General features: G+C 42.3%; 1 protein-coding gene, 1 non-coding gene and 3 pseudogenes across 2 annotated transcripts; 2 read left to right on the top strand and 3 right to left on the bottom strand.

The window, feature by feature from the left end:
• Nucleotides 1–26,899: 26,899 nt before the first annotated feature.
• On the top strand, nucleotides 26,900–654,035 carry LOC145415636 (O-glucosyltransferase rumi homolog). The gene is made up of 8 exons (XM_080284857.1): nucleotides 26,900–27,032; nucleotides 119,733–119,898; nucleotides 229,816–229,912; nucleotides 338,303–338,407; nucleotides 363,265–363,434; nucleotides 406,451–406,559; nucleotides 471,477–471,709; nucleotides 653,840–654,035. The coding sequence occupies exons 1-8, from the start codon at nucleotides 26,900–26,902 to the stop codon at nucleotides 654,033–654,035; spliced, it is 1,209 nt and encodes a 402-aa protein (XP_080140983.1).
• LOC145415802 (5S ribosomal RNA) lies at nucleotides 99,601–99,718 on the bottom strand (annotated as a pseudogene).
• LOC145415841 (5S ribosomal RNA) lies at nucleotides 197,045–197,163 on the top strand. Its single transcript, XR_013900147.1, has one exon. It is a non-coding gene; the product is annotated as a 5S ribosomal RNA (ribosomal RNA).
• Nucleotides 231,814–231,932, bottom strand: LOC145415783 (5S ribosomal RNA; annotated as a pseudogene).
• An 18,930-nt stretch (nucleotides 654,036–672,965) lies between the features above and the next one.
• Nucleotides 672,966–673,085, bottom strand: LOC145415797 (5S ribosomal RNA; annotated as a pseudogene).
• Nucleotides 673,086–864,407: the final 191,322 nt, after the last annotated feature.

Below are 864,407 nucleotides of genomic sequence, written 5' to 3' on the forward strand. Positions count from 1 at the left end.
TATATATATATATATATATGTCTATCTATCTATCTATCTATTCCCAGACGCCTCAATCCCGTTTGGGGTGGCCACAAACAAATCGCCTCCAAGTCGCTCTGTCTGCCGCCATTTCACTGCCCTGCTCCCAACTCACATCCCCCTCTCTCATATACCTCTCCACCCCAACCCTCCATCGCATCCTCGGCCTCCCCCTCCCTCTTCCCCCCTCCACCTCACTCACCTACACTCTCTTCGTCAGTCTTTCACCCTCCATCCTCTCCACATGGCCAAACCACCTCAGTGTGTTCCTCATAACGCTTCCTATCACATCCACATCAACACCACAACGCTTCTTTATATCCTCATTCGTCAGCCTGTCTCTCCACGTGACTCCACAGGCTCCTCTTAAATAACTCATTTCCATTGCTCTCACTCTTGACTTGTGTCCTTCCAACAATGTCCAAGCTTCACTTCCGTACGTTAGAGTTGGTATCACAATACTGTCTTGTAGTAACTTTTTCACCTCCATGCTCACTTCCCTGTTTCTTATCACTACTTTCAAAGAACCAGCAACCTTTCTTCCCTGCTGTACCCTTTCAAGCACTTCACCCTCCAAACCTCCATTCTTACTCATCACACTACGCAAGTACTTAAACGTACTCACATTTTCCAATTCCTCACCATCCAACCTCGCTGTACATTCACTAACTTCACCTCTCTCAAAGACCATCACTTTACTCTTACCTACATTCACCTTTAGATTCCGTTTCTTACACACTCTCTTAAACTCATCCACCAAGCCTTGCAGCTCCCCTTCATCTTCACTCAACAACACAGTATCATCTGCAAACAACAGTACAGGGAGTTTCCTAACACTATCCTCTCTCACCAGGGCCACTCGAACATCCACTACCCTACCTTGTACCTCTTTTATTACCCCATCCATGTACAGATTGAACAACCATGGAGACATGACACATCCCTGTTTCAAACCAACTTTCAAAGAGAAAAATTCACTTAGTTCACCATCCACACACACTGCAGCCTTCGCACCATTGTATATACTCCTCACAGCATTCAACAACTTCCCATCTACTCCATATATTCTTAACACTTTCCACTATCCTTGTCTATCCACCCTGTCATATGCTTTCTCCAAATCCATGAAAGCCGCATACAACTTCATTCCCTTCTCTAGAAACGTTTCCACTAAAGATCAAAGAATGAATATCTGATCTACACAACCTCTTCCCTTCCTAAAGCCTCCCTGTTCTTCTCCAACTAATTTCTCTGTTCTTTCTCTAACTCTGTCTATAAGTATCCTACCATACACTTTTCCTATTATACTAAGAAGACAAATGACCCTATGATTACCACACACTTCTTTTTCCCCTTTTTCTTTGTACAAGGGAATAATTATACCTGACTTCCAATCCTCCGGGACTCTACCTTCCTCCCAGGCCAATCTGCACATCTTCCACATCCCATATACTACTATCTCTCCCCCATGCTTCAGCATTTCACCACACCCTCCATCAATTCCTGGGGCTTTCCCTAATTTAACTTTCTTCATTGCTTCCACAACTTCTATCCTACTGATTTCTTCCTGTCTTCTCACCTCCCTCCTTCTCCCAGCCATTCCCCAGCCACTTATACTCACATTACTTCCATCCTCTACGTTCAACAATTCCTTAAAGTGTTCTCTGCATCTGCTCACTTTTTCTACCTTCTCCACTAGTAATCTACCATTTTTATCTTTCACTCCCCTGCTAACTTCACTTCCACCCTGTCTTACTCTTTTCACCTCTTTCCAGAACATTTTCTTACAGTCCCTCCACTTTACACTCAAATTCCTTCCAAATTCCTCATCCACTCTCTTCTTACTCTCTCTTACTAATCTTTTCACCTCTCTCTTTCTCTCCACATATAACTCTCTCTTCCGCCCCTCAACTTCTTCCATGCCCCTATTTCTCATCCATTCATTGTATTCTTTCTTCTTTTGTGCCACAGCCTGTTTCACCTCTTCAGTCCACCACGCTGTTCCTTGCACCCACCTCCGTCTTCTCTTCCTTCCACACACCACATCACATGCTGCACATATTTCTTCTGTAAATATCTTACACACCTTCCACGTCTCCCATCTGCTCCAATTCATATTTGCCCAATCGTTCCTCCACTTCTCTCTTATACTCTCCTGCCTTTTCTCATCCTCTTTTAACCTTTCCACTCTCCTTTTGCAACTACTCCTTCCTCTCGTCTTTCCCTTCTTCTATTCCTCCATCTTACTTGCATTCCTAATTCTGGCCACCACCAAGTAATGGTCCAGAAAGTCCACTTCCAACCTCTATACACTCTTGCATCCTTTACAAATCTTCGCATCCTTTCATCCACACACACATAATCAATCATTGCCTTCCTTTCATTCAGTTCACCACCCACCCTTCTCAACCCACTCTGTAGCATGTATACCTGTATGGATCATTTTATGCCTGAAGTGGGTATTGGCTATCTACCAACCCCCTACCCAGCACAAATGTCCACTAACGCACTCCCATTCTCATCTATCTCAGCAGGCACACCCCACTCACCAACTATTCCATCCACCTTCACATTCCCAACTTTACCATTCATATCACCAATCAAAAACACTCTCTCATTCCTTCCAAATTTTTCCATGCACACTTCTACATTTGTCAAGAACTTTTCTCTCACTCTTCTAGCATACACACACACAATCGCCCACATTTGTATTCCAACTTTCAACTTTACCCACACAATCCTTGATCCAAGTGATCCATACTGTCTTATGCTCCTCTTCCATCTTTTACTCACAACTATACATACTCCTTTCTTTGCCCTCTCATTCTCACCTACTCCTGCACATATACCCCAACCATACTCCCATTCTCCCACACTTTCTCTTCTCCATTTTGTTTCAGTTATTCCACATACATCCACACTCGCACCCTCAAGCACCTGGACCATCTCTCTCTCTTTCACCTCATCATTCGCTCCCCTTACATTCCAAGTTCCAATTACCATGTCCTTTGTCCGGTCCTTGGTCTTCATCGTTTGGTCAGTCCTTGTCCGAGGCTTATTGTTTGTTTTTTTAGTTACAGTAGTTGTTTTCCGGGGAGGGGCACTAACCCTCCGCCAACCCTTTTAGTCGCCTATATATATATATATATATATATATATATATATATATATATATATATATATATACGTTATATATATATATATATATATATACGTTATATATATATATATATATATATATATACTTTATATATATATACAAGTAATCACTCTAATATCCGGACGCCCAATAACCCTTGAACATCCCCACTAACCAGACACCTTATCGTCACTGGGATCAAAACATTCCCAAAATGGTCCGAAAAACCAAAAAAATTGGAAAAAAAATCGATTTTTTGCCGTCCGTAATTTGAACTTGCCGCGCGCGCCGCGTGAGCGCATTGTTTTGGTTCGTCATTCCTCCGACGTCCGATAGAGCGCCGCTGCATCACTCCCCCACTTCCCGCCTGTCTCTCCACCGCGACAAGACCCTACGACTCTTCGTCATGGCTGCCCACGTGCTTTCGCTTTTGTTGTGGTGGCGTTCTTGCTGAAAGGCCTCAGGCTTCTCTCTGCCGTACTCTGTGTTTGTGTGATGTTGGCCCCGCCTCCGGAGAAAAGGAAAGAGAGTGGTGTTGACTCTGGAGAAGAAAGCGGGAGATATTGGAGAAAGGTTGATGCGGGTTGGTCTTCCTCTACGCATTCTCCGCGAGGTTTCAACCTGGCCCGGTCGACTTTGTTTGATATCAAGCGTTCACCCCGAGAACAAGCTCATGCAGTACCACGGCTGACTTCTCGTCGAGAAGCAAACGCCAACGTGGAGAGGAGAGGTTATGTTTTACTCCCAAGTATGCAGAGATCGACAGCTCCACGTTGATTTGGTATCGACAACAACGTGCAGCTGGTGTGATGAGTACGGTGGAACGGAGCTGAAAGGCTGCTGCTGAGAAGTTTGCAAGGCTTCCACGACGCCCTAGACTTCAAGCGCATCCGAGGGTTGGCTCTTCGGACGTTCAAGGTTGCGGACATGGCCTTACTAACGCGTAAAGCTTACATGGCGAAGCATTGGACGCTAACGAGGATGGAGTGGACAGAGTTTCGGCACAAGGTGAAAGGCTTGATCGACAGGGAGGGCCTCACTCTCGGTCAAGTCTATAACGGCTGACGAAACCTTGGCCTATTCTATCAGCTCGGTGCCAAGCGAACACTCTCGCCGATGAGAGCGGAGAAAGCGTGTACCTGGCACGCCATAGCTTTCTAAGGAACGGATATCTGCTTTGTGTTGTGCCAATGCTAACGGCATGCACCGGCTTAAGCCCGTTATTGTTAGGCCGTGCAAAGCAGCCTCGGTGCCTTCGTGGGAGTGATGGATGTCCTTCCTGTCGTATGGTACCATTCTTTGAAAGCTATGGTTCACAGCTGTGATTTTCAAAGACTGGTTTCACCATCACTTCGTCAAGGAGGTCATACATTACCAGAACCCAGAAGACACACTGGGAAATTCCTACGCGACCAGGTAAAGGCTCTCCTTCTCCTCGACAATGCACCTGCCCACCCGTTGCAACAAGGACTTGGTTTGCTGAGAATGGCCGTATTAGGTGCATGTTTCTGCCCACCTAATACGACTGCTCTCATTCAACCAATGGACCAAGGAGTGATCGTGGCTTAACAAAGCGCCTGCTACCGTCGGAGAGTTCCTGGACGAGGTGATGGTGGTTCTCGAGGACGAGGACGAGCGCAGGGAAGGACGTGACACTCAGGAGAGCAAGCGGACTTTGGAAAACCTTCGCCGCTACAACATCAAGTCCTGCGGCTGTACAACTGGGCTAGTGCATGGAAGGAAGTCCCTGTGAAAACTCTTGAAAATGGTTGGTCTCGTCTGCTTCTCGGAACAGATGTGGAGTACGATTTCTTAGGGTTTGACGTGGATGACTTCCATGCACGGCTACGTACGCACGGCGACGATGTTGATGTGGACGATGTTCGTGAGTGGTTGGACGACGACGAGGGCGATCCTGGGTATCAGACGTTGTCTGATATCGAGATCGCGTCTTCGGTTGCTGGTGTCAGTCCCGAACTTGAAGATTCCGACGACGAAGGCGATGATGATGCAGACTCCGCCCAGCAGGACACTACTCCAGCCATCCCCAAGCTGAGCGCACTCCGGGAACATCTAGAGTTCGTCCTAGACTACCTGGAACACCCGGACTGCGACAGGGAGATGGGGCCCTTGGGACTCGTGGAGGAAGTGCGTGCTTTCCGGCAGCGCATCATCAATCGCCAGAATCGTCGGTCCTTGCGTCAGTCAACGATTGACAGTTTTTTCAGGCCCGTGACCCCCGCTGTGCCAAGCCCTGGTTCCACTCCGTTGCCTCCCCAAGACAGGCCCTCATGCTCCGAGCCACAGCCCAGCACATCAGCTACAGTGGAGTCACCGCTCGACGTGAGTTTGCGGCTGTCTTCAGAGTCTTCTGTAGTCGGTACGCCATCACCACTACCCACGGTTGGTGGGGTGGGACGCCTGCCAGTGATACTCTCGGGCTCTGACAGTGAATAAACAGCAAGAACTTCTCCACTAGACCACACGGGAATTTTGAGTGTTGTGCAGTGAAAAAAACGGTGTGTTGTGTTAAGGTTTTCAAGTTGGGAGAAAAGACTAAGTAGAAAAGAAATTTAACGTAACTAACCTTCTTTGTTTTGGCTTTGGAAACTTAAAAAAACTTGGGAAAAGTTAATGTGCAACACTTAAATTTAATGGAACATTATTTGGACTAAAGTGAACACTGTGAAAAGAACGGACTTCTGTGTGTTAGTGACTAAGTTCAGTGCAAGACTTCAGGAAGAGTGTAGTGCAAGTGCTTCAGGAAATCGTTCTTACTGTCAGAGTCCGAGAGGAGGCGGTTATTCATCGAGGTGGCCAGGGACTTGCTGTAAGTAGCCAAAATGTTTCATGTTGTACTATTTTCCATACTATATTTACCAGAATGTTTCATATTGTATTTTTTCCCATACTATACTTACCAGAAAGTGTCATACTGTACTTCTTTCCATACTAAACTTACCTCATGCATGTGCAGTAGGAATGTGTTTTTCAGAGTTCGGTTAGGTTCGGTTAGGTTAGGTTCGGTTAGAGTCCATAAGTACCAGAATGTTTATTAATGTATGAACATACTTCTAAACCCACATTTTATGTGTCTATTGCATTTATTTCAGTCATTTATGTGCCTTATTGGTGTGATTTGGGTGTTAAATAGGTGCTATGCATGTCCGGAGGGAGTTGTATAGGTGTTTCTCTGTGTTAGGGTCCGTAAGTACAAGTCCATAAGCTGGGGCCCAATATCCGGACAAAACCAATATCCGAACCTAACGATGGCTCTATTGATCCGGATATTGGAGTGATTACTGTATTATATATATATTATTTATATATTATATTATATATACAGTATATATATATATATATATATATATATATATATATATACTTTATATATATATATTATTTATATATTATATTATATATATATATATATATATATATATATATATATATATATATATATATATATATATATACAGGGTGTTCCAGAAATATGTGCCGAAAATCAGGTTATGTATTCCTGACACATAATTGAATGTAAATTACTAAATGACCATATTGTCAATTCTCAATAGTTTTCGAGTTACAGCACCTCAGAGGTATGCCAGGAATGTGTTTAAATCCAGGGATTGTACAAAATGTCTTAGACAGATGTGAAATTACTTAACGACCATAAAGTAATAAGGCACACAGCAAAGTTGACAAGTTTGTCAGGAATGTGCCGAAAGCTGTAGAGTGTACAGTATGTGATAGGCTGTACATAAGTTAATAATAAGAATCGTAATGATACGTTCGTGTGTGCAGTATCAGATAGTGTTATCACTCTTTACGTGGTAACATGCCATAAACGACAAAGGTGTTGTTGGGTGGTTGAGTGGGGATGGTTTATGAAGAAGGAAGGGAGGCGGTGGCGAAGCAGCAAGGTGATGTCGAGGGGTAGTGGAAGGACGGGTGTTCACTCACCCACCAACACCCATCTACCAGAGATCGAGAGCTGAACGTGTGGATCAATCAGTTTTAGAGAACCACGCGCAAGCAGACATGGAGCAATACTGCAATGGTGACTAAGCAGATATGCACCTGACACTGGGTGAAGCTAGGGGTAATGCTGCGGCAGCAGTACGGCTGTACAGGGAACGTTATCCGAACCGCAGAGTGCCACACTGCCGTACATTTCTCGCAGTTGATCGTCGTATTCGTGAGACTGGTACCGTTCGTCAACGTGCAATTCCGGGTGACGGAGGACGACCACGGGACATTCACATGGACAACATGAAGGACCGGATACTACAAATGATTGAGGATGATCCTGAAATAAGTACTCGACAGATTGCTCATGCTCTGCAGCTGCCAGTGGTGACAGTATGGCGGACTCTACATCAACATCATCTACATCCATACCACCATCAGAAAGTACAAGTTTTAACTGATGTGGACTATCTTCCAAGGATGCAGTTTTGCCAGTGACTGTTAAGGAGGCATGCTGAAAACTGTCAATTTCCAGCACTTGTGCTATTTACTGATGAGGCAACATTCGGGAGAGATGGCACCATTAATTTACATAACCGGCATACTTGGTCTGGTGACAACCCACATGTAATGGCTCGACTAGATCATCGGGTACGATTTAAAATCAATGTATGGACAGGCATCATTGGTGACTATCTGATTGGTCCATACCTTCTTCCCCAGCGGCTGAATGGTGCAACATACAGACGTTTTCTTGAGGACACACTACCACCGCTGCTGGAGGATGTGCCCATTGGAATACGGAGAAGGATGTGGTTTCAGGATGATGGTGCTCCGGCCCATTATTGGCATATTACAAGGGATTACTTAAATTATGTGTTTCCTGGACGATGGATTGGGCGAGGCGGCCCAGTGTCATGGCCACCTCGGTCTCCTGACATCACTCCCCTGGACTTCTACCTGTGGGGACACATTAAAAGCGAAGTGTACGCTACAGACGTTTCAAACCGTGAGGAATTGAGGCACCGTGTGGAGGACAGCGCGGCACGTGTACGAAACAATCCTGGGGTCTTCGAACATGTGCGTCAGTCACTTCTGCGACGGGCTGCAGCGTGTATCGAGCAAGGAGGGCGGAATTTTGAACATTTACTGTAAATGTTATTGTCATACTGGAAATACTGTTTTATTTTGTTAATACATCACGTTGTCCTTGGTAAATGTTTCATTTACAAGCAATTCTCGGAGTCAAAAACATTCAAGCAGACCTGTTAGGTGCTGTAACTCGAAAACTATTGAGATTTGCTAATATGGTCATTTAGTAATTTACATTCAGTTATGTGTCAGGAATACATCCCCTGATTTTCGGCACATATTTCTGGAACACCCTGTATATATTACATGTGTAAGTTATTGCCTGGAGTTTTTGTGTCCTGCCTCTCTCGTATTTGTCCTAAGCCCCGGTCTCGAAAGAGAACCCCGCTACACGTTAGGTGTTTGAGGAAAGGGAAGTCGGTCCTAAAACATCTAGCATTACACTGGTGGACAGTGGTGGTTCTTGACCCGGGCATACGAGAGAGGTAGTCAGGAAATACTGGAAAAATGGCAAGTAGACCACACGTGCAATTACCGAAGTTCGACCCCGGACAGTATGATGTACACACATATCTGGCGATCATCAAGCCTTTACTAGATATTGGTTTTGAAAATGATCAACAAAATATCGCAGTCATGCCCCCACTGCTGGGCAAAGCGGCGGCTAATATAGCACCAATAGTCATTCCAGAGCTCACCTGGAAGAATTTCACGAATTTCGTGATACAGGCCATCACCCCATCACTAGGGAAAGTTGTGGCACTATCCCAACTGGATAGTTTGATGTTTGATGGAAATCTAGATGATACCCTAATTCAGGCAGACGCCTGGTCACTGCTGCCTACCCGGAGGCAGATGAGGAAACCCTGGAACAACATACTTTTAACACTCTCATGAGAGTGCTCCCCAGCGTTGTAAAAGAACACTTCACGATCCATGACCCGACTGTAAACATGGATAGAGACATCCATCTAATATGGCGCCTCCTGACCTCCCGCCCTACACCCCAGCAGATCAATGTGGTGAAAAAGTTTCCCACTGAAATTCCGGCTCCCCCAGTCAAGCCACGTCCACCCATGCCTCACACCAGCTCCACCCCAGCGTCGAGCCCATCCATGGCACACCCCACACACCGGCGCCCCACCCACAGGAAAAACCCCAACCTGATCTTAGTGAATCCCTGGGAATTCATGGCCTGTAGCTACAGGTGCCCAGTGCATGATATCAGGGACCAGTTGAAGGCTGCGCGGCGCAAGAATACTACCCCAGACCCACGCAAAGTTTCCTCTCTGGAGGACGAGGCCACAGAAGACGAACTGGCACCTGTAGAGGAGACCGATCCTAGGGAACAGGAGCTGGAGCAAGAGGAAGGAGGGCCTAGACTGCTGGATTTTTAGGCCCGCCCCCTCACCATCCCACGGTGGCAGGGACCATTACCCCCAAGTATCGTCCCCCAGTGTACCACAAGATGAAACTGAACAGGGTAAAAGCCAGACTTCTGGTCGATATGGGAGCGGCCAGATCCTGCCTTTACAGCCACTACTTCTCCCGCCACAGATCGACCTTTGGCCCGCTTCGCCCCACAGCCACTCACCTTGTGGACACGGGGGATGGCCCCCTGCCCATCCGTGGGGAGACACAGGCCTTAAGAGTCGACACCAACCAGTGTCAACCCAGCACCAGTTTATAATTTTCGACTCTTCCTGCTGGAATTACGATGGGTACCTAGGACTGGACCTGTCACAGAAGCTAGGGGCCACCATAGATTGCCGCTACAGACAGCTCCAGTTCTGTGCCCCACCCAACCCTCCCCGGGCCGTCTGCACCTGCACGCCACAGCCCCAACCGGAAGACTCGCCCCCTCCCTCCTTCCTCCCCCCCTCCCCTTCCCCCACCCATGCCCCCCCCGCCACCTGTCCCTCATTCCTCGCCACCGTTTCCACCGCCATTACCATCCCCCCTCATCACGAGACCTGGGTGCCCCTCTGTCTTATTCTCCCTCCTCCTGCCGCCGGGAGCCCTCTTGGCCTGCCTTTTGCCTCTGACTTTCCTCCCCCCGCATCGCACGGCAGTCCGAATCGCGAACCTCACCCCTTCACCCCTCACCCTCCCAAAAGGGCTCGTAATTGGAGAGATGGAAAAAGCCGAGCCCTGTGCCCCTTCCCTCTCCCATTTCCCCGCCCCCCAACCACCCATCCCTGACCATCTCTCCGCCCATCAGTCAGACACCCTATGCTGCCTTCCAGATTTCCAGGACCTGTTCGTGGCAGGACCAGCAGACATCGGACATACCACATACCTGTCACACGAAATTCATATGACAGGCCCACCGATTCGACGACCATCCCGACAAAAAAAAACTACACAGCGGGAAGAGGAGGACCGCCAGGTACAAGAGATGATAGAAGCAGGAGTCATTTTCCCCTCCACCAGCCCATGATCCTCCCCTGTCGTCCTCATGAAAAAGAAGGACGGCATGATGTATTCTGCATCGACTACTGCCACCTTAACGAGGTAACTATCAAAGACGCCACTCCATTCCCACGAATAGACGATTCCCTGGACTCCCTGTATGGAGCATCCTGGTTCTCTACCTTGGACCTCCAGTCGGGGTATTGGTAAGTCCCCATGCGGCAGGAAGACCGAGGCAACACTGCCTTCTCGACGAGCAGTGGCAAACATTACGAGTTCAGTGTCCTGCCATTCTGTCTCTGCAACGCCCCCGCCACCTTCTTCAGGTTAATGGAATCTGTCCTCAGTGGCCTCACGTTGGAAATATGCTTCGCATACTTAGATGACATTATCGTCTTCAGCCAAACCTGGGCTGACAGCCTGCAGTGCCTCCGCCGGGTCTTTACCAGAATCTGACAGGCAGGCCTCAAACTCCGGCCCTCCAAGTGCGTCCTGGCTGCCGGACCATCTCGTTCCTGGGACATGTCATCTCCCAGGTAGGAATCTCTCCCGACCCTGACAAACTCCGCTCCATTGCGGACATACCACCACCATAGGACGTCCACGGCATCCAAGCCTTCCTAGGCTTGACATCTTACTATCGCCATTTCGTGAAGGGGTTTGCCCACATCGCCAAACCTCTCCATGACCTGACCTGAAAGAGGGAACCGTTCCTCTGGACGGACGAGGGACGAGCTGTTTTTCAGCAGCTAAAAGACAAACTCGTTTCCACCCCTATCATGGCTTTTCCCGATTATGCCCTCCCCTTCTGCCTCTACACCGACGTCTCCCTCTTTCCCATAGGCACTGTGTTGGCACAAGTCCAGGAAGGCCACGAGCACATCATCACCTGCACCAGCCGTACCCTGAATCAGGTGGAGAAAAACTATGCCGCCATCAAGCGAGAATGCTTGGGCATAATATGGGCTCTCGAACACTTCCAGGCATACCTTTCTGGGACCCAAGTCACCATCCATATGGACCACCAGTCCCTTCAGTGGTTAAGACAGTCCGACACCCACAATGCCCAACTCCTCAGATGGCGTGAAACCCTGGAGGAGTTCAGTTATGAAATCTACAGACCCGGCAAGCTCCATACCAATGCGGACGCCCTCTCCCAGCTCCCCATCCATGCAGCTCAGCCAGAAACAGACCTCCTCCAGCAGTGGCACCGCAAGGAGTGACCCTCTTGGATGCCTCCCCACCTGTTCTCCAAACCCCCTCCTGAAGGAGTTGGCCTGTAGCCACTCCGGCCTTCGTCAGACAGCCGGTAGCCGTTCCGAAGGTGTTTCCCCTGAGTCGGCCTGTAGCCGCTCCACCCCCCTTCTGCAGGAATCTGCCTGTAGCTGCTACCACCTTCATCAGATGGCTGGTAGCCACTCTGAAAGTGTCCCCCTTGAGTCAGCCTGTAGCTGCTCTCCACCCCTCCTGAAGGAGTCAGCCTGTAGCCACTCCCGCCTTCATCAGACGGCCAGTAGCCACTCCAAAGGTGTTTCCCCTGAGTTGGCCTGTAGCCGCTCCACACCTCTCCTGCAGGAGTCAGCCTGTAACCGCTCCCGCCTTCGTCAGACGGCCGGTAGCCGCTCCGAATGTGTTGCCCCTGAGTCGGCCTGTAGCCGCTCCCGCCTTCATCAGACGGCCAGTAGCCACTCCGAAGGTGCCCCTGGGTTTCTATACACCCTCTCAGGCCACGGCCAGTAGCCGGGACTTGGTGCCTTGTGGTCATGCCCCCGGGAAGCCACAGCCAGTAGTTGGGCCCCACGGCCAGAAGTGGCAGAGAGCTGCCCCGCCGCCCCAGCATGAGACAAGTTCCCCAAACCCCAACACAGAGGGCATAGGGGAGTACTGGAGAGGCCTTATAGCTTCCCCCGGCCTCTGCTCCCTACAACTGGCCTTAGAGGAGACCCACCTGATGGACTCCGACGCAGACCGGTGCTGCAGCCACTCCCCGTCGGCGCTGCCCAGCTCTGGAGGCTGCAGCCCTCTGAAACCCCAGGCCCTCCCCACAAGGTCCGAGCAGGAACTCCCTAGGCCTCTATGACGGAGGACCTCCACCTCCGTCAGAAGCCTGGAAGAGAGATTCATGCAGTTGTTTGGCCCTAGTCCTGAGGGCCACACTCCTGTCCCCAGCCCGGACAGTATGGGCCCCTTCGCCATCTGCAGCCCCGGATGTGAGAAGACGCCCCTGCGCGTGATCCCATGCCCCCTTGGTATGGCATCCCCTAATGGTGCCCCGGCCCCGGCAGAAGTAAGGCCGGGTTGTCTCTCCGCTGCACCCACCGCCCAGTGACCCATAGGACAGTGACTGCCAATATTGTAGTGAAACAGTGACGAGGCAAAGCAGTGAATTAATAGTAATAGACCCAAGTGTTTTTAAGCAGAATTGGAAGAATAATGGTCTAACAGTGACAAGGCAGAACAGTGAACCGTTATTCACGAACCTAAGTGCTAGTGACAAAGACTGACACAGTGTAACCATTATACAACAATAAGAGAAACACCCAAGCCGTGGAGTTTGTAGCAATAATGAGCCAAAAGTCCCTTGCAACTAGAAAATAATAAAGTGAATACGCTACCAGTAAACTCCGCCTTATACTACCATAATCACAATGAGACCCCAGTGCCTTACACCCTCACCTAGTGAGCATCATCTCTAACCTCTCCACGCGCTTAGAGACTTTGGACTATACTAATCCACAATACTCCACCTTGAGTGTTATTTCACTTTATGCTCAAATAGTATCCTGCAAGATACTAATTACATTATCTAGGTATAAGTGTTTATAATCGACCAGAATACTGTGTTTGTAACATCTGCTGTTTCCCTTGTCTGACTGAGTAATACACGTGTAAGATTATTGCCTGGAGTTTTTGTGTCCTGCCTCTCTCTTATTTGTCCTAAGCCCCGGTCTCGAAAGAGAACCCCGCTACACGTTAGGTGTTTGAGGAACGGGAAGTCGAGCCTAAAACACCTAGCATTGCAATAATATTATAACGTTTATCATCATATAGATTCATGCACACCTAATTATCTTAAATCCTGTCAAAGTTTTGTTTTATTTAACTGTTAATAAAAAAAAAACAGGATTCAGAGCAAAAACTTACCAAAGTTAGCTCGACAATTTGCACTGACAGACATACGTTGTATAAATATTGCTTTAATATGCAGATACATTTATCTGCACTGAAAATCAAAATTTAGGCAAAACAGGTCTGCCATGACGTGTTGATGATCTAAAGAGAAAATACAGGCTAACTATAGCCGCCGTGCACGACTCTGAGGTTGCCATTATCGTACCCTGGCAATCTACCATTCAAATGTGCGTCCGATTTCGTGTCATACATGATTTATTTTATTATGCACGAACATATTATACACAAATAGTATTATACACGAACATGTTATACACGAGTCTCGTGCGTCTCATAAGTATTATACACGAAACCAGATGCACTTTTGAATGGTAGGTTGCCAGGGCACGATAATAGCAGCCTCAGAGTCACGTGCCGTGACTATATCAAGTTTTCTCTCTGAATCCTGATTTTTTATGATGATCAAATTAAGCACATTTTCTTGACCGGGTTTCAGGTAACTAGGTGTGTATGAACCTATGTTGTGGAGGTAAAAAAATGTATAATTAAAATACACACCTCCGCCGCCGCCAGACCAACCACCCCGCCACCCCCCACCCCACTGCCGACTCACAGCCCCACCACCACCCCAGGAGGACACCACGGCAGGCCAGGTCAGGGTGAGACTGACCCAGAGCGAGAAGGGCGCCGGGGCGCCCCTACCTTGAGTCCCTTTTCCACGTAGCCGACCCAACAACAACCACGCAGGAAGAAGAGACAACCCTGCAAACAGAGCAGCCTTCACCAGGTTCGGGGTGGGACTGCTTCAGAAACAGTCCCAAACAACACCGCGGTAACGGCCATCGTATGTCCTGGGGAGGGACTGGCCACCGTATGCCCCTCAGTTGTTTCCCCCTGTAACACCGCCACAATGGCCACCGTATGTGTGGGGAAAGGAGCTGCCATCGTACGCCCTTCAGTTACAGACCTATCTGGAGACAGCCTTGGAGCGTCAGCTATTGAGCGCGCACCGACTGGCAAAGGATGGAGAAGTAGACCCACGACAACAGCCATTGTACGTGTCAGGGAGGGAGCGGCCACTGTACACCCCTCATCCACTTCCTCCTCCTCCTACGGGAGTAACACTGCAGTAACGGCCATCGTACATACCGGGAAAGAAGCAGCCACCGTACGCCCTTCAGTTACTTCCCATCAGGCAGGCAAAGCCGGGGTAACGGCCATCATACGTACCAGGGAGGGAGCAGCCACTGTACTCCCCTCATCTGCCTCTTCCTCCTTTGGGAGCGGCACCGCCACAGTGGCCATCGTACGTGTGGGGGAAGAAGCGGCCACCATACCCACTTCAGCTGCTGCCCTTAGGAACTGCGGAACCGCCACAACGGCCACCGTACGTGTGGGGGAAGAAGTGGCCACCGTACGCCCTTCATCCATAGTTCCTAGGGTTCTCCTGGAGGGGAAACTCCCTTGCGTGGCCGGCTCACTACCTCTCGGCTGCATGGGACGCCCTTCTCTCCCTCCAGGTGTGGTTCCCCAGAAGTGCTGCCATTCCAGGAGTGGTGGCGAGGTCCTGTCCCAGTCCTGCAGCCGACCCCTGGATGACACCGGCCCCTGACGGACACATGGCAGAAGAGGTGACGCAGCTCACTCCTGACAGCGCACTGCCCTGCAGGCAGCCGCAGCACCCGGACCTCCAGGGCCAGTCAGATTGCCCCAGAGCAGGGCCACCTGGGCCCCACTCCCCCATGGCCCTCCGCCCGGAGTAAGAGGCGGCAGGCCCGGCTCCTAGAGTTATTTGGCCCCAGCCCCGAAGGCCACCTACCAGGTCGAGGCCTCCAGACAGGAGGGCCTCCCTGCACCCCACCGACGAGGTCCCAGCACGAGGGCCACCTATCAGGTCGAGGCCTGCAGACGAGAGGGCCTCCCTGCACCCCCCTGTCGAAGCAGGCCTGGGCAACGACACCCCTGTGGGTGGTCCACTGCCTCCTGCCGGAGGGCTCCCCAGTAGGGCCCCCTCCCACGCCCAGCCATCACCTCTGTTAGCCCAGGAACTAGAGGCCTAGTGGCGACTTCAAAGCATCTCATACATCGCGCATAAGTGCAGACCCCAGAGACAGGTTGAAAGTGACAGTGAAACAGTGAGGGAAATAGTATAAAGTGACACACTATATAAGTGAACACCAAGGCAGAAAGTAAGGGTCAGTGAACATGCACAATAAGATCACTGGATGTAAAAAAACTTTGTGTCGATACTAGTGGTGCATAGAAACAGAAAACCAGTGAATTAGTGTCGCCGCAGCTACGTGACAATCCCTGGTGCCGTGACTCGCGCTATAACAAGTGTATAGAAATATTAGCCAACCTGACCCTTTATTCCACCCATACATAATACATCCAGTCCAGAACATTAAATGACAATTATGCACTGATTATTATACCGATGTCTTGTTCTTTAACTATCAACATCTGTGTACAGTATATATGAATTCTGCCCTTGACATACTTGTGTATTTATGTACATTTTGTGTTGGAAAACCAACTCTGTTTTCCTGTCTATTCTATATCCAGTGTCTCTCTGTTCTTATATTGTAAGGTGTGTTGAACTAATACAATAGATGTGCTAAGGTATACTGCCGAGTTTTTATGCCCTGTTCCTTTGTGGGTGCTAAAATGCCCGCCGTGCCCGCTGCCGGACCTCCCACCCCACTCCGGGCCGCCACCACACCACAACCCCAGGAGGACACAACGGTGGGGTTAGTGATCCCGATCAAGAGGGTCACCAGGACATCACGATCCTGGGCCCTTGTTCCCCGCAATTGCCCCAACCCCAGGTGATCAGGGAAAGGCAACTACATTGCGGGCGGAGCAATGGTCGTCAGAATAGGGGTGGGACTGAACAAGATTCAGTCCCAGGTAACACCGTATTGACAGCTTTGTTACACCCTCTAGGGCAGGAGGCCCAAGGCTACGGCCTAACAAAGTGTACAAAGGGTAAGGCGACCCAAGGCTCCGGCCTTAGTACACCAGAAAGAGAGAGTTGCCCCAGTGCATCCCTTTCTTGCTGTTCTCCCCTTCAAGAGCAACACCGCGCCAATGGTCTTTATACGTGGCGGGGAAGGAGCGGCCTTGTACGCCCTTCAGTTGTTTCTGATTGGACGGATCAGCTTCCGGCTACGGCCAGAGTATGGACCAGGGTAAAGAGCCCCTGCTACCATACGTGTAGCTCTTCCCTATTACGGGAGCAACACCACGCCGACGGTCTTTATATGTGGTGGGGAAGGAGCGGCCTTGTACGCCCTTCAGTTGCTCTCAGTAAAATGGGTAGGCACTCGACTCCGGCCGGGGCACGTACCAGGGTAGAGAAGCCCCTGAAGGTAGTTTCAGTTCGTATTGGAGAGAGTGTGGCCTCTGTGCCCCTCACTCCGGCTTGTCCCCTACTACGGGAGCAACACCGCGCCGACGGTCTTTATACGTGGCGGGGAAGGAGTGGCCTTGTACTCCCTTCAGTTGTTCCTCGTACACCAGGCAAGTTCACGGCTACAGCCAACGTACGTACCAGGGTAAGGCGACCCAAGGCTCCGGCCTCAGGACGTGCTAGAGAGGACACGAGTGACATGAGTCCTTCTCCAGCCTCTTTCCCTTGTGGAAGCCCTTCGTCACCACCCAGGAATATAGCCCCGGAGGAGACACTAGAGTGGTGGCAAGGCCCAATATCGGACTTACCGCCCACGCCCTGGAGTTCCTTGTTCCTGCCCGAGTCCCGAAAGAGAAGCTGCCATAGCCCAGTCCCGACGGCGCCTCTCCCCCTTGGCGCCCGCAGTCCCAGGACACCCAGGCCAGACTCTCCAGCTCCTGACGAAGGCAATCCTGGCTCCCTCACTCCACGGAGCCAAAGACGACAGGCCCGACTACTCCGGCTGTTCGGTCCCAGTCCTGAGGGCCACCTATCAGGTCGAGGCCCCCAGACGAGAGGGCCTCCCTGCACCACACCGACGCGGCCCCAACATGAGGGCCGCCTATCAGGTCGAGGCCCCCAGACGGGAGAGCCTCCCTGCACCCCACCTACGAGTGTGACCCAGAGTGAACGTTACCCAGGAAATATGGGAAAATAGTGACTCTCCCCCCTGTGTCAAGAACAACTCGGGAAAAAGAACAGTGAGCAGTGACTAAGTGAAGAACAGTGTAGTTGATAATAGTCCACAAGAACTCAGTGTTGGCAGGGCAGAGAATGAACTCTATTGTAATTATCCAAGTCCCCCCATATAAGAGAACTTTCTGTGAACAACTAAGGTAAGGGTGCACGGGCCCATCAAAAGCCCGAGCGTGAGTGTCGCCGTGACAAGGTGACTGTGGCAAGTGTCGCTATCCGCACCCTACCTTATTTATAGTAATATTTTCCCTATAGACTCCCAATCTTGTTTATTCCCTTTGTGAACCATTCCATATATATCCTGCCTTAAAGTGACACATAAATGATACCATATATAATTCAGGATCTCCCTGTATGAACATTGTAGTGTGTGCTGAGTGTAACTCTATTTTGTGGTGTTGAAAATTAACTCTGTGTCTCTGTTCCCCTGTATCTCAAATATCACCCTGCGTTGTATTGTTACGGTTAGAATTAAGGTAATAGATGTGTTAAGGTATACTGCCTGGTTTTTATGTCCTGTTCCTTTGTTGGTGCTTTACTTCCGGTCTAGAAAGAGGACCCCGCTTCAGTCGCTAGTGTTTTAACGGCGAGAAGTCGCCTTAAAAACACAAGCATAACACTGGTGGCAAGCGGTGGTTCTGGATCCGAGTAAAAGCACGGAGGAACGATAAAAAGGAAACTTGCACAATGGCAGCCAAACCGCACATCCAATTACCGACATTCAACCCGGACCAATGTGACATAGAAGTATATTTAGATATGGTCAAACCCGTAGACGTAGGGTTCGACTCAGACAGAGAAAAAATTGCAGTCACATTGCCTAACCTGGGAAAAATAATTGCCACTGTTGCACCAAAAATCGTCCCAGAACTGTCATGGGATCAATTCTCACAAATAGTGAGACAAGCTTTCACGCCATCAATAGGCAGAGTTGTCGCCCTCTCTCAACTCGACGCCCTCACCTACGACGGGAACCTGGACGACACATTTGTCCAGGCTCGGCACCTCGTCAGCGCCACTTACCCCAAGGCACCTACAAATGCCCGAGATATACATACATTTAATGCCCTGCTGAGGATTCTCCCTAGCACAGTCAGGGAGCACTTCTCAATCTATGATCCCTCAGTGGACATGGAAAACGACCTGCAACTCGTCAGACGTCTCCTCGCAGCCCGTCCCATACCACAACCACTCCACGCGGTTACAAGATTCCCGACGAACCTCAACCCTCCACCCAAACCTAAGCTGCTGCCTCACCAGCCAACTACAGAGCCAACTCCTACTGTGCCCAGGGCTTACCCGCAGAAAAAACGCCCCAACCCTAAGGAACAAGGCAATCTCATTACTATTAATCCTTGGGAGTTCACGGCCTGCAGTCGCACCTGCCCCCTGCACGACATAAGAGAACAGCTAAAGGCTAGCAGGCACAGAAACTTTCACCAAGGGTGCAAGAAAGTCTCCTCCCTAGACGACAACGCCCCGGAAGACGACGCACCGCCAACACTACCCGGGAATGGACGATGACGACCACGATGACCCCACTCCTCAGCAGATGGATTTTTAGGCCCGCCCCCGCACCTCCTCACAGTGGCGGGGGCCACCTCACATAGCTACAGACCCCCAGTCTACAACAAGATTTGGCTGAATGGGGTCAAGGCACGATTACTGGTAGATACGGGAGCAGCCAGATCGTGCCTCTAATCCCACGTCTACTCCTGCCACACCTCTGCATTTGGCCCCCTTCTCCCCACATCAGCCAACCTCGTCGATGTGGGGGATGGCCCCCTGCCTATCCATGGGAAACAGAGGCCCTGCAAACCAACACCCACCAACGAGTATCCACTAACCACCCATTCATCATATTCGACTCGACATGCGATCAATATGATGGATATCTTGGGCTGGACCTTCTCCAAAAACTCCACGCCACCATTGACTGCCATCAGCGCCGCCTCCACTTCAGTCCAGCCTGCCCCAACCAAGCATCAATCAACGAGAAAAAAAATCTCATCGAAGAAAAAGCAAGAACACCACCCTCCCCTCACCATGCAAAATCACACAACCCCCAAACACTCACCAGCCCCAACTCACCTGTACATCTGACCCCAACCCAACCTCACGCAACGCCTCACTTCATCCCCCTCCATCACCAACCCCCACTACACATCATCTGGACCCCTCCCCATCTTTTCCTGCCACTATCGCCTCCTCAGTCACCATTTCACCCCACCATGAAGCTTGGGTAAAACTGAACAGACCTTCAGGTACCTCCGTCCTCTTCTCACCATCCATCCCCACCGGACCACTCTCCTCCTGTTTAGTATCCCCCACCTTCCTTCCCCCACATGCCCATGATATAGTATCGCCAACCTCGCCACAACCCCACTAACCCTACCACGAGGACTCATCATCGGCGACACGGAAGAAGCAGAACCATGCCAAGCACCACCCCCGACCATCCCACTCTCCCCGACCTACCATCACACCCATCCCCTTCCCAAACCAACAGCCTCCGACAACTCCTCCTGGACTTTCAGGACCTGTTCTCCTCCGGCCCAAGCGACCTTGGCCACACTACCTATCTCAGCCATGAGATACACACGACCAGACCTCCAATTCGCCAACCATCACGACGAAAAAATCCAACACAACGGGCAGAAGAAAACCGGCATGTCTAGGACATGCTTGATGCTGGCGTTATCTCCAACTCCACTAGCCCATGGTCCTCACCTGTTGTACTCGTGCGGAAGAAAGATGGGACTATGCGCTTTTGCGTAGACTACCACAGAGTCAACGACGTCACTATCAAAGACGCTACGCCCCTACCCAGAATCGACGACTTGCTTGACTCCCTACATGGGTCAATCTGGTTCTCGACCCTAGACCTGCAATCGGGTTATTGGCAAGTCCCTGTACACCCTGACAACAAACACAAAACCGCCTTCTCAAGATCAAACGGGAAGCTTTATGAATTCAATGTTCTTCCCTTCAGACTCTGCAACGCCCCTGCCACATTCTTCCGCCTGATGGAGTCAGTTCTCAGCGGACTAACCTGGGAGACTTGTTTGGCGTACCTGGACGACGTCATCATTTTCAGTCATACCTGGGCCGACCACCTCCACCGCCTCAAACAAGTGTTCCACCGTATACGCCAGGCAAGACTAAAACTGAAACCAACAAAGTGCGTTTTGGCCGAGAGATCAGTCTCTTTCCTTGGACATCTAATTAACGCTGAAGGCATCTCCCCGGACCCAGAAAAACTACATGCAATCGCCGACATTCCCCTTCCTCGTGACGTGCACGAAACTAGAGCCTTCCTAGGCCTAACATCATACTATAGGCGGTTTGTCAAAGGATTTGCAGATATCACCAAACCCCTACACGACCTAACAAAAAAAGGCGAGCCGAAACCCCTACACGACCTAACAAAAAAAGGCGAGCCGAAACCCCTACACAACCTAACAAAAAAAAGGCGAGCCGTTCGTATGGACCGAACCAAGAAAAACTGCATTCACCACCCTCAAGTCCAAGTTAACCTCTGCCCCAGTAGTCGCTTTCCCAGATTACAACCTCCCATTCTGCCTGTATACCGACGTATCACTCATCGCCATAGGGGCTGTCTTTGCACAAGTACAAGATGGCCGTGAACATATCATCGCCTGTGCTAGCCACACCCTAAATCCTGCAGAAAGAAACTACGCGGCCACCAAACGCAAGTGCCTGGGAATCATCTGGTCCCTCGATTACTTCTGCTCCTACATCTCAGGCACCCATGTGATAGTCATTATGGACCACCAATCCCTGCAATGGTTACGTCAGTCAAACACCACCAACGCACAACTCATACGATGGCGAGAAACACTCGAGGAGTATGATTTCTAGATCTCATACCGACCAGGCAAACTCCACACAAACGCCGACGCCCTGTCCCGTCTACCAATCAATGCAATCTCGACAGAGCCAGACCTAGTCCAAATGTGGCACAACAAACAATGCCCTACCTGGATCCCACCGAACACATTCGCTAAACTCCACCCACATGGCGAACACCTGTTCGATCCAGACGGACACATCGTACTAAGCCCCACCACTGCCCACGACACCATGCTCCACCTCCACGCCCATAACGGCATCCACCTGGGAACTAAAAAACTCCTACAAGTCTTTACCGACATGTACTGGACACCTAACCCATCCACCATCGCCAAGAACATTATACAATCCTGCCGAGCCTGTGCTTTAGGAAAGGACATCACCCATACACCTGGCCCTTCAGGAAAATTAACAGTGCAGAAACCGTGGCAATTACTTTCCTTAGACGTCGTCGGCCCCCTCACACCCAAAGCAGGGTACAAATACATAATCACATTCGTGGATGTGTATTCAAAGTTTATCATCGCATGCCCCGCCAAAGATCACAGTGCAGTATCACTTGCCGATGCCCTCACCCGCCATGTCTTCCCATATTTTGGTATTCCCCAAGCACTGCACTCAGATAATGCCCCAGAATTTACTGGAAAGGTCTGGGAAGAACTGGCGAACATATTTGGATACCACGTCTCCCACTCATCCCCCTACTGGCCCCAAGGTAACAGCATCTGCAAGAGGAGCCATCGCTCCCTCATGAACCAGGTCCGCACACGCGGTGGCTGAATGGGGGAGGCGGTGGCTGAATCGGTAGAGAGGTGGCTTGCAGTCCTAATGGACCCAGGATCGAATCCCGGCTGGGGCAGGGAACAGTTTAAGGATTTGAATTTCCTAAAAAGCAGACTTTCCTGATCTACCAGATGACCCGCCGACATGTTGTAAAAGTACCCCCGCTAATACCAGTACACCAGTCCTGCATGGGACAGCCCTAGCATGTATTCAATATGGACGGTGGGTGTTAGCGCCGAAGTGGTGACATGTGGAGGTGTAGGAGGACTACTGGGCCTTGGGATAGGCCACTGCCCCCAAGAAATAGGCCCTGAGCCTTTGCCCAGAGTCGGACACGTAAAAAAAAAAAAAAAAAAAAAAAAAAAAACAGGGAATGAAGACTGGCCTGCCCACGTCAAGATTATCCAATGGGGCTTAAACACATGCCCACAAGATGGGATAACTCCACATGAAAGAGTTTTTGGGGAATCGCCACTACTCCTGCCACTCCGCCACCACCTACAGCCATCCACCCCACCCTCCACTACCGACCATCTCCACCACCTCAAACGCCGCCTCCACCACCTACACTCTCAACAAGACCTGGTGCCCGACACGACCCACTCCATCCCATACAAACCTGGTCAGTCTGTAGTCGTTGCACACCTGCCTGCCCCCTCCAAAACCTCCCCCTGATTTAATGGACCCTTCAAAATTGTTTGAGTACCCAACCCACACCAAATCATTATAGATCAACAGGGACAACACCGCACATACAGAAATCGCCACGTGCGACCCTTCCACCCACCCACCACTGACCACCCATGCGCCCGGCCAACCTGCACCCCTTCCCGCACACCTGTCCATCCCGACCTTTCTCAGAATTACCCCCCAGACTCCTACTCCTTCTCACCCCCTCCCTCCACCTCATCAACAACCAGCCCACCCCCCAACACCCCACCACTGCCGGCCAAGACTGCCACCCCTTCACAACTCACCTCCCTAACACCTGTCCACCCACCACCTCCCGACCCACACCGCCCCTACCGCCCACATCACCACCACCGCCCAAAGCCACCACCTCCGCAGACCTCACCACTCACCACCCCACCACCTCCATACCCACCACCCTCCTCCCCCGACCATTCTCATTATACGCGCCACACCGCACCCCCACCCGCCTCCCTCCCTAACAGCTGCACGCCCTCACCACCACCACGTGCACAACCACCATCGCCACCCACACCCACCATCACTACCACCACCACCAGATCAGGACGCCTCTCATGCCCACCCTTGAGGTACACCCCAACACCTCCGCCCATCACACGCTCATCCCAACACCCACCACCACCACATACCCCCCCCGCCCCAAACACCTCCCTCATAACCCTCCCCCTCCACCAAGCACGATGGAATCTTCCCAAGTCCCAATTCCCCAAAGGACAACGCTCCTCCCACCGAACCATCCCCCATAAAACCACCAATCTCCCGTCACTTTCCAGCATTCAGCTTTCATCTCTCCACCAGGCACCATTCCCTGAGATGAAGGTGACAAGAGTACACTGGCTACCCCACGACCGTCCACATACCAGATTCCGGGACACCCACCACCTGCTCCGACTCCTACGCTGGACTGACCATCTGTCCTCCCTCCGGCTCACTCTCAACCCCCATCAGGAGCCCAACACCTTCACCACCCACTGGGTCAGCCTCACCCAACACCTCACCCTGGCCCACCAGACATCCACCTCCACCATCTACCACCTCCAGTCATGGAGTCGTGACTTCTACAATGCGGAGGGTGGTAAAATGCCCGCCATGCCCGCTGCCGGACCTCCCACCTCACCACCCCCCACCCCACCACCGGGCTGCCACCGCACCACCACCCCAGGAGGACACAACGGTGGGGTTAGTGATCCCGATCAAGAGGGTCACCAGGACATCACGATCCTGGGCCCTTGTTCCCCGAAATTGCCCCAACCCCAGGTGACCAGGGAAAGGCAGCTACATTGCCGGCGGAGCAATGGTCGTCAGAATAGGGGTGAGACTGAACAAGATTCAGTCCCAGGTAACACCGTATTGACGGCTTTGTTACACCCTCTAGGGCAGGAGGCCCAAGGCTACGGCCTAACAAAGTGTACAAAGGGTAAGGCGACCCAAGGCTCCGGCCTTAGTACACCAGAAAGAGAGAGTTGCCCCAGTGCATCCCTGTCTTGCTGTTCTCCCCTTCAGGAGCAACACCGCACCGACGGTCTTTATGCGTGGCGGGGAAGGAGCGGCCTTGTACGCCCTTCAGTTGTTTCTGATCGGACAGATCAGCTTCCGGCTATGGCCAGAGTACGGACCAGGGTAAAGAGTCCCTGCTACCGTACATGTAGCTCTTCCCTATTACGGGAGCAACACCGCGCCGACGGTCTTTATACGTGGCGGGGAAGGAGCGGCCTTGTACGCCCTTCAGTTGCTCTCAGTAAAACGGGTAGGCACTCGGCTCCGGCCGGGGCACGTACCAGGGTAGAGAAGCCCCTGAAGGTAGTTTCAGTTCGTACTGGAGAGAGTGTGGCCTCTGTGCCCCTCACTCTGGCTTGTCCCCTACTACGGGAGCAACACCGCGCCGACGGTCTTTATACGTGGCGGGGAAGGAGCGGCCTTGTACGCCGGGCAAGTTCACGGCTACAGCCAACGAACATACCACGGTAAGGCGACCCAAGGCTCCGGCCTCAGGATGTCCTAGAGAGGACACGAGTGATGTGAGTCCTTCTCCAGCCTCTTCCCTTGTGGAAGCCCTTCGTCACCACCCGGGAATATAGCCCCGGAGGAGACACTAGAGTGGTGGCAAGGCCCGATATCGGACTTACCGCCCACGCCCGGGAGTTCTTTGTTCTTGCCCGAGTCCCGAAAGAGAAGCTGCCGCAGCCCAGTCCTGACGGCGCCTCTCCCCCTTGGTGCCCGCAGTTCCAGGACACCCAGGCCAGTCTCTCCAGCTCCTGACGAAGGCGATCCTGGCTCCCTCACTCCACGGAGCCAAAGACGACAGGCCCGACTACTCCGGCTGTTTGGTCCCAGTCCCGAGGGCCACCTATCAGGTCGAGGACCCCAGACGAGAGGGCCTCCCTGCGCCACACCGACGCGGCCCCAACACGAGGGCCGCCTATCAGGTCGAGGCCCCCAGACGGGAGAGCCTCCCTGCACCCCACCTACGAGTGTGACCCAGAGTGAACGTTACCCAGGAAATATGGGAAAATAGTGACTCTCCCCCCTGTGTCAAGAACAAGTCGGGAAAAAGAACAGTGAACAGTGACTAAGTGAAGAACAGTGTAGTTGATAATAGTCCACAAGAACTCAGTGTTGGCAGGGCAGAGAATGAACTCTATTGTAATTATCCAAGTCCCCCCCATATAAGAGAACTTTCTGTGAACAGCTAAGGTAACGGTGCGCGGGCCCGTCAAAATCCCGAGTGTGAGTGTCGCCGTGACAAGGTGACTGTGGCAAGTGTCGCTATCCGCACCCTACCTTATTTATAGTAATATTTTCCCTATAGACTCCCAATCTTGTTTATTCCCTTTGTGAACCATTCTATGTATATCCTGCCTTAAAGTGACACATAAACAATACCATATATAATTCAGGATCTCCCTGTATGAACATTGTAGTGTGTGCAGAGTGTAACTCTATTTTGTGGTGCTGAATAGTAAATCTGTGTCTCTGTTCCCCTGTATCTCAAATATCACTCTGCGTTGTATTGTTATGGTTAGAATTAAAATGTAATAGATGTGTTAAGGTATACTGCCTGGTTTTTATGTCCTGTTCCTTTGTTGGTGCTTTACTTCCGGTCTAGAAAGAGGTCCCCGCTTCAGTTGCTAGTGTTTTTACGACGAGAAGTCACCTTAAAAAAACCAGCATAACAGGTGCTTTACTTCCTGTCCGGAAAGAAGACCCTGCTCAGTCGCGGGCGTTTTTAGGACGAGAGGTCGAAATAAAAACACCCCACATAACAATAATATTTTCCCATTAAGAGTGCTGATTTGGTGCCGATGCGGTAAATAACTGCCGATTCAGTATTTCGTCGCACCGTCAGTTATAGTGACTCATGAATAATTATATTCGGGAGTATTTTTTCTTTGATTCTTTTCGTTTTGAGAGAGACGGAGTATAGGTTTTTATTTCAATTTTTTTTTCTTCTTGAGAGAACACGTTAAAAACGCCAGTGGGCCTTGTGCAAATAGGCTAAATCGTTTAGCCCAAATGATGTGAGTGACAGCTGACACATGTAAACAAACAATAGTGCCCGCGAACTTTGCGAAGAAAGCAAATAATTTTCTCAAACTTTTGTGTCTCACAAATAATCTAGAATGAAGTTGAATCTGCCAGTAGTTCTTATATACCTTCAAATTAATTTCAATTATGGGATTTTTGAAGGAACATGCGGTGTTGACAACTTTAGTTACGAGGAACCTGGCGAAAGGACCAACAAATATTCAAAAGGTAGGTTGTGGTATGTGTGAGAGCCGGGTAAATTTTTACTTTTGTACAACAACTAAATTTAGGGACTGATAAACATACGGCATAGGTTAAGCAGCAGGTATTCAATATGATTTGTTTTCTCCATCCACAAGTTGTTTTGGTAATTCTTTACCAAAGGGGCTCGGCAATTCCACCCATATTATAACAGACTTACTATTTCGAGGTGGTAAATATTTCCTTTATTGCCGTTTCCTATTTTTGGTGTTTTTAGTAAATTTTTAGAAGTAACCAACTTTTTTTATTTTTTTTTTTCCAATGCAAAATAGTGTTTTAATTAATTTTGACCTTCAGTTTGTGGGAAAAATTCCTCTTTTGGAAAATTTTGAGTAAGATTTCCAAAAGTGGGTTTATCCCCCCAAATTAAGATCAAAATTAATTAAAAACACACTATTTTGCATTATACTAACCTAACCTAAACCAACCTAACCTAGCCTAAACTAGGGCCTAACCTAACCTAACCTGACCTGACCTACCTTTAAGGTCAGAAACAGTGAATTTGCACTGGATCTTTCCTTATTTTTCCGACTTCCACAGCCCGCAGTACCACTGATGTCTGTCTCCCTGATATTTGCAGGGCAAATTACACTCTTTGCATTGTACTTCACTTGGCAAAACCTTGTGTTTTCGTAGTAGTTCAGTAGATGCTTCGTTATTACTGTGGTAGTCCTTGATAATCTGTGCTACACCCGATAAAAGGTTGGAACTTGAGAACATGTTCCTTACCACCAGAAGCCATGACTATGACTTTCAAGTCTTGAGCATCCCTGCATCGTCAATAAATACTTTAAGGTGATTGGCTAGTTTGACTTCTGACTGTTATGACTGCTGTGATTGGCTGGTTTCAAAATTCCCTGTTGCTTGGGAACACCTGATTGGCTACTTTTAAAACTCACATAGATACGAAAGTACACTCGAGTCTAGCCGACATAGACCGAGTGTACATGCCTGCACCAGCCAATATGGCGTGACATTCATCCTCTACTAAGTGATAGCCAAACCTAAGCCACTACCTGACTGCCGTAAACTGGGGTGACTGGACGATTTTGAGTTTTTTTTTTCAACCTTCTGCAAAATATTTGGGACAAAATACAGATGTTAAGCATTACATATGTGCCTGAGACAGTAACCTCTCAGTACCTATCAGCACGAAAACCTCAGTATCTCCATTATTTTGGAAAAAAATAATTTATAGGTGTCCGAAGTCACCCAAAAGTAGGGTGACTTTGGACAGCCCTGGGGTGACTTTGGACATCCCTTTAAAATACAATGAAACAGGCTTCCAGTAGCTCAGTTGCATTTCCAGACAAGTCTGGGGGGACTTTGGACACCTTAGGAGTTTTTAAAAAAGTGCTGCAAAAAATACAAAAAAATACAGAGCAACCGATTTGAGTATTTTGATATACCGGTATCTGTTGGTGTTTTCAAAGAAAAGATTCACTGACAATATTAATAAGAAATTTACAAGCTGATGGCCTCCTTTTAAGTATTGTATTAAAGAAGAAACATCAAACTATACATCAGAATTTAGTTTTTATGGTAATCTTCACTCAACAGTGCAGGGGAATTTTGTAAAATGACTGAAAAAAATAGACATTTTCTTAACTTACATAGGATGTCACTTTCAAGACTACAGTAATCCCTCTACTATCCGATGTAATAGAGCCAAAGGCATGTCCGGGAAGTGGGGCCCTGGCTCCTGGAGTGGTACTTAAGGACCCTAACCCAGCCTAACTTTGAAAGCCACCTAAATAACTTCCTACCAGACATGCATAGCACCTGTTTAAACCTATTTAACACCCTATTTGCACCAATAATGGACATAAAGCATGAAATAAATGAAGAGGAACCAAAGAATGAGGAATTAGAAGTGACAGTACTTCAGCCAGGGTACTTACAGCACGTTTGTGCCCGCCTTTTCTAAGGTTTTGGCAGTGGTGAAAATGCTCTTGAAGCACGTACAGTAATCCAGTGTCGTGCTGCACTTAATTCATTGCAGTGTGAGTTATAATTGTTTAACACTGCACATTTTTCTTAACTGCACCATGCCAGTTTCAACCACCTGTTTGCACTCCACAGTTAATCCTCTGCACTCTAAATTCTAATTTCTTAACACTGTAAATTCCCGTGTGGTCTAGTGGTGAGGTATTGCAGTTTATTCACTGTTTATTCACAAAAAATGAGCACGTGTGGCTTCCATTGCGATAAGCATCTACTTGCGATCTAAGTTAGGCAGTAACTGTTGGAGTGTTGGTGACAGGGAAACAGTTCCCAGATCGCATTGGCCACATTACCAAACTCCTCAGATTTCATTACCAAATTCGTGAAGCTAGCATTTATTCTTCACTAATTATACATTATACAAGTGGAAATACATGTAATTACTGTTCGTATAATTAACAGCATGTTGATTATTTTCACACAATGTAGGTTAGCAGATTAATCAGAGAGAGCAAACAATCCGCCATCTCCATCTTGTGTATCCTCATACATGTGAAAAATCCATTTGGTAATGCATTATTTTGATTCATTACCAAACGAATTTCTCATTATCAAATTGGGCCACATTTGGTAATGAAAAATACCAAATGGCAACCCAGACAGGGGAGGGGGGAGGAGGGAGGAAGGAAGGGATGAAAGGTCCGTGGTGTAACAGCAGTTCGGCGCTGCGTGGCAATTTCAAATTATGGGTGGGAAAAAATTCGGATTTTGGGGGGATTTTTTTTTTTTTTTGGCCGTTTTTGGGTTCCGAAGGTCCAGGCCCACAATGTCCAGTAAGTGGGGTGACCGGAAAGTGGGCGTCCGGAAAGTACAGGGATTACTGTATTGGGATTACAAGCCTGTCTGCTAGTTTAAGGCACCACTGTGAGCTTGATTATAAAGAGAACACATCATAATGTACCAGGAACTTTAGTTTGAAGAAAAAAGATGGACAATAGTGGTTTGGCAAAAAAAAAAAAAAATTTGAGACAGAATATTTAAAGATTATATCAAAAGTTAAATAATATCTCTTCTCCGCTTAAACTAATTAAACTAAACTAAATAGATCGTCGGTCCAGGGCGAGATGGGGCACAGGCCTGTGTTAGAGGGTACAGGGCATTGCGGTTCCCAGGCTGCTGCTTCCGCCCAATAGAGAGGGGCCCGAACCTGGGAGTAGCGCCCCAGGAGGCTGCCCTATCAGTGGGTGTATAATGGTGGGATAGTTGCAGTGCCAAGGCGCGTTTGGAGGGTGTCCCTGCAGCTGTCCTGGCAGGGTGCCCTGAGGCCACTACCACAGCCGCTGGTAAGCTGGTGGGCTAAGGGTCCCAGATCCATTGCCTGGACCTGGGACTGTGCAGTGAGTTGGGCCTGTGGTATGTCTATCCCTCTTTATTAATACGGAATATGACAAAACACAACAAAATAAGTTTCAAAGCAAGCCTGAGGACAGTAAATCACCCAGGGGGATGAAGGTGGGTTCATGGAATGTGGGAAGTTTGAGGGGAAGAGCGGGAGAAGTCATTAAGGCATTCAGTAGGAGGTGGGTGGATGTGGCGTGTTTGCAGGAAGTCTGTTACAAGGGTGGATCAGCCAGAAAGATTGTTGGGAAGGACTGTTGCTATAAGTTATTGTGGCAAGGGGGTACAGACGGATATGGAGGTGTTGGTGTGATGGTTGCGGAGAAATGGGTGGAATATGTTATGAATGTTATGAGAGTAAGCGATAGGATATTAGTAGTGAAAATTCTGTTCGATAGAAGGATAGCTGTGATTATGTCGGCATATGCTCCACAGGCAGGATTGGATGAAGCAGAGAAAGATAGATTTTGGGATGATTTAATACATGTAGTGGGTGGTATGCGGGATGATGAGATAGTGGTTTTGGGAGGGGAATTAAATGGTCATGTAGGTGAAGCACCACAAGGTTATGAAGGAGTGCATGGGGGATGTGCATATGGTCTAAGGAATGCAGAAGGGGAAAGGATACTCGAGTTTGGGGAGGCAACGGACATGATTGTGTGCAACACATATTTTAGGAAAAGAGACAGTAGGTTAATTTCGTATGAGTCTGGCGGAAATAGCGGTCAGATACATTATTTCCTGGTTAGGAGGGCTGATAGGAGGTTAATGAGGGATATTAAAGTTATAGGAAGTGAGGAGTGTGTGCAGCAGCACAAACTACTGATTTGTGATATGATACTTAAAGAATGAGTGATGAAAAAGAGGACTTATGTGCCTAGGAGGAAAATATGGAAGCTGAAAAACCAGGTAGTAAGGGATGCCTTCTATAGCGAGTTGAGGAGAGTGGTGGCTGAACAGGGAGCTGTGGACAGAGGTGTTAATGAACAGTACAGAGCCCTCAAGAACAGTCTCTTAAGAGTTACTGATGTAACATGCGGTTGGACAAGAGGACCACCAAGACATAAAGTAACCTGGTGGTGGGATGAGGGTGTAGAAGCTGCAGTTAAGGAGAAAAGAAGTCTTTTCCGGGAATGGGAGGAGGGTGGTAGCAAAGAGGAATATTTGGCTGCCAAGCGTAGGGCTAGAAGAGAGGTATACAGGGCAAAGTCTGAGTCACAGAGACTATTACTTGATAACCTAAATCATTGGGAAAGGAAAAATATGATATTTAGGGTGGCAGGTCAGGAGAAGAGGGATAATTGGGATATTATAGGTGAGCAGTGTGTGAAGAATGATGAAGGAAGGGTAGTGGTGAACAGTGAGGATATTAAAGATGCATGGAGAGAGCATTATAACCAGTTGTTGAATGAGGAGTTTGACTGGGACAGAGAAGGTTTGGAGCCAGCAGATCCAGTGTCTGGCCCTTGGCCTTTGATTGATGCTGCTACTGTGAATTAGGCAATAGGCAGGATGAGGGTGGGGAAGGCAGCAGGTGTGTCTGGGTTGACTGCCGAAATGTTGAAGGCCTCAGGCAATATAGGGGTGAAGTTAGTCACTGACCTGATAAATAGGATTATTTATGAATGTGTTGTCCCAGATGATTGGCTGAAGAGTGTAATTGTAAATGTGTACAAAGGGACGGGTGATGCCCTGGAAAGAGGAAATTATAGAGGTATGAAGCTTTTAGATCAGATAATGAAGTTAATAGAGAGAGTTTTAGAAAGTATGATTAGAGAAAGAGTGAATATTGATGAGATGCAGTTTGGGTTTATGCCAGGTAGGGGGACCACTGATGCCATAGTCATTGTTCGACAGCTTCAGGAATAATATATTGGTAGGAGAAGGGATCTTTATTTTGTTTTTGTTGATTTGGAAAAGGCCTTTGACAGAGTCCCTAGAGAAGTGGTGAAGTGGGCATTGAGAAAGCTTGGTTTGGAGGAGTGGCTGGTTAGGGTGGTTATGGCTATGTATGTGGGTGCTCACACCCAGGTAAGAGTGAATGGAGATTTGAGTGATGGGTTTTCCGTGAATGTTGGTGTGCATCAGGGGTCAGTTTTGAGTCCCAAGTTGTTTATAATGGTACTTGAAGCCCTTTCACGTGACTTTAGAAACGGACTCCCGTGGGAGTTGTTGTATGCTGTGGTGTTGATTGCAGAGAACGAGAGGGACGCGGAGGAAAGGTTTAGGAAGTGGAGAGATGGTATGGGGCACTAGGGCTTAACCTGCGCTGTCCCAGCTACGTGAATTAACGTGGCAACATTGGAAGGTCCCTAATTTGCACAATTTTCAATTTTCACGAGTGATTTCGCGATTGATTTTTGGCACGTATACACGGGACACCTTCCTCTATTCCTCTACAAGATGCCAAGCAGGAACAATGCCTTACCCCGCATAACCTCACCCCCCCCCTGCACGCCATTGTCTCAGCAATTCACCTGTTACCAGTGACCTGGCCAATAAAGACATTCAGGGCCAGAGTGATTCCCCAATCGATGACAATGTGGAGGACAAAGTTTACATAGCATTAGAGGAAGAAACAGTCAGAAATGATGATTAGGTAATGTGGGAAAAAAAAGGTCATGAATGGTGATGAGTTAGTGAGTGAAACAATGCTTATAATGCCTATATTACTGTTTGAAAACCAATATATTCTTTTACTACATATAAATTTGTACCAAGTAAATAAATAAATACTGTTTATGAGTGGATAAAATAGTTACCCTCCCATAGAACTCGTTTTCTTTGGTGCCAGCCTGTTAGAAAACCCAGTCAGGTAAGGAAGTACTCGTACCTAAATCGGGTATTTTAAACCTCAGGTGAGCGATTTCTCTATGAATTTTCGATGTTTCTCACCAAAAGCGGATGTTTGAGCCAAAAAAAAAAAAAAAGGTCCAAAAACGTCGGAATGGGGTGGGTTAAGGGTAAATGTAGATAAAACAAAAGTGATGATATCTAGGGTTGGTGGTGGTACCGTCAAAGACGAGGGAGAGTGGCCTTGTGCAGTTTGCCACAAGGGCGTGGGAAGTAATTCCATCTTGTGCAGTGTTTGTGATAAATGGGTGCATAAGAGATGTAGTGGTATCAGTGGTAGACTGCGAGATAATGCTGATTTTATGTGTATGGCGTGTCGGGGAGAGCAGATGGAGATTGTCAGACGTGAAAGAATTGAACTTGCTGGTGAATCGCTTGAGTGTGTGGAAGAGTTTTGTTATTTGGGAGACATGTTGTGTGCTGGAGGTGGGGCTGAAGCTAGCTCTGTGGCTAGGGTGAGAAGTGGTTGGAAGAAGTTCAGGGAGCTGTTGCCTCTCCTGACATTAAGAGGAATCTCCCTACGTGCTAAGGGGTCTTTGTATGTACCGTAGCATGTGTTAGGAGTGTAATGCTGTATGGCAGTGAGACGTGGGCAGTGAAGGAGGTAGATATTCGCCGGCTCAGACGTACAGAAATGACAATGATTAGGTGGATGTGTTGTGCGTCCCTGCGTCCAAGGTCTGGGGGGGCTGGGTTCACGATGGAAGAGTTGAGAGGTAGGATAGGACTGGAGTGTATTGGTGTTGTGATGAGGAGAGGTAGATTGAGATGGTTTGGACATGTGGAGAGGATGGGGGATGATAATTGGGTGAGGAAGGTGAGAAGTGTTAAAATTGGGGGTGGGGTTATGAGGGGTAGACCGAGAAAGACACGGGACAAGGTCATGAAGTGTGACCTCAGGGTTAAGGGACTGAACAGGGAGGCTGCAATGGATCGTGCATCATGGAGAGCCGCCATTAGGTGACCAGGGCCGACGCATGCAAGCATGTTGGAACCTTTAAAAAAAAAAAGAAAAATCTACTCAGACTAGAAGAATAAAAAGAATATACTGTATCTTTGTCTCAGACTATAAAAATGAAAATAATACTGTACACCTGGCATTCTAGGAGATCATGGTGATTTAGTGTGGCCATGAATTAACATCAAGGTCAAAAATCATATGTTCTCATTTGTCCATGGGTGGTTCCTGTAAGTACTGGTACCTACAATATCTGACCCATCTATGACTCGCATTTCATCACCTGGGATGTTAGAATTGACAGATATGTTTTTTGTACCTTTGACATGTTTTAAGAACTGAACTTTCAGTGTTGGCACAGCATCTGTGACTCTGGCTGCAAAATATCTTTTCTTTCTTTTCTCATTTGAGATTTGAACAATTACCCATTCATGTAGCTTTGGAATATGCTGCACATCTGTCTCTTCTGTCTCACCAGTACTTGCTCCTGTCATTCCAGCTGCTACTGTTTCTTCAGCTTGTACCCGTTATCTTGACTTTGTGTCTTCTCTTGGCCTTACCTCAGCTGAATCCTCTTCTGGTGGACTCACTGCACATTTTATCAATTCATCTCCTCTTACATCTATAACAGGGATCTCTGCTGCATTTATCATGTCATCTTTTGTCATGTGTGTAACAGACCCTGGTGAAATGAGTGACACTGACTCTGGACAAGTTCCATGTGATGTTGAAGGTCTTGCCTCTACAATGCTACCAGTACTATTCTCATGTGTCTCTATTGTGCAAACATCTGAATCTGTACTAGGCCTACTTGTGGTTTCAGTATCTGTCCGTTGTCTTAGTCGCTTAGCATTCACACTCTTGCCTGCAGGAACATTTAACTTCCTCTTCCTGGAGCGTGATTCCTTCTGTCCATACCTCAATTCTGAAAGAACAGAGACTAAAGGCCGGGTCACATGACCTGAATCACGGCCGGTTTTTTTGCCGATTTGTGGGGAAAAAATGCCAATTTTCTGCATTTCTCCCGGAAAGTTGTTCACACGTATGGGGACTGCAGAGGCAGGAATGCGACAACAGTGTTTACAAAGATGGACCACCGTACTTGTAGTAGGTGTGCAGCTCTTGCACTTTTCTAGCTTCAAGATTAGCAGTCATGGCCGCGATTTAGCTCCTGTGAATAGTAAAATACACACCTCCGCCAGGAGTAAGAGGCGGCAGGCCCGGCTCCTGGAGTTGTTTGGCCTCAGCCTTGAGGGCCATCTACCAGGTCGAGGCCCCCAGACAGGAGGGCCTCCCTGCACCCCACCGACGAGGCCCCAGCACAAGGGCCACCCATCAGGTCGAGGCCCCCAGACAGGAGGGCCTCCCTTCACCCCACCGACGAGGCCCCAGCACAAGGGCCACCCATCAGGTCGAGGTCCCCAGACAGGAGGGCCTCCCTGCACCCCTCTGTCAAAGCAGGCCCGGGCGACGCCGCCCCTGCTGGCGGTTCACTGTCTCCTACAGGAGGGCTCCCCTGTCGGGCCCCCTCCCACGCCTGGGCGCCACCTCTGTTAGCCCAGGAACTAGGGGCATAGTGACAACCTCAACGCATCTCGCGCATCGCGTATAAGTGCAGACCCCAGAGACGGGCAAAGAAAGGACAGTGAAACAGTGAGAGAAACAACATAAAGTGACCCGGACACAGACGCAGAAACCCAGGAACTACTTATATTCCACAAACTCCTCAGGATCCTCCCCGGTTTCATTAACCCGCGGCGTCCCATCGACGTTCTTTAACGTCCACACGTTTTGTCACTGCCAATCCCGTCGATATACATAAACGCGAATCAATTGCAAGGTCCCTAATTTGCACAATTTTCAATTTTTGCGAGTGATTTTTGGTACGTATACACGTGACACCTTCCTCTACAAGATGCCAGGCAGGGACAATGCCTTACCCAGCATGACCTCCTCCCTCCCCCTGCATGCCATTGTCTCAGCAATTCACCTGTTATCAGTGACCTGGCCAGTAAAGCCATGTCATGCCACAGTACGAAATTCAGGGCCAGAGTGATTCTCCAATCAGTGACAATGTGGAGGACAAACTTTACATAGCATTAGAGGAAGAAACAGTCAGAAATGATGATCAGGAAATGTGGCAAAAAAAGGTCGGGTATGGTGATGAGTTAGTGAGTGAAACAATGCTTATAATGCCTATATTACTGCTTGAAAACCAATATACTCTCATACTACATATAAATTCATACCAAGTGAATAAATAAATACTGTTTGTGAGTGGTGTGAAATAGTTATCCTCCCATAGAACTCGTTTTCTTTGGTGCCAGCCTGTTAGAAAACCCAATAAGGTACTGCTACCTGGATCGAGTATTTTAAACCTCAGGTGAGCGATTTGTCTATGAATTTTCGATGTTTCTCACCAAAAGCGGAGGTTTGAGCCAAAAAAAAAAAAAATTCCAAAAATGGTCGGGACTGGGGGGAGTCAGTGGTGGAAAAGTGGTCGAGATGAGGCGGGTTAAAGAACATTTTATAATACATGAACCGACGGGAGACCTGGATAAACAGATCAGTTTAATGAGGCGCCTTCCAGCTGTCCACTCCACCCCTTAACGAATCGGCGAAATTAATCATTTTCCCACGAGCCTCATTGCTGTCAACCCGTGGGAATTTTCTACTTGCTGCTACGAATATCCAATCCATAACATCCGTGAGCAGCTAAAAGCTGCCCAGTGCAGCAAAACGACACAAAGGCGCCTACAAGCCTACACACCACACGCCGATTGCCCCGAGCCTCAGGGAAGGAAACTACCACGAAGAGGGCACAGAAGGCGTCCCCCCCATTGCCCCCGCATCCCACCGTAATGATGGGGGCCACCTCACATCTCCCCCTGTCATGTTTCCTATTCCTCTCCTCTATCTCTTCTGTTTTACCTTCCCCTTTTCCTAACCTTCCCACCTCACACACCACTTTCTCCACTACTATCGTCTCCTCCCCCTTCCTATCCCCCCTCAACACAAAGCCTGCCACCCCCTTCACAGGCCTCTTAGAACCCTTACCTCATCTTCCCCTAACCTACTTCCTAAAACCACCTCCTCCTGTCTACATCCTTCCACCTACCACCCCGCATCACCCACCACCATCACTTCCCCACCACTCATCTTCCCCGCCAATACGGCCAAATCATTCGCCTTCCCTATCACACCCTCCTCCTCCTCACCCTCACCCACCTCTCTTTTCACGCCCACCCCACCCTCAGCCTCACCATACCCACGGACCCCCTCCCCCACTTCACCTTCACCTGACCCACCACCACCTTCCTCTGATTCTGATCCTTCACCAGCCTCACCTCCGCCTGCAACTCCTACGTCCACCCCACCTCCTCCAACCCACCAGCCTCAATCACCGCCCACTACGCCCACCACCAACACCACACCACACCACTCTCAACCACCACCCATGGCGCCCACCACCCACCCCACACCCCATCACCAGACGGAAACCGCACCCAAGACCACCGCACCATCACAACCACCCCCACACCCCTCCCACACCCCTCCACGCACCACCCCACCCACCACACTACCTACTGACCCACCACGTGCACCCACTCCACCTGCCAACCGCACCACCCACACATCCACTCCTGGCCACCCCTTACCCACTTACCATTCTCACTACACACGACACCCCACACCCACCCACAACCGTCCCCAACCACAACAGAACACCCACACCACCATGTGCCTCCCCACCACCACCAACACCCACCCTCACCACCACTACCACCAGATCAGGACACCTCTCATGCCCACCATCTAGATACACCCCTACACCAACCCCTACCCCCCCTACTACCTCACATTCCCCAACACATACCACCCATATCCCCAACACTACCCCCATCATACTCCCCCTCCATCAAGCAAGGTGGAAAGTTCCCAATTCCCAATAGGACAACCCTCCTCCCACCAAATCCTCCCGCATAAAAAGCCCAAGCCCTCATCCCTCGCCAGCATACAGCCTCTACGTCTGCACCAAGCACCACCACCAGAGATAAGAATCGACCGGATACTTTGGCGCCCCCACGACGGCCCACCCGTCAGACTACGGGGAACCCAACAGCTCCTCCGTATCCTGCACCACACCACACAACTTTCGTTGCTCTGGCTCACCCTCAACCCCCACCAGGAACCAAACACCACAACTTACCACTGGACCACCCTCCTCCAGCACATCAAACCGGCCCACCGGAAGTCCACCACCAGCACATACCACCTCCAGTCATGGGGCCGTGACTTCTCAACCGTGGAAGGTGGTAAAATACACACCTCCGCTTCCGCCGGACCAACCACCCTGCCACCCCCAACCCCACTGCCGACTTGCAGCCCCACCACCATCCCAGGAGGACACCACGGCAGGCCCGGTCAGGGTGAGACTGACCCAGAGCGAGAAGGGTGCCGGGACACCCCTACCTTGAGTCCCTCTTCCGCGCAGCCGACCCAACTACAACCACACAGGAAGAAGAGACGATCCTGCAAGCGGAGCAGCCTTCATCAGGTTCGGGGTGGGACTGCTCCAAAAACAGTCCCAAACAACACCGCGGTAACGGCCATCGTACGTACTCGGGAGGGAGCGGCCATCGTCCCCTTGTAACACCGCCACAACGGCCATCGTACGTGTGGGGGAAGGAGCGGCCATCGTACGCCTTTCAGTTACAGACCCATCTGGAGACGGCCTCGGAGCGTCAGCTATTGAGTGCGCTCCGACTGACAAAGGAAGGAGAAGTGGAACTGCGAACATGGCCACCGTACGTGTCGGGGAGGGAGCGGCCATCATACGCCCCTCATCCACTTCCTCCTCCTCCTACAGGAGTAACACCGCAGTAACAGCCATCGTACGTACCGGGGAAGGCGCGGCCATCGTACGCCCTTCAGTTACTTCCCGTCGGGCAGGCAGAGCAGCAGTAACGGCCATCGTACGTACCGTGGAGGGAGCGGCCATCGTACGCCCCTCATCTGCCTCTTCCTCCTTCAGGAGCAGCACCGCCACAAAGGCCATCGTACATGTGGGGGAAGGAGCGGCCATCGTACTCCCTTCAGCTGCTGCCCTTAGGAACTGTGGAACCGCCACAACGTTCATCGTACGTGTGGGGGAAGGAGCAGCCATCATACGCCCTTCATCCGTAGTTCCTAGGGCTTTCCCGGAGGGGAAGGTCCTTTGCGCGGCCAGCCCCCTACCTCTCGGCTGCGTGGGACGCCCTTCTCTCTCTCCCTCCAGGTGTGGTTCCCCGGAGGTGCTGCTGTTCCCGGAGTGGTGGCGTGTTCCTGTCTCAGTCCTGCAGCCGACTACTAGACGACACCAGCCCCTGACGGATGCCCGGAAGAAGAGGTGCCACAGCTCACTCCTGACGGCGCCTCACTCTGTAGGCGACCGCAGCACCCGGACTCCCAGGGCCAGTCAGCAGGGCCGCCTGGGCCCCACTCCCCCACGGCCCTCCGCCAGGTGTAAGAGGCGGCAGGCCTGGCTCCTGGAGTTGTTTGGCCGAGCCCCGAGGGCCACCTACCAGGTTGTGGCCCCCAGACAGGAGGGCCTCCCTGCACCCCACCGACGAGGCCCCAGCACGAGAGCCACCCATCAGGTTGAAGCCCCCAGACAAGAGGGCCTCTCTTCACCCCACCGACGAGGCCCCAGCACGAGGGCCACCCATCAGGTCGAGGTCCCCAGACAGGAGGGCCTCCCTGCACCTGTCTGTCAAAGCAGGCCCGGGCAACAATGCCCCTGAGGGCAGTTCACTGTCTCCTACAGGAGGGCTCCCCAGTCGGGCCCCCTCCCACGCCTGGGCGCCACCTCTGTTAGCCCAGGAACTAGGGGCATAGTGACAACCTCAACGCATCTCGCGCGTCGCGTATAAGTGCAGACCCCAGAGACAGGCAAAGAAAGGACAGTGAAACAGTGAGAGAAACGACATAAAGTGACACACTATATCAGTGAACGCTAAGGCAGAAAATAAGGGTCAAGGAACACACATAATAAGATAACTGGATGTAAAGAAACTTTGTGTGAATATTAGTGGCGCGAAGAAGGAGAAAACTAGTGAAGTAGTGTCACCGCAGCTAAGTGACAATTCCTGGTGCCTCGACTCGCTCTATAACAAACGTATAGAAATATTAGCCAACCTGACCCTGTATTCCACCCATATATAGCACATCCGGTCCAGAACATTAACCCTTCTGTGAGGCAATTCGGAATCCGCAGACATGCCCCGGGAGGCAAAAGTTTCGGGAAATTTGACATGTCATATTTTTATGATTTATGTGTTTGGGATGATGGATAATGATGAAATATCAATAGAAATAATAAAATAAATATATTTTACCTACCCATTACTGAAGGTACAGCCGATGAATGCAGTATGGGTAATCCATGAGGTTGCCGCAGAAGGTAAACAAACAACTTTTTTCTATCTGGTGTTTTCACTTATAGCTTGAACAGAACATTCTTTCCTTATTAGAAAAACTTATTTCTTGCTTCTGTGTACAATTATTTTCAAAACAGAACTTGTTTCCATATTCAAAAAATTGTAATTTCAACTTCTGAACTTTACTTATGCTACCAGTAATTAGAACAGAACTTATTTCCTCTCATTCAACAAAACTTTTCTTCTTGTTCTTATATTTTGAACAGAACATTCTTTTCTTATTAGAAAAATTTATTTCTTGCTTCTGTGTACAATTATTTTCAAAACAGAACTTGTTTCCATATTCAGAAAACTAATTTCAACTTCTGAATTTTACCTGTGCTTCCACTAATCAGAACAGAACTTATTTCCTCTCATTCAGCAAAACTTTTCTTCTTGTTATCCATTACTTCTGTTTGGCTAGAACTTTGCAAGTGTGTGGTAGTCATGCCAACACTAAAAACATAGTGCGACACCACATTCTTTACACCATGTGCTCACTCGGTTGTTCTTCCGCGGCTTTCTCACAGAATGAAGGCAGACATGACATGATCTCTGTCCAGTCTTTCGGCTATGTGTTGGAGGCAGTTTTTGTAGATAGTGCCTATTGGCGAATCCCGATGCTATAAGTCTGTCAGCAGCTAGTTCAGAGTGGCGTCCAGGATGGTCTTTGTTCAGTGTGCCATACTTGGTGAGCAGTTGTCTCACCACCTCCAGAACAAAGTGCCTCAGTGACTTCTTCTTTTGGGTTTCTGCCTTGTACATATGGTAGGCATTCAGCATTGACAAATCAACCATATGAAAAAATAACTTCTTGTACCATTTTACGGTACGTCTGATACACTCTACAGTACCTATTTGGGCATCCGACTTGTCAACAAGTCTCATATTTTTTGTGTAATCAGTTACTGATGTGCTGCGTCTGGTTATAAGTGAAAGGTGCGTAGTCTGGGTCTGTGGGGAACAGTCTCTTACATCGGATAATACATCGGTTGCCACGATGGGGGTTTAGATGGCTGACCTGTGAAAAGTGATTGATGAGAGTGTTTGCTTGTTGTTTGTTTGAGGGTATGGTGTCTGTTGTGATGGCAGTGTGTGATTGTGTGGTGTTGCTGTTGGAAAGTGTGATGCTGTTTAGTGTTTTGTAGAGTTTGCTGATGTTTGTTTTGTGGTCAAGTGTTTGGAGGTAATTTTTCCAGTTTAGTGTTTGCTGTTCTTTTGTTTTATTGTTTTTTTGAGTGTTGAGTTCTTTTATATGTTGTACGGTGTCTTGTGTATGGGGTGTTGGGGAGTGTCGCAGTGTGTCCCGTTGTCTGATGAGGCCTTGAATTTCTGGTGTGAAGTTGGGGTTGTCTCTCTTTCTGTTGCCTCTAGGGATGTGTCTTTTGTCTGCATTTTGTATAATTGTATTGAAAGTGTGCACAGCAGTGTTGATGTTTGTGATGGGTGTATTGTTTAGTGTTACGAAATGTTGTTCTGTTTCAGTTACAAAGGCCTCCCAGTTGGCTCTCTTATAATGTATGTGTGTTTGTGGCCAGCTGGGGTGATTCTGGTTTTGGTAGTGATGATGATTGGGAGGTGATCAGAACCTAGGGTTTTGACCACTCTTCGGGATGTAGTGGGGACAAGGTTTGGGGAGCAGAAGGTGATGTCTGGGGATGATGGGAGGAAGAGTGCTTGGTGTGGGATATGGGTATGTTGGTCTAGATTGTTTAGTATATAAAGATGATCTGTCTGGGATTGTAGTACCAGCCCTCTGTCTGTGTCAGGGTTGTTGACAGGTTGTTCAGGTTTGAGCAATAGGCTATGTCACCGTATTGTTCTGTATTGAAAATAACCTAGTATGATTTTTTTTTTTTTTTTTTTTTTTTTTTTTTCTTAATGCAAGAAAAAAGGAACCAAAGCCCAGGAGCCCACAAACCGTTCCTTCCAAGAAAAAAACAAAAACAATACAAAAGAGAGCCAAATTCAAGATCTGTTCATTTTGAGATGCCTGGACACACTGCATTTGAAAGACTGGAGATCATCGAAAGTAGGAAATACATACAAAGGGAGACAGTTCCAGAGTTGACCTGTTGCATAAATGAAGGACTGGGAGTAACAGTTAACTCTTGCATTAGGGGGTTCGACAGAAAAAGGATGAGAGTTTGTTGCTAGATGGGTGCTACGCTCCCGTCGTAGAGGTGGAAGGATGCAAGCAGACAGTTCAGAGGAGTAGCGACCATTGAAGTAGCGATAGAAAAGAGATAAAGATGCAACCAAAGAGACAGAGGTCGAAGGGAGCCAGTAAGAGGAGGTGAGTTAAAAAGACGAAAAGCCTTTGACAGTTTGACTCCACGCTATTGAGAAGAGCTGTATGTGAGGAGCCTCCCCACACACAGGAGTTGTACTGTACACAGGGGTGAATAAAACCCATGTATAAAGCCAACAACTGTGCAGGGGTAAAGAAGGTACAGAGTCGGCTTAGCACACCTAATCTCTTGGAAGCAGATTTTACAAGAGATTTAATATGATCTTTCCAAGATAAATCCCGAGTGAATGAAACCCCAAGCATGTTCAAGGGTGATGCAGGATTGAGCTGGATGTTATAAAACATTAGTGGGTACTCCTATGGAAGATTGTGTCCGGTTGATAGGTGTAAAAGCTGAGTTTTTGATGCATTGAAAACAACAAGATTATTTTTACCCTAGTCAGAGGTAAGAGCCAAGTCAGACATTTAGGTGTGCTATAGCCTCATCCCTTGTTTGTTGAAGTAACTGCTGAGATGGATGTTGCTGGAACTGAATGGAAAGGTGAAGGGTGGAATCATCAGCATACGAGTGGATAGGGTTAGTTGTACAGCTTAGAAGGTCATTGATGAATGAAAGGAAGAGAGTCGGTGATAGGACAGAGCCCTGAGGAACACCACTGTTGATAGATCTAGGAGAAGAATGATGGCCATCTGCAACAGCAGCTATAGAACGACCAGAAAGGAAGCTATAGATGAAGGCAAAGATAGAAGGATAGAAACCGTAAGAGGGCAGTTTGGAAATTAAAGATTTATGGCAGACTCGATCGAAAGCCCTTTACATGTTAAGTGCGATGGCAAAGCTTTCACCAAAGTCCTGAAAGGAGGATGACCAGGAGTCTGAAAGGTAGGTGAGAAGATCGCCAGTGTTGCATCCCTGACGGAACCCATACTGACGATCAGAAAGAAGGTTGTGATAGGAAAGATGCTTTAAAATTTTTCTGTTAAGAATTGACTCGAAAACTTTTGAGACACAGGATGTTAAAGCAATTGGACGATAGTTAGAGGGTTGGGAGTGGTCACCTTTCTTTGGGACTGGCTGAATGAGAGCAAACTTCCAGCAAGAAGGAAAGGTACAAGTTGACAGACAAAGGTGAAAGAGTTCACCTAGGCAGGGTGTAAGCACAGAAGCACAGTTTTTGAGGATGACGGCAGGGACTCCATCAGGCCCATATTCTTTTTAGTATTAAGGCCTGTGATGGCAGAAAATGCATCAGCTGAAGAAATTATAATGTCAGCCATGATGAAGTCAGAGGGGGGAAATGATGGAGGAACAGCACTGGAATCATCTAAGGTGGAATTGGAGGAGCAAGTCTGAGCGAAGAGATCTGCTTTATCAGTAGAAGAAATAGCTACAGAGCCATCAGAATAGAAAAGAGGAGGGAAGGATGATGAGGTAAAGTTGTTAGAAAGGTGTTTGGCAAGGTGCCAGAAGGAGCGGGAAGAATTTGATTTTGAGAGTTGAGAGCATTTAGTACGGATGAAATTATTTTTAGCAGAGCGAAGAACAAACTTACCATGATTCCAGGCAGAAACATAAACAAGATGTGATTCAGGGGTGGATTGGGTCTGGTACCTTTTAAAGGCCCTCTTCTTCTTGTGGACAGCATTATAACAAGTGTGATTAAACCAAGGCTTTCTTGCATTAGTCAAAGGATATGAGAAGGGAATGTATGCTTCCGTGCCCGAGAGAATAACCTCTGTAACGCGTAAAGCACACTCAGATGGCTTCCAGCCATGGAAGCAATAATCATTCTACTGAAAAATCAAAGAAGTACTGGCTGAGGGCCTCCCAGTCCACAGCTCGAAAGTGCCACAGTCAATGTTTCTTTGGAGGGTATACAGGCTGTATCAGAGCAATAGGACAGGTCAAGGTAATAAGGTTCTGATCAGAAGAGCCTAATGGAGAGGAAAGATTAACAGTGTAAGCAGAAGGATTAGTTGTAAGCAAGAGGTCAAGTATGTTGAAGCTCTTTCCAAGGCGGTCAGGGATACAGATAGGGTGCTGTACAAGCTGCTCTGTGTCATTAAGGATAGAAAAGATGTAGGCTTCTTCAGGTGGATCAGTGAATGGAGAGGAGAGCCAAAGGTGGCGATGAACATTGAAATCTCCTAGAATGGAGATTTCAAAGAAGGGAGAAATGAATAGAATGTGTTCCATTGTAGAAGTAAGATAGTCAAAGAATTTTTGATAGTCAATAGAATTAGGAGATAAGTAAACAGCGCAGATATATTGAGTCAGAGAATGACAGGAAAAGCCAAAGCCAGAGAGTAGAGAATTCAGAAGAATCATGTTCAGGAACATGAGAGCAAGATAAGTCATTCCTTACATATACACAACAGCTGCCTTTGGGTTTGAAGTGAGTGTAGGGAAAGTAGGCAGAAACAGGAAAGGGTTCGCTTTCAGTTGCCTCAGACAGCTGAGTCTCTGTCAGGAAGAGAAGGTGAAGTTTAGAGGAGGAGAGGTGGTGTTTGACAGAGAGAAAGTTAGAGGAAAGGCCGCGAATGTTGCAGAAATGAAGAGGAAGTGAGTCAGTGGTTCCATGCATCTTAATGAGTCGTCACCGGGAGAGGGGCGGATTGTGGGGGCATTTATGTTCCCCCCCACCCCCCCTGGGGATTCCAAGGCCTGATTAAATAATGCCATGCTGTATTTGTTTTTTAATTTTGGAAAAGGAAGTGAAGTGTGTACTGTGCATGTAGTTTGGTGTTGACAGTTAGAGAAACTTGTACTGGAGAGCATGCTGGCCTACTCTCTGTGTTACTGAAACACTGAAAAAGTTCAGCAAAGGGAGATGGTCAGGAACTAGTCCCGAGGACTGATGAAATGGGAGCTCCAGCTCTCCCTGTCATCAGCTTTCCACATACCTTGGGAGTACTGGTGCTACAGTCTACTCCTCTGATAGATCTGTAGTATCCAGTTACTATAGTCTGTGATGAATTAGGCATGGTGTGATTTCAAACATTTTTTTTTTTCTGTAGTCTGGTGTACATGATGATGTACCTACAGCTACTGCAAATTGACTTAAGACCTTCTCCCACAGTGTATTGAAAAACACAGAAATCATAGTATATCACAATGATCATTCATGAAATGCTATTCATTAATATGAAATCATGTTTCCCTTGTTTTTCAGGACCATTTGGATGCATTTTGGCATGGAATCACTTAGATCTCTAGAGTAATCTAAGGACATTTCTTTGCACCAAACATTTGTCAGTTCAGTCTTGAGGTTGTCCATATTGGGTGTCTTCTTCTTTGCCATGATTTTCTTCATCTTTGCCCAGCAGTTTTCTATCGGATTTAGATCCGGACTGTTGCCAGTCCAGTCAAGGACCTCAATCCAATTATCCTGAAGCCATTTTGTCACCTTTCTTGACTTGTGACATGGAGCTGATTCGTGCATGAAAAAGTCGCACCCATGAATAGCAAAAAAGTTTAACAAATGATCTTTCAGAACTTGCATATACCGACCACCATTCATCATCAGGTTCTTAGGAAGAAAATAGAGGCCTCCCCATCCCATTTCACCTGAGAAGCACCCCCATACCATTACTGATTGTGGGTGCTTAACAGTCGGCACCGTGTAAGTAGGGTCATATCAACTATGGGAGACAGGGCAACGAACCTTGGCAGAACGCACCTGGAACACTTGAAATGTGCTTTCATTGGAAAACATAACTTATCTCCACCCATCCAATGTCTAGTGTGTGTACTTCTTGGCAAACTGAATGCACTGCTTCTTCATGTGGTCAGTGAGAAGTGGTTTCTTGGCTGCGGTGCAGCTTGGCAAACCCAGCTCCTTCTGCAAGTGGTGTTGGATAGTTCAAATTGAGATGTCTTGTAACAGCTGGGGATGCTTTCTCTTCAATTCTGCTGCTGTCAGTCGAGTGTTCTTAATTACGTCCCTCTTCAGAAGCCTATCTGTACCTCTGGAAGTCATCCTCTTCTTTTCACTGCCATGCATGTGCTCTGGTACGACATCAGCTGGCAGGCCGCGCTCTGCAGCAAGGATCTTCATGATGGTTGACTTTATGTGTCCAGTATGTTCACAAATCGTGTTGATAGTGACAGTATCCAGCCTTCATGCAATGATATGGATCTTCTCATCCTTTGTGCAATACTTTCCAGGCATGACAACTCGACTGTAGGAAAATAACAGGGCAAACAGTAATGCACACGAGAAAAGAGGGAGGTGCAAGTTCGGAGCGACGGGAACATATACTCCCACTCTCGCCTCTGGGCAAGCACTGACGTGTTGTTTCACCACCTCCCGCCAACACCAGAGGAGTTGCCAGTTACCTCTTTGCCCAAAAAATTCATGGTAGAGGTGGAAACACAAAGCAAAGACAGACAACACTCCCATAGCATTTCTGTGTGTAGGTCCTACGTCAATTTGCGGTGGGTGTACCTCAGGATTGATTCAGAGACTTAAAGGTGTATGGAAATGCATTTTGAATATGAGGAGACTCCAGCAGTGAATGAGTAAAATATGATTTTTATACCGGTAAGAAATATAGACAACTTACCTCTCACACTTCTTTGTGGTGGACTCCCAAGTTTATAATTTCAGAAACCAGCCATCTCATCAGATCTGGTACAGTACAGTACTCTTTATTTTGAGAGAATTAAACTACCAGTACCTTCTTGATACTCTTTTATTTGTTTTTCTTGACCTTTGTGATCATACTCTTCATTTCATCTTTACATAGGCATAGAGGTGGTAGTTTTTAGCTATGAGAATGGCAGTCACACATCTTTATGTACTATTGCATTATTTTGATGACTGTGTGTGTTAGGATTAGGTTAAGTTAGATTAGGGCGAGTTGAGTTAGGTTTAGGTTAGGGTAAAATAGATTAGGGTAAGTAATGTTAGGATAAATTAGGTAAGGTTAGGTTTTGATAAATTCAGTCAGGTTAAGTTTTAAATATTTAGGCAAGGTAAAGGGTAAGTTAGGTTATTAAGGGTAGGCTTGGAAATTAGACCAGGTAATATAGGGTATTTTTGGTTAAGTTTGGATATATCAGCACTTGTGAGGTTAGTGCTGAAATGGAATTCCATTATGGCAGCATCCATCTGTCTTTGGTGCTGTTGTGATTTTAAACAAAGTCTACTTTTTAAGTACAATTCAACATGGCACCTCTAAATTTAGGAAGTACCGGTACTGTAATAAGAAACATCAAAGCTTGAAAATACCCAGGGGATAAAAAAAATAACATGAAGGGCTGTGGTTAAGAAAAAGCTGAAGAAAACTGCAAATAATGTGGTCCCATGTCTCCTTAACCTCCAAACGCCAGGTGAATTTCACTGCCACCAGCTTCTCAGTACGGGCAATTTTTCCAAAATGTCTTGTTTTCAAATCTTAATATCTCAGAAAATATGGCAGTTAGAGAAAAAAATACAAAAACATACTACTCACCAATTCTTCTTGTGAGTGAAAGCATCCCCAGGTCTGTAGGTGGTCCCGTTGATGAGTAGGGATTTAAAGAAGACAGGGTACTTGCGACGCATGAGTCGAGATGTGTCCGACCTTTTGCATGCGGTCCAGACTTCGGGCTCAGCTGCCACACTCTGGCTGGCGTTTGTAACATTGACTTCCTGAGGGAGAGTGGTGCATTTGTAATGCTGCCCAACCTCTCACCATGGAATTTTCTATTTTTAGTAATGAATCTCCCCCCTTTTCCTTACTCGCAGGTATGGTTATGAGTCATCACCCAGTATATATGGCTCACATACAGGTACTGTATATGGTTTTCTGGCCGTAACAGCGTTTCACTTTGCCCAGTTTGTGTGTGGGAGAAGGTGAAGGTCGCAATACAGGTCTCCCTCACTTTACGATCGGTATGTGTTCCTAGAAGGGCAATTGTATACCGAAATATCGTATAGCGAACTTAAGGTTTAATGGGAAAAATAGGGATGTGTTCCTGGACTTGTATATAAGAAACCCAATACCCATACAAGTGATCTAATATGCAATAATAATGATCCTGTATGTATTGTAGTGCATCTGAATCACATATGAATGTACATTTGCAAACATAAAGACATGAAATAGTATAAATGACATGAAATATGGTACAGTATGAAGAACAGGAAAAATAGTAATATCCTGGGCACTGATGCACACAGATGCATGGAGGTTGTAAGCTGAACCAGCGTGCGGGTGAGACTGGACAGTGACATGGATTTGGGACAATATGCCGTCAGGTCAATTCGTCGTCGCAAATATAACAAGATAATTCACTGTCATTAATGAAGACAGCTATGGATGACGCTAGAATATAATTCAAAGGCAACTACAGTGAGGAAGAAACAGGTTAATTGTTGACTAAAGGTGCAACTAATAAATATACAAAGCCTACACTACTGAACATAGACTTTGATGGATCCCCCTGAAATATGGCTATTAAAGTATTGATTAATTAATAATAAGTATACTTATAGAATGATGGGGAATCATCCAGGGTGTGAATTGTCCTGACGGGGAATCATCGAGGGCGAATTGTCTGATGGCGAATTGTCTCGGAACCAGTGATTCTTGGTTGGCAGAAGCACAGGAAACCCTGTGCATGGTATGGGTATGCCACACAACTCTCAGGTGATCTGCCTGTGAGCACGAGATTTCTCCACATTACCAATCGTAAATGCGGGGGAGCTCAGTTGTAAAACGAACAATTGGTACTGAAGAAGAACGATCGTAAATGCAAAATATCGTAAAACGAAACATCGTACAATGAGGGAGACCTGTACTTACCCATTTTTCCTTCGCTGTCTTACAGCTTAGCGCTTTGGAAACACTGAGAGGAAATTTCCTTCTTTCCATTTCACCATATCCTCAGCTGGCATGCAGTAGTGTAATGAATACCTTATTTTAAACGATGAGGTAGATATTTGTACTATTTGTTATCCTTTTTGGCACATTTTCTTGGCATGGGGCTAATGCTTTTCTCACTAATTATGTGCTTATTCTACTGGCACTTCATATCACATGTACAGAGCATACCATTTATTTTGCACAATAAAATAAAGGCAAGAAATAAACCTGAGTACTGTACTACAACAAAAAGCAGTTTTCTTCAGGTGCGCATAAGGTTTTCTTTCGTAAGTGGTAGGGTAACTAGATATATTTACAACCACTTAACAACTTTGACATGCAATTATGACAAAAAAACACACACACACACACACAAACAAACACAACATTTTCTTGTCTTTGTCTGCTATTTAACACATGCTCCCACACACCTGTACTTAGAATTCATGTTCATGATGGTATACAAAGAAGCACTCTAGGCAAAATGCAATCTTGCACTCATGACACTGAAAGGCCGTTTCCTTGCGTGCAATGGGCTGACGTTTTGTCATTGAACACACATGACAACAACTGTGCGTCACTCGCCCTGCAGGTGTTCGGCTTAGATTGATGAGATAACGTCTTCCCAGGTACTGTGCGCTGGCCAACCTATCAGTCGGTGGCACCTGGTGCACTTGCCCACTTTCACTTGCAGCCTCAACAGTTCAATAGTTTTCAAGGAGCTGCCCTGCCAGTTCTATCTAATACTCACACAAGCAAAGACTCTTACCCACAACCTTCTTGTAAAGGATGAAACTGTTGAGAATACTGATATCTAAACGCTTCAGGAATGCCGTTTTATTCCATCTGCAAGACTTCTGAAGGCAATCAATCTCTCTAATCTGCATGTCAGATTTATCTACAAGCCACATATTGATACTGCAATCATTGACAACGTCTGGCTTCATCAATGGTTGTGTTGTCTTGTAGTCTGTTTTGCCAGTGCCCTGCATAACCCCACAGTGAACTGTCGTAAGCATATTCACCTTTTGCTTGTTGTACCAGTGAATGGCTGTGAGGAGACGAGAGCGAGTACCTCTCACTTCCCTTCTCCACAGATCCAGGAATGCCCAAGCTTAATAAGGTAGGGTGAGAACCATGAGCAGGTGACAGGTAAAACAACAGAAAAATGGCAAAGAGATTTAATGAACTTCTCTCACCAATAATAAGGGCAAAAACCCAGTATTTACAAAACACAAAAGCACACGCAATAACAACAGCCAGCCAGAGTGGAGAGAGTGGAAGTAGTGCTTGCTTCAAGTCATGGGAGCTCTCTGTCGTCTTGTCCCAGATCAGGCAACAGATAGTCTCTGTTGAAACGTTGAGACATGCTCGAAGATGTGGAATGGGCGATGAAACCAACTGGAGAAGGTGTCGAACTGATCTCGAGGGTGGCAGGTGTTTCAAGTGAAGCAGTACATGAATACAGTGGAGTTTTCCCCCTTACACGGCTTCCCCCACCAAGAGTCTACTCCCGGTAGACTGAGATGGGAATCTCCGCTTGGAACCAGGATGAAATGGAAACATTTGAAAAAATGAGTTCAATGTTTACAAACATCTGCCTTGGGTAAAAGTCCCTACTCAGTTTTAAAAACAGTTAACATCCATCAGTTTCCTTCCATGTCCATTATTTGCAGACTGTTAAGAACTAAGCATTAAAATCGGCAAAATTCTTGTCAATTTTTTTTTTTTTTTTTATAAAATAAAAATTTGACAAGAATTTTGCCGATTTTAATGCTTAGTTCTTAACAGTCTGCAAATCTACAGTACAAAATTACAGTGAATATTGAACCCACAAAAATCAACTGACTAAGCAAGATACGTAAGTCATCCGAGATTGGTTTTACAGCAGTCTAGACTCTACTAAGGAGATTGGCACCAATGTTGTCAGCCCCAGCTATATGGACTGAGCGGAACTTGTATGCCTGCAGACTAAGAACCCAACGCAGGAGCCTGTCATTTTTTCCTTTGAATGTCTGGAGGTAGATGAGGGGCTTATGATCTACCTCGAAGATGAACTCTCGTCCTCGAAGGTAGTAATCAAATCTCAGGATACCAAAAACCACTGCTAGGCACTCACATTCAATGGTGGAATATCTGATCTCTCGTGGAAGAAGTTTTCGACTTGCATACGCAGTGGGATGAGGACAGCCAAGATGATACTGAAGCAGGACCACCCCTAGACCTCGGTTGGATGCGTCAGTCCGGAGAACAAAGGTGAGACTGGCGTCTGGGAGCTGCAGTACCGGGCTGGAGGACAACACAAACTTTAGGTGGATAAAACAGTTTTCCAAGTCACCTGTCCAGGGCAGAGGCTCTCTAACTGTCTTCTTTAGCAAGTCCATATGGAGTGCAGTAAAATTAGCAGCCTAAGGAATAAACACCTTGTAAAAATTCACCTTAACAGGGAATCCATGTAAAAGCTTCTTTGTTGGTGGAGGAGGTATGTGGCACAAAGCCTCCACCTTGCTGGGCTGAGGTTGTAGATGGTCTCCACCGAGAATTAATCCTAGGTACTAGATGGTCGGGAACCCGTAGTGGCACTTTGAGCTCTTGAGGGTAAGTCCATGGGTCCTAATCTTGTCGAACACAGCTTTAAGGGTGGAACAGTGCTGGGTCCATTCTGAGGAATAGACAAGGATATTATCAAAGTAAAAAGAAACATTAGGGAGGCCTGCGAGAACAATGCTCATAAGCTGGATGTAGGTAGCGCATGCGGTGACGAGCCCAAAAGGGAGACGGCAGAACTCCATGAGACCAAGGTGTGTGGGGAAGGCTGTTAAAGGCTTGGCCCTGTCAGATAAGGGGACTTGATAATATGCCTTGCACAAGTCTAGTTTTGAGAAGAATTTGGCCCCAGAGAATTTGTACAAGTCTTCTTCAGTATTACAACAGGGCTCTGTATGGAAAACAGTGACTGCATTTAGTTGACGATAGTCGATGGCCATGCGGTAAGAGCTGTCAGGCTTACGTACCATTACAACTGGGGAGCAGTGTTGCGATGATGACTGTCTGATGATGTCTTGTTCAAAAAGTCTATTGACTTCCTCTTCAAAGAAAGGCTTGAGATGGATGGGGACCGGGTAGACTTTTGTTTGAATTCTACTGGTAGTAGTGAGGATGATGTCATGCTCGATGGTAGATGTGCATCCAGGAACTTCAGAAAAAATGTCATCATATTCATGGATAGGCTTAAGTAAGGTAGCCCGTTGTTCTGCATCTAGGTTGGGATTGATCTGGGGCTTCAAATCTTCTCCATTGACCTTGCCATCGGGTGTCAGTGGGAGTCTTGAATACTCGTCCTCTGGATCCTCTGTGCAAGCAAGTTCATCCCCGTTCGGCGTTTCCTCATCCTCAGGAGAGACTTCATCGAGCAGTTCAGCGAAATTGACCTGGGAATGACGAAAGTAGTGTTTAAGTAAATTAGCATGATACAACTTTGGACCTCTGGGACATTCAGTGAGATAATCAACCTTACCTCTCTTTTCTAATACCTTGTAAGGACCTTTCCTGGCGACTAGGAGTTTGCTAGTGTCACTGGGCAGTAAAACAAGCACCTCATCACCAGGGTGGAACTGACGGTCTTAGGACCTCACATCAAAGTATGCCCTGTATCGGGAAGTGTGTACCTCTGCGTTCTGAGCAGTAATCTTCGCTGTTTCAGCCAACTTATCCTGCAGCTCTATTAAGTATCTAAAAGAGGACCAATCGTCATCCTGGAGATGGCGATCTTCCAATAGGTCCCGAAGTACTGACAGTGGTCCTCTGATTGCTCTTCCATACAGCAGTTCGAAGGCAGAGAATCCAGTCCTGTCACTGGGGATTTCCCTGAGGGCAAATATGGTGGAAATTAGATAGCGGTGCCACTCACGAGGCTTTTCAGTGCACAACTTGTGTATGGACGCTTTCAGGGGGCCATGTAGCCTCTCAACACGGCTGTTCGCACTGGGGCGGAAAGGAGTAATAAAAGATGGCTTGACACCCAGGAGCAATTGTGCCATAAGTTGGGAAGTAAATTGCATACCTTGGTCTGATAATATCTCCCTTGGAATTCCAACCTGGGAGAAGATGGAGAGTAGAGCTTCTGCCACAGAGATTGAGTCAACATCTTTAACCCCTTCTTTACCGACCCCTCCCCCAAATGTAAACATTACGTTTACCCCCCATACCGACCTGATAGCTCCCCCTCCCATAGTGTGAGGGGTAGTGTATATTTTTTGCCATGTCAAAACTATTCACTCTTTTTTATTTGTTTGTATACTGATGATCACATAAACCCAGCATGATGTTGGTAATAAAAAAAATATTATTAAATAAATCATTATGGTATATAAGTTTACATATCTTATGCTAAAGTACTGTTACCCAGGTAACTACTGTACAAACTGGCTTGAAAAAAATGTCCTGCACAGATGGATGGCTTATTGACGTACCTTGTAAGCTAATCATGAAGTATGTGGACACATGTGATGGTGATGGCGACCTTGACCCACTTGTTGCTGAGAGTGCAGCGTCACTAAGCTCCCTACTATTTTCCTCCTCCTTCCTCACTCACATCAACTTCGCTATCATTTTCAGGATCACAGTCATCTATTGACACATCAGACACTGCTGCATCATCATCTCATTCATTCATTCATTGCCAGACACCATGTATCCCACACAGGGTGGCCAAGGGCTTAGAGTTAATTGTTTTACAGGGAGGGGCACTAATCCTCCACCAACCCCACATGACACGTAGGGATGCCAACAGCATCTGGTGTTCCCAGGCGGTCACCCATCCAAGTACTAACCAGACCCAACGTTGCTTCTGATGCATCTAAATAAGTATCCTCATGAGGAATAAACTCGTCACTATCGGAATTTGCCAGAGATGCCATGAGAGAAAAATATCCTGTACACCCCCTCTCGTGGTCAAGTGCGTGGTAACTAACTCTCTCAGGCAGGCCAAGGGGTGTAAATTTTGCCATATGTCAGCAGAAAATATAGTACGATATCTGTAGTAGAAATTATAAATAAAATAATGATTGGTCTAAAAGAGGTTACATCACAGATGAGTGAGCAAGCCATTGGTGCCACCGCAACTCAGTCATGATGTATCTTATGATGTCAGAATTCGTCAGAACTTCGTCACAGTCTTTGTCGTCAAAACACAGAGCTGTTGCTAACACGAGGTCCTCAGAAACAGCCTTACCGGGCTACCCTGAGGCCCATAAGCTGCCATTCATTAGAGGGTGTACCAGCGTACAACAGTAGCAGTTCCGGTGTCTCACGGGTGTTTACTGGCGATGTACGGGGGTACATCAAAACACATTTTCTGTAAAGAAGGGGTTAAGGGGAGCAGCTTCCGGAAATCCGGTGGCATAGTCAATGAGGGTGAGGATGTATCGGTTCCCTTCTGATGAGGGAGGCGATAGAGGTCCGACCAGGTCGATGGCTACCCTGGAAATGGTTCGGTTATTATAGGGGGAGGCTGTAGAGGCACAGGTCTAACTCTGCCCTTTGATGACATTCTTTGACATACATTGCAAGACCTGCAAAAATCCCGAATGTCCACGCCCATACCTGGCCAGAAGAATTTTTCAGCTATTTTCATGCAGGTCTTTCTTTGTGAAGAATGACCAGCCAAAGGATTTTCATGCCCAGCAGACAAAATAACAGGCTGGCAATCTTTAGGGACAACAAAGGAGAGTTTACCTACCTTCTCAGGGTGCTTGGACGAGATACACTTGTGGTATAGTAGGCCATTAGACTGAAGATACTGAAATGACGACCCATCCTTGGATCTCTCCGCTTCGCTGGAGTTGTCCTTGTCCCAAAGTCCAGCTAGAGTGAGGCAAGATTCTTGCAGACTACCAAATTCTTCTGTAGTTATGGTTAGAGGCTGAATTTCTGGCAGTATCAGTGGATGGACTCGCTTCACTCTACCACTTCGAGTCTGGACCATGTTGACTTGGTTCTAGACAGAACAGGGTTCCTGTGCAGGGGTGGATTGGCTATGCCTTTACACAGTGGCAGATGGGTGTGTTTATCTTGGCTTGATGTTCTACCAGAGGTGGAGTTTGAAAGAACAGTAGGATCATCAGGTAAAGGATTGTTAGGATTACGTGCCCTAGGAATGTTACCTATAAGTATGCTAGAGCACTTCATGGGAGCTCTTACCTCGTTGACCCATCCCTCGCAGTACGGGCAGCGGGTGTAACAGTGAACAACGGGGAACTCGCTAACCCTCCCCAGGAAGTCTTCTACTTGCACCTTGGGACACGAGGAAACGTAGGCGTCGGGAACTGCCTCTTCTGACACTATGACTGTGTTGCAGCCAGTGTCCCTGATGATGGTCGAGGTCCAAGAGCCGTTAATAGTGCCTGTAACAGAAAAATCCAAAGGGGTACGGTCATTCATGCAAAATCCTACCTTGTGTTTTGATTGATCTACTACTTCATCCTTAACCCGCCCCATCCCGACGTTTTCTGGGCAGTGGTACGCCCCAGTCCCGACATTTTTGGACCTTTTTCTTTTTTTCTTTTTTTTTTTTTTTTTTGCTCAAACATCTGCTTTTGGTGAGGAACATCGAAAATTCATAGAGAAATCGCTTACCTGAGGTTTAAAATACTCGATCTAGGTATGAGTACCTCCTTACCTGACTGGGTTTTCTAACAGGCTGGCACCAAAGAAAACGAGTTCTATGGGAGGGTAACTATTTTATCCACTCATAAACAGTATTTATTTATTTACTTGGTACGAATTTATATGTAGTACAAGAGTATATTGGTTTTCAAGCAGTAATATAGGCATTATAAGTATTGTTTCACTCACTAACTCATCACCATTCATGACCTTTTTTTCCCACATTACCTGATCATCATTTCTGACTGTTTCTTCCTCTAATGCTATGTAAACTTTGTCCTCCTCATTGTCATCGATTGGGGAATCACTCTGGCCCTGAATGTCTTTATTGGCCAGGTCACTGGTAACAGGTGAATTGCCGAGACGATGGCGTGCAGGGGGGTGGGGAGGTTATGCGGTGTAAGGCATTGTTCCTGCTTGGCATCTTGTAGAGGAATAGAGGAAGGTGTCCCGTGTATACGTGCCAAAAATCACTCACGAAATCACTCGCGAAAATTGAAAATTGTGCAAATTAGGGACCTTGCAATGTTGCCGCGTTAATTCACTGCACATCATGTGAGGATGTGAATTCACGTCTCCGGGACGCGGCGGGTTAAAAGCACGAGGGTTCTTTGGACAGCGAGCCTTAAGATGGCCTTCTTCCCCACAGTTGTAATACTTTAACCGAGAAGTGTTCTTTGCAGTGGAATGGAAGGAGATGGTTGTGGCTTGTGAAAGTTTGGGACTAGCACCCATGAGCTTCTTGTGTGAGGCAGAAGACTTTCCTGAGGAACTGGTGGAGATTTGCTTCAGGTAAGCATTGTGTGCAGATGCCCAAGCATCGTCCTTCTCCACTGCTGTCTTGAGGTCTGAGACCTGTTGCTCTTTGATGAAAAGGCAGATGTCTGGGAGAAGGGAGGCCAGAAATTGATCTAGAACCATAAAATCATGAAGGTCTTTGAATGTGGGGGGAACCTTGCAGGCTTCCAGCCAGGATTCGAAAAGCTGTTGTAGGCGGTTCGTGAACTGCCGATAATTCTCTCTGACTTTGATCTTGTTGTTCCTGAAGTCCAGTCGGTATCGTTCAGGCATTTTATCAAAGCCAGCCAGCAGTGCCTTCTATCTATCTATCTATCTATAGCCCGACGCCCTAGTCCCGCAAAGGGTGGCCGCAGACAAAACGCCTCCAAGTCACTCTGTCACCCACCATTTGACTCCCCTCCCCCCAACTCACCCCCCCCTCCCTCATATACCTCTCAACTCTTCTTGAGGAGAGAAAAGTCACTTATGGTGTTAGTGTCAAAAGTGGAATATAATTCAGCAGCATCCCCAGTTAATGAGCTCCCCAACCTAATAGCAAGAGAAATCTTCATCCACTTTCAGTGGTCGAGCTATTCTGTCAAACGTAGTCAGATAGGAGGCAATGTCCTCACTTTCATTGTAGACAGGGAGGCTAGGTCATTTCACAAATTGGCCTGGCTGCTGTTGTTGAGAGTTTGTCGACTGTTTGGTCAACCCAAGTTTTGCCAGCTCAAACTGCCGCTCCTTCTCCCTCTCTTCGCGCTCTCGTTCCTTCTCCTTCTCTTCACACTCTCGTTCCTTCTTCTTTTCACGCTCTTGTTCCTTCTTCTCTTCACGCTCTCGTTCCTTCTCCTTCTCTTCACGCCCTCATTCCTTCTCCTCTTCACGCTCTCGTTCCTTCTCCTTCTCTTCACGCTCTTGTTCCTTCTCCTTCTCTTCACGCTCTTTGGCTCTTTCATCTCTCTCAAATGCTTGCTGTGTAAGGACAAATTGGTACATATCACTCCCTTCTAACCCAAGACTTTCAGCCTGAACCCTGAGTTCTTCGATGGTAGAAAACTTATACATTGTGACGATACAAAGTACTACCCATTAAATACAAAAACCCACACAAAAGACACACACACAAAGAAACGATACCTTAAAAAAAAAAACAAGTGCAACAAACACAAAAGAACACCTAAACAGTACCCGTCCTGACAACGGAGGGACCTGACGTCCCAACACACTTGGCTGGCTAAAGTGGTAACAGACACGGTCACTAGCCGGAAGATTACCTTCGCGGCTACTTGCTCAACCAGAACAAGGGTGGTTAAAAGGATTAACCTGCACTTAACCATGAAAGAAGATTAGAAGGTTCTTAACCTGCACCTAATCTATACTCAAACCACAGTTAACACTGTCGTGAGCACTCCACTCCCGCACCTCACACTAGTGAGTACGGTAGCAGCACAAAACTTTGAACAACTTGTGCACTCACTGCACCTTACCTGTCCACCACCAAACTCATGGCACACTACACTGCTGGGAATCCTGGTGAGGTCGCCACTTGTGAGGATGACGAGAGTGAGTACCTCTCACATCCCTTCTCCACAGATCCAGGAATGCCCAGGCTAAATAAGGTAGGGTGAGAGAACCATGAGCAGGTGACAGGTAAAACAACCAATAATAAGGGCAAAAACCTGGTATTTACAAAACATAAAAGCACACGCAGTAACAACAGCCAGCCAGAGTGGAGAGAATGGAAGCAGTGCTCGCTTCAAGTCGTGGGAGCTCTCAGCCGTCTTGTCCCGGATCAGACAACAGATAGTCTCTCTTGAAACGTTGAGACTGGCTCGAAGATGTGGAATGGGTGACGAAACACCAACTGGAGAAGGTTTTCATTTTTAAAGGCTCCAACATGCTTGCATGTAAGGTGTCGAACTGATCTCGAGGGCGGCAGGTGTCTCAAGTGAAGCAGTACATGAATACAGTGGAGTTTTCCCCCTTACAATGGGCAATGTGTTACCACATTTCCGGGTTAACATGGCACCTAGCTTAGTCTTTTCTGAGAATGATGGAAAATTCTGTCTTCAGGCACGAACAGTACCACAGGAACCAGTCCCATGTTGTAGAAAATACTGCATCAGTGCCAGAGAAATGTAGTAGTTGTCGGTGTACAGGATGTGGTTTTTGTGGAAGTACCTGTTCATAAGTACATCTACACAGCAGCAGAAAACCCATGGGGATCATCACTGGGTATATCCACATCTGTAGCTGAGTACTGTAGAGTATCCCATCTAGCACATATCTAGTTATCAGTCACATAAGACAAAGAAATTTAGGCCAAAGCAATGTCATTTGAAAGGCACATACTGAATAAATGCTATACAGCCCCAGAATAAAACAAGTGACTCGTCAATAACCACTTTCTGAAACGGTCGGAAAAGCCTGATACAGTATATGACTCCTTCAGCCTGGTAAGAAATGGCCTGATCTTTCACAACCTGTGTAAGAGCTGGGCCATAGTTCCTGTTGAAGTGTAGGAGCTTGAGAATGGCCAAGTACCTGTCCTGGGCCTTATGCTTACCAAAGACAGCTGTGTGTAAGGTTTTGTCCACAGACCAATAATTGTGAATGACATGCTTCTTTACATGTGCCATTATCATCGTCGGTGCGAGCCATACATACATTTACCCCATCTCCACTACCTTCCATTCTTTCATTTTTATACTCTGGGACAGGGACACCTCAAGCCAGCAAACAGATATAGCCTGGTGAAAGTTTATCTCCTCCACCAGGTACTGCATAATTGTGGTTATAAATGTATCTTGGAAAAAGGACAGGATGGTTGGTTCTCCTGCCCCCAGGTGCTGCCTCTGAACACCTACCCCATTCACATCAAAGCCAGGTAGGGTAGGCTGAAAGCCTTCACTTTCCTCCCACACAAAAGTGTTAAGCCTGCTGATGCCAGGGCTGTTATGCTGTGATTTGGCAGGAATAAGGTGCCTCTTGGCATCACACCCACGATCACGTGCATGGCCACGGGCTGGGGGGGGAAGGAGAGGTGGAGGTAGAGGTGGGGGAGGATGCAGGTAATAACACACCTGTAGCAGGGTCTCTCTGCGGTGATGCAGGCTTGCAGTGTTTCCTTGCAGGTGCCAATGACCTCGTTACCCTCATACATGAAGGGCCAGGTTGTAGGGAAATGGCCCTTGAGGTGCTAGGTTGTGGTGATGAAGGTCGTGATAGGGAGGGAAGGCGACCTTCTTGCTCGGAGCATGGTGGAGAGATGCAGCAGCAGCGTTTATGTACTATGTGACTGTCATGGTCACCACCATCTTCTTCACTTTCCACAATTTCTTGCGCATCCTTCTCATCTCTTGTTACAAAAGTGTCACTCTCATATGCCTCCCCAGCCTCCTGAAGCACTTTTAGGTCCATACCCAATGTGTCTGAGAGAGCAGGGATAGGAGCACATGACACCTTGCTCTCAGCATGAGAACTTCCGCCATTTTCAGGGGAAGTTTCACCACTTTCGGCAAGAGTAGACACAGTATCCTCCAGTTCACGCCCTGTAACACTGTCACTAAGCCCTTTCCTTGCATCCTTTGGCAGGAGTTTGGCTGGAGTGGAAGATGCAAGGGGACTGTGGGCGGCAGGGACGGAATCAGACAAGGAGGATCCTGAAGATATTGTACTATGCCCGGGCAGGGCACGGGAGAGACTGAGTCATGTTCCAGTTCGGAGACGGGAGTATGCCAACACCTTTTGGTGATGAGGTAAATTGGTGGCTGCTTCAAACAATGGCGCGAAATCAAGTGCGGCTATAGCTGTCACCTGGCGTACCTGATCCACAAACTTTGTGTTGGATATAATTGTCATCCGGTGCCTAGGGGTTAAAGACTAGTAAAAGTTGATGTTGTATTTTAGCAAACGGATCCAGTTTTTCCAAGTTTCCCATTGAAATCATTCTTACACAGGTTAATTGTTAGTTTTCATGGATTACCATAGATACTGGGCATTTTAAAAATGTTACCCCAGAAAGATGTAAATATGAATTTACAACATGTGTTAGGTAAGTACAGTAGCTATACCCTCATAATTTGGGCAGGATATATCCAAGTACCTGTGGGAATGTGCCGTCCATGTGAATTGTTGTCAACGTGAATGTCTATCTATCTGTCTATAGCCCGACGCCCTAATCCCGCAAAGGGTGGCCACAGACAAAACGCCTCCAAGTCACTCTGTCACCCACCATTTGACTCCCCTCCCCCCAACTCACCCCCCCCTCCCTCATATACCTCTCAACTCCATCCCTCCACCTCATCCTCAGTCTACCCCTCCCTCTCCCTCCCTCCACCTCACCTACATACACCCTCTTAGTCAGTCTTTCATTCTCCATTCTCTCCACATGTCCAAACCACCTCAGTGTATTTCTCGTAATCTTTTCAACCACATCCACATCTACCCCACAATGTTCCTTCACTTCTTCATTCGTCAACCTGTCCCTCCACGTCACTCCACATGCTCCTCTCAAGTAACTCATTTCCACTGCTCTCACTCTTGACTTGTTCCCCTCTTGCAAGGTCCACGTCTCGCTTCCATACGTCAGGGTAGGGATCACAATACCATCAAGCAGTGACTTCTTAACTTCCATACTCACCTCCCTATTTCTCATCACTGCTTTCAGTGTACCAGCAACCTTTCTTCCCTGCTGTACCCTTTCACGTACTTCATCCCCCAGAGTTCCATCCTTACTCATCACACTACCCAAGTACTTGAATGCACTCACATTCTCCATATCCTCACCAACGTGAATGTATATTTATAAACTTAACATCATTTAGTATAGAAACTGATACCAGGACTATGTCCAGTGTGTAAAAATGACAAAAGTTTTATGTTTATCACAGACTGTTCATAGTACTGTACAGTATGACCAGTTTGGGGCCATTATGCACCATTTTATAGTCACAGTGATATACAGTAACTTGAATTCATGGGAAACTTAAGTAAAAAACTGTGATATTTATTTAGCCTCTATCTTACATTTTTGAAAGATAACATAAGAAGGGGTAAGAAAAGTATGGCTGTGTCAAATAGGTGGCAGGTAGCTGCTGTATATCAGTTTGTTCAGTCTATCTATCTATCTATTGCCAGACGCCTCAATCCCGTTTGGGGTGGCCACAAACAAATCGCCTCCAAGTCGCCCTGTCCACCGCCATTTCACTCCCCTGCTCCCAGCTCACACACCCCTCTCTCATATACCTCTCCACCCCATCCCTCCATCTCATCCTCGGCCTCCCCCTCCCTCTTTCCCCCTCCACCTCACTCACATACACTCTCTTCGTCAGTCTTTCACCCTCCATCCTCTCCACATGGCCAAACCACCTCGGTGTGTTCCTCATAACGCTTCCTATCACATCCACATCAACACCACAACGCTCCTTTATATCCTCATTCGTCAGCCTGTCTCTCCATGTGACTCCACAGGCTCCTCTTAAATAACTCATTTCCACTGCTTTCACTCTTGACTTGTGTCCTTCCAACAACGTCCAAGCTTCACTTCCGTACATTAGAGTTGGTATCACAATACTGTCATGTAGTAACTTTTTCACTTCCATGCTCACTTCCCTGTTTCTTATCACTGCTTTCAAGGAACCAGCAACCTTTCTTCCCTGCTGTACCCTTTCAAGCACTTCACCCTCCAAACCTCCATCCTTACTCATCACACTACCCAAGTACTTAAATGTACTCACATTTTCCAATTCCTCACCATCCAACCTCGCTGTGCATTCATTAACTTCACCTCTCTCAAAGACCATCACTTTACTCTTCCCTACATCCACCTTTAGATTCCGTTTCTTACACACTCTCTCAAACTCATCCACCAAGCCTTGCAGCTCCCCTTCGTCTTCACTCAACAACACAGTATCATTTGCAAACAACAGTACAGGGAGTTTCCAAACACTATCCTCTCTCACCATGGCCGCTTCAACATCCACTACCCTACCTTGTACCTCTTTTATTACCCCATCCATGTACAGATTGAACAACCATGGAGACATGACACATCCCTGTTTCAACCCAACCTTCAAAGAGAGAAATTCACTTAGTTCACCATCCACACGCACTGCAGCCTTCGCACCATCGTACATACTCTTCACAGCATTCAACAACTTTCCATCTACTCCATATATTCTTAACACTTTCCACAGTCCTTGTCTATCCACCCTGTCATATGCTTTCTCCAAATCCATGAAATCCGCATACAACTTCTTTCCCTTCTCTAGAAACTTTTCCACTAAAGATCTGAGAATGAATATCTGATCTACACAACCTCTTCCCTTCCTAAAGCCTCCCTGTTCTTCTCCAACTAAGTTCTCTGTTCTTTCTCTAACTCTGTCAATAAGTATCCTACCATACACTTTTCCTATTATACTAAGAAGACAAATGCCCGTATGATTACCACACACTTCTTTTTCCCCTTTTCCTTTGTACAAGGGAATAATTATACCTGACTTCCAATCCTCCGGGACTCTACCTTCCTCCCAGGCCAATCTGCACATCTTCCACATCCATTCTACTACTATCTCTCCCCCATGCTTCAGCATTTCACCACACCCTCCATCAATTCCTGGGGCTTTCCCTGATTTAACTTTCTTCATTGCTTCCACAACTTCTATCCTACTGATTTCTTCCTGTCTTCTCACCTCCCTCCTTCTCCCAGCCATTCCCCAGCCACTTATACTCGCATTACTTCCATCCTTTACGTTCAACAATTCCTTAAAGTGTTCTCTCCATCTGCTCACTTTTTCTCCCTTCTCCACTAGTAATCTACCATTTTTATCTTTCACTCCCCTGCTAACTTCACTTCCACCCTGTCTTACTCTTTTCACCTCTCTCCAGAACATTTTCTTACAGTCCCTCCACTTTACACTCAAATATCTTCCAAATTCCTCATCCACTCTCTTCTTACTCTCTCTTACTAATCTTTTCACCTCTTTCTTTCTTTCTACATATAACTCTCTCTTCCACCTCTCAACATCTTCCACACCCCTATTTCTCATCCATTCATTGTATGCTTTCTTCTTTTGTGCCACAGCCTGTTTCACCTCTTCAGTCCACCACACTGTTCCTTGCACCCACCTCCGTCTTCTCTTCCTTCCACACACCACATCACATGCTGCACATATTTCTTCTGTAAATATTCTACACACACCTTCCACGTCTCCCATCTGCTTCAATTCATATTTGCCCAATTGTTCCTCCACTTCTCTCTTATACTCTGCCTTTTTCTCATCATCTTGTAACCTTTCCACTCTCCTTGCAACTACTCCTTCCTCTCTTCTTTCTCGTTTGTTCAGTAAAAAGTTTAAATAAAATAAAGATAAAAGCTGTACAGTAGGTACCCACAGTATGCAAGTTCAGAGTACCTGTTCCTCATTGTGCGCGAGGACCTATTTTTTTCTGAATTTTAGTGTATTTTTTAATAGTACACAAATTGAACTCGTTGTAGGTGAGATGGCAGCAAAGTGACCCAAATCTGGGATTACCCCAAGTACGCGACATTACCACCCCAAGAAGCGATAACAGTTGCCTACGCTTCGTCCATCTTGTGACATCGATGATACGCACTCATCACATGATACCCAAATGGAGAGTGAAGATTTGTCCATGTTGGAGATCAGCTGGGTACTGTGTGCCATTGATAAATTCAAGGAAGAATTCAAGGACATCAAATGCTCTCAGTTGCGAGTGGAGGAGGCGATGACATCACTGGACAGAACCTTCCGCTTCTACACAGACAAGCACAATCAGAAAGTAAACAGACGGAAGCAAACCCTCATCACCTGTTACCTGCTGCTTGAAGAAAGTGAGGAATCACTCCCTTCAACATCAGAAGAGCCATATCCTGAGGAGGATCAAGAGGATGATGCAGTGTTTGAGGTGTCAGAAATAGACTTTGAAGGGTTTATGAATGAAGTGAATGCATTAGCTAGTGAAAGTGTCAAAAGTGCCGGTGACAAGAGTGGTGAGGAAGGTGGTGTGTCGGGTGGTGTGGTGGGTGATGCAGGAGATGCACGCTAGGTGCCTCATCCTGCCTCGGATCCCCTTGTTACCTCTATCAAACCTGATGTCCTCTTGGATTAAGGTAAGCAGCGATATTCTTGTTGCTTTAGTTAAGCCATATCCTTGTTGGTTTAGTAAAGCCATAATTTTGTTGGTTTACTTTAACTTAGATAATATGTCTTAGTTTCCCTATACAGTACAATACTTAGGTCTGAAAGGAGTCTCAAGGGTCGCCCATGTAGGGGGGTGCTGCCCATATGTAATTTTTCCCATAAGTTTATATATTCTGAGTACACGAATTCCTAGTACGCGACGTCCTCTGCCGCCCATATACTTGCGTATTGTGGATACCTACTGTACCTGAGTTACTTCCAACAATAATGCTTGAAAGACCAAAGAGAATAGATTGTTGCATCTCTCTGTCTGTCTGTCTGTCTCTCAGTCTGTCTGTCTGTCTGTCTGTCTGTCTCTCTTTCTCTCTCTCTCTCTTTCTCTCTCTTTCTCTCTCTCTCTGGTAGGAAACCCAGACATTCATGATTGGTAATATCTGGTCCAAGGACAGGAGTTTCACCTTGAAAACTTCTGCAGGAGTAGCAGGAAATTCAGGAGCTTTCCAGGTACTGGAACAGTGAGAATTGCCAGAGAAATAGACATAATCTGCATAAAGGAAATGGGGTCTACAGTACTGTGATTGCCCAGGTTAATGGCAATGACCTCTTTCTCAGAAACAGGGTTTTTGCTACAAAGTTTATAGTTAATGCCATGACCGACTGGTGAGATAAAGCTCTAGACAGACCGAGGAATGATAATTGGCATTTCACCAAGGGAGTATGCTGGTAATTATGCCATTAACCCGAGGCGTCCCGTCGACGTATGGGTACGTTGCAACATTTTGCATTTGCCAGTCCCGTCGACGTACTGATACGTCACGCAGTTGCAAGGTTCATAATTTGCACAATTTTCAATTTTCGCTTGTGATTTTTCGTACGTATACACGGGACACCTTCCTCTATTCCTCTATGAGATGCCAAGCAGGGACAGTGCCTTACAACGCATAACCTCCCCCCCCCCCCGCACGCCATTGTCTCGGCAATTCACCTGTTACCAGTGACCTGGCCAATAAAGACATTCAGGGCCAGAGTGATTCCCCAATCGATGACAATGTGGAGGACAAAGTTTACATAGCATTAGAGGAAGAAACAGTCAGAAATGATGATCAGGTAATGTGGCAAAAAAAGGTCAGTTATGGTGATGAGTTAGTGAGTGAAACAATGCTTATAATGCCTATATTACTGTTTGAAAACTAATATACTCTCGTACTACATATAAATTCATACCAAGTAAATAAATAAATACCGTTTATGAGTTGTGTGAAATAGTTACCCTCCCATAGAACTCGTTTTCTTTGGTGCCAGCCTGTTAGAAAACCCAGTCAGATAAGGAGGTACTGCTACCTGGATCGAGTATTTTAAACCTCAGGTGAGCGATTTCTCAATGAATTTTTGATGTTTCCCACCAAAAGCGGAGGTTTTAGCCAAAAAAAAAAAAAAAAATGAAAATACCTCAGGGTTGGGGGGTGTCGGAGGTGCGAAATAGCTCGGGATGTGACGGGTTAATAAAATAGGAGGCATAAATACCAGGTTAGCTGACGTGCATCCAGCGAGGGGTGAAACTTTTTTACCCATTGGATGAGTTCTGTGGGCGATAGAAATTTTACCTTCATGATGGTGTATTGTATACAGTATGTCAGTGATGGGGAAGGCTCATTTTGATGACTTCTTCAGTCAGCATGTCTTTACTGTAGCTTATTAAGATGAAGCCATGATGTGCTGGCATCCAGTAGAGACAACAGAGACATCAACAGATTTCTCTAAAGTCAAAGAAACAGCTTGAAAAGATGGAGTTCCATTCTTGAGAAGTACCGGAGGTTTTCCAACACAGATGTAAGATCCCTCAAGTGAGAGAGAGGTGGTTCTCTCTCACAGGAGGACTCTGCCTTGATGGAGGACTCTGTCTCACTGCAGCTGGCAGACTTTGAACCCCAGAACAGTAGTCGTGTCCATCATATTTAGGAACACACAGGAGCTGAATTCTTCCTCTAATGGCAAGCAAGAATCTGACCCAAGAGAAAAAAACTTACCACCAGATACATCAGTGCCTCCAGGAAATCAGGACAGTTAAGGGGCTCCAGGATAGTTTCTTAGTGCCTGGTCAGTTGGAAAGAATTTGCCTGAACTCGTAGCATTCATGGCTACAGAACATTTTGATGTAGCAGTTGCAGTTGTGAATTCATAGAGATAGTTGAGAGAGCTGAGATTACTAGTTACATAATGTTTTGTAAAGACTGTACTACATGAGAAGGGGGTGGGATTTTGATGTGCTGGTACCTGTTACGTCAGTGACAAATCCTGTCAGGTGTAATATTAGGTTAGACCATGAAGAGTTAGGTGTGAACTTTCATATAGCCAACACTGCATATAACTTAGTTCTTGTATCAATGCCTTCATGTCAGTTTGCTGACAAGGATGAAGATATATACAGATGTACCTCAATATCCAGTGAGTATGTGGGTATGCATACCTATGACAGTCTTTGGATATTGTTCTTGTCAGATTTCAGAGCAATTTTCCTTTAGGTTTCTTAACAAACAGTGAAGATGCATTCCATCCCCCACCCAGAATTCCCAGATATGTTTAGTAAACTACCAACAAAGAATATAAAATACAACTCTTAATGTTCAGGAAGGGAAGAGGTTGTGTAGATCAGATATACTATATATTCATCCCAAGTTGTTTAGTGGAAAGTTTCTAGAAAAGGGAAAGAAGTTGTATGCTGCCTTCATGGATTTAATGAAAGCATATAACAGAGTGGACAGACAAGGAATGTGGAAAATATTAAAAATATATAGCTAGATTAACCCTCTACGGTACAGTCACGCGAATCATGTGCCATGTGGTTTCGTAGGAAGAAGCACAGTCATGCGAATCGCATTCCTAAGCACACAAAAATTCGCCAAAAATTAAGTTTTTGGCCGATTTGCGTCAAAATTTTGGTGCGTTCTAGCGGGTGCGTGTCTGTCCCGAGGTAAGGCATTGGCAACACTGTGACTGCTCTGATGAGACAATGCGTAGCAGAAATACCTCAGTATCTCATGACTAGCCAGGCTGCTGGGTTGCACAGCTGTCAGTCATCCCTTTAAACCCGCCATTTTCCCCCCTCCCACCCGAGGCAGAAGCCATTATTGAAATATTGTGATTGTACAGAGTTTTTGACTATGATGTGAAGTGATTGTGTCCATAGAACATAGATATGTTGTTTGTAAAGCATTGGGACCCGTTATCAGCCATTAAGCCTACAGGCAGGAATCTGGTTTGTTATAACAGGGTTTCCACTCTCTTTCACTCTGCCCGTAAATGATGAGTATTTTACCTTTTTATAGGGAAGCCAATACTTATATTTGTGAAACATATAGTGCCTGGATTAGTGAAATAACTGACCTACCATGGCAGGCATTATGTACGCCATAGAGATATACAACAGTCGCTGAGGAAACAGGCAGTCACGTACGCCATAGAGTTGGGAAGGGAATAATAGAGGAGGTTGGGATGGAATCATGTGATAGGTTTTTATATTGCGTCTGGTTTAGTGTGAAAGATACAGTATGTATAAAGTAGAGCAGCGAGTGTTCACCGAGAAATATTGCATGCATTGACTGACAGCTCAAACCTAACGCAAGTATCAGAGACAACAAATACGCCACACAGTCACAGACTTCAGTGAAAAGGTATTGGTCCAATCTCAGACAGTGCTATATTGCGTTGGTTTAGGGTGAAACGTACGTATAAAATAGTGCAGCAAGTGTTCACCAAGAAATATTGCATGCATTGACTGACTTAGTGAAAACATAGCGCAAGTATCAGAGAAAAGAAATATGCCACAGCCACATATATATACATATGTCGTGCAGTGACTCTTTGTGGAGAAATCTATTGTGTGCATCGCATGTGTTTTAGGCAAACGTATCGCAACGAGAGAAGAATATATGCCACACACACACACACACACACACACACACACTCACTACATAACTCCTTATCTTCCAGCAATCCTTCAAGCTCCTGCCAGCATCTCAACACCTCTGGAGGAAGTGAGTTATCTGTATTTTGTAGATATGTATATTGACCTATTTCTGTAGTTTTATATTTTTTTTTACACAAATAAGCATTTTTTTTTTTACCTACACACATATGAGATGGAAGAAAGTTCAGCTTTGGTATCAGTACCTAGCAAAAAGACTATGGTCATGTCGAGTTTCTGAGAGCACTATCAAAAACCTTATGATATTTTCTATGTGTATACTTTGAGTAAAAAAAGAAAATAATAAAACCTAACGAGTGAAAATATGTAGGTGTGGGTGAGGCAGGGAAAGAATGTTTTTATCTCGCCTGCTGGCGAGGCGAAGTGCTTTATGTTTGTCGTCCAATTACTCCAAAACTATTGTACCTGTCGATTTCCCGTAAGAACCATGATAAAGATCAGTGAATTCTACAAATATTCAGGACATAATAATATAATATCTCTGATGAAAAGGTGGGAATATAACCCCTAGGCACCAACCAGGCATGGGTAGACCTAACCACATCCCAGAACCGGGTTATTTTTAGGAAAATCAATTTTCCCCAAAATATATCACTTTTCATTACAAATCAATCACAAATGACAAAAAACACATAAAAAGCATGTACCTACTCTCTGTTGGCGATTTGGAGGTGGTGATGTGGTGTGAGGGAGCAGGTGCATAGTAGCTGGGCTGAGCACATTCAAGGTCGCAGTGGTGTGTTGGCGGTGGTTGTGGAGGGAGGAGGGATTATATCTCGCGCCAGAATAAGTGTTTCATGTATCTTTGTTTTTCTTACTAATTCACAATGCTGTATGAACACAATATTACAATTAAAATAGCAAAAAACACAAGAAAGTAACTAATAAAGATCGGGTTATTTTATGTTTTCCCATCCATCCATCCATAGCCCGACGCCCTAATCCCACAAAGGGTGGCCGCAGACAAAACGCCTCCAAGTCACTCTGTCACCCACCATTTGACTACCCTCCCCCCAACTCACCCCCCCTCCCTCATATACCTCTCAGCTCCATCCCTCCACCTCATCCTCGGTCTACTCCTCCCTCTCCCTCCCTCCACCTCACCTACATACACCCTCGTAGTCAGTCTTTCGTTCTCCATTTTCTCCACATGTCCAAACCACATCAGTGTATTTCTCCTAATCTTCTCAACCACATCCACATCCACCCCACAAAGTTTCTTCACTTCTTCATTTGTCAACCTGTCCCTCCATGTCACTCGACATGCTCCTCTCAAGTAACTCACTTCCACTGCTCTCACTCTTGACTTGTTCCCCTCTTGCAAGGTCCACGCCTCTCTTCCATACGTCAGGGTCGGAATCACAATACTATCATGCAGTGACTTCTTAACTTCCATACTCACCTCCCTATTTCTTATCACTGATTTCAGTGAACCAACAACCTTCCTTCCTTGATGTACCCTTTCCCGCACTTCATCCCCCAAAGTTCCATCCTTACTCATCACACTACCCAAGTACTTGAATGCACTCACACTGTCCATATCCTCACCATCCAACCTCACTGTACATTCTGTGACTTCATTCCTCTCAAACACCATAACTTTACTTTTGTTTACATTAACTTTCAGATTCCTCCTCCTACACACTGTCCCAAATTCATTCACCAAACCTTGCAACTCCCATTCATCTTCACTCAACAATACTGTATCATCAGCAAACAGCAACACTGGAATCTTCCAAATCTCACCCTCATTCATTAGAGCCACCCCAACATCCACTGCCCTACCCTTCACCTCCTTTACAACCCCATCCATGTATATATTAACACTTTGACCGCTTATCGGGCCATCGATGTACCGAGCAGAAGTTTCCCCCTCAGCGTATTGGTACATCCTTGGCCCGAATGTCCCTTTTTAAAAACTTTTGAAAACGTGAGTATATAATCAATATTTATTTCCATTTGCATTTATTAAAGCTACAGATGTGCTGCAATGGTATTATTTAATACAAAAATACTTATACATAGGTAAGTTATTGATTAATAATCAGGTAAAAATTTATTTGTTTTTCGTTCATCATTTTTTATACAAAATCAGTTTTCACACAATACAGTTAGCTCAAATGCATTATAGTCAATATCATAGAAAGGCAGGTATCAAATATAACACCTGTGAATGCATTTCTTGTATAAAAAGTAAAAAAATCAACACTCGGTTGTAGAAAAATTGTGATAATATTTCATAAAATAAAACATAGTTCCAAGATGCACATGAAGCCTTGTAACAATTTATAAACAAAGTAAATGAATTACATAATGTAACAGTAAGTAACTGTAAAGGAAAATATTGCTAAATTAAAAAAAAAAAATCTGTAAAAATTTTAAACCTTATGATAAATGAAGGTGATATAAAACATACAAAAATAATTAACTGTTACATTATATGACTCGTAATTTGCAAAACTGAATATCCAAATATCTAATTTTTGCCCTGTATTATATAACCTATTAGTATGAAGCTACATACTTTTCATTGAAACATGAAATACAAAGGTCGGGTTGTCCATCACGCCCAACACAGAAGGTTGATACTCTCCTTGCCTTATTGGATGCCACCTTGTATCCTTCTCCAAGTGATATCTTTTTGTAACATCCTCTGCATCTTTTTCTGGTGTTCTTTTTTGGTCCATCCGCCTCCTGAAGAGTGTGCTTTGTTCTTGTGCCTGATATAGTGGAGGTTCTTCTCCCTGATTTGATGTTTTCATGAGGAATGTTTTTGGTTAGAGACAGCACTAGTGACTCGGTGAAGCTTCTTAGACATATTGTCTTTCCTGAGGAGTAGTATTTATTGTAAAGAATTTGAGTATTAGTTACTGATATCCCAGCTACCATTTCCAGAGCTAGCTTTCTGTACCACTTTTTTGATTGCCGTAGTGACGAGTAGTAAGAATTTAGTTGGTCAGCAACATCAACACCTTTCTTTGCTTTGTTGTACTCAAGGACACTTTCCGGTTTTACGATGTCTTCCCCTTTCTTATTTTTCTTTCCACTTGGAACTTCATCTTTGCTATGTTCAGGCACTGTCGACAGTGTAAAAACATCTCTCTTGTCTTTCCACTTGTAAAATTTTACACCTTGCCTGTTTTCTGCTGCCTTCACTTCTCCTTTCTTCAAGTTTGTTTTTACTATTTCTTTGCACAAATATTTCCTGTACGATCTAACAGTTCCACATATGTAAGTTTTTTTGGTCAGGGTCGCTGAGGTTTAATAATTGTCAGTATAGATGGTACATCCCATACCTAACATATTTTCACATAATTTTACCACAAGTCCCCAGGGGGGGGGGACCATAAATGCCCCCGCCATCTGCCCCTCTCCCGGTGACGACTCGAGGTGCCTGGAACCACTGTCTGACTCTCTTCTTCTTCATTTCTGCAACATTCGCGGCCTTTCATCTAACTTTCGCTCTGTTGAGCACCACCTCTCCTCCTCTAAACCTCATCTTCTTTTTGTGACGGAGACTCAACTGTCTGAGGCAACCGACAGCAAACCCTTTTCTGTATCCTCCTACTTTCTCTATACTCATTTCAAAGCCAAAGGTGGCTGTTGTGTATACATACGCAACGACTTATCTTGCTCTCGTGTTCCTGAACTTGATTCTTCTGAATTCTCCACACTCTGGCTTCGGCTTTCCTGTCATTCTCTTACTAAATATATCTGTGCTGTTTACTTATCCCCTAATTCTACTGACTATCAAAAATTCTTCGACTGTCTCACTTCTACGATGGAACACATTCTGTCCATTTCTCCTTTCTCTGAAATCTCCATTCTTGGAGATTTCAATGTTCACCACCACCTTTGGCTCTCCTCTCCTTTCACGGATCCACCTGGTGAACAAGCCTACATCTTTTCTATCCTTAATGACCTAGAGCAGCTTGTACAGCACCCTACCCGTATCCCTGACCGCCTTGGAGAGAGCTCCAACATACTTGACCTCTTCCTCACAACTAATCCTTCTGCTTACTCTGTTAATCTTTTCTCTCCGTTGGGCTCCTCCGATCACAACCTTATTACCTTAACCTGTCCTATCACTCCGGTCACGGCTGTGGACCCTCCAGGGAAACGTCGTCTGTGGCATTTTGGAGCCGTGAACTGGGAGGCCCTCAGGCAGTACTTCTTTGATTTTCCCTGGAATGATTATTGCTTCCATGGCCGTGAGCCATCTGAGTGTGCCTTGCGCATTACGGAGGTTATTCACTCGGGCATGGAAGCATACATTCCCTTCTCATATCCTTTGACTAACGCAAGAAAGCCTTGGTTTAATAACGCTTGTTCTAATGCTGTCCGCAACAAGGAGAAGGCCTACAAAAGGTACCGGAGCCAACCCACCCCTGAATCACATCATCTTTACGTTTCTGCCCGGAATCGTGCTAAGTCTGTTCTTCGCTCTACTAAAAATAATTTCATCCATACTAAATGCTCTCAACTCTCCAACTCGAATTCTTCCCGCTCCTTCTGGCACCTTGCCAAAAATCTTTCTAACAACTTTACCTCATCATCCTTCCCTCCTCTTTCTACTCTGATGGTTCTGTAGCTATTTCTTCTACTGATAAAGCAGATCTCTTCGCACAGACTTTCTCCTCCAATTCCACCTTAGACGATTCCGGTGCTGTTCCTCCATCACTTCTCCCCTCTGACTTCCTCATGGCTGACATTAAAATTTCTTCAGTTGATGTATTTTCTGCCATCACTGGCCTCAGTACTAACAAGGCATATGGGCCTGATGGGGTCCCTCCTGTTGTTCTCAAGAACTGTGCTTCTGTGCTTACACCTTGCCTAGGCAAACTCTTTCGCCTTTGTCTGTCAACTTGTACCTTTCCTTCTTGCTGGAAGTTTGCTCTCATTCAGCCAGTCCCAAAGAAGGGTGACCACTCCCAACCCTCCAACTATCGTCCAATTGCTTTAACGTCCTGTATTTCAAAAGTTTTAGAGTCAATTCTTAATAGAAAAATTTTAAGGCATCTTTCCTATCACAACCTTCTTTCCGATCGTCAGTATGGGTTCCGTCAGGGACGCTCCACTGGCGATCTTCTCCTACCTTTCAGACTCCTGGTCATCCTCCTTTCGGGACTTTGGAGAAAGCTTTGACATTGCACTTGACATCTCAAAGGCTTTCGATCAAGTCTGGCATAAATCTTTAATTTCCAAACTGCCCTCCCTACGGTTTCTATCCTTCTATCTGTGCCTTCATCGCTAGCTTCCTTTCTGGTGGTTCTATAGCCGCTGTTGTAGACGGCCATCGTTCTTCTCCCTAGATCTATCAACAGTGGTGTTCCTCAGGGCTCTGTCCTATCACCAACTCTCTTCCTTTTATTCATCAATGATCTTCTAAGCTGTACATCTAACCCTATCCACTCATACGCTGATGACTCCACCCTTCACCTTTCCATTCGGTTCCACTTACGCCCATCTCAACAGTTACTTCAAGAAACAAGGGATGAGGCTATGGCACACCTAATGTCTGACTTGGCTCGTATCGCTGACTGGGGTAAAAATAATATGGTTGTCTTTAATGCATCTAAGACTCAGTTCTTACACCTATCAACCCGACAAAATCTTCCACAGGTATACCCATTAATGTTTAATAATATTCAGCTTAATCCTGCATCATCCTTGAACATGCTTGGGGTTTAATTTACTCAGGACTTATCTTGGAAAGACCATATTACATCTCTTGTAAAATCTGCTTCCAAGAGATTGGGTGTGCTAAGCCGACTCCGCTCTTTCTTTACCCCTGCACAATTGTTGACTCTATACAGAGGTTTTATCCGCCCCTGTGTGGAGTACAACTCTCATGTGTGGGGAGGCTCCCCACATACAGCTCTTCTCAATAGGGTGGAGTCAAAGGCTTTTCGTCTCATTAACTCTCCTCCTCTTACTGACTCTCTTCAACCTCTGTCTCTTCGCCGCACTGTTGCATCTTTATCTCTTTTCTATCGCTACTTTAATGGTCACTGCTCCTCTGAACTGTCTGCTTGCATTCCTCCACCTCTGACGGCAGGGCGTAGCACCCGTCTGGCAGCAAACTCTCATCCCTTTTCTGTCCAGCTCTCTAATGCAAGAGTTAACCGTTACTCCCAGTCTTTCATTTATGCAACTGGTCAGCTCTGGAACTGTCTCCCTCTATCTGTATTTCCTGCTGCCTATGATCTCCAGTCTTTCAAACGCAGTGTGTCCAGGCATCTCCAAATGATCGGATCTTGAATTTGGCTCTCTGTTGTATTTTGTTTTTCTCTTGGAGGGAACTGTTACTGCGGGCCATGGCCTTTGGTTCCTTCTTCCTCGCATAAAAAAAAAAAAAAAAAAAAAAAAAAAAAAGTTGCATTTAGGCCAGGAATCGAAAACTCTTCCCTTCGTGAACCTCCATATTCCATGTGTATCCTTCAGGTGTGCAAGCCTTGTATAACTTCATTCCATATTTGTTAGCTTTGCCTGGAATATACTGTCTGATACCTAATCTTCCTCTAAAAGGTACCATACTCTCATCTACAACAAGTTTGGAGCCTGGTTTGTTCACAGCTTGAAAATTGTCAGTCAGTAGCTCAATCAGTGGTCTGACCTTGTACAATTTGTCTTGAGAATTTTCATGAGCTGTATTGTCTACAGAATGTAGAAATCTATAGAGAAGCTCAAACCTTTCCCTTGACATAAGCTTTGGTACAAAGGGATCATCATACAAATTACTTTTAGACCAGTACAGCTGGATTTCAAGCTTCACAACTAATCCCATGTAAATGATTATGCCAAGGAACTTCTTTATCTCTTCTCTATTGGTGGGTTTCCATAAAACTAGTCTTGATCTACGTGTTACTGGTCCTTCCTCAATTTCTTGTTGTGCATACCTATTTGTTTCACGAACACTCATATCAATGATTTTATCAGATACAGACAAAGCATATATATCAATTGGCTGCACACCAGTTTCATTATCTACATTATTTACATTAATGGTCATTTCTTCCTTCCCAGTAAAGGCATGCATGCGAGGTTTTGGAGATACAGACCCCCACTCAGATGCAGATGGGGTTTCATTATCAGCATTACTTCCTGTGTTTGAAGCATCTCTTTCTGGCTCTTCACCTTCATCAACTTGCTCTTCATCTTCAGATTCATTGCTTTCGTTTGTTACGTCATCCTCTAGTTCATCTGAATTGGCAAGAAAATCTGAATCATCTGATGAAGTTGATGACAATCCATAAAAGTTGACCGTGTCCATTTCTGGTGGAAAAAAAGGGTAAAAAACCATTATAATAATGTTACACATAGAAATCAACATAACTGACAGAGAGAGAGAGAGAGAGAGAGAGAGAGAGAGAGAGAGAGAGAGAGAGATGTGCAACTTATTGAAATATAAGAAATATTTTATAGGTACTAACAGGTATATACATTAGAAAATACACATTTTTCTAAAGTAATGAAATGGTACATCAATGCACCAATTCGCAGAGCAACAAGATATCATCAGTAGGTTGCGTATTGGTACCCAGATGCACCGAGGCAACCTCGGTACATCGATGCGCCAATACGTGAGGGGAGAAAAATATATTAGTGGTCCGCGATTCGGTATACATATGTACCACGACTTTTACTGCTCTAACCAATGCACCACCCTCTAAGAGTGAATCATACCTCCTCTCGCTCCGAAAGTCCAACGGACACTGGCAGGGGAGTGAAGTGAAGTTGACGCTGGGAGAGCGAGAGTGCAGGGTTGCCAAATGCGGCGAACGTGTTAAACAGCCATGGAGACATCACACAACCCTGTTTCAGTCCCACATTGAGATCAAAGAACTCACTAAGCTCACCATCCACTCGCACCGTAGCCCTAGCTCCTTCGTACGTACTCTTCACAGCATTCAACAATTTCCCATCCACTCCATATATTCTTAATACCTTCCACATACCTTGCCTGTCTATTCTGTCATAAGCTTTCTCCAAGTCCATGAAGGTAGCATACACTTTCTTTCCCTTCTTGAGATACTTCTCCACTAAACATCTTAAAACAAAAATCTGATCTATACACCCTTTTCCCTTCCTAAATCCCCCTTGTTCTTCTCCAACTAGCTCCTCTGTCATATGCCTAACCCTATCATTGAGTATTCTTCCATATATTTTACCAGTCACACTAAGAAGGCAAATGCCCCTATGGTTACCACATACTTCTCTCTCCCCTTTTCCTTTATATAAAGGAACAATTATACCTGATTTCCAGTCCTCTGGAACGCTTCCCTCTGTTTTCCATGATACTTATTTTTTACCAACTTACGTCTGTTTAGGTATTCACAGTTATTTACACTATTTACACATTATTTCACTGTTTTTAGTACTTCTTGACAATGTGATACACCCAAAAGGCTGGCTATGGTCAGTACAAGTGTTTTCAATCTCCCATACACTCTTCCTCACACGCTTCATGGCCCCCTAGTAGCCCTCCCCACCACCCCATCCCACCCCACCCCTACCCAGAACCAGTATCAGCTGGTTCCAAGGCCACAGTCTCCCTATGCCGGCCTCCCACCACCCTTCACCACAGCCCTCCTCCCTGCTGGGGTGCCTTCCCACCTCACCCCAACCACACCCCCGCCTCCTCCCCCAGCCAGCCAGCAGGACCCCGCGCACCAGCTATGCCGGGACAATACTCTGAGTCCATATGGCATGCTATGAAGTTCAAACATGCCCGCGAAAAATTAAAATGTCATATGACGTGGACCGTAGGCCTCTACCAACTCGTCATATGACGTGGAACGGCGCCTAGGGGAAATTGATTATTGTGCGCGCATCACGAAAGTGACTCACGGCCGTGAGTACCCAGTCGTTTTTGGCAATTTACTCGAAAACTATGAGGCGTATTGAAACCAGCGGGTGCTCATGAGTAAGCTCGTGAAATTCTGCATAATATTATGCAGTGAAAACATAAGGTGTCAGCAAGTGGGTTGGTGGAGGGTTAGTGCCCCTCCCCGTAAAACAAATAACTCAGAGTCAAATGGCCACCCCTTATGGGATTGTGGTGTCAGGCAATAGATAGAATAGATAGATAGATAGAAAATTATAAGATGTGCGAGAAAAGTTCTTTTTAACCCCTTAACCCCTACACTGCGGGCATGTTTACCAATGTTTTGCGTGTGCCGCGGGGTTATTCGGGCTCCAACAGACTCTCAAAAAATATTTGCCAAAAATCAGTTATTAGTTCTAGAATATTAAAATTACATATGCTTATGGCACATACCTTCAGCTTTCTCCTGGAATGTTTGTTGAGCCTTCGTCGGTTACCGTAGGACTTGTGGAGACCTCTGAAGTTGGGTAACAAAGTCTCCACTTTACACTTCCCGACAACCCATAATATGATTACCACAGCCAGATATTAACACTATAAACACTACTCTATGATTTTCAAGTAGTTTGGGATCCTTACTCCAAAAAAAAAAAACTGTGAAAGCAATGAAAATTACGAGCGCGTCTGACCATTGCACTTGCGCTAATTCGCTCTTGGTACTCTGTCATTTATTATTCATAAAACCCCTCACACTTTATATTTCTATTACTATATAACACATATATATCTACAGTCTTTATCCATAAGTTTCCTTCAGTAGTATTAGTTTATTGTCACTGTAGGGATTCAATTTCTTTCAGTAAAATACGTAGCATTCACTTTCTCGTCCTGTATACTAGCATTGAGAATGAATGTCACTTTCAATTTCGCTGTCATAACTCATAGTATTCAGACATGCTAGAGTGAAACTTTCACTCTCATTACTCCTAGGGTATATACTCGTATTCTTATAATACTACTCATTTACATTTCTATTTACGTTCTCTATTTTATTTACGTTATTTACATTTCTATTTTATTTACACTGTGTTATGCACTGTCACTTGAAGTAACTTATAAAACTATTTTCCACTATTCACGTATATTTACATTCATTACTTTCACTTGCTGTTTACACATTATTTACACATTATTTACAATTCCACTTGCACTGTTTTACTCAATAGAAAGATCGTAGTCACTCTTTTATCAATTGTCAGCCCTTTATCTCTTTCCACACGAGGTTTAGTAGGGGGTAAAGTCACAGGGCCCTTTGCATGGGGGTGAAAAGTTCCTGAAGTTAGCAAGAGCGAACAGACGTACCCCCACACTGGAAGATGAGAGTGAACTGATAAGGGTGGGCTGGGGTGGTGGCCTACGTAGGGAAATCAGTACTGCCAACGTTTAGCCTCTTGACACAGCTAATTTATTGCAGTGAAATGATTGGCAGGAAATCTAGACAATACATTATAAATTAGGTAGTTCCAGGTGAATGTAAATATCACTTAGGCTTCTCCCTTCCCTCCTTATATGTATATTTATTACGAAAATAGATTATACGGCATATTTCAAGGGGAAATAAACAGCGAAAATTAGCGAACGAGTGCACGTGAGGTGTTGTCAGGTGATAATTAGCCAATTCCAGGTGTATGGCACTCTCACTTACCTTATTTCTTTCTTGTATATATTATTTGGTATAAGAATAGGGCATTGGGCTTATTTCAATGGATGAAGTCAGTGAAAAATTCCAGGGAAGATTTACTTAGCGTAGCACGGCCAGGCAGGCGAGAGGATAGGGTAATGGAGGGAGGGTAGGAAGGGTAGTCAAGAACGGGGAAAAATGGCTAAATTGTCAACAATGGATGGGAGTACAGATGAGATTAGGAGTGCTGACTAGTGTTGGACATTGGCAGTACAGGTAACTCGCACGGAACACGATCTCACGGAACGCGCTCGCAATTATACACGGTAAGGGCTGGGATACATATAAGACAACATAAGATTAAAAAACCATTATGAAAACTACAAATTAACGCAGGAGAGGCCTTTGAAAGATCAAATCCTCGAACGTCACCGCAGCGCGCGGTTTGTTTTGATTACGTGACGATCTAGGCGGGAAATTATTCAGTGAGTGAGACATTCCCGAGTACAGTAGCACAGTATTTGTAAGTTAAATATTTACAGTACTGTACTGTTCTGGTAAGTTTATGTGCAACTTAAAGTACTATTAAATAACGTTAAAGCAAGAAATAAAGTCTTATAACCAGTTTACCTGATAGGCGTCAGAATATTGCCTTTTTTATTTGTTTGTTTTTTCCACAGTGCTGTTCAGTATTTGTAAGTTAAATATTTACTGTTCTCATATGTACTGTACTTGTAAGCACTTAAATAAAGTTAAATCATTAAATAAAGCCTTGTAACCAGATAACCCGAATTATATGATTACCCATGATCGGCGTCGGAATATTGCCTTTTTTTGTTTGTTCGTTAAACTCTTACTGTACTGCTTTTCTACAGTACTGTATTTGTAAGTTAAATATTTACTGTTCTGGTATGTACTTGTAAGCAATTAAAGCATTAAATAAAGCCTTGTAACCAGTTAACCTGATTTATATGATTACCCATGATCGGCGTCGGAATATTGCCTTTTTTTTGTTTGTTCGTTAAAGACTTATAATAAGAGAAAAATACATTTTTGTCTTGGTATCTTTACCTATTTGCTCAGGTTTGCTGTAATGGTTTGCAACTTGTAGAAAACTGTGAAAACTTTCAGGAAGTGAATGAAAATCTGGGACATGACCTTGACTTCACCGTCTCATGTATCATCTGTCAGTTCACCACCAGCTATCGTGATGAGTGGATGTACGATTTTTTCACTCATGGCCATGCCTAACCACACATAGTTACACCCATTATCTCGACCCAGACAGAAAATACAACCTTTTTCCTCCCTTGCAAAACACAAACAACCACCCTGTTTACAAGACAGCAATATATATTGCGAAAATAACAAGGTAAAATGATAAAGATGAACGTAAAATGATTGAGAAAGATGAACATGTTATGACGGAAGAAATACGTTTTCCCTGTCTGTAAACGTATTTATTTCTGCTGTGTATCTGTATTCGTAATAATTAGACTTATTGTTAGTTCTGAAACTGCATTACGATTCTGTTTTTAGCCATTCTCGTGGTGTGGGAGCTGGAAGTTGTGACACAACTTCCTTATTGCTAATCGGACTGACCCTCCACTTTATTCTCCCTTGGCAGAGTCTAGCCTTGGAGGACGTGCAGTTTTCTCATTTAGGACTGAAAATTCAACTCTTTCGCTCCCTTTTCCAAGCATGGGCACAACGATAACGTAAAAAATAACTCGAAACTACTATAAACATATATCAAAAAGGTGAAAATGTATTCATAACATTTTTTTTTTTTTCCAGCCATTCCTAACATATTATGTACTGAAATCATTCGATATCACAGTACTGCATTTCTAAGTTAAATATGTACTGTTCTGGTATGTACTTGTAAGTTAAAGCACTGGTACCAGTTAACCTGATTTATATGATTACCTATGATCGGCGTCGGAATGTTTCCTTGTGTTTACGTACAGTATTTGTGTGTTGAAGTTTTGCTCAGGAGTACTGTATTTGTGAGTTATAACATTAAATAAACCTTCTAACCACTTAAAGTGCTTTCTAGTGACAGATAACAGCAAAACAACACATTTGGGGGGTCTAGGGAGCAAAATACGGAGTAGTTTAAATATACGCGATTTCGCACCTAACACGGCACAGTAGGAACGAAACCCTCGTGTTCCGTGCGAGTTACCTGTACTGATAGATGATACAAGCCCCCACTTGGAAGCCCGGGTGAATTCAAAATAACACAGAATCACAAAAGCGACGCCCCGCGGTATGATCCCTTGCTCCCAAGCGTCACGAAAGTGATGCCCCTCGGTTAAGGGGTTAACTGCGGGGCGTCACTTTCGTGATGCTCGGGTGCAATGGATCATACCGCGGGGCGTCACTTTTGTGATTCTGTGTTATTTTGAATTCTCCCGGGCTTACAAGTGGTGGCTTGTATCATCTATCAGTACTGCCAATGTCCAACACTAGTCAGCACTCCAAGTCTCATCTGTACTCCCATCCATTGTTGACAATTTAGCCATTTTTCTCCGTTCCTGACTCCCCTCCCTACCGCCCCTCCATTACCCTGTCCTCTCACCTCCCCGGCCACGCTGCGCTAAAGCAAATTTCCCCCCTGAATTTATCCACTGATTTCATCCATTGAAACAAGCCCTATGCCCTATTCTTATACAAAATAATATATACCAAAAAGAAATAAGGTAAGTGATAGTGCTATACACCTTGATTTGGCTAATTATCACCTGACAACACCTCACATGCACTCATTCGCTAATTTCCCACGGAAGTTTCCCCTTTTGAAATATGCCGTATAATCTATTCTCGTAATAAAAATATATATAAGAAAGGAAGGGAGAAGCCTAAGTGACATTTACATTCACCTGGAACTACCTACTTTTTTCTGTATTTTCGAGATTTCCTACTAATCATTTTTTAGCATGTACTGCTACTGTCCACCAATAGTCAGCACTCCTAATCTCATCTGTACTCCCATCCAGTGTTGACAATTTAGCCATTTTCCCCCATTCTTGACTTTCCTCCCTACCTCCCCTCCAGTACCCTCTCACCCCTCCCTACCTCACCTCCTTTACCCTTTCCTATTGCCTGCCCTGCCGCGCTGCGCTAAAGCAAATCTCCCCCGGATTTTTCCACTGATTTCATCCATTGAAATAAGCCCTATGCCCTATACTTATACAGAATAATATATACCAAAAAGAAATAAGGTAAGTGATAGTGGTATACACCTGGAATTGGTTAATTATCACCTGACAACACCTCACATGCACTCATTCGCTAAATTCCCATGGTAATTTCCCCTTTGAATTATGCCTTGTAATCTATTTCCGTGATAAAAATATATATAAGAAAGGAAGAGAGAAGCCTAAGTGACATTTATATTCACCTGGAACTACCTATTTCTTTATGTATTGCCGAGATTTCCTACCAATAATTTCTTAGCGTGTAAGTTAGCGGCTGTCAGCCCCATTGTCACTGTCAACCCTTGCCTTCTCAGATAAGCCGTGTCATTCAGTTCCTTGTCCTCCTCTGTGGTCAAAGCATGTCGCACTCGCGCCCCAGGCCCTAAACACGTGACAGTACACGGGGAGACAGCAAGTGCAGACCACATGGTGGCTGCAACCTTCCCTTTGCAACTTAACATCAGGAGGGAGGTTACTCAGGTGCTTAATTTTGATGAAACCGTCCTGTTTTGGAAGTGGATCTTGAGGAAGACCTACATTAGCCAGGAAGAATGGCATGCACCTGGCTTCAGGGATGCCAAGGACCGTCTCACCTTCCTCTTTGGTGCCAGTGCAGAGAGGGACCTGAAGGTGGAGCTGCATCTCCTTTGTCACTGGGAGAACCCCTGAGCACTGGTAGGGTTCATAAAGGATGACTCTGGGGTTATTTGGAGAAGCAACCCCAGGGTCTGGCTGACATCTACACTGTACAGGTCTTTACATGGTAGGGTGCCTGTCCTCCCCCTCTGTGGGACTGTGCCAGCAGAAACGACCTCATAAATTATTTCCTGCTCCTAGTTGACAACACCTCGAGCCACCCAAAGTGCATGGAAGACTGGGTTGACAGTATCAAGGTGATGCACCTGTCCCTCAATGCATCATTGCTGCAGCCCATGGACCAGGGGGTCATCGCAACATTTAAAGTACTGTAAATAGCCTGTACCACACCATGGCGTAGATGGTGAGAGCAAGTGACGTTGGGGCGAGCGTTGCGGTGCAACACTTTTGGAAGAAATATGAACCATGCCATCGACAACATCAAAGTGCTGTGGAAGGAGGTGCAGCAGAGCACACTATACACTGTGTGGTGTAAGATGTGATCTAAGTGTGTGTGTTCCTTCACTGGGTTCCTGGCGATGGAAAGTATTCATTGAGACATCTTCGACCTCTCACACAAGGCTTGCTTCAAAGATGTGGATGAAGAGGATGTGCAAGATGTCCTGGACAGCCACGCTGAGCGGCTGTCCACATAGGATCTCACTGAGCTCAGGGAACAAGTGGCGGAGACACAGGAGGGTGGTGAGGATGACGGTGAGGATGGGTACCTTCATGCTTTGTATATAAACACTTTGAAGGAGTTCCATACGGTTATGGACAACCGCATAGTGTTCATCAAGGACAAGGACCCGAATCCAGTGAGGAGTGACACATCAGTGCGTGAAATTGAGCAACACCTGAGGGTGTACAGGATGCTGCTGTTATATAAGAAAAAGGCAGCATGCCAGACCACCATCACCTCCTTCTCCCCAGCAAGAAGCACTGAAAAAGAGCCGATGTCATCAATGAGTGGTCTTCAAAAGGAAGGTCTTGCATCACCTGCCTCTGTCATTCTCACGTCTTCATCGCCATCTGACACACCTGCATGCCACTTCATCACACTCACCCTCACTCACACCCTCACACTCTTCCTTGCCTGGACCCCCACACTCTTCCTTCACCCATACCCCCACACTCTCCCTCACCAGCACCACCCACTCTCCGTTGCCCTCACCAAACCACTCTCCCACAGTCTCACCGCATCACTTACCCTTGTCATCACCACATCACTCTCCCCATTTCTTTTCATATCCTCCTGAGGACCTGGAATGATCATCTAGGCCCTCCTATTGCCTTCTCGCTGTGGGGGGGACCATTGGTGATGACTCAGAAAGGCAATGGACAGACTTCAAGTGGGTTGCAGATTTTTATTTGGGGGGGTCATTTTAAGTTTTATGGTCGAGGTCACCCTCCCTAATGTCATTGGACCTATGTTATATTGACTTCATTATGCGATAATTTGTTATACAGTAGGTCTTCACTTGATGTAACCCTGTCGCATAACAAGGCTGCACTGTAGAGAAGAAATGGAAAATGTGAGTGCATTTAAGTACATGTCCAGGTGTGATGAGTAAGGATGGAAGTTTGGAGGATGTTGTGCTTGAAAGGGTACTGAAAGGAAGAAAGGCAGCTGGTTCATTGAAAGCAGTGATAAAGAATAGGGAAGTGAGCATGGAAGTAAAAAAGTCGCTGCATAACAGTATTGTGATCCCCACTTTAACATATGGAAGTGAAGCTTAGACCTTGTTGGAAGGACACAAGTCAAGTGAGTGCTGTGGAAATGAGTTATTTGAAAGGGGCATGCGAAGTTACATGGAGAGACAGACTGACAAATGAGAAAATGAAGGAGCATTATGGTGTGGAAGTGGCTGTGATAGGAAGCATTAGGGGAAGTACATTGGGGTGGTTTGGCCATATGGAGAGGATGGAGAGTGAGAAAATACTGAGGAGAGTGTATGTAAGTGAGGTGGGGGGGGAGACCAAGGATAAGGTGGAGGGATGTTGTAGAGAGGTATATGAGAGAGGGAGGTGTAAGTTGGGGAATGGGCAGCGAAATGGCAGGGGACAGGACAACATGGAGGCAATTTGTTTGTGGCCACCCCTTATGGGATTAAGGCATTTGGCTATTTATAGATAGATAGATTGATTGATAGATGTTCATATCAAGAACAATGAGTGTCTAAAGAGTTTATTTATTCTAAACGTGTGCTGCCTATATGCTCATACAGTAACCAGTTTATGCAGTTGTTTGTTGCAAACCAGTACACAACCAGTCCCGAGTACAGGGATTCGTGTTTTCCATTATAAAGCTTCGCACTAACAGATCACTTCTTTATCTGTCTCTCTTCCCTCCTCCTCTCTCTATTTTTCTCCCATTTTTCTTCTTCCATTTCTCTCTGATCCTGATCCCTTTCCTCCTCCTGCTACTTCTGTCTCTCGCTTTTATTCATTTTTGAGTCATATCCAAAGGCTATAAAAGAATATAGTGAAAGATAACTTAGTAAAAGAGGAAATACACAAGAAAATTATGTCCTTCACCCTCATAAAATTTGCTGAGATAGTTTATACAGGCCCACGCAGGCTTTTTTGGCCAGCTGTCAGAAGGGTTACTTAGTCTCTCTCCTCTCTCTCTCTCTCTCTCTCTCTCTCTCTCTCTCTCTCTCTCTCTCTCTCTCTCATTTTTGAGTCACATCCAGAGGTTATTAAAGAAAATAAGAGATAATTCAGTAAAAGAGTAATTACACAATGGTTACTATAGTTTCTCTCTCGCTCTCTCTCTCTCTTTCAAAGTATTGGAAGCACAGGTGAAATGAAATTTGTGTGTAAATGTGGTCCCACTTTAAACTTTTCAAAAGATTAAAGATGATGATAATGTGAACAGGGAATGTACAGTGAGGCTGGATGAGGAGGAAATGGAAAATGTGAATGCTTTTAAGTACTTGGGTAGTGTGATGAGTAAAGATGGAAGTTTAGAGGGTGAAGTGCTTGAAAGGGTACAACAGGGAAGAAAGGTTGCTGGTTCCTTGAAGGCAGTGATAAGAAACAGGGAAGTGACCATGGAAGTGAAAAAACTACTACATGACAGTATTATAATTATATATACAAGTGGAAATACATGAAATCACTCTCCTTATAATAACAGAATGTTGATTACTTTCACACTATGTTGGCTAGCAGATTAATCAGAGAGAGCAGACAATCCACCTTCTCCATCCTGTGTATCATCATACATATGAAAAATCTGATTCATTACCAAACGAATTTTTCATTACAAAATTGGCCCACATTTGGTAATGAAAAATACCAAATGGCAACCCTGACAGGGGAGGGGGGAGGAAGGAAGGGGTGAAGGGTCCGTGGTGTAACAGCTGTTCGATGCCGCGCGGCAATTTCAAATTATGGGTGGGAAAAAATTCGGATTTTGGGGGGGGAGTTTTTTTCATTATTTGGTCATTTTTGGGTTCCGAAGGTCCAGGCCCACAATGTCCGGTAAGTGGGGTGTCCGGAAAGTGGGCGTCCGGAAAGTACAGGGATTACTGTGTATATCTATGTGTATATATATATATATATATACAGTACCCTCGCGTCCAGCACGCATTAGTCCAGCAAGATTCGAGTCCAGCACGGTGAGCAATTAATTAGTATTATTTAATACGATTTAATTACTGCAACACGAGTGTGTTAGCATAACACGCACAGAGCTCCGAGAAGTGGGCCAAATCCGCAGAATTCACTCTAGCACGATCACCCCCGGTCCAACATGGCCATACTGGACATTTCCATGATGATGATAGCCAGTGAAAAACTTCTGATCAAGTAGCCTTCCCCGCCCGCTATCGTGACGTGATCATGATGCCGCCCAATTAAAAACGCTTCTGGTGTCACGTGATGTTTTGTTTACATTTCTCCCGCCACAGAGCCACTCAATCGCATAATTGCATTGGAAGGTGCTTTTTTCTTGCTGCATTTTCTGCCCTTGCTACTGCATTTTACCCTGCTCACGATGCCTAGGAAGCCTTCTGAGAACCCCAAGAAGCATCGGCACCTCCCTCAGGCCACCAAGCTAGAAAGCATCGAGAGGAAGAAGAAAGGGGAGAGGAAAGTTGACATTGCCAAGGCCTACGATATGAATGAAGCCAACGTGATCATAATAAAAAACCTAAGACAAGATCCTGGGAGCCGAAGGCTATCACACGGCACTTCATACCAGGTTTGCCGAGGATACAATGGTAAATCGGAACGGTAACGTGGTAAAATTGCCGATGATACCACGGACATTTGGAATTCATCTGGATGGATTCCTGCCGAGGATACGATGGGGAAAATAGTGTGACCAAAACCCACGACTCGACCAAGAATGTATCGTACTACAGCATTGAACATTTAGCCTGACACTGAATACATATTAATATTTTAGAATAAATATCAATCGTTTTGAAACCCTTTTCATCAGCGTGCGTACCAGTTTATAAACAAAGTTGCTTCTCCTCATTCTCTACCGAGTCAGCAACAGCGATCACTTTCCACAGTCACGAGACGGGGCTCTGGCAGCAGTGTGAGAAGCATGCACTTTGCCGAGGATTAATGGACGAAGATAGTGATTCTGAGTGTGATTTCGAAGGATTTATGAGGGAGGTTTGATTTCGAAGGATTTTTGAGGGAGGTGGAGGAGGAGCAACAGCCATTACCCGCTAGTGATGCCAGCAGCCATCCTCCGGGGACCCAGTAGGACTACATTGTCACGAATCAATTCGCGACATTTCCCTTTTGTGAGAAACCACGAACTATTAGTGGAAAACTCACTGTGTATCGCTCAGCTAACCGTTTCTCCCTCCATTTCGGAGTATACTTTTCAAAACATTCGTCACTTTCAAAAGTGACCGATTTAATGCACGTCACTAAGTGCTCTACTGAGCGATACAATTGTTTCTTTATCGTTCGCCTCTGCTTCCCTCAACCGTTAGCCACGCCTTCTCCCGGTGGCTTGTGCATCCTGCCTATACATTATTTGAATTCAGTCTAGTTGCTGTGACGGAGAGAGGTCCTGTGCCAGCAGTGTGAGAGGTCAGCCAGTACCCAAACTCCACTTCACAGTTCTTCAGTACTCCCATCCTTAGTTCAGCTTCGGGTGATACGCAGCATTCATCGACTATAGTATTTCCTTTTTGTATTTTGTAGCCTTAAGAGTTTAGTTAAGGTGTTTTTCCTAGGCGTAAGAATTTAGCTTGTGTGTGAGTGAGTGAGTGCGTCTCATTTAATTTGATTTGAATTGTAACGTTAAATTTATTTTTTGTAATTAATAAATTTAACAGTTCCTTTCTTGAGCTTAATGTAAAGTAAAATCTTGTTTCATTTCTCCATAATTAAGCTCATTTTCCATATAGCTCCTAGCTTGCATAAACGTTTGCTTTCATAACTGGTACTTAGACCAGTCTTGTTGTATTAACTTAAAATCCGTTGTGCCAGGAGTTAATGCATCAGCAAGAACCTGATGTTATTATTATTAGTATTAGTTATTTATTGTCAGGGGTGATGTAACTTTCTCCAGAGGCTAACAGTACAGTAATTCAGCAATTGTGAGTAATTAGTCTCTGCTGTGTACTGTTGAGAAAGTTTATAAATTCTCGTTCTTGAGAATCTTAGCAAGTCAGCGTAAAGTAATCGTTGCTTGATGTAGCAAGACAATCATTGTCTCTGCTCTTCAATATTATTGAATATTATTATCAAATTAAATAATATTTAAGCATTTATTTCAAAATTACCGCGATATTATAAAAACCCCGTGACATACATACAGCCTTGGATACCACCTTCCATTCCCAGCAAGCCAACCAACACTATCCTAAAAGGTTATTTATCATTCATAGCACAGTACCATTTATTATAATTACAATAGTACCAATGTATGTATAGGTATATGGTAGGTATATAGGGTGACTTTTCCGAGGGTTGCTGACATAATTCATTTTTCCCCATAAGCTCTGTTGTTAGTCCAACACGTTTTTGGTCCAACACATGACCCGTGCATGACAATATTACCGTGCTGGACGCGAGGGTACTGTATGTATATATATATATATATATATATATATATACAGTAGGCTTGCACAGTGCGTGTCATTGCAGTGCGCGATTCACCTTGTGCACGAGTGACCAAAAATCATAACCAAAAACCCTTCAATGTGCGAGTTTACCACATAGAATGCGAGGCAGAGGGAAGGAGTGGCTCAAAAATGCCATTTTCTACTAGTGCCGACCACCCCTCACACAATGCGTCACGTGTTGTCATGTTGATGCGTGATGGAAGGCAGGACTGAGCTGTGTATGTCAAACATTAGCAAGATCCTTGCTGCCGTGGATAAGCTCAAAGAAGAGGTGAAGGAACAGGAAGTGAGCAACCTAAGAACGGAGGAACCTCTGGTTGGTATCAACAAACTCTTCCGTTTCTACACAGACAGGCACAGGGAAGAAATAAACAGGAGAAGACAGACGCTCATAACAAGCTACACACAGCGGGCTCAAGTTGGTGAAATTGCGGAACCATCGACATCGTCTGCTCCTGTTCCTGTTGAGGATGAAGAGGATGCAATGTCAGAAGTGTCAGCATTGGACTTTGAAGGGTTTATAGCCGAAGTGAGTGACTTTGATGCTCCTGGGGATGGTGCTCAAGAGAAGTCTGTGGAGGGAAGTGTTGCTGCGGTGGGGAGTGCGTCACTGTAAGTGTTGCCGTGCCTTGGAACCCCTGTTAATTAAGGTCATCAGGCCTGTTGTCTACTGTTGTTTAGGTGACTACCCATATTTTGTTATTGTAGCTATAGCTTTAGTACAATGTCTGAAATATATGACCTTTCTATGTCTCTAAGGGCCAAAAAATGTCCAGGTATGAGGGGGTACCGCCCATATGTAATTATTCCCATAAGATTATGTATTCCTAGTACGCGAATTCCCAGTGTACGAGCTCGTGCACCGCCCGATCTCTCGTGCATTGTGTGAGCCCACTATATATATATATATATATATATATATACACACACACAGCAATCCCTGTAATATTCGGATGCCCAATAAATGGACACCCCAATGTCCGAACGTCTTGGGCCCGGGCCTTCGGAACCCCAAAAAAAGCCCCCCTCCCAACAAAAAAAAAAAAATTTGACTTTTTTCACCCGTAATTTGAACTTGGCACGTGGCGACGACCAGCTGTATTTTACCGCGTACTTCCGCCGGCATCCGCCAGGGTGACACTGCCTCCTCTCCATTTCCCACATACTCATTGTCGTGAGTGCACGCTCGTCACTATGGCTGCCCACATGTTCGCTTTTGTGGTGGTGCCCTGCCTTCTGCATGCCCTGTTGTTCCTGTGTTGCCTCTTACTCATGCGTGTTATGATTGCCCCACCGCCCGAGATGGGGAAGCGAGTGGTTCTGACTCTGGAGAAGAAGAGGGAGATATTGGAGAAGGTGGATGTGGGATGGTCGACGTCTTGCATCCTCCGAGAATTCAACCAGACCCACTCTACCTTGTTTGATACCAAGAAATCCCGGGACAAACTCACTCAGTACGTGGCTGACTTCGCATCAAAGACAAAATGCACTATGTAGAGGAAGGTTATGTACACTCCCAGGTTTGCAGAAATTGATTGCTTCATGCTGATTTGGTATCGACGACAACGTGCTGCTGGTGTGTTGGTGCATGGTATGGAGTTGAAGGCTGCCACCGAGTCACCCCAGACATCAAGGCATCCGAGGGTTGGGTCATCGTTTTCAAGTTACACCATGGACTTACCAACCATAAGGCCCACGGCAAAGCTCTGGATGCCAACAAGGAGGGAATAGAGGAGTTTCTGCAGAAGGTGAAGGGCTTGATCGATAGGGAGGGCCTCACTCTCTGTCAAGTCCACAACGCTGATGAAACTGGTCTATTCTATCGCTCACTTCCAACGAACACTCTAGCACAGGGGACGGAGAAGCGTGTACCTGGCTGCAAGCTCTCAAAGCAACAGATATCTGCTTTGTGTTGCGCCAGTGCTAACAGCGTGCACCAGCCCAAGCCCGTTACTTTGGCCGTGCAAAGCAGCCTCGGTGCCTTCGCGGGGTGATGGATATCCTTCCTGTCGAGTGGTACCATATTGTGAAGCCTTGGTTTACAGCCAAGATCTTCAAAGACTGGTTTCACCAGCACTTCACCAAGGAGGTCATCCATTACCAGACAAACACACTGGAAATCTCGCCCGACCAGGTAAAGGCCCTCCTGCTTCTGGACAATGCACCTATGCATCCGTCTGACAAGGAGTCGGTGGCTGAGAAGGGCCGCATTAGGTGCTTGTTTTTACCTCCTAACACGACTGCTGTCATCCAACCAATGGACCAAGAAGTGATCGTGGTAATGAAGAGGCTGTACCGTCGGAAGTTCCTGGACGAGGTGATGGCTGTTCTCATTGACAAGGACAAGCGCAGGGAGAGAGGGGACACGCGAGGCCAGCAGACTGTGCAAAACCTTCGCCGCTGCAACATCAAGTCAGCCATCTACAACTGGGCCAGTGCACTGAGGGAAGTCTCTGTCAAGACTCTGGAAAGTGGTTGATCTCGTCTGCTTCTCGGAGTCAGTGTGGTGCTCGACTTTCTAAGTTTTGACACTTATAACTTCCATGCACGTCCTCGTGCGGCTGGTGATGATGTTGATGTGGACAAAGTGCGTGAGTGGCTGGATGACAACGAGGGCGATCCTGGGTATCAGATCATGTCTGATATCGAGATCGCATTTTCAGTTGCCGGTACAAGTACCGAGCTTGAAGATTCCAATGAGGACAGCAAGGATGATGAGGACTCCTCTCAGCGCGCCAATACTCCAGCCATTGCCAAGCTGAGCTCACTCCGGGAGCATGTCGAGTTCGTCCTGACCACCAAGAACACCCGGACTGCAACAGGGAGATGGGGCCCCTGGGACTTTTGCAGGAAGTGCGTGCTTTTAGGCAGCACATCATCAATCGCCAGAATCGCCGTTCCTCATATCAATCAACCACTGACTTTTCTTCAGGTCTGTGACCCTCGCCATGCCCAGCCCTGGCTCCACACCACTTCCTCCCCAAGACAGGCCTTCCATCCCTGAGCCAAAGCCCAGCACATCAACCACGGTGGAGTCGCCACTGGACGTGAGTTTGTGGCTATCTTCAGAGTCGTCTGTAGTGGGTAGTCCATCACCACATCCCAGCAATGCGCCATTCAGCCGCCTGCAACACGTACTTTCGGACTTTGACAGTGAATAAACAACAAAAACTCACCACTAGACCACATGGGAATTTACAGTATTGTGCATTGTAAAGAACATAATGTATAGTGTTGAGAAATTAGAATTCAAAGTGCAAAGGGTTAAGTGCAAAGTGCTGCTGTACAATGGAGAGTTTCAAGTGCAGCGCAAGTGAGCAAAGAATGGGCAGTGTTAAGAAATTAGAATTCAGAGTGCAAAGGCTTAAGTGCATAGTGCAAGAGTGGTGGGATTCAAGTGCAGCGTAAGTGAGAAAAGAATGTGCAGTGTTAAGAAATTAGAGTTCAGAGTGCAAAGGATTAAGTACAGTGCAACACTGGATTAATGTAGGTGCTTTAGGTGCACCTTCTTACTGTCAGAGTCTGAGAGGAGGCGAGTTATTCATTGTGACGGTCACTGACGTGTTGTAAGCACCCTGGATACTGCTAAATATTTTCGATACTCACCTCTAAATCCTCATTCTCTGGTTCCTTTTCATTTATTTCATCCTTTCTGTCCCTTATTTGTGTGAATAGGGTCTTAAATAGGTGCTATGCATGTCTGGTAGGGAGTTATGTAGGTGGTTTTCTGAGTTAGACTGGGTTAGGGTCCGTAAGTATCAGTCCAGGAAGCATTTTCCCAGTATCCGGACAAACCCACTTTCCAGACATGCCTTTGGCTCTATTACATCAGTTATTGGAGGGATCACTATACTGTATCTATATATATATATATATATGTGTGTGTGTGTATATATTCTGTATATATATATATATATATATATATATATATATATATACTGTATATATATAAGTAATCCCTGTACTATACAGACGCCCACTTTCCGGACATCCCCACTTACCGGACATTGTGGGCCTGGACCTTCGGAACCCAAAAATGGGCAAAAAAAGAAAAAATCCCCCCAAAATCTGAATTTTTTCCCACCTGTAATTTGAAATTGCCGTGCGGCGCTGAACAGCTGTTACACCACGGACCCTCACCCCTTCCTTTCTCCCCCCTCTTCCCTCCCCTGTCAGGTTGCTATTGGGTATTTTTCGTTACCAAATGTGGGCCAATTTGGTCATGAAATATTCGTTTGGTAATGAATCAGAGTAATGCATTACCAAACGGATTTTTCACATTATGAGGATATACAGGATGGAGATGGTGGATTGTTTACTCTCTCTGATTAATTTGCTAACATACATAGCGTGAAAATAACCAACATGCTGTTAATTATACGAAGAGTGATTACATGTATTTCCACTTGTATGTATAATTAGTGAAGAATAAATGTTAGCTTTACGAATTTGGTAATGAAAAGTTAAATTTGGTAATGAAAATTGAGGAGTTTGGTAATGTGGTCATTGTGATCTGGCAACTCTGTTTCCCCCTCACCAACACCCAAACAGTTATTGCCTAACTTCGATCGCGGATGTAGCATATCGTAATGGGAGCCACACGTCCACATTTTTTTGTGAATAAACAGTGAATAAACTGCAATACCTCGCCACTAGACCACATGGGAATTTACAATGTTGTGCAGTGTTAAGAAATTAAAATTTAGAGTGCAAAGGATTAGCTGTGGAGTGCAAATGGCAGTTGAAACTGGGCTGGTGCAATTAACAATGTGCAGTGTTAAACAGTTATAACTCACAGTGCAAACAATTACTGTAAGTGCAGCACAACACTGGATTACTGTACGTGCTTCAAGAGCATTTTCACCACTGCCAAAACCTTACAAAAGGCGGCCACAAATGTGCTGTAATTACCCTGGTTGTGGTACAGTCACTTCTAATTCCTTATTCTTTGGTTCCTTTTCATGTATTTCAAGTTTTATGTCCATTATTGGTGTGAATAGGGTCTTAAATAGGTTTAAATATGTGCTATGCATGTCCGGTAGGGAGTTATTTAGGTGGCTTTCAAAATTAGGCTGGGTTAGGGTCCATAAGTACCAGTCCAGGAGCCAGGGACTTGTAGTAAGTACCCAGAATGTTTCATATTGTACTGTATTTTCCATACTTACCTCTAAAACCTCATTTCACTCTTTTATGTCCCTTATTGGTGTGAATAGGGTCTTAGGTGCTATACATGTGCAGTAGGGAGGTGTTTTTCTGAGTTAGGCTAGGTTAAGGTCCATAACTACCAGTCCAGGGGCCAGAGACTTGTTGTAAGTGCCCAGAATGTTAAATATTATATAAACTCACCTCTAAAACCTCATTCTCTGGTTCTTTTACATTTATTTTAGTCTTTTATGTCCCTTATTGGTGTGATTTGGGTCTTAAATAGGTGCTATGCATGTCCAGAGGGAGTTGTATAGGTGTTCTTCTGAGTTAGGGTCCATAAGTACAAGTCCAAGAGACTGGGGCCCACTTTCCGGATGTGCCTTTGGCTCTATTACATCGGATAGTGGAGGGGTAGGGACGGTGGGTGTTGGCTGTTCGATCGCCTGGTCGCTCACTGGCTGCGACTCCTGCTGCTAAAGGGGGAGAAATTTGCATGGTGGAATGATGAGGTGAAACGAGCTGTGGAACAAAAGAAGAAGGCATATAGTGAATGGTTAGCGAGTAGAGGTAGGGGAGAAGATGAGAGAGAGAAGAGAGAGGTATATGTGAGCAGAAGGGAGGTGAAGAGACTGGTGAAGGAGAGTAAGAAGAAAGTGGATGAAGAGTTTGGGAGGAATCTGAGTGTGAAATGGAGGGAGAGTAAGAAATTGTTTTGGAAGGAGGTAAAGAAAGTAAGGCAGTGTGAAAGGGGAAATAGTAGGGGAGTGAAAGATAGGAATAATAGATTGTTGGTGGAGAAGAGAGAGAAATTGAGGAGATGGAAGGAGCACTTTGAGGTTTTGTTGAATGTAGAGAGTGACAGCAGTGCAAGTATAAGTGGCTGGGGAATGGCTGGAAGAAGGAGAGATGAGGGGAGGGAGAAAGAGATCAGTAGGATGGAAGTAGTGGAAGCAATGAAGAAGATTAAGTTGGGGAAGGCCCCAGGAATTGATGGAGTGTGTGGTGAAATGCTGAGGTATGGAGGTGAGATTGTTGTGGAGTGGATATGGAAGTTGTGTAGATTGGCTTGGGTAGAGGGAAGGGTTCCAGAGGACTGGAAATCAGGTATAATTGTTCCTTTATATAAAGGAAAAGGGGAGAGAGAAGTATGTGGTAACCATAGGGGTATTTGCCTTCTTAGTGTGACTGGTAAAATATATGGTAGAATACTCATTGATAGGGTTAAGCATATGACAGAGCAGCTAGTTGGAGAAGAACAAGGGGGATTTAGGAATGGAAAAAGGTGTGTAGATCAGATATTTGTTCTAAGATGTTTAGTGGAGAAGTATCTAGAGAAGGGAAAAAAAGTGTATGCTGCCTTCATGGACTTGGAAAAAGCTTATGACAGAATAGATAGGCAAGGTATGTGGAAGGTATTAAGAATATATGGAGTGGAGGGGAAATTGTTGAATTCTGTGAAGAGTATGTACGAAGGAGCTAGGGCTACGGTGCGAGTGGATGGTGAGCTGAGTGAATTTTTTTATCTCAATGTGGGACTGAAACAGGGTTGTGTGATGTCTCCATGGCTGTTTAATATATATATGGATGGGGTTGTAAAGGAGGTGCAGGGTAGGGCAGTGGATGTGGGGGTGGCTCTAATGAATGAGGGTGAGATTTGGAAGCTTCCGGTGTTGCTGTTTGCTGATGATACAGTATTGTTGAGTGAAGATGAATGGGAGTTGCAAGGTTTGGTGAATGAATTTGGCACAGTGTGTAGGACGAGGAAGCTGAAAGTTAATGTAAACAAAAGTAAAGTTATGGTGTTTGAGAGGATTGAAGTCACAGAATGTACAGTGAGGTTGGATGCTGAGGATATGGAGAGTGTGAGTGCATTCAAGTACTTGGGTAGTGTGATGAGTAAGGATGGAACTTTGGGGGATGAAGTGCGTGAAAGGGTACAGCAGGGAAGGAAGATTGTTGGTTCACTGAAATCAGTGATGAGAAATAGGGAGGTGAGTATGGAAGTTAAGAAGTCACTGCACGATAGTATTGTGATCCCTACTCTGATGTATGGAAGCGAGGCGTGGACCTTGCAAGAGGGGAACAAATCAAGAGTGAGAGCAGTGGAAATGAGTTACTTGAGAGGAGCATGTGGAGTGACATGGAGGGACAGGTTGACAAATGAAGAAGTGAAGGATCGTTGTGGGGTGGATGTGGTTGAGAAGATTAGGAGAAATACGCTGAGGTTGTTTGGACGTGTGGAGATAATGGAGAATGAACGACTGACTAAGAGGGTGTATATAGGTGAGGTGGAGGGAGGGAGAGGGGGGGATAGACCGAGGATGAAGTGGAGGGACGGAGTTGAGAGGTATATGAGGGAGATGGGGGTGAGTTCGGGGGATGGTAGTCAAATGGTGGGTGACAGAGTGACTTGGAGGCGTTTTGTCTGCAGCCACCCTTTGCGGGATTAGGGCATCGGGCTATATGTATATATATATATATATATTAATATACTGTATGTACATATCATCATCATCATCATCAGCCGTTTGAGTATCCACTGCAGGACCGGCCTATCCCGACTGAAGTCGGGACGTTACAGCCAATGTATCTCTACCAAGTGGCTTAGGCTGTCTAGTAGAGATTGTATGTAGGGTGAGAAGTGCTTGTTAGTGTAATTGTAGTGTTGGAGTGGCGTTGGATGTGTGTGTAGTCTGTGAACCAAGTGTAATCGGCCCGCGCAAGCTGACTGTAAGTAAGCGACACTTGTTCAACCACAGCACCCCTGGTGTCCGCCAATGCAGTACGTGGCCAGGTGAACACTCCCAAAGTTTATTACCCTGGCAGGGCGCGAACCCTGGTTCACCCTTTTACGAAACGCACACTGTACCAATGTACCACAGAGGCTATATATATATATATATATATATATATATATATACAGTGCTCGTCAGAAGTATGGGGCGCCCTGCGTCCCTCCTGAGAAACAAACCTTTCAACATTGAAAAAACATATAAATAATGCATTTTATTTACCTTTAGTGCTTCGTAGGGTAGCCTTTATGTTTCTTCACGGACCTGAGACATCTTGGAAATGAAAGGACGAGGCTCCTGAGGTGCTGGAGGGGTATTTTGTCCCAGGAGTCACGAATGGCGGCTTCCAGCTTAGGCAGAGAGCTCACGTCCTTCCCTTGGAGACTCTTCTTTACGAGGTACCAGAGGTTTTCAATCGGGTTGAGGTCTGGGCTATTTCCTGGCCAGTCTGTCATGAATGATACCTCGCAGTCACGAAGTCAATTGGTGACCGGTTTGGCCTTGTGAGCAGGTGCACTGTCCTGCTGAAACACTCGTGCACCTGTTAGCTCGAAGGAGTCTGGTAAATGATCACACAGAAGCTCCAGGTAAACATCCTGATTCACTCTGAGGTTCTTGGGAAGTACAACAAGCTTCCCCAAACCCTTCCCTGAGAAACAACCCCATACCATGAGTGAATCAGGATGTTTAACTGTGCTTTCTACATACCGTGGGTCAAGTGGGTCATTACCTTTGCATGCTCCTCTGTTACAGGTAACACTAAATGTTGCCTCATCAGACCACAACACTGACAACCGTTGCTCCTCACCCCAATTTAGATATTTAATAGCAAAGGCAAGCCTACGAATTCTCTGGCTGCTAGAGAGAAGAGGCTTTTTCACAGGCCTGTGACTTGTGTAACCAAGCTCATGCACCCTACGAGACACTGTTCTCACTGACACCTCACCAAACACTTCTGGGTTGCTCTCCTTAATTTTCCTTGCACTCACACAAGGATTAAACTCCACTGCACGTTTTAAAACATTAACAGACCTTGGGGAAGTTTTCCTAGGCCTACCAGACCTCGGTTTCTTTGTGGGAACTTCGCCACTGTTTTCCTCCCAAAACCGCGCACACCAACGACGCACTGTCGATCGTGCCACACCAACTAATTCACTGATTTCCTTTGTGTGGTGGCCTGCCTCCTTTAGAGCAATGATCTGGGATATGATTTCACTCGATAGTTCACGGGTAGGTGCCATAACAAAGTTTTGAAGGCCAAAACACTGCGGGACACTCGGTAAAAAATGGCGCAATTTGAGAGGGACACTGGCGGAGTTCCTCTCTCAGGCAGCCCGTGGGCGACTGAGGCGGGAACCAACCAGCGCGTCAGAAGGCCTCAGGCTACCGTGACGTCATGCTCGGAGCTCAAACTTATGGCTCAATTCTTACCCCCAAAAATGGGTGATTCTTTTTGGGCCATAAGTATTGCGCGCCCGGCGGACAACGCTGAATACTTCTGACGAGCACTGTATACTGTATCTATATCTATATCTATATCTATCTATCTATCTATCTATCTATATATATGTATATATATATATATATATATATATATATATATATATATACAGTATATATATTTTATATATACAGTATAGTTTATATATATATATATATATATATATATATATTATCTGTCTATCTGTCTATCTATCTATCTATATACACTCATTCATTCATTCATTCATTGCCAGACGCCATGTATCCCAAACGGGGTGGTCAAGGGCTTAGAGTTAATTGTTTTACAGGGAGGGGCACTAATCCTCCACCAACCCCACTTGACACGTAGGGATGCCAACAGCATCTGGTGTTCCCAGGCGGTCACCCATCCAAGTACTAACCAGACCCAACGTTGCTTAACTTCGATGATCGGACGGGAAGCGGTGTACTCAACGTGGCATACACTCAATCCTCATATATCGTGGCAATGTGGGTGTGGACCACTGCCGTGATTTACAAATTCCGTGGTTTAAAAATAATAACTTATGTGAAAAATGAATTTGGGTCTGGACTTTGGCCAACCACCCCCCACAGCACCCTACCTACACCTGTCTAGGCACCATCAAACACAAACATACAAATTTAGGAATATTCAGTGCATGTATTTAATAGAAATAAGCAATGTTAAGGGATCTCACCTTAATCCTATGACGATATTTCTTAAGTGAATGGAATAGGGTGGTGTTGGGAAGAACTTAGAACCTCTCAGCATGAGGTGGGGGTGCTCCCTCATGTTGTTCTCCCTTCTCCAATTCCTCTGCCTCCCTCAGAAGGCCCTCAAAGTCTGCCTCAGAGATGACAGATGCTACGTCATCCACGTCCTCAGTGTGTGAAGGGCCAGGCTGTGGTTCAGGCTCAGCTTCTGCCCTTACCTGGGCAAAATAGTGGGTGATGAGTTCCTGATGTTTCTCATTATCTCTGCGACACCATGTTGCTTAGAGCGCATCATCGGGGGTTCGGAAGGGGCCATGGAAGGTAGGAGGCGGGGGGGAAGGTGCACAAAAAAAGGTAGGTAGCTTTCGTACTCCATGGCAATGGTCTGTAGTGTGCGGACTGGCGGGAAGAACAGCAACAACTTGGCGGCATTAGTATGCACACCTGCCACCAGGGATGCGTGGTGATTGGTTGATGGGTCGCGATTTTCAATTTGAATGCCGTGGTTTACGATGCTCCTCGGAAAAGGCCCACCTGGGTGCCTAGGTCCGCGATTTTCGTGACTTAACAGTGATTTAAGGGTGCCGGCAGTCTGACAGCCACTTAGCTGTGATTTATGAACACGAGGATTGACTGTACAGGTAAGCCCTTAATTCACGTGAACTTTTTTCACGCGATTTCGGTCATCCACGAATTTTTTATACAATAATTAAATCATAAAATTATAGTATTCAAATAAATACTTTTAATATACAAGAGAAATAAATAAAATATAAAAATGCCTACCTGCTGCCCGTGTGCATACATATATGTATGTATGTGTGTGTGTGTGTTTGTGTGTGTGTGTGGGAGGTCGGTCTACCACGCACCACACAGTCAGTTTGAATCCGATGGTCGAACCATGCGTGACTCGCGAATTGTTATTTGTGGCTTATTTTTCTGCCTTCCAGTGATTGCTTGCCTTGTCTGCCAACATGGGGCCTAAGCGTAGTGCTAGTGATGCATGCGGTAACACACCAAACTGGACTAGTAAAGTGATGTTGCTGACAGAGAAAATTAAAGTGTTGGACAAACTTAAGGGAGGAATGTCGGTGACAATTCTCTGTCAGGACGATTCCCTGTCATTTATTTACATACCAGTTTATTTAGCAAGTAGAGTACACTAGTGTTTTACTTATATGAGTTATAAAATCCCCCAGAAAATTAGTTACTAAAGTATTAATTAATCAATAATAAGTATATTTATAAAATGACAAGAAATCATCCATGTTTTGATGGTGAATTGACTTTGTGGTGAATTGTCTTGGAACTGTGTGTTTGGGGTGAGTCAACTGCTCTTATAATAAAGAAGGCAGAACATAGCATGCGGGAGGCAGTGAGGGCTAGTGCACCAGACTGTGCTGAAGTGTCTCCACCTACTCCTGTGAACTGGCTCGGAACCTTATGTTTGGGGTGAATGAGTCAACTGTTTGGACAATAAAGAAGGCAGAATGTAGCATATGGGAGGCAGTGAGGGCTTGTGCACCAGACTGTTGAAGTGTCTCCACCTACACCTGTGCTTGTCAGGTTTCAGTGTTAAATTTCTTACATTTTTGTTGTTTTTCATACTTTATGCTAGTTTATAAGGTGTATGTAGTGCATAAACAGTATTAATCAGATGTAATATACTTAGTAGACATGCGTAATTATGTGCACACAAGGGCAGAACATATACGCAAATTTACCACATACGTGAAGGGTCTGGGAACGTAACCCTCGTGTGAATTAAGGGCTTACCTGTATATATATATATATATACAGTATAAATATATATATACAGTATATATATATATATATATATATATATATATATATATGTATAGGGAGCCTCTGTGGTACAGTCACGCGTACTAATTTCTGCTCAGGGGTTACCCCTTCCTTCCCCCCTCTACCCTGGACAGAGGGAAGGGGGGAATCGCGAACAAGTCTACCCCGCCTTCTGCCCCCAACTCCCCCACCCTCCACCTCCAGCTGCCAGTTACTGATTAGACGCAAATTTTCTCATGTCCTGTAAGCATGACTAAACTGTCGTCGCACACGCTTTCAGCAGCCAAGATTTGGACTATATTTTTAGAATAAATTATTACCGTATTGAACTGCATTCTCAGATTGAAAATATTCACCATCATTGTAATCCAGTGTCGTCCGCTGCACAATTCTGGGTTCCAGTGCTTTCTTTCTCTCTCTCTCTCTCTCTCTCTCTCTCTCTGTGAATTTACTTTTCCCACTCACTCCTTCTTTTTAAATTTATATAACTTTCTCTTTGCTTCTCTCCCCCTCTCCCCCTTCTCTCTCGTTCTTTGTCTTAAGTCTTCCCCGCCTCGCACCCCTCCCCTCCCCCCACCTTAGGCCTGATCAGCAGTCAGTTATACCATCACCGCTCCTTCGTATATCGTGTGCAGGCAACATTTTTCACACACACTTAGGTCAGATGTATGGAAAGCTAATTTTTTTTTATATATATACTGTAATTGTATTTCTCATTATGTGCCAAGTTCAAATAGAGAACACCAGACCAATATTTGTAATTTTTATTAGAGTGACCGTTCCACTTTAAACAGCTGGGTAGCTGGGCTTATAAACTGCACACACACACACACACACACACACACACACACACACACACACACACACACACACACACACACACGACTTAAATTTTGCACTGACAGCGTGGCGACTACAAATATAGTCATTCTAACAACTGGATCTGCTGGCTCCAAACCTTCCCTGTCCCAGTCAAACTCCTCATTCAATAACCTCATTCAATAACCGGTTATTGAATGAGGAGTTTGACTGGGACAGGGAAGGTTTGGAGCCAGCAGATCCAGTTGTTAGAATGACTATATTTGTAGTCGCCACGCTGTCAGTGCAAAATTTAAGTCGTGTGTGTGTGTGTGTGTGTGTGTGTGCAGTTTATAAGCCCAGCTACCCAGCTATGTGAAGTGGAACGGTCACTCTAATAAAAATTACGAATATTGGTCTGGTGTTCTCTATTTGAACTTGCCACATAATGAGAAATACAATTATATATAAGAAAAAAATTAGCTTTCCATACATCTGACCTAAGTGTGTGTGATAAATGTTGCCTGCACACGATATACGAAGGAGCGGTGACGGTATAACTGACTGCTGATCAGGCCTAAGGTGGGGGGAGGGGAGGGGTGAGAGGCGGGAAAGACTTAAGACAAAGAACGAGAGAGAAGGGGGAGAGAAGCAAAGAGAAAGTTATATAAATTTAAAAAGAAAGAGTGAGTGGGAAAAGTAAATTCAGAGAGAGAGAGATAGACAGACAGCTGGGGGAAGTGAAAAGGTAAGCACTGGATCCCAAAATTGTGCAGCAGATGACACTGGATTACAATGATGGTGAATATTTTCAATTTGAGACTGCAGTTCAATACGGTAATAATTTATTTTAAAAATATAGTCCAAATCTTGGCCGTTGAAAGCGTGTGCGATGACAGTTTAGTCATGTTTACAGGACATGAGAAAATTTGCGTCTAATCAGTAACTGGCAGCTGGAGGTTGAGGGTGGGGGAGTTGGGGGCAGAAGGCGGGGTAGACTTGTTCGCGATTCCCCCCAGGGTAGAGGGGGGAAGGAAGGGGTAACCCCTGAGCAGAAATTAGTACGCGTGACAGTACAGTGGTAGAGTGTGCGTTTCACACGCTGGTGGACGAGGGTTCGCCTCCCGCTGGGGTTGTAAAAACTTTGGGAATCGTTCACCGAGCCACTTGCCACTTTGACGGACATAAGGGGTGCTGTGGTTGAACCAGTGTCGCATACTAGTATGCTTGTACCCAGTCAGCTTAAGGCGGGCCGATTACACTTGGTTCACTGACTACACACACATCCAAAGCCACTACAACACTACAATAACACATACAAGCACTTCTCACCCTACATACAGTCTCTACCAGACAGCCTAAGCCACTGGGTAGAGATACATTGGCTGTATCGTCCCTGCTTCGGTAGGAATACGCCGGTCCTGCAGTGGACCTCAACAGCTGATGATGATGATGATATATGTATTACATATACAGTAATCCCTCCAATATCCAACGTAATAGAGCCAAAGGCATGTCCGGATAGTGATCCTGTCCGGATATTGGGCCCCAGCCTCCTGGACTTGTACTTATGGACCCTAACTCAGAAAAACACCTATAACTCCCTCTGGACATGCATTGCACCTATTTAAGACCCAAATCACACCAATAGGGGTCATAAAAGACTTAAATAAATGCAAAAGAACCATAAAATAAGGTTTTAGAGGTGAGTTTATACAATATTAAACATTCTGGGTACTTACAAGTCCCTGGCTCCTGGACTGGTTTGAACTGCCAGTTTGCAGTCCACAGTTAATCCTCTGCACTCTATATTCTAATTTCTTAACACTGCACAACACTGTAAAATCCCGTGTGTTCTAGTGGCGAGGTATTGCAGTTTATTCACTGTTTATTCACAAAAAACAAGCACCTGTGGCTTGCACTGCTATAAGCATCTGCTCTCGATTGGAGTTTGGCTGTGACTGTTGATGATGTCGGGGTAACAGAGTTGCCAGATCACAATGGCCACATTACCAATCTCCTCAACTTTCATTACCAAATTTAACTTTTCATTACCAAATTCGTAAAGCTAGCATTTATTCTTCACTAATTATATAAACAAGTAGAAATACATGTAATCACTCTTCTTATAATTAACACCATGTTGATTATTTTCACGCTATGTAGGGTAGCAGATTAATCAGAGAGAGCAAACAATCCACCATCTCCATCCTGTGTATCCTTATACATGTGAAAAATTCATTTGGTAATGCATTATTCTGATTCATTACCAAATGAATTTTTCATTACCAAATTGGCCCACACTTAGTAATGAAAAATACCAAATGGCAACCCTGACAGGGGAGGGGGGAGGGAGAGGAAGAAAGGGGTGAAGGGACCATGGTGTAACAGCTGTTCGGTGCCACGCGGCAATTTCAATTTACAGGAGGGAAAAAAGTCAGATTTTTTTCGAATTTTTTGCGGTTTTTGGCCCATTTTGGGATTATTGGATCCCGGGACGATTATGTCCGGTTAGTGGGGATGTTCGGATATTGGGCGTTCGGATATTAGAGGGATTACTTATACATACATATATATATATATATATATATATACAGTAATCCCTCCAAAATCCAATGTAATAGAGCCAAAAGCACGTCCGGAAAGTGGGTTTTGTCCGGATGCTGGGAAAATGCCTCCTGGACAGGTACGTTTTTTATTTATTTTTTTTTTATACGAGCAAAAAGGAACCAAAGGCCATGAGCCCGCAATAACAGTTCCCTCCAAGAGAAAAACAAAATACAATACAGAGCCAAATTCAAGATCCGATCATTTCGAGATGCCTGGACACACTGCGTTTGAAAGACTGGAGATCATAGGCAGCAGAAAATACAGACAGAGGGAGACAGTTCTAGAGTTGACCTGTTGCATAAATGAAGGACTGGGAGTAATGGTTAACTCTTCCATTAGAGAGCTGGACAGAAAAGGGATGAGAGTTTGCTGCTAGACCGGTTTTACGCACCCGTCGTAGAGGTGGAGGAATGCATGCAAACAGTTCAGAGGAGCAGTGACCATGGAAGTAGTGATAGAAAAGAGATAAAGATGGAACAGTGCAGTGAAGAGACAGAGGTTGAAGGGAGTCAGGTGGATGGCAAGCTGGTGATAGGGAGAGCTGGAGCTCCCGTTTCACCAGCCCTCAGGACTTGATCCTGACCATCCCCCTTTGCTGAACATTTTCAGTGCTTTCATTTACACAGAGAGTAGGCCAGCATACTCTCTTAATACCTCTACCTTCAACTGTCTACACTACACTGCATGTACATAAGGCATCACACCTCTATTCCACTCTCTTAGCAATGGCCGCTGCAATTTTACTTTCAAAAGAGGTGGTACCTCGGATTGCCACCACCGGCAAGGTAGGGCTGGTGACACAGGGTCCTCCCGGTCACCATCAAGCGACTGTGCCAGCAGCGACTAGTGCGATTTCAGGCCATGCTCGTCAGCAGAGAAATGAAAATGCAGCCTTATTCTTCACCAACATCCGTGGGCTTAATACCAACTTAAATTCAGTCCATTTTCTCCTACAGTCCATATCCCCTCTGGCCTTATTCCTCACAGAACCACAAATCTCACCGTCTACTGAAATATCCCCATATTGTTTTCTTGGTTACAATCTCCTCACAAACTTCCGTAATAAGGGTGACACCTGTTGTTATATCAAATCCCATTATGCAGTTGACACCATTTTAAACTTCACTTCACGCAGTTTTGATTACTTACTGTATAAACTAAACTATCAAAATATCACCAAATATATCTGTGTAGTTTATCGCTCCCCCAGTGCTTCTTCTGAACCCAGTGTATTTGATTCCATTTCCACACAGTTGAGTAACCTTAATCTTGCCCGTAACACCGAAATTACCATCTTGGGTGATTTTAACATACATAATGTTGATTGGTTATTGCACTCTACCAGGACTGACGATGCTGGTCTAGAGTGCGAGCTGTTTGCAGAATCGTTTAATCTCATGCAACTGGTAAAGCAACCAACCAGAATACCAGATAACCTGACCATAATGCCCATCTTTTGGATCAGTTCCTGACAAATAATCCAGATCAGTACAGGATAGAGGTATTGTCTCCATTTGGATCCTCTGACCACAATCTCATCAAAGCCTCATTACTTAACCCCCCAAAACCTCCCCATTCTGAACCTGTCAGGGTGACCTGATGGCACTTTGATACGGAAAACTGGGACAAATTTAGAAATTATCTTGCTGACATTCCATGGCAGACTTTCTTCTCTAGCGATGTCAATTCTACCCAGTCCCTCATTTGCGATTTAATACTAACTGGTGTGGATTTATTCATACCAAGTCAACAATTCACCAAAAGATCGAACTCTCCAAAATGGTTTGATAGCAACTGTGCCAGAGCAACAGCCCAAAAGTCTTCAGCATATAACTATTACTTGAAATCAAAAACATCTGAATCACTCTCTCAGTTTAAAATTGCTAGAAACCATGCAAAAGCTGTAATAAATCTTGCTAAATCAAACTTCCTTCAAAACCAAGCATCAAAACTACTTAACAACCCTAATGACAATAGAATATTCTGGTCAACTCTCAGTTCTTTCAATAATAACTTTAACAAGTCATCATCCATTCCCCCACTAAAATCTCCAGATGGCAACATTACTAATGACCTGCATGGGAAAGCAGATATCTTTGCCAGTACATTTGCCAGAAATTCTACCTTAGAGGAAGCCAGCCAGAATGTTCCAGCACTAGAACTTGCCTCTCCCGACATTGTTCCACTTAAGATACAGACAACGTATGTGAAATCCATCCTAGACAATTTACCTACCAACAAAGCTCCAGGCCCAGATGGAATTCCGCCAATTGTTTTGAAAAAGTGTTCCCCAGAACTTGCCTCTGTTCTTGCAAAATTATTCAGACTATGCATACGTACTTCTTCATTTCCTAATTCGTGGAAAGAAGCCAATGTCCACCCAATTCCAAAGAAAGGAAGTTCCTCTGACCCCTCTGATTACAGACCAATAGCTGTCACATCTTCTCTTGGTAAGGTGTTTGAAACTGTAATTAATAAGCACTTAGTTAAACATCTTGAATCCAACAACTTAATTAGTGATAGACAATATGGTTTTTGCCAAGAAAGATCCACCATTGACATACTCAATCTCCTAACTCATACCAGCCGTCAATCAGTTGATCTACATGGTGAAACTCATGCAGTAGCACTGGATATTTCTAAAGCTTTCGACAGAGTGTGGCACCGTTCCCTGTTGTCCAAACTCCCTTGCTATGGACTAAACTCTTTTGTTCCTTTGATTTCCTCATATCTCAGGAATAGAAAAATAAGAGTAAAAGTAGATGATGTATATTCCACTTTCCACTCAGTTAACGCCGACGTGCTGCAGGGATCAGTTCTGGCACCAACCCTGTTCCTCGTTCATATTAATGATCTCTCATCTGTCACTCACAATCCTATCCATTCATATGCAGATGACTCAACACTTCATGTTCATTCACACTCAGACATTCATTTGCAAAGTCCGATATCTCTAACTCTCACTTCAGTACAGCCATCTCTTTAAATCAAGACTTATCCACGATCAGTGAATGGGGACAAAACAACCTGTTCTCATTTAATGCTAGTAAAACTAAATATATACAATTTACTTATAGGCAGGTATTGCCAGAATCATATGTTACCTTCAGTGCTACAAATATTCCCATTTCCAAAAGTATTGAAATTCTCAGTTTCCCGCTTAACAATGCCCTCAGCTGGACCTCTCATGTCAGATCACTTGCTAAAACTGCCTCAGAGAAACTTGGATTATTGTACAGAGTCCGTAACTTCTTCACTGATGAGCAGTTAGTTATCATTTATAAGAGTCATGTGCGCTCTCAGCTTGAATACTGCTCACTCTTGTGGAGTGGATGTGGAGAGGTTGCATTAAAACAAGTAGACAAAATTCAGAACAAGGCTGTTAGAATTATTAATAACCCTGCTATTACTAATAAACTACCTCCCCTACAAGTAAGAAGGAATGTTGCCTGCCTTGCATTATTTTACAGATATTTCTACAGCAAATGCTCAGTCGAAGTTGCGGCCATGGTGCCACCTCTCCATGCCTTCCCTCGTGCTACACGGGCAGCTGGCAGCGCTCATGACTGGAATGTCAATCAGCCATACTGCAGAACTTCTGCCTATCAGAATTCTTTCATTCCTTGAACTGCATCTCTCTGGAACTCGCTTCCCCAGAGTTGTTTCCCTCCAGACTTCAACCTGTTGCTGTTCAAGTCTAACTGTTACAGATATTTTATGAACAGCGAACACCAGTAACCTGGTGCATGGATTTTTTTTTTTTTTTATTCATTTGTTTTTCCTTCCTCTGTTCTGTTATTTAAAAAAAAAAAAAAAAAAAAAAAAAAAAGTGGAAGAGAGTTAATGACACGAAAAGCCTTTGACTCCACCCTATTGAGAAGAGCTATATATGGGGAGCCTCCCCAAACATGAGAGTTGTACTCCACACAGGGGCAGATAAAACCCCTGTATAGAGTCAACAATTGTGCGGGGGTAAAGAAAGAATGGAGTCAGCTTAGCACACCTAATCTCTTGGAAGCAGATTTTACAAGAGATGTAATATGATCTTTCCAAGATAAGTCCCGAGTAAATGAAACCCCAAGCATGTTCAAGGATGATGCAGGATTAAGCTGAATATTATTACACATTAGGGGATATACCTGTGGAAGATTTTGTCGGGTTGATAGGTGTAAGAACTGAGTCTTAGATGCATTAAAAACAACCAGATCATTTTTACCCGAGTCAGAGATATGAGCCAAGTCAGACATTAGGTGTGCCATAGCCTCATCCCTTGTTTGTTGAAGTAACTGCTGAGATGGGCATTGCGGGAACCCAATGGAAAGGTGAAGGGTGCAATCATCAGCGTATGAGTGGATAGGGTTAGATGTACAGCTTAGAAGGTCATTGATGAATAAAAGGAAGAGAGTTGGTGATAGGACAGAGCCCTGAGGAACACCACTGTTGATAGATCTAGGAGAAGAACGATGTCCGTCTACAACAGCGGCTATAGAATGACCAGAAAGGAAGCTATCGATGAAGGCTCTGATAGAAGGATAGAAACCGTAAGAGGGCAGTTTGGAAATTAATGATTTATGCCAGACTCGATCAAAAGCCTTTGAGATGTCAAGTGCAATGGCAAAGCTTTCGCCAAAGTCCCGAAAGGAGGATGACCAGGAGTCTGAAAGGTAGGTGAGAAGATCGCCTGTGGAGCGTCCCTGACGGAACCCATACTGACGATCAGAAAGAAGGTTGCGATAGGAAAGATGCCTTAAAATTTTTCTATTGAGAATTGACTCGAAAACTTTTGAAATACAGGACGTTAAAGCAATTGGACGATAGTTGAAGGGTTGAGAATGGTCACCCTTCTTTGGGACTGGCTGAATGAGAGCAAACTTCCAGCAAGAAGAAAAGGTACAAGTTGACAGACTAAGGTGAAAGAATTTGCCTAGGCAGGGTGTAAGCACTGAAGCACAGCTCTTGAGAACAACAGGAGGGACTCCATCAGGCCCATATGCCTTGTTAGTACTGAGGCCAGTGATGGCAGAAAATACATGAGCTGAAGAAATTTTAATGCCAGCCATGAGGAAGTCAGAGGGGGGAAATGATGGAGGAACAGCACCGGAATCGTCTAAGGTGGAATTGGAGGAGAAAGTCTGTGCGAAGAGATCTGCTTTATCAGTAGAAGAAATAGCTACAGAACCATCAGAGTAGAAAAGAGGAGGGAAGGATGATGAGGTAAAGTTGTTAGAAAGATTTTTGGCAAGGTGCCAGAAGGAGTGAGAAGAATTCAAGTTGGAGAGTTGAGAGCATTTAGTACGGATAAAATAATTTTTAGCAGAGCGAAGAACAGACTTAGCACGATTCCGGGCAGAAACTTAAAGATGATGTGATTCAGGGGTGGGTTGGCTCCGGTACCTTTTGTAGGCCCTTTCCTTGTTGCAGACAGCATTAGAACAAGCGTGATTAAACCAAGGCTTTGTTGTGTTAGACAAAGGATACGAGAAAGGAATGTATGCTTCCGTGCCCGAGAGAACAACCTCTGTAATGCGCAAGGCACACTCAGATGGCTTCCGGCCATGGAAGCAATGATCATCCCAGGGAAAATCAAAGACATATTGCCTCTTGGCCTCCTTATCGGCAGCTCCAAAATGCCACAGACGACGTTTCCTTGGAGGGTCCACAGGCCGTACCGGAGTGACAGGACAGGTTAAGGTGATAAGGTTGTGATCAGAGGAGCCCATTGGAGAGAAAAGATTATCAGTGTAAGCAGAAGGATTAGTTGTAAGGATGAGGTCAAATATGTTGGATCTCTCTCCAAGGCGGTCTGGGATACGGGTAGGGTGCTGTACAAGCTGCTCTAGGTCATTAAGGATAGAAAGGATGTAGGCTTGTTCACCAGGTGGATCAGTGAAAGGAGAGGAGAGCCAAAGGTGGTGGTGAACATTGAAATCCCCTAAAATGGAGATTTCAGAGAAAGGAGAAATGGATAGAATGTGTTCCATCATAGAAGTAAGATAGTCGAAGAATTTTTGATAGTCAATTGAATTAGGGGAAAAGTAAACAGCACAGATATATTTAGTCAGAGAATGACAGGAAAGCCGAAGCCATGTGTAGAGAATTCAGAAGAATCAAGTTCAGGAACATGAGAGCAAGATATTTATTGTGTATATATATACAATAGCCACCGTTGACTTTGAAATGAGTATAGAGAAAGTAGGAGGATACAGAGAAGGGTTTGCTGTCAGTTGCCTCAGACAGCTGAGTCTCAGTTAGAAAGAGAAAGTGAGGTATAGAGGAGAGGTGGTGCTCAACAGAGCAAAAGTTAGAGGAAAGGCCTCGAATGTTGCAGAATTGAAGAAGAAGTGAGTCAGACAGTGGTTCCAGGCAGCTCAAGTCGTCACCTGGAGAGGGGCGGAAGGTGGGGGCATTTATGGTACCCCTCCCTGGGGACTACGAGGCTGAGTGTTGAAACGCCATGATTTTTTTGAAATTTGGAAATGGAAGTGTAGTGTGTACTGTATTTACCTATTTGTAGTATACAGGAATTGAGCAATGCTCGTGTTGTCCTGTCTCCACATCCACATTTATCTAGTCTACCTTTACACACACAAATGTTTTTCTCCTGCACCACCTTTTCATCTAAGTCGTTCCAAATACTTATGTATTTACCTAATATACCTAATTGTGATATACACGATATGTGCTATGCTCGTGGGTTCCCGTCGCTGTTTCTCAGTAAGTCAAATTTAGCTTTAAACTCATTTAAGTTCTTAGACTGGACGATCTCTTTGTCCAGGCTATTCCACAAGTCTATACTTCTGTAAGGAAAGCTATATTTCTTGATATCCTTCAAGCAGCTTGACTTTTTCAATTTCATTCCGTGTCCTCTTGTTGCTCTCTTATCCCATAAAAACAGATCTTCTCTGTCAATTTTATCTACTCCCACCATTGTCCTGAACACTGCAATCATGTCTCCCCTCATTCTCCTTTCCTCTAAGGAAGGCAAATCCAACTTTTCCAGCCTCTCTCTGTATGACAGATCTGCAAGACTGGGGAAAATTCTGGTTGCTGTTCTTTGTATTCTCTCAATCTTGTTTATATCTTTCCTTTTGTGTGGGGACCACACTACCGCTGCATTTTCTAACCTGGGGTGGATCATGGCCACTATCAATTTTTTCATCCTCTCCCCATCCATATAATGAAATGCTACTCTCATGTTAGTCTAGAGTTTATACGTCTCTCTATCCTGTTAATATGTTTTTCAGGTGACAAACTATCTCGGACCAGCACTCCCAAATCTTTCTCTTCTCTCATTTTTGTGATTAATTCATTACCCAACAATTAATTCAGTGATGGCCTCCTGGTACTTTTACTCATTTCCAATATTTTACATTTCTTTACATTAAATTTCATTTCCCATGTCCGGCTCCAATCACGTATCCTATCCAGATCCTCCTGCAGCATTTTACAATCCTCCTGAATCTCTACCTTCCTCAAGATCTTTACATCATCAGCAAGCAGACTTGAATAACTGTTCACTCCATCTACCATATTATTTACGTAAAATTTACGTAAATCAGGAACATTACTGGTGCCAACCCCGAGCCTTGAGGGACTGCACTTGTTACTTCCCTCCATCCAGACATCCTATCCTTTATTACTGTCCTAATTTGTAAAAGTCTCTCATCCATTCCAGGAGTTTCCCCTTCAGTCCTCCTATATATTCTAGTTTCCTCATTAGTCTCCTCTGAGGTACCTTGTCAAAGGCCTTCTCAAAGTACACACAATTCACCCAACCATCTCTCTCCTGTACCACGTCAATCGTTCTTGAGTAAAAGCTCAACAAGTTGGAAACACATGACCTTCCACTTCTGAATCCAAACTGACATTCAGCCAAAATATTCATCTCTTCTAGATATTTTATTCATCTGTCTTTCAGGATTCTCTCACACAATTTTGCGACCATGCTGGTTAGAGACTTTTGTCTATAATTCAGGGGTTCTTCTCTGTTTCCTCCCTTATAAATTGGTGCAATATTTGCCCTCTTCCATTCTTGTGGCACTTTCCCCTCTTCCAGAGAACACACGATTAGACTGTGAATTTTATCTTCCAGTTGTTCTCTGCATTCCGTCAGTACCCAGTTTGAAATTCCATCAGGTCCGGGGGCTTTCCTTACATCTTGAGTTTCCAGTAATTTATACACTTCCTGTACCTCCACTTTTATATCTTTTATCATCGTTATATTTCTAATCACTCTCTCCCTTTCCACAAACTCTTTTTCTTGAGTGAAAACCGATTGGAAAAATTTGTTCATTATTTCAGCTTGCATTGCTTCATCTGTATAGACCTCTCCTTTTACTTTCAGTTTGGTGATTCATTCCTTTTGTTTCAGTTTGCCATTAACAAATCTATAAAACAGTTTGGGTTCATCCTTGCATTTGTCTATTATACCTTTTTCAAAATTCCTTTCTTCCTCTCTACGTATTCTTGTGTATTCATTTCTAGTTCTTTTATATTCTTCCTTTGTTCTCTTGTTACCTCTCTTTCTCCAGTTGTTGCACACCTTATCTCTCTCTTTTTTTGCCATCATACACCTTCTATTAAACCACTCCTTTTTCCTGTTTTTTTTCCCTCTTACTCTTGGTACAAATTTTTCCACTCCCAAATTATAGAGGTCTAGAAAGATATTCCACTTCCTCTGTATCTCTCTTGTTTCTCTGAATTTTCTCCAATCCGCATTTTCAAAAAATTTTCTCAATCCTGTAAAATTTGCTTTCCCAAAGTTGTATCTTCCCTGTCTATGAAGCTTGTCTCTTGGCTCGACGTTCCTTATTATCATCTGGAACTCAGTGACCACATGATCACTTTTCTCTATAGGACAGAGATATTTCAATGATTCTATTACATCGGGTTCTTTGGTAAACAATAAATCTAACCTTGCTGGTGTGTCCTCACCTCGGAACCGTGTCTCTTCTTTGACCCATTGCGCCATCACATTATTCATTATTGTGTTTAATAATATAGTGCCCCATGAATCCTCGCTGCCTCCTGAGTCCCATTCCTCCCAGTTCACCTCTTTACAGTTAAAGTCACCCACCAAAATTATATTGTTGCTTTTCTCAATTATTTTTTGTAAATAACTAGCCATATCTGACAACATCTCCTGGTATTCGTCATCCTTCCATGCTCTTGTCTTAGGGGGAACATACACTACCGCCGTATCTCTCTTGACATTCTCTCTAGTTTCTGATTTCATATATATCACTTCAGCCCTGCCTTCTCTCATTTCTACGGTATCTACATTTATGTCGTTCTTCACTGCTATCATCACTCCTCCTCCCGTTTTTTCTTTTCTGTCTCTTCTCCACAGTGTGTATTTACCATCTCCCAAATGAACATCAATATCTTCTCTTAATTTGGTCTTTACAAAGCACATGACATCAGGTTCAGGTTCTTTCAAGAAATCGTTAAATTCAAGCCTTGCCAATATTAAACCATGAACATTAGTGTATACCACCTTCAAATTATTTTTGATGTTTTTGATACCCTCTTCTCTCCTTCTCTCCATCGGTACCACTTCCTCAATTTCTGATCTTTCATAGCCATCCCCCTTAGTTTCCTTCACTTCTATTTCCTTACATACCACTTCCTTATTTTCATATCCATCACTCCAAAAAAAAGTATTACATTCTTCCTCTGTCCTCTTATCATTTTTTTCCTTTACTTGTTCCTTCAATGATTTTAAAACTTCTCTTTCTTCGTCATTCAGATCTTTTCTTATTATAATATTTTCCATCCCTGCCTCTTTGCTTAATTTCCAGGTCACTTTAAATATATCATTTACTACACTTTCTGATGACAGCTTAACTGTCATTGGTCTTGTTTCCCCTTTCTTATAAGGCCCTATCCTCCTTACTTCCTCAATTTCTTTTACCCACTTGTCTCCTTCGGGACCAGTCTTGCTTAATATTCCTCTCACCAGGTTCGTGTCCCTCTCGAGTCTCACGGATCTAACCTTTTCTTCCTCCTTCCTGTTTCCAAATATTACTACACATCTGTTCCTTTCTACAGTTTCTCTCACTATTTTCTCTTTTTTCTTCACTATTTTCACTTCATTTTCTTCCATTTTTTTCTTGTTCATTTCCCTTTCTTCCTGGGTGATTTCTCTTAAGCTGACCACTTCTTTCTGTTCTTCTTCTACGTGTGCCCACTTTGCCTTATGCTCTTCTAATACATTACTCACCTTCTCCGTTTTATTAGTACTCTCTTCTAGTTTTCTCCTCAATTCGATATTTTCACGCTTCAAATTTCTGATCTCCTCATTCGCCGTCTCATTGGACTGGATCAGACTCTGTATAGTAATCTCCGTATTTTCAGACATGTCCTTTAACAGTAGATTCTCCACTTTCTTTTCAATTTCACTGATCCTCATAATCAGTGTTTTAACCAGATCCATGATATTAGTATTTCTATCATATCCTTGAAATTCAAGTCCCTGAATGTTTACATTATCGGCCATGTTTGAGGTTGGTTACAGCACCAAAAACAGCTGTTACCGAAAATAATACAAACATTCATGTATACTCTTGCCAATAAATCTTTACATTTTTGTTAGTCTATATTAACTTACAGTATTTTAAACTTAAAACAAGACCATAGGAGACAGGACAAACATATTTCCTGAAAACTACTTAAGATTTGCAACAGTGGCTGGGCCTGGGCCTGGGAGCAGTCAAGAGATGTCCGTTCACTGTGGCTGTTTGGTGTAGATAGTTAGAGAAATTTGTATTGGAGAGCATGCTGGCCTGCTGTCTGTGTAACTGAGACACTGAAAAAGTTCAGCAAAGGGGGATGGTCAGGAACTAGTCCTGAGGGCTGATGAAACGGGAGCTCCAGCACTCCCTGTCATCAGCTTTCCATTCACCTCGCGAGTACTGCCCTGCTCGGCTGGTGCTACAGTCTGCTCCTACTAACCCAGCTTGACTTATAAAACCACCTACATAACTCCCCACTGGATATGCATAGCATCTATTTAAGACCTGTTTACACAAATAAGGGACAGAAAGCATGAGATAAGTGAAAAGGAACCAGAGAATAGGGAATTAGAAGTGTGCATGGAAAGTATTTGGCAGTGTACAGGGTACTTACAACATATCCGTGGCCGTTTATTAACCCGCCTCCTCTAAGGCTCTGGCGGTGATGAAAATGCTCTTGAAGCACATACAGTAATCCAGTGTTGTGCTGCACTTAATCCTTTGCATTGTGAATTTTAATTGTTTAACACTGCACATTCTGTTCCTATTTGTGCCTCGGCAGTTGCAGCCACCAGTTTGCACTCTTCACTTAATCCTTTGCATTCTGAATTCTAATTTCTTAACACTGCACAACACTGTAAATTCCTATGTGGTCTGGTGACTAGGTATTGCAGTTTATTCTCTGTTTATTCACAAAAATGAGCTCGTGTGGCAGCTATTCCAACAAGCGTCTAGTCTGGACAGTAGTTAGGCAGTAACTGGGAAGGGGTGGAAGCAGGGGGCTGGTGTACTACGTGCGAAAACACTGCTGGTCGGCGCCACACACCAAGTTCAAAATACGGATGAAAAAAGACATTAGGGTGTCTGGTTATTGGACGTCCGGATATTACAGGGATTACTATATACATGTATGTATACTCATGGGAAAGCTTTTAGGATAGAGGATCGAGGCAGATAGTAACATAATATCCAACTCGATGCCAAATGTTGAGCCGATGGTGGGTACTATGCAATTTGTGGCATTTTGCATTATTTGGTGTAGGGGTTGGCTGAATTATGCCTGATAATTGAGAGTTTACTGAACTACATCCACCTTCACTTTCCCAACTTTCCAATCATATTTCCAGTGAAAAACACTGTCTTACCTCTCTTAAACCTTTCCTTGCCTGCTTTCACATTTGCCCAGAACTTCTTTCACTCTGCTGCCACTGTTATCCACTGACACATATACACACACAGTTGCCCACACTTGTATTCCTACTTTGAGTCTTAACCACACAGCCTTTGTACCAGTTGATCCATACTTCCTTATATTCTCCTTCCATCTCTTGCACATAACAGTACACACACCCTCCCCTGCCTTCTCATTCTCACCTACTCCCGCACATATACCCAATCCATACTCCTATTCTCTTGTACTCTTACCTCTCGGTTTAGTGTCATTCAATCCACATATGTCCAATTTTGCATCCTCAAGCATCTAGACAATCTGTCTCTCTTTCACCTAATCATTTGCATCCATCACATTCCATGCTGAAATCTACACCATGTAATTTGTAAGGTCCTTGGTTGCCATGTGTTGGTCACTCCTGGTCCAAGGCATTTGTCTTTTTTGTTAGTTGTTTTCCGGGGAGGGACACAAACCCTCTGCCAACCCACTTGTTGACATGTAGGAAGCACATATCGGTTGGTTATAAGGTTACCACCAAGCATATTAACCCTATCAGGTTTCGGGGCTGGGCACATTGTGTCTGTGCTAGAGTCAGCCACTCTCAAGCTTACCCACACCTTTGCGGCGCAATATTTTTCTTTGATCCCTCTGTGTAAATACAGTTTTCATGATGGAATGTTGGTTATGGTGTCATTTTAAAGCTGGAAAGTTGTACTTTTTCGTGGTTTGTTAAATAAAGGGAACAAAGAAAATAAAATGTCAAATGACGAGTTGAAGTTAGGCGAAAACCAAAAATTTTATACCTTGCCGTAGAAAAATATTCGTAAAGAAAAATAATAATAAAGATATGTAAATCTGTCATAAACCATGCAAAACTACAATAAATTACCTTTACAATGGTATATAGATTATGGTAATTTTTGCATTTTATTGCACGGTAAAGCGAAAGGAAAGAGATACACAATTTTATTTTAGTCTCGGCTGCATATTCACTTTGCAATCTTTTTCTTTAATCGGTCAGTGTAAATACACTTTTATGATAGGATGCTGGTTGTGGTGTTATTTTGAAGCTGAATAGTTGTACTTTATTGTAGTATGTTCAAAAAAGGAAAACAAAGAATATAAACAGTCAAAGTGATGAGTTGAAGTTAGGCAAAAACCAAAAACTTTATACCTTGCTGTAAAAAAATATTCACCAAGAATAAAGTGACAAAGAAACAGAGCCATGAGTCAGACCAGCTGTGAAGCACCCACCACACATGGAGCAACCATTTCGTTACGTCAGGCTCGAGTTTCTTTGTTATGACTTTTAAATGTGATTTATGATGAATATTTTACAAAAGTTTCTTAAAATGACGATTAAAAGTGTCATCGGAATCTCTGAGGTTGGATTTGAAATGATGATCAAAATCGTCATCAGAATCTCAAAGAGTTAATTGATTTCTTGGCTTATAGGAAATCATTTGGCTCATCACTCTGTGTAGAGTCACTCTGGAGTTAAGTATCACTACACTGAGTGAGTGGATGATGGGTGCCACTTGGTATGATGTTAGCAAGGAGGCTATTCTGCACGGGTGGCAGAAGCTGCTACCTCATTTTTATTCTGCTATGTCATCAAAACTGATTGTAGATGTGCTGCACCAGGCAGCAGAGGTGGCCCAGCAAGTCCTGGGGAGGGTTTTGCTCCCATTGGTCATGATAACATCTTTCACTTTTTTGATGCTGCTCCTAAAATGACAATCGAAGACCTCATCAAAGAGTTGGAGGAGGAGGAGTGCCAGGCACCTGAGACCACACAGCAGGCATCAGCAACTGCCACACCATATCATGTTGAGAGGCCCAAAAGGCATCAGAAGAACAGGTGTTGAAAATCGGTGATTGGCTGAAGGACGTCCTAACGATGGTGGTGCCCTGCACATACAGTATAAACCCCAGAGAAATTGAACGCATCATGCAGGAGGAGAGGAGGCAACTTGTGAAGAAAGTTAATGAGTCTCCCAAACCCTCATCACTGCCTAACTTGCCCCAGCAATAGCTGTAATGCCTGCACCACCATCTCAGTCTCTCCAGCCAAGCACCTCAGCAGCACCTGATTCCCCATAACCTGCCACTGACAGTGACTGGGTAAGTGACTTTTGGGGGTTCCCTGCCTGGTCACAGCTCTAAAATGATTGGAGACACTGCTTATTTCTCGTATTATGTCCCCTCAGCCTCAGATAACCTTTTCCTCAACACCCAGACATCATTTGACCCCTGTCTTGGTAAGTGATCACAACTTATTTACCACTTTGTACACTAATTAACCTTTTTTTTATGCCCACTGATGTTCCTGGAGGTTTTATGTTGACATCAGTGAATGTTAGAAGTGGTTAGGAGGGAGTAAAAAATTTTCAAAGGGGTCAGAGGGGAACTTTGGGCAATCTCAACATGCCAATCACCCATATGACATGGGTTTCAATGGCGCGATTTGTGTGTTTCAATTTGCATGGTAAAATTCCTAGATACATAAGCCACGCAAATTGAGGGTCTACCTCTACAGTTGGAAATTTGCAGTCTTTATTCATAGGAAATGCTGAGATTTAGCAAAACTGACTGTCTTCCTTAATTGCCATCATGTAGTCAATAGACTTTAATTTTAGTCTTCTTTTTTAGAGGCCAACAAATGGGGACCATATTTGTCGAAGATAGAGGAGGCAGTGGAGTCATATAAACCATGCCAGCCAGATAAGTGTTCCTGCCACTATCCACTGATAAAGAAGGACCTGGCACCATTTCAAGATGGCATCAGTGAGCAGGCTGTCATAGCTGCACGAGGGAGGCAAGTGTGAATGATGTCTTATTTGTTTTATTCATGCTACTGTGAAATTATTTTGTTCATATGATCTTGAGGTGATTTCTTTCTTGCTACCTCCAAGCAGTTTTGCTCAAATTAGGAGAGATGTTTTGAGGTGGATGCATTAGATGTGACCCTCTTTAACCCCTGTACTTTGGGCTGTGGGTTGAATGACACATCTCTTACTCTGGGAAGGCTGGGATTAACAAACTTTTCAAAAATTAATTTCTAGCCAAATATAGTCATTCATTCATTATCCAATCCTATGTCGCCCCACAGAGGAGCGTAGGAACCCAGGGCTAGGCAAGTTCGTCCTGACATTTAAGATGAGAGTGACCAGCCTCACTCATCCCTGTGTGGCACTATGTGAGCAGTAAACCCCAACCACCCCTTGGCTCAATCTTATTGCAGCACTTTAATTGCCCACTAAACCACCAGGTGCCATTATTTGGTTATATGGTTACCACCCAGCGTAGTAAATGGTTTCCTGATGTACAGGAAACCGTTCGGCTTGTCATTCAGTGTAGAGTCACCCTTAGGCAGAAGGAAGATGAAAGAAAGGAGGAAAGACAGACAGAAGAGGGAGTGTAAAGTCACCCGTAGGCAGGATAACGAGGAAAGAATGAAGGAAAGAAAGACGGAAGAGGAAGGAAAGAAGACAGGAAAGGGCAGACACCTAAAGCAGCACTACATCGAGTGCGTGGATGATGATCACCCATAATATAATAAAACGAAAGTTAATGAAAGCCATATACAGTAAGGCTGGGATATAATGTGAGATAGACTCCAAGAATGTCCGCGAAGTATAATTTCACTTTATTGTATATAGTTACCGTACAGTACATGTATCAAAAATTCAGTGGAGAAAGTAGGGTTACATTCAATGAGGCCAGAGAAATTAAGATCAGGTTCTGAATGAGCCCTGAGAATGTAGGATTATGTTCTGTCTGAGGCTAATAGATGTTATTAACCCCTAGGATATGAAATTCAATTGACCGAACTTCCTTGAAAACCTGTATATGGAGCCGATTTCTCAACTCTTATGGAAGTAAAAAGTTTTACACCCAAGGTTCAGAGCTTAAATTTACACACCTTATGCCATGACCCAGAGCATTTTAGACCAACTGGTTCATGAGATATAGCCCGTCAAAGTTGAAAAAAGTTACCCTTCCAGGTGGGGCAACTCCAGTTTTCTATGCTCCCCCACCCCATTCCTCCTTCATTCCTCTCCTCCCATGACCATCCCCACCCACTTCCAGCACCCCCCCTCTCATCCTCCCCTCCCCCCTTACCCTAACCCCCCTTCCTCCTACATCCACCCTTCAGAATTTTCCAGCTCTTTTTTTTTTTTTTTCCCAAACAACAGCATGCACAATAATTATGTTGGTGTTTCTCACTTACTCCCAACACCCTTCCTCCCCAACACTTCTTCCGTCCTCACCTTCCCTCCTCCCATCCCCTTCTCTCATAGCTGTGTAGCTGTCAAAAAAAAAAAAAAAAAAAAAAAAAAAAAGCGTGCAAAATCTTTTTCTTAATGTTACTCACACACTCCACCGTCCCCTTCCCCTCCCTTCAGAGCTGTCAAATCAAGTAGCTATAAGAATTTCAAGGGGAAAAAAAAGCTAGAGATATCCTTCCTCCTCCCCTGCCCCCCTTCAGAATTTTCCAGCTCATTTTTCTTTTTTCAAACAATAGCATGCAAAATAATAATGTCAGTGTTTCTCATTCAATCCCAACACGCTTCCCCCCTCAACACTTCTCCCTTCCCCACCTTCTCTCCCATTGTCCCCTTCCCTCATAGCTGTGTAGCTGTCAAAACAAAAAAGCATACATGAAAAAACATACATTCTATGTTTCATGCATCAGTGTCTGCGGTTACTATCTATCTATCTATCTATAGCCCGACGCCCTAATCCCGCAAAGGGTGGCCGCAGACAAAACGCCTCCAAGTCACTCTGTCACCCACCATTTGACTCCCCTCCCCCCAACTCACCCCCCCCTCCCTCATATACCTCTCAACTCCATCCCTCCACCTCATCCCTCAGTCTACCCCTCCCTCTCTCCTCCTCCACCTCACCTACATACACCCTCTTAGTCAGTCTTTCATTCTCCATCCTCTCCACATGTCCAAACCACCTCAGTGTATTTCTCCTAATCTTTTCAACCACATCCACATCTACCCCACAACGTTCCTTCACTTCTTCATTCGTCAACCTGTCCCTCCATGTCACTCCACATGCTCCTCTCAAGTAACTCATTTCCACTGCTCTCACTCTTGACTTGTTCCCCTCTTGCAAGGTCCACGCCTCGCTTCCATACGTCAGGGTAGGGATCACAATACCATCATGCAGTGACTTCTTAACTTCCATACTCACCTCCCTATTTCTCATCACTGCTTTCAGTGTGCCAACAACCTTCCTTCCCTGCTGTACCCTTTCACGTACTGCATCCCCCAAAGTTCCATCCTTACTCATCACACTACCCAAGTACTTGAATGCACTCACATTCTCCATATCCTCACCATCCAACCTCACTGCACACTCTGTGACTTCATTCCTCTCAAACACCATAACTTTACTTTTGTTTACATTAACTTTCAGCTTCCTCCTCCTACACACTGTCCCAAATTCATTCACCAAACCTTGCAACTCTCATTCATCTTCACTCAACAATACTGTATCATCAGCAAACAGCAACACCGGAAGCTTCCAAATCTCACCCTCATTCATTAGGGCCACCCCCACATCCACTGCCCTACCTTGTACCTCCTTTACGACCCCATCCATATATATATTAAACAGCCATGGAGACATTACACACCCCTGTTTCAGTCCCACATTGAGATCAAAGAACTCACTCAACTCACCATCCACTCGCACCGTAGCCCTAGCTCCCTCGCATATTCTTCACAGCACTCAACAATTTCCCCTCCACTCCATATATTCTTAGTACCTTCCACATACCTTTCCTATCTATTCTGTCATAAGCTTTCTCCAAGTCCATGAAGGCAGCGTACACTTTCCTTCCCTTCTCTAGATACTTCTCCACTAAACATCTTAGAACAAATATCTGATCTACACACCCTTTTCCCTTCCTAAATCCCCTTGTTCTTCTCCAACTAGCTCCTCTGTCATATGCCTAACCCTATCAATGAGTATTCTACCATATATTTTACCAGTCACACTAAGAAGGCAAATACCCCTATGGTTACCACATACTTCTCTCCCCCTTTTCCTTTGTACAGAGGAACAATTATACCTGATTTCCAGTCCTCTGGAACCCTTCCCTCTTCCCAAGCCAATCTACACAACTTCCATATCTACTCCACAACAATCTCACCCCCATACCTAAGCATTTCACCACACACTCCATCAATTCCTGGGGCCTTTCCCAGCTTAATCTTCTTCATCGCTTCCACTACTTCCGACCTACTGATCTCTTCCTCCCTCCTCTCATCTCTTCTTCTCCCAGCCATTCCCCAACCACTTATACTCACACTGCTCTCACTCTCTACATTCAACAAATCCTCAAAGTGCTCCTTCCATCTCCTCAATTTCTCTCTCTTCTCCACCAACAATCTGTTATTCCTATCTTTCACTCCCCTACTATTTCCCCTTTCACACTGCCTTACTTTCTTGACCGCCTTCCAAAACAATTTCTTACTCTCCCTCCATTTCACACTCAGATTCCTCCCAAACTCTTCATCCACTTTCTTCTTACTCTCCTTCACCAGTCTCTTAACGTCCCTTCTCCTGCTCACATATACCTCTCTTCTCTCTCTCATCTTCTCCCCTACCTCTACTCGCCAACCATTCACCACATGCCTTCTTCTTTTGTTCCACAGCTCGTTTCACCTCATCATTCCACCATGCTGTCCCTTGCACACCCTTGCATCTCCTCCTCACTCCACAAACCGCCTCACACGCTGCGCTTATCTCTTCCGTGAATATCTTACATACGTCTTCCACCCCTTCCATCTGCTCTAGCTCATACCTTCCCAATCTTTCTTCCACTATGCTCTTATACTCTGTCCTCTTCTCACTATCTTGCAATTTCTCCACTCTTCTCACAGGAGCCTGCTTCTTCCTGTCTTCCCTTCGCCTCCTCAACCACTTTCTTTGCAGCTCTACCTTGGCCATCACTAAGTGATGGTCCGAGACTCCATTCCCCCACCCTCTCCACACCCTTGCATCCAACACTTGTCTTCTCATTCGCTCATCCACACACACGTAGTCTATCATTGCCTTTCGTTCAACAAGTTCACCATCCATCCTCCTCATTACTCTCCATGTATACCGGTGGATCATCCTTATGAAAGTAGGTGTTGGCTAGTGCCAACCCCTTACCAGCACAGATGTCCACCAAAGCACTACCATTCCCATCTACTTCCGCTGGCACACCCCACTGACCAACCACTCCATCCACTCGTACATTCCCGACTTTGCCATTCATGTCTCCAATCAACAGCACTCTCTCGCTCCTCTCAAACTTGTCCATACATGCTTCTACTCGCCCAAAACTCATCTTTCACTCTTGCCACTCGATCCTCTGTTGGAGCATACACACATACAATCGCCCATGCTTGTATACCTACTTTCATCCTCACCCATACAATCCTTGCACCCACTGTTCCATACTCTCTTATATTCTCCTTCCACTTCTTGCTTATCATCAGACATACTCCCTCTCTTGCCTTCTCATTCTCACTGACTCCCGCACATATACCTACACCGTATTCCCATTCTCTCATCCTTTCACCTTGCCATTTAGTTTCAGTCAATCCACATATATCCACTTTTGCATCCTCAAGCACCTGGACAATCTCTCTCTCTTTCACTTCATCATTCACTCCTCTCACATTCCACGTTCCTACTCTCAGAATGTCCTTTGTCCGTTCCTTAGTCGTCAACGTATGGTCCGTCCGGGTCCGAGGCGCTTTATTTGCTTTTTTAGTTAGTTCTTTTTATGGGGTGGGGCACTAACCCACCACCAACCCTTTTAGTCGCCTCGTACGACAAGCAGGGATACTGGGGGAGTATTCTTGAAACCCCCCTACCCCTACCCCCAGGGGGAGGGGGAGGTAAGCAGATGGCATATTACATGGGATGGGGGGTGGGGGTTGGGTGGGGAGAGGCCTGGAGGGGTGGTATGGGGGTATAGAGGTGGGAGACAGACACCACAAAACAAAGAGGACAGGTAGAGACGGAGTACAGAGTGTGGAGGGTGGGTAGGGGGGATATAACCCTCCCGAGGGAGACAGGGAGGGGGGGAAAGAGGGGGAACCATGGTGGCGTGATGGAGGATGGTGGGGGAGGAGGAGGGAGGGAGCAGGAGGCGGTCAGTGGCGAGGGAGGGGGAGAGGGAACAAAGGTATTGGGGTAGAGGAAGGTGGCGAGAGGGCAGTGAGGGAATCACCCCCCCCCCCACCATGGGTAGGGGCCTGGATCCTCCCTCCTCCCTACTCAGGACATAGTTCTCATTGGTTTGCATTGATATACGTCACCATCTGGCCGAAGCCTAGCTTCCGCAGTTTTTTACAAAGGTTCCTCTGTCAATCACATTCGGCAACTAGCGTAATCCTGAAAAAGGATTGATCGATCCTGTTAGTACTGTAGTGGTTAAGGTTATCTAAAAATCCACCTGTCTATCTATCTATTGCCAGACGCCTCAATCCCATTTGGGGTGGCCACAAACAAATCGCCTCCACGTCGCCCTCTCCCCCTCCAGTCTTTCACCCTCCATCCTCTCCACATGACCAAACCACCTCAGTGTATTCCTCCTAACGCTTCCTATCACATCCACATCCACACCACAACGCTTCCTTATATCCTCATTTGTCAGCCTGTCTCTCCATTTGACTCCACAGGCTCCTCTTAAATAACTCATTTCCACTGCTGTCACTCTTGACTTGTGTCCTTCCAACAACGTCCAAGCTTCACTTCCATATGTTAGAGCTGGTATCACAATACTGTGATGCAGTAACTTTTTCACTTCCATGCTCACTTCCCTGCTTCTTATCACTGCTTTCAAGGAGCCAGCAACTTTTCTTCCCTGCTGTACCCTTTCAAGTACTTCACCCTCCAAACCTCCATCCTTACTCATCACACTACCCAAGTACTTAAATGTACTCACATTTTCCAATTCCTCACCATCCAACCTCACTATACATTCACTGACTTCACCTCTCTCAAAGACCATCACTTTACTCTTCCCTACATTCACCTTTAGATTCCTTTTCTTACACACTCTCCCAAACTCATCCACCAAGCCTTGCAGCTCCCCTTCATCTTCACTCAACAACAGAGTATCATCTGCAGACAACAGTACAGGGAGTTTCCAAACACTACCCTCTCTCACCAGGGCCACTCCAACATCCACTACCCTACCTTGTACCTCTTTTATTACCCTATCCATGTACAGATTGAACAACCATGGAGACATGACACATCCCTGTTTCAACCCAACCTTCAAAGAGAAAAATTCACTCAGTGCAGCCTTAGCACCATCATACATACTCTTCACAATATTCAACAACTTCCCACCTACTCCATATATTCTTAATACTTTCCACAATCCTTGTCTATCCACCCTGTCTTATGCTTTCTGCAAATCCATGAAAGCCGCAGACAACTTCTTTCCCTTCTCTAGAAACTTTTTCATTAAAGATCTAAGAATGAATATCTGATCTACACAACCTCTTCCCTTCCTAAAGCCTCCCTGTTCTTCTCCAACTTATTCCTCTGTTCTTTCTCAAACTGTCAATAAGTATCCTACCATACACTTTTCCTATTATACTAAGAAGACAAATGCCCCTATGATTACCACACACTTTTTTTCCCCTTTTCCTTTGTACAAGGGAATAATTATACCTGACTTCCAATCCTCCGGGACTCTACCTTCCTCCCAGGCCAATCTGCACATCTTCCACATCCATTCTACTACTATCTCTCCCCCATGCTTCAGGATTTCATCACACACTCCTTCAATTCCTGGGGCATTCCCCAATTTAACTTTCTTCATTGCTTTCACAACTTCTATCCTACAGATTTCTTCCTGTCTTCTCACCTCCCTCCTTCTTCCAGTCATTCCCCAGTCACTTATACTCGCATTACTTCCATCCTCTATGTTGAACAATTCCTTAAAGTGTTCTCTCCATCTGCTTACTTTTTCTTCCTTCTCCACTAGTAATCTACCATTTTTATCATTCACTCCCCTGCTAACTTCACTTCCACCCTGTCTTACTCTCTTCACCTCTTTCCAGAAAACTTTCTTTCAGTCCCTCCACTTTACACTCAAATTCCTTCCAAATTCCTCATCCACTCTCTTCTTACTCTCTTACTACTCTTTTCACCTTCTTTCTTCCTTTCTACATATAACTCTCTCTTCCGTCTCTCAACTTCTTCCACGCCCCTAGTTCTCATCCATTCATTGTATGCTTTCTTCTTTTGTGCCACAGCCTGTCTCACCTCTTCATTCCACCATGCTGTTCCTTGCACCCCCCTCCAATTTCTCTTCATCCCACACACCGCATCACATGCTGCACATGTTTCTTCAGTGAATATCCTGCACACACCTTCCACGTCCCCCATCTGCTCCAATTCATACTTGGCCAATCGTTCCTCGACTTCTCTCTTATATTCTAAAAATGCTATTTTATAATAAAGTTTAGTACTTTTATTAACCTAAGGACTAACTGACCAAACAAGAGTCGGGAATAATTGAATTAACAGCTGACCCAGTGGGAATGCATGAGTAAACAGCTGAAGCAGCAGTTTTTTTTTTTTCTTTCCTATTTTAATCAAGGAAGATGGAACAGAAGGTCAGGAGCATGCAGATCGTTCCTTCCAAGAAAAAACAATATCATGATAAACCATTCATCCATCCATCATCCAATCCTACATTGCTCCATGAGGAGCATAGGAGCCCGAGGCTAGGCAGTTGGTTTCGACATTTAAGGTGAGTGACCAGCCTCACTCATCCCTGAATGGCATTACATGAGCAATCAACTCCAACCATCCCATGGATATAAACCTTCACCGGCTCAGTCCAACTGGAGAGCAATAAATACCCACTAAACCACCAGGTGCCAAAGTTTTGTTATATGATTACCACCCAGCGTAGTAAATGGTTTCTTGGCGTACAGGAAACCATTTGGCTTGTCACTCAGTGTAGAGTCACCCACAGGCAGAAGGAAAAGGAAAGAATGAAGGAGATCTATTTATCTATCTATCTATAGCCCGACGCCCTAATCCCGCAAAGGGTGGCCGCAGACAAAACGCCTCCAAGTCACTCTGTCACCCACCATTTGACTACCCTCCCCCCAACTCACCCCCCCCTCCCTCATATACCTCTCAACTCCATCCCTCCACCTCATCCTCGGTCTACCCCTCCCTCCACCTCACCTACATACACCCTCTTTGTCAGTCTTTCATTCCCCATTCTCTCCACATGTCCAAACCACCTCAGTGTATTTCTCCTAATCTTCTCAACCACATCCACATCTACCCCACAACGTTCCTTCACTTCTTCATTCATCAACCTGTCCCTCCACGTCACTCCACATGCTCCTCTCAAGTAACTCATACCCACTGCTCTCACTCTTGACTTGTTCCCATCTTGCAAGGTCCACACCTCGCTTCCATACGTCAGGGTAGGGATCACAATACCATCATGCAGTGACTTCTTAACTTCCATACTCACCTCCCTATTTCTCATCACCGCTTTCAGTGTACCAACAACCTTCCTTCCCTGCTGTACCCTTTCACGTACTTCATCCCCCAAAGTTCCATCCTTACTCATCACACTACCCAAGTACTTGAATGCACTCACATTCTCCATATCCTCACCATCCAACCTCACTGCACAATCTGTGACTTCATTCCCCTCAAACACCATAACTTTACTTTTGTTTACATTAACTTTCAGCTTCCTCCTCCTACACACTGTCCCAAATTCATTCACCAAACCTTGCAACTCTCATTCATCTTCACTCAACAATACTGTATCATCAGCAAACAGCAACACCGGAAGCTTCCAAATCTCACCCTCATTCATTAGGGCCAGCCCCACATCCACTGCCCTACCTTGCATCTCCTTTACAACCCCATCCATATATATATTAAACAGCCATGGAGACATCACACACCTCTGTTTCAGTCCCACATTGAGATCAAAGAACTCAGCTCACCATCCACTCGCACCGTAGCCCTAGCTCCCTCGTACATATTCTTCACAGCACTCAACAATTTCCCCTCCACTCCATATATTCTTAATACCTTCCACATACCTTGCCTATCTATTCTGTCATAAGCTTTCTCCAAGTCCATGAAGGCAGCATACACTTTCCTTCCCTTCTCTAGATACTTCTCCACTAAACATCTTAGAACAAATATCTGATCTACACACCCTTTTCCCTTCCTAAATCCCCCTTGTTCTTCTCCAACTAGCTCCTCTGTCATATGCCTAATCCTGTCATTGAGTATTCTGCCATATATTTTACCAGTCACACTAAGAAGGCAAATACCCCTATGGTTACCACATACTTCTCTCTCCCCTTTTCCTTTGTACAAAGGAACAATTATACCTGATTTCCAGTCCTCTGGAACCCTTCCCTCTTCCCAAGCCAATCTACACAACTTCCATATCCACTCCACAACAATCTCATCCCCACACCTCAGCATTTCACCACACACTCCATCAATTCCTGGGGCCTTTCTCAACTTAATCTTCTTCATCGCTTCCACTACTTCCGCTCTACTGATCTCTTCCTCCCTCCTTTCATCTCTTCTTCTCCCAGCCATTCCCCAACCACTTATACTCACACTGCTCTCACTCTCTACATTCAACAAATCCTCAAAGTGCTCCTTCCATCTCCTCAATTTCTCTCTCTTCTCCACCAGCAATCTATTATTCCTATCTTTCACTCCCCTATTATTTCCCCTTTCACACTGCCTTACTTTCTTTACCTCCTTCCAAAACAATTTCTTACTCTCCTTCCATTTCACACTCAGATTCCTTGCAAACTCTTCATCCACTTTCTTCTTACTCTCCTTCACCAGTCTCTTAACCTCCCTTCTCCTTCTCACATATACCTCTCTCCTCTCTCTCTCATCTTCTCCCCTACCTCTACTCGCCAACCATTCACCATATGCCTTCTTCTTTTGTTCCACAGCTCGTTTCACCTCATCATTCCACCATGCTGTCCCTTGCACACCCTTGCATCTCCTCTTCACTCCACAAACCTCCTCATTCGCTGCGCCTATCTCTTCTGTGAATATGTTACATACATCTTCCACCCCTTCCATCTGCTCTAGCTCATACCTTCCCAATCTTTCTTCCACTATGCTCTTATACTCTGTCATTTTCTCACTATCTTGGAATTTCTCCACTCTTTTCACAGGAGCTGCTTCCTCCTGTCTTCCCCTTCGCCTCCTCAACCACTTTCTTTGCATCTTTACCTTGGCCATCACTAAGTGATGGTCCGAGACTCCATTCCCCCACCCTCTCCACACTCTTGCATCCAACACTTGTCTTCTCATTCGCTCATCCACACACACGTAGTCTATCATTGCCTTTCGTTCAACAAGTTCACCATCCATCCTCCTCATTACTCTCCATGTATACCGGTGGATCATCTTATGACGAAAGTAGGTGTTGGCTATTGCCAACCCCTTACAAGCACAGATGTCCACCAAAGCACTACCATTCCCATCTACTTCAGCTGGCACACCCCACTGACCAACCACTTCATCCACTCGTAGATTCCCAACTTTGCCATTCATGTCTCCAATCAACAGCACTCTCTCGCTCCTCTCAAACTTGTCCATACGTGCTTCTACTCTCGCCCAAAACTCATCTTTCACTCTTGCCACTCAATCCTCTGTTGGAGCATACACACATACAATTGCCCATGCTTCTTACCTACTTTCATCCTCACCCATACAATCCTTGCACCCACTGTTCCATACTCTCTTATATTCTCCTTCCACTTCTTGTTTATCATCAGACATACTCCCTCTCTTGCCCTCGCATTCTTACTGACTCCTGCACATATATCTACACCATATTCCCATTCTCTTACCCTTTCACCTTCCCATTTAGTTTCAGTCAATCCACATATATCCACTTTTGCATCCTCAAGCACCTGAAGGAGATAAAGACAGAAAAGGGAGTGTAAAGTCACCCGTAGGCAGAGGGACAAGGAAAGAAAAACAGAAGAGGATGGAAGGAAAGAAGGATGGAAGAGAGGAAAGGGAAGACACCCGAGAACAGCACTACATCGAGTGAGTGGATGGTGAGCGCCCCGACCTACCACAATCATGATAAACAGAGCCAAATTCAAGATCCGCTCATCTCGAGATGCCTGGACATGCTGAGTTTGAAAGACTGAAGATCATATGCAGTAGGAAATACAGACAGAGGGATACAGTTCCAGAGTTGACCTGTTGCATACATGAAGGACAGGGAATAGTGGTTAACTCTTGCTTTAGAAAGTTGGACAAAAATGGGATGAGAGTTTGTTCCTAGACATGTGCGACGCACCCTCTGTTGTGGTGGAGGGATGCAAGCAGACAGTTTAAAGGAGCAGTGACCATTGAAGTAACAGTAAAAGAAGAGAAAAAGATGCAATAGTGTAGTGAAGAGATAGGTTGAAGGGAATGAAGAAAAAGAGGAGAATTAATGTGATGAAAAGCCTTTGACCCCATCTCGTTGAGAAGAGCTGTACGGTATATGGGGAGCCTCCCCACACAGTTGTACTCTACATGTTTCGTTCATTTTGTTTCATTTTTGAAGGCTCCAACATGCTTGCATGCTTCAGCCTTGGTCACCTAGTGATGGCTCTCCATGCATCTCAGTTTCTGGTAGCTTCCCTATTTAGTCCCTTATCCCTGAGGTCACACTCAGTGTCCTCGTCCCAGGTCTTTTTCGGTCTACCTCTTGCTACCTTACGTTCGATTGTTTGTTCGTTTGTTTCGTTTTTGAAGGCTCCAGCGTGCTTGTATGCATCAGCCTTGGTCATCTAATGACGGCGCCCCATGCTGGTCAATCTCTGGCAGTTTTCCTTTTCAGTCCCTTATCACTGAGGTCACACTCAATGATCTCGTTCCAGACCTTGTTCGGCCTACCTCTCGTAGCCCTACCCCTAGCATTCACATGTCTCACTTTCTGTACCTAATTATCATTCCCCTTTCTCTCCACATGCCCAAACCATCTCAGTGTACCTCTTCTCATCACAACACCAATACACTCCAATCCCATCCTACCTCTCAACTCATCCATCGTAAACCTAGCCCCCCCAGGCCTCACACTCAGGGACACACTGCACATCCACCTAAGCACCGTCATATCTGCACAGTTGAGCCTGTGAATATCCTCTTCCTTTACTGCATAGGTCTCAGTACCATACAACATTGCACTCCTAATTCATGCAGCATACAAAGATCCCTTAGCACCGAGGATGAGTCCTCTCAGTGTCAGGAGAGGCAACAGCTCCCTGAACTTCTTCCATCCACTCCTCACTCTAGCCACAGAGGTAGTTCCAGTCCCACCTCCAGCACATAACGTGTCTCCCAAATACCAAAGCTCTCCCACTCACTCAAGAGATTCACCAGCAAGTTCAATCCTTTCATGCCTGACAATCTCCACTTGCTCTCTCCAACACATCGCACACATGAAATCTTCATTATCTCGCAGTCTGCCTCTAGTACCACTACGTCTCTTATGCACCCACTCATCACAGACACCACATCGTTTTCATTTTCATTTTCGTTTTTAAAGGCTCCAACATGCTTGCATGTGTCGGCCTTGGTCACCTAATGGCGGCTCTCCACGTTGCACGATCCATTGCAGCCTCCCTCTTCAGTCCCTTAACCCTAAGGTCACACTTAATGACCTCGTCCCATGTCTTTCTTCGTCTACCCCTCATGACCCCACCCCCGATATTAACACTTCTCACCTTCCTCACCCAATTATCATCCCCCATCCTCTCCACATGTCCAAACCACCTCAATCTACCTCTCCTCATCACAACACCAATACACTCCAGTCCCATCCTACCTCTCAACTCTTCCATTGTAAACCCAGCCCCTCCAGGCCTTGGACGCAGGGACGCACTGCACATCCACCTAATCATTGTCATTTCTGTATGTCTGAGCCGGCGAATATCTTCCTCCTTCACTGCCCACGTCTCACTGCCACACAGCATTACACTTCTAACACATGCTGCATACAAAGACCCCTTAGCACGTAGGGAGAGCCCTCTCAGTGTCTGGAGAGGCAAGAGCTCCCTGAACTTCTTCCAACCACTTCTCACCCTAGCCACAGAGCTAGCTCCAGCCCCACCTCCAGCACACAACATGTCTCCCAAATAACAAAACTCTTCCACACACTCAAGAGATTCACCAGCAAGTTCAATCCTTTCACGTCTGACAATCTCCACCTGCTCACCCTTGCACGCCATACACATAAAATCAGCATTATCTCGCAGTCTACCTCTGATACCACATCTCTTATGCACCCATTTATCACACACACACCGCACAAGATGGAATTACTTCCCACGCCCTTGTGGCTAACTGCACATGGCCATTCTCCCTCGTCTTGGACAGTACTTCCACCAACCCTAGATATCATCACTTTTGTTTTATCTGCATTTACCCTTAAACCCTTTTGCCCCATACCATCTCTCCACTTCCTAAACCTTTTCTCCGCCTCCCTTTCATTCTCTGCAATCAACACCAAATCATCAGCATACAACAACTCCCACGGGAGTCCGTTTCTAAAGTCACGTGAAAGGGCTTCAAGTACCATGATAAACAACATGGGACTCAAGACTGACCCCTGATGCACACCAACATTCACGGAAAACTCATCACTCAAAGCTCCATTCACTCTCACCTGGGTGTGAGCACCCACATACATCGCCATAACCACCCTAACGAGCCACTCCTCCAAGCCAGGCTTTCTCATTGCCCACTTCACCACCTCTCTAGGGACTCTGTCAAAGGCCTTTTCCAAATCAACAAAAACAAAATAAAGATCCCTTCTCCTACCAATATATTTTTCCTGAAGCTGTCGAACAATGAATATGGCATCAGTGGTCCCCCTACACAAGATGGAATTTCTTCCTATGCCCTTGTGGCTTATCACACATGGCCACTCTCCCTTTTCTTTGACAGCACTGTCACTGGCCCTAGATGCCATCACTTTTATTTTATTTGCATTTACTTCTAAGCCCTTGTCCAGGGCTCATGTTTAGCGAGCCACAGCTCGCAAATGCAAGTATTTTTTCCCTTCGGCAAACAAATTTTACGTGCAAGTCGCCTTTTGGTGAGGAGAAAATAAATCCACTTTGGCAAGGAGTAAATTTCAAAATAAATCTCACTTAAATGAGCAAAACATGTTGTGATCGTTTATTAAGTCTTTCCTTGTTGCCATTGTGAATGTTTAAACCCTCATTATATGATTCTAATTATCACAATGTGTAAATAAATATATTTATTGCTCGTAAAATATTTCGGCTCGTAGTCAGTTTGGCTACAAAAAATTTATTTGGCTCGTAAATCTGAAACCTTAGGAGCCAAATGGCTCGCAACCATCAGCAGTTAGCAAGAGCCCTGTTGTACCCCATACCATCTCTCCACATCTTAAATCATTCCTCTGCCTCCCTTTCATCCTATGCAGTCATCACCAAATCATTAGCATATCATATCTTCCACGATAGTCCATTTCTTATTCCACGTGAGAGGGCTACAAGTACAATGATAAACAACAAGGGGCTCAAAACTGACGCCTGGTGCACACCAACATTCACGGAAAACTCATCACTCAAATCTCCATTCTCCTTTACCTGGGTGTGAGCACCCACATACATGGCGATAACCACCCTAACCTGCCATTCCTCGATCCCAACCTGTCTCGTTGCCCACATCACCACCTTTTGAGGGACTCTCAAAGGCCTTTTCCAAATCAACAGAAAGAAAGTACAGTTCCCTTTTCTTCCCAATATATTTTTCCTGAAGCTGTCGAACAATGAATGTGGCATGAATGGTCCCTTTGCCTGTTATAAACCCAAACAGCATCTCAACAGTACTCACTCTTTCTCAAATCGTACCTTCTAGAACTCTATCCATTACCTTCATTATCTGGTCTGAAAGGTTTATGCCTCATAATTTCCTCTTTCCAGGGCATCACCCTTCCCCTTGTACACATTTACAATTACACTCTTCAGTCAGTCATCTGGGACAACACACTCATATATAATTGTATTAATCAGGTCAGTGACTAACCTCACTTCTATATCTCCTGAGGCTTTCAACATTTCAGCAGTCAACCCAGACACACCTGCTACCTTCCCTACCTGCATCCCGCCTGTTGCATTGCTCACAGTACCAGTGTCTATCAAAGGCCAAGGGCCAAACACTGGATCTTCAGGCTCCAAACCCTCCCTGTCACAGTCAAACTCCTCATTCAACATCTGGCTATACTGCTGTCTCCATGTGTCTTTAATATCCCCACTCTTCACCAGTACCCTTCCCTCATCATTCTTCACACACTGCATACCTGTGATATGCTTATTCTCCCTCTTCATCTGGTTTGCCACCTTGAATATCATATTCTTCCCATCCACATGATTTAGGTTATCGAGTAAAAGTCTCTGTGACTCAGACTTTGCCCTGTAAACCTAATTTCTAGCCCTATGCTTGGCGACCAAGTATTCCTCTCTGTTATCACCCGTCTTCCATTCCTGGAAAAGCCTTCTTTCTCCTTAACTGCAGCTTCTACACTCTTATCCCAACCACCAGGTTACTTTATGTCTTGGTGGGCCTCTTATCCACCCACAAACTGAATCACTTACTCTCAAAAGGTTGCTCCTGAGGGCTCAGTACTGTTCATTAACACTTCTTTTAACATCTCCCTGTTCAGTCACCACTCTCCCCATTTCCCTATAGAAGGTATCCCTTGCTGCTTGGTTTTTCAGCTTCCATATAGTGCACTCAATAGTTTCACACCAAAGTGGTACCACAATTGCTTCACGGAACTAAAACTTGCGAATCTCGTGTACATACTTTACATGTAGTAAGTGCTAATTGCTTTGGAGGTCAGTCACCTCATTCACTCTTCGCTACCCATTAATGACACAATACCCCTTCTATAGATTACATGCAGTTAATCAGACATAAAATATATTACTGAATCTTAATATTTACAGTACTAAAGAGTTTATTAACATTGACACATATGCTGAACTGCTCGATGAGGCTTGAAGATGAGTCCCAAGGCTGGAAATGGTGGTTAGTTACCACCTGCCCCCTCACTGCTCCCTGCCTCCACTGTTGAGTCCCCCACACCACCACTTCCCATTGCCTCAACATCAAAGCCCTCAAAAGCCAATGGGATCTCATCAGGCTCACCAGTGTTGTGAACAAATGACCGAGATGCTTATGTGTGCGATCACTTGCCACTGGGGCTCGCAAAACTCTTGGTAAAATTAAGAGTCTCCTTGCAGAGGAACATTCCTTTGCATCCCAAAACTGCTATTCACTAGAGTATATTTCGCGAAACTAGTGAGTGCACTGTATATTCCTCCTAGGTGCATAAGTCCTCTTTTTCATCACCTGTTCCTTAAGCATCATGTCACATATTAGTAACTTGTGTTGCTGCACACACTCCTCGCTCCCTATAACTTTAACATCCCTCACTAACTTCCTGTCAGCCCTCATGATTAGGAAATACAGTAGGTTCGCACAGTGCACGTCATCACAGTGCGCGATTCGCATTGTGCGCGAGTGACCAAAAATCATAACCAAAAACCCTTGAATGTGCGAGTTTACCGCACAGAATGTGAGGCAGAGGCAAGGAATGGCTCAAAAATGCCATTTTCTATTAGTGCACGACCACCCCTCACACAGCGCGTCACATGTCGTCATGTTGATTCGTGATGGAAGGCAGGACTGAGCTGTGTATGTCAAACATTAGCAAGATCCTTGCTGCCGTGGATAAGCTCAAGGAAGAGGTGAAGGAACAGGAAGTGAGCAACCTAAGAACGGAGGAACTTCTGGTTGGTATCGACAAACTCTTCCGTTTCTACACAGACAGGCACAGGGAAGAAATAAACAGTAGAAGACAGACGCTCATAACAAGCTACACACAGCGGGTTCAAGTTGGTGAAATTGCGGAACCATCGACATCGTCTGCTCCTGTTCCTGTTGAGGATGAAGAGGATGCAATGTCAGAAGTGTCAGCATTGGACTTTGAAGGGTTTATGGCAGAAGTGAGTGACTTTGATGCTCCTGGGGAAGGTGATCAAGAGGAGTCTGCGGAGGGAAGTGTCGGTGCGGTGGGGAGTGCGGTGCTGTAACTGTTGCTGCGCCTCGGAACCCCTGTTATTTAAGGTCATCAGGCCTGTTGTCTACTGTTGTTAAGGTGACTACCCATATTTTTGTTATTGTAGCTATAGCTTTAGTACAGTGTCTGAAAAATATGATCTTTATTATGTCTCTAAGGACCAAAAAATGTCCAGGTATGAGGGGGTACCGCCCATATGTAATTATTCCCATAAGATTATGTATTCCCAGTACGCGAATTCCCAGTGCGCGAGGTCGTGGACTGCCCAGTGTCTCACGCTCTGTGCGAGCCTACTGTAGTCCATCAGGCTGCCATTTCCCTTTGACTCATATGTAATCAACATACTCTCTCTTTTCGTAAAATGTGCATTGCACACAATCTTGTTCATTACCCACAACATTAACACTTCTGAGTCAGGGTATAGACTTTAGCACCAGTCGAGCAGGGCAGTACTTACAAGGTAGATGGAAAGCTGATGACATGGAGAGCTGGAGCTACCGTTTCATCAGCCCTCAGGACCATCCCCCTTTGCTGAATTTTTTCAGTGTTTCAGTAACACAGAAAGTAGGCCAGCATACTCTTCAGTACAGGCTTTAACTGTCAGCACCAAACTACATGCACATTACATGCTACAGAAAATGAGAGAAGATCAGAAGAGGAGAAGAGGAAATTTTTTTACAAAGTAATAGGATTGCAGGTATGAAAGTGGTACACAAACAGGATGGAAGAAAAAGGAGGAAGGTAGTAGAACCATGTAATGACAAGTATATAAACAAGATGATAAAGTTGATGTACTCAAATGTGGATGGAATGGTATCTAAATTACTAGAGATGAATGATTATGTCAGAGAAAATGAACCACAAATAATATGCCTAACTGAAACAAAATTAACACCAAGGATATCCAATGACATACCAAACTTTGAGGAATACAGTATATGGAGAAGAGACAGAAATTTAAAAAAAGGAGGAGGAATGATAATATTAACTAAGAAAAATCTAAAAGTCAAGGAAATAAAACTAGATATACCATCACAAGTAGAACTGATTGCAGTAGAGATCGACACATCTGAAGGTAAAGTAATTGTAGCCAATTTGTACATGCCACCCAGATCAAACACATGGGAAAGAGACGAATATGAGGACCTGGCAGAGAGTACAATTCAGAGTATAAGGTCATTGCTACATAAAATGGAAGAGAAATTGGAAAGAATTATACTAACTGGGGACTTCAATACAAATATAAATTGTAATACTCTAGATATAAATAGCCAAGAAAGCTGTTGGGACCAAAAGCTCCTGGATCTGGTACAAGAGTTTTTCTTAACGGAACATGTGAGGGAAACCACCAGAAAAAGAGGACTTGATGTACCTTCAGTGCTAGATCTAATATTTACTGGGCAAGAAAATGATATTGACAGTTTAATATATCACCCTCCACTTGGCAAAAGCGATCATGCAGTACTAAATTATAACTTCAGGATAGCATATGACAGCAATGACAGTTACAAAAAGAGCCTAAACTATAAAAAGGGAAATGATCAAGACCTAAAGAAGTATTTCTTAGAAGTTGATTGGGAAAATGAGCTTAGAGGACAAGATTTAAATGCTGTATATAAAATATTTTGTGAATTTTATGAAATAGGAGTCCAGAAGTACATCCCACAGCACAAAGAAGCAGATAAGAAAATACAGAAATGGTTCAATACAGAATGTAAAAAATCAAAAGAAAGAAGAGATTTGTTGTGGAATAGATACAGAAGACACAATAGTGAAAGGGCGTATAATAATTACAAACAGGCAAGAAACGACTATACAAGAATAAGGAGGGAAGCCCAAAAACAGTTTGAGGAGGATATAATAAAAAAAAGTAGTGATCAACCAAAGCCGTTTTACAGCTATATCAGAAGCAAAACCAAAGTAAAAGATATAATACAATCCATTACGGACGAGGGAATCACTTATACACAAGAGAAAGATATTTGTGAAGCACTAAATAAGAATTTCCAATTAGTTTTTACAGAAGAAAAAAATTTTGAGAGGGACTATGTGGAACACGCATATCCACACATACTACCAGATATACAAATAGCAGAAAAAGTAATACAGGAGGAGTTAAGTAGATTAGACAGAGGAAAAGCAAGTGGTCCTGATGAAATTTCATGTTGGGTATTACGAGAATGTGCAAAGGAGTTAAGGAAACCATTATTTATAATTTTCAAGAAATCCTTGAGTCAAGGTAAACTACCTGATATTTGGAAAAAAGCAAATATTGTCCCCTTATTCAAGAAAGGAAATAGACAAAATCCACTCAACTACCGACCAGTATCACTGACCAGTGTTGTAAGCAAGGTATTAGAAAAACTTATAAGAAAAGCTTGGGTAAATCATCTAGAAGAACACAGTATGATAACAGAAAGACAGTTTGGTTTCAGAAAAGGAAAATCATGTGTTACTAATCTGTTGAGCTACTATGACAGAGTAACAAACACAATACAGGAAAGGGAAGGATGGGTGGACAGTATCTATTTAGATTTCAAGAAAGTTTTTGACACAGTACCACACCAAAGACTTTTATGGAAACTGTACCATCAAGGAGGAATTCGAGGCAAACTGTTTTGTTGGATGAAAGACTTTCTCATAAAAAGAGAAATGAGGACAGTACTAAGAGGAAACTACTCATCATGGAAAGAAGTGACTAGTGGAGTACCACAGGGTTCAGTGCTGGCACCAATCATGTTTTTAGTGTATATAAATGATATAAACAGTAACACTGGAATGAGAGCTATCTGAATATGTTTGCAGATGATGCAAAAATACAAAGGAGAATTACTAACACAGACTCTTGTAAAGAGCTACAAGAAGAATTAAATAAACTTCATGAATGGAGTAGTACATGGCAAATGGAATTCAATGTGGACAAGTGTCATGTAATCAAGTTTGGTAAAAGTGGAAAAAGACCTGATTGGGATTATAAGTTAGGAAATAAAACCCTATACACATCAGAAAGAGAGAAAGACCTAGGTGTGATTATCAATAATAGACTATCTCCGGCTGACCACATCAGCGAGAAGGTACGGAACATGTATACACTGCTTACAAATATGAGAATAGCATTCACATACATAAATGAAGACATGCTAAGAAGGATAATAACATCATTCATTAGACCAACCCTGGAATATGCATCAGTAGTCTGGAGTCCTCATCTCAAAAAGCATATAGACAAGATTGAAAAAGTTCAAAGGGCCGCTACGAGATGGATATGAAGAAAGACTAAATAAACTGAATCTGCCAACTTTACAGGAGAGAAGGAAAAGAGGTTACATGATAATGCTATATAAGTGCATATCAGGGAAGGAGAAAATAGACATAAATGATTACGTAACATATGGAGAAGCATCAGCAAGAGGACACTGCAAAAAACTGCCTAAGAAGAGAGGTGATAAAGACGTAAGGAAATTCAGTTTCCCAAACAGAGCAATTGATCAATGGAATGCACTACCGAATGAAATAGTGTGTGCCAAAACAATTCACAAATTTAAGGGTATGTACGATAAATATGGTTTAAGACACGGGACAGTACAAGCTTGACTCATTCCTGTAAAGATACAATTAGGTAAAAAAAAAAAATAAAAAAAAAAAAAAATAAAGGCATCATTGTACCAATCCTTAGTGTCCCCGGGGAGGGGTTGGACCATAAGTGCCCCCACCATCCACCCCTCTCCCAGTGATGACTCAACGAGGTGCCTGGAACCACTGTCTGACTCGCTTCTTCTTCATTTCTGCAACAATCGTGGCCTTTCCTCTAACTTTTTCCCTGCTGAGCACCACCTCTCTTCCTCTAAACCTCACCTCATAACTAAGACTTAGAAGTCTGAGGCAACTGATAGCACAGCCTTCTCTGTATCCTCCTACTTTCTCTATATTCATTTCAAAACAAAAGGTGACTGTTGTGTATATATATGTAATGACTTATCTTGCTTTCGTGTTCCTGAACTTGATTCTTCTGAATTCTCAACTCTCTGGCTTCGGCTTTCCCATCATTCTGTGACTAAATGTCTTATACTAATCCTGTAATTCTACTGACTATGAAAAATTCTTCGACTATCTTTCATCTACGATGGAACACATCCTATCCGTTTCTTCTTTGTGTGAAATGTCCATTCTAGGAGATTTCAATGTTCACCACCACCTTTGGCTCTCCACTCCTTTCACTGATCCACCTGGTAAAGAAGCCTACATCTTTTTTATCCTTAAAGACCTAGTGTAACTTGTGCAGCACCTTACCTGTATCCCTGACCATCTTGGACAGAGTTCCAACATAATTGACCTCCATACAACTAATCCTTCTGCTTACGCTGTTAATCTTTCCTCTTCATTGGACTCCTCTGATCACAGTCTTATTACCTTAACCTGTCCTGTCACTCCAGTACAACCTGTGGACCCTCCAAAGAAAAGTCGGTTGTGGCACTTTGGAGCTGCTGATTGGGAGGCCCTCAGGCAATACATCTTTGATTTTCCCTGGAATGATTATTGCTTCCATGGCCAGGAGCCACCTGAGTGTGACTTGCGCATTACAAAAGATATTATCTTGGGCATGGAAGCATACATTACTTTCTCATATCCTTTGACTAATGCAAAAAAAGCCTTGGTTTAATCTCTCTGGTTCTAATACTGTCGACAACAAGGAGATGGCCTATAAAAGGTACCAGAGCCAACCCACCCCTGAGTCACATCTTTTTTTATGTTTCTGCCCGGAATCGTGCTAAGTCTGTTTTTCGCTCTACTAAAAATAATTTCATCCCTACTAAATGCTCTCAGCTGTCTAACTTGAATTCTTCCAAGTCCTGGGCCCTTGCCAAAAACCTTACTGACAACTTTATCTCATCATCCTTCCCTCCTCTTTTCTACTCTGATGGCTCTGTAGCTATTTCTTCTACTGATAAAGCAGATCTCTTCACTCAGGCTTTGTACTCCAATTCCACCTTAGACAATTCCAGTGCTTTTCCTTCATCACTTCTCCCCCCTCCGACTTCTTCATGACTGACATTAAATATTTCGTCAGCTGACGTATTTTCTGTCACTGGCCTCAGTACCAACAAGGCATATGGGCTTGATGGGGTCCCTCCTGTTGTTCTCAAGAACTGTGCTTCTGTACTTACACCCTGCCAAGGTAAACTCCTTTTCCTTTGTTTATAAACTTGTACCTTTCCTTCTTGCTGGAAGTTTGCTCTCATTCATCCTTTCCCAAAGAAGGGTGACCTTTCCTAACCCCGTAACTATCACTCAGTTTTTTAAACATCCTTTGTCTCAGAAGTTTCCAAGTCCATTCTTACCAGAAAAATTTAAAAACATCTTTCCTGTCACAACCTTCTTTCTGATCGTCAGTATGGGTTCTGTTATGGACGCTTCACTTGCGATCTTGTCACCTACCTTTCTGACTATTGGCCAACCTTCTTTCGGGATTTTGGCGAAAGCTTTGTCATTGTGCTTGACATATCAAAGGCTATCGGTTGAATCTACCATAAATTTTTAATTTTCAAACTGCCCTCTTACGGTTTCTATCCATCTATGTGTGCCTTCATCTATAGCTTCCTCACTTTTCTGGTCGTTCTATAGCTGCTGTTCTAGACGGCCACTGTTCTTTTCCCAGATCTATCAACAGTAGTGTTCCTCAGGGCTCTGTCTTATCTCCAGCTCTCTTCCTTTTATTCATCAGTGACCTAAACTGTACATCTAACCCTATCCACTCATACGCTGATGATTGCACCCTCCACCCTTCCATTTGGTTCTCGCAGTGTCCGTATTCACAGTTACTTCAACAAACAAGGGATGAGGCTATGGCACACCTAATGTCTGACTTGGCTTGTAACTCTGACTGGGATAAAAGTGATCTTGTTGTTTTTAATGCATCAAAGACAGTTCTTACGTCTATCAACTTGACAAAGTCTTCCACAGGAGTACCCACTAATGTTTGATAATATCCAGCTCAATCCTGCATCATCCTTAAACATATTTGGGGTTTCATTCTCTCAGGATTCATCATGGGAAGATCATATTATATCTGATGTAAAATCTGCTTAAGAGGGTTTAGGTGTGCTAAGCTGACTCCATACTTTCTTTACCCCTGCACAGATGTTTACTTTGTACACGGGTTTTATTCGCCTCTATGTAGAGTACAACTGTTGTCTGTGGGGAGGCCCCCCCACATACAGCTTTTCTCAATGGGGTGGAGTCATAGGCTTTTTGAGCCAGAGCAGATGGAAGGGGTGGAAGACGTATGTATGATATTCACGGAAGAGATAGGCGCAGCGTGTGGGGCGGTTTGTGGAGTGAGGAGGAGATGCAAGGACAGCATAGTAGAATGATGAGGTGAAACGAGCTGTGGAACAAAAGAAGAAGTCAAATAGTGAATGGTTAGCGAGTAGAGGTAGGGGAGAAGATGAGGGAGAGAAGAGAGAGGTATATGTGAGAAGGAGAAGGGAGGTTAAGAGACTGGTGAAGGAGAGTAAGAAGAAAGTGGAAGAAGAGTTTAGGAGGAATCTGAGTGTGAAATGGAGGGAGAGTAAGAAATTGTTTTGGAAGGAGGTAAAGAAAGTAAGGCAGTGTGAAAGGGGAAATAGTAGGGGAGTGAAAGATAGGAATAATAGATTGTTGGTGGAGAAGAGAGAGAAATTGAGGAGATGGAAGGATCACTTTGAGGATTTGTTGAATGTAGAGAGTGAGAGCAGTGCGAGTATAAGTGGTTGGGGAATGGCTGGGAGAAGAAGAGATGAGAAGAGGGAGAAAGATATCAGTAGGGCGGAAGTAGTGGAAGCGATGAAGAAGATTAAGTTGGGAAAGACCCCAGGAATTGATGGAGTGTGTGGTGAAATGCTGAGGTGTGGGGGTGAGATTGTTGTGGAGTGGATATGGAAGTTGTGTAGATTGGCTTGGGAAGAGGGAAGGGTTCCAGAGGACTGGAAATCAGGTATAATTGTTCCTTTATGTAAAGGAAAAGGGGAGAGAGAAGTATGTGGTAACCATAGGGGTATTTGCCTTCTTAGTGTGACTGGTAAAATATATGGTAGAATACTCATTGATAGGGTTAGGCATATGACAGAGGAGCTAGTTGGAGAAGAACAAGGGGGATTTTGGAAGGGAAAAGGGTGTGTAGATCAGATATTTGTCCTAAGATGTTTAGTGGAGAAGTATCTACTGTAGAGAAGGGAAGGAAAGTGTATGCTGCCTTCATGGACTTGGAGAAAGCTTATGACAGAATAGATAGGCAAGGTATGTGGAAGGTATTAAGAATATATGGAGTGGAGGGGAAATTGTTGAGTGCTGTGGAGAGTATGTAAGAAGGAGCTAGGGCTACGGTGCGAGTGGATGGTGAGCTAAGTGAGTTCTTTGATCTCAATGTGGGACTGAAACAGGGTTGTGTGATGTCTCCATGGCTATTTAATATATACATGGATGGGGTTGTAAAGGAGGTGCAAGGTAGGGCAGTGGATGTGGGGGTGGTTCTAATGAATGAGAGTGAGATTTGGAAGCTTCCGGTGTTGCTGTTTGCTGATGATACAGTATTGTTGAGTGAAGATGAATGGGAGTTGCAAAGTTTGGTGAATGAATTTGGGACAGTGTGTAGGAGGAGGAATCTGAAAGTTTATGTAAACAAAAGTAAAGTTATGGTGTTTGAGAGGAATGAAGTCACAGAGTGTGCAGTGAGGTTAGATGGTGAGTATATGGAGAATGTGAGTGCATTCAAGTACTTGGGTAGTGTGATGAGTAAGGATGGAACTTTGGGGGATGAAGTACGTGAAAGGGTACAGCAGGGAAGGAAGGTTGTTGGTACACTGAAAGCAGTGATGAGAAATAGGGAGGTGAGCATGGAAGTTAAGAAGTCACTGCATGATAGTATTGTGATCCCTACCCTGACGTATGGAAGTGAGGCTTGGACCTTGCAAGAAGTGAACAAGTCAAGAGTGAGAGCAGTGGAAATGAGTTACTTGAGAGGAGCACGTGGAGTGACGTGGAGGGACAGGTTGACGAATGAAGAAGTGAAGGAACATTGTGGGGTGGATGTGGATGTTGTTGAGAAGATTAGGAGAAATACACTGAGGTGGTTTGGACGTGGAGAGAATGGAGAATGAAAGACTGACTAAGAGGGTGTATGTAGGTGAGGTGGAGAGAGGGAGAGGGAGAGGTAGACCGAGGATGAGGTGGAGGGATGGAGTTGAGAGGTATATGAGGGAGGGGGGGGGTGAGTTGCGGGGAGGGTAGTCAAATGGTGGGTGACAGAGTGACTTGGAGGCATTTTGTCTGTGGCCACCCTTTGCGGGATTAGGGCGTCGGGCTATAGATAGATAGATAGATAGAACTCTCCTCCTCCTAATGGCTCCCTTCAGCCTGTCTCTTCACCACACTGTTGCATCTTTATTCCTTCTCTATCACTGCTTCAGTGGTCACTGCTCTGAGTTGTCTGCTTGCATCCCTCCAATTCTCTGAGAGGTGCGTAGCACCCACCTAACAACAAACTCTCATCCCTTTTCTGTCCAACTCTTTAATGCAAGAGTTAAATGTTACTCCCAGTCCTCATATATGCAACAGGTCAAGTCTGGAACTGTCTCTCTCTGTGTTTCCTAATTCATATGATCTCCAGTCTTTCAAACGCAGTGTGCTCAGGCATCTCAAAAAGAATGAATCTTGAATTTTGCTCTCTGTTGTATTGTTTTTGTTTTTTCTTGGAAGGAACAGTTTGTGGGCTCCTAGCCTTTGCTTTGTCCTTTCTTGATTTATATATATTTACAGTATATATGTATTATATATATATATATATATATATATATATATATATATATATATCTGTCCATCTGTCTATCTATCTGTCTGTTGCCAGACGCCTTAATCTCGTACGGGGTGGCCACAAACAAATCACCTCCACGTCGCCCTGTCCCTTGCCATGTCACTGCCCTACTCGCAACCCACACCCCCCTCTCTCATATACCTCTTCACTCCATCCCTCCATCTCATCCTCGGCGTCCCCTTCCATCTCCCCCCCTCCACCTCACTCACACTCTCCTCATCAGTCTCTCACCCCCCATCCTCTCCACATACTGTATATATATATATATATATATATATATATATATATGTACTGTACTTTGATTGCATAATGCGTAGTTGTTTAATGACAAACTTGGAAAAAGAGAAAGTTGCACAAGTATGGGCAACAGCCAAATAGACTGGTCTCCAATGCACTGGTATCGGTATCGGTAGTAGTATCAGTATCGGTCCAGTTTTATGGTATCAGCATCAGTCAAAATTTTGGTATCAGCACATCTCTAATACAAAGATGGATATATATATATATATATATATATATATATATATAAAATCTATACCTATATATCTATCTATATCTATATCTATCTATCTATCTATCTATCTATATATATATATATATATATATATATATATATATATATATATATATATATATACTGTAATATGATACCAAATAATTGGATATTACCAATAATTTTTTTGCATCCCAGTAAAACATCCAAATTTTATTTAACAAAATAACTTCCAGTGAGTGGTATGCTATGCACTAAATTTCTATTAAGTATCGGTAGTACGGTATTGGCAGAATATCAGCCGATACCAATTCCAATATTGATACTCAAAAAATGGGCTGATACCACCGATACCGATACATTGGTACATCTCTACTACCTATCTATCTGTCTATCTATCTATCTATCTGTCTATCTATATATATTTATATACAGTAATCCCTCCAACCTCTGATGTAATACAGCCAAAGGCATGTCCGGAAACTGGGTTTGTCCGGATACTGGGAAAATGCTTCCTGGACTGGTACTTATGGACCCTAACCCAGCCTAACTTAGAAAATCACCTACATAACTTCCCACCAGGCATGCATAGTACCTATTTAAGTCCGTGTTCACACAAATAAAGGATATAAAGCTTGAAATAAATGAAAAGGAACCAGAGAATGAGGATTTAGAGGTGAGTATGGAAAATATTTAGCAGTATCCAGGGTACTTACAACACGTCCATGGCCGGCATGATGAATAACTCGCCTCCGCTCAGATTCTGACAGGAATAAGGTGCACCTGAAGCACTTACAGTAATCCAGTGTTGCACTGCACTTAATCCTTTGCACTCTGAATTCTAATTTCCTAACATTGCGCATTTTTTTCTTAGTTGGGCTGGTCTTGATACTCACCACTGTTACACTCGGCACTTAAGCCTTTACGCTCTGAATTCTAATTTCTTAACACTGCTTATTCTTTTCTTACTTGCTCTTGTACTTGAAGCTCTCCACTGTACAGTAGCACTCTGCACTTAATCCTTTGCATTCTGAATTCTAATCTCTCAACACTGTACATTATGTTCATTTACACTGCACAACACTGTATATTCCCATGTGGTCTAGTGGCGAGTTTTTGCTGTTTATTCACTGTCAGAGTCCGAAAGTAGGTGTTGCAGATGGCCGAAGGGTGTGTCACTGGGACGTGGTGATGGACTACCCACTGCGGACGACTCTGAAGATAGCTGCAAACTCACGTCCAGTGGCGACTCCACTGTGGTTGATGTGCTGAGCTGTGGCTTGGAGATGGAAGGCCTGTCTTGGGGGAGGCAGTGGTGTGGAGCCAGGGCTGGGCATGGTGGGGGTCACAGACATGAAGAAATTGTCAGTAGTTGATTGATATGAGGAATGGCAATTCTGGCGATTGATGATGTGCTGTCTAAAAACGCGCACTTCCTGCACAAGTCTCAGGGGCCCCATCTCTCTGTCGCAATCCGGGTGTTCTAGGTAGTCAAGAACAAACTCCACGTGCTCCCAGAGTGTGCTCAGCTTGGGAATGGCCTGAATAGTGGCGCGCTGAGAGGAGTCTGCATCATCGTCACTGTCCTTGTTGGAATCTTCAAGCTGGGTACTTGTACCGGCAACTGAAAATGCAATCTCGATATCAGACATGATCTGATAACCAGGATCGCCCTCATCGTCATCCAGCCACTCATGCTCTTCTTCCACATCAACATCGTCGCCAGCCGCACGAAGACTTGCATAGAAGTCATCTGCGTCAAAACCTAGGAAGTGGTGCAACACATCAGCTCCGAGAAGCAGATGAGACCAACCACTTTCCAGAGTCTTGACAGAGACTTCCCTCAGTGCACTGGCTCAGTTGTAGATTGCTGACTTGATGTCGTAGCGGCAAAGTCCGCTGGCCTCGCATGTCCTCTCCCTCCCTGCGCTCATCCTCATCCTCAAGAACAGCCATCACCTCGTCCAGGAACTTCCGACGGTACAGCCTCTTTGTTGCCACGATCACTTCTTGGTCCATTGGTTGGATGAGAACAGTCATATTAGGTGGTAAAAACAAGCATCTAATGCTGCCATTCTCAGTCACCAACTCCTTGTTGGACGAATGAGCAGGTGCATTGTCCAGAAGAAGGAGGGCCTTTACCAGGTCGTGCAGGATTCCCAGTGTGTTTGTCTGGTAATGGAAGACCTCCTTGATGAAGTGCTGGTGAAACCAGTCTTTGAAGATCTGGGCTGTAAACGAAGCCTTCCCAGCATGGTACCACATGACAGGAAGGACATCCATCACCCCACGAAGGCGTGGGGGCTGCCTTGCATGGCCAACAATAACCCGCTTGAGCTGCTGCATGCCGTTAGCATTGGTGTAACACAAAGCAGATATCTGTTGCTTTGAGAGCTTGCGGCCAGGTACATGCTTCTCTGTCTCCTCTGCTAGAGTGTTCATTGGCAGTGAGCGATAGAATAGACCAGTTTTGTCAGCGTTGTAGACTTGACCGAGAGTGAGGCCGTCCCTGTTGATCGAGGGGGAGGCGGTGGCTCGATCGGTAGAGAGGTAGCCTGCAGTCCTACCGGACCCAGGTTCAAATCCCCGCTGGGGCAGAGAACAGTTTATGGATTTGAATTTCATTAAAGCAGACTTTACCGATCTACCAGAAGACCCACCGACGTGTCGTAAAAATACCCCCACTAATACCAATACACCAGTCCTGTATGAGACAGCCCTAGCATATATTCAATATGGACAATGGGTGTTAGTGCCGAAGTGGTGACATATGGAGGTGTATAGTATGTTGGAGGACTACTGGGCCTTGGGAACAGGCTGTGAAGCCTATGGCCAGAGTTGGACACTTAAAAAAAAAAAAAAAAAAAAAAAAAAAAAATGTCCTTCACCTTCCACCGAAACTCTTTTGCTCCCTCCTCGTTGGCGTCCAGAGCTTTGCCATGGGTGTTATGGATAGTAAATCCATGGCGTAACTTGAAAGCGAAGAGCCAACCCTTGGATATCTTGAAGTCTGGGGTGTCGTATAACCTTGCGAACATCTCTGCGGCGGTCTTCAACTCCATACCATGCACCAGCACACCAGCAGCACGTTGTTGTTGGTACCAAGTCAGCGTAGAGCAGTAGAGCAGTCGATTTCTGCAAATCTAGGAGTATACATAACCTTCCTGTCCATGTTGCACTTGGTCTTTGATGCGAAGTCAGCTGTGTACTGGGTGAGTTTGTCCCGGGATTTCTTGATATCAAACAAGGTAGAATGGGACTGGTTGAATTCTCAGAGGATGTGAGATGTCGACCATCCTGCATCCACCTTCTCCAATATCTCCCTCTTCTTCTCCAGAGTCAGAACTACTCGTTTCCTCATCTTGGGCGGTGGGGCCATCATCACACACACAGGTAAGAGGCAGCAGAGGAACAACAGGGCCTGCAGGAGGTAGAGCACCACCACAAAAGCGAATATGTGGGCAGCCATGGTGAGGAGCATGCACTCACGATGATGGGTAGGCAAGAAATGGGGAGGAGGCAGCGTTGCCATGCCAGACATCAGTGGAACTACGCAGCAAAACAGCTGGTCGGCGCCACACGCCAAGTTCAAATTACGGGTGAAAAAATGTCTGATTTTTTTTACCTTTTTTACATTCTTTTGTTCATTTTTGGGTTCCAAAAGCCCAGGCCCAAAATATCCGGACACTGGGGTGTCTGGTTACTGGGCATCCGGATATTAAAGGGATTACTTATCTATCTGTCTATCTATCTATCTATCTATCTATATATACAGGTATATATATATATATATATATATATATATATATATATCTATAAGTCATCCCTGTACTTTCCGGACGCCCACTTTCCGGACTCCCCACTTACCGGACATTGTGGGCCTGGACCTTCGGAACCCAAAAATGGCCAAAAAAAGAAAAAAATCCCGCCATAATCATAATTTTTTCCCACCCGTAATTTGAAATTGCTGCGCCGTGCCAAACAGCTGTTTCACCACGGCCCCTTCACCGCCTCCCTCCTCCCCCCCTCCCCCCTTCCCAGTCATGGTTGCCATTTGGTATTTTTCATGACCAAATGTGGCCCACTTTGGTACTGAAAAGTTCGTTTGGTAGTGAATCAACATAATCCATTACCAAACAGATTTTTCACATGTATGAAGATATAGAGAATGGAGATGGTGGACTGTCTGCTTTCTTTGATTAATCTGCAAGCATACATAGCACAAAAATAAACATGCTGCTGATTATAAGGAGAGTAATTATTTCCATTTGTACATATAAGAGAAGGGAAGGAAAGTGTATGCGCCTTCATGGACTTGGAGAAAGCTTATGACAGAATAGATAGGCAAGGTATGTGGAAGGTATTAAGAATATATGGAGTGGAGGGGAAATTGTTGAGTGCTGTGAAGAGTATGTGCGAGGGAGCTAGGGCTACGGGGCGAGTGGATGGTGAGCTGAGTGAGTTCTTTGATCTCAATGTAGGACTGAAACAGGGTTGTGTGATGTCTCCATGGCTATTTAATATATACATGGATGGGGTTGTAAAGGAGGTGCAAGGTAGGGCAGTGGATGTGGGGCTGGCCCTAATGAATGAGGATGAGATTTGGAAGCTTCCGGTGTTGCTGTTTACTGATGATACAGTATTGTTGAGTGAAGATGAATGGGAGTTGCAAGGTTTGGTGAATGAATTTGGGACAGTGTGTAAGAGGAGGAATCTGAGAGTTAATGAAAACAAAAGTAAAGTTATGGTGTTTGAGAGGAATGAAGTCACAGAGTGTGCAGTGAGGTTGGATGGTGAGGATATGGAGAATGTGAGTGCATTCAAGTACTTGGGTAGTGTGATGAGTAAGGATGGAACTTTGGGGGATGAAGTGCATGAAAGGGTACAGCAGGGAAGGAAGGTTGTTGGTACACTGAAAGCAGTGATGAGAAATAGGGAGGTGAGTATGGAAGTTAAGAAGTCACTGCATGATAGTATTGTGATCCCTACCCTGACGTATGGAAGCGAGACGTGGACCTTGCAAAAGGGGAACAAGTCAAGAGTGAGAGCAGTGGAAATGAGCTACTTGAGAGGAGCATGTGGAGTGACGTGGAGGGACAGGTTGACGAATGAAGAAGTGAAAGAACGTTGTGGGGTGGATGTGGATGTGGTTGAGAAGATTAGGAGAAATACACTGAGGTGGTTTGGACATGTGGAGAGAATGGAGAATGAAAGACTGACTAAGAAGGTGTATGTAGGTGAGGTGGAGGGAGGGAGAGGGAGGGGTAGACCGAGGATGAGGTGGAGGGATGGAGTTGAGAGGTATATGAGGGAGGGGGGGGTGCATTGGGGGGAGGGTAGTCAAATGGTGGGTGACAGAGCGACTTGGAGGCGTTTTGTCTGCGGCCACCCATTGCGGGATTAGGACGTCGGGCTGTAGATAGATAGATGGACATATAATTAGTGAAGAATAAATGCTTCCTTTTAAGAATTTGGTAATGAAAAGATAAATTTGGTAATGAAAATTGAGGAGTTTGGTACTGTGGCTGAGTTCAGATCTGGCAACCCTGTCCTCAGCTACTGCCTAACCTTCGTTCAGGGAAGATGTCCATCACAGTGGATGCTACACGTACTTGTTTTTTATGAATAAACAGTGAATAAACTGCAATACCTCGCCACTAGACCACATGGGAATTTACGGTGTTGTTCAGTGTTAAGAAATTAGAATTTAGAGTGCAAAGGATTAAGTGTGGAGTGAGTGTGGAGTGCAAAGTGGCAGTTGAAACTGGCATGGTGCAATTAAGAAGAATTTTGCAGTGTTAAACAATTATAACTCACAGTGCAAAGAATTAAGTGTAGCACAACACTGGATTACTATACGTGCTTCAAGAGCATTTTCAGAACTACCAGAGCCTTAGAGAGTTAGAGGAGGCGGCCACAGACTTGCTGTAAGTACAGTACCCTGTACACTGCTAGGTCTAAGTATTTTCCATACTAACTTCTAATTCCTCATTCTCTGGTTCCTTTTCATTTATTTCATGCTTTATGTCCATTATTGGTGTGAATAAGGTCTTAAATAGGTTTAAATAAGTGCTATGCATGTCCGGTAGGGAATTATTTAGGTGGCTTTCAAAGTTAGGCTGGGTTAAGGTCATAAGTACCAGTCCAGCAGGCAGAGGCCCTCTTTCCGGACGGGACCACTTTCCAGACATGCCTTTGGCTCTATTACATCGGATAGTAGAGGGATTACTATACAGTATATATATATATATATATATATATATATATATATATATATATATATATATATATATATATATATATTTATATATGTATATATATATATATATATATATATATATATATATATATATATTTATATATGTATATATATATAAATATATATATATGTATATATATATATATATAATATATATATGTGTATATACAGGTAACTCGCACGGAACACGATCTCACGGAACGCGCTCGCAATTATACACGGTAAGGGCTGGGATACATATAAGACAACGTAAGATTAAAAAACCATTATGAAAACTACAAATTAACGCAGGAGAGGCCTTTGAAAGATCAAATCCTCGAACGTCACCACAGCGTGCGGTTTGTTTTGATTACGTGACGATCTAGGCGGGAAATTATTCAGTGAGTGAGACATTCCCGAGTACAGTAGCACAGTATTTGTAAGTTAAATATTTACAGTACTGTACTGTTCTGGTAAGTTTATGTGCAACTTAAAGTACTATTAAATAACGTTACAGCAAGAAATAAAGTCTTATAACCAGTTTACCTGATAGGCGTCAGAATATTGCCTTTTTTATTTGTTCGTTTTTTCCACAGTACTGTACAGTATTTGTTAGTTAAATATTTGCTGTTCTCGTATGTACTGTACTTGTAAGCACTTAAATAAAGTTAAATCATTAAATAAAGCCTTGTAACCAATTAACCCGAATTATATGAATACCCATGATCGGCGTCGGAATATTGCTTTTTGTTTGTTCGTTAAACTCACTGTACTGCTTTTCTACAGTACTGTATTTGTAAGTTAAATATTTACTGTTCTGGTATGTACTTGTAAGCAATTAAAGCATTAAATATAGCCTTGTAACCAGTTAACCTGATTTATATGGTTACCCATGATCGGCATTGGAATATTGCCTTTTTTGTTTGTTCGTTAAAGACTTATAATAAGAGAAAAATAAATTTTTGTCTTGGTGTCTTTACCTATTTGCTCAGGTTTGCTGTAATGGTTTGGATCATTTGATGCAATGCAACTTGTAGAAAACTGTGAAAACTTTCGGGAAGTGAACGAAAATCTGGGACATGAGACAGACCTTGACTTCACCCTCTCATGTATCATCTGTCAGTCAGTTCACCACCTGCTATCGTGATGAGTGGATGTAAGATTTTTTCGCTCGTGGCCATGCCTAACCACACATAGTTACACCCATTATCTCGACCCAGACAGAAAATACAACCTTTTTCCTCCCTTGCAAAACACAAACAACCACCCTGTTTACGAGACAGCAATATATATTGCGAAAATAACAAAGTAAAATGACAAAGATGAATGTAAAAGGATAGAGAAAGACGAACATGTTATGATGGAAGAAGTACGTTTTCCCCGTCTGTAAACGTATTTATTTCTGCTTTGTATCTGTATTCGTAATAATTAGACTTACTGTTAGTTCTGAAACTGCATTACGATTCTATTTTTTAGCCATTCTCGTGGTGTGGAAGCTGGAAGTTGTGATACAACTTCCTTATTGCCAATCGGACTGACCCTCCACTTTATTCTCCCGTGGCAGAGTCTAGCCTTGGAGGACGTGCAGTTTTCTCATTTAGGACTGAAAATTCAACTCTTTCGCCCCCTTTTCCAAGCATGGGCACAACAATAACGTAAAAAATAACTCGAAACTACCATAAACATATATCAAAAAGGTGAAAATGTATTCATAACATTTATTTTTTTCCAGCCATTCCTAACAGATTATGTACTGAAATCATTCGATATCACAGTACTGCATTTCTAAGTTAAATATGTACTGTTCTGGTATGTACTTGTAAGTTAAAGCACTGGTACCAGTTAACCTGATTTATATGATTACCTATGATCGGCGTCGGAATGTTTCCTTGTGTTTACGTACAGTATTTGTGTTGAAGTTTTGCTCTGGAGTACTGTATTTGAGTTATAACATTAAATAAACCTTCTAACCACTTAAAGTGCTTTCTAGTGATTACCAGTGACAGATAACAGCAAAACAACACATTTGGGGGGTCTAGGGAGCAAAATATGGAGTAGTTTTAATATACGCGATTTCGCACCTAACACGGCACGGTAGGAACGAAACCCACGTGTTCCGTGCGAGTTACCTGTATATATATATATATATATATATATATATATATATATATATCTGTCTGTCTGTCTCTCTCTCTCTCTCTTTCTCTCTCTCTCTCTCTCTACAGTAATGAGCGATTGGTGAAAAAGATAATTAGATCTGATGTGAGAGGTGTAAGGCTGAGAGGAAGACCACGAATAGGATGGATGGACAGTGTGAAGAGAGTGCTGGATGTGAGAGGGATGTCTGTTGAGCATGGAAGAGTGGCTGTGCATGACAGAAATAAATGGAGAGAAATTGTGAATGAAAAAGTGTTGACGCAGCCCTGAGGGGATATTCTCCCGCATTTGGTCTGATCAGCTATTTCAGGTCAGGTGTGGGTAAGGGGATGAGTCTGTTATGATGTGGCAGGGGTAAACCAGCTCTGCTGTCAGGCCCTGCTGCGGATGTCACTGCATTGCGCAGTTGACCCTTGTGTGGTGTGGTGCAGTGAGGATCTGTCCGTTCTCCCCTTTGGGGCTAAGATGCGAATGAATGTGTTTGAATGGATGAGTAAATGGGGAGTGTGTTGTCCTGTCTTGGCTACCTCCCTTTCCTTGGGGGAAGCAGCCTAGGTATATATACTGTATGTATATATAAAATGAGCGATTGGTGAAAAAGATAACTAGATCTGATGTGAGAGGTGTAAGGCTGAGAGGAAGACCACGAATAGGATGGATGGACAGTATGAAGAGAGCGCTGGATGTGAGGATGTATGTCGAGCAAGGAAGAGTGGCTGTGCGTGACAGAAATAAATGGAGAGAAATTGTGAATGAATAATTGATGACGCAGCCCTGAGGGGATATTCTCCCGCATTTGGTCTGATCAGCTATTTCAGGTCAGGTGCGGGTAAGGGGATGAGTCTGTTATGATGTGGCAGGGGTAAACCAGCTCTGCTGTCAGGCCCTGCTGCGGATGTCACTGATTGCATTGCGCAGTTGACCCTTGTGCGGTGTGGTGCGGTGAGGATCTGTCCGTTCTCCCCTTTGGGGCTAAGATGCGAATGAATGTGTTTGAATGGATGAATAAATGGGGAGTGTGTTGTCCTGTCTCGGCTACCTCCCTTTCTTTGGGGGAAGCAGCCTAGATAGATAGATATATATATATATATACAGTCAACCCTTGGCTGTCACGAGTAATTGGTACCCTAGGCAACCCGCCATAGCCAAAATCGCGATAGCCATACTTAAGAACTAATGGGAAAAATTCTAATTGGTTCCCTGACCTCCAACTTTACCCCAACCTTACCCTATTTTCACATCTCCTTCACTAAAATACCTGGGATTACAAACCAATGCTGCAAATTAACAACAGTACAGTACATAAAGGTTATAAATAAAACAGAATTAACTGTAATAAGCCATTTTACTTAACATTTTTGGAGAGGATGAGGGGCATGGGTGGGTTGAAGGGGTTCCGAGGCTGGGGTGGAGTATTACTGGCCACCCCTCCGACGTTCTATCTCGTCTAGAAATTGATCAGCTTCATCAGGAGTCTGGAAGGGACCCTGAGCATAAGGCAGGTTCTTCCTCTTCCTCACTTGCCGTCCTGGGTTAGCCGCGTTACGTGCACCAATGGTAGGAGGGTTGGATGGGGTATTGGTGGCCATTGTGGTTGAACAATAGGTCTTCACGGCTATAGCTGCTGTCGACTGGTAACGCTGACTCTCTCTGAACCTTGGCGGGAAATAGTGATGTAAGACTCGCGACTCAATCGTTCAAATCGAACGATTCCTTTCGCTGAATCAGGTGTATCGAGTCATTGTTTTCATTAACTCGTTCACTTAGTTTATATTCTAACATTATATTTCGGTTGAGACTCGAGAGTGGTATGTGCACTGCTCATATCACTGCCTGGTATGAGGACACACCACCACTCATACCACACCATCACTGGCTGTTCACTGACCAAGTGACCAGACCTTCAGCTCGTGGCAGGCTGCGGGTTTCAGCCTCGAGTTATGGACACGAGTGTCACGAGTGACTTATAACTTTAGAACTCGACTGACTCAGGCCGCTCCGGGCAAATGTGGCGGGGCCCGACCCGACTCACCACTCATGAGTTTGAAATACCCGGTCGCGGTATAAGTATTGCTCAGTGTTCACACCACTGCTTGGTATGAACAGTAGTGTGAGCACACATCACCACTCATAGCACAGGACCACTTGCAGGCAGCTTGTTCCAGCCTCGATTATTGAGTGTGAACAAGATTTCTTAGAACTCGAATTACATGACTCAGGCCACTCCGGACAGATGCGGTGGGGCCTGGCCAAGGCCCGGCTCACCGAGTCACTGGTGACTCTCGAATTGGGAAGGATTTTAAATAACAGGTCGCTGTGTTTTTCATTTCTGTTTTATTCTAGCAATAAAATAATAAATTATTAAGCAATCTAAATGTTTTTCTTTATCCTGCTAATAATTTAAAGCTATTTACATCACCTCAGAATGGCTTAACGTTTTTTAACGTTGTTTTACTGCAATCCTCTCAGTGCCTCACTTGCTGCAGCCAGGCTACTGACTTTGTCAATCGAGTGACTCAAGTACCCGATTCTCTTCGGTGAGTGACTCAGAAAAACTCGAGTCACCAAAGTGAATCGAGTTTTCCATCTCTAGCGGGAAGGATGGGTAGCTGTAACCATGTCTTGGGCCAATCAGCGCTCGGGTAGCCTGTGACGTCGCGCCAATCACGGCGCGAGTATACGCATGGGCGGAGCCCACGCGATTTGAATGTTTCTGGCCGACCATCGTCCGCGATAGCAGTATTTGAGGTCGCGATAAAGGTAATCGTGTTGCATTTCACCTGTCCGTGATAGCCATGAAACGCGATAGCAAAACCCGTGATAGCCAAGGGTTGACTGTACATATATATATATATATATATATATATATATCCCCCATCCTCTTTACATGCCCAAACCATCTCAATCTACCCTTCCTCATCACAACACCATCACACTCCAGTCCCATCCTTCTTCTCAGTTCTTCCATCATAAACCTAGCTCCCCATGCCTCACACTGAGGGATGCACTGCACATACACTTAATCATTGCCATTTTTTTTTTTTTTTTATGCTAATAAGAAGGAACCAAAGGCCAGGAGCCTGCAAACAGTTCCTTCAAAGAAAAAAAATAAACTACAAAAATGAGCCAAATTCAAGATCTGTTTATTTCGAGATGCCTGATCACACTGCGTTTGAAAGATTGGAGATCATAAGAAGTAGGAAATACAGACAGAGGGAGACAGTTCCAGAGTTGACTCGTTGCATAAATGAAGGACTGGGAGTAACGGTTAACTCTTGCATTAGAGAGTTGGACAGAAAAGGGATGAGAGTTTATTGCTAGACAGGTGTTACGCGCCTGTCGTAGAGGTGGAGGGATGCAAGCAGAAAGTTCAGAGGAGCAGTGACCATGGAAGTAGCGATAGAAAAGAGATATAGATGGAACAGTGCGGCGAAGAGACAAAGGTTGAAGAGAGCCAGTAAGAGGAGGAGAGTTAATGAGACGAAAAGCCTTTGACTCCACCTTATTGAGAAGAGTTGTATGTGGGGAGCCTCCCTACACATGAGAGTTATACTCTACACAGGGGCAAATAAAACCCGTGTACAAAGTCAACAACTGTGCATGGATAAAGAAGGTATGGAGTCGGCTTAGCACACCTAAACCGTTGGAAGCTGATTTTACAAGAGATGTAATATGATCTTTCCAAGATTAATCCCTAGTGAATGAAACCCCAAGCATGTTCAAGGGTGATGCAGGGTTGAGCTGGATATTATTAAGCATTAGTGGGTACTCCTGTGGAAGATTCTGTCGGGTTGATAGGTGTAAAATCTGAGTCTTTGATTCATTAAAAACAACAAGATTATTTTTACCCAAGTCAGAGAGACAAATCAAGTCAGACATTAGGTGTACTATAGCCTCATCCCTTGTTTGCTGAATTATATGCTGGGATGGACATTACGGGAACCAAATGGAAAGGTGAAGGGTGGAATCATCAGCGTACGAGTGGATAGGGTTAGATGTACAGCTTAGAAGATCTATCTATCTATTACCAGACGCCTCAATCCCGTTTGGGGTGGCCACAAACAAATCGCCTCCAAGTCGCCCTGTCCCCCGCCATTTCACTCCCCTGCTCCCAACTCACACCCCCCTCTCTCATGCACCTCTCCACCCCATCTCTCCATCTCATCCTCGGCCTCCCCCTCCCTCTTTCCCCCTCCACCTCACTCACATACACTCTCTTCGTCAGTCTTTCACCCTCCATCCTCTCCACATGGCCAGACCACCTCAGTGTGTTCCTCATAACACTTCCTATCACATCCACATCAACACCACAATGCTCCTTTATATCCTCATTCGTCAGCCTGTCTCTCCATGTGACTCCACAGGCTCCTCTTAAATAACTCATTTCCACAGCTCTCACTCTTGACTTGTGTCCTTCCAACAACGTCCAAGCTTCACTTCCGTACGTCAGAGTTGGTATCACAATACTGTCATGTAGTAACTTTTTCACTTCCATGCTCACTTCCCTGTTTCTTATCACTGCTTTCAAAGAACCAGCAACCTTTCTTCCCTGCTGTACCCTTGCAAGCACTTCACCCTCCAAACCTCCATCCTTACTCATCACACTACCCAAGTACTTAAACGTACTCACATTTTCCAATTCCTCACCATCCAACCTCGCTGTACATTCACTGACTTCACCTCTCTCAAAGACCATCACTTTACTCTTCCCTACATTCACCTTTAGATTCCGTTTCTTACACACTCTCTCAAACTCATCCACCAAGCCTTGCAGCTCCCCTTCGTCTTCACTCAACAACACAGTATCATCTGCAAACAATAGTACAGGGAGTTTCCAAACACTATCCTCTCTCACCAGGGCCACTCCAACATCCACTACCCTACCTTGTACCTCTTTTATTACCCCATCCATGTACAGATTGAACAACCATGGAGACATGACACATCCCTGTTTCAACCCAACTTTCAAAGAGAAAAATTCACTTTGTTCACCATCCACACGCACTGCAGCCTTAGCACCTTCGTACATACTCTTCACAGCATTCATCAACTTCCCATCTACTCCATATATTCTTAACACTTTCCACAATCCTTGTCTATCCACCCTGTCATATGCTTTCTCCAAATCCATGAAAGCCGCATACAACTTCTTTCCCTTCTCTAGAAACTTTTCCACTAAAGATCTGAGAATGAATATCTGATCTACACAACCCTCTTCCCTTCCTAAAGCCTCCCTGTTCTTCTCCAACTAATTTCTCTGTTCTTTCTCTAACTCTGTCAATAAGTATCCTACCATACACTTTTCCTATTATACTAAGAAGACAAATGCCCCTATGATTACCACACACTTCTTTTTCCCCTTTTCCTTTGTACAAGGGAATAATTATACAGTACCTGACTTCCAATCCTCCGGGACTCTACCTTCCTCCCAGGCCAATCTGCACGTCTTCCACATCCATTCTACTACTATCTCTCCCCCATGCTTCAGCATTTCACCACACACTCCATCAATTCCTGGGGCTTTCCCTGATTTAACTTTCTTCATTGCTTCCACAACTTCTATCCTACTGATTTCTTCCTGTCCTCTCACCTCCCTCCTTCTCCCAGTCATTCCCCAGCCACTTATACTCGCATTACTTCCATCCTCCATGTTCTACAATTCCTTAAAGTGTTCTCTTCATCTGCTCACTTTTTCTCCCTTCTCCACTAGTAATCTACTATTTTTATCTTTCACTCCCCTGCTAACTTCACTTCCACCCTGTCTTACTCTTTTCACCTCTTTCCAGAACATTTTCTTACAGTCCCTCCACTTTACACTCAAATTCCTTTCAAATTCCTTATCCACTCTCATCTTACTCTCTCTTACTAATCTTTTCACCTCTCTCTTTCTTTCTGCATATAACACTCTCTTTTGCCTCTCAACTTCTTCCACGCCCCTATTTCTCATCCATTCATTGTATGCTTTCTTCTTTTGTGCCACAGCCCGTTTCACCTCTTCAGTCCACCACGCTGTTCCTTGCAACCCCCTCCGTCTTCTCTTCCTTCCACATACCACATCACATGCTGCACATATTTCTTCTGTAAATATTCTACACACACCTTCCACGTCCCCCATCTGCTCCAATTCATATTTGCCCAATCGTTCCTCCACTTCTCTCTTATACTCTGCCTTTTTCTCATCCTCTTGTAACCTTTCGACTCTCCTTGCAACTACTCCTTCCTTTCGTCTTTCCCTTCTTCTATTCCTCCATCTTACTTGAATCCTAATTCTGGCCACCACCAAGTAGTGGTCAGAAAGTCCACTCCCCCAACCTTTTATAAACTCTTGCATCCAATATACATCTTTGCATCCTTTCATCCACACACACATAATCAATCATTGCCTTCCTTTCACTCAGTTCACCACCCACCCTTCTCATCACTCGCCATGTATACCTGTGGATCATTTTATGCCTGAAGAGGGTATTGGCTATCACCAACCCCCTCCCAGCACAAATGTCCACTAACGCACTCCCATTCTCATCTACCTCAGCAGGCACACCCCACTCACCAACTATTCCATCCACCTTCACATTCCCAACTTTACCATTCATATCACCAATCAAAAACACTCTCTCATTCCTTCCAAACTTTTCCATGCACACTTCTACATTTGTCCAGAACTCTTCTCTCACTCTTCTAGCACGATCTTGCGTTGGCGCATACACACACACAATCGCCCACATTTGTATTCCAACTTTCAACTTTACCCACACAATCCTTGATCCAACTGATCCATACTGTCTTATGCTCCTCTTCCATCTTTTACTCACAACTATACATACTCCTTCCTTTGCCCTCTCATTCTCACCTACTCCTGCACATATACCCCATCCATACTCCCATTCTCTCACACTTTCTCCTCTCCATTTTGTTTCATTTATTCCACATACATCCACTTTCGCATCCTCAAGCACCTGGACAATCTCTCTCTTTCACCTCATCATTTGCTCCCCTTACATTCCAAGTTCCAATTGGAATGTCCTTTGTCCGGTCCTTGGTTGTCAACGTTTGGTCAGTCCTTGTTTGAGGCTTCTTGTTTGTTTTTTTAGTTAGTTGTTTTCCGGGGAGGGGCACTAACCCTCCGCCAACCCTTTTAGTTGCCTTTTATGACAAGCAGGGATACTGGGGGAGTATTCTTGAAAAACCCCCCTACCCCCAGGGGGTCTTAGAAGATCATTGATGAATAAAAGGACGAAAGTTGGTGATAGGACAGAGCTCTGAGGAACACCACTGTCGATATATCTAGGAGAAGAACGATGGCCGTCTACAACAGTGGCTATAGAACGACCAGAAAGGAAGCTACAGATAGAAGGATAGAAACCGTAAGAGGACAGTTTGGAAATTAAAGATTTATGCCAGACTTGATTGAAAGCCTTTGAGATGTCAAGTGCGATGGCAAAGCTTCGCCAAAGTCCCAAAAGAAGGATGACCAGGAGTCTGAAAGGTAGGCGAGAAGATCACCAGTGGAGCGTCCCTGACGGAACCCATACTGATGGTCAGAAAGAAGGTTGTGGTAGGAAAGATGTTTTAAATTTTTTTTTCTGTTAAGAATTGACTCGAAAACTTTTGAGACACAGGATGTTAAAGCAATTGGACGATAGTTAGAGGGTTGGGAACGGTCACCCTTCTTTGGAATTGGCAGAATGAGAGGAAACTTCCAGCAAGAAGGAAAGGTACAAGTTGAAAGACAAAGGCGAAAGAGTTTACCTAGGCAAGGTGTAAGCACAGAAGCACAGTTCTTGAGGACAACAGGAGGGACTCCATCAGGCCTGCATTTCTTGTTAGTATTGAGGCCAGTGATGGCAGAAAATACATCAGCTGAAGAAATTTTAATGTCAGCCATGAGGAAGTCAGAGGGGGGAAGTGATGGAGGAACAGCACCGGAATCATCTTAAGGTGGAATTGGAGGAGAAAGTGTGAGCAAAGAGATCTGCTTTATCAGTAGAAGAAATAGCTACAGAACCATCAGGGTAGAAAAGAGGAGGGGAGGATGATGAGGTAAAGTTGTTAGAACAGTTTTTGGCAAGGTGCCAGAAGGAGCGGGAAGAATTCGAGTTGGAGAGAGAACATTTGGTACAGATGAATGTATTTTTAGCAGAGTGAAGAACGGACTTAGTATGCTTCTGGGCAGAAACATAAAAAAGATACGATTCAGGGGTGGGTTGGCTCTGGTACCTTTTATAGGCCCTCTCCTTGTTGTGGACAGCACTAGAACAAGTGTGATTAAACCAAGGTTTTCTTGCATTAGTCAAAGGATATGAGAAAGGAATGTGTGCTTCCATGCCCGAGAGAATAACCTCCGTAATGCGCAAGACACACTCAGATGGCTCTCGGCCACGCAAGCAATAATCATTCCATGGAATATCAAAGAAGTACTGCCTGAGGGCCTCCTAATCCTCAGTGCCAAAGTGCCACAGTCAATATTTCTTTGGAGGGTCCGCAGGCCGTACCATAATGATAGGACAGGTTGAGGTAATATTGTTGTGATCAGAGGAGCCCAACGGAGAGGAAAGATTAACAGCTTAAGGAGAAGAATTAGTTGTAAGGAAGAGGTCAAGTATGTTGGAGCTCTCTCCAAGGCAGTCAGGGATATGGGTAGGGTGCTGTACAAGCTGCTCTAGGTCATTAGGGATAGAAAAGATTAAGACTTGTTCACCATGTGGATCAGTGAAAGGATAGGAGAGCCAACGGTGGTGATGAACATTGAAATCTCCTGGAATGGAGATTTCAAAGAAAGGAGAAATGGATAGAATGTGTTCCATCATGGAAGTGAGATTGTCAAAGAATTTTTGATAGTAGAAATAGGAGATACAGTAAAAGTCCAATATTTCGGCATCCAATTCCCCGGCAAATCTGACATTTCGGCAGTTTTGAGAAATTGTCCCATTTACGAAAATCTCCGATCGTTTGGCAGATTCTCCGATTTTTTTCGTCAGTCTTGAAATTCTCCATGAGGCTCGCCAGCTAGCTACCCGCCTTTACCCGCCTTAGTGAGTGAGATAGTGAAAGTGATGGAACGAGTCTACCACTGCCATGAAGCTCAGAGGCTAGCTCTTTCTCCTATAGCATAAAGAGAGGACAAACATGTAGTGAGTCTAGCATGGGAAAGAGAATCTGTTTCGCCATTCTTCCACCATTCTTCCGAGTTGTTACCGTGCTGCTGCCGACTTCTCTTGATTCTTCTGTGTGCTTTGTGAACTTCGTACCGAAATACCTCTGAAATTACTATTCGAGTGTGCTGTAAGCACCGTAACATCAGACAGGAGCTTTGTAACACCTGAGTGGACCAGCCGTGTGTTGTGAACAGTATAAACAACTGCGTGCTTTGAAAATGGCCTCCACGTGTGGAAAGTTAACTGGTGTTAGCAAGAAGCGTACACATAAGATGTGGACTTCTTCCAGCAGTAGCAGACTCCAATCAACCCCTTCTATTGTACATATGTAAATAAGGAACCTACTATAAGTTTAGGTAAGTTCATGTGAACTTGTAGGCCTACTGTACCATTACATTTATATACAGTACACCCTCATTATCGACGGGGGTTAGGTACTTAAGATGCCCGTTGATGCCTAAAACCGTCGATACCGATTTTCGTCTGGTCAGGTACCCTTTATTTATATATTTTAGTATCCCTTCAATCACTCGTATGTAATATGCAGTTTAGTTTTAGTGTTTCTTAGAAATAAATTAGTTAGGCAATTGAAAAACTGAATATCATAATAAAACTACTTATATTAAGTAAAGAATTATGGAAAAAATAGCATAATCTCTGATGTTGATGCATAGTGGTCGTACACTGGACCTCAACTTGTAATGGCTGCTGTATCATCACTTCTCTCCACTTACACCTCACTCCATCTAAATATAAAAGGCGAAACCAGCAGTTGTAGCCATCCATATGTTTACATAACCGAGTGTGTAAAAAAAAAAAAAACGAAAGCAGCAGTGGTGGTCATTCATACGTCTAATAACTGAGAGTGTGAGGCAAGTGTTACGTTAGATCAGCTGTTCGCACCGATCTTCACAACACACGCCGGTGCTGCTAGCTCATACCAGAGAGACCACGCTCTCCTATTTACTTTCATTCTCAAGAGCTTCCTTTCATTCTTGATATTCCATTTCTCCCAGACCTAAATTTTCACGACTGTATGGCAGTTTATGCTATCAAAGATGAATCTTAGCCTAGCTTTCGCTAGGATCTTCTTTTAGGAAAATTCAACTCTCCTTATGCTCGTATATTTCATATTTAATCTCTGCCTAACTTTTGCAAGAATATCCTTTATTGACAGAAAATCCAACTCGTCTTTAACATTATAACAAATGATACAGGAGCATGGGTTTTATCATATGTCCTTCTGAATTACCACACAACAGCACAGACACACGATCTTTTGCTGCTTTAAAGCCTGGCGCACTTTTCTCCTCCTTCGAAATGTACGTTCTTTTAGGCATTTTCTTCCACCACAGGCGTGTTTCGTCCGCATTAAACACTTGTTCATGCCTGTACCCTTTCTCCCTTATAAGTTCAGCAAAGTCACGTGGGTACGATTCTCCTGCTATCTGATCTGCTGAAGCTGCTACACCAGTCATCCTAATGTTATGTAGGCCATACCTTTTCTTAAAATTCTCGAACCAGCCCTTGCTGGCTGCAAATTTCTTTTGCCTAGAAGCACCAACATTACTAGGCCTATCACCATCGTCATTACTTTCATCACCATCATCACTATTTTCACCTGCCTCACTTTCATCACCATTATCTTCACCAACACCACTGCTTTCACCAGCAAACCGAAGCGTAGAGTTGTTTTGCTTTGTTTCTGATGAACTGGGAGTCTAGCGGCACGTGTCGACGGTTTAAGTCCTCAATCCAAATATTCAGTGCCTTTTCCACCTTCACCAAGGCATCATCTCTCACATGCATCGTTACTTTAGCCGATCCTGGTGTGCACGAAGCCAGAGCATCTTTAATGTCTTTTTCTCTCCATTTTATGCCACGAACACTGGACTCATTCATGCCATACTCGCGACCAACCGCTGCATAGCTCATTCCACTTCTAAGTTTTTGTAATATTTCGTTCTTTACTTCCAAGGTAAGTACTTTCCTTGCTCTCTTAGCTGCCTTATTTCCAGTTGGAGTGTTACAAGGGCGCTGAGCCTTGATGATCTAGCACGATAGATGTGGCCGAACATGATATGAGAACAACAGACAAACGTGTACTGATGCTGTTGTTTGTTGGGTCGGCGGGAACATGCCGTGAGCAGCCAGAGACACCTGGCAGGATGGCGCGCAAACTTGCTAGGAGGTGCCAATACAATTCTTTATTTTTTTATTTTTTTAATAATAATAATTTAACTCCCAGGAGACAAAAAAAACGTCGATAATCAAATCCGTCAATAAAAAAAACGTCGATAATGAGGGTGTACTGTACAGTATGTTCACTAATTTCTTTATTTTTCATATTCATGTATAGTACTGTATTCATTACAGTATTGTACAGTATCAAACAGTATACAGTACTCTCTCCAAACACATTTGTAATGATATGAGTAATGATGATAGTGTTCACCGAAACATATAAGGTACTGAGTGGGTAGGGTTTTCGATAATTCGGCAATTTTGATATTTCGGCACTTGCCTGGTCCCATAGATGCCGAAAAATCGGACTTCTACTGTAAGTAAACAGTGCAGATATATTTAGTCAGAGAATGACAAGAGCCGAAGCCAGAGAGTACAGAATTCAGAAGAATCATGTTCAGGAACACAAGAGCAAGATAAGTTGTTGCGTACATATACGTAACAGCCACCTTTTGCATTGAAATGAGTATAGAGAAAGTAGGAGGATACAGAAAAGGGTTTGCTGTCATTTGCCTCAGACAGCCTGCCAGTATCCTCTTCCTTTACTGCCCAGGTCTCACTATGATACAGGTTTATGTTCATAACACATGCTGCATACAAAGATCTTTTTGCACAGAGGGAGAGCCCTCTCAGTGTCAGAAGAGGCAACAACTCCCTGAACTTCTTCCAACCACTCTTCACTCTAGCCACAGGGGTAGCTCCAGCCCCACCTCCAGCACATAACATGTCTCCCAAATAACAAAACTCCTCCACACACTCAAGAGACTCACCAGCAAGTCTAATCCTTTCATGCCTGGCAATCTCCTCATGCTCTCCCCGCCACACCACGCACATGAAATATGCGTTATCTTGCAGTTTACCTCTAATACCATTTCATACTGGTATGTTATGCACCCACTTATCACAAACACTGCAGAATATGGATTTACTTCTCATGCCCTTGTGGCAGGTTGCACATGGCCACTGTCCCTTTTCTTTGATAGTACTGCCCCAAGCCCTAAGTACAATCACTTTTGTTTTATCTGCATTTGGTCTTAACCCTTTCCCATGAAGGGAGGAACTCAAATTCTGGCTGTGCGCGTAACTCTTACTTGAGAGCTTTCAGAGCAGTTGTGTAGAGACATTTTACTTCTAATACTCATAGGAAAGTTACTGTTCATCATAGAAAGGCCACTTTGGTCTCATTTTGAAGATGAAGAGTTTTGTTCTGTCATACATTGTCCAAAAAGACAATATATGCAAAATAAAATGCAAAACAAAGTAGAAGTTAGCCGACATGCTAAAGTTTTACACTGTCATTTAAAAAATATTTTGCCAAAAAAAAAACTATTCGAGAAGTAATAATATTTTTTGCTTCAATATGTAGCAGAGTAAATTTCCTTTCCAGTAATGCATTATTTGTTGTAATTTCATAAAAATAACGCCGCATATACACACGAGAAAACAGAACATAAGTGTTCGGCGGGAGGTCAAGAGGTGTACATCCTATCTGTGAGGAACCTCACACCACGCTGAGCCTAGCAAACCAAGTGAGTACGCACGCACTAGCTGTGGCAGGCTTAGCTCTGCCCACTTTAGCCCGTCATCCAACAAAAATGACGACTCCCTAAATATTTCCTTAGAGATTACATCTGATGACGGGCAGAGTCGTCATTCTGACGTCAGAGGTTGACAAACGCATGACAACCCAGGTCGTCATTGGTAAGTCTAAGGGTTCATGTCTTGTGCTCCTTACCATTTCCTAAATCTTTCCACTGCCTTCCTTTCATTCTCTGCAATCAACACCAAATCATCAGCATTAAACAACTCCCACAGGAATCCATTTCTGAAATCACATGAGAGGGCTTGAAGTACCTTAATAAACAACAAGGGGCTCAATACTGGCCCCTGATGCACACCAACATTCACAGAGAACTCCTCACTCAAAACTCCATTCACCCTTACCCAGGTGCAAGCACCCACATACATGGCCATAACCACTCTAGCCAGCCACCCCACTATCCCAAGAGGGGTGGAGGGCAAATATAATCTGTGTATAAAGTCAACAATTGTGCAAGGGTAAAAAATGCATGGGGTCTGCTTAGCACATTTAATTTCTTGGAAACAGATTTTGCAAGAGAGGTAGCTAATATGATCTTTCCAAGATAAATCATGGGAGATTGAAACCCCAAGCATGTTTAAAGGTGATGCAGGGCTGATAGATATTTTAAAAATTAGAGGATACTCCTCCGGAAGACTTTGTTGGGTTGAAAGATTTAAGAACTGAGTTTTGATACACTAATAACAGCTAACTATCTTCACCAAACTACATGCACAGTACACACTACACTTCCTTTTCAAAAATCAATAAAAATGGCGTCTATTAATCAAGCCTCGGAGTCCCCAGGGGGGGGGACCATAAATGCCCCCGCCATCTGCCCCTCTCCCGGTGACGACTCGAGGTGCCTGGAACCACTGTCTGACTCTCTTCTTCTTCATTTCTGCAACATTCGCGGCCTTTCATCTAACTTTCGCTCTGTTGAGCACCACCTCTCCTCCTCTAAACCTCACCTTCTTTTTCTGACGGAGACTCAGCTGTCTGAGGCAACCGACAGCAAACCCTTTTCTGTATCCTCCTACTTTCTCTATACTCATTTCAAAGCCAAAGGTGGCTGTTGTGTATACATACGCAACGACTTATCTTGCTCTCGTGTTCCTGAACTTGATTCTTCTGAATTCTCCACACTCTGGCTTCGGCTTTCCTGTCATTCTCTGACTAAATATATCTGTGCTGTTTACTTATCCCGAATTCTACTGACTATCAAAAATTCTTTGACTATCTTACTTCTACGATGGAACACATTCTGTCCATTTCTCCTTTCTCTGAAATCTCCATTCTTGGAGATTTCAATGTTCACCACCACCTTTGGCTCTCCTCTCCTTTCACGGATCCACCTGGTGAACAAGCCTACATCTTTTCTATCCTTAATGACCTAGAGCAGCTTGTACAGCACCCTACCCGTATCCCTGACCGCCTTGGAGAGAGCTCCAACATACTTGACCTCTTCCTCACAACTAATCCTTCTGCTTACTCTGTTAATCTTTTCTCTCCGTTGGGCTCCTCCGATCACAACCTTATTACCTTAACCTGTCCTATCACTCCGGTGCACGGCCTGTGGACCCTCCAGGGAAACGCTCGTCTGTGGCACTTTGGAGCCGCGAACTGGGAGGCCCTCAGGCAGTACTTCTTTGATTTTCCCTGGAATGATTATTGCTTCCATGGCCGGGAGCCATCTGAGTGTGCCTCGCGCATTACGGAGGTTATTCTCTCGGGCATGGAAGCATACATTCCTTTCTCATATCCTTTGACTAACGCAAGAAAGCCTTGGTTTAATCACGCTTGTTCTAATGCTGTCCGCAACAAGGAGAGGGCCTACAAATGGTACCGGAGCCAACCCACACCTGAATCACATCATCTTTACGTTTCTGCCCGGAATCGTGCTAAGTCTGTTCTTCGCTCTACTAAAAATAATTTCATCCATACTAAATGCTCTCAACTCTCCAACTCGAATTCTTCCCGCTCCTTCTGGCACCTTGCCAAAAATCTTTCTAACAACTTTACCTCATCATCCTTCCCTCCTCTTTTCTACTCTGATGGTTCTGTAGCTATTTCTTCTACTGATAAAGCAGATCTCTTCGCACAGACTTTCTCCTCCAATTCCACCTTAGACGATTCCGGTGCTGTTCCTCCTTCACTTCTCCCCTCTGACTTCCTCATGGCTGACATTAAAATTTCTTCAGTTGATGTATTTTCTGCCATCACTGGCCTCAGTACTAACAAGGCATATGGGCCTGATGGGGTCCCTCCTGTTGTTCTCAAGAACTGTGCTTCTGTGCTTACACCCTGCCTAGGCAAACTCTTTCGCCTTTGTCTGTCAACTTGTACCTTTCCTTCTTGCTGGAAGTTTGCTCTCATTCAGCCAGTCCCAAAGAAGGGTGACCACTCCCAACCCTCCAACTATCGTCCAATTGCTTTAACGTCCTGTATTTCAAAAGTTTTCGAGTCAATTCTTAATAGAAAAATTTTAAGGCATCTTTCCTATCACAACCTTCTTTCCGATCGTCAGTATGGGTTCCGTCAGGGACGCTCCACTGGCGATCTTCTCACCTACCTTTCAGACTCCTGGTCATCCTCCTTTCGGGACTTTGGCGAAAGCTTTGCCATTGCACTTGACATCTCAAAGGCTTTCGATCGAGTCTGGCATAAATCTTTAATTTCCAAACTGCCCTCCTACGGTTTCTATCCTTCTATCTGTGCCTTCATCGCTAGCTTCCTTTCTGGTCGTTCTATAGCCGCTGTTGTAGACGGCCATCGTTCTTCTCCTAGATCTATCAACAGTGGTGTTCCTCAGGGCTCTGTCCTATCACCAACTCTCTTCCTTTTATTCATCAATGATCTTCTAAGCTGTACATCTAACCCTATCCACTCATACGCTGATGACTCCACCCTTCACCTTTCCATTCGGTTCCCGCAACGCCCATCTCAACAGTTACTTCAAGAAACAAGGGATGAGGCTATGGCACACCTAATGTCTGACTTGGCTCGTATCGCTGACTGGGGTAAAAATAATATGGTTGTCTTTAATGCATCTAAGACTCAGTTCTTACACCTATCAACCCGACAAAATCTTCCACAGGTATACCCATTAATGTTTAATAATATTCAGCTTAATCCTGCATCATCCTTGAACATGCTTGGGGTTTCATTTACTCGGGACTTATCTTGGAAAGATCATATTACATCTCTTGTAAAATCTGCTTCTAAGAGATTGGGTGTGCTAAGCCGACTCCGCTCTTTCTTTACCCCTGCACAATTGTTGACTCTATACAGAGGTTTTATCCGCCCCTGTGTGGAGTACAACTCTCATGTGTGGGGAGGCTCCCCACATACAGCTCTTCTCAATAGGGTGGAGTCAAAGGCTTTTCGTCTCATTAACTCTCCTCCTCTTACTGACTCCCTTCAACCTCTGTCTCTTCGCCGCACTGTTGCATCTTTATCTCTTTTCTATCGCTACTTTAATGGTCACTGCTCCTCTGAACTGTCTGCTTGCATTCCTCCACCTCTACGACGGGCGCGTAGCACCCGTCTGGCAGCAAACTCTCATCCCTTTTCTGTCCAACTCTCTAATGCAAGAGTTAACCGTTACTCCCAGTCTTTCATTTATGCAACAGGTCAACTCTGGAACTGTCTCCCTCTGTCTGTATTTCCTGCTGCCTATGATCTCCAGTCTTTCAAACGCAGTGTGTCCAGGCATCTCAAAATGATCGGATCTTGAATTTGGCTCTCTATTGTATTTTGTTTTTCTCTTGGAGGGAACTGTTACTGCGGGCCATGGCCTTTGGTTCCTTCTTCCTCGCATAAAAAAAAAAAAAAAAAAAAAAAAAAGCTTACTTTTACCCCACTCAGAGATATGAGCCTAGTCAGACATTAGGTGTGCCATAGCTTCATCCCTCGTGTGTTGAAGTAACTGCGGAGATGAAAGCTACAGGAAGCAAATGGAAAGGTGAAGGGTGGTGTCATCAGTGTATGAGTGGACTGGGTTTAATGTACAGCTTAGAAGGTCATTGATGAAAAAAAGAAAGAGAGTTGGTGATAGGACAGAGCCCTGAGGAACACCACTATTGATAGCTCAGTGAGAAGAGTGGTGGCCATCTACAAAAGCAGCAATAGAAAAGCCAGAGAGGAAGCTAGAGATGAAGGCACAGATGGAAGGATAGAAACCATAAGAGGGCAATTTGGAAATTGAAGATTTTTGCCAGCCTCTATCGAAAGCCTTTGACATGTAAGGTTCGATGGGAAAGCTTTTGCCAAAGTCCCAGAAGGAGGATGTACCCTGTGTGCTCAGTTTCTTTTGCTGAGTTTGTAACAGTCATTCATCATCATTGTCAGGAATGTTAAAGATGGTTTTGGTGACTCTGGTGTCATGTCTGGTATTGAGAGTCCTGAGGCATTGGAGGTTTGGGTCCTGGAGGCTGTAGTGCTGGACCCTGAGACTCTGAAGCCTGGCTGAGGCTACTGATCCTACCAGACACAATGGAGGTCTCTGACTATGCAGAGCCTCTTGGAAGCAGATGAGGGCACAGGCTTGAAAAGTTGGAAGAACTTAGGCTGGATCAGTTTTGGCTGCTTTTGCTGCATTATCTCCAGCTTGATGAGCTGCATGACATCATAATGGTGAACCAGAGTTTCTTCACCTTTGTGATTTTCAGGATTTTGTCTGCAGTGTCAATGCCTGCAACCAAGACGGTTCAGTTGCCTCCGCCTCCTTCTCTTTTTCTCCCTTCTTTGTTGATGTTTGTCTTCCTCTAGTTCTGCCAGTCTCCTCTTCCATCTGTTGATGGTACCCTAGCACACCAGCATCCTCATCCACTCTTGCATCTCCTCCTCAGCAGGATTCCTCTGACCTGCAGGTGCTAACATTTCAGCCATCCTTGGTGGCTCAAACCCCTCATAATCATGCAGTGGTGCTGGAGTCTAGAGGGTTCTGAGGAGTTTGCACCACTTGTTCTTGAGCATGGCAAGTGGCACTTTCTTCCATGCATGTGTCCAGCTGTGGATTGTGTCCATTATGGTGTATTTCTGGAAATTGTGCAGGGATTTTGTTCCTCTGGTGTCATCATAACCATACTTGTCCATCCCGTCCTCAGTCACAGTGAGGCACTGTTGCAGGTAGAGTTTCCTGTAGTGCCTCTTGGCACTCTCTGTGACTCCCTGATCCATGAGCTGGATAAAGGCAGTTGTGTTAGCTAACAGAGTTTGCCAGAGGAAGGTTGGGGTAGTGCATTTTCCAACAATTGCACTGACTTCATATCATTAGGGACTGACGCCATACCATGTTTTGGTGCTGTGTCATGGAGGGGTAAAAGCTGTGGGGAAACCAGTCATTAATGATATTTTTGGTGAACCAGGCGGACTTGTTCCCATAGAACTCCACAGGAAGCTTGGCCATGATGTCCTTGAGTGACCTTGGTCATTTGCTCTTACCTGCTATGATTGGCTGTAGGTGTTGAGAGCCATGATCATTGACACAGGCCAGAATGGAGAGATGCTGCTTTATTGTTGTATGTCCTGGAGTGTTGCCATTCGAAGCCTCGGTGCTTAGAGGAAGAGCACTCCAAAAGAGCCCAGTCTCATCTGCATCGTAGATTTGAAACTCATATATGCCCTCCTGCTCTATCAGCATCTGAAGATGCTAAACAAACAGCTCCACAGCATTAACATCAGTGATGAGCATTTCTTCAGTTATGGCCTATTTAACAATGCCATGGTGCTTCCTGAACCTCCTCATCAAGTCATCACTACATATGCAATTTTCAACTCCAGGGTGTGTAGTAAGCCTCTGTGCTGCATGTTGGATATCCAAGTCATGCACATGGATACCCTCAGTTCGCTTCTGCGTGTACCACTTATCCAGCTTCTCGTTGGGTAGCTTCCTGGTCCTGAACACATCCTTCCCTTTCCTTCTGCTTTCTATTTTCTTCATTACCTCCTTTCCCTCTCCCCCCGTTAGCCTTCAGGATGTCGTACAGAGTTGACTTCGTTTGGTCTTAATTGCGCATGAGGTCAGCCCTGCTCATGCCTTTCTTATGGGACTCAGTCACATCCATCTTCTCTGCAGTGGTAACAGTCCTTCTCTTTGTTTTGATAGAAGAGGAGATGTTGGGGGATTCCTTACTAGAAGCCAATTTTCACTATCTATCTATCTATCTATTCCCAGACACCTCAGTCCTGTTCGGGGTGGCCACAAACAAATCGCTTCCATGTCGCCCTCTTCCCCGCCATTTCACTCCCCTGCTCCCAACTCACACACCCCTCTCTCATATACCTCTCCACCCCATCTCTCCATCTCATCCTCGGCCTACCCCTCCCTCTCTCCCCCTCCACCTCACTCACATACACTCTCCTTGTCAGTCTTTCACCCTCCATCCTCTCCACATGGCCAAACCACCTCAGTGTATTCCTCCTAATGCATCCTATCACATCTACATCTACACAACAACTCTCCTTTATATCTTCACTTGTCAGCTTGTCTCTCCATGTGACTCCACAGGCTCCTCGTAAATAACTCATTTCCACTGCTCTCACTCTTGCCTTGTGTCCCTCTAACAACGTCCAAGCTTCACTTCCATATGTTAGAGTTGGTATCACAATACTGTCATGTAGTAACTTTTTCACTTCCATGCTCACTTCCCTGTTTCTTATCACTGCTTTCAAGGAACCAGCAACCTTTCTTCCTTGTTGTACTCTTTCAAGCACTTCACCCTCCAAACCTCCATCCTTACTCATCACACTACCCAAGTACTGAAACGTAGTCACATTTTCCAATTCCTCACCATCCAACCTCACTGTACATTCACTGACTTCACCTATCTCAAAGACCATCACTTTACTCTTCCCTACATTCACCTTTAGATTCCATTTCTTACATTCTCTCCCAAACTCATCCACCAAGCCTTGCAGCTCCCCTTCATCTTCACTCAACAACAGAGTATCATCCGCAAACAACTGTACAGGGAGTTTCCAAACACTATCCTCTCTCACCAGGGCCACTCCAACATCCACTACTCTACCTTGTACCTCTTTTATTACCCCATCCATGTACAGATTGAACAACCATGGAGACATAACACATCCCTGTTTCAACCCAACCTTGAAAGAGAAAAATTCACTCAGTTCACCATCCACACGCACTGCAGCCTTAGCACCATCATACACACTCTTCACAGCATTCAACAACTTCCCATCTACTCCATATATTCTTAATACTCTCCACAATCCTTGTCTATCCACTCTGTCATATGCTTTCTCCAAGTCCATGAAAGCTGCATACAACTTCTTTCTCTTCTCAAGAAACTTTTTCACTAAAGATCTAAGAATGAATATCTGATCTACACAACCTCTTCCCTTCGTAAAGTCTCCCTGTTCTTCTCCAACTAATTCCTCTGTTCTTTCTCTAACTCTGTCAATGAGTATCCTACCATACACTTTTCCTATTATACTGAGAAGACAAATGCCCCTATGATTACCACACACTTCTTTTTCCCCTTTCCCTTTGTAAAAGGGAATAATTAAACCTGACTTCCAATCCTTTGGGACTCTACCTTCCTCCCAGGCCAATCTGCACATCTTCCACATCCATTCTACTACTATCTCTTCCCCATGCTTCAGCATTTCACCACACACTTCATCAATTTCTCTGGCTTTCCCCAATTTGACTTTCTTCATTGCTTCCACAACTTCTATCCTACTGATTTCTTCATGTCTTCTCACCGCCCTCCTTCTCCCAGCCATTCCCCAGCCACGTATACTCACATTAGTTCCATCCTCTATGTTCAACAATTCCTTAAATTGTTCTCTCCATCTGCTCACTTTTTCTCCCTTCTTCACTAGTAATGTATCATTTTCATCTTTCACTCCCCTGCTAACTTCGATTCCACCCTGTCGTACTCTCTTCACCTTCTTCCAGAACATTTTCTTACAGTCCCTCCACTTTACCCTCAAATTCCTTCCAAATTTCTCATCCACTCTCTTCTTACTCTCTCTTACTAGTCTTTTCACCTCTCTTCCTTTCTACATATAACTCTCTCTTCCGCCTCTGAACTTCTTCCACGCCCCTATTTCTCATCCATTCATTGTATGCTTTGTTCTTTTTTGTCACAGCCTGTCTCACCTCTTCAGTCCACCATGCTCTTCCTTGCATCCCCCTCCGTCTTCTCTTCATCCCGCACACCACAGCACATGCTGCACATATTTCTTCTGTGAATATCCTGTACACACCTTCCACGTCCCCCATCTGCTCCAATTCATATTTGGCGAATCGTTCCTCCACTTCTCTCTTATATTCTACCTTTTTTTCATCCTCTTGTAACCTTTCCACTCTCTTTGCAAATACTCCTTTTTCCCGTCCTTCCCTTCTTCTGTTTCTCCAATTTATTTGGATCTTGATTCTGGCCACCACCAAGTAGTGGTCAGAGAATCCACTCCCCCAACCTCTGTAAGCTCTTGCATCCATTACACATCGTCACATCCTTTCATCGACACACACATAATCAATCATTGCCTTCCTTCCATTCAGTTGACCACCCACCCTTCTCATCACTCGCCATGTATACCTGTGGATCATTTTGTGCCTGAAGAGGGTATTGGTTATCACCAACCCTCTCCCAGCACAAATGTCCACTAATGCACTGCCATTCTCATCTATCTCAGGAGGCACACCCCACTCACCAACTATTCCATCCACCTTCACATTCCCTACTGTACCATTCATATCACCGATCAAAAACACTCTCATTCCTTCCGAACTTTTCCATGCAAACTTCCACTTTTGTCCAGAACTCTTCTCTCACTCTGCTTGCACAGTCTTGCGTTGGCGCATACACGCACACAATTGCTCACATTTGTATTCCAACTTTCAATCTTACCCACACAATCCTTGACCCAACTGATCCATGCTCTCTTATGTTCTTCTTCCATATTTTACTGACAACTATACATACTCCTTCTTTTGCCCTGTCATTCTCACCTACTCCTGCACATATACCCCATCCATCCTCCCATTCTCTCACACTCTCACTCATCAACTTCGCATCCTCAAGCACTTGGACAATCTCTCTCTCTTTCACCTCATTATTCGCTCCCCTTACTTTCCATGTTGCGATTACCATGTCCTTTGTCTGGTCCTTGGTCGTGATCTTTTGATGAGTCCTTGTCCGAGGCTTCTTGTTCATCTTTTTAGTTAGTTATTTTCCGGGGTGGGGCACTAATCCTCCGCCAATCACATTGGGGAAAATACTTGGCAATTCGAGAAGCATGAGACATGCATGAGACATGCATGCTTATCTGCACCACTAGAGGTCCTTCTTATAAAATCAAATCAAATGACAACTTGCTTCTTCTTAACCCCAGAACAATGCAGAAAAATGGATGGTACAGTCCCGTGAAACACCCTAACATCAGACATTTTTTGTTTTAATGAATAATTCTGTGTAAAATGGTGCAATTTTATCCGTTTTGGTATCACGTGGTAGCCAGGGACAGTACCTACTGAATGCATATAATAAAAAAAATTAGCCCCGCTAAACTCGTGTGTGTGTGTGTGTGTGTGTGTGTGTGTTTTTTTTTTTTTTTTTTTTTTTTTTTTTTAAGCATCTGAAGTTAAGAACAAATTTCTTAACTTTGGACAACCCTTCCAAACTTTGGACATCCATGTATTTGCCCTTTAAACTTGAGAATGGTTAATAGAACCTATCTCTGGACATACTGTCCAAACCTCAGACACTTTAGAAGTTTTTAAAATATGTAAAAAAAAAATATTGGGCACTCGTGACCCAAGTTATACATATATAGAGAGAAATATCCAAAAATGTCTTTTTTGAGCTCATAAATTGAGATCACATTAAGTTGCATCATATCACATTGTAGTGAGGTATTCTGGCCATAAATATAACTAAGCACTATTAAAAAACTTTTTCAGATGGAAAAAATATAAAAATGCATTGCATATACCCCAAACTGGAAGAGGAACTGGCCTCTTATTCCTAAACAAAACTTCACATAATTATCAAGTAGCTACCTCACTAACTCAATAAATGCATACTGAAATAACATAATATAATGTTAAACACATCTTACTGGTTCTAATGACAACCACACACCCACTAAAACGCACACAGATCAACAGACCCACGCAAACACAGGTATATGTTATGAAGGCACCATGGAAAGTATTAATGAGCTATACACTTTGGTCTTATACACACATTAGTGTGTATTAGTGTGAACATGGAATGTAAGAGGAGCGAATGATGAGGTGAAAGAGAGAGAGATTGTTCAGGTGCTTGAGGGTGTGAAAGTGGATGTATGTGGAATAACTGAAACAAAATGGAGAAGAGAAAGTGTGAGAGAATGAGAGTATGGATGGGGTATATGTGCAGGAGTAGGTGAGAATGAGAGGGCAAAGGAAGGAGTATGTATAGTTGTGAGTAAAAGATGGAAGAAGAGCATAAGACAGTATGGATCAGTTGGGTCAAGAATTGTGTGGGTAAAGTTGAAAGTTGGAATACAAATGTGGGCGATTGTGTGTGTGTATGCGCCAACGCAAGATCGTGCTAGAAGAGTGAGAGAAGAGTTCTGGACAAATGTAGAAGTGTGCATGGAAAAGTTTGGAAGGAATGAGAGAGTGTTTTTGATTGGTGATATGAATGGTAAAGTTGGGAATGTGAAGGTGGATGGAATAGTTGGTGAGTGGGGTGTGCCTGCTGAGATAGATGAGGATGGGAGTGCGTTAGTGGACATTTGTGCTGGGAGGGGGTTGGTGATAGCCAATACCCTCTTCAGGCATAAAATGATCCACAGGTATACATGGCGAGTGATGAGAAGAGTGGGTGGTGAACTGAATGAAAGGAAGGCAATGATTGATTATGTGTGTGTGGATGAAAGGATGCGAAGATGTGTAATGGATGCAAGAGCTTATAGAGGTTGTGGGAGTGGACTTTCTGACCACTACTTGGTGGTGGCCAGAATTAGGATTCAAGTAAGATGGAGGAATAGAAGAAGGGAAAGACGAGAGGAAGGAGTAGTTGCAAGGAGAGTGGAAAGGTTACAAGAAGATGAGAAAAAGGCAGAGTATAAGAGAGAAGTGGAGGAACGATTGGGCAAATATGAATTGGAGCAGATGGGAGACGTGGAAGGTGTGTGTAGGATATTTACAGAAGAAATATGTGCAGCATGTGATGTAGTGTGTGGAAGGAAGAGAAGACGGAGGGGGGTGCAAGGTACAGCGTGGTGGACTGAAGAGGTGAGACAGGCTGTGGCACAAAAGAAGAAAGCATACAATGAATGGATGAGATATAGGGACGTGGAAGAAGTTGAGAGGTAAAAGAGAGAGTTATATGTAGAAAGAAAGAGAGAAGTGAAAAGATTAGTAAGAGAGAGTAAGAAGAGAGTGGATGAGGAATTTGAAAGAAATTTGAGTGTAAAGTGGAGGGACTGTAAGAAAATGTTCTGGAAAGAGGTGAAAAGAGTAAGACAGGGTGGAAGTGAAGTTAGCAGGGGAGTGAAAGATAAAAATGGTAGATTACGAGTGGAGAAGGGGAAAAAAGTGAGCAGATGGAGAGAACACTTTAAGGAATTGTTGAACATAGAGGATGGAAGTAATGCAAGTATAAGTGGCTGGGGAATGGCTGGGAGAAGGAGGGAGGTGAGAAGATAGAAAGAAATCAGTAGGATAGAAGTTGTGAAAGCAATGAAGAAAGTTAAATCGGGGAAAGCCGCAGGAATTGATGGAGTGTGTGGTGAAATTGCTGAAGCTTGGGGGAGAGATAGTAGTAGAATGGATGTGGAAGATGTGCAGATTGCCCTGGGAGGAAGGTAGAGTCCCGGAGGATTGGAAGTCAGGTATAATTATTCCCCTGTACAAAGGAAAAGGGGAAAAAGAAGTGTGTGGTAATCATAGGGGGATTTGTCTTCTTAGTATAATAGGAAAAGTGTATGGTAGGATGCTTATTGACAGAGTTAGAGAAAGAACAGAGAAATTAGTTGGAGAAGAACAGGGAGGCTTTAGGAAGGGAAGAGGTTGTGTAGATCAGATATTCTTAGATCTTTAGTGGAAAAGTTTCTAGAGAAGGGAAAGAAGTTGTATGCGGCTTTCATGGATTTGGAGAAAGCATATGACAGGGTGGATAGACAAGGATTCTGGAAAGTGTTAAGAATATATGGAGTAGATGGGAAGTTGTTGAATGCTGTGAAGAGTATGTACAATGGTGCGAAGGCTGTAGTGCGCATGGATGGTGAACTAAGTGAATTTTTCTCTTTGAAAGTTGGTTTGAAACAGGGATGTTTCATGTCTCCATGGTTGATCAATCTGTACATGGATGGGGTAATAAAAGAGGTACAAGGTAGGGTAGTTGATGTTGGAGTGGCCCTGGTGAGAGAGGATAGTGTTTGGAAACTCCCTGTACTGTTGTTTGCAGATGATACTGTGTTGTTGAGTGAAGACAAAGGGGAGCTGGAAGGCTTGGTGGATGAGTTTGGGAGAGTGTGTAAGGAACAGAATCTAAAGGTGAATGTAGGGAAGAGTAAAGTGATGGTCTTTGAGAGAGGTGAAGTCTGTGAATGTACTGTGAGGTTGGATGGTGAGGAATTGAAAAATGTGACTTCGTTTCAGTACTTGGGTAGTGTGATGAGTAAGGATGGAGGTTTGGAGGGTGAAGTGCTTGAAAGGGTACGGCAGGGAAGAAAGGTTGCTGGTTCTTTGAAAGCAGTGATAAGAAACAGGGAAGTGAGCATGGAAGTGAAAAAGTTACTACATGACAGTATTGTGATACCAACTCTAATGTATGGAAGTGAAGCTTGGATGTTGTTGGAAGGACTCAAGTCAAGAGTGAGAGCAGTGGAAATGAGTTATTTAAGAGGAGCCTGTGGCGTCACATGGGGAGACAGGCTGATGAATGAGGATATAAAGGAGCGTTGTGATGTGGATGTGGATGTGATAGGAAGCATTATGAGGAACACACTGAGGTGGTTTGGCCATGTGGAGAGGATTGAGAGTGAAAGACTGACGAAGAGAGTGTATGTGAGTGAGGTGGAGGGGGGAAGAGGGAGGGGGAGGCCGAGGATGAGATGGAGGGATGGAGTGGAGAGGTATATGAGAGAGGGGGGTGTGAGTTGGGAGCAGGGCAATGAAATGGCGGGGGACAGGGTGACTTGGAGGCGATTTGTTTGTGGCCACTCCAAACGGGATTGAGGCGTCTGGCAATAGATAGATAGTAACACACACACACACACACACACACACACACACACACACACACACACACGGCCAGTGGCATTACCTAAATAGTATCTTTGTATGTGTCAAGCTCAGTACCAGGTTAGACTAAATGATTGTTCATTATAAAAAAAAAAAATAATAATAAGTTTAAACAAGACTTGTAAAAACAGGAAATAGAACCAAGACGAAAGAATACGCAGAGTCATCTCTGAGGTTTGTTTAGACTACAACAAGACGGAGATTGTAAGTATATGCTTTGCACTTTAAGTATTGCAAAATGGATGCATACTTCAGTAAAACAAATTTGGAAAAGAAAAGGGATAAAGGTAAAAAGCAAAATGATGATTTCTACCAAGAACTGGTTGAAGTAGAGACCCACAATAGACTGGTTGAACGTGTAAACAAACTAGAAATGGCTTTCAAAAATGAAATTGATGAAATAAAGAAGCAGATGCACTTGCAAAAGGAAGAAATAGAAAAACTAGAAAGGGAGGCCAATAAGAAAGACATAACCATCAGTGAACTAACCGTGGAATTGAGTACACTTAGGAAGAAAATGAGTGAAATGGCAAGTACAGTAGTCAATCACGAGAGTGTTATGGAAGAGTTGAAAAATGACACAGAGACAATTAGGCAAGTTAGCAGTCTTATTGACCAGAGCAGTGTTATTTAGGAGAAGATAACACAAGTAAATGAAACTGTGCAAAGCTACAAAAATGATGTAGAAACCACGTATGCTGAAATGGTGAAAGTAAAGAAAGACTTAGAAACAAGGGTGGAGGAAAAGCGCATTAAAAAGGAGGTGAAAAGAATAATCCAAAACAATCCAAAGTTAGTCAGAGATTCAGTAGAGATAAACAAATCAATAGTAATCACTGGTATAGAAGAGGATGAAGTTAAAAACAAGATCACAAGAGACAAAAAGGAGATGGCAAATGTAATGAGCTTACTGAAAGAAGTATCAGAGGAAATCTGTAGTAAAGACATAGAGGAACATAAAAGGTTAGGAAATACGAGAAAAGCAAGACAATACCTCTAAAGGTGACTTTCCAGAGTGTAAACACTGTGGAAGAGATACTAAAAAATGCAAAGAATCTTAAGGAAAAAGAGGAGTTCAAAAATGTATGGATAAAAAGATGCCTAACACAAGAGGAACTGGAATTACTGAAAGAGAAAAGGGAGGAAGCAAAAACAAAAAATGAGGGAAGATCAGAAGAGGAGAAGAAGAAATTTTTTTACAAAGTAATAGGATTGCAGGTACGAAAATGGTACACAAACAGGATGGAAGAAAAAGGAGGAAGGTAGTAGAACCATGTCATGACAAGTATATAAACAAGATGATAAAGTTGATGTACTCAAATGTGGATGGAATGGTATCTAAATTACTAGAGATGAATGATTATGTCAGAGAAAATGAACCACAAATAATATGCCTAACTGAAACAAAATTAATACCAAGGATATCAAATGACATACTAAACTTAGAGGAATACAATATATGGAGAAGAGACAGATATTTAAAAAAAGGAGGAGGAATTATAATATTAACTAAGAATAATCTAAAAGTCAAGGAAGTAAAACTAGATATACCATCACAAGTAGAACTGATTGTAGTAGAGATCGACACATCTGAAGGTAAAGTAATTGTAGCCAATTTGTACATGCCACCCAGATCAAACACATGGGAAAGAGATGAATATGAGGACCTGGCAGAGAGTACAATTCAGAGTGTAAGATCATTGCTACGTAAAATGGAAGAGAAATCAGAAAGAATTATACTAACTGGGGACTTCAATACAAATATAAATTGGAATACTCTAGATATAAATAGCCAAGAAAGCTGTTGGGACCAAAAGCTCCTGGATCTGGTACAAGAGTTTTTCTTAACGCAACATGTGAGGGAAACCACCAGAAAAAGAGGACTTGATGTACCTTCAGTGCTAGATCTAATATTTACAAGGCAAGAAAATGATATTGACAGTTTAATATATCACCCTACACTCGGCAAAAGCGATCATGCAGTACTAAATTATAACTTCAGGATAGCATATGACATAGTAAACAGCAATGATAGTTACAAATGAGCCTAAACTATAAAAAGGGAAATGATCAAGACCTAAAGAAGTATTTCTTAGAAGTTGATTGGGAAAATGAGCTTAGAGGACAAGATTTAAATGCTGTATATAAAAATTTTTGTGAATTTTATGAAATAGGAGTCCAGAAGTACATCCCACAGCTCAAAGAAGCAGATAAGAAAATACAGAAATGGTTCAATACAGAATGTAAAAAATCAAAAGAAAGAAGAGATTTGATGTGGAATAGATACAGAAGACACAATAGTGAAAGGGCGTATAATAATTATAAACAGGCAAGAAACGTCTATACAAGAATAAGGAGGGAAGCCCAAAAACAGTTTGAGGAGGATATAATAAATAAAAGTAGTGATCAACCAAAGCTGTTTTACAGCTATATCAGAAGCAAAACTAAAGTAAAAGATATAATACAATCCATTACGGACGAGGGAATCACTTATACACAAGAGAAAGATATTTGTGAAGCACTAAATAAGAATTTCCAATTAGTTTTTACAGAAGAAAAAAATTTTGAGAAGGACTATGTGGAACACGCATGTCCACACATACTACCAGATATACAAATAGCAGAAAAAGTAATACAGGAGGAGTTAAGTAGATTAGACAGAGGAAAAGCAAGTGGTCCTGATGAAATTTTATGTTGGGTATTACGAAAATGTGCAAAGGAGTTATGTAAACCATTATTTTTAATTTTCAAGAAACCCTTGAGTCAAGGTAAACTACCTGATATTTGGAAAAAAGCAAATATTGTCCCCTTATTCAAGAAAGGAAATAGACAAAATCCACTCAACTACCGACCAGTATCACTGACCAGTGTTGTAAGCAAGGTATTAGAAAAACTTATAAGAAAATCTTGGGTAAATCATCTAGAAGAACACAGTATGATAACAGAAAGACAGTTTGGTTTCAGATAAGGAAAATCATGTGTTACTAATCTGTTGAGCTACTATGACAGAGTAACAAACACAATACAGGAAAGGGAAGGATGGGTGGACAGTATCTATTTAGATTTCAAGAAAGCTTTTGACACAGTACCACACCAGAGACTTTTATGGAAACTGTACCATCAAGGAGGAATTCGAGGCAAACTGTTTTGTTGGATGCAAGACTTTCTCATAAAAAGAGAAATGAGGACAGTACTAAGAGGAAACTACTCATCATGGAAAGAAGTGACTAGTGGAGTACCACAGGGTTTAGTGCTGGCACCAATCATGTTTTTAGTGTATATAAATGATATAAACAGTAACACTGGAAATGAGAGCTATCTGAATATGTTTGCAGATGATGCAAAAATATAAAGGAGAATTACTAACACAGACTCTTGTAAAGAGCTACAAGAAGAATTAAATAAACTTCATGAATGGAGTAGTACATGGCAAATGGAATTCAATGTGGACAAGTGTCATGTAGTCAAGTTTGGTAAAAGTGGAAACAGACCTGATTGAGATTATAAGTTAGGAAATAAAACCCTATACACATCAGAAAGAGAGAAAGACCTAGGTGTGATTATCAATAACAGACTATCTCCGGCTGACCACATCAGCGAGAAGGTACGGAACATGTATACACTGCTTGCAAATATGAGAATAGCATTCTATCTATCTATCTATAGCCCGACGCCCTAATCCCACAAAGGGTGGCTGCAGACAAAACGCCTCCAAGTCACTCTGTCACCCACCATTTGACTACCCTCCCCCCAACTCACCCCCCCCTCCCTCATAGACCTCTCAACTCCATCCCTCCACCTCATTCTTGGTCTTCCTCTCCCTCTCCCTCCTCCCACCTCACCCACATACACCCTCTTAGTCAGTCTTTCATTCTCCATTCTCTCCACATGTCCAAACCACCTCAGTGTATTTCTCCTAATCTTTTCAACCACATCCACATCTACCCCACAGTGTTCCTTCACTTCTTCATTCGTCAACCTGTTCCTCCACGTCACTCCACATGCTCCTCTCAAGTAACTCATTTCCACTGCTCTCACTCTTGACTTGTTCCCCTTTTGCAAGGTCCACGTCTCGCTTCCATACGTCAGGGTAGGGATCACAATACTATCATGCAGTGACTTCTTAACTTCCATACTCACCTCCCTATTTCTCATCACTGCTCTCAGTGTACCAACAACCTTCCTTCCGTGCTGTACCGTTTCACGCACTTCATCCCCCAAAGTTCCATCCTTACTCATCACACTACCCAAGTACTGTACTTGAATGCACTCACATTCTCCATATCGTCACCATCCAACCTCACTGCACACTCTGTGACTTCATTCCTCTCAAACACCATAACTTTACTTTTGTTTACATTAACTTTCAGATTCCTCCTCCTACACACTGTCCCAAATTAATTCACCAAACCTTGCAACTCCCATTCATCTTCACTCAACAGCACTGTATCATCAGCAAACAGCATTCACATACATAAATGAAGACATGCTAAGAAGGATAATAACATCATTCATTAGACCAACCCTGGAATATGCATCAGTAGTCTGGAGTCCTCATCTCAAAAGGCACATAGACAAGATTGAAAAAGTTCAAAAGGCTGCTACAAGATGGATACCAAGCTTAAGGGACCTAAGCTACGAAGAAAGACTAAATAAACTGAATCTACCAACACTACAGGAGAGAAGGAAAAGAGGTGACATGATAATGCTATATAAATGCATATCAGGAAAGGAGAAAATAGACATAAATGATTACTTAACATATGGAGAAGGATCAGCAAGAGGACACTGCAAAAAACTGCATAAGAAGAGAGGTGATAAAGACATAAGGAAATTCAGTTTCCCAAACAGAGCAATTGATCAATGGAATGCACTACCGAATGAAATAGTGTGTGCGAAAACAATTCACAAATTTTAGGATATGTACGATAAATATGGTTTAAGACACGGGACATTACGAGCTTGACTTATTCCTGTAAAGATACAATTAGGTAACAGTTAGGTAAGGTAAGAACACAAACACACACACACACGTATAGTCTATATTTTTCCTGTAATTTGTCTGTCGAATGTTAGGAATTTATTCTGTAAAATAAAGAAATACAGTATTCATTAAAATAGTCATAGCAAGATTATGCTTGTATATGTTCTAAAGTAGTTTACTGCCCAGTACTTATAACACTTTTCCATGTATAATCTTATTAATCACGTTTTTACAGTTGAAACTGTTTTTTCTGTGTGAACAGAGTTTTGCAGGGTTAAAAAATGCCGATTCTTTTTCCGTTTGATTCATAAATTTTTTTCTCCCTCACACATTCAAGCTAGTTTGATAGGACTTCTACATAATAATCTTTGAAGATTACCCTACCTACCCATATCATTATTTTTGGCAAGTATCGCACTCTGTTAAGATAAACTTGAATTATTACATTTTTTCGCAAAATATCCTAAGTTTGGGTGCAGTCCGAAGTTATGGTGTTTTACGGTATTAGATTTTGATAATTAATTGATGAGTATATTTGTTAAGATGGTAAGGATTCCCTTTACAGTACTAGGGATGGTCATGGTACAGTAGATGTTTGCAATGGACTGGAAGCTAAACTAAGTGCCAAAACCAGCTAATTACAGTACTTTTTAACTGTTTCTGGGACCTGTTTGGAGATAGGAAATCTTAAATGTGTAACAGGGTCTAAACAACATGTATCTCAGCTTGAACTTCGACATCTCTGTACTATGGCAGAGTTTCCTGCTTGAGAGTGATGATTGTGTGGCAAGTAACCAAGCTTGCAGCCACACCTTGATATAGTAACCTTTCAACTAACGCGAGTTAAAATAAAAAACGTGTTTTCGTTTTACCACGAGCAAATATTTAAGTAGATATGGTGACGACTCAAGGTGCCTGGAACCACGGTCTGACTCTCTTCTTCTTCATTTCTGCAACATTCGCGGCCTTTCCTCTAACTTTCGCTCTGTTGAGCACCACCTCTCCTCCTCTAAACCTCACCTTCTTTTTCTAACGGAGACTCAGCTGTCTGAGGCAACCGACAGCAAACCCTTTTCTGTATCCTCCTACTTTCTCTATACTCATTTCAAAGCCAAAGGTGGCTGTTGTGTATATATACGCAACGACTTATCTTGCTCTCGTGTTCCTGAACTTGATTCTTCTGAATTCTCCACACTCTGGCTTCGGCTTTCCTGTCATTCTCTGACTAAATATATCTGTGCTGTTTACTTATCCCCTAATTCTACTGACTATCAAAAATTCTTCGACTATCTTACTTCTACGATGGAACACATTCTATCCATTTCTCCTTTCTCTGAAATCTCCATTCTTGGAGATTTCAATGTTCACCACCACCTTTGGCTCTCCTCACCTTTCACGGATCCACCTGGTGAACAAGCCTACATCTTTTCTATCCTTAATGACCTAGAGCAGCTTGTACAGCACCCTACCCGTATCCCTGACCGCCTTGGAGAGAGCTCCAACATACTTGACCTCTTCCTCACAACTAATCCTTCTGCTTACTCTGTTAATCTTTTCTCTCCGTTGGGCTCCTCGAATCACAACCTTATTACATTAACCTGTCCTATCACTCCGGTACGGCCTGTGGACCCTCCAGGGAAACGTCATCTGTGGCATTTTGGAGCCGCGGACTGGGAGGCCCTCAGGCAGTACTTCTTTGATTTTCCCTGGAATGATTATTGCTTCCATGGCCGTGAGCCATCTGAGTGTGCCTTGCGCATTACGGAGGTTATTCTCTCGGGCATGGAAGCATACATTCCTTTCTCATATCCTTTGACTAATGCAAGAAAGCCTTGGTTTAATCACGCTTGTTCTAATGCTGTCCGCAACAAGGAGAGGGCCTACAAAAGGTACCGGAGCCAACCCACCCCTGAATCACATCATCTTTACGTTTCTGCCTGGAATCGTGCTAAGTCTGTTCTTCGCACTACTAAAAATAATTTCATCCTTACTAAATGCTCTCAACTCTCCAACTCGAATTCTTCCCGCTCCTTCTGGCATCTTGCCAAAAATCTTTCTAACAACTTTACCTCATCATCCTTCCCTCCTCTTTTCTACTCTGATGGTTCTGTAGCTATTTCTTCTACTGATAAAGCAGATCTCTTCGCACAGACTTTCTCCTCCAATTCTACCTTAGACGATTCCGGTGCTGTTCCTCCATCACTTCCCCCCTCTGACTTCCTCATGGCTGACATTAAAATTTCTTCAGTTGATGTATTTTCTGCCATCACTGGCCTCAGTACTAACAAGGCATATGGGCCTGATGGGGTCCCTCCTGTTGTTCTCAAGAACTGTGCTTCTGTGCTTACACCCTGCCTATGCAAACTCTTTCGCCTTTGTCTGTCTACTTGTACCTTTCCTTCTTGCTGGAAGTTTGCTCTCATTCAGCCTGTCCCAAAGAAGGGTGACCACTCCCAACCCTCCAACTATCGTCCAATTGCTTTAACGTCCTGTATTTCAAAAGTTTTCGGGTCAATTCTTAATAGAAAAATTTTAAGGCATCTTTCCTATCACAACCTTCTTTCCGATCGTCAGTATGGGTTCCGTCAGGGACGCTCCACTGGCGATCTTCTCACCTACCTTTCAGACTCCTGGTCATCCTCCTTTCGGGACTTTGGCGAAAGCTTTGCCATTGCACTTGACATCTCAAAGGTTTTCGATCGAGTCTGGCATAAATCTTTAATTTCCAAACTGCCCTCCTACGGTTTCTATCCTTCTATCTGTGCCTTCATCGCTAGCTTCCTTTCTGGTCGTTCTATAGCCGCTGTTGTAGACGGCCATCGTTCTTCTCCTAGATCTATCAACAGTGGTGTTCCTCAGGGCTCTGTCCTATCACCAACTCTCTTCCTTTTATTCATCAATGATCTTCTAAGCTGTACATCTAACCCTATCCACTCATACGCTGATGACTCCACCCTTCACCTTTCCATTCGGTTCCCGCAACGCCCATCTCAACAGTTACTTCAACAAGCAAGGGATGAGGCTGTGGCACACCTAATGTCTGACTTGGCTCGTATCTCTGACTGGGGTAAAAATAATATGGTTGTTTTTAATGCATCTAAGACTCAGTTCTTACACCTTTCAACCCAACAAAATCTTCCACAGGTGTACCCACTAATGTTTAATAGTATTCAGCTTAATCCTGCATCATCCCTGAACATGCTTGAGGTTTCATTTACTCGGGACTTATCTTGGAAAGATCATATTACATCTCTTGTAAAATCTGCTTCCAAGAGTTTGGGTGTGCTAAGCCGACTCCGCTCTTTCTTTACCCCTGCGCAATTGTTGACTCTATACAGGGGTTTTATCCGCCCCTGTGTGGAGTACAACTCTCATGTGTGGGGAGGCTCCCCACATACAGCTCTTCTCAATAGGGTGGAGTCAAAGGCTTTTCGTCTCATTAACTCTCCTCCTCTTACTGACTCCCCTCAACCTCTGTCTCTTCGCCGCACTGTTGCATCTTTATCTCTTTTCTATCGCTACTTTAATGGTCACTGCTCCTCTGAACTGTCTGCTTGCATTCCTCCACCTCTACGACGGGCGCGTAGCACCCGTCTGGCAGCAAACTCTCATCCTTTTTCTGTCCAACTCTCTAATGCAAGAGTTAACCGTTACTCCCAGTCCTTCATTTATGCAACAGGTCAGCTCTGGAGCTGTCTCCCTCTGTCTGTATATCCTGCTGCCTATGATCTCCAGTCTTTCAAACACAGTGTGTCCAGGCATCTCAAAATGATCGGATCTTGAATTTGGCTCTCTATTGTATTTCGTTTTTCTCTTGGAGGGAACTGTTACTGCGGGCTCATGGCCTTTGGTTCCTTCTTCCTCGCATTAAAAAAAAAAAAAAAAAAAAAAAACTATCAAGGGTTTCTTGATTTAATGCGACTTTACATGTACGTGATGGTTTCAAATTAGCCACGCGCGCCTTGGACAGTCCCGTGCTGATAGACCGTGTGTGGCAGTTTATGCATAAATACAATTTTTTATTTGCCTGTTGCTTAAACTGGTTTTATTCGAACTATAATATTCGAAAATGAAGTTTGGCCCCATCTTGAGCAATTTGGCTCATTTTCTGACAAATATGGCCAGGAAAGTGATGGTAGATCAAAATTGTTACAAGTTGATGCTGCAGAACAGAAAGAAGAAAACCACTCAGATCAAGGTAGAGCAGTTCATTATGAAGAAGACAGAAAACTTAAAGGAGTTATCTTCATCACCAGTAGCACGGGAGTCAGAGGAAGAGGAAGGACAGGAGAGCGAGGAGGGACAACAAATTTAGGGTGGGGAGCGATGGGACGTGGGGGAGCAGGGTGAGGAGGGACAGCAGCAGACAACGAGTGATGCATAGATGAAGTGAGGCTGTGTATTGTTATTGTTTGTGACCTACTTACCGTAATGAAAATTTTGCTTTTACTGTAGTGTTCTTATGACCTACTAATGCATTAATAATGTTGAGGAACTTTCACGATGCCATGAATGAAGCTGAATTGAAAGAAAATCCACGTAAAAAACAAAAACATTATGTATTTGGGGAGAAGTAAACAATGCTTCGGCCCAATTAGGGCTCAAATGTTATTTCTCCCTAAATATACTGTTTTTGTTTTTTACATGGATTTTCTTTCAAATTAATATTGTTGCTTTAAAGTTTAGAGTAGCATAACTCCCCAAATGGGTAGACTTTCCCAGAGTCCAGGAACGTAACCCCCAATATTACCATTGTTTTTTATGGGAAAATTATGTTTAAATAATGCGTTTTTAACTAACGTGACCTCTCCAGGAACCTAATCCTCCCGTTATTTGAGAGGTTACTGCACTAAAACTTCCCAGGGTCAGTAATAGCCAAGCATCTGCTGCCTACTGCTTACAGAAATCCTCTGTAATCTGTGTGAAATCATTTAGAGGTAGCAAGAATAAGCACATGCAGGTACAACGTCAATTTTCTGGCACCCTTTTTTCTGGAGCCTTCCTGGATGAACCGTGTTGCCAGACTAACTAAGGCTCCCTCCGCATAATAATTTATCATGGACCAATGAAGGTAATATATAATAGTTCAGCAACACACCTCTTACCCACTATCCTTCAGTGCTATCACACTTGTGTTATATTTCAAGTTCTTTGTAGAACAACTTTATCAGATAGGTATATGTGAAGCTACGGAATGATTTTTTTTTTTTTTCTCCCCCTCTTCCACCCCCAGATGAAGCCAGGATATTATGGCCTTCAGTGATAGTGAATGGAAACGTGGCCCATTGAACTGGGCAAACTTTGGCTGTCTGGATGTTACTTCTGCTTTCCCTGCCCTAGGGTGGGAAAGGAAGTCCAGATGATGATGAGTATGTAGAACAGCTGAGCCTGGTGTGTTATCAGGCTGTCTGACAAGTCCACTTCATGCAGTGTTATTGAAACCATTCCATCATCACTTGATCATGCTTAGTACGCTTACCATCTTTCATAGTTTTTCTAATGTTCATTACTTCTTCAAATCAGTCTACACAGAATTTCAGTATTTTTTCCCTTTGTTTTTTTGGGAGATATGTTATGTGCTGGAGGTGGAGCTGGAGCTAACTCTGTGTACTCTGGAGTGAGGAGTGGTTGGAAGAAGTTCAGGGAGCTGTTACCTCTTCAGACAATGAGAGATCTTTGTATGCAGCTTGTGTTAGGAGTGTAATGCTGTATGGGACTGAGACCTGGGCAGTAAAGGAGGAGGATATTAATAGGCTCAAACATACAGAAATGACAATGATTAGGTGGATGTGCAGTGCATCCTTGGCTGCAAGTCCTGGGGAGTTCAGGTTTATGATGAAAGAGTTGAGAGAAAGGATGGGACTGAAGTGTATTGGTGTTGTGATGAGGGGGTGTCGATTGAGATGGTTTGGGCATTTAGAGAAGATTGGGGTTGACTGTTGGGTGCAGATAATGGGAAGTGTAAACTTTGAGGTTAGGGTTGCAAGAGGCAGAGTGAAAAAGACCTGGGACGAGGTCATAGAGTGTGACCTCGGGGATAAGGGAATGAATAGGAAGGCTGCCAGAGACTGAGCAGCATCGAGAGTTGCTTTTAGGTGACCAAGGCCGTCGCATGCAGGCATGTTGGAACCTTTATGAGCGAAATGAAAGAAGTTGACGAGTCAGTGCAACATGTCACGCAACTTCTGTGCAGAACACAGTGCTCCAGTTGTTTTCAACAGGTCTACCTTATCCTACTTAATTGTTTTTGTTTTTAGCATAATAAAAATGTCTTACTGCATTGAATTCCCCAAATAGCTGTTAATACACAGTTGTGACTACACAGGTAGGTGAAAATATTTATTTACTTGAAGATCAGGGTTTGTGATTTTTTTTTTTTTAATAATAAAAGAAAAAATCACTGATTTTTTATTTATTCAGTATATTTGATTTTTTATTTATTTGATTTTTCTGTTTATTATATAGCTAATATTTCAAAAGCAGTATACTGAATACTGTTAACTTCATGTCCTGTCTGTCCACTTACGGTTCAGGCTGAAAGCCACTGCCCAGAATCCAGATACATACATGTTTACTACATTACTGGTTAAGGCTGAGTTGCCAGTGGTAATCAGGACAGTATATTCCAAAGGTGATTATATTACCAAACAGAAAAATCTTAAGCTGATATTATCATGACATGGCCTTCGTGACCAAGCATAGCCTACCTAGTCTTATGGCTCTGGTTTTTGATTTATGGCTCATCATTTCAGATGTTCAAATAATTTCATTACTTAGTTACACAAATGTAAAAATATTTTTTCAGTCATACAGTGTAGCAATTTCTAATGGCACCATTCTCCAATATCTGCTAACATAATGCTTAAGTATCTGAATAAATGAATGCCAACACAAAGTTATACATAACTTTTATAAACCTTCAATTTTATTTTTGCTAACTTTTAGATTAAAAAAAAAAAAAAAAAAAAATCCATGACTTTTTTTTTTTTTTTTAGCAAAAAAATCAATGATTTAATCACATGATTAAATCAATTTGATTTAGTCAATGCCAACCCTGTAATGAAGATACAGGCAGCCAGTGTAGTAAGTCACCGGGTATCTACCTATTGGTTACTATGGTAACGGCATGCCTTGTGGCAACAGGTGTCCACACGCAGTCTACCCTGAAATGTCATAATGCCTTACGCAGTCCACACAAACTCGTAAATGCACCCATAAACTGTTCCAGTAGATAACAGTGATGGAAGTAACCTTTTGATTTGACTCCATAATCCATTACGGGATTAAGGCGTCTGGCAGTAGGTAGATAGATAGATAGTAAGAATAAATTGAAGTGGTGATATAGTAATTAAGGGTAGAAGTAGCCAAAAGAATGAAATTTGTTAAATATCATATTCACAAGAACAGAAATTGATGATTAGATGTGATTGTGAGAATTTTTTATTCAAGGCACAGTACATTAATAACAGTGCTGGCTTACAAAGTTAGAAGAAATATGAGAGAATAGAGTTTTCTGGTTCACAATTGAGAGCAGTAGAATCAGTGTGAACATTGCTGATCCAGTCCCTGCAGTGTTTTTAAGGGTTATTTTTTGGGTATGAGTTTAAACTTGTGGACCGTAAACCAGTTTCTGTTTATTCCCATTTATTGTTTTACAGTACAGTATTTGGTTATTGAGGGGTTTCATCATTACGATAGTCTGATGATCAAGGATGTTTGGCTGTATTGAAAGAGACTGGTGTTTATGCATGACACCACCACTGACACTTGCATCTTTCTTAGAAGCCATAGCTAGAGTTAACTGAGCAAACTGAGAAAAGAATTAGACAAAATACAGACATTGCCACCAAGACCTGCTGTGGGAGTAATCCAAGTAATCATGCACTACACTCAGTATTATCTGTGGCCTCCCAGTTAGTTAGTCTGGCAGGCATGTGAATTTCAGGTGCCCTTCCATAATTTTTTCTGGTTTAAGAGAGGTACTGGACCATCTGATGCTGGAAAATTGATGTTGTACCTGTACAAGAAACCACCATACTGGAAGGGTTTGCCTCTTCCCCATTACGATTCCTTTTCTTTTGTTCCAGTTCCAGCCAGACAGTTTTGTTTGTTTTAGGAGATTCGTCCTGGACAAGATAGCTATAATAAGATTGGCTAATCCCTTCACTGTGATGATGTGATAGTTTTGTTTTTTCACAGAACTCTCTGGCTGCTTTATTTGAGCTTGGTAGGAGCAGACTGTTGTACCAGTCAACCAGAACAGTACTCCCAAGGTGGTCGGAAAGCTGGTGACAGGGAGAGCTGGAGCTCTTGTTTCATCAGCCCTTGGGACTACTGTAGTTCCTGACCATTCCCCTTTGCTGTACTTTTTCAGTGTTTCATTAACAGAGAGTAGGCCAGCATACTCTCCAATACAAGCTTTTCTAACTGTCAGCACCAAACTACATGCATATCACACACTAAACTCCCTATTCAAAATTAACCAAAAATGGCGTCTTTTAACCAAACCTCAGACCCCCCAGGGGGGAGGATCATAAGTGCCCCCACCATCCGCCCCTTTCCCGGTGACAACCCGTTGAGATGTCTGGAACCAGTGTCTGACTCATTTCTTCATTTCTGCAACATCTGCTGCCTTTCTTTTAAGTTTCTCTCTGTTGAGCACCACCTCTACACCTCACCTTCTCTTCCTAATTGAGACTCAGCTGTCTGAGGCAACTGATAACAAACCCTTCTGTGTATCCTCCTACTTTGTTTATACTCATTTCAAAGCCAAATATGTCTGTTGCGCGTATGTATACACTGACTTATCTTGCTCTTGTGTTCCTTAACTTGATTCTTTTGAATTTTCTACTCTCTGGCTTTAGCTCTCCTGTCATTCTCTTACTAAATACATCTGTTCTATTTACTTTCCCCTAACCCTCTCGCGCACAATAAGTTTTCAATACGTTTTGATTCCACGCACAGAACGAAAATCTCGCTCAGGCTGGCACCGCTCGCGCGGCAAGGAAAATAGTTCAATGGTCCATTTTACCCTCGGAAAGTGCTTATATTGTTATAAATTGCTTCCCATTATCTTCGTTGATGTATGTACTATCAGGTAAGAAAAAAAAACATAAAACAGATGAATAAATGTACAGAAATGAAGCCTGAATAAACCTTATTTACATGAAAACTAGCTTCTGATACTTCCCAACATTGCCATGAAAAATTTTTCCCTTGATGCACAGCTGCAAAGGACATGTCTATATGCAGAATTTCATGATCTTTCATCTGTGAAAATTTGAAGTTGATACCTCCAATAGTTTTCGAGTAAATCGAAAAAAACTATGAAAATCTCCTAAAAACATCTGATTTATTTATTATTTCATATATTGTTAGTGACACTGTAACAAACAGAAATGTAAATTCTATCCAGTTTTGTAGCCCAAAGGTTAAGGAAGCCTTATTGTTATGGAGAAAATGAATTTTGAAAAGCTACTATGGGTTGCGCGCTGTGACAGCTCGTACGCTCTGGCCCGTAGGCTGAGTATGTTTGTCTTTCGTAACTTTTCCCCATTTATTTTCACACATATGTTACTTTGCTTTACAAAAGTATGCATAGGATATCATCAGCTTGATCAAGTTTTTTTCAGATTTTTGATGCTACCTATACTTTATGAGTAAAATGACAGAGAATAGCAATGAAATGCACCACATTTTCCCTCTGAGAAATATATAGTAAACACACAATTTATACCTTACAATACAATAGTATAAAAACTAGACAAATAAGCTGGTTACTCACATCCTCTAGCAGAGTTGTAGTGTTTCTTGAGAGGAGATGAAGTTGCAGAGAGCAGGACAGGTACGATCACAACCTGAGTATGAGTGTGAGTATTTGTGATGTGTGAGTGTGTGTGTGTGTGTGTGTGTGTGTGTGTGTGTGTGTGTGTGTGTGTGTGTGTGAGTGAGTGTGTGTATAATTCACCGGGTCGGTCAGGATCACTTGATGGTTGTGATTGCCAGCTTTTACCCTCCCGGAAGGGAGCTGAGAGCTCATATAGTCCGATCTAAGGGCAAGGCTGTGACCTTCACACACGCACACACCCGTCCCCTTGCTCAAGGGGGACAGTAACCACCCACTTCATCAGTGAAACTTTTCGCAACCTGAGCGAGGCGCGAACTCCCGTCCACCAGTTGGCAAGCGGGAACGTTACCACTGCACCAGCGAGTGGTGTGTGTGTGTGTGTGTGTGTGTGTGTGTGTGTGTGTGTGTGTGTGTGTGTTTGCGATGTGATTTACTGCTGTATGCTTTCATCAGTATGATACTGATGAAAGCACACTCCTGTGCAGAGTGGCACATCGCAAACAGGACATATATAGCTGGTGTCCCTCCTCCTCTTGTTGAAATAGCACAACACATACCGCAGCCTTTTCCTGTCGGGGATTCTCTCCAGGGTGTGGTGCAGAGTGGATTCCAAGCATGTTCTATCGTTGATATATCGATGGCACTTGGACGGCGGTGCTCCTCCATCTCCTCGCCTCCGTACTCCTGCTGGAGGTGCAGGGCTGGCCAAGTAACTCCTGACGGGCCACCTACAGTGGGAGGTGGATCGGTCATGGCTGTAATCGTTTTTGTTTTCGTTTTCGTTTTTAAAGACTCCAACATGCTTACATGTGTCGGCCTTGGTCACCTAATGGTGGCTCTCCACGCTGCACGATCCATTGCAGCTTCCCTGTTCAGACCCTTAACCCTGAGGTCACACTTAATGACCTCATCCCATGTCTTTCTCGGTCTACCCCTCGTAACCCCACCCCCAATATTAACACTTCTCACCTTCGGCCATACCACGTTGAGTACACCGCTTCCCGTCCGATCAGCGAAGTTAAGCAACGTTGGGTCTGGTTAGTACTTGGATGGGTGACCGCCTGGGAACACCAGATGCTGTTGGCATCCCTACGTGTCAAGTGGGGTTGGTGGAGATTAGTGCCCCTCCCTGTAAAACAAGTAACTCTAAGCCCTTGGCTACCCTGTTTGGGATACATGGCGTCTGGCAATGAATGAATGAATGAACCTTCCTCACCCAATTATCATCCCCCATCCTCTCCACATGTCCAAACCATCTCAATCTACCTCTCCTCATCACAACACCAATACACTCCAGTCCCATCCTACCTCTCAACTCTTCCATCGTAAACCCAGCCCCTCCAGGCCATGGACGCAGGGATGCACTGCACATCCACCTAATCATTGTCATTTCTCTATGTCTGAGCCAGCGAATATCTTCCTCCTTCACTGCCCAGGTCTCACTACCATACAGCATTACACTCCTAACACATGCTGCATACAAAGACCCCTTAGCACGTAGGGAGAGTCCTCTCAATGTCAGGAGAGGCAACAGCTCCCTGAACTTCTTCCAACCACTTCTCACCCTAGCCACAGAGCTAGCTCTAGCCCCACCTCCAGCACACAACATGTCTCCCAAATAACAAAACTCTTCCACACACTCAAGAGATTCACCAGCAAGTTCATTCCTTTCACAGCTGACAATCTCCACCTTCTCACCCCGACACGCCGTACACATAAAATCAGCATTATCTTGCAGTCTACCTCTGATACTACTACATCTCTTATGCACCCATTTATCACAAACACTACACAAGATGGAATTACCTCCCACGCCCTTGTGGCAAACTGCACAAGGCCACTCTCCCTTGTCTTTGACAGTACTGCCACCAACCCTAGATATCATCACTTTTGTTTTATCTGCATTTACCCTTAAACCCTTGTGCCCCATACCATCTCTCCACTTCCTAAACCTTTCCTCTGCCTCCCTTTTGTTCTCTGCAATCAACACCAAATCATCAGCATGCAACAACTCCCACGGGAGTCCGTTTCTAAAGTCACGTGAAAGGGCTTCAAGTACCATGATAAACAACATGGGACTCAAGACTGACCCCTGATGCACACCAACATTCACGGAAAACTCATCACTCAAATCTCCATTCACTCTTACCTGGGTGTGAGCACCCACATACATAGCCAAAACCACCCTAACCAGCCACTCCTCCAAGCCAAGCTTTCTCATTACCCACTTCACCACCTCTCTAGGGACTCTGTCAAAGGCCTTTTCCAAATCAACAAAAACAAAATAAAGATCCCTTCTCCTACCAATATATTTTTCCTGAAGCTGTCGAACAATGAATATAGCATCAGTGGTCCCCCTACCTGGCATAAACCCAAACTGCATCTCATCGATATTCACTCTTTCTCTAATCATACCTTCTAAAACTCTCTCCATTACCTTCATTATCTGATCTAAAAGCTTTATACCTCTATAATTTCCTCTTTCCAGGGCATCACCCTTCCCTTTATACACATTAACAATTACACTCTTCAGCCAATCATCTGGGACAACACACTCATAAATGATCCTATTAATCAGGTCAGTGACTAAACTCACCCCTATATCGCCTGAGGCCTTCAACATTTCGGCAGTCAACCCAGACACACCTGCTGCCTTCCCCACCCTCATCCTGCCTATTGCCTCACTCACAGTAGCAGTATCACTCAAAGGCCAAGGGCCAGACACTGGATCTGCTGGCTCCAAACCCTCCCTGTCCCAGTCAAACTCCTCATTCAACAACCGGTTATAATGCTCTCTCCATGCATCTTCAGTATCCTCACTGTTCACCACTACCCTTCCTTCATCATTCTTCACACACTGCTCACCTATAATATCCCAATTATCCCTCTTCACTTGACCTGCCACCCTAAATATATTTTTCCTTTCCCCATGATTTAGGTTATCAAGTAATAGTCTCTGTGACTCAGACTTTGCCCTGTATACCTCTCTTCTTGCCCTACGCTTGGCAGCCAAATATTCTTCTTTGCTACCACCCTTCTTCCATTCCCGGAAAAGCCTTCTTTTCTCCTTAACTGCAGCTTCTACACTCTCATCCCACCACCAAGTTACTTTATGTCGTGATGGTCCTCTTGTCCAACCGCATGTTATATCAATAACTCACAAGAAATTGTTCTTGAGGGCTCTGTACTGTTCATTAACGCCTCTTTCTACAGCTCCCTGTTCAGCCACCACTCTCCTCAACTCGCTATAGAAGGCATCCCTTACTACTTGGTTTTTGAGCTTCCATATTTTCCTCCTAGGTACATAAGTCCTCTTCTTCATCACTTGTTCTTTAAGTACTATATCACAAATCAATAGTTTGTACTGCTGCACACACTCCTCACTTCCTATAACTTTAACATCCCTCACTAACCTCCTATCAGCCCTCCTAACCAGAAAATAATCTATCTGACTGCTATTTCCGCCAGACTCATATGTAATTAACCTACTGTCTCTTTTCCTAAAATATGTGTTGCACACAATAATGTCCGTTGCCTCCCCAAACTCGAGTATCCTTTCCCCTTCTGCATTCCTTAGACCATACGCACATCCCCCATGCACTCCTTCATAACCTTGTGCTGCTTCACCTACATGACCATTTAAGTCGCCTCCCAAAATCACTATCTCATCATCCTGCATACCACCCACTACACATATTAAATCATCCCAAAATCGATCTTTCTCTGCCTCATCCAATCCTGCCTGTGGAGCATATGCCGATATAATCGCAGCTATCTTTGTACCCAACAGAATTTTCACTACCAGTATCCTATCGCTTACTCTCAAAGCATTCATAACATATTCCACCCATTTCTCCACAACCATCACACCAACACCTCCATATCCGTCTTTCCCTCCCTGCCAAAACAACTTATAGCAACAGTCCTTCCCAACAATCTTTCTGGCTGATCCACCCCTGTACCGGACTTCCTGCAAACACGCCACATCCACCCACCTCCTACTGAATGCCTCAACGACTTCCCCCGCACTTCCCCTCAAACTTCCCACATTCCATGAACCCACCCTCATCCCCATGGGTGATTTACTGTCCTCAGGCTTACTTTGAAACTTATTTTGTTGTGTCATCTTCAGTACTAATAAAGGGGGGCAGACACAGCACAGGTCCCACTCACTGCTCAGTCACAGGTCCAGGCAATGGATCTGGGACCCCTAGCCCACCAGCTTACCAGTGGCTGTGGTAGTGGGCTCGGGGCACCCTGCCAGGACAGCTGCAGGGACACCCTCCAAGCGCGCCTTGGCACTGCAACTATCCCGGCATTATACACCCACTGATAGGGCAGCCTCCTGGGGCGCTACTCCCAGGTTCGGGCCCCTCTCTATTGGGCGGAAGTGGCAGCTTGGGAACCACAATGCCCTGTACCCTCTAGCACAGGCCCAAGCCCCATGTCGCCCTGGACCCACAATCTATGCCGGCGGAACCCCTGCCACGCCTGCCCCCAGAAGTCCGCCACTAGGTACAGTAGCGGGGGCAAAGTTTTCTTGCTGCATGCCCTTTCTGGCGCCAACCCCTGTAACGTAGTGGGATACGTTGTGTGAAATGTAAAGTGCATATGGTGTAGTGCATAGATAGTTAGAGGAAATGTTTGAGAGAGTATGCTGGTCTACTCTCCATGTTACTGTCACACTGAAAGGTCAGCAAAGGGGGATGGTTAGATAGCTAGTGAAACAGGAGCTCCAGCGCTCCCTATCACCAGCATTCCCATTCCCCTCGGGAGTACTACCCTGTTTGGCCCGTGCTACTCCTGACGGGCCAGCTGCTGCAGGAGGAGGAGCGATTGTTGCAGGACGAGGAGCGAGTGTTGCAGGAGGTGGAGCGGAGGCTGCAGTTGATGTTATGGTTGCTGCAGGTACAGGTGGTCGTTGGTGCAAGGGAAGGCCTGGGGCATGCTGAAGGACATGACCCGATGCCGGTCACTCCTCCTCCCAGAATGTTAGGAGTTTGTGACGTATGTGCTCCTGGAATTCCAGGAGAGTCATAGGCCTCCAGATGTTCATGTTGTAGAGGGTGTAGGTACTGAACAGGGCCATGTGAATGAAATAAAAGGTCATTTTCTTTGTCCACTTGACCGTCCTCTATTGGGTGGGGTAGTATTGGATCACCTGATCGAAATGATCCACCTCACCCATGTGCCTGTTATAGTCCTCCACCATGATGGGCTTGTTCATGGTTTTCAGAACATTGTTGAATCTCCCATCTGGACCCTTGACCTTCCCATGCACCTGGTTAGGGATGGTGGTGTCGCTGTGGAAGGTGGACACCATACTTACGATATGTTTGTCCTTCCACAACAACACCATTACATTGCCCTTGTGTCTAGCTTCCACTCGATTATCAGGAAGGGGTTTAGCACTGCTGATGTCCTGCAGCTCCTGCGGTGCTCCCTTTGCCAGTTGTACTGTGCCACACACATACACTCCCTCTGCAAAGAGGCATTCACACAGTGATACAGAGTTGTAATAATTGTCCATATACAACTTGTATCCTTTGCCCTTCAAAGGTTCAATGAGGCCCCACACTGTGTTCTCTAGAGACTTCTTCTCCCCTGTGTGTACTTCTAAATTCCAAATGTAACCACTCCTTGCCTCAGCCAAGATGTATAGTTTTATGGCATACTTTTGGGGTTTCATAGGGTTATATACACGGAAGGAGAGCCTCCCCTTCCAACCCAGAGATCCCTCATCCAGGCTAAGATGTTCACCCGGGATGTAAACCTCCTTGAACCTCTTAAGGAGATACTCCATCACTGTGCGAATCCTTATCAGCCGGTCCTGATTGCCCTAGAGTATGGCGAAACTATTGAAAACATGAAAGTGCTTCATGATGGCCCTGAAGCGCTTTCCACTCATAGCTTGCTGAAGTATGGGGTAATTGTGAACCTCTGATGAACGCCAATAGTGTCTTATGGTTGGCAGTTCACAAATCCCCATAAGAAAGTACAATCCTCTTCGTTGCAGAGATACCAAACATCTAGTGCAGTCCCCAGACATGTGGCATACTTGTCTCGACTGTCAGGTAAGTGACTATCTATCTCTGTCTATCTATTGCTAGACGCCTTAACCCCGTACAGGATGGTCACAAAGAAATCGCCTCCACGTCACCCTGTCCCCCGCCATTTCACTGTCCTGCTCCCAACTCACACCCCTCTCTCATATACCTCTCCACTCCATCCCTCCATCTCATCCTCAGCCTCCCCCTCCCTTTCCCCCCCTCCACCTCACTCACATACACTCTCCTCATCAGTCTCTCACCCTCCATCCTCTCCACATGGCCAAACCACCTCGGTGTGTTCCTCCTAAGTCTTCCTATCACATCCTCATCCACACTGCAACACTCTTTTTTATCCATATTTATCAGTCTGTCTCTCCATGTGACTCTACAGGCTCCTCTTAACGCCTTAACCACGGGGATGTTGGAAGTGTGCCGTGCGCGTCCCGTGGGGATAATCGCACTCCAACTGACTTTTTAAAAATATTTGCCAAAAATCAGTTATTAGTCCTACAATATTCTAATTGTATAAGCATATGGCACATACCTTCAGCTTTCTCCTGGGATGTTTGTTGAGCCTTCGTTGACTACCGTAGGACTTCTGGAGACTTCTGAAGTTGGGTAACGAAGTCTCCACTTTACTCTTCCCAATGCCCCATAATATGGTTACCACTGCCTGATATTTTAAATACAAACACTATTATATGAATTCAAGTAGTTTGGAATCCATTTTCCAAAAAAAAAAAACTGTGAAATCAATGTAAATCACGAGCGCATACGAGCTTTCCACCCACGCTCGTTCCCCGATGGTATTCTGAGGCGTAGCTGTCATTTATTATTCATAAACACACTCACACTTTATATTCCTAGTACTTTATTACACTTATTTATATATACAGTATTTATCCATAAGTTTCTTTCAGTACTAGTAGTTTATTTTCACTCCAGGCATTCACTTTCTCGTTCAGTAAACTAGCATAGAGAGTGAAGTTTTCACTTTCACTTTCATTACTCCAAGTATTTATACATGCTAGAGCAAAGCTTTCACTTTCACTTTCAATACTGCAAGTATTTATACTCGTATTCTTATATTACTAACTACAGTATTTACATTTCTATTTACATTATTTTATTTACATTATTTACATTTTATTTTATTTACACTATGTTATGCACTGTCACTTGCAGTAACTTATAAAACTATTCTCCACTGTTCACTTATATTTACATTCATTGTTTTCACTTGCTATTTACACATTATTTACATTTCCACTTGCACTGTTTTAGAGTCACCAGAAAGATCGTAGTCACTGTCCATCATTATCATTGATAAATTAGCCAGTTCACGTTCCACAGCAGAGTCACCTAGCCCTTTACCCCTTCCCACACGAGGTTTAGTAGGGGTAGAGGTCAAAGGGCCCTTTGCAGGGGGCTAAGGACAGGCGCGAATCGGATGTGGTTTCACCTTGAAAGACGACAGTAAACTGAATGATGTGGCAATGTCAGCATGATGACTGCTGCTAATTAATATACTATGAAATGATTGGCAGGAAATCTAGACTATACATAATACATTAGGTAGTTCCAGGTGAATGTAAATATCACTTAGGCTTCTCCCTTCCTTTCTTATATATATTTTTGTTACGAGAATAGGTCATACGGCATATTTCAAGGGTAAATAAACAGGGAAAATTAGCAAATGAGTGCACGTGGGGTGTTGCCAGGTGATAATTAGCCCATTCCAGACATATGGCAGTATCAATGACCTTTTCTCTTTCTCTTGATATATTATTATTTATAAGAATAGGGCATAGGGCACATTTCGATGGATAAAATGAGTGGAAAAATCTGTCCAGGATTTGTGTAGTGCAGCGCAGCTGGGCAGGTGGGAGGAGAGGGTAATGGAGGGGAGTCACGGACAGAGGGAAAAATGGCTAAATTGTCAACAGTGGATGGGAGTGCAGATGACATTAGCAGAACCGAGTATAGTTAGTACTGATAGATGATACTAGCCACCACTTGAAAGCCCGAGCGAATTCAAAATAACACAATCACAAAAGTATGATCCCTTGCTCCCGAGCGTCACGAAAGTGACACTCTGTGGTTAAGGGTTTAAATAACTCATATCCACTGCTTTCAATCTTGACTTGTGTCCTTCCAATAACGTCTAAGCTTCACTTCCATACGTCAGAGTTGGTATCACAATACTGTCATGTAGTAACTTTTTCACTTCCATGCTCACTTCCCTGTTTCTTATCACTGCATTCAAGGAACCAGCAACCTTTCTTCCTTGTTGTATCCTTTCAAGCACTTCACCCTCCAAACTTCCATCCTTACTCATTGCACTCCCGAAGTACTTAAACGTACTCACATTTTACATTTCCTCACCATCCAACCTTACTGTACATTCACTGACTTCACCTTTCTCAAAGGCCATCACATTACTCTTCCCTGCATTCACCTTTAGATTCTTTTTCTTACACATTCTCCCAGACACATCCACCAAGCCATGCAACTCCCTTCATCTACATGTAACAACACAGTATCATCTGCAAAGAACAGTACAGGGAGTTTCCAGACACTACCCTCTCTCACTGGGGCCACTCCAGCATCCACTGCCCTACATTGTATCTTTTTTATTACCCCATCCATGTACAGATTGAACAACTATGGAGACATGACATATCCCTGTTTCAACCCAACCTTCAAAGAGAAAAATTCACTCAGTTCACCATCCACACGCACTGCAGCCTTAGCACCATCATACATACTCTTCACAGCATTCAACAACTTCCCATCTACTCCATATATTCTTAATACTTTCCACAATCCTTGTCTATCCACCTTGTCTTATGCTTTCTCCAAATCCATGAAGGCCACATACAACTTCTTTCTCTTCTCTAGAAATTTTTCCACTAAAGATCAAAGAATGAATATCTGATCTACACAACCTCTTCCCTTCCTAAAGCCTCCCTGTTCTTCTACTAATTCCTCTGTTTAAAAAAAGTTGGAAGTATTGGAGTGGTGTGGTTGGTGTTGCCATCTCAAACCTGGGGTTTCAATGAAGGGGCCAGCACTGGGTATAAATGACCTAGAACTCCAAGCTTCCTCCTAACAGTCACCACCTGGGGAAATGCTTGGCTGTATGTGTGTGTGGCACACACAACCCCGGGACAGACGACTACCTCTTGGCTGCCCATCACTACCTCGCCTAGGCCCACACCGCCCTCGTCTTGGTGGTGTGGAGGGAGATGGTGATGATGATTGTGTTGATGATAGATGGGTGGATGAAGGTTCAGGTGATCCTGGTGATGGAGATGGTTGTTGTGATGGTTATGAAGAAGATGGTTGTGGTGAAGACGGTTGTGGAGGAGATGGTTATGGTGTTGCTGCTGATGCTGATGATGATGATAATGCTTGCTTATATTCAGGGGGAGTGAAGTTTGAAGGGGACAGTGACTTTCCTGATTGAGCTGGGGAATATGATATGGAAATATCTTGGATGGGTGGTGAGATGCGGGCAGGTTGAAGTGTGGTGAGAGTGTAGGGTGACTGTGGTGGGGGGAAAGAGGTCAGTGTTTGTGGTGGGGGAGTGGATGATAAGTGGCGATAATGCGGCTCAGTCTCCAGGGTCGGGATGCTTTCAGCGGTGGCAGGCCTGACACCAGTGGTGGCAAGAGTGGTGGCAGTGAAGGCAGTGGTGTCAGGGGGGTGGGATAGGAATGGTGGCAGGGATGGTGGTGGTCTCTGGGAAGGTGATAGATGTCATCTGAGTGATGGCAGTAAGAGTGGTAGTAGCACCAGTCATGGCAGTGGTGCAAGGACCAGTGGTGGGAGTGGTGAAAGGAATTGTGGTAGTGATGGTGCTACTACCACTCTCTACAGTGGTTATCACAGCAGCCTTGACCGCGGGTTTGCCCTTATCACCCGTAGGGTCATATTTCACCCTCGCTCTCCTGCTCCTCACTCTCTTCTCAGCATGTTCACTTTCCTCTTCACTTTCGCTGTTTTCTTCACTCTCACTTCCACTGAATAAGTATTTCATATATTCTTCCTCCAACAGGCCCTTGCAAGACATTTTTCTGATTCAAAAATGTAAGAACAGCAAGGAAACAGTAGAGTCGGTTTGAAATTTTAACATCTGGCTTTCTCTGAAAATATATGAGAAACACTTATAAACATTCTTCACAAGCACACTTCACTATATGCAACACAATATCACTATACACATGTAAGGTATGGATGGTGCAGTAGTAGCCAAACGCAGGTTTAAATGGCCAGCCTCGTGCTCACACACCCTCCCAGCCTGACTGACGGGACAATACTGAGCTAAATATAGGCCGCTTACCCTTCCGATAAGCTCCTGGCTGTTGCCATACATTTCCCCTGGACCTGGCAACCCTTAGCTTTGACTCAACCAAATTTGATGCAAATCCATCCACGGGAAAAGTATCTACGACGATTTATAGGGAAGTTGCGTCATGTTGCGTCATCTGTTACTCATCAGATTACAGGGATTATGACTCGCATTGCATTATCTTGCGCGAGGGGACTAATTCTACTGACTATGAAAAATTATTCAACTGTCTAACTTCTACGACAGAACACATCATATCCATTTCTCCTTTCTCTGAAATCTCCATTGTAGGAAATTCAGTGTTCACCACCGCCTTTGGCTCTCCTCTCCTTTCACTGATTCACCTGGTGAACAAGCCTACATCTCTTCTGTCCTTTACCTGTGGATTGCGCAATTACCTTTTTTTGTCGTGCCCCATGGTGTGCAAAAAATGAATATATATATATATATATTTTTTTGTGTATTATAAACTTGAAGATAAACATCCAGGGGATCATCTGGTGAAATAAAATAATCTCTCTCTCCCCATCTTTGCGTAGGGCCATGCGTAAGTTTACATAGCGGAGTTTAAAAAAAAAGTGGATTGTGCAATTGCCATTTATTTTATCCCACCCCGTGCAAAAAATGAAGAAAAAAGCTTTTTTTGTTTTGTTTTTGTTTATTATAACCTTGAAGATAAACATCCAGGGGATCATCTGGTGAAAAAAAAATTATATATCTCTCTCTGTCTTTGTGTAAGGCCATGAGTAAGTTTGTGTAGGGGTGGAGTAGTTAGCAGTGATGCACAGCTAGCACAGCCTGAGCTCTGGCTCTCAACGCAGTGCTACCCAGCCTGAGCTCTGGCTCACAATCCATGGGTTAATGACCTAGAGCAGCTTCTACAGCACCCTACCTGTATCCCTGACTGCCTTGTAGATAGTTCCAACATACTTGACCTCTTCCTTACAACTAATCCTCCTGCTTACACTGTAAATCTTTTCTCTCTGTTGGGCTCCTCCAGTCACAATCTTATTTCCTTAACCTGTCCTATTTTTACAGTAAGACCTGTGGACCCTCCAAAGAAACGTCAGTCGTGGCACTTTGGAGCTGCTGACTGGGAGGCCCTCAGGCAGTACTTCTTTGATTTTCCAGGAATGATAATTACTTCCATGGCTGAGAGCCATCTGAGTGTGCCATGCACATTACGGAGGTTATTCTCTTGGGCATGGAAGCACACATTCCTCTCTCATATCCTTTGCCTAATGCAAAAAAACCTTCGTTTAATCATGCATGTGCTAATATTGTCCATAGCAAGGAGAAGGCCTACAAAAGGTACCAGTGCCAACCCACCCCTGAATCTCATTTTTTTGTTTTGTTTTGTTTCTGCCCGGAATCATGCTAAGTTTGTTCTTCGCTCTGCTAAAAGTAATTTAATCTGTACAAAATGCTCAGAACTCTCCAACTCAAATTCTTCCCACTCCTGGCATTTTGCCAAAAACCTTTCTGAGAACTTTACCTCATCATCCTTCCCTCCTCTTTTCCACTCTAATGGCTCTGTAGCTATTTCTTCTACTGATAAAGCAGAACTTTTTGCTCAGACTTTCTCCTTCAATTCCACCTTAGACGATTCCGGTGCTGTTCCTACATTTCTTCCCCCATCTGACTTCCCCAGGGCCGACATTAAAATTTCTTCAATTGAAGTATTTTCTGCTATCACATTCCTCAGTACTAACAGGGCATATGAGCCTGATGGGGTCCCTACTTTTGTCCTCAAGAACTGTGCTTCTTTGCATACACCCTGCCTAGATAAACTCTTTTGTTTTTGTGTATCAACTTGCACCTCTTCTTCATGCTAGAAGTTAGCTCTCAGTCAGCCTGTCCCAAAGATGGGTGATCATTCCCAGCCCTATAACCATCACCCAATTGCTTTAACATCCTGTATTTCAAAAGTTTTTGCATCTATTCTTAACATAATTTTAAAGCATCATTCCTATTACAGGTATAACTCGATATACGATACCCCTAGATGCGATACCCCGGCTTAACGATGGGGGTAGAAATACCACCATACCCTGCCTAACAATGGCCAAACCCCGATTTAACAGTGGGTTTTGATTTTTTTTTACCAATTTTGATAATATTTTAGACTAAAATTATGTGTTTAGGTTGATTTGTAAACTGTTTTTAGGTTTAGATTAATGTGTTTTTAGCCATAGGAAGGGTGAACATTGTAATTTTGGGGTACAGTTTACTAAGCTTGATTTTTTTTCCACACTTATTGTATATTTCATGATTTTCAGATTTTATTTGTCGGTTTTAGTGATTTATTTACAGGTGTTAGGCTTTGGTTAGCTTCTTAACAGCTGTTAGGCCATTTAGATTGGCTTTAAACAGGTTTTTTGGCTCATTTGGGTGGGTTTTGGACTTGGTTGAGTGGAAAACCTAGGGCTGAAAAATGCATCCCATTACTTTACCTGTTAAATCTACCCCGATAAACAATACCCCATCTAACGATGGGTTTTTACCTAACCAACTGCATCATTAAACCAGGGTATACCTGTACAACCTTGTTTCTGATTGTTAGTATGGGTTCTGCCAGGGATGCTGTGCAGGTGATATTCTCACCTACCATTCAGACTCCTGGTCATCCTCCTTTCGGAACTTTGGCGAAAGCTTTGCTGTTGCACTTGACATCTCAGAGGGTTTTGATCAAGTCTGGCATAAATCTTTAATTTCTAAACTGCCCTCTTACAGTTTTTATTCTTCTATCTTTGTCTTCACCTCAAGCTTTCTTTCTGGTCATTCTGTAGCTGCTGTTGTAGACAGCCATTGTTCTTCTCCTAGAGCAATCAATAGTGGTGTTCCTCAGGACTCTGTCCTATCACCATCTCTCTTCCTTTTATTTATTGATGACCTTCTAAGCTGTACATCTAACCCTATCCAGTCATACGCTGATGACGCCACCCTTCACCTTTCCATTCGCTTCCCACAGCGTCCATCTCAGCAGTGGCTTCAGCAAACAAGGGATGAGGCACACCTAATGTCCAACTTGGCTCATATCTCTGATTGGTGAAAAAATAATCTTGTTTTTAATGCATCAAAAACTGGTCTTTCATCTATCAACCAAAACAAAATCTTCCACAGGAGTACCCTCTAATTTTTAACAATATCCAGCTCAATCCTGCATCATCATTAAACATATATGGGGTTTCATTTTCTTGGGACATATCTTGGAAAGAACATATTACCTCCCTTGTAAAATCTGCTTCCAAGAGATTGGGTGTGCTAAGCCGACTCCGTACCTTCTTTACCCCTGCACAGTTGTTGACTTGATACACAGGTTTTATTCGCCCCTGCATAGAGTACAACTCTCATGTGTGGGAAGGCTCCCCACACACAGCTCTTCTCAACAGGGCGGAGTCAACGGCATTTCGTCTCATTAACTGTCGTCTTCATACCGGTTTCCTTCAATCTCTGTCCCTTTGCCACACTGTTGCATCTATATCTCTTTTCTGTTGCTGCTTCAATGGTCACTGCTTCTCTGAACTTTCAGCTTGCATCCCTCCATCACTACAACGGGCACTTAGCACCCATCTACCAATAAACTCTCATCCCTTTTCTGTCCACCTTTTCAATGAGAAAGTTAACCGCTACTCTCAGTCCTTCATGTATGCAACAGGTCAACTCTGGAACTTTCTCTCTCTCTCTGTTTTTTGTGTTACCTACTGTCTCCAGTCTTTTAAACGCACTGTGTCCAGGCATCTTGAAATGAGTGGAACATGAATTTGGATGTCTGTTATCTTGTTTTTGTTTTTTCCTGGAAGAAGCAATGTGCAGGCCCCTGGCCTTTGGTTCCTTCTTCCTTCCATTAAAAAAAATATAGTTATACTGATGGTGTTAATGAAAGCTATATCTAATGCTTCAGTTTGATGTTTATCCTAAGTTGAATCAAATCATGTGGAGATAGGAAGAACAAATTTTTAAAAATGTTACAGTGATGGGAATAATTCATTTGATGAAAGTTGCTGATGGTGAGTATTTGGTAAACCATCTGTCTGTGTATAGCTAAATGCCATAATCCCATAATGAGTGGCCATTCGTCATTGAGTTGGTTATTGTAATGGGGAGGGCCACTAACCCTCAAATAACCCAAATATTGATACGTAGGGAACACGCATGGGTTGGTTATATGGTTACCAACCAGCCTTGTAAATGGTTCCCTGGTGTACAGAAAACAATCTGGCTTGTCACTCATTGTAAAGCCACCTAAAAAGGAAAGAAGAGTAAAAAAAAGCAAGAGGAAAGATGGGAGAAATAGGACGAAAAAAGTCTGTCTATCTATCTATTGCCAGATGCCTTAATCCCTTATACGGGATGACCACAAACAAATCGCCTCCACGTCACCCTGTCCCCCGCCATTTCAGTGCCCTGCTCCCAACTCACACAACCCTCTCTCATATACCTCTCCACTCCATCCCTTTATCTCATCCTTGGCCTTTCCCTCCCTCGCTCCCCCTCTACCTCACTCACATACACTCTCCTCATCAGTCTCTCATTCTCCATCCCCTCCACATGGCCAAACCACGTCAATGTGTTTCTCCTAACTCTTCCTATCACAGGCACATCCACACCACAACATGCCTTCACATCCTCATTTGTCAGCCTGTCTCTCCATGTGACTCCACAGGCTCCTCTCAAATAACTCATTTCCACTGCTGTCACTCTTGACTTGTGTCCCTCCAACAACGTCCAAGCTTCACTTCCATATGTTAGAGTTGATATCACAATACTGTCATGTAATAACTTTTTCACTTCCATGCTTACTTCCCTGTTTCATATCACTGCATTCAAGGAACCAGCAACCTTTCTTCCTTGTTGCACCCTTTCAAGCACTTCACCTTCCAAACTTCCATCCTTACTCATCACACTACCCAAATATTTAGATGTACTCACATTTTCCATTTCCTCATCATCCAGCCTCACTGTATATTCACTGACTTCACCTCTCTCGAAGACCATAACTTTACTCTTCCCTACTTTTACCTTTAGATTCCTTGTCTTACACACTCTCCCAAACTCATCCACCAAGCCTTGCAACTCCACTTCATCTTCACTTAACAACACAGCTTCATCCGCAAACAACAGTACAGGGAGTTTCCAAGCACTGCCCTCTCTCATTAGGGCCACTCCAACATCCACTACCCTACCTTGTATCTCTTGTATAACTCCATACATATACAGATTGAACAACCATGGAGACCTGACACATCTCTGTTTCAACCCAACCTTCAAATAGAAAAACTCACTCAGTTCACTATCCACACGCACTGCATCCTTAGCACCCTCATACATACTCTTCACAGCATTCAACAACTTCCCATCTACTCCTTGTATTCTTAGTACTTTCGACAGTCCTTGTCTATCCACCCTGTCATATGCTTTCTCCATATCCATGAAGGCCACATACAACTTCTTTCCCTTCTCTAGAAACTTTTCCACTGAAGATCTGATAATGAATATCTGATCTACACAACCTCTTCCCTTCCTAAAGCCTCCCTGTTCTTCTCCAACTAATTCCTCTGTCATTTCCCTAACTCTGTCAGTAAGTATCCTACCATACACTTTTCCTATTATACTAAGAAGACAAATGCCCCTATGATTACCACATACTTCTTTTTCCCCTTTCCCTTTGTACAAGGGAATAATTATACCCGATTTTCAATCCTCCGGGACTCTATCTTCCTCCCAGGCCAATCTGCACATACTACGCATCCATTCGACTAATATCTCTCCCCCCTGCTTTGGCATTTCATCACACACTCCGTCAATTCCTGGGGCTTTTCCCACTTTGACTTTCTTCATTGCTTCCACAACTTCCATCCTACTGATTTCTTCCTCTCTTCTCACCTCCATCCTTCTCTCAGCCATTCCCCAGACACTTATACTCACAGTACTTTCATTTTCTATGTTCAGCAATTCCTTAAAATGTTCTCTCCATCTGCTCACTTTTTCTCCCTTCTCCACTAGTAATCTACAATTTTTATCTTTCACTCTCCTACTGACTTCATTGCCACCCTGTCTTACTCTCTTTACCTCTTTCCAGAACATTTTCTTACATTCTCTCCACTTGAGGTGAAAGAGAGAGATTGTCCAGGTGCTTGAGGGTGCAAAAGTGGATGTATGTGGATTAACTGAAACTAAATGGAAAAGTGAGAGTGTGAGAGAATGGGAGTATGGATGGGGTTTATGTGCAGGAGTGGGTGAGAATGAGAGGGCAAAAGAAGGAGTGTGTATTGTTGTGAGTAACAGATGGAAGAAGAGTATAAGAGAGTATGAAGCAGTTGGCTCAAGGATTGAGTGGGTTTGACTGAAAGTTGGACTACAAATGTGGGTGATTGTGTGCGTGTATGCGCCAACACAAGATCGTGCAAGTAGAGTGAGAGAAGAGTTCTGGACAAATGAGGAAATGTGCATGGAAAAGTTTGAAAAAAATGAGAGAGTGTTTTTGATTGGTGATATGAATGGTAAAGTAGGGAATGTGAAGGTGGATGGAGTAGTTGGTGAGTGGGTTGTGCTTGCAGAGATAGATGAGAATGGCATTGCTTTAGTGGACATTTGTGCTGGGAGGGGGTTGGTGATATCTAATACCCTCTTCAGGCACAAAATGATCCACAGGCATACATGGCGAGTGATGAGAAGGGTGGATGGTGAACTGAATGGAAGGAAGGCAAAGACTGATTATGTGTGTGTTTACCTAGTTGTATTTACCTAGTTGTGATATATAGGAAATGAGCTACGCTCGTGGCGTCCCATCTTTGTTTCTCAATAAGTCAAATTTTGCTTTAAACTCATTTAAGTTTTTAGACTGGATGATCTCTTTGTCCAGTCTGTTCCACAGGTTTATACATCTATAAGGAAAACTATATTTCTTGATATCCTTCAAGCAGCTTGGCTTCTTTAGTTTCATTCCATGTCCTCTTGTTACTCTCATATCCCATAAAAACAGATCTTTTCTGTCAGTTTTATCTACTCCCATCATGGTCCTGAACACTGCAGTCATGTTGCCCCTCTCTCTCCTTTCCTCTATGGAAGGCAAATCCAGCTTTTCCAGCCTCTCTCTTTACGACAGTTCTGCCAGAATGGGGACCATCTTTGTTTCTGTTCTTTGTATTCTCTAAATCTTGTTTATATCTTTCTTTTTGTGTTGGGACCACAGTGCTGCTGCATATTCTAACCTGGGGCGGATCATGGCGACTATCAATTTTTTCATCATCTCCTCATCCATGTAATGAAATGCTACTCTTATGTTAGTCGAAATTTTATAAGTCTCTCAAACTGTGTTGTTAATATGTTTTTCAGGAGACAAACTATCCTGGACCAGCACTTCCAAATCTTTCTCTTCTCTCGCTTTTGTGATAGGTTCATTATCCATCAAATAATTCAGTGATTGCCTCATGGTACTTTTACCCATTTCCAATATTTTACGTTTCTTTGCATTGAATTTCATTTCCCACTTCTGGCTTCAATCATGTATCTTATCCTGATCCTCCTGCAGCATTTTACAGTCCTCCTCTGCCTCTGCCTTCCTCAGGATCTTTGCATCATCAGCAAACAGACTTGCATAACTGTTAACTCTCTCTACCCTATCATTAACTTTTGATCAGGAACATCACTGGCAACGACACAGAGCCCAGGGGAACTCCACTTGTTAATTCTCTCCATCCAAATATCCTGTCCTTTATTACTGTCCTCATTCGTCTATCTCTCAGAAAGTCTCTCATCCATTCCAGGAGGTCAGTCCTCCTATATGCTCTAGTTTTCACAATAGTCTTTTATTGGGTATCTTGTCAAAGGCTTTTTTCAAATCTAAGTACACACAATCCACCCAACTGTCTCTTTCCTGTAGCATGTCAATTGCTCTTGAGTAAAACCTCAACAAGTTGGAAACACATGACCTTCCACTTCTGAATCCAAACTGACTTTCAGCCAAAATATTCTTCTCTTCCAGATATTTCATCCATCTATCTTTCAGGATTCTTTCACACAATTTTGCGACCATGCTTGTTAGGGACACTGATCTATACTTCAGGGGTTCTTCCTTGTTTCCTCCTTTATTAATTGTACCACATTTGCCCTTTTCCATTCTTGAGGCACTTTCCCCTCCTCCAGAGAACACACAATTAAACCGGGAATCTTCTCCGTCAGTTGTTCTCTGCATTCCCTCAGTACCCGATTAGATTCCCTCTGGTCCTGGGACTTTGTTTATATCTTGAGTTTCCAGTAATTTATACACTTCCTGTACTTCCACTTTTATATCTTTCATCACTACATTTCTAGTCACTCCCACCCCTTCCACAAACTCAATTTCATCAGTGAAAACTGACTGGAAACGTTTGTTCATTATTTCAGCTTGCATTGCTGCATCTTTATAGACCTCTCCATCCACTTTCAGTTTGGTGATTCCTTCCTTTTGTTTCAATTTGCCATTGACAAATCTATAAAACCGTTTGGGTTCATCCGTACATTTGTCTATTATACCTTTTTAAAAGTTCGTGCTAAGGGGTCTTTGTATGCATCATGTGTTAGGAGTGTAATGCTGTGTGGTAGTGAGACCTGGGCAGTGAAGGAGGAAGATATTCGCCGGCTCAGACGTACAGAAATGACAATGATTAGGTGGATGTGCAGTGCGTCCCTGCGTCCAAGGCCTGGAGTGGCTGGGTTTACGATGGAAGAGTTGAGAGGTAGGATGGGACTGGAGTGTATTGATGTTTTGATGAGGAGATGTAGATTGAGATGGTTTGGACATGTGGAGAGGATTGGGGATGATAAATGGGTGAGGAAGGTGAGAAGTGTTAATATTGGGGGTGGGGTTATGAGGGGTAGACCGAGAAAGACATGGGACGAAGTCATTAAGTGTGACCTCAGGGTTAAGGCACTGAACAGGGCGGCTGCAATGGATCGTGCAGTATAGAGAGCCGCCATTAGGTGACCAAGGCCGACACATGCAAGCATGTTGGAGCCTTTAAAAACGAAAACGAAAGTTCCTTTCTTCCTCTCTACGTATTCTTGAATATTCGTTTCTAGTTCTTTTATATTCTTCCTTTGTTCTGTTATTACCTCTCTTCCTCCAGTTGTTTCACGCCATGTCCCTCTCTTTTTTTGTTATCATACTATCTATCTATCTATTGCCAGGCACCTCAATCCCGTTTGGGGTGGCCACAAACAAATCGCCTCCATGTCGCCCTATCCCTCGCCGTTTCACTGCCCTGCTCCCAACTCACACCCCCCTCTCTCATACACCTCTCCACCCCATCCCTCCATCTCATCCTCGGCCTCCACCTCACTCACATACACTCTCTTTGTCAATCTTTCATTCTCCATCCTCTCCACATGGCCAAACCATCTCATTGTATTCCTCCTAATCCTTCCTATCACATCCACATCCACACCACAATGCTCCTTTATATCCTCATTTGTCAGCCTGTCTCTCCATGTGACTCCACAGGCTCCTCTTAAATAACTCATTTCCGCTGCTCTCACTCTTGACTTGTGTCCTTCCAACAACGTCCAAGATTCCTTCCAAATTCCTCATCCACTCTCTTCTTTCTTTTACTGATCTTTTCACCTCTCTCTTTCATTCTACATATAACTCTCTCTTCTGCCTCTCAACTTCCTCCACGCCCCTATTTCTCATCCATTCATTGTATGCTTTTTTCTTTTGTGCCATAGCCTGCCTCACCTCTTCATTCCACCACATTGTTCCTTGCACCCCCCTCCATCTTCTCTTCATCCCATACATCACATCATATGCTGTACATACTTCTTCTGTCAGTATCCTGCACACACCTTCCACGTCCCCCATCTGCTCCAATTCATATTTGCCCAATCGTTCCTCCACTTCTGTCTTATATTCTGCCTTTTTCTCATCCTCTTGTAACCTTTCCACTCTCCATGCATATTCTCCTTCTTCCCGTCCTTCCCTTCTTCTATTTCTCCATCTTATTTGGATCTTGATTCTGGCCACCACCAGTTAGTGGTCAGAAAGTCCACTCCTCCAACCTCTATAAGCTCTTTCATCCATTACACATCTTCGCATCCTTTCATCCACCCACACATAATCTGTCATTGGCTTCCTTTCATTCAGTTCACCACCCACCCTTCTCATCACTCGCCATGTATACCTGTGGTTCATTTTATACCTGAAGAGGGTATTGGTTATCACCAAACCCCTCCCAGCACAAATGTCCACAAACGCACTGCCATTCTCATCTATCTCAGGAGGCACACCCCACTCAGCAACTGTTCCATCCACCTTCACATTCCCTACATTACCATTCATATCACCATCCTTCCTTCCAAACTTTTCCATGCACACTTTCCACATTTGTCCAGAACTCTTCTCTCACTCTACATGCACGATCTTGTGTTGGCTCCTACACACACACAATCGCCCACATTTGTATTCTAACTTTCCATCTTACCTACAGAATCCTTGACCCAACTGATCCATACTCTCTAATGTTCTTCTTCCATCTTTTACTCACAACTATACACACTCCTTCTTTTGCCCTCTCATTCTCTCCTACTTCTGCACATATACCCTTTCCATCCTCCCATTCTCTCACACTCTCACTTTTCCATTTTGTTTCAGTTACTCCACATACACTCTCAAGCACCTGGACACTCTCTCTCTCTTTCACCTCATCATTCGCATCTCTTACATTCCATGTTGCAATTACCATGTCCTTTGTCCGATCCTTGGTCGTCATCTTTTGGTCAGTCCTTGTTCGAGGCTTCTTGTTTGTCTTTTTAGTTAGTTGGTTTCCAGGGAGGGGCATTTACCCTCTGCCAACCCTTTTAGTCGCCTTTTAGTACAAGCAGGGATACTGGGGGAGTATTCTTGAAAAACCCCTCTACCGCCAGGGGTAGGCACATATTTTTCCACTCCCGAATTATAGCGGTCTAGAAATATTTCCCACTTCTTCTTTATCTCTCTTCTTTCTCTGAATTTTCTCCAATCCTTATTTTCAAAGAATTTTCTCAATCCTGTAAAGTTTGTCTTCCCAAAGTTGTATCTTCCCTGCCTATAAAACTCGTCTCTTGGCACTGCGTTCCCTATTATCATCTGGAACTCAATGACCACATGATCACTTTTTCCTATAAGACAAAGATATTTCAAAGATTCTATTACACCGGGGTCTTTGATTAGCAGTAAATCTAATCTTGCTGGTGTGTCCTCACCTCGGAATCTTGTCTCTTCTTTGACCCACTGCATCATCACATTGTTCATTGTTATAATTAACAGTATAGTGCCCCATGAACCTTCACCGCCTCTCGAGTCCCACTCCTCCCAGTTCTCCTCTTTACAATTAAAGTCCCCCATTAAAATTATATTGTTGCGCTTCTCAATCACTTTCTGTAAGTAATTAGCCATGTCTGACAACATCTCCATGTATTCATCATCATTCCATGCTTTTGTCTTAGGGGGAACATATACTACTGTGATATCTCTCCCACCATTCTGTCCAGTTTCTAGTTTCAAGAATACTCCCCCAGTATCCCTGCTTGTCGTACAAGGCGACTAAAAGGGTTGGTGGTGGGTTAGTGCCCTACCCCATAAAAAGAACTAACTAAAAAAGCAAATAAAGCGCCTCGGACCCGGACGGACCATACGTTGACGACTAAGGAACGGACAAAGGACATTCTGAGAGTAGGAACGTGGAATGTGAGAGGAATGAATGATGAAGTGAAAGAGAGAGAGATTGTTCAGGTGCTTGAGGATGCAAAAGTGGATATATGTGGATTGACTGAAACTAAATGGAAATGTGAAAGGATGAGAGAATGGGAATACGGTGTAGGTATATGTGCGGGAGTCAGTGAGAATGAGAGGGCAAGAGAGGGAGTATGTCTGATGATAAGCAAGAAGTGGAAGGAGAATATAAGAGAGTATGGAACAGTGGGTGCAAGGATTGTATGGGTGAGGATGAAAGTAGGTATACAAGCATGGGCGATTGTATGTGTGTATGCTCCAGCAGAGGATCGAGTGGCAAGAGTGAAAGATGAGTTTTGGGTGAGAGTAGAAGCATGTATGGACAAGTTTGAGAGGAGCGAGAGAGTGCTGTTGATTGGAGACATGAATGGCAAAGTTGGGAATGTACGAGTGGATGGAGTGGTTGGTTAGTGGGGTGTGCCAGCTGAAGTAGATGGGAATGGTAGTGCTTTGGTGGACATCTGTGCTGGTAAGGGGTTGGCAATAGCCAACACCTACTTTCGTCATAAGATGATCCACCGGTATACATGGAGAGTAATGAGGAGGATGGATGGTGAACTTGTTGAACGAAAGGCAATGATAGACTACGTGTGTGTGGATGAGCGAATGAGAAGACAAGTGTTGGATGCAAGGGTGTGGAGAGGGTGGGGGAATGGAGTCTCGTACCATCACTTAGTGATGGCCAAGGTAGAGCTGCAAAGAAAGTGGTTGAGGAGACGAAGGGGAAGACAGGAGGAAGCAGCTCCTGTGAGAAGAGTGGAGAAATTGCAAGATAGTGAGAAAAGGACAGAGTATAAGAGCATAGTGGAAGAAAGATTGGGAAGGTATGAGCTAGAGCAGATGAAAGGGGTGGAAGACGTATGTAAGATATTCACGGAAGAGATAAGCGCAGCGTGTGAGGCGGTTTGTGGAGTGAGGAGGAGATGCAAGGGTGTGCAAGGGACAGCATGGTGGAATGATGAGGTGAAACGAGCTGTGGAACAAAAGAAGAAGGCATATGGTGAATGGTTGGCAAGTAGAGGTAGGGGAGAAGATGAGAGAGAGAAGAGAGAGGTATATGTGAACAGGAGAAGGGAGGTTAAGAGACTGGTGAAGGAGAGTAAGAAGAAAGTGGATGAAGAGTTTGGGAGGAATCTGAGTGTGAAATGGAGGGAGAGTAAGAAATTGTTTTGGAAGGAGGTAAAGAAAGTAAGGCAGTGTGAAAGGGGAAATAGTAGGGGAGTGAAAGATAGGAATAATAGATTGTTGGTGGAGAAGAGAGAGAAAGTGAGGAGATGGAAGGAGCACTTTGAGGATTTGTTGAATGTAGAGAGTGAGAGCTGTGTGAGTATAAGTGGTTGGGGAATGGCTGGGAGAAGAAGAGATGAGAGGAGGGAGGAAGAGATCAGTAGGTCGGAAGTAGTGGAAGCAATGAAGAAGATTAAGCTGGGAAAGGCCCCAGGAATTGATGGAGTGTGTGGTGAAATGCTTAGGTATGGGGGTGAGATTGTTGTGGAGTGGATATGGAAGTTGTGTAGATTGGCTTGGGAAGAGGGAAGGCTTCCAGAGGACTGGAAATCAGGTATAATTGTTCCTCTGTACAAAGGAAAAGGGGAGAGAGAAGTATGTGGTAACCATAGGGGTATTTGCCTTCTTAGTGTGACTGGTAAAATATATGGTAGAATACTCATTGATAGGGTTAGGCATATGACAGAGGAGCTAGTTGGAGAAGAACAAGGGGGATTTAGGAAGGGAAAAGGGTGTGTAGACCAGATATTTGTTCTAAGATGTTTAGTGGAGAAGTATCTAGAGAAGGGAAGGAAAGTGTATGCTGCCTTCATGGACTTGGAGAAAGCTTATGACAGAATAGATAGGCAAGGTATGTGGAAGGTATTAAGAATATATGGAGTGGAGGGGAAATTGTTGAGTGCTGTGAAGAGTATGTATGAGGGAGCTAGGGCTACGGTGCGAGTGGATGGTGAGCTGAGTGAGTTCTTTGATCTCAATGTGGGACTGAAACAGGGGTGTGTAATGTCTCCATGGCTTTTTAATATATATATGGATGGGGTTGTAAAGGAGGTACAAGGTAGGGCAGTGGATGTGGGGGTGGCCCTAATGAATGAGGGTGAGATTTGGAAGCTTCCGGTGTTGCTGTTTGCTGATGATACAGTATTGTTGAGTGAAGATGAATGGGAGTTGCATGGTTTGGTGAATGAATTTGGGACAGTGTGTAGGAGGAGGAATCTGAAAGTTAATGTAAACAAAAGTAAAGTTATGGTGTTTGAGAGGAATGAAGTCACAGAGTGTGCAGTGAGGTTGGATGGTGAGGATATGGAGAATGTGAGTGCATTCAAGTACTTGGGTAGTGTGATGAGTAAGGATGGAACTTTGGGGGATGAAGTACGTGAAAGGGTACAGCAGGGAAGGAAGGTTGTTGGTACACTGAAAGCAGTGATGAGAAATAGGGAGGTGAGTATGGAAGTCAAGAAGTCACTGCATGATGGTATTGTGATCCCTACCCTGACGTATGGAAGCGAGGCGTGGACCTTGCAAGAGGGGAACAAGTCAAGAGTGAGAGCAGTGGAAATGAGTTACTTGAGAGGAGCATGTGGAGTGACGTGGAGGGACAGGTTGACGAATGAAGAAGTGAAGGAACGTTGTGGGGTAGATGTGGATGTGGTTGAAAAGATTAGGAGAAATACACTGAGGTGGTTTGGACATGTGGAGAGGATGGAGAATGAAAGACTGACTAAGAGGGTGTATGTAGGTGAGGTGGAGGGAGGGAGAGGGAGGGGTAGACCGAGGATGAGGTGGAGGGATGGAGTTGAGAGGTATATGAGGGAGGGGGGGGTGAGTTGGGGGGAGGGTAGTCAAATGGTGGGTGACAGAGTGACTTGGAGGCGTTTTGTCTGCGGCCACCCTTTGCGGGATTAGGGCGTCGGGCTATAGATAGATAGATAGATATTTATCACTTCAACCCTACCCTCTCCCATTTCCACAGTATCCGCATTTATGTTGTTCTTCACTGCTATTATTACTCCTCCTCCTGTTGTTTCTTTTCTGTCTCTTCTCCACAGTTTGTATTTACCATCTCCCATATGGACATCAACATCCTCTCTTAACTTAGTCTCTACAAAGCACATTACTTCAGGTTCACTAACCCTCAAGAAGTCTTTGATTTTCAACCTATCCAATATTAAACCATCAAGATTAGTATGTGCCACTTTCAAATTTCTCTTACTGTTTTTTATACCCTCTTCTCTCCTTCTCTCCGTCGGTACCACTTCCTCAATTTCTGATCCATAACTCGCCAATAAAACACTGTCTTCTCTTCCTCCGTTCTCTGTTCGTTTTTTGCCTTTGCTTCCTTTACTAACTCCTTTATATTAGCCCTTTCTTCATCATTTGCATCTCTCCTTATCCAAACATTTTTTAACCCTTCTTTGTCTGATAATTTCCAAGTTCTATTGATGATTTCATTTACCATCACCTGGGGCTTAAACTTTACCTTCAGTGGTCTCGCCCCTCCTTCCTTGTACTTTCCTAACCTAAACACTTCTTCAGTTTCTTCTTGAGTGCCATTGTTACCCTCCATAGCAACGGATATCATTTCTTTAACCTTACTCAGTTCTTCTTTTTCTCTTTCTGATCTTATTGTCATACGTTTTTGTTTTACTCCTGAAATTATTACACATTTCTTCGTATCTGCAACATCCCTGACTAATGCTTCTCTACTTCTCAGTACCCTAACCACTTCCTTCTCCACCTTTTTGTTGCTTTGTTGTTCTATAATCTCTTTCAAATTAACGTTTCCTTCCTCCTGAATTTTCTTCCAACCCATATATTGTTACATTGGGTCTGGTTAGTACTTGGATGGGTGACGGCCTGGGAACACCAGATGCTGTTGGCATCCCTACGTGTCAAGTGGGGTTGGTGGAGGATTAGTGCCCCTCCCTGTAAAACAATTAACTCTAAGCCCTTGGCCACCCCGTCTGGGATACATGGCGTCTGGCAATGAATGAATGAATGAATTTCCTTAATGTGCTCATCTTTCATCCTTGAGTTAGAGTCATACTCATCTAGTTTACTTTTCATCCTGTCCCTTTCCTCTTCCAACCTCTTATTCTCCCTCTTGAGCTGTTTTATTTCATTTGATGCAGATTCGTTACTCACTTTCAATTCTGTGACTTCTCTTTCTTGCTTTGCACTGCGTGTGCAAACTTTTTCCAGTTTACTTCATAGAAGTTTGATCTCTCTCTCTCCTGCTCTTGGGTTCATTCCTGTAACTCTCTAATTACTACCCATACCTTTTTTAATTCCTGGACATTGCTCTCCGCTGTTTTCTCTACTCCAGCTACTCTTGTTTGGTTCAACATAGTTATTCCATTTCCCACATCATCTTTGGAGAAGCCCTCAAATTCCTTTTCACCATATGTAATCAAAGCTCTGTCGCCCTCCGCCATTGTGCAACCATATGGAATCTTTCAATTTCCACACTATCTTGTACTCTTTGACCGAAACCTACTTTAAAATTTTTTTTTTTTTTATTATTATTATTTTTTTTTTAATTTTTTTTTTTTTTTTACGATTGACCGACGGGACCACCACTCACGCGCTTATTTACATAATCACAATAGGCTGGTCTCCTTTTTCGCCGCTGATTTAGGAATTATTTCTGCACAATCCAGGAAGAGCTCCGTCTTTGTGTGTGTGTTCTTATCTAATTGTTCTTACCTAATTGTATCTTTACAGGAATGAGTCAAGCTCGTACTGTCCCGTGTCTTAAACCATATTTATCGTACGTATCCTAAAATTTGTGAATTGTTTTGGCACACACTATTTCATTCGGTAGTGCATTCCATTGATCAATTGCTCTGTTTGGGAAACTGAATATCCTTACGTCTTTATCACCTCTCTTCTCATGCAATTTTTTGCAGTGTCCTCTTGCTGATGCTTCTCCATATGTTAAGTAATCATTTATGTCTATTTTCTCCTTTCCTGATATGCATTTATATAGCATTATCATGTCACCTCTTTTCCTTCTCTCCTGTAGTGTTGGTAGATTCAGTTTATTTAGTCTTTCTTCGTAGCTTAGGTCCCTTAAGCTTGGTATCCATCTTGTAGCGGCCCTTTGAACTTTTTCAATCTTGTCTATGTGCTTTTTGAGATGAGGACTCCAGACTACTGGTGCATATTCCAGGGTTGGTCTAATGAATGATGTTATTATCCTTCTTAGCATGTCTTCATTTATGTAAGTGAATGCTATTCTCATATTTGCAAGCAGTGTATACATGTTCCGTACCTTCTCGCTGATGTGGTCAGCCAGAGATAGTCTGTTATTGATAATCACACCTAGGTCTTTCTCTCTTGCTGATGTGTATAGGGTTTTATTTCCTAACTTATAATCCCAATCAGGTCTTTTTCAACTTTTACGAAACTTGATTACATGACACTTGTCCACATTGAATTCCATTTGCCATGTACTACTCCATTCATGAAGTTTATTTAATTCTTCTTGTAGCTCTTTACAAGAGTCTGTGTTAGTAATTCTCCTTTGTATGTTTGTATCATCTGCAAACATATTCAGATAGCTTTCATTTCCAGTGTTACTGTTTGTATCATTTATATACACTAAAAACATGATTACTGAACCCTGTGGTACTCCACTAGTCACTTCTTTCCATGATGAGTAGTTTCGTCTTAGTACTGTCCTCATTTCTCTTTTTATGAGAAAGTCTTGCATCCAACAAAACAGTTTGCCTCGAATTTCTCCTTGATGGTACAGTTTCCATAAAAGTCTTTGGTGTGGTACTGTGTCAAAAGCTTTCTTGAAATCTAAATAGATACTGTCCACCCATCCTTCCCTTTCCTGTATTGTGTTTGTTACTCTGTCATGGTAGCTCAACAGATTAGTAACACATGATTTTCCTTTTCTGAAACCAAACTGTCTTTCTGTTATCATACTGTGTTCTTCTAGATGATTTACCCAAGATTTTCTTATAAGTTTTTCTAATACCTTGCTTACAACACTGGTCAGTGATACTGGTCGGTAGTTGAGTGCACTACTTCTTCCATCCATCCATCCATTGCCAGACGCCATGTATCCCAGACAGGGTGGCCAAGGGCTTAGAGTTAATTGTTTTACAGGGAGGGGCACTAATCCTCCACCAACCCCACTTGACGTAGTTGAGTGGATTTTGTCTATTTCCTTTCTTGAATAAGGGGACAATATTTGCTTTTTTCCAAATATCATGTAGATTACTTTGACTCAAGGATTTCTTGAAAATTAAAAATAATGGTTTACATAACTCCTTTGCACATTCTCGTAGTACCCAATATGAAATTTCATCAGGACCACTTGCTTTTCCTCTGTCTAATCTACTTAACTCCTTCTGTATTACTTTTTCTGCTCTTTGTATATCTGATAGTATGTGTGGATATGCGTGTTCCACATAGTCCCTCTCAAAATTTTTTTCTTCTGTAAAAACTAATTGGAAATTCTTATTTAGTGCATCACAAATATCTTTCTCTTGTGTATAAGTGATTCCCTCGTCCGTAATGAATTGTATTACAGTATATCTTTTACTTTAGTTTTGCTTCTGACATAGCTGTAAAACAGCTTTGGTTGATCACTACTTTTATTTATTATATCCTCCTCAAACTGTTTTTGGGCTTCCCTCCTTATTCTTGTATAGTCGTTTCTTGCCTGTTTGTAATTATTATACGCCCTTTCACTATTGTGTCTTCTGTATCTATTCCACACCAAATATCTTCTTTCTTTTGATTTTTTACATTCTGTATTGAACCATTTCTGTATTTTCTTATCTGCTTCTTTGAGCTGTGGGATGTACTTCTGGACTCCTATTTTATAAAATTCACAGAATTTTTTATATACAGCATTTAAATCTTGTCCTCTAAGCTCATTTTCCCAATCATCTTCTAAGAAATACTTCTTTAGGTCTTGATAATTTCCCTTTTTATAGTTTAGGCTCTTTTTGTAACTATCATTGCTGTTTACTATGTCATATGCTATCCTGAAGTTATAATTTAGTACTGCATGATCGTTTTTGCCGAGTGGAGGGTGATATATTAAACTGTCAGTATCATTTTCTTGCCTTGTAAATGTGTGTGTAAGTATGTGTGTGTGTGTGTGTGTGTGTGTGTGTGTGTGTGTGTGGATGAAAGGATGTAAAGATGTGTAATGGATGCAAGAGCATATAGAGGTTGGGGGAGTGGACTTTCCGACCACCACCAACTGGTGATCAGAATCAAGGTCCAAGTATAATGAAGAAATAGAAGAAGGGATGGACGGGAGGAAGGAGCATATGCAAGGAGAGTGGAGAGGTTACAAGAGGATGTGAACAAGGCAGAATATAAGAGGGAAGTGGAAGAACGATTGGGTAAATATGAATTGGAGCAGATGGGGGACATGGAAGGTGTGTGCAAGATATTCACAGAAGAAATATGTGCAGCATGTGAGGTGGTGTGTGGGGTGAAGAGAAGATGAAAGGGGATGCAAGGAACAGCATCGTGGAATGAAAAGATGAGATAGGCTGTGGCACATAAGAAAAAAGCATATAATGAATGGATGAGAAATAGGGGTGTGGAAGAAGTTGAGAGATGGAAGAGAGAGTTATATGTAGAAAGAAAGAGAGAGGTGAAAAGATTAGTAAGAGAGAGTAAGAAGAGAGTGGATGAAGAATTTGGAAGAAAAATATGCAGACACAGAAAGAGAATGTTAAAGGTGGTGGAAGAAGTAAGCAGCACTATATCAAATGAGTGGATGATGGTTTCCACCGCCTACCGCCATGCAGTTGGTAAAGTTAGTCTGTAAAAAACAACAGATATTTGGTATCTTCCCATTATTCTGTATGTGTCCCTTTTTATGTCAATTTTTGTACAGTAATCAATCTATCTATCTATCTATTGCCAGACGCCTCAATCCCGTTTGGGGTGGCCACAAACAAATCGCCTCCAAGTTGCTCTGTCCCCCGCCATTTCACTGCCCTGCTCCCAACCCACACCCCCCTCTCTCATATACCTCTCCACCCCATCCCTCCATCTCATCCTCGGCCTCCCCCTCCCTCTTCCCCCCTCCACCTCACTCACATACACTCTCTTCGTCAGTCTTTCACCCTCCATCCTCTCCACATGGCCAAACCACATCAGTGTGTTCCTCATAACGCTTCCTATCACATCCACATCAACACCACAATGCTCCTTTATATCCTCATTCGTCAGCCTGTCTCTCCACGTGACTCCACAGGCTCCTCTTAAATAACTCATTTCCACTGCTCTCACTCTTGACTTGTGTCCTTCCAACAATGTCCAAGCTTCACTTCCGTACATTAGAGTTGGTATCACAATACTGTCATGTAGTAACTTTTTCACTTCCATGCTCACTTCCCTGTTTCTTATCACTGCTTTCAAAGAACCAGCAACCTTTCTTCCCTGCTGTACCCTTTCAAGCACTTCACCCTCCAAACCTCCATCCTTACTCATCACACTACCCAAGTACTTAAACGTACTCACATTTTCCAATTCCTCACCATCCAACCTCGCTGTACATTCACTAACTTCACCTCTCTCAAAGACCATCACTTTACTCTTCCCTACAATCACCTTTAGATTCCGTTTCTTACACACTCTCTCAAACTCATCCACCAAGCTTTGCAGCTCCCCTTCGTCTTCACTCAACAACACAGTATCATCTGCAAACAACAGTACAGGGAGTTTCCAAACACTATCCTCTCTCACCAGGGCTACTCCAACATCCTCTGCCTTACCTTGTACCTCTTTTATTACCCCATCCATGTACAGATTGAACAACCATGGAGACATGACACATCCCTGTTTCAAACCAACTTTGAAAGAGAAAAATTCACTTAGTTCACCATCCACACACACTGCAGCCTTCGCACCATCGTACATACTCTTCACAGCATTCAACAACTTCCCATCTACTCCACATATTCTTAACACTTTCCACAATCCTTGTCTATCCACCCTGTCATATGCTTTCTCCAAATCCATGAAAGCCGCATACAACTTCATTCCCTTCTCTAGAAACTTTTCCACTAAAGATCTAAGAATGAATATCTGATCTACACAACCTCTTCCCTTCCTAAAGCCTCCCTGTTCTTCTCCAACTAATTTCTCTGTTCTTTCTCTAACTCTGTCTATAAGTATCCTACCATACACTTTTCCTATTGTACTAAGAAGACAAATGCCCCTATGATTACCACACACTTCTTTTTCCCCTTTTCCTTTGTACAAGGGAATAATTATACCTGACTTCCAATCCTCCGGGACTCTAACTTCCTCCCAGGCCAATCTGCACATCTTCCACATCCATTCTACTACTATCTCTCCCCCATGCTTCAGCATTTCACCACACACTCCATCAATTCCTGGGGCTTTCCCCGATTTAACTTTCTTCATTGCTTCCACAACTTCTATCCTACTGATTTCTTCCTTTCTTCTCACCTCCCTCCTTCTCCCAGCCATTCCCCAGCCACGTATACTCACATTACTTCCATCCTCTACGTTCAACAGTTCCTTAAATTGTTCTCTCCATCTGCTCACTTTTTCTCCTTTCTCCACTAGTAATCTACCATTTTTATCTTTCACTCTCCTGCTAACTTCACTTCCAACCTGTCTTACTTTTTTCACCTCTTTCCAGAACATTTTCGTATAGTCCCTCCACTTTACACTCAAATTCCTTCCAAATTCCTCATCCACTCTCTTCTTACTCTCTCTTACTAATCTTTTCACCTCTCTCTTTCTTTCCACATATAACTCTCTCTTCCGCCTCTCAACTTCTTCCACGCCTCTATTTCTCATCCATTCATTGTATGCTTTCTTCTTTTGTGCCACAGCCTGTTTCACCTCTTCAGTCCACCACGCTGTTCCTTGCACCCCCCTCCGTCTTCTCTTCCTTCCACACACCACATCACATGCTGCACATATTTCTTTCTGTAAATATCTTACACACACCTTCCACGTCTCCCATCTGCTCCAATTCATATTTGCCCAATTGTTCCTCCACTTCTCTCTTATACTCTGCCTTTTTCTCATCCTCTTGTAACCTTTCCACTCTCCTTGCAACTACTCCTTCCTCTCGTCTTTCCCTTCTTCTATTCCTCCATCTTACTTGCATTCTAATTCTGGCCGCCACCAAGTAGTGGTCAGAAAGTCCACTCCCCCAACCTCTATACACTCTTGCATCCTTTACACATCTTCGCATCCTTTCATCCACACACACACAACCAATCATCGCCTTCCTTTCATTCAGTTCACCACCCACCCTTCTCATCACTCGCCATGTATACCTGTGGATCATTTTATGCCTGAAGAGGGTATTGGCTATCACCAACCCCCTCCCAGCACAAATGTCCGCTAACGCACTCCCATCCTCATCTATCTCAGCAGGCACACCCCACTCACCAACTATTCCATCCACCTTCACATTCCCAGCTTTACCATTCATATCACCAATCAAAAACACTCTCTCATTCCTTCCAAACTTTTCCATGCACACTTCTACATTTGTCCAGAACTCTTCTCTCACTCTTCTATCACGATCTTGCGTTGGTGCATACACTCACACAGTCGCCCACATTTGTATTCCAACTTTCAACTTTACCCACACAATCCTTGACCCAACTGATCCATACTGTCTTATGCTCCTCTTCCATCTTTTACTCACAACTATACATACTCCCTCCTTTGCCCTCTCATTCTCACCTACTCCTGCACATATACCCCATCCATACTCCCATTCCCCATCCATACTCCCATTCTCTCACACTTTCTCTTCACCATTTTGTTTCAGTTATTCCACATACATCCACTTTCGCACCCTCAGGCACCTGGACAATCTCTCTCTCTTTCACCTCATCATTCGCTGCCCTTACATTCCAAGTTCCAATTTCCATGTCCTTTGTCCGGTCCTTGGTCGTCATCGTTTGGTCAGTCCTTGTCCGAGGCTTATTGTTTGTTTTTTTAGTTAGTTGTTTTCTGGGGAGGGGCACTAACCCTTCGCCAAATCAAGCCCATAGTAAATTGCAAGAAGATAATTTTTTAAGTTTTATTAACACCTGTAACTTTGGCCATGTGGAGAGGATGGAGGGTGAAAGACTGACGAAGAGAGTGTATATGAGTGAGGTGGAGGGGGAAAGAGGGAGGGGGAGGCCGAGGATGAGATGGAGGGATGGGGTGGAGAGGTATATGAGAGAGGGGGGTGTGAGTTGGGAGCAGGGCAGTGAAATGGCGGGGGACAGGGCGACTTGGAGGCGATTTGTTTGTGGCCACCCCAAACGGGATTGAGGCGTCTGGCAATAGATAGATAGAACTTTAAAATTGATTTGCTGATTTTCGCTGATTTACAGTTCCAGTTGTACCGAATAATTTGTAATGGTTTGAAACGCATCCATGATATATAAGAAGGACTTATTGTTTAGCTCTCTTTTTTCCTCTATCTCTTTTCTTATCATACCTTATCATCAGGTGGGAAAAATAATCAGGATGATAATATTTTTTCATATGTTTATTTTTAAAAAATACAATAAAATTCATTAAGTTAATGTTGATGTTTTGCCCAGCAGGGGTACATTTTACCAGATCATCAACAACAAGTTGTATAGAGAGAAAGAGTGCATGTTTCCCAGCCGATGTAGTGGGATTGAACACTTTATACTAAAGGTGAGTTTTAAAAATTTTCCTTGTAGAACAGGCACCCTCCACTAAATGTTTAAAGTGCATGCAAACAAGATGATTCTACTATTCATGTAACTTTAATCAATCAGTCCATTTATGTATTTTTAAATATTGTACTTGTTATTGAAAAAAAGTTGTTACAGTATTTAGCAGAGGTGAACCCACCAGTTCAGAAGTCCATCCAAACTGAATAAAATTGTTTGGAGATTGCAAGAATATAATACAAAGTACCAGGTACGTCCCTGACGTGAGTGGGATAATTGATGTACAGCTATGGTCAGTATTATAGTTCCTTTAAATTGTCTTAAAACTGTGTCAGACTCACTGAGATCTTGCCAGACTAGTCTAACCAGTAGTTTAATATACGGTACTGTAATTGGACTGAAAAGTTTTGAATCTCTCTTCATTTAGTTCAGATACCCCAGAATTGTATAAGAACTACCAACTGCTTCCATACATTCTCCTGATGTAGGGTTGAAGGCTTGTAGTTAAAAATATGAATAACTCATTCCCAGTTATGGCTTGATGTCTGCATTTTGAACTAGATGTATGTATTTAATTTGTCTTATTCTGTCTATTGTATAACCAAATGATTTTATTCAGCAAAGTACTTTTTCAGTTGGCAAGATTATATAATGCCTGAGAGGTTAGATAAAACCCTTCAGTAATCTATTCACTGCTAGGTATCATTCCAGAATTAACTAAAATCCTCTGGAAATAGGAATAAATCAAAATTATTTACCATCCAATAAAAGGAATTACTTTCTCATTGGTTTGATTATTCTGTATAACAGCAGCTGTTAAATTTCTTTCCTGCAACTGCCCTGTGATGTTATTCAGCTTGGTGAAACCTATTGTATTGAAGGGTTTAGAAGCAGTCTTCATTATCTGCTTCAGTATAAGTATTATTATTTTTGTAAATTCTTGTTGCAACCTGAATTTCAGTATCAAGAAGACTCCATTTAGTTCTTCTTTGTTGTTGCCTAACCCCAGTGTGCCTGACCAAGCTGACCCATTAAATACAAAGCATCCACTCCTGTCACGTTGTCCCACAGGTTACCACCACTGTTGATGTTATGTTTGCATCTTAGTGTAGCATATGCTCTGGAGTGCTCCATGACATATGGTAATTATGTTGTGTGGGCCTATTCTACAAGTGGGCATGTATTATTTCTGATTCCAGCCAACCAAAATCTAAGTTGATAACTTAGTTTGGCTGGGTGATGTCCTGATCTATGCCTGGCCAAGTGAACTCAGTCAGCTCTATTTAAGCATATTTCTGAAGGGCAGATGTCAGGAGGATGTTTGTGGTATAGTGTTTTGATCAAGTTATTGTATTACCCTGTGAGTGAAGTGAGTATGTAGATGTTATGTAATTGATAGTGCAGGAATATAGTATATAGATGTGGCATGTTGTGGAAGAGGGTATGGTACTTTTTGGGCTGTGATTGTGTTATGTTCTTAGTTGTACTGTGTGGCTTTGTTATAAAGTGATGGGTGTTGATGTTAGCACAGGCTGCCATATTGAACTATGTACCTTTCATATTGAAATGTTCTCTAGCAGGGAGGACTTTAGTTTCACGGTGTGAGCTGTGGGTGTTACACTAATGCAGTCTTTGGTGATGTATTGAATTGTTCTGTATGGTCTGCAAGGGTGTTGAAGTGGGTGTTAGACCCATGCTGGGAAGGTATAGAACATCACTGATTTGCTGTTTTGTTTTTATAGAGGTAAGAGAGTGTTTCTTGTTGTTGCCAAAAGTCTGTGCCTGTTCATTCATTCATTGCCAGACGCCATGTATCCCAGATGGGGTGGCCAAGGGCTTAGAGTTAATTGTTTTACAGGGAGGGGCACTAATCCTCCACCAACCCCACTTGACACGTAGGGATGCCCACAGCATCTGGTGTTCCCAGGCCGTCACCCATCCAAGTACTAACCAGACCCAACGTTGCTTAACTTTGCTGATCGGACAGGAAGCGGTGTACTCATCGTGGTATGGCCGTTGGCTGTAAGTGCCCTAAATGCGTTCAGTCGGGGGTGTATCATCTCAGTGTCTTGTACATGGTCCTTGAAGGCAGAGGTGGGCCCCGCAAATGAAAAGTCAGTTCCGGAATGCAAATCCGCAAACTTAAGTGGTTGCCTTCTGCAACTGCAAATCCACAGAATTCTTGAAATTTGCAGTTCCATAAATGTAAAAACACAAATGCAAACCATTTTTATCCCTTTCAGTACCACAGCATCAGCTTAATTTTATTCTGGATACCATTAGAGGATTATATAAAGTGTAGGATGATATTATTCATAATCAGTGGGTTAAAAATCATCTCCAGTTACTCATCCACTATGGCATCAGCTTAATTTTATTCTGGATACCAATAGAGGATTATATAAAGTTTAGGATGATATTTTTCATAATCAAGGTGTTAAAAATCGCCTCCAGTTACTCATCCACTTTAATTATATCTTTGTTTATTCTGACTAACAATAGGTGACTTTAAAGTTTGGAAATTCTCGAAAGTAATGAATGGGATATATAAAATTATAATTAGAGAAAAACTAGAATATATGTTTCAGTTATTATTATTAGTATATATATTAGACAGTTTTTACTACAAAGCAGGGGTAAAACCTTGACTATTGTATATAAATGAATTAAATTATTACACTTCACAGATCACATGTGACAAGTTGACACACCAGTCCACCTCAGTTCCTTGGCTTTAACCTTAGTCCTCACTCCTTAGTCACAGTCATACTCCTCCAGCAACTGAGACATCTCCAACATACAGTATATCTATCCGTCTATCTATTTATGTATATTGATACCACATGGGGAAAGGTGGTTGTCTGGTAAGAAAAATGGTAAAATTGTGTTCAGTTTCATTTTGTATATTTCTAGTTTAATTTGTTTTTTATCTGCCTAATAATTTTTGTTGAGATTGAAATACTGGCACTGGCAATGCTATAAGTCTTACAAATTTGAAATTTAGACTAAAGGTCATATTCTAGGTGGACCAGGAGGCTTCGTATCACATCTTTGCACTTCTGTCTATCTATTGCCAGATGCCCTAATCCCGCACGGGGTGGCCACAAACAAATCTTTTCCACCCTGTCCCCTGCCATTTCACTGCCCTGCTCCCAACTCACCCCCCCCTCTCATATACCTCTCCACTCCATACCTCCATCTCATCCTCAGCCTCCCCCCCCCTCTCCCCCCCCTCTCCCCCCCCCTCCACCTCACTCACATACACTCTGCTCATCAGTCTCTCACCCTCCATCCTCTGCACATGGCACTTCTCATTTTGTTATTGGCTTGTATACTAAACAAGTCTTCCTAGTATCGATTTTGTTTACATCAGTAGCATACATTAAAATGTCTAAGAATCTGAGAAATAAATTGATCTTGATTTAGGCTTTATAATTTTATTTACTTTTTGGGGGAAATAAATATTTCCTGGCTTTTATCCTTAGATTCTTATTTATTACCCTCACCCCAGAAAGCACATACAGTATACGATGAGTCCTTGATAAACGAAACTCTGAAGTACGAATTTTCAGTGTTATGAAAGCGATGAATATAGGACAAATTCCACAATACGAAAGTATCTGTCTCAATGATACGAACAGCGATACAAAAGGAAATACGAAAAATTCAAAATGGGTGCTCACTTGCGACGAGGAAACGAACTAACCCGTCTCTGGTAAACAATTTTTCACGTGCTTCTCAGTTGAATCCACGGTTTCGGGACAATTCGCCAGCAGGACGATTCCCTATCATTTATTTACATATCAGTTTATTTAGCAAGTATATCAGTTTTCGAGTTATATGAGTTATAAAGGAAATGGTGGTTTATTCTTTTTATAATAAATGTAAAATATGGCATCAAATAGTTGGTATTAACGGAAAAAAATATAAATATATTGAAACGTGAATCAGGTGACGTATGATGTTTCACTTCATCGTTTAACACAAGGCTACATATGAGACATTGGCATGTATATAAATGCCTAAAAACCTCAAGTGAACGATCGACATACTCAAATTATACGAATAATCTTCATATTACGTATACATTCTCAGCTAATCAATCAGTCTCAACCTACTGCATCCAAAAATTGCAATCAAAATTACTGAAGACAGCTATGGTAGACGCCAGATTATAATTCTAAGTCAACTACGGTGAGGCAGATGCAAGTTAATTATTTACTACAGGTGCAAATTATAAATAATATCCAAAGCCTATGCTGTTGATAGTGCCCCATGAAATTAGTTATTATAGTATTAATCAATTAATATTAAATATATTTATAGAATGATGGGGAATCATCTTGGGTGCGAATTGTCCTGACGGGGAATCGTACATGTTTTGATGGCGATTGCAGCTTTGCTGTACATGAGGATATTTTCGCGGCTCTACACCTTTTTGTACTGTTTAGCTATGCCTCCCAAGCGCCCTGCATCATCTCCAGCATCGGGGGAGCCTGTTGCAAAGAAGAAGCAGCACCATACTCTAACTTTGGAGAGGAAATTGGAAATTATAAGATGCCGTGAAAAAGGGTAGGGAGTCTCGGAGATTGAGTGTGCTTTAGGTCTTGCAGCTTCCACTGTTGGGACTGTGATCGAGAAAAATAGGCCGTAACCCACAACCAGAACTAAAATCTACGTCCGCCCCTGTACTGAATGGTCAAAATCGTGTGCTGGTCCGATCACTCCCAACGAACCTCCAGAACCCTAGTGCTGTAATATGACTGTAACCCACAAGCAATGTCAAAACATCTCTACGCATCCTCACTGAATGTCTAAAGTCACGTGGCCACTGGGCTGTCTTCCCAACTGCCACTACGAGTCTAACGCAAACCACTAGCCACGAGTACTGTACATGTTTGGTGACAGCGGCCGTCTGCGTCTCTACCGAACATCCAAAGTCACCCAGTCACTGGGAGTTTTGTTTTTGAATGGCTGCCACCACGTGTCTAACAGACCACAAGCCACAAGTAAATGTACGGTAAAAGCGCCCGTCTGCCTCGTGACAGAAGGGTGAAAACCTTGCCCACAGCCTTCCTTCTCCCCCCCACCTCCCATCCCTCCTCAGTATGCTCCTGGCTCCTCCCTCACTCCCTCAGTCCCTCCCCACCTTCGTACTGATAGCACTGACTCGTGAGTTTTTAATTTTTTTTTTTTGCAATTTATTCAAATACTGTTGGTCGTATCAAAATTTTGAAGTGACCTCAAGAAAGCTTATGAAATTCTGTATCTAGACTTGTGCTTAACTCTTCAAAGTTGCTGGCAAAATTTTGCACTAGGATGGTGGGAATTTATATGAAGGTAAGTTTTACTCCTGAACACCATTTATTCTCGCTTCATTTCTGTACTTTTACTCATCAATTTTCTGTGTTTTTATTAGCTTATCGTATAGTATAAACACCAGTGAAGATGATGGTATACTACTTATCTATCCATTGCCAGATGCCTCAATCCTGTACGGGGTGGCCACAAACAAATCGCCTCCACGTCGCCCTGTCCCCCACCATTTCACTGCCTTGCTTCCAACTCACACCCCCCTCTCTCATATACCTCTCCACTCCATCCCTCCATCTCATGCTCGGCCTCCCCCTCCCTCTCCCTCCCTCCACCTCACTCACATACACTCTCCTCATCAGTCTCTCACCCTCCATCCTCTCCACATGGCCAAGCCACCTCTTCAAGAGACGCGATGTCATATAAAAGAAGACAGAGTGATTGTCCGTAGATCAACATGATGGTATACACTTATACCAATTTAACCAATTTCCAGTGGCATTTTTGGCTGTAGAATTTTTTTGTGGCCCGAGATCAGCTATCACTGCAGTCAGATAACTGATTTTCCAACCGTCATGAGGTTTGTTGTAGATATTTGTATTTAATGCATTGTTTTCTTAGTGTTTAACGTTAATATGGATAATCCTGTGTGTGTGTTATGATGTCTAGATATGGCAGATTGACCTGAAAATGGTGCCAAAATTAGGATGGGTACTGTTCATACAGTAGTGTATAGGTAGGGTGTTTTTTTGGTGTTCAATTTTGTTTTTTTTAAGCATGGTTTTCTTGGTGTTTAGCATTACTTTGGATATTCCTATGTGTATTTTGATGTCTAAATGTGGGAGAATGACTGGAAAACTGTACCAAAATTAGGAATGGTACTGTAAATATAGTAGTATATAGGTAGGGTGTTTTTTGGTTTTCATTTTGTTTTTTCATGGTTTTCTTGGTGTTTTGCATTACTTTGGATATTCCTGTGTGTGTTTTGATGTCTAAATATGTCTGTATGATTGGAAAACACTGCCAAAATTAGGAGGGGTACTGTATGTACAGTAGTGTATAGGTAAGGTATTTTTTGGTTTTCAGTGGTCTTTTTCACATGTTTTCTTGGTGTTAAAAATTATTTTCATAATTGCTATGTGTGTTTTTATGTCTAAATATGCCTGAATGATTGGAAAACACTGCCAAGTAAGCATAGGTACTATACAAATAGGTTAGGTATAGGTTGGAGGTTGGTTCTAGGTAGGACCTGGGTATAGTAGGGGGATGTTGTTCATTATCTGGATATTGCTACTATCTAGACGTGCCTTTGGCATTATTACGTCAGATGATAAAGGGATTACCTTATTTCCTTTAGAAGGAATCTTAAAATTATTGTACAAAGTGTATGACAATGAAAAATGCTAATGTACATCGTACCGAAGGTGAATTTATCGTATACAGTACAGTACAGTAATCCCTCCATTATCTGATGTAATAGAGCCAAAGGCATGTCCGGAAAGTGGTCCTGTCCGGATAGTGGGCCCCTGCCTCCTGGACTGGTAGAACCCAGCCTAACTTTGAAAGCCACCTAAATAACTCCCTACTGGACATGCATAGCACCTATTTAAACCTATTTAAGACCATATTCACACCAATAATGGATTAAGCATGATATAAATGAAAAGGAACTAAAGAATGAGGAATTAGAAGTGACTGTACCTCAGCCAGGGTACTTACAGCACGTTTGTGGCCGTTTTTTTAAGGTTTTGGCAGTGGTGAAAATGCTCTTGAAGCACGTACAGTAATCCAGTGTTGTGCTGCACTTACAGTAATTCTTTGCACTCTGAGTTATAACTGTTTAACACAGCACATTGTTAATTGCATCAGGCCAGTTTCAGCTGCCAGGTTTGCACTCCACAGTAAATCCTTTGCACTCTAAATTCTAATTTCTTAACACTGCACAACACTGTAAATTCCCGTGTGGTCTAGTGGCGAGGTATTGCAGTTTATACACTGTTTATTCACAAAAAAATGGGCACGTGTGGCTTTCATTGCGATAAGCTACCACTCGCGATCGAAGTTAGGCAATAACTGTTTGGGTGTTGGTGTCGGTGAGGGGGAAACAGAGTTGCCAGATCGCAACGGCCACATTACCAAACTCTTCAGTTTTCATTACCAAATTTAATTCTTCATTACCAAATTTGTAAAGCTAACATTTATTCTTCACTAATTATATATACAAGTGGAAATACATGTGATCACTCTTATGATTAACAGCATGTTGATTATTTTCATGCTATGTATGTTAGCAGATTAATCAGAGAGAGAAAACAATCCACCATCTCCATCCTGTGTATCCTCATACATGTGAAAAATCCGTTTGGTAATGCATTACTCAGATTCATTACCAAACGAATATTTCATGACCAAATTGGCCCACATTTGGTAATGAAAAATACCAAATGGCAACCCTGACAAGGGAGGGGGGAGAGGGGAGGAAGGAAGGGGTGAGGATCCGTGGTGTAACAGGTGTTCGGTGCTGCACGGCAATTTCAAATTACGGGTGGGAAAAAGTTTGAATTTTGGGGGGATTTTTTTCTTTTTTTGGCCATTTTTGGGTTCCGAAGATCCAGACCCACGATGTCCGGTAAGTGGGGTGTCCGGAAAGTGGGCGTCCGGAAAGTACAGGGATTACTGTATGTGCAATATATATCGTACATTTGGCAAGAGTGTTGGAGTGGCTGGCAGCTCAGGCGAGCCGGCATCTCACCCAGACACCGCCTGCCAGACTAGGCCATGTAGATGTTCGTGGGTAGATTTGCATTTGCTGGAGTCCTTCCGCAAGCGCAAAACTGCAAATTTGTGTAGTATTTATTGTAAATGCAAATCTACAAACGAAATCACGCTTCCACAATCGCGAAGCTAGTGGTTTCCTGAAGTGATTGTGGAAGTACCCAGCTCTGCTTAAAGGTGTGTCCAGTGTCACCTCTTTGCACTTTAACAGGATTGAGTCAGACCTATAATGTCCCTTCTTTCCTTCTTTTATCATCGATCCATCCATCCATCATCCAAACCTACATTGCCCCATGAGGAGCGTAGGAGCCCCGGGTTAGGCAAGTTGGTCCTGACATTTAAGATGAGAGTGTCCAACCTCACTCATCCCTGAGCGGCATTACCTGAGCAATAAACCCCTACCACCCCTTTGATATAAACCTTCACCAGCTCAGTCCGATTGGAGCCGTAATTACCCACTAAACCACCAGGCGCCAAAATTTGATTATATGGTTACCACCCAGCGTAGTAAGTGGTTTCTTAGTGTACAGGAAACCATTTGGCTTGTCACTCACTGTAGTCACCCACAGGCAGAAGGAAGAGGAAGGAATGAAGGAAAGAAAGAAGATGGAGTATAAAGGCACCTGTAGGCAGAAGGATGAGGAAAGAATGAAGGAAAGAAAGACAGAAGAGGATGGAAGGAAAGAAGGATGGAGAAGAAGAAAGGACAGACACCCGAGAGCAGCACTACATCGAGTGAGTGGATGGTGAATGCCCCCACCTACCACATCATTTTATCATACATTTCTTTAAACTTGTGAATATGTTTTAGCACACACTGCCTGATCTGACAAGGAGTTTTATGCATTTCTTACTGGAAAACTGTGCTTCCACACATCCTTATCTCCTCATTTCTTCTATCATTTGTGCTATGATCTCTTGATCTTCTAGTAACTGGTATTACTGTACAGTACATAGTTTTCCATGTCAGTGACTTCCACATTAGTTACACTTTTGTTAAACATTATCATATCTCCTCACATTCTTCTTTCCTCCTAAGATGGCAAGTCCGGTTTTCTCTCTCTCTCTCTCTTTCACAGCATAACTCAAAAGTTTCATGCTTGGGAACCATATTGTTACCATTCTCTGCATTTTCTAACATTTCCCTCTACGCCATTCCCATTCTACATCATACCTACTTCTGTTCTATCATCTCTCTCTCTCTCTCTCTCTCTCTCTCTCTCTTTCACATCATTACTCAAAAGTTTCATGCTTGGGAACCATTTTGTTACCGTTCTATACATTTTCTAACATTTCCCTCTACCCCATTCCCATTCTACACCATACCTACTTCTGTGCTATCCTCTCTCTCTCTCTCTCTCTCTCTCTCTCTCTCTCTCTCTTTCTCTCTTTCACATCATTACTCAAAAGTTTCATGCTTGGGAACCATTTTGTTACCGTTCTTTGCATTTTCTAACATTTCCCTCTACCCCATTCCCATTCTACACCATACCTACTTCTGTGCTATCCTCTCTCTCTCTCTCTCTCTCTCCCCAACCCAACCCTAATCCCATAATTACTGAGTTATTGTGAGTAACAGATGAAAGGAGAATACAGTAATCACTCCAATATCCGGATCAATAGAGCCATCGGTAGGTTCGGATATTGGTTTTGTCCGGATATTGGGCCCCAGCTTATGGACTTGTACTTACGGACCCTAACACAGAGAAACACCTATACAACTCCCTCCGGACATGCATAGCACCTATTTAACACCCAAATCACACCAATAAGGCACATAAATGACTGAAATAAATGCAATAGACACATAAAATGTGGGTTTAGAAGTATGTTCATACATTAATAAACATTCTGGTACTTATGGACTCTAACCGAACCTAACCTAACCGAACCTAACCGAACTCTGAAAAACCCATTCCTACTGCACATGCATGAGGTAAGTTTAGTATGGAAAGAAGTACAGTATGACACTTTCTGGTAAGTATAGTATGGGAAAAATACAATATGAAACATTCTGGTAAATATAGTATGGAAAATAGTACAACATGAAACATTTTGGCTACTTACAGCAAGTCCCTGGCCACCTCGATGAATAACCGCCTCCTCTCGGACTCTGACAGTAAGAACGATTTCCCTGAAGCACTTGCACTACACTCTTCCTGAAGTCTTGCACTGAACTTAGTCACTAACACACAGAAGTCCGTTCTTTTCACAGTGTTCACTTTAGTCCAAATAATGTTCCATTAAATTTAAGTGTTGCACATTAACTTTTCCCAAGTTTTTTTAAGTTTCCAAAGCCAAAACAAAGAAGGTTAGTTACGTTAAATTTCTTTTCTACTTAGTCTTTTCTCCCAACTTGAAAACCTTAACACAACACACCGTTTTTTCACTGCACAACACTCAAAATTCCCGTGTGGTCTAGTGGAGAAGTTCTTGCTGTTTATTCACTGTCAGAGCCCGAGAGTATCACTGGCAGGCGTCCAAGGGGTGCATCGGTGGGTAGTGGTGATGGCGTACCGACTACAGAAGACTCTGAAGACAGCCGCAAACTCACGTCGAGCGGTGACTCCACTGTAGCTGATGTGCTGGGCTGTGGCTCGGAGCATGAGGGCCTGTCTTGGGGAGGCAACGGAGTGGAACCAGGGCTTGGCACAGCGGGGGTCACGGGGCCTGAAAAAACTGTCAATCGTTGACTGACGCAAGGACCGACGATTCTGGCGATTGATGATGCGCTGCCGGAAAGCACGCACTTCCTCCACGAGTCCCAAGGGCCCCATCTCCCTGTCGCAGTCCGGGTGTTCCAGGTAGTCTATGTAGAACTCTTGATGTTCCCGGAGTGCGCTCAGCTTGTGGATGGCTTGAGTAGTGTCCTGCTGGGCGGAGTCTGCATCATCATCGCCTTCGTCGTCGGAATCTTCAAGTTCGGGACTGACACCAGCAACAGAAGACGCGATCTCGATATCAGACAACGTCTGATACCCAGGATCGCCCTCGTCGTCCGTCCAACCACTCACGAACATCGTCCACATCAACATCGTCGCCGTGCGTACGCAGCCGTGCATGGAAGTCATCCACGTCAAACCCTAGGAAATCGTACTCCACATCTGTTCCGAGAAGCAGACGAGACCAACCATTTTCAAGAGTTTTCACAGGACTTCCTTCCATGCACTAGCCCAGTTGTACAGCGCAGACTTGATGTTGTAGCGGCGAAGGTTTTCCAAAGTCCGCTTGCCTCGAGTGTCACGTCCTTCCCTGCGCTCGTCCTCGTCCTCGAGAACCACCATCACCTCGTCCAGGAACTTCCGACGGTACAGGCGCTTTGTTGCCACGATCACTCCTTGGTCCATTGGTTGAATGAGAGCAGTCGTATTAGGTGGCAGAAACATGCACCTAATACGGCCATTCTCAGCAACCAAGTCCTTGTCGCACGGGTGGGCAGGTGCATTGTCGAGGAGAAGGAGAGCCTTTACCTGGTCGCGAGGAATTCCCAGTGTCTTCGTCTGGTAATGTATGACCTCCTTGACGAAGTGATGGTGAAACCAGTCTTTGAAAATCACAGCTGTGAACCATGCTTTCAAAGAATGGTACCATACGACAGGAAGGACATCCATCACCCCACGAAGGCACCGAGGCTGCTTTGCACGGCCAACAATAACGGGCTTAAGCCGGTGCATGCCGTTAGCATTGGCACAACACAAAGCAGATATCCGTTCCTTAGAAAGCTTGCGGCCAGGTACACGCTTCTCCGTCTCATCGGCGAGAGTGTTCGTTGGCACCGAGCGATAGAATAGGCCAGTTTCGTCAGCGTTATAGACTTGACCGAGAGTGAGGCCCTCCCTGTCGATCAAGCCTTTCACCTTGTGCCGAAACTCGTCCACTCCATCTCGTTAGCGTCCAATGCTTCGCCATGTGCTTTACGGTTAGTAAGGCCATGTCGCAACTTGAACGCGAAGAGCCAACCCTCGGATGCCTTGAAGTCTAGGGCGTCGTGAAGCCTTGCAAACTTCTCAGCAGCAGCCTTCAGCTCCGTTCCACGTACCATCACACCAGCTGCACGTTGCTGTCGATACCAAATCAACGTGGAGCGGTCGATCTCTGCATACTTGGGAGTAAACATAACCTTCCTCTCCACGTTGCGTTTGCTTCTCGACGAGAAGTCAGCCGTGTACTGCATGAGCTTGTCTCGGGAACGCTTGATATCAAACAAAGTCGACCGGGCCAGGTTGAACTCGCGGAGAATGCGAGAGGAAGACCAACCCGCATCAACCTTCTCCAATATCTCCCGTTTCTTCTCCAGAGTCAACACCACTCTCTTCCTTTTCTCAGGAGGCGGGGCCATCATCACACACACTAAGAGTAGGGCAGAGAGCAGCAGGAGGCCTTGCAGCAAGTACGGCACCACCACAAAAGCGAGCACGTGGGCAGCCATGACGAAGAGCGCAGGTCCAGTCGCGGTGAGAGACAGGCGGGAAGTGGGGAGGATGCAGCGGCGCTCTATCGGACGTCGGAGGAATGACGAACCAAAACAATGCTCTCACGCGGCGCGCGCGGCAAGTTCAAATTACGGACGGCAAAAAATCGGTTTTTTTTTCCAATTTTTTTGGATTTTCGGACCATTTTGGGAATGTTTGATCCCAGGACGATAAGGTTCGGTTAGTGGGGATGTTCGGTTATTGGGCGTCCGGATATTAGAGTGATTACTGTATAACAGTGTATGGATCGGTTGGCTCAAGGATTATGTGGGTAAGATTGAAAGTTGGACTCGAAATTTGGTCGATTGTGTGCGTGTATGTGCCAATGCAAGAACGTGCAAGCAGAGTGGGAGAAGAGTTCTGGACAGATGTGGAAGCTTGCATGGAAAAGTTTGAAAGGAATGAGAGAGTGTTTTTGATTGGAAATATGAATGGAAAAGTAGGGAATGTGAAAGTGGGTGGAGTAGTTGGTGAGTGGGGTGTGCCTGCAGAGATGGTTGAGAATGGCAGTGCTTTAATGGACATTTGTGCTGGGGGGGGGGGGGTGATAGCCAATACCCTCTTCAGACACAAAATGATCCATATGAATATGTAGCATGTGATAAGAAGGGTGGATGGTGTGTGGATGAAAGGATGAGAACTTGTGTAATGGAAGCAAGAGCATATAGAGGTTGGGGGAGTGAACTTTCTGACCACCACCTTGTGGTGGTCAGAATCAAAGTCCAAAGGAAATGGAGAAATAGAAGATGGGAAGGACATGAGGAAGTAGTTCATGCAAGGAGACTGGAAGGATTGCAAGAGGATGGAAAAAAGGCAGAATATAAGAGGGAAGTGGAGGAGCGATTGTGTAAACATGGATTGGAGCAGATGGGGGACGTGGAAGGTGTGTGGAAGATATTCACAGAAGAAATATGTGCAGTATGTGAGGTGGTGTGTGGGTTGAAGAGAAGACGAAAGGGGGTGCAGGGAACAGCATGGTGGAATGAAGAGGTGATGGAGACTGTGGCACAAAAGAAGAATGCATATAGTGAGTGGATGAGAAACAGCGGCATGGAAGAAGTTGAGAGATGGAAGAGAGAGTTATGTGTAGAGAGGAAGAGAGAGGTGAAAAGATTAGTAACAGAGAGTAAGAAGAGAGTGGATTAGGAATTTGGAAGGAACTTGAGTGTAAAGTGGAGGGAATGTAAGAAAATGTTCTGGAAAGAGGTAAAGAAAGTTAGACAGGCCAGAGAAGCTAGTTGGGGAGTGAAAGATAATAATGGTAGATTTTTTTTTTTTTTTTATTAGCAAGATAGAAGGAACCAAAGTCCAGGGGCCTGCAAACCATTCCTTCCAAGAAAAAATAAATAAAAATAAAAAAGAGAACCAAATTCAAGATCCATTCATTTTGAGATGCCTGGACACACTGCATTTGAAAGACTGGAGATCATAGGAAGCAGGAAATACAGACAGAGGGAGACAGATCCAGAGTTGACCTGTTGCATAAATGAAGGACTGGGAATAACAGTTAACTCTTCCATTAGAGAGTTGGACAGAAGAGGATTGAGAGTTTGTTGCTAGAGGGGTTCTACCCGCCCATCATAGAGGTCAAGGGATGCAAGCAGACAGTTCAAAGGAGCAGCGACCATTGAAGTGGTGAAAGAAAAGAGATGAAGAGGTAACAGTGCAGTGAAGAGACAGAGGTTGAAGGGAGCCAGTAAGAGAAGGAGAGTTGGTGAGACAAAAAACCTTTGACTCCACCCTATTGAGAAGAGCTGTATGTGGGAAGCCCCCCCATACATGAGAGCTGTACTTAACACGGGCGAATAAAACCCGTGTATAAAGTCAATAATTGTGCAGGGGTAAAGAAGGTATGGAGTCGGCTTAGCACACTCAATCTCTTGGAAGCAGATTTTACAAGAGATGCAGTATGATCTTTCCAAGATAAATCCTGAGTGATTGAAACCCCAAGCATGTTAAGGGATGATGCAGGGTTGAGCTGGATATTATTAAACATTAGTAGGTACTCCTGTGGAAAATTATGTCAGGTGGATAAGTATAAAAACTGAGTTTTTGATGCATTAAAAACAAGAAGGTTATTTTTATCCCAGTCAGAGATACGAGCCAAGTCAGACATTAGGTGTACCATAGCCTCATCCCTTGTTGAAGTAACTACTGAGATGGACATTGCGGGAGCCGAATGAAAAGGTGAAGGGTAGGATCATCAGCGTATGAGTGGATAGGGTTAGATGTACAGCTTAGAAGGTCATTGATGAATAAATGGAAGAGAGTCGGTGATAGGACAGAGCCCTGAGGAACACCACTATCGATAGATCTAGGAGAAGAACAATGGCCGTCTGCAACAGCGGCTATAGAATGACCAGAAAGGAAGCTATAGATTAAGGCACATATAGAAGGATAGAAACCATGAGAGGGCAGTTTGGAAATTAAAGATTTATGCCAGACTCAATCGAAAGCCTTTGAGATGTCAAGTGCGATGGCAAAGCTTTTGCCAAAGTCCCAAGAGGAGGATGACCAGGAGTCTGGAAGGTAGGCGAGGAGATCGCCAGTGGAGCGTCCCTGACGGAACCCATACTGACGATCAGAAAGAAGATTGTGATAGGAAAGATGCTTTAAAATTTTTCTGTTAATAATTGACTCGAAAACTTTTGAGACAGGATGTTAAAGCAATTGGATGATAGTTAAAGGGTTGGGAATGGTCACCCTTCTTTGGGACTGGCTGTGAGAGCAAACTTCTAGCAAGAAGGAAAGGTACAGGTTGACAGACAAAGGCAAAAGAGTTCACCTAGGCAGGGTGTAAGCACAGAAGCACGGTTCTTGAGGAAAACAGGAGGGACTCCATCAGGCCCATATGCCTTGTTAGTATGAAGGCCAGTGATAGCAGAAAATACATCAGCTGAAGAAATTTTAATATCAGCCATGAGGAAGCCAGAGGGGGGAATTGACGGAGGAACAGCACCGGAATCGTCTTAGGTGGAATTGGAGGAGAAAGTCTGAGCGAAGAGATCTGCTTTAGAAGAATTAGCTACAGAGCCATCAGAACAGAAAAATAGAGGGAAGGATGATGAGGTAAAGTTGTTAGAAAGGTTTTTGGCAAGGTGCCAGAGGGAACGGGAAGAATTCGAGTAGGAGAGTTGAGAGCATTTAGTACGTATGAAATTATTTTTAGCAGAGTGAAGAACAGTCATAGCATGATTCCAGGCAGATACATAAGGAAAATGTGATCCAGGGATGGGTCGGTTCTGGCACCTTTTAAAGACCCTTTCCTTGTTGCGGACAGCATTAGAACAAGCGTGATTAAACTAAGGCTTTCTTTCATTAGTCAAAGGATATGAGAAGTGAATGTATGCTTCGATGCCCGAGAGAATGAATGCGCAATGGACACTCCATTGTCTCCCGGGTATGGAAGCAATAATGATTCCAGGGAAAATAAAAAAAGGACTGCCTAAGGGCCTCCCAGTCTGCAGCTCCAAAGTGCCTCAGTCGACGTTACTTTGGAGGGTTTCCAGGCCGTACCGGAACAGTGGGACGGGTTAAGGTAATTAGGTTGTGATCGGAGGAGCCCAGTGGAGAGGAAAGATTAACAGTGTAAGCAGAAGGATTAGTTGTAGGAAAAAGGTCATGTATGTTGGAGCTCTCTCCAAGGCGGTCAGGGATACAGGTAGGGTGCTGTGCAAGCTGCTCTAGGTCATTAAGGATAGAAAAGATGTAGGCTTGTTCACCAGGTGGATCAGTGAAAGGAGAGGAGAGCCAAAGGTAATGGTGAACATTGAAATCTCTTAGAATGGAGATTTCAGAGAAAGGAGAAATGGATACATTACTAGTAGATAAGGGAGAGAAAGTAAGCAGATGGAGAGAACACTTTAAAGAATTGTTGAACATAGAGAATGAAAGTAATGCGAGTGTAAGTGGCTGGGGAGTGGCTGAGAGACGAAGGGATGAGAGAAGGGAGGAAGAAATCAGTCCGATGGAAGGTGTGGAAGCAATGAAGAAAGTTAAAATGGGGAAAGCCCCAGGAATTGATGGAGTGTGTGGTGAAATGCTGAAGTATGGGGGAGAAATAGTAGTAGAATGAATGTGGAAGATGTGCAGATTGGCCTGGGAGGAAGGTAGAGTCCCGGAGGATTGGGAGTTCCGTATAATTTTTCCCCTGTACTACGGAAAAGGGGAATAAGAAGTATGTATTGATCATATGGGTATTTGTCTTCTTAGTGTAATAGGAAAAGTACTGTATATGGTAGGATACTTATTGACAGAGTTGGGGAAATAACAAAGGAATTAGTTGGAGAAGAACAGGGAGGTTTTAGGAAGGGAAGAGATTGTGTAGATCAGATATTCATTCTTAGATCTTTAGTGGAAAGGTTTCTCGAGGAGGGAAAGAAGTTGTATGCGGCCTTCATGGATTTGGAGAAAGCATATGATAGGATGGATAGACAAGGACTGTGGAAAGTATTAAGAATATACGGAGTAAATGGGAAGTTGCTGAATTCCGTGAAGAGTATGTATGAGGGTGCTAAGGCTGCGGTGTATGTGGATAGTGAACTGAGTGAATTCTTCTATTTGAAGGTTGGGTTGAAACAAGGATGTGTCATGTCTCCATGGTTGTTCAATCTGTATATGAATGGGGTTATAGAAGTGGTAGGTGGGGGTGCCCATCATCCACCCATTTAGTGTAGTGATACTCTGTTTTTAGGATATCTCTACATTGAGTGGCAAGCCAAATAATTTCCTCTAAACCAGGAAAGCATTTACAATGCTGGGCGGTAACCTTATAACCAACCAACACATGTTCCCTACATGGCTCAAGTGGGTTGGCAAAGGGTTAGTGCCCTTCCCCGGAAAACAACTACTGTAACTAAAAATACGAACAAGAAGCCTCAGACCAGGACTGACCAAAAGGTGACAACTAAGGACCGAACACAGGACATGATATGGATGGCAACTTGGAATGTAATGGGTGGAAATGATGAGATGAAAGAAAGAGTGATTGTCCAGGTGCTTGAGGGTGCAAAAGTGGATGTATGTGGGTTAACAGAAACTAAATGGATAGGTGAGAGTGTGAGAGAATGGAAGTATGTATGGGGTATATGTGCAGGAGTAGGTGAGAATGATAGGGCAAAAGAAGCAGTGTGTATTGTTGCGAGTAACAGATGGAAGGAGAATATAAGAGAGTATGGATCGGTTGGTTCAAGGAATTTGTGGGTAAGATTGAAAGTCGGACTTCGAATGTAGGCGATTGTGAGCGTGTATGCGCCAACGCAAGATTGTGCAAGCAGAGTGAGAGAAGAGTTCAGGACAAATGTGGAAATGTGCATGGAAAAGTTTGAAAGGAATGAGAGAATGTTTTTGATTGGAGATATGAATGGAAAAGTAGGGAATGTGAAGGTGGTTGGAATAGTTGGTGAGTGGAGTGTGCCTGCAGAGATGAATGAGAATGGCATTGCTTTAATGGACATTTGTGCTGGGAGGGGGTTGGTGATAGCTAATACCCTCTTCAAGCACAAAATAATCCACAGGTATACATGGCAAGTGATGAGAAGGGTGGGTGGTGAACTGAATGAACGGAAGGCAGTGATTGATTATGTGTGTTTAGATGAAAGGATGAGAAGGTGTGTAATGGATGCAAAAGTATATAGAGGTTGCAGGAGTGGAGTTTGTGGTGGTCAGAATTAAAGTCCAACCATTAAACATGCCTGGTCAGCACTCCAGCCACACCTCAAATCTGGTAAGACAGAGAGAGAGTGTCCATCAGAGTTAATGATTAATGATTGGAGAAATAGAAGAAGGGAAGGACAAGTGATAGTAGTACATACAAGGAGAATTGAAAAGTTACAAGAGTATGGAAAAAAGGCATAATATAAGTGGGACGTTGAGACGCGTTTGGGTAAATATGGATTGGAGCAGATAGAGGACATGGAAGGTATGTGCAAGATATTCACAGAACAAATCTGTGCAGCATTTGAGATGGTGTGTGGGTTGAAGAGAAGACGAGAAAGGGTGCAGGTAACAGCATGGTGGACTGAAGAGGTGAGAGAGAGACTGTGGCACAAAAGAAGAAAGCATATAGTGAGTGGATGAGAAACGGGTGTGGAAGAAGTTGAGAGATGGAGGAGAGAGTTATTTGTAGAGAGGAAGAGAGAGGTGAAAAGATTAGTAAGAGAGAGTAAGCAGAGAGTGGATGAGGAATTTGGAATTTGCGTGTAAAGTGGAGGGAATGTAAGGAAATGTTCTGGAATGAGGTAAAGAGTGTTAGACAGGGTGCCAAAGAAATTAGTTGGGGAGTGAAAGTTAAAAATGGTTGAAGAAGGTCGGAGACAGAAGAGAGAGTTTTATGTAGAGAGGAAGAGAGAGGTGAAAAGATTAGTAAGAGAGAGTAAGAAGACAGTGGATGAGGAATTTGGAATTTGAGTGTAAAGTGGAGGGAATGTAAGAAAATGTTCTGGAAAGATTTAAAGAAAGTTAGACAGGGTGCCAAAGAAGTTAGCTAGGGAGAGAAAGATCAAAATGGTAGATTACTAGTAGATAAGGGAGAAAAAGTGAGCTGATGGAGATAAGTCTCCAAAAAATTGTTGAACATAGAGAATGAATGTAATGCGAGTGTAATGGCTGGGAAATGGCTGGGAAACGAAGGAATGTGAGAAGAGAGAAGAAATCAGTAGGATGGAAGTTGTGGAAGCAATGAAGAAAGTTGAAATGGGGAAAGCCCCAGGAATTGATGGAATGTGTGGTGAAATGCTGAAGTATGGGAGAGAGATAGTTTTAGAATGAATGTGGAAGATGTGCACATTGGCCTGGGAGAAAGGTAGAGTCCCGGAGGATTGGAAGTCAGGTATAATTATTCCTCTGTACAAAGAAAAAGAGGAAAAAATTACAGTAGGATCTCACCAATAACAATTTCGACAATAACGTTTTTGGCAATAACGGTAAGTTAGAATAGATTCCCAGTTTCTATAATAACGTTTGGATATTCTTGAATGATGGTTATTTCGTGAATGCCAAGTTGTTATGCTGCAAATATGTCCATAACCAGTTGAGGAATGAAACAGATAAACAAGAAGAGATGAAGGAAATCACCAAAAATGTGAGCAGTAACAAGGAGGAGATGGAGGATCCTCCCCTCGCCACCTCCCCTAACTCACCCACTGCCGTCCCCTCCACCTCCACTGCCCCACCTGACTCACCAGCTGCCTCCCCCTCCACCTCCACAGCCCCACGTGACTCACCTGCTTCACCTGGCATACCTGCAGCCCCCAACATAATGACTGTTGCTGCATTCTGGAAGAAATAAAACATTCAGCAGGCCGTAAATTTCTTCGTCAATGCCTGGAATAATGCAACATTGGCAGCCATTAAACATGTCTGGTCAGCACTCCAGCCACAACTCAAATCTACTAAGACAGAGAGAGAGTGGCCATCAGAGTTAATGACTAATGACTGGACTTGTAAATCAGATTTCAATAAAATACCAGAAACAGTATCACGATCGAGTGATTGCCCCCCATCAGTCATTCATCACTCACTCTCTTTCACATACCTAGCCAGCTGAGGAAGAACAAGAGAGAAGGGTTGAGTTGATGATGACATTGATGACACTGGGGACTTTCCTGAAGATTTTGACTTCATGGGGTTTTATGAAGTGTTGATGGAAGTGGGTGACCCTGGCATGGAGGCAGGACTGGGGACGAGGCCAGCGAGGGGTCAGGGGGTACGTTGCAGTAGCGTCCATGTGCAAGCCTCGAAACAATCATCATACCAAACACCTCATAATTCCTTTAAGATGAGTTTTATATTACTCATGATGATTTAATAACTAATCTTACTATTTCAGCTAAAAAAAAGTAGTGATAGGAGGGCTCCAGGTGGGAAAAGTGGATAAAAATCCTGGAGTGGCAGCACCAATAAACCCTTTATACACGTATTTTAATATCAGGCAAATAACATTTTCGCTAATAACGGCTTTTTTCTGGCACCAATTAGACGTTATTGGTGAGACCCTACTGTATGTGGTAATCATAAGGGTATTTGTCTTCTTGGTGTAATAGGAAAAGTTCTGTATATGGTAGGATACTTGCTGACAGAGTTAGGGAAATAACAGAGACATTAGTTGGAGAAGAACAGGGAGGTTTTAGGAAGGGAAGAGATTGTGTAGATCAGATATTCATTCATAGATCTTTAGTGGAAAGGTTTCTCGAGAAGGAAAAGAAGTTGTATGTGGCCTTCATGGATTTGGAGAAAGCAAATGACAGGGAGGATAGACAAGGATTGTGGAGAGTATTAAGAATATATGGAATAGATGGGATGGGAAGTTGTTGAATGCCGTGAAGAATGTGTGTGAGGGTGCTAAGGCTGCAGTGCATGTGGATAGTGAACTGAGTGAATTTTTCTATTTGAAGGTTGGATTGAAACAAGGATGTGTCATGTCTCCATTGTTGTTCAATCTGTATATGAATGGGGTTATAAAAGTATTAGGTGGGGGTGCCCATCATCCACCCACTTAGTGTAGTGTTACTCTGTTTTTAGGATATCTCTGCATTGATTAGCAAGCCAAATGATTTCCTGTAAACCAGGAAATCATTTACAACGTTGGGCGTTAACCTTATAACACTGGCCTGCCTTTCAAAACTTTTTTTTTCAAAGGTCAGAGGTTTTTCAACTGACTGAGGATCAGTTTTGCACACCAAATTCAGAAATGCAATCCATTTTCTTCAATCAGGTCAGGTTTTTTAGATGTGCTAGATTTGAAAAAACTGCATGTATGGGTCAAATAGTGTTACCGAACCGGTGTTCATGAATTATGTTTTTGTCCTAAATTGTCACGGGTGCCTTTAAAAGACCTTCTTTTCTTCATTTCATATCTGGATTGTCACTTCAATGAATTGAAAGTGCAAGAACCACCCAGACAGATTCTGCCATATCTGTGGAAAGGTGACCCTTTGAGACCGTCAGGTGAGAATTACAGATTTTGTGAAGAAATCATATCACGCTTACTTCAGAGTAAAACTAGGCAACCAAGATAAGCTGTTCGTCCCTCATATCTTTTGCAAAACATGTGTTCAAAACCTACAGGATTGGAGGAACAAAACAAAGAAGAGAATGCTGTTCGGTGTTCTGATGGTGTGGAGGGAAGGTAAAGATCACACCACAGACTTATTTTTGTATGACAAATCTACAGGGCATCAGTAGCAAGAACAAACATCATGTTCAGTATGCCGACGTTCCATCAGCCATCAAGCCAGTCCCCCATGGCCCAGGTGTTCCTGTTCCTGAACCTGACATCAATATGAGATTGTTGACCGACTCCAAGTCTGGAGATGCAACCAATGCAGACGAGTCTGGTACATTCGAGTCAACAGAGGGAGACCGACTGGTGCCACTGAGCTAAGCTGAGCTAAACAATCTGACCCGGGACTTAAACCTGTCCAAGGAGTCTGATCAGCTGCTGGTTTTTCGCCTTCATGAGAAACATCTGCTGTCACCGGTGATGACGTTCTTATGGTATCGAAACCGAGATAAAGAGTTCCAAAAATACATCTCGTCTGATGAGGCATCTTCTCTTGTCTACTGCAACATCGCCGACCTGATTGAAGTGACGGGTTTGAAGTATAACACTACAGAATGGAGGCTTTTCATCGACTCGTTGAGTAGGAGTCTCAAGACAGTACTTCTACCTTGACAGTAGGAGTCTTAAGGCGGTTCTTCTACTTATGCCATTCATACCCGATCAGCCTAGTATATCGTGCTGTACCCTTCTTGCGATCTGTAACAACCACCTGTCAAGGCTGTACGTATATAGCAGTTGAGTTATGCTACTAGAAGAATCACTCATTTACCAGTATAATGGGAAATGATCATTTCTAGAAAGTGTTTTACTTCCAAAATTTGACCTGATTGAGAAAAAATAATGCAATTTTCGGAATCAGTGTAAGAAACTGACCTAAGAACAGCAAACATATCGTTGACCTTTATAATCACACAGACCAGTGTAATCAACCAGCACGTGTTCCCTACGTGACACAAGTGGGTTGGTGGAGGGTTAGTGCCCCTTCCTGCAAAACAACTACCTGTAACTAAAAATATGAACAAGAAACCTCGGACCAGGACTGACCAAAAGGTGATGACTAAGGACCGAACACAGGACACAATACGGATGACGACTTGGAATGTAAGGGGTGCAAATGATGAGGTGAAGGAAAGAGAGATTGTCCAGGTGCTTGAAGGTGCAAAAGTAGATGTATGTGGTCCATCCAGTATATTACCAATATGCCTGGAATCAAATCCGGGACTCACAGGTGAGAGCCAGGCTGTATAACACTACATCATGACCTGGTCGTGGTGTAGTCAAATGCTGCCTGGCTCTCATCTGAGAGTCCTGGGTTCGATTCCCTACATATTGGTAATATATTGGATGATTTTTCCTGTGTACAAAACAGGTTTCTGTCTTCATAGATGTATGTGGGTTAATGGAAGCTAAATGGAGAGGTGAGAGTGTGAGAGAATGGGAGTATGGATGGGGTATATGTGCAGGAGAAGGTGAGAATGACAGGGCAAAAGAAGGAGTGTATATTGTTGTGAGTAAAAGATAGAAGGAGATTATAAGAGAGTATGGATCAGTTGGTTCGAGGATTTTGGGGGTAAGATTGAAAGTTGGACTACAAATGTGGGCGATTGTGTGCGCGTATGCGCCAACTCAAGGTCGTGCAAGCAGAGTGAGAGATGAGTTCTGGACAGAATAATGTGGAAGCATGCATGGAAAAGTTTGAAATGAATGAGAGAATGTTTTTGATTAGAGAAATGAATGGAAATGTAGGGAATGTGAAAGTGGATGGAATAGTTGGTGAGTGGGGTTGTGCCTGCAGAGATGGTTGAGAATGGCAGTGCTTTAGTGGACACTTGTGCCAGGAGGGGGTTGGTGATAGCTAATATCCTCTTCAGGCACAAAATAATCCACAGGTATACATTGCGAGTGATGAGAGGGGTGGGTGTGAACTGAATGAACAGAAGGCAATGATTGATTATGTGAGTGTGGATGAAAAGATGAGAAGGTGTGTAATGGATGCAAGAGTATATAGAGGTTGGGGGAGTGGACTTTCAGACCACCACTTGGTGCTGGTCAGAATTAAAGTCCAAATAAAATGGAGGAATAGAAGAACGGAAGGACAGGAGGAAGTAGTACATACAAAGAGAGTGGAAAAGTTACAAGAGGATGGAAAAAAGGCAGAATATAAGAGGGAAGTGGAGGAGCGATTGGGTAAATATAGATTGGAGCAGATGGGGGATGTGGAAGGTGTGTGCAAGATATTCACAGAGGAAGTCTGTGCAGCATGTGAGGTGGTGTGTAGGGTGAAGACAAGATGAAAGGGGGTGCAGGGAACAGCATGGTGGACTGAAGAGTTGAGAAAGGCTGTGGCACAAAAGAAGAAAGCATGTAGTGAGTGGATAAGAAATAGAGGTGTGGAAGAAGTTGAGAGACAGAAGAGAGGAAGAGAGAGGTGAAAAGATTAGTAAGAGAGAGTAAGAAGAGAGTGGATGAGGAATTTGGAAGGAACTTGAGTGTAAAGTGGAGGGAATGTAAGAAAATGTTCTGGAAGGAGGTAAAGAAAGTTAGACAGGGTGCCAAAGAAGTTAGCTGGGGAGTGAAAGATAAAAATGGTATATTACTAGTGGAGAAGGGAGAAACAGTGAGCAGATGGAGAGAACACTTTAAGGAATTGTTGAACATAGAGAATGAAAGTAATGCAAGTATAAGTGGCTGGGGATGGCTGGGAGAAGAAGGGACGTGAGAAGAGAGGAAGAAATCAGTAGGGTTGAAGTTGTGGAAGCAATGAAGAAAGTTAAAACAGGGAAATCCAAAGGAATTGATGGAGTGTGTGATGAAATGCAGAAGCATGAGGGAGAGATAGTAGTAGAGTGGATGTGGAAGATGTGCAGAGTGGCCTGGGAGGAAGGTAGAGTCCCAGAGGATTAGAAGTTAGGTATAATTATTCCTCTGTACAAAAGAAAAGGGGAAAAAGAGTAATCATAGGGGCTTTAGTCATCTTAGTGTAATAGGAAAAGTATATGGTAAGATACTTATTGACAGAGTTAGGGAAATAACAGAGGAATTAGTTGGAGAAAAACAGGGAGGTTTTAGGAAGGGAAGAGGTTGGGCAGATCAGATATTCATTCTTAGATCTTTAGTGGGAAGTTTCTTGAGAAGGGAAAGAAGTTGTATGCAGCTCTCGTGGATTTGGAGAAAGCAAATGGCAGGGTGGATAGACAAGGAATGTGGAAAGTATTAAGAATGTATGGATTAGATGGGAAATTGTTGAAGGCCATGAAGAGTATGTATGGTGGCAAGGCTGCAGTGCGTGTGGATAGTGAACTGAGTGAATTTTTCTATTTGAAGGATGGATTGAAACAAGGATCTGTCATGTCTCCATAGTTGTTCAATCTGTATATGGATGGGGTTATAAAAGAGATACAAGATAGGGCAGTTGATGTTGTTGTGGCACTAGTGAGAGAGGGCAGTGTTTGGAAAGTGCCTGTACTGTTGTTTCCAGATGATATTGTGTTGTTAAGTGAAGACGAAGGGGAGATTTAAGACTTGATGAATGAGTTTGAGAGAGTGAGTAAGAAATGGAATCTAAATGTGAATGTAGGGAAGAGTAAAGCTGTGGTCTTCGAGAGAAATGAAGTCAATGAATGTACAGTGAGGCTGGATGAGAAGGGAATGGAAAATGTGAGTGCGTTTAAGTACTTGGGTAGTGTGATGAGTATGGATGGAAGATTTTGAGGATGAAGTGCTTGAAAGGGTGTAACAGGGAGGGAAGGTTGCTGGTTCCTTGAAAGCAGTGATAAGAAACAGAGACATGAGCATGGAAGTGAAAAAGCTACTACATGACAGTATTGTGATACCAACTCTAATGTATGGAAGTGAAGCATGGACCTTGTTGGAGGGACAGAAGTCAAGAGTGAGAGCAGTGGAAATGAGTTATTTGAGAGGAGCCTGTGGTGTCATATGGAGAGATAGACTGACAAATAAGGAAGTGAAATAGCGTTGTGGTGTGGATGTGGATGTTATATGAAGCGTTAGGAGAAACACACTGAGGTGGCATGGACATGTGGAGAGGATGGAGAGTGAAAGACTGACGAGGAGATTGTATGTGAATGAGGTGGACAGGGGCAGAGGGGAGGGGAGGCCAAGGATGTGATGGAGGGATGGAGTGGAGAGGTATATGAGAGAGGGGGTGTGAGCTGGGAGCAGGGCAGTGAAATGGCGGGAGAAGGGGCAACATGGAGGTGATTTGTTTGTGGCCACCCCTAACAAGATTGAGGCATCTAGCAATAGATGGATAGATAGATATAAAAGAGATATAAGGTAGAGCATTGGATGTTGCAGTGGCCCTTGTGAGAGAGGGCTGTGTTTGGAAACTCTCTGTACTGTTGTTTGGATTCTGTGTTGTTAAGTGAAGTCGAAGGGGAGCTGCAAGGCTTGGTGGATGAGTTTGGGAGTGTGTGTAAGAAACGGAATCTAAAGATGAATGTAGGGAAGAGTAAAGTTACGGTCTTTGAGAGAAGTGAAGTCAGTGAATGTACAGTGAGGTTGGATAAGGAGGAAATGGAGAATGTGAGGGCATTTAAGTACTTGGGTAGTGTGATGAGTAAGGATGAAAGTTTTGAGGGTGAAGTTCTTGAAAGGGTACAACAAGGAAGAAAGGTTTCTGGTTCCCTGAAAGCAGTGATAAGAAACAGGGAAGTGAGCATGGAAGTGAAAAATTTACTACATGACAGTATTGTGATACTAACTCCAATGTATGGAAGTGAAGCTTGGACCTTATTGGAGAGACAGAAGTCAAGAGTGAGAGCAATGGAAATGAGTTATTTGATAGGAGCCTATGGAGTCACATGGAGAGAGACTGACAAATGAGGATGTGAAGGAGCATTGTAGTGTGGATGTGGATTTGATAGGAAGCATTAGGAGAAACACACTGAGGTGATTTGGCCCTGTGGAGAGGATGGAGAGTGAGTGACTGACAAGAAGCATGTATGTGAGTGATGTGGAGGGGGGGAGAGGGAGGGTGATGCCAAGAAGGAGATAGAGGGATGGAGTGGAGAGGTATATGAGAAAGGGGGGTGTGAGCTGGGAGCAGGGCAGTGAAATGGCATTGGACATGGATTAAGGCTTCTGGCTGTAGATAGTTAGATGGACAGTGTTCTTTCCCTCTACCCCATCCCCTTTCTACTCCATACCTACTTCTGTGCTATCCTCTCTGTCTGTCTGTTTGTCTGTCTGTCTGTCTGTCTGTCTGTCTGTCTGTCTGTCTCTCTCTCTCTCTCTCTCTCTCTCTCTCTCTCTCTCTCTCTAATCCAACTCTAATCCCATAATTACTGAGGTCATAATGTTCTTTTCCTCTACCCCATCCCCTCTCTGCTCCATACCTCCATACCCCCCCCCTCTCTCTCTCTCTCTCTCTCTCTCTCTCTCCAACTCAAACCTAATCCCATAATTATTGAGGTCACAAAGTTCTTTCCCTCCACACACACACACACACACACACACACACACACACACACACACACACACACACACACACACACACACACACACACACACACACACACACACACACACACACACACACACACACACACACGAATAAAAAGCCGGAGAGAGCAGACGTCCCAGCCATCGTTGCTAACCTTAAGTAGTTTCAGGAATTTTGTCTGTCCTGTCTCCTAAGGTCTTGTCTTAAATTTAAAATAATGAAAGTTAATAGACTACCAAAAATGTAAAGATTTATTGGCTAGAGTATACATGAATGTTTGTAGTTTTTTTTTGAGTAACAGCTGTTTTGGTACTTAACCAACATTAAACATGGCCGAAAATGTAAACAATGAGGGACTCGAATTTCAAGGATTTGATACAAATACCAATGTCATGGACCTGGTTAAAACATTAATTATGAGAATTAGTGAACTTGAAAAGAAAATAGAGAATCTAGTGATAAAGGATGTGTCTGAAAATACGGATACTACCATACAGAGTCTGATCCAATCCAATGAAACAGCAAATGAAAAGATTAGAAATTTGAAGCGGGAAAATGTTGAATTGCGGAGGAAACTAGAAGAGAGTACTAATAAAATGGAGAAGGTGAGTAATGTATTAGAAGAGCATAAGGCAAAGTGGGCACATGTAGAAGAAGAACAGAAAGAAGTGGTCAGCTTAAGAGAGATCATCCAAGAAGAAAGGGAAATGAACAAGAAAAAAATGGAAGAAAATGTAGTGAAAATACTGAAGAAAAAAGTGAAAATAGTGAGAGAAACTGTAGAAAGGAACAGATGTGTAGTAATATTTGGAAACAGGGAAGAGGAAGAAAAGGTTAGGTTCGTAAGACTCGAGAGAGACATGAACCTGGTGAGAGGAATATTAGGCAAGATTGACCCTGAAGGAGACAAGTGGGTAAAAGAAATTGAGGAAGTAAGGAGGATAGGGCCTTATAAGAAAGGGGAAACAAGACCAGTGAGAGTCAAGTTTACATCAGAAAGTGTAATAAATGAGATACTTAAAGTGACTTGGAAATTAAGCAAAGAGGCGGGGATGGAAAATATTATAATAAGAAAAGATCTGAATGAAGAACAAAGAGAAGTTTTAAAATCATTAAAGGAAGAAGTAAAGGGAAAAAATGATAAGAGGACAGAGGAAGAATGTAATACTTTTTTTTGGAGAGTATTGGATATGAAAGTAAGGAAGTGGTATTTAAGGAAATAGAAGTGAAGGGGCATTTGTCTTCTTAGTATAATAGGAAAAGTGTATGGTAGGATACTTATAGACAGAGTTAGAGAAAGAACAGAGAAATTAGTTGGAGAAGAACAGGGAGGCTTTAGGAAGGGAAGAGGTTGTGTAGATCAGATATTCATTCTTAGATCTTTTGTGGAAAAGTTTCTAGAGAAGGAAAAGAAGTTGTATGCGGTTTTCATGGATTTGGAGAAAGCATATGACAGGGTGGATAGACAAGGATTGTGGAAAGTGTTAAGAATATATGGAGTAGATGGGAAGTTGTTGAATGCTGTGAAGAGTATGTACGATGGTGCGAAGGCTGCAGTGCGTGTGGATGGTGAACTAAGTGAATTTTTCTCTTTGAAAGTTGGTTTGAAACAGGGATGTGTCATGTCTCCATGGTTGTTCAATCTGTACATGGATGGGGTAATAAAAGAGGTACAAGGTAGGGTAGTGGATGTTGGAGTGGCCCTGGTGAGAGAGGATAGTGTTTGGAAACTCCCTGTACTGTTGTTTGCAGATGATACTGTGTTGTTGAGTGAAGACGAAGGGGAGCTGCAAGGCTTGGTGGATGAGTTTGAGAGAGTGTGTAAGAAACGGAACCTAAAGGTGAATGTAGGGAAGAGTAAAGTGATGGTCTTTGAGAGAGGTGAAGTTAGTGAATGTACAGCGAGGTTAGATGGTGAGGAATTGGAAAATGTGAGTACGTTTAAGTATCTGGGTAGTGTGATGAGTAAGGATGGAGGTTTGGAGGGTGAAGTGCTTGAAAGGGTACAGCAGGGAAGAAAGGTTGCTGGTTCCTTGAAAGCAGTGATAAGAAACAGGGAAGTGAGCATGGAAGTGAAAAAGTTACTACATGACAGTATTGTGATACCAACTCTAACGTACGGAAGTGAAGCTTGGACATTGTTGGAAGGACACAAGTCAAGAGTGAGAGCAGTAGAAATGAGTTATTTAAGAGGAGCGTGTGGAGTCACGTGGAGAGACAGGCTGACGAATGAGGATATAAAGGAGCGTTGTGGTGTGGATGTGGATGTGATAGGAAGCGTTATGAGGAACACACTGAGGTGGTTTGGCCATGTGGAGAGGATGGAGGGTGAAAGACTGACGAAGAGAGTGTATGTGAGTGAGGTGGATGGGGGAAGAGGGAGGGGGAGGCCGAGGATGAGATGGAGGGATGGGGTGGAGAGGTATATGAGAGAGGGGGGTGTGAGTTGGGAGCAGGGCAGTGAAATGGCGGGGGACAGAGCGACTTGGAGGCGATTTGTTTGTGGCCACCCCAAACGGGATTGAGGCGTCTGGCAATAGATAGATAGATAGATAGAAGTGAAGGAAACTAAGGGGGATGGCTGTGAAAGATCAGAAGTTGAGGAAGTGGTACGGATAGAGAGGAGGAAAGAAGAGGATATTAAAAACGTCAAAAATAATTTGAAGGTGATATATACTAATGTTGATGGTTTCATATCGACAAGGATCGAAATTAACGATTTCTTGAGAGAACATGAACCTGATGTCATGTGCTTTGTAGAGACCAAATTAAGAGAAGATATTGATGTTCATTTGGGAGATGGTAAATACAAACTGAGAAAAGACAGGAAAGAAAAAAAGGGAGGAGGAGTGATGAGAGCAGTGAAGAACAACATAAATGTAGATACTGTGGAAATGGGAGAAGGCAAGGCTGAAGTGATATATATGAAATTAGAAACTGGAGAGAATGTTAAGAGAGATATGGCGGTAGTGTATGTTCCCCCAAAGACGAGAGCATGGAAGGATGACAAATACCATGAGATGTTGTCAGATATAGCTAGCTATTTGCAAAAAATAATTGAGAAAAGCAATAATATAATTTTAGTGGGTGACTTTAACTGTAAAGAGGTGAACTGGGAGGAATGGTACTTGGGAGGCGGTGAGGATTCATGGGGCACTATGTTATTAAATATAATAATGAATAATGTGATGACGCAGTGGGTCAAAGAAGAGACACGGTTTCGAGGTGAGGACACACCAGCAAGGTTAGATTTACTGTTCACCAAAGAACCTGATGTAATAGAATCATTGAAATATCTCTGTCCTTTAGGAAAAAGTGATTATGTGGTCATTGAGTTCCAGATGTTAATAAGGAACGTCGAGCCAAGAGACGAGCTTCATAGACAGGGAAGATACAACGCTGGGAAAGCAAATTTTACAGGATTGAGAAACTTTTTTGAAAATGCAGATTGGAGAAAATTCAGAGAAACAAGAGAGATACAGAAGAAGTGGGATATCTTTCTAGACCTCTATAATTTGGGAGTGGAAAAATTTGTACCAAGAGTAAGAGGGAAAGAAAACAGGAAAAAGGAGTGGTTTAATAGAAGGTGTATGATAGCAAAAAAAAGAGAGAGATAAGGCGTGGAACAATTGGAGAAATAGAGGTAACAACAGAACAAAGGAAGAATATAAAAGAACAAGAAATGAATACACAAGAATATGTAGAGAAGAAGAAAGGAATTTTGAAAAAGGTATAATAGACAAATGCAAGGATGAACCCAAACTGTTCTATAGATTTGTTAATGGCAAACTGAAACAAAAGGAAGGAATCACCAAACTGAAAGTAGAAGGAGAGGTCTTTAAGGATGTGGCAATGCAAACAGAAATAATGAACAAACGTTTCCAGTCAGTTTTCACTAAAGAAAAGGAGCTTGTGGAAGGGGAGGAGTGATTAGAAATGTTCCGGTGATAAAAGATATAAAAGTGGTTGTACAGGAAGTGTATAAATTACTGGAGACTCAAGATGTAAGGAAAGCCCCAGGACCTGATGGAATTTCTAATTGGGTACTGAAGGAATGCAGAGAACAACTGGCGGATAAAATTCATAGTTTAATCGTATGCTCACTGGAAGAGGGGAAAGTGGCACAAGAATGGAAGAAGGCAAATGTGGTACCAGTTTACAAGGGAGGAAACAGGGAGGAACCCCTGAATTATAGACCAGTGTCTCTAACCAGCATGGTCGCAAAATTGTGTGAGAGAATCATGAAAGACAGATGGATAAAGTATCTGGAAGAGATGAATATTTTGGCTGAATGTCAGTTTGGATTCAGAAGTGGAAGGTCATGTGTTTCTAACTTGTTGAGCTTTTATTCAAGAGCGATTGACGTGGTACAGGAGAGAGATGGTTGGGTGGATTGTGTGTACTTAGATTTAGAGAAGGCCTTTGACAAGGTACCTCATAAAAGACTAATGTGGAAACTAGAATATATAGGAGGACTGAAGGGGAAACTTCTGGAATGGATGAGAGACTTTTTGAGAGACAGAGAAATGAGGACAGTAATAAAGGATAGGATGTCTGGATGGAGGGAAGTAACAAGTGGAGTCCCTCAAGGCTCGGTGTTGGCGCCAGTAATGTTCCTGATATAAGTAAATGATATGGTAGATGGAGTGAACAATTATGCAAGTCTGTTTGCTGATGATGTAAAGATCTTGAGGAAGGTAGAGGTTGAGGAGGATTGTAAAATACTGCAGGAGGATTTGGATAGGATACACAATTGGAGCTGGATGTTTTTTTTTTTTTTTTTTTCATATTTTGCCAGACGCCATGTATCCCAGACGGGGTGGCCAAGGGCTTAGAGTTAGTTGTTTTACAGGGAGAGGCACTAATCCTCCACCAACCCCACTTGACACGTAGGGATGCCAACAGCATCTGGTGTTCCCAGGCGGTCACCCATCCAAGTACTAACCAGACCCAACGGATGTGAGAAATGAAATTTAATGTAAAGAAATGTAAAATATTGGAAATGGGTAAAAGTACCATGAGGCCATCACTGAATTATTTGTTGGGTAATGAATTAATCACAAAATGGAGAGAAGAGAAAGATTTGGGAGTGCTGGTCCAAGATAGTTTGTCACCAGAAAAGCACATTAACAAGATAGTTGGAGAGACTTATAAACTCTTGACTAACATAAGAGTAGCATTTCATTATATGGATGAGGAGATGATGAAAAAATTGATAGTGGCAATGATCTGCCCCAGGTTAGAATATACAGTGGTAGTGTGGTCCCCACACAAAAAGAAAGATATAAACAAGATTGAGAGAATACAGAGAACAGCAACCAAGATGGTCCCCAGTCTGACAGACCTGTCATACAGAGAGAGGCTGGAAAAACTGGATTTGCCTTCCTTAGAGGAAAGGAGAAAGAGGGGAGACATGATTGCAGTGTTCAGAACCATGGTGGGAGTAGATAAAATTGACAAAGAAGATCTGTTTGTATGGGATAAGAGAGCAACAAGAGGACACGGAATGAAATTGAAGAAGTCAAGCTGCTTGAAGGAAATCAAGAAATATAGCTTTCCTTACAGAAGTATAGACTTATGGAATAGCCTGGACAAAGAGATTGTCCAGTCTAAAAACTTAAACGAGTTTAAAGCCAAATTTGACTTACTGAGAAACAGCGATGGAAACCCACGAGCATAGTACATTCCGTGTATATCACAATTGGGTATATTAGGTAAATACTTAAATATTTGGAACGACTTAGACAAAGAGGTGGTGCATGAGAAAAACATTCATGTGTGTAAAGGTAGACTTGATAAATGTGGATATGGAGACAGGACAACACGAGCATTGCTCAATTCTTGTATACTACAAATAGGTAAATACACACACACACACACACACACACACACACACACACACACACTACACAAGAGAAAGATATTTGTGAAGTACTAAATAAGAATTTCCAATTAGTTTTTACAGAAGATAAAAATTTTGAGAGGGACTATGTGGAACACGCATGTCCACACATACTACCAGATATACAAAGAGCAGAAAAAGTAATACAGGAGGAGTTAAGTAGATTAGACAGAGGAAAAGCAAGTGGTCCTGATGAAATTTCATGTTGGGTATTACGAGAATATGCAAAGGAGTTAAGTAAACCATTACTTTTAATTTTCAAGAAATCCTTGAGTCAAGGTATAAACTACCTGATATTTGGAAAAAAGCAAATATTGTCCCCTTATTCAAGAAAGGAAATAGACTAAATCCACTCAACTACCGACCAGTATCACTGACCAGTGTTGTAAGCAAGGTATTAGAAAAACTTATAAGAAAATCTTGGGTAAATCATCTAGAAGAACACAGTATGATAACAGAAAGACAGTTTGGTTTCAGAAAAGGAAAATCATGTGTTACTAATGTGTTGAGCTACTATGACAGAGTAACAAACACAATACAGGAAAGGGAAGGATGGGTGGACAGTATTTATTTAGATTTCAAGAAAGCTTTTGACACAGTACCACACCAAAGACTTTTATGGAAACTGTATCATCAAGGGGGATTTTGAGGCAAACTGTTTTGTTAGATGCAAGACTTTCTCATAAAAAGAGAAATGAGGACAGTACTAAGAGGAAACTACTCATCATGGAAAGAAGTGACTAGTGGAGTACCACAGGGTTCAGTGCTGGCACCAATCATGTTTTTAGTGTATATAAATGATATAAACTGTAACACCGGAAATGAGAGCTATCTGAACATGTTTGCAGATGATGCAAAAATACAAAGGAGAATTACTAACACAGACTCTTGTAAAGAGCTACAAGAAGAATTAAATAAACATCATGAATGGAGTAGTACATGGCAAATGGAATTCAATGTGGACAAGTGTCATGTAATCAAGTTTGGTAAAAGTTGAAAAAGACCTGATTGGGATTATAAGTTAGGAAATAAAACTGTATGCACATCAGAAAGAGAGAAAGACCTAGGTGTGATTATCAATAACAGACTATCTCCGGCTGACCACATCAGCGAGAAGGTACTTAACATGTATACACCTCTTGCAAATATGAGAACAGCATTCACATACATAAATGAAGACATGCTAAGAAGGATAATAACATCATTCATTAGACCAACCATGGAATATGCATCAATAGTCTGGAGTCCTCATCTCAAAAAGCATATAGACAAGATTGAAAAAGTTCAAAGGGCCGCTACAAGATGGATACCAAGCTTAAGGGACCTAAGCTACGAAGAAAGACTAAATAAACTGGAACTACCAACACTACAGGAGAGAAGGAAAAGAGGTGACATGATAATGCTATATAAATGCATATCAGGAAAGGAGAAGAGAGACATAAATGATTACTTAACATATGGAGAAGTATCAGCAAGAGGACACTGCAAAAAACTGCATAAGAAGAGAGGTGATAAAGACGTAAGGAAATTTAGTTTCCCAAACAGAGGAATTGATCAATGGAATGCACTACCGAATGAAATAGTGTGTGCCAAAACAATTCACAAATTTAAGGATATGTACGATAAATATGGTTTAAGACACGGGACAGTTCAAGCTTGACTCATTCCTGTAAAGATACAGTTAGGTAAGAACAATTAGGTAGGTAAGAACACACACACACACACACACATTACTAGAAACTCAAGATGTAAGGAAAGCCCCAGGACCAGATGGAATCTCTATTATTGGGTACTGAAGGAATGCAGAGAACAACTTGTGGATAAGATTCACAGTTTAATTGTGTGTTCTCTGGAAGAGGGGAAAGTGCCTAAAGAGTGGAAGAGGGCAAATGTGTTACCAATTTATAAGGGAGGAAGCAAGGAAGAACCCCTGACTTATAGACCAGTGTCCTTAACCAGCATGGTCACAAAATTGTGCAAAAGAATTCTGAAAGATAAATGGATAAAATATCTGGAAGATATGAATACTTTGGCTGATAGTCAGTTTGGATTTAGAAGTGGAAGGTCATGTGTTTCCAACTTGTTGAGTTTTTACTCAAGAGCAATTGATGTGCTACAGGAAAGAGATGGTTGGGTGGATTGTGTGTATTTAGATTTGGAGAAGGCCTTTGACAATGTTCCCCATAAGAGACTAATGTGGAAACTAGAGCATATAGGAAGACTGAAGGGGAACCTCCTGGAATGGATGAGAGACTTTTTGAGAGAGACAAATGAGGACAGTAATAAAGGATATGTCTGGATGGAGGGAAGTAACAAGTGGAATCCCACAGGGCTTGGTGTTGGCACCAGTAATGATCCTGATTAACGTAAATGATATGGTAGATGGAGTGAATAGTTATGCAAGTCTGTTTGCTGATGATGCAAAGATCTTGAGGAAGGTAGAGGTTGAGGAGGATTGTAAAATGCTGCAGGAGGATCTGGATAGGATACATGAATGGAGCTGGACGTGGGAAATGAAATTCAATGCAAAGAAATGTAAAATATTGGAAATGATTAAAATTACCAAGAGGCCATCATTGAATTATTTGATAGGTAATGAACCAATCACTAAAGTGAGAGAAGAGAAAGATTTGGGTGTGCTGGTCCAGAACAGTTTGTCACCTGAAAAACACATTAACAAGACAGTTAGAGAGACGTATAAACTCTTGACTAATATAAGAGTGCCTGTAGCTTTTCATTATATGGATGAGGAGATGATGAAAAAATTGATAGTGGCCATGATTCGCCCCAGGTTGGAATATGCAGCAGTAGTGTGGTCCCCACACAAAAAAGAAAGATATAAACAAGATTGAGAGAATACAAAGAACAGCAACCAAAATTATCCCCAGTCTGTCAGATCTGTCGTACAGAGAGAGGCTGGAAAAGCTGGAGTTGCCTTCCTTAGAAGAGAGAAGAAAGAGAGGCAACATGATTGCAGTGTTCAGGACCATGATGGGAGTAGAAAAATTGACAAAGAAGATCTGTTTTTATGGGATAAGAGAGTAACAAGAGGACACGGGATGAAACTGAAGAAGCCAAGCTGTTAGAAGGATATCAAGAAAATATAGTTTTTCATATAGATGTAGAGACCTGTGGAATAGCCTGGACAAAGAGATCATGCAGTCTAAAAACTTAAACAAGTTTAAAGCTAAATTTGACTTATTGAGAAACAGAGACGGGACCCCATGAGCGTTGCTCATTTCCTGTATATCACAATTAGGTAAATACACACACACACACACACACACACACACACACACACACACACACACACACACACACACACACACACACACACAGGTCGCCGATGGAGACACAGCTGTCAGTGGATCGTGGGGAATTAATCGCCGAACCAGTGGCAAAAAGAAACCTAGCCTATTGTGATTGTTAATGAATACGTGAATGGTGGTTCCATGTGATAGTGGTGAAAAAAGTGCAGATTTTGGTCCAACAAGAGTACAAAATACAGTGAAAGTTTAAAGTTTTCATAGGGTGCACCATGGCGGAAGGAGACAGCTCTTTGTTTACACCTGATAGCGGCAAGTTTGAGGGCTTTACCGGTGAGGATAGAGGTGAAGGAAGTGTTAAACTGAATCAGACAAGAGTTGCAGGAGTGGAGAAAATGGCAGAGAGGAATGTCCAGTAATTTAAGAAGGTACGGTCAATAATTAGAGAGTTACAGGATCAGACCTTAGAACAGGATAAAGAGATTAACTCGTACAATCCCGCCGTCGGCATGGTGCCGACAGTACAAAACGTCTCGAGTAATCCCAGCGAAGTGATGGTGCCGACAGCAAAATTCGAGCTCTGTATCACTTCTCTAACTGCTTCAATCTAGCTAATTTTTTGCTAAGGAGTAACTTAATGTATTTGCAACATTGTGCACAAGCACTTGTAGCACTTAGTTTGGTTCTACATGGCTGGGTAACATCAGTGTGCCACTGTCCCTCACAGCATTAGAATGTCGCAGAAGTCACTCCATTTTTCCGCCTCACTGGGGTGGAAGAGGCAGTTGAAACTGTCACATGGACCCTCTGTCCCTTCATTTAGTGATTCTATAGAAGAGGAAGACCTGGGTGACTCTTCTGGGGTGGAATATGAGCCAGTGGAGAAGGATATTGAGAATGGGGATTCCCCCAGTCTCCTCCCCCATTCTCTCTCATCCTGCCCAGCTGGGTGGGAAAACGTAGCTCACGGCTTAGGAAACTGGGCTAGAGACACGATGGACGGCCATCCTGCACTTATTTCTCCTATAAGGAGTACTTATTTTTGCTTTTCCTTGATTTATATGTCCTTTTGGATTGTTTAATGCAATAAAAATTTTTTCGTTATTTGTCCGGGATTGGGTAGGTATAATATTGCAAAAATGCCTGGGATGGTACGGAATAAGATACTTCAGAACAAGTTGGATAACATCTGTACACGCAGTGCTGAACAAGAAAGGCAAGTTATGGAATCAGAACTGAGTAATGAATCTGCCTCAAATGAAATAAAACAGCTCAAGAGGGAAAATAAGAGGTTGGAGGAAGAAAGGGACAGATGAAAAGTAAACTAGAAGAGCATGAATCAAAGTCAAGGATGCATGATGAACATAATAAGGAAATCAAGGAGGAGCATAAGGGGTGGAAGAAAATCCAGGAGGAAGGAAATATAAATTTGAAGGAGATCATAGAACAACAAAGCAGGGAAAAAGTGGAAAAGGAAGTGGTTAGGGTAACAAGAAATAGAGAATCTTTAGTCAGGGATGTAGCAGACAAAAAATGCACGATGATATCAGGACTAAAAGAAAAACGTATGACAGTAAGGTCAGAAAGGCAAAGAGAAGAACTGAATAAGGCAAAAGAGATAGTATCAGGAAGCATACATTCCTTTCTCATATCCTTTGACTAACGCAAGAAAGCCTTGGTTTAATCACGCTTGTTCTAATGCAGTCCGCAACAAGGAGAGGGCCTACAAAAGGTACCGGAGCCAACTCACCCCTGAATCACATCATCTTTATGTCTCTGCCCGGAATCGTGCTAAGTCTGTTCTTCGCTCTACTAAAAATAATTTCATCCATACTAAATGCTCTCAACTCTCCAACTCAAATTCTTCCCACTCCTTCTGGCACCTTGCCAAAAATCTTTCTAACAACTTTACCTCATCATCCTTCCCTCCTCTTTTCTACTCTGATGGTTCTGTAGCTATTTCTTCTACTGATAAAGCAGATCTCTTCGCACAGACTTTCTCCTCCAATTCCACCTTAGACGATTCCGGTGCTGTTCCTCCATCACTTCCCCCCTCTGACTTCCTCATGGCTGACATTAAAATTTCTTCAGTTGATGTATTTTCTGCCATCACTGGCCTCAGTACTAACAAGGCATATGGGCCTGATGGGGTCCCTCCTGTTGTTCTCAAGAACTGTGCTTCTGTGCTTACACCCTGCCTAGGCAAACTCTTTCGCCTTTGTCTGTCAACTTGTACCTTTCCTTCTTGCTGGAAGTTTGCTCTCATTCAGCCAGTCCCAAAGAAGGGTGACCACTCCCAACCCTCCAACTATCGTCCAATTGCTTTAACATCCTATATCTCAAAGGTTTTCTAGTCAATTCATAATAGAAAAATTTTAAAGCATCTTTCCTATCACAAGCTTCTTTCTGATCATTAGTATGGGTTCCGTCAGGGACTCTCCACTGGTGATCATCTCACCTACCCTTCAGACTCCTGGTCATCCTCCTTTCGGGACTTTGGCGAAAGCTTTGCCATTGCACTTCAGATCTCAAAGGCTTTCAATCGAGTTTGGCATAAATCTTTAATTTCCAAACTGCCCTCCTACGGTTTCAATCCTTCTATCTGTGCCTTCATCTCTAGCTTCCTTTCTGGTCGTTCTATAGCTGCTGTTGGAGATGGCCATCGTTCTTCTCCCTGATCTATCAACAGTGGTGTTCCTCAGGGCTCTGTCCTATCACCAACTCTCTTCCTTTTATTCATCAATGATCTTCTAAGCTGTACATCTAACCCTATCCACTCATACGCTGATGACTCCACCCTTCACCTTTCCATTTGGTTCCCGCAATGCCCATCTCAACAGTTACTTCAACAAACAAGGGATGAGGCTATGGCACACCTAATGTCTGACTTGGCTCGTATCTCTGACTGGGGTAAAAATAATATGGTTGTTTTTAATGCATCTAAGACTCAGTTCTTACACCTATCAACCCGACAAAATCTTCCACAGGTATACCCTATCTATCTATCTACTGCCAGACGCCATAATCCTGCAAGGGGTGGCCATTTGACTTCGAGTTATTTGTTTTAAATAATATTCAGCTTAATCCTGCATCAACCTTGAACATGCTTGGGGTTTCATTTACTCGGGACTTATCTTGGAAAGATCATATTACATCTCTTGTAAAATCTGCTTCCAAGAGATTGGATGTGCTAAGCCAACTCCGATCTTTCTTTACCCTTGCACAATTGTTGACTCTATACAGGGGTTTTATCCGCCCCTGTGTGGAGTACAACTCTCATGTGTGGGGAGGCTCCCCACATACAGCTCTTCTCAATAGGGTGGAGTCAAAGGCTTTTCGTCTCATTAACTCTCCTCCTCTTACTGACTTCCTTCAACCTCTGTCTCTTTGCCGCACTGTTGCATCTTTATCTCTTTTCTATCGCTACTTTAATGGTCACTGCTCCTCTGAACTGTCTGCTTGCATTCCTCCACCCCTCCGACGGGCTCGTAGCATCCGTCTGGCAGCAAACTCTCATCCCTTTTCTGTCCAACTCTCTAATGCAAGAACTGTTACTCCCAGTCTTTCATTTATGCAACAGGTCAGCTCTGGAACTGTCTCCCTCTGTTTGTATTTCCTGCTGCCTATGATCTCCAGTCTTTCAAACGCATTGTGTCCAGGCATCTCAAAATGATCGGATCTTGAATTTGGCTCTCTATTGTATTTTGTTTTTCTCTTGGAGGGAACTTTTACTGCGGGCTCATGGCCTTTGGTTCCTTCTTCCTCGCATAAAAAAAGAAAAAAGAAAAAAAAGAAGAAAGTTATGGAGGGTAACAAAGAAGAGATTGAAGAAGTGTTTAGGCTAGGAAAGTACGAGCAAGGAGGGGCGAGGCCTCTTAAAGTAAAGTTTAAGTTTCAGGAAGTGGTAAATGAAATTATCAACAGAACTTGGAAATTATTAGAAAAGTAGGAGCTGAAGAATGTTAGGATAACGAGAGATACAAATGAGGAAAAAAGAGCTAAGATAAAGGAGCTATTAAAGGAAGCAAAGGCAAAAAATGATCAGAGAACGGAGGAAGAGAAGACAGTGTTCTATTGGAGAGTCATGAATCAGAACTTGAGGAAGTCATACCGATGGAGGGAGGGAGAGAAGAGGGAATAAAGAACAGCGAAAGAAGTTGGCAAGTGGCATAGACTAATGTTGATGGTTTAATATCAGCAAGGTTAGAAATCAATGATTACTTGAGGGTACATGAACCGGATGTTATTTGCTTTATAGGGACCAAGTTAAGAGAGGATATTGACATCCATATAGGAGATGGCAAATACAAACTGTGGAGAAGAGACAGAAAAGAAAAAATGGGAGGAGGAGTGATTATAACAGTGAAGAATAACATCAGTGTGGAAAATGTAGAGCTGGGAGAGGGTAAGGCTGAAGCAATAAATATGAAACTAGAAACTGGAGAGAATGGCAAGTGAGACATTGCAGTGGTATATGTTCCCCCTAAGACAAGGGCATGGAAGGACGATGAATATCAGGAGATGTTATCAGACATGGGTAGCTATCTCAAGAAAGTGATTGAGAAAAGCAGTAACATAATCATGATGGGGGATTTTAACTGTAAAGAGGTGAACTGGGAGGAATGGGATTAGGGAAGCATTGAAGATTCTTGGGGCACTATATTGTTGTATATTGTAATGAATAATGTTATGACCCATTGGGTCAAAGAAGAAACTAGATTCAGAGGAGACAACACACCAGCAAGATTAGATTTACTACTAACTAAAGAACCTGATGTAGTTTAAAGCTTAAAATATCAGTGTCCTGTAGGAAAAAGTAATAATATGGTCATTGAATTCCAGATGATAAAAGGGAATGTTGTGCCAAGAGATGAGCTTTATAGGCAGGGAGAGGGCCTATAAAAGTTACCTGAGCCAACCCACCCCTGAATCACATCGTGCTTCTGTTCTTGCCTGGAATCGTGCTAAGTCTGTTCTTCGCTCTGCTAAAAATGATTTCATCCATACTAAATGCTCTCAACTCTCCTGCTCGAATTCTTCCCGCTCCTTCTGGCACCTTGCCAAAAACCTTTTTGACAACTTTATCTCATCATCCTTCCCTCCTCTCTTCTACTCTGTTGGCTTTGTAGCTATTTCTTCTACTGATAAAGCAGATCTCTTCGCTCAGACTTTCTCCTCCAATGCCACCTTAGATGATTCTGGTGCTGTTCCTCCATCACTTTCCCCCTCTGACTTCCTCATGGCTGACATTAAAATTTCTTCAGCTGATGTGTTTTCTGTCATCACAGGCCTCAGTACTAACAAGGCATATGGGTTTGATGGAGTCCCTCCTGTTGTTCTCAAGAACTGTGCTTCTGTGCTTACACCCTGCCTTGGTAAACTCTTTCGCCTTTGTCTGTCAACTTGTATGTTTCCTTCTTCCTCGAAGTTTGCTCTCATTCAGCCATTCCCAAAGAAGGGTGACCATTCCCAACCTTCTAATTATCGTCCAATTGCTTTAACATCCTATATCTCAAAGGTTTTCTAGTCAATTCATAATAGAAAAATTTTAAATCATCTTTCCTATCTCAAGCTTCTTTCTGATCATTAGTATGGGTTCCGTCAGGGACTCTCCACTGGCGATCATCTCACCTACCCTTCAGACTCCTGGTCATCCTCCTTTCGGGACTTTGGCGAAAGCTTTGCCATTGCACTTGAGATCTCAAAGGCTTTCGATCGAGTTTGGCATAAATCTTTAATTTCCAAACTGCCCTCCTACGGTTTCTATCCTTCTATCTGTGCCCTCATCTCTAGCTTCCATTCTGGTCGTTCTATAGCTGCTGTTGGAGATGGCCATCGTTCTTCTCCTAGATCTATCAACAGTGGTGTTCCTCAGGGCTCTGTCCTATCACCAACTCTCTTCCTTTTATTCATCAATGATCTTCTAAGCTGTACATCTAACCCTATCCACTCGTACGCTGATGATTCTACCGTTCACCTTTCCATTCGGTTCCTGCAACGTCCATCTTAGCAGTTACTTCAACAAACAAGGGATGAGGCTATGGTACACCTAATGTCTGACTTGGCTTGTATCTCTGACTAGGTAAAAGTAATCTTGTTGTTTTTAATGCATCAAAAACTTAGTTCTTACACCTATCAACCCGACAAAATCTTCCACAGGTCTATCTATCTATCTATCTATCCAGACGCCTCAATCCCGGTCGGGGTGGCCACAAACAAATCGCCTCCACGTCGCCCTGTCCCCTGCCATTTCACTGCCTCGCTTCCAACTCACACACCCCTCTGTCATATACCTCTCCATCCCATCCCTCCATCTCATCCTCAGCCTCCCCCTCCCTCTCCCCCCCTCCACCTCACTCACATGCACTCTCTTCGTCAGTCTTTCATCCTCCGTCCTCTCCACATGGCCAAACCACCTCAGTGTATTCCTCCTAACGCTTCCTATCACATCCACATCCACACCACAACACTCCTTTATATCCTCATTTACCAGCCTGTCTCTCCATGTGACTCCACAGGCTCCTCTTAAATAACTCATTTCCACTGCTCTCACTCTTGACTTGTGTCCTTCCAACAACGTCTAAGCTTCACTTCCATACGTTAGAGTTGGTATCACAATACTGTCATGTAGTAACTTTTTCACTTCCATGCTCACTTCCCTGTTTATTATCACTGCTTTCAAAGAACCAGCAACCTTTCTTCCCTGCTGTACTCTTTCAAGCACTTCACCCTCCAAACCTCCATCCTTACTCATCACACTACCCAAGTACTTAAACATACTCACATTTTCCAATTCCTCACCATCCAACCTCACTGTACATTTGCTGACTGCACCTCTCTCAGAGACCATTACTTTACTCTTCCCTACATTCACCTTTAGATTCCATTTCTTACACACTCTCCCAAACTCATCCACCAAGCCTTGCAGCTCCCCTTTGTCTTCACTCAACAACAGAGTATCATCTGCAAACAACAGTACAGGGAGTTTCCAAACACTACCCTCTCTCATCAGGGCCACTCCAACATCCACTACCCTACCTTGTACCTCTTTTATTACCCCATCCATGTACAGATCGAACAACCATGGGGACATGACACATCTCTGTTTCAACCCAACCTTCAAAGACAGAAATTCACTCAGTTCACCATCCACCCGCACTGCAGCTTTAGCACCATCATACATACTCTTCACAGCATTCAACAACTTCCCATTTACTCCATATATTCTTAATACTTTCCACAATCCTTGTCTTTCGACCCTGTCATGTGCTTCCTCCAAATCCATGAAAGTCGCTTACAACTTCTTTCCCTTCTCTAGAATCATTTCCACTACAGATCTAAGAATGAATACCTGATCTACACAACCTCTTCCCTTCCTAAAGCCTCCCTGTTCTTCTCCAACGAATTCCTGTTCTTTCTCTAACTCTGTCAATAAGTATCTGATCATACACTTTTCCTATTGTACTAGGAAGACAAATGCCCCTATGATTACCACACACTTCTTTTTCCCCTTTTCCTTTGTACAAGGGAATAATTATACCTGACTTCCAATCCTCCGGGACTCTACCTTCCTCCCAGGCCAATCTGCACATCTTCCACATCCATTCTACTACTATCTCTCCCCCATGCTTCAGCATTTCACCACACACTCTATCAATTTCTCGGGCTTTCTCCGATTTAACTTTCTTCATTGCTTTCACAACTTCTATCCTACTGATTTCTTCCTGTCTTCTCACCTCCCTCCTTCTCTCAGCCATTCCCCAGCCACTCATACTTGCATTACTTCCATCCTCTGTGTTCAAAAATTCCTTAAAGTATTGTCTCCATCTGCTCACCTTTTCTCCCTTCTCCACCAGAAATCTACCATTTTTATCTTTCAGTCCCCTGCTAACTTTACTTCCACCTTGTCTTACCCTCTTCACGTCCTTCCGTTCTATTTTCTTACAATCCCTCAAGTTCCTTCCAAATTCCTCATCCGCGCTCTTCTTACTCTCTCTTACTACACACACACAATTAATCATTGCCTTCCTTTCATTCAGTTCACCACACTGAGGTGGTTTGGCCATGTGGAGAGGATGGAGGGTGAAAGTCTAACGAAGAGTGTGTATGTGAGTGAGGTGGAGGGGGGAAGAGGGAGGGGGAGGCCGAGGATGAGATGGAGGGATGGGGTGGAGAGGTAAATGAGAGAGGAGTGTGTGACTTGGGAGCGAGGCAGTGAAATGGCGGGGAACAGGGCGACGTGGAGGCGATTTGTTTGTGGCCACCCCAAACAGGATTGAGGCGTCTGGCAATAGATAGATAGATAGATACTCCGCATACATCCACTTTCGCACCCTTAAGCACCTGGACAATCTCTCTCTCATTCACCTCATCATTCGCACCTCTTACTTTGCGTGTTGCGATTACCATGTCCTTTGTCCTGTCCTGGTTGTCATCTTTTTGCCAGTCCTTGTCCGAGGCTTCTTGTTCGTCTTTTTAGTTAGTTGTTTTCCGGGGAGGTGCACTAACCCTCCGCCAACCCTTTTAGTCATCTTGTATGACAAGCAGGGATACTGGGGGAGTATTCTTGAAAAAAAACCCTACCCTCGGGGGGTACCCACTAATGTTTCATAATATTCAGCTTAATCCTGCATATTCCATGAACTTGCTTGGAGTTTCATATACTCGGGACTTGTCTTGGAAAAATCATATTACATCTCTTGTAAAATCTGCTTCTTAAAGATTAGGTGTGCTAAGCCGACTCCATTCGTTTTTTACCCCTGCACAATTGTTGACTCTATACATGGGTTTTATCTGCCCCATGTGGAGTACTACTCTCAAGTATGGGGAGGTTCCCCATATGCAGCTCTTCTCAATTGGGTGGAGTCAAAGGCTTTTCATCTCATTGACTCTCCTTGTATTACTGGCTTCCTTCAACCTCTGTCTCTTCGCCGCACTGTTGCCTCTTTATCTCTTTTCTATCACTACTTCAATGGTCACTGCTCCTCTGAACTGTCTGCATGTATTCCTCCACCTCTACAACGACCACGTAGCACCCATCTAGCAGCAAACTCCCAACCCGTTTCTGACCAACTCTCTAATGCAAGAGTTAACTGTTACTCCCAGTCCTTCATTTATGCAACAGGTCAACTCTGGAACTGTCTCCCTGTGTCTGTATTTCCTGCTTCCTATGATCTCCAGTCTTTCAAACGCAGTTTGTCTAGGCATCTCAAAATCATCGGATCTTGAATTTGGCTCTCTCTTGTATTTTGTTTTTCTGTTGAAGGGGACAGTTATTGCGGGCTCTTGGCCTTTGGTTCCTTCTTCCTCTCATAAAAAAAAAAAAAAAGTATGGGAAAGCAAACTTTACAGGATTTAGGAAATTTTTTGAAAATGCAGATTGGAGAAAATACAAAGAAACTAGAGAAATGCAAAGGAAGTGGGATATCTTTCTAGACCTCTATAATTTGGGAGTGGAGAAACATGTTCCAAGAGTAAGTGGGAAAGAAAACAGGAAGAAGGATTGGTTTAACAGAAGGTGCATGATAGCAAAAAACCAAGAGGGACATGACATGGAACAAATGGAGAAAGAGAGGTAATGATAAATCAAAGGAAGAATATCAAAGAACTAGAAATGAATATACAAGAATATGCAGAGAGGAAGAAAGGAACTTTGAAAAGGTATAATTGACAAATGTAAGGAGGAACCCAAATTGTTTTATAGATTTCTTAATGGCAAATTGAAACAAAAGGAAGGAATCACCCAATTGAAGGTAGATGGAGAGGTCAACAAAGATGCGGTTATGCAAGCTGAAATAATGAACAAATGTTTCCAATTGGTTTGCACTAAAGAAAGGGATTTTTTGGAGGGTGAGGATGTGACTAGAAATGTAGTGATAAAAGATATAAAAGTAGAAGTGCAGGATGTGTATAAGTTACTGGAAACTCAAGCTGTAAGGAAAGCCCCAGGACCGGATGGAATTTCTCCTTGGATACTGAAAGAATGCAGAGAACAACTGGTGGATAAGATTCACGATTTAATTGTGTGTTCTCTGGAAGAATGGATAGTGCCTCGGGAATGGAAGAGGGCCAGTGTGGTACCAATTTATAAGGGAGGAAACAAGGAAGAACCCCTGAATTATAGACCAGTGTCGCTGACCAACATAGTTGCAAAATTGTGCGAGAGAATTCTGAAAGGCAGATGGATCAAATATCTAAAGGAGATAAACATATTGGGTGAGAGCCAGTTTCGATTCAGGAGTGGAAGGTCATGTGTTTCCAACTTGTTGAGCTTTTGCTCTAGAACGATTGACATGCTACAGGAGAGAGACAGCTGGGTGGATTGTGTGTACAATATCTAGATTTAGAGAAAGCCATTTATAAGGTACCCCACAAGCGACTAATGTGGAAATTGGAACACATAGGAGGACTGAAGGGAAACATTCTGGAGTTGATGAGAGACTTCTAGAGAGACAGACAAATGAGGACAGTAATAAAGGACAAGATGTCCGGATGGAGGGAAGTAACAAGTGGAGTCCCACAGGGCTCGGTGTTAGCGCCAGTGATATTCCTGGTTTACGTAAATGATATGGTAGATGGAATGAACAGTTATGCAAGTGTGTTTGCTGATGATGCAAAGGTCTTGAGGAGAGTAGAAATCGAGGAAACTGTCACTGCTGCAGGAAGACCTGAATAGGATCCAAAATTGAAGCCAGATGTGGGAAATGAAATTTAATGCAAAAATATGTAAAATATTGGAAATGGGTAAAAATACCAAGAGGCCATGACTGAATTACATGATGGGTAATGAACCGATCAAAAAAGTGAGAGGAGAAAGATTTGGGAGTGCTAGTCCAGGATAGTTTGTCGCCAGAAAAACACATTAGCAAGATAGAGAGATGTACAATCTCTTGACTAACATACGAATGGCATTGCATTGCATGTATGAGGAAATTATAAAAAAAATTAATAGTGGCCATGATCCGCCCCAGGTTGGAATATGCGGCAGTAGTGTGGTCCCCACACAAAAAGAAAGATATAAATAAGATCAAAAGTATACAAAGAACAGCAGCCAAGATGGTCCTCAACCTGGCAGATCTGTCTTATGGAGAGAGGCTGGAAAAGCTAGATCTGCCTTCCCTGGAAGAAAGGAGAGAGAGGGGCAACATGATTGCAGTGTTCAGGGCCATGATGGGACTAGATGAAATTGATAAAAATTATCTGTTTGTATGGGGTGGGAGAGTAACAAGAGGACATAGAATGAAACTGAAAATGCCAAGTTGTTTGAAGGATATCAAGAAATATAGCTTTCTATATAGATGCATAGACCTGTGGAACAGCCTGGACAAAGAGATCACCCAGTCTAAAAACTGAAATGAGTTCAAAACAAAATTTGACTTAATGAGAAAAAGGGATGGGACCCCATTAGCATAGCTCATTTCCTGTATATCACAAGTAGGTAAATACACACACACACACACACACACACACACACACACACACACACACACACACACACACACACACGTAGAGGGATTCAACCGAGACGGACGTGCGACCTCGGCACTCCGTACCGAACCAACACGGCCAGTGGCATTACCTAAATTAGTATCTTTGTATGAGTCAAGCTCTGTACTAGGTTAGACTAAATGATTTTTCATTATTAAAAAGAAAAAAATAATAAGTTTAAACAAGACTTGTTCAAACAGGAAAGAGAAACAAGACGAAAGAATATGCTGAGTCATCTGAGGTTTGTTTAGACTACAACAACACGGGGATTGTAAGTACATACTTTGAACTTTTAGTATTGCAAAATGGATACATACTTTAGTAAAGCAAATTTGGAAAAGAAAAGGGATAAATATAAAAAGCAAAATGATGATTTCTACCAAGAACTGATTGAAGTGGAGACTCACAATAGACTGGTTGAACGTGTAAACAAACTAGAAATGGCTTTCAAAAATGAAATTGATGAAATAAAGAAGCAGATGCACTTGCAAAAGGAAGAAATAGAAAAACTAGGAAGGGAGGCCAATAAGAAAGACACAACCATCAGTGAACTGACAGTGGAAGAGAGTACACTTAGGAAGAAAATGAGTGAAATGGCAAGTACAGTAGTCAATCACTAGAGTGTTATGGAAGAGTTCAAAAATGACACAGAGACAGTTAGGCAAGTAAGCAGTCTCATTGACCAGAGCAGTGATATTGAGGAGAAGATAACACAGGTGAATGAAGCTGTGCAAAGCTACAAAAATGATGTGGAAACCACGTATGCTGAAATGATGAAAGTAAAGAAAGAAACAAGGGTGGAGGAAGAAAGCATTAAAAAGGAAGTGAAAAGAATAATCCAAAACAGTCCAAAGTTAATCAGAGATTCAGTAGATATAAACAAATCTATAGTAATCACTGGTATAGAAGAGGAAGAAGTAAGAAACAAGATCACAAGAGACAAAAAGGAGATGGCAAATGTAATGAGCTTACTGAAGGAAGTATCAGAAGAAATCTGTAGTAAAGACATAGAGGAACACAAAAGGTTAGGGAAATATGAGAAAAGCAAGACAAGACCTCTAAAGGTGACTTTCCAGAGTGTAAACACTGTGGAAGAGATACTAAAAAATGCAAAGAATCTTATGGAAAAAGGGGAGTTCAAAAATGTATGGATAAAAAGATGCCTAACACAAGAGGAACTGGAATTAATGAAAGAGAAAAGGGAGGAAGCAAAAACAAAAAATGAGGGAAGATCAGAAGAGGAGAAGAAGAAATTTTTTTACAAAGTAATAGGATTGCAGGTACGAAAGTGGTACACAAACAGGATGGAATAAAAAGGAGGAAGGTAGGAGAACCATGTCATGACAAGTATATAAACAAGATGATAAAGTTGATATACTCAAATGTGGATGGAATGGTATCTAAATTACTAGAGATGAATGATTATGTTGGAGATAATGAACCACAAATAATATGCCTAACTGAAACAAAATTAACACCAAGGATATCAAATGACATACTAAACTTTGAGGAATACAATATATGGAGAAGAGACAGAAATTTAAAAATAGGAGGAGGAATTATAATATTAACTAAGAAAAATCTAAAAGTCAATGAAATAAAATTAGATATACCATCACAAGTAGAACTGATTGCAGTAGACATCGACACATCTGAAGGTAAAATAATTGTAGCCAATTTGTACATGCCACCCAGATCAAACACATGGGAAAGAGACGAATATGAGGACCTGGCAGAGAGTACAGTTCAGAGTTTAAGATCATTACTACATAAAATGGAAGAGAAATCAGAAAGAATTATACTAACTGGGGATTTCAATACAAATATAAATTGGAATACTCTAGATATAATTAGCCAAGAAAGCTGTTGGGACCAAAAGCTCCTGGATCTCATACAAGAGTTCTTCCTAACGCAACATGTGAGGGAAACCACCAGAAAAAGAGGACTTGATGTACCTTCAGTGCTAGATCTAATATTTACAAGGCAAGAAAATTATATTGACAGTTTAATATATCATCCCTCACTCGGCAAAAGCGATCATGCAGTACTAAATTATAACTTCAGGATAGCATATGACATAGTAAACAGCAATGACAGTTACAAAAAGAGCCTAAACTATAAAAAGGGAAATTATCAAGACCTAAAGAAGTATTTCTTAGAAGTTGATTGGGAAAATGAGCTTAGAGGACAAGATTTAAATGCTGTATATAAAAAATTCTGTGAATTTTATGAAATAGGAGTCCAGAAGTACATCCCACAGCACAAAGAAGCAGATAAGAAAATACAGAAATGGTTCAATACAGAATGTAAAAAATAAAAAGAAAGAAGAGATTTGATGTGGAATAGATACAGAAGACATAAAAGTGAAAGGGCGTATAATAAACAGGCAAGAAACGATTATACAACAATAAGGAGGGAAGCCCAAAAACAGTTTGAAGAGGATATAATAAATAAAAGTAGTGATCAACCAAAGCTGTTTTACAGCTATATCAGAAGCAAAACCAAAGTAAAAGATATAATACAATCCATTACGGACGAGGGAATCACTTATACACAAGAGAAAGATATTTGTGAAGCACTAAATAAGAATTTCCAATTAGTTTTTACAGAAGAAAAAAATTTTGAGAGGGACTATGTGGAACATGCATGTCCACACATACTACCAGATATACAAATATCAGAAAAAGTAATACAGGAGGAGTTAAGTAGATTAGACAGAGGAAAAGCAAGTGGTCCTGATGAAATTTCATGTTGGGTACTACGAGAATGTGCAAAGGAGTTAAGTAAACCATTATTTTTAATTTTCAAGAAATCCTTGAGTCAAGGTAAACTACCTGATATTTGGAAAAAAGCAAATATTGTCCCCTTATTCAAGAAAGGAAATAAACAAAATCCACTTAACTACTGACCAGTATCACTGACCAGTGTTGTAAGCAAGGTATTAGAAAAGCTTATAAGAAAAGCTTGGGTAAATCATCTAGAAGAACACAGTATGATAACAGAAAGACAGTTTGGTTTCAGAAAAGGAAAATCATGTGTTACTAATCTGTTGAGCTACTATGACAGAGTAACAAACACAATACAGGAAAGGGAAGGATGGGTGGACAGTATCTATTTAGATTTCAAGAAAGCTTTTGACACAGTACCATACCAAAGACTTTTATGGAAACTGTACCATCAAGGAGGAATTTGAGGCAAACTGTTTTGTTGGATGCAAGACTTTCTCATAAAAAGAGAAATGAGAACAGTACTAAGAGGAAACTACTCATCATGGAAAGAAGTGACTAGTGGAGTACCACAGGGTTCAGTGCTGGCACCAATCATGTTTTTAGTGTATACAAATGATATAAACAGTAACACTGGAAATGAGAGCTATCTGAATATGTTTGCAGATGATGCAAAAATACAAAGGAGAATTACTAACACAGAGTCTTGTAAAGAGCTACAAGAAGAATTAAATAAACTTCATGAATTGGGTAGTACATGGCAAATGGAATTCAATGTGGACAAGTGTCATGTAATCAAGTTTGGTAAAAGTAGAAAAAGACCTGTTTGGGATTATAAGTTAGGAAATAAAACCCTATACACATCAGAAAGAGAGAAAGACCTAGGTGTGATCATCAATAACAGACTATCTCCAGCTGACCACATCAGCGAGAAGGTACGGAACATGTATACACTGCTTGCAAATATGAGAATAGCATTCACATACATAAATGAAGACATGCTAAGAAGGATAATAACATCATTCATTAGACCAACCATGGAATATGCATCAGTAGTCTGGAGTCCTCATAAACAAGAATGAAAAAGTTCAAAGGGCTGCTACAAGATGGATACCAAGCTTAAGGGACCTAAGCTACGAAGAAAGACTAAATAAACTGAATCTACCAACACTACAGGAGCAAAGGAAAAGAGGTGACATGATAATGCCATATAAGTGCATATCAGGGAAGGAGAAAATAGACGTAAATGATTACTTAACATATGGAGAAGCATCAGCAAGAGGACACTGCAAAAAACTGCATAAGAAGAGAGGTGATAAAGACGTAAGGAAATTCAGTTTCCCAAACAGAGCAATTGTTCAATGGAATGCACTACCGAATGAAATAGTGTGTGCCAAAACAATTCACAAATTTAAGGATATGTACGATAAATATGTTTAAGACACAGGACAGTACGAGCTTGACTCATTCCTGTAAAGATACAATTAAGTAAGAACAATTAGGTAAGAACAATTAGGTTAGAACACACGAGGAGACTAGAAGTAAAAAGCAAGATCTCAAGAGACAAAAAGGAGATGGCAAATGTAATGAGCATATTGAAAGAAGTATCAGAGGAAATCTGTAGTAAAGACATAGAGGAACACAAAAGGTTAGCGAAATACGAGAGAAGCAAGTCAAGACCCCTAAAGGTAACCTTCCAAAGTGTAAACACAGTGGAGGAGATACTAAAAAATGCAAAGAATCTTATGGAAAAAGAGGAGTTCAAAAATGTATGGATAAAAAGATGCCTAACACAAAAGGAACTGGAATTACTGATAGAGAAGAGGGAGGAAGCAAAAACAAAAAATGAGGGAAGATCAGAGGAGGAGATGAATAAATTTTTTTACAAAGTAATAGGATTGCAGGTACAAAAGTGGTACATAAACAGGAGGGAATAAAAAAGAGGAAGGTAGTAGAAACCAAGTCATGACAAGTATATAAACAAGATGATTAAGTTGATGTACTCAAATGTGGATGGAATGGTATCTAAATTATTAGAGATGAATGATTATGTCAGAGAAAATGAACCACATATATTATGCCTAACTGAAACAAAATTAACACCAAGGATATCAAATGACATCCTAAACTTAGAGGAATATGATATATGGAGAAGAGATAGGAACTTAAAAAAAGGAGGAGGATTTATAATATTAACTAAGAAAAATCTAAAAGTCAAAGAGATACAACTAGATATACCCTCACAAGTAGAACTGATTGCAGTAGAGATCAATACATCTGAAGGGAAAGTAGTTGTCGCCAATTTGTACATGCCACCCAAGTCAAACACATGGGAAAGAGACGAATATGAGGACCAGGCAGAGAATACAATTCAGAGTTTAAGAGCATTACTACATAAAATTGAAGAAAAATTGGAAAGAATTATACTAACTGGGGATTTCAATACAAATATAAATTGGAATACTCTAGATATAATAAGCCAATAAAGCTGTTGAGACCAAAAGCTCCTGGATCTTGTGCAAGAGTTTTTTCTAACGCAACATGTAAGGGAAAGCACCAGAAAAAGAGGACTCGATGTACCCTTAATGCTAGATCTCATATTTACTAGCAAGAAAACGATATTGACAGTCTAATATACCACCCTCCATTTGGCAAAAGCGACCATGCAGTATTAAATTGCAACTTCAGGATAGCATATGACATAGTTAACAGCAATGAAAGTTACAAAAAGAGCCTAAACTATAAAGAGGGAAACTATCATAACCTAAAGAAGTACTTGTTAGAAATTGATTGGGGAAAGGAGCTTAGAGGACAAGATTTAAATGCTATATAAAAAAAATTCTGTGAACTTTATGAAATAGGAGTCCAGAAGTACATCCCACAGCACAAAGAAGCAGATAAGAAAATACAGAAATGGTTCAATACAGAATGTAAAAAATAAAAAGAAAAAAGAGATTTGTTGTGGAATAGATACAGAAGACACAATAGTGAAAGGGCGTATAATAATTACAAACAGGCAAGAAACGATTATAGAAGAATAAGGAGGGAAGCCCAAAAACAGTTTGAGGAGGTTATCATAAATAAACGTAATGATCAACCGTAGCTATTTTACAGCTACATCAGAAGCAAAACCAAAGTAAAAGATACAATCCATTATGGACGAGGGAATCACCTATACACAAGAGAAGGATATTTGTGAATCACTAAACAGGAAATTCCAATCAGTTTTTACAGAGGAAAAAAATTTTGAGAGGGATTATATGGAACATACATGCCCACACATACTACCAGATATACAAACATCAGAAAAAGTAATACAGGAGGAGCTAAGTAAATTAGACAAAGAAAAAGCAAATGATCCTGATGAAATTTCATGTTGGATACTATGTGAATGTGCAAAGGAGTTAAGTAAACCATTATTTTTAATTTTCAAGAAATCCTTGAGTCAAGGTAAACTACCTGATATTTGGAAGAAAGCAAACATTGTTCCCTTATTCAAGAAAGGGAATAGACAAAATCCACTCAACTACCGACCAGTATCACTAACCAGTGTTGTAAACAAGGTATTAGAAAAGCTTATAAGAAAAGCTTGGGTAAATCATCTAGAAGAACACAATATGATAACAGAAAGATAGTTTGGTTTCAAAAAAAGAAAATCATGTGTTACTAAGCTGTTGAGCTACTATGACAGAGTAACAGACACATTTCAGGAAAGAGAAGGATGGGTGGACAGTATCTATTTAGATTTCAAGAAAGCTTTTGACACAGTACCACACCAAAGACTTTTATGGAAATTGTACCATCAAGGAGGAATTCGAGGCAGACTGTATTGTTGGATGCAAGATTTTCTCATAAGAAGAGAAATGAGAACAGTACTAAGGGGAAATAAATCATCATGGAAAGAAGTGACTAGTGGAGTCCCACAGGGCTCATTGCTGGCACCAATCATATTTTTTAGTGTATATAAATGATATAGACAGTAACACTGGAAATGAAAGCTATCTAAATATGTTTGCAGATGATGCAAAAATACAAAGGAGAATTACTAACACAGACTCTTGTAAAGAGCTACAAGAAGAATTAAATAAACTTTATGAATGGAGTAATACATGGCAAAGGGAATTCAATGTGGACAAGTGTCATGTAATCAAGTTTGGTAAAAGTGGAAAAAGACCTGATTGGGATTATAAGTTAGGAAATAAAACCCTACACACATCAGAAAGAGAGAAGGACCTAGGTGTGATTATCAATAACAGACTATCTCCGGCTGACCACATCAGTGAGAAGGTACGGAACATGTATTCACTGCTTGCAAATATGAGAATAGCATTCACGTACATAAATGAAGAAATGCTAAGAAAGATAATAACATCATTCATCAGACCAACCCTGGAATATGCATCAGTAGTCTGGAGTCCTCATCTTAAAAAACACATAGACAAGATTGAAAAAGTTCAAAGGGCCACTACAAGATGGGTACTAAGCTTAAGGGATCTAAGCTGTGAAGAAAGACTAAATAAACTGAATCTACCAACACTACAGGAGAGAAGGAAAATAGGTGACATGAATATGCTATATAAATGCATATCAGGGAAGGAGAAAATAGACATAAATGATTGCTTAACCTATGGGGAAGCATCAGCAAGAGGACACTGCAAAAAACTGCATAAGAAGAGGTGATATAGATGTAAGGAAATTTAGTTTCCCAAATAGAGCAATTGATCAGTGGAGTGCACTACCGAATGAAATAGTGTGTGCCAAAACAATTCACAATTATAAGGATATGTACAATAAATATGATTTAAGACACGGGACAGTACGAGCTTGACTCATTCCTGTAAAGATACATTTAGGTAAGAACAATTAGGTAAGAACACACAGCACTTCCTGGATTGTGGGGAAATAATCACTGGATATGCGACGAAAAGGAGACCAGCCTATTTGTGATTATGCGAATTAGTGCGTAAGTGGTGGTCCCATCGAACAGTTGTTTAAAAAAAAAAAAAAAAAAAAATGTTTTCGGTCATAAAAAAGTACAAAATATAGTGGCAATAGAAATCCTTCATATGGTTGCATCATGGCATAAAGAGACGGTGCTTTGTTTACATGGCAAGAGGGATTTCGTGGGCTTCTCCGAAGTTGATGTGGGAAATGGAAGTATAGTACTAAGCTGAACCAAACAAGAGTAGCACGAGTAGAGAAAACAGCGGAGAGGAATGTCCGGGAGTTAAAAAAGGTATGGGGAGTAATTAGAGAGTTACAGGAACGGATCATAGATCAGGAAAATGAGATCAAAATTCTGGGGAATGGACTGGAAAAAGTTTGTATGTGCAGTGATGAACAAGAAAGATAAGTCACAGAATTAAAAGTGAGTAATGAATTTGCATCTCATGAAATAAAACAGCTCAAGAGGGAGAATAAGAGGTTGGAAGAAGAAAAGGACAGGATGAAAGGGAAACTAGATGAGTGTGAATCCAAATCAAGGATGCAAGATGAGCACATTAAAGAAATCAAAGAGCAACATAAGGGGTGGAAGAAAATTCAGGAAGAAGGAGATGTATATTTGAAAGAGATTATAGAACAACCAAGCAAGGAAAAGGTGGAGAAGGAAGTGGTTAGGATACTGAGAAGTAGAGAATCTTTAGTCAGGGATGTAGCAGATAAGAAAAAAATGTGTAATAATTTCATGAGTAAATAAAGAACGTATCACACTAAGATCAGAAAGAGAAAAAGAAGAACTGAGTAAGGTTAAAGAAATATTATCAGTAGTTATGGAGGGAAACAACGAAGCTCAAGAAGAGATTGAAGAAGTGTTTAGGTTAGGAAAGTACGAGGAAGGAGGGGCGAGGCCATTGAAGGTAATGTTAAGTCTCGGGCAACAGTTAACGAAATCATCAATTGAACATGGAAATTATCAGACAAAGAAGGGTTCAAAAATATTTAGATAAGGAGAGATGCAAATGAGGAAGAAAGAGCTAAAATAAAGGAGTTAGTAAAGGAAGCAAAGGCAAAAAACGAACAGATATCGAAGGGAGAGAAGACTGTTTTAATGGAGAGTTATGGATCAGAAATTGAGGAAGTGGTACCGACAGAAAGAAGGAGAGAAGAGGGTATAAAAAACATCAAAAATAATTTGAAGATGTCATATACTAATGTTGATAGTTTAATATCGGCAAGGCTAGAAATCAACGATTTCTTGGGGGTACATGAACCTGATGTAATGTGCTTTGTAGAAGCCAAGTTAAGAGAAGATATTGATGTTCATATGGGTGATGGTAAATACAAACTGTGGAGAAAAGACAGAAAAGAAAAAACAGGAGGAGGAGTGATGATAGCAGTGAAGAACAACATAAATGTAGATACTGTACTGTGGAAATGAGAGAAGGCAGGGCTGAAGTGATAAATATGAAATTAGAAACTGGAGAGAATAGCAAAAAGAGAGATATTGCGGTAGTGTATGTTCCCCCTAAGACAAGAGCATAGAATGATGATGAATACCAGGAGATGTTGTCAGACATGGCTAGTTATTTACAGATAATGATTGAGAAAAGCAACTATATAATTTTAATGGGTGACTTTAACTGTAAAGAAGTGAACTGGGAGGAATGGGACTCAGGAGGCAACAAAGATTCGTGAAGCTGAATATTATTAAATAAAACAATGAACAGTGTGATGACGCAGTGGGTCAAAGAAGAGACACAGTTCTGAGGTGAGGACACACCATCATGATTAGAGTTACTGTTTACCAAAGAGCCCAATGTAATAGAATCTTTGAAATATCTGTGGCCTATAGGAAAAGGTGATCATGTGGTCATTGAGTTCCAGATGATAACAGGGAACATAGTGCCAAGAGACGAGCTTTATAGGCAGGGAAGATACAACTTTGAGAAAGCAAAGATTACAGGATTGAGAAAATTTTTTGAAAATGCAGATTAGAGAAAATCAGAGAACCAAGAGAGATACAGAGGAAGTGGAATATCTTTCTAGACCTCTATAATTCAGGAGTGGAAAAATTTGTGCCAAGAATAAGGGGGAAAGAAAACAGGAACAAGGGGTGGTTTAATAGAAGGTGTATGATAGCAAAAAAAGAGAGACACAGTGTGGAACAACTGGAGGAAGAGAGGTAGCAACAGAACAAAGGAAGAACATAAAAGAACTAGAAACGAATACACAAGAATTCGCAGAGAAGAAGTAAGGAACTTTGAGAAAGGTATGAGACAAATGTAAGGATGAACCCAAACTGTTTTATAGATATATTCCCAATTACACAGTCGATTTGGTTCTCCATGTTCATATTAATAATTTCAGTCTTTCCACAATTTATTACCAACCTCACTTTTTCTCCTTCCTCCACCAGACAATCAAGCACCCTCTGCATCTTGTCAATACTTCTGCAGATCAGTACAATATCATCAGCATAGTCCAAATCCATCAGCCTCTTATTTTCTTTCCAGTTAATTCCTGCATCTGTTCTTTATTTAAAAAAAAAAAAAAAAAAAAAAAAAAAGAAAGAAAGAAAGAAAGAAAAAAACGATGTGTTCATCTTTACTCTAAATTTGCCGCACACTGATAAACAGCTGTGTTTTGGCGTGTAGTTCCAGCAGTGTCTGCTAGAGCGCCCCTGCATCCTCCCCATTCCCCACCTACCTACCGTCGTGACTGCACACTCGTCGCCATGGCTGCCCACATGCTCGCTTTTGCCAATAAACTCCAGTACCTTGCCACTATACCACATGGGAATTTACAGTGCTGTACAGTGTTAAGAAATTAGAATTCAGAGTGCAAAGGATTAAATGTAGAGTGCAACACTGGCATGTTGCAACTGGCATGGCGAAAGTAAGAACAGAAAGTGCAGTGCTAAACAGTTATAATTCACAGTGCAAAGGATTAAGTGCAGCGCAACACTGGATTACTGTACATGCGTCAAGTGCACCTTCACCACTGTCAGAGCCATAAAGGAGGCGGGTTAATCTTTGCAGTGGCCACGGACGTGTCGTAAGTACCCTGTACATAGCTAAATATTTTCCTTACTCACATCTAATTTCTCATTCTCTACTTCCTTTTCTTTTAATTTATGGTTTCTGTCCCGTATTTTTGTGAATAGGGTCTTAAATAGGTGCTGTGCATGTCTCGTAGGGAGTTACTAAGGTGGCTTTCAAAGTTAGGTTGAGTGCATGTTTGGTAGGGAGCTATTTAGGTGGCTTTCAAAGTTAGATTGGGTTGGGGTAATTACCTGTCCAGGGGCATTTTTCCCAAGTCCCGGATGTTGCTTGGGCTCTGTTACTTTGGATCTTGGAGGGATTACTGCATATATAATATAATATAAATATATACTGTATATGTATATGTAAAGTATATATATATATATATATATATATATATATATATATATATATATATGGAGGAGTGGCTGGTTAGGGTGGTTATGGCAATGTATGTGGGTGCTTACACCCAGGTGAGAGTGAATGGAGATTTGAGTGATGAGTTTTCTGTGAATGTTGGTGTGCATCAAGGGTCAGTCTTGAGTCCCATGTTGTTTATCATGGTACTTGAAGCCATTTCACGTTACTTTAGAAACGGACTCCCGTGTGAGTTGTTGTATGCTGATGATTTGGTGTTGATTGCAGAGAATGAAAGAGAGGCGGAGGAAAGGTTTAGGAAGTGGAGAGATGGTATGGGGCAAAAGGGTTTAAGGGTAAATGCAGATAAAACAAAAGTGATGATATCTAGGGTTGGTGGCGGTACTGTCAAAGGTGAAGGAGAGTGGCCATGTGCAGTTTGCCACAAGGGCGTGGGAAGTAATTCCATCTTGTGCAGTGTGTGTGATAAATGGGTGCATAAGAGATGTAGTGGTATCAGAGGTAGACTGCGTGATAATGCTGATTTTATGTGTATGGCGTGCCGGGGTGAGCAGATGGAGATTGTCAGAGCTGAAAGGATTGAACTTGCTGGTGAATCTCTTGAGTGTGTGGAAGAGTTTTGTTATTTGGGAGACATGTTGTGTGCTGGAGGTGGGGCTGGAGCTAGCTTTGTGGCTAGGGTGAGAAGTGATTAGAAGAAGTTCAGGGAGCTCTTGCCTCTCCTGACATTGAGAGGGCTCTCCCTATGTGCTAAGGGGTCTTTGTAGGCAGCATGTGTTAGGAGTGTAATGCTGTATGGCAGTGAGACCTGGGCAGTGAAGGAGGAAGATATTCGCCGGCTCAGATGTACAGAAATGACAATGATTAGGTGGATGTGCAGTGCGTCCCTGCGTCCAAGGCCTGGAGGGGTTGGGTTTACAATGGAAGAGTTGAGAGGTAGGATGGGACTGGAGTGTATTGGTGTTGTGATGAGGAGAGGTAGATTGAGGTGGTTTGGACATGTGGAGAGGATGGGGGATGATAATTGGGTGAGGAAGGTGAGAAGTGTTAATATTGGGGGTGGGGTTATGAGGGGTAGACCGAGAAAGACATGGGACGAGGTCATTAAGTGTGACCTTAGGGTTAAGGGATTGAACAGGGAGGCTGCAATGGATCGTGCAGCATGGAGAGCCGCCATTAGGTGACCAAGGCCGACACATGCAAGCATGTTGGAGCCTTTAAAAACGAAAATGAAAACGATATATATATATTTATATATTTATATATATATATATATATATATATATATATATATTATATATATTTCTATTTTATATATATATAATATATATATATATATATATATATATATATATATATATATATATATATAAATACTGTATATATATATATATATATATATACTGTATATATATATATATATATATATATATATATATATATATATATATATATTCATGCATGGGTCACGTGTTGGACCAAAAACATGTTGGACTAACAATAGAGCTTATGGGGAAAAATGAATTATGTCAGCAACCCTCGGAAAGGCACCCTAAATACCTACGATATACCTATACATATATTGGTACTATTGTAATTATAATAAATGGTACTGTGCTATGAATGATAACTAACCTTTTAGGATAGTGTTTGGGGGCTTGCTGAGAATGGAAGGTGGTATCCAAGGCTGTAGTTAGTCCTACTGGGTTCCCGGAGGATGGCTGCTGGCGTCACTAGCGGGTAATGGCTGTTGCTCCTCCTCAACCTCCCTCATATATCCTTCGAAATCAAACCTCCCTCATAAATCCTTCGAAATCACACTCAGAATCACTATCTTCGTCTACAGCCATGGAAGGTCCTTCTTCTGCCTGTCCTAGCACTGTAATCCTCGGCAAAGTGCATGCTTCTCACACTGTTGCCAGAGCCCCGTCTCGTGACTGTGGAAAGTGATCGCTGTCGCTGACTCGGTAGAGAATAAGGAGAAGCAACTTTGTTTATAAACTAGTATGCACGCCGATGAGAAGGGTTTCAAAACGATTGATATTTATTCTAAAATATTAATATGTATTCAGTGTTAGGCTAAATGTTCAATGCTGTAGTACGATACATTCTCTGTCGAGTCGCCTGGGTTTTGGTCACACTGTTTTCCCCGTCGTATACTCGGCAGGAATCCATCCAGATGAATTTCAAATGCCCGTGGTATCGTCGGCAATTTTACCACGTTACTGTTCCGATTTACCATCGTATCTTCGGCAAACCTGGTATGAAGTGCCGTGTGATAGCCTTCGGCTGCCAGGATCTTGTCTTAAGTTTTTTATTATGATCACTTTGGCTTCATTCATGTCGTAGGCCTTGGCAATGTCAACTTTCCTCTCCCCTTTCTTTCTCTCGATGCTTTCTAGCTTGGTGGCCTGAGGGAGGTGCTGACGCTTCTTGGGGTTCTCAGAAGGCTTCCTAGGCATCGTGATAAGGGTAAAATGCAGTAACAAGGGCAGAAAATGCAGCAAGAAAAAAGTACCTTCCAATGCAATTATGCGACTGAGTGGCGCTGTGGCGGGAGAAATGTAAACAAAACATCACGTGACACCAGAAGCTTTTTTAATTGGGCGGCATCACAATCACGTCACGATAGCGGGCGGGGAAGGCTACTAGATCAGAAGTTTTTTATTGGCTATCATCATCATGGGAATGTCCAGTATGACCGTGTTGGACGGGTGGTGATTGTGCTAGAGTGAACTCTGCGGATTTCGCCCACTTCTTGGAGCTCTGTGCGTGTTATGCTAACACACTCGTGTTTCAGTAATTAAATTGTATTAAATAATACTAATTAATTGCTCTCCGTGCTGGACTAATGCGTGCTGGATGCGAGGGTACTGTATACACACACACACACACACACATATATCTCATCTCATCTCATCTTATCAGCCGTTTGAGTGTCCACTGCAGGACCGGCCTATCCCTACCGAAGTGGGGACGATACAGCCAATGTATCTCTACCAAGTGGCTTAGGCTGTCTTGTAGAGATTGTATGTAGGGTGAGAGTTGCTTAAGTGTAATTGTAGTCTTGTAGTGGCTCTGGATGTGTGTGTAGTCTGTGACCCAAGTGTAATCTACCCACGCAAGCCGACTGGGTGCAAGCATACTTTGTAGTATGCGAAACTGGTTCAACCACAGCACTCCTGATGTCCTCCGAGCAGTACGTGGCCAGTAGAACTTTCCCAAAATTTATTATCCTGGTAGGGCGCGAACCCACGTTCTTCAATGTACGAAAACGCACACTTTACCACTGTACCACAGAGGCTCCTTATATATATATATATATATATATATATATATATATATACTCCCTCTTCTGTCTTTCATTACTTCATTCTTTCCTCTTCCTTCTGCCTGTGGGTGACTCTACACTGAGTGACAAGCCAAATGTTTTCCTGTACACCAGGAAACCATTTACTATGCTGGGTGGTAACCATACAACCAAATTTTGGCACCTGGTGGTTTAGTGGGTAATTATTGTGCTCCAGTCAGATTGAGTCGGTGAAGGTTTATATCCAAGGGGTGATTGGGGTTTATTGCTTACGTAATACCACTCAGGGATGAGTGAGGTTGGCCACTCTAATCTTAAATGTCAGGACCAACTGCCTAGCCCTGGGCTTCTATGCTCCTCATGGGGCAATGTAGGATTGGATGATTGATGGATGGATGATTATATATATATATATATATATATATATATATATATATATATATATTTATATGGCATTTGGTGGCGACCATCATCCACTCACTTGATGTAGTGCTGCCTACTCCTTCCTTAGCCTTTATCATTCTTTTTCTGTGTCTGCCCTCCTCTCTTTCTATTTCTGCCATCTTTCCTGTCACTTCTTATTGCTTTTCTTTCCTTTACAGGTGGCTTTACATTGAGTGACAAGTCAAATGGTTTCCTGTAAGCTAGGAAACCATTTACAACACTGGGTGGTAACCATATAACCAAACCATACGTGTTCCCTACGTGTCAGGAAGTGGGTTGGTGGAGTGTTAGTGCCCCGCCCTGTAAAACAACTAACTCAAAGTCATATGGCCACCCCTTACGGGATTATGGTGTCTGGCAATAGATAGATAGATAGATAGTGAATGGCAAATTGAAAGAAAAGGAAGGAATCACCAAACTGAAAGTAGAAGGAGAGGTCTATAAAGATGTGGCAGTGCAAACTGAAATAATGAACAAATGTTTCCAATCAGTTTTCAGTAATGAAAAGGAGATTGTGGAAGGGGAGGGAGTGACTAGAAATGTAATGATAAAAGGTATGAAAGTGGAAGTACAGGAAGTGTATAAATTACTCGAAACTCAAGATGTAAGGAAGGAATCTCTAATTGGGTACTGAAGAAATGCAGAGAACAACTGGTGGATAATATTCACAGTTTAATCGTGTGTTCTCTGGAAGAGGGGAAAGTGCCACAAGAATGGAAGAGGGCAAATGTGGTACCAATTTATAAGGGAAGAAACAGGGAAGAACCCCTGAATTATAGACCAGTGTCTCTCACCAGCATGGTTGCAAAATTGTATGAGAGAATCTTGAAAGACAGATGGATATAATATCTGGAAGAGATGAATATTTTGGCTGAATGTCAGTTTGGAATTAGAAGTGGAAGGTCATGTGTTTCCAACATGTTGAGCTTGTACTCAAGAGCGATTGACATGGTACAGGAAAGAGATGGTTGGGTGGATTGTGTGTACTTGGACTTAAAGAAGGCCTTCGACAAGTTACCTCATAAGAGACTAATGTGGAATCTTGAGTATTTAGGAGGACTGAAGGGGAAACTCCTGGAATGGATGAGAGACTTTTTGAGAGACAGACAAATGAGGACATTAATAAAGGACAGGATGTCTGGATGGAGGGAAGTAAAAAGTGGAGTCCCTCAAGGCTCGGTGTTGGCACCAGTAATGTTCCTATCTATCTATCTGTCAATTGCCAGACGCCTCAATCCCGTTTGGGGTGGCCACAAATAAATCGCCTCCAAGTCGCCCTGTCCCCCGCCATCTCACTGCCCTGCTTCCAACTCACACCCCCCTCTCTCATATACCTCTCCACCCCATCCCTCCATCTCATCCTCGGCCTCCCCCTCCCTCTTCCCCCCTCCACCTCACTCACATACACTCTCTTCGTCAGTCTTTCACCCTCCATCCTCTCCACATGGCCAAACCACCTCAGTGTGTTCCTCATAACGCTTCCTATTACATCCACATCAATACCACAACGCTTCTTTATATCCTCATTCGTCAGCCTGTCTCTCCATGTGACTCCACAGGCTCCTCTTAAAAACTCATTTCCACTGCTGTCACTCATGACTTGTGTCCTTCCAACAATGTCCAAGCTTCACTTCCGTACGTTAGAGTTGGTATCACAATACTGTCATGTAGTAACTTTTTCACTTCCATGCTCACTTCCCTGTTTTTTATCACTGCTTTCAAAGAACCAGCAACCTTTCTTCCCTGCTGTACCCTTTCAAGCACTTCACCCTCCAAACCTCCATCCTTACTCATCACACTACCCAAGTACTTAAACGTACTCACATTTTCCAATTCCTCACCATCCAACCTCGCTGTACATTCACTGACTTCACCTCTCTCAAAGACCATCACTTTACTCTTCCCTACATTCACCTTTAGATTCCGTTTCTTACACACTCTCCCAAACTCATCCACCAAGCCTTGCAGCTCCCCTTCGTCTTCACTTAGCAACACAGTATCATCTGCAAACAACAGTACAGGGAGTTTCCAAACACTATCCTCTCTCACCAGGGCCACTCCAACATCCACTACCCTACCTTGTACCTCTTTTATTGCCCCATCCATGTACAGATTGAACAACCATAGAGACATGACACATCCCTGTTTGAACCCAACTTTCAAAGAGAGAAATTCACTTAGTTCACCATCCACACGCACTGCAGCCTTCGCACCATCGTACATACTCTTCACAGCATTCAACAACTTCCCATCTACTCCATATATTCTTAACACTTTCCACAATCCTTGTCTATCCACCCTGTCATATGCTTTCTCGAAATCCAGGAAAGCCACATACAACTTCTTTCCCTTCTCTAGAAACTTTTCCACTAAAGATCTCAGAATGAATATCTGATCTACACAACCTCTTCCCTGCCTAAAGCCTCCCTGTTCTTCTCCAACTAATTTCTCTGTTCTTTCTCTAACTCTGTCAATAAGTATCCTACCATACACTTTTCCTATTATACTAAGAAGACAAATGCCCCTATGATTACCACACACTTCTTTTTCCCCTTTTCCTTTGTACAAGGGAATAATTAAACCTTACTTCCAATCCTCCGGGACTCTACCTTCCTCCCAGGCCAATCTGCACATCTTCCACATCCATTCTACTACTGTCTCTCCCCCATGCTTCAGCATTTCACCACACACTCCATCAATTCCTGGGGCTTTCCCCGATTTAACTTTCTTCATTGCTTCCACAACTTTTATCCTACTGATTTCTTCCTGTCTTCTCACCTCCCTCCTTCTCCCAGCCATTCCCCAGCCACTTATACTCGCATTTCTTCCATCCTGTATGTTCAACAATTCCTTAAAGTGTTCTCTTCATCTGCTCACTTTCTCTCCCTTCTCCACTAGTAATCTACCACTTTTATCTTTCACTCCCCTGCTAACTTCACTTCCACCCTGTCTTACTCTTTTCACCTCTTTCCAGAACATTTTCTTACAGTCCCTCCACTTTACCCTCAAATTCCTTCCAAATTCCTCATCCACTTTCTTCTTAATCTCTCTTACTAATCTTTTCACCTCTCTCTTTCTTTCTATATATAACTCTGTCTTCCGCCTCTCAACTTCTTCCACGCCCCTATTTCTCATCCATTCATTGTATGCTTTCTTCTTTTGTGCCACAGCCTGTTTCACCTCTTCAGTCCACCACGCTGTTCCTTGCACCCCCCCTCCGTCTTCTCTTCCTTCCACACACCACATCACATGCTGCACATATTTCTTCGGTAAATAACCTACACACACCTTCCACGTCTCCTATCTGCTCCAATTCATATTTGCCCAATCGTTCCCCCACTTCTCTCTTATACTCTGCCTTTTTCTCATCCTCTTGTAACCTTTCCACTTTCCTTGCAACTACTCCTTCCTCTCGTCTTTCCCTTCTTTTATTTGTCCATTGTAATTGGACCTTGATTCTGGCCACCACCAAGTAGTGGTCAGAAAGTCCACTCCCCCAGCCTCTATAAACTCTTGCATCCATTATACATCTTTGCATCCTTTCATCCACACACACATAATCAATCATTGCCTTCCTTTCATTCAGTTCACCACCCACCCTTCTCATCACTCGCCATGTATACCTGTGGATCATTTTATGCCTGAAGAGAGAATTGGCTATCACCAACCCCCTTCCAGCACATATGTCCACTAACGCACTCCCATTCTCATCTATCTCAGCAGGCACACCCCACTCACCAACTATTCCATCCACCTTCACATTCCCAACTTTACCATTCATATCACCAATCAAAAATACTCTCTCATTCCTTCCAAACTTTTCCATGCACACTTCTACATTTGTCCAGAACTCTTCTCTCACTCTTCTAGCACGATCTTGCGTTGGCGCATACACGCACACACAATCGTCCACATTTATATTCCAACTTTCAACTTTACCCACACAATCCTTGACCCAACTGATCCATACTTTCTTATGTTCCTCTTCCATGTTTTACTCACAACTATACATACTCCTTCCTTTGCCCTCTCATTCTCACCTACTCCTGCACATATACCCCATCCATACTCTCATTCTCTCACACTTTCTCCTCTCCATTTTGTTTCAGTTAATCCACATACATCCACTTTCGCACCCTCAAGCACCTGGACAATCTCTCTCTCTTTCACCTCATCATTCGCTCCTCTTACATTCCAAGTACCAATTGCCAAGTCCTTTGTCCGGTCCTGGGTCGTCATCGTTTGGTCAGTCCTTGTGCGAGGCTTATTGTTTGTTTTTTTAGTTGGTTGTTTTCCGGGGAGGGGCACTAACCCTCCGCCAACCCTTTTAGTCGCCTTTTACGACAAGAAGGGATACTGGGGGAGTATTCTTGAAAAACCCTCCTACCCCCAGGGGGGGTAGGATAGAAGTTGTGGAAGCAATGAAGAAAGTTAAATCGGGGAAAGCCCCAGGAATTGATGGAGTTTGTGGTGAAATGCTGAAGCATGGGGGAGAGATAGTAGTAGAATTGGTGTGGAAGATTTGGAGATTGGCCTGGGAGGAAGGTAGAGTCCCGGAGGATTGGAAGTAAGGTTTAATTATTCCCTTGTACAAAGGAAAAGGGGAAAAAGAAGTGTGTGGTAATCATAGGGGCATTTGTCTTCTTAGTATAATAGGAAAAGTGTATGGTAGGATACTTATTGACAGAGTTAGAGAAAGAACAGAGAAATTAGTTGGAGAAGAACAGGGAGGCTTTAGGAAGGGAAGAGATTGTGTAAATCAGATATTCATTCTTAGATCTTTAGTGGAAAAGTTTCTAGAGAAGGGAAAGAAGTTGTATGCGGCTTTCATGAATTTGGAGAAAGCATATGACAGGGTGGATAGACAAGGATTGTGGAAAGTGTTAATAATATATGGAGTAGATGGGAAGTTGTTGAATGCTTTGAAGAGTATGTACGATGGTGCGAAGGCTGCAGTGCGTGTGGATGGTGAACTAAGTGAATTTTTCCCTTTGAAAGTTGGGTTGAAACAGGGATGTGTCATGTCTCCATGTTTGTTCAATCTGTACATGGATGTGGTAATAAAAGAGGTACAAGGTAGGGTAGTGGATGTTGGAGTGGCCCTGGTGAGAGAGGATAGTGTTTGAAAACTCCCTGTACTGTTGTTTGCAGATGATACTGTGTTGTTGAGTGAAGACGAAGGGGAACTGCAAGGCTTGGTGGATGAGTTTGGGAGAGTGTGTAAGAAACGGAATCTAAAGGTGAATATAGGGAAGAGTAAAGTGATGGTCTTTGAGAGAGGTGAAGTCAGTGAATGTACAGCGAGGTTGGACGGTGAGGAATTGGAAAATGTGAGTACGTTTAAGTACTTGGGTAGTGTGATGAGTAAGGATGGAGGTTTGGAGGGTGAAGTGCTTGAAAGGGTACAGCAGGGAAGAGAGGTTGCTGGTTCATTGAAAGCAGTGATAGAAATCAGGGAAGTGAGCATGGAAGTGAAAAAGTTACTACATGACAGTATTGTAATACCAACTCTAACGTACGGAAGTGAAGCTTGGACGTTGTTGGAAGGACACAAGTCAAGAGTTAGAGCAGTGGAAATGAGTTATTTAAGAGGGGCCTGTGGAGTCACATGGAGAGACAGGCTGACGAATGAGGATATAAAGGTGCATTGTGGTGTTGATGTGGATGTGATAGGAAGCGTTATGAGGAACACACTGAGGTGGGTTGGCCATGTGGAGAGGATGGAGGGTGAAAGACTGACGAAGAGAGTGTATGTGAGTGAGGTGGATGGGGGAAGAGGGAGGAGGAGTCCGGGGATGAGATGGAGGGATGGGGTGGAGAGGTATATGAGAGAGGGGTGTGTGAGTTGGGAGCAGGGCAGTGAAATGCCGGGGGACAGGGCGACTTGGAGGCGATTTGTTTGTGGCCACCCCAAACGGGATTGAGGCGTCTGGCAATAGATAGATAGATAGATAGATATGGTAGATGGAGTGAACAGTTATGCAAGTCTGTTTGTCGATGATGCAAAGATCTTGAGGAAGGTAGAGGTTGAGGAGGATTGTAAAATGCTGCAGGAGGATCTGGATAGGATATATGATTGGAGCCGGATGTGGGAAATGAAATTTAATTTAAAGAAATGTAAAATATTGGAAATGGGTAAAAGTGCCAGGAGGCCATCAGTGAATTATTTGTTGGGTAATGAATTAGTCACAGAAATGAGAGCAGAGAAAGATTAGGGAGATCTGGTCTAAGATAGTTTGTCACCTGAAAAACTCATTAACAAGATAGTTAGAGACGTATAAACTCTTGACTAACATAAGAGTAGCATTTCATTATATGGATGAAGAGATGATGAAAATATTGATAGTGGCCATGATCCACCCCAGGTTAGAATATGCAGCGGTAGTGTGGTCCCCACACAAAAGAAAGATATTAACAAGATTGAGAGAATACAAAGAACAGCAACCAAGATGGTCCCCAGTCTGGCAGATCTGTCATACAGAGAGAGACTTGAAAAGCTGGATTTGCCTTCCTCAGGGGAAAGGAGAAAGAGGGGAGATATGATTGCAGTGTTCAGGATCATGATAGGAGTAGATAAAATTGACCAAGAAGATCTGTTTGTATGGGATAAGAGAGCAACAAGAGGACATGGATTGAAATTGAAGAAGTCAGGCTGCTTGAAGGATATCAAGAAATATAGCTTTCCTTATAGAAGTATAGACTTATGGATTAGGCTGGACTAAGAGATCGTCCAGTCTACAAATTTAAACGAGTTTAATGCTAAATTTTACTGAGAAACAGCAACGGAAACCCACGAGCATAGCTCATTTTGTATATATCACAATTAGGTATATTTGGTAAATACATAGATATTTGGAACGACTTAGACGAAGAGGTGGTGCAGGAGAAAAACATTCATGTGTGTAAAAGTAGACTAGATAAATGTGGATATGGAGACAGGACAACATGAGCATTGCATAATTCCTGTATATTACAAATAGGTAAATACAAATAGGTATACACACAGACACACAGACACACACACACACACACACACACACACACACACGCACACACACTTTTTTTTTTTTCATATCTGTAGATTTTTCGTGTCGCTTCTTCGTAAATAAGGGTCTGACTGTACTATCCAAGATAGTGTTGTCCAGACTGACAAAACATTTTACTACATCAACACTTCCTGAAACACAGTGTGGATTACAGAAGGAACGAAGTGCCTGTGATACGATTTTTGTTGCCTGACAGATACAAGAGAAATGCCACGATCAAAACTGTGGCTTGTATATTGCATTCATCGATCATGCAAAAGTATTTGATGGTCTGAACGGGGAACTTTTATTGAATGCTTTTTCAAAATTTGGAACTCCAAACAAAGTTCTTTCCATGCTAAAGAGCCTGAATGACAACATTAATGCTTGTGTAACCACAGAAAGGAAGCAAATTCAAACCCTTCAATTTGGATGTGGCTGTATGCAAGGTGTGTCCAGGCTTCTGTCATTTTCATCTATCTCACTGCAGTCACCCTTTTAAGTAACCAACAGATGAACCCTGATGATTGAATAAAGATCTAGTTCCATTTAGGTGGTAACTTAATCTCAGTTGTTATCAGGCACAATCAAAGACTTAAACTGGTGATTTCCTAGAGTTACAGTACACTGATGACTCTTCTGTCCTTGCACATACCCCAGAAGCCCTGCAACAGTCTCTCACCATCATCTTCAACAATTATCATGCAATGGGGCCCTGAATAAATGTCAATAAAACAAAAATAATATTCCAAAGAACCCCCCCTGGGAGTAGGAGGGGTTTTCAAGAATAGTCCCTCAGTATCCCGACTTGTCTTAAAAGGCAACTAAAAGGGTTGGCGGAGGGCTAGTGGACCTCCCCGGAAAACAACTAACTAAAAAGACAAACTATAAGCCTTGGACAAGGACTGACCAAAAGATGACGACCAAGGACCGGACAAAGGACATGGTAATCGGAACATGGAATGTAAGGGGAGCGAATGATGAGGTGGAAGAGAGAGAGATTGTCCTGGTGCTTGAGGGTGCGAAAGTTGATGTATGCGGAGTAACTGAAACTAAATGGGTCGATGAAAGTGTGAGAGAATAGGAGTATGGATGGGGTATATGTGAGAATGAGAGGGCAAAAGAAGGAGTATGTATAGTTGTGACTAAAAGATGGAAGAAGAGCATAAGAGAGTATGGATCAGTTGGGTCAAGAATTGTGTGGGTAAGATTGAAAGTTGGAACACAAATGTGGGCGATTGTGTGTGTGTGTGTATGCGCCAACGCAAGATCGTGCAAGCAGAATGAGAAAAGAGTTCTGGACAAATGTGGAAGTGTGCATGGAAAACTTTGGAAAGAATGAAAGAGCATTTTTGATTGGTGATATGAATGGTAAAGTAGGGAATGTGAAGGTTGATGGAATAGTTGGTGAGTGGGGTGTGTCTGCTGAGATAGATGAGAATGGGAGTGCGTTAGTGGACATTTGTGCTGGGAGGGGGTTGGTGATAGCCAATACCCTCTTCAGGCATAAAATGATCCACAGGTATACATGGCGAGTGATGAGAAGGGTGGGTGGTGAACTGAATGAAAGGAAGGCAATGATTGATTATGTGTGTGTGGATGAAAGGATGCGAAGATGTATAATGGATGTAAGAGTTTATAGAGGTTGGGGGAGTGGACTTTCTGACCACTACTTGGTGGTGGCCAGAATTAGAATTCAAGTAAGATGGAGGAATAGAAGAAGGGAAAGACGAGAGGAAGGAGTAGTTGCAAGGAGAGTGGAAAGGTTACAAGTGGATGAGAAAAAGGCAGAGTATAAGAGAGAAGTGGAGGAACGTTTGGGCAAATGTGAATTGGAGCAGATGGGGGAAGTGGAAGGTGTGTGCAGGATATTCACAGAAGAAATATGTGCAGCATGTGATGTGGTGTGTGGGATGAAGAGAAGACGGAGAGGGTGCACGGAACAGCATGGTGGAATGAAGAGGTGAGACAGGCTGTTTCACAAAAGAAGAAAGCATACAATGAATGGATGAGAAATAGGGGCATGGAAGAAGTTGAGAGGCGGAAGACAGAGTTATATGTAGAAAGGAAGACAGAGGTGAAAAGATTAGTAAGAGAGAGTAAGAAGAGAGTGGATGAGGAATGTGGAAGGTATTTGAATGTAAAGTGGAGGGACTGGAAGAAAATGTTCTGGAAAGAGGTGAAGAGAGTAAGACAGGGTGGAAGTGGAGTTAGCAGGGGAGTGGAAGATTACTAATGGAGAAGGGAGAAAAATGTGCAGATGGAGAGAACACTTTAAGGAATTGTTGAACATAGAGGATGGAAATAATGCAAGTATAAGTGGCTGGGGAATGGCTGGGAGAAGGAGGGAGGTGAGAAGACAGGAAGAAATCAGTAGGATAGAAGTTGTGGAAGCAATGAAGAAAGTTAAATTGGGGAAAGCCCCAGACATTGATGGAGTGTTTGATGAAATGCTGAAGCATGGGGGAGAGATAGTAGTAGAATGGATGTGGAAGATGGGCAGATTGGCCTGGGAGGAAGGTAGAGTCCCGGATGATTGGAAGTCAGGTATAATTATTCCCTACCTCCCTGGGGGTAGGGGGGTTTTCAAGAATACTCCCCCAGGATCCCTGCTTGTCGTAAAAGGCGACTAAAAGTGTTGGCGGAGGGTTAGTGCCCCTCCCCGGAAAACAACTAACTAAAAAAACAAACCAGAAGCCTCGGACAAGGACTGACCAAACGATGACGACCCAGGACCAGACAGAGGACTTGGTAATGAGTACATGGAATGTAAGAGGAGCGAATGATGAGGTGAAAGAGAGAGAGAGATTGTCCAGGTGCTTGAGGGTGCGAAAGTGGATGTATGTGGAATAACTGAAACAAAATGGAGAGGAGAAAATGTGAGAGAATGGGAGTGTGGATGGGGTATATGTGCAGGAGTAGGTGAGAATGAGAGGGCAAAGGAAGGAGTATGTATAGTTTTGAGTAAAAGATGGAAGAGGAGCATAAGACAGTATGGATCAATTGGGTCAAGGATTGTGTGGGTAAAGTTGAAAGTTGAAATACAAATGTGGGCGATTGTGTGTGTGTATGCTCCAACGCAAGATGGTGCTAGAAGAGTAAGAGAAGGGTTTTGGAAAAATGTGGAAGTGTGCATGAAAAAGTTTGGAAGGAATGAGAGAGTGTTTTTGATTGGTGATATGAATGGTAAAGTTGGGAATGTGAAGGTGGATGGAATAGTTGGTGAGTGGGGTGTGCTTGCTGAGATAGATGAGAATGGGAGTGTGTTAGTGGACATTTGTGCTGGGAGGGGATTGGTGAGAGCCAATACCCTCTTCAGGCATAAAATGATCCACAGGTATACATGGCGAGTGATGAGAAGGGTGGGTGGTGAACTGAATGAAAGGAAGGCAATGATTGATTATGTGTGTGTGGATGAAAGGATTCGAAGATGTGTAAAGGATGCAAGAATGTACAGAGGTTGGGGGAGTGGACTTTCTGACCACTACTTGGTGGTGGCCAGAATTAGAATTCAAGTAAGATGGAGGAATAGAAGAAGGGAAAGACGAGAGGAAGGAGTAGTTGCAAGGAGAGTGGAAAGGTTACAAGAGGATGAGAAAAAGGAAGAGTATAAGAGAGAAGTGGAGGAACGATTAGGCAAATATGAATTGGAGCAGATAGGGGACGTTGAAGGTGTGTGTAAGATATTTACCGAAGAAATATGTGCAGCATGTGATGTGGTGTGTGGAAGGAAGAGAAGACGGAGGGGGGTGCAAGGAACAGCGTGGTGGACTGAAGAGGTGAAACAGGCTGTGGCACAAAAGAAGAAAGCATACAATGAATGGATGAGAAATAGGGGCGTGGAAGAAGTTGAGAGGCGGAAGAGAGAGTTATATGTAGAAAGGAAGAGAGAGGTGAAAAGATTAGTAAGAGAGAGTAAGAAGAGAGTGGATGAGGAATTTGGAAGGAATTTGAGTGTAAAGTGGAGGGACTGGAAGAAAATGTTCTGGAGAGAAGTGAAAAGAGTAAGACAGGGTGAAAGTGAAGTTAGCAGGGGAGTGAAAGATAAAAATGGTAGATTACTAGTGGAGAAGGGAGAAAAGGTGAGCAGATGCAGAGAACACTTTAAGGAATTGTTGAACGTAGAGGATGGAAGTAATGCGAGTATAAGTGGCTGGGGAATGGCTGGGAGAAGGAGGGAGATGAGAAGACAGGAAGAAATCAGTAGGATAGAAGTTGTGGAAGCAATGAAGAAAGTTAAATCGGGGAAAGCCCCAGGAATTGATGGAGTGTGTGGTGAAATGCTGAAGCATGGGGGAGAGATAGTAGTAGAATGGATGTGGAAGATGTGCAGATTGGCCTGGGAGGAAGGTAGAGTCCCGGAGGATTAGAAGTCTGGTATAATTATTCCCTTGTACAAAGGAAAAGGGGAAAAAGAGGTGTGTGGTAATCATAGGGGCATTTGTCTTCTTAGTATAATAGGAAAAGTGTATGGTATGATACTTATAGACAGAGTTAGAGAAAGAACAGAGAAATTAGTTGGAGAAGAACAGGGAGGCTTTAGGAAGGGAAGAGGTTGTGTAGATCAGATATTCATTCTGAGATCTTTAGTAGAAAAGTTTCTAGAGAAGGGAAAAAAGTTGTATGTGGCTTTCCTGGATTTGGAGAAAGCATATGACAGGGTGGATAGACAAGGATTGTGGAAAGTGTTAAGAATATATGGAGTAGATGGGAAGTTGTTGAATGCTGTGAAGAATATGTACGATGGTTCGAAGGCTGCAGTGCGTGTGGATTGTGAACTAAGTGAATTTTTCTCTTTGAAAGTTGGTTTGAAACAGGGATGTGGCATGTCTCCATGGTTGTTCAATCTTTACATGGATGGGGTAATAAAAGAGGTACAAGGTAGGGTAGTGGATGTTGGAGTGGCCCTGGTGATAGAGGATAGTGTTTGGAAACTCCCTGTACTGTTGTTTGCAGATGATACTGTGTTGTTGAGTGAAGACGAAGGGGAGCTGCAAGGCTTGGTGGATGAGTTTGAGAGAGTGTGTATGAAACGGAATCTAAAGGTGAATGTAGGGAAGAGTAAAATGATGGTCTTTGAGAGAGGTGAAGTTAGTGAATGTACAGTGAGGTTGGATGGTGAGGAATTGGAAAATGTGAGTACGTTTAAGTACTTGGGTAGTGTGATGAGTAAGGATGGAGGTTTGGAGGGTGAAGTGCTTGAAAGGGTACAGCAGGGAAGAAAGGTTGCTGGTTCTTTGAAAGCAGTGATAAGAAACAGGGAAGTGAGCATGGAAGTGAAAAAGTTACTACATGACAGTATTGTGATACCAACTCTAACGTACGGAAGTGAAGCTTGGACATTGTTGGAAGGACACAAGTCAAGAGTGAGAGCAGTGGAAATGAGTTATTTAAGAGGAGCCTGTGGAGTCACGTGGAGAGACAGGCTGACGAATGAGGATATAAAAGAGCGTTGTGGTGTGGATGTGGATGTGATAGGAAGCGTTATGAGGAACACACTGAGGTGGTTTGGCTATGTGGAGAGGATGGAGGGTGACAGACTGACGAAGAGAGTGCATGTGAGTGAGGTGGAGGGGGGAAGAGGGAGGGGGAGGCCGAGGATGAGATGGAGGGATGGGGTGGAGAGGTATATGAGAGAGGGGGGTGTGAGTTGGGAGCAGGGCAGTGACATGGCGGGGGACAGGGCGACTTGGAGGCGATTTGTTTGTGGCCACCCCAAACGGGATTGAGGCGTCTGGCAATAGATAGATAGATAGAAAGGAAAAGGGGATAAAGAAGTGTGTGGTAATCACTGAGGTATTTGTCTTCTTAGTATAATGGGAAAAGTGTATGGTAGGATACTTACTGGCAGAGGTAGAGAAAGAACAGAGGAATTAGTTGGAGAAGAACAGGGAGGCTTTAGGAAGGGAAGAGGTTGTGTAGATCAGATATTCATTCTTAGATCTTTAGTGGAAAAGTTTCTAAAGAAGGGAAAGAAGTTGTATGCGGCTTTCATTGATTTGGAGAAAACATATGACAGGGTGGATAGACAATGATTGTGGAAAGTATTAAGGATATGGAGTAGATGGGAAGTTGTTGAATGCTGAGAAGAGTATGTGTGATGGTGCCAAGGCTGCAGTGCGTGTGGACTGTGAACTGAGTGAATTTTTCTCTTTGAAGGTTGGGTTGAAACAGGGATGTGTCATGTCTCCATGGTTGTTCAATCTGTTCATGGATGGGGTAATAAAAGAGGTACAAGGTAGAGTAGTGGATGTTGGAGTGGCCCTGGTGAGACAGGGTAGTGTTTGGAAACTCCCTGTACTGTTGTTTGCAGATGATACTCTGTTGTTGAGTGAAGACGAAGGAGACCTGCAAGGCTTGGTGAATGAGTTTTGGAGAGTGTGTAAGAAATGCAGTCTAAAGGTGAATGTAGGGAAGAGTAAAATGATGGTCTTTGTGAGAGGTGAAGTCAGTGAATGTACAGTGAGGTTGGATGGTGAGGAATTGGAAAATGTGAGTATGTTTAAGTACTTGGGTAGTGTGATGAGTAAGAATGGAGGTTTGGAGGGTGAAGTGCTTGAAAGGGTACAGCACGGAAGAAAGGTTGCTGGTTCCTTGAAAACAGTGATACGAAACAGGGAAGTGAGCAAGGAAGTGAAAAAGTTACTACATGACAGTATTGTGATACCAACTCTAACATATGGAAGTGAAGCTTGGACATTGTTGGAAGGACACCAGTCAAGCGTGAGAGCAGTGGAAATGAGTTATTTAAGAGGAGCCTGTGGAGTCACATGGAGAGACAGGCTGACAAATGAGGATATAAAGGAGCGTTGTGGTGCGGATGTGGATGTGTGATAGGAATCGTTAGGAGGAATACACTGAGATGGTTTGGCCATGTGGAGAGGATGGAGAGTGAAAGACTGATGAAGAGAGTGTAGGTGAGTGATTTGGAGGGGGGAAGAGAGAGGAGGATGCTTAGGATGAGATGGAGGGATGGGGTGGAGAGGTATATGAGAGAGGTGGGTGTGAGTTGGGAGCAGGGGAGTGAAATGGCGGGATACAGGGTGACATGGAGGCGATTTGTTTGTGGCCACGATTGAAGCGTCTGGCAATAGATAGATAGATAGATGCAGAAGTCCTTGCACGAATTAGTCACTTTCAGCCTCTTTTGGACATCTTAGATCTAGAGTCTTTGAAAACTCCAACTTGAGACTCAAGATGAAGGTATCAGTATATACAGCTGTATATCTCTCTGCCCTCTTATACGGTGTTGATTCGTGGACTACTTGCCAGCATCACAACAAAAAGTTTGATCCTTTTTCACATCCGATGCTTACAGCACATCGTAGGACCTGCATGGGAGGATAAAGTCCCTGATTTACAAATTTTCCTCTGGGCAAAGTCAACCAGCATAGAAATGATCTATCTATCTATCTACCTATAGCCCTGCGCCCTAATCCCGCAAAGGGTGGCCGCACACAAAATGCCTCCAAGTTGCTGTGTCACCCACCATTCGACTACCCTCCCCCCAGCTCACTCCCCGTTCCCTCATATACCTGTCAACTCCATCCCTCCATCTCATCCTCAGTCTTCCCTTCCCTCCCCCTCCCTCAACTTCGTTTACATACACCCTCTTAGTCAGTCATTCATTCTCCATTCTCTCCACATGCCGGCTAAAAAAGAGTTTAGATGGCTTTGACACATGTTCTGCATGCCTGAGCACCATCTTCCTCACCTGGTTCTGTACAGCCAACTCCCTGCAGTACAGTAATGTCTCAAATAACGCAAGGGTTATGTTCCTGGAGAGGTTGCGTTATCTAAAAACGCATTATTTAAACATAATTTTCCCATAAGAATCTATCTATCTATCTATAGCCCGACGCCCTAATCCCGCAAAGGGTGGCTGCAGACAAAACACCCCCAAGTCGCTCTGTCATCCACCATTTGACTACCCTCCCCCCAACTCACCCCCCCCTCCCTCATATACCTCTCAACTCCATCTCTCCACCTCATCCTCGGTCTACCTCTCCCTCTCCCTCCCTCCACCTCACCTACATACACCCTGTTAGTCAGTCTTTCATTCTCCATTCTCTTCACATGTCCAAACCACCTCAGTGTATTTCTCCTAATCTTCTCAACCCCATCCACATCCACCCCACAGCGTTCCTTCACTTCTTCATTCGTCAGCCTGTCCCTCCACGTCACTCCACATGCTCCTTTCAAGTAACTCATTTCCACTGCTCTCACTCTTGATTTGTTCCCCTCTTGCAAGGTCCATGCCTCGCTTCCATACGTCAGGGTAGGGATCACAATACTATCATGCAATGACTTCTTAACTTCCATACTCACCTCCCTATTTCTCATCACTGCTTTCAGTGTACCAACAACCTTCCTTCCCTGCTGTACCCTTTCACGCACTTCATCCCCCAAAGTTCCATCCTTACTCATCACACTACCCAAGTACTTGAATGCACTCGCATTCTCCATATCCTCACCATCCAACCTCACTGCACACTCTGTGACTTCATTCCTCTCAAACACCATAACTTTACTTTTGTTTACATTAACTTTCAGATTCCTCCTCCTACACACTGTCCCAAATTCATTCACCAAACCTTGCATCTCCCATTCATCTTCACTCAACAGTACTGTATCATCAGGAAACAGCAACACCGGAAGCTTCCAAATCTCACCCTCATTCATTAGAGCCACCCCCACATCCACTGCCCTACCCTGCACCTCCTTTACAACCCCATCGATGTATATATTAAACAGCCATGGAGACATCACACAACCCTGTTTCAGTCCCACATTGAGATCAAAGAACTCACTCAGCTCACCATCCACTCTCACCGTAACCCTAGCTCCCTCGTACATACTCTTCACAGCACTCAACAATTTCCCCTCCACTCCATATTTTCTTAATACCTTCCACATACCTAGCCTATCTATTCTGTCATAAGCTTTCTCCAAGTCCATGAAGGCAGCATACACTTTCCTTCCCTTCTCTAGATACTTCTCCACTAAACATCTTAGAACAAATATCTGATCTACACACCCTTTTCCCTTCCTAAATCCCCCTTGCTCTTCTCCAACTAGCTCCTCTGTCATATGCCTAACCCTATCAATGAGTATTCTACCATATATTTTACCAGTCACACTAAGTAGGCAAATTCCCCTATGGTTACCACATACTTCTCTCTCCCCTTTTCCTTTGTATAAAGGAACAATTATACCTGATTTCCAGTCCTCTGGAACCCTTCCCTCTTCCCAAGCCAATCTGCACAACTTCCATATCCACTCCACAACAATCTCACCCCCATACCTAAGCATTTCACCACACACTCCATCAATTCATGGGGCCTTTCCCAACTTAATATTCTTCATCGCTTCCACTACTACTGATCTCTTCCTCCCTCCTCTCATCTCTTCTTCTCCCAGCCATTCCCCAACCACTTATACTCGCACTGCTCTCACTCTCCACATTCAACAGATCCTCAAAGTGCTCCTTCCATCTCCTCAGTTTCTCTCTCTTCTCCACCAACAATCTATTATTCCTATCTTTCTCTCCCCTACTATTTCCCCTTTCACACTGCCTTACTTTCTTTACCTCCTTCCAAAACAATTTCTTACTTTCCCTCCATTTCACACTCAGATTCCTCCCAAACTCCTCATCCACTTTCTTTTTACTCTCCTTCACCAGTCTCTTAACCTCCCTTCTCCTGCTCACATATACCTCTCTCTTCTCTCTCTCATCTTCTCCCCTACCTCTACTCGCTAACCATTCACTATATGCCTTCTTCTTTTGTTCCACAGCTCGTTTCACCTCATCATTCCACCATGCTGTCCCTTGCACACCCTTACATCTCCTCCTCACTCCACAAACCGCCTCACACGCTGCGCCTATCTCTTCTGTGAATATCTTACATACGTCTTCCACCCCTTCCATCTTCTCTAGCTCATACCTTCCCAGTCTTTCTTCCAGTATGCTCTTATACTCTGTCATTTTCTCACTATCTTGCAATTTCTCCACTCTTCTCACAGGAGTTGCTTCCTCCTGTCTTCCCCTTCGTCTCCTCAACCACTTTCTTTGGAGGTCTACCTTGGCCATCACTAAGTGATGGTCTGAGACTCCATTCCCCCACCCTCTCCACACTCTTGCATCCAACACTTGTCTTCTCATTCGCTCATCCACACACACGTAGTCTATCATTGCCTTTCATTCAACAAGTTCACCATCCATCCTCCTCATTACTCTCCATGTATACCGGTGGATCATCTTATGACGAAAGTAGGTGTTGGCTATTGCCAACCCCTTACAAGCAAAGATGTCCACCAAAGCACTTCCATTCCCATCTACGTCAGCTGGCACACCCCACTGACCAACCACTCCATCCACTCGTACATTCCCAACTTTGCCATTCATGTCTCTAATCAACAGCACTCTCTCGCTCCTCTCAAACTTGTCCATACACGCTTCTACACTCGCCCAAAACTCATCTTTCACTCTTACCACTCGATCATCTGTCGGGGCATACACACATACAATTGCCCACGCTTGTATTTACCTATGTGTAGTATACAGGAATTGAGTAATGCTCGTGTTGTCCTGTCTCCATATCCACATTTATCAAGTCTACCTTTACACACATGAATGTTTTTCTCATGCACCACCTCTTTGTCTGAGTCGTTCTAAATATTTAAGAATATACCTAATTGTGATATACACGGAATGTACTATGCTCGTGGGTTTCTGTCGCTGTTTCTCAATAAGTCGAATTTAACTTTAAACTCGTTTAAGTTTTTAGACTGGACGATCTCTTTGTCCAGGCTATTCCATAAGTCTATACTTCTGTAAGGAAAGCTATATTTCTTGATATCCTTCAAGCAGCTTGACTTTTTCAATTTCATTCCATGTCCTCTTGTTGCTCTCTTATCCCATACAAACAGATCTTCTTTGTCAATTTTATCTACTCCCACCATGGTCCTGAACACCGCAATCATGTCTCCCCTCTTTCTCCTTTCCTCTAACGAAGGCAAATCCAGTTTTTCCAACCTCTCTCTGTATGACAGGTCTGTCAGACTGGGGACCATCTTGGTTGCTGTTCTTTGTATTCTCTCAATCTTGTTTATATCTTTCTTTTTGTGTGGGGACCACACTACCGCTGCATATTCTAACCTGGGGCGGATCATGGCCACTATCAATTTTTTCATCATTTCCTCATCCATATAATGAAATGCTACTCTTATGTTAGTCAAGAGCTTATAAGTCTCTCCAACTATCTTGTTAATGTGCTTTTCTGGTGACAAACTATCTTGGACCAGCACTCCCAAATCTTTCTCTTCTCTCCTTTTTGTGATTAATTCATTACCCAAAAAATAATTCAGTGATGGTCTCTTGGTACTTTTACCCATTTCCAATATTTTACATTTCTTTACATTAAATTTCATTTCCCACGTCCGGCTCCAATTGTGTATCCTATCCAAATCCTCCTGCAGTATTTTACAATCCTCCTCAACCTCTATCTTCCTCAAGATCTTTACATCATCAGCAAACAGACTCGCATAACTGTTCACTCCATCTACCATATCATTTACGTAAATCAGGAACATTACTGGCGCCAACACTGAGCCTTGAGGGACTCCACTTGTTACTTCCCTCCATCCAGACATCTTTTCCTTTATTACTGTCCTCATTTGTCTGTCTCTCAAAAAGTCTCTCATCCATTCCAGAAGTTTCCCCTTTAGTCCTCCTATATATTCTAGTTTCCACATTAGTCTCTTATGAGGTGCCTTGTCAAAGGCCTTCTCTAAGTCTAAGTACACACAATCCACCCAACCATCTCTCTCCTGTACCACATCAATCGCTCTTGAGTAAAAGCTCAACAAGTTTGAAACACATGACCTTCCACTTCTGAATCCAAACTGACATTCAGCCAAAATATTCATCTCTTCCAGATATTTTATCCATCTGTCTTTCAGGATTCTCTCACACAATTTTGCGACCATGCTGGTTAGAGACACTGGTCTATAATTCAGGGGTTCTTCCCTGTTTCCTCCCTTGTAAATTGGTACCACATTTGCCCTCTTCCATTCTTTTGGCACTTTCCCCTCTTCCAGTGAGCATACAATTAAGCTGTGAATTTTATCCGCCAGTTGTTCTCTGCATTCCTTCAGTACCCAATTAGAAATTCCATCAGGTCCTGGGGCTTTCCTTACTTCTTGAGTTTCCAGTAATTTGTACACTTCCTGCACCTCCACTTTTATATCTTTCATCACCGGAACATTTCTAATCACTCCCTCCCCTTCCACAAGCTCCTTTTCTTTAGTGAAAACTGACTGGAAACGTTTGTTCATTCTTTCTGCTTGCATTGCCGCATCCTTAAAGACCTCTCCATCTACTTTCAGCTTGGTGATTCCTTCCTTTTGTTTCAGTTTGCCATTAACAAATCTATAAAACAGTTTGGGTTCATCCTTGCATTTGTCAATTATACCTTTTCAAAATTCCTTTCTTCTTCCCTACGTATTCTTGTGTATTCGTTTCTTGTTCTTTTATATTCTTCCTTTGTTCTGTCGTTACCTCTCTTTCTCCAATTGTTCCACGCCTTATCTCTCTTTTTTTTGGCTATCATACACCTTCTATTAAACCACTCCTTTTTTCTGTTTTCTTTCCCTCTTACTCTTGGTACAAATTTTTCCACTCCCAAATTATAGAGGTCTAGAAAGATATCCCACTTCCTCTGTATCTCTCTTGTTTCTCTGAATTTTCTCCAATCCGCATTTTCAAAAAAGTTTCTCAATCCTGTAAAATTTGCTTTGCCAAAGTTGTATCTTCCCTGTCTATGAAGCTCGTCTCTTGGCTCAACGTTTCCTATTAACATCTGGAACTCAATGACCACGTGATCACTTTTTCCCAAAGGACAGAGATATTCCAATGATTCTATTACATCGGGTTCTTTGGTGAACAGTAAATCTAACCTTGCTGGTGTGTCCTCACCTCGAAACCGTGTCTCTTCTTTGACCCACTGCGTCATCACATTATTCATTATTATATTTAATAACATAGTACCCCACGAATCCTCGCCGCCTCCCGAGTACCATTCCTCCCAGTTCACCTCTTTACAATTAAAGTCACCCACCAAAATTATATTATTGCTTTTCTCAATTATTTTTTGGAAGTAGCTAGCCATATCTGACAACATCTCATGGTATTCGTCATCCTTCCATGCTCTCGTCTTTGGGGGAACATACACTACCGCCATATCTCTCTTAACATTCTCTCCAGTTTCTAATTTCATATATATCACTTCAGCCCTGCCTTCTCCCATTTCCACAGTATCTACATTTATGTTGTTCTTCACTGCTATCATCACTCCTCCTCCCTTTTTTTCTTTTCTGTCTTTTCTCCACAGTTTGTATTTACCATCTCCCAAATGAACATCAATATCTTCTCTTAATTTGGTCTCTACAAAGCACATGACATCAGGTTCATGTTCTCTCAAGAAATTAATTTCGATCCTTGTCGATATGAAACCATCAACATTAGTATATATCACCTTCAAATTATTTTTGACATTATTAATACCCTCTTCTCTCCTACTCTCTGTCCGTACCACTTCCTCAACTTCTGATCATTCACAACCATCCCCCCTAGTTTCCTTCACTTCTATTTCCTTACTTTCATATCCAATACTCTCCAAAAAAAAGTATTACGTTCTTCCTCTGTCCTCTTATCATTTTTTTTCTTTACTTCTTCCTTTAATGATTTTAAAACTTCTCTTTCTTCTTCATTCAGATCTTTTCTTATTATAATATTTTCCATCCCCGCCTCTTTGCTTAATTTCCAGGTCACTTTAAGTATCTCATTTATTACACTTTCTGATGTAAACTTGACTCTCATTGGTCTTGTTTCCCCTTTCTTATAAGGCCCTATCCTCCTTACTTCCTCAATTTCTTTTACCCACTTGTCTCCTTCGGGGTCAATCTTGCCTAATATTCCTCTCACCATGTTCGTGTCTCTCTCGAGTCTTGCGAACCTAACCTTTTCTTCCTCTTCCCTGTTTCCAAATACTACCACACATCTGTTCCTTTCTACAGTTTCTCTCACTATTTTCTCTTTTTTCTTCAGTATTTTCACTACATTTTCTTCCATTTCTTTCTTGTTCATTTCCCTTTCTTCCTGGATGATCTCTCTTAAGCTGACCACTTCTTTCTGTTCTTCTTCTACGTGTGCCCACTTTGCCTTGTGTTCTTCTAGTACATTACTCACCTTCTCCGTTTTATTAGTACTCTCTTCAAGTTTCCTCCTCAGTTCAACATTTTCCCTCTTCAAATTCTTAATCTCTTCATTGGCAGTTTCGTTGGACTGGATTAGACTCTGTATGGTGGTTTCCGTATTTCCTGACACATCCTTTATCACTAGATTCTCTACTTTTTTTTTCTTGTTCACTAATCCTCATAATTAATGTTTTCACCAGGTCCATGACATTAGTATTAGCATCAAATCCTTGAAATTCCATTCCCTCATTGTTTACATTTTCGGCCATCTTTAACGTACCGGTAAAGTACCAGAACAGCTGTTACCGAATAAGCCACAAACATTCATGTATACTATTGCCAACAAATCTTTACATTTTTGGTAGTCTACCAACTTTCATTATTTTAAATTTAAAGAAAGACCCTAGGAGACAGGACAGACAAAATTCCTGGAACTACTCAAGGTTAGGAGCGATGCCTGGGACGACCTCTCTCTCCGGCGGTTCGTGTGTGTATACCTACTTTCATCCTCACCCATACAATCCTTGCACCCACTGTTCCATACTCTCTTATATTCTCCTTCCACTTCTTGCTTATCATCAGACATACTCCCTCTCTTGCCCTCTCATTTTCATTGACTCCCGCACATATACCTAAACCATATTCCCATTCTCTCACCCTTTCACCTTTCCATTTAGTTTCAGTCAATCCACATATATCCACTTTTGCATCCTCAAGCACCTGAACAATCTCTCTCTCTTTCACTTCATCATTCACTCCTCTCACATTCCACATTCCCACCCTAAGAATGTCCTTCGTCCGTTCCTTAGTCGTCAACGTATGGTCCGTCCGGGTCCGAGGCGCTTTGTTCACTTTTTTTAGTTAGTTCTTTTTACGGGGTGGGGCACTAACCCACCACCAACCCTTTTAGTCGCCTCGTACGACAAGCAGGGATACTGGGGGAGTATTCTTGAAACCCCCCTACCCCCAGGGGTAAAATAAATTAAATATTGCGAGGATTCGAACCAGCGCTTGCAACTGCGTGAGTACAGCAGCTTACCAAGTGAGCTATTTAGGAACCCATAAGAAACAAAGGTAAAATTGGGGGTTACTTTCCTGGACTCTGGGAAAGTCTACCCATTTGTGAAGTTATGCTACTCTAAATTTAAAAGCAGCAATATTAATTTGAAAGAAAATCCGTGTAAAAACAAAAACAGTATATTTGGAGAGAAGTAAACAACATTTGAGGCCTAGTTGGGCTGGAGCGTTGTTTACTTTTCCCCAAATATGTACAGTACTGTTTTCGTTTTTTATGTGGATTTTCTTTCAGTTTTGCTTCTTTCACAGCATTGTGAAAGTTCCTCAACATTATTAATGCATTAGTAGGTCATAGAAACAATACAGGGAAAGCAGCATTTTCATTATGGTAAGTAGGTCACAAACAATAACAACACGCAGCATCACTTCATCTATGAATCACTAGTTGTCTGCTGCTGTCCCTCCTCACCCCACTCCCACACCTCCCGCCGCTCCCCCTCCTCGCTCTGCTCTCCTGATATGTAAAGACTTAATTTACCATAATGAAACAGATACAGTATATATATATAGATATATATATATATATATATATAAATATACAGTATATATATATATATATATATATATACATATATATATATATATATATATATATATATATATATATAGTATATATATATATATATATATACAGTAATCCCGCATATTTCGCGGTAGTTACGTTCTTGTAACCCCCGCGAAAAGTCAATTCCGCGAATACTCTATTAACAATTGAATCTTACACTTGTGTCCACCATGCTGCCCATCACACAGTCCATGTCCATACTGATTGCGAGACAATTCGCCGTCAGACAATTCCCCGTCAAAACATGGACGATTCCCCTTCAGAACAATTCGCACCCTGGACGATTCCCCGCCATTCTATAAATATACTAATCAATACTTTCATCAATATACTTATTATTAATTAATCAATACTTTAATAACTATATTTCAGGGGGATCCAGCAAAGTCTACGTTCAGTAGCGTAGGTTCTGGATATTATTTATTAGTTGCACCTTTAGTCAATAATTAACTTGTTTCTTCCTCGCTGTAGTCGCCTTTGAATTATATTCTAGCGTCACCCATAGCTATCTTCATTAATGAAGGCGAATTGTTTTGTGTTTGTTGTGACTGCGAATTGTCCCGAAACCTCCATACTCATCCCGAAATACCTTCTTACAAAATTGAAAGCACATACTCCATTATGAAGGAAAAACATAAACACCGTACTGTAATACACAATTATCTACACATTTATTCACAAAACAGTACAAAATAAAAAGATGCATTAACTGGTGATAGCAAACACTCGCACGGTCGTTTCTTAGCTTGTCCAGTAACACAATTTTCTCTGCTAAGGTCATAACTTTTCTTGATCGTTTTGTCACTTTGGAGTTCTTACTAATTGTATTATTAGCCTTTGGTGAGGCTGGCTTACGTCCTGGGGCCATGTGGAAAGCAAGTGGGAGGCAAGAGGCGCATATCATAGTGTGGTTACAAGCACACCAGCCAGCCACTTAAGGCAGTCAGGCGTGGACTGAGGATGAATGCGGGGCAGAGAGCAGTGTTGCCATATCCAAACAACGAAATTATGCTAGGGCAATGAAAAAATTATGCTAGATTTAGCAAATTTGTTCCAAGTAAAAAATGAATTATGCTAACTTGAAGCTAAATGATAAAATTCTATACATATTCGTGCAACATATTAATTATGTATTGTTTACTATGAAAATATTAAAATGAACCTACATACAGTAAGAGGATAAATATCGGTATCTGCCCATACTGCTTTTTCCCACGAAACTTACGTTTTTCTGATGGATTTTGATGTGATTCATTCGATTTTGAGCATCATTTCCGTCGGAAATAACCAAATTTTGAGATATGACCCCCCCCCCATCCCCCTGAAATAATGGGGGATCTTTGGGGAATCGGGGGTTATAGGGAGGGGGGGAAACACAGAAAATGGTCATTTCCGACTGAAATGAAGCTGAAAATCGAATGAATCATACCAAAATCCATCGGAAAAACCTAGGTTTCATGGGTAAAGTACAAAGCTCAAACTTATCCTAACCTAACCGAACCAAACCGAACCTAACCTAAAACCTAACCCAACCTAATCCAACCTAACCTAACCTAATCCAACTCAACCAAGCCCAAACTGAAAGTAACCAACTATTCAAACATCTTCTTACCTTATTCGTCTCTCTCTCTCTCTCTCTCTCTCTCTTTGATTTGTAGCTTTTATAAAATTATTCCAAAAATATTCCATTCCATTCTAAATTATGCTAGAATGATTCTAAAACTTCTAATATGCTAAAAAATATTCCAGACTCGAAAATTTGATCAAAATTATGCTAAAAGAATAAAATTATGCTAGATATGGTAACACTGGCAGAGGGGCCACGGAAAAGGGACAGAGGGTGGCGTGAGTTTACCGCGCTACAATTGGAAGCTGCGGGAATTTCAAATTTTTTGTTTTCTGTACATTCAAGGATATTTTTGTTGAACTTATTAATGCTAAGAAAATCCGCGAGAGGGCAAAACCGTAGACAAAAAATCCGCAAAAAATGCGGGATTACTGTATATATATATATATATATATATATATATATATAGATAGATAGATATATATTTTCTTTCAACTGTATAAATTAAACCGTCCCCGAGACGGTCTATCAGCTCGGGACTGTCCAAGGCGCATGCAGCTAATTTGAAAACATCACGTACATGTAAAGCATTAAATCGAGAAACACTTGTTAGTTAAACATATCTCCTTAAATATTTGCTCGTGTTAAAACAAAAACGCGCTGTTTAAACTCGCGTTAGTTGGGAGGTTACTGTACAGTGGAGTTTCTTTTCTTAAAAAATAATGGGACCTTCAGAGTTTGTTAATCGATTTTTTTCGGATAAAATATACTGTAATAATATGTAGGATAAAAGGGAACAGTATTGTACTCATCTATCACCCATTTCTGGTGAAGTTTAGCCCACCACCACCACCAGCACCCCAAAAGCCGTTCAGCCATCACCAAAACACTTAATACACTGTAGTAACTACGTATGTAACTGCACTTTTGTAACTGTAATAGAAACTGTCAACTTAAGTAAATCTTCACTCAAATAAACTTAAATAAACGTTCACCAAAACGATTATGTAATTCACTGTAAGCAGTTCAAACAATTATAGTCTTAACCTAATTGCTTTTTCATATTTTTTGTTTCCATATTCAATCATTTCCACATCATCTACATCATCCAGACAGACTGAGGAGGCTGTCACAACCAATGCTCGCTCTAGTGACTAGCGGCGCAACCGTAAACTAACACTAGTGGCACGAAAGAAGTCCGCCCTGTTTGAATTTTCGGTTAGATTTCAGATTTTTGCAGATAATCGAAATGAGAACATTTTAGTAAAACTTACGGTTAATGGCATATTACGGTTAAAAGAATTTCGGATAATAGAGACTTCACTGTATGTCACAACCCCAGCGAACATAAAAAAAGATATAAATATCATATAAGGACAACTCTGAAGAAATTCAACATCAAACCAAAAGATCTTGAAACCAATGCCTCTGACAGAAAACTCACATGTGCTCTCTGCTGCAAAGGAATCATTCATCTTGAAGAAGCTTGGAACCTGGGCGGAAAAAGAAGCAGAGAAGAATGTAGACAACGGAGGCACAGTCAATACAGAGCTCACGCATGCAACCCGGACTTGACATGCTGACTGTGTGGCAAAATTTGTGGATATTCAATTGGTCAGCACAGTCACAGACATTGGTATCAAAGACTGAGAAATACACCATCTTAATGAGTACAGCAGCTGCCATGTTCTGTAGTTGAACAGCTCAAAGTATGTGTGTGTGTGTGTGTGTGTGTGTGTGTGTGTGTGTGTGTGTGCATGCATGTGTGCGTGTGCCTATGACTGATGCTTGTGATGGGATTAGTGGTGGATTTGGCTGGAGCAATCATCAGTCTGTTGTCCTCAACCTATGCCTGAAGTGTATTGAGGTAGTCTTGTTGCAGTGAGCAGTTTGTGTCTGTGATGTGGTGTGTAGTTGTTGTGGTGGTAATAGTTGTTGTTGTTGTTCCCTAAGCAGTCTTGCTGAACAACCCAAGTCCCTAATGAAGGTCACGGCCAAGACCAGGCTTTCCCGCAGACCTCTCAAGGAGTGTATGTTATGTTGTTGGCACAGGTGGTTGTGTGCAATGCAGTCTTCCATAATGTGCTTAATAGAATGGGGTGCTGTGTTACATCCTGGACGGGCATCAGCAATGGAGTCATCCAGCCTCTTCTGACAACTCAAGAGGGCTGGATGATGCCAACTTTTCAGCCTGGCCAGGTGGACCCTCTCCTCACAAGGGAGGTAGGATTCAGAAGGGTGGATATCAGGAGGCCATGCATGCAGCTGTGTGTTGTCTTTAAGTGACTGAATGGCGAGGCGAGTGATTTGAGCATGGATATGTTTCTGGAAGCTGGTTTCAGGCGGGCGAGGGGGGGAGAGATGACAGTATTTGTGGATGATATCATGTGCTGGGTGTTGTTTTGATGTTCCTTGGTTTGTGTGGATGTGCTGCCATGTAGTGTAGTGGGTGGTGTGGGTTTGTGGAGGCTGCGGTGAGAATTTGTGTGCCTCTCATTTCTAGATGATCCATGACTTTGAAGACTTTGGTTTCTTGGTGTAGGTGGTCTGTGAGTGTAGTAAATGTGCAGCCTGTGGTTATTTTTAGGTCCTTGCTCTGTTTGGTCTGTAGAATGTTGTAGTGTGTTTTAGTGAGGTTAGAAGCCCAAGCAGGACTTGCATAATTCATCACTGAAAGTAAATATTGTTTTTATACTGTGGTGGTGGTTTCTTTGTTGTGTCCAAATATTGAATGGGCAAGTGACCTTAAGGCATTGAGTCTTGGTGTTAATTTATCTTTAATGTTTGTGATGTGTTGTTTAAATGACATTGATGTATTGTATATACACCAAGGATTTTGTGTGTGTGTGTGTGTGTGTGTGTGTGTGTGTGTGTGTGTGTGTGTGTGTGTGTGTGTGTGTGTGTGTGGTAGTGAAGTGTTGTTTATGGTGATGTGTGGAATGTGACTGTGTTCTGTTGTCCAGTTTGTGAGAAGGGTCACTGTAGATTTGGCTGGGGCTATTTTGAGCCTGTTTGTGGTGAATCATTCATGTAGTATGTTAAGGTAAGGTTGGAGGATGTGTGCGGCTGTGTTTGCGTTTTGGCGTGTACATGTAAGTGTTATGTCGTCCGCATAGGAAGCTATGTATATTTGTAGTGTGTGAGGTGTGGGTGTGTCATGCATGTATTGGTTAAAGAGAGTAGGGGACAAACAGATCCTTGGAGGATGCCGTTTGTGAAGTTTCTGATGTTAGAAGTCTGACCGGTTAATGTTACATGTGCACATCTGCCTGCTGAATAGTTTGCCAGCCATCTTTTTGTGTTATTGTGCATGTTTGTGTTGAATATTTTGTTTGTGAGGTTGTGGCGGGGGATGGCATCAAAAGCTTTGCTAATGTCTATTGTGACTAGGAGTGTTCTGTGTGATGGCCTAACTGAATTGATGCCATCAAAAACTCTCTGTGTGAGGTCTGTAAGAGTGTTTGTGGAGTGTAGTGGCCTAAAACCATGTTGTGATGGGGCTGGGGGATGTACGGTGTAACTAGTTGTAATACCAGTTGTTCTGTGACTTTGGAGGGGGTGTAGGGGCGTGTGATGGGGCAGTGTGAGGAAGGTAATGTGGGGTCTTTGTTGGTTTTGGGGATAGTGATGATAGTGCCATGCCTCCAGATAATGGGTATTATGTTGTGTGAGTAGCTGTAGTTTGGTAGTTGGTGAGTGCTTGTATGTCTTGTGGTCCAAGGTGTTTAAGGTGTATGTTGCTTATGTTGTCTGGTCCACAGGGAGATGAGTGCTTAAGGTTGCTAATGATGTACTTCGTCTGGTTTGGTCGTCATGATGGGGGTTTGGTTGACTGACATAAAAAGTGATTGATAAGAGTGTTTGCTTGTTGTATGACATGTGAAAAGTGATTGATGAGAGTGTTTGCTTGTTGTTTGTTTGAGGGTATGATGTCTGTTGTTGTGATGGCAGCGTGTGATTGTGTAGTATTGCTGTTGGAGAGTGTGATGCTGTTTAGTGTTTTGTAGAGTTTGCTGGTGTTTGTTTTGTGATCAAGTGCTTGGAGATAATTATTTCAATTCAGTGTTAGCTGTTCTGATATTTTATTGTTTATTTGAGTGTTCTTGTACAATACAGTATTTGTTGTGTGGGGTGTTGGGGAGTGTCGTAGTGTGTCGCATTGACTGATGAGGCCTTGAATTTCTGGTGTGAAGTTCGGGTTGTGTCTCTCTCTGTTGCCTTTAGGGATGTGCCTTTTGTCTGCATTTTGAATAATTGTATTGAAAGTGTGCACAGCAGTGTTGATGTTTGTGATGGATGCACTGTTTAATGTTTCAAAGTGTTGTTCTGTTTCAGTAGTGAAGGCCTCCCAGTTGGCTGTCTTATAATTATTGTGTGTGTGTCTGTGGCCAGCTGGGGTGATTCAGGTTTAGGTAGTGATGGTGATTGGGAGATGGTCAGAGTCAAGGTTTTTGACCACTCTCCAGGATGCAGTGGGGGCGAGGTTTGGGGAGCAAAAGGTGATGTCTAGGGATGATGGGAGGAAGAGGGTATGGTATTGGGTATGGGTATGTTGATGGAGATTATTGAAGATGAAAAGATTATCTGTTCAGGATTGTAGTACCAGTTTTCTGTCTGTATTAGGGTTGTTGACATGCCAGGCCAACACCTTGGCGCTGAAATCACCATCCAGGATGATGTTGGGTATGTTAGTGATGTGGTGTATCTGAGGAGAGTAATTGTGTGGTACTGTGGGGGATGATTGGTGATTGTTATGTGTGATTTGTTACCAGTGCGTATTTTAACCCGAGGCGTCCCGACGACGTATGGATACGTTCCCACATAATGTGACGATGACACCAACGACTTATCCAAACATTTTGCAATTGGGAGGTCCATCATTTGCACATTTTTCAAATTTCGCACATGATTTTTGGTACATATACGCAGACAAGGTGCGGCAAGGTGTGTTGTCTGGGGAAGGCACGAGAGATGTGGTGGGAGTCAGGGGTAAAAGGGAAAGTGCTGTGGCAGGAGTGAGCAGTGGAAGGGAAAGTGGTGGTGGGAGGGAGGCAGTGCGAGCACGTGGTGTACGTGGGCTGCAGGCAGGCAAGAAGGAGCCTCTCTCTAGCACGTCTTTCGCCCTGCATTATTCCCGCACTTCCTCCCCACAGCCCCGTGATGTGGGGGAAAGGAAGGAAAGGGAAATGGAAAGGAGAAAGGAAAAAGGAGAGGGAAGAGGAGCATTAGTGGGGAAGGGCGCCACTCTCCACCTCCCCAGCCTCCCCCACCACCCTCTTATCTCCACCCTGACAAGGAATATCACACCTTGTTACATTACTGATACTGTATGTGCTTCCGATGATATGACACTCACTAAAAATAAGGCCTGTACATATGCGATAATATGACTATCTATCTATCCATCTATTGCCAGACGCCTCAATCCTATCTGGGGTGGCCACAAACAAATCGCCTCCACGTCGCCCTGTCCCCCACCATTTCACTGCCCTGCTCCCAACTCACACACCCCTCTCTCATATACCTCTCCACCCCATCCCTCCATCTCTTCCTCGGCCTTCCCCTCCCTCTTCCCCCATCCACCTCACTCACATACACTCTCTTTGTCAGTCTATCACCCTCCATCCTCCCCACATGGCCAAACCACCTCAGTGTATTCCTCCTAACAATTCCTATCACATCCACATCCACACCACAACGCTCCTTTATATCCTCATTTGTCAGCCTGTCTCTCCATGTGACTCCACAGGCTCCTTTTAAATAACTCATTTCCACTGCTCTCTTGACTTGTGTCCTTCCAACAACGTCCAAGCTTCACTTCCATATGTTAGAGTTGGTACCATAATACTGTCATGTACGGTAGTAACTTTTTCACTTCCATGCTCACTTCCCTGTTTCTTATCACTGCTTTCAAAGAACCAGCAACCTTTCTTCCCTGCTGTACCCTTTCAAACACTTCACCCTCCAAACCTCCATCCTTACTCATCACACTACCCAAGTACTGAAACGTAGTCACATTTTCCAATTCCTCACCACCCAACCTCGCTGTACATTCACTGACTTCACCTCTTTCAAAGACCATCACTTTACTCTTCCCTACATTCACCTCTAGATCCGTTTCTTACACACACTCCCAAACTCATCCACCAAGCCTTGCAGCTCTCCTTCGTCTTCACTCAACAACACAGTATCATCTGCAAACAACAGTACAGGGAGTTTCCAAACACTATCCTCTCTTACCAGGGTCACTCCAACATCCATTACTCTACCTTGTACCTCTTTTATTATCCCATCCATGTACAGATTGAACAACCATGGAGACATGACACATCCCTGTTTCAACCCAACCTTCAAAGAGAAAAATTCACTTAGTTCACCATCCACACGCACTGTAGCCTTAGCATCATCATACATACTCTTCTCAGCATTCAGCAACTTCCCATCTACTCCATATATTCTTAATACTTTCCACAATCCTTGTCTATCCACCCTGTCATATGCTTTCTCCAAATCAATGAAAACTGCATACAACTTCTTTCCCATCTCTAGAAACTTTTCCACTAAAGATCTGAGAATGAATATCTGATCTACACAACCTCTTCCCTTCCTAAATCCTCCCTATTCTTCAACTAATTCCTCTGTTCTTTCTCTAACTCTGTCAATAAGTATCCTGCCATACTCTTTTCCTATTATACTAAGAAGACAAATGCCCCTATGATTACCACACACTTCTTTTTCCCTTTTTCCTTTGTACAAGGGAATAATTATACCTGACTTCCAATCCTCCGGGACTCTACCTTCCTCCCAGGCCAATCTACACACCTTCCACATCCATTCTACTACTATCTGTCCCCCATGCTTCAGCATTTCACCACACACTGCATCAATTCCTGGGGCTTTCCCCAATTTATCATTTCTTCATTGCTTCCACAACTGCTATCCTACTGATTTCTTCCTGTCTTCTCACCTCTCTCCTTCTCCCAGCCATTCCCCAGCCACTTATACTCGCATTACTTCCATCCTGTATGTTCAACAATTCCTTAAAGTGTTCTCTCCATCTGCTCAATTTTTCTCCCTTCTCCACTAGTAATCTACCATTTTTATCTTTCACTCCCCTGCTAACCTCACTTCCACCCTGTCTTACTCTCTTCACCTCTTTCCAGAACATTTTCTTACAGTCCCTCCACTTTACACTCACATTCCTTCCAAATTCCTCATCCACTCTCTTCTCACTCTCTCTTACTAATCTTTTCACCTCTCTCTTTCTTTCTACATATAACTCTCTCTTCCGCCTCTCAACTTCTTCCATGCCCCTATTTCTCATCCATTCATTGAATGCTTTCTTCTTTTGTGCCACAGCCTGTCTCACCTCTTCAGTCCACCACTCTGTTCCTTGCACCCCCCTCCGTCTTCTCTTCCTCCCACACACCACATTACATGCTGCACATTTTTCTGCTGTAAATATCCTGCACACACCTTCCACTTCCCCCATCTACTTCAATTCATATTTGCCCAATCGTTCCTCCACTTCTCTCTTATACTTTGCCTTTTTCTCATCCACTTGTAACCTTTCCACTCTCCTTGCAACTACTCCTTCCTCTCGTCTTTCCCTTCTTCTATTTCTCCATCTTGCTTGGATCCTAATTCTGGCCACCACCAAGTAGTGGTCAGAAAGTCCACTCCCCCAACCTCTATAAGCTCTTGCATCCATTACACATGTTCGCATCCTTTCATCCACACACACATAATCAATCATTGCCTTCCTTTCATTCAGTTCACCACCCACCCATCTCATCACTCGCCATGTATACCTGTGGATCATTTTATGCCTGAAGAGGGTATTGGCTATCACCAATCCCCTCCTAGCACAAATGTCCACTAATGCACTGCCATTCTCATCTATCTCAGCAGGCACACCCCACTCACCAACTATTCCATCCACCTTCACTTTCCCTACTTTACCATTCATATCACCGATCAAAAACACTCTCTCATTCCTTCCAAACTTTTCCATGCACACTTCCACATTTGTCCAGAATTCTTCTCTCACTCTGCTAGCACGATCTTGCTTTGGCACATACACACACAAAATCGCCCACATTTGTATTCCAACTTTCAACCTTACCCACACAATCCTTGACCCAAGTGATCCATACTGTCTTATGCTCTTCTTCCATCTTTTACTCACAACTATACATACTCCTTCCTTAGCCCTCTTATTCTCATCTACTCCTGCACATATACCCCATCCATACTCCCATTCTCTCACACTTTCTTCTCACCATTTTGTTTCAGTTATTCTACATACATCCACTTTTGCACCTTCAAGCACCTGAACAATCTCTTTCTCCTTCACCTTATCATTCACTCCTCTTACATTCCATGTTGCTATTACCAAGTCCTTTGTCCGGTCCTGGGTCGTCATCGTTTGGTCAGTCCTTGTGCGAGGCTTCTTGTTTGTTTTTTTAGTTAGTTGTTTTCCGGGGAGGGGCACTAACCCTCCGCCAACCCTTTTAGTCGCCTTTTACGACAAGCAGGGATAATATGACGCTTAATATAATAGTAAGGCCTGTATGTGATAAAAATTATATAAAGTGGAAACGGGTGTAATGTTAATGGAAGAGTATTATATAAGTTGAAAAATAGAGTGTAAGTTGAAACAAGTCATAGCGAGTTCACTCACTATATGCATATGCGATAATATGGCACTCAGTATAATAGTAAGGCCTGTAAATATTTGATAATAAGTATATGAAGTGGAAATGGGTGTAATGTTAGTGGAAAAGTGTTATATAAGTTGAAAAATAGAGTGTAAGTTGAAACAACAGTCATAGCGAGTTCACTCACTATGGACAAAGACAGCTATCTTCCCAAAGTTTGCTGAACATGTTGTGGAAAAATCGAACCATTCCTGAGATTGGGTTTTCATTGTATTTTGTCAGATGTAAATTATCTTTGGACACAACTGGGAATATAGTTTTGTCTTTCATTGTACATATGCGATAATATGACGCTCAGTATAATAGTAAGGCCTGTAAATATGTGATAACAGTTATATAAATTGGAAACAGGTGTAATGTTAGTGGAAAAATATTATGTAAATTGAAAAATAGAGTGTAAGTTGAAACAACAGTCATAACGAGTTCACTCACTATGTACAAAGACAGCTGCCTTCCCAAAGTTTGCTGAACATATAGTGGAAAAATCGAACCATTTGCAACATACAGTAGTAGAGATTGGGTTTACATTATATTTCGTCAAGTGTAAATTATCTTTGGACACAACTGGGAAGATAGTTTTGTCCTTCATCTTACATATGCTATAATATTACCCTAAATATAATCATAAGGCCTGTAAATATGTGATAACAGTTCTATACAGTGGAAACAGATGTAATGTTTTTTGAAAAAGTATTGTATAAGTTGAAAAAAGAGAATGTAAGCTGAAACAACAGTCATTGTGAGTTTCCTCACTATGTAAATATGTGCTAATATAACATAGAGGATGGAAGTTATGCGAGTATAAGTGGCTGGGGAATGGCTGGGAGAAGGAGGGAGGTAAGAAGAGAGGAAGAAATCAGTAGGATAGAAGTTGTGAAAGCAATGAAGAAAGTTAAGTTGGGGAAAGCCCCAGGAATTGATGAAGTGTATGGTGAAATGCTGAAGCAGGGGGGAGAGATAGTAGTAGAATGGATGTGGAAGATGTGCGAATTGACCTGGGAGGAAGGTAGAGTCCCGGAGGATTGGAAGTCAGGTATAATTATTCCCTTGTAGAAAGGAAAAGGGGAAAAAGAAGTGTGTGGTAATCACAGGGGCATTTGTCTTCTTAGTATAATAGGAAAAGTGTATGGTAAGATACTTATTGACAGAGTTAGAGAAAGAACAGAGGAATTAGTTGAAGAATAGGGAGGATTTAGGAAGGGAAGAGGTTGTGCAGATCAGATATTCATGCTTAGATCTTTAGTGGAAAAGTTTTTAGAGAAGGAAAAGAAGTTGTACGTGGCCTTCATGGATTTGGAGTAAGCATATGACAGGGTGGATAGACAAGGATTGTGGAAAGTATTAAGAAAATATGGAGTAGATGGAAAGTTGCTGAATGCTGTGAAGAGTATGTATGATGGTGCTAAGGCTGCAGTGCTTGTGAATGGTGAACTGAGTGAATTTTTCTTTTTGAAGGTTGGGCTGAAACAGGGATGTGTCATGTCTCCATGGTTGTTCAATCTGTACATGGATGGGGTAATAAAAGAGGTACAAGGTAGGGTAGTGGATGTTGGAGTGTCCCTGGTGAGAGAGGATAGTGTTTGGAAACTCCCTGTTCTGTTGTTTGCAGATGATACTATGTTGTTGAGTAAAGACGAAGGGGAGCTGCAAGGCTTGGTGAATGAGTTTGGGAGAGTGTGTAAGAAACGGAATCTAAAGGTGAATGTAGGGAAGAGTAAAGTGATGGTCTTTGAGAGAGGTGAAGTCAATGAATGTACATCGAGGTTGGATGGTGAGGAATTGGAAAATGTGAGTACATTTAAGTACTTGGGTAGTGTGATGAGTAAGGATGGAGGTTTGGAGGGTGAAGTGCTTGAAAGGGTACAGCAGGGAAGAAAAGTTGCTGGTTCCTTGAAAGCAGTGATAAGAAACAGGGAATTGAGCATGGAAGTGAAAAAGTTACTACATGACAGTATTGTGATACCAACTCTAACATATGGAAGTGAAGCTTGGACATTGTTGGAAGGACACAAGTCAAGAGTGAGAGCAGTGGAAATGAGTTATTTAAGAGGAGCCTGTGGAGTCACATGGAGAGACAGGCCGACAAATGAGGATATAAGGGTGCGTTGTGGTGTAGATGTGGATGTGATAGGAAGCGTTAGGAGGAATACACTGAGGTGGTTTGGCCATGTGGAGAGGATGGAGGGTGTAAGACTGATGAAGAGAGTGTATGTGATGAGGTGGATGGGGGAAGAGGGAGGGGGAGGCCGAGGATGAGTTGGAGGGATGGGGTGGAGAGGTATATGAGAGAGGGGGGTGTGAGTTGGGAGCAGGGCAGTGAAATGGCGTGGGACAGGGTGACATGGAGGCAATTTGTTTGTGGCCACCCCGAACGGGATTGAGGTGTCTGGCAATAGATAGATAGATTACGCTAATTATAATCGTAAGGCCTATAGATATGTGATAACAGTTCTATAAAGTGGAAACTGGTATGATGTTAGTTGAAAAGTATTATATAAGTAGAGAAAATGAAATGTATGTTGAAACAACAGTCATAGCGAATCAAATGTGACCAGTTTGGGCAATTTCGTTATGATCATTCACGCATATTTCGCCAATATTTTTGTGTGAAAACCAATATATTCATCTACTACATGTTATTTTGTTCCAAATTAACAAATATCTACCAATTCTGAGTGATTTCCAATACGTACCTCAACCATAGAAAACTGGACAGCCGCCGAGCGCCTTTACAGAATACGGTACCAGGTGTGCAGTGGCTCATCTGTTTTGACCATTTCTAGTCTTATGTAAGCACTTTCTCTGTGATCTGCCATTGTTTCTCACCAAAAGCAGTGGTTTGAGCCAAAAAAAAACAAAACAAAACAAATCCAAAATCTGCTGAGATTTGGGAGGTGGGTCAGTGGTGGAAAATCGGCCGGGATGGGGCAGGTTAATTGATTGTGTTTCTGTTTTGGTGTCGTGGGGGAAGTGACTTTGTGTTTGTACTAGTATTTGAAAAGTTGATGGATTGGTGTACCAATGTGATGAGTCCACTGCCACCGCCATCGGCCTGGCTTTGTCTGATGGTGGTAAAATCATGAAATGTGGGTATTTTTTGTGTCCTGCATAGTTTTGTTTCTTGTAAGATGACAGTGTGTATGTTTTGTTGTTTGATGAATTGTGTGAGTGGCACTTTGGAGCTGCAGATTGGGAGGCCCTCAGGCAGTACTTCTTTGATTTTCCATGGAATGATTATTGCTTCCTTGGCCGAGAGCCATCTGAGTGTGCTTTGTGCATTATGGAGGTTATTCTCTTGGGCATGGAAGCATACAGTCCCTTCTCATATCCTCTGACTAATGTAAGAATGCCTTGGTTTAATCACGCTTGTTCTAATGCTGTCTGCAACTAGGAGAGGGCCTATAAAAGGTACCAGAGCCAACCCACCCCTGAATCACATCTTGTTTATGTTTCAGCCCGGAATTGTGCTAAGTCTGTTCTTCGCTCTGCTAAAAATAATTTCATCCGTACTAAATGCTGTCAGCTCTCCAACTCGAATTCTTCCCGCTCCTTCTGGCACCTTGCCTAAAACCTTTCTAACAGCTTTACCTCATCATCCTTCCCTCCTCTTTTTTACTCTGATGGCTCTGTGGCTGTTTCTTCTACTGATAAAGCAGATGTCTTCGCTTAGACTTTCTCCTCCAATTCCACCTTAGACGATTCTGGTGCTGCTCCTCTGTCACTTCCCCCCTCTGACTTCATCATGGCTGGTATTAAAATTTCTTCAGCTGATGTATTTTCTGCCATCACTGGCCTTAATACTAACAAGGCATTTGGGCCTGATGGAGTCCCTCCTGTTTTCCCCCAAAACTGTGCTTTTATGCTTACACCCTGCCTAGGTAAACTCTTTCACCTTTGTCTGTCAGCTAGCACCTTTCCTTCTTGCTGGAAGTTTGCTCTCATTCAGCCAGTCCCAAAGAAGGGTGACCATTCCCAACCCTCTAACTATCGTCCAATTGCTTTAACATTCTGTGTCTCAAAAATTTTCAAGTCAATTCTTAAGAGAAAAATTTTAAAGCATCTTTCCTATCACAACCTTCTTTCTGATCGTCAGTATGGGTTTCGTCAGGGACGCTCCACTGGCGATCTTCTCATCTACCTTTCAGGCTCCTGGTCATCCTCATTTTGGGACTTTTGTGAAAGCTTTGCCATTGCACTTGACATCTCAAAGGCTTTCGATCGAGTCTGGCATAAATCTTTAATTTCCAAACTGCCCTCTTACGGTTTCTGTCCTTCTATCTGTGCCTTCATCTCTAGCTTCCTTTCTGGTAGTTCTATAGCTGCTGTTGCAGATGACCATTGTTCTTCTCCTAGATCTATCTACAGTGGTGTTTGTCTGGGCTCTGTCCTATCACCGACTTTCCTATTCATCAATGACCTTCTAAGCTGTACATCTAATCCTGTCCACTCGTACGCTGATGATTCCACCCTTCACCTTTCCATTCGGTTCCTGCAACGTCCATCTCAGCATTTACTTCAACAAGCAAGGGATGAGGCTATGGCACACCTAATATCTGACTTGGCTTGTATCTCCACCTGGGGTAAAATTAATCTTGTTTTTAATGCATCAAAAACTCAGTTTTTACACCTATCAGCCTGACACAATCTTCCACAGGAGTACCCACTAATGTTTAATAACATCCAGCTCAAGCCTGCATCATCCTTGAACATGCTTGGGGTTTCATTCACTTGGGACTTATCTTGGAAAGATCATACTGCATCTCTTGTAAAATCTGCTTCCAAGTGATTGGGTGTGCTAAGCCAACTCCGTACCTTCTTTACCCCTGCACAGTTGTTGACTTTATACACGGGTTTTATTCACCCCTGTGTGGAGTACAACTCTCATGTGTGGGGAGGTTCCCTACATGCCGCTTATCTCAATAGGGTGGAGTCAAAGGCTTTTCGTCTCATTAACTCTCCTCCTATTACTGGCTTCCTTCAACCTCTGTCTCTTCACTGCACTGTTGCATCTTTATCTCTTTTCTATCACTACTTCAATGGTCACTGCTCCTCTGAACTGTCTGCTTGCATTCCTCCTCCTCTGCGACGGGCACGTAGCACCCATCTAACAAGAAACTCTCATCCCTTTTCTGTCCACCTCTCTAATGCAAGAGTTAACCGTTACTCCCAGTCCTTCATTAATGCAACAGGTCAGCTCTGGAACTGTCTCCCTCAGTCTATATTTCCTGCTTCCTATGATCTCCAGTCTTTCAAACACAGCGTGTCCAGGCAAATCGAAATGAACGGATCTTGATTTTGGCTCTCTTTTTTATTTTGTTTTTGTTTTTTTTTCTTGGAAGGAATGGTTTGTGGGCTCCTGGCCTTTGATTCCTTCTTTCTTGCATTAAAAAAAAAAAAATAAATGAAGATTGTCTATGTTGTTTGTATGATGTGTTTTGGGTGCTGCAGCATGGGGGGTGGAAGGTGGGGATTTGGGTGGAGGGGATGGGGTAGGAGAGGGTTGTGATGGAGATAAGGGTTGCGGTGAATTAGATTGAGGTGGAATGGGAGGGGTTGGGGGATTGGATTGTGTGGGAAAGACCAGTGAGTTAGTCTGAGGAGGTGGTGGAGGAAGTAGGAGTGGGGTTGGTTGGGGCATTACTGGGTGGAGGGAAGGAGCATAAGGAGTAGGTCCAGGTGTTTGCGTAATATTCTCTGGATGCAAGTGTTGTGCAAGTGTAATGGGTCCAGTTCTTGCAGGAATTCCACTGAACTGAATCCATTGTCTTTCGGCTCAAAGTGATATGTTTTGAGCATGTTGGACATATGTATTTGTTGATGGGTCTTAGATTGCTCTCTATGTCACTGGCTAGAAGTAGTCTTCGAGAAATGACCTCCAGGGTGTCATTTCTCGGTGTAGAAAACTCGGTGTTATTGTATGTGTTGTGTTAAGAGATGTGGTATTTGCCTGGGCAGCTGAAGCCACTCCCAGGTTCTCTGGCCCTCTGAGGGGCGGGGGGGTTTGCGGCGGTTTGGCCCCCATGCTGTCCTCCTCCTCTACTTCGACAGCCTTTGGGGAGTAGACCCACGGCGAAGACGCCGCCGCTTCAGGTCCAGTTGTTATCTGCATATGAGGCAAGTAGTTGAGTTGTGGTAATATGCATGCATGGGTTGAAGATTATAGGTGAGAGAAAATAACCCTGGGGAACCTCACTAGGGAAGTGTTGTGTTCGTGATAACTTGCTCTGGAATGCAACATGTACTTGTTTGCCTGTAAATGATCTTTAGTGTTGTGCCCCATGTTTATGTTAATAGATTTTGGTGATTAGTTTACACTGGGGGATGGCAGCAAAGGCCTTATTTGTGTCCATTGTTGAAAGTAGTGTACGTTGTGTACGCTTCACGGAGTTGATGCCATCAGATGTGTGTTGTGTGAGGTTGTTTATAAGGTATTGATGGAGGAAAGCTGTGTTGTGAGGGAGCAAGGTAAATATGAAGTGTGACTTCGTTAAGAACTAGGAGTGCAGAGATGATATGCAGTAACGTCTGTATGAGAAATTGTGTGGGGGTATTTTGTGAAATTTGAGTATAGTGATGATTGTTCCTTGTTTCCAAATAATGGGAATGCTGCAGTATGTACATCCATCCATCCATCCATTGCCAGACGCCATGTATCCCAAACGGGGTGGTCAAGGGCTTAGAGTTAATTGTTTTACAGGGAGGGGCACTAATCCTCCACCAACCCCACTGGACACGTAGAGGTGTTATTAATGTGTGTCAGGGCCAGGATTCCATATTATGGTCCTAAGTGTTTCAAGTATAGGTTGCTGATGCCATCCAGCCCTGTGCTGGGAGAGTTCATTGTTTTCTTGGTAATGTTGTATGTCTGTTCTAGAGTGAAGGGAGTTATGTTGTACTTAAATGGAAAGGACTTCCTATGCAGAGATGCTTTTCAGATTCAGTGTTTCTTGGCAGAAAGTGACTATTGCCAGTATTATGATTTACTAACGCGTCTTTTGTTCTTGTAAGAGAGGATATGTTTAGTGTTGGAGGTTGAAGCAGTTAAGTGAGGAATGTTAAAGTTAGGTACAGTGGATTCTCAAATTATGACAGTTCAGAATTTGATGAATCAAATTTCGATGCATTTTGGAGGGGTCTGCCTACCTTACTTTTCTATGCAAATTCACGAATTTCGATGCTGTCAGGGCTAGAAGTGAAGGAAAATTATAAGAAAAAGTATGAACCTAACCTAATGTCGTATGTAACGTGTGCTCCAAACAAAACAAGCAAAGATAATATTTTTTATGCGAACAAAATGCTAGAAGTGAAGGAAAATTATAAGAAAAGTGTGAGCCTAACCATATGTGGACATGCATGTCACTGCAATTTAGTTGTATGTATTTGCTTTGTATTTTCGTCGTAACTTACCTATTTCAAAATGGCAAGCAAGAGTGGTTCTTTGGGTAGCAGTGGTAATGTACGAGAGCAGCCTGGCACCTCTAAATCTTTGCAGCCAAAGGAGAAATGGCAGTACAAGAAAGGGCAGAAATACACCAAGTATACACTTGCTGACAGTATGCCAATACAATGCAGAACTACAGTTACTTAACCACAATTATAGTTCATAAAGTTTACAGGGGGTGTGGGCAAAAAATCATGATTTTAGGTAGTTAGGTTCGGAGGCCCCGAACCCAAACTAACTTTTCCCATAAGAAGTTCAGTTTAAATTTCGATGATTTGAATTTCGCTGTGATTTTTAGGTACATATGTACATCGAAATTTGATATTTCACTGTAGATGTTATGGTATGTCTATCTATCTATCTATTGCCAGACGCCTCAATCCCGTTTGGGGTGGCCACAAACAAATCGCCTCCACATCGTCCTGTCCCCCGCCATTTCACTGCCCTGCTCCCAACTCACACCCCCCTGTCTCATATACCTCTCCACCCCATCCCTCCATCTCATCCTCGGCCTCCCCCTCCCTCCATCTCATCCTCGGCCTCCCCCTCCCTCTTCCCCCCTCCACCTCACTCACATACACTCTCCTTGTCCGTCTTTCACCCTCCATCCTCTCCACATGGCCAAACCACCTCAGTGTGTTCCTCATAACACTTCCTATCACATCCACATCCACACCACAATGCTCCTTTATATCCTCATTCGTCAGCCTGTCTCTCCATGTGACTCCACAGGCTCCTCTTAAACAACTCATTTCCACTGCTCTCACTCTTGACTTGTGTCCTTCCAACAATGTCCAAGCTTCACTTCCATATGTTAGAGTTGGTATCACAATACTGTCATGTAGTAACTTTTTCACTTCCATGCTCGCTTCCCAGTTTCTTATCACTGCTTTCAAAGAACCAGCAACCTTTCTTCCCTACTGAACCCTTTCAAGCACTTCACCCTCCAAACCTCCATCCTTACTCATCACACTACCCAAGTACTTAAACGTACTCACATTTTCCAATTCCTTACCATCCAACCTCGCTGTACATTCACTGACTTCACCTCTCTCAAAGACCATCACTTTACTCTTCCCTACATTCACCTTTAGATTCCGTTTCTTGCACACTCTCCCAAACTCATCCACCAAGCCTTGCAGCTCCCCTTCGTCTTCACTCAACAACACAGTATCATCTGCAAACAACAGTACTGGGAGTTTCCAAACACTATCCTCTCTCACCAGGGCCACTCCAACATCCACTACCCTACCTTGTACCTCTTTTATTACCCCATCCATGAACAGATTAAACAACCATGGAGAAATGACACATCTCTGTTTCAACCCAACCTCCAAAGAGTAAAATTCACTTAGTTCACCATCCACATGCACTGCAGCCTTAGCACCATTATACATACTCTTCACAGCATTCAACAACTTTCCATCTACTCCATATTTTCTTAATACTTTCCACAATCCTTGTCTATCCACCCTGTCATATGCTTTCTCCAAATCCATGAAATCTGCATACAACTTCTTTCCCTTCTCTAGAAACTTTTCCACTAAAGATCTGAGAATGAATATCTGATCTACACAACCTCTTCCCTTCCTAAAGCCTCCCTGTTCTTCTCCTACTAATTCCTCTGTTCTTTCTCTAACTCAGTCAGTAAGTATCCTACCATACACTTTTCCTATTATACTAAGAAAACAAGTGCCCCTATGATAACCACACACTTCTTTTTCCCCTTTTCCTTTGTACAAGGGAATAATTATACCTAACTTCCAATCCTCCGGGACTCTACCTTCCTCCCAGGCCAATCTGCACATCTTCCACATCCATTCTACTACTATCTGTCCCCCATGCTTCAGCATTTCACCACACACTCCATCAATTCCCGGGGCTTTCCCCATTTTGACTTTCTTCATTGCTTCTACAACTTCTGTCCTACTGATTTCTTCCTGTCTTCTCACCTCTCTCCTTCTCCCAGCCATTCCTCAGCCACTTATACTCGCATTACTTCCATCCTCTACGTTCAACAATTCCTTAAATTGTTCTCTCCATCTGCTCACTTTTTCTCCCTTCTCCACTAGTAATCTACCATTTTTATCTTTCACTCCCCTGCTAACCTCACTTCCACCCTGTCTTACTCTCTTTACCTCTTTCCAGAACATCTTCTTACAGTCCCTCCACTTTACACTCAAATTCCTTCCAAATTCCTCATCCATTCTCTTCTTACTCTCTCTTACTAATCTTTTCACCTCTCTCTTTCTTTCTACATATAACTCTCTCTCTTCCGCCTCTCAACTTCTACCACGCCCCTATTTCTCATCCATTCATTGTATGCTTTCTTCTTTTGTGCCACAGCCTGTCTCACCTCTTCAGTCCACCACGCTGTTCCTTGTACCCCCCTCCATCTTCTCTTCCTCCCACACACCACATCACATGCTGCACATATTTCTTCTGTAAATATCCTGCACACACCTTCCACGTCCCCCATCTGCTCCAGTTCATATTTGGCCAATCGTTCCTCCACTTCTCTCTTATACTCTACCTTTTTCTCATCCTCTTGTAACCTTTCCACTCTCCTTGCAACTACTCCTTCCTCTCGTCTTTCCCTTCTTCTATTCCTCCATCTTACTTGTATCCTAATTCTGGCCACCACCAAGGAGTGGTCAGAAAGTCCACTCCCCCAACCTCTATAAGCTCTTGCATCCATTACACATCTTCGCATCCTTTCATCCACACACACATAATCAGTCATTGCCTTCCTTTCATTCAGTTCACCACCCACCCTTCTCATCACTCGCCATGTATACCTGTGGATCATTTTATGCCTGAAGAGGGTATTGGCTATCACCAACCCCCTCCCAGCACAAATGTCCACTAACGCACTGCCATTCTCATCTATTGCAGCAGGCACACCCCACTCACCAACTATTCCATCCACCTTCACATTCCCTACTTTACCATTCATATCACCGATCAAAAACACTCTCTCATTCCTTCCAAACTTTTCCATGCACACTTCCACATTTGTCCAGAACTCTTCTCTTACTCTGCTTGCATGATCTTGCGTTTGCGCATACACACACAGAATCGCCCACATTTGTATTCCAACTTTCAACTTTACCCACACAATCCTTGACATAACTGATCCATACTGTCTTATGCTTTTCTTCCATGTTTTACTCACAACTATACATACTCCTTCCTTAGCCCTCTCATTCTCACCTACTCCTGCACATATACCCCATCCATACTCCCATTCTCTCACACTTTCTCTTCTCCATTTTGTTTCAGTCATTCCACATACATCCACTTTTGCACCCTCAAGCACCTGGACAATCTCTCTCTCTTTCACCTAATCATTCGCTTGTCTTATATTCCACGTAGCCATTACCAAGTCCTTTGTCCGGTCCTGGGTCGTCATCGTTTGGTCAGTCCTTGTCCGAGGCTTCTTGTTTGTTTTTTTAGTTAGTTGTTTTCCGGGGAGGGGCACTAACCCTCCGCCAACCCTTTTAGTTGCCTTTTACGTCAAGCAGGGATACTGGGGGAGTATTCTTGAAAAAAAAACCTTACCCCCAAGGGTAGGTTTAAACCAAATCAGGAGCAAGCTACATGAAGGCCTCTGTCACATCGCTGGGGAGTAGAGGCATATAGAATATTGTTTAAGGCATTTTCAGATGGTAAGATATATTAGTAGATTGACTATTATTGATAGTTTTTCAGTGGGTTTGAGATATAGGAAGGAGGAATGACATGTTTACAGTTAGCCTAATATTTTTATTGATTAAGTTGGTTAGTTAAGCTGATACGTAATTTCAGAAATAAGCTTGGGATCGAGGAGTGGTTTGTTAGAGTCGTTATGGCCATGTAAGTGGGCACTTACACCCAGGCAAGGGTGAATGGAGATTTGAGTGATGAGTTTTCCATCAGTGTTGGTGTGCAGTACCGGTCAGTCTTGAGCCCCTTGTTGTTTATCATGGTACTTGAAGCCCTCTCATATGGCTTCTGAAGAAGATGTATGCTGATGATTTGGTGTTGGTTGCAGAGAATGAAAGGAAGGTGGAGGATAGATTTAGGAAGTTGAGAGATGGTATGAGGCACAAGGGCTCAAGAGTAAATGCAGATAAAACAAAAGTGATGGTATCTAGGGCTGGGGGTGGTACTGACAAAGAAGAGGGAGAGTGGCCATATGCAATTTGTCATAAGGGGATGGGAAGTAATTCCATTTTGTGCAGTGTTTGTGGTAAGTGGGTGCATAAGAGGTGTAGTGGGATTAAAGGTAGACTGCGAGATAATGCAGATTTCGTGTGTACAGTGTGTCAAAGAGAGCATGTGGATTTTGCCAGGTGTGAAAGGATTGAACTTCCTGGTGAGTCTCTTGAGTGTGTGGAAGAGTTTTGTTATATGGGAGACATGTTATGTGCTGAAGGTGGGGCAGGAGCTAGCTCTGTGGCTAGAGTGAGGAGTGGTTGGAAGAAGCTCAGGGAGCTGTTGCCTCTCCTGACATTGAGAGGGCTCTCCCGTTGTGCTAAGGGATATTTGTATGTGATTAGGAGGGTAATGCTGACTTGGGCAGTAAAGGAAGAGGATATTTGCTGGCTCAAATGTACAAACATGGCAATGATTAGGTGGATGTGCGGTGCATCAGTGAGTGCAGTGCCTGGGGGGGGCTAGGTTTATGATGGAAGAGTTAAGAGGTAGGATGGGACTGGAGTGTAATGGTGTTGTGATGAGGAGAGGTAGATTGAGATGGCATGTGGAGAGGATGGGGGATGATAATTGGGCACAGAAAGTGTTATGTTGGGGGTACGGTAGTGAGAGGCAGGCCGAAAAAGACCTGAGATGGGGTTATTGAGTGTGACCTCAGGTTAAGTAACTAAATAGGGAAGCTGCCAGAGATCGAGCAGCATGGAGAGCCGCCATTAGGTCACCAAGGTTGACGTATGGAAGCATGTTGGAGGCTTCAAAAATGAAAACAAAGTAGGAATGTTCATAGTGTCTCAGTTGATTAGATAGATTCCTTAATGTTTTCTGATTGATTATATAGATTCCTTAATGTTTTCTAATTGATTAGATAGATTCCTTAATGTTTTATGATTTTTCATTTGGTATGTTAAATAAATAGATAAATTAATATTGTAAATAAATATCTTAATGTTTATGATTTTTCAGTTAGTGGATCAGCTTCCTGATATGGAGCTGGTGGTTAACACGAGAGACTGGCCTCAAGTCAATGCTCGCTTCAAAGAAAAGTGGCCCGTCTTCTCCTTCAGTAAGGTATGTTGTATTAAAAATGTCAGCAGATGTACAAAGGACTATACTTGACTCCCAGGGATATGTGTTCGTGAGGTTGAGTAGGTGTAAGGATTATGCAAGACTTTGGTTATTCCGCATTACCACTGTCAGAAATATGGACACCTTGCTTTCGATTGCCCTGAAAAATCACATTGCAGTGTCTCCTGTACTGGTCATCATGAGTCCAGGTCCTGCTCCAAGAAGATCTTACTCCATTATGTACAGTAAACCCTCATTATACGATGGGGTTCCGTTCCTGAAAACCCCATCGTAAAGCAATCCATCGTATAGCAATCCCATCATAACATGGAATCAATGGGGATACGTTCCCAGACGTGCCTAAACTCTCACATACACACACCTTAGCGCTCACATACATGAAATATCCTTATGTTTAAAAATTTAAAGTAACACATTAATAGTGCATAAAGAGAAAAAGCATGAAAACTACAGTATACAGTAGATCTTACCTTTATTGAAGCAAGCAATGGTTGTTTATGTGGTTCCTAGACAATTCGCCATGAAGTCGACAATTCGCCATGAAGTCGACAATTCGTCGTCATAATATGGACGTTCCCCGTCAGGACAATTCCCCGTCATTCTATAAACATACTTATTACTGATTAACTGATACTTTAATAACTAATTCTCAGGGGGATCTATCAAAGTCTATTTTCATTCAATAGCATTGGCTTTGGATATCATTTGTAAGTTGCACTTTTAGACAATATTTAACTTGTTTCTACCTTGCTGTAGTTGACTTTGAATTATGTTCTAGCATCACCCACAGCTGTTTTAATTAATTTCCATTGGTACTACAACATCCTGGGTATATTTTAAAACGACTTTGAAGAGGTACAAGTACAGTACTAAAAAACTAGTGTACTTCCTAAATAAACTGATATGAAAAAAACGACGGGGAATCATCCTGACAACGAAAAGTCCCGATGGCGAATTGTCTTGTTATTGTTGTGATGGCGAATTGACTTGATGGCAAAATATCCCGAAACATTTATATAGACGTAACACGAAGATTATTTGTATAATTCCAAAGTATGTCGATCATTCACTTAAGGTAATTAGGCATTTATATAAATGCCAATGTCTCGTATGTAGCCTTATGCTAAGATGAAGGATCGATCATAAATCAGCTGATTCACATTTCAATATATTATTGTTTTTCATTTAATGCCCATGATTTGATGCCATATTTTACATTTACTATATAAACAATAAACCACCATCACTTTTATAACTTACATAATTCAAAAACTAGTGTACAGTACTTGCTAAATAAACTGATACGTAAATAAATGATGGGGAATCGTCCTGACAGCGAATTGTCCCTACTCGGCCTCACAGTCACAGGGACTCACAGCCCTCACTCATCAATGTCAGAACTGCCTGGCTGGGCAGGGCTGGCTGGCTGGGCAGGGCTAGCTAATGAGGCTGGACCGGTGGACAAGTGTGTGTGGTCTAATGCCGACAGTGTGAGGACGTTTTTGTTGCGTTTGCACATTCGCTGTTCACTGAGCCGCGGATGATCCATCGTTGTTGGGAATCGTTCCCATTGTATAGTGGGCATAGGGTACTAAAATTTTGACATTGTATAAGCGAAATATTGTACAATGAGGCATTGTATAATGAGGGTGTACTGTAAATTGCTCGTCACTAAAGATGCCACCAGATTCAGTTGCCCACTTTGCATCTAGCACAACTTGTCCTCTGACAATATCTCAGCATAAAAGGAAAATAGAGAACACTGACTTTTCTTGCACAAAAATTTAAAAATATCTTTTAGGACAGTTGCATATTGTTCTGCTGAATGTTTGCTTCCTCAAAAACAACATGGATCAAATAAACACGTTTTGGATGAGTTAAAACTCGACAGTCTTTATCTTACAGAGACCTTGCTCTTTGATTATGATATTAATATCATTTGTAATGCCTAGCCTTCAACACATTCTATAACAAGCATCCCCAGGTCCACTAGATCATCTGGGTTGTAGTGTGGCAGGTATTTTCTGTGTGACACTAGTTAATATCTTGCGTAAGCTGTGACTTAGTTCCACTTTCCTTTGAGCTTTTGGAGTTCAGTTTCGTTTTTTTAAAGGCTCCAACATGCTTGCATGTGTCGGCCTTGGTCACCTAATGGCGGCTCTCCACGCTGCACGATCCATTTCAGCCTCCCTGTTCAGTCCCTTAACCCTAAGGTCACACTTAATGACCTCGTCCCATGTCTTTCTCGGTCTACCCCTCATAACCTCACCCCCAGTATTAACACTTCTCACCTTCCTCACCCAATTATCATCCCCCATCCTCTCCACATGTCCAAACCACCTCAATCTACCTCTCCTCATCACAACACCAGTACACTCCAGTCCCATCCTACCTCTCAACTCCTCCATTGTAAACCCAGCCCCTCCAGGCCTTGGACGCAGGGACGCACTGCACATCCACCTAATCATTGTCATTTCTGTACATCTGAGCCGGCGAATATCTTCCTCCTTCACTGCCCAGGTCTCACTGCCATACAGCATTACACTCCTAACACATGCTGCATACAAAGACCCCTTAGCACGTAGGGAGAGCCCTCTCAATGTCAGGAGAGGCAAGAGCTCCCTGAACTTCTTCCAACCACTTCTCACCCTAGCCACAGAGCTAGCTCCAGCCCCACCTCCAGCACACAACATGTCTCCCAAATAACAAAACTCTTCCACACACTCAAGAGATTCACCAGCAAGTTCAATCCTTTCACGTCTGACAATCTCCACCTGCTCACCCCGGCACTCCGTACACATAAAATCAGCATTATCTCGCAGTCTACCTCTGATACCACTACATCTCTTATGCACCCATTTATCACACGTACCGCACAAGATGGAATTACTTCCCATGCCCTTGTGGCAAACTGCACATGGCCACTCTCCCTCGTCTTTGACAGTACCGCCACCAACCCTAGATATCATCACTTTTGTTTTATCTGCATTTACCCTTAAACCCTTTTGCCCCATACCATCTCTCCACTTCCTAAACCTTTCCTCCGCCTCCCTTTCATTTCTGCAATCAACACCAAATCATCAGCATACAACAACTCCCATAGGAGTCCGTTTCTAAAGTCACGTGAAAGGGCTTCAAGTACCATGATAATCAACATGGGACTCAAGACTAACCCCTGATTTACACCAACATTCACGGAAAACTCATCACTCAAATCTCCATTCACCCTCACCTGGGTGTGGCACCCACATACATGGCCATAACCACCCCAACCAGCCACTCCTCCAAGCCAAGCTTTCTCATTGCCCACTTCACCACCTCTCTAGGGACTCTGTCAAAGGCCTTTTCCAAATCAACAAAAACAAAATAAAGATCCTTTCTCCTACCAATATATTTTTCCTGAAGCTGTCGAAGTGTTAATAAACCTTTGCTGACAAACGTTAAATTTGCAATTGTCTACCAGCCTGGTCATTGAGGTACTGACACGAATTCCATGAATGAATTTGGTCAGTTTCTTCAGACTCTTTCTTCTAAGCTGGGGGGGATTGCTGCTTTGTGGCAACTTCAGTTACTGGATTGACATTCCACAACTGAAACCCTTTTCCTGTGAGTTCCTTGCACCAGTTGATCAGAATCATTCATAAATTGCGTGTCTCAATCAAACCATATTTCAGGATGTGTCTTTAATTTGATTCTGTGAGGTCTGTCCCAAAAGAAAGCAAACTTTCTGAATAATGCTTTACCTAGTCAGCATATTTGTGATGGCAGTGGGAGTGCTGTGTAGTGGTGACTTTGAGCTTTAGTCAAGCTCTAGCTGTGTCGCGCCACATCACTTAGTCATTGAGGTACATGTGCTTGAGTGAATGTGTGTTTAGCACACTTTGCAGATTTTCTTCTGTCTCTTCTGTCGTCTGAAATCAGTGACCTTTCAGGGTGGATTTCATTTTTTTTTTTTTTTTTTTTTTTTTTGGGGGGGGGGGTCCTCAGGGGCCCAATCCGGAGAGTAGGGTGGCTAGGGGATGATAATCAGCTTGTGCTTCACCAAAAAGTCACTGATAAGGAGCACTGCATGAGCAGGTGCATTGTCATGGTGGAGCATCCAGGATTTGTTTGTTCATGCCTCAGGCCTCTTGCTTCACACTGCCTCCCTTAAATGCTTCAGGATGTCCAAATAAAACTTTTTATTCACTGTCTGACATCATGGAACAAACTCATGATAACACCATTCCAATAGAAAAAAGGGTGATCAACATCACCTTCACATTTCAGTGACTCTGACGTAATTTTTTTGATCACGATGACAGTGTTTCAACCCACTGTGACAGTCGGCTTTTTGTTTCAACATTGAAGCCATACACCCACATTTCATCACCTGTTATAACATTTTTCAGAATGTTTTCATCAGCATTAAAGGTAGACTGTGCTATGCTGCTGATTTCATGTGTGCAGTGTGTCGGAGAAAGCATATAGAGATTGTCGGGTGTGAAAAGACTGATGCTACTGGTGAGTCTCATGTGTGTGCTTGAATGTGTGGAAGAGTTTTGTTATTTGGGGACATATGTGCTGGAGGTGGGGTTTGAGCTAGCTCTGTTAGTGCTTGGAGGAAGTTCAGGGAGCTGTTGGCTCTCCCCACATTGAGAGGGCTCTTCCTCCATGCTAAGGGATCTTTGTATGTGGCATGTGTTAGGAGTGTATTGGTGTATGGTAGTGAGACCTGGGCAGTAAAGGAACAGGATATTTGTAGGTTCAAATGTATAATGCTGTATACGCTATCGGCAAGCAAATGCCAAATAACATCAGTACCCTGTATTGGTATCAGAGGGGAAAAAAATATCTGATAATCGGAGTCGGCTGTATAACGATGAAAAATATGCAAATTTTCGTTTTACCCAGTTACTCTAGACACTAGCACTTATTTCCCGACCATTTTAGGCATGAACTAAGGCTCTAATTACTTTTCAAAGATACAGTTGTATCCCCCACTCTGTTGACTTTTGTAAATGGTAAAATGCTTGAAAAAAATATGCAGAATATTTAGAACATAATGTTATATCACTGTTGTTAGAAAGAAACTCGAAACAAATACATGGACAGCAGCCTTATGTCATGAAGACGGGTATAAACCTGCGAGGCACACACACACACACACACACACACACACACACATACAGAATGTTATCAGAGATATGGCGGTAGTGTATGTTCCCCCAAAGACGAGAGCATGGAAGGATGACGAATACCATGAGATGTTGTCAGATATGGCTAGCTATTTGCAAAAAATAATTGAGAAAAGCAATAATATAATTTTGGTGGGTGACTTTAACTGTAAAGAGGTGAACTGGGAGGAATGGTACTCGGGAGGCGGCGAGGATTCTTGGGGCACTATGTTATTAAATATAGTAATGAATAATGTGATGACGCAATGGTCAAAGAAGAGACACGGTTTCGAGGTGAGGACACACCAGCAAGGTTAGATTTACTGTTTACCAAAGAACCCGATGTAATAGAATCATTGAAATATCTCTGTCCTTTAAGAAAAAGTGATCATGTGGTCATTGAGTTCCAGATGTTAATAGGGAACGTCGGGCCAAGAGACGAGCTTCATAGACAGGGAAGATACAACTTTGGGAAAGCAAATTTTACAGGATTGAGAAATTTTTTTGAAAATGCGGATTGGAGAAAATTCAGAGAAACAAGAGAGATACAGAGGAAGTGGGATATCTTTCTAGACCTCTATAATTTAGGAGTGGAAAAATTTGTACCAAGAGTAAGAGGGAAAGAAAACAGGAAAAAGGAGTGGTTTAATAGAAGGTGTATGATAGCAAAAAAAGAGAGAGATAAGGTGTGGAACAATTGGAGAAAGAGAGGTAACAACAGAACAAAAGAAGAATATAAAAGAACAAGAAATGAATGCACAAGAGTACGTGGAGAAGAAGAAAGGAATCTTGAAAAAGGTATAATAGACAAATGCAAGGATGAACCCAAACTGTTTTATAGATTTGTTAATGGCAAACTGAAACAAAAGGAAGGAATCACCAAACTGAAAGTAGAAGGAGAGGTCTTTAAGGATGCGGCAGTGCAAGCAGAAATAATGAACAAACGTTTCCAGTCAGTTTTCACTAAAGAAAAGGAGCTTGTGGAAGGGGAGGGAGTGATTAGAAATGTTTCTGTGATAAAAGATATAAAGGTGGAGGTACAGGAAGTGTATAAATTACTGGAAACTCAAAATGTAAGGAAAGCCCCAGGACCTGATGGAATTTCTAATTGGGTACTGACGGAATGCAGAGAACAACTGGCGGATAAAATTCACAGTTTAATCATATGCTCACTGGAAGAGGGGAAAGTGCCACAAGAATGGAAGAGGGCAAATGTGGTACCAATTTACAAGGGAGGAAACAGGGAAGAACCCCTGCATTATAGACCAGTGTCTCTAACCAGCATGGTCGCAAAATTGTGTGAGAGAATCCTGAAAGACAGATGGATAAAATATCTGGAAGAGATGAATATTTTGGCTAAATGTCAGTTTGGATTCAGAAGTGGAAGGTCATGTGTTTCTAACTTGTTGAGCTTGTACTCAAGAGCGATTGGCGTGGTACAGGAGAGAGATGGTTGGGTGGATTGTGTGTACTTAGACTTAGAGAAGGCCTTTGACAAGGTACTTCATAAGAGACTAATGTGGAAACTAGAATATATAGGAGGACTGAAGGGGAAACTTCTGGAATGGATGAGAGACTTTTTGAGAGACAGACAAATGAGGACAGTAATAAAGGATAGGATGTCTGGATGGAAGGAAGTAACAAGTAGAGTCCCTCAGGGCTCGGTGTTGGCGCCAGTAATGTTCCTGATTTACGTAAATGATATGGTTGATGGAGTGAACAGTTATGCAAGTCTGTTTGCTGATGATGTAAAGATCTTGAGGAAGGTAGAGGTTGAGGAGGATTGTAAAATACTGCAGGAGGATTTGGATAGGATACACAATTGGAGCTGGACGTGAGAAATGAAATTTAATGTAAAGAAATGTAAAATATTGGAAATGGGTAAAAGTACCATGAGGCCATCACTGAATTATTTGTTGGGTAATGAATTAATCACAAAAAGGAGAGAAGAGAAAGATTTGGGAGTGCTGGTCCAAGATAGTTTGTCACCAGAAAAGCACATTAACAAGATAGTTGGAGAGACTTATAAACTCTTGACTAACATAAGAGTAGCATTTCATTATATGGATGAGGAGATGATGAAAAAATTGATAGTGGCAATGATCTGCCCCAGGTTAGAATATGCAGCGGTAGTGTGGTCCCCACACAAAAAGAATGATATAAACAAGATTGAGAGAATACAAAGAACAGCAACCATGATGGTCCCCAGTCTGACAGACCTGTCATACAGAGAGAGGCTGGAAAAACTGGATTTGCCTTCCTTAGAGGAAAGGAGAAAGAGGGGAGACATGATTGCAGTGTTCAGGACCATGGTGGGAGTAGATAAAATTGACAAAGAAGATCTGTTTGTATGGGATAAGAGAGCAACACGAGAACACGGAATGAAATTGAAAAAGTCAAGCTGCTTGAAGGATATCAAGAAATATAGCTTCCCTTACAGAAGTATAGACTTATGGAATAGCCTGAACAAAGAGATCATCCAGTCTAAAAACTTAAACAAGTTTAAAGCTAAATTTGACTTATTGAGAAACAGCGACGCAAACCCACGAGCATAGTACATTCCGTATATATCACAATTAGGTATATTAAGTAAATACTTAAATATTTGGAACGACTTAGACAAAGGGGTGGTGCATGAGAAAAACATTCATGTGTGTAAAGGTAGACCTGATAAATGTGGATATGGAGACAGGACAACACGATCATTGCTCAATTCCTGTATACTACAAAGAGGTAAAACAAATAGGTAAATACACACACACACACACACACACACACACACACACACACACACACACACACACACACACACACTCTCTCTCTCTCTCTCTCTCTCTCAGTGTTCCATCAGTGGTAGGCTATGACTTTGGCTTAATGTTTACTTTCGATGGTACAAGAGCTGTAAACTGAAATTCGGGTTCTTTTCATTTTTTTTTTTAATTTTAACTGAAATGTATATATGGTATTAAATACAGTACTTGATTTAATTATTGCTGCTCATCAGAAATTTATTTCTAAACTTGGTGGTTATATACGAATCCTTATTAATGCTAAACACCTAGGAAACAATGCATAAACAAAAAACATCCTTTAAAAAAAAACAGGATGGATGGAAAATCAGTTATCTGACATTAGTGATAGCTGTTCCCGGACCACAAAAAAATTTTCATGGCCAAATATGCCACTGGAAATTGGTTAAATTGTTATAAATAGTATACCATCATCATTGCTTGAGTACAGACATGCAGTGAGAATAAATAGTGTTCAGGAATAAAATGTGCCTTCATATAACTTCCCACCATCCTAGTGCAAAATTTTGCTGGAATCTTTCAAGAGTTAAGCACATCTAGGTGCAGAATTTCATGAGCTTTCTCGTGGTCACTTCGGAATTTCTGTTTAACCAATAGTATTAGAAAAAATTAAAAAATCTTTAAAAACTCACGAGTCAGTGCTATCAGCACGATGGAGGGGAGGAACTGAGGGAGTGAGGAGGGGAACCGGGAGGATATGGAGGAGGGACAGGAGGGGGGGAGAAGAGGTTTTGAGCAGGATTTTCACCCTTCTGTCACGAGGCAGACGGGCACTTTTACTGTACATTTACTTGTGGCTTGCTGTCTGTTAGACACCTGGTGGCTGTGTGGAAACACAACTCCCGGTGATGGGGCGAGTTTGGACATTTGGTAGAGAGGCAGACAGCTGCTGTCACCGAACATGTACTTGTGGCTTGCAGTCAGCATTGCACTCCTGATGACAGGTAGGAAAGACTAAGCCCAGTGGCTGCGCGACTGCACATTCAGTGGGGATGCATAGAGACATTCTGATGCTGCTTGTGAGTTACAGTTGTATTACTCAGGTGCTTGAGGTTCATTGGGAGTGATCGGACAAGCCCGCGACTTTGACCATTCAGTATAGGGGCACACGGATATTTTAGCTCTGGTTGTGGGTTACGTTGTATTTCCTGCATGCTGCTGAAGCCCAGAGGTCACAATACCAAATGTTTGAACATGTTGGCTGGCCAGCCGAAGTTGTCGGGGAGTTTTATGTCTGGATATTTGCATTAAATTGGGATAATGGTTTAATAGAGCCAAGGCCCACCATCTAGATAATGAACACGTCTGAATAAATGAGGGAGAGAAGTCGAGTGAGAGCAGTGGAAATGAGTTATTTGAGCGGAGCTTGTGGAGTCGCATGGAGAGATAGACTAACAAATGAGGAAGTGAAGGAGCGTTATGGTGTGGATGTGGATGTGATAGGAAGCATTAGGAGAAATATATTGAGGTGGTTTGGCCATGTGGAGAGGATGGAGAGTGAGAGACTGATGAGGAGAGTGTATGTGAGTGAGGTGGAAGGGGGGAGAGGGAGAGGGAGGCCAAGGATGAGATGGAGGGATGGAGTGGAGAGGTATATGAGAGAGAGGTGTGTGAGCAGGAAGCAGGGCAGTGAAATGGAATTGGACAGGGCGACATGGAGGCAGTTTGTTTGTGGCCACCCCTTACAGGATAAATGCGTCTGGCAATAGACATATTATGTATGTATCAATCAATCAATCAGTCATTTCCTGTGGCACCCCATGGGATGCATAGGGCCTCGATGAACTCTCTCCACCAGTATTTGTCTCTTGCCATTTCCATCAGGTCCCACCAACACTCCTCTCTTGCTTCTCTTTTATTGTCCTCAACCAGGTTTCCCTCAGCCTACCTCTGCCTCTTCTTCCTCTAGCAGTCCACTCTGGCACATCCTGTATTAAACTGCCTTCTTTTCTATATACGAGCCCCAGCCATTTCCAGCGAGACAGTCTCACATATTCATCAAATGGTTCCACACGCGTAATATCCCCTACTCTTTCATTTGTAACTCTGTCTTGCCACTTTACCCCAAGAATCCTTCTCAGTATTTTGTTCTCAAATCCTAATACTTTCTGATCTGTTGCAATTTTACTGTACCATGACTCATGCCCATAAATTAAAATTGGTCTAACCATGGACTTGTAAATTTTTACTTTAGTAAGTACCGAACGCATATTATTATTCCAAACAGATTTCAACATTCCAACAGCTCGCCAAGCCTGTCTGATCCTCTCTACAGTTTCATTGTTTAATCTTTCATTGTTGAATCTTTCCCAGATATTTAAAATTTTGTACATTCTTCACCACATTATTCCCAGTTACACAATCGATTTGGTTCTCCATGTTCATATTAATAATTTCAATCGTTCCACAATTTAATACCAATCCCACTTTTTCTCCTTCCTCCACCAGAGAATCAAGCACCTTTTGCATCTCGTAAATACTTCCGCAAATCAGTACAATATCATCAGCATAGTCTAAATCCATCAGCCTCTTATTTTCTTTCCAGTTAATTCCTGCACCAGTTCTCCTTACATAATCCATAACCAAAACAAACAGGAATGTCAAAAGAACACCTCCTTGAATCACTCCTGACATAACTTCAAATGGATCACTCAAAGAACCACCCACCATTACCTTACAAAAAGTACCTTCATGCAGGCTTCTAATAATATTATACAGACTTTTCTGGTATACCATAGAATCTCATAATTTTCAATAGCTTCAGATGAAACACTATCAAACACCTTTTCAAAATCCACAAAACACATACTAAGTGGCATTTTCATCTCATTAGCTTGTTGCATTAGATGCCTTACAATAAAAATCTGATCATTACAACCTCAACCCTTTCTAAATCCTGCTTGTTCTTCTCTTAAAATTTTATCACTTACTGGCTCTATTCTGTTCAACAAGATTTTGGAAAAGACTTTTACAACTACAGGTGTCAAAGTTATCCCCAACCAATTTCCACGGACAATTAAATCTCCCTTTTTTGGTGTTTTTATAATCACTCCATTTTTCCACTGTTCTGGAATTCCACCATTATCCCAAGCCATGAGAAAAAGTTTCAAAAGCCCATTCATCAGCTCATCATTTTCCACCTTAACCCCTAGGCACCAGGCATGGGTAGACCTATCCATGTTCCAGAACCTGGTTATTTTCAGGAAAATCAGTTTTCCTCCCAATATTTTTTTTTTCATTACAAATAAATCACAAATGACAGAAAACACATAAAAAGCGTGTACGATTTGGAGGTGGTGGTGTGGTTTGAGGGAGCCGGTGTGTGGTGGCTGGGCTGAGCATGTTCAAGGTTGCAGTGGTGTGTTGGCGGTATTTGTGGAGGGAAGAGGGATGATTACCTTGCGCCAAAATAAGTGTTGAGTGTGTATTTGTTTCTCTCACTAATTCACATTGCCATATGAACTCAATATTACAACTAAAATAGCAAAAAACACAAGAAAGGAACTAATAAAGGCTGGCTTATTTTATGTTTTCCATGATACTTATTCTCTAACAAATTTATGTCTCTTTATTTGTTCACTATTATTTACACACTATTTACACATTATTTCACTGTTTTTAGTAATTCTTGACAGTATGATACTCCCTAAAGTCTGGCTGTGGTCAGTACAAATGTACTCAAGCACCAATACATTCTCCCTCACACCCCTCAGGGCCCCCTAGTAACCCTCCCCACCACCCTACCCCTGACCCCTTCCCCTACCCTGATCCAGTATCAGCTGGTTCCAAAGCCACACACTTCCTGCGCCGGCCTCCCACCACCCTCTGCCACAGCCCTCCTCACTGCTGGGCTCTTTCCACCTTCCTTATACAATACATCCCCATAGTACGCAAGTTCCAAGTACGCGATCCCCCCTTGTATGTGAGGACCTATTTTTTATTTTATTTTAGTGTATTTTTTATTAGTACGCGAACTGAACTCCTTGTAAACGAGACGGGCAGCGAAGAGTGGCCCATCTTCCGGGGTTACCCTGAGTACGCGACATCCCCCCCCCCCGAATTGAGAACGGTTACTTACGCACTTACGCTCCACCCACCTTGTGATGTCGAAGCTGCTCACTCGTCACGTGATGCCCGGATGCGCCGCTTGGAGGGTGGTGAGGTGAGAGTCCCAGCAGAGGAAACACACACGCACAGAGGGTACACCTGCTGTTCCAGGTACATCCCCGTGTACTCAGAGGCAATTTTTTTTGTGAGCCAGGATGTCTGCCTCCTCCTCCAGGAAGAAGAAGTGCATCACCCATGCCATGAAGATGCAAGTCATTAGGAAGAAGGAGAGTGGGAAGGGTAACACGGCCATTGGCAAGGAACTAGGCTTGGCAGAATCGTCCGTGCGAACTATATGGGCTAACAGGGAGGCCGTAAAGAAGACTGTGAAGACATATGGGATGGCGGCATTGGATGGGAGAAGCAGGCTGACCAACCAGGCTATAATTCTTATGGAGCGGTACCTGGCTACATTTATCCTGAGGAAGGAGAAGGAAGGAATTTCACTGAACAGGCGCTGCATCAGGGACCAGGCCAAGATTTTCTTCAAAGCTGCAGCCCTGAAACTCGCTCTAAAGAAACCATTTAAAGCCTCCGTGGGATGGCTTTGTCGTTTTCTGAAGAGGAAGGAGCTACGTCACATTTGCCTCACGGGGGAGTGTGCATCAGCGGATGAAATGGCGGTCAGGGATTATCCAGCCATCCTAAAGGGGATAATTGACAAGGGCGGCTACAGCAGGGACCAAATTTATAACACTGATGAAACAGCCCTATACTACAAGGCAATGTCGAAGTGTACTTATATTAGTAAGCACCAGCGCCAGGCCCAGGGCGGAAAAGTTGACAAGAGCAGGATAACAGTCATGTTCGCCGTGAACTTATCAGGCTCACACAAGATGCGTCCTGTTGTGGTGCATACCTCAGCACACCCCAGATGTTACAAGAATCAGCACTGCATGGATGACAGTGGGGTATACTGGTACAGCAACTCCAATGGTTGGATGACGAGTAGCATAATTTCCGAGTGGCTGTTGCGGCATTTCATCCCTGATACCAAGGCAAAAACCCGGGAACTTGGCATCCCCTTCAAGGTGCTTCTCATCCTTGACAATGTCCCATGTCATCCAACCTGGCTAGCACACAGCAAGGAATGTAAGATCGTTTTTCTGTCCCCAAGAACGACCTCTCTCATCCAACCGCAAGACCAGGAGTTGATTGCAACAGTCAAGCAGCTATACCACCAATGCCTCTACGATCACCTCTACAGCAAGACCAACAGCTGTGAGGGACTGCAGGCAATTCTTGACTTGAACACAGTTGGGAGTGATGTCATGGACGCCGAGGATGGTTTGGACTCGCCACCCGCTTCACCCCATCATCCTCACCACGCACAGCACCCACACAACCAACTTGAACTCCTGAGAAGACTTTTATGGCTATTTGGCGATCATTCAACCTCAAGGATGCCATCATTCTCTTGTTGTCCTCTAGGGCTGATATAACCACTGCAGCAATTAACCATGTTTGGCGCCTCCTCGCACCGCACCTGTGTGAAATTGCATCGGGAAGCGGCTTTCAGTCTCTGGCCGCTGCCGAGGCAGCCACTCTCACAAGTGCACAAGCTGTGCCCGGGTTTCAGGCCGTCTCGCTGGAGGAGATTAGGGGTTTACATTTGGCAGCAGCAGAGCAGGATTCCCAGGAAATCGTGCAGTGAGTGGAAGAGGCCGACGCAGAGCAGGGGATCGCAGCAGAAAAGCCAGCAACACCAGTGATGGAGAGTGAAGATTTGTCCATGATGGAGATCAGCCAGGTACTGTGTGCCCTTGATAAATTCAAGGAAGAATTCAAGGACATCGAATGCTCTCAGTTGCGAGTGGAGGAGGTGATGTCTTCACTGGACAAAACCTTCCGCTACTACACCGACAAGTACAACCAGAAAATAAACAGACGAAAGCAAACACTCATCACCCATTACCTTCGGCTTGAACAGAGTGAGGAATCACTCCCTTCAACATCAGAAGAGCCATATCCTGAGGAGGATCAAGAGACTAATTCAGTGTCTGAGGTGTCAGAAATAGACTTTGAAGGGTTTATGAACGAAGGGAGTGCATTAGCTAGTGAAAGTGTCGAAAGTGATGAGGAGGGTGGTGGTCGGGTGGTGTGGTGGGTGATGCAGGAGATGCACGCTAGGTGCCTCATCCTGCCTTGGATCCTCTTCTTACCTCCATCACGCCTGTTGTCCTCTTGAGTAAAGGTGAGCAGCCATATTCTTGTTGGTTTAGTTAAGCCATATCCTTGTTGATTTACCTGGTAAAGCCATACTCTTGTTGGTTTACTTTATGTTAGGTAATATGTCTTAGATAGTTTCCCCTTTATAGTACAATACTTAGGTCTGAAAGGCGTCTCAAGGGTTGCCCATGAAAGGGGGTGCCGCCCATATGTAATTTTTCCCATAAGTTTATGTATTCACAGTATGCGAATTCCTATTACGCGACGTCCTCTGCCGCCCATATACTGCCGTACGAGGGGGATGTACTGTGTATCTAAATCTTTAGACATTGTTACCATTTCTATCACGTACAGGTATTTCCTTCCTTCTCTTTTCAATCCCAGTTAACTCCTTTATGGCCTGATACCCCGCTCTTGTGCTCTGACCGCCATTTTTACTTAATATCTGTCTCTGTTGCCTTTTCATCACGTAGCCTCCTCTTATCACATCTAATGAGTCTTTTTACTTCAGAATGTAAACTCCAGTACTTTGCTCTAAGTACTTCAACTACCTGGCCATCAACATGTTGTTCTTCACTTCTTAACTTCGTCTGTCCGCATGAAGAAGCAGCACATTCAGTTTGCCAAGAAGTATGCACACTGGACATCGGATGAGTGGAGAAAAGTTATGTTTTCCGATGAAGGCACATTTCAAGTGTCCCAGGTGCGTTCTGCCAAGGTTCATCGCTCTACCTCCCGTAGTCGATATGACCCTGCTTACACGGTGCCGACTGTCAAGCACCCACAATCAGTGTTGGTATGGGGGTGTTTCTCAGGTGAAATGGAAAGGGGAGGCCTCTGCTTTCTTCCATAGAACTTGATGATGAATGGTGGTTGGTATATGCAAGGTCTGAAAGATCATTTGTTAAACTTTTTTGCTACTCATGGGTGTGACTTTTTCATGCACGAATCAGCTCCATGTCACAAGTCAAGAAAGGTGACAAAATGGCTTCAGGGTAATCGGATTGAGGTCCTCGACTGGCCTGGCAACAGTCTGGATCTAAATCTGATGGAAAACTGCTAGGCAAAGATGAAAAAAATCATGGCAGAGAAGCAGACAACCAACCTGGACAACCTCAAGACTGAACTGACAAATGTTTGGGGCAAAGAAATGTCCTTAGATTACTGTAGAGATCTAAGTGATTCTATGCCAAAATGCATCCAACTGGTCCTGCAAGAGAAACATGATTTCATATTAATGAATGACATTTCATAAACAAACATTGTGATATACTATGATTTCTGTGCTTTTTAATACCTTGTGGGGGAAGGTCCTAAGTCAATTTGCAGTAGCTGTATATATATATATATATATATATATATTTATACAGTTCTGCCCCACAGTACACGAGTTCAGGGTATGTGATCCTCATTGTATGGAATGACCTATTTTTTACCGAATTATAGTGTATTTTTTAATAGTGATGCGAACTGAACTCATAAAAGGCGACACAGCAGCGAATGGTGGCCTAGATCCCGGGTTAACCCCGAGCACGCAACACTGCCACCCCAAGAAGCGCTAACTACCAGTGATGGAGAGTGGAAACTTGTCAGTGAGCCATTTCCTGGGGAGGATCAAGAGGATGATGCGATGTCTGAGGTGTCAGACTTAGAAGGGTTTATGAATGAAGTGAGTGCATTAGCTAGGGAAAGTGTTGAAAGTTCTGGTGACTAGAGTGGTGAGGAAGGTGTTGTGTCAAGTTGTGCAGGAGTTGCTTGCTAAGGTTCCGAGACAATTCTCCGTCAAGTTAATTCGCCATCAAACAATTCCTTGTCAGAACATGGACAATTCCCCGTCAGTATACTTATTAATTAATCAATACTTTAATAACTATATTTCAGGGGGATCCATAAAAGTCAATGTGCAATAGCGTAGGCTTTGGATATTATTTATTAGTTGCACCTTTAGTCAATATTGACTGAAGATGCAACTAATAAATAATATCCAAAGCTTACGCTATTGAACATAGACTTTGATGGTTATTAAAGTATTGATTAATTAAAAATAAGTATACACTATTTATAGAATGACGGGGAATTGTCCAGGGTGCAAATTGTCCTGACGGGGAATTGTCCATATTTTGATGGGGAATTGTCTGACGGCGAATTGACTTGACGGCGAATTCTCTCCTGCACCACTCGACACACCACCTTCCTCACCACTCGTCACCTGCACTTTCGACACTTTCACTAGCTAATGCATTCAGTTTGTTCATAAACACTTCAAAGTCTATATCTGACACTTCAGACATTGCATTATCCTCTCGATCCTCCCCAGGATATGACTCATAGACAAGTCTCCACTCTCCATCACTGGTGGTTTAATTAACATGTTTCTTCCTCGCTGTAGTCGCCTTTGAATTATTCTAGCGTCACCCATAGCTGTCCTCATTAATGACAGCAAATTGACTTGATGCCAAATTGTCCCGAAACCGAGTGGTACAGGAGACAATTCGCCAGTTGTCCTCTTGGGTTAGGGTGAACACCCATATTCTTGTTGGTTTTGTTAAGCCATATCCTTGTTGACTTAGTAAAGCCATAATCTTGTTGGTTTACTTTATCTTAGGTAATATGTCTTAGATAGTTTCCCTGTACAGTACAATACAGTAAAAGTCCAATTCTTCGGCATCCAATTCCCCGGCAAATCTGAAGTTTCGGCAGTTTTGAGAAATAGTCCCATTTATGAAAATCTCTGATCATTCGGCAGATTTTCTGATTTTTTTTCGTCCCCTCTACTGCTGGGGACTTCTTCCAGCAGTAGCAGACTCGAATCAACCCCTTCTATTGTACATATGTAAATAAGGAACCTACTATAAGTTTAGGTAAGTGCATGTGAACTTGTAGGCCTACTGTATCATTACATTTATATACAGTATGTTCACTAATTTCTTTATTTTTCATATTCATGTATAGTACTGTATTCATTACAGTATTGCACAGTATCAAACAGTATACAGTACTCTCTCCAAACACATTTGTAATGATATGAGTACAGTACAATCCCAGTTAACCGGGTGGCTTGTGGAATTTACCTTCCCGGTTACAGATTTTTCCCGTATTTCTGATTTTCAAGTTAAATCTATACAAAGGCTATCACAGCAGTAAATACAGTTCAGGTACTCACTAGTCACATTAGGGGTTACACTAAGAGATTCCGCCTGAAAAACTGCCTTGTAAACACACACCATGGTCATAATGCACGTGTGCAATGTCTAGCAAATTGCACCAGTCCATTGTTTACCGAATTACTGTATTCATTATATGCACTGTACTCATAAAAATTGAAAAATAAAATAAAGAAATAAAAGCTTGAACATTTATTAGTGAAATGATGATGTGTTAAGACTGCACTGTAGAATTATCACGACACCTGTGCCCCCACGTGAGTTTGTTTACATTTCTGACCCCGACTGGTCTTCTTCCCTACCTGACCTCCATCACTCCACCCCTCACCCGCCACTCAGCTGTTTTGCAGAAAATAAAATAAATGATGTACGTATGAAATGCAGGCATATTATTAATTTATTTTTCTTCCAACAAAGTAAACTTTCATTCCTATTAACATTTATATTCAAGCATTAGTGTTTTATAATGTTCGCCTTTTTCAAGTCTGTTGCATATGTCCAGCTTCTGTTTCAAGGTAAGCACGATACGCTTACGTTTAGTTTGCACTTTAGGCATTTTGGAGTGTACAAATTACCGTCTATCAGAGGAACACAATAGCAAGAGAGCTTGTTTACTGTCTGGTGGCAAAAAGCAGACTGGTGATTTTTAGAGGGTGTGGAGGATGACTGAATTCAACTAGGGGAAAGAGGGGGAGAGGAGGGGTGGTTAAGAGGATTTGCTAGGGATTTACATTAGCCGGAAATGCTTTCACCTCGCTTTGTCTGACTTCACCCAGCCTCGTGTGACACGATCAAACGGCGGTTTGGCGGTCCATTCAAATTGGCGCACGGTTATAACTTACTGACATTTTTACCAGCCCTTGAATTTTCCCCGTTTTTCTGAGTATTCCGTTTGTCTGGATACCGGATAGCTGGGATTGTACTGTAGTGATGATAATGTTCACCGAAACTTAAGGTACTGAGTGGGTAGGGTTTTTGATAATTCGGCAGTTTTGATATTTCGGCACTTGCCTGGTCCCATAGATGCCGAAAAATAGGACTTCTACTGTACTTAGGTCTGAAGGAGTCTCAAGGGTTGCCCATGATGGGGGTGCTGCCCATATGTAATTTTTCCCATAAGTTTATGTATTCATATTACGCGAATTCCTATTACACGATGTCCTCTGCTGCCTATATAGGCGCCTACTGTGGGGCAGAACTGTATATATATATACATATTGCCAGACGCCTCAATCCCGTTCAGGGTGGCCACAAACAAATCGCCTCCAAGTCGCCCTGTCCCCCGCCATTTCACTGCCCTGCTCCCAACTCACACCCCCCTCTCTCATATACCTCTCCACCCCATCCATCCATCTCATCCTTGGCCTCCCCCTCCCTCTTCCCCCGTCCACCTCAGTCATATACACTCTCTTCGTCAGTCTTTCACCCTCCATCCTCTCCACATGGCCAAACCACCTCAGTGTATTCCTCCTAACGCTTCCTGTCACATCCACATCCACACCACAACGCTCCTTTATATCCTTATTCGTCAGCCTGTCTCTCCATGTGACTCCACAGGCTCCTCTTAAATAACTCATTTCCACTGCTCTCACTCTTGACTTGTGTCCTTCCAACAACATCGAAGCTTCACTTCCGTACGTTAGAGTTGGTATCACAATACAGTAATCACTCTAATATCCGGACGCCCAATAACCGAACATCCCCACTAACCGAACCTTATCGTCCTGGGATCAAACATTCCCAAAATGGTCCGAAAATCCAAAAAAATAAAAAAAATAAAACGATTTTTTGCCGTCCGTAATTTGAACTTGCCGAGCGCGCCGCGTGAGAGCATTGTTTTGGTTCGTCATTCCTCCGACGTCCAATAGAGCGCCGCTGCATCCTCCCCACTTCCCGCCTGTCTCTCACCCCGACTGGACCTACGCTCTTCGCCATGGCTGCCCACGTGCTCGCTTTTGTGGTGGTGCCGTACTTGCTGCAAGGTAATCTCTGCCCTCCTCTTAGTGTGTGTGATGATGGCCCCGCCTCCTGAGAAAAGGAAGAGAGTGGTGTTGACTCTGGAGAAGAAATGGGAGATATTGGAGAAAGTTGATGCGGGTTGGTCTTCTTCACGGATTCTCCGCGAGTTTAACCTGGCCCGGTCGACTTTGTTCGATATCAAGCGTTCCCGAGACAAGCTCATGCAGTACACGGCTGACTTCTCGTCGAGAAGCAAACGCAACGTGGAAAGGAAGGTTATGTTTACCCCCAAGTATGCAGAAATTGACCGATCCACGTTGATTTGGTATCGACAGCAACGTGCAGCTGGTGTGATGGTACGTGGAACGGAGCTGAAGGCTGCTGCTGAGAAGTTTGCAAGGCTTCACGACGCCCTAGACTTCAAGGCATCCAAGGGTTGGCTCTTCGCGTTCAAGTTGCGACATGGCCTTACTAACCGTAAAGCACATGGCGAAGCATTGGACGCTAACGAGGATGGAGTTGACGAGTTTCGGCACAAGGTGAAAGGCTTGATCGACAGGGAGGGCCTCACTCTCGGTCAAGTCTATAACGCTGACGAAACTGGCCTATTCTATCGCTCGGTGCCAACGAACACTCTAGCCGATGAGACGGAGAAGCGTGTACCTGGCCGCAAGCTTTCTAAGGAACGGATATCTGCTTTGTGTTGTGCCAATGCTAACGGCATGCACTGGCTTAAGCCCGTTATTGTTGGCCGTGCAAAGCAGCCTCGGTGCCTTCATGGGGTGATGGATGTCCTTCCTGTCGTATGGTACCATTCTTTGAAAGCATGGTTCACAGCTGTGATTTTCAAAGACTGGTTTCACCGTCACTTCGTCAAGGAGGTCATCCAGTACCAGACGAAGACACTGGGAATTCCTCGCGACCAGGTAAAGGCTCTCCTTCTCCTCGACAATGCACCTGCCCACCCGTGCGACAAGGACTTGGTTGCTGAGAATGGCCGTATTAGGTGCATGTTTCTGCCACCTAATACGACTGCTCTCATTCAACCCATGGACCAAGGAGTGATCGTGGCAACAAAGCGCCTGTACCGTCGGAAGTTCCTGGACGAGGTGATGGTTGTTCTCGAGGACGAGGACGAGCTCAGGGAAGGACGTGACACTCGAGGCAAGCGGACTTTGGAAAACCTTCGCCGCTACAACATCAAGTCTGCGCTGTACAACTGGGCTAGTGCATGGAAGGAAATCCCTGTGAAAACTCTTGAACATGGTTGGTCTCGTCTGCTTCTCGGAACAGATGTGGAGTACGATTTCCTAGGGTTTGACGTGGATGACTTCCATGCACGGCTACGTACGCACGGTGACAATGTTGATGTGGACGATGTTCGTGAGTGGTTGGACGACGACGAGGGCGATCCTGGGTATCAGACGTTGTCTGATATTGAGATCGCGTCTTCGGTTGCTGGTGTCAGTCCCGAACTTGAAGATTCCGACGACGAAGGCGATGATGATGCGGACTCCTCTCAGCAGGACACTACTCCAGCCATCCCCAAGCTGAGCGCACTCCAGGAACATCTAGAGTTCGTCCTAGACTACCTGGAACACTCGGACTGCGACAGGGAGATGGGGCCCTTGGGACTCGTGGAGGAAGTGCGTGCTTTCCGGCAGCGCATCATCAATCGCCAGAATCGTCGGTCCTTGCGTCAGTCAACGATTGACAGTTTTTTCAGGCCCGTGACCCCCGCTGTGCCAAGCCCTGGTTCCACTCCGTTGCCTCCCTAAGACAGGCCCTCATGCTCCGAGCCACAGCCCAGCACATCAGCTACAGTGGAGTCACCGCTCGATGTGAGTTTGAGGCTATCTTCAGAGTCTTCTGTAGTCGGTACGCCATCACCACGACCCACCGATGCACCCCTTGGTCGCCTGCCAGTGATACTCTCGGACTCTGACAGTGAATAAACAGCAAGAACTTCTCCACTAGACCACACGGGAATTTTGAGTGTTGTGCAGTGAAAAAAATGGTGTGTTGTGTTAAGGTTTTCAAAATGAGAGAAAAGACTCAGTAGAAAAGAAATTTAACGTAACTAACCTTCTTTGTTTTGGCTTTGGAAAATAAAAAAAACTTGGGAAAAGTTAATGTGCAACACTAAATTAAAATGGAACATTATTTGGACTAAAGTGAACACTGTGAAGAGAACGGACTTCTGTGTGTTATTGACTAAGTTCAGTGCAAGACTTCAGGAAGAGTGTACTGCAAGTGCTTCAGGAAATCGTTCTTACTGTCAGAGTCTGAGAGGAAGCAGTTATTCATCGAGGTGGCCAGGGACTTGCTGTAAGTAGCCAGAATGTTTCATATTGTACTTTTTTCCATACTATACTTACCAGAATGTGTCATACTGTACTTTTTTCCATACTATACTTACCTCATGCATGTGCAGTAGGAATGTGTTTTTCAGAGTTAGGTTCGGTTAGAATCCATAAGTACCAGAATGTTTATTAATGTATGAATATACTTCTAAACCTTCATTTTATATTTCTTTTGCATTTATTTCAGTCATTTATGTGCCTTATTGGTGTGATTTGGGTGTTAAATAGGTGCTATGCATGTCCGGAGGGAGTTGTATAGGTGTTTCTCTGAGTTAGGGTCCATAAGTACAAGTCCATAAGCTGGGGCCCAATATCCGGACGAAACCAATATCTGAACCTACCGATGGCTCTATTGATCCGGATATTGGAGGGGTTACTGTACTGTCATGTAGTAACTTTTTCACTTCCATGCTCACTTCCCTGTTTCTTATCACTGCAGGAACCAGCAACCTTTCTTCCTTGTTGTACCCTTTCAAGCACTTCACCCTCCAAACCTCCATCCTTACTCATCACACTACCCAAGTACTTAAATGTACTCACATTTTCCAATTCCTCACCATCCAACCTCACTGTACATTCATTGATTTCACCTCTCTCAAAGACCATCACTTTACTCTTCCCTACATTCATCTTTAGATTCTGTTTCTTACACACTCTCCCAAACTCATCCACCAAGCCTTGCAGCTCTCCTTCATTTTCACTCAACAACACAGTATCATCTGCAAACGAAAGTACAAGAAGTTTCAAAACACTACCCTCCCTCACCAGAGCCACTCTAACATCCACTACCCTACCTTGTACCTCTTTTATTACCCCATCCATGTACAGATTGAACAACCATGGAGACATGACACATCCCTGTTTCAACCCAACCTTCAAAAAGAAAAATTCATTCAGTTCACCATCCACCAGCACTGGAGCCTTAGCACCATCATACATACTCTCCACAGCATTCAACAACTTCCCATCTACTCCATATATTCTTAATACTTTCCACAATCCTTGTCTATCCACTCTGTCATATGCTTTCTCCAGATCCATGAAAGCCACATACAACTTCCTTCCCTTCTCTAGAAACTTTTCCACTGAAGATCTAAGAATGAATATCTGATCTACACAACCTCTTCCCTTCCTAAAGCCTCCCTGTTCTTCTCCAACTAATTCCTCTGTTCTTTCTCTAACTCTGTCAATAAGTATCCTACCATACACTTTTCCTATTATGCTAAGAAGACAGATGCCCCTATGATTACCATACACTTCTTTTTCTCCTTTTCCTTTCTACAAGGGAATAATTATACCTGACTTCCAATCCTCTGGGACTCTACCTTCCTCCCAGGCCAATCTGCACATTTTCCACATCCATTCTTCTACTATCTGTCCCCCATACTTCAGCATTTCACCACACACTCCATCAATTCCAGGAGCTTTCCCCAGTTTAACTTTCTTCATTGCTTCCACAACTTCTGTCCTACTGATTTCTTCCTGTCTTCTCACCTCCCTCCTCTTCCAGCCATTCCCCATCCACTTATACTCACATTACTTCAATCCTCTATGTTCAACAATTCCTTAAAGTATTCTCTCCATCTGCTCACTTTTTCTCTTTTCTCCACTAGTAATCTACCATTTTTATCTTTCACTCCCCAGCTAACTTCACTTCCACCCTGTCTTACTCTCTTCACCACTTTCCAGAACATTTTCTTACAGTCCCTCCACTTTACACTCAAATTCCTTCCAAATTCCTCATCCACTTTCTTCTTACTCTCTCTTACTAATCTTTTCACCTCACTCTTTCTTTCTACATATAACTCTCTCTTCCGCCTCTCAACTTCTTCCACGCCCCTATTTCTCATCCATTCATTGTATGCTTTCTTCTTTTGTGCCACAGCCTGTCTCACCTCTTCAGTCCACCACACTGTTCCTTGCACCCCCCTCCGTCTTCTCTTCCTTCCACACCCCACATCACATGCTGCACATATTTCTTCTGTAAATATCCTACACACACCTTCCACATCTCCCATCTGCTCCAATTCATATTTGGCCAATCGTTCCTCCACTTCTCTCTTATACTCATGCCTTTTTCTCATCCTCTTGTAACCTTTCCACTCTACTTGCAACTACTCCTTCCTCTCGTCTTTCCCTTCTTCTATTCCTCCATCTTACTTGAATTCTAATTCTGGCCACCACCAAGTAGTGGTCAGAAAGTCCACTCCCCCAACCTCTATAAGCTCTTGCATCCATTACACATCTTCGCATCCTTTCATCCACACACACATAATCAATCATTGCCTTCCTTTCATTCAGTTCACCACCCACCCTTCTCATCACTCGCCATGTATATCTGTGGATCATTTTATGCCTGAAGAGGGTATTGGCTATCACCAACCCCCTCCTAGCACAAATGTCCACTAACGCACTCCCATTCTCATCTATCTCAGCATGCACACCCCACTCACCAACTATTCCATCCACCTTCACATTCCCAACTTTACCATTCATATCACTGATCAAAAACACTTTCTCATTCCTTCCAAACTTTTCCATGCACACTTCTACATTTGTCCAGAACTCTTCTCTCACTCCTCTAGCACGATCTTGCGCTGGCACATACACACACACAATCGCCCACATTTGTATTCCAACTTTCAACTTTACCCACACAATCCTTGACCCAACTGATCCTTACTGTCTTATGCTCTTCTTCCATCTTTTACTCACAACTATACATACTCCTTCCTTTGCCCTCTCATTCTCACCTACTCCTGCACATATACCCCATCCATATTCCCATTCTCTCACACTTTCTCCTCTTCATTTTGTTTCAGTTATTCCACATACATCCACTTTCGCACTTTCAAGCACCTGGACAATATATATATATAGGTTTACAGCTTGTAACAAAGTGGAATATAGTCTCTCATGGCCTCGTTTTTTTTTTTTTTTTTTTTTTTTTTGAGGGAACAGTCTTATGGGCATCTAACCTTTGATTCATTCTTCGTTGTGTAGAAAAAAAATGAAATTGCTGGGTATGCTGTTAATATTTCTCTGTCTGTTGTGCTTCCACTGTTCCTTGTAAATGATATTGTATTTTGAACTGCGGCTCTGTTGTTGCAGACTAGGGAGTACTTGGACCTGACGTATCCAGCATGGACCTTCTGGGAGGGTGGTCCAGCTATAAGTCTCTACCCTACTGGTCTAGGGCGCTGGGATCAACACCGTACCTCCCTTATGGATGCGGCCCGTGCCACCCCATGGAAAGATAAAGAACCCATTGCTTTCTTCAGGTAATAAGAGGGAGATGCTGTAAACAAATTGAAGAACAGAAGTGTTTCATAGACACTGGATGCTTTGCATGAGAATGTCTGAGCTCTTTTAGTCAGATGGTTTATATTTTGGTCTCGCTACCTGGCATGATGATTTTACTAAGCTCTAGAGAGATTTTTCAAGCAGGGGTGATCAGATACAGCCTTGATCAGTCCATCAGTAAGAAACGCCTTTCCTAAGCTGAAGCCATCTGGAGACAGCATGGGTAAAACAAAAAACATGTCATTGACCTGAATGTGTTTATGGCTGGAGCAGGAGCTAAGACTGTTGTAAAAAATGAGTCGTTGTTACCTGACCGCAGTCTGTCTAGTCGAGCAGATCTGTAAACCACAGGTAAGTGGCTGCTTTTGTGAGGCCATCTTACAAGAATAGTATAGTAGAGTATGTACAATCTCAGTCCAGAGAAAGTTTCCAGGTCTTGTTGGTAGTGCTGTTAATCAGCAAACTAAAGCCGACTAACCCCTAAAGTACTGTGACTGACGATTGTCAGTTTGCAAGTTTGCCACTTAGAGTCCTATGATTGATGATCATAGAAGGTCTGTCAAAAACTGCCAAGCACTAAGCCAGCCCCTTTTATGACGTAAATGGTTCCTACCTAATCAGAACTAGGGGATGAGATGGTGGGAAGGAAGATCCCACCCCTTCACCAGGTCTGTGGGGGTACTCCACCCCCCTGCCACCCTCCTCCCTCCCTTTCCTTTGTCCCTAATGTGGCGCAGTACTTTCCCTGCCATAAGGGGCTTGTGTCTCTCTACTCACACCAATATAACCCCCAACACCACCTCTCCCTCACATGGGGTGTATGTCTCACTCCCATCTGAGACCCCCCCCCACCTCACCTCCACCTCACTCCTCCCTAGCTTGTGTCCCAGATATGACGTGGTGATTTCCCTGCTATGATCCACTTCAAATCCTTACCAGATGACTTGTTTGATGCCTAGAAAGGTTTGTTATAAGTTTATAGTAATTTAAGTATGGTTATTAGCTCTCATGCTGACTCCTGCACCTAATTTCATCAACAGAAACATATTTTACATTGATTTAATTGAGTTTGGTAAGGTTCTTTAGTGAAATTTAGTTTTTTTGCAGAATTTTTTGAATGTAATTTTTTTTTTTTTTTTTTTTTTTTTTTTTTTTTTTACTCATGCTGACTTCTACACATAATTTCATCAGTAGAAACATATTTTACATTGATTTCATTTATTTTGGCAAGGTTCTCTAGCAAAAATTGAGTTTACGCTGATTTTTCTGGTTTTCGCCTACCGCAAGTGTAGACTTTTATAATCTTTGATGGGCAGTTTTGCGGTAACCATTAGGCCAAGGGGACTGAGATTGGCATTTTGCATTTTCATGTGTGTAAATTCAAGCTCTTCAAATCTGTAAGAAAAAATTTTACCATGGTAAAAGTTGAAAAATCGACCACAAGTTGCGGCTGGGGTTGAACATAGCCTCAGAAAAATGCGGTCTTTAGGGTATAATATTGGTATCTGGAGGGGGAATTATCTGACCATAGAAATCGTACTGGAATCAGCTGAGTAACACAAAATTATAATATCCCTGTGGTTAGAATTTAACGATACAAAAACAATACCTAGACAGTAGACTTCTATTTGCAGTGGAGAACAAGGACAAACCATGAAGTCAGGTGGCTTACTGACCACATGCACCTACATTCAATGCACACCAGCATTGTTCGATCAGTGGCATGACTTTGGATAATTATTTACTTCTGACAGTGCAAGAACTGTGAGCAGTTGTATGTAAGTTTTAGTTTTTTATTTTTATTTTTTAAGTTGCATCAAGGGTTAGTTTTAATCGCCTTATTATTTACCATGGTGCTTGAAGTTCTCTCACATGGCTGCAGAACTGGGCTTCCTTGGGAGGTGTTGAGTGCTGATGATTTTGTGTTGATTGCGGACAGTGAGACGGTGACGGAGAAAAAATTTTGTAAGTGGAGAGATGGAATGGGATACAAGGGACTGAGAGTAAATGCGAATAGAACAAAAGTGATGATATCTAGGGATGGTGGTAGTCCTTTCAAAACAGAGGGGGTTTGGCCACATGCAGTTTGCCCCAAGGGTGTAGGAAGTAACTCTATCTCGTATATTGTTTATGATAGGTGGGTGCATAAAAGATGTAATAGTTTCAGAACTAGGCAGCAAAATAGTACTCATTTCATATGTGTCATGTATTTACCTAGCTGTAGTATATAGGACTTTAGTGAAGCTTGTGTTGTCCTGTCACCATATCTTAAATTATCCAATCGACTTTTAAACACACATATGTTCTTTGCTTGCACCACCTCCTCGTCTAAACTGTTGCAAATGTCTACTCATGTTAGGGAAACTAAATTTCTTTCACATCATTTAAGCATCTACTCTTCATCAGTTATACTCATTTCCTCTTGTCCTTCCATTGTCATCCAAAAATAGATTTCTCTATTCACTTTTTCCAGTTTTCTAAGATTTAAATATCATAATCAAATCTCTCTTGCTTCTCTCACTTACCATAACTTCAGCTTCTTCAATCACACTTCATAAGACAGTTCCCTCAAACTTAGTAGCATCCTATTAGCCATTCTCTGTACATTTTTTAGTTTTCTTACATGATTCTTTGAATGAGGTGACCATATCACTGCTGCATATTTGGTCTTATTATTGTGGTAGGTGGTGGCGATCATCATCCACTCACTTGATGTAGTGCTGCCTACTTCTTCCTTAGCCTTTATCATTCTTTTTCTGTGCCTGCCCTCCTCTCTTCCTATTTCTCCCATCTTTCCTGTCACTTCTTATTGCTTTTCTTTCCTTTACAGGTGGCTTTACATTGAGTGACAAGCCAAACGGTTTCCTGTTAGCCAAGAAACCATTTACAGTGCTGGGTGGTAACCATATAAGCAAACCATGCATGCTCCCTGTGTGTCAACAAGTGGGTTGGTGGAGGGTTAGTGCCCCTCCCCGTGAAACAAATAACTCAAAGTCAAATGGCCACCCCTTGCGGGATTGTGGTGTCTGGCAATAGATAGATAGATGAACAAAATTCTCTCTCAACATCTCATCCAGATAGCTGAAAACCACTCTCATTTGAGGCATCAATCTGTATGTCCTCCAGTGATGTTATTTATATGCTTCTCTGGTAATAGATCATCCTGTATGGTCACTCCTTGATCTTCCTCTTCTCTTATGTTGCTGATCCTATCTCATCCTATTTTATACTCTTAGCTAGGTCTTTTACCACTTATTCCCACTTCTAGTTTTTTTTTTTTTTTTTTCCAAGTCTGGCTTCAACTGTACAGCTTATCCAAGCTATTTTGGAACTCCTTACAACTGTCACCATTCTGAATTTGCTTTGTAATCTTTGCATCACTTACAAACAAATACATATAACCAGCATTCTGGCATATCATTTACATAGATAAAAAACATTATAGGAGCCCAAACTAAGCCTTATGACACTTCACTAGTTACACTCTTCCACTGAAATAGTTGTCACTTATAACTGTTCTCATTTGTCTTCCCAGTAAATAATTGTCCCTTCATTTTAGCAATTTCCAATTCACTACTTCAGTAGTTTTTAATTTCCATAGCAGTCTTTCATGTGGCGCCCTATCAAACGTCTTCTTCAAATCCTTGTAGACACAATTTGCCCAGCCCTCTCGTTCCTGTGTAATATCCACCACTCTGCTGTAAAAACTCAGCAGGTTTGTGATGCATGATGAGCCTTCCCTGAATCCAAAATGTTTTGCTGTTATTACCTCATTTTCTTGGAAATTAATGTGCCTTTTTCTGAAAATTTTTTTTGTATACAGTTCATAAACAACATTAGTGAGGTATCCTTTCTGTAATTAAGTGCGTCTTCTCCTTCAGCTCCTTTATAAATGAGCACTGTATTTGCCGTTTTCCAGTGTATAGGCAGCTCTTCCCCCTTCTATGAACATTTAATAATATCATGAATTGCTTGCACCAATTGATTTGCACATTCTTTCAGTATCCATCCAGCAGTTCCATCAGGCCCCATGATCTATCTCCTATAGAATTCCTTTAATAAGAGAAAGCTAAAATGTGAAGTCACGTAACCTTGAGAACCATATGCTGGTTCTAAATAGATATGGCAGCCCTTGCCATTTGTCCCATAATGACAAATAAAATGGGGTTGATGTGCATTAAAAATGGTATACTGATTTGTTATAGACAGTAATAACCAGTCAGAAGCTTTGAAGTAAGTTGCTTTTGCATCCTTGGGAGTGAAAAGTAAATAATAGGTGGAAAAAGCTAAAGAAGTAGAGCATGCAAATCTCGTACAGTCAACCCTCGATTCTACGGACCCCGAATCAATGATTACTGGAAGCAACGGACAGTATCTGTTGGCAGAGAATTGCACCAGATGCCGGTCACTTGTCTGCTATTTGAAAGTTTTTTTGTACAAAAATAAATGATACTGTAGTTGAACATAAAAAATTACTGTAACATAGTACTGTACCTTACCCACGTGACCCATGTCCCATACCACCTGCCACTGCCTGCATCACTGTTGTGTGTATCGTTGCTGTGATGAGAAAGATCTCTGAGCACGTGGTTCCAAACTAACTTAGTTATACCTAAGCACCTTGAAAGTGCTATGAACACAAGAAAAGCTTTTATTCCAAAGGAAAATGTAAAATTGTTGGACGAAGTGGCATGTGGTCTGGGAGCTTATTTGCAAACAATCAGACATGAAATGGCTCGGCTGTGTTTACGATGTGGATAGTTTCTTTGTTGGAAAAAAAAAATAATAATAATGATGAAGGAGCAGTAAAATTCATGTTTTTGCCTTGGGTGCAATGTGTTGAAAAAGAAAAAGAAAAGAAAAGCCTTGTGCCCGACCCTTGCTACAAACTGACTATCATTGGTAGAGAAAATTCAGCTCTTATGGCATGTGAAGACACTGCGTGTTGAGTGAAATAGGTAAGATCATTATGTGAATGAATTTCTTGTGAATTACTGTATACTGTACTGTCAAACAAATTATACTGCTTGGCTGACTAGGTTATTACTCATGATTATTTCATTCGCGTGTTGGGTCTGGTTAGTACTTGGATGGGTGACCGCCTGGGAACACCAGATGCTGTTGGCATCCCTACATGTCAAGTGGGGTTGGTGGAGGATTAGTGCCCCTCCCTGTAAAACAATTAACTCTAAGCCATTGGCCACCCCGTCTGGGATACATGGCGTCTGGCAATGAATGAAAAATGGATGTGTGTATCTGAGAAGTGAGAAGTATGCAATCACTCCATGCTGACGATTTCAGTATACTGTATTTTTCTTTTTTCCCTTTATTGTTGATGACTAATGACTCAAAAATAGTTTCACACTTTTTTTTCTTTTTTAACCCCTTAACTGCAGTGCGTCACTTTTATGATGTTCGGGAGCAAGGTATCGTACCGCGGGGCGTCACTTTTGTGATGTTCGGGAGCAAGGTATCGTACCGCGGGGCGTCACTTTTGTGATTCTGTGTTATTTTAAATTTGCCCAGGCTTTCAAGTGGTGGCTTGTATCATCTATCAGTACTGCCAGTGTCCAGCTATACTCAGTTCTGCTAATGTCATCTGCACTCCCATCCATTGTTGACAATTTAGCCATTTTTCCCCCCTGTCCTTGACTCCCCTCCTTACCTCCCCTCCATTACCCTGTCCTCCCGCCTGTCCAGCTGCGCTGCACTACACAAATGCTGGACAGATTTTTCCACTCCTTTTATCCATTGAAATGTGCCCTATGCCCTATTCTTATACATAAAAATATATTAAAGAGAAAAGGTAACTGATACTGCCATATGTCTGGAATGGGATAATTATCACCAGGCAGCACCCCACGTGCATTCGTTCACTAATTTCCTCTGTTTATTTACCCTTGAAATATGCCGTATGGCCTATTCTCGTAACAAAAATATATATATGAAAGGAAGGGAGAAGCCTAAGTGATATTTACATTCACCCGGAACTACCTAATTTGTTATGTATTGTCGATATTTCCTGCCAATCATTTTATAGCATATAAATTAGCAGCTGTCACCAGGCTGACATTGTCAACCCTTCCCTGCCCCTAGGCCACATCATTCAGTTTACTCTTGTCTTTCAAGGTGAAACCACTTCTGATTTGCGCCTGTCCTTAGCCTCCTGCAAAGGGCCCTGTGACCTCTACCCCTACTAAACCTCGTGTGGGCTAAGTGACTCTGCTGTGGAACGTGAACTGGCTAATTTGTCAATGGTAAAGATGGACAGTGACTACAGTCTTTCTGGTGACTCTAAAACATTGCAAGTGGAAATATAAATAATGTGTAAATAGCAAGTGAAAACAATGAATGTACTCGTAAATATAAGTGAACAGTGGAAAATAGTTTTATAAGTTACTGCAAGTGGCAGTGCATAACATAGTGTAAATAAAATAGAAATGTAAATAATGTAAATAAAATAGAGAATTTAAACAGAAATGTAAATAGTTAGTAATATAAGAATACGATTGTAAATACTTGAAGTAATGAAAGTGAAAGTGAAAACTTTCACTCTACGCTAGTTTACTGAACAAGAAAATGAATGCCTTGAGTGAAAATATACTACTAGTGCTGAAAGAAACTTATGGATAAATACTGTATATGTAAATAAGTGTAATAAAGTCCTAGGAATATAAAGTGTGAGTGTGTTTATGAATAATAAATGACAGCTCTGTCTCAGAATACCATTGGGGAACGAGTGTGGGTGGAAAGCTTGTATGTGCTCGTAATTTACGTTGCTTTCAGTGTTTTTTTTTTTTTTTTTTTTTGGTATATGGATCCCAAAGTACTTGAATTTATAGAATAGTGTTTATAGTTATAATATCAAGCAGTGGTAACCATATTACGGGGTATCGGGAAGTGTAAAGTGGAGACTTCGTTACCCAACTTCAGAAGTCTCCACAAGTCCTACAGTAGTCGATGAAGGCTCAACAAACATCCCAGGAGAAAGCTGAAGGTATGTGCCATATGCTTATTTAATAGTAATATTCTAGGACTTATAACTGATTTTTGTCAAATATTTTTAAAAAGTCAGTCAGAGCCCGATTATCCCCACGGGAGGCTCACGGCACACTTCTGACAACCCCGCAGTTAAGGGGTTAAATAAGTGCGCTGAAAGTGACTCTTGGCGAAATATGCATGATTCTGGGCAGCCACTATTAACATGTTGAAGGTCGGAAGTTTTTACTTGAATGGTAATGATGACTTTCAAGAGGCTTCATGGCAATCTTTGGTGGTTAAAATTTTTATGGGGAGTATTAGGGGGCAAAACTAGTTGGTTAGGTTAGGTTAGAATGCACTGATGTGTCTAGTCGTCGAGATCGTAATGTAAACACATCTTGGATGTCTTACGGTAGACACTTGTAATAACCTATCTTTAAATATATATTCAACGAAAAATATGGGGCTCCTAGAACCTAACCCCCTATTTTACATGTAAATATATGTGACTTTTTAGCACGAAATTGATTTTGAACAAGGTTCTGCATAACCTATCTCGTGTTGTATAAAGACTCTGCTGTACACCTTGAAGCTAGTCATAATATAATGGGTCCATAGAAAACGGGGTATTGTGAGGTAAACTAGTCTGTGAAAGTGTCGCTGCACCTCATCTTTGATACCATCATATTTCTTTTACTATTTTTTGAGCTTTAGGCTATTTTTCCCTTCATTTTCAAGCAACGGACACTCATCCCCCCCATTTTCCATTGATTCAAGGGTCGACTGTACTTCTTTGTCACCAATATGTTGCAGTCATTTTAAGAAAGAAAACAGACCCACTATATATCAAAGCAGTACAGATGGAATATTTCCAGTTGATGGGAGGGCGGGGGGAAGACATAAGAAAACTTACATGGTATGAGGAAACATGCAGCATCTGGTGAGGGAGGAGATTGGGAGAATGTTTATGAGGAGAAAGTTGGATGTGTTAACTTTGAGTGAGTGAAAGATGAAAGGGAAAGGTGAATCTAAGTTTGGAAGTGTGACAGGAAGGATGTCAGGCGTTGCTAGAGGAAGAGTGAGAGGAGTGGCCTTGTTAGAGAGCCCAGAAGTGCAGCAGTGTGAGATTGAATGGAAGGAAGTATCACTGAGACTTGTGTGGGTGAATGAGAAATTTGGACCTCAGTTGTGGATATTTGTGAGTGCATATTGGCCTGGTAGTGACAGGGATGAAGAGAGGGAGTCTTTCTGGAATGATGCTGATGAGGGTCTGCAGAATTTTTGAGCGAATGTAAATTTGGTAATGATGGGAGATCTGAATGCTAGAGTGGGAAATATAGTGGTTGAAGATGTTGTTGGTATACATGTTGTGCCTGGAAGAAATAATAATGGGGAAAGAGTGATAGTGATGTGTGTTGAATAAGAGATGGTGATTGGAAATTCATTGTTTTGAGAAACAAGACATTTATGAGTATACATGGATGAGACAGGAGAGTGGAAGGGTTGTTGATAGAACATTACTTGACTAGGTGGTTGTGTCCAAGAATGTAAGAGGAAGATTGTTGGATGTGAGAGTTTTGAAAGGGGAGGGTGGAGGTATATCTGAGCACTACCTGGTGGAGGAAAAGTTGAAAGTAGGTATGAGGTTGGTGAGAGCTAGGAGAGTTGGGTGTGGCAGGGAGGTTTTGAAAGTGAGTGAGCTGGATGAAAGAAAGAAAATGATAGAGTATCAAGAGAGTATCAGGGGAAGCTGAAAGGTGAGTGAATGCAGTGAAAGATCAGGAAAATGGCAGTGTGGAGGAGGAATGGCAGTTGTTTAAGAGTGCTGTGGTGGGGTATGTGGAAGATGTGCGTGATGTGAGATGGGTGGGTGGTGGTGTAAGAAAAGGAATTGAATGGTGATGCAAGGAAGTAAATATGGCTGTAGCTGAAAAGAAATGTGCAAATGAAGTGTGGCTGCAGAGGAAAGATGAGGTGTCATATGAGAGGTATAAGGAAAAGAGGAATAGGGTGAGAAAGGCTGTGTGTGATGCTATAGTGGCAGCAGGTGAGAGGTGAGGTAGGCAGTTGACTGAGAATTTTCAACAGAATAAGAAAATGTTTTGGAAGGAGGTGAAGAGGGTGCGAAAGGGAGATTCTGGAAAGGAAGAGCGAGTAGAAGCAGAGGATAGAAGGATGTTAATTGAGGTGGATGCAGTAAGGAAGAAGTGGGCATAGTGTTTTGAAAGATTGTTAATTGTAGAGCAAGAAAAGAATACTGAGATTGTGGCAGATGGAAGGGAGCAAGGAATAAATGTGCTGGGAGAGTTGAATGATTCTTTGATTACGATGAAGAGGTGCAGGTGGCAGTAAAGGAGATGAAAGCAGGGAAAGCTGCAGGTATGGATGGGTGTGCTGTGAAATGTTTGAAAGGTGGTGGAGTGACTATTGTTGAGTGGTTAGTGAGATTGTTGAATGTGTGTTTTGTTAGCAGTATGGTGTCAGTTGACTGGGCAAGTGCAAGCGTGGTTCTGTTGTATAAATTTAAGGGTGTTAATTATGAATGTACTAGTTTTATGGGTATAAATCTATTGAGAGTTGTAGGTAAGGTGTATGATAGAGTGTTGGTTAAGAGAGTTCGAGAGGGTATAGAGGGAGTGATTGGTGATGAGCAGTGTGGTTTTAGGAGAGGGAGGGGATGCATGGATCAGGTATTTGTTTCTTCTTCTTAGGAAGGGGATGCGTGGATCAGGTGTTTGTTTCTTTTTATTTATTTATTTATTTTTTTTAATTTATTTTTTTTAGATAAATAAATGTGTCCAATTCTGGGCATGCACTTCACAGCCTGCTCCCAGGGCCCAGTAGTCCTCCTACATAATCTATACCTCTGCATATCACCACTTTGGCACTAACACCCACTGTCCATATTGAAAACATGCTAGGGCTCTCTAATACAGGACTGGTGTCTTGGTATTAGCAGGGGTATTTTTATGATAGTCAATACCCTCTTCAGGCATAAAATGATCCACAGGTATACATGGCGAGCGATGAGAAGGGTGGGTGGTGAACTGAATGAAAGGAAAGCAATGAATTATTATGTGTGTGTGGATGAAAGGATGCAAAGATGTGTAATGGATACAAGAGCTTATACAGGTTGGGGGAGTGGACTTTCTGACCACTACTTGGTGGTGGCCAGAATCAAGATCCAAATAAGATGAAGAAATAGAAGAAGGGAAGGACGGGAAGAAGAAGTATTTGCAAGGAGAGTGGAAAGGTTACAAGAGGATGAGAAAAAGGCAGAATACGAGAGAGAAGTGGAGGAACGATTGGCCAAATATGAATTGGAGCAGATGGGGGATGTGGAAGGTGCGTGCAGTATATTCACAGAAGAAATATGTGCAGCATGTGATGTGGTGTGTGGGATGAAGAGAAGATGGAGGGGGATGTAAGGAACAGCGTGGTGGACTGAAGAGGTGAGACAGGCTGTGGCACAAAAGAAGAAAGGATACAATGAATGGATGAGAAATAGGGGCATGGAAGTAGAGAGGCAGAAGAGAGAATTATATGTAGAAAGGAAGAGTGAGGTGAAAAGATTAGTAAGAGAGAGTAAGAAGAGAGTGGATGAGGCGTTTGGAAGGAATTTGAGTGTAAAGTGGAGGGACTGTAAGAAAATGTTCTGGAAAGAAGTGAAGAGAGTAAGACAGGGTGGAAGTGAAGTTAGCTGGGGAGTGAAAGATAAAGATGGTAGATTACTAGTGGAGAAGGGAGAAAAAGTGAGCAGATGGAGAGAACACTTTAAGGAACTGTTGTACATAGTGGATGGAAGTAATGCGAGTATAAGTGGCTGGGGAATGGGTGGGAGAAGGAGGGAGGTGAGAAGACAGGAAGAAATCGGTAGGATAGAAGTTGTGGAAGCAATGAAGAAAGTTAAATTGGGGAAAGCCCCAGGAATTGATGGAGTGTGTGGTGAAATGCTGAAGCATGGGGGAGAGATAGTAGTAGAATGGATGTGGAAGATGTGCAGATTGGCCTGGGAGGAAGGTAGAGTTCCAGAGGATTGGAAGTCAGGTATAATTATTCCCTTGTAGAAAGGAAATGGGAAAAAGAAGTGTGTGGTAATCATAGGGGCGTTTGTCTTCTTAGTATAATAGGAAAAGTGTATGGTAGGATACTTATTGACAGAGTTAGAGAAAGATCAGGGGAATTAGCTGGAGAACAGGGAGACTTTAGGAAGGGAAGAGGTTGTGTAGATCAGATATTCATTCTTAGATCTTTAGTGGAAAGGTTTCTAGAGAAGGGAAAGAAGTTGTATGAGGCTTTCATGGATTTGGGGAAAGCATATGACAGAGTGGATAGACAAGTATTTGGAAAGTATTAAGAATATATGGAGTAGATGGGAAGTTGTGGAATGCTGTGAAGAGGATGTATGATGATGCTAAGGCTGCAGTGTGTGTGGATGGTGAACTGAGTGAATTTTTCTCTTTGAAAGTTGGGTTGAAACAGGGATGTGTCATTTCTCCATGGTTGTTCAATCTGTACATGGGTGGGGTAATAAAAGAGGTGCAAGGTAGGGTAGTGGATGTTGGAGTGGCCCTGGTGAGAGAGGATAGTGTTTGGAAACTCCCTGTACTGTTGTTTGCAGATGATACTGTGTTGTTGAGTGAAGACGTAGGGGAGATGCAAGGCTTGGTGGATGAGTTTGGGAGAGTGTGTAAGAAATGGAATCTAAAGGTGAATGTAGGGAAGAGTAAAGTGATGGTCTTTGAGAGAGGTGAAGTCAGTGAATGTACAGTGAGGTTGGAGGGTGAGGAATTGGAAAATGTGAGAATGTTTAAGTACTTGAGTGGTGTGATGAGTAAGGATGGAGGTTTGGAGGATGAAGTGCTTGAAAGGATACTGCAGGGAAGAAAGGTTGCTGGTTCCTTAAAAGCAGTGATAAGAAACAGGGAAGCGAGCATGGAAGTGAAAAAGTTACTACGTGACAGTATTGTGATACCAATTCTAACGTATGGAAGTGGAGCTTGGACGTTGTTGGAAGGACACAAGTCAAGAGTGAGAGCAGTGGAAATGAGTTATTTAAGAGGAGCCTGTGGAGTCACATGGGGAAACAGGCTGACAAATGAGGATATAAAGGAGCATTGTGGTGTGGATGTGGATGTGATAGGAAGCGTCAGGAGGAATATACTGAGGTGGTTTGGCCATGTGGAGAGGATGGAGGGTGAAAGACTGACGAGGAGAGTGTATGTGAGTGAGGTGGAAGGGGGGAGAGGGAGGGGGGAAGCCGAGGATGGGATGGAGGGATGGGGTGGAGAGGTATATGAGAGAGGGGGGGGTGTGAGTCGGGAGCAGGGCATCGAAATGGCGGGGGACAGGGCGACGTGGAGGGAATTTGTTTGTGGCCACCGTGAATGGGATTGAGGCGTCTGGCAATAGATAGATAGATAGATTTTTATGACATGTCTGTGGGTCTTCTGGTAGATCAGCAAAGTCTGCTCTTATGGAATTCAAATCCTTAAACTGTTCCCTGCCCCAGCCAAGATTTGAACCTGGGTCCGGTTGGACTGCAGGCCGCCTCTCTACCGATTGAGCCACCTACTTTCCCCCCTGTAAGACAGGTGTGTGAAAAGTATTTGGCAAAAGGTAAGGATGTGTTTTGGGCATTCATGGATATAGAGGAAGCATATGATAAAAATGATAGGGAGGCTTTGTGGACTATTTTGAGATTGTATGGGCTAGGTGTTAGGTTGATGAAAGAAGTGAAAATTTTTTATGTAAGTAATGTACAGGGAAACCCCGATTTGCGATACCTTAGATGTGATACCCCAAAATCATGATGGGTACCCCGCCCAATGATAACCGAGCCCCTGTTTAATGATATATATATATATATATACAGGTATATATATATAGCAACAGTGGGTCTGGTTAGTACTTGGATGGGTGACCGCCGGGGAACACCAGATGCTGTTGGCATCCCTACGTGTCAAGTGGGGTTGGTGGAGGATTAGTGCCCCTCCCTGTAAAACAATTAACTCTAAGCCCTTGGCCACCCCGTTTGGGATACATGGCGTCTGGCAATGAATGAATAAATATATATACAGTAAGCCCCCTCGTTTGGCGAATTTCAACTTGGCGAAACTCACTTTTGGCGGTAGGGTGGCCACGGACCACCGAATGCGCACTTGGCGATTTGAATTCAAACTTGGCGGTCCCCTGGCGGCTGCACGTTGAACAATATCAAGAAAAATTGAAAATGTCAAAGCAGGCAAAAATAACAAAGTTTTTCTTAGAGAATCTGGACAGACAACGCAATATCCAAGACGTCATTGCCACCATTCCCGTAGACGATGATAACTGTGAAATCATTGATAACCCCCACCACTCGATGTGCCACAAGAACAGCCCCAAAAGCAGCCACAAGAACAGCCACAAGAACAGCCGCAACCTCCCCAGCCACCCCAACCTCCCCAGCCAAGCTTCGCTGCCCTCTTTAAGATGGATGCTGACTTTTCTGGCTTCGATGAAGTGGATGATCAAGCGAGACAAATGGTTGCTAAGGGGGTTATGGGGGAGGAGGGGGAGAGTGATGAGGAAAATGGTGGTAGCAACTAAGCTGCCCCCACTGCCACTCCGACGTCCCCAGCCAAGCAAACCTATCTTCACTCTATTTACGGTTAGTTACAACCTTTATATCATGTCTTATTAGCTTTATTTATTGTTTATTGGTCTGTTTTCTACATGTGTATTAATATGTGAAGGCAAAAGATTTTATTTCAGCTCAAAAGATGGTGTTTTAGGGGTCAAAATGGGGACTTTGGCAATGACCAAAGACTGATTGAGGCACTTTATAGGCAATTTATATGGTAAAAAGAACTCGCGTTTGGCGAAATTCGAATTTGGCGTTAGTTTCGCCAGACTAATTGGATCGCCAAAAGCGGGGGCTTACTGTATATATATATATATATATATATATATATATATATATGTTTACCGATTTTGATTATATTTTGGACTTAAATTTTGTGTTTAAGTTGATTTATAGACAGTTTTTAGACTTAGATTAATGTGTTTTAGTTACTGGTGGAGTTAACAGTGTCATTTGGGGTACAGATTCTTGCCGATCAGATGAGGTAGGGAACAGTGTGGACTGCTAGGTGACTCAACAACGAATATTTCGTGTTCGACCATTGAACATCTAACTTTCATGGATTACATAATAATAATAGTAAATAAACATTAATAATTATGAAAGCCTTAAAGAGTAAATATGAGGTGCCACCCAAAAGTTCCAGTAATTTGAATATTGTAGGACAATAAGTTATATACTGTACAGTACGTTACCTCCTATTTCTCATTGTCACCTTCGAAGTAGTCCCCTTGGGCATGTATACAGTGGTCCCAACTTTTTTTCCACGAGTCCATGCATCTCCGGAAGGCTTCAGGTGTGATGGTCTTGAGCACCTCCTCTGATTCTGTCTGGATCTTCTCAATCAAATCAAATCGACACCCTTTTAGTCATAATTTCAGCTTGGGAAATAGGAAAAAGTCGCAGGGGACAAGATCAGGCGAATAGGGTGGTTGAGGAATGAGTACTGTGTTAGTGGAAGGCAGGAACTGCCGGACAACAATTTATGTGTGGGTGGGGGCGTTGTCGTGATGCAGGACCCAGCCCTTGTTCTTCCACTGTTCTGGACGTTTGCAGCGGATGTTCTCCCTTGGATGCTGCAAAACTTCACAGTAAAACTTTCCACTGACAGATTGACCGGGTGGGATGAATTCCTTGTGAACAGTCCCTTGGATATCGAAGAAAATGATCAGTATCAATTTGACATTGCTGCGAATTTGACGTGCATTTTTCGGCCTCGGTGAATTGGGAAACTTCCATTGCGATGACTGCTGCTTTGTCTCTGGGTCATAACCGTAAACCCATGATTCATCACCAGTTATGACCATGGAGATGAAGGTGGCATCATCTCTGACCTGATTCTTGAGCTCCCTGCAAACTGCAACACGCTGTGCCTTCTGCTCGTCGCTCAGCAATCTTGACACAAATTTTGCAGCGATGCATCTCATGCCCAACACGTCCAACAAAATGCTTTGCACGCTCCTGTACGACAGTCCAGCGATATCACAAACATCATGGATAGTTCGTCAACGATCTGCAAGGATAGCCTGACAAACATTTCCCACATTTTCTGGTGTTATTGCCATTGACGTTCGTCCACAACGGTCATTGTCTTCGACGGACATTCGTCCTTCCTTGAACCGCTTGTAGCAGAAAAATGTTCTGCTTTGGGACATTGCATTGTCACCAAAGGCTTGCTGAAGCAGCTGGTGAGTTTCTGCAGCCATCCTGTTGAACTTGAAGCAGAACTTGATGCAGATTCTTTGTTCCGTGAGGTCCGCCATTGCAAAACCACCAAGTCACTTAAACACCACGTTACAATAGTAAGCGTAGCTCAACAACACGTCTGCTCACAGACACGGCCAGGGCCACACTGATGCATAAGGGGTGCTGCTGACTTCTCCTAGCGGTAAAAGGCAAAACTGCAAATGGTTGGCTCCCTCTGTTCAAATTACTGGAACTTCTGGGTAGCACCTCATACTTCCTCTATTGATGAAAAGTGTGACATCAGTAAATCATGTGTTTACATTCAGGCTGTTCAAAGGAAGATGTATTGAAAATACAAAGAAATTTCTAAATAAATGTTGGAAAATAATAGAGAAGAAAATAAAGGAGCTCAACACCCAGAGCAGTAACTAAAAAACATAGAGAAGGGCCATTAAAAAGGCTATCCCAATCGCATCATCGATTGCATTCTCTGTCAAGAGTATTCCCCGCTAAAACATCAACAATTCTCCTGCACAACAATTCGCACTTTGGACAATTCTGTGTCGTTCGTACATCATTATTAAGTATAACAGATGTTTATTTAACTGTCCCGGGACCATCTCGTGGTAGGATTGTATACAGTGCTGCTGCTTCTTCTCTACCTAATTTGAATATGAGTCAGAGATTGCATTCCCCAGTGACCCTGACTTGGTACAAGTGGGACGGGCACCGGTTTTACGCTTAGGTTAGCTTCTTTTACAGTTGTTAAGCCATTTAGATTGCCTATAAACTTGTTTTCGGACTCATTTGGGTGGGTTTAGGACTTGGTTGGGGGGGGAAACCCAAGGCTCAAAAACGCATTCCTATACTGTACTTGACATGTTAAGTTGGCCCCGATTTACAATGCCCCGCCTAGTGGTGGGTTTTTACTTAACCAATTGCATCGTTAAACCAGGGTGTTCCTGTAGTAGAGTGTGTGTGAGAGTGGATTATACTGTGAGGGATTGGTTGTCTATGAGAGTGGGACTGCGGAAGGGATGTGTGATGTCACCTTGGTTGTTTAATATTTATATGGATGGCGTTGTAAAGGAGGTGGATGTGTGAGTGTCAGGTAGGGGTTTGAGTCTAGTGAATGCTGGTAGTAGAGAGTGGAATCTGAGTCAGCTGCTGTTTGCAGATGATACTGCATTGGTGGCTGATTCTGAGGAGAGATTGAGACAGCCAGTAGAGGACTTTGGAAGGGTGTGTGAAAGGAGGAAATTGGGAGTGAATGAGAATAAGGGTAAAGTGATGAAGTGTATGTTGTTGGTAGATGGTAGGAGGATGAATGTAACTTTGAATGGTAAGTTGCTTGAGGAGGTAGAGTGTTTTAAGTATTTAGGATCACATGTTGCTGTGGATAGAAGAATAGATATAGCGTTGAAGTTTAGAATGAAGTAGGAAAGGTACTGGAAGGAATGAAAAAAGTGTTTAGATGTTGTTTGCTTAGAATGGATGTATAGAAAAGGCTGTATGAGGGAGTAGTGGTACCGACTGCATTATATAGGGCTGAAACATGGAATATGGGAGTAGCAGAGAGGAAGAGATTGAATGGAATGGAGATGTGGTGTCTGAGGAGTATGTGTGGATTGACATGTATGGACTGAGTGAGAAATTGTGAAGTGCAAAGGAGAATTGGAGTTATGTGAGAAGTGGCTGATCAAGTTGAGCAGAGAGTGTTATGGTGATTTGAGCATATGGAGAGAATGGTTGAAGAACGATTAAAGATAACTGGATCTGATATAAGTGCAAGGCTGAGAGGAAGATCACGAATAGGATGGATGGACGGTGTGAAGTAAGCGTTAGATGCGAGAGGGATAACTGTAGAGCAAAGAAGAGTGGCTGTTCATGATTTGAATGAATGGAGAGAAATTGTGAATGTATAAATGTTGACGCTGCCCCGACAGGATGTTCTCCCACATCAGGTCTGATCAGCTGATCGGGTCAGGTGTGGGAAAGGGGATAGGCAGGGGTAAACTAGCTTTGGTGTTGGGCCCTGCTGCAGATGTCACTGCATTGTACTGCGCAGTTGACCCTCGTGCGGTGTGTTGCAGTGAAGAGCGGTCCCTTCTCCCCTTAGAGGCTAAGATGCAAGTAAGTGAGTGCGTGTGAACGAGTAATTTGATGAGTGTGTCAGCCTGTCTCAGCTACCCCCCTCAAGGGGAAAAAACCTAGGTATTTAGATAGATTGACTTTCATCTTTCTGTCGCTTAGATATGAGAAAATCAGAGGAAAAACATGATAGGCCATAGCAATGGAGTTTGAATATCAGGGAACAGTGCCACACACTGTCAAAAGCTTTAGAAATATCAGGGGCTACTGCATGAGTTTCTTCATGCTGGTCAGTTGACTGATGGGTGGTATGAGTCAAGAGATAGAGTAATCAACAGTGGATCTTTTGTGGTAAAAACCATACTGTCTGTCACTGATTAAGCTGTTAGATTCGAGATGTTTAACTGTGCGCTTATTAATTCTATCTATCTATTGCCAGACGCCTTAATCCCGTTTGGGGTGGCCGCAAACAAATCGCCTCCAAGTTGCCCTGTCCCCCGCCATCTCACTGCCCTGCTCCCAACTCACACCCCCCTCTCTCATATACTTCTCCACCCCATCCCTCCATCTCATCCTCGGCCTCCCCCTCCCTCCTCCCCCCTCCACCTCATTCACATACACTCTCTTCGTCAGTCTTTCACCCTCCATCCTCTCCACATGGCCAAACCACCTCAGTGTGTTCCTCATAACGCTTCCTATCACATCCACATCCACACCACAATTCTCCTTTATATCCTCATTCGTCAGCCTGTCTCCATGTGACTCCACAGGCTCCTCTTAAATAACTCATTTCCACTGCTCTCACTCTTGACTTGTGTCCTTCCAACAATGTCCAAGCTTCACTTCCGTACGTTAGAGTCGGTATCACAATACTGTCATGTAGTAACTTTTTCACTTCCATGCTCACTTCCCTGTTTCTTATCACTGCTTTCAAAGAACCAGCAACCTTTCTTCCCTGCTGTACCCTTTCACGCACTTCACCCTCCAAACCTCCGTCCTTACTCATCACACTACCCAAGTACTTAAATGTACTCACATTTTCCAATTCCTCACCATCCAACCTCGCTGTACATTCACTGACTTCACCTCTCTCAAAGACCATCACTTTACTCTTCCCTACATTCACCTTTAGATTCCGTTTCTTACACACTTTCCCAAACTCATCCACCAAGCCTTGCAACTCCCCTTCGTCTTCACTCAACAACACAGTATCATCTGCAAACAACAGTACAGGGAGTTTCCAAACACTATCCTCTCTCACCAGGGCCACTCCAACATCCACTACCCTACCTTGTACCTCTTTTATTATCCCATCCACGTAAAGATTGAACAACCATGGAGACATGACACATCCCTTTTTCAACCCAACTTTACAATCTCAAATACTTTACCAAGAGATAATGTGATAGCAGTTGGTGTGTAATCATAAGGGTCAGATGAACTTCCTTTCTTTGGAATTGAGTGGATACTGGCATCCTTCTAAGAAATAGGGGATGAAGAAGTATATCTGCATAGTCTGAATAATTTAGCTGGAACGAGAGCAAGTTCTTGGGAACACTTTTTCAAAACAATTGGAGGAATTCCATCAGGACCTGGAACTTTGTTGCTTGACCTTGGAGAAATGCATGACTTCCCGTATTGGATAGGAATGCCTGTAGCTAGGAGAGCATCCTTCCAGAGATTCAAAGTTTTGCAAGTTCGAGTAGAAGGGATGATGTGGGACACTGTCAAATGCTCCTGATAGGTCAAAAAATACCACTACACATATCTTCTTGAGGGAAAGTGACTGATAAATTTCTTGTTTCAGGTTTAATACATAGTCAAGAGTCAAGCAGGTGGTCCTGAAGCCTGCCTGAGTGAGTGGGATTAGGGAGTGGCTCTCCAGGGACCACTGAAGTCATTTATGAACCATTGTTTCCATGAGTTTACCGAGTTGGGAGGAGCATAATGGGTCTATATGGTGAAGGTTTGCAAAAAGGAAGAACAGTTCCCTTTGACCAGGAAGAAGGCAGTAGATCATGTACCCAGGAGGTGTTATTTACTCAGTAAAGGTGGTAGGTGGTGTCGACCATCATCTATTCACATGTTGTAGTGTTACCTGCCTCTTCCTTCACCTTTATCACCCTTTTCTGTGTCTGCCCTCCTCTCTTCCTATTTCTCCCCTCATTTCTGTCACATTGTATTGCTCTTCTTTTCTTTTCAGGTGGCTTTACATTGAGTGACAAGCCTAATTGTTTCCTTTAAGCCAGGAAACCAGTGACAGCTCTGGGTGGTAACCATATAACCAACCCACACGTGTTCCCTATGTGTCAATGAGTGGGTTGGCAATGGGTTAGTGCACCTTCCCGTAAAGTTACTAACTCAAAGATAAATGGTCACCCCATACAAGATTATGGCATCTGGCTAATATAAATACATAGATCGAATAGGTGGTAAAATGAGCTAGGGGGGTATTCAGTAAATTCATAGGGTACCTGATCTTCCCTAGCTGCCTTGCCAAGTGGGAGATGGTCAAGTGCTATGATGAGTTCATCCTGTATGAAAGAACAGTTCATCAGGGTGTACAGTAATTTTGCAGCTGCAAGGACTTCAAGAATATGAGTGTCATGTATACTGTTATTTGGTGTGTGTGTGTGTGTGTGTTCCACCATGGTATTAGCTCATTCCTCTGGTGTGTGACAGACATTGTCATTCATTATTATGGGGTATGAAGGAAAGGATGGTCATCCATTAATGCTTTTAAATGAACACCATACTGAAGATGCTGACGTGAACGAAGTTATCTTGCTACAGTAGGACCTCCATGGTGATCTGTGTGCTCTGTTTACAATTTTTTAAAGCATTTGCAGACACCCTTTTAATTTTAATTTAGTTCTGCAGTGATTTATGTTGGTGTTGAGTCTGAATAGCTCAGCAACAGGTAGCACTCTTCATTCTACCAGGGCTTAAGGGGTTTAAGGGAAAGTTGACCTATTGTATAGTGGAAGAGTTTGGGAGCTGCATTGGTCATTTTGCCCACTAATACATTGTTGAGAAGGTTTGGGTCATCCATGTTGCTTTTTTTTTCTTTCTTTCTCTTTCAAGGAAGAAGGAACCCAAAGGGTATTTGCCTTCTTCGTGTGATTGAAAAAATGTATGGTAGAATACTTACTGATAGGGTTAGGCATATAACAGAGGAGCTAGTTAGAGAAGAACAAGAGGGATTTAGAAGGGAAAAGGGTGTGTAGATCAGATATTTGTTCTAAGATGTTTAGTGGAGAAGTATTTAGAGAAGGGAAAGAAAGTGTATGTTGCCTTCATGGACTTGGAGAAAGCATATGACAGAGTAGATAAGCAAGGTATGTGGAAGGTATTAAGAATATATGGAGTTGATGGGAAATTGTTGAGTGCTGTGAAGAGTATGTATGAGGGAACTTGGGCTACGGTGCGAGTGGATGGTGAGCTGAATGAGTTCTTTGATCTAAATGCGGGGCTGAAACAGGGATGTGTGATGTCTCCATGGCTGTTTAATATATTCATGGATGGGGTTGTCAAGGAGGTGCAGGGTAGGGCAGTGGATGTGGGGATGGCTCTAATGAATGAGGGTGAGGTGTGGAAGATTCTGGTGCTGCTGTTTACTGATATTACAGCATTGTTGAGTGAAGATGAATGGGAGTTGCAAAGTTTGGTGAATGAATTTGGGAAAGTGTGTAAGAAGAGGAATCTGAAAGTTAATTTAAACAAGAGTAAAGTTATGGTGTTAGAGAGGAATGAAGTCACAGAGTGTGCAGTGAGGTTGGATGGTGAGGATATGGAGAATGTGAGTGCATTCAAGTACTTGGGTAGTGTGATGAGTAAGGATGGAAGTTTTGGGGATGAGGTGCTTGAAAGGGTACAACAGGGAAGGAAGGTTGTTGGTTCACTGGAAGCAGTGATGAGAAATAGGGAGGTGAGTATGGAAGTTAAGAAGTCACTGTATGATAGTATTGTGATCCCTACTCTGACATATGGAAGTGAGGCATGGACCTTGCTAGAAGGGAACAAGTCAAGAGTGTGAGCAGTGGGAATGAGTTACCTGAGGGGAGCATGTGGAGTGACATGGAGGGACAGGTTGATGAATGAAGAAGTGAAAGAACGTTGTGGGGTGGACATGGATGTGACTGAGATAATTAGGAGAAATACACTGAGGTGCTTTGGACATGTGGAGAGAATGGAGAATGAAAGACTGATTAAGAGGGTGTATGTAGGTGAGGTGGAGGGAGGGAGAGGGAGGATGAGACTGAGGATGAGGTGGAGGGATGGAGTTGAGAGGCATATGAGGGAGGGGGGGAGTGAGTTGGGAGAAGCGGTGGCTGAATCGGTAGAGAGGCGGCTTGCAGTCCAAATGGACCCAGGATCGAATCCCGGCTTGGACAGGGAACAGTTTAAGGATTTGAATTTCCTAAAAAGCAGACTTTCCTGATCTACCAGAAGACCCGCCGACATGTCGTAAAAGTACCCCCGCTAATACCAGTACACTAGTCCTGTATGAGACAGCCCTAGCATGTATGCAATATGGACGGTGGGTGTTAGCGCCGAAGTGGTGACATGTGGAGGTGTAGGAGGACTACTGGGCCTTGGGATGGGCCACTGCCCCCAAGAAATAGCCCTGAGCCTTTGTCCAGAGTCGGACACACACACACACACACACACACACACACACACACACACACACACACACACACACACAAAATGGTGGGTGACAGAGCGACTTGGAGGCATTTTGTCTGCAGCCACCCTTTGCGGGATTAGAGTGTTGGGTTATAGTTAGATAGAAGAAGGAACCAAAGGCCTGGAGCCTGCAAAATGTTCTTTCCAAGAATAAAACAAAAATAGTACAAATGAGAGCCAAATTCAAGATCCTCTCTTTTCGAGATGCCTGAATACACTGCGTTTGAAAGACTGGAAATCATAGAAAGTAGGAAGTACAGACAGAGGGAGACTGTTCCATGGTTGACCTGTTACATAAATGAAGGACTGGATGCAATGGTTAACTCCTGCATTAGAGAGTTGGGCAGAAAAGGGATGAGAGTTTGTTGCTAGACAGGCGCTACATGCTCGTCATAGAGGTGGAAGGATGCAAGCAGACAGTTCAGAGGAGCAGTGACCATTGAAGTAGTGATAGAAAAGAGATAAAGATATAACAGTACAGCGAAGAGATTGAGGTTGCAGGGAGCCAGTAAGAGGAGGAAACATGAGATGAAAAGCTTTTGACCACACCCTATTGAGAAGAGCTGTGTGTGGGGAGCCTCCCCACACATTTGTGGGAGGACAGCTGATGATGTCAAAGTTGGGTAGCATTTTACATTTTGGCATACTGATTGGATGTTGTGGTTGTCTAAAGGTATTGAATGTTATCATAAGTGGCCTGTGATCACTAGCAAGGTCTGGTCCAACTGTTGATGATAATTGTGGGAGGAGAACAGCAGTTCCCAAATGAAGGTCGATTGTAAATGTATAATTTGTGTGTGGTATGTAGTATGTGGGGGTAAATGGATGGGAAAGTAAGCAGTGATCGCTGGTACTAAAGAGTTTAAATAAATCTGCGCATGCTATGTTCTCCGTGCCATGGCTCCATGACGGGTGATTTGCATTAAGATCATCAGTAAACTGTATCAGTAAGGGGATGTGGATGTGATAGGAAGCGTTAGGAGAAACACACTGAGGTGGTGTGGCCATGTTGAGAGAATGGAAAGTGAGAGACTGATGAGGAGAGTGTATGTGTATGAGATGGAAGGGGGGAGAGGGAGGATGAGGCCCAGGATGAGATGGAGGGATGGAGTGGAGAGGTATATGAGAGAGGGGGTGTGTGAGCTGGGAACAGGGCAGCAAAATGACGGGGTATAGGGGGACATGGAGGCGATTTGTTTGTGGATACCCCTTACTGGATTAAGGTGTTTGGCAATAGATAGATAGATAGATAGTAAGGGGAACTGGGCTTTAGAGTAATCCAATTCTGGACAATGGTTGTGGACTCCAGAGTTATGGACACCAGCAACAGAAAGATGGGTTAAGTTGTAGGGGACCACTGTTGCTAATATTTCTAGAGTTCCTTTAGGGTAGGGGTTGAGAGTTACTGGTTGAACAGTAAGTGACTGTTTTGTCAAAAGTATGATACCATCACCAGGTCTGTTGTTTTGATCCTTTCATTGGATGTTATAACTCTGAAATCTGGGGTTGTATTTAGGGGATAGCCATGTTTCAGTTATTATTGCAGTACCTGTACATTTTTTTTTTTTTTTTTTTTTTTTTTTTTTTTTGAGACCAAGTAATTTTCCATTTCTGTAATGGAAGATATGATGCATTTAGCATTCCAAGTGACAGTACCAAGGGGTTGCGTCAATGACGCTTTAGTTTTTTGATGGGCTTGGTTTTGATGTTTAGGTTGGGCATGGAGCCAGTATAGGAATCCTGGGACTGAATGGGTCTGGTCCTGGGAGAAGCTAATCTCTTGGATCATTGGATTGGATCATTAAGTAACATCAGATGTGCTTGGGGGTGAAGAAAGCTGAATAGGTGTCTTCCCAGTAACTGGAGCTTTCAAAGGTGAAGATACTGAATCGGAGCTTGGTTGCCAGATTAGCAGGTCAGAGCCAGTTTTACTGGCTGGCTATGGTGATGGGTCTCCTTTTGTGATGTGGCTTATATTGTAGGTTGCAGCTGTAGTGTTTAGCCTTGGGATTATGGACTGTTTGTCTGCTTTAAAGGTGGAGTGCCTGGAAACAGAGTTTAACTCTGGTAGATCTTTGTCATCGATGTCCATAATATCTGTATTAGGTGGAGCCTCATAAGCGGATTCAACTGGTGCAGATGGTGTTTGTGTTGGAATTGTAATGGTCTGTGGTAATTCTGGCGCCATCAATACGAACTGCCCTGGTAAAGGTGATTTTTTACATCAGGTGGGATACAAATAAGACCAATACCTGGGATTTGATCATCTACATTATGGGATACCATGAGAGGAGCATGTGGAGTGACGTGGAGGGACAGGTTGACGAATGAAGAAGTGAAGGAACGTTGTGGGGTAGATGTGGATGTGGTTGAAAAGATTAGGAGAAATACACTGAGGTGGTTTGGACATGTGAAGAGAATGGAGAATGAAAGACTGACTAAGAGGGTGTATGTAGGTGAGGTGGAGGGAGGGAGAGGGAGGGGTACACCGAGGATGAGGTGGAGGGATGGAGTTGAGAGGTATATGAGGGAGGGGGGGGTGAGTTGGGGGGAGGGGAGTCAAATGGTGGGTGACAGAGTGACTTGGAGGCGTTTTGTCTGTGGCCACCCTTTGCGGGATTAGGGCGTCGGGCTATAGATAGATAGATAGATAGATGAGAGTGGTTACCAGAGTTTGTGCCTCTGTATGCTTTGCTAGTGTCTAGTGGTGTTTTGATAATGTCCCTGATGAGATGAAGTGATGAGTCACCGGGTGGTGGTGCCATAGAAGACCTAGACCTAGTTCTGATGGGTCAGACGAAGGCACTCGATGTCACGAGAGGCTGTCATCCTATGTTGGCTGAGAATGGGACACTGCAGTTTGTCACAGAATGGATCACCCTGTATTTTTTTACTGCTTCACTGTACGACTTTCTGACTATTGTTTGTGCATTAGTGCCATACACAGCATTCAAGTACTTGGGAAATTTGTTGGAGGTAGATGGATGATCTCAAAGCATTTTGGACATTTGAGAACAACAGCTGTACATTCCTTTGTTGGGTGTTGTTCGGCACATTGTGTACAACAGATCACCCTTGCACAGCAAGCATTTACTGCATGTCCTACTCTTTTACATTTCCTGTGACTTTTGGGGGGTCTGATGTAATCTTTCACCTACAATATCTGGTTCCAGAGAGTGATTTTGCAGGGTAGTTCTTTGGGGGATGTTATAAAAATCCTTGGGTGTCAACTAGCTCACCATCGATCTCATCTTGAACGGTCTTATTGGTTGAACCTCCAGTCCACTATCCTTAAGCCCTTCCACAGTGCCCTCCTGGCTTATAGAATCAAGAACACTGATGACACCAAAATGCAAACTTTTGTTTGTGGAAAGAGAAATGGACACGTCCCATTCACCTAGTCTGTTAAATTGAATTATTTCATGAAGTTTTACATCATTAATATTAAGACAAGGAGGCCAAGCTGTTTGTTAGGGCAAATGTCTATGATCTTTGTGTCAAGAGCATTTTCTAATGAAGAAAAGAAATTGGGAAGTCCTTAACTATTAATCCCTAGGATACGCAATTCGATCGACCGAACTTCCCTGAAAATATGTACCGTTATATGGAGCCGATTTTTCACCTCTTGCAGAAGTATAAAGTTTCATGCCCAAGGTTTAGAGCTTGAATTTACACACCTTATGCTGCAAACCAGAGCATTCTAGACCAACAGGTTACTGAGCTATAGCCTGTCAAAGATTGTCAAAAATTGACTTTGGCAACCCTTGCATATAGGGAGAGGAAAAAAAAAATTGCACCAACAATAATTTTGGTATTGTAGAATGAAAGATCTTGATTTTACACACGAGAAAATGTATATATCATTCTCATATGTCAAATGTTTACCTCGTAGCCACAGCAAGAAAGTAGCTGGAGGTGGAGGGAGTATGAAGGGGTGGAGGGGGGAGAATGAGGGAGGAAGGTGGAGGGAGGATGGTGGGAGGAATGTGACATGGAAAAATCAGCTTTATAGAGTTGGTAGGAGGAGCTGTGAGCTTAGTCACAAGTAAGGGAGGGGGACAGGGAACAAAAGGTTTGGGGTAGAGGTAGGTGTCGAGAGGGCGGAGGGGGAATCACCCCCCCACCATGGGTAGGGGCCCGGATCCTCCCCCCTCCCTACACAGGACTTAGTTCTCATTGGTTTGCATCGATATACGTCACAATCAGGCTGAAGCCTAGTGTCCACAGTTTTTTACAAAGGCTCCTCTATCGATCCTATTCGGCATTATGCCAAATTCTGGAAAAGGATCAGTCGATCCTGTTAGTACTTTAAGGATTAAAGAAGTCATTAGCCCTGTCAGAAGTGATCAGTAATGTTTTGGATGCAGGAATGGCTTCACCTGATGGAGTGGTGTTTGAAACATCTGGACCTACAGGCATGTTTACATTGTGATGGTCTATGAAGCATCTACGCCTGTCTACTATTCTGAGGTTCCTCCTTGAGTGTTTAGCACTATCCTGCCAGGCATCACTATCATTATCATATGCGAATTCACAAAACTCATCTGAATCTGTTGCCCTGGATGATTTAAAAGGGCTAGTAGAAACAAGGCCGGGTAAAATGTATCACCCTGTTGCTGATATGCCTCTTCCTGGTACCACCACATCGGATCTCCACCACATAGTCATACAAAGCACCACACTACATGGTCATACAATCCACCACACACATGATCATAAATACCACCACACCACGTGATCATGAGCAACACCACATTGGATTTTTGTATCCACCACGTCCATATCGTGGTAAGTGCAAGCACAGTATTCATATATTTTTATTCCACAATCATTAAATATCAGTCATAATCAGGACATGCATGGTCATAGTGTTCTTTCATTTGGCAAACGTCTTCCTAGCTACAACAAACGATCAAAATAGGAAACGTTTTCAAAATATTGACGCATCATTGCTGCGTTTCATTACACATATTCTACGTAAATGAAGAAAAGCATAAGTGTGAGAGACAGGGAACTGTCAAGTGCAGACAGAGCTGGCAACAGGCACTTGAAATTGTTGCAGTTTGGAAAGTTTAGTAAATAAATAAATCTAGATTTGTGTAATGACCAAGAAGCCATAACCAATCCTGATGACAGTGCAACTTTTTGATTTCTAAACTCTGATAAACTGGGGTCTGCCCTGTCCTTTGGTATTAGACTTCTTGAGATCTTTACCTTGCTCTTGAGACAGCAGGAACAAAGAAGAGATAGAGGTAACCCGATGACCGACAGAGGAGGAAAGAAACCTGTTTCATATTGGTGCATAAACAAAAAATACATAACAGGTTGAAACAGTGACAAAATAAGGAATGAATATAAATAAAAGGTTCATCATGACAGATACACACTTATTCAGGCCAGTCATTAATTTTCCATTGGTTCCTCGCACCCTGCCCCCTCTTGGAAATGGTTCATGCTCCTCCCCTGGGAGGTTGTGCCCCTAAATGCCAGGCTATTTATAGCTCGGTAGTTCTCTCGGTACGGGCATTTCTCTGAAAATAGCCTGTTTTCAAACCTTAATATCTCAGAAACTACAGCAGTTAGGGCAACAAATTAAAGACCATGTTACTCAGCAACTCTTCTTGCGAATGAAAGTATCGCGTAGTCTGTAGGTCGTTGCTTCATTGAGTAATGACATGAGGAAGAGGAGTAATTTTTGGCGCGAGAGGCAAGATATAATTGTGCGTGTGCGCATGGCCCCAACAATGGCTTCGCTTTCAGCATGATAACTTCTCCATCACAGTACTAGATAAACTAGACTGAGTGGTATCCAAGGCATACCCTATAATACTATCACTGATCCCTTTCCTAGTCTCCTTGGAAAGAGACTTTGCAGAGTTGGATGAGACAAAAGTCCACATGAGGCAGGAACTGAATCAGACTTGAAGGTTTAACGTATACCATTTTGGGAGAAAGAAAGAAAAAAAAAAAAAACTGATACCCCTCCATGCCGGCCAATTTTGGATTTTTCTTTTTCTGGCTAAATGGGCTTAATACATCAGTAAGATCCCTGACACTAATAAAAGTAATCACAAAAGCCAGAAAGTTGGTTGAATTGAGTCAGGTTGGTGCCTCTCTATCTTTGAAATCTTCGAGGTTACTGAGAGAGCAGAACGGCTGTGAGCTTGTGAACCGAGTATGGATTTTTTTTTTCTGGCTAAATGGGCTGAATACATCAATATACGATTCCTGGCATTTAAAAAATAAACATCAAAGCCAGAAAGTTGGTTGAATCGAGTCAGGTTGATGCCACTCTGCCTCTGAAATCTTCAAGACTACTGAGAGAGCAGAGTGTCAGTGAGTTTTTGAACCAATTTTGTTTTTTTTTTGTTGGTAAATGGGCTTAATACATCAATATAAGATCCCTGGCACTAATAAAAAATAATCACCAAAGCCAGAAAGTAGATCGAATCGAGTCAGGTTGGTGCCACTCGACCTCTGAAATCTTCAAGGTTACAGACAGAGCAGAGCAGCTGTGAGCCTGTGAAGACTCAGTCGCCTCCTGCACTCATAAATCAGTGTTGTAAGCGTTGCGGAGAAATGTCTGAAGTTAATGAGATATGATATTACCTTCCATTTTACTTCGGATTCTTGCAACGACTTCTCATTGCTACAGGACATAGATCTACGTCACCTGCGGTTTTGAAGGGGACGTAGATCTACATCTCTAACACATAGATCTACATTGCTAGCACAGTATGGGCTAAGAAAGCATTGTCCCACACCTGGCAAAGTCACAGATATGACTGGGGTATGGTTGGTTCGGTTCTCCTTAGCTTTTGGTGATGAGAAAAATGGCGGCCACATAAAACTGTGGCGCAAAAACTGTTGTGGTTCCTATCAACGCCCGGTGGCCCTCATCCATCTCTTTTACGTCGGTCCATACCGACTTTAAATGTAATTCTTAGCTTTAAGAATTTGTGTGAACAGTGCAAAGTCAGAACACCCAGAATTAAGATAATATTTTTAAAATTCACAAACTTAAGTGTTCTTAATGGCTCTAAGACTATTTGCTAATATGGGACCTGATCTTTTCAAACCTGATGGAAGCATTGGCAGAGGAGCATTTACGGTGGCAGGTTGTTTACCACATACAGTACCAAAATGTGCCACAGATTCTAGCTGGATAGACAGTTTGGAGAGGTTACTGACAAGAATCTGAGACATCATAGCTGGACAACTTCCCTTTAGTACTGGCAAAGGGGGAAGAGTAATGGCACCAAGGATGTGCTTGTAGTGGTCAAAAACAGAAACTATTCAGGGACCTGAAGATAAATGTCATTAGCTCTGAACCCACTGGCTCACTCAGATACACAACCTCACCCTTGCATGCCACAGGATGGAGCTGTCACTCTGTCACTTGGGGTGGTGCCTCCTCACCAGTTACTGCTTCATGAAGAGGGCATTTGCCACCCCCCAGACTCTCTCCATTTGTTCATCATTATTGTCCAACCCTGACACTGCACCATCACCATGCTCACTACACCCAGCCATCAGTATAAACATTCCAGTCAGCAAGGCTTGCTAGCACAACATGCAACAAATGAAGACTCCTGGCCACTGTGACTAGATGGCCATAGTATGGCAGTCAGCATGTGAGAGATCAATGATGTCTCTTGCCTACCTGCTGTGGGCCCCATCTTATCGAACACCTACTGTAACACCTTGTAGACCATACAGAATAATGCACCATACATCATTGTGGTAGGTGGGGGCACTCACCATCCACTCACTCAATGTAGTGCTGTTGTCGGGTGTCTGTCCTTTCCTCTCCTCCATCCTTCTTTCCTTCCATCCTCTTCTGTCTTTCTTTCCTTGTCCTTCTGCCTACAGGTGACTTTACACTCCCTCTTCTGTCTTTCTTTCATTCATTCTTTTTTGGGGGAGCGCGGTAGCTCGGTGGTAGGGTGTCGGGCTCGTAATCGTGAGGTTGCAAGTTCGCGCCCCGCCCGGTGGCTGCTGTGCTGAGAGGGGTAGTGCTTTCCTGTAACCCTATCAGGACTGTATGATCTGATGAGGTCTAGCTCGGGGATTAATCTAAAAAAAAAAAAAATCATTCTTTCCTCTTCCTTCTTCCTGTGGGTGACTCTACACTGAGCGACAAGCCAAATGGTTTCCTGTATACCAGGAAACCATTTACTACTCTGGGTGATAACCATATAACCAAAATTGGCACCTGGTGGTTTAGTGGGTAATTATTGCACTCCAATCGGATTGAGCTGGAGAAGGTTTATATCCAAGGGGTGGTTGGGGTTGATTGCTCATGTAATGCCACACAGGGATGAGTGAGGCTGGTCACTCTCATCTTAAATGTCAGCACCAACTGCCTAGCCCCGGGCTCCTACGCTCCTCATGGGGCAGTGTAGGATTGGATGATGGATGGATGGACATCATCACTGGTTACACCAAAACCACTTCTACAGCTTGCTTATATTTTGAAACCAAAGATCTCCCTCTCAGATACTATCTTCATATGAGAAGCACACAGCTCTACACAGCACCCAGTGGTAAGACATAATGTCTTTCATTATATAACAGAGACAACTAGGGACATAAGGCAATCACCACATAAACATTGTTAAACCCTATTTGAGACCATCACACCTCCAGGCATCCCAGCACCAGCAATGAAGAAGCTCCTACTGTACATACTCATTTCACCTCCAAGGTTATACAGCACCTCGATCAGAACGTTACTGCATGCCTTTCTTCCCGACATCCACCCATCAGAGGTATTCGTAAACAGAACTGATTGAGTTTAATGAGCTAGGATAGCACATCACCCATCTCTCCTTAGTTACTAGGTCAGGTTCTAGTTGAGAGGAGTCATAGATGATACTTGGCCCACTTGTAGATAGGCCCACATAATAGGGCACTGAATAGCATATGCCATACTAAGATGCAGGCACAGCATAAATGGTGTAGGGAATATATGAGATGACCCCATATAGGCAGTTGCTTAACCCGCGGCGTCCCGTCGACGTGAATTAACGTCCACACGTTTTGTCACTGCCAATCCCATCGATGTACATAAACGCAAATCAATTGCAAGGTCCCTAATGTGCACAGTATTCAATTTTCGCGAGTGATTTTTGGTACGTATACACGGGACACCTTCCTCTACAAGATGCCAGGCAGGGACAATGCCTTACCCAACATGACCTCCCCCCCCTCTGCACGCCATTGTCTCAGCAATTCCCCTGTTATCAGTGACCTGGCCAGTACAGCAATGTCATGCCATGGTACGAAATTCAGGGCCAGAATGATTCCCCAATCAATGACAATGTGGAGGACAAACTTTACATAGCATTAGAGGAAGATACAGTCAGAAATGATGATCAGGTAATGTGGCAAAAAAAGGTCAGGTATGGTGATGAGTTAGTGAGTGAAACAATGCTTATAATGCCTATATTACTTTTTGAAAACCAATATACTCTCGTACTACATATAAATTCGTACCAAGTAATTAAATAAATACTGTTTATGAGTGGATAAAATAGTTACCCTCCCATAGAACTCGTATTCTTTGGTGCTAGCCTGTTAGAAAACCCAGTAAGGTAAGGAGGTACTGCTACCTGGGTCGAGTATTTTAAACCTCAGGTGAGCGATTTCTCTATGAATTTTTGATGTTTCTCACTAAAAGCAGAGGTTTGAGCCAAAAAAAAAAATTTCCAAAAATGGTCTGGATTGGGGGGAGTCAGTGGTGGAAAAGTGGTCGGGATGGGGCGGGTTAAATATGAGTGACAAGTCTGCTCTGCCAGACAGACCTGGGTTAAGCAACGTCAACAATAATTGTACATTTTTTGGATTTATTGTACACAAACAGTGCAGACTTCCATGGGTAAAGTATGCAAAGTCCCTATTCTGGTTACCTAATATTTCTGTGTTAAGTTTTAGGAGGTGGCAAGAACTGAATATGTGTCATCAGACCGAAGGGGTTAATGGCAAAAGCATTGCTTCAAAGGGTGATTATAAAAAGGCATAATGTATTATTGTGCTGAATGTTACAGCCTGGCACAAGTTGTCCTCATTGCAGTTGAGGGAGTTTTCCAAAATGTCAGAATTTTTTCCATCCATTTTTTATACTAAATTGGGAAAACCAGGAATATCAGCTTTATAGGTAGTAATATAATTGTAAAAGGCAATTTTTCTTGAATTTTCTGTGGACTTGATGGTAAAAACATATGTAAAAATACTCAAGAGTTAATGGCAAATAAGTTTATTAAAAAAAAAAACTAAAAAGGATTCATAACGAGGTTCATTTATCTATCTGTCTATTGCCAGATGCCCCAGTCCCATACGGGGTGGCCACAAACAAATCACCTCCACATCACCCTGTCCCCCACCAGTTCACTGCCCTGCTCCCAACTCATACCCCCCTCTCTCATATACCTCTCCACTTCATCCCTCCATCTCATCCTTGGCCTCCATCTCACTCACACATACTCTCCTCATCAGACTCTCACTCTCCATCCTCTCCACATGGCCAGACCACCTCAGTGTGTTTCTCCTAACGCTTGCTGTCACATCCACATCCACACCACAACGCTCCTTCACATCCTTATTTCTCAGTCTGTCTCTCCATGTGACTCCACAGGCTCCTCTCAAATAACTCGTTTCCACTGCTATCACTCTTGACTTGTGTCCCTTCAACAACGTCCAAGCTTCACGTCCATACGTTGGAGTTGGTATCACAGTACTGTCATATAATAACTCTTTCAGTTCCATGCTCACTTCCCTGTTTCTTATCACTACTCTCAAGGAACCAGCAACCTTTCTTCCTTGTTGCACCCTATCAAGCATCCCACCCTCCAAACCTCCACCCTCACTCATCACACCACCCAAGTACTCAAGTGCACTCACATTTTCCATTTCCTCACCATCCAGCCCCACCGTACATTCACCGACTTCACTTCTCTCGAAGACCACAACCCTACTCCTTCCTACATTCACCCCTGGATTCTGCCTCTTACACACTCTTCCAAACTTATCTACCAAGACTTGCAGGTCCCCCTCTTCTTCACTTAACAACACAGTATCATCTGCAAACAACAGTACAGGGAGTTTCCAAATACTGCCCTCTCTCATTAGGGCCACTCCAACATCCACTGCTCTACAATGTATCTCTTTTATAACCCCATGCATGTACAGATTGAATAACCATGGAGACATAACACATCCCTGTTTCAACCCAACCTTCGAATAGAAAAATTCACTCAGTTCACTATCCACACACACTGCAGCCTTAGCACCCTCATACATACCCTTCACAGCATTCAACAATGTCCCCTCTACTCCATATATTCTTAATACTTCCCACAATCCTTGTCTATCAACCCTGTCATATGCATATTCCAAATCCATGAAGACCTCATGCAACTTCTTTCCCTTCTCTAGAAACTTTTCCACTAAAGATCTAAGAATGAATATCTGATCTGCACAACGTCTTCCCTTCTTAAAACCTCCCTGTTCTTCTCCAACTAATTCCTCTGTTATTTCCCTAAATCTATTGATAAGTATCCTACCGTATACTTTTCCTCCTACACTAAGAAGACAAATGCCCTTATGATTACCACACACTTCTTTTTCCCCTTTCCCTTTGTATAAGGGACTAATTATACGTGACTTCTAATCCTCTGGGACTCTACCTTCCTCCCAGATCCATCTGCACATCTTCCACATCCATTCTACTACTATCTCTCCCCCATGTTTCAGCATTTCACCGCACACTCCATCAATTCCTGGGGCTTTCCCCATTTTGACTTTCTTCATTGCTTCCACCCCTTCCATCCTACTGATTTCTTCCTGTTTTCTCACCTCCCTCCTTCTCCCAGTGATTCCCCAGCCACATTCACTTGCATTACTTTCATTCTCTATGTTCAACAGTTCCTTAAAATGTTCTCTCCATCTGCTCACTTTTTCTCCCTTCTCCGCTTGTAATCTACCATTTTTATCTTTCACTCCCCTACTAACTTCATTGGCATCCTGTCTAACTTTCTTTACCTCTTTCCAGAACATTTTCTTACAGTCCCTCCACTTTACACTCAAGTTCCTTCCAAATTCCTCATCCACTCTCTTCTTACTCTCTCATACTAATCTTTTCACTTCTCTCTTCCTTTCTACATATAATTCTTTCATTCATCTCTCAACTTCTTCCATGCTCCTATTCTCATCCATTCATTATAAGCTTTCTTCTTTTGTGCCACAGCTTGTCTCACCACTTCACTCTACCATGCTGTCCCTTGCACCTCCTTTCGTCTTCTCTTCACCCCACACACCACTTCACATGCTGCACATATTTCTTCTGTGAATATCTTGCACACACCTTCCACGTCTCCTATCTGCTCTAATTCATATTTACCCTTTTTTTTCCATTTCTCTCTTATATTCTTCCTTTTTCTTATCCTCTTGTAACTTTCCACTCTCCTTGCAACTACTCCTTCCTCCCGTCCTTCCCTTCTTCTATTTCTCCATTTTACTTGGACCTTGATTTTGACCACCACCAAGTGGTGGTCAGAAAGTCCACTCCCCCAGCCTCTATATGCCCTTGCATCCATTACACACCTTCGCATCCTTTCATCCGCACACACATAATCAGTCATTGCCTCCCTTTCATTCAGTTCACTACCCACCCTTATTACTCGCCATGTATACCTGTGTCCCTGAAGAGGGTATTGACTATCACCAACCCCCTCCCGGCACAAATGTCCACTGAAGCACTACCATTCTCATCTACCTCGGCAGGTACACCCCACTCACCAAACTCCATCCACCTTCACATTCCCTACTTTTCTATTCATATCACCAATCAGAAACATTCATTCCTTTCGAACTTTTTCATGCACAGTTCCACATTTGTTCAGAACTCTTCTCTCACTCTGCTTGCACGATCTTGCGTTGGTGCATACATGCACACAGTTGCCCACATTTGTTGTCCAACTTTCAGTCTTACCCCACAATCCTTGAGCCAACTGATCCATACTCTCTTATATTCTCCTTCCATCTTTTACTCACAATAATACTCCTGCACACATACCCCATCCATACTCCCATTCTCTCACATTCTCATCTTTCCATTTAGTTTCAGTTAACCCCTACACCGTGGGCTTGTTTACCAATGACTTGCGTGTGCCGCGGGGTTATTTGGGCTCCGACAGACTCTCAAAAAATATTTGCCAAAAATCAGTTATTAGTCCTAGAATAATAAAATTATATATGCTTATTGCACATACCTTCAGCTTTCTCCTGGAATTATTGTTGAGCCTTCGTCGGTTACCGTAGGACTTGTGGAGACCTCTGAAGTAGGGTAACGAAGTCTCCACTTTACACTTCCCGACAACCTGTAATATGATTACCACAGCCAGATACAAACACTATAAACACTATTCTACAATTTTCAAGTAGTTTGGGATCCATACTCAAAAAAAAAAAACACTGTGAAAGCAATGGAAATTACGAGCGCGTCTGATCGTCGCACTGGCACTAGTTCGCTTTTGTTACTCTGTCATTTATTATTCATAATACCCCTCACACTTTATATTTCTATTACTATATAACACTTATATATATCTACAGTCTTTATCCATAAGTTTCCTTCAGTAGTATTAGTTTATTGTCACTGTAGGGATTCAATTTCTTTCAGTAAAATACGTATCATTCACTTTCTCGTCCTGTATACTAGCATTGAGAGTGAATGTCACTTTCATCTTCACTCTCATAACTCATAGCATTCAGACATGCTAGAGTGAAACTTTCACTTTCATTACTCCTAGGGTATATACTTGTATTCTTATAATACTACTCATTTACATTTCTATTTACGTTCTCTATTTTATTTACGTTATTTACATTTCTATTTTATTTACACTGTGTTGTGCACTGTCACTTGAAATAACTTATAAAACTATTTTCCATTGTTCACGTATATTTACATTCATTACTTTCACTTGCTGTTTACACATTATTTACACATTATTTACAATTCCACTTGCACTGTTTTACTCAATAGAAATATCGTAGTCACTCTTTTATCAATTGTCAGCCCTTTACCTCTTTCCACACGAGGTTTAGTAGGGGGTAAAGGTCACAGGGCCATTTGCATGGGGGTGAAAAAAGGCCTTGAAGTCAGCAAGAAGAAACATACGTACCCTCACTTCGGAAGATGACAGTAAACTGATAACGGAGGGCCAGCGTGGAGGCCTGCTTAGGGGTTATTCAGAGTTACCAATATTGGTTCTTGAAACAGCTAAGTCTAGCACTGATATGATTAGCAGGAAATCTAGACAATACATTATAAATTTGGTAGTTCCAGGTGAATGTAAATATCACTTAGGCTTCTCCCTTCCCTCCTTACATGTATATTTATTACGAAAATAGATTAGAGGCCTACTTAGGAGATATATATTCAGAGCTACCAATGTTAGATCTTGAAACAGCTTTGTCTAGCACTGATATGATTGGCAGGAAATCTAGACAATACATTATAAATTAGGTAGTTCCAGGTGAATGTAAATATCACTTAGGCTTCTCCCTTCCCTCCTTACATGTATATTTATTACGAAAATAGATTATACGGCATATTTCAAGGGGAAAAAAACAGCGAAAATTAGCGAACGAGTGCACGTGAGGTGTTGTCAGGTGATAATTAGCCAATTCCAGGTGTATGGCACTCTCACTTACCTTATTTCTTTCTTGTATATATTATTTGGTATAAGAATAGGACATAGGGCTTATTTCAATGGATGAAATCAGTGAAAAATTCCGGGGAAGATTTATTTAGCGTAGCACGGCCGGGCAGGCGAGAGGATAGGGTAATGGAGGGGGGGGTAGGGAGGGGAGTCAAGAACGGGGAGAAATGGCTAAATTGTCAACAATGGATGGGAGTACAGATGAGATTAGGAGTGCTGACTAGTGTTGGACATTGGCAGTACTGATAGATGATACAAGCCCCCACTTGGAAGCCCGGGTGAATTCAAAATAACACAGAATCACAAAAGCGACGCCCCGCGGTATGATCCCTTGCTCCCAAGCGTCACGAAAGTGACGCCTCGCGGTTAAGGGGTTAATCTGCTTACATCCACTTTCGCACCCTCAAGCACCTGGACAATCTCTCTCTTTCACCTCATCGTTTGCACCCCTTACATTCCACGTCACCATCTGTATCATATCCTTTGTTCGGTCCTCAGTCATCATCTTTTGGTCAGTCCTTGTCCGAGGCTTCTTGTTCGTATTTTTAGTTAGCTGTTTTCCGGGGAGGGGTATTAACCCTCCGCCAATCCAATTGTTGTCACAAAATCCATTCACATTTCGGACATTCTTTTTTTACTATTAAGCCCATAGTATGTTACAAAGAGACTGCCAATTGAAGTTCTTCAGCTGGCTGTGAAGATGATTATATATCAGGGTACCTCAGTAGTAGTAGTAGTTGTTCCCTTGGCAGTCTGGCCGAACAGCCCCGAGTCCCTTAAGAAGGCCATGGCTGAGACTGGGCTTTCCCACAGAGCTCTCAAAGAGTGTATGTTGTGTTGTTGGTGTAGGTGATTGTGTGCAATGCAGTCTTCCATAATGTGCTTAATAGAGTGTGATGTTGTGTGACGGAGTCATCCAGCTTCTTCTGGTAGCTTAAGAGGGCTGGATGGTGCCTACATCTCAGCCTGGCCAGGTGGACCCTGTCCTCATGAGGGAGATAGGATTCAGAAGGGTGGATGTCAGGAGGCCGTGCATGCAGCTGTGTGTTGTCTTTAAGTGACTGAATGGAGCGGCAAGTGATTTGAGTGTGGATGTGCTTCTGGAAGCTGGTCTGAGGTGGGCGAGGGGGGAGAGATTACAGTATTTGTGTACAATATCATGTCCTAGGTGTTGTTTTGATGTTTCTTGGTGTGGATGGATGTACTGCAATGTAATGTAGTGGATGTTGTGGGTTTGTGGAGGCTGCAGCAAGAATCTGTGTAGCTCTCATGTCTAGGTGATCCTTGACTTTGAGGACTTTGGTTTCTTGATGTAGGTGGTCTGTGGATGTAGTAGCTGTGCAGCCTGTGATTATTTTTAAAGCCTTGTTCTGTATGGTCTGTGGAGTGTTGTAGTGTGTTTTGGTGAGGTTAGGAGCCCAGGCAGGGCTTGCATAATTGATCACTGAACGTATGTATTGTTTGTATACTGTGGTGGTGTTTTCTTTGTTGTGTCCAAATGTTGTATGGGCAAGTGACCTCAAGGCATTGAGTCTTGGTGTTATTTTATTTTTAATGTTTGTGATGTGTTGTTTAAATGACATTGATGTACTGTATGTTATACAAAGGATTTTGTGTGTGTGTGGGTGTGTGTGGTAGGGGAGTGTTGTTTATGGTGAGGTGTGGGATGTGGCTGTGTTCTACTGTCCAGTTTGTGAGAAGCATTGCTATAGATTTGGCTGGAGCTATTTTGAGCCTGTTTGTGGTGAACCATTCGTGTAGTGTTGAGGTAAGTTTGGAATGTGTGCTGCTGTATTTGCATTTTGGTGCATACATGTAAGTGTTTTATCATCTGCATAGGAAGCTATGTGTATCTGTGGTGTGTGGGTTGTGGGTATGTCGTGCATGTATAGGTTAAAGAGTGTAGGGGACAAAACAGATCCTTGGGGGACGCCATTGTGAAGTTTCTGATGTTAGAGGACTGACTGGCAAATGTTAGGTGTGCTCATCTGCCTGCCAAGTAGCTTGCCAACCATCTTTTTGTGTTATTGTGCATGGTTGTGTTGAGTATTTTGTTTGTTAGGTTTTGGCAGGTAATGGCATCAAAAGCTCTGCTGATGTCTAGTGTGACTAGGAGTGTCCTGTGTGGTGGCCTAGCTGAATTCATGCAATCGGAAACTCTCTGTGTAAAGTCTGTAAGAAGGGTGTTTGTGGAGTGTAGTAGCCTAAAGCCATGTTGTGATTGAGCTAGGGGAATGTGAGTGTGACTAGCTGTAGTACTAGTTGTTCAGTGAGTTTAGTGGGGATGCAGAGGAGTGTGATGGGGTGGTGTGAGAAAGGTAACGTGGGGTCTTTGTTGGGTTTAGGGATAGTGATGATAATGCCATGCTTCCAGATGTTGGGTATTATGTTGTGTGAGTAGCTGGAAAAGTTTGGAAAGAATGAGAGAGTGTTTTTGATCGGTGATATGAATGGTAAAGTAGGGAATTTGAAGATGGATGGAATAGTTGGTGAGTGGGGTGTGTCTGCTGAGGTAGATGAGAATGACAGTGCGTTAATGGACATTTGTGCTGGGAGGGGGTTGGTGATAGCCAATACCCTCTTCAGGCACAAAATGATCCACAGGTATACATGGCGAGTGATGAGAAGGGTGGGTGGTGAACTGAATGAAAGGAAGGCAATGTTTGATTATGTGTGTGTGGATGAAAGGATACGAAGATGCGTAATGGATGCAAGAGCTTATAGAGGTTGGGGGAGTGGACTTTCTGACCACTACTTGGTGGTGGCCAGAATTAGGATCCAAGTAAGATGGAGAAATAGACGAAGGGAAAAATGAGAGGAAGGAGTAGTTGCAAGGAGAGTGGAAAGGTTACAAGAGGATGAGAAAAAGGCAGACTATAAGAGAGAAGTGGAGGAACGATTAGGCAAATATGAATTGGAGCAGATGGGGGATGTGGAAGATGTGTGCAGGATATTTACAGAAGAAATATGTGCAGCATGTGATGTGGTGTGTGGGAGGAAGAGAAGACAAAGGGGGGTGCAAGGAACAGCGTGGTGGACTGAAGAGGTGAGACAGGCTGTGGCACAAAAGAAGAAAGCATACAATGAATTGATGAGAAATAGGGGCGAGGAAGAAGTTGAGAGGCGGAAGAGAGAGTTATATGTAGAAAGAAAGAGTGAGGTGAAAAGATTAGTAAGAGAGAGTGAGAAGAGAGTGGATGAGGAATTTGGAAGGAATTTGAGTGTAAAGTGGAGGGACTGTAAGAAAATGTTCTGGAAAGAGGTGAAGAGAGTAAGACAGGGTGAAAGTGAGGTTAGCAGGGGAGTGAAAGATAAAAATGGTATATTACTAGTGGAGAAGGGAGAAAAAGTGAGCGGATGGAGAGAACACTTTAAGGAATTGTTGAACATAGAGGATGGAAGTAATGCGAGTATAAGTGGCTGGGGAATGTGTGGGAGAAGGAGGGAGGTGAGAAGACTGGAAGAAATCAGTAGGATAGAAGTTGTGGAAGCAATGAAGAAAGTTAAATTGGGGAAAGCCCCGGGAATTGATGGAGTGTGTGGTGAAATGCTGAAGCAATGGGGGGAGATAGTAGTAGAATGGATGTGGAAGATGTGCAGATTGGCCTGGGAGGAAGGTAGAGTCCCGGAGGATTGGAAGTCAGATATAATTATTCCCTTGTACAAAGGAAAAGGGGAAAAGGAAGTGTGTGGTAATCATAGGGGGATTTGTCTTCTTAGTATAATAGGAAAAGTGTATGGTAGGATACTTATTGACAGAGTTAGAGAAAGAACAGAGGATTTAGTTGGAGAAGAACAGGGAGACTTTAGGAAGGGAAGAGGTTGTGTAGATCAGATATTCATTCTTAGAACTTTAGTGGAAAAGTTTCTAGAGAAGGGAAAGAAGTTGTATGCTGCTTTCATGGATTTGGAGAAAGTATATGACAGGGTGGATAGACAATGATTGTGGAAAGTATTAAGAATATATGGAGTAGATGGGAAGTTGTTGAATGCTGTGAAGAGGATGTATGATGGTGCTAAGGCTGTAGTGCATGTGGAGGGTGAACTAAGTGAATTTTTCTCTTTGAAGGTTGGGTTGAAACAGGGATGTGTCATGTCTCCATGGTTATTCAATCTGTACATGGATGGGGTAATAAAAGAGGTACAAGGTAGAGTAGTGGATGTTGGAGTGGCCCTGGTAAGAGAGGATAGTGTTTGGAAACTCCCTGTACTGTTGTTTGCAGATGATACTGTGTTGTTGAGTGAAGACGAAGGAGAGCTGCAAGGCTTGGTGGATGAGTTTGGGAGAGTGTGTAAGAAACTTAATCTAAAGGTGAATGTAAGGAAGAGTAAAGTGATGGTCTTTGAGAGAGGTGAAATCAGTGAATGTACAGCAAGGTTGGATGGTGAGGAATTGGAAAATGTGAGTACGTTTAAGTACATGGGTAGTGTGATGAGTAAGGATGGAGGTTTGGAGGGTGAAGTGCTTGAAAGGGTACAGCAGGGAAGAAAGGTTGCTGGTTCTTTGAAAGCAGTGATAAGAAACAGGGAAGTGAGCATGGAAGTGAAAAAGTTAGCACATGACAGTATTGTGATACCAATTCTAATTTATGGAAGTGAAGCATGGACATTGTTAGATGGACACAAGTGAAGAGTGAGAGCAGTAGAAATGAGTTATTTAAGAGGAGCCTGTGGAGTCACATGGAGAGACAGGCTGATGAATGAAGATATAAAGGAGCATTTTGGTGTGGATGTGGATATGATAGGAAGCGTTATGAGGCATACACTGAGGTGGTTTGGCTATGTGGAGAGGATGAAGGGTGAAAGACTGATGAGGAGAGTGTATGTGAGTGAGGTGGAGGGGGGAAGAGGGAGGGGGAGGCCGAGGATGAGATGGAGGGATGGGGTGGAGAGGTATATGAGAGAGGGGGGTGTGAGTTGGGAGCAGGGCAGTGAAATGGTGGGGGACAGGGCGACGTGGAGGCGATTTGTTTGTGGCCACCCCAAACGGGATTGAGGCGTCTGGCAATAGATAGATAGATAGAGTAGCTGTAGTTTGATATGTTGGTGAGTGCTTGTATGCCTTGTGGTCGAAGGTGTTTAAGGCGAATGTTGCTTATGTTGTCTGGTCCACAGGCAGATTAAGGTTGCTAATGATGTTCTTCGTCTGGTTGTAAGTGAAAGGTGCGTAGTCTGGGTCTGTGGGGAACTGTCTCTTACGTTGGATGATACGTCAGTCTTCAGGATGGGGGTTTAGATGGCTGACTTGTGAAAAGCGATTGATGGGAGTGTTTGCTTGTTGTTTGTTTGAAGGTATGGTGTCTGTTGTTGTGATGGCGGCATATGAGTGTGTAGTGTTGCCGTTGGAGAGTGTGATGCTGTTTAGTGTTTTGTAGAGTTTCCTGGTGTTGGTTTGTGGTCAAGTGTTTGGCGATAATTATTCCAGACTATTTGTTGCTGTTCTGATATTTTATTGTTTATTTGAGTGTTGAGTTCTTGTACTTGTTGTACGGTGTCTTGTGTATGGGGTGTTGGGGAGTGTTGCAGTATGTCCTGTTGTCTGATGGGGCCTTGAATTTCTGGTGTGAAGTTGGGGTTGTGTCTCTCTCTGTTGCCTCAAGGGATGTGTCTTTTGTCTGTGTTTTGTATAATTGTATTGAAAGTGTGCACAGCAGTGTTGATGTTTGTGATGGGTGTACTGTTTAGTGTTTCAAAATGTTCTGTTTCAGTTGCAAACGCCTCCCAGTTGGCTCTCTTATAATTAGTGTATGTGTGTTTGTGGCCAGCTGGGGTGATTCTGGTTTTGGTAGTGATGACGATTGGGAGGTGATCAGAACCTAGGGTTTTGACCACTCTCCAGGATGTAGTGGGGGCGAGGTTTGGGGAACAGAAGGTGATGTCTGGGGATGATGGGAGGAAGAGGGCTTGGTGTAGGATATGGGTATGTTGGTCCAGATTGTTTAGTATGTAGTGGGTACCTCAGTTTGTAGTATTAGTTGTATTTAGAAAATTGATACATTATACTGAAACAGATTCCTGACATAAAACAAGAACTTACTGTATTTTTGCTTAATGTTGTATTCTTTTGGCTTCTGGTGCAGAGAAAAATCTGGTTGTTTTATAGGCAGCGGCAAAACTTCCGTTTCCAGAGTTTTATGTAATTTACTGTTAACAGTGTAAAAAAAAATGCTGATAAAGAAGACTTTCTGCATTTCAGAGGGTCACGCACTAGCTCTGAGAGAGATCCATTAATTTACCTCTCCCGGGAGCACCCAGAGCTCGCTGATGCTCAGTACACCAAGAACCAGGCATGGAAGTCTGATGCGGTGAGTGCACATTGGTGTTAAATCTTATCAATTTGGACTGGAGGGGTACAGTTAGTCCACATTTAAATCTATGATGGATTCAGGCAAAATGGTAGTTTACATACGTAGGAGTACATAGGAAGTTTATCTACAGTAGGTGGTCGATTCAGCAAACATCAATTTAGCTTTTAAGTGAGTATAATTCTGTTGCAGAAATTCTGTTCCAAAAAACACCGAATTACCGGAAAGTGTCCTGTAAATTGATCTCATAATCGAGTCCATACTGGAAACACTTCCCTGACTGGCAGTGTGCGGTGTTGCCACACGTCCCTGCCGGGCTGCCTGGATAGCAGTGGGGGCTCTTTGACATCACTTGGCCCATGCAGTCTTCACGTGATCCCCCAACTATAAACAACTGCTCCATGTGTATACGGCTTTGCCTTGGTATTGTGGCCGTATTTGTGTTTTTTTTTTCAGTGAACCAAAGCTTTTATGAACTTGTCTAAGGTTCAGGAAAAGAAAGAGAGGGTGAGGCTATCTCTTGCCCAGAAATTGGAAATAATTGAGAAAATGGAACACCATCCCTGATGCTCCCCAGCCCCTCTGTCACCCCTGTACCACCTTAAGTGCTGATGGAGGGTGTTTCTGACAGTGACTAAACCACCCCCAGGTGTAACACAGGTTTGGGGGGCTAGTATGGCTACCTGTGTCAGGCATATTTCTGCAACAAGTGCAAAACTCCTACATTTGGAGGTAATCCTTACTGTAGTTTACCATTCCTGTTTAAGTAATCCCTGTAATAACGGGACACCTAATAACCGGACACCCCACTTCCCGGACATTTTGGACCTAGGCCTTTGGAACCCAAAAATGGCCAAAAAACAAAAAAGCAAAAAAAGAAAAAAAAAATCCAATATTGTTTTCAACTGTACTTTGAACTTGGTGCGCGGCGCTGAACAGCTGTGTTTACGCGCTCCCCTTGCTTCCCACTCCCTAGTTACTTCCTAACTACCATGCCGACTAGATACTCATCGCAGTGGATGCCGCACATGCTTGTTTTTATGAATAAACCGTGAATAAACTGCAATACCTCGCCACTAGACCACATGGGAATTTACAATGTTGTGCAGTGTTATGAAATTTGAATTCAGAGTGCAAAGATAAGTACAGAGTGCGAACTGGCAGTTGAAACTGGAATGGCGCAATTAAGAACAGAATGTGCAGTGTAAAGGATTAAATGCAGCACGACATTGGATTACTGTACGTGCTTCAAGAGCATTTTCACCACTGCCAGAGCCTTAGACGAGGCGGGTTAACCTTCATGACAAACGGCCATGGACATGTTGTAAGTACCCTGTACACTGCTAAATATTTTCCATACTCACTTCTAATCCCTCATTCTCTGGTTCCTTTTCATTTATTTCATGCCTTCTGTCCCTCATTTGTGTGAATAGGGTCTTAAATAGGTGCTATGCATGACCGGTAGGTAGGTGTGTAGGTGGTTTTCTGAGTTAGGCTGGGTGAGGGTCCATAAGTACCAATCCAGGGGGCAGGGGCCAACTATCCAGACGAACCTACTTTCTGGACATGCCTTTGGCTGTATTACATTGGATAGTGGGAAGATTACTGTTTCTTATTTGGTTCACTACTATCATCACCTTATTCTTTATGTGTGCATATTTTTTACTAAGGTGAGAAGACAGGAAGGAATTAGTAGGATGGAAGTTGTGGAAGCATTGAAGAAAGTCAAAATGGGGAAATCCCCAGGAATTGATGGAGTGTGTGGTGAAATGTTGAAACATGGGGGAGAGGTAGTAGTAGAATGGATGTGGAAGATGTGCAGATTGGCCTGGGACGAAGGTAAAGTCCCGGAGGATTGGAAGTCAGGTATAATTATTCCCTTGTACAAAGGGAAAGGGGAAAAAGAAGTGTGTGGTAATCTTAGGGGCATTTGTCATCTTAATGTAATAGGAAAAGTATATGGTAGGATACTTACTGACAGAGTTAGGGAAATAACAGAGGAATTAGTTGGAGAAGAACAGGGAGGTTTTAGGAAGGGAAGAGGTTGTGTAGATCAGATATTCATCGTTAGATCTTTAGTGGAAAAGTGTCAAGAGAAGGGAAAGAGGTTGTATGAGGCCTTCATGGATTTGGAGAAAGCATATACGGTGGATAGACAAAGATTGTGGAAAGTATTAAGAAAATATGGAGTAGATGCGAAGTTGTTGAATGCTGTGAAGGGTCTGTATGAGGGTGCTAAGGCTGCAGTGCATGTGGATAGTGAACTGAGTGAGTTTTTCTGTTTGAAGGTCGAGTTTAAACAGGAATGTGTCATGTCTCCGTGGTTGTTCAATCTGTATATGGTTGGGATTATAAAAGAGATACAAGGTAGGGCACTGGATGTTGGAATGACCCTAATGAGAGAGGGCAGTGTTTGGAAACTCCCTGTACTGTTGTTTGCAGAGGATACTGGGTTGTTAAGTGAAGACGAAGGGGAGCTGCAAGGCTTGGTGAGTGAGTTTGAGAGAGTGTGTAAGAAACGGAATTTAAAGGTAAATGTACAGAAGAGTAAAATTATGGTCTTCAAGAGAGGTGAAGTCAGTGAATGTACAGTTAGGTTGGATGATGAGGAAATGGAAAATGTGAGTATGTTTAAGTACAGTAATCCCCGTAATATCTGGACGCCCAATTTCCGGACATCCCCAATTACTGGACATTTTCGTCCTGGGATCCAATATTCCCAAAATGGGCCAAAAACCACAAAAAATTTGAAAAAAATCCGACTTTTTCCCACCCATAATTTGAACTTGGCGCGCGCGGCGCGGGTCAGCTGTGTTTTGGTGCGTTGTTCCGCCGACATCTGCTAGAGCGTCCCTGCATCCTCCCCACTTACCGCCCGTCTCTCGTTGTGTGTGCACGCTCATCGTCATGGCCGCCCACATGCTCGCTTTTGTGGTGGTGCCTTACCTGCTGCAGGCTCTCCTGCTGCTCTCGTGCCTCTTCTTCGTGTGTGTGATGATGGCCCCGCAGCCTGAGAAGAGGAAGAGAGTGATTTTGACTCTGGAGAAGAAGAGGGAAATATTGGTCAAGGTGGATGCGGGATGGTCTTCCTCATGCATCCTTCGTGAATTCAACCTGGCCCGATCTACTTTGTTTGATATCAGGAGATCCCGAGAGAAACTCATGCAGTACACGGCTGACTTCTCGTTGAAAAGCAAACGCAACGTGGAGAGGAAGGTGATGTTTACTCCTAAGTATGCAGAAGTCGACAGCTCCACGTTGATTTGGTATCGACAGCAACGTGCTGCTGGTGTGGTGGTGCGTGGCACGGAGCTGAAGGCTGTTGCTGAGAAGTTCGCAAGGCTTCACGACGCCATAGACTTCAAGACATCCGAAGGTTGGCTCCGCGTTCAAGTCACGACATGGCCTTACCAACCGTAAGTCTCATGGCTAAGCTTTGGACGCCAACGAGGATGAAGTAGACAAGTTTCAGCACGAGGTGAAGCCCTTGATCGACAGGGAGGGCCTCACTCTTGGTCAAGTCTACAACGCTGACGAAACTGGTTTATTCTATCGCTCTTTGCCTACGAACACTCTAGCCGAGGAGACAGAGAAGCGTGTACCTGGCCGCAAGCTCTGCAAGCAACAGATATCTGCTTTGTGTTGTGCCAATGCTAACGGCATGCACCGGCTTAAGCCCGTTATTGTTGGCCATGCAAAGCAGCCTCAGTGTCTTCATGGGGTGATGGATGTCCTTCTTGTTGTCTGGTACCATTCCTTGAAGGCATGGTTCACTGCCCACATCTTCAAAGACTGGTTCCACCGCCATTTCGTCAAGGAGGTCATCCATTACCAGATGGAGAAACTGGGAATCCCACGCGACCAGGTAAAGGCCCTCCTTCTCCTCGACAATCCACCTGCTCACCCGTGCGACAAGGACTTGGTGGCTGAGAATGGCCGCATTAGGTGCATGTTTCTGCCACCTAATACTACTGCTCATCCAACCAATGGACCAAGGAGTGATGGCAATGAAGAGGTTGTACCAACGAAAGTTCCTGGATGAGGTGATGGTTGTTCTTGAGGATGAGGACGAGCGCAGGGAGGGACGGAACACATGAGGCCAGCGGACTTTGGAAAACCTTCACCGCTACAACATCAAGTCTACCATCTACAACTGGGCCAGTACATGGAAGGAAATCCCTGTCAAGACTTTAGAGAATGGTTGATCTTGTCTGCTTCTCAGAACGGATGTGGATCACGATTTCCTAGGTTTTGACGTGGATGACTTCCATGCACGTCTACATGTGCATGGGGACGATGTTGATGTGGACAAAGTGCGTGGGTGGTTGGATGACGACGAGGGCGATCCTGGGTATCAGACCATGTCTGATATCGAGATCGCTTCTCCAGTTGCAGGTGTCAGTACCCAGCTTGAAGATTCCGAGGAGGACGGCGATGATGATGCAGACTCCTCTCAGCGTGACACTACTCCAGCCATCCCCAAGCTGAGTGCACTCCGGGAACATCTAGAGTTCGTTCTGGACTACCTGGAGCACCTGGACTGCGACAGGGAGATGGGACCCTTGGGACTTGTGGAGGAAGTGCGTTCTTTCAGGCAGCGCATCATTAATTGTCAAAATCGTCATTCCTTGCGTCAATCAACCATTGACAGCTTTTTCAGGCCCGTGACCCCCGCTGTGCCCAGCCCTGGCTCCACTCCATTGGCTCCCCAAGACAGGCCCTCATGCTCCGAGCGACAGCCCAGCACATCAGGCAGAGTGGAGTCACCACTCGACGTGAGAGTGCACCTCTCTTCAGAGTCATCTGCAATGGGTACTCCATCACCACGACCCAGCGACACACCCCTAGGTCACCTGCAAGAGCAATTCTCAGACTCTGACAGTGATTAAATGCCTAGAACTTCTCCACTAGACCACACGGGAATTTACAGTGTTGTGCAGTGAAAAAAACAATGCACAGTGTTAAGGAATTAGATTTCTGAATCAAAAGACAAAGATTAAATGACTTTCAATGTAACCTTAATTAACTAGAGTGTGTTATGTTTAGAAAATGGATTTATGAGTGGAAAGACTAATTTAAGTGCAGAGTGCAACACTTATTTCATTAACCCCTTAACCGCGGGGCGTCACATTCGTGACGCTTGGGAGCAAGGGATCATACCGCGGGGCGTCGCTTTTGTGATTCTGTGTTATTTTGAATTCACCCGGGCTTCCAAGTGGGGGCTTGTATCATCTATCAGTACTGCCAATGTCCAACACTAGTCAGCACTCCTAATCTCATCTGTACTCCCATCCATTGTTGACAATTTAGCCATTTCTCCCCGTTCTTGACTGCCCTCCCTATCCCCCCTCCATTACCCTATCCTCTCGCCTGCCCGGCCGTGCTACGCTAAGTAAATCTTCCCTGGAATTTTTCACTGATTTCATCCATTGAAATAAGCCCTATGTCCTATTCTTATACCAAATAATATATACAAGAAAGAAATAAGGTAAGTGAGAGTGCCATACACCTGGAATTGGCTAATTATCACCTGACAACACCTCACGTGCACTCGTTCGCTAATTTTCGCTGTTTTTTTCCCCTTGAAATATGCCATATAATCTATTTTCGTAATAAATATACATGTAAGGAGGGAAGGGAGAACCCTAAGTGATATTTGCATTCACCTGGAACTACCTAATTTATAATGTATTGTCTAGATTTCCTGCCAATCATTTCAGTGCTAGACATAGCTGTTTCAAGCGCTAACATTGGTAGCTCTGACTATCCCCTAAGTAGGCCTCCACCCCGGCCCTCCGTTATCAGTTTACTCTCATCTTCCGAAGTGAGGGTACGTATGTTTCTTCTTGCTGACTTCAAGGACTTTTTCACCCCCATGCAAAGGGCCCTGTGACCTTTACCCCCTACTAAACCTCGTGTGGAAAGAGGTAAAGGGCTGACAATTGATAAAAGAGTGACTACGATATTTCTATTGAGTAAAACAGTGCAAGTGGAATTGTAAATAATGTGTAAATAATGTGTAAACAGCAAGTGAAAGTAATGAATGTAAATATACATGAACAATGGAAAATAGTTTTATAAGTTACTTCAAGTGACAGTGCATAACACAGTGTAAATAAAATAGAAATGTAAATAACGTAAATAAAATAGAGAACGTAAATAGAAATGTAAATGAGTAGTATTATAAGAATACGAGTATATACCCTAGGAGTAATGAAAGTGAAAGTTTCACTCTAGCATATCTGAATGCTATGAGTTATGAGAGTGAAGATGAAAGTGACATTCACTCTCAATGCTAGTATACAGGACGAGAAAGTGAATGCTACGTATTTTACTGAAAGAAATTGAATCCCTACAGTGACAATAAACTAATACTACTGAAGGAAACTTATGGATAAAGACCGTAGATATATATAAGTGTTATATAGTAATAGAAATATAAAGTGTGAGGGGTTTTATGAATAGTAAATGACAGAGTACCAAGAGCGAACTAGTGCCAGTGCGACAATCAGACGCGCTCGTAATTTCCATTGCTTTTACAGTGTTTTTTTTTTTTAGTATGGATCCCAAACTACTTGAAAATTGTAGAATAGCGTTTATAGTGTTTGTATCTGGCTGTGGTAATCATATTACGGGTTGTCGGGAAGTGTAAAGTGGAGACTTCGTTACCCTACTTCAGAGGTCTCCACAAGTCCTACGGTAACCGACGAAGGCTCAACAAACATTCCAGGAGAAAGCTGAAGGTATGTGCCATAAGCATATTTAATTTCATTATTCTAGGTGATTTTTGGCAAATATTTTTTGAGAGTCTGTCGGAGCCCAAATAACCCCGCGGGACACGCAAGTCATTGGTAAACAAGCCCGCGGTGTAGGGGTTAAGGTACATGGAGCGCAAGTAAGACGAGTGCGCAGTGTTAAGAGAATGGAATTCTGAGTGCAAATGACTAAGTTCAGTGCAATACTTCATGAACAGTGTACTGCAAGTGCTTGAGGAACTCCTTCTTATTGTCAGAGTCTGAGAGGAGGCGGGTTATTCATCGAGATGGCTTGGGACTTGCTGTAAGTACCCAGAATGTTTCATATTGTACTGTATTTTCCAAACTTACCTGTAACACCTCATTTCACTCTTTATGTCCCTTGTTGGTGTGAATAGGGTCTTAGGTGCTATGCATGTGCAGTAGGGAGGTATTTTTCTGAGTTAGGGTAGGTTAGGGTCCATAACTACCAGTCCAGGAGCCAGGGACTAGTTGTAAGTACCCAGAATGTTTAATATTGTATAAACTCACCTCTAAAATCTCATTTTATGGTTCTTTTGCATTTATTTAAGTCTTTTATGTCCGTTATTGGTGTGATTTGGGTCTTAAATAGGTGCTATGCATGTCCAGAGGGAGTTGTATAGGTGTTTTTCTGAGTTAGGGTCCATAAGTACAAGTCCAGGAGGCTGGGGCCCACTATCCAGACAGGACCACTTTCCTGACGTGCTTTTGGCTCTATTACATCGGATATTGGGGGGATTACTGTACTTGGGTAGTGTGATGAGTAAGGATGGAAGTTTGGAGGGTGAAGTGCTTGAAGGGTACAACAAGGAAGAAAGGTTGCTGGTTCCTTGAAGGCAGTGATAAGAAATAGGGAAGTGAGCATGGAAGTGAAAAAGTTACTACATGACAGTATTGTGATACCGACTCTGACGTTTGGAAGTGAAGCTTGGACGTTGTTGGAGGGTCACAAGTCAAGAGTGTGAGCAGTGGAAATGAGCTATTGAGAGGAGCATGTGGAGTCACATGGAGAGACTGACAAATGAGGATGTGAAGGAGCATTGTGGTGTGGATGTGGATGTGATAGGAAGCATTAGGAGAAACACATTGAGGTGGTTTGGCTATGTGGAGAGGATGGAGAGTGAGAGACTGATGAGGAGAGTGTATGTGAGTGAGTTGGAGGGGGAGAGAGGGAGGGGAAGGCCAAGGATGAGATGGAGGGATGGAGTGGAGAGGTATATGATAGAGGGGAGTGTGAATTGGGAGCGGAGCAGTGAAATGGCAGGGGCAGGGTGACGTGGAGACGATTTGTTTGTGACCACCTCGTATAAGGGATTAAGGCGTCTGGCAGTAGATAGATAGATTGATTACTGTATGCATCACAGTTAACATATACACAGTAATACTAGTAAGTCATTACTTATGTATCACTGTTAACATTTACACAGTATTGCATTTAAGTGGAGGTATTAATTATGGGTTCAGAGTGCTGTGTGTAGTGTTGAGAATTAGCATAGTTTGCTAGGCTTTGGTGCGCATTGTCAGTAACTCAGCTTGACCAATGCCTTCAAGGATTTAGCGGAAAGTTCCTCCAAATACCGGATAAGTTTCCGTTATATTGAGCTTTGGTTAACCCCTACACCGCGGGCTTGTTTACCAATGACTTGCGTGTCCCGTGGGGTTATTTGGGCTCCGACAGACTCTCAAAAAATATTTGCCAAAAATCAGTTATTAGTCCTAGAATAATAAAATTATATATGCTTATTGCACATACCTTCAGCTTTCTCCTGGAATGATTGTTGAGCCTTCGTCAGTTTCCGTAGGACTTGTGGAGACCTCTGAAGTAGGGTAACTAAGTCTCCACTTTACACTTCCCGACAACCCATTATATGATTACCACAGCCAGATACAAACACTATAAACACTATTCTACCATTTTCAAGTAGTTTGGGATCCATACTAAAAAAAAAAAGACTGTGAAAGCAATGGAAATTACGAGCGCGTCTGATCGCCGCACTTGCGCTTGTTCGCTCTAGGCACTCTGTCATTTATTATTCATAAAACCCCTCACACTTTATATTTCTATTACTATATCACACTTATATATATCTGGAGTCTTTCTCCATAAGTTTCCTTCAGTCGTATTATTTTATTGTCACTGAAGTCATTCAATTTTTCAGTCAGTAAAATACGTAGAGAGCCACGGATTCACTCTCACTGTTATAACATAAATTATTTGTACTCATATTCTTATATTACTAATTACTTACATTACTATTTACATTTTCTATTATATTTTCAATATTTACCCTTCTATTTTACTTACAGTATGTTATTCACTGTCACTTTCAGTAAGATAAAACTATAATACACTGTTCAATCATATGAACTGAACATCCATTGCTTTCACCTGCTATTTACACATTATTTACACATTATTTCCAAATAATTCTGCTTCCACACTTGCACTGTTAGAACTGCTTCTGGCTGTGATAATCGAAGAAGCAGGTTACACAGAGGGGAACCTGGCATTCAGCGCACTGCCAAGAGGTGCGTTTATGCTCAGATGTGCGGCGTGTGGTATGCGCACATACCTGACACCTGCGAATCGCAGCCTTCCTTTTCCCTGTGGCAGGCATTAGCTCAAGTCTGTGCCGATCCATATACGCCCTCTGCTCAAGTCGGTTGGGAAGTGTAACTGGATGGCGCCTTGGAGTTGCTGCTTGCACCCTACCATATTTTTCCAGCAGCTGCTGGACACAAGTCCTGGCGAACAACCTCAGGGAGAAGGACTTGGGTGGCTTTACCTTCATCTTGTACAGAATGAAGGCGTTCAGCATCGTCATATCTATGAGATGCAGAAAAACTTTCCTGTACCACCTAGTATTCTTCCTGAGGCAGTCGATCTCACCAATCATCATGTCGGACTTGTCCACCAGCCGCATGTTTATATTATAGTCCAACACAGCATCAGGTTTCATCACAGGTTCGCCTGTCCTACGGTCGACCTTCCCACTGTCTCTCATCTCCCCCTTATGTACGGTGGTGAGCATGTGCACGACTCTCTTGTCATGCCACCGTATTGCCAGCATCTTCTCAGACTTGCGTAGGTGCACGTCTCCTCGCTGCGAGTTTCCCGCCTCTGGGAATTTGAGGAAGTTGGCACGATTACTTTTCACAGTGCCGCAGGAGCCAATGCCGTGCTCAGAAAGGTATTTGGCAAGTTTCGGTGCTGTATAGTAGTTGTCTGTATACAGCACATGATTCCCACCAAAATACTTTTCTAGGAGCACTTTCACTACACAGCCTGAGAAGCCAAGGGGGTGTGTTTTATCGAGATCGACAGTGCTGGCTGAATATATGACGAAGTCAAGGATGTACCCCGTCTTACAGTCGCACAGTACAAAGTACTTAATTCCAAAGCGATGGCGTTTGCTTGGAATGTACTGAACAAACCGAAGACGTCCTCTGAACAAAACCAAGGACTCATCAATGACAACCTTCTGAAATGGGTGGAAGAATGACATGAACTTATCCTTCATTCTGTTCAGAATCTCCCGGATCTTCCAGAGTGGGTCGGTTTGGGAAGGTACATCATTATCGGCAAAGTGCAGGTTTCCCATGATGTTCCGGAAGCGATCTCTGGCCATGTACTTGTTGAAGGTCGGTGAGGGTAGTAAGGGGTCCATGGACCAGTATTCTTCCAACTCATGCTTCTTGGAGTGTGGCATAAGAAGCATGAGGGCAAAGAACACATACAGCTCCTGCACTCCCAGCATGGTCCACTGTTGCATCTTGGCTGCACCTGTACCACTAGCAGCACGTTGTGATTCGAACCTGTTGGTCTCATCACATATGTGCTGCATGACTTCGTCATCTATTAAGGCCAAAAGGTAGTCGACACACTCAGTATTTTCGTCCATAGTGAAGGCAGGCTGAACTCCTGACGAGCTCTCATCGAAAACCAGGTTTTCGGGGACAAAATCTGACCCTTCCGTCCACGCGAAGGCTTCCAGGATTCCCTGGCATGGCGGTGGAGGGCTGGTGGTGGTGGTGGTGGTGGAGGTTGGCTGAGAGGGAGGCTTATCTCTGTCAAGGTCACTCTCACTGACCCTAGGTTGCCATACAGCACTAGCAGCCCTTACCCTACTAGCTACACTACTTTTCACTCTCTTAGATCTACCTCTACCTCTACGGCCGGCCTTCACTGTTGATGCTGGTGGTGACTCCGACGACAAAGACCCCGGAGATAACTCAGCCGACGATGATGACGAGATGAGTAAAGCGGGGCTTGGGGAACGAGGAGGTGAATGCACTCGTGACTCATGGCGGGCTGGGTCACGTGGGTGCATTGTTCTGGGGCTAACACGCCGCCTTTTCACTCCCTTCCCAAATTCTTGTCCTTCCTGCACTAAAGGCTCCTTTCCCTTGGAGCTAGACACTAATTCACTGGTAGGAGCACTTGTTGTCGCTGTTTCTGGTGCGATAACTTCACCCGGCTCATCACACGATTCACCGGAATCGTCAAAATCACTGTCCATTATTATCATGGACAATTCAGCAAGTTCTCGTGCCACTGCAGAGTCACTGAGGCCTTTCCTGCTTGCCTCAACACTTTTCTTTGGCGTAGAGGTCACGGGGCCCTTTGCAATGGGCGCAGAAGCGGCAGGAATGGCGGGACGCGAGTGCGACATGTTGTCTCTGCAGTGGAGGACAAGGAACTAAATGCCGCGGCTTATCTGAGAAGGGAAGGGTTGACAATGACACTTTAGGCTGACTGCTGCTAACTTACAGGCTAATTTTTTATAGGTAGAAAATCTCGGCAATAAATAAAGAAATAGGTAGTTCCAGGTGAATGTAAATGTCAATTAGGAATCTCCCTTCCTTTCTGATATATATTTTTATTACAGACATCGATTACAAGGCATAAATCAAAGGGGAAATTACCGTGGTAATGTAGCGTATGAATGCACGTGAGGTTTTGTCTGGTGATAATTAGCCAATTTCTGGAGTATAACACTATCACTTACCTGTTTTTTTTTTTGGTATATATTATTGGGTAAAAATATAGGGCATAGGGCTTATTTCAATGGATGAAATCTGTGGAAAGAGAAGGGGGAAATTTCCGTAGCGCAGCGCGGCGTGGGAGGTGAGAGGAGAGGGTAATGGAGGGCAGGTAGGGAGGGGAGTCACGAAGGGGGTAAATTATCTGAGAAGGGAAGGGTTGACAATGACACTTTAGGCTTACTGCTGCTAACTTACATGCTAATTTTTTATAGGTAGAAAATCTCGGCAATAAATAAAGAAATAGGTTGTTCCAGGTGAATGTAAATGTCAATTAGGATTCTTCCTTCCTTTCTGATATATATTTTTATTACAGACATCGATTACAAGGCATAAATCAAAGGGGAAATTACCGTGGTAATGTAGCGAATGAATGCACGTGAGGTTTTGTCAGGTGATAATTAGCCAATTTCTGGAGTATAACACCATCACTTACCTGTTTTTTTTTGGTATATATTATTGGGTAAAAATATAGGGCATAGGGCTTATTTCAATGGATGAAATCTGTGGAAAGAGAAGGGGGAAATTTCCGTAGCGCAGCGCGGCGTGGGAGGTGAGAGGAGAGGGTAATGGAGGGCAGGTAGGGAGGGGAGTCACGAAGGGGGTAAAATAGCTAAAATGTCAACAATGGATGGGAGTACAGATGAGATTTGGAGTGCTGACTAGTGTTGGACATTGGCAGTACTGATAGATGATACAAGCCACCACTTGAGAGCCCGGGATAATTCAAAATAACACAGAATCACAAAAGTGACGCCCCGCGGTATGATCCATTGTAGCCGAGCGTCACGAAAGTGACGCCCCGCGGTTAAGGGGTTAAAGAACTTGATTTTTCGGAAAGTACAAGAAAATGGAATAGGGTTTGGCTGAATTTGTTTGTTAAATCGAGCATCTGCTGTAGCAGGAGGCGTATTGGCCCATGACAAAGTCATTGATTGGAGAAAGGAAAATTACTGAGATACAACCAACCTATAAGGGAGAAGGATAGAAAAGAGGAAGGCCCTCCCCGACCCACCACACAGTCCGCTAGAACTGGCAGGGAAAAAAAAAAAAAAAAAAAAAAATGCTTGTTGGGAAAAGAAACATGGAAATTTTTATAGGAGATGCAGAGGAGGAATAACTGTGCAGTATTTAATCTCAAGAGTGCAGATATGTAAGGGAGACTATACACTTTTGCTGAATGTTCTCGTTATTAAGCAAATGTCTCACTGTCATCAGCATACACTTCATTCATTCATCATTCATCATCCGGACCTCCTGTCCCACCTTAGGGCAGGATGAGGAGTAGCAACATCCAGACAGCCCAAATTTGCCCAATCCAATGGGCCATGCTTCCATTCACTCATCATTCAAGCCCCTGGAATCCTGGCTGTCTGATACGCCAAAAACATTCACCACATTCTGTAGCTTCACATAAGTGTATCCAGTAGAGTCAGTCCGGACGTTGTCACGTTAAAAAGGGGTGCCAAATCCCTGATAATGCTCTTCTCACAATATTCATCCAGCCAGCTCAATCTCTTGTCAGTCCCCCTAGCCTCACTGACTTCCATACCTCTCTTCCTCACACATTCATCCTCCATATCCCACCACCTTCTCCTTGACCTGACTCACCTCCTCTCTCCTTCAGATTCACTCAGATATACCTTTTTCACCACTCTGTTGTTATCCATTCTCTCCACATGACCACACCATCTCAGTACACTCTCTTCAATTCTTGTGTTCACAGACTTCCTCACTCCACATTTTTCATGAATCACATTATTTCGGATCCTATCCACTCTCTGTACTTCACTTACATTCCTCAGCAGTCCCATCTCCACTGTTCTCACTCTTGACTTTTCATTTTCATGCCACACCATTGTGTCACAAGGTTGGCACTAACACTCCCTCATGTAAGCCTTGTGCAACCGCAACACTCAAGCCTCTGTTTCTTATCGAGGCCTTCAAAGCACCTGCTACTTACCTTCCTTGTGCCACTCTGCTTTCCACTTCTTTTGCACATTTTCCTCTCTTTTCTATCACTGTACCCAGATATTTGAACTCTCTCTCTCCAGTTCCAGTCTCTGTCCCTTTTACTGTAACATCACACTGGGAGTCACCTTCTCTCTCAGTTTCCATCACTATACTGTACTCTTTTCTACATTTTCTCTCAAGACACGACGCTCACAGACATCAGCAAAACTCTGCACTAGTCTGCAATTCGACCAGGAAATAAACAGCACTTGGTTAGTTATTGCCTATGATTTCGAAATATATATTTGTCTGTACAGTAGTTTAAAACATACTAGTAGTTTTTGTACTAACTACTGTTGGTGGCAGCTTATTCCATTGTTCCACTACACGAATATTTTACAGACTTTCCCTAAACAACTTTAATGTTGCATCTCTTGCTCTTTACTTTCATTTCAGTATTTCTAATTACTGTATCGTTCTCTATTTAGAACAAATTTTCATATCTAGCATCATCAAATTATTTAAGAGTTAAGTATTTTAAATACAGTACATGTACAGTATTAGATCTCTCTGAATTATAACTTTTTTAGAGAAGTCATACAGTAATCCCTGTACTATTCGAACTCTCACTTTCCGGACACACCACTTACCAGACATTGTTGGCCTGGACCTTCTAAACCCAAAAATGGCCAAAAAAATTAAAAATCTCCCCAAAATCCGATTTTTTTTCCCACCTGTAATTTGAAATTGCTGCACGGCGCCGAACAGCCATTTATACCACGGCCCCTTCACCCCTTCCTTCCTCCCCCCTCCTCCCTCCCTTGTCAGGGTTGCCATGTGGTATTTTTCATTACCAAATGTGGACCATTTTGGTAATGAAAAATTCGTTTGGTTATGAATCAGAATAATGCATTACCAGTCAGATTTTTCACGGAAGAGAGAGGCGGAGTGAGGAGGAGATGCAAGGGTGTGCAAGGGACAGCATGGTGGAATGATGAGGTGAAACGAGCTGTGGAACAAAAGAAGAAGGCATATGGTGAATGGTTGGCGAGTAGAGATAGGGGAGAAGATGAGAGAGAGAAGAGAGAGGTATATGTGAGCAGGAGAAGGGAGGTTAAGAGACTGGTGAAGGAGAGTAAGAAGAAAGTGGATGAAGAGTTTGGGAGGAATCTGAGTGTGAAATGGAGGGAGAGTAAGAAATTGTTTTGGAAGGAGGTAAAGAAAGTAAGGCAGTGTGAAAGGGGAAATAGTAGGGGAGTGAAAGATAGGAATAATAGATTGTTGGTGGAGAAGAGAGAGAAATTGAGGAGATGGAAGGAGCACTTTGAGGATTTGTTGAATGTAGAGAGTGAGAGCAGTGTGAGTATAAGTGGTTGGGGAATGGCTGGGAGAAGAAGAGATGAGAGGAGGGAGGAAGAGATCAGTAGGTCGGAAGTAGTGGAAGCGATGAAGAAGATTAAGCTGGGAAAGGCCCCAGGAATTGATGAAGTGTGTGGTGAAATGCTTAGGTATGGGGGTGAGATTGTTGTGGAGTGGATATGGAAGTTGTGTAGATTGGCTTGGGAAGAGGGAAGGGTTCCAGAGGACTGGAAATCAGGTATAATTGTTCCTCTGTACAAAGGAAAAGGAGAGAGAAGTATGTGGTAACCATAGGGGTATTTGCCTTCTTAGTGTGACTGGTAAAATATATGGTAGAATACTCATTGATAGGGTTAGGCATATGACAGAGGAGCTAGTTGGAGAAGAACAAGGGGGATTTAGGAAGGGAAAAGGGTGTGTAGATCAGATATTTGTTCTAAGATGTTTAGTGGAGAAGTATCTAGAGAAGGGAAGGAAAGTGTATGCTGCCTTCATGGACTTGGAGAAAGCTTATGACAGAATAGATAGGCAAGGTATGTGGAAGGTATTAAGAATATATGGAGTGGAGGGGAAATTGTTGAGTGCTGTGAAGAGTATGTACGAGGGAGCTAGGGCTACGGTGCGAGTGGATGGTGAGCTGAGTGAGTTTTTCGATCTCAATGTGGGACTGAAACAGGGGTGTGTGATGTCTCCATGGCTGTTTAATATATATATGGATGGGGTTGTAAAGGAGGTGCAAGGTAGGGCAGTGGATGTGGGGGTGGCCCTAATGAATGAGGGTGAGATTTGGAAGCTTCCGGTGTTGCTGTTTGCTGATGATACAGCATTGTTGAGTGAAGATGAATGGGAGTTGCAAGGTTTGGTGAATGAATTTGGGACAGTGTGTAGGAGGAGGAAGCTGAAAGTTAGTGTAAACAAAAGTAAAGTTATGGTGTTTGAGAGGAATGAAGTCACAGAGTGTGCAGTGAGGTTGGATGGTGAGGATATGGAGAATGTGAGTGCATTCAAGTACTTGGGTAGTGTGATGAGTAAGGATGGAACTTTGGGGGATGAAGTACGTGAAAGGGTACAGCAGGGAAGAAAGGTTGTTGGTACACTGAAAGCAGTGATGAGAAATAGGAGGTGAGTATGGAAGTTAAGAAGTCACTGCATGATGGTATTGTGATCCCTACCCTGACGTATGGAAGCGAGGCGTGGACCTTGCAAGAGGGGAACAAGTCAAGAGCGAGAGCAGTGGAAATGAGTTACTTGAGAGGAGCATGTGGAGTGACGTGGAGGGACAGGTTGACGAATGAAGAAGTGAAGGAACGTTGTGGGGTAGATGTGGATGTGGTTGAAAAGATTAGGAGAAATACACTGAGGTGGTTTGGACATGTGGAGAGAATGGAGAATGAAAGACTGACTAAGAGGGTGTATGCAGGTGAGGTGGAGGGAGGGAGAGGGAGGGGTAGACCGAGGATGAGGTGAAGGGATGGAGTTGAGAGGTATATGAGGGGGGGGGGGTGAGTTGGGGGGAGGGGAGTCAAATGGTGGGTGACAGAGTGACTTGGGGGCGTTTTGTCTGCGGCCACCCTTTGCGGGATTAGGGCGTCGGGCTATAGATAGATAGATAGATAGATGAGGATACACAGGATGGAGGTGGGGGATTGTTTGCTCTCTCTGATTAATCTGCTAGCCTACATACTGTGAAAATAATCAACATGGTGTTAATTATGAGGAGAATGATTACATGTATTGCCACCTGTATATATACAGTAACCCCTCCAATATCCGGATCAATAGAGCCATAGGCAGGTCCGGATAGTGGTCCTGTCCGGATATTGGGCCCCAGCTTATGGACTAGTACTTATGGACCCTAACTCTGAAAAACACCTATACAACTCCCTCTGGACATGCATAGCATCTATTTAAGACCCAAATCACACCAATAAGGGACATAAAAGACTGAAATAAATGCAAAAGAACCATGAAATGAGGTTTTAGAGGTGAGTTTATACAATATTAAACATTCTGGGTACTTACAAGTCCCTTGGTCTTGGACTGGTTTGAACCGCCAGTTTGCAGTCCACAGTTAATCCTCTGCACTCTAAATTCTAATTTCTTAACACTGCACAACACTGTAAATTCCTGTGTGTTCTAGTGGCAAGGTATTGCAGTTTATTCACTGTTTATTCACAAAAAACAAGCACCTGTGGCTTGCACTGTTATGAGTATCTGCTCTCCATCGGAGTTAAGCTGTGACTGTTGATGTTGGTGGGGTAACAGAGTTGCCAGATCGCAACAGCCACATTACCAATCTCCTCAGCTTTCATTGTCAAATATAACTTTTCATTACCAAATTCGTAAAGCTAGCATATATTCTTCACTAATTATATATACAAGTGGAAATACATGTAATCACTCTCCTTATAACTAACACCATGTTGATTATTTTCACACTATGTAGGGTAGCAGATTAATCAGAGAGAGCAAACAATCCACCATCTCCATCCTGTGTATCCTCATACATGTGAAAAATCCATTTGGTAATGCATTATTCTAATGCATTACCAAACGAATTTTTCATTACCAAATTGGCCCACACTTGGTAATGAAAAATACCAAATGGCAACCTGACAGGGGAGGGGGGAGGGGGAGGAAGGAAGGGGTGAAGGGACCATGGTGTAACAGCTGTTTGGCGCCAGGCGGGAATTTCAAATTATGGGAGGGAAAAAAGTCAGATTTTTTTCGAATTTTTTGCAGTTTTTGGCCCATTTTGGGAATATTGGATCCCAGGAGGATTATGTCCGGTTAGTGGGGATGTTCGGATATTGGGCGTTCGGATATTAGAGGGATTACTGTAATTAGTGAAGAATAAATGCTAGCTTTACAAAGTTGGTAATGAAAAGTTAAATTTGGTAATGAAAATTGAGGAGTTTGGTAATGTGGCGTTGCAACTCTGTTTCCCCGTCATCAACAGTTACTGCTTAACTTCGATCGCGAGTAGATACTTATCGCAATGGAAGCCACACGTGCTCATTTTTTTGTGAATAAACAGTGAATAAACTGCAATACCTCGCCACTAGACCACACGGGAATTTACAGTGTTGTGCAGTGTTAAGAAATTAGAATTTAGAGTGCAAAGGATTAACTGTGGAGTGCAAACTGCCGGTTGAAACTGGCGTGGTGCAAGTACCAATGTGCAGTGTTAAACAATTATAACTTACAGTGCAAAGAATTATTGTAAGTACAGCACAACACTGTACATGCTTCAAGAGCATTTTCACCACTGCCAAAGCCTTAGAGAAGGCGGCCACAGATGTTCTGTAAGTACCCTGGCTGAGGTATAGGCACTTCTAATTGCCCATTCTTTGGTTCCTTTTCATTTATTTCATGCTTTATATCTGTTATTGGTGTGAATAGGGTCTTAAATAGGTAATGTGCTATGCATGTCCAGTAGGGAGTTATTTGGGTGGCTTTCAAAGTTAGACTGGGCTAGGGTCCTTAAGTACCAGTCCAGGAGGCAGGGGCCCACTTTCCGGACGGGACCACTTTCCCGACGTGCCTTTGGCTCTATTACATCGGATAGTGGAGGGATTACTTTAGTTCCTTCACTCTTCTTAAGGTAAATTTCACAGTGATGGGATCATTTTTGTGGCCCTCTGTTACAGTCTGTCGGGTCTGTCTTCATCCATAATAAAGTTCGGGGATAATTGCTGGTGTATACAGTTTTCGAGGTGTACACCCAGCTCTCGTTTTTCAGCCGCTTGGTTATCGATAATTTGTTGTTTCAACATTTATAAATCTATACCCCCATTTATTGTTCGACGTGGTAATCCCTGCCATTTTGACAATTCAAACCGCACGCCGCCAGACAGACCGGCTGAGCTGCCTCAGTCACCTGTGTTCTTCCCTGCTGCTGATCGGTTGCCTCGTCATCTGTCTGCATTTTTATATGACCACGTGGAATGTTACAGCACTACTATGGCTCCACCCAAAACCCTTACTACAGTAGAAGTCCTGTTTTTCGGCATCTATGGGACCAGGCCAGTGCCGAAAAATCAAAATTGCCGAATTATCAAAAACCCTACCCACTCAGTACCTTATATGTTTCGGTGAACACTATCATCACTACTCATATCATTACAAATGTGCTTGGAGAGAGTACTGTATACTGTTTGATACTGTACAATACTGTAATGAATACAGTACTATACATGAATATGAAAAATAAAGAAATTAGTGAACATACTGTATATAAATGTAATGGTACAGTAGGCCTACAAGTTCACATGCACTTACCTAAACTTATAGTAGGTTCCTTAATTACATATGTACAATAGAAGGGGTTGATTGGAGTCTGCTACTGCTGGAAGAAGTCCCCAGCAGTAGAGGGTCCTCATGGAGAATTTCAAGACTGACGAAAAAAATCGGAAAATCTGCCGAACGATCAGAGATTTTCGTAAATGGGACTATTTCTCAAAACTGCCGAAATGTCAGAATTGCCGGGGAATTGGATGCCGAAGAATTGGACCTTTACTGTACTACCCCTGTCAAATGCAGTCATGTGCTCATCAACCTGAGTGAGTGTTTACTTGAGTGTGTGACCTCCATATGTAATTAGTGGTGTATTTACCTAATTGTTTTTACCTAATTGTGATATACAGGAAATGAGGTATGATTGTCAGGTCCCATCTCTGTTTCTCGATAGGTCATAGTTTGCTTTAAACTCATTTAAGTTTTTAGACTGGACGATCTCTTTGTCCAGGCTATTCCATAGGTCTGTGCATCTATGAGGAAAACTATATTTCTTGATATCCTTTGAGCAGCTTGGCTTCTTCAGTTTCATTCCTTGTCCTCTTGTTACTCTCTTATCCCATACAAACAGATCTTCTCTGCCAATTTTATCTACTCCCATCATGGTCCTGAACACTGCAATCATGTCGCCCCTCTCTCTTCTTTCCTCTAAGAAAGGCAAATCCAGCTTTTCCAGCCTCTCTCTGTACGACATCTGCCAGACTGGGGACCATCTTGGTCGCTGTTCTTTGTATTCTCTCAGGCTTGTTCAGATCTTTATTTTTGTGTGGGGACCACACTACTGCTGCATATTCAAATGTGGGGCTAATCATGGCCACTATCAATTTTTTCATCAAGTCCTCATCCATGTTATGAAATGCTACTCGTATGTTAGTCAAGAGTTTATATGTCTCACTAACTATCTTGTTAATATGTTTTTCAGGTGACAAACTATCCTGGACCAGCACTGCCAAATCTTTCTCTTTTCTCGCTTTTGTGATTGGTTCATTACCCATCAAATAATTCAGTGATGGCCTCTTGGTACTTTTAGCCATCACCAATATTTTACAATTATTTGCATTGAATTTCCTTTCCCACATCTGGCACCAATCATGTATCGGATCCAGATCCTCCTGCAGCATTTTACAGTCTTCTTCAACCTCTACCTTCCTCAAGATCTTTGCATCATCAGCAAACAGACTTGCATAACTATTCACTCCATCTACCATATCGTTTACATAAATCAAGAACATTACTGGCGCCACCACCGAGCCCTGTGGGACTCCACTTGTTACTTCCCTCCATCCAAACATCCTATCCTGTATTACTCTCCTCATTTGTCTGTCCCTCAAAAAAGTTTCTCATCCATTCCAGGAGGTTTCCCTTCAGTCCTCATATATGCTTTAGTTTCCACGTTAGTCTCTTATGGGTTACCTTGTCGAAGGCCTTCTCCAAATCTAAATACATAATCCTCCCAACTGTCTCTTTCCTTTAACACATCAATTGCTCTTGAGTAAAAGCTCAACAAATTGGAAACACATGACCTTCCACTTCTGAATCCAAACTGACTTTCAGCCAAAATATTCATCTCTTCCAGATATTTTATCCATCTATCTTTCAGGATTTTCTCACACAATTTTATAACCATGCTGAGTAGGGACACTGGTCTATAATTCAGGGGTTCTTCCCTGTTTCCTCCCTTATAAATTGGTACCACATTTGTCCTCTTCCATTCCTGAGGCACTTTCCCCTCTTCCAGAGAACACACAATTAACCTGTGAATCTTATCTGCCAGTTGTTCTCTGCATTCCTTCAGTACCCAATAATAGATTCCATCTGGTCCTGGGTCTTTCCTTACATCTTGAGTAATTTATACACTTCCTGTACTTCCATTTTTCTATCTCTTATCACTACATTTCTAGTCATTCCCTCCCCTGCCACAAACTCCTTTTCATTAGTGAAAACCGTGTGGAAACATTTGTTCATTATTTCAGCTTGCATTTCCACATTTTTATAGACCTCTTCTTTTTCTTTCAGTTTGGTGATTCCTTCCTTTTGTTTTAGTTTGCCATTGACAAATCTATAAAACAGTTTTGGTTCATCCTTACATTTGTCTATTATACCTTTTTCAAAGTTCCTTTCTTCCTCTCTATGTATTCTTGTATATTCATTTCTAGTTCTTTTATATTCTTCCTTTGTTCTGTTGTTACCTCTCTTTCTCCAGTTGTTCCATGCTGTCTCTCTCTTTTTTTGCTATCACACTCCTTCTATTAAACCACTCCTTTTTCCTGTTTTCATTCTCACTTAATCTTGGGACATATTTTTCAACTCCTGAATTATAGAGGTCTAGAAAGATATCCCACTTCCTCTGTATTTCTCTCTTGTTTCTCTGAATTTTCACCAATCTGCATTTTTGAAAAATTGTCTCAATACTGTAAAGTTTGCTTTTCCAAAGTTGTATCATCCCTGCCTATAAAGCTCATCTCTTGGCACTATATTCCCTATTATCATCTGGACCTCAATGACCACATGATCACTTTTTCCTTTAGGGCACAGATATTTCAAAGATTCTGTTACATCGGGTTCTTTGGTAAACAGCAAATCTAATCTTTCTGGTGTCCTTACCTCAGAATGGTGTCATTTCTTTGACCCACTGCATCATCACATCATTCGTTGTTATATTTAATAATACAGTGCCCCACAAATCTTTGCTGCCTCCTGAGTCTCATTTCTCCCAGTTCACCCCTTTACAATTAAAGTCGCCCATTAAAATTATATCATTGCTTTTCTTAATCATTTTCTGTAGATAACTAGCCATGTCTGACAACAACTGGTATTCATCATCATTCCATGCTGTAGTCTTAGGGGGAACATAGACTACCGCCATATCTCTCTAGCCATTCTTTCCAGTTTCTAATTTCCTATTTATCACTTCAGCCCTGCCCTCTCCCATTTCCACAGTATCTACATTTATGTTGTTCTTCACAACTATCATCACTCCTCCTCCCATTTTTTCTTTTCTGTCTCTTCTCATCTCCCATATGGACAACAACACCTTCTCTTAACTTGGTCTTTACAATGCACATAACATCAGGTTCATATACCCTCAAGAAATCGTTGATTTCTAACCTTGCCGATGTTAAACCATCAACATTAGTATATGCCACCTTTAAGTTATTTTTGTTGTTTTTTATACCCTCTTCTCTCCTTCTTTCTGTTGGTACCACTTCCTCAATTTCTGGTCCATAACTCACCAATAAAGCACTGTCTTCTGTTCTCTGTTCGTTTTCTGCCTTTGCTTCCATTACTATTTATTTTAGCTCTTTCTTCCTCATTTTCATCTCTCTTTATCCAAACATTTTTAAACCTTTCATTGATAATTTCCATGTTCTGTTGATGATTTTGTTTACCATTACCTGATGAGACTTAAACTTTATCTTCAATAGCCTTGCCCCTCTTTCCTCGTACTTTCCTAACTTAAACACTTCTTCAGACTTTTCTTGAGCTTCATTGTTACCCTCCATAACTACTGATATTATTTCTCTAACCTTACTCAGCTCTTCTTGTTCTCTTTCTGATCTTACTGTGATACGTTTTTCTTTTACTTCTGAAATTATTACACATTTTTTCTTATCTGCTACGTCCCTGACTACAGGTTCTCTACTTCTCAGCACCCTAACCACTTCCTTCTCCACCTTTCCCTTTCTTTGTTGTTCTATAATCTCTTTCAGATTTACATTTCCTTCCTTCTGAATTTTTTTCCATCTCTTACGTTGCTCCTTGATTTCCTTAATGTGTGTGTGTGTGTGTGTGTGTGTGTGTGTGTGTGTGTGTGAGAGAGAGAGAGAGAGAGAGAAGAGAAGAGATGAGTATTCTAATGTAGTACTGTACACTGTGTACAGTCATGGTCATAAATAATCAACTATCCTCCGGTACCCCATGCCTCAGGCTGGCTTGTTTATATGTGGCAAGTCACAGTGGAGTAAGAGGGGCTGAGAGGGAGGGGCCAGAGAGAAAAGGGAAGGTGGGTGGGGGGATGAGCCATGGTACGGCGGTGGGAGAGGAGGGAAAATGAACTGCAAAGTAGTGGTCACATAATTTGTCTAGTTTCTTTTATTCAGGGCATGATATAAAGAAGTTAATATTCAGTGGCTAATGTTGCATTTCACCTTGTATAGTGATGTCAGATAACAAGCTCAAGGGCTGGCTCATGAGAGAAATGTACTGACATGACAGATCAAACATTAGTGCGGAGGCAGATATATGTATTCATCTTCATATTTTGTCTTCGGACATACAATAGAATAGAATCTGGTTGGCTTTGACTTCTGTAATATTGTGTAAGAAACATCACCTGTCTTTACATACAGTTAATTTTGGAACTGATTATCATATGCAACCTTTGACATGGCTCTGTCCACAGTAAATATGATCATCGTCTCAGTAGACATTCCCTCTATACAGTCACCATCATGTCATCTATTTTATGGCATCTCAATATGAAAAGGCTATTTAAAATGTTGTGCACAAAAGGTAAGTAAATCTGATGTCTGTGCACACGGGTGGATATGATAATGATATCTCTCTTAATCTGTTGCATGGACTCCATGCTAGTATGGGTTTGAATGGTCACCCAACAACTCCAACACCCTGTCATCACTTCAGAATGATATTTTCCTCTGACAAAAAACATCATATTACAAATTGGTGGACAAAGCAATAATGTCTTGTGCTGGAAACCTCTGGCTCTGCACAAATGTTTGATCTTTTACATCATTACATTTCTTTCATGATCCAGTCCTTGATATCATCACGTATCTAAAGCTTGTTGTCTGATGCCACTAAACAAGGTGCATTATCTGCAGAATATTAACTCCTTTATACTCGTATCACGCCCCAAATGAAAGATAATAGACAAATAATGTGACCACCATTTCTCATTTCATTCTCCCTCCCCTCCTTTGCCCCACCACCTGCACCATTGCTCATCCCCACACCCACCTTCCCTTTTCTCTCTGGCCCCTCCTTCTCAGCCCCTCTTACTCCACTGTGACTTGCCACGCATCAAGGAGCCAGCCTGAGGCATGGGGTACTGGAGGATAGGTGATTATTATGACCATGCATGTACTGTGTTTTTGTGTCCTCATTACTGTGTTAGAAATAAAGTAGGTCATAAACATTCCTTCTGTTTAAATAATAAAAGGTGTAACATTATAAATATTGGAATTTTTTCCATACATGGATGTGGTTGTAAAGGAAGTGCAAGGTAGGGCAGTGGATGTGGGGGTGGCTGTAATGAATGAGGGTGAGATTTGGAAGATTCTGGTGTTGCTGTTTGCTGATGATATATTATTGTTGAGTGAAGATGAATGGGAGTTGCAAGGTTTGGTGAATGAGTTTGGGACAGTGTGTAGGAGGAGGAAGCTGAAAGTTAATGTAAACAAAAGTAAAGTTATGGTGTTTGAGAGGAATGAAGTCACAGAATGTACAGTGAGGTTGGATGGTGAGGATTTGGAGAATGTGAGTGCATTCAAGTACTTGGGTAGTGTGATGAGTAAGGATGGAACTTTGGGGGATGAAGTGCGTGAAAGGGTACAGCAGGGAAGGAAGGTTGTTGGTTCACTGAAAGCAGTGATGAGAAATAGGGAGGTGAGTATTGAAGTTAAGAAGTCACTGCATGATAGTATTGTGATCCTTACCCTGACATATGGAAGCGAGGCGTGGACCTTGCAAGAGGGGAACAAGTCAAGAGTGAGAGCAGTGGAAATGAGTTACTTGAGAGGAGCATGTGGAGTGACATGGAGGGACAGGTTGACGAATGAAGAAGTGAAGGAACGCTGTGGGGTGGATGTGGATGTGGTTGAGAAGATTAGGAGAAATACACTGAGGTGGTTTGGACATGTGAAGAGAATGGAGAATGAAAGATTGACTAAGAGGGTGTATGTAGGTGAGGTGGAGGGAGGGAGAGGGAGAGGTAGACCGAGGATGAGGTGGAGAGATGGAATTGAGAGGTATATGAGGGATGGGGGGGTGAGTTGGGGGGAGGGTAGTCAAATGGTGGGTGACAGAGCGACTTGGAGGTGTTTTGTCTGCAGGCACCCTTTGCGGGATTAGGGCGTCGGGCTATAGAGAGATAGATAAATAGATTTTTTCCATCATTACTGAACACTTTTTGAATGACAAAGGTGGTCAGGAACATAACCCTCCGATTTCTTAATAATCATGGGAAAAATAGGTTTGTTTGATCTATTCTTTATTCAACCAGTTTTTGTGGAATGCGTCCGTTGAATAGTGGGGGCTGGGTGTACTCTAATGGTGTGTAAAGCTTAGTGATTACATTGGGTGTATTATGGTCAGAGTTCCTTGAGATGCAGCTGAGCATTTTGTATGGCTTGTTACTGGCTGCTAAACCCTCTTTTGAGTTTTTGCAGTTGTTACTAATAATAATCCTCCTTTACTTCCGTCAGTGGGGTATCAAACATGGTATTCATAATGATGAGAGAAACCTGTACTGTACATAGGAATAATCATCCAATATATTACCAATATGCCGGGAATCGAACCCAGGACTCTCAGAGGAGAGCCAGGTGGCATGTCACTACACCACGACCAGGTAAAAGTTATCTCACATTGTCACGGTCTTGTAACCAATGTCCCTTCGTCCTCACTGTGGGCCTGAAGAGAATGAGATAACCCCCTGGCTCTCTGGCAAGTAGATGCTTTTAATCTATCCCGGGCACTTACGGCAGGTCAGAATGAATAGAGAAACCTGTACTGTTCACAGGAAAAATCATCCAATATATTACCAATATGCTAGGAATCGAACCCGGGACTCTCAGGTGGGAGCCAGGCAGCATACCACTACACCGCGACCAGGTAAAAGTTATCTCACATTGTCATAGTCTTGTAACCAATATCCCTCTGCCCCCCACTGTGGACCTGAAGAGGATGAGATAACCCCTAGGCATTTGGGCAAGTAGATGCTTTTAATCTATCCTAAGCACTTATGGCAAGTCAGAATGAAAAGAGAAACCTGTACTGTAGACAGGAAAAGTCAACCAATATATTGCCAATATGCTGGGAATCAAACCTGGGACTCTCAGGTGAGAGCCAGGCAGCATACCACTACACCACAACCAGGTAAAAATTATATCACATTATGACAGTGTGAGATAACCACTACACGATGACCAGGTAAAAGTTATATCACTTTGTGACAATGTGAGATCACTTTTACCTGGTCGTGGTGTAATCGTATGTTGCCTGGCTCTCACCTGAGAGTCCTGGATTCAATTCCCAGCATCTTGGCAATATATTGGATGACTTTTCCTGTGTACAGTACAGGTTTCTCTCTTCATTCTGACTTGCCGTAAGTGCTTGGGATAGATTAAAAGCATCTACTTGCCCAAGTGCCAGGGGATTATCTCATCCTCTTCAGGCCCACAGTGGGGGTGGAGGAACATTGGTTGCAAAATTTTGACAATGTGAGATAACTTTTACCTGGTCGTGGTGTAGTCGTATGCTGCCTGGCTCTCACCTGAGAGTCCCAGGTTCGATTCCCAGCATATTTGTAATACATTGGATGATTTTTCCTGTGTACAGTACAGGTTTCTCTATTCATTCTGACTTGCCGTAAGTGCTTGGGATAGATTAAAAGCATCTACTTGCCCGAGTGCCAGGGGGTTATCTCATCCTCTTCAGGCTCACAGTGGGGGCGGAGGGACATTGGTTACAAGATTGTGACAATGCGAGATAACTTTTACCTGGCCGTGGTGTAGCGGTATACCGCCTGGCCCTCACCTGAGAGTCCCGGGTTCGATTCCCGGCATATTGGTAATATAGTGGATAGATGGGTGGTATTCATATTAATTTTTTCTCCAATGTGCATTACCTTTTTTTTTTTTCTTTTTCTTTTTTTTTATACAGAAGATGAACAGAGGTAGGAAAAAAAAAAACATACAACAATTCCAGATATCTTCATTTGTAAAAAAATTGTAACAGTTGGACTTGAACTGCTGTTGGTTGAAGTTTGGGGGGAGACTAATCAGGAGAAATGAGTTCCAACGGGAAGCGTTTCAGGGAATGAATGAATTCTGATGGGCAGAAGTTCTGCAATATGGCAGCGTGACAGTCCAGTCATGAGTGCTACCAGATCCCCATGTAGCACAGGGGAAGGCGTGGAGAGGTGGCACAATGGATGCAGCTTAGTGGGAGCATTTGCCACAAAGGTATCTGTAAAATAATGCAAGGGAGGTAACATTTCATCTTACATGTAGGAAAGGTAGCTCATTTGTACAGTAGTTGCTAAGTTATTAATAATTATTATAGATCTGATCAGAATTTTGTCCAGTTGTTTTTGTGCAACCTCTCAACATCCACTCCTCAAGGTGAGCAGAGTTCTAGCTGAGAATGCACATGATTCTTGTAAATTATAGCTAACTGCTCATCAGTGAAGAAGGTACTGATTATGTACAATAATCTAAGTTTCATTGAGGTGATTTTAGCAAGTGATTATTTTTCCCCCCATGTGGATAGGGTTTTTTTTCAAGAATACTCCCCCAGTATCCCTGCTTGTCATAAAAGGCGACTAAAAGGGTTGGCGGAGGGTTAGTGCCCCTCCCCGGAAAACAACTAACTAAAAAAACAAACAAGAAGCCTCGGACAAAGACTGACCAAACGATGACGACCCAGGACCGGACAGAGGACTTGGTAATGGGTACATGGAATGTAAGAGGAGCAAATGATGAGGTGAAAGAGAGAGAGATTGTCCAGGTGCTTGAGGGTGCGAAAGTGGGTGTATGTGGAATAACTGAAACAAAATGGAGAGGAGAAAGTGTGAGAGAATGGGAGTATGGATGGGGTATATGTGCAGGAGTAGGTGAGAATGAGAGGGCAAAGGAAGGAGTATGTCAAGTTGTGAGTAAGTGATGGAAGAAGAGCATAAGACAGTATGGATCAGTTGGGTCAAGGATTGTGTGGGTAAAGTTGAAAGTTGGAATACAAATGTGGGTAATTGTGTGTGCGTATGCGCCAATGCAAGATCGTGCTAGAAGAGTGAGAGAAGAGTTCTGGACAAATGTAGAAGTGTGCATGGAAAAGTTTGGAAGGAATGAGAGAGTGTTTTTGATCGGTGATATGAATGGTAAAGTTGGGACTGTGAAGGTGGATGGAATAGTTGGTGAATGGGGTGTGCCTGCTGAGATAGATGAGAATGGGAGTGCGTTAGTGGATATTTGTGCTGGGAGGGAGTTGGTGATAGCCAATACCCTCTTCAGGCATAAAATGATCCACAGGTATACATGGCGAGTGATGAGAAGGGTGGGTGGTGAACTGAATGAAAGGAAAGCAATGATTGATTATGTGTGTGTGTATGAAAGGATGCGAAGATGTGTAATGGATGCAAGAGCTTATAGAGGTTGGGGGAGTGGACTTTCTGACCACTACTTGGTGGTGGCCAGAGTTAGGATTCAAGTAAGATGGAGGAATAGAAGAAGGGAAAGACGAGAGGAAGGAGTAGTTGCAAGGAGAGTGGAAAGGTTACAAGAGGATGAGAATAAGGCAGAGTATAAGAGAGAAGTGGAGGAACGATTGGGCAAATATGAATTGGAGCAGATGGGAGATGTGGAAGGTGTGTGTAGGATATTTACAGAAGAAATATGTGCAGCATGTGATGTGGTGTGTGGAAGGAAGAGAAGACGGAGGGGGATGCAAGGAACAGTGTTGTGGACTGAAGAGGTGAGACAGGCTGTGGCACAAAAGAAGAAAGCATACAATGAATTGATGAGAAATAGGGGCACGGAAGAAGTTGAGAGGCGGAAGAGAGAGTTATATGTAGAAAGAAAGAGAGAGGTGAAAAGATTAGTAAGAGAGAGTGAGAAGAGAGTGGATGAGGAATTTGGAAGGAATTTGAGTGTAAAGTGGAGGGACTGTAAGAAAATGTTCTGGAAAGAGGTGAAAAGAGTAAGACAGGGTGGAAGTGAAGTTAGCAGGGGAGTGAAAGATAAAAATGGTAGATTACTAGTGGAGAAGGGAGAAAAAGTGAGCAGATGGAGAGAACACTTAAAGGAATTGTTAAACATAGAGGATGGAAATAATAGTAGTATAAGTGGCTGGGGAATGGCTGGGAGAAGGAGGGAGGTGAGAAGACAGGAAGAAATCAGTAGGATAGAAGTTGTGGAAGCAATGAAGAAAGTTAAATCGAGGAAAGCCCCAGGAATTGATGGAGTGTGTGGTGAAATGCTGAAGCATGGGGGACAGATAGTAGTAGAATGGATGTGGAAGATGTGCAGATTGGCCTGGGAGGAAGGTAGAGTCCCGGAGGATTGGAAGTCAGGTATAATTATTCCCTTGTACAAAGGAAAAGGGGAAAAAGAAGTGTGTGGTAATCATAGGGGCATTTGTCTTCTTAGTATAATAGGAAAAGTGTATGGTAGGATACTTATTGACAGAGTTAGAGAAAGAACACAGAAATTAGTTGGAGAAGAACAGGGAGGCTTTAGGAAGGGAAGAGGTAGTGTAGATCAGATATTCATTCTTAGATCTTTAGTGGAAAAATTTCTAGAGAAGGGAAAGAAGTTGTATGCAGCTTTCATGGACTTGGAGAAAGCATATGACAGGGTGGATAGACAATGATTGTGGAAAGTGTTAAGAATATATTGAGTAGATGGGAAGTTGTTGAATGCTGTGAAGAGTATGTACGATGGTGCGAAGGCTGCAGTGCGTGTGGATGGTCAACTAAGTGAATTTTTCTCTTTGAAAGTTGGGTTGAAACAAGGATGTGTCATGTCTCCATGGTTGTTCAATCTGTTCATGGATGGGGTAATAAAAGAGGTACAAGGTAGGGTAGTGGATGTTGGAGTGGCCCTGGTGAGAGAGGATAGTGTTTGGAAACTCCCTGTACTGTTGTTTGCAGATGATACTGTGTTGTTGAGTGAAGACGAAGGGGAGCTGCAAGGCTTGGTGGATGAGTTTGGGAGAGTGTGTAAGAAACGGAATCTAAAGGTGAATGTAGGGAAGAGTAAAGTGATGGTCTTTGAGAGAGGTGAAGTCAGTGAATATATAGCGAGGTTGGATGGTGAGGAATTGGAAACTGTGAGTAAGAAGAGAGTGGATGAGGAATTTAGGAGGAATTTGAGTGTAAAGTGGAGGGACTGTAAGAAAATGTTCTGGAGAGAAGTGAAAAGAGTAAGACAGGGTGGAAGTGAAGTTAGCAGGGGAGTGAAAGATAAAAATGGTAGATTACTAGTGGAGAAGGGAGAAAAAGTGAGCAGATGGAGAGAACACTTTAAGGAATTGTTGAACGTAGAGGATGGAAGTAATGCGAGTATAAGTGGCTGGGGAATGGCTGGGAGAAGGAGGGAGGTGAGAAGACAGGAAGAAATCAGTAGGATAGAAGTTGTGGAAGCAATGAAGAAAGTTAAATTGGGGAAAGCCCCAGGAATTGATGGAGCGTGTGGTGAAATGCTGAAGCATGGGGGACAGATAGTAGTAGAATGGATGTGGAAGATGTGCAGATTGGCCTGGGAGGAAGGTAGAGTCCCGGAGGATTGGAAGTCAGGTATAATTATTCCATTGTACAAAGGAAAAGGGGAAAAAGTGTGTGGTAATCATAGGGGCATTTGTCTTCTTAGTATAATAGGAAAAGTGTATGGTAGGATACTTATAGACAGAGTTAGAGAAAGAACAGAAAAATTAGTTGGAGAAGAACAGGGAGGCTTTAGGAAGGGAAGAGATTGTGTAGATCAGATATTCATTCTTAGATCTTTAGTGGAAAAGTTTCTAGAGAAGGGAAAGAAGTTGTATGCGGCTTTCATGGATTTGGAGAAAGCATATGACAGGGTGGATAGACAAGGATTGTGGAAAGTGTTAAGAATATATGGAGTAGATGGGAAGTTGTTGAATGCTGTGAAGAGTATGTACGATGGTGCGAAGGCTGCAGTGCGTGTGGATGGTGAACTAAGTGAATTTTTCTCTTTGAAAGTTGGTTTGAAACAGGGATGTGTCATGTCTCCATGGTTGTTCAATCTGTACCTGGATGAGGTAATAAAAGAGGTACAAGGTAGGGTAGTGGATGTTGGAGTGGCCCTGGTGAGAGAGGATAGTGTTTGGAAACTCCCTGTACTGTTGTTTGCAGATGATACTGTGTTGTTGAGTGAAGACGAAGGGGAGCTGCAAGGCTTGGTGGATGAGTTTGGGAGAGTGTGTAAGAAACGGAACCTAAAGGTGAATGTAGGGAAGAGTAAAGTGATGGTCTTTGAGAGAGGTGAAGTTAGTGAATGTACAGCGAGGTTAGATGGTGAGGAATTGGAAAATGTGAGTACGTTTAAGTATTTGGGTAGTGTGATGAGTAAGGATGGAGGTTTGGAGGGTGAAGTGCTTGAAAGGATACAGCAGGGAAGAAAGGTTGCTGGTTCCTTGAAAGCAGTGATAAGAAACGGGGAAGTGAGCATTGAAGTGAAAAAGTTACTACATGACAGTATTGTGATAGCAACTCTAATGTACGGAAGTGAAGCTTGGACGTTGTTGGAAGGACACAAGTCAAGAGTGAGAGCAGTGGAAATGAGTTATTTAAGAGGAGCCTGTGGAGTCACGTGGAGAGACAGGCTGACGAATGAGGATATAAAGGAGCGTTGTGGTGTGGATGTGGATGTGATAGGAATCGTTATGAGGAACACACTGAGGTGGTTTGGCCATGTGGAGAGGATGGAGGGTGAGAGACTGACGAAGAGAGTGTATGTGAGTGAGGTGGAGGGGGGAAGAGGGAGGGGGAGGCTGAGGATGAGATGGAAGGATGGGGTGGAGAGGTATATGAGAGAGGGGGGTGTGAGTTGGGAGCAGGGCAGTGAAATGGCGGGGGACAGGGCGACTTGGAGGTGATTTGTTTGTGGCCACCCCAAACGGGATTGAGGCGTCTGGCAATAGATAGATAGATAGATAGATTTTTTTTTTTTTTTAATGTAAGAAAGAAGCAGCCAAAGGCCGGAGCCCACAAACCGTTCCCTCCAAGAAAAAACAAAAACAATACAAAAGAGAGCCAAAATCAAGATCTATTCATTTTGAGATGCCTGGACACACCGCATTTGAAAAATTGGAGATCGTAGGAAGTAGGAAATGCAGACAGTGGGAGACAGTTCCAGAGTTGACCTGTTGCATAAATGAAGGACTGGGAGTAACGGTTAACTCTTGCATTAGAGAGTTGGACAGAAAAGGGATGAGACTTTAGTGCTAGATGGGTGCTATGCACTTGTCGTAGAGGTGGATGGATGCAAGCACACAGTTCAGAGAAGCAGTGACCATGGAAGTAACAATAGAAAAGAGATAAAGATGCAACAGTGCGGCGAAGAGACAGAGGTTGAAGGGAGCCAGTAAAAGGAGGAGAGTTGAGATGAAAAGCCTTTGACTCCACCCTATTGAGAAGAGTTGTATGTTGGGAGCCTCCCCACGCATGAGAGTTGTACTCTAAACGGACGAATAAAACCCGTGTATAAAGTTAACAACTGTGCATGGGTAAAGAAGGTATGGAGTCGGCTTAGCACACCTAATCTCTTGGAAACAGATTTTACAAGAGATGCAATATGATCTTTCCAAGATAGGTCCTGAGTGAATGGAACCCCAAGCATATTCAAGGATGATGCAAGATTAAGCTGAATATTATTAAACATTAGTGGGTACTCCTATGGAAGATTGTGTCGGGTTGATAGGTGTAAAAACTGAGTTTTTGATGCATTAAAAGCAACAAGATTATTATAACCTCAGTCAGAGATACAAGCAATTTAGACATTTGGCGTGCCATGGCCTCATCTCTTGTTTGTTGAAGTAACTGCTGAGATGGATGTTGAGGGAATCGAATGGAAAGGTGAAGGGTAGAATCATCAGCCTACGAGTGGATAAGGTTAGATGTACAGCTTGGAAGGTCATTGATGAATAAAAGGAAGAGAGTTGGTGATAGGACAGAGCCCTGAGGAACACCACTGTTGATAGATCTAGGAGAAGATCGATGGCCGTCTACAACAGTGGCTATAGAACGACCAGAAAGGATGCTGTAGATGAAGGCACAGGGAGAAGGATAGAAACCGTAAGTGGGTAGTTTGGAAATTAAAGATTTGCCTTGGAGATGTCAAGTGCAATGGGAAAGCTTTTGCCAAAGTCCCAAAAGGAGGATGACTAGGAGGAGTCTGAAAGGTAGGTGAGAAGATTGTCAGTGGAGCATCCCTGACGGAATCCATACTGATGATCAGAAAGAAGGTTGTGGTAGGAAAGATGCTTTAAAATTTTTCTGTTAAGAATTGACTCGAAAACTTTTGAGACACAGGATGTTAATACAATTGGACAATAGTTAGAGGGTTGCAAATGGTCACCCTTCTTTGGGACTGGCTGAATGAGAGCAAACTTCCAGCAAGAAGGAAAGGTGCAAGCTGACAGACAAAGGCGAAAGAGTTCACCTAGGCAGGGTGTAAGCACTGAAGCACAGTTCATGAAGACAACAGGAGGGACTCCATCAGGCCCATATGCCTTGCTAGTATTGAGGCCAGTGATGGTAGAAAATACATCAGCTGATGAAATTTTAATGTCAGCCATGAGGAAGTCCGAGGGGGGGGAAGTGATGGAGAAACAGCAATGGAATCATCTAAGGTGGAATTGGAGAAGAAAATCTGAGCGAAGAGATCTGCTTTATGAGTAGAAGAAATAGCTACTGTACAGAGCCATCAGAATAGAAAAGAGGAGGGAAGGATGATGAGGTAAAGTTGTTAGAAAGGTTTTTGAGAAGGTACCAGAAGGAGCAGGAAGAATTCGAGTTGGAGAGTTGAAAGCATTTAGTATAGATAAAATTATTTTTAGGAAAGCGAAGAACAGCCTTAGCACGATTCCGGGCAGAAACATGAGATGTGATTCAGGGTTGGGTTGGCTCCAGTACCTTTTATAAGCTCCCTTCTTGTTGCGGACAGCATTAGAACAAGCGTGATTAAACCAAGGCTTTCTTGCATTAGTCAGAGGATATGGGAAGGGAATATATGTTTCCATCTTGAGAGAATAACCTCCGTAATGTGCAAGGGACACTCAGATGGCTCCTGGCCATGGAAGCAATAATCATTCCATGGAAAATTAAAGAAGTACTGCCTGAGGGCCTCCCAATCTGCAACTCCAAAGTGCCACAGACTACGTTTCTTTGGAGGGCCCACAGGCCGTACCAGAGCGATAGGACAGGTTAAGGTAATGAGGTTGTAATCATAGGAGCCCAACAGAGAGGAAAGATTAACAGTGTAAGCAGCAGGATTAGTTATAAGGAAGAGGTCAAGTATGTTGGAGCTCTCTCCAAGGCGGTCAGGGATACGGGTAGGGTGCTGTACAAGCTGCTCTAGGTCATTAAGGATGGAAAAGATGTAGGCTTGTTCACCAGGTGGATCAGTGAAAGGAGAGGAGAGCCAAGGGTGGTGGTGAACATTGAAATCTCCTAGAATGGAGGTTTCAGAGAAAGGAGAAATGGACAGAATGTGTTCGATCATAGAAGTAAGATAGTTGAAGAATTTTTGATAGTCAGTAGAATTAGGAGCTATGTAAACAGTGCAGATATATTTAGTCAGAGAATGACAGGATAGCCGAAGCCAGAGTGTAGAGAATTCAGATGAATCAAGTTCAGGAACACGAGCGCAAAATACGTCGTTTCGTACATATTCACAACAGCCACCTTTGGCTTTGATATGAGTGTAGAGAAAGTAGGAGGAAACAGAAAAGGGTTTATTGTCAGTTGCCTCAGACAGCTGAGTCTCTGTCAAGAAGAGACGATGAGGTTTAGTGGAGGTGAGGTGGTGTTCGACAAAGAGAAAGTTAGAGAAAAGGCCACGAATGTTGCAGAAATGAAGAAGTGAATCAGACAGCAGTTCCAGGCATCTCTCAGAGTCGTTACCGGGAGACATGGCAAAAAAACCCACTTTTTTTTTTTTTTTTTTTTTTTTTTTTTTTTTCTTTTTAAGCCCAACTTACCTGGGTTTTTTCTTTTCTTTTTTTTTCACAAAATACCCCCTAAAACCCAGGCAAAAGTGTTTTTTTTTTTTTCAACGTTTACCTTAAATTTAAATAAAATAATGTTTCCGCTGTACATCATTATGAATCGCCTAGTAAAATCTTTTTTTTCACACAGTTATTTGAATGAGGGAAATGAACACAATCATGTTTTGACCTGTTTGGCATTTATCCTTGGACTGCCTGCTACACGGCAAAACATGCTTCAACATGAGAGGCTTGAGAGCAATGCACAACTCATGAGCTGGCAAAGATCAGTCCACACTACTCAATAGTAGGAGAAGGAGTCATTTGCCTTGCTACTATCCTTTCTTTCATAATTATATACTTGCATTTCTCAGTTTTCTAAATAATTATTATTGAAAATTCTGTTGCATAAGTGATTTCGCACATTATCTTAAAAGTAATAATAGCTTTTGGTAACCAAATATCTAAGCCTATAAAATACATCTGTTTTAAACAGAAAGCAATGTTTATAATATATTTCTATAGAATTATTGATATTTGGTAATGTTATGAGACACCATATAGTATAAGTTAACTCCATTAATATAACATATTGGTTATATAAGAAATTTACCCCACTCCTTAATAAAACTAGAAAACGTATATATCGAAAACAATTTTACTCTTAATTTTAAAACTTTCAAAATTGGAGGCAGGTAGTGCTGGCTGTAAAGTTTGTATTCATTACATTACATGTGGATGTATAAAAACTGAATCTGCTGAGAAGAAAAGCAATGTAAAAATATTCTTAAGATGAAGAAAACTTTGACCTGATTTTTTGAAATTGCATTAAGGAATAATTTTATTATTTTTCAGGAAATATTATTATTTCATGTTGGTAATTCATTTAGAAATGAAGTTTCATTTTTATTTTATCACTGAGGCAAAGAATTGCACTTATTTGAAAAAAAAAAAGAAAAAAGTTCTTTTTTATTATATTGGTTGGGTAACATGACAAGAACCATACTTTACTGTGACACAAAAATTGTATTTCAAAAGAAGAGGATATTCATTATAAAAGCTAATAGAAAAATAGAAGTACTGTATTATGAATAGTTTTGAAAAAAATCAAAGAACAACATTCATATTTGCAAAGAACATGTTTTACTTATGTTGGTGATGAGAAATGTTATAAGTTTTTTTTTTTTTTTTTTTTTTATTTTATATCACTAAGATTATGCTTCCAAAACATTATAAATACTTGGTGATGTTGTGGGGGCACTCACCATCCACTCACTCGATGTAGTGCTGCTGTCGGGTGTCTGCCCTTTCCTCTCCTCCATCCCTCTTTTCTTTCATCCTCTTCTCTCCTCCGTCCCTTCATTCTTTCCTTGTCCTTCTGCCTACAGGTAACTTAACACTCCCTCATCTTTCTTTCCTTCATTCTTTCCTCATCCTTCTGCCTGTGGGTGGCTCTACACTGAGTGACAAGCCAAATGGTTTCCTGTACACCAAGAAACCATTTACTACGTTGGGTTGTAACCATATAACCAAATTTTGGCACCTGGTGGTTTAGTGGGTAATTATTGCACTCCAATCTGATTGAGCCAGTGCAGGTTTATATCCAAGGGATGGTTGAGGTTGATTGCTCATGTAATGCCACTCGGATGAGTGAGGCTGGTCACTCATCTTAAATGTCGGGAGCAACTTCCTAGCCCCGGGCTCCTACGCTCCTCATGGGGCAGTGTTTGATTGGATGATGGATAGATGGATGGATGGTGATGTGTTTTTTTAACCAGTGAAATAGAATATGATGAACTTAAGTACCTATTATTTACTTCTGATATTGTGTGCAAAAATATAACCACTTAATCAAATAAAACTGAATTTGTTATTAAGTACATTATATTTTTAAAAACCAGTAAAGTGGGTAAAATAGTGGGTTTTTCATGTGGGTTTTACTGAAAAAACCCGGGTGGGTAAAACCGGGTTACCCACTTTGGTGCCAACCCTGCCGGGAGAGGGGTGGATGATGGGGAAATTTATGGTCCCCCCCCCCCCAGACTCCGAGGCATGGTTTATTAATGTCCTTTTTCATTTTTTTTTTTTAATTTGAAAAGGTAGCATAGTGTGTACTGTGCATGTAGTTTGGTGTTGACAGTTAGAGAAACTTGTATTGGAGAGCATGCTGACCTACTCTCTGTGTTACTGAAACACTGAAAAAGTTCAGCAGAGGAGGATAGTCAGGAACTAGTCCTGAGGGCTGATGAAACAGGAGCTCCAGCTCTCCCTGTCATCAGCTTTCCATCCACCTTGGGAGTACTGCCGTGCTCGTCTGGTGCTACAGTCTACTTCTCATGTGAGAGGTTCAACCGAGGGTACTGATGAGCGAAAGCCAAGAATTTTGATACTTTTAGATAGGATTATTGGTTGCATTGAAAGTAATACTGCATAGAAATCAAGCAGTATCTGTCCATAAGTAAACTGGATATACTCGTATTTGGTTTCCCTAGCATTAAATGAGACAGTGTTATTTTGTCCCCATTCAGTGATCTTAGGTAAGTCTTGTTTTATGTAGATTGCTGTGCTGAGCTGGAAGCTAGACATATCAAACTTTGTGAATATGGGTGTTTAAGTGTGAAGGAACTATGCAATGTTGAGTCATCTGCATATGAGTGAATGCGATTATGAGTGACAGACAAGAGGTCATTAATATGAAGTAGGAATAAGACTGAAGCCAAGACTGATCCTTTTGGCACATGGGCATTAACTGAGTGGAAATTGGAAACCACTGTACATCATTTACTTTACTCTTATATTTCTGTTGCTGAGATATGAGGAAATCAATGGGACAAAAGATGATTGGCCAAAGCAGGGGAGTATGGATAGCAGGGCATGATGTCTCACCCTGCCAAAAGCTTTGGAAATATCAAGAGCTAATGCATGGGTTTCTGCATATTGCTTAATTTACTGATGGATGGTATGAGTCAGGAGAATGAGTATATCAACAGTGGATATTGCCTGTTGAAAACCATACTGTCTGTCACTAATTAAATTGTTGGATGTAAGTTGTGTAACAACATGCTTATTAACCCCTCAGTGGCCCTGGGGGTTGAACGACGCTTTAACATAAACGTGTCGGTGCAGTCGAATTAGCATGAGCTATAGAAAACTGTGAACAATTATGGGAGAGGAATGAAAGTCACTGGTATGTTTACCTGACCCTACTCTACCATCCCATGCACTTAGGTGGTAACTTCTTCTCAGATGTTTTTGCCCATATGTTTACATGTTAACCCCTGAAGACTGCAATTCTCCCACCTTGTGTAGCTCCAGAACCACATTTTTTTTTTTTTTTTCCGAATTTTCAGCTTTCACCAAGGTAAATTTTGGTCTTGTAGGTTTCAAGAGCTTGATTTTACACACCAGAAAATGTATATTTCACTCTCAAAATCTACTGGTTATTGCACTGTTATCTGTCAGAGACGTCAAAAATAAAAACTGTTGCCCCCCACATATAGTGGAAGAGAAAAAAAAAATTGCACCAAAGTAAATTTTGGTCTCATAGATTTGAAGAGCTTGATTTTACACACCAAAAGATTTATATTTCACTCATATGTTTAATGGTTACCGCACTGTCGACCATCAAAAATAAAAAAAAGCCACCCCTCATTATGAGTGAGAATGGGATGAGAAATAAGGGGGAATAGGGAGGTGGAGGGAGTGTGGGGGGGCATCAGAATGGGGGAAAAGGGAGGGAATATGCCTGCCACACACATCCAATATGGTCTAGAGGAGGTATGAGGGGTGATTTGGGTGGGAGGAGACATTAAGGATATGGCCCAACAGGGCATGGGGGAGAACCCTCCCCCACCACGTCTAGGAGGGGACCAATCAGGCCAGACACCACCAGATATTGTACTTTCCATTGGCTAGGCTCCATATATGTCATCAAAGAGGCAAAGATACCTCATGGCAGTTTTGGGCAGCATGTAACCAATAGATGATGATAGGACTATAATCAGAGGGAACTAAGTGACAAAATCATTAAAAGCCAGAAAATGCAATTAAAGTTTTGGAATTTGTGGGGAACGATATTTCTGCAACCACTGAAGGTACAAGGAAATGTTTAATATGAAAAATAATTGTACTGAAGTTGTCTATCGATGTCTATCTATCTATCTATTGTCAGACGCCTCAATCCCGTTTGGGGTGGCCACAAACAAATCGCCTCCAAGTTGCCCTGTCCCCCGCCATTTCACTGCCCTGCTTCCAACTCACACCCCCCTCTCTCATATACCTCTCCACCCCATCCCTCCATCTCATCCTCGGCCTCCCCTTCCCTCTTCCCCCCTCCACCTCACTCACATACACTCTCTTCGTCAGTCTTTCACCCTCCATCCTCTCCACATGGCTAAACCACCTCAGTGTGTTCCTCATGACGCTTCCTATCACATCCACATCCACACCACAACGCTCCTTTATATCCTCATTCATCAGCCTGTCTCTCCATGTGACTCCACAGGCTCCTCTTAAATAACTCATTTCCACTGCTCTCACTCTTGACTTGTGTCCTTCCAACAACGTCCAAGCTTCACTTCCATACGTTAAAGTTGGTATCACAATACAGTAATCACTCCAATATCCGACGTAATAGAGCCATAGGTAGGTCCGGATATTGGTTCTGTCCGGATATTGGGCCCCAGCTTATGGACTTGTACTTATGGACCCTAACTCAGAGAAACTCTCTATACAACTCCCTCTGGACATGCATAGCACCTATTTAAGACCCAAATCACACCAATAAGGCACATAAATGACTGAAATAAATGCAAAAGAAACATAAAATGAGGGTTTAGAAGTAGGTTCATAAAATAATAAACATTCTGGTGACTGGCTCCTGGACTGGTACTTATGGACCCTAACCTAGCCTAACTCAGAAAAACACCTTCCTACTGCACATGCCTAGCTCCTAACACCCTATTCACACCAATAAAGGACATTAAAGAGTGAAATGAGGTAAGTATAGTATGGAAAAAGTACAGTATGAAACATTCTTATGACCGGATAGTGGGGATGTTCGGATATTGGGCGTCCGGATATTAGAGTGATTACTGTACTGTCATATAGTAACTTTTTCACTTCCATTCTCATTTCCCTATTTCTTATCACTGCTTTCAAAGAACCAGCAACCTTTCTTCCCTGCTGTACCCTTTCAAGCACTTCACCCTCCAAACCTCCATCCTTACTCATTCACCCAAGTACTTAAACGTACTCACATTTTCCAACTCCTGACCATCCAACCTCGCTGTACATTCACTGACTTAACCTCTCTCAAAGACCATCACTTTACTCTTCCCTACATTCACCTTTAGATTTCGTTTCTTACACACTCTCACAAACTCATCCACCAAGCCTTGCAGCTCCCCTTCGTCTTCACTCAACAACACAGTATCATCTGCAAACAACAATACTGGGAGTTTCCAAACACTATCCTCTCTCACCAGGGCCACTCCAACATCCACAACCCTACCTTGTACCTCTTTTATTACCCCATCCATGTACAGATTGAACAACCATGGAGACATGACACATCCCTGTTTCAACCCAAGTTTCAAAGAGAAAAATTCACTTAGTTCACCATCCACACGCACTGCAGCCTTCGCACCATCGTACATACTCTTCACAGCATTCAACAACTTCCCATCTACTCCATAGATTCTTAACATTTTCCACAATCCTTGTCTATCCACCCTGTCATATGCTTTCTCCAAATCCATGAAAGCCGCATACAACTTACTTCCCTTCTCTAGAAACTTTTCCACTAAAGATCTAAGAATGAATATCTGATCTACACAATGTCTTCCCTTCCTAAAGCCTCCCTGTTCTTCTCCAACTAATTTCTCTGTTGTTTCTCTAACTCTGTCTATAAGTATCCTACCATACTCTTTTCCTATTATACTAAGAAGACAAATGCCCCTATGATTACCACACACTTCTTTTTCCCCTTTTCCTATGTACAAGGGAATAATTATACCTGACTTCCAATCCTCCGGGACTCTACCTTCCTCCCAGGCCAATCTGCACATCTTCCACATCCATTCTACTACTATCTCTCCCCCATGCTTCAGCATTTCACCACACACTCCATCAATTCCTGGGGCTTTCCCCGATTTAACTTTCTTCATTGCTTTCACAACTTCTATCCTACTGATTTCTTCCTGTCTTCTCACCTCCCTCCTTCTCCCAGCCATTCCCCAGCCACTTATACTCGCATTACTTCCATCCTCTATGTTCAACAATTCCATAAAGTGTTCTCTCCATCTGCTCACTTTTTCTCCCTTCTCCACTAGTAATCTACCATTTTTATCTTTGACTCCCCTGCTAACTTCACTTCCACCCTGTCTAACTCTTTTCACCTCTTTCCAGAACATTTTCTTACAGTCCCTCCACTTTACATGAAGTAAATGGCAATCAGTTTTTTTTATTAATTATAGGCAGTAATTACAGTTATGTCATAAGTGAGTCATAATTAACCCATTGGCACACGAAGACGCGATTCACGTTCTTTGGGTTTGTCCTGTTCAAAACACAAAGACACGTATTGTGTTCTAATGCAGGAAAATATCAAAAAATAAGTTTCTAGCCAGTTTGCATCAAATTTTAATGCGTCTCAGCAGGGCAGTCTAGCGTCCAAAGTAAGAAATTAGCAACCCCGGTGGTCCTGGCATGGGGCAGAACGAATCAGTATTCCACAGCCTCTCACCACCAGCCAGGGGAAAGAGTAGCGCTTCGTTCCTTGTCCCTTTAAACTTTCCCCATTTTCCCCATCCTGCCCGAGGTGGAAGCCACGATTGAAATATCGTTATTGTATAGTGTTTATGAATATATTGTGAAGTGATTGTGTGTATGGAACATACATAGTGTTCATAAAGCATTGGGGCCCGTTATCAGCCGTTAAGCCTTGGCAAGAGTCGTGTTTGGTATAACGGGGTTTGCTACTCTGCATCGCCCTGCCCCAAATGATGAGAGCATTTTACCTATATAGTGAAACAAGTGTTTATATTGTGTGATAGATATAGTGCCTGGAATCATTGTGATAGTGATATATAGCATATGGTTTAGTGTGAAATAAATGTTTGTAGAGAAATATATTGTGTGCATTGCCTGAGTTACTGCAAAGAGTGGAAGAATGAGAGGCACCAGATATGCCACATACTTGAATGAGATGTATTGCACCGTTCACAGACAGTGATAGATAACAAATGGTTTTTTGTGAAATACCTGTATACGTATATAGTGCAGAGAGTGTTCGTAGGGAAATATATTGAATCATTTTGCATAGTGGTAGTCTCGATAAAAGATGTTGCGTGACAGTGAATGAAATGTAGTTTTATGCAATTTACTCAGAAACTATGAGGCGCATGAAAAATCTGAAAACACCATGAGAAAGCCCATGAAATTCTACATAAGCTGACGAAATAAAAACATAACACCATGGGGAAAACTTCTTTGTTACAGTGCCATGAACAAATAATTACTTCCCTGTAGGTAAGTACTTTTAGTTTTTGGCTATTTTCTCAAAAACTAAAAATCATATCAAAAGGCTGCTAACAATATTAGGAAGCTGATGAAATTCTCTTTGTAGACATTTAATAACATTTAGAGGTATGAGGGAAAACATTTGAGCTATGATGTTGGGAAATGAGATTGATGTTCCAGAATGTTTATTCACACCCTTTTCTGTATTCTTTTTTTGCTCATCGACTAGAACAAATATCGGCAAATAAGATGATGTAGTTTTTATGGCAATATATGAAGTAAAACCTCGATATAATGGACTTCAATATAGCGGAATTTGCTTTTATCGGACTCGACGAGCTACCAGCCTAAATTCCTATATATCGGAAAAAGTCCAATAAAGCCAAAAGAAGTCTGGACTCCCTGACCACTTCAGCTATGTTCACCACAATAAGTAATAAAAGATATGTTTATCAGTGTACAGTACAATATTATTATGGGGAGGCGGTGGCTAAATTGGTAGAGAGGCGGCCTGCAGTCCTAATGGACCCAGGATCGAATCCCAGCTGGAGCAGGGAACAGTTTAAGGATTTGAATTTCCTGAAAGCACACTTTCCTGATCTACCAGATGACCCGCCGACATGTCATAAAAATACTCCCGCTAATACCAATACACCAGTCCTGTATGAGACAGCCCTAGCATGTATTCAATATGGATGGAGGGTGTTAGAGCCGAAATGATGACATGTGGAGGTGTAGGAGGACTACTGGGCCTTGGGATAGGTCACTGCCCCCAAGAAATAGGCCCAGGGGTGGACATGTAATAAAAATAAAAAAAAAAAATTATACCATCTGATAAATATAGTGAAGTTATAACACAGTGCAGTACCACAGTGGTAGACAAAACAGTTTGAAAACTGTTCATGCAATCCGGACTACTGTCTGATATATCGCAAAAGGTCCGGATTAGCAGGGGGAAGTCCGGATGTTGCTTTTATTGGACTTTCACATTTTTCAGAATGGGTTGGGCCCCTATTAGTCCGTTATAGTGAGGTCTTATTGTATATATGTTTGGGTGTTGAAAATAAGGCGAGAATACTATACATGTTTTTATATGCGCTCAGGGGGCTGGTGGAGAGAGGAGGTGGAATAAAATTGTGAGCCAGAAAACGTACTGAAACTTACTGTGCACTGAAAAGTTAAAGTCAGTCTAATTGTTTGTCTATCTATCTATCTATGTATAGCCCGACGCCCTAGTCCCGCAAAGGGTGGCCGCGGACAAAACGCCTCCAAGTCACTCTGTCACCCACCATTTGACTCCCCTCCCCCCAACTCACCCCCCCCTCCCTCATATACCTCTCAACTCCATCCCTTCACCTCATCCTCAGTCTACCCCTCCCTCTCCCTCCCTCCACCTCACCTACATACACCCTCTTAGTCAGTCTTTCATTCTCCATTCTCTCCACATGTCCAAACCACCTCAGTGTACTTCTCCTAATCTTTTCAACCACATCCACATCTACCCCACAACGTTCCTTCACTTCTTCATTCGTCAACCTGTCCCTCCACGTCACTCCACATGCTCCTCTCAAGTAACTCATTTCCACTGCTCTCACTCTTGACTTGTTCCCCTCTTCCAAGGTCCACGCCTCGCTTCCATACGTCAGGGTGGGGATCACAATACCATCATGCAGTGACTTCTTAACTTCCATACTCACCTCCCTATTTCTCATCACTGCTTTCAGTGTACCAACAACCTTTCTTCCCTGCTGTACCCTTTCACGTACTTCATCCCCCACAGTTCCATCCTTACTCATCACACTACCCAAGTACTTGAATGCACTCACATTCTCCATATCCTCACCATCCAATCTCACTGCACACTCTGTGACTTCATTCCTCTCAAACACCATAACTTTACTTTTGTTTACATTAACTTTCAGCTTCCTCCTCCTACACACTGTCCCAAATTCATTCACCAAACCTTGCAACTCCCATTCATCTTCACTCAATAATACTGTATCATCAGCAAACAGCAACACCGAAAGCTTCCAAATCTCACCCTCATTCATTAGGGCCACCCCCACATCCACTGCCGTACCTTGCACCTCCTTTACAACCCCATCCATAATTTATATATATTAAACAGCCATGGAGACATCACACACCCCTGTTTCAGTCCCACATTGAGATCAAAGAACTCACTCAGCTCACCATCCACTCGCACTGTAGCCCTAGCTCCCTCGTACATACTCTTCACAGCACTCAGCAATTTCCCCTCCACTCCATATATTCTCAATACCTTCCACATACCTTGCCTATCTGTTCTGTCATAAGCTTTCTCCAAGTCCATGAAGGCAGCATACACTTTCCTTCCCTTCTCTAGATACTTCTCCACTAAACATCTTAGAACAAATATCTGATCTACACACCCTTTTCCCTTCCTAAATCCCCCTTGTTCTTCTCCAACTAGCTCCTCTGTCATATGCCTAACCCTATCAATGAGTATTCTACCATATATTTTACCAGTCACACTAAGAAGGCAAATACCCGTATGGTTACCACATACTTCTCTCTCCCCTTTTCCTTTGTACAGAGGAACAATTATACCTGATTTCCAGTCCTCTGGAACCCTTCCTTCTTCCCAAGCCAATCTACACAACTTCCATATCCACTCCACAACAATCTCACCCCCATACCTAAGCATTTCACCACACACTCCATCAATTCCTGGGGCCTTTCCCAGCTTAATCTTCTTCATCGCTTCCACTACTTCCGACCTACTGATCTCTTCCTCCCTCCTCTCATCTCTTCTTCTCCCAGCCATTCCCCAACCACTTATACTCACACTGCTCTCACTCTACATTCAACAAATCCTCAAAATGCTCCTTCCATCTCCTCAATTTCTCTCTCTTCTCCACCAACAATCTATTATTCCTATCTTTCACTCCCCTACTATTTCCCCTTTCACACTGCCTTACTTTCTTTACCTCCTTCCAAAACAATTTCTTACTCTCCCTCCATTTCACACTCAGATTCCTCCCAAACTCTTCATCCACTTTCTTCTTACTCTCCTTCACCAGTCTCTTAACCTCCCTTCTCCTGCTCACATATACCTCTCTCTTCTCTCTCTCATCTTCTCCCCTACCTCTACTCGCCAACCATTCACCATATGCCTTCTTCTTTTGTTCCACAGCTCGTTTCACCTCATCATTCCACCATGCTGTCCCTTGCACACCCTTGCATCTCCTCCTCACTCCACAAACCGCCTCACACGCTGCGCTTATCTCTTCCGTGAATATCTTACATACGTCTTCCACCCCTTCCATCTGCTCTAGCTCATACCTTCCCAATCTTTCTTCCACTATGCTCTTATACTCTGTCCTTTTCTCACTATCTTGCAATTTCTCCACTCTTCTCACAGGAGCTGCTTCCTCCTGTCTTCCCCTTCGTCTCCTCAACCACTTTCTTTGCAGCTCTACCTTGGCCATCACCAAGTGATGGTCCGAGACTCCATTCCCCCACCCTCTCCACACCCTTGCATCCAACACTTGTCTTTGTAATTTTGCCAAAAGTTAGGACAAACGCAAATCAAAATATTGATAGTTCATAAAAATTGTTAAATAATAATCATCACCAAAAATCCACATTAATTGTGTTTTCAGGCATATTATATTCGTAACATGCTTCATTGTAATAAAAATAAAAGTACTGTACCTGTAATTATAATTCATTTAGAAAAAGTAGTTACTCACCACATTAAGAGAGACAGCGCTCTTACCTGTTGAAAATGTTCACTTATTCTGGGATTTAGCATAAATAAGCTTTTTCTGTGGGTTTTGATTTTTTTTATATTATTATTATTTTAAAAAATTTTGTTATTCAGCATTTATTTAGAAATTCGTTTGTATTTTCAAAGCAGGTTTCCCTGAACAGCCTGAATGTAAACACATGATTTATCGATGTCACAGTTGTCATCAATGCTTGAAATATTTACTCTTTAAGGCTTTCATCTATCTATCAATCTATTGCCGGACATTTGATTTAAAATTATTATTATGTATTCGATGATAGGTTAGATGTTCAGTGGTCAAACACGAAATATTCTTTGTTGAGCCGCCTGGTTGTCCAAGTTGTTTTGTACCTTGTCTGATGGGCAAGAATCCGTACCTCAAATGACAGTGTTCATTCCACTTATGACTACAATACATTAATTTAAGTATAACAGCAGTTTATAAGTCAATCAAAATACAAAATTTAAGTCTGGAATGTCATCAAAATCAGAAAAAAGAAAAAAAATTAAAAGCCCATTGCAAAGCCAGGGAAAGGCTTACGATTGACAGGGTAGGGTGGTATTTCTATCCATATCGCTATTCCAGGGTATTGCATCTAGGGGTATCGTAAATTGGGGTTTGCCTGTATATACAGTATATAAACAGTATAACCTCACTATAACGGACTAATTGGGGCTCAAGCCATTCCAAAAAAAAAGTGAAATTCCAATAAAAGTAACATCTGGACTTCCCCCTTCTAACCTGGACTTTTTCCGATATATCAGACATTAGTCCGGATTGCACCAACAGTTTTTAAACTTTTTTCACAGCCATTGCAGTACTGTACTGTATTATACATTCACTACAATAATCAAATGGAATAATATACCCTGGTTTAACGATGCAATTGGTTAGGTAAAAGCCATCGCTAGGCGGGGTATCATATATCGAGGCAGTATGAACATGTAAAGTAATGGGATGCGTTTTTCATCCTCGGGTTCCTCCCCCAACGAAGTCCAAAACCCACCCAAATGAGCCCAAAAACAAGTTTAAAGCCAATCTAAATGGCCTAACAACTGTAAAAGAAGCTAACCTATGCCTAACACCTATAAATAACTCACTAAAAGCAACAAATAAAATCTGAAAATTGTCAAATATAAGTCTGGAAAAAATCAAGCTTAGTAAACTGTGCCCCAAAATGACAATTTTCACCCCACCTATGGCTAAAACACATTCATCTAAGTCTAAAAACTGTTTACAAATCAATCTAAACACACAGTTGTAGTCTAAAGTATCATCAGAATTGGTAAAAAAATCAAAACTCATCATTAAACCAGGGTTTCGCCATCATTAGACAGGGTATGGTGGTATTTCTACCCCAATCGTTAAGCTGAGGTATCACCTTTATGGGTATTGTATATTGGGGCATTACTGTCTATAATAATACTGTACTATACACTGATAAACATATCTTTTATTTACCTTATTGTGATGAAAATAAAGTGAACTCTTACATTTGGCAAGTAATAGGTGCGAAAAAAAAAAAAAAAAAAAAAAAAAATTGCCAAACCGGAATTCACCAAACCTGAACTGAAAATAAATTGGTTCTGGGATTGCATGACTGGACTGATTTTCCACCTATGTTATAACATTACTTGGTGTAAATCATGTGATAAACACACATAACACTTATCTATCTATCTATCTATTGCCAGACGCCTTAATCCCGCAAGGGGTGGCCATTTGACTTTGAGTTATTTGTTTTACAGGGAGGGGCACTAACCCTCCACCAACCCACTTGTTGACACGTAGTGAGCACGTATGGTTTGGTTATATGGTTATCACCCAGTGTTGTAAGTGGTTTCTTGGCTTACAGGAAACCATTTGACTTGTCACTCAATGTAAAGCCACCTGTAAAGGAAAGAAATGCAATAAGAAGTTACAGGAAAGATGGGAGAAATGGGAAGAGAGGAGGGCGGGACAGAAAAAGAATGATAAACGCTAAGGAAAAAGTAGGCAGCACTACATCAGGTGAGTGGATGATGGTTGCCACCACCTACCACTACGCATAAAATGATTCCATGTAATTTATTTTAGCCAAGAAACAATATAAAACAAAAACTCACATAAGAAAAGAAAATAATGGGCTTGATATATGCGTGGTGTATGGTGCGTGGATACCATTGTTGGTGTGACTATTTACATACAGGGCATTGAGGATTCGTCTGCACCTTTTTCGATATTGGAAAATAGATAATTGATGAAAATAAAATTTTATTACATATCATCACAGGAGAGTCGGTAGAATAATAAACTTAAATTTTAGTAATATTTTCCTTATGTATTATGGTTGTTATTATTGTGGTGCGGTGAGGATCTGTCCGTTCTCCCTTTTTGGGGCTAAGATGTGAATGAATGTGTTTAAATGGATGAGTAAATGGAGAGTGTGTCGTCCTGTCTCGGCGACCTCCCTTTCCTTGGGGGAAGCAGCCTAGGTATATAGATAGATAGATAGAAATTTTGCTATGTGAGGTGCTTCATATTTGGGTAATTTGTCACAAAATTTCACTTAACCTTAGCTGGGATTATGATTTAAGTCCTTTGTGAAATATTCTTAAACTCTTTTCTCAGCTAAGTTAAGACAACAAGCTAAGTATTAAATTTAAGAAACATTTTGAGAAACACTGTTAATATGGGCCCTGAAGCCTCACTCCCTATAGCTTCTGTTGTCCCTTCCTCCTGTGGATCTTCATCTGAGCCAAATCCTTCAAAATCAAAGTCATCTGGGCTGCTTGCAATGTCTGCGTTGTCATCAACTGGGCATCTTTACGCTGTAGTCAGCGCAGGTAACGAGTGATGAGTGCTTGTTGTTGTTCGTTTATTTTCTTGTTGTGTTCCTTCAAGAAGAGAGATGATACTTCATTCATTTGCTGTACCAGCTGAAAACAATCACTCACTGGCAACAACAGTCTCTATTTCTTCTTGTAGACGGGAACAGTAACTCAATATGTGAGAGTTTCGTTGTTGTCAGTTGCTTGGGAGTCTGTGTGGGTTTATCTTCTTGTTTGCTGTTGAGAAGACAAGTCTTGAATTAAACAATACAGACTAAATTTTGTTGAAATTAATTCAGATTACCGTAATAAAAAAAATTGTTGAAATTAATTGGCATAAATTTATAGAATACAGTTACGGTACAGTACGACATCACTATAACGGACTAACTGGGGCCAAAACCATTCTGAAAAATGCGAAATTCCGATAAAAGCGACATCCGGACTTCCCCCTGCTAATCCGGACTTTTTCCAATATATCAGACATTAGTCCGGATTGCATGAACGGTTTTTAAACTGTTTTGACTGCCATTGTGGTACTATACTGTGTTATAATTTCACTACATTAAGCATATGGTATAATATATATAATAATACTATATTACAGTATACACTGATAAACATGTCCTTTATTTACCTGATCACAGTGAACATAGCTAAAGTGGTCAGGCAGTCCGGACTGCTTCTGGCTTTATCGGACTTTTTCCGATATATAGGAATTTAGTCCGGTAGCTCCTCGAGTCCGATGAAAGCTAATTCCGGTCTATTGAAGTCCGTTATATCGAGGTTTTACTGTATATTTTTATTATAAACATCTCGCCAAATGTGAGATTTCTGTCGCCAAATTAGAGTGTTGTGTACAATCCCATCCTATCGCCAAAAGTGAATTCACCAAATAAAAACTCGCCAAATGTGAGAGTTCACTATAGCTGAGGTGGTCAGGCAGTTCGGACTGCTTCTGGCTTTATTGGACTTTTTCCGATATATAAGAATTTATTCCGGTAGCTCCTCGATTTTGATACAATAAAGTCTTCATATAGCATGTGGTAGGTTATGCAGAACCTCATGCATAATCACTTTCGCACTAAAACGTGATGTATATTTACATGTAAAATAGGGGGTAAGGTTCTATGAGCCTCATATTTTTCGTTAAAAATATATTTATTATCATCATCATCATCCGGACCTCCTTTCCCACCCAAGGGCAGGGTGAGGAGTAGCAGTGTCCAGACAGCCCAAATTTGCCCAGTCCAATGGGCCACACTTCCATTCACTTATCATTCAAGCCCCCGGAATCCTGGCTCTATCAGATATGCCAAAAACATTCACCACGTTCTGTAGCTTCACATAAACTTATCCGCTTGAGTCAAGTCTGCCACGTTAAAATGGGGTGCCAAAATCCCTGATCATGCACTTCTCCTCACGACATTCATCCAGCCAGCTCGATCTTTTGTCAGTTCCCTAGCCTCATCAACTTCCAAACCTCTCCTCCTCACACACTCATCCACCATATCTCTCCACCTTCTCCTTGGCCTACCTTGCCTCCTTCCTCCTTCAAATTTGCTCAGATATACCTTTTTCACCACTGTTGTTATCCATTCTCTCCACATGACCATACCATGTCAGCACACTCTCTATGATTCTGGTGTCCACTGACTTCCTACCTCCACACCATTCACGAATCACATTATTTCGTATCCTATCCATCCTCTGTACTCCACTTACATTCCTCAGCAGTCCCATCACCACTGCTCTTACTCCTGACTTTTCCTTTTCATGCCACATCATAGTCTCACATCCATATGTTAAAATTGGCACTAACACTTCCTCATGTAAGCCTCGTGCAGCTGCAACACTCAAACCTCTGTTTCTCATCAAGGCCTTCATTGCACCAGCTACTTTTCTTCCTTGTGTCACTCTGCTTTCCACTTCTTTTGCACATTTTCCTCTCTTTTCTATCACTGTACCCAGGTATTTGAACTCTCTCACCAATTCCAGTCTCTCTCCATTCACTGTAACATCACACTGGAAGTCACCTTCTCTCTCAGTAACCATCACTTTACTCTTTTCTACATTTACTCTCAAGGCACGATGCTCACACACATCACCATTACTCTGCAATAGCCTACCAAGTTCTTGTGCGGTACCTGCAGGCAGTACTGTATCATCAGCATACAACAAATTTGAGATACTCCATCCATCACCATTCATTACCAATGCCATTCCTCTCTCATTACTCGTGTTTTTACTTCTCTCATCACCCCATCCATATATATTAAACAACCATGAGGACATCACACAACCTTATCACACGCCCACACCGATTGTGAACCATTCACTTAGCTGCCCATTAACCCTTACACATGCTTCGCTACCATCATAAAAACTCTTGACAGCACGTAGCAGCTTACCATCTACACCGTACATGCGCAAAACTTTCAACAATCCCTCTCTGTCTACTTTGTCGTATGATTTTTCGAGATCCATGAATACCGTAAACACCTTACGGTCCTTCTCACAAGCCTTCTCTGCTATCTGTCTTACTGCAAATATTTGATCCACGCTTCCTCTGCCACTCCTAAAGCCACTCTGTTCATCACTCACTAGGACTTCTGACATCTCTCTTTCTTTCTCTATAATAATTCTTCCATTATACCTTCCCTACCACACTCAGTAAACTTATGCCATGATAATTCTTGCACTCACTTCGCTTACCTTTATTTTTATACAGGAGTACAATCACTGCCTTTTTCCTCTCTGCAGGCACAGTTTCACTCATCCATGCCTTCTTACGTATCTCCAACAAGCACTTCATGCCACTCTCTCCACTACATTTAAGCATCTCTGCATACACCTCGTCAACCCCAGCTGCTTTCCCATTTTTCAGCCACTTCACAGCACTCTTCACCTGTGCAAGTGTCACATCTCCTGGCACTGCATTCTTTCTCTGCACACCCCCCAAACCAATCATGTTTACAGCCGCTCTGCTCTCTCTGTTCTCATTCATCAGACTTTCAAAATATTCTTTCCATCTGGTCCTTACTTCATCTCTATGGGTTAATAATCTACCACCTGCATCCTTCACACCATCACATTTCTTTCTGCATTCACTTCTACATTTCCGCACCTCTTTCCAGAATAACATCCTATTTTCAGAGTAGTTTGCTTTCATTTTTCTTCCTAGATCATCATTTACCTCCTTTTTCCACTTCACTAGTCTCTTTACATGCTTCTTGCCCTCAATATACTCAGTTCTTAATTCAACTGAACCCCTATCCTGTAACCACTTTGGCCAGTTCTTCCTCTTTTCCTCCACTGCTCTCATAACCTTCCCATCCCATCATGCCATACCTTTCTCCTTTGTTATTCTTTGACACACCACACACCACTCTAGCATTCCTAACCAAGCAATCCCTATATGCACTCCACAGGCTGTCCTGATCCATTTCGTTCCAGTTCACTGATTCTAACTCCTCCTCTACTTTGGTCCTGTAATCATCTTCCATTTCTTTGATCCTCAGCTTCTCAACTTTCAATCTTTCTCCCTGACTGCTCCTTTCTCTCTCCTGATCCACTCCACTCCTCTCAGCTCGATCTTGCATACCACAATCATATGATCTGACAGACCTGCACATCATCCTCTCACAGCCCTCGTATAAGCAACCATTCCCATCATCGACCTCTCTATGAGCACATAATCAGCCAGGCTTCTTTCAACACAGCCCCCTTTCCCTCTATACCACGTATATTTATGTGCATCTTTGTGTTTGAAATATGAGTTACAAATGCACAACCTCCTCTCCTGACATATCCTTTAGTCACTTCCCATTATCATTTTCTCCTGGTACTCCATAACAACCCATTATGTCATCCTCAGGACCAGTGCCTATGCTTCCATTCATATCCCCCACTATGATCCCTTGTATCTCCTGGGCATTTCTCCCACTACTTCATCCAGCTTATCCCAAAATTTGTCTTTCTCTTTCTCTCTTCTGCCCTCACACAGGGTATATGCTACAAGCACTGCCACTTTCACATTCTCAAACTTGAACTTAACATGCATACACCTCGAGCTGACACATTTGTAGTCTCTCATTCCACTCTGCCACACCTCATTCATCAACAAAGCAACTCCTTCCGTGCATCTTCCTCATCCATTCATTCCCGATCTTACACATTGCACACCCTCCCACTCCTCCACATCGCACCCTTTCATCTTCATTTCGCACAATGCCATCACGGCATATCTCACACTCTTGAACACATTCACCACTTCCACCCTCATGCTCTCCTCATTCACATCTCTCACATTCCACGTGGCCATGTGAATCTGCCCATTTGGTTGGGGCCATGGGCAGGTATTGGGCCCTCCGAGGCTCTCTGAAATGACTGCCATGATTAAGTTATTTTGTATAGGGGAATCTGGGGGACACATAACCCTACCAAAAACCCTGGTTATATTAATTTAAAGATAGAGTATTACAAATGTCTGCCTTAAGACACCCAAGACAGTGTGTTTACATACAGTCTCAAAAACTGGCCACATCAGTGCTTACTGCATTCTAACCTAACCTAACTGAATAGTTTTGCCCCCTAATACTCCCCAAAAGAATTTTAATCACCAAGGATTGCCACTAAGCCTCTTGAAAGTCCTCATTACCAATCAAGCAAAAACTTTTGACCTAAACACATGAATAATGGCCGCCCAGCATTACGCATATTTCGCCAGGAATCACTTTCGGTGCTCATAAAAAAAATAAATAAATAAAAGTATTGTGAAACTATTTTCGAAAGCCATTAGTCATCAGCAATAAAGGGAAAAAAAGCTATAAAGAAGTCGTCAGCATGGAATGATTGCATATTTCTCACTTCTCAGATACAGACGAATGCAGTAATCGTGAATATCCAGTGGCATATATGTCCGTGTAATTTTTTTTTGTGGCCTGAGAGCAGTTATCACTGGTGTCAGATAACTGAGTTTCGAAATGTCTTGAGGCTTTTTGTGGATGTTTATTGTTTATGCATGTTTCCTTGGTGTTTAGCATCAATGTGGATAATCCAACATGTATTTTGATGTGTAAATAGGGCAGACTGACCTGAAAGCAGTGCCAAAATTAGGAGGGGTACTGTACATGCAATAGTGTATAGGTAGGGTGTTTTTTTTTTGGTCCAGTGTGTTTTTTTTTTTTTTTTTTCATGGTTTTCTTGGTATCTAGCATTACTTTAGAAATTCCTATGTGTGTTTTGATGTCTAAATATGGCAGATTGACCTGAAAACAGTGCCAAAATTAGAAGGGGTACTGTGCATACAGTAGTGTATAGGTAGGGTGTTCTTTGTTTTTCATTTTTTTTTTTTTTATGGTTTTCTTGGTGTTTAGAATTACTTTGGATATTCCTGTGTGTGTTTTGATGTCTATATATGGCAGATTGACCTGAAAACAGTGGCAAATTTTTGAGGGGTACTGTACCTACAGTAGTGTATAGGTAGAGCATTTTTTGGTTTTCAGTGTTTTTTTTTTTTTTCCCATGGTTTACTGAGTGTTGAGCATCACTTTAGATATTCCTATATGTGTTTTGATGTCTAAATATGCCTGAATGACTGGAAAACACAGCCAAAGTAAGCAGAGGTACTGTACAAATAGGTTAGGTATAGGTTGGAGGTTGGGTATAGGTAGGGTCTAGGTATAATAGGAGGAAATTGTTCAATATCTGGACATTGCCACTACCTGGACATACCTTTGGCTCTATTATGTCAGATAATTGAGGGATTACTGTGTTTATATATATATATATATATATATATATATACACACACATATATGGAGCTTCTGTGGTACAGTGGTAGAGTGTACGTTTCGTACATGGGTGAACCAGGGTTCGCGCCTTGCCAGGGTAATAAACTGTGGGAGTGTTCACCCGGCCACATACTGCATTGGCAGACACAAGAGGTTCTGTGGTTGAACCAGTGTCGCTTACTATAAAGTATGATTGCACCCAGTCGCCTTGCGCGGGCCAATTACACTTGATTCACAGACTACACACACATCCAAAGCTGCTCCAACACTACAATTACACTACAAACACTTCTCACCCTACATACAATCTCTACCACACAGCCTAAGCCACTTGGTAGAGATACATTGGCTGTATCGTCCCTACTTCGGTCTGGATAGGCCGGTCCTCCAGTGGATACTCAAATGGCTGCTGCTGCTGCTATATACCCTCTTCAGGCATAAAATGATCCACAGGTGTACATGGTGAGTGATGAGAAGGGTGGGTGGTGAACTGAATGAAAGGAAGGCAATGATTGATTATGTGTGTGTGTACGAAAGGATGCGAAGACATGTAATGGATGCAAGAGCTTATAGAGGTTGGGGGAGTGGACTTTCTGACCACTACTTGGTGGTGGCCAGAATTAGGATCCAAGTAAGATGGAGAAATAGAAGAAGGGAAAGACGAGAGGAAGGAGTAGTTGCAAGGAGAGTGGAAAGGTTACAATAGGATGAGAAAAAGGCAGAGTATAAGAGAGAACTGGAGGAACGATTGGGCAAATATGAATTTGAGCAGATGGGAGATGTGGAAGGTGTGTGCAGGATATTTACAGATGAAATATGTGCAGCATGTGATGTGGTGTGTGTGGTGCAGAGAAGACGGAGGGGGATGCAAGGAACAGCGTGGTGGACTGAAAAGGTGAGACAGGCTGTGGCACAAAAGAAGAAAGCATACAGTGAATGGATGAGAAATAGGGACGTGGAAGAAGTATAGAGGCGGAAGAGATAGTTATATGTAGAAAGAAAGAGAGAGGTGAAAAGATTAGTAAGAGAGAGTAAGAAGAGAGTGGATGAGGAATTTGGAAGGAATTTGAGTGTAAAGTGGAGGGACTGTAAGAAAATGTTCTGGATAGAGGTGAAGAGAGTAAGACAGGGTGGAAGTGAGGTTAGCAGGGGAGTGAAAGATAAAAATGGTAGATTACTAGTGGAGAGGGGAGAAAAAGTGAGCAGATAGAGAGAACACTTTAAGGAATTGTTGAACATAGAGGATGGAAGTAATGCGAGTATAAGTGGCTGGGGAATGGCTGGGAGAAGGAGGGAGGTGAGAAGACAGGAAGAAATCAGTAGGATAGAAGTTGTGGAAGCAATGAAGAAAGTTAAATTGGGGAAAGCCCCAGGAATTGATGGAGTGTGTGGTGAAATGCTGAAGCATGGGGGAGAGATAGTAGTAGAATGGATGTGGAAGATGTGCAGATTGGCCTGGGATGAAGGTAGAGTCCCGGAGGATTGGAAGTCAGGTATAATTATTCCCTACCCCCTGGGGGTAGGGGGGTTTTCAAGAATACTCCCTCAGTATCCCTGCTTGTCGTAAAAGGCGACTAAAAGGGTTGGCGGAGGGTTAGTGCCTTTCCCTGGAAAACAACTAACTAAAAAAACAAACAAGAAGCCTCGGACAAGGACTGACCAAACGATGACGACCCAGGACCGGACAAAGGACTTGGTAATGAGTACATGGAATGTAAGAGGAGCGAATGATGAGGTGAAAGAGAGAGAGATTGTCCAGGTGCTTGAGGGTGTGAAAGTGGATGTATGTGGAATAACTGAAACAAAATGGAGAGGAGAAAGTGTGAGAGAATGGGAGTATGGATGGGGTATATGTGCAGGAGTAGGTGAGAATGAGAGGGCAAAGGAAGGAGTATGTATAGTTGTGAGTAAAAGATGGAAGAGGAGCATAAGAAAGTATGGATCAGTTGGGTCAAGGATTGTGTGGGTAAAGTTGAAAGTTGGAATACAAATGTGGGCGATTGTGTGTGTGTATGCACCAACGCAAGATCGTGCTAGAAGAGTGAGAGAAGAGTTCTGGACAAATGTGGAAGTGTGCATGGAAAAGTTTGGAAGGAATGAGAGAGTGTTTTTGATTGGTGATATGAATGGTAAAGTTGCGAATGAGAAGGTGGATGGAATAGTTGGTGAGTGGGGTGTGCCTGCTGAGATAGATGAGAATGGGAGTGCGTTAGTGGATATTTGTGCTGGGAGGGGGTTGGTGATAGCCAATACCCTCTTCAGGCATAAAATGATCCACAGGTATACATGGCGAGTGATGAGTAGGGTGGGTGGTGAACTGAATGAAAGGAAGGCAATGATTGATTATGTGTGTGTGGCTGAAAGGATGCGAAGATGTGTAAAGGATGCAAGAGTGTATAGAGGTTGGGGGAGTGGACTTTCTGACCACTACTTGGTGGTGGCCAGAATTAGAATGCAAGTAAGATGGAGGAAGAGAAGAAGGGAAAGACGAGAGGAAGGAGTAGTTCCAAGGAGAGTAGAAAGGTTACAAGAGGATGAGAAAAAGGCAGAGTATAAGAGAGAAGTGGAGGAACGATAGGGCAATTATGAAATGGAGCAGATGGGAGACGTGGAAGGTGTGTGTAAGATATTTACAGAAGAAATATGTGCAGCATGTGATGTGGTGTGTGGAAGGAAGAGAAGACGGAGGGGGGTGCAAGGAACAGCGTGGTGGACTGAAGAGGTGAGACAGGCTGTGGCATAAAAGAAGAAAGCATACAATGAATGGATGAGAAATAGAGGCGTGGAAGAAGTTGAGAGGCGAAAGAGAGAGTTATATATATGGAAAGAAAGAGAGAGGTGAAAAGATAGAGTAAGAAGAGAGTGGATGAGGAATTTGGAAGGAATTTGAGTGTAAAGTGGAGGGACTGTAAGAAAATGTTCTGGAGAGAAGTGAAAAAAGTAAGACAGGGTGGAAGTGAAGTTAGCAGGGGAGTGAAAGATAAAAATGGTAGATTACTAGTGGAGAAGGAGAAAAAGTGAGCAGATGGAGAGAACACTTTAAGGAATTGTTCAACGTAGAGGATGGAAGTAATGCAAGTATAAGTGGCTGGGGAATGGCTGGGAGAAGGAGGGAGGTGAGAAGACAGGAAGAAATCAGTAGGATAGAAGTTGTGGAAGCAATGAAGAAAGTTAAATCGGGGAAAGCCCCAGGAATTGATGGAGTGTGTGGTGAAATGCTGAAGCATGGGGGAGAGATAGTAGTAGAATGGATGTGGAATATGTACAGATTGGCCTGGGATGAAGGTAGAGTCCCGGAGGATTGGAAGTCAGGTATAATTATTCCCTTGTACAAAGGAAAAGGGGAAAAAGAAGTATGTGGTAATCATAGGGGCATTTGTCTTCTTAGTATAATAGGAAAAGTGTATGGTAGGATACTTATAGACAAAGTTAGAGAAAGAACAGAGAAATTAGTTGGAGAAGAACAGGGAGGCTTTAGGAAGGGAAGACGTTGTTTAGATCAGATATTCATTCTTAGATCTTTAGTGGAAAAGTTTCTAGAGAAGGGAAAGAAGTTGTATGCAGCTTTCATGGATTTGGAGAAAGCATATGACAGGGTGGATAGACAATGATTGTGGAAAGTGTTAAGAATATATTGAGTAGATGGGAAGTTGTTGAATGCTGTGAAGAGTATGTACGATGGTGCGAAGGCTGCAATGCGTGTGGATGGTCAACTAAGTGAATTTTTCTCTTTGAAAGTTGGTTTGAAACAGGGATGTTTCCTGTCTCCATGGTTGTTCAATCTGTACATGGATGGGGTAATAAAAGAGGTACAAGATAGGGTAGTGGATGTTGGAGTGGCCCTGGTGAGAGAGGATAGTGTTTGGAAACTCCCTGTACTGTTGTTTGCAGATGATACTGTGTTGTTGAGTGAAGACGAAGGGGAGCTGCAAGGCTTGGTGGATGAGTTTGAGAGAGTGTGTAAGAAACGAAATCTAAAGGTGAATGTAGGAAAGATTAAAGTGATGGTCTTTGAGAGAGGTGAAGCCAATGAATGTACAGCGAGATTGGATGGTGAGGAATTGGAAAATGTGAGTACATTTAAGTACTTGGGTAGTGTGATGAGTAAGGATGGAGGTTTGGAGGGTGAAGTGCTTGAAAGGGTACAGCAGGGAAGAAAGGTTGCTGGTTCTTTGAAAGCAGTGATAAGAAACAGGGAAGTGAGCATGGAAGTGAAAAAGTTACTACATGACAGTATTGTGATACCAACTCTAACGTACGGAAGTGAAGCTTGGACACTGTTGGAAGGACACAAGTCAAGAGTGAGAGCAGTGGAAATGAGTTATTTAAGAGGAGCCTGTGGAGTCACGTGGAGAGACAGGCTGACGAATGAGGATATAAAGGAGCGTTGTGGTGTGGGTGTGGATGTGATAGGAAGCGTTATGAGGAACACACTGAGGTGGTTTGGCCATGTGGAGAGGATGGAGGGTGAGAGACTGACGAAGAAGGTGTATGTGAGTGAGGTGGAGGGGGGGAGAGGGAGGGGGAGGCCGAGGATGAGATGGAGGGATGGGGTGGAGAGGTATATGAGAGAGGTGGGTGTGAGTTGGGAGCAGGGCAGTGAAATGGCGGGGGACAGGGCGACTTGGAGGTGATTTGTCTGTGGCCACCCCAAATGGGATTGGGGCATCTGGCAATAGACAGATAGATAGACAAAGGAAAAGGGGAAAAAGAAGTGTGTGGTAATCATAGGGGCATTTGTCTTCTTAGTATAATAGGAAAAGTGTATGGTAGGATACTTATTGACAGAGTTAGAGAAAGAAAAGAGGAATTAGTTGGAGAAGAACAGGGACGCTTTAGGAAGGGAAGGGGTTGTGTAGATCAGATATTCATTCTTAGATCTTTAGTGGAAAAGTTTCTAGAGATGGGAAAGAAGTTGTATGTGGCTTTCATGGATTTGGAGAAAGCATATGACAGGGTGGATAGACAGGGATTGTGGAAAGTATTAAGAATTTATGGAGTAGATGGGAAGTTGTTGAATGCTGTGAAGAGTATGTATGATGGTGCTATGGCTGCAGTGCGTGTGGATGGTGAACTAAGGGAATTTTTCTGTTTGAAGGTTGGGTTGAAATAGGGATGTGTCATGTCTCCATGGTTGTTCAATCTGTACATGAATGGGGTAATAGAAGAGGTACAAAGTAAGGTAGTGGATGTTGGAGTGGCCCTGGTGAGAGAGGATAGTGTTTGGAAACTCCCTGTAATGTTGTTTGCAGATGATACTGTGTTGTTGAGTGAAGACGAAGGGGAACTGCAAGGCTTGGTGGATGAGTTTGCAAGAGTGTGTAAGAAACGAAATCTAAAGGTGAATGTAGGGAAGAGTAAAGTGATGGTCTTTGATAGACGTGAAGTCAGTGATTGTACAGCGAGGTTGGATGGTGAGGAATTGGAAAATGTGAGTACGTTTTAGTACTTGGGTAGTGTGGTGAGTAAGGATGGAGGTTTGGAGAGTTAAGTGCCTGAAAGGGTACAGCAGGGAAGAAAGGTTGCTGGTTCTTTGAAAGCAGTGTTAAGAAACAGGGAAGTGAACATGGAAGTGAAAAAGTTACTACATGACAGTATTGTGATACCAACTCTAACGTATGGAAGTGAAGCTTGGACGTTGTTGGAAGGACACAAGTCAAGAGTGAGAGCAGTGGAAATGAGTTTTTTAAGAGGAGCCTGTGGAGTCATATGGAGAGACAGGCTGACGAATGAGAATATAAAGGAGCGTTGTGGTGTGGATGTGGATGTGATAGGAATCGTTATGAGGAACATACTGAGGTGGTTTGGCCATGTGGAGAGGATGGAGGGTGAAAGACTGACGAAGAAGGTGTATTTGAGTGAGGCGGAGGGGAAAAGAGGGAGGTGGAGGCCGAGGATAAGTTGGAGGGATGGGGTGGAGAGGTATATGAGAGAGGTGGGTGTGAGTTGGGAGCAGGGCAGTGAAATGGCGGGGGACAGGGCGACATTGAGGTGATTTGTTTGTGGCCACCGTGAATGGGATTGAGGCGTCTGGCAATAGATAGATAGATAGACAAATATATATATATATATATATATAATGTATATATAAGGATGGATTGTATTGTAAAATTAATACTTTACTGCATATCGAATTAACTGGGGGAAAAGCTTGTTTGATTAACCTTTGGGTCATCCCCCAGATGGGAATTCAATCACTGTTGAAAATAAATGACTATATTATCTTTTTCTAGTCCTATATGTGAAAAGTATACCCATTTTACACATACTTGTCGCATAATTTCACCTTTCTGCAGTTTATTTCACATCCTTGTCATAGCACTTCTTCATGATGAGTACAATACAGTATTACCATAATCTGTTATTACAGCTCAGCAATCACAATTGGGAGAGACAGTTTCAGGCCAGGTTGGAGTAGAAAGGTTAGGAAACACATGTTTTGTACACTGTACCACCTCATTAATTAACCCTAATTTGGTACAACCGACAAAAGTTTGGCAGGCTTAGAGGTGTTGAGTGAATCTGAAATCTGTTAAATCAAGGTTCGATATAACGAGGGTCTACTGAACAAGGGACAGCAGTGGATGTTGTGTCTCACTGATAAGAGAAAGATGGCTTTAGAAACTTCCTGTATCATTGTTTGATGATGATACTATATGTATTTTTAAGTGAAGATAAGGGGGAGATGCAGAGCTTGGTGAATGAGATTGGAAGTGTGTGTTAGAAACAAAATCTATAAGTGAATGTAGCTAAGAGGACAGTTATGGTTTTTGTAGGCGAATGAAGTCAGTAAGTTCATAGTGGAGCTGAATGATCAGGAATGGAGAATGAGTGTCTCATATATTTATTTATTTTTATGAGCAAGGATATGAGCTTAGAAAGGATACAACAGTAATAAGGAATGGGAAGCAAGCACAAAAGTGAAAAAAATCACTTTATGAAAGCATGGTGATCCCCTTTTTATGTGTATGGAAGTGATGGTTAGACTGTTTTAACCCCCAACCGCTGGGGAGCTGCACATGCTGCATCATTTCGGGTGGGTGAAGGCCATCGTGTGGTGGGTATAGCTGCATTTGTCTTCCCTCCACCATTTGAACTGGCTCCCATGCCATATTGTTAGGGGTGGGGAGGAATCCCCTGCACCTCATGCTTGCATGGTTCAGTCTGTCCTGCGACTCCTCAGGTGTGGAGCCATGTCTTCTGAATTCTCCTCATCCGATTCCACTCATCCGTCTTGTGGGCCCCTTTTAACATCCACTGCTGCCAAACTTCTGTTGGTGGAGATCATGAAAGGGCTCCGTGATAGTGCAGAAGGGCGTGCTTTGGAGGAAATTGTAGATAGCTTATTCAACAGTGGTGAAACTTCCCCAGAAAGAGCGGGAAGGTATCATGTCGAGAGTGAGGTTTCACCTGCTCCTTCCCCTTCCCACTCTGACACGTCTGAGATGGCCATCAAAATGCTTCAGGAGACTGGACCGACTTATGAGAGTGACACCTTCACCTCCGAGGAAGGAGGTGGATGACCCTGGAGCAGGAGAAAGTGAATGAGACGATGCAAAGGGTGATAGTTATATACAGCACGTGCCGCCACCGCACGTTACCACCACATTCGCGACAAGTGCGACATCCTTTCTCCTTCTCACGGCCCTGATCACCACAGCCCAGCACTTCAAGGGCCATTTTACCACAACCTAGCCTTTCTCATGTGGGGAGAATGGTAACAAGGGCTGCATGTGGCCAGCATGACCAAGTGCTTCTTTGACTGCCACCGTGAGAACGAGTTCTAAGGCACAGGTGTGTGGGAGATTTTAAATAGTGGACAAGTATGTGCAAGTTTTTTTTTTTTTTTTTTTTTTCCCACTAGTAAAAGTGAAGTTGCAATTTTTTTTTTCACTAGTGAAAGTGAAGTTGCAAATGTTATATGTAAAGTAAAGCTTGTAAATATCATGAGACCTCCACAGAAATATAAGAAAACACAGTAGGCACCTGTAGAAAATTACTTCCTTGAGTAGAACTTCTTTATTTTTCCTGATCTTGAAGTTAGTTTGGAAAATATGTGATGTGCACTGTAATTGTGATATGAAGTGCAAATATTATAAGTGTTGTAGAGCATAAGTACTAAGGTAAGTATTATCATATCAGAAAAAAGTGCATAAAATCATAATATAAGTACAAGTGTTTACCTCATAGCCAACTATAGTGTGTGCAACTTGCGGAAAAGTTATCATGGAAAATGCATCATCGCTAGTCTTCTCTCAAAGTGAATATAAGGAGCAAAGTTTGTAGACAGTCATTGGGGAGTAAGTAAATATTTATTTTTTTCACCTTTTATCTGCGAGAGTTGTCCCACACACGTACGGGGCATAGTGTCACTTTGTTACGGCCAGAAAACCGATGACGAGCCACTTGTACGTGGTGATGATCCATACCTATGGCTGTGAGTATGGAAAGTTGAGGAAATGAGTGAGAAAATGAGAGTGTTTGGCGAGAATGGCTGGCCAGTGTTACAATTGCACCACTTTGGGAGCCCGGTCAGCGCTGCTAATGCTAGCCAGGCAATTGGCTTTCACAGCCTAAGTCGGAGTCGAGAGCTGCCATGTGGACACAGCCTGCCTTCACTGCAAGAAACAACCTCTCTTCTCCTCATCCCTATTCATCAACAGGACAAGCTGCAAACCTGGGGATGGTTTCATTCACAAGACGAAGAGTTGGTGTGTAACATGGTTTTTAATTTGTATCCCTAACTGTTATACATTTCCAGATATGAAGGTTTTAAAACAGGCTATTTTTGGGAAAATGCCCGTCGAGGGGGGAGCATCAGCCTCAAAACAATGCCAGCATGGAGGGATTAAAGATGCAAGTCATGAGGGAGATGTTTGGAAATGAGTAATATGAGAGGAATATGTGGAGTATGTGGAGAAATAGAGACAAATGAAGAAGTAAAGTGTTCTGATGTTGATATGGATGTGATGGAATGCATTAGGAGAAGCACCTTGTGATAGTTTGGCCATGTGAAGAGAATGGAAATTAAGAGTTTGGTAAGAGTGTATGTGAGTCAGGTGTAGGAAGGAAGAGGAAGGGAGGGACAGGATGAGATGGAGGGATGGGTAGGAAAAGTGTAAGAGTGAGGAGGATGTTTGTTGGAGAGAGGGCAGCTTGATGACAGCAAATAGAATGACATGAATGTGACTCATATGTGGTCATCCCTTCCGGGATTAAATTAAGGCATCTGGCCTTAAATAGATAGATAGGCCCATTCTTTGTGTTTTATGTATTTTCAGCATCAAAAATTTTGAAATATATACCATAATATGACCTTCTCAATGTCTGTACAGTTTTAAATTCTCCTACCTTGTAAGTGAATGCTGATTGTACATATGTTTTATACTTTCCCACCTCAGTGTGTGCTAACTACACACACAACTTTACACTCTCCCAACTTCTGTTTACTGACAGCACACAACTTGACACTCACTCAGCAACTGAGTGAGTGCTGACTGCACAGAGCTTTACACTCCCCCAGCTTCTAAGCGAGTATTGACTGTACAAAGCTTTACACTCTCCCAGCTTAAAAGTGAATGCTGACTGTGCATTACTTTACAATCATCCCCCCTTCTCCTCATAGGACACCTTGTTTGCAACACCTGCTGCAGAAGTGAAGCTAGAAGACCACTGCCGCTACCGCTACCTCTTCAACTTCAGGGGTGTGGCAGCCAGCTTCAGGTTTAAGCACTTGTTTCTCTGTGGCTCTCTTGTCTTCCATGTCGGTAGCGAGTGGATTGAGTTCTTCTATCCCAGGATGAAGCCATGGGTCCACTATATACCTGTAGATACAGGTGCATCAAAAGAACAGATCAGGTGTGTAGGTTATTGTTTTGCTGTGATGAATTTTTGTATTCTCTATTTATTTATTACAGTAAATTCATGTTTTATTTCATTAATACTTCTCAAAATATCATACCTTCTTACACACAGTTAATACTGTAATTGGTAAGAACTGTCAGTTACTCCTCTCAGGTAAGTGAAATTTGGCAGATTTTCCATAATATACTAAGGGCTCACAAGCAAAAAAGTGTCAGAGGGATGACTTTTGATAAGGGCTTAGGGTATTTTGTGTTTATAGCTCTTCTTTCTATATGTCATTCAGTATCGCTTGCAGGAGATACCGAAAACCGACTCAGAAAAATGTTTCAGGCAGTGGAAAAAATGCTGGGCTGTGTGTATCAGGTCAGGAGGGGCCTGCATTGAGGGGGATTAGTGTCCTAGCACAGCAGGTTAGCGGTTAATTTTTTTAGAGCTTAAGGTCAGAGACAATCTGAACAGACCTCATATTGTCTGTCTGTCTGAAGCCAGATTCCTTAATCCTGGAGGAGGTTGCCATAAACAGATAACCTGTACATTGTCTGTTCTTTGCCATCAAGCAGGTGTACCTCTGTCCCACATCACCCTCACTCATATACCCCTCCACTCTATCCTTGGTCTCCCTCTCACCATCTATCTCACTCACATATTCTGCTATTCAGTCTCTTACTTTTCACTTGCCCTGCATGGCCAGACCATTTCAGGGTACTCCTAACCACATCAGCACCACATCAGTCATGAACTTCCATCAAAGCACAGTCAGATGTGTGGATTGTTATTGTGCTCATAACTCCTATGTCTAAGTGTTTTCTTTCATAGTTTTCTCAAACAGGGGGATACAGGTGTATCCAAAGAACAAATCAGATGTGTTGATTTCCTCTTCCATACTTTCCCTTTTCATGTTACTGGATTCCACCTCGCTTGTTATTTCTACTTTCATACAATTCTTCCAAGTTATCAGCTTAGGTATGGGTTGGGTGGAATCTCAGGTGACGTGCCGTGCTCACAGAATGGGACGACACAACATAACAAATAATGGAGACACAACATCAGTGGTGTAGGTAACCTGTAGGACAACCCCATTGAGGTGGTTGCTATCCTCAGTTGATGGTTGTGCTTGGTCAGTCAGACCAGGGATAAGTTACAACAGAAACAACTAATTTCTTTATTGGATATTACCCAATCTTTAGGTGGAAAGAAAGATCAGAAAGGTGATGATGAGATAGCTATTGTTTACTGATATCTCATAATTATTACAGTAAACTCTCAATTATCTAGCATATAGCTAGTGGCCAAAGGGGTGATGGAAGGTGATGTACTGAATCTCCCCAAACCCCAGCAAAAGGGGTCTAATCCCCTTGTAAAACCCTGTAACTGTTACTGTATAACTGTTCAAACATAGAAAACACCCTTGAATACTGATAAGCATGATTAAATGTCATTATACTGTACTATATAATTCACCGTACTCACGTACACCTGACACCTGGAGGCACAGTTAAGTAGGGTGAGGAAAGTCAGCAAGGCAGACAAAAACAGGATAAGCAGACCTAAACATGCATGAGGAGCAAGAGAGAGAGAGAGAGAGAGAGAGAGATGAGGCATGAATGACAGAAGTGAAACAAAAGACGCTGGGGGGAATAAATTCACTAGAGAATAGAAGAATTTATTGATACAGTAAATCCCTTGTGGTTAGTGGCATTAAATCTCATGTGGTCCAATGGCATGTAAGGAAATACCTCACTACACCTCAACCTCCCCTTCCTCTGCCATCACAGCAACGTCGGTAACAGGCATGGGGCTTCCTGCAGGCAAGAGCGTGCTGGAGCTCAGAAACGCAAGGTTGGCAGGTGAAGGAGTTGTGAAGGGGGTGTGAGCAGAATGTCAAGGGACACTGAAGTGGTAGAGGTGATGGTGGTAGCCATGGGACTGGGAGGTGGAGGCTTGAAGTGTTAGGCTGTGGCTCAGGCGAAGCGGCTTCCGGTAACATTGGCTGGAAGAAGGCCCAGATTGATAGCTGCTTAATGAGGTGATGCAGCTGTTGATGTTTCACCTGCTTCCTTGCTGCTCACAAATTGCAGCCAAATACAGTATTCTTTCAGTACATAAATCTGGCAGTACAGGCCCACCCCGATATCCAACAGTGTTGTGTACCAGTAGGAGTGTTCGATCAGTGAGTATGTCAGATATCAAAGCAATTCTCCCCAAGATATTGAAGAAAAGCTCGAGATGTAGTCCAGGATAAAACTCAGATGCTCATATACCATATTCAATAAATAGACACTGACACAGAAACACCATAGATAATGTTAATATCCTTATAAACAATGCCGTTGCTACCAAATGAGACATCAAACTTCACATGCAGGAAGGTATTCAGGCCAACAGACGCAGCGAGATTGGGAGAATGGACAAGCAGGCCAGGCAGGTGGGGGTCAGGGAGGCTGGGGCAATGGGGAGGGAGACAAGCAGGGGTGGGGGAGAATGTGGGGATGGGGAGGGAGACAAGTTGGGGTGGGGGAGGGGGAGGGGACATGGAGGGAGACAAGCAGAGTTGGGGGAGGGTGGGGGGATGGGGAGGGAGACAAGCAGGGTTGGGGGAGGGTGGGGGGATGACGAGGGAGACATGACAGCCAAACTACCCTTTTACCCTCCACCTTGGTCTCTCTCTCTCTCTCTCTCTCTCTCTGGGAAAGCAAACTTTAAAGGATTGAGGAAATTTTTCGAAAATACGGATTGAAAAAAATTCAGAGAAACAAGAGAGATACAGAGGAAGTGTGATATTTTTCTAGACCTCTATAATTCAGGAGGGGAAAAATATGTGCCAAGAGTAAGTGGGAAAGAAAACAGGAAAAAGGATTGGTTTAACAAAAGGTGTATGGTAGCAAAAAAAGAGGGACATTGCATGGAACAACTGGAGAAAGAGAGATAATAATAGAACAAAGGAAGAATATAAAAGAACTAGAAATCAATATACAAGAATATGTAGAGAGGAAGGAAGGAACTTTGAAAAAGGTATCATTGAAAAATATAAGGAAGAACCCAAATTGTTTTATAGATTTGTCAATGGCAAATTGAAACAAAAGGAAGGAATCACCAAGCTGAAAGTAGAAGGAGAGGTCTATAAAGATGCAGCAATGCAAACTGAAATAAATGAACAGATTTTTCCAATTGGTTTTCACTAAAGAAAGGAATTTTGTAGAGGGGCAGGGAGTGACTTGAAATGTAGAAGATAAAAGATATAAAAGTGGAAGTGCAGGAAGTGTATAAATTACTGAAAACTCAAGATATAAGCAAAGCCCTAGGACTGGATGGAATCTCTGATTGGATACTGAAGGAATGCAGAGAACAACTGGCGGATAAGATTCACGGTTTAATTGTGCGTTCTCAGATGGAAAGGACATTTCCTCGGGGGTGGAAGAGGGAAATGTGGTACCAGTTTATAAGGGAGGAAACAAGGAAGAACCCCTGAATTATAGACTAGTGTCCCTGACCAGCATGGTTGCTAAACGGTGTGAGAGAATCCTAGAAGATAAATGAATAAAATATCTGGAGATGAACATTTTGTCGGAAGTCAGTTTGGATTCAGAAGTGGAAAGTCATGTGTTTCCAACTTGTTGAGCATTTACTCAAGAGTGATTGACGTGGTACAGGAGACAGAATGTTGGGTGGATTGTGTGTATTTAGATTTGGAGAAAGCCTTTGATTAGGTATCCCACAAGTGACTAATGTGGAAATTGGAGCACATAGGAGGACTGAAGGGAAACCTCTTGGAGTGGATGAGAGACTTTTTGGGAGACAGACAAATGAGGACAGTAATGAAGGACAAGGTGTCTGGATTGAGGGAAGTGACAAATGGAGTCCCACAGGGCTCAGTGTAAGTGCCAGTAGTTTTCCTGATTTACATAAACAGTATGATAGATGGAATGAACAGTTATGCAAGTCTGTTTGCTGATGATGCAAAGATCTTGAGGAAAGTAGAAGTTGAGGAAGACTGTAAAATGTTGCAGGAAGACCTGGATAGGATAAATTATTGGAGCTGGATGAGAGAAATGAAATTGAATGCAAAAAAAATGTAAAAAATTTGAAATGGGTAAAAGTACCAAAAGGCCATCACTGAATTATTTGATGGGTTATGAACCAATCACAAAAGTGAGAGGAGAGAAAGATTTGGGAGTGCTGGTCCAGGACAGTTTGTCACCTGAATAACATATTAACAAGACAGTTTGAGAAACGTATAAATTCTTGACCAACATAAGAGTAGCATTTCTTTACATGGATGAGGAGATGATGAAAAAACTGATAGTGGCCATGATCCAAGCCAGGTTGGAATATGCAGCAGTAGTGTGGTCCCCACACAAAAAGAAAGATATAAACAAGATCGAGAGAATACAGAGAACAACAACCAAAATGGCAGATGTGTGATACAGAGAGAGGCTGGAAAAGCTGGATCTGCCTTCCTTAGAAGACAGGAGACAGAGGGGCGACATGATTGCAGTGTTCACGGCCAAGATGGGAGTAGATAAAATTTACAGAAAACATCTGTTTTGTGGGATGGGAGAGTAACAAGAGGACACGGAATGAAACAGAAAAAGCCAAGCTGTTTGAAGGAGATCAAGAAATATAGTTTTCCATGTAGATGCATAGACCTGTGGAATAACCTGGACAAAGAGATCGTCCAGTCTAAAAACTTAAATGAGTTCAAAGCAAACTTTGACATTGAGAAACAGAGACAGGATGCCACGAGCCTAGCTTATTTCCTGTATATCACAACAGTGTAAATACAACTAGATAAATACACACACACACACACACACACACACACACACACACACGGGTCGCCAACAGAGACAGACCTCTTCCAGGATCGTGGGGAAATAATAGCTGAATCACCGACGAAAGGAAGCTGAGCCTAATTGTGACTGTGTTAATGAGTGCATGAGTGGTGGTCCCATCGGACAGTAATTTAAAAAAAAAGCGGTTTCGGTCATAAAAGGGACAAGATAAAGTGAAAAGAGAAAGTCTCCATATGGTTGAATCATGGAGGAAACGGACGGTGCATTGTTTACGATCAGTGAGAAAGAATTTGAGGGCTTCTGTGAAGAGGATGTGGGAAAAGGAAGTATTAAGTTGAACCAGACAAGAATAGCAGGTGTAGAGAAAACAGAGGAGAGGAATGTCCAGGAGATAAAAATGGTATGGGCGGTAATTAAAGAGTTGCAGGAACGGACCATAGAGCAGGAAAACGAGATCAAAAGTTTAAGGAGTACACTGGAAAAAATCTGTACACGTAGTGACGAACAAGAAAGGGAAGTTACTGAATTAAAAGTAAACAATGAATCAGCCTCAAATGAAATAAAGCAGCTTAAGAGGGAGAATAAGAGGTTGGAAGAGGAAAGGGACATTATGAAAAGCAAACTAGAAGAATATGAATCCAAATCAAGAATACAGGACAAGCACATTAAAGAAATCAAGGAGCAACATAAGGGGTGGAAGAAAATTCAGGAAGAGGGAAATGTAAATTTGAGAGAGATTATAGACCAACAAAGCAAGGAAAAAGTGGAGTGGGAAGTGGTTAGGGTGTTGAGAAGTAGAGAATCTTTAGTTAGAGATGTAGCAGATAAGAAAAAATGTATAATAATTTCAGGAGTTAAAGAAAAACATATGACAATAAGATCAGACTGAGAAAGAGAAGAACTGAGTAAGGTTAAAGAAATAATATCAATAGACTTGGAGGAAAACCACGAAGCTCAAGAAGAGATTGAGGAGGTGTTTAGGTTGGGAAAGTACAAGGAAAGAGGGGCAAGGCCATTGAAGGTAAAGTTCAAGTCCCAGGCAACAGTTAACGAAATTATCAGTAGAACATGGAAATTATCGGACTAGGAAGAGTTAAAAAATGTTTGGATATGGAGAGATGCAAATGAGGAAGAAAGAGCTAAAATAAAGGACTTAGTAAAGGAAGCAAAGGTAAAAAATGAACAGAGAACGGATGAAGAGAAGACAGTGCTTTATTGGAGAGTCATGGATCAGAAGTTAAGGAAGTGGTGCTGCCGGAGAGAAGGAGAAAAGAGGGTATAGAAAACATCAAAACTCATTGGAAGGTGGCATATACTAATGTTGATAGTTTAATGTCGGCAAAGTTAGAAATCAACGATCTTTTGAGGATACATGAACCTGACGTTATGTGCTTTGTAGAGACCAAGTTAAGAGAAGATATTGATGTTCATATGGGAGATGGTAAATACAAACTGTGGAGAAGAGACAGAAAAGAAAAAACAGGAGGAGGAGTGATGATAGCAGTGAAGAACAACATAAATGTAGATACCGTGGAAATGGGAGAAGGCAGGGCCGAAGTGATATATATGAAATTAGAAGCTGGAGAGAATAACAAGCGAGATATGGCAGTAGTGTATGTTCCCCCTAAGACATGAGCATGGAGTGATGATGAATACCAGGAAATGCTGTCAGACATGGCATGTTATTTACAGAAACTGATTGAGAAAAGCAACAATATCTTCTTCTTCTTCTTGTGGGTTTAAGGGTCACGGCCAGAACAATGGCCCTATGCTCTGCCAATGCAAACTGCTTAGGGCCTCATATTATATGTGGGAGAGCTGTCTAGACTGTCGGATAAAGTCACACGTGCACCTCACAACCCGTTCTTCTAACCTAGGGTCCCCGATACCGCCTCCCAGGAGTGTGTGGAGAGACAAACTGAGAACTCCCAGAGATGCCGAACGTTCCCGCAAAAGGGTGCGAAGGGAGTGGAACCTAGGACACAATAACATGAAATGTTCCATTGTTTCTTCAACCTGAGGACACCACTGGCACCATGGGTGCTCTATCATACCCAAACGGTATAGGTGGCTTGCAAGGCCTGTGTGGCCCAACCATAACCTGGTGATGGCTACATCAATGTCTCTGCAGGGATGGCGTACCCAAGGGTGTTCAGAGGAGTCAGAGGGAAAATGTCCCAAGTGGGAGGCAGGTAGGGTGGTCGCAAGGTGCGCATTCCAGTGCGATATGCAGGCGCTGCGTGCAAGTTTAGGGAATGTGGCACTATCTGGCGTCACATGGACCAGTGTACTGGAGGTCAGTGCTCGCTTTGCTGCTGCATCTGCTATTTCGTTGCCACGGATGCCTACATGTGAGGGAATCCACTGAAGGCGGAGGTGCCAGGGAGGAGTAACAAGGAAAAGGAGGTGTTCCATGATAGCATGGACAGTCCTGACATGAGTCACTGGACAATCTGAGAGGAGGAGGGTAAGCGCAGACTGTGAGTCGGTGTATAAGACTACAGATTGAGGCTGGAGGAAAGTCCTGATAAATTCAAGGGCCTGGAGGATGGCTATGAGTTCTGCGGTTAGGACATCATACCGCCCGCTGAACAACCAAGTTTGGCATATGGAAAGACCTTCAAAATAGGCCGCTGAGGCAAAGGAAGATGGAGGGGAGTGAGATCCATCCGTGTAAATTCTCAGGAAGTCCTTATAAACCGAGGAGTCCATGCTGTAAAAGAGCTGCCATGCCAAGACTAAATCTGTCGACTTCGAGAACGGTACCGGGAAGTAGGGGGAGACATACGGAAGCAAATCCTTCCAAGGGGGCACTGGGGGGAGAGGGGCCACTGGGGCAGGCCTGGGCAAATCGAGAGACAGGGTGTGGCAGGCTCGGATGCTGCAGATAATGTACAGTAACCTCACTCGCGGCCAAGTTAGGGGCTGACGAAGGACTGTGGAGAGGCAGTAAAGGGAGGAGACCGGATGGCTAGAGGGAAGGGCTGAAATACGGTGAAGCAGCCGACAGTCCAGTTCCATGCGGTAGATGGAGAGAGGCATCACCCCTGACTCTGCATGAAGCGAAATAATTGGGGTGGACTTGCAGGCACCAGGGCAATGCTAAGTGCCGTGTTCTGGACAACATCCAACATCTTTAGGTGGGTCTGGGCAGCTGATCCGTAAAGGGTGGTGCCGTACGTGATCTTACTGCAGATGAAGGCCAGATACAGTCAGAGAAGAGTGTTTCGATCAGCACCCCAGCGAACACCTGCGACACACTTCATGATGTCCAGGCGCCTAAGGCATGCCGATTGAAGATGGTCAATATGAGGGGCCCAGGTGAGACGGGGATTGTCCAAATGGAGGGCCAGAAACTTGTGCCGGGTCCGGAGGGTGAGAGGTTCTCCGGCTAGCTGAATCGTTGGCATGGAGGGGAGCCTCCATTGGCCAAAGTACATTAGAGCACTCTTGGGTGCATTGACTGTTAGCTCCCAATCTGCGGCCCAGGTGGCAAAGGCATCCACAGCCTGTTGGAGGCGATGTTGGGCCTCCCATAGGAAGGCAGCACTGCAGAGTATTGAGACATCGTCTGCATAGACTAAGGTGAATACTCCAGGAGGATGAGGGAGGTCATACATCAGTACATTGAAAAGTAAGGGACTGAGGCATGATCCCTGTGGCACTCCCTGCCTGACTGGGGTAGGGGAAGAGTATGTACCCCCAAGGGAAACACGAAAGGATCGCCCCTCCAGAAAACTTTGCACCCAGGCTAGTGCAGAGCCTGTGATGCCAAGACGGCACAACTTATACAGTATCCCATCATGGGAGGCAGAATCAAAAGCCCCCAGGAGATCTACGAAGGCAGCCAGGAGTATCTGCTTATGACAGAACACCTTGTGGACATGATGGTCAAACTGGAGGAGGATGTCAGATGTCCCCCTCCCTGGGCAGAATCCACTTCGTATGTCAGACAGGCGGCGATCATGCTCCAGCCACCGGGAGAGCCGACGGCACACCATCCTCTCAAGCACCTTCCCGATATTGGAGAGCAATGCAATTGGTTTGCACAAATCCAGAGAAGAGGGGTCCCTCCCCAACTTGGGGAAGGGCAGGAGGTGGGAGGTTTTCCAGTGTGAAAGGAAGATCCCTGATGCCCAGCTGTTGTTAAAGATGTCTAAGAGCGACATCTGAAGGCGGACAGGGAGATGAATAAAAAAATCATTAGGTACTAAATCTGGCCCACATGCCTTCTTTGGTAGTAGGGTCCGCAGAGCAGAGGAGAGTTCTGCCTGGGTAAAAGGAGAGGCTAAGCCTGCTGGGGGGGGAGGAGGAGATGCCTGCCTGAGTGACCCTGAGTAAGTGTTAAAGATTTGGAAGTGGAGCTGGGGAACCAAATCTAGCTCCAAAGAAGGCAGCCAGTAAGGTAGCCATGTCTTGGAAGCCTACCAGAAGGTTACCCTCCTTTACCAGAGGATACGAAAGGGTGGTACGGCAACCCTTCATTGCCCGAAAAAAGGACCAGGTCCGGGACGGTGAGCTTGAGAATGACAGGGTTGAGCAGAAAGCAGACCAGGCAGCACGGCGAGCTCGGGTGAGAGTCCGCTTGCATTCTGCATCCCTACGGCGGTGAGTGTCTCGGTGGCTAGGGCAGGGACATCTCCGCCAGACGTTCCAGGAAGACCTCCTAGCCCGGACAACCCTGGTGCAGTCCTCTGTCCACCAAGGAACCGTGGTAGTGCCTCGGGGACGTTTTGAGGACCTGCGGAAGGTCGCCTTACCTGCTGTGATCACAGAGGATGTAAAGTCCATCACGCGATCATGTATGGGTCCTCCAGGCGGAGGCCCAGTGTTATCAAGGGTCGCCATAAAGGAGAACCAGGACCCTCGTGTGAGGATCCAGTGTGGACGAGGTGGAGCAGAGCAGGGTGGGGAGAGATTGGGGACATCTAGGATAACTGGAAAGTGGTCAGACCCCAAATATGGGCCAGTCCAGATGGTTGAGCCTCCAAAAACAGGATCCCCCAAATATAGATCAAGTGTGGAAGGTAGGCCTGAGTGGGGGTCAGTACGGGTCTGTAGCCCCAATGGGGTGAGAAGGGTGAAGCAATCACTTTCTAGCAGAAACCGGAAAATGGAAGTTCCTGACCTATTGCCAGAACCTTGGGTCAGGAAAGGATCCCAATGGAGGTGTCTGGTGTTAAAATCACCCAGGAGGAGGCATGGTGAAGGGAGCTGGTCTTGACAGGCCCGGAGTTCTTCCAGGCCTATGTCCTTGCATGGGTTGTAGCAAACTGCCACAATGATCCATCCTTGCACAAGGGATAGACGGACCGCGAGAACTTCCAACACCCCTCGAGGGGGGCGAGTCAATGGCAGAACCGAGCTAGGCACATCCTCCCTGACTGCGACAGCTAGACCTCCTCCGACACCCTGACGATCAGCTCGGTATACAGTAAAACCCCTGAGCGATAGATGGAGATGTGGAGATAACCAAGTCTCACATGGACCAATAACATCTGGAACGAGGTCCGCTACTGTCTGCTTGAAATTGGATGTTTTTCGAAGGAGCGATCTGGCATTCCAGAGGAAGAATCTATGTAGAGGTAAATGAGCCATCACTGAGGGGAGAGTAGAGAGAGAAACTGGGGCAGGAGGCTGACACATATGTCTATAAAGGACTGTCCACTTTTGTACATGGACAGGGCTGTAAGCAGAAGGTCCACAAAGGACCCTGTAGAATGGGCACCTGTGGGGTTGGCATAAGGGGAAGCGTGGGAGGTTATCCTTGGTACAGGCTGACGTGGAGGGGCAGGAGATTCACCAGGTGTGGAGCCCGTCTCAGGAGATCTGGGGGAGGCAGCGTAAGATATGTTTGGATCTGAGGTGGGAGTTTTGGCCATTAAAGGGGTGGAACCTGCTGACACTGCGCCAGGCTGGGTGGAAGGAGCTACTGAGTCTTGTGCAGCATGTGGGAAAGAGGTCCGATTTGGGTGGGGATGCTGTCGATGGGGCTTGGGTGGAGGGAGAGGGTGGAGCAGCACTGCTGACTGGGAGGTTGGGTGGGAGGACACGGCAACTGTTCGCTTCACTTCATTTGGTTCAGTTGGAGACCTACCACCAGATATTTCAGGAAGATCTTCCGATGCTGAAAAGTGGTTGCTAACCACTGTTGCGTATGTTAGACCCTCCTGAACTGGCGGGAAATCCGACTGGGAGCTATATGTGTTGTCGAGGGGTTGGAGCTGGGAGGAATACGGCCGGATGGATTAAGGGCACGTAAACGGGTGTTGACATCCGACAGGGCTGACGGGTCAGCCCTAGCAGCGTCATGGATGGCAAGTGCCTGCTGGTAGACTGGGCACATGTGGGAGACAACTTGGTGTGCGCCACCGCAGAAGAAGCGGTAGGGGTCATTGGTGCATTGACCACCCGATGGGGATTTGCATGGATGAAACCTGCTGCAACGAGAGCATCGAACTTTATTTTTACATGATATTGTGCCGTGCCCAAATCGATGGCATGTATAGCACCTCAGGATGGGAAAAGTGTACGTCCCTACAGAGTAACATAGGTGGCCAAATATGACCTGCTCAGGCAGGGGGTCCCTGAATTTGAGCCGTACCACCCTGGCTGCCACTGCTGCCTCACCACCAGGAGGGCGGACCGTGAGGCGGGTGACTTCCTCTAGCTGGGAGGATCAGTTGCCAAGGCAGCGAAGATTACAAAAAAGTTCCTCCTCCGTGACATCAGGAGCAACAGGCCCTATTTTCCCATATGAGAACTCGCCACTGGAAGGTGAGCGAGCCAACCAGCACCTTACTGGCCAGTCCCCCAGCTGGGTGAGGGACTCTGGTGGTACAGTCATTTTGGCCACATCATCTGCAAAAACACAGAACTTAATAGCTGCTCCTTTACCTAAAACTCTAAGTGATCCCTCTATACAATACTTACCCCATGAAAATTTGTTGATGGCATCCGACAACCTGCGGGGATTAAAAAATACAGGGGTATTGTCAGCCGATCTTGCTATGTAAACAAGGCTCCTTGGTTCACTGGGGACATCACCAACTGGGGCGGAAGGCCGTATCCACTTTTCCGGGGCACCTCCCTCGTCACTAGTGGCGGAGGCCGTCCTCATCCTCTTACCAGGGGCAACGACTTCTTCGGCGGCAGGGGCGAGGTCCATATGACGTCCTGTGTGGCGAGGCCGGTCATGGAAGACTCCATGCCTGGCCGTTACACTCACTGTTATAACGCTGGAACACAGTGGTGTTACTGCGATATGCCCAAAATAAGCTGGATGTGACTGTATGGCTGAGATGGGTTAACACCCGAGAGTAAGATGGTCGACAACACGGCTGGGAGGAACACGTCCGACAACGACCGGGTCTAGGCAGCATCTCCCAGCAACAATATAATTTTAATGGGTGACTTCAATTGTAAAGAGGTGAACTGGGAGGAATGGGACTCAGGAGGTGGCGAGGATTCATGGGGCACTATATTATTAAATATAGCAATGAAAAGGGTTGGCGGAGGGTTAGTGCCCCTCCCCGGAAAACAACTAACTAAAAAAAACAAACAAGAAGCCTCGGACAAGGACTGACCAAACGATGACGACCCAGGACCGGACAAAGGACTTGGTAATGAGTGCATGGAATGTAAGAGGAGCGAATGATGAGGTGAAAGAGAGAGAGATTGTCCAGGTGCTTGAGGATGCGAAAGTGGATGTATGTGGAATAACTGAAACAAAATGGAGAGGAGAAACTGTGAGAGAATGGGAGTATGGATGGGGTATATGTGCAGGAGTAGATGAGAATGAGAGGGCAAAGGAAGGAGTGTGTATAGTTGTGAGTAAAAGATGGAAGAAGAGCATAAGACAGTATGGATCAGTTGGGTCAAGGATTGTGTGGGTAAAGTTGAAAGTTGGAATACAAATGTGGGCGATTGTGTGTGTGTATGCGCCAACGCAAGATCGTGCTAGAAGAGTGAGAGAAGAGTTCTGGACAAATGTGGAAGTGTGCATGGAAAAGTTTGGAAGGAATGAGAGAGTGTTTTTGATTGGTGATATGAATGGTAAAGTTGGTAATGTGAAGGTGGATGGAATAGTTGGTGAATGGGGTGTGCCTGCTGAGATAGATGAGAATGGGAGTGCGTTAGTGGACATTTGTCCTGGGAGGGGGTTGGTGATAGCCAATACTCTCTTCAGGCATAAAATGATCCACAGGTATACATGGTGAGTGATGAGAAGGGTGGGTGGTGAACTGAATGAAAGGAAGGCAATGATTGATTATGTGTGTGTGGATGAAAGGATGCGAAGGTGTGTAAAGGATGCAAGAGTGTATAGAGGTTGGGGGAGTGGACTTTCTGACCACTACTTGGTGGTGGCCAGAATTAGGATGCAAGTAAGATGGAGGAATAGAAGAAGGGAAAGACGAGAGGAAGGAGTAGTTGCAAGGAGAGTGGAAAGGTTACAAGAGGATGAGAAAAAGGCAGAGTATAAGAGAGAAGTGGAGGAACGATTAGGCAAATATGAATTGGAGCAGATGGGAGACGTGGAAGGTATGTGTAAGATATTTACAGAAGAAATATGTGCAGCATGTGATGTGGTGTGTGGAAGGAAGAGAGAAGACGGAGGGGTGCAAGGAACAGCGTGGTGGACTGAAGAGGTGAAACAGGCTGTGGCACAAAAGAAGAAAGCATACAATGAATGGATGAGAAATAGGGGCGTGGAAGAAGTTGAGAGGCGGAAGAGAGAGTTATATGTGGAAAGGAAGAGAGAGGTGAAAAGATTGGTAAGAGAGAGTAAGAAGAGAGTGGATGAGGAATTTGGAAGGAATTTGAGTGTAAAGTGGAGGGACTGTAAGAAAATGTTCTGGAGAGAAGTGAAAAGAGTAAGACAGGGTGGAAGTGAAGTTAGCAGGGGAGTGAAAGATAAAAATGGTAGATTACTAGTGGAGGAGGGAGAAAAAGTGAGCAGATGGAGAGAACACTTTAAGGAATTGTTGAACGTAGAGGATGGAAGTAATGCGAGTATAAGTGGCTGGGGAATGGCTGGGAGAAGGAGGGAGGTGAGAAGACAGGAAGAAATCAGTAGGATAGAAGTTGTGGAAGCAATGAAGAAAGTTAAATCGGGGAAAGCCCCAGGAATTGATGGAGTGTGTGGTGAAATGCTGAAGCATGGGGGAGAGATAGTAGTAGAATGGATGTGGAAGATGTGCAGATTGGCCTGGGAGGAAGGTAGAGTCCCGGAGAATTGGAAGTCAGGTATAATTATTCCCTTGTACAAAGGAAAAGGGGAAAAAGAAGTGTGTGGTAATCATAGGGGCATTTGTCTTCTTAGTATAATAGGAAAAGTGTATGGTAGGATACTTATAGACAGAGTTAGAGAAAGAACAGAGAAATTAGTTGGAGAAGAACAGGGAGGCTTTAGGAAGGGAAGAGGTTGTGTAGATCAGATATTCATTCTTAGATCTTTAGTGGAAAAGTTTCTAGAGAAGGGGAAAGAAGTTGTATGTGGCTTTCATGGATTTGGAGAAAGCATATGACAGGGTGGATAGACAAGGATTGTGGAAAGTGTTAAGAATATATGGAGTAGATGGGAAGTTGTTGAATGCTGTGAAGAGTATGTACGATGGTGCGAAGGCTGCAGTGCGTGTGGATGGTGAACTAAGTGAATTTTTCTCTTTGAAAGTTGGTTTGAAACAGGGATGTGTCATGTCTCCATGGTTGTTCAATCTGTACATGGATGGGGTAATAAAAGAGGTACAAGGTAGGGTAGTGGATGTTGGAGTGGCCCTGGTGAGAGAGGATAGTGTTTGGAAACTCCCTGTACTGTTGTTTGCAGATGATACTGTGTTGTTGAGTGAAGACGAAGGGGAACTGCAAGGCTTGGCGGATGAGTTTGAGAGAGTGTGTAAGATACGGAACCTAAAGGTGAATGTAGGGAAGAGTAAAGTGATGGTCTTTGAGAGAGGTGAAGTTAGTGAATGTACAGCGAGGTTGGATGGTGAGGAATTGGAAAATGTGAGTACATTTAAGTATTTGGGTAGTGTGATGAGTAAGGATGGAGGTTTGGAGGGTGAAGTGCTTGAAAGGGTACAGCAGGGAAGAAAGGTTGCTGGTTCCTTGAAAGCAGTGATAAGAAACAGGGAAGTGAGCATGGAAGTGAAAAAGTTACTACATGACAGTATTGTGATACCAACTCTAACGTACGGAAGTGAAGCTTGGACATTGTTGGAAGGACACAAGTCAAGAGTGAGAGCAGTGGAAATGAGTTATTTAAGAGGAGCCTGTGGAGTCACGTGGAGAGACAGGCTGACGAATGAGGATATAAAGGAACGTTGTGGTGTGGATGTGGATGTGATAGGAAGCGTTATGAGGAATACACTGAGGTGGTTTGGCCATGTGGAGAGGATGGAGGGTGAAAGACTGACGAAGAGAGTGTATGTGAGTGAGGTGGAGGGGGAAAGAGGGAGGGGGAGGCCGAGGATGCGTGGGAGGGATGGGGTGGAGAGGTATATGAGAGAGGGGGTGTGAGTTGGGAGCAGGGCAGTGAAATGGCGGGGGACAGGGCGACTTGGAGGCGATTTGTTTGTGGCCACCCCAAACGGGATTGAGGCGTCTGGCAATAGATAGATAGAACAATGTGATGACGCAATGGGTCAAAGAAGAGACACGGGTCCGAGGTGAGGACACACCAGCAAGACTAGACTTACTGTTTACCAAAGACCCCGATGTAATAGAATCCTTGAAATATCTGTGACCTATTGGAAAAAGTGATCATGTGGTCATTGAGGTCCAGATGATAACAGGGAACGTGGAGCCAAGAGATGAGCTTTATAGGCTGGGAAGGTGCAACTTTGGGAAAGCAAACTTTACAGGATTGAAAAAAAAATTTGAAAATGCAGATTGGAGAAAATTCAGAGAAACAACAGATATACAGAGGAAGTGGGATATTTTTCTAGACCTGTATAATTCGGGAGTGGAAAAATTTGTGTCAAGAGTAAAGGGGAAAGAAAACAGGAAAAAAGAGTGGTTTAATAAAAGGTGTATGATAGCAAAAAAAGAGGGTGACACGGCATGGAACAATTGGAGAAAGAGAGGTAACAACAGAACAAAGGAAGAATATAAAAGAACTAGAAATGAATACACAACAATACGCAGAGAAGAAGAAAGGAATTTTGAAAAAGGTATAATAGACAAATGTAAGGATGAACCTAAACTGCTTTATAGATTTGTTAATGGCACACTGAAACAAAAGGAAGGAATCACCAAAGTGAAAGTAGAAGGAGAGGTCTATAAGGATGCGGGAATGCAATCAGAAATAATGAACAAACATTTCCAGTCAGTTTTCACTAATGAAAAGGAGTTTGTGGAAGTGGAGATAGTGACTAGAAATGTAGTGATAAAAGATATAAAAGTGGAAGTACAGGAAGTGTATAAACTACTAGAAACTCTAGATGTAAGGAAAGCCCCAGGACCAGATGGAATCTCTAATTGGGTACTGAAGGAATGCAGAGAACAACTGGCAGATAAGATTCACAGTTTAATTGTGTGTTCTCTGGAAGAGGGTAAAGTGCCTCAAGAATGGAAGAGGACAAATGTGGTACCAATTTATAAGGGAGGAAACAGGGAAGAACCCCTGAATTATAGACCAGTGTCCCTAACTAGCATGGTCGCAAAATTGTGTGAAAGAATTCTGAAAGATAGATGGATAAAATATCTGGAAGAGATGAATATTTTGGCTGATAGTCAGTTTGGATTTAGAAGTGGAAGGTCATGTGATTCCAACTTGTTGAGTTTTTACTCAAAAGCAATTGACATGCTTCAGGAAAGAGAAGGTTGGGTGGATTGTGTGTATTTAGATTTGGAGAAAGCCTTTGACAAGGTACCCCATAAGAGACTAATGTGGAAACTAGAGCATGTAGGAGGACTAAAGGGGAACCTCCTAGAATGGATGAGAGACTTTTTGAGAGACAGACAAATGAGGACAGTAATAAAGGATAAGATGTCTGGATGGAGGGAAGTAACAAGTGGAGTCCCACAGGGCTCGATGTGGGCGCCAGTAAAGTTCTTGATTTACGTAAATGATATTGTAGCTGGAATGAACAGTTATGCAAGTCTGTTTGCTGATGATGCAAAGATCATGATGAAGGTAGAGTTTGAGGAGGATTGTAAAATGCTGCAGGAGGATCTGGATAGGATACACGAATGGAGCCGGATGTGGGAAATGAAATTCAGCGCAAAGAAATGTAAAATATTGGAAATGGGTAAAAGTACCAATAGGCCATCATTGAATTATTTGATGGGTAATGAACCAATCACAAAAGCGAGAGAAGAGAAAGAATTGGGTGTGCTGGTCCAGGACAGTTTGTCACCTGAAAAACACATTAACAAGACAGTTAGAGAGACGTATAAACTCCTGACTAATATAAGAGTAGCTTTTCATTATATGGATGAGGAGATGATGAAAAAATTGATAATGGCCATGATTCGCCCCAGGTTGGAATATGCAGCAGTAGTGTGGTCCCTGCACAAAAAGAAAGATATAAACAAGATTGAGAGAATACAAAGAACAGCAACCAAGATGGTCCCCAGTCTGTTAGATCTGTCGTACAGAGAGAGGCTGGAAAAGCTGGATTTGCCCTCCTTAGAAGAAAGGAGAAAGAGAGGCGACATGATTGCAGTGTTCAGGACCATGATGGGAGTAGATAAAATTGACAAAGAAGATCTGTTTGTATGGGATAAGAGAGTAACAAGAGGACACGGGATGAAACTGAGGAAGCCAAGCTGCTTGAAGGATATCAAGAAATATAGTTTTCCTTATAGATGTATAGGCCTGTGGCATAACCTGGACAAAGAGATCGTCCAGTCGAAAACTTAAACGAGTTTAAAGCTAAATTTGACATTGAGAAACAGAGACAGGACCTCACGAGCATAGCTCATTTCCTGTATATCACAATTAGGTAAATACAATTAGGTAAATACACATAGAGGAAGTGGGATATTTTTCTAGGCCTCTTTAATTCATGAGTGGAATAACTTGTGCCAAGAGTAAGGGGGAAAAAAAGGAGTGGTTTAATGGAAGGTGTATGATAGCAAAAAAGGAGAGAGGCATGGCATGGAGCAACTGGAGAAAGAAAGATAACAATAAAACAAAGGAAGAATATAAAAGAACTAGAAATGAATACACAAGAATACGTAGAGAGGAGGAGAGGAATTTTGACAAATGTAAGGATGAACCAAAACTGTTTTATAGATTTGTCAATGGCAAATTGAAATAAAAGGAAAGAATCACCAAACTGAATGTAGAAAGAGAGGTCTATAAAGTTGCGGCAATGCAAGCAGAAATAATGAACAAATGTTTCCAATCAGTTTTCACTAACCAAAAGTAGTTGGTGGAAGGAGAGGGAGTGACTAGAAATGTAGTGATAAAAGATATAAAAGTGGAAGTACAGGAAGTATATAAATTAATGGAAACTCAAAATGTAAGGTAAGCCCCAGGACCAGATGGACTCTGTAATTGGGTACTGAAGGAATGCAGAGAACAACTGGCGGATAAGATTCACAGTTTAATTGTGTGTTCTCTGGAAGTGGGGAAAGTGCCTCAAGAATGAAAGAGGGCAAATGTGGTATCAAATTATAAGGGAGGAAACAGGGATGAACCCCTGAATTATAGACCAGTGTCCCTAACCAGCATGGTCGCAAAATTGTGTGAGAGAATTCTGAAAAATAGATGGGTAAAATATCTGGAAGGGATGAATATTTTGGCTGATAGTCAGTTTGGATTCAGAAGTGGAAGGTCACGTGTTTCCAACTTTTTGAGTTTTTACTCAAGAGCGATTGATGTGCTTCAGGAAGGAGATGGTTGGGTGGATTGTGTGTATTTAGATTTGGAGAAGGCCATCGATAAGGTACTCCATAAGAGACTAATATGGAAAATACAGCATATAGGTGGACTGAAGGGGAACCTCCAGGAATGGATGAGAGACTTTTTGAGAGACAGACAAATGAGGACAGTAATAAAGGATAAGATGTCTGGATGGAGGGAAGTAACAAGTGGAGTCCCACAGGGCTCGGTGTTGGTGCCAGTAATGTTTCTGATTAACATAAATGATATGGTAGATGGAGTGAACAGTTATGCAAGTCTGTTTGCTGATGATGCAAAGATCTTGAGGAAGATAGAGACTGAGGAGGATTGTAAAATGCTGCAGGAGGATCTGGATAGGATACACAAATGAAGCCAGATGTGGGAAATGAAATTCACTGCAAGAAAATGTAAAATGTTGGAAATGGGTAAAAGTACCAAGAGGACATCACTGAATTATTTGATGGGTAATGAACCAATCACAAAAGCGAGAGAAGAGAAAGATTTGGGAGTGCTGGTCCAGGACAGTTTGTCACCTGAAAAACACATGAACAAGACAATCAGAGACGTATAAACTCCTGACTAATCTAAGAGTAGCGTTTCATTATATGGATGAGGAAATGATGAAAAAAATTGATAGTGGCCATGATTTACCCCAGGTTAGAATATGCAGCAGTAGTGTAGTCCATGATTTGCCCCAGGTTAGAATATGCAGCAGTAGTTTGGTCCCCACACAAAAAGAAAGATATAAACAAGATTGCGAGAATACAAAGAACAGCAACCAAAATGGTCTTCAATCTGGCAGATCTGTTGTATAGAGAGAGGCTGGAAAAGCTGGATTTGCCTTCCTTAGAAGAAAGGACAGTGTTTGGGACCATGATGGGAGTAGATAAAATTGACAGAGAAAATCTGTTTTTATGGGATAAGAAAGTAACAAGAGGACATGGAATGAAATTGATGAAGCCAAGCTGTTTGAAGGATATCAAGAAATATAGTTTCCCTTATAGATGTACAGACCTGTGGAATAGCCTGGACAAAGAGACCGTCCAGTCGAAAAACTTAGACGAGTTTAAAGCTAAATTTAACTTATTGAGAAATAGATTTGAGAGGAGTGAGAGAGTGCTTTTGACTGGAGACATGAATGGTAAAGTTGGGAATGTACGAGTGGATGGAGTGGATGGTCAGTGGGGTGTGCCAGCTGAAGTAGATGGGAATGGTAGTGCTTTGGTGGACATCTGTGCTGGTAAGGGGTTGGCAATAGCCAACACCTACTTTCGGCACAGGATGATCCACCGGTATACATGGAGAGTAATGAGGAGCTTGGATGGTGAGCTCATTGAACGAAAGGCAATGATAGACTGTGTGTGTGCGGATGAGCGAATGAGAAGACAAGTGTTGGATGCAAGAGTGTGTAGAAGGTAGGGGAATGGAGTCTCGGACCATCACTTAGTGATGGCCAAGGTAAAGCTGCAAAGAAAATGGTTGAGGAGACGAAGGGGAAGACAGGAGGAAACAGCTCCTGTGAGAAGAGTGGAGAATTTGCAAGATAGTGAGAAAATGGCAGAGTATAAGAGCATAGTGGAAGAAAGATTGAGAAGGTATGAGCTAGAGCAGATGGAAGGGGTGGAAGATCATTTCATTTTCGTTTCGTTTTTAAAGGCTCCAACATGCTTGCATGTGTCAGTCTTGGTCACCTAATGGCGGCTCTCCACGCTGCATGATCCACTGCAGCCTCCCTGTTCAGTCCCTTAACCCTGAGGTCACACTTAATGACCTCGTCCCATGTCTTTCTCAGTCTACCCCTCATAACCCCACCCCCAATATTAACACTTCTCACCCTCCTCACCCAATTATCATCCCCCATCCTCTGCACATGTTCAAAGCATCTCAATCTACCTCTCCTCATCACAACACCACTACACTCCAGTCATGTAAGATATTCACGGAAGAGATAGGCGCTGCGTGTGAGGTGGTTTGTGGAGTGAGGAGGAGATGCAAGGGTGTGCAAGGGACAGCATGGTGGAATGATGAGGTGAAACGAGCTGTGGAACAAAAGAAGAAGGCATATAGTGAATGGTTAGCGAGTAGAGGTAGGGGAGAAGATGAGAGAGAGAAGAGAGAGGTATATGTGAGCAGGAGAAGGGAGGTGAAGAGACTGGTGAAGGAGAGTAAGAAGAAAGTGGATGAAGGATTTGGGAGGAATCTGAGTGTGAAAAGGAGGGAGAGTAAGAAATTGTTTTTGAAGGAGGTAAAGAAAGTAAGGCAGTGTGAAAGGGGAAATAGTAGGGGAGTGAAAGATATGAATAATAGATTGTTGGTGGAGAAGAGAGAGAAATTGAGGAGATGGAAGGAGCACTTTGAGGATTTGTTGAATGTAGAGTGTGAGAGCAGTGCGAGTATAAGTGGTTGGGGAATGGCTGGGAGAAGAAGAGATGAGAGGAGGGAGGAAGAGTTCAGTAGGACAGAAGTAGTGGAAGCAATGAAGAAGATCAAGTTGGGAAAGGCCCCAGGAATTGACGGAGTGTGTGGTGAAATGCTGAGGTATGGGGGTGAGATTGTTATGGAGTGGATATGGAAGTTGTGTAGATTGGCTTGGGAAGAGGGAAGGGTTCCAGAGGACTGGAAATCAGGTATAATTATTCCTTTATACAAAGGAAAAGGGGAGAGAGAAGTATGTGGTAACCATAGGGGTATTTACCTTCTTAGTGTGACTGGTAAAATATATGGTAGAATACTCATTGATAGGGTTAGGCATATGACAGAGGAGCTAGTTGGAGAAGAACAAGGGGGATTTAGGAAGGAAAAAGGGTGTGTAGATCAGATATTTGTTCTAAGATGTTTAGTGGAGAAGTATCTAGAGAAGGGAAAGAAAGTGTATGCTGCCTTCATGGACTTGGAGAAAGTTTATGACAGAATAGATAGGCAAGGTATGTGGAAGGTATTAAGAATATATGGAGTGGAGGGGAAATTGATGAGTGCTGTGAAGAGTATGTACGAAGGAGCTAGGGCTATGGTGCGAGTGGATGGTGAGCTGAGTGAGTTCTTTGATCTCATTGTAGGACTGAATCAGGGTTGTGTGATGTCTCCATGGCTGTTTAATATGTACATGGATGGGGTTGTAAAGGAGGTGCAGGGTAGGGCAGTGGATGTGGGGGTGGCTCTAATGAATGAGGGTGAGATTTGGAAGATTCCGGTGTTGCTGTTTGTTGATGATACAGTATTGTTGAGTGAAGATGAATGGAAGTTGCAAGGTTTGGTGAATGAATTCGGGACATTGTGTAGGAGGAGGAAGCTGAAAGTTAATGTAAACAAAAGTCAAGTTATGGTGTTTGAGAGGAATGAAGTCACAGAATGTACAGTGAGGTTGGATGGTGAGGATTTGGAGAATGTGAGTGCATTCAAGTACTTGGGTAGTGTGATGAGTAAGGATGGAACTTTGGGGGATGAAGTACGTGAAAGGGTACAGCAGGGAAGGAAGGTTGTTGGTACACTGAAAGCAGTGATGAGAAATAGGGAGGTGAGTATGGAAGTTAAGAAGTCACTGCATGATGGTACTGTGATCCCTACCCTGACGTATTGAAGCAAGGCGTGGACCTTGCAAGAGGGAAACAAGTCAAGAGTGAGAGCTGTGGAAATGAGTTACTTGAGAGGAGCATGTGGAGTGACATGGAGGGACAGGTTGACGAATGAAGAAGTGAAGGAATGTTGTGGGGTGGATGTGGATGTGGTTGAGAAGATTAGGGGAAATCCACTGAGGTGGTTTGGACATGTGGAGAGAATGGAGAATGAATGACTGACTAAGAGGGTGTATGTAGGTGAGGTGGAGGGAGGAAGAGGGAGGGGTAGACTGAGGATGAGGTGGAGGGATGGAGTTGAGAGGTATATAAGGGAGGGGGGGGGTGATTTGGGGGAAGGGTTGTTAAATGGTGAGTGACAGAGCGACTTGAAGGCGTTTTGTCTGTGGCCACCCTTTGCGGGATTAGGGCGTCGGGCTATAGATAGATGAATAGATAGAGAAACAGAGACGGGACCTCGTGATCGTAGCTCATTTCCTGTATGTCGCATTATGGTAAATACACACACACACACACATACACACACACACACACACGAGACATGAGAGAGGCAGGATGTACCACATATCGCTCTGCACTTGGCCAATCTTGGCCACAAATGGCCATACCTAAATAGTATCTTTATATGAGTCAAGCTCTGTACTAGTTTACATAAATGGTGTTCTAGTATAAAAGAGGAAGTTTAACCCCTTAACCGCGGGGCGTCACTTTCGTGACGCTTGGGAACAAGGGATCATACCGCGGGGTGTCGCTTTTGTGATTCTGTGTTATTTTGAATTCACCCGGGCTTCCAAGTGGGGGCTTGTATCATCTATCAGTACTGCCAATGTCCAACACTAGTCAGCACTCCTAATCTCATCTGTACTCCCAATCCATTGTTGACAATTTAGCCATTTCTCCCCGTTCTTAACTCCCCTCCCTACCCCCCCTCCATTGCCCTATCCTCTCGCCTGCCCGGCCGTGCTACGCTAAGTAAATCTTCCCTGGAATTTTTCACTGATTTCATCCATTGAAATAAGCCCTATGCCCTATTCTTATACCAAATAATATATACAAGAAAGAAATAAGGTAAGTAAGAGTGCCATACACCTGGAATTGGCTAATTATCACCTGACAACACCTCACGTGCAGTCATTCGCTAATTTTCGCTGTTTATTTCCCGTAATATGCCGTATAATCTATTTTCGTAATAAATATACATATAAGGAGGGAAGGGAGAAGCCTAAGTGATATTTACATTCACCTGGAACTACCTAATTTATAATGTATTGTCTAGATTTCCTGCCAATCATTTCAGTGCTATACATAGCTGTTTCAAGAGCTAACGTTGGTAGTACTGAATATCCCTAGGTAGGCCTCCACCCCGGCCCTCCCTTATCAGTTCACTCTCATCTTCCGAAGTGGAGGTACGTCTGTTTCCTCTTGCTGACTTCAGGGACTTTTCACCCCCATGCAAAAGGCCCTGTGACCTTTACCCCCTACTAAAACTCGTGTGGAAAGAGGTAAAGGGCTGACAATTGATAAAAGAGTGACTACGATCTTTCTATTGAGTAAAACAGTGCAAGTGGAATTGTAAATAATGTGTAAATAATGTGTAAAGAGCAAGTGAGAGTAATGAATGTAAATATACGTGTACAGTGGCAAATAGTTTTATAAGTTACTTCAAGTGACAGTGCATAACACAGTGTAAATAAAATAGAAATGTAAATAACGTAAATAAAATAGAGAACGTAAATAGAAATGTAAATGAGTAGTATTATAAGAATACGAGTATATACCCTAGGAGTAATAAAAGTGAAAGTTTCACTCTAGCATGTCTGAATACTATGAGTTATGAGAGTGAAGATGAAAGTGACATTCACTCTCAATGCTAGTATACAGGACGAGAAAGTGAATGCTACGTATTTTACTGAAAGAAATTGAATCCCTACAGTGACAGTAAACTAATACTACTGAAGGAAACTTATGGATAAAGACTGTAGATATATAGAAGTGTTATATAGTAATAGAAATATAAAGTGTGAGGGGTTTTATGAATAATAAATGACAGAGTACCAAGAGCGAACTAGCGCAAGTGCGACGGTCAGACGCGCTCATAATTTTCATTGCTTTCACAGTGTTTTTTTTTTGGAGTATGGATCCCAAACTACTTGAAAATCATAGAGTAGTGTTTATAGTGTTAATATCTGGCTGTGGTAATCATATTACGGGTTGTCGGGAAGTGTAAAGTGGACACTTCGTTTCCCAACTTCAGAGGTCTCCACAAGTCCTATGGTAACTGACACAGGCTCAACAAACGTTCCAGGAGAAAGCTGAAGGTATGTGCCATAAGCATATGTAATTTTAATATTCTAGAACTAATAACTGATTTTTGGCAAATATTTTTTCAGAGTCTGTCGGAGCCCGAATAACCCCGCGGCACACGCAAAACATTGGTAAACATGCCCGCGGTGTAGGGGTTAAATAAATGTGTTGTTCAAATAACAGAATACAACAAAGTAGTGCAGGAATGCGTCAAGCAAGCTAATCAACTGTTTAATCTGCAGTGAGGAATGCAACACTGAAGGTAGAATCTTTCTCTTAGTACCACAAGATGACCACCATCCTTAGTAAAGCAAATTTGGAAGGAGTTAAGAAAGATAAAGGTAGAAAGCAGGATGATGATTTCTACCAGGAATTGGTTGGAATGGAGACGTACAGTAAGAAGTTTTTTTTTTTTTTTTTTTTTTTTTAAATACCAGAACAGAGGAACGAAAAACAAATGAGTAAAAAAAAACAAATCCATGCACCAGATTACTGGTGTCCTCCATTCATAAAATATCTGTAACAGGTAGACTTGAACAGCTGTAGGTTGAAGTTTGAAGGGAAACAACTCTGGGGAAGCGAGTTCCAGAGAGATGCAGTTCGGGGAATGAAAGAATTCTGATAGGCAGAAGTTCTGCAGTATGGCTGAGAGACATTCCAGTCATGAGCGCTGCCAGATGCCCGTGTAGCACGATGGAGGGCATGGAGAGGTGGCACAATGGACGCAACTTCGTCTGAGCATTTGCCATAAAAATATCTGTAAAATAATGCAAGGGAAGCAACATTCCTTCTTACTTGTAGGGGAGGTAGTTTGTTAGTAATAGAAGGGTTATTAATAATTCTAACAGCTTTGTTCTGAATTTTGTCTAGTTGTTTTAATGCAACCTCTCCACAACCATTCCACAAGGGTGAGCAATATTCAAGCTGAGAGCACACATGACTCTTATAAATTATAGCTAACTGCTCATCAGTGAAGAAGTTACGGACTCTTTACGATAATCCAAGTTTCTTTGATGCGGTTTTAGCAAGTGATCTGACATGAGAGGTCCAGCTAAGGGCACTGTTAAGCGAGACGCCGAGAATTTCAATACTTTTGGAAATGGGAATATTTGTAGCATAGATGGTAATATACGATTATGGCAATACCTGTCTATTAGTAAATTGTATATATTTAGTTTTACTAGCATTAAATTAGATAAGGTTATTTTGTCCCCATTCACTGATCGTGGATAAGTCTTGATTTAAAGAGATGGCTGTACGGAGTTGAGAGTTAGAGATATCAGACTTTGTAAATGGATGTCTAAGTGTGAATGAACTGTGAAGTGTTGAGTCATCTGCATATGAATGGATGGGATTGTGGGTGACAGATAAGAGATCATTAATATGAATGAGGAACAGGGTTGGTGCCAGAACTGATCCCTGCGGCACGCTGACATTGAGTGGAAATTGGAATATACATCATCTACTTTTACTCTTATTTTTCTGTTGCTGAGATATGAGGAAATCAAAGGAACAAAAGAGTTTAGTCCATAGCAATGGAGTTTGGACAACAGGGAACAGTGCCACACTCTGTCGAATGCTTTAGAAGTATCCAGGGCTATTGCGTGAGTTTCTCCATGTAGGTCAACAGATTGATGGATGGTATGAGTCAGGAGATTGAGTATGTCAATGGTGGATCTTTCTTGGCAAAAACCATATTGTCTATCACTAATTAAGTTGTTGGATTCAAGATGTTTAACTATGTGCTTATTAATTACAGTTTCAAAAACCTTACCAAGAGAAGATGTGACAGCTATTGGTCTGTAATCAGAGGGGTCAGAGGAATTTCCTTTCTTTGGAATTGGGTGGATATTGGCTTCTTTCCATGAATTAGAGAATGAAGAAGTACGTATGCATAGTCTGAATAATTTAGCAAGAACAGAGGCAAGTTCTGGGGAACACTTTTTCAAAACAATTGGCGGAATTGCATCTGGGCCTGGAGTTGGTACGTAAATTGTCTAGGATGGATTTCACTACCTGGTCTGTATTTTAAGTGGAACAATTTCAGGAGTGTCAAGTTCTAGTGCTGAGATGTTCTGGCTGGCTTCCTTTAAGGTAGAATTTCTGGCAAATGTACTGGCAAAGATATGTGCTTTCCCACATGGGTCATTTGTATTGTTGCTATCTGGAGATTTTAGTGGGGGAATGGATGATGACTTGTTAAAGTTATTATTGAAAGAATTGAGCGTTTACCAGAATATTCTATTGTCATTAGGGTTGTTAAGTAGTTTTGATACTTGGTTTTGAAGAAAGTTTGATTTAGCAAGATTTATTACAACTTTTGCATGATTTCTAGCAATTTTAGATTGAGAGACTGATTCAGATGTTTTTTATTTTAAGTAATAGTTATATGCTGATGACTTTTGGGCTGTTGCTCTGGTACAGTTGCTATCAAACCATTTTGGAGAGTTCGACCTTTTAGTGAATTGTTGACTTGGTATGAATAAATCCATACCAGCTAGTATTAAGTCACAAATGTGGGACTGGGTAGAATTGACATCATTAGAGAAGAAAGACTGCCTTGGAATGTCAGCAAGATAATTTCTAAATTCATCCCAGTTTGCCCTATCGAAGTGCCATCGGATCACCCGGACATGTTCGGAATGGGGAGGTTTGGGGGGGGGCTAACTAATGAGGCTTTGATGAGATTGTGGTCAGAGTATCCAATTGGAGACAATACCTCTATCCTGTACTGATCTGGATTATTTGGTAGAAACAGGTCCAAGAGATGGGCATTATGGTCAGGATTATCTGGTATTCTGGTTGGTTGCTTTACCAATTGCGTAAGATTAAATGATTCTGCAAACAGCTCGCACTCTAGACCAGCATCATCAGATTAGAGAAGGCATTTCAGAGTGAAATGGATGAAATTAAGAAGCAATTGCACATGCAAAAGGAGGAAAATGAAAAATTAGTAAAGGAGGTTAACAAGAGAGAGACAACAATAGATGAGCTGTCAGTTGAGGTGCATTCACTTAGAAGGAAGATTAGTGAAATGGCAAGCACGGTTGTCAACCACGAGAGTATTATGGAAGAGTTCAGAAATGACAGAGACAGTAAGGCAAGCAAGCACTCTGATAGATCATATGAGTGAAATTGGGGAGAAGATAACCCAAGTGATTGAAGCGCTGCAAAGCTACAAAAACGATGTGCAAACAACATATGCTGAAATGATGAAAGTAATGAATGACTTAGAAACAAGAGTCGAAGAAAAGAGCATTAAAACTGAAGTGAAGAAAGTAATCCAAATGTAGTCAAAGATTCAGCAGATAACAATTCAATAGTAATCACTGGTATAGATGAGGAAGAAATAAAGAACAAGATTTCAGGAGACAAAAAGAAGATGGCAAATGTAATGAGCATATTGAAGGAAGTATCAGAGGAAATCTGTAGTAAAGACATAGAGGAACACAAAACGCTAGGGAAATATGAAAGAAATAAGTCAAGGCCGCTGAAAGTAACCTTCCAGAATGTAAACACTGTGGAGGAGATACTAAAAAATTCAAACAAACTTATGGAAATAGAGGAATTCAAAAATGTATGGATAAAAAGATCCCTAACTCAAGAGGAACTGGAATTACTAAAAGAGAAGAGGGAGGAGGCAAAAACAAAGAATGAGGGAAGATCAGAGGAAGAGAAGAACACCTTTTTTTTACAGAGTAATTGGATTGCAGGTACGAAAGTGGTACATAAACAGGAGTGAATAAAAAGGAGGAAGGTAGTGGACCCAAGCCATGACAAGTATGTAAACAAGATGATAAAGTTGACATGCTCTAATGTAGATGAAATGGTATCAAAATTATTAGAGACGAATGCTTATATCAAAGAAAACGAACCCCATATTATTTGCCTAACTGAAACAAAATTAACACCAAGGATATCAAACCTAGAGGAATTCAATATATGGAGAAAAGATAGGAACTTAAAAACAGGAGGAGGAATCATAATATTGACAAAGAAAGATCTGGAAGTCAAAGAAATGGAACTAGATATACCCTCACAAATAGAACTGATTGCAGTAGAGATTAATACATCTGAAGTGTTAGGAGTGTAATGCTGTATGGTAGTGAGACCTGGGCAGTAAAGTAGGAGGATATTCGCTGGCTCAGACGTACAGAAATGACAGTGATTAGGTGGATGTGTAGTGCGTTCCTGCGTGCAAGGTCTGAGGGGGCTGGGTTTACGATGGAAGAGTTGAGAGGCAGGATCGGACTGGAGTGTATTGGTGTTGTGATGAGGAGAGGTAGATTGAGATGGTTTGGACATGTGGAGAGAATGGGGGATGATAACTGGGTGAGGAAGGTGAGAAGTGTTAATATTGGGGGTGGGGTTATGAGGGGTAGACCGAGAAAAACGTGGGACGAGGTCATTTAGTGTGTCGTTAGGGTTAAGGGACTGAATAGGAAGGCTGCAATAGATCATGCAGCATGGAGAACCGCCATTAGGTGACCAAGGCCGATGCATGCAAGCATGTTGGAGCCTTTAAAAATGAAATGAAATGAAATGAAGGGAAAATAATTGTGGCAGAATTATATATGTCTCTCAGATCAAATACTTGGGAAAATGGCGAATATGAAGACCCAGCAGAGAGTACAGTTCAAAGTTTAAGAGCATTACTACATAGAATGGAGGAGAAATCGGAAAGAATTATACAAACTGGAGATTTCAGTACAAATATAAATTGGAATACTCTGGATAAAAGAAAACTAGGAAAGCTGTTGGGACCAAAATCTCCCGGACCCTGTGCAGGAGTTTTCCTAACGCAACATGCAAAAGGAAGCACCAGAATAAGAGGACTTGATGTACCATCAGTACTAGATCTTATATTTACTAGGCAAGAAAATGATATTGACAATATTATTTATCACCATTCGACAAAAGTGACCATGCAGCATTAAATTGCAACTTCAGGATTGCATATGACATAGTTAACAGTAATGAAAGTTACAAAGAGAGTCATATTTACAAAAAGGGCAACTATTATGACCTAAAGAAATGCTTCTTAGAAATAGATTGGGAAAAAGAACTTAGAGGACAAGATTTAAATGTTATATATAGAAAATTCTGTGAACTTTATGAAATAGGAGTTGCAAATTACATCCTTCAGCACAAAGAAGCAGAAATGAAAATAAAGAAACGGTTTAATAAAGAATGTAAAAAATTAAAAGAAAAATTAGACTTGTGAAATAGATACAGCAGACACAATAGTGATAGGGCATATAACAACTATGAACAGGCAAGAAACAAATATGCAAGAATAAGGAGAGAAGCCCAAAAACAGAGTGAAGACATTATAAACAGAAGTAGCTAGCAACCGAAGCTATTTTACAGCTACATCCAAAGCAAAACCAAAGTAAAAGATAAAATACAGTCCAATATGGATGAAGGGATCATCTATATACAAGAGAAAGATATTTGTAAAGCACTAAATAAGAAATTCCAACCAGCTTTTACCGCTTCCCGTCCGATCAGCGAAGTTAAGCAACGTTGGGTCTGGTTAGTACTTGGATGGGTGACTACCTGGGAACACCAGATGCTGTTGGCATCCCTACATCAAGTGGGGTTGGTGGAGGATTAGTGCCCCTCCCTGTAAAATAATTAACTCTAAGCCCTTGGCCACCCCGTTTGGGATACATGGCGTCTGGCAATGAATGAAAAATGAATTTTACCGAAGAAAATAATTTTGTGAGGGATGATATGGAACATGCATGCACAGACATATAACCAGATATACAAATATCAGAAATAGAAGTACAGGAGGAGTAAAGTAAATTAGACAAGGGAAAAGCAAATGGTCCTGATGAAATTTCATGTTGGGTGCTTCATGAATGTGCAAAGGACCATTATCTTTAATATTCAAGGAATCCTTGGGTCAAGGTAAACTACCTGATATTTGGAAGAAAGCAAACATTGTTCCCTTATTCAAGAAAGGGAATAGACAAAATCCACTCAACTGCCGACCAGTATCACTAACCAGTGTTGTAAGTAAGATACTGGAAAAACTGATAAGAAAAGTTTGGGTAAACCATCTGGAAGAACACAATATGGTAACAGAAAGGCAATTTGGTTTCAGAAAGGGAAAATCATGTGTAACTATGACAGAGTTGCAGAAACATTACAGAAAAGAGAAGGGTGGGTGGACAGTATTTGTCTAGATTTCAAGAAAGCATTTGACAGAGTATTGCACCAAAAACTTTTATGGAAACTGTATCATCAAGGAGGAATCCGAGGCAGTCTGTACTGTCGGATGCTAGATTTTCTCAGAAAAAGGGAAATGAGAACAGTACTAAGGGGAAATTACTCATCATGGAGGGCAGTGACTAGGGGAGTTCCACCGGGCACAGTGCTGGCACCAATATTTAGTGTATATAAATGACATAGATAATAACATTGGAAATGAAAGCTATCTAAATATGCTTGCTGATGATGCAAAAATACAAAGGAGAATTACTAATGCAGTTCTTGTAAAGAGCTACAAGAAGAATTGAATAACTTCATGAATGGAATAATATATGGCAAATGGTATTCAGTGTGGACAAGTGTCATGTAATCATGTTTCGTAAATGTGGGAAAAGACCAGATTGGGATTATAAGTTAGGAAGATCAACCCTACACATATCAGAAAGAGAGAAGGACCTAGGTGTGATTATCAATAACAGACTATCTCCGGCTGACCACATCAGTGAGAAGGTACGGAACATGTATACACTGTTTGCAAATATGAGAACAGCATTCACATACATAAATGAAGACGTGCTGAGAAAGATAATAACATCATTCATCAGACCAACCCTGGAGTATGCATCAGTAGTCTGGAATCCTCATCTCAAGAAACACATAGATTAGATTGAAAAAGTTCAAAGGGCCACAACAAGACGGACACCAAGCTTAAAGGATCTAAGCTACGAAGAAAGGCTAGAAAAATTGAATCTGTCAACACTGCAGGAGAGAAGGAAAAATGGAGACATGATTATACTATATAAATGCATATCAGGGAAGGAGAAAATAGACATAAATGAATATATAACCTGTGAGGAAGCATCAGCAAGAGGACACTGCAAAAAGCTGCATAAAAAGAGAGGCAATAAAGACATAAGGAAATTTAGTTTCCCAAATAGTGGAATGCACTACCGAATGAAATAGTGTGTGCCAAAACAATTCATAAAGTTAAGGAGATGTAAGATGAAAATGTTATAAGACATGGGACAGTACGAGCTTGACTCATTCCTGTAAAGATACAATTGGGTAAGAACAATTAGGTAAGCACACGCACACACGCACACACACCCACACCCACACACACACACACACACACACACACACACACACACACACACACAAAGAGATCGTCCAGTCTAAAAACTTAAACGAGTTTAAAGCTAAATTTGGCTTATTGAGAAACAGCGACGGAAACCCACGAGCATAGCACATTCTGTGTATATCACAATTAGGTATACTAGATAAATACTTGAGTATGTGGAATGACTTAGACAAAAAGGTGGTGCATGAGAAAAACATTCATGTGTGTAAAGGTAGACTTGATAAATGTGGATATGGAGACAGGACAACACGAGCATTGCTCAATTCCTGTATACTACAAATACAGTAGGCTCACACAGTGCGTGATTCGCCTTGTGCGCGAGTGACCAAAAATCATAACCAAAAACCCTTCAATGCGTGAGTTTACCGCACAGAATGCGAGGCAGAGGCAAGGAGTGGCTCAAAAATGCCATTTTCTACTAGTGCGCGACCACCCCTCACACAGCGCGTCATGTGTCGTCATGTTGATGCGCAGAAATTCCAGGGCATTCTACTGCACACCTTGGGGTACAAGGGAGCGGGCGCGCCATAACAGTCCTGGCTCGTGCACTGTGCGGATCCGCTCTCTACAGCTAACCTGTCCTGTACAATGTGTGGTGTTTTTTGTGCTGCCTGTACTTCGCCACACCATGGCTCCAACCCCAAGAGTTAAGAAACTTCTGACGCACGCCACCAAGTTAAAGATCATTAAGATGAAGGAGGAGGGTCAAGGAAACACGGCTATCGGGAGAACCCTGGGACTGGCTGAATCTACAGTGAGAGCTGTGTGGAAGAACCGTGAAGCCATAAAGGCTGTAGTGAAGACATACGGTGCCTCTGACTTAGACGGCCGTTCGCAGGTGGGAAATCGTGCTATGATACTAATGGAGCGCTATCTTGCCACCTTCATAATGTGGAAAGAAAAGGAAGGTATTCCACTGAATGGAAGATTTATCCGGAACCAAGCCCAGCTCTTTTACAATGCTGCATCTCGAAGGTTAAAAGTGGAAAAACCTTTCAGGGCATCGGTTGGATGGCTGGCCCATTTTCTCAAGAGCAAGGAACTCCGTTACATGAAAGTATGTGGTGAACGTGCCTCTGCCGATGAGCTGGCCGCGAGAGACTATCCTGCGATATTTCGAGCGATTATTGAAGAGGGACAGTACACCAAGGACCATATCTACAACATCGATGAAACGTCGTTATACTATAAGGCCATGCCAATATCAACTTATATCACTAAAAGACAGAAACAAGCCCTTGGTCGCAAGCTCCAGAAGTGTAAGATGACGGTAATGTTCGCTGTAAACCTGTCTGGGAGCCACAAGATGAGGCCAGTTGTTGTACACACAGCTTCACACCCAAGGTGCTACAAAAACCTCACGAACATGGATGCATGTGGCGTGTATTGGTACAAGTCCGCAAATGGTTGGATGACCGGGAACATTATGGCAGACTGGTTAACGAGGCGGTGTGTCCCTGATGCGAGGGCCAAGTGTCGGGAACTGGGCATTCCATTTAAGATGCTCCTTGTGCTTGATAACGCACCAAGTCACCCTCTATACCTTGAAGATCTTCATAAGGATTGTCGTGTTGTGTTTCTGCCGCCGCGCATGACGTCACTAGTGCAGCCACTGGATCAAGAACTAATCACCACAGTGAAGCATTTCTACCATAAGCAAGTGTACGACTACCTATGCAGGAAGACCGACTCACAAGAGGAGCTTCATGCCCTACAAGATGATCACGACGAAGACCTTGATGAGCAATCTGCTCCCGTTCCATCTCCACCAGCACCTGTATCCCGACCTGCCAAAGATGCCATGACTGTTGAGGCATTTTGGCGTAACTTTACGGTGAAGGACGCAGTTGAATTTCTCCTTCAAGCCTGGCACCAGATTACACCTGCAACGGTGAACTATGCGTGGCAAATGCTCGTGCCTCACTTATGCATCACCCAGGAGACGGCCATTCAACCACTGGCCGAGGCTGAGGCAGCAACATTGACAACAGCACAAGCTGTACCAGGTTTCGAGGACATTACATTGGCGGACATACAAGAAGTGTGCACTGCTACTGGGGAACAGCCTCCCGAGGAAGTGTTGCAACGGATAGACGAGGCTGACGCAGAGCCCGACGCCAGACAGTCAAGGTGAGCAGCCTAGCGTGATGGAAGGCAGGACTGAGCTGTGTATGTCAAACATTAGCAAGATCCTTGCTGCCGTGGATAAGCTCAAGGAAGAGGTAAAGGAACAGGAAGTGAGCAACCTAAGAACGGGGGAACTTCTGGTTGGTATCGACAAACTCTTCCGTTTCTACACAGACAGGAACAGGGAAGAAATAAACAGGAGAAGACAGATACTCATAACAAGCTACACACAGCGGGCTCAAGTTGGTGAAATTGCGGAACCAGCGACATCTGCTCCTGTTCATGTTGAGGATGAAGAGGATGCAATGTCAGAAGTGTCAGCATTGGACTTTGAAGGGTTTATGGCCGAAGTGAGTGACTTTGATGCTCCTGGGGAAGGTGATCAAGAGGAGTCTGTGGAGGGAAGTGTTGGTGCGGTGGGGAGTGTGGCGCTGTAAGTGTTGCCGGCCTCGGAACCCCAGTTATTTAAGGTCATCAGGCCTATTGTCTACTGTTGTTAAGGTGACTACCCATATTTTTGTTATTGTAGCTATAGCTTTAGTACAATGTCTGAAACATATGACCTTTATTATGTCTCTAAGGACCAAAAAATGTCCAGGTATGAGGGGGTATTGCCCATATGTAATTATTCCCATAAGATTATGTATTCCTAGTTCACGAATTCCCAGTGCGCGAGGTTGTGGACTGCCCAATCTCTCGCGCACTGTGCGAGCCCACAGTAGGTAAATACAAATAGGTAAATACACACACACAGAGGAAGGGAAGGGAGTGATTAGAAATGTACTGGTGATAAAAGATATAAAAGTGGAGGTACAGGAAGTGTATAAATTACTGGAAACTCGAGATGTAAGGAAAGCCCCAGGACCTGATGGAATTTCTAATTGGGTATTGAAGGAATGCAGAGAACAACTGGCGGATAAAAATCACAGTTTAATAGTGTGTTCTCTGGAAGAGGGGAAAGTGCCACAAGAATGGAAGAGGGCAAATGTGGTACCAATTTATAAGGGAGGAAACAGGGAAGAACCCCTGAATTATAGACCAGTGTCTCTAACCAGCATGGTCGCAAAATTGTGTGAGAGAATCCTGAAAGACAGATGGATAAAATATCTGGAAGAGATGAATATTTTGGCTGAATGTCAGTTTGGATTCAGAAGTGGAAGGTCATGTGTTTCCAACTTGTTAAGCTTTTAATCAAGAGCGATTGACGTGGTACAGGAGAGAGATGGTTGGGTGGATTGTGTGTACTTAGACTTAGAGAAGGCCTTTGACAAGGTACCTCATAAGAGACTAATGTGGAAACTAGAATATATAGGAGGACTGAAGGGGAAACTCCTGGAATGGATGAGAGACTTTTTGAGAGACAGACAAATGAGGACAGTAATAAAGGATAGGATGTCTGGATGGAGGGAAGTAACAAGTGGAGTCCCACAAGGCTCGCTGTTGGCGCCAGTAAAGTTCCTGATTTACGTAAATGATATGGTAGATGGAGTGAACAGTTATGCAAGTCTGTTTGCTGATGATGCAAAGATCTAGAGGAAGGTAGAGGTTGAGGAGGATTGTAAAATGCTGCAGGAGGATCTGGATGGGATACATGATTGGAGCAGGACGTGGGAAATTAAATTTAATATAATGAAATGTAAAATATTGGAAATGGGTAAAAGTACCAGGAGGACATCACTGAATTGCTTGTTGGGTAATGAATTAATCACAAAAATGAGAGAAGAGAAAGATTTGGGAGTGCTGGTCCAAGATAGTTTGTCACCTGAAAAACACATTAACAAGATAGTTAGAGAGACGTATAAACTCTTGACTAACATAAGAGTAGCATTTCATTATATGGATGAGGAGATGATGAAAAAATTGATAGTGTCCATGATCTGCCCCAGGTTAGAATATGCAACGGTAGTGTGGTGCCCACACAAAAAGAAAGATATAAACAAGATTGAGAGAATACAAAGAACAGCAACCAAGATGGTCCCCAGTCTGTCAGATCTGTCATACAGAGAGAGGCTGGAAAAGCTGGATTTGCCTTCCTTAGAGGAAAGGAGAAAGAGGGGAGACATGATTGCAGTGTTCAGGACCATGGTGGGAGTAGATAAAATTGACCGAGAAGATCTGTTTTTATGGGAGAAGAGAGCAACAAGAGGACACGGAATGAAATTGAAAAAGTCAAGCTGTTGAAGGATATCAAGAAATATAGCTTTCCTTACAGAAGTATAGACGTATGGAATAGCCTAGACAAAGAGATCGTCCAGTCTAAAAACTTAAACGAGTTTAAAGCTAAATTTGACTTACTAAAAAACAGCGACAGGAACCCACGAGCATAGCACATTTCATGATGTATTTGGAATTACTTAAACGAAAAGGTGGTGCAGGAGAAAAACATTCATGTGTGTAAAGGTAGACTAGATAAAGGTGGATATGGAGACAGGACAACACGAGCATTGCTCAATTCCTGTATACTACAAATAAGTAAATACACACACACACACACACACGCACACACAACGCTCACTGGTGCAGTGGTAACGTTCTCGCTTGCCAACTGGTGGACGGGAGTTCGCGCCTCGCTCAGGTTGCGAAAAGTTTCACTGGCAAAGTGGGTGGTTACTGTCCCCCTTGAGCAAGGGGACGGGTGTGTACATGTGTGAAGGTCACAGCCTTGCCCTTAGATCGGACTATATGAGCTCTCAGCTCCCTTCCGGGAGGGTAAAAGCTGACGATCACGACCATCAAGTGATCCTGACCGACCCGGTGAATTACACACACACACACACACACACACACACACACTAGGCACCAAGTAGAGCAGACGCACGTCGCCACCACTCCATACCTGGCCAACTTGGCCAGTGGCATTACCTAAATTAGTATCTTTATATGAGTCAGTCTCTGTACCAAGTTAGACTAAATGGTGTTCTAATATAAAAAAGAAGTTTTAAGTAAGACTTGTTCAAACAGGAAAGAAAACAAATTTAGCGCAAGATTGCACACAATCAGCTGACCATTTGTTTAGTCTACAACTGCACCAGAGAATGTAAGTAGTATATGTGCTTTTAGTACTGCATAATGACCACATACTTTAGTAAAGCAAATGTGGAAAAGAAAAGGCATAAAGGTAGAAAGCAGGATGATGATTTCTACCAAGAACTGGTTGAAATGGAGACTCACAATAAACTGATGGAATGAGGACACAGACTAGAGAAGGTTTTTCAAAATGAGATTGATGAAATTAAGAAACAGATGCACTTGCAAAAGGAAGAAATAGAAAAATTAGGAAAGGAAGTCAACAAGAAAGACACAACCATAGATGAGTTAACAGTAGAAATGGGTACACTTAGGAGGAAAATTAGTGAAAGGCAAGTACAGTAGTCAACCACGAGAGTATTATGAAAGAGTTCAAAAATGATACAGAGACAATTAGGCAAGTAAGCAGTCTGATAAACAAGAGCAGTGATATTGAGGAGAAGATAACACAGGTGAATGAAGCTGTGCAAAGGTACAAAAATAATGTGGAAACCACTTATGCTGAAATGGTGAAAGTAAAGAAGGACTTAGAAACAAGGGTGGAAGAAAAAAGCATTAAAAAGGAAGTGAAAAGAATAATCCAAAACAATCCTAACTTAGAGATTCAGTAGATATCAACAAATCCATGGTAATCACTGGTATAGAAGAGGAAGAAGTAAAAAACAAGACCTTAAGGGACAAAAAGGAAATGGCAAATGCAATGAGCATATTGAAAGAAGTATCAGAGGAAATCTGTAGTAAAAACATAGAGGAACACAAAAGGTTAGGGAAGTACGAGAGAAGCAAGTCAATACCCCTAAAGGTGACCTTCCAGAGTGTAAACACCTTGGAGGAGATACTAAAAAATGCAAAGAAACTTATGGAAAAAGAGGAGTTCAAAAATGTATGGATAAAAAGATGCCTAACACAAGAGGAACTGGAATTACTGAAAGAGAAGAGGAAGGAAGCAAAAACAAAAAATGAGGGAAGATCAGAGGAGGAGAAGAATACATTTTTTTACAAAGTAATTGGATTGCAGGTACGAAAGTGGTATATAAACAGGAGGGAATAAAAAGGAGGAAGGTAGTAGAACCAAGTCATGACAAGTATATAAACAATATGATTAAGTTGATGAACTCAAATGTGGATGGAATGGTATCTAAATTATTAGAGATGAATGATTATGTCAGAGAAAATGAACCACATATAATATGCCTAACTGAAACAAAATTAACACCAAGGATATCAAATGACATCCTAAACTTAGAGGAATATAATATATGGAGAAGAGACAGGAACTTAAAAAAAGGAGGAGGAATTATAATATTAACTAAGAAAAATCTAAAAGTCAAAGAAATAGAACTAGATATACCCTCACAAGTAGAACTGATTGCAGTAGAGATCAATACATCTGAAGGGAAAGTAATTGTAGCCAATTTGTACCTGCCACCCAGATCAAACACATGGGAAATAGACGAATATGAGGACCTGGCAGAGAGTGCAGTTTAGAGTTTAAGAGCATTACTACATAAAATGGAAGAGAAATTGGAAAGAATTATACTAACTGGAGATTTTAATACAAATATAAATTGGAATACTCTAGATATAATAAGCCAAGAAAGCTATTGGGACCAAAAGCTCCTGGAACTCGTGCAAGAGTTTTTCCTAACGCAACATGTAAGGGAAAGCACCAGAAAAAGGGGACTCAGTGTTCCCTCAATGCTAGAGCTCATATTTACTAGGCAATTAGTGGTAGGTGGTGGCGACCATCATCCACTCACTTGATGTAGTGCTGCCTACTTCTTCCTTAGCCTTTATCATTCTTTTTCTGTGCCTGCCTTCCTCTCTTCCTATTTCTCCCATCTTTCCTGTCACTACTTAATGCTTTTCTCTCTGTTACATGTGGCTTTACATTGAGTGACAAAGCCAAATGGTTTCCTATAAGCCAAGAAACCATTTGCAACGCTGGGTGGTAACCATATAATCAAACCATACGTGCTCCCTACGTGTCAAGTGGGTTGGTGGAGGGTTAGTGTCCCTCCCTGTAAAACAAATAACTCAGAGTCAAATGGCCACCCCTTTACGGGATTATGGCGTCTGGCAATAGATAGATAGATAGATAGAAGAAAACAATATTGACAATTTAATATATCACCCTCCATTTAGCAAAAGCAACCATGCAGTACTAAATTGCAACTTCAGGATTGCATATGACATAGTTAACAGCAATGAAAGTTACAAAAAGAGCCTAAACTATAAAAAGGGAAAGTATCATGACCTAAAGAAGTCCTTCTTAGAAACTGATTGGGAAAAGGAGCTTAGAGGACAAGATTAATATCTATCTATCTATCTATAGCCTGACGCCCTAATCCCACAAAGGGTGGCTGCAGACAAAACACCTCCAAGTCGCTCTGTCACCCACCATTTGATTATCTTCCCCCCAACTCACCCCCCCTCCCTCATATACCTCTCAACTCCATCTCTCCACCTCATCCTCGGTCTACCCCTCCCTCTCCCTCCCTCCACCTCACCTACATACACCCTCTTAGTCAGTCTTTCATTCTCCATTCTCTCCACATGTCCAAACCACCTCAGTGTATTCTCCTAATCTTCTCAACCATGTCCACATTCACCCCACAACGTTCCTTCACATCTTCATTCGTCATCCTGTCCCTCCATGTCGCTTCACACGCTCCTCTCAAGTAACTCATTTCCACTGCTCTCACACTTGACTTGTTCCCCTCTTGCAAGGTCCATGCCTCGCTTCCATACGTCAGGGTAGGGATCACAATACTATCATGCAGTGACTTCTTAACTTCCATACTCGCCTCCCTATTTCTCATCACTGCTTTCAGTGAACCAACAACCTTCCTTCCCTGCTGTACCCTTTCACACACTTCATCCCCCAAAGTTCCATCCTTACTCATCACACTACCCATGTACTTGAATGCACTCACACTCTCCATATCCTCACCATCCAACCTCACTGTACATTCTGTGACTTCATTCCTCTCAAACACCAAAACTTTATTTTTGTTTACATTAACTTTCAGCTTCCTCCTCCTACACAATGTCCCAAATTCATTCACCAAACCTTGCGCACACCCATTCATCTTCACTCAACAATACTGTATCATCAGCAAACAGCAACACCGGAATCTTCTAACTCTCACCCTTATTCATTAGAGCCACCCGCACATCCACTGCCCTACCCTGCACCGCCTTTACAACCCCATCCATGTATATATTAAACAGCCATGGTGACATCAGACAACCCTGTTTCAGTCCCACATTGAGATAAAAAAATTCACTCAGCTCACCATCCACTCGCACCGTAGCCCTAGCTCCTTCGTACATACTCTTCACAGCATTCAGCAATTTCCCATCCACTCCATATATTCTTAATACCTTCCACATACCTTGCCTATCTATTTTGTCATAAACTTTCTCCAAGTCCATGAAGGCAGCATACACTTTCTTTCCCTTCTCTAGATACTTCTCCACTAATCATCTTAGAACAAATATCTGATCTACACACTCTTTTCCCTTCCTAAATCCCCCTTGTTCTTCTCCAACTAGCTCCTCTGTCATATGTCTAACCCTATCAATGAGTATTCTACCATATATTTTACCAGTCACACTAAGAAGGCAAATACTTCTCTCTCCCCTTTTCCTTTATATTAAGGAACAATTATACCTGATTTCCAGTCCTCTGGAACCCTTCCCTCTTCCCAGGCCAATCTACACAACTTCCATATCCATTCCAGAACAATCTCACCTCCATACCTCAGCATTTCACCACACACTCCATCAATTCCTGGGGCCTTCCCCAACTTGATCTTCTTCATCGCTTCCACTACTTCTGCCCTACTGATCTCTTCCTCCCTCCTCTCATCTCTCCTTCTCCCAGCCATTCCCCAACCACTTATACTTCCACTGCTGTCACTCTCTACATACAACAAATCCTCAAAGTGCTCCTTCCATCTCCCACAGCACAAAGAAGCCGAAAATAAAATAAAGAAATGGTTCAATACAGAATGTAAAAAATCAAAAGAAAAAAAAGAGATTTGTTGTGGAATAGATACAGAAGACACAATATTAAAAGGTATATAATAAATACAAACAGGCAAGAAACAATTATACAAGAATAATGAGGGAAGCCCAAAAACAGTTTGAGGAGGATATCAGAAATAAAAGTGGTGATCAACTGAAGCTATTTTACAGCTGCATCAGAAACAAAACCAAATTAAAAGATAAAATAGAATCCATTACGGACGAGGGAATCACCTATACACAAGAGAAGGATATTTGTGAAGCACTAAACTAGAATTTCCAATTAGTTTTTACAGATGAAAAAAAAAATTGAGAGGGATTATGTGGAACATGCTTGCCCAGACATACTACCAGATATACAGACATCAGACAAAGTAATATAAGAGGAGCATAGTAAATTAGACAAAGGAAAAGCAAATATACCTGATGAAATTTCATGTTGGGTGCTATGTGATTGTGCAAAGGAGTTAAGTAAACCTTTATTTTTAATTTTCAAGAAATCCTTGAGTCAAGGTAAACTACCTGATATTTGGAAGAAAGCAAACATTGTTCCCTTATTCAAGAAAGGGAATAGACAAAATCCACTCAACTACCGACCAGTATCACTAACCAGTATTCTAAGCAAGGTATTAGAAAAGCTTATAAGAAATACTTGGGTAAGTCATCTAGAAGAACACAATATGGTAACAGAAGGACAGTTTGGTTTCAGAAAAAGAAAATCATGTGTTACTAATCTGTTGAGCTAGTATGACAGAGTAACAGACACATTACAGGAAAGAGAAGGATGGGTGGACAGTATTTATTTAGATTTCAAGAAAGCATTTGACACAGTACCACACCAAAGACTTTTATGGAAACTGTACCATCAAGGAGGAATTCAAAGCAAACTGTATTGTTGGATGTAAGATTTTCTCATAAAAAGAGAAATGAGAACAGTACTAAGGGGAAATTACTCATCATGGAAAGAAGTGACTAGTGGAGTACCACAGGGCTCAGTGCTGGCACCAATCATGTGTTTAGTGTATATAAATGATATAGACAGTAACACTGGAAATGAAAGCTATCTAAATATGTTTGCAGATGATGCAAAAATACAAAGGAGAATTACTAACACAGACTCTTGTAAAGAGCTACAAGAAGAATTTAAATAAACTTCATGAATGGAGTAACACATGGCAAATAGAATTCAATGTGGACAAGTGTCATGTAATCAAGTTTGGTAAAAGTAGAAAAAGACCTGATTGGGATTATACGTTAGGAAATAAAACCCTACACACACATCAGGAAGAGAGAAGGACCTAGGTGTGATTATCAATGACAGACTATCTCCGGCTGACCACATCAGTGAGAAGGTATGGGACATGTATACACTGCTTGCAAATATGGGAATAGCATTCACATACATAAATGAAGACGTGCTGAAAACGATAATAACATCATTCATCAGACCAGCCATGGAGTATGCTTCAATAGTCTGGAGTCCTCATCTCAAAAAACACATATGCATGATTGAAAAAGTTTAAAGGGCCGCTACAAGATGGGTACTAAGCTTAAGGGATCTAAGCTACGAAGAAAGACTAAATAAACTGAATCTACCAACAGTACAGGAGAGAAGTAAAAGAGGTGACATGATTATGCTATATACATGCATATCAGGGAAAGAGAAAATAAACATAAATGATAACTTAACCTATGGGGAAGCATCAGCAGGAGGACACTGCAAAAAACTGCTTAAAAAGAGAGGTGATAAAGACGTAAGGAAATTTAGTTTCCCAAATAGAACAATTGATCAGTGGAATGCACTTCCGAATGAAATAGTGTGTGCCAAAACAATACATAAATTTAAGGATATGTACGATAAATATGGTTTAAGACACGGGGCAGTACGAGCTTGACTCATTCCTGTAAAGATACAGTTAGGTAAGAACAATTAGGTAAGAACACACACACACATACACACACAGGTCGGCGACAGAGACGGACCTCTTCCATGATTGTGGGAAAATAATCGCTGAATCTGCGACGAAAGGAAGCTCAGCCTATTTGTGATTGTGGTAATGAATGCATGAATGGTGGTCCCATCAGACAGTAGTAAAAAAAAAAAAAAAATGCGGTTTTGGTCATAAAAGGGACAAGATATAGTGAAAACAGAAAGTCTCCACATGGGTGAATCATGGCGGAAACGGTGAGAAAGAGTTCGAGGGGTTCTGTGAAGATGTGGGAAATGGAAGTACAGTATTAAGTTGAACCAGACATTAATAGCAGGTGTAGAGAAAACAGCAGAGAGGAATGTCCAGGAGATAAAAAAGATATGGGCCGTAATTAAAGAGTTACAGGAACGGACCATAGAGCAGGAAAATGAGATCAAAAGTTTACGGAATACACTGGAAAAAATTTGTACACGCAGGGACGAACAAGAAAGAGAGGTTACTGAATTAAAAGTGAACAATGAATCAACCTCGAATGAAATAAAACAGCGGAAGACGGAGAATAAGAGATTGGAAGAGGAAGGGGACAGGATGAAAAGCTAAGTAGATGAGTATGAATCCAAATCAAGACTACAGGACGACCACATTAAAGAAATCAAGGAGCAACATAAGGGGTGGAAGAAAATTCAGGAAGAGGGAGATGTAAATCTGAGAGAGATTATAGAACAACAAAGCAAGGAAAAGGTGGAGAGGGAAGTGGTTAGGGTGCTAAGAAGTAGAGAATCTTTAGTTAGGGATGTAGCAGATAAGAAAAAATGTATAATAATCTCAGGAGTTAAAGAAAAACGTATGACAATAAGATCAGAAAGAGAAAGAGAAGAACTGAGTAAGGTTAAAGAAATACAGTAATATCAATAGTCATGGAGGAAAACAACGAAGCTCAAGAACAGATTGAAGAGGTGTTTAGGTTAGGATAGTACGAGGAAGGAGGGGCAAGGCCATTGAAGGTAAAGTTCAAGTCCCAGGCAACAGTTAACGAAATTATCAGTAGAACATGGAAATTATCGGACAAGGAAGAGTTAAAAAATGTTTGGATCTGGAGAGATGCAAATGAGGAAGAAAGAGCTAAAATAAAGGACTTAGTAAAGGAAGCAGAGGTAAAAAACGAACAGAAAACGGAGGAAGAGAAGACAGTGTTTTATTGGAGAGTCATAGATCAGAAATTAAGGAAGTGGTACCGGCAGAGAGAAAGAGAAAAGAGGGTATTGAAAACATCAAAAATAACTGGAAGCTGGCATATACTAATGTTGATGATTTAATATCGGCAAAGCTAGAAATGGAACGATTTTTTAAGGATACATGAACCTGATGTTATGTGCTTTGTAGAGACCAAGTTACGAGAAGATATTGATGTTCATATGGGAGATGGTAAATACAAACTGTAGAGAAGAGACAGAAAAGAGAGAACCGGAGGAGGAGTGATGATAGCAGTGAAGAACAACATAAATGTAGATACCGTGGAAATGGGAGAAGGCAGGGCCGAAGTGATATATATGAAATTAGTAACTGGAGAAAACAACAAGGGAGATATGGCAGTAGTGTATGTTCCCCCTGAGACAAGAGCATGGAGTGATGATGAATACCAGGAAATGCTGTCAGATGTGGTAAGTTATTTACAGAAAATGATTGTGGAAAGCAACAATATAATTTTAATGGGTGACTTCAATTGTAAAGAGGTGAACTGGGAGGAATGAGACTCAGGAGGCGGCGAGGATTCGTGGGGCACTATATTATTAAATATAACAATGAACAATGTGATGACGCAATGGGTCAAGGAAGACACACAGTTTTGAGGTGAGGACACACCAGCAAGACTAGACTTACTGTTTACCAAAGAACCCGATGTAATAGAATCCTTGAAATATCTGTGTCCTGTTGGAAAAAGTGATCATGTGGTCATTGAGTTCCAGATGATAACAGGGAACGTGGAGCCAAGAGACGAGCTTTATAGGCAGGGAAGGTACAACTTTGGGAAAGCAAACTTTACAGGATTGAGAAAATTTTTCGAAAATGCAGATTGGAGAAAATTCAGAGAAACAAGAGAGATACAGAGGAAGTGGGATATTTTTCTAGACTTCTATAATTCAGGTGTGGAAATATTTGTGCCAAGAGTAAAGGGGAAAGAAAACAGGAAAAATGAATGGTTTAATAGAAGGTGTATGATAGCAAAAAAAGAGAGAGACACGGCGTGGAACAATTGGAGAAAAAAAGGTAACAACAGAACAAAGGAAGAATATAAAAGAACTAGAAATGAATACACAAGAATACGCAGAGAAGAAGAAAGGAATTTTGAAGAAGGTATAATAAACCAATGCAAGTATGAACCCAAACTGTTTTATAGATTTGTTAAAGGCAAACTGAAACAAAAGGAAGGAATCACCAAAGTGAAAGTAGAAGGAGAGGTCTATAAGGATGCGGTAATGCAAGCAGAAATAATGAACAAACATTTCCATTCAGTTTTCACTATTGAAAACGAGTTTGTGGAAGGGGAGGGAGTGACTGCAAATGTTGTGATCTATCTATCTATATACCTAGGCTGCTTCCCCCAAGGAAAGGGAGGTAGCCGAGACAGGACGACACACTCCCCAATTACTCATCCATTCAAACACATTCATTCGCATCTTAGCCCCAAAAGGGAGAACGGACAGATCCTTACTGCACCACACCGCACAAGGGTCAACTGCACAATGCAATCAGTGACATCCGCAGCAAGGCCCGACAGCAGAGCTGGTTTACCCCTGCCACATCATAACAGACTCATCCCCTTACCCGCACCTGACCTGAAATAGCTGATCAGACCAAATGCTGGAGAATATCCCCTCAGGGCTGCGTCATCACTTATTCATTCACAATTTCTCTCCATTTATTTCTGTCACGCACAGCCACTCTTCCTCGCTCAACAGACATCCCTCTCGCATCCAGCGCTCTCTTCACACTGTCCATCCATCCTATTCGTGGTCTTCCTCTCAACCTTACACCTCTAACATCAGATCTAGTTATCTTTTTCACCAATCGCTCATTATCCATTCTCTCCATATGCCCAAACCATCGCAACACCCTCTGCTCAACTCTACCAGCCATCTCTCGAACAACTCCAGTTCTCCTTTGCACTTCATCATTCCGCACTCGATCCATACACGTCACTCCACACATACTCCTCAGACACCTCATCTCCATTACATTCAAACTTTTCCTCTCTGCTACACCCATATTCCATGTTTCAGCCCCATATAATGCAGTCGGTACCACAACACCCTCATACAGCCTTCTCTTTACATCCATTCTAAGCGAACGACAACTAAACACTTTTTTCATTCCTCCCAGCACCTTTCCTACTTCATTTATTCTAAACTTCACTTCTGCATCTATTCTTCCATCCACAGCAACATGTGACCCTAGATATTTAAAACACTCTACCTCCTCAAGCAACTCGCCATTCAAAACTATATTTATCCCCCTACCATCTACCAACCTCGTACACTTCATCACTTTACTCTTATTCTCATTTACTTTCAATTTCCTCCTTTCACACACCCTTCCAAACTTCTCTACCAACTGTCCCAATGTCTCCTCTGAATCAGCCACCAGTGCAGAATCATCTGCAAACAGCAGCTGCATCAGATTCCACTCTCCACCATCAACATTCACCAGACTCAGACCTCCACCTAAAACTCTTGCATTCACCTCCCTTACAACACCATCCATGTAAATATTAAACAACCAAGGCGACATCACACATCCCTGTCGCAGCCCCACTCTCACAGGAAACCAATCACTCACAGCATTTCCCACTCTTACACACGCTCTACTATTTACATAAAAACTTTTCACCCCTTTTAGTAACTACCATCAAGTCCATACAATCTTAAAACAGTCCACAAAGCCTCCCTATCAATTCTATCATATGCTTTCTGTAAATCCATAAATGCCCAAAACACATCCTTGCCTTTCGCTAAATACTTTTCACACACTTGTCTCACCGCAAACACCTGTTCCACGCATCCCCTCCCTCTCCTAAAGCCACACTGCTCATCACCAATCACTCCCCCTGTACCCTCTCTAACTCTCATAATTAACACTCTACCATACACCTTACCTACAACACTTAACAGACTTATACCCCTAAAGCTAGTACATTCATACTTATCACCCTTGCCTTTATACAACGGGACCTCACAAGCATTTGCCCAGTCAACTGGCACCATACCTTTCACAAAGCACACATTCAACAGTCTTACTAACCAGTCAACAATAGTCACTCCACCACCCTTCAGGCATTCCACAGCACACCCATCCATACCTGCAGCTAAAAGATATAAAAGTGGAAGTACAGGAAGTGTATAAATTACTAGAAACTCAAGCTGTAAGGAAAGCCCTAGGACCTGATGGAATCTCTAATTGGGTACTGAAGGAATGCAGAGAACAACTGACGGATAAGATTAACAGTTTAATTGTGTGTTCTCTGACAGTTTAATTGTGTGTTCTCTGGAAGAGGGGAAAGTGCCTCAAGAGAGGAAGAGGGCAAATGTGGTACCAGTTTATAAGGGAGGAAACAAGGAAGAACCCCTGAATTATAGACCAGTGTCCCTAACTAGCATGGTCGCAAAATTGTGCGAAAGAATTCTGAAAGATAGATGGATAAAATATCTGGAAGAGATGAATATTTTGGCTGATAGTCAGTTTGGATTTAGAAGTGGAAGGTCATGTGTTTCCAACTTGTTGAGTTTTAACTCAAGAGCGATTGATGTGGTACAGGAGAGGGATGGTTGTGTGGATTGTGTGTATTTAGATATGGAGAAGGCCTTTGACAAGGTACCCCATAAGAGACTAATGTGGAAACTAGAGCATATAGGAGGACTGAAGGGGAACCTCCTGGAATGGATGAGAGACTTTTTGAGAGACAGACAAATGAGGACAGTAATAAAGGATAAGATGTCTGGATGGAGGGAAGTAACAAGTGGAGTCCCACAGGGCTCGATGTTGGCACCAGTAATGTTCCTGATTTACGTAAATGATATGGTAGATGGAGTGAACAGTTATGCAAGTTTGTTTCCTGATGATGCTAAGATTTTGAGGAAGGTAGAGGTTGAGGAGGTTTGTAAAATGCTTCAGGAGGATCTGGATAGGATACACGAATGGAGCCGGACGTGGGAAATGAAATTCAATGCAAAGAAATGTAAAATATTGGAAATGGGTAAAAGTACCAAGAGGCCATCACTGAAATATTTGATGGGTAGTGATCCAATCACAAAATCGAGAGAAGAGAAAGATTTGGGTGTGCTGGTCTGGGACAGTTTGTCACCTGAAAAACACATTAACAAGACAGTTAGAGAGATGTATAAACTCTTGACTAATATAAGAGTAGCTTTTCATTACATGGATGAGGAGATGATGAAAAAATTGATAGTGGCCATGATTTGCCCCAGGTTAGAATATGCAGCAGTAGTGTGGTCCCCACACAAAAAGAAAAATATAAACAAGATCGAGGGAAAACAAAGAACAGCAACCAAAATGATCCCCAGTCTGTCAGATCTGTCATACAGAGAGAGGCTGGAAAAGCTGGAGTTGCCTTCCTTAGAAGAAAGAAGAAAGAGAGGCAACATGTTTGCAGTGTTCAGGACCATGGTGGGAGTAGATAAAATTGACAAAGAAGATCTGTTTTTATGGGATAAGAGAGTAACAAGAAGACACGGGATGAAGCTGAAGAAGGCAAGCTGTGTGAAGGATATCAAGAAATATAGTTTTCCTTATAGATGTATAGACCTGTGGAATAGCCTGGACAAAGAGATCGTCCAGTCTAAAAACTTAAACGAGTTTAAAGCTAAATTTGACTTATTAGCCAAGAAACCATTTACTATGCTGGGTGGTAACCATATAACCAAACCATACGTGCTCCCTACTTGTCAACAAGTGGGGTTGTGGAGAGTTGGTGCCCCTCCCTGTAAAACAACTAACTCAGTGTCAAATGGCCACCCTTTACGGGATTATAGTGTCTGGCAGTAGACAGGTAGATAGATAGATAGAAACGGATACTGGGCCCCACGAGCGTAGCTCATTTCCTGTCTATCACAATTAGGTAAAATACAATTAGGTAAATACACACACACACACAGACATACGGGACCCCACGAGTGTAGTTCATTTCCTGTATATCACAATTAGGTAAATACATACTGTTACATAGCCTATGATTTCATCATCCTTTGTGTAATTTTAACGCTCAGTTGCTGCATGTTTGATCACGAGCGTGTTCTGCCTCAGTCCCCCCCTTCTACCGTTATAGTAGAGTAAGTCGTTCTCTCTGTTATTCAGTGCGGGATTTTCAGCTTTTTGTCCCCATGGCTTCATTTGCGCGTCCTTCTTACAAGTTGTATCAAGCTCTCCTGGCCCCTATATAATGAGCTCAGTCTCTGCATCATTGCCACTTAGATCTGCTCCTCATTTTGTTCACATCTCTGTCCTCCCCTGTACAGTTATTATTATTGTGAGTGCTCAAGAAATCTCCAAACATCTAGCAGCTGTGTGTAATTTGAGTATAAGTGTTATTGCATTTTTTCTTGTACTGTGTAGCATAAGGTTAATTCTTAGGCCTAGTGAGGTTTTTGATTAATGTTGGGTTATGTCAGTCATTTTTGATAATAGTTTGGATCTGTAATGTGTGGATGAAAAGGTTGCAGAGACTGAAATCCCAATAAACAAAAATGATGGACAGAGTCAAAGAATAGCATATGAATCGATTAGAGAACTGAGTGGTAATGCAGGTAAACGCAAGGAAATACCAATTAGAGACAGGGGAGGAAATTTATTGACCAAAGATGGAGATATTAAAAATAGATGGAAAGAGCATTTTGAGACAGTTCTTAATAGACCAATACCACCAGAAGAGGATATACCGTCTGCTCAGGAAGATTTAAATATAGAAACAGGAGAGTTGAGGCTTGCAGAAGTGGAGAAAGCAGTAAAACAGTTAAAGAATAATAAGGCACCAGGGGAGGATGGTTTATTTCCGGAAATGTTTAAAGTGGAGGGGGATAGATTAACAATGATCTTGACCAAGCTATTCAATAAGATATGGGTGACGGGGTTACTACCATCAGTTTGGAAAAATGGTGTAATTGTTAAAGTTCCGAAGAAAGGAGACCTGAGTGAATGTGGTAATTGGAGGGGAATCTCTTTGTCACCGATAGCTTTGAAAGTTTTCAGTAGAGTGTTGTTAAATAGGTTGGAGCCGGTGGTTGAGGGTATTCTGAGGGATGAACAGGCTGGTTTTAGAAAGGGACTTGGTTGCAATGATCAGATCTTTATAGTTAGGCATTTGATGCAGCAAGTTAATGAAATGAGAGTACCGTTAAGTCTTTGTTTTGTTGATTTTGAAAAGGCTTTTGATAGTGTTTTGAGAGAGTCTATGGGGAAGATCATGAGACATTATGGAATACCAGAGGAGTTTGTGAGGGTCATTATGAACATGCATGAGGACACATTTTGTAAAGTGATGGTTGATGGTTGTCTGAGTGATTCATTTGAAGTCAAGTCCGGAGTAATTCAAGGTGGTGTTCTATCGCCTTTACTATTTATATTGGTCATTGATTACATTATGAAACGTGTTGGAACAGAAACTGGTGCAGGTATACTTTGGGGAGAGAACAGGAAACTTTTGGATTTAGATTATGCAGATGATATAGTTTTGATTTGTGATGGGCCAGAAGAGATGCAGAGAGTGTTGGACTGTTTGGTGAGTGAAGGTCGCAAGGTGGGTTTGGTTATTAATTGTGGAAAAACTGAAATAATCAATATGAATATGGAAAATGCGCAGGAATGTGTAATTGGAGGTATGGTTGTAAAGCAAGTTGATAGGTTTAAATATTTAGGTACTTATTTAGCCAAGGATGGTTCTTTGAACTTTGAATTCGAGGAAAGGTTAAAGAAGGCTAATCAGGCAATGGGAATGCTTAAAAATATTTGGAATAATAACAATTTCTCTGTGCATACAAAAATCAAACTTTATAAGGTAATGGCTAGGAGTATCTTAATTTATGGACACGAGTCTTGGTACAGCACAGTGACTATGGAAAATAAATTCTTGGTGTTTGAAAATAAAGCACTTAGAAGAATATTAGGAGTTAAGTGGTGGGAAAGGATACCAAATAGTAGAATTAGAGAAATAACGGGAGTGCAGCCGATCGATGAATATGTTAGATTCTCACGATGGAAGTGGCTAGGACATGTGTATAGGAGACCGGGAATAGTACGAGGTACACCAGGGTGGGTGGCACCTGGTAGGAGAGGTAGAGAAAGGCCAAAAGAGACGTGGGTGAGGACAATGAGACGGGAAGCTGGAGATGAGTGTTGGGGAGATCTTGAGGAGTTAGCACAAGATAGGATGTGGTGGTGTGGGTTCATCGAGGCCCTATGCATCCCCGAGGGTGCCACAGGAAATGATTGATTGATTGATTGATTGTAATAATTTATCTGGCATTCACTGAGTATTATCTGGTATCTCATTTTATCAGGGCTGACTTAGATAAATTTACTCTTGCTAATTTCGTGTTGATAGAGGCTATTGCAGTTAACCATATATTTAACCTGTTTATTTGCCATTACATTATCCTTATGAGTCCTGAATGTTTTGTTGTTAGTTTGAGCATTGAACTTGTAATTTTATCTAACTCTTTTGTTTTGAACCTGGAACTTTACGGGACAGTAGTGACTCTTAGTATTCTCACTTAATGTGTACATTATCTTTCTCTGTTCCGTAACATAAATTTGGCGACCTCGCCAGGATATTCAGGATATTATCATAAGGATATTGCTTAATATTTTGTGACTGTTACTTATTAATTATGTCTACTATTACTACACTTGATGAAGCCAAAGATTTTTTGTCAAATGTGCAAACAGTGTGTGATATAGAAAACAGAAAAAAGAATGAACTTAAGCTTGTTGCTCAACAATTGGGAGTTGCTGTTCGCTCTCATCATTCTAAAGATCAAATTGTTGACATGATTAATGAAAGCTTGTTTAATGTAACTCCTCCAAATGAGCAAACGCAGATTGAATTAGCTAAGTTACAGCTAGCCCTGCAGGAGGCTCGCGTTAAGGAGGCACAGATACAGGCTCAGGCACAAGTTGAACTTGCCAGGATTCAGGGAGACCATGAGTATCGCATGAAACAAGGTGGAACTGGATCATCTAGCTCTGATGATTTTGATGTGGCTAAAAATGTTAAACTTGTCCCTCCTTTTAATGAATCTGATTTAACAAAGTATTTTCAGTTGTTTGAGAGGGTAGCTACAGGTTTTAACTGGCCCAAAAAGTATTGGCCAGTACTCCTTCAAACTGTTCTCACCGGTAAAGCTCAAGTAACTTATGCATCTTTGCCTCAGGATCAATCTGATAATTATGATGTAGTTAAGAGCTTGATTCTTAAGGCCTATGAGCTTGTTCCTGAAGCCTATAGAGTAAAATTTAGGACAACTTATAAGCAAGATAAGCAATCCTATGTTGAGTATGCAAAAATCAAAGAAGATTTGTTAGAGCAGTGGTTAAATTCTAAGAATGTGGATTCTGATTTTGGTAAATTTAAGCAGATGATTTTGCTGGAGGACTTCAAGAGGTGTATTAATAAAGATGTAAGCCTATATCTTGATGAGAGAAGAATAGATAATTTGTCTGATGCTGCAGTTTTAGCTGATGAGTATGTTCTCACTCACAAGAGATATTCTAAAGAAAAAGGGAAAGCTGAGAGTAAGTACTTTGCCTCTACTCAGAGTACAAGTAACAGGAAAGAGAACAAAGATGATGTTTCTCAGGAAGTAAATACCAGCTTCACCTCTAGATTTCAGAAAAGTAAATGTACTTATTGTAGTAAGCTTGGTCATACTACGGAGAAATGTTTCAGGAGACAGCGTGATGTGAACAAAAAGGAGTCTTTAAATATTCAGTCAATTGGTCTAGTGTCCACCCTTGAGAGTTCTCAGAATTCTTTAACTGAGTTAACTGAACCTGCTTTGAGGGGTAACTTAAATTCTCATGATGGAGCTCCTCTTTTGAGCAGTAACGTGGGTGACACTCTCAAGAGTTCATGTGCTAATTTCCTGTCTGATGGTTTTGTCAGTCCTCTGGACAGTAATGACAGGAAATCAGTTCAAATATATCGTGATACAGGTGCTTGCCAATCCCTTATGCTGACCAGTGTTCTAGGCTCTAATGTTAATTCCTCTGATGAAACTGTAATCTTACAAGGTGTAGGGAATAATTACTTCTCTGTCCCTCTGTGCAGAGTGAATTTAGAGTCTGGTTTTGTTAATGGTTCCGTTATGGTTGGGTTGGTTGAGACACTCCCAATGTCAGGTGTAACTTTCTTACTTGGAAATGATATTGGTGGAAGTCAAGTGTGTCCAGCTCCTCAGTTGTCTAGTGAGCCAGTGGCTGCGTCCCAGGATTGTGATGTCCCTGATGTGTTCCCTGCATGTGCTGTCACTAGGGCTAAGTCTAAAGTTACTGGTGATTTAGAGGATAATGATGATGATGATGTTATCCTAGCTGACACTTTTCTTGCTAATTTGGACCACTCACCAGATGAGGCAGTACCCCGTAGTGTTGATAATTTGTCTCGTCAAGAGTTGGTTGAGTTGCAGGTTGCTGACCCTGAGTTGAAAGGTCTAGCTAACTCTGCTTACAGTGAAGAAGAGTCAGCCGGTGCTTCTACTTGTTATTATGTAAAGTCAGGAGTACTTATGAGGAAGTGGAGACCCCCAACAGCATCAGCCGACTGTGAATGGGAGGTTGTACATCAAGTTGTCATCCCTCGTGTTTGTAGGCAGGATATCATTAGAGTGGCTCATGATTCCAGTTTGGCAGGACACCTTGGAGTGAGGAAGACTGTGGCACGCATTTTGAAACACTTCTACTGGCCAGGTATCTTCAGGGATGTTTCCTGGTATTGTAAGTCTTGTCACACCTGTCAAGTTGTGGGAAAGTGTAATCAGACCGAAAAGGTTGCACCTCTAGTTCCCATTCCTCCTTTTGAGGCGCCTTTCACCCGTGTGTTGGTGGATATTGTGGGCCCTCTTCCTAAGACTTCTTCAGGATTTTCTTATGTGTTGACCATGATTGATATGGCTACTCGTTATCCTGAAGCCATTCCACTTAGAAATATCTCAGCAAAGAACGTGGTTAAGGAAATGCTAGGGTTCTTCACAAAGTTTGGTCTGCCTAAGGAGGTACAGTCAGACCGGGAAGTAATTTCATGTCGAATGTTTTCAAGCAGTCTCTGAAAGAGTTGGGCATCTCCCAGATCACGTCTTCAGCTTACCATCCCCAGACCCAAGGAGCGTTGGAGAGATATCATCAAACACTCAAATCGATGCTCAAGAAATACTGTTTGGAACATCAGAAAGACTGGGATAAAGGTCTTCCATTCGTCGTATTTGCCGCAAGAGAATCTCCAAATGAATCACTGGGCTTCTCACCTTTTGAACTACTGTTTGGCCATGAAGTAAGAGGACCCCTTAAGTTACTCAAGGAATGCTGGCTGTCGGAGGAAGATGACGTCAACCTGCTGGAGTATGTGATGAAGTTCAAAGAACGGCTGTCCACTGCTTTACAGCTGGCGAGAGAGAATTTAGGAGCTGCTCAGGAGAAGATGAAGACTTGGTATGATAAGAAGTCCAGGTTACGCCACTTTCAGCCAGGAGATCAGGTTTTGATTCTGCTACCAGTTCATGGGCAACCTCTTCAAGCCAAGTTTAGTGGCCCTTATTTCGTGGAGAAGAAACTCAGTGATGTCAACTATGTCATTGCCACACCAGATCGTAGAAAGAGCAAGCAACTATGTCACATCAACATGCTAAAGTTATATCACAGGCGGGACGAAAATAATCCAGTCTGCACTGTAGCTGTTCCACCCGAGTCTGCAAGTGAAGCTCTCCCATGCAGTATGAGCCTGAGTGATAGTTTGGGGAAGAATCCTGATATCATGAATGATCTCCAGACTAAGCTTTCTCATCTACCTCCCAAGGAAAGGCAGGAGTTTTTGGCATTACTGCAGGATTACCCGCAAGTGTTCCGTGCCACTCCAGGAAGAACCACTGTGTTGATGCATGATGTCGATGTTGGAGACGCAAAGCCAATTAAACTGCCTCCTTACCGTGTGAACCCAGTGAAAGTTCCTCTCATCGAGAAGGAGCTTGGCTACCTGTTGGACCACAAGATGATTGAGCCCTGTCAGTGCGAGTGGAGTTCTCCTGTCACTCTAGTCCCTAAGCCAGGTGGGTCACAGCGGCTTTGCATTGACTACAGACGTGTTAATCAGATAACCAAAACAGACACTTACCCTCTCCCTCGCGTGGAAGATTGCATAGACAAGATCGGAAAGGCTAGGTACATAAGTAAGTTTGATTTGTTAAAGGGATACTGGCAAGTACCTATGACTGAATGTGCTAGGGAGATCTCATGTTTTGTAACATTAGGAAAGGCTTTTGCATGTTCTGTAATGCCATATACAGATTGTTTTAGAGTAATAAGAAATTTCCTTTGTAAATTTCTTTTTCTTTGTGGGGAGGTGTTACATAGCCTATGATTTCATCATCCTTTGTGTAATTTTAACGCTCAGTTGCTGCATGTTTGATCACGAGCGTGTTCTGCCTCAGTCCCCCCCTTCTACCGTTATAGTAGAGTAAGTCGTTCTCTCTGTTATTCAGTGCGGGATTTTCAGCTTTTTGTCCCCATGGCTTTATTTGCGCGTCCTTCTTACAAGTTGTATCAAGCTCTCCTGGCCCCTATATAATGAGCTCAGTCTCTGCATCATTGCCACTTAGATCTGCTCCTCATTTTGTTCACATCTCTGTCCTCCCCTGTACAGTTATTATTATTGTGAGTGCTCAAGAAATCTCCAAACATCTAGCAGCTGTGTGTAATTTGAGTATAAGTGTTATTGCATTTTTTCTTGTACTGTGTAGCATAAGGTTAATTCTTAGGCCTAGTGAGGTTTTTGATTAATGTTGGGTTTTATGTCAGTCATTTTTGATAATAGTTTGTATCTGTAATAATTTATCTGGCATTCACTGAGTATTATCTGGTATCTCATTTTATCAGGGCTGACTTAGATAAATTTACTCTTGCTAATTTCGTGTTGATAGAGGCTATTGCAGTTAACCATATATTTAACCTGTTTATTTGCCATTACATTATCCTTATGAGTCCTGAATGTTTTGTTGTTAGTTTGAGCATTAAACTTTAACTTGTAATTTTACCTAACTCTTTTGTTTTGAACCTGGAACTTTACGGGACAGTAGTGACTCTTAGTATTCTCACTTAATGTGTACATTATCTTTCTCTGTTCCGTAACAATACACACACACGGAGAAACTGCCGAAGAGAGTAGACGTCCCAGCCATCGCTGCTAACCTTAAGTAGTTTCAGGAATTTTGTCTGTCCTGTCTCCTAAGCTCTTGTTTTAAATTTAAAATAATGAAAGTTAATAGACCCCCAAAAATGTAAAGATTTATTGGCTAGACTGTACATGAATGTTTGTAGTTTTTTTCGGTAACAGCTGTTTTGGTATTTAACCAACATCAAGCATGGCCGAAAATGTAAACAATGAGGAACTAGAATTTCAAGGATTTGATACAAATACCAATGTCATGGACCTGGTTAAAACATTAATTATGAGGATTAGTGAACTTGAAAAGAAAGTAGAGAATCTATAGTCTCACCAATCTAAAACCAAGGTTTGGGTGGGGTCTGGCGCTGGGTGCAGCCATGCCATACTTCCTAAACGAGTGATGAGTAGATTCTGTTATATATGTAATAGGCATCACAGATAGGTGAAGAAAGACTTAGAAACAAGGGTGGAGGAAAAAAGCATTAAAAAGGAAGTGAAAAGAATAATCCAAAACAATCCAAAGTTAGTCAGAGATTCAGTAGAGATAAAGAAGTCTATAGTAATCACTGGTATAGAAAAGGAAGAAGTAAAAAACAAGATCACAAGAGACAAAAAGGAGATGGCAAATGTAATGAGCTTACTGAAAGAAGTATCAGAGGAAATCTGTAGTAAAGACATAGAGGAACACAAAAGGTTAGTGAAATACGAGAAAAGCAAGACAAGACCTCTAAAGGTGACTTTCCAGGGTGTAAACACTGGAAGAAATACTAAAAAATGGAAAGAATCTTATGGAAAAAGAAGAGTTCAAAAATGTATGGATAAAAAGATGCCTAACACAAGAGGAACTGGAATTACTGAAAGAGAAAAGGGAGGAAGCAAAAACAAAAAATGAGGGAAGATCAGAAGAGGAGAAGAAGAAATTTTTTTACAAAGTAATACATGGAGAGTAATGAGGAGGATGGATGGTGAACTTGTTGAACGAAAGGCAATGATAGACTACGTGTGTGTGGATGAGCGAATGAGAAGACAAGTGTTGGATGCAAGGGTGTGGAGAGAGTGGGGGAATGGAGTCTCGGACCATCACTTAGTGATGGCCAAGGTAGAGCTGCAAAGAAAGTGGTTGAGGAGGCGAAGGGGAAGACAGGAGGAAACAGCTCCTGTGAGAAGAGTGGAGAAATTGCAAGATAGTGAGAAGAGGACAGAGTATAAGAGCATAGTGGAAGAAAGATTGGGAAGGTATGAGCTAGAGCAGATGGAAGGGGTGGAAGACGTATGTAAGATATTCACGGAAGAGATAAGCGCAGCGTGTGAGGTGGTTTGTGGAGTGAGGAGGAGATGCAAGGGTGTGCAAGGGACAGCATGGTGGAATGATGAGGTGAAACGAGCTGTGGAACAAAAGAATAAGGCATATGGTGAATGGTTGGCGAGTAGAGGTAGGGGAGAAGATGAGAGAGAGAAGAGAGAGGTATATGTGAGCAGGAGAAGGGAGGTTAAGAGACTGGTGAAGGAGAGTAAGAAGAAAGTGGATGAAGAGTTTGGGAGGAATCTGAGTGTGAAATGGAGGGAGAGTAAGAAATTGTTTTGGAAGGAGGTAAAGAAAGTAAGGATGTGTGAAAGGGGAAATAGTAGGGGAGTGAAAGATAGGAATAATAGATTGTTGGTAGAGAAGAGAGAGAAATTGAGGAGATGGAAGGAGCACTTTGAGGATTTGTTGAATGTAGAGAGTGAGAGCAGTGTGAGTATAAGTGGTTGGGGAATGGCTGGGAGAAGAAGAGATGAGAGGAGGGAGGAAGAGATCAGTAGGTCGGAAGTAGTGGAAGCGATGAAGAAGATTAAGCTGGGAAAGGCCCCAGGAATTGATGGAGTATGTGGTGAAATGCTTAGGTATGGGGGTGAGATTGTTGTGGAGTGGATATGGAAGTTGTGTAGATTGGCTTGGGAAGAGGGAAGGGTTCCAGAGGACTGGAAATCAGGTATAATTGTTCCTCTGTACAAAGGAAAAGGGGAGAGAGAAGTATGTGGTAACCATAGGGGTATTTGCCTTCTTAGTGTGACTGGTAAAATATATGGTAGAATACTCATTGATAGGGTTAGGCATATGACAGAGGAGCTAGTTGGAGAAGAACAAGGGGGATTTAGGAAGGGAAAAGGGTGTGTAGATCAGATATTTGTTCTAAGATGTTTAGTGGAGAAGTATCTAGAGAAGGGAAGGAAAGTGTACGCTGCCTTCATGGACTTGGAGAAAGCTTATGACAGAATAGATAGGAAAGGTATGTGGAAGGTATTAAGAATATATGGAGTGGAGGGGAAATTGTTGAGTGCTGTGAAGAGTATGTACGAGGGAGCTAGGGCTACGGTGCGAGTGGATGGTGAGCTGAGTGAGTTCTTTGATCTCAATGTGGGACTGAAACAGGGGTGTGTAATGTCTCCATGGCTGTTTAATATATATATGGATGGGGTCGTAAAGGAGGTACAAGGTAGGGCAGTGGATCTGGGGGTGGCCCTAACGAATGAGGGTGAGATTTGGAAGCTTCCGGTGTTGCTGTTTGCTGATGATACAGTATTGTTGAGTGAAGATGAATGGGAGTTGCAAGGTTTGGTGAATGAATTTGGGACAGTGTGTAGGAGGAGGAAGCTGAAAGTTAATGTAAACAAAAGTAAAGTTATGGTGTTTGAGAGGAATGAAGTCACAGAGTGTGCAGTGAGGTTGGATGGTGAGGATATGGAGAATGTGAGTGCATTCAAGTACTTGGGTAGTGTGATGAGTAAGGATGGAACTTTGGGGGATGAAGTGCGTGAAAGGGTACAGCAGGGAAGGAAGGTTGTAGGCATGCTGAAAGCAGTGATGAGAAATAGGGAAGTGAGTATGGAAGTTAAGAAGTCTCTGCATGATGGTATTGTGATCCCTACCCTGACGTATGGAAGCGAGGCGTGGACCTTGCAAGAGGGGAACAAGTCAAGAGTGAGAGCAGTGGAAATGAGTTACTTGAGAGGAGCATGTGGAGTGACATGGAGGGACAGGTTGACGAATGAAGAAGTGAAGGAACGTTGTGGGGTAGATGTGGATGTGGTTGAAAAGATTAGGAGAAATACACTGAGGTGGTTTGGACATGTGGAGAGGATGGAGAGTGAAAGACTGACTAAGAGGGTGTATGTGGGTGAGGTGGAGGGAGGGAGAGGGAGGGGTAGACCGAGGATGAGGTGGAGGGATGGAGTTGAGAGGTATATGAGGGAGGGGGGGGTGAGTTGGGGGGAGGGGAGTCAAATGGTGGGTGACAGAGTGAGTTGGAGGCGTTTTGTCTGCGGCCACCCTTTGCGGGATTAGGGCGTCGGGCTATAGATAGATAGATAGAATAGGATTGCAGGTACGAAAGTGGTACACAAACAGGATGGAAGAAAAAGGAGGAAGATAGTAGAACCATGTCATGACAAATATATAAACAAGATGATAAAGGTGATGTACTCAAATGTGGATGGAGTGGTATCTAAATTACTAGAGATGAATGATTGTCAGAGAAAATGAACCACAAATAATAGGCCTAACTGAAACAAAATTAACACCAAGGATATCCAATGACATACTAAACTTAGAGGAATACAATATATGGAGAAGAGACAGAAATTTAAAAAAAGGAGGAGGAATTATAATATTAACTAAGAAAAATCTAAAAGTCAAGGAAATAAAACTAGATATACCATCACTAGTAGAACTGATTGCAGTACAGATCGACACATCTGAAGGTAAAGTAATTGTAGCCAATTTGTACATGCCACCCAGATCAAACACATGGGAAAGAGACGAATATGAGGACCTGGCGGAGAGTACAATTCAGAGTATAAGATCATTACTACATAAAATGGAAGAGAAATTGGAAAGAATTATACTAACTGAGGACTTCAATACAAATATAAATTGGAATACTCTAGATATAAATAGCCAAGAAAGCTGTTGGGACCAAAAGCTCCTGGATCTCGTACAAGAGTTTTTCTTAACGCAACAAGTGAGGGAAACCACCAGAAAAAGAGGACTTGATGAACCTTCAGTGCTAGATCTAATATTTACTAGGCAAGAAAATGATATTGACAGTTTAATATATCACCCTTCACTCAGCAAAAGCGATCATGCAGTACTAAATTATAACTTCAGGATAGCATATGACATAGTAAACAGCAATGACAGTTACAAAAAGAGCCTAAACTATAAAGAGGGAAATTATCAAGACCTAAAGAAGTACTTCTTAGAAGTTGATTGGGAAAATGAGCTTAGAGGACAAGATTTAAATGCTGTATATAAAAATTTTTGTGAATTTTATGAAATAGGAGTCCAGAAGTACATCCCCCAGCACAAAGAAACAGATAAGAAAATGCAGAAATGGTTCAATACAGAATGTAAAAAATCAAAAGAAAGAAGAGATTTGATGTGGAATAGATACAGAAGACACAATAGTGAAAGGGCGTATAATAAGTACAAACAGGCAAGAAATGACTATACAAGAATAAGGAGGGAAGCCCAAAAACAGTTTGAGGAGGATATAATAAATAAAAGTAGTGATCAACCAAAGCTGTTTTACAGCTATATCAGAAGCAAAACCAGAGTAAAAGATATAATACAATCCATTATGGACGAGGGAATCACTTATACACAAGAGAAAGATATTTGTGAAGCACTAAATAAGAATTTCCAATTAGTTTTTACAGAAGAAAAAAATTTTGAGAGGGACTATGTGGAACACCCATGTCCACACATACTACCAGATATACAAATATCAGAAAAAGTAATACAGGAGGAGTTAAGTAGATTAGACAGAGGTAAAGCAAGTGGTCCTGATGAAATTTCATGTTGGGTATTACGAGAATGTGCAAAGGAGTTAAGTAAACCATTATTTTTAATTTTCAAGAAATCCTTGAGTCAAGGGAAACTACCTGATATTTGGAAAAAAGCAAATATTGTCCCTTTATTCAAGAAAGGAAATAGACAAAATCCACTCAACTACCGACCAGTATCACTGACCAGTGTTGTAAGCAAGGTATTAGAAAAACTTATAAGAAAAGCTTGGGTAAATCATCTAGAAGAACACAGTATGATAACAGAAAGACAGTTTGGTTTCAGAAAAGGAAAATCATGTGTTACTAATCTGTTGAGCTACTCTGACAGAGTAACAAACACAATACAGGAAAGGGAAGGATGGGTGGACAGTATCTATTTAGATTTCAAGAAAGCTTTTGACACAGTACCACACCAAAGACTTTTATGGAAACTGTACCATCAAGGAGGAATTCGAGGCAAACTGTTTTGTTGGATGCAAGACTTTCTCATAAAAAGAGAAATGAGGACAGTACTAAGAGGAAACTACTCATCATGGAAAGAAGTGACTAGTGGAGTACCACAGGGTTCAGTGCTGGCACCAATCATGTTTTTAGTGTATATAAATGATATAAACAGTAACACTGGAAATGAGAGCTATCTGAATATGTTTGCAGATGATGCAAAAATGCAAAGGAGAATTACTAACACAGACTCTTGTAAAGAGCTACAAGAAGAATTAAATAAACTTCATGAATGGAGTAGTACATGGCAAATGGAATTCAATGTTGACAAGTGTCATGTGATCAAGTTTGGTAAAAGTGGAAAAAGACCTGATTGGGATTATAAGTTAGGAAATAAAACTCTATACACATCAGAAAGAGAGAAAGACCTAGGTGTGATTATCAATAACAGACTATCTCCGGCTGACCACATCAGAGAGAAGGTACGGAACATGTATACACTGCTTGCAAATATGAGAATAGCATTCACATACATAAATGAAGACATGCTAAGAAGGATAATAACATCATTCATTAGACCAACCCTGGAATATGCATCAGTAGTCTGGAGTCCTCATCTCAAAAAGCGTATAGAGAAGATTGAAAAAGTTCAAAGGGCCGCTACAAGATGGATACCAAGCTTAAGGGACCTAAGCTACGAAGAAAGACTAAATAAACTGAATCTACCAACACTACAGGAGAGAAGGAAAAGAGGTGACATGATAATGCTATATAAGTGCATATCAGGAAAGGAGAAAATAGACATAAATGATTACTTAACATATGGAGAAGCATCAGCAAGAGGACACTTCAAAAAACTGCATAAGAAGAGAGGTGATAAAGACGTAAGGAAATTCAGTTTCCCAAACAGAGCAATTGATCAATGGAATGCACTACCGAATGAAATAGTGTGTGCCAAAACAATTCACAAATTTAAGGATATGTACGATAAATATGGTTTAAGACACGGGACAGTACGAGCTTGACTCATTCCTGTAAAGATACAATTAGGTAAGAACAATTAGGTACAATTAGGTAAGAACATACTAATACAATATAAACGTAAGTATTCTAGCTTATAAAAGGAAGGTAAACGTGTAATGCATATGGCTCTTGTACATCAATAATGAAACATGGCATACATATTTTACAGTGTTGCTGAAAAAAATGTAGTTACTTTTACCGACTTTCACGGTAGTTCTAAGTTGGGTAAGTAATGTAACAATTACGTTTATAATATAATTTGAAGGAATCAGTAGAACATACGCTATTTTCTTAATAGAAATAAATAAATTAAAACACTCACAAGCGGCAACATCGAGGCCCATACTAAGAATCATAAATTATATGAGAGAGAGAGAATGCGATTTTTAAATTCATTATTTTGGTTATATTTATAACTTAAATTAGTTTGTCTTTACACACACACACATACACAAACACACACACACACACACACAGAAGTGGGTGAAGTCATATCAGGCCAGGTGGCGAGATGTGAGCGGCGAGCTGTAATGGTGTCAGGTCAGCCATTAGCCAATCAGAGTATAGGAAACAAGGCAACGCTGTACGCTGAGAAATCCCCGGCTGGACTCCACCCAAACCTTGGTTTTACATTGGTGAGACTATAGTGATAAAGGATGTGTCTGAAAATACAGAAACTACCATACAGAGTCTGATCCAATCCAATGAAACAGCGAATGAAGAGATTAGGAATCTGAAGCGGGAAAATGTTGGATTGAGGAGGAAACTAGAAGAGAGTACTATTAAAACGGAGAAGGTGAGTAATGTATTAGAAGAACATAAGGCAAAGTGGGCACACGTAGAAGAAGAACAGAAAGAAGTGGTCAGCTTAAGAGAGATCATCCAGGAAGAAAGAGAAATGAACAAGAAAGAAATGGAAGAAAATGTAGTGAAAATACTGAAGAAAAAAGTGAAAATAGTGAGAGAAACTGTAGAAAGGAGCAGATGTGTGGTAGTATTTGGAAACGGGGAAGAGGAAGAAAAGGTTAGGTTCATAAGACTCGAGAGAGACACGAACCTGGCGAAAGGAATATTAGGCAAGATTGACCCCGAAGGAGACAAGTGGGTAAAAGAAATTGAAGAAGTAAGGAGGATAGGGCCTTATAAGAAAGGGGAAACAAGACCAATGAGAGTTAAGTTTACATCAGAAAGTGTAATAAATGAGATACTTAAAGTGACCTGGAAATTAAGCAAAGAGGCGGGGATGGAAAATATTATAATAAGAAAAGATCTGAATGAAGAAGAAAGAGAAGTTTTAAAGTCATTAAAGGAAGAAGTAAAGGAAAAAAATGATAAGAGGACAGAGGAAGAATGTAATACAGGTAACTCGCACGGAACACGTGGGTTTCGTTCCTACCATGCCGTGTTAGGTGCGAAATCGCGTATATTTAAACTACTCCGTATTTTGCTCCCTAGACCCCCCAAATGTGTTGTTTTGCTGTTATCTGTCACTGGTAATCACTAGAAAGCACTTTAAGGGTTTAGAAGGTTTATTTAATGTTATAACTCACAAATACAGTACTCCAGAGCAAAACTTCAACACAAATACTGTACATAAACACAAGGAAACATTCCGACGCTGATCATAGGTAATCATATACATCAGGTTAACTGGTGCCAGTGCTTTAACTTACAAGTACATACCAGAACAGTACATATTTAACTTAGAAATGCAGTACTGTGATATCGAATGATTTCAGTACATAATCTGTTAGGAATGGCTGGAAAAAAAAAAAAAAAAAAGGTTATGAATACATTTTCACCTTTTTGATATATGTTTATGGTAATTTCGAGTTATTTTTTACGTTATCGTTGTGCCCATGCTTGGAAAAGTGAGCGAAAGAGTTGAATTTTCAGTCCTAAATGAGAAAACTGCACGTCCTCCAAGGCTAGACTCTGCCACGGGAGAATAAAGTGGAGGGTCAGTCCGATTAGCAATAAGGAAGTTGTGTCACAACTTCCAGCTCCCACACCACGAGAATGGCTAAAAATAGAATCGTAATGCAGTTTCAGAACTAACAATAAGTCTAATTATTACGAATACAGATACAAAGCAGAAATAAATACGTTTACAGACGGGGAAAACGTACTTCTTCTGTCTTAACATGTTCATCTTTCTCTATCATTTTACGTTCATCTTTATCATTTTACCTTGTTATTTTCGCAATATATATTGCTGTCTCGTAAACAGGGTGGTTGTTTGTGTTTTGCAAGGGAGGAAAAAGATTGTATTTTCTGTCTGGGTCGAGATAATGGGTGTAACTATGTGTGGTTAGGCATGGCCACGAGCGAAAAAATCGTACATCCACTCATCACGATAGCAGGTGGTGAACTGAGAGATGATACATGAGAGGGTGAAGTCAAGGTCAGTCTCATGTCCCAGATTTTCGTTCACTTCCCGAAAGTTTTCACAGTTTTCTACAAGTTGCATTGCATCAAATGATCCAAACCATTACAGCAAACCTGAGCAAATAGGTAAAGATACCAAGACAATGTATTTTTCTCTTATTATAAGTCTTTAACGAACAAACAAAAAAGGCAATATTCCGACGCCGATCATGGGTAATCATATAAATTAGGTTAACTGGTTACAAGGCTTTATTTAATGCTTTAATTGCTTACAAGTACATACCAGAACAGTAAATATTTAACTTACAAATACAGTACTGTAGAAAAGCAGTACAGTAAGAGTTTAACGAACAAACAAAAAAGGCAATATTCCGACGCCGATCATGGGTAATCATATAATTCGGGTTAACTGGTTACAAGGCTTTATTTAATTATTTAACTTTATTTAAGTGCTTACAAGTACAGTACATACGAGAACAGTAAATATTTAACTTACAAATACTGCACAGTACTGTGGAAAAAACGAACAAATAAAAAAGGCAATATTCTGACGCCTATCAGGTAAACTGGTTATAAGACTTTATTTCTTGCTTTAACGTTATTTAATAGTACTTTAAGTTGCACATAAACTTACCAGAACAGTACAGTACTGTAAATATTTAACTTACAAATACTGTGCTACTGTACTCGGGAATCTCTCACTCACTGAATAATTTCCCGCCTAGATCGTCACGTAATCAAAACAAACCACGCGCTGCGGTGACGTTCGAGGATTTGATCTTTCAAAGGCCTCTCCTGCGTTAATTTGTAGTTTTCATAATGGTTTTTTAATCTTACGTGTTCTTATATGTATCCCAGCCCTTACCGTGTATAATTGCGAGCGCGTTCCATGAGATCGTGTTCCGTGCGAGTTACCTGTACTTTTTTTTGGAAAGTATTGGATATGAAAGTAAGGAAATGGTATTTAAGGAAATAGAAGTGAAGGAAACTAAGGGGGATGGTTGTGAAAGATCAGAAGTTGAGGAAGTGGTACGGACAGAGAGCAGGAGAGAAGAGGGTATTAAAAACGTCAAAAATAATTTGAAGGTGATATATACTAATGTTGATGGTTTCATATCGACAAGGATCGAAATTAACGATTTCTTGAGAGAACATGAACCTGATGTCATGTGCTTTGTAGAGACCAAATTAAGTGAAGATATTGATGTTCATTTGGGAGATGGTAAATACAAACTGAGGAGAAAAGACAGAAAAGAAAAAAAGGGAGGAGGAGTGATGATAGCAGTGAAGAACAACATGAATATAGATTCTGTGGAAATGGGAGAAGGCATGGCTGAAGTGATATATATGAAATTAGAAACTGGAGAGAATGTTAAGTGAGATATGGCGGTAGTATATATTCCCCCAAAGACGAGAGCATGGAAGGATGACGAATACCATGAGATGTTGTCAGATATGGCTAGCTATTTGCAAAAAATAATTGAGTGGGTGACTTTAACTGTAAAGAGGTGAACTGGGAGGAATGGTACTCGGGAGGCGGCAAGGATTCGTGGGGCACTATGTTATTAAATATAATAATGAATAATGTGATGACGCAATGGGTCAAAGAAGAGACACGGTTTCGAGGTGAGGACACACCAGCAAGGTTAGATTTACTGTTCACCAAAGAACCTGATGTAATAGAATCATTGAAATATCTCTGTCCTTTAGGAAAAAGTGACCACGTGGTCATTGAGTTCCAGATGTTAATAGGGAACGTCGAGCCAAGAGACAAGCTTCATAGACAGGGAAGATACAACTTTGGGAAAGCAAATTTTACAGGATTGAGAAACTTTTTTGAAAATGCAGATTGGAGAAAATTCAGAGAAACAAGAGAAATACAGAGGAAGTGGGATATCTTTCTAGACCTCTATAATTTGGGAGTGGAAAAATTTGTACCAAGAGTAAGACGGAAAGAAAACAGGAAAAAGGAGTGGTTTAATAGAAGGTGTATGATAGCAAAAAACGAGAGAGATAAGGCGTGGAACAATTGGAGAAAGAGAGGAAACAACAGAACAAAGAAAGAATATAAAAGAACAAGAAATGAATACACAAGAATATGTAGAGAAGAAGAAAGGAATTTTGAAAAAGGTATAATTGACAAATGCAAGGATGAACCCAAACTGTTTTATAGATTTGTTTATGGCAAACTGAAACAAAAGGAAGGAATCACCAAACTGAAAGTAGAAGGAGAGGTCTTTAAGGATGCGGCAATGCAAGCAGAAATAATGAACAAACGTTTCCAGTCAGTTTTCACTAAAGAAAAGGAGCTTGTGGAAGGGGAGGGAGTGATTAGAAATGTTCCGGTGATGAAAGATATAAAAGTGGAGGTACAGGAGTGTATAAATTACTGGAAACTCAAGATGTAAGGAAAGCCCCAGGACCTGATGGAATTTCTAATTGGGTACTGAAGGAATGCAGAGAACAACTGGCAGATAAAATTCACAGTTTAATCGTATGCTCACTGGAAGAGGGGAAAGTGCCAAAAGAATGAAAGAGGGCAAATGTGGTACCAGTTTACAAGGGAGGAAACAGGGAAGAACCCCTGAATTATAGACCAGTGTCTCTAACCAGCATGGTCGCAAAATTGTGTGAGAGAATCCTGAAAGACAGATGGATAAAATATCTGGAAGAGATGAATATTTTGGCCGAATGTCAGTTTGGATTCAGAAGTGGAAGGTCATGTGTTTCTAACTTGTTGAGCTTTTACTCAAGAGCGATTGATGTGGTACAGGAGAGAGATGGTTGGGTGGATTGTGTGTACTTAGACTTAGAGAAGGCCTTTGACAAGGTACCTCATAAGAGACTAATGTGGAAACTAGAATATATAGGAGGACTAAAGGGGAAACTTCTGGAATGGATGAGAGACTTTTTGAGAGACAGACAAATGAGGACAGTAATAAAGGATAAGATGTCAGGATGGAGGGAAGTAACAAGTGGAGTCCCTCAAGGCTCAGTGTTGGCACCAGTAATGTTCCTGATGTACGTAAATGATATGGTAGATGGAGTGAACAGTTATGCAAGTCTGTTTGCTGATGATGTAAAGATCTTGAAGAAGGTAGAGGTTGAGGAGGATTGTAAAATACTGCAGGAGGATTTGGATAGGATACACAATTGGAACCTGACGTGGGAAATGAAATTTAACGTAAAGAAATGTAAAATATTGGAAATGGGTAAAAGTACCAGGAGACCATCACTGAATTATGTTTTGGGTAATGAATTAATCACAAAAAGGAGAGAAGAGAAAGATTTGGGAGTACTGGTCCAAGATAGTTTGTCACCAGAAAAGCACATTAATAAGATAGTTGGAGAGACTTATAAGCTCTTGACTAACATAAGAGTATCATTTCATTATGTGGATGAGGAGATGATGAAAAAATTGATAGTGGCCATGATCCGCCCCAGGTTAGAATATGCAGCGGTAGTGTGGTGCCCACACAAAAAGAAAGATATAAACAAGATTGAGAGAATACAAAGAACAGCAACCAAGATGGTCCCCAGTCTGACAGACCTGTCATACAGAGAGAGGCTGGAAAAACTGGATTTGCCTTCCTTAGAGGAAAGGAGAAAGAGGGGAGACATGATTGCAGTGTTCAGGACCATGGTGGGAGTAGATAAAATTGACAAAGAAGATCTGTTTGTATGGGATAAGAGAGCAACAAGAGGACATGGAATGAAATTGAAAAAGTCAAGCTGCTTGAAGGATATCAAGAAATATAGCTTTCCTTACAGAAGTATAGACTTATGGAACAGCATGGACAAAGAGATCGTCCAGTCTAAAAACTTAAAGTAGTTTAAAGCCAAATTTGACTTATTGAGAAACAGCGATGGAAACCCACGAGCATAGTACATTCCGTGTGTATCACAATTGAGTATATTAGGTAAATACTTAAATATTTGGAACGACTTAGACAAAGAGGTGGTGCATGAGAAAAACATTCATGTGTGTAAAGGTAGACTTGATAAATGTGGATATGGAGACAGGACAACACGAGCATTGCTCAATTCCTGTATACTACAAATAGGTAAATACAATTAGGTAAATAGGTAAATACACACACACACACACACACACACACACACACACACACACACACACACACACACACACATACTCACACACACACACACACTCACACACACACACACACACACACACTCTCTAGAAGAACACAGTATAATAATAGAGAGGCAGTTCGGTTTTAGAAAGGGAAAATCATGTGTTACTAATGTATTTAGGTATTATGATAGAGTTACAGAAACATTACAGAAAAGAAAAGGATGGGTGGACAGTATCTGTTTAATTTTAAGAAAGCCTTTGACAGAGTACCACACCAAAGACTTTTATGGAAACTGTGCCTTCAAAGAGGTATCCAAGGCAGTCTGTACTCTTGGATGCAGGATTTTCTTAGAGAAAGGGATATGAGAACAATATTAAGGGGAAGTTCCTCATCATGAAGGGAAGTGACCAGCGGAGTGCCACAGGGTTCAGTGCTGGCACCAATTATGTTTTTAGTACAGTGAACTCTCAATTTGGCGAGTAATAGGTGCAAAAAATAACCCTCAAACTGGAATTCGCCAAATCTGAACTGAATAACTAATGGGAAAAAAATTAAGTGGTTCAAAGCATGGATGAGTGGACTGATTTTCCACCTATATTACAACATTACTGGGTGTAAATCATGTGATAAACACACATAACATGATTCAATTTATTTTAGCCAGGAAACAATACAAAACAGAAAAACTCACATAAGAATAGAAAATAATGGGTTTGATACACACGTGGTGTATGGTGCGTGGATGCCTTAGCTGGTGGTCTGCCAAGGTCACCCATTCCACATTTCTGTGTTTCATTAGCCACTGTGTGTTCTCAAGTCCTCAGGACAGGTAGGAATCACAATAAAACACTGACAAAGTGCTGCACACGTGATGGTGGTTGGCTGAGAAGTGTACTGCACATGATGGTGGCTGGCAGAGAAGTGTAAACAAAGATGTCTTGGAACCAGGGTTGTCAGAGTCTTGTGACCAAAAGTAGCGGAAACAGGCCTCAAAAGTAGCGAATTTCGGTATAAACTAGCCCAACACAATTATGTACAGCATATATAGAGAAAGAGAGGGAGAGAGAGAGAGAGAGAGAGAGCAAAATTCAAAATTTAGTAGCACAGGGCTTCCAAAAGTAGCCCAATTCACAACTTGTAGCACAATCTGGCTACTTCAAGAGGTATGAGAAGATGAGACTTGAATTTCACAAACAATCTAAATTTTGTTGAAATTAATTCAGATTAATAAAAAAATTTGAAATTAATTGGCATGAAATATATTTTTATTATATTTTTATTACAAACAACTCGCCAAATGTGAGATTTCTGTCACCAAATTAGAGTGTTGTGTACAATCCCATCCCATCGCCAAAAGTGAATTCGCCAAATGTGAGAGTTCACTGTATATATAAATGACACAGACAGTAACATTGGAAATGGAAGCCAAGTATGTGTGCAGATGATGCAAAAATTTAATTAGAAAATTACTAATGCAGATTCTTGCAAAGAGCTGCAAGAGGAATTAAGCTTCATGAATGGAGCAATAAATGGCAAATGTAATTCAGCGTGGATAAGTGTCATGTAATTAAATTTGGTAAAAGTGAGAAAAGACCAGATTGGGATTATAAGTTAGGAAGATCAACCCTACACATAACAGAAAGAGAGAAGGACCTAGGAGTAATTATCAATAACAGACTTTCTCCAGATGATCACATCAGTGAGAAGGTACGTAACATATATACACTACATTGCATGCTAATATGAGACTAGCATTCATGTATATAAAAGAAGACATGTTGAGAAAGATAATAATATCTTTCATCAAACCAGCCCTGGAATATGCATCAGTAGTATGGAATCCACATCTCAAAAAACACATTGATAAGATTGAAAAACTTCAAAGGGCCACTACAAGATGGGCACCAAGTTTAAGGGATCTAAGCTACGAAGAAAGACTAGAAAAACTGAATCTGTCAACACTGCAGGAGAGAAGGAAAAATGGAGACATGATTATGCTAAATAAATGCATCTCAGGGGAAGAGAAGATAGACATAAATGAATATATAACGTATGGGAAAACATCAACAAGAGGACACTGCAAAAAACTGCAGAAAAAGAGAGACGACAAAGACATAAGGATAGTCAGTTTCCCAAATAGGGCAATTGATCAGTGGAATGCACTGCCAAATGTGTGTGCCAAAACCATTCACAAATTTAAAGATATGTATGATAGAAATGGTTTAATGCATGGAACAGGACAGCCTTGACTAATTCCTGTAAAGATACAAATAGATAAAGAAATGGTTTAATGCATGGGACAGGATAGGCTTGACTAATTCCTGTAAAGATGCAAATAGATAAGAACAATTGGGTAAGAACACACACACACACGCGCACACACACACGCGGTGGTGTATGTTCCCCCAAAGACAAGAGCATGGAAGGATGATGAATACCATGAGATGTTGTCAGATATGGCTAGCTACTTGCAAAAAATAATTGAGAAAAGCAATAATATAATTTTGGTGGGTGACTTTAATTGTAAAGAGGTGAACTGGGAGGAATGGTACTCTGGAGGCGGCGAGGATTCGTGGGGCACTATGTTATTAAATATTCATTCATTCATTCATTGCCAGACGCCATGTATCCCAAATGGGGTGGCCAAGGGCTTAGAGTTAATAATGAATAATGTGATGACGCAATGGGTCAAAGAAGAGACACGGTTTCGAGGTGAGGACACACCAGCAAGGTTGGATTTACTGTTCACCAAAGAACCCGATGTAATAGAATCATTGGAATATCTCTGTCCTTTGGGAAAAAGTGATCACGTGGTCATTGAGTTCCAGATGTTAATAGGAAACGTCAAGCCAAGAGACGAGCTTCATAGACAGGGAAGATACAACTTTGGGAAAGCAAATTTTACAGGATTGAGAAACTTTTTTGAAAATGCAGATTGGAGAAAATTCAGAGACACGAGAGATACAGAGGAAGTGGGATATCTTTCTAGACCTCTATAATTTGGGAGTGGAAAAATTTGTACCAAGAGTAAGAGGGAAAGAAAACAGGAAAAAGGAGTGGTTTAATAGAAGGTGTATGATAGCAAAAAAAGGGAGAGATAAGGCGTGGAACAATTGGAGAAAGAGAGGTAACGACAGAATAAAGGAAGAATATAAAAGAACAAGAAATGAAAACACAAGAATACGTAGAGAAGAAGAAAGGAATTTTGAAAAAGGTATAATTGACAAATGCAAGGATGAACCCAAACTGTTTTATAGATTTGTTTAATGGCAAACTGAAACAAAAGGAAGGAATCACCAAGCTGAAAGTAGAAGGAGAGGTCTTTAAGGATGTGGCAATGCAAGCAGAAATAATGAACAAACGTTTCCAGTCAGTTTTCACTAAAGAAAAGGAGCTTGTGGAAGGGGAGGGAGTGATTAGAAATGTTCCGGTGATGAAAGATATAAAAGTGGAGGTACAGGAAGTGTATAAATTACTGGAAACTCAAGATGTAAGGAAAGCCCCAGGACCTGATGGAATTTCTAATTGGGTACTGAAGGAATGCAGAGAACAACTGGCAGATAAAATTCACAGCTTAATCGTATGCTCACTGGAAGAGGGGAAAGTGCCAAAAGAATGAAAGAGGGCAAATGTGGTACCAATTTACAAGGGAGGAAACAGGGAAGAACCCCTGAATTATAGACCAGTGTCTCTAACCAGCATGGTCGCAAAATTGTGTGAGAGAATCCTGAAAGACAGATGGATAAAATATCTGGAAGAGATGAATATTTTGGCTGAATGTCAGTTTGGATTCAGAAGTGGAAGGTCATGTGTTTCCAACTTGTTGAGCTTTTACTCAAGAGCGATTGATGTGGTACAGGAGAGAGATGGTTGGGTGGATTGTGTGTACTTAGACTTAGAGAAGGCCTTTGACAAGATACCTCGTAAGAGACTAATGTGGAAACTAGAATATATAGGAGGACTAAAGGGGAAACTTCTGGAATGGATGAGAGACTTTTTGAGAGACAGACAAATGAGAACAGTAATAAAGGAAAAGATGTCTGGATGGAGGGAAGTAACAAGTGGACTCCCTCAAGGCTCAGTGTTGGCGCCAGTAATGTTCCTGATTTACGTAAATGATATGGTAGATGGAGTGAACAGTTATGCAAGTCTGTTTGCTGATGATGTAAAGATCATGAGGAAGATAGAGGCTGAGGAGGATTGTATAATACTGCAGGAGGATTTGGATAGGATACACAATTGGAGCCGGACGTGGGAAATGAAATTTAATGTAAAGAAATGTAAAATATTGGAAATGGGTAAAAGTACCAGGAGACCATCACTGAATTATTTTTTGGGTAATGAATTAATCACAAAAAGGAGAGAAGAGAAAGATTTGGGAGTGCTGGTCCAAGATAGTTTGTCACCAGAAAAGCACATTAACAAGATAGTTGGAGAGACTTATAAGCTCTTGACTAACATAAGAGTAGCATTTCATTATATGGATGAGGAAATGATGAAAAAATTGATAGTGGCCATGATCCGCCCCAGGTTAGAATATGCAGCGGTAGTGTGGTGCCCACACAAAAAGAAAGATATAAACAAGATTGAGAGAATACAAAGAACAGCAACCAAGATGGTCCCCAGTCTGACAGACCTGTCATACAGAGAGAGGCTGGAAAAACTGGATTTGCCTTCCTTAGAGGAAAGGAGAAAGCGGGGAGACATGATTGCGGTGTTCAGGACCATGGTGGGAGTAGATAAAATTGACAAAGAGGATCTGTTTGTATGGGATAAGAGAGCAACAAGAGGACATGGAATGAAATTGAAAAAGTCAAGCTGCTTTGAATGATATCAAGAAATATAGCTTTCCTTACAGAAGTATAGACTTATGGAATTGCCTGGACAAAGAGATCGTCCAGTCTAAAAACTTAAACGAGTTTAAAGTTAAATTCGACTTACTGAGAAACAGCGATGGAAACCCACGAGCATAGTACATTCCGTGTATATCACAATTAAGTATATTAGGTAAATACTTAAATATTTGGAACGACTTAGACAAAGAGGTGGTGCATGAGAAAAACATTCATGTGTGTAAAGGTAGACTTGATAAATGTGGATATGGAGACAGGACAACACGAGCATTGCTCAATTCCTGTATACTACAAATAGGTAAATACACACACACACACACACACACACACACACACACACACACACACACACACACACCAGCTGTCAGTTGAGGTAGTATCACGTAGAAAGAAAACTAATAAAATGGCGAGTACAGTTGTCATTCATGCAAGTATTATAGAGGAGTTCAGAAATGATACTGAGACAGTTAGGCAAGCAAACAGTCTGATAGACCAAAGCAATGATATGGAAGAGAAGATAACCCAGATGAATGAAATTATGACAAATTGGTCTGATGAAGTACAAACTACGTATGGTGAAATTTTTCTAAGGTGAAGAAAAGAGCATTAGAAAGGAAGTGAAAGAAATTATTGAAATCATCCCGAAACTGGTTAAATAATCAGCAGATATCAACATGTGGAGTCACATGGAGAGGCAGACTGACAAATGAGGAAGTGAAGGAAGTTTGTGGTGTGGATGTGGATGTGATAGGAAGCGTTAGGAGAAACACATTGAGGTGATTTGGCCATGTGGAGAGGATGGAGAATGAGAGACTAATGAGGAGAGTGTATGTGAGTGAGGTGGAGAGGGGAGAGGGAGGATAAGGCCAAGGATGAGGTGGAGGGATGGAATGGAGAGGTATATGAGAGAGAGGGGTGTGAGCTGGGAGCGGGACAGTGAAATGGCGGGGGACAGGGTGACATGGAGGCAATTTGTTTGTGGCCACCCCTTATGGGATTAAGGCGTCTGGCAATAGATAGATAGACAGATCAACAAATCTCTAGTAATAACCACAAATCTCACCCTCTACAGATATATCCCCATTTTGTTTTCCCAGTTACCATCTCCTCACAAACTTCTGTAACAAGGGCAGCACCTGTTGTTATATCAAATCCCAATATGCAGTTGACACTATTTTGAACTTCACTTCATCCAGTTTCAATTACTCATTGTATAAACTAAATTGTCAAAATATTACCAAATATATCTGTGTAGTCTATCGCTCCCCCAATGCTTCTTCGGAACCCAGTGTATTTGATTCCACATCCACACGGTTGAGTAACCTTAAGCTTGCCCTTAGCATGGAAATTACCATTTTGGGTAATTTTAACATACGTAATGTTGAATGAGTATCGCATTCTGTCAGAAATGATGACGCTGGTCTAGAGTGTGAGCTGTTTGCAGAATCGTTTAATCTCACCCAGCCGGTAAGCAACCAACCAGAATACTTGATAATCCTGACCATAATGCTCATCTCTTGGATTTATTCTTGACAAATAATCCAGATCAATATAGGATAGACGTACTGTCACCACTTGGATCCTCTGACCACAATCTCATCAAAGCCTCATTAGTTAACCCCCCCCCCCCCACACCTCCCCATTCTGAAACTGTCAGGGTGACCCAATGGCACTTAGATAGGGCAAACTGGGATGGATTTAAAAATTATCTTGCTGACATTATAGAGGTATAAAGCTCTTAGACCAGATAATGAAGGTAATGGAGAGAGTTCTAGAAGGTATGATAAGAGAAAGAGTGAATATTGATGAGATGCAGTTTGGGTTTATGCCAGGCAGGGGGACCACTGATGCCATATTCATTGTTCGACAGCTTCAGGAAAAATATATTTGGAGGAAAAAGGATCCGTATTTTGTTTTTGTTGATTTGGAAACAGCCTTTGACAGAGTCCCTAGAGAGGTGGTGAAGTGGGCAATGAGAAAGCTTGGCTCGGAGGAGTGGCTGGTTGGGGTGGTTATGGCCATGTATGTGGGTGCTCGCACCCAGGTAAGAGTGAATGGAGATTTGAGTGATGAGTTTTCCGTGAACGTTGGTGTGCATCAGGGGTCAGTTTTGAGTCCCATGTTGTTTATCATGGTACTTGAAGCCCTCTCACCTGACTTCAGAAACGAACTCCCTTGGGAGATGTTGTATGCTGATGATTTGGTGTTAATTGCAGAGAATAAAAGGGAGGCGTAGGAAAGATTTAGGAAGTGGAGAGATGGTATGGGACATAAGGGCTTAAGGGTAAATGCAAATAAAACAAAAGTGATGATATCAAGGGTTGGTGGCGGTACTGTCAAAGACAAGGGAGAGTGGCCATATGCAATTTGCCACAAGGGTGTGGGAAGTAACTCCATCTTGTGTAGTGTTTGTGATAAATGGATGCCCAAGAGATGTAGTGATACCAGATGTAGACTGCGAGATAATGCTGATTTTATGTGTGCGGCGTGTCGAGCAGAGCAGGTGGAGATTGTCAGGTGTGAAAGGACTGAACTTGCTGGTGAGTCTCTTGAGTATGTGGAAGAGTTTTGTTATTTGGGAGTCATGTTGTGTGCTGGAGGTGAGGCTGGAGCTAGCTCTGTGGCTAGGGTGAGAAGTGGTTGGAAGAAGTTCAGGGAGCTGTTGCCTCTCCTGATATTGAGAGGACTCTCCCTATGTGCTAAGGGGTCTTTGTATGCCGCATGTGTTAGGAGAGTAATGCTGTATGGTAGTGAAGCCTGGGCAGTAAAGGAGGAGAATATTCGCAGGCTCGGACGTACAGAAATGACAGTGATTAGGTGGATGTGCAGTGCGTCCCTGCGTGCAAGGCCTGGGGGGGCTCGGTTTACGAGGGAAGAGTTGAGAGGTAGGATGGGAATGGAGTGTATTGGTGTTGTGATGAGAAGAGGTAGATTGAGATGGTTTGGGCATGTGGAGAGGATGGGGATGATAATTGGGTGCAGAAGGTGAGAAGTGTTAATATTGGGGGTGGGGTTGTGAGGGGTAGACTGAGAAAGACGTGGGACTAGGTCATTAAGTGTGACCTCAGGGTCAAGGGACTGAACAGGGGGGCTGCAGTTGATCGTGCAGCATGGAGAACCGCCATTAGGTGACCAAGGCCGATGCATGCATGTATGTTGGAGCCTTCAAAAACAAAAACGAAACATTCCATGGCAGTCTTTCTTTTCTAGTGATCCCAATTCTACCCAGTCCCACATTTATGACTTAATACTAGCTGGTATGGATTTATTCATACCTGTTCTGGTGTCAACATCTTTTTCCATATGAAGTTGTAGTATCACACATTGTACATAATAATTTTTAAAGCTGTTTAGTCATAATTAACAGTGTGTAATGAAGTGTGAATGATGAACAACCAAATATCATTTCGCTGTTAGCTGTGGTATAGAAGAAGGTGGATGGCAGACCATAAGTGCCACCCTGTTTCAATTATAAAATGAAGGTTAGGAGAAGTGAAAAGATATCTGAATAGTGCGTAAGTGTAAAGTCCTGGGGAACCATTTATTATGTTGGTATATGTGAATGTACTTAATACCATTTAATAGAGGTGTATAATGTGCTAGTAGAGTTGTCATTTATCTCTACTTTTTGCATAAGCCCAGAGTATATGTAGATGCTCGGCACCTCACTTTTTAGCTGACCTCAGCACCGCGCCCTAGTCGGCTCGGTGAGCATACAGCGTCAGAAGCCGTTTTACAGTTTTAAAGGGAGGTGGTATCGCTCTTACATATCTCTCGGGTCGCAGTTATATTATTCTGTACCCAATAAAGAGAGATTTAATCTGCTTATTTCTGTCACCTTACGCTACCACTTAATAACAGACCAGTTTCCACCTTCTCGTGGCAGAGGACCTTTGGTGGGAAGTGTCGGATAGTGACGGCGAGTAGCTGACGTGTACTACAGACATTGTCGTCGATCCAACACGGTGGTCTAGTTATACTATACAGCAGAACACATTATTTTATTGGTGCTAGCAGTGGCACGATATTTAGTGCTAGCCGTGTACTGATACATTAAATTGGTGCTCAGTGCTGGGATACGATACGTGCTAAAGGGATTTATGCTGTGAACCAGTAACCCTTGCAATCGCTCGTTCCTGAAGGTGAAACAGAAAATCTTACTCTACTGTTGTAAGGGGACTAATTACCAGTGAGTTAAGTGGAGCAGATAAACTGGAGTGGTGCATATTAATTCCTCCCATTATTCTGTCAGTGCGAGATTCCTATCTTATGCACAAACTGGCAGTTATCTCTCCCTGTGGTGTGCGAGATATCTCGATCTTCAAACGCAAACTGGCAAGAATCTCGCGCTCGTGTGTGAGAGCCGAGATAAGGAGAGTTCAAGCCAGTGCGGTGAGGAGTGGGTCAACTAGCGACTTCTAGCAACTCCAGAGGCGCGGACGGCCGAAGCGAGCCGAGGGGGAAGCCGAGAGCGGCCGAGAGGTGCCACGATTGTGTGTGGTGCGACTGTGGCATCTGCCTGGCGTGGTGCAGGGCGAACCAGTCGCTTGCTAACTCCCACAGCGAGCGGGCTGCTGCGTATGGTTGGAGGGGTCTGGTGGAATGTGGAACATCATCCTGGACTTTCATATCTAGGTAGTATCCATGCATTAGTAATCCACACACACACACACACACACACTTGAATCAACACACGTTAGTTAGTTGATGAGTGGAAATAAAGGTTTCTCAGAATTCCCTTGAAACATCAAATAAAAGTGCTCAGACATATAAAATGAGTGAAGGACATATTGAGGATCAAGGTGATGAGGATATTTCTGAAGGACAGGATGAGGATTTGAACGTTTTGCATTTGCGTTCTGGTCATACTTATTCAACAGTCCCAGAGCAATCAGTTAGATCCAAAATGGCCACTAGTCTTGCTAATGAGGGTAATCCTAGAGAGGAGACTGTGGAAGTTGAGACAACAACAGAACCTTTGGTCACTCAGGATATGCAAAATCCAGTCATTAGTGATAGTACTACAACCACTCACATACCTGTGCATACTTCTGATGTTTTCAGTACACCACAAGGTTTTGGACAGAATTTATTTTCTGTTCCTTATTCAAATCAATGGGGCATGAATACTAATATTGGCATGCAAACCCAGAATCCTAATCAATGGGGCATGAATACTAATATTGGCATGCAAACCCAGGGCCCTTATCCAAATACCTGGGGCATGACTAACAATATGGGCTTGCAAGGTCAGACTAACCCTCCTCCTTTGTGGCAGACTAATATGGCACCCACTAACTTGACTACTGCTAGTATCCCACAGACTTTACCTCCTGTTGCGCCAGTCAGACAGTCTCAAGGGCCTATTGTTACTCAGGCACCTTCAAACACAGACTGCATCAAAGTACTTCCCACAGCACAACCAAGTTTACAGTTTACTGGGGAAGACAATTATGATATTCACAAGTTTTTGAGGGACTGTGAAGCCCAAATACATAGGCTACAGCTTGCTAGTGATGCGGAGAAGATTTGGCATGTGAAAGCAAATATCAAATCAAATTCTCATGCATCTGAAATGATGGAGGCATCCTTGTTTTACTCTGGGCCTACTGCTCAGAATTATGAAAGGTTTAAGGAAGCCCTAACCCACATTTTTGCAAGTGATTGCTATGTGCCAGATGCTTGGGTGTTCAGGTATGTAAACAGGGCTCGGCAGTACCCTAACTGTTTAGTGAATCAAGCATTGGCGAAGGCAGGCACGTGTTATGTAGAGGCTAGCAAAGCCTTACCGAAATCGGGCTGGGGAGACTTGACTTTGGGAATGACTTTTGAAAGAGTCGCGCGGTTACTTGAATATTTACAGTTTCTAGCTTGTTTGAACTCTGCTACTCGAGCTCATGTACTTAGGCAGCCGAAAAGACCTCCCGAAACATCCTTGCCTGATATGAGCTTTAAGCTAATGGCAAAGGCTGAAGGAGAGGGTAGTAGTGTCCTAGCCATTCACACAGAGAAACCTCCTGGGAAGTATTGTACAGTGTGTAAAAAGGCTGGACATACAGACAAAAAATGTTGGCATGCTAAAAAGGCGGCATACCATGCAGCTAAGGCCAACTCGACTGCCACGTCTGAGCCTGGTTCTGGGAAGCAGGTGAGTAACAAACAACCCAGTACTAGTTCTCCACAACAAAACCCGACCAAGGCCACGAAGTCAAAGGGGACAAGGTGGTGCGCCATACATGGGCATTGTCTTCATGAAACAGACTACTGCCCCCTTGTCATTGAAAACAGGGAGAAACTAGGAAACCAAGCTAGTTCGGGGGAAGCTCGGGGCCACACACCAAAGTAATTAAAATAGTACAATCCACCGATGCGTGTGTGGCAGCTATTACTAAGGTGGACTTATTATCTATTCCTTGGATCATAGGGGAAGGCCAGCTGTCCCTGATCGTAGATACAGGGGCATGTACAAACATTATTTCTAGTAAAGCGTTGGAAAGACTTAAAAGTGAAATGCCTCTAACAAACTGGACATTATCACCACCTGATGTAATGTTGACAGGTGTGACAGGGAGTAGAATGAAGATTGTAAGCCAGGTGACATTGACATTGAGGGCAGATAAACGATCTCCTGTGTTACGTGCTACGTTTTATGTGGTTGAGGATTTTCCTCTGCCAGCTGATGGGCTGTTAGGCTTTGAGACCATGGAGGAGTATGATATAGTAATACACCCTCAAAGACATTCCATTTCCTTTAATGGGAAAGAGTTTGTAGGCCTTAATCCCTCAGCGACACAAACTGGAACTGGCATCCAATCAGGAGCCGTCCAACCAGTTGTGACCCCGACAAGTGAAGCGTCAAGGGAGTCCCCGGATGCACACGAAGCAGAGGGTATGGACTGGAAGAAAGTCAGGGCTATAGTGAGTGGTAATCACCACTTACCCAGTCGAACTGTCTGTAAAATTCCTGTCCGAGTACCTGACGTGTCGGTGGGAACTGATGTAGCATGCTTAACTGAGACTGTGAAACATAAGGCATTGTCGCTGGAATCGACTCTGACTAGCGTTGGCCAAGACCAGAAGACGCCCCTCTTCATCGCAAATATGAGTGGTGGCGCAGTTAAGCTCAGAGATGGTTGTTATATAGGCGACTTGATGTGCTATGGTGCCCCCATAAAGGAAGTCGACGACGTGCCGGTGATCTCTCCTGTAGTTACATCTCAAGCAATGACTCAGTCGGAACCCGTACGTCTGGCTAAGGAAAAACAGCTGGAGCAATATGTGAAGGTCACGGATAATGTAGACCATAAAACACGACTCCTAGCCCTCCTTAGAGAATTTTCCAATGTAGTAGCACTTCCAGGAGAAGTGCTGGGTAGGATGGATAGGGTGAAGCATCATATTGGTTTGTGCCCTGGTACAAATCCAGTTTATGTGCCCGCATACCGTCTACCGCACAGCCAAAGGGAAGCAGTGGATGAGGAAGTTGAAAGGATGCTGCGTGATGACGTTATCCAGCCTTCCTCCTCGCCTTGGAATGCACCATTCTTTCTAGTGCCTAAGAAGGACGGTGGTGTGAGACCTGTTGTGGATTTTTGGCAAGTGAACAAGGTAACAGTACCGGATCGTTACCCGATTCCGCATCTGCGAGACTTACTTCAATCGTTAGGTAAGGGAAATACTGTGTTTACTTGTCTGGATCTAGCATCAGGGTATTGGCAGGTGGAGCTGACCGAAGAGTCGCGTCCCATTACTGCTTTTAGCACTCACCGTGGGCACTTTGAATTTCTCCGGATGCCTTTTGGACTGAGTAATGCTCCTTTAACATTTCAGCGGATGATAAACCAATTGGTTGGCGAGATGTTAGGGCAAGACGTCTTAGCGTATCTAGATGACCTAATCATCGTGAGTAACAATGTTAACAGTCATTTTAACAAGTTAAAACGAGTGATGGAAACCTTGAGATCCGCAGGTCTGAAAATTAAGCTATCTAAGTGTGAATTTCTGAAATCCAGTATTAGATTTTTAGGACACCTAGTTGATGGTAATGGCATCAAGACTGCCGGACAAGGTAAGGCCAATGTTAAGTTTTCCTACACCACAGAACAAGGATCAGATAAGATCGTTCCTAGGCCTCACTGGCTTTTATAGGAGTTTTGTCCACAGGTATGCCATCATAGCATCACCTTTAACAACGCTACTTAAGAAGGACGCTGCATGGAAATGAGGACCCTCGGAAGAGAAAAGCTTCAACGAGCTCAAGCAAGCCATGTCAGAAGCACCCGTATTAGCGTTTCCTGATTATACTCAACCTTTCTATCTGTGCACGGACGCCTCAGGTCTGGGTCTGGGAGCGGTGTTACAGCAGAAGGATGAGCAAGGAAAGACACATACCATAGCATATGCTAGTAGGGCATTAAGACCCCCAGAGAAGAACTATTCGACGACACATTTGGAGACATTAGCAGTCATGTGGGCGTTAGGACATTTCCGGGATATTATCTTTGGCTACCGGATAATTGTTTTAACTGACCATGCACCCATACGCGACTTGTTTAAAGGAAAAAACTTGCACGGTAAGGTTGCGCGTTGGTTTGGCAAGGTAATGGAGTTTGATCCAGAGGTCAGATATTTACCAGGCCGTCAAAATGTTGTGGCCGATGCGTTGAGTAGAAACATTGCTGCTACCATAGCCGAGGATGTTGCTCTTGCTGAGTATTCCTCAGACACGGTAAAAGCGGAACAACGTAATGATGCGATGTGGTCTCAAGTCATCTATGCCTTGGAGTCTGGCGACGAGACTTGTCTACCTGAACTCCCAGTACCAATGACTCACTTCCATCTTCAACAGGGTCTTTTGTATAAGCAACCCCCAGGGAAGGACACTGCATATCAGTTGGTTGTTCCTGCTACCTTACAGCAAGCCGTGCTACAGTTAGTTCATGACGTACCTCAAGCGGGTCATCCCGGTCGCGATAGATGCATACGTGAGGCGAGAAAGAAATACTATTGGCCGACCATGAGGAAGGACATAGAAGCCCACGTCAGCCAATGCGTCAAATGCGCGGAAATACGAGGAACGACGGGACTTCCGACTCCCATCTTAGAGTATCCTCTACCGGAAAAACCCTGGAATACAGTCTCCATTGATCTCTTAGCGTTGCCGAGAAGTCGTCAAGGTTCAAGTTATGTACTGGTGGCAGTGGACCATTTCTCACGATTCACTGTTTTAGCACCTTTACAGACGAAAACTTCAGAGGAGGTGGCGCACGCTTTTGTGACTTCCGTGATTTGTCCATACTCTACACCTAAGGTATTGCTCAGCGATAATGGCAGTGAATTTCGTAACCAGGTGTTACAAGAAATCTGTCGTATGTATGGAGTAAAGCAAGTTTTTGTAACGCCTACAGTCCTAAGAGCAATGGCCTGGTGGAGAGAACAAACAGGAAGATACTGGAAGTCTTGAGACCAGTAATAACCTCAAATCAAGGGGATAACTGGGAAGACTGGTTACCACATGTAGCGGCGACCATCAACTCCTCAGAAAATTCATCAACTGGGAAGTCTCCTCATTATATCCTTTATGGAGAAGAGAAAGTGTTACCCTACGATTTGTTGGTTGGACCTCCTACTCCAGTATACAACGAAGAAGACTACGCAAAGGTACAGTTGTTGAAATTCCAACGTATACACAGTGAAGTACGGAAAAGATTAAAAGCCTCAAGAGCGGAGATGATAGCGAAACAACACAAAGGTAGTCAAGAAAAGACGTTACAGGCAGGCCAGAAGGTCATGATCCACAACCCTGAGAGAATTTCCAAGCTCAGACCTAAGTTCCGCGGACCATATACCGTTGTGGAACGAGTACGTGGAAATACTTATAGAATAAAGGATGAAGCTAATGGAACTCAGGAGGTAGTACATGCTGATAGGATCAAACTAGTAAGTCAAGAGCTAGGCCTAACTAACCCTGCGTCTGATGTGTTGTCCCCTCTGTCTTCGTCGCAGTCTATGTCGTCGTCCGTACCAGTCCCTAACCAAGAGTATCGCAGCAAGCTACGATCCCACAACAAGAGTGATTAAGGGAGTATCTTCTCTTGCAGAAAAAAATGTGGCTGTGGCTCATACTCCTCGTGCGTTGCTTGGGGTGGACCTATGGAAAGACGTCGGACACGGACACGACTGCGTTAATGCCAGGAGCACTGAAGAGCCCGCTTGGAGAAGTCGTAGTAGTGGAAGATGCAGTATGCGTCTACTATCCAATGGAAGGCTATCTCCAAATGCCAGATATTGTCAAGGAGGTCTCCAAGGGCTTGTCGAATCTCAGACAGCAACTGTTGGAAGTGAGAAAGATGTTTAATCGAAACCCACGATTGACGAACTCTGACACTGAAGCTTTGGAACGAACCTTGCATGGAATTGTTGAGCTTCAGACTAGGCATATAGACAGGCTCACCGACAGGCTCACTAACTTGCATGTAGCTTTACCTAACGTACACTCTGATCTTTCCAAGCATGTCCATGCACGTACTAAGAGAGGACTTGTGGATTTTCTAGGAATCCTGTCTCAACAACTCTTTGGTATGGCATTAGATAAGGATGTAGTGCAATTGGGTAGACAGATGCATGACTTGACACTGGCCGCTAAAGCCAATAATAGATTAATCGTGCATGTGTATAAACAGTTAGATGAGTTCACTAATAAAGCTAACAAGATAATTAGGACTACCAACCATCTAGTAGAGCTTGTGAACAACATCCAAATTAACCTACCAACCCTAGCTAACTTGGTGTTATTCGCTGAGTACTTACATGCTCTCGACGAGTCAACCACTGCTTTGGAGAAGCTGGCAGCCAATATGGTGGACGGCTTAATCGATGCAAGTTTGAACAGGGTTAATGCTTTATTGCTGCCTACTAATATACTAACCAATGCACTTGATATAGCTATGTGGAAGCATGGACTTATGCCACTCTTTGATCTGAGTCAACTGGAATATTATTACCCATTGTTAGAGGCCCAGTTGACCCATGAAGGCATCCTGATATTGGTACCTATGAGGAATGCTGTAACATACCAGGCATGGCGGTTCATTTCCTTCCCTTTTGCTACTGCTAATAATACACTTGTTGTTATTGAAGAGGGTCCAGAGGTGCTAGTTGTCTCAGATGACAAGAAATATGTTGGAGAAACGACTGTGGATGAATTTGAGAAGTGTAAGGCCTCATTTCTTGATCTCCATGTATGTCCTGCTTTCCATTTTGTCTTCGTACCATTAAAGGTAGAGGAGTGTAAGAGGGCCTTGTTGGACACAAATACTTCCTCTGCTCTGCAACGTTGCACCTTCCAACCCATCCAGTTGAAGTCAGTTTTCCATGCTCATATTCATGCGAAACAGTACTTTTACTTTCCTGAGACAGAGGATGTAACTGTGATTTGTGCCTCACAGAATCAATTCCTTACAGTAAAGGGGTACTATGTTGCACCTGATTTTTGTGAGTTACACAGTAAAGAGATAGCAGTTCTGCCTAGCAAGCATCATCTAGCTTTGACAGTGAACTTCTCATCCCAGTTACGACCCTTTTTACCTTCATTCATTGTTACTTCCTTGAATGTGAACAGGCTGTCTCATGTATTAAAGGAGCTTACCTTCCTCTCCCACCTGAACAGGACTGATTTAGAGCCTTATGTACTGTCCTATCTTCCTTCATACCTTTCTCCTTCCTATTTTGGTCCTGGCGTTGGTCTTCTACTTATTGTGGTCTTTTCCTGTGTTTGTGGTTTAGGCTACTATTTAAGGCGCAAATTAAGGAACCCACTGATACCACGTGTCCGTACTCGAGGATTGCAAGTGGATGTTCCTGAATAGTTAGCTACCCTACACTCTGGTTAGGCTACACGGTAGTTAGGACAACAATGTCGACAAGGACGTCAGTGGTGTGGCCGAGCGATGTTCTGGTGTCAACATCTTTTTCCATATGAAGTTGTAGTATCACACATTGTACATAATAATTTTTAAAGCTGTTTAGTCATAATTAACAGTGTGTAATGAAGTGTGAATGATGAACAACCAAATATCATTTCGCTGTTAGCTGTGGTATAGAAGAAGGTGGATGGCAGACCATAAGTGCCACCCTGTTTCAATTATAAAATGAAGGTTAGTAGAAGTGAAAAGATATCTGAATAGTGCGTAAGTGTAAAGTCCTGGGGAACCATTTATTATGTTGGTATATGTGAATGTACTTAATACCATTTAATAGAGGTGTATAATGTGCTAGTAGAGTTGTCATTTATCTCTACTCTTTGCATAAGCCCAGAGTATATGTAGATGCTCGGCACCTCACTTTTTAGCTGACCTCAGCACCGCGCCCTAGTCGGCTCGGTGAGTGTACAGCGTCAGAAGCCGTTTTACAGTTTTAAAGGGAGGTGGTATCGCTCTTACATATCTCTCGGGTCGCAGTTATATTATTCTGTACCCAATAAAGAGAGATTTAATCTGCTTATTTCTGTCACCTTACGTTACCACTTAATAACAGACCAGTTTCCACCTTCTCGTGGCAGAGGACCTTTGGTGGGAAGTGTCGGGCAGTGACGGCGAGTAGCTGACGTGTACTACAGACAGTGTCGTCGATCCAACACGGTGGTCTAGTTATACTATACAGCAGAACACATTATTTTATTGGTGCTAGCGGTGGCACGATATTTAGTGCTAGCCGTGTACCGATACATACCAAGTCAACAGTTCACTAAAAGATCGAACTCACTGAAATGGTTTGATGGCAACTGTGCCAGAGCAACAGCCCAAAAGTCATCACCATACAACTGTTACTTAAAATCAAGAACATCTGAATCACTCTGTCAATTTAAAATTGCTAGAAATCATGCAAAAGCTGTAATAAACCTGTGTGGGAAAGCAGATATTTTTGCCAGTACATTTAGGCATATGACAGAGGAGCTAGTTGGAGAAGAACAAGGGGGATTTAGGAAGGGAAATGGGTGTGTAGATCAGATATTTGTTCTAAGATGTTTAGTGGAGAAATATCTAGAGAAGGGAAGGAAAGTGTATGCTGCCTTCATGGACTTGGAGAAAGCTTATGACAGAATAGATAGGCAAGGTATGTGGAAGGTATTAAGAATATATGGAGTGGAGGGGAAATTGTTGAGTGCTGTGAAGAGTATGTACGAGGGAGCTAGGGCTACGGTGCGAATGGATGGTGAGCTGAGTGAGTTCTTTGATCTCAAGGTGGGACTGAAACAGGGTTGTGTGATGTCTCCATGGCTGTTTAATATATACATGGATGGGGTTGTAAAGGAGGTGCAGGGTAGGGCAGTGGATGTGGGGGTGGCTCTAATGAATGAGGGTGAGATTTGGAAGCTTCCGGTGTTGCTGTTTGCTGATGATACAGTGCTGTTGAGTGAAGATGAATGGGAGTTGCAAGGTTTGGTGAATGAATTTGGGACAGTGTGTAGGAGGAGGAATCTGAAAGTTAATGTAAACAAAAGTAAAGTTATGGTGTTTGAGAGGAATGAAGTCACAGATTGTGCAGTGAGGTTGGATGGTGAGGATATGGAGAATGTGAGTGCATTCAAGTACTTGGGTAGTGTGATGAGTAAGGATGGAACTTTGGGGGATGAAGTGCGTGAAAGGGTACAGCAGGGAAGGAAGGTTGTTGGTACACTGAGAGCAGTGATGAGAAATAGGGAGGTGAGTATGGAAGTTAAGAAGTCACTGCATGATAGTATTGTGATCCCTACCCTGACGTATGGAAGCGAGGCATGGACCTTACAAGAGGGGAACAAGTCAAGAGTGAGAGCAGTGGAAATGAGTTACTTGAGAGGAGCATGTGGAGTGACGTGGAGGGCCAGGTTGACGAATGAAGAAGTGAAGGAACGCTGTGGGGTGGATGTGGATGTGGTTGAGAAGATTAGGAGAAATACACTGAGGTGGTTTGGACATGTGGAGAGAATGGAGAGTGAAAGACTGACTAAGAGGGTGTATGTGGGTGAGGTGGGAGGAGGGAGAGGGAGAGGTAGACCAAGGATGAGGTGGAGGGATGGAGTTGAGAGGTATATGAGGGAGGGGGGGGTGAGTTGGGGGGAGGGTAGTCAAATGGTGGGTGACAGAGCGACTTGGAGGCATTTTGTCTGCAGCCACCCTTTGCGGGATTAGGGCGTCGGGCTATAGATAGATAGATAGATAGACATTTCCCAGAAATTCTACCATAGAGGATGCCAGCCAGAACATCCCAGTAGTAGAACTTGACTCTCTCGAAATTGTTCCACTTAAAATACAGACAAGATACGTAATATCCATCCTAGACAATTTACCTACCAACAAAGCTCAAAGCCCAGATGGAATTCCGCCAATTGTTTTGAAAAAGTTTTCCCTTGAACTTGCCTCTGTTCTAGCTAAATTGTTCAGACTATGCTTATGTACTTCTTCATCCCCATATTGATGGAAAGAAGCCAATATCCACCCAATTCCAAAGAAAGGAAGTTCCTCTGACCCCTCTGATTACAGACCAATAGCTGTCACATCTTCTCTTGGTAAGGTATTTGAAACTTTAATTAATAAGCACATTGTAAACATCTTGAATCCAACAACTTAATTAGTGACAGACAATATGGTTTTCGCCACGAAAGTTCCACCATAGACTTACTCAGTCTCCTAACTCATATCATCCATCAATCATTTGGCCTACATGGAGAAATGCATGCAGTAGCCCTTGATATTTCTAAAGCTTTTGACAGAGTATGGCGCTGTTCCCTGCTGTCCAAACTCTCTTGTTATGGACTAACGTCTTTTGTTCCTTTGATTTCTCTGTATCTCAGTGACAGGAAAATAAGAGTGAAAGTAGATGATGTATATTCCAATTTCCACTCAGTTAACGCTAGCTTGCCGCAGAGATCAGTTCTGGTGCCAATCATGTTCCTTGTTCATATTAATGATCTCTTATCTGTCACCCACAATCCCATCCACTTATATGTAGATGACTCAACACTACATAGGTCATTCACACTCAGACACCCATTTACAGAGTCTAATATCTCTGCTTCTCAACTCAGTACAGCCATCTCCATAAATCAAAACCTATCTACGATCAGTGAATGAGGACAAAACAACCTTGTCTCATATAATGCTTGTAAAACTAAATACATACAATTTACTAATAGACAGATACTGCCAGATTCGTATATTACCTTCAATGCTACTAATATTCCCATCTCCAAAAGTATTGAAATTCTCGGCGTTTTGCTTAACCCCTTAAGACCTGAATTGTTTCTGGCAGGGTACCTCACACAACCGCAATTCGGGGGTGTTTTGGCGACTTTCACCAAGGGCAAATTGACTGTGTTTTGGCTAAAAAGGAAGAATTTACACACATGACAATGCAATCCGTATCCCCACAGGCCTAATGGTTGCCGCACAATCGCGCGTCAAATTTCAAAAAAAGTTTATGATAGTTACCCCTCGAAAAGTCGAAAACATGAAAATTTTGATAACTACCTTATTTTCTTATTGAAACAGGTCATTTCAAAGTGTTTTGTCACATCAACCATGAAAACAGGTGTATGTAGGTGTTGGGAGATTACTAGGCTGTGAGGAGATAAAGTAGGCTGTGTAGAGTAGGCCTAAAGGTACGGGGGTTGGAAATAACCAGCTTTTCACATGAAAAGAAAGCACTTCAGTGTGTTCTGTAACATCTACCATGAAAACAGGTGTGTATGTAGGTAGGGGGAGATAAGTAGTGTGGGGTGTAGGCCTACAAGGCCTTGGTGGTACTTGGGGAGAAAAATTTTGGCAACAACCAAATTCTCTTGTGGAAACCCTCCATTTCAATGGGATTTGACATGTCAGCCAAAAAAACAGGTGTGTATGTAGGTGTGGGGAGATAAAACAGGTGCGGGGAGTAGCCCTACATGGCCTCATAGTCATTCCAAAACTAACACAGATGCATATAAATGTTTATAACCATCAAGGACATCAAAATAAAGTTGAATAATGCTATAAATGAATGCATAAGAAAGGGAAAAAAAAAAAAAAGCAATAATTCTTTTCCAATTTCTCTTTTTACTGTCCCAACTTCTCATTACACATTTATCACACCATTACATTTATCACATTATCATTACACTTCATCACACTTATCATTACAGTTTTGGCAACAACCAAATTCTCTTGTGGAAACTCTCCATTTCATTGGAATTCATCACACCAGCCATAAAAAAAGGTGTGTTTGAATGTGTGGGGAGATGAAACAGGTGCAGGGAGTAGCCCTACAAGGCCCCAGAGTCTTTTGAAAACTAACACTGACAGACACTACTGACAGGTGCTAATCTGGGCAGGTAGGGAGAATGAAAAGAAAAAAAATAAGTTGCATCATATGTAGTACAACACAGAGCATTCTCCAACTATGTACATACAGACTCTGGTAGGTACAAAGAGAGAAATGAACAGAGTGAGGTGTAAAAACTTGGGAAGAAGTAGAAATAATACGAAACAGGTATGTACATCAGGCCTGACACTCGTGGGCCTGCTGGGGGTTGGAAGGGTAGTGAGGGACAAGAAGGGAGAGATGGGGTGGGGTTGGGGGGGGGACAAGGCTAGCAGGGAGGGAGGAGGGGCAAGAGAGGGTGGGAAGGGATGCAGGTTGTTGCGGGAGGAGAGTTGCAGTTGTGTGGAAGGGTGGAAGAATGATGGGGGACAAGGAGGGCGTGAGGGAAAGGAGTAGAGGGTGGCATGGAGGCGACCAAGAGGGGGGTGTCCCCCCACCATACAGGTTGGTCCGATCCCCCCTCACGCCACATCAGGGGCGAGTTCTCATTGGCCTGAAGCCATGTACGTCATAATTGGGGTGGAGCAAGCGCTCCACAGTGTTTTACAGGCCTCGTTCAATTGATGCGATTAGGCATTTTGGCATAAAACTCAAATTGCATCAATTGATGCGATTAGGACTTAAGGGGTTAAGAATGCCCTCAGCTGGACCTCTCATGTTAGATCACTTGCTGAAACCGCCCCGAAGAAACTTGGATTATTGTACTGAGTCCGCAACTTCTTCACTGATGAGCAGTTAACTATAATTTATAAGAGTCATGTGCACTCTTAGCTTGATTATTGCTCACCCTTGTGGAATGGATGTGGAGAGGTTGCATTAAAACAACTAGACAAAATTTAGAACAAAGCTGTTAGACTTATTAACAACCCTTCTGTTACAAATAAACCACCTCCCCTACCAGTAAGAAGGAATGTTGCTTCCCTTGCATTATTTTACAGATATTTTTATGGCAAATGCTCAGACGAAGTTGCAGCCATGGTGCCACCTCTCCATGCCTTCCCTCGTGCTACACGGGCATCTGGTAGCGCTCATGAGTGGAATGTCACTCAGCCATATTGCAGAACTTCTGGCTATCAGAATTCTTTCATTCTCCGAACTGCATCTCTCTGGAACTCGCTTCCCCAGACTTGTTTCCCTCCAAACTTCAACCTACAGCTGTTCAAGTCTAACTGTTACAGATATTTTATGAACAGAGGACACCAGTAATCTGGTGTATGGATTTTTTTTTTAATTCATTTGTTTTTCCTTCTCCTGTTCTGTTATTTAAGAAAAAAAAAAAAAAATGGTACAAACGAAGAAGACACTAAAAACAGAATCTCGAGAGACAAAAAGGAGATGGTAATTATAATGAGCATATTGAAGGAAGTATCAGAGGATATCTGTGATAGAGATATAGAGAAACACAAAAGGCTAGGGAATTATGTGAGAAATAAGTCAAGGCCCCTGAAAGTAGCCTTCCAAAGTGTGAACACTGTAGAGAAAATGTTTAAAAATTCTAAGAAAGTCATGGAAAAAGAGGAAATTAAAAATTATGGATAAAAAGTTGCCTAACTCAGGAAGAATGGGGATCACTAAAGATAAAGAGGGAAGAAGCAAAACCAAAAAAATGAGGAAAGATCAGAGGAAGAAAGGAGCAAATTTTTTTTTTTTTTTTTTTTTTTTTTTTACAAAGTAGTGGGATTACAAGTAAGAAATGGTACATAAACAACAGGGACTAAGAAAAAGGAAGGTAATATATTCAGTTGCAAAATATGTAAACAACAGGATTAAGTTGATGACCTGAAATGTAGATGGAATTGTATCCATATTATTAGAGATAAAAGACTTTACCAAAGAAACGGAACCTTATATTATTTGCTTAACTGAAACAAAATTAATCCCAGGGATTATGGTATGGTAGGATACTTATTGACAGAGTTAGGGAAAGAACAGAGGAATTAGTTGGAGAAGAACAGGGAGGCTTTAGGAAGGGAAGAGGTTGTGTAGATAAGATATTCATTCTTAGATCAATAGTGGAAAAGTTTCTAGAGAAGGGAAAGAAATAATTGTATGCGGCTTTCGTGGATTTGGAGAAGGCATATGACAGGGTGGATAGACAAGGATTGTGGAAAGTATTAAGAATATATGGAGTAGATGGTTGTTGAATGCTGTGAAGAGTATGTATGATGGTGCTAAGGCTGCATTGCATGTGGATGGTGAACTGAGTGAATATTTCTCTTTGAAGGTTGAGTTGAAACAGGGATGTGTCATGTCTCCATGGCTGTTCAATCTGTACATGGATGGGGTAGTAAAAGAGGTACAGTACCGTGGCGTCCAACACGGTAATATTGTCATGCAAGGGGGACCAAAAACGTGTTGGACAAACAACAGAGCTTATGGGGAAAAATGAATTATGTCAGCAACCCTAGGAAAAGTCACCCTATATACCTATACATATATTAGTACTGCTGTAATTATAATAAATGGTACTGTACTATGAATGATAACTAACCCTTTTAGGATAGTGTTGGTGGGCTTGTTGGGAATGGAAGGTGGTATCCGAGGCTGTAGGTAGTCCTACTGGGTCCCCGGAGGATGGCTGCTGGCGTCACTAGTGGGTAATGGCTGCTGATCCTCCTCAACCTCCCTCATAAATCCTTCGAAATTCCTCTCCACTTTCTTCTGCCTCTCGATGAATTTCCAGCTTGGTGGCCTCAGGGAGGTGCCGCCGCTTCTTGGGGTTTTCAGAAGGCTTCCTAGGCATCATGAGCTGAGTAAAATGCAGTAGCAAGGGCAGAAAATGCAGTGAGAAAAAAGCACCATCCAATGCGAATTATGCGATTGAGTGGCGCTGTGGCGGGAGAAATTTAAACAAAACATCACATGAGAGCAGAAGCGTTTTTCATTGGGCAACATCACGATCACGTCACGATAGCGTGCGGGGGAGGCTACTTGATCGGAAGTTTTGATTGGCTGTCGGCGTCACGGGAACGTCCAGTATGACCGTGTTGGACCAGAGGTGATTGTGCTAGTGGTGAACTCTGCGGATTTCGCCACTTCTCGGAGCTCCATCCATGTTATGCTTATGCACCCGTTTTACAGTACTGTACTTAAATCGCATTAAATCGTACTAATTTTTTTGCTGTCCATGCTGGACGCGAATCGTGCTGGACAAACGCGTGTTGGACGCGAGGGTACTGTACAAGGTAGGGCAGTGGATGTTGGAGTGGCCCTGATGAGAGAGGGTAGTGTTTGGAAACTCCCTGTACAATTGTTTGCAGATGATATTGTGTTGTTGAGTGAAGACGAAGGGGCGCTGCAAGACTTTGTGGATGAGTTTGGGAGAGTGTGTAAGAAACAGAATCTAAAGGTGAATGTAGGGAAAAGTAAAGTGATGGTTTTTGAGAGAGGTGAAGTCAGTGAATGCACAGCAGGGTTGGATGGTGAGGAATTGGAAAATGTGAGTACGTTTAAGTAAGAAAGGTTGCTGGTTCCTTGAAAGCAGTGATAAGAAACAGGGAAATGAGCATGGAAGTGAAAAAGTTATTACATGACAGTATCATGATACCAACTTTAACATATGGAAGTGACGCTTGGACGTTGTTGGAAGGACACAAGTCAAGAGTAAGAGCAGTGGAAATGAGTTATTTGAGAGGAGCCTGTGGAGTCTTATGGAGAGACAGGCTGACAAATGAGGATATAACGGAGTGTTGTGGTGTGGATGTGGATGTGATGGGAAGCATTAGGAGGAACACATTGAGGTGGTTTGGCCATGTGGAGAGGATGGAGGGTGAGAGACTGATGAGGAGAGTGTATGTGAGTGAGGTGGAGGGAGGGAGAGGGAGGGAGAGGCGGAGGATGAGGTAGAGGGATGGGGTGGAGAGGTATATGGGAGAGGGAGGTGTGAATTGGGAGCAGGGCAGTGAAATGCCAGGAGACAGGGTGACGTGGAGGCGATTTGTTTGTGGCCACCCCTTATGGGATTGAGGCGTCTGGCAGTAGATAGACAGATATCAAACAACACTCAAAGCTTTGAGGATTACAATATATGGAGAAGAGATAGAAATTTGAAAAGAGGAGTTCTCGTATTAACAAAGAAAAATCTACAAGTCTAAGAGATACAACTAAATATACTGTCACAAGTAGAACTGAATATACTGTCACTAGTAGAACTGATTGCATTAGAGATTGACACATCGGAAGGGAAAATAATTGTGCCAGATTTAAACATGCCACCCAAAATACACACCTGGGAAAGAGGTGAATATGAAGACCATGCAGAATGTACAGTTCAGAGTTTACAGGCCCTACTACATAGAAAGGAAGAGAAATCTGAAAGAATTATATTGATTGGAGATTTCAGAACAAATATAAATTGGAATACTGTACTCTGTATGTAAGAATCTATGAAAGCTGTTGGGATTGAAAGCTCCTAGATCTTGTACAGAAGTCCAGAAAAAGGGGACTTGATGACCCATCATTACTAGATGTTATATTTACCAGGCAAGATAATGATACCGACAACATAATGTATCACCTTCCATTCAGCAAAAATGCCAATAAATTATTAAATTTCAACTTCAGGTTTGCATGTGATATATTTATCAGTACTGAAAGTTACAAAAAGAGCCTAAACTACAAAAAAGGGCAACTACCATGACCTAAAGAAGTACTTCATAGAGATAGATTGGGAAAAGGACCTTAGAGGACAAGATATATATCTCATCTCATCTCATCAGCCATTTCAGTGTCCACTGCAAGACCGGCCCATCCCAACCAAAGTGGGGACGTTACAGCCAATGTATCTCTACCAAATGGCTTAGGCTGTCTGGTGGAGATTGTATGTAGGGTGAGAAGTGCTTGTAAGTGTAATTGTAGTGTTGGAGTGGCTTTGGATGTGTGTGTAGTCTGTGAACCAAGTGAATCGGTCCTCGCAAGCCGACTGGGTGCAAGCATACTTTATAGTGTGCAACACTGGTTCAACCACAGCACCCCCTACGTCCGCCAAGCAGTACGTGGCCAGAAGAACGCTTCCAAAGTTTATTACCCTGGCGAGGCACCAACGCTCGTTTTTCAGTGTATGAAAATGCACACTTTACCACTCTACCACAGAAGCTCCATGTAGGGTGGTCCTAGTTTTCAATCTTGCGAATTTTTAGGACGATACCCCCTGAAATCCTTCCACATAACACGAAAACATGTCATGCAAAATATTTTTCAAAAATATTTATATTTAGACGTCACTCATCGGCCTTTTATGTAATAATGTATCACCACATTCAGCTTGTCCCCACATAGTTGTCACAGAAATGTCTTTCACACAACTTTGGTGTCATGAAACTACTCAGTTCTGCATTGTACAAAGATTTAAAGTCATAGGACCTAGGCAGATCACAGCTGCTTACTGTGAACCGGGTGTGGCAGTTAGATAATTGTCGTTAAACCTCATGACTTGGTCATTCTGCTGATATTTGTGGTGACGATAATTTGCTAGATTTCAATGACAATTTGGTATATAACAGTGTCTCACTTACTTGTTAAGTGCATAGAGATGTCACTGTTGTGTACTGATAGCATATAGTGACAATCTAATTGCACCCTTTAGTTGCATGCTTTCTGCTCTTCCAGGCAATCTTACTTAATTACTGATAACTGGTCGAACTGTGTTGATTCTGGACGAATATGGCTTCGATGAGTGGGAGCACCTATGCTAAAACAAGGAACCTGTCTAGGACTCTGTCTGATGTCTATTTGCACGACAAGTTGGAAGATAATATCAAAGGATCCAAATTGCCTTCAGACCGCCAAGCCCTAGGTTATCTTTTGCACCTCCACCTGAAGCAGAACAAGACACTTAAAACAGCAGTGATATCTACAATTGAAAAAGTGGAACAGTTCTGGGAACGTTCCTGTATTCCAGTTCGACAAACATGCAATTCCAAGAAAAAATTGGAGAAGATTTTGCTTCAATGGCAATCTCTTAAGAAAAACAAGGGCAGGACAACACCAGCACAAGTCCAGGGTGAGCAATCATTTAAAGATACTTTGGATGACCTGATATTGCACATGCTGACGCCTGAAACTGATCTAAATAGAAGAGGACAAGCAGTTTCTCATCAGTCAGCGTATGAAAGGTCGGCTGGGGGCAATGGCAGGAATCGACAAGACCCTAAGTATCAAAGAAGCAAATTAAGCACCACCATAAGTATATGGAGCTCAAACAAAGAGAAAATGCTGCCACTACATTTGCGCAGGCTCAAGAAATCGCTGAACTGAAGAGCAGCAGCAGCAGTACTTTGTCATCTGGGGATGAATCCAGTGGTAACTGCATGACTCCTGTAAATGAAGAATTACATGTAAGTCTTCCTTCACCACCCAAACGTGGTCTGAAAGTTGTGCTGAGTCAAAATTTGTCCGCCACTCTGGATCAATATCAACTGTCTGATCACGCTGCTCTGATGATTCTCGAAGAAACAACAAAAGCTTTGGGTCATGATCTCAGTTCATTAATTCTGAACTGCAGCAGCATCAGGCGACAGCAACAGAAATGGGGCAAAGAGACTGCGATGAGCATAATGAATGAGTTCGCTTCGGACAAAGTAATCGTTGTACACTGGGATAGAAAGCTTCTTCCAGACCTCATGAACAATGAAAAAGTGGACCAACTTCCAATCATCATCTCATCAAGTGGTAATTCTCAGCTATTAGAAGTTCCAAAATTAGAATCAGGGACTGATTTGCAGCAAGCACAAGCCGTGGTCAGAGCACTGAAGTGGTGGGGAGTTGCAGAAAGGGTCCAAGGCATCTGCTTCGACACGACAAGTGCAAACATGGGTCGCCACAAAGGAGCATGCATTATGGTGAAACAGCTACTGGACAGGGAACTCTTGTACCTCGCCTGCTGGCATCACATCTTAGAACTACTTGCAGGAACTGCTTTCAAGGCAGCCATACATGTTGCACCGGCACCAGAAATACTGCTCTTCAAGCGATTTTAAACATTTTGGAGTTCAATTGATCAGGAGCACTTCCAAGACGTATCATCTGATGAAGTGGTTGCGGCTCAACTTGAAGATATCAAGGAGGAGGTCCTGACCTTTGTTTTCACTACACTTTTGCACAAGCAGCCTTGTGAACTACTCGAGCTGACTGCCATCTTCCTCGGTTCATCACCACCACGAGGTACTCGTTTTCATAAGCCCCAGCGCGATGCATCAGGCACGATGGATGTCAAAGGTCATCTACACATTCAAAGTGTGGATGTTTCATTTACAGTTTACCTTGACCATCAGAGAAGAGCGTGGTCTCCATGACCTGTGTGTGTTTTACACACACTTCTACGTCAAGGCCTGGATAACAGCACCACTTGCAGTGAGTGCCCCACAGAATGACTTGCATCTGCTGCAGGCCCTAGTCAACTATGCTACCATCAACAATGAGATTTCCAGAGTAACAACTCAGAAAATTGCCTCTCATATGTGATACTTGAATGAGGAGCTGGTGGGTCTTGCACTGTTTGATGATAACATCAGTCAAGAAGTCAAGAAACAGATGGTGCAAGCTATGAATTTCAATGATGGTATGGAGGATCCTCCCAAGCGAGTGACCATTGCGATTGGTGACGTTTGAGGAAAGACTGTCGCTGCTTTTGCCACGAAGCAAACAAAGAACCTCTTCAAAAGACTGAATATCGATGATGACTTTTTGAAGTTACCTGTTGACCAATGATATGAAGATCATACATAGGGAAAGGCACTGGCATGTTTGCAAAAAGTCGCAGTAACCAGTGATCACACTGATCAAGCAGTTGCACTTATCGAAGCCTTCTCCAGTCGTCTAAAGAAGGATGAAGACCAGCTGCAATACATCCTACAATTTGTAGCCGACCACAGATGCAGAGTTCCTCATGGAGTTAAGCGACGCCTGCAGCAATGAATGGTCAGTGATTTGGTTGATAACATATTGGTCATTTAATAATGGTGAAGGATGCGAAGATGTGTAATGGATGCAAGAGCTTATAGAGGTTGGGGGAGTGGACTTTCTGACCACTACTTGGTGGTGGCCAGAATTAGGATCCAAGTAAGATGGAGAAATAGAAGAAGGGAAAGACGAGAGGAAGGAGTAGTTGAAAGGAGAGTGGAAAGGTTACAAGAGGATGAGAAAAAGGCAGAGTATAAGAGAGAAGTGGAGGAGCGATTGGGCAAATATGAATTGGAGCAGATGGGGGACGTGGAAGGTGTGTGCAGGATATTCACAGAAGAAATATGTGCAGCATGTGATGTGGTGTGTGGGGTGAAGAGAAGACAGAGGGGGGTGCAAGGAACAGCGTGATGGACTGAAGAGGGGAGACAGGCTGTTGCACAAAGGAAGAAAGCATACAATGAATGAATGAGAAATAGGGGCATGGAAGAAGTTGAGAGGTGGAAGAGAGAGTTATATGTAGAAAGAAAGAGAGAGGTGAAAAGATTAGTAAGAGAGAGTAAGAAGAGAGTGGATGAGGAATTTGGAAGGAATTTGAGTGTAAAGTGGAGGGACTGTAAGAAAATGTTCTGGAAAGAGGTGAAGAGGGTAAGACAGGGTGGAAGTGAGGTTGGCAGGGGAGTGAAAGATAAAAATGGTCGATTACTAGTGGCGAAGGGAGAAAAAGTGAGCAGATGGAGAGAACACTTTAAGGAATTGTTGAACATACAGGATGGAAGTAATGCGAGTATAAGTGGCTGGGGAATGGCAGAGAGAAGGAGGGAGATGAGAAGATGGGAAGAAATCAGTAGGATAGAAGTTGTGGAAGCAATGAAGAAAGTTAAACTGGGGAAAGCCCCAGGAATTGATGGAGTGTGTGGTGAAATGCTGAAGCATGGGGGAGAGATAGTAGTAGAATGGATGTGGAAGATGTGCGGATGGGCCTGGGAGGAAGGTAGAGTCCCAGAGGATTGGAAGTCAGGTATAATTATTCCCTTGTACAAAGGAAATGGGGAAAAAGAATTCTGTGGTAATCATAGGGGCATTTGTCTTCTTAGTATAATAGGAAAAGTGTATGGTAGGATACTTATTGACAGAGTTAGAGAAAGAACAGAGGAATTAGTTGGAGAAGGGAGGCTTTAGGAAGGGAAGAGGTTGTGTAGATCAGATATTCATTCTTAGATCTTTAGTGGAAAAGTTTCTAGAGAAGGGAAAGAAGTTGTATGCAGCTTTCATGGATTTGGAGAAAGCATATGACAGGGTGGATAGACAAGGATTGTGGAAAGTATTAAGAATATATGGAGTAGATGGGAAGTTGTTGAATGCTGTGAAGAGTATGTATGATGGTGCTAAGGCTGCAGTGTGTGTGGATGGTGAACTAAGTGAATTTTTCTCTTTGAAAGTTGGGTTGATGTCATGTCTCCATGGTTGTTCAATCTGTACATGGATGGGGTAATAATAGAGGTACAAGGTAGGGTAGTGGATGTTGGAGTGGCGCTGGTGAGAGAGGATAGTGTTTGGAAACTCCCAGTACTGTTGTTTGCAGATGATACTGTGTTGTTGAGTGAAGACGAAGGGGAACTGCAAGGCTTGGTGGATGAGTTTGGAAGAGTGTGTAAGAAATGGAATCTAAAGGTGAATGTAGGGAAGAGTAAAGTGATGGTCTTTGAGAGAGGTGAAGTCAGTGAATGTACAGCGAGGTTGGATGGTGAGGAATTGGAAAATGTGAGTACGTTTAAGTACTTGGGTAGTGTGATGAGTAATGATGGAGGTTTGGAGGGTGAAGTGCTTGAAAGGGTACAGCAGGGAAGAAAGGTTGCTGGTTCCTTGAAAGCAGTGATAAGAAACAGGGAAGTGAGCATGGAAGTGAAAAAGTTGCTGCATGACAGTATTGTGATACCAGCTCTAACGTATGGAAGTGAAGCTTGGACGTTGTTGGAAGGACACAAGTCAAGAGTGAGAGCAGTGGAAATGAGTTATTTAAGAGGAGCCTGTGGAGTCACATGGAGAGACAGGCTGACAAATGAGGATATAAAGGAGTGTTGTGGTGTGGATGTGAATGTGATGGGAAGCGTTATGAGGAACACGTTGAGGTGGTTTGGCCATGTGGAGAGGATGGAGGGTGAAAGACTGACGAATTGAGTGTATGTGAGTGAGGTGGAGGGGGGGAGAGGGAGGGGGAGGCCGAGGATGAGATGGAGGGATGGGGTGGAGAGGTATATGAGAAAGGGGGGTGTGAGTTGGGAGCAGGGCAGTGAAATGGCGGGGAACAGGGTGACGTGGAGGTGATTTGTTTGTGGCCACCCTGAATGGGATTGAGGTGTCTGGCAATAGATAGATAGATAGACTCTATTGATAGTCGTTTACTGGTATTACCTTCATCAAAAATCTATAACTTGCTTTGAAGCAATTCAGATTAGTTAATAAATATGTATTCCTTTCACCAAATTTAACCATTTGTGACCTTCTGTGAGCTGATATCGTATCTGAGAAATTCATAAATGTCAGAAAATTTAAGATACAAAATCCTTTGAATATACATGATTTGACTCTTATACAGTGATATTCAAGGGCAATGAATAACCTCAAAAAATTATTTGTTGTCAAAAATATTTCACACACAGTATTTTTAACCTATTTAGAATGTTTTGAATTGGTATGGCATTTGAATTTTCGAAATCGAATTTTGACCCTATTGTATAAGGACCACCCAAATATATATATATATATATATACATTTATGTGTCCGACTCTGGGCATAGGCTTCACAGCCTGCTCCCAATGCCCAGTAGTCCTCCTGCATACCATACACCTCTACATGTCACCACTTTGGCGCTAACACCTGCCGTCCATATTGAATACATTCTAGGGCTGTCTCATACACGACTGGTGTATTGGTATTAGCGTGGATATTTTTACTACATGTCGGCGGGTCTTCTGGTAGATCAGTAAAGTCTGTTTTTTGTGAAATTTAAATCCTTAAACTGTTCCCTGCCTCAGCTGGGATTTGAACCAGGGTCCAGTAGGACTGCAGGCCACCTGTCTACCGATTGAGCCACCTCCTCCCCAATATAAATGTTATATATAGAAAATTCTGTAAATTATATGAAACAGGATTATATCCCTCAGCACAAAGAAACAGAAATAAGGATAAAAGAGTGGTTTAACACAGAATGTAAAAAATCGAAAGAGAAAAGAGACTTGGTCTTGAAAAAGCCACAATAGTGATAGGGCATATAACAACTATAAACAGACAAGAAATGATCATACAAGGATAAGGAGAAGAGCTCAATGACAGTTTGAGGAAGACATTATAAATACTGTAAAAATAGTGATCAGCCAAAGCCCTTTTACAGCTACATCTGAAGCAAAACCAAAGTTAAAGATAAAATACAGTTCATCATGGATAGGGGGATAACCTATATCCAAGAAAAAGATATTTGCAAAGTTCTTAACAAAGATTTCCAATTAGTTTTTACAGAAGAATGTAATTATGAGAGAGATGACAAGGAACATGCATGCCCACACATACTGTATTACTAGATACACGATTATCGAAAGGAGAGGTACAGGAAGAGTTAAGTAAATTAGACAGAGGAAAAGCAAATAGTGCGGACAAAATTTCAGGTTGGGTACTACATGAATGTGCAGAAGAGTTAAGCAGACCAATATATTTAATATTCAAAGAATCCGTAAGTCAAGGTAAATTACCAGATATTTGGAAGAAAGCAAACATTGTTCCCCCATTCAAGAAAGGAAATAGGCAGAATCCACTCAACTCTAGGCCAGTATCCCTGGCCAAGATTGTAAGCAAGGTACTAGAAAAGCTAATAAGAAAAATTAGGGTAAACCATCCGGAAAAATACAGTATGATTACAGAAAGACAGTTTGGTTTTAGGAAAGGAAAGTCATATGTTACAAATCTATTAAGCTACTATGATAAAGTTGCGGAAACATGACAGATAAGAGAGCAATGGGTGGACAGTATCTATTTAGATTTTAAGAAAGCATTTGACAGAGTACTGCACCAAAGACTTTTATGGAAACTGTACCATCGTGGAGGAATCCAAGGTAATCTGTTCTGTTGGATGCAGGATTTTTTCAGAAAAAAGGAAATGAGAACGGTACTAAGGGGTAATTACTCATCATGGAAGGAAGTACTAATGGAGTTGCACAGGGAAAAGTGCAGGCACCAATTGTGCTTTTGGTACAGTGCACCCCCACACAATGCGAACTCACATGGTGCGAATTGCCTACAATGTGAGGTCAGTGCAGAAAATGCTTATTTTTATCAAATGCGAAATCTGTGAACCGAACTTCTCAACATGTGAATCGGCTGTATGATTTCAAGGCAACAATGGACTTCCTGCCACTACTACAACTGTTGGGCTGGACAATGCGAGTCAGTTACATGTAGCCAGGTGGCTGGCAATGAGCCAGATTCAAAATGGTGGGCGGCTGGCCAGCTATCTGCTTACCATCTACCAACTTTCCTGGGTAAACAGACACTTCTCCACATTGCTGCGAGAACACATGTTGTACCTCGCATTCTGTGGTCTGTTTTAGCATCGTAGCAGTACTCACGTGTTCCTCATGACCCCACCAAAGAAGTCTAAGAACAAGAGGATCACGTTGGAGTTAAAGAGTAAGGGTATTAAAATGAAACAGGAAGGGAAAGGAAACTCAGCAGTTGGGAAAGAGGTAGGCTTGGGTGAATCAACTGTTAGAAGTGTCTGGAAGAATAAAGATGTGATCTTACAGATGATCAAGACTTACGCAGGGCAGCCGATTGATGACAGGAGTAAGGTGATTAATCCTGCTATTATCCAGATGGAATGCTATATCGCTCATTACATTCACTGCAAGGAAATGTGCCATGAGATGACAGATCAATTTGTGAACAGGCAAAATTTTACTACAGAAAGTGCATCAGTCAGTGTCCAGTCCCAGAACAGAAACCATTCAAAGCTTCCAAAGGCTGGCTTCAGCGATTTTTGAAGAGTTCAAGAATGTGAAATTATATGGCGAACGGGGTAGTGCTGATGAACCAGCAGCAAACTCATTTCCACCCATTCTGAAGGGAGTCATCAACGAAGGTGGATACACCAAAAATCAAATTTTTAATGCGGATCAATCTGGCCTAAATATCAAGGTGATGCCAAAGTCAACTACATCAGCAAAAATCAAAAGCAAGCTAGAGGAAGAAAGATAGACAAGACTAGGTTTACTATCGTGTTCACTATGAATCTTTCTAGGACAAGGAGAATGAAACTTGTTGTGGTTCACACAGCAGAGCATCCAGGTGTTTTAAGAATGTTTGCAGCATGGATCAGGTGGACGGATTCTATTCGTACAGTACAGTCAATGAATGGATGACCTCCACTATCATACAGTCTTGGATGCAAGAATATTTCATACCTGATTCTCGTTTGATGTGCCGCCAACTCAAAATACCTTTCAAGATCCTTCTCATCCTAGATAACACACCTTGTCATCCAGCTTACCGAGGCAATGTTCATTGCATTGTCAAAGCGCTATTCTTGCCTCCCAACACAACATCTTTGGTGCAACCACTCGACCAAGAGGTGATTTGTAATGTCAAGAAGTTCTACTACACCAGTCTACAGTTACCTATGAGAAAAGACAGAGACAAATGAAGAGTTACAGCAGATTGAAGCAGAGGACTTATGGGGAGACCTGGATATAGAAGAGCCTGACCTGGAATTTCCTGACCCTACACCACCAAGAACAGCAACAGCAGAAATGGAAGATGAAGAAACAACGGCAACACCTGAAATGACAGTGACTCAGTTTTGGAAGTGTTTCACCATGAAGAATGCCATGGAGTTCCTGATAGAATCGTGGGATGACATCAATGCTGCAACAGTCTACCATGCTTGGCACTCTCTTGTTCCTCACCTGTGTCATAAAAAGCCAGGTAGGGGGGTACAACAGGCAGCTACGGCAGACAGGGAAGTTTTGGTGGCAGCTCAGTCAGTGGTGGGCATTGGTGCTGTGACAGCTGAATAGATTCATGAGGTTATACAACTAGAGAAGAAGAGACAGCAGAAAACGTGATGGTATGAGTCAGTGAGGAAGATGAAATTGCCAGACAACAAGAGAATACAGAGAATCAACCTGAGAGAGCCCCAGCACCTGATGAAGCAACCCAGATGAGAAAAATCAGCAAGATTCTGATGTCTTTGGACAAATTCAAGGAGGAAATCCGAGTCAGCGAGGATGACCAATTCAGAGCTGAAGAAAGGTGCCAGAGTTTGGAGAGAGCTCTGCATTATTACACTGAGAAACACCAGGATGCAGTCAACAAAAGGAAGCAGACTCTTACCCAAGACCAGGAACCTCAACTCAGGATGATGATGCCATGTCTGTGGTCTCAGCTGTCGACTTCTGAAGGCTTTATGGCACCTCCAGGAGGCCTCAGCAGTGACAGCAGCAGTGACAGTGAGCTTGACAATTGGGTGCCCCACCCCGCAGGGCAAGATTTGATGCTCTGAGCAGCCTTGGATACCCATCTCCCCTCCCTTCTTAACAAGCCCAGAAGTCACTTAAATAAATGTACACTACATGGTGTTCTATTTGTTGTTGTTGGTCCAAATAGAAGTACTGTTAGACAAAGTATTAGCAGGGTAGAGTAGGCTGGAAGAGGACTTGAAAACCAAGCCCTGGGTGTGCTGTTCACCACATACCATTTTTCCCATAAGTTCTTTGGTTCACACAGTGTGAAATCGTAGAATTCAAGGGTTTCTGCTGCCCATAAACTCACATTGTGTGAGGGTGCACTGTATATATATAAATAACTTTGTGGTAGGTGGGGGCACTCACCATCCACTCACTCAATGTAATGCCGCTCTTAGGTGTCTGCCCTTTCTTCTCCTCCATCCTTCTCTCCTACAATCCTCTTCTGTCTTTCTTTCCATCATTTTTTCCTCGTCCTTCTTCCTACGGGTGACTACACTTCCTCTTCTGCCTTTCTTTCCTTCATTCTTTCCTCTTCCTTCTGCCCTGTGGGTGACTGTGCACTGAGTTACAAGCCAAAAGGTTTCCTGTACACCGGGAAACCATTTACTATGGTTGGAGGTAACCATATATCTGTAACCAAATTTCGGCGCCTGGTGGTTTAGTGGATAATTACAACACTCCAGTTGAATTGAGCAGGTGAAGGTTTATACCCAAGGGATGTTTGGGTTTATTGCTCATGTAATGCCACTCAGGGATGCATGAGGCTGGTCACATTTATCTGTCAGGACCAACTTGCCTAGCTCTGGGCTCCTACGCTCCTCATGGGGCAACGTAGGATTGGAAGATGAATGAATGAATGAAAATGATGTAGACAGCAACATGGGAAATGGAAGCTACCTAAAGATGTTTGCCGACGATGCAGAAACACAAAGGAGAATTACAAACACGGACTCTTGCAGAGAGCTACAAGAAGAATTAAGTAAGCTTCATAAATGGAGCAATAGCTGGCAAATGGAGTTCAGTATGGGCAAATGCCATGTATATAATTAACTTTGGTAAAAGTGGAAAAAGACCAGATTGGGCTTATAAGCTAGGAAGTTCATTCCTACACACATCAGAAAAGGAGAAGGACCTAGAAGTGATTATCAGTAATAGATTATCTCCAGCTGACCACATAAATGAGAAGGTACGAAGCATGCACGCACTGCTTGTTCATCTGAGAATAGCATTCACGTGTGTAAATGAAGACATACTGAGAAACATAACAACATCATTCATCAGACCAACCCTGGAATATGCATCATTGGTCTGGAATCCTAATCTCAAAAAACACACAGATAAAATTTAAAAAGTATCAAGGGTTGCTACAGGATCAGTACAAAGCTTAAAAGTTATAAGCTGTGAAGAAAGACTAGAAAAACTGAACCTACCAACATTACAAGAGAGAAGGAAAAGAGGAGACATGATTACGCTATATAAATGCATCTCAGGGAAAGAGAAAAAAAGACATCAATGAATATATAACCTGTGGGGAGGCATCAGCAAGGGTACACTGCAAAAAACTGCATAAAAAGAGAGGTGACAAAGATGTAAGGGAATTCAGTTTCCCAAATATGGCAGTTGATCAGTGGAATGCACTACTGAATGCAATAGTGTACGCCAAAACTATACATAAATTTAAGGATGTGTATGGTTTAATACTTAGGACACTACAAGCTTGACTCATACTTGGAAAGATACAACACCCGTAAAGATACAGTTAGGCAGGGGAGGGCGGTGATGGTTCAGACAGTGGGATGATTCGGACAGTGCATTCCCTGAGAAACGTATGGGACCTAGGGCCGTGTGATCTTGCGTGAAAGTGGGGGAGTTTGTTTACTTCGACCACACGGAACCTCCAAGCCACAAACCCCTCACCTTTTGATGATGGTCAGATTTTATGTTTTTTTTGCATCTCTTATGTAAAAATTTGGGTGTATATCGTAATATCTACCTTTATGAATATGCCAGGCATCAAACTGTGCATTATCAGGGTGAATCTGTGTTGCATGTAGAACATATTGCTATGAAAAACAAATGTTAAACTCTCTCGTGTGAAACTTGAAAGTACCCGCCAATTAATTACATAGATTCAGGATGATTCGAACAGTTGAGGAGGGGGATGGTACGGACAATCTGAACTAACCCTCCACTACTACCAAGTCATGACCTTATCAAATGATAACGCTACTTTTGATCATTTATATTTGAACATATAGTGAACACCATTCTTCATAGTTATCAGGGAGTATTTATTTATAGTTTTGTTTATTCTCAAAGTGTAAAAAGATGGAAGGGATATTACAACTTCTGTTTCAGTTTTGCAGGCTGCAAAGTGTTAAGTTAGTCAGTTTGAAATAAGGCCTAGAAAGTGAAAAGTTAAGTCAGTATTCCAGAGAGAGAGAGAGAGAGGGCTAATCATGCATAATTTTGAGACAGACAGTAAGAGGTTAAGTCAGTTATTAACCCCTTAACCGCGGGGCGTCACTTTCGTGACGCTTGGGAGCAAGGGATCATGCCGCGGGGCGTCACTTTTGTGATTCTGTGTTATTTTGAATTCGCTCAGTCTTTCAAGTGGTGGCTTGTATCATCTTTCAGTACTGCCAATGTCCAACACTAGTCAGCACTCCTAATCTCATCTGTATTCCCATCCATTGTTGACAATTTAGCCATTTCTCCGCATTCTTGACTCCCCTCCCTACCTCCCCTCCATTACCCTCTCCTCTCGCCTGCCCGGCCGTGGTGCGCTAAGTAAATCTTCCCTAGAATTTTCCACTGATTTCATCCATTGAAATAAGCCCTATGCCCTATTCTTATACCAAATAATATATACAAAAAAGAAATAAGGTAAGTGATATTGCCATACACCTGGAATTGGCTAATTATTACCTGACAACACCTCACGTGCACTCGTTCGCTAATTTTCCCTGTTTATTTCCCCTTGAAATATGCCGTATAATCTATTCTCATACTAAAAATACAGTATATATTAGAAAGGAAGGGAGAAACCTAAGTGATATTTGCATTCACCTGGAACTACCTAATTTATTATGTATTGTCTAGATTTCCTACCAATCATTTCATTGCGTATATATTAGCAGCTGTCACCAAGCTGACATTGGCAGCATTGCACTCCCCCTAGGCAGGCCACCACACTGTATTCAGTTTACTGTTGTCTTTCAAGGTGAAAGCACGTCGGATTCGCACCTGTCCAATTCCGCCGCTTTTTAGCCCCATGCAAAGGGCCCTGTGACCTCTACCCCCTACTAAACCTCATGTGGAAAGGAGTAAAGGGCTAAGTGACTGTTGTGGAACGTGAACTGGCTAATTTGTCATTGAAAATGATAGACAGTGACTACGATCTTTGTGGTGAGTAAAACAGTGCAAGTGGAAATGTAAATAATGTGTAAATAATGTGTAAACAGCAAGTGAAAGCAATGAATGTAAATATAAGTGAACAGTGGAAAATAGTTTTATAAGTTACTGCAAGTGACAGTGCATAACACAGTGTAAATAAAATAGAAATGTAAATAATGTAAATAAAATAGAGAATGTAAATAGAAATGTAAATGAGTAGTAATATAAGAATACAAGTATATATACTAGGAGTAATGAAAGTGAAAGTTTCACTCTAGCATGCATGAATACTATGAGTTATGAAAGTGAAAGTGAAAGTGACAGATTCACTCTCAACGCTAGTATACAGGACGAGAAAGTGAATGCTACGTATTTTACTGAAAGAGAAATAGAATGCCTACAGTGACAATAAACTACCATTACTGAAGGAAACTTATGGATAAAGACTGTAGATATATATAAGTGTTATATAGTAATAGAAATATAAGGTGTGAGTGTTTTTATGAATAATAAATGACAGAACACCAGCGGCGAACAATCGCAAGTGGGATCATACGCGCTCGTAATTTTCATTGCTTTCACAGTGTTTTTTTTTTTGGAGTATGGATTCCAAACTATTTGAGAATCATAGAATAGTGTTTCTAGTGATAATATCAGGCTGTGGTAATCATATTACGGGTTGTCAGGAAGTGTAAAGTGGAGACTTCGTTACCCAACTTCAGAGGTCTCCACAAATCCTACGGTACTCGACGAAGGCTCAACAAACATCCCAGGAGAAAGCTGAAGGTATATGCCATATGCATATATGATTTTAATATTCTAGGAGTAATAACTGATTTTTGGCAAATATTTATAGAGAGTCTGTCGGAACGTGAATATGCCTGCGAGACACGCAAGTCAAGCAAAAACAACCCCGCGGTTTAGGGGTTAATAAATCTGGTGAAGGTTATTTCAGTTATAAAGTATTAGTTTTTTAAAACAAATATCAAGTGGTTCATTTAGATTCTGAAGTTTAATATTGTACTTTAGGAAAATGAAATGTCTTTGAATTAATAAATGTTTGGTTTTATCCAATCCAACTTACATAATTTTAAGAATATGCTGAGTAATACCTATGGCCGAACCATCCCACCTTTCTCTCCGAACCATCACCACTGGTAGGGATGGTTCGTACAATGTAGTCACTTGTGTTTCGTTAACTATAGCTTAAAGCTGAAAAGAACTAAGAATTTCCTATTATCAGCCTAAACAGCCAAATGATGTGGCAACATTTTAACATAAACCAGATTTCTCTCCTGCTCAAATCTGAATTTTTATAAATACTGTATATATATTTTTTTAGTGTCCGAACCATCACCGCCCTCCCCTAAGTTCAATTAGGTAAGTACACACACAAATATATTTAATATTCAAGGTGTCTTTAAGCCAAGGTAAAGCACCTGATATTTCAAAGAAATCAAATATTGTTCCCCTATTCAAGAAAGGAAGTGACAAAATCCACTCAACTACTGACCAGTAGTAGTAGTTGTTCCCTAGGCAGTCTGGCCGAACAGCCCCGAGTCCCTTAGGAAGGCCAAGGCCGAGACCGGGCTTTCCCACAGAGCTCTCAAAGAGTGTATGTTGTGTTGTTGGCGTATGTGATTGTGTGCAATGCAGTCTTCCATAATGTGCTTAATAGTATGGGGTGCTGTGTTGCATCCTGGACAGGCATCAGCAACGGAGTCATCCAGCCTCTTCTGGTAGCTTAAGAGGGCTGGATGGTGCCCACATCTCAGCCTGGGCAGGTGGACCCTGTCCTCACGAGGAAGATAGGATTCTGAAGGGTGGATGTCAGGAGGCCTTGCATGCAGCTGTGTGTTGTCTTTAAGTGACTGAATGGAGCGGCGAGTGATCTGAGTGTGGATATGCTTCTGGAAGCTGGTCTGAGGTGGGCGAGGGGGGAGAGATTACAGTATTTGTGTATGGTATCTTGTGCTGGGTGTTGTTTTGATGTTCCTTGGTGTGGGTGGATGTGCTGCCATGTACTGTAGTGGATGTTGTGGGTGCAGCAAGAAACTGAGTCTCTCATGTCTAGGTGATCCTTGACTTTGAGGATGTTGGTTTCTTGATGTAGGTGGTCTGTGGGTGTAGTAGCTGTGCAGCCTGTGATTATTTTTAGGGCCTTGTTCTATATGGTCTGTAGAGTGTTGTAGTGTGTTTTGGTGAGGTTAGAAGCCCAGGCAGGGCTTGCATAATTCATCACTGAACGTATGTATTGTTTGTATACTGTGGTGGTGGTGGTTTCTTTGTTGTGTCCGAATGTTGTATGGGCAAGTGACCTCAAAGCGTTGAGTCTTGGTGTTATTTTATTTTTAATGTTTGTGATGTGTTGTTTAAATGACATTGATATATGTTACACCAAGGATTTTGTGTGTGTGTGTGTGTTGTAGAGGGGTGTTGTTTATGGTGAGGGGTGGGATGTGGCTGTGTTCTGCTGTCCAGTATGTGAGAAGAGTCACTGTAGATTTGGCTGGGGCTATTTTGAGCCTGTTTGTGGTGAACCATTCGTGTAGTGTGTTGAGGTAAGGTTGCATGATGTGTGCAGCTGTGTTTGCGTTTTGGTGCATACATGTAAGTGTTATATCATCTGCATAGGAAGCTATGTGTATCTGTGGTGTGTGGGGTGTGGGTACGTCGTGCATGTTTAGGTTAAAGAGATTAGGGGACAAAACAGATCCTGGGGGGACGCCGTTTGTGAAGTTTCTGATTCAGAAGACTGACCAGCAAATGTTACATGTGCACATTGGCCTGCTAAGTAGTTTGCCAGCCATCTTTTTGTGTTATTGTGCATGTTTGTGTTGAGTATTTGGTTTGTGAGGTTGTGGCAGGGGATGGCATCAAAAGCTTTGCTAATGTCTAGTATGACTAGGAGTGTTCTCTGTGGTGGCCTAGCTGAATTCATGCCATCAGAAACTCTCTGTGTAAGGTCTGTAAGAAGGGTGTTTGTGGAGTGTAGTGGCCTAAAACCATGTTGTGACTGGGCTAGGGGAATGTGAGGTGTGACTAGTTGTAGTACCAGTCATTCAGTGACTTTAGAGGGGGAAGCAGCCTAGGTATATAGATAGAGATAGATAGGGATAGTGATGATATTGCCATGCTTCCAGACGTTGGGTATTATGTTGTGTGAGTAGCTGTAGTTTGGTATGTTGGTGAGTGCTTGTATGCCTTGTGGTCCTAGGTGTTTAAGGTGAATGTCGCTTATGTTGTCTGGTCCACAGGCAGATGAGTGCTTGAGGTTGTTAATGATGTGCTTCGTCTGGTTGTAAGTGAAAGATGCGTAGTCTGGGTCTGTGGGGAACTGTCTCTTACGTCGGATGATACGTCGGTCTTTGGGATGGGGGTTTAGATGGCTGACTTGTGAAAAGTGATTGATGAGAGTGTTTGCTTGTTGTTCGTTTGAGGGTATGGTGTCTGTTGTTGTGATGGCAGCGTGTGATTGTGTGGTGTTGCTGTTGGAAAGTGTAATGCTGTTTAGTGTTTTGTAGAGTTTACTGATGTTTGTTTTGTGGTCAAGTGTTTGGAAGTAATATTTCCAGTTTATTGTTTGCTGTTCTGATATTTTATTGTTTATTTGAGTGTTGAGTTCTTGTATTTGTTGTATGGTGTCTTGTGTATGGGATGCTGGGGAGTCTCCCAGTGTGTCCCGTTGTCTGATGAGGCCTTGAATTTCTGGTGTGAAGTTGGGGTTGTATTTGTTTCTGTTGCCTCTATGGATGTGTCTTTTGTCTGCATTTTGTATGATTGTATTGAAAGTGTTCACAGCAGTGTTGATGTTTGTGATAGGTGTACTGTTTAGTGTTTCAAAGTGTTGTTCTGTTTGTTACAAAGGCCTCCCAGTTGGCTCTCTTATAATTAGTGTATGTGTGTTTGTGGCCAGCTGGGGTGATTCTGGTTTTGTTAGTGATGATGATTGGGAGGTGATCAGAACCTAGGGTTTTGACCATTCTCCATGATGTAGTGGGGGCGAGGTTTGGGGAGCAGAAGGTGATGTCTGGAGATGATGGGAGGAAGAGGGCTTGGTGTGGTGGGTATGTTGGTCTAGACTGTTCAGTATGAAGAGATGATCTGTCTGGGATTGTAGTACCAGCCCTCTGTCTGTGTCAGGGTTGTTGACATGCCAGGCCGACGACTTGGCGTTGAAATCACCACCCAGGATGATGTTGGGTATGTTAGTGATGTGGTGTATCTGTGGAGAGTAATTGTGTGGTTCTGTGGGGGATGATTGGGGGGGAATGTATGTGTTAGCGATTGTTATGTGTGATTTGTTACCAGTGCATATTTTAATTGATTGTATTTCTGTTGTGGTGTCATGTGGGGGGAGAAGTCACTTTGTGTGTGCACTGGTATCTGCAAAGTTGATGGATTTGTGTACCAGGGTGATGAGTCCACCACCACCGCCGTCGGCCTGGTCTTGTCGAATGGTGGTGAAGTTATGAAATGTCGGTGTTTTCTGTGCTCTGTGTAGTTTTGTTTCTTGTAAGATGGCTGTGTGTATGTTCTGTTGTTTGATGAATTGTGTGAGTTCATGTATTTTGGTGTTTATGCCATCTATGTTTAACTGAAGGATGTTTATGTTGTGTGTGCGATGTGTGTTGGCTACTGCAGCACGGGGGGGAGGTGGTGTGGTGGAGGGGAAGGGGTAGGAGGAGGTTGTGATGGAGGTAAGGGTTGAGGTGGGTTAGGATGGATTGGAATGGGAGGAGTTGGGGGACTGGATGGTGCGGGAAGGGTCGGTGGGTTTGGCTGTGGAGGTGTGAAGGAAGTAGGAGTAGGATTGGAAGGGGGGTTGATGCGTGGGGGAAAGGAGCATAAGGAGCAGGTCCAGGTGTTTGTGTAATGTTTTCTGGATGCAAGTGTTGTACAGGTGTAATGGGTCCAGTTCTTGCAGGAATTGCATTGAACTGAACCCTTTGTCTGTTGGCTCGACATGATAGGTTTTGAGCATGTTGGACATATGTATTTGTTAGTGGGTCCTGGATTGCTCTCAATGTCCCCGGCTAGAAGAAGTCATCGAGAAATGACAGCCGGGGAGTCATTTCTCGGTGTAGAAAAAACGGTGTTGTTGTGTGTGTTGAGTTGGGAGGTGTGGTACTTGCCCGGGCGACCGAAACCACTCCCAGGTACTCGAGCCCCGTGAGGGGCCGGGGGGGTTTGCGGTGGTTTGGCCCCTATGCTGTCCTCCTCTTCTCTTTGACAGCCTATGGGAGGTAGACCCACAACGAAGATGCCACTACTCCAGGTCCACTACTGACCAGCATTACTGAACAGTGTTGTAAGCAAGGTACTAGAAAAGCTAGGAAGAGAAATTTGGGTAAAGCATCTGGAAAAATATAATATGATAACAGAAAGGCAGTTCAGGTTTAGAAAAGGAAAATCATGTGTTACAGATCTATTAAGCTACTATGACAGAGCTGCAGGAACACTACAGAAAAGAGAAGGATGGGTGGACAGTGTCTTTTAGATTTTAAAAAAGCATTTGACAGAGTACTGCACCAAAGACTTTTATGGAAACTGTACTGGTAATCTGTACTGTTGGATGCAGGATTTTCTTAGGAAAAGGGAAATGAAAACATTACTAAGGGGAAATTACTCATCATGGAGGGAAATAACTAGTGGAGTTCCACAGGGTTCAGTGCTGACACCAGTTGTGTTTTTAGTATGTATAAATGATGTAGACAGCAACATTGGAATTGGAAGCTATCTAAATATTTTTGCTGATGATGTAGAAATACAAATGAGAATTACAAACACAGCCTCTTACAGAGAGCTACAAGAAGAATTAAATAAGCTTCATGAATGGAGCAATAGATGGCAAATGGAATTCAGCGTGCAGTAATGCCATGTAATTAAGTTTGATAATAGTGAAAAAAGAGCTTATTGGAATTATAAGCTAGGTAGTTCAATCCTACACATATCAGAAAAGGAGAAGGACCTAGGAGTATTATAAATAGCAGACTATCTCCATCCGACCACATAAATGAGAAGGTACACGACATGCATGCAGCGCTTGCTAATATGAGAATAGCATTCACATATGTAAATGTACACATGCTGAGAAAGATAATAGCATCTTTCATCAAACCAACTCTGGAATATGCATCTGTAGTCTGGAATCCTCATCTAAAAAAAAATCATAGACAATATTGAAAAAGTACAATGGGCTACTACAAGATTGATAACAAGCTTGACCCTTAAAAGATAGGTGTCCGCATATGCTGTCTGAAGGTCTAGGACCAAAAAGATAGGTGTCCTCATATGCGGTCATGTCCCCTCCACCCCCTGACCAGCACATCCACCCCCACCCCCACCTCCCCAACCTGACTCTTATAAACCCCTACTGCCTCCTCATCATCCCATTTGCTACCCCCCACCACCGCAACCCTCACCCCCCCACTTCTCCACCCCCCCTCACACACACACATCAGAGTTGCTCTAATGTGAAAGTGATGTTGATCGTCTTTTTTTATTGGAAGGGCCTCATTCATCATGAGTTTGTTCTATGTGGTCAGTCAATAAAGAGTTTTACCTGTACGTCCTGAAGTGTTTGAAGGAGGCAGTGTGAAGGAAGAGGCCTGAGGCATGGACAAATGAAACCAGGATGCTGCACCATGACAATGCTCCTCCTGCTCATGTGTCGGTCCTTCTCTGTGACTTTTTGGCGAAGCTTGAGATGACTGTCATCCCCCAGCTACCCTGCATTCTGGATATGGCCCCTATGAACTTTTTTTTTTTTTTTCCCCGAAGTTGAAATCTACCAGGAAAGGTCACCAATTGCAGACAACAGAAGAGATGGCTGAGTGCACTAAACACATGTTCACATAAGGATGTGTGCCTTGATGACTGAGTGATGTGGCATGATGTGGCTAATGTTAGACTAAAGTTCAAAGTTGCTGTTACACAGTGCTTCCGTTGTGATCATGCCACACTAGTTAGTTGGTGTGCCGTTTAAAAAGTTCAGTTCCTTTTTGGATAGACCTCGTACATCTTCACTGGACCACTGTCAGATGAATCTTCATGTATGAGTCTGTATGCTGTCTGTAAATGCAGGGTTTTGATCTCTAGTAAATGCTGGCATATGGCATGAGATGCTAAGCCAATTTCTAAGAGCATCTCATACATTATTACCACATGCCACACTAAGTCACAGATTTGATAATACAGTCCTTTGCTAAGATTTACAAGGCTTGTATGTACTTGTCCAGAGACTCACCAGACTTTTCTTGGTGAGTGGCTAATATGTTAGACAAAAGTTTCATTTTTAAGTTTAATATACAGTTTCTGAAGTGTTTCGGTAGGAGTCATAACTGGTGCATTCAGCAGTGTAATCGTAACATGAGGTGCCACATAATTTGCAAGTTCATTGAAATTTATCAAGCTTGTACGCATTGGCCTTGGTCACCTAATACAGTAATCCCTCATTTAACCAGATATAATAGAGCCAAAGGCATGTCCGGGTAGTGGCAACATCCGGATAATGAACACTATTCCCCTACTGTACCCAGACCCTTCCTATACCAAACCTCCAGCCCATACCTAACCTATTTATACAGTACCTATGGTAATTTGGCAGTGTTTCTGGTCTTTCAGGCATATTTAGACATCAATATGCACAAAGGAATATCCAAAGTAATGCTAAACACCAAGAAAACCATGCAGAAAAAACACTAAAAAACAAAAATCACCCTACCTAAACACTACTGTATGTAGAGTACCTCTCCTTATTTTGGCAGTATTTTTCAGTCATTCTGCCATATTTTGACATTAGAACATACACAGGATTATCCAAAATAATTTTCAACACCAAGAAAACCATGAAAAAAAGAAAAACACTGAAAACCAAAAAACACCCAACCTATACACTACTGTATGTTGTACAGTATCCCTTCCAGTTTTGGCTATGTTTTCTGGTCATTCTGCCATATTGAGACATCAGAACTTACATAGGATTATCCATATTAATGCTAAACATCAAGAAAACAATGCATAACCAACAAAAATCTACAAAAAACCTGACGACGGTTTGAAAATTTGTTGTCGGTGATGAGTGATTGCTCCCGGGGCTCAGAAAAAATTCCACGGCCAAATATGCCACCGGAAATTGGTTATATCAGCATAAAGGGCATACCTTCATCTTCGCTGGTATTTATACTATAAGCTAAAAAAAAAACATATAAAACTGAGAAGTGAAAGTACAGAAATGCAGCAAAAATAAAGTGTTCAGGAGTAAAACTTACTTTCATATAAATTCCCACCATCCTAGTGCAAAATTTTGTCAGCACCTTCCAAGAGCTAAGCATATGTCTAGATGCAGAGTTCATGAGCTTTCTTGTGGTCACCTCAGAATTTTGATACAACCAATGGTAGTCGAATAAATCACAAAAAACTTTGACAATGCAAGAGTCAGTGTTATCACCACAAAGGAGGGCAAGGACTGAGGGAGTCAGGCGATAGCCGGGAGGGTATGGAGGAGGGATGGGAGGGGGTGGAGAAACGAGGCTGTGGGCAGGATTCTCTCCCTTCTGTCAACATGTAGACAGGCGCGTTTACCCTACATTTATTCATGGCATGTGGTCTGTTAGACATCGAGTGGCCATGTGGAAACACAACTCACCATGACCGGGGACTTTCGACATTCGGTAGAGAGACAGGCAGCTGCTGTCAATGAACATGTACTCGTGGCTTGTGGTCTGTGTTCGATGGTGTTGGCAGTTGGGAAAGACTTAGCCCGGTCACCACGCGATATTGGACATTCAGTGGGGATGCATACAAACGTTTTGACACTGCTTACGAGTTACAGTCATATTACTAGGGAGCTGTAGGTTCGTTGGGAGTGATAGGACGAGTGCACAACTTTGACCATTGAGTACTGGGGTAGACAGACATTTTAGCTCTGGTTGTGGGTTACGAACTACTTCCCGCTCACGGCTCGAGCCTAGCAGTCACGATACTGAATATTTGAATGTGTCAGCTGGTTGGCCGAAGTTCTCAGGAACTTTTACGTCCGGATTATAGCAAGTAAATTTGGATAATGGTTTAATAGAGCCAAGGTCCAGCATTTGGATAATGAACACATCCTAATACTGAGCATCCGGATAAATGAGGAACTACTGTGGTGGCTTTCCATGCTGCCTGATCTCTGACAGTCTCCCTGTTCTGTCTCTAAGTAGGTTCTGTATATCCAGTCCAGCATTATTTGCATCAAGTACACTGCACTGCACAGTTGACCCTTGTGTGGTGTGGTGCAATGAGGATCTGTCCCTTCTCCCTTTGGGGCTAAGATACGAATAAATGTGTGTGGACAAGTGAATTGGGAGTGTGTCGTCCTTTCTTGGCTCGCTCCCTTTCTTTGGAGAAAGCAGCCTAGGTATATAGGTAGATAAACACTGGCAAAATTTTTGAAGTTTTTATGCCAAGGTGCAGCTACACCTGGTTGTCATCAGATGCATGCCGCCTGGACATGTCATTCACTGTCTTGCTTTCAGGTACATAACCCATCATTGTCTTTGTGCTATCACAGTCCACTGCATTTGGTGTATTGTGTTGATACCGCAATGTTGCCATTTTGTTTTCTCGTGTATGTCAGGCATGTGTTATGACACTGCTCTTGGGAAGCAGGTGAGGATGATTTCTGCCACTTGAAATGAGAGTACAGCCCCTGAGAAGTGGATTTGGCCTTCTTCCCTAGACATCGGTGCCACCAGTGACTTTCAGAGCCCTGTCTACAGTGTAAGGTCAGCTGACAACATTCCTGTTTTTTTTTAATCCCTGCTGGTTATTGGACACCATCAGCAGGTTTCTGTTGGGTAAGTACTGCATTGAGGGTTCACTTAAGGCTCTGGGAAAGGGATCAGCTGGTAGATTTTGTGTGTTTGGTAATGTGGCTAAAGTACTGTGCTGCCTGAGTCCCTTATCCACCTGGGGGACTGGCCTGTTAGGTGCTGGTTGGCTCACTCACCTTCCAGTGTTGAATTTTGTATGAGAAAATTGGGCATTTTGCTCGTGATGTGTCAGAGGAGGAACTCAAACACCATTTTTGTTGTCTCAGCAACAGTTCCTCCCAGCTGGTGGAGGTCACCTGCCTCACAGTCCGCCCTCACAGAAGTGAAACTGTAGTAGCGGCCCGAATGGTGCGGTTCAAACTCTAGGGCCCATTGCTGGAGGAGGGTATTTTGGGTGATTGCAGCTACTGTACTTTGTAGGGACTTACATTTTCCCTTCGTGAAGTATGACATGTGCCATCACTTTGAGCATGGCACGATCTAGAAAAATGAATTAGGTGCTTTAGGTGTAGTAGATTCCATCTTTGCAAGTTCCTGTTTTGGGTGATCTGTGCTGCAATGACCCTAACTGTTTTTTCAGCGGTTGTGCACGCCCAGTTGTGTCCCACACTTGCCCAGTTAATTAGCAGGCACCAACATCAATGATGCTGCCAGAAACGACCCTTTGACCCTGGCTGACGTCAACACCTGTATGCATTCTCTCAACCCCTCTGAGCACACTCCTCTGAGCTTTACCCCCCCCCCCCTTCACCTTGGCACCACTTCTGCTTCCACTCAGACAACCTGGCCTGTCCAGGAGGTCCGTATCTATGCAGTGGTGGTCAGCATTTGTTTTTCAACATTGGATAAACTTGCTGATGCCTCTGGTGATGACTCTGCAGCTGGACTTCTTGAGATGGAATGCATGATTGCTGTGTCCTCCCACCGAACCTCCCAGTCAGTGATGCTGCTCCACCCTGTCCCTTTTCACATGCCCCAATGTCATATACCCATCCAGTTTAGACCTCTTCCCTTCAAGCTACACTTGACTTTTCTGGTCCTTGCATCCGGCCAGATGCCTTGCCTGGACCTTTGCGAGTCGATTCAGCCTCATCATTGGTTACTACTCCTGCTCCAGCTCCATCTGAGCCACTTATTGCCCCTCCAGCTCTCCTGTGATGGCACTTTCCCGTGGTGATTCTCCTGCTCCTCCATATCAGCCTGTACCAAGGAAAATCTCCCTCCCTCCCCACATACCAGTCCCTCTGGTGCCCATTCCTCTGAGTCTTTTGTGGATCTCCTACTAGCAGCCCTGTCCACGTGTTGTAATGGACAATCCCTCATTAACATCTGTGTCAGCCTCTTGCCCCAGCTCCTTTCCATCCTCTCTTCACAGTGATGGCCCCTCCACCTCTCCATAGATTCCTCCTCTGGAATGACAGATCCCTTCCTTGGGAAACTTTAATTTTCAAACAAATGGTAGTGGACCTTGCCCCAAATGTCATTGGTCTCTGTGGGACTTGGCTGTTTCTGCATCTCCATCTGTCACTCTGAAGTTTACCATCTATTGGGCTGATCATCAGGGTGTTGGAGGTGGCCTAGCTATTGCGGTGTGGGAACATGTGCCCAACTCAGTACTGCCTCTGACCCAGTCCCCTTGGGGGGTATTAGAAGTTCTCATGGTTTGCTTTTCCCTCTTGATGCGTTGGATCACTGTGGCAGTATGCTATAACCCTTGCAAGGACATTGGCCTAGAAAAACTCTGGGCATATCAAGATCAGCTCCCTTCACCCTGCCCCCGCTTGGGTGACTTTAATACCAGACATTCCCTTTGGGAGTCTTTCCTGGTGCAGTGTTCTGATAACAGGGCAGGATTCTCCCTCTTTAAGTTTCTGTTGGAGAGTGGATGCATTTCCCCTGTCGACTTGTTGGGATTGCAGCCCGTATACACACACACACACACACTTAGGCCAGGCATTTACACTTAATCTTTGTACACTATAGGGGACTCCATTTTTGGTGGCTTGGCCATTTGGACTGGCCTGTATTTGGGGTCTGATCACCATCCATTGATCCTGGATGTCACTGGCCTTTCTCCACCCACCCATGCCTCACCTTGTCCACATTGGATTCTCTCACAGGACTCATGGTCTCCTTTTAAGGCAGTCCTCAGTGAGACTTGGGCTCCGCCTGGAAAGCCCTTGAAAGAAAATATGGATGCCATTACTTCTCTGTGGTCATGGCAGGTGAGTCAACCTTTTATTGGTCATCAGAACATCCTAAGGGTGCCGCTATAGTTCATTGGTAGTTTGAGGACTGCACCAGGGTAATCCAGGCTAAGCGGTCTGCTGGAATGCCATATGGAGATGTTCCTGCCCTAGTCCCCAGGACCTTCTTTGTCTTAGGAATGCAGATTACAAGCAGATGCTCAATTGAGCTCAGCGTGTTGCCTGCTTAGCCTTCTGCTCGACCCTGTCATTCTCTAGCTCACCATCCCGGACTTGGTCCTTTATTTGGGCATTGAAAGGTCGCCTTACCACCCCTTCATATCTCCTGGTGAAGGAGGGTACCCTCCTGGTAAGTTTCCAGGACATGGCTGCCTTCTTGGCCACCTTCATTGGGTCCCAAATTGGTACCCCTGCTCCACATCCAGGTCTTCACTATTTGCTTGGAGTCATTCAGGCTGGCATCTCCTCCCCAGCTCCTGCAGACTTGGCTGCCTCTTGTACCCAGGTGGAATTTTCTTCTCTCTGTGAGCCTTATCACCTAAAAATGCATATGGACCAAATTCTGCCCCAAAGAGTTTCTTGTCCATATCCCCCTCCCCTGTCAGGTCTCTCTCTCCTTGACATCATTATGACAGCTGGGTATTTGGCGTCTTCTGTTGACCCTTCCTGCTGAAGAGCCTCTCACCTCCTCCCCTTCCCCAAACCAGAGAGGGATTCTTCTTCTCAAGCTTTGTACTGGACGATAGTGGTGCTCTCCAGTGTCTTGAAGATGCGTGAGAGGATGGTGTGCTGCTGACTTTCCTTTTGGCCTGAGCACTACTGCCACCTGTCTGAGATTCAGTGTGGATTCTGCCCTGAGAGGGGGACATATGATGTCCTCCTCCAGTTTGATCATCACATTCACCAGGCATAACATCACTTGGAAGTAATCATGGCATTCTTTGTGTGGATCTCCAGGGGTCCTTTGATTCTGCTTCCCACGGCAGGATTTTGTATAAGTTGTGTCATCTCAGTGTCATGGGACCTGCACATGCCTTTGTCAAAAGGTTTCTGGAACAACAATCCTTCTGTGTTTCTCTTGAGTGGTACTTACTCCTTCCCCACCCTGGTCAGATAGGAAATACCCCAGTGATCTGCTTCTTGTCCCCTTGTTTTTAATATCTTAATGTCTGACCTCCCTCACCCCCCTGGAGTGTCCGTCTCAGTTTGTGCTAACAGTGTTTCCATCCTCTGCAGTGCTGCCTCATTATGGGAGACCCAATATCATCTCCAACAGGCCATGGATGCTTTCGCCACCTGGGCTGCAGACTGGGGCTTTACAGTTAATATACCCAAGTGCCCTAATGTGCTTCAGCCATTTGAGGCTCCCTTCTTTGCTGATAGTTTGGCTTGGTGGGGAGCCTTTCACCCTGCAGACCTGGCAAAAGTCTCTTGGGCCTCATCTGGATGGTTCTTGTCTCACCTGGGTCCCTCACACTGACTATCTTCAGTCAGCATGCCTTAGGCGCCTTCACATCATGAAGTGTGTTGCAGGAGTTCACTTGGGTGCTGTCTGAACTTCTCCCCTACACATGTATCTGGCATTCATCCAGAGCAAGCTCTCCTATGGTTCCTCCCTCTATTGATTGACTTCCCAAACCCTCCTCAGGAAGCTGGATGTAACATTGCCCTTTGCACCCTCAGGTCCACCTGTTTTGTGTGACTTCATGTGGAGATTGGGTTGATACCCCTCTCCATCCATCATGTGGAGTTGGACTGCCAGCTGCTTCATCACATTTCTGCCCTTCCTTCCAGCCACACAGTGTCCTCCCTCTACTGCCTTCCCATAGTCCTTTGCCAGCCCCCGGACTGGCCACTTGTACAGTTATCTTTCATTCTCCACAGTATCGAGGCCTGCCACACCCTATTTCTGGACCTTCCCTGGCCTGCATCAGTGGCCTTTCTTCCTTCTGTCCCCCATTGGATGGATTTGACTGTGATTATCTCTCCGTATCTCCTGTGCTGTTCTTGAAGTCAGCTGGTACAGTCATGGCATGGTAGCTTTTCCTTAGCATGGACTCCTCTTTTCATGGGAACTCCTTTATGATTCACACTAATGGGTTCCACTCTCTCTCTTCGTTCTTTGCCTCGGCAGCCTACTTTGAGGACCTTTCATTATGCCAAACTTGATCTTTCATTGGATGACGTGTTGTCCTGATATGGGAACTCACAGACATCCTCCAGGCCCTTGAGTTTTTATGGACGTTTCTCCACCCCAACCTATGATTTTATATATGGACCCTCCTCCTCTTAGATCGTCCATGGACTCATGTGAGGCTAATCCATGCCATTTTGCAGTACCCCTTTCTCATTGCCCCTCCCTGCTGGCTCTTTCGTCTTCTCACATGTAGGCATCCATGGTAATGAAATTGCTGATGCAGCAGTGAGGCAGGTGCTAACCACTGGCACATTGGTCTCTGTGGCTCCTAATCCTGACACATTCCCTACTCTGCCACATAATGCCTGTATGTCATTCTGGAATGCAAACCTAGCGACTGACCTCCCTGCCTCCCACCTGGGTCATTTTCATACTGACTGCCCTGCACGTCCTTGGGCTCACCATCCCCATTTGATGCTGATGTTGCCATCACCAGGCTGTGGTTGGGTCACATGGGCCTCGCAAGTCACCTGTACCATCTAGATATGGTAGAGCACTTTTGGTGCCAAAGATGTTCCCAGGTTAAATAGACCATAGAACACTTCATTTTGTGGTGCCCAAGATTCCACTCCCTCCACACACTGTTAAAAAACTGCCTGGCATCTCTGAGTTTTCAGCTTGTGTCATCACATCCACCTGGGAGTGGGGGAGATGATGGGGACCCTCGGTTGCAGCAGCGCTTTGTGTGGTATGTGTCTGACTTCATCCGTAAATCCACATTTAATCTATCTATCTATCTATTGCCAGACGCCATAATCCCGTAAAGGGGTGGCCATTTGACTTTGAGTTATTTGTTTTACAGGGAGGGGCACTAACCCTCCACCAACCCACTTGTTGACATGTGGGGAGCATGTATGCTTTGGTTATTTGGTCATCACCCAGTGTCGTAAATGGTTTCTTGGCTTATAGGAAACCATTTGGCTTGTCACTCAATGTAAAGCTACCTGTAAAGGAAAATAAGAAGTGACAGGAAAGATGGGAGAAATAGAAAGAGAGGAGGAGAGGCACAGAAAAAGAATGATAAAGGCTAAGGAAGAAGTAGGCAGCACTACATCAAGTGTGGATGATGGTTGCCACCACCTACCATGTTCCACATTCAATGTGAGGCCCTAATCAGGTTGCATCGGAAGGGCATTGGGCTGTTGTTTTATCCATGTCCTTCAAACCCATGAGAAAAAAAAGAAAAAAAAATATGCCAATGTGTTCACTCCTAGGCTGCAGTCAGTTAGTCAGTTTCTAGCCTCTCTGGTGTCAGGAACCCCTCCATTTTGATTACTTTCTGCTGATTGTTATAAATTGTGGTCAGTGGGGGTACTAGTCATCCACTCACTCAGTATAGTGCTGTTTTACTCCAGGGTGACTCGGCATTGAGAGACAAGCCAAACGATTTCCTGTAAGCTGGGAAATCATTTAACATGTTGGGTGGTAACCTTATAACCAACCTATACATGTTCCCTGCGTGTGAACAAGTGGGTTGGGAGAGGGTTAGTGTCCCTCATCAGAAAACAGCTATCCAAAAAAGACAAACAAAATGCCTCGGACCAGGACTGACTCACAGGTGATGAGCAAGGACTGGACAAAGGACATGGTGCAGATTTCAGTGTGGAATGTGAGGGGTGCGAATGATGAGGTAAAAGAGAGTGTCCATGTGCTTTACGTATGTGAATTGACCGAAACTAAATGGAGAGGTGAGAGAATGGGAGTATGTATTGGATATATGTGCAAGAGTAGGTGAGGATGAGAGGGCAAAGGAGGGTGTGTGTATCATTATGTGAAAGAGATTGAAGGAGAATGTAAAAGAGCATCATCAGTTAGTTCCAGTATTGTGTGGTGTTACAGTCAAGGGTCGAAGCCATAACATCAATGAAACCTCTCTTAAACCAACTCAGATCTCAAAGCAATTATCCCAGGTTCTCAATTCCATATAGTAACCCCAACCAGGAATCAGTCACTTGTCAGACACCATATTGTGATTTCTTAAATAAAATCAGAAATGTATTACTTATATTTTAAAGTCACTGTGAGTTAACTGGTTTATGATGTGTGTTAATATGAAAGACAAAAGAAATGGAACAGTTCAGAGTTACATAAAAACTGTAAAATTATTTATTCACACTAGACTATTCACATTTAATACAAAATCTAAGTAATTTTCAGATCAAACAAGATAATTGGTGAAGCCCATAATGAAATTAGTCTTATGGTTATTTATACAGATACATTAAGGATATAAGGTCAAACCATCCTTACAAGAAAATGGGAGCCAGCAGCATGGTCTGATGAAACCCTAGCATTAATGAAAGCTTAATTATTATCCTACATAAGTTACAGGACATATTAGTCTCTGGTAGGGGTCAAGAACATAAAGACAAAAAAATCATATACAATCACAGCCAACAAGAATATAATTGTAACTTAGCTGAGAACATGGCACAGAAATGTAAACCAGGCACAGGTGAAGGTTAATCCACATATGTCAGGTAGAAAGCAAGAACTAACGTCTGCAGCAGAGAACCCAAAAGTAGTAACCTCGTTTTTAATAACACACACACACACACACACACACACACACACACACACACACACACACACACACACACACAAGATCACTAGAGACAAAAAGGAGATGGCAAATGTAATGAGCTTACTGAAAGAAGTATCAGAGGAAATCTGTAGTAAAGACATAGAGGAACACAAAAGGTTAGGGAAATATGAGAAAAGCAAGACAAGACCTCTAAAGGTGACTTTCCAGAGTGTAAACACTGTGGAAGAGATACTAAAAAATGCAAAGAATCTTATGGAAAAAGAGGAGTTCAAAAATGTATGGATAAGAAGATGCCTAACACAAGAGGAACTGGAATTACTGAAAGAGAAAAGGGAGGAAGCAAAAACAAAAAATGAGGGAAGATCAGAAGAGGAGGAGAAGAAATTTTTTTACAAAGTAATAGGATTGCAGGTACGAAAGTGGTACACAAACAGGATGGAAGAAAAAGGAGGAAGGTAGTAGAACCATGTCATGACAAGTATATAAACAAGATGATAAAGTTGATGTACTCAAAATGTGGATGGAATGGTATCTAAATTACTAGAGATGAATGATTATGTCAGAGAAAATGAACCACAAATAATATGCCTAACTGAGACAAAATTAACACCAAGGATATCCAATGACATACTAAACTTAGAGGAATACAATATATGGAGAAGAGACAGAAATTTAAAAAAAGGAGGAGGAATTATAATATTAACTAAGAAAAATCTAAAAGTCAAGGAAATAAACCTAGATATACCATCATAAGTAGAACACATTGCAGTAGAGATCGACACATCTGAAGGTAAAGTAATTGTAGCCTATTTGTACATGCCACCCAGATCAAACACATGGGAAAGAGACGAATATGAGGACCTGGCAGAGAGTACAATTCAGAGTATAAGATCATTGCTACATAAAATGGAAGAGAAATCGGAAAGAATTATACTAACTGGGGACTTCAATACAAATATAAATTGGAATACTCTAGATATAAACAGCCAAGAAAGCTGTTGGGACCAAAAGCTCCTGGATCTCGTACAAGAGTTTTTCTTAAAGCAACATGTGAGGGAAACCACCAGAAAAAGAGGACTTGATGTACCTTCAGTGCTAGATCTAATATTTACTAGGCAAGAAAATGACATTGACAGTTTAATATATCACCCTCCACTCGGCAAAAGCGATCATGCAGTACTAAATTATAACTTCAGGATAGCATATGACATAGTAAACAGCAATGACAGTTACAAAAAGAGCCTAAACTATAAAAAGGGAAATGATCAAGACCTAAAGAAGTATTTCTTAGAAGTTGATTGGGAAAATGAGCTTAGAGGACAAGATTTAAATGCTGTATATAAAAAATTTTGTGAATTTTACGAAATAGGAGTCCAGAAGTACATCCCACAGCACAAAGAAGCAGATAAGAAAATACAGAAATGGCTCAATACAGAATGTAAAAAATCAAAAGAAAGAAGAGATTTGTTGTGGAATAGATACAGAAGACCCAATAGTGAAAGGGCGTATAATAATTACAAACAGGCAAGAAATACCTATACAAGAATAAGGAGGGAAGCCCAAAAACAGTTTGAGGAGGATATAATAAATAAAAGTAGTGATCAACCAAAGCTGTTTTACAGCTATATCAGAAGCAAAACCAAAGTAAAAGATATAATACAATCCATTATGGAAGAGGGAATCACTTATACACAAGAGAGAGATATTTGTGAAGCACTAAATAAGATTTTCCAATTAGTTTTTACAGAAGAAAAAAATTTTGAGAGGGACTATGTGGAACACGCATGTCCACACATACTACCAGATATACAAATATCAGAAAAAGTAATACAGGAGGAGTTAAGTAGATTAGACAGAGGAAAAGCAAGTGGTCCTGATGAAATTTCATGTTGGGTATTACGAGAATGTGCAAAGGAGTTAAGTAAACCATTATTTTTAATTTTCAAGAAATTCTTGAGTCAAGGTAAACTACCTGATATTTGGAAAAAAGCAAATATAGTCCCCTTATTCAAGAAAGGAAATAGACAAAATCCTCTCAACTACCGACCAGTATCACTGACCAGTGTTATAAGCAAGGTATTAGAAAAACTTATAAGAAAAGCTTGGGTAAATCATCTAGAAGAACACAGTATGATAACAGAAAGACAGTTTGGTTTCAGAAAAGGAAAATCATGTGTTACTAATCTGTTGAGCTACTATGACAGAGTAACAAACACAATACAGGAAAGGGAAGGATGGGTGGGCAGTATCTATTTAGATTTCAATAAGGCTTTTGACACAGTACCACACCAAAGACTTTTATGGAAACTGTACCATCAAGGAGGAATTCGAGGCAAACTGTGTTGTTGGATACAAGACTTTCTCATAAAAAGAGAAATGAGGACAGTACTAAGAGGAAACTACTCATCATGGAAAGAAGTGACTTGTGGAGTACCACGGGGTTCGGTGCTGGCACCAATCATGTTTTTAGTGTATATAAATGATATAAACAGTAACACTGGAAATGAGAGCTATCTGAATATGTTTGCAGATGATGCAAAAATACAAAGGAGAATTACTAGCACAGACTCGTGTAGGGAGCTACAAGAAGAATTAAATAAACTTCATGAATGGAGTAGTACATGGCAAATGAAATTCAATGTGGACAAGTGTCATGTAATCAAGTTTGGTGAAAGTGGAAAAAGACCTGATTGGGATTATAAGTTAGGAAATAAAACCCTATACACATCAGAAAGAGAGAAAGACCTAGGTGTGATTATCAATAACAGACTATCTCCGGCTGACTACATCAGCGAGAAGGTACGGAACATGTATACACTGCTTGCAAATATGAGAATAGCATTCACATACATAAATGAAGACATGCTAAGAAGGATAATAACATCATTCATTAGACTAACTCTGGAATATGCATCAGTAGTCTGGAGTCCTCATCTCAAAAAGCATATAGACAAGATTGAAAAAGTTCAAAGGGCCGCTACAAGATGGATACCAAGCTTAAGGGACCTAAGCTACGAAGAAAGACTAAATAAACTGAATCTACCAACACTACAGGAGAGAAGGAAAAGAGGTGACATGATAATGCTATATAAGTGCATATCAGGGAAGGAGAAAATAGACATAAATGATTACTTAATGTATGGAGAAGCATCAGCAAGAGGACACTGCAAAAAACTGCATAAGAAGAGAGGCGATAAAGACGTAAGGAAATTCAGTTTCCCAAACAGAGCAATTGATCAATGGAATGCACTACCGAATGAAATAGTGTGTGCCAAAACAATTCACAAATTTAAGGATATGTACGATAAATATGGTTTAAGACACGGGACAGTACGAGCTTGACTCATTCCTGTAAAGATACAATTAGATAAGAATACACACACACACACACACACACAAACATGGCTGAAAATGTAAACAATGAGGGACTCGAATTTCAAGGATTTGATACAAATACCAGTGTCATGGACCTGGTTAAAACATTAAAATTATGAGGATTAAAGAACTTGAAAAGAAAGTAGAGAATCTAGTGATAAAGGATGTGTCTGAAAATACGGATACTACCATACAGAGTCTGATCCAATCCAATGAAACAGCGAATGAAGAGATTAGAAATTTGAAGTGGGAAAATGTTGAACCGAGGAGGAAACTAGAAGAGAGTACTAATAAAACGGAGAAGGTGAGTAATGTATTAGTAGAGCATAAGGCAAAGTGGGCCCACGTAGAAGAAGAACGGAAAGAAGTGGTCAGCTTAAGAGAGATCATCCAGGAAGAAAGGGAAATGAACAAGAAAAAAATAGAAGAAAATGTAGTGAAAATACTGAAGAAAAAAGAGAAAATAGTGAGAGAAACTGTAGAAAGGAACAGATGTGTAGTAATATTTGGAAACAGGGAAGAGGAAGAAAAGGTTAGATTCGTAAGACTCGAGAGAGACATAAACCTGGTGAGAGGAATATTAGGCAAGATTGACCCCGAAGGAGACAAGTGGGTAAAAGAAATTGAGGAAGTAAGGAGGATAGGGCCTTATAAGAAGGGGGAAACAAGACCAATGAGAGTCAAGTTTACATCAGAAAGTGTAATAAATGAGATACTTAAAGTGACCTGGAACTTAAGCAAAGAGGCGGGGATGGAAAATATTATAATAAAAAAAGATCTGAATGAAGAAGAAAGAGAAGATTTAAAATCATTAAAGGAAGAAGTAAAAGGAAAAAATGATAAGAGGACATAGGAAGAATGTAATACTTTTTTTTGGAGAGTATTGGATATGAAAGTAAAGAAGTGGTATTTAAGGAAATAGAAGTGAAGGAAACTAAGAGGGATGGCTGTGAAAGATCAGAAGTTGAGGAAGTGGTACGGATAGAGAGTAGGAGAGAAGAGGGTATTAAAAACGTCAAAAATAATTTGAAGGTGATATATACTAATGTTGATGGTTTCATATCAACAAGGATCGAAATTAACGATTTCTTGAGAGAACATGAACCTGATGTCATGTGCTTTGTAGAGACCAAATTAAGAGAAGATATTGATGTTCATTTGGGAGATGGTAAATACAAACTGTGGAGGAAAGACAGGAAAGAAAAAAAGGGAGCAGGAGTGATGATAGCAGTGAAGAACAACATAAATGTAGATACTGTGGTAATGGGAGAAGGCATGGCTGAAGTGATATATATGAAATTAGAAACTGGAGAGAATGTTAAGAGAGATATGGCGGTAGTGTATGTTCCCCCAAAGACGAGAGCAGAGAAGGATGACGAATACCATGAGATGTTGTCAGATATGGCTAGCTATTTGCAAAAAATAATTGAGAAAAGCAATAATATAATTTTAGTGGGTGACTTTAACTGTAAAGAGGTGAACTGGGAGGAATGGTACTCTGGAGGCGGTGAGGATTCATGGGGCACTATGTTATTAAATATAATAATGAATAATGTGATGACGCAATGGGTCAAAGAAGAGACATGGTTTCGAGGTGAGGACACACTAGCAAGGTTAGATTTACTGTTCACCAAAGAACCCGATGTAATAGAATCATTGAAATATCTCTGTCCTTTAGGAAAAAGTGATCATGTGGTCATTGAGTTCCAGATGTTAATAGGGAACGTTGAGCCAAGAGACGAGCTTCATAGACAGGGAAGATACAACTTTGGGAAAGCAAATTTTACAGGACTGAGAAACTTTTTTGAAAATGCAGATTAGAGAAAATTCAGAGAAACAAGAGAGATACAGAGGAAATGGGATATCTTTCTAGACCTCTATAATTTGGGAGTGGAAAAATTTGTACCAAGAGAAGTATAGACTTATGGAATAGCCTGAACAAAGAGATCGTCCAGTCTAAAAACTTAAACGTGTTTAAAGCTAAATTTGACTTTTTGAGAAACAGCGACGGAAACCCACGAGCATAGTACATTCCGTGTATATCACAATTGGGTATATTAGTTAAATACTTTAATATTTGGAACGACTTAGACAAAGAGGTGATGCATGAGATAAACATTCATGTGTGTAAAGGTAGACTTGATAAATGTGGATATTTAGACAGGACAACACGAGCATTGCTCAGTTCCTGTATGCTACAAATAGGTAAATACAAATAGGTAAATACACACACACACACACACACACACAGCGAACAGACGTATTTCAACTGCTCCCAGCCAACGCTGCAAACCTTAAGTAGTTTTCAGGAATTATATTTGTCCTGTCTCCTATGGTCTTGTTTCAAGTTTTATAATACGTTGTTGGAAGGACACAAGTCAAGAGTGAGAGCAGTGGAAATGAGTTATTTAAGAGGAGCCTATGGAGAGACAGGCTGACGAATGAGGATATAAAGGAGCGTTGTGGTGTGGATGTGGATGTGATGGGAAGCGTTATGAGGAACACACTGAGGTGGTTTGGCCATGTGGAGAGGATGGAGGGTGAAAGACTGACGAAGAGAGTGTATGTGAGTGAGGTGGAGGGGGGAAGAGGGAGGGGGAGGCCGAGGATGAGATGGAGGGACGGGGTGGAGAGGTATATGAGAGAGGGGTGTGTGAGTTGGGAGCACGGCAGTGAAATGGCGGGGGACAGGGCGACTTGGAGGCGATTTGTTTGTGGCCACCCCAAACGGAATTGAGGCGTCTGACAATAGATAGATAGATAGAAGTTAATATAGACTACCAAAAATGTAAATATTTATTGGCAGGGATTATTCATGAATGTTTGCAGTATTATCGGTAACAGCTGTTTTTAATACTGTAACCAATCTCAAACATGGCCGAAAATGTAAACATTATGGGACTCGAATTTCCAGGATTTGACACTAATACTAATGTCATGGATCTGGTTAAAACATTGATTATGAGGATTAATGAACTTGAAAGTGGAGAGTCTAGTGTTAAAGGACGTGTCTGAAAATACCGAGATTACTATACAGAGTCTGATCCAGTCCACTGAGACGGCGAATGAGGAGATCAGGAATTTGAAGCGTGAAAACATCGAACTGAGGAGAAAACTAGAAGAAAGTACTAATAAAACGGAAAAGGTGAATAGTGTATTAGAAGAGCATAAAGCAAAGTGGGCACATGTAGAAGAAGAACAGAAAGAAGTGTTTAGCTTAAGGGAAATCATCCAGGAAGAAAGGGAAATGAACAAGAAATAAATGGAAGAAAATTTAGTGAAAATACTGAAGAAAAATGAGAAAATAGTGAGTGAAACTGTAGAAAGGAACAAATGTGTTGTAATATTTGGAAACAGGGAGGAGGAAGAAAAGGTTAAATCCGTGAGACTCGAGAGAGATACGAACCTATCTATCTATCTATAGCCCGACGCCCTAATCCCGCAAAGGGTGCCTGCAGACAAAATGCCTCCAAGTCGCTCTGTCACCCACCATTTGACTACCCTCCCCCCAACTCACCCCCTCTCCCTCATATACCTCTCAACTCCATCCCTCCACCTCATCTTTAGTCTACCCCTCCCTCTCCCTCCCTCCACCTCACCTACATACACCGTCTGAGTCAGTCTTTCATTCTCCATTCTCTCCACATGTCCAAACCACCTCAGTGTATTTCTCCTAATCTTCTCAACCACATCCACATCCACACCACAATGTTCCTTCACTTCTTCATTCATCAACCTGTCACTCCAGATGCTCCTCTCAAGTAACTCATTTCCACTGCTCTCACTCTTGACTTGTTCCCCTCTTGCAAGGTCCACACCTCGCTTCCATACGTCAGGGTAGGGATCACAGTACTATCATGCAGTGACTTCTTAACTTCCATACTCACCTCCCTATGTCTCATCACGGCTTTCATTGAACCAACAGCCTTCCTTCCCTGCTGTACCCTTTCATGCACTTCATCCCCCAAAGTTCCATCCTTACTCATCACACTACCCAAGTACTTGAATGCACTCACACTCTCCATATCCTCACCATCCAACCTCATTGTACATTCTGTGACTTCATTCCTCTCAAACACCATAACTTGACTTTTGTTTACATTAACTTTCAGCTTCCTCCTCCTACACACTGTCCCAAATTCATTCACCAAACCTTGCAACTCCCATTCATCTTCACTCAGCAATACTGTATCATCAGCAAACAGCAACACTGGAATCTTCCAAATCTCACCCTCATTCATTAGAGCCACCCCCACATCCACTGCCCTACCCTGCACCTCCTTTACAACCCCATCGATGTATATATTAAACAGCCATGGAGACATCACACAACCCTGTTTCAGTCCCACATTGAGATCAAAGAACTCACTCAGCTCACCATGCACTCGCACCGTAGCCCTAGCTCCTTCGTACATACTCTTCACAGCATTCAACAATTTCCCATCCACTCCATATATTCTTAATACCTTCCACATACCTTGCCTATCTATTCTGTCATAAGCTTTCTCCAAGTCCATGAAGGCAGCATACACTTTCCTTCCCTTCTCTAGATACTTCTCCACTAAACATCTTAGAACAAATATATGACTTACACACCCTTTTCCCTTCCTAAATCCCCCTTGTCCTTCTCCAACTAGCTCTTCTGTCATATGGCTAACCCTATCAGTGAGTATTCTAACATATATTTTACCAGTCACACTAAGAAGGCAAATACCCCTATGGTCACCACATACTTCTCTCTCCCCTTTTCCTTTATATAAAGGAACAATTATACCTGATTTCCAGTCCTTTGGAACCCTTCCCTCTTCCCAAGCCAATCTACACAACTTCCATATCCACTCCACAACAATCTCACCCCCATACCTCAGCATTTCACCACACACTCCATCAATTCTTGGGGCCTTTCCCAACTTGATCTTCTTCATTGCTTCCACTACTTCCGTCCTACTGATCTCTTCCTCCCTCCTCTCATCTCTTCTTCTCCCAGCCATTCCCCAACCACTTATACTGTCTGTCACTCTACATTCAACAAATCCTCAAAGTGCTCCTTCCATCTCCTCAATTTCTCTCTCTTCTCCACCAACAGTCTATTATTCCTATCTTTCACTCCCCTACTATTTCCCCATTCACGCTGCCTTACTTTCTTTACCTCCTTCCAAAACAATTTCTTACTCTCCCTCCATTTCACACTCAGATTCCTCCCAAATCCTTCATCCACTTTCTTCTTGCTCTCCTTCACCAGTCTCTTCACTTCCCTTCTCCTACTCACATATACCTCTCTCTTCTCTCTCTCATCTTCTTCCCTACCTCTACTCGCTAACCATTCACTATATGCCTTCTTTTGTTCCACAGCTCGTTTCATCTCATCAATCCACCATGCTGTCCCTTGCACACCCTTGCATCTCCTCCTCACTCCACAAATCACCTCACACACTGCACCTATCTCTTCCGTAAATATCTTACAAATATCTTCCACCCCTTCCATCTGCTCTAGCTCATACCTTCCCAATCTTTCTTCCACTATGCTCTTATACTCTGCCATTTTCTCAGTATCTTGCAAATTCTCCACTCATCTCACAGGAGCTGTTTCCTTCTGTCTTCCCCTTCGTCTCCTCAATCATTTTCTTTGCAGCTTTACCTTGGCCATCACTAAGTGATGGTCTGAGACTCCATTCCCCCACCCTCTCCACACTCTTGCATCCAACACTTGTCTTCTCATCCGCTCATCCACACACACGTAGTCTATCATTGCCTTTCATTCAACAAGTTCACCATCCATCCTCCTCATTACTCTCCATGAATACCGGTGGATCATCTTATGTCGAAAGCAGGTGTTTGCTATAGCCAGCCCCTTACCAGCACAGATGTCCACCAAAGCACTACCATTCCCATCTACTTCAGCTGGCACACCCCACTGACCAACCACTCCATCCACTCATACATTCCCAACTTTGCCATTCATGTCTTCAATCAAAAGCACTCTCTCGCTCCTCTCAGATTTGTCCATACATGCTTCTACTCTCACCCAAAACTCATCTTTCACTCTTACGACTCGGTCCTCTGTCGGAGCATACACACATACAGTCGCCCACGCTTGTATACCTACTTTCATCCTCACTCATACAATCCTTGCTCCCACTGTTCCATACTCTCTTATATTCTCCTTCCACTTCTTGCTTATCATCAGACATACTCCCTCTCTTGCCTTCTCATTCTCATTAACTCCAGCACATATACCTAAGAAGAATACTAGGCAAGTGAGAAGAATATTAGGCAAGATTGATCCCGAAGGAGACAAGTGGGAAAAAGAAACTGAGGAAGTAAGGAGGACAGGGCCTTATAAGAAAGGGGAAACAAGACCAATGAGAGTCAAGTTGTTATCAGAAAGTGCAGTAAATTATATAGTTAAAGTGACCTGGAAACTAAGCAATGAGGTAGGGATGGAAAATATTATAATAAGAAAAGATCTGAATGATGAAGAAAGAGAAGTTTTAAAATCATTGAAGGAACAAGGAAAAAAATGATAAGAGGACAGAGGAAGAATGTAAAACTTTTTTTTGGAGAGTGGTGGATATGAAAGTAAGGAAGTGGTATGTGAGGAAATAGAAGTGAAGGACACTAAAGGGGATGGCTATGAAAGATGAGAGATTTAGGAAGTGGTACTGATGGAGAGGAGAGAAGAGGGTATAATAAACATCAGAAATAATCTGAAGGTGTACTAATGTGGATGGTTTAATATTGGCAAGGCTTGAAATTAATGATTTCTTGAGAGAACATGAACCTGATGTCATGTGCTTTGTAGAGACCAAATTAAGAGAAGATATTGATGTTCATTTGGGAGATGGTAAATACAAACTGTGGAGAAGAGACAGAAAAGAAAAAAAGGGAGCAGGAGTGATGATAGCAGTGAAGAACAACATAAATGTAGATACCGTGGAAATGGGAGAAGGCAGGGCCAAAGTGATAAATATGAAACTAGAAACTGGAGAGAATGGCATGAGAGATAGGCTTTAGTGTATGTTCCTCCTAAGACAAGAGCATGGAATGATGACGAATACCAGGAAATGTTGTCAGATATGGCCGGTTATTTACAAAAAATAATTGAGAAAAGCAACAATATAACTTTGGTGGATGACTTTAACTGTAAGGAAGTGAATTGGGAGGAATGGGACTCAGGAGGCAGCGAAGATTCGTGGGGCACTATATTATTAAATATAATAATGAATAATGTAAGGACGCAATGGGTCAAAGAAAAGACACGCTTCCGAGGTGAAGACACACCAGCAAGGTTAGACTTACTGTTTACCAAAGAACCCGATGTAATAGAATCATTGAAATATTTCTGTCCTATAGGAAAAAGTGATCATTGAGTTCCGGATGATAATAGGGAACGTCGAGCCAAGAGGTGAACTTCATAGGCAGGGAAGATATAACTTTAGGAAGGCAAATTTTACAGGATTGAGAAAATTTTTTGAAAATGCAGATTGGAGAAAATTCAGAGAAACAAGAGAGATACAGAGGAAGTGGGACATCTTTCTAGACCTCAATAATTTGGGAGTGGAAAAATTTGTACCAAGAGTAAGAGGGAAAGAAAACAGGAAAAATGAATGGTTTAATAGAAGGTGTATGATAGCAAAAAAAGAGAGAGAGGAGGCATGGAACAACTGGAGAAAGAGAGGTAACAACAGAACAAAGGAAGAATATAAAAGAACTAGAAATGAATACACAAGAATATGCAGAGAAGAAGAAAGGAATTTTGAAGAAGGTATAATAGACAAATGCAAGGATGAACCCAAACTGTTTTATAGATTTGTTAATGACAAACTGAAACAAAAGGAAGGAGTCACCAAACTAAAAGTAAAAGGAGAGGTCTATAAAGATGCAGCAGTGCAAGCTGAAATAATAAACAAATGTTTCCAATCAGTTTTCACTAATGAAAAAGAGTTTGTGGAAGGGGAGGGAGTGATTAGAAACGTACCAATGATAGAAGATATAAACGTGGAGGTACAGGAAATATATAAATTGCTGGAAACACAAGATGTAAGGAAAGCCCCCGGGCCTGCTGGAATTTCTAATTGGGTACTGAAGGAATGCAGAGAACAACTGGCGGATAAAAATCACAGTCTAATCGTGTGTTCTCTGGAAGAGGGGAAAGTGCCACAAGAATGGAAGAGGGCAAATGTGGTACCAATTTATAAGGGAGGAAACAGGGAAGAACCCCTGAATTATAGACCAGTGTCTCTAACCAGCATGGTCGCAAAATTGTGTGAGAGAATCCTGAAAGACAGATGGATAAAATATCTGAAAGAGATGAATATTTTGGCTGAGTGTCAGTTTGGATTTAGAAGTGGAAGGTCATGTGTTTCCAACTTATTGAGCTTTTACTCAAGAGCGATTGACGTGGTACAGGAAAGAGATGGTTGGGTGGATTGTGTGTACTTAGACTTAGAGAAGGCCTTCGACAAGGTAACTCATAAGAGACAATGTGGAAACTAGAGTACTGTATTTAGGAGGACTGAAGGGGAAACTCGTGGAATGGATGAGACTTTTTGAGAGACACACAAATGAGAACAGTAATAAAGGATAGGATGTCTGGATGGAGGGAAGTAACAAGTGGAGTCCCTCAAGGCTCGGTGTTGGCACCAGTAATGTTCCTGATTTACGTAAATGATATGGTAGATGGAGTGAACAGTTATGCAAGTCTGTTTGCTGATGATGTAAAGATCTTGAGCAAGGTAGAGGTTGAGGATGATTGTAAAATGCTGCAGGAGGATCTGGATAGGATATATGATTGGAGCCGGATGTGGGAAATGAAATTTAATGCAAAGAAATGTAAAATATTGGAAATGGGTAAAAGTACCAAGAGGGCATCACTGAATTATTTGTTGGGTAATGAATTAATCACAAAAAGGAGAGAAGAGAAAGATTTGGGAGTGCTGGTCCAGGACAGTTTGTCACCTGAAAAACACATTAACAAGATAGTTAGAGAGACGTATAAACTCTTGACTAACATAAGAGTAGCATTTCATTATATGGATAAGGAGGTGATGAAAAAATTGATAGTATCCATGATCCGCCCCAGGTTAGAATATGCAGCGGTAGTGTGGTGCCCACACAAAAAGAAAGATATTAACAAGATTGAGAGAATACAAAAACAGCAACCAAGATGGTCCTCAGTCTGGCAGATCTGTCATACAGAGAGAGGTTGGAAAAGCTGGATTTGCCTTCCTTAGAGGTAAGGAGAAAGAGGGGAGACATGATTGCAGTGTTCAGGACCATGATAGGAGTAGATAAAATTGACCAAGAAGATCCGTTTGTATGGGATAAGAGAGCAACAAGAGGACGTGGAATGAAATTGAAAAAGTCAAGCTGCTTGAAGGATATCAAGAAATATAGCTTTCCTTATAGAATTATAGACTTATGGAATAGCTTGGACAAAGAGATCGTCCAGTCTAAAAACTTAATCGAGTTTAAAGCTAAATTTGACTTACTGAGAAACAGCAACGGAAACCCACGAGCATAGCATATTTCGTGTATACTGTACCAAAATTAGGTGGAGGAATGATTGGGCAAATATGAATTGGAGCAGATGGGAGACGTGGAAGGTGTGTGTAGGATATTTACAGAAGAAATATGTGCAGCATGTGATGTGGTGTGTGGAAGGAAGAGAAGATGGAGGGGGGTGCAAGGAACAGTGTGGTGGACTGAAGAGGTGAAACAGGCTGTTGCACAAAAGAAGAAAGCATACAATGAATGGATGAGAAATAGGGGCGTGGAAGAAGTTGAGAGGCGGAAGAGAGAGTTATATGTATAAAGGAAGAGAGAGGTGAAAAGATTAGTAAGAGAGAGTAAGAAGAGAGTGGCTGAGGAATTTGGAAGGAATTTGAGTGTACAGTGGAGGGACTGTAAGAAAATGTTCTGGAAAGAGGTGAAAAGAGTAAGACAGGGTGGAAGTGAAGTTAGCAGGGGAGTGAAAGATAAAAATGGTAGATTACTAGTGGAGAAGGGAGAAAAAGTGAGCAGATGGAGAGAACACTTTAAGGAATTGTTGAACATAGAGGATGGAAGTAATGCGAGTATAAGTGGCTGGGGAATGGCTGGGAGAAGGAGGGAGGTGAGAAGACAGGAAGAAATCAGTAGGATAGAAGTTGTGGAAGCAATGAAGAAAATTAAATCAGGGAAAGCCCCAGGAATTGATGGAGTGTGTGGTGAAATGCTGAAGCATGGGGGAGAGATAGTAGTAGAATGGATGTGGAAGATGTGCAGATTGGCCTGGGAGGAAGGTAGAGTCCCGGAGGATTGGAAGTCAGGTATAATTATTCCCTTGTACAAAGGAAAAGGGGGAAAAAGAAGTGTGTGGTAATCATAGTGGCATTTGTCTTCTTAATATAATAGGAAATGTGTATGGTAGGATACTTATTGACAGAGTTAGAGAAGGAACAGAGAAATTAGTTGGAGAAGAACAGGGAGGCTTTAGGAAGGGAAGAGGTTGTGTAGATCAGATATTCATTCTTAGATCTTTAGTGGAGAAGTTTCTAGAGAAGGGAAAGAAGTTGTATGCGGCTTTCATGGATTTGGAGAAAGCATATGACAGGGTGGATAGACAAGGATTGTGGAAAGTGTTAAGAATATATGGAGTAGATGGGACGTTGTTGAATGTTGTGAAGATTATGTACGATGGTGCGAAGGCTGCAATGCGTGTGGATGGTCAACTAAGTGAACTTTTCTCTTTGAAAGTTGGTTTGAAACAGGGATGTGTCATGTCTCCATGGTTGTTCAATCTGTACATGGATGGGGTAATAAAAGAGGTACAATGTAGGGTTGTGGATGTTGGAGTGGCCCTGGTGAGAGAGGATAGTGTTCGGAAACTCCCTGTACTGTTGTTTGCAGATGATACTGTGTTGTTGGGTGAAGACGAAGGGGAGCTGCAAGGCTTGGTGGATGAGTTTGGGAGAGTGTGTAAGAAACGGAATCTAAAGGTGAATATAGGGAAGAGTAAAGTGATGGTCTTTGAAAGAGGTGAAGTCAGTGAATGTACAGCGAGGTTGGATGGTGAGGAATTGGAAAATGTGAGTACGTTTAAGTACTTGGGTAGTGTGATGAGTAATGATGGAGGTTTGGAGGGTGAAGTGCTTGAAAGGGTACAGCAGGGAAGAAAGGTTGCTGGTTCTTTGAAAGCAGTGATAAGAAAGAGGAAGTGAGCATGGAAGTGAAAAAGGTACTACATGACAGTATTGTGATACCAGCTCTAATGTACGGAAGTGAATCTTGGACGTTGTTGGAAGGACACAAGTCAAGAGTGAGAGCAGTGGAAATGAGTTATTTAAGAGGAGCCTGTGGAGTCACATGGAGAGACAGGCTGACGAATGAGGATATAAAGGAGCGTTGTGGTGTAGATGTGGATGTGATAGGAAGCATTATGAGGAACACACTGAGGTGGTTTGGCCATGTGGAGAGGATGGAGGGTGAAAGACTGACGAAGAGAGTGTATGTGAGTGAAGTGGAGGGGGGAAGAGGGAGGGGGAGGCCGAGGATGAGATGGAGGGATGGGATGGAGAGGTATATGAGAGAGGGGGGTGTGAGTTGGGAGCAGGGCAGTGAAATGGCGGGGGACAGGGCGACTTGGAGGCGATTTGTTTGTGGCCACCCCAAACGGGATTGAGGCGTCTGGCACTAGATAGATAGATAGATAGATAGATAGATAGACAGGTACATACATAGATATTTGGAACGACTTAGACAAAGAGGTGGTGCAGGAGAAAAACATTCATGTGTGTAAAAGTAGACTAGATAAATGTGGATATGGAGACAGGACAACACGAGGATTGCTCAATTCTTGTATACTACAAGTAGGTAAATACAAATAGGTAAATACACACACACACACACACACACACACACACACACACACACACACACACACACACGAGCAGTCAGAGCGATCGGACGTGTCTCAGCTGCCTCTCAACCACTGCTGCAAACCTTAAGTAGTTTTCAGGAATTACGTTTGTCCTGCCTCCTTTAGTCTTATCTAAAGTGTAAAGTTTTGTAAATTAATACAGACCAACAAAAATATAAGGAGCTAATGTCAGTGAGTATACCTGAATGTTTATAGGAATTTCAGTAACAGCTGTGCAATACTGTAACCAACCTCAAACATGGCCGACAATGTAAACATCGAGAGACCCGAATTTCCAGGTTTTGATGATGAATCAAATGTGATGGATTTGGTTAAAACATTGATCATGAGGGTTAGTGAATTAGAAAAGAAAGTGGAGGTTCTGGTATCAAGACACATGCCTGAAAATATGGAAAACACTATACAGTGTTTGATACAGGCCATTGAGACAGCGAACCAGGAGATTGAGAATTTGAAATGAGAAAATATCAAATTAAGGAGAAAACTAGAAGAGAGCAGTAACAAAACGGAGAAGGTGATTAGTGTGTTAGAAGAGCAAAAGGCAAAGTGGGCACATGTGGAAGAAGAACAGAAAGAAGTGGTCAGCTTAAGGGAAATCATTCAGGAAGAATGAGAAATGAACAAGAAAAAATGGAAGAAAATGTAGTGAAAATCTATCTATCTATCTATCTATCTATTGCCAGATGCCTCAGTCACATTTGGGGTGACCACAAACAAGTTGCCTCCAATTCGCCCTGCCCCCCGCCATTTCACTGCCCTGCTCCCAACTCACACCCCTCTTTCTCATATACTTCTCCACCCCATCCCTCCATCTCATCTTCGGCCTCCCCCTCCCTCTTCCCCCCTCCACCTCACTCAAATACACTCTCTTCGTCAGTCTTTCACCCTCCATCCTCTCCACATGGCCAAACTATCTCAGTGTGTTCCTCATAATGCTTCCTATCACATCCACATCCACATCCACACCACAACGCTCCTTTATATCCTCATTCGTCAGCCTGTCTCTCCATGTGACTCCACAGGCTCCTCTTAAATAATTCATTTCCACTGCTCTCACTCTTGACTTGTGTCCTTCCAACAATGTCCAAGCTTCACTTCCATACGTTAGAGTTGGTATCACAATACTGTCATGTAGTAAATTTTTCACTTCCATGCTCACTTCCCTGTTTCTTATCACTGCTTTCAAAGAACCAGCAACCTTTCTTCCCTGCTGTACCCTTTCAAGCACTTCACCCTCCAAACCTCCATCCTTACTCATCACACTACCCAAGTACTTAAACGTACTCGCATTTTCCAATTCCTCACCATCCAACCTCGCTGTACATTCACTGACTTCACCTCTCTCATAGACCATCACTTTACTCTTCCCTACATTCACCTTTAGATTCCGTTTCTTACACACTCTCCGAAACTCATCCACCAAGCCTTGCAGCTCCCCTTCGTCTTCACTCAGCAACACAGTATCATCTGCAAACAACAGTACAGGTAACTCGCACGGAACACGATCTCACGGAACGCGCTCGCAATTATACACGGTAAGGGCTGGGATACATATAAGACAACGTAAGATTAAAAAACCATTATGAAAACTACAAATTAACGCAGGAGAGGCCTTTGAAAGATCAAATCCTCGAACGTCACCGCAGCGCGCGGTTTGTTTTGATTACGTGACGATCTAGGCGGGAAATTATTCAGTGAGTGAGACATTTCCGAGTACAGTAGCACAGTATTTGTAAGTTAAATATTTACAGTACTGTACTGTTCTGGTAAGTTTATGTGCAACTTAAAGTACTATTAAATAACGTTAAAGCAAGAAATAAAGTCTTATAACCAGTTTACCTGATAGGCGTCAGAATATTGCCTTTTTTATTTGTTCGTTTTTTCCACGGTACTGTACAGTATTTGTAATTAAATATTTACTGTTCTCGTATGTACTGTACTTGTAAGCACTTAAATAAAGTTAAATCATTAAATAAAGCCTTGTAACCAGTTAACCCTAATTATATGATTACCCATACATCAGCGTCGGAATATTGCCTTTTTTGTTTCTTCGTTAAACTCTTACTGTACTGCTTTTCTACAGTACTGTATTTGTAAGTTAAATATTTACTGTTCTGGTATGTACTTGTAAGCAATTAAAGCATCAAATAAAGCCTTGTAACCAGTTAACCTGATTTATATGATTACCCATGATCGGCGTCGGAATATTGCCTTTTTTTTTTGTTCGTTAAAGACTTAGAGAAAAATACATTTTTGTCTTGGATCATTTGATGCAATGCAACTTGTAGAAAACTGTGAAAACTTTCAGGAAGTGAACGAAAATCTGGGACATGAGACTGACCTTGACTTCACCCTCTCGTGTATCATCTGTCAGTTCACCACCTGCCATGGTGATGAGTGGATGTACGATTTTTTCGCTCGTGGCCATGCCTAGCCACACATAGTTACACCCATTATCTCGACCCAGACAGAAAATACAATCTTTTTCCTCCCTTGCAAAACAAACAACCACCCTGTTTACGAGACAGCAATATATATTGCGAAAATAACAAGGTAAAATGATAAAGATGAACTTAAAATGATAGAGAAAGATGAACATGTTATGATGGAAGAAGTACGTTTTCCCCGTCTGTAAACATATTTATTTCTGCTTTGTATCTGTATTCGTAATAATTAGACTTATTGTTAGTTCTGAAACTGCATTACGATTCTATTTTTAGCCATTCTCGTGGTGTGGGAGCTGGAAGTTGTGACACAACTTCCTTATTGCTAATCGGACTGACCCTCCACTTTATTCTTCCGTGGCAGAGTTTAGCCTTGGAGGACGTGCAGTTTTCTCATTTAGGACTGAAAATTCAACTCTTTCGCTCCCTTTTCCAAGCATGGGCACAACGATAATGTAAAAAATAATTCGAAACTACCATAAACATATATCAAAAAGGTGAAAATGTATTCATAACATTTTTTTTTTTTTCCAGCCCTTCCTAACAGATTATGTACTGAAATCATTCGATATCACAGTACTGCATTTCTAAGTTAAATATGTACTGTTCTGGTATGTACTTGTAAGTTAAAGCACTGGTACCAGTTAACTTGATTTACATGATTACCTATGATTGGCGTCGGGATGTTTCCTTGTGTTTACGTACAGTATTTGTGTGTTGAAGTTTTGCTCTGGAGTACTGTATTTGTGAGTTATAACATTAAATAAACCTTCTAACCACTTAAAGTGCTTTCTAGTGATTACCAGTGACAGATAACAGCAAAACAACACATTTGGGGGGTCTAGGGAGCAAAATACGAAGTAGTTTAAATATACGCGATTTCGCCCCTAACACGGCACGGTAGGAACGAAACCCACGTGTTCCGTGCGAGTTACCTGTACAGGGAGTTTCCAAACACTATCCTCTCTCACCAGCGCCACCCCAACATCCACTACCCTACCTTGTACCTCTTTTATTACCCCATCCATGTACAGATTGAACAACCATGGAGACATGACATCCCTGTTTCAACCCAACTTTCAAAGAGAAAAATTCACTTAGTTCACCATCCACATGCACTGTAGCCTTAGCATCATCACACATACTCTTCTCAGCATTCAACAACTTCCCATCTACTCCAAATATTCTTAACACTTTCCACAATCTTTGTCTATCCACCCTGTCATATGCTTTCTCCAAATCCATGAAAGCCACATACAACTTCTTTCCCTTCTCTAGAAACTTTTCCACTAAAGATCTAAGAATGAATATCTGATCTACACAACCTCTTCCCTTCCTAAAGCCTCCCTGTTCTTCTCCATCTAATTTCTCTGTTCTTTCTCTAACTCTGTCATTAAGTATCCTACCATACACTTTTCCTATTATACTAAGAAGACAAATGCCCCTATGATTACCACTCACTTCTTTTTCCCCTTTTCCTTTGTACAAGGGAATAATTATACCTGAGGTTGGATGGTGAGGATATGGAGAATGTGAGTGCATTCAAGTACTTGGGTAGTGTGATGAGTAAGGATGGAACTTTGGGGGATGAAGTACGTGAAAGGGTACAGCAGGGAAGAAAGGTTGTTGGTACACTGAAAGCAGTGATGAGAAATAGGGAGGTGAGTATGGAAGTTAAGAAGTCACTGCATGATGGTATTGTGATCCCTACCCTGACGTATGGAAGCGAGGCGTGGACCTTGCAAGAGAGGAACAAGTCAAGAGTGAGAGCAGTGGAAGTGAGTTACTTGAGAGGAGCATGTGGAGTGACGTGGAGGGACAGGTTGACGAATGAAGAAGTGAAGGAACGTTGTGGGGTAGATGTGGATGTGGTTGAAAAGATTAGGAGAAATACACTGAGGTGGTTTGGACATGTGGAGAGAATGGAGAATGAAAGACTGACTAAGAGGGTGTATGTAGGTGAGGTGGGAGGAGGGAGAGGGAGGGGTAGACCGAGGATGAGGTGGAGGGATGGAGTTGAGAGGTATATGAGGGAGGGGGGGGTGAGTTGGGGAGAGGGGAGTCAAATGGTGGGTGACAGAGTGACTTGGAGACGTTTTGTCTGCGGCCACCCTTTGCGGGATTAGGGCGTCGGGCTATAGATAGAATAGATAGATAGAGATTTCCAATCCTCCGGGACTCTACCTTCCTCCCAGGCCAATCTGCACATTTTCCACATCCATTCTACTACTATCTCTCCCCCATACTTCAGCATTTCACCACACACTCCATCAATTCCTGGGGCTTTCCCCAGTTTATCTTTATTCATTGCTTCCACAACTTCTATCTTACTGATTTCTTCCTGTCTTCTCACCTTCCTCCTTCTCCCAGCCATTCCCCAGCCACTTATACTCACATTACTTCCGTCCTCTATGTTCAACAATTCCTTAAAGTGTTCGCTCCATCTGTTCACTTTTTCTCCCTTCTCCACTAGTAATCTACCATTTTTATCTTTCACTCCCCTGCTAACTTCACTTCCACCCTGTTTTACTCTTTTCACCTATTTCCAGAACATTTTTTTACAATCCCTCCACTTTACACTCAAGTTCCTTCCAAATTCCTCATCGCAGATGATGCTAAAATTATGAAATATATTAAAGGTACCGATAGTTGTAAAAAACTGCAAGAAGAGTTGGACAAACTCCACAGCTGGAGCCAGACTTGGAAAATGGATTTTAATTCCAAGAAGTGTCATGTATTAGAAATGGGAATGAGTGAAAAAAGACCACACTGGACATATAAAATGATCAGTGAAATAATTTGTAAGAGAAAAGATGAGAAAGACTTGGGAGTGACTATTCAGGATGATTTTTCACCTTAGATGCAAGGGTGTGCAAGGGACAGCATGGTGGAATGATGAGGTGAAACGAGCTGTGGAACAAAAGAAGAAGGCATATGGTGAATGGTTGGCGAGTAGAGGTAGGAGAGAAGATGAGAGAGAGAAGAGAGAGGTATATGTGAGCAGGAGAAGGGAGGTTAAGAGACTGGTGAAGGAGAGTAAGAAGAAAGTGGATGAAGAGTTTGGGAGGAATCTGAGTGTGAAATGGAGGGAGAGTAAGAAATTGTTTTGGAAGGAGGTAAAGAAAGTAAGGCAGTGTGAAAGGGGAAATAGTAGGGGAGTGAAAGATAGAAATAATAGATTGTTGGTGGAGAAGAGAGAGAAATTGAGATGGAAGGAGCACTTTGAGGATTTGTTGAATGTAGAGAGTGAGAGCAGTGTGAGTATAAGTGGTTGGGGAATGGGTGGGAGAAGAAGAGATGAGAGGAGGGAGGAAGAGATCAGTAGGTCGGAAGTAGTGGAAGCGATGAAGAAGATTAAGCTGGGAAAGGCCCCAGGAATTGATGGAGTGTGTGGTGAAATGCTTAGGTATGGGGGTGAGATTGTTGTGGAGTGGATATGGAAGTTGTGTAGATTGGCTTGGGAAGAGGGAAGGGTTCCAGGGGACTGGAAATCAGGTATAATTGTTCCTCTGTACAAAGGAAAAGGGGGAGAGAAGTATGTGGTAACCATAGGGGTATTTGCCTTCTTAGTGTGACTGGTAAAATATATGGTAGAATACTCATTGATAGGGTTAGGCATATGACAGAGGAGCTAGTTGGAGAAGAACAAGGGGGATTTAGGAAGGGAAAAGGGTGTGTAGATCAGATAATTGTTCTAAGATGTTTAGTGGAGAAGTATCTAGAGAAGGGAAGGAAAGTGTATGCTGCCTTCATGGACTTGGAGAAAGCTTATGACAGAATAGATAGGCAAGGTATGTGGAAGGTATTTAGAATATATGGAGTGGAGGGGAAATTGTTGAGTGCTGTGAAGAGTATGTACGAGGGAGCTAGGGCTACGGTGCGAGTGCATGGTGAGCTGAGTGAGTTCTTTGATCTCAATGTGGGACTGAAACAGGGGTGTGTGATGTCTCCATGGCTGTTTAATATATATATGGATGGGGTTGTAAAGGAGGTGCAAGGTAGGGCAGTGGATGTGGGGGTGGATCTAATGAATGAGGGTGAGATTTGGAAGCTTCCGGTGTTGCTGCTTGCTGATGATACAGTATTGTTGAGTGAAGATGAATGGGAGTTGCAAGGTTTGGTGAATGAATTTGGGACAGTGTGTAGGAAGAGGAAGCTGAAAGTTAATGTAAACAAAAGTAAAGTTATGGTGTTTGAGAGGAATGAAGTCACAGAGTGTGCAGTGAGGTTGGATGGTGAGGATATGGAGAATGTGAGTGCATTCAAGTACTTGGGTAGTGTGATGAGTAAGGATGGAACTTTGGGGGATGAAGTGCGTGAAAGGGTACAGCAGGGAAGAAAGGTTGTTGGTACACTGAAAGCAGTGATGAGAAATTGGGAGGTGAGTATGGAAGTTAAGAAGTCACTGCATGATGGTATTGTGATCCCTACCCTGACGTATGGAAGCGAGGCGTGGACCTTGCAAGAGGGGAACAAGTCAAGAGTGAGAGCAGTGGAAATGAGTTACTTGAGAGGAGCATGTGGAGTGACATGGAGGGACAGGTTAACGAATGAAGAAGTGAAGGAACGTTGTGGGGTAGATGTGGATGTGGTTGAAAAGATTAGGAGAAATACACTGAGGTGGTTTGGACATGTGGAGAGAATGGAGAATGAAAGACTGACTAAGAGGGTGTATGTAGGTGAGGTGGAGGGAGGGAGAGGGAGGGGTAGACCAAGGATGAGGTGGAGGGATGGAGTTGAGAGGTATATGAGGGAGGGGGGGGTGAGTTGGGGGGAGGGGAGTCAAATGGTGGGTGACAGAGCGACTTGGAGGCGTTTTGTCTGCGGCCACCCTTTGAGGGATTAGGGCGTCGGGCTATAGATAGATAGATAGATAGAAAAACATATAAACAAAATCATTGGAGGAACCTATGGATTACTGACCAATATGAGAGTGGCTTTTAATTTTATGGATGAGGAAATGCTGAGGGAGTTGATAGTGAGCATGATAAGACCAAGACTAGAGTATGTGGCTGTGGTATGGTCACCTCATTTGAAGAAGCATATTGATAAACTAGACAGGGTCCAATGGATGGGAACAAGGATGATACCATGTTTAAGGGAACTCACCTACGAGGAGAGACTGGAAAAACTGAAGTTACCAACACTGTGTGAGAGAAGAGAAAGAGGTGACTTGATCACGATATTTAGAAATGTAAGAGAATTGGAAAGGGTGGATAGAGAGGATCTTTTTGTGTTGGATGATGGAAGAACAAGAGGTCATGACTTCAAGTTGAGGAAAAGTAGATGTCTTAATGATCTTAAAAGGTACAGTTTCCCGAATAGAAGCATAAGTATTTGGAATGACTTAGATGGAGAGGTGGTGCAGGCATGGAACATTCTTGTGTTTAAAACTAGACTGGATAAATGTTGATATGGAGACAGGACAACACGAGCTCTGCTCAATTCTTGTATACTACAAATAGGTAAATACACACACACACACACACAAGTCAAGGTAAACTACCTGATATTTGGAAAAAAGCAAATATTGTCCCCTTATTCAAGAAAGGAAATAGACAAAATCCACTCAACTACCGACCAGTATCACTGACCAGTGTTGTAAGCAAGATATTAGAAAAGCTTATAAGAAAAGCTTGGGTAAATCATCTAGAAGAACACATTATGATAACAGAAAGACAGTTTGGTTTCAGAAAAGGAAAATCATGTGTTACTAATCTGTTGAGCTACTATGACAGAGTAACAAACACAATACAGGAAAGGGAAGGATGGGTGGACAGTATCTATTTAGATTTCAAGAAAGCTTTTGACACAGTACCACACCAAAGACTTTTATGGAAACTGTACCATCAAGGAGGAATTCGAGGCAAACTGTTTTGTTGGATGCAAGACTTTCTCATAAAAAGAGAAATGAGAACAGTACTAAGAGGAAACTACTCATCATGGAAAGAATTGACTAGTGGAGTACCACAGAGTTCAGTGCTGGCACCAATCATGTTTTTAGTGTATATAAATGATATAAACAGTAACACTGGAAATGAGAGCTATCTGAATATGTTTGCAGATGATGCAAAAATACAAAGGAGAATTACTAACACAGACTCTTGTAAAGAGCTACAAGAAGAATTAAATAAACTTCATGAATGGAGTAGTACATGGCAAATGGAATTCAATGTGGACAAGTGTCATGTAATCAAGTTTGGTAAAAGTGGAAAAAGACCTGATTGGGATTATAAGTTAGGAAATAAAACCCTATACACATCAGAAAGAGAGAAAGACCTAGGTGTGATTATCAATAACAGACTATCTCCGGCTGACCACATCAGCGAGAAGGTACGGAACATGTATACACTGCTTGCAAATATGAGAATAGCATTCACTTACATAAATGAAGACATGCTAAGAAGGATAATAACATCATTCATTAGACCAACCCTGGAATATGCATCAGTAGTCAGGAGTCCTCATCTCAAAAAGCACATAAACAAGATTGAAAAAGTTCAAAAGGCCACTACAAGATGGATACCAAGCTTAAGGGACCTAAGCTACGAAGAAAGACTAAATAAACTGAATCTACCAACACTACAGGAGAGAAGGAAAAGAGGTGACATGATAATGCTATATAAGTGCATATCAGGGAAGGAGAAAATAGACATAAATGATTACTTAACATATGGAGAAGCATCAGCAAGAGGACACTGCAAAATAATGCATAAGAAGAGAGGCGATAAAGACGTATGGAAATTCAGTTTCCCAAACAGAGCAATTGATCAATGGAATGCACTACCGAATGAAATAGTGTATGCCAAAACAGTTCACAAATTTAAGGATGTGTACAATAAATATGGTTTAAGACACAGGACAGTACGAGCTTGACTCATTCCTGTAAAGATACGGTTAGGTAAGAACAATTAGGTAAGGTAAGAACACACACACACACACACACACACAAACACACACACACACACAGGTGAGTGAACTGGTGCAAAGGTACAAAAATGATGTGGATACCACTCATCCTGAAATGGTGAAAGTAAAGAAAGACTTAGAAACAAGGGTGGAAGAAAAAAGCATTAAAAAGAAAGTGAAAAGAATAATCTAAAACAATCCTAAATTAGTCAGAGATTCAGCAGATATCAACAAGTCTATAGTAATCACTGGTACAGAAGAAGAAGAAATAAGAAACAAGATCTCGAGAGACAAAAAGGATGGCAAATGTAATGGGCATACTGAAAGAAGTATCAGAGGAAATCTGTAGTAAAGACATAGAGGAACACAAAAGGTTAGGGAAATATGAGAGAAGCAAGTCAAGGCCCCTAAAGGTAACCTTCCAGAGTGTAAACACTGTGGAGGAGATACTAAAAAATGCAAAGAAACTTATGGAAAAAGAGGAGTTCAAAAATGTATGGATAAAAAGATGCCTAACACAAGAGGAACTGGAATTACTGAAAGAGAAGAGGGAGGAAACAAAAACAAAAAATGAGGGAAGATCAGAGAAGGAGAAGAAAACATTTTTTTACAAAGTAATTGGATTGCAGGTACGAAAGTGGTACATAAACAGGAGGGAATAAAAAGGTGGACGGTAGTAGAACCAAGTCATGACAAGTATATAAATAAGATTATTAAGTTGATGTACTCAAATGTGGATGGAGTGGTATCTAAATTATTAGAGACGAATGATTATATCAGAGAAAATGAACCACATATAATATGCCTAACAGAAACAAAACTAACACCAAGGATATCAAATGACATCCTAAACTTAGAGGAATACAATAAATGGAGGAGAGATAGGAACTTAAAAAAAGGAGGAGGAATTATAATACTAACGAAGAAAAATCTAAAAGTCAAAAAATACTGTAGAACTAGATATACCCTCACAAGTAGAACTGATTGCAGTAGAGATTAATACATCTGAAGGGAAAGTAATTGTAGCCAATTTGTACATGCCACCCAGATCAAACACATGGGAAAGAGGTGAAAATGAGGATCTGAAGGAGTACAATTCACAGTTTAAGAGCATTACTACATAGAATGGAAGAGAAAACGGAAAGAATTATACTAACTGGATATTTTAATACAAATATAAATTGGAGTACAGTACCCTCGCGTCCAACACACGTTAGTCCAGCACGATTCAGGTACAGCATGGAGAGCAAATAATTAGTATTATTTAATACGATTTAATTCTTCAACACAAGTGTGTTAGCATAACACGCACAGAGCTCCGAGAAGTGGGCGAAATCTGCAGAGTTCATCTCTAGCACGATCACCCCCAGTCCAACACGGTCATACTGGACATTCCCATGATGATGATAGCCAATGAAAACTTCTGATCAAGTAGCCTTCCCCGCCCGCTATCGTGACGTGATCGTGATGCCACCCAATTAAAAATGCTTCTGGTGTCACGTGATGTTTTGTTTAAATTTCTCCCGCCACAGCGCCACTCAGTCGCATAATTGCATTGGAAGGTGCTTTTTTCTTGCTGCATTTTCTGCCCTTGTTACTGCATTTTACCCTGCTCACGATGCCTAGGAAGCCTTCTGAGAACCCCAAGAAGCGTTGGCACCTCCCTCAGGCCACCAAGCTAGAAAGTATCGAGAGGAAGAAGAAAGGGGAGAGGAAAGTTGACATTGCCAAGGCCTACGACATGAATGAAGCCAATGTGAGGACCATAATAAAAAACCAAGACAAGATCCTGGCAGCCGAAGGCTATCACACGGCACTTCATACCAGGTTTGTCGAGGATACGATGGTAAATCGGAACGGTAACGTGGTAAAATTGCCGAAGATACCACGGGCATTTGGAATTCATCTGGATGGATTCCTGCCAAGGATACGACGGGCAAAACAGTGTGACCAAAACCCAGGCGACTCAACAGAGAATGTATCGTACTACAGCATTGAACACTTACCCTGACAGTGAATACATATTAATATTTTAGAATAAATATCAATCTTTTTGAAACCCTTCTCATCGGCGTGTGTACCAGTTTATAAACAAAGTTACTTCTCCTTATTCTCTACCGAGTCAGCGACAGCGATCACTTTCCACAGTCACGAGACGGGGCTCTGGCAACAGTGTGAGAAGCATGCCATTTGCCGAGGATTACAGAGTGTTAGGACAGGCTTAAGCAGGACCTTCCATGGCTGTGGACGAAGATAGTGATTCTGAGTGTGATTTCAAAGGATTTATGAGGGAGGTTGAGGAGGAGCAACAGCCATTACCCGCTAGTGACGCCAGCAACCATCCTCCGGGGACCCAGTAGGACTACCTACAGCCTTGGATATCACCTTCCATTCCCAGAAAGCCCACCAACACTATCCTAAAAGGTTAGTTATCATTCATAGCACAGTACCATTTATTATAATTACAGTAGTACCAATATATGTATAGGTATATGGTAGGTATTTAGGGTGACTTTTCCTAGGGTTGCTGACATAATTCATTTTTCCCCTTAAGCTCTGTTGTTAGTCCAACACGTTTTTGGTCCAACACGTGACCCATGCATGACAATATTACCGTGTTGGACGCGAGGGTACTGTACTTTAGATATAATAAGCCGTGAAAACTGTTGGGACCAAATGCTCCTGGATCTCGTGCAGGAGTTTTTCCTAATGCAGCATGTAAGGGAAAGTACCAGAAAAAGAGGACTCGATGTACCCTCAATGCAAGCTCTTATATTTACTAGGCAAGAAAATGATATTGACAGTTTAATATAGCACCCTCCATTTGACAAAAGCAACCATGCAGTGCTAAATTGCAACTTCAGAATTGCATATGACATAGTTTACAGCAACAATAGGTACAAAAAGAGCCTAAACTATAAAATGGGAAACTATCTTGACCTAAAGAAGTACTTCTTAGAAACTGATTAGAGGACAAGATTTAAATGCCCTTGCTACCTAGTGATGGACTTCTGGTGGGAGGCGTGGCGGGGGTTCCGCCGGCATAGACCGTGGGTCCAGGGCGAGATGGGGCTGGGGTCTGTGCTAGAGGGTACAGGGCATTGCGGTTTCCAGGCCGCCGCTTCCACCCAATAGAGAGGGGCCTGAACCTGGGAGTAGTGCCCCAGGAGGCTGCCCTATCAGTGGATGTATAATGGCGGGATAGTTGCAGTGCCAAGGTGCTTGGAGGGTGTCCCTGCAGCTGTCCTGGCAGGGTGCCCCGAGGCCACTACCACAGCCACTGGTAAGCTGGTGGGCTAGGGGTCCCAGATCAATTGCCTGGACCTGGGACTGTGCAGTGAGTGGGACCTGTGCTATGTCTGTCCCTCCTTTATTAATACTGAAGATGACAAAACAAAATAAGTTTCAAAGCAAGCCTGAGGACAGTAAATTGCCCATGGGGATGAGGGTGGGTTCATGGAATGTGGGAAGTTTGAGGGGAAGAGCGGGGGAAGTCGTTGAGACATTCAGTAGGAGGTGGGTGGATGTGGCGTGTTTGCAGGAAGTCTGGTACAGGGGTGGATCAGCAAGAAAGATTGTTGGGAAGGACTGTAGCTATAAGTTGTTTTGGCAGGAGGGGACAGACGGATATGGAGGTGTTGGTGTGATGGTTGTGGAGAAATGGGTGGAATATGTTATGAATGTTTTTCGAGTAAGCGATAGGATATTGGTAGTGAAAATTCTGTTGGGTAGAAAGATAGTTGCGATTATTATCAGCATATGCTCCACAGGCAGGATTGGATGAAGCAGCGAAAGATAGATTTTGGGATGATTTAATATGTGTAGTGGATGGTATGTGGGATGATGAGATAGTGATTTTGGGAGGGGACTTAAATGGTCATGTAGGTGAGGCAGCACAAGGTTATGAAAGAGTGCATGGGGGATGTGCTTATGGTCTAAGGAATGCAGAAGGGGAAAGGATACTCGAGTTTGGGGAGGCAATGCATATGATTGTGTGCAACACATATTTTAGGAAAAGAGACAGTAGGTTAATTACATATGAGTCTGGGGGAAATATCAGTCAGATAGATTATTTTCTGGTTAGGAGGGCTGATAGGAGGTTAGTGAGGGATGTTAAAGTTATAGGAAGCGAAGAGTGTGTGCAGCAACACAAACTATTGATTTGTGATATGGTGCTTAAAGAACAAGTAATGAAAAAGAGGACTTATGTACCTAGGAGGAAAATATGGAAGCTGAAAAACCAAGTAGTAAGGGATGCCTTCTATAGCGAGTTGAGGAGAGTGGTGGCTGAACAGGGAGCTATAGACAGAGGCATTAATGAACAGTACAGAGCCCTCAAGAACAATTTCTTGAGAGTTACTGATTTAACATGCGGTTGGGCAAAAGGACCACCAAGACATAAAGTAACTTGGTGGTGGGATGAGGGTGTAGAAGCTGCAGTTAAGGAGAAAAGAAGGCTTTTCCGGGAATGGAAGAAGGGTGGTAGCAAAGAGGAATATTTGGCTGCCAAGCGTAGGGCTAGAAGAGAGGTATACAGGGCAAAGTCTGGGTCACAGAGACTATTATTTGATAAACTAAATCATGGGGAAAGGAAAAATATGATATTTAGGGTGGCAGGTCAAGTGAAGAGGGATAATCGGGATATTATAGGTGAGCAGTGTGTGAAGAATGATGAAGGAATGGTAGTGGTGAACAGTGAGGATATTAAAGATGCATGGAGAGAGCATTATAACCGGTTGTTGAATGAGGAGTTTGACTGGGACAGGGAAGGTTTGGAGCCAGCAGATCCAGTGTCTGGCCCTTGGCCTTTGATTGATACTGCTACTGTGAGTGAGGCAATAGGCAGGATGAGGGTGGGGAAGGCAGCAGGTGTGTCTGGGTTGACTGCCGAAATGTTGAAGGCCTCAGGCAATATAGGGGTGAGTTTAGTCACTGACCTGATAAATAGGATTATTTATGAGTGTGTTGTCCCAGATGATTGGCTGAAGAGTGTAATTGTAAATGTGTAATAAGGGAAGGGTGATGCCCTGGAAAGAGGAAATTATAGAGGTATAAAACTTTTAGATCAGATAATGAAGGTAATGGAGAGAGTTTTAGAAGGTATGATTAGAGAAAGAGTGAATATTGATGAGATGCAGTTTGGGTTTATACCAGGTAGGGGGACCACTGATGCTATATTCATTGTTCGTCAGCTTCAGGAAAAATATGTTGGTAGGAGAAGGGATCTTTATTTTGTTTTTGCTGATTTGGAAAAGGCCTTTGACAGAGTCCCCAGAGAGGTGGTGAAGTGGGCAATGAGAAAGCTTGGCTTGGAGGAGTGGCTGGTTAGGGTGGTTATGGCTATGTATGTGGGTGCTCGCACCCAGGTAAGAGTGAATGGAGATTTGAGTGATGAGTTTTCTATGAATGTTGGTGTGCATCAGGGTTCAGTCTTGAGTCCCATGTTGTTTATCATGGTACTTGAAGCTCTTTCACATGACTTTAGAAACGGACTCCCGTGGGAGTTGTTGTATGCTGATGATTTGGTGTTGATTGCAGAGAACGAAAGGGAGGCAGAGGAAAGGTTTAGGAAGTGGAGAGATGGTATGGGGCACAAGGGTTTAAGGGTAAATGAAGATAAAACAAAAGTGATGATATCTAGGGTTGGTGGTGGTACTGTCAAAGACGAGGGAGAGTGGCCATGTGCAGTTTGCCACAAGTGTGTGGGAAGAAATTCCATCTTGTGCGGTGTGTGTGATAAATGGGTGCATAAGAGATGTAGTGGTATTAGAGGTAGACTGCGAGATAATGCTGATTTTATGTGTACAGTGTGTCGGGGTGAACAGGTGGAGATTGCCAGACGTGAAAGAATTGAACTTGCTGGTGAATCTCTTGAGTGTGTTGAAGAGTTTTGTTATTTGGGAGATATGTTGTGTGCTGGAGGTGGGGCTGGAGCTAGCTCTGTGGCTAGGGTGAGAAGTGGTTGGAAGAAGTTTAGGGAGCTGTTGTCTCTCCTGACATTGAGAGGACTCTCCCTACATGCTACGGGGTCTTTGTATGCAGCATGTGTTAGGAGTGTAATGCTGTATGGTAGTGAGACCTGGGCAGTGAAGGAGGAAGATATTCCCGGCTCAGATGTACAGAAATGACAATGATTAGGTGGATGTGCAGTGCGTCCCTGCATCCAAGGCCTGGAGGGGCTGGGTTTACGATGGAAGAGTTGAGAGGTAGGATGGGACTGGAGTGTATTGGTGTTGTGATGAGGAGAGGTAGATTGAGATGGTTTGGACATGTGGAGAGGATGGGGATGATAATTGGGTGAAGAAGGTGAGAAGTGTTAATATTGGAGGTGGGGTTATGAGGGGTAGACCGAGAAAAAAATGGGACGAGGTCATTAAGTGTGACCTCAGGGTTAAGGGACTGAACAGGGAGGCTGCAATGGATCGTGCAGCGTGGAGAGCCGCCATTAGGTGACCAAGGCCGACACATGCAAGCATGTTGGAGCCTTTAAAAATGAAAACGAAAACAAACTTTATGAAATAGGAGTCCAGAAGTAAGTTCCACGGCACAAAGAGGCAGAAAAGAAAATGAAGAAATGGTTCAATACTGAATGTAAAAAATGAAAAGAAAAAAGATTTGTTGTGGAAGAGATACAGAAGACACAGTAGTGAAAGGGCGTATAACAACTATAAACAGGCAAGAAACGATTATACAAGAATAAGGAGGGAAGCCCCAAAACAGTTTGAGGAGGATATCTTAAATACAAGTAGTGATCAACCGAAGCTAGTTTACAGCTACATCAGAAGGAAAACCAAAGTAAAAGATAAAATACAATCTATTATGGATGAGGGGATCACCTATACACAGGAGAAGGATATTTGTGAAGCAATAAATAAGAATTTCCAATCAATTTTTACAGAAGAAAATAATTTTGAGAGGGATTATGTGGAACATGCATGCCCACACATACTACCAGATATACAAATATCAGAAAAAGAAATACAGGAGGAGTTAAGTAAATTAGACAAAGGAAAAGCAAGTGGTCCTGATCAAATTTCATGTTCGGTGCTACATGAATATGCAAAGGAGTTAAGTAAACCATTATCTTTAATTTTCAAGAAGTCCTTGAGACAAGGTAAACTACCTGATATTTGGAAGAAAGAAAACATTGTTCCCTTATTCAAGAAAGGGAATAGACAAAATCCACTCATCTACTGACAAGTATCACTAACCAGTATTTTAAGCAAGGTATTAGAAAAGCTTATAAGAAAAGCTTGGGTAAATCATCTAGAGGAACACACTGATAACAGAAAGACAGTTTGGTTTCAGAAAAGGAAAATCATGTGTTACTAATCTGTTGAGCTACTATGACAGAGTAACAGACACATTACAGAAAAGAAAAGGATGGGTGGACAGTATCTGTTTAGATTTCAAGAAAGCACTTGACAGAGTACTGCACCAAAGACTTTTATGGAAACTGTACCATCAAGGAGGAATCTGAGGCAAACTGTATTGTTGGATGCAAGATTTTCTCATAAAAAGAGAAATGAGAACAGTACTAAGGGGAAAAAACTCATCATGGAGAGAAGTGACTAACGGAGTTCCACAGGGCTCAATGCTGGCACCAATCATGTTTTTAGTGTATATAAATGATATAAACAGTAACATTGGAAATGAAAACTATCTAAATATGTTTGCTGATGATGCAAAAATACAAAGGACAATTAACAATGCAGACTCATGTAAAGAGCTACAAGAAGAATTAAACAAACTTCATGAATGGAGCAGTGCATGGCAAATGGAATTCAATGTGGACAAGTGTCATGTAATCAAGTTTGGTAAAAGTGGAGAAAGACCTGATTGGGATTATAAGTTATGAAATAAAACCCTACACACATCAGAAAGAGAGAAGGACCTAGGTGTGATTATCAGTAACAGACTATCTCTGGCTGACCACATCAGCAAGAAGGTATGGAACATATATACACTGCTTGCAAATATAAGAATAGCATTCACATACATAAATGAAGACATGCTAAGAAAGATAATGTCATTTATCAGACCAACCCTGGAGTATGCATCAGTAGTCTGGAGTCCTCATCTCAAGAAACACATAGACAAGATTGAAAAAGTACAAAGGGCCGCTACAAGATGGGTACAAGCTTAAGGGATCTAAGCTACAAAGAAAGACTAGAAAACTGTATCTGCCTACACTACAGGAGAGAAGGAAAAGAGGAGACATGATTTTGCTATATACAGTGCTCGTCAGAAGTATTCAGCGTTGTCCGCCGGGCGCGCAATACTTATGGCCCAAAAAGAATCACCCATTTTGGGGGGTAAGAATTGAGCCACAAGTTTGAGCTCCGAGCATGACGTCACGGTAGCCTGAGGCCTTCTGATGCGCTGGTTGGTTCCCGCCTCAGTCGCCCACGGGCTGCCTGAGAGAGAGGAACTCCGCCGAGTGTCCCTCTCAAATTGCGCCATTTTTTACCGAGTGTCCCGCAGTGTTTTGGCCTTCAAAACTTTGTTATGGCACCTACCCGTGAACTATCGAGTGAAATCATATCCCAGATCATTGCTCTAAAGGAGGCAGGCCACCAGACAAAGGAAATTAGTGAATTGGTTGGTGTGGCACGATCGACAGTGCATCGTTGGTGTGCGCGGTTTCGGGAAGAAAACAGTGGTGAAGTTCCCACAAAGAAACCGAGGCCTGGTAGGCCTAGGAAAACTTCCCCAAGGTCTGTTAATGTTTTAAAACGTGCAGTGGAGTTTAATCCTTGTGTGAGTGCAAGGAAAATTAAGGAGAGCAACCCGGAAGTGTTTGGTGAGGTGTCTGTGAGAACAGTGTCTCGTAGGGTGCATGAGCTTGGTTACACAAGTCACAGGCCTGTGAAAAAGCCTCTTCTCTCTAGCAGCCAGAGAATTCGTAGGCTTGCCTTTGCTAATAAATATCGAAATTGGGGTGAGGAGCAATGGTTGTCAGTGTTGTGGTCTGATGAGGCAACGTTTAGTGTTACCTGTAACAGAGGAGCATGCAAAGGTAGTGACCCACTTGACCCGACGTGTGTCGAAAGCACAGTTAAACATCCTGATTCACTCATGGTATGGGGTTGTTTTTCAGGGAAGGGTTTGGGGAAGCTTGTTGTACTTCCCAAGAACCTCAGAGTGAATCAGGATGTTTACCTGGAGCTTCTGTGTGATCATTTACCAGACTCCTTCGAGCTAACAGGTGCACGAGTGTTTCAGCAGGACGGTGCACCTGCTCACAAGGCCAAATCGGTCACCAATTGGCTTCGTGACTGCGAGGTATCATTCATGACAGACTGGCCAGGAAATAGCCCAGACCTCAACCCGATTGAAAACCTCTGGTACCTCGTAAAGAAGTCTCCAAGGGAAGGACGTGAGCTCTTTGCCTAAGCTGGAAGCCGCCATTCGTGACTCCTGGGACAAAATACCCCTCCAGCACCTCAGGAGCCTCGCCCTTTCACTTCCAAGACGTCTCAGGTCCGTGAAGAAACGTAAAGGCTACCCTACGAAGCACTAAAGGTAAATAAAATGCATTATTTATATGTTTTTTCAATGTTGAAAGGTTTGTTTCTCAGGAGGGACGCAGGGCGCCCCATACTTCTGACGAGCACTGTAAATGCATATCAGGGAAGGAGAAAATAGACATAATTGATTACATAATAAATTCGGATGCATCAGCAAGAGGACACCGCAAATAACTGCATAAAAAGAGAGGCGATAAAGATGTAAGGAAATTTAGTTTCCCAAATAGAGCAATTGATCTGTGGAATTCAATACCGAATGAAATAGTGTGTGCCAAAACAATTCACAGATTTAAGGATATGTACAACAAAAATGGTTTAAGACACGGGATAGTATGAGCTTGACTACTTCCTGTAAAGATACAGTTAGGTAAGAACACACACACACACAGACACACACACACACACACACACACACACATCAATGCAAAGAACCATAACTGTGCGAAGCTCCACGGGTTAACGTTCAAAGCACTGAGAATCCGACATACCACAGAGCAATGAACACGAACCCAAGCATAAACAATAATTTTATACTATTTGTTAGTATAACAGCTGTACATAACACTCCTCCCCCATTAAGGGATTTACTCAAGGAGGGTAAATCTAGGTTGAGCCTAGCTTTTTACCAAAAAAAAAAAAAAAAAAAAAAAAAAAAAAAAGTTACTAAAAATGTTACATTTATATAACATTCTTATGCTTACACATCTCAATTATGCATGGGACAGCATATCTGCTATCACATTGTCCTTTCCTTTTATATGATGTATTTCTAATTGATAAGGTTGTAACATGAGTGACCATCTCATTAACCGTCAATTATGAAGATGCATTTTGTGTAAAAATTTTATGGGGTTATGGTAAGTGAAAACTTGTATGGCATATTTAGCATCATTTAAGTAAATATCAAATTTGTTTATTGCAAGCACTAATGCCAAACACTCTTTTTCAGTGGTACTATAGTTATAGCATGTATGGACAAGTTTGAGAAGAGCGAGAGAGTGCTGTTGATTGGAGACATGAATGGCAAAGTTGGGAATGTACGAGTGGATGGAGTGGTTGGTCAGTGGGGTGTGCCAGCTGAAGTAGATGGGAATGGTAGTGCTTTGGTGGACATCTGTGCTTGTAAGGGATTGGCAGTAGCAAACACTTACTTTCGTCATAAGATGATCCACCGGTATACATGGAGAGTAATGAGGAGGATGGATGGTGAACTTGTTGAATGAAAGGCAATGATAGACTACGTGTGTGGATGAGCGAATGAGAAGGCAACTGTTGGATGCAAGAGTGTGGAGAGGGTGGGGGCATGGAGTCTCGGACCATCACTTAGTGATGGCCAAGGTAGAGCTGCAAAGAAAGTGGTTGAGGAGAAGAAGGGGAAGACAGGAGGAAGCAGCTCCTGTGAGAAGAGTGGAGAAATTGCAAGATAGTGAGAAAATGACAGAGTAGAAGAGCATAATGGAAGAAAGATTGGGAAGGTATGAGCTAGAGCAGATGGAAGGGATGGAAGATGTATGTAAGATATTCACGGAAGAGATAGGCGCAGCGTGTGAGGCGGTTTGTTGAGTGAGGAGGAGATGCAAGGGTGTGCAAGGGACAGCATGGTGGAATGATGAGGTGAAACGAGCTGTGGAACAAAAGAAGAAGGCATATAGTGAATGGTTAGCGAGTAGAGGTAGGGGAGAAGATGAGAGAGAGAAGAGAGAGGTATATGTGAGCAGGAGAAGGGAGGTTAAGAGACTTGTGAAGGAGAGTAAGAAGAAAGTGGATGAAGAGTTTGGGAGGAATCTGAGTGTGAAATGGAGGGAGGGTAAGAAATTGTTTTGGAAGGAAGTAAAGAAAGTAAGGCAGTGTGAAAGGGGAAATAGTAGGGGAGTGAAAGATATGAATAATAGATTGTTGGTGGAGAAGAGAGAGAAATTGAGAAGATAGAAGGAGCACTTTGAGGATTTGTAGAATGTAGAGAGTGAGAGCAGTGCGAGTATAAGTGGTTGGGGAATGGCTGGGAGAAGAAGAGATGAGAGGAGAGAGGAAGAGATCAGTAGGGCGGAAGTAGTGGAAATGATGAAGAAAATTAAGTTGGGAAAGGCCCCAGGAATTGATGGAGTGTGTGGTGAAATGCTTAGGTATGGGGGTGAGATTGTTGTGGAAGTTGTGTAGATTGGCTTGCAAAGAGGGAAGGGTTCCAGAGGACTGGAAATCAGGTATAATTGTTCCTTTATACAAAGGAAAAAGGGAGAGAGAAGTACAGTATGTTGTAACCATAGGGGTATTTGCCTTCTTAGTGTGACTGGTAAAATATATGGTAGAATACTCATTGATAGGGTTAGGCATATGACAGAGGAGCTAGTTGGAGAAGAACAAGGGGGACTTAAGAAGGGAAAAGGGTGTGTAGATCAGATATTTGTTCTAAGATGTTTAGTGGAGAAGTATCTAGAGAAGGGAAACAAAGTGTATGCTGCCTTCATGGACTTGGAGAAAGCTTGTGACGGAATAGATAGGCAAAGTATGTGGAAGGTATTAAGAATGGAGTGGAGGGGAAATTGTTGAATGCTGTGAAGAGTATGTACGAGGGAGCTAGGGCTACGGTGCGAGTGGATGGTGAGCTGAGTGAGTTCTTTGATCTCAATGTGGGACTGAAACAGGGTTGTGTGATGTCTCCATGGCTGTTTAATATATACTGTACATGGATGGGGTTGTAAAGGAGGTGCAAGGTAGGGCAGTGGATGTGGGGGTGGATCTAATGAATGAGGGTGAGATTTGGAAGCTTCCGGTGTTGCTGTTTGCTGATGATACAGTATTGTTGAGTGAAGATGAATGGGAGTTGCAAGATTTGGTGAATGAATTTGGGACAGTGTGTAGAGGAGGAATCTGAAAGTTAATGTAAACAAAAGTAAAGTCATGGTGTTTGAGAGGAATGAAGTCACAGAGTGTGCAATGAGGTTGGATGGTGAGGATATGGAGAATGTGAGTGCATTCAAGTACATGGGTAGTGTGATGAGTAAGGATGGAACTTTGGGGGATGAAGTGCATGAAAGGGTACAGCAGGGAAGGAAGGTTGTTGATACACTGAAAGCAGTGATGAGAAATAGGGAGGTGAGTATGGAAGTTAAGAAGTCACTGCATGATAGTATTGTGCCCTACCCTGATGTATGGAAGTGAGGCGTGGACCTTGCAAGAGGGGAACAAGTCAAGAGTGAGAGCAGTGGAAATGAGTTACTTGAGAGAAGCATGTGGAGTGACGTGGAGGGACAGGTTGACGAATGAAGAAATGAAGGAATGTTGTGGGGTGGATGTGGATGTGGTTGAGAAGATTAGGAGATATACACTGAGGTGGTTTGGACATGTGAAGAGAATGGAGAATGAAAGACTGACTAAGAGGGTGTATGTAGGTGAGGTGGAGGGAGGGAGAGGGAAGGGTAGACCGAGGATGAGGTGGAGGGATGGAGTTGAGAGGTATATGAAGGAGGGGGGGGTGAGTTGGGGGGAGGGTTGTCAAATGGTGGGTGACAGAGCGACTTGGAGGCGTTTTGTCTGCGGCCACCCTTTGCGGGATTAGGGCGTTGGGCTATAGATAGATAGATAGACTATAATTTTGTTGACATGGCTTTAATATCTGAGAAGCATAACACAGAGGATGCAGTATTCTTGACTCATTACACTGCAACAGTGCTGCACTAATGCCCTTATCACTGGCATCAACTTGGAGAATAAATGGTTTATTGAAATCAGGAGACTTCAGACTTGGAGCACATATTAAAGTAGCTTTCAGTTTATGGAAGGCATCTTTATAATCCTATGTCCAGGCGAACTTCCGTTTAGGGCTCACAAGGTCGGTCAGGGGAGCAGACATGTTAGCAAAGTTTGACACAAACTGACGGTAGTAGCCAACCATTCCCAGGAAGTACATTACCTCTTTACAATTTTGAGGCTCGGGGAGTGATGCAACGGCCTCAACTTTGGCTTTTACTGGGCTTACTTCTCCCTCTCCAACAAGGTGTCCTAGGAAGATGAGCCTGGCATGTGCAAACTCACTCTTGGAGAGGTTGATACTGAGTTCAGCAGCTGCCAACTGTTCAAATTGGAGTTGCAGGCATGCCAAGTGTTCAGACCAGGTCTCCCTGTAGAATATTAGGTTGTCGAGATAGGAGTGTACACCCTCCAGACCACTGGTGATATGGTGGATGAGACGCTGGAATGTAGCTGGGGCATTCACCATGCCGAAGGGTAGAACAGTATACTGGTACAACCCATCTTGTGTGACGAAGGCAGAGACGAGTTTTGCCCTCTTCGACAGCTTGACCTGATAGTAGCCTCAAAGCAGGTCTGTTTTGGTGACAGATTTGGGACCTCCCAGCTGGTCAATGATATCATCTTTCCGGGGCAGGTGGTAGCTGTCATGTCGGGTCAACTGGTTCACCTTCCTGTAGTCTGTACACAGCCTGTGATATCCATCTGGTTTAGGTACCAGGAGGCACAGTGATGCCCGCTCACTACTGCTTCTCTCTGCGAATCCGTTGTCCAGCAAGAACTCCACTTCTTGGCGCATGACTTCCCTCTTCCACAGAGTGGTACGATAGGGCGGCTGTTTCAAACACTGGTTGGGCACCCAACACCACATCGTGTTCAGTCAGAGGGCACTGTCGCAGCACATCATGGTACAGCTTAGAAAAATCACCTAGCAGAGAACATAGATCTTCCCTTTTCTCCTCTGTCAAATGCTGTAATTTAGCATTAATATTAGCTAATACATCAGAATTCTTTAATTTACAATCTCTTGGATATATCTTTTCTTCAAATTCAGTCTTTTCATCTTTCATGCTAGAACCTACTACATTAAGGACTGGTCTAGTATAATAAAACTTCAGTGAATTTATGTGCATGACTCCCCCCTTTCTTCTGTCTGGGGTTTCTATCTATCTATCTATCTATTGCCAGACGCCTTAATCCAGTTCGGGGTGGCCACAAACAAATCGCCTCCACGTTGCCCTGTCCCCCGTCATTTCACTGCCCCACTCCCAACTCACACCCCCCTCTCTCATATACCTCTCCACCCCCATCCCTCCATCTCATCCTCAGCCTCCCTCTTCCCCCCTCCACCTCACTCACATACACTCTCTTCGTCAGTCTTTCACCCTCCATCCTCTCCACATGGCCAAACCACCTCAGTGTATTCCTCCTCTCGCTTCCTATCACATCCACTCCACAACGCTTCTTTATATCGTCATTTGTCAGCCTGTCTCTCCATTTGACTCCACAGGCTCCTCTTAAATAAATCATTTCCACTGCTCTCACTCTTGACTTGTGTCCTTCCAGCAACGTCCAAGCTTCACTTCCATACGTTAGAGTTGGTATCACAATACTGTACTGTCATGTAGTAACTTTTTCACTTCCATGCTCACTTCCCTGTTTCTTATCACTGCTTTCAAGGAACCAGCAGCCTTTCTTCCCTGCTGTACCCTTTCAAGCACTTCACCCTCCAAACCTCCATCCTTACTCATCACACTACCCAAGTACTTAAACGTACTCACATTTTCCAATTCCTCACCATCCAACCTCGCTGTACATTCACTGACTTCACCTCTCTCAAAGACCATCACTTTACTCTTCCCTACATTCACCTTTAGATTCTGTTTCTTACACACTCTCCCAAACTCATCCACCAAGCCTTGCAGCTCTCCTTCATCTTCACTCAACAACATTGTATCATCTGCGAACAACAGTACAGGGAGTTTCCAGACACTATCCTCTCTCACCAGGGCCACTCCAACATCTACTACCCTACCTTGTACCTCTTTTATTACCCCATCCATGTACAGATTGAACAACCATGGAGACATGACACATCCCTGTTTCAACCCAACCTTCAAAGAGAAAAATTCACTCAGTTCACCATCCACACACACTGCAGCCTTAGCACCATCATACATACCCTTCACAGCATTCAACAACTTCCCATCTACTCCATATATTCTTAATACTTTCCACAATCCTTGTCTATCCACCCTGTGATATGCTTTCTCCAAATCCATGAAAGCCGCACGCAACTTCTTTCTCTTCTCTAGAAACTTTTCTACTAAAGATCTAAGAATGAATATCTGATCTACACAACTCTTCCCTTCCTAAAGCTTCCCTGTTCTTCTCCAACTAATTCCTCTGTTCTTTCTCTAACTCTGTCAATAAGTATCCTACCATACACTTTTCCTATTATACTAAGAAGACAGATGCCGCTATGATTACCACACACTTCTTTTTCCCCTTTTCTTTGTACAAGGGAATAATTATACCTGCCTTCCAATCCCCCAGGACTCTACCTTCCTCCCAGGCCAATCTGCACATTTTCCACATCCATTCTACTACTATCTCTCCCCCATACTGGGGTTTCAATAAAGTAATTAATGTCATTTAGTTTTTCTAGAACAGTATACGGGCCAAAGAATTTACACTGTAAGGGTTGTTTAGAGATAGGCAACAAAGCTAACACTAAGTCATCAGGTTTAAGTTCTCTTTTAACACTTTTTGAATCATGGTGGGTTTTCATTTTCCTTTGGGCAACATCCAAATTCCTTAAAGCTATTTCCTATGCAGATTTAAACTTATCCCTGATTTTCTCAACTGACTTTAATAGAGGTTCGTTATCTTGTCCTTCCAGCCATGTGTCTTGTAATATATGTAAAGGGTCTCAGACCTCATGGCCCAATATGGTGCAAAGCCAAGAGACTCTTGAACAGCAGTTCTGATTGCCCAAAGAACAAATCGAACCCCACAGTCCCAATCAGAATCATTATCTAGGCAATACTTAGTAAGAGCAGCTTTGAGCATCTGATGAAATTGCACTAGAGCTCCTTGGGACTCAGGATGACCAGCAGAGGAGTTGTATTGTTGAGTCCCCATCTCACGCTTTGTCTGGAAGAAAAGATTAGATGTAAAATTGCTGCCCAAATCTGACTGTACAACCTTTGGAAATCTGTAAAGGGTAAAAAATTTTGTAAGGGCCTCCACAGTAGTCTTACATTTTATATTCCTCAAAGGAAAGGCCTCAGGAAATCTAGTGGTGGCACATATAACAGTCAACAAATATTTGTTGCCTTTACATGTCTTGGGTAAGGGACCTACACAGTCAGTGATTATTTTACTGAAAGGCTTTCCAGAGACTGGTATGAGTTTAAGAGGAGCTGGTTTGAAGGTGTTATTAGGCTTTCCTACCATTTGGCAACAGTGACAGGTTTTACAATATGAGGAAACAGACTGTCTTAACCTTGGCCAAAAGAAACATTTAAGAATCCTGTATGGTTTCATTAACTCCTAAGTGACCACCACTAAGATCATGAGCAATTTCAATAATCTGGTTCCAAAACTGCGATGGAACAACAATTTGATGAGTCTCATGCCATATATGGTCTGCTGGGGTATGTGGATGTCTAAACTTTCTCATTAGGACATCATTATTTACATAGAAACAGTGGGGAAAAGCATTAATCTCTTTTTCATCCATAGCCTTATCAAACAAAGGTGCTAACTCAGGGTCACTTCCTTGGGCATCCTTTAGGGACTTTGAATCAGTGATAATATTGCAAACTTCTTTAACTATTGTACATGTCTGTCATCAAATAATGCATCCAGATTAAAGTCATCTTCACAGTTATCACGAATCAAATTAGTGAGAGGGTTGGAATCCTTAGATTCATTAGCTAACTGCTTGCCTGTGCTCCTCGTAACTGAACAAACAGGAAACAAAGTGGGGTATTGTTCCTCTTACTCTTGAGTATTATTTGCTGCTAAAGGTACAGAATTAACCTCAGGATCTGGCACTACTTTCTCACAAGCCAAGTCATTCCCCAAAATGAGATCAATACCTTCAATAATGAGAGAATCCTTCATCCCCATAGTAAAATATCCATTCACAAGAGAAAATCTCACAAGCACACTGGCCAATTGAACTGTTTCAAAACTTCCTATGCCCATGATAATTATATTACTATTTAATGCACACATTTCCCAGTCGGGCAAAGCTCTCATGAGGAGCAGTGAATGGGCAGAACCTGCGTCTCGTAGGACCCTAACAGGGTGCTCTTCAGAAACTTCACTGCAAGCTACAATGCCTTGGGAAACAAAGGGCATAAAAGTCTCACACATGGGACTCAATTCAGGGTTCAGGAGAAGGGACCAAACTCTTTACAGATGTAAGGGCATCAGAAGAAGAACTAGAAACACCTGTGTTTGAGGGAAGGACTGCATTACTAGCCAACACTGGGGCAAACTGTCCATGGGTAGCAGAGTTATGGTCATCAGATTTATTCCTGAGCTTAAGACAGTTACTAATTGTGTGACCATTCTTCTTGCAATAACTGCAGAATAAAGTAGATGTGTTGTACCACCTTGCAGTGGAAGCAGACTAAACAAAACTAGCTGTACTTGGGCTGTAAGTCTGAGGCTGATTCTGGGGCTTCAGCGCGTTACCACTCCTGCTGGCTGGTATGTGGTTGTTGCCTTCAGCCTGACGAGGTGTACCTTTACCATTACGGGGTCTTTCCTTCCCCCTCTGCCTACTTCTAGATGAACAGTCGCCATGAATTAATCTATAATTCTCGGCTAAGTTGGTTGTTTGAAATAACCCTTTGGGTTCTCGCTCCTATAAATACAGGAAACTCGCACGGAACACGATCTCACGGAATGCGCTCGCAATTATACACGGTAAGGGCTGGGATACATATAAGACAACGTAAGATTAAAGAACCATTATGAAAACTACAAATTAACGCAGAAGAGGCCTTTGAAAGATCAAATCCTCGAACGTCGCCGCAGCGCGCGGTTTGTTTTGATTACGTGACGATCTAGGCGGGAAATTATTCAGTGAGTGAGCCATTCCCAAGTACAGTAGCACAGTATTTGTAAGTTAAATATTTACAGTACTGTACTGTTCTGGTAAGTTTATGTGCAACTTAAAGTACTATTAAATAACGTTAAAGCAAGAAATAAAGTCTTATAACCAGTTTACCTGATAGGCGTCAGAATATTGCCTATTTTATTTGTTCGTTTTTTCCACAGTACTGTACAGTATTTGTAAGTTAAATATTTACTGTTCTCGTATGTACTGTACTTGTAAGCACTTAAAGTTAAATCATTAAATAAAGCCTTGTAACCAGTTAACCCGAATTATATGATTACCCATGATCGGTGTCGGAATATTGCCTTTTTTGTTTGTTCGTTAAATTCTTACTGTACTGCTTTTCTACCGTACTGTATTTGTAAGTTAAATATTTACTGTTCTGGTATGTACTTGTAAGCAATTAAAGCATTAAATAAAGCCTTGTAATCAGTTAACCTGATTTATATGATTACCCATGATCGGCGTCGGAATATTGCCTTTTTTGTTTGTTCGTTAAAGACTTGTTGTACAGCTTTTCCACATTACTGCATTTCTAAGTTAAATATGTACTGTTCTGGTATGTACTTGTAAGTTAAAGCACTCAAAAAAGATAAAGCATTAAATAAAGGCCTGGTACCAGTTAATCTGATTTATATGATTACCTATGATCGAAATGTTTCCTTGTGTTTACGTACAGTATTTGTGTGTTGAAGTTTTGTTGTGGAGTACTGTATTTGTGAGTTATAACATTAAATAAACCTTCTAACCACTTAAAGTGCTTTCTAGTGATTACCAGTGACAGATAACAGCAAAACAACACATTTGGGGGGTCTAGGGAGCAAAATACGGAGTAGTTTAAATATACGCGATTTCGCACCTAACACGGCACGGTAGGAACGAAACCCACGTGTTCCGTGCGAGTTCCCTGTACAGTCTTGAGAGGTGGCGGACCCTTGCGAAGGAACTCTTCAACAAGTATCAGCTGACGCAGATCAGCAAAGATAGTGACCTGACTGGACCTTAACCAACTTGTAAAATATCAAGTTGGTGTGCGAATTTGATGTAAGTCTGTTTGTCCCCTCTACTTGCACACTGGAATTTTAATCTACAGGTCTCAGGAACTATGTCATATAAATCAAGGATAATCTGCTTGAAAGTATCATAGGTAAGACCTTCTTCTGGTAATACACCATAAGTGTCTTGCTCTACCAACCAGAGCAGTCTGAGCCAAAAATGTCCACTGATCCTTAGGCCAGCCAAGCTGTTTTGCAGTTCTCTCAAACAAGGTAAAGAATTCCTTCGGGTACAACTCATCAGACTTGGGTACAGAGTCTATGGCTTCGCCCATATTTAATGAATCTCGAAACACTGTGGGCCGTTACTAGAGCGTTCGGACTTTTTCTCACTCGTTGCTTTTTCATGTTGCATTTTCTTTAGTCTCTGTTCCTTCTCTTTCATTCTCAGTTCCTTTTCACTCTCTCTCTCTTTCCTTCTCAATTCCATTTCACTCTCTCTTTCTCTCTTTCATTCTTAGTTCCATTTTTCTCTTTGTTGTATCTCTAATAATTCTGTCTTAACCAATTCGTTAGATATTGCTTCAGGACAAATCATGAAAGCAGTTTCAGAAAGAATATCTACATTGACTAAATGTGTAACAACCTCTTTTCTGATTTCAGCTTTGGTCATTGATGTTCTAAAAGGTACTTTATAATGCTCAGCCAGTTGAATCCAATCATTTTTTTTACTTTCGAGGTGCTAAGAACACTTAAACTAGGCTCGTTAATGAATCCAGCAAGGTTGAACTCCATCATAACTTAAAAAATGAAGTAGTGAACAACTAATTTCTATTTGTAGCACTATCTTGCTCAAGAGAACATAAATACCAAAAATATTTCAACACGAAAGGAGTATGTATAGTTGTGAGTAAAAGATGGAAGAAGAGCATAAGAGAGTATGGATCAGTTGGGTCAAGGATTGTGTGGGTAAGATTGAAAGTTGGAATACAAATGTGGGCGATTATGTGTGTGTATGCGCCAATGCAAGATCGTGCAAGCAGAGTGAGAGAAGAGTTCTGGACAAATGTGGAAGTGTGCATGGAAAAGTTTTGAAGAAATGAGAGAGTGTTTTTGATCGGTGATATGAATGGTAAAGTAGGGAATGTGAAGGTGGATGGAATAGTTGGTGAGTGGGGTGTGCCTGCTGAGATAGATGAGAATGGCAGTGCGTTAGTAGACATTTGTGCTGGGAGGGGGTTGGTGATAGCCAATACCGTCTTCAGGCACAAGATGATCCACAGGTATACATGGTGAGTGATGAGAAGGGTGGGTGGTGAACTGAATGAAAGGAAGGCAATGATTGATTATGTGTCTGTGGATGAAAGGATGCGAAAATGTGTAATAGATGCAAGAGCTAATAGAGGTTGGGGGAGTGGACTTTCTGACCACTGCTTGGTAGTGGCCAGAATTAGGATCCAAGTAAGATGGAGAAATAGAAGAAGGGAAAGACGAGAGGAAGGAGTAGTTGCAAGGAGAGTGGAAAGGTTACAAGAGGATGAGAAAAAGGTAGAGTATAAGAGAGAAGTGGAGGAGCGATTGGGCAAACATGAATTGGAGCAGATGGGGGACGTGGAAGGTGTGTGCAGGATATTTACAGAAGAAATATGTGCAGCATGTGATGTGGTGTGTGGGATGAAGAGAAGACGGAGGGGTGTGCAAGGAACAGCGTGGTGGAATAAAGAGATAAGACAGGCTGTGGCACAAAAGAAGAAAGCATACAATGAATGGATGAGAAATAGGGGCGTAGAAGAAGTTGAGAGGCGGAAGAGAGAGTTATATGTATAAAGGAAGAGAGAGGTGAAAAGATTAGTAAGAGAGAGTAAGAAGAGAGCAGATGAGGAATTTGGAAGGAATTTGAGTGTAAACTGGAAGGACTGTAAGAAAATGTTCTGGAAAGAGGTGAAAAGAGTAAGACGGGGTGGAAGTAAAGTTAGCAGGGAAGTGAAAGATAAAAATGGTAGATTACTAGTGGAGAAGGGAGAAAAAGTGAGCAGATGGAGAGAACACTTTAAGGAATTGTTGAACATAGAGGATGGAAATAATGCGAGTATAAGTGACTGGAGAATGGCTGGGAGGAGGAGGGAGGTGAGAAGACAGGAAGAAATCAGTAGGATAGAAGTTGTGGAAGCAATGAAGAAAGTTAAATTGAGGAAAGCCCCAGGAATTGATGGAGTGTGTGGTGAAATGCTGAAGTATGGGGGAGAGATAGTAGTAGAATGGATGTGGAAAATGTGCAGATTGGCCTGGGAGGAAGGTAGAGTCCTGGAGGATTGGAAGGCAGGTATAATTATTCCCTTGTACAAAGGAAAAGTGGAAAAAGAAGTGTGTGGTAATCATAGGGGCATCTGTCTTCTTAGTATAAGAAGAGAAGTGTATGGTAGGATACTGATTGACAGAATTAGAGAAAGAACAGAGGAATTAGTTGGAGAAGAACAGGGAGGCTTTAGGAAGGGAAGAGTTGTGTAGATCAGATATTCATTCTTAGATCTTTAGTGGAAAAGTTTTTAGAGGAAGGAAAGAAGTTGTATGCGGCGCTCATGGATTTGGAGAAACCATATGACAGGGTGGATAGACAAGGATTGTGGAAAGTATTAAGAGTATATGGAGTAGATGGGACGTTGTTGAATGCTGTGAAGAGTATGTATGATGGTGCTATTGCTGCAGTGTGTGTGGATGGTGAACTGAGTGAATTTTTCTCTTTGAAGGTTGGGTTGAAACAAGGATGTGTCATGTCTCCATTGTTGTTCCATGTGTACATGGATGGGGTAATAAAAGAGGTACAAGGTAGGGTAGTGGATGTTGGAGTGGCCCTGGTGAGAGAGGGTAGTGTTTGGAAACTCCCTGTACTCCCTGTTTGCAGATGATGCTGTGTTGTTGAGTGAAGATGATGGAGAGCTGCAAGGCTAGGTGGATGAGTTTGGGAGAGTGTGTAAGAAACAGAATCTAAAAGTGAATGTAGGGAAAAGTAAAGTGATGGTCTTTGAGAGAGGTGAAGTCAGTGAATGTACAGCGAGGTTGGATGGTAAGCAATTGGAAAATGTGAGTACGTTTAAGTACTTGGTAGTGTGATGAGTAAGGATGGAGGTTTGGAGGGTGAAGTGCTTGAAAGGGTACAGCAGGGAAGAAATGTTGCTGGTTCCTTGAAAGCAGTGATAAGAAGCAGGGAAGTGAGCATGGAAGTGAAAAAGTTACTACATGACAGTATTGTGATACCAACTCTAACGTATGGAAGTGAAGCTTGGACATTGCTGGAAGGACACAAGTCAAGAATGAGAGCAGTGGAAATGAGTTATTTAAGAGGAGCCTGTAGAGTCACATGGAGAGACAGGCTGACAAATGAGAATATAAAGGAGCGTTGTGGTGTGGATGTGGATGTGATAGGAAGCGTTAGGAGGAATACACTGAGGTGGTTTGGCCATGTGGAGAGGATGGAGGGTGAACGACTGACGAAGAGAGTGTATGTGAGTGAGGTGGAAGGGGGAAGAGGAAGGGGGAGGCCGAGGATGAGATGGAGGGATGGGGTGGAGAGGTATATGAGAGAGGGGGGTGTGAGTTGGGAGCGGGGCAGTGAAATGGCGGGGGACATGGTGATGTGGAGGCGATTTGTTTGTGGCTACCCCGAATGGGATTGAGGTGTCTGGCAATAGATAGATAGATAGATAGAAAATATGAAGAGGCAAACACTAAATAAATACCACAAACAAAAGAGTGTGATCCTGGTCGCAGCACCATTTAGTGTTACAGTCAGGGGTCGAAACCATAACATCAATGGAACCTCTCTTAAACCAACTCAGATCTCAAAGCAATTATCCCAGGTTCTCAATTCCATATAGTAACCCCAAGCAGGAATCAGTCACTTGTAGGACACCATATAGTGATTTCTTAAAGAAAATCAGAAATATATCACTGATATTTTAGAGTCACTGTGAGTTAACTGGTTTATAATGTGTGTTAATATGATAGACAAATGAAATGTAACAGTTCAAAGTTACATAAAAACTATAAAATTATGTATTAACATTATTCATGTTTAACAAAATCTAAGTAATTTTGAAATCAAACAAGAAAACGGGTGAAGCCCTTAATGACTCAATCTTATGGTTATTTATACAGATACATTAAAGATATAAGGTCAAACCATCTTTACAAGAAAATGGGAGCCAACAGCATGGTCTGATGAAACCCTGGCATTAATGAAAGCTTAATTATTATGCTGCATAAGCTACAGGACATATTGGTCTCTGGTAGGGGTCAAGAGCATAAATACAAAAAAAAAAAATCATATACAATCACAGCCAACAAGAATATAATAGTAGCTTAGCTGAGATGTGGCACAGAAACGTAAACCAGGCAGAGGTGATTGGTTAATCCACACATGTCAGGCAGAAAGCAAGAACTAATGTCTGTGGCAGAAAACCCCAAACTAGTAACTTCGTTTCTAATAACAGGCATCGCTCCTAACCTTGAGTAGTTTCAGGAATTTTGTCTGTCCTGTCTCCTAGGGTCTTTCTTTAAATTTAAAATAATGAAAGTTGGTAGACTACCAAAAATGTAAAGATTTGTTGGCAATAGTATACATGAATGTTTGTGGCTTATTCGGTAACAGCTGTTTAGGTACTTTACCAGTACGTTAAAGATGGCCGAAAATGTAAACAATGAGGGAATGGAATTTCAAGGATTTGATGCTAATACTAATGTCATGGACCTGGTGAAAACATTAATTATGAGGATTAGTGAACTCGAAAAAAAAAGTAGAGAATCTAGTGATAAAGGATGTGTCAGGAAATACGGAAACCACCATACAGAGTCTAATCCAGTCCAACGAAACAGCCAATGAAGAGATTAAGAATTTGAAGAGGGAAAATGTTGAACTGAGGAGGAAACTTGAAGAAGGTACTAATAAAATGGAGAAGGTGAGTAATGTACTAGAAGAACACAAGGCAAAGTGGGCACACGTAGAAGAAGAACAGAAAGAAGTGGTCAGCTTAAGAGAGATCATCCAGGAAGAAAGGGAAATGAACAAGAAAGAAATGGAAGAAAATGTAGTGAAAATACTGAAGAAAAAAGAGAAAATAGTGAGAGAAACTGTAGAAAGGAACAGATGTGTGGTAGTATTTGGAAACAGGGAAGAGGAAGAAAAGGTTAGGTTCGCAAGACTCGAGAGAGACACGAACATGGTGAGAGGAATATTAGGCAAGATTGACCCCGAAGGAGACAAGTGGGTAAAAGAAATTGAGGAAGTAAGGAGGATAGGGCCTTATAAGAAAGGGGAAACAAGACCAATGAGAGTCAAGTTTACATCAGAAAGTGTAATAAATGAGATACTTAAAGTGACCTGGAAATTAAGCAAAGAGGCGGGGATGGAAAATATTATAATAAGAAAAGATCTGAATGAAGAAGAAAGAGAAGTTTTAAAATCATTAAAGGAAGAAGTAAAGGAAAAAAATGATAAGAGGACAGAGGAAGAACGTAATACTTTTTTTTTGGAGAGTATTGGATATGAAAATAAGGAAATGGAATTTAAGGAAATAGAAGTGAAGGAAACTAGGGGGGATGGTTGTGAAAGATCACAAGTTGAGGAAGTGGTACGGACAGAGAGTAGGAGAGAAGAGGGTATTAATCTATCTATCTATCTATCTATAGCCCGACGCCCTAATCCCGCAAAGGGTGGCCGCAGACAAAACGCCTCCAAGTCACTCTGTCACCCACCATTTGACTCCCCTCCCCCCAACTCACCTCCCCCTCCCTCATATACCTCTCAACTCCATCCCTCCACCTCATCCTCGGTCTACCCCTCCCTCTCCCTCCCTCCACCTCACCCACATACACCCTCTTAGTCAGTCTTTCACTCTCCATCCTCTCCACATGTCCAAATAATGTCAAAAATAATTTGAAGGTGATATATACTAATGTTGGTTTCATATCGACAAGGATCGAAATTAATGATTTCTTGAGAGAACGTGAACCTGATGTCATGTGCCTTGTAGAGACCAAATTAAGAGAAGATATTGATGTTCATTTGGGAGATGGTAAATACAAACTGTAGAGAAAAGACAGAAAAGAAAAAAAGGGAGGAGGAGTGATGATAGCAGTGAAGAACAACATAAATGTAGATACTGTGGAAATGGGAGAAGGCAGGGCTGAAGTGATATATATGAAATTAGAAACTGGAGAGAATGTTAAGAGAGATATGGCGGTAGTGTATGTTCCCCCAAAGACGAGAGCATGGAAGGATGACGAATACCATGAGATGTTGTCAGATATGGCTAGCTACTTGCAAAAAATAATTGAGAAAAGCAATAATATAATTTTGGTGGGTGACTTGAATTGTAAAGAGGTGAACTGAGAGGAATGGGACTCAGGAGGCGGCGAGGATTCGTGGGGTACTATGTTATTAAATATAATAATGACTAATGTGATGACGCAGTGGGTCAAAGAAGAGACACGGTTTCGAGGTGAGGACACACTAGCAAGGTTAGATTTACTGTTCACCAAAGAACCTGATGTAATAGAATCATTGGAATATCTCTGTCCTTTGGGAAAAAGTGATCACGTGGTCATTGAGTTCCAGATGTTAATAGGAAACGTCGAGCCAAGAGACGAGCTTCATAGACAGGGAAGATACAACTTTGGGAAAGCAAATTTTACAGGATTGAGAAACTTTTTTGAAAATGCGGATTGGAGAAAATTCAGAGAAACAAGAGAGATACAAAGGAAGTGGGATATCTTTCTAGACCTCTATAATTTGGGAGTGGAAAAATTTGTACCAAGAGTAAGAGGAAAAGAAAACAGGAAAAAGGAGTGGTTTAATAGAAGGTGTATGATAGCCAAAAAAGAGAGAGATAAGGCGTGGAACAATTGGAGAAAGAGAGGTAACGACAGAACAAAGGAAGAATATAAAAGAACAAGAAACGAATACACAAGAATACGTAGGGAAGAAGAAAGGAATTTTGAAAAAGGTATAATTGACAAATGCAAGGATTAACCCAAACTGTTTTATAGATTTGTTAATGGCAAACTGAAACAAAAGGAAGGAATCACCAAGCTGAAAGTAGATGGAGAGGTCTTTAAGGATGCGGCAATGCAAGCAGAAATAATGAACAAACGTTTCCAGTCAGTTTTCACTAAAGAAAAGGAGCTTGTGGAAGGGGAGGGAGTGATTAGAAATGTTCCGGTGATGAAAGATATAAAAGTGGAGGTGCAGGAAGTGTATAAATTACTGGAAACTCAAGATGTAAGGAAAGCCCCAGGACCTGATGGAATTTCTAATTGGGTACTGAAGGAATGCAGAGAACAACTGGCGGATAAAATTCACAGCTTAATTGTATGCTTACTGGAAGAGGGGAAAGTGCCAAAAGAATGGAAGAGGACAAATGTGGTACCAATTTACAAGGGAGGAAACAGGGAAGAACCCCTGAATTATAGACAAGTGTCTCTAACCAGCATGGTCGCAAAATTGTGTGAGAGAATCCTGAAAGACAGATGGATAAAATATCTGGAAGAGATGAATATTTTGGCTGAATGTCAGTTTGGATTCAGAAGTGGAAGGTCATGTGTTTCAAACTTGTTGAGCTTTTACTCAAGAGCGATTGATGTGGTACAGGAGAGAGATGGTTGGGTGGATTGTGTGTACTTAGACTTAGAGAAGGCCTTTGACAAGGTACCTCATAAGAGACTAATGTGGAAACTAGAATATATAGGAGGACTAAAGGGAAACTTCTGGAATGGATGAGAGACTTTTTGAGAGACAGACAAATGAGGACAGTAATAAAGGAAAAGATGTCTGGATGGAGGGAAGTAACAAGTGGAGTCCCTCAAGGCTCAGTGTTGGCGCCAGTAATGTTCCTGATTTACGTAAATGATATGGTAGATGGAGTGAACAGTTATGCGAGTCTGTTTGCTGATGATGTAAAGATCTTGAGGAAGATAGAGGTTGAGGAGGATTGTAAAATACTGCAGGAGGATTTGGATAGGATACACAATTGGAGCCGGACGTGGGAAATGAAATTTAATGTAAAGAAATGTAAAATATTGGAAATGGGTAAAAGTACCAGGAGACCATCACTGAATTATTTTTTGGGTAATGAATTAATCACAAAAAGGAGAGAAGAGATAGATTTGGGAGTGCTGGTCCAAGATAGTTTGTCACCAGAAAAGCACATTAACAAGATAGTTGGAGAGACTTATAAGCTCTTGACTAACATAAGAGTAGCATTTCATTATATGGATGAGGAAATGATGAAAAAATTGATAGTGGCCATGATCCGCCCCAGGTTAGAATATGCAGCGGTAGTGTGGTGCCCACACAAAAAAAAAGATATAAACAAGATTGAGAGAATACAAAGAACAGCAACCAAGATGGTCCCCAGTCTGACAGACCTGTCATACAGAGAGAGGCTGGAAAAACTGGATTTGCCTTCGTTAGAGGAAAGGAGAAAGAGGGGAGACATGATTGCGGTGTTCAGGACCATGATGGGAGTAGATAAAATTGACAAAGAAGATCTGTTTGTATGGGATAAGAGAGCAACAAGAGGACATGGAATGAAATTGAAAAAGTCAAGCTGCTTGAAGGATATCAAGAAATATAGCTTTCCTTACAGAAGTATAGACTTATGGAATAGCCTGGACAAAGAGATCGTCCAGTCTAAAAACTTAAACGAGTTTAAAGTTAAATTCGACTTATTGAGAAACAGCGACGGAAACCCACGAGCATAGTACATTCCGTGTATATCACAATTAGGTATATTCTTAAATATTTGGAACGACTTAGACAAAGAGGTGGTGCATGAGAAAAACATTCATGTGTGTAAAGGTAGACTTGATAAATGTGGATATGGAGACAGGACAACACGAGCATTGCTCAATTCCTGTATACTACAAATAGGTAAATACAAATAGGTAAATACACACACACACACACACACACACACACACACACACACACACACACACACTCTCTCTCTCTCTCACTTTTTCTGGCCGGCCCACATTCACACAAAGAAACATTACTGTATCGCGAAGCTCCACGAGTTAACGTTTGAAGCAGAAGGATCCGACTTACCACAAACCAATGAACACAAACCCAAGCATGAACAACAATTTTATACAATTTGTTAGTATAACAACTGTACATGACAGTGAGTAGGATTGAAAGTAGGAATACAAGCCTGGGCGATTGTATATGTGCTAACAGAAAACTGTGTGGGTAGGGTGAAAGAAGAGTTCTGGGCAACTGTGGAAGCAAGCATAGAAAAGTTTAAGTGGAGTAAGAGAGTGTTTTTGGTTGGAGATATGAATGGAAAAGTAGGGAATGTGAAGGTGAATGGCGTAGTTGATGAGTGGGGTGTGCCTGCAGGAGTGGATGAAAATGGTAGTACTCTAGTGGACATTTGTGTGGGGAGGTTGTTGGTGATAGCCAATACCCTCTTTAGGCACAGAATGTTCCACAGGTATACATGGCAAGTGATGAGAAAGGTGGATGGTGAACTGAATGTATGGAAGGAAATGAGTGATTATGTCTGTATGGATGAGAGAATGAGATATATGGTAGATGGGAGAGCATATAGTAGTTGGGGAAGTGAGCTTTCTGATCACCACTTGGTGGTGGTGAAAGTCAAGATACAAATGCAGTGGGTAAATAGAGGGAATGAAGAGCAGGGGGTAGCAGTCTATACAGAGTGTTGAAAATTTGCAAGAGAATGAAAGAAGGGCAGAAAATGAGAGAGAAGCGGAGGAACAGTTGGGTAAATATGATTTGGAGCAGATGGGGGAGGTGAAAGGTGTGTGCAAGATATTCACAGAAGAAATCTTTGAAGCATGTGAGGTGGTGTGTGGGGTGAAAAGCAGATGATATGAGGTGCAAGGGACAGCATGGTGGAATGAAGAGGTTAGACACCTGTGGCACAAAAGGAGAAAGCATATAATGAGTGGATGGGAAACATAGGCATGGAGGAAGTTGAGAGATGGAGTAGAGAGTTATAAATAGACAAGAAGAGAAAGGTGAAAAGATTAGTAAGATAGAGCAAGAAGAGAGTGAATGATGAGTTTGGAAGGAATTTGAGTCTAAAGTCAAGGGAATGTAAGAAAATGTTCTGGAAGGAAGTAAAGAGAGTTAGAAAGAGTGATAGAGTAACATGAGCACAAGTGGCTGGGGAATGGATGGGAGAAGGAAACAAAAGAGAAAGGAGGAAGAGATTAGTAGGATGGAAGTAGTGGAAGCAATGAAGAAAGTCAGGATGGGGAAAGCACCAGGAATTGATGTGGTGTGGTGAAATTCTGAAGCATGGGGGAGAGACAGTAGTAGAGTGGAAATGGAAGATGTGCAGATTGGCATGGGAGGAAGGTAGAGTCCCAGAGGACTGGAAGTAGGTAAAATTATTCCCTTGTCCAAAGGAAAAGGGGAAAAAGAAGAGTGTGGTAATCATTGGGGCATTTGTCTTCATAGTGTAATAGGAAAAGTATATGGTAGGTTGCTTAGTGACAGAGTTAGTGAAATAACAGAGGAATTAGTTGGAGAAGAACAGGGAGGTTTTAGGAAGGGAAGATGTTGTGTAGATCAGATATTCATCCAAAGGTGTTTAGTGGAAAAATTTATAGAGAAGGGAAAGCAGTTGTATGCAGCCTTCATGGAGTTGGAAAAAGCATGACAGAATGGGTAGACAAGGAATAAGAAAATTATTAAGATCATATATGGAGTAAATGGGAAGCTGTTGAATGCTGTGAAGAGTATGTGTGAGGGTACTAGAGCTGCAGTGCATATGGTTGGTGTACTAGGTGAATTTTCCTGTCTGAATGATGGATTGAAACAGGTATGTGATATGTCTCAATGGTTCTTCAATCTGTATATGAATGGAGTTATAAAAGAGATACACAGTAGGGCAGTGGATGTTAGAGCAGCCCTAATGAGAGAGGGTAGCATTTGGAAACTTCTTGTTCTCTTATTAGCAGATGATACAGTATTGTTCAATGGAGACGAAGGGGAACTGCAAGGCTTGGTGAATGAATCTGGGAGAGTGTGTAGGAAACGGAATCTAAAGGTGAACATAGGGAAGAGTAAAGTTTTGGTCTTCGAGAGAATTGAAGTAACTGAATGCATAGTGAGGTTGGATGATGAGGAGATGGAAAATGCAAGTGCATTTAAGTGCTTGGGTAGTGTGATGTGTAAGAATGGAAGTTTAGAGGATGAAGTGCTTGAAAAGGTACAACAGGGTAGAAAGATTGCTGATTCATTGAAAGCAGTGATAAGAAGTAGGGAAGTGACCATGGAAGTAAAAAAGTCACTGCATGATGTTATTGTGATACCAACTCTAATGAATGGCAGTGAAGCTTGGACCTCATTGGAAGGACACAAGTGAAGAGTGAGAGCAGTGGAAATGAGTTATTTGAGAGGAGCATGTGAATTACATGGAGAGAGACTGATAAATGAGGACATGAAGGAACATTACGATGTGGGTGTGGTTGTGATAGAAAGTGTTAGGAGAAATACATTGAGGTGGTTTGGCCATGTGGAGAGTGAGAGACTAATGAGGAGAGTGTATGTGATTGAGATGAAGGGGAGGGGGGGGGAGATCGAGGATGAGATGGAGGGATGGAGTGGAGAGGCGTATGAGAGAAAGGGGTGTGAGTTAGAGGGAGGGCAGCATAGTGGCAGAGGTCATGGCAACATGGAGGTGATTTGTTTGTGGCCACCCCTTCCAGGATTAAGGCTTCTGGCTATAGATTGATTGATTGATAGATAGATAGAGAGACAAAAGTGTTTAAAATGCTTGATTCCTATTGATTAGGCTTTAATTAGCAGAAAGTTGCACATAGCTCCAGCTCTAACTCCTGTGAAAGAGCACTCACATCACTGTATACTTCCTTTCTGTATGTTAACATAGTATATAAAGTAATTTTTGGTTTTAACGGTGTAAAGATATTAACTCCATATGAATACACTCCACCATGTTCAGTATTTATCAAAGTTAAATTACTGTTATTAACCCTTTGTTAGTCCTGTGGAATATTCAAATGTGGTTAGTCTGGTGGGTTGTTACAACACCCCAATACAAAAATACATGTAGTGTTACTAACATGTAAAATATATTCATACTGCCACTTCTGCATATCTCTGCAATCACTAATGAAAAGATTGAATGCCTTGTTAATTTATAATAATTAAATACAATAAAATATAATATCAGTAAAAAAATAACAAATGGACTGATATCTCATTTGTCAGGTAAACACGCACAGGAAAATACATTTTGTGATTTTTAAAATCAGTATAATGATAAACAATATGCAAAAATAAGATAAAAACCAACCTATATCACAGTATGATCTAAATGGTTAGTCTGATGGATGACTGGACACCCTGGGGGGGGGGGAGTGCAACTCTCTCTCACTACAGCAGAGACTGGACTAAACCAATCCACATGCTCCCTTCCCTCACTGAATCAGGAGAGTACTGGAACGGAGAGAAATATTTGAATTACGAGCAAGGAAATATGAGCTTTTAAAAAATTTGGGGTGCCAAAACACCCCACCTGACTAATGAAGGGTTAAAGGACAAGACCCTTGTTTACATGATGGCAGTGAGGGTTTGAGTATGGCAGTTGCAAAAGATGACCAAAAGCCTAAATCATTAATATTGAATACATAGGAATCTGTGATAATTCAGAGTTATGATTCTTCTTCTATAAACAAGATACATAAAGCAATATATTACACCAAAGATAAATGAATGTCTGAGTATTTTATAATTCAGTATTAGAACTCTGACTTAATGTCTTATTCTAGTGGCTTTGGATATTTCATAACATCTCATCCATCAATATTTATTCTGCACTTTATACCTCAGTATCCTCTTGTGTGTTATGAATATAAGTATATTGTATTTAAATTATGTATATGACATAGGAGAGAATGTGTTATGGTGTAATATACAAAACAAATTGCTGTAGGAAAGGCATTGAAAGCCTCCAGTATCACCTGTTACAGCCCTTGTAACAATTACTACCTCTTTTTCTGTATTTACGTCTCTGTCCTGTTTTGCAGAGAACTCATCAAATTTGCTCAGTCCAATGATGGGGTAGTGTCGGAGATAGCAAGGCGAGGGCAGGAATTCATACGTGACCACCTACGCATGAAAGATGTGTTATGCTACTGGCGTCGGCTGCTACAGTCTTATGCCGCCCTACTTCAGTACCAGCCTCACCGTGATCATACACTCATCCAGATAATCAAAAAATGACAGTAAAGAATGTCAGACTTAAGCTGTAAGCTCCATATTTTTTCTTATCAATGCATCATCAGCATCTCCAATACCTTGCTCCCTCCAGGGAACTCCTGGACAGATGATGGGCTTGACAGAATTGCCACACCTCGCTCAGACACCCATTTTCCTATAAAGTTGATTTGTCAGTTTCACCAAGTGCTATATACAGTACCAGTTGTGTAGGAAGTGTGACATTTTAGGACACCCTCTAACTGAGAGAGAAAGAGAGAGAGAGAGAGACTTATCCAGATGTCATAATGTAAACACCAATTTTCCTCCCTCCCCCTCAGCCATTTCCAGTAGTTAATCCTTGTTTAAAGTTGTCTGTCATGAAGTTGTTTCTCATAAAGGTATTTCACTTAAAGTTGTTTCATTATTAATGTGGGAAATATTTTCCCCCAGAGCAGTTGTGCTCTATCCTTTTTATAATAGTCGTCCCTGGTTAGAAGCAGAGGAAAAATAGAGATCGTTGTCATTTGTTCGAGCGGTTTTTATAACCCTGAAATTACGTTCTCATTAATAATTCTAATTATTGATAAATTAAATGCTACTGCGTCAAACCCTCATGGACTACTATATTGCATATAGAGTACGTGTAATTACATGGAAAGTACCGTGGACCTAAACTGCGTCTGCACGTTAGATGATGTGGCAAGGATGAAAAGGTCCTCATGTAAAGAAGATGTGGATTTAAGATATCCACATAGTTAAAGGGAATATTTGGTTTAACTTTAGTTTAATTAAAGCTAAAATTAATTTGTTAGATTTGCCCTGTACAGTGAGTCATTGATATATGAAAGGGATAGGGACAAAAAATAAACTTTCGTAATTCAAAATTTTGTATATCGGAACGATTTTCCCCATTGAAATATACATATAAATGGGGGGATGCGTCCCAGGACCCCCCCGGACCCCCACCTAAACTTCACCCCCCCTATTAAGAAGTAAGCAATACGTGTATACAATTGCAGAGTAGGAGGTGTCCATATTCTTGTACATCTTCATTTTCTTCGTCACAGTCCCAGTGGTGGAAACAGCAAGGCCTAAAGCATGCCCAATCTCCGAGACTCCCTGCCCCTCCTCATGGGGCCTTACAATTTCCAATTTCCTTTCCAAAATTAGAATATGGTGTTGCTGCTTCTTTGCGGCGGGCTCCCCCAGTGCTGGAGATGATGCAGGGCACTTGGGAGGCATGGCGAAACAATACGAAAAGGTGAAGGGCTGCGAAAATATCCTAACGTACAGCGAGGCTGCGAGGAGAGGAGGGACGTGGACTCAACTGAGAAGCTTGCGAAAATTTGTTTAACAGAGAGGGGTTAGTTCGTTTTCTCTCGGCAAGCGAGGGCGACACTATGCACCGCGCCCATTTTGAATTTTTCATACAGTGTTCCATTAATCCCTTCATAGCTGCCGGCCTAGAACAACACTTCATTGTTTCGGTGTCAATGACGTTGAGTTAGGGCATTATACTGTAAAAAACTGCGAACAATTACAGGAAGGGAACGAAGGTCACTGGTGTGTGTACATGACCCTACTCTACCATCCCATCAGTCAGGCGTTCTCTTCACTCCAGATGTATTCGCCAATGTTTACATGCTTATGTTACATGCGCCCTAATTTTGAGTTTCTTTCAGTAAGAGAACATAATTTACCACCCTCAAAATAGTCAGAAAAATATAGAAGACAAACTAGAGGAATATGAACTGATTGGTAAGGTCCTTAGGCTGTATGCTTACATGAAAGATTATGGGTTTTACAATTTTAAGAGATGATATGGAACAAAAATGTTTGCTAATCAGAAGAAAATTACCTTTTCGTCCCACATGTTCTCGTAGGTTAGCATTCAGTTCCACATTCTTCGTTCGGTATCACTCTTCCCAATATATTTTGGACCGACTGAGCACAGTTATTTCTGCTCCTTAGAGTTAGTGTACATTTACTGCTCATTCTTTTGTTTGTTCTTATGTGTACAGTATGTGTGAAAAAGAGAGGTCTGATACAAACAATAATGTATTCCATTATCGCTTTCATAGCTGCTGGCCCTGAACAACTCCTTACTGTACTGGTGTCAGTGACGTTGAGTTAGGGTGAGCTATAAAAAACTGCGAGCAATTATGGGAAGGGAATAAGGGTCACTGGTGTGTTTACATGACCCTATTCTACCACATCAAGCAGTCTGGCGTTCACAGTTCACTTTGTCCCAGATGTTTTCGGCCGATGTATGCATGCTGATGTAACATGCATCCTAATTTTATTAATTTTCACACGAATCATAGCAAATCACAGGATGAGTTTAGGGGAAAAATAATTAAAAAAGAAAAGCCAGGTGTGCCAGACGAGTTTTTTCACATATGTAAGAAAAAGAAATTGAGTTTAGAACTTTGAAAAAATGGTCCCAAGGCCGACCGCAGGAGCATGCAAATATCTGAACCCAAAGCTATTGAGGGGGCTAAACATACGTTTTACTTTAAGCAGTAAAAGCACCTTACCAAATCAGTTCTTCCTGATAGTCTGTTATTTTCTTCAGATTATTTCTGGGTTGGTGAATACAGTAAACGTTTCTTATTAAATCTGTTTTCCCGTCATTTTTAGCTGTTCTGGTGTGACAACTCTTATTTATTTCGTTAGCGTAATGGCAGAAAGGACTGTTCTTTCCTAAGTGTTTAACTAAACCTGGTCTAACCGAGCTTATCTGTACCTAATACAGTAATCCCCGTACTTTCCAGATGCCCACTTTCCGGACATCCCCATTTACCGGATATTTTGGTCCCAGGATCCAATATTCCCAAAATGGGCCAAAAATCGCAAAAAATCGAAAAAATAAGACTTTTTTTCCCCACCCGTAATTTGAAATTGCCGCGCGGCGCCGAACAGCTGTTACACCATTGTCCCTTCACCGCTTCCTTCCTTTCCCCTCCCTCCTCTCCTGTCAGGGTTGCCATTTGGTATTTTTCATTACTAAATGTGGGCCAATTTGGTAATGAAAAATTCGTTTGGTAATGAATCAGAATAATACAATACCAAATGGATTTTTCACATGTATGAGGATACACAGGATGGAGGTGGTGGATTGTTTGCTCTCTCTGATTAATTTGGTAGCCTATATAGCGTGATAATAACATGCTGTTAATTATAAGAAGAGTGATTACATGTATTTCCACTTGTATATATAATTAGTGAAGAATAGAGGCCAGCTTTATGAATTTGGTAATGAAAAGTTAAAAATGATAATGAAAATTGAGGAGTTTGGTAATGTGGCCATTGCGATCTGGCAACTCTGTTATCCCATCATCAACAGTCATAGCCTAACTCCGATCAAGAGCAGATGCTTATCGCAATGGAAGCCACATGTGCTCGTTTTTTGTGAATAAACAGTGAATAAACTGCAGTACCTCGCCACTAGAACACACTGGAATTTACAGTGTTGTGCAGTGTTAAGAAATTAGAATTTAGAGTGCAAAGGATTAATTGTGGAGTGAAAACTGGCAGTTCAAACCAGTCCAGGAGCCAAGGACTTGTTGTAAATACCCAGAATGTTTAATATTGTATAAACTCACCTCTAAAACCTCATTCTCTGGTTCTTTTGCATTTATTTCAGTCTTTTATGTCCCTTATTTGTGTGATTTGGGTCTTAAATAGGTGCTATGTATGTCCAGAGGGAGTTGTATAGGTGTTTTCTGCATTAGGGTCCATAAGTACAAGTCCAGGAGGCTGGAGCCCGCTATCCGGACGGGACCACTTTCCGGACGTGCCTTTGGCTCTATTACATCGGATAGTGGGGGGGATTACTGTAATTTTAACCTAGCCTAACCTCCAGTTGGGAAATTGGGAAATGATATCCACCTTTGAACACACTGAGTTTCTTCCACTGCGCTAGAAACAGTCATAGGGGAAAGTGACGATAATAACGGGGAGGAAATTTTTCAGCAAGAAAAAGTAATTTGCCAACCTGAAAGCTGTCAGAATATTACAGGAACAAACTGGAGGATTATGAAATAAATTGGTAAGGTCTTTCTGCTGCTTCAAGTGCACAATGAAAGACACAAGTATCTTCCCAAAGTCTGACGAATATAGCATGGAAAAATCGAACCATTTGAAACACGCAGTAGTAGAAACAGGTTTTCATTGTGTTTCGCCTGGTGTAAATTTTCTTCAGACTGAACTGGGAAGATAGTTGTGTCTTTCATTGTACATTTACCGGTAAATAAATCAGTCTAACAGTACTTGTGTTTTGTTTCCGCCAGATTAATCGTGATTTCAGACTATTCACATCATATAGTCTGGATAATCGGGCTATCTCTGCATTTCCTTTTGTATCGAGTATTGATTTTAGTATCATCAAGACAGATATTTTCGTACTGTGGAATTGTCCTATATTAATCGATTTCTTACATTGAAAATTCATACTTCGGGTTTTTGTATTTCAAGGACTCACTGTATATATCATGATGTAATCTAACTGTATTTAGTACTGTAATTTAGTAATAGTTGGCACCCCTACAATTCTATGAGGAACTAGGGCCTGCCATTTTCTTCACTCTCCTCCTAGACAAGGTTCAAGCAGCACATTGTACATACGCACCTTAAAGACGCTTGATTGCTCAAGCAACTACACAAAAGCGGCTCATCGTCATCTGCTATCCGACTCCCTCTAGCTAAGTAACCTTTAAGAATTGGCCAATTCAAGGGGGGATTAGCTAGGAGATAGAAGAGCAATAATTAGGTGAGTTAAGGTTAAGTTATGGTTCACCTAACCCTATGAGACTTGTTTGAATTTACTTAGAGACAACTTTAGGGATGAGTAACGACCTACGAGTTGTTTATTAGAAAGTACCAGAAATTTCTTAATTTGTGGTGCCCCGAGTGAGGAGCCCTGATTTGTTTAGCAAAACCTCCAAATATTTTTCACATTTTGGTGCCCCGATCGAGCGAGGAGAGCAGATGTGTGCCAGAGCGCTGAATGTGTTTAAGGTTGCTTTTAATGGGCAGAGTTACTACCACTTTCGGTTGCAGTGGATGATGTGGAAATACGTACATACCGATCTCAGGGAAAATGGATGTTTTGGAAATTGAGTGTGGGGATGAAATATAACCCAAGAGGTTTAAATACCCTGGGGGATAGGTTGTAATTATGAACCTAATCCCTACACTCCTCAAAATTTAAATGATTAATTAGCTGAACCGGAAAATGAGTATTTGGAAATTGAGAGGGCGGATAAATACAACCTTAGAGGTTTAATAACCCAGTGGGATAGTTTGCACAAAGAGGACCTAATCCCTACCCTCTTCGAAATTTAAAATAATCAGATAATTACTAAGCTGGGGTAAAATTGTGGTTGAAACTCATAATTAAATTATTAAATTAGAAACAACGTTGGGTCTGATTAGTACTTGGATGGGTGACCGCCTGGGAACACCAGATGCTGTTGGCATAACGTTCTCCCTACGTGTCAAGTGAGGTTGGTGGAGGATTAGTGCCCCTCCCTGTAAAACAATTAACTCTAAGCCTTGGCCACCCTGTTTGGGATACATGGCGTCTGGCAATGAATGAATGAATGAAAATTAGAAACCAGTCAACATGTCGGTTTCTTTACTGCAAAGATCTTCTAGTAGTAAGGCAGGATGCGTAACTAGAGCCATAAATGATTGCAAACAGTCGTTGGATGAAATACCTCTGTCCAAAGAGAAATTAAATAGTCTCCTAAATATCCAGAAAGACTGATGGAACAAGTATGAAGAAAGTTATATAACTTTAGAAGCGGCTATAGTAAAGGCTGATGATAAGGAACTCTTAGAGTCAGAAACTATGAAGTTTGAAGATAAATTAAAAGAATACTTAACTGTAGTAAAGACATTAGAGTCAAAATTAGCTGAGACTGCTATGGAAACACAAATTGTGGAACAACAGAGTAGAGCTGTGTTACCACAAATAACGCTTCTGGAGTTTGATGGGGAGCAGAACTGGAAATCCTTCTGGGACAGTTTAAATATTTAGTAAACGATAGAACAGATCTCCCTAAAGTCAGCAAACTTACATATCTGCTAGGACAGGTCAAGGGAACACCATATCAACTGATAAAGGAATTACCAGTAGAAGAAAATAATTATGAGGTGGCCATGACCATCCTTAGACAAAACTACGAAGACAGGGAGCAAGCTATTACGCAATTACTTAAGGCTCTAATTGAATTACCCATACCTAGACACAATTTTGATTCCTTGCTAAAATTTAGAATTGCAATAAGTTGTAACTTAAAGGCCTTAGGTACTTACGAAGATATTAAGACATCAGATTGAGTGCTTTCAAGAATTGTGTCCTTAAAACTTCCACTGGAAACCAAGCCTAGTTTGTATGGTAGGTATCAAAAAGATAATTTCTCCTGCGAAGAGATTGAGGATGGCTTGATGCAACTCTGTAAACATTTGCAAGGAACAGTAATACCTGCTGAGGTCAAACAGAAGACTGAAATAAAGAAAAAACCCACTAGCCAACTGGTTGGGAAACCTAAGTCAGAGAAGACTAAGTATGTGTCTAAAGAAGAGATAGGTACTTTCCTGAGCTTCTTAAAGGCTGAGGATAAAGTACAGTAATCCCCATACTATCCGGACGCTGACTTTCCAGACATCCCCACATACCGGATATTTTGGTCCCGGGATCCAATATTCCCACAATGGGCCAAAAATCGCAAAAAAATAGAAAAAAATCCGATTTTTTTTCTGCCCGTAATTTGAACTTGGCGCGTGCGGCGCAGACCAGCTGTGTTTTGGTGCGTAGTTCTGCCGCTGTCTGCTAGAACACCCCTGCATCCTCCCCACTTACCGCCCGTCTCTTATTGTGAGTGCACACTCGTGATCATGGCTGCCCACGTGCTCGATTTTGGGGTGGTGCCTTACTTGCTGCAGGCTCTGCTGCTGCTCTCGTGCCTCTTGTTAGTGTGTTTGATGATGGCCCCACCGCCTGAGAGGAGCAAGAGAGTGGTTTTGACTCTGGAGAAGAAGAGGGAGACATGGGAGAAGGTGGATGCGGGATGGTCTACCTCACGCATCCTTCGTGAATTCAGCCTGGCCTGATCTACTTTGTTTGATATCAAGAGATCCCGCAACAAACTCATGCAGTACACGGCTGACTCCTCGTCGAAAAGGAAACGCAACGTGGTGAGGAAGATGATGTTTACTCCCAAGTATGCTGAAGTCGACCTCTCCACGTTGATTTGGTATCGACAGCAACGTGCTGCTGGTGTGCTGGTGCGTGGCATGGAGCTGAAGGCTGCTGCTGAGAAGTTGGCAAGGCTTCACAATGCCCCAGACTTCAAGGCATCCGAGGGTTGGCTCTTCGCGTTCAAGTTACAACATGGCCTTACCAACCTTACGGCCCATGGCGAAGCTTTGGACGCCAACAAGGATGGAGTAGAGGAGTTTTGGCACAAGGTGAAGCGCTTGATCGACAGGGAGGGCCTCACTCTCGGTCAAGTCTACAACGCTGACGAAACTGATTTATTCTATCGCTCTTTGCCAACGAACACTCTAGCCGAGGAGACGAAGCATGTACCTGGCCACAAGCTCTCCAAGCAACGGATATCTGCTTTGTGTTGTGCCAGTGCTAATGGCATGCACCGGCTTAAGCCCATTATTGTTGGGCATGCAAAGCAGCCTCGGTGTCTTCGTGGGGTGATGGATGTCCTTCCTGTCGTTTGGTACCATTCTTTGAAGGCATGGTTCACTGCCCAGATCTTCAAAAACTGGTTCCACCGCCATTTCGTCAAGGAGGTCATCCATTACCAGACGGAAAAACTGGGAATCCCACGCGACCAGGTACAGGCCCTCCTTCTCCTCAACAATGCACCTGCTCACCAGTGCGACAAGGACTTGGTGGCTGAGAATGGGCTCATTAGGTGCATGTTTCTGCCACCTAATACAACTGCTCTCATTCAACCAATGGACCAAGTAGTGATCGTGGCAACGAAGAGGCTGTACCGACAGAAGTTCCTGGACGAGGTGATAGTTGTTCTTGAGGATGAGGACGAGAGCAGGGAGGGACGGGACACGTGAGGCCAGCAGACTTTGGAAAACCTTCGTTGCTACAACATCAAGTCTGCCATTTACAGCTGGGCCAGTGCATGGAAGGAAGTCCCTGTCAAGACTCTAGAAAATGGTTGGTCTCGTCTGCTTCTCGGAACGGATGTGGAGCACGATTTCCTAGGTTTTGACGTGGATGACTTCCATGCATGTCTACGTGCGCATGGGGACGATGTTGATGTGGACAAAGTGCGTGAGTGGTTGGATGACGACGAGACCGATCCTGGGTATCAGACCATGTCTGATATCAAGATCACATCTTCAGTTGCAGGTGTCAGTACCCAGCTTGAAGATTCCGACGAGGACGGCGACGATGATGAGGACTCCTCTCAGCGTGTTACTACTCCAGCCATCCCCAAGCTGAGCACACTCCGGGAACACGTAGAGTTCATTCTCGACTACCTGGAACACCCGGACTGTGACAGGGAGATGGGGCCCTTGGGACTTGTGGAGGAAGTGCGCACTTTCAGGCAGCGTATCATTAATTGCCAAAATCATTGTTCCTTGCGTCAATCAACCATTGACAGCTTTTTCAGACCCGTGCCCCCTGCTGTGCCCAGCCCTGGCTCCACACCACTGCCTCCCCAAGACAGGCCCTCATCCTCCGAGCCACAGCCCAGCACATCAGACACGGTGGAATCACCACTTGACGTGAGTTTGCGTCTCTCTTCAGAGTCGTCTGCAGTGGGTACTCCATCACCACGACCCAGCGACGCACCCCTAGGCCACCTGCATCAGCTACTCTCAGACTCTGACAGCGATTAAATGGCAAGAACTTCTCCACCAGACCACACGGGAATTTACAGTGTTGTGCAGTGAAAAAAAACAGTGCATAGTGTAAAGAAATTAGATTCCTGAGTGCAAAGACTAAAGTGCAGAGTGCAATACTGATTTTATTGACTTTTAATGGTGAGCTAATTAACTTGAGTGTGTTTTGTTTAGAAAATGGATTTATGAGTGCAAAGCCTTTAAGTGCAGAGTGCAACACTTATTTCATTAAGGTACACTGGAACGCAAGTAAGACTAGAGTGTGCAGTGTTAAGAGAATGGAATTCTGAGTGCAGATGACTAAGTTCAGTGCAAGACTTCATGTACAATGTACTGCAGGTGCTTCAGGCACTCCTTTTTACTGTCAGAGTCTGAGAGGAGGCGGGTTATTCATCGAGATGGCCAGGGACTTGTTGTAAGTACCCAGAGTGTTTCATATTGTACTGTATTTTCCATACTTACCTCTAAAACCACATTTCACTCTTTTATGTCCCTTTATGGTGTGAATAGGGTCTTAGGTGCTATGCATGTGCAGTAGGGAGGTGTTTTTCTGAGTTAGGGTAGGTTAGGGTCCATAACTACCAGTCCAGGAGCCAGGGACTTGTAAGTACCCAGAATGTTTAATATTGTATAAACTCACCTCTAAAACCTCATTCTCTGGTTCTTTTGCATTTATTTCAGTCTTTTATGTCCCATATTGGTGTGATTTGGGTCTTAAATAGGTGCTATGCATGTCCAGAGGGAGTTGTGTAGGTGTTTTCTGAGTTAGGGTCCATAAGTACAAGTCCAGGAGGCTGGGGCCCACTATCCGGATGGGACCACTTTCTGGACATGCCTTTGGCTCTATTACATCGTAATGGAGGGATTACTGTATTAAAAACAAGGAACAGACAAGCTGGTGAACTTAAGGATGTAAAACCTTCCATTGTAAAAGACAGGAAAGTTTGTGTATTTTGTGGTGAACAGCATTCCAGTGCATCTTGTCAACATTATCCTGATTATGCTTCTAGAGTAGGAAAGCTCCAGGAACTGGGATGTTGTCTCATCTGTATGAACTCCGAACATACTTCCACGGACTGTAAGACTAAATTAAATATTTGTTTTAAATGCAAAAGGAATCATAATCATAGTACCCAATGCCCAAGGATGAAAATTGAAGTTCCTAAACCTGCAAGTGTCAATATGACAATTGCAAAAGGGAATGCTCCATTAGTAATGCCAGCTGCAGTACAAGTCCAGGAGGCTGGGACCCCACTATCCGGACGGGACCACTTTCCGGACATGCCTTTGGCTCTATTACATTGGATAATGAAGGGATTACTGTATTAAAAACAAGGAGCAGACAAGCTGGTGAACTTAAGGATGTAAAACCTTCCATTGTAAAAGACAGGAAAGTTTGTGTATTTTGTGGTGAACAGCATTCCAGTGCATCTTGTCAACATTATCTTGATTATGCTTCTAGAGTAGGAAAGCTCCAGGAGCTGGGATGTATCATCTGTATGAACTCCGAACATACTTCCGCGGACTGTAAGACTAAATTAAATCTTTGTTTTAAATGCAAAAGGGATCATAATCATAGTACCCAATGCCCAAGGATGAAAATTGAAGTTCCTAAACCTGCAAGTGTCAATATGACAGTTGCAAAAGGGAATGCTTCATTAGTAATGCCAGCTGCAGTACCTATAGCAGATGTGAAGGTATTGTCCAACTTATCTGCTCTCGAGAGGTTTGACCGTAAGGAGACTGATCAAAGATAACTTGTGGTTTAAAGGTCCTAAATGGTTACTCACTAAGGATTGGCCTGAGCAGAAACAGTACAGTATTGCTGAGGTTAGTGTAGTGAACTTGGATTCTGTAGTACCTATTATTGGCAAGGTAAATCTAGCCATAACAGGATTCTTAACAACTAAGAAAGCTCGGTCTTTTGATTTAGTTAGACCTGTAATACAATTAGGCAGATATAAATGCCGTATAACAGCAGCTGTGCTTGATAATATGGAGACGAGTATATATATATAAAAGGATTGAAGGAAACCTCTGATCATCTACAAAGTTCAGGGATAAAGTTGGCTAAATGGAATGTGGAATCAGATACTGTTGGTCCTATAAAAATGATAATTGGTTCTGATTATTGTGGAAGATTCCTACATAGGACCTTCAAAAGGAATAAGGTACAGTTGTTCAAGAATCCAGGAGGTAACCTTATTATGGGTCAGTTGCCTTTTCCAAAACAAGTTAAAGGAGAGGCCAAACTAGTAGACTCAGTCTTTGTTACCCCCACACAGTCATTGATGGTAGCTAGAATAGGTGCAGAATTAGAACCTCCTCAGATAAATGACTTGGTGGATGAAAATAATGAACCTGTACACAAATTGTGGGACCTGGGCAGTGTGGGAATACACTCTGAGGAACCAACCCTTGAAGATAAAATAACCTTGGATTTGTATAATCAGTCTGTGGAATTTAAGGAAGGACAGTATTGGGTAGGATTACCATGGAAACTAAACCATTCGGAGTTACCAACAAATTACCAAGCAGCTAAGGCTCAGTTCAATTCTCTTGTAAGAAAGTTGAGAGATAAACGAGAACATCTGACCATATGTGATAATATTATAAAGGATCAAGTGAAGAATAAATTTATAGAAGAGGTAGAATTTCCTGTTCACTACAAAGAAGGACATTATTTACCACACCTTGCTGTAAGCAAGGATTCAGTAACTACTCCCATAAGGACAGTATTCAACTGTAGTAGTAAAGCATCCAAGGGATCAGCTAGCTTGAATGATTGCCTATACTCTGGACCTACACTAACAGAGAAGCTAGGGAATGTGTTACTAAGATTTAGAGAGAAACCTTATGCTTACACAGCAGACATTAGTAAGGCTTTTCTTAGAATAGGACTGAGAAAGGAGGATAGGAAATTAACAAAATTCCTCTGGCCTCATGATCCTCATTTTGAGGATCATGAGGCCAGAGGAAACTTCCAGTTTCCGATTGGCGCTCTTTGGCTCTTGTGCTAGTCCTTTCCTACTTTGCAACACTTTAAAACATCATTTTGAAAATGCCAAATGCCCAGAAATAGGGCAGGCTTTTTAAATGGATAATTTGCAAGGTGTTGCTGATACAGAGTCGGACGCATTGAAGGCTCATGAAGGAGCCAGTTCCGAATGTGGGAAGGCAAATTTGCCATTAAAGAGCTGGAATACAAATTCACCGCTTTTGAGGAATAAAATACAAGAGGACTATCCAAATTCTGACATTCCCAAAAAATGTGTTAGGTCTTAACTGGGATAGGATACAACAGCTGATGTAATAAGTTTGAAACCAATAAAGTTCTCTGATGTCACTCTCACCAAGAGGTCCTTGTTAAGTCAGGTCTCCATGTTATTTGACCCATTAGGGTTAGTCAGTCCTATACTGTAGTTATTAGGGGCAAATGTGTAGTGCAGGAAGCTTGGGGAGAAAAGTTAGACTGGGACACTGAATTGGGTGAGACATATGTCGAACAATGGGAACCGATTAGAAAGGAGTTTGAGACCACATCAGGCATATGTATTCCCAGGAAAATAAACAGTAATGAGAAGCCACACTTACACACATTTTGTGATGCATCTCAAAGGGCCTATGGAGCAGTAGCTTATTGCACAACAGGAGAGGATAGTAAGATTATTATGTCCAAAGCCAGAGTTGCACCAATTAAAGGAAGAACCCTACCTCAAATGGAATTGGCTTCCATAGAAGTAGGAACTAAATTGGCTTGGTATATAACCACTACTCTTGATACTCAGTTTGAGGATATCTATATATGGACTGACAGTGAGAATTGTCTTTACTGGATAGGAAAGGAAGACAGTAAAATTCCTTTCGTCTGTAATAGAGTGAAGACTATAAGCTGTCTTCCAAATTTAATTTCATGCATGTATCCTCCAAACAAAATCCAACTTATCTGCTCTCGAGAGGTTTGACCGTAAGGAGACTGATCAAAGATAACTTGTGGTTTAAAGGTCCTAAATGGTTACTCACTAAGGATTGGCCTGAGCAGAAACAGTACAGTATTGCTGAGGTTAGTGTAGTGAACTTGGATTCTGTAGTACCTGAGCCAGAAGTAATGGACATCAGCCGATTCTCATCAATAAGGCAACTTACAAACACTACTAAATTGGTTGTTGAATTTTTGAATAAGAAAGTGGGATTTCAGAAGTTAGATCCCCTGGAATATTGGCTGAAAAGAATACAAAAGAACTATTATGGGGAAATATATAACATTTTAGGCCAAGGCATTGGGAACAGGAATAAGCTGATAAAGAATTTAGGGTTGTTCTTAGATGGAAAAGGTCTGATTAGATGTCGGGGCCAATTAATAAACGCTGATTTGCCTCTCCAAACCAAACATCCCATTTTATTACCCACGAGCAGATACTTTGTACAGTTAATTATAAAGGAAGCCCATCATTCCACTCTCCATGGAGGTGTGCCGCAGACTTTGGCCCAAATTCGGGAAAGGTATTGGATTCCTAAAGGTAGACAGGTCATAAAAAAATATCTGAAAGACTGCATCATTTGTAGCAGGCATGAACAATGACCATATGACTATCCAGGACCACCGGCCTTACCAAGGGATAGGGTAAATGTAAATCAGCCCTACCAAATAACAGGAGTGGACTATACAGGGGCTATAACTGTTACGGGTAAGGGAACTCCCCATAAAGTTTACATTTCTCTATTTACTTGTTCCTACACAAGGGCAGTCCACCTAGAAATAGCGGAAGATCTGAGCTCAGAGACATTCCTCAATGTCTTTCAAAGATTTGTTGCTAGAAGGTCTTGTCCTGGCAAGTTAATAGGCGACAACAGAACTAATTTTGTTGGAGCAGCACCTTTACTGCTGAACATAATGAATGACCCAAAGGTTAAGTCGGCGCTAGGAATCCGAAATTGTACTTGGCAGTTCACAGCTCCAAGAGCTCCATGGCAAAATGGATTTACCAAACGAATGATTGGTATTGTCAAGAACTGCCTGAGGAAAACATTACATAGAACTAAGATTGGGAGAGAAGAATTAAGAACAGTAATAACTGAAGTTGAAACCAGGATTAATAATAGACCCCTGACTTATCTAGATGACACTAGCGTCTCACTAGAGGCCTTAACACCGACTCATATGTTATTTGGCAGGAAGCTCCATCTGGTGCCTTGTGTGGATATCCAGGAAGAAGTAGATTATCCTACCATAGAAAATAATGATTTAGGACAACATCTGCGGGAGGGATATCAACGTCTGAAAAGGGTGTTGGATACTTGGAACAGACATTGGAGCGAGGAATATCTTTTAAGCCTACGAGAAAGATTTTATGGGGCTCAGGATGCCAGCAACAAATCTGTTACAAACATAGGGGATGTGGTCTTAGTGAAAACAGAACAACCAAGATCCCAGTGGCCATTAGCTAAAGTGATCTCCATGCACCCAGATTCAGAGGGGGTGCTGAGACTCTTAAAAGTAAAATGTAGGGGGACATACCAGTATAAAAACTATTGATAAACTGGTACTTCTTGAGTTAGCAGCTACTCTGGATACAGGGGATGGTGATGATCAAATGGGTCAGGATGCGCGACCTAGAAGGGCTGCAGCACAGGGTTCTCGAGATCTATGGAGGGAACTTCTGGCTAAGGGTCACATTACATGATACAGCGTATCATTTTCCGCCCGACCCCAAAACCGTGGGAAACATTTTCCCCCAGAGCAGTTGCGCTCTCTACTTTTTATAATAGTTGTCCCCGGTTAGAAGCAGAGGAAAGCTTGAGATCGTTGTCACTTGTTCGAGCGTTTTTATAACCCAGAAATTACGTTCTCTTTAATAATTCTATTTATCTATCTATGTGTCTATTGCCAGACACCATAATCCCGCAAAGGGTGGCCATTTGACACTGAGTTAGTTGTTTTACAGGGAGGGGCACCAACCCTCCACCAACCCACTTGTTGACACATAGGGAGCACATATGGTTTGGTTATATGGTTACCACTCAGCGTTGTAAATGGTTTCTTGGCTTACAAGAAACCATTTGGCTTGTCACTCGATGTAAAACCACCTGTAAAGGAAAGAAAAGGAATAAGAAGTGACAGGAAAGATAGGAGAAATAGGAAGAGAGGAGGGCAGGAACAGAAAATGAATGATAAAAGCTAAGGAAGTAGGCAGCACTACATCAAGTGAGTGGATGATGGTCGCCACCAAAATGAAATGCTACTGCGTCTAACCCTCCAGGACTACTATATTGTAAATACTGTACAGTCAGGGAAAGTTCCGCATTGCCACCTCCCGAAGCACTGGTGTGAGATGGGTGAATGTGACGCGGCAGCCAGACCTCATGTGTCTGGTAACTGTGAATGTGAAGGAGGGGGAGGTGGGGAATTGGGAGCAAAGAAGAGTTTAGTGATAGAGTGGGAATCACGTGCAAATCTGCAATGTATGACTTGGGCGGTGTGTTTGAGTTAATTTTGTAAGGATAGATGACAATATGATGCTAGCATTTTATGAAAAAAATTATGTAGATGTCTGTAGAGTTAGTGTTGTCAGGAAAGTTATGGAAGGTTACCGGGTTCGGACAGTGGTCTGAATGCTTTTATTCCTTCTCGCCTTTAACAAGACATGTTTCCCCAGGAGCCATTACTAATGATATAACATGTATTTATATTTTGTGTTGACTAGAAAACAAAGGCACTATATTATTTATCTATTTATCTGTCTGTCTATCTGTCTATCTACCTATCTATCTATCTGTCTATCTATCTACCTATCTATACACACACACACACATATATATATATAAAAGGCGGCTAAAAGGGTTGGCGGAGAGTTAGTGCCCCTCCCCGGAAAACAACTAACTAAAAAGACAAACAAAAAGCCTCAGACAAGGACTGACCAAAAGATGATGACCAAGGACCGGACAAAGGACATGGTAATTGGAACGTGGAATGTAAGGGGAGCGAATGATGAGGTGAAAGAGAGAGAGATTGTCCAGGTGCTTGAGGGTGCGAAAGTTGATGTATGTGGAATAACTGAAACAAAATGGAGAAGAGAAAGCGTGAGAGAATGGGAGTATGGATGGGGTATATGTGCAGGAGTAGGTGAGAATGAGAGGGCAAAAGAAGGAGTATGTATAGTTGTGAGTAAAGGATGGAAGAAGAGCATAAGAGAGTATGGATCAGTTGGGTCAAAGATTGTGTGGGTAAGATTGAAAGTTGGAATACAAATGTGGGCGATTGTGTGTGTGTGTATGCGCCAACACAAGATTGTGCAAGCAGAGTGAGAGAAGAGTTCTGGACAAATGTGGAAGTGTGCATGGAAAAGTTTGGAAGGAATGAGAGAGTGTTCTTGATCGGTGATATGATTGGTAAAGTGAAATGTGAAAGTGGATGGAATAGTTGGTGAGTGGGGTGTGCCTGCTGAGATAGATGAGAATGGCAGCGTTAGTGGACATTTGTGCTGGGAGGGGGTTGGTGATAGCCAATACCCTCTTCAGGCACAAAATGATCCACAGGTGTACATGGTGAGTGATGAGAAGGGTCGGTGGTGAACTGAATGAAAGGAAGGCAATGATTGATTATGTGTCTGTTGATGAAAGGATGCGAAAATGTGTAATGGATGCAAGAGCTTATAGAGGTTGGGGGAGTGGACTTTCTGACCACTAATTGGTGGTGGCCAGAATCAAGGTCCAATCAGGATGGAGAAATAGAAGAAGGGAAGGACAGGAAGAAGGAGCATTTGTAAGGAGAGTGGAAGTGTTACAAGAGGATGAGAAAAAGGCAGAGTATAAGAGAGAAATGGAGGAACGATTGGGCAAATATGAATTGCAGCAGATGGGGGACGTGGAAGGTGTGTGCAGGATATTTACAGAAGAAATATGTGCAGCATTTGATTTGGCGTGAGGGGTATGCAAGGAACAGCGTGGTGGAATGAAGAGGTGAGACAGGCTGTTGCACAAAAGAAGAAAGCATACAGTGAATGGATGAGAAATAGGGCCGTGGAAGAAGTTGAGAGGCGGAAGAGAGAGTTATATGTAGAAAGAAAGAGAGAGGTGAAAAGATTAGTAAGAGAGAGTAAGAAGAGAGTGGATGAGGAATTTGGAAGGAACTTGAGTGTAAACTGGAGGGACTGTAAGAAAATGTTCTGGAAAGAGGTGAAAAGAGTAAGACAGGGTGGAAGTGACGTTAGCAGGGGAGTGAAAGATAAAAATGGTAGATTACTAGTGGAGAAGGGAGAAAAAGTGAGCAGATGGGGAGAACACTTGAAGGAATTGTTGAACGTAGAGGATGGAAGTAATGCGAGTATAAGTGGCTGGGGAATGGCTCGGAGAAGGAGGGAGGTGAGAAGACAGGAAGAAATCAGTAGGATAGAAGTTGTGGAAGCAATGAAGAAAGTTAAATTGGGGAAAGCCCCAGGAATTGATGGAGTGTGTGGTGAAATGCTGAAGTATGGGGGAGAGATAGTAGTAGAATGGATGTGGAAAATGTGCAGCTTGACCTGGGAGGAAGGTAGAGTCCCAGAGGATTGGAAGTCAGGTATAATTATTCCCTTGTACAAAGGAAAAGGGGAAAAAGAAGTGTGTGGTAATCATAGGGACATCTGTCTTTTCTTAGTATAATAGGAAAAGTGTATGGTAGGATACTTATTGACAGAGTTAGAGAAAGAACTGAGGAATTAGTTGGAGAAGAACAGGGAGGCTCTAGGAAGGGAAGAGGTTGTGTAGATCAGATATTCATTCTTAGATCTTTAGTGGAAAAGTTTCTAGAGAAGAGAAAGAAGTTGTATGCGGCTTTCATGGATTTGGAGAAAGCATATGACAGGGTGGATAGACAAGGATTGTGGAAAGTATTAAGAATATATGGAGTAGATGGGAAGTTGTTGAATGCTGTGAAGGGTATGTATGATGGTGCTAAGGCTGCAGTGCGTGTGGATGGTGAACTGAGTGAATTTTTCTCTTTGAAGGTTGGGTTGAAACAGGGATGTGTCATGTCTCCATGATTGTTCAATCTGTACATGGATGCAGTAATAAAAGAGGTACAAGGTAGGTTAGTGGATGTTGGAGTGGCCCTGGTGAGAGAGGGTAGTGTTTGGAAACTCCCTGTACTCTTCTTTGCAGATGATACTGTGTTGTTGAGTGAAGATGAAGGAGAGCTGCAAGGCTTGGTGGATGAGTTTGGGAGAGTATGTAAGAAACGGAATCTAACGGTGAATGTAGGGAAGAGTAAAGTGATGGTCTTTGAGAGAGTTGAAGTCAGTGAATGTACAGCAAGGTTGGATGGTGAGGAATTGGAAAATGTGAGTACGATTAAGTACTTGGGTAGTGTGATGAGTAAGGATGGAGGTTTGAAGGGTGAAGTGCTTGAAAGGGTACAGCAGGGAAGAAAGGTTGCTGGTTCCTTGAGGGGAGTGATAAGAAACAGGGAAGTGAGCATGGAAGTGAAAAAGTTACTACATGACAGTATTGTGATACCAACTCTAATGTTTGGAAGTGAAGCTTGGTCATTGCTGGAAGGACACAAGTCAAGAATGAGAGCAGTGGAAATGAGTTATTTAAGAGGAGCCTGTGGAGTCACATGGAGAGACAGGCTGACAAATGAGGATATAAAGGAGCGTTGTGGAGTGGATGTGATAGGAAGCGTTAGGAGGAATACACTGAGGTGGTTTGGCCATGTAGAGAGGATGGAGGGTGAAAGACTGATGAAGAGAGTGTATGTGAGTGAGGTGGAGAGGGGAAGAGGGAGGGGGAGGCCGAGGATGAGATGGAGGGATGGGGTGGAGAGGTATATGAGAGGGGTGTGTGAGTTGGGAGCAGGGCAGTGAGTTGACGGGGGACAGGGCGACGTGGGGGCGGTTTGTTTGTGGCCACCCCGAACAGGATTGAGGCATCTGGCAATAGATAGATAGATAGATAGATATATATACATTCATTGATTCATTGCCAGACGCCATGTATCCCAAATGGGGTGGCCAAGGGCTAAGAGTTAATCATTTTACAGGGAGGGGCACCAATCCTCCACCAAGCCCACTTGACACGTAGCGATGCCAACAGCATCTGGTGTTCCCAGGTGGTCACCCATCCAAATACTAACCAGACCCAACGTTGCTTAACTTCGCTGATCGGACGGGAAGCAGTGTACTCAACGTGGTATTACATACATACATATATATATATATATATATATATATATATATATGTGTGTGTGTGTGTGTGTGTATATATATATATATATATATATATATATATATATATATATATATATATGTATATATATAATATATATACATATATTTATATATATATTCATATGTATATAAAATTCTTATAAATCTGTTTATTTATTTATCCTCTGTCATCTTACTGTAAACATCCACCTGCAAACATTTCCGGTGTTATTCTGGTAATTATGTATCTCAAACTTACAAGTCTAGGGTAGTGTGTAATAATAAAGAAAAAAATCTATATGAGCGATTAACAAGTTTTTCATTTTCCTTTAGACAGAATGACATGGGAAGTCCTAATTATATGATCAGTCTGTGTAACTATCATTCCTATTGAACATTACAAAACGAAGGCAATGAAACATACTTTTGACAGGAAACATGTATTGATACTGTGACATGAGCAACTCTTCAAACCCTCCCACCCCTGGCCACCCTCCCTTCCATTCACAGTTACCAGACATGTGGGATAGAGCTGCTGCTTCGTGACTGTTTGTCGGCCAACAATGCTCCAAAGAGTGGGTAATACGGGACTTTCCCTGACTGTACATGTAATTACAGTGGGTTTGCACATTGCGCATCATCACAGTGCGCGATTCGCATTGTGCACGAGTGACCAAAAATCATAACCAAAAACCCTTGAATGTGCGAGTTTACCGCACAGAACGTGAGGCAGAGGCAAGGAGTGGCTCAAAAATGCCATTTTCTATTAATGCGCGACCACCCCTCACACAGCGCGTCACGTGTCGTCGTGTTGATGCGCAAAAATTCCCGGGCATTCTACTGTTGAGGATGAAGAGGATGCAATGTCAGAAGTGTCAGCATTGGACTTTGAAGGGTTTATGGCCGAAGTGAGTGACTTTGATGCTCCTGGGGAAGGTGCTCAAGAGGAGTCTGTGGAGGGAAGTGTTGGTGCGGTGGGGAGTGCGGCGCTCCTCGGAGCCCCTGTTATTTAAGGTTGTCAGGCCTGTTGTCTACTGTTGTTAAGGTGATTACTCATATTTTTGTTATTGTAGCTATAGCGTTAATACAATGTCAGAAAAATATGACCTTTATTATGTCTCCTGGGGAAGGTGCTCAAGAGGAGTCTGTGGAGGGAAGTGTTGGTGCGGTGGGGAGTGCGGTGCTCCTCGGAGCCCCTGTTATTTAAGGTTGTCAGGCCTGTTGTCTACTGTTGTTAAGGTGATTACTCATATTTTTGTTATTGTAGCTATAGCTTTAATACAATGTCTGAAAAATATGACCTTTATTATGTCTCTAAGGGCCAAAAAATGTCCAGGTATGAGGGGGTACCACCCATATGTAATTATTCCCATAAGATTATGTATTCCCAGTACGCGAATTCCCAGTGTGCGAGGTCGTGGACCACCCAATCTCTTGTGCACTGTGCCCCCCTCATACCTGGTTATTTAATATTTACATGGATGGTGTTGTAAGGGAGGTGAATGCAAGAGTTTTAGGTGGAGGTCTGAGTCTGGTGAATGTTGATGGTGGAGAGTGGAATCTGAAGCAGCTGCTGTTTGCAGATGATACTGCACTGGTGGCTGATTCAGAAGAGAGATTGAGACAGTTGGTAGAGGAGTTTATAAGGGTGTGTGAAAGGAGGAAATTGAAAGTAAATGAGAATAAGAGTAAGAGATGATGTGTACGAGGTTGGTAGATGGTAGGGGGATGAATATAGTTTTGAATGGCAAGTTGCTTGAGGAGGTAGAGTGTTTTAAATATCTAGGGTCACATGTTGCTGTGGATGGGAGAATAGATGCAGAAGTGAAGTTTAGAATAAATGAAGTAGGAAAGGTGCTGAGAAGAATGAAAAAAGTGTTTAGATGTCGTTTGTTTAGAATGAATGTAAAAAGAAGGCTGTATGAGGGTATGGTGTTACTGACTGCGTTATATGGGGCTGAAACATGGAATATGGGTGTAGGAGAGAGGAAAAGTTTGAATGTAATGGAGATGAGGTGTCTGAGGAGTATGTGTAGAGTGACGCGTATGGATCGAGTGTGAAATGATGAAGTGCGAAGGAGAACTGGTGTTGTTCGGGAGATGGCTGGTAGAGTTGAGCAGAGGGCGTTGCCATGGTTTGGGCATATGGAGAGAATGGATAATGAGTGATTGGTGAAAAAGATAACTAGATCTGATGTGATAGGTGTAAGGCTGAGAGGAAGACCACGAATAGGATGGATGGACAGTGTGAAGAGAGCGCTGGATGTGAGAGGGATGTATGTTGAGCAAGGAAGAGTGACTGTGCATGACAGAAATAAATGGAGAGAAATTGTGAATGAATAAGTGATGACGCAGACCTGAGGGGATATTCTCCCGCATTTGGTCTGATCAGCTAGTCAGGTCAGGTACGGGTAAGAGGATGGATCTGTTATGATGTGGCAGGGGTAAACCAGCTCTGCTGTCGGGCCCTGCTGCGGATGTCACTGACTGCATTGCGCAGTTGACCCTTGTACAGTGTGGTGCGGTGAGGATCTGTCCGTTCTCCCCTTTGGGGCTAAGATGCGAATGAATAAGTTTGAATGGATGAGTAAATGGGGAGTGTGTCGTCCTGTCTCGGCTACCTCCCTTTCCTTGGGGGAAGCAGCCTAGGTATATAGATAGATAATTAGACCATGGACATAAACTGCTTCTGCATGTTAGATAATGTGGCGAGGAAGAAAAGTCCTCATGTAAAGCAGATGTGGATTTAAGATATCCACATAGTTAAAGGGAATATTTGGTTTAACTTTAGTTTAATTAAAACTAAAATTAATTTGTTAGATTTGCCCTGTATATATCATGGTGTAATCTAAGTCTGTTTAGTACAGTAATTTATTAATAGTTGGCACCCCTACAATTCTGTGAGGAACTAGGGCCTGCCATTTTCTTCACTCTTCTCCTGGACAAGGTTCAAGCGGCACTTTGTACATACACACCTTAAGGACGCTTGATTGCTTAAGCAATTACACAAAAGCAGCTCATTGTCATCTGCTATCCTACTCCCTCTAGCTAAGTAACCTTTAAGAATTGGCCAATTCAAGGGGGGATTAGCTAGGAGATAGAAGAGCAATAGTTAGGTGAGTTAAGGTTAAGTTACGGTTCACCTAACGCTATGAGACTTATTTGAATTTACTTAAGGACAACTTTAGAGACGAGTAACGACCTATGAGTTGTTTATTAGAAAGTACTAGAAATTTCTTACATTGTGGTGCCCCGAGTGAGGAGCCCCAGTTTGTTTAGCAGAACCTCCAAATATTTTTCACAGTTAAGTTGCTGATGAATTAACTTTTTCTTCACTCAGGTTACTAACGATTCATTCTAAAGGTTGAATCTCAGATGAAAGGGATGGGATTTAAAGGTTTAACTTGAAATAGTGCTGCTTGCTTCTTCACCTTTATCATTGTTTTTTCCATGTCTGCCCTGCTCTCTTCCTGTTTCTCCCATCATTCCTGTCACTTTATTACGCTCCTTTCCATTTCAGGTGGCTTTACATTGATTGAAGTAAGAAAATACAGTAATCCCTGTAAGAACCGGATGCCCAAGTCCCGGACATTTTGGGCTCGGGTCCTTGGACACCAAAAATGGGCAAAAAAATGTAAAAAATTCAAAGAAAAAAAAAAGGATATTTTAACCCTACTTTGAATTTGCCACATGGTGACGAGCAGCTGTGTTTTGGCACGTAGTTCCTCTGACATCCGCTAGAGCGCCCCTTCATCCTCCCTAGTTCCTGTCTTCCTAACGTCGTGACTGCACGCTCTTCGTGATGGCTCCCCACTTGCTCGTTTTTGTGAATAAACAGTGAGTAAACTGCAATACCTCGCCTCTATACCACATGGGAATTTGCGGTGTTGTGCAGTGTTAAGAAATTAGAATTCAGGGTGCAAAGGATTAAGTGCAGAGTGCAACTATGGCATGTTGCAACTGGCGTGGCGCAATTAAGAATAGAATGTGCGGTGTTAAACAGTTATAATTCACAGTGCAAAGGATTAAGTGCAGCACAACACTGGATTACTGTACGTGCTTCAAGTGCACCATCACCATTGTCAGACCCTTAGAGGAGGCGGGTTAATCTTTGTGACAGCCACGGACATGTTGTAAGTACCCTGGACACTGCTAAATGTTTTCCATACTCACTTCTGATTTCTCATTCTCTGGTTCCTTTTCATTTATTTTATGGTTTTTGCCCTGTATTTGTGTGCATATGGTCTTAAATAGGTGCTGTGCATGTCCCTACCGAACATGCAAGAGAAGCAACATTCCTTCTTACTTGTAGGGAAGTTACAGTGGTTCATTTGAAATTGTTGGGTTGGTAGGAGGGGCGATCCTCGATGTAGTTCTGCTTTGGGTGTCTGCCCTTTCCTCTCTTCCATCCATCCTCTTCTGTCTTTCTTTCCTTCCTTCTTGCTTCTTCTTTCTGCCTATGGATGACTCTGCCCTAAGTGACAAGCCAAGTGGTTTCCTGTACTCCAGGACACCATTTGCTATGCTGGTTGGTAACCATATTACCAAATTGTGGCACTTGGTGCATGAGTGGGTAATTAAGGTGCTCCAGTCGTATTGAGCCTGTGTAGGTTTATATCCAAGGGGTGGCTTGGGTTTATTGGTCACTTAATGCCACTCAGGGATGAGTGAAGCTGGTCACTCTTATCTTAAATATCAGGACTAACTTGCCTAGCCCCGGACTGCCACGCCTCTCATGGGGCAACATAAGATTGGAGGTTTGGATGTTGAATAATGATGAAATTAATAATTCATACATCATTGTTCTGAATATTGTCCAGTTGTTTTAGTGCAACCTCTCCACATCCACTCCACAAGGGTAAGCAGTATACTAGCTGAGAGTGCACATGGCTTATGCAAATTATAACCAACTGCTTGTCAGTGCAGTTGTTGCTGATTCTGTATAATAATCCAAGTTTCTTTTAAGCTGTTTTAGCAAGTGATCTAACATGAAAGGCCTAGCTGAGGGTATGTTATGTGAAACACTGAGAATTTGAGTACTGTACTTCTAGAGATAGGAAGAATTGTTATGCTAGGTGTTTCTAGGGCAGCTTCCCGTCCTAACAACATCTAAGGTTCCCTTTCTAGACCAGAGCTTAGACACAGTGTGAGAGGAACAGGGCATAAAAACACAGGGCAACATCTTTACATGTATTCTAGATATGGGAAAGCTAGATAAGCTAGACAATCCACAAGACTCTATACAAAGGTAAAAGCTGGAACTGGCAGGTATGTATTACAAGTATCACGCAGGTTACCGACAGTCTCGGGAATAGACAGACAGACATTGTACTTAAGTGGAGTTGGGATTACACTTTGTACTAGGGCTGCATATACTTTATAATAATTATACACATGTCCCACATTACGACTGAATGAAGTAGGGTGGTGGAACACTGTTTTTGTATCGTCTGATATTCAGTAGAGTTAAGGTAGTTAAACACTGTCACTGTGCTTTGTGCATTGATAGTCACTTTCACTTTCACCTCATGGGTATGGAAGTCACAGTCACTGTAGGGATGTGGGGCAAGGGAGTGGGCTGACCAAGGGGGTGGAGGGGGTGGCAGCTCACAGGTGGCGGCCCAGTGGCAGCTGCATCCCCTCAGGTGTCCTCTCCTCTAGGGGCCATGGGACTACTCACGAGGGCATCATCCTCCAGAACAGGCTACGGTCAGGCGTGGTGAAGGGACCTGCACTGGAGGGGCTGGGAACAGGGGTTTGGCCCTCAGGACTGAGGCCAAATATCTTCTGTAGGTGCTCCTGCAGGTGCCCGGAGCGGAAAGGGCGTTGCTTCTCCTCAGGACTGGAGAGGTTGGGCCCCGGGATATTAGGGGCACCGTGGAAAGTCCGTCTGCTGCAGTCTCGCTCTTGCTGCTTCGCCATCAGGGTAGAGCTGTGGCGTTGCTGACACAAGGAGTCTGACAGGTGCTGGTCTCCATCTGGTGCCGGCTGGACGGAGTGAAGCCCCGGGGTCAGGACGGGACCTTTCCACCAGTCCTCTATCAGGAGGTTCTCCTTCTGGAGGTTGCCTCGGTCTGGGGAGTTGGAGGTGGGACTTAATCTGCCACTGGCACTGGTGGGGCGACTTAAGCAGGAGTCTCCCTCAGGTTGTGAAGTCACAGTGGGCGAGGGGCTTTTAGGGCGTCCCTCCCTGGTGCAGTTACCGGCTGTCACCGAGGTCCCTTGGGCAACGGGAGGAGGGCAGCTACTGACTGTCCCTCTCCCATCAGTGCGGCAATCGGCTGTCACCATGGCCTGACTTCCTGAGGGGACCACAGACGACGTACAGCCACCGGCCGTCACCTGTACATGGGCATGGTTACCGGCCGTTGCCGAAGTCCCTTATGAGGGGCGATGTTTATGCGAGGGGCAGCTATAGGCTGTCCCCTGTCTACTTGTGCCGCTGCTGGCTGTCACTGGTGTCGTGCCCCTAGAGGCAACTGCAGAAGGAGAAAGGGCATACCGTTCTCTCACTGCGTGCGGCAACCAGCCATCTCAGGTTCTGCAGGGGTGGGTGGACAGCACTATGAGCGGCTACTGGCCATCTATTGCAGGTGCGGCTACCGGTCGTCACTATTGCATGGCTACAGGCTGTTGCTTTTGTTGTGAGGCTACCGGCTGTCACGGTTGCACGGTTACAAGCCGTTGCAGGTTCACGGCTACAGGTCATTGCTTTTGTTGTGTGGTTACCGGCCGTCACTGGGGTGCTGCTTGGAGCTGGTTTATTAGCTCCACCCTGATCCTGATGAAGGCTGGATCAGTTGGAGGGTAATGCACCTGAACTGAGATGTTCGCGCCGGTTGTCCTTCGTGGAATAGGGGCGCACGGCTGTATGGGACATATGCCCATATCACACGGACGTCGTGCATGCCCTATCTACCCCTTGGTTGTCACCTCCTGGGGGTGTTGTGATGCCCTCTGTTGCCACGGCTGCTATTTCACCACTGTCATGGTGGGAAAAGTCACGTCCCCGTGGCTGTAGGTAGTAGGTCCTGGTGGTGCTGGTGTCGTGGTCTGGGGTCAGGTGTTGGAGGAGGGTGATCCATTGCGTGGTTGCTTGGTTCTTGCTATGGTGTACGGTGCAGACTAGGTAGATGGTGGAGGGCTGGGAAGAGGTGCGGAGGGTCTGGAGGAGGTGATGAGGCCTGCGGAAGCAGTGCTTCCTGCCTCAGGTCGGTGCCCAGGTGGCACGTCGGACCCTGATGACTGTAGGTGGTTGCTTCTCCGGTAGTTTCAGCTGAATGCTGGCGATGAAGGCAGGGGTGGTGGTTTTATGCTGGGGAGAGACGCAGGTGTTTTCCCCAGGGATAGGGATGGACAGATATTTCAGCTGGGCTTGGTGTAGTCTGAGGGTAATGGGAGTGATGTTGGGGATGTGGGGGCTGGGGGTGATTGAGTCTGATTGGGGAGGTGAGGCAGAGGGGACGGTGGAGGGGGTGGTGGTGTATCTGGCAAGAGGGTGCGAGAGGCGGCCGGATTGGGTGATGGTTGTTTTTAGGGTGGGTGGCGAGGTAGGAGTGCTGTCTTGTGGTGCTCCGGCTGTGCGTGGTGTGGTGCTGTGGTGGGCGGCGTTGGGTGGTGGCGTTTGGGGTCAGGGTTTGGGGGCTGAGGAGAGAGATGAGTTGATGCCAGGGGGTAGTGATTTAGAGATAAGGATGGCAGAGGATGGTGTGCGGGCATGTGTGTGTGTGATGGTTGTGGGTAGTCTTGGCATGCTCGGGTGGCGTAGCAGTGGCGGGGTGACAGGTGAGGTGGTGTGAGGTGTGGGGGTCGAGGGAGGCAGTGGTGAGGGGGCTGGGGGTTGGCTTGAGGAAGGGATTTGCGGCGGCGGTGAGGCGGGAGGTGAAGTGGTGTGAGGGGTAGAAGGTGAGGGGGCTGCTGGTGAAGGAGTGGGTGATGATGGGAGGGAGGAGGAGGGTGTGATGTAGCAAGGAGTCGGGAGCGGTGTCTGGGGTGGTGAGTGGAGGCGAGGTGGTGCGGGAGGTGGCCGGAGTGGACCGAGGTGAGGCGGTGGTGCAGAACGGGCGCACGTGGCAATTTCTGTATGTTTGTGGAGTGTTATGATAATCTATGGTCACTTTGTAGAGGTTAGGGACATGGGTGATGGTGTAGGGGCCCATGAAGTGGGGGGAGAGTGTATGGGGAATCAGCAGTTTGGCAACCATCACGGAATCACCCAGTTTGTAGGGGTTCGAGGGAGTAGCATCGGGTTGGAGGTCCAGGCCGTCTTGCAGGTGGTGAAGGCGCCTCTTGAAGTGGTGGGGGGGGGGGTCGGACATGGGAGGCGTGGTGGGAGGCTGTAGGTGTCGGCGTAGCGGCAGCAGGAGAGGGGCTTCCCCGAAAATCCACTTGTGAGGGGATATGCTGTCTTCTTGGGGGCAGGAGTTGATACCCCACTGGATGATTTTAACGTGGGCAGGCCAATCGTCATTGTTTGTTTCCTCGATTCTAGTGCGTACCTGGTTCATGAAAGTGTGGTGGCTTCTCTCGCAAATTCCATTCCTCTGTAGCCAGTATGGAGAGGAGCGGGAGATTCAGTAGCCGAATAGGTTGGTTAGCTCTCACCAGATGTTGCTGGTGAACTTGGGGGTGTTGTCTGAGTGTAGGGCCTGGGGTATTCCAAAATAGGGGAAGACATGGCAGATGAGGGTGTCAGCCATGGCGACGGCATGATGTTCTTTGGCTGGGCACGTGATGAGGAACTTGGAATACATATCCACGAAGGTGATAATGTAATAGTGTGTTCGCCCTTAATTATGCGGTTTTTAGCATCATTCAAAGGACCCTCTTCATAACGATATAATCTAAACAATCTTCAGACCACAATACTGTTCATTCAGTGTTCCTCCAATCTATATTTTTTATTGCTATCATGGAGTATACAATATGTTTACGAAGATGAGGGAGAAAGTTATTCATGGAAATTACTATATGTAGCGGTATTGCGATAGTTTTTGTACTTTCTCGTATAAATTTTTAGATGACAGTCAAATGCTCACCAATTTCCCTGCTCAAGAAGTATCATTTGTGAGAAATATTACCTAAGGAAATGTGACTTATGGTTTAACGGGAACCTTATTAATGTGAAATATTCTACTTTTTTTTTCTACATTTTCAGAATGTTTCATGGTAATTTAAAAGTGCATCTACTACAGCCTCACTCAAACTTTCTCGCTTGCTTCGGTGATCCTCACATCAGTTCAAACTTATTGTTCTTAAACACTCACAACGAGCTCTCTTTACGTGTCAATCAATTTCCTGTTACATGTAAAATGCCCGCCGTGCCTGCCGCAGGACCTCCCACCTCACCACCCCCCACACCACCACCGAGCCGCCACCCCACCACCACCCCAGGAGGACACACCGGTGAGGTTAGTGACCCCGGGCAAGAGGGTCACCAGGGCATCACGGCCCTGGGTCCCTATTCCCCGCAAGTGCCCCAACCCCAGGTGATCAGGGGAAGTGAACTACCGTGCAGGCGGAGCAGTGATCGACAGAATAGGGGTGGGACTGAAATTAAATCAGTCCCAGGTAACACCGTATTGACGGCTTTGTTACACCCTCTAGGGCAGGAGGCCCAAGGGCAGGAGGCCCAAGGCTACGGCCTAACCAAAAGAAAAAAGAGACAGACAAACCTAGGCTACGGCCTAATAGAGTGTGAAAAGGGGAAGGCGACCCCAGGCTCCGGCCTTAACACACCAGGGAGAGAGAGTTGCCCTAGTGCATCCCTCTCCTGCTGTTCTTCGGCTACGGCCAGAATACGGACCAGGGTAAGGAGCCCCTGCTGCCGTACTTGTAGTACTTCCCTATTACGGAAGCGACACCTCGTGGACGGTACCCAGCCGCAGCGTGCGGGCGAACCAGTTCTCCCGGTAGTTGTCTTCCGTACGGGCAGACACTCGGCTCCGGCCGGGGCACGTACCAGGGTAGAGAATTCCCTGAAGGTAGGATCAGTCCGTATTGGAGAGAGTGCAGCCTCTGTGCCCCTCCCTCCGGCTTGTCTCCTACTACGGGAGGAACACCACTCCGGCGGTACCCTGCCGCGGCGAAAGGGCGACACTGATCACCCTATAGGTGTACCCCGTACGCCGGGCAAGTTCACGGCTGCAGCCAAGGTGTGCAATAGGGGAAAGAGATCCCCGGCTCCGGCCTCCAGACACACTCGAGAGACCACGGGCAACGTGAGTCCTCCTCTAGCCTCTTTCCCTTCGGGGAGCCCTTCGTCGCCATCCGGGAATATAGCCCCGGATGAGACATTAGAGTGGTGCAAGGCCCGATATCGGACCTACCGCCCACACCCGGGAGTTCCTTGTTCCTGCCGGAGCCCCGTAGGAGATGCTGCCGCAGTCCAGTCCTGACGGCGCCTCTCCCTCCTGGTACCCGCAGTCCCAGGACGCCCAGGCTCAACTCCACAATCCACGACGAAGGCGATCCAGGCTCCCTCACTCCCCGGAGTCGGAGGAAACAGGCCCGTCTGCTCCGGTTGTTCGGCCCCAGTCCTGAGGGCCACCTATCAGGTCGAGGCCCCCAGACCACAGGGCCTCCCTGCACCCCACCGGCGCGGCCCTAAGACGAGGGCCACCTCTCAGGTCGAGGCCCCCATACGGGAGAGCCTCCCTGTATCCTAAAGTGCAACAGTGATAGTGACTATACCCAGGAAACAAGGGGAAACAGTGACAGTGACAGTAACCAGGAGAACAGTGACAGTGACTACCCAAGAGAATATAGTAAACAGTGGCCCACTAGAATCTAGTGCTATCAGGGCAGAAAGTGCATTTTTTGAATTGTCTTAGTCCCTCCCCATATTAAGGAACCAGGGAGTTTTCTGTGAGTCTAGAGGTAGGAGCGCGGGCGAGTCGAAAGATAAGTGTACGTGTCTCCGTGACCAGTTGACAGTGTCGAGTGTCGCTATCCGCACCCTACCTCTTTTATAGTAATATCCCTGAACCAGACTCTCAATCTCGGTATTCTTAAAGTGAACAACCCCATTTACATATTACCCCCCAGTGACATAAGAATCCCATTAAAGAACCTAAAGTGAACAACCCCCTTTATATATTACCTCCAGGTGACATAATAACCCTATTAAAGAATACTCGCAATCTCCCTGTGTAATAATGGTAGTGCATACGATCATTCTGTGAAGCCAAGTGTTAATTCTGTATCTCTGTGTCTCTGTATCCCAAATATCATTCTATGTGTACTGTTATGAGTAGGACCTAGGTAATAGATGTGATACGGTATACTGCCTGGTTTTTATGTCCTGTTCCTTTGTTAGTGCTTTACTTCCGGTCTAGAAAGAGGACCCCGCTTCAGTGGCTAGTGTTTTTACGACGAGAAGTCGCCTTAAAAACACAGCATTACAACATGTTTTCTAAATAAGATTTTTTGACTCTCAAAAACGTCTTCTGGGTTGTGGAAGTAATTCTGTGAGTTTCGCTGTCAATTTCGAGTACATTAGTGCAAGTTGCATACTTAGCTATTTCGACGAGAACTAAGTATATACAGCGGTCACTCCAGTAAAACAGATTTATATCACCCCCAGGGCCGATGGTAACAGCCTAGAGTAGTTCACAGTTGGAACTACGTTTTGTCCCTGAAGTGTTGGCGAAGAAAAAAAAAAAAGACCCATCGGAATTTTAAAATCCAGTTAATCTCAAAACGAAATACACAACAACCCCGGTGTAAGCTTCTGCAACCTCATTTCTTTTTAGACCAATCATGAACAATAAAACTATGTAGAAATGTTTATAAATTGTATGGATATGTGATTATCAATGAAAAAACGATTTTCTTGTAAACGACTACTTTCATTTCGGAGTCATTATACCTTGATAAATATGGATCATGGTATCACACGAACTGCCACTTTAAAGCCCTAGTTTTGCAGATAAAAATAAACCGTTTTTTTCTCTAAATTTCCAAGGTGTTTTCAATTCCCTAATGAAACGAAACTCTTTGGGCTTAAAATCCTCAATTGGCAGCTTTCTTTACCTGTGAATCGATTTCTTCCTACGTTTTTCGGCACCTCATTTAGGCTTCTTTCTCATGTTTTTCTCGAGACGCAATTTTCTCACTACCCGAAATGTTTTCTGAATTTCAGATACAATTGTGGGTGTTTAACAGATAGTTTAAAGAGCATTTGTTGAAATTGCATATTTAGGGTTTTCGCCCGCAACTATGCGATTTTAGCATCACTCAGATAAAGAAGATAAAATCCAATCAATCTCCAGAAGACATTAATTTTCATTCACTGTTCTGTCAATCTTCATTTTTTTTTTTTTTTTGTCAAACACTATATGTCTATGGAGATAAGGAATAAAATTATAATTGTTGATTAACTATATATTTCGGTATCGCAATAGTGTTTGTACTTTCCCGTATAAAATTGTAAATGAGAGTGAAATGTTCATCAATATTCTATCTCAGGAGGTTTCAGTTTCAAAAAAAATTTTACCTAATGAAAAATAGCTTATGTTGCAAAAGGAACGTTTATGGTGTGCGAATATTGTTTTGTTCTTAACATTTAATCAGGAGCTCAATTGTAATTTTATAGTGCATCTAATGCAGATAAAAAAAGAATACTCGTTCGAAGTTTCCCGCTTGTTTCGGTGACCACTAAATCAGTTCAAACCTATTGTTCTTTAACCCTCATATGCCAGCTCTTTTTAAACGCCAATCGATATTTTGGTTATATTACATTTAAATGTTTTTTTTTTTTTTTAACCTTCAGAAATGTCAAAGAATTTCCAACAGAATAAGAAAATGTTTTGGAAGGAGATGAAAAGGGTGCGAGAGCGAGAGTCTGGGAAAGAAGTACGAGTAAAAGCAGAGGATGGAAGGATGTTAATTGAGATGGATGCAGTAAGGAAGAGATGGGCAGAGTATTTTGAAAGATTGTTAAATGTACAGGAGGAAAGGGTGGCTGAAATTGTGGCGGATGGAATGGTGCAAGGAATAAATGTGTTGAGAGAGTTGAATGATTCTTTGATCACGAAGGAGGAAGTGGAGAAGGCAGTAAAGGAGATGAAAACAGGGAAAGCTGCAGGTATGGATGGGTGTGCTGTGGAATGCCTGAAGGGTGGTGGAGTGACTATTGTTGACTGGTTAGTAAGATTGTTGAATGTGTGCTTTGTGAAAGGTATGGTGCCATTTGACTGGGCAAGTGCTTGTGTGGTCCCGCTGTATAAAGGCAAGGGTGATAAGTATGAATGTACTAGATTTAGCGGTATAAGTCTGTTGAGTGTTGTAGGTAAGGTGTATGGTAGAGTGTTAATTATAAGAGTTAGAGAGGGTACAGAGGTAGTGATTGGTGAGGAGCAGTGTGGCTTTAGGAGAGGGAGGGGATGCATGGATCAGGTGTTTGCTGTGAGACAAGTGTGTGAAAAGTATTTAGCGAAAGGCAAGGATGTGTTTTGGGCATTTATGGATTTAGAGAAAGCGTATGATAGAATTGATAGGGAGGCTTTGTGGACTGTTTTAAGATTGTATGAACTTGATGGTAGGTTACTAAAAGGGGTGAAAAGTTTTTATGTAAATAGTAGAGCGTGTGTAAGAGTGGGAAATGCTGTGAGTGATTGGTTTCCCGTGAGAGTGGGGCTGCGACAGGGATGTGTGATGTCGCCTTGGTTGTTTAATATTTACATGCATGGTGTTGTAAGGGAGGTGAATGCAAGAGTTTTAGGTGGAGGTCTGAGTCTGGTGAATGTTGATGGTGGAGAGTGGAATCTGAAGCAGTTGCTGTTTGCAGATGATACTGCAGTGGTGGCTGATTCAGAGAAGAGATTGAGACAGTTGGTAGAGGAGTTTGTAAGGGTGTGTGAAAGGAGGAAATTGAAAGTAAATGAGAATAAGAGTAAAGTGATGAAGTGTACGAGGTTGGTAGATGGTAGGGGAATGAATATAGTTTTGAATGGCGCGTTGCTTGAGGAGGTAGAGTGTTTTAAATATCTAGGGTCACATGTCGCTGTGGATGGAAGAATAGATGCAGAAGTGAAGAGAGCGCTGGATGCGAGAGGGATGTCTGTTGAGCAAGGAAGAGTGGCTGTGCGTGACAGAAATAAATGGAGAGAAATTGTGAATGAATAAGTGATGATGTAGACCTGAGGGGATATTCTCCCGCATTTGGTCTGATCAGCTAGTCAGGTCAGGTGTGGGTAAGGGGTTGGGTCAGTTATGATGTGGCAGGGGTAAACCAGTTCTGCTGTCGGGCCCTGCTGCGGATGTCACTGATTGCATTGCACAGTTGACCCTTGTGCGGTGTGGTGCGGTGAGGATCTGTCCGTTCTCCCCTTTGGGGCTAAGATGCGAATGAATGTGTTTGAATGGATGAGTAAATGGGGAGTGTGTCGTCCTGTCTCGGCTACCTCCCTTTCCTTGGGGGAAGCAGCCTAGGTATATAGTAGTATAGTATAGAAATGTCTTTTGAGTTTTGGAAATAAATCAGATCGTTTCGCAGTCAATTAAGAGAAAAAATTATGGAAGTTGCATGTTTAGCGATTTCCACCAAAAAGTTTATACTGCAATCACTCCTGTAAAAGTTTTGAACTATCCCAAAAGCGGATGCTATCAGCCGAAATTAGATCCCAATTGGAACTACCTTTCATCCTTGAAGTCTCGGCGAAAAAAATAAAAAAAGCCAATTAACTAATCGGAAAAAAAAATACACAGTTAATCTCAACATTGAACAGAAACAGCTTAGGTCAACGGTCCTGCAACCTGAACATTAAAACTGCGGATATGAGGAACCAAGTAATGTTTACCAATTTTATATCTCAGTACGGCTACGCATTTAGTTTTTCTTGATAATGTATATGTCATAATCAATTTGTATGCTATTTTTTTCTGAACGATTTGTTGCCTTTCGTAGTGATTTAACCTTGGTGAATATGAATAATTATATCACATGAACCGTCATACTGCAAAAATATTCCACATTTCATATTTGATCACTAAGCTCAAAATGCCAATTTAAAGCACTATCCATGCAGAAAAAAAAAAAAAATCCGATTTATCTCTAAATTACCAAGTTGTTCTCATGTCCCCAATGAAACGAAACTCTTTGGGCTTAAAACCCTCAAATGGTAGCCTCCTATACATGTAAAACGCTTTCATCCTACGTATTATCTCATTTAACCTTCAAACTAACGTTTTTATCGAGACAAAATTTTCTCACCTCCAGAAATGTTTTCCTAATTTCAGATACAATTGGGAGTATTTAACAGCTAGTTTAGAGTGCGTTTGTGGAAGTTGCATATTTTGTGTTTTCACCTTCAATTATGTAGTTTTTAGCATGACTCACATGACCCTCTTCATTATGTAAAAATTCAAACAATCTCCAGACGTCATTAATAGAGTTCATTCAGTGTCCCGTCAACCAGCGTTTTTTGTAGCTGTCATGCACTATATGTCTATGGAGATGAGAAATAAAGTTATAAATGGTAATTTATTACATACCTCGGTATCGCGAGAGTGTTTGTATTTTCTCGTATAATTTTATAGATGAGAGTCAAAAGCTCATCAATATTCCATCTCATTAGGTATAAGTTTTGAGAAATTTTACATAAGGAAATGTGGCAAATGACTGAACACGAACCGTCAAATCTGTGCAAATATTCTCTCTCTCTCTCTCTCTCTCTCTCTCTCTCTCTTTCCATTCAATCAGGAAGATATATGCAATTTTGAAGTTCTTCTAGTGCAGGTAATAAAGAATACTCAATCGAAGTTTCTGGCTTATTTCGGTGACAACATCAATTGAAAATTATTGTTCTTTAACTCTCAGATTTCAGTTCTCTTTACGTCACTCGATTTCTTGTTATATGGTTCTTTAATGTGATTTTTTAAAACACAAAAGTGTCTGAGTTTTTGAAATAATTATTTGTGTGTCCCAATCAATTTTGTGTAAACCCTTGGAATTTACATATTTATCGATTTCGCCCGAGAATAAGTTTATACAGCCATCACTCAAGTACAATAGTTTTAAATGACCCCCAATGAGAATTCCATCAGCCGCAATAAAATGCCCGCGACCGGACCTTCCGCCCCGCCACCCCCCACACCACCGCCGGGCCACCACCACCCCACCACCCGAGGAGGGGATAACGGTCAGGTTAATGACCCGGACAAGAGGGTCATCCAACCACCACTGACCTGTGCCCCTTCTTCCTGCAACTGCCCCAACACCAGGTGAGCCTAGATCCGCAACAACTTACACGGCGGGTTGACCATCGACAGCAGTGGGGTGGGACTGATCTAATATCAGTCCCTAGTAGTTTTGTGGTGACGACCACAGCTTCACCCCAACAGGGTAGGAGGTCCCTAGGTGAGCCACGAGGTGTTCGCATCCGCTGCCACCGCGAGCCACGAGGAAATACCATCCTCTGCCGCTACTCTGGTGAGCCACGAGGGTCTAGTACCCTCTGCCACCGTGAGCCACGAGGGAGAAATACCCTCTGCCACTACCAGGACAGGAGGTCCTTTAACGAGGGAGAAATGCCCTCTATCACAAACAGGGCAGGAGACCCAATAGTGGACTATATGGGGCCAACACCCCTAGCCACCCCAAGGGTAAGAGCCCCTTGTATAAAGCCACAAGTGGGTCCCAGGACCGATCGACCTGGCGCCACGGCTGTATAGGAGACGAGAGAGAGTCGCCTCTGTGCTACCCTCCCTGTGTAAGAGAGAGATCACGGCCTCCGTGTGTCCTCTAAATTCAGGAAACTCCTGGAGGAGTAGGTGGACACCACCCGGGAGAGTTGCCCCAAAAGTGTCACCCGAGCAGAGACCCGGTCCCAGTCGGGACCTACCTCCTACACCCGGGAAATTCTTGTCTTCCCCAGGTACCAGCAGGAGACGAGGCCGCAGCCCACACCTGACGGCGCGTCCCCTGACAGACCTCCACAGCCCTCGGACCCCCAGGCGAGCCCAGCAGCCTACCAACGCTGACCTCCCCCTGCCGCAGACCCTCCGACGCCAGACACGACTGCTTCACCTGTTTGGCCCCAGTCCTGAGGGCCAACACAACAGGTCGAGGCCCCACATAGACGAGCCTCCCTGCACCACGACGACGGGACCCTGAGAAGGAGGTCTACAACAGGTCGAGACCCCAGGCAAGAGGGTCTCCCTGCACCGTGACGACGGGACCAGAGAGAGGGTCTACAACAGGTCGAGACCCCAGGCAAGAGGGTCTCCCTGCAACGCCTCAGTGGATCGGACCCGGGTCGTCTCCCCCCCAGCGGGTACGGTGATTCCCGCCACGGGAAGAGCCCCCGGAGGTCCCCTTAAAGTCACAGAGTGATATCGCCCCAGAAAATCGGGCAAGATTAGTGACTTTCCCTCCTACAGTGAGACAGAGACAGTGATACAGTGACAAAGTGAATAAGAGGGATTCCACCTATAAGTGTCCGTGATTACTTTCCCTTGATAAAGACTATAAGTTCTGGGCCTGTGAAACTAGTGTTATTCCCCAGCCCAGAATAGAGGAGTTCCCCCTTATCAGTGCACGCGCGGGCGAGAGTCGCCGCCCCGAGCCCAGCCAGTAAATTATAGTGATCTGCTCCCCCTGTTCTTTTATAGTAATAATCCTCCCCTGGCTCATCGAGTCCATACATCTCTATTGTACCAGTGCACTAAGACCTTTTGGACTTTAATGAAAGTTAGTCACATTCACCTATGGACCCTTAACCCATTGTAAAGTATAATTATAGTGTGTGTGAATATCCCGTGTTGTCTTAACGTAACTTTGTATATCTGTATCCCCTGTCCAGAATATCATTCTATGTAATATTGTCACGGTGTTAGAATTAAGGTAATAGATGTGTTAAAGGTGGACTGCCTAGTTTTTATGTCCTGTTCCTTTGTTAGTGCTTTACTTCCGGTCCGGAAAGAGGACCCCGCTCAGTAGCTAGTGTTTTTAGTACAAGGAGTCGGCTTTAAAAACACTCAGCATAACACTGGTGGCAAGCGGTGGTTCTGGATCCGAGTAAAAGCACGGAGGAACGTAAAAGGAAACTTGCACAATGGCAGCTAAACCGCACATTGAATTACCAAAATTCAACCCGGACCAATGTGACATGGATGTTTATTTGGACATGATCAAACCCCTTTTAGACATAGGGTTTGACTCAGATAAAGAGAAGATTGCAGTCATACTACCGAATCTGGGGAAAATTATCACAAATGTCGCACCCAAAATAGTCCCAGAACTGTCATGGGACCAATTCACTCAGATAGTGAAACAGGCTTTTATGCCTCGCATGGGCAGAGTTGTCGCACTCTCACAACTCGACGCCCTCACCTATGACGGTAACTTGGATGACACTTTCATCCAGGCTCGGCGCCTCGTCACCGCTGCTTATCCTGAGGCAGAAATAAATACTCGGGATACCCATACCTTCAACGCCCTGCTGAGGATCCTCCCGAGCATAGTCAGGGAACACTTCTCCATATATGATCCCTCAGGAAATATGGATCAAGACCTGCAGCTCGTCAGACGTCTCCTCACCGCCCGTCCCACACCAGAACCACTTCACGCAGTGACAAAGTTCCCCACAAACCACAACCCCCCACCAAAACCCAAGCCACCGCCTCACCAGTCGCCTGCAGAACCACCTCCCACACTACCCAGGGCTTACCCGCAAAGGAAGCGCCATAACCCCAGGAAACAAGGTAACTTCATTAGTATAAACCCTTGGGAGTTCACGGCTTGCAGCCGCACCTGCCCCCTTCATGACATAAGGGAGCAACTCAAGGTGAATCAGCAAAAGAATCCCCAACAAGGCCATAGGAAAGTTCCCTCCCTTGATGACGACGCCCAGGAGGACAACGTACCACCACTGCTCTACCAAGGACTGGACGATGACGAGCACGACGACTACCCCCATCCTCAGCAGATGGATTTTTTAGGCCCACCCCCGCACCTCCCCACGGTGGCGGGGGCCACCTCACATAGCTACAGGCCCCCAGTCTACAACAAGATATGGCTGAACGGGGTCAAGGCAAGATTACTGGTGGATATGGGAGCAGCCAGGTCTTGTCTCTACTCCCATTTTTACACCCTCCACACCTCAGCATTCGGCCCAATTCTCCCCACTTCAGACAACCTCGTAGACGCTGGGGATGGCCCCCTACCCATCCGTGGGGAAACCAGGGCCTTACAAACTACCACCCACCAACGAGTCTCCACCGACCACCCATTCATCATTTTTGACTCCTCCTGTAGCCAATATGATGGATATCTTGGCCTGGACCTGCTTCAGAAACTCCACGCGACCATTGATTGCTATCAACGTCGCCTCCACTTCGGTCCAGCCCACCCTAATCAAGCATCCACCAACAAGGAAATAAAAAGAAAAGGAAACAAAAACAACACCACCACCCCCACACTGCCCACACACACACACCACCCCACCACACTCTCCCTCTCCAACCCACCTGTACATGTAAACCCAACCAAAGCTCCCTAAATGCCTCACTTCATCCCCTTCCAATCCCATTCCCCACCCCACCCTTGCCATCCCAGATCCCCTCATTCCCTGCCACTATTGCCTCCACCGTTACCATTCCACCTCACCACGAAGCATGGGTTACACTCACCAGACCCTCAGGTACATCAGTCCTCTTTTCACCGTCCATCCCCACCGGACCCCTGTCATCCTGTCTAGTCTCCCCCACTTTCCTCCCCCCCCCCACGCCCACCAAATCCGTATTGCCAATCTCGCCACAACACGTTTAACCCTGCCTCGAGGTCTCATCATTGGTGACACAGAAGAGGCAGAGCCATGCTCAACACCACCCACCAATCGCCCCATCCTCCCCAACATACCACCACATCTCTCCCCTGCCCAGCCAAACAGCCTCCACCAACTACTCCTGGATTTCCAGGACTTATTCTCCGTCGGCCCGACCGATCTTGGCCATACCACCTACCTAAGCCACGAAATTCACACTACAGGACCTCCCATTCGCAAACCATCTCGCAGAAAAAATCCTAAACAATGGGCAGAAGAAGACCGGCAGGTTCAGGAAATGCTGGATGCCGGTGTCATATCAAACTCCACCAACCCATGGTCATCACCTGTAGTACTCGTGTGAAAAAAGGATGGAACCATGCAGTTTTGCGTCGATTACCGCAAAGTAAATGACGTTACCATCAAAGACGCCACGCCACTACCCAGGATCGACGACTCCCTAGATTCCCTACATGGATCTACCTGGTTCTCTACCTTAGACCTGCAATCAGGCTATTGGCAGGTTCCAGTTCACCCCGACGACAAACACAAAGCCGCCTTCTCAACATCAAATGGGAAGCACTACGAATTCAACGTCCTTCCCTTCGGACTCTGCAATGCCCCTGCTACATTCTCCCGCCTGATGGAATCTGTGCTGAGTGGACTCACCTGGGAAACCTGCTTAGCCTACCTGGATGATGTAATTGTTTTCAGCCATACCTGGGCCGACCACCTCCACCGCCTCAAACAGGTATTCCAGCGCATACGACAGGCCGGATTGAAGCTAAAACCAACCAAATGTGTGCTAGCTGAAAGATCAGTCTCCTTCCTCGGACACCTGATCAACGCAGAGGGCATCTCCCCCGACCCCGACAAGCTACGTGCAATCGCCGACATTCCACCACCCCGCAACGTGCACGAAACCAGGGCCTTCCTAGGACTAACCTCCTATTATCGGCGCTTCGTGAAAGGTTTCACGAACATCCCAAAACCCTTGCACGACCTTACAAAAAAAGGAGAACCCTTCGACTGGACTGAACCCCAGCACATCGCATTCACCACCCTCAAAGCCAAACTCACCGCCCCAGTCGTCGCCTTCCCGGACTACAACCTACCATTCCGCCTGTACACAGACGTCTCACTCCACGCGATAGGGGCAGTCCTTGCACAAGTACAGGACGGCCGTGAACACATCATCGCCTGTGCCAGCCACACCCTGAACTTGGCAGAAAAGAATTATGCGGCCATCAAACGTGAATGCCTAGGGATAATATGGTCACTTGAGTACTTTCGCTCATACATATCAGGCACCCATGTGATCATCATCACGGATCACCAATCCCTACTGTGGTTGCGCCAATCCAACACCACGAACGCCCAGCTCACTAGATGGCACGAAACCTTAGAAGAATACGATTTTGAAATATCGTATCGTCCAGGCAAACTCCACACGAACGCCGACGCCCTATCAAGACTACCCATCAATGTCATCTCGCCAGGACCCGACCTCATTAAGATGTGGCAAGACAACCAACGCCCTACCTGGATTCCGCCGAATATTTTCAGCAAGCTCCACCTGCACGCCGAACACTTGTTTGACCCTAACGGCCACATAGTCCTGAGCCCCACAACCGCCCATTACACCATGCTCCACCTCCATGCCGACAACGGTATCCACTTGGGCACCAAGAAACTCACCCAAGTGTTCAACGACATATACTGGACACCGTTCCCCACCACCATCGCCAAAAACATCGTACAATCCTGCCGAGCCTGTGCATTAGGAAAAGATATCATCCGCACACTAGGCCCATCTGGAAAACTAACGGCAACAAAACCCTGGCAACTGCTATCCCTTGACGTCGTCGGACCACTCACCCCCAAAGCAGGATATAAATACATAATCACCTTCGTTGATGTCTGTTCTAAATTCATCATAGCTTGTCCTGCTAAAGATCACAGTGCAGTGTCTGTCGCTGATGCTCTGACTTGCCACGTATTTCCATACTTTGGCATTCCCCAGGCATTATACTCCAACAATGCACCAGAATTCACAGGAAAAGTTTGGCAGGAATTAGCTAAAATATTTCGATTCCACATCTCCCACTCATCCCCCCACTGGCCACAAAGCAACAGCATCTGTGAAAGAAGCCATCGCTCCCTCCTCAATCAAGTCCGCACTCGCATTACACAAACAGGAAATGAAGACTGGCCTGCTCACGTCAAAATAGTTCAATGGGGCCTAAACACATGCCCGCGAGAAGATGGCATAACACCACACGAGCGAGTATTCTGGGAAACCCCGCTCCTCCTCCTGCTCCGCCACCACCTCCGTCCACCCTCCCCACCCTCCCCCACCGACCCTCTCCATCATCTGAAACGCTGCCTCCACCACCTACAAGCACAACAAGACCTTACACCCGATACCAACCACACCAACCCCTACAAACCCGGCCAATCCGTTGTCATCGCCCAACTCCCTACCCCAAATAAGATTGCACCACGATTCATCGGACCCTTCACCATAACCCAAGTCCCCAACCCATATGAAGTCATCATCAATCAACACGGCCAGCAACGCACGTATCGCAACCGCCACGTGCGACCTTTCCACCCACCCAACAATGACCACCCGCGCGCCCAGCACCTCTGCCCGACCACCTGGCTACGACGACGTTTCCGGGAATTACACCCCATGCTCATACGCCTACTACTTCTTACCCCCACCCAGCACCTCACCTACAACCCCCCCCCCACCACCCCGGGTCCTGACTCACCTCAACCGCCGCCCTCACCACCACCCCCACCCAGCACCTCACCTACAACCACACCACCCCCCACCACCCCGGATCCTGACTCACCTCAACCGCCGCCCTCACCACCACCCCCACCCGGCACCACCACATACTTAACAACACCCACACCACACTCCACCACCCATTCCCACACCACCCCCCACACCACACCCCCTCCATCCCCTGCCTCTCCACCACCCCAAACCACTACCTCCTCAAACCACACTCCTCCACCTTCGCCCACCTGCGCCCGCACCACGCCCAGAACCACCCAAGCAAACGCGCCCGCCCTACCCAGCGACCATGCTCACTATACCCGCCACACCACCTTGCCACCCACCTCACCCCCCAACACCCGTACACCCTCACCACCACCACGTGCTCAACCACCCTCACCACCCACACCCACACTCACCACCACCACTACCAGATCAGGCCGCCTTTCACGCCCACCACCCAGATATACACCTACACCACCCCACAGTAACCAACCAGCCCACCACACACAACCACAAAAACTTCCTACCCCAAACACCTTCCCCATCACTCTCCCTCTCCACCAAGCACGATGGAAAAAACCCAAGTCTCAATTCCCCAAAGTCAAATCCCCTACTCACAGACCCATCCCCCATAAAAGCACCAACCCGCCAACCCTAGCCAGCATTCAGCTACAGCCACCTCACCAAGCACCAACCACCAGCATGAAAATCACCCGCGTCCAGTGGCTACCTTACGGCCAGCCGCCCATCAGAATCCGACAGACGCCCCAGCTTCTTCGCCGCCTACGCCGCACAAACCGCCCATCCTCCATCCGACTTTTCGTCAATCCAACCCACGATCCGACCACGATGACCAACCACTGGATCAACCTCCTGCAGCACCTCACCCCAGTCAACAGGACATTCACCACCATCACCTACCACCTGCAGTCACGGGGTCGTGACTTTTTCACGAGCGACGGTGGTAAAATGCCCGCGACCGGACCTTCTGCCCCTCCACCCCCCACACCACCACCGGGCCACCACCACCCCACCACCCGAGGAGGAGATAACGGTCAGGTTAATGACCCGGGACAAGAGGGTCATCCAACCACCACTGACCTGTGCCCCTTCTTCCCGCAACTGCCCCAACACCAGGTGAACCTAGATCCGCAACAACTTACACGGCGGGTTGACCATCGACAGCAGTGGGATGGGACTGATCTAACATCAGTCCCTAGTAGTTTTGTGGTGACGACCACAGCTTCACCCCAACAGGGTAGGAGGTCCCTAGGTTAGCCACGAGGTGTTCGCACCTGCTGCCACCGCGAGCCACGAGGAAATACCATCCTCTGCTGCTACTCTGGTGAGCCATGAGGGTCTAGTACCCTCTGCCACCGTGAGCCACGAGGGAGAAATACCCTCTGCCACTACCAGGACAGGAGGCCCTTTAATGAGGGAGAAATACCCTCTATCACAAACAGGGCAGGAGGCCCAATAGTGGACTATACGGGGCCAACACCCCTAGCCACCCCAAGGGTAAGAGCCCCTTGTATAAAGCCACAAGTGGGTCCCAGGACCGATCGACCTGGCACCATGGCTGTATCGGAGACAAGAGAGAGAGTCGCCTCTGTGCTACCCTCCCTGTGTAAGAGAGAGATCACGGCCTCCGTGTGTCCTCTAAATTCAGTCAACTCCTGCAGGAGTAGCTGGACACCACCCGGGAGAGTTGCCCCAAAAGTGTCACCCGAGCAGAGACCCGGTCCCAGTCGGGACCTACCTCCTACACACGGGAAATTCTTGTCTTCCCCAGGTACCAGCAGGAGACGAGGCCGCAGCCCACACCTGACGGCGCGTCCCCTGACAGACCTCCACAGCCCTCAGACCCCCAGGCGAGCCCAGCAGCCTACCAACGCTGACCTCCCCCCGCTGCAGACCCTCCGACGCCAGACACGACTGCTTCACCTGTTTGGCCCCAGTCCTGAGGGCCAACACAACAGGTCGAGGCCCCACATAGACGAGCCTCCCTGCACCACGACGACGGGACCCTGAGAAGGAGGTCTACAACAGGTCGAGACCCCAGGCAAGAGGGTCTCCCTGCAACGCCTCAGTGGATCGGACCCGGGTCGTCTCCCCCCCAGCGGGTACGGTGATTCCCGCCACGAGTAGAGCCCCTGGAGGTCCCCTTAAAGTGACAGAGTGATATCGCCCCAGAAAATCGGGCAAGATTAGTGACTTTCCCTCCTACAGTAAGACAGAGACAGTGATACAGTGACAAAGTGAATAAGAGGGATTCCACCTATAAGTGTCCGTGATTACTTTCCCTTGATAAAGACTATAAGTTCTGGGTCCGTGAAACTAGTGTTATTCCCCAGCCCAGAATAGAGGAGTTCCCCCTTATCAGTGCACGCGCGGGCGAGAGTCCTCGCGCCGAGCCCAGCCAGTAAATTATAGTGATCTGCTCCCCCTGTTCTTTTATAGTAGTAATCCTCCCCTGGCTCATCAAGCCCATACATCTCTATTGTACCAGTGCACTAAGACCTTTTGGACTTTAATGAAAGTTAGTCACATTCACCTATGGACCCTTAACCCATTGTAAAGTATAATTATAGTGTGTGTGAATATCCCGTGTTGTCTTAACGTAACTTTGTATATCTGTATCCCCTGTCCAGAATATCATTCTATGTAATATTGTCACGGTGTTAGAATTAAGGTAATAGATGTGTTAAAGGTGGACTGCCTAGTTTTTATGTCCTGTTCCTTTGTTAGTGCTTTACTTCCGGTCCGGAAAGAGGACCCCGCTCAGTAGCTAGTGTTTTTAGTACGAGGAGTCGGCCTTAAAAACACTCAGCATAACACGCAACTAGGTCAACTTTCGAAGTACCTTATACGTTTAGTCAAGGCTAAAATAAAGCAAAGAGACTCATCGGAATTTTAAAATCCAGTTAATCTCAAAAACGACAGACACAGCAGTTGATTGTGAGCCTCCTAGAACTGTATTTTTTTTTTTTTAGATCCATCATGAAGACTAAAACAGCATATATGAGGGACTAAGTAGTGTTTATCAATTTTATATATCAGTAGGGATCGGTGTTTAGTTTTCCTGATAATGTATGTGATAATATATATGCGACTTTCTTTTAACATTATATTGCCTTTCCGTTTGAATTTTCCATTATAAATATAGATAATAATATCAGACGAATCATGATAATGGAAAAATATTCCACATTTCATATTTGATCATTAGATTCAAGATGATACTTTAAAGCCCGATCGGTGCATAAAAAACAAACATCCGTGTAATGCTGTGTTTTTAAGGCGACTTCTCGTCGTAAAAACACTAGCTACTGAAGCGGGGTCCTCTTTCTAGACCGGAAGTAAAGCACTAACAAAGGAACAGGACATAAAAACCAGGCAGTATACCTTAACACATCTATTACCTAGATCCTACTCGTAACAATACACATAGAATGATATTTAAGATACAGGGACACAGAGATACAGAGTTAACATTTGGCTTCACAGAATAATCATATGCACTACAATAATCACACAGGGAGATTGTGAGTGTTCTTTAATAGGGTTCTTATGTCACTTGGAGGTAATATATAAATGGGATTGTTCACTTTAAGAATACACAAGGTTGGGAGTCTGGTTTAGGGATATTACTATAAAAGAGGTAGGGTGCGGATAGCGACACTCGACACTGTCACCTTGTCACGGAGACACGTACACTTAGCTTTTGACTCGCCCGTGCCCTTACCTCGAGATTCACAGAAAACTCCCTGGTTCCTTAATATGGGGAGGGACTAAGATAATTCACAAAGTTCACTTTCTGCCCTGGTAGCACTAAGTTCTGATGGGCCACTGTTTACTGTGTTTTCTTGCAGAGTCACTGTCACTATTTTCCTCTGTTTCCTGGGTATAGTCACTGTTAATTACACTTTAGGGTACAGGGAGGCTCTCCCGTCTGGGGGCTTCGACCTGAGAGGCGGCCCTCGTCTTAGGGCCGCGCCAGTGGGGTACAGGGAATCCCTTTGGTCTGGGGGCCTCGACCTGATAGGTGGCCCTCAGGACTGGGGCTGAACAGCCGGAGCAATCGGGCCTGTTTCTTCCGACTCTGGGGAGTGAGGGAGCCCGGATCACCTTCGTCGTGGGTTGTGGAGTTGAGCCTGGGCGTCCTGGGGCTGCGGGCACCAAGAGGGAGAGGTGCCGTCAGGACTGGACTGCGGCAGCGTCTCCTACGGGGCTCCGGCAGGAACAAGGAACTCCCAGGTGTGGGCGGTAAGCCCGATATCGGGCCTTGCCACCACTCTAGTGTCTCCTCTGGGGCTATATTTCCGAATGGCGACGAAGGGCTCCCTGAAGGGAAAGAGGCTGGAGGAGGACTCACGTTGCCCGTGGTCTCTCGGGTGTGTCTGGAGGCCGGAGCCGGGGGTCTCTTTCCCCTATTACACACTTTGGCTGTAGCCGTGAACTTGCCCGGCGTACGGGGGACACCTATAGGGTGATTGGGGTCTCCCTTTCGCCACGTCTTGGGACCGCCGGCGTGGTGTTGCTCCTGCAGTAGGAGACAAGCCGGAGAGAGGGGCACAGAGGCCACACTCTCTCCAATACGGATTGAATCTACCTTCAGGGAATTCTCTACCCTGGTACGTGCCCCGGCCGGAGCCGAGTGTCTACCCGTACGAAAGACAACTACCGGGCGAACTGGTTCGCCCGCATGCTGCGGCTTGGGACCGTCCACGGGGTGTCGCTTCCGTAATAGGGAAGTGCTACACGTATGGTAGCAGGGGCTCTTTACCCTGATCCGTATTCTGGCCGTAGCTGAGAGCTGATAACCTCCCACAGGAACATCTGCCGGGCAACCGGGGTCGCCCGCACGCTGCGGCTTGGGACCGTCCACGGGATGTTGCTCCTGAAGGGGAGAACAGCAGGAGAGGGATGCACTAAGGCAACTCTCTCTCCCTGGTGTGTTAAGGCCGGAGCCTGGGGTCGCCTTCCCCTTTACACACTCTATTAGGCCAAAGCCTAGGGTCGTCTTTCTCTCTTTACTTTTTATTAGGCTGTAGCCTTGGGCCTCTTGCCCTTGGGCCTCCTGCCCTAGAGAGTGTAACAAAGCCGTCAATACGGTGTTACGTGGGACTGAATTTATTTCAGTCCCACCCCTATTCTGTCGATCACTGCTCCGCCCGCACAGTAGTTCACTTCCCCTGATCACCTGGGGTTGGGGCACTTGCGGGGAATAGGGACCCAGGGCCGTGATTCCCTGATGACCCTCTTGCCCGGGGTCACTAACCTCACCGGTGTGTCCTCCTGGGGTGATGGTGGGGTGGCGGCTCGGTGGTGGTGTGGGGGGTGGTGAGGTGGGAGGTTCTGTGGCGGGCACGGCGGGCATTTTACCACCTTCCGCGTTGTTGAAGTCACGGCCCCGTGACTGGAGGTGGTAGGTGGTGGAGGTGGATGTCTGGTGGGCTGGGGTAAGGTGTTGGGTGAGGCTGACCCAGTGAGTGGTGAATGTGTTGGGCTCCTGATGGGGGTTGAGCGTGAGGTGGAGGGTGGACGGATGGTTGGTCCAGCGTAGGAGGCGTAGCAGGTGGTAGGTGCCCCTGATTCTGGCTGGTGGGCAGTTGTATGGCTTCTAATGGACTTTTGTCACCTTCATCTCGGGGAATGGTGCCTGGTGGAGAGATGAAATTTGAATGCTGGAGAGTGACGGGAGGTTGGTGGTTTTATTGGAGCTAATTCGGTGGGAGGAGCGTCGTCCTTTGGGGAATTGGGAATTGGGAAAGTTCCAACGTGCTTGGTGGAGGGGGAGGGTTATGGGGGAGGTGTTTGGGGGGGTATGTGGAGAGGGTGGGTTTTGGGGTGGGTGTGCGATGAGTGGAGGTGTTGGTGTGTATATTGCGGGTGGGCGTGAGAGGCGTCCTGATCTGGTGGTGGTAGTGGTGATGGTGGGTGTGGGTGGCGAGGGTGGTTGTGTGCGTGGTGGTGGTGAGGGTGTGCGGGGGTTGGGGGGGGGATGGTTGGGGGTGCAGTGTGGCACGTATAATGAGAGTGGTCATGAGGGAGGGTGGTGGCAGGTGTGGAGGTGGTGGGGTGGTGAGTGGTGTGGTTTTTTTTTGGGGGGGGCGGTTGTGGTGATGTGGGTGGCATGGGCGAAGTGGGTTGGGAGGTGGTGGGTGGATGGGTGTTAGGTGGGTGAATTTCAGGTTGTGAAGTAGTGGTGGTTTCGGCCTGTGGTGGTGGTGTGTCGGAGGGTGGGCTGGTTGCTGGTGAGTTTGAGGAAGGGGGTGAGAAGGAGTAGGAATAGGAGTCTGGGGGGTGATTCTGAGAAAGGTCGGGGTGGACAGGTGTGCGGGCAGGGGTGCAGGTAGGCCTAGCGTGGGGGTGGGCAGTGTCGGGTGGGTGGAAGGGGCGCACGTGGCGATTTCTGTATGTGTGGTGTTGTTCTTGTTGATCTATAATGACTTGGTATGGGTTGGATACTCGCACAATTTTGTAAGGTCCGTTGAATCGGGGGGAGGTTTTGGGTGGGGTAGGTAGGTTTGCGACGACAAGGGACTGGCCAGGTGTGTATGGGTTGGAGTGGGTTACGTCGGGTGCTAGGTCTTGTTGTGAATGCAGATGGTGGAGGCAGCATTTGAGGTGGTGGAGAGGGTCGGTGGTGGAGGGTGGGGTGGGTGGCTGTAGGTGGTGGCGGAGTGGTAGGAGTAGGGGCGATTCCCCGAAAACTCTTTCACGTGGAGTTATTCTGTCTTCTCGTGGGCATGTATTTAAGCCCCATTGGATGATCTTGACGTGGGCAGGCCAGTCTTCGTTTCCTGTTTGCATAATGCGTGTGCGGACCTGGTTCATAAGGGAGAGATGGCTTCTCTCGCAGATGTTGTTGCCCTGGGGCCAGTAGGGGGATGAGTGGGAGATGTGGTATCCGAATATGCTTGCTAGTTCTTCCTAGACTTTTCCCGTAAATTCTGGAGCATTTTCCGAATGTAGAGCCTGTGGAATCCCAAAATAAGGGAATACATGTCGGGTGAGGGCATCGGCAACTGATACTGCACTGTGATCTTTGGCGGGGCAGGCGATGATAAACTTTGAATATACATCCACGAAGGTAATTATGTACTTGTAGCCTGCTTTTGGTGTGAGAGGGCCGACGACGTCTAAGGAGAGTAGTTGCCATGGTTTTTATGCTGTTAATTTTCCTGTAGGGCCTGGTGTTCGGGTGATGTCCTTTCTTAAGGCACATGCTCGACATGATTGTATGATCTTCTTTGCGATGGTGGATGGGTTCGGGGTCCAGTACATATCGTTAAAGACTTGTAGCAGTTTCTTTGTTCCCAGGTGGATGCCGTTATGGGCATGGAGGTGGAGCATGGTGTCGTGGGCAGTGGCGGGGCTTAGGACAATGTGTCCGTTTGGGTCGAAGAGGTGTTCACCGTGTGGGTGGAGTTTAGCGAATGTGGTCGGTGGGATCCAGGTAGGGCGTTGTTTGTTGTGCCACATTTGGACCAGGTCTGGTTCTGTCGAGATGGCGTTGATTGGAAGACGGGATAGGGCATCGGCGTTTGTGTGGAGTTTGCCTGGTCGGTATGCGATTTCGAAATCATACTCTTTGAGTGTCTCTCGCCAGCGTATCAGTTGGGCATTGGTGGTGTTTGATTGCCGTAGCCATTGCAGGGATTGGTGATCTGTAATGACTATCACATGGGTGCCTGAGATGTAGGAACGGAAGTATTCTAGGGACCAGATGATCCCTAGGCACTCGCGTTTGGTGGCCGCGTAGTTCCGTTCTGCAGGATTCAGGGTGCGGCTGTCACAAGCGATGATGTGCTTCCTCCCATTTTGTACTTGTGCAAGGACAGTCCCTATGGCGATGAGTGATACGTCAGTATACAGGCAGAATGGGAGGTTGTAGTCTGGGAAAGCGACTACTGGGGCAGAGGTTAATTTGGATTTGAGGGTGGTAAATGCTGTTTTCCTTGGTTCGGTCCACACGAAAGGCTCACCCTTTTTTGTTAGATCGTGTAGGGGTTTGGCGATATGAGCAAATCCTTTGACAAACCGCCTATAGTATGATGTTAACCCAAGGAAGGCTCTGGTTTCATGTACGTCGCGAGGCAGGGGGATGTCGGCGATGGCACGTAGTTTATCTGGGTCTGGTGAAATGCCTTCGGCGTTAATTAGGTGTCCCAGGAAAGAAACTGATCGCTCGGCCAAGACGCACTTTGTTGGTTTCAATTTTAGCCCTGCTTGGCGTATGCAGTGAAACACTTGTTTGAGGCGGTGGAGGTGGTCGGCCCAGGTATGACTGAAGACGATGACGTTGTCGAGATATGCCAAACAAGTCTCCCAGGTTACTCCACTGAGGACTGACTCCATCAGACGGGAGAATGTGGCAGGGGCGTTGCAGAGTCCAAAAGGAAGGACGTTGAATTCATAATGCTTCCCGTTTGATGTTGAGAAGGCGGTTTTGTGTTTGTCGTCGGGGTGTACAGGGACTTGCCAATAGCCCGATTGCAGGTCTAGGGTGGAGAACTATGTCGAGCCATGTAAGGAGTCCAGTGAGTCATCTATCCAGGGTAGGGGAGTTGCATCTTTGACTGTGACGTCGTTGACTCGGCGGTAGTCTACGCAAAAGCGCATTGTCCCATCTTTTTTTCTTACGAGTACCACTGGTGAGGACCATGGGCTAGTGGAGTTGGAGATCACGCCGGCATCTAGCATGTCCTGGACCTGCCGGTCTTCTTCTGCCCGTTGCTTTGGATTCTTTCGTCGTGATGGTTGGCGAATTGGAGGTCCGGTCGTGTATATCTCATGGCTGAGATAGGTGGTATGGCCAAGGTCGGTTGGGCCGGAGGAGTATAGGTCCTGAAAGTCCAGGAGGAGTTGTGGTAGGCTGTTGGTTTGGGCAGGGGAGAGGTGTGATGGTAGGTCGGGGAGAGTGGGATGGTCCGGAGGTGGTGCTTGGCATGGTTCGGCTTCTTCTGTGTCGCCGATGATGAGTCCTCTTGGTAGGGTTAGTGGGGTTGTGGCGAGGTTGGCGATACGGATTTCGTGGGCATGTAGGGGGAGGAAGGTGGGGCTTACTAAACAGGAAGAGAGTGGTCCGGTGGGGATGGATGGTGAGAAGAGGACGGAGGTATGAGAAAGTTTGTTTAGTTTTACCCATGCTTCGTGGTGGGGTGGAATAGTGATTGAGGAGGCGATAGAGGAAAAGATGGGGAGGGGTCCAGATGATGTGCGGTGGGTGGTGGTGATGGGGGTGGATGGGGTGAGGCAGTGTGAGAGGTTGGGTTGGGGTCAGGTGTATGAGTGATTTGGGACAGGTGAGTGTTTGATGGTAGTGTGTGTGTTTGTGTAGTGTGTGAGGGGTGGTGTTCCTGATTTTTCTTCGATGTGTTTTTTTTTCTCTCTCTCTTCTTTCTTGTTGATTGATGCTTGGTTGGGATGGGCTGGACTGAAGTGGAGGCGGCGTTGATGGCAGTCAATGGTGGCGTGGAGTTTCTGGAGGAGGTCCAGCCCTAGATATCCATCATACTGATTGCATGTCGAGTCGAATATGATGAATGGGTGGCTAGTGGATATTTGTTGGTGGGTGTGGGTTTGAAGGGCCCGTGTTTCCCCACGGATAGGCAGGGGGCCGTCCCCCGCGTCGACGAGGTTGGCTGAGGTGGGGAAAAGAGGGCCAAATGCAGGGATGTGGCGGGAGTAGAAGTGGGAGTAGAGGCACGATCTGGCTGCTCCCATATCCACTAGTAGTCGTGCCTTGACCCCGTTCAGCCAAATCTTGTTGTAGACTGGGGGTCTGTAGTTCTGTGAGGTGGCCCCCGCCACCGTGGGGAGGTGCAGGGGTGGGCCTAAAAATCCATCTGTTGCGGAGTGGTGTCGTCTTGGTCGTCGTCGTCCGTTCCCAAATAGTGTGTTGGCGGTGCGTCGTCTTCCGGGCCGTCGTTGTCTAAGGAGGAGACTTTCTTGCGCCCTTGGTGAAAGGTTCTGCGCTTGCTAGCTTTAAGCTGTTCCCTAATGTCGTGCAAGGGGCAGGTGCGACTGCAAGCCGTGAATTCCCAGGGATTAATTGTGATGAGGTTTCCTTGCTCCCTGGGGTTTGGGCGTTTCTTCTGCGGGTAAGCTCTAGGCACTGTGGGAGACAGCTCTGTAGTTGGCTGGTGAGGCGGCAGCTTAGGTTTGGATGGAGGGTTTTGTTTTGTTGGATAACTTGTCACCGCGTGGAGTGGCTGTGGTGTGGGGCGGGCGGCGAGCAGACGTTGGACGAGTTGCAGGTCGTTTTCCATGTCCCCTGAGGGGTCGTAGATTGAGAAGTGCTCCCTGACTGTGCTAGGGAGGATCCTCAATAGAGCATTAAATGTATTTATATCCCGGGCATTTGTAGGTGCCTCGGGATAGGCAGCGCTGACGAGGTGCCGAGCCTGGATGAATGTATCATCCAGGTTCCCGTCGTAGGTAAGGGCGTCGAGTTGAGAGAGAGTGACAACTCTGACTATTGATGGCGTAAAAGCCTGTCTCACTATTTGCAAGAATTGGTCCCATGACAGTTCTGGGACGATTTTTGGTGTGACAGTAGTGACTATTTTACCCAAGTTAGGTAGTGTGACTGCAATCTTTTCTCTGTCTGAGTCGAACCCTATGTCTGGGAGGGGTTTGACCATATCTAAATATACTTCTATGTCGCACTGGTCCGGGTTGAACCTCAGCAATTGGATGTGTGGTTTGGCTGCCATTGTACAAGTTTCCCTTTTTCGTTCCTCCATGCTTTTACTCGGATCCAGAACCACCGCTTGCCACCAGTGTAATGCTGTGTTTTTAAGGCGACTTCTCGTCGTAAAAACACTAGCTACTGAAGCGGGGTCCTCTTTCTAGACCGGAAGTAAAGCACTAACAAAGGAACAGGACATAAAAACCAGGCAGTATACCTTAACACATCTATTACCTAGATCCTACTCGTAACAATACACATAGAAAGATACTTAAGATGCAGGGACACAGAGATACAGAGTTAACACTTGGCTTCACAGAATAATCATATGCACTACAATAATCACACAGGGAGATTGTGAGTGTTCTTTAATAGGGTTCTTATGTCACTTGGAGGTAATATATAATGGGATTGTTCACTTTAAGAATACACAAGGTTGGGAGTCTGGTTTAGGGATATTACTATAAAAGAGGTACGGTGCGGATAGCGACACTCGACACTGTCACCTTGTCACGGAGACACGTACACTTAGCTTTTGACTCGCCCGTGCCCTTACCTCGAGATTCACAGAAAACTCCCTGGTTCCTTAATATGGGGAGGGACTAAGATAATTCACAAAGTTCACTTTCTGCCCTGGTAGCACTAAGTTCTGATGGGCCACTGTTTACTGTGTTTTCTTGCAGAGTCACTGTCACTGTTTTCCTCTGTTTCCTGGGTATAGTCACTGTTAGTTACACTTTAGGGTACAGGGAGGCTCTCCCGTCTGGGGGCCTCGACCTGAGAGGCGGCCCTCGTCTTAGGGCCGCGCCAGTGGGGTGCAGGGAGGCCCTTTGGTCTGGGGGCCTCGACCTGATAGGTGGCCCTCAGGACTGGGGCCGAACAGCCGGAGCAATCGGGCCTGTTTCTTCCGACTCCGGGGAGTGAGGGAGCCCGGATCACCTTCGTCGTGGGTTGTGGAGTCGAGCCTGGGCGTCCTGGGGCTGCGGGCACCAAGAGGGAGAGGCGCCGTCAGGACTGGACTGCGGCAGCGTCTCCTACGGGGCTCCGGCAGGAACAAGGAACTCCCAGGTGTGGGCGGTAAGCCCGATATCGGGCCTTGCCACCACTCTAGTGTCTCCTCCGGGGCTATATTCCCGGATGGCGACGAAGGGCTCCCCGAAGGGAAAGAGGCTGGAGGAGGACTCACGTTGCCCGTGGTCTCTCGGGTGTGTCTGGAGGCCGGAGCCGGGGGTCTCTTTCCCCTATTACACACTTTGGCTGTAGCCGTGAACTTGCCCGGTGTACGGGGGACACCTATAGGGTGATCAGGGTCGCCCTTTCGCCGCGGCTTGGGACCGCCGGCGTGGTGTTGCTCCCGTAGTAGGAGACAAGCCGGAGAGAGGGGCACAGAGGCCACACTCTCTCCAATACGGATTGAATCTACCTTCAGGGAATTCTCTACCCTGGTACGTGCCCCGGCCGGAGCCGAGTGTCTACCCGTACGAAAGACAACTACCGGGCGAACTGGTTTGCCCGCACGCTGCGACTTGTGACCGTCCATGGGGTGTCGCTTCCGTAATAGGGAAGTGCTACACGTACGGTAGCAGGGGCTCTTTACCCTGATCCGTATTCTGGCCGTAGCCAAGAGCCGATCACCTCCCACAGGAACATCTGCCGGGCAACCGGGGTCGCCCGCACGCTGCGGCTTGAGACCGTCCACGGTATGTTGCTCCTGAAGGGGAGAACAGCAGGAGAGGGATGCACTAAGGCAACTCCCTCTCCCTGGTGTGTTAAGGCCAAAGCCTGAGGTCGCCTTCCCCTTTACACACTCTATTAGGCTGCAGCCTAGGGTCGTCTTTCTCTCTTTTCTTTTTATTAGGCCATAGCCTTGGGCCTTTTGCCCTTGGGCCTCCTGCCCTAGAGGGTGTAACAAAGCCGTCAATAAGGTGTTACCTGGGACTGAATTTATTCAGTCCCACCCCTATTCTGTCGATCACTGCTCCGCCCGCACAGTAGTTCACTTCCCCTGATCACCTGGGGTTGGGGCACTTGCGGGGAATAGGGACCCAGGTCCGTGATGCCCTGATGACCCTCTTGCCTGGGGTCACTAACCTCACCGGTGTGTCCTCCTGGGGTGGTTGTGGGGTGGTGGCTCGGTGGTGAGGTGGGAGGTCCTGCGGCGGGCTCAGCGGGCATTTTAATCCGTTTTATCTCTAAATTACCAAATTGTTGTCAGGTCCCTGATGAAACGAAATACTCACATGAGTGTCTTCTGAGTTTTTGTAATAATTATTAGTTTTTCCTATTCAATTTTGTATACATTTGTGGAAGTTGCAAATTTAGCGATTTCGCCCAAGAATACGTTTATACAGCCATCACTCCAGTACAATAGTTATTAACTCCAACGGCGAATGGTATCAGCCAAATAGGCTAATCGGAATTTAAACCTAGCTAATCTCAACACGGTGGACACAACAGATCTGGGGAAGCCCCCTGAAACCTGTTTTTTTTTTTTTTTTTTTTAGACCCATGATGAAGAATAAAACTACATATATGAGGAACCAAGAAATATTTATAAATAGTTAAAATGCCCGCGACCGGACCTTCTGCCCTGCCACCCCCCACACCACCACCAGGCCACCACCACCCCACCACCCGAGGAGGAGATAACGGTCAGGTTAATGATCCGGGACAAGAGGGTCATCCAACCACCACTGACCTGTGCCCCTTCTTCCTGCAACTGCCCCAACACCAGGTGAGCCTAGATCCGCAACAACTTACACGGCGGGTTGACCATCGACAGCAGTGGGGTGGGACTGATCTAATATCAGTCCCTAGTAGTTTTGTGGTGATGACCACAGCTTCACCCCAACAGGGCAGGAGGTCCCTTGGTGAGCCACGAGGTGTTCGCACCTGCTGCCACAGCGAGCCACGAGGAAATACCATTCTCTGCCGCTACTCTGGTGAGCCACGAGGTGTTCGCACCTACTGCCACAGCGAGCCACGAGGGTCTAGTACCCTCTGCCACAGCGAGCCACGAGGGAGAAATACCCTCTGCCACTACCAGGACAGGAGGTCCTTTAATGGGGAAGAAATACCCTCTATCACAAACAGGGCAGGAGGCCCAATAGTGGACTATATGGGGCCAACACCCCTAGCCACCCCAAGGGTAAGAGCCCTTTGTATAAAGCCACAAGTGGGTCCCAGGACCGATCAACCTGGCGCCACGGCTGTATAGGAGACAAGAGAGAGAGTCGCCTCTGTGCTACCCTCCCTGTGTAAGAGAGAGATCACGGTCTCCGTGTGTCCTCTAAATTCAGTCAACTCCTGCAGGAGTAGCTGGACACCACCCGGGAGAGTTGCCCCGAAAGTGTCACCCGAGCAGAGACCCGGTCCCAGTCGGGACCTACCTCCCACACCAGGGAAATTCTTGTCTCCTCCAGGTACCAGCAGGAGACAAGGCCGCAGCCCACACCTGACGGCGCGTCCCCTGACAGACCTCCACAGCCCTTGGACCCCCAGGCGAGCCCAGCAGCCTACCAACGCTGACCTCCCCCTGCCGCAGACCCTCCAACGCCAGACACGACTGCTTCACCTGTTTGGCCCCAGTCCTGAGGGCCAACACAATGGATCGAGGCCCCACATAGACGGGCCTCCCTGCACCACGACGACGGGACCCTGAGAAGGAGGTCTACAACAGGTCGAGATCCCAGGCAAGAGGGTCTCCCTGCACCATGATGACGGGACCAGAGAGAGGGTCTACAAAAGGTCGAGACCCCAGGCAAGAGGGTCTCCCTGGAACGCCTCAGTGGATCGGACCTGGGTCGAGTCTCCCCCCAGCGGGTACGGTGATTCCCGCCACAGGTAGAGCCCCCGGAGGTCCCCTTAAAGTGACAGAGTGATATTGCCCCAGAAAATCGGGCAAGATTAGTGACTTTCCCTCCTACAGTGAGACAGAGACAGTGATACAGTGACAAAGTGAATAAGAGGGGTCCCACCTATAAGTGTCCGTGATTACTTTCCCTTGATAAAGACTATAAGTTCTGGGCCCATGAAACTAGTGTTATTCCCCAGCCCAGAATAGAGGAGTTCCCCCTTATCAGTGCACGCGCGGGCGAGAGTTGCCGCGCCGAGCCCAGCCAGAAAATTATAGTGATCTGCTCCTCCTGTTCTTTTATAGTAGTAATGCTCCCCTGGCTCATCAAGTCCATACATCTCTATTGTACCAGTGCACTAAGACCTTTTGGACTTTAATGAAAGTTAGTCACATTCACTTATGGACCCTTAACCCATTGTAAAGTATAATTATAGTGTGTGTGTGAATATCCCGTGTTGTCTTAACGTAACTTTGTATATCTGTATCCCTTGTCCAGAATATCATTCTATGTAATATTGTCACGGTGTTAGAATTAAGGTAATAGATGTGTTAAAGGTGGACTGCCTAGTTTGTATGTCCTGTTCCTTTGTTAGTGCTTTACTTCCGCTCCAGAAAGAGGACCCCGCTCAGTAGCTAGTGTTTTTAGTATGAGGAGTTGGCCTAAAAACACTCAGCATAACACTGGTGGCAAGCGGTGGTTCTGGATCCGAGTAAAAGCACGGAGGAACGTAAAAGGAAACTTGCACAATGGCAGCTAAACCGCACATTCTTTTACCAAAATTCAACCCGGACCAATGTGACATGGATGTTTATTTGGACATGATCAAACCCCTTTTAGACATAGGGTTTGACTCAGATAAGGAGAAGATTGCAGTCACACTACCGAATCTGGGAAAAATTATCACAAATGTTGCACCCAAAATAGTCCCAGAACTGTCATGGGACCAGTTCACTCAGATAGTGAAACAGGCTTTTATTCCTTGCATGGGCAGAGTTGTCGCACTCTCACAACTTGACGCCCTCACCTATGGCGGTAACCTGGATGATACTTTCATCCAGGCTCGGCGCCTCGTCACCGCCTCTTATCCTGAAGCTGAAATAAATACTCGGGACGCTCATACCTTCAACGCCCTGCTGAGGATCCTCCCGAGCATAGTCAAGGAACACTTCTCCATATATGATCCCTCAGGAAATATGGACCAAGACCTGCAGCTCGTCAGGCATCTTCTCGCCGCCCGTCCCACACCACAACCGCTTCACGCAGTGACAAAGTTCCCCACAAACCACAACCCCCCACCAAAACCCAAGCCGCCGCCTCACCAGTCGCATGCAGACCCGCCTCCCACAGTACCCAGGGCTTACCTGCAGAGGAAGCGCCACAACCCCAGAGAACAAGGGAACTTGATCAGTATAAACCCTTGGGAGTTCACGGCTTGCAGCCACACCTGCCCCCTTCATGACATAAGGGAACAACTCAAGGCGAATCGGCGAAAGAATCCCCAACAAGGCCGTAGGAAAGGTTCCTCCCTTGATGACAACGCCCAGGAGGACGACGTACCACCACTGCTCTACCAAGGACCGGACGACGACCAGCACAACGACTACCCCCATCCTCAGCAGATGGATTTTTAAACCCGCCCCCGCATCTCCCCACGGTGGCGGGGGCCACCTCACATAGCTACAAACCCCCAGTCTACAACAAGATATGGCTGAACGGGGTCAAGACAAGATTACTGGTGGATACGGGAGCAGCCAGGTCTTGTCTTTACTCCCACTTTTACTCCCGCCACATCTCAGCATTCGGCCCACTTCTCCCCACTTCAGCCAACCTCGTAGACGCCGGGGATGGCCCCCTACCCATCCGTGGGGAAACCAGGGCCTTACAAACTACCACCCACCAACGAGTCTCCACCGACCACCCATTCATCATTTTTGACTCCTCCTGTAGCCAATATGATGGTTACCTTGGCCTGGACCTGCTTCAGAAACTCCACGCGACCATTGATTGCTATCAACGTCGCCTCCACTTCGGTCCAGCCCACCCTAACCAAGCATCCTCCAACAAGGAAAGAAAAAAAAAAGGAAAAAAAAAACACCACCACCACCCCCACACCACCCACACACACACCACCCCACCACACTCTCCCTCTCCAGCCCACCTGTACAGCAAACCAAGTCTAACCTCCCCAAATGCCTCAATTAATTCCCTTCCAACCCCAACCCCCACTCCACCCTCGCTATCACAGAATCCCTCATTCCCTGCCACTATTGCTTCCACCGTTACCATTCCACCCCACCACGAAGCATGGGTTACACTCACCAGACCCTCAGGTACATCAGTCCTTTTTTCACCGTCCATCCCCACCGGACCCCTGTCATCCTGCCTAGTCTCTCCCACTTTCCTCCCCCCCCACGCCCACCAAATCCGTATTGCCAATCTCGCCACAACACCTTTAACCCTGCCTCGAGGTCTCATCATCAGTGACACAGAAGAGGCAGAACCATGTTCAACACCACCCCCCAATCACCCCACCCTCCCCAACATACCACCACATCTCTCCCCTGCCCAGTCAAACAGCCTCCACCAACTACTCCTGGACTTCCAGGACTTATTCTCCGTCGGCCCGATCGATCTTGGCCATACCACCTATATACCTAAGCCACGAAATTCACACTACAGGACCTCCCATTCGCCAACCATCTCGCAGAAAAAATCCTAAACAATGGGCAGAAGAAGACCGGCAGGTTCAGGAAATGCTGGATGCCGGTGTCATATCAAACTCCACCAGCCCATGGTCATCACCTGTAGTACTCGTGTGAAAAAAGGACGAAACCATGCGGTTTTGCGTCGATTACCGCAAAGTAAATGACGTTACTATCAAAGACGCTACGCCACTACCCAGGATCAACGACTCCCTAGATTCCCTACATGGATCTACCTGGTTCTCTACCTTAGACCTGCAATCAGGCTATTGGCAGGTTCCAGTTCACCCTGACGACAAACACAAAACCGCCTTCTCAACATCAAATGGGAAACACTACGAATTCAACGTCCTTCCCTTCGGACTCTGCAATGCCCCTGCTACATTCTCCCGCCTGATGGAATCTGTGCTGAGCGGACTCACCTGGGAAACCTGCTTAGCCTACCTGAATGATGTAATTGTTTTCAGCCATACCTGGGCCGACCACCTCCACCGCCTCAAACAGGTATTCCAGCGCATACAACAGGCCGGATTGAAGCTAAAACCAACCAAATGTGTGCTAGCTGAAAGATCAGTCTCCTTCCTCGGACACCTGATCAACGCAGAGGGCATCTCCCCCGACCCCGACAAGCTACGTGCAATCGCCGACATTCCACCACCCCGCGATGTGCACGAAACCAGGGCCTTCCTAGGACTAACCTCCTATTATCGGCGCTTCGTGAAAGGTTTTGCGAATATCGCAAAACCCTTGCACGATCTTACAAAAAAAAGAGAACCCTTCGACTGGATTGAACCCCGGCACATCGCATTCACCACCCTCAAAGCTAAACTCACCTCCGCCCCAGTCGTCACCTTTCCAGACTACAACCTACTATTCCGCCTGTACACAGACGTCTCACTCCACGCAATAGGGGCAGTCCTTGCACAAGTACAGGACGGCCGCGAACACATCATCGCCTGTGCCAGCCGCACCCTGAACTCGGCGGAAAAGAATTACGCAGCCACCAAACGTGAATGCCTAGGGATAATATGGTCACAAGAGTACTTTCGCTCATACATATCAGGCACCCATGTGATCATCATCACGGATCACCAATCCCTACAGTGGTTGCGCCAATCCAACACCACGAACGCCCAGCTCACTAGATGACGCGAAACCTTAGAAGAATACGATTTTGAAATATCGTATCGTCCAGGCAAGCTCCACACGAACGCCAACGCCCTATCAAGACTACCCATCAATGCCATCTCGCCAGAACCCGACTTCATCAAGATGTGGCAAGACAACCAACGCCCTACCTGGATTCTGCCGAATATTTTCAGCAAACTCCACCTGCACGGCGAACACTTGTGTGACCCTAACGGCCACATAATCCTGAGCCCCACAACCGCCCATTACACCATGCTCCACCTCCATGCCAACAACGGTATCCACTTGGGCACCAAGAAACTCACCCAAGTGTTCAACGACATATACTGGACACCAAACCCCACCACCATCGCCAAAAACATCGTACAATCCTGCCGAGCCTGTGCGTTAGGAAAAGATATCACCCGCACACCAGGCCCATCTGGAAAACTAACGGCAACAAAACCCTGGCAACTGGTATCCCTTGACATCGTCGGACCACTCACCCCCAAAGGAGGATATAAATATATAATCACCTTCGTTGACGTCTATTCTAAATTCATCATAGCTTGTCCTGCTAAAGATCACAGTGCAGTGTCTGTCGCTGATGCTCTGACTCGCCACATATTTCCATACTTTGGCATTCCCCAGGCATTACACTCCGACAATGCACCAGAATTCACCGGGAAATTTTGGCAGGAATTAGCTAAAATATATGGATTCCACATCTCCCACTCATCCCCCTACTGGCCACAAGGCAACAGCATCTGTGAAAGAAGCCATCGCTCCCTCTTCAATCAAGTCCACACTCGCATTACACAAACAGGAAATGAAGACTGGCCTGCTCACGTCAAAATAGTTCAATGGGGCCTAAACACATGCTCGCGAGAAGACGGCATAACACCACACGAGCGAGTATTCGGGGAAACCCCGCTCCTTCTCTCGCTCCGCCACCACCTCCCGCCACCCTCCCCACCCTCCCCCACCGACCCTCTCCACCATCTCAAACGCCGCCTCCACCACCTACAAGCACAACAAGACCTTACACCCGATACCAACCACACCAACCCCTACAAACCCGGCCAATCCGTTGTCATCGCCCAACTCCCTACCCCAAATAAAATTGCACCACGATTCATCGGACCCTTCACCATAACCTAAGTCCCCAACCCGTATCAAGTCATCATCAATCAACACGGCCAGCAACGCATGTATTGCAACCGCCATGTGCGACCTTTCCACCCATTCAACAATAACCACCCGCACGCCCAGCACCTCTGCCCAGCCATCTGGCCACGACGACGTTTCCGGGAATTGCCCCCCACGCTCATACGCCTACTACTTCTCACCCCCACCCAGCACCTCACCTACAACCACACCACCCCCCACCACCCCGGATCCTGACTCACCTCAACCGCCGCCCTCACCACCACCCCCACCCAGCACCACACCTACAACCACACCACCCCGGATCCTGACACACCTCAACCGCTGCCCTCACCACCACCCCCACCCGGCACCACCACATACTCAACAACGCCCACACCACACTCCACCACCCATTCCCACACCACCCCCCACACCACACCCCCTCCATCCCCTGCCTCTCCACCACCCCAAACCACTACCTCCTCAAACCACACTCCTCCACCTTCGCCCACCTGCGCCCGCACCACGCACAGAACCACCCAAGCAAATGCGCCCGCCCTACCCAGCGACCATGCTCACTATACCCGCCACACCACCTTGCCACCCACCTCACCCCCCAACACCCGCACACCCTCACCACTACCACGTGCTCAACCACCCTCACCACCCACACCCACACTCACCACCACCACTACCAGATCAGGCCGCCTTTCACGCCCACCACCCAGATATACACCTACACCACCCCACAGTAACCAACCAGCCCACCACACACAACCACAAAAACTTCCTACCCCAAACACCTTCCCCATCACTCTCCCTCTCCACCAAGTACGATGGAAAAAACCCAAGTCTCAATTCCCCAAAGTCAAATCCCCTACCCACAGACCCATCCCCCATAAAAGCACCAACCCGCCAACCCTAGCCAGCATTCATCTACAGCCGCCTCACCAGCACCAACCACCAGCATGAAAATCACCCGCGTCCAGTGGCTACCTTACGGCCAGCCGCCCATCAGAATCCGACAGACGCCCCAGCTTCTTCGCCGCCTACGCCGCACAAACCGCCCATCCTCCATCCGACTTTTCGTCAATCCTACCCACGAACCGACCACGATGACCAACCACTGGATCAACCTCCTGCAACACCTCACCCCAGTCAACAGGACATTCACCACCATCACCTACCACCTGCAGTCACATGGTCGTGACTTTTTCACGAGCGACGGTGGTAAAATACCCGGGACCGGACCTTCTGCCCCGCCACCCCCCACACCACCACCGGGCCACCACCACCCCACCACCCGAGGAGGAGATAACGGTCAGGTTAATGACCCGGGACAAGAGGGTCATCCAACCACCACTGATCTGTGCCCCTTCTTCCCGCAACTGCCCCAACGCCAGGTGAGCCTAGATCTGCAACAACTTACCCGGTAGGTTGACCATCGACAGCAGTGGGGTGGGACTGATCTAATATCAGTCCCTAGTAGTTTTGTGGTGACGACCACAGCTTCACCCCAACAGGGCAGGAGGTCCCTTGGTGAGCCACGAGGTGTTCGCACCTGCTGCCACAGCGAGCCACGAGGAAATACCATCCTCTGCCACTACTCTGGTGAGCCACGAGGGTCTAGTACCCTCTGCCACAGTGAGCCATGAGGGAGAAATACCCTCTGCCACTACCAGGACAGGAGGTCCTTTAATGAGGGAGAAATATCCTCTACCACAAACAGGGCAGGAGGCCCAATAGTGGACTATACAGGGCCAACACCCCTAGCCACCCCAAGGGTAAGAGCCCCTTGTATAAAGCCACAAGTGGGTCCCAGGACCGATTGACCTGGCGCCACGGCTGTATAGGGGACAAGAGAGAGAGTCGCCTCTGTGCTACCCTCCCTGTGTAAGAGAGAGATCACGGCCTCCATGTGTCCTCTAAATTCAGTCAACTCCTGCAGGAGTAGCTGGACACCACCCGCGAGAGTTGCCCCAAGTGTCACCCGAGCAGAGACCCGGTCCCAGTCGAGACCTACCTCCCACACCCGGGAAATTCTTGTCTCCCCCAGGTAGCAGCAGGAGACGAGGCCGCAGCCCACACCTGACGGCGCGTCCCCTGACAGACCTCCACAGCCCTCAGACCCCCAGGCGAGCCCAGCAGCCTACCAACGCTGACCTCCCCCTGCCGCAGACCCTCCGACGCCAGACACGACTGCTTCACCTGTTTGGCCCCAGTCCTGAGGGCCAACACAATAGGTCGAGGCCCCACATAGATGGGCCTCCCTGCACCACGACGACGGGACCCTGAGAAGGAGGTCTACAACAGGTCGAGACCCCAGGCAAGAGGGTCTCCCTGCACCGTGACGACGGGACCAGAGAGAGGGTCTACAACAGGTCGAGACCCCAGGCAAGAGGGTCTCCCTGCACCTTGACGACGGGACCAGAGAGAGGGTCTACAACAGGTCGAGACCCCAGGCAAGAGGGTCTCCCTGCAACGCCTCAGTGGATCGGACCCGGGTTGAGTCTCCCCCCAGCGGGTACGGTGATTCCCGCCACGGGTAGAGCCCCCGGAGGTCCCCTTAAAGTGACAGAGTGATATCGCCCCAGAAAATCGGGCAAGATGAGTGACTTTCCCTCCTACAGTGAGACAGAGACAGTGATACAGTGACAAAGTGAATAAGAGGGATTCCACCTATAAGTGTCCGTGATTACTTTCCCTTGATAAAGACTATAAGTTCTGGGCCCGTGAAACTAGTGTTATTCCCCAGCCCAGAATAGAGGAGTTCCCCCTTATCAGTGCACGCGCGGGCGAGAGTCGCCGCGCCGAGCCCAGCCAGTAAATTATAGTGATCTGCTCCCCCTGTTCTTTTATAGTAGTAATCCTCCCCTGGCTCATCAAGCCCATACATCTCTATTGTACCAGTGCACTAAGACCTTTTGGACTTTAATGAAAGTTAGTCACATTCACTTAAGGACCCTTAACCCATTGTAAAGTATAATTATAGTGTGTGTGAATATCCCGTGTTGTCTTAACGTAACTTTGTATATCTGTATCCCCTGTCCAGAATATCATTCTATATAATATTGTCACGGTGTTAGAATTAAGGTAATACTGTAGATGTGTTAAAGGTGGACTGCCTAGTTTTTATGTCCTGTTCCTTTGTTAGTGCTTTACTTCCGGTCCGGAAAGAGGACCCCGCTCAGTAGCTAGTGTTTTTAGTACGAGGAGTCGGCCTTAAAAACACTCAGCATAACAATAGTATATATCAGTAGGGATATGTATTTAGTTTTTCCTTAATTAAAAGTACGCTGGACAAACAGCTCAGGTCAACGCACCTGCAACCTGATTTTTGTTAGACGCATCGTGAAAAATAAAACCGTACCTGAGGAACCTAGTAATGTTTATTAATTTTATATCTCAGTACTGCTATGCATTTAGTTTTTTCTGATAATGTAGATGTGATAATCATTTTATATTTTATTTTCTTGGAAACTTTTTATTGCCTTTCGTAGTGAATTAACCTTGGTAAATATGAATAATGATATCACGCGAACCGTCATACTGCAAAAAAATTCCATATTTCATATTTGATCACTAAGCTCAAGATGCCAATTAAAAGCTTTATCCATGAAGAAAAACAAACAAACATCCGATTAATCTCTAAATTACCAAGTTGTCCTCACGTCCCTAACGAAAAGAAACTCTTTGGGTTAAAACCCTCTAATGGCAGCCTCCTTTACGTGTGAATCGATTTCATCCAACGTATTACATGATTTAGCCTTGATACTAATGTTGTTATCGAGAAGTAATTTTCTCACCTTCAGTAATGTTTTCTGAATTTTAGCATACAATTGGTGGTATTTAACAGCTAGTTTTGAGTGAGTTTGTGGAAGTTTCGTATTTTGTGTTTTCGCGTTCAATTACATGGTTTGTAGCATCACTCACATGATTCTTTTAATTACGTAAAAATCCAAACAATCTCCAGACGACATTAATAGAGTTCATTCAGTGTCCCCTTAACCTGCGTTTTTTGTAGCGGTTATGCACTATATGTCTACGGAGATAAGAAATAAAGTTATAAATGATATTTAATTATATATCCCGGAATCCCGGTAGTGTTTGTAAAATGCCCGCCGTGCCCGCCGCCGGACCTCCCACCTCACCACCCCCCACCCCACCACCGGGCCGCCACCGCACCACCACCCCAGGAGGACACAACGGTGGGGTTAGTGACCCCAATCAAGAGGGTCACCAAGACACTACGGTCCTGGGCTCTTGTTCCCCGCAACTGCCCCAACACCAGGTGACCAGGGAAAGGCAACTACCTTGCGGGTAGAACAACCGTCGTCAGAAAAGGGGTGGGACTGAACTAGCTTCAGTCCCAGGTAATACCGTATTGACGGTAATTGTTACACCCTCTAGGGCAAGAGGCCCAAGGGCAGGAGGCCCAAGGCTACGGCCTAATAAAGTGTACGAGGGTAAGGCGACCCAAGGCTCCGGCCTTAGTACACCCCAGAGAAAGAGTTGCCAAAGTGCATCCCTCTCCTGCCGTTCTCCCCTACAGGAGCAACACCGCGCCGACGGTCTCTATACGTGGCGGGGAAGGAGCGGCCTTGTACGCCCTTCAGTTGCTTCTGGTCGGAAAGATCAGCTCCCGGCTACGGTCAGAGTCAGAGTACGTACCAGGGTAAAGAGCCCCTGCTATCGTACGTGTAGCTTTTCCCTACTACGGGAGCAACACCCCGCCGACGGTCTCTATACGTGGCGGGGAAGGAGCGGCCTTGTACGCCCTTCAGTCGCTCCTTGTACGCCAGGTAAGCTCACGGCCACAGCCAACGTATGTACCAGGGTAAGGCGACCCAAGGCTCCGGCCTCAGGACGTACCAGAGAGGACACGAGTGACGTGAGTCCTTCTCCAGCCTCTTCCCCCTGTGGGAGCCCTTCGTCACCACCCGGGAATATAGCCCTGGAGATGACACTAGAGTGGTGTCAAGGTCCGATATCGGACCTACCTCCCACGCCTGGGAGATCCTTGTTCCTGCCCGAGTCCCGAAGGAGTAGCTGCCGCAGCCCAGCCCTGTCGGCGCCTCTCCCCCTAGGCGCCCGCAGTCCCAGGACACCCAGGCCAGACCCACCGGCTCCTGACGAAGGCGATCCCGGCTCCCTCACTCCACGGAGCTAGAGACGACAGGCCTGACTACTCAGGCTGTTCGGCCCCAGTCCCGAGGGCCACCTCTCAGGTCGAGGCCCCCAGACAGGAGGGCCTCCCTGCACCACACCGACGAGGCCCCAACTCGAGGGCCACCTCTCAGGTCGAGGCCCCCAGACGGGAGGGCCTCCCTGCACCCCACCGACGAGTGTGACCAGGGCAGTGACTCCCCTGCTGGTAATCCCTTGCCCTCTGCAGGCCGGGTCCCCCTAGGGCTCTACCCTCACGCCCTTGTCACGGAGTGAACATTACCCAGAAGATACAGGTAAATAGTGACTCCCCTTGTGTCGAGAACAAATCGGGGAAAAGAACAGTGAACAGTGACTAAGTGAAGAACAGTGTAGTTACCAATAGTCCAAAAGAACTCAGTGTCGGCAGGACAGAGAATGAACCTTAGAGTAATTATCCAAGTCCCCCCAGTAAAAGAACTTTCTGTGAACGCATAAGGCTAGGGTGCGCGGGCCGGTCAAAAGCCTGAGTGTGAGTGTCGCCATGACCAGGTGACTGTGTCAGGTGTCGCCATCCGCACCCTACCTTATAGTAATATTTCCCCTACAGACTCCCAATCTTGTTTATCCCCTTTGTGATCAGTTCAGTGTATATCCTGCCTAAAAGTGACACATAGACAATACCATATATAATTCAAGATATCCCTGTATGAGCATTGTATTGTGTACTAAGTGTAACTATATTTTGTGGTGCTGAATGTTAACTCTGTGTCTCAGTTCCCCTGCATCTCAAATATCACTGTGTTGTATTGTTACGGTTAGAAATAAGGTAATAGATGTGTTAAGGTGTACTGCCTGGTTTTTATGTCCTGTTCCTGTGTTGGTGCTTTACTTCCGGTCTAGAAAGAGGACCCCGCTTCAGTCGCTAGTGTTTTTAGGACGAGAAGTCGTCTTAAAAATACCAGCATAACAGTTTGTACTTTCTCGTATAAATTTTTAGATGAAATTCAGCTCATCAATATTCCATCTCATGAGGTATAAGTTTTGAGAAATTTTACATAAGGAAATTGGGCATATGGTGTAACAGGAAACGTCTCTATGTGCAAAAAATTTTTTTTTTTTCTACATTCAATCAAGAGGATATATACAATTTTGAAGTGCTTCTAGTGCAGGTAAAAAAAAAATCAATCGAAATTTCTCGCTTATTTCGGTGACATCATCATCAATTGAAATATTTTGTTTTTGAACTCTCCGATTTCAGCTCTCTTTACATGTCACTCGATTTCTTGTTATATGCTTCTTAAATGTTTATTTTTAAATCACAGAAGTGTCTTCTGAGTTTTTGTAATTATTTGTTTTTCTCAATCAATTTAGTGTACACATGTGAAAGTTTCATATTTAGCGATTTCGCCCAAGAATACGTACATATAACCATCACTCCCAAGGAGAATGCTTTCAGCCACAACTAGTTCAACTTTGGAATTACCGTATATCCGTGTAGTCATGGCTAAAAAAAAGCAAATAGACTGTTCGTAAATTAAAACTCCAGTTAATCTCAACACGGTAGACACAGCCGTTCAGAGTTACCCTCGTAGAACCTGATTTTTTTTTTTTTAGACCCAACATGTACAATCAAACTGCGTATATGAGGAACCAAGTAATGTCTGTAAATAGTATATATTAGTAAAGATATGTATTTAGTTTTTCCTGATAATGAATGTGATAATAAATATACGACTTTCTTTTCAACATTAAATTGTCTTTCCGATTGATTTTACCTTTATGAATATGGATATTGATATCACACGAACCGTCATACTGCAAAAATAATCCACATCTCATTTTTGGTCATTAGATACAAGATGCCACATTCAAGAACTATCCATGCACAAAAAAACAAACATCCATTTTATCTCTAAATTACGAAGTTTTTTTCACGTCCCTAATGAATCGGAACTCTTTAAGGTTAAAACTCTAAAATGGAAGCCTTCTTTAAATGTGAATCGATTTCACCATACGAATTACCTCAGCCTTCATACTCATGTTTTATCTCGAGACGGAATTTTCTCACCTTCAGAATTTTTTTTTTTTTTCTTTTTTAATTTTTGATACAATTTGGAGTGTTTAACTGTTTAGAGTGCGTTTGTGGAAGGCTGATATTTAGTTTCGTCGCCCACAATTGTGCTGTTTTCAGTATTCTTCAGATGACCCTCTTCATAATTATGAAATCCCAACAACATCTTGACCACAATACAGATCATTCATTGTTCTTTCAACCTATATATATATATATATATATATATATATATATATATATATATATATATATATGTCATGCAGTATACAGTATGTCTACGGAGATGAGGGATAAAGTTACACATGGTAGGCTAATTATATACTATATATCGCGGTATTGCGATGGCGTCTGAACTTTCTCGTTTAAATTTAAAGATGAGAATCAAAAGCTCATCAATTTTCCTGCTCAAGAAGTATCAGTGTTGAGAAATTTTTCCAAAGGAAATTTGGCTGATTATTAACCACGAATATTATTATTATTATTATTATTTTTTTCCTGCATTCAGCCAGAAGGTTTCGTGGTAATTTTAAAGTGCTTCTACTACAGATAAGAAAGAACACTAACTCGAACGAACTATATCGCTTGCTTAAGTGATCCCCACATCAGTTCAAACTTATTGTTTTTGAACACTCACATGCCAGCTCTCTTTCCATGTCAATCGAGTTCTTTTTACATTTTCTCGAAATCAGATTTTTTGACGGTTAGGAACTTTTTCTGAGATTTGAAAGTAATTCTGAGCGATTCGCTGTCAACTTAGAGCACATTAGTGGAAGTTGATTGTGTTGCGATTTCCAACAAAAATATGTTTATAGAGCCGTCACTCCAGTAAAATAGTTTTTTACTACTCCCAGGGCGTATGCTATCATCCGTAAGTAGTTCACAATTGGGACTACCTTTTATCCTTGAAGTATCGGCGAAGAAGAATAAAAAAAAGCCAGTAGACTCATCGGAAATAAAACATTCAGTTAATCTTAAGAGGAAGGACACAAAAACACCGGTCTTAGCTCCTTCAACCTAATTTTCTTTTAGACTCATCCTATATGAGGAACCAGGTAATGTTTACCAATTTTATATCTCAGTACGGCTATGCATTTAATTTTTCCTCATAATGTATTTCTGATAATCAATATATATACGATTTTCTTGGAAACGATTTATTGCCTCTGGTAGTGAGTTAACCTTGATAAATATGGATAATGGCAACACACGAATCGTCAAACTGAAAAAAATATTCCACATTTTATATTTTGATCACTAGGCTTAAAATACCAATTTAGAGTTCTATCCATGCAGAGAAAAAATCCTTTTTATTTCTGTATTACCAAGTTCTTTTCTTGCCTCTAATGAAACGTAACTCTTTGGGCTTGAAACTCACAAATGGCAGCTTTCGTTACATGTGAATCGATTTCATCCTACGTATTGCCTCATTTAGTATTCATACTCATGTTTTTATCGAGACGGAATATTCTCACCCCCAGAAATGTTTTCTGAATTTTAGATACAATTGGGAGTGTTTAGTAGCTAGTTTTGAGTGCATATGTTGAATTTGCATATTTGGTGTTTTCGCCGTTAATTCTGTTGTTTCTAGCATCAGTCACATGAACCTCTTCATTACGTAAGAATCCGAACAATCTCCAGACGACAATAACAGAGTTCATTCAGTGTCTCGTCAACCTGCATTTTTGGTAGCTGTCATGCATTATATATCTACTGGAATAAGAAAAAGTAATAAACGGTAATTCATTATATATCTTGGTATCGCGATAGTATTTGTTTTATCTCATATAAATTTATAGATGAGAATCAAAAGCTCATCAGTATGCAATTTTAAAGTGCTTGTACTGCAGGTAAAAAAGAATACTCAATCGATATATTTCGCTTATTTAGGTGACAACAACATCAATTGAGAATTTTTGTTGTTCAGCTCTCAGAGGTCACCTCTGTTAACACATCAATGGATTTCTTGTTATATGTTTCTTACCCTGAGAAGTGTCTTCTGAGTTTCGATATTGATTAGGTGTTTTTCCCAATCAATTTTGTGTACACTTGTGGAAGCTGCATATTTAGCTATTTCGCCCAAATATACGTTTCTAGAGTATATTAGTTTTAAACTATCCACAAAGAGAATGCCATCAGCCGTAACTAGTTCAACTTTGGAATTACCTTATATCCGTTTAGTCAAGGCTATGATGAAGGAAATAAACTCATCGCATATTAGAAATCCAGTTAATCTCAACATGGCAGACACAGCAGTTCTGGACGAGCATTCTGGAACCTGATATTGTTTAGAAACAGCATGAACAATATAACTGCGTTTATAAGGAACCAAGTAATGTTTATAAACAGCATCTATACGTATTTAGTTTTTCCTGAACATGTATATGTTACAATGATTATATGACTTTCTTTTAAACAATTTATTGCCTTTCAAAGTGAGTTTACCTTTATAAATATGGATAATGATATCCAAGGAGTAGACTGTAGCACCAGTCGAGCAGGGCAATACTCCCGAGGTGGATGGAAAGCTGATGTCAGGGAGTGCTGGAGCTTCCGTTTCATCAGCCCTCAGGACTAGATCCTGACCATCTCCCTTTGCTGAACTTTTTCAGTGTCTCAGTTACACAGAGAGTAGGCCAGCATGCTCTCCAGTACAAATTTCTCTAACTATCTACACCAAACTACATGCACAGTACACACTACACTTCCTTTTCCAAAATGTACTTATGGCGTCTCATCACCAAGCCTCGGAGTTCCTAGAGGGGGGGGGGACCATAAATGCCCCCACCATCCGCCCCTCTCCCGGTGACGACTCGAGGTTCATGGAACCACTGTCTGACTCACTTCTTCATTTCTGCAACATTCGCGGCCTTTCCTCTAACTTTCGCTCTGTTAACCCTTTAACCGCGGGTGTCATTCCAGAATGACGTTGCAAAAACTGGATCAAACCTCGGGTGTCATTCTCGAATGTTTGTGAATATTTTGAACACCCCGCGTTTTTTCCGTGCGCCAATTGTTTCAAGGGAGAGTAGCTATTAAGTTCTTTCACTCCAGCCGACCCCCACCTCCCTCTTCCCCCCCCTGGGGCCCCACCTCCCACCCCCTGGGCCCCCCACCCCACCCCTGACCAAGCGCGCATCAGTATCTGTCCAGCTGTGTGAGTGACAACACATGTTGATGTGGCAGTGAAGTGCAGGCAATTACAGTGCCTTTTACCTGTCTCAGTGAACACAGAGTGGGTGTTTATCGTATGTGCAGTGTTCATATATGTTTATAGTATTATTATCAGAATGTGATTGGCATTTGGTAATGGTGTGTGAGCGAAAAATAGTGATTACAACACCGCTGATGTGGCAGTGAAGTGCAGGCAATTACAGTGCCTTTTACCTGCCTCAGTGAACACAGAGTGGGTGTTTATCGTATGTGCAGTGTTCATATATGTTTATAGTATTATTATCAGAATGAGGTTGGCATTTGGTAATGGTGTGTGAACGAAAAATAGTGATTACAACACCGCTGATGTGGCAGTGAAGTGCAGGTAATTACAGTGCCTTTTACCTGCCTCAGTGAACACAGAGTGGGTGTTTATCGTATGTGCAGTGTTCATATATGTTTATAGTATTATTATCAGAATGAGGTTGGCATTTGGTAATGGTGTATGAGCGAAGGTAATGATGTGTGAGCGAAAAATAGTGATTTTACACCCCTCACTTCTAACGGCACTGCCCGTCCTGTGAAAGTCAACAAAGTCATGAAACCTACATCAATGGAAAGCTGAAGGTTAGTACTTTCTAATGGTACCTTATTTTTTTCTCTAGCTTTATTCTGTGCAGAGTTATTAAGGTTTAAAGGTTTGTTTACATTTGGCTGAAACCCCCGCGGGAGAGGACAGTCAGACCAAAACAATACCCGCGGTTAAAGGGTTAAGCACCACCTCTCCTCCTCTAAACCTCACCTTCTTTTTCTAACTTGAGACTCAGCTGTCTGAGGCAACTGATAGCAAACCCTTTTCTGTATCCTCCTACTTTCTCTATACTCATTTCAAAGCCAAAGGTGGCTGTTGCGTATATATACGCAACGACTTATCTTGCTCTCGTGTTCCTGAACTCGATTCTTCTGAATTCTCTACACTCTGGCTTCGGCTTTCCTGTCATTCTCTGACTAAATATATCTGTGCTGTTTACTTATCCCCAAATTCTACTATCAAAAATTTTTCGACCATCTTACTTCTCCGATGGAACACATTCTATCCATTTCTCCTTTCTCAGAAATCTCCATTCTAGGAGATTTCAATGTTCACCACCACCTTTGGCTCTCCTCTCCTTTCACTGATCCACCTGGTGAACAAGCCTACACCTTTTCTATCCTTAATGACCTAGAGCAGCTTGTACAGCACCCTACCCGTATCCCTGACCGCCTTGGAGAGAGCTCCAACATACTTGACCTCATCCTCACAACTAATCCTTCTGCTTACTCTGTTAATCTTTTCTCTCCATTGAGCTCCTCCGATCACAACCTTATCACCTTAACCTGTCCTATCACTCCGGTACGGCCTGTGGACCCTCCAGGGAAACGTCGTCTGTGGCATTTTGGAGCTGCAGACCGGGAGGTTCTCAGGCAGTACTTTGATTTTCCCTGGAATGATTATTGCTTCCATGGCCGTGAACCATCTGAGTGTGCCTTGCACATTACGGAGGTTATTCTCTCGGGCATGGAAGCATACATTCCTTTCTCATATCCTTTGACTAACGCAAGAAAGCCTTGGTTTAATCACGCTTGTTCTAATGCTGTCCGCAACAAGGAGAGGGCCTTCAAAGGGCACCGGAGCCAACCCACCCCTGAATCACATCATCTTTACGTTTCTGCCCGGAATCGTGCTAAGTCTGTTCTTCGCTCTGCTAAAAATAATTTCATCCGTACTAAATGTTCTCAACTCTCCAACTCGAATTCTTCCCACTCCTTCTGGCACCTTGCCAAAAACCTTTCTAACAACTTTACCTCATCATCCTTCCCTCCTCTTTTCTACTCTGATGGTTCTGTAGCTATTTCTTCTACTGATAAAGCAGATCTCTTCGCACAGACTTTCTCCTCCAATTCCACCTTAGACGATTCCGGTGCTGTTCCTCCATCACTTCCCCCCTCTGACTTCCTCATGGCTGACATTAAAATTTCTTCAGCTGATGTATTTTCTGCCATTGCTGGCCTCAGTACTAACAAGGCATATGGGCCTGATGGGGTCCCTCCTGTTGTTCTCAAGAACTGTGCTTCTGTGCTTACACCCTGCCTAGGCAAACTCTTTCGCCTTTGTCTGTCAACTTGTACCTTTCCTTCTTGCTGGAAGTTTGCTCTCATTCAGCCAGTCCAAAAGAAGGGTGACCACTCCCAACCCTCCAACTATCATCCAATTGCTTTAACGTCCTGTATTTCAAAAGTTTTCGAATCAATTCTCAATAGAAAAATTTTAAGGCATCTTTCCTATCACAACCTTCTTTCCGATTGTCAGTATGGGTTCCGTCAGGGACGCTCCACTGGCGATCTTCTCACCTACCTTTCAGACTCCTGGTCATCCTCCTTTCGGGACTTTGGCGAAAGCTTTGCCATTGCACTTGACATCTCAAAGGCTTTCGATCGAGTCTGGCATAAATCTTTAATTTCCAAACTGCCCTCCTACAGTTTCTATCCTTCTATCTGTGCCTTCATCATTATCTTCCTTTCTTGTCGTTCTATAGCCACTGTTGTAGACGGTCATCGTTCTTCTCCTAGATCTATCAACAGTGGTGTTCCTCAGGGCTCTGTCCTATCACGAACTCTCTTCCTTTTATTCATCATTGATCTTCTAAGCTGTATACCTAACCCTATCCACTCATATGCTGATAACTCCACCCTTCACCTTTCCATTCGGTTCCTGCAATGCCCATCTCAACAGTTACTTCAAGAAACAAGGGATGAGGCTATGGCACACCGAATGTCTGACTTGGCTTGTATCTCTGACTGGGGTAAAAATAATATGGTTGTTTTTAATGCATCTAAGACTCAGTTCTTACACCTATCTACCCGACAAAATCTTCCACAGGTATATCCACTAATGTTTAATAATATTCATCTTAATCCTGCATCATCCTTGACCATGCTTGGGGTTTCATTTACTCGGGACTTATCTTGGAAAGATCATATTACATCTTTTGTAAAATCTGCTTCCAAGAGATTGGGTGTGCTAAGCCGACTCTGCTCTTTCTTTACCTCTGCACAATTGTTGACTCTATACAGGGGTTTTATCCACCCCTGTGTGGAGTACAACTCTTATGTGTGGGGAGGCTCCCCACATACAGCTCTTCTCAATAGGGTGGAGTCAAAAGCTTTTCGTCTCATTAACTCTCCTCCTCTTACTGACTCCCTTCAACCTCTGTCTCTTCGCCGCACTGTTGCATCGTTATCTCTTTCCTATCGCTACTTTAATGGTCACTGCTCCTCTGAACTGTCTGCTTGCATTCCTCCACTTCTACGACGGGCGCGTAGCACCCGTCTGGCAGCAAACTCTCATCCCTTTTCTGTCCAACTCTCTAATGCAAGAGTTAACCGTTAATCCCAGTCTTTCATTTATGCAACAGGCCAACTCTGGAACTGTCTCCCTCTGTCTGTATTTCCTGCTGCCTATGATCTCCATTCTTTCAAACGCAGTGTGTCCAGGCATCTCGAAATGATCGGATCTTGAATTTGGCTCTCTATTGTATTTTGTTTTTCTCTTGGAGGGAACTGTTACTGCGGGCTCATGGACTTTGGTTCCTTCTTCCTCGCATAAAAAAAAAAAAAAAACGATCTATGATAATGCAAAAATATTCTACATTTTATATATGATCATTAGAGACAAAAAAATAAAAAAAAGTTTTATTTCTATATTACCCAGTTGTTTTCACGTCCCTAATGAAACGAAACTCTTTGAGTTTAAAATCCTCAAATGGGAGCCTTCTTTACATGTGAATCGATTTCATCGTACTTGTTAGCTCATTTAGCCTTCATAGTCGTTTTTCTCGAGACGGAATTTTCTTACTCTCAGAAATGTTTTCTGAATTTTATAATTGGGGGTGTTTAACAGCTCCTTTAGAGTACATTTGTGGAAGTTGCATTTTTGTGTGTTCGCTTTCAATTATTAGGCTTTTAGCATCACTTAAATGACCCTCTTCATAACGATAAAATCCAAACAATCTCCATACGACAATACTATTCATTCAGTGTTCCTTCAAACTATATTTTTTATTGCTGTTATGCAGTATACAGTATGTCTACGGAGATGAGGGAGAAAGTTATACATGGAAATTACTATATACAGCGTTATTCCGATAGTTTTAGTACTTTCTCGTACATATTTTTAGATGAGAGTCAAATGCTCATCAATTTTCATGCTCAAGAAGTATCATTTGTGAGAAATTTCTCCTAAGGAAATGTGACATGGTTTAACACGAACCTTCTTAATGTGAAATATATATTTTTTTTTCTACATTGTCAGGATGTTTCATGGTAATTTAAAAGTGCTTCTACTACAGAGAAGAAAGAACACTCACTCGAACTTTCTCGCTTGCATCGGTGATCCCAACATCAGTTCAAACTTAATCTTCTGAAACACTCACATGCCAGCTCTCTTTACGTGTCAATCGATTTCTTGTCACATGTTTTCTAAATAAGATTTTTTTATTCACAGAAACGTCATCTGAGTTGTGGAAGTAATTCTGTGTTTCGCTTTAAATTTAGATACATTAGTGCAGGTTGCATATATGGCGATTCCGACGAAAAAATAGTATATACAGCCGTCACTTCAGTAAAACAGTTTCATCCAACCCCCAGGGCGGATGCGATCAGCCGAGAGGAGTTCAAAATTGGAACTACGTTTTATTCCTGAATTGTTGGCGAGGAAGAATTACAAAAAAAAAAAAAAAAAAAAAAAAGAAAGACAACAGAAATTAAACATTGTTAATCTCAAGACGAAAGACACAACAACCCCGGTCTAAGCACCTGCAACCTGATTTTTTTAGACCCATCATGAACAATAATACTGTGCATGTAAACAAAGAAGAAATGTTTATAAATTGTATGGATATGAGATAATCAATGAAAAAACGATTATCTTATGACTAATTTCCTTTCGTAGTCATTATACCTTGGTAAATATGGAAAATGGTGTCACACGAACTGCGAAAATAATCCATATTTTATATTTGATCACTAGCCTGAAGATTTCACCGTCAAGCCCTAGTTTTGCAGATAAAAATAAACCTTTTTTCTCTAAATTTCCAAGGTGTTTTCAGATCCTAATGATACGAAACTCTTTGGGCTTAAAATCCTCAATGGCAGCTTTCTTTACCTGTGAGTCTATTTCGTCCTACGTATTACCTCATTTAGCCTTCTTAGTCATGTTTTTTCGAGACGGAATTTTCTCACTCTCCGAAATTTTTTCTGAATTTTAGATACAATTGTGTGTGTTTAACAGGTGTTTTAAAGTGTATTTGTATAAATTGCATATTCAGGGTTTTCGCCCTCAATTATGCGATTTTCAGCATCAGTTAAATAACCCATTTCATAACGATAAATCCAATCTTCAGACGACATTAATTGAGTTCATTCAGTGTTCCGTCAACCTGCATTTGTTTGTAGTTGTTAAGCACTATATGCCTATTGATATAAGGTATTTCGGTATCGCAGTAGTGTATGTACTTCCCCGTATGAGTTTATAAATGACTGTGAAGAGCTCATCAATATTCCATCCCGGGAGGTATCAGTTTTAACAAATTTTACCTAATGAAAAATAGTTTATGTTGGAACAGAATCGTTTATCATGTATGAATATTGTTTTTTTTCTTAACATTTAATCGGGAGACTCGATTGTAATTTTATAGTGCTTCTACTGCAGATAAAAAAAGAATACTCATTCGAAGTTTCTCGCTTGTTTCGGTTACCCCGAAATCAGTTCACACCTATTGTTCCTTAACCCTCATATGCCAGCTCTCTTTACGTGTCATAAGACTTTTTGTTGTATTTTATCTAAAATTGATTATATATATATATATATATATATATATATATATATATATATATATATATATATATAGATATATATATATATGCACCATCAGAAATGTCTTTTGGGTTTTTTAAACAATTAACGGCGTTTCGCAGTCAGTTTAGAGAAAAAATATGTAAATTGCATATTTAGTGATATCCACCAAAAAGAAGTTTAAACTGCCATCGCTCATGTTAAAGTTTTGAACTATCCAAAAAGGGTATGGTATCAGCCGCAACTCGATCCCAATTGGAACAACCATTCATCTCTGACATGTCAGCGAAAAGAAAAAAAAAAAAAATAGACATCGGGAATTAAAAGTACAGTACAGTTAATCTCAACACGGAAGACAAACAGCTCAGGTCAACGCTTCTGCAACCTGATTTTTTGTTAGACCCGTCATGAAGAATAAAACCGTATATGAGGAACCAAGTAATGTTTATTAATTTTATCTCTCAGTACGGCTCAGCATTTAGTTTTTCCTGATAATGTATATGTGATAATCAATATATATATATGGTTTTCTTGGAAACGATTTATTGCCTTTCGTAGTGATATTACCTTCGGAAATATAGATAATGATATCACACGAACCGTCATACTGCAAAAATATTCCACATTTCATATTTGATCACAAAGCTCAAGATGCCAACTGAAAGCTTTATCCATGCAGAAAAACAAACAAACATCCGATTAATCTCTAAATTACCAGTTTTCAAGTCCCCAGTGAAACTAAAGTCTTTGGGCTTAAAACAATCAAATGGCAGCCTTCTTTACCTATAAGATGATTTCATCCTACGTATTACCTCATTGAGCCTTCAAACTCATGTTTTTATCGAGACGGAATTTTCTCACCCCCAGACGTTTTTTCTGAACTTTAGATATAATTGAGAGTGTCTAGTAGCAAGTTTTGAGTTCATATGTGGAAGTTCCATATTTAGTGTTTTCGCCTTCAATTCTGTGGTTTTTAGCATCATTCACATGACCCTCTTCATTACGTAAAAATCTAAACAATCTCCAGACGACAATAACATAGTTCATTCAGTGTCTCGTGAACCTGCATTTTTGGTAGTTGTCATGCACTATATATCTACTGATAAAAGAAATAAAGTTATAAAGGGTAATTCATTATATATCTTGGTATCGCGATAGTATTTGTTTTATCTCATAGAAATTCATAGATGGGAGTCAAAAGCTCATCAGTAGGCAATTATAAAGTGCTTGTACTGCAGGTAAAAAAGAACACTCAATCGATATTTCTCGCTTATTTCGGTGAGAACAACATCATTTGAGAATTATTGTTCTTCAGCTCTCAGAGTTCACCTCTGTTGACACATCAATGGATTTCTTGTAAGTTTCTTAAATGTGATTTTTTTTTACCCTCAGAAGTGTCTTCTGAGTTTTGATAATAATTAGGTGTATTTCCTAATCAGTTTTGTGTACACTTGTGGAAGTTGCATATTTAGCTATTTCGCCCAAGAATACATATATACAGCCATCACTCCAGTAGATTAGTTTTAAACGATCCCGAAATAGAATTCTATCAGCTTTAACTAGTTCAGCTTTGGAATTACATTATATCCATGTAGTCAAGGCTATAGTGAAACAAATAAACTCATCGGAAATTAGTAATCCAGTTAATCTCAACACGGCAGACACAACAGTTCAGGACGAGCCACCAGGAACCTGATTTTTTTTTAGACCCCCTGGGGTATTTTTTTTTTCTTTTTTTTCAAGTATACTTCCCCAGTATCCCTGCTTGTCGTAAAAGGCGACTTAAAATGTTGGCGGAGGGTTAGTTCCTCTCCCCGGAAAACAACTAGCTAAAAAGACAAACAAAAAGCCTCGGACAAGGACTGATCAAAAGATGACGACCCAGGACCGGACAAAGGACATAGATGATAGGATGCGAAGATGTATAATGGATGGAAGAGCTTATAGAGGTTGGGGGAGTGGACTTTCTGACCACTACTTGGTGGCGGCCAGAATCAAGATCCAAATAACATGGAGAAATATAAGAATAGAAAGACGGGAAGAAGGAGTATTTGCAAGGAGAGTAGAGAAGTTGCAAGAGGATGAGAAAAAGGCAGAATATAAGAGAGAAGTGGAGGAACGATTGGGTAAATATGAATTGGAGCAGATGGGGGACGTGGAAGGTGTGTGCAGGATATTCACAGAAGAAATTCGTGCAGCATGTGATGAGGTGTGTGGGATGAAGAAAAGACGGAGGGGTGTGCAAGGAACAGCGTGGTGGAATGAAGAGGTGAGACAGGCTGGGGCACAAAAGAGGAAAGCATACAATGAATGGATGAGAAGTAGGGGCCGTGGAAGAAGTAGAGAGGCGGAGGAGAGAGTTATATGTAGAAAGAAAAAGAGAAGTGAAAAAATTAGTAAGAGAGAGTAAGAAGAGAGTGGATGAGAAATTTGGAAGGAATTTGAGTGTAAAGTGGAGGGACTGTAAGAAAATGTTCTTGAAAGAGGTGAAGAGAGTAAGACAGGGTGGAAGTGAAGTTAGCAGGGGAGTGAAAGATAAAAAATGGTAGATTACTAGTGGAGAAGAGAGAAAAAGTGAGCAGATGGAGAGAACACTTTAAGGAATTGTCGAACATAGAGGATGGAAGTACTGGGAGTATAGTGTGGCTGGGGAATGGCTGGGAGAAGGAGGGATGTGAGAAGACGGGAAGAAATCAGTAGGAGAGAAGTTGTGAAAGCAATGAAGAAAGTTAAACTGGGGAAAGCCCCAGGAATTGATGGAGTGTGTGGTGAAATGCTGAAGCATGAGGGAGAGATAGTAGTAGAATGGTTTTGGAAGATGTGCAGATGGGCCTGGGAGGAAGGTAGAGTCCCGGAGGATTGGAAGTCAGGTATAATTATTCCCTTATACAAAGGGAAAAGGGAAAAAGAAGTGTGTGGTAATCATAGAGGCATTTATCTTCTTCGTATAATAGGAAAAGTGTATGGTAGGATACTTATTGACAGAGTTAGAGAAGGAACAGAGGGATTAGTTTGAGAAGAACAGGGAGACTTTAGGAAGGGAAGAGGTTGTGTAGATCAGATATTCATTCTTAGATCTTTAGTGGAAAAGTTTCTAGAGAAGAGAAAGAAGTTGTATGCGGCTTTCAGCGATTTGGAGAAAACTTATGACAGGGTGGATAGACAAGGATTGTGGAAAGTATTAAGAATATATGGAGTAGATGGGAAGATGTTGAATGCTGTGAAGAGTATGTATAATGGTGCTAAGGATGCAGTGCGTGTGGATGGTGAACTGAGTGAATTTTTCTCTTTGAAGGTTGGGTTGAAACAGGGATGTGTCATGTCTCCATGGTTGTTCAATCTTTACATGGATGGGGTAATAAAAGAGGTACAAGGTAGGGTGGTGGATGTTGGAGTAGCCCTGGTTAGACAGGGTAGTGTTTGGAAACTCCCTGTACTGTTGTTTGCAGATGATACTGTGTTGTTGAGTGAAGACGAAGGGGAGCTGCAATGCTTGGTGGATGAATCTGGGAGAGTGTGTAAGAAACGGAATCTAAAGGTGAATGTAAGGAAGAGTAGAGTGATGGTCTTTGAGAGAGGTGAAGTCAGTGAATGTACAGCGAGGTTGGATGGCGAGGAACTGGAAAATGTGAGTACACTTAAGTACTTGGGTAGTGATGAGTAAGGATGGAGGTTTGGAGGGTGAAATGCTTGAAAGGGTACAGCAGGGAAGAGAGGTTTCTGGTTTCTTGAAAGCAGTGATAAAAAACAGGGAAGTGAGCATGGAAGTGAAAAAGTTACTATTAACAGTATTGTGATACCAACTCTAACGTATAGAAGCGAAGCATGGACGTTGTTGGAAGGACACAAGTCAAGAGTGAGAGCAGTGGAAATGAGTTATTTAAGAGGAGCCTGTGGAGTCACATGGAGAGACAGGCTGACAAATGAGGATATAAAGGAGCGTTGTGGTGTGGATGTGGATGTGATAGGATGCGTTAGGTGGAATACACTGAGGTGGTTTGGCCATGTGGAGAGGATGGAGGATGAAAGACTGACGAAGAGAGTGTATGTGAGTGAGGTGGAGGGGGGATAGGGAGGGGGAGGCCGAGGATAAGATTTAGGGATGGAGTGGAGAGGTATATGAGAGAGGGGTGAGTTGGGAGCAGGGCAGTGAAATGGCGGGGGATAGGGCGACGTGGAGGCGATTTGTTTGTGGCCACTCCGAACGGGACTGAGGCGTTTGGAAATAGATAGATAGATGAACAATGAAACTGCGTTTATAAGGAACCAAGTAATGTTTATAAACAATATATTTATGTAGTTCAATGTATTTAGCTTTTCCTGAAATAAAGATATGACTTTCTTTTAAACAGTTTATTCCCTTTCCGAGTGAGTTTACCTTTGTAAATACAGATAATGATATCACACGAACCATGATAAGGCAAAAATATTCCACATTTCATATATGATAATTAGATACAAGATGCCACTTTAAAGTCCAATCCATACGAAAAAAAATAACAGTTTTATCTCTATATTACCAAGTTTTTTTCACGTACCTATTGAAACGAAACTCTCTGAGCTTAAAACCCTCAAATGGAAGCCTGCTTTACATGTGAATCGATTTCATCCTAGGTATTAGCTCATTTAGCCTTCATACTCGAGTTTTTTTAGAGACGAATTTTCTCACCCTTAGAAATGTTTCTGAATTTTATAATTGGGAGTGTTTAACAGCACGTTTAGAGTACATTTGTGGAAGTTACATATTTAGTGTGTTCACCCAAAATTATGCGGTTTTTAACATCATTCAAAAGACCCTCTTCATACCGATATAATCGAAACAATCTCCAGACCACAATACTGTTCATTCATTGTTCCTCCAAACTATATTTTTTATTGCTATCATGGAGTATACAGTATGTTTACGGAGATGAGGGAGAAAGTTATTCATGGAAATTACTATATGTAGCGGTATTGCGATAGTTTTTGTACTTTCTCGTATAAATTTTTAGATGAGAGTCAAATGCTCACCAATTTCCCTGCTCACGAAGTATCATTTGTGAAAAATATTACCTAAGGAAATGTGACTTATGGTTTAACAGGAATCTTATTAATGTGAAATATTCAATTTTTTTTTCTACATTTTCAGGATGTTTCATGGTAATTTAAAAGTGCATCTACTACAGATAAGAAAGAACACTCACTCGAACTTTCTCGCTTGCTTCGGTGATCCCCACATCAGTTCAAACTTATTGTTCTTAAACACTCACAACGAGCTCTCTTTACGTGTCAATCGATTTCCTGTTACATGTTTTCTAAATAAGATTTTTTGACTCTCAGAAACGTCTTCTGGGTTGTGGAAGTAATTCTGTGTTTCGCTGTCCATTTCGAGTACATTAGTGCAAGTTGCATATTTAGCTATTTCGACGAGAAATAAGTATATACAGCGGTCGCTCCAGTAAAACAATCTTATATCACCCCCAGGGCGGATGGTATCAGCCGAAAGTAGTTCACAGTTGGAACTACGTTTTATCCCTGAAGTGTTTGGGAAGAAAAAAAAAAAAAAGACTTCGAAATTTAAAAATCCAGTTAATCTCAAAACGAAATACACGACAACCCCGGTGTAAGCTTCTGCAACCTGATTTTTTTAGACCAATCATGAACAATGAAACTATGTAGAAATGTTTATAAATTGTATGGATATGTGATAATGAAAAAACGATTTTCTTGTAAACAACTACTTTCATGTCAGAGTCAATATACTTTGATAAATATGGATAATGGTATCACACGAACTGCGACAGTAATCCATATTTTATATTTGATCACTGGGGTGAAGATGCCACTTTAAATCCCTAGTTTTGCAGTGCATATATAAACCGTTTTTTCTCTAAATTAACAAGGTGTTTTCGAGTCCCTAATGAAACGAAACTGTTTGGGCTTAAAATCCTCAATTGGCAGCTTTCTTTACCTGTGAATCGATTTCTTCCTACGTTTTTCGGCACCTCATTTAGGCTTCTTTCTCATGTTTTTCTCGAGACGCAATTTTCTCACTCCCCGAAATGTTTTCTGAATTTCAGATACAATTGTGGGCGTTTAACAGGTAGTTTAAAGAGCATTTGTTGAAATTGCATATTTAGGGTTTTCGCCCGCAATTATGCGATTTTAAGCATCACTCAAATAAAGAAGATAAAATCCAATCAGTCTCCAGACGACATTAATCTTCATTCAGTATTTTGTCAATCTGCATTTTTTTGTTTTTGTCAAACACTATATATCTATGTAGATAAGGAATAAAATTATAATTGTTGATTAACTATATATTTCGGTATCGCAATAGTGTTTGTACTTTCCCGTATAAAATTGTAAATGAGATTGAAATGTTCATCAATATTCTATCTCAGGAGGTTTCAGTTTTAACAAATTTTACCTAATGAAAAATAGCTTATGTTGCAAAAGGAACGTTTATGATGTGCGAATATTGTTTTGTTCTTAACATTTAATCAGGAGGCTCGATTGTAATTTTATAGTGCATCTAATGCAGATAAAAAAAGAATACTCATTCGAAGTTTCTCGATTGTTTCGGTGACCACTAAATCAGTTCAAACCTATTTTTCTTAAACCCTCATATGCCAGCTCTTTTTAAACGCCAATCGATTTTTTGGTTATATTATAATTAAATGTTTTTTTTTTTTTTTTACCTTGAGAAATGTCAGATAATTTCCAACAGAATAAGAAAATATTTTGGAAGGAGGTGAAAAGGGTGCGAAAGGGAGAGTCTGGGAAGGAAGTACGAGTAAAAGCAGAGGATGGAAGGATGTTAATTGAGATGGATGCAGTAAGGAAGAGATGGGCAGAGTATTTTGAAAGATTGTTAAATGTAGAGGAGGAAAGGGTGGCTGAGATTGTGGCTGATGGAAGAATGCAAGGAATAAATATGTTGGGAGAGTTTCATTCTTTGATCACGAAGGAGGAAGTGGAGAAGGCAGTAAAGGAGATGAAAACAGGGAAAGCTGCAAGTATGGATGGGTGTGCTGTGGAATGCCTGAAGGGTGGTGGAATGACTATTGTTGACTGGTTAGTAAGATTGTTGAATGTGTGCTTTGTGAAAGGTATGGTGCCAATTGACTGCGCAAGTGCTTGTGTTGTCCCGTTGTATAAAGGCAAGGGTGATAAGTATGATTGTATTACCTTTAGGGGTATAAGTCTGTTGAGTGTTGTAGGTCCTATGGTAGAGTGTTAATTATGAGAGTTAGAGAGGGTACAGAGGGAGTGATTAGTGAGGAGCAGTGTGGCTTTAGGAGAGGGAGGGGATGCGTGGGTCAGGTGGTTGCTGTGAGACAAGTGTGTGAAAAGTATTTAGCGAAAGGCAAGGATGTGTTTTGGGCATTTATGGATTTAGAGAAAGCGTATGATAGAATTGATAGGGAGCCTTTGTGGACTGTTTTAAGATTGTATGGACTTATTGGTAGGTTACTAAAAGGGGTGAAAAGTTTTTATGTAAATAGTAGAGCGTGTGTAAGAGTGGGAAATGCTGTAAGTGATTGGTTACCCGTGAGAGTGGGGCTGCGACAGGGATGTGTGATGTCGCCTTGGTTGTTTAATATTTACATGGTGTTGTAAGGGAGGTGAATGCAAGAGTTTTAGGTGGAGGTCTGAGTCTGGTGAATGTTGATGGTGGAGAGTGGAATCTGAAACAGTTGCTGTTTGCAGATGATACTGCAGTGGTGGCTGATTCAGAGGAGAGACTGAGACAGTTGGTAGAGGAGTTTGTAAGGGTGTGTAAAAGGAGGAAATTGAAGGTAAATGAGAATAAGAGTAAAGTGATGAAGTGTACGAGATTGGTAGATGGTAGGGGGATGAGTATAGTTTTGAATGGCGAGTTGCTTGAGGAGGTAGAGTGTTTTAAATATCTAGGGTCACATGTCACTGTGGATGGAAGAATAGATGCAGAAGTGAAGAGAGCGCTAGATGCGAGAGGGATGTCTGTTGAGCAAGGAAGAGTGGCTGAGTGTGACAGAAATAAATGGAGAGAAATTGTGAATGAGTAAGTGATGACGCAGACCTGAGGGGATATTCTCCCGCATTTGGTCTGATCAGCTAGTCAGGTCAGGTGCGGGTAAGGAGATGGGTCAGTTATGATGTGGCAGGGGTAAACCAGTTCTGCTGTCGGGCCCTGCTGCGGATGTCACTGGTTGCATCGCGCAGTTGACCCTTGTGCGGTGTGGTGCGGTGAGGATCTGTCCGTTCTCCGCTTTGGGGCTAAGATGCGAATGAATGTGTTTGAATGGATGAGTAAATGAGGAGTGTGTTGTTCTGTCTCGTCTACCTCCCTTTCCTTGGGGGAAGCAGCCTAGGTATATAGTAGTATAGTATGGAAATGTCTTTTGATTTTTGGAAATAGATCGTTTCGCAGTCAATTGAGAGAAAAAAATATGGAAGTTGCATGTTTAGCGATTTCCACCAAAAAGTTTATACTACAATCGCTCCTGTAAAAGTTTTGAACTATCCCAAAAGCGGATCCTATCAACCGAAATTAGATCCGAATTGGAACTGCCTTTCATCCCTGCAGTCTCGCCGAGAAAAATAAAAAAAGCCAATTGACTAATCGGAAAAAAAATTCACAGTTAATCTCAACACAAAACAAACAGCTTAGGTCAACGGTCCTGCAACCTGATTTTTTTTTAGACCCATCATGAACATTAAAACTGCGGATATGAGGAACTAAGTAATGTTTACCAATTCTATATCTCAGTACGGCTACGCATTAAATTTTTCTTGATAATGTATATGTCATAATCAATATGTATGCTAGTTTTTTCTGAACGATTTGTTGCCTTTCGTAGTCATTTAACCTTGGTGAATATGAATAATTATATCACATGAACCGTCATACCGCAAAAATATTCCACATTTCATATTTGATCACTAAGCTCAAAATGCCAATTTAAAGCACTATCCATGCAGAAAAAAAAAAACCATCTGATTTATCTCTAAATTACCAAGTTGTTCTCACGTCCCCACCGAACCGAAACTCTTTGGGCTTAAAACCCTCAAATTGTAGCCTCCTATACATGTAAAACGCTTTCATCCTACGTATTATCTCATTTAGCCTTCAAACAAACTTTTTTATCGAGACGAAATTATCTCATCTCCAGATTTGTTTTCCTGATTTCAGATACAATTGGGAGTATTTAACAGCTAGTTTAGAGTGCGTTTGTGGAAGTTGCATATTTTGTGTTTTCACCATTAATTATGTAGATTTTAGCATGACTCACATGACCCTCTTCATTATGTAAAAATTCAAACAATCTCTAGACGTCATTAATAGAGTTCATTCAGTGTCCCGTCAACCAGCGTTTTTTGTAGCTGTCATGCACTGTATGTCTATGGAGATGAGGAATAAAGTTATAAATGGTAATTTATTACATACCTCGGTATCGCGAGAGTGTTTGTATTTTCTCGTATAATTTTATAGATGAGAGTCAAAAGCTCATCAATATTCCATCTCATTAGGTATAAGTTTTGAGAAATTTTACATAAGGAAATGTGGCAAATGATTGAACACGAACCGTCACTCTGTGCAAATATTCTCTCTCTCTCTGTCTTTCTCTCTCTCTCTCTCTCTCTCTCTCTCTGTCCATTTTAATCAGGAAGATATATTCAGTTTTGAAGTTCTTCTAGTGCAGGTAATAAAGAATACTCAATCGAAGTTTCTGGCTTATTTCGGTGACAACATGAATTGAAAATTATTGTTCTTTAACACTAAGATTTCAGTTCTCTTTACGTTACTTGATTTCTTGTTATATGATTTTTTAATGTGATTTTTTAAAACACAAAAGTGTCTGAGTTTTTGAAATAATTATTTGTGTGTCCCAATCAATTTTGTGTAAACTTGTGGAATTTGCATATTTATCGATTTCTCCCAAGAATAAGATTATACAGCCATCACTCAAGTACAATAGTTTTAAATGACCCCCAATGAGAATTCCATCAGCCGCAACTAGGTCAACTTTCGAAGTACCTTATACGTGTAGTCAAGGCTAAAATAAAGCAGACTCATCGGAATTTAAAAATCCAGTTAATCTCAAAACGACAGACACAGCAGTTGATTGTGAGCCTCCTAGAACCTGTATTTTTTTTTTTTAGATCCATCATGAATACTAAAACATCGTATATGAGGGATTAAGTAATGTTTATCAATTTTATATATCAGTAGGGATCGGTATTTAGTTTTTCCTGATAATGTATGTGATAATATATATGCGACTTTCTTTTAACATTATATTGCCTTTCCGTTTGAATTTACCATTATAAATATAGATAATGATATCAGACGAATCATGATAATGGAAAAATATTCCACATTTCATATTTGATCATTAGATTCAAGATGATACTTTAAAGGCCGATCGGTGCATAAAAAACAAACATCCGTTTTATCTCTAAATTACCAAATTGTTTTCAGGTCCCTGACGAAACGAAATACTCACATGAGTGTCTTCTGAGTTTTTGTAATAATTATTAGTTTTTCCTAATCAATTTTGTATACATTTGTGGAAGTTGCAAATTTAGCGATTTCGCCCAAGAATACGTTTATACAGCCATCACTCCAGTACAATAGTTATTAACTCCAACGGCGAATGGTATCAGCCAAATAGGCTAATCGGAATTTAAACGTAGCTAATCTCAACACGGCAGACACAACAGTTCAGGGGAAGCCCTCTGAAACCTGTTTTTTTTTTTTTTTTTTTTTTTTTTTTAAGACCCATGATGAAGAATAAAACTACATATATGAGGAACCAAGAAATGTTTATAAATAGTATATATCAGTAGGGATATGTATTTAGTTTTTCCTTAATTAAAAGTACGCTGGACAATCAGCTCAGGTCAACGCACATGCAACCTGATTTTTGTTAGACCCATCGTGAAAAATAAAACCTACCTGAGGAACCTAGTAATGTTTATTAATTTTATATCTCAGTACTGCTATGCATTTAGGTTTTTCTGATAATGTAGATGTGATAATCATTATATATTTTATTTTCTTGGAAACTTTTTATTGCCTTTCGTAGTGAATTAACCTTGGTAAATATGAATAATGATATCATGCGAACCGTCATACTGCAAAAAAATTCCATATATCATATTTGATCACTAAGCTGAAGATGCCAATTAAAAGCTTTATCCATGAAGAAAAACAAACAAACATCCGATTAATCTCTAAATTACCAAGTTATCCTCATGTCCCTAACGAAAAGAAACTCTTTGGGTTAAAACCCTTTAATGGCAGCCTATTTACGTGTGAATGGATTTCATCCAACGTATTACATGATTTAGCCTTCCTACTAATGTTGTTATCGAGAAGTAATTTTCTTACCTTCAGTAATGTTTTCTGAATTTTAGCATACAATTGGTGGTATTTAACAGCTAGTTTTGAGTGAGTTTGTGGAAGTTTCATATTTTGTGTTTTCGCGTTCAGTTACGTGGTTTGTAGCATCACTCACATGATTCTTTTTATTACGTCAAAATCCAAACAATCTCCAGACGACATTAATAGAGTTCATTCAGTGTCCCCTCAACCTGCGTTTTTTGTAGCGGTCATGCACTATTAATTTTGTCTACGGAGATAGGAAATAAGATTATAAATGATATTTAATTATATATCCCGGAATCCCGGTAGTGTTTGTAAAATGGCCGCCGTGCCCGCCGCCGGACCTCCCACCTCACCACCCCCCACCCCACCACCGGGCCGCCACCGCACTACCACCCCAGGAGGACACAACGGTGGGGTTAGTGACCCCAATCAAGAGGGTCACCAAGACACTACGGTCCTGGGCTCTTGTTCCCCGAAACTGCCCCAACTCCAGGTGACCAGGGAAAGGCAACTACCTTGCGGGTAGAACAACCGTTGTCAGAAAAGGGGTGGGACTGAACTAGCTTCAATCCCAAGTAATACCGTATTGACGGTAATTGTTACACCCTCTAGGGCAGGAGGCCCAAGGCTACGGCCTAATAAAGTGTACGAGGGTAAGGGGACCCAAGGCTCCGGCCTTAGTACACCCCAGAGAGAGAGTTGCCAGTGCATCCCTCTCCTGCTGTTCTCCCCTACAGGAGCAACACCGCGCCGACGGTCTCTATACGTGGCGGGGAAGGAGCGGCCTTGTACGCCCTTCAGTTGCTTCTGGTCGGAAATATCAGCTCCCGGCTACGGCCAGAGTACGTACCAGGGTAAAGAGCCCCTGCTATCGTACGTGTAGCTTTTCCCTGCTACAGGAGCAACACCGCGCTGACGGTCTCTATACGTGGCGGGGAAGGAGCGGCCTTGTACGCCCTTCAGTTGCTCTCTGTAAGACGGGTAGGCATCCGGCTCCGGCCGTGGCACGTACCAGGGTAGAGAAGCCCCTGAAGGTAGCCTCAGTACGTACTGGAGAGAGTGTGGCCTCTGTGCCCCTCACTCCGGCTTGTCCCCTACTACGGGAGCAACACCGCGCCGATGGTCTCTATACGTGGCGGGGAAGGAGCGACCTTGTACGCCCTTCAGTCGCTCCTTGTATGCCAGGTAAGCTCACGGCCACAGCCAACGTATGTACCAGGGTAAGGCGACCCAAGGCTCCGGCGTCAGGACGTACCAGAGAGGACACGAGTGACGTGAGTCCTTCTCCAGCCTCTTCCCCCTGTGGGAGCCCTTTGTCACCACCCGGGAATATAGCCCTGGAGGTGACACTAGAGTGGTGGCAAGGCCCGATATCGGACCTACCTCCCACGCCTGGGAGATCCTTGTTCCTGCCCGAGTCCCAAAGGAGAAGCTGCCGCAGCCCAGCCCTGTCGGCGCCTCTCCCCCTAGGCGCCCGCAGACCCAGGACACCCAGGCCAGACCCACCAGCTCCTGACGTAGGCGATCCCGGCTCCCTCACTCCACGGAGCTAGAGACGACAGGCTTGACTACTCAGGCTGTTCGGCCCCAATCCCGAGGGCCACCTCTCAGGTCGAGGCCCCCAGACAGGAGGGCCTCCCTGCACCACACCGACGAGGCCCCAACTCGAGGGCCACCTCTCAGGTCGAGGCCCCCAGACGGGAGGGCCTCCCTGCACCCCACCGACGAGTGTGACCAGGGCAGTGACTCCCCTGCAGATAATCCCTTGCCCTCTGCAGGCCGGGTCCCCCTAGGGCTCTACCCTCACGCCCTTGTCACGGAGTGAACATTACCCAGAAGATACAGGTAAATAGTGACTCCCCTTGTGTCGAGAACAAATCGGGGAAAAGAACAGTGAACAGTGACTAAGTGAAGAACAGTGTAGTTACCAATAGTCCAAAAGAACTCAGTGTCGGCAGGACAGAGAATGAACCTTAGAATAATTATCCAAGTCCCCCCAGTAAAAGAACTTTCTGTGAACGCATAAGGCTAGGGTGCGCGGGCCGGTCAAAAGCCTGAGCGTGAGTGTCGCCGTGACCAGGTGACTGTGTCAGGTGTCGCCATCCGCACCCTACCTTATTTATAGTAATATTTCCCCTACAGACTCCCAATCTTGTTTATCCCCTTTGTGATCAGTTCAGTGTATATCCTGCCTAAAAGTGACACATAGACAATACCATATATAATTCAAGATATCCCTGTATGAGCATTGTAGTGTGTACTGAGTGTAACTATATTTTGTGGTGCTGAATGTTAACTCTGTGTCTCAGTTCCCCTGTATCTCAAATATCACTCTGTGTTGTATTGTTACGGTTAGAAATAAGGTAATAGATGTGTTAAGGTGTACTGCCTGGTTTTTATGTCCTGTTCCTGTGTTGGTGCTTTACTTCCGGTCTAGAAAGAGGACCCCGCTTCAGTCGCTAGTGTTTTTAGGACGAGAAGTCGTCTTAAAAACACCAGCATAACAGTTTGTACTTTCTCGTATAAATTTTTAGATGAAATTCAGCTCATCAATATTCCATCTCATGAGGTATAAGTTTTGAGAAATTTTACATAAGGAAATTCGGCATATGGTGTAACAGGAAACGTCACTATGTACAAAGATTCTATTTTTTTTTTTTCTACATTTAATCAGGAGGATATATACAATTTTGAAGTGCTTCTAGTGCAGGTAAAAAAAAAAATCAATCGAAATTTCTCGCTTATTTCGGTGACAACATCATCAATTGAAATATTTTGTTTTTGAACTCTCCGATTTCAGCTCTCTTTACATGTCACTCGATTTCTTGTTATATGCTTCTTAAATGTTTATTTTTTAATCACAGAAGTGTCTTCTGAGTTTTTGTAATAATTATTTGTTTTTCTCAATGAATTTAGTGTACACATGTGAAAGTATTCATATTTAGCGATATCGCCCAAGAATACGTACATACAACCATCACTCCCAAGGAGAATGCTTTCAGCCACAACTAGTTCAACTTTGGAATTACCGTATATCCGCGTAGTCATGGCTAAAAAATGCAAATAGATTGTTCGTAAATTAAAAATCCAGTTAATCTCAACACGGCAGACACAGCAGTTCAGAGTTACCATCCTAGAAACTGATTTTTTTTTTTTTTAGACCCAACATGTACAATAAAACTGCGTATATGAGGAACCAAGTAATGTTTGTAAATAGTATATATTAGTAGAGATATGTATTTAGTTTTTCATGATAATGAATGTGATAATAAATATACGACTTTCTTTTAAACATTAAATTGCCTTTTCGATTAATTTTACCTTTATGAATATGGATAATGATATCACACGAACCGTCATACTGCAAAAATAATCCACATCTCATTTTTGGTCTTTAGATACAACATGCCACATTCAAGAACTATCCATGCACATTTTATCTCTAAATTACAAAGTTGTTTTCACGTCCTTAATGAATCGGAACTCTTTGAGCTTAAAACCCTAAAATGGAAGCCTTCTTTAAATGTGAATCGATTTCACCCTACGAATTACCTCATTTAGCCTTCATACTCATGTTTTATCTCGAGACGGAATTTTCTGACCCACAGAATTTTTTTTTTTTTTTTTTTTTTTAAATTTTTGATACAATTTGGAGTGTTTAACTGTTTAGAGTGCGTTTGTGGAAGGCTGATATTTAGTTTCGTCGCCCACAATTGTGCTGTTTTCAGCATTATTCAGATGACCCTCCTCATAATTATGAAATCCAAACAACCTCTTGACCACAATACAGATCATTCATTGTTCTTTCAAAATATATATATATATATATATATATATATATATATATGTCAGTCATGCAGTATGCAGTCTGTCTACGGAGATGAGGGATAAAGTTATACATGGTAATTACTATATATCGCGGTATTGCGATAGTGTTTGAACTTTCTCTTTTAAATTTAAAGATGAGAATCAAAAGCTCATCAATTTTCCTGCTCAAGAAGTATCAGTGTTGAGAAATTTTTCCAAAGGAAATTTGGCTAATTGTTAAACACGAATATTATTATTATTATTATTTTTTTTTTTCCTGCATTCAGCCAGTAGGTTTCATGGTAATTTTAAAGTGCTTCTACTACAGATAAGAAAGAACACTAACTCGAACTATATCGTTTGCTTAGGTGATCCCCACTTCAGTTCAAACTTACTGTTTTTGAACACTCACATGGCAGCTGTCTTTCCATGTCAATCGAGTTCTTTTTACATTTTCTCGAAATCAGATTTTTTGACGGTTAGGAACTTTTTCCGAGTTTTGTAAGTAATTCTGAGCGATTCGCTGTCAATTTAGAGCACATTAGTGGTAGTTGATTATGTAGAGATTTCCAACAAAAAAAAGTTTAAAGAGCCGTCACTCCAGTAAAATAGTTTTTTACTACTCCCAGGGCGTATGCAATCATCCGTAAGTAGTTCACAATTGGAACTACCTTTTATCTCTGAAGTATCGGCGAAGCAGAATAAAAAAACCCAGTAGACTCATCGGAAATAAAACATTCAGTTAATCTTAAGAGGAAGGACACAAAAACACTGGTCTTAGCTCCTTCAACCTAATTTTCTTTTAGACTCATCCTATATGAGGAACCAGGTAATGTTTATCAATTTTATATCTCAGTACGGCTATGCATTTAATTTTTCCTCATAATGTATTTCTGATAATCAATATATATACGATTTTCTTGGAAACGATGTATTGCCTCTGGTAGTGAGTTAACCTTGATAAATATGGATAATGGCAACACACGGATCGTCAAACTGAAAAAAAATATTCCACATTTTATATTTTGATCACTAGGCTTAAAATACCAATTTAGAGTTCTATCCATGCAGAGAAAAAAATCCTTTTTATTTCTGTATTACCAAGTTCTTTTCTTGCCTCTAATGAAACGTAACTCTTTGGGCTTGAAACTCACAAATGGCAGCTTTCGTTACATGTGAATCGATTTCATCCTACGTATTGCCTCATTTAGTATTCATACTCATGTTTTTATCGAGACGGAATATTCTCACCCCCGGAAATGTTTTCTGAATTTTAGATACAATTGGGAGTGTTTAGTAGCTAGTTTTGAGTGCATATGTTGAATTTGCATATTTGGTGTTTTCGCCGTCAATTCTGTTGTTTCTAGCATCACTCACATGACCCTCTTCATTACGTAAGAATCTGAACAATCTCCAGACGACAATAACAGAGTTCATTCAGTGTCTCGTCAACCTGCATTTTTGGTAGCTGTCATGCATTATATATTTACTGGAATAAGAAAAACTTATAAACGGTAATTCATTATATATCTCGGTATCGCGATAGTATTTATCTCATATAAATTTATAGATGAGAATCAAAAGCTCATCAGTATGCAATTTTAAAGTGCTTGTACTGCAGGTAGAAAAGAATACTCAATCGATATATTTCGCTTATTTCTGTGACAACAACATCAATTGAGAATTTTTGTTGTTCAGCTCTCAGAGTTCACCTCTGTTTACACATCAATGGATTTCTTGTTATATGTTTCTTAAGTGCGATTTCCTTTTTTTGCTTCTGAGTTTCGATATTGATTAGGTGTTTTCCCCAATCAATTTTGTGTACGCTTGTGGAAGCTGCATATTTAGCTATGTCGCCCAAGAATACGTTGATAGAGTACATTAGTTTTAAACTATCCACAAAGAGAATGCCATGAGCCGTAACTAGTTCAACTTTGGAATTACCTTATATTCGTTTAGTCAAGGCTACGATGAAGGAAATAGACTCATCGGATATTAGAAATCCAGTTAATCTCAACACGGCAGACACAACAGTTCAGGACGAGCCTCCTGGAACCTGATTTTGTTTAGAAACAGCATGAACAATATAATTGCGTTTATAAGGAACCAAGTAATATTTATAAACAGCACATATACGTAGGTGTATGTATTTAGTTTTTCCTGAACATGTATATGTTATAATGAATATACGACTTTCTTTTAAACAATTTATTGCCTTTCCGAGTGAGTTTACCTTTATAAATATGGATAATGATATCCAAGGAGTAGACTGTAGCACCAATCGAGCAGGGCAGTACTTCTGAGGTGGATGGAAAGCTGATGTCAGGGAGTGCTGGAGCTTCCGTTTCATCAGCCCTCAGGACTAGATCCTGACCATCCCCCTTTGCTGAACTTTTTCAGTGTCTCAGTTACACAGAGAGTAGGCCAGCATGCTCTCCAGTACAAATTACTCTAACTATCTACACCAAACTACATGCACAGTACACACTACACTTCCTTTTCCAAAATGTAATTATGGCGTCTCATCACCAAGCCTCGGAGTTCCCACGTGGGGGACCATAAATGCCCCCACCATCCGCCCCTCTCCTGGTGACGACTCGAGGTTCCTGGAACCACTGTCTGACTCACTTCTTCATTTCTGCAACATTCGCGGCCTTTCCTCTAACTTTCGCTCTGTTGAGCACCACCTCTCCTCTAAACCTCACCTTCTTTTTCTAACTGAGACTCAGCTGTCTGAGGCAACTGATAGCAAACCCTTTTCTGTATCCTCCTACTTTCTCTATACTCATTTCAAAGCCAAAGGTGGCTGTTGCGTATATATATGCAACGACTTATCTTGCTCTCGTGTTCCTGAACTCGATTCTTCTGAATTCTCTACACTCTGGCTTCGGCTTTCCTGTCATTCTCTGACGAAATATATCTGTGCTGTTTACTTATCCCCTAATTCTACTGACTATCAAATATTCTTCGACCATCTTACTTCTCCGATGGAACCCATTCTATCCATTTCTCCTTTCTCAGAAATCTCCATTCTAGGAGATTTCAATGTTCACCACCACCTTTGGCTCTCCTCTCCTTTCACTGATCCACCTGGTGAACAAGCCTACATCTTTTCTATCCTTAATGACCTAGAGCAGCTTGTACAGCACCCTACCCGTATCCCTGACCGCCTTGGAGAGAGCTCCAACATACTTGACCTCTTCCTCACAACTAATCCTTCTGCTTACTCTGTTAATCTTTTCTCTCCATTGGGCTCCTCCGATCACAACCTTATCACCTTAACCTGTCCTATCACTCCGGTACGGCCTGTGGACCCTCCAGGGAAACGTCGTCTGTGGCATTTTGGAGCCGCAGACCGGGAGGCCCTCAGGCAGTACTTTGATTTTCTCTGGAATGATTATTGCTTCCATGGCCGTGAACCATCTGAGTGTGCCTTGCACATTACGGAGGTTATTCTCTCGGGCATGGAAGCATACATTCCTTTCTCATATCCTTTGACTAACGCAAGAAAGCCTTGGTTTAATCACGCTTGTTCTAATGCTGTCCGCAACAAGGAGAGGGCCTTCAAAGGGCACTGGAGCCAACCCACCCCTGAATCACATCATCTTTACGTTTCTGCCCGGAATCGTGCTAAGTCTGTTCTTCGCCCTGCTAAAAATAATTTCATCCGTACTAAATGCTCTCAACTCTCCAACTCGAATTCTTCCCGCTCCTTCTGGCACCTTGTCAAAAACCTTTCTAACAACTTTACCTCATCATCCTTCCCTCCTCTTTTCTACTCTGATGGTTCTGTAGCTATTTCTTCTACTGATAAAGCAGATCTCTTCACACAGACTTTCTCCTCCAATTCCACCTTAGACGATTCCGGTGCTGTTCTTCCATCACTTCCCCCCTCTGACTTCCTCATGGCTGACATTAAAATTTCTTCAGCTGATGTATTTTCTTCCATTGCTGGCCTCAGTACTAACAAGGCATATGGGCCTTATGGGGTCCCTCCTGTTGTTCTCAAGAACTGTGCGTCTGTGCTTAACCCTGCCTAGGCAAACAACTCCTTCGCCTTTGTCTGTCAACTTGTACCTTTCCTTCTTGCTGGAAGTTTGCTCTCATTCAGCCAGTCCCAAAGAAGGGTGACCATTCCCAACCCTCCAACTATCATCCAATTGCTTTAACGTCCTGTATTTCAAAAGTTTTCGAGTCAATTCTCAATAGAAAAATTTTAAGGCATCTTTCCTATCACAACCTTCTTTCTGATCGTCAGTACGGGTTCCGTCAGGGACGCTCCACCGGCGATCTTCTCACCTACCTTTCAGACTCCTGGTCATCCTCCTTTCGGGACTTTGGCGAGAGCTTTGCCATTGCACTTGACATCTCAAAGGCTTTCGATCGAGTCTGGCATAAATCTTTAATTTCCAAACTGTCCTCCTACGGTTTCTATCCTTCTATCTGTGCCTTCATCACTATCTTCCTTTCTGGTCGTTCTATAGCCACTGTTGTAGACGGCCACCGTTCTTCTCCTAGATCTATCAACAGTGGTGTTCCTCAGGGCTCTGTCCTATCACGAACTCTCTTCGTTTTATTCATCATTGATCTTCTAAGCTGTACACCTAACTCTATCCACTCATATGCTGATAACTCCACCCTTCACCTTTCCATTCGGTTTCCGCAATGCCCATCTCAACAGTTACTTCAACAAACAAGGGATGAGGCTATGGCACACCTAATGTCTGACTTGGCTTGTATCTCTGACTGGGGTAAAAATAATATGGTTGTTTTTAATGCATCTAAGACTCAGTTCTTACACCTATCTACCTGACAAAATCTTCCACAGGTATACCCACTAATGTTTAATAATATTCATCTTAATCCTGCATCATCTTTGAACATGCTTGGGGTTTCATTTACTCGGGACTTATCTTGGAAAGATCATATTACATCTCTTGTAAAATCTGCTTCCAAGAGATTGGGTGTGCTAAGCCGACTCTGCTCTTTCTTTACCCCTGCACAATTGTTGACTCTATACAGGGGTTTTATCCACCCCTGTGTGGAGTACAACTCTTATGTGAGGGGAGGCTCCCCACATACAGCTCTTCTCAATAGGGTGGAGTCAAAGGCTTTTCGTCTCATTAACTCTCCTCCTCTTACTGACTCCCTTCAACCTCTGTCTCTTCGCCGCAGTGTTGCATCTTTATCTCTTTTCTATTGCTACTTTAATGGTTACTGCTCCTCTGAACTGTCTGCTTGCATTCCTCCACCTCTACGACGGACGCGTAGCACCCATCTGGCAGCAAACTCTCATCCCTTTTCTGTCCAACTCTCTAATGCAAGAGTTAACCGTTAATCCCAGTCTTTCATTTATGCAACAGGTCAACTCTGGAACTGTCTCCCTCTGTCTGTATTTCCTGCTGCCTATGATCTCCATTCTTTCAAACGCAGTGTGTCCAGGCATCTCGAAATGATCGGATCTTGAATTTGGCTCTCTATTGTATTTTGTTTTTCTCTTGGAGGGAACTGTTACTGCTGGCTCATGGCCTTTGGTTCCTTCTTCGTCGCATAAAAAAAAAAAACGATCTATGATAATGCAAAAATATTCTACATTTTATATATGATCATTAGAGACAAAAAAAATAAAAAGTTTTATCTCTATATTACCCAGTTGTTTTCACGTCCCTAATGAAACGAAACTCTTTGAGCTTAAAACCCTCAAATGGGAGCCTTCTTTACATGTGAATCGATTTCATCCTACGTGTTAGCTCATTTAGCCTTCATCTTCGTGTTTCTCGAGACGGAATTTTCTTACTCCCAGAAATGTTTTCTTAATTTTATAATTGGGGGTGTTTAAGAGCTCCTTTAGAGTACATTTGTGGAAGTTGCATATGTTGTGTGTTCGCTTTCAATTATTAGGCTTTTAGCATCACTTAAATGACCCTCTTCATAACGATAAAATCCAGACAATCTCCATACGACAATGCTATTCATTCAGTGTTCCTTCAAACTATATTTTTTATTGCTGTTATGCAGTATACAGTATGTCTACGGAGATGAGGGAGAAAGTTATACATGGAAATTACTATATATAGCGTTATTCCGATAGTTTTAGTACTTTCTCGTACATATTTTTAGATGAGAGTCAAATGCTCATCAATTTTCATGCTCAAGAAGTATCATTTGTGAGAAATTTCTCCTAAGGAAATGTGACATGGTTTAACACGAACCTTCTTAATGTGAAATATTTTATTTTTTTTTCTACGTTGTCAGGATGTTTCATGGTAATTTAAAAGTGCTTCTACTAGAGATAAGAAAGAACACTCACTCAAACTTTCTCGCTTGCATCGATGATCCCAACATCAGTTCAAACTTAATCATCTGAAACACTCACATGCCAGCTCTCTTTACATGTCAATCGATTTCTTGTCACATGTTTTCCAAATAAGATTTTTTTATTCACAGAAACGTCATCTGAGTTGTGGAAGTAATTCTGTTTCGCTTTAAATTTAGATACATTAGTGCAGGTTGCATATATGGCGATTCCGACGAAAAATTTGTATATACAGCCGTCACCAGTAAAACAGTTTCATCCAACCCCCTGGCGGATGCGATCAGCCGAGAGGATTTCACAATTGGAACTACGTTTTATTCCTGAAGTGTTGGCGAGGAAGAATTACAAAAAAAAAAAAAAAAAAAAGACAACGGAAATTAAACATTTAGTTAATCTCAAGACGAAAGACACAACAACCCCGGTCTAAGTACCTGCAACCTGATTTTTTTTAGACCCATCATGAACACTAATACTGTGCATGAAAACAAAGAAGAAATATTTATAAATTGTATTGATATGAGATAATCAATGAAAACACAATTTTCTTACTACTAATTTCCTTTCGTAGTCATTATACCTTGGTAACACGAACTGCGAAAATAATCCATATTTTATATATGATCACTAGCCTGAAGATTTCACTTTCAAGCCCTAGTTTTGCAGATAGAAATAAACCTTTTTTCTCTAAATTTCCAAGGTGTTTTCAAGTCCATAATGATACGAAACAGTTTGGCCTTAAAATCCTTAATTGGCAGCTTTCTATACCTTTGAGTCTGTTTCGTCCGACGTATTACCTCATTTAGCCTTCTTAGTCATGTTTTTCGAGACGGAATTTTCTCACTCTCCGAAATTTTTTCTGAATTTTAGATACAATTGTGTGTGTTTAACAGGTAGTTTAAAGTGTATTTGTATAAATTGCATATTCAGGGTTTTCGCCCTCAATTATGCGATTTTCAGCATCAGTTAAATAACCCATTTCATAACGATAAATCCAATCTCCAGACGACATTAATTGAGTTCATTCAGTGTTCCGTCAACCTGCATTTGTTTGTAGTTGTTAAGCACTATATGCCTATTGATATAAGGTATTTCGGTATCGCAATAGTGTATGTACTTCCCCGTATAAGTTTATAAATGACTGTGAAGAGCTCATCAATATTCCATCCCGGGAGGTATCAGGTTTAACAAATTTTACCTAATGAAAAATAGCTTATGTTGGAACAGAAACGTTTATCATGTGTGAATATTGTTTTTTTTTTTCTTAACATTTAATCAGGAGACTCGATTGTAATTTTATAGTGCTACTGCAGATAAAAAAAAGAATACTCATTCGAAGTTTCTCGCTTGTTTCGATTACCCCGAAATCAGTTCAAACCTATTGTTCTTTAACCCTCATATGCCAGCTCTCTCTACGTGTCATTCGACTTTTTGTTGTATTTTATCTAAAAATGATATATATATTTTTGCACCATCAGAAATGTCTTTTGGGCTTTTTAAACAAATAACGACGTTTCGCAGTCAGTTTAGAGAAAAAAAAATATGTAAATTGCATATTTAGTGATTTCCACCAAAAAGAAGTTTAAACTGCCATCGCTCATGTTAAAGTTTTGAACTATCCAAAAAGGGTATGGTATCAGCCGCAACTCTATCCCAATTGGAACAACCATTCATCTCTGACATGTCAGCGAAAAGAAAAAAAAAACAATAGACATCGGTAATTAAAAGTACAGTACAGTTAATCTCAACACGGAAGACAAACAGCTCAGGTCAACGCTTCAGCAACCTGATTTTTGTTAGACCCATCATGAAGAATAAAACCGTATATGAGGAACCAAGTAATATTTATTAATTTTATATCTTAGTACGGCTCTGCATTTAGTTTTTCCTGATAATGTATATGTGATAATCAATATATATATGAGATTTTCTTGGAAACGATTTATTGCCTTTCGTAGTGATATTACCTTCGGAAATATTGATAAGGATATCACACGAACCGTCATACTGCAAAAATATTCCACATTTCATATTTGATCACAAAGCTCAATATGCCAACTGAAAGCTTTATCCATGCAGAAAAAGAAACATCCGATTAATCTCTAAATCACAAAAGTTTTCAAGTCCCTAGTGAAACGAAACTCTTTGGGTTTAAAACCCTCAAATGGCAGCCTTCTTTACATGAGAATCGATTTCATCCGACGTATTACCTCATTCAGCCTTCAAACTCATGTTTTTATCGAGACGGAATTTTCTCACACCCAGACGTGTTTTCTGAATTTTAGATACAATTGAGAGTGTCTAGTAGCAAGTTTTGAGTTCATATGTGGAAGTTGCATATTTAGTGTTTTCGCCTTCAAATCTGCGGTTTTTAGCATCATTCACATGACCCTCTTCATTACGTAAAAATCTAAACAATCTCCAGAAGACAATAACATAGTTCATTCAGTGTCTCGTCAACCTGCATTTTTGGTAGTTGTCATGCACTATATATCTACTGATAAAAGAAATAAAGTTATAAAGTGTAATTCATTATATATCTTGGTATCGCGATAGTATTTGTTTTATCTCATATAAATTTATAGATGGGAGTCAAAAGCTCATCAGTAGGCAATTTTAAAGTGCTTATACTGCAGGTAAAAAAGAACACTCAATCGATATTTCTCGCTTATTTCGGTGAGAACAATATCATTTGAGAATTATTGTTCTTCAGCTCTCAGAGTTCACCTCTGTTGACACATCAATGGATTTCTTGTAAGTTTCTTAAATGTGATTTTTTTTTACCCTCATAAGTGTCTTCCGAGTTTTGATAATCATTAGGTGTATTTCCCAATCAGTTTTGTGTACACTTGTGGAAGTTGCATATTTAGCTATTTCGCCCAAGAATACATATATACAACCATCACTCCAGTACATTAGTTTTAAACGATCCACAAAGAGAATTCTATCAGCTTATCTAGTTCAGCTTTGGCATTACATTATATCCGTGTAGTCAAGGCTATAGTGAAACAAATAAACTCATCGGAAATTAGTAATCCAGTTAATCTCAACACGGCAGACACAACAGTTCAGGACGAGCCACCAGGAACCTGATTTTTTTTATACCCCGTGGTGTATTTTTTTTTTTAAGAATACTCCCCCAGTATCCCTGCTTGTCGTAAAAGGCGACTTAAAATGTTGGCGGAGGGTTAGCTCCTCTCCCCGGAAAACAACTAGCTAAAAAGACAAACAAAAAGCCTCGGACAAGGACTGATCAAAAGATGACGACCCAGGACCGGACAAAGGATGTGGATGATAGGATGCGAAGATGTGTAATGGATGCAAGAGCTTATAGAGGTTGGCGGAGTGGACTTTCTGACCACTACTTGGTGGCGGCCAGAATCAAGATCCAAATAAGATGGAGAAATAGAAGAAGAGAAAGACGGGAAGAAGGAGTATTTGCAAGGAGAGTGGAGAGGTTGCAAGAGGATGAGAAAAAGAAAAGGCAGAATATAAGAGAGAAGTGGAGGAACGATTGGGCAAATATGAATTGGAGCAGATGAGGGACGTGGAAGATGTGTGCAGGATATTCACAGAAGAAATTCGTGTAGCATGTGATGTGGTGTGTGGGATGAAGAGAAGACGGAGGGATGTGCAAGGAACAGCGTGGTGGAATGCAGAGGTGAGACAGGCTGGGGCACAAAAGAGGAAAGCATACAATGAATGGATGAGAAGTAGGAGCCGTGGAAGAAGTAGAGAGGCGGAGGAGAGAGTTATATGTAGAAAGAAAAAGAGAAGTGAAAAGATTAGTAAGAGAGAGTAAGAAGAGAGTGGATGAGGAATTTGGAAGGAATTTGAATGTAAAGTGGAGGAACTGTAAGAAAATGTTCTGGAAAGAGGTGAATAGAGTAAGACAGGGTGGAAGTGAAGTTAGCAGGGGAGCGAAAGATAAAAAATGGTAGATTACTAGTGAAGAGAGAAAAAGTGAGCAGATGGAGAGAACACTTTAAGGAATTGTCGAACATAGAGGATGGAAGTAATGCGAGTATAGTGTGGCTGGGGAATGGCTGGGAGAAGGAGGGAGGTGAGAAGATGGGAAGAAATCAGTAGGAGAGAAGTTGTGAAAGCAATGAAGAAAGTTAAACTGGGGAAAGCCTCAGGAATTGATGGAGTGTGTGGTGAAATGCTGAAGCATGGGGGAGAGATAGTAGTAGAATGGTTGTGGAAGATGTGCAGATGGGCCTGGGAGGAAGGTAGAGTCCCGGACGATTGGAAGTCTGGTATAATTATTCCCTTGTACAAAGGGAAAGGGGGAAAAAGAAGTGTGTGGTAATCATAGAGGCATTTATCTTCTTTGTATAATAGGAAAAGTGTATGGTAGGATACTTATTGACAGAGTTAGAGAAAGAACAGAGGAATTAGTTGGAGAAGAACAGGGAGGCTTTAGGAAGGGAAGATGTTGTGTAGATCAGATATTCATTCTTAGATCTTTAGTGGAAAAGTTTCTAGAGAAGAGAAAGACGTTGTATGCGGCTTTCAGCGATTTGGAGAAAACATATGACAGGGTGGATAGACAAGGATTGTGGAAAGTATTAAGAATATATGGAGTAGATGGGAAGATGTTGAATGCTGTGAAGAGTATGTATAATGGTGCTAAGGATGCAGTGCATGTGGATGGTGAACTGAGTGAATATTTCTCTTTGAAGGTTGGGTTGAAACAGGGATGTGTCATGTCTCCATGGTTGTTCAATCTTTACATGGATGGGGTAATAAAAACGGTACAAGGTAGGGTAGTGGATGTTGGAGTAGCCCTGGTTAGAGGGTAGTGTTTGGAAACTCCCTGTACTGTTGTTTGCAGATGATACTGCGTTGTTGAGTGAAGACGAAGGGGAGCTGCAATGCTTGGTGGATGAGTCTGGGAGAGTGTGTAAGAAACGGAATCTAAAGGTGAATGTAAGGAAGAGTAGAGTGATGGTCTTTGAGAGAGGTGAAGTCAGTGAATGTATGGCGAGGTTGGATGGCGAGGAACTGGAAGATGTTCCCAAGTACTTACTTGGGTAGTGATGAGTAAGGATGGAGGTTTGGAGGGTGAGGTGCTTGAAAGGGTACAGCAGGGAAGAGAGGTTTCTGGTTTCTTGAAAGCAGTGATAAGAAACAGGGAAGTGAGCATGGAAGTGAAAAAGTTACTATTAACAGTATTGTGATACCAACTCTAACGTATAGAAGCGAAGCATGGACGTTGTTGGATGGACACAAGTCAAGAGTGAGAGCAGTGGAAATGAGTTATTTAAGAGGAGCCTGTGGAGTCACATGGAGAGACATGCTGACAAATGAGGATATAAAGGAGCGTTGTGGTGTGGATGTGGATGTAATAGGATGCGTTATGTGGAATACACTGGGGTGGATTGGCCATGTGGAGAGGATGGAGGATGAAAGACTGACGAAGAGAGTGTATGTGAGTGAGGTGGAGGGGGATAGGGAGGGTAGGCCGAGGATAAGATGGAGGGATGGAGTGGAGAGATATATGAGAGAGGGGTGAGCTGGGAGCAGGGCAGTGAAATGGCGAGGGATAGGGTGACGTGGAGGCGATTTGTTTGTGGCCATCCCGAACGGGACTGAGGCGTTTGGAAATAGATAGATAGATAGATAGATGAACAATAAAACTGCGTTTATAAGGAACCAAGTAATGTTTATAAACAATATATATATGTAGGGCTATGTATTTAGCTTTTCCTGAAATAAATATATGACTTTCTTTTAAACAGTTTATTGCCTTTCCGAGTGAGTTTACCTTTGTAAATACAGATAATATCACACGAACCATGATAAGGCAAAAATATTCCACATTTCATATATGATCATTAGACACAAGATGCCACTTTAAAGACCAATCTATACGAAAAAAAAAAAAATCCGTTTTATTTCTATATTACCAAGTTTTTCTTTTTCAAGTCCCTAATGAAACGAAACTCTTTGAGCTTAAAACCCTCAAATGGAAGCCTGCTTTACATGGGAATCGATTTCATCCTAGGTATTAGCTCATTTAGCTTTCATCGAGTTTTTTTTCGAGACGAAATTATCTCACCCTCAGAAATGTTTCTGAATTTTATAATTGGGAGTGTTTAACAGCACGTTTAGAGTACGTTTGTGGAAGTTACATATTTAGTGTGTTCGCCCAAAATTATGCGTTTTTTTACATCATTCAAATGACCCTCTTCATAACGACATAATCCAAACAATCTCCAGACCACAATACTGTTCATTTAGTGTTCCTCCAAACTATATTTTTTATTGCTATCATGGAATATACAGTATGTTTACGGAGATGAGGGAGAAAGTTATTCATGGAAATTACTATATGTAGCGGTATTGCGATAGTTTTTGTACTTTCTCGTATAAATTTTTAGATGAGAATCAAATGTTCACCAATTTCCCTGCTCACGAAGTATCATTTGTGAAAAATATTACCTAAGGAAATGTGACTTATGGTTTAACAGGAATCTTATTAATGTGAAATATTCAATTTTTTTTTCTACATTTTCAGGATGTTTCATGGTAATTTAAAAGTGCATCTACTACAGATAAGAAAGAACACTCACTCGAACACTCTCGCTTCCTTCGGTGATCCCCACATCAGTTCAAACTTATTGTTCTTAAACACTCACAACGAGCTCTCTTTACGTGTCAATCGATTTCCTGTTACATGTTTTCTAAATAAGATTTTTTGACTCTCAGAAACGTCTTCTGGGTTGTGGAAGTAATTCTGTGTGTTTCGCTGTCCATTTCGAGTACATTAGTGCAAGTTGCATATTTAGCTATTTCGACGAGAAATAAGTATATACAGCGGTCACTCCAGTAAAACAGTTTTATATCACCCCCAGGGCGGATGGTATCAGCCGAAAGTAGTTCACAGTTAGAACTACGTTTTATCCCTGAAGTGTTTGGGAAGAAAAAAAAAAGACATCGGAATTTAAAAATCCAGTTAATCTCAAAACGAAATACACGACAACCCCGGTGTAAGCTTCTGCAACCTGATTTTTTTAGACCAATCATGAACAATAAAACTATGTAGAAATGTTTATAAATTGTATGGATATGTGATAATGAAAAAACGATTTTCTTGTAAACGACTACTTTCATGTCGGAGTCAATATACTTTGATAAATATGGATAATGGTATCACACGAACTGCGACAGTAATCCATATTTTATATTTGAACACTGGGCTGAAGATGCCACTTTAAAGCCCTAGTTTTGCAGTGCATAAATAAACCGTTTTTTCTCTAAATTTCCGAGGTGTTTTCGAGTCCCTAATGAAACGAAACTGTTTGGGCTTAAAATCTCAAATAGCAGCTTTCTTTACTTGTGAATCGATTTCTTCCTACGTGTTTCGGAACCTCATTTAGGCTTCTTTCTCATGTTTTTCTCGAGACGCAATTTTCTCACTCCCCGAAATGTTTTCTGAATTTCGGATACAATTGTGGGCGTTTAACAGGTAGTTTAAAGAGCATCTGTTGAAATTGCATATTTAGGGTTTTCGCCCGCAATTATGCGATTTTAAGCATCACTCAAATAAAGAAGATAAAATCCAATCAATCTCCAGACGACATTAATTTTCATTCAGTATTCTGTCAATCTGCATTTTTTTGTTGTTGTCAAACACTATATGTCTATGTAGATAAGGAATAAAATTATAATTGTTGATTAACTATATATTTCGGTATCGCAATAGTGTTTGTACTTTCCCGTATAAAATTGTAAATGAGAGTGAAATGTTCATCAATATTGTATCTCAGGATGTTTCAGTTTTAACAAATTTTACCTAATGAAAAATAGTTTATGTTGCAAAAGGAACGTTTATGATGTTCGAATATTGTTTTGTTCTTAACATTTAATCAGGAGGCTCGATTGTAATTTTATAGTGCATCTAATGCAGATAAAAAAAAGAATACTCATTCGAAGTTTCTCGATTGTTTCGGTGACCCCTAAATCATTTCAAACCTATTGTTCTTTAACCCTCATATTCCAGCTCTTTGTAAACGCCAATCGATTTTTTGGTTATATTACATTTATTTTTATTTTTATTTTTTTTTACCCTAAAAAATGTCAGAGAATTTCCAACAGAATAAGAAAATGTTTTGGAAGGAGGTGAAAAGGGTGCGAAAGGGAGAGTCTGGGAAGGAAGTACGAGTAAAAGCTGAGGATGGAAAGATGTTAATTGAGATGGATGCAGTAAGGAAGAGATGGGCAGAGTATTTTGAAAGATTGTTAAATGCACAGGAGGAAAGGGTGGCTGAGATGATCTCGGATGGAAGAATGCAAAGAATAAATATGTTGAGAGAGTTGAATGATTCTTTGATCATGAAGGAGGAAGTGGAGAAGGCAGTAAAGGAGATGAAAACAGGGAAAGCTGCAAGTATGGATGGGTGTGCTGTGGAATGCCTGAAGGGTGGTGGAATGACTATTGTTGACTGGTTAGTAAAATTGTTGAATGTGTGCTTTGTGAAAGGTATGGTGCCATTTGACTGGGCAAGTGCTTGTGTGGTCCCGTTGTATAAAGGCAACGGTGATAAGTATGAATGTACTAGCTTTAGGGGTATAAGTCTGTCGAGTGTTGTAGGTAAGGTGTATGGCAGAATGTTAATTATAAGAGTTAGAGAGGGTAGAGAGGGAGTTATTAGTGAGGAGCAGTGTGGCTTTAGGAGAGTGAGGGGATGCATGGATCAGGTGTTTGCTGTGAGGCAAGTGTGTGAAAAGTATTTAGCGAAAGGCAAGGATGTGTTTTGGGCATTTATGGATTTAGAGAAAGCGTATGATAGAATTGATAGGGAGCCTTTGTGGACTGTTTTAAGATTGTATGGACTTCATGGTAGGTTACTAAAAGGGGTGAAAAGTTTTTATGTAAATAGTAGAGCGTGTGTAAGAGTGGGAAATGCTGTAAGTGATTGGTTACCCGTGAGAGTGGGGCTGCGACAGGGATGTGTGATGTTGCCTTGGTTGTTTAATATTTACATGGATGGTGTTTTAAGGGAGGTGAATGCAAGAGTTTTAGGTGGAGGTCTGAGTCTGGTGAATGTTGATGGTGGAGAGTGGAATCTGAAGCAGTTGCTGTTTGCAGATGATACTGCAGTGGTGGCTGATTCAGAGGAGAGACTGAGACAGTTGGTAGAGGAGTTTGTAAGGGTGTGTGAAAGGAGGAAATTGAAAGCAAATGAGAATAAGAGTAAAGTGATGAAGTGTACGAGGTTGGTAGATGGTAGGAGGATGAGTATAGCTTTGAATGGCGAGTTGCTTGAGGAGGTAGAGTGTTTTAAATATCTAGGGTCACATGTTGCTGTGGATGGAAGAATAGATGCAGAAGTGAAGAGAGCGCTGGATGCGAGAGGGATGTCTGTTGAGCAAGGAAGAGTGGCTGAGTGTGACAGAAATAAATGGAGAGAAATTGTGGATGAATAAGTGATGACGCAGACCTGAGGGGATATTCTCTCGCATTTGGTCTGATCAGCTAGTCAGGTCAGGTGCGGGTAAGGGGATGGGTCAGTTATGATGTGGCAGGGGTAAACCAGTTCTGCTGTCGGGCCCTGCTGCGGATGTCACTGATTGCATCGCACAGTTGACCCTTGTGCGGTGTGGTGCGGTGAGGATCTGTCCGTTCTCCCCTTTGGGGCTAAGATGCGAATGAATGTGTTTGAATGGATGAGTAAATGGGGAGTGTGTTGTTCTGTCTCGGCTACCTCCCTTTCCTTGGGGGAAGGAGCCTAGGTATATAGTAGTATAGTAGAGAAATGTCTTTTGAGTTTTGGAAATAAATCAGATCGTTTCGCAGTTAATTGAGAGAAAAAATTATGGAAGTTGCATGTTTAGCGATTTCCACCAAAAAGTTTATACTACAATCGCTCCTGTAAAAGTTTTGAACTATCCCAAAAGCGGATGCTATCAGCCGAAATTAGGTTCCAATTGGAACTACCTTTCATCCCTGAAGTCTAGGCGAAAAAAATAAAAAAAGCCAATGGACTAATCGGAAAAAAAATACACAGTTAATTTCAACACGGAACACGAATAGCTTAGGTCAACGGTCCTGCAACCTGATTTTTTTTTTTTTAGACCCATCATGAACATTAAAACTGCTGATATGAGGAACCAAGTAATGCGTACCAATTCTATATCTCAGTACGGCTACGCATTAAATTTTTCTTGATAATGTATATGTCATAATCAATTTGTATGCTAGTTTTTTCTGAACGATTTGTTGCCTTTCGTAGTCATTTAACGTTGGTGAATATGAATAATTATATCACATGAACCGTCATACTGCAAAAATATTCCACATTTCATATTTGATCACTAAGCTCAAAATGCCAATTTAAAGCACTATCTATGCAGAAGAAAAAAAACAAACATCCGATTTATCTCTAAATTACACAGTTGTTCTCACGTCCCCAACGAAACGAAACTCTTTGGGCTTAAAACTCTCAAATTGTAGCCTCCTATACATGTAAAACGCTTTCATCCTACGTATTATCTCATTTAGCCTTCAAACTAACGTTTTTATCGAGACGAAATTATCTCATCTCCAGATTTGTATTCCTAATTTCAGATACAATTGGGAGTATTTAACAGCTAGTTTAGAGTGCGTTTGTGGAAGTTGCATATTTTGTGTTTTCACCTTCAATTATGTAGTTTTTAGCATGACTCACATGACCCTCTTCATTATGTAAAAATTCTAACAATCTCCAGACGTCATTAATAGAGTTCATTCAGTGTCCCGTCAACCAGCGTTTTTTGTAGCTGTCATGCACTATATGTCTATGGAGATGAGAAATAAAGTTATAAATGGTAATTTATTACATACCTCGGTATCGCGAGAGTGTTTGTATTTTCTCGTATAATTTTATAGATGAGAGTTAAAAGCTTATCAATATTCCATCTCATTAGGTATAAGTTTTGAGAAATTTTACATAAGGAAATGTGGCAAATGATTGAACACGAACCGTCACTCTGTGCAAATATTCTCTCTCTCTCTCTCTCTCTCTCTCTCTCTCTCTCTCTCTCTCTCTCATCTCTGTCTCTCTTTCTCTCTCTCCATTCAATCAGGAAGATATATGCAATTTTGAAGTTCTTCTAGAGCAGGTAAAAAAGAATACTTAACCGAAGTTTCTGGCTTATTTCTGTGACAACATCAATTGAAAATTATTGTTCTTTAACTCTCAGATTTCAGTTCTCTTTACGTCACTCGATTTCTTGTTATATGTTTTTTTAATGTGATTTTTTAAAACACAAAAGTGTCTATGTTTTTGAAATAATTATTTGTGTGTCCCAATCAATTTTGTGTAAACCCTTGGAATTTGCATATTTATCGATTTCGCCCAAGAATAAGTTTATACAGCCATCACTCAAGTACAATAGTTTTAAATGACCCCCAATGAGAATTCCATCAGCCGCAACTAGGTCAACTTTCGAAGTACCTTATACGTGTAGTCAAGGCTAAAATAAAGCAAATAGACTCATCGGAATTTAAAAATCCAGTTAATCTCAAAACGAGAGACACAGCAGTTGATTGTGAGTCTCATAGAACCTGTATTTTTTTTTTTTTTTAGATCCTTCATGAAGAATAAAACAGCGTATATGAGGAACCAAGTAGTTTTTATCAATTTTATATATCAGTAGGGATCGGTATTTAGTTTTTCCTGATAATGTATGTGATAATATATATACGAATTTCTTTTAACATTAAATTGAATTTCTGTTTGAATTTACCTTTATGAATATAGATAATGATATCAGACGAATCATGATAATGGAAAAATATTTCACATTCCATATTTGATCATTAGATTCAAGATGATACTTTAAAGGCCGATCGGTGCATAAAAAACAAACATCCGTTATATCTCTAAATTACCAAATTGTTTTCAGGTCCCTGACGAAACGAAATACATGAATGTCTTCTGAGTTTTTGTAATAATTATTAGTTTTTCCTATTCAATTTTGTATGCATTTGTGGAAGTTGCAAATTTAGCGATTTCGCCCAAGAATGCGTTTATACAGCCATCACTCAAGCACATTAGTTTTAAACGATCCACAAAGAGAATTCTATCAGCTTTATCTGGTTCAGGTTTGGAATTACATTATATCCGTGTTGTAAAGGCTATAGTGAAACAAATAAACTCATCGGAAATTATAAATCCAGTTAATCTCAACACGGCAGACACAACAGATCAGGACGTGCCTCCCGGAACCTGATTTTTCTTTTTAGACCCCCTGGGGTATTTTTTTTTTTTTTTCAACCAAGAATACATTTATACAGCCATCACTACAGTACATTAGTTTTAAACGATCCACAAAGAGAATTCTATCAGCTTTAACTAGTTCAGCTTTGGAATTACATTATATCCGTGTAGTCAAGGCTATAGTGAAGCAAATAAACTCACCGGAAATTATAAATCCAGTTTATCTCAATACGGCAGACACAACAGTTCAGGACAAGCCTCCGGGAACCTGATTTTTTTTTAGACCCCATGAGGTATTTTTTTTTTTTTTTTTCAAGAATACTCCTTCAGTATAACTGCTCGTCGTAAAAGGCGACTTAAAATGTTGGCGGAGGGTTAGTTCCCCTCAACCGAAAACAACTAACTAAAAAGACAAACAAAAAGCATCAGACAAAGACTGACCAAAAGATGACGACCCAGGACCGGAGAAAGGATGTGGATGATAGGATGCGAAGATGTGCAATGGATGCAAGAGCTTATAGAGGTTGGGGGAGTGGACTTTCTGACCACTACTTGGTGGCGGCCAGAATCAAGATCCAAATAAGATGGAGAAATAGAAGAAGCGAAAGACGGGAAGGAGGAGTATTTGCAAGGAGAGTGGAGAGGTTACAAGAGGATGAGAAAAAGGCAGAATATAAGAGAGAGGTGGAGGAACGATTGGGCAAATATGAATTGGAGCTGATGGGGGACGTGGAAGGTGTGTGCAGGATATTCACAGAAGAAATTCGTGCAGCATGTGATGTGGTGTGTGGGATGAAGAGAAGACGGAGGGATGTGCAAGGAACAGCGTGGTGGAATGAATAGGTGAGACAGGCTGGGGCACAAAAGAGGAAAGCATACAATGAATGGATGAGAAGTAAGGGCATAGAAGAAGTGTAGAGCCGGAGGAGAGAGTTATATGTAGAAAGAAAGAGAGAGGTGAAAAGATTAGTAAGAGAGAGTAAGAAGAGAGTGGATGAGGAATTTGGAAGGAATTTGAGTGTAAAGTGGAGGGACTGTAAGAAAATGTTCTGGAAAGAGGTGAATAGAGTAAGACAGGGTGGAAATGAAGTTAGCCGGGGAGTGAAAGATAAAAAATGGTACATTACTAGTGAAGAAGAGAGAAAAAGTGAGCAGATGGAGAGAAGACTTTAAGGAATTGTCGAACATAGAGGACGGAAGTAATGCGAGTATAAGTATAAGTGGCCGGGGAATGGCTGCAAGAAGGAGGGAGGTGAGAAGACGGGAAGAAATCAGTAGGAGAGTTGTGAAAGCAATGAAGAGAGTTAAACTGGGGAAAGCGCCAGGAATTGATGGAGTGTGTGGTGAAATGCTGAAGCATGGGGGAGAGATAGTAGTAGAATGGTTGTGGAAGATATGCAGATGGGCCTGGGAGGAAGATAGAGTCCTGGAGGATTGGAAGTCAGGTATAATGATTCCCTTGTACAAAGGAAAAGGGAAAAAAGAAGTGTGTGGTAATCATAGGGGCATTTGTCTTCTTAGTATAATAGGAAAAGTGTATGGTAGGATACTTATTGACAGAGTTAGAGAAAGAACAGAGGAATTAGTTGGAGAAGAACAGGGAGGCTTTAGGAAGGGAAGAGGTTGTGTAGATCAGATATTCATTCTTAGATCTTTAGTGGAAAAGTTTCTAGAGAAGAGAAAGAAGTTGTATGCGGCTTTCAGCGATTTGGAGAAAACATATGACATGGTGGATAGACAAGGATTGTGGAAAGTATTAAGAATATATGGAGTAGATGGAAAGTTGTTGAATGCTGTGAAGAGTATTTATAATAGTGCTAAGGATGCAGTGCGTGTGGATGGTGAACTGAGTGAATTTTTCTCTTTGAAGGTTGGGTTGAAACAGGGATGTGTCGTGTCTCCATGGTTGTTCAATCTGTACATGAATGGGGTAATAAAAGAGGTACAAGGTAGGGTAGTGGATATTGGAGTAGCCCTGGTTAGAGAGGGTAGTGTTTGGAAACTCCCTGTATTGTTGTTTACAGATGATACTGTGTTGTTGCGTGAAGACGAAGGGGAGCTACAAGGCTTCGTGGATGAGTTTGGGAGAGTGTGTAAGAAACGGAATCTAAAGGTGAATGTAGGGAAGAGTGATCTTTGAGAGAGGTGAAGTCAGCGAATGTACAGTGAGGTTGGATGGTGAGGAATTGGAAAATGTGATTACGTTTAAGTGCTTGGGTAGTGATGAGTAAGGATGGAGGTTTGGAGGGTAAGGTGCTTGAAAGGGTACAGCAGGGAAGAAAGGTTTCTGGTTTCTTGAAAGCAGTGATAAGAAACAGGGAAGTGAGCATGGACGTGAGAAAGTTACTACATGACAGTATTGTGATACCAACTCTAACGTATAGAAGCGAAGCATGGACGTTATTGAAAGGACATAAGTCAAGAGTGAGAGCAGTGGAAATGAGTTATTTAAGAGGAGCCTGTGGAGTCACATGGAGAGACAGGCTGACAAATGAGGATATTAAGGAGCATTGTGGTGTGGATGTGGATGTGACAGGATGCCTTAGGTGGAATACACTGAGGTGGTTTGGCCATGTGGTGAGGATGGAGGATGAAAGACTGACGAAGAGAGTGTATGTGAGTGAGGTGGAGGGGGGATAGGGAGGAGGAGGCCGAGGATAAGATGGAGGGATGGAGTGGAGAGGTATATGAGAGAGGGGTGAGTTGGGAGCAGGACAGTGAAATGGCGGGGAACAGGGCGACGTGCAGGCGATTTGTTTTTGGCCACCCCGAACGGGATTGAGGCGTCTGGAAATAGATAGATAGATTGATAGATGAACAATAAAACTCCGTTTATTAGGAACCTAGTAATGTTTATAAACAATATATATATGTAGGGCTATGTATTTAGTTTTTTCTGAAATAAATATATGACTTTCTTTTAAATAGTTTATTGCCTTTCCGAGTGAGTTTACCTTTGTAAATACAGATAATGATATCACACGAACCATGATAAGGGAAAAATATTCCACATTTCATATATGATCATTAGATACAAGATGCCACTTTAAAGCCCAATCCATACGAAAAAAAAAAAAAATCCGTTTTATCTCTTTATTACCAAGTTTTTTTTCACGTCCATATTGAAACGAAACTCTTTGAGCTTAAAACCTCATATGGAAGCCTGCGTTACATGGGAATCGATTTCATCCTAGGTATTAGCTCATTTAGCCTTCATCCTCGAGTTTTTTTAGAGACGAATTTTCTCACCCTCAGAAATGTTTCTGAATTTTATAATTATGAGTGTTTAACAGTACGTTTAGAGCACATTTGTGGAAGTTGCATATTTAGTGTGTTCGCCCTCAATAATGCGGTTTTTAACTTCATTCAAAAGACCCTCTTCATAACGATATAATCCAAACAATCTCCAAACCACAATACTGTTCATTCAGTGTTCCTCCAAACTATATTTTTTATTGCTATCATGAAGTATACAGAATGTTTACGGAGATGAGGGAGAAAGTTACTCATGGAAATTACTATATGTAGCGGTATTGCGATATTTTTTGTACTTTCTCGTATAAATTTTTAGACGAGAGTCAAATGCTCACCAATTTCCCTGCTCAAGAAGTATCATTTGTGAGAAATATTACCTAAGGAAATGTGACTTATGGTTTAACAGGAACCTTATTAATGTGAAATATTCTACTTTTTTTTTTTCTACATTTTCAGGATGTTTCATGGTAATTTAAAAGTGTATCTACTACAGATAGGAAAGAACACTCACTCGAACTTTCTCGCTTGCGTCGGTGATCCCCACATCAGTTCAAACTTATTGTCCATAAACACTCACAACGAGCTCTCTACGTGTCAATCGATTTCCTGTTACATGTTTTCAAAATAAGATTTTTTAACTCTCAGAAATATCTTCTGGGTTGTGGAAGTAATTCTGTGTTTCGCTGTCAATATCGAGTACATTAGTGCAAGTTGCATATTTAGCTATTTCGACGAGAAATAAGTATATACAGCGGTCATTCCAGTAAAACAGTCTTATAGCATCCCCAGGGCGGATGGTATCAGCCGAAAGTAGTTCACAGTTGGAACTACGTTTTATCCCAGAAGTATTCGCGAAGAAAAAAAAAAAAGACCCATCGGAATTTAAAAATCCAGTTAATCTCAAAACGAAATACACGACAACCCCGGTGTAAGCTTCTGCAACCTGATTTTTTTAGACCAATCATTATCAACAAAACTATGTAGAAATGTTTATAAATTGTAAGGATATGTGATAATCAATGAAAAAACGATTTTCTTGTAAACAACTACTTTCATTTCGGAGTCAATATACTTTGATAAATATGGATAATGGTATCACACGAACTGCGACAGTAATCCATATTTTATATTTGATCACTGGGATGAAGATGCCACTTTAAAGCCCTAGTTTTGCAGATAAAAATAAACCGTTTTTTCTCTAAATTTCCGAGGTGTTTTCGAGTCCCTAATGAAACGAAACTGTTTGGACTTAAAATCCTCAATTGGCAGCTTTCTTTACCCGTGAATCGATTTCTTCCTACGTATTTCGGCACCTCATTTAGGCTTCTTTCTCATGTTTTTCTCGAGACGCAATTTTCTCACTCTCCGAAATGTTTTTTGAATTTCAGATACAATTGTTAGTGTTTAACAGGTAGTTTAAATAGCATTTGTTGAAACTGTTTTTTTTAGGGTTTTCGCCCGCAATTATGTGATTTTAAGCTTCACTCAAATAAAGAAGATAAAATCCAATCAATCTCCAAACGACATTAATTTTCATTCACTGTTCTGTCAATCTGCATTTTTTGGTGTTGTCAAACACTATGTGTCTATGGAGATAAGGAATAAAATTATAATTGTTGATTAACTATTTATTTCGGTATCGCAATAGTGTTTGTACTTTCCCGTATAAAATTGTAAATGAAAGTGAAATGCTCATCAATATTCTATGTCAGGAGGTTTCAGTTTTAAAAAATTTTACATAATGAAAAATAGCCTATGTTGCAAAAGGAACGTTTATGATGTGCAAATATTGTTTTGTTCTTAACATTTAATCAGGAGGCTCGATTGTAATTTTATAGTGCATCTAATGCGGTTATAAAAAGAATACTCATTGGAAGTTTCTAGCTTGTTTCGGTGACCCCTAAATCAGTTCAAACCTATTGTTCTTTAACCCTCATATGCCAGCTCTTTTTAAACGCCAATCGATTTTTTGGTTATATAACATTTAAATGTTTTTTTTTTTTTTTTTTTTTTTTACCTTTAGAAATGTGAGAGAATTTCCAACAGAATAAGAAAATGTTTTGAAAGGAGGTGAAATAGGTGCGAAAGGGAGAGTCTGGGAAGGAAGTACGAGTAAAAGCAGAGGATGGAAGGATGTTAATTGAGATGGATGAAGTAAGGAAGAGATGGGCAGAGTATTTTGAAAGACTGTTAAATGTAGAGGAGGAAAGGGTGGCTGAGATTGTTGTGGATGGAAGAGTGCAAGGAATAAATGTGTTGGAAGAGTTGAATGATTCTTTGATCATGAAGGAGGAAGTGGAGAAGGCAGTAAAGGAGATGAAATCAGGGAAAGCTGCAGGTATGGATGGGTGTGCTGTGGAATGCCTGAAGGGTGGTGGAGTGACTATTGTTGACTGGTTGGTAAGATTGTTGAATGTGTGCTTTGTGAAAGGTATGGTGCCAAATGACTGGGCAAGTGCTTGTGTGGTGTCCCGTTGTATAAAGGCAAGGGTGATAAGTATGAATGTACTAGCTTTAGGGGTATAAATCTGTTGGGTGTTATAGGTAAGGTGTATGGTAGAGTGTTAATTATGAGAGTTAGAGAGGGTACAGAGGGAGTGATTGGTGAGGAGCAGTGTGGCTTTTGGAGAGGGAGAGGATGCGTGGATCAGGTGTTTGCTGTGAGACAAGTGTGTGAAAAGTATTTAGCGAAAGGCAAGGATGTGTTTTGGGCATTTATGGATTTAGAGAAAGCGTATGATAGAATTGATAGGGAGCCTTTGTGGACTGTTTTAAGATTGTATGGACTTCATGGTAGGTTACTAAAAGGGATGAAAAGTTTTTATGTAAATAGTAGAGCGTGTGTAAGAGTGAGAAATGCTGTGAGTGAGTGGTTTCCCGTGAGAGTGGGGCTGCGACATGGATGTGTGATGTCGCCTTGGTTGTTTAATATTTACATGGATGGTGTTCTAAGGGAGATGAATGCAAGAGTTTTAGGTGAAGGTCTGAGTCTGGTGAATGTTGATGGTGGAGAGTGGAATCTGAAGCAGCTGTTGTTTGCAGATGATACTGCACTGGTGGTTGATTCAGAGGAGAGATTGAGACAGTTGGTAAAGGAGTTTGTAAGGGTGTGTGAAAGGAGGAAATTGAAAGTTAATGAGAATAAGAGTAAAGTGATGAAGTGTACGAGGTTGGTAGATGGAAGGGGGATGATTATAGTTTTCAAAGGCGAGTTGCTTGAGGAGGTAGAGTGTTTTAAATATCTAGGGTCACATGTTGCTGTGGATGGAAGAATAGATGCAGAAGTGAAGAGAGCGCTGGATGAGAGAGGGTTGTCTGTTGAGCAATGAAGAGTGGCTGTGCGTGACAGAAATAAATGGAGAGAAATTGTGAATGAATAAGTGATGATGTAGACCTGAGGGGATATTCTCCCGCATTTGGTCTGATCAGCTAGTCAGGTCAGGTGCGGGTAAAGGGATGGGTCAGTTATGATGTGGCAGGGGTAAACCAGTTCTGCTGTCGGGCCCTGCTGCGGATGTCACTGATTGCATTGCTCAGTTGATCCTTGTGGGGTGTGGTGCAGTGAGAATCTGTCCGTTCTCCCCCTTAGGGCTAAGATACGAATGAATGTGTTTGAATGGATGAGTAAATGGGGAGTGTGTTGTTCTGTCTCGGCTACCTCCCTTTCCTTGGGGGAAGCAGCCTAGGTATATAGTAGTATAGTATAGAAATGTCTTTTGAGTTTTGGAAATAAATCAGATCGTTTCGCAGTCAAATAGAGGAAAAATTATAGAAGTTGCATGTTTAGCGATTTCCACCAAAAAGTTTATACTGCAATCGCTCCTGTAAAAGGTTTGAACTATCCCAAAAGGGGATGCTATCAGCCGAATTTAGATCCCAATTGGAACTACCTTTCATCCCTGAAGTCTCGGAAAAAAAAAAAAAAAAAGCCAATAGACTAATCGGAAAAAATATACACAGTTAATCTCAACACGGAACACAAACAGCTTAGGTCAACGGTCCTGCAACCTGATTTTTTTTAGACCCATCATGAACATTAAAACTGCGGATATGAGGAACCAAGTATGTTTACCAATTCTATATCTCAGTACGGCTACGCATTAAATTTTTCTTGATAATGTATATGTCATAATCAATTTGTATGCTAGTTTTTTTCTGAACGATTTGTTGCCTTTCGTAGTGATTTAACCTTGGTCAATATGAATAATTATATCACATGAACCGTCATACTGCAAAAATATTCCACATTTCACATTTGATCACAAAGCTAAATATGACAATTTAAAGCACTATCCATGCAGGAAAAAAAAAAATCTGATTTATCTCTAAATTACCAAGTTGTCCCCACGTCCCCACCGAACCGAAACTCTTTAGGCTTAAAACCCTCAGATGGTAGCCTCCTATACATGTAAAACGCTTTCATCCTACGTATTATCTCATTTAGCCTTCAAACTAACGTTTTTATCGAGACGAAATTATCTCATCTCCAGATTTGTTTTCCTGATTTCAGATACAATTGGGAGTATTTAACAGCTAGTTTAGAGTGCGTTTGTGGAAGTTGCATATTTTGTGTTTTCACCATTAATTATGTAGATTTTAGCATGACTCACATGACCCTCTTCATTATGTAAAAATTCAAACAATCTCTAGACGTCATTAATAGAGTTCATTCAGTGTCCCGTCAACCAGCGTTTTTTGTAGCTGTCATGCACTGTATGTCTATGGAGATGAGGAATAAAGTTATAAATGGTAATTTATTACATACCTCGGTATCGCGAGAGTGTTTGTATTTTCTCGTATAATTTTATAGATGAGAGTCAAAAGCTCATCAATATTCCATCTCATTAGGTATAAGTTTTGAGAAATTTTACATAAGGAAATGTGGCAAATGACTGAACACGAACCGTGCTCTGTGCAAATATTCTCTCTCTCTCTCTCTCTCTCTCTCTCTCTCTCTCTCTCTCTCTCTCTCTCTATTCAATCAGGAGGATATATGCAATTTTGAAGTTCTTCTAGTGCAGGTAAAAAAAAAAAAATCGAAGTTTCTGGCTTATTTCGGTGACAGCAACATCAATTGAAAATTATTATTTTTTAACTCTCAGATTTCAGTTCTCTTTGTCACTCGATTTCTTGTTATATGGTTCTTTAATGTGATTTTTTAAAACACAGAAGTGTCTTTGAGTTTTTCAAATAATTATTTGTGTGTCCCAATCAATTTTATGTAAACCCTTGGAATTTACATATTTATCGATTTCGCCCAAGAATAAGTTTATACAGCCATCACTCAAGTACAATAGTTTTATATGACCCCCAAGGAGAATTCTATCAGCCGCAACTAGTTCAACTTTCGAAGTACCTTATACGTGTAGTCAAGGCTAAAATAAAGCAAATAGACTCATCGGAATTTAAAAATCCAGTTAATATCAAAACGACAGACACAGCAGTTGATTGTGAGCCTCCTAGAACCTGTATTTTTAAGATCCATCATGAAGAATAAAACAGCGTATATGAGGAACCAAGTAGTGTTTATCAATTTTATATATCGGGAGGGATAGGTATTTAGTTTTTCCTGATAATGTATGTGATAATATATATACGAATTTCTTTTAACATTAAATTGCCTTTCCGTTTGAATTTACCTTTATAAATATGGATAATGATATCAGACGAATCATGATAATGGAAAAATATTCCACATTTCATATTTGATCATTAGATTCAAGATGATACTTTAAAGCCCGATCGGTGCAGAAAAAACAAACCCGTTTTATCTCTAAATTACCAAATTGTTTTCACGTCCCTGACGAAACGAAATACCGACATGAATGTCTTCTGAGTTTTTGTAATAATTATTAGTTTTTCCTAATCAATTTTGCATACATTTGTGGAAGTTGCAAATTTAGCGATTTCCCACAAGAATGCGTTTATAGAGCCATCACTCCAGTACAATAGCTATTAACTCCCACGGCGAATGGTATCAGCCAATAGGCTAATTGGAATTTAAACCTAGCTAATCTCAACATGGCAGACACAACAGTTCAGGGGAAGCCCCCTGAAACCCGTTTTTTTTTTTTTTTAAGACCCATGATGAAGAAAAAAACTACATATATGAGGAACCAAGAAATGTTTATAAATAGTATATATCAGTAGGGATATGTATTTAGTTTTTCCTTAATTAAAAGTACGCTGGACAAACAGCTCAGGTCAACGCACATGCAACCTGATTTTTGTTAGACCCATCGTGAAAAATAAAACCTACCTGAGGAACCTAGTAATGTTTATAAATTTTATATCTCAGTACTGCTATGCATTTAGTTTTTTCTGATAATGTAGATGTGATAATCATTATATATTTTATTTTCTTGGAAACTTTTTATTGCCTTTCGTAGTGAATTAACCTTGGTAAATATGAATAATGATATCATGCGAACCGTCATACTGCAAAAAAATTCCATATATCATACTTGATCACTAAGCTCAAGATGCCAATGAAAAGTTTGATCCATGAAGAAAAACAAACAAACATCCGATTAATCTCTAAATTACCAAGTTGTCCTCACGTCCCTAACGAAAAGAAACTCTTTGGGTTAAAACCCTCTAATGGCAGCCTATTTACGTGTGAATGGATTTCATCCAACGTATTGCATGATTTAGCCTTCATACCAATGCTGTTATCGAGAAGTAATTTTCTCACCTTCAGTAATGTTTTCAGAATTTTAGCATACAATTGGTGGTATTTAACAGCTATAGTTTTGAGTGAGTTTGTGGAAGTTTCATATTTTGTGTTTTCGCGTTCAATTACGTGGTTTGTAGCATCACACATGATTCTTTTTATTATATAAAAATCCAAACAATCTCCAGACGACATTAATAGAGTTCATTCAGTGTCCCCTCAACCTGCGTTTTTTGTAGCGGTCATGCGCTATATGTCTACGGAGATAAGAAATAAAGTTATAAATGATATTTAATTATATATCCCGGAATCCCGGTAGTGTTTGTACTTTCTCGTATAAATTTTTAGATGAAATTCAGCTCATCAATATTCCATCTCATGAGGTATAAGTTTTGAGAAATTTTACATAAGGAAATTCGGCATATGGTGTAAGAGGAAATAAAACTATGTGCAAATATTCTATTTTTTTTTTCTACATTAAATCAGGAGGATATATCCAATTTTGAAGTGTTTCTAGTGCAGGTAAAAAAAAAAAATCAATCGAAATTTCTCGCTTATTTCGGTGACATCATCAATTGAAATTTATTGTTTTTGAACTCTCCGATTTCAGTTCTCTTTACATGTCACTCGATTTCTTGTTATATGCTTCTTAAATGTTTATTTTTTAATCACAGAAATGTCTTCTGAGTTTTTGTAATAATTATTTGTTTTTCTCAATCAATTTAGTGTACACATGTGAAAGTGTCATATTTCGCGATTTCGCCCATGAATACGTACATACAACCATCACTTCCAAGGATACTGCTTTCAGCCACAACTAGTTCAACTTTGGAATTACAGTATATCCTAGTCATGGCTAAAAAAAAAAGCAAATAGACTGTTCTTAAATTAAAAATCAAGTTAATATCAACACGGCAGACACGGCAGTTCAGAGTTACCCTTCTATAACCGGATTATTTTTTTTAGACGCAACATGAAGAATAAAACTGCGTATATGAGGAACCAAGTATTGTTTGTAAATAGTATATATTAGTAGAGATATATATTTAGTTTTTCCTGATAACGAATGCGATAATAAATATACGACTTTCTTTTAAACATTAAATTTCCTTTTAGATTGATTTTACCTTTATCAATATGGATAATGATATCACACGAACCGTCATACAGCAAAAGTAATCCACATCTCATTTTTGGTCATTAGATACAACATGCCACATTCAAGAACTATCTTTGCACCTTTTTCTCTGAATTACGAACTTGTCCTCACGTCCCTAATGAATCGGAACTCTTTGAGCTTGAAACCCTAAAATGGAAGCCTTCTTTAAATGTGAATCGATTTCACCCTACGAATTTTATCTCTAGACAGAATTTTCTTACCCTCAGATTTTTATTTTTTATTTTTTGATACAATTCGGAGTGTTTAACAGTTAGTTTAGAGTGCATTTGTTGAAGTTTGATATTTAGTTTCGTCGCCCACAATTGTGCTGTTTTCAGAATTATTCAGATGACCTTCCTCATATATATATATATATATATATATATATATATATATATATATATATATATATATATATATATATATATGTCATGCAGTATACTGTATGTCTACGGAGATGAGGGATAAAGTTATACATGGTAATTAGTATATATCCCAGTATTGCAATAGTGTTTGAACTTTCTCGTTTAAAATTAACGATGAGAATCAAAAGCTCATCAATTTTCCTGCTCAAGAAGTATCAGTGCTGAGAAATTTTTCCAAAGGAAATTTGGCTAATTGATAAACAGGAATATTATGTTTTTTTTTTTTTTTTTCTATATTCAGCCAGTAGGTTTCATGGCAATTTTAAAATGCTTCTACTACAGATAAGAAAGAACACTAACTCAACGAACTATATCTCTTGCTTAGGTGATCACATCTGTTCAAACTTATTGTTTTTGAACACTCACATGCCAGCTCTCTTTCCATGTCAATCGAGTTCCTTTTACATTTTCTCGAAATCAGATTTTTTGACGGTTTGGAACTTTTTCCGAGTTTTGGAAGTAATTCTGAGCGATTCGCTGTCAACTTAGAGCACATTAATGGAAGTTGAGTATGTAGCGATTTCCAACAAAAATAAGTTTATAGAGCCGTCACTCCAGTAAAATAGTTTTATACTATTCCCAGGGCGTATACTATCATCCGAAAGTAGTTGAAAATTGGAACTACCTTTTATCCCTGAAGTATGGGCGAAGAAGAATAAAAAAAAGCCAGTAGATTCATCGGAAATAAAACATTCAGTTAATCTTAAGAGGAAGGACACAAAAACACCGGTCTTAGCTCTTCAATCTAATATTCTTTTAGACCCATCATGAACAATAAAACTGCCTATATAAGGAACGAGGTAATGTTGATCAATTTTATATCTCAGTACGGCTATGCATTTAATTTTTCCTCATAATGTATTTCTGATAATCAATATATATACGATTTTCTTGGAAACGATGTATTGCCTCTGGTAGTGAGTTAACCTTGATAAATATGGATAATGGCAACACACGAATCGTCAAACTGAAAAAAAAAAATCTACATTTTATATTTTGATCACTAGGCATAAAATGCCAATTTAGAGTTCTATCCATGCAGAGAAAAAAATCCTTTTTATCTCTATATTACCAAGTTGTTTTCTTGCCTCTAATGAAACGGAACTCTTTGGGCTTGAAACTCACAAATGGCAGCTTTCGTTACATGTGAATCGATTTCATCCTACGTATTACCTCATTCAGCATTCATACTCATGTTTTTATCGAGACGGAATATTCTCACCCCCGGAAATGTTTTCTGAATTTTAGATACAATTGGGAGTGTTTAGTAGCTAGTTTTGAGTGCATATGTTAAATTTGCATATTTGGTGTTTTCGCCGTCAATTCTGTTGTTTCTAGCATCACTCACATGACCCTCTTCATTACGTAAAAATCCGAACAATCTCCAGACGACAATAACAGAGTTCATTCAGTGTCTCGTCAACCTGGATTATTGGTAGCTGTCATGCACTATATATCTACTGGAATAAGAAATAAACTTATAAATGGTAATTCATTATATATCTCGGTATCGCGATAGTATTTGTTTTATCTCATATAAATTTATAGATGAGAATCAAAATCTCATCAGTATGCAATTTTAAAGTGCTTGTACTGCAGGTAGAAAAGAATACTCAATCGATATATTTCGCTTATTTCGGTGTCAACAACATCAATTGAGAATTTTTGTTGTTCAGCTCTCAGAGTTCACCTCTGTTTACACATCAATGGATTTCTTGTTATATGTTTCTTAAGTGTGATTTCCTTTTTTTACCCTGAGAAGTGTCTTCTGAGTTTCGATATTGATTAGGTGTTTTTCCCAATTAATTTTGTGTACACTTGTGGAAGCTGCATATTTAGCTATTTCGCCCAAGAATATGTTTATAGAGTACATAAGTTTTAAACTATCCACAAAGAGAATGCCATCAGCAGTAACTAGTTCAACTTTGGAATTACCTTATATTCGTTTGGTCAAGGCTATGATGAAGGAAATAGACTCATCGGATATTAGAAATCCAGTTAATCTCAACACGGCAGACACAACAGTTCAGGACGAGCCTCCTGGAACCTGATTTTGTTTAGAGACAGCGTGATCAATATAACTGCGTTTATAAGGAACCAAGTAATGCTTACTGTATTTAGTTTTTCCTGAACATTTATATGTTATAATCAATATACGACTTTCTTTTAAACAGTTTATTGCCTTTCCGAGTGAGTTTACCTTTATAAATATGGATAATGATATCCAAGGAGTAGACTGTAGCACCAGTCGAGCAAGGCAGTACTCCCGAGGTGGATGGAAAGCTGATGTCAGGGAGTGCTGGAGCTTCCGTTTCATCAGCCCTCAGGACTAGATCCTGACCATCCCCCTTTGCTGAACTTTTTCAGTGTCTCAGTTACACAGAGAGTAGGCCAGCATGCTCTCCAGTACAAATTTCTCTAACTATCTACACCAAACTACATGCACAGTACACACTACACTTCCTTTTCCAAAATGTACTTATGGCGTCTCATCACCAAGCCTCAGAGTTCCGGTAGGGGACCATAAATGCCCCCACCATCCGCCCCTCTCCTGGTGACGACTCGAGGTTCCTGGAACCACTGTCTGACTCACTTCTTCATTTCTGCAACATTCCGCGGCCCTTTCCTCTAACTTTCGCTCTGTTGAGCACCACCTCTCCTCTAAACCTCACCTTCTTTTTCTAACTGAGACTCAGCTGTCTGAGGCAACTGATAACAAACCCTTTTCTTTATCCTCCTACTTTCTCTATACTCATTTCAAAGCCATAGGTGGCTGTTGAGTATATGTACACAACGACTTATCTTGCTCTCGTGTTCCTGAACTCGATTCTTCTGAATTCTCTACACTTTGGCTTCGGCTTTCCTGTCATTCTCTGACGAAATATATCTGTGCTGTTTACTTATCCCCTAATTCTACTGACTATCAAAAATTCTTCGACCATCTTACTTCTCCGATGGAACCCATTCTATCCATTTCTCCTTTCTCAGAAATCTCCATTCTAGGAGATTTCAATGTTCACCACCACCTTTGGCTCTCCTCTCCTTTCACTGATCCACCTGGTGAACAAGCCTACATCTTTTCTATCCTTAATGACCTAGAGCAGCTTGTACAACACCCTACCCGTATCCCTGACCGCCTTGGAGAGAGCTCCAACATACTTGACCTCTTCCTCACAACTAATCCTTCTGCTTACTCTGTTAATCTTTTCTCTCCATTGGGCTCCTCCGATCACAACCTTATCACCTTAACCTGTCCTATCACTCCGGTACGGCCTGTGGACCCTCCAGGGAAACGTCGTCTGTGGCATTTTGGAGCCGCAGACCGGGAGGCCCTCAGGCAGTACTTTGATTTTCTCTGGAATGATTATTGCTTCCATGGCCGTGAACCATCTGAGTGTGCCTTGCATATTACGGAGGTTATTCTCTCGGGCATGGAAGCATACATTCCTTTCTCATATCCTTTGACTAACGCAAGAAAGCCTTGGTTTAATCACGCTTGTTCTAATGCTGTCCGCAACAAGGAGAGGGCCTTCAAAGGGCACTGGAGCCAACCCACCCCTGAATCACATCATCTTTACGTTTCTGCCCGGAATCGTGCTAAGTCTGTTCTTTGCCCTGCTAAAAATAATTTCATCCGTACTAAATGCTCTCAACTCTCCAACTCGAATTCTTCCCGCTCCTTCTGGCACCTTGTCAAAAACCTTTCTAACAACTTTACCTCATCATCCTTCCCTCCTCTTTTCTACTCTGATGGTTCTGTAGCTATTTCTTCTACTGATAAAGCAGATCTCTTCACACAGACTTTCTCCTCCAATTCCACCTTAGACGATTCCGGTGCTGTTCTTCCATCACTCCCCCCCTCTGACTTCCTCATGGCTGACATTAAAATTTCTTCAGCTGATGTATTTTCTTCCATTGCTGGCCTCAGTACTAACAAGGCATATGGGCCTTATGGGGTCCCTCCTGTTGTTCTCAAGAACTGTGCGTCTGTGCTTAACCCTGCCTAGGCAAACAACTCCTTCGCCTTTGTCTGTCAACTTGTACCTTTCCTTCTTGCTGGAAGTTTGCTCTCATTCAGCCAGTCCCAAAGAAGGGTGACCATTCCCAACCCCCCAACTATCATCCAATTGCTTTAACGTCCTGTATTTCAAAAGTTTTCGAGTCAATTCTCAATAGAAAAATTTTAAGGCATCTTTCCTATCACAACCTTCTTTCTGATCGTCAGTACGGGTTCCATCAGGGACGCTCCACCGGCGATCTTTTCACCTACCTTTCAGACTCCTGGTCATCCTCCTTTCGGGACTTTGGCGAGTGCTTTGCCATTGCACTTGACATCTCAAAGGCTTTCGATCGAGTCTGGCATAAATCTTTAATTTCCAAACTGCCCTCCTACGGTTTCTATCCTTCTATCTGTGCCTTCATCACTATCTTCCTTTCTGGTCGTTCTATAGCCACTGTTGTAGACGGCCACCGTTCTTCTCCTAGATCTATCAACAGTGGTGTTCCTCAGGGCTCTGTCCTATCACGAACTCTCTTCCTTTTATTCATCATTGATCTTCTAAGCTGTACACCTAACCCTATCCACTCATATGCTGATAACTCCACCCTTCACCTTTCCATTCGGTTTCCGCAATGCCCATCTCAACAGTTACTTCAACAAACAAGGGATGAGGCTATGGCACACCTAATGTCTGACTTGGCTTGTATCTCTGACTGGGGTAAAAATAATATGGTTGTTTTTAATGCATCTAAGACTCAGTTCTTACACCTATCTACCTGACAAAATCTTCCACAGGTATACCCACTAATGTTTAATAATATTCAGATTAATCCTGCATCATCTTTGAACATGCTTGGGGTTTCATTTACTCGGGACTTATCTTAGAAAGATCATATTACATCTCTTGTAAAATCTGCTTCCAAGAGATTGGGTGTGCTAAGCCGACTCTGCTCTTTCTTTACCCCTGCACAATTGTTGACTCTATACAGGGGTTTTATCCACCCCTGTGTGGAGTACAACTCTTATGTGAGGGGAGGCTCCCCACATACAGCTCTTCTCAATAGGGTGGAGTCAAAGGCTTTTCGTCTCATTAACTCTCCTCCTCTTACTGACTCCCTTCAACCTCTGTCTCTTCGCCGCAATGTTGCATCTTTATCTCTTTTCTATCGCTACTTTAATAGTCACTGCTCCTCTGAACTGTCTGCTTGCATTCCTCCACCTCTACGACGGACTCGTAGCACCCATCTGGCAGCAAACTCTCATCCCTTTTCTGTCCAACTCTCTAATGCAAGAGTTAACCGTTAATCCCAGTCTTTCATTTATGCAACAGGTCAACTCTGGAACTGTCTCCCTCTGTCTGTATTTCCTGCTGCCTATGATCTCCATTCTTTCAAACGCAGTGTGTCCAGGCATCTCGAAATGATCGGATCTTGAATTTGGCTCTCTATTGTATTTTGTTTTTCTCTTGGAGGGAACTGTTACTGCTGGCTCATGGCCTTTAGTTCCTTCTTCCTCGCATAAAAAAAAAAAAAAACGATCTATGATAATGCAAAAATATTCTACATTTTATATATGATCATTAGAGACAAAAAAATAAAAAGTTTTATTTCTATATTACCCAGTTGTTTTCACGTCCCTAATGAAACGAAACTCTTTGAGCTTAAAACCCTCAAATGGGAGCCTTCTTTACATGTGAATCGATTTCATCCTACGTGTTAGCTCATTTAGCCTTCATAGTCGTTTTTCTCGAGACGGAATTTTCTTACTCCCAGAAATGTTTTCTGAATTTTATAATTGGGGGTGTTTAACAGCTCCTTTAGAGTACATTTGTGGAAGTTGCATATTTATTGTATTCGCCCTCAATTATCCGGTTTTTAGCATCATTTAAATGACCCTCTTCATAACGATAAAATCCAAACAATCTCCAGACGACAATACTATTCATTCAGTGTTCCTTCAAACTATATTTTTTATTGCTGTTATGCAGTATACAGTATGTCTACGGAGATGAGGGAGAAAGTTATACATGGAAATTACTATATATTGCGTTATTCCGATAGTTTTAGTACTTTCTCGTACATATTTTTAGATGAGAGTCAAATGCTCATCAATTTTCATGCTCAAGAAGTATCATTAGTGAGAAATTTTTCCTAAGGAAATGTGACATGGTTTAACACGAACCTTCTTAATGTGAAATATTTTTTTTTTTTTTCTACATTGTCAGGATGTTTCATGGTAATTTAAAAGTGCTTCTACTACAGATAAGAAAGAACACTCACTCGAACTTTCTCGCTTGCATCGGTGATCCCAACATCAGTTCAAACTTAATCATCTTAAACACTCACATGTCAGCTCTCTTTACGTGTCAATCGATTTCTTGTTATATGTTTTCTAAATAAGATTTTTTTTTTACTCAGAAACGTAATCTGGGTTGTGGAAGTAATTCTGTGTTTCGCTTTAAATTTAGAGTACATTAGTGCAGGTTGCATGTATGGCGTTTCCGACGAAAAATTAGTATATACAGCTGTCACTTCAGTAAAACAGTTTCATCCAACCCTCAGGGCGGATGCGATCAGCCGAGAGGATTTCACAATTGGAACTGCTTTTTATTCGTGAAGTGTTGGCGAGTAAGAATTATAAAAAAAAAAAAAAAAAAAAAAAGACAACGGAAATTAAACATTCAGTTAATCTCAAGACGAAAGACACAACAACCCCGGTCTAAGCGCCTGCAACCTGATTTTTTTAGACCCATCTTGAACAATAATACTGTGCATGTAAACAAAGAAGAAATGTTTATAAATTGTATGGATATGAGATAATCAATGAAAAAACGATTATCTTATGACTAATTTCCTTTCGTAGTCATTATACCTTGGTAAATATGGAAAATGGTATCACACGAACTGCGAAAATAATCCATATTTTATATTTGATCACTAGCCTGAAGATTTCACTTTCAAGCCCTAGTTTTGCAGATAAAAATAAACCTTTTTTCTCTAAATTTCCAAGGTGTTTTCAAGTCCTAATGATACGAAACTCTTTGGGCTTAAAATCCTCAATGGCAGCTTTCTTTACCTGTGAGTCTATTTCGTCCTACGTATTACCTCATTTAGCCTTCTTAGTCATGTTTTTCGAGACGGAATTTTCTCACTCTCCGAAATTTTTTCTGAATTTTAGATACAATTGTGTGTGTTTAACAGGTAGTTTAAAGTGTATTTGTATAAATTGCATATTCAGGGTTTTCGCCCTCAATTATGCGATTTTCAGCATCAGTTAAATAACCCATTTCATAAGGATAAAATCCAATCTCCAGACGACATTAATTGAGTTCATTCAGTGTTCCGTCAACCTGCATTTGTTTGTAGTTGTTAAGCACTATATGCCTATTGATATAAGGTATTTCCGTATCGCAATAGTGTATGTACTTCCCAGTATAAGTTTATAAATGACTGTGAAGAGCTCATCAATATTCCATCTCAGGAGATATCAGTTTTAAGAAATTTTACCTAATGAAAAATAGCTGATGTTGGAACAGAAACGTTTATAATGTGTGAATATTTTTTTTTTCTTAACATTTAATCAGGAGACTCGATTGTAATTTTATAGTGTTTCTACTGCAAATAAAAAAAGAATACTCATTCGAAGTTTCTCGCTTGTTTCGGTTACCCCAAAATCAGTTCAAACCTATTGTTCTTTAACCCTCATATGCCAGCTCTCTCTACGTGTCATTCGACTTTTTGTTGTATTTTATCTAAAAATGATATAAATATTTTTGCACCATCAGAAATATCTTTTGGGTTTTGAAAACAAATTACGATGCTTCGCAGTCAGTTTAGAGAAAAAAAAATATGTAAATTGCATATTTAATGAATTCCACCAAAAAGAAGTTAATCTGCCATCGCTCATGTAAATGTTTTCAACTATCCAAAAAGCAACTTGATCCCAATTGGAACTACCTTTCATCCCTGACGTGTCAGCGAAAAAAAAAAAAAAAACAATAGACATATCGGGAATTAATAGTACAGTACAGTTAATCTCAACACGGAAGACAAACAGCTCAGGTCAACGCTCCTGCAACCTGATTTTTGTTAGACCCATCATGAACCGTATATGAGGAACCAAGTAATGTTTATTAAATTTACATCTCAGTACGGCTCTGCATCTAGTTTTTTCTGATAATGTATATGTGATAATATATATGCGATTTTCTTGGAAACGATTTATTGCCTTTCGTAGTGATATTACCTTCGGAAATATTGATAAGGATATCACACGAACCGTCATACTGCAAAAATATTCCACATTTCATATTTGATCACAAAGCTCAAGATGCCAACTGAAAGCTTTATCCATGCAGAAAAACAAACATCCGATTAACCTCTAAATCACAAAAGTTTTCAAGTCCCTAGTGAAACGAAACTCTTTGGGCTTAAAACCCTCAAATGGCAGCCTTCTTTACATGAGAATCGATTTCATCCGACGTATTACCTCATTCAGCCTTCAAACTCATGTTTTTATCGAGACGGAATTTTCTCACACCCAGACATGTTTTCTGAATTTTAGATACAATTGAGAGTGTCTAGTAGCAAGTTTTGAGTTCATATGTGGAAGTTGCATATTTAGTGTTTTCGCCTTCAAATCTGCGGTTTTTAGCATCATTCACATGACCCTCTTCATTACGTAAAAATCTAAACAATCTCCAGAAGACAATAACATAGTTCATTCAGTGTCTCGTCAACCTGCATTTTTGGTAGTTGTCATGCACTATATATCTACTGATAAAAGAAATAAAGTTATAAAGTGTAATTCATTATATATCTTGATATCGCGATAGTATTTGTTTTATCTCATATAAATTTATAGATGGGAGTCAAAAGCTCATCAGTAGGCAATTTTAAAGTGCTTGTACTGCAGGTAAAAAAGAACACTCAATCGATATTTCTCGCTTATTTCGGTGAGAACAACATCATTTGAGAATTATTGTTCTTCAGCTCTCAGAGTTCACCTCTGTTTACACATCAATGGATTTCTTGTAAGTTTCTTAAATGTGATTTTTTTTTTTTACCCTCAGAAGTGTCTTCTGAGTTTTGATAATAATTAGGTGTATTTCCCAATCAGTTTTGTGTACACTTGTGAAAGTTGCATATTTAGCTACTTCGCCCAAGAATACATTTATACAACCATCAATCCAGTACATTAGTTTTAAACGATCCACAAAGAGAATTCTATCAGCTTAACTAGTTCAACTTTGGAATTACATTATATCCGTGTAGTCAAGGCTATAGTGAAGCAAATAAACTCATCGGAAATTAGAAATCCAGTTAATCTCAACACGGCAGACACAGCAGATCAGGACGAGCCTCCAGGAACCTGATTTTTTTTAGACCCCCTGGGGTATTATTTTTTTTTTTTTCAAGAATACTCCCCCAGTATCCCTGCTTGTCGTAAAAGGCGACTTAAAATGTTGGCGGAGGGTTAGTTCCCCTCCCTGGAAAACAACTAACTAAAAAGACAAACAAAAAGCCTCGGACAAGGACTGACCAAAAGATGACGACCCAGGTCCGGACAAAGGACATGGATGATAGGATGCGAAGATGTGTAATGGATGCAAGAGCTTATAGAGGTTGGGGGAGTGGACTTTCTGACCACTACTTGGTGGCGGCCAGAATCAAGATCCAAATAAGATGGAGAAATAGAAGAAGAGAAAGACGGGAAGAAGGAGTATTTGCAAGGAGAGTGGAGAGGTTGCAAGAGGATGAGAAAAAGAAAAGGCAGAATATAAGAGAGAAGTGGAGGAACGATTGGGCAAATATGAATTGTAGCAGATGAGGGACGTGGAAGATGTGTGCAGGATATTCACAGAAGAAATTCGTGCAGCATGTGATGTGGTGTGTGGGATGAAGAGAAGACGGAGGGATGTGCAAGGAACAGCGTGGTGGAATGCAGAGGTGAGACAGGCTGGGGCACAAAAGAGGAAAGCATACAATGAATAGATGAGAAGTAGGAGCCGTGGAAGAAGTAGAGAGGCGGAGGAGAGAGTTATATGTAGAAAGAAAAAGAGAAGTGAAAAGATTAGTAAGAGAGAGTAAGAAGAGAGTGGATGAGGAATTTGGAAGGAATTTGAATGTAAAGTGGAGGGACTGTAAGAAAATGTTCTAGAAAGAGGTGAATAGAGTAAGACAGGGTGGAAGTGAAGTTAGCAGGGGAGCGAAAGATAAAAAATGGTAGATTACTAGTGAAGAGAGAAAAAGTGAGCAGATGGAGAGAACACTTTAAGCAATTGTCGAACATAGAGGATGGAAGTAATGCGAGTATAGTGTGGCTGGGGAATGGCTGGGAGAAGGAGGGAGGTGAGAAGATGGGAAGAAATCAGTAGGAGAGAAGTTGTGAAAGCAATGAATAAAATTAAACTGGGGAAAGCCCCAGGAATTGATGGAGTGTGTGGTGAAATGCTGAAGCATGGGGGAGAGATAGTAGTAGAATGGTTGTGGAAGATGTGCAGATGGGCCTGGGAGGAAGGTAGAGTCCCGGACGATTGGAAGTCTGGTATAATTATTCCCTTGTACAAAGGGAAAGGGGAAAAAGAAGTGTGTGGTAATCATAGAGGCATTTATCTTCTTTGTATAATAGGAAAAGTGTATGGTAGGATACTTATTGACAGAGTTAGAGAAAGAACAGAGGAATTAGTTGGAGAAGAACAGGGAGGCTTTAGGAAGGGAAGAGGTTGTGTAGATCAGATATTCATTCTTAGATCTTTAGTGGAAAAGTTTCTAGAGAAGAGAAAGACGTTGTATGCGGCTTTCAGCGATTTGGAGAAAACATATGACAGGGTGGATAGACAAGGATTGTGGAAAGTATTAAGAATATATGGAGTAGATGGGAAGATGTTGAATGCTGTGAAGAGTATGAGTAATAGTGCTAAGGATGCAGTGCATGTGGATGGTGAACTGAGTGAATATTTCTCTTTGAAGGTTGGGTTGAAACAGGGATGTGTCATGTCTCCATGGTTGTTCAATCTTTACATGGATGGGGTAATAAAAGCGGTACAAGGTAGGGTACTGGATGTTGGAGTAGCCCTGGTTAGAGGGTAGTGTTTGGAAACTCCCTGTACTGTTGTTTGCAGATGATACTGCGTTGTTGAGTGAAGACGAAGGGGAGCTGCAATGCTTGGTGGATGAGTCTGGGAGAGTGTGTAAGAAACGGAATCTAAAGGTGAATGTAAGGAAGAGTAGAGTGATGGTCTTTGAGAGAGGTGAAGTCAGTGAAAGTATGGCGAGGTTGGATGGCGAGGAACTGGAAGATGTTCCCAAGTACTTACTTGGGTAGTGATGAGTAAGGATGGAGGTTTGGAGGGTGAGGTGCTTGAAAGGGTACAGCAGGGAAGAGAGGTTTCTGGTTTCTTGAAAGCAGTGATAAGAAACAGGGAAGTGAGCATGGAAGTGAAAAAGTTACTATTAACAGTATTGTGATACCAACTCTAACGTATAGAAGCGAAGCATGGACGTTGTTGGATGGACACAAGTCAAGAGTGAGAGCAGTGGAAATGAGTTATTTAAGAGGAGCCTGTGGAGTCACATGGAGAGACAGGCTGACAAATGAGGATATAAAGGAGCGTTGTGGTGTGGATGTGGATGTAATAGGATGCGTTAGGTGGAATACACTGGGGTGGATTGGCCATGTGGAGAGGATGGAGGATGAAAGACTGACGAAGAGAGTGTATGTGAGTGAGGTGGAGGGGGGATAGGGAGGGGGAGGCCGAGGATAAGATGGAGGGATGGAGTGGAGAGATATATGAGAGAGGGGTGAGCTGGGAGCAGGGCAGTGAAATGGCGAGGGATAGGGCGACGTGGAGGCGATTTGTTTGTGGCCATCCCGAACGGGACTGGGGCGTTTGGAAATAGATAGATAGATAGATAGATGAACAATAAAACTGCGTTTATAAGGAACCAAGTAATGTTTATAAACAATATATATATGTAGGGCTATGTATTTAGCTTTTCCTGAAATAAATATATGACTTTCTTTTAAACAGTTTATTGTCTTTCCGAGTGAGTTTACCTTTGTAAATACAGATAATGATATCACACGAACCATGAGAAGGCAAAAATATTCCACATTTCATATATGATAATTAGATACAAGATGCTACTTTAAAGTCCAATCCATACGAAAAAAAAAAAAAACAGTTTTATCTCTATATTACCAAGTTTTTTTCACGTCCCTATTGAAACGAAACTATTTGAGCTTAAAACCCTCAAATGGAAGCTTGCTTTACATGTGAATCGATTTCATCCTAGGTATTAGCTCATTTAGCTTTTATCGAGTTTTTTTTAGAGACGGAATAATCTCACCCTCAGAAATGTTTCTGAAATTTATAATTGGGAGTGTTTAACAGCACGTTTAGAGTACATTTGTGGAAGTTACATATTTAGTGTGTTCGCCCAAAATTATGCGTTTTTTTACATCATTCAAATGACCCTCTTCATAACGACATAATCCAAACAATCTCCAGACCACAATACTGTTCATTTAGTGTTCCTCCAAACTATATTTTTTATTGCTATCATGGAATATACAGTATGTTTACGGAGATGAGGGAGAAAGTTATTCATGGAAATTACTATATGTAGCGGTATTGCGATAGTTTTTATACTTTCTCGTATAAATTTTTAGATGAGAGTCAAATGTTCACCAATTTCCCTGCTCACGAAGTATCATTTGTGAAAAATATTACCTAAGGAAATGTGACTTATGGTTTAACAGGAATCTTATTAATGTGAAATATTCAATTTTTTTTTCTACATTTTCAGGATGTTTCATGGTAATTTAAAAGTGCATCTACTACAGATAAGAAAGAACACTCACTCGAACTTTCTCGCTTCCTTCGGTGATCCCCACATCAGTTCAAACTTATTCTTCTTAAACACTCACAACGAGCTCTCTTTACGTGTCAATCGATTTCCTGTTACATGTCTTCTAAATAAGGTTTTTTGACTCTCAGAAACGTCTTCTGGGTTGTGGAAGTAATTCTGTGTGTTTCGCTGTCCATTTCGAGTACATTAGTGCAAGTTGCATATTTAGCTATTTCGACGAGAAATAAGTATATACAGCGGTCACTCCAGTAAAACAGTTTTATATCACCCCCAGGGCGGATGGTATCAGCTGAAAGTAGTTCACAGTTAGAACTACGTTTTATCCCTGAAGTGTTTGGGAAGAAAAAAAAAAAGACATCGGAATTTAAAAATCCTGTTAATCTCAAAACGAAATACACAACAACCCCGGTGTAAGCTTCTGCAACCTGATTTTTTTAGACCAATCATGAACAATAAAACTATTTAGAAATGTTTATAAATTGTATGGATATGTGATAATGAAAAAACGATTTTCTTGTAAACGACTACTTTCATGTCGGAGTCAATATACTTTGATAAATATGGATAATGGTATCACACGAACTGCGACAGTAATCCATATTTTATATTTGAACACTGGGCTGAAGATGCCACTTTAAAGCCCTAGTTTTGCAGTGCATAAATAAACCGTTTTTTCTCTAAATTTCCGAGGTGTTTTCGAGTCCCTAATGAAACGAAACTGTTTGGGCTTAAAATCCCAAATAGCAGCTTTCTTTACTTGTGAATCGATTTCTTCCTACGTGTTTCGGAACCTCATTTAGGCTTCTTTCTCATGTTTTTCTCGAGACGCAATTTTCTCACTCCCCGAAATGTTTTCTGAATTTCGGATACAATTGTGGGCGTGTAACAGCTAGTTTAAAGAGCATCTGTTGAAATTGCATATTTAGGGTTTTCGCCCGCAATTATGCGATTTTAAGCATCACTCAAATAAAGAAGATAAAATCCAATCAATCTCCAGACGACATTAATTTTCATTCAGTATTCTGTCAATCTGCATTTTTTTGTTGTTGTCAAACACTATATGTCTATGTAGATAAGGAATAAAATTATAATTGTTGATTAACTATATATTTCGGTATCGCAATAGTGTTTGTACTTTCCCGTATAAAATTGTAAATGAGAGTGAAATGTTCATCAATATTGTATCTCAGGATGTTTCAGTTTTAACAAATTTTACCTAATGAAAAATAGTTTATGTTGCAAAAGGAACGTTTATGATGTTCGAATATTGTTTTGTTCTTAACATTTAATCAGGAGGCTCGATTGTAATTTTATAGTGCATCTAATTCACATAAAAAAAAGAATACTCATTCGAAGTTTCTCGCTTGTTTCGGTGACCACTAAATCAGTTCAAACCTATTGTTCTTTAACCCTCATATGCCAGCTATTTTTAAACGGCAATCGATTTTTTGGTTATATTACATTTAATTTTTTTTTTTTTTTTTTTTTTTTTTTTACCTTCAGAAATGTCAGAGAATTTCCAACAGAATAAGAAAATATTTTGGAAGGAGGTGAAAAGGGTGCGAAAGGGAGAGTCTGGGAAGGAAGTACGAGTAAAAGCTGAGGATGGAAGGATGTTAATTGAGATGGATGCAGTAAGGAAGAGATGGGCAGAGTATTTTGAAAGATTGTTAAATGTACAGGAGGAAAGGGTGGCTGAGATGATCTCGGATGGAAGAATGCAAAGAATAAATATGTTGAGAGAGTTGAATGATTCTTTGATCATGAAGGAGGAAGTGGAGAAGGCAGTAAAGGAGATGAAAACAGGGAAAGCTGCAAGTATGGATGGGTGTGCTGTGGAATGCCTGAAGGGTGGTGGAATGACTATTGTTGACTGGTTAGTAAAATTGTTGAATGTGTGCTTTGTGAAAGGTATGGTGCCATTTGACTGGGCAAGTGCTTGTGTGGTCCCGTTGTATAAAGGCAAGGGTGATAAGTATGAATGTACTAGCTTTAGGGGTATAAGTCTGTCGAGTGTTGTAGGTAAGGTGTATGGGAGAATGTTAATTATAAGAGTTAGAGAGGGTAGAGAGGGAGTGATTTGTGAGGAGCAGTGTGGCTTTAGGAGAGTGAGGGGATGCATGGATCGGGTGTTTGCTGTGAGGCAAGTGTGTGAAAAGTATTTAGCGAAAGGCAAGGATGTGTTTTGGGCATTTATGGATTTAGAGAAAGCGTATGATAGAATTGATAGGGAGCCTTTGTGGACTGTTTTAAGATTGTATGGACTTCATGGTATGTTACTAAAAGGGGTGAAAAGTTTTTATGTAAATAGTAGAGCGTGTGTAAGAGTGGGAAATGCTGTAAGTGATTGGTTACCCGTGAGAGTGGGGCTGCGACAGGGATGTGTGATGTTGCCTTGGTTGTTTAATATTTACATGGATGGTGTTTTAAGGGAGGTGAATGCAAGAGTTTTAGGTGGAGGTCTGAGTCTGGTGAATGTTGATGGTGGAGAGTGGAATCTGAAGCAGTTGCTGTTTGCAGATGATACTGCAGTGGTGGCTGATTCAGAGGAGAGACTGAGACAGTTGGTAGAGGAGTTTGTAAAGGTGTGTGAAAGGAGGAAATTGAAAGCAAATGAGAATAAGAGTAAAGTGATGAAGTGTACGAGGTTGGTAGATGGTAGGAGGATGAGTATAGCTTTGAATGGCGAGTTGCTTGAGGAGGTAGAGTGTTTTAAATATCTAGGGTCACATGTTGCTGTGGATGGAAGAATAGATGAAGAAGTGAAGAGAGCGCTGGATGCGAGAGGGATGTCTGTTGAGCAAGGAAGAGTGGCTGAGTGTGACAGAAATAAATGGAGAGAAATTGTGGATGAATAAGTGATGACGCAGACCTGAGGGGATATTCTCTCGCATTTGGTCTGATCAGCTAGTCAGGTCAGGTGCGGGTAAGGGGATGGGTCAGTTATGATGTGGCAGGGGTAAACCAGTTCTGCTGTCGGGCCCTGCTGCGGATGTCACTGATTGCATCGCACAGTTGACCCTTGTGCGGTGTGGTGCGGTGAGGATCTGTCCGTTCTCCCCTTTGGGGCTAAGATGCGAATGAATGTGTTTGAATGGATGAGTAAATGGGGAGTGTGTTGTTCTGTCTCGGCTACCTCCCTTTCCTTGGGGGAAGGAGCCTCGGTATATAGTAGTATAGTAGAGAAATGTCTTTTGAGTTTTGGAAATAAATCAGATCGTTTCGCAGTCAATTAAGAGAAAAAATTATGAAAGTTGCATGTTTAGCGATTTCCACTAAAAAGTTTATACTGCAATCACTCCTGTAAAAGTTTTGAACTATCCGAAAAGCGGATGCTATCAACCGAAATTAGGTCCCAATTGGAACTACCTTTCATCCCTGAAGTCTCGGAGAGAAAAATAAAAAAAGCCAATTGACTAATCGGAAAAAAAATTCACAGTTAATCTCAACACGGAACACAAACAGCTTAGGTCAACGGTCCTGCAACCTGATTTTTTTTTAGACCCATCATGAACATTAAAACTGCAGATATGAGGAACCAAGTAATGTTTACCAATTTTATATCTCAGTACGGCTACGCATTAAATTTTTCTTGATAATGTATATGTTATAATCTATTTGTATGCTAGTTTTTTCTGAACGATTTGTTGCCTTTCGTAGTCATTTAACCTTGGTGAATATGAATAATTATATCACATGAACCGTCATACTGCAAAAATATTCCAAATTTCCTATTTGATCACTAAGCTCCAAATGCCAATTTAAAGCACTATCTATGCAGAAAAAAAAAAAAAAACATCCGATTTATCTCTAAATTACACAGTTGTTCTCACTTCCCCAACGAAACGAAACTCTCTGGGCTTAAAGCTCTCAAATTGTAGCCTCCTATACAAGTAAAACGCTTTCATCCTACGTATTATCTCATTTAGCCTTCAAACTAACGTTTTTATCGAGACGAAATTATCTCAACTCCAGATTTGTATTCCTAATTTCAGATACAATTGGGAGTATTTAACAGCTAGTTTAGAGTGCGTTAGTGGAAGTTGCATATTTTGTGTTTTCACCTTCAATTATGTAGTTTTTAGCATGACTCACATGACCCTCTTCATGATGTAAAAATTCTAATAATCTCCAGACGTCATTAATAGAGTTCATTCAGTGTCCCGTCAACCTATATATATATATATATATATATATATATATATATATATATATATATATATCGTTCATTGTTCTTTCAACCTATATATATATATATATATATATATATATATATATATATATATATATATATATATATATATATATATATATATATATATATATATATATATATATATTAGCTGTCATGCAGTTTACAGACTGTCTATGGAGATGAGAAATAAAGTTATAAATGGTAATTTATTACATACCTCGGTATCGCGAGAGTGTTTGTATTTTCTCGTATAATTTTATAGATGAGAGTTAAAAGCTTATCAATATTCCATCTCCTTAGGTATAAGTTTTGAGAAATTTTACATAAGGAAATGTGGCAAATGATTGAACACGAACCGTCACTCTGTGCAAATATTCTCTCTCTCTCTCTCTCTCTCTCTCTCTCTCTGTCTCTCATCTCTGTCTCTCTTTCTCTCTCTCCATTCAATCAGGAAGATATATGCAATTTTGAAGTTCTTCTAGAGCAGGTAAAAAAGAATACTTAATCGAAGTTTCTGGCTTATTTCTGTGACAACATCAATTGAAAATTATTGTTCTTTAACTCTCAGATTTCAGTTCTCTTTACGTCACTCGATTTCTTGTTATATGTTTTTTTAATGTGATTTTTTAAAACACAAAAGTGTCTATGTTTTTGAAATAATTATTTGTGTGTCCCAATCAATTTTGTGTAAACCCTTGGAATTTGCATATTTATCGATTTCGCCCAAGAATAAGTTTATACAGCCATCACTCAAGTACAATAGTTTTAAATGACCTCCAATGAGAATTCCATCAGCCGCAACTAGGTCAACTTTCGAAGTACCTTATACGTGTAGTCAAGGCTAAAATAAAGCAAATAGACTCATCGGAATTTAAAAATCCAGTTAATCTCAAAACGACAGACACAGCAGTTGATTGTGAGTCTCATAGAACCTGTATTTTTTTTTTTTTTTAGATCCTTCATGAAGAATAAAACAGCGTATATGAGGAACCAAGTAGTTTTTATCAATTTTATATATCAGTAGGGATCGGTATTTAGTTTTTCCTGATAATGTATGTGATAATATATATACGAATTTCTTTTAACATTAAATTGCCTTTCTGTTTGAATTTACCTTTATGAATATAGATAATGATATCAGACGAATCATGATAATGGAAAAATATTTCACATTTCATATTTGATCATTAGATTCAAGATGATACTTTAAAGGCCGATCGGTGCATAAAAAACAAACATCCGTTATATCTCTAAATTACCAAATTGTTTTCAGGTCCCTGACGATTCGAAATACATGAATATCTTCTGAGTTTTTGTAATAATTATTAGTTTTTCCTATTCAATTTTGTATACATTTGTGGAAGTTGCAAATTTAGCGATTTCGCCCAAGAATGCGTTTATACAGCCATCATTCACATGACCATCTTCATTACCTAAAAATCTAAACAATCTCCAGACGACAATAACAGAGTTCATTCAGTGTCTCGTCAACCTGGATTTTTGGTAGTCATGCACTATATATCCGTGTTGTAAAGGCTATAGTGAAACAAATAAACTCATCGGAAATTATAAATCCAGTTAATCTCAACACGGCAGACACAACAGATCAGTATGCAATTTTAAAGTGCTTGTACTGCAGGTAGAAAAGAACTCAATCGATATTTCTCGTTTATTTCAGTGAGAACAACATCATTTGAGAATTATTGTTCTTCAGCTCTCACAGTTCACCTCTATTTACACATCAAAAATGTGATTTTTTTTTTCCCTCGTGTCTTCTGAGTTTTGATAAAATTTAAGTGTATTTTCCAATCAGTTTTCTGTACACTTGTGGAAGTTGCATATTTAGCTATTTCGCCCAAGAATACATTTATACAGCCATCACTCCAGTACATTAGTTTTAAACGATCCACAAAGAGAATTCTATCAGCTTTAACTAGTTCATCTTTGGAATTACATTATATCCGTGTAGTCAAGGCTATAGTGAAGCAAATAAACTCACCGGAAATTATAAATCCAGTTTATCTCAGTACGGCAGACACAACAGTTCAGGACGAGCCTCCGGGAACCTGATTTTTTTTTAGACCCCATGAGGTATTTTTTTTTTTTTTTTTTTTCAAGAATACTCCTTCAGTATAACTGCTCGTCGTAAAAGGCGACTTAAAATGTTGGCGGAGGGTTAGTTCCCCTCAACCGAAAACAACTAACTAAAAAGACAAACAAAAAGCATCAGACAAAGACTGACCAAAAGATGACGACCCAGGACCGGAGAAAGGATGTGGATGATAGGATGCGAAGATGTGCAATGGATGCAAGAGCTTATAGAGGTTGGGGGAGTGAACTTTCTGACCACTACTTGGTGGCGGCCAGAATCAAGATCCAAATAAGATGGAGAAATAGAAGAAGGGAAAGACGGGAAGAAGGAGTATTTGCAAGGAGAGTGGAGAGGTTACAAGAGGATGAAAAAAAGGCAGAATATAAGAGAGAGGTGGAGGAACGATTGGGCAAATATGAATTGTAGCAGATGGGGGACGTGGAAGGTGTGTGCAGGATATTCACAGAAGAAATTCGTGCAGCATGTGATGTGGTGTGTGGGATGAAGAGAAGACGGAGGGATGTGCAAGGAACAGCGTGGTGGAATGAATAGGTGAGACAGGCTGGGGCACAAAAGAGGAAAGCATACAATGAATGGATGAGAAGTAAGGGCATAGAAGAAGTGTAGAGCCGGAGGAGAGAGTTATATGTAAAAAGAAAGAGAGAGGTGAAAAGATTAGTAAGAGAGAGTAAGAAGAGAGTGGATGAGGAATTTGGAAGGAATTTGAGTGTAAAGTGGAGGGACTGTAAGAAAATGTTCTGGAAAGAGGTCAAGAGAGTAAGACAGGGTGGAAATGAAGTTAGCCGGGGAGTGAAAGATAAAAAATGGTACATTACTAGTGGAGAAGAGAGAAAAAGTGAGCAGATGGAGAGAACACTTTAAGGAATTGTCGAACATAGAGGACGGAAGTAATGCGAGTATAAGTATAAGTGGCCGGGGAATGGCTGCGAGAAGGAGGGAGGTGAGAAGACGGGAAGAAATCAGTAGGAGAGTTGTGAAAGCAATGAAGAGAGTTAAACTGGGGAAAGCGCCAGGAATTGATGGAGTGTGTGGTGAAATGCTGAAGCATGGGGGAGAGATAGTAGTAGAATGGTTGTGGAAGATATGGAGATGGGCCTGGGAGGAAGATAGAGTCCTGGAGGATTGGAAGTCAGGTATAATGATTCCCTTGTACAAAGGAAAAGGGAAAAAAGAAGTGTGTGGTAATCATAGGGGCATTTGTCTTCTTAGTATAATAGGAAAAGTGTATGGTAGGATACTTATTGACAGAGTTAGAGAAAGAACAGAGGAATTAGTTGGAGAAGAACAGGGAGGCTTTAGGAAGGGAAGAGGTTGTGTAGATCAGATATTCATTCTTAGATCTTTAGTGGAAAAGTTTCTAGAGAAGAGAAAGAAGTTGTATGCGGCTTTCAGCGATTTGGAGAAAACATATGACATGGTGGATAGACAAGGATTGTGGAAAGTATTAAGAATATATGGAGTAGATGGAAAGTTGTTGAATGCTGTGAAGAGTATTTATAATAGTGCTAAGGATGCAGTGCATGTGGATGGTGAACTGAGTGAATTTTTCTCTTTGAAGGTTGGGTTGAAACAGGGATGTGTCGTGTCTCCATGGTTGTTCAATCTGTACATGAATGGGGTAATAAAAGAGGTACAAGGTAGGGTAGTGGATATTGGAGTAGCCCTGGTTAGAGAGGGCAGTCTTTGGAAACTCTCTGTATTGTTGTTTACAGATGATACTGTGTTGTTACGTGAAGACGAAGAGGAGCTGCAAGGCTTGGTGGATGAGTTTGTGAGAGTGTCTAAGAAACGGTATCTAAAGGTGAATGTAGGGAAGAGTAGAGTGATCTTTGAGAGTGATGAAGTCAGCGAATGTACAGCGAGGTTGGATGGCGAGGAACTGGAAAATGTGAGTACGTTTAAGTACTTGCGTAGTGATGAGTAAGGATGGAGGTTTGGAGGGTGAGGTGCTTGAAAGGGTACAGGAGGGAAGAAAGGTTTCTGGTTTTTTGAAAGCAGTGATAAGAAACAGGGAAGTGAGCATGGAAGTGAAAAAGTTACTACATGACAGTATTGTGATACCAACTCTAACGTACAGAAGCGAAGCATGGACGTTATTGGAAGGACACAAGTCAAGAGTGAGAACAGTGGAAATGAGTTATTTAACAGGAGCCTGTGGAGTCACATGGAGAGACAGGCTGACAAATGAGGATATAAAGGAGCGTTGTGGTGTGGATTTGGATGTGATAGGATGCGTTAGGTGGAATACACTGAGGTGGTTTGGCCATGTGCTGAGGATGGAGGATGAAAGACTGACGAAGAGAATGTATGTGAGTGAGGTGGAGGAGGGATTGGGAGGGGGAGGCCGAGGATAAGATGGAGGGATAGAGTGGAGAGGTATATGAGAGAGGGGTGATTTGGGAGCAGGGCAGTGAAATGGCAGGGAATAGGGCGACGTGGAGGCGATTGGTTTGTGGCCACTCCGAACGAGATTGAGGCTTTTGGAAATAGATAGAAAGATAAATGAACAATAAAACTGCGTTTATAAGGAACCAAGTAATGTTTGTAAACAATATACATATGTAGGGCTATGTATTTAGCTTTTCCTGAAATAAATATATGACTTTCTTTTAAACAGCTTATTGCCTTTCCGAGTGAGTTTACCTTTGTAAATACAGATAATGATATCACGAACCATGGTAAGGCAAAAATATTCCACATATCATATATGATCATTGAATACAAGTTGCCACTTTAAAGCCCAATCCATACGAAAAAAAAAAAATCCGTTTTTTCTCTATATTACCAAGTTTTTTTTCACGTCCCTAATAAAACGAAACTCTTTGAGCTTAAAACCCTCAAATGTAAGCCTGCTTTACATGGGAATCGATTTCATCCTAGGTATTAGCTCATTTAGCATTCATCCTCGAGTTTTTTTCGAGATGGAATTTTCTCACCCTCAGAAATGTTTCTTAATTTTATAATTGGGAGTGTTTAACAGCACGTTTAGAGTACATTTGTGGAAGTTGCATATTTAGTGTGTTCGCCCTCAATTATGCGGTTTTTAGCATTATTCAAATGACCCTCTTCATGACGATATAATCCAAACAATCTCCAGACCACAATACTGTTCATTCAGTGTTCCTCCAAACTATATTTTTTATTGCTATCGTGGAGTATACAGTATGTTTACGGAGATGAGGGAGAAAGTTATTCATGCAAATTACTATATGTAGCGGTATTGCGATAGTTTTTGTACTTTCTCGTATAAATTTTTAGATGAGAGTCAAATGCTCACCAATTTCCCTGCTCAAGAAGTATCATTTGTGAGAAATATTATCTAAGGAAATGTGACTTACGGTTTAACAGGAACCTTATTTATGTGAAATATTCTACTTTTTTTCTACATTTTCAGGATGTTTCATGGTAATTTAAAAGTGCATCTACTACAGATAGGAAAGAACACTCCCTCGAACTTTCTCGCTTGCTTCGGTGATCCCCACATCAGTTCAAACTTATTGTCCTTAGACACTCACAACGAGCACTCTTTACGTGTCAAACGATTTCCTATTACATGTTTTCTAAATAAGATTTTTTGACTCTCAGAAACGTCTTCTGGGTTGTGGAAGTAATTCTGTGTGTTTCGCTGTCAATATCGAGTACATTAGTGTAAGTTGCATATTTAGCTATTTCGACGAGAAATAAGTATATACAGCGGTCACTCTAGTAAAACAGTTTTATATCACCCCCAGGGCGGATGGTATCAGCCGAAAGTAGTTCACAGTTAGAACTACGTTTTATCCCAGAAGTATTGGCGAAGAAAAAAAAAAAGACCCATCGGAATTTAAAAATCCAGTTAATCTCAAAACGAAATACACAACAACCCCGGTGTAAGCTTCTGCAACCTGATTTTTTTAGACCAATCATGAACAATAAAACTATGTAGAAATGTTTATAAATTGTATGGATATGTGATAATCAATGAAAAAACAATTTTCTTGTAAACGAGTACTTTCATTTCGGAGTCATTATACCTTGATAAATATGAATAATGGTATCACAAGAACTGCGACAGTAATCCATATTTTATATTTGATCACTGGGATGAAGATGCCACTTTAAAGCCCTAGTTTTGCAGATAAAAATAACCAGTGAAGATGCCACTTTAAAGCCCTAGTTTTGCAGATAAAAATAAAACTTTTTCTCTAAATTTCCAAGGTGTTTTCGAGTCCCTAATGAAACGAAACTGTTTGGGCTTAAAATCCCAAATAGCAGCTTTCTTTACCTGTGAATCGATTTCTTCCTACGTGTTTCGGAACCTCATTTAGGCTTCTTTCTCATGTTTTTCTCGAGACGCAATTTTCTCACTCCCCGAAATGTTTTCTGAATTTCAGATACAATTGTGGGTGTTTAACAGGTAGTTTAAAGATCATTTGTTGAAATTGCATATTTGGGGTTTTCACCCGCAATTATGCGATGTTAAGCATCACTCAAATAAAGAAGATAAAATCCAATCAATCTCCAGACGTCATTAATTGAGTTCATTCAGTGTTCTGTCAATCTGCATTTTTTTTTTTGTCAAACACTATATGTCTATGGAGATATGGAATAAAATTATAATTGTTGATTAACTATATATTTCGGTATTGCAATAGTGTTTGTACTTTCCCGTATAAAATTGTAAATGAGAGTGAAATGCTCATCAATATTCTATCTCAGGAAGTTTTAGTTTTAACAAATTTTACCTAATGAAAAATAGCTTATATTGCAAAAGGAACGTTTATGATGTGCGAATATTGTTTTGTTCTTAAAATTTAATCAGGAGGCTCGATTGTAATTTTATAGTGCATCTAATGCAGATAAAAAGAGTACTCATTCGAAGTTTCTCGCTTTTTTCGGTGACCCCTAAATCAGTTCAAATCTATTGTTCTTTATCCCTCATATGCCAGCTCTTTTTAAACGCCAATCGATTTTTTTTTATATTACATTTTTTTTTTTTTTTTACCTTCAGAAATGTCAGAGAATTTCCAACAGAATAAGAAAATGTTTTGGAAGGAGGTGAAAAGGGTGCGAAAGGGAGAGTCTGGGAAAGAAGTACGAGTAAAAGCAGAGAATGGAAGGATGTTAATTGAGATGGATACAGTAAGGAAAAGATGGGCAGAGTATTTTGAAAGATTGTTAAATGTACAGGAGGAAAGGGTGGCTGAGATTGTGGCGGATGGAATGGTGCAAGGAATAAATGTGTTGGGAAAGTTTAATGATTCTTTGATCACGATGGAGGAAGTGGAGAAGGCAGTAAAGTAGATGAAAACAGGGAAAGTTGCAGGCATGGATGAGTGTGCTGTGGAATGCCTGCAGGGTGGTGGAGTGACTATTGTTGACTGGTTAGTAAGATTGTTGAATGTGTGCTTTGTGAAAGGTATGGTGCCAATTGACTGGGCAAGTGCTTGCGTGATCCCGTTGTATAAAGGCAAGGGTGATAAGTATGAATGTACTAGCTTTAGGGGTATGTTGAGTGTTGTAGGTAAGGTGTATGGTAGAGTGTTAATTATGAGAGTTAGAGAGGGTACAGAGGGAGTGATTGGTGAGGAGCAGTGTTTCTTTAGGAGAGGGAGGGGATGCGTGGATCAGGTGTTTGCTGTGAGACAAGCGTGTGAAAAGTATTTACCGAAAGGCAAGGATGTGTTCTGGGTATTTATGGATTTAGAGAAAAAGTATGAATTGATAGGGAGGCTTTGTGGACTGTTTAAAGATTGTATGGACATCATGGTAGGTTACTAAAAGGGGTGAAAAGTTTTTATGGAAATAGTAGAGCATGTGAAAGAGTGGGAAATGCTGTAAGCGATTGGTTACCCGTGAGAGTGGGGCTGCGACAGGGATGTGTGATGTCGCATTGGTTGTTTAATATTTACATGGATGGTGTTGTAAGGGAGGTGAATGAAAGAGTTTTAGGTGAAGGTCAGAGTCTGGTGAATGTTGATGGTGGAGAGTGGAATCTGAAGCAGCTGTTGTTTGCAGATGATACTGCACTGGTGGTTGATTCAGAGGAGAGATTGAGACAGTTGGTAAAGGAGTTTGTAAGGGTGTGTGAAAGGAGGAAATTGAAAGTTAATGAGAATAAGAGTAAAGTGATGAAGTGTACGAGGTTGGTAGATGGTAGGGGGATGATTATAGTTTTGAAAGGCGAGTTGCTTGAGGAGGTAGAGTGTTTTAAATATCTAGGGTCACATGTTGCTGTGGATGGAAGAATAGATGCAGAAGTGAAGAGAGCGCTGGATGAGAGAGGGTTGTCTGTTGAGCAATGAAGAGTGGCTGTGCGTGACAGAAATAAATGGAGAGAAATTGTGAATGAATAAGTGATGATGTAGACCTGAGGGGATATTCTCCCGCATTTGGTCTGATCAGCTAGTCAGGTCAGGTGCGGGTAAAGGGATGGGTCAGTTATGATGTGGCAGGGGTAAACCAGTTCTGCTGTCGGGCCCTGCTGCGGATGTCACTGATTGCATTGCTCAGTTGATCCTTGTGGGGTGTGGTGCAGTGAGAATCTGTCCGTTCTCCCCCTTAGGGCTAAGATACGAATGAATGTGTTTGAATGGATGAGTAAATGGGGAGTGTGTTGTTCTGTCTCGGCTACCTCCCTTTCCTTGGGGGAAGCAGCCTAGGTATATAGTAGTATAGTATAGAAATGTCTTTTGAGTTTTGGAAATAAATCAGATCGTTTCGCAGTCAAATAGAGGAAAAATTATAGAAGTTGCATGTTTAGCGATTTCCACCAAAAAGTTTATACTGCAATCGCTCCTGTAAAAGGTTTGAACTATCCCAAAAGGGGATGCTATCAGCCGAATTTAGATCCCAATTGGAACTACCTTTCATCCCTGAAGTCTCGGAAAAAAAAAAAAAAAAAAAAGCCAATAGACTAATCGGAAAAAATATACACAGTTAATCTCAACACGGAACACAAACAGCTTAGGTCAACGGTCCTGCAACCTGATTTTTTTTAGACCCATCATGAACATTAAAACTGCGGATATGAGGAACCAAGTATGTTTACCAATTCTATATCTCAGTACGGCTACGCATTAAATTTTTCTTGATAATGTATATGTCATAATCAATTTGTATGCTAGTTTTTTCTGAACGATTTGTTGCCTTTCGTAGTGATTTAACCTTGGTCAATATGAATAATTATATCACATGAACCGTCATACTGCAAAAATATTCCACATTTCACATTTGATCACAAAGCTAAATATGACAATTTAAAGCACTATCCATGCAGGAAAAAAAAAAAAAATCTGATTTATCTCTAAATTACCAAGTTGTCCCCACGTCCCCACCGAACCGAAACTCTTTAGGCTTAAAACCCTCAGATGGTAGCCTCCTATACATGTAAAACGCTTTCATCCTACGTATTATCTCATTTAGCCTTCAAACTAACGTTTTTATCGAGACGAAATTATCTCATCTCCAGATTTGTTTTCCTGATTTCAGATACAATTGGGAGTATTTAACAGCTAGTTTAGAGTGCGTTTGTGGAAGTTGCATATTTTGTGTTTTCACCATTAATTATGTAGATTTTAGCATGACTCACATGACCCTCTTCATTATGTAAAAATTCAAACAATCTCTAGACTTCATTAATAGAGTTCATTCAGTGTCCCGTCAACCAGCGTTTTTTGTAGCTGTCATGCACTGTATGTCTATGGAGATGAGGAATAAAGTTATAAATGGTAATTTATTACATACCTCGGTATCGCGAGTGTTTGTATTTTCTCGTATAATTTTATAGATGAGAGTCAAAAGCTCATCAATATTCCATCTCATTAGGTATAAGTTTTGAGAAATTTTACATAAGGAAATGTGGCAAATGACTGAACACGAACCGTGCTCTGTGCAAATATTCTCTCTCTCTCTCTCTCTCTCTCTCTCTCTCTCTCTCTCTCTCTCTCTCTCTATTCAATCAGGAGGATATATGCAATTTTGAAGTTCTTCTAGTGCAGGTAAAAAAAAAAAAAAATCGAAGTTTCTGGCTTATTTCGGTGACAGCAACATCAATTGAAAATTATTATTTTTTAACTCTCAGATTTCAGTTCTCTTTGTCACTCGATTTCTTGTTATATGGTTCTTTAATGTGATTTTTTAAAACACAGAAGTGTCTTTGAGTTTTTAAAATAATTATTTGTGTGTCCCAATCAATTTTGTGTAAACCCTTGGAATTTGCATATTTATCGATTTCGCCCAAGAATAAGTTTATACAGCCATCACTCAAGTACAATAGTTTTATATGACCCCCAAGGAGAATTCTATCAGCCGCAACTAGTTCAACTTTCCAAGTACCTTATACGTGTAGTCAAGGCTAAAATAAAGCAAATAGACTCATCGGAATTTAAAAATCCAGTTAATATCAAAACGACAGACACAGCAGTTGATTGTGAGCCTCCTAGAACCTGTATTTTTAAGATCCATCATGAAGAATAAAACAGCGTATATGAGGAACCAAGTAGTGTTTATCAATTTTATATATCGGGAGGGATAGGTATTTAGTTTTTCCTGATAATGTATGTGATAATATATATACGAATTTCTTTTAACATTAAATTGCCTTTCCGTTTGAATTTACCTTTATAAATATGGATAATGATATCAGACGAATCATGATAATGGAAAAATATTCCACATTTCATATTTGATCATTAGATTCAAGATGATACTTTAAAGCCCGATCGGTGCAGAAAAAACAAACCCGTTTTATCTCTAAATTACCAAATTGTTTTCACGTCCCTGACGAAACGAAATACCGACATGAATGTCTTCTGATTTTTGGAATAATTATTAGTTTTTCCTAATCAATTTTGCATACATTTGTGGAAGTTGCAAATTTAGCGATTTCCCACAAGAATGCGTTTATAGAGCCATCACTCCAGTACAATAGCTATTAACTCCCACGGCGAATGGTATCAGCCAATAGGCTAATTGGAATTTAAACCTAGCTAATCTCAACATGGCAGACACAACAGTTCAGGGGAAGCCCCCTGAAACCCGTTTTTTTTTTTTTAAGACCCATGATGAAGAAAAAAACTACATATATGAGGAACCAAGAAATGTTTATAAATAGTATATATCAGTAGGGATATGTATTTAGTTTTTCCTTAATTAAAAGTACGCTGGACAAACAGCTCAGGTCAACGCACATGCAACCTGATTTTTGTTAGACCCATCGTGAAAAATAAAACCTACCTGAGGAACCTAGTAATGTTTATAAATTTTATATCTCAGTACTGCTATGCATTTAGTTTTTTCTGATAATGTAGATGTGATAATCATTATATATTTTATTTTCTTGGAAACTTTTTATTGCCTTTCGTAGTGAATTAACCTTGGTAAATATGAATAATGATATCATGCGAACCGTCATACTGCAAAAAAATTCCATATATCATACTTGATCACTAAGCTCAAGATGCCAATTAAAAGCTTTATCCATGAAGAAAAACAAACAAACATCCGATTAATCTCTAAATTACCAAGTTGTCCTCACGTCCCTAACGAAAAGAAACTCTTTGTGTTAAAACCCTCTAATGGCAGCCTATTTACGTGTGAATGGATTTCATCCAACGTATTGCATGATTTAGCCTTCATACCAATGCTGTTATCGAGAAGTAATTTTCTCACCTTCAGTAATGTTTTCAGAATTTTAGCATACAATTGGTGGTATTTAACAGCTATAGTTTTGAGTGAGTTTGTGGAAGTTTCATATTTTGTGTTTTCGCGTTCAATTACGTGGTTTGTAGCATCACACATGATTCTTTTTATTACATAAAAATCCAAACAATCTCCAGACGACATTAATAGAGTTCATTCAGTGTCCCCTCAACCTGCGTTTTTTGTAGCGGTCATGCGCTATATGTCTACGGAGATAAGAAATAAAGTTATAAATGATATTTAATTATATATCCCGGAATCCCGGTAGTGTTTGTACTTTCTCGTATAAATTTTTAGATGAAATTCAGCTCATCAATATTCCATCTCATGAGGTATAAGTTTTGAGAAATTTTACATAAGGAAATTCGGCATATGGTGTAAGAGGAAATAAAACTATGTGCAAATATTTTTTTTTTTTTTTCTACATTAAATCAGGAGGATATATCCAATTTTGATGTGTTTCTAGTGCAGGTAAAAAAAATCAATCTAAATTTCTCGCTTATTTCGGTGACATCATCAATTGATATTTATTGTTTTTGAACTCTCCGATTTCAGTTCTCTTTACATGTCACTCGATTTCTTGTTATATGCTTCTTAAATGTTTATTTTTTAATCACAGAAATGTCTTCTGAGTTTTTGTAATAATTATTTGTTTTTCTCAATCAATTTAGTGTACACATGTGAAAGTGTCATATTTCGCGATTTCGCCCATGAATACGTACATACAACCATCACTTCCAAGGATACTGCTTTCAGCCACAACTAGTTCAACTTTGGAATTACAGTATATCCGCGTAGTCATGGCTAAAAAAAAAAGCAAATAGACTGTTCTTAAATTAAAAATCAAGTTAATATCAACACGGCAGACACGGCAGTTCAGAGTTACCCTTCTATAACCGGATTATTTTTTTTAGACGCAACATGAAGAATAAAACTGCGTATATGAGGAACCAAGTATTGTTTGTAAATAGTATATATTAGTAGAGATATATATTTAGTTTTTCCTGATAACGAATGCGATAATAAATATACGACTTTCTTTTAAACATTAAATTGCCTTTTCGATTGATTTTACCTTTATCAATATGGATAATGATATCACACGAACCGTCATACAGCAAAAGTAATCCACATCTCATTTTTGGTCATTAGATACAACATGCCACATTCAAGAACTATCTTTGCACCTTTTTTCTCTGAATTACGAACTTGTCCTCACGTCCCTAATGAATCGGAACTCTTTGAGCTTAAAACCCTAAAATGGAAGCCTTCTTTAAATGTGAATCGATTTCACCCTACGAATTTTATCTCGAGACAGAATTTTCTTACCCTCAGATTTTTATTTTTTATTTTTTGATACAATTCGGAGTGTTTAACAGTTAGTTTAGAGTGCATTTGTTGAAGTTTGATATTTAGTTTCGTCGCCCACAATTGTGCTGTTTTCAGAATTATTCAGATGACCTTCCTCATATATATATATATATATATATATATATATATATATATATATATATATATATATATATATATATATATATATATATATATATGTCATGCAGTATACTGTATGTCTACGGAGATGAGGGATAAAGTTATACATGGTAATTAGTATATATCCCAGTATTGCAATAGTGTTTGAACTTTCTCGTTTAAAATTAACGATGAGAATCAAAAGCTCATCAATTTTCCTGCTCAAGAAGTATCAGTGCTGAGAAATTTTTCCAAAGGAAATTTGGCTAATTGATAAACACGAATATTATGTTTTTTTTTTTTTTTCTATATTCAGCCAGTAGGTTTCATGGCAATTTTAAAATGCTTCTACTACAGATAAGAAAGAACACTAACTCAACGAACTATATCTCTTGCTTAGGTGATCACATCTGTTCAAACTTATTGTTTTTGAACACTCACATGCCAGCTCTCTTTCCATGTCAATCGAGTTCCTTTTACATTTTCTCGAAATCAGATTTTTTGACGGTTTGGAACTTTTTCCGAGTTTTGGAAGTAATTCTGAGCGATTCGCTGTCAACTTAGAGCACATTAATGGAAGTTGAGTATGTAGCGATTTCCAACAAAAATAAGTTTATAGAGCCGTCACTCCAGTAAAATAGTTTTATACTATTCCCAGGGCGTATACTATCATCCGAAAGTAGTTGAAAATTGGAACTACCTTTTATCCCTGAAGTATGGGCGAAGAAGAATAAAAAAAAGCCAGTAGATTCATCGGAAATAAAACATTCAGTTAATCTTAAGAGGAAGGACACAAAAACACCGGTCTTAGCTCTTCAATCTAATATTCTTTTAGACCCATCATGAACAATAAAACTGCCTATATAAGGAACGAGGTAATGTTGATCAATTTTATATCTCAGTACGGCTATGCATTTAATTTTTCCTCATAATGTATTTCTGATAATCAATATATATACGATTTTCTTGGAAACGATGTATTGCCTCTGGTAGTGAGTTAACCTTGATAAATATGGGTAATGGCAACACACGAATCGTCAAACTGAAAAAAAAAAATCTACATTTTATATTTTGATCACTAGGCATAAAATGCCAATTTAGAGTTCTATCCATGCAGAGAAAAAAATCCTTTTTATCTCTATATTACCAAGTTGTTTTCTTGCCTCTAATGAAACGGAACTCTTTGGGCTTGAAACTCACAAATGGCAGCTTTCGTTACATGTGAATCGATTTCATCCTACGTATTACCTCATTCAGCATTCATACTCATGTTTTTATCGAGACGGAATATTCTCACCCCCGGAAATGTTTTCTGAATTTTAGATACAATTGGGAGTGTTTAGTAGCTAGTTTTGAGTGCATATGTTAAATTTGCATATTTGGTGTTTTCGCCGTCAATTCTGTTGTTTCTAGCATCACTCACATGACCCTCTTCATTACGTAAAAATCCGAACAATCTCCAGACGACAATAACAGAGTTCATTCAGTGTCTCGTCAACCTGGATTATTGGTAGCTGTCATGCACTATATATCTACTGGAATAAGAAATAAACTTATAAATGGTAATTCACTATATATCTCGGTATCGCGATAGTATTTGTTTTATCTCATATAAATTTATAGATGAGAATCAAAAGCTCATCAGTATGCAATTTTAAAGTGCTTGAACTGCAGGTAGAAAAGAATACTCAATCGATATATTTCGCTTATTTCGGTGTCAACTACATCAATTGAGAATTTTTGTTGTTCAGCTCTCAGAGTTCACCTCTGTTTACACATCAATGGATTTCTTGTTATATGTTTCTTAAGTGTGATTTCCTTTTTTTACCCTGAGAAGTGTCTTCTGAGTTTCGATATTGATTAGGTGTTTTTCCCAATTAATTTTGTGTACACTTGTGGAAGCTGCATATTTAGCTATTTCGCCCAAGAATATGTTTATAGAGTACATAAGTTTTAAACTATCCACAAAGAGAATGCCATCAGCAGTAACTAGTTCAACTTTGGAATTACCTTATATTCGTTTGGTCAAGGCTATGATGAAGGAAATAGACTCATCGGATATTAGAAATCCAGTTAATCTCAACACGGCAGACACAACAGTTCAGGACGAGCCTCCTGGAACCTGATTTTGTTTAGAGACAGCGTGATCAATATAACTGCGTTTATAAGGAACCAAGTAATGCTTACTGTATTTAGTTTTTCCTGAACATTTATATGTTATAATCAATATACGACTTTCTTTTAAACAATTTATTGCCTTTCTGAGTGAGTTTACCTTTATAAATATGGATAATGATATCACACGATCTATGATAATTCAAAAAATATTCTGCATTTCATATATGATCATTAGAGACAAAAAAATAAAAATAAGTTTTATCTCTATATTACCCAGTTGTTTTCCCGTCCCTAATGAAACGAAACTCATTGAGCTTAAAACCCTCAAATGGGAGCCTTCTTTACATGTGAATCAATTTCATCCAACGTATTAGCTCATTTAGCCTTCATAGTCGTTTTTCTCGAGACGGAATTTTCTTACTCGCAGAAATGTTTTCTGAATTTTATAATTGGGGGTGTTTAACAACTTCTTTAGAGTACGTTTGTGGAAGTTGCATTTTTTGTGTGTTCGCTTTCAATTATTTGGCTTTTAGCATCATTTAAATGACCCTCTTCATAACGATAAAATCCAGACAATCTCCATACGACAATACTATTCATTCAGTGTTCCTTGAAACTATATTTTTTATTGCTGTTATGCAGTATACAGTATGTCTACGGAGATGAGGGAGAAAGTTATACATGGAAATTACTATATATAGCGTTATTCCGATAGTTTTAGTACTTTCTCGTACATATTTTTAGATGAGAGTCAAATGCTCATCAATTATCATGCTTAAGAAGTATCGTTTGTGAGATATTTTTCCTAAGGAAATGTGCCATGGTTTAACACGAACCTTCTTAATGTGAAATATTTTCTTTTCTTTTTCTACATTGTCAGGATGTTTCATGGTAATTTAAAAGTGCATCTACTACAGATAAGAAAGAACACACTCGAACTTTCTCGCTTGCATCGGTGATCCCAAAATCGGTTCAAACTTAATCTTCTTAAACACTCACATGTCAGCTCTCTACGTGTCAATCGATTTCTTGTTATATGTTTTCTAAATTAGATTTTTTTACTCTCAGAAACGTCATCTGGGTTGTAGAAGTAATTCTTTTTCGTTTTATATATAGATACATTAGTGCAGGTTGCATATATGGCGATTCCGACGAAAAATTAGTATATACAGCCGTCACTTCAGTAAAACAGTTTCATCCAACCCCCAGGGCGGATGCGATCAGCCGAGAGGAGTTCAAAATTGGAACTACGTTTTATTCCTGAATTGTTGGCGAGGAAGAATTACAAAAAAAAAAAAAAAAAAAAAAAGACAACAGAAATTAAACATTGTTAATCTCAAGACGAAAGACACAACAACCTCAGTCTAACCACCTGCAACCTGATTTTTTTAGACCCATCATGAACAATAATATTGTGCATGTTAACAAAGAAGAAATGTTTATAAATTGTATGGATGTGAGATAATCAATGAAAAAAAGATTTTCTTCTGGCTAATTTCCTTTCGTAGTCATTATACCTTTGTAGATATGGATAATGGGATCATACGAACTGCGAGAATAATCCATATTTTATATTTGATCTCTAGAATGAAGATTTCACTTTGAAGCCCTAGTTTAGCAGATAAAAATAAACCTTTTTTCTCTAAATTTCCAAGGTGTTTTCAAGTCCTAATGATACGAAACAGTTTGGGCTTAAAATCCTCAATTGGCAGCTTTCTATACCTGTGAGTCTATTTCGTCCTACGTAGCCTATTACCTCATTTAGCCTTCTTAGTCATGTTTTTCCGAGACGGAATTTTCTCACTTTCCGAAATTGTTTCTGAATTTTAGATACAATTGTGTGTATTTAACAGGTAGTTTAAAGTGTATTTGTATAAATTGCATATTCAGGGTTTTCGCCCTCAATTATGCGATTTTCAGCATCGGTTAAATAACCCATTTCATAAGGATAAAATCCAATCTCCAGACGACATTAATTGAGTTCATTCAGTGTTCCGTCAATCTGCATTTGTTTGTAGTTGTTAAGCACTATATGCCTATTGATATAAGGTATTTCGGTATCGCAATAGTGTATGTACTTCCCCGTATAAGTTTATAAATGACTGTGAAGAGCTCATCAATATTCCATCCCGGGAGGTATCAGTTTTAACAAATTTTACCTAATGAAAAATAGTTTATGTTGGAACAGAATCGTTTATCATGTATGAATATTGTTTTTTTTCTTAACATTTAATCGGGAGACTCGATTGTAATTTTATAGTGCTTCTACTGCAGATAAAAAAAAGAATACTCATTCGAAGTTTCTCGCTTGTTTCGGTTACCCCGAAATCAGTTCAAACCTATTGTTCCTTAACCCTCATATGCCAGCTCTCTTTACGTGTCATTCGACTTTTTTCAAAAATGTCTTTTGGGTTTTTTAAACAAATAAGGACGTTTCGCAGTCAGTTTAGAAAAAAAATATGTAAATTGCATATTTAGTGATTTCCACCAAAAAGAAGTTTAAACTGCCATCGCTCATGTTAAAGTTTTGAACTATCCAAAAAGGGTATGGTATCAGCCGCAAATCGATCCCAATTGGAACAACCATTCATCTCTGACATGTCAACGAAAAGAAAAAAAAAAAAACAATAGACATCGGTAATTAAAAGTACAGTAGAGTTAATCTCAACACGGAAGACAAACAGCTCAGGTCAACGCTTCAGCAACCTGATTTTTGTTAGACCCATCATGAAGAATAAAACCGTATATGAGGAACCAAGTAATGTTTATTAATTTTATGTCTCAGTACGGCTCAGCATTTAGTTTTTCCTGATAATGTATATGTGATAATCAATATATATATGGTTTTCTTGGAAACGATTTATTGCCTTTCGTAGTGATATTACCTTCGGAAATATAGATAATGATATCACACGAACCGTCATACTGCAAAAATATTTCACATTTCACATTTGATCACAAAGCTCAAGATGCCAACTGAAAGCTTTATCCATGCAGAAAAACAAAGAAACATCCGATTAATCTCTAAATTACCAAAGTGTTTCCAAGTCCCTAGTGAAACGAAACTTTTTGGGCTTAAAACCCACAAATGGCAGCCTTCTTTACATGAGAATCGATTTCATCCGACGTATTACCTCATTCAGCCTTCAAACTCATGTTTTTATCGAGACGGAATTTTCTCACCCCCAGAAGTGTTTTCTGATTTTTAGGTACAATTGGTAGTGTTTAGTAGCTATTTTTGAGTGCATATGTGAAATTAGTGTTTTCGCCTTCAATGATGTGGGTTTTAGGATCACTCACATGACCCTCTTCATTACGTGAAAATCCAAACAATCTCCAGACGACGTTAATAGAGTTCATTCAGTGTCCCGTCAAGCTGGATTTTTTGGTAGTTGTCATGCCCTATATATCTACGGATATAAGAAATAAAGTTATAAATGGTAGTTATTTATATATCTCGGTATCGTGATAGTTTGTATTATCTCGTATAAATTTATAGATGAGAGTCAAAAACCCATTAATATGCAATTTTAAAGTGGTTGTACTGCAGTTCAAAAAATACTCAATGGATATTTCTCGCTTATTTCGATGACAACAACATCTATTGAAAATTATTATTCTTCAACTCTCAGAGTTCACCTCCGTTTACACCTCAAGTGATTTCTTGTTATCTGTTTCTTTAATGTGATTTTTTTTTTACCCTGAGAAGTGTCTTCTGAGTTTTGGTAATAATTAGGTGTATTTCCCAATCAATTTTGTGTACACTTGTGGAAGTTGCATATTTAGCGATTTCTCTGAAGAATACGTTTATACAGCCATCTCTCCAGTCCAATAGTTTTAAACGATCCTCAAAGAGAATGCTATCAGCCGTAACTAATTCAACTTCGGATGTACGTTATATCCATGTAGTCAAGGCTAAAATAAAGCAAATAGACTCATCGGAAAATAGAAATTCAGTTCATCTCAACACGTCAGACACAGCAGATCAGAGTTACCCTCCTATAACCTGTTTTTTTTTTTTTTTTTCAGACAGATAATGTACAATAAAACCTTGTACATGAGGAACCAAGTAATTTTTGTAAATAGTATATATCAGTAGAGATATGTATTTAGTTTATACTGATAATGAATGTGATAATAAATATACCACTTTCTTTTAAACATCAGATTTTCTTTCCGATTGATTTTACCTGTACAAATATGGATAATGATATCACACCAACCGTCATACTGCAAAAATATCCCACATTTCAAATTTGATTATTAGATACAAGATGCCACATTAAAGGACTGTCCATGCAGAAAAATAAACATCCCCTTTATCTCTAAATTATTAAGTTGTTTTCACGTCCCTAATGAATCGGATCTCTTTGAGCTTAAAACCCTAAAATGGAAGCCTTCTGTAATATGAATCGATTTCACCCTACGCATTACCTCATTTAGCCTTCGTACTCATGTTTTTTGTCGAGACGGAATTTTCTTACCCTCAGATTTTTTTTATTTTTATATTAGGTACAATTCGGAGTGTTTAACAGCTAGTTCAGAGTGCATTTGTGGAAGTTGTATATTTAGTTTCGTCGCCCAGAATTGTGCGATTTTCAGCATCATCCAAATGACCTTCATAACGATGAAATCCAAACAATCTCTAGACCACAATACAGATCGTTCATTGTTCTTTCAACCTATATATATATATATATATATATATATATATATATATATATATATATATATATATATATATATATATATATATATATATATATATATATATATATATATATATATATATATATATATATATATATATATATATATATATTAGCTGTCATGCAGTTTACAGTCTGTCTATGGAGATGAGAGATAAAGTTATTCATGGTAATTACTATATATCGCGGCATTGCGATACTTTTTGTTCTTTCTCGTATAAAATTATGGACGAGTCAAAAGCTCATCAATTTTCCTGCTCTAGAATTATGAGTTTTGAGAAATTTTACCTAAGGAAATGTGGATTATGGTTTAACACGAAGTTTCTTAATGTTCTTTTTTTTTTTTTCTACATTAAGCAGGAGGTTTCATGGTAATTTTAAAATGCTTGTACTAGAGATAAGAAAGAACACTCAGTCGAACTTTCTCGCTTGCTTCCGTGATCCCCACATCAGTTCAAACTTATTTTTTTAAACACTCACATGCCATCTCTCTTTTCATGTCAATCGATTTCTTGTTACATGTTCTCTAAATCAGATTTTTTGACGGTTAGGAACTTTTTCCGAGTTTTGGAAGTACTTCTGTGTTATTCGCTGTCTTTTTAGAAAACATTAGTGGAAGTTACATATTTAACGATTTCCACCTAAAATACGTTTAAAGAGGCGTCACTCCATTAAAATAGTTATTTACTACTCCCAGGGCGTATGCTATCATCCGTAAGTAGTTCACAATTGGAACTACCTTTTATCCCTGAAGTATCGGTGAGGAAGAATAAGAAAAGCTAATAGACCAATCGGAAAAAAAAAAATTATTGATCCTAAGATGAAGGACACAAAAACACCGGTCTAAGCTCCTTCAACCCATATTTTTTTTTAGAACCATCATGAACAATAAAGCTGGGTATATGTGGAACCACGTAATGTTTATTAATTTTTTTTTATCTCAGTACCGCTATGCATTCAATTTTTCCTGATAATGTATGTGACAATCATTATATATACGATTTTCTTGGAAACCATTTATTGCCTCTGATAGTGAGTTAACTTTGATTAATATATATATTTATACCACATGAACCGTCAAACTGCAAAAATATTCCACATTTTATACTTGATCACTAGGATCTAAATGCCAAATTATAGTTCTATCCATGCAGAAGAGAAAATTCTTTTTATCTCTACATTACCAAGTAGTTTTCACGTCCCTAATGAAACGGAACTCTTTGGGCTTAAAACCCTCCAATGGCAAATTTCTTTATATGTGAATCGATTTCATCGTACGTATTGTCTGATACAGTATTCATACTCGTTTTTATCGAGACGGAATTTTCTCACCCGCAGCAATGTTTTCTGATAATTAGATACAATTGAGAGTGTTTAGTAGCAAGTTTTGAGTTCATATGTGGAAGTTGCATATTTAGTGTTTTCGCCTTCAATTCTCTGGTTTTTAACATCATTCACATGACCATCTTCATTACCTAAAAATCTAAACAATCTCCAGACGACAATAACAGAGTTCATTCAGTGTCTCGTCAACCTGGATTTTTGGTAGTCATGCACTATATATCTACTGATAAAAGAAATAAAGTTATAAATGGTAATTCATTATATATCTTGGTATCGCGATAGTATTTGTTTTATCTCATATAAATTTAGAGATGGGAGTCAAAAGCTCATCAGTATGCAATTTTAAAGTGCTTGTACTGCAGGTAGAAAAGAACTCAATCGATATTTCTCGTTTATTTCGGTGAGAACAACATCATTTGAGAATTATTGTTCTTCAGCTCTCACAGTTCACCTCTATTTACACATCAAAAATGTGATTTTTTTTTTTTCCCTCGTGTCTTCTGAGTTTTGATAATAATTAGGTGTATTTCCCAATCAGTTTTGTGTACACTTGTGGAAGTTGCATATTTAACTATTTCGCCCAAGAATACATTTATACAGCCATCACTCCAGTAGATTAGTTTTAAACGATCCACAAAGAGAATTGTATCAGCTTTAACAATTTCTACTTTAAAATTACATTATATCCGTGCAGTCAAGGCTATAGTGAAGCAAATAAACCCATCGGAAATTATAAATCCAGTTAATCTCAAGACAGCAGACACTACAGATCAGGACGAGCCTCCCGGAACCTGATTTTTTTTTAGACACCTTGGGGTATTTTTTTTTTTTTCCATGCTTGTCGTAAAAGCCGACTTAAAATGTTGGCGGAGTGTTAGTTCCCCTCCCCGGAAAACAACTAAAAAAGACAAACAAAAAGCCTCGGACAAGGACTGACCAAAAGATGACGACCCAAGTCCGGACAAAGGCCATGGATGATAGGATGCGAAGATGTGTAATGGATGCAACAGCTTATAGAGGTTGGGGGAGTGCACTTTCTAACAACTACTTGGTGGCGGCCAGAATCAAGATCCAAATAAGATGGAGAAATAGAAGAAGCGAAAGACGGGAAGAAGGAGTATTTGCAAGGAGAGTGGAGAGGTCACAAGAGGATGAGAAAAAGGCAAAATATAAGAGAGAAGTGGAGGAACGATTGGGCAAATATGAATTGGAGCAGATTGGGTACGTGGAAGGTGTGTGCAGGATATTCACAGAAGAAATACGTGCAGCATGTGATGTGGTGTGTGGAAGGAAGAGAAGACGGAGGGGTGTGCAAGGAACAGCGTGGTGGAATGAAGAGGTGAGACAGGCTGGGGCACAAAAGAGGAAAGCATACAATGAATGGATGAGAAGCAGGGGCGTGGAAGAAGTAGAGAGGCGGAGGAGAGAGTTATATGTAGAAAGAAAGAGAGAGGTGAAAAGATTAGTAAGAGAGAGTAAGAAGAGTGGATGAGGAATTTGGAAGGAATTTGAGTGTAACGTGGAGAGACTGTAAGAAAATGTTCTGGAAAGAGGTGAAGAGAGTAAGACAGGGTGGAAGGGAAGTTAGCAGGGGAGTGAAAGATAAAAATTGGTACATTACTAGTGGAGAAGAGAGAAAATGTGAGCAGATGGAGAGAACACTTTATGGAATTGTCGAACATAGAGGATGGAAGTAATGTGAGTATAAGTGGCTGGGGAATGGCTGGGAGAAGGAGGGAGAAGACAGGAAGAAATCAGTAGGAGAGAAGTTGTGAAAGCAATGAAGAAATTTAATATCGGGGAAAGCCCCAGGAATTGATGGAGTGTTTGGTGAAATGCTGAATCATGGGGGTGAGATAGTAGTAGAATGGATGTGGAAGATGTGTAGATGGGTCTGGGAGGAAGGTAGAGTCCCGGAGGATTGGAAGTCAGGTATAATGAGTCTCTTGTACAAAGGAAAAGGGGAAAAAGAAGTGTGTGGTAATCATAGGGGCATTTGTCTTCTTAGTGTATCAAAGTACAGAGGAATTACATGGAGTAGAACAGGGAGGTTTTAGGAAGGGAAGAGGTTGTGTTGATCAAATATTCATTCTTAGATCTTTAGTGGAAAAGTTTCTAGAGAAGAGAAAGAAGTTGTATGCGGGTTTCAGCGATTTGGAGAAAACATATGACGGGGTGGATAGACAAGGATTGTGGAAAGTATTAAGAATATATGGAGTAGATCGGAAGTTGTTGAATGCTGTGAAGAGTATGAGTAATAGTGCTAAGGATGCAGTGCATGTGGATGGTGAACTGAGTGAATTTTTCTCTTTGAAGGTTGGGTTGAAACAGGGATGTGTCATGTCTCCATGGTTGTTCAATCTGTACATGGATGGGGTAATAAAAGAGGTACTCAAGGTAGGGTAGTGGATGTTGGAGTAGCCCTGGTTAGAGAGGGTAATGTTTGGAAACTCCGTGTACTGTTGTTTGCAGATGATAAAGTGTTGTTGAATGAAGACGAAGAGGAGCTGCAAGGCTTGGTGGATGAGTTTGGGAGAGTGTGTAAGAAACGGAATCTAAGGTGAATGTAGGGAAGAGTAGAGTGATGGTCTTTGAGAGTGATGAAGTCAGTGAATGTACAGCGAGGTTGGATGGCGAGGAACTGGAAAATGTTATTACATTTAAGTACTTGGGTAGTGATGAGTAAGGATGGAGGTTTGGAGGGTGATGTGCTTGAAAGGGTACAGAAGGGAAGAAAGGTTTCTGGTTTCTCGAAAGCAGTGATAAGAAACAGGGAAGTGAGAATGGAAGTGAAAAAGAGCATGGAAGTGAAAAAGTTACTACATGACAGTATTGTGATACCAACTCTAACGTATAGAAGCGAAGCATGGACGTTGTTGGAAGGACACAAGTCAAGAGTGAGAGCAGTGGAAATGAGTTATTTAAGAGGAGCCTGTGGAGTCACATCGAGACAGGCTGACAAATGAGAATATAAAGGAGAGTTGTGGTGTATATTTGGATGTGATAGTATGCGTTAGGTGGAATACTCTGAGGTGGTTTGGCCATGTGGAGAGGATGGAGGATGAAAGACTGACGAAGAGAGTGTATGTGAGTGAGATGGAGGGGGGATAGGGAGGGGGAGGCCGAGGATAAGATGGAGGGACGGAGTGAAGAGGGGTGAGTTGGGAGCAGGTTAGTGAAATGGCGGGGGACAGGGCGACGTGGAGGGGATTTGTTTGTGGCCACCCCGAACGGGATTGAGGCGTCTGGAAATAGATAGATAGATGAACAATAAAACTGCGTTTATAAGGAACCAAGTAATGTTTGTAAACAATATACATATGTAGGGCTATGTATTTAGCTTTTCCTGAAATAAATATATGACTTTCTTTTAAACAGCTTATTGCCTTTCCGAGTGAGTTTACCTTTGTAAATACAGATAATGATATCACGAACCATGGTAAGGCAAAAATATTCCACATATCATATATGATCATTGAATACAAGTTGCCACTTTAAAGCCCAATCCATACGAAAAAAAAAATCCGTTTTTTCTCTATATTACCAAGTTTTTTTTCACGTCCCTAATAAAACGAAACTCTTTGAGCTTAAAACCCTCAAATGTAAGCCTGCTTTACATGTGAATCGATTTCATCCTAGGTATTAGCTCATTTAGCCTTCATACTTGAGTTTTTTTCCAGCCTGATTTTTCTGATCCTTAGAAATTTTTTTGAATTTTATAATTGGGAGTGTTTAACAGCACGTTTAGAGTACATTTGTGGAAGTTGCATATTTAGTGTGTTCGCCCTCAATTATGCGGTTTTTAGCATTATTCAAATGACCCTCTTCATGACGATATAATCCAAACAATCTCCAGACCACAATACTGTTCATTCAGTGTTCCTCCAAACTATATTTTTTATTGCTATCGTGGAGTATACAGTATGTTTACGGAGATGAGGGAGAAAGTTATTCATGCAAATTACTATATGTAGCGGTATTGCGATAGTTTTTGTACTTTCTCGTATAAATTTTTAGATGAGAGTCAAATGCTCACCAATTTCCCTGCTCAAGAAGTATCATTTGTGAGAAATATTATCTAAGGAAATGTGACTTACGGTTTAACAGGAACCTTATTTATGTGAAATATTCTACTTTTTTTTCTACATTTTCAGGATGTTTCATGGTAATTTAAAAGTGCATCTACTACAGATAGGAAAGAACACTCCCTCGAACTTTCTCGCTTGCTTCGGTGATCCCCACATCAGTTCAAACTTATTGTCCTTAGACACTCACAACGAGCACTCTTTACGTGTCAAACGATTTCCTATTACATGTTTTCTAAATAAGATTTTTTGACTCTCAGAAACGTCTTCTGGGTTGTGGAAGTAATTCTGTGTGTTTCGCTGTCAATATCGAGTACATTAGTGTAAGTTGCATATTTAGCTATTTCGACGAGAAATTTTATACAGCGGTCACTCTAGTAAAACAGTTTTATATCACCCCCAGGGCGGATGGTATCAGCCGAAAGTAGTTCACAGTTAGAACTACGTTTTATCCCAGAAGTATTGGCGAAGAAAAAAAAAAAAAGACCCATCGGAATTTAAAAATCCAGTTAATCTCAAAACGAAATACACAACAACCCCGGTGTAAGCTTCTGCAACCTGATTTTTTTAGACCAATCATGAACAATAAAACTATGTAGAAATGTTTATAAATTGTATGGATATGTGATAATCAATGAAAAAACAATTTTCTTGTAAACGAGTACTTTCATTTCGGAGTCATTATACCTTGATAAATATGAATAATGGTATCACAAGAACTGCGACAGTAATCCATATTTTATATTTGATCACTGGGATGAAGATGCCACTTTAAAGCCCTAGTTTTGCAGATAAAAATAACCAGTGAAGATGCCACTTTAAAGCCCTAGTTTTGCAGATAAAAATAAAACTTTTTCTCTAAATTTCCAAGGTGTTTTCGAGTCCCTAATGAAACGAAACTGTTTGGGCTTAAAATCCCAAATAGCAGCTTTCTTTACCTGTGAATCGATTTCTTCCTACGTGTTTCGGAACCTCATTTAGGCTTCTTTCTCATGTTTTTCTCGAGACGCAAATTTCTCACTCCCCGAAATGTTTTCTGAATTTCAGATACAATTGTGGGTGTTTAACAGGTAGTTTAAAGATCATTTGTTGAAATTGCATATTTGGGGTTTTCACCCGCAATTATGCGATGTTAAGCATCACTCAAATAAAGAAGATAAAATCCAATCAATCTCCAGACGTCATTAATTGAGTTCATTCAGTGTTCTGTCAATCTGCATTTTTTTTTTTCAAACACTATATGTCTATGGAGATATGGAATAAAATTATAATTGTTGATTAACTATATATTTCGGTATTGCAATAGTGTTTGTACTTTCCCGTATAAAATTGTAAATGAGAGTGAAATGCTCATCAATATTCTATCTCAGGAAGTTTTAGTTTTAACAAATTTTACCTAATGAAAAATAGCTTATATTGCAAAAGGAACGTTTATGATGTGCGAATATTGTTTTGTTCTTAAAATTTAATCAGGAGGCTCGATTGTAATTTTATAGTGCATCTAATGCAGATAAAAAGAGTACTCATTCGAAGTTTCTCGCTTTTTTCGGTGACCCCTAAATCAGTTCAAATCTATTGTTCTTTATCCCTCATATGCCAGCTCTTTTTAAACGCCAATCGATTTTTTTTTATATTACATTTTTTTTTTTTACCTTCAGAAATGTCAGAGAATTTCCAACAGAATAAGAAAATGTTTTGGAAGGAGGTGAAAAGGGTGCGAAAGGGAGAGTCTGGGAAAGAAGTACGAGTAAAAGCAGAGAATGGAAGGATGTTAATTGAGATGGATACAGTAAGGAAAAGATGGGCAGAGTATTTTGAAAGATTGTTAAATGTACAGGAGGAAAGGGTGGCTGAGATTGTGGCGGATGGAATGGTGCAAGGAATACATGTGTTGGGAAAGTTTAATGATTCTTTGATCACGATGGAGGAAGTGGAGAAGGCAGTAAAGTAGATGAAAACAGGGAAAGTTGCAGGCATGGATGAGTGTGCTGTGGAATGCCTGCAGGGTGGTGGAGTGACTATTGTTGACTGGTTAGTAAGATTGTTGAATGTGTGCTTTGTGAAAGGTATGGTGCCAATTGACTGGGCAAGTGCTTGCGTGATCCCGTTGTATAAAGGCAAGGGTGATAAGTATGAATGTACTAGCTTTAGGGGTATGTTGAGTGTTGTAGGTAAGGTGTATGGTAGAGTGTTAATTATGAGAGTTAGAGAGGGTACAGAGGGAGTGATTGGTGAGGAGCAGTGTTTCTTTAGGAGAGGGAGGGGATGCGTGGATCAGGTGTTTGCTGTGAGACAAGCGTGTGAAAAGTATTTACCGAAAGGCAAGGATGTGTTCTGGGTATTTATGGATTTAGAGAAAAAGTATGAATTGATAGGGAGGCTTTGTGGACTGTTTAAAGATTGTATGGACATCATGGTAGGTTACTAAAAGGGGTGAAAAGTTTTTATGGAAATAGTAGAGCATGTGAAAGAGTGGGAAATGCTGTAAGCGATTGGTTACCCGTGAGAGTGGGGCTGCGACAGGGATGTGTGATGTCGCATTGGTTGTTTAATATTTACATGGATGGTGTTGTAAGGGAGGTGAATGAAAGAGTTTTAGGTGAAGGTCAGAGTCTGGTGAATGTTGATGGTGGAGAGTGGAATCTGAAGCAGCTGTTGTTTGCAGATGATACTGCACTGGTGGTTGATTCAGAGGAGAGATTGAGACAGTTGGTAAAGGAGTTTGTAAGGGTGTGTGAAAGGAGGAAATTGAAAGTTAATGAGAATAAGAGTAAAGTGATGAAGTGTACGAGGTTGGTAGATGGTAGGGGGATGATTATAGTTTTGAAAGGCGAGTTGCTTGAGGAGGTAGAGTGTTTTAAATATCTAGGGTCACATGTTGCTGTGGATGGAAGAATAGATGCAGAAGTGAAGAGAGCGCTGGATGAGAGAGGGTTGTCTGTTGAGCAATGAAGAGTGGCTGTGCGTGACAGAAATAAATGGAGAGAAATTGTGAATGAATAAGTGATGATGTAGACCTGAGGGGATATTCTCCCGCATTTGGTCTGATCAGCTAGTCAGGTCAGGTGCGGGTAAAGGGATGGGTCAGTTATGATGTGGCAGGGGTAAACCAGTTCTGCTGTCGGGCCCTGCTGCGGATGTCACTGATTGCATTGCTCAGTTGATCCTTGTGGGGTGTGGTGCAGTGAGAATCTGTCCGTTCTCCCCCTTAGGGCTAAGATACGAATGAATGTGTTTGAATGGATGAGTAAATGGGGAGTGTGTTGTTCTGTCTCGGCTACCTCCCTTTCCTTGGGGGAAGCAGCCTAGGTATATAGTAGTATAGTATAGAAATGTCTTTTGAGTTTTGGAAATAAATCAGATCGTTTCGCAGTCAAATAGAGGAAAAATTATAGAAGTTGCATGTTTAGCGATTTCCACCAAAAAGTTTATACTGCAATCGCTCCTGTAAAAGGTTTGAACTATCCCAAAAGGGGATGCTATCAGCCGAATTTAGATCCCAATTGGAACTACCTTTCATCCCTGAAGTCTCGGAAAAAAAAAAAAAAAAAAAAAGCCAATAGACTAATCGGAAAAAATATACACAGTTAATCTCAACACGGAACACAAACAGCTTAGGTCAACGGTCCTGCAACCTGATTTTTTTTAGACCCATCATGAACATTAAAACTGCGGATATGAGGAACCAAGTATGTTTACCAATTCTATATCTCAGTACGGCTACGCATTAAATTTTTCTTGATAATGTATATGTCATAATCAATTTGTATGCTAGTTTTTTTCTGAACGATTTGTTGCCTTTCGTAGTGATTTAACCTTGGTCAATATGAATAATTATATCACATGAACCGTCATACTGCAAAAATATTCCACATTTCACATTTGATCACAAAGCTAAATATGACAATTTAAAGCACTATCCATGCAGGAAAAAAAAAAAAAAAATCTGATTTATCTCTAAATTACCAAGTTGTCCCCACGTCCCCACCGAACCGAAACTCTTTAGGCTTAAAACCCTCAGATGGTAGCCTCCTATACATGTAAAACGCTTTCATCCTACGTATTATCTCATTTAGCCTTCAAACTAACGTTTTTATCGAGACGAAATTATCTCATCTCCAGATTTGTTTTCCTGATTTCAGATACAATTGGGAGTATTTAACAGCTAGTTTAGAGTGCGTTTGTGGAAGTTGCATATTTTGTGTTTTCACCATTAATTATGTAGATTTTAGCATGACTCACATGACCCTCTTCATTATGTAAAAATTCAAACAATCTCTAGACTTCATTAATAGAGTTCATTCAGTGTCCCGTCAACCAGCGTTTTTTGTAGCTGTCATGCACTGTATGTCTATGGAGATGAGGAATAAAGTTATAAATGGTAATTTATTACATACCTCGGTATCGCGAGTGTTTGTATTTTCTCGTATAATTTTATAGATGAGAGTCAAAAGCTCATCAATATTCCATCTCATTAGGTATAAGTTTTGAGAAATTTTACATAAGGAAATGTGGCAAATGACTGAACACGAACCGTGCTCTGTGCAAATATTCTCTCTCTTTCTCTCTCTCTCTCTCTCTCTCTCTATTCAATCAGGAGGATATATGCAATTTTGAAGTTCTTCTAGTGCAGGTAAAAAAAAAAAAAAAAATCGAAGTTTCTGGCTTATTTCGGTGACAGCAACATCAATTGAAAATTATTATTTTTTAACTCTCAGATTTCAGTTCTCTTTGTCACTCGATTTCTTGTTATATGGTTCTTTAATGTGATTTTTTAAAACACAGAAGTGTCTTTGAGTTTTTAAAATAATTATTTGTGTGTCCCAATCAATTTTGTGTAAACCCTTGGAATTTGCATATTTATCGATTTCGCCCAAGAATAAGTTTATACAGCCATCACTCAAGTACAATAGTTTTATATGACCCCCAAGGAGAATTCTATCAGCCGCAACTAGTTCAACTTTCCAAGTACCTTATACGTGTAGTCAAGGCTAAAATAAAGCAAATAGACTCATCGGAATTTAAAAATCCAGTTAATATCAAAACGACAGACACAGCAGTTGATTGTGAGCCTCCTAGAACCTGTATTTTTAAGATCCATCATGAAGAATAAAACAGCGTATATGAGGAACCAAGTAGTGTTTATCAATTTTATATATCGGGAGGGATAGGTATTTAGTTTTTCCTGATAATGTATGTGATAATATATATACGAATTTCTTTTAACATTAAATTGCCTTTCCGTTTGAATTTACCTTTATAAATATGGATAATGATATCAGACGAATCATGATAATGGAAAAATATTCCACATTTCATATTTGATCATTAGATTCAAGATGATACTTTAAAGCCCGATCGGTGCAGAAAAAACAAACCCGTTTTATCTCTAAATTACCAAATTGTTTTCACGTCCCTGACGAAACGAAATACCGACATGAATGTCTTCTGATTTTTGGAATAATTATTAGTTTTTCCTAATCAATTTTGCATACATTTGTGGAAGTTGCAAATTTAGCGATTTCCCACAAGAATGCGTTTATAGAGCCATCACTCCAGTACAATAGCTATTAACTCCCACGGCGAATGGTATCAGCCAATAGGCTAATTGGAATTTAAACCTAGCTAATCTCAACATGGCAGACACAACAGTTCAGGGGAAGCCCCCTGAAACCCGTTTTTTATTTTTTTAAGACCCATGATGAAGAAAAAAACTACATATATGAGGAACCAAGAAATGTTTATAAATAGTATATATCAGTAGTGATATGTATTTAGTTTTTCCTTAATTAAAAGTACGCTGGACAAACAGCTCAGGTCAACGCACATGCAACCTGATTTTTGTTAGACCCATCGTGAAAAATAAAACCTACCTGAGGAACCTAGTAATGTTTATAAATTTTATATCTCAGTACTGCTATGCATTTAGTTTTTTCTGATAATGTAGATGTGATAATCATTATATATTTTATTTTCTTGGAAACTTTTTATTGCCTTTCGTAGTGAATTAACCTTGGTAAATATGAATAATGATATCATGCGAACCGTCATACTGCAAAAAAATTCCATATATCATACTTGATCACTAAGCTCAAGATGCCAATTAAAAGCTTTATCCATGAAGAAAAACAAACAAACATCCGATTAATCTCTAAATTACCAAGTTGTCCTCACGTCCCTAACGAAAAGAAACTCTTTGTGTTAAAACCCTCTAATGGCAGCCTATTTACGTGTGAATGGATTTCATCCAACGTATTGCATGATTTAGCCTTCATACCAATGCTGTTATCGAGAAGTAATTTTCTCACCTTCAGTAATGTTTTCAGAATTTTAGCATACAATTGGTGGTATTTAACAGCTATAGTTTTGAGTGAGTTTGTGGAAGTTTCATATTTTGTGTTTTCGCGTTCAATTACGTGGTTTGTAGCATCACACATGATTCTTTTTATTACATAAAAATCCAAACAATCTCCAGACGACATTAATAGAGTTCATTCAGTGTCCCCTCAACCTGCGTTTTTTGTAGCGGTCATGCGCTATATGTCTACGGAGATAAGAAATAAAGTTATAAATGATATTTAATTATATATCCCGGAATCCCGGTAGTGTTTGTACTTTCTCGTATAAATTTTTAGATGAAATTCAGCTCATCAATATTCCATCTCATGAGGTATAAGTTTTGAGAAATTTTACATAAGGAAATTCGGCATATGGTGTAAGAGGAAATAAAACTATGTGCAAATATTCTATTTTTTTTTTCTACATTAAATCAGGAGGATATATCCAATTTTGAAGTGTTTCTAGTGCAGGTAAAAAAAAAAATCAATCGAAATTTCTCGCTTATTTCGGTGACATCATCAATTGAAATTTATTGTTTTTGAACTCTCCGATTTCAGTTCTCTTTACATGTCACTCGATTTCTTGTTATATGCTTCTTAAATGTTTATTTTTTAATCACAGAAATGTCTTCTGAGTTTTTGTAATAATTATTTGTTTTTCTCAATCAATTTAGTGTACACATGTGAAAGTGTCATATTTCGCGATTTCGCCCATGAATACGTACATACAACCATCACTTCCAAGGATACTGCTTTCAGCCACAACTAGTTCAACTTTGGAATTACAGTATATCCGCGTAGTCATGGCTAAAAAAAAAAGCAAATAGACTGTTCTTAAATTAAAAATCAAGTTAATATCAACACGGCAGACACGGCAGTTCAGAGTTACCCTTCTATAACCGGATTATTTTTTTAGACGCAACATGAAGAATAAAACTGCGTATATGAGGAACCAAGTATTGTTTGTAAATAGTATATATTAGTAGAGATATATATTTAGTTTTTCCTGATAACGAATGCGATAATAAATATACGACTTTCTTTTAAACATTAAATTGCCTTTTCGATTGATTTTACCTTTATCAATATGGATAATGATATCACACGAACCGTCATACAGCAAAAGTAATCCACATCTCATTTTTGGTCATTAGATACAACATGCCACATTCAAGAACTATCTTTGCACCTTTTTTCTCTGAATTACGAACTTGTCCTCACGTCCCTAATGAATCGGAACTCTTTGAGCTTAAAACCCTAAAATGGAAGCCTTCTTTAAATGTGAATCGATTTCACCCTACGAATTTTATCTCGAGACAGAATTTTCTTACCCTCAGATTTTTATTTTTTATTTTTTGATACAATTCGGAGTGTTTAACAGTTAGTTTAGAGTGCATTTGTTGAAGTTTGATATTTAGTTTCGTCGCCCACAATTGTGCTGTTTTCAGAATTATTCAGATGACCTTCCTCATATATATATATATATATATATATATATATATATATATATATATATATATATATATATATATATATATATATATATGTCATGCAGTATACTGTATGTCTACGGAGATGAGGGATAAAGTTATACATGGTAATTAGTATATATCCCAGTATTGCAATAGTGTTTGAACTTTCTCGTTTAAAATTAACGATGAGAATCAAAAGCTCATCAATTTTCCTGCTCAAGAAGTATCAGTGCTGAGAAATTTTTCCAAAGGAAATTTGGCTAATTGATAAACACGAATATTATGTTTTTTTTTTTTTTTCTATATTCAGCCAGTAGGTTTCATGGCAATTTTAAAATGCTTCTACTACAGATAAGAAAGAACACTAACTCAACGAACTATATCTCTTGCTTAGGTGATCACATCTGTTCAAACTTATTGTTTTTGAACACTCACATGCCAGCTCTCTTTCCATGTCAATCGAGTTCCTTTTACATTTTCTCGAAATCAGATTTTTTGACGGTTTGGAACTTTTTCCGAGTTTTGGAAGTAATTCTGAGCGATTCGCTGTCAACTTAGAGCACATTAATGGAAGTTGAGTATGTAGCGATTTCCAACAAAAATAAGTTTATAGAGCCGTCACTCCAGTAAAATAGTTTTATACTATTCCCAGGGCGTATACTATCATCCGAAAGTAGTTGAAAATTGGAACTACCTTTTATCCCTGAAGTATGGGCGAAGAAGAATAAAAAAAGCCAGTAGATTCATCGGAAATAAAACATTCAGTTAATCTTAAGAGGAAGGACACAAAAACACCGGTCTTAGCTCTTCAATCTAATATTCTTTTAGACCCATCATGAACAATAAAACTGCCTATATAAGGAACGAGGTAATGTTGATCAATTTTATATCTCAGTACGGCTATGCATTTAATTTTTCCTCATAATGTATTTCTGATAATCAATATATATACGATTTTCTTGGAAACGATGTATTGCCTCTGGTAGTGAGTTAACCTTGATAAATATGGGTAATGGCAACACACGAATCGTCAAACTGAAAAAAAAAATCTACATTTTATATTTTGATCACTAGGCATAAAATGCCAATTTAGAGTTCTATCCATGCAGAGAAAAAAATCCTTTTTATCTCTATATTACCAAGTTGTTTTCTTGCCTCTAATGAAACGGAACTCTTTGGGCTTGAAACTCACAAATGGCAGCTTTCGTTACATGTGAATCGATTTCATCCTACGTATTACCTCATTCAGCATTCATACTCATGTTTTTATCGAGACGGAATATTCTCACCCCCGGAAATGTTTTCTGAATTTTAGATACAATTGGGAGTGTTTAGTAGCTAGTTTTGAGTGCATATGTTAAATTTGCATATTTGGTGTTTTCGCCGTCAATTCTGTTGTTTCTAGCATCACTCACATGACCCTCTTCATTACGTAAAAATCCGAACAATCTCCAGACGACAATAACAGAGTTCATTCAGTGTCTCGTCAACCTGGATTATTGGTAGCTGTCATGCACTATATATCTACTGGAATAAGAAATAAACTTATAAATGGTAATTCACTATATATCTCGGTATCGCGATAGTATTTGTTTTATCTCATATAAATTTATAGATGAGAATCAAAAGCTCATCAGTATGCAATTTTAAAGTGCTTGAACTGCAGGTAGAAAAGAATACTCAATCGATATATTTCGCTTATTTCGGTGTCAACTACATCAATTGAGAATTTTTGTTGTTCAGCTCTCAGAGTTCACCTCTGTTTACACATCAATGGATTTCTTGTTATATGTTTCTTAAGTGTGATTTCCTTTTTTTACCCTGAGAAGTGTCTTCTGAGTTTCGATATTGATTAGGTGTTTTTCCCAATTAATTTTGTGTACACTTGTGGAAGCTGCATATTTAGCTATTTCGCCCAAGAATATGTTTATAGAGTACATAAGTTTTAAACTATCCACAAAGAGAATGCCATCAGCAGTAACTAGTTCAACTTTGGAATTACCTTATATTCGTTTGGTCAAGGCTATGATGAAGGAAATAGACTCATCGGATATTAGAAATCCAGTTAATCTCAACACGGCAGACACAACAGTTCAGGACGAGCCTCCTGGAACCTGATTTTGTTTAGAGACAGCGTGATCAATATAACTGCGTTTATAAGGAACCAAGTAATGCTTACTGTATTTAGTTTTTCCTGAACATTTATATGTTATAATCAATATACGACTTTCTTTTAAACAATTTATTGCCTTTCTGAGTGAGTTTACCTTTATAAATATGGATAATGATATCACACGATCTATGATAATTCAAAAAATATTCTGCATTTCATATATGATCATTAGAGACAAAAAAATAAAAATAAGTTTTATCTCTATATTACCCAGTTGTTTTCCCGTCCCTAATGAAACGAAACTCATTGAGCTTAAAACCCTCAAATGGGAGCCTTCTTTACATGTGAATCAATTTCATCCAACGTATTAGCTCATTTAGCCTTCATAGTCGTTTTTCTCGAGACGGAATTTTCTTACTCGCAGAAATGTTTTCTGAATTTTATAATTGGGGGTGTTTAACAACTTCTTTAGAGTACGTTTGTGGAAGTTGCATTTTTTGTGTGTTCGCTTTCAATTATTTGGCTTTTAGCATCATTTAAATGACCCTCTTCATAACGATAAAATCCAGACAATCTCCATACGACAATACTATTCATTCAGTGTTCCTTGAAACTATATTTTTTATTGCTGTTATGCAGTATACAGTATGTCTACGGAGATGAGGGAGAAAGTTATACATGGAAATTACTATATATAGCGTTATTCCGATAGTTTTAGTACTTTCTCGTACATATTTTTAGATGAGAGTCAAATGCTCATCAATTATCATGCTTAAGAAGTATCGTTTGTGAGATATTTTTCCTAAGGAAATGTGCCATGGTTTAACACGAACCTTCTTAATGTGAAATATTTTCTTTTCTTTTTCTACATTGTCAGGATGTTTCATGGTAATTTAAAAGTGCATCTACTACAGATAAGAAAGAACACACTCGAACTTTCTCGCTTGCATCGGTGATCCCAAAATCGGTTCAAACTTAATCTTCTTAAACACTCACATGTCAGCTCTCTACGTGTCAATCGATTTCTTGTTATATGTTTTCTAAATTAGATTTTTTTACTCTCAGAAACGTCATCTGGGTTGTAGAAGTAATTCTTTTTCGTTTTATATATAGATACATTAGTGCAGGTTGCATATATGGCGATTCCGACGAAAAATTAGTATATACAGCCGTCACTTCAGTAAAACAGTTTCATCCAACCCCCAGGGCGGATGCGATCAGCCGAGAGGAGTTCAAAATTGGAACTACGTTTTATTCCTGAATTGTTGGCGAGGAAGAATTACAAAAAAAAAAAAAAAAAAGACAACAGAAATTAAACATTGTTAATCTCAAGACGAAAGACACAACAACCTCAGTCTAACCACCTGCAACCTGATTTTTTTAGACCCATCATGAACAATAATATTGTGCATGTTAACAAAGAAGAAATGTTTATAAATTGTATGGATGTGAGATAATCAATGAAAAAAAGATTTTCTTCTGGCTAATTTCCTTTCGTAGTCATTATACCTTTGTAGATATGGATAATGGGATCATACGAACTGCGAGAATAATCCATATTTTATATTTGATCTCTAGAATGAAGATTTCACTTTGAAGCCCTAGTTTAGCAGATAAAAATAAACCTTTTTTCTCTAAATTTCCAAGGTGTTTTCAAGTCCTAATGATACGAAACAGTTTGGGCTTAAAATCCTCAATTGGCAGCTTTCTATACCTGTGAGTCTATTTCGTCCTACGTAGCCTATTACCTCATTTAGCCTTCTTAGTCATGTTTTTCCGAGACGGAATTTTCTCACTTTCCGAAATTGTTTCTGAATTTTAGATACAATTGTGTGTATTTAACAGGTAGTTTAAAGTGTATTTGTATAAATTGCATATTCAGGGTTTTCGCCCTCAATTATGCGATTTTCAGCATCGGTTAAATAACCCATTTCATAAGGATAAAATCCAATCTCCAGACGACATTAATTGAGTTCATTCAGTGTTCCGTCAATCTGCATTTGTTTGTAGTTGTTAAGCACTATATGCCTATTGATATAAGGTATTTCGGTATCGCAATAGTGTATGTACTTCCCCGTATAAGTTTATAAATGACTGTGAAGAGCTCATCAATATTCCATCCCGGGAGGTATCAGTTTTAACAAATTTTACCTAATGAAAAATAGTTTATGTTGGAACAGAATCGTTTATCATGTATGAATATTGTTTTTTTTCTTAACATTTAATCGGGAGACTCGATTGTAATTTTATAGTGCTTCTACTGCAGATAAAAAAAGAATACTCATTCGAAGTTTCTCGCTTGTTTCGGTTACCCCGAAATCAGTTCAAACCTATTGTTCCTTAACCCTCATATGCCAGCTCTCTTTACGTGTCATTCGACTTTTTTCAAAAATGTCTTTTGGGTTTTTTAAACAAATAAGGACGTTTCGCAGTCAGTTTAGAAAAAAAATATGTAAATTGCATATTTAGTGATTTCCACCAAAAAGAAGTTTAAACTGCCATCGCTCATGTTAAAGTTTTGAACTATCCAAAAAGGGTATGGTATCAGCCGCAAATCGATCCCAATTGGAACAACCATTCATCTCTGACATGTCAACGAAAAGAAAAAAAAAAAAACAATAGACATCGGTAATTAAAAGTACAGTAGAGTTAATCTCAACACGGAAGACAAACAGCTCAGGTCAACGCTTCAGCAACCTGATTTTTGTTAGACCCATCATGAAGAATAAAACCGTATATGAGGAACCAAGTAATGTTTATTAATTTTATGTCTCAGTACGGCTCAGCATTTAGTTTTTCCTGATAATGTATATGTGATAATCAATATATATATGGTTTTCTTGGAAACGATTTATTGCCTTTCGTAGTGATATTACCTTCGGAAATATAGATAATGATATCACACGAACCGTCATACTGCAAAAATATTTCACATTTCACATTTGATCACAAAGCTCAAGATGCCAACTGAAAGCTTTATCCATGCAGAAAAACAAAGAAACATCCGATTAATCTCTAAATTACCAAAGTGTTTCCAAGTCCCTAGTGAAACGAAACTTTTTGGGCTTAAAACCCACAAATGGCAGCCTTCTTTACATGAGAATCGATTTCATCCGACGTATTACCTCATTCAGCCTTCAAACTCATGTTTTTATCGAGACGGAATTTTCTCACCCCCAGAAGTGTTTTCTGATTTTTAGGTACAATTGGTAGTGTTTAGTAGCTATTTTTGAGTGCATATGTGAAATTAGTGTTTTCGCCTTCAATGATGTGGGTTTTAGGATCACTCACATGACCCTCTTCATTACGTGAAAATCCAAACAATCTCCAGACGACGTTAATAGAGTTCATTCAGTGTCCCGTCAAGCTGGATTTTTTGGTAGTTGTCATGCCCTATATATCTACGGATATAAGAAATAAAGTTATAAATGGTAGTTATTTATATATCTCGGTATCGTGATAGTTTGTATTATCTCGTATAAATTTATAGATGAGAGTCAAAAGCCCATTAATATGCAATTTTAAAGTGGTTGTACTGCAGTTCAAAAAATACTCAATGGATATTTCTCGCTTATTTCGATGACAACAACATCTATTGAAAATTATTATTCTTCAACTCTCAGAGTTCACCTCCGTTTACACCTCAAGTGATTTCTTGTTATCTGTTTCTTTAATGTGATTTTTTTTTACCCTGAAGTGTCTTCTGAGTTTTGGTAATAATTAGGTGTATTTCCCAATCAATTTTGTGTACACTTGTGGAAGTTGCATATTTAGCGATTTCTCTGAAGAATACGTTTATACAGCCATCTCTCCAGTCCAATAGTTTTAAACGATCCTCAAAGAGAATGCTATCAGCCGTAACTAATTCAACTTCGGATGTACGTTATATCCATGTAGTCAAGGCTAAAATAAAGCAAATAGACTCATCGGAAAATAGAAATTCAGTTCATCTCAACACGTCAGACACAGCAGATCAGAGTTACCCTCCTATAACCTGTTTTTTTTTTTTTTTTTTCAGACAGATAATGTACAATAAAACCTTGTACATGAGGAACCAAGTAATTTTTGTAAATAGTATATATCAGTAGAGATATGTATTTAGTTTATACTGATAATGAATGTGATAATAAATATACCACTTTCTTTTAAACATCAGATTTTCTTTCCGATTGATTTTACCTGTACAAATATGGATAATGATATCACACCAACCGTCATACTGCAAAAATATCCCACATTTCAAATTTGATTATTAGATACAAGATGCCACATTAAAGGACTGTCCATGCAGAAAAATAAACATCCCCTTTATCTCTAAATTATTAAGTTGTTTTCACGTCCCTAATGAATCGGATCTCTTTGAGCTTAAAACCCTAAAATGGAAGCCTTCTGTAATATGAATCGATTTCACCCTACGCATTACCTCATTTAGCCTTCGTACTCATGTTTTTTGTCGAGACGGAATTTTCTTACCCTCAGATTTTTTTTATTTTTATATTAGGTACAATTCGGAGTGTTTAACAGCTAGTTCAGAGTGCATTTGTGGAAGTTGTATATTTAGTTTCGTCGCCCAGAATTGTGCGATTTTCAGCATCATCCAAATGACCTTCATAACGATGAAATCCAAACAATCTCTAGACCACAATACAAATCGTTCATTGTTCTTTCAACCTATATATATATATATATATATATATATATATATATATATATATATATATATATATATATATATATATATATATATATATATATCTATATATATATATATATATATATATATATATATATATATATATATATATATATATATATATATATATATATATATATTAGCTGTCATGCAGTTTACAGTCTGTCTATGGAGATGAGAGATAAAGTTATTCATGGTAATTACTATATATCGCGGCATTGCGATACTTTTTGTTCTTTCTCGTATAAAATTATGGACGAGTCAAAAGCTCATCAATTTTCCTGCTCTAGAATTATGAGTTTTGAGAAATTTTACCTAAGGAAATGTGGATTATGGTTTAACACGAAGTTTCTTAATGTTCTTTTTTTTTTTTTTCTACATTAAGCAGGAGGTTTCATGGTAATTTTAAAATGCTTGTACTAGAGATAAGAAAGAACACTCAGTCGAACTTTCTCGCTTGCTTCCGTGATCCCCACATCAGTTCAAACTTATTTTTTTAAACACTCACATGCCATCTCTCTTTTCATGTCAATCGATTTCTTGTTACATGTTCTCTAAATCAGATTTTTTGACGGTTAGGAACTTTTTCCGAGTTTTGGAAGTACTTCTGTGTTATTCGCTGTCTTTTTAGAAAACATTAGTGGAAGTTACATATTTAACGATTTCCACCTAAAATACGTTTAAAGAGGCGTCACTCCATTAAAATAGTTATTTACTACTCCCAGGGCGTATGCTATCATCCGTAAGTAGTTCACAATTGGAACTACCTTTTATCCCTGAAGTATCGGTGAGGAAGAATAAGAAAAGCTAATAGACCAATCGGAAAAAAAAAAAATTATTGATCCTAAGATGAAGGACACAAAAACACCGGTCTAAGCTCCTTCAACCCATATTTTTTTTTAGAACAATCATGAACAATAAAGCTGGGTATATGTGGAACCACGTAATGTTTATTAATTTTTTTTTTATCTCAGTACCGCTATGCATTCAATTTTTCCTGATAATGTATGTGACAATCATTATATATACGATTTTCTTGGAAACCATTTATTGCCTCTGATAGTGAGTTAACTTTGATTAATATATATATTTATACCACATGAACCGTCAAACTGCAAAAATATTCCACATTTTATACTTGATCACTAGGATCTAAATGCCAAATTATAGTTCTATCCATGCAGAAGAGAAAATTCTTTTTATCTCTACATTACCAAGTAGTTTTCACGTCCCTAATGAAACGGAACTCTTTGGGCTTAAAACCCTCCAATGGCAAATTTCTTTATATGTGAATCGATTTCATCGTACGTATTGTCTGATACAGTATTCATACTGGTTTTTATCGAGACGGAATTTTCTCACCTGCAGCAATGTTTTCTGATAATTAGATACAATTGAGAGTGTTTAGTAGCAAGTTTTGAGTTCATATGTGGAAGTTGCATATTTAGTGTTTTCGCCTTCAATTCTGTGGTTTTTAACATCATTCACATGACCATCTTCATTACCTAAAAATCTAAACAATCTCCAGACGACAATAACAGAGTTCATTCAGTGTCTCGTCAACCTGGATTTTTGGTAGTCATGCACTATATATCTACTGATAAAAGAAATAAAGTTATAAATGGTAATTCATTATATATCTTGGTATCGCGATAGTATTTGTTTTATCTCATATAAATTTAGAGATGGGAGTCAAAAGCTCATCAGTATGCAATTTTAAAGTGCTTGTACTGCAGGTAGAAAAGAACTCAATCGATATTTCTCGTTTATTTCGGTGAGAACAACATCATTTGAGAATTATTGTTCTTCAGCTCTCACAGTTCACCTCTATTTACACATCAAAAATGTGATTTTTTTTTTCCCTCGTGTCTTCTGAGTTTTGATAATAATTAGGTGTATTTCCCAATCAGTTTTGTGTACACTTGTGGAAGTTGCATATTTAACTATTTCGCCCAAGAATACATTTATACAGCCATCACTCCAGTAGATTAGTTTTAAACGATCCACAAAGAGAATTGTATCAGCTTTAACAATTTCTACTTTAAAATTACATTATATCCGTGCAGTCAAGGCTATAGTGAAGCAAATAAACCCATCGGAAATTATAAATCCAGTTAATCTCAAGACAGCAGACACTACAGATCAGGACGAGCCTCCCGGAACCTGATTTTTTTTTAGACACCTTGGGGTATTTTTTTTTTTTCCATGCTTGTCGTAAAAGCCGACTTAAAATGTTGGCGGAGTGTTAGTTCCCCTCCCCGGAAAACAACTAAAAAAGACAAACAAAAAGCCTCGGACAAGGACTGACCAAAAGATGACGACCCAAGTCCGGACAAAGGCCATGGATGATAGGATGCGAAGATGTGTAATGGATGCAACAGCTTATAGAGGTTGGGGGAGTGCACTTTCTAACAACTACTTGGTGGCGGCCAGAATCAAGATTCAAATAAGATGGAGAAATAGAAGAAGCGAAAGACGGGAAGAAGGAGTATTTGCAAGGAGAGTGGAGAGGTCACAAGAGGATGAGAAAAAGGCAAAATATAAGAGAGAAGTGGAGGAACGATTGGGCAAATATGAATTGGAGCAGATTGGGTACGTGGAAGGTGTGTGCAGGATATTCACAGAAGAAATACGTGCAGCATGTGATGTGGTGTGTGGAAGGAAGAGAAGACGGAGGGGTGTGCAAGGAACAGCGTGGTGGAATGAAGAGGTGAGACAGGCTGGGGCACAAAAGAGGAAAGCATACAATGAATGGATGAGAAGCAGGGGCGTGGAAGAAGTAGAGAGGCGGAGGAGAGAGTTATATGTAGAAAGAAAGAGAGAGGTGAAAAGATTAGTAAGAGAGAGTAAGAAGAGTGGATGAGGAATTTGGAAGGAATTTGAGTGTAACGTGGAGAGACTGTAAGAAAATGTTCTGGAAAGAGGTGAAGAGAGTAAGACAGGGTGGAAGGGAAGTTAGCAGGGGAGTGAAAGATAAAAATTGGTACATTACTAGTGGAGAAGAGAGAAAATGTGAGCAGATGGAGAGAACACTTTATGGAATTGTCGAACATAGAGGATGGAAGTAATGTGAGTATAAGTGGCTGGGGAATGGCTGGGAGAAGGAGGGAGAAGACAGGAAGAAATCAGTAGGAGAGAAGTTGTGAAAGCAATGAAGAAATTTAATATCGGGGAAAGCCCCAGGAATTGATGGAGTGTTTGGTGAAATGCTGAATCATGGGGGTGAGATAGTAGTAGAATGGATGTGGAAGATGTGTAGATGGGTCTGGGAGGAAGGTAGAGTCCCGGAGGATTGGAAGTCAGGTATAATGAGTCTCTTGTACAAAGGAAAAGGGGAAAAAGAAGTGTGTGGTAATCATAGGGGCATTTGTCTTCTTAGTGTATCAAAGTACAGAGGAATTACATGGAGTAGAACAGGGAGGTTTTAGGAAGGGAAGAGGTTGTGTTGATCAAATATTCATTCTTAGATCTTTAGTGGAAAAGTTTCTAGAGAAGAGAAAGAAGTTGTATGCGGGTTTCAGCGATTTGGAGAAAACATATGACGGGGTGGATAGACAAGGATTGTGGAAAGTATTAAGAATATATGGAGTAGATCGGAAGTTGTTGAATGCTGTGAAGAGTATGAGTAATAGTGCTAAGGATGCAGTGCATGTGGATGGTGAACTGCGTGAATTTTTCTCTTTGAAGGTTGGGTTGAAACAGGGATGTGTCATGTCTCCATGGTTGTTCAATCTGTACATGGATGGGGTAATAAAAGAGGTACTCAAGGTAGGGTAGTGGATGTTGGAGTAGCCCTGGTTAGAGAGGGTAATGTTTGGAAACTCCGTGTACTGTTGTTTGCAGATGATAAAGTGTTGTTGAATGAAGACGAAGAGGAGCTGCAAGGCTTGGTGGATGAGTTTGGGAGAGTGTGTAAGAAACGGAATCTAAGGTGAATGTAGGGAAGAGTAGAGTGATGGTCTTTGAGAGTGATGAAGTCAGTGAATGTACAGCGAGGTTGGATGGCGAGGAACTGGAAAATGTTATTACATTTAAGTACTTGGGTAGTGATGAGTAAGGATGGAGGTTTGGAGGGTGATGTGCTTGAAAGGGTACAGAAGGGAAGAAAGGTTTCTGGTTTCTCGAAAGCAGTGATAAGAAACAGGGAAGTGAGAATGGAAGTGAAAAAGAGCATGGAAGTGAAAAAGTTACTACATGACAGTATTGTGATACCAACTCTAACGTATAGAAGCGAAGCATGGACGTTGTTGGAAGGACACAAGTCAAGAGTGAGAGCAGTGGAAATGAGTTATTTAAGAGGAGCCTGTGGAGTCACATCGAGACAGGCTGACAAATGAGAATATAAAGGAGAGTTGTGGTGTATATTTGGATGTGATAGTATGCGTTAGGTGGAATACTCTGAGGTGGTTTGGCCATGTGGAGAGGATGGAGGATGAAAGACTGACGAAGAGAGTGTATGTGAGTGAGATGGAGGGGGGATAGGGAGGGGGAGGCCGAGGATAAGATGGAGGGACGGAGTGAAGAGGGGTGAGTTGGGAGCAGGTTAGTGAAATGGCGGGGGACAGGGCGACGTGGAGGGGATTTGTTTGTGGCCACCCCGAACGGGATTGAGGCGTCTGGAAATAGATAGATAGATGAACAATAAAACTGCGTTTATAAGGAACCAAGTAATGTTTGTAAACAATATACATATGTAGGGCTATGTATTTAGCTTTTCCTGAAATAAATATATGACTTTCTTTTAAACAGCTTATTGCCTTTCCGAGTGAGTTTACCTTTGTAAATACAGATAATGATATCACGAACCATGGTAAGGCAAAAATATTCCACATATCATATATGATCATTGAATACAAGTTGCCACTTTAAAGCCCAATCCATACGAAAAAAAAAATCCGTTTTTTCTCTATATTACCAAGTTTTTTTCACGTCCCTAATAAAACGAAACTCTTTGAGCTTAAAACCCTCAAATGTAAGCCTGCTTTACATGTGAATCGATTTCATCCTAGGTATTAGCTCATTTAGCCTTCATACTTGAGTTTTTTTCCAGACTGATTTTTCTGATCCTTAGAAATTTTTTGAATTTTATAATTGGGAGTGTTTAACAGCACGTTTAGAGTACATTTGTGGAAGTTGCATATTTAGTGTGTTCGCCCTCAATTATGCGGTTTTTAGCATTATTCAAATGACCCTCTTCATGACGATATAATCCAAACAATCTCCAGACCACAATACTGTTCATTCAGTGTTCCTCCAAACTATATTTTTTATTGCTATCGTGGAGTATACAGTATGTTTACGGAGATGAGGGAGAAAGTTATTCATGCAAATTACTATATGTAGCGGTATTGCGATAGTTTTTGTACTTTCTCGTATAAATTTTTAGATGAGAGTCAAATGCTCACCAATTTCCCTGCTCAAGAAGTATCATTTGTGAGAAATATTATCTAAGGAAATGTGACTTACGGTTTAACAGGAACCTTATTTATGTGAAATATTCTACTTTTTTTTCTACATTTTCAGGATGTTTCATGGTAATTTAAAAGTGCATCTACTACAGATAGGAAAGAACACTCCCTCGAACTTTCTCGCTTGCTTCGGTGATCCCCACATCAGTTCAAACTTATTGTCCTTAGACACTCACAACGAGCACTCTTTACGTGTCAAACGATTTCCTATTACATGTTTTCTAAATAAGATTTTTTGACTCTCAGAAACGTCTTCTGGGTTGTGGAAGTAATTCTGTGTGTTTCGCTGTCAATATCGAGTACATTAGTGTAAGTTGCATATTTAGCTATTTCGACGAGAAATTTTATACAGCGGTCACTCTAGTAAAACAGTTTTATATCACCCCCAGGGCGGATGGTATCAGCCGAAAGTAGTTCACAGTTAGAACTACGTTTTATCCCAGAAGTATTGGCGAAGAAAAAAAAAAAAAGACCCATCGGAATTTAAAAATCCAGTTAATCTCAAAACGAAATACACAACAACCCCGGTGTAAGCTTCTGCAACCTGATTTTTTTAGACCAATCATGAACAATAAAACTATGTAGAAATGTTTATAAATTGTATGGATATGTGATAATCAATGAAAAAACAATTTTCTTGTAAACGAGTACTTTCATTTCGGAGTCATTATACCTTGATAAATATGAATAATGGTATCACAAGAACTGCGACAGTAATCCATATTTTATATTTGATCACTGGGATGAAGATGCCACTTTAAAGCCCTAGTTTTGCAGATAAAAATAACCAGTGAAGATGCCACTTTAAAGCCCTAGTTTTGCAGATAAAAATAAAACTTTTTCTCTAAATTTCCAAGGTGTTTTCGAGTCCCTAATGAAACGAAACTGTTTGGGCTTAAAATCCCAAATAGCAGCTTTCTTTACCTGTGAATCGATTTCTTCCTACGTGTTTCGGAACCTCATTTAGGCTTCTTTCTCATGTTTTTCTCGAGACGCAAATTTCTCACTCCCCGAAATGTTTTCTGAATTTCAGATACAATTGTGGGTGTTTAACAGGTAGTTTAAAGATCATTTGTTGAAATTGCATATTTGGGGTTTTCACCCGCAATTATGCGATGTTAAGCATCACTCAAATAAAGAAGATAAAATCCAATCAATCTCCAGACGTCATTAATTGAGTTCATTCAGTGTTCTGTCAATCTGCATTTTTTTTTTTTTGTCAAACACTATATGTCTATGGAGATATGGAATAAAATTATAATTGTTGATTAACTATATATTTCGGTATTGCAATAGTGTTTGTACTTTCCCGTATAAAATTGTAAATGAGAGTGAAATGCTCATCAATATTCTATCTCAGGAAGTTTTAGTTTTAACAAATTTTACCTAATGAAAAATAGCTTATATTGCAAAAGGAACGTTTATGATGTGCGAATATTGTTTTGTTCTTAAAATTTAATCAGGAGGCTCGATTGTAATTTTATAGTGCATCTAATGCAGATAAAAAGAGTACTCATTCGAAGTTTCTCGCTTTTTTCGGTGACCCCTAAATCAGTTCAAATCTATTGTTCTTTATCCCTCATATGCCAGCTCTTTTTAAACGCCAATCGATTTTTTTTTATATTACATTTTTTTTTTTTTTTTTTACCTTCAGAAATGTCAGAGAATTTCCAACAGAATAAGAAAATGTTTTGGAAGGAGGTGAAAAGGGTGCGAAAGGGAGAGTCTGGGAAAGAAGTACGAGTAAAAGCAGAGAATGGAAGGATGTTAATTGAGATGGATACAGTAAGGAAAAGATGGGCAGAGTATTTTGAAAGATTGTTAAATGTACAGGAGGAAAGGGTGGCTGAGATTGTGGCGGATGGAATGGTGCAAGGAATAAATGTGTTGGGAAAGTTTAATGATTCTTTGATCACGATGGAGGAAGTGGAGAAGGCAGTAAAGTAGATGAAAACAGGGAAAGTTGCAGGCATGGATGAGTGTGCTGTGGAATGCCTGCAGGGTGGTGGAGTGACTATTGTTGACTGGTTAGTAAGATTGTTGAATGTGTGCTTTGTGAAAGGTATGGTGCCAATTGACTGGGCAAGTGCTTGCGTGATCCCGTTGTATAAAGGCAAGGGTGATAAGTATGAATGTACTAGCTTTAGGGGTATGTTGAGTGTTGTAGGTAAGGTGTATGGTAGAGTGTTAATTATGAGAGTTAGAGAGGGTACAGAGGGAGTGATTGGTGAGGAGCAGTGTTTCTTTAGGAGAGGGAGGGGATGCGTGGATCAGGTGTTTGCTGTGAGACAAGCGTGTGAAAAGTATTTACCGAAAGGCAAGGATGTGTTCTGGGTATTTATGGATTTAGAGAAAAAGTATGAATTGATAGGGAGGCTTTGTGGACTGTTTAAAGATTGTATGGACATCATGGTAGGTTACTAAAAGGGGTGAAAAGTTTTTATGGAAATAGTAGAGCATGTGAAAGAGTGGGAAATGCTGTAAGCGATTGGTTACCCGTGAGAGTGGGGCTGCGACAGGGATGTGTGATGTCGCATTGGTTGTTTAATATTTACATGGATGGTGTTGTAAGGGAGGTGAATGAAAGAGTTTTAGGTGAAGGTCAGAGTCTGGTGAATGTTGATGGTGGAGAGTGGAATCTGAAGCAGCTGTTGTTTGCAGATGATACTGCACTGGTGGTTGATTCAGAGGAGAGATTGAGACAGTTGGTAAAGGAGTTTGTAAGGGTGTGTGAAAGGAGGAAATTGAAAGTTAATGAGAATAAGAGTAAAGTGATGAAGTGTACGAGGTTGGTAGATGGTAGGGGGATGATTATAGTTTTGAAAGGCGAGTTGCTTGAGGAGGTAGAGTGTTTTAAATATCTAGGGTCACATGTTGCTGTGGATGGAAGAATAGATGCAGAAGTGAAGAGAGCGCTGGATGAGAGAGGGTTGTCTGTTGAGCAATGAAGAGTGGCTGTGCGTGACAGAAATAAATGGAGAGAAATTGTGAATGAATAAGTGATGATGTAGACCTGAGGGGATATTCTCCCGCATTTGGTCTGATCAGCTAGTCAGGTCAGGTGCGGGTAAAGGGATGGGTCAGTTATGATGTGGCAGGGGTAAACCAGTTCTGCTGTCGGGCCCTGCTGCGGATGTCACTGATTGCATTGCTCAGTTGATCCTTGTGGGGTGTGGTGCAGTGAGAATCTGTCCGTTCTCCCCCTTAGGGCTAAGATACGAATGAATGTGTTTGAATGGATGAGTAAATGGGGAGTGTGTTGTTCTGTCTCGGCTACCTCCCTTTCCTTGGGGGAAGCAGCCTAGGTATATAGTAGTATAGTATAGAAATGTCTTTTGAGTTTTGGAAATAAATCAGATCGTTTCGCAGTCAAATAGAGGAAAAATTATAGAAGTTGCATGTTTAGCGATTTCCACCAAAAAGTTTATACTGCAATCGCTCCTGTAAAAGGTTTGAACTATCCCAAAAGGGGATGCTATCAGCCGAATTTAGATCCCAATTGGAACTACCTTTCATCCCTGAAGTCTCGGAAAAAAAAAAAAAAAAGCCAATAGACTAATCGGAAAAAATATACACAGTTAATCTCAACACGGAACACAAACAGCTTAGGTCAACGGTCCTGCAACCTGATTTTTTTTAGACCCATCATGAACATTAAAACTGCGGATATGAGGAACCAAGTATGTTTACCAATTCTATATCTCAGTATGGCTACGCATTAAATTTTTCTTGATAATGTATATGTCATAATCAATTTGTATGCTAGTTTTTTTCTGAACGATTTGTTGCCTTTCGTAGTGATTTAACCTTGGTCAATATGAATAATTATATCACATGAACCGTCATACTGCAAAAATATTCCACATTTCACATTTGATCACAAAGCTAAATATGACAATTTAAAGCACTATCCATGCAGGAAAAAAAAAAAAATCTGATTTATCTCTAAATTACCAAGTTGTCCCCACGTCCCCACCGAACCGAAACTCTTTAGGCTTAAAACCCTCAGATGGTAGCCTCCTATACATGTAAAACGCTTTCATCCTACGTATTATCTCATTTAGCCTTCAAACTAACGTTTTTATCGAGACGAAATTATCTCATCTCCAGATTTGTTTTCCTGATTTCAGATACAATTGGGAGTATTTAACAGCTAGTTTAGAGTGCGTTTGTGGAAGTTGCATATTTTGTGTTTTCACCATTAATTATGTAGATTTTAGCATGACTCACATGACCCTCTTCATTATGTAAAAATTCAAACAATCTCTAGACTTCATTAATAGAGTTCATTCAGTGTCCCGTCAACCAGCGTTTTTTGTAGCTGTCATGCACTGTATGTCTATGGAGATGAGGAATAAAGTTATAAATGGTAATTTATTACATACCTCGGTATCGCGAGTGTTTGTATTTTCTCGTATAATTTTATAGATGAGAGTCAAAAGCTCATCAATATTCCATCTCATTAGGTATAAGTTTTGAGAAATTTTACATAAGGAAATGTGGCAAATGACTGAACACGAACCGTGCTCTGTGCAAATATTCTCTCTCTTTCTCTCTCTCTCTCTCTCTCTCTCTCTCTCTCTATTCAATCAGGAGGATATATGCAATTTTGAAGTTCTTCTAGTGCAGGTAAAAAAAAAAAAAAAATCGAAGTTTCTGGCTTATTTCGGTGACAGCAACATCAATTGAAAATTATTATTTTTTAACTCTCAGATTTCAGTTCTCTTTGTCACTCGATTTCTTGTTATATGGTTCTTTAATGTGATTTTTTAAAACACAGAAGTGTCTTTGAGTTTTTAAAATAATTATTTGTGTGTCCCAATCAATTTTGTGTAAACCCTTGGAATTTGCATATTTATCGATTTCGCCCAAGAATAAGTTTATACAGCCATCACTCAAGTACAATAGTTTTATATGACCCCCAAGGAGAATTCTATCAGCCGCAACTAGTTCAACTTTCCAAGTACCTTATACGTGTAGTCAAGGCTAAAATAAAGCAAATAGACTCATCGGAATTTAAAAATCCAGTTAATATCAAAACGACAGACACAGCAGTTGATTGTGAGCCTCCTAGAACCTGTATTTTTAAGATCCATCATGAAGAATAAAACAGCGTATATGAGGAACCAAGTAGTGTTTATCAATTTTATATATCGGGAGGGATAGGTATTTAGTTTTTCCTGATAATGTATGTGATAATATATATACGAATTTCTTTTAACATTAAATTGCCTTTCCGTTTGAATTTACCTTTATAAATATGGATAATGATATCAGACGAATCATGATAATGGAAAAATATTCCACATTTCATATTTGATCATTAGATTCAAGATGATACTTTAAAGCCCGATCGGTGCAGAAAAAACAAACCCGTTTTATCTCTAAATTACCAAATTGTTTTCACGTCCCTGACGAAACGAAATACCGACATGAATGTCTTCTGATTTTTGGAATAATTATTAGTTTTTCCTAATCAATTTTGCATACATTTGTGGAAGTTGCAAATTTAGCGATTTCCCACAAGAATGCGTTTATAGAGCCATCACTCCAGTACAATAGCTATTAACTCCCACGGCGAATGGTATCAGCCAATAGGCTAATTGGAATTTAAACCTAGCTAATCTCAACATGGCAGACACAACAGTTCAGGGGAAGCCCCCTGAAACCCGTTTTTTTTTTTTTTAAGACCCATGATGAAGAAAAAAACTACATATATGAGGAACCAAGAAATGTTTATAAATAGTATATATCAGTAGGGATATGTATTTAGTTTTTCCTTAATTAAAAGTACGCTGGACAAACAGCTCAGGTCAACGCACATGCAACCTGATTTTTGTTAGACCCATCGTGAAAAATAAAACCTACCTGAGGAACCTAGTAATGTTTATAAATTTTATATCTCAGTACTGCTATGCATTTAGTTTTTTCTGATAATGTAGATGTGATAATCATTATATATTTTATTTTCTTGGAAACTTTTTATTGCCTTTCGTAGTGAATTAACCTTGGTAAATATGAATAATGATATCATGCGAACCGTCATACTGCAAAAAAATTCCATATATCATACTTGACCACTAAGCTCAAGATGCCAATTAAAAGCTTTATCCATGAAGAAAAACAAACAAACATCCGATTAATCTCTAAATTACCAAGTTGTCCTCACGTCCCTAACGAAAAGAAACTCTTTGTGTTAAAACCCTCTAATGGCAGCCTATTTACGTGTGAATGGATTTCATCCAACGTATTGCATGATTTAGCCTTCATACCAATGCTGTTATCGAGAAGTAATTTTCTCACCTTCAGTAATGTTTTCAGAATTTTAGCATACAATTGGTGGTATTTAACAGCTATAGTTTTGAGTGAGTTTGTGGAAGTTTCATATTTTGTGTTTTCGCGTTCAATTACGTGGTTTGTAGCATCACACATGATTCTTTTTATTACATAAAAATCCAAACAATCTCCAGACGACATTAATAGAGTTCATTCAGTGTCCCCTCAACCTGCGTTTTTTGTAGCGGTCATGCGCTATATGTCTACGGAGATAAGAAATAAAGTTATAAATGATATTTAATTATATATCCCGGAATCCCGGTAGTGTTTGTACTTTCTCGTATAAATTTTTAGATGAAATTCAGCTCATCAATATTCCATCTCATGAGGTATAAGTTTTGAGAAATTTTACATAAGGAAATTCGGCATATGGTGTAAGAGGAAATAAAACTATGTGCAAATATTCTATTTTTTTTTTCTACATTAAATCAGGAGGATATATCCAATTTTGATGTGTTTCTAGTGCAGGTAAAAAAAAAAATCAATCGAAATTTCTCGCTTATTTCGGTGACATCATCAATTGAAATTTATTGTTTTTGAACTCTCCGATTTCAGTTCTCTTTACATGTCACTCGATTTCTTGTTATATGCTTCTTAAATGTTTATTTTTTAATCACAGAAATGTCTTCTGAGTTTTTGTAATAATCATTTGTTTTTCTCAATCAATTTAGTGTACACATGTGAAAGTGTCATATTTCGCGATTTCGCCCATGAATACGTACATACAACCATCACTTCCAAGGATACTGCTTTCAGCCACAACTAGTTCAACTTTGGAATTACAGTATATCCGCGTAGTCATGGCTAAAAAAAAAAAGCAAATAGACTGTTCTTAAATTAAAAATCAAGTTAATATCAACACGGCAGACACGGCAGTTCAGAGTTACCCTTCTATAACCGGATTATTTTTTTTAGACGCAACATGAAGAATAAAACTGCGTATATGAGGAACCAAGTATTGTTTGTAAATAGTATATATTAGTAGAGATATATATTTAGTTTTTCCTGATAACGAATGCGATAATAAATATACGACTTTCTTTTAAACATTAAATTGCCTTTTCGATTGATTTTACCTTTATCAATATGGATAATGATATCACACGAACCGTCATACAGCAAAAGTAATCCACATCTCATTTTTGGTCATTAGATACAACATGCCACATTCAAGAACTATCTTTGCACCTTTTTTCTCTGAATTACGAACTTGTCCTCACGTCCCTAATGAATCGGAACTCTTTGAGCTTAAAACCCTAAAATGGAAGCCTTCTTTAAATGTGAATCGATTTCACCCTACGAATTTTATCTCGAGACAGAATTTTCTTACCCTCAGATTTTTATTTTTTATTTTTTGATACAATTCGGAGTGTTTAACAGTTAGTTTAGAGTGCATTTGTTGAAGTTTGATATTTAGTTTCGTCGCCCACAATTGTGCTGTTTTCAGAATTATTCAGATGACCTTCCTCATATATATATATATATATATATATATATATATATATATATATATATATATATATATATATATATATATATATATATATATATATATATATGTCATGCAGTATACTGTATGTCTACGGAGATGAGGGATAAAGTTATACATGGTAATTAGTATATATCCCAGTATTGCAATAGTGTTTGAACTTTCTCGTTTAAAATTAACGATGAGAATCAAAAGCTCATCAATTTTCCTGCTCAAGAAGTATCAGTGCTGAGAAATTTTTCCAAAGGAAATTTGGCTAATTGATAAACACGAAGTTTTTTTTTTTTTTCTATATTCAGCCAGTAGGTTTCATGGCAATTTTAAAATGCTTCTACTACAGATAAGAAAGAACACTAACTCAACGAACTATATCTCTTGCTTAGGTGATCACATCTGTTCAAACTTATTGTTTTTGAACACTCACATGCCAGCTCTCTTTCCATGTCAATCGAGTTCCTTTTACATTTTCTCGAAATCAGATTTTTTGACGGTTTGGAACTTTTTCCGAGTTTTGGAAGTAATTCTGAGCGATTCGCTGTCAACTTAGAGCACATTAATGGAAGTTGAGTATGTAGCGATTTCCAACAAAAATAAGTTTATAGAGCCGTCACTCCAGTAAAATAGTTTTATACTATTCCCAGGGCGTATACTATCATCCGAAAGTAGTTGAAAATTGGAACTACCTTTTATCCCTGAAGTATGGGCGAAGAAGAATAAAAAAAAGCCAGTAGATTCATCGGAAATAAAACATTCAGTTAATCTTAAGAGGAAGGACACAAAAACACCGGTCTTAGCTCTTCAATCTAATATTCTTTTAGACCCATCATGAACAATAAAACTGCCTATATAAGGAACGAGGTAATGTTGATCAATTTTATATCTCAGTACGGCTATGCATTTAATTTTTCCTCATAATGTATTTCTGATAATCAATATATATACGATTTTCTTGGAAACGATGTATTGCCTCTGGTAGTGAGTTAACCTTGATAAATATGGGTAATGGCAACACACGAATCGTCAAACTGAAAAAAAAAATCTACATTTTATATTTTGATCACTAGGCATAAAATGCCAATTTAGAGTTCTATCCATGCAGAGAAAAAAATCCTTTTTATCTCTATATTACCAAGTTGTTTTCTTGCCTCTAATGAAACGGAACTCTTTGGGCTTGAAACTCACAAATGGCAGCTTTCGTTACATGTGAATCGATTTCATCCTACGTATTACCTCATTCAGCATTCATACTCATGTTTTTATCGAGACGGAATATTCTCACCCCCGGAAATGTTTTCTGAATTTTAGATACAATTGGGAGTGTTTAGTAGCTAGTTTTGAGTGCATATGTTAAATTTGCATATTTGGTGTTTTCGCCGTCAATTCTGTTGTTTCTAGCATCACTCACATGACCCTCTTCATTACGTAAAAATCCGAACAATCTCCAGACGACAATAACAGAGTTCATTCAGTGTCTCGTCAACCTGGATTATTGGTAGCTGTCATGCACTATATATCTACTGGAATAAGAAATAAACTTATAAATGGTAATTCACTATATATCTCGGTATCGCGATAGTATTTGTTTTATCTCATATAAATTTATAGATGAGAATCAAAATCTCATCAGTATGCAATTTTAAAGTGCTTGTACTGCAGGTAGAAAAGAATACTCAATCGATATATTTCGCTTATTTCGGTGTCAACTACATCAATTGAGAATTTTTGTTGTTCAGCTCTCAGAGTTCACCTCTGTTTACACATCAATGGATTTCTTGTTATATGTTTCTTAAGTGTGATTTCCTTTTTTTACCCTGAGAAGTGTCTTCTGAGTTTCGATATTGATTAGGTGTTTTTCCCAATTAATTTTGTGTACACTTGTGGAAGCTGCATATTTAGCTATTTCGCCCAAGAATATGTTTATAGAGTACATAAGTTTTAAACTATCCACAAAGAGAATGCCATCAGCAGTAACTAGTTCAACTTTGGAATTACCTTATATTCGTTTGGTCAAGGCTATGATGAAGGAAATAGACTCATCGGATATTAGAAATCCAGTTAATCTCAACACGGCAGACACAACAGTTCAGGACGAGCCTCCTGGAACCTGATTTTGTTTAGAGACAGCGTGATCAATATAACTGCGTTTATAAGGAACCAAGTAATGCTTACTGTATTTAGTTTTTCCTGAACATTTATATGTTATAATCAATATACGACTTTCTTTTAAACAATTTATTGCCTTTCTGAGTGAGTTTACCTTTATAAATATGGATAATGATATCACACGATCTATGATAATTCAAAAAATATTCTGCATTTCATATATGATCATTAGAGACAAAAAAATAAAAATAAGTTTTATCTCTATATTACCCAGTTGTTTTCCCGTCCCTAATGAAACGAAACTCATTGAGCTTAAAACCCTCAAATGGGAGCCTTCTTTACATGTGAATCAATTTCATCCAACGTATTAGCTCATTTAGCCTTCATAGTCGTTTTTCTCGAGACGGAATTTTCTTACTCGCAGAAATGTTTTCTGAATTTTATAATTGGGGGTGTTTAACAACTTCTTTAGAGTACGTTTGTGGAAGTTGCATTTTTTGTGTGTTCGCTTTCAATTATTTGGCTTTTAGCATCATTTAAATGACCCTCTTCATAACGATAAAATCCAGACAATCTCCATACGACAATACTATTCATTCAGTGTTCCTTGAAACTATATTTTTTATTGCTGTTATACAGTATACAGTATGTCTACGGAGATGAGGGAGAAAGTTATACATGGAAATTACTATATATAGCGTTATTCCGATAGTTTTAGTACTTTCTCGTACATATTTTTAGATGAGAGTCAAATGCTCATCAATTATCATGCTTAAGAAGTATCGTTTGTGAGATATTTTTCCTGAGGAAATGTGCCATGGTTTAACACGAACCTTCTTAATGTGAAATATTTTCTTTTCTTTTTCTACATTGTCAGGATGTTTCATGGTAATTTAAAAGTGCATCTACTACAGATAAGAAAGAACACACTCGAACTTTCTCGCTTGCATCGGTGATCCCAAAATCGGTTCAAACTTAATCTTCTTAAACACTCACATGTCAGCTCTCTACGTGTCAATCGATTTCTTGTTATATGTTTTCTAAATTAGATTTTTTTACTCTCAGAAACGTCATCTGGGTTGTAGAAGTAATTCTTTTTCGTTTTATATATAGATACATTAGTGCAGGTTGCATATATGGCGATTCCGACGAAAAATTAGTATATACAGCCGTCACTTCAGTAAAACAGTTTCATCCAACCCCCAGGGCGGATGCGATCAGCCGAGAGGAGTTCAAAATTGGAACTACGTTTTATTCCTGAATTGTTGGCGAGGAAGAATTACAAAAAAAAAAAAAAAAAGACAACAGAAATTAAACATTGTTAATCTCAAGACGAAAGACACAACAACCTCAGTCTAACCACCTGCAACCTGATTTTTTTAGACCCATCATGAACAATAATATTGTGCATGTTAACAAAGAAGAAATGTTTATAAATTGTATGGATGTGAGATAATCAATGAAAAAAAGATTTTCTTCTGGCTAATTTCCTTTCGTAGTCATTATACCTTTGTAGATATGGATAATGGGATCATACGAACTGCGAGAATAATCCATATTTTATATTTGATCTCTAGAATGAAGATTTCACTTTGAAGCCCTAGTTTAGCAGATAAAAATAAACCTTTTTTCTCTAAATTTCCAAGGTGTTTCCAAGTCCTAATGATACGAAACAGTTTGGGCTTAAAATCCTCAATTGGCAGCTTTCTATACCTGTGAGTCTATTTCGTCCTACGTAGCCTATTACCTCATTTAGCCTTCTTAGTCATGTTTTTCCGAGACGGAATTTTCTCACTTTCCGAAATTGTTTCTGAATTTTAGATACAATTGTGTGTATTTAACAGGTAGTTTAAAGTGTATTTGTATAAATTGCATATTCAGGGTTTTCGCCCTCAATTATGCGATTTTCAGCATCGGTTAAATAACCCATTTCATAAGGATAAAATCCAATCTCCAGACGACATTAATTGAGTTCATTCAGTGTTCCGTCAATCTGCATTTGTTTGTAGTTGTTAAGCACTATATGCCTATTGATATAAGGTATTTCGGTATCGCAATAGTGTATGTACTTCCCCGTATAAGTTTATAAATGACTGTGAAGAGCTCATCAATATTCCATCCCGGGAGGTATCAGTTTTAACAAATTTTACCTAATGAAAAATAGTTTATGTTGGAACAGAATCGTTTATCATGTATGAATATTGTTTTTTTTCTTAACATTTAATCGGGAGACTCGATTGTAATTTTATAGTGCTTCTACTGCAGATAAAAAAAGAATACTCATTCGAAGTTTCTCGCTTGTTTCGGTTACCCCGAAATCAGTTCAAACCTATTGTTCCTTAACCCTCATATGCCAGCTCTCTTTACGTGTCATTCGACTTTTTTCAAAAATGTCTTTTGGGTTTTTTAAACAAATAAGGACGTTTCGCAGTCAGTTTAGAAAAAAAATATGTAAATTGCATATTTAGTGATTTCCACCAAAAAGAAGTTTAAACTGCCATCGCTCATGTTAAAGTTTTGAACTATCCAAAAAGGGTATGGTATCAGCCGCAAATCGATCCCAATTGGAACAACCATTCATCTCTGACATGTCAACGAAAAGAAAAAAAAAAAAAATAGACATCGGTAATTAAAAGTACAGTAGAGTTAATCTCAACACGGAAGACAAACAGCTCAGGTCAACGCTTCAGCAACCTGATTTTTGTTAGACCCATCATGAAGAATAAAACCGTATATGAGGAACCAAGTAATGTTTATTAATTTTATGTCTCAGTACGGCTCAGCATTTAGTTTTTCCTGATAATGTATATGTGATAATCAATATATATATGGTTTTCTTGGAAACGATTTATTGCCTTTCGTAGTGATATTACCTTCGGAAATATAGATAATGATATCACACGAACCGTCATACTGCAAAAATATTTCACATTTCACATTTGATCACAAAGCTCAAGATGCCAACTGAAAGCTTTATCCATGCAGAAAAACAAAGAAACATCCGATTAATCTCTAAATTACCAAAGTGTTTCCAAGTCCCTAGTGAAACGAAACTTTTTGGGCTTAAAACCCACAAATGGCAGCCTTCTTTACATGAGAATCGATTTCATCCGACGTATTACCTCATTCAGCCTTCAAACTCATGTTTTTATCGAGACGGAATTTTCTCACCCCCAGAAGTGTTTTCTGATTTTTAGGTACAATTGGTAGTGTTTAGTAGCTATTTTTGAGTGCATATGTGAAATTAGTGTTTTCGCCTTCAATGATGTGGGTTTTAGGATCACTCACATGACCCTCTTCATTACGTGAAAATCCAAACAATCTCCAGACGACGTTAATAGAGTTCATTCAGTGTCCCGTCAAGCTGGATTTTTTGGTAGTTGTCATGCCCTATATATCTACGGATATAAGAAATAAAGTTATAAATGGTAATTATTTATATATCTCGGAATCGTGATAGTTTGTATTATCTCGTATAAATTTATAGATGAGAGTCAAAAGCCCATTAATATGCAATTTTAAAGTGGTTGTACTGCAGTTTAAAAAATACTCAATGGATATTTCTCGCTTATTTCGATGACAACAACATCTATTGAAAATTATTATTCTTCAACTCTCAGAGTTCACCTCCGTTTACACCTCAAGTGATTTCTTGTTATCTGTTTCTTTAATGTGATTTTTTTTTTTACCCTGAGAAATGTCTTCTGAGTTTTAGTAATAATTAGGTGTATTTCCCAATCAATTTTGTGTACACTTGTGGAAGTTGCATATTTAGCGATTTCTCTGAAGAATACGTTTATACAGCCATCTCTCCAGTCCAATAGTTTTAAACGATCCTCAAAGAGAATGCTATCAGCCGTAACTAATTCAACTTCGGATGTACGTTATATCCATGTAGTCAAGGCTAAAATAAAGCAAATAGACTCATCGGAAAATAGAAATTCAGTTCATCTCAACACGTCAGACACAGCAGATCAGAGTTACCCTCCTATAACCTGTTTTTTTTTTTTTTTCAGACAGATAATGTACAATAAAACCTTGTACATGAGGAACCAAGTAATTTTCGTAAATAGTATATATCAGTAGAGATATGTATTTAGTTTATACTGATAATGAATGTGATAATAAATATACCACTTTCTTTTAAACATCAGATTTTCTTTCCGATTGATTTTACCTGTACAAATATGGATAATGATATCACACCAACCGTCATACTGCAAAAATATCCCACATTTCAAATTTGATTATTAGATACAAGATGCCACATTAAAGGACTGTCCATGCAGAAAAATAAACATCACCTTTATCTCTAAATTATTAAGTTGTTTTCACGTCCCTAATGAATCGGATCTCTTTGAGCTTAAAACCCTAAAATGGAAGCCTTCTGTAAAATGAATCGATTTCACCCTACGCATTACCTCATTTAGCCTTCGTACTCATGTTTTTTGTCGAGACGGAATTTTCTTACCCTCAGATTTTTTTTATTTTTATATTAGGTACAATTCGGAGTGTTTAACAGCTAGTTCAGAGTGCATTTGTGGAAGTTGTATATTTAGTTTCGTCGCCCAGAATTGTGCGATTTTCAGCATCATCCAAATGACCTTCATAACGATGAAATCCAAACAATCTCTAGACCACAATACAAATCGTTCATTGTTCTTTCAACACATATATATATATATATATATATATATATATATATATATTAGCTGTCATGCAGTTTACAGTCTGTCTATGGAGATGAGAGATAAAGTTATTCATGGTAATTACTATATATCGCGGCATTGCGATACTTTTTGTTCTTTCTCGTATAAAATTATGGACGAGTCAAAAGCTCATCAATTTTCCTGCTCTAGAATTATGAGTTTTGAGAAATTTTACCTAAGGAAATGTGGATTATGGTTTAACACGAAGTTTCTTAATGTTCTTTTTTTTTTTTTTTCTACATTAAGCAGGAGGTTTCATGGTAATTTTAAAATGCTTGTACTAGAGATAAGAAAGAACACTCAGTCGAACTTTCTCGCTTGCTTCCGTGATCCCCACATCAGTTCAAACTTATTTTTTTAAACACTCACATGCCATCTCTCTTTTCATGTCAATCGATTTCTTGTTACATGTTCTCTAAATCAGATTTTTTGACGGTTAGGAACTTTTTCCGAGTTTTGGAAGTACTTCTGTGTTATTCGCTGTCTTTTTAGAAAACATTAGTGGAAGTTACATATTTAACGATTTCCACCTAAAATACGTTTAAAGAGGCGTCACTCCATTAAAATAGTTATTTACTACTCCCAGGGCGTATGCTATCATCCGTAAGTAGTTCACAATTGGAACTACCTTTTATCCCTGAAGTATCGGTGAGGAAGAATAAGAAAAGCTAATAGACCAATCGGAAAAAAAAAATTATTGATCCTAAGATGAAGGACACAAAAACACCGGTCTAAGCTCCTTCAACCCATATTTTTTTTAGAACAATCATGAACAATAAAGCTGGGTATATGTGGAACCACGTAATGTTTATTAATTTTTTTTTATCTCAGTACCGCTATGCATTCAATTTTTCCTGATAATGTATGTGACAATCATTATATATACGATTTTCTTGGAAACCATTTATTGCCTCTGATAGTGAGTTAACTTTGATTAATATATATATTTATACCACATGAACCGTCAAACTGCAAAAATATTCCACATTTTATACTTGATCACTAGGATCTAAATGCCAAATTATAGTTCTATCCATGCAGAAGAGAAAATTCTTTTTATCTCTACATTAGCAAGTAGTTTTCACGTCCCTAATGAAACGGAACTCTTTGGGCTTAAAACCCTCCAATGGCAAATTTCTTTATATGTGAATCGATTTCATCGTACGTATTGTCTGATACAGTATTCATACTGGTTTTTATCGAGACGGAATTTTCTCACCTGCAGCAATGTTTTCTGATAATTAGATACAATTGAGAGTGTTTAGTAGCAAGTTTTGAGTTCATATGTGGAAGTTGCATATTTAGTGTTTTCGCCTTCAATTCTGTGGTTTTTAACATCATTCACATGACCATCTTCATTACCTAAAAATCTAAACAATCTCCAGACGACAATAACAGAGTTCATTCAGTGTCTCGTCAACCTGGATTTTTGGTAGTCATGCACTATATATCTACTGATAAAAGAAATAAAGTTATAAATGGTAATTCATTATATATCTTGGTATCGCGATAGTATTTGTTTTATCTCATATAAATTTAGAGATGGGAGTCAAAAGCTCATCAGTATGCAATTTTAAAGTGCTTGTACTGCAGGTAGAAAAGAACTCAATCGATATTTCTCGTTTATTTCGGTGAGAACAACATCATTTGAGAATTATTGTTCTTCAGCTCTCACAGTTCACCTCTATTTACGCATCAAAAATGTGATTTTTTTTTTTCCCTCGTGTCTTCTGAGTTTTGATAATAATTAGGTGTATTTCCCAATCAGTTTTGTGTACACTTGTGGAAGTTGCATATTTAACTATTTCGCCCAAGAATACATTTATACAGCCATCACTCCAGTAGATTAGTTTTAAACGATCCACAAAGAGAATTGTATCAGCTTTAACAATTTCTACTTTAAAATTACATTATATCCGTGCAGTCAAGGCTATAGTGAAGCAAATAAACCCATCGGAAATTATAAATCCAGTTAATCTCAAGACAGCAGACACTACAGATCAGGACGAGCCTCCCGGAACCTGATTTTTTTTTAGACACCTTTTGGGTATTTTTTTTTTTTTTTTCCATGCTTGTCGTAAAAGCCGACTTAAAATGTTGGCGGAGTGTTAGTTCCCCTCCCCGGAAAACAACTAAAAAAGACAAACAAAAAGCCTCGGACAAAGACTGACCAAAAGATGACGACCCAAGTCCGGACAAAGGCCATGGATGATAGGATGCGAAGATGTGTAATGGATGCAACAGCTTATAGAGGTTGGGGGAGTGCACTTTCTAACAACTACTTGGTGGCGGCCAGAATCAAGATTCAAATAAGATGGAGAAATAGAAGAAGCGAAAGACGGGAAGAAGGAGTATTTGCAAGGAGAGTGGAGAGGTCACAAGAGGATGAGAAAAAGGCAAAATATAAGAGAGAAGTGGAGGAACGATTGGGCAAATATGAATTGGAGCAGATTGGGTACGTGGAAGGTGTGTGCAGGATATTCACAGAAGAAATACGTGCAGCATGTGATGTGGTGTGTGGAAGGAAGAGAAGACGGAGGGGTGTGCAAGGAACAGCGTGGTGGAATGAAGAGGTGAGACAGGCTGGGGCACAAAAGAGGAAAGCATACAATGAATGGATGAGAAGCAGGGGCGTGGAAGAAGTAGAGAGGCGGAGGAGAGAGTTATATGTAGAAAGAAAGAGAGAGGTGAAAAGATTAGTAAGAGAGAGTAAGAAGAGTGGATGAGGAATTTGGAAGGAATTTGAGTGTAACGTGGAGAGACTGTAAGAAAATGTTCTGGAAAGAGGTGAAGAGAGTAAGACAGGGTGGAAGGGAAGTTAGCAGGGGAGTGAAAGATAAAAATTGGTACATTACTAGTGGAGAAGAGAGAAAATGTGAGCAGATGGAGAGAACACTTTATGGAATTGTCGAACATAGAGGATGGAAGTAATGTGAGTATAAGTGGCTGGGGAATGGCTGGGAGAAGGAGGGAGAAGACAGGAAGAAATCAGTAGGAGAGAAGTTGTGAAAGCAATGAAGAAATTTAATATCGGGGAAAGCCCCAGGAATTGATGGAGTGTTTGGTGAAATGCTGAATCATGGGGGTGAGATAGTAGTAGAATGGATGTGGAAGATGTGTAGATGGGTCTGGGAGGAAGGTAGAGTCCCGGAGGATTGGAAGTCAGGTATAATGAGTCTCTTGTACAAAGGAAAAGGGGAAAAAGAAGTGTGTGGTAATCATAGGGGCATTTGTCTTCTTAGTGTATCAAAGTACAGAGGAATTACATGGAGTAGAACAGGGAGGTTTTAGGAAGGGAAGAGGTTGTGTTGATCAAATATTCATTCTTAGATCTTTAGTGGAAAAGTTTCTAGAGAAGAGAAAGAAGTTGTATGCGGGTTTCAGCGATTTGGAGAAAACATATGACGGGGTGGATAGACAAGGATTGTGGAAAGTATTAAGAATATATGGAGTAGATCGGAAGTTGTTGAATGCTGTGAAGAGTATGAGTAATAGTGCTAAGGATGCAGTGCATGTGGATGGTGAACTGCGTGAATTTTTCTCTTTGAAGGTTGGGTTGAAACAGGGATGTGTCATGTCTCCATGGTTGTTCAATCTGTACATGGATGGGGTAATAAAAGAGGTACTCAAGGTAGGGTAGTGGATGTTGGAGTAGCCCTGGTTAGAGAGGGTAATGTTTGGAAACTCCGTGTACTGTTGTTTGCAGATGATAAAGTGTTGTTGAATGAAGACGAAGAGGAGCTGCAAGGCTTGGTGGATGAGTTTGGGAGAGTGTGTAAGAAACGGAATCTAAGGTGAATGTAGGGAAGAGTAGAGTGATGGTCTTTGAGAGTGATGAAGTCAGTGAATGTACAGCGAGGTTGGATGGCGAGGAACTGGAAAATGTTATTACATTTAAGTACTTGGGTAGTGATGAGTAAGGATGGAGGTTTGGAGGGTGATGTGCTTGAAAGGGTACAGAAGGGAAGAAAGGTTTCTGGTTTCTCGAAAGCAGTGATAAGAAACAGGGAAGTGAGAATGGAAGTGAAAAAGAGCATGGAAGTGAAAAAGTTACTACATGACAGTATTGTGATACCAACTCTAACGTATAGAAGCGAAGCATGGACGTTGTTGGAAGGACACAAGTCAAGAGTGAGAGCAGTGGAAATGAGTTATTTAAGAGGAGCCTGTGGAGTCACATCGAGACAGGCTGACAAATGAGAATATAAAGGAGAGTTGTGGTGTATATTTGGATGTGATAGTATGCGTTAGGTGGAATACTCTGAGGTGGTTTGGCCATGTGGAGAGGATGGAGGATGAAAGACTGACGAAGAGAGTGTATGTGAGTGAGATGGAGGGGGGATAGGGAGGGGGAGGCCGAGGATAAGATGGAGGGACGGAGTGAAGAGGGGTGAGTTGGGAGCAGGTTAGTGAAATGGCGGGGGACAGGGCGACGTGGAGGGGATTTGTTTGTGGCCACCCCGAACGGGATTGAGGCGTCTGGAAATAGATAGATAGATGAACAATAAAACTGCGTTTATAAGGAACCAAGTAATGTTTGTAAACAATATACATATGTAGGGCTATGTATTTAGCTTTTCCTGAAATAAATATATGACTTTCTTTTAAACAGCTTATTGCCTTTCCGAGTGAGTTTACCTTTGTAAATACAGATAATGATATCACGAACCATGGTAAGGCAAAAATATTCCACATATCATATATGATCATTGAATACAAGTTGCCACTTTAAAGCCCAATCCATACGAAAAAAAAATCCGTTTTTTCTCTATATTACCAAGTTTTTTTTCACGTCCCTAATAAAACGAAACTCTTTGAGCTTAAAACCCTCAAATGTAAGCCTGCTTTACATGTGAATCGATTTCATCCTAGGTATTAGCTCATTTAGCCTTCATACTTGAGTTTTTTTCCAGCCTGATTTTTCTGATCCTTAGAAATTTTTTTGAATTTTATAATTGGGAGTGTTTAACAGCACGTTTAGAGTACATTTGTGGAAGTTGCATATTTAGTGTGTTCGCCCTCAATTATGCGGTTTTTAGCATTATTCAAATGACCCTCTTCATGACGATATAATCCAAACAATCTCCAGACCACAATACTGTTCATTCAGTGTTCCTCCAAACTATATTTTTTATTGCTATCGTGGAGTATACAGTATGTTTACGGAGATGAGGGAGAAAGTTATTCATGCAAATTACTATATGTAGCGGTATTGCGATAGTTTTTGTACTTTCTCGTATAAATTTTTAGATGAGAGTCAAATGCTCACCAATTTCCCTGCTCAAGAAGTATCATTTGTGAGAAATATTATCTAAGGAAATGTGACTTACGGTTTAACAGGAACCTTATTTATGTGAAATATTCTACTTTTTTTTCTACATTTTCAGGATGTTTCATGGTAATTTAAAAGTGCATCTACTACAGATAGGAAAGAACACTCCCTCGAACTTTCTCGCTTGCTTCGGTGATCCCCACATCAGTTCAAACTTATTGTCCTTAGACACTCACAACGAGCACTCTTTACGTGTCAAACGATTTCCTATTACATGTTTTCTAAATAAGATTTTTTGACTCTCAGAAACGTCTTCTGGGTTGTGGAAGTAATTCTGTGTGTTTCGCTGTCAATATCGAGTACATTAGTGTAAGTTGCATATTTAGCTATTTCGACGAGAAATTTTATACAGCGGTCACTCTAGTAAAACAGTTTTATATCACCCCCAGGGCGGATGGTATCAGCCGAAAGTAGTTCACAGTTAGAACTACGTTTTATCCCAGAAGTATTGGCGAAGAAAAAAAAAAAAGACCCATCGGAATTTAAAAATCCAGTTAATCTCAAAACGAAATACACAACAACCCCGGTGTAAGCTTCTGCAACCTGATTTTTTTAGACCAATCATGAACAATAAAACTATGTAGAAATGTTTATAAATTGTATGGATATGTGATAATCAATGAAAAAACAATTTTCTTGTAAACGAGTACTTTCATTTCGGAGTCATTATACCTTGATAAATATGAATAATGGTATCACAAGAACTGCGACAGTAATCCATATTTTATATTTGATCACTGGGATGAAGATGCCACTTTAAAGCCCTAGTTTTGCAGATAAAAATAACCAGTGAAGATGCCACTTTAAAGCCCTAGTTTTGCAGATAAAAATAAAACTTTTTCTCTAAATTTCCAAGGTGTTTTCGAGTCCCTAATGAAACGAAACTGTTTGGGCTTAAAATCCCAAATAGCAGCTTTCTTTACCTGTGAATCGATTTCTTCCTACGTGTTTCGGAACCTCATTTAGGCTTCTTTCTCATGTTTTTCTCGAGACGCAATTTTCTCACTCCCCGAAATGTTTTCTGAATTTCAGATACAATTGTGGGTGTTTAACAGGTAGTTTAAAGATCATTTGTTGAAATTGCATATTTGGGGTTTTCACCCGCAATTATGCGATGTTAAGCATCACTCAAATAAAGAAGATAAAATCCAATCAATCTCCAGACGTCATTAATTGAGTTCATTCAGTGTTCTGTCAATCTGCATTTTTTTTTTTTGTCAAACACTATATGTCTATGGAGATATGGAATAAAATTATAATTGTTGATTAACTATATATTTCGGTATTGCAATAGTGTTTGTACTTTCCCGTATAAAATTGTAAATGAGAGTGAAATGCTCATCAATATTCTATCTCAGGAAGTTTTAGTTTTAACAAATTTTACCTAATGAAAAATAGCTTATATTGCAAAAGGAACGTTTATGATGTGCGAATATTGTTTTGTTCTTAAAATTTAATCAGGAGGCTCGATTGTAATTTTATAGTGCATCTAATGCAGATAAAAAGAGTACTCATTCGAAGTTTCTCGCTTTTTTCGGTGACCCCTAAATCAGTTCAAATCTATTGTTCTTTATCCCTCATATGCCAGCTCTTTTTAAACGCCAATCGATTTTTTTTTATATTACATTTTTTTTTTTTTTTTTTTTTACCTTCAGAAATGTCAGAGAATTTCCAACAGAATAAGAAAATGTTTTGGAAGGAGGTGAAAAGGGTGCGAAAGGGAGAGTCTGGGAAAGAAGTACGAGTAAAAGCAGAGAATGGAAGGATGTTAATTGAGATGGATACAGTAAGGAAAAGATGGGCAGAGTATTTTGAAAGATTGTTAAATGTACAGGAGGAAAGGGTGGCTGAGATTGTGGCGGATGGAATGGTGCAAGGAATAAATGTGTTGGGAAAGTTTAATGATTCTTTGATCACGATGGAGGAAGTGGAGAAGGCAGTAAAGTAGATGAAAACAGGGAAAGTTGCAGGCATGGATGAGTGTGCTGTGGAATGCCTGCAGGGTGGTGGAGTGACTATTGTTGACTGGTTAGTAAGATTGTTGAATGTGTGCTTTGTGAAAGGTATGGTGCCAATTGACTGGGCAAGTGCTTGCGTGATCCCGTTGTATAAAGGCAAGGGTGATAAGTATGAATGTACTAGCTTTAGGGGTATGTTGAGTGTTGTAGGTAAGGTGTATGGTAGAGTGTTAATTATGAGAGTTAGAGAGGGTACAGAGGGAGTGATTGGTGAGGAGCAGTGTTTCTTTAGGAGAGGGAGGGGATGCGTGGATCAGGTGTTTGCTGTGAGACAAGCGTGTGAAAAGTATTTACCGAAAGGCAAGGATGTGTTCTGGGTATTTATGGATTTAGAGAAAAAGTATGAATTGATAGGGAGGCTTTGTGGACTGTTTAAAGATTGTATGGACATCATGGTAGGTTACTAAAAGGGGTGAAAAGTTTTTATGGAAATAGTAGAGCATGTGAAAGAGTGGGAAATGCTGTAAGCGATTGGTTACCCGTGAGAGTGGGGCTGCGACAGGGATGTGTGATGTCGCATTGGTTGTTTAATATTTACATGGATGGTGTTGTAAGGGAGGTGAATGAAAGAGTTTTAGGTGAAGGTCAGAGTCTGGTGAATGTTGATGGTGGAGAGTGGAATCTGAAGCAGCTGTTGTTTGCAGATGATACTGCACTGGTGGTTGATTCAGAGGAGAGATTGAGACAGTTGGTAAAGGAGTTTGTAAGGGTGTGTGAAAGGAGGAAATTGAAAGTTAATGAGAATAAGAGTAAAGTGATGAAGTGTACGAGGTTGGTAGATGGTAGGGGGATGATTATAGTTTTGAAAGGCGAGTTGCTTGAGGAGGTAGAGTGTTTTAAATATCTAGGGTCACATGTTGCTGTGGATGGAAGAATAGATGCAGAAGTGAAGAGAGCGCTGGATGAGAGAGGGTTGTCTGTTGAGCAATGAAGAGTGGCTGTGCGTGACAGAAATAAATGGAGAGAAATTGTGAATGAATAAGTGATGATGTAGACCTGAGGGGATATTCTCCCGCATTTGGTCTGATCAGCTAGTCAGGTCAGGTGCGGGTAAAGGGATGGGTCAGTTATGATGTGGCAGGGGTAAACCAGTTCTGCTGTCGGGCCCTGCTGCGGATGTCACTGATTGCATTGCTCAGTTGATCCTTGTGGGGTGTGGTGCAGTGAGAATCTGTCCGTTCTCCCCCTTAGGGCTAAGATACGAATGAATGTGTTTGAATGGATGAGTAAATGGGGAGTGTGTTGTTCTGTCTCGGCTACCTCCCTTTCCTTGGGGGAAGCAGCCTAGGTATATAGTAGTATAGTATAGAAATGTCTTTTGAGTTTTGGAAATAAATCAGATCGTTTCGCAGTCAAATAGAGGAAAAATTATAGAAGTTGCATGTTTAGCGATTTCCACCAAAAAGTTTATACTGCAATCGCTCCTGTAAAAGGTTTGAACTATCCCAAAAGGGGATGCTATCAGCCGAATTTAGATCCCAATTGGAACTACCTTTCATCCCTGAAGTCTCGGAAAAAAAAAAAAAAAAAAAAAGCCAATAGACTAATCGGAAAAAATATACACAGTTAATCTCAACACGGAACACAAACAGCTTAGGTCAACGGTCCTGCAACCTGATTTTTTTTAGACCCATCATGAACATTAAAACTGCGGATATGAGGAACCAAGTATGTTTACCAATTCTATATCTCAGTATGGCTACGCATTAAATTTTTCTTGATAATGTATATGTCATAATCAATTTGTATGCTAGTTTTTTTCTGAACGATTTGTTGCCTTTCGTAGTGATTTAACCTTGGTCAATATGAATAATTATATCACATGAACCGTCATACTGCAAAAATATTCCACATTTCACATTTGATCACAAAGCTAAATATGACAATTTAAAGCACTATCCATGCAGGAAAAAAAAAAAATCTGATTTATCTCTAAATTACCAAGTTGTCCCCACGTCCCCACCGAACCGAAACTCTTTAGGCTTAAAACCCTCAGATGGTAGCCTCCTATACATGTAAAACGCTTTCATCCTACGTATTATCTCATTTAGCCTTCAAACTAACGTTTTTATCGAGACGAAATTATCTCATCTCCAGATTTGTTTTCCTGATTTCAGATACAATTGGGAGTATTTAACAGCTAGTTTAGAGTGCGTTTGTGGAAGTTGCATATTTTGTGTTTTCACCATTAATTATGTAGATTTTAGCATGACTCACATGACCCTCTTCATTATGTAAAAATTCAAACAATCTCTAGACTTCATTAATAGAGTTCATTCAGTGTCCCGTCAACCAGCGTTTTTTGTAGCTGTCATGCACTATATGTCTATGGAGATGAGGAATAAAGTTATAAATGGTAATTTATTACATACCTCGGTATCGCGAGTGTTTGTATTTTCTCGTATAATTTTATAGATGAGAGTCAAAAGCTCATCAATATTCCATCTCATTAAGTATAAGTTTTGAGAAATTTTACATAAGGAAATGTGGCAAATGACTGAACACGAACCGTGCTCTGTGCAAATATTCTCTCTCTTTCTCTCTCTCTCTCTCTCTCTCTCTATTCAATCAGGAGGATATATGCAATTTTGAAGTTCTTCTAGTGCAGGTAAAAAAAAAAAAAATCGAAGTTTCTGGCTTATTTCGGTGACAGCAACATCAATTGAAAATTATTATTTTTTAACTCTCAGATTTCAGTTCTCTTTGTCACTCGATTTCTTGTTATATGGTTCTTTAATGTGATTTTTTAAAACACAGAAGTGTCTTTGAGTTTTTAAAATAATTATTTGTGTGTCCCAATCAATTTTGTGTAAACCCTTGGAATTTGCATATTTATCGATTTCGCCCAAGAATAAGTTTATACAGCCATCACTCAAGTACAATAGTTTTATATGACCCCCAAGGAGAATTCTATCAGCCGCAACTAGTTCAACTTTCCAAGTACCTTATACGTGTAGTCAAGGCTAAAATAAAGCAAATAGACTCATCGGAATTTAAAAATCCAGTTAATCTCAAACGACACACACAGCAGTTGATTGTGAGCGTCCTAGAACCTTTTTTTTTTTTTGATCCATCATGAAGAATAAAACAGTGTATATGAGGAA

The sequence above is a fragment of the Coenobita brevimanus genome, chromosome 103, assembly GCF_032717465.1.
Source record: "Coenobita brevimanus isolate Jiangsu-jjx chromosome 103, ASM3271746v2, whole genome shotgun sequence".
NCBI classification, from domain to species: domain Eukaryota; kingdom Metazoa; phylum Arthropoda; class Malacostraca; order Decapoda; family Coenobitidae; genus Coenobita; species Coenobita brevimanus.

What these genes read in the sequence shown, in the direction of transcription:
- LOC145415636 (XM_080284857.1), top strand. Translation starts at nt 26,900, where the DNA reads ATGAAGTTGAATCTGCCAGTAGTTCTTATATACCTTCAAATTAATTTC. An exon ending in GACCAACAAATATTCAAAAG is followed by an intron (nt 27,033 to 119,732) that starts GTAGGTTGTGGT and finishes CTTCTTTTTTAG; the next exon opens with AGGCCAACAAATGGGGACCA. An exon ending in GTCATAGCTGCACGAGGGAG is followed by an intron (nt 119,899 to 229,815) that starts GCAAGTGTGAAT and finishes TTTGCCCAGCAG; the next exon opens with GGGTACATTTTACCAGATCA.